Raw genomic sequence first — 1153433 nt, forward strand, 5'->3', positions numbered from 1 at the left:
AAGATTCACGCAATAGGCCTTCCTTCCCTTGGCTGCTGGCACCGGTTGTCCTCCGGCACCCGGGACCCAGGCCTTTGGTCTGGCCGCAGCGGAGAAGCCAAGCCTCTTTAGTCTTCAGTCTGTAGTCTTCAGCCTTCACTCCACGCCTGCGTATGCAAACTAACCGCCATCTTTGTTGGGTTAATTTGCATAGTCGCTCTGATTGGCTGGTGGGTGTAGTAGAGTGACACTAATTTGCATGTTTCTCTTTTATTAGTGTAGATATATATGCATTTGCTTGAATAAACACACATTATCTCTTTTATTTTTATTGATTTTAGAGAGGAAGGGAGAGGGAAGAGAGAGACAGAAACACCAATAATGAGAGAGAATCATCAATTGGCTACCTCCTGCATGTCCCCTACTGGGGATCGAGCCCGCAACCTGGGCATGTGCCTTTGACCAGAATCGAACCCAGAACCCTTCAGTCTGCTGGCTGACGCTCTATCCACTGAGCCAAATCAGCCAAGGCTAAGTTTCTTTTTCTTCAGCCACTTTTGTCTTCTGCAAAAGCAGGTGGAAAAAAGTCCTTCTGCATTCCACATAAGAGAACACAGAGGCCGACAGAGGGAAGTGACTCACCAAGGTTCACGGATGGAGTCAGCAACCAAACAGGGAATGGGGCTCCATTCTCTGACTCCGAAACCACAGCCCTCACCACGGGCAATCACCTCTTCCTCAAGAAGAAGCTCTCAGCTCATGCTCAGAGATATGGCCTTTGTACTTGACAGGTGCCACTGGGATTGGGCATTGGCACTCTCTACCCTCAGTCTTCCTACTTTCATCCATGAGACCATTGGCCTTCAAATATGGGTTTCACTGCACAGTCCTTTAATGGAAACCTTCTAAGGCTCTTCGTAAAAGCAAAACATCACCTTGAGAGTCTGGGAAAGCAAAGACTCCTAAAGAATAGGAACAAAGACAGCTGTAGGAGTACTAATCTCTTCCTTTGCATTGCCACTTCCCCTGTGTCTTCTCATTTCAATTCTTACCCCTACTCATGCACCCCCCAGGGTTTTATCATTTCCCCACCCACTCCAGCCCAAGCCCAAAATATCTTACTCTACTTTACTCACTCTTCTTGTGATGGGGCGATGTGATGGTGTGAAATGATACAAAATCTACATGATGAGATAAAGTAAGGTGAATGACATGGGCATTGTCATGGAAAGTTAGGCTGCTGCTGACTGGACCATAAGGGTTACTTGAACACAAGCACTGTGCTACCTCCACAATCAATCTGATAAGAGGGCTAGTAAGTGACTAATAGATGGGTAGCATACACAGCCTGGGGACTCTAGACAAAGGATGATTCCCAACCCAGGGGGGATGAAATGGGACTGCCTGAGATTTCATCATGCTACTCAGAATGGCACATAATTTAAACCTCATGAATTGTGTGTGTTTTTTTCAGGATTTTCCATTTAATGTTTTTGGACCATGGTTGACAGCAGGTAACTGAAACTGCACAAAGGGAAACTGTGGATAAGAGGGGGACTACTGTACTTTGGGTACCTCTGTACCTAAAGCCGCATGTGGCCTCATACACTGTTGGTCTTTTTGTGACTGGCTTGTTTCACTGAGCGTAATGTCCTCCGGATTCACCTACGTTGTAATATGTGACAAGCTTTCCTTCCTTTTTGGACGGAATAATATTCCACTGTATGTACAGACCACATTTCACTGAGCCATTTATCTGTCAATGGATACGTGGGTTGCTTCCAGCATTTGGCTATTGTGAATAGTGCTGCTATGACACGAGTGTGCAAATATCTCTTTGACTCTCTTTCAGTTCTTCTGGATATACACTCCGAAGTGGGATTGCTGGGTCATTTGCAAGTCCTACGTTTATTTATTTATTTGTGTATTTTTAGGAACTGCCATCCTGTTTTCCATATTGGTTTGCATCATTTTACATTCCCACCAACAGTACACAAGGGTTCCAACTTATCTTCTGTTGTTTCTTTCCCCCTAACGTAGCCATCTTGCTTAATGGCTTTTTAAAAAATTATTTTTAATTATTTTCTTTTTTATTGAACTTACTGTGGTGACATTGGTTAATAAAATTATATAGGTTTCAGACATAAAATTCGATAATATGTCATTGTATTGTGTGTTCATCACCCCAAGTCAAATCTCCTTCCATCACCATAGCTTAATGGCTTTTTAATTGTTTTATGTATAGTCCTTTTGTCTGCTTTATCAGATTTTAAACTTTTTCAGGGCAGGGATCTCAGGACCTAGCACAGGGCTAGGCATGCCTTAGGTCTTTGAAAGTAATTTTTAGTTGATTGAATAAAATTAACTGTTTGAACTGAGCTCAATCCTTTTACTTTTAGAACTTGGGATAGAATTTTCTTTACGAATAGAAGAGGCTGACTGCTGTGAGGCAGACTGAATACATCTTCGGACACATTGCATGAGGAGAACGTTACTGTTGCTTTCTTCTTGACTAAAAATGTTCATTGTGGTCATCCCAGGAGCAGCTTGATCCACTGTTGTTGGAGGTCAGTCCCACCCTCCTTGCAAAGGGATGATGCTCTGGAACTCCAGTTCTACTCAGATGGAAACAGAAGAAACTAGGGAACAAATAAGAAGCTTGAGAAGACTTTCTTGAAGCTTGGGAAGGGGCCAGCACAGGAACTGTGAGGCGATATCACAGATGGAAGGGTACTAGCAAGTTCGGGTATCCTCAGTTCTGCTTTGTTCTCACCTCTCCTCAGTTTCTCCCAATTTTCCTGAGGTTTTAGGAAGCCAAGTTCTCGTTCACTGCCATGACTTTGAGCGTTATCTGCTTCTCCAAACCCAGTCTCCCTATGGAAAAGTCCCTCGCTTAGCTATCCATTTGGCATTTTAAAAATGAAACTATCGCTAGGATCTAACAAAAGAACAAGTGTAAAGGTGCTGAAGCAATTAACTTTTTGGAGATGAGATGCTTTAGAAAAGCCGCCCCAGGGCGGCTGGGTTGGCACAAGGTTCTCGGGTGTACATCCCCGACTTGATTCATTCCTGTCTGGGAAACTCTGCCTAAAAGTTGGTCTTCCAGCTCTGGGCCTTTTCCACCTCTATGTTCACCTCGGGGAGTCATGAGGCTCCTACAGGGTGGAGTAGACACCCCAATAGAGACAAAGTTCCTAATGGCATTGGCCATTCCCAGGTGAAAAAATCAACCAACAGTCCTTACATATGCATTGGCTGTAATTTCCCTCACACTTATTTAGTGGTAAGCATCCTGGACCTAATGAACCAGAATTTCTGAGGAAGTAACCTGAAACACTGTGTTTTTTAAACCTTCAAACCAGGTGATTCTTATCATCAGCTAAGGCTGAAAAAAATACCATTAGTGAATGTTTCTTATTACAGAATCTGACACCTACTCGACAGGGTACTCTTTTTCCCTCAGGAAGGGGTAAAGCGATAACACTGTCATAGTGATTATCAATCAACACAGCGCGTGGAGTCAGAAACCTGGGTTTGACCATAATCTCTTAGAAACTTGGCTTCCTTACCATAAAGTGGGAAATGACATTGCATCTCTCTCAATGAGGATTAAATGAGAAAATGCATCCTGTTACCCAATGCCTGCCCAATAAAATGCATGTTCAATAAGTAGGTGTTGCCCAACCTGGTTTGGCTCAGTGGATGGAGTGTCAGCCTGCAGACTGAAGGGTCCCAGGTTCAATTCTGGCCAAGGGCACATGCCTGGGTTTCGGGCTCGATCCCCACTAGGGGGTGTGCAGGAGGCAGCCAATCAATGATTCTCTCTCATCATTGATGTTCCTATCTCTCTCTCCCTCTCCCTTCCTCTCTGAAATCAATAAAGATAAATTTAAAAAAATAACTAGGTGCTATTTTTATTTCTCCACAGAAGAACCCTAGGGCATCCCCATCATATAAACAAGAACGAATAATGGTTGTGAGAAAGGAAGACTAGACATTGATGGTTCCACACAGACATATAAGCATAACCAGAAAACCCACTGATCACTTCTCTGTCTAGACCCAGCAGTCACAACTGTGGCTGGCTATATTAAGCAAAAGGAAGAACATTTTTCTCAAAGTCTGACTTGAACTGGGTACGCTTTAAAAAAAAAAAAAATATATATATATATATATATATATATATATATATATATTTTATTAATTTCAGAGATGAAGGAAGAGGAAGAGAGAGAGAGAGAAACATCAATGATGAGAGGGAATCATTGATTGGCTGCCTCCTGCACGCCCCACACTCAACCACTGATCCATGTCGGCCGGGCTGGGTACGCTTCTTGAAATTCACTCTATGTATGCACTTGTGAATGTCGGTAGTGTATTCTCTGGTCACTACCTTGCTGATGGCAGAACAGTCCTTCTTTTTCTTGCCACTATTCTTTGCAGGGCCCAAGTTGGAAAGCAAGCTAGTTATTCTCTTTTTTAGTCCCCGTCACACTTCCCAACAGGAGCCTCCTGGTTAGATTACTTACATCCTATTCCTTCCACTCCCTCTGCATACACACCTATCACAGGGCTCCCTGCTGTGTCCTTGCTCCTTGTATCCACAGACGTCCATCTATTTGGTCCTACGGTACCTTCCATAACTCCTTGAAGGAAAAAAGCACTTTCTGCAGGTGGGTAGGAAGTAGGAAGAGACTGGGGGTGGGGATTGAGAGTGACCAGGAAGGGAGGAGTGAGGATTCAGAATAGGAGGAGAGAGGGTGGAAATGTGTCATGAGGTTCTTCAAAACTGGTGAATTCTGATTCTCATCATTTTCAGTGAATGAACTCAGATGATTCACTTCCCTTTATTAGCCCTCTGTTTTCCGCTCAGTGTAATGGAAAGGGAAGTGCTTGCACTTGCTTATTTTATTTTATTTTATTTTATTTTTAATTTTTATTGATTTCAGAGAGGAAGGGAGAGGGAGAGATAGAAACATCAATGATGAAAGAGAATCATTGATTGGCTGCCTCCTGCACACCCCCTACTGGGGATCGGAGCCTGCAACCGGGGCATGTGCCCTTGAGGAGAATCGAACCTGGGACCCTTCAGTCCACAGGCTGACGCTCTATCCACTGAGCCAAACAGGCTAGGGCTGCACTTGCTTTAAAGACAGAGTAGCATATAGAATCCAACTTCGGAGAGCCACGAGCACATGAAATTACACATCATATGGGCTATGAATGTTATGTTGGTTTTCTTATGAACAAGTTTTTTAGAATACAAGCTCCTGGCCGAACATATTTCCTTAAACGTCCTTGACTTCTTGGCACTTTTTGGAAACCCACCAGTTTCTGGTTTCCCATCCTAGCCCTTGGTTCTTGGGTACCCCCTCTAGCTTCCAGCTCAGCAGCCATTGCCATCCAACATGGTAGCCTGGGCTCCGAGCAAAAGTTCCAGGGCCTGGGCCTAGCTTTGGTTCCTGGTGGGGACTCAGAATTCACAAAGTCTGGAAACCCATGACCAACACTCCTTTAAGGTAACACGTTCCTCACTTAGGAAGTAACTGGGTTTAGGTTAGGGACCAAAAAAAAAAATTTGACCAAATCTCCAAATATTCGTGCAGAGATCTGGCTAGGAATTGGGTGAGAGATGGTGAGGAAGAGAAGGATTGGGAGCATAGGCTGAAGCTGGAGGGCTGAGACAGAGCATAACCTCAGGGAGCAGCCCCTGGGGCTCGTTGCTGTCCATGAGTAAGGAGGCAAGTATGTGGCTTCCCCGCCCCACTCTTTCCACAGGCCACTGGGGGCCTAGCAGCTTCCCTATCATGTTACATGCCCAGACCTGGCTTTTAGCGCTGCTGCCAGTGAGAACAGCATCTTCCTCTCAGAACCAAATAGGCAGGGAAAAGGTGTCCTCAGACCCCAGGAAGCTGGGTGACCAGCATTCGGTGCCTTCTTCCTAACCCCAGAGGAGTCTGTCTGCCCCAGGTGTAGGGAGGAGAGAAAAGAGCTTCTGGCCAGTGAGAAGGGAGAGGAGAGGCAGGGACTAGGAGTCGGGGCTGCGGGGGCGAGCAGCACATGCAGCTGGCCAGTTGCTGGGAACTGTTTGCTAAGGACACAGCATCCCCACTTCATCGGAATCCTGAGATGGACTCCAGAGAATGCCCTGGGTCTTCTGGGTCAGTATTGCCATAGTCAGAAAGGTGAGGCAGCAGGCACTCGGGGTAGGAATTACAGTTTATAAAGCCCATCCTTCTATCTCTAGCATCTGGAACTATGCCTGGCACACAGTAGGTCCGTGATAAACATTGAATGAATGAATGAATAAAGGAATGTTTTCATCACAAAAGCATGATCTCATTTAATCTGCAAAGTAAGGCACAGGCAAGGCAGGCATTGCCCTGTTTTGTGAATGGGGAGCTGAGATCAAGAGCCTAAGGTCATTCATTCTCTCTGTAGTACCACACGGAACATTCTTGGTATAGCATCCTGTGACTCCATATGAACTTCCTTTTGGGTCATGCTGGTCAGAAAATAGCCCTTCAGCGGAGGAAGTGGAGGGTATGGGCGGGGAGTGAAAAAAAGAAAAGAAAGACAATAGCCCTTCAGGGAAGGAAGTGGAGGGTATGGGCGGGGAGTGGGGAAAAAGAAAAGAAAAGAAAAAAAATAAATAACCCCTCAGGGACCCAGTTTCCTGGACACAGCCTCAGGACTAATTTCCGACATCCTCGTCCTCCTTGGACACCTGGCATCTGCCTGTTCTTTTATGAGCAGCTCCGGGAAAGGGGCCCCTCCATTAGTCTCTGTTGCCACATCTGACTTAGAAGGTCTGGACCTCTGAGAGCCAGGGGACTAGTGGCTTTCCTCTGGGAGCCAGGAACAGAATGAAGTCACACACATTCAGTTGCTTATTCTCTCACTCTTGACAGAAGCGTCAGATAGCCTAGATCACCACGTTAGTTCCTGGATCTCAGGCAAGCAACTAACTCGCATTGCACACCGCAAGGGCTTTCCCGGAGTCAGAGCCCAGCGTCCCAGGAGTGTTTCTGGAAAGAGCTCTCCAAGGCCAGCAGGAGGGCTCCCCTGAGCTGCAACATCTTTCATCACCTGGCCCTCTCCTGGCGGCATTCTGTCTTATACCCCTCTCTTCTGGAGGAAGTGAGGTAGAGAGCCCAGGAACAAGGATCAAGTTCTAATGATCCTTGCTGGCTTTGCCACTCATCAACTATATATCTCCTCTCCACCTCATTTTTCTCATCTGCAAAATGGAAATGTTTCCTAATACATCATAAGGCAATTGTGAGTTTAAAGAGGATTTGTTGCAAAGTGCTTTTTAGCACAGGACAGAAACAATGCCATTATTATTATTTTTTTATGGCAAAAAGAAGAGAGAGAGAGAGGCAGAAAACTTCCAAAGTGTCCCAGAGCTCTCTGTTTCTACTTGTTCACCGATTCATTCCTAAGAAAGCACCTATGTGAACAAGGGATGCACAAATGCCAAGGGAGAGACAAAGATAGTTAAGATGTAGTTTCTGTCCTTAAAGAATTGAAAGACTAGCACAGACTGTGCACCAAAAGACGGACACAGGGATTTCAGAGAGCTCAAAGGTCACAGAGCGGAGGGGAAGTTTTGTGGAGAGCTGGAGGCCCCAGGATTGTCCAGCCAGGTGAGGAGGCCGCAGAGGGAAGGAAGGGGTAGAGGGGTGTCATGCTGGCTGCATAACGGTCTCCAAGCCTCTTTGTTGGGGAGGAAATGAAGTCATCCTACTCTCAAAAATCAGCATGACAGCCTCCAGCCAAGTAATCTGGAGTCATGAAAGCTGCCGGGGAGCTCTGTGAATCATGGCAGTCTGCTGGGAATTTCCTGATCACTAACCTGAGTTTCGGGGTAAGTCCTAGGGCTGCAATATCCCTGTTTACATTTGATCACGTTTATTTACAATTAATGGACTCTAAATCCAAACAAAACATGTCACCGTCTTCTGGAGGAAGTAGTGAGGCCGCTCTGAGACTATTAGCATCTCTGACTCAGTCCATCTTCCCGGAGGCTGGCAGCTTAGCCCGGTTAGCCGGGCGTGTGCAGAAGAACTCTCTCTGGAGGACAGTGGGTCACCTGCCTCCCTGTAGCTCAGTGGTTCTCAACCTTCTGGCCCTTTCAATACAGTTCCTCATGTTGTGACCCAACCATAAAATTATTTTCGTTGCTACTTCATAACTGTAATGTTGCTTCTGTTATGAATCGTAATGTAAATATCTGATATGCAGGATGGTCTTAGGCGACCCCTGTGAAAGGGTCGTTCTACCGCCAAAGGGGTCGCGGCCCACAGGTTGAGAACCGCTGCTATAGCTGGATGGTTAACTTACACTTTCCGCAGGCAGAGGCTGGCACCCTGAGACCTTTGGCTGGAACAGAGCAGAGAGGTCTGGCACTGTCCCTGCCCTCCTCCACCTGTCCCTGCTCTCCTCCACCTGTCCCTGCCCTCCTCCACCTGTCCCTGCTCTCCTCCACCTGTCCCTGCTCTCCTCCACCTGTCCCTGCCCTCCTCCACCTGTCCCTGCCCTCCCTCCTCCACCTGTCCCTCTCAAGTGGACCCAGACTCAAGGTCCAGGTTTGCCAGGCAGCAAAATGCTGCAGGTGTAGCAGGGAGAGAGACCAAGTCTTGGGTGTGGTCTTGGGCCTCTAGTGAGTTACAGGGACTCAGACCTCTCCTCTCCCATCAGGGGGGACAGTCTCGGTGGGTAGGATCCAAATGACCCCCAAGCCCAGGTTGGGGGTGTGTGTTGTCGGGGGGCGGGGGGTGAATGAACCCCAGAGTCGCCACTGTGCTCCTTCAACTATGCCAGAGGGATATGATATGTACGTGTGCATGTGTCTGTGTACAAAACTCTTTGCCTTGTACAAGAAGAGCAGGCTGAGTCCTTTATACCTGGTCAGTCCTACTGGAGGTCAGTCTTACCTGACAAGCGATTACTTTATCTTATTAGAAACAATGCCCTGTGATGAAGTAGAACACTAAACAAACATGCATTTGAAAGTCTGTCTTTTTGGGGAACGGATGATACAAAGATGTGTTTTCAAAACCTTACACAGTGTTAAATAAATCTTTTCTTTCTTGCCCTCCAGTTCCCCAATTCCTCTCCTTACAGGTGAAAACGGAACGTCCTACCCCTCTGCAGCTCACTGTCTACATCAATAAGACTTTACTATTCCATCGTCTGTGTTAGCTAACTGTACGCTGGCCCAGGCATATAAATGGCTTGCTCGGTCCCACCGGTGTGGCTCAGTGGTTGAGCTTCCACCAATGAACCTGGAGCTCAGGATTTGATTCCCCATCAGGGCACATGCCTGGGTTGCGGGCTCCATCCCCTGGAGGGGGTGTGCAGGAGGCAGTGGATCAATGCTTTTCTCAACATTGATGTTTCTATCTCTCTCTCCTTTCCTCTTTGAAATCAATCAAAATCTATTTAAAACAAAAAAAAAATCAATAAATGGATTGTTCATTATAGGAACTTCCTGAAAGACCTTCAACAGAAAGAAAGCATCACCAGTTTGTGCCCAAAGACTTTGTTTTCACACTCCTACAATCTTGTGTCATGACCCTAATCTAATCCTTATCAAGCCCTCGCTTTCTTTTTTGCTCGATCCCCCGCCAAACAAGCCCTCACTTCCAAAGAACGCCCTTTGACCAAACTGCAAATCCTCAATAAAACCCGACCTCGCCTTCCCCCTCCCCCATGCACTACCAGACTCGCTCCCCGCGGTCTCAGCTTGGTCTTATCCACTGGGTGTGCTGATAATTTTGGGGAGAGCCGGCATTCGACATAAGCAGCCTCTGTTACCAGTGTTTCCTCTGTTTTCAGCGAGGACGTGACATATGCATTTGCACATTGAGAAAAAGACTCCACAGCCCTGAGACCTGCGGACCGTGCCCGGTACCCGGGGTCCTCACGCACCCTCCCGGGCAGGTGGAGGCCCAGGCGGGAAGGCTGGAGAGGAGCTGACCTCGGGGCCTGGGGGGAGGCATCATCGCTCCCCGGCGCCCCTCCTCTCCGCAATTGGGTGTGTGGGTGGGGGGTGGGCTGCCCTGGGCGGGGCCCAGGCCTGGGATGTAGGTGCCTCTCTATCAATCAGCTCAGGCCCGGTGCGTCCCCACCGCCCCGACGCGCTGCTGCTCACGCTCCGTCACCGTCGAGGAAACGCGCAGGGTCCGGGCGGCGGGCTCCCGGGAAGGGGAGGGGAGGGGAGGGGAGGGGAAGGGAGTGGACGGGACGATCCGGGCCGGGGCGGGGCCAGCGCCTGGGCGGGTCTTAATATACAGCCCGCGCCTCACAGCGGGGAGACCGGAGCCCAGAACCCGGCGAGTAGCACCGCGTCCACCTGTCCGCACCGCCCGACCCGCGCCGTTGCCGGTGAGTGCAGCCGCCCCCGCGGCGGCCGGAGGATGCGCGCCCCGCTCCCGCGGCGTCCCTTCCCCCCGCCCGCTGCCCGGCCGCGTGCCCACGCGTCCCCTGCGGGTGCCGGTCCCGGCGGTGCCGAGCCCCTGAATCCCAGGGATGGGAGACCACCGCGGGCTCGCCTCGCAGGTGACCCAGGGGCACCACCCTGCGCTGCCGCGACCCGCCCGGCGCGCTTCTCGCTCCTCGGCTCCTCCCTGACTTCTCCTTCCCGCGCAGGCCGCTGCCTGGAGCCCCAGCCTCGCCACCATGAGAATCCCGCGGGCGTGCCTGCTGCTCTGCGCTCTGGTCGTGAGCAACTGCGAAGTAAGCGGCGTCCCTGCTTTGACTCGTGGCGGTGGGAGGGGGCTTGCACGACCCTCCAGAACAGCGCCAGGGGAAGGAAGGGGCTGATAGGGAGCTGGTGCGCCCCCCCCCCCCGCCCCCCGATTCCATCCAATGCAGAGCCAGACCCTCCGGGGAAAGGGGACAGGTGTGGCCGAGGGGGCCTGGAGAACCAAGGGAGTTGCAGGCTGGAGAGGAAGAAGCCTTTGCAACGGCCCCAGCCTGCTGTCACCTGATCTGTGAAGCTTGCTTGAGTCAAGCCACTTCTCTTCTCTGGAAACCCATGATCCACCTTCCATCTGAGGGCTAGTTAGATAGGACCGGGGTGATGAGAGAGGGGGCTGTAGGGAAGGATGAGTTTTGGGACTGGGGCCAGTTTGTCCTCACCCTGAGGTCCCAGGGGTGTGGGGCCTTTGGTGACCTTTTCCCCTCTCCCTATCTTTTCCAGGACAGCCATGATCGTCATGCAGAATCTGGTGCATGTGAGTACCCATCCCTTGCACAATATCTGGCTGCACAAACATCTTGGAGAAGCCTTGGGAGACGGCCCTTCCCTGTCCCTGATGCAGGGCTGGCTCCCCCGCTTACCTCCTCCCGTGCTCCTTGCTTACTCACCCCCGCCTTTGTGATTTTCAGCAAGCTGTGGCTGTCTGAATGGAGGTACATGTGTGTCCTACAAGTACTTCTCCAACATTCATCGATGCAACTGCCCAAAGAAATTCCAGGGGGAACACTGTGAGATAGGTATGGAGATCCTACTCTATCTGGAAGGAGGAGGGGGCACAAGAGGTTTGGGGGCAGGGAGAGATGAGTTGGATGCAAGAGCAGGCAGGGGGTAGGAGGTGGAGGTGGAGTGGGGGGGGGCATCACACCTACCAGCACACCTCCCAGGATGACCTCTGACCCTAACTGACCTAGTGATAGACGGCTGCTCCCTCAGCACTGGGAGGGCAGAGTCAAACACGTAAACACACATTGTCTTGTAAGCTGTGGCTGCACTCATGTGAAGTGGGAGGAAAGGAGACTTTTTCTAGTGTCTTCCACCAGGCCTGAAGTCACTGAGGCCTGGCAGGATCTCTGAAATGCCTGCCTGAACCTCCTCCTCTTTCTGATATTCTCTCATCCTCAAATCCTTCCATAGATACGTCGGCCACTTGCTACGAGGGAAATGGTCATTCTTACCGAGGGACGGCCAACACCGGCTCCATGGGCCAGCCTTGCCTGCCCTGGAACTCTGCCAATGTCATTCTGAAAACCTACCATGCCCGCAGACCTGATGCTCTCCAGCTGGGCCTGGGGAAACACAATTACTGCAGGTGAGGTGGGGGCAGCAAGCACCTTCCCCATGGCCTCACAGAGCCCTTCTGAACACGCCCTTGTGCTTCCAGAGTGCTGGCCATAACATGAGAATAGCCAGGCCTCTGGTTGAGTCTTTCTTGGAGGGGAGGATGCAGGAAAGACATTCTGTTTGGAAATGACACCCCTCTCCCGTCTGTGTTGCCAGGAACCCAGACAACCAGAGAAAGCCCTGGTGCTATGTGAAGGTTGGCCGAAATCAGCATGTCCAAGAGTGCATGGTGAACGACTGCTCTGCAGGTGAGTGCCACCAACCTGTTTAGGATAGTGGGTGAAAGGGGACACATTCATATATGCCCTTATTCCATCACAGGAGGGATGAGGAGGGAGGCTTGCCTGGCCCCCCAAAACTGGGAGGTCAGAGGATGAGGAGAGGGACACTTTCTCCTACCTGTCTTCCCAAGACACCCCTCTCTTTCTCCTCCAGGAAGAAATCCTCCTGCAAACGCAGGGTTCCAGTGTGGTCAGAAGGCTCTGAGGCCCCGCTTTAAGATTGTCGGGGGAAAATTCACCAACACTGAGGACCAGCCTTGGTTTGCAGCCATCTACAGGAAGCACCGTGGAGGTTCTGTCACCTACGTATGTGGTGGCAGCCTCATCAGTCCTTGCTGGGTGGTCAGCGCCACACACTGCTTCATGTACGTCCCTCTGTCTCTTCTCCCCGGCCCTCCTGCCCTACCCCAGACACATCCCTTTTCCCTTCCCGGCAAAGGATTTCACGTCAATTCTACCCTCTCAAGCCCTTTCATATGGCCCATAGCCTTGGGGACAAGTCATGCTCCAAGGTCACTGTGGTGGGAGGGCTCAGAAGTGACAGGACCTCCTTTCCCACAGTAATAACCCAAAGAAGCAGGACTACATTGTCTACCTGGGTCGGTCAAAGCTTAACTCCAACACACGGGGCGAGATGAAGTTCGAGGTAGAAAAGCTCATCTTGCATGAGGACTACAGCGCTGACACGCTTGCTCACCACAATGATATAGGTGAGTGGAAACCCTCATCTGCCATCATGATGATGACCCAGAGAGGGGGGGTTCAAAAAGAGACTCAGGTGGGAGGTTGAGGTTGCGGGGGAACTTGAAGACCCTACTCAACACAACAAAGGGAGCAGTGGGCAAGGGTTAGGGTGCTCCCCGGTAGAGTCCCTGAATTTCCAAACAGGTAGCCCTCCCTGGGTGGCAGTGGCCCTGTGGGCAGTGGCTTAGACTGGGATGCCCCTTTCTTTGTTGGAGGCAGAATCTGTCCCAGGATAGAGAACTTTGACGGAACATTGGGCTGAATTTCAGCCCATCTACCTCAGTCAGGGCTTTTCGTAGGAAAAAAAACACAGCACCCTCGTACAGCTGTATGCAGTAGCCCTGGCTGCCCACGCCTTTGTCCGTGGCTGGAACAAAGCCTATGAGGCGTGGGACAAGGGAAACTTGTTTCATCCTACCAGCACACCTCCCGGGATGACCTCTGACCCTAACTGACCGAGGGATTTGGAGGGCAGAGACGGTGACCGCCTGACCAGGTGGTGATCTTTCCCCTCTGACCTCTTCCCCCTCCCCCAGCCTTGCTGAAGATCATTTCCATCTCGGGCGAGTGCGCACAGCCATCCCGGTCCATACAGACTGTCTGCCTGCCCCCCGTGGGTGGGGATGCTCGTTTCGGCACAAGCTGTGAGGTCACCGGCTTCGGAAAAGAGAATACCTGTAAGTGACCTTTGGGGCTGGCTCAGGGGTCCTGGGGGAGCGGTGTCAGCTGGAAGGGAGCTCAGCTTGATTAAGGGAGGACTGTGGAGATAGAGAAGGAGGTAGCAGATGGGTCCAGAGATGGAGTGGGGATCACTGTTTAGGGAATGATGAACCGTAAAGGTAAATAAGTGGAGGGTGAGGGGCTATAACTGGGCTAAAAACTCAGATTTGGGTGGAAAAAGAATAGGGGCTTTCCCTGGTAGGAATACTTTTTGGTCCCCTCCCTGGCAGAGGTTCCCATTAGAAGGGCTGGGCAGACACATCTTAACATAAAAGTCTCCGTGTTTCTTCCATCTAGCCGACTATCTCTATCCAGATCAGCTGAAAATGACTGTGGTGAAACTGGTTTCCCACCGGGAGTGTCAGCAGCCCCACTACTATGGCTCTGAAGTCACCACCAAAATGCTGTGTGCTGCTGACCCAGCGTGGACAACAGATTCTTGCCAGGTGAGAGTTCTAAGCATCTCTCTCCATTATCCCCACCTCTCTCCAGCACTCCTGAGCCTCTGCAGCCAAAGCCACAGGAAGCCAGAATCAGGAGCTCAAGTTTTAGGTTTAAACCAATTCTTATGTTTTTACCAAACACTTGTCAGCCTGTCTCTGTGCTAGGCACTTCAGGTGGGGGGAGAGAGGAGGACTAAGAAGAAACAGTAGAAAATAATATAGCTCAGTGTTCAGAGTGTGGTGTTAATGATAAATGATCAGATGTTTAGGAGACGGAGCTGAGTGCCAACTAGATGGTCACGGAGGGGAGGCTGTAAAGAGAATGTGGCTCAGTAGGGATTTGAGGAGGCAGAGGGAAGACTGGAGAGCATTTCAGTTGCAAGATACAAAAATGAGAGTGAGCACAGCATATTCCAGGATGGGAGAGAGATAGGGTCTGGGAATATCGGTGGAATAGTGGCAGATAGTAGGGCTTTGAAAGCCAACCAGAGGATTTTAAACTTGATGTGGTAGGAAATGGGGAGTCACTAAGGACTTTGACTTTGGAAAACTCTCCCTTCTCTCTTGGGTATGATTGGGTCGTAGGATCTGATGGCCCCCTTCCTAACTTCTTCCAGGGCTCACTTTTTGTGTTTTTGGCTTGACAGGGAGACTCAGGGGGCCCCCTGGTCTGCCCCATTCAAGACCGCCTGACTCTGACTGGGATTGTGAGCTGGGGCCGCGAATGTGCCATGAAGTACAAGCCAGGTGTCTACACGAGGGTCTCGCACTTCCTGTCCTGGATCCGCGCTAACACCGGGGAAGAGAATGGCCTAACCCTCTGAATGGCCTAGCCCTCTGGGGGCCCCCAGGGAGCCAAGGGAGGAGAGGAGCATCACCCACTCCCACGCTGACCGTCATTTTTGCAGTAGCTCCATCTGCACCAGCCACATATAAGGAAGAGACTGAGGAAGATAGGCTCTGCGGAGATGGTTTTGCTTGTGCTGCCCACCAGGGTGAGCAACAATGGCTTTATCCGCAGATTCAGGACTGGGTGCTGGATGCCCAGATCCCCTCTGGCCAGGATGGAGGGGTGGTCCTGGTCCAGGATGGTACTGACCAGTAGTTTGTCTTTTTCTGGATTAAAGCCTTCTGGAGATAAACATGACATCTTCTATGCATGGGAAGGAGAGGTAGCTCCCCCAACAGAGGGCATTCATGAGGCCTATTATTGGGAAATGAATCATTTCCCAATTAGGAAGTGTAACAGAACTGAGGTCTCTTGAGGGAGCTTGGCCAATGTGGGAACAGTGGTTTGGGGAGCAGGGACATTAATAACTTGAGGGTAGGGCTCTGACATTCCATGAATGTATCAGGAAACATTATCTATGCATGTGTATATATGCACACTTATGCTCAGGCTGTGAGGAGTCAGAATGAGTAAGAGCTGGTGTTCCTGTGTCTAATTGTAAGTCTAGATATTTCCCTAAACTGTATGGACTGTGATGCCACATAGAATGACCAGTCAGGAGAGGTCATGGGTCACTCCTGGGGCCTCTTGGGTCTCCCATGATGCCTAGGAATGTATCCTTCTGGGCATGCCTCGTGACCAGCATTACAATTTCAGTTTCACTCTCACATAAATGTCCCTTTCTTGGACAGCTATCCCTTCTGACTTTCCAGCCAAATGCCTCCAATCCTCACTGAGTGGGGTGAGGACCACTCCTGTACACTGAATATTTAATAATTATATTCTGCTATTTTTATTTATATCTATTTTTATAATTTTGAATAAAGATGATTAATAAAATGGGATTTTTCTAAAGACTTTCGTTCTCCCCCGGTGTTGGTATGGGAGGGAGTTGGGGAGCAGAAAATGACCATGGTGGCAGGTACCGCAGAGTTTCTTTGGGGGCTGCATCTCTGGAGTTAATGAGGCTTTGGGAAGTAGCTAGGAGAGTTCTAGGTCAGGCCCTCCACGGCACATAGGTACAAAAGGAGTTGTAAGCCAGGGACCCGCAGTTCGGTCAATGGTGGCAGGCTGGGTATCAACCCCCGTTGCCCCCCTTGGCCTGATGCTTTTGCGCAGTGCACATCTTATACATCTGCACGGTGATCCTCTTTAGTATTCGTCTCACCATATTCTCTGCACTCTGCCCCCAACAACCCCAGGGCTGACCTCAAACAAGCAGAACACCTGTATGAGTGAAAATTATTGATCCAAAACCCAGCTCAGCTCGAGTCTGTTGGCATTCAGGGAACAGAAAACATAACTGCCCACTAACTGTGTGGGGCTAGTGCTGAGCTTTCTCGATCTGTTCATGGAGCTCATGACCTGCCATCGCGATTCCTACGATCAGGTGGCTCAGAGTCTGACGCTGGTTGGTGTCCTAATGGAGGTGAGCATATATTTTGAACCAAACATCAGCTTCTAAAGAACTAGAGTATAGAAGGCAGGCTGGGAGATAGGGTTGGATGCCCAAGTACTGGAGTTTCCAAGCGGTGTTAATGGGTTTGGCAGTGTTTCTTACCCGAGTCACCTGAGAGCCTTTTAAAAAAAATATACGTGCCTATATTCCACCCACAGAGATTGTGATGCAGGTCAGGGCTGGTGCCAGGCTTTGTGGGTTTGAAAAGCTCAGGTGTTTCCGATAAGCACCTAAGTGAATATCTTTTGGGGGCAATTGGCCAGATTACATGAAGTGCCCAGTAAATTCAAGATGTGGCCAGCGTGTGTTCTCTGCATAAACAGTTTTCTGCGTGGGGTTTGGGGGTGCCAGGTCTCCTGGGCTCCCTAGGGCCCCGGGAGGGCAAGGACCCAGAGTATCAGCTTTTTGTTTTTGTTTTTGGAAAGTTGGCTGATACCTTTATTGCTTTGGGGGTGGAGGGTGCTCAGGAGCTCTTGGTGGGGCGGCGCTTCCTCCTCACCTTCACGGGCTTCTGGCTGCACAGGGTGCAGCTGGCCCTGTGCATGGCGGCCATGGGCCGATCCGGGCGGTAATTGTTCCTGTGGATCATGTGCCGGGCCCTGCGTTCTTGTCAATGGTGGTCCGCATGTAGGAGGTGGCCAGTTTTCACTACCCGATTCTCCACTTCATGACGACCACACCTTTGCCGTGGGCCGCAGGCTCCACGCCCACTGTCTTGTGGTGAATCACCCTGTTGTAGCGAAAGGAGTTGCGGGCTTTCAGGTTATTGGGTTCACATCTGCTTGTTCCTCTTGATCAGAAGCTGATGGACCATCCACTGCAGGTGGAAGGAAAGCGCCCAAATATTCAGTCTTTAATCCCCATAATCTAGCACGTTGTCCTATTCAGTAAGATGTAGTGGTTTCAGAGCATGGATTTTGGAGTCAGGTGGCCAGGACTGGAATCCTGGCTCTAACACTAGCTGTGTGATTTAGGAAAGAATCTTAACCTCTCTGTGCCTCTGTTTCCTCATCTGTAAAAGAGGTAATACTATCTCCCTCCTGGGATTATTATAAGGATTCATGAGTTCATACATCTCTCAGCATAATCCTGGCACCTAGTAAAGGCACAAAAATAGTGGCTATTATTGCAAAGCCACTTAAATTCTTGGGGAACTGAATGGACCCCACTCCCCTCTCCCACCCTAGGATTGCGTTGGTGTGTTTTGGGTGAGCTGAAACACACCAATTCAATGTGAGGAGAGAAAAGGCGTGCTATGAAGCTAAGGGGCCCAGCCCAGACTGAGTTGCTGCTCAACCTCTGCATTCCCCCCCAGGGGCCAAGAGGATCCTGTTCCAACACGAGCAGCTCTAGCATCAGGGCTCACAGACACTGAAAACAGGAAGTGTGAGCTCCACTGGTTGGATTGAGCAATGACACTGCTAACTCTCTTCAGACCATTTCCCAGCCACCACCCCGACCCCCAGCCAGCTGCTGCCTCTTCCCTGAATTGTGAACGTCACTCAGGGCTGGCAGACATCAGCGACTCCTCCCACAACCAGTTTCATGGCTCCAGAGACTACCCTGTCCCTCACTGTAGGGACTGCCTCCTTCCAGTGCTCACCATGCCCTGGACACTGTATTAAGTTCTTCACGTATTGTCTGGTTTAATCCTCACAAAGATCATAGAGGGAAGGTGTTATCATTGGCCCCATTTTACAGTAGAGAAAATGGAGGCACAGAGAGGTTGAGTGACTTGCTCCAGGCAATGCAGCTGGCAAGTGGCAGAGCCAGGCAGCTGTCTGCAGAGTGCCCAAGCCAAGCCCTGTGACATCTGACCTGTCAGCAGGGCCCTCCCTCCGAGGTCCCTACTTCAAGGATGTTGGGGGCCCAGGGTAAGTGGATCAGAAGTTCAACCCCCTACCTAGATTATAGTTCTTTCCTCTTAAAGGAGACCACACTGCGCCACCAGTTTCAAAGGAAAACCACCTTCTCGAGCTAACCTCAGCCTTTTTTGTTGAAACCTGATTTCATTGAAGTGGTTTCCGTTTTCACCAGAGCTCCTCCTTCTGAAATATTCTGTAGACCATTCCATTATCAGGACTCAACTTGATTTCCACTTACACTCTGCGTTCCTCGAACCAACCCTCCACAACCACCACATCCCTGCGTGTACCCCTCCGAACTCATCCCCGGTGTGTCCTCCTTCTTCCCTAGCAGAAAACATTTGAGCCTTCCCTTTGAATCAGACACAGTGAGAGATGTTGCTGAGCTGTTTTTTAAAAATAACAGTATTAGGAGACCAAGATGGCGGCGTAGGTAAACACCGGAGACCGCTGTCGCAAACAACCATTTCAAAAATACAACTAAAAGACTGAACGGACATCACCCAGAACCACAGGAAGGCTGGCTGAAGAGAGACTCTACAACTAGAAGGAAAGAGAAGAGCAAATCGAGGCTCAGAGGCGGCGCAGTGTGGAAAATACAAAGGTACCGAGGTGCGCGCGCAAAGCGGGCTGGTGGCTGAGGGCGCGGTTGTCGTTTTCTGTCGGGAGTGAGTCTCAGACTCTGGGCTCCAGATCCGGGCGAGTCTCTAGGGACCCAGACTCAAACGGGAGAAGCGGGATTATCCGGCATCAGTTGGAACCTGAGGGCAGCTTTCTCTCCGAGGTTTGCAGCGGCTGCCGGGGTTCTGAGAAGCAGAGCCTCTGGGAACGGGACTGAGCGTGGCCATAACTGCTCCCTCCGCCCGCCCTGTTGATCCCGCCCCGCCCAAAGCCTGCGCACAGCCATTTGCCGATCGCCTCAGGCAAAGGCTGGATTAGCGCCTCCCCAGAAGGCAGACGTTTTCCATACAGCTGATTCCTATAGCCAGTCGGCCTGGGGGTCAAATCCCTCTAGTGTTAACTACAACAATTAAGGCTTGGCTAGAACAAGACTGCGCACAGAGACCACAAGGGGGTGCACCAAGAAAGCATAAAAGATGCGGAGACAAAAAAACATGACAGAAATGGAGGATATGGAGCTAAGAATCGCAATTTTGAGGGCTTGCCATAAATTTGTGCAGAGCCTCACGAAAACTAATGAGACCCTCGATGCTACGATAAAGAAATTAGAAAGTAAGCATACACGGACTGAAATAAAGAATATTATACCCAATAGCAGACCAGAGGAGCTCAAGAATCAAACCAAAGATTCGACAAAAAACACCCAATTGGAAAAGCAAAATGAAAAAAGAATCCGAAAGTGTGAAGATAGTGTAAGGAGCCTCTGGGACAGCTTTAAGCGGTCTAATATCAGAATTATTGGAGTGCCAGAAGATGAGAGACAGCAAGATATTGAAAACCTATTTCAAGAAATAATGGCAGAAAACTTCCCCCATCTGGAGAAAGAAATGGACTTACAGGTCCAAGAAGCACAGAGAACCCCAAACAAAAGGAATCCAAAGAGGACCACACCAAGACACATCATCATTAAAATGCCAAGAGCAAAAGACAAAGAGAAAATCTTAAAAGCAGCAAGAGAAAGAGGCTCAATTACCTACAAGGGAATACCCATACGACTGTCAGCTGATTTCTCAACAGAAACTTTGCAGGCCAGAAGGGAATGGCAAGAAATATTCAAAGTGCTGAATACCAAGAACCTACAACCAAGATTACTTTATCCAGCAAAGCTATCATTCAGAATTGAAGGTCAGATAAAGAGCTTCACAGATAAGGAAAAGCTAAAGGAGTTCATCACCGCCAAACCAGTATTATATGAAATGCTGAAAGGTATCCTTTAAGAAGAGGAAGAAGAAGAAAAAGGTAAAGATACAAATTATGAACAACAAACATGCATCTATCAACAAATGAATCTAAGAATCAAGTGAATAAATAACCTGATGTACAGAATGAATTGGTGATTATAATAGAATCAGGGACATAGAAAGGGAATAGACTGACTATTCTTGGGGGGAAAAGGGGTGTGGGAGATGCGGGAAGTGACTGGACAAAAATCATGCACCTATGGATGAACACAGTGGGTGGGGAGTGAGGGTGGAGGGTGGGGTGGGAGCTGGAAGGAGGGGAGTTATGGGGGGAAAAAAGAGGAACAAATGTAATAATCTGAACAATAAAGATTTAATTAAAAAAAAATAACAGTATTATTTTTTAAATTTAAAAATAAATAATTTTAAAACCACAAAAAAACAGTATTTGCCCTGGCCGGTGTGGCTCAGTTGGTTGAGCATTGTCCCATGTACCATGGGGCCACTGATTCCATTCCCCGGTTGTGGCCTTGATCCCCAGTAGGAGGCAGCTGATGGATGTTTCTCCCTCTCCTTTCTTCTCTCTCTAAAATCAATACAAACATGTTTCTAGCCGGTTTGGCTCAGTGGGTAGAGTATCAGCCTGCAGACTGAAGGGTTCTGGGTTCGATTCCCGTCAAGGGTTGTGGGGGTCCCCAGTAGGGGGCATGTAGGAGGCAGCTAATGTTTCTATCTCTCTCTCCCTCTCCTTCCTCTCTGAAATCAATAAAAATATATTTAAAATAAATAAAATGGTTATATTATATAAAAAAATAAAAATCAATACAAACCTATTTGGGGGGGGAGAAAGTATGTATAAAGTGCATGGAATGATGATGAGAAAGCAATAATTTTGCCTTGGGAAGTCAAGGAGGATTTTACAGAGGAGGTGATATTTTACCTTGGTCTTCAAAGATTCAAAGAAATTTGCCAAATAAGGAGAAGAAAGGCATTCTAGGCATAGGGCAGATCATGAAGATGTGAAAATGCAAGGAGTTCACAAGAAATGATGAATAAATTGCTGTGGTAGATAAAAGAGTTTGGGGAAATGAGCAGGCAGAGAGTGTGCGTGTGTGTGGGAGGGTGGGGGTGAGGGGGGTAGGGGGTTGCTGGTAAGGATCCTTAGGCAGGGTTTGTATTCAGTAGTAAGCTCCAGTACTACTCAATCATTAAATAGCAGCTGCCCCAAGGTCCCCTCTATGTTGTCCTCTGCCACCCAGCTTCTCTGCACTTCTTTGGGATCCAGCAATCACAGAGTTAGTGCCTGGCAGGGGCCTAGCAGGGGCCTCTGAGACCCCTCTCTCCTCCAGCTGCCATCAAAGTGTTGGTGCTCCGAAGTCCTGCTAGTAAAATATTTAGAATATCACCTCTTGCCCTCAGGTACTATTTCAAAATCTAGAAAGTTAATTAACGTTAGGAATCATAAAAGGGTTTTATTTTTTTCTTTAAAAATTTCCACTCAATTGTAAAAGTAACTATAAATGTACAATGCTTCCACGGCATTCCACAGTCATTGTTAACATTTTTGGCTTCTTGGGTCTCCTTTGCAATCTCAACCTCCTCTACTTGATTCTAAATATTGAGTCCCCAAGGTTTGATCCTACACTTTGAGGAAAGAGTGAAGAACAAAATGGAGTCACTATAGTCAAGCTATTAAATTACTAAAATCAAGTAGGCTGAAGCATGAGGAAATTATTCTACTCTTACTTCAACAAGCCTGGAAACTTAAACTTTTAAACTCTCCAATTATGCCTGGAGATGATCTCTCTCTCTCTCTCTCTCTCTATCTCTAGATAGAGATATCTAGAGATATCTCTATCATCTCTATCTCTATCTCTATCTCTATCTCTATCTCTATCTCTATCTCTATCTCTATCTATCTCTTATCTCTATTTGTCTCTGTTTCTCTATCTGTACCTATATGTACATCTATATCTATCTTCTATAGATAACCCTCTGATTACCTTTTTTTCCCCAACCAAACATCTACACTAATAAAAGAGAAACATGGTAATTAGCATGCGACCGCTACCCTTTTCATTAGCTAATCAGTGAGTATATGCAAATTAACTGTCAGCCAAGATGGCGCCGGCAGCCAGGCAGCTGGAAGCGAACATGAGACATGAGGCTTGCTTGCTGCAGTGACGGAGGACTCCAATGTTCCCCGCCTGCCTTGCCGGCCTCTGAGCCGGCAGTTTGAAACTTTGTAACAAATATAGAAGCTAAACAAACTGCCGGGATCTCAGAGCTGGAGTTATACATTGTTTTGATTATAGAACCCTCAGCAGCGGAAGCCTCAGAGCTAGAGCCAGAGCTAAAGCTGGCCCAGAATAAAATTTAAAAAAGAGAAAAAAAAGGAGCAGTTGGGAGCTTTAGTCAACAACCACCAGCCTGAAAGCAGCCCTCAGCCCCTCACCCAGACTGGCCAGACCCCCAGTGGGGACCCCCACCCTGAAGGGTGTGTGACCAGCTGCAAACAGCCATCATCCCCTCATCCAGGCTGGCCAGGCATCCCAGTGGGGACCCCTACCCTGATCCAGGACACCCTTCAGGGCAAACCAGCCGGCCCCCAGGCCTCTATCCTATATAGTAAAAGGGTAATATGCCTCCCAGCACTGGGATCAGCGGAACCTCGAGGCCTCCTGGCACCGGATCAGCGTGACAGGGGGCAGCGCCCAAACCCCCTGATTGTCCTGCGACTCTGTGTGACAGGGTGCGGTGTCCCAACCCCCTGATCGGCCCTGCTCTGTGACAGAGTGCGGCGCCCCAACCCCCCCCTCACCCCCCCACAGGCCCTGCTCTGTGTGTGACAGGGTAGAGCCATAACCTCCCCATCGGCCCTGCCCTGAGTGTGACAGTGGCGGTGCCCCAACCCCCTGATCGGCCCTGCTCTGTGGGTGATAGAGGGCGGCGCCCCAACCCCCTGATCCACCCTGCTCTGTGTGACAGGGGGTGGTGCCCTAACTCCCTTATCGGCCCTACTCTGTGAGTGACAGGGGGGAGCTCCTCAACCCCCTGATGGGCCCTGCTCTGTGCATGACAGGGGGCAGCGCCCAACCCCCTGATTGGCCCTGCTCTGTGTGTGACAGGGGATGGCGCTGCAACCTCCCCATCAACCCTGCCTTGAGTGTGACAGGGGGCGGTGCCCCAACCCCCCAGTCGGCCCTACCCTGAGCGTGACTGAGGGTGGCATCGCAACCTCCCGATCCACCCTGCTCTGTGCATGACAGGGGGCGGTGCCCCAACTCCCCAATCAGTCCTGCTCTGAGCCTGACCAGGGGCTGCACCTAGGGATTGGGCCTGCCCTCTGCCACCCAGGAGCAGGCCTAAGCCAGCAAGTCGTTATCTCCCGAGGGGTCCCAGACTGCGAGAGGGCACAGGCCGGGCTGAGGGACCCCTCCCTTCCCCCCCCCCCCCCCCCGAGTGCACAAATTTTTGTGCACCGGGCCTCTAGTCATATATAATAAAAGGCTAATATGCAAATTGTCCCTTTGGGAGTTTGACCCACCAGGAGTTCAACCGCTCGCTATGACATATGCTGACCATCAGGGGGCGGAGCAAAATGAAGGAAGGCCCTGGCTGGCAGCCAGAAGGCCCCAATCGGCCCTGATTGCCGGCCAGGCCTACGGACCCTACCCATGCATGAATTTCATGCATCGGGCTTCTAGTATCCTATATAATAAAGAGCTAATATGCTAATTAGACAGAACAGCTGAACGACCTTGCAGATGTCCTTCCAGATGACCTTCCAGATGAAGCTGGGGCTGCAAGGGCTGGCTGAGGCAGCCGGAGCTGTGGCTGCAAGGGTTGGCTGGGGCTGCGAGGGCTGAGCCCCTTGCACGAATTTTGTGCATTGGGCCTCTAGTTTCATATAAAAACCCATTAATATACAAATTGTAATCACCAACAGCATCCACATAGCAGCGAAGGAACAGGGAACATGGCAGAGTATGACAGGGGAAGGAGGTTTTCAGGGTCCCTACTGTTTCCCAAGCCTGCAATCTCTCTATTACCTGTGAGAGCATGAGGTCTTAGCAGAGGGCAGATCAAGGCAGCCAGAGGCAGTGGGGCCCTGATGCCAACACAGACAGAGCACAGTAAGCTGCTCTACATGCCATCTCCCCATAGTGGCAGCCTCCACGGAAATCCAGACCCAGTAAGGAGGTAATAAGAAGGAGCTGGTGACTGAGAGGAGAGTCAACATCACTCCTCAGCATCTTGCTGATCACACGTTTGGAAACAGAGTTTTCCAGGGGCTGCTGGATTGAAAAAACATAAAAACTGTTCTGGGAAAAGGACAGAAATTGTATCCGAGTTTACCTTCTAACCCAGATTCCTTGTGACTCCAGAAAGCTGGGTAGATCTACTTAGATGTTTGGGAAGGGAAAGAAATGACAGAGCCTTTGGCCCAACAGGGCTGGAACCACTGACCAGGAAAGCCTCAAGGCAGGCCAGGGAGGTCTGTGGGAAGAGCTCTGGGTCAATGGTACTTATATGGGAGCCTGGTGACACAATGGCCTATGTGTGGAAGAGAGGAAAGACACAAGTTAGAGAGACTTAAGAACTAAAGTACCTGCTTTTTATACGCCTGGGCAGTAAAGGTGAGATAATCCTTCTGGACTGAGGCTGGGAGAGACCTGAGGCCCGATCTTTCCTCAGGGACAAGTTTGACAGGCCTGTCGACAGCCCAAGTCCTCCAGATGGCCCCACAGGACTCCAGGAGGCCTGACTGCCGCCTCCAGATGTGTCGGGAGACTGGCCATAGTCCTAGCTGGGCTCAGGTAGAGCCTGGAATCCCCCACTTGGACCCCAGTTAGATGCAGCCCATGGAGCTCTCCGGGAGGAGGCCACGGATGCAGCCAGGGAGCCCCAAGCCCTTGACAAGGATACAGTTGATGGGGAGGCTGCTGCTTAGGGTGGGGTCCTGGTTCTCTACGGCCTGTAGCCTGTCTGTGTTGTTGTCCCAGTTGATATGGAAACGGGTCATCCAGGGATTCACGGCCAAGATGTTCCTTTGGAGCTGAGAGAAGTCTGGCTTTCGGGGTGGGTTCTCCCCCAACTCTGGGTCAGAGTACTCGTTGACATAGTAGCCCACACAGGTGAACTCTTGGCCACGGGAGGTGCAGGTGACAAGGACCACAGTCACACCAATGGCGTCAGTCTCAGGGATGAGGGATGTGTTGGGAGCATCGGCCTGGAAGAGGAACGTGTCTCCTGGCTGGGATAGGACAACCAGCATGGAGTCTAGGATTTGATCAAACTCCTCTCAGCTGAGCCAACATAAATGATCTTCCACTCTAGGTCTTGGCCACCGCCTCGCCAGGTCCCGGCTCAGCCGAGGCTGGGGCCAAGCCCACATCTGGGTCCTATGGGTCAGAGGACAGCGTTGCCCACGGAACCTCCTGCCGTCTCTGTTGGAGGACTGAAGTGCCTGATGACCTTTAGAAGGACTTGGGAAACGAGTTCACATGACATTTATTATCTAGGCCTTCCGGACAACCTGCAAGATTTTCATCCTGGACCAATTTAGAAGCTAAGAATGCAGGACTGATTCTTCTCAAGAGCGCACCTTTCACTATAAGAACTCTCAGGTGTCCTCCTTCCTTGGAACACCCTGGGCACTGCCTAGTTGTGTTTTTGGTTTGCAAACACTAAGGCTTTCCAGCAAAAGCCTCCTGACTCTTTTGTGCTCTGTTGACAACCTTCTCCTCTTCTCACCCTCAACTTCTTCCCACAGTCTCATTCACACCCAGGCTTAAATTACCACCAATAAACAAATGCTTATCTCCAGCCAGACTTTTCCTCTAAACTTCAGACTCTTATTTTTCATCGCCTACTTGCCACCCCCTTTCAGCCATCACACATAAGGCACCTCAAACTCAGCCTGCCCCAAACTGGCCCTGTCTCAGGTGCCAACACGATGGACTGCTTTCATCACTCTGTCTCAGCTGTTGACAGCACCTCCATTCACATCCAGAAATCTAGGAGTCATTCTGATGCTTCTCTCCGCTCACCCCCTCATTCCATCCATTACCAAGGCCTGACAACTTGCTGAACATCTCTTGACGTCATCCATTTCTCTCCATTTTCACTACCACCATCAACGTTTGTCTGGACTGCCACAACAGCTTCCCAACTGGCCTCCCCCACTGATTTGATCTCTCCTTCCACCCTTCCCCACAGCACCACCAACCCTTTCTTTTGAAAATGCAAATGTGCGTAATGCCTCCCTGTGCTCCTGGCTGGCTAGCTTGGGCGGGGTCTGGCCCCTACTTCTTCTCTAGCTCCACTGGGCATCAAGCTCAGCTATTCTCTTCCTGGGCAGTCCCCCTCTCACCACAGGGCCCTGGTTCCTGATGTTCCTTCTGTCGGGGACTTTCTTTCTGACGTTCTTTAACGAGTTAAGTTCCTCCTCTTGCTTCAGAAATCATTTCTTCAAGAAAGACTTTCCTAGATTGTCTGTATCTATAGAATCCTGCTACTTGGTCTACAGTCTCATTATAGTATGAGACTATTACCTCTTCGATGCTCTTGTCACGGTTGCAATTTTACCTTTGCTGCATCATTATGTGATTAGTGTATGCTTTCCCTCAGCAAATTGTAACCTCAGTGAGGGAGAGTGTGTTTTTCACCACTGTATCCCAGCTGATGTCTGGGGATGGGGCAGGGGTGAGCAAACTTTTTGACTCCAGGGCCACAATGGGTTCTTAAACTGGACCGGAGGGCCGGAACAAAAGCATGGATGGAGTGTTTGTGTGAACTAATATAAATTCAAAGTAAACATCATTACATAAAAGGGTACGGTCTTTTTTTTTTTTTTAGTTTTATTCATTTCAAACGGGCCGGATCCGGCCAGCGGGCCATAGTTTGCCCATGGCTGGGATGGGGTCTAGAATAAGGCAGCCATCAAGTAAATATTTATTGAATGAATGCATTCTGATGTATTTCTTTCCATTTGTTTCCTCTATCTGCCTATTTTTACATAGCTGTGTTCACACTTTCTACATAGTTTTGTATCCTGTCCTTATCCTTTGACTATTTTGTCACAGGTGTTTTCCTATGGTATTGCAAATATCTCCAAGCCTTAGGTGCACAATGTAGTTAATAATAACACTCATCCAACCTACCTTTCTGAATTGAGGCATCATAGATAAGGTATGCGAACGCTCTTTGTAAACCACATGTACATATGAGACACTATTTGCATTTAAAAGGAAATGTGGGTGAAGTTTGTCCCTGGTGCCCTCTCCCTCCTTGGGCATTTTTTTTCCAGTGCCCTTGTTCTGCTTGGTCACCTAGTTAAGGTCTAAAATAACTCATTAACTTTAATATGCTACCAGTCCGAGGAGGTGTGCATTTTTTTTTTTTTAAAGGCTTCTAAAAGAAGGGCACTCATTCCAAGTTGATGAAGTTTGGGGGCTGGGAAAGCACTCAGGATATTAATTTATCATTGATTCACCCTTCACTCAGCCATGTAACAAACACTCATTGAGAGTTGGTCACGGGCCTGGCACTGTGCTGTGTACTGGGTGTGGAGACAAAAGCCCAAGTCTCAGTGGGCTGAAGGTCAAGTGGGGGAACAGATAGTTAAGTGATTACGGTGAGAACATTGCTATGAGGAAGATGTGCAAGATGGTCACGGAGGGCTAAGAGCACATTCTGCACAGAGGAAACAGCATGTGCAAAGAGGTGATGAGGCTGGTGGGGTTGGTGAGGCTACGACATGAGGGGCTAGAGGACCTGGAGAGCCACACGAAGGACTGTAGACCTTCTTGTGCTGGGGAGTCATTCAAAAGTTTGGGGTGTGTGGCAGCCGTGTGAAAGGTTGGTTAAAGGAAGATTCTCAGGCCTAGATGAGACTGTGGGCAGGGAATACCAGTTCAGAAACTACTACAGTTAGCCAGGAGCTGAAGAGTGTCCGAGCCTGGGCACTGGCAGGGAGGTAGGAGGGGAGGGTACAGATATGGGCAGATTTTATGGAGACAGAATAAACTTGGTGCCAGGCTGAGGGTATAAGGAGAGTATCATTTGGTTTAGCCTCCTGGCTTCAGACAGATATGATACTGCATAAGTTTACAGGAGTTTTCACCATAAGTGATTGTCCTAAAGCCATATCTAGTAGGTAGCTGATGAATCCAGAGTTACTACAGGTGGACTTTTAGGGATCAGTATCTACAGGGCAACCCAGACCTGCTGAGGACCTCAGTGACTCTGTCCACTCAATTGGAGAACTTCCCTGTCACCATAATCACCAAATGACAATGTCATCCAAACCTTCAGGGGTTCATGCTTTTTTTTTTTTTTTTTTTTTTTTTTTAAACACCAGGTCTGTGACAGTGGTTCTGACTCCAGGAATTTCTCCAAAACCTCCTAGTTCTGCTATCTACTGTCAGTAAATTAGTGGATTGGCCTGTGGATGATAAGGGGGAATCAGCAGGCACTAGGTCTGGTTAATTGACTTCTGGCTTCCTAGACCTGAGAAGTGATTCCCGTATGAAAGTGAAGTGGATTTTGTAAGAACTCTGGTATTGGGGTGTCCAGTCCAATCCCTTCAGCCCCCTTTTCTGTGATCTTCAAATTGCCCTTAATTTCTCTTACAAACAAAAACAGTCTCTTTAGCTCTCTCTCCAGAGCATGGGTATAAGCTGGTGTCACTGCCGTTGGTAAGCAGGACACGATAGCTCCAGTTTGGCTTTTTCCATGATTAGCTTGGTGACAAGGGTCAGCTCCAACCTCGGATTTTCTCTTATTCCTCACTACACCTGCACACCCTTTACCACCAGAAGCTGAGAGGCTCAGCCAGGGAAGCTTTAAGCTCTTGAGTGCTGGTGGGTCCTGCTGGGGCTGAATATATGTGACACTAACAGCTATTGATCAGATAACTTGTATTCTCCACTGGAATTCGGCCCCTGTCCCTGGCCTTAGAGGCCTATTAGAATTATGCCAGGATGCCCAGTGGTGAGCTTATCAGAAGTTCTTCTTTGACAGCTCCTTTTTTTTTTTTTAATTGATTGATTTTTAGAGAGAGAGGAAGAGGAAGGGGGGGGGGAGAGATAGAGAGAGAAAGAGAGAGAGAGAATTTGTTGTTCTTGTCACTTATGCACTCATCAGTTGATTCTTGTATGTGCCCTGACTAGGGATCAAACCTGGGCATATTGGGACGATGCTCTAACCAGCTGAACTACCCGGGCCAGGGCTGACAGCCCCCTCCTTGTAGCTCCTTCAAGTCAAGGTTTCCTCAGACACTTACCTCAGCCTTTTCTGCTTGGTTGGACTCCTTCATGGCTAAGAGAATGAGGAAAAAGGATGGAGACACAGGGTGGGATAAACACTTTGTTTAGAACATCAATCAGAAATGGTGATTCTCCAAGTATGTTTCTCCAATCGGCAACTTCAGCATCACCTGGCACTCGTTAGAAGCGCAAATTATCGGGCCCCACGCTAGAATGTTAAACAGAAACTCTAGAGGTGGGGCCCAGCAATCTCTCCAACAAGCCCTCCAGTGATCCTGTTACGTACTCAAGTTCAAGAACCACTGATCTGAGGCTTTGATTCTCAGGCTTCAGTATAATTCTGAACCACCCGGGAAGCGTCATAACCATAAACTGGCTAAACCAAACCGGATTGGTGTCTGGGAAACTGTATTTTTAGCAAGCTCCCTAGGTTGAGAATGATTGATCTAAGGAATTCACCTTATGCCCTAACCGGTTTGGCTCAGTGGATAGAGTGTCGGCCTGCAGACTGAGAGTTCCCAGGTTCGATTCCAGTCAAAGGCATGTACCTTGGTTGTGGGCACATCCCCAGTAGGAGGTGTGCAGGAGGCAGCTGATCGATGTTTCTCTCTCACCGATGTTTCTAACTCTCTATCCCTCTCCCTTCCCCTCTGTAAAAAATCAATAAAAATATATATATATTTTTTTAAAAAGGAATTCACCTTATCACTTACCTGAGTCAAGTGGGGAGGGCTGTGGAGATGTCTCTCCAAGTTCCAAATGCCACCTGTATCTGAACCTCTGGGGAGCTTGTGAGAAAAGCAGCATCTGAGGATCAGATGTATTGAACCCAATTCTCTGGGCCTGAGGCCCTGGCCTCTACAGTCCGAGTTCTCCGGGTGATTCTTACGCGTGTGAAAGTTTGATAACCCGTGAGCAACAGATTGGCAGGTGTTCTTTTTTAAAAATTTTTTAATACATTCATTATTGTGCAGCACCAGTTTTCCACTGATAAAAACAACAAAGACATAATATAAAAACAGGTAAAGAGTCATAGTGAAATAGATTACATTAAAACCAATAAATTTTACCAATGGAAAATACAAATGGGACAAAGGTTTGTAAGGCGTTCATTGCCTAGAAATAGAAGCAATTCAAATATATTAAGAAAAATTAATGCAAATATAGATATGTTATAAGTTGAGTCTACCTGGTGTGCAATTATGCCGTGAGAAGGGGGTCAATTCTCCGAGTCCAGGGGATGCGATGGGAAAAGCACGAGGAAGCCGCAAGTCACAGATGTGTACACTCGAAAAGCTCGTCCAGTCCTACTGGTGCCAGAGCAAGCCGCCAGGAGGAGCGTGGAGGTTGGGCTGGGCCCTTGGGAAAGTTCTGGGCAGCAGCTCTCCAGTGGATCCCACACCAGCAGCAGCTATTGTGCTCCCAGCCCTGAGAACTGGCAGCGAGGTCACATGAGCCCTACTGGGTGCAGCCAGGACCTCAGAGTAGCCTGAGATGACACCCATGCGTGGTGGGCACGAAGGGAGCAGAGCCCAGGCCACCTCCCCAAGGTGGATGCTTAGAGGTGCGCCGACTCTACACAAGAGCAACTGGCGGCCTAGACGCACTGACCAGCGCTTCTCGCACCCACGTGGGCGCACACCTGGGTCCCCTCCGGTCCCCCGGCATCTGCAGGACTTGGTGGGGACAGAATCCCTTAGAGATCCAGTAACTTGTAGAAGTCCTCATCGCTCTCATCCCAAGGCGTGCAGGAGGAAAAGAGGGCCTCGAAAGGGCTTCCGGGTGAACGCAGCTCTGTGTATCCAGGGGTCACAACAGGGTCGGGAAAGAAATTGAAGGTATAGGGGCCCTGAGGCCCAACTGTGTCCTTGGCTGGAGCAGGTGCTGCGAGGACCACGCTTTGGGCACCCTGCTCAGGGTCCCACCAGGCGTGGATGGAGCTGAAGACTCAGGGTTCTGCTGCTGGGAACTCTTGGAAGGGGCTGTCTGGAGAGGGGCTGCAGAAACCTGGGCCAGCGCGGTGCAGGGAAGCGGCGGGGAGCACTGGGCCGGCCAGGAGCACAGAGCGGGCTGGGAGCGCTGGGCCGGCAGGGAGCACAGGATCCTCCTGGGATGCAGGGCCCGCAGGCGCAGGCACAGGCACAGGCTCAGGCGCGGGCGCAGGCTGAGGGGCGCAGACTCCCGGTTCCTGGGGCGTAGCGTGGGCTCCCTGGCCTTGCTGCCCGTGCAGTCGCTCCAGCCTGCGGACTTTGGCCCTGCGGTTCTTGAGCCACACCTGCACTTGGTCCTCCTGCAGGTTCAGCTTGGCTGCCAGGGTCTCGCGTTCCTCATAGGTCCCGTAGGGTTTTCCCTCAAAGAATTCCTCCAGGACCCACAGCTGTTGTGCGCTGAACACCGTGCGCCGCCGCCGCATCTTCTTCCTCCGGGTGCCTGGGGACGGCCGGGAGCCGGTGGGAAACCTGGGTTCTTGCATCCTGGATGCTGCTGGGCCCTCTGTGTTTGAGGCTCGGGCCCCGAGGCCTGTATGTGCCGCCTTAAATTCCTGTTAGTCGATTGGCAGGTGTTCTTAATGATGGATCACCTGAGGAGTTTTAACAATGACCTCATACGTGCTGGGGCCCCGCCTCCAGAGAGTCTGATTTAATTGGTCTGGGCTGGGGCCTCATTATTTTTCACAAATCATCCCCCACCTCCCCTCAAGTGATTTTACTGTGTAGCTAGGGTTAACAGTCATCAGGTAAAAGGATGATGCGGATCTGGGAAGGGTCAGGAAACGGGAAAAATTGAAGGGGTGCCAAGGAAATAATGGGTGGAAGTCTGTGTGGGAGGCTGGTTAGAAATGTCAAGTTGGAAGTCCAGAGGAGATAGGAGGGGCACCAGGTGGGAGAGTAAGTAGGTTAGCTTGAGTGGTGTGGAGCTGGTGTAGGAACAGGGTTAGTGTATCAGTTCCCTACTGCTGCTGTAACAAATTACCACAAACTGAGTGACTTACAATGACACGAATGTATCATTTTACAATCCTGGAAGTCCAAAGTGGATTAGCAGGGCTGTGTGCTTTCTAGAGGCTCTAGGAGAGCCGCTGTTTCATTGCCTCTTCCAGCTTCTAAGCTACCCACATTCTTTTGGCTCATGACCCATATCACTCCAACGTTTGCTTCTATCATTACATCTTCTTCTTCTCTCATTCTCACTCTTCCATTTCCCCCTGATAAGGATCCTCTTCTACATCGTGATTACATTGGCCCCACCCAGATAATCTAGGTTAATTTCCCCATCTCCAGATCCTTAACTTAATCACATCTGCAAAGTCCCTTTTGCAATGTAAGCTTAGCATATTCACAGGTTCCAGGAGTTAGGACGTGGCTATTCTTAGGTGTCATTATTGAGCCTACCACAGCCTGCCCTCTGGCCCCCAAATATTCACATTTATCTCATATGCAAAATACACTCCATTCCAACATCCCTCTGAATCTCAACCTATCAGAGCATCAACTCAAGGACTAAAATTTCACCTAAATCTCATCAGCTCAAAAGCTCCAAATCTCACCATCCAAATAATCTAAAGTATGAGGGAGGCATTGTATGTAATCCATCCTGAGGCCCATTTGAAAAAAAATCCTCAACCGAAGATGTATTTTTTATTGATTCCACTAGTAGAAAGAGAGGAGTGGGGGGAGAGAGAAACATTATTGTGAGAGCATAACATTGATCTGCTGCCTCCTGAATGCACCCTGACCAGGATGGAACCCACAACCTGGATATGTGCCCTGGTTGGGAATAGAACCCGAGACCCTTCGGTGCACAGGGTAATGGTCTAACAGCTGAGGCAGACTGGCCAGCCGGGCCCACTCTCTCTCCATCTGTGAATCTGTGAAACTAAAGAAACAAGTTATCTGCTCCAAGGGATAGACATAGGATAATAGATCTGGACATTCTCATTCAAAAAGGAGAAAATGGGAGGAAAGAAGAAGTCACTGGTCCCTAGAAATTTAAAAACACAGCTGGGAAAACCCCTCCGGTTTCTGAGGCTCTGGGCTTGCCCCCTTTTTCTCAGAATCACTCTTCCTTTTTCTTGAAGGGTAGGTAACTCCTGTTTGCAGTTGAGTAATTTTATCACCCTGCTTCCTGCCTGATAGAATGTTGGGAGTCTGACAGCCTTCTTTCATTTTGCCTTCTCTCTGTCCCTTTCAATCCAAGCTGGCAGTGTTTCTACTGCTATAAAATTTTCAGAACCATGTGGGTCTCTCAGGCATGTCACAGGCATTTACTCCTCCACAGATTTTTCCTGGATGATCCCATCTTTGTTCCTTGGATTCTGCTGAGATGGCTGTAGGGATCCATGAGTCACATGCTTAACCTCTTCTAAGAGCTCTCTGGGTGAATGGATACTCTGCTCTTTTTATCCATACAAGGCATAATCAAAAAGTTGTCCAGCCAGCATGCAGATCCCTCTCCTCTCCCTTCCTTTCTGTGAAATAAATTAAAAAAAACATATTAAAAGAAAAGAGTACCCTTGTGGTTATATTGGGTCCACCTGGATAACCCAGAATAATCTCACCTCAAGATATTTTACTTAATTTCACCTGAAAAATTGCCTTTGCCATGTAAGGCAACATTCATAGATCCCAGGGACTAAGATGTGAACATCTTTGAGAGGCCATTATTCAGCCTACTATGGTTAGCACAGCTTAATAGGAGTGGAAGTGGTTGCTACAAGGACAGTGAAGTCAAACAGAGGTCAAGACCCCCAATCTAGCCCAGCAGGCATGGCTCAGTGGTTGAGCATGGACCTATGAACCAGGAGGTCACGGTTTGATTCCCAGTCAGGGCACATGCCTGGGTTGCAGGCTTGATCCCCAGAGTGGGGCATGCAGGTGACAGCTGATCAATGATTCTCTCTCATTATTGATGCTTCTATCTCTCTCTCCCTCTCCCTTCCACTCTGAAATCAATAAAAAAAAAAAAAAACTTTTTAAAAAGATCCCCAATTTAGAGTCCAGCCTCTCCCAGGGCTGGGTTGGCCACCTCTGGCCAGCTTCGGGAAGCCCTTTGCATGGCTGAGATGTTTGGTCAACTCAGTCCGCCTTGGGATCAGCATGCTTATTGGTGCTCCTCAGGCCTTGCGCTTTCCCCTCAACTCAGAGAGAGGAGATGGGAAGTATATTTGTTGAGAGCCCACCAAGTGCCTGGGAATGTGGGGCCTTTAACCAAGCCCTCTGAGGGGGGCGGGTTGTGGCTTTGCCTACTGAGTTACTGTGAGATTCAGGCCCAGATGGCTGGTTCCTCATGGGTGGAGAAGGATGAGGAGGAGAAAAGAAAAGCTGTTAGACAAGCAAAGGAGCCCTGCACTCTCAGTTCTTTCCCCAAGGCCTTGTTCCAGGACTGGGACTCCCAGGTCCCTCACAGAGCCTGTGCTTCTTAGCACCCAGGGCCAGGGTGGTGGTCCCCGCACCCCAGTGGCTAACTAACCTCCTTTTGTGGCAGGCAGATGTGTCATGTTGGGCAGCACCCCTCACTCCCTGGCACCTACTTGGTGACTCAGACTGGCAGGTAAAGCCCAACCTATGGGAAATGACTAAGCACGCCTTGGGGAGGGAGGAGGAAGCCTGAAGCTGGACCTAACCCCCTCCCCTCCCTTAGATTTCTCAAGGGGCTCTGCAGGTGACAGCGTTCCAGGGGTGTCCCACAGCCTCTGCTTTTGCTGTGTGTGTGTTTGTGTGTGTGTGTGTGTGTGTGTACAGCTTAGGACATTTGGGGATAGTAGGCATGCTGGGATCTACCAGACTTCCCCCTTGTCATCTCTGTTCTCCACCATTTCCTACTTTGCTGCCTTTGAAGAGAGTCGGAAGTTTGTTTCCTGCCTCAATGAGTCCATATTCTTCAGTATGGGAAGTGAACTTGGGACAATGGGGAGCACTCTGCAGACTGCACAGACTGGAAGCCTGATACTAAATTACAAAGGCTCCATTTAAAATTCACAGTTGGTGCCCTGGCCGGCTTGGCTCAGTGGATAGAGCGTCAGCCTATAGACTGACGGGTCCCAGGTTCAATTCTGGTCAAGGGCACATGCCTGGGTTGTGGGCTTGATCCCCAGTAGGGGGCGTGCAGGAGGCAGCCAATCGGTGATTCTTTCTCATCATTGATGTTTCTATCTCTCTCTCCTCCCTTCCTCTCTGAAATCAATAAAGAAATATATTTAATAAAAAAATAAAAAATAAAATTCACAGTTGGTCTATCTTTGGAAGGTTTGATAACTTTAAAAAAACATTTTATTGCTTTTTTATTTTTTATTTTATGAGAGAGAGAGAAACATCAGTTTGTTGTTTCACTTAATTGTGTATTCATTGGTTGATTCTTGTGTGGGCCTTGACAGGGGATCAAACCCAAAACCTTGGTCATTCGGGATACACTCTAACCAACTAACTGAGTAACTTGACCAGAGCCTAGCTTGATAACTTTTAAACTTTGTTCCATTTGCAAGTGCTATGCAAAGTGAAAGAATACATGGCCACCTGGGAAGGAAGAGAAAAAGAATCCTTTTCCATGTTAGCTCTAAAGCAGTTCCTAAAGTTAGCTATTGACTGGACTAACGATGGAGTCCCTATTGGACGTGAGGCACTGTGCTAGGTTCCGGAGACCTGGCTTGGAGCAGCACTGTGTCCTTTTTAAAAAAGCATCGGAATGACATTGGTTAATAAAATTATACAGGTTTACTCAGGGAAGCCTGCCTGGACATGGTGCTATCCACGCTGAGGCGTGAAGGGTAAACTGGGAGCTAGCTGGGGGAGGGGAAGAAAATTCCAGGCACAGGGAACATAACAACATGTGCAATGACCGCAGGGGCCATAAAACACTTGGCTACTTCCCTGGCATTGAAAGCAGGCGCTAGGTTCGGAGTGCTGAGTTTGGTTGGAGTGTTGGAAAAATAAAGTCGGAGAGGTACGGTCGGGTCATTAAGTGTCTTACAAGCAAGTTTAAGGTCAGTTAGTGGTCACTTTGAAAGAAGGTGTAGAGCCCTGGGGGACAGGGGTTAATAATAACGCTCAGGTACTGGAATCGCTCTTTTGTGCCAAGCACTATAATCCTTTTACATGAGTTACCTCACTCAGTCCTCCAACAAGCCTGCGAGAGATTTACTCTCGTTTTCCTCTATTTTGTGAGTGAGGAAACTGAGGCTCAGAGAGCTTAAATTCAGTGGGAAATGCTACAGGGTCACGCAGGAAATAGTACAGATGTCTGGGCACACAGCTAGCCCAGGGCAGAGCAGGTTTGGGAGAAACACCTGCTCTGCCCTCAGGGGAAAACAGGTTGTCATGATTGGGAGGATGTTACTGGCATCTAGTGGGTAAACAACACCCCACAGTGCACAGCAAACAAAGACCTGGTCCCGATGTCAATAGTGCCGTGGTTGAGAAATCCTGAGGTAGAGAACAAGCCGAAGGGGGCAGGCACAGGGAGGTCGCCGGGGCGTGTGCATGAGCGTCTTGGAAGACACGGGGTCAGCTGTAGCCAAGCCTGGGATGGACTCAATACATCTTTTTCCCCGGTTCCTGCCACTCCCAGCCTTTAGAGTTCAGAACAAACAGTTAATGAGTCAGCCCGGAGTTATCTAGAGATAACTCTGAAGAGCTCCCTGTCACTTAACAGGCCCAGGACTGTCACGGGGTACTTGCCAAGACGGTCACCTCCTTACAAGTGTATTCTGACGGGACAGGGCTCCCAGCTCTGGTCCTGCGGACACATGGTATCTGAGCCCGACATTTTTGGTCCATGCATAATGGCAATGAATGAGAACATCCAGCAACCAAGAGCCCAGAGACCAAGAAGTATGTTGGTAACTCTTATTGCCCAAGTCTGCTGTTCTCACAAGTCCCTTGGTATCCCTCTGCCTGGGCCGGGAGAGGACATCTGGAGGGCTAGCTGTCTGCTCACTGGCTGAGCACACCAGCGAGGGGCTCTCGCTTGTCTTTCTACCTGCAATCTCCAGAACGGGCGTAGATCTCTACAGGAAGTACATAAAAGCTCATCGGATGCGGCACAGGCTTGCCTTAATTTCCAGGGTTCGTTGCGTGGAGCACTTGGATTCCTGAGTGCTTTCCGTTCTGCAGACTTCTGGGTTTCTGATCTTTAGCTGAACTTTTAACTCTTTCCCTCCTGGTTCTTGTCTGGCTCTCTGGTTTGACCCTTGACACGTGTGTCTCTCCTAATTGGGTTTTTCAGCACGCCCTGTCCTGGGCCCTCATGAGCCATCAAAGTCTTGCCTTAGTCTTCCCTCTTCTAGCGTTTTGTCTTTCCCACAGTCCAAGGCCTGAGAATAAGGAAAAATTTCCCTAGGGCCTAGGATCTAAGGAAGAGCCAGCTTTTCCTACATCTGTTAGAGTTAAACTCTTTCAACATCCCGCGTTACCCAAAGTGTCCACATGGACGTTTTGTGAGATGTGAATAGCTGTAAACTAGGACAAACGGTTTTGCCGCCAAATACGTTTGGGGAATGCTTTGTGAGGTTAGTTTCTTTCCTATAACAGGACTTTCCAGAGCCCTTGAAGTGCTCTGGACGGGATAACTTTCCCGTGAGGGGGTAAACCGTTGGAGCCAGATGTATTTGGAACTAGTAACTTTTCAGATTTTAATAAGGTAATATGGTGACTATGCTATTTATTCCATAGCATCCCCAGCAGAGTGAGACAGGCCCTGTAATCATACATTTTCTGCAGCAAAACATATGAATATTCACACTAAATAGGTTAAATAAAGAAAATGAACAACTACATATCTATTTAGGTCAGGTTTTGTCCTGCAGTTTATGAAAACAAACAAACAAACAAAAAACACATTGTTTTTAGGACTTTTTAGACTTCAACATTGTGGAGAAAGGATTGTGGACCTGTGTATGATATCCCCCAAATATATTTGACCACAGAATCCCTTTACCAGGGGCGTCCGGCAGGACTAGCATTCTGTAATCTCTTTTTTTTTTTTTTAAATATATTTTATTGACTTTTACAGAGAGGAAGGGAGAGGGATAGAGAGTTAGAAACATCGATGAGAGAGAAACATCGATCAGCTGCCTCCTGCACACCCTCCACTGGGGATGTGCCCGCAACCAAGGTACATGCCCTTGACTGGAATCGAACCTGGGACTCTTCAGTCCGCAGGCTGACGCTCTATCCACTGAGCCAAAGCAGTCAGGGCTATTCTGTAATCTCTTTAGGACACCCTGAGCTAGTAGTCTACAATACAGCCTCCCCAAGAGTTGGAACGCCCTGCAAGTCCTTCCCAGCCACCGAATTAGCCTTATCATCTCCCGTGATGAGCAGATGAGATGGGGATTTTGACAGTTGAACAAAGAGGAAGAGGTTGAGAGCGCTGAGTACTGACCACAAATAGCAGATCTGGTTGGGGAATTACGATGCTACTATCAGGCCTACGTGCAAAAAAGGCCAGAAGGAGAAGAGCACTGTGCTAATGTGGCTTATTGTTTCCTTCTTAGCGTTCCTCACATTTCTCAAGTTTTTTTTTTCCCCTCCTTTATTGTTTTCTACTGGAAGGAGTTGCTGTGGTGAGTGGTGCTGAGGAAGGGAGGCAGGCCCAGGGGTGATGCTCATCCTTTGCAGAGGTCCTCAAACTTTTTAAACAGGGGGCCAGTTCACTGTCCCTCAGACGTTCCACACATGCGCACTGCGGGTCCGGGACGAGTTGGCTGCTAAGCAGGACAGGCAGCAGCAAAAACACCCGGCGGGCCAGATAATTGTTTTCTGCGGGCCGCATGTGGCCCGCGGGTCATAGTTTGAGGACCCCTGCTTGAGGGCAAGAGGGCGAGGCCCTGGGCAGACAGCCTCTGGTCCTGGCCTCGGTGTCCAGCCCAGAGCTGAGGTGGGGTGGGCGGGGTGGGGTGCACGCCCAAGGCCAGTGTCTCCTGGGTAAGGAGGAGAACGTTGAGTTTCTGGAGGACTTCCAGGAGAACTTCCTGCTCTGACAAAAACAACACAAACACAGGAAAACACTCAGGGGCCTACGGGGAGGGAATGATGAACTGAATGTAGACTCTGGGGATGAGGCTTGTGCAGAGAACAGCCAGGGGCTGAGGCGCCTCCCTCCCATCACCCGGCTAGTTCCTCTGGGCAGCGTGGGAGCATTTCTCCACGCGGGGGTGGGGGTGGGGGGGGACAGGTTGGGATCTGGAAGGGAGGAGCAGTAACTTTTGAATCCTCCCTCTTCTTCTCCACTCTGAACTTAGTGTGATATTTCTCGGAGGCCTGGTCCACGGAGGGTAGGGGTTGGCAGTGTGGACTAGGAAGGCCATTTGCCAAAGGCCTCAAATACAGACCTTAATGTTTGGGGTTATGTGTCCATCCCAGAACTCCATAGCCTCACTCACGGGACCAGCAGAAGGTATGCCTCTGCAGCTTGTCCCATTACCAGACCATGCCCACTACAGAATAGAGGGCTATACGTTATTATTTTCATACAGCTTATGAATTATACCATTATGTTGCATGATGTTGCAGTATGTGTGTATGTGTATAGCAGAGGGGTGGTGTTACAAGCTTTAACTTACTAAGTATAGACATTTGAAGTAGACCACAGTTTTAGCAACTTTGTTTTGACGTTAAAAAACACAAACACATCAGGACCCTTAAAAATGGAAGCAGTAACATATTTTTTAAAATAATAAAATGAACGTATTCCTGCCCTATCTGCACCTCTAAGAAGGATAAGGGAGCTCCGAGTAGGAGGCCCAGAGAGCCTGTGTCAGCTGGGTGCTTGGACACAGAGCTTCAAGGACAGGTTATCAGGCCTGCGCTGGGCTCTGTGGAAGCCGGTTAGTGACGCCTAATAACTCTGGTTTCATATGCATCGCTCTAGCGGCCTCTGCTGGGCTGGGGGTGAAAGGCGCTCAAGGATGAAGACCTTGTTGTCAATAGGGACTCCAAGAAGACAAGCTCAAGGTCATCTATGCCATGCTTTGGGCTTAAGAAATTGTTCTGTTAGTGGTGCTGAGGAAGGGAGACAAGTCCAGGTCTGAGGGCAAGATGGCTGAGCCCAGGGAGAAAGATATTCTGCTGTTGTGTGGGGATTAATGACCCAGTTTCTTCTCGTTTGCTTCCTGCCTCCATACAGTGGCCATAAAGGGCTTGGCCTCTCTGAGGCGGGCAGTCACCTTCCTCTGCAGCTGGTTGGGTCACGAACTCTCTGAACCAGAGAGAGGGAACAGGAAGGCGTGCTGGGGCCTCCTGTCCACACTTGAGTTCTCTGATCCAGCTTTTACGAAGGAACCTTGTTCCCGGGGCCTGCGGGAGCCTTACCCAGACGGGTAATAAAAGTGTTTCTTCTTGCCCATGTGGCATTTCATCCCTGTGAGGTAGACGGCAGCATTCAGGCCCCCAAACCCTTCTCTGAACAGATTGGTGACCAAATGGGTCTCAGTGACTATCTGGGATAAAAATAACCCGTGGAAGCCCACAGCCGGTGCAGCTGCCACGGCCAGTGACGGGGGCTGGTGTCAGGTTATTGGGAGAATAGAACTTTTGGGTCTGGCGAAGGCTCACTTCAGGCAGACAGGTCTTAGTTGTCACGAGGAAAGCGGTTTATGCTCCCACGGCTTGCTTTCCCCCTTCACCCTTGCACAGTTAAACTGTAAGACAAGCAGCTTAGTTTCATATAGACTAAGAACACTTGTGTTGTGTTGCCCTGGCCAGAGTTGCTCAGTGGTTAGAGTGCTGGCCTGTGCATCGAAGGGGTGTGGGTTCGATTTCTGGGCAAGGGCACGTACCCGGGTGGAAGGTTCGATCCCAGCCCAGTTGGGGCATGTGCAGGAGGCAACCAATCGATGTGTCTCTCTCACATGGATGTGTTTCTCTCTGTCTCTTTCCCTCCCTTCCACTCTCTCTGAAAAGCAATGGAAAAAATATTCTTGGGTGAGGAGTGACCAAGAAAAAAAAAAGAACATTTCTGGGTGAAGTTTGGGGCCCTTAAGTAGCTAATGGTAGCAGCCTCCCCAAGTTCTGTCCTCTTTCTCTTGTTTTTTATGTTGTCAGGCCTGTGGAGAACTGTGGCAGAGCCAGCCCTTTAGGCCCCTGAGGCAGGTGTAGGAGCTCCTGAAGCAGGTCCTCCTCCCGTCCAGTCCCAGGCCAGCCTGGCTGGGTGATTGGCGGGTCCTGGTCATGGTTGTGGATTTCACAGGACAGACATTATGGCTTCACTACAGGAGGGCGGTTGTGTTTTTTCAGTCGACAGTAAAGAGGAAAAGCAGATTTGTAACCATTGGAAAAGCTCAGTCTGTGTTTAGGAATCAGGCTTGCTCCGACGGAGAGAAACTGGATTTGTTTGAAAAATGAGCTTTGGTCTTGCAGTCAGAAGAGCAGCAGAAAAATAAAAGGGAACTGAGGGGCATACATTTTTATCTATTTATTGTAAAATAAAATGGAAAACCCCATACAAACAAAATATATAGCTGATTGATTATTTTAAGGCAAAACTGCCCAGGTTAAGGCATAAATCTTTGCCAGCCTCCCAGAAGCTTTTCCATGTACCCGTCCCAACCACAACCCCTGCTCTCCTCCCAAGGCAACCTCTAGTCTGAATCAAGATGGATATTTGGGAGGACATGGAGGACAGATAAACCCAACTAACTACTTTTAACAAATAGGCTCACAAATAAGGAGATACTTTATTTTTTAAAAATATATTTTATTGATTTTTTTACAGAGAGGAAGGGAGGGAGATAGAGAGTTAGAAACGTCGATGAGGGAGAAACATCCATCAGCTGCCTCCTGCACACCTCCCTACTGATGATGTGCCCGCAACCAAGGTACATGCCCTTGACCGGGAATCGAACCCGGGACCCTTCAGTCCGCAGGCTGACGCTCTATCCACTGAGCCAAACCGGTCAGGGCTAGGAGATACTTTAATTGTTCTTGGATCAGGGAGGTGACTAAGGCTCAAGAGATTTATCAGAGGATGAGAATCTGGATCTCGGCAAGTGAATTGCTTTTTTTTTTTTTTTTTTGGAGACAGGAAGGGAGAGGGAGAGAGAAGCATCGATGTGAGAGAGAAACATGTGCCCTAACTGCAAACTTAACTGGTAACCTCTTATTGCATGGGACAACGCTCAATCAACTCAGCCACACTGGCCGGGTAAGGCCAGGACTTTTTTTTGTTTTTTTATTTTCTTTCTTAATTGCAGGTGAATTGCTTTGATTCCCTGAGAGTGAGCGCAGGCCCAGAAAGGCAGGCCCTCTCCCGAACAGGCCGGGAGGAGACACGTGCAAGTCTGAAGTTAGCAAACGGTGACTGTCGGGAATGTACAGGAACCTCCTGCCGATCAATAAGAAAAAGACCAGCTATCCAATGGAAAAGTGAACAATGGGGAGATCAGGAAAACAGAAAGGAAATCAGAATGGCTACCCAGTGTGTGAAGAAAAGCCCAACTTTAGAAGTACTCTGAGCAATGCAAATTAATGCACTCTGTTCACAGGCAAAAGTTAGACAAGTCAGATATTACCTACCAGGCCTCTAGTATATGATATATAAGATGTGTGTGTACACACGTGTTTGATTATATATGTGTGAATTTTAAAGTTTAGAAGAATTTATGCCAACATGTTATTATGTGTGATTGGTTCTCTTTCATATATTTTTATTGATTTCAGAGAGGAAGAGAGAGGGAGAGAGAGATAGAAACATCAGTGATGAGAGAATCATTGATCAGCTGCCTCCTGCACACCCCACACTGGGGATCGAGCCCAAAACCCCGGTGTGTGCCCTGACCAGGAATCTAACGTGACCTCCTGGTTCATAGGTGGATGCTCAACCCCTGAGCCACACCGACTGGGCTGGTTCTCTTCTTTATACTTGTTCATTTTGTCTGGATAGTTCACGATAAAAATGTGTGAGTGTTATAATGATGAGAAGACAATTCACGGGGGCTGCCTGAAGGAACAGGTGCCAGGCTCCGAAGACACCTGACGTCTGGCACAGATTCCAGCCCCCTCTGGGTCCTAGGCTCATCCTCTCCCAGGGCCCAGTTCAAACCCACTCCTGGAGATGAGCAACTTGCCTCTCCCTCTGCCGGGTCCACAGTCAACAAGAATGTGTGGGCCTGCAGGTGCTCAGGGGACAGCGTGGTGCTGCTATGAGTGGTCAGAGAGCTCTGGGTGTGTTCGCCTGTCTGCCTGTTACTGTGCAGGTGTGCAACTGCACAGCACGGACTCTCTGTGTCACTGGCAGTGTTTATTTTCCCTTTCCTTTTAACTTTTAGTATTTCTTAATTACAAAGGTTACTAATATACTTATTTGTACTGTAACAAATACAGAAGATATGAATGTACAAACAAAATATAGAAATCTTCCATATATGGCTCAAGGACTTTAAAAAAATAGACTTTTTTTGTAAAGAACAGTTTTAAGTTCACAGACGAATTGAGTGGAAGGTACCGAGATTTCCCATATATTCCCCTCCCCCACTCACTCACCGCCTCCCCCGCTACCAACATCCCACACCAGAGCTGCACATTTGTTACAACTGATGAACTTATACTGACACATCATTATCGCCCAAGTCCTTGGTTTACATTCGGATTCACACTTGGTGTTGTACATTCTATGGGTTTTGAAAAATGTATAACGTGTATCCATCATTTTCTTATCATACAGAGAAGTTTCACTGCCCTAGAAATCCTTCGTGCTCTGCCCATTCATCCCTCCCTTGACATTTTTCACATCAGCACTGTATATATATTTGTCATTCTCTTGAATGGTTACATAGTATTCCACTGAACTATGTATGATAATATGGGCATCTGCTACAACAAATGATGCATCCATGAATGCACTTGAACCTCTATCTTAGTGCAGGTATGCTATTTCTGTAGGGTAGATTCTTTCAGCAGGATGACTTACGTCACACAGATTGCATTTAGCATTTTGATAGAGGTTGCCCTCTAAAAGCATTCATTCATTCAACAAATATTTATTGAATGTTGCCAGACATTTATGAGACCCTGGGAATTCAGCTATGAACAAAACAGACACGGTTCCTAGTGGCGGACATTATCACTAAACAATCACATGAATCAATATATCATTGCAGTTGTGGTGATTTCTCTGAAGGAAAAGAACAGGGTTGTTGGAGAATGTAGACAGAGGGGCCTCATTTACACTGGGTGTTCAGAGGCAGCCTCCAGTAGGCTGGGACTTAACGAATAGGAATAGGCCAGGAAGACTGGGAGTCTGGGGGAGTGCGGGGGAGTGGGGGGGGGGGGGGGCGCATGACTGGGAGAGAAGGAGGCTTTCAGACAAAGAGAAGGTGTGTGTGGAGGCCCTGGCGTAGGCAGTTGCTGAGTTGGAGGAACATGAGGGCCAGTATTGGGGAGAAAATCTGGAAGCGAGGCCCGAGAGGAAGGCTGGGCCCGGCTGCCCTTGGCCCTGTGGGCTGCCTGATTTACAGCCTCCCAGAAGAGCAAGGAGGGCTCTATTTCCTGCGCCTGGGAGACCACCGATACTGAGAGGTGCTTTCCCCCCTCCATTCTGTGACTCTGTGACATCCTTTGATTGTGGTCATCCCTTGATTTTCAATAAAAGTCCCTTTGAGACGTGTGTGGCAGCTCACTTTGAGATGGTCAGGTTCAAAATGCACATTACATTTACTTCACAACATTAACCAAATTCCCCAAATCCCCGTGCATCCCGGCGTTTCTTCTATTTTAGGACTTGAAGAATGAGAGAAATTTCCTGTCTCTGTGAAATCAATTTGTTCGTCTAAAGCAAACGGTGCTTGCTCCATTCAGCTCACATTCCGGAAGCTCCCCCTGGGGGTCCTGGGTCCTGCCTTGTTCGACCCAGTGACATGCAAGGCCTGGGAGGGAGGTAGGGAGGGAGAGTGGGGAAAGCCGGGCTTTCAGATTCACGATTTCCAGTTCCACCCTCCAGGCTGTGGGTGCTGTCACACGGGACCAGCCCTCGGTCTGCCTGTCTCGTTGGGACTCCCACAGTATCTGTGACAAAGCTGTCACCGAGAGCCCCCCACTCTGTTCGATTTTTCCTATTTGTGCTCAATAAATATTTATCAAATAGACAGTGAATGAGTATTAGAAAACATCCAAATTATGGTACATGATTCAATGGAATGCTCTGAAAGTATCAAAAAAGGACGAGGTAGATATATATGTACTGATATAGCAAGATATCCATGAGCTGTTAAGTGCAAAAAGCACGTTACAGAGAACCCATAGTAGGGTCCTCTTTTTCTTTTTGAATATTGTATACACACCTATACACATACATATATGGAAGACAGCTGCCTTTATTTACACGTTTCTGTATGGTCTGAATTTGTTACAGGGCTCAGTGTGTTACTTTTGTAATGACCATGAGTGAAGAGTGAAGGAACAAGGAACTTCTCAGAGTTCTCAGAGGGGAGAATGGAGAAGGAAATTCAGTTCGTAAGTTCCTTCCTCTGACCTATTTCTCAAGTCTGAGACCTGTTCTTTCGACTTATAATCGAACAACAATAATAAAAACATTCCCCCTAAGACAGTGGTTCTCAACCTTCTGGCCCTTTAAATACAGTTCCTCATGTTGTGACCCAACCATAAAATTATTTTCGTAGCTACTTCATAACTGTAATGTTGCTACTGTTATGAATCGTGATGTAAATATCTGATATGCAGGATGGTCTTAGGCGACCCCTGGGAAAGGGTCGTTCGACCCCCAAAGGGGTCGCGACCCACAGGTTGAGAACCGCTGCCCTAAGAGTTCCTGGTATAATAAAGAAAAAACAAGCTCAGAACAGGCTGGTCCCATTTTTTTTCTGGAGGAAAAAGGTCTGAAAGAAAGTGGCTGATGGGCTAACCCTGGGTGTGCGGTGGATTAGGGGGAACCTCTACTTCTGTTGCTTGACTATTTTACAATATGCATATGTTTCTTTTACTGTCAGACAATAATGAAGGCTTAATTTTTTAAAAAATACATTTTATTGATTTTTTATAGAGAGGAAGGGAGAGAGATAGAGAGTTAGAAACATCGATGAGAGAGAAACATCGATCAGCTGCCTCCTGCACGTCTCCTACTGGGGATGTGCCTGCAACCCAGGTACATGCCCTTGACCGGAATCGAACCTGGAACCCTTCAGTCCGCAGGCCGATGCTCTATCCACCAAGCCAAACCGGTTTCGGCTAATTTTATTTTTCCCTATTTCCATATGTCCTTTTAATTTCAGATTTATTCATTCGTTCAACAAATGTTTATTGGGCAACAGCTATCAGCCTGACACGACATAGGAGTTTTCCTTAAGGAACTCACAGCCTGGTGGGAAGACTCACAAGACACAATGTGAAGTGAGAGACCGTATGCCCCAGGGCAGCTCAGGCATGAAGTTATGAGGCATCCCCCTGGCAGGAGAGCTAAGGAACGACCAGGGCAGGCTTCACGGAGGAGATCTTGCTTATACCCTGAGTCTTGAAGAATGAAAGGAGTTTGCCATTTGGAAGAGGTGAGGAAGGGCATTCCGGAGAAAGAGAATACCTCGTATAAAAACACCTTTAATAAAAATATGGAGGAATAAAAGTCAGTGTGGCAGGAGATGGGCTGGAGAAACAGACATCCTAGAACTAGCAAGAAGCCTTTGAAGAGCCTTGTATGAGATATAGGGCAGGCATTGTTGCCCCAGCTAATAGTTGAAGAAACCGAGTCGCAGAAAGGTTAAATGACTTGCCGAAGGCCGCATAGGGGACGAGGCCAAGTTGGAAGATAGTTCTAGGGTGTTTATGCTTCTGGACCAGGCCCCATCCTTAAGAGCCTTCCGATGTGCTGGCTTGAACCCCTCCAAGTTGCTAGCAAAGAACAGGGCCATCCTCACAGTAGGCTCTGACCACACTGGCCACGCTCTTGGCACACCCGCGTACCAAAAACCACAGGAGAGCTTCCTCCAAGAGAGCTTTTCCTAGAAAAGGGGCATGCACACACTCAGTCTTGACGTTGGTGGGCACCCCTCAGAAATGATGGAAGAGGCAGGTTCTTGGCACCCGCCTGTCCTGGGAGCCACTTTCCATTCTTGCTGCCAGCATGTATGTGGTACGTGGGCCACCCAGACAGAGATCCATGGAAGTAGGAGGATCCTACACCCTCCAGAGCTTTATGATGCTGCATAGAGGCTTTGGAATCAGAAAGATGACTCTCAAACTCACTCTAATGGCTAAGACGAAAACACTGACAATTCCATGTGTTGGCGAGGATGTGGAGCAACTAGACTGTTTGGCAGTACTTTATAAAGTTAAACATATTTCTACCTAAGAAGAATGTCCAGGGCAGTATTATTCACAATGGCCTAAAATTGGAAACAACCTAAATATTTATCAACAAGAGAATAAATAAATAAGTTGGGCGGTGCCCTAACTGGTTTGCCTCAGTGGATAGAGCATCGGCCTGTGGACTGAAAGGTCCCAGGTTCGATTCTGGTCAAGGGCATGTGCCTTGGTTGTGGGCACATCCCCACTGAGGGGTGTGCAGGAGGCAGCTGATCTATGTTTCTCTCTCAGCAATGTTTCTAACTCTCTATCCCTCTCCCTCCCTCTCTGTAAACAACCAATAAAAAATATTTTTTAAAAAATAATAAGTTGGGTGGTATCTTCATAAAATGGAATACTATTCTGCAATAGAAAGAAAAAACTGATACAACCATGTGGATAAGTTCTAGATACATTGTATTGAGCAAAAGAAGCCAGAAATAAGAGAATGACTCCATTCATAGGAAGTTTAATAATACGTAAAAAGGATCTATGAGAACAGAAGTCAGAATGTTGGTTACTTTGGGAGTGAAGGGCAGTGAATATTTGCTGGGAAGGGGCATGAGGGAAGTTTTGAGAGTGATGAAAAAGTTATAATCTTGATCTGGGAGGTGGCCATGTGGGTGTATACATATAAAGGGTATATAAGTAATAGCTCAATAAAGATCCCAGTTCTACCATTGTGACACCCCTGGGCAAGTTATTTAACATTCCTGTTCCCCTTGCCTTATCTATAGAACAGAAATAATAGTACCCCTGCCATGGGTGGCTTTTAAAAAATATATATTTTTATTGACTTCAGAGAGGAATAGAAACCTCAATGATGAGAGAAAATCATCGATCGGCTCCTCCTACATGTCTTACACCAGGGCTCGAGCCCACAACCCAGGCACGTGCCCTGACTGGGAATCGAACCGTGACTTTCTGTTCATAGGTTGATGCTCAACCACTGAGCCATGGGTAATGGGTAGTTTTTAAATTAAAATTTTATTTTATTGTGGTAAGAACACTTAACATGACACTATGCCCTTAACAGATTTTAAGTGAACAATACAATATTGCTAACTATAGGCACAAAGCAGATCTCTTGAACTTATTCCTTTTGCCTTATTAAAACTCTAAACCTGTTGATTAGCAACTCCTCATTCCCCCTCCAGCCTGTCCCGGTTCTGCTCTCTGCTTCTAAGAGTTTATTTAGTTTTGTTTTTTGTTAATCCTCACCCAAGGATATTTTTTCCATTGATTTTTAGAGAGTCTATGGAGGGCAGAGACAGAAAGAAACATCGATGTCAGAGAGACACATCGATTGTGCCCCTACTGGGGCCAGGGATCGAGCTTGCAACTGAGGTACATGACCTTGACTGGAATTGAACCCGGGGCCCTTCAGTCCGAGGGCCGACACTCTATCCACTGAGCCAAACTGACGAGGGCTATGAGTTTATTTTAGATACCTCATAAATAGAGTCATATAGGATTTGTCTTTCTGTGATTGGCTTATTTCACTTAGCATAAAGTCCTCAAGGCTCAACTGTGTTGCTGCACATTTTTAGGATTTTCTTCTTTTTAAAGGCTGAATAATATTTCATTGTATGTATATAATACATACTACATACCACATCTTCTTTATCCATTCATCCTTCCATCTACATCTAGGTTGTCTCCACATCTTGACTATTGTGAATAGTGCTGCAATTGAACATAGGAGTGCTAATATCTCTTCGACACCCTGATTTCAATCGCTGGATCGTACGGTAATTCTATGTTCAATTTTTTGAAAAACTGCCACACTGTTTTTGAGAGTGGCTGCACCATTTCGCATTCCTATCAACAGTACGCAAGGGTTCCAGTCTCTTTGGCGTAAGGTGACTTTAAGTGTCAAATGAGAGAGTGCACAAAAACCTTAGTCCAAGAACCTGAAAAATGCTAAGAGTTTAGTAAACGTTATTCTCACTGTGGGCCCCTCACCCACCACCTACTCCAGCAGGAGCTGGCCCCTCCCGCCTGCCTCACCCAGAAGGACCAGCTCCAACTCGGAGGGATGTCAGATCTGCAGGCAGCGCCTCCCGGCCCCGCATCACGAAATGCTGGTCACATTCACAGACTCCGCAAGACTCGAGTGACTAGAAAGGAGTCTCATAGAATTCTGAACAGGAAGCAGCAGTGGCAGCTGATAATCTGTGACCTGAATATAGCCATCCATTATCTCACTGTGGTCTCTTGTTTCCCTGACAGAGGAAACGCCCACGACTTTCTTGAAGTTATTCTAAACACTCGGGTCCTTGTTTAGCTCTGGCAGGATAATGTTACCCCTGGGCACTCCTGTGCTTTGGGCCGTGGCCTCCCTGCCAGTTTGAGGTTCCCAGCTCAGCAGCCAACGTGTGGGGTAAATGTCCCCTCTACTGGGGGTGGCGGGGGGTGGGGGGGGGCGGCGTGCAGTGACAGGAGCTTACCAGGAAAGAGGTCAACAGTATCTAGAGCCATTGGAAGAGAGAAGAAAACAAAGCAAGAAACCTTAATGACAACACCCACTTTTTGTTCCTCTTCAAGAAACCAGCCAGGCAGAACTGACATGCTGGAGACAGTGTGTCACCAGTTTTTTCTCATCATCACTAGTCTCTTTTCCACTCCATCTCCAGTTGCTTCTTTTTTGGTTCTATTCTTATCAGGGAAGCAAATCTGTCCTCCTGATGGATCCACCCTCCAAGCGAGGAGCAGGGTCCTAGGCCCAGGTCTGAGGTTTGAACAGAAACGCCCTTTGACTCCTGGTCTCGTAAAAGTCAGAGTCCAGGAGGTCTCAGCCAAACTGGAAATTTGCATTTGGCGGTTTCTCTCCCTGGCCCCTCTCGGCCCAGCCTGCTCTCTTGTGATACCATATCACTTACCACCGCAGCTGGGGAATCATTCCTTCTGAAAGATTGAGGATCGCATGTGTTAACCTCTCTCGGAATACTTGTATTTTAAAAGAGAATTCTTGAGCTAATAATGCTAAATCGAAGGACTACATCTCTAACTGACATCTGGGGAGCTATGTTTGGCAGGGAGGAGGCCTCCCGGCTCTCTCTGGCCCCCTGGTGGCCATCACTTCCCGGTCAGTTCTGCGGTGGTAGATGACACAGCATGACTAGTATTAAAAGGCTGTGGTTTGTTTGTTTTTTCTGCAGAGGAACAGAAAGGTGGAACTCCTGCAATTTGGTCAGAACAAAATGGGGAAGATGTCAACGCAGGTGGCTGCAAAGCCCAGGAAATGTGTTCAAAACCCGCTCTCACAGGCTCAGAGTTTGTGCTCAGGGTCACCCAGGGGCTCTGAGACTCAGTCAGCACAATACCAGATGTGCAGGGGAGAAACCAGCCTTCTGAGGGCCCATCTCTGCCACCACCTAGTCGAGTCCTGAGCAGTCTTGAACCTCTCCAGGCCTCATTCCGTTCAACTGAACCATTCCAGGCAGGAGGAATGCACTTTGAGATGTTGACAGTGGTCCTCTCTGGGTGTGGATTACAGGTGAATTTGGTTTTCTTCTTAATGCCTGGATCAGTCAGGGTTAATCAGAATTAGTTTTATTCATTTCAAACGGGCCGGATCTGGCCCGAGGGCCGTAGTTTGCCCACGGCTGGCTTAGAGCATCGGGCTGCACAGAAGAGTTGTGCAGAGGGGGTGTGGGAGGCAACTGGGAAGCAGAACTACTAGGAATGACAAAGTGTAAGAGGTTTGTTACAGAGATTTTGTTTTTTGTTAATCCTCACCTGAGGATATTTTTTTCCCATTGCTTTTCAGAGAAAGTGGAAGTGAGGGAAGGAAGGGGAGAGAGAGAGAAACATCGATGTGAGAGAGACACATTGACCAGTTGCCTCCCACACCCCCCCCCCCCCCGACTGGGGGCCAGGATTTAACCCGCACCCCGGGTACATGCCCTCACTGGAATTGAACTCGCAACTCTTCTGTGCAGTCCGATGCTCTAAGCCAGCAGTGGGCAAACTACGGCCCTCGGGCCAGATCCGGCCCGTTTGAAATGAATAAAACTAAAAAAAAAAAAAAAAAAAAAAAAAGACCGTACCCTTTTAAGTAATGATGTTTACTTTGAATTTATATTAGTTCACACAAACCCTCCATCCATGCTTTTGTTCCGGCCCTCGGGTCCAGTTTAAGAACCCATTGTGGCCCTCGAGTCAAAAAGTTTGCCCACCCCTGCTAAGCACTGAGAAAACCAGCCAGGGCTATTACAGGGATTTGACGTCACACAACTGTGGGAGCTGGTTAAATAGCTTGTGTGACTATTGCTTATGCAAGAATGACATGGTGTCCTGGAGGGTGCCCTGGGGCCTCCATCAGTTTCTCACTCTCTCCAAAACCTCCAACTTCAAAGATGTGTGTGACCCACAAAAGGAGCTGGCCTCTTTGTCACGTAGGTAAATACACATTTGGTCCAGGAGTTAAAAGCTGAAGGATGAGACCTGAAGGTGGGAACTGAGGGAACTATGCCCAATTGATGTCTAATGCCAACAACATGGGCCAGCAGATCTGAGACAGTGTGTGTGAGTTGCAACTGTACCTGACTCTGAACTACCTTTCTGAGCATGAACATGACTGTTTTGCTTCTGCCCCCCCAAGTCTTGTGCAAAGTTTCTTGTCGCCAACTCTAACCCAGAACCAGACAAGGAAAGGAATTCTGAAAGGCATAGTTCCAGTTTAGCTAAATTGACATAGTATAAATCTACCATGATTCCTTTCTGTATTTGCCAAACATTTTTCAATTAGCATAAATTATATTAATAACCATGAAAAAAACTTTAAAATGTTCCTAGAAGATCCAAATAGCTAATAAACATATGAAAAGGTACTCAATTCATTAATCATCAGAAAAATGCAAATGAAAAGCACAATAGAACATCCCTACACACCCACCAGAATGACTAAAATGAAAAAGGCAGCCCTAACCGGTTTGGCTCAGTGGATAGAGCGTCAGCCTGCAGACTGAGGGGTCCCGGGTTCGATTCCGGTCAAGGGCATGTACCTTGGTTGTGGGCATATCCCCAGTAAGGGGTGTGCAGGAGGCAGCTGATTGATGTTTCTCTCTCATCAATGTTTCTAACTCTCTATCCCTCTTCTTTCCTTTCTGTAAAAAATCAATAAAATATATTTTTAAAAAATAAAATAAAAATAAAATGAAAAAGGCAGACAACATTAAACGTTGGTGTGGACATGGAGCAACTGGAACTCGCATCTTTGCTAGTGGGAGTGTAAATTGGTACAACCACTTTGGAAAACTGTTTGACAATATCTACCAAGGTTAAACATATGTATACCCTGTGATAAATGATTACATTTCTAGAAAAACATATGTTCACCAAAAGACATTTGCAAGAATGTTCATAGAAACACTATTTGTAATAGCTAAAAACCAGAGACAATTCAAATGTCCACCAACAATAGAATGAACAAATAAATCATGGTGCATTCACACAATGGAGTATTATACAGCAATGGGGTAAATAATCCATAATTATATACAACAATAAGGATGCATATCATCAATAAAATAGCAAATAAAAGGTAGACTCAAAAGAGTACATTCTTATTATTTCATTTATGTCGAGTTCAAAAATAGGAAAAATTATAATCTATGCTTTTAATCCATGAATAGGGATTACCCCTGAGAGATTAGGGGCTGGGAGGAATCAGGGGGCTTTTGGGGTGTTAGTGATGTTCTGCTTTTTCTTTTCAGTGTTGGTTACACGGGGGTGTTTGCCTTTTGAAAATTTGTGGAGCTGTATATTATGACCTGTGCACTTTTCTGTATATGTTATACTTCTACAAAAAGTTAAAAGAAAAAATTAGTAAGCCCTGGTTTAAGGAACTTATAATCACTCATTATATCACAAATTGAGGGGATCAGATGCAATAACGCACATTACAGGGCTTGGAGGAAAAACACACAAGGATTATAGGGTGGGCAGAAGTAGGTTTACAGAGTTTATTCTTATATAATTATTTATTGTATAATTTTCCATACAAACTACTGTAAACCTACTTGGCCCCATCTTGTATATAGACAGGAATATAGAGAGAGAATAGAGGGGGCTGGGTGCAGGGGGTGAGGGTGGAGGGATTGAGCAAAAAAGAAAAAAAAAAAGAAAAAACTCACAGACATGGACAACAGTGTGGTGATTGCGGGGGGGGGTGGGGGGTGGGCGGGGGAAGGGTGGTGGGTGGGAGGAGCAGGGGGTGGGGGGGATGGATAAATGGTGATGGAAGGAGACTTGATGTGGAGTGGTGAACACACAATCCAATGCACAGATGGCGTATAATAGAATTGTACACCTGAAACCTATATAATTTTATTAACCAATGTCTCCCCAATAAATTCAATAAAAAATTTACCACTTATAATATCTTTTTCCCCCCTCTTTTTGTTTTAAGAGAATGCATGTGATTGTGCATATGGCAGGGCAAGCGCTGGTTGGTGGGAGGTGAGAGGAAGGGCAGGTTTCCTGAGTCCCGTTAGCCTCTGCCACGGTCTGTCTGGAGGTGACCAGCTTTGGCTCTGCTGGCGCTGCTTCTCGCATGACCAAGCAGGGAAATGTTACTGTCCCTCGAGTCCGTCCCTTCGTTGGCTGTGGGTGATTCTTCAGCCCCTGACAGTCTGGCTGGGCCAGATAACAGGAGCTCCTCTGAGCTACAGAAATGCCATAGAATCCAGCTCCTGCTCTGCTTCCCTGGCTCCCACAACACAGACATTCAACCTTGCCCGTGACTGTCGCTGTCCCCAAAGCTCTCTCCTCATCAGCAGCCGTGAGAAAGACCAGGATGACAAATTCAGCAAGAGCTTACCTGGCAGGCGCAGGACAGCAGGCGTCGCATTAATGTCGCTCTTCAGAGTGATGACGCGTCTGCATTTCTAGGCTCATCGGGGCAGCTGGTTCTTTTTTTGACTCCAACACCTACACTAGCACTAGCTGCAGAGGGGAGGAACCCACAGCTCCTAAACACCTGCACTGGACAGAGGCCCAGGATCACAGCAGAATCTGACCCCGATGATACCACTGGGGAGAGTTAGTTGAGTGCCTACTGTGTGCTTGGCATGATGCTCCCAGCAAGACACCCGAGCCTCCTGGAAACTCAGACAGGAGCAGAGGGCTCAGGACTCAGCCAAGGGCAGATTCCCCGAGCTAGACCTTTTCAGGGGCAAGAGAAACCTGAGTAAATGATGCTGGATGACTCTTTCTCGCTCTTCCTAGAAGCCCAGCCAACCCCAGATTTTATTCTACTAAAATCATGGTAAACCACGCACAAGTGTGTGAAGAGAAGTCTGGAAGAAAAGCAACAGGGGTCGTCTTGATTGACGTTGGTATTTCTCTCTTTCTTGTGCTGTTTTAAGGCAGCCTATATTATACTTAAACACAGGATCTTTGAGATCAAACACATAGGTTCGAACCTCAGCTTTGCCCCATATGAGCTATGTGAGTTTGGGCAGGTTACTTCATTGGTATGAACTTTAATCTCGGTATCTGTAACTTTAATCTTTATCTGCGATGGAGATAAACCTACTCCATAGGGATATTAGCAAGTTTGAATAAAAGGAGTCACATTAAGTGTTTCAGCACAGTGTCTTATGGGAAGAAAATACTCCATCAATGGGAGCTGTTACTGTTACATTTCTATATTGTTTAATTTTTTCAAAGAACACATATTTTAAATTAAAAAAAAAAAGATTTTTTTAAAAAAAAGAAAAGAAAAAAGAAGGCCAGCCATGAAGGGAAAGAGAGTTTGAAAGAGGACATGAGGAGCGTCAGGGGGATGTGGGCAGGAGGAGGAAGGGGCTCAGCCATGGAGTGGCAGCCGAGAAGTGGACAGCGAGCCTTTTACTTAGGGGTGTGGGGGGCTCTAGCTGAGGAGCCATTTCTTTAGGCCTTGGGATACTGACCCCAGCACCCCCAGCTAGGACACAAGAGCAGTTGTCCCAATTAGCTTTACCCTGGCAACGTCCCTAATTCTCAGGGCATCCATGGGTACACTGGCCGCTGAGGGTTTCACCGTGACCTGGGTCCAGGTGATTGGACCAGCTCAGCACAAGGCTGGAATCCTTTCCTCTCCCGTTCTGACGCTGTGTCTGCGAGCACCACGCGGAGGCCTCAAAAGGGGAGCCCCTTGGTGATGCTTCCCTTTAGTCCCTGGTGCTGGGAATGCCTTTTCCTTTCACTGACATTCACCGCCATGACATCATCGAGGTAACTCCAGAAAAGGGACGCAGTCCTCAGGGTGATGGCCTGCCCCCCACCCCCCCTTTCCGGGGGTTGTTCTTTTTCCTTTAAGAGGATGCTGGCTCGGCTCCCCAAGCCTGGCGCTCAGCACACGCCTTGGGTTTTGCCTTTGGTCACGGTGAGCCTGCCTCCTGCCACCGCGGCCGGGGCACACATTCTCCCATATTTGGGAGTAAGCCGGAGGCTCAGCCGCATGTGGGTTTCTGTTTAAAATTCCAAAGCCAGCAGGGCGTTTATTATCCATTTCCTCAAATCCAGCTTGCTGTAAAGCATGAGTCAGACTCGGATAAGCTCCTTCCCCGGGGAAGCTGTGTCAGTTGGGTAGTGAAAGTAATTAAACAAGGATAATGTTCGCCGGCCTTAGCTTCAGATGAATGCAAAGGGAAACAAAATCTGCATCTTGAGTTTACAACGTTCCTGCCAAGATACAACAACGTCCCCAAGTTTCCCTGCTCAGAGAAAGCACTCCAACATTAATGTCACTCGTGGGGCACAGGGGACCCCTCGATCCACACTCTCCTTCCCCGGGAATGAGTAATGCAGATAGTAGGACTCATGAGGGGAAACGTATGTATAAGGTATTTGTGGGAGAGGGGTTACCTGTTAGCAAATATTAATGAGGGTTATTGTATCTGCTTTGGCCACCATCGCCCAGGCCAGGTGGCTGAGGGGAGAACAGGTAAGATTTGAGAAGCACTGGGGTGGGTGCCTGGTTTATGGTGCTTTCACACCAGCGGGCCCTTTGGGAGGTGGCTCCAGGGAGCCAGGAAGCAACAGGAAGGCCCCAGCTCAGGAAGGGCTGACGGGGTAAAGGTCCCAGCAAGGAAGTTAGGAAATGAGGGGTGAGTAGAGGGGCATGGGAAACCCACAAATTCTATTGCACACTTTAGCCTAGACAAACCCTTTACACAATCATGGAAATCACAAAATAGGAAGTTAATTCTGGAAAGGCCATTCAGTCCATCCTCTCCTTAGAGGCAAGCAAACTGTGGTCCACCCAGGGAGGTTTAGTGAATTGTCCAGTTCACCCAGCAGTTTAATAGCAGAATTGAGACTACCAAGCCTCTGTCCAGGAATGTCCAGGAATGACAGGAGTTAACTCCACTGGCCCTTCCTGCAAACATCTATGCGGCTGTGCCTTTCAAAAAAAAAAAAAAAAAAAAGTGTTGATTGAGTTTAGAGAGAGGAAGGGAATGGGAGAGAGATATAGAAACACCAATGAGAGAGAAGCACCCACCCGCTGCCTCCTGCACGCCCCCTACTGTGGAAGGAGCCCACAAGCCGTGCAAGTGTCCTGACCAGAATCTTGGTTCTTGGGTTGATGCTCAACAACTGAGCCACATCCACTAGGCTCTGCCTTTTCAAATATGACCTCTGCTCAGGGTGGGAGAAGCAACGCTGAACCATACCTGAGAAAGTGTATTCTCCCGTCACTCAGGCCCCTCCCAGCTTCAAAAGCACAGATGATTTCAAAATGTACATTTTCTTAACTCCAGTAAAGAGCGTGCTCAATTTTATATCACTGAGATTCAAAGCTTATTGCTAATTAGCACCGCTTCCGGGTTGAAGGAAAACAGATTTGCAAATGTTCTTTTAACTCTGACGATGAAGAACACCCCATGCCGCCCCCCACCCCTACTTAACCCGACAACCAAGGGGTCCAGGTTACCTGTCACCACTTGAGCCAATTAAGCAGAGACAGGTTAAGTCATACATGAGCGTTTATTCCAGTACTGCCAGCAGCATGAGAGAGCAGCAGGCCATCCACAAAAATCTGCTCTGCCCACCCCCTCCCCATAAGCCAGCTGCTTATATTGGGTAGAAGGGCAAAGCTTACGTGGGAAAGTAGGAATTACAGGAATGGGAAAGTGGGCAGGTAGAATGGTTACAGGTAGTAGGGCTGGGGGTTGCAAAGGGCAGATGACTCTGGGACTAGATCCATTCAGCCAGGAGTTTGTAAATCTTTCCATGACAGGCAGTTCTCGGAAAAGGAGGATGGACTGACTGCATTCCGATGTTAGCTCCCAGGTCCCAGGGCGTACAACTCCCAGGCAGGTGAGAATGTGCTTTCTCCACTCAGAACAGAAGCATCACGGTTAACAGAGCAGGGTTAATATTTCTTATCCTTGTTGCTAGTCCCCAGTGTTCTATTTCTGCCCCTGACTATATCACCTTCCCCTTGAGCAAAGTATTTGAAATATGTTTAATTTGGGGAGGGCATTTCTTTGTGTTTTTGTCAAGTGCTCCTCCTGATGTAGGCCAAAGCATTTTGTTTTTCTTAAATGTGAGATTGTATTCTTTCTGCCCAAATAGGATGGAAAGGACTTTTCCAAATAAGGAAGTTTTGCTGGAGTGTGTGTAGCCCAGGCAGCAGCGTAGCTGGAGTCCTAACTTAGTCAAACACAGTAGCTCTACTAAGCCTGCAAGCATTTACAGACTCATTAGCCCTCTGCACAGCTAAACCACTGGGGGTCAGGGGGTGCTGCCAGCAAGTAGTTGTGGCAACCAGGGACACATAAAAAAATTTGTAGAGAAGGCAAAGTTTGGCTTTGGCACACCTCTCCTCTCCACATTCCCTCCTTCCCAGCCCCCAGGGATCGGCTCTCTCTCCAGAATAGAATGAGGATGCGCTGATTCTTTGGACTCAGAGATTTGAGTTAAAAATCTCAGCTCTCCCCACAAAATCTGTGTGACCTTCATTAAGTTACTTAATGTTTTGAGACTTTTTCTTTTCTTTTCTTTTTTTTTTTTTTTTACAAAAACAGATCCAGAGACAGAGAAGCATCGATCAGACTGTCAAACCTCAGAGGGAAGGTGGGGGGGGGGGGGGGGGGAGAGATCAACCAAAGGACTTGTATGCATGCATATAAGCCTAACCAATGGACACAGACATGGGGGGGGGGGGGTGAGGGCATGAGTGGGGGTTGGGGGTTGGGGGTGTAATGGGGGAGAAAGACACATGTAATACCTTAATCAATAAAAAAAAAGTTAAAACAACCATCACAGTTAACAGAGTGTTTATCTCATGGAATTATTAGGAGTAAATGATCTAATAAATATAACATAGGTAGTATGTTCTAAATTCCCCTTTTTGGGTTTAAAATTGCTCCTTTTCCATCCCTCTTTCATTATCCCCTCCATTATCAGAACAATTTTGTTAGAAACAGCTGTCCTAACCAGGGGTTACGAGGAAAGTGTGATATTAAAGTAATTTGTGCTAAGGTATGAGTGACTACAATAAAAATTTATTAGTTCCTATGAACTTCTTACTTATGTAACCAGGATGTTGTAAGCAGGAAGAAGATTTCCTTGTGATAAAAGGGACATATTTTCTTTTACAATGTCCCTTTATTTATACCACTATGCCTTACTCCACCCATCACCAGAGCCTACTCAGCCTCTTAGGGTGAGAAGAGGCAAGTGTTCCATAAGAGTCTGTAGAATTCTAGAAACTTGATAAATAAGATCATTCCTTTTCTTTCTAGACAGACGAATGCTAATCTAATATTATTTTTTTTAAAAAATCCTCCCTGAGCATATGCTTTTTATTGATTTTAGAGAGAGAGAGGAAGGGAAAAAGAGAGAGAAACATCAATCAATTGCCTCGCATATGCGTCCCCACCAGGAATGGAACCTGAAATCTAGGTATGTGCCCCAATCAGGAATCGAACCTGAAAACTTTTTTTTTTTTTAATATATTTTATTGATTTTTTACAGAGAGGAAGGGAGAGAGATAGAGAGTTAGAAACATTGATGAGAGAGAAACATCGATCAGCTGCCTCCTGCACATCTCCTACTGGGGATGTGCCCGCAACCCAGGTACATGCCCTTGACTGGAATCGAACCTGGGACCTTTCAGTCCGCAGGCCGACGCTCTATCCACTGAGCCAAACCAGTTTCGGCTAACCTGAAAACTTTTGGTGTGTGGGACGATGCTCCAAACCAACTGAGCCACCCGGTCAGGGATAATCATGTTATTTTAAAAACTGTTGAAAACACACACTCTCTTAGATTGCTGAATTCAGATCATAATATAGTGAGAATCTTTGACAGAAGTTTCTTACCTGAACGACCAAGTCCTGTCCTCAAGCCCATACCCAAATAGAACAACACTTAACCCCAGACCAGGAAGATCTTAGGATAACCTTGATGTGAAACGGTGGCATCACTTTAGAAAACAGTCTGGCAATTTCTCAGAAGGTTAAGCATAGGGTTAACATGTAATCCAGTAATTTCACTCCTCGGCAGTACCTAAAAGAAATGAAAACATATGCTCACACAAAAATTTGCACACTAATGTTCATAGCAGCATTATTTGCAATAGCTAAGAAGTAGAAACAAGCCAAATGTCCATCAACTGATGAATGAATAAGCAAATATGGTACAATGGAATTTTATTCAGCCATAAAAGGGAATGAGGTACTGATACATGCTACAACATGGATGAACCTTGAGAACATCATACTACATAAAAGAAGTCTGACACAAAAGGCCATATTGATATGATGCTATTTATATGAAATTTCCAGAATGACGAGTTTATGGGGACAGGAAATAGGACTGAGGAGAAGAGGGGTGCATTGTTAACGAGTATGAGGTTTCTACTTGGGGTGATAAAATGTGCTAACCTTGATTGTGGTGATGGCTGCACAGCTCTAAATATACTGAAAACCATTGAATATACTGAACGCTTTAAATGGGTGAATTGTATAGTGTATCAATAAAGCTGTTACACACACATACATAAAAATAGCCTTGAGTACAGTACTTGTTACCTTGTAGGTACTTACAAGTTGGTTGGTTAAAAGGCTACAGGTCTCCTGAGGTCTGGGCAATGGCTCTGGTATCCCACTTGCAGATCCCAGTGAGGGGCCACTCGTTGAATCCCAATGGGTCAGAGGAGCCAGGGCGAGGACCTCACAAACCCCTCAGTACTCCTGTTCTGACCAGAAACAGGAATAGAGCAGTAGAAAACAGGCCGGAAATGGCTTCTAGAGTACATTTTAACAGTCATTTCTAGCATTGCTGCTGCTTTGTATTAAAAATCTAATTTCTCTGTAAGCCCTATAAATAGAACAAGCCTTCTTGGAGGAATATCATTATTTAAGATTGGAGCCACAGGAGAAACCACTTAATTACTAATTCTACAGGCAATGAATTAAAATGGAATGTTCAAATCAGCTGTAGGGAGATGAAACAGAATCTTTGGCAAGATGCTAGATTATTAAAAAAGTTCTTTTGCACTAAAACAAAAAGCCCTAAGGGTCAAAAATTTTAGCTAGAATTGTTTTGCTTCAAAGATCCCAAATGATCACCCTGACCAGTTTGGCTCAGTGGATAGAGCGTCGGCCTGCAGACTGAAGTGTCCCCGGTTCGATTCCAGTCAAGGGCATGTACCTTGGTTGCGGGCACATCCCCAGTAGGGGGTGTGCAGGAGGCAGCTGATCGATGTTTCTCTCTCATCAATGTTTCTAACTCTCTATCCCTCTCCCATCCTCTCTGTAAAAATCAAGAAAATATATTTTAAAAATAAGATCCAAAATGATCAATGGAATAATAAAGTAACTCTGTGTAGACTAAAGAATCTAATATGGTTAGTATTTGTTTTAGGATCAATTTTTAAAAATTTTGTTCTTGATTTCAGAGAGGAAGGGAGAGGGAGAGAAAAATAGAAACATCAATAATGAGAGAGAATTGAGCCCACAACTCAGGCATGTGCCCTTGACCAGAACTGAACCCGGGACCCTTCAGTCCGCAGGCAGACGCTCTATCCACTGAGCCAAACCAGCTCGGGCAGGATCAATTTTGGTATAAGTGGCACCACAGTTTCACGAATTTTGTTGCCCAGGAAATTTTCTCCTGATTTATAAATTAGAAAAGAATAACTATAGCACAATTGAGACCTAAGTCAGGAGTCTCCATTTCCTCAGTTAACCTAAAACACAGACACCATGGAAGCAGGGTCAAATCTCTATTTTCCGACTCAAAGCATGAATTTATAATGTAAGAATACATTTAAAGTAGTAAACACACAAAATTAAGGTTGACTTCACACATTTTTAATTGTTTTTAAAATTTCAAAAGCAATGTATATTCATGATCCTATATAATAAAAGGCTAATATGCAAATTGACCGAACAGCAGAATGACCACTCTGACACTCACTGACCACCAGGGGCAGGCGCTCAACGCAGGAGCTGCCCCCTGGTGGTCAGTGCGCTCCCACAAGGGGAGCGCCGCTCAGCCAGAAGCCGGGCTCATGGCTGGCGAGCACAGCAGCGGTGGCGGCAGCACTAAGGACTTCTTGGGGGATATCCCCCAAGGGGTCCCAGACTGCAAGAGGGTGCAGGCTGGGCTAAGGGACCCTCCAGTGCACAATGTCGTGCACCGGCCTCTAGTAAAAATATTAAAATGCAGCAGTATATCAATCATTAATAATAATTACTAACAATTAATACATACCTACAATGTGCCCAGCAAGAGGTTTAATCCTCACAACAATCTTATGAGGTAGGTGGAATTATATTTTCCTTCATTTTGCAGATAAGTAAACTGAAGCTCAGAGAGGTCAGATAACTTGCCTGAGGCCACACATCTTTTAAGTGGCATAATCAGGATTTTAGACTATGCAGTTACACTTCAGTGTCAACGCTCTTAAATTCGTTTATACTCTTTCTTGTTGTTGTTGGTCCTTACCCTCACCGAGGACACTTTTTCCATTGATTTTTTTAGAGAAAGTGGAAGGGATGGGGAAAGACAGAAGGAATGAAACACGGATGTGAGAGAGACACATCCATTGGTTGCCTCCCGTACGACCCGGGGAGGTGGGGGTGGGGGGTCGAGCCTGCAACTGAGGTACATGCCCTTGACTGGAATTGAACCTTAGACTCTTCAGTCCACAGGCTGACACTCTATCCACTGAGCCAAACCTGCTAGGGCAAGTTCCTCTGTACTTTGAGTAAATTTCCCATCAACTTCTCTTATCCTCTTCACCCAAATTAACTATTATTTTCTGTTCCATACATATTAGAAAGATGAAATTTAATAACTGGAAAATAACTGTTAGCTTTCTTATTAAAAAATTAATGGATCCAGGTATATCACAGAACAAACAAAATTGATTAAATATATGTCTAATTAATTAATCATATAAATTAAATATATAAAATCAATATATTACAAAATATTCGTGGACTCAGATATCAACCCAAGAAATGAGAACACATGTCCATACAAAAATGTGTTCATAAATATGTATAGCAGCAGTATTTGTAATAATCAAAGATTGGAATAGCCCTAACCGGTTTGGCTCAGTGGATAGAGCATCAGCCTGCGGACTGAAGGGTCCCAGGTTCGATTCTGGTCAAGGGCATGTACCTTGGTTGCAGGCACATCCCCAGTGGGGGGTGTGCAGGAGGCAGCTGATGGATGTTTCTCTCTCATCGATGTTTCTAACTCTCTATCCCTCTCCCTTCCTCTCTGCAAAAAATCAATAAAATATATTTTTTAAAAAAATTGGAATAATTGAAGTGTCCATGAGCCGCTGATTGATATAATTGATGAAAATGTGGTATACTCACGCAATGGAATATTATTCAGCAATAGAAAAGAATGAAGTACTGACACACCATGGATAACCATAAAAACACTCATTGAGAGAAGCCAGTCACAAAGGACCTCGTATTGTTTGATTCCAGTTATATAAGAGCTGTCCAGAATACATAAATCAATAGATTCAGAAGGTGGATTAGGGATGCCTGGGACAGGGGGTGGTGGTGGTAAGAATGGGGAGTGACCGAAAACAGGTAGTAGTTTCTTTTTGGGGTGTTGAAAATATTCTAAAATTGATTGTGGTGATGGTTATACAACTCTGTAAACATATGAATAACCATTGAATTGTATACGTTAGATGTATGAATTTTGTAGTATTTAAATTATAACTCAATAAAGGTGCTGAAACTTCATGAGAGCGGAAGAACATTGTGATAAAAATCCATTTGTTACTTCAACCTAGAGAATTAATAAAAATATAATCAAGAACACCTTCATAAATTAAGATAGGTTGTTTGCTGCTCACATATGACAAGGTTATAATGAGAAGAAACAACCAGCCACAAAGTTACCTGTTGATCAGATAGACGGAAGAAGAGATAAATTATACAAGAATCTATAGCACAGCTTTAATCTATTTTGCTTTGGTTCATATTTGGCTTTTAAAGATAACTTATTTAATATCGTTTTAAAATATAACAAATGTCTGGCAGGGAGGCAGGTAAATGAACATTTCACTCCTTTTTTGTTTTGTTTTGCTTCATTTTAACCAATGGAATACAGTGAAAGTGACATTGGGCAGGTTCTAGATCTAAGCGTTAAGAATACTGTAGTTAAGCTTTTGGGGAGTCAAAGTTATATACAGATTTTTGACTGTGTCGGGGGCTGGCACTCCAAGCCTTGTGTTATTCAAGGGTTAACGGTAATTGACAATTTTTGCTTTTGTGCTTTTTGAGAAGAGTCCTGAGCTGCCATGTAAGAAGTCTGGCTGCCTGCTGGAGAGATCACATGGAGAAACGACAGAGAGGCCATGTAGACTGAATGGAGAAAGGTGCCCTGCCATTCCAGCAGCTCACCGGAGCCCAGCCTTCCAGCCGTCCTCACAAAGGCCCCAGACATGCAAGAGTACCATCTTGGATGTTCCAGCTTCGTGGAGCCCCCAAAGGACTGCAGCCCCATCGGATGTCACATGGTCACATGGAGCAGAACTGCCCAGCAGAGGCCAACCAATGCACAGAATCATGGCAAATACAATGCAGCCACTGAGTGTGGGAGGGGTGTATTATGTAGCCATAAATAACGGAAATGGATATTTTTGTTTTCTCTAAATCTCCTAATCCACAGGGGTTTGTAGGCTTGTCTGTTCTTAGAGCTCTTCAGGGAAGAAACTGCTACATGTTCTGCATTTTAAAACCTTTTATTTGGATGTAATTTTACATTTACAGAAAGAGTGGCAAAATAGTACACAGAGCTCCCGTTTACCTTTCACCTTGATCCTACGTTTACCATTTCTGAATAATTTGAGAATAAATTGTAGACATGATGCCCCATTACCCTTTAATATTTCAGTTAATATTTCTCCAGTGTAAGGATACAGGCCAACAATCAAAATTAGGAAATTAACATTGATCCAATAACATAGCTACTCTACGGTCCCAACTCAAAGCCCACCTGTTGTCTCAGTTATGTTCCTTACAGGTCTGGGAGTCAGTCTAGGATTACGGTGGTGTTTAGTTGTCACTTCTTAGTCTTCTTCAGTCTGGAATAGTTTCTCATGACCTTGATAGTTTTGAAGATCCCAAGCAAATGGCTTTGAGAACTATCCTCAAAAATGGGTTTTTGCCTGATGTTTCTTTAGAATTTATGCATTTTGTCAGGAATATCACAGTAGCCATGCTGTACTAGCCTCTAGGCATCATCTGAGGAGGCACATGATATCAGTTCGATACATGGTGGTAACTTTGATCCCTTGGTTAAGATGGTATTTGCCAGGCTTTCCATTGTAAAGTAATTAATCATTATTTTGTGGCAAGAATATTTGAGATCATGTAAATATCTTGTTTCTCATCAAACTTTCACCAGTTTTAGCTTCCATTAATGATTCTAAGCTGAATAAATTATTACTCTGAGATTACCAAATGGGGTTTTCTAATATGATCATTCCTTGTAGATTTATTGGGTAGGATAAAATTTTTATTTCTCTCTAATTAATTAATTAATATCAATATGGACTTAGGATTTCTCTATTACTTACAGGGTTACAATCTGTTATTAATGTTGTTTATTTTGTTCCAGACTTGGCCAACCCCTTCAAGCTGCTTGCTGTGTCTTGTGGACAAGTCCCCATCAGTCTTTGAAAACTTCTTTACTTTCTCGTGTCATCAAATGTTACAAACTCATCTTGTATTTTCCCTGTTTCCAGTCTGGAGTCAGCCATTTCTTTAAGGAGCCCTGGGTCTTTTTAGCGGAGAATAATATCTAGAAACAAGGATCTAAATCTACTCATTCCTATAGGACTACCATTACTTCTAGACCCTCTCAGTGAACAGAGCTAGAACACACACACACACACACACACACACACACACACACACGTGTGCACAAACTATGTCTGTCTAATCAGACTATGAGAATGATATCTCCAACTCCTGTGCAAGCCCCAGAGTCTAATATAGACTTCCTAGTTTCTATATTTGTAACTCCTTTATCTGACCGTGAGAAATCTGTACTTATTTATTTACTTAACCCCCTGACATGACTACCTCCACCCCTGCCTGTGTACCAGTAGAAAAGCTCGGCCCCAATGAAAAGGAAGAGAAAAGGGTTTTTTGTGTTTGTTTGTTTTTTCAGTGTATCAGAAACGTAAGCAATATATAGCAGACATTTATGTATATTCAACTATTTTGACCAAGCATTTTCTTAAGTAACAAAAAGGACATGCCAGTTTGCTTAAAACTCCATATGTTATCATTGACAAAGATTTTAGCAAACTGGATTTCAGGGGCATTTCTGAAAGCAGTGAAAAGGCTTGAGACAGAACTAGAAAGAGCTGGGTTTAATTTCTGTGTCTAAGACTACGGTAGTGCAGGAACTTTGGGTAAATTTCCTAACTTCTTTGAAATATAGTTTCCTCTTCTGCAAAATGGAGATGAATGAAAGACATTATTGATTTTAGTATCAAGTGAGACAATGTATGTACACTACCATATCAGAGGTAATTATAAGAATCTTTTTTTTTTTTAAATATATTTTATTGATTTTTTACAGAGAGGAAGGGAGAGAGATAGAGAGAGTCAGAAACATCGATGAGAGAGAAACATCGACCAGCCGCCTCCTGCACATCTCCCACTGGGGATGTGCCCACAACCCAGGTACATGCCCCCGACCGGAATCGAACCTGGGACCCCTGAGTCCGCAGGCTGACACTCTATCCACTGAGCCAAACCGGCTTCGGCAATTATAAGAATCTTTAGAAAATGTAGTAAAATAAAAATAAAACCTCTTTTTATAAAGCAAAATGTGTAATGGTCACACAATGAAGAGAAAACAAGAGCTCTCTTGGGAAATATAGTAATGCTAGAGGCCCGGGGCACGAAATTCCTTCATTGGGGGCAGGGGTCCCTCACCCCGGCCTGCACCTTCTCACAACCCGGGGCTGCTGGCTCCTAACCACTTGCCTGCCTGCCTGATCGCCCCTAACCACTCTGCCTGCCTCCCTCATCACCCCTAACCACTCTGCCTGCCTGCCTGATCGCCCCTAACTGCCTCTTCCTTGGCCCCCGCAGCCACGGCTTCATCCAGAAGGATGTCCGGAAGGTCGTTTGGCTGTCCAGTCTAATTAGCATATTATGCTTTTATTATTATAAATAATTATCCATGATACCCCAATACAATACTATGCTGTTCTCAAAATGAGTTTCCAAATAAAAATACTAAATGTGTACCTAATACTGGAGGGTGTGTTTGGGGGTGGTGAAAAAAGAGAAACAACACCCCTCTTCTTTGGGTAATATTTTAAAATATTGATTTCAGAGAGAGGAAGGGAGAGAGATAGAAACATCAATGATGAGAGAATCATCAATTAGCTGCCTCCAGCACATCCTCTTCTGGGAATTGAGCCGAAACCCAGGCATGCAACCTGACTGGGAATCGACCATGACCTCCTGGGTCATAGGTCAACGCTCAACCACACTGGCCAGGCTTCTTTGGGTGATTTTAATGCCTTGATCTTCTTCCTAAGCTGGTGCAAATCAGTTAGTATAGTCTTTCTTCCCTCTTCTCAGATCAGGGATATAGATAAGAGAGGGGAACAGCAATCAGGGCTCTTCTGAGTGCAGATGGATGAATCCTATTTAACTTAACTTATTGGTTTCTATATTTGGATGGTTGAGGCCAAGCTCTGCCTTTAAGCTCAAGTGACTCAGGGGCTCAAACAACAGGCCAAATCTCTCCTGCATTCCCTTGCTTTGGACCTGGCTTCGTTCAGTGGGTTGACCTCATTTTTTTCCTACTCTAGATTGGCCTCTGGGGGAAATGGCTCCAACAACTCCAATTTCACATCTTTCAAGTTTAGTAACTCTAATAGAGAATCTCTCTCTCTCTCTTTCTCTCTCTCTTTCTCTCTCTCTCTCTCTCCATCAATTTCAGGGAAAGATTTTGATTGCCTCTGCTGGGGTTATGTGCCTACTCTTGAATGGTTGACTGTAATTAAAGAGGTGGGATACTACGATTGGTCGATCCTGGGTCATATTCATTCCACTCTGGTAATAGTGAGGGAAATAATTAGAGAAAAGAGGTAACAATAATTAAGAGCCCTACAGGTCATATGAAGTAGGAGAGGAATTCTCTAAAGCAAATGGTGTGTATGTTAACAGAAGAATAGAATAAACACGTTGAGCATTCAATGCGGTAGCTCTCAGAAGGTAAAAGGCAGAGCTCGATATAGATTTTTCTACCTTTGGTCTTTTCTGTGTTTCAATTTCTTGGGCTAATAACTACAACTTGCTTAAGCTGATGATATTATTTTTCTTTAACCCCAAACGACATGATAACATCCTTATTATATTTTTCTTACAGTATTTGAAGTTACTGCTCTCTTTCCAGACCCCTTTGGGTTAATTTTAAAGCCCTAATCAAGTTTCTTTAACTTTTCTAAGTAGCAGATGGCTTTAACCAAAGTCTATATAGAAAAGAAATAAGAACAAAGGCAATGATTTAGGCTTCTCTTATTGATTTATTCTTCTTGACCTGGAGAACAGAAAAGAGATAGAAAGGAAGGGCGAAAAAGACAACGCATTTGCTCTCTCTTCTTTGGCTCGCTTAGTATTGATGAAGAAGAGGAGTGCTCCTTGGGTGGTCCCAGAGCTCTAAACATCTTTTGGCCCAAGGGCAGATAATGATAATACTCAGGTAGAGTATTATTGTTATTTTCTTTACTTTTTAATAATAGCCATGCTAACAGATGTGAAGTCGTATCTCTATTTTGAGGTGCCTTGTTTGGATCTGTTTTGCAGTCAACAAAGAATAGCCACAAAGAACAGAATCTTGGGCTACTACAGGTCTCAGATTCGCCCAGGGTTGCAGGGGCAGAGGACCTACCCCTCCAATCTATCTGTGCGATCCTGTCTTTGTGCTTTGGGCCCCTGCCTTAATGAACGATTGGACCTTACATAATATGACAGATAATTGCTCTCTGGGTTTCATCTCAATTCCCTATGGCAACACTATTAGTGGCTTAATTCAACCACCACTCCTAACTAACCCTTTCTCCTTCCTCCTTCCATTTCAGAGGTTGTAAAAGCAAGCCACTCACTTTATAGCCTCCCGACTCAGCTAAAAGACTTAAGTAGAAGTCTCCTGAGGAGCTTCTAGGCAAGTTTCCCCCTCACTGATAGATGAATAGAAACACTTTAAGAAGAAGTCTCCTTGAGGCAATAAACATTAGGATGAAAAGTCCAACTACCAAGTACAGTAGATTGAAGATTGAAAAGAGCTGGAATCCTTGAAGACCAATCAGCTGAATGAAAGTCACCCACTGTCGATCTCCAGCCTTCATGTGAGCACAGTAAACGCCTATTTGTGTATTCTTCCCTACATATTTACTATTTATCATTTCTCGGTTTCTGTGAAGGATTGGTTCCAGGACCCCCATGGTTACCTAAATCCTCAAATGTTCAAGTTCTTATTTAAAATGATGTCGTATTTGCATATAAGCTACATAATCCTCCAGTATACTTTAAATAACCTCTAGATCACTTATAATGCCTAATATAATGTAAATGTTACTTATAACACCTAATACAATATAAATGGTTGTTCTACTGTATTGTTTAGAGAATAATGACAAGAAAACAAAATCTGCCCATGTTTAGTACAGACACAACCATTGTAGGCCTGACTACATAGTACATAGCACACATCAGCAACAATGTAACATTCCCCCCCAAATATTTTTAATCCGTGATTGGTTGAATTGGCAGAACTCAGGAATATGGAGGCCAACTGTACTCTTTATTCCTTTGTATAGATATAATTTTCATTTTGTCTGAATGACTTCCTTTAACATTCCTTGTATGCACATCTACTAGTGAAAACTTTTTCAGCTTTCTATATCTGAAAAATTTGCTTTCATTTTTGAAAGATGTTTTCATTAGGCATAGAATTTGAAGTTGACAGTTTTTCTTTCTTTCAGTATTTTAAAGAGCTCACTCTATTAATTTCTGACTTTCATTGTTTATAATGAGAAGTCTGATGTTATTCTTATTTTTGTTGCTCTCTATATAAAGTTTTGTTTTTCTCTGGCTGCTTTTTTATTTTTCATCATTTTTAAATAATAATTCTTTATTGTTGAAAGTATTACATATGCCCTCCTTTTCCCCCCATTAACCCCTTCTAGCCCTCCCCACCCTACCCTGTCCCCAGGCCCTTACCACCCCATTTTCTGTGGTCATAGGCCTTGCATATATGCATACAAGGTTCTTGGTTGATTACTTCCCACCCACCCTCCCCCGCCTTCCCTCCATGCTTCTGTTCCATGCTTCCATGTTTTCTCTCTCTCTGTGTGTGTGTGTGTGTGTGTGTGTGTTTTAAGAAAAAATGTTTTTATTGATTTCAGGGAAAGGAAAGGAGAAGGGGAGAGAGATAGAAACAGCAATGATGAGAATCATCCATTGGCTGCCTCCTGCAGGCCCCCTACTGGGGACCGAGCCCAAAACCTGAATATGTATCCTGACTGGGAATCAAACTAGGGACCTCCTGGTTCACGGGTTGATGCTCACCACTGAGCCACACTGGCCAGGCATTTTTTTAAACTTTGTAATAATAGCCATCCTAACAGATGTGAAGTGGTATCTCAATGTGGTTTTGACTTGCATTTTCCTGAAGATTAGTGATATTGAACATCTTTTTATGTACCTGTTGACCATTTGGATTTTTTCTTTAGAAAATGCAATCCCACTTCTGGTTATATATCCAAAGGAAATGAAATCTAGATCTAGAAGGGCTATCTAAACTCGCATGTTCATTGAAGCATTATTCACAATAGCCAAGACATGGAAACAACCTAAGTGTCCGTTGAAGGATAAAGAAAATATGTATATGTATATAGTGGCATATTATTCAGCCTTTTTTTAAAAAAGAAAATTCTGCCATTTGTGACAACATGGATGAACTGGAGGACCTTATGCTAAGTGAAATAAGCCAGACACATGAAGATAAATACTTCATGATCTCTCTTATATGTGGAATCTAAAATAGTCAAACTCATAGAAATAGACTAGAAGGGTGGTTACCAATGGATGGGATGGAGGAGTGATGGGAGAAAGGGGGCATACAGGTCAATCAGGTACAAATAATTATGACATGAATAATCTGGAGACCTAATGGTACAGCATGGTGATTATAGTTAACTAGAGGCCCAGTGCACAAAATTTGTGAACTGGGGGTGGAGGGGAGGTGGGTCCCTCAGCCCAGCCTGCACCCTCTCACAGTCCGGGACTCCTCAGGGGATGTCTGCCTGCTGGCTTAGGCCCAATCCCCCCAAGGGGTCCCGGCAGGCGGACATCCCTCTTGCAGTCCGGGACCCCTCGCTCCTTACCACCTGCCTGCTTGATGCTCTTTACCGCTAGGCTTGCTGCATCTCCCCGTGGTGGGGAGGGACTGTGGGAAGACTCCAGAGGCATGTCCAGCCTGTCTCGCTCAGGCCCGATCAGCCAAGCTAACCTACTGATCAGAGCATCTGCCCCCTGGTGGTCAGTGCACATCATAGTGAGTGGTTGAGTGGCCTTAACATATCATTAGCATATTATGCTTTAATTGGTTGAATGGCCGACTGGACAACCGGACACTTAGCATATTAGGCTTTTATTATATAGGATAATAATGTATTGTATACTTGAAATTTTCTAAGAGTAGATTTTAAGTATTCTCACCACACACCCACAAAAAAATGGTAACTATATGAGGTGATGGGTATATTAATTAGTTTGACTGTGGTAATCATTTCACAACATATATGTTTATAAAAACATCATGTTGTAGCCTGGCTGGTGTGGCTCAGTGGTTGAGCATCAACCTATGAAATCAGGAGGTCAGGGTTCAATTCCTGGTCAGGGCATATGCCTGGGTTGTGGGCTCGATCCCCAGTAGGGGGCATGCAGGAGGCAGCCGATCAGTGATTCTCTCAACATTGATGTTTCTGTCTCTCTCTCCCTCTCCCTTCCTCTCTGAAATCAATAAAAATATATTAAAAATAAATAAATAAATAAATAAATAAATATTTTAAAAAATCATGTTGTAGCCCTAGCTGTTTTGGCTCAGTGGTTGACCATCAGCCTAAGGCAGTGATGGCGAACCTTTTGAGCTCAGCGTGTCAGCATTTTGAAAAACCCTAACTTAACTCTGGTGCCGTGTCACATATAGAAATTTTTTGATATTTGCAACCATAGTAAAACAAAGACTTATATTTTTGATATTTATTTTATATGTTTAAATGCCATTTAACAAAGAAAAATCAACCAAAAAAATGAGTTCGCGTGTCACCTCTGACATGCGTGTCATAGGTTCGCCATCACTGGCCTGAGGACTGAAGGGTCCCAGGTTCAATTCCAGTTAAGGTCACATACCTAGGTTGCAGGCTTGATCCCCAGCCCCAGTAGGGGTGCATGTGGGAGGCAACTAATCAATGACTAATCTGTCAGTCTCTCCCCCTCCCTTCCACTCTGTCTAAAAAATCAATGGGAAAACTATCCTTGGGTGAGGATTTAAAAAAACCCACAGAAAACCCCCCACCACATCATGTTGTGCACCACACACACACACACACAAGTTTTATTTGTTAATTATACCTCAATAAAGCTGGGGGGGGGGAAGAAAAGAGAAGAATCACTTTGTTTTCAAAGAGGCGGAGGAAGTGGTTTTGGCTTTGGGTGTGGGTGAAAGGTGGGGTGTTGTACATGCAGCATTCGGCGAAGGGAAGGAAGAAATGATTGAGCCACTGTGAGGTTTCGATGTGGGGACAGTGTGGGGAAGGGGCTGGTCAGGGGGCCTACACAGAGAGGAGGCACCTTTGTGGCGAGCTGGGGGAATACAGCCTACCAGCTGTAAGTTCACTGGGCTTCAGGCGCACTGGAGTGTCCTGAGCAGGTGGAAGTAAATCCTTAGACACACAACCAGTATAGAGCAGCGCAAGAAGTAATCGGGACGAGGGCACAGAAATACGGCGAGAAACAGCCTCCCACCTAAATACAGAAGACAGGTCTTATATCCAGCTCTGCCCTGGACTACCACGTCCTCAAACTGTACTCACACTGACAGTTGCTACTATGTCTCAATTTCCCCATCTGTGCAATAAAAGAGGTTTGTACTTCTCCTTTCCTACCTACCTCAGAGAATTACTGTGGACTTAAAAGGTTCTAACGTTTCCCATGCCAGGCGGCATTGTGGCCATTACCAAAAACCCTTCCCCAGTTATTTCTGACTGAGAAATGCTAACGTTTTGCATATCTTACAACATTCCCTCTTATTTGTGTGTCCTTTAAACTAATCGCTTGACAAAGAGAAGTGCTGAGCTAGCCACACCACGAGCGAAAGTCCCACAGTCTTCACCCTCTGCAGGTTATCATCTGTGGCAGTTTCCCTTCTCGCCCTTGTCTTCGAGTCGCATGAATATTTATTTGTGTCTGACTAATTTAATCGCTGTCCCGGAACACGCTCCCACCTCCAGGCCTTACTCATTCTGGAATGTCTGCTGTCTTGCCTGCCTAACCAAATATTATTCTTCCTTCGAGGCCAGACGTAGCTCCGCTGTCCCATAAGCCCCTTCTTACCCTCAAGCCCAGGGAACTTGACCGCTTGGGCTCGAACACGGCATTGTGACTTAGTTCCATGATGGTTCTTAGTTTACTGCAGGCTGTGAAGTGTCCTTTCTCTCTCTGGCAACATTCACTGGATGCTTATGATGGACTAAGTGCTTTGTATTCAATGAGATTAAAAAAAACACCATTATTGTCCTCCTTTTGGAGGTGAGAAAACCCAAGCTTTGTAACCTGTCAAGTGACAAACTGACACCGTGTGGCTAAGTGCCCGGCTCTACCTCTGAGGTTCCCATTCTGTGGAGAAAGCGCTGCCCAGATACTGAGGAACATCCAGCCATCTCTGTAAGAGGCAGGAGAGACATGCAAAATGGTCACATAATAGAAGGACAATTGTGGTAAGTGTGATGAAGGAGAAAGAATTTGTACAAACAGCTCCAGCCTGGGACTTGTGGTGAGAAGACATAAATGACTAGGCCAGTGATGGCGAACCTATGACATGCGAACTCATTTTTTTTTGGTTGATTTTTCTTTGTTAAATGGCATTTAAACATATAAAATAAATATCAAAAATATAAGTCTTTGTTTTGCTATGGTTGCAAATATCAAAAAAATTTCTATATGTGACACGCACCAGAGTTAAGTTAGGGTTTTTCAAAATGCTGACACGCCGAGCTCAAAAGGTTCGCCATCACTGGACTAGAAGAAGTGGGTCTAGAAGGTAGATGTCTCAGCTTTCTATTGTTTTGCTTCTGCTGCTTAAATGACCTCTCCCTACCCACTTATTATTTTACAATTGTACAGGTCAGAAGTTCTGCAAGGTGTGGCCGGGTTCTCTGCTTAGCATCACAAGGCTGAAATCAAGGTGTCGAATGGATGAGTTCTGGGGGAAACCTGTTTCCGAGATCATTCTTCTTGTTGGCAGAAGTCAGTTCCTTGCTGCTATGGGAACGAGGTCCATTTTCCTGCTGTCCGCCACCAAGGGGCCGCTCTCGGCTCCTAGAGGTGCCTGCATTCCTTGACGGGCGGCCTCCTGCATCTTCACTCCTGCAACAGCTTGTCAAACCCTCCCTGTGCTTCTAATTTGTAACTTCCTCTTCTGTGACCAGCTGGAGAAAACTCTCTGCTTTAAACGGGCTAATGCGGTTAGGTCAGGCCTGACTGGATACTCTTCCCATCTTAAATTCAATAATGTCATCTAATTACAGAAGCAAAATCCGTTACATTCACACTCCAGGGGCTTATACCAGGGGTGAGAAATCTAGAGGGATGTCTCAGGCTGTCACCTACCACAAGCAGAGAGAGCTCTCCAGTGAGAAAGAGTGTCGGCAAAGCTCCAAAGTGGAAGTCCAACAGGGATTACAGGAGATTGTAAGCACGTCCGTCGGTGACTGCTCCGATGATAATAATAATAATAGCTCCCTTTACACAGATCCTATGAGGGTCATATGTCACTTTTACAAGAAAGGAGTTCAGGCAGAGAGAAGGCAGCCACTTGCCAGAGGCCCAGCCCAATCAAGTTGTAAAGTTGGGATTTTGGCTTGAGCTCTGGATGACTCTAGCTTGTCTCCTCTGCACGGTTTGACCCACCTGCCTGTGGGTCTGGGTGGGAAGCAGAAGGTAAGGTTGGTCAGAGGTCAGACTGTGACGGGTATTGATGTTCCATGTGTAACGGGTGCCACAGAAGATTTCAGACGGTGCATATCGGGGGGGCGGGCGGGGAAAAGAAGTGGATATGGATATGGATGGAGGGGACACATGGTCTGGGTGGGCAATGGTGTAGAGTAGGTCCTCACTTAACATCATTGATAGGTTCTTGGTGATTCTGACTTTATGCAAAAGGACCTATAATGAAACCAATTGCACCGTAGGCTACTTGATATAAAGTAGAGTTTCCATGGCATATTTCTGGCCACAAAAATGTTTCCAAATTTCTAAATAGAGACCCAAACACCTCTAATATTAAACATTGAAATAAATGTGAGTTCTGCATACATTTAAGAAAGATTAATAAAAGCAAGTAAGATAATGATTTTCCCACCCATTCATTCCAGTTTAGGTTGCAGGGGGCCGGAACCTATTCCGGCAGCTCAGGTGCAAAGCAGGTACCCACCCTGGACAGGACAAGATCCCACTGCAGGGCGCACTCGCACATACAGCATGCTCACTCAGACCGGGACAACTTAGACCCGCAAGTCACCTCACTTGCACATTTTTGGGATGTGGGAGGACAGTGGAGTACCTGGAAAACCCACACAGACTCAGGGAGAACGTGCCAACTCCACACAGACAGAGGCCCTAACTGGAAATCGCCCCCTCCTCCCCCCCATCAATGTTGTAACAGAACAACATTAAATGAAATGATGTCATTCGAGGAGGTTAATAAGGCCAGCCAGGAGGAGCCTGGATTAGAAGACTGGATATGTTGCAGTTAAAAAGACTATTGCATGATCAGTTCTCTGACTCTTACTGCCAATTTGTAGGAAATACATGGGACACAAGAACATGTTAAACTGCACATAAGTATATGATCAGCAAAGTGGAGGCAGAGTGAGGATTACAGGGAAATAAAATCACATATAGTTCCATCATTCAAGTGTTAAATGTGTTCTAAGATTGCCAGTGGATGCCTGAAACCATGAATAGTACCGAATCCTCTACTATGTTTTTCTTATACATACCAATAATAAAGCTTAATTTATAAATTACACAAGATGTTAACACTAAGTAATAATAAAATAGAGCAATTATAACAATATGCAGGGTGGGGCAAAAGTAGTTTTACAGTTGTTCGTATGAAAAATAATACAATTCTTGTAAGGATCCAAGAATAAACTCTGTATTTCACATATAACTGTAGAGCTACTTTTGCCCCATCCTGTACTGTAATAAAATTATGTGGCCTTTCTCTCTTTCACACACACACACACACACACACACACACACACAATATCTTACTGTATTGTACTCACCCTTCTTCTTCTTCTTCTTCTTCTTCTTCTTCTCCTTCTTTTTATTGTTTAAGTATTGCATCTCACCCTTCTTCTTGTGATGATGTGAAATAATGAAATGTACACTCGATGAGATGAAGTGAGGGGAATGAGAGGTTATTAAGTAAAATAAGGATTAGTTGGCCGAAACCGGTTTGGCTCAGTGGATAGAGCATCGGCCTGCGGACTGAAAGGTCCCGGGTTCGATTCTGGTCAAGGGCATGTACCTGGGTTTCGGGCACATCCCCAGTGGGAGATGTGCAGGAGGCAGCTGATCGATGTTTCTCTCTCATCGATGTTTCTAACTCTCTATCTCTCTCCCTTCCTCTCTGTAAAAAATCAATAAAATATATTAAAAAAAAAAAAAGGATTAGTTGAACTCAAGCACTGTGATACTGTGACAATCCATCTGACAACCTCCACAGCTACTAAGTGACAAAGGAGTTGGTAAGGATGACTCACATCTGGGTGGGACAGAGTGAAACACTGAAAGAATTTTTCACACTGTTCAGAATGACACACAATTTAAAACTTATAAATTGTTTATTTTTGGAATTTTTAAAAAAATATTTTGGACCTGCAGTTGACCTTGGGTAACTGAAACTGCGGAGAGCAAAAACGGTGGAGACGTGGGTGAGACTGTTTATCTCCATGTGAAATAATGAGCAGAGAAGACAAGCGTGGGAGCCGTGTGAGGACGAGGCAAAATTTTTATTAGTTTTGATGAGGGTCTCCAAAAGGAATGGAAGTTCCTAGGTAGCTGCTTAGTAATTAAAAGTCAGTCCTGGTCAGAACTGGGTTACCAGCTATGTCACTTAGGGCCGAGTCATGGGTGTGCAATCAGTGTAGTTACGTGGGACCTAGAGCTACACATTGGGGTCTAAGGCTCTGCAGTCACTGTTTTGATTCTTTATAATTTTATCTCTGAGTATTTTAGAAGTCCAGTGGGATAATGGAACATGCACTTGGAGCCTCATCTTTTGCTTAGTCCTGTCTCCAATCATCTCCCTTGGATGGGTTTTCATCTGCTTGCTTGACCCCATCCCTGTCCAGTGACCACTGCTGTCCTCTGTTCTGTCTTGGGGCAGGGCTCCATGTGTGCTACCCATGATGTCTAGGCGTGAGGCAAGAAGGTGGCCATTCTCAACCCAAGCTTTCAATGCCCCAGGATGAGTCTCTTGCCCTCCCTCCAGTGTGGAGGTTGCAATACCTTTGGAAGTCACCTATTTGCTGTGGGTTGGGGAGGCAGGCCTGTAAGGAGGGGAGATGTCTGGCTTAGCCTCTTTGTCCCTAGCAGGGAATCTCATGTCAGGCCAGCAGCTGGCAGGATGGGTCTTCAGGCAACCAGGCATGGGCCACCGAGTTCCTGTGGGGGAGTCTGTATTTACCACAAAGGTATTCCCCTGCCCAGGAAGTGCCACATTAAATAGCAAATAAAAAAATACCATAAAAGCCCTGGTCGGTTTGGCTCAGTGGATGGAGCGTCAGCCTGCAGCCTGAACGGTCCTGGGTGCGATTCCGGCCAGGGGCACATGCCCAGGTTGCGGGCTCGATCCCCAGTGGGGAGCGTGTGGGAGGCAGCCAATCAATGATTCTCTCTCATCATTGATGTTTCTCTCTCTCTCTTTCTCCCTCTCCCTTCCTCTCTGAAATCAATAAAATAAATATATTTAAAAAAATACCATGACAGGTTGAGAGAGATAATACCAAAGAAAGGAACAAGGTTTATACTGTAGTATCTTTAACAGCACCGTTTCCCTGCTTTTTGAACAAGCAATCCACATTTTCATTTTGTATTGGGCCCCACAAATTGAGTAGTTGGTAATCTTTCTTGTTTGTTTGTTTTGCTAATCCTCACCCAAGGATATTTTCCATTGATTTTCAGAGGCAGAGGAAGGGAGAGGGAGAGATAGAGAGAAACACCAATGTGAGAGAGACACATCGATTGGTTGCCTCCTGCATGCACCCTGACCAGGGCCTGGGAACCTGCAACCAAGACACGTGCCCTTGACTGGAACCAAACTGGGGATCTTTCAGTCCGAGGGCCACCACTCTAACCACTGAGCAACTGGCTAGGGCCAGTAGTTGGTAATCTTAAACAAAGGGTTTATACAGTGCCTAGAATTTAGAAAGTACCAAATAAATGTTATTTTAAAATAGAGTTATAGAAATACATTGCCTACAAGGATATGAAAGCTGTAACAAAAGAGTGAAAATAAAGGAAAGGAGGCTTGGGTTTGGGTGAAAAAGGTAAAGCGATTAAGCAGTACAAATTGATAGTTATAGAATAGCCACAGAGATGTGGGTTATAGCATAGGGAATATAGTCAATAACACCCTATGAATATGTGTGGGGCGAGGTGGGCACTTGGGGCAGTGCTGGGGGGGGGGGAGTGCGGGGGGGGGAGGGGGGCCCACTCTGTAGGATATGTGATTTTCTGGCTGCTTTACTCTACATCTGAAACTGATACAGAGTGATGCTGAATGTGAATTGTAATTGAAAAATTAAAAAATGAATACAAAGTGAAGGTATTATGAAAAGGAAAAGTACAGGATTTGGCAAATGCACAGCAGAAAAGGGATATATATTACCCGGTAAAAATAACTTCAGAAAATACACAGAACAGCTCACACATAGTTTAGCCTTTTGTGAAATGTGGGCCCTTGAGAAATATTTTCATTTGAACTGAGCATCTTCTGCTTGGAGGTATTGGTGAAAGTGTTTCATTTTGGAATGAGGAAGCAAGGGCGGAAGAGAATTTGAGGTGAGGAAGACATTTACAAGATGTCTTAAACACTGTGTGCTGTGAGAGCAACCTGTAATTTGATTTTATCTATCAAAATGTAAAATGAACACACTTTAGCATTTTCACTTCCCTTCTAGGTATCTGTCCTAGATCAATACGACATGTGTACAACACAGAGGCAAGTTCAATGATGGCCATGCAGAATTGTTTTTTAATATTGAAAAGCAGAATCCAACCTAAATGCCCACCACTGGGAAATTGTTTGATTTCATGCAATGAAATACCATGCAGCCCTTAAAAAAAGAAGGAGGTAGAAAGATAACCAGGGGATTTTTAATTAAGAGGAAAAAAGATCGAGTTCCAGGAAAACGTTTAATCCCATTTATTTTGAAAATATGTATGTACAAAAACACACACACATACAGATAGACAAAGGTCTACAAAGCGACACACCAAACTGTTAATAGTATCCTTGAGGAGGAGAGTGGGTGGAGTGTCTGTGAATGAATGGGACGCTCATGTTCCAGTCTGTGCACTTCTGTTGTTTGCATGTTTTTCTAAAAATGTTTCCACGTCCTGCTAAGAGGGAGCGGAGTGAGTATTTTGAGGGCCTCTTGTTGGGAAGGGGACGAGCAGACAGACCGGTGGCTCCCGGGTCTCAGCCCGCTGCAGCCAGCGGGAGGTGAGGCCCCGCCCCCTGAGGTGACTCCGCAGAGGGGCGGAGTTCCGCGGAACCCGGCCGGAGGCGGCCCGGGGGCGGGGCCACCGATCCCGCCGCACGCCCGCTCCCACCATGCCCTTATAAGGCGCGCCCGGCGTTAGGGTTTGGGAATCCGGTCGCCATCCCCGCGGCGCAGCCCAATCCCAGGCCCCTCCCTTGGGAATGGGGGCGGGGCTGGGCGGGATCTCGTTGGCGCGGGGCCGGGGGCGGAGCATCTCCAAGTCGGACCAATAGGAGTGGCAGCCCGGGTCTGAGCGGCGCTGCCATTGGGAGCGGCGACGCGAGGGGGGCGGGGCGCCCGTGAGGCTGGTAACGCCGAGGGAAGCCCGGACTCTAGTCGCGGCTCAGAGTCTGTCTGTCCGCGGGTTCCCGGCCCCGCTGTTCCCAGTTAGTTCTCTGTAGCCCGCGGTTCGCCGCCCCGCTCACCGCCGCGATGCCGGTGTTTCACACGCGCACGATTGAGAGCATCCTGGAGCCAGTGGCGCAGCAGATCTCGCACCTGGTGATCATGCACGAGGAAGGCGAGGTGGACGGCAAAGCCATCCCTGACCTCACCGCGCCCGTGGCCGCCGTGCAGGCGGCCGTCAGCAACCTCGTCCGGGTGAGCGCGCTGGGCCTGGGGTGGGGAGCGGAACCGGGCGGGAGGCGTTCCCGGTCCGCCTGGAGGCTCCCCTTTGCCCACTCGCAGCCTGTGGCTTTGCACCTGGGCTCTGGAGCCGGACGGCCACGGGTTCGAACCCAGACTCCCTCGCGCTGTGACCTTGAGCATGCCTCTGAGCCTCTTTGGGCCTCAGTTTCCCCATCTGTAAAATGGGGTCAGTCATGATAATGCCTGCCTTGGGGGTTCGTTGTGAAGATTCAGCGAGGCGGTATTATAAAGTGCTCAGCACAGCGTAGGAGCCATACTAAGTGCTTAATAAATGGAAGTTATTTGGCTGAGGGATGGCCCCTTTCACGCTGAAGCAGGCTGTCGCCCCTCACGCTGACAGCCGTCCTCTCGGCTCCGTTTTAGGCCTCCCCTGTCTGGCCTATGGGCTGAGGGGCTCCCCTAACTAATTCCTTCCCTTTCCTTCCTGGGATTCCAGCGCCACGCCGTTCTCCTTTTTAATGCGTCTGCCCCTGACCCTGAGACCTGCCTCACCCACCACCCTTCCTTCCCCAGTGCTCCCTGCCGCCGGCCCTTTTGTCCACTTGTCTTCCTGGCTGCTCATCCGTCTGTCTCCTCCTCCCTTCCCGGGCATTCTCCTTCTGCTCACACCCCTGGCACTCTCAGACCCCGTGTAATTTCTTTACGTAGTAATTCATGGCCACGAACTAATCCCTTTCGCCGAACCTTGCTGCTGCCTTTCATTTCGTACCCTCCCCTGGCGATTTCCACGTAGCTTTACCTGCTGTCAAACGGCTTCCTCCCATTGGGGCCTCTCCCGACTCCGGGCCCTCCTCTCGGCCCCTCCCCCTGGCGGGAAGCAAGATGGAGCTGCTGGGAGAGGCCTGTGGAGTCTGGGACCCGCGGGGCCCCTGCCAGAGAGCAGGACCGGGGTCCCCCTCCTCCCCAGTCCAGGCTCTCCCGGGTGGCTGCGTGGCGCTGCAGGGTCTGTAGAGCACAGCTGTGATTCACCGCAGGTGATTCCTGCAGAGGCAGGGCCACCTCTGAAGCAGGAAAAGCGGTGCTGAGACCAGTCCCCTCCTCACACTCCTTGGGCCCATCACCCTTTTCCTTCCCTCCCTGGCTGGTGAGTCAGCCTGCTGCTGCCTGTGAGCGACGACTGGACAGGCTTTGGGAAAAGTTCAGTCTAGGGGTTGAGCTCTGTAAATAGTGTGTCAGCGTGGCTGGGAGGCAACTGCGGGCCTGGGTGGGGCTTGGTTACTTATCTGATTAGAGCACTTGACTGCACTAGAGGCACTTTAGCAGCTGAAAGTCTTCACCAGTTTTCAGGGGCCCCTCATCTGTCCACGGCAGTTGAGGACACTGGGAAGCAGGAAGACCTGGAGGAGACACTGTTGACCAACTTTCTGATCTGCCTTCTGTAGAGATGTAGCAAGATTCTATGCAGTAAGCATGTGTTCATTCAGAAGGTCTAGTTCTACATTGTTCTTTTTTTTTATTTTTTATATAGAACCAATTTTAATCTTAAGACTCCAGAGTACATTCCTACGTGGTGTTGTCTAACATGGCTACATTCCAGGCCTCCATTTTTCAACAAATAGGAGACAATGTAAAGAGACAAGGTAATAGTGTCCCTCCAAGGAGTACTTCAGGAAATGAAAGCTTAAAACCATATGTTGCAGTTGGAACAGAGCTATTGTAGTCTAGGGGTTGATATCTGGTTAGGCTATTTAGAGAAAAGTTATTTATGAGGTTCAGGGCATGAATTAATAAGAATTGAGTGTCTGCTGTATAGGGAGCATTGTAATAAGTCAGTGGTTCTCAGGTTGGGCTGTGCATCAGAATCCCCTGTGGGGCTTTTTAGAAATAAAGATGTCTGTCCATCTTCCACCCATTCTTACTGAGGAGCTTTCCCAGGAGGTTGGGTAAAGACCTTTGTATTTTAAACAAGTTCCATAGGTGGGTTGAGATTCACTTTTAGTTAGGAAACACTGTAATAAATACCGTGAGACAAATATGAAGGAATAAGACCCACCAGTTATAAGCTGAACAAAAAATTACATGTATGTAGTTACATACTTCCGAATACATACAAAATAAAGGACCTGACATTGGTGGTAGATATGAATTAGAAAGTGGGGAGAATTGTGGTGACAAATAGTCAATCATGAACAAAAGATACTTGTGAGTAAGTCACTTCCAGGTTACCCCAAGTAGATTGTCTGGATTAGCTTCGGAGGCAAGTTGGAGAGAAATTGGAGAGGGTCAGTGCATGACATACGGGCAGTGTAACAGAAGACCTTATCCAGTAAGATGAACAAAGAGTGGGCGAGAGGATGAGAATAGAGTGAAGGAGATACAGATTGTGTTCTGGAGAGGCCAGAGGACCTACCCGTTGCTTGTTGTTACCAGTGTCACCTGTGGCCCTTAAGTCTGTGCTGCTGCGTATTGCGATGAGTCGTGTTCATGTGTCAGCGTCCCAACTTGATTGTTTCTGGAGAACAGGCCTCGTTTGATATTTCTTTATGTGCTCCTCAGTTCTTCCCCACACACAATGGCTTCATAAATATTGTTGAAGGAAAGAAGGAACTATGGGGAAGGGAGATAAATTAGGGGATTTTAAAAATTGGTTGATCATGAAGAAAATGAGGGCCTGGATTTTTTACTATGGTGGGGAAAATGGAGAAGGAATTAGAAGTGATATATATTAGAAACATAAAATAAGAGGAATTAATAGAGCTTGATAATAGGACTCAGGAAAAAATGTGGTATCACTATAAAATAATGAAACAGACTTTTAAATAAATATTCTGGAATTTATATCATTCAGGTTTCTTTCAGTTACCTTGGGAGGTTATGTCCTTATTTCACTGCTTCTGTTTGGGAATTCCTTACGGATTATATACATAAATATGTCAAATCAGTCTTGTTTTATTTTGGTCATGAAAGTTTTTCCCAAAGTGGGCATTCCTTAGCCCTGCTACTTCATGGACCATTCTTGAGTCTAAATGACTTTTGGATATTTCAAAAATTAATATTTATCAGGTGAAAATGAAATTCTCAATTGTTAAGCAGTCATCATCCACTTATTAAATAGGTTATTTATTGAGACCCTTTTTAATGTCAAAGTGATAAGTTGATACTGGGCAGAATAAGTATAATACTGGACTGGAAGTCCAAGGTGGCCCTCCGGAAGTGAAGGACGATAGAAGTTCCAAGAAATGTGACATTACTTTTCAGGAGAGCATGCGGAAGGCTTCATGGAAGATGTAACATTTAAACTGGTCTTAAAGTTAGGTGGGATTTGAACATTTAAAGATGTGATAGCAAAGGTGTTGCAAGTAGAAAGAACTACCCAAATTGAGACTCTGAGGACCACATTTTGACTTAGGGCATCATTAAGGTAACTCTTTCTTTGGGGTAGACTCATTTGGATTTGTAATTTCATGTATATTTGTTAAACAAAAGTAGTCTGGTCACTTTACTAGTAAATACATATCTATCGCAGCTGAGTCATTACTTTTACTCCATTCTTAGGGAGGGAATATTTATTTACATGTTCCTTTTTCAACTCAGGATCTTGAACAAGATCGTTGTTTAAAGACAATTATATGTAATTCACGTAACATATAATTTGCCCATTTAAAATGTACAATCAGTACAATCTAATCTTAGGACAGTTTTGTCCTCTCAAAAAGAAACCTCATACGCATTAGCAGCCACCCCCACCCCCACCTCTGGACAGCCACCAGTCTACTTTCTGTCTCTCCACAGAGTGTGCCTATTCTGGCCATTTCATATCAATAGAATCATAAAATGTATGTCCTTTGGTTTCTCACTTATTTCTCTTAACACATTTTCAAGGTTTATCCATGGTGTAGTATGTATCAAAACTTCATTCCTCTTTGTTGCTGAGTAATATTCCATTGTATGGAATAAGGCCATTCTAAACACTTGAGAGTGATTCTAATGTACTAATAAAACAATTTTTTTCTTAATACTTTCCTGTCCTAATTTTACAGATGCTGTAGGTCAGAGAAATTAAGTAACCTGCCCATAGTGACACAGCTAGTTAGTGATGAAGTTTAGGCTCAAGAAGAGAAACTCTGTTTCTCTTACTGTGGACCCTGTGCCTCGTTCACTCTACCATTCTACATCCACTTAGAAAAAAGTTGTGAACTATTAGTGGCATTTTTCTACCTAGAATCAGAAGCAAGAGGAATGCTGTTGGTGATAGAGTTTCCATTTGTCTTAGCCCTGGCAAAAGTGTCTGTTTAAAGCCTGGTTTTGGCCTGGCCTGTGTGAAGGGCCTATATGAAAGGAATGATGTGAAGGTAGGGTTCTGTTTCAGCGACATTCAATTTCATAGCATTTCTTTCTTTTTAATTAAGAAATAAGAGTAGGTACAGGTCAGCACAAAAGTATTTATGCCTGCAAAACAGATAAAGGCTTTTTATAGTGCATATTGCTGCTTCGCTTGAAGCCTACTAGAACTAAATAGCATTTAAAGAAGGTTTGTGGAGCCTTTGGGAAGTCATGAAGTTTCATTTGAAAAACTTTGTCTCAAGATCAAAAGAGATATAAGAATGGGACAGATGTGAACTTTGTTTCAATAATACTTAATATTTATTCATGTGATTGATAGAACAGAAGAGCTTTAGAGATTTTATGTTTCTATAACTATGTTTATAATTTAATGGAGCCCTGATTTAAATATTTAATATATTACACAGTAGAAAGTTGGGCTTTTCTAAAGCTGTTTTATTTTATTTTAAGTATGTTTTTATTGATTTCTTAGAGAGGAAGGAGAGGAATAGGAAGATGAAAATATTGATGAGAGAGAAACATTGATCGACTGCCTCCTGCACACCCACTACAGGGGATCGAGCCTGCAACCCAGGCATCGAATAATCGGTGACCTTGGTTCCTGGGTCCATGTTCAACCACTGAGCCACACTGGCCGGACCTAAAGCTATTTTATAAGTAGTACTGGTGTAACACTAAGAGGACAAAATAAAAGAGCAAAAGTCCTAAGTATCAACCATAATAAATTGGTTTCTTCTGTTACAGTCCAGGAGTAGGGGGAACATGAATGTAAATACTTTCAGGGGTTGGGACTTATTTGGATTTTAATATTTCTTGTATATTTGTTTAAAAAGTAGTCATTTTATATGCTTTTAAAATTACTGGTCATTTATATTTGTATAAGATGCTTATGTTTCATATGTATCACAATTGAGAGGGTCATTATTTTAAAAGACTTCTGACAACTTTCTGGTCTTTTATTGCACGTTTAAGAAGCGGGTAGGGTGGGAATATCCTCATCCACAGTCTACAGGCCAGCATACTCTCTTGTGACATTCATCAAACCTGGTCAGCGTTTGTCTTCTCCACTAGACGGTAGGTTCCTCCGTGTCAGGGACCATATCTGTTGTATTCATCCCTCTATTTCCAGTGTCAGGCTGGTCATACGTGTGCAATATAACTTTTTTTTTTCTTTTTTTACTAAATGAACATATAGTATTTATTTTTTAGGTACAAAATGTTGTAATAGGAATTTTTGTGCAACAAATATTTCCTGTCCCCAGCTTTCAAACATCTGGTATAGCTGAATTTGAGCAATCTCATCAAATTTATAATGGGCTTTGTCTGAAACAAGTAGAATATATACTAAGAGGGAGGAATGAATGGCCGACTGCCCATTGTTTGAGATAACAGAAGTGTCCATGCTATTCTGGGTTGTGGTTCTCTGTTTCAGAGTCATTTCAGCTATGCAGGCCACTTACTAAATTCATAACATGAAAATATGTTCTTCCTGTCTGAAAGTGTCATTAGGATTTTGTCTTTTTAAATTGGGAGTCTCTTTTTACAGTTTAACCATAAGACCAGGCATTGATATAGTTAGTTGAACCCCTGCTGGTTACAGTGTGGTATCATACTATGAGCCATGAATTCCCCATTAAAAGACCTTTATGTACTTGAACCCCATGGCAGGAAACAAAGATATCATGAAGTTGATCTGCTGCTTTTTTGCTTTCTGGCTGATCTGGGCCCAGCCTTTCCTTTGAACCTTATGTCATGGACATGACAGTGGGGTATATTTTTACATTGTAAGCCAGCATTAGATCTGTATCGAAAGAAGGAGTAGTTCTTAATGAGCAAATGTCAGAGATTAGCAAGGTTTCTCTCTAAAACAATGGAAGGACTTGCTGAGGAAGGACTTGTTCTATCAGTTCATGTTGCTTTCAGGAAGGTCTGCCCTTAAATCGTCCCTATATATAGACAAAACTAGAAGAAAACATAAATGTAAGGTTTTTTAAAGCCGTCAGTGCTATGTAGCATAAATACTTCAGAGTGAGCTTTAAGGAGTAAAGTTCAAATCTGTAATAAGACTCTGAAACACCCAGAGAAGAATTTGATATATTGGTGAAAGGACCTCCTATTGGAGGCTTTAATTTTCCTTGTACTCTAAACCTTCTAGAATTCTTGCAATATTTTCAGGGTGTCCTGAAAAATGTTTACACATTTTAACAGCTAATAACTCGCCTAATTTTCACTCCTTTTCAGGCTTAACTGATTTGAAATAATGGATGAAGCCAGAGTAAGCTTTGAACAAAGAAAATTTATTCTAAAGTGCCATCAGATGTTTAAAATATTTTTTTATGGGGAGACATAAAAGATAAAGTTTACGGCACACAACTGGTAACAGTCAATGAATCGAGGGCGCACAAACACCGAATGAAATGATTATTGGTGTTTGTGATTCCATTGCTTCGAGTTATCAGCAGTGCCTAGACCAGAATGGTCATCAATTTGAAAACAGGAATTGACAAAAAAATTATTTATTTCTGTAGATTCTTTTAAATTTTGAAAACGAACTGTATGTTAATAAACACTGACTTTACAATCCTTCAAAGTGTGTATACATTTTTTTTGGGACACCCTGTATGTGCTTGGGTATATTGGGCCACATAGAAATGATAATATAAGTTTGAATTTAGGTGGCTGCTTCTCTGTTTTATCAGTCATTTTAGTACTTGTTCAGTTTCATTAGGGATGGTTTTGGAGAGTGAGGCTGTCTTACCTGTTTCTTCTTAACAATTTACCAAAAGGTTTATTAGGGAAGGAAGTTGAGATTAATATGGAAGTAGAGAATTTTTGTTCATTTATATTTTTATCATTATAGTGTTTTATCTTTCATGTAATACTATAATGATACTAAAAATAACATAGTATTTTATTTTTGACTATTATAAAAGTTTACTTAACAAAAAGCTCCCTATGAAAATGTATCTGACCTGATTTTTATATTTTAGTAAAACAGGTGATGTGGAGAGGGGACATGTGGAAGCTGTTGGCTTTTCTGGTGAACACAGCCATTCTTCATAACTCTTTCCAAAGCTTCTAACATGATGATACTGTTTTCTCATATTACCACCCTTCCAATATTGTTCTGTTGGCCACTAGATATGATTCATTAAGGGATCATATCTCTGCAATATTTCTTGGGCATGTCTGCCACCATTTAATTTCAATGATAACTTCTTGACCAAAAATATTTTTAACTTGAGAGAGTGAGCTTTGCTTATGGTGTCTATTTAGCAAGCTCAAAGATTCCTCTAAACGTACAGTATTTTATTGACTAGTGTATTGTTAGTAATCACTTTTTGTCATGCTAAGCCTTCATATTGTCCTCCAAAAAGAATAATATTTGTTACTAAATTATTACATTTACATTGTTGAAATTAGAGAATCTATTTTTAGTCACAGTCTCAGTGTTTCTCAGTATTTTTCAGTGTGTTTGAACTTGATTTGTCTTTTACTCTCTTTGTCTTTTCTCTCCAAACCAATCTATGTTTCCTTGGATATAAATCCAAGCTTAACTATATACAGATGCACTAGCTTTTATTCTTGTTCACCATTAAATCCCTCCCGGCCCTTCCAAAATGGTGGTGAAGTAATGGTGACACTCTCCCAGGACCAAACTGGAAATACAACTAAAATACAGAAAAGCCACTGTGAAAAATCAGTTGAAGAATACCTGGAGAGAACCCTGATAACCAAGAATGGACAGTGGAGACGCATAGAGACTGGTGGGAAGTGGGGAGATGCAAAAGGGGTGGCTGGGCTCAGACAGCAGCTGAAAGTCCAGAGGGATATCTCAGCTGTGGGGGGTTCCCAAGTGAGAACTCTGGGGTCTAAATCTCAAGCGGGGCTCCCCAGCCCAGAGCACCAGAACTGAGAAAGGTGCCCTCATAACATCTGGCTGTGAAAAGCATCAGGGTTGCTATCTGCCAGTGAGAGACGGCTGGACATATAGGAACCCTATTAAAGGGCCAATGCACAAAAGTTTGTGTGCAGCCACTTACCTTGGGCTCTGGCAGAGGGAAGGCAGAGTGAACTGGAGCTGTGTGAGGAGAGTCCCAGGTTGGGGGCTCTGTGGTAGGAGCTCAAAGGACAGTCACCCCAGTTTCCTGTGCTGAGTCATTCCCTCATGTTGTGGAGGACATCTTTCTCCTATGGACCTTTGCTATCCAGGCGGTTTTGGCCTGGGGGAAAGGCAGTTGCTACACCCTGTTGGAAGACCTCTTGCCTCACTCTGTAGTCAATAGCCTGAGGCTACCCAACCAGCATGGCTCAATGGTTGAGCATCGACCTATGAACCAGGAGGTCAGGGTTCAATTCCCAGTCAGGGCACATGCCCAGGTTGCAGGCTTGATCCCCAGTATGGTGTGTGCAGGAGGCAGCTGATCAGTGATTCTCTCTCATCATTGATGTTTCTATCTCTCTCTCCCTCTCCCTTCTTCTCTGAAATCAGTAAAAAAAAATTTTAAAAAAGAGAAAGAATAGCCTGAGGCCAATAAAGGCTGATAACTATCAGACTGCAGAGAGAGGGTCTCTGGAGGCTTTGAGTCTTTGCCTGACCTAATCCCGGGCCCAGGGCTAGGAAAAGACAACCCTGGCCCACATCTTATACTTTCCAAAGGCATCCAGTCCCAGGAGAGGGAACCACAAGCTGTGGATTGCTGATAGCCCCAAATAGGGTACACAGGGCCAGGCAGAAACAGCATCTGATTGTCCTGCAGCAGCTTTACCATGTTAATAGCCTGTCCTGGCTCAGGCTTCAGACTTTGCTAAAATCTCTCAAACAAGCAGCAGCTGACATCAGTAGCCCAAACTATCAATAAAAGGCCCCAAAATTTATAGCACTACAGGCCTACCTCAAAAACAAGGAAAGAAAAAGAAAAATAAGAAAAATCAACAATAAACTATTTAACCCTACAACTTAAAGAACTAGAAAGAGAACAAGAAAAGCCCAGAGTAAGTAGAAGGAAGGAACTAAAGATTAGAGCATAAATAAATGACATAGAGACTAAAAAAACCCCAACAAAAACAAAATATCAATGAAACCAATAGCTGGTTCTTTGAAATGATAAACAAGATTGATGAACCATTAGCCAGACTCATCAAGAAACAAAAAGGGAGGACCCAAATAAAATTAAATCAGAAACGAAAGTGGAGAAGTAACAACTGATACCACAGACATTCAAGGGCTTGTAAGAAAATACTATGAATATATGCCAACAATGTGGATGAAATGAACTAACTCCTAGAAAAATACAGTTCTCCCAAAACTGAATCAGGAAGAAACAGAAAGCCTGAGTAGGCCAATAAAAACTGATGCAATAGAAGCAGTAATCAAAAAACTCCCAGCAAACAAAAGCCCTGGTCTGGATAACTTCACAGGGGAGTTTTACCAAACATTCAAAGAAGAACTAACACCTGTCCTCCTCAAACTATTCCAAAAAAATCCAAGAGGAACACTTCTAAGCTCTTTTTATGTGGCCAGCATTATCCTGATTTCAAAACCAGATAAAGACACTACAGTGCAAGAGAATTACAGGCCAATATCCCTGATGAACATAGATGCTAAAATCCTCAACAAAATATTAGCAAGTCAGATCCAGTAATATATTAAAAAGATCATACACCATGACCAAGTGGGATTTATTCCAGGGATGCAACATTGTTACAATATTCTTAAATCAATAAATGTGATACACCACATAAAGAAATTGAAAGACAGAAACTACATGATCATATCAATAGGTGCAGAAAAAACATTCGACAAAATCCAACACTCATTTTAAAAAAAATATATTGATTTCAGAGCAGAAGAAAGAGGGAGAGAGAGATAGAAACATCAATGATGAGAGAGAATCATTAATTGGCTGCCTCCTGCACACCCCAGACTGGGGATCGAGCCAGCAACCCCAGAATGTGCCCTTAACCGGGATCGAACCTGGGACCCTTTAGTCCGCAGTCCGACGCTCTATCCACTGAGCCAAACCAGCTAGGGCCCAACACTCATTTTTTATAAAAACTCTCAGCAAAGTGGGAATAGAGGGATCATACTTCAACATGATAAAGGCCATATATGACAAACCTACAATGAACATCATACTCAATGGGCAAACACTAAAACCATTTCCCCTAATAATAGGAGCAAGACAGGGATGTCTGCTTTCACCACTCTGGAAATACAATTAATACAGGGGACAGGAAAACCACTTGAAAATCAACTGAAGACTACCTGGAGAGAATCAGATAACCAAGAACAGAAACTGGAGACTGCATAGAGTCTGGTAGGAAGTGTGGAGATGCAAAAGAGGTGGCTGAGCTCACACAGACAGCAGCTGAAGGTCCAGAGTACTAGAAGTCCTAGCCACAGCGATCAGACAAGAAGAAGAAATAAAAGGCATCCAAATTGGAAAGGAGGAAGTAAAACTCTCATTATTCACAGATGACATGATACTGTATATAGAAAACCCTAAAGACTCCACCAAAAAACCACCTGATTTAATAAATGAATTTGGCAATGTAGCAGAATACAAAATTAACACCCAGAAATCGATGGCATTTTTATATACCAAAAATGACTTCTCAGAACAAGAAACTAAACAAACAATCCCATTTACTATTGCAATAAAAAATTAAGATAATTAGGAATAAACTTAACCAAGGAGATAAAAGACTTATACTTGGAAAACTACTGGACGTTGAAAAAAGAGATAGAGGAAGATATAAACAAGTAGAAGAATATACCGTGTTCATGGATTGGTAGAATTAACAGTATGTCCATACTACCCAAAGCAATTTACAGATTCAATGCAATCCCTATTAAAATACCAATAGCATATTTCATATACCTAGAAAAAATACTTCAAAAATTTATATGGAACCTAAAAGACCATGAATAGCTGCAGCAGTCTTGAGAAAGAAGAGCAAAGTTGGAGGGATCATATTACCAAATATACTACAAAGCCACTGTAATCAGAACAGCCTGGTACTGGCACAAGAATATAGATAAATGGAACAGAACAGAGACCCCAGAAATTGACCCAAACTGTAACGCTCAACTGATATTTGACAAAGGAGGCAAGAACATACAACGGAGTCAAGACAGTCTCTTCAATAAATGGTGTTGGGAAAATTGGACAGATACATGCAAAAAAATGAAACTAGACCACCAACTTATATCACATATAAGCATAAACTCAAAATGGATAAAAGACTTAACTGTAAGTGGTGAAACCATAAAAATCGTAGAAGAAACCATAGCAGCAAAATCTCAGACATCTTTCTTAGCAATATGTTAGGGATACATCTGCTAAGGCAAAGGAAACTAAGGGGAAAATAAACAAATGGGATTACATTAAACTAAAAAGCTTCTGCACAGCAAAATAAACCATCAACAAAACAAAAAGGGAGCCTACTGTATGGGAGAACATATTTGGCAATGATACATTTGATAAAGGTTTAATATCCAAAATATATAAGAAACTCATACAACTTAACAAAAGGAAGACAAACAATTCAATTAAAAAAATGGGCAAAGGACCTAAATAGACAATTCTCCAAAGCAGGCATACAGATGGCCAAGAGACATATGAAGTAATGCTCAAAGTCACTGATCATCAGAGAGATCTAAATTAAAAGGACAATGAGGTATCACCTCACACCTGTCAGAATGGCTACCATCAACAAATCAACAAATGACAAGTGCTGACGAGGATGTGGAGAAAAGGGAATTCTAATACACTGCTGGTGGGAATGCAGACTGGTGCAGCCACTGTGGAAAACAGTATGGAATTTCCTCAAAAAATTAAAAATGGAACTGCCATTTGACCCAGTGATCCCACTTCTAGGAATATATCCTAAGAAAACTGAAACACCAACCAGAAAAAAATGTATGCACCCCTATGTTCATAGCAGCACAATTTACAATAGCTAAGATCTGAAAACAGCCCAAGTGCCCATCTGTAGGTGAGTGGATAAAAAAGCGGTGGTACATTTACACATGGAATACTATGCAGCAGTAAAAAAGAAGGGTCTCTTACCCTTTGACACAGCATGGAGGGACCTGGAGAGCATTATACTATGTTAAGTAAGCCAGTCAGAGAAAGACAAGTATCACATGATCTCACTCAGATGTGGAATCTAATGAACAAAATAAACTGATGAACAAAATAGATTCAGAGACATAGAAGCATAGAACAGACTGTGGAATCTCAGAGGGAAGGTAGGGGAGGGTGGGGGAGTGGGAAGAGATCAACCAAAGAACTTGTATGCATATATGCATAGCCCATGGACACAGATATTAGGGTGGTGAAGGCCTGGGGCAGAGGTTGGGGCCGGGCAGGAAAGGGTCAATGGGGGGAAGAAAGGGGACATATGTAATACTTTCAACAATAAAGATTGAATAAAAAAAACAACAACCCCAAACTTCCAAACTCTTTAATTCATGTTCCTGCTCAAGAATTGCAAAGAAGCCCTAGCCAGTTTGGCTCAGTGGATAAAGTGTCTGCCTGAGGAACGAAGAGTCCTGGGTTCAATTCTGGTCAAGGGCACATGCCCAGGTTGCAGGCTCGATCCCCAGTAGGGGGTGTGCAGGAGGCAGCCAATCAATGATTCTCGCTCATCATTGATGTTTCTATCTTTCTTCCCTTCCTCTCTGAAATAAAAAGATATATGTATTTAAAAAAAAAGAATTGCAAAGAAAAGTGAGAAAACTCAATCTGTTACAATACCCCAAGACTTTCTCTGTCATGTGCTGTTTAGGGAGCCATGGTCTACTTAGCTAATTGCTGTTTTAGTAAGTGTGGAATAACACAAGCTCAAAATGGGTTAGGTCCTGAAAGAACTTCTAATCTCAACATACTTATTAAAGATATTGGTTCTTTAAGTTGATTAAATCTATTTAACAATGTGCATTATGTGCAGACAAAGGAATAGAGTATGATAAAGTAATAGATAAAAGAAACTCGTATAATTACACATAGGAGTTGGGCATTAATTGCCTTCTTTCCAATTCCTTAGTAAGAGCTTTATAGATTCTGTGTTTTTGTATGCTGGATCAACAGTTTGGGAATGATTGACTTGATTGTGGTTTTTCTTTCCCCTCACTCCCTACTCCCCTATGGTGTCTCCCTAAGACTTGGTTTCTGGAAGGCAAGGACTGGGTTATATTCTTGATGTTTCTGGTACTGTGCTCATGGAATTCCTTCCACAGGTGTGTTGTGTTTTGCTACTTACCTAACCAGCTAGTCATTGTAGGCCAGTGGTCCTCAACCTTGGCTGCACATTAGAATCACCTGGGAATCTTTTTAAAATTCTGATTTCTGGGCCTCATCCTCCGGAAATTCTGTTTCTTTATTATGGGGTGGGGCCACAACATTAGTAACAAAGAAACAGAATTTCCGGAGGATGAGGCCCAGAAATCAGGATTTTGTAAAGATTCCCAGGTGATTCTAATGTGCAACCAAGGTTGAGAACCACTGTTCTAGGCTATTTCATGACAATGAGGCCAGCTCACTAATCTTGCCTCCATTGGAAAGTATGGTGATCATTTTTTTCTGCCCTCAATGTTACTATATACAAATGTCTAAGTAATCACAAAGAGAAACAAAGATTCGTAAATATGTTGGTTACATACTTGAACTTTTAGATTTCAAAAAATTCTTTGCTACTTCTGTCAGAAGTCAGTTTATTGGATAGATATGACTGTGGGAAATGTGTGTGTGTGTGTGTGTGTGTGTGTGTGTGTGTGTGTAGAGGAAGACGGGCGGTGAATCTTAGAACTAAAAATGTTTTACAGATATTGTAAGATGCAGAAAATAGAGTCTTTGACCCTTAGAGAATTTCCCACTGATAAGATTTCCAGTTGAATTAGTTTTAAGGGAAAAGTGGCTGAATTTCATTGCAACTGGCCACAATCCAAGTCAAAGTCATTCCTTCTCTAGAAATAAGCTTAACTTATTCCCACAGTAAGCTTTCTGTGAAGAAAGAGCAATGGCACATTTGTCCTTAGAGTTGAGGAGTGAGGGACCTCTATTTAGCTTGCCTATATTTCCAACCTTCTCTCTGTCCTCATCCCTGCAGAATTGGCTCATCTTTTATTTGTAAAGTGGATAACATGTTTTTATTCATACCATTGAAGTAGATAAGGATATATGAGTGGGTTAATAAATCTTAAATAGAAAAATATCTGGGCAAGTCGCATGTAAATTCTCACCCTACATCTTTTCTCCTCAAATAGTAACATTAGATATTAAACTCTAGCTATGCACATATCTAGGTTGATAGTAAGGTATATAAAATATTGTCTCTGGCCTCAATTGTTAAAATACAGATGAAATTTATAATCTTACAATGATTTATGTTATTGATATCCTCTCCACCAATGAAATTATTGCAGAATTTAAATTATTCATTTTATTTTCTTTTTAAAGATTTTGTATTGATTTTTTTGTTTTTTGAGAGAGAGGAAAGGAGAAGGGAGAAAGAGAGAGAAATGTGTGCGAGAGCAAAACCTTGATCGGCTGCTTTCTGCATGACCCCTACTGGGGATTGAGCCCAAAATCTGGGCATGTGCCCTGATCAGGCAGGAATCAAACCAGCAACCTTTTGGTGCATGGGATGACACCCAGCCCTCTGAGCCACACTAGCTAGGGCTAAATTATTCGTTTTATTTTATTTTATTTACTTGTTTATTTTAACTTTTTTAAAAAAATTGATTTCAGAGAGGAGGGAAGAGAAAAAGAGAGATGGAGACATCAATGATGAGAGAGAATCATTGATCTGCTGTCTCCTGCATGCCCCCTTACTGGGGAGTAAGCCTGCAACCCAGGCATGTACCCTGACCAGGAATTGAACTCTGACCTCCTGGTTCATAGGTCGATGCTCAACCACTAAGCCACACCAGTTGGGCTAAATTATTCATTTTAAAGGGTTGTGTACGAGTACTGTAAATACAGTTTTTATTCCTTGGAGCCATGGAGAAAACGTGAGTGGGTCAGCAGCAGAATGAGCAGGTGGTGGGCCCCATAGTTAGGAAAAGACCTCTGAGGGTTGGCCTCAGCTGCCCTCTTCTTGTGGTACTCCAGGCACACGGAGGGGCGGGGGTGACGGTAGGGGGAGAGGGGAGGGCGTTTCATTTCTTCCAAAGCACAGAGCTTCTTGTGGGTCTTCACATATGCTATTCCCTCTGCATGAACTACTCTTCTGTACTTATTTACTTGGATAATTTCTACTAACACTCTACTTCCATATTAAATGTCAATTTTCTAGGGACACCTCCCTGACTCTACCTCCAAAACTAAGAGAGGTCGCTCTAGCATGTGTTTTCTATAAATGCTTTAATTGTGCCTATCACAGTTGTTAGTAATTACTTGCATGATTGTTACTTGACATCTTTCTTCCCACCAGAGCCCCAGGGACATATATTGGCTCTGCTGTGTTTGCCCCTGAATTTTAAGCACCCATCAAATGCTTGGCACATAGCAGAGTCTTGAGGAATATTTGTTGAATGAACAAATGGGAAGACCATTTGCTGCTTATTTTGTGCTTATTTGGAAAATATCTATCATGCTGTGGATGAATTTTGATGAAATCTAATTGCCCATTAAGAAAGTAGCTATAAATCGCCAAAACCGGTTTGGCTCAGTGGATGGAGCGTCAGCCTGCGGACTGAAGGGTCGCAGGTTCGATTCCGGTCAAGGGCATGTACCTTGGTTGCGGGCACATCCCCAGTGGGAGATGTGCAGGAGGCAGCTGATCGATGTTTCTTGCTCATCGATGTTTCTAACTCTCTATCTCTCTCTCTTCCTCTCTGTAAAAAATCAATAAAATATATTAAAAAAAAAAAAGAAAGAAAGTAGCTATAAATCATTGCTTACCACAGGGCGTTGCCCATTAGGAAAGTAGCTATAAATCATTGCTTACCACAGGGCGTTGCCTGCAGTAGGACTATTCAATTCATGTTTGCTGAATGAATAAATTCTAGGTAGAGTCCTAAGGTACAGATTGGAATAATCCTCCTCAACACAGGATTATGCATAGTATGTAAGTATAAATAAAAATAGAATGTGGATTTGGAATTCTCTATTTTGATCCTTTGCAAATAAATGGAATAGTCAATTTTGGCAATATGCATCTAGTGTGAGTTATCAAATAACAAAGTCTGACTTTAGATATAGATATAAGGTAGATTAGCCTACAAACATGACAAGAGTTTTGGGAAGCAGTAGAATGTAATGGTAAAGAATAAAGACTGTAGAGCTAAACTCCTTGGGTTCAAATCCCACCGTTGATCGACATCTGCAAGTTATGTAACATTGAAGAAATCATTCAATCTCTATTTCTCACGGTCCTCCTCTGTAACACAAAGTGAGTCATAGTACCTGACTCATAGTTTATTATTGTGAGGATTAATGAGTTCATGAAAATGTTTAGAACTATGCCTGACACGTAGTTAAGAGCTCAATCAGTGTTAGACATAATAATATATTTTCCCATGATTTAAAGCCATATTTTAAATGTTAGTCTAATGAAAAGGCAGTGTTGATTTTTAAAAAATGTCTAAGCATAACTTCTAACTTTTATTCAACAAGGCAAAGTGCCAGTGAAAGCTTTCAGTAGGATTCCATATGTTGTGGAATATACAGTTTTACCAACTGCAGGGAAAATATCACTCACAGTTTGGGTGCCTGAGCCTTTGATTGCCAGTTTCCCATGATCAAAATAAGACATTTAATTCTTTATTGGTAACTCCTTTGTTTGGCGTAAAATTGTATCTCCCCCCCCCCCCCCAATTTAAAAGTAAGAATTGGGGACTTAGGATTTGAGATTTTACCCTAAGCATTCATTGTTCTATTTTCTAAAAATGAAAAAACATCCACAAACAAACAAAACAATAACAAAAAACGGAAGGGGTAGTCACACCACTCACCAATAATAAGAAGATGAAGTCAGCCTTTCAGATAGAGTTGAGAAGTATGATGCATTTGTGAAATAAAACTCATCTTATTCTGGAACAGCCAAATTAATTGAACACATATTTAATGACTACATACTATGCCAGATCCTGGATGAGCTTGGTATCTCTTGCCTGAAGGAGAGCTAGAATCCCTTTCATGTGTGCTATTGACATAGGAGTAATAGAGTTGAACATGATGGTCAGGTGACTGTACCTACTAGTTTGGAAGGTATATCTATTATTGCTAGCCTTTTAGTGGTTTTCTGGAAATTTTTAACATACATATTGATCTTCAAAGTCTTCAATAAATTAGCATCTTTATTGTCTTCCCCGTAATACAAAGATTATAAAATATTTCTAATTCATTGTCCCATTATATATGTTTGTTTAAGATTTCACTTTTGTCTTGATTCTTTCTTCTTTGAAATGTAAGAGAAATGACCTTCCTTCTTGGTACATTTCCTTTCTTCCTGGAGTCCATTTTTCACTAGTGTCTTTAGTGGGTCTTTGAGGGGTACCCACTAAGTTTTATTTGTCTAAAAATATCTTCATTTTCCCCCTTTTTTGGTAATTTCATTGGATATATAAATATAGGTTGATGGTAATTATTTTTCCAGCACTTTGAAGATATTGTTTCAGTATTTCTGTATTTAAATCAGCCATCAGTCATATTGTTGTTTTCCTGTAGATTATGATTTTTCTCCCTGGGGTTTTTAAAGACGTTATTTATCTATCTTGGGATTTTTTTGGGCTCCCTGATTTTGAGAGTTGACTTTTTTTTTTCAATCCTAGAAAATTCTTAGCCATTATCTCTTTGAATTTTTGACTCATCCCTCATTTTTTTCACTCCCTTTGGAACTCTACTTAGAAAAATCTTGGACTTTCTCATTCTCTCTCTCATGTCTCTTAACAATTTATATTTTCCATTTGGTAATTTCTTCAGCTCTTCCAGTTTGCTTAAGTATTTTAATTATGCAAACAAACTCACTTTGACATGCAGGGCAGAAGACCTAGAATCCTTATCAAATCTAAAAGATGTCAGCAATGCTGCTCTTGAAGTTGTATGTTAAACAAGTCATACCCATACCTTTTTGACTTCATGTGGAAAGAAAGAAAAATTGAATGCAGTGGCTAGTAGTATGGATCTTCCGATAGAGATCTTGGAAGAAAACAGAAAAAAAATAGCAAGTTGAAGCAGGAGTTCGAAGGAAGGTCAATAAGGAAGGGCTATACTTGTCCTTGAACTCAGGTATGTCAGTGTTTTTTAATCATTCCAATATGTATTCCAAGCTGGAATGAACAAATATCTGTGCTGTTAAGATGTTATGCAAAAACAGTAGGGGGCTGTGTTTAGAATGATCCCATTTTATGTAGTCCTATATGTGAAAGAGCATAAACTAAAATGTGGTGGGATTTCATGTTAAGTTTTTTTTTTTTTTCTTGCCACAATTCACTTTTCCTCCCTGCCAATAAACATGTACTACTTTTTAATTTTTTTTTAATATAATCTTATTGATTTAAGAGAGGAAGGGAGAGGCATAGAGAGAGAGAGAGAGAGAGACAGAAACATCAATGATGAGAGTGGCTTGCTGCATCCCCCTTCTGGGGATTGAGCCTGTAACCCCCGCATGTGCCCTTACTGGGAATCCAACTGTGACCTCCTGGTTCATAGGTAAATGCTCATCCACTGAGCCACATCAGCCGGCCAACATGTACTACTTGTGAAGTAGAAAAGATAAGTCCGGTATTTCTCCACATCCCTTTGTTGATACTATTTGCACTATTCTCATAGCCTGGAATTACCCGTCCTCTCTTGTTAAAATGGGCCCAGTGTTTATGTCATCTTCTCAATGAAGTGCTTTCCAGGCTGCTCAGGTGCAATTCATCTTTCCCTGTGCTGCGTTTCCATGAGGCTTGACTGTATTTCTTATGAGATATTATCATGACTTAGAGCTACCTGTGTTCATGTCTCTTTGTACCCCTCCTCCTCTGACTCCAGCCAGCTTCCAAATTTGAGTTCTGGAAGGCATGCTGTGCTCCCATAGAGTAGGGTTTCTTGCATTTGATAGAGACAGCAATGTTGAACTGCAGCACTGCAGTTTTTCTCTTTGTTAGAGTAAGAAAAGATAGATATAAATTCTGAGTCACAGTCAGCAGAGTTATTTTAAAATTCTGAGGGCAATGATATATCTATATATACCAATGAATACTCTTTCATAATTTGAAAAGGCTGCTGAAAATTCTCTGGGGTAAAAGGAGCCATAAATAAGTAAACATCATTTCTAAAACTGCCCTTTCTATTGCATTTCTAAAACCAAAACAATGAATGCTACATATACCAGAAAACTCTTCTTTTTGAACTGGAAGCTCCAATCTGGGCTGTTTGTTCTAAAGTTTCCATAAAAAGGCAAATTCCTCAATTAGTCTACTGCAGTCATGTACTGTACTGATGGCACTGAGAAATGGGGATGTAAAATCACCTGTCCCCCCTTCTTGTCTGGAAATAGACTTTTTAAAAATTATGTTTGCCAGATAAATAAACCTTTTGTCTTTTGTAAGTAGTGTTCTATTGATCTTTCCTTCCATGTATTCTTTCTTCTCCTTCCTTAAAGCTACTAGATTAGATTAGGCTTTAATATTATCCCTCATTGGTAGTTAACTACTAATCTCTCACTCCCATTCATTGCTGCCAAGTAAAATCTTCTAAGTACAGCTCTGATCTCAACACTTTCTTGCTCAGAAACCTGTACCGTCTCCCATTGTCTTCTGAATTAATCTAAATTCCATATATTGAATATATTTTACATGTAATATTGTGTAAATTTAAGGTATGTTACTTTGATACATTTACGTGTTGTAATATGATTGCCATTGTCGTGATACTTATCATACATAATTATAGTATGATATTGTTGTCTATCTTTTTTTTTTAATATATTTCTTTATTGATTCAGAGGAAGGGGGAAGGAGAGAGAGATAGAAACATCAACGATGAGAGAGAATCATTGATCGGCTGCCTCCTGCACACCCCCTACTGGGGATGGAGCCTGCAACCCAGGCATATGCCCTTGGCCAGAATCGAACCTGGGACCCCTCAGTCCACAGGCTGACGCTCTATCCACTTAGCCAAGCTAGCTAGGGCTATTGTTGTCTATCTTATTCTAGCTCTTGAGGGCTATCAAATTCTATCCTCTTTCTGTTCTTATTTCTCCATGGAGTGGAGACATCAGCAGACTATACCTTATAAGTTAAATTTTGTACTGCCTAGGAGCTAAGAATAGTGTTTCCATTTTTAAATGTTTGGAAAAAATCAAAGGAATAATATTTTGTGACACATGAAATGATATAAAATTAAAGTTTCAATATGCATAAATAAAGCTTTATTGGTACACAGCCATGCCCTTTCATTTACATATTTTCTATGACTGCTTTTGCACTACAATGGGTTGAAAAGTTGTGACAGCTCATATGGACCACAAAGCCTAAAATATCTACTGTTTTCCCCTATCAGTTAATCTCTCTGTGCCACTGTTCTTCATCTGTAAAATGAGATAGTAATGGTACTTACCTCCTAGGATTGTTACAAGGATTTGTCCCTGACTTATAGCATGTGCTCAAAACAAACAAATGAACAAACAAACAAACAGAAGACCAAACCACATTTCTTAAAGGAGGAAGTGGAGGTCACAAATCACTCAATGCACTGCAATGCAGAGGGAAAGAAAAAGGAACTGTTACTTAGCAATCTTCCTGGCTTAGTTTTAGGTGATTTATATATGTATTACATCCTTTAGTTCTGGGAGAGATTTTACTTTTCCCATTTTACTGATAAGGAAGCTGAGACTCAAAGAGATTAAGTTATTTGCCCAAGGACACAGAGTTTGTAATAGCAGAGCAAGGTGAGATACATTTCAGAGCCCCACATCTTGTCCCAATACTCCATGTTACCTTCCAGAACAGGATTCAGGTCCCAGTTATCCTAAGATAAAAATGGGTTGCTTTTTAAAATTCATTTACAAATTGGTTTAGAATTATTTTTTCTATAGGGACAATGTTACAAATGGTGGTTACACATGCAGGCAAAGCTACATTGTAATTGAAATTCAGCGCATTTGTGAATTAAGACTGTTAAGAGAAAGTGTGTTTGCAATTCTAGCTATTAAAGCAGAGAAACAGGAACAAAAAGAGTACATTTTAAATTCTGTGGCATGATAATGCTTTGAGAAAAGCAGACTTGGTTAGAGGACAGTGAGGAAGAAGATGGAGACTGTTTTGATGCTGGTGGAGCCTTTGGGATACTTTGAGGGACTAAACATTTAAGGTACTTGATAACACTTTGATGGTGTGTCAAGCACATTCACATGCATTATTTCTTTATATCATGTATGAGATAGATAGGGCAGGTGGTAAAGTTGACCTAATTTTCCTTTGCAATATTTAGCTCCTTTCCCCCCCCCCCCCCCATGTTTTTATTTATGACTAGAGGCCCGGTGCACAAAAATTTGTGCACTCGGGGGGTCCCTCAGCCCAGCCGGTGCCCTCTCGCAGCTTGGGACCCCTTGGGGGATGTCCACCTGCTGGCTTAGGCCCACTCCCCAGAGGGATCGGGACTAAGCTGGCAGTCAGACATCCCTCTGGCAGCCCAGAAGCCCTCAGAGGATGTCCACAGCCAGCGGGTACCAGGCCTAAGCTGCAGTCAGACATCCTTAGCGCTGCTGAGGAGGCGGGAGAGGCTCCCGCCATCACTGCTGTGCTGGCAGCTGTCTGCCTGGCCCTGTGGGAGCGCACTGACCACCAAGGGGCAGCTCCTGCATTGAGCGTCTGCCCCCTGGTGGTCAGTGTGTGCCATAGTGACCAGTCATTCCTAGTCGTTCTGCTGTTAGGGTCAATTTGCATATTACCCTTTTATTATATGCCTGGTGCATGGGTGGGGGTTGGCTGGTTTGCCCTGAAGAGTGTCCCAGATCAGGTTGGGGATCCCACTGGGGTGCCTGGCCAGCCTGGGTGAAGGGCTGAGGGTCGTTTTCAGGTTTGCCACACCCCCTTCAGGGAGGAGGGTCCTGCTGGGGTGCCTGGTCAGCCTGAGTGAGTGGCTGATGGCTGTTTGCAGGCTGGCACAACCCCTTCAGGGTGGGGGTCCCTGCTGGGGTGTCTGGACAGCCTGGGTGAGGGACTGAGGGCTGTTTGCAGGCTGGCCACACCCCCTTCAGGGTGGGGGTCCTGCTGGGGTGCCTGGCCAATATGGGTAAGGGGCTGATGGCTGTTTGCAGGCTGCCAAGCCCCCCAGCGGGGACCCTCACCCCATGAGGGTGTGGCCAGCCTGGGTGAGGGGCTGATGGCTGTTTGCAGGCTGACCACAGCCCCTTCAGGGTGGGGGTCCCCACTAGGGTGCCTGGCCAGCCTGGGTGAGGGGCTTATGGCTGTTTGCAGGCTGGCCATGGCCCCCAGCCACCCAAGCTCCCAGTGGAGGCTGGCTGGAAGCAGCTATCTGGGATTTATTTATCTCCTATAATTGAAACTTTATTGCTTTTAGCGGAGGCCACAGCTGGCCAGGGCAGGCGGATAGCTTGGCTTCCTCCATCGCCGGGGCAACCAAGCCTCCTGCTTGCTCCAGCTCTGTGGCTGCCGGCTGCCATCTTGGTTGGGTTAATTTGTATATAGTTGCTCTGTTTGGCTGGTGGGCGTGGCTTGGGCATAACAAAAGTACGGTCAATTTGCATGTTTCTCTTTTATTAGATTAGATTTTTTTCAAAAGCCTGTGGAAGCCCAGCTATTCACCTTAATAGAGTTACAAAGGATTCGTGCATAGCTGTACAAAGAAAGAATGACAATGAAAGAATGAAGGTCTTTCTGAGTTAATTGTGTAAGAATAGAAAGAATAAGAATGGTCTGGCTGGCGTGGCTCAGTGGTTGAGTGTCGACCTATGAACCAGGAGGTCATGGTTTGATTCCTGGTCAGGGCACATGCCTGGGTTGCAGGCTTGATCCTCAGCTGGGGGCATGCAGGAGGCAGCCAATCAATGATTCTCTCTCTCCCTCTCCCTTCCTCTCTGAAATCAATAAAAATATACTAAAAGTAAAAAAAGAAAGAATAAGAATGGAGTATTTAAAGAGTATATATGGGCAGGTATGAAAATGGTAGAATTAAATGTTAATTTATTTTATTATCTGTATCATTTTACTTATTTCAGTTGGCACTTATTTTCTGAGCATTTCTTATGCGCTAGTCACTGTGTGTCCTGGTTGTGAGGGAAAAAAATAGTTCAGACCCTACACCTAAGGAATTTATTCTCTACCTGAAGCATCTACTAAAGATTACATTCAGGCCGCTCTCTCTGGAGCACGCCCATGCCGTTCTTCCTCTTTTCTTGGGTGTGAACTTTCTTTTTCCTAAACTCTAAGGGTCCCCACAAGACTTGCAATCAGGGAAGCAGCAGGCAGTGGCAGCTCGTCCTGTGCTAACCCCCTGGACCTGTCTCCAAGGCCCCCTATTCTTTGACTTTTCAGTGAGCCCACAGCAGCCCCACCTTGGCTCACTTCCGTCACTGTGACTTCTCAGTGAGTCAACACAGCCCCATGTGGCTCACCTCTTTCCTATAAAGTTTCTAGAGAGCCAAACAGAGCACTGCCTAGGCTCTCCCCTGTTGCTTCTTCTATCCTAAGCCCTTCCTTTGTCTCACTGTCCCCAGTTTTAATAAACATACTCTCAAAAAAGAAAAAAAAGAGACTATATTCTGATCATGCAATAATCTTTTCATCTCCACCAGTATTTATGATTATGCAATAGTTATTTAATTATGAAACTAGTGGAAGTAATACTGAGTTCCCTTTTAAGTAATCTTTTAATAACTAAAAAAGTTTTAAAAAGTAAAGGAGATTGAGTGAAAAACTGTTCCTTTATTTTCCCATAATTATTGCTTGAGTTCCTGTCACTGAAGCAGAACTCAAGTATGAAAATTGGGGGACCTCTATGTTCTTTTATGCAGCATTTTCTTATGTATGTTTGAAACCAAAATGGAAATCACTTTAGGGTTTGATATACTGTATACAAATGTAGGACTGTTTGTCATTTAACAATGTATCGCTTGCAAGTTAGGAAGTGTACCTGAAAACACAGGAGGGAGAGTCAAGAGGCCTGGATTAACATGCAAGTTCTGCAACTTTCTTAGAACAATAACCTCTCTGAGCCTCATTTCGAAAGTGAAGAATTGGGATTCAATTGCCAAATTCTTTTTCACTCTGAAATTCCCCGTGAAATGGAAGGAGCCATCCCTTGTGCTCCACTGGGGAGAACTGGGGAGAAAGTGGGTGGTGGAGATCAGTTTCCTGTGTTGATGACCTGCTTTGTTGTTAAATTGGTGGCCACTCATAGCACAAGTGTAGGTGGCTGTGGAGTCTACAGAAGAATCCCGAGTTGAGGGAGAGAATGAATATTTGCAAGTTGGAGGCCTGCCCAACTATCTTCATAAACAGGGATCTGGTGAGCAAGGCTGTTCTGCTAACATTTATCTAGCCTTAATTGATACACTCCGTCCCATGTTGAGTTAGGATGAACAGCTGCTGCCCAGGCAGTTTAACACTAGTTCTAAGGAAAGTATGTTGCATCAAATGAGCTTACTTGACATTAAAATTTGTCACCGACATGGTTCGTCTGCTGTTCAACCCATTTGATTGTGTTCACATTGTTGTACATTTCAGTTAAGTTTTAGCAGTTGGTCAAAATTTGAGCATTTTAGGCACTGGTGGTGATTATTACTTTATGGATTATTTACCAAGCATATTGTTGATACATTTTATATATTTTATCTATATTTTCCTGATTATGAAGGCAATGTGTACTTATTTCTTTTAAGAATCTGGAAAGTACAGAAAAAGATTAAGAAGAGAATGAAAACTCATCTGAAATTCTATTTTCCATGTTGTATTTCCTTCTAGTTATTTTTTCAATCTGTTTAGGGGAGAGTGGGATGTGAAATTATTTTTTATTAGTGAAATAGCTGAGATATAAGTAAAATTTCACATGACACTCAAGATATTGGGGACCTTGCCTAATGTACTGTGCTAATTAAGACCGAATCCTTTTGTTAAATTACGTGGCACAAACTCAGATACCTGCAGGGCCAAATAGATAATAAATGATTCAGGCCCATTGTAGGACATTGGGGAGTGGTAGAGACTGTGGAAAATGGAAAAATGCAGGCCCTGATTGAAGAAAAATGCTACTATCTCCAGCTTATTGTTGTCATGTGGAAACAAGGCCTAATGTTATTAGATCATCCTGATTTTCATTAAAATCTGGAAATTTTTATTTCTTTTTAATGTGAAATTTCCCATTAAAAAAAAAATACTGTGCAACCCTGGCCAGTAGGGGGTGGCACTCAGTTTGTTGAGTGTCATTCCATGTGCTGAGAGGTCACTGGTTCGATTCCTGGTCAGGGCACATGCCGGGGTTGCGGGCTCAGTCCCCACTGGGGGAGTGCAGGAGGTAGCCAATTGATGTTTCTCTCTCATTGATGTTTCTATATCTCTCCCTCTCCCCTCCTCTCTCTAAAATCAATAAAAACATTAAAAAATTAAAGAAAAAATACTGTACAGGTCAAACAAAATAGATGTGGGCACTTGTTCAATGCACTGCCATTTTGTCATTCCTGACATAAATACTTCTAAATCTTTCTCATAGTTCTCACAAGAAGAGCACTTTTATAAGAGAAAACATTTAGAGAGGAGTTGGATAAGGGCTTTTTAAGAGAGGCTTCAGGAACTTTTCATTCTGTATAAACGCCGAGAGGGTGGCCTAGTGTAGGAATGATACCCAGACACCCACAGGAACTGGCAGCGACACGAATGAGTGACAAGATCGGGATGTGAAGGTTGTAGGGAGTGATGCAGAGAGTATGCAGGGTGGGGCAAAAGTACATGCACAGTTGTGAGGACTCGCGACAGCGTTTATTTCTGTATTATTATTTATTGTATTTTTCTCCACAGGAACAACCATACACCTATCTTTGCCCCACCCTATGTGCCCCCTATGGGATATTTGGGTTCCAGCCAATTGTTTCCTTGTTGGAATGCAGATCTAGTGTGGCCCAGTCTTTTGCTATTTCAAGATATGTCAGGAATTTGGATCTCTGTGAAATTTTTTTATTAAAAAAAAATAAAAAGGGACGGAGACCAAACAAAAACCACCCTTGGCCCAAATTCTGCACAAAAGCCAAGTTTCCAGTCCCTGGCCTAGATCACTGCCTCCCTACGTATGTTGTACAAATTTCATCATAGGTTAATAGTTGTTAAGAAATTAAGAATTCTGGGTCAAATGTATTTAGAAAATGGTGGATTAAACAAAATGAAATAGATTTCCTGACTGCAGGTTATCTTAGATCCTTAAAAGTACTAACATGCCTTGTAAATTCCTACGAGAGAGACATAGTTTATAGGCTCTGCAGTTACAGAAGCGTCCCTGTCTCCACTCATTTTCCTCGCTGCCCCTCTTGTCTCTGAGAAGAGGTGGCCTTTCTCCTGGTTAAGGTTAGTCTCTCTACCTGCTCTCCAGATTCTGTCCCTGCCTTTTCAGGAACCTGGCTTCACAATTAGTGTCTAATTTCCTACCTTCTGCCCTTCAGCCTGTCAACATGCTTGGTTTTCTTCTGTTTAAACAAAATAACCCTTTTCTTATGCCATATGCAAAAATGAACTCCAGATAGATCATGGACCTAAATGTAAGAGTCAAAATGATTAAATTCTTAGAATAAAACACAGATAAATCTTCATGATGTTGGGTAGGCAAAGCCTTCTTAGATATTGAGTCCTGTGCCCCATAATGATGTTTTTTTTGTCAATGATGGACCCATAAGGTTAAATTTAATGGTGGTTCCATAAGACTGTAATGGAGCTGAATTGCCTGTAAGAAATGGAAGGATATGTGGTTCAGGAGGAATTTTCTTTTCTGTGGGGCTTGGCAATAGATTGATTCCCTCTCACTCAGCACCTCAATTTTGCATGCACAGATGGTAGCCCGTCAGCCAGCCACTGGCCTGTTTCAGACAGAGGAGCCTGTCCCCCCGTGCTACGTATTTAGAGGGCGCTACAGCCTCCCAGATCAGCGTGAGGGGCTTCAGAATATAATGCTGTAAATTCTTGGTTGAGGATCTCAGAAGCTATACAAGGACGCAGGTCCACAGGAGCTGCCTTAGCGAGCATTAAGTGCCACTTTAGTGAAAGCTTTCTGTGGTGGTGGAGCTCGTTTGTCCCTGTACTTTGTGGAAGTCTTTGATGTAAAGCACAGATAAGCTTTATTTCTTCCATCAAGTCAATGCCAGACAGGGTCAATGGAACCAAAAATACGTTTCCCAAGTCAAAATATTGAGTTCTCAGTCCCACGCCCTTGCCATGTTAAACGCTCTTTTGATTTTTTATAAATACCATGAAGTTCCTCAACCTAACCATGGCTCCCACATGCAACAGCCAAAACCACACCGCCATGACACACACCTGTGTTCCTTATCTCTCCATCTAAGTGTCTTATTCCTACTGATCCTCAGGCCACCTTTCACTGCCTCCTGACACTCACCACTAAGGTGATCTACGCCTTACCCAGTCAGTTTCTCCCCGAGATTTCAGCCCACATCCCTGTTCATGGGGCAGCATTGCCAGCTTTGATGTTCCATTCTGACCCTGTCGGGAGGAGGCAGGGGGAAGTCCACAGTCATGCACAGTAATGCCCTACCATATGGCCTGGGTGTCTGCATACGATGGAATCGCCTATGACACATTTCTCGGAAGTATCCCCATTGCTAAGGGATGCATTAATATAGACCAAAAATTGATAAATTGGACTTCATTAAAATGAGAAACTCCATCAAAGTGAAAAGACAGCTCACAGACTAGGAGAAAGTATTTGCAAAAGACAGATAACCTAACTAAACTATGGTTTAAGGATCTGAACAGACATTTCTCCGAAAAAGATATACAAATGGTCAATAAGCACATGAAAAGATGCTCAACATTAGCCCTCAGAGATGTGCAAATCAAAATCACAGTGAGACACCACTGCACGGGAATGGCTATAATGAAAAAAACAACAACAAAAACCATAAGAAAGAACAAGTGTTGAGGATGTGGAGAAATTGGAAACCTCCTGCATTGCTGGTGGAAATGTTAAATGGTTACAGCCTCTATGGAAAACAGTCTGGCAGTTCCTCAAGCTGTTAAACAGATTTACCATATGATCCAGTACTTGTACCCCTAGATATAAGCCCGAGAGAAATGAAAACATATATCCACACAAAACCATGTACGGTAATGTTCATAGCAGCAATATTCATAAAAGCCAAACAGTGGAAACAATCCAAATATCCATCAACTGATGAATGATGAAGAAAATGTGGTATAACCATACAATGCAATATTATTGACAATAAAAACCACTGATGTACTGATGCGTGCTTCAACATGAAGAAGCCAATCACTAAAGATCACATATTGTATGATTATATTTATATCAAATCTATAGAGATATAAAGTAGTTTAGTGGTTTCCTGGGGCTGGATAGGGATGGGGAGAGGTTGGGAATAAATGCGGGGGGTGGGGAGGACTGCTAATGGGATTCTTTTTAGGGTGGTGAAAATGTTCAAAAATTATGATGGTTGCACAGTGCTGTGAATATACTAGAAATAATTAACCTCTCTGGCCTTTGACATTGGCTATTCTTTCACTTTCTTGAAACTCTCTATTCCTTTGGCTTTCACAACAGAGTTCTACCATTGCTCCTGCCCCTCTCTCAGACATTTCCTTCTCAGCTCTTCTCACCAGCTTGTTCTTCCACCAGCTGCTTATCCATTCGTGTTGTTTGGTTTCCATTTCATTCACTGTCCAAGGCTTCTGGAACTACCTGACTGCTTGTTACTTTTCAATCTATTTCTTTAGTCCAGGCAAGTAAACTGAGGAACATTTACTTATCTCCATCTAAATAGCCCATGGGTCTTAAGTAGTTTACCTCTGAGATCTGGCTTTCTTTTAAAATTTTTTTATTGATTTTAGAGAGAGAGGAATGGAGAGGGAGGGAGGGAGGGAGGGAGGGAGAGAGCGAGAGCGAGCAAGAGAGAAACATTGATGTGAGAAACATCAGTTGCCTCTAGTACACACCCTTATTGGGACTGAACCTGCAACCTGGGCGTGTGCGCTGACTGGGAATGGAACCAGTGATCTTTCAGTGCACAGGAGGATGCTCAGATCTGGCTTTCTTATATTACCTCTACTACCAAGTCATTTGAGTCAGAAGCCTGGGAGTCATCTTGATTTCTCCCTCATCCTCCATATGGAGTGAATGTCATGTAGATGCATCTCTTACATTTGCCCTCATATCCATGCATACTGCTACTTTAGTTCATCTTTAGTTTATCTTTCACTGCCTCTAAGCTCCTTGAAATGAGGGCCCACGTGTGTTTTCTTCATCACTGCCTGTAATACCTGGCACGGTATGTTATATAGATGTCAAATAAAGTTTGGTGCATGGGACTACATCCAAGTTGTAAGTACGCAAAACACGGAGTTTATTCCTATATTATTATTTATTAATTATTGTATTATTTTCTGTATGAACACTTATAAACCTACTTTGCCCCACCCTATATTTGTTGATTGAATAAATGAACTAACAAGTAAACTTGTCTTCCTAGTTATCTTCCCTCTGGTCTGTTCTTGCTGTATATTTCTTATTGAAATGCAAACCTAATAATACCTTTTGCTTAGAACAATTAAATGATTTCCCACTCCTCTGAGAATAACACTTAAGCCCCTGGCATACAAAGCCCTCCTTGATGTGGCCCCTTACTGCTTCTCCAATTTTCTCTCCTTTCCTCGCCTCCTCTTCAACCTATACCCAGTGTTCCAGCTACATGATCTGTCTTCCCTGAACTGGCCATGCTTTCACATATGCTGCCTTACTCCTGGAAAGCTCTCCGTTCTTTCATGAATCCCATTACTCCTGGAGAGCTCTTTTTTAAAAGTATATATTTTATTGATTTCAGATAGGAAGGGAGAAGGAGAGAGATAGATAGAAACATCAATGGTGAGAGAGAATCATTGATCGGCTGTCTCCTGCACGCCCCCATTGGGGATCGAGCTGCAACCCAGGCATGTTCCCTGACTGGGAATTGAACTGTGAACTCCTGGTTGAGGCTCAATCACTGAGTCATGCCAGCTGGATGTGGAGAGCTCTTATTACCCTTCCTAGAGTATCTTCTGTGAAACTCCTCCTACTTCACTGATGCAGAGCTGAATCTTGCATGTCACTCTCTTAAGCATGTGTTACATGTCGTGTAACATGATTTGTTTAAGCACTTTCTTGTCTATGAAGGGCAAGGACTGAGTCTCACTTATTTCTGTATCCCCAGTCGTACACAGTGTTGCTCAGAGTGCCTACCGCATAGAAAGTACTCAATGGTGTTTATTAAGTGAATGAGTTGGAAATCAGAATACGTTAAGAGTCCTAGTTTTTCTGGATATGTGGCATTTTAAACACCTGACTTTGATGTACCATCTGTGAACTATACATGAAAGGTACCAGTGAGGGAGTGGATGGATCACGAATCCATCATCACTACAGGGCAACAATCAAAAGTGTTGCTGATGGTGGGTCATATACATTATTCTTGTATGTCCCAGGCATGCTACTGGACACAGCTGCAGATCAGAATGGCTGTTTAGTATAATGGATTGATCAGCCTAATACTTAATGCCATAAGAAACATTGATTTGAGCCAAACTGAATACAGGCAGATGGATGACATTCCTTTATCTGGTCACAATCAATTGGCCTGTAGCTTTAACTGTAAGTTAGTCTTATGTTTTCATTATTTGTATCTTCTTGTCCATTAAGAACTTCTGTTGATTACCATCTCCCTGCCACCTATTTAATATAACGCTCTATGGTTACCACTTATATGTACAAATTGGTAACACAAGTCCTCCCTGCTGTGTCTTGTCTTCCTGTTTTCTTACACTTAGTCTAGCTAAGGGAGTCATCTATATTAACCTAAATTTTAGTCTGGATTGTGACTTGAACCAGCCAAGCTTTTTTTTTTTTTGCTGGAAAGAAACCAGATCTCTCTACATGACTGAATCAAATCTAGTAGACTGTGATGAAAGGAGTAACAACAACATCAGAAGACAAGAGGCCTCTCACATAGAATTTTGAACTAAAGTCACATATGGAACAAAAGATATTTAAATTAACTACTGAACAAAGTAAGAGCTCTTCAAAGGAAACAGGGCTTTCTGCCAAGCCCCTAAAAATGCCCCAGGCCTGTTATTCATTCACACCATTATTTCAGTTTAATGTCTAAGGATGCTTTATTTCTTATCTCATTCTCTTCCCACCACCTACTGGACACATAGTTGGCACTTGTCCCTTTATTGAATTGAATGGGATTGGGCGTCATGAGTTAGAGGCAATTCTTTGAAGAAGAAAATAAAAGAAATAATTTTAGCAGTGACTAGAACCAAGAAATTTGAGTTTCAGCAATGGAATAAAGATTGGAAAAAATAAAATGTATCTACTATAAAGTCAGATTATTTTGCAAGGGTTATTTTTAAATGCTGACCTGGAAAACTTGCGCAGAACTTAGACTATAATTAAGACCTGTATGTCATTCTTTTTTCTGTATGTGTGTTTTTTTTCCCCCAAAAATATTTTTATTGATTTTTAGAGAGAGAGAGGAAAGGAGAGGGAGGGAGGGAGGGAAGGAGGGAGGGGAAGAGAGAGAGAGAGAGAGAGAGAGAGAGAGAGAGAGAGAGAGAGAGACATAGCTAGGTGAAAGTGAATCATCAATCAGCTGCCTCCTGCACACACCCTACCAGGGATCGAGCCGGCATCCTGGGGATGTACCCTAATGGGGAATCGAGTCAGCGACCTTTTGGTGCATGGGACTACATCCAATCAACTGAGCCACACTGGCCAGGGCTGCTGTTTTTTGTTTGTTTGTTTGTTTGTTTGTTTTTAATCCTTTAACATATAGGCCCTTTTTTCCCCCCCAGAGAGAATCAGATTTATTTTAAGGTTAAAAAAATCGGGCACCTACTTCAGTTTAATTTCACATTCATAAAACATATAGATAGAATATATAGGAAGGGAGATCTTTTAAAATTTGTATTTATTAATCATTTTATATCTGCCTTGTTCCCCAAAAGAATTTGAGGTAGTAAATGAGGACTTAAGGTAGAAAAGATAAATTTATTTATTTAATCCTCAGACCAGGATATGTTGAGAGAGAGAGAGATGAGAGAGAAATATTGGTTGTTTGCCTCCCATACGTGCCCTCATCAGGGATTAAACCTGAAACCTATGCATGTGCCCTGACCAGGGATTGAGCCCCTGTTTAGGACTACACTCAAACCAACTGAGCCACACCGGCCAGCGTGAAAAGATAAATTTAAAGGTGAATTTCCTTTATCAGAGAGCTAAATGAAACTTGGCCCACTCACAGTAGATAAGTGAGGCAACACCTAAAGAGATCACATAGTGTAGAAGAAATATTTGAGTAATTACATGGTTTATTTACAGTCCCATTGCCATTTAGTAGCTTGGCCAGGACTAGAAATCAAGTCACCAAATTCCCATGCATGTGCTCTTAACATGTATGTAGCAAAAACATTTGGCTTAACCAGCCAAGTGTTTTACTTACCTGGTGCTCAATAGGTTTAAGAAGCATTTGTCAAGATTATATTGACCTGCGCGTTTGCAGAGTTGTAGCCTATTGTAGGGATCATATCTTCCCCACACTGAGGCTGACCCCCAGGAATAAAGTCCTTCCACGAGCCATGAAGATTCCTGCTCTCTAACAAACAGCATTTTGTGAGTTAATCCCTTTTTAAAATTGTTCTTTTCCTCTTATTTGGAAGAGATGGGTGCTGTGGGGAGAGCGGAGGACAGTGCATTTGCTGTGATCTGGCTGGTGGCTGAGAGGCGTGAAGCTTTGTCTCTGGCTCTCCTAGACAGGCTTGCCATCGTTCACAAAAAGGAGAAGCTTTTCTGGTCCTGCGTATTTTTAGAAACCCGGCTTATTTGGAAGTTCTTGACTTGATACTTCAGTGCGTGAACACTGATTTGGAAAGAACTAGGACAGAGGATGATAAACTTTTGAATAAATGGGCAGGTTAAGTTATATAATTGTCTCTGCCTTGACTTGGCATTCAGCCTCTCATAGGCTGACTCAGGGTGTCCTTCCCAGCCCTGCCCTCTGCGGAAGCCACACCCGCCTGTCTTTCTTGTCAAGTCCATCACATGCTTAAACCACCGGAGCCTTTGCCTCTGTTCCTCTTTCTGCTTGGGCTGTCTGATCTCTCTTCTCTACCTGGCAACTTTTACCTGTCCAGACCCAGCTCCCCCTCCTCTCCCCTCCCCCCTTTTTTGTGTGTGAAGATACCACATAGCAAAGGCAAAAGAGAAGGATAATCTAGCAGCTGTGTGAAGAGTACATTAGAAGGAGGAGGGGTCTGGAGGCAGGAAGATCAGTTTTAGGAGACAAAGTCCCATAGACCTGAGCTGTACAGTACGGTAGCCTCCAGCCACAAATGGCAATTTCAATTAAAATTAATTGAAAAAAGCCAGTCTGAAAAGGCTACATACCGTGTGATCAATTGTATGACATTCTGGAGAAGGCAAAACGATGGAGACAGTAAAAATATCATTGGTTGCCAGGGGCTTGGGGGCAGGGAGGGGTGAATAGGCAGAGCACAGGATTCTTAGGGCAATTCTCCGTATGAGACCATAACGATGGATACATGTCATTATATGTTTGTCAAACACTAGAATATACCATACCGACAGTGAACCATAATGTTAACTATGAACTTTGCTGATTATGTTGTGTCGATGATCGGTTTACCAATTGTAACAAATACCACTCTGGTGGGGGATGTTAATGTGGGAGGCTTTTGATGTCTGGGGGCAGAAAGTATAAGGAAATCTCTGTATCTTCCCTTCAATTTTGCTGTGAACTTAAAACTGCATAAAAGAATGAAGTTTAATTTAAAAAAATTAAAATTAACTAAAATTAAATCAGTCCCACTGGCCACATTTCAAGTGTTCAATAGCTACGCGTGGCTAATGGCTACTGTATTGGGTAGCACAGTGTAAGTAGAACATTTCCATCACAACAGAAAGTTCTGTTGGATAGCATTGCCAAAAATTAACTCCCCAAGTGAAATTGGCAGTCATTCTACATAGTCATGTTTTATGTGTTGTGCCTTGAAACCTGGACCAGTCATTGTACCTGACCTATTCTAGACTGAGTATATTGAAGATGAGAGTGTTTGTGGATACTCTCACTGTAAGTATGAATGCAACTTAGAATAGTAAATCAGATTTAGTGCCCATCACTTGAGTATCTATTATCTATTTCTCTTTCCCACTTACCATCACTCTTATAAGAGAGACATAAAGTAATTAAATAAATCCAAAGAACTTATATGCATAACTCATGGACACAGACAATAGTGTGGTGAAGACCTGGGGAGTGGGGTGCGGGATGGAGGGGGTCAACGGGGGAGAAAAGGGGACATCTGTAATACTTTCAACAATAAAGATAATTTTTAAAAAATTAAATAAAATTCATTCCTTAGTAATTCCCTCAACTGGGGTCAGAATATTTGTTTTTACAGTTCTGCCTGGTATATGATTGTTTTATCGAGAGCTTTTTATTTCTTTCCCTCAGTCTGCTCCCCAACCCTTACCCCAGTCTGTCCAAGAACAAGTCCTATTAATTCTGTCTGCTTCCCAAAGAAGTAATTCTCCATTTTCACTTTCAAGTCTTGTTTTAAGTCACTATCATCTCTCTCCTGGGTGATTGCAATAGCCTCCTAACTGGTCACCCTGCTTCCCTGTGCCTGCTAAGATCACTTGTCCATACAACAAGGAAAATGACCGTTTGAAAAGAAAAATCAGATCATGCCAACCTCTCCTTTAGCACCCCTCTTCCTATTGTGCTTAGAAAAGATTCCCAACACCTGAACCTGGCCTAAAAGTCTCTTTGTGCTTTGTGATCTAGCCTTGCCTTCTTACCCAACCTCGTCACCACACCTTCCTCCTCACTGGCCTCCTGTGGTTCCTTGAATATACCCAAACTTTCCTTCCATAGGGCTTTTTTTTTTTTGCCTCTGATTGTTCTTTTCAACCTCTACATGTGTGGTTCCTTCCCAGCTTCAAAGTCTCAACTCCAATGTTACTTCCTCAGAGAAGCCTTCTTTGTCTATTCTTTCTAAGGTAGGTTCCCTCTACTCCATTCTATCGCATCATCCTTATCATTATCTGGAATGATCTTGTTTATTTATTTATTTACTTTTGTACTTGCTGTCTACTCCTACTAGAATATTGCTTTTATGAAGGCAGGAAACTTATTTTTATTTCCTATTCTATCCCAGTACCCAGTGTATGTTTAATAAAACTGAATAACTGAGTACTTTCTAAAGAAGACATAAGAAGGCTCTGGTTTGGCTCCGTGGATAGAGCATCAGCCTGCAGACTGAAGGGTCTCAGGTTCAATTCTGGTCAAGGGCACATGCCCGGATCTCGGGCTCTATTCCCAGAAGGGGCATGCAGGAGGCAGCCAATCAATGATTCTCTCTCATCACTGATGTTTCTATCTCTCCCTCTCTGAAATCAAAAAAATATATTAATAAAAAAAGAAGACATAAGAAAACTTCATTCTCTCTCTCTTTCTCCCTCCCCCCTCTCCCTCCCCCTTCCTCCATCTCATCCTCTCTCAGTGTATGTGTGTGTCTAAAATAAAAGGACTTTCCGTGTATCTAAATGTGAATCTCCTAGGCCCTTTATACTTAGTATGAGTTAGTGATTATTTCTGAACATCATCTTTTACTTCATGAAATCATGGCTCACAGCTTTTTACTATACTTGATCTTAGCCAAAAGGCAGAGAAGCGATGGTTCACAGCTTTTTGAATGGTTGATTTTAGTTGGGGAATCTAGTGAACAATTCATCTGGAAATATTCTGTCATGTTTTGATCTGAAAAACTCTACCGAACCAGCTGCTGATTTAAAAGGCTTTTATTTGTATACAGATAGTCTATTGTCTACAAAGCACTGGCTCTTACACAGTGTAATGTGTGTTGCTCTTTCTGAGCTATTAACTTGAGAGGAAAAACTTGTATTTATTAACTTATGCATGACTTGTACTCTCTGAGAATAGTTTATTGTATTATTGCCTTTAGCTGCTTTACTGTGCATTTAGGGATTTTTCTTTTCATTTTCATCTTTAAACTCAATCAAAAAGTTAAATGGTTAAATAGTAGAATTGAGATACTTTCCATTCTGAGTTTAGAAAATTTTACAGATTTCTGCATTAAAGTGGGGTTTATATTTATGATTTAACACTCTTAGATAGCTTTATATTGATAGGGTTGGTGAATTTCACCATTCACTATATTGAACTTTACTTCGATAATACTTAACAGTATATGTGATATAGTAAAAGGAAAATTGACATTTAAGCCTTGCATAGGGATAATTTTGAAGATGGTAAGTATGTGTATCATTTTTGGTATAATAAATACATGTGCACAGACACACAACCTGGTTAGTGTGACTTTTAATATTTCGATGTTTTTAAATTTTTTGGCCATTATCACTTAGAAGATTTAAATAAAATGACAGATAAATTCTAAAATCATTAGGTAGAAAATATTTGTATCTAAGAAACCAAGAATAACATTTTAATATTAGTTTACATTTTTATATGTTTTTTAAAAAATTGATTTGAAAGAGAGAGGGAGAGGAAGAGAAACATTGATGAGAAAGAAACATTGATCAACTGCCTTCTACACTCTCCCCACTGGGGATTGAGCCCAACCCCAGGCATGTGCCCTGGGAATTGAACTGTCAACATCTCCGTGCATGGAATGATACTCAAGCAACTAAGCCACACCAGTCAGTGCTTGGTATTAGTTTTTAAACTAAAAAAAGTCTATATTCACATTCCAGAAAATTAGAAAACAGGAAATATAGATACAAATTCACTCAAAAAATTCACAGGAATTAATAAAACCACTGGTAACATATTATTTTATACTCTTTCATATGGATTTTTTGTTTCGTTTTGTTCATAGTGTATTATTTTTTATTCTTCCTTATAAATGAAATATAATGTCAAATTTTCCCATAGTGCTTAGTCTTTATAACCATTGTTTTAATAACCCCACAGTACTCAATCTAAAGATATATCTTAATTTACTTAAGTATTCCTTGTTGGATATGTTATTTTAAAAACATTTTGGCTTTCATAACTAACATGATAATGAATACTTTGTGAATATTGTTATTACCATATTTGATATTATTGCTAATAAGGTATATTCTCATAAGTGGAACTCCCAGATATGACATTTTTTATGTTCCTTAACACACACTAACAAATGATTGTCTAAAGAGAATATACCAATTTATATTTCCACCAGTAGGGTGTAAAACTATTCCTTGCAGCATTTAGCATTATATATTTTTTCTTTTTAAGTTGATCTTTAAAAAGAATTAGGGGAAAATATGCTGATTACTAGTGAAGTTGTGTATTAGTATTTTCATATGTTTGATTTCTAATTTCAGAGTCATAGTTCCATCACATATTTTTCTCAATCCAATAACATTTTTCCCCCTCTATAAACACGTTAGCCTACGCACCTTGATTCAGGTACTTTGTGTGCTTTTTTAGAGACAAAGCAGTTTGTCAGTTAAACATGCACACATCACCCTATATATTTCAATGAATTTTTTTTCTCTGTGCTCAATGATGCCTTCCAGGTAATTACTCTAGAGAAGGGTTAATACATTATGTTTGTACTTCAGATTGTTATCTAAGTGTGTTGTGGAAGCATATATGGGAGAAATCTTGATAATTGTAAAATATTCCAAAATTTTCTTTGAATTTAATTACTATAAAGTATATAAATATAGTATAAAGTATACTATAAAGTTTTAAATATGGTTTACTAAAAGTTTTTAAAGTCTGAGAATTCATTTTTAAATTGTGACTCTCTTTCCTCTCTAGGTTGGGAAAGAGACTGTTCAAACCACTGAGGATCAGATTTTGAAGAGAGATATGCCACCAGCATTTATTAAGTGAGTAATTAAAATATTCTTTTGTTGCTAAGAAGAATAATCCTCTTCTTAAGAAATAAAAGTAACTATTCCAGTTATATTTTAAAATATAATACTGTGTTTAAAATTGAAATTTCAATTTTTCATCTTTTAACACTTAGGTTTCCTACTGCTGATTTTATTCATTTGTGTTAGGCATTTTAAATATTATTATTATTTTTCAAGACCACTGTATTTGATGTTTATTTTTGATTATTTTTATTTGAGAGATAGATATTTGTTGTTCCACTCATTTATGCTCATTTATGTATTCATTGGTTGATTGTTGTATGTGCCCTGATTGGAGATTGAACCACAACCTTGGCATATCAGGATGATGCTCTAATCAACTGAGCTACCTGGCCAGGGCAACATAGTTATTTAATAAAATCATGGCTTCTGAGTGTTGTTTTCCAGAATGAAAAGGATTCAGAAACATTCTGATCTTAGCATGCATAATAAGCCTGAATTATATACTGAACACCTTTGCTTGGAGATAAGGGAATAAACTTAAAAACCATTATTATATTTCAATAGCATTTTAAATTTGTTATATTTACATATCACCTAATTCTCTTACAAATAATTTTCAGACATTCTGGCCTATCCTGCATAAAAGCCGAGATACTAACTTTTGATTAGTTAAAACTTCCCAGGTTCTTGCTTATATTGGCTTTGATTAATGGCTTTGTTCTAAATGGCAGTCAAGTCCTAAGTAAAAGTAAAGGTTGATGCATAACAGTTTTTATTATTTTATTTCTTTTAAAAAAGACTTAAAATGGATTTTTAGAGAAAGGGGAAGGGTGAGGGAGAGAGAGAGAAACATTGATGTGAGAGATTGATTGGGTGCCTCCTGCATGCCCCCTACCAGGGATCGAGCCCCACAACCTAGGCATATACCCTGACTGGGAATTGAACCAGCAACCTTCTGATATACAGGACAATGCCCAACCAACTGAGCTACACTGGCCAGGGCCCATAACAATTTTTAAAAAAAGTGGAGCCTCTGCAAGTCAATAAGAATGAGATAAGTATTCAGTTACAAAAAAGGAAGTCAGATAATATCAGTTGTTGATGAGGATGTGGAGCAATTGGAACTCCTGTATACTGCTCTTGGGAATGTAAATTGGTACAGACACTTTGAGAAAGAAGTTTGGTATTAACAAAGTAGAAGATAGGAAATTCCACTCTCAGGTATGTTCCCTAGAGAAACCCATGCACATTAGGATCCATATACAAAAATATTGATATTGACAATGTTCATGATGACCCTTTTGGTCTATCTACAGTTGAATGGATAAAAACAATCATGGTGTAGTCACAAATTGGAATATTAATCAGTAATAAAGGAATGGGAATTTTTTCCTTTAAAGTGATTGATTTTATGTTAAATTAATTTCACCTCAATTAGAATAAAAGAGTAAATGAATCTCAAAAACAATTGAGAGATATGAATGAATTATTGATAGCTATATAGATAGTTAGGTTTCATTTATTTAAAGTTCAGAAACATTGTAGAAATAAACTGGCATGTTTATTTGTTAGCGGTGTCTGTTTATTTGGTAAAATGATAAAGATGAGTAAGGAAAAATGATCATAAAAGTCAGAGTAGTGGTACCTCTGGGAAGAAGAAAGAGGGATATACACAGGGAGAAGCACATAGGGGCTTCTAAAATGGTAATAATGTTCTATTTCTTGACTTACAGTGTTGAGTTGTTTTGACTTATAGTGTTGAGTTGTTTTGACTTATAGTGTTGAATTGTTTTGATTTGTAGTGTTGACTTACAGTGTTGGGTGGTTGTTGTTTTTTAATAATTATTATATTATACATATGTTTTGGGCATTTTTTACTGTATGTATGTTATACATCACAGTTTTAAAGTGAGATGTGTTTATTTTTATCCTCCTTATGTTCTATTATTTTAATTGAACAGATGCAAATTTTCACCCTTATGGATGTCTTCATATTTCTAACTTACTTAAGTGGGTGTTTCTACAGAACTATGTTTCTGTTAATTCTGCAAAATGTTCAGGTGTCAAAGGTACCGGAAGCATCTGTGTTTTGTAGAACCTGTTTTGTGTGAGTATCTTTTTTTGGGGGAAGGGGAGTATCTTTTTTTACTTGCTTGTATTGACCTTGGTGACCTCCAAAGTTTCTTCTAGCTCTAACCAATGTGAGCGTACATTGGTTATGTGCCATTGCATCAGCATAGTAATATTAAGAGGAATCCTATGCTGTCAGTGAACATATTATAATTAAACTTACATTTACCTTACCTTAAAAACACAGCCCCAGCTTGTACCCATTTGCCTATCACTCTCTGAAAGGTATAGAGCATGGTGAGAGTGTACAGGGGATTTTAATGTCAGATGGGTGGTTGGACTAGATGATCCCACAGAAAGTTCTTTCAACCTTGATATTCAAGTCTGAAAATCATTTGATTAGTAAATGAATTTCTTTAGTAAACTCATTATTGCTTACTCCCAGAAACATACCTGTGAATTATGTAATTTGCTCTCATAGGCTTCTTTGGGAACTTAGAAAAATTAAGGAGTGTGTCCTAATTGTGATAACATCTTTTAAAAACTAGGTAATTTTAAAACAAAACAAATTAATCACCCTTGATGGTAACTAGGACACCAACCCCTTACACTGGTAATTGGTAATTTATTTTTTTATTTTCTTCTTTATTTTTAAAAAATCTTTATTATTGAGGGTATTATAGATATCCCACTTTTTTCCCTCATTGCCCCTCTCCATCCAGTTCCCACCCAGACCCAGAACTTTGCTACCCTATTGTCTGTGTCCATAGATAATGCATATATGCACGTAAGATCTTTGGCTAATCTTTTCCTGTCCCACTCCTCCCTTCCTTCTGAGATTTGCCAGTCTGTTCCATATTTCCATGCCTCTGATTCTATTCACCAGTTTATTTTGGTCGTTAGATTTCTTATTCATTTATTTTATTTTTTGTTTATTTTGATTTATAGATTCAATTGTTGATAGATATGTATTTATTGCTTTTTTAATGTTCATATGTTTTTTCTTTTTTCTTTTTCTTCTTCTTCCTCTTCTTAAAAGAATACCCTTCAACATTTCATGTAATACTTGGTTTGGTGGTGATGAATTCCTTTAGCTTTTTATTGTCTGTGAAGCTCTTTATCTGACCTTCAATTCTAAATGATAGCTTTGCTGGGTAGAGTAATTTTGGTTGTAATAGGTCCTTGCTATTCATGACTTTGAATATTTCTTTTTTTTTTTTACTTTGAGTATTTCTTGCCACTCCCTGCTGGCCTGCAACGTTTCTGTTGAGAAATCAGCTGACAGTTATATAGGTTCTCCCTTTTAGGTAACTAACTGCTTTTCTCTTGCTGCTTTTAAGAGTCTCTCTTTGTCTTTAACCCTTGGCATTTTAATTATGATGTATCTTGGTGTGGACCTCTTTGGGTTCCTCTTGTTTGGGACTCCCTGTGCTTCATGGATTTGTAAGTATATTTCTTTCAGCAGGTAGGGGAAGTTTTCTGTCATTATTTCTTCAAAAAGTTCTTTGATATCTTGCTCTCTCTCTTCTCCTTCTGGTACCCCCATAATGTGAATGTTGGTACGCTTAAAATTGTCCCAGAGGTTCCTTATACTATCTTCATATTTTTGGATTCTTTTTTCTTTTTGCTCTTCTAATTGGGTGTTTTTTGCTTCTTCATATTCCAAATTGTTTATTTGATTTTCGGAATCCTCTACTCTACTATTGAATCCTTGTAAATTATTTTTAATTTTAGTTAGTGTATACTTAATTTCTGACTGATCCTTTTTCATGTCTTTGACATTCTCAGTAACATCCTTAAAAGTCTCACTAAGTCCCTTGAAGCTCTCATTGAGATTCTTGAGTAATCTTACAATTATTGTTTTGAATTTTGTATCCAGTAGTTTGTTTGCTTCCATTTCTTTCATTTCTGACATGTTTCTTTGTCTCTGCATTTTGGTTGTTTCCCTGTTTGTTTCTACATTAGGTGGAGCTGCTATGGCTCCTGGAATTGGTAGAGTGGCCCTGTGTAGTAGGTGTCCTGCAAGGCCCAATGGCTCAGTCTCCCCAGTCACCTGAGCAGGGCACTCTAGGTGCGCTCTTGTGTGGGCTGTGTGCACAGTCTTGAAGTTGAACCTTGGTTGCTGTTGGTGTCACTGGAAGGAATTGATCTCCTGGCCAATTGGCTGTGAGGAGCAGCTGTGACTATAGTGGAAGAGCAGCTATGCAGGAGTCACTCCTATGGAGCAGGACTTGCTTCAGTGGGGTTTTGGTGCTCACTGAGTCTGCCCCTTGAGTGTGTCGCTTGTGGATGTATAGAGTTGTAATCTGGTATGGTCTGAAGCTGTCCACTGGCTCTGGGGCCTCCTGGGAGGTGCAAAGTCAGCCACTGCCTGGGTCCACTTGGCAGGAGCTACAGAGAGGTTTGCAGAGCTGCTACTTGTATTGGGCTTGTGAAGTGCCCAGATGAGGCCCAGTTGAGAAGCAAGGCAAGCTGGTGTTAGTGCCGGGTCTTGGGCCTTTTATTGATAATTTGGGTACCCTGATGCCAGTTGCTGCTTGCTTGAGAGATTTTAGCAAAGTTTGAAGCCTGAACCAGGATACGTCATTCATATGGAAAAGCTGTTGCAAACAGCTTGGGTGGCGCTGCAAACAGCTTGGTTGGGGTGGGGTCTCAGGGAATCATCAGAGCAGAGCGAACAGTGTGAGCCAGGCTGATGGAAACTCAGATATGGCTGCCAGTCAGCTCTGCAATGGGGGAGGTCCTAGCACCTGAACATTAACCTCTGTAAGGACCCCCACTGGAAAAAGCCACCCCCAAATTCCTGCTGGGATGCCAATCTAGTAGTTCCTCCCTATATGTCCCTGGGTCCCCCAAAGCCTCCCGGTGCTGGAGCTCAGAGTGATTGAGTCCGAGTAAGTTTGTGCACAGGCCTTTTAAGAGGAACACCTCGTTTCCAGCAGCCTCTGCATCACTCTGCCACAATCCCCGCTGGTTTTTACAGTCCAAAGTTATGGGTACTTCTCTTTCCAGCTCTGGGAGCCTGGCTGGGGGTCTGGTGTGGGGTTAGGACTCCTTGCTCCTCACGGGGCAGATGAGATGGCCCTCCCAATTAAAAAAATGGCACATGTGGATGTTGGACTAGCCCAGCCGTGGGCAAACTACGGCCCGCGGGCTGGATCCGGCCCATTTGAAATGAATAAAACTAAAAAAAAAAAAAAAGACCGTACCCTTTTATGTAATGATGTTTACTTTGAATTTATATTAGTTCACACAAACACTCCATTCATGCTTTTGTTCCGGCCCTCCGGTCCAGTTTAAGAACCCATTGTGGCCCTCGAGTCAAAAAGTTTGCCCACCCCTGGACTAGCCTGTTCCGTGCCTCCTCTCCTACAACCAGTTTCAGTGTGCTTTCTTTACTTCTCTAGTTGTAGGACTTCCAGTTAGCCAGCTTTCAGTAGTTCTGAATGATGGTTGTTCTGTATTTTAGTTATAATTTTGATGTGGTTGTGGGAGGCGGTGAGTACCGGTGTTTATTTATGCTGCCTTCTTGGTTCGCTGTAATTGATAATTTAAAGAAAATAATTAAACATTTATCCTGCTTTTCCAAAGGTTCCTCAAAAAATTAAAAATAAAACTACCATATAATCCAGCAATTCCACTTTTGGATATTTATCCAAAGGAAATGAAATCACTGTCTCAAAAAGATATCTGCACCTCCATGTTCATTGCAGCATTATTTACAGTAGCCAAAACATGGACACAACCTAACTGTGCATCAATGAATGAATGGATAAAAATTTTATATATGTGTAACATATACACTTATATATTATTTGTATATATGTGTCATATTCAACCATATTATTCAACCATAAAAATGAAGGAAACCCTGCTGTTTGCAACTACATAGGCAGACCTTGAGGGCATTATCTTAAGTGAAATCAGAGAGACACATACTGTATGATCTCATTCATTGTGGAATCTTCAAAAAACCAAAAAAACTGAAACTCATAGATACAGAAAATAGATTGGTAGATGCCAGAGGCCCAGGGTTGGGAGTGGATAAAAGGGTAAAGGTGATCAGAAGGTACAGACATCTAGTTATAAGAGAGATGAGTCTTGGGGGTGTAATGTAATGTGTAATATGTGATGTGACTGTAGTTAACAGTACCGTATTTTAGTTTTGAAAGTTGCTAAAGGATCTTAAAAGTTCTCATCACAAGAAAAAAATTTGTGACTACCCTGCCTTTTCTATACAGACTTTATGTCACTATAGCCTAGTAGCTCTAATTGATGGAGGGGAATTCTAACCAACAGGTGTGGAAAAAATGACAGAAAGTCATCATTGTACAACTTCTAAGGAGACTATTGGTTTTGGTAAAGATCATTAATGGATGAAACCATTTAGATCAGTGGTTCTCAACCTTGGCTGCACATTACAATTGCCTGGGAATCTTTTTAAAATCCTGATTTCTGGGCCCCATCCTCCGGAAATTCTGTTTCTTTGTTATGGGGTGGGGCCACAACATTAGTAACAAAGAAACAGAATTTCTGGAGGATAAGGCCCAGAAATCAGGATTTTAAAAGATTCCCAGGTAATTCTAATGTGCAGCCAAGGTTGAGAACCACTGATTTAGATGCTTTAACCTTTATCATTCCATGGGGAAAACCCTGGTCTCCTTGGGAAAACATTGGAAGGGAAAATTGCGTTATGATAACTGAAAAATTTAAAAATACATAACTTAGTATGCTATACTCTCCAGACTACAAAAACGATATGACTGGTTGTTAAACAAAGTTTGGGGCATATAAATATTCTGCAATTTAAAACATGATCATTGTTAATGCTATTCTTGTTTTTTTTTAGAATGCAAAATAAAGCAGAAAATAACTTCAGTAGATGCCGTGACTGGGAGGGGGAGGGGACAGAGAGGGGAAAACAGATGGAAACAATTAATGACATCCTTGGAATTGTTGAGTAGGACATTCTTTTGGGCTGTTTGGTTGATGTTTGGAAGTTTCCAGGGCATGACTGACTGAAGCTTCCTCTGTCATCCAGTTTCACAAGGATTTCTAAGTATATGCTTTGGCAACACTATAGAATAAAATAAGCCCTGGCCGGTTTGGCTCAGTGCATAGAGCGCCGGCCTGCAAACTGAAGGGCCCCGGGTTCGATTCTGGTCAAGGGCACATGCCCAGGTTTCGGGCTTGATCCCCAGTAGGGGGCATACAGGAGGCAGCCGATCAGTGATTCTCTCTCATCATTGATGTTTCTATCTCTCCCTCTCCCTTCCTCTCTGAAATCTATAAAAAATATTAAACAATTAAATAAAATAAGTTTTAAACATTTATTCTTAGATCAGTCTCTACTCCTAGAATGTTAGGATGTTAGGGCTGGTGAAATCAGAAGACTTGTGCTCTATCGATAAATTTATACCTAAGCAATCTTATATATATTTAGATAGTTTTTAGGGAAGGATATGACATTTTCAGAATTTTTGACATTTTCAGGATTTGGGGGTCCCAAAATCAAATCATGGTCTATTTGTGTGGCTAGCAATTAAGGGAATGTTTGAATGTTGGAGAATGGTTTAGTATCAGTGCAAGATTATATAGCTGAGTTGTAACCGTTGACGAGGGACTTCCAGTGCTTGAACAATTCCTTATTGTAAAAGTGAGAGCCATTTTAATATAGAGCAAGATTTCCATTGTCACAGGAAGGTTTCTTGGGGAGGCAAAAGTTGTCTGATCCCTGACTCCACTGGCAGATAGAGTTTACAATTTACTAATTTTACCCAAGATTGCATTAATAGCCATACTGTTGCTCAAAAGGTGTAGGGTTGCATGGCAATTGCCATAGAAGTTGCCTCAATCTCCAGACTCTAGGAATACTATACTATTAAAATATTGGCTAAACTTGCCCTATAAGAAGTGGTTTATTTCTTTAGAGACTGTCGGCAGGAGATTTAGCTACTGTACTCCTATTTGCCTTTTGCTCCATTGTCGTCTATCCTCATCATCAGACAACAGCAGTAATATGTCTGTGCAATTGATTGATTAATGGGCTGGACGCACTAACTGTTTAATTAAGTATTTATTGATTAATTTCTGTGTGTTTAGCATGCTAAGTGCTACATATAATAGCAATTCTTATCCGTGTATTATGAAAGATCACTGGTAAGACATATTACAAGTTATTTATTAATAGTAATAAAGGGCCAAAGCTTGTGAATACTTTACTTTTCTGAAAAGTAAATTGAGCATATTCAAAGTCACTTGTATAATAATATCCCTCTCATTTTTTATCTCGAGGATTTTTCTTTTTTCTTTTAACCTTTCCTGAAGTAAAATATATCCACTGGCTTTTATTATGCTTTCTTTAGTGGGAGAGAAATTAGTGGAATTACAGTTACTGTGGTTGGAAATTGTGCATAATCCCAGGTACATTCATGGGGGTATGTCTCATATGTGAGTTTTATTCTTCTATGTATCATAGAGGAACAAAGGTGGAAAACTGCTGCTGTAGAGAGATTACTAAAAAGTGCTTTAAGAATGTCAAACGAAAGAGCTGCAATCTAGACTAACTTTAGAAAGAGTGCTATCATTGTAGGGAGGAACAGTAGAAAGGGGCTTCATGTAGGAAGTGGGACTTGGGACAATAGGTGTAGGGAAAAGGAAAATGCTTTGTGTGGGACAGTTGTGGGAGAGAGGAAAACACTCCTAGTGGCATGAGCCAGTCATGGGGGCAAGTGAGGGGAGGAACAGCCATGTTGGGAGCATAGGAACTAAGCTTAAATCGGTAGGTAGGTTGGGCCAAGTGATGAAGGCTCTTGGAAGCCAGGCAGAGGATTTTGGAATTGGGCAGCAGAAAAGCTTTGCAGTTTTGTTGTTGTTGTTAATTCTCACCTGAGGATATTTTTCCATTGTTTTGTTTGTTTTTGTTTTTGTTGTGTTTTTTTTTTCTTAGAGAGTGGAAGTGAAAGGAGGGAGAGAGAGAAAAAAAAACATAGATGTGAGACAGACACATTGGTTGCCTCTCACACATGCCTTGACCAGGGAGCCTGCAACCCAGGTAGGTGCTCTTAACCAGTTCTGGAACCCAAGACGCTTCTATAGGGTGTCCCAAAATTCACGCAAGAAGTAATTTTGATAGAAAACACAGGTTTATAATTAAAAATTGTAAATTTTTTATTGATTCATAAAGTATACAGTATAGGGTTATGTATGGAATAGCACATCGGGTAAATGGCCTCCTCGGCTTTGCTGGCACATACGCAAAGCCGTGGTCTTCATTGGTCTTCATTGTCCCTGCTCCTGGGCCATAATTGGTACTTGGTAATGCTTATCAAATTGAAGGGATTGAAATCAAAGGGCAACAGATACTAGAATCTGATTCAATAAACCAAGTAAAATTAGGCTTTTATTTTTTGTTGTTGTTGATGCTCACGCAAAATTCAAATCTTGCGTGAACTTTGGAACACCCTATATGTGCAGGCCGACACTCTGACCACTGAGCAACTCCAGCCAAGGGCGCTTTGCAGTTATTGAGCATTAGAATGACAAGGTGAAAAGGGTTTTTCAGGAAGATCCATGGCCAAATACAGGATGAAATAGGTGCTGGTGAAGGAGAGGAGGCCGTATATCAAAACAACCAGATTCATTTTCTGTCGGTGTGGATTTGTGTCAAATTGATTCCTTACAGATAAAAAATGTTTATGGCAGACTATTTGCCTTGGAAAAATTGCTGTTGCAGTATACAGTGGAATTTTGTTATTTCTGCAGAAATGGATAAGGAAGGCAGTTCTTGGATCTCATCCAAGGGTGTTCAGTATCTGAACATATGAAAAGGCGTCACTTGTGAGGTAGTTTTGTGGTATGAACTTTTCAAAAAGGGCATAATGCTCTTTGTATGTTGGCAGGCAAATGACAGTTTCGTTTAGAACTGTGCCTCAGTGCTGCTCTGAACAGTCTGCTTGAAACCATCAGAACTTTGATTCGCCACTTGGACTATTTTTGAAAAATATTGTAATGTCTAGGCCTATTGAATAAAAGAATGTTCTTAAAATACTCCGTGAAAAGGAGTATGTACTATTGGCAAACTACATGATTCTCATTAATCATATTTTCTAGGAAATTACCTTGTTTTAACCGTTAAAACTTTCTTAGTGAAGCACAGTTACAGCATATATTTGTATGAATTTACCTTGACTGATATTCATGTACGAAAAAGAAATTTGAAAAAGATTAAAACATGTTTATATTTTATTTGGATCTCTTTTGACTTAAACTAGTAGAGCATTTTTAGAGCACCAGTCTTTACATTTAGCTTTTTCTTTGCTTATGATCATTAACGCTCAAAATAATTTGTGATGAAATTTGTATTTTTAGACACTCTTCTCTGTGAAAGTGCCCAGAATGTCTTTTTTTAGAATTCATTCTTAGATCATACCCCTCAGTGCACTTTGCTTGTCTGGGCCTAATGGGTGATTCTAATGTTTTTGTTTTTTCAACATGAGTTTTTTGGTATGTGGTCCTTTTCATTGGCTATCTTAAGAGAACTTTGTCTCTTAATGTAGATAAATAAGTTTCTGTGAGACAGTCATTCAGATCTGCCAGCTGACTTGATGCATTTGTGACCTAGAGGAAGCACTCAAAACTTCAGTTAACCTTGAACTTGCCACATTAAACATACTTGGGTACTACTGTTTTTCACAGACTTTCTCAAACAAAAATGATTTGTTAAGTTTGAGTCTTCTGTATAATGAGCTCTGCGTCATTTTATTAACCTGCAGAACAGGTTGGCAGAAATTTAATCCTTAGTTTACTTTGTATACCCTTCATGATTAAGAAATAAACGGATACAATTTTAAATATGTAATACTTTAGTTTCCATTGTATCTACAGAGTAATCAAAATCACATGATTAAAAGGACCTTAGGGGAGGGGGCAAAGAGGAGGGAGTGGGGGAACATCTGTAATACTGTCAACAACAAAATAGAAAGGAACTCAAGGGTCAAGGGAACTCACATTTATTGAGTAAATATCAGTGGGCCAGGTATTTATATATTTTCATTTTTGCATGCTATTCTGAAAACACCAACTTAAAGGTATTAATATGTTACATTTTACAGATAAGAAAACTGAGATTTGACAAACTTTAACTCACCCAGAGTCGCTCAGCTTGTAAGTGGCAGGACATGTTTCTTATTGGTGGTCTCCAGGCTTCCAAGTCCATGTTCCTTCCACAGGCTGACCTTTCAAGAAGTCATGTAGTCCACCCCTCTCTCTGCAGGCAGTACTAACTTTATACCTAGAGGTTAACCGTTTATACTTTCCCTAAGTATTTCCAAAGAAGGAATATTACAGATATACTTAGTGATGTACTGCAGTGTCTTGCAACTCTTAAACTGTAAAGAAGTTAAAATCATAACATTAAAAATTTTTTTAAAAAATTATTGATTTGAGAGAGAGAGAGAGAGAGAGAGAGACATTGATTTGTTGTTCCACTCATTTATGCATTCATTGGTTGCTTGTATGTGCCCTGACTGGGGATTGAACCCACAACCTTGGTGTATTAGGACGATGCTGTAACCAACTAAGCTACCCAGCCGGGGTCCAAAGTCATAACATTTTATTTTATTTTTTTAAATGATGGGGTTTTTCTTCTTTTTTTTTTTATTTTTTAAAAAAGTATTTTTTAAATCAATTTCAGAGAGGAAGGGAGAAGGAGAGAGAGATAGTAACATCAGTGATAAGAGAGAATCTCCTGCATGACCCTACTGGGGATTGAGCCCACAACCCAGGCATGTGCCCTGACTAGGAATCGAACTGTGACCTCCTGGTTCATAGGTCGATGCTCAACTGCTGAGCCACACCATCCAGGCCAAAGTCATAACATTTTAAAGTGAAAAGGGATTATAGATATTATTTAATCCAACTGTTTTATTTTATAGATGAACTAGGGTCCCAGTGCACGAATTTGTGCACCTTGAAAGGAACTGTGGGCCGTGAGGTTGCGGTAGGCACAGGGACGCGTCTCGGCCCATCCTCCGCGCACCAACCTGGTCCCCTGTCTGCTGGCAGCCCCGCTCCTTCCACCACCGCTCCCATGTGCTGGTGCTGACAGTGCAGGCCCCACTTGCACATGCTGACGGCGCAGAGCGATTGAGGTCGGCACCATCAGCGGGTGTGAGCGATGGCTGCTTCCCTGATTGCCTCTCAGGAGCAGTGGGAGGTGGAAAAGTCCTCAGGGGTGATTGGGACTGGCTCTGGGCGCTGGCAGCAGGTGTGAGCAGGGCTGTCGGATGCGAGAGGCTGCTGCCAGCCCCGATCACCCCTCAGGAACAGGGGCGGTGGAGAAGCCCTGAGGGGCAATTGGGGCCCGCAGCCACCACTTGCATCTACTGAAGGTGCTAAGTGATTGGGGCTGGCAGCGGGTGCGAGTGCTGGGCGGGACTGCGGTGCACAGGAGCAAAGAATTTTCAGTAACCACCAGAGGCTTGCCCCAATGACAGTGACCAGCTCACCTGCTACACCATCCTGCTACGGCCGACGTCCGCCATGTTCTGCACTCGTCTCCTGGTGGTCAGCACACGTCATAGCGACTGGTTGTTTGGTTGTTCTGCTGTTTGGTCTATTTGCATATTAGGGTTTTATATATCTAAGATTGAGGTAATTGCTGCCCCAGCCTTACCCTGCAAAAATGAAGAGACACTTAAATTAAACCACAAGTATTTCTTTAATTATTACCTTGACATAGGTCCAGTCCCAAATTAAGAAGTTTTCAAGATTTAAATTTTTTTCACATCTATTGAAAATATTTATTGTTCTTTCCTTTTTAGAAGCAACAAACAAACAAACAAAACCAAAAACTTGTAAAATTAGCTCCATTTCTTGAATACTTTTTATGAGCTGGGTATTTTGCATTGTGTTATTTTATCTACTTTATCTTGGAGATGAGGAAGCTAAGACTCAGAGAAGCTCAGTAACTTGTTAAAAGTTACACAGTACATAAATGGCAGATGTAGGATTCAAACCCTGAGCTATCTGACTCCCAGGTTGGTGCTCATTCCAGTTGCTAAGACTCTTTTCCACCCTTCATTATAAGAATCTCTTCTTATAACATAACTAGAGGCCCAGGGCATGAAATTCGTGCACTCATGAGGTGGGGGGGTGGGGGTGGCCTCAGCCCGGCCTGCACCCTCTCGCAGTTTGGGAGTCCTTAGTGCTGCCACAGAGGAGGGAGAGGCTCCTGCCACAGCCGCTGTGCTTGCCAGCCATGAGCCCAGCTTCTGGCTGAGCAGCGCTCCCCCTGTGGGAGTGCACTGACCACCAGAGATAGTTCCTGCATTGAGTTTCTGCCCCCTGGTGGTCAGTACGAGTCATAGTGACTGGTCGTTCCGCTGTTCCATCAATTTGCATATTGGTCTTTTATTATATAGGACTAGAGGCCCGGTGCACAAAAATTTGTGCACTCGGGGGGGGGGGGGGGGAAGAGGGGGTCCCTCAGCCTGGCCTGTGCCCTCTCGCAGTCTGGGACCCCTCGGGAGATAACGACCTGCTGGCTTAGGCCTGCTCCTGAGTGGCAGAGGGCAAGCCCAATCCCTAGGTGCAGCCCCTGGTCGGGCTCAGAGCAGGGCTGATTGGGGAGTTGGGGTGCCGCCCCCTGTCATGCACAGAGCAGGGCGGATTGGGAGGTTGCGATGCCACCCTCAGTCACGCTCAGGGTAGGGCTGATTGGGGGGTTGGGGCACCGCCCCCTGTCACACTCAAGGCAGGTTCAATGGGGAGGTTGCGGCGCCACCCCCTGTGATGTACAGAGCAGGGCCAATCAGGGGGTTGGGGCGCTGCCCCCTGTCACTCACAGAGCAGGGCCCATCAGGGGGTTGGGGAGCTCCCCCCTGTCACGCACAGAGCAGGGCCCATCAGGGGGTTGGGGAGCTCCCCCCTGTCACGCACAGAGCAGGGCCCATCAGGGGGTTGGGGAGCTCCCCCCTGTCACGCACAGAGTAGGGCCGATAGGGGAGTTAGGGCACCGCCCCCTGTCACCCACAGAGCAGGGCCAATCAGGGGGTTGGGGCGCCACCACTGTCACACTCAGGGCAGGGCCGATGGGGAGGTTATGGCTCTACCCAGTCACACACAGAGCAGGGCCCGTGGGGGGGGGGGGGGGTTGGGGCACCACCCCCTGTCACACACAGAGCAGGGCCTGGGGGGAGGGGGGGATTGGGGCGCTGCACCCTGTCACAGAGCAGGGCCGATCAGGGGGTTGGGACGCCGCACCCTGTCATACACAGAGTCGCAGGGCGATCAGGGGGTTTGGGTGCTGCCCCCTGTCATGCTGATCTGGTGCCAGGAGGCCTCGTGGCTCCGCTGATCCCTGTGCTGGGAGGCATATTACCCTTTTACTATATAGGATAGAGGCCTGGGGGCTGGCTGGTTTGCCCTGAAGGGTGTCCTGGATCAGGGTGGGGGTCCCCACTGGGGTGCCTGGCCAGTCTGGGTGAGGGGCTGAGGGCTGATTGACTGAAGCTCCCAACCGCTCCTTTTTTTTTTTTTTTTTTTCTTCTGGGCCAGCTTTAGCTCTGGCTCTAGCTCTGAGGCTTCCGCTGCTGGTTTGTTTGCCGTTCTATAATCGAAACAATGTATAACTTTAGCTCTGAGATCCCAGCCGGCTATATTTGTTAGAATGTTTCAAACTGCCAGCTCAGAGTCTGGCAAGTCAGGCGGGGAAGTTGGAGTCTGCAGTCACTGGAGCAAGCAAGCCTCACGTTCGCTTCCAGCTGCCTGGCTGCCGGCCGCCATCTTGGCTGACAGTTAATTTGCATAAGGATACGCTGATTAGCCAATCGGAAGGGTAGCGGTCGTACGCCAATTACCATCTTTCTCTTTTATTAGTGTAGATATTTCAATATTTCAAGCTTTATGTTCAGTCTTTCTTGTTTTTAAAAAAATATACTTTAGTCCTAGCTGGTTTGGCTCAGTGTATAGAGCATTGGCCTATGGATTGAAGGGTCCCAGGTTTGATTCCGGTCAAGGGCACATGCCCAAGTTTCGGGCTTAGTCCCCAGTAGGGGGCATGCAGGAGGCAGCTGATCAATGATTCTCTCTCATCATTGATGTTTCTATCTCTCTCTCTGAAATCAATAAAAATATACTTTTAAAAAACATATACTTTAGGTTCTTAATTTTGCTCTGAATCCTACATGTTTGGAAACAGCTATAAGTAATTTAATAGTTGTTCAGCCCTAAATATTTTTTAATTTTGATTGCAAATTCCTCTTTAACCATATGCATTATTTAGGACTATGTTATAAATATTTCAAAATTATTTTTACTATCTTTTTATTGTTATACTTCTAATTTAATTGCAGTGTGCTCAAAAAGCAATAGTTGGTATAAGAGCAACTCTTGGAAATTATTTTGCAACATAATAAGTGGTCCATTATGATGTGTTCGATATGTGCTTGAAAAGAAAGTGAAATCTTTTTTGCTTTTGGGTATAGGTTTCTTTTAATATCAGTTAGGTCAACATATAAATATTACTTATCAAGCTTTCATAGACTTACCATTTTGTCTGTTTGAACTCTCAGTTTATGATTGACATATATTGAAATCTATAATAATTGTAGATTTGTTAGTTTTTCATGTAATTTTCAGTTTTAAACATGTTTCAAAGCAATATTATTAAGTGGTTATAAGTTTGTCATTTTCCTGGATCCTAAATTGTGTTAATTTTTTGTTGTTTATTATTCTTTTTTTTAGAATGACTGACTGTTGATTGATGTTACCTTACTTGTATCTCCAGTTTTGTTTTTTTTTTAATCCACATCCTAGTTTTTGGATGTGGTTTTTCCTTATAAGCAAAATATCTTTTATAAGCAAAAATATTCTCTCATTCCACTTCATTTTGTGTTTAGGTATTTATACCTCTAACTCATTCATTACATTCTGTTGTAGAACAGTGATTGTCAATTTTTTTCAGCATAAAGACCTTCAAATAATAATAGTGAATTTTTAAATTATTAGTTGATTAAGAATGTTTAAGAACAAAAGATACAACGAATTTGTAATGTTTTAAAATAAATTTTTATTTTTATTAAGCACAAGAGCATCAATATACATTTGAAAAGTACTGGCTTGCTTATATGCTCCTCTGCTTTTGCTATAATAATCCTAGCATGAGGTGGAGGGAAGACCATAGTTGCCAATGGACATGTAGGTAGCAGAGTTCTTGCTTGAACCTTCTTCCTTCACAGATGCCGGATTTGAACAAGAGGTGAAGGAAGTAGGAACAAAGACTAGGACTAGTCATTAAGGATTTGAAGGATTCAAAGGTAGTGACTCATACTCTACCTTTCAAATAAGCTGCCTACTAAGACTTGAGGAGCATATGGCTTTGGGCAGCAGTGACACTTTAAACTCTCTCCTTCCCAGCATGCTATTTACCTTTAGGTATCTTGGCTCAGGCAGAATCTTGTTTTGTTTCACTGGCTGCATAATCTTCTAATGCCATCTGAAATAAAGAATGTAGTGAGCCTGTATTGTTTGTGTTTGCTTTAGGTTTGTGATCTCAAATGGGCATGTCCTAGCATTGCCCTTAAAGGCTTTGACTGTTTTCAGTATGAGTCATTGTGGTTTTTAATTTTGGTTTTGGGTTTGAAAAAGCAGAGTCCTATAGTATCACCGAGTTAGGACAGGGTAAGAAATTATTTGTGGATGAGGCCTGTAGGATCTTAAATCCAGGAACATGGAGTTGGAGCAGCACGTTTTGGTGTTATCACAGTGTGCACATGGAGTTGGTGCTTTGCACTTGCTGCTTGGCACTAGATTAAAGTGGGTCATGGTACTCTGTGTTCCTGACTCCCTCCTAAACACTGTAACTGCTTGTGGCCTTCACTCAGGTTTCTAGATGACCCATGGCTGAGGATCCTTGACCTTTTTCAAAGTGGCAACACCAGGAGCAAAGCACATTGACCAGTACTGGGATTCCACACAGTGAATTTACTTTAGCTATTTTAAAGTAAAATTTGTGCCAAAAGGCAAGTATATTAAAAAACAACACTTTATTTTTACATATCTCTCTAGTCTTTTGACATCTTCACATATATTGTTTTTATTGTTTTTGAATCCCATGTATAAACACTATAAGGTCTGAGGATAGAATGAATGGATTGCACTCTGGGTTCCGGTACTCCTCATAGAGGCAGGACTTCCTGTTAGAGGGAAACTGGAAAGCAGTTGCTGATGCTAGAAATTTCACTAAAGCTCATTCCTCAGGTTAACAATTTAAATACTTAAATACTTAGTGAAGGGAGAATTTTTGAGGCTTCAGGAGTCATTTTCACTTATCAGACCTTTGGCTGATGGTAGATTCTAAGTAAAGGGCAGGTTTGAAGGCCTGCCCTTCCCCTCATCCCCTGGCCTCTCTCAGGCATAATATTTAAGTAGGGCCTGGACTTTAATAAAGTCATAGAGAAAAAGTGTCTTGAAAGAAGATGTTTATTATGCAATTAAAATGATTAAATGTAAACACTTATACACACCATCATATTTGCAGTGGTTCTGAACCTTGGCTGCACATTAGAATCACCTGGGAATCTTTTTAAAATCCTGACTTCTGGGCCTCATCCTCTGGAAATTCTGTTTCTTTGTTATGGGGTGAGACCACAACATTAGTAACAAAGAAACAGAATTTCCGGAGGATGAGGCCCAGAAATCAGGATTTTAAAAAGATTCCCAGGTGATTCTAATGTGCAGCCAAGGTTCAGAACCACTGATATTTGTGACCTGTTTTGGCACTTCATTTTTTAATTTTTTTATTTATTTTTATTTTTATTTTTTTAAATTAAATCTTTATTGTTCAGATTACATTTGTTCCTCTTTTTTTTCCCCCCCATAACTCCCCTCCTCCCAGTTCCCGCCCCAACCTCCGCCCTCACTCCCCACCCACTGTCCTCATCCATAGGTGCACGATTTTTGTCCAGTCTCTTCCCGAATCTTCCATTCCCCTTTCCCCTGCAAGAATAGTGTGTCCATTCCCTTTCTATGTCCCTGATTCATTATAATCACCAGTTCATTCATATCAGATTATTTATTCACTTGATTCTTAGATTCACTTGTTGATAGATGCATGTTTGTTGTTCACAATTTGTATCTTTACCTTTTTCTTCTTCCTCTTCTTAAAGGATACCTTTCAGCATTTCATATAATACTGGTTTGGTGGTGATGAACTCCTTTAGCTTTTCCTTATCTGTGAAGCTCTTTATCTGACCTTCAATTCTGAATGATAGCTTTGCTGGATAAAGTACTCTTGGTTGTAGGTTCTCGGTATTCAGCACTTTGAATATTTCTTGCCATTCCCTTCTGGCCTTCAAAGTTTCTGTTGAGAAATCAGCTGACAGTCGTATGGGTATTCCCTTGTAGGTAATTGAGTCTCTTTCTCTTGCTGCTTTTAAGATTCTCTCTTTGTCTTTTGCTCTTGGCATTTTAATTAATGATGTGTCTTGGTGTGGTCCTCTTTGGATTCCTTTTGTTTGGGGTTCTCTGTGCTTCTTGGACCTGTAAGTCCATTTCTTTCACCAGGTGGGGGAAGTTTTCTGCCATTATTTCTTCAAATAGGTTTTCAATATCTTGCTGTCTCTCATCTTCTGGCACCCCTATTATTCTGATATTAGTGCGCTTGAAGGTGTCCCAGAGGCTCCTTACACTATCTTCGTATTTTCGGATTCTTTTTTCATTTTGCTTTTCCGGTTGGGTGTTTTTTGCTTCTTCAAATTTCAAATCTTTGGCTTGATTCTTGCGCTCCTCTGGTTTGCTATTGGGTATAATATTCTTTATTTCAGTCCGTGTATGCTTAATTTCTAGTTTCTTTATCGTAGCATTGAGGGTCTCATTAGTTTTTGTGAGGCTCTCCTCAAGTTTCTTGCAAGCCCTCAAAATTGCGTTTTTTAGCTCTATATCCTCCATTTCTGTCATGTTTTTTTGTCTCCGCATCTTTTATGCTCTCTTGGTGCACCCCCTTGTGGTCTTTGTGCGCAGTCTTGTTGTAGTTAAGCCTTGATTGTTGTAGTTAATACTAGAGGGATTTGACCACCAGGCTGACTGGCTGTGAGAATCAGCTGTGTCCATTTTTTTAAAGATATGTTTTTATTGATTTCAGAGAGATGAAGGGAAAGGAAAAAGAGATAGAAACATCAATGATGAGGGAGAATCATTGATCGGCTGCCTTCTGCACTCCCCCTACTGGGGATTGAGTCCACAATCTGGGCATGTGCCCTGACTGGTAATCAAACCGTGACCTCCTGGTTCATGGGTTGATGCTTAACCATTGAGCAACACCAGCTGGGCTTGGCACTTCATTTTTAAATATGATGGGCTTTGCAAACATGTAAGTGGTCTGGGCTTCTCTTGATCTCTGAGAGACCCTGCCCAGATGGGAAGGGAAGTCTCAACAAGGTTATGGAGAGAGCAGGAATAGACCTTACAGTCAATTTTGCCTGCCAAATAATTATGCCAGGGTCAGCCTGGTGAGAAATGCAGGTGCTGCCCTTGCCTGGTAGCTCAGTTGATTAGAGCATCGTCCTAATAGGCCAACATTACTGTTTGGGTCCCCAGTCAGGGCACATACAAGAATCAACCAATGAATGCATAAATGGGTGGAATAGAAAATTGATGTACCCCCCCCCCCCACCCCCACCCCTATCCCCCGCCTTCCTCCCTCTCTCTCTTTAAAAACAATAAAAAAAAAAAGAGGTAATGGTGCTGGGTTCAGTGGCTACAGTGGGGGAAGCCTCACCTTCCAGCCAATTGTGTTCTCTTTCTTCTTCTGCCTGTTTACTTCCAGTCTCCCAGGTGTTGTCTGTGCCTTGTGTGTAGGATATGCTTGTGGCCTGACCATCTCTCTTGAAATGACAGGTCCCAAGATGTAAACACCTGCTGCTTTGGGTATGCTCCAGGGAACCTGATGTCCATGAAATCAGATTTTCAGGTGTCTATTCCATAGTACACCAGTCTTTCACTAACAGAATTTCTTTGTGTGTGTGTGTGTGTGTGTGTGATAGTATTTATAACCCAAATATCTATACTGTCTAAGGTTAGGTTTTATTAATACAGGGAATTTGATATAGGATAGTTACTCCCACCCCCAACATGTTTTGGGGGGTGGGGTGAAAGTATTAACTTGTTGACTGTTTCAGAAAGCTTTTCAGATTTATTTATTGATTGATTAATTTATTGATTAATCCTCATCTGAGGATATTTTTCCATTGATTTTTAGGGAGAGTGGAAAAGAGAGAGAAAGACAGAGAGAAACATTGATGTGAGAGAAATACATTGATTGGTTGCCTCCTGCATGCGCCTCGATCAGGGGCCGGGGTTGGGAGGAGCCTGCAACCCAGGTACATGCTCTTGACTGGAATCGAACCTGGGACCCTTTGGTCCACAGGCTGATGCTCTATCCACTGAGCCAAACCAGCCAGGGCAGCTTTTCAGATTTAAATTATGGAGCAGTATATATCTAAATAGGTCCATGAGACTGTCTCCTTTATATTATCTTGTCCAAAGCTCCCTCCTTTCTTTGACTAAATCAGTGAACTGGGATATGTTGATTGATATTTACAGAAGCAGACTGAGATAATTTGGCTTCAAGGTGAGTTACCTTTATATTGAGATAGTAGACTGTCCTCCTTTGTTAAGCCAGGACCATTACTAATGCATGTGTTACTTTTTTATAGAAAGGACTCTTGTGTTGGGGGCGAAGGTGGGACGGAGGGAGGGACAGGGGGGGGAGGAGGTGGGAGGGGAGAGAAAGAGAGAGAGAGAGAAAGAATATTATTCCATTGGAAAAATAACTCGAAGAGATGCTGTGAAGAGAATCATGTTTATAAGTAGGTCTGAGCTTCTGAGGGCAGGGGCAGTGCTGTCTTCACCTTCTCCATCACAGCTTTCCTAATCATTCAGGTAAAAATGACTACTCCCACTTTTATGTTCCTTCAACACATGCTGAATATACTTCTAAATACTAATTTGTATTTGTTTACATGTATGTCTCTGCCTAAGGTGGTAACCCCTTAAAAAAATTTATTTCCAGGACTCATAACATGTAGTATGTGCTCAATATGTTAGATGAACAAATATATGAAAGGATTAAATTAAATGAATTTAAAATTAGTAACTTATTTCTGGATGCAGTCTAGAAGAATGTTTAAGAATGACTTGTGGTGGCCTGGCCGGCATGGCTCAGTGGTTGAGCGTCGACCTACAAACCAGGAGGTCACAGTTGGATTCCCTGTCAGGCCATATGCCCAGGTTGTGGGCTCGATCCCGTGTGGGGCATGCAGGAGGTGGCCAATCAATGATTCTCTCTCATCATTGATGTCTCTCTCTCTCTCTCCCTCTCCCTTACTCTCTGAAATCAGTACAAATATATTTTTAAAAAAGACCTGGCTACTTCTTCTGACCTCCTTTTAGAATAAAATGACTTGTGGCAATCAATCTTTATCATCTGTGGATTTGTTTTTCCCCTTATTTTTCTTAAATAAAAAATTCAGCATAAGGTTGTTTTTTGATTGGTGATCATTGAAGTCACATGGAACTGCATTTGGAACCTTTACATCTCTTAAATTGTATCAAGTTATATCATGTGGTAATTCTTGGAAGAATGGATTAGTGGATTATGAGTGAACATATTTCGGGTCCCATGAGGCTGTCTTTGGTCCATTGATCTAAACCATAAGAATTTTCCATTAATTTTGGTTGAAGATTCAAAGGCAGAGGGAAGCCTTAACCTGTTAGTTGATTGATTTAAAATATCACTATTATTAATATATAGTCAAGATATATAATTATTTAGGAAACAGATCTTAGCCCTGCTGTCAGTCTCTAAAATGATTTTTAAAAATTCAGATTTGTGTTAAAAAGTAGAATATCACTCTAAGAAGTGAGGCAGCTTTAGTGTTTATATAAAATCTCATTTTCCACAGACAACACAGACTCGTTCCTGTTTCTGACTACTGGTTAGTCATGGTGGGATTTGTTTGGCTTTTATGAATGCCATTAGATTTTAATGTACAGATCAGATGTCTTATTATAGGAAAAAAATGGTGCAGTGTCTATTTTGGCCCTATCATTTCACCACACAAGGGAACCATTAGAGGAGAATCAAATTGATTCCTGCAAAGCTTTCCTCTTTCTTTGTTGTTTCCTTTCTCTATGATGACTACTTATTTTTTGTTTTCCCCCAAATTTGAAACACTTATGCAGTAACTGGATCCTTACAAATAGGTGTAGTGCAACAGTTGCATTCTATGATGCTTATGTTTGCTATCATTTCATCAAGATTCCTGTTACCTGGAAATAAAATCAAGTTTGTTACTTTTTAAAGTTAATTTCCATGGGCCAGGTGATTTCATGGTTGCCTGTAACTATTGAAAATTCACTCTTTCATTTAAGTATTTATTGAGCATTTATTATGTGTCAGGCATTGTAGTCTATGAACACATTAAGGAACAAGATAGACAAGGTCCTTGCCCTGCTGAACTTATAGTCTTGTGGGAGATAGTGAAAATTAAACTGAGGCTATGATACATCTGGTGAGAGCACATACGAGAGGTACTCATAGATTTAGGATAGTTTCCTCAAGTATGAGGCCTTTAAAAGTGGAGTCTAAAAGAACAAGTCGGGGTTAGTCAAGTACAAGAGGGGAGAGAGAGGTGTTTCAGTTGGAATGGCTATAAAAAACCCCGAAGCAACAGATAAGTGCTCTCCAGCTAGTGGTCTTTAATGAGTGGTTGGCTATTCTTAAAGGACTTTTGAAATGCTTCTCTGGAATATTTTGAAGTTTTCATTTAAACATTTTTAAATCATAACTTTAGTTATAAAACATATATTTTCTGCCATATTGTATACTATATACATGTGTTAAAAATGTTTTCATGTAAATTTCGCTCATTAATTTATGGAAAACATCTGCTATAATCATTATCGAAGCCAGTCCTCGAATGCCAAACCAAATTTACTTTTTTTTAAGAAGAATTTTTATTTATTTATTTTTAAAATATATTTTATTGATTTTTTACAGAGAGGAAGGGAGAGGGATAGAGAGTTGGAAACATCGATGAGAGAGAAACATCGATCAGCTGCCTCCTGCACATCCTCTACTGGGGATGTGCCCGCAACCAAGGTACATGCCCTTGACCGGAATCGAACCTGGGACTTTTCAGTCCACAGGCCAACGCTCTATACACTAAGCCAAACCGGTTAGGGCTAAATTTACTTTTTTAAACTTTATTTTATTTAAAGTTCTTGCTTCAGTCAGTTATCTCTTAAAGATATTTAAAGAGTAAGGGAAAAAAGGTATTTTTCTATTTACCCACATAGTTACCACTTTGTGCTCTTTTTTTTTTTTTCCCTGTAAATCCAAATTTCCATCTGGCATACTTTTTCTTCTTTCTGAAGGACTGAAGGACTTCCTTTAACATTTCTTATAGTTCAAGTCTGCTAGTGATGAATTCTTCCAGCTTTTGTATATCTGAAAAAGTTTTTATTTCACATTAAATTTTGAAATATATTTTCTTTGGGTATAGATTTTGACAGATTTCCTTTTTCTTTGAATACTTTGCTCCACTGTCTTCTGGCTTGCATTATTTTCAAAGAAAAGTTTGTTGTTATTCTTATCTTCATTACTTAATGCATCAATTTTCAACCTTTTTTTTTTGATCTCTTGGCACACATAAAGTAATTACTAAAATTCTGTGGCACACCAAAAAAGGTATATTTTATTTTTGCTGATCTGACAAAAAATTAGGTATAATTTTGATTCATTCACACCAGATGGCAGTTGTGTTGGCTGTTTTGTTTTTTTGTTTTTGTTTTTTTTTAATTTGACAATCCAAGGGAAAAGAGGTCAGTGCCCCTGACTAAATAGTCAGGTATTGCATGTTTTAAAATTCTGGTAGCACACCAGTGTGCTGCAGCATATTGGTTTAAAATCTCTGACTTAATGGTTACAGACTGTTTTTCTTTTTTCTTTTTTTTTGAAATATATTTTATTGATTTTTTTACAGAGAGGAAGGGAGAGGGACAGAGAGTTAGAAAAATCGATGAGAGAGAAACATCAATCAGCTGCCTCCCGCACACTCCCCACTGGGGATGTGCCCGCAACCAAGGCACATGCCCTTGACCAGAATCGAACCTGGGACCCTTGAGTCCGCAGGCCGACACTCCATCCACTGAGCCAAACCGGTCAGGGCAACACAGAGTGTTTTTCTGAGGTGATGAAAAAGTTTTGACACAAGAGAGAGGTGGTGGTTATTCAACATTGTGAATACACTCAATGCCACTGAATTGTACCCTTTAAAACGACAAATTATGTGTTATGTGAATTTCACCTCAAATTAAAAAAACTATATTGAGATTCTATTTTGGTCTTGCATATTGATGAGTATACATTGTTTTTATTACACACTACGTGATTGAGACTGTGAGGAAACAGGCACTCTAATCCACTGTGCTAGGAATGTAAATTAATAACTTCTGTGGATGGCAATATGGCATTTGTCAAAACTAAAAGTCTATACTTTTGACTTAGTGATTCTATTTCTAGACTGTCTACTACAGGTCTATATATTTAAAAATGATATGTATTCAAGGTGATTCATTGCAGTAGGCTAATAAATTATGGGCTAGTTATATAGCTGTATAAAAGAATGAGGAGGCTTTTTATGTATTTTTATAAGAACATGTCCACTGCAGAGAGTTTGTGTAGTATAATATTGTTTGTGTAAAAAAGGTGGGTGCCTATATTTTTGTTTCTGTATGCATAAAGTATCTTTTTTTGGGAGAATACAGAGAAAACTCTTAATATTGGTTGCAAGTAGATGGAATTAGAATGCCTAGGAGATTAGCTAGTGGAGGGAAGATTTTTCACTATATGCCCTTTTATTTTCATATATGTGTTTGTGTTATGTATGTGAACATACATATTAGGTAATTTAAAATTACTAAACATTTTAATTTAAAAATGAAAGAGGAACAGTAAACAACCAGTTCTTTCTAAGAGTGATTTAAAAGCCACCTCAATTCACTGATCTTTATTACATACTGCCTCATGGCTCTAATGTTTGTGACTTAGCTTAGTAAAGTATGCATTTTGAGAGTCAGAATAGTGTTTTTTTATATCTTTAATATGCATACCTATAAAGTCCATAGCTCAATGCTTTTTATGTAGTTGACATTCATGTGTTGGTTTAATTTTTTTAAAAATATCTTTTATTGATTTTTCACAGAGAGGAAGGGAGAGAGATAGAGAGTCAGAAACATCAATGAGAGAGAAACATCGATCAGCTGCCTCCCGCACACCTCCCATTGGGGATGTGCCCACAGCCAAGGTACATGCCTTTGACTGGAATCGAACCCGGGACCTTTCAGTCCGCAGGCCGACGCTCTATCCACTGAGCCAAACCAGTCAGGGCTGTGTTGGTTTAATTTATTATTTTTATACTTGTGGAATTTCATTGATTTCATTTGATCCTCAAGACAACCATGTGAGTGGGCTTTTATTTGCATGTCACATTTTCTATGTTTTCAAATAAGAATGTATAATTTTGACTAAATATTTTAACTTTAAGAGACTTGTTCCATATCTTTTTAAGTTGTAAAATGATAACATAATGGGTTTATTGGATATGAGATTAGAAGAGATGATCTATCAGATCCTTTTCAACTCTGAATGGATGGGTGAATGAATGAATACATTTTAGTAGTACATGAGGGTCAAGGAAAATACTTGGTTTATGTACTTTGGGTTCTTCTTTTAATTGAACCCCTTCTCCTCCCCCCCAAAAAACACCCTATGTTTGCCTGATCAGATCATCTATATTATTAAGCTATAGTAATATTAAGCTATTAAAAACTGGTTCAGTTATTAATGTCAATGACATTTTATTTTATGTTTTAAATATATTTTTATTGATTTCAGAGAGGACGGGAGAGGGAGAGAGAGAGAGAAACATCAATAATGAGAGAGAATCATTGATTGGCTGTCTCCTGCATGTCCTCTACTGGGGATCGAGTCTGCAACCCTGCATGTGTTCTTAACCGGAATCGAACCTGGGACCCTTCAGTCCACAGGCTGACGCTCTATCCACTGAGCCAAACCAGCTAGGGCAATGACATTTTAATTAACAACATAGTTTTTTAGAACTGTTTTCAAACAGCCCAGTGTATTTGTCAAACAAATCCATATAGCTAGATGAATGAGAAATTTATGCATCACCTCATAATTTTTCTTTGTGTTTTCTCCTATTCCTTTGCTTTTCTGATTATTAAATTTCACTTAATACAGTGCTTTGAAAAATTTTTTTAAGATGCTAAATCTGAAACTGTTGTCAACGATTTCAGCTCTTGGTGTAGTGTCTTTTAATGGCAGTGTGTATAGGTGAGGAATAAGGAAACAAAGGAGATACAGAGATATAGCAACCTGAAGTAAAAGGTCTGAAACATTTTCTCATCATTTTTGTTGCCAGGAAATATCAAAGAACAAGGCTTAATTAGTATAGTGAATAATGAATGAATGATTGTGCTGCACTTAATGTATATGTAAGCTAAAAACTTCTATTATAAAATAGTCTTGGCCATTTTCCAGGTGGAAAAAAATGTGAATTTATATCCGTTTACATTCTTTGTATTTACATGTGATATTCTTCTGCTTCATTTTGCCAGTGATATTCTTTCTATTTGCATATGATATTCTTCTGCTTCATTCTGACTCCCTATTCCTTCCCACAGGGTTGAAAATGCTTGCACCAAGCTTGTCCAGGCATCCCAGATGCTTCAGTCAGACCCTTACTCAGTGCCTGCTCGCGATTATTTAATTGATGGGTCGAGGGGCATCCTCTCCGGCACATCGGACCTGCTCCTCACCTTCGATGAGGCTGAGGTAGGCAATCTTAGGCCCATGCAGATTTCTTTCAGACAGAAGCCTTGCCTCAAAGATAATAATGGAGGATTGATGCTTGTTTAGAATGAGAAAATGTTGAATGGCTACACATCTGAATGACTATTGTTTTCTACTTGATTGTTCACTCAGTTGACTACTCTGAAATATATTTCCAGGTTCGTAAAATTATTAGAGTTTGCAAAGGAATTTTGGAATATCTTACAGTGGCAGAGGTGGTAGAAACTATGGAAGATTTGGTCACTTACACAAAGAACCTTGGACCAGGTTAGTCATATCCAACTTTCATATTAACATTTTTACGGATTGTCCATGTTCGATCAAGAGGAAAAGGCACTCCACCCTATTTTTTGCAAAAGATAGGTAATGATGCATTAGGCTTTTAGGTGTCTGTACTTTGTTGTTGGAGCTAATGCTGTGCTTCTATTGAGTAGATATCATTGTCTCTGAAAGCTGAATCTGCTTTCTACAAATCCTGGCCATGTCTGATGAATTAAACTAGATATTGCAGATGTTGCTGGAGAATGTAGGAAATACTTTTCTACGGCTGTAATGCTTAAGGCCACCCTGAACCCTGACCTCTCAATTCCACACTACACAGCATTCCTTCACTGTCTGCCAGCTGGCCTGAAGCTCTTTATGACCTCTTTGCTTGCTAATTAGCCCGCCTACTATTATGAATTCATGCCCTAGCCCAAGGCTGCATAATGTAATCAGACCTAAAAGGAGAGAAGAGCTACTGTGGCTAAATCTCATTTTGAAATGACTGTTTAGTCATCTGAGAATTGAATATTCAAAATACATGAACAGATACCAGCTTTTGATGGTTTAGACATATAACATGAACTTGAAGGTTCTTGGAATGTGAATGAGACCAATGACAAGACACATCTGATGTTTAACTTGTAAAATTCTTGCATCTTCTGTAAAATGATTTTTAAATTTGATTTTAGAGAGAAGAGGAAGAGAGAGGGAGAGGGAGAGAGAAAGGGAGAGGGAGAGAGAGAAACATTGATGTGAGAGAAACACATCGATGGGCTGCCTCCTGCACGCCCCCTACCTGGGATTGAGCCCACAACCTGGGCATGTGCCCTGACTGGGAATCAAACTGGCAACCTACTTTAGGTGTATAAGATGATGCCCAACTAACTGAGCCACACTGGCCAGGGCTGTTAAATGATTTTTAACTAGCAGTATTTTCATGAGGTTCTGGTGCAGTCATTCTGAGAGCTTATGGCAGTTAAAAATTTCTCTGAGCCATCATTGAAAAGATCACCAGGAGATGGTTTTAGAGCAGTCCTCTTTTAACTTTCTCATAGCACCGGAAAAAGGTTTCATTCCTTCAAATGAAATCTTCTGCAGAATCCCAACATATAAAAGACAAAAATGGAGCTATCCTGGATGAAGAAGGGGCTACCCCATCTTTTCCACCCCACCGTTCCCACCTTCCTTTGGTACCCCTTAAAAAGCTGTGAAACTATTTAAGAAATCTTGAGAACAGCTTGAAAAATCAAAGCTTAGAGTCACATCACCTTCGAATAATACCTGAAGTCAACAGAAAGTGCTAGCAGGCTGATTCCAAAACACCAGATGCTTCCAAATGCTGTCATCATTAATATTATTTTTATAATATTTGTATTTCTAGTTGTAAAAGTACTACATTCTTATTTGGACAAATTGGAAAGTACAGAAAAACATAAAGATGAAAACAAAACACATTATTGTAATTCTTAAGATTTTTTTTAGTCACTAGATTCTTAGTACCAGGCTCACATGAGATTCTTACCTACATGGACACACTGGGCAGATACATGGTGTGAAACCTGCATACATGGTAGCCAGGCAAACTGATGACTCTATTTTTTACAAATATATATTTATTCACTTGAATACCTTTTTATATTTGTGAATGTACTTTTGCCAAACGTGAAAATTATGTCACATTTAGTTTTACATTTAATGAACTACTTTTAATGAAAAAAATAAAGTTGCATTAAGTTAGAAGTGTCTTAAAAAATTCTCTACCATAAACACTAGAGTTCAGCGGTAGTGTCTGTTGTTTAAATAAGTGAGCTTGCCGAACCGGTTTGGCTCAGTGGATAGAGCGTCAGCCTGTGGACTCAAGGGTCCCAGGTTCGATTCCGGTCAAGGGCATGTACCTGGGTTGCGGGCACATCCCTACTGGGGGCTGTGCAGGAGGCAGCTGATCGATCTCTCTCATCGATGTTTCTAACTCTCTATCCCTCTCCCTTCTTCTCTGTAAAAATTCAATAAAATATATTATAAAAAAATAAATAAATAAAATAAATAAGTGAGCTTTCATAGTAATTCGTAGTGGATTTAGGCTCAGAAAGTCAGACTCTGGGTTGTTTCACTGCTCACCCTGCTTATTCCTTATGCCCCAGGAATGACTAAAATGGCCAAGATGATTGATGAGAGGCAGCAGGAACTGACTCACCAGGAGCACCGAGTGATGCTGGTGAACTCAATGAACACCGTGAAAGAGTTGCTGCCAGTTCTCATTTCAGGTATTTTCTGCCTATACTTTATCTTATGGGGAAAACATTTTAACATATTCTAGACTCTGATGTTTGTTTTCTTTTGCTGCTTATTTGCATGTCCTTCTGCTTGGGGAAGCATGAGACCCGATGGATTGGGTATTACTGGAAGGCTGCAGCTGGTTATTCCTCTTCTCCAATGCTCTTCTTTTCTTCCTTTGTTTGAAACTGCCCTTTCTGTTGCCTAGTTCTGTTCTCCTGAAGCTCCTTTTCTGGGAGGTGGAATCTCCTCTAGAAACTCTAGTCTTGGATGTTTGGATTTTGACATCTTTATTTGTATTACAATAAAGCGGTTAGGAGATGGATTGGATATTATAGAGTACTATACGATAAGGAAGTAAACCCAGAGCCTTTTCATTGTTGGTTAACACAGGTTTTTTTTTGTGTTTGTTTTTAATGGAAAGTATTTAACTTTTCTTTACGTTATAGAGCTGGTAGTCTGTGCCACCTGGGGCCACCTTCCCATTGGGCAGAGTCCAGAAATGCAACATGGCGACTGTTCTCTAAACTAGCAACAGAGAGCTGTACTTGTCAAGCAGCTAGTACGTAGCAGGTTATGTAAGTTATCTTAGTCAAGTTGTGGGTTAGTTAGTTTAACTCTCAGAGGGCAGCTTTATTTAACATTTTTTATGAGGTGTGCCACTGTGACCCCGGGCTACTGCCTTCCTGCTTTGGCATTTCAAGTAGAAGCTAAAAGGGAGATGCGAGTGTAAGAGTTCAGAAAGCCCTTACATTAACTAGAAAACAAACCTTTGTAATTAGAGTCTTATAATCTCCATGGAAATATGTTTTTGAGGCCAATAACTGTTTGATGTAGCAGAAAGGCTGTTTGGGAAGAGGATTTCTAAGCTGGGTAACTCAATAAAGTGTTGATTAGTCTTTGTTTTTACAATTTTAATTATTTTATAGGAGAAAATTCTTTTCCTCCATTGCTTCCTATTATTATTATTTCTTCTTCACTGTTGGGGGTTAGAAAGTCTCTGCTACATGTTGAGAGAAATCCTGGGAGATAAACAACACTTTGGGAACTCCTGTTAGTATTGGGGGCAGCAGCATTCTCTGGTTACAGTTTTAAGTCTGTTTTCATCTTGTCCCATTAGGTTTGTGTTAGCTGGGGACCGTGCTAGGGCTGGGATGCCAGCTGATTTAGAAGGATATTGGGTATTTTGTGATTATAGGTCATCAGTATGTGCATGTTAAATTAGTTCCCTGATCAAGTTGTGGTGATGTTTTGTACCTTCAGTTTTCATTACAGTAAAGGTTGTGATATTGGAACTTTATTGGCAGATTTGCAGTGTTTTCTTTCTTTCTTTTTATTGTAAGATCTTAGAAGCCCAAAACATGTGTTCAAGGGGTGGAACATTTTGTGTGAATATTGTTGTACAGCAAAATTCAATTCCAACCTCAGTTTCTGATCTTTCGTTTATTTTTTACAGCTATGAAGATTTTTGTAACAACTAAAAACTCCAAAAGCCAAGGAATAGAAGAAGCTTTGAAAAATCGCAACTACACTGTAGAAAAGATGAGTGCTGAAATTAATGAGATCATTCGTGTATTACAACTCACTTCTTGGGATGAAGATGCCTGGGCCAGCAAGGTAAGTTTTATTGGAGGAGAAATGAGCAAAAGCCCAAATTCTCCCCTCCTTGGGCGTCTGTCTCACATTTTATCTTGTAACTATGTGTAACATAGGACTACTCAGATATTATGAAAGTAATTTCTTCTTCCCTTTTGTTTCATGGGTTACTTGCTGCTTTTGTAAATTCCCTTTGTTCCTAGGGAGAACAATAAATAGGTATGTGGGGTGAAAGCTGGTTGAAGGCTGAAATGGGTCGCTTTTCCCTCAGGCTTGAGTCCCAGTGATTGGGTTTGCGGAGGAATTCTGGTGTGGTGTGTGCTCCCTGGGGTGGGAGCCCTGCCTTTTATGTGGGCGGTTGTTGCTAGGTAACTAAGAGACGTAATATATCTATGACTGGTTTTTATGGAAAACTTTTCCTAAACCAACCTTTGACCCAGAGAAAACTTGGCATTTCTAGGTGTGTGCCTTCATCATTCCATTTTTCCTCAGGAAAGCTTAATTAAAATATTAGTTTTCACATTTGTCAGTTAGTGTGAGGGGTCCCTTCACTCTTTGGAATTTAGTCTAGAATTTCTTCTTGGACTCCAAAAGGGTTGGTGGGTTCCCTCCAGAGCCGAGCAGCAGTAGTTTTGTGCGGCTGCTGCTCTGGTCTGCCTCTCCCTATCCAGTGACTATTTTGAGGGAACAGAGATACTTGGGTTTACATTTTCCGTGTAGGAACCCAAGAAACACACTGTCTCCAGCACCCAGCTTGCCCACGTGTGACCCAGAGGTGGTCTCCAGGGCCACCGAGCGGGCTGGTAGCCGACTAAGAGGGGATTTTGTAGTATGGCTTCCATTCGGTGCCCAGGGCGGCTCTTTGTCCTCCAGGTCACCTATGAGGTAAGGTCAAAACTGGGGCCTCCCTGGTGTGGTAGGGACAACCCCGGTCAGGTTGAAACAGCCCCGGTGTGGTAGGGACGACCCCGGTGAGGTTGAAACGGCCCCCGTGAGGTAGGGACGGCCCCGGTGAGGTTGAAACGGCCCTGGTGAGGCTCAGACGGCCCTGGTGAGGTTGAGACTACTCCAGTGAGGTTGGGACAAATAAAGGGGACCAGTATGGACTGATGAACAGGGGTAGATACAGAAGCAGAGCAACATTGAACAGAATGTTAAACTACAGTGGGAAGCCTGGGGAGGGTTGGGGGGGGGATTAAGAGACCAACTGAAGGACTTATATGCATGCATATAAGATTAACCAATGGACACAAGACACGGGGCGGGGGGGGCGGGGGGTAGGGGTCGGGGGAATGTCAAGGGGGGGGGGAAAGGAGACATATGTAATACTCTTTGTAATACTTTAAGAAATAAAAATTATTAAAATAATAAAAAAAAAATTTAGATTTCAAAAAAAAAAACAAAACAAAAAAACAAAAACTGGGGCCTCAAACTAGAAAGTGAATCTAAATATGCAGAAGAAACTAGTCAGCTTATCCAAGTTATGGATTTGTTAATAGAGGCACGAAGTTCTTGAACAAGTTCTAAGACTGTATTTTAAATCTGTATGGTAAAATCATTTTAATTTTGCTTAATTTTGCATATTTGACAGCTTTCACTTCCCTGTTATGACATCTTTATGCATCTTTTTTTTGTTTTCTTGTTTGTTTTATTCTTTTTTCTCACATTTAGAAGGTAAGCTTTTTGTTGCCCTCTAGTTCTTCTTCTTTCTTTTTTTCACTTAAAAGAGAAAAAGCATGTGTGAGGTTGTTTGTGCTTGTGCCATGCCTTATTCTGTGTGCCGGTGTGTAACACTGTGCTCGAATATGCATCAGATTGTGATTTAATATGGGACTCAAGGCTGTGCTGGGCAGACTGTTTGACTCGAGCTCATCTTGAGCGATGTCTTTGGGGAAAGCAAAAGAAAAGGCACTCCTTTGGGAGTCAGGCTTTCTGTGTTTCAGTGAGTGCTTTCATTCTGTGAGCAGGCTTCTGAGAACTGTCCTGGCTTAGTCATTCCCACTGACTTCATTTGAGGGCAGGTTTCCCCATGTAGCGGGGTGACCCCTACGTTACCTGTGGACCCTGATCTTCAGAAACTTCCAGCTGGTGGCATCTCTATCATCAGTCTCCTTTGCAGGCTCTGGCGTTTTGCTTTTGGAGATGTGCCATTATGGTGCTAAGCCATAATGAAAATGGGTAGGCTAGAGAGTTTAGATGGGGCATCTGTCCCTCACAATAATCCTTGTCTTCAAAATCAAAAGGAGAAAAGGAAGGTGTATCTAAAGTTCTTCCTGACTTCAGTCCATGGCTCACTGCATGTTCTGCTGTCTGATCTTTGAGTCAGCCATCATTCTCCATGACCTCGTGGTCCCATAACCTAATCTCTTTCCTTATTCTCTCCGCTTTGCTTCCAGCAGATGAGAAATAGTAAAAAGGAGGAGCAGGAATTGCAGGCTTAATGCTTATCTGTTTTCAGAGGGGAAGAGCCAGCCATCATTTAGTAAATAAGTGGTACTGAGCTTTTTTGTGTGTGTGAATGTTGAGACCTACTTCTTTAAAAAAAAAAAAAGTGGTCAGTTGATTGTTTCAGGATGAGGATGAGACACTTAGGGGGATGGGATATACAAGGGCAATGGACCTGGGGTCCACCGTGTAGTCTTGTCGTTGCCTCAGTTTTATGCTGCTCTGGAAGGAACCAGGCTGTTAGGATGCAAAACCAGCAGAGTGAAAGAAAATAAATAAAATTAGTTCAGCCAAAAGAAGCCCGAGTACATAATGACATCAGAACAAGCAATAAATGTTTATTTGTAATTTCATTTTGTCTTTGTTATACATTTACCTGGTTCAGAAAGCAAAATGCTATAAAATGTTATATATGACAGATCTCACTCATAACCCCATTCCCATCCACTCTACCTCCTCTTTCCCCCTAAGAGTAATCATTTTTATTAGTTACAAGAGTACTTAGGAAAAAGAGATTTTACCTTGAAAATGGAAGTTGGTAACTTGGGTTTTGGGTATGTTTCCGTGTTAGCAGCATTATGCATCTTACATTGCTCTGCTGTAGGCAGTGGATTAATCAGACCTATTGTCTGTCTGCGACCCCTGGCTTCCTATTCTGTTTAATACACTCGGTATCTTTTACCTCCTCTTGCCCCTACCAATAAAGAATTAACTTTGTCTTACCGTACTTGTTTCATGCTTCCCTATTGGTGCAGCTTTCTCCTGGAAAGTGATGATTCCTCTAGAAAGGTGGGGGAAGAAAGTAAGTGGAAAAAGTTCTTGGTAAAAGTACATCTTGCTAAATAAGTTAAGATTTTAAAGAGGCAATAGCTGATCATTTTACCTCCATACCTACTTTCAAAATGCATACTTACAAACTTAAAAACACCTCGACTTTAAATACTTAATTTTTAAAAAATATATATTTTATTGATTTTTTTTACAGAGAGGAAGGGAGAGGGATAGAGAGTTAGAAACATCGATGAGAGAGAAACATTGATCAGCTGCCTCCTGCACACCCCCTACTGGGGATGTGCCCGCAACCAAGGTACATGCCCTTGACCGGAATCAAACCTGGGAACCCTCAGTCCAAAGGCCGACGCTCTATCCACCGAGCCAAACCGGCCAGGGCTAAATACTTAATTTTATTGTTGTTTTTATTTTTTAAAATTATGTTTTTATTGACTTTAGAGAGAGAGAAAGGGAGAGGGAGAGAGAGAGAAACATCAATGAGATATATTGATTAGCTGCCTCCTACATGTTCCCCATTGGGGATCAATCCTGCAACCTGGGCATGTGCTCTGACTGGGAATTGAACTGGAGACCTCTTGGTGCCTGGGACAATGCTCAACCAACTGAGCCACATCGGCAAGGGCAAAATACTTCATTTTATTTTGAGAGTAAAAATTTCCCCCTGTTTAAATCAACAATTATCTGATAAGTGATCATTAAAAATTAGTTTAGCATTTTTCCAGGGAATACATTATGAAACACAAGAATTTGTGAGTTCAACAATTCTAATTCAACCCCTTTAGCAATCTATATATACATTTTTGTATTTTTATTATTTGTATCTTGATGCATGCTGAGAATCAAGAGGAAGTGAGAAAAAATTTTAAAACCTTTTTATTGCTAAGAATTTTTGAGCCCACATAGGTGCTCCTGCAACTGTGCCTTGGGTCATTAGATGCTGTTACTCAGAATTAGTTCCTGTGGTGAGTCCCCTCCCACTGAGGGCCTAGGCTGGTGGTGCTTGAATGACTCAGATGTCTTGCACAGATTACTGTGTTCTTCCAAAGAAGGAAACTTGGTTAGAACATGCAATCCTCTAATACTTGCCCTTACTGCAGACCTTTGGGATTTAAGGGTTGATTTTTATTTCATTTTTGAAAAAATAAGGCTGCATGTGAGCTTTTTATAAGGCTTCTAGTGTTTTATTTTAGGAGCTAATACAACAAAAGATTTATCTCTTGGAGTTGGAGATCAGTAATTCATTCAGGCATTTATGATATTTTGTCCCCTCTCTGTGAACAGGAGAAAAGACCAAAATGTTAAAGGAATTGAAGTTTCCCTTCTGATCCAGGTGATCTCTAGTTGGTATTCTGATTGTGTGCTCATAGATGGCAAAGAGTTTTAGAGCTGGGGAGGTACCAGTAGTCTTAGAGATGGGGAGCTCAAACCTGTGAGGGTAACTTGCTTGAAGTCTCAGGGCTGGACAGCCTTCTGCCGTTGCTTAATGCAGTTTGTAAGATTTTATTCTACTGCCCAGTCTCTTCTTTCCAGAAACATCTTTGAGTAGGAAGAGTAGGATGGGGAGGTGTTCATGGAAAAAACGGAGAGTAGCTTGGGCAGTGAAAGAGAGGGGATCCTTAGTCCCATATTTACAGTTTTCAAGAGCCTGTGATTGCCGGACCTTACTTTCCTACCACAGTTCCTCTTGATTGTCTGTAAAAGGAACTCAGTGGTTCTTAGTACTATTCTGTGTTACTTAGTTCTAACTTGAAATTAAATTTCAGGACTGTTTCAGTTCCTGGGAATGTATGTAAGAAGGAGTTCTTTTAGGTTGTTCTTCCACCTCTTGGTATGTGGGAGGAGCGCCAAGGCACTGTGGTTTTTCGTTTAAAACATGAACTCATAAGAGTTTTACAGTAAAAGGGACCGTGGTGGGAGGGGACCAGCTGTTGCTGAAGCTGCGTGACTAGATCTGGCTGTTTTTACACCCACTCTTTAAAAAAAGAACCAAAGAACTCAGAGAAGAGATCATTGGAGACTTCTCTCTTTCCCAAATTTGAGATTTTACAGAGACGATATTCAAATGAAGATGCCGTTTTTTCTCTTCTGTGTCATACCCAGATTGTATCCTGGATACTTAGATTTACATGACAAGGTAAATCTGACTGAAGGCCTTGGGTACACAGTATGGTTGACCACAAGGGTTATGATTATTTCCATCCTTTATAAGTATATCTTTTTAAAAATATATTTTTATTGATTTCAGAGAGGAAGGGAGAAGGAGAGATAGAAACATCAGTGATGAGAGAGAATCATTGATTGGCTGCCTCCGTCATGCCCCCCATTGGGGACTGAGCCCATAACCCTTCAGTCTACAGGCTGACGCTCTATCCACTGAGCCAAACCAGCTAGGGTTATAAATATATCTTAACAGTGACTTACAGTCCCAATTGTTCAGTGAATTTGCTTTTATCACATACAGTGTTAACATACTTATGTTGCTTATGACAGAATTCTGTTGATCCCACAATAAACACTGCCCTTCAAAAGAAATATGTATGAGATTCTGGGAGATTTGAATATTTGTTCCCATAGACATTTTTGTTTTTAATAGCTATGGCATTAAAATGTATTGTGTTTAAAATGATGATTTAACATTTGCCCTATCCTAGAAAGAATTTAAGGTAGTCCTTTTAGTGACTTTTAAATCTCTAAAATTATCTAAAATTCACGCTACTAAAAACTTTGGTGACTAATTGAAATCCCCACTTTAAAAATGCAGCTTCATTCTAAATTTGCCATTGATTCTTTCTAGGGGGAAATGAGCATCTCTTAATTTTAATTAAACAATTTTTTTTTTATTGATTTCAGGGAGGAAGGGAGAGGGAGAGAGATAGAAACATCAGTGATGAGAGAGAATTATTGATCGGCTGCCTCCTGCACGCCTTCTACTGGGGATCAAGCCCTAAACTCGGGCATGTGCCCTGACTGAAAATGGAACTGTGACCTCCTGGTTCATAGGTTGATGCCCAACCACTGAGCCACACCTGCCAGGCTTAACTTTAACTTCTTGATGTCATATCTCCCACTGAGGAGAAAATTACTCACTTCCTGAGAATTAGAGTCTTTGCTTGAAGTGTGGTAGCCATTCACACTTTATTGGGGAGGGGGAAAAAGCAATGATATTTTAGGATAGTAGAGCAAGTCCAATTTTTTCCATTGTGTTTGAAATCATTTTTGGGCAATGGAGAATAAAAGCAGTCATCCAGGTTAGTGCGAGTTATTAATTTGATTCTAGAGCTTATTTCCTGGGCAGTACTAACCAAAGTCAAAATCGACACGGCAGAGATTGCTGAGTATTATAGGAGGTTAGTAGACTCTTTGGCAACTCTCTTTGTTAAAAGAAAAAAAGCCTTGAGCTTCATGTAATAGAAAATAATGACATTTGATGTTGATGAACCTGAGATCAAATTGGCTTTCTAGGACAGAAGAGCCCCTGTTTCCCAATTTGTAAAATTAAATTACATTTAAATTTGAGGTTCTGTGAAGTAATGAGGGAAAAATGCCTCCAACAACCTGGCATGCAGGAAGTGCTCAGTTAAAGTATTTCCTAAGTAGTAGCCCTTAAATGCTAGGATAGACACTAAAAAGTTTTCTGAACATTGTTTTCTCTTGAATTTAGATTTTTGAAATGTAATCAATATTATTCTCACCGAAAATAGGTGGAGAAATGGTTATTAATAGACTTTAAATTAATTATTTTTACATGGATGCAATATCTCTTCTTCAGGGAGTGCACATACTTTCTAGGTGAGAGCTTGTGAATTTTTAAAAAAAATCTGTCTCTAGACAAAGTCCTATAACTTGTGTTAGACACGGAAGGCTATCTAACTCTAAGGTTAGGAGATGCCTGAAATACTCTTTGAAAAGATATTGATTTGGGCCACACTAATTTGGAATTAAGCTAACGTGACCTTTGTCTTACTCTTGAAGGCAGGTTTGCTGCACAGGTGAAAGTAGAACGAGATAGAGGAGAAGCAGGCATTGAAACCATTTGAGAAGCAAAGCACTTTAAAAATGCCGCCTGTCTACGTGCATTAATCACAAATGGATATTTTGAAACAGATATTTTGAAACAGATCCACTCTGCCTCTTATTGGTAGATAGCTACCATAATTCCATATAACTTGATAATAAAACAAATTTATTTTCATTTTTTTCAGTAATTTAGTTCACTGCTCTGTAGTTATGGCTGAGAATTTGTTCTTAGAGCCAATGTTGCATCAGGAGAACAATCTGTATCTGTTTCGATGGGGGAAGGGGGTAATCCAAAGCTGAGAGCCCTATAATTTGAATGGGCATTTAGGAAAAGCTGAGATCAGGCTCCTGACCCTTTAAGCCAGTGGTTCTCAACCTTGGCTGCACATTAGAATCACCTGGGAATCTTTTTAAAATCCTGATTTCTAGGCCTCATCCTCCGGAAATTCTGTTTCTTTGTTATGGGGTGGGACCACAACATTAGTAACAAAGAAACAGAAGTTCCGGAGGATGAGGCCCAGAAGTCAGGATTTTAAAAAGATTCCCAGGTGATTCTAACATGCAGCCAAGGTTGAGAACCACTGCTGTAAGCCTTTGAGTGCGCCCAGCTCTTATTTGTGCTAGTGCCTGGTCTTGTTTGAATTGGAAGTGGGGGTGGGGAGATGCTCCTGGTGCCCCCGTGTGGAAAACAGGTGGTACAACACCTTTAAGAACCCAAGTTTTGCAGGACTGAAAATTGAAGTTAGGGATATGGGGTATTGCCTAGAATTTCAGAGGTTAACTCTGTGGTTTGGTGAATGAACGAAAGGGAGATAGGCTGTCTTTTAAAGTGTAAGAGACTTGAGAGATGGTTAGTCTGTCAATTGTGAGGATGGATACATGGGTATTGGTTATATTGTTCTGTGCATTTTTCTATATTTTAAAAACGTTATTAAAATATATGTGTATTTTTAAGTGACTAGTCTGTTGTTTCACCTTCTCATGCTATGTCCTGGGAGATCTTATGCTAATTTTGTTAGTCATTGTGAATCATGTTGTAAATATCCGTTGAGACCCACTTATTTCATCCTGCCTTTCTTCCAGGTCAGGGATGTAAGGGAGCTAAGGATGAGGAGTGGCAGGGAAGGCCGGAAAAATGCTTCTCTCTTGCATTACATTTAGTGGTTTATTTGTGGAATTAAAACTAAATTGCTTGATTAACAATTTTCATTTATTTTCCAACCAGTACTTCCAATTATTTTAGATTAATTTAATATAGTAAAACATTATCCAGTATGTGTGTATTTCAAAACAAGATGTAAAAGGACTGTGATTTGTGGCACCACATGCTAATGAAGCTTCCCCTGAGCTGAGTGGGAGGGCCTGGCAGAGCTGCAGTAGGTGAATGTTGACTAGTGGAAAGGCTGATACCGAGGCATGTGACAACAGGGCTTTTCCTGCTGCAGACATTAAGCATTTTTTGGCTTGAGCTGTCTTACCAGTTTTCACAGTTTAGCACTAGGGAGGTCAGCAAACAGTAGAATTAACGGAAGAGTTGCATGCAAGATGCTGCATTTTGGCAGAAATAAGCGTTATGGTGTGATGAGAATATTTTTAAGGCTTTGTAGGATTACCTTACCTCTAGTGTCTGTTAATGCTGTCACTTCTCTGTCTTACCTTGTGCCATGGTATCTCAATTTTTGCAAATGAAATAATTGTGGTATTTCTCTTCGAAAGGACACTGAAGCCATGAAGAGAGCATTGGCCTCCATAGATTCCAAACTGAACCAGGCCAAAGGTTGGCTCCGCGATCCCAGTGCCTCCGCAGGTAACCCCTCTGGTTGTACTTTTCAAGTAGATACAAGAAAAAGCTAAAAACCAAGCAGACAAAAGACAGTAATCTTCGAGGTTCTCATAATCCTGAGATAACTACTGCAACATTTTAGGGGCATATACCATTCAATTAGTTTTGACTAATTGAAGCGTTACTAGGTCTTAGAAGGATGGAGGACATAAACTAATCAACTCTTATCATGGGGAATAAACTGAGCCGAACTGGGCATTCTTCACAAAATTCTTGATTCACCACTTCCCTGAATCAGAAAGGTAATTATTTTGAATACAAGCTCTTCTCTTCTTATTCCCTTTGGGCATATTTCCGTTTATGTCAACAAAGTACTTAATTAAGCAGATGAAATAATGATGCCAATAAGAATTGGAAACCAAAGTTAGCTTATATAAAGATAAGCCCCAAATAGTTTATTGAGCTAGGCTTTATGGATTTTCTCATCTAATATTTATTCAGTTTTAGATAAACATTTGAATGAATGTGAAAAGCCTAATGGAGGTTGGAGGTGCTGAGTACAGTTAAATGGTTAGAGACTGTTTTCATCATCCATATTCTTACCACAAGCTGCTTTTTACCTCCAGATGGCGATGGTTCCAAGGATCTTTTTTAGCAGGATCTGTGGTTGTAGGGCACTGCTTGGCTATTAGCTATCAGATGTATTGTCTTCTGTTCATCTAGTCGTTTGAAAGCATCTGTTCTTTCATGAATGAAATGACTTGTAAAGCATCCTCTCTAAATAATTAATGTGTTAACAATGTAGATATTGAATCTCTCTTTATTTTAGGGGATGCTGGTGAGCAGGCCATCAGGCAGATCTTAGATGAAGCTGGAAAAGTTGGTGAACTCTGTGCAGGCAAAGAACGTAGAGAGATCCTGGGAACCTGCAAGATGCTAGGGCAGATGACTGACCAAGTGGCTGACCTCCGGGCCAGGTACAGTTCCTCCGCCCTTCCCAGAGCAGTAGTCGGTCATAGATAGTATCTCACTCCTGACGGATGATTCAGAAGCAAGTCTATTAATTTTACTGTGTTGTCTTTGGCTAACAAACAAAATGGTCATCATACTCTATTAATTCTTTGGAGAGTGACGTGAACTTTTCCTTCTTTAGCTTGGTCATTTCTAGGCTCTTTTAAGTTTCTGTTTCATCATTATTCATTTGGTTTCTTAATTCTTTCACCCAGCTCAAGTCTTGGCTTTTAGAACTTTTTCTCCTATAAATTAAATATATATACTTTGCTATTAAGAAAACTCAGTATAATATGTATGGTTTTTTGGGGGGGAACTCATACATAGAGTTAATGAAGTTCTAAAGGATCCTAATTGTTATGGAATTTTATAGTATGGACATTGGGAAAAAATTAAGTAACATGAGAAACTAGTATAGATGAAGTTTAATTTTGCTTCAAGAATGTCATGAAATACCTTTTTAAAAATATCTGTTAATGATTTCAGAGAGGAAGAGAGAGGGAGAGAGAGAGAGAAGCATGCATGTCCCTCACTGGAGATTGAGCCCCAAACCCAGGCATATGCCCTGACCGGGAATCAAACCGTGACCTCCTGGTTCATAGGTCAGGTTGTCATGAAATATCTTGAGATAATTGGAATGTGCAGGATTGCCATACAAACAGGCCTCAGAAACACTCTTTGACATATTGCACATCATTACACCCGGTCTCAAATATATTAACATAATAGACTTAAGAATACAGTTCTTTTTTTTTTTTTTAAATATATTTTTATTGATTTTTTTTTTACAGAGAGGAAGGGAGAGAGATAGAGAGTTAGAAACATCGATGAGAGAGAAACATCGATCAGCTGCCTCCTGCACACCTCCTACTGGGGATGTGCCCGCAACCAAGGTACATGCCCTTGACCGGAATCGAACCCGGGACCCTTCAGTCCGCAGGCCGACGCTCTATCCACTGAGCCAAACCAGTTAGGGCAAGGATACAGTTCTTAAAGGAGTAGTTCTTAACCTTTTTATGGACCAACATAATTTTTATAGTCCAATGAAAGCCATTAATCTCTACCTAAAAAGTGCATGTAAACAATATTACATATACTTTCCAGAGGTTCACTGATCCAGTGTGGCCTGGAAGCTCCAGGGGCTTCAGGTTAAGAGCCTCTACCTTGAAGGGGGTGGGGGAAGAAACAGCATGAATAAATGGTATCATTGAACTCAGTGAGCCTTTTTCTCTTGCTGCGAAGCAGTCTCCCCTGTCATGAGCATGACAAGAACTTCACAAAAAGGACAAAAAGAAGTTCTGTCCCCATTCGGAGAAATGCCAGAGCTTTTGATGAGATTCTGGCTCTTCTGATTTCTCACTGTTGGCTCTTTTGTCTGCAGCCTTTCACAGTGTGGTAGACAGTTTTCACTTGGAATTCTCAAGTACACAGTCGTATGTGCTCAGAGAAAGATGAATTTGAGCAAGAGAATGAGATAGTTGCTCCATGGGATCAACCATTAATCTGTTATGGGCCCAATTCACAGTGGAGCCTACAATATCCTTTCATGATGAAAGACTAGAAAGCTATCTCCCTATCATTCTTTCTTAAATATGCCTCACTGTTTAACATTTTAATGGCTGAAGCTCAGTAAGTTTCCTCATTGATATTCTCTGATTCTGTCACCTAGGGCTTCTAGTTGGTAAGTATATATTTTCCCCCCATGGGGACTCAATAAACTTTTATTTATTTATTTTTGTTAATCCTCACCCGAGCATATTTTTCCATTGATTTTTAAAGAGAGTGGAAGGGAGGGGAAGAGACAGAGAGAGAGAGAGAAACACCGATCTGAAAGAGACACATCATTTGGTTGCCTCCCACAGGAGCCCCGACCAGGGCCGGGGATCAAGCCTGCAACCGATGTACATGTCCTTGACATCGAACCCGCCCTTCAGTCTGTGGGCCGACGCTCTATCCACTGAGCCAAACCGGCTAGGCTAACCTTTACATTTTTAATGAAAAAAACGATATAACCCATAAGTATTTTTACTTTTTCAAAGTTGGACTCATACCAAAAAGGTTCCTCATCGTAAATTACTGGATTTAAAGAAAAAAAGCAGCCGAAACCGGTTTGGCTCAGTGGATAGAGTGTCAGCCTGCGGACTGAAAGGTCCCGGGTTCGATTCCGGTCAGGGGCATGTATCTGGGTTGCGGGCACATCCCCAGTGGGAGGTGTGCAGGAGGCAGCTGATCGATGTTTCTCTCTCATCGATGTTTCTGGCTCTCTATCTCTCTCCCTTCCTCTCTGTAAAAAATCAATAAAGTATATTTAAAAAAAAAGAAAGAAAAAAAGCAAATTAAATCATGACCAGTATATTCCTAAAAGTCTTGCACTCCTCTGCCATGTAAAGGGAAGCATCACTTATAAATACAAGTAAAAGGTATAAATACCTTTTATATACCTTGCAATAAATACTGAGTTTATACTTAAAGTATAGGTATACATGGAAATAAGATAAATTTATAAAGTGGGTAGAAAAATGAGTGGTGGATTCATACTATTATTAAAGGAAGCAAATATGTTTTGGATTTTATCCTAAAATCAGAAACTCAGGTTAGGACAACAAATCATCCCATTCTATCAAATGACAAATTTGTGACACTAACACTGAGCTTACCAGTCTGGGTAGATTGCAAAATCTGAGCTGGTAAAAAGAGGGAAAGTTTTACTGTGTTATGAGTTGGAAAGTGTCTACCAAGGGAAAAGAAGTTTCTACCAACTCAAATAATTTTTTTTTGGTAGTAGTACCATATCACTTCTTAGGAAAATAGCAAAATTAGTTCTTTAGAAATTTGATGGAAACAGTGGTTTCTCATCACTATGTGCTTTTTTCCCTCAGTACTATTTTTGATATTTATATATTGCATAGGAGTGGAAGGCAGATATTCAAGATTATCATTAGGTTCATTATAATAATAACTAGTGGCCTGGTGCATGAAATTCGTGCAGGGGGGGGGGGGGGGCGGGTGGTGTCCCTCAGCCCGGCCTGCACCCTCTCCAATCTGGGACCACTCGGGGGGATGTCCGACTGCTGGTTTAGGACATCCCTCTCTCAATCCAGGACCTCTGGCTCCTAACCGCTCACCTGCCTGCCTGCCTGCCTGATTGCCCCTAACCACACTGCCTGCCGGCCTGCTCGCCCCCAGCTGCCCCACCCCCCGCCGGCCTGCTCGCCCCCAACTACCACCCCCGCCGGCCTGCTCGCCCCCAACTACCACCCCCGCCAGCCTGATCACCCCCAACTGCCCTCTCCTTCTGGCCTGATCTCTCCTAACCACCTCTGCCTCGGCCCCACCACCATGGCTTTGTCTGGAAGGACGTCCAGAAGGTCTCCTGGTCTAATTAGCATATTACCCTTTTATTAGTATAGATAGAGGCCTGGTGCACTGGTGGGGGCCAGCTGGTTTACCCCGAAGGGGGTCCTGGATCAGGGTGGGAGTCCCCTTGGGGGGCGGGGCAGGCCTGGGCGAGGGGCCTGGAGCTGTTTGCAGGCCGGCCATGCCCCCATTGGAGTGGGGGTCCCCCCTGGGGGGCGTGGCCAGCCTGGGTGAGGGGCTGAGGGCCGTTTTCAGGCTGGCCACACACCCTTCAGGGTGGGGGTCCCCACTAGGGGGCATGGCCGGGCTGGGCAAGGGGCTGAGGGCCGTTTGGGGGTGGTTTGCAGGCCGGCCAAGCCCCCGGCTTTGTCTGGAAGGACGACCGGAAGGTCTTCAGAAGGTCTCCTGGTCTAATTAGCATATTACTCTTTTATTAGTATAGATGACAATTCAATAATATTAATAGTTATATATGTGTATTGCTCTATTACCAGAATGTTTTCAAATATTTTTTTGCTTGAAGCTACTTTGTTTGATAAGCAGGGCACCCCTCATTTTATAAGTTAGAAAACTAAAGCCCTAGAAGGTTACACATCACAAACACGGTTCCACAGGTACCAGGAGGCAGAATGTGAACACAGTTCTGTTTGGCCCCAGGGATGGTGTGCTCTCAGTAACACTACGCATGCTGCCTCCGGAAACAGTTTCACTGTGTGCTTGCCCATAAATAAGACAATCTAATGCGCTGTTTATTTCTAAAGCACACATTACTATGGTAACAAAACCCTCCATAGCAATAAGATCGCAGGCACATTTTCCCCCTGAAGTTTAGAGTTGATTATGTAATCCCCACCAAGAGGAGAATCATTACTATCAAAATTCTCAGGCCTGGTCTTTAAAATGGTTATGCAGCTCCACAAAGCTAATGTGTATTTTTAAAAACAAAGGAGAAAGTAGATGGTTTGGGTGTTTTGTTTATCTCTGTATTTTCTTGGGCTGTCTCAGACTTACTGAAGAAAAGGAAAAAGACAAGTGTGTTAGCAGAAATGACATGTCCTGTGTTTTTACTGACATTTTGCTGTTAAGTGTCTGAGAGGGTGCAATGACAGCATCTGTCTGTTTTGAGTAGAGGACAAGGAGCCTCGCCCGTGGCCATGCAGAAAGCCCAGCAGGTGTCTCAGGGTTTGGACGTGCTCACAGCCAAAGTGGAGAATGCCGCCCGCAAACTGGAGGCCATGACAAACTCAAAGCAGAGCATTGCGAAGAAGATCGATGCTGCTCAGGTAGTAGTGACGATTTTTAAGAGGGGTGGGAGATAAAAGAGAAAGAAATGTACCGTAAATATCCTCTATCTACCGCTCCCTTCTCCCCTCCCTCCCTCTCTTTCAGTTACTGTGGGTGGATAATGGATGTTTGTAAGTGATGATTAATTTCCAGCAGTTACCAATGATAACACCTCTCCTACTAACACAGGCTTAGACTAATATTTATGTATATTTTGATAAACATCTTAATTTTGAATACTTCAATTAGTTAATAGTAAGCACTCTGAATACCAAGAGAATCCCAGTTCCTGGTATAGATGACAGTGTATTAAAACTGTTCCTCTCAGAATCCACAGCTGTATTTGGTCACAGCAATGTTAAGGGTTAAGGTTTTCTGATACTAGTGTACTGTAAAAAGTTTGCATTTCATAGAGAAACACAAATGTTTGAGAAACCGAAGAATTAATAAGGTGTGACTAATTCAAAGATGAGATAAAGCTTGTAAGGATATTTTATTCTAATGACAAAGGGAAAAATTATTTTTTAAAAGATGAGGATGATTTGATTTTAACTGAGCGAGGAGTGTGTGTAAAACAATTATGATCAGCATTTCAAAAACCATTCCTGGTTGCCTTGTGATTGCTTGTGAAATGTTTCTGACAGCCTTGCTCAGGGTGCTGTGATGTGGCTTTTGGGTGGGTCACAGTGTGATGGGTCACAGTGTGCTGCTTTTCCACGTCTGTGTGTGTAGAACTGGCTGGCAGATCCAAACGGTGGACCAGAAGGAGAAGAACAGATTCGAGGGGCTTTGGCTGAAGCTCGAAAAATAGCAGACTTATGTGATGATCCTAAAGAGAGAGATGACATTCTACGTTCTCTTGGAGAAATCGCTGCTCTGACTTCTAAATTAGCAGACTTACGGAGACAGTATGTATTTAGTTGTTTAAGTTGCCCCTTTATCTCTCTCCTTTCCCCCTAAGCACATACACGATGCTCTTCACTGTGCTCTCATTGATTCTGTGTTATGTGACTAAGTTAGATATTACTCTGTTTTTGCATGGACACTATTGAAGTTTAATGACTTATTGCTGATCACATAGTTTTAAATTAATTAATGATGGTAAGAACTCCTTTTTTGAGATCTATATTTTCCATTTTTAAGGTAGGACTTTTTCTGCTAGGTAGTGTTTGTGACATATCTGTTTCCTGGGTATATTAATTATTGTATGTAGCTATGGAAATTAATTTTTGTATGTAGCTATGAAAAGTTTCCTGGGGTTAGAGGTGAATGGGGGGAGGAGTATGAAGATTTTTTCTTCCTTCCTGAGAAATGTTATTTCTTAAGTAGCAGTTACAAGAGATCCTTAAATACAGCTTCTCTTAAAGGCTTTCATGGCATCTACTATTTTTTTAAAAAGTTAGTTTAAAAATATATATTTTTTATTGATTTTATAGAGAGAGGAAGGGAGAGGGAATGGGAGAAACATTGATGTGACAGAAATATTGATCAGCTGCCTCCTGCATGCCCCCTCCTGGGGATAGGTCTGAAACCCAGGCATGTGCCCTGACTGGGGATCGAACCAGTTACCTTTTGGTGCCTGGGACTATGCCCAAGCAACTGAGGCACCTAGCCAGGGCAATGGCACCTACTTTAATTATATAAGAAGAAGTGTTGCTTTTTTCCTTTTAATAGATGTTTTACTCTCTTAAAGATAAAATTTGTAGCACATGCTAAAAGAACAGATTCAGCGTCAAAAGTATAAGTTGTTTCTTTCCTATGTCAGCCCTCCAGCTACTTCCCTAGGGATAACCATAGTCAAGTATCTTGTGAGATTCTGTTTTTCATGTTGCATTTCCTGCTCTTCCCTGGGAGCTTGCCTAACCCTTTTCCATTGAGAGATGCTTTAGCATTCTCTCAAGTCTCACACTAACTAAGGGGGCACTGTTGGCTGAGAAAGCAGACTCTTGCCTAGGATCATGAGGTAGGAAGTGGGTGGGAGCAGGGTAGACATACTTTAGGCAGGAGGTTGTGATAGAGATCAATTGAGGTAACAGCTGAAATTTTATTGTAAATCAAGCCCAGTCATTTGAGGATCTCTTCGTTAGGCCCAAGTTTTGAATTATTTAGGTTAGGAAAATGCATAATTTGACATTTGTAAAATATAATGTCTATATAGTTAGGTCAATGATCATTAAAATTAGCCCATTGTTATAGTCTGTTTACATTCATTAGATTTTAAAATATTCAAAATTGGAGACTCTATTCTTAGCACCCTAACACAAGTCCATATATATAACAGGCACTCATTAGTGTTTCTTAATAATAAGGAAAGAATTAACGGTAATGGTGATACAACAGATCTATTACTATATCATACATATCATACATATATATGTACATATATATATACATATACATACACATACATCAACGTGCCTTTATAGGTAATTCGGTATAGCCTATTGCTCCTAGGCTACAAGAGTGTACAGCATATTACTATACAAAACAACATGAGATTAAATTAAGCACAAGAGTAAATGATACGATCAAGAGATGCAGTAAATATGATATGTATGAGGCTGCTGCCAGCGAAACAAGGCATACTGTTTTATAGCAAACTTTTTTTAATGCTTTTTTTTTTTTTTTAAAACTACTACTAGTTCTATAACTACTTCAACTACTACTACACAACAAGTATGGATACTTGGGCCCACCTAGTTCCTCAGGGAACTAGTATTTTCAGAGATGACAGGCTGAAGGGATAGCTTACGCAGTGATGCAGTGACGACTGATTGAGCTCAGCTTACCAATGGGTGTTCTTCATTGAGCTAAACTGATCCAAACTTATATTTATTATCTTAACTGGGACAAAACTATCTGAATTTAGGTGATTAATTTCTTATTTAAGGGCCAAATAGATAAACTACTCTTCTTTCAAACCAAGTTCATAATTATTAGCAATTTGACATCTCATTAGCATTTGTATCAGCAATTACATCATCGCAATGTAAATAGTGTCTGTGTGGGACAGAAAGGCTGTTTTTTCTCTGCAGGGGGAAAGGAGATTCCCCAGAGGCCCGAGCATTGGCCAAGCAGGTGGCCACTGCCCTACAGAACTTGCAGTCCAAAACCAATAGGACTGTGGCCAATAGCAGACCCGCCAAAGCAGCGGTCCACCTTGAGGGCAAGATTGAGCAAGCACAGCGGTGGATTGATAATCCCACAGTGGACGACCGAGGAGTCGGTAAGGCCATCAGTGCACTTAACCATGTTCAGACTGGGCTCAGTGAAAATAGGCGAGTTGTTGATAGAGATCCTGTATCATCTGTAATTAAGTGCAGAAGGGCTTCTTAGCCACTGGTGAGTGAGTCATTCTACAGTAACTCCATTTCCAATGTAGCTGATAAGATGTCTGTGATTTAATCAAGAAGCATTAGTGAATAAGTAATTTTGCTATGGGCAAATAGAAAGGTCCTCAGATTGGGAGTGCAGTTTTGAACTAATTATTTTCAGTCTATGTATACTTCCATTTTACCGTGTTTCTGTTACAAGAGTCCTTAGAAAGTACACAGTTAAATATAATTTTTGAAAATAGTAATAGACACTTAACTACCAAGGTTATTTTCAGTTAGGAGGGCTTCTTTATCATATAGTCACTAGTGGAATTAATAACCTGAAATTTTCACTTCTGGGAGATTTTAGGAATGGATTTATAAGAATTTAGGTCATATTATGACAACAAGCGCCGCTGAAGCTGAAAGAGCTGTTTACTTCATTTGCTGTATTCATTGGATAAAAAGATAAATTTTTAAATTGGCGATTCCCAGTGTTGGGGAATCAGGCAGATATATAATTTATTGGTGAAAGAATAAATTGGTTAATAGCAAACTTTCTGAATGACAATCTGGTATTATGTGTTAAGAGCTTCAAAAAAGTTCATACCCATTGACTCAACAATCAGACTTCTAGGAATTTACTCTAATTAGAGGTGTTTCTAAGGAGTTACATACAAGAATGTATATAAACAGAGTAAATGTTAAATAATAAGTAAATGGCCAACTAATTATGGTTAGTATTATAAAATATTACATAGATTTTAGATCATGATTTTTGAAGAATATTTAATGATGTGGACAATGCTCATCTATATATATAAAAGCCTAAGTGACTGTTAACGACCAAATGACTGGAACGACCAGAATGACCAGATGACTGGCCAGTAGCTTTAACGTGCACTGACCCAGACCTTGCTTCTGGGGCCCTGACAGCCCCGAATCTGGTCCACCCACACCCTAGACCCAGACAGGAGGAAAGTGGGAGGAGGGAGCCCGATTCCTCGCGGAATCGGCCGTTGGTTAGCTTGCTGCTGAGGCCAACCTCTCATGGTCCCTCCCCCTGGCAGGCCAGCCCTCCTGATCAGCCCCAATCACCAGCCAGGTGGAGGGACCCACCTGTGCACAAATTCGTGCACTGAGCCTCTAGTGCTAAATAAAAAGAAGCAGCGAATAAAAGTTAATGTATAGTATGACTTCTGTTTTGTAAAGGAGAAATGTATGTGAAATGTGTATGTGCAGAGGAACATGCAATGCATTAAAAACACCAGATGGATATGTTCAAATATCTCAATCTGTGAGTGATGGATTATGAGTGGTTTAACTATTAGTTATACTTTTCTGTACTTCCCCAATTTTTTCTATTTTTTAGAGGGGAAAACTCAATAAATATTATTATTAAAAAATAAACAACTTACCAGATGGCACTGCAGTTGCCCTCTCAGTCTTTGTGAGTTTCATTGTTTTCCTCTCGGTCCAGGTCAGGCTGCCATCCGAGGGCTCGTGGCCGAAGGGCATCGTCTGGCTAATGTCATGATGGGGCCATATCGCCAAGATCTTCTTGCAAAGTGTGACAGAGTGGACCAGCTGACCGCCCAGCTGGCTGACCTGGCTGCCAGAGGGGAAGGGGAAAGTCCCCAGGCGAGAGCGCTGGCATCTCAGCTCCAGGACTCCTTAAAGGTAGAACTCAGGAACACAAAGCATTTCCTTTCTTATGCTTACTTACTGAAAAACGAGGGAAGGAGAATTTTTAAAAATATATAATTCTTTAGTCTAGGGAAAATGAAAAGAGTGTGACCAAGGAAGTAAGGAAATTCAGAGCTTATTAGGAAATAGCTCACCAGTTGCTTTGCGCAGTGGCAGTATCGTAGCTAATGAGGTATATCTGAGGCGCCATTATTGCTCATTAAAAAGCTCTCCAGTGGGTGACAGCAACTAAAGTTGTGTTTACCGTTTTACTCAGTCGAGAGCTATTTTGTGATATTTGCTTTATCCATGTGACACTTGTACTTTTCAGTCAATATTTATCTTCAAAGGGACTCCTTTTTTAAACAAGTAAGTTTATTTAAAAGAAAACTTTCTAATAATCTTGAAATTGTGAGCTTGATGAGCTACTTATATTTTCTCTAATATTCTTTTTTAAAAATATGTTTTTATTGATTTTAGAGAGAGTAAAAGGAAGAGGGAAAGAAAGAGAGAGAGAAACATCGATGAAAGAGAAACATCTCTTGGCTGCCTCCTGCACACCCCCTACTGGGGATCCAGCCCACAACCTGGGCATGTGCCCTGAGAGGGAATTGAACCAGCGACCCCTTGGTGCATGAAACAACACTCAATCCACTAAGCCACACTGGCCAGGCTTCTCTAATATTCTTTAAAAGAAACACATAATTATTAAAATAAAAATATTATTTTATATAACATTTAAAATTATCTCAGGTATCACCAGCCAGTACATGCCACCCACCTTGAGAAACTGGGGTGATTGAGACTCTTTGGGTAAATATAGAAAACTTAGATTGGACTGAGTGTGATAACTGTGTGAAAAGAGCATTTGATGACTTCTGAGAATTCTGTTCTTTAGAAATGGATACATGCATTGGTTATCAATTATTTCTAGAAACTCAATTGAAAAAAAAAAGTATAAAAATATTCCCATTCTCGATTTCTTTCCTCTTAATGTAAGAAAATGCTTAGAAATTTGACACTGCCTCCACAAATCACTCTTTATAGTTACTGCAGTCCTTATCAGGCCCCTGCAGCATTGGGAATGGTGAGGAATTCTCTCTCTCCCAGGCCGCCTTTGGGCTCAACCCCATCATTCTCAGTACCATTTCTTAGAGGCCACCAAGAAAGGAAGTAAGATTTCTTGATTGGGTAGAACAGTCTCTAGGGAACTGTGGGCCAAGTTTTACCTCTTCTACTACACACTAATTGTCTAGAAGGCAGGATTCATATCTTATACCTGTTTCATGCTAGCTCAGTATAGTTGATACTCAACAGCTGTTTATTGAATAAAAGACTAAATGAATAAATGAATGAATGTGTCAGTGAAGTGAAGACATTGGCAGATGTGCTTTTTAGATATTTTTGGAAATTTTAATTTGTAAATAATGTTTTTAAGGATCTGAAAGCCCAGATGCAGGAGGCCATGACTCAGGAGGTGTCAGATGTTTTCAGCGATACCACAACTCCCATCAAGCTGTTGGCTGTGGCGGCCACTGCACCTCCTGATGCACCCAATAGGGAAGAGGTGAGTATCTAAAGTCTTCCATTTCTTCTGTTGCTCAACCACACACACACACACACACACACACACACACACATTTATTTATTAATGATTTGTTTGTAAAGGTAAAATGTGTTTATATTGTACATCAGGTTGGGATACTGTGGGTGAAGGGTGGAAGGATAGAAGAGGGAAGGTCCTGCCACCTCTTCTTTCAGTCACCAAGTGTATCAGTTAAGAATGTCTTTAGGACATGTCTTTAGTTGTAAGTAGTAGGAAACCTGACCATCAGAGATGCAAACAAATGGGTTTTTATTTTCATCACATAAAAAGAGGCGTGGAGGTAGGTAGCATTGGTATTGATTGAGCAGCTTGACACCATGAAAGCTGGTATCTCTGTGATTTTCTTGGGTCTTTTCTTCATGGTGTGAGATTGCTGTTGCAACCCTAGTCATCATGTTCAAGGCAAGTAAGAAATGAGGGATGGGAGTACTCCTGTCGCAACCACCCCTCTCTTAAGGTGCTCTGTTCTCAACACAGAAATCAGGGTGACCTTTTAAATCATTTGATGTCATTCTTCTACTCAAATCCTTCTGATGACTTCTCCCTGACCCAGAATGAGGCCAAAGTCCTTAGAACAGTAAAGTCGGTGATGTGCTGGTAGACTAGTTCTGCAGGAAAAATCCCCCAAAACAAAAAGCTCTGATTTGTAATGTTTGTTGTTTCCATGATGTAAATACTCCTATCCTGGCTGTTGCAATGTGAAGTCACGGAAGGCACAGTTGGGAAGAGATGGGCACATGGTTCTGGTGAGCTGGCGTGAGCCTCAGCACACCACTGCATCTAGTCCCCCTTCTACTCTGACCTTAGGTGGTACCACTCTTCTGCCTCATGCTCTTCTGTCGACATTGAGCTCCTTGCATTGTATTCCAGTATTCCTTGTTTATGTTTACATGTTCTAGCTTTGGGGCCTTTGTATTTGTTCTCTCATCTTCCTACATAGATCACTATCTGATACACGTATTATTCATTCATGATTTTCAGCTTTCCTCTGGGTCATCACCTACAATGGCAATCCCACGTCCACTCCTGGGGATTTCCTAATCTTCATATCCCACTTTTCCCCTTAGTGTTTATCAGCATTTGACATATTTACCTTATTTTTTTGTGTGTCTATCTCCCTCACATTAGCATGAAATTCCATCTGGGCAGGGAATGTGTTTTGTTATTACTTTATTCCCAGTCTTAGAACAATGCATGGCACAGAGTTGGGAACGAATGACTGACTTATTGACTGACTGAATGAATGAAGTAAAGGCTGTCCTAGGGATCTTCCAGGAGACTTTGCTTATGTCTCATTGGCTAGAACTCTGTCACATGGCTACCCCAGATGCAAAGGAATCTAGGAAAGCAAGTATTTGGTTCTAGCATCTAGTATTAGCAGCAAAGGAAAAGGGGTTAGGTCAGGCACCCAAGACAATGCAGAACTGGTGGGTGAAGGTTTGTGTTACTATTTGTTAAAGACCCCCATTTTTTTCTCCAGGCTAGGTTACTGGACGTTTATAAAGCTCATGGTCCCCTCAGGCTGGGATGATTTATTATCATTTTTATTTCAGACATCTCTGGGTTTTATGCTAGTAGATCTAACTACTGTGCCTGCTGGTCCTCTCCACCTAGATGTTTCATAGATACCTTAGCATGTTATCCTTCTGTTCTCTCTCTCTCGGAAATTTGCGAGTCACCATTGACTGTTTCCTCCCCATCATCTTCCCACATCAGTAAATTAAGACAAGCTATTTTGATTTCACAATTATTTCTTGAATCCTTTCCATTTTCCACTCATGTTGCCACAGCTCTAGTTCTGAACCTTGTCCCCTGCTGCTGTATGGCTGGCTGCTCAGCTCTGGTTGGTCTTCCTTGAATCAGTCACTAGGCCACCAATAAAATAAAAATACATATCTGACCCTAATATTTTCCTGCTTAAACTCTCAGTGGACCTTCCCTTTCACAGAGGAGAAAGCCAGACCACTATAATCTATATACCGATTTTCTACCAACCCCTCCCTGCCTCACAGACCATGCCCCAGCAATGCCTGATTGCTTATAATTTCCTGAATACTCTGTCCTTTCTTCCTTCCATGTCTTTGTTCTTTCTATCTCTCTGCCTAATTATCTTCTTTCTTAGTGTTTTTCAGTTAATTCCTATTTATCTTTGACCCCATTATCCTTTACTTCATGGATAGATTAAATGCCTTTCCTTTTACTTCCATGATATCAGTGCTTAACTTTATTATTACTGCACATGGCACACTCTATTATGAATATCTACTTATGGGCCTTTTTTACCCCACTGGAATGTGAGGTACTTGAGATGCAGAAATTTTGTTTTATTCGTCTTTGTATCTTCAGCACCTACTCCAGTGTCTGGCACATAGTATGTGCTGGGTAAATTTTGATTGAGTGACAAGAACAGCAAGTGAAGCAGTCAGTTTAATCAGAGGGAGCAGCAGACATGGGCTGGGGTCGAGATGATCAACCAACGTTGGCAGAAGCCCTGTAGATCTAGGGTGTGGGAGACCAGCCAAGGAAAGAAACAAGGACTGAGGCCAGGTGAAGGAGACTCGGAGATCAGAGATTTAGGTAGAGATTTTGAGCATTAAAAGGCAAGAACCCAGGTAGCTGAGTCCATACAAGAGGCCAGATTGGGGAAGAGACTTGATTGGGTAAACCCAGAATGCTGGCAATGAGATGGGAGCCTGCGAGTGAACCTGGAGACCTGTAGATTGCCTGCCAGAACCAGAGCTGCTCTCCAAGTGTGGGCAGGTAGACCCCAGGGAAGGCAAAGAAGAGGACGATTCTGCTGGGCAATTTCTGACATGCTCTGTGCAGTGTAAACCTGACCAATGACAGAAGATCCTTTGTCACTTTATCTAAGTTAAATCATCCCCTTCATAGTATGCAACCTTGCATAATATCTGTGTCAAAAGAGAAGTTGACTTTTTTTAAAATGTGAGAGCTGAAAGAACAATTCGGTAGATTGTTTTGCACTTGGGATAATAAAAGTCAGCGTCCTTACCCCTGGGTCAGGCCTGATTGTGAGCCAGCTATCATTTCTCCTGTGGAGGTCAGGGCAGAGTTTTTACAACATTAATGGTAACTGATCTAGGAGGGATGCTGGCCTCAGGCGCTGGAGCTCGGTTTAAGACTCTGTGGATCTTCTTGCCTTTTAATATACCCAGCAACCTGCACTGGAGCCTGGAGTGGGTTTGTCTGTCTTCTTCAAACTAGGATAAGCCTTTTGAGAACGGGGATTATTTAAATCTTTACATTCTGTGAACCCCTCATTACAGACGACACAGAGCCGAATGTTCTGTTTGTCCTTGGTAAGCACTGATTGAACGGGAATTCATGGGCGTGTGATGTAGCAAGGCCAGGACTTGGCGTTGACTACCGTGTTGCTCACTAGGGTGTGATGTCATCTCTGAAGTCTTTGCTCGAGTAGTTGCTGCCTCTACTTAAAGAGAGACTCTTTCTTAGGCTGCCAGACCCATTTTATTTAAGTAAATTTTCTTAACGCCTTTGTTCATTCTTCAAGGTGTTTGACGAGAGGGCAGCGAACTTTGAGAACCATTCAGGAAGGCTTGGTGCCACGGCCGAGAAGGCAGCTGCTGTTGGAACTGCTAATAAGTCAGCGGTGGAAGGCATTCAGGCTTCAGTGAAGACAGCCCGGGAACTCACGCCCCAGGTTGACTTTTGCTCACTTTTCATCATTTCAGCCTCACCTTACAGTACTCAGTAATGAAGGTTAATTACAGGACAGTCTCCATACATTTTGAGCATTTACTGTAAAATGTTATGAAGAAAACACATACCCACCATATCAAAATTGTTTTTGTATTGCTTGAATTTTTTACAATGATAATAGATTAGTTTTGAAAGTAGAAAAAATTATAAAGTCCCCCCCCCCCCCCCCTTTCCCTACACACACTCATTCTCACTTAGAGAAATATTCGGATAATCTTGGGAGCTTACTTTGTTTTGATTTTAGAGCTTATGCCTTTTCCCATATCCCTTGGAGGGATTAAAGAAAAAGTCATTTGTATCCATAACTTGTTTTCTTTTTTCTAATTAATCATATAACCAAAATATAGCTAGTATGCTGTAAGCAGTATACTGGAAGAGTGGGAACAAAAGAAAACAAATTGGACCCAAATTAAAGTTCTAACAGGTAATAGGTGTTCTTAAAAATATCAATTCAGCATCATTTAGTGTGATGTTTGTGTGTTTTTCCTTCTAAGCAAATTATAGAAAACTCATTACTAGTTTTTCATTCGTTTACTCAGCAGATATTTGCTGAGTGCCTCTGATGCATTAGGAGCTGGGCTGGGCTTTGGTGCGAACTTACAGGGAGAGACGGGGAAATAAGCATGTCTTTTAATTGTTCAACTTTTGCCCAAATGGCATGTTAACAAGTTTCATTCTCTTGAAAAGTCACACTTCTCCAACTTTTAAAAAACATCCATAAAATATGAACGTCTAATTTTCTTTAAAAACTTCCATGAGATATGGAATATAAAGCATAATAGGTTTTCTGTATAAAAATAAGATTTCTAAAAAAGAGAAACAGAAAACTAGACTTCAGACACCATCTTTGGAGCAAGGACTTTGGAGACAGATCTGGACAGGGAATCTTCTGTGCCCTTGAGTTTCATCATCTGTAAAATGGAGATAATTCTGTCCTAATGGATTGTCCGGGGGGTGGGGGGTTGGGGGGAAGGGGGTGGTAAGAGGATGAGTGTGCAGCCTGTAACTTACAACTTACCGCATGCTCAATAGACGTTAGTCCCTTCCCCCAGTGCCATCGGTGACTGCGTGGGAGCTCTCGAGCCAGTCACTTAAGTTTTCTGAGTCTTGGCTTTTGCAACTATAAAATGAGAAAGTACCTGTCCTGTCTCTGGCACAAGGTTGTGAGGGTTTAGTAAGATAATAGTTCTGAAAGCACTTTGTTAACTGTAGACAGTTTTTGTGAATATTCATCAATGAGTTTTGAGTAGTGTTTAGTATCTTTTTCTTTCTTTTTTAAAAAAATGCTTTTATTTATTTATTTAAAATGTTTTGTTTGTTTTTTTAATGGATTTTTAGAGAGGAAGGGAGAGGGAGATAGAAATATCAATGAAAGAGAAACATCAACATCAACTGGCTGCCTCCTGCATGCCCTCTGTTGGGGATTGAGCATGAAACCCAGGCATGTGCCCTGCCCGGGAATTGAACCAATGACCTCTGGGTGCACGGGTCAACACTCACCGACTGAGCCACGGTGGCTGGGCAGTATCTTTTTCAGTGGTGCTTTTGAAGATGAAGGGCTTAATAGCCCTTTTGTGTATATTTTGAGGTATCAACTGAACACCCATTTACTTTGTCACTTTTTAAATTTCTTAAAATCAGGCTGTGAGAGGAAAACCTTTTGCCTGGGGAGCTATTTATGAGACCAAACCTAATGTGTTCAGGCTGAGAGACCTCCTGATTTTTGGCTTTATACTGCCACCTGCAGGGAGAGAGGAGAAGGCTTCACTGAGGGCTCGTATTGGAGTGGAAGGGTGCTCTGATGTTTAAAGGTGGTTTTGTCATTGCCAGGTCGTCTCCGCTGCTCGCATCCTGCTCAGGAATCCTGGAAACCAAGCTGCTTACGAACATTTTGAGACTATGAAGAACCAGTGGATCGATAATGTTGAAAAAATGACAGGTAGAGTTGTGTGCAGAGTCCTTGTCTAATCCATGGAGTGAGTCCTGAGAAACCTGAGCGGGACCGGTTGTGTTTCTCAGCTGTAATTGGATAAAGGGACGGTCATGTGCTCGACAGTGTACTTGGCCCTGATTAAGGCTGAGCAGCGGCGGCTTCTCATTCAAGCCTTGCAACTTTGTCTGAAGAGAGACTCTTTGAGTCCCTTTTATTTTAATGCCGCCCTCCCGGTGTGATGTTCATTGTTGCAGCTCCTATCTTCTCTTTGAATAGTGTCTTTGCTCGGTCTGAGCCAGAGTTCGGTTTCAGAGGCCGGGAGGCGGTGTTTGTGGATACAGTAAGTGTCCCTGTCATTTTCAGTGGGTTCACATTTCAAGGAACCACAATAGCTACCATTTAATACAACTTGTCTCAGAGTTTCCTCCAACTTATCAACTACGTCGTTTTTGAAAAAAAGGAGACAGCAACACCTCCAGACCTGTGCCTGCGCAGTGGAAGTGGCACCTCGGAGTCTTCTTCACTCAGTGGAGGGAGGGATAGGCGAGGAGGGAAGAGACGGATGTAGGCTCCCTGCCGCCCTGCAGAGCCTGCTGTGACGGGGTGCGGGGTCCGTAGCAGCCAGAGATGAAAGTGGAGCTGCTGAGGTGCCTGAAGAGAGGTAACAGACACGAGAAGCAGGCTGTGAGGGTTATTGGAGTCCTCCTGTGGCTCAGCTGGGCCACTACACGCTGCCAACAAGCAACAGATGGCTGGGGAGTAAGATGGGAGGGAGAAAACGTTAGTAACAGATAATGTGGCGAAGGTTTCCGACGCAATCCTTGTTTCCTCCCGAAGCCGTCGCAGTTCTGCTCGTCTGTGGTAGACAGGAGGCGGCCAGTGACCACTGTTGTGTGAATGCCGTGAGTCTAGGTGGCCTCCTGGGCCACATCTCTGTGTTTCCTACTGTGGTATTCACCTGGAAGCTTTGGATTGTGTAAGGAGGACTTTGAGCTGAAGGAGAGGATTCTGGGTATTGTGCTTTCACATAAGAAACTTGGACAACAGGGTTTTGGAGTCTCAGTTCTTCAAAATAGAAACTAAATTGCATTTCTGTTCTCCCGACAGGGCTGGTGGACGAAGCCATCGATACCAAATCTCTGTTGGATGCTTCCGAAGAAGCCATTAAAAAAGACCTGGACAAGTGCAAAGTGGCCATGGCCAACATTCAGCCTCAGATGCTGGTCGCTGGGGCAACCAGCATTGCTCGCCGGGCCAACCGGATCCTGCTGGTGGCAAAGAGGGAGGTGGAGAACTCTGAGGATCCCAAGTTCCGGGAGGCTGTGAAGGCCGCCTCCGACGAACTGAGCAAAACCATCTCCCCAATGGTGATGGATGCCAAGGCCGTGGCTGGGAACATTTCTGACCCCGGTAAGCAGGGTGCGGTGCGGGTCACTCAGCTGAGAGGTTAGTCGGGAAGCTGACAGGTGGTGAGAGGATGGGGACCTCCCTGCCATCACATACAAAGTCTGGGAGCAACACCTCCCGATTCTTAGTGTGAGAATGCTGGGTTAATCCTTTCCTATCTACAATAGTACTGGACAGGATACTTTCTGCAATACTGGTAGTTTTTTTGTAAGCTAGTTTCTCTGCACTTGATAATGTTGCCTGACTAACATAGTGCCTGGCCCTGTTTAGTCATGATTTTGGAAATTTCCCAAAAGATACTTGATCACCAATCTACCAACTGTTTAGCTTATGTAACTGGCATCATTTCTCTTCTGCTTTTCTTAAAATGCTTTTTCTCTGTAAAACGTTCTCTATTTCTGTCAAATCTGGAGGGCTTACTTTGACCTTTGGTTCTCCTGGTTCTACACCAAAAAAATCAGGGTTTTCTTTCATTGAATTACATCATATTTTCATCACTCCTATGAAAGGTGTTACCACTCCTTTGCTTGGAAACATCTGAATTCCTTTCTGTTCCGAGCATCCAATGTTTCCAGCCTTGTCTGAGTAGAATGTAGTCATCCCTAGCCCAGGCCGAGTCCTGCTAGTACCCTCAACCCAACATCACTACAGACATGCTCGGTTTCCTAAGGGAGTTTCTAATAGTTTGAGTAGATTCCTGAATTCCAGGTAACCGGACACAGTTAGTAGTAGCAACTCAACATAGGGGTTAATCGGCTGAGTGCCAAGTGCAGCAAAGGAGCAGGGAGAAAGGTGAGAAGTGCTGCTGGGAATGTGTGCTCAGTGGACACTGTTATCTCCCCTCGTCTGCGTGGAGCAGACTTATCTCAGAAGAGAGGTGACGAACACCAGCTGAGCCCAGTGTTCACGCCCAGGAATGTCCTGAGTGCTTGTTAGCTGTACAGGCAAGAAGGCGTCCTGAGCTCTACAGGGAACAGCTATTCATTGTGACCCTCTGACTGGGAGACCCAGGTCGTCCGCCTTGCCTCACCTCCCTTCCCCTCAGTCACTGCCTGCAGGGCTTACTGGCAGCTTGACATCCAGCTTTTGTTCATGGAAACCAGTTCTGCTGCTGGACAGACAGTGCTCCCGGGCGCTGACCTGCCCAGCTGAGAGTGAGGGCGTCTTGTGTTTAGGCCTGCAAAAGAGCTTCCTGGACTCGGGATATCGGATCCTGGGAGCTGTGGCCAAGGTCAGAGAAGCCTTCCAACCCCAGGAGCCTGACTTCCCACCTCCTCCGCCAGACCTTGAGCAGCTCCGCGTAAGTTACCCCAGAGATGGAGGGTTGAGCAGCAGGGTGTGGGGCTGCAGCAAGAGAAAGGCAGATTGTGTTCTGGAGCCTCAGTCACCAGGGGCCTTTGTTTAGCCTTTGCTTGAATCTTAAAGGCACCACTTGGTTTTCACTCCTAAATCTAGCGGAGTCCTAACCCAGTGCTCCTGTATGGTGTGCGTGGGTGGGCGGGACTCTGGGCGTTGGCCTGCTGCGATGGGGCGTGGCGGGGAGTCACTCGGTAAGTGTGGATGTGTTGAGTGAGGAGTTAGTGGGGCAGGTTAGCGGGTGGGGAAATAGTCTGCACCCTCGTGGTGAGGTTTCAGGTGTTCCCAGTTGATAATGGCAAAACTGAGGCGGTTACAATCTTATGTAGGTTCTTCTCCCAGCGGTTCTCAACCTGTGGGTCGCGACCCCTGAAAATACATCCTGCATATCAGATATTTACATTACAGTTCATAACAGTAGCAAAATTACAGTTATGAAGTAGCAACGAAAATAATTTTATGGTTGGGGGTCACCACAACATGAGGAACTGTATTAAAGGGTCGCGGCATCAGGAAGGTTGAGAATCACTGTTACTTGACATTTTTAGTAACAAAAGCGATACAATCCTTTTATTATTAAAAAGGTTTTACCCTCCCCCCCAACTATAATTTAAAATCTTTTGATGTCTCCCTAAGTACAATGAATTTATTCCTCTACAGGTAAATGGTTTAGGAGGAGGTTGGCTGGGCATTATCTTGCAGATGCAAATTCTAAAATCAGAAATAGTGACTATATTAGACATTTACTCTGATAGTATTGAAAATAGCTTGACTTTGGGAATAGCTTTTCAAGGCATTAATTTGATTTACTGTCCCATAGTTAATGTCAGTAAAAGATATAATTTTCTGAGTTGGTTGAGGACAAAATTGGGTCACTGGGCCCATAGGTAAGGAATAGTGCTTCCCTGACCTTCAGTGCTTCATTTATTCCTTCCAGCTGGCTGTTGGTGGGTGGTTAGGGCCAGGGATGGCTATTCTGGGGTGGCTTTTTTAATTTTTATTTTTTATTAGTTTCAGAGAGAAAGGGAAAGGGAGAGAGATAGAAACATCAATGATGAGAGAGAATCATTGATCGGCTGCCTCCTGCACGCCCCCTACTGGGGATCAAGCCCATAACCTGGGCATGTGCCCTGACTGGGAATCAAACTGTGACCTCCTGGTTCCTAGATCGATGCTCAACCACTGAACCACACTGGCCAGGCTGGGATGGCTTCTTATGTGATCAATAGAGTCATGACATTTAGAATCAAGAGGTCATTTGGTCTAGCTGCTCCTCATTATCCAAGGAGAAGTTACTTGCCTATGCAGCTTCCCCTCAACAGAGTCAGGGCCAGCTCTTAGATCTTCCTTGAGAATCCTTAGTCTGATAGTGTTGTGCACACCTCCCTGGGATATGTCTAAAACAGTAGCTGCTAGCTTTTTGTGGAGGAAAAAGAAAGAAAATGTGCTTCTGTTGTGATGGAAGCAGGTGGTTGCTGTGCTCAATGTGGGTGGTCTTACGTGGAATGCATGTGGGTGGCTTTTCTGGGGATGCTCTTTAGAGGAAAGGAAAGAATTCTAGGGGGGAGTCTTTCCTGGGGCTTTACTTACAGCCTGGCAATTCTTTCTTAGCTGACAGATGAGTTTGCTCCTCCCAAACCACCCCTGCCTGAGGGGGAGGTCCCTCCGCCCAGGCCCCCACCACCAGAGGAGAAGGATGAAGAGTTCCCCGAGCAGAAAGCCGGGGAGGTGATTAACCAGCCAATGATGATGGCTGCCAGGCAGCTCCACGATGAAGCTCGCAAATGGTCCAGCAAGGTAAGTAATGAGGCTTTTCTTGTGGAGAAAGGATGAGGAACTGCGCACAACACCCAGAAGAAGAGTCTGTTTGGAGAGTCACCCCCTCTCTGTGTTGGTTCCTGTTGTTGGCCATAGTGTGAGCCTCCTCTTCACTGTGGCTTAGTGAGATGCTCCTGGTGCCTGACGGTTTCTCCTTCTAGCAGCGCAAGGGAGGGCGGGGATGCCTGTGGCGGAGAAGACAGTTCTGTGCAGTAGGGTGTCAGGGGCCTCACCCTGGGTATATGGCGTCTTTTAAAAATTGCTTTTCTATCCTGGGATGGCTGAATGTTTTAGGTGCTCTTGCTAATGATCATCTCTCCAAACATGAAACTGTCTCCTGTGGGCTCTGCTACAGCTGGATGCAATGTTGACATTTTCCCTGTTTTTTCATAGAAGCAAGTAGATTGTGTCTTAGGAGCCATGTCTCTTTCTCAGAATCCTCTCACCCCTCAACTCAAGACAGTTCCGGGCTAATTCCAGCTCAACCAACAGGAAAGTGCACATATTAATGTGGTTGGTAGAAATGTGGTCGTTACAGCAGTCATGCCCCGTGAATAACTTTGGCCTCTTTCCCCCTAAGTGAGTGGTAGCTTTTCTAGATAAGAGCTAAACGTTGTTCTAACCTTGCAGTGACACGTAGTCCTAACTCAGTTCTTAACTCTCCCTAATATGACCCTCGATCTTTATTCCAGCATCCATTTGCCTTCTTCTTTTCACACCCTCAGCCGGCTCAAGTTCTCGTACTGACTGTTGTTCCCCAGGGTCAACATGCAGCTGATCTTGTTTTTTTCAGGCTGTTATTTAACTCTATGTTTCTCTGAACTGTTAGCTCTGAGCCCAGGTTCTAAGAAGGAACGACCTTGCTGGTGTTGGACCTGCCTGTGGCATTATTTGTAATTGTATCTCTGCATCTGGGGCATGCACTCCCCTGGGACCACTCACGGGATGTCAGTGCACATGGGAGGGGGGGTGGAGGGACAATGAAGGTTGGTTTTACTCGAAGATTTTAAAGCGAATTTAAATTACATTGCATTAAACCCAGATACATTGTGCAACAGAACACAAAGTATGCATGGACTGTAGAGATAAAGATAAAACTTGGGGGCAAACAGCATTGGCTGTCACATGTACTGCGCTTTGCCATTTTGGCCAGAAGTCCTTAGGTCTGGCTGTCTCCGGTTTGGAGCATCAGGAGATCGCTGGCTTTGAGCTATGTGAAGTCAGGAGCTGCTTGAACCATGTGTGTTTGGGGTGGTGGTATGTGTTTGTGTGTCTGTTTATCTGTCTTTGTTCACGTTGGGACTCTAAGCCCCAGAGCAGTGACTGGCCTGTCCTCTAAGGCCTGGGGATGGATGCTGGTGGAGACTGAGTTTAGGTGACAGGATTTAGATGGTACCTGAGTCCACGTTTGCCCCGAATCCTCCAACTTTGTCATCACCTATGAGACAGGTTTCCTGTGCAGGATAAGACCTTAGGAGTGATAGCAACCTCAAATAAAACTCCACACAGACTCCTTCTTCCTTTTGTGAGAGATGTTTGATGCAATGAATCTGTGCTCACTGTTTTTCATATAAGTGGTTCTGCTTGGTTGAGGCAATTCCTTTTCTTCCCCCCAGCCTACTGTCAGCATCGGATCTTTCGGACTCCTCCCCTGGCCCTTCAGAATCCCTGTCCCTGGTAGTACATTCATCCTCTCCCCCTCCTGGCTTCTGTTCTCTCATGGGCACCAATGTGAGCTCCTCTGAGCTCAGCCTGGCTCAGTGGCCAAGTCCATGTATTGTCTTATCTATGAAATATGTAAATTGAGTGTGGAGTGAGTGAGAAGCCTATTTAGCAACAGGAGAGATATAGGCTGTACCCACAGACCAGCTCTCTGAGTCAGTGCCAGCAATGGACGCATGTGAGATTGCAAGAGCATTGCCTCTGAAGGCCTCGAGGAGATAGAGAGCTGGTCTGAAGGCCGGGCTTTCCCTGTGATGGAAGGCTGGACCAGGTGTCTCTGGACAGTAGGGAACTTGATGTGTCCTTTTCACTGACCACTGTGTTTGTTTCCTTGCCTCTTTCCTGGCTTGCTGTCCATAAAAATCAATTAAAAAATATGTTTTTATTGACTTTTAGAGAGGAAGGGAGAGGGATAGAAAGATAGAAAAATCGATGAGATAGAAACATCACTGATTGGCTGCCTCCTGCACGCCCCCTACTGGGGATGGTGCCCACAACCCAGGCATGTGCCCTGACTGGGAATCAACCAGCAACTTCTTGGTTCATGGGTCAATGCTCAACCACTGAGCCACACAGGCCGGGCTGATGTATCACTTTTAATTCTGGGACTTTTACCTCCTGAAGGAAATATTAATCCGCATCCAGCAGCTGCAGAACTGATCCCAGTCACTTCCTGTGTCCAGGAAGATGTACAACATCACCCATATGGGCCAGCAGGGTGTTCACTTCACTCTGCTCCAAGCCACTTGTGTGACTGAATTTACTTTTTCTCTCTGGATTCCTTTTGAAAGCAATGAGCTATTGTTTAATTGTTTGGTTCCTGGAAAATATTCTGACTTGAGAATTATTCTTGGCAAGTTTAATTTCAGTAGTAAGTGTATAAAAAAGGATGCTACTTGCTTTCGTAGTATAACTGTTTCTCTGGAAACCCTTTGCCACTGGTGTGAGTCTCCTTCCTTCACTCATGTGAACAGGGGGCTTGGGCTGAGGCTGGAGGCAGGGATTCCCCTTCCGCGGAGCGTGGTCCACCTGGCTCCTGGAGAACATGCCGTTTCCTCTCCCGTCCCAGGCAAGCTTTGGTTACTAAACCAGCTGCAGCCAGTTCCCCAAGTCCTGCTGCTCTTACTAACACTGTCCCTGTTTCTCATCCTTCCTGCCATCGACAAAGCCGGGTCCCCCAGCCGCTAAGGTAGGTATAGGTGTTGTAGCTGAGGCAGACGCGGCTGATGCTGTTGGGTTCCCTGTCCCCCCTGACACGGAAGACGATTATGAACCTGAGCTGCTGTTAATGCCATCCAATCAGCCGGTCAACCAGCCCATTCTGGCCGCGGCTCAGTCATTGCATCGGGAAGCTACCAAGTGGTCTAGTAAGGTACTGGTTAGCACCCCCAGTTGGGGCTGCTCCCTATGCATCCGGCCATGTGCAGCCTTGACACATTGCATCACTCGTGATCTTCGCGGTCCTGTGAGTCTGGGCAGGGCCAGCATCTGTCTGTCTGCACCTTGTTGGGACTGGCTTCACAAGTTTGATAGATCTGCTAATGCCAGGTTAAGGGGCTTGCATTTATGTCTGAGGGCTAGAGAGAGCTGGGGCACTTTTTGAAAAGATTCTTTTTTTTACAAACCTCCTGGCCACTATGGGAAGATTATAGCCCTTGGGCAGCCATGGATGCGCTTCTCAATGATTTGCAGGTCAGGAACCTTGTAGACCATTAAGAGGTCACCGTGCTTGTCTCCCCCTCCCGCCACTGGCCTCTCACTGATGCACTGGTGGCTCGGCAGAGGTGGTCACGGTGAGAAGCAGCTTCATTATGGCAGCTCTCTGGGAGGGCTGCTTGCTGCCCTGCACTTGGCTGAGGGGCCGCTCTGGCCTTAATGGGAACCCACAGGGAAAGGGGCTTTGTTGAGTGCTTGGCCAGGTTTCAGTGGGAGGGGCCAGAGAGCGCTCAAGGCTGCAGGACAGGCAGCAACAGAGCTTTGGCCTTAGAGACTGAACCAAAGCTAGTGGGGGTGTGCGGGTGGGAGTGATCACTTTTTTTCTCCTTGAAGGTCGCATGTTGCAAGAAAGGGTTTGAAGAATGATGGGTAATAACTAACCTGGCACTGCACTGTCTTCTAACAAGGTCATGAAGTCTTAGAATGACCCCAGGTCTGCCCTGGAAGAGGTGGGCCCAGGCGGCCTTGTCTAACACCCTGTTCTCAACTTCATATACCTGCGTTCTCCGGCCTCAAGTCCTGCCTGAGATGTCACACACCTTCTGGCATAAGTGCTCCGCCGCGTCATGGTGCCTGTGAGGTCCGGCACGAGCACTGCCGTGGCCTGGTTTGTGTATGCCTCACTGCATCGTATAGCGACGAAAAAGCATGAGGGGAAAAATGAGTACGGCCTGACCTTTTGGGTAGTTTGAACAGTGCAGTTGTTATTTTTGGTTGTTATTAGCCAAAAGAGAGCCTTTTGAGGACACATAAAATAAATTGGTTACACAATTCTTTATTGACCCATAAGGGTTTTAATGAACCAAAATGCCAAATCTGAGATAAACTGCTGTTAGTTGGAGTGAGGGTTCCATTTACAGCTCAACTCATGATTTTATTTTCCTGATGCCTCCTATGGCATCTTCTTTGCTGAAATTTTCTTTAGTTGCAGCCACCTACCTGAGGAGATGGAAGAATTGATTATTGGCCTTTCTTAATGTGAAAAATTAAAATAATATGTTCCCTTAGGCCCGTGGTCGGCAAACTGTGGCTCGCGAGCCTCATGCGGCTCTTTGGCCCCTTGAGTGTGGCTCTTCCACAAAATACCACAAAATGCCACGTGCGGGCGTGCATGTACAGTGTGATTGAAACTTCATGGCCCATGCGCAGAAGTTGTTATTTTGTGGAAGAGCCATACTCAAGGGGCCAAAGAGCCGCATGTGGCTTGCGAGCCGCAGTTTGCCGACCACTGCCTTAGGCTAACAGGGCAAACAAGAGGCAGTGGAGGGAGGGTAGGAATAGTCTAGGTCACAAAATACATCTTTTTTCATCGTGGCCGATCATGGTTACTGGGTTTTAAATTCTGGTTTGGCAGAGACAGCCCTTGACTGCTCTTTGTAACAAGGGCGAGGATGAAGAGGATGAGTTCAGCATCTGTGATGGCTCCTCTGTATTTTTCCCCTCAGGCCAGTTCTACTGCTTCTCTCCATGGAAAGGGAATGCCTGTTTAACCAGCCTCGTGTTCCCATCCCCGTTTCATTGACATGATTAACCTGGAGATGCTGAAGTGCTTGTCTAGTGCTATGCCTGGGGTGCACACGGGGCCCTTTCAGACTAATTCCCAGTTCTTCCCTTTTCAGCCAGGTGGTTTCTCTCCCACTCTCTCTCAAGAGTGCTAGGGTGAGTGCCCTGTCTCGCTCTCTCTGTCTCTCCTGTGCTATCCATGCCCCTCGAGCACAGTCTCTCTATCTTCTTCTCACCTTCCAGAGGACTGCTGGAGCAGCAGGCTCCCTTCTCTTCTCTCTGTGCTCCTACTTCCTTTGCTCACGTGGCCAGAGTGTGGGCTGAGCTCACCCTGTGTATTTGCCTCTCTCTAGGGCAATGACATCATTGCAGCAGCCAAGCGCATGGCTCTGCTGATGGCTGAGATGTCTCGGCTGGTAAGAGGGGGCAGTGGTACCAAGCGGGCATTGATCCAATGTGCCAAGGACATCGCCAAGGCCTCAGATGAGGTGACTCGGTTGGCCAAGGAGGTTGCCAAGCAGTGCACAGATAAGCGGATTAGAACCAACCTCTTACAGGTACTCAGGAGTGTGTGTGTGCATGTGTGCGTGTGTGCGTGTGTGCGTGTGTGTGTGTGTGTGTGTGTTGGTGTTGGGGTGGTGGGACGTGGGAGGGAGAAAAGCAGGAAAGAGAAGTGGGCGAAGAAGGAGGAGGAGGCACGTCAGAGTAGAAAGATGCAGCAGAAAGGGGAAATACACATGTGTGTTTGGGAAAGACAGATTCAGGGAAGTTTATTTCCTAATCAAATGAAAGAATCTCAATGCTTCCATTTCTGGACAAAGGGACTATACTGATCCTTAGAAGGAAGCAGGTGGAATCCTGCTGCTAATTTATTGAGTGCCTTCTGCACGCCAGCCACTGGGAATACAGAGGTGGACAAGTTTTGTCCTCAAGGAACTTGCAGGCAAGAAAAACACTAACGAAACATTTGTTTTCAGGTGTGTGAGCGAATCCCAACCATAAGCACCCAGCTCAAAATCCTGTCCACAGTGAAGGCCACCATGCTGGGCCGGACCAACATCAGTGATGAGGAGTCTGAGCAGGTACGTGCCTGCTGCTTCTGGCTTCTGGCCAGCAGTGCCTGTGCCACTTCTTAGCAATTTAATTCTGCTTTGGGAAGATTTTACCTGTGAATTGAGTATTCAGTATGTGGGGTGGAGTCTTCACTTCTCTCTGAAGAGCATCTGTGTTGGAGACGCAGCAGAAATTTGGAAAGTAAAGTGAAACTCTTGTGCGGCTTTGGTCATTTTACAGGTGGGAGATGGAGGCCTAGGAGGTTTCAGTGTCTCAATCCGTTGCAGTGAGGACTGGACTCATTCTTTTCCTCCCTGGCTCTCCTGAGCCTCCAGTGCCTGTCCACTCTGGTCCCACGGTAACCTTCCGGCTGGAGAGGACGTCTGCTCCTGGCTTCCTGGGGATAAGCACCTCAGGGAGGACGCCTAGTGTAGGCTTGTCAGGATCCCGTGCTGACCCTGGGATGACAACTCAGAGGAGGTGCTTTTCTTTGACAGATTGAAATAAGGATGGCGGGCGGGTTCCCTGCAGCCATGCTTCTTGTTTGTATCCTGGCAACCACTTCTTGGAGTTGTCCTCCTTCCCTGCCCCCTGGAAATGTGGCCCAGGTCTTTCAGAAAGCCCCCAGTTGAACACCTTTTCTTTCCTGTATCTCCTCTCTAGTAGGCTCTGTTGTGAGCCAGATCCCCAGCTTCTTATGGTAGGTAGCACGTATTTTGTTGAACTGCTCAGGCAAGCTCATCATACACTGGTTGTGTAGGTGGGACTGAATTAGGCACTGTATAGGGTAGTTTCAAAAACAGACACAAGCCCTCCCCTTGGGGAACTCACAGACAGCTTGGGAGACTGCCTCTGACCTCTAGGCCAGGAGCCGAGGCGAGGGAGATGTTAGATGAGACAGTGCCAGGATTCTGCCTTCACTTCCATGCCTTAATCCCAGCTCTCCCCTATCTCTCTCTTCTCCCAACCATGGAACCAGATCTTCACCCCTCGCTTCCATGTACTCTAGGCAGGTGTGGGCACTGGGCTGTTTCCTCTCATGTGGTCTCTTCTGCCCCAAGAAAAGGAAGGTGAAAAACCAGGGAAGGATAAGGCTCAGAGTTTCAGACTTATTTAAATAACCAACAAAAATATATCTTGGGAATATCTACTGTGTTCTATTAAGTAGTCCAATAAAGAAAGATAGAAACTGAACGAGGTAGAAAAACACGACTGCAAGCTTATCCTGTTGTGTGAGATTGGTTGGCAAGTCTCCGACCGCTCTAGGCCTTAGCCTCTTTGTTGACCAAGTGAAAAGATCAACTTTCAAGAATTGTAGCCTATTTTAGTTATGCCTCTCAGAGCCCACAAACTCTCTGATTGCATGCACAAATTTTGCAGATGTGAGCATTTTTCATAAAATTGCAGGTTCTGTGGCTCAAAAACAGTTAAGAATTAAAAAAAAAAAAAAGAATTAAGGGCTAATGGATTGGTAAGTTCTCTGACTTGCTATGGTAGAGCGTCAGTGTGATTGATCCCAGTCCTGTAAGTTTGTGTATGTAGAAGATGTACTTAACTAGATTTTCATGGATTTGTAAGGTGGTTGGTTTGTTCATTTAATTATTGTTTTTCATTCATTAATTAAATATTTATGAAATACCTCTATGTGACAGGCACTCTCCTAACACAGAGGTACAAGCGTGAACAAAACTGACACAAATTTCTGTCCTGATGGAACCTAATTTTTAGATAAAACAGATAAAACAACCTAGGTAAAACGTGTAGTACAGCAGTTAGTGGTAATGGGTTCCATGGAGAAAAATGAAGAAAGAATTGGAGGATGAGGACTGTTGGGAGTTGGGAAGGTGATTTAAAATAAGGTGAGCAGGGAAAGCCGCACTAGGGTGACAATCGAGTGGCGTCTAAAGGAGCTAAAGGTGAGCCACGGGAGACCTGGAAGAGCATTTCAGTGGAGGGCACAGCGGCAGCTGGAGGCAAGAGCTTGTTGGAAGATCAGGAAGGTATACACTAGAGGCCTTTGGAGGGTATAGTGCACAGTGAGGGGCCAGTTTTGGAGTCTTTTTGGTGATTCGGCTACACCAACAGTGACGTGACAAGTACGGGGCCTGCCAGGAGCAGGTCATGGAAACGGCAGTCCACTCCTGGCTTACACTGGTCCTGGAGGCAGGGCGGCTGCGTCCGGCACTGAGTGATGGAGGTCCTCTTCCCCTGCAGGCGACGGAGATGCTGGTTCACAACGCCCAGAACCTCATGCAGTCTGTGAAGGAGACTGTTCGAGAGGCAGAAGCAGCTTCCATCAAAATTCGAACTGATGCTGGATTTACACTGCGCTGGGTTAGAAAGACTCCCTGGTACCAGTAGGCACCCGATTGAACCTGGTGGGCACAGAAACCCCTACTAAACAGTATGAAAATGATCTGAGCTCCAGGAGCCACCCAGAATTGCTGGGGGGCTGAAAGCCACATCCTGGCCTGATATAACAGAAAGGAATGGGGCCTCTTCACATTAGAAAGCATTTATTCTCTTGTCATGGACACTCTGAAATGTGTCTGCATCCTCAAACAGTTATACTCCTGCACATGCTCCCAATAGGCAGACTGGGTTCTAGCCCATGGACTTCACATAAGCTCAGAATCCAAGTGTGAACACTAGCCAGACACCCTGCTCTGTCCTTGTTCCCAGGGTACAATACCCTGTCTGCTTCCTTTCCCTGCTCCCTATTCCCCCGCCAGGCTCCCGAGACCCAGGGACCCGGCAAGTCAGTTAAGAAGGAATCACTATGCCTTCAAAATTTGTTTTGGGCTTTCCATGTTGCTGCTGACCTGCTGGTGCTCCCTGGCTGTGCTACCTGGACCCTTCAGAAGTGAGCCTCACTGCTGTAGGGGAAGCTGGCCTCTGGGGGAGCCTCAGTATATGGGTCCTGGATTCACTTCCTACCCCTCCACAATTTACTCCTTCTAGTTTCCCACAGGATAAAATCAAATCTCAGTCTGTCAGGAGGAAATCACAGAATCACGATTGTCTTCTCCGTGCTCCTGAGCAGTGTCTGTGCCAGGGAAACCCCTCGTCCCTGTCCCCCTGCTGTGGCCACCCAAGGTAGCCACCCCATGAACACACTGTGTCCTGGTGCTCTCTGCCGCTGGAGGGGCAGAGGTGCTGGGAGTCGCTCTGCCCAGCGTCCCAGCAGGGCCACTCCCAGGCGCTTCATGCTTTGTCACTGCCGGCAGAGGTCTGTGCTGAGGCCTTATCATTCATTCTTAACTCGTATTGTTCTGAGCTGAAATGCTGCATTTAATTTTTAACCAAATCATGTCTCCTATCCTTGCTTTTATATTCTTGCCCCACACCCTGCCTAAACAAGATTTTTAAAGATACATGTTTGTTTTTCTGTAATTTCGAAAAGATCCTTTTTATCCTTTTGAAATTCAGTCCTAAGAATTGGTGCTTGCCCCCCAGGAATGTTTAATGGACAGGCAGTCCTGTCTGAAGGACACTTCTTACCCAAGGGAGAGTGAGTGGTACTTGCAGACTGGAATTCTGGCGCTGTTGGGGATGAATCAATGGGAAATAATCCTCAGTAATTTCTATCTCCCTCAACCAACTACAGCCAAGCCCCTTGCATCCTCTGCCCCTCCCAAGTCCTATTGTTCAAGAGAGTAATGGGTAAAATATTAAATCATCACCGTAAGTTTCCTATTAGCAAATGAGAGAGAAGAGCTTTTCCTCTTTTGCTTTTATCACTGCGGTCTAAGCATCCCCAGCACACGAAAGCGTATTTCTCCCCAAAGCCAGAACTGGGTGAGTAGAGGAGGAAGAACCCTTGCCTGAATCCACCGTGATAGATCCCAACGTGGAATGCGTAAGACCTGGTACTGTACACTCAGGCTTCCTCTATTTCCTATTAACTGATGAAGATTATTTTCAAGGCCCTCAGCATATTTGGATAGTTGCTTACCTGATATAAATGCAATATTAATGCCTTTAAAGTATGAATCTATGCCAAAGATCACCTTTTGTTTTACTAAAGATTACTAGAGGAAATAAAACACTTCCAGTTCTTCCAGTGTTTTGAGACACTGGTTTACCCTTTATGCCGATGTGCTTTTCTCTAATATCAGTGCTCAAGACACAGTGAAGCAAATTAAAAAAACACACACGAAACAACAACAAAAAAAACCCCCGAATGATTAGACATCACCACTAAAACTACATTTATAAGCTAGGATTTGTTATATGCAAATATTTTCTGCCTTTTCTTTTGTTCTGTTTAAAACAATAAAGTGCATTTGTATAAATAATGCTTTAAATGATATTTTAGCAAGAATTTTTAGGTCAGGTTTCTCATTAGTTTTGAAAAACAACCAGTGGAACTAATCCTCAAGCCTAATGTTGTGCTGTAAGTAGTAGAAACCAGCAGTATGTTTACTTAACAAAGATCTGTGCAATGATGGACACCTTTGGGGATTATATACTAGGAGCAAAAGTGACAGAGGTTAACAAAAGGAGGAAAGCAGCAGGTGATGCGACCGTCCTCTGGTTGAAGTCGTCTGCCTCATTTTAGACGATTCTATCCATCCCTGGAGGCTATCACCATCCCCCAAGGAGCTGAAGGTGTTACATGTGCAGGCCTGTTTGTCATACTCCTCCTGCTGGAAGCACTGACCAAGAGTAGGAGCAGGTTCCTGGAGGAGAGCTGGGCCATCACTGATTTTGCCTGATTTGCTAGGTCTGAAAGGGGTAAATATCATTAAAAGGCTATAGTTAGTGTTGCTTCAGCTTAGAAAAGTTACTGAGTAGGGAGGCAGAGTCTAGCCTGCTTGAGTCCACAGGAAATGTCCAAAGCTACTGAATCAGCTCAGCAACAGTATTCATGGTCTCATTTTTGCAGTTCACCCTGTGTTCATTGGTGCTGCCTTCCTGCTGTATTATAGGTTAGTCACTTTCTCAAATCAGAATACCCTGAGGGCAGTGAGACAAATGTCTTCCAAAGGCTCTTCTCTAGTACCACTTAAGGAACAAACCCATCTTTGAGTAAAAGGATGGTGACTCCCTTACACAGAAAACAAGCATCTACTTCATTTGCTCTTAAGATACACTCCTTTAACAATTTAGAAAGCAGAGCCATTCTGGGATTAGCTAGAATTCTGAGCTTGAAAAATAGTCCAATACTACTAAGTATTACTGCATCTCTGTTATTAGTACATGGTGGTAGGGAGAAGCAGCTTTGATCAATCTGTGGCCAAAAGGGTGATGGGTGATGTGTAGAGAGCGTATGCATCACGGTTAACACACCGAGGCTGAGAGAGGAGCACTGGAAGTGCTTTGTAGTCGCCTTCACACCAGGTACGACAGAACAGTCTCATCAGGCTGTGCTTGCTCTGACACTGCGACCCGCCCCTTTGAGAATGCTCAATCAACAGTCAAGCTAAAAAGTCAATTTGTTGCTTTCATCTTTTTATTGACAGTATAGCCAGAGCTGGAGGAAGGATTTACTGGGTTCCATCAAATCAATAAATACAATAATTTAATTGTAAAAGGAAATAGTCTATTTGGAAGTTTTATCAGGAATTGCTAGAGGCAAGGGACTCTTGGCATACAATCTGCTTGTATATAAGAGGAGACAGCACAGAAAGAAAATGGGACACCGGGTACAGATGGCTGATTAGGGATTCAGCAGAAAGAAAGCAAATGAACTGATTGTTCTTTTGAGGTATGAACTTTGTAAAACACTAAAAATAAAAAGTAGTTGAACTGGGTAGCCAACATTAAGCAAAGGGAATCAATATTTTCAACATCTTGATTTTAGCTGCCTAGCTGATGATGCTACCCGGGAAATTTTGTTGTTGTTAATCCTCACCTGAGGATATTTTTTCCATTGATTATTAGAGTAAAAGGGAGGGAGAGAGGTGAAGAGAGAGGGAGGGAGGGAGGGAGGGAGAAAGGCGGGGGGAGAAAGGAGTGGGGGAGAGAAACACTGATTGGTTGCCTCCTGCACGTGCCCTGGTCGGGCAGGGGATTGAACCTGCAACCCTCTGATGCTTGGGCTCACGCTCTAACCAACTGAGTAACACCGGCCTGGGCTCTAGAAATTTCAAAGTTGCAAAAAGTGACTTTTCCTGCTAGATGAAAGGTGGGCTGGGTGCCCTAGGCAGGCAAAGGTAAGAATGTTGCTGTATATTGGCCTCCCTGCACCAGCACCAAACACTAGTCCTTGACAGAATGGGATGAGTGTCAGGGCTACCTTTAACATAAAGGAAAGGGAGGTATAAGCTGAGAAGAATGGAGTCATAAAAAGAAATCTAATAGCATAGGTAAGGACAAGGAGGAAAATATGAAGAACAAGCACTTATATCTTAACTTTTAGCCTTTCTCCATTCTTCATGTCTAATGAGGCAAAATAACTGGGCAAGGACTACTAAGCCAGTGAAGTTGAGTGGAATACAACTGTAGACTGGCAGCCGACCACGATGACCAAACGGTTTAAATGTTACTGAGGATTTTATTTCTGCCTCACGATGTTCTTCTATATGATTTGTCAGTACAGCAGAGACATGTAAGTACTCCAGTGACAATTTCAACAACAGTTTCAGGACAGAAGCTATTGACTATAGCTTTGAGAAACACACAATATGAAAAGGGAGTTCCCCTTGAAGACAAGGGACACAGGCAAATTCAACCCCTTAAGAACAACAACACATACACACAGACAACAGTATGGTTATTTCCCAAGGGAAAGGGGGGTGGGGGAAGGAAGAAGAAGGTTTAGAGGGAATAAATGGTGATGGAAGGAGATGTGACTTGGGGTGATGAACACACAATACAATATACAATATACAGATGATGTAATTATAGAATTATACACCTGAAACCTATATAAATTTATTAGCCAATGTCACTTCAATAAATTCAATAAAAAAGTAAAAATAACAAAAAAGATGAAAGACCATAGTGAGGCAGGCATATTTTCCTCCTTTTGCTGATCTACAGCATGAGGCCTTTAGGCTAACTATAGTTTAATTGGTGTTGGATAAGCTTTATAAAACATGAAGATGGCAAAGGTTCACTTACATTCTTATTTTACTACTTTAATTTATTTAAAATCTCAAACACTTGTGCTTGCAATAACTTCCTAAAAGCAGTAGTGTTCCCTTATATTACCTTAATAAAGCATTTGCCCCTTTCATACAAATGATTTTTACTGTGCTAACAGCTGAACCAATGGTGCAAAACTGAGATGGTACTTACTGCAGCAAGGTCTCTGTAAATTAAAATCTGCGCTTTACATAGAAATCTTATTTATAAAAAAGACAATACCAAGTACAGTGAGAATGGAGCGTGGAGGAGCAGTGCTCCTTGCCAGGGCATGTGGAGGTGGCTTCTGCTACAGTGCTTGCTTAATGGCACAAGTGAAAAGCTGAATAAGGCAAACACTTGAAGAGGCAGTTTTTTTGTAAACTTCTTGGGGTGGAGGGAATTTCCTCTTGGAACAGATGCTGATTTGGGATGGCTAAGATCAGGTGTGATATTTGGCTGCACTTGACACTTCACATTACAGATGAATACAGCTGCTGGCTGAGATCAGTTCACTTGTTTTAGGAGAGAGGTTATCACTGTAGCCTTCTGCCTTTACTGTTACAATGTGCAACCTCCAGCTGGTGCCCCCTATGGAGAAAATCACCCCCAAAATCTTCCTAAGTAAAAGATACAAAACAAGCTAGGTTATTAAAAAATTACCTTAGCTTAAAGCTCCTTAAGAACCCTACATGGAGCACTAAGCAACTCTGTTAGCAGCGTGTAGCTCACACAAATGCTTTAACTAGACTAAGTATTCCCACCCACTTGGTACCTCATAGTAACAAACTATAATGACACTGAGAAAACAAACAGATCTCGAAGGATTTTGGCCTCTTCTCATGTCCTCACTTGGAACTTTCCAGCTTTTGTGACATATTTGACTCCTTTAAATGGCTTATACTTCTCCCCATACATGTCCAAGCGGTTTACTTTTAAGCCTGTGTCAAAAAGAATAGGTAGGGAAAAGAATACATTATTATCCTGGTCACATCAACCAATACAGTATTTGTTTAACAGTGAGCACTACACAGTAAATCTGACATTAACCAGGGTCCCTTATACCACTGGGAACCAATATCCCTTCTACCATATACAAATTACCGCATTGTGGGGATATTATTCAGTTCAGATTCCCTTGTGGGCAAGGAATGTCTTAAGGTTAAGTCTACTTTCTGAATGCAGAACTCCTTTGGTGCTTGAATCAGGGTTGGGGTAAAGGAAAACTGTGTGAAACAGGTGCTCTCTAAAATCACTGTCCCTGAGAGGCTGGCCCCATAGCAATGTGAAAGGCAAACTGGAGCTATTGCTCTTTCTAGAGAGGGAGTGTTACCCTTCTAAGCTCCTAGTAGTTGACCTCAGCAGAACTCAGTTGCCCTTAAACACAAATCAAATTTATCCTTACCTGAAATAGCAAGCTGCTGGATCTTGAACTGTATGTTGAGGCTTGGATTTTCTTCTGGCTTGGGTGCTCCAGACTGTAAATTTACCAGCCCTTTAAGACTTGGGAGCTTTTGTGGAGTAATTTTCCCCACATCCCATGTTAGTACCTTAAAAAGACATGAAAAACAAACAATCTGAACCATTTAATAAAGATAAATGTTCAAAGACACCATAAACTTTTGTACAAAATGAAGCACAGTGTCTTGGAAACAAGAGACCTGGGACCTTCACTGAGTTCACCACTAATTGGTTCTGTGAGTCTAAATGGAGAGTCAATAGAGAACCAACATTAGTTGAACACTGACTTTTGGATATAGCACTGTGCTTAGCACTACCTTTATGTTATCTTATAGAAGCCTGTGATGTAGATTTTGTCTTTTTACAAATGAGGAAATTAAGGCTCAGAGGTAAAATGATTGCTCAAGGTCACACAGCTAGATAGGGACAAGGCTGGGATTTGAACCTAAGGCTATCTGATTTCAAATGCTCTTTCTACTATGTCACATTCACTGTTTCTGTCTGAGCCTCAAGTTTATTTTTGTGTAAAATGAGAAGACTGACCTAAACTGGTATTTTAAACGTTCAGCTGTGGAAGCCTTTGTTCAAATGAAATCTATAGCGTGGAAGCTCAGTAATAGATGAAAAAGAGAAGCTGGTTTGTGAAGGGCCAGGCATCTGAAGCCCCTCTTCACTTCTCAGGCCTGTGTGGTTCTTCAAATCCTTAGGACTGCATTAGATGATCTTTAATATTCTATGATTTTATTTAAAAATATGCCTTTTTGCCTGGCTGGTGTGGCTCAGTTGGTTGAATGTTGCCCCATGCACCAGGTCACCAGTTCAATTCCTGGTCAGGGAACATGCCCAGGTTGTGGGCTTGATCTCGAGTAGAGGGTGTACAGGAGGCAGCCGGTTGATGTTTGTTTCTCTCTCATTGATGTTTCTCTCTCTCTCTCTGTGAAATCAATAAAAACATATTTTAAAAAAATATGCCTTTCATTTACCAGGCAGTCCAATGACTCTGCTGTTGAAAATAATATTTTTTACCCAACCAGGAAGCTGAGAGAAAAATCATCTTTTGCAGTTTCTCTGAAGACCCTCTGCTAGAGGCACATTTATGTAGGGTGAGGACGCTGTTTTCCTAGCCAACACCTCCTGTGGAAAAGTATAAAACAATGCTCTTAAATTAAAAAAAAAAAAAAAAAAAAAAAAAAAGAAGAGAAAGATCTAAATGATCAATTTCTACAGTAAATGTAACAATAGCCTATATGTCTTCTTATAGCCACACAATGTTTTTCTCTTTTTAAAAAGCTTTTATATCTTCTTCCTCATTAGAGAATGAGTGCCTGGATTATCAATGGATGAGCAAAGGTGTGCACACTGAGGGGGGACAGAATGAGTCTGTTCTGTCCTGAGCGTCAGATGCAGTATTTCCTTCATAGCCACTGGCAAAAGCACAGCACAGTATGCTCTCTCTGTTTTGTTAGGAACTTTAGTTTTAACCAAGACTCTAAAACCTTACCTCTAGCCCCTGCCCCAAATCACAAAATAAAGATTGCAGAAACACGCTCACTCTTGATTTGAGGTGGTTATACCTTGGTAACTGGATCAAATGTATAGCTGCCTTGTGTTGGTGTCAGGTTCATATTCAGCACAACTTTTGGCATGTGAACTGTCACTGTGATTCCTTCAATAGTTTTTCCCATATTCTGCTTTGGTCCAATTGTAATATCAAATCTGCCACAAGAACTGTTCTCCTTAAAGCTGATGCTATGTTTCACATACACTGGTATTGCCACTAGACTAAAAAGATAAAGACACAAAAGTACAGACACACATAATTAATGGTATGAGACAGCTCAGGAAGTGACCTTAAAACCTCAGTCCAGGGTATCTACCCTGCCTCTAAGTTCACTATAAGACCTTATACCCCTAGAAGTGCAGATTCTGCATCTGCACTGGGGGTGGGGGTGCAGTGAGTACAGCACATTGTTCTGGTACCACTACACTAGGAATTATACAATTTCTGAGGAGGAAGTATACAAATCAAGATAGAAATCTGAAGCTTAATTATAGTATAAACAATTGGGGCAAATAGCCCTAGTTTAAAGAAATGAATTAAGATCTATAGAAAGATAATTTACCATTATGCAAACTAATTAAGCAGTTTGTATGTGGTAAGAGCCAAGAAACAATTCAAATCTCTGCTTTTGAGTCCTGTCCTGATGCCAGCTAAATAACTTCTGATATTTTCTAGGGACAAACTAGCTACAACCCACAACACTAAATCATTCATTTAAACCCCAGTGCAAAATAATTAATTAATTAATTAAAGAAAACAAACCCCAGTGCATAGAAGAGTGACTTGGAGCCAGTTAGTTGGGGAATGTCCTGGGCACTATAGGTAGGTCTGTCCCCTTCTGTCAGCCATGAAGTGTATAGACCATAGTAAAATTATGGCATGGGTTCATGGTTTTGCTCAAGTTATACAGCTCCAAATGCTTGCTCTCAGGTACATACTTTACTAAGGTCTCATTTACTACTAGTCTACTCTTAGATTCAAGGTACACTGATTATTTTAGAAACATATTTTCACCAGTTCTTGGTTCTCCTGGTGAACCATGGCTAAAGGCAGCAACGATGAACTCAAGAATCCAACTATCAAAATGAAAAGTCAATTCTATTCAGCATATTGATATATGATGGCGGTATCTGGTTGATCAACATACTTTTGTGAGCTGACCCGATATGATATGAGTCGGAAATTTCCATCTGGAGGAATAAATGACAAAACTCTTTCAGATTCCCAACGTTTGAACCGGATGCAGGGGTGGAAGCTGACATCATCTAGTAGCCTGGGGTTCTGCCAGGAAAACAGAACACAACCACCATATTCAGAGGATAAGGAACATGGCAACTCTATTCAGATATGAGAAATTAATATTCTCCCTAAAGATAAAGCAGTCATGTAAGAGTCTGTTATTACGACCACATCATAAGCATAGTTTTACAATGCTCTAAAGTTTGCAAATATTTTATATTATTATTTTACTTGAATCTTAACTATGAAGTAGAAAATCCAAGAGTTTCATTTCCATTTTATAGATGAAAAAACTGAGGTTCAAAGAACTCAAGGTCAAGACAAGTTAGTGGCAGAGACTGAACTGGAACTCAGTTTTCTTGATTGTTCTTAGTGGTGTGTCATGCCGAGTCTAAAATGATGCAAAAGATTAATGCCCTTTCATACCAGCAAAACAAATAATAATCCAATGAAATCAATGCTGCAGAATTGCAGAAGCCAGCTAGCCATTTAAGCTACTTCTAGCACACCTGGGCAAAGACCTCTCCTCCGCCTTCCATACAGGCCATGCTCATCACGTAAGCGAGTGTCCTGGTAAGTTGTGCTAGGATAACTTCTGAGATAATCTTTTACAATCTAAGATACAAGACTGTCTCAGTGTTTATCATTTCATTTAGTGCTGCATATGTATTAGGCATGCAAGGAGCTATAGGACAGGCAAACAAAACCTACCATGAAAAAAAGCCCTCCAAAACAAACAAAAAAACCTACCATGAAAGAAAGGGAAAGGTCAGGCATTCCGGATAACTTAATGCAAGCATCAATGACCCCCTGAATTTCTGCAAAGACTGTAGATCCTAAAGAAAGAAAAAAAAGGTGATAACATCATCGGATCTGCGTTTTTATGAGTTACCACTGTGTTGAAGTAATGGAGATACCTCCTGGATGTCAGATATACTGAACCTTTGCCATCTATTATCAGATCAGTGGACAGAGATCCATTATATTCAGCTTCTTCACAGAGTGCCATGGCCCATACCTAACACAGGTTGGAATATGATAATTCTAAGGAAAATCAAACCTGTCTATATCTCTATAGAGTCAAGCTTGTAAAACTGCTGGATATGAAGTTAAAATATTTTTCACAGAATTTTAAAATGAGGCAAGTTTCTCATGAAATGGACTAAGCTACCTGTTAACTTTTAAGAAATAGGAGCCATTATTCTGCAACAGTACAGCTATTTTCTGTATGATGGAATTTTATAATGAAAAGGGTACTCACTAAAGAAAAGCTATTGGTTATAGTTCACAATAACTCAGTTTCACACCAACTAGCTGTGCTACCGTGAGCAGCTTACTTAACCCTTCTGAACTTCAGTTTCCTTACGTATAAAATGTGAGGGTTGGAGATGTTTAAAATGTTTGTGATCTAATACAGCACTGTTGTTTTGTCTGGGATCTTTACTAGAAATACTGCACAAAAAATAGTAGCAAAAGTATGGTGTATGGTAGAAGTACAATAAACGTTAGAATGAATAAATGGCAAGAGGAGAGGTGTACAGGGTAATAATCAGATTAATGTAAGACAACAAAAGATCTGATTTACAAAGATTGGCCGATCTCAACTAGTGGTTATGAAAATTATATGTAATCTCTGAGCAAAATAAATTTAAACATTAGTCTTTCCACTGAAACTACACTGCCAAGGAATTTCAATTTTCTCTTCAGCTTATGTCAGCTGAACTGTTTTTTCCCCAAATAAGACCACATGCACACAATTACCTGATTTATCTATAATTGCATCTATTTCTTCAACGACATCAAAATAGGCTTCATTATTTGTGTACTTTACTCCTGCACGGCGCCATGGGATGTTGGACAGCTGCCCAGTGGGGAGTGTGTCCCCAACATTACTACTGCCTAGAAACCAGAAAAGAGAAAGCAAAACTAATGCATAAAATGGTCAACAGAAAAGCTATTAACAGGGGGAAAAAAAAAAGAATATTTTAGCTGCTTCTTTATTGTTTGGGTTTTTCTTCATTGAAGTTGTGGATGGTTTCTAGAATTGTTGGAGACATATTCATACTAACATGATCAAATTTCTAGAAGACAGAAATAGGCCATGTGGTCCTCTATCTGCCAAACCAGGTTAAATTCATTTACTTATCTTTTGCTTCCTGTGTGTTAACAGTAACCTAACCTAATTCCAGTGGCTCAACAACAGACTCTCATCCTGCTGCCACTGATAAAAAAAGAGGATGGTTGTTTCAAAACCTTCTGTCGATAAAATGTCTCCACTGAGAATACAGGGTGATAACTAGGTCCTTTGGTATTCAGCTTGGATTCTACATGAGATGCTGCCAAGCAGGCCTCAGTGGAGTAACTGCAATGAAGAACATACTCTGGCCTTTTTCCATTTTAAGGTCAGCACACCCTTCTGGCTACAATATGGCTAATGTTCAATATCTGGCTAATTTCCTGGTAAACTGACATAGGTTTGAAAATAAATCTGGTTGTCCTAAACATATATCCTTGCACTTCTAAATAGTTACCAATATGGTTAATTTACATTTCCAATTCAAATGTAGTACATGCTTAACAATAACGACAACTTTCATTATGACTACATCACCTACAAAGTATGAAACTGCTTTTAAAAATCTTACTGTTATTTGCGTATTTCAATTTTAATTTTTTTTTTCCAGTTCCCTCCCATCCAGAGTATAAGTTTTAGGAAGGAGCACAGACACGCCATCTTATCTTTCCTTGAATTTCTCCTGACATTCAGCCTTGTACAGAGGATGAATAGGAGCTATGGAATGAACGGTTTCTTACAGGCCTCTCTCACCCACTTTAGATTAGTGCCCTTGGAGAGGCATTTACAATGGTGGACAGTAGAGTTGGAATGGCACATAACATTTCATAGAAATCTTTCTCTAGAAGACTTTAATTTTTTTCAAAAGAATATTGTCATCTGAATGTACCTAATTTCTAGCCCTACTGAAGAATTAAATCAAAATTGGAAATTTATAACACAAGTACAAGGTCCACAATGCATGAGATATCACAAATAGACTTAATTTCTTGTCTTTCTGTCTTAGCACATCTTTTTCATGTATAAATGAGCTGCCAAAGGGAGCACTTGCATGTATAAAACAAAGACCTGGAGGAGAAGTATATACTCTGTGGTAGCAAGTCTCACATTTTCTATACTTTATTAATTGTAGGGTAGCAGCATATGCCAGTTTTTTAATACTATTTTTATTTTTTTTCTGGTTTTATTGAGTTATAATTGACATATAACATTATGTTAAGTTTAAGGTATACGATAGAGTGATTTATATGTATACATTGCAAAATAATTCTCATAGTAAGTTTCAGTAACATCCATCATGACATTTGCTTCTTTAGGATTAACTGTGATCATTTATTTAGTCTTATTATTTAGTATTAAATAATAGTAATATTATTATGGTTTTGTAGAAAAACCTATAATAAAAAGTAATAACCAAGAAGTTCTTTAGCATTTAAGACCCAGCAAAATAGATTTTTAAACATGAAAGGAAATATACATCCATTTAAAATTCAACACTAACTTTAATTCCGGCCAAACTGGACTATCTTAAGGATCTGCCAGATCATAAGAAATGGTGTTGAGTTGTTTATAAGGTTTTAGTTGCTCAATTCCTAATAAAGTGTATTTTCGCCTCACCTGTAATAGAGTTGACGACAGAACGGAGAATTGTTGGTGGTTTAATCAGTTCTTTCAAAATGTTAGATTCAGTAGCCAGTGGAAATCCATTGTCTAACATTTCTTCCAAGAGCTCATACACTATGACCACATTATCCTTAATTGCAGCCTCTGAACATTCACCAAAGTAGTCCTGATAAAATACCACGGAAGGAATGAAGAAAGGCTTGCTAAATACTTTTTGTTCTGAAGGGTAAACTTACAGTTGCATAATTCAATGAATGTAAAACAAAGGGAAAAAAAACACCTTTGAAAGTTCTATATAATATTTTCTTAAATTTCTGGATTGATTTGAATTTCTATTACATATTATGCCAGAAAGTACAGTGAAGCATTAAACCAGAATGTGAACTATAAACTCCCCTTGTCCTGATTAGGTACCCCAAAACACACAGATTAAAGTATTTGGCATATTCAGTAAAACGAAAAAAATAAAATGTGAACATCAGATTTCATGACCAATAAAAATCTTGGGACCACTCAGAGAACTGTGTGTGGAAAGCACTATTGTTTCCTGATGACATAATTTATAATACATGTAAAAAATAAGGCTTCCATGCCAATGAGAGTTTTCTGTTCTCCTAAAACAGTGAATGGAGCAGCCATGTGTGCTACTGTAGGCCCTACATAAAAGGGTTTATGCATAGTTGAAGACAGAGAGAGAGGGACAGTAGGACAGACAGCACAACAAAAGCTGGATAGTTAAAAAATATAATAATGTGTCCCCCCCAACTATCTTGGGTAATTTAAGTTCAAAGATCTAATGAATAACCAACCTGAAAAGTGTCAGCAACTCGATGTAGGAATTCAATTACAAAGAGAGGTGGCACTTCAGTCTGTATGACAGACACAAAGAAGAGCTTATCCCTATAGATACTGATGAGGTAGTGGTGAGGTGTTGAAATGACAGGTGGTACATTTTCAACATCAGCAGCTTTCTCTTGAGCTTCAAAGAAATAATCACAGACAGATTGGCTCACAACACTCTTCCAGTGCTTCTCTAGAAATATGTCACCGGAACAGTTTATGAGAAATAGACTGTGGATCATTTTCTGGGGGAAAAAAGTTTAAATTTAGTATACATCAAAGGTATCTTTATATTATCCTGACACCAAACCCAGAAAAGGCAATACAAGAAACTATAGACCATTTTCATTTAAAAACATGGAAGCAAAACTTCTAAACAAAATACCAGCAACTGAATCCAACATCATAAAAAAATATTATACTGATGTACCTTGACCAAGTGCGATTTGTTCCAAGAATGCACAGATGGTTTCAACATATGAAAATCAATTAACACAATACACAGTATCTACACTAATAAAAGGGTAATATGCTATTTAGACCGGATGTCTTTCGGACGTCCTTCTTGACAAAGCCACGGTGGCAGAGACAGAGGCAGAGACGGTTAGGGGTGATCAGGCTGGCAGGGGAGAGCAGTTAGGGGCGATCAGGCAGGCAGGCAGAGTTGGTTAGGGGCGATCAGGTAAGCAGGGGAGCAGTTGGGGCGATCAGGCAGACAGGGAGGGAGGTGAGTGGTTAGGAGCCAGCGGTCCCAGATTGCAAGAGGGATGTCTGACTGCCGGTTTAGGAAGCAAAACTCCTAAACAAAATACCAGTGGGATTAGGCCTAAATTGGCAGTCAGACATCCCTGAGGGGTTCTGGATTGGAGAGGGTGCAGGCTGGGCTGAAGATCCCCCCCCAACCCCCCATGCACGAATTTTGTGCACCGGGCCTCTAGTTAGAAACATAAAATACCACCCAATAGGATTTCCTGCAATGATGTATATGTCCTGTATCTGTGCTGTCCAATACAGTACCACTAATCACATATGACTAATGAACACCTGAAATTTGGCTAATGCAACCGATGTACTAAAGTTTTAATTTTAATTAATTTTAATTATATGTAGTTAGTGGTTACCATATTGGACTGGGCAGCAAATGTGCTGTTTGAACTTATATTAAGAGAAATAGTTGAAGGGTATGCTTCTTGTATAGTTAGAAGCCAAAGTGTGTTCTAATAATTTAGAGCAGAAATTATATTTAAAGGAGCTGATATATGTTCTCTTCTTCAACCATTTATCTTATAGAAAGAATAGTTCACATGTATCTGTGGTACTCTATTGCTCCAATACACCCTAAAAGACTGCTGTTCTTAAAACAAGCGACTTTGAAGTTTTCTTTATTTTTAGAGGCCAGATTCCTACTCATCGTTTTAAGCTGGTGAAAAATTCTTTCCAGGAAAAGTTTCCACCAAAGCTGCTTTCATTGGCAGTAGTTCAGATCTCAGAAGAATACAGCACGTTAAACTGGCCATCTGGATTTATTGTTATCCTTAGTGCTGAGATGAAAGCATAACACTTCGTAGCTTTCATTAGTGCTTAGCTTAAAAAACCCATCTTAACCTTCTACTATACGAAAAGAGCTGATTTCCTGTATCCATATTATGACCAAGGGCCTAATGCATATCACAATTAAATAAATATCACTTGCAGCCTGTTTCTTCTGCTACTTACTCTTTTAGTAGCTGCACTTACTTCTTTTATTATTTTTAAAAACCTCCTGGGAAAAGCTACACACACACCACCACCACAACTATCTTTTTGTTCTTAGTGACTTTGAGCCAGAAAACAGAATTCTCCCAGTTATTTTAAAGCCACTTGAGAAACTGTCTTCAGAGGCAGTCCCATCAGAGCTTTGCCTACAGCTTAAATACTTCATAAATCCCCTTTACCAAATGTTGGACATACTCATCCTGATGATGCATAAGCAGTGCAATTACAATAGTCAAAATATCCTTGGAAGAGAAAAAAGAAAATGTATTCCCTCTATATAGAACAGAATAAAGGCATGGAAGGCAAGAGAGGCATATCCAAGGTGAGAGAATGAGACCAGAAAAGAATCTGGCTCACCTGATTCTCAGCCAATATGTTGACCATTTGTACACTCAACAAGTAGTTTTGAATGTTTTCTATATTAAATAATGGGGAGACAGGGGTGAACAAAATACAGGCCCTGAACGTAAGAGTTTAGAGTTCAACAAAGAAGGCAAAAAACTCAATACAGTAAGATGTAAATCCTATTATGACGGGGAAATGCAGTGTACTATAGAAATTTGCAAGGCTTTATGATGAGAGAGAACACAAGATAAAGAAATCCAGTAAAATTTAGCAACTTTAGAAGGTGAGGGGAATGGTGAGATGAAATACGCAGAGATGGGTTCACTTTGTTCTCAGGGCAATGTAAAATCATTTTTACAGTTTTAGGCAGGGGATCCATACAATCCCATTTACAGTTTTAGGAAGATTGCACTGTGGCAAATGCATAAAAGGGAAACTGGCTATTGTGAGACCAGTTGAGAGATGCGTTATGGCTGTGGCCTGAACTAGAATGTTGACAGTAGGGATGGAGTAAAATAAAAAGATAAGAGAAACATTTTGGTTTGAGCAAAGAGTGGGGAGGGAGAAGAGGGGGGTATGGAGGGAAAATGAGGCATTGAACCCTAGTTCTGTAAGATCAGACCCAATTCTGGTTATATTTGAATCAAACGGACATATGCAAAAGATATATGGGTCTGGTGCTCCCAAGAGAAGCCGAGTTGGAAATAGATTTGTATAATAATCATTATTTTTGTTAATGGGAATTGTAATTCTAAGGCGAATAAAACTACAAAGAAAGAGTGTGAATTGAAGAGAGTCTGTGAAAGGAACTCCAACGTTTGAGTAGCAGCTGGGTCAAGGAAATGTGCCTAAAAAAAGAATATTTGGATGCACTCTCCCTCCTGGGAGTCAGCCGGCCCTTTTTCCTTCCCCTTCTTCTTCCCCCCACAGGCATTCATCTCCTAAATGCTAAGGGTCCCCATGAGACTTGCAACCAGGAGCGCAATGGCCAGTGGCACCTCATCCCAGGCTAACCCCCTAAACTGTCTCCAAGGCCCCCTTCTCTCTGACTTTCCTGTGAGTTGGTATTAGTCCCACCTGGGCTCACCTCCTTCCCATCTGTTCTAGAGCCAAAGCAGCCCGCCTAGCCTCTCTTGTTGCCTCTTCTATCCTAAGACCCTCCTTGCTTCACTGTCCCATTTTAATAAACATACTCTAAAAAAAAAAAAGATCTGGCTGAAAAAGGATAAGAAAAAAGCAGAGAAGGTAATGGTTTTTTAGTAACTATAGTGTGTTAGTGTGCTTCCAGAAGAATGGAGTTTTAAACATCGTAAATGGCACAAACAGTTCAAGCTACAAGAACTGAAAGTGTTGATTTAAGTTTCTCAACTTTCTTTTCATTATTACCTGCTAAAGGAGCCTTTTCAGACTCCCCTTCTATCATACCCCTCCCCTAGAGAGTTTCAAACCACAAGTATATACTGTATATTTCTTTATGTACTTTTGAGATATTTGTGCTTTATAAAAAGAATATGATTTTTTCTTGTCCCTACTGAGAATATATAATTTAACACAGAGAGGATGTTGATGATCTTATTAAAAGCAGTTTCAGTGAGAGTTTAATGGAAAACTGGAAACCAGGTAATACTGTAAAGGGCTGAGAAATGAGAAATAAGTAGCAAGAAGTGGGAAAAACAGAGATAAGGAGAGCAGATGATACATTCAAGGACTCTAGTTGTGAAGGAAATGAAAAGACAGGCAAATAAATGGGTGTAGTTCATAAAGTTAAGGAAGAATATTTTTAAATTGGAAAGAAAAGGTGTGAGCAGAGCGGGGAAGGCAGATGATGTAGGGGAGAGAATAACTAAAAAAAGAAAGAAAACCCTGTAAAGGTAGGAGAGGATGGCATTGGTCAACTAGGTGAAAGGATTTGTTTTCCATAAGGAGAAGGGACATTTTTTCCTCTTTAAACAAATGGGAAGAAGGTTTACATATTTGGTTGCAGGAAGATGATGGCTTTTATTTTCTCTGTGTAACAGGAAGGAAGGTAATTTGCAGATGGAGAGAGAATTCCTCTTCTTTACAAATACCATTTCCTACCCACGAATTGAGATACTACTGAGCACCTTACAAGTATCTTACTCTGCAGGGAACTCCAATAGTTGAATGCTTCTTAGAAACACTGTAAAAATACCAAGATTCAATATGAAAAGCTAATCTGATTGCAAAGAGAGCTTTCCTACTAAAGACACGTTAAGTTTTGGACAATTCTTCATTCACCTCATTTCTCCACTTTTCCTATGGTTTCAATGGAAAGTGTCCTCCTCCCTTCTTTCCAGAACGAACCCTTCCATTTGTCATTTTGAATCTTTAATGTTATACATTGGTTAACTGGTTTTCTGCACCGAAGATAATGGTGCAGCCGGGTCAAGGAAATGGTGCCTAAAAAAAAGAATATTTGGGCCCTAACCGGTTTGGCTCAGTGGATAGAGCGTCAGCCTGCGGACTGAAGGGTCCCAGGTTCGATTCCGGCCAAGGGCATGTACCTTGGTTGTGGGCACATCCCCAGTAGGAGGTGTGCAGGAGGCAGCTGATCGATGTTTCTAACTCTCTATCCCTCTCCCTTCCTCTCTGTAAAACAAAAAAAAAAAAATCAATAAAATATATTCTTTAAAAAAGAATATTTGGACGCATTCCTAAAAACAAACAAACCAAGCTTTTCAGGAACCTTGCCCACCTCAATAAGCGTCTGCTCCGTGCTCCAAGGGAAGAAGGATCACGTCCGCACCGGCAGTCTCTCCATTCAGTAGCCGACTCTCTAACTTCCTAATCCTCACATCCCGCCACCCGGTCTCAGACTCCCACGGGCTCCTTGAACCCTGGCAGCATCTCCTGTCACTGATAACATTCCCCCAGACAAAACCAATACTTCTTACCCTATTACTATAGGAAACTCCACCTGCTTTGTTCTCACCTTGGACGTCTCCTTCCGGCTCACTCCCCGTGCTTTCTTCCTGTTATCCTTCTACCATCCCTGCCTAAACCACCGTCGCAAACCCGATACATCCCAAGTTCCACAAAATTCCTCCTCCTCGCGCGAGGGCTCCCGATTTTATCGAGGCACCACCTTTTTAACCACGTACGCTATCAGCTTCGGCTCCAGATCCAAGCCCCATCTACCAAGTGCGAGCAGCCAAACTGGCCATCGCTCTCCCGTACTCCTCGCCACCTCCTGCTTAGGTTCCCACCACCTGCCAGTCTTCGGAGCGGCAGCACCCTCCTCACTGTATTCCCCGCACCTGGCTCCTCCAGGCGCCACCCTCTATCCTAACAGGATGTGCGCTCAGGTCCGTCCCGGGTTTGGTTCTCCTAAGCAGAAGCCTGGGGCTGAGGTCCGAGTCGTCGGCACTCCAGCTCACGGTGGGTGACAATACCTTCTTCACGCGCCGGAGGACGGAGAGGGACCCCAATGAGCCTGAACCGCTCGGGCCTGGAGCCTGCGAACACAGTGCTGTAGGGGCACCGTCCCTTCCGGCCCGGCTGGCAAGAAAGTCCGGAAGGCCAGGAGGGAGATCGCGGCCCCGGCCCGCAGCGCGGGAGACGCGCCCGCAGCCCCGGATAGTCAGATTACGCCCCCGTTTTCCAGCCGTCCCCAGAACGCAGACTCTCCGCCCCTCACACTCACCCCAACACCTGGGCCTGTCAGTGATTCGGCGCCGGGTCCTCTCCGCACCGGGACTGAGGCAGCGCAGTAGGCCGTGAGGACCCCGCCGTTGGAGTGCCCAGTAGATTGCCTGACTGACAACTTCAAGGAGACCAACCAGGTCTACAGATTTGGAAAGGTTAAGTAAGCGGGAAGGTGTTGAATGAGAAGAAATACATCTCTTGAGTTTTAGGGTTCAAATATTTTAGATTCCCGAGAATTCAGAAGAATGAGGGGGTTTCGCGTTCCTGGACTCAGGCGCTCATCCGCAACCTAACACAATTTGCGGGGGGGGGCGGGTTGGCCCCCTACGAGGAGGGGCGGGGCCGGGAAGGGGCGGTACTAGCCGATGGGTGGAGCTGAGGGGTCGAGCCAATGATTGCGGGCGGGAGAGGCGTGAACTGGGAGGAGCCGAGAGGGAGGGGTTTGTAAAAAACGGAGGCGGTGTTACGAGGCGGGGGCGGCACTGCAGCGCCGAAGGGGTGGGGCGCACGCTGGATCCTAAGTGGAGTGGGAGTGCGAAGATGGCCACGGCAGAGGAGGAGCCGAAGCCCAAAAAGCTGAAGGTGGAGGCGCCGCGAGCGCTGAGGTGAGCGCTACCTGCGTGGGGTGGAGGGTGGCGGCGCCGGCCTCTAACCCGGGCCTACGTGTGGGTTGCACTGGGTGGTGGCCTGGCTGCCGGCGTGGGGCCAACACGTGGATGCCGCTCTTCGGGGTGCAGCCCGCATGGCCGCGACCTCTCTCCGGGTGCCCGCCCCGTTTGGCGGAGTCGCCTCCAGTCTGGGAGCGGCTCCAGCCGCCCTTGGCCAATCAGAGCGCCGGCAGCGGGGGCCGAGCCGGCTGTGGGCAGGCTGCGGCCGCCACGTGGGAGTCCTCCCGCCTGGGCTGCTGCGAGTCCGGAGGACCGAACCGGACCAGAGCAAAGTCACATGCCGCCGCCTCCTCTTTGCCGGGGTGTGACGTGGAAGAGGCCCAGCGAGTGCTCTGCCCTGGGGCAAAGACAGACTTGTTGGGTGTTTTTCGTAAAAGGGAGACTTGGCTTTCCTTTTCTTAACACACTCTGGATGCTGGCGCTTTTGCAGACAGTCTGCCAGCGACCCAGACCCAGCCCCCGAGGCTTGGCTGCGGGGTGAGGGTTGGGGGTGGGAGCGGCATTTAGCTGAACGGATAGGAAAGGCTGCTTTTTCTTCTTTTTTTTTCCCTCTGCATTTTTTGGCTTCAGTTGAGGGCAGTACTGGGCCTAACACCTGCTTCACGTGTGATTGATGTTGCAACTTTTACTTACAAAAAATTGTTCAATATTCCTACGTATAAAGTGCAGCGTGCACAGCCCTTGGTGATTTTGAAATGTTCATTGGAAGGCAGTGGTTTTTCTAATTAAAAACAAACATATCAAATTGATTTAAAACTATTGGGACACGCCTCATTATACAAGAGGAATCTCATTTCTTCCAACATCATTTACTTCTAAAAGAATGGATCATTCGTAATTGAAAAAAGAGCACGTACTGGCCCAAATCGTCGCCAGTGCCTTGTGGAGGAAAGGGACCACATGCTGACCCGACAAGCTCAGGGGAGGCCTGCATGGCAGTTTTGCAACTCAGACTTAAAGTAACCACAAAGGATGGTCTGAAATGAAACTTAAACCAAAAGCAATTATGGTGGGCAGTCATGTCATAGGCCGGTATCTTCACTGACAAGGTCAACCTTTATCGGTCTTTTTGCATCGACTAGTATAATAACATACCTTTGAAATGTCTGGGTAACTTGTAACTTCCCTTTTTCTGGACCCCTTGGGGTACAACCTAATGTGCTGGGCGCCAGGACAGATACCACAAATTCCTTCATTGTTATCATGTTAATTGTTCCTGCACCCATCTAAGCATGTGTCTATCATTTTACTTTTTATCCAATCCCAGGGGTTTCCCTGCTCTGCTTTCTCCCCCCTCTCTAGTCTATCACCAATGGATTTCACGTAACCCACCTACGTCCCTTTCCTTTGATTGCAATGTATAAATACAGATGTAACCAGCCCATTCTTCGGAGCATTATATCAATTCATTGAGGTTCTGCTTCCTGGATCAAATAAACTCACAAAAATTCTTTACAGGTTTCAATGTTTGTGTTTTTACGTTAACAGCCTTTAATGTATTTCTACTACCTTCAAAGGGTTAGTGTCCTTACCTTGTATGAAGAAAATAAACCTTTAAAAAATCAGGACATTCTTTTTTAAGCTTTCAGACCATAGTGTAAAGCAGCGATTTTCAACTGGTGTGCTGCAAGAATTTTAAAACATGCAAAGCTGACTATTTAGTCAGAGGCTCTGATCTCTTTTCCCTTTCATTGTCAAATTAAAAAATGACAACAGCCAACACAATAGCCATCTGGGTGTAAATGAATCAAATGTGTACCTTTTTTTTTTTTTTTGGTGTGCTGCAGAATTTTAGTAATTAGCTTATGTATGCCATGAGATGAAAAAGGATTGAAAATCTCTGGAGTAAAGAAAGCAAGGGCTTTTGAATCAGACCTACCTTGGTTCAAGGCATGTGCTTCCCTATGTGGTCCATTAATAGAGGACTTATTGTTTTAAAAGGCACCTCCTCCACAAAGTTTCCTTTTTCCAAAGTGGAAGTCAGATGCAACTTTTCTCTACTATCCTACTAAACATACTGCTTTTAGGTTTTCCCTTACGTGCATCATTTTCAAAGTGCTTTCCTATTTTACAGATGAGGAAATTGATGCCAAATGAAATAGTTAAGGAACTGAAATATGAACCCAGAGCATGTGGGTGCAAGTTTATTGTTGTTTGACTCTACTGTACCTACTTTTATGAGCCACCCAAGGTGCTTATACATCATTAAAACTAATGATAAACAATGTTTAATACTTAAGTATGTTTGTGCTAGGCACTGTTTAAGCATTTTACCTATTTTTACTCATTCAATCCGCAAGAACACTACAAGGTAGATACTGTAATTACCCCCATTTTACCGAGCAAGCATAAAGTTAAGTAATTTATCAAGTCACCTATCTAATAAGTGATGGGGTTGGGATTTTAATCCAGGTAGTCTCATTCCAAGTCTGTACTCTCAGTTACCATGCTATACTTACTAACTTCAAGCAATTTATGCAAAAACCCTAAATTGTTAACTCAGTTTTTCTATTATTTTTGCTCCTTTTTTTTTTTGTTAGCATACATAACTTTTTATGTTGTTGAAATAGGTGGGCATATGATACAAAATAATTCTTAAATATATATATATATTTTATGTCATTAATGTCTACTTCAAATTTGTAAAAAGTCTTTAGGCAGCTGAAGCTCATTTTATACATTATGTACTTGGTGCCACCTTAGAATTGAAGTTAAAATATTAGACACTTGAGTATTGGGACAAATCTCTTAAATTTTGTGTGAAGACCTTTTGGGATCGCCTGCTTCTACTTTTTTTGTTTTTTAAATATATTTTATTGATTTTAGTGAGGAAGAGAGAGAGAGATGGAGACATCAATGATGAGAGAGAATCATTGATTGGCTGCCTCCTGCATGCCCCCTCCTGGGGATCAAGCCTGCAACCCAGGCATGTGCCCTTGGCCGGAATTGAACCTGGGATCCTTCAGTCTGCAGGCCGATGCTCTATCCATTGAGCCAAGCCAGCTAGGGCTGCTCTTACTCTTATTATATTAGTTTGTTTTTAAGTGTCACAGTGTGATAAAGCACTGAGTGATTGGCTGCATGCATTATCTATGATGACTTGTTTGACAGTTCAGGGGCTAGCTACCACTTTCGGTGGACTTTTAAGGAGAATGATTTATAAAGTTTAAGCATAGTTTAATGTGTAGATCAGTCATTGGGGAACAAATAAATTTATGAGATATATTTGTAGAGATCAGGGAAAAAGGATTTAGGCCTTTGTGAAAATTTCAGTTAGCTCTGGAATAGGGATTTTCAACCAGAGGACATTTGACATTGTATGGAGTCATTTTTGATGGGAGGTGCTACTGGCACATAGTGGGTGGAATTCCAGGATGCTGTTAAACATCCTATAGTGCACAGAAAGCTCCCTATAACAAAGAATTATCCAGCCTAAATTGACAATAGTGTTGAAATAGAAAAAACTTTGCCCTAGGGAGAACAATCTGACAAGTGTAGCCTTTTCTAAGTTGGGTTGCTTTTCAGGTTGTAGCAGCTACTGAAGTTGCAAAGAAATAAACATTCTAGCCCTAACTGGTTTGGCTCAGTGGATAGAGCATCATCCTGCAGACTCAAAGGTCCCAGGTTCAATTCCAGTCAAGGGCGTGTACCTGGGTTGCGGGCACATCCCCAGTGGGGAGTGTGCAGGAGGCAGCTGATCGATGTTTCTCTCTCATTGATGTTTCTAACTCTCTATCCCTCTCCCTTCCTCTCTGTAAAAAATCAATAAAATGTATTTTAAAAAAAGAAAAGAAACACTCACATTGGGTTTGGGGAACAAAAGGGAACATTAATTGAATGCCAGACAGTATGTGAGGGACTTTATGTATACTATCTTATTTAATTTTTCCAGCAACCTGTGAGGTAGGAGTAATGATCCCCATATTACAGGTGAGGTATTTAGGGCTGAAAGAAGTTGAGAAGCATCTTTGGGAACTGCTCTTTAGATGAAGATGTCCCACCAGTATTACCTATATTTAGGTCCTCTTAGTTTTCTTTTCTCTACTTTGGAAATCTCATCCAAGTTCACTTCTTTAGCGGTCACCTCTAAGAGGATACGGTTTCTTCCAAGGCTTGTTCAGCACATGCCAAGTCTGTTCTTTGAATCAGTATTTCAAGTGACTGCTATTTTTATCATGGCACTAAACATTAGGGACCTATATATAGAGAGGTGAGACCCAGGTTTCATCCTCCTGGTAGAAGTGAGTGGGGTTTGGGAAAATAGTACCTGAGGATAGTGAAGGATGACAAAGAGTTAACCAGGTGTGAAGTAGGGTACCTGGCTTTGTAGGAAAGTTTGTTTGGAGGTAGAAATGGGAGATAGCTGCTCCTGGGGGAGCTACAGATGATTTGGTCTGACTTGTAGCAGAAGGTGTATGGAGTCCCGACATTGTACTGGATGCTTTCACATGTGTGAATATCCTTTAGCTCTCAGACCAGTTTTACTATTTGCTGAATATCTCCTTCTGAGTGTCTTGCTGCCACTTCAAAATCATATATGTCAAACTAAATTAATCTGTTGTCTTACATCTGCACCTTCATCCATGGTTCCTGCATCTGTTAATGGCACCACTAACTTGTCTTTCTCCAAAGTTTGGAACCTAGATACTTGATTCATTTTCTAGTCGCAGAATTTTCTAAGTTAGTCTTCTTCAATAATGTCTCATAAATGCCTTTCCTTTTCAATTTCTGCTGCCACAACGAGTTTAGACTTCATCTTGCTTGGACTTTGTATTGGCTTCCTAACTAGTCTCTCTACTTCCAGTCTCAAGTTCTGCCTAATCTTTTTCAGGCATAACTTTACTTACTCATCATCCTATATAATAAAACCCTAATATGCAAATTGACCGAACAGTGGAACGAACTGATCGCTATGATGTGCACGGAAGTGCTTGGAGCCCAAGGAAAATGGGAAGACCTCTAGGAAAAAGAGACATTGGAAACTGTGTTTTTGCCCTGGCTGGTTTGGCTCCGTTGATAGAGTGTTGGCCTGCAGACTGAAGGAACCTGGGTTCGATTCCAGTTAAGGGCACATGCCCCAGTTGCAGGCTCGATCCCCAGTAGGGGTCATGCAGGAGACAGCCAATCAGTGATTCTCTCTCATCATAGATGTTTCTGTCTCTCCCACTCCCTTTCTGAAATCAATAAAAAAAATTTTTTTTTTTAAAGAAAAAGAAAATAAAAAAGAAAACTTTGTGATTTTAGGTCTAGGCCTAGGCTAAATAAAACATGAGTCTGATATGTTCCTTTTTACCTGGAAGATGACTTTACTTCCCTTTTCATCAATTAAAATCCTGTGTGCAAAATGTTCACAGTTAAGTAGGAAAAAAAAAGAATCAAAATAATAAAGAGCATTCTGGTCAGGATGGAAACCAGCAGAGCAGTGATTTAGAGCATGTCTTTGGAATCTGACATCTGGTTTGACTCTTGGTTTTTATTAACTGGTAATTCTAGGAAGCTTGCTTACTGACCCCATGCCTCTGTTTTCTCACCGATGAAAGGAATATAATAATAGTACCTACCTCAAAAGATTGTTGAGAGGATTTCATGAGGAAATGATTATAAAATTGGCACATAGTAAGTCTTCATACAAAATACCTCAGGAGACTTTTTCCACTTTCCTGTTAGCTGTTATTATGGAGTACTGTTTATTCTGCTTTTGGCTCCCCACTCTGCTCTAAATGCAGCAGTTACAAACTCAAAAGGAAAATGAAAAGATGTAGATATTCTCAAGAACAGGTAAATATCTTCAGGGACTGAAATGGAAAGGAAATTTACAGTTAGACTTTGGGTTCAGAGGCTGGTAGAAATAACTGTGCAGGGGAACTGGAGTTAGATATTCTGGATGAAACTGGGAGCTGGGCTGGGTCTGAATGAAAAAAAGCTGAACTCTTCCGCTTCCAGCTGTTGCTTTAAAAAGCTGTGGACCTGAGATGGTGACACAGTGGCTGAACTGCCAGATGGCTCGGAGTTGGGAACTGTGATATCTCCACTGTCACCCAGTACAACAGCACCGAGCTTGGAGATAGCGGGCTCTGGAAGAGGGAGGGGTAGCTTACTTCAGGAAAAAGGAAGGGAAAGTTTGAGCATGCAAACATATGAGAAAGACCATTACTTAGACAGTAAACACAAACACCAGAAGATAAATTCACTCAGAACCTAACCGAATTACTAGAGCAATTTCAAAATGACTTCAAGTATTTTAAATATCTTTAAAAAGATAAAAGAAGTAATAGCCATTAAGAAACAACATGTTATAAATAAAAAATAGGTAGATATGAAGTAAATGGTGATGTAAAAGAAAAAAAAAAGTTACTGAAAATAAAAAAAAGTAAGGTGGTTAAACTTGAGACCAAATATATTTGAAGGGAAAGTTAGCAAATTGAAAGATAGTACTGAATAATTCACCCAGATGTAGCACAAAGGAATAAAGAGAAATTAAGAGATGTTAATGTAAATTGAGAGGCTCCAACTTAATTTAACTGTGGGTTCCAAAAAGAGGAAATAGTGTAAATGGTGGAGAGTTCATATCAGAAGACATGATGACAGAATTTTTCAAAAATTATGAAAGAACAAATCCCTCATGTTGAAAGCTTATTTTAGGTATATAGGAAGACAAAAACAAAAAATCCACACTAAAACTATAGGGATTTCAATCATAATTATATTAACTAGAGGCCCGGTGCACAGAATTTGTGCAGGGGGGGGGGGGTCCCTCAGCCCAGCCTGCACCCTCTCCAATCTGGGACCCCTCGGGGGATGTCCAACTGCCTGTGAGATCAGGCCTAAACCGGCAGTCAGATATCCCTCTCACAATCCGGGACAGCTGGCTCCCAACCGCTCGCCTGCCTGCCTGCCTGATTGTCCCTAACTGCTTCTGCCTGCCAGCCTGAGCACCCCCTAACCACTCCCCTGCCAGCCTGATCGATGCATAACTGCTCCCCTGCTGGCCTGGTTGCCCCCAACTGCCCTCCCCTGCCAGCCCAGTCGCCCCCAACTGCCCTCCCCTGCAGGCCTGATCGCCCACAACTGCTCTCCCCTGCAGGCCAACTTGTGGCTGTGGGCACTGCCATCTTTGAGGGTGTGACAATGAGCATATTCCTTCCTTATTGGCTGTGGGCGCCACCATATTTGAGGGTGTGACGGTCAGTTAGCATATTCCCTCTTTATTGGCTGTGGGTGCCACCATCTTTGAGGGCGGGGCAGTAATTAGCATATTCCCTCCTTATTGGCTGTGGGTACTGCCGTCTTTGTGACGGTGTGAGCATCAATTAGCATATTCCCTCTTTATTAGATAGGCTGTGTATAAAAAGTCTGAAAATTTAGACACCAAAAATTTAATAGTTGCTCTAGATGGAAGGATTGAGGTTATTTTTGTTTTCTTTATTCTTTTTTTTTTGTGTGTGTTATCCAGTTTTTCTACACTGAATATATAGATTAGGGCTCTTGATTTTAAGCTGGAGAAACTTGATATGCACTGAATACATAATTTGGCTGAGTATGAGTGGCTAAATATCACAGTTAAAGAATGTACCTCTGAGATACTAAGTAAATCTGGAACTTCGTAAAATAAGTATTATGATTTTGTTATAGGTTGTAATCTTTTCATTTATATGTCTGAAATTCCAAAAGCTCTGTAAACTGGAAGTTTTTTAAAAAGTGTGAGGTGAATTAATTTGATAGCAAAACTTGAACTGATACAAGGCTCTTTGTAGTATTTGTCTGACACAAATGTATATGTTTTGCTGTAGAAATATTAATCTGTTAATGGTATGCAGCATGAAACCCACCTAGGAAGTTTGTAAAATATACAGTATGTGTAGTGTATTACCTTCTTAAAATCAGTAAATTTCTGAAACCCATAAGATTCTAGCCCCCAAACACATCTTGCCCCAGTAATTCAACAAAAGGATTGTGGACCTTTATTAAAAATTTAAATAGTCAGCTTTTTAAAGTTTGCTGTTATGCAGGAACAATAATTTTTCATCAGAGTCAGTTGCTAGTATTTTCCTACAGTTCCCATTATACACTTCTGTGATACTAAATAGATGCTTATTTCAAAGAGCTCTTTTGGCTAGCTCTATCATAGTACCTGTACTGGTTATGTCATTGAATTATTGGTTATCTTCCTCTATAATAGTAACTGACTAAGGCAAAAAGTTCTCTTTAACTCTTGGATTTGAAGATTTGGAAGGCTTATTTCACTGAAGTGGCCTCATAAACTGAAGTTTCACATAGTGTTTGAGATACATTTTAAATATTTTCCAGGGCAGATTCAAAGTTGTTGCCCACAGATGTTTTATTTCTGATGTGTTTGTTTGTACCTTTTTGTACTTGTAGCTTCACACAATTGCTTTAAAAAATGTGTTGATCTAGAAAGCAGTGTAATTACTAGTAGCTTTCAACATAAGAACATCTGAGTTTTTACTTACATTTTTGTTTTCATTGATTGCCTGCATTATAATTTCAGCATATTTTCTAGAATAGAATAAGAAAATATATGTACAGCAATTATCATGTAAGAAATTCTTACCTTCTCAAGGTACATCAGCAAGCCACACTTAGGTTCTGGTAAGCCCTGTTATTTTGCAATGTTATTTGAACATATAGGATAATAGATATGAAGGTAGTCCCTGTGATTATTGATCACTTATAAAATTAGGGATTATCAGAAATGATACTGAAGTGGTTGTTTGCTATTTGCATTTTAGAGGCGGAGGTGGTGCATCACTAGTAGAAGCATTTCTAAGTCTCTAAGAGTCTCAATTACCAGGATAACTGGGAAGTCCAGCCATATATGACTCATTCTAGAAGTACATATATTGCCTCTATTGCCCTCTGGCATTGGATTTATTTCTCACACAGGCCATCCCAAAGTAACAAGGAAGATGGCATTTCTCAACCCCAGGCCAAAACTCTCATGAGCACAATAGAAGAGACTTTCTACGTCCAGATATCAGTTTTGAGAATACTCTGGTCCCACATACCCGCCATTGAACCAATTACTGTGTCAGGGGTGGGGATTTTGGTCAGACTTAGATATATTGTCATTGCTCATCCCATGTGTGTGTGCATGGCCATGGTGTGGGTGTTGGTGTATGTGTGAGCCAGTGGATATTATGTATGTGGGGGAGTGGATAGATGTTGAGGGGGGTACTCTAATCACCAACTCCACTGACACCAGGACCTTACAGGGTAAGGGAGGTGGTGTCATTCCCTCAGCAAGAGAAAAGTCCATTATAGTATGTATAGGAAATGTTTATGAAAACAGTGTTCCCACTCAAACCCTCATTCCTCAAGGTCCAGCCTAAGTCTATCTTTCCTTATCACTTAGTCTGTAAATGGCTTCTTCTCTGACTGTTTGTACTTTATACTTTGCATTATTGCTACATACAGTATTTGCATGTTGTATCTCAATTGCTGCTGCTTAAAGCCAAGAAACCAGTTGAATAACTCTTAGCGGCTCAAGTAATAATTACTTTATTGCAACATAACAGGCTCTGAATTTTTGTTACAAGAATGAATTCTTAACTCTTTAAAGATGTTTTAAAGGGAAAAAAAAGATGTTTTAAGGTTGTTTGTAGTACTCCTTGGTTCAAAAAGATTTCATTTATTAGCTGTAAATTTAAGTTTTTATTGATTGATTTTAGAGAGAGTAAGGGAGAAACATCAATTTGTTATTCCATTATTTTATGCATTCATTGGTTGATTCTTGTAGGTGCCCTGACTGGGTATAAAACCTGCAACTTTAGTGTATCTGGATGCTGCTCTAACCAACTGAACCACCCAGCCAGGGCCTAGCTGTAAATTCTTATCAATTCATAAGAGTTGATAGAATCTTATCTGAAAATACTTCATGGTTCTTGGACCTTCATTTTTCTTGTTATGTGGAATGAGTGTGTGTGCAAAATAAATCCAGTACTGGAAGACGGGAATGGCAAAAGATACACTTCTAGATTGCATTTCTGTTCTTGTGAAATAGCTTCTTCTCTGTACTTTATACTATAGTGAGCATTGCCTATAATAATCATTTCTTGCATTTGTGTTCTCCAACAGCAAGAGTTCAACCACCTGCCACCAGCAAGTCAAACACTAAACATCAAGAATTGCAATGGAGAAATATTGGCTATTTTATTATGAACTAGAGGCCCGGTGCACGAATTTGTGCATGGGTGGGGTCCCTTGGCCTGGCTGGCCATCGGGGCTGATCGGAGCCATCTCGCCTAGTCCTGATGGGGGCCGTCAGGGCCAGTTGGCCGGGAGGAGGGACTGCAGGAGGTTGGCTGACCAGTGGGAGGGACCGCGGGAGGTTGGCTGGCCATGGAAGGTTGGCTGTGGGAACACACTGACCACCAGGGGGCAGCTCCTGCGTTGAGTGTCTGCCGCTGGTGGTCAGTGCACGTCATAGCTACTGGCCGGTCGTCCAGTCGTTATGGTCGCTTAGGCTTTTATATATAGAGGATGGTGCTACACAGGAGAAGGGAGTTTAATGCTGAAAAGCCCAAATTCCCCTGTGTAGGTTACAGGCTATATAGGGCAAATCACAAGACACTGTAGATTAAGAGTGTCAGGGTCATACTGGGAGCTAATTGGTCAGTGGTAAGGTATCCTTCAGGTCTTGACAGTTTTGAGGTCTGCTCCAGTGTCCTTCTGACTGGTTTCATGGGAAAGTAGCCAGGGGTTCATTCCACGTTAAGGCTCTGGAGGTGAAACAACTTAGGTCAATATGTTATCTTTAGCCTTCCAGAGAAGTCCAGACTTTGTGACCCTTGGTCTGGTCCAGGGTACTGTTTGCTGCTGCCTTGGGGGTTGCTGATTATCCAGGGGAAAGGCTAGATCTTGGAGGGGTATATGCAGAGAGATGATTTCTATAGCTAGGCTTTAAAGCTAAATTTAATCAGAGTTAATAGGATCCTTGGTTTGATTTGACCATGGGAAAATTCCCTCAGGATAAATATACATGAGCAGTAATATTTTATTAAGGCCCCATGGTCAGTATTTTTCCTTTTTTATAAAACTAATAGTAGAATTGCTTATTTGGTGGGGGAATTTTCTTAAAGGGTGAGTTTACAAAGATCTTAGTGACATATCAGAATAATGAATCTTTTTCCTCTGAGTTAGCAAGTTCTTTTTTTTTTTTTTTTTTAAATATATTTTATTGATTCTTTACAGAGAGGAAGGGAGAGAGATAGAGAGTTAGAAACATCGATGGGAGAGAAACATCGACCAGCCGCCTCCTGCACATCTCCCACAGGGGATGTGCCCGCAACCCAGGTACATGCCCTTGACCGGAATCGAACCCGGGACCTTTCAGTCTGCAGGCCAACGCTCTATCCACTGAGCCAAACCGGTCCTGGCAGCAAGTTCTTAATTAGTGAGGCTATTTGATATGTAATTACAACTCCAAAAGCATTGAAAGTTAGTATTACTGGTCTTAATTTTGTAGTATATTGTGTAACACAGTGTACTATGTAACCGATGGGTAATACTACAAAATGGTCTTTATTTTTTTTTTATTTTTATTTTTTAAATATACTCCATTGATTTTTTACAGAGAGGAAGGGAGAGGAATAGAGAGTTAGAAACATCGATGAGAGAGAAACATCGATCAGCTGCCTCCTGCACACCTCCCACTGGGGATGTGCCCGAAACCAAGGCACATGCCCTTGACCGGAATCGAACCCGGGACCTTTCAGTCCGCAGGCCGACGCTCTATCCACTGAGCCAAACCGGTTAGGGCTACAAAATTGTCTTTAAAGAAATTTGTTTCTATTGACTCATCCAAGAGAGGTCACTTGAAAACAAAATATAGCAAAAGAATCAAATTCAGATGGGTTAGGTTTTCTTGAATTCCTTTAAGTTTGATATAGCAAAATAAACTGTGTTTTTTTTTCTCTGAGCCATAGAGCTGAACTTTGAAAAACCATGTAATTTTTGACTCAACAAATTGAAATACAAGAAAATTATCTCCTTTAAAAATAAACAGTTCAAATGTTTTATCTTTGAAGTTAACCACATTAGAGATTTGAACATTTTCTTGTTTTATAGCTATGACTGAGAAAGTCTTAGATTCCTCCTAAAATAGAGTTTTTCAGAAATTGTTTTTCCTGGACAGAGCTGAGATTTAGTTATCGTTTTGAGTTCTTAGTTTTGTTGAGGATTACAGCTGTTAAGCTGTGGAAGTGATGCAGATTTACACCCTTGGTCTGTCTCTGTTCTCACACACTCAGTATGAACTGATTATATTACATTTTAGCATGTGATAGTATGGTGATACACATTAAAGTATGCTGACAAAATTCTACTTTGTCTTGTTTGTTTTACTTAGCGCTTGCTTATCCAGATGTATCGAACTGGATTGTTTAGTTTTGAAATATTACAATAAAACATAGTTACATTATGAAATTCAGTAAGTAGTACTAAATTATCGTATTAAAACTAGTATTTTAGAAAAAACAATTTGTCTTTTTTTGTTGGGGTGGATAGGTTCTTCTCTGCATGGTAGGTTTGACTTCTTTGGGTGTATTCATTTGAATATCATAAGGATGCTCTGTAGAGAAATATATAAATTTCTAGACTTACACTCACAGGTCTTAGAATTGGGAGGGATCTTAAGTTACCTTTGCCTAGCCTCCTACATTAGACAGGGATCCCTTTAGTACTCTCCCCTGATTTGTGTAGCATTTCTCCTCTAGAATCAGCACAAATAAGGGAGGAGGAGTACATTTTTCCATTAATGGAAAAAAACCCCACATACCCCACACACATATCTAAGACCTTTGATCTCATTTCTATGTGAAGCTTAAATAAACTACATTCCTGAGAGAATTGTTGGTATCCTACTAACATGTTAGACTTGTTAGTCACATTCAGAGCTTTTAAAATGATTTCTTGTTGGCCAAGATGTTGCTTCTTTATACTCACAAAACAGGTTAAAGTATTCTCTCCTAGCCTTTGAGAAGCTATTTTGGTATTTCCAATGACAGTGAATGCTGGTGGGAGTTGGGGTAGGAGCAGAGATGGGAGGAGATGGCTAAGAGTGTAAAATCACAGGTAGGGTGGGACCTCCCAGCCCTGAGGTTTCCTGCAAATCATAGAGTTAGGGGTGTGAAAACAACAGCAAATTTCAGTTATCAGCCAGATGGGGCTTTCAAATGGTAGTTCATAATTTTACAATTTCATGTGATTTTTGAAAACTCTTTGAACATGTTTTAGATTCTTTAGATTGGATTAATGCTTGATTGGATACTAAAAACCAGAATCTAATATTTACATTGTACAACTGAGAGGAGTGAAGGCCAGTGAAGTGAAGTGATATCAGTCAGATAACACAGTTACTTAAAGCTATTAGATATCTGAGGTGAGATTTGATCCCAATTGTATAACTTCCCATTATACTATGCTCTGGAATGAGAAATGAAGTATCAGTTTTATTTTTTTATTAAAGACTAGAGGCCCAGTGCACGGATTCGTGCAATGGTGGGGTCCCTTGGCCTGGCCTGTGGGGATCAGTGGTACCGCTGCTACTCTGCTGCGGTCTGCGTGCGCCCATCCTAGGGTGATACCGGCGTGCCCATGATTGCGCAGCTGCCACTCGTCATCACAGCCTCGTTCCTCTCCTCCTGTGGCTCTGGAGAAGCAGTCGAGGGCTTGCGCCCAGTCAGTACCCATGCTGGTCCCAATCCAGGTCCTGGTCCAGATGGGGGAGAGGTGTGCAGGGGGAGTGTCAGTGGGAGAGGCTCACACCACCGCAGCTGCGCTCGCCAACCGTGAGCCCAGTGTCTGGCGCCCATTGGTCAACTGAGCAGTGCTCCTGCTGTGGGAGTGCACTGACCACCAGAGGGCACCTTCTGTGTTGAGAGTCTACCCCAGGGGTGGGCAAACTTTTTGACTCGAGGGCCACAATGGGTTCTTAAACTGGACCAGAGGGCCGGAACAAAAGCATGGATGGAGTGTTTGTGTGAACTAATATAAATTCAAAGTAAACAACATTACATAAAAGGGTACGGTCTTTTTTTTTTTTAGTTTCATTCATTTCAAACGGGCTGGATCTGGCCCGCGGGCTGTAGTTTGCCCATGGCTGGTCTACCCTCTGGTGGTCAGTGCATGTCATAGCTACCGTCTGGTCATCCAGTCGCTTAGGCTTTTATATATATAGATAAGAATAACATATTTAACGAATATGTCAAGCACTTTAATTACTTTTTCTTATTGATCCTCACAGGCTAGCTTTACCAAAAGAAATAAACCCAGGGAGGTTGCGTCCCTAAGTAGTGAGCTCCCATTTCACACTCTGGACCTCTGACTCACATTTCTTGATGTTTATATTACACTATGAAGATACAAATGGATTACTTGTCAAAGTGAATTTTGTTCATGTTAAATAAGCACACTATTTAAAGAAAATCTGTGGGAATGTGTTTTTAGTCATGTTTAGAGTTTTGTCTTTCATATTCTTTATTTATTTATTTATTTATTTATTTATTTATTTATTATTTTTTTTTATTGCTTAAAGCATTACAAAGGGTATTACATATGTGTCCTTTTTTCCCCCCCACCCTTGACAAGCCCCTGCCCTCCCTTACCCCCCAGTGTCTTATGTCCATTAGTTATGGTTATATGGATGCATACAAGTCCTTCGGTTGATCTCTTACTCCCCTCCCTCCTGTCCCCCAACCCTCCCTGGCCTTACCACTGAAGTCCGACATTCGGTTTGAGGCAGCTCTGCCACTGTATCTATTATTGTTCAAAAGTTTGTAATGGTCTTAATTATACATGAGAGAATGAGATCATGTGGTATTTTTCCTTCATTGACTGGCTTGTTTCACTTAGCATAATGCTCTCCAGTTCCATCCATGCTGTTGCAAATGGTAAGAGTTCCTTCTTTTTAACAGCAGCATAGTATTCCATCGTGTAGATGTACCACAGCTTTCTAATCCATTCATCTACTGATGGGCACTTAGGCTGTTTCCAGATCTTAGCTATGGTGAATTGTGCTGCTATGAACATCTGGGTGCATATATCCTTTCTGATTGGTGTTTCTGGTTTCTTGGGATATATTCCTAGAAGTGGGATCACAGGGTCAAATGGGAGTTCCATTTCCAATTTTTTGAGGAACCTCCATACTGCCTTCCATAGTGGCTGCACCAGTCTGCATTCCCACCAGCAGTGCACAAGTGTTCCTTTTTCTCCACATCCTCTCCAGCACTTGTCGTTTGTTGATTTGTTGATGATGGCCATTCTGACAGGTGTGAGATGGTACCTCATTGTTGTTTTGATTTGCATCTCTCGGATGATTAGTGACTTTGAGCATGTTTTCATATGTCTCTTGGCTTTCTGAATGTCCTCTTTTGAAAGGTGTCTATTTAGATCCTTTGCCCATTTTTTGATTGGATTGTTTATCTTCTTTTTGTTAAGTTGTATGAGTTCCCTATAAATTTTGGAGATTAAGCCCTTATCAGATATGATGTTGGCAAATATGTTTTCCCACGAGGTGGGTTTTCTTGTTGTTTTGTTGATGGTTTCTTTTGCTGTGCAGAAGCTTTTTATTTTGATGTAGTCCCATTTGTTCATTTTCTCTTTAGTTTCAACTGCCCTAGGAGCTGTATCAGTGAAGAAATTGTTTTGGCATATGTCTGAGATTTTGTTGCCTTTGTATTATTCTAGAATTTTTATGGTTTCCTGTCGTACATTTAAGTCCTTTATCCATTTTGAGTTTATTCTTGTGTATGGTGTAAGTTGGTGCTCTAGTTTCATTTTCTTGCATATGTCTGTCCAATTTTCCCAACACCATTTATTGAAGAGACTATCTTGGCTCCATTGTATGTTCATGCCTCCTTTGTCAAAAATTAATTGAGCATATTGGTTCGGGCTAATTTCTGGACTCTCTATTCTATTCCACTGATCTATATGTCTGTTCTTGTGCCAGTACCAGGCAGTTTTGAGAACAGTGGCTTTGTAATACAGCTTGATATCTGGCATTGAGATCCCACCTACTTTGTTCTTTCTCAGGATCGTTGCAGCTATTCTGGGTCTTTTTTTATTCCAGATGAATTTTTGGAGAGTTCGTTCTAGATCTTTGAAGAAGGCCATTGGTATTTTAATGGGAAGTGCGTTGAATGTATAGATTGCTTTGGGTAGTATGGACATTTTAATGATGTTGATTCTACCAATCCAAGAACATGGTATGTTCTTCCATCTGTTTATGTCTTCCTCTATCTCTTTTTTCAACGTCCTGTAGTTTTCTGACTTTCATATTCTTTTATTCACACACATGTAGTTTTCTCTCCCAAGAATAAATATTTCCTTGTGGAATATATTTAACTAGAGGCCCGGTACACAAAAATTTGTGCACTGGCGGGAGGGTGGGGGTGAGGGGGGGTGTCCCTCAGCCCCACTTGTGCCCTCTCACAGTCTGGGACCCCTCGGGAGATAACCACCTGTTGGCTTAGGCCTGCTCCCCGGGTGGCAGATGGCAGGCCCGATCCCTAGGTGCCTGCCCCGCCTCCCCGGGTTGTGCACAGGGCAGGGCCGATCAGGGGGTTGGGGCGCCACCCCCCGGTCCCGCACTGGGCAGGGCCGATCGGGGGGTTGGGGCTCCGCCCCGGTCATGCACAGGGCAGGGCGGATCCGGGGGTTGGGGCCCCGCCCCGGGTCACACACGGGACACGTGGGTGGGCTGGCAGATCGCTGCTGTCCTGCTCAGCCGCCCCAGGTCCAATCGCACATGGGATCCCCCCGCCCAGGATCGCAGATAGCAGGCCCGGATGGCGGCAGGGCAGGCGGGATGGCTCTCCCGCCCTGCCTGCGGTATGCAAATGAGCCGCCATCTTTGTTGGTGGTTAATTTGCATATCACGCTGATTAGCCAATGGGAGGCATAGCGAAGGTATGGTCAATTACCATGTTTGTCTGTTATTAGATAGGATGGTATGTTTGGCAAATGGGTTAATTCATTGAACTTGAACTTTGAGCAGATTGTGTTTTCTAATTACTTAAACTTTGAGCAGATTGTGTTTTCTAATTAAAAGCCTTGGGCAACCAACCTAGCTGTTTTGGCTCAGTGGATAGAGTGTCGGCCTGCAGACAGAAGGGTCCTGGGTTTGATTCCAGTCAAGGGTAGTACCTCGGTTGCAGGCTCCTTAGGGTGCATGCAGGAGGCAATTAATCGATGTGTTTTTCTCACATTGATATTTCTCTCTGTCTTTTCCCTCTTTTATGCTCTCTGAAAATCAAAGGAAAAATATCCTCAGGTGAGGATTAAAATAAAAGAAAGCCTTAGGCAACCAATTTTGCTTATATTTAAGAGTTAAAATGTTCCAGTTAAGAGGATAATTTCTAATAAGCTTTAATTTACTTTGGAGATTTTTTACTTTTCCCTGATATTAATATCTTGAACCTTATTACTTTAGCATTATAATAATTATATGAGATAACCATTACTGTTCAGGGAGTTTAATGTGCCCAAGATTACACAGTTAAGTGACAGAGGTAGGAGTCAAACCTGAATCTGTCTTATTTTAAGGTTTTTAATAATTAGCTGCAATGCTCAGGTATTGTATAAAAACAACAGCAACAGGAATCAACAGTGATTTGTATGATTAAAAAAATTTAAGTAGGCCCTTTATTTCAAAAAACATTCCTATGTTATACATGAAACAATTACTAATGATCTTCTATACTATTTGTAATTGAAAAATCCTACAAAAATGTTCTGCCAGATCTGAGATGGCAGAAATGAGAATTTTTTTTTTAATTAAAAATGACCTACAGTCACAATTAACCTTGGACCTTATACAAAAATTTTTAAGAAGTAACCTTTTTTTAAAGAAATGATGAAATATTCAGTTAGCCTACTCTTAAGAATAGAACTACAACATTTTATTAAATTCAACTGATATAGGTATTCCCTGCTTTCAAAAGTTTACTTTATACCACTTTGCTTTTATGAAAGATCACATTAGTGTCTGATTTTTGCTAACTGAAAGAAAGCCAAGAGGATTTTTACTTTTACAAAAAAAGGTGAAAAGCAAAATTAGCATTCAGGGTTTGTTTTGCAGTGAGCTCTTATAGAGGCAGCATACGCTCTGAGCAGTGAGAGTGGCCCTATCAGTGCCCTTCCCAGAAACTATACTTAGCATCTCAGCATCAAGCCACCACAGCTTTGAATCCTGTCTGGAGCCTCTGTGCTTTCTCTTGATTTATTTTGTACATCCTTTAGCAAGATGTGTCCTAAAATAATTGCTTCTTCTTTTTAGTCTGTTTCAGCTTATGAAAGATTTCATAGAAACACTCTACTTTTTGGATAGCAGGGAAACCTGTATTTAAAAACCTTACTTTTATAAAGCTTGGTAACCACAGGAAAAAGGAAGTAGGGGGAGGGAATTATAGATTTGTGAACAGAAAGGAGGAGGTAAAAGGAGGTAGTAAAAAGGAAAAGACTCAATTCCTCTTAGCTATTTCTGATTTCTATATAAATTTCAATTTCAGGACATCTCCGCTTTTCAGCTTTTTACTCAGCTCTGAGGTGTGTATGTGAATTTGTTGGAAACTTGTTAATATGAGCTGTAATACCTATGGACTGTTAGCATGGTGCAAGAGAAGAGGTTTAGGTTAGGAATCAGGCCACTTGTGTCCTTTTTAAATTTTCTGTATAGATATGTGTATGCACTTGTGATCAGCATGGACTAAAATGCTTTCCAAACTATATCATGAATCAATTTTGGGTGTGGCACAACTGGTATTTTCTAAAAAGAAAATAGAATAGGAAACATCAGTGCATTACATATGGTGAGGGCAAGAATTGCTTTGTGAAACATTGTTTCAGATATGTAATGATAGAATATTGGATTATAATGAAAAGGTATTTTTCACAGTAATTTTGGTTTTCTATCCAAAAATTTAGTGGCTTCAAATAACCATTTTATTAGAGTTCATAATTTGTGGATCAGGAATTCAGACATGGCTTGACCGGTTTATTCTTCTGCTCCATGTGATGTTGACTAGGATCACTTGGAGGTATTTAGCTGACAACAGGTTTAGCCTGGAGGGGTCAAGTTGTCTTTACTCACTTGCCTGGTGCTTTGGGGAAGATGGCTGAAAAGCTTGGCTCAACTCACTATGTAGTTTGAGGGCCTTTCCACGTGGTTGCTGTAGTTGGACTTCTTATATGGCAGCCCAAGGCTCCAAGAGCCCAAAACATGAATTGGCCGAACTGTTAAATGCTAGCCTGCAATCTGGCACAGCATCACTTCCAATATACCTTATTGGTTAAAGGAGTGATACGCTAGCCTAGATTCAAAGGGAGGGGACATGGACTCTTGTCTCTAAGAAATTGTGACCATTTTTAAATTCCACAATTATGGCAAAATAATTTTGAAAGAGATGACTGAATTATATATCAAACATTTAATTCTTCAATTAGTCTTTGAAAGATTACTTTTTTGAAAATCCTCACTCAAGGATATGCTTTACTAACTCTAGAGAGAGGGGAAGGAAGGGAAGGGAGAGAGAGAGAGAGAGAAGGAAACATAGATACTGGAGAGAAAAATCTATTAGTTGCCTCCCTTATGTGCCTGCACCCCTAGTGGGGGGATCAAACCCACAATCTAGGTATGTGCCCTGACTGGTAATCGAACCTGCAACCTTTTGGTGCATGGGCCTGAGTCACACTAGCCAGGGAGAAAGATGATTACTTTTAATAATTCCTCTCTCGTTGGAAAAGTGTCTTTTTTTAAAATTGCATTTATTGGAGATACTGGTTAACAAAATTATACCGGTTTCATTGAGGTGCACAATTCTATAACACATCATCTGTAAAATGTCTATTTCTGGTTTCAAAGTTCAGAGTTTAATTTAAATATGCATATTTTCCATGAAATACTGAGAGTTTTAGGTTTTTAATGAAAATAATTTAAGGTTTAAAAATTTCTATGGAATGTTCTGTGGAGTGTTAAGTTTACTACCTAATGCTACCTAGAAAGTTTATGTGGCATACAAAAGGAACTACCTTCTTACATGTCTGAAGATTACATTTGGGTGTAGTTGCTCTTTTCACATACAAGCAAGCTGAGACTGTTATGTTTATGTTGAAATCTGAAGGAGTAAGAAATCTGCTCCCACCTCCCATCCTGCTCTTCAGTAAAGAAAACAAAAACATTATAAGTTTTTGTTTAAAGTTCTCATCACAAGAAAACCAATTTTGTAACTATGTATAGTGACAGATGTTAACTAGACTTATTGTGGTGATTATTTTGCAAAGTGTGCAAATATTGAATCATTACATTGTACATCTGAAAATACATAATGTGCTATATTAATTTACCTCAGTTGAAGAAAAAGAATTCATCCACTCTTACAAAATGTATTCCCTGTGATAGAACCACAAGGATTAAAAAAACAATGCCGATTTCTGAATATCTGCCCATATTTGGAATATTAACAGCAATCTCTTAAGATACAAGCAAAAAGATGTATCTTGTCATACACTGTGGCTATTGAGAATCTCAAAACTTAAAGCAGTATCTCAGTTTAACCTCTGGCTTTCGTTGGGCTGTTTGTTTGACCAGCTGTGCTGCTGAGTAATTCTCCTTTGCCTGTGTTTGCGGCAAATGTTCTGTTTGTTAGATAAACCACATTCATCTTAAATGTTTCTCTATCCCAAGGTGTTTTTCCCCTCCTTGCCAAGGAAGACATGAGATAGTCAAGATTTCTTTCAAAATATTTTAGGAATGTGAACAAATGATAAAAACTTAGAACGAGATCCCTTAGGTTTAAATGCTAGCATTTTAAAATAAATATTAAAACTTACCCAAAGTAAAATGGGAATGGGAGAACGTAAGTATATTTTAAATTTATAAATAGGCATTGTGAAGGTAAATATCCCAACTCCTAGCAAAATGATGTTAAGTTATAGATGCTTAGTTATACCAAAATAACAATTTTTGGAGTAATATTATATAGGGACATACATACATGCATACATACAGTGTGTATGCAGTATGAATATATACCAAAACCCTGATATTGATGGTCCCATCACATTGCACTTTTCAATGATTACCTTTTATACCATTGAAGTAATAAAAAATTTTGTCTTTAATGTCTTCATGCCTAATTCTCTCACATATGTAATGACTCATTAGGAAATCTGCATTTCAACCCACTCCAAAGCTAATAATCCTTCTGTTTTCACTAAATACTACATGATCCCATCAAGTAACCACAGGGTAAAGTAATCTCCACTGACAGTACTCCATAATCTTAATTCTACTTGATTTGGAATGTCTGTTGTGCTATCTAAGGAAAAATACTTCAAAGACACATTATCTCAAATACCACAGTTTTGGTAGGCTCTTTGCACTTCTTTCCCTCCCATCTTTCCCAGTAAAACAGAGACTACTATCACTACCAGCTCCACTACCATCACCACCACATAAATATCCTAGTCTTTCAATTTTAAATATCTACTCATTGCAGAAAAACAGTCTACCCTATTTCCATAGGGCGGGGCTTTGCTCTATATATGTCACTCTAATTCTTCCTGCATCCAATTTAAGGTCTCTTTAGGCAGATTAGTGAATGCCAATCTTGGTCCTGTCCCACAGATTTTGAGAGAAGATGGGCCTCAACCAATGTAGTAGAGTGAAGATGAGACCTTCAAATCTAGGTTGATCCTCATAAGTGCTGACTATGGGATTGATTGTTGGTTCCTGTTATTACAGTCTTAGAGTAAAAACAAAAATAAAAACATTGAATAAAAAAACGTTTTTAGACTTAAATCTCATCGTTTATAAAACAACCCAGTAGGAATAAATATTTCTTAGGACATTTCTCAGATAAAACTATATTCAATTTGAGAGCATATTTATTTTTACTTCTGTTTAGAAAATGATATGTACTAGGAGTTAGAAAAAGAATATACCCGAACACTATATAAGTAATTTGTTATTTACCTATATATATATTTTTTACAGTGGAATCTTTTGTGAATATCTGTGGTTTCAACTTCTGAGTCTTGATAAATAGTTTGTAATTTCACTGAAGCCTAAATTTGATTCACACAACTTGAATGGCTGGGGTGTGGGGGGAAATCTACTTAGCGTGATAGTACATTTAGCCACTTGGTACTTACTCTGTGCTCCTATCTTGCACAGTAGTAAGAAAGATGTGTTTTATTTTCTAAAGCAATAACTTTTTTGATTTTTGACAGAAATGAAATGGTTGAAATTTAAAAAAATAAAGGGGTCCAAGAAGTGGTTCTAGGTCATAGGAATCTTAGCTAAATTAAAGGCAAAAATGGCAGATTCATTGGCTGATCAGATTTAATCTGTGAATGAGCATATCCTATCTTTTTTTTTTTTTTTATTATTTTAATAATTTTTATTTCTTAAAGTATTACAAAGAGTATTACATATGTCTCCTTTTTCCCCCCCCTTGACATTCCCCCGGCCCCTACCCCCTGCCCCCCCCCGCCCCGTGTCTTGTGTCCATTGGTTAATCTTATATGCATGCATATAAGTCCTTCAGTTGGTCTCTTAATCCCCCCTCCCAACCCTCCCCAGGCTTCCCACTGTAGTTTAACATTCTGTTCAATGTTGCTCTGCTTCTGTATCTACCCCTGTTCATCAGTCCATACTGGTCCCCTTTATTTGTCCCAACCTCACTGGAGTAGTCTCAACCTCACCAGGGCCGAGGGCCGTTTCAACCTCACCGGGGTCGTCCCTACCTCACGGGGGTCGTTTCAACCTCACCGGGGTCGTCCCTACCACACCGGGGCCGTTTCAACCTGACCGGGGTTGTCCCTACCACACCGGGGCCGTTTCGACCTGACCAGGGTCGTCCCTACCTCACGGGGGCTGTTTCAACCTCACTGGGGTCGTCCCTACCACACCGGGGCCGTTTCAACCTGACCGGGGTTGTCCCTACCACACCGGGGCCGTTTCGACCTGACCGGGGTTGTCCCTACCTCACGGGGGCCGTTTCAACCTCACCGGGGTCGTCCCTACCACACCGGGGCCGTTTCGACCTGACCAGGGTCGTTCCTACCTCACGGGGGCCGTTTCAACCTCACCGGGGTCGTCCCTACCTCACGGGGGCCATTTCAACCTGACCGGGGTTGTCCCTACCACACTGGGGCCGTTTCGACCTGACTGGGGTCGTCCCTACCTCACGGGGGCTGTTTCAACCTCACCGGGGTCGTCCCTACCACACCGGGGCCGTTTCGACCTGACCGGGGTCATCCCTACCTCACGGGGGCCCTTTCAACCTCACCGGGGTCGTCCCTACCACACCGGGGCCGTTTCGACCTGACTGGGGTCGTCCCTACCTCACGGGGGCCGTTTCAACCTCACCGGGGTCGTCCCTACCTCACGGGGGCCGTTTCAACCTCACCGGGGTCGTCCCTACCACACCGGGGCCGTTTTGACCTGACCGGGGTTGTCCCTACCACACCAGGGCCGTTTCGACCTGACTGGGGTTGTCCCTACCTCACGGGGGCTGTTTCAACCTCACCGGGGTCGTCCCTACCACACCGGGGCTGTTTAGACCTGACTGGGGTCGTCCCTACCTCACGGGGGCCGTTTCAACCTCACCGGGGTCGTCCCTACCTCACGGGGGCCGTTTCAACCTCACCGGGGTCGTCCCTACCACACCGGGGGCCGTTTCAACCTCACCGGGGTCGTCCCTACCACACCGGGGCCGTTTCGACCTGACTGGGGTCGTCCCTACCTCACGGGGGCTGTTTCAACCTCACCGGGGTCGTCCCTACCTCACGGGGGCCGTTTCAACCTGACCGGGTTTGTCCCTACCACACCGGGGCCGTTTCGACCTGACCAGGGTCGTCCCTACCTCACGGGGGCCGTTTCAACCTCACCGGGGTCGTCCCTACCTCACGGGGGCCGTTTCAACCTGACCGGGGTTGTCCCTACCACACTGGGGCCGTTTCGACCTGACTGGGGTCGTCTCTACCTCACGGGGGCCGTTTCAACCTCACCAGGGTCGTCCCTACCTCACGGGGGCCGTTTCAACCTCACCGGGGTCGTCCCTACCACACCGGGGCCGTTTCGACCTGACCGGGGTCGTCCCTACCTCACGGGGGCCGTTTCAACCTCACCGGGGTCGTCCCTACCACACCGGGGGCCGTTTCAACCTCACCGGGGTCGTCCCTACCACACCGGGGCCGTTTCGACCTGACTGGGGTCGTCCCTACCTCACGGGGGCTGTTTCAACCTCACCGGGGTCGTCCCTACCTCACGGGGGCCGTTTCAACCTGACCGGGTTTGTCCCTACCACACCGGGGCCGTTTCGACCTGACCAGGGTCGTCCCTACCTCACGGGGGCCGTTTCAACCTCACCGGGGTCGTCCCTACCTCACGGGGGCCGTTTCAACCTGACCGGGGTTGTCCCTACCACACTGGGGCCGTTTCGACCTGACTGGGGTCGTCTCTACCTCACGGGGGCCGTTTCAACCTCACCGGGGTCGTCCCTACCTCACGGGGGCCGTTTCGACCTGACTGGGGTCGTCCCTACCTCACGGGGGCCGTTTCAACCTCACCGGGGTCGTCCCTACCACACCGGGGCCGTTTCGACCTGACCGGGGTCGTCCCTACCACACCGGGACCGTTTCAACCTCACCGGGGCCATCCCGACCTCACCGGGGCCATCCCAGCCTTACCGGGGAAACAGGAAGTTTGGCCCTCTGTCCCCTGCCGGCGGCTCCCCACTAGACAAAATCTCCAGGCGTTCCTGGTGGTTGAACATCCAGCACTCCTGCCCTCCACCAAGTGCACAGACTGCCTGTCTGCTGTCCCCCAGCGCCCCACAAGAGACTGGGACCAGTTAGCATGTTTGTGCGCTTGCTGGTACAGCAGTTCCACAGTGCCGGCCGAGTCAGGCCCAGCCCTGGCCGGCCCCGGACCCGACTCTGCCCCCCGATTGCGTCCCTCCCAGATGCAAGGAGCTGAAATCTGCAGCCTGCTGGGATGGGCTCTGTACTTGGTGCCTCTGCACATCCTACTCAGTCTCAATGCGCTTCTTTCTATGCGAGGAGTTGAAATCTGCAGTTTGTTGGGTTGGGCTCTGTACTTGGTGTCACATCCTACTCAGTCTCAATGTTCTTTCTCTCCTTCCAGTTGTAGAGCTTCCACTGGGCCAACTTTCCCATGGTTCTGTATGATAGGTGTTTGTCTGATATTTGGTAGTTTCGATGTTGTTGTGTGAGGTAGCACGCACAGGTCTCTTCCTTATGCCGCCATCCTGGTTCTCCTGGGTCTGCTTCTTGAGTGTGTCTCTCATGGCTGCGAGCAGTTGAAGTCTGCAATTTGTTGGGATAGGCTCTGGTTTTGGTGCCTCCGTAGCTCCCACTCAGTCTCACTGCGCTTCTTTCTTTTCCTCCAGTTGTAGATCTCCCACTGGGCCAACTTCCCCATGGTTCTGAGTGGCGGTTGTTTACTTCATAGTTGATAGTTTCAGTGATGCTGTGAGAGAGCAACACACACAGGTCCGCTCCCTACGCCGCCATCTTGGTTCCTCAGCATATCCTATCTTATATAATAAAAGGCTAATATGCAAATAGGCCGAATGGCGGAACGACTGGTCACTGTGACGCACACTGACCACCAGGGGGCAGACGCTCAATGCTGGAACTGCCCCTTGATGGTCAGTGTGCTCCCACAGGGGGAGCCCCGCTCAGCCAGAAGCTTTGAGCTGGGCCCAGTGGTGGTGGTGGGAGCCTCTCCCACCTCTGCAGCAGCGCTAAGGATGACCTAAGCCAGCAATCGGACATCCCCCAAGGCTCCCGGACTGTGAGAAGGCTCAGGCTGGGCTGAGGGACCCCCACCCCCTTCCGACAGCACGAATTTTGTGCACCGGCCCTCTAGTATGGAAATAAAAGAGACAATTTCTGAAAGTATTTCATATGGTGCTCCCGCTAATCAGAAAGCTGTCACTAAATCATTACATCTTGGTGGAAGCATAGTGTGGTGTTCTGGAATTTGGATATTTATAAAAGTCTCCGACTTACATCAGTCTATCTTGGACTTACTCTAGTGACACTGTGTATAATGGTAATTAGCCCCAGTTCTGGAGTCAGACTACCAGACTTTAGATTTCTCTTCTGTTATGTATGGCTTTGTAAGTTATTTAACCTCTCTGAGCTTCAATTTTTTCATCTATAAGATGGTGATAATAAAATATCTCCTCATAGGGTTGTTGTAAATTCAAGTGGGGTAGTACTAGAAAGATATATAGCATGCTGTCTGGCACATATTAGGCACTCAGTAAGTTTTACTTATTTATTCTACTTATATTTGTACCTGCTAGCATCTGACAGCTGAGATAGAATAGTTTGCTTATTAGGGTGTTGTTCAAATGAAACTGCATATACTGCATTCTGGACACTCATTTTTAATATTTCAGAAAACAGCAGGTATGCCCTAGCCAGGTAACTCAGTTGGTTAGAGGGTCATCCCGATAAACTAAGATTGCAGGTTCAATCCCCGGTCAGAGCACATACAAGAATAAACTAATGAGTGCATAAATAAATGGAACAACAAATCAGTGTTTCTCTCTCTCCCTTCCTCTCTAAAATCAATAAATAAAATTAAAAAAAAATTAAAAGGAAAACAGTAGGCACTAAAAAGTAAAAAAAAACTAGAAAGAAAAACCTGTTTCACAGTGTCTACCTCCATCCCTGACTTCTCTCAGAACTCCAGTCTTCTGAGCCTCTCTGTTGCCTTCTCCATTTATTGCAGTAAATAGCAGCACCATTTACCCAATTTAGTCCAAAATCTAGGAGTTAACTCTTGATTCCTTTCCTTCCTTAGTCCCCCATTTCTATTTCATCAGCAGATCCTGTCATTCTACCTCCAAATGTCCATCTGTTTCTCTCTATGTCCATCACTATCTTCATGATTCAAACAGGAGTGTTTTTCATCTGTATTACTACAACAGGCTTCTAATTTAGTCTTTCTGCTTTCATGCTCCTGTATTCCATTCTTCATACTATAACCAGGGTGATCTTTTAAAACAAAATTAAATCATGTCATTCCTTTGAGTAAAACTTAATTATAGTGGATTCTTGTCATGGTTATAATAAAATCAAAATTTCTTAGGCTTATAAAAGCTAAGATGATCTGCTTCTTGCTCTGACCACAAACCTTTCTTCTCTCCCTCGCCTTTTTTCACACTGGCCTTCCACTTACCATTTTAGTGCTGTCTTTTAGGAATGCCCTTCTCCTACCTCGCTCTTGTCATTTAGTTCTCTCTTGCTGGAGGCCTTCCCTGACTACCCAATCTGAAGGAGAATTTCTCTACTTTGGTCTGGTGGTTTTTATTCTCTGCATAGCACTAATGATCATTTGATGTTCTTATTTGTTTGATTATTCATTTATATCCCTTCACTAGAATGTAAGTTCTATAAGGGCAGTATATTTTTTAAAAAAAATATTTTTATTGATTTCAGAAAGGAAGAGAGAGGGAGAAAGAGATAGAAACATCAACGATGAAAGAGTTATTGATCGGCTGCCTCCTGCAACTTGGGCATGTGCCCTGAAGGGGAAATTGAACTGAGACCTCCTGGTTCATAGGTTGACACTCAACCACTAAGCCACATCAGCTGGGCTGTTTTTTAATTTTTTAAATCCTCACCTGAGGTTGTGTTTTTATTGATTTTTAGAGAGAGAGGAAGGGAGAGAGAGAAAGAGAGAGAGAGAGAGAAAGAAGGAGAGAAAGAAACATTGATGTGAGAGAGAAACATCAATTGTTTGCCTCCTGTATGCACCCCTACCAGGGGGATCCATCCTGAAACCTTTTGGTACAAAGGAGACACTCCAACCAACTGAGCCACCCAGCCAGGCAGTACACGTTCTTGATTGTTGTTGAATATCTATCTAGTGTCTTGAGTAGTAGGGTAGATGCTCATTAAATATTTGTTGAGATAATGAGTGAATGATTCTTAAAAGCTTGTTTGTGAAGTACCATAGATCAGCCCTATGGTGAAGTAAAAAGAAGAAAATCTTTTGTATAGAAAACATACTTCATAAGATTACCAACAATATTTTGGGAAGGGAGAGGGAAAAGGAAGGAGAGAGGGAGGGAGGGAGGGAGGGAGGGAGAGAGAGAGAGAGAGAGAAAGAGAGAGAGAGAAAGAGGAGAGAAACATTGATGTGAGAACAAAACATCTATTGCTTACCTCACACACTACCTACCTGGGATGGAACCAGCAACCTTTCTATTCCATATGACAATACCCAACCAACTGAACCACACTGGCCAGGGCTCTTCATACATTTTTTTTATTAAAAAATATATTTTATTGATTTTAGAGAGGAAGGGAGAGGGAGAGAGAGAGAAACATCAATGATGAGAGAGAATCATTGATTGGCTGCCTCCTGCATGCCCCCTACTGGGGATCGAGCCTGCAACCCAGGCATGTGCCCTTGGCTGGAATCGAACCTGGGGCCCTTCAGTCCACAGGCTGACGCCCTATCCATTGAGCCAAACCAGCTAGGGCCCCTTCATACATTTTTTATGTTAAAACTAGCAGCCCGGTGCATGAAATTCGTGCACATTAAAAGGGAATTAGAGGAAATATTTTAATATTGCTATTTGCCCTTTCTCTATAATAGAAATGTGAGAGATGAAAGGAAATTAATAAAATGTATATGAAAAAACTATATAAATTTATTAATAAATAAACAGTAACAAAAGGATATAACCACAGAGACATGATATAAAAACGACAAAAACATGATATAAAAACAAAAACATGATATAAAAACAACAAAAACATGATATAAAAACAACAGTGATGCAAACAATGACTGATAAAGTGATTAAACTTATTCTAATATCTCCCTGTACACCACATTAAGAGTGAAAACACTTTCAGAGTGCTTGACTAATTTTCCTTGTGCTGAAGTATTTAGAACTTTAACTTTAACGTCACATGCTCTTCGAACTCGAGAAAAAGCAATATATAACTGACCATGTGCGAAATCGGGTTCAGGTAGGAATATGCCTACTCTGTCTAGTGTTTGTCCTTGTGATTTATTAATAGTCATCACAAATACTGGCATCACGGGAAACTGTCATTTAATCAATTTAAATGGGAGGCCAGTGTCAAATGGGGACAAATAAATTCTTGGAATCAGAACAACCTCTCCCTCTGCGGATCCTGTTAATACTTCAGCTTCGATAATGTTAGGTCATAATCTTTTGATAATAAATCTGGTACCATTACAAAGACCCCATTTACTATTAAGATTTCTCAATAGCATGATTATTGCACCCACTTTCAATTTTAATTTATGACACGGCATTCCCAAAGGAGTAATACTATTAAGAAATTCGATGGGAAAATTTTCCTTTTCAGAATCATCTGTGGAATCAATGGAATCATCACTCAAATATGTGTGAAAATCTCCATTGAGTATATCCAAAATTTCTTCATTTAATTTTTGAACGTGCTTATTTTTTTGGACAAAGAATTGCACGTTTAGATATATTTTCAATATTATCTATAGATAATATTCCAAAGGAAGCTTCAATAATAGATCCATTACAAATTATTTCACAGGGGATTTCAATAATATCCATTCCTAAATGAAAACTGCTATCAAGTTTGCCATCTCCAAGTTTTACTATTCACTATACGCAGAATCCTCTGGTCTCATATTTGTTGTAAGAGACAACTTCCTGAAACATCCCCAAACATTGCAGTACTTTACACTCGTTTGTACTGTGGCCGATCGCATAGCATGCGGTACAATACTGAGACATTGTCAAAAATCTCCAAGAAGGAGAACTTTCCCACCAAATACAACATTCAAATTCATAATTTCTCTTAGTAATCTGTCTATGGCGTTTATAGCATGACTGGATGCCATGATGCATTCATCAATAATGAGAAGTTGGGCCTTTTTAATAGTTTTAGCAACTTCACTGTTTATATCTAGTCTAGAAATTGAAGTTTCATTTAATGGAATTGGTCATTGACACTGGGAATGAAAGGTTCTTCCACCGAGAAGTAAATTTGCAGCAATTCCTGTAGACGCTGTGGGTACAACAGTACCACAACAACCTCTAATATAATGTATTAAAACTTTATTGTGGGGAGCCGCTGCAGTGTTTTGAACAGGTTCAAGCCTTGGACTGATGAGAGGGCACAGTCCTCTCATTGCCACGTGCAAGTCCCAGCTTGGAGGGCAGGGCCCTCCCAGCACAATTATAGCCAACAGCTATAGTTGTAAGCTTGAACCTATGGTCCAAACACATGGCCCCACGTGCCTGAGTGATGTAGGCTTGATAGAGTTCAGGTGCATGTAGTTGAGTAGGATTGAAACCCAGGAGAGTGTTGTAAACATCTTGGTGACGCCCTTACTTTGCCTCGTGGCATCTGCTGTAAAATAAAGACAGGGCAGTGGGCGTGGTCACTGTCTCTCAGAGAAGCAGCGTCCCACTGAGACCTGGCTTTCATTCTCTTGTCTGTCTTTTCTAAGCCTTTCAGCCACCCCCACTCAGGTTCACCCTTGGCCATGCTGGCGGGGCACACTTTATAAAGATATGCCTCCACACTCCGAGGGTGGGTTCCTGCCTCAAACCTCGCCCTTACCGGAAACAGCTCTGGGAAATAGCTCGGGGGAGGGTGCAGCCATTTCCAAGACAACCCCTGCAGGACTAACTTTCTTCCAGTTGGTCGTGCCTCGGGTTGTGATGTTACACTTAGGGTTTTTATATAAGAAGATGTCCTTTTGTAAAATAATAGTGATATTCAGTTGTATAATTTAAAAATATGTTCGTGGCAGCATGAATAATTGGGAAGCACTGTTATCCTGTACTTTTAGATGGAGGTCTTTGAGTTTCAGAGATTTGTAGTTCACTGCAAATAAAGAAGTACTGTGTAGGTGTTCCTGGGAGGGAGTTTTGCTAAGAATTCTTACTAAATAAAGTTCAGTCAATCAAGTTCAATTCTTCAAATTCTCCTGGTAAATAAATTGTCAGGTTCTATTTAAAGATTATATTCTGTTAAAGTGAAATGTGACATAAGTATCCACAGACACTAATTAAAGCAAGTAAAAATAGTAGACCTCTAATAATGTCTTTTGGGGAAAATAGTTAATACATTGAGCAATGTTTCTGTGAATAACCTTATCCATAATGAAAGCTAACTAAAATTGCATATATTTTATTACCTTAGAACTGATCAACTTTAAAAAGAACCCAATTTGTATTAAGATATAAGTGAATGTTGTTTTTTTTTTCTTTCATTATCCAGTAAAACTGAAAGAGACCTGAGATGCTACCTTTACAAACTTCCTGTGTTTCAGATAAGGACACCGGTGGTCAAAGGGCATAATGTTTTTGGTAGTCTCAGGATTATAATTTCTATCTCCTTATTCCCAGGCTCCTGAAATTCACACTGTAACATACTACTTATTTTAGGGAGATAAGTCTTAAGAAATTTCTCTTTTTGGAGTATGATTTAAATTGTTTTAAAATATTATTTCGATCAGTATTTTAATTCACATGAAATGAGATATATTTTTAAATACCCATGCAGGGAAGAAATTCCACATTCAGTGTTGTGACAGCAAGCCTCTGAAAGGCTGTGTGAAGCTCTAAAAGTGGTATTTATGCTTTTAACTTTTGTCAAGTTAAGATTTAAAATTAACCAAGAAAATAATAGATATTTTATTTTTGTTATTCCTGTCTTAAAGTATCTTTAAACATGAAAAGACGAGATATTTATAAAGTAAGTCTAATTCCTCTAAAGATGATAGTTTTGAAGGTTTTGATTTAAAAAAAAGTGTTTTAATAAAGAGTAGGAATAATTTTTGTAGTTTTAAATCATTTCCTAAAGATAATTAAAGTTTAATAGTAATTACAAAAATTTGTGCTAATAAAACCAATATATAGTGGAAAATTTATAAGCTAGATCAATTTAAATAAGGTAAAAATTAGACATAATTTCAGTTTCTGGAGAAACCAATAGTAACATTTTGGTGTGTTTCTTACCAATCTTTTTTGTGTGCAATTATAGTTTGTATTTTTTTTTTTTTAACAAAGTCAAGATCATTCTCTATATTCCTTTTGTTTGTTTTGCTTTTTTCATTTCATTGTTTTTTTTCATTATATCATGAGCATTTTTGTACATTCTTAAAAAGTTTATGGAAAGATTTTATAATAGCTTCATAACATGCTTATGTAATTTATTTAACCGTTGTTCTGTTTTTGGTTACTTACGTAATAAATTTTTTACTATTAATGCTGAAATGATTAACTGGTTTTACATATCTTTGTTCACATTGTTCTATTTTACTTATGATAGTAGCCTAAAATGGAATTGGTGACATATTGCTGAGAAGCTTTTTAGAAATGTACTAATTTAAACTCCCACTAATCTTCTACACTAATAAAAGAGAAAAATGGTAATTAGCGTACGACCGCTACCCTTCCCATTGGCTGATCAGCATATCCTTATGCAAATCAACTGCCAACTAAGATGGCAGTTAACCGCCAACAAAGATGGCGGCTAATTTGCATACGTCCAATGATGGGAGGCGAAAGGGAAAGGACTGAAGAATGGTGATCCACAACCCAGGCGGCAGGCAAGAGCTAGGGGGTGGGCAAAGGCCGCCTTTCCCCACCCCCCAGCCGGTGATCGCCATTGAAAGCCGGGCAGCAAACCCGACCCCAGGGTTTGGGGTTGCCGGCTGGCCTGTGCCGAGCGATGGTGGCGATAGGGCGGGAGGGCCCGGGCGCAGGCCAGCCGGCAACCCCAGACCCCCCAGGGCTGGGGTGTCGGCTGGCCTGCGCCCAGTATCACCATGGCGATTGGAGGGTAGAGCTGGGGCGCAGGCCCGGCGGCAACCCAGGACACCCCAGAAGCCACCTGCCCGCTGCCCGTGACCCTATCAGGTCCGGGCCACAGGCTGGCGTCCGTGTACAGCCACAGAAGCCAGCTGCCCGCCATCCGTGACCCGACCCGTCCGGGGTTTCAGGCCCGGCCCGTGTGTAGCTGCAGAAGCCGCCTGCCCACAGTGTGTGCAGCCACAGAAACCTCCGGCCGGCGCCCGTGTGCAGTCTGCAGTCGCAGAAGCCGCCTGCCTGCCGCATCCCACTATGATCCACTGAGTTATGAGGCCAGAGAGCAAGGAGAACTTCCGCCCCTGAGTCAAAGTAGGGAGCGGAGGACACGGCCTCCCCTCCTAAAGTTGCCAAAGGACAGGACCTAACCTAAGCCACATCCTTTGAGACAGCCAGGCAGGCACCACTGACCCTCTCTGCAGGCCCCCCCCCGCCACTTCCCCTGTCCGTGCACAGCTCCCATAGCTCCCCACTGGCTGAGTCAGGCACAACAGGTTTGCAGCCACGGGGGATTTAGCAGCTAATGAAAAATTCGAGCACGAACAAATGAAGCAGCTACTGCAGTGGGGAAAAGACATTCATCAAATTCGTTGTCTCTGAGAAACTGAGGCAGCCAGCACAGGCCCCTGCACAGGATGAGGCTTCTGCTTCTAAAGAAATGTCCTGGGGTTAGAGGTGAGGGGGTGCTGCCCTTCCACTCTCTGAGCTCTGGGAGGAGTCTGTGCTCCCCCTCCTGGTATTCTTAACACCCAGAGACCCCTCCCCAATCCAGGGCAGGAATGTTCCACGCTGACCGCCTCCAGAAAGCAGAGAACAAAGAGGCACTTCTTGACTTCAAGCCTCTAAACCAGTGGTTTTCAACCTTGGCTGCACATTAGAATCACCTGGGAATCTTTTTAAAATCCTGATTTCTGGGCCTCATCCTCTGGAAATTGTTTCTTTGTTATGGGGTAGAGCCACAACATTAGTAACAAAGGATGAGGCGCAGAAATCAGGATTTTAAAAAGATTCCCAGGTGATTCTAATGTGTAGCCAAGGTTGAGAACCACTGCTCTAAACAGACTTGACCACTATGGGCAAAGACCTGCAGCTGAGAGGGGACAGGTTCTGGGTGTCGAGGTCCAGAGCATGGAAGGCCTGGGGGAGCAGTGGATCTGGAAGCCTGTGTGCTGGGTCAGAGACACCCCTGCCTTCCGCCCTCCCCTGCCCTGCACATAGACGTGCCTGGACTGGGGTGAGGAGGAGAAGGAGAACTAGAGGGAAGGAACACTGAGTGTTTGTTGGCGGCCATGTAAAAAAGACTGTGACCCTCCCCTCCCACTGAGTCACTCCCTAAGGCAGCAGGAGACGGAGGGTCTGAGAGCAGCCACACAGCTTTGTGGCCGTGACCAAGGCACCAAGATGATGTCCATGCAACGGGGCTGAGGAGGTGTCAGAGGACCTCACCCCAGAAAGCCCAATAGCTCTTTGTGTGAGAGAGAGAAGGTGGCAGGGAGGGATGAAGAGAGCGAATTAGACTCCAAGAGGCCTCAAGGCCCAGATGAGGAGAATATACCAGGGGTCGGCATGGACTTGAGCTCTGAGGTGAGGGTCAGGTGAGGGTCAAGGGCACTGGGTGGGGGCCAGTCCAGACAGAAGACTGAGGTCCACATGTTCTTGACCCTGCTCGGTTCTTTGGCACCTCTGCCTAAGATATAAACTGTCTGACATGGAAGTACAACTCCAGAGAAGGGGGTGGGGAACCTAAGTTAAATAATATTTTGTTTTTGTTTTTTCACTTGGCAGAATGGGGGCTGAAGTTGAAGTTAGGTTTGGTTACTAAACAATAAAGAAAGCAACATTTCTTGCACACCCGACTGTGTGGTCTGAGTTTGCTGCTGCCTATAAACCGAGAAAAAGTTGTAAAATGAAGTACTAATCTCTAGGGTTTAGGTCAGACCAAGGAGTAGTGCCACTCAGCCAGAAGCTGGCTCATGGCTGGCCAGTGCGGAGGTGGTGGCAGGAGCCTCTCCCACCTCCATGGCAGCACTAAGAATGTCTAACTAACAGTTTAGGCCCGATCCCTTGGGGGCCTAAGCCTTTAGTCGGACATCCCCCGAGGGCTCCCTGGCTACCAGAAGGATGTCTGACTGCAAGCTTAAGCCTGATCCCCCGGGGAGTGGGCCTAAGTCAACAGGTGGACTCCCCCAAGGGGTCCTGGACTGCAAATGGGTGAAGGCCGGGCTGAGGGACGCACACCCCCCCCCCCACCAAGTGCACAAATTTTGTGCACTGGGCCTCTAGTAATATATGAAAATGCTATTTTATTGCACCCTTAACAACAAATTGGCTGTGTTTGAACAGGACTTTATTATTATTTGGGGGCTTGAAGCATTTGTTGAAAAGATTAGTATGGTGGGTCCACATATTTGTTATGCTATCCAGAGGCACTTAACTTTTTTTTAAAAGTATTTTTTAATTGATTTCAGAGAGGAAGGGAGAGAGGGAGGAAGGGAGAGAGAGAGAGAGGGAGGGAGGGAGGGAGGGAGGGAGGGAAAGAGAGAGAGAGAAAGAAACATATATCAATGATGAAAGAAAATCATTGATCGGCTGCTGAGAGAGAGAGAGAGAGAGAGAGAGAGAGAAACATATATCAATGATGAAAGAAAATCATTGATCGGCTGCCTCCTGCACGCTCCACACTTGGGATGGAGCTGCAACCCAGGCAGGTGCCTTGACTGGGAATTGAACCATTCATTGGTTCTCAACCTTCCTAATGCCGCGACCCTTTAATACAGTTCCTCATGTTGTGGTGACCCCCAACCATAAAATTATTTTCGTTGCTACTTCATAACTGTAATTTTGCTACTGTTATGAATCGTAATGTAAATATCTGATATGCAGGATGTATTTTCATTGTTCGCAACCTACAAGTTGAGAACTGCATTGGTCGATGCTCAGTCCTGAGCCACACTGGCTGGGCTAGAGGCACTTAACTGTTGAAATTAGCAATCTATTTGTTTTTATAGCAGCAGACTAACCACACAATTAGATAAAGTAGATAGAATATTTACTTATCTTCCCAAGAGCAAACTATTCTCTTTGGGTCACACTTATCCTGGTTCAACTATTTAAATTGTAAAAAAGTTAATGATGGATAAAAATTTCAATTGACTGCTTTTCCCTAAAGTATAGAGAATAGGGTTGAAGTAAATTGCTTAAAAAATTGATCAAAAGAGTTTAAATAGTAGTTGCTCAGTGGCTGTGTGTGTGTGTGTGTGTGTGTGTGTGTGTTTGTGTGTTTGTTTTGGGAAAGACTGGTTGGTAGAGAGGATAGGGAAAGATTAGAAAAAGAACATGACTGAGGAAACAAAGTTGCTGTGAATAAAAAGAACTTCTGCCTTTACCTGGAAAAAAATGTCTTTACTTTTGTCTATATGTGATTGACTCTGAAAGAACAATTAATTACACATGAGCCTGTTTCCTGAAATAACATTCTTATGCCTGTACCTATCAAAATGAACTGGTACCGAAATACATTTTAAATAAACATTTTGCAAGTTGTGTTGATTATGTAAAAAATCACTTATAGTTTTAAGTTAAATGTAAAGTGACCCTTAACAAAAATAAGTTGTTTTTTTTTTTACCACCCAGAGTGGCTCAGTTGGTTGTGCATCATGCTATGCACTGAAAGATTGCCGATTCTATTCTGGGTCAGGGCACAACCAGGGTTCGATCCCTGGTTGGGGCATATGCAGAAGGCAACAGATGGATGATTCTCATATTTCTCTCTCTCTCTCTCTCTCTCTCTCTCTCTCTCTCTCTGTCTCTCTCTCATCTCTTCCTCTCTTTAAGCATTTCCTTGGGTGAGGATTAAAAAAAAAACTTGTTTTTTAAAACTTTGAATGTGATATGGCTTTCATTTGATTAAATATTTGAATATTGCAGGTCCTTGTCTTCTCTTAATGACATAGAATTTAGTATGTTTGTTAAAAAATAAAGTTTTAAGTCTAGCTGTTTTGGAACAAAAAAATTTTATTGTTAAAAATCAAAGTGGGAGTTACAAAGTATGTTAGACATGAGCAAAATGCATTTTATTTTTCTCAGGGCCAAGTTCGTGTTAGCTTTCATGTCATGCTTCCCAGAGATGTAATTTTAACTAGTGTGATAATAAGAAAATAATCACGCCATGTGCCAAGAACTTTATTAGAATTAAGTTTTAATCTTCGCAATGCCCTGAAAAGCATGGGTAAACTGAGGACAAAGTTCCAAAACCAGTCTAAGATCATACAGCTAGTAGGAAGTCAAGCAGGGGTTAAAAAACCACATGTCTTGCTACCTTTACAACCTTGCTACTTAGCAGGATCCACAGAAAAGCAAATGATGCGATCTGGGTACATAAAGAATTGCAAAATCTTGGGTACATAAAGAATTGCAAAATCTTGGCCACAGAGATCTGCTGCGTCAAACCCTTATTTTAACAAGATCCCGCATGTGATGTGTATGCATGTTAAAGTTTGAGAAGCACCATACTATATCCCCTATTAAAAGTAATGTTGAAGTTTTGAAATCTTTTCTAAGGATTATTCTTGGTTTTACTTTTAGTTCCATGGGTTATCAACATTTTCCACAATAGGGAGAGGGAAACTGTTGAATTAGTCAGTGTCTCCACCACTACAAATTGCTATCCTTTTTTTTTTTTTTTTTTTTAATTTGATTCAGATCCTGTGGAAATCCAGAGGAACAATTGACTAATTCTGTTTGTGGACAGTTGGTCAAAGTCTCATCAGCCAAATATAGCTCTGTTTTTAACAGCCATTCCTCATGGGCCCAACGTGGCAGATTTAGAGTCCATGGCTTCATTCTGGGTAGGCATTTCCCAAATTAAAGAGAGAAATGCTTAAAAGAAAGCATTTTTGACAGAAACTTAAATCTTTTAGAATGTTTCATATTTTAGATGATTAGCAGACCATCTATAAACTGGTATCTCTATTAATTTCATTTTATGAACATAATTATTTGGTCACGGGCAATGATAGGTAAAAAAAGCAGGGCTAATTTAGACAGTAGAACAGCACTTTACAGTAGAAACAATGCAAGATGCATATAATTTTACATTGTCTAGTAGCTACATTAAAAAAGTAAAAAGAAACAGTTTAATCTTAGTAATATATTTTATTTAACCCAACATAGCAAAATATTACATCAACATGTAATCAATATAAAAAGTAAGATATTTTACATATGTTTTGTACTGTAGTGAAAAAATATGGTATGTCTTTTACATTTATATTGTCTCAATTTGAGAAATTTTCAAGTTAAAAAGTGAAATGTAGTCCAGTGAAAACCAAATTGTGTTTAATGGGAAAATATTTTACATTGCTTTGGTTTTAAAATGTAAACTAATTAAAATTAAATAGAATTAAAAATTCAGTTCTTCTGGTTACACACAAGGCACATTTCACTATCACATGTTGAGTTGTGGTTCTGATGTAACTAATTTCAGACCTATGGAATTGATCACCATCCTAATGGTCAGTGAATGAATGCCATTGGGGGTTGGAGTCTGTTAATATAAATATTATTAGAGAATAAAGAGGGAATCAAGTAAAGCTATTTAGGTCAGAAAGCGTTTACTGAGACCACCTGCCCCCTTCCCGCAGTTGGAATTAATTTAACCTGCCTTTTATTGGTGGTTCAGGATCAGTTTCTGAACCCTTTATCCCCATTAATTTGTAAGGTTAGGGCCAGTAGTGAGGGTCTTTCAACTTTTCCTATGGCATCAGAGGGCTGCACACTGTTCAGAAAAGTGAGGTGATCTGACAGCTAAATGTGGCCAGCAGGATGGTCTGAGTAAGGTGATTTGGTGAAGAGGTTTTAAACTTTATGTGTGTACCTGGATCACCAGGGGACGTTTGCTAAAAATACCAGTGTCCGGGCCTCACCCTCCTCGATTCTAATCACACAGTAGGGTCCCGGGCACTTACACGCCCATTACAAAAGCAGCTCTAATTGTTTAAGCCCAAGAACGCCTGGGGACCATCGCGCTCCGCACTTGGCTCCAAAGGCTGCGAGTTCGAGTTTAACCTACGGCGCGCCGCCTGGTCTTCGATTCCCCGCTGAGCTGTCCGGGCGGCTGCCGCGCTTCCCCTGCCGACGGGCTCTGCGGGCAGGTGACCCACCGCCGAGCACTGCCCCGCGGCGCCCCGTCTCAGGTCCGCTAGAGCGACCTGCGCCCGCCTAGGAGACCGCGGCCGTGACTGATACACCGGTGGCCTTTCGGGCAGCCATTTTTGAGGCGCGCACCCGACCTCACGTCCCGTTAGCTGGGAGTGGGGGGAACGCTGTTCCCGGGGCTCAAGATGGCCACGGCGCCCGCGTGCCAACCGAGCGCGGGCGGGCGGCCCCGGGCGGTCCGGGCGTCTGGCCCCTCTGCGGCCGCTGGCCTGGGGCGGGGCGGCCCCAGCGGGCGCGGCCAATCAGCGCGAGGGCCCGGCGGGCGGGGGCGGCGCCGGGGTGTGTGAGGACGCGCCGCGGTCGCTGAGTGCCGGAGCAGGAGCAGTTGCTGTGGTACCTGCTGCTGCTGCTGCTGCCGCCGCCGGCGCGGACGCGGAGCATCGGACGCGGGCGCTGCGCGTGGGGCTGGGAGGTGAAGCCATGACGTCCGTCAGGTACGGAGAGGGCGCCGCCCGAGCCGCTCGCCTGCGGGGTGGTGGGACCCCGACTGCCGCCCCTTCGCCCGGGTGGTCCGCCTCGGGTGGGAGGTCCTCTGCACTTTTCATTCGAGCATTTCTGCTTTCCTCAGAAGTTTTGGGGGTCGGTGGCACTTGGCGGGGTCTGTCAGCAGCCGCCCCCTGGCGTGACCCCCGCCCAGATCCCAAGGTTGGAGGCTTGCCTGTGTGTGTAGTCACTTTTCCATGAAAAACGTGGCTCCCTCCCCCACCCCCGGGGAAGCGTGGCGTGCTCCCGTCTGTCCCTGCCTGCAGGTCACGCCTGTGACAGAACTTCATCGCGGCCTTGGGCGGACCTGCAAAGTTGGCCCTTCTCCGGGGCAGGTAGATTGCCCCAGTGATGAAACCGCGCGTCCCTTATGTGTTTGCTTCTGACGGGAACGAGTGCGCGGAGGCGCCATCTGTTTACCTGCTGGTGGGAGCCGCAGGTGAAACGCGTGTGATCAGATAGTAGGTCTGCAGTGAAAGGTAAACACATCCCCCAGCGGCTCCCCCGGAGCTCTGAGGCTCTTGTTAATGGCGATGGGGTATCGCCCTGCGGTATCTTTGACTGAATGTTTAACTTATGCTAATGCAACTATTTCTAAAAGGAGGTAAGTTACGTTATTTACTCAGTGTTCTGACCTCCCTGTTTTAAAGTAGACCCTGGCCTTCACTATCCCAGAGAAAGGGAGGCCCCAGCACAAAAGTGAAGAGAATAAGTTTTTTGTTTTTGTTCTTTTCACTTAGGCGCCAGCGCCTAAGTCCTGGCGATTTAACAGTTTCTCTTTGCTTATTGTGACTACACAAATTTAAGAGATGGCTCGAGAACCTAACCCTCAGGTAAGATAAGGTAGCATTCAACGGTGCTGAACTCGGATGCAGTTTCTCTTTCTTAAATTGCATAATTCGGAACTAACACAGGCAGAGTACTTCATTATGCAGGAGAAATTCAGGTGCTGAAAGGTTTTACAGTACATATAAGCCCAGGTTATAATGCTCATAGCATTTTAGGATGGATAAAGGAAGTGCTGTCGAAGCAGATTAATTTCCCCTTTCCACTGCCACGCCCAGTATGGGAAGCTGCTCTTCATTAGGTTGTGGATCAGTGACTGTCTATATTAAGAATCTTTTCTTATGTGGACTCAATTGACCATTGTCTTCCTGGCCACTCTTAATTGGAAAATCTCCCAAATATAAAGCCTCCGCTGCGTGGCAAGAGGCAACAGGCTGCACCTTTTAATGAAGGGTTTAATGGTGGTTGTGTTCAAAAGACTGATCTAAAGGTTGATGCCAGCCTTATTTGACTTGTGAAAGGATAGGCAACTGCTAATAACGTTATATTTATGCTGTTTCTTCAGCTGTTTGCCTGCATTTTACATAGTGTTGATCTATAGTGACGACTTAAAGATTTTTTTTTAATATATTTTATTGATTTTTTACAGAGAGGAAGGTGAGAGATAGAGAGTTAGAAACATTGATGAGAGAGAAACATCAATCAGCTGCCTCCTGCACATCTCCTACTGGGGATGTGCCTGCAACCCAGGTACATGCCCTTGACTGGAATCGAACCTGGGACCTTTCAGTCCCCAGGCCGACGCTCTATCCACTGAGCCAAACGGGTTTCAGCAATTTAAAGATTTTTAAATGTTATCCAAACCACATTTTACAACTGAGGAAACAGACCAAGAATAGTTGAGTGCCGTGTGCAAAATCAGTTAGTGGCAGAGTTAGGAATTGAATCCAAATATCCATGATCTAGTGCTCCTCATGATGCCTTTATAGAAACAATATATTATTTAAATTTTCTGAAAAAGCTGCTTCGATGGACAAAAATTATAAAGTATTGTGAGAGACAACTGTAGTATCTCTTTTCTTTCCTCTTGTCTTCTAAGGAGCTTGATGATTTAAGTTCAGGCGTAGGCAGGGAGATTACTGAAGTTGAAGCCACTATGTATGTGGTGACAGTTTTGAATGAGTTGATAATCCCTGCCAGTTCCCAGTGAGAACTGCGTTTAATGCAGTTATGTCATACCTTAGTTCTCACACCATGTTAGGCATGTTCCCATTTTATGTCCAGTCTAATAGCCCAACAGATACATGTTATCGACCTGCTTTTACTGGTAAGGAGAGTGAACTAGGTCACAAGTTATCAAAATTTAACTTCATGTTCAGTGTTCTTTTTTATATCACACTTAAAAATAATTGTTGCTAACTATGTGACAGACTATAGAATTGGAAACCATTGAGGACCAGTGCTCAACACACCTGGGTTCTGGTTGAGAGCCTTTTCTTGAATTACTGTTTTTTCTCTTTTTTCCTTTTTCTCTGGACATTTGTTTAATGATATACTCAGTGATGCCGACATTAATATGTATCCCACAGTGTTCTTGAGTAGGTATGCAAGTGCTTTTAAATTTTAAGGCATTTTACAAATGCCTCCTTGTTAAAAGCAATTTGAGCTCTTAGAAATGGTGTCATCTGAAAATAAATGCTGAAATCTTAAGTTTTTAAACATGAAGGACACTTACCTAATTCCCTGACTTTATAGTTGGAAAAACTGAAGCCAAAATTTGTTTGCGTTTATACAGAATAATTGCATATATCTAACTAGAACCTAGATCTCTAGACACCTGGTTCAGTGTCTTTTCCAGGGTAGCATTCAACTATTAGGAATTCCTAAATAATGATTTAAAGCAAAAGAGTTGTGTTTTGTTTTTTTTTTAACTTAAGATCTTTGAATGAATTTGGCTGGAGATACAGTCTCTTTGAGCTTTTATTTGTATTCTACTTCATCATTACTGATGAAGAGTCCAATTATCATTGAATAACAGCTGTTATACTTTGTTATCAGACTCCAACTGGTCTTAAATTGGGAAATGATAGGACATATTTGTAAATTGATGCTTTTGTCATTTTTAATTGGCCCAGTAAGAAAACTTGATACTTGAGTTAAATTCAGGAGACAGGAACATGTAGAATTAGAGGATAGAAGAGAATTTCCTAGTTAGGCAATGGTAGAGCTTAAGATAGAATTTAGGCCATTTAGAATTGAAGGTCAGATAAAGAGCTTCCCAGACAAGGAAAAGCTAAAGGAGTTCACCACCACCAAACCAGTATTACATGAAATGTTGAAGAGGAAATAAAAGGTAAAAAATATGAAAATAAAATGGCAATCAGTGCATATCTAGCAACAATTGAATTTAAAAATCAAAATAAATGAACAAGGAATCTAATAAAATAAACTGATGAATAAAATAGAACCAGAGGCACAGAAACATGGAACATGGAATCTCAGAGAGAAGGGAGAGGGGAACCAGGAAGAGATTAACCAAAGACTTTACATGTATTACCAATGGACACAGACAATAGGGTGGCGAAGGCCTGGGGTGGGGTGGGAACTAGGTGGAGGGAGGCAATGGGGAAAATAGGAGGAACATCTGTAATATTCTCAACAATAAAGGTTTTAAAAAAAAGATCTTAGCTCAGCTCTTCTGACTCCTACTTTATGCACTTTTCACTGAGCAACACTATTTCAAAAACACCCCTATGAATATTGCCCCCCCCCCCCCCCCCCCCCCCCCCAGTGTCTAGACTGGTTTTGGGCATTGCTTACAGCTTGAGTTTGTACCAGGCAAGACTGGGAAAATGAGGTAGGGAGACAGGGAGAGTGTTTGCTCTAGAGCTGAGGAGCCTTATTCTTTGGCCTGCCCAGACAGGTCAGATATTTGGTCAAAGACTATTCTGGGACTCGACATTACTGTGTCCTACACGATGATTCTGGAACCACTTCTGTGAGTTGGCCTACATTGGAAAATTTATGTGGGATGTGGGTGGGGTCCTGGGGTATTTTTCTCCTAACACTCAAGACTTTGAGGTGCATCCAACAAGATCTGCCAACCCACTGAGATGGAGAACATTCATATGAAGACTAAAATTTGGCTAAGATTGAAACGGCCTTTATTGAGCTGTTTCTTTAGCGCCTTTAAAACAGAATTTTCAAGCTCATTTCAGGACTTGTGTCTTTTATAAGAAATGAAAATTTCAATTACTGCACAAACTTTTATGTATAGGACTTCTTAGTGAGGCAAATGAACTTTTAAAATAAAATGAAATTGTTTTATTTATGAAATACTGTATTTTGAAGAACTAAAACAGGAATCCTTTTACAGAACTGTGCAATGTTGTCAGCTGTTAATGCTCATATTTATAAATAGGTCATCTTTGTTTGAAACGCATACAAGGTTTTCTAACTCCAAATCTTCCCAGCCACAGTATTGCTACATTAAGCAGAACTGTCAAAGATAAAACAGAATCAAAATGATTGTCTAGACTGAATGTTAACCCTTTCCTGTAACATTGGTTAATAATATCTCTTTACCTCTTCTTTTTTTTTTTTTTTTTATATTTTTATTGATTTTTTACAGAGAGGAAGGGAGAGAGATAGAGAGTTAGAAACATCGATGAGAGAGAAACATCGATCAGCTGCCTCCTGCACACCTCCTACTGGGGATGTGCCCGCAACCCAGGTACATGCCCTTGACCAGAATCGAACCTGGGACCTTTCAGTCCTCAGGCCAACGCTCTATCCACTGAGCCAAACTGGTTCCGGCTTTACCTCTTCTTACTTACTTGTTTTAAATTGTTATTAAAAAACTATTATAATACCCTCCTAGGTAGTGAAGAGTTTAAACCATTGATGTTACTTTCTAAATACCCCATTAGGCCTATAACTATATACCTGGTTACCTCATGGAAAATTATTTCTGTGTCCGTGAATGGCAGACTCAGTGAACAGACTGTGTTTGGGTTGGGGGTGGCATGCATTAGAAATATTTATCTAAAGTAATTGATTATTATAATTGACTGTTAGGTAACTTTTATTTATCTGAAATACTGAACAAAAAATATTCCCTTTTGAATTTTTAATTTTTTACTAACAATATTATGTTTATCACTTTATTTTTCTCCTCTTGAATTTTAACATTATTTTTATGGCCATATTCATTTAGATATTTTTCTAGTATGAGTTATATTAACTGCGCAATATCTGATCTTTATTCTGTGGAATGACTTTTCTTTCCTCTGGTCAATTCCTATAAGTTATAACATTACTTAGTTAATGAAACACTCTTTTGGTTTCAGACATTTAGCTTATCAGTCCAGTGATCAGTTTCTAATATTCTAACCATCAATTCTAATATTCTAATATTCTAACCACACTAGATACAACCAGCATGGAACCGCAGGCTGTGCTGGAAACTTCGTTATATTTTTACTTCTGTTTTATTTTTAAAGAGTATTTGTATTTGATAACCTTCAGCCTTTAATCTCTTCCCCAAATGTGAAGACTGGCATGTTCCTTGGAATCAGAGTGTTCACTAAAAAAATACAAAAAAAAAAAAAAATACTGTAATAAACCATAAGCATGGATTCTTATTTTCAAATAGCAAAGCGAGCTTATAAGTCGGATGACCACATGTCCCAGTTTACCCAGAACAATCCTGGATCATACCTGTTACTCTAGCATAATTATAAATAGCTCTTCCTTTACTCTCAAAAGTGTCCTGTTTGGATAATAAATCATCTAGTCACATACTTATATACTGTAATCATTTTGTTATAGTAGATTTGGGTTGTTGAAATGTTATTTGAAATAGGACCATAAGACAAATATATATATATATACATATATATATATATATACACACACACACACACACACACGTATTTATATATAATATACATATACATACATATAATTGTATATCATTGTATATCATTGGTCATTTTATTGTATTAAGATAGTTCTGAGTGTCTAAATGTAGTATATTGAATAAGAAAGCACGTGCTTTGAAGTTAGGAATCATTTATTTGTCTTCTGACCTCTGGCAGGTTATAAAACTTTTCTGAACTTTTTATTTCTGTTAAATGGAGATAATAGCAATACCTAACCAATAGAATTATTGTAAAGATTTAAAGGTGATGACACATAAAAATGTTTTATAACTTCAAATTCCTATGTAATTGTGAGTCTTTTTTATGCCACACATGTGCTCCTGAAAATTGGATTTAAAATGAATAATTTTTTCTAATTTAGAGGAACTTGCTATTTAATAGAGAATAGACAGTCTTTTAGAAGTGTTTTACTGTAATGGGGAGCAGGGATAAGAGTAGCTGGAGATATATCTGGAGTTAAGAGGGGCTGAATTTCAACATATTTGTAACCTGAAAAGAGTGATCCAATAGAAAAGAAAAAAATAGATGATGCTGGACAGAGGGACAAGATCATTTCCTTGAATATGCAAGAAGGCATATGATCTAGAATACAAATGGAAAGATTGGCCTTATATAATCTAAGGAGCACAAATATGTCCCTAGTCTTTTCACTTAAATTATACTGTTGGCTCTTTTTTTTTTTAATGTGTAGTAGTGAAATCACGGATCCCAAGTTCACTGAATTTTGAAAAAAATTTTTTTGTAGATACCACCTAGGTTAGCATACAAAACATGTTCATCTCCCCAGAAAATTCTCTCCTGCCTCTTTTTAATCCATCCTACTCCCTGTCCCACCAGGCAACCATTTTCTTTTTTAAAAAAATCTTTATTGTTGAAACTATTATATATGTCCCCCTTATAGCCCGCCCCCCCATTTTCTCCCCCTACCCCAGGCCTTCACCATCCTATTGTCTTGTCACATGTCTTCATTTCTCCTGGATATATGCTTAGGGCTGGAATTGCTGGGTCAAATGGTAATATTATGCTTCCTTTTTTGAGGAACTGACAAATTTTTTTCCAAGTCAGCTGCAGCATTTTACGTTTCCAATAGCAGTGTGTGAAGAATACATTTTTGCCTATACTTGTTATTGTCTGCCATTCTTTGCTGAGAGACTCTGTGCTTGTTGAGGCATATCTTCAACACTCATTCTGCTTACAACTCTGCCTTAGCCTGCATTTCCTGCTTGTGCAGGGCCTCATGCTCAGAAGGTATTGATTAGGGCTTTTTCTGGGCACATGTACATGGCATTCTAGATAATCAGGAATATGCAGAACTTTTCAAAACCTTTTATGGCAATCTCATGTTCCCACCAAGAAGATGGAGTTATTAGCAAGATGGTTGTTGATGAGAGAGAAGAATCACACATGAAGCTTAGGTTTCTGGATTTAAAAAGAGAATGATTAGTATAAGAGTTAAGGACACTCGTTATGGTATTTATTCTAGCACCGTAAGTATAACTAAACATTTCTACTGTTCAGAGGGCCAATCAATATTAATATATCAATAGATAAGCAATTTCTTTCTCCAGGTCTTTTACTCTAATATTTATGTCAGTGCGCAAAATTTGTTAAGTGTCCAAAAAAGTAATACAATATAGGTTTATGTTGGCTGGAGCCCTGAATTATGAGACTTTAAAAAATTACACCTCCTCTCCACACACAAAAAAAGTCATTGAGAATCTTTTATGCTAGCATATATTCCAGGAAAAAGGCACTGCTAAGATTTGCAACAAATATAGTAATTCCAGTATGGATCAGTCATAGTTTTTGGCCATAGTAGACCCCATGTTGTTCACATCTAGTAAAGCAAGAAAAAAAAAAAATAAATGCTTACTTATATAGTGCCTTCATCATTTAAGAAGGGTAATACATATTATTTACTGGCCTGGACTCTAGTTTATATGTGCTTGCTTTAAGAAACTAGCCATTTTAAAGAATTAGTGTTTTTAATAGAGTTCATTTGTCATATTACAGTGAAGTCATATAGTAGTTTGTCAATTATGTACAGTGATGGAGAGGAAAACATTACATGAGTAGTTTAAATGCATTTGCTTTTATAAATTATTGAGTGGTTTTTACTTAACTGACTGTATGAAGACACCTCTTATGTGCTACTTTAAGTTTAGACCTTCTTAGACAGCCACTGCTTCTGCAATAGTTTCTACAGAGGCTTCGAACCATTGCAGCTTGACAGCATCTCTCTTGCAGTGCAGGACAGCTGTTAATGTATACATTCTTCTTCTTTTGTCCTTTAGACAAGAAGCTCTGAATCACATTTCATACGGTTTGCTGAAAAGATTGAGCAATAATCACCTAGCAATATATGTTTCTTATTGTAAATTATAATACCACAGCAAGGTAGGGGTTACATGGGGACATGAACTTCCATGTCCTTGATTGTTCCAGGACTTGCTCCATGCTCTTTAATAACTTTCAGTAGTTGCGTGTCTTACTAGTTAGAGAGAGTTAATTATTAGGTCTATTGAGTATTAAACTTTGTTGTAAGAGATCTTTAAAAAATCATTAAAATTAATTAGATTGAATCATTGACTGTTGAGTATTAGGGAAAAAAATCACAGGATCTGGTTTCTTGTTATATTTTATTTCATCTAATTTAAAAGTCATCATGCTTTCTAAATGACTTTGTGCTACCTCTAAGTTGTTGTCCTGCATGTAATAGGAAAATAAAAGGTTTAATAAACTAGTATGTTAGGTTTATTTTCCATGATGAGGTAAAGATATTTTTATTTGTGTGCATTTTACACATCACCTTACTTTCAGAATTATTTCTAACTTGTGCTTGTATTTTGTTTTTTTAGTGAAAATATTCTCTTTGGAATGGGAAACCCTCTTCTTGACATCACTGCTGTAGTGGATAAGGATTTCCTTGATAAGTAAGTATTAAACTTTTCACATGTACTATGTGAAACATATCTAAAGAGAAACCGATGAAAACTCTAGAATTGAATTTACTCTGTAACACCTTTAATTGGAGAGAAACTCAGGTAATTTAAATCTGTTTATTGCAGTTGTACTATCATTATTTATTGAGTGTTTGACCACAATTTTCCCTGGGAAAACTTGGTACATTTGTTCATCCCTATTGCTATTTTCATTTAAACTTTATTTTTTTATTCTTTGCGAGGAAGAAGTATATATGATTTATCTAATGATTTAATTTCCAATATTCAAAATGTAAAAAATTCCCAACATTTAAAAAATTAATGTTAGTGGAGCATTTCACCCCAAAATAGCAGAATATACATTCTTTTCAAGTGCACATTGAACATTTTCTAGGATAGATACATGTTAGGTTACAAAACAAGTCTTAATAAATTTAAGAAGATTGAAATCATCAAGCATCTTCTCTGACCAAAAGGGTATGAAATTAGAAATCAATCACAAGGAAAAAACTGAAAAACACGAAGACATGGAGACTAAATAACATGTTACTAAACAATGAATGGGATAACAATGAGATCAAGGAAGAAATCAAAAGCTACCTTGAAACATGAAAATGAGAACACAACAACCCCAAACCTCTGGGACATAGGGATAGCAGTTTTAATAGTAAAATTCATAGCATTACAGGCTTACCTCAAGGATCAAGAAAAATCTCAAACAATCTAACTTTACACTTAAAGAAACTAGAAAAAGAACAACAAATTCCAAAGTGAGTAGAAAGAAGGAAATAATAAAGAATAGAGTAGAAATAAATGAAATAGAGTCCAAAGAAACAATTCAAAACATCAATGAAACTAAGAGCTGGTTCTTTGAAAAGATAAACAAAATTGGCAAACCTTTAACCAGAGTCATTAAGAAAAATTGAGTGAGGACCCAAATAAATAAAATCAGAAATGAAAGAGGAGTAGTAAAAACTAACACCACAGAAATACAAAGGATTGTAAGAAAATAACTACAAACATCTATATGCCAACAAATTGGACAATCTGAATAAAAAGGAAAAATTCCTAGAAACAAACGATCTTCCAAAACCGAATTAGGAAGAATAAAAGAATCTGAATAGACAGATTACAACTAGTGAAATTGAAGCGGTAATAAAAAAACTCCCAACAAATGAAAAGTCTTGGACTGGATGGCTTCACAGGCAAATTTTACCAAACATTCAAAGAACTAACTCCTCCCCTTCTCAAACTATTCCAGAAAATTCAAAAGGAGGGAAGACTCCTAAGCTCATTTTACAAGGCCAGCATTATCTTAATTCCAAAACCAGAAAAAGATACAACAAAGAAAAAAATTATAGGCCAATATCCCTGATGAACACAAATTCTAAAATCCTAAACAAAATGCTAACAAACCAGATACAGCAATACATTAAAAAGATCATACACCATGATCAAGTGTGATTTATTCTGGGGGTGCAAGGTTGTCACAATATCTGTAAATCAGTAAACGTGATACATCACATAAACAAAATAGAGGATAAAATCACATGATCATATCAATAGATGTAGAAAAAGTATTTGACAAAATCCAGCACCCATTTTTGATAAAAACCCTTGGCATAGTGGAAATAGAAGGAACATACAACATTCTCAATTGGCAAAAGCCAAAAGCATTTCCTTTAAGATGAGGAACAAGACAAGGATGTCCACTCTTATTCAACTGATAAATGAACTCAGTAAAGTAACAGGATACAAAATAAATATCCAGAAATTGGTTGCACTTTTATATACCAGTAATGAACTTATCAGAAAGGGAAACTAAGAATTCTGTCACACTTGTATAATAAAAACCTAGCAATAAATTTAACCAAGGATATGAAAGACCCATATTCAGAAACTTATAAGACACTGAAGAAAGAAATTGAAAAAGATACAAATAAGTGGAAGCATATACCGTGTTCACGGATAGAAAGAATTAACATCATTAAAATGTTCATACTTTCTAAAGCAATCTATAGATTCAATGCAATTCCTCTTAAAGTGCCAATGGCGTATTTTACAGAATTAGAACAAGTATTCCAAAATTTTATGTGGAACCACAAAAGACCTCAAATAACCACAGCAATCCTGAGAAAGAACAAAGCTGGAGGAATCACACTACCTGAAATCCAACTATACTACATGGCCATAGGAATCAAAATAGCACGGTACTTGCATAAAACAGACATATCTATAGATATAAAAGGCTGAGATGGGCCGGTAGGTATGACACACACTGACCACCAGGGAGCAGATGGTCATTGCAGGAGCTGCCGAGCGACAGCAACTTTGCACAGTGCCCTCTTGCACTCCGGGACCCCTCTGGGGATGTCGGACTGCTGGTTTTGGCCTGATACCCGCAGGCCAGGCTGAAGGACTCCACCTGCCGGGGAACCCCGCTCACTCCGCAGATGCCCTTTGAGCCTCGGTGCTGCCCCAGGTGTGGCCGGCCTTGGAGGTACCGCAGGAGGTTGGCTGCAGGGTGTGTTTGGCCCATCTCGCTCAGTCCTGCCCCACCGGCCACCTTGTAATTAATTTACTTTGAATGTGCACGAATCCACGCACTGGGCTGCTAGTAGATTAACACATTGTATGCGGGAAACGTATTTATACGTTTTATAAATACGTTTCCCGCATACAATGTGTTGATAAAACAGAATAGAGAATCCATAAATAAGCCTTATGGTCAATTAACATTTGACAAAGGCGTCAAGAACATAAAATGGGGTAAACATGGTCTATTCAATAAATGATGTTGGGCCCTGACCAGTTTGGCTCAGTGGATAGAGCGTAGGCCTGTGGACTCAAGGGTTCCGGGTTCGATTCCGGTCAAGGGCATGTACCTTGGCTGTGGGCACATCCCCAGTGGGGGGTGTGCAAGAGGCAGCTGATTGATGTTTCTCATCGATATTTCTAACTCTCTATCCCTCTCCCTTCCTCTCTGTAAAAATCAATAAAAATATATTTTAAAAAAATGATGTTGGAAAAATTGGACAGGTACATATAAGAAAATGAAATTAGACCATCTTTTTACACCATGCACAAGAATAAACTCAATAAACTGGATTAAAGAATTAAATGTAAGACTCAAAACCATAAAAATCCTAGAAGAAAACATAGGCAGTAAAATCTTGGATATTTTTCCTAGCAATATTTTTTCTGATACACCTCCTCAGGCAAGGGAAAAGAAATAAAAAATGGGACTATATCAGAATAAAAAGTTTTTGCACAGCAAAGAAAACTATCAACTAAAAGAACACACTGAATAGAAGAACATCTTCACCAATGATATATATGATGGGTTCATATCTAAAAATTATAAAGAACTTATAAAACTCAACACCAAAAACCCCCAAACAATCCAATTAAGAAATGGGTAAAGGACCTGAATAGACACTTCTCCAAAGAGGACATAGAGGTGGCCAATAGACATATGAGAAGATACTCAACATCAGTGATCATCAGAGAAATACAAATTAAAACCACAGTGAGATATTACCTTGCACTTGTCAGGATGGCTATTAGCAATAATTCAACAAACAAGTGTTGGGGATAACATGGTGAAAAGGAAACCTCCATGCACTGTTGGTGGGAATGTAGATTGGTGCAAACACTATAGAAAACAGTAGGAAGGTTCCCATGACATGTACCTTGGAACTGCCTTATGACAGAGCAATTCAACTTATGGGTATATATCTGAAGAAATCCAAAACACTAATTCGAAAGACTATATGCACCCCTATGTTCATTGTAGCATTATTTACATTAGCTAAGGTATGGAAGTAACCCAAGCGCCCATCAATAGATGAGTGAATAAAAAAACTGTGCTACATATATACAATGGAATATTACTTGGCCATAAAAAAGAAGGAAATACCATTTATGACAGCATGGATGGACTTGGAGAGCATTATACTATGTGAAATAAGTCAGAGAAAAACAAGTGCCTTATGATTTCACTTATATGTGGACTGTAAAGAACAAAATAAATGAACAAAACAGAAACTGACTCAGATGCTTAGAACAGATGGATGGTTATCAGCGTGGATGGGATTTGGGGGCCTGGACGAAAAGGTGAAGGGATAAAGAAGTACAAATTGGTAGTTACCGAATAGTCATGGAGATATAAAGTATAGCACAGGAAATATAGTTAATATTGCAATAACTATGTATGGTGTCAGGTGGGTACTTAAAATATCAGGGCATCACTCTGTAAAGAATATGATTGTCTAACCATCATTCTGTACACCTGAAACTAAAACAAAATAATATTGAATGTAAACTGTAATTGAAAAATAAAATAAAAAAAGAATGAAGCCAGACAAAAAGAATACATAGGGTATGAATCTATTTATGAGAATATATGAAATTCATTTTAATCTATACAGTAATAAAACAGGTAATTGGTTTCACATGCATTGACCAGGATGTGGTGGAGGGTGGGAAGGAGAGATTGCAAAGGGACAGTTGAGAGCTCTTAGGAGTGTGTTTCTTATCTTGATTTTGTGATGATTTCATGCGTATATACATGTATTAAAACTTTAAATATATACAGTATATTGTATGTCAGTTTTAACTCAAAGCTTTATAAATAAAAAAAAAACAATTGAACTTGAGTTCATGGATTTGAAGTTTGCGTAGTGTGAGATATTTTTTCCAGGAAGTCAACTAATTAATAGTCACTATTTTATTTTATTAAAATTACTAGAGGCCCGGTGCATGAATTCATGCACTAGTGGGGTCTCTCGATCTGGCCTGTGGGATAGGGCTGAAACCAGGTCTCTGACATCCCCCGAGGGGTCTAGGATTGCAAGAGGGCGCAGGTCAGGCTGAGGGACCCCACTGGTGCACAATCGGGGCCGGGGAGGAACTCGGGAGGTTGGCCAGCCAGGGAGGGACAGTGGGAGGGCTCCAGGGTGTGTCCGGCCAGTCTCGCTCAGTCCTGATCAGCCAGACCCCAGCAGCAAGCTAACCTACCGGTCGGAGCATCTGCCCCCTGGTTGTCAGTGCACGTCATAGCGACTGGTCAACTGTCTGCGCCCTGGTGGTCAGTGCATGTCATAGTGAGCGGTTGAGTGGCCTTAGCATATCATTAGCATATTACGCTTTGATTGGTTGAATGGACGACCAGACGATCGGACACTTAGCATTTTAGGCTTTTATTGTATAGGATTTATTAAATTTATTTAAGTGACCTTGTTTAATAGGATCATATAAGTTTCAAGTGTACATTTCTATGATTCAAGATCTGTATATTGCATTATGTGTCCACCACCCAAAGTCAAACCATCTTTTATCACCATATATTAGGCCCTTTCCACCTCTCACCTCCCCAGCTCCCACCTCCCCAGCCCTCTGGTAACCACCACACTGCTGTCTGTGTCCAGAGTTTCAGTTTTATATCCCACATATGAGTGAAATCATATGGTTCATAGTTTTTCTGACTGATTTCACTTAGCATAATATTCTCAAGGTCCATCCATGTTGTTGCAAGTGGCAGTATTTCGTCTTTTCTTATGGCCGAGTAATAATCCATTATCACATTTTTTGTTGTTGGTGTTAATCCTCACCCGAGAATATTTTCCCATTGATTTTAGAGAATGTAAGGGAGGGGAGAGACACAGAGAGAGAAACATCGATGTGAGAAAGACACATCCATTGGTTGCCTCCCACATGAGCAGGGCTGGGGATCAAGCCTGCAACTGAGGCACGTGCCCTTTTGACCAGAATCGAACTCAGGACCCTTCAGTTTTCGGGCCGTCGCTCTATTTACTGAGCAGAACCGGCTGACGCTATGCCACATTTTCTTTATCCAACCCTCTATTGAAGGATACTTTGGTTATCTCCATGTCTTGGCCTCCATGAGTAATGCTGCAACTAACTTAGGGGTGCATATATCTGTGTGAATACGTGTTTTTGAGTTTTTGGTTGTTTTTTTTTTTTTTTAAACTTCACCTGAGGGATATGTTTTTATTGATTTTTAGAGAGAGAGGAAGGAAGAGAGAAAAAACACTGATTGGTTGCCTCCCATACGCACCCCGACGGGGGATTAAACCCGCAATCTTTTGGTGACCAGAACGACACTCCAACCAACTGAGCCACCTGGCCAGGGCCGTGTTTTTGTGTTTTTCAGGTAGATATTCAGAAGAGGGATTGCTGGGTCATAAGGTAACTCTATTAATTTTTTGAGGAACCACCAGACTGTTTCCCATAGTGACTGCACCAGTTTACATTCCCACCAGCAGTGAATGAGGGTTCCCTTTTCTCCATAACCTTTGCAATACTTGTTATTACTTGCCTGCTTGATAATAGCTATTCTAACCGGTGTGAATTGGTATCTCATTGTAGTTTTGATTTGCATTTCCCTAATAGCTAATGTAGTTGACCCTCACCCGAGAATATTTTCCCATTGATTTTAGAGAATGTAAGGGAGGGGAGAGACACAGAGAAACATCGATGTGAGAAATATATCTGTTGGCCATTTGTATGTCTTCTTGGGAGACATGTCTGTTCAGGTCCTCTGTCCATTTTAATTGGGTTGTTTGGTGTTGACTTTTATGAGTTCCTTATATATTTTGAATATTAAACCTTAAAAATCAAGTACTGTATAAAAATACAAAGAGAAAGTACAGAATTTGAAATATGATGTGTAACTAGTGTTACTATTTTGATAAGATATGCCTCTAGGCATATCTTAGCTTATGTAACCTATTAATATATGTTTGTGTTTATGGGCTAATACTATGTTTAGTCTTAGGTAATTTATTTTCACTCTACACTATGGTTTTGGATGTTTGTTTTTAAAAGTTCATGCAAATGTGATCAGAATGATTATGATCTGGCAGCTGTGGGCTAACACTACTGGGCACTTAAATAGTTTCTTTGTTTTATTAGCTGCTGATCCTGAAATGGCCAACTGAAGTTCTATTTTTGTGGGGGGAGGGGAGATTTTTAACTTTTAACAATGATTTTTACATTTATTACTTGGAGTTTAAAAAGCAAGCTTTTGTATCCTGTTCATAAAAGGTAAATGCTTTCCTTAAATTTCTTCCAAAATATGCTTGAAAATATTTCCTATTATTTCAATAAACCATGTTTAGCTTACATTCCAGACCATGTTTAGATAACTGTTTTGCATTTGAAGTCTGTGAATTATCCAGGAATGGTTGCTAGGTACTATAAAAAGTGAATTAAATATATGCTTATTAATATCTTACACTATGAGAATGAGTTAACTATCGAATTTCTTCTGATAAAATATTTATTATTTTGATTCTGTTTTTTTTAATGTATTTGGCATTTCCAGTAGAAACTGATTAATATAACACTAGTACTAGTTAGAAAGTAAACTAATACTAAAGGTTTTTGAAGGAAAAATGTTGGTCCTTTGCTGCATCTTCTACCTCTGCTCTTGCATTTACCCCATTCCCCATAAGTGCTGTTTTTCCAGAAGAAACCATTTTAAATTTCTATTATCTATTTTTTCCTGGTATCCATCTGTTTCTAAGTAATATACTTAGACATATTGCTATGGTGTGATTTTCATAAAGGTGATTGATTGGAGAGGCAAAGGATAGAGTTCCTTTAGTGTAAGGAAAGGATACAATAACATGATTCCATTAAGATGACTTCCAGATGAGAGGACACAATAGCACTTCGTTTGGAAGGACACACTTGGTCTTCAAGTCCCTATGGGATGAGATCACCTAAATTGGGTAATGGTAGAGATAATTCCCCCTGACCTTCTGAGAACTTTGCTTTTGTCATTCTTACAGGGATTTTTATATTCTCTTGATGGTTTTTGTGTTTCCGATTACTTACCTTATTACTGACCAGGTTCTAGTAACTGGTAAAAACCCCTGATCATTCCTGAATGTTTGCTGTGAGATTAGGTGAATTGAAGGTTAATTTTCCATGTCTGCCATCTACCTCACATTCTTAAATGTAGGGGCAGTCTGAGTACTCTATGTAGCTTTTTCTTGGCTTCTCAGTTTTAGATCTTACATATTGACTGCCTATTTTGATATCTAAAGATTTAGCTCTTTCACCTACCACCACTTCTTCATCTTCCCCTTCTTCATTTTTCCTATCTATATTTCTAAAAGTCTAATATGCTAAGTGTCCAGCCATCCGACCAGTTGCTATGACGCACACTGACCACTAGGGAGCAGACGCTCAACACAGGACCTGCTGAGCTGCAGTGACTTGGCAGCGGTGGCCCTCAGGTGACACACCCCGAAACCAGAGAGGAGGGAGCCTGATTCCTCGCAAGGCTGCATGATTCCACCTTTGTGGGTTATGTTGTTGCTGGGGCACTGTTGGCCCCGAATCTGGTTTACTGCACACTTGCATTTGCGTTCCACACCCTGTATGACAGCAACTTTGCAGAGTGCCCTCTCACACTTTGGGACTCCTCGGGGGATGTTGGAGAGCCAGTTTTGGCCCGATCCCTGCAGGCCAGGCTGAGGGACCCCACTCACTACACAGATGCTGGGGAGGGGCCATGGGAGGTTGGCTCCGGGATGTGTCCTGCTCATCTCGCCCAATTCTGTCCCGCCGGACAACTTCTAAATAATTTTCTTTCATTGTGCACGAATCCATGCACTGGTTCACTAGTATTATTTATTACATTAAAATAAGTCATTAATCACTGTGAACGAAATTGTGGACTGTGATTACATATATAAATATATATATATATATTTGTGTGTGTATATATATATATATATATATATATATATTTTCCTTATAGTTACTTGCATCCTCTGTTCATTTGCACCATTTTCTATATGGGTTCATATTTTCAAGCCACTCTTTAAATCTATCACCTGCCTTTCTTCTTCATCCCCTTTCTCTGTTCCTTGAAATCAGCAAGTCTATCATTCTCTTTTCCTCAGGTGACCTCCCTTCCAGGGTTCTCTGTCATTGTGCTCTAAACTGAACTGTTTGTGCTGTTAGACCAGTGATGGCGAACCTTTTGAGCTCGGCGTGTCAGCATTTTGAAAAACCCTAACTTAACTCTGGTGCCGTGTCACATATAGACATTTTTTTATCTTTGCAACCATAGTAAAACAAAGACTTATATTTTTGATATTTATTTTATATATTTAAATGCCATTTAACAAAGAAAAATCAACCAAAAAATGAGTTCGCGTGTCACCTCTGACAAGCGTGTCCTAGGTTCGCCATCACTGGCTTAGGCCCACTAAGCCATCAGTCAGACATCCCCCCAGGGCTACCGGACTGCGAGAGGGTGCAGGCCAGGCTGAGGGACCCCTCGCCAAGTGCATGAATTTTGTGCACCGGGCCTCTAGTTTTGTAATATTTAAGATTTTTATAACAATCCTGAATTGCTTTTATAAATTTTAAAAATGCCTTAATAAAGTTATCATTTTCGTGTAATAATAATTATCTATTGCTGAGTAACACATTACCCCAAAACTTGGCTGCTGAAAACAACAAACATTTAGTATCTCGTACAGTTCCTGATGATCAGAAAGTTGAGTGTGGCATAGCTGAGTGGTTCTGCTTTAGGGTCCCTAATTAAGTTGCAGCAGTCTGTTGGCCAGGGTGGCGATCATTTCAAAGCTCAACTATGGTTGATAGATTTGATTCCCAGCTCACTCATATTGTTTGTTGGCTGGCCTCAGTTTCTCAAGAATTCTTGGACTGAGGTCCTCAGTTTTTTACCTTGTGGCTCCTCTGTGTCCTAAAACCATGACAGCTATTTGCTGCATTGCCAGTCACTTGAGAGAGTGAAAGAGTAATTTTTCCTAGATGGAAGCTGCAGTCATTTTTATAACCAAATCTTGGAGGTGACATGCCATTATTTTTGCCATAGGCTTGCTACTGTTCATACCTTGTATGATGAGGGTGGGCAGTACACATGGATGTGAAATGGAGGCAGGGGTCTTTGGGGGCCAGAGGACAGACTGTGATAGCCAACCTTCAAGATAGCTCCCAATGACCCCCTCCTGGTGTTCTCTGAGTAGTCCCCACCCACATTACACCAAGGCTGATCTACTAGTATATAACCAGTGACAAATGGCAGAAGTGATGGTATGCTGCTTTAGAGGTTAGGTTGTAAAAGACTGTCTTCCATTGTGGGTGCTCTTTCACTTGTTCATATACTCGTTCCCTCTTTCTCTGTCTCTTTATCGCCTTCTTTTGGGTCACTGGTTCTGGGAGAAGCTAACTGCCACGTCTTGAGGACATTCAGGCTCCCTGTAGAGAGGCCTGAGGCTGGAGATATCAGGCCTCTGGCCTGCAGCCAGTGAGGAACCAAGACTTGCCAATAACCATGAAAGTGAACTTAGAAGTGCATTCTCAATCCTCTGTTGAGCCCTAAAATGATTGCAGCAACCTCATGAGAGACTGTGAGCCAGAAAACTCAGTTAAGGCACTCCTGAATTCTTGACCATCAGATACTGTGTGTTAATGACTATTTGTTAACCTCCTAAGATATGGATGAATTTGTTACAGTGTCAAGGAACATTCATGCATTAATTAAAAGTGGTTTGTTTTTTTCAAACACACATTCACCCATCCCATACCTCTCAATATCTCATTGGAAGGTTGATGTGAATGGGTTGGGCTTGTTTACTAATAGGAATTGATTGTGACTTGGTTACACTAAAAGCCCATATTGTGTGTGTGTGTGTGTGTATGTGTGTGTGTGTTGACCCCTGATATTAGTGTCTGAAAGTTTATTCCCTAAGTCTTTAATTTCTTTATAGAAAAGTCTTCCAGTTTTCTTTCTGAAGGTATTCTGAAGAATAAAGCCTGGCTGTTTTAGCATTAGAGCTGGCCAGGAAAAGGGGGCTACAGGTACCATAATTAAATTGGCAGTTTCATCTGTCCCTCCCTACTTCTACTGTTTTGCCTGTTGTTCCTTAGTTCAGAGATCCTTTTGTTTGGTTTCTCAAGAGAATAACCCTCTAATTTATTTTAGGAATTGTAAGTTGTGATGGTGAGATGGTATGCAGTTCCCTCACTTTTAGCTCCATGTCTTATCTGTTATTTTATAACTAAAGCTTCACAATAATTCTTAAAGTTTGATAGGGCAAGTTCTTACACTTTCAATAGTTTTCTTAGTTATTTTTCATTTTTTTGTACATAAATTTTAGAATGAGCTTGTCAAATTCTACAAAAATTCTTTCTATAATTTTGTTTAGAATTGTACTGCATTTGTAGATTAATTTAGAAAAGTGGAGATTTTTATCATGAGTTTTTAAAATGTGTATATATATATATTTCTCCATTATTTTAGGTATTCTTTTATATATTTCACTAGTGGCCCAGCGCATGAAATCGCGTGCAGTAGGCTGCCCGTCACTTCCGCGGGAGCCGGGGAAAGCCACTGCATGCCCGCGGGGGCGGCGGGAGCCGTGCCACTTCTGCAGGAGAGAGCCGGAAGGGAGCCGCTCCATGCCCTTAGGAGGCGGGAGCGAGGTGCCGCTACCTGCGGGTGCTGGGAGGGAGCTGCTGCTGCCGCCCATGGGAACTGGGGAGGGGGTCGGGACTGAGAGGTACTTCATGCATCTCCTGGTGACCGGTCATGCATGCAGCCCCGTCTACCTGCGCATGCTTGCTGCGCACGCACCCTCCTGCTGATCGGTTCTTATGCGTGAGGGTGTGATGACCATTTGCATATTAGCCTTTTATTATGTAGGATTAACACATAGGTGCTAAGTACATTAAACAAAATGGTTAGGTTTTTAAATATTTATATATCTTCTTTAGTGATTATTGCTAAATTTGTTAGCTTAAAAATTATAAAAACAAATACTTATTTGAGAAAAATTCAAACCACATAGAAGTGATTAAAGTAAAAACAAAATTTGAGGTTAGTTACTCTATCATCTCTTGTTTTGTACACTAGAACTTTCTGTGATGATAGAAATGTTGTGTATCGTACTGTCCAGTATGGTAACCTAACCAGCAGTCACATTTAGCTTTGAACATTTGAAGTGTGGTTGTGCAAGTGATCAATTTAAATTTTTTAAAAAATTTTAATTAATTTAAACTTAAATAGTCATATGAGATTAGTGGTTACAATATTAAACAGGGTAGCTTAGGTCTTATTGTATAATTTTATCGTTTTCATAGATGTACATTTTTGATTGGTTTATTCTAGGTATTATACTATAAAAATAAAATTGTTGCTATAGTGAGTACAATATTTGTTAATAACATTTTCCAGATTATTGCTGGTATTTGGAAATAATACAGAATTTTGAATATTTGCTTTAACTTACCTTGTGACCTGCATTAAAGGAAAGATGGTTGTGGGCTATTATGATTCTCTCTTTTAGAATACTAGTGTCTTACAGTTTGAAATAAACTGATATTTGATTTTGAATCTTTACATTATTTCACATATTAAATGATTAGTCTTGAGTTACTCTGAGGCTTCCTCCAATAAGACCTAAATTATGGATACTAAATGATCATAGAGTCATTTATGAAGTCTTTGCTTTGCCCTAGATATAATTAGATGGTGGTCATTAGAGATTCTTTGTTATTCAGACCTGACTTTGAATATTAATAAAAATGGTATTCATAAGGTTTACCTAAACATGGATTCTTTTTTTTTGTTCCTGATTTTAGAGAGGGAGGAAGGTATGGAGGGAGGAGAGACGTAGGGAGAGAGAGAAATGCATTAATCGGTTGCCTCCTCCTATATGCAACCTGACCGGGCACGAACCTGCAACCTAGGTATGTGCTCTGACCAGGAATCAAACCTGTGACCTTCTGGTGCAACAGACAACGCTCCAGCCAACTGAGCCACACCACCTAGGGCAACATGGATTCATTTTTAACAGTTCATTTCAGCTTAATACAGATTTTTTTGGAGCACCTGCTTTGTGATAAGCATGTTCCCAAATACTGGAAATACAATGTTGAGTAAATTTCTTGCCTTTAGCATCTAGTAATCTAATTGAGGAGACAGAAGTAGAAAGAAGTCACTTCATTACTGTGGCATTATAGAATAGAGGTTAATGATGAGTGTTCTCTGGAGCCACTTACAGTTGTGTGACCTTGGCTGTGTTTCTTAATCTATGGAAGCTCAATTTCCTTTTGAATAAATTAGGAATATTATAAGGATATTAGAATATGAATATTATAATATGAGGAATGAATGAGATAATTTATGGATTTGCCATATGTTAGCTAATATTATTTGGCTACTAAGGAATTAGAATGTTTCTCATGTCCTTGTTACAGGCAGTAGGTTAAAGTAGGGGGATGATATGGTTGGATTCACATTTAGAATTATATAAATCACTGTGTCTACAATAGGTCAATGGATTTGAGGAGATAGATTACAGGAAGCTGTAGTGGTAGACCTGTTGAGAGATTTTAGGTAGGGTAGAAGGGTTGGGAGAAAGTTCAGTAATATTTTAGTGTTATAAAGATAAGACTTAATGATTGATTTTATCATCAGAGCAAAGGACTAGGGATGATATTCCAACCTTGGGTTTTAGTGACTGAGTAGATGGTGATACTTACAAATGAGGGATTATGGGTGGAGGACATGTTAAAGGAGATAGAGAAGTTGAGGTCAATTTTGTTCATGTATGAGATGAATATGTGATATGTAGGTGGGCATATTTAGATTTTTGATTTATGTTTTAGGTAGATAGAGAATTTGTGGCTGGAGAGATAGACAATACACAATGCCATTCAGTAATGTTAGCTATTATTCCCATCAGCATCAGCATCATTATATAGTTGGTATTTAAAGCAACCAACAAGAGCCTTTCTAAAGAAAGTATATAAAGTAAAAGGAGAAGTGGACTGGAAGATAGAACATTCAGTAGATGGATAGATGAAGAAGAACTATGGGAGGAATTGGAGGAGAAATAGTGAGCTATTAGCAGAAGAACTAAGACAGGGTCTCACGAAGTATAGTGAATATGACAAGAGTACTTAATAGTATCAGATGTAATATGATTAATAACTTAAGGACTATAATAGTCCAGTAGAAATAAATCAACAAACAAGTGTTGGTGAGGAAATGGAGAAAAGAGAACCCTTGTGCATTGTTGGTGGAATAGCAAATTGGTGCAGACATTATGGAAAACAGTATAGGAAGTTCCTCAAAAAAAAAAAAAATAGAATTATTCACTTCTGGGTATATATCCAAGGACATCCGAAACAATATTTTGAAAAGGTAAATGCATCCCTCTGTGCATTGCAGCATTATTTACAATAGCAAAGACATGGAAGCAGTCAAAGTGCCCATCAATAGATGAGTCGGTAAAGATGTGGTACATACATACAATGGAATATTACTCGGCCACAAAAAGGAATGAAATCTTATCATTTGTGATAGCATGGATGGACCTGGAGAGCATTTTGCTAAGTGAAATAAATCAGAGAAAAACAAATGCCATATGATTTCACTTATATGTGAACTGGAAAGAACAAAATAAATGAACAAAACATAAATAAACTCATAGGTACAGAGAACAAACTGAGGGTTGCCAGATGGGAGATGTATTGGGGGGAGGGGGGTCTGGGTAAAGAAGGTGAAGGGATAAAGATGTACAACTTGGCACTTACAAAATAGTCACAGGGATGTAAAGTACAGCATATGGAATACAATCAGTAATATAACAACTATGTATGGTTCCAGGTGTTTACTAGAATTATCAGGGGAATTACTGATTAATTAAATTATACAGTTATCTAACCACTATGTTGTACATCTGAAACTAATATAAAATGACATTGAATGTCAACTGTAATTAAAAATCAAATAAACTAAGTTAAAAATAGAACAAAACCAACAGTCCAGTGGATTTGACAATAGGATGTCAATATTGACCTCAGCTACGTAAATCTCAGTGAAATGATAGGGACAGAAGCCAGATTAAACTGTATTTAGATTTGCATTTCCCTAATTGCTAGTGAGGTTGAACATCTTTTCATATATCTATTGGCTGTTCTCATGTCTTCTTGGGAGAGGTGTCTGTATAGGTCCTCTGCCCATTTTTTTGATTTGGTTGTTTTTTTGGTATTGAGTTTTATGTGTTCTTGATATATTTCAGATATTAAACCTTTGTTAGAGCTACTGTTTGCAAATATCATCTCCTGTTCGGTTGGCTGCCTTTGTTTTGTTGTCAGTTTCTTTCACTGTGCAGAAGCTTTTTAGTTTGATATAGTCCCATTCATTTATTTTTGCCTTTACTTCCCTTGCCTTTGGGGTCAAGCTCATAAAATGTTCTCTACGACCAAGATCCATAAGTTTGGTACCTATGTCTTCTCCTATGTGACTTTTTGTTTCGGGTTTTATACTTAGGTCTTTGATCCATTTTGAATTAATTTTTGTATCTGGGGACAAACTGTAATCAAGTTTCATTCTTTTGCATGTGGCTTTCCAGTTTTTCCAGCCCCATTTATTGAAGAGACTATCTTTACTTCATTGTGTGTTTCTGGATCCTTTGTCGAAAATTATCTGCCCATATACATGTGGTTTTATATCTGCACTCTCTATTCTAAACCGTGTGTCTGTTTCTTTGCCAATACCATGCTGTTTGATTATTGTAGCTCTGTAGTATAATTTGAAGTCAGGTAGCATGATACCTCCAGTTTCATTCTTTTTTCTCAGGATTGCTTTGGCTGTTTGGGGTCTTTCGTGGTTCCATACAAATCTGATAATTTCTAATTCTATTTCTTTTAAAAAAAATCGCATTGAGATTTTGATGGGGATTGCATTAAACCTGCATATTGCTTTGGGTAACATGGCCATTTTAATTATGTTGATTCTTACAATCCACAAATACGGGATATTTTTCCATTTTGTTGTCTTTTTCAATCTCTTTTAATAATACTTTGTTATTTTTTATATATAGGTTCTTTCACATTCTTTGTTAAATTTATTCTTTTGGTTGCAATTGCAAAAGGAAACTACAAGATACCACCCCACACCTGTTAGAGTGGCTTTTAACAACAAGACAAGTAACATCAAGTGTTGGAGAGGTTATGCAGAAAAGGGAACCCTCATTCACTGCTGGTGGGAATGTAGACAGGTACAACCACTATGGAAAACAGTTTGGCAATTCCTGAAAAAATTAAGAATAGAGCTACCATATGACCTAGCAATCCCTCTCGTGGGTTTATACCCTAAAAACCCAAAAACATGTAATTGCAGATATATGCACCCTGTGTTCATTGCAGCATTATTCATGGTAGCCAACCATGAATACAACCCAAGTGTCCTGCGATAGAGCACTGGGTAAAGAAGATGTACATATGCACAATAGAATAATACTCAGCCATAAGAAAGGATGAAATACTGCCATTGGCAACAACATGGATGGACCTTGAGAATATTATGCTAAATGAAATAAGTCAGTCAGAAAAAGCTAAGAACCATATGATGTCACTCATATGAGGGATATAAAATGGAAACTCGTGAACACAAACAACAGTGTGGTTGCCAGAGGAAAGGGGTTGGGGGAAAAGTAGGTTCTAATATATGGTGACAAGAAAAGATTTGACTTTGGGTGGTGGGCACATGGTGCAGTATACAGATTTTGTAACATAGAAACCCACACCTAAAACCTCTGTGATCATGTTAACAATGTCACTCCAATAAATTCAATTAAAATGTATTTAGAAATAAATGGGAAGTGTCATATAAACTGTACTAATTCTCTTGATGTGGTCCAAGAGCCAAGCAGTGACATCTCACACCTACCAAGTTTTAAAAAATTTCTTTAAAGAAAATATGTGGCTAGTCATTTGGAGTAATTATCAACTTTTAAAAAATAAAAGCATAGGGAAAGAAGAATTTAAGAATACAAGGAGTATAATTCTATTTGTTTAGGTTTAAATCTAGTTTAATTCTTTTTATTCCCAGCTTTCTCTAATTTCGTTTTAATCCTCATCTAGTTTACTAATGAGAATTTAAGATATTATTTTCATAATCCTTGCTATTATTTTCATTTTAACCCTGAGGTTTACTCTTAATCTGTTTCTTTATAAACCTCTTAAATTTTAGCTTTTGTTTGAAACATTGTTGTGGTGATTAACACTTTGGACTCCCTTTTCTTCCTCTTTGGTATGTTTTAATCAACCTTTATTTTTTAATTACAAAAGCCAATTAAGCAAGTTTAAAATTTTACTATATATATGCTGTCTACCTAATTGATTCTGCCAATTCTGTACAATTTTGCAGAACACTATTAGGATTCTTGGGACTACGTGTTAATGTTTGAAGATTTCTAGGATTTTTGTTTAATTCTCTGAAGGCAATCTTAATTGCAGGTATTTATGGAATAATTTTTTTTACCCAATTGTATAGCAAGTTCTAGCTTTGCATTAACTACCTGTGTGACATTGGGTAGGGCATTTCAATTATGACTGGGCTGTTTCTGGACTTTATAATCTCATAAGGACCTCCAGCCTGAAATTCTGTTACATTAATCTCCAGGAAAAAACCACGTTTCAATAACTAGTGTTTGTTTCAGTTTCTTATAAAAGGCCCAAACTTTATTTTATTGTACTACTAATGTTCTAGCATATCATAATAGTTATTTATAATGTATTAATACATTTTATATTTGTTTTCTAATATTAAATTGCAAACCTAAATGACAGTAGCATTTTCCCATTGCCTGTGGTGGGAATGCCATTACTGGATTTTATTCTTTTTTGCTTTAAGCATGTCTTCTCTAAACAGCCCAGGCAGGGTTAAGGAAAGTACTCCTTTTTGTCCTCTCCTCTCTTCTCCTCTCTCTTCCCCTGCTTCCTTCTCTCTCCTCTTCTTCCTACATAACTTGTCACCTGTTGCTGTCAATATTTATTCAATAACGTATTTAAATTAAATTTATTTTAAGTTTTTATATAAGAAAAGTTTTGAACTACTCTCTGTTGAAGGCTTACATGTTCATTGATAAATGTAAGTGAAAATTATATCCAGATGAGCTGATGGGAGTGTATGTGTTTTCCTTCTGGTAAATTCAGACAGAAAAAAGTTTAAGAACTACCACTATCCCTTTTTGCTGTCTCTGGTTTTTTTTTTTTTAGGGACTATGCTCATGTTTGAATCAAAGAAATGGATATAAAAGCAGAACATCTATCTAATCATGTATTTAGGAAACAAAGCCCAGCTTAAAAATAGGGTGTGCTCTGTATCATTCTGGGAAAGAAATGATAGAGAATTGAGGCATACCTTTCTACTTTCTACTAAGTTTAATTTTCTCTTTGAAGTTTATGAATATAAAACATCGAATGATCAGAAAGTTAAAGTGATAAAGGGGTTCAAAAGGATCTATATATTCTGTTCTGCCAACCAGCAGTAAGGTTGGTATAATAGGACATACTAAATGAAAATGAAAACTATGTATAATTATAAACCCACATTTAAACATTTAACTGTATGTTTCAATGAAAACAGCTCCATTTCATTAGTAAGGATTATGGTCCTGATGGTATATTTACCTTTACATTTGTAGTTATAATTTATAGTCTACCTACTTTCAAAATGAACTTTAAGCAGTTGTTTTAGTTTATAGCATAACTTTACAGTTGTAAGTGTGAACTATTTCTGGTGTACATTTTTAAAGGTGTTTGATCAAGTTTTTATTCCCTTACAAATAACCATCTGTAAATATGGAGTTTATTTGTATGAGCTTTGGAAAGGTATTTAAATTGCCTGGAAGAATAAATCACCTCTCTCCAATAGTGCCTTTTTTCTGATTTTCAAACTAAATCAATATTCCATTTTAAAAATTAGAATATTATTCTTTAAGGCAGCAATATAGAACAAACAGACATACACATAGGCATGTGTAAAGAATTTGGCCTTGCCCAAAGAAAGATCTTGCCTTTGCTTTGGGCTTCTGGGAGGTATCTATATCGTCCATGTAGAAGCATCTTTTTGTTTAGGATAGGGGTTGGCCACATCCAGTAGAGTGACCAGTTACGTGAATTGGGGTGAGGCTTTGGGTGATATGGTATGAATCCACCTGGCGACCTAGTTAAACCACTTGGGCAATCAGTTGATTAACCATGCTTAGGTAATGAAGCTCCAATAAAAACTCTGGACACTGACTGAAGTGCAGTGAGCTTCCCTGGTTGGCAGTGCCATATTATCACATATCGACAGTATGCCATGTTGATGCCAAGAGTCATGCATCCTGGAAGTTTTGTATTTGGAACCGTCCCACACACGGCCCTCCCTGTATGAGTCTCTTCCCTTGGCTGATTTTGATTTGTATCCTTTCCTTGTAACCTGTAACCATGAGTCTAATAGCTTTCAGTGAGTTCTGTGAGCCCTTCCAGTGATTTATTGAACCCGAGGGTGGTTTTGGGAACCACCTGAACTTGCAGCTGATGTTAGAAGTGAGAACAGTCTTGAGTACTGTGTCCTCAAACCTTGCCATTTTATATACAAGCTAGATTTCTATGTGGGCAAGAGTCAAGGTAGAGATAAGGAAAATAAAATTGAGAAAAACCTAGCAAAGATGAAGAAGAATAAAGGTAATTGAGATCTGATGGAAGGTTACCTGGTTTGGGGTAGGGGGAAATCAGATCAGAGAAAGAAATACTATAGGAAGAGTGACTGCTTGTTTGAGGTTAGAGAGCTAATTTGCCTAGAGAATAGTTCAAAATGTATCTTGGAAATTCACTGTTGAGGACTTGGAGGTGTACTGTGTGAATTAGGAGAATAAAATCTTCCTTTTGGTAATTTGATCAAAATCAGGCTATCCTTGCCTGCTTCTTCCCTCTGTGGACCCTTTGTTCAGCCTCCTTCACTATTCCCTTCAACTTCTTATCCTGAAACTTTAAATTGGAAGGCTGTTTATGGGGAAGGAGCAACAAAGGGAGATATTATGGGGGAAGGGAAAGTTGGGGAACAGATAAAAGATATCCTTTTCTTGACTGACTTATTACTTCCTCTTTTGTATGAACAATATATACTTCAGTTTTTTTGGAAAATTTAACCACACTGCGAACAGTTATTTTGTTTTGATTTGCTTACTGAATTGTGAGGTCTTTAAGCCAGACATGTTTGCTATTTCTCACTAGCCAGCTAAAGAAAGAAAGAAATATTGATCGAATTCCTGTTGTATTATGTAAAAATATTTTGATAAAGAAGTACTTTCTCACTCGTTAAGTTAATAATTATGACTTTTTATTGTAATGTTAAATAAAACTGACAAATTGCTCTTTTAGTGGACTCTAAATAACCTAGTGGTGTGATATCTATCATCATCCATTTCCAAAAATACATGAATAAGCTTTCTTTTTTTTTTAAAGTTTAACAAAACCTTGCTTAAATTATTGGGGTGACATTGGTTAATAGGATCATATAGGTTTCAAGTGTAGATTTCTATGATATAATATCTGTATATTGCACTGTGTTAAATAAAACTCTTCTTTAACATTTAAAATTTTATATTTTTTCTGTTTAACTTTGTATTTATGTTATGCTTTTCCTCACCAGATTTTATCCTTATGTAATGTATTTTTATGTAGGAATTATATTTTGCATGTAATGTATTATGAAAGTAATATATTTTATGAATTAAAGCCTTTATGCATATTGATCACCCTGCCATGGCTCTTCACTAAAAATAGGTATGTAGATTGAATTTAAAAAATATCTCCTAGTCATTCAATTATAATTAGCATGTAGTTAGTAAAACAACATAAATGTATTAAAATGTTGTTAAGTAATTATGAAACAGAAGAAAATGAAGTTATTGGAAATGCGTCTTTTGATGACATGGGTGAAGCTAATCTTTAATTATTTTTAGTTAACCTTTTGTGGATAAATAGCACACATTACTGCAATAAGACAATGTTCAGCATCATTTTATTTCCCTTTTTCCATTTAGAGGTATAAGTGCTGAGAAAAAAGTTGACATAATTAATTGGAGGGTAATAGACAGATTTTTGTTTCAGCTTTATCACTCAATTATTTGAACTATCATAAAAATTATTTTTATTTGTCAGCTGGTAATTTGATTAGGTTCATCTTCAATTTTATTGGAAGCAAAGTAGGCCCTCCCTCCCCCAGCTGCCGGAACCAGCTCCCCTCTGGCACCCTGGACCCTGGCTCCCCTCCAACCGTCGGCAGGCACCTGGGACCCGGGCTTCCCTCACAGCCCCGGCTTCATCAGGAAGGTCGTCTGGAAGGACGTCCAGTCTAATTAGAATATTATGCTTTTATTATTATAGATTAGAGGTTGGAAGCAAAGAATTAGAAACCACCTGACTTGGTCATTTATTAGAGTCATTAGAGACATGCAGTTCTGGGAAGTGTACCAAAATTGGCTTTATTAAGGCTTTTTAAATAACTAGTAATTATGTCTATTGGTTTTTTCTTATAGTTGTATGCTGACCTTAACATTTCAGGAGGTGATGGTAAAAGTTAAATATTGTTCATTTCAATATGCCTTTGACAAAAGGATTCTTTTTTGGATAAAATGTTTTTATCAAGTACCTTAAATTTGTTTTAATTAAAGCTATTCATTCAGTTTAAGGCCTTGGAACCTTTTTGGCAAAATTGTTCTTCATTGTCAAACCAATCAGATTTATTTTCATGATAGAAAAGGTCTGGCCTCATTTTTCATTTCAGTTCAAATTAATGGCTTGATTCTGTTTCTGTGACAACTATCTTTGATATTTAATCCTCGATAGATAAATGGAAGAGCAAGGAGCCTTTTTTTTTTTTTTTTAAAGTTTGTTTCCTAGAAGAAATAAGGTGACACTTGTCTTTCCTGTTTCTTATTGGAAACTGTCTTACAGTTGTTTAACAGGACTCTTTCTGAAAAGTAATGAATATGGAATGAAAGAGAGAAACTGTTTAAATAAAATTGCAACCAACTTCTGCCCCATTCCATTATGTGTCTGCAAATAGAACACACTATCACAGTTCCCCATTTATAATTTCTGGCTTCATTTTTTATAGAAATAATGTATAAAACAGGAACTTTGTAGTCAGTTTGTGGTATTAAAGAAGGCTTTGTGGACAAAGTATGAATCATTCCTAGTTTAGTACTTCAGAGATTTTTACATGCTATGCAGTGCAATATAGATCTATTCAGGGTGGGTGATATGATATTCTTTTTATTTAGTTGGTAAAAGCACTTGTGAAAGGGGAGGCAAGAAAGGAGAGTCTACATGGTCACTCCACTTGGACCTCTGATCCATTGTCAGGTAGATTAGTTTTAGGAAAGGATGGAATACAAGTGGAAATTCAGAACCTGGGAATTGCTGTCCATTGTTTTTGAACCTATTTCAGTAGGGTACTTCTTAGAAATTCTGTTACCTTCAGCAGTACTTTGCAAGATTCCTGTTCTAATATTTATAGCAACTTCTAATCTATAATAATAAAAGCATAATATTCTAATTAGACTGGACGTCCTTCCGGACGACCTTCCTGATGAAGCTGGGGCTGTGAGGGAAGCCCGGGTCTCGGGTGCCTGCCAGCGGCCGGAGGGGAGCCCAGTTCTGGGTGCCTGCCAACAGTTGGAGGGGAGCCGGTGCCATCAGCTGGGGTAGGGAGGGCCTACTCTTGCACGAATTTTGTGCATTGGGCCTCTAGTTTATAGATAAGGAATTTGAGACGTAAAGGGGCGAAATAATTGCTTATAGTCATTAAGGCAGTAAATGGTTCAATCAGAAACTTCAAAACTTACTTTTTCTCCTGTGTCACACTATCTAGTACATAGTCTGGCATACAGTAGATGTTACTATGTGTTTAATGAATGAATAACGGCATATTTAAAAATATGTTTTACTGAATTTTTAAAGAGAGAGGAAAGAAGAGAGAGAGAGAGAGAGAGAGAGAGAGAGAGAAACATTGATAGCTGCCTCCTGCACACCCCCTACAGGGGATTGAGCTCACACGCTGGGCATGTGCCCTGACAAGGAATTGAACCAGCAGCCTCCTGGTGCATGAGACGATGTTCAACCAACAGAGCCACACTAGCCAGGGCGAGTAACTGCATATTTTCAATGAACTCTTAAATACTTACCATTGTAGTGGCTTCTTGAATTTGACCTGCTAGATCAGTAACATTATAGATGATTCACTACAGAAGAATATTGAAGATATCTTATGTTGTCAAAGCATGGTCAAGTTGATCTCTTCAATTCTTGTGGTATGTGTGGACGTGACTAATTGAACAGCAAAGAACTTGGGCATTTTTTATGTTTTACAGATTAAGACAGAGATCTATAACAGTGTGATAGTACTTTTTTGATAGGTGTCAACTATTGGTACTATAATTAGATGTCTATTAGTCAAACGTCTTGAATGATTATATGACCACTATATTTTTGTTCTGTGTTACAGGTATTCTCTTAAAGCAAATGACCAAATCTTGGCTGAAGACAAGCACAAGGAACTGTAAGTGCATTAAACTCGAGATTGTACATAGTTGACCCTGTCAATGGAGTAGATGTATATAAATAATCTGATCTTTAAAATTATATGAACTAGAAAGAAATAATTAACACCATGATTTTAATCCTCATAGGATTAGGATATTTATACTACATAAGATTAACAGGAAATAATTGTTCCTGTATGTACATTAAAATATGTAGTATTGTATCCCATAATTGGGGAATATGTCATTTCATTTTCTTTCTCTAGATAAAATATTAAATTGTCACTGTTAATTTTTGGCTCTTACTTAATTGACTTTCCCTCCTCATGCTTATGATAGAGAAATATATATTTTTTTCTTTTGTCGCCTTATGAAAAAATGCCTAGTCCTTATTTAGCATAGGTAAAGCTTCTTAAAAGCTTTTAAAATGTGAATAATATTTTCTTTTTAAAGATTTAATGTTCTTAGGGTTCTGTCTTTCAGATAAAAACAACTTTATATGTGATTCTGGGATTTTCCATCCCTATTTTGCTGTCCTACAGTGGTATTTTAAAAATTACTATCTCACAGGAACTGTGAAGTTTTTAATTAAGAATTACTAATTTGGGAGTTCTTTAAATTCATCTTACCTTAACCTTTTTAGTATCATTAGACTGTCTGAGAGGGAAACTAAAAATATTTTGTATGTTTCGATTTTCTAGCAGTGCTGTAAGAAAATTTTGATAATCATGTTATGCAGTTACCTCCTGTCAAATAATACTATAGAATTAAGAATTTGAGGAATTAGAGGCTAACTCCAGATTGAACCACACTTGATAATACTGTAATCCTACCTTTTCCATGGGGGATACATTACTAGACCTGCAGTGGATGCCTGAAATCACAGATAGTACCAAATGCTATACATATTATGTTTTTTTTCATACACACACACACACACACACACGGTGAAGTTTAATTTATAAATTATACACAATAGGTTAAAAATAAAAACTAACAAAATAGAATAATTATGACAACATACTATAATAAAAGTTATGTGAATGTGGTCTCTTTCTTTCTATCTCATTGTACTATACTCACCCTTCTAATGATGATGATGTGAGATAATTACAATGCTTACATGATGACAGGATGTGAGGTGAATGATGTAGGCATTGTGACATAACAGTGGGCTACTATAAGGTTTACTTGAACACAAGCATTGTGATACCGTGACAGTGGGTCTGGTAACCCAGAGAGCTACTAAGTGACTAACGGGTGTGTAGATCTACAGCTTGGGTACATTGGGCCAAGGGATGATTCACGTCCTGGGTGGGACGGGGCTGGACAGCATGAGATTTTGTCATATAACTCAGAATGGCATGACATATAAAACTTATGAATTGTTTATCTGGAATTTCTATTTCTATGACTGGAAAAAATAACAATGAAATAAATTCTAAATTCACTAAATTTAAAGTGTTAATTTAATATACTTATCTATTACAAGATGAACTTTTTCAGCTTTATAGTCATAATGGTGAACTAAGTAAGCAAATATAATGTATATCTAAAGGTTGAAAGAGCACAGTTTTATTTATTATTTTTTTAATCCTTACCCAAGGATATATGGTTTTTAAAAAATTGATTTTATAATAAGAGGGAGAGAGAGAGAGAGAAACATGGCTCACTTGCCTCCCATAAGTGCCCTGACCAGGGATTGAACCTGCAACTGTTTGGTGTATGGCTGATACTCCAATCAACTGAGCCACCTGGCCAGGGCCACAATTTTTTTTATTTTTATATATATATATATATATATATATATATATATATATATATATATATATAAAATTATTTATTTATTTATATTTATATATATTATAAGAGAGAGAGAGAAACATCATGAGAGAGAAACATCGATTGGCTGCCTCTTGCACTCCCTCTACTGGGGATGGAGCCAAAACCCAGGCATGTACCCTGACCAGGAATCAAACTGGTGACTTATTGGTGCCTGGGCTGATGCTTAACCATTGAGCCACACTGGCCGGGTGAAGTCTTCCTTCTTAATAACTAGTAATTACATAGCAAGGTTCTTATACTTGTTAGTATTGTGACTTAATTGATTTGGCATTAGTTGATTATCTTTGTTCTTGTGGCTGCTGGCTCTCTGCCTTGTAATTTTTGATCTATACACTAAAGAAAACTCTCAGTTGAATATGCCTGCCACTGAAACACTAGCCCTTCATAAGAGCTACTTATAAATAATCTCATTGTGTCCTTACAATTAAAATAGCCAAGATCTCTCTGTGCTCAAGACTAAGCTGTTTAAAATATCATAAGATGTCCATATAAATAAAATTTAGTTCTCCAGTTACTAATTCCATGCTTTATTTTCATAAAACATTATTGCTTCTAAATGTTAATCTGTTCAAGACAGTCTTGATTCATCATGATATTGCAAAAAATGCAGTGACACCATCACATTAGCTGCCTTTTGAAAATGTACCTTAATTCTATGTGTATCAACAAGACTACAGTAACTCTGATTGTCTTGATAATACTTAATATATTAAATACTAACTGTGTTTTTATTTAAAATATTCTTAGCTTCTGAAACGTGGTGATTCAGATTCCACATACCCTTAGTCACCCTTGCTTTACAAATATACTTGTTATTTGTCTGGGGCAGACGGATGGCATTGTGACATAACAGTAGGCTACTATAAGGTTTACTTGAACACAAGCATTGTGTTACCGTGACAGTGGATCTGGTAACCCGGAGAGCTACTAACTGACTAACGGGTGGGTAGATCTGCAGTTTGTATACATTGGCCCAAGGGATGATTCACGTCCTGGGTGGGACGGGGCTGGACAGTAATGACAGTGTCAGTTGTCTCTGTAAGCAGGAAGGTTTTTCTCAGGTTCTTGTTTTCTAATCTACATACTGATGATTCCGGGGTGATTTTAAGTATGGAAAGGTAAACAATTAAATTTGTGGTGGGATTAATATGAAACTATGTAATTTATACTTTGCTCTATATGTGGTCCAGTAATCAACTAATTTCATTAGTCTTCTATAGATTTTCTTAGTCTATTAGAGTTTTAGTTTTTGAATGGAGTAATTTAAAATAAATGAGTAAAACATCACTTTTCATTCAATAAATATTTTCTACCCAGTTACCAGTCAGTGTGCTAGGCGCTATTTAAAGAAAAGATACTGACTTCATTTATAAATGGAGACTAACTCTCCAATTTAATATTGCTTCACATTTAAAAATTTTCATAATTGAAGATTTTGTAATTGTGGGGTCTTCCTATTGGACAAAATGGTTATGGAACCATTTTGTTTCCATAAATTTCTGTTTGTTTTATGAATAGCTAAATTGTATATTACCTTGAATGAAGATTAAGATAAGGAAAGTTAAAAGTTGGCTGGAGTTAGGGACAAATACCAAAGGTAATATAAATAAATTCAGAAGTATCCCTGCCACTTAACACAGGCTGAGTAACTTGATAGCTGAGGATTTTTTTTTTTTTGGTTTGCTGTACTATATAAGGCATGGGGAAGGCCTCTTTAAAAAAGATTCATGTTTATTTACCTGACTTTTTAAGATAGCTGCCAAGATAAAGAATGAATTTTTATAAGCAGTGTACGCTATTGTAGATATGAGGTATATTTTCTCTTCAGATCTTGAATGAATTCTCTTTAAAAAAAAAATATATATATATATATATATTTATTGATTTTAGAGTGGAAGGGAGAAGGAGAGAGATAGAAACATCAATATAAGAGAGAACCATTGATTGGCTGCCTCCCACACATCCCACACTGGGGATTGAGCCCACAACCTGGGCATGTCCCCCGACTGGGACTCAAACCATGACCTGGTTCATAGGTCGATGCTCAACTGCTGAGCCACGCTGGCCAGGTGAATAAATTAGCTTTTTTTTTTTTTATGTCAAAAAGTAATTATTTTTTTCAGAATTACCCTTTTAAGGTTTAAAATTTTGTCTTGTCGTAATGATATTACATTTCAAAATTTTGGGGTCAATTTATGATTATTACAAAATGGGAGAAAATAAATGAGTTATGCCAGGGGAATGAATCCTGAGTATTAGAAAGGACACTGTTAGACCTTAATCTTTGGTTCAGTGTAAAAGAATTATAATTTTTTTAGGGAACAGTGCCCAATTTTTAAACTAGCAGGGGAGATTTACAAGTATTTAAGTGACGTGTTTGAGAATATGTTAAGAGCAGTTTGGTTTGAGATAATCAGTAACATCTGATATGCTCTATATCCATTATTATTAATTTTGTTACTTAGCAGTTCTTTGAAAACCTCAAGATTGTTTTATAAGAATAATATAAGGACTGATTGCTTGTAAAGCGAATAGATTTTGTTGATGGTAAAATGTATTTGCTTAATCAAAAAAGGGGAAAACAATCTGGCAAGCAGAAAGTCAGAATTGAAATAAAGAACACCTAGTACCAGCAAGGTTAAATGGTTATTATTTTTCAGCTAGAGGTCCAGTGCACGGGTTCATGCACTGGTGGGGGCATGTCCAGTGGGGATCGGCCTGCTGTGGGAGTGCCGCTCATCCCAGTCAGGTGAGCGGTGCTCCGACTGTGGGAGTGCACTGACCACCAGGGGACAGCTCCGTGTTGAGTGTCTGACCAGTGCGTGTCATAGTGACTGGTCGACCAGTCATTCTGGTCATTCTGCCGTTCGGTCACTGGAGATATATATATCTCCAGCGACCGAATGGCAGAATATATATATATATATATATATATACACACACATATACACACACACACACACATATATATATATTACTAAATAAGATACAGTATTCTAAATATCATAACCATTTTTTTTTAAAATATATTTTTATTGATTTTTTACAGAGAGAAAGGGAGAGAGATAGATAGTTAGAAACATCGATGGGAGAGAAACATCGATCAGCTGCCTCCTGCACATCTCCCACTGGGGATGTGCCCACAACCCAGGTACATGCCCTTGACCGGAATCGAACCCGGGACCCCTCAGTCCGCAGGCCGACGCTCTATCCACTGAGCCAAACCGGTTTTGGCCATAACCATTTTTTATGGTCTCTTTATTAAAGGCCACTTTTTTCATATTTTTTAAATTACAGAACTTTGAATCTAGAAATGAACTTTAGAACTAATATCTGTAATTTATAATGAAATTGAGTGAAATTCACAGTAATAAAGTGACTTGTATAGGTTGCACTTTAATGACAAGTGCTGGACCAGAACTCAAGTTTCCTGATTGCCATTTTAGTGCTTTTACTGTTATACTAGCCATTCCCTAAATATGCAGTGATTTTTTTAAAATACTTTTTTCTTTTTTACTCTCATTTTCTTGAGCATTCAGCCTCTTTATCGACATCTTTGACCATTAGAACCCTTTTTTCTAGAACACAACAGTTTTTTTTAATCTAAGTTGTTTGACTACATGTATGATGTTTTCTTTGGAAATTTAATCCTAAGCTACAAATGCCTTTTATATGAGAAACTTTTTTAAATTGATTTTTATATATAGTCTGATCTTACTCTGATCTTTGTAAGGTAGCCTTTATATTGCTTTTAAAATTAATCTTTATAAAGCTTTGTATAATAATAATTACCATTTTTGCTAGTGAGACTGTGCCTCCAGGAATAAGAACTAAATTTCTGTTTGATTTCTTTGCTTCTTTTTTACTAATACCATTATGTGAGTACTGTGAGAATTCCAAACTAGCATTGATTGAATTCATTTCAGGCTTTTATACATATTCCATAAATGGTTCTCAAGTAACCAGAATTCATCCTTTTTGTTGAACTTTTGACTGTCCTCTCACTTGAAAATTCTAGGATTTCATAGTATTTTTTAATTTGTTATACCTGGATGATAAATCTTCTGAAAGGTTTGCTTCAATATTTTATTGTTTAAAATAAAAATATTAACCCTGTCATAAAGGACAAGAACTCATTACAAGAGATAATTTTAGGATTCATCTAGGTCTTATATTCATGTATACATGATAGGTGAATGAAAAATATTTGTCATTAGTGGTGAATCTTAAAACCCTTTGAAGAAATTTGTGGTGCCTTGTCTTAACATTAGAAAAAACTTAGTTTATGTATGAGTTTTGCCACGGACTATAACCTTGATGTATCTGTTAGGATTCAATTCTGCTATGAGTATTAAGAAATAAGGAATTTGACTATAGCCAGCCGGCCTGAGGGTCAAATCCCCCTAGTGTTAACTACAACAATTAAGGCTTGGCTAGAACAAGACTGCGCACAGAGACCACAAGGGGGTGCACCAAGAAAGCATAAAAGATGCGGAGACAAAAAAACATGACAGAAATGGAGGATATGGAGCTAAGAATCGCAATTTTGAGGGCTTGCCATAAATTTGTGCAGAACCTCACGAAAACTAATGAGACCCTCGATGCTACGATAAAGAAATTAGAAAGTAAGCATACACGGACTGAAATAAAGAATATTATACCCAATAGCAGACCAGAGGAGTACAATAATCAAACCAAAGATTCGACAAAAAACACCCAATTGGAAAAGCAAAATGAAAAAAGAATCCGAAAGTGTGAAGATAGTGTAAGGAGCCTCTGGGACAGCTTTAAGCGGTCTAATATCAGAGTCGATGAGAGACAGCAAGATATTGAAAACCTATTTCAAGAAATAATGGCAGAAAACTTCCCCCACCTGGTGAAAGAAATGGACTTACAGGTCCAAGAAGCGCAGAGAACCCCAAACAAAAGGAATCCAAAGAGGACCACACCAAGACACATCATCATTAAAATGCCAAGAGCAAAAGACAAAGAGAAAATCTTAAAAGCAGCAAGAGAAAGAGGCTCAATTACCTACAAGGGAATACCCATACGACTGTCAGCTGATTTCTCAACAGAAACTTTGCAGGCCAGAAGGGAATGGCAAGAAATTTTCAAAGTGCTGAATACCAAGAACCTACAACCAAGATTACTTTATCCAGCAAAGCTATCATTCAGAATTGAAGGTCAGATAAAGACCTTCACAGATAAGGAAAAGCTAAAGGAGTTCATCACCGCCAAACCAGTATTATATGAAATGCTGAAAGGTATCCTTTAAGAAGAGGAAGAAGAAGAAAAAGGTAAAGATACAAATTATGAACAACAAACATGCATCTATCAACAAATGAATCTAAGAATCAAGTGAATAAATAACCTGATGTAAAAAAAAAAAAAAAAAAAAAAAAAAAAAAAAAAAAAAAAAAAAAAAAAAAAAAAAAAAAAAGAAATAAGGAATTTACTATAGGAATTAAACCTTTTTCAATTGTGGGAAAAACTAGAGAAGTAAAGGCCCAAAAAGGGTCAGAGAAAACTCACTAACCACTTCTGGTGTAGGTGAATGAATTGGAGCTTTTAAGAAGCAGCTATGCATGTCTGCAGGAACTGTGAAGTGGGTGGGTGGGTTGTTGGCTCTTTGCAGTTACCACCTGTATTGGGTTTTCATTGACAATCTGGTGATAGGCCTGGGCCTGATTGGAAAGGTGAGCTGGAGGTAGAGTGGGATAAGTAGGACAAACTGCCCATCCCTTTTTGTCTGTCTTTTACTACCTTTGACAGTTAACTACCTTTGTAGTGAAATGGCAGCTGCTTTACTTGCAACTCCCAAATTGTATACAACTTTCTCCTGTGGCTAATCCTAACCTGAAACCATATAGGGAAGGAAATTCTGGGAAATGTAACACAGTATCAAACCATATGGTTTAGTTTAATCACTTAATCTGAATTTAATATCCTTATTTGTAAAATGGTGATACTTCTATTTTATTTCATTAGGGAAAGATTAGATGAAATTATATATATGAAAAAGTTTTGAACTATAAAGAATCATCATGCAAAGATTTGTTGTGATACAGGTGTGAGTACGATGATGTTTATAAAAACCTCTTGAACTGGCTTCTGCTCTTGGAGAAGTTGTCTTTCAAATATCATTGTGAGATTACATTAGTGCTTTGCTATTTTATTATCCATTTAGCAAATGATTTATTTAATTAGCTGTTTTTCTTTTAGTTAACTCACTAATCCATGTGGGTATAGTTTGAGTTGCTAGCATAAAATTCTTTAGAAACAAAAAAGGATATTGGTCTTATTTGCTCTCTCCCTCTTTGATTTTGTCGGGGAGTGGGAAGGGTAAGGTGTTACCTGGAACTTTATTCAGAGCTTTGGAGTCCATGTGTAGTTCATTGATTTTTTTGCAGTGAACAATTTACTTGACAGTATTTCACTATGTGATATCTATGGGCTGAATACTCAGTGGGATCAGTATGGAATGGAGAGAACTGAAACTGCTGGTATGTTGACCTATTTTTCTCCTGGTTCTAAAACAAACAGGAATATTTGGAGACTGAAACTATGACAGATATCTAACTGAAAAATAAAGTAAGGGTATGCTAACACTGTTCATATCCCCTTAAAGATTGAATTAGACTTTTGGAGGATTATCTGGATTTGGGAGTTTGGGGAAAATTTTAGTATCTATTAGCAACTAATTTAATCCTTGAAAATACTTTCTCTACTGAATATAATTATTGATTTCTTTTTGGAAAGTATTGAGCAATTAAATAACACTTATGTATTAAAGAACAAGAGAAGAGAACATTATTTTAATTACTTTCATGCTCTAATTTAATTTTCACAGCAACCTTTTGAGGTACATATATACTCCCATTTTATAGAAAAATTGAGGGTTGGAAAGGGCTCTAACTTGTTGTATAGTAGAAAAGGATAGACTGTGATTTGATTTTAGATCTTTTTTGTTGCTTTTTACTTAGACTAAGTTCAGTGACTTTGGAAAGAATATTTTTTACATTTTTGGAGGAATGATATTATTTAAAACAAATATACCTACCTCACAAGTGTTTGAAGGTATTTATGATGGATATGACATTTTATAAGCTTTAATATGGTTTACTAGAACTGTGCCCTAGTTTGTAGGTAATACTGTGTTTTTGATGGCTAAGGTAAAATCTTAGAGGATACTCTGAGCTCACGTTGATGAATACAGTATTTCCAACAGGCTAGGTCTTTTCTTGAAGTTCTGTGTTAAAAATTTATTCTTTATGGTGCTAGCTCCCTCTGTAGAACTTCATTAAGATTGCAACCTGACTTTTTCAGTTTTTTAGCAAAGTGATTGAAACATTATCTAGAATAGATTTTAAAATTTTCTTTTAAATTTTACTTTTATGTCTTAATCACTTCCTAGTGTTTTTCTTGTGAAAATATTATCTCTATAAAAGTGTTTCACTTTGTATATACTAAATTTTAATAGCATATATGAAGTTAGACTACTTTCTTCAAACATTCCTACTACTTTAATGCTTTATTTGGGAATATCAGAGAGACTTGTGATTTCTAGGTCTGTAAGTCTGTGTTGGGTAAGACCACAGGAAGTGGAAAAAAGCCTGATGGAAAATTTCGGGGAAAAATATCCTTTTGCAGGAGTGTGGATGATTACTTCTTTTACCATTACTTTATCTCTGTTCTTTCTCAAACTATTTTATATTTAAACTAGAGACCCGGTGCACAAAAATTTGTGCACTCGGGGGGCGGGGGGAGGGGGGTCCCCCAGCCTGGCCTGTGCCCTCTCGCAGTCTGGGACCCCTCGGGAGATAACGACTTGCTGGCTTAGGCCTGCTCCCGGGTGGCAGAGGGCAGGCCCAATCCCTAAGTGCAGCCCCTGGTCAGGCTCAGAGCAGGGCCGATTGGGGAGTTGGGGCGCCGCCCCGTCATGCACAGAGCAGGGCAGATCGGGAGGTTGCGATGCTACCCTCAGTCACGCTCAGGGTAGGGCCGATTGGGGGGTTGAGGCACTGCCCCCTGTCACACTCAAGGCAGGGTCGATGGGGAGGTTGCAGTGCCACCCCCTGTCACGCACAGAGCAGGGCCCATCAGGGGTTTGGGACGCTGCCCCCTGTCACTCACAGAGCAGGGCCCATCAGGGGGGTTGGGGCTCTGTACCCTGTCACACACAGAGCAGGGTCAATCAGGGGGTTGGGGAGCTCCCTCCTGTCATGCACACAGCAGGGCCGATCAGGGGGTTGAGGAGCTCCCCCCTGTCACTCACAGAGTAGGGCCGATAGGGGAGTTGGGGCACTGCCCCCTGTCACACACAGAGCAGGGCGGATCAGGGGGTTGGGGCGCTGCGCCCTGTCACACTCAGGGCAGGGCCAATGGGGAGGTTATGGCTCTACCCTGTCACACACAGAGCAAGGCCCGTGGAGGGGGGTTGGGGCGCTGCCCTCTATCACCCACAGAGCAGGGCCGATCAGGGGTTTGGTGTGCTCCTCCCGTCAAACACAGAGCCGCAGGGCAGTCAGGGGATTGGGGAGCTCCCCGCTATCAGGCACAGAGCAGGGCTGATCAGGGGGTTTGGGAGCTGCCCCCTGTCACGCTGATCCCGGTGCCGGGAGGCATATTACCCTTTTACTATATAGGATAGAGGCCTGGTGCATGGGTGGGAGCTGGCTGGTTTGCCCTGAAGGGTGTCCTGGATCAGGATGTGGGTCCCCACTGGGATGCCTGGCCAGTCTGGGTGAGGGGCTGAGGGCTGTTTTCCAGCTGGAGAGTGACTAAAGCTTCCAACTGCTCCTTGTTTTCTTTCTTTTTTTTTTTTTTATTCTGGGCCAGCTTTAGTGCTGAGGCCTCGCTGCTGAAAACATGGATACAATGTTTTGGTCCGGCTGGGTTTCAGTCCGGCTGGTTTCTGGTGTTTTGTTTAGCTTCTTATTTGCAACATAGTACATAGTTTCTTAGAGTTGCAGCTTAGAGGCCGGCAAGTGAGGCAGGGAACGTTGGAGTCCGCAGCAAGCAAGCCTCATGCTCGCTTCGGTGCCTGGCTGCCGGCTGCCATCTTGGCTGACAGTTAATTTGCATATACTCACTGATTAGCCAATGAAAAGGGTAGCGGTCGTACGCTAATTACCATGTTTCTCTTTTATTAGTGTAGATATTAAATTTGTATAATTAGCTCTTCAAAGATGTTTTCCCTACTAGAATGAAGGCAGAGAAAATGTGATAAGGCTTCTTAGGTGGAATTTAGAAACATGGGCAAGCTCATGTCAACCATAAAACTAGGGACCATGTACATAACATAATAATGAGGATAGGCAAGAACTAGGATCATGCATGAATAAGCTTTTAAACAATTTTGTAGGATAATTATCTTTAAATCCTTTGTTAATACTAAACATCTATTATTCTGTTAAAGTATGATATAGTTTACATAAGCACTGGCATGCATTATGGTGACACGAAGAATAAGGATGGTTCTTAGTCTTTTTATATTTAACTTTGATACATGAGAATTATTTGAAAGAATGTGATTGAAACAGTTTTATTAATATAACAAATCCATCCTTTGTTATTTTTAAAACCAATATTATCCTCTTGAAATAGTAATATTGTTTTCCTGTATCAGTAAAATGTTTGTATCAATGCATAAGTATTTTGTTGGGAGTTTTTATAGTTTTTATCTTTTAATCAGTTATGTTTTCACAATCTTTAAGGATAACTAGCTCATCTTCCATTAGTCACGGAAGAAATCTGGAGTGGACTTCCTTTACATTGTTATTGGCTACTTAATTCCATGTCATTTTGAATTTGGTTTAACCTATGTGTCATATGGATAGTAGTACTTTCCAGTGTTAATACTTTCTTTGTTATTTAAAGTTTTCTTTATGTAAACTTAAAAATTAGCCTCATCTTATTAATAATGAATTTTAAACATTTACTTAATTATAAAAGTATAAAAATAAAAACATGTTTGCCACTTAAAATTTCTCAAATACAAATTGACATCATGTGCTTTCTGATAAAGGACAGACTATCATGTGTGGTATTCCTACAAAAAAAAAAAAAAATGGGTCTGATTGTTAGGGAAAATCAGAAAATCCCAAATTCAATGAAACAGCTGGCCTGTACTCTTTAAAAGAGTCACTGCTGTGAAATATAAAGACAGAATTTTTTCCAGGTTAAGAGAAATCAAGGAAAATAATAGGTAAATGTAATCCTGAGGGGAGGGGTGTATTATGAAGGATGTTGCTGGCAAAATTGAATATGGACTATAATTAGGTAATAGTAATGTTGCAATGTTAAATATCCTAAATTGATAAATGTACTGTGGTCATGAAGTGGTCTTATTTTTAGGAAATAACACTCAGGTATTTGGGGGTAAGTGGTGCTAATGTTTGCAACATACTCAAATGGTTCAGCAATAACTAAGTGTAATAATAAATAGTATCCTATATAATAAAAAGCTAATATGCAAATTGACCGAACAGTAGAACAACTGGTCGCTATGATGCACATTGATCACCAGGGGGCAGATGCTCAGCGCAGGAGCTGCCCCCTGATGGTCAGTGTGCTCCCACAAGGGGAGCGCTGCTCACGGCTGGCGAGCACAGTGGTGTTGGCGGGAGCCTCCCCTGCCTCCGTGGCAGCGCTAAGAATGGCTGACTGATGGCTCCTGGACTACGAGAGTGCGCAAGCCGGGCTGAGGGATCCCCCGAGTGCACGAATTTTGTGCACCAGGCCTCTAGTATATGTATAATGAGAGAGATAAGTCAACTTGTGTTATAATGCTAACTATTAAGTAAATTTAGTTGAAGAGTATATAGGGATTATTTGTACAATTCTTACAATATCTTTGTAAATTTTAAATAATTTCAAAATAAGTTAACCATGAGTCTGTTAAGTTTGTTCATTTACATTGTTATTTAGATTTTACATATGGTGAAAACATATGGTCAGTTTTATTTTTTTATCTAAGTTATCTCTTCATAAATATAATAAAATTTCACAGCAGATTCCTTTAAGAAAATCAGCTAGACTCCTAAGTTATAATTCATTGCCTCTTTCATTATTCCTTAAATATTACCAACTTAAGTTTTTTGTGTTTTTTTTTTTTTTTTTTTTTTTTTAGCAGAGAACAAAAGGCATTGTTTTTCTCCAACATTTGGGTGGATTGTTTATAAGTGCCTCTAATTCTAGCAGCCTTCTAGTGTTGGTGATAAATTTGGAATAATGTCTATGACTGCCCTCTTATAGGGGTCTGGATCTGGGAGAAATTTTGGGTTAATTAGAATTTTTTTTTAACATTAAATTTTTTAAAAAAATTCTCACCTGAGGATATTTTTCTATTGATTTTTAGAGAAAGTGGAAGAGAGAGGGAAATATGGAGAGCAATATCAATGTGAAAGAAACACATCGATTGGTTGCCTCCTGCATATGCCCCAACCAGGGCCCAGCCAGGGAGGAGCCTGCAACTAAAGTGTGTGCCCCCCCTTTTTAAAATACATACATACATGTATATCCACCTATCCTATATAATAAAGGAGAAACATGTAGTGATCATCCCTTCACTATGCTCACCAGCCAATCAGGAGTGAAAATGCAAATTAACCCGACAAAGATGGCAGGTTAATTTGCATACACAGGTGCCAGGCAGAGAGCAGAAGCGGGAGAGCCGGCAGCTTGGGGGGATGTCGCTCCCTCGGTTGCTCCCTCAGTTGCTCCCTTAGGGGATGTGGCTCCCTCGGTTGCCGGGCGGAGAACTCAGCAGGAGAGCCGGAGGCTTGGGGGGCCATGGATCCCTTGGTCGCTCCCAGCACGGGGAGCACCAGGAATTCTGGGAATAGTAGTTCTGATGGCAGCCCCAGGACTGGAAGTGGAAGCCCAGAGCATGGGGAGCACCAGGAATGCTGGGAATTGTAGTTCTGGTGGCAGACGGGTCTCCTAGACACTAGAGCAAAGTGAGCCTGCAGCAAGTTACTGTTGCGGTGGCGGATGGAGGGAAAGCAAAGGTGAGAGACATAAGTAAAATCAGAGTGTCTAGGAAAAATTAAAGGGAAGATATTCTAAAACTTCAGGAAATCTCCGTCAATGAAGCAAAGAAAAAAAAAATGCCCCTATTATTCTGTGAGCAACAAACCAAACTGGGTTGGGGGTCTCAGACAATTTGCTCATATGATTTCAAAGACAGACAGAAACTCCCAGATTGGAGAGGGTGCAGGTTGGGCTGAGGGACCCCCTCCCCCCGCATGAATCTTCGTGCACCAGGCCCCTATAAAAGGCTAATATGCTAAGTGTCCTTCCCTCCATCCAGGTAATGATGTCACATAGGAACACCTGGCTTCCTCTCTCTAGCAACAACTAGCCTCAGGTGGAAACACTTTACACTGTAACCAAATGTCTGTGAAGCGTTTTCCTGTGCCTCATCTCATTTGATCCTCTCAGAGGTCCTGGAGTAGCTAGATAAGAGACTTGTGGCTGAGCAGAGCTCCCCCCTGTGGGAGCACACTGACCACCAGGGGGCAGGTCCTGCATTGAGCGTCTGCCCCCTGGTGGTCAGGATGTGCCATAGTGACCAGTCATTTCCAGTTGTTATGCTGTTAGGGTCAGTTTGCATATTACCCTTTTATTATATAGGATAGAGGTCTGGTGCACAGGTGGGGGCCGGCTGGTTTGCCCTGAAGGGTGTCCCGGATCAGGGTGGGGGTCCCACTGGGGTGCCTGGCCATCCTGGATGACGGGCTGATGGGTGTTTGCAGGCTGATCACACCCCCTTCAGGGTGGGGGTCCCCACTGGGGTGCCTGGCCAGCCTGGGTGAGGGGCTGATGGCTGTTTGCAGGCTGGTCAAGCCCCTTCCAGTGGAGACCCTCAACCCATGGAGGTTTGGCCAGCCTGGGTGAGGAGCTGATGGCTGTTTTCCAGGCTGGCCACACCCTCTTTAGGGTGGGGGGTCCCCACTGGGGTGCCTGGCCAGTCTGGGAGAGGGGCTGAGGGTCATTTTCAGGCTGGCCAAGCCGCCCCCCCTCCGGGCGACAGAAGCTCCCAGCCTCTCCTTTTTTTCTTTTTTATTCTGAGATTTATTTACCTTCTATAATTGAAACTTTGTAGCCTTGAGAGGAGCTCAGAGCCGGCCAGGGTGGGTGGGAGGAAAAGCCTCCTGCTCGCTCCAGTTCCATGTCCATGGCTGGCTGAAAGCAGGTAACTGGGGTTTATTTATCTTCTATAATTGAAACTTTGTTGCCTCCAGTGGAGCTCAGACCCGGCCGAGGCAGGCGGGAAGCTTGGCTTCCTCCATCACTGGAGCAACCAAGCCTCCTGCTCCCTCCAGCTCCGTGGCTGCCGGCCGCCATCTTGGTTGGGTTAATTTGCATATAGTCACTCTGATTGGTTGGTGGGTGTGGCTTAAGGCATAGCAAAGGTATGGTCAGTTTGCATGTTTGTCTTTTATTAGATTATATATATATAGAGATTTTTTTTTTTTTTTTACAGAGAGGAGGGGAGAGGAATAGAGAGTTAGAAACATCGATGAGAGAGAGAAACACCAATCAGCTGCTTCCTGCACACCCCCTAATGGGATCAAGCCCACATCCAAGGTACATGCCCTTGACCACAGTCAACCTGGGACCCTTCAGTCCATGGGCTGACGCTCTATCCACTGAGCCAAACCGGTCAGGGCTTAAGTACGTGTCCTTGATCAGAATCGAACCTGGGACCCTATGGTTTGCATTCCGATGCACTATCCACGGAACCAAACTGGCTAGAGCAGAACTTTTTTATTTTTAAAAAATATGTAGTAGATGAGGGCATAAACTTTCAGAACTAGTCAGGAGATTTATATACTACTCGTATTATGATGCCTTTGTAAGTTATAGACACCCAAAACAAAATGACAGTCTATAAATGGAAACTTTTATTTAGCATAATAAATATGGAGGTGAGGGCTGGTTAATTGGTTGGTTAATTCAGTGCTTCAGGAACATCATCAGGGAACCCTGGGTCTTTATGTTTTTCTGCTTCCCATTCCCATTGTCTTTTAGGCTGAAACTTTTCATGGTTACAAATGGCTGTTGCTGTTCTTAGAGCTCTGATATAGTTGAGAATATCTAGAGACTCGCAGAAAAATCTTGTGGTCTTTTTTAAGAGCAAGAAGAGCTTCCTCAGAATTACCTCAGCAGATATTTCCTTAATTTATCATTGGCTTCCATTGCATCATATTCCCATTCCTAAACCAGGGACTGGCAAAGAAAATAGAATTATCATGATTTCTAATCAGGCACCATTCCATAGGCTAAAGCACAAAGCCTTCTATTCTAATAACTGAAGAAAATTTGGAGTTCCTTTGGAAAAGGGAAATGGCTGTTGGTTTGGGAACCAACAGTGTAATACAGTGTTTAAAATAAAGCATTTTATTTTATTTTCAACATTGTAAGTTCTGTCAGATTTCCCTGGAAATAAAGCCATCAGGGCCATATCTACAAACTGCTTGAGTGAGAGACTTCCTAAAACTATCTTCTGGTGTAATCTGTATTTCTTATTACTGTGCACATTGGAGAAAATTAAAAAATTTTAAATTAAAAAATTTAAAGTTTAAAGTCCTTCACTGACAGTAACCAAGATATAAAAATCTGTGAAATTTAGTGAATATTTTTTAAAGCATGGAAGATTTTTGTTATCTTCAGATTTGAAAGGGGATATACATACTTAGGTAGCCCCATGGAAAATATTACTTTCTTTTGTCTTGACATAATTTTCAGCTCCTCTTTGATTTTATCCTTAGCAACACAGCAGGGCACTTTTTAAAATAGAATTTTTTACTGTCTCTAAATCAAGGAAGGTAGAAAAATACATTCCGGAAAATTGTATGCAGTATAAACAGCTGCTTTGGTTAATGCTTTGGTATTTAAGAGGAGATGCTGCATATTTTTAGGGGATCACAATGAGGAAGCTGGTTACATTTCTACTGCCTCCTGAAAACATTATGATACAGTCGTGCTCAGCATAACGATAACGAAGTTTCCATCGATGATGGACTGCATGCACGATGATGGTCATATATATAAAGACTAATATGCTAAGTGTCCCTCCCACCGTCTGACTGCTCGCTATGACGTGCACTGACCACCAGGGTGCAGATGCTCAACACAGGAGCTGCTGAGCTACAGTGATTTGGCAGAGGCAGTCCTCTGGTGACTCACCCTGAAACCAGAGAGGAGGGAGCCCAATTCCTCGTGGGGCTGCGCGATTCTACCTTTGGCCATGGGTTATGTTGTTGCTGGGGCACTGTTGGCTCAGAATCTGGTTTACTGCACACTTGCGTTTGCATTCACACCCTGTACGACAGCAACTTTGCAGAATGCCCTCTCGCAGGCCAGGCCGAGAGACCCCACCTGCTGGAGGGATCCCACTCACTCTGCCTTGGTGCCGCCCCAGGTGTGGTTGGCTGGGGAGGGACCGAGGGAGTTGGCTCCAGAGCAGTCCCACCCCGCTGGCCACCTTCTAATTAATTTCCTTTCAATGTGCATGAATCCATGCACTGAGTCACTAGTAACATTATAATGGAGCTGAAAATTTCTATCACCTGGTAACATTGCAGTCATTTTAACATTGTATACAACACATTATTCATGTGTTTGTGGTGATGCTGGTGCTAAAAAAACCCACTGTGCTGCCATTCTTATAAAGGTATAACACACATTGCCCTAGTTGGGTTGGCTCAATGCATAGAGCGTTGGCCTGAGGAGTGAAGGGTCCTGGGTTTGATTCTAGTCAAGGGCACATGCCCCAGTTGCAGGCTCGATCTCCAGTGGGGGGGCATGCACGAGGCAGCTGATCAATGATTCTCTCTCATCATTGATGTTTCTATCTCTCTCCCTCTCCTTCTCTGAAATCAATAAAAATATATTTAAAAAAAGGTATAGCACATAAAATTATGCACGGTACATAATACTTGATAAGATAGTAAACAACTATGTTACTGGCTTATAGTATAGTATTTACTAGACTATACTTCTTTCATTATTTTATAGTATATTCTTTTTACTTATAAAAAAGTCTTATAAAACAGTATTTTGTGTTACACATATTGTGTTTACTGCATCTCTTGATTATATTGTTTTTATAGTATGTGAAGGTGAGTGGTGTGTCTGTGAGTGCTGATGTACAGGCAGCTGAAGAATTTTTGGAAATTGTAGGTAAGCATATCAGTAAGCACACACTGCCAGTGTACTACAGAGCAATAAGAAGTTAGGGATGACCCAGTTTCTCTTTCAAAATGTCCTCTTGAGTTGCTAGGTCGGTGAAATGGAGAAGTACTGTTGTTAGGTTAATAAGATGCCTTTCAAGATTTTGCTTATTGTTGATAATGCTCCCAGACATCCTCCTTTCCATGGTTATCTTCATCCCAATATCAGAGTGGTGTTTCTGCCTCCAAACACCACCTCTTTGATCCAACCAATGGATCAGGAGTTAGAGCAGCTTTTAAGCCCTATTATCTGAGGGGGACCTTTGCCCAGGCTATTGCTGCAATTGAGGAAGAAACTGAATACAATTCTTGAATGATTACAACATCTATGACTGTATACAGACAGAACCTTGCTTGGACTTGGGATGATGTCACCAAGCAGTGTATGAATGGCATCTGGAAGAAGACACTCAAGAGGTTTGTCCCTGACTTCAGGTGATTTGCCAAGGACAAGTGGTTGCAGAAATCAACGAGGCTTTGGTTGAGATGGCAAACAACTTTAGCCTGGGTGTGGGTGAGGATGACATAGAGGACCTCCTAGAGGTGGCCCCTGAGGAACTAGATAATGAGTTGTTGGAACAGGAGTGATAGCTGAAGAAGAGGCAAGAGGAAAGGAAACAGGAGAAGAAAAAGAAGAATAACCTTAAAAAAATTAACAGTGAAGTGTTTAGTAGAAGTTCTTACAGATTTCAAGAAGCTGCTTAAAAAGTTTGAAGTATGGATCCCAACACTGAAAGGTTTTCATTAGTAGAGAAATGCTCACGGTGCATTATCTGCTTAAAAACAAATCTATGATGAAAAAAAGAAACAAGACACAGTTAATAGTGTGGTAGAAGGCCTGGGATGGGGTAGGAACTGGGTAGAGGGGGGAAAATGGGAGGTCTCTGTAATACCTTCAACAATAAAAATAAATTAACACCCCACCCAAAAGAAACAAATGAAGCAAACCGCATGGACATATTTCTGAAAAGAGTGACACCTCTTCAAGAAGAGCCTGGCTGGTCCTTCAGGAGGTGTTCCAGGAGAAGGCAGGCGTTGTTATCAGAGGAGAGCACCATGCTTGTTATTGCCCCTGAAGACCTTCCAGTGGGACGAGATGTGGGTGGGGGTGGGGTGTGGGGTGGGGAAGACAGTGATAGCGATGATCTGTGTAGGCCTAGGCTTATGTGTGTGTGTTAGTTTTTATATATTTTCTATATATTTTTATTGATTTGACTTCCTCGTTCATAGGTTGGTGCTCAACCACTGAGCCACAACCAGCTGGGCTGTGTCTTATTTTTTATTTTTATAAAATATAGTTTTATTGATTTTAGAGAGGAAGGGAGAGGGAGAGAGAGATAGAAACATCAATGATGAGAGAGAATCATTGATGGGCTTCTTCTGCATGCCCCCTACTGGGGATCGAGCCTGCAAAGCGGGCATGTGCTCTTGACTGGAATCAAACCTGGGACTGAGCTTAAAAAGTAAAATATAAATAATTATACAATCAATTATAATTAATATAATTATTAATGATAATTAATGTAAACAATCATAATGACTATGCAATTAATTATATAATTAAAGTAACTATAATTATAAAAATAGAAAAGATGTTATAGAATAAGGAAACAAAGATAATATTTTTGTATAGCTCTATAATGTATTTGTGTTTTAATCTAAGTGTTTTACAAAATAGTTGAAACATTTAACAAATTTTAAAGTTTATAAAGTAAAAAAGTTATAGCAACTTAAGGTTAACTTATTGAAGAAAGAAGAATATTTTTTTATAAATTTAGTGTAGCCTAAGTGTATCTGTTTATAAAGTCTGTGGTGGTGTATGGTATATTCACTCACCACTCACCCACTGATTCATCCAGAAGAACTTCCATTCCTGCAAGCTCCATTCATGGTAAGTGCCCCATATAGGCATACCATTCGTTATCTTTTATAACACATTTTTACTGTACTTTTTTATGTTTAGATATGCTTAGATATACTTACCGCTGTTATAACTGCCTACAGCATTCAGTATACTGGTAGTAACATGCTGTACAGGTTTGTAGCCTAGGAGCAATAGGCTGTACCATATAGCCTGGGTATGTAGTGGCTATACCATCTAGGTTTGGGAATATACACTCTGTGATCTTTGCACAGTGATGAAATTGCTCAATGACATGTTTCTCAGAACGTATCTCCATTGTAAACAGTGCATGGCTGTATTGTTGTGTTTTGTTTTAAAGTCTTTAATAGTTGGGGGAATTTTATTCCAGACTGTTATAAATTATTACTCAGTTACTTGTTTGGAATTATTTTAGTCACTCAATAACGGTAGCATTAGCTCTTCATAAAATGAAAATATTATCTCCTATCCTAAAAGGTATAGATTAGCAATGGATGAAAGAGATGATTATGGGTCCAATTCACCTTGAAGAAAGAATAAAAGTAGAATTGAGTAATCTCTGGAAAAAGTAAGATTATAGTAGTGTCTAATTTAAAACGTTGCTGGAAAATAGGTAATTTTTAGCCTCTCTTCAGTACTTTCATATTGTTTTTAACTGTTATTGTCTTTTGCATCTTTTTTATTTGTTTTCCTTGTTCATTGTAATTATGCTCTCAGGCATTAGCATAGTCTAAATTTATTGTTTTTCCTATAGGAAATTCATCAGATATTTAAAAATGACTAAACATTATTTAGGGATAGAAACTGTCATTTGTATTCCTAGTACTTAGTAGGCCTTTATATTTGTTGATCAACTTGAGAACTTAATTTTACTGTCTTCCATTATAAATGAGGGGACTTGTGTTGTTCTATCTGAAATTGGTGAGCTATAAAAAGTATGTTCTAAAATTACATATATATTTTCATAATTGTTTTAACTGGGAAGTATACCTACATTGTAAGCTACAGAGAAAATGGGTTTATATCTTTGTATGTTTGTGCTTGCTTTCCATTGTATACATAGCGTAACATAGTATGTTCTTAACCAGTAGTTATTGGAAAAATATAATTTTAATTATAATTTTAGATAAAAGGGCATAAAAATATACTTTTTGTTGGCTTCAGTATTTTGATCCTGCTCTTCTTCTTCATTTCACCTTTAAGAGTCTGTTATAAAATTTACCAAAATAAATAACCTGACCTTATTTCTAATTTTGTCTTCAGCTTATGTTCCTTTTCATTTGTTACATGTTTACTTAGCTTATAAAACTATGACCTAAATTATGTTTTTATCATTATCAAACACACTATTAGGATTCAGAAAGCTTTTATTGTTAATAAACCTTGGGATCAGTCTTGCTAACCATGGTTGATGATTTAGACACACCTATTGAAAGCAAAATCAGCCCTAATACAAACATGAATAACAGATACTATCTTTTGTGAAGATTGTGTTCACATCTCATCCTCTTCATTGAACAGTATTTATAGATGTAGTATATAAAAAATGTTATTTCTGTATTAAAAATTCACACTTTTTTAAAGCTAAGACCACAAGGTTAAAGTACTGAGGAGATTTTATCCTTAATGGCATTACAAAAATGGTTAACATCACTGTAATAAAAAAACAAAACAACGCCTGCAACTTTGGTTCAGTTTTCAAGTATATACTTGGTTGCTAATCAAGATAGTTTTCATTATTCATTCATTCTACTTTATAATAATTCCCTATTATGCAGTTTTTCATAGATGTACGAGTAGGGTAAATGTAGAATATTTTACAACTAAGGTGATACCCACCAGATGGTGCTATTTCACCTGTTTTGTCTGAAAATAAGGAGGATAAATGAATATAGAATTTTTAAAAAGCGTATGGAAGATCTCCTTATATTTTGGGGGCATAATATTTAGGGGGTGGAGGAGCTCAGTAGAAAGAAATATTCAAATGTAAACTTATATTCAGTACTGTATGTTTATCTTAATAAAGATATTTACCTAAAAGGAATATTGCTAGAGTTAACATGGCAGAAAACCTTCTATTTAGTTTACAAATATTAAACAGATATCGTTTTTCAGGTTGACATAATACAAAGCCTATTAACTATCTTAGCTTTATATGCATGAAAAATGTAATTATTCATAAAAGGAGATGTGTATTACCAAAATTTATATTTCCGTTTTCTTTAGATTTTTAAATAAACAATGCTAACATTATTCTCAGAGTTAGTGTTATTTACAAATTAAAGGGAAACAGTTTGATTGTTTTATGTGTTCTTGAATATTTCCCAAATAAAGGAGAAAAAATTAGGCCTGAGTTCATTATTTACACAGGAAAAAGATGATTCTTCTAAATGAATTTGTATATTAAAGAGAAAGCAACTATATGATACACTATTCATTTAGATACTGCAGTTGAATGGCCATCCATTATATAAAATGTCTAGCTAGTGAAATATACTTTTTCAGCGAAGTGTGAAAGGTTCAGTCAGAGTTTCTAAGATTTTAATGTACTTACTTTTCTGATCTTATCACTCTGTTTGTCAGTTGTGTCTGAGTATGAAATTGAAAAATAAAGGTGTTTAGGTACTGTTAAAATTATTTGCCAGAGTCACTGTTGATTCTGCCAACAATGATATTATTGCTATGTGCAAAGTCAGAGGTTAAACTTGCTTTTATTTCTTACATTTGAATTTTTCCTCTGGAAACGTACATGTATTACTTTGAATTCAGTTAATGAAACATATCTTTATAGACAAATATATAGAGAATAGATTTTCTTGTGTTCCTAGACTTTATAAATGAATATTTTAATCATAAACATATTAACATTATCCTCATGATACCCTTAAGATTATGAATGACCATATTGCTTTTTTCTAATTTATTTCATGGTATTTGTCTTTTTTTAAAAAACTTTGTATCATAGTTTTAGAGTATATATCAGGTCTCTTCTGCAAGAGTATAAAGTTCTTCCCGCTTTGCACTTAGCATAGTACTTTACATTTAGTAGATGATCTGTATGTGTTATATAAAAGAGTCATTTTTGTCATGCAAAGTGTTGTTACTAGTGTTATGATATAAAGGAAATTATTTAGATAGCCTTTTCTCCTGTAGGAATTTTCATAGTAACAAAGAGTATTCTACATTGTTTTTATCTTACGCTTCTTTCTGAAATGGCTTTTTATAGTTGGTTTAAAAAAGACCATCTCACTGAAATCTCTTAGAATCATAATAGTGGAGCATTCTTCCTGGTGAAGATAAGTATATTTTCAGTTTTTTTAACTTTAAAAATATCTTGTTATCTGTGTGGTTTCATGTGGATGTTGAGAATTAGAGATGGTCTAGTCCAGCAGTGCTCAAAGTGTAGGTCAGGACCTCTTTGGTGGAGGACTGAGGGGGTGGTTTGTGACTTTTTCAGCGGGTCTGAGTGGGCAGAGCTATTTCAAATTGATACTTAGACATTGTTCACCCTTCTCTTCATTCTCTCCCGAATGTACGTGGTTTCCAGAGGTTATATGACGTGATAGTTTGACTACCTAAGCATATGATAATCTAGCTGTCTTCTATTAAGCTAGACATTAAAGAGATTTGCAAAAATTATAAAACAGTGTGACTCTTATCACTAATTATTTTTTAGTTTGGAAATACAGTTATTTTTCTAAAATGTTATTTATGTTGACATTTAATGGTTCCATTATTTAAAAATAATACACATTTAAAATATTATGCTTTAATTTCTAATATGGCAACCAGGGATAGATATAAAAGCTCTTTGAAGTACTCAGTACTTTTTTAAGTGTAAAGAGGTCCTGAGATCAAAGCATTTGAGAACTTCTGATCCTAATTTTTTATCTTCATTTAACGGATAAGGGTATTCTGAGGTGGTTTAGTCAAGTACATTCAGCCAGTTTTTGGTTTAGCTGGTACTTGTAGCACTGACTTCTGACTGCTTTGATTTATTTTACTAGTGTTACACTTTTTAGATATTCTCTACCCTAATACCAACTCCGAGCTCCTTAAACTTTTAGTTTCATATTTTAGCTATATGAAGTATATGAGTACATTGAGAATATTGACCTGATTTTTCAGCTACAAAAAAATGGTGTTTTTCTTTTTAAAAAACACAAACATAAAATGTCTAGTATAACCTTGCTATAAAGTATGCACTTTCTAGCAGGAAAAGAGAATTGATACATGAATAGTGTAGTCTGAGGGCCTCTTATATTTTAGAGACTTATTTTACTGTCTTCTCTACTTTTTTTTTCTCCCTCATCAACAATAAAACATTGGTTACAAGCTTCCCTGGACAATTATGGCCGTCTACTCATAGAAGAAAAGGGTATTCTATTCTTAGGTTTCAAAAATTAAGAGGATAACAGTTCCATATTACTCTTTTGGTCGATATGCATTCTCATGTTGAAACTCATGGTTGGTAGGGTGGATGCTAAAACATTCCCTCCTTTTTTATAATTATTGAAGGAATTTAAAACCATGCCATGGAGAGGCATTGAAAACCTGGATAGTTTTAACTTGAACAAAGAGAATCAGGAGATATATATATATATGATAGCTTTCTTCACTTGAAGGGCTTCCTTCATATGGGAATGAAATTAGATTTATTGATTGATTTGTGAACCGTCAAGGATAGAAGACAAGTAGGTGGATGACAAAGACTAAATAATTTTAGCTCAATAAAGGAAAACTTTCTAGTAGTAAAGAAATAAAAAAATAGAATCAGCTTGTTTTGGAGGTATGAGTTCCCTTTCTCAAGAAGTGTTAAAGTGTATATCAGATTACTTGGTAGGAATGTTAGGAAATGAATCAATGAGATATGGTTAATTAGGCTAGATCAGCGGTTGTCAACCTGTGGGTCGTGACCCCTTTGGCGGTCGAACGACCCTTTCACAGGGGTCACCTAAGACCATCCTGCATATCAGAGATTTACATTACGATTCATAACAGTAACAAAATTACAGTTATGAAGTAGCAACGAAAATAATTTTATAGTTGGGGGTCACAACATGAGGAACTGTTTTAAAGGGCCAGAAGGTTGAGAACCACTGGGCTAGATGACCTTTAAGATTCTTTCTATTATTATATATCTGGGTATACTTACTGAAAATAACTTGTTTTACTGATAAGAGTTTATTTTTAAAGGGCAGTGGTTTAGCAGAGATATTTCATTTTTATATCAACTAGTCAATAAACCTGAAGACTTTATGGATCTGTGGATTTGCCATGAGTAGTATAATCGATTCTCCTAGAAGGGGTGTGTGTTTTGTTTGTTCCTTTTCCTGCAAGCCATTTGAAGTGATGATAGATTGGTAGTAGGACTTTGAAGAAAAGGGGATGAAAGTATATTTTGAAGTTGTACATTGAATAGATGATATTTTTAACAGAATATTTGCAGAGAAGAGGAGGGGAGGATCTAGTCTAATATTTTAAACTTTTGTTTCTTGGCATATGAGAGGGAAATACATGTTCTTATTGTTATTACAAGTAAATGGCTTGTAGCAAAATACTGGGATTTATTTTCATTTGCTAGTGGGTATTTTTTCTGTGTCTATGCATGTATCTATATATCACTTATATTCTTACTACTTTCAAAAGAATTGGAGCTCTTATAATGTCTTATTGTGTATACACACACACACACACACACACACACACACACACAGTTTTTTTTGTTCATCAGATGTTTATTGAAGGCCTGGCATAGGAGTTAAGTTAAATTACTACAGAGTTTAGGTAGGAAATGGATGAGTGAAATGAGCCAAGTTGAAGCAATAGATATGATTAATACATAGATCATACTTCTTTTCAAAATAAGATTCCTGGCACTATAGACTCTTGCCATCAGATACACAATGTAAATAAGGTTGCTGTATGTAGTAATTGAACCAGAGAACTGAATGAAAGGGCTTCCTGGTTAACCAGTTATTAAACAAAATTAACTGATTGCCCCATTCTTCAGGTATGCTGATGTTTTAGTTAGAAATTAATTTAGGTATTTATTCATTTAACTAGAATATTTATTGATATTCTACTCTGTAAGGCCCTACTATAGGCATTGGGCTCAGAGTGGCAGACAGTAATTTCCTTTCACTCATAGAGTTTACGGTCTAATGGCGAAGACAGATTTGAGGATTAAGTTTCTTATTCAATACGTATTTCTAGTAAAATGTAAAAAAGCTTAGAACTTGGAGTCTAATAACTTGAGTTCTGATTTTGTCACTATTCATCCAGTTAATGCTTAATATTAAATGTTTATTGTATATACTATATCAGAAATAGATTTTTTTTTGAAAGTGGACTTCCTTTTCTTTGTTTTATTTGTTTTTATTACTTTTTTGTTAATCCTCACCTGAGGATATTTTTCTATTGATTTTTTTTTTTTTTTAGATTGGAAGGGAGTGGGAGAGACAGAGAGAAACATTGATGTGAGAGGCACACATTGATTGGTTGCCTCCACACACTCCTACAAGGGCTGGGGAACCTGCAACCGAGGTATATGCCCTTGACTGGAATCGAACCCGGGACCCTTCAGTCCGTGGGCTGATGCTCTATCTACTGAGCCAGTCTGCCTAGGGCAGAAATGTAGAGATTTGTAAGACATAACCCTGCCCTGAAAAAATTCAGTCTCTCCAGGGTTACAGGCAGGCAATAATAGCTAACTGTCGTACAGTATGATAACTGCTATGATAGAATTACCTATAAAATCCTACAAGAGCAGTAAATTCCTCTAGCTGTGAGGGATGTAAGAAACCATCTCAAAGAGCTGATTTTAAGCTAGTCCTTGAAGGATGTGAAAAATTAGTTGGGAACAGAGTAATGAACTTGAACAAAGGAGGAGTTACTTCTCTGCCCCCAAAAGAGAGATCTTCATGGACACAGAGAAGCATGAATGGATAAGGTGTATTTGGAGAATGATGAGGTATTATGAATATATGATTTGGTTAAAACACTACATATGTCATAGCAGGAGAGGTAAGAGAAGAAGCTACATGTATAGGTTGGAGCCAAATTGTCAGAGGTCTTATATACTAGGCTGAAGTTGTTGGGTTTTAATGTAAGAGGCCCTTGGAACCTGTGGAACATTTTTAAGCAGGCAAACAGTCTCCATTTTACAAAGGTATTTGATAGAATACAGGATTAAGTGGAGAGAAGTTGAGGTTGGAGGTGGGTATTTTAGTTTGAAAACCTTCATAAAAGATATCAATAAATTAATGAGGATCTCTTATAATAATAAAGTAGTAGTGACTATAGAATACAAGGGATTCAAAATATAATTCAGAGGATTTTAAAAATTCTCACCAGAGGATATGTTTATTGATTTGAGAGAGAGATGTGAGAGAAATATCGATCGGTTGCCTCTTGTGAGCGCCCTGACTGGGATTGAACCTACAACCTGGCCAGGGCAAATTGACAGGATTTAGTGACTATTCAGTAATGAGAGAGTACATCCAAAATCCAGAAAGATTTTGAAGTTTTTTCTTTGGAATCTTTATATATAAATGGTGATGCTATTGACTTTGAAAGGAAAAGCAATATTATTGGGGGAAGTCATGAATTTGGTTTTGTGATGTTGAGTTTGAAGGAGTAAATCTAAAGGAATGTTGGAGATATTTATGTTGTAAGTGAAGGAAAGAAGAATTAGGACAGATAGCTGTTAGATATGTTATTAAATCTCTTTAATTCTCAGCTCATTATTTATAAAATATGGGAAGTGGAATCAATTTTTCTGATTTTGAAATGTTTTAGTTATCACAAATTCTAAATTAGTGGTGCAAAAACCATAATAATTATGGCTATTATAGAATAATATTAAGATTTATTGAGTGAGTTAAATTTTATGTAGTACTTCTTATGAAGCATTTTGTGTCATCCTATTTAATTCTCATAACAGCATGATTTAAATATTATTACTATCCAGATTTTAAGAAGAGAGAGTATCTTATCCAAGATTTTACAGCAAATAAGTGGCAGGATGCAAATTCAAATCCAGGTCAGCCTGACTTTAAAACCCAGGCTCTTAACCACTATGCTGTATGCCTGTCTTATAGAACATGAGAGCTGTAATGGCTCTAAAGACATCATTTGCAGTGTCTTATAATCACATGTATGTTGTAGCTGAGTTAATTAATGTCAAGATTAACTGTCCATTTTACTTAGTAAAAAGCTTACACTCCCTCCCACAAAAGCTTACTCCTCCAGCAGCTTATTCATTACTGCTATTATCCTTGTTGCAGATCGTGTGTGTGTGTGTGTGTGTGTGTGTGTGATTACCCCTCTACCATGTGGTTTGAGTAAAATCCTGTGTGTGTGTGAGAGAGAGAGATTACCCCTCTACCATGTTGAGTAATCCTGATCCCAGTGGTCGGCAAACCGCAGCTCGGCAAACTGCGGCTCGTGAGCCACATGTGGCTCTTTGGCCCATTGAGTGTGGCTCTTCCACAAAATACTGACTTCTGCACATGGGCCACGAAGTTTCAATCGCACTGTACGTGTGTGCCCGCACGTGGTATTTTGTGGAAGAGCCACACTCAAGGGGCCAAAGAGCCCCATGTGGCTCCCGAGCTGCAGTTTGCCGACCACGGGCTCTAGGCCAATCATGGTTCAATTTTTTGTACTAGTAATTAGTTACAAACATGGGCATATGGCTTGTATCTGGCCAATGAGACATGTAGGGAGATTTAATGAGGGACTTCTAGGAAAGGGCTGGTTTTTATTTTTCCATTTCTGGATGTTATCTGTTTTAATGGGTGATATTTTGTAGTCATATATGGGCTAGCAGAGTATAAAATAAAATACTGTATGGCAGAGTAAGAAGATGGCAAGAATGCATCTAATTATCATGTTGAGCTGCCAAATTATCCAATCCTAAATTACTCAGTTCTAGTGTCAGTGTACCTATGTAATTGGGGTAGTAGCTAGAGATGATCATGTTCTAGAAAACAGATGCTATATTTTAAACTAGCAAAGTGTCATTGTTAACCCTTTGCACTCCAAACCATTCTGGACATTGGCTACCAGCTACTCGACGCTACTTTGCGGCGGAAACGTGCATTTACAGACCCTCGTATTATTTAGTATAATTTTGGAACCAAGTAACGTATTATAATGATATTGGACTTATATGAATTGGGTGACATCGAGGATTGTATATTTGCAAAAAAAACACAATATTTTATTGTTTATAATTTTGTACAGTATGATAAGTTTTGTAACACTCCCCAATATGCATTGCAGGCTGATTAGTGCATGTTTGACAGTAATAAGTGGTTTGACGCCTGCCACCAGGTGTTTTCCTGTTAGAACACACAATGCAGTCCCGTCTTCTTTGTCCCACATCGGGAATATGTAGTTTATTGTTTAATCCAACACAAAACCCGCTGACATTTCTTGTATATATCTCAGTAATTTTACGATATTTTGATTTAATTTCTTGTGCCATTTCAAGATAAAACTTCAGGGAAACATGCATGTCTCAAAAAGTTGCGTTGAAATAACTCAATTCCCCGTAATCACTAATAAACTGCAATGTCCCCTGAGAGGGGACATCCGAGTGATATGCTAGAATTCCGATGTCCCCTGAGAGGGGACAGCGGAGTGCAAAGGGTTAAGTTAGGGTAGGAAATAGAGATTGCTTACTTTGTAGTCAGTTAACTTAAGTTTCAGGGATCCTCACTTACAAAGACTCTTCCAGGACCCTGGGAGGATCTCAAGCAATGTGTTTACACAGTTATAGTTGTGTTTTTTTTGTTTTTGTTTTGTAAAATTTGCAAAAGTTAGCTATTTTAACCAATTAAAACTGTTGTTCCTTTTCACTTTTACTTTCTATCAAACCCTCATGTTGGGTGACATTAGAGTGACTGGAGGCATTTTGGGATCTAGTTTAGGGCAAGTTTAGTAAGGGATACATTTAGATGGAATATGTGGCTTGTAGTTGTTTCTATGTGTAGTTATCATTTGTGGCGGAAATGGCACCAGGTGTTAGACCTGTGGAGTCAGACCTGACCTTGGTTCAGCAACCTTAATACTTAGTACTTGAGTTCTGGCTAAGAAAGAATTCAGAGGTAAGTCTCAAACTAAAAAGAAAGTTTATTTAGAAAGTCACAGAGGTAGAAGAAGTGAGCTGTAGAAGGAATCGGCTTAGGAAACAAGTTACAGAGGCCAAAGATGCCCTTGGAGCTTAGGAGAAAGAGAAAAGGAAAACATGCGGGGGGGGGGGGGGTAGGGGGGTGGGCAACAGGGTGGGGAAAGTTGCAGGTGTGCTCCAAGGAAGAGTTGAGCTGGATCCTCTGCCCTAAGGGCTTTTAAGTGTTGGGATTTTAGAGCAAGTCCTAGGAGCGGATATCAATAGAATATTCATCAGCTTTTCAGGTGTGTCTTTTCAGGGTAATGGTCTCCATTGATTGGTCAGCATCAGAGCAGGTGGTCATTAGTCAATGCAACTGGTTCTGATGTCAGCTGTGGTTTCACTTGTCTGATTTTGCTGCTTTTTCTGGGCCTGGAGCTGAAATATGACTGAAGCCTAGATGTATTTGATGTGGGTCAGAACATTATTGTCTTGGGGACTTAATGCTTAAGGGCTGTCCTCTGCCCTCCTTATTTGTTCCCTATTTAAGGGGACCCCCACCCTGAAAGGGGTGTGACCAGCTGCAAACAGTCATCAGCCCCTCACCCAGGCTGGCCAGGCACCCCAGAGGACCCCCACCCTGTATAAGTACCGCGCGCTAACCGATTGCACCACTGGAGCTCCTAGGACCCCCACCCTGAAGGGGCTGTGGCCAGCCTGCAAATAGCCATCAGCCCCTCACCCAGGCTTCCCTGGCACCCCAGGGGACCCCCACCCTGAAGGGGCTGTGGCCGGCCTGCAAAGAGTCATCAGCCTCTCACCCAGGCTGGCCACACCCTCATAGAGTGAGGGTCCCCGCTGGGGGGCTTGGCAGCCTGCAAACAGCCATCAGCCCCTCACCCAGACTAGCCAGGCACTCTAGCAGGACCCCCCTACCCGGAAGAGGGTGTGGCCAGCCTGCAAACGGCCCTCAGCCCCTCACCCAGGCTGGCCAGGCACCCTAAGGGGGACCCCCACCCTGAAGGGGCTGTGGCCAGCCTGCAAACAGCCATCAGCCACTCACTCAGGTTGGCCAGGCACCCCAGCAGGACCCGCCTCCCTGAAGGGGGTGTGGCCAACCTGAAAACGGCCCTCAGCCCCTCACCCAGGCTGGCCAGGCACTCCAGCGGGACTTCCACTCTGATCCGGGACACCCTTCAGGGCAAACCAGCCAGCCCCCACCCATGCACCAGGCATATAATAAAAGGGTAATATGCAAATTGACCCTAACAGCAGAATGACTGGGAATGACTGGTCACTATGACACACACTGAACACCAGGGGGCAGATGCTCAATGCAGGAGCTGCCCCCTGGTGGTCAGTGCGCTCCCACAGGGGGAGTTCTGCTCAGCCACAAGCCTGGCTGATGGCTGCCAGCATAGCAGTGATGGCGGGAGCCTCTCCCGCCTCCTTAGCAGTGCTAAGGATGTCCGACTGCAGCTTAGGCCTGCTCCCCGCTGGCAAGTGGACATCCCCCGAGGGCTTCCGGGCTGCCAGAGGGATGTCTGACTGCCAGCTTAGGCCCAATACCCCCGGGGAGCAGGCCTAAGCCAGCAGGTGGTCATCCCCTGAGGGGTCCCAGACTGTGAGAGGGCACAGGCCAGGCTGAGGGACTCCCCTCAAGTGCACAAATTTTTGTGCACTGGGTCTCTAGTTAATAATAAAAATTGATCACATTAGCAGAACCACTGAATTATTTTTATATTTTCTTAATATTACAAAACTGTTATATAAAGAGGCTATGAAAAGTATGCAGCCAGAAATAGAGCATTATTGAGATTGGTCAAGCAGTTGATAAAGCTTGTAATTATTATTTATTTTCACATTCTAAATAAATATTTGCTTCATACCTAATTTTGTTATTCTATTCCTGAAGGAGAGTTCCCTAAATTGTAAAAGATTCTGGCCCACAAAACCTAGTTCAATTCCTCATAGGGACAAACGCTATGATTTTTTTTTTTTGTATAAGTATTGAAATAGGTAAGTCAAATGACAGTGAAGCATGTACCATGTTTCATATTATGGTAGAAGAAGATAGAAATAAAAAGTTTGAAATGAACAGGAGGAATTGGAGGGTTTTAGTAGCTATAGAGCAGGGGTCCTCAAACTTTTTAAACAGGGGCCAGTTCACTGTCCCTCAGACCGTTGGAGGTCTGGACTATAGTTTAAAAAAAACTATGAACAAATTCCTTTGCACACTGCACATATCTTATTTTGAAGTAAAAAAACAAAATGGGAACAAATACAATATTTGTATTTGCATGTGGCCTGCGGGCCGTAGTTTGAGGACCTCTGCGTATAGAGGGTTTGAGTGATAGTAATCTTCCATTAATACTTTTATCAGATTATTTGTTACATGGCTGTAGTAGTCTTGACTCTGTTAATGATAAGTTTCTTCATTAATGTTCTTTAGAAATTTGAATTGTAAAGATTTGATAAGGGGGAAGAAGTGTCAGCCAATGAAAAACAGACAGAATCACCCCCTGTTGTATAATAAGGCAGTTAGACTGGTTTCTGTCCTGGGTTCCTTATACAGAGTTTCACAAGTGATGAAAGTATCTTTGTTATTCATGAGCTGTTGGGATCACAGGTACCATGAGTATCATGCTAAAGAGGTAACTGTTGGTGGACCCTTGAAAGCTTCAGGAGGGGCTGGTCACCCAAGAAGATGAAATTATGTGATTAGAGGGTTGCATTTTGGAGCCAGCTCAACTTCTGGGAAGTAGGCTTGGAGATTTGAGTTCTGTCCATCATTGTAATGAAACCCCAATCAAAACTCTGGACACTGAAGCTCAGCAGGAATGTGTCTTGCTCTGACTCCAGGAGCAGAGAGCATGGAAGCTCTGTGTGCAGATTTCACCTTATTTGTCTCTTCATTTGGCTGTTCTTGAGTTGTATACTTTATAATAAATCCACAAGAATAGCATTTTCCCGAGTTATGTTAGACATTGTAGTGAATTATTGAACCTGAGACGGGTAATGGAAACTCCCATATTTGTAGGCAGTCAGTCAGAGTGTGGGTGGTGTCTGATGTGATAGAGTCATTCTTGTGGGTCTGTGCTAACTCCTGGTTATTAGAGCCAGAATTGAATAGTAGTACACTAGTTGGGTTTCGAAGGGAATACCCCCAGAAAGACAGGTTTTAAAATTAAGTGCTGAATTATTGAACACAATTTAGGACATGGTAGTTTGCAGTGCTAAAACCAAAACCAAAAACATTAACAGACAACTCATATTTGAGACAATAGATGTTCAGCTTCATTCATAAGAGATGGATCATTTAATTTTTTGGCCTTCTATGTGTTGCAGTGTTTCATTATCAGGAAATGTTAGTCACCCATTTACATGTTGTAATTAAATTTGCATACACTAGAAAGTCCAAAATCACAGTGACATAAACAAGATAGAACTTTATTTTTTAAATTTTATATATATTTTTTTTATTGAAGGGAAAAGAGAGAGAGAGAGAAACATCAATGATGAGAGAGAATCATTGATTGGCTGCCTCCTGCACTCCCCCCACTGGGGATCGAGCTCGCAACCCGGGCATGTGCCCTTGACCAGAATCGAACCCGGGATCCTTCAGTCCGCAGGCCAACACTCTATCCACTGAGCCAAACCAGCAAGGGCAAAACTTTATTTTCTTTTCATGTAGAAGTTTGGAAGTAGATAGTCCAGGTTGTGTAACAGCTTTACAGGCATTAGGAATCCAAGCTGTATTTTCTCTATGCTGGCTTCCATTTTCAGGGTCATTTATAGTGACTGTTACTTCAGGACATGTTAGGTCTTGCACTAGGTGCTGTCCTTAGAGCAGTCTATAAAACAGACCCAGTCCCTGACCTTACAGAGTTTATAGTGAGTGAAGAAGCAGCTTGTAAAACTGAAGGTTTGGTAGGCATCAAATACTGGCTTCTCTTAGGGAAGGGTGGAGGCAGCTGAGGAAAAGGATCCTGTCTGAATAGACTAGGAGCAAAGTAATGATAATTATGATGAATATAACAGAGAATTGTGAGTGAATTTAAACAAACAGCAGTAAGATAATCATACAGTATGCTAAAGGAAATAAAGGACTCTACCTAAGATACAGAGCTTTCCGATTCCCCGTGTGCTCCTTCTGGATCTCATCCTCCCAAATCCCCTTCAGAGGTAACCGTTCTCCTGAATATAGAGCCCTCCCCCCCAAATATTAAAACTTTTTTATCTGTATAGTTTTACCATAAATGTGTTATTTACTTTTGCTTGTTTTTAACCTGTATAAAGTTTTGTATATTTTCTATGACTTATGCTTCTTGGTATGTGTAATTGTCGTTAATTGATTTTCATTGTTGAGTAACCTGCATTCCATTGCATGAGTATACATCACTGTATTTTTCTGCTCGGTTGTTGGACATTTATGCCATTTCCAGGTGTTTTGTGATTATGAACATTCTTATATGTGCCTCCTGTTGTACATATGCAAATGCTTACTTAGGGTATTACTTATACATTTTACATTGCTGTGCGCTCCACGTGCACACATACATACACACACACACACACACACACACACAAAACACATATACAAACACATCCACCTCTACAACTGAAACTAACATTTTATGGAATAGTGCTGAGTCTTACATAGTCTTAATAAAATAAATATATAACAAAGTTAATGACAAGTAAGATTTAAAAGATTCCAAAATGAAAATAAAAATGAATATTTTGTTTTGGAAAGACATACAATATTAGACATTTTTATGATGGATATTCTTACTATTCATAAATTAAAATCACTGCATACAGGAAGAATGCAACATAAATATTTGATACACTGTTGGCCTATTGTTTTCCTATGTTTTTAAGTAAATCAAGGTTGAAATCCTTGTTCATACTAGTATGTTGTTGTCAGTGGTAATATGTCCTTTCAGCTTAGCAATAGAAATTTCTTTGTGGTCCTAATCTAAAAAAATTTTAATCTGTTTGGCCATCAATTTTACTGTAATCATGGTTTCATGGTTAAAAAATGGACCTTCTAACAATGTTTTTCATTAATATTTCAGATTTCAGAAATTAATCATGAAATATTTTATACAGAGAAATAAGATTTACAACCTATCTCATTTAGTTCAAAACTGTTTTCATTAATAATGTTCTCTTCAGTAAGCTTGGGAACATATAGTAACTAGGGTGTTTACTTCTAAGTTTTATTTACTATAACATTAATATCTTTTGGCATCATTGGGTATGTCTGACGCATTAAATATACCATTATTTGTTCTCTATAGTTTCACATTTATTTCTTTAAAAGTATTGAAATAATCAATTAAATATGCCTATTGTGTTCCCCAGTTTCAACAGTATTTGCCAGGTGAGATTTTGATTCACTTGAATAAAAAAGGATATCTTGCCAGGCAGGGTGGCTCAGTTGGTTGGAGCCTTGTCTCATATACCAAAAGGGGTTTGGGTTTGATCCCTGGTCAGGGTGTGTATAAGAGGCAACTGATTGATGTTTCTCTCTGTCTCCCCCTTCCTCTCTCTCTCTCTCAAATCAATAAAAACATATCCCCGGGTGAGGATTTTTAAAAAAGAATATCTTATTCCCACGTTTCATACTATCCTGTCTAGTGTTTTCTTAACAAACAGTAAATGCACTTTAATATTGTATTTTTTTGTGGGTAGTGTTAGCTCCAATCTCTGAACAAAATATTTTAGAAAGTCAGCTGTTCACTGAGTGTTCTTTCATTACATCAGCAGCTTTTATTACATTTTACCCCTGGGAGTTGGTGGAATTTCTGTGCTAAAGCTTTATTATATGAAAAAGTGATTCTAACCAACTCTTTGTTTTAGTAGTCTTCTGATTTTTCAGAATAATTCTGCTCTTTTCCAGTCATATTTGCTGCTCCATCATTTATAATACCTGTAAAATTTTTAGTTTAATTATTGCTTAGAAATGTACTTTATAATTATATAACCATATTTAAACCAGTTATATGAGAGGTTAAAGTTTCTAAAATACAAGAATCTTAAGTTGGTCTTCCCACATGTATTTGACATAAATGGAAATAATTTCTATCAAGTTGGGTCATGAAATTTATGCCAGACTAAAACTGAGAAATACTTTCTTGCTCTTCTGCAAGAGTATAGATTTTACATAATAGTATATCATCACTGGAAGATACAGCTTTTAATTTATTAGTGCTTTTATTTAAAAAAAATGCTCTCAGGAAAATACATTTTCTGTCTCCACAATGCTCAAAGAAAATGTTCAGTGGCTATGTGAGTCATTTTCATTTGCCACAAGTAAGGCAACTAAATGATAACAAGGACTTAAGCAAAGAAAAAAACACACCAAACAAACCACCACTCATAAATCACAGGCAACAGTGTGGTGATTGCCAGAGAGGCAGGGGGAGGTAGAAACGGGTAAGAAGGACGAATGATAATGGAAGGAAACTTGACTTGGGGTGGTGAACACACAATACAGTGTACAGATGATGTATTATAGAATTGTACACCTGAACACTATATAAATTAACCAATGTCAACCCAATAAATTCAATAAAAATTAAAAAAAAGAATGACTAAGAATTAAGCTAACTGTATTTTTTCTTGCTCTGAAAATATTTTTAGGAATGGAGAGCATGGTGTTTCCCCAAATCTTTTTACTTTTGAAGGTTTTAATATTTCATTTTCAAAATACCACTACACTGTTGGTGGGAATGCAGATTGGTGCAGCCACTGTGGAAAGCAGTATGGAGTTACCTCAAAAAATTTTAAATGGAACTGCCTTATGATCCAACAATTCCACTTTTAGGAATATCTAAAGAAACTCAAAACACTATTTTGAAAGAATATATGCATCCCTGTGTTCATTGCAGAGTTATTTACAGTAGCCAAATTTTGGAAGCAGCCCAAGTGCCCATTGATAGATGAGTGGGTAAAAAAGCTGTGGTACATTTATACAATGAAATACTACTCAGCCATAAAAGAGAAGGAAAGCTTACCTTTTGCAACAGCATGGATAAACATGGAGAGAATTATGCTAAGTGAAATAAGCCAGTTAGAGAAAGTCAAGTACGATATGATTTCCAACATATGTGGAATCTAATGAACAAAATAAACTAACAAAGTGGAGACAGACTCATGGATACAGAGAACAGACTGACAGCTGTCAGAAGAGTGGGGGTTAGAGGCTGGATGAGATTGGTGAACAAATAAAGCAAAGGAAAAAAAAGGACTCATGGACAGAGACAGTTTAGTGAGTGGCAGAGGGAAAGGAGAATGGGGGAGGTAAAAGAGGGTAAAGGAGAGATAAATGGTGATGGCAGGAGACTTGACTTAGGGTGGTAAACACACAATACAATATGCAGATAATGTGTTATAGAATTGTACACCTGAAACCTGTGTAATTTTATTAACCAATGTCACCCCAATAAATTAAAAACACACACAAAAACAGAATACCACTACAAATACTTGGGGTTTATAATTTTTATTAAATTTTTGGATAGTATTTTCAATATTTACCCTTACAGATTCAGCAACTGAATTTGAATATGCCTCTTTATTTTTTACTTTCCCATTTAAAATAGATGAATTTATTTAATGTCAATTTGCTTTTCTGTAATGTTAAATTGTGAACTTGAAAAATGTTATTCTACAATGTACTTCAGAAGAATATTTTTTTAAAGGCAAAACAGTTGACACTTTTAGGCCCGATGGATAATAGTTGTTTCAAACATTTTGTAACTACAGTGAATTATGCTAATATAAAATTACAATGTATAGTATTAACCCTTCTATTATAGTGATGATAAAAGTTGTAGGACTTTCTTTTAGCTAGATTTCAGGTGATTCTGAAATATGGTTGTTTTATATTTTAGTTGTAACTTTGATATGGTTGTGGGAGGCGGCAAGTGCTGCATTTACCCATGGTGCCATCTTGACTGGTATTCCAAACTTTTTTAAAAAAATATTTTTATTGATTTCAGAGAGGAAGGGAGAGGGATAGAGATAGAAATACCAATGAAGAGAGAGAATTATTGATCGGCTGCCTCCTGCACACCCCACTCTGGAGATCGAGCCCACAACCCAGGCATGTGCCCTGACCAGGAATCGAACCGTGACCTCATGATTCATAGGCAGACGCTCAACCACTGGGCAACACTGGCCGGGCATACTTCTTCATTTTAACACCCTTAATTTGGTACTTTATTTTTCTAGACATTTGTTTATTTGTCACTGAATGTCTGGTGCTAGGATTTCAGAGGTTAGTAAGACAGCTTATGCTTTTGAGAACTCATAATCTAGTGGGCAGCTAATGAACAGTCACAGTGGAGATGTGGAAGCAGTTTTGAGGGAGTAAAAAATTCTTTGGGTCAGGAAAAGCTTCACAGTGGAGATGGACTTAAGCTGATGATGAAAGAAGAGTAAGATCTCATCAAGTGGAAGTGGCAGAAAAAACATTCTGACATGGACACGAAAAAGGCACGGAAGCCTGAGTGCAGCTTATTTATTAGTTTTGTCTCCCTGGAGCATTTTGTAAGTTGTGTTGAGTATTCTGAAATGACAGAAAAGCAGGCAAGGGATCACTTCATGTAGGATGATACTAAGGAGATTAGAGGATTTTAAGCATGATGCATTCAAGTTTGCAGTTTTGATATTATCCTAGCTGTACTTTTGGCAGATTTGGCATGAGCTGATTATTTTGATATAATAGCGAATTAATAGGAAAATTAATTTGGAATGTTATTTGTCTTCAAAGAACTTCATGAATATTATCTAACCTTTCTTTATAACCTACTTAGTGAAGAAGTCAAAGTTTTGGAGAAAAAATAGTTTGTGAAATTATTTTCATTTTCAATTATAGTTTACTGTCAATATTATTTTGTATTGATTTCACAAGTACAGCTTAGTGTGTTTTTGAAAATTTTAAAGACTTAAACTTTTTCAAGGTTTAATTTTCTCAGATAATTGGGCAGAAATGAGATCTGGTTTCCTGGGCCGGAGCGTTTTATTTCCAGTGCAGAGACTGTCCAGGGCTGTCTTTCCACCTGCCATGATGACTGGCAGAAGTTGAGATGATGATTGCTGCATGATTTTTGGGTATTGAAATGAACAGATATGGAGAAGAGCCTTTGGAGACCCATGAACATCTAGCATAAGCTAGAAAAGATCTTATTGTTTTAAGCCACTGAGATTTTGCAGTGTTAATGGGACTTTACCTGACCTGCATTCATTGATGCAATCAGCATATCAAAACAGTTTTAGCTTAGAAATAAAATGATTTCAGAAGGAATTGTTGTATAAGTGTAAAAATTTATAGAAAAACATTACCTAATTTAGAGATACTGAAACCACAATAGTTCATGTACATAGTGATGTAAAGTTTTCATACCATATATACATATGAAATGAGTTATTGCAAGTATCTATAAGAAAGTCATTTTGAAAGAGATTAAAATTACCCTTTCTTTAATTTGTTAACATAAATACAGCTAGTGTGACATTAATCCATTACAAAACTGGGTAAAAATTGAAGACAATTCAATTTCTTTCTCTTTTTTTTTTAAAATATATTTTATTGATTTTTTACAGAGAGGAAGGGAGAGAGATAGAGAGTTAGAAACATCGATGAGAGAGAAACATGGATCAGCTGCCTCCTGCACATCTCCCACTGGGGATGTGCCCGCAACCCAGGTACATGCCCTTGACCGGAATCGAACCCGGGACCCTTGAGTCCGCAGGCCGACGCTCTATCCACTGAGCCAAACCGGTTTTGGCAAAGACAATTCAATTTCATAGGTCACTGAATTTAATCTTACATTTGACATTATTTTATTTAAGTATTTACATAATATGGAACCTAAGTGGCTCATTTGTATTTTGATAGTCCAAGTTCCAAAGTAACTTTATGTACATTTTAAAATAAGTAGTGCGGTGACATTAATACTTACCTGAAAATATGAGTTACTGTAGCAATTCATAACTTATTGATATCAATAGCCAATATCATTATCCAATATCATTAGAATAATTATCCTATATAATAAAGAGGTAATATGCAAATTGACCATCACTCCAACACATAAGATAGCCACCCCCATGTGGTCAAAGATGGCCACCCCATGTGGACACAAGATGGCCAGCAGGAAAGGGCAGTTGTGGGCAATCAGGCTGGCAGGGGAGGGAGTTAGGAGTGACCAGGTTGGCAGGGGAGGGCAGTTAGGGTCAGTCCGGCTGGCAAGGGAACAGTTAGGTGTCAATCAGGCTGGCAGGGGAGTGGTTAGGGGGTGATCAGGCTGGCAGGCACAAGTGGTTAGGGGCAATCAGGCAGGGAGGCAGGCGAGTGGTTGGGAGCCAGCAGTCCTGGATTGTGAGAGGGATGTCCGACTGCTCGTTTAGGCCCGATCCCGGTCCTAAATGGTGCAGGCTGGGCTGAGGGACCCTCCTCCCCCCGTGCACCAATTTCATGCACCAGGCCTCTAGTATCAATATAAGTAATTTAATTTTATGACAAGACATTCTCATGGTGTTTTATAATCATAGTTAATTATGGATGAATAAAAATCATACTACAAATATACAAACCAATATATGCTTAAGATTATTATCGTTTACTTATAGTGAATTAGATTTCCACACTAAGTAATCCCTATTTATTTAGGTAATAAATTTAAACTATATAAAAAATGCAGTGTAACTTGTACTGTAAGTAAACTATTAGCAATGAGTTTCACAGTGAGAGCTGGTAGTATATGAATTATTCACTGCAAACTTATTTTCTATGTATCATTAGCATGTAAGATAATGAACCTAATTACCATGGCTTTAAACTCGGGGGGAGTTAGCAATTTATGTGTAGAACATTCCAGGCTGTAGTTACCACCCACAAGGGTATTGAGAGAACTAAAGACATTACTTCTTTACTCAGCTTTGTTACTGCGATATTCTTTCTCCTTACTTGCTTCTTCGTTGGTCAGTTTGTTTTTTTGTTTTTAGTGTAAGACTTAATGGGATTTTCTTTCCCTTGAATACCTTTTAAAGGAGTTATGAGATATATTTAGTATTTTAATGAGTTATTTTTAGTGTAACTTAGTGTTGTAGTAGACAAAATATTATTGGGAAGCATTTTTTCATTTACTCTCATGAGCTAGCATCAACTATTATAGTAGATTACCATAAATAGTCTAATTACTTGAAAAATCTTGGTTAAAAGGTTAATAATCAATTTTCTCCTTTTAACAGATCTAGACTAAAATGATTTACTTTCAAAGTACTTGGTATTAGCATATGGCCCTTTCTAATTCATAATACTGCATCTCTGTTCTTATTATAAGGTTTTGATTAACTTCTTGATTCTGTAGTGTAAAATATCTGTAATAAGCTATTCTAATTAAAGTTGGTAAATCTACAACTGCTTCAATTATGCACTAATCAATTATGCACTAATTTAATTCCACTTAAGCAAGGTATAGTACATCATTAATGGGTTTCAGACTTAATACAACAGATTTAGCAATAATCAAAATTTGAAGCATTTTATTTAGCTGGGGAAAAGATAAGGATCATAATGTCAAGTAATTCATATATCAACTCTGATAAACTAAGAGTTTCATCTCTTTAAAAATGAAGGGATACATCTGCCATTTATGTTCATTGTTGAGTGCCGTAGGCTGAGATGGTAATTTTAATAATATCTTTAATGTATTAGTATCATAGTCTACATTTCTCTTAAATATTTACCTTTTTTAATGTTAAAAACAAAATTTTTGTAGCATGGCTGTTTAACATATATCATAAGGACATACCTAAATTCATTGTTTTTCAACCTTTTCCTTGTCATGGCCACACAGAATATTTAGTAGTAGTTTGTTTTGAACATGTAAGTACATGCTCAAGTGCATTTCCCCAGAATTATGTTAAAGAAATAGATTATTACATATAATTACATTGAAAATTTTTAGTAAAGTGATCTTTTGTTATGATTTTATTCTTGTCGATGTGGTGATTTAAGTGTTCCTCAAAATTAAGAATTTGAATTATGAACTCAATGTTACAGTTTTTCCCAACTAACTTTGAATTAAATGATTTCAGATTAAATTTCATTACTCTCTTTTAATCTATATGCTTATATTATTGGGAATACTGCCCAGCTTTCTTCTGAATAATTTAGTATTTTTTGTATTTCTTTATAATAATGTTCTAGATGGGGTTTTTCTAGGTTGTGAAGACTGTTAAATGCATTTAAACCTTTTGAGAAAGTTATTTTTGGTAACAAGTTTCAGGGTACCCCATGGACCTGTGATCCATTATATTTCAGGGACCCTTTTTAAAAACTCAAAGGTAATGTATGCACATGGTTAGAAATCAAATAGAACAGATGGTCTTATAATGAAAAGCAAGAGAAATCCTGCCCCACATTTATTTCCTTTTGCCACTCCCCTAAAGGTGCTCACTTTAAAAAAATATATATATATTTTTATTGATTTCAGAGAGGAAGGGAGAGGGAAAGAGAGATAGATACACCAACAATGAGATAGAACCATCGATCGGCTGCCTCCTGCACTGGATATCGAGCCCACAACCTGGGCATGTGCTCCTAGTGGAATTGAACCTGGGACCCTTCATTCGATAGGCCGACATTCCATCCACTGAGCCAAACCAGCCAGGGCAGGTGCTCATTTTTAACTAATTCTGATTTGAAAGCTTACTGTGGTTATTTCTAGTAACATAGGATTGTTATTTTTTGATATTTCTGCTTTTCTGTCTATAATATAAGCGTAATATGCTAATTAGATTGGGTGTCCTTCCGGACGACCTTCTGGATGAAGCAGTGGCTGCGAGGGAAGCCTGGGTTCCGAGTGCCTGCTGGTGGCCAGAGGGAAGCCCCGGACCTGGTGCCAGATGGAAGCTGGTGCTGGCAGTTGGGGGGAAGGAAGGCCTACTCTTGCACGAATTTCGTGCATCAGGCCTCTAGTGTTCTATAATTAGATGAATCTTCATTTCACAAAATCTTTACCTTTTCTTCTCCCTTCCTAGTTTTGATTACTGTTTCAGTTCCAAATTGGTTATTTTGTTTTTCCAAATAATAAAGGGAAACATATATTTCATGTTTTATTACCTGTGTTCCCTGCCCTCTCCTCAGTTCTCTAGAAGCAATTACTTTCAACACTATTAGCTTCTTCCTTCTGATACTACCTTATTTATAAATAATATGCTTATTCAGTTTTTCTTGATTAAACAACTTTAGATGTTATCTATTGACCTTTTTATGGCAATTTGGGGTTCATATTATATATGTAACTGTTGAGTTTTGAAAAGTTATATAATAATTTTGGTTAAATCTATAAACAATCTATACTCAATATTTACATTATAATGACCATGAAAGTATTGAATAACAATGTATTATATTACATTCATTTATTTAAATTTTGTGCCCTCCCTCCCATATTATTAAATGTCTTGCTTATTCATTTGCTTACTTTCTTATGTGCTAAATTGCTAATTTCCCCTTCTGTTTGAACGGATCTCTCAGGTACTGTTCATTAATGTTTTTCAAGTCCTTAAATATAGGTCCAAAAGCTTAATTAATATATTTTTCTTGGAAACTTCTCTCCCTCAGCCTTCTACTCTGTCTCAGAGTTTTTTGTTTGTTTTTAACTCTCCATAGCTCTGATCCTGTGATTTCTCTTTGTTTTTCTTTTGTTGGGTAATTTGCCTTTTTTGTTTGTTTTCCTTCTTAGTTTATTCCCTCGTTTTCCTGAAGCATATCCTCCAGAGATTCCTTAGTATCAAAGTTTATTTCTGGAAAATAAACTTTCAATACCTAAAATGTCTTTATTCTACCTACACATTAGATTGATATTTTAACTAGGTGTGGAACTGTAAGTTGAAAATACTTTTTCCTCAAAAGTTTGAAGTGTTTGCTTCATTAGTAGCCAGTGCTGCCCATGAGAAGACTGATGTGCTGATTTTGAACTTTTTTATGTGACCTATTTTTTTTTTCTTTGAAAACTCTTAGAAAGGATCTTCTCTTTACTCCTGGTATTCTGAATTATCTTTATGTGATTTTTCTTGGCTCTTATTTTCATTGTGCTGAGCACATTATTGGCACTTATAATCTGGAGTGTACATTTTTGTTATACAGTATTGGTAATCTTCTCTCTACAACTTTCTCTGTCTCTCTAAAACTGGGAATTATTTTTATTAACCAATTTCATATTAATGAACACTTTGAATTTTGCTTGTTTTTCACTACCAAAACTATTCACTTTTACCATCTTTTTACATATACTTTTATAAAATTATGCCAGAACGGAAAGGAATACACATTTTAATTTTTGAGAGATGCCAACTTTACTTTCATAAAAGTTGTATTAGTTACTTATGATAGGGTATATAATAGTGTTTATTTACATAAGTTACCAATGTGATACGTGGAAATGTGACATTTAGCAGTTCTAATATACTTTCTTTCCCCTGATTATTGCTGAGGTTGAGAACATTTGATTGCACTTCAATCTCATTTGATTGCACTTCACTTTGTTGCGTTTCACAGATACTGCATTTTTTTTTTTTTTAACAAAGTGAAGGTTTGTGACAACCCTGTGTTGAGCAAGTCTATTGGCACCATTTTTCCAATAGAATTTTCTCACTTTGTCTCTGTGTTACATTTGGTAATTCTTGCAATATTTCAGACTTTTCCATTATTATTGCATTTGTTATTGTAATCTGCCATTAGATCTTTCATATAACTGTTGTAATTGTTTTAGAGTATTACAAACTACACCCATATATGACAGAAAAAAATCAATAAATGTTGCATGTATTCTGACTGCTCCACCAACCAGCCATTTGTTCTGCTTCTTTTTATTTTTCTTTTAAATATATTTTATTGATTTTTCACAGAGAGGAAGGGAGAGGGATAGAGAGTTAGAAACATCGATGAGATGAGAGAGAAACACCAATCAGCTGCCTCCTGCACACTTCCCACTGGGGATGTGCCTGCAACCAAGGTACATGCCCTTACCAGAATCGAACCTGGGACCCTTGAGTCTGCAGGCCGATGCTCTATCCACTGAGCCAAACCGGTTAGGGCTTCTTTTTTTAAAAAATTAAATATTTATTGTTCAGATTATTACAGTTGTCCCGCTTTTTCCCCCCCATAGCTCCCCTCCACCCAGTTCCCACCCCACCCTCTGCCCTTACCACCCCCCTGCCCACCGTCCTCATCCATAGGTGTATGATTTTTGTCCAGTCTCTTCCCACACCCCCCACACCCCTTTCCCCCCCGAGATTAGTCAGTCCTCTCCCTTTATATGCCCCTGATTCTGTTATATTCACCAGTTTATTCTGTTCATCAGATTATTTATTCACTTGATTTTTAGATTCACTTGTTGATAGATGTGTATTTGTTGTTCATAATTTGTATCTTTACCTTTTTCTTCTTCTTCCTCTTCTTAAAGGATATCTTTCAGCATTTCACATAATACTGGTTTGGTGGTGATGAACCCCTTTAGCTTTTTCTTATCTGTGAAGCTCTTTATCTGACCTTCAATTCTGAATGATAGCTTTGCTGGGTAAAGTAATCTTGGTTGTAGGTTCTTGCTATTCATCACTTTGAATATTTCTTGCCACTTCCTTCTGGCCTGCATAGTTTCTGTTGAGAAATCAGCTGACAGTCATATGGGTACTCCCTTGTAGGTAACTGACTTTTTTTCTCTTGCTGCTTTTAAGATTCTCTGTTTGTCTTTTGCTCTTGGCATTTTAATTATGATGTGTCTTGGTGTGGTCCTCTTTGGATTCCTTTTGTTTGAGGTTCTATGCGCTTCCTGGACTAGTAAGTCTATTTCTTTCACTAGGTAGGGGAAGTTTTCTGTCATTATTTCTTCAAATAGGTTTTCAATATCTTGCTCCCTCTCTTCTTCTGGCACCCCCATAATTCAAATGTTGGTTCGCTTGAAGTTGTCCCAGAGGCTCCTTACACTATCTTCATATTGTTGGATTCTTTTTTCTTTTTGTTTTTCCGGTTGGGTGTTTTTTGTTTCTTCATATTTCAAATCTTTGACTTGATTCTTGCGATCCTCTAGTCTGCTGTTGGAACTCTGTATAATATTCTTTATGTCAGTCAGTGTATGCTTAATTTCTAGTTGGTCCTTTTTCATATCCTCAAGGGTCTCACTAGATTTCATGAGGGTCTCATTAAATTTATCGGCGGTTTCTAGAAAATTCTTGAAAAACCTTATAAGTGTGGTTTTGAACTCGATATCCAGTAGTTTGCTTTCCTCCATTTCTGTCATTTGTGACCTGTTTCTTTGTCTCCTCATTTTTTATGCTTCCCTGTGTTGATAGAGTGGCTTTCTGTGCTAGGTGTCCTATACGGCCCAGTTGGTCAGCCTCCCCAATTACCTGAAGTGGACACTCTTGGTGCACCCCTTTGTGGGCTTTGTGCGCAGCTTGATTGTTGTAGGTATCACTGGGTGGAATTGACCTCCAGGCCAATTGGCTGTGAGAATCAGCTGTGTCTACGGTGGGAAAACTTCTGTGCAGGAGACACCCTTCTGGGGCAAGACTTGCTTCAGTGGGGCTTTGGCGCTCACTGAGTCTGCCCCCTGAGTGTGTCCTTTATGGATCTGAGGAGTTGTTATCTGGATGGTCCCACTCTGACCACTGGGTACACTGGCTCTTGGATCTCTAAGGAGGTGCTAATTTAGCTTCTGCCTGAGGCTATCCAGCAGGAGCTATGGATAGATCTGCAGATTCCTCTTCTTTGTTTGGGATTTGGAGGTGCCCAGAGAGGCCCAGCTGTGAAGCAGTGCAAGCTGCTGTGGGGCCTTGGGCCTTCTTTTGGAAGTTCTGAGTCTCTGACCCAGCTGCAGTTTGTTAGGTAATTTTCAGATTGCAAAGGGCCAGGCCTTTCATATGCAAAAGCCTCTGGGCACAGCTTGGGTGGGGTGGGGGTCTCAGGGAATCAACAGGGCGGGGCAAACAGCTATGGCTGATCCTCAGTCCTACCCTAAGAGACCCCGTGCCTCAGTGTCCCAGTAATCACTGCAAGCTCCTCTGAGAGAAAGCCGCCCTCGAGTTCCTACCAATGCCAGACAGTCCAGTTTCTCCCCGTATGAGTCTGGGTCCCCAGAGACTCACCCAGAACTGGAGTTCAGAGCAGTCGGGAGCTTGAGACTCCCTCCCGATTGAAAAAGACAACCTTCTCCTCAGTTGCCAGCCCTTTCCACGTGCGCCTCCGTACCTCTGCACTTTACTTCCGCACCTCCTCTGAGTCTCAGTGTGCTTTTCTCTTTCCTTCTAGTTGTAGAATTCCCACTCAGCCAGCCTTCCTGTGGTTCTGGATGATGTCCGTTTTGTCTTTTAGTTGTATTTTTGAAGTGGTTGTGCGAGGCAGCAATTTCCGGTGTTTACCTATGCCGCCATCTTGGTTTCTCTCCATTTGCTCTGCTTCTACCCCTCTCCTCTGACCTCCCTCTCTGAGATACAACAGTAAAAATTAGGCTAGTTAAAAATGGCATATAAGTGTTAAAGGAAAAGTCACATATCTCTCACTTTAAATAAAAAACTAGAAGTGGTTATGCTTATTGAAGAAGGCATGTCGAAAGCTGAGATAGGCCAAAAGCTAGGCTTGAACCATATAGTCAAGTTGTGAATACAAAGTAAAAATTCCTGAAGGAAATTAAAAATGCTGCTCCAGTGAACACATGAAAGATATGAAAGTGAAACAGCCTTATTGCTGATATGGACCAAGTTTCAGTGGTCTGGATAGAAGATCAAACCATCCCCATTTTCTTAAGCCATAGCCTAATCCAGAGCAAGGCCTTTTTAACTTTCTTCAGTTCTTTGAAAGCTGAGAGAGGTGTGGAAGCTGCCATAGAAAAGTTTGAAGCTCGCACAATTTGGTTTGTGAGGTTTAAGGAAAGAAGCCATCCCTGTAACAAAAAAGTGCCAAGATGAAGCAGCAAGTGCTGATATAGAAGCTGCAGCAAGTTATCTAGATCTAGTAAAGATAATTAATGCAGGTAACTGCACTGAACAACAGATTTTCAATGTAGATGAACAGCCTCATATTGGAAAAAGATGCCATCTAGAGCTTTTCATAGTTTGAGAGAAGTCAAGGCCTGGCTTCAAAGGACAGGCTGACTCTCTTGTTAGGAGCTAATGAAGCTGGTGATTTTAAGTTGAAGCCAGTGCTCATTTACCATTCTGGAAATCCTAGGGTCTTTCAGAATTATGCTAAATCTACTCTGCCTGGGTTCTAAAAATGGAACAATAAAGCTTGGGATGATAGCACAACTGTTTACAACACAGTTTACTGAATATTATAAGCCCATTGTTGAGACCTACTACTCAGAAAACCCCCCCAAAACATTCCTTTCTAAATATGACTGCTTATAAACAATGCACCTTGTCACTCAAGAGTTCTGATGGATATGTAAAACAAGATAATGTTATTTTCTTTCTTAAAAAAATATTTTCATTTTACAGTGAGAGGAAGGGAGAGGGATAGAGATAGAAACATCAATGAGAGGGGAACTGATCAACTGACTCCCACACAGTCTCACACCCTCCTCCTTCTCCCCTCCCCTACCCCCTCCCCGGGATTGAGCCTACAACCCAGGCATGTGCCCTGACCAGGAATCAGCTGGTGACCTCTTGGTGCATGGGTCGATGCTCAACCACTGAGCCACACAGGCTTGGGGGTTAACGTTATTTTCATGCTGCAAATGCAGTGTCCATTCTGAAGCCCATGGATTAAGGAGTAAATTTGATTTTCAAGCCTTATTGCTTAAGAAATACATTTTGTAAGGATGTAACTGCCATAGATAGTGATTTCTCTGATGGATCTAGGCCAGGGGTGGGCAAACTTTTTGACTCGAGGGCCACGATGGGTTCTTAAACTGGACCGGAGGGCCGGACAAAAGCATGGATGGAGTGTTTGTGTGAACTAATATAAATTCAAAGTAAACATCATTACATAAAAGGGTACGGTCTTTTTTTTTTTTTTAGTTTTATTCATTTCAAACGGGCCGGATTCGGCCCGCGGGCCGTAGTTTGCCCACGGCTGATCTAGGCTGTTGCAGAAATTACCAGGTGACTGGAAAACACACAATCAGTATTCAGGAAAAACTCTTTATTTGCAGATGCACTAGTGTGTTGACTCATGGGAGTCATTCTCCAGAGCCTGAGTGATGAATATGGAGGAAGCTTTCCCTCGGTTTCTTTGTCTCCCCAAATATGGACCAAGCCTCCAGTCTTTTTGCTGGCTTTGCAGTCCCCCATGGGTGGGGTTACTCCCAAAGGCCTGGCCTGGCTGGCACCAGGGCTACCAACCCCTCCAGAGGTTGTGTATGGTTCGTGGTTTATGGCCTCTGTAAAATGGGAGTATTCGGGGAAACAGGTTCTGCAAGGCTGGACCAGCTTTACAGATAAGAATGGAGCTTATTTATACTAGCAAGAATGTGCGTCAGAATACTGGTTATTGGCACAGATTCAGATTGCTAGCCCCACCTCCCCCAATTGTCTTATATTCCCCCTCTGGCAAAGTAAGTTGAAAACTTCTGGAAAGGATTTACCATTCTAGATGCCATTATGGACATTTGTGATTCACAGGGAAAGGTCAAAATATCAACATTAATTGGAGTTTGGAAGAATTTGATTCTAAACCTCATGGATGACTTTGAGTGGTTCCAGATATCAGTGCTGGAAGTAATTGCAGATGTGGTGAAAATAGCAAGAGAACTAGAATTAGGAGTGAATCTTAAAGATGTTACTGAATTGCTGCAATCTCTTGATAAAATTTTAATGGATGAGGAGTTGCTTTTTATGAATTAGCAAAGCAAGTGGTGTCTGGATATGGAATCTGCTTCTAGTGACAATGCTGTACAGATTGTTGAAATGACAACAAAGGATTTAGGTTATTATATAAATGTAGTTGATAAAGCAGCAGGCGGGTTTGAGGGGAATGACTCCGATTTTGAAAGAAATTCTGTGGGTAAATACTATCAAAACAGCAACTCATGAAATCATTCATGAAAGGAATTATTTGATGCAGCAAACTTCATTGTTGTCTTATTTTAAGACAACCTTCAGCAACCACTACCCTGATCAGTTAGCAGACATCAACAGTGAGGTGAGACCCTCCACCAGCAAAAAGATTATGACTTGCTGGCTCAGATGATGGTTAACATTTACCAGAAAGTATATTTTTTAGATACAATGCTATTGCATACTTAATAGACTACAGTATAGTATAAACATAACTTTTACATGCAGTGGGAAACCAAAAAAATTGTGTGACTCCTTTACTGCAGTGGTCTCAAACTGAACCATTACATCTCCAAGGTATGCTTGTATAGGCCATTTGTATTCATATATTTTGAAAGGGCTCCTTTTGTACTCATTGTACAGACAGAACTTTTTGGCCATTTTCTCCTACATTCTTACTCTGATATTGGTCTTTACAATTAGCGTTCTAATGGGGAGAGGCAGCATGAGAATCAGTACAAGGGTCAAGGAAATGATCTCTGTTCCTTTCGGCTGAGAATGTCTGGCCTGAACCATTCACTTCAAGCTTTTCTCCTGGCTTTGTCATTTTCAGACAGAAGGATTGTTCTCATGCATAAGTGCACCAACCAAATGGAACACTGAGAGAAAACCTTGCCATAGACATGAGATTTTAACCTCAAAATCAGGTTTTGACTTTTCACCTTATTGTTTTCTCAGAGAGATAGAGGGTTGGGTGCATAAGGCAGAGGGAGGGAGAAGCTTTGAGATTCTACTACTTGAACTTCAAATTCTGGTATGACACTCCAATATCGAATTAGATTTACTTTTTTGAGAAAGTTTATTTCCAGTTTTTATATTATTTTCTCTTACCAAGACATGAAGGATTAGAAACCAACATGGTATGCATTTAATACTGATGATAAATAGGTAGTTTCATTCATTGATTATTCATGTATTTATTCATATTGTGTTAGTCTTCGTGGATACAGTAGTGACACTATACTTGCTCTCATGGAACTTACAGTCCCACAGATTGGTAGGAGTCTAGTTGATAAACCATGTATTTTGTGCTTCTCAACAATAGAAGGATTGACTGATTCAGAAAAACTTTTGAATCAGAGACAGGCTTTTAAAAAAATGGAATGTGATATTTGCTTGTTTCTATTTTTATAAACACATTTATTAGCTTTTGATTTTTAAAAGTAGGAGAGAGCAGAATGTCTTGGCAGAAAGACCTAATACGCCATTCTTATGAGTTCTTCAACTGTTGCAAAACATAAACATTTAATAAGGGGTTTAGCAAAGAAGATTAAATGTTATTTAAAACATATGTTATAATTGACCTCATGGCTAAATGGCCTGGTTCAGGAATCCATGAATTATTCCAAGGGAAATTCTTATATAGCATAAAGTTTTTTGTTTTGCTTTTTCTTCATGCTGAAATACTTGATTTCCACAAATACTTCACAGGGGAATTGAATAAGAAGTCAAAAAGTCATAAGAAAAAGAGAAACTTTTCCTTTTTACTGCTTTCACTAGGAATTAGAATACATTTTTAGTGACTGGCTATGCTTTATCATGGAAATACAGTTGGGTAATTTAGGCCTTCACAAATTTGATTTCATTCTGTTTAGTGATGGATATTAGTAAACTGAATGAGATGGGGGGAAATTAAATAATAAAAGGAACTTTCAAACTTTCAAGTAGTTGTGTTCTACAGTTTGTAGCAAGGATTTTCTTGTTTTTATATTTTCCTTATGAGATATTTACACATACATATATGTACACATATAAATATCCATAATCAATATGAAGGATTGATTTGTAGGTTCTGAAACATTATGTAAATGCTGTTTTACTGTGTCTCTTCTTCATGTTGCTTTTTTTTTTGGTGCAGTGTTAAATTTTTTGAGATTTATGTGTGCTAACTTATTTTTTTATGTATGTACATAAATTTATTTTCTATTGAATAGCACTGTATGAATATGTCACAATTTATTCTGATAAGTTTTTCATTATTAGAAACACTACTACAATTAAAGTTCTTGTAGTCATCTGTTTATGCCTATATGAAAGATACTCTAGGGCTGTTCTGTTCAATACACTAACTACTAGCCACATGTGGGTATTTAAATTTAAATTAATTAAAAATAATGAAATTCAGTTCCATGCTTGCACTAACCACATGTAACTAGTGGCTAACGTATTGGGTATTGTAGATACAGAATCCTTTTATTATTCTAGAAAGCTTTTTAGAACAATGCTGCCTGGGATTTGTTCCTGTGTGTGGAATTTTTGGTCATGCACATACACTTATTGTTGAATTGTTTTTGCCAGCGGTATCTGAGCGTTCGCTTTCTCAATTGTCTTGCTAAGAATTGGTATCAATAGAAATTTTAAGTTATTTCTGTTTTAATAGGTGTGAAACATATCATTGTTGTTTTAACTTGCACTTTAAAAATGTCTGAAGTTTAGCATATTCTTTTATATGTTTACTAGAGGCCTAATGCATGAAATTCGTGCAAGAGTAGGCTTTCCTTTTCCTGGCTGCCGCACCGGCTTCTCTCTGGCAACCGGGACCCGGGCTTCCCTCCGGCTGCTGGCAGGCACCCAGGACCTGGGCTTCCCTTGCAGCCTTGGCTTCGTCTGGAAGGTTGTCCGGAAGGACGTCTGGTCTAATTAGCATATTATGCTTTTATTATAGATTTGCTTAAAAGCTCCTCTTTTATGATTGTGTCTTAGTATTCTTGCTCATTTTTTTCTATTGAAATAGTTAAAATTACTAATTTATAGAAGTTATTTATATTTTATGGATACTAATTCTTTTACTGTATTTGTTGCATATATCTGTGTCCTCTGTGTGATTTTATATTTAATTTGTGGTGTCTTTTGTTTCATACACATTTTTAAAAATTTGTAGGAATCCAGTTTATAAATCTTTCTGTTTATGCTTTATGGTCTTAATGCATTGTTTAAGAAATTCCTTCCTACCCCAGAGTCAAAGAGTTTCCTATATGTGCTCTATAGAGTTCTTTCACTCAATTGAATATAACATTTGTGTATGCTGTGAGGTAGAATTTGAGATTTAATTTCTTTCCATACAGATAGCCTGCAATGTTTTGAACAGTTCACTGTTGTATATTGAGTTTTCTGTATATGTGTGGGTCTATTTCTGGGCTCTAATGGTTCCATTGGTCTGTTCAGCCCTATACCAATGTTTCATCATATACCAGTTTCCTTAAAATAAAAGAAAGCAATGGTAGTTAGGTCTAAGTCCTCCCCCCAAATTAACTTAATTGATGATAAGCTAGAGGAATGTAATTCATAATGAAAAATACTAGAGAATGATATTAGTACAACAAGCAGAAGTGAACAAGAGCATTTTTTTTTGTGTGATGTTATTTGAGGATATCTTGGCTTAATTTTTGAAGAGTGGAAAAAAAAGGATGATAACTTGAAAGTCAGATACTTTCAAGAGGTGGATTGAAACTAAAACTTTTATTTTTTTAATATTTTAAAATATATTTTATTGATTTTTTACAGAGAGGAAGGGAGAGGGATAGAGAGTTAGAAACATCGATGAGAGAGAAACATCGATCAGCTGTCTCCTGCACATCCCTTACTGGGGATGTGCTGGTAACCAAGGTACATGCCCTTGACTGGAATCGAACCTGGGACCCTTCAGTCTGCAGGCTGACACTCTATCCTCTGAACCAAACCGGTTAGGGCGGGGCTAAAACTTTTAAATCTAATGTTCACTTTAATGGCTTTTGTTTTCTTCTGAGATACAGCTGAATCACTACCAATTTTGTAAACTGGTTTTGTGGTTTGGCCATTGTATGAAAATAATTATTAGTAGTCATTCTTGTATGAGTAGTAATTAAGCAAGTGGATGTTGGAATTGCACTGCCTGCCCAATGATCTGTGATTTGGGGCTTGTGAATAGGATACCCATAGTACCCATCCATAGTAGTAACTTTACAAAGTGCTTGCTACATAAAGCACTAGGTGTCTGGCAAAAATCAAGAGCATAGTGTTCCTAAAGTAACTGGACGGTTGTTGAGAGAGGGATGAGAGGAGGTGTAGACAATATCTATGTACATATGAATAATAAGGAAATGGATTTTGGAAGAATTATTAAAGACAGAACAATGGAAAACTAGCTTGTGTTCATACAGCAGCACAAGGAAATGGAAAACAGTGTGTCAGATAGTTACCAGTTTAGAACACTAGGTGGTGCCATTAGCCTAGACTGCTTATTTGATATCTGTAGGCTGAGTAGCCTCAGGGTAGAAAGATAGAAAGGCAAGCGTAAATTAAAAGATTGGTTAGGAATTGCTTGTGTATTAAAGTAAGAAAGGGTTGGGTTATTTTATTGAGTATATTTCAAAATATTATAGTTCTTGATATTTTCTCTTCGTCAATTTTTTAAAAATTTCCTGTTTTAAAGCAGTTTATCAACAAAAATGTTTTAAAACTAACTGTATTTCTGATTTAAAATGAAAAAATATATAAAAATGTATTTAGAACCCTGAAGATAACTGAAGTTTTCATGTTAAATGATGCAGTCAGAAGGAACACATTTTAATAAGCTATAGTGGCCTTACCCCAGATCAGTGAATAACTCCATTAAACTTTCTGAAATACTGAAAATAGTACCTTGATTCCTGTTAATATTTTATTTTTAGATTTCAGATTGAGAATAATTAAGTACATGATTTGATTTTTGGAGATGATTCATGCCGTTGAAATTTTACTGATGGGTACATTGAATAAGTGACAAATCCCCAACTCAAACTAAGTTAAGCAGAATGGATATTATTGGGTCATATAATTAAAAAGATCATGGTGTGGCCCTGGCCTTTGTTGTTTAATGGTTTGAGCATCGGCCGCGGACCGGAGGGTTGTGAGTTTGATTCCCAGCCAAGGGCATGTACCTCAGTTGCAGGTTCATCTCTGGTCCCTATTGGGGCATGTGAGGGAGGCAACCAATGGATGTGTCTCTCTCATGTTGATGTTTTTCACTCTCTCTCCCCCTCCTCCTCCTCCTCTCCCTCCCTTTGTCTCTCTCTAAAAAATTAATGGAAAAAATATCCTTAGGTGAGGATTTAAAAAAAGAAAAAAAAAAAAAAAGAAAGAAAGGTCATGGTATGGCTGATTTCAGGTGAAGCTTGATCCAGTGGCTCAAATGTTATTTGGACCCCTTTCAAGTCTTAACCCAGTTTCTCTTAGTATTGGCTCCTTTTGCAAATAGGTTCTCCTCTCCTGGAGGTAGGGTAGCTGTCAGCAGCTATAGGCTTATATCCTTCTCACTTTTTTGCATCTGTTCTAGTGGCTCAAAGAAAAGTTGTGATATTAGATCATATATTAGGTCTGTTTGGCTTGGCTTGGGCTATATACCCTACCCCTGTAATTGGAGATAGAGTTAGCACTGCTGGAAATTTATGGATTAAGAGTTTTGGAACGATGGTTCCCCAAAAGCAAATTCATTATGGAAATAAAGAATGGTTGTAAAATGACAGTTGTTTCTTTAAGAAAGTTGTCTTAACACTGTTTAGATTTCTTTGATTTTATTTCACTAAAATTTGTTTTTACTTTAATCTCATCTCTGCTGGTTATTGGTTGTGTGGCTTCTCAGAATTCATTTTCTCATTGGCAAAAGTGGGGACATGACACCTATTGATATAGTATTATGATAATGAAATAAGATAATATATGTCAAATAGTTAGTATAGTGCCTGACATACTATATTAGATATTCTAGAAATGTTAGCTTGCCTCTAAGCATGGGTATTAGCAAGGCACTTTTGAATTTTATCAAACTTGCTGCATGTCCTATTAGTCTATAATCTCTGAATAAGACAAATGTAGTAGCTTTATAATGATAAATTTTTAAATTATTAATTTAATTTATTGATTACCACTTTAATTGCTTAAAATGACAGTTGATAAATACTGTCCTATTCATGACTTACTGGATTTTTATACTTGCACTGAATGTGCGGGTTTAGCTCATGCAAAGTTTTTGTAATTTTTTTTTTTTTTTTTTTTTTTTTTTTTTTTTTTTAAAGCCTCTTTGCGTGCTTGAGATGCAAGGAGAGCATTCTGGTTTGGTTTTTTTTTTTTAAATATTTTATTGATTTTTTTACAGAGAGGAAGGGAGAGAGATAGAGAGCTAGAAACATCGATGAGAGAGAAACATCGATCAGCTGCCTCCTGCACACTCCCCACTGGAGATGTGCCCGCAACCCAGGTACATGCCCTTGACCGGAATCGAACCCGGGACCCCTCGGTCCCCAGGCCGACGCTCTATCCACTGAGCCAAACCGGTTTCGGCAAAGTTTTTGTAATTAATCTGTGCTGGGAATTATAAATTATATTTAAAGACAGAAATAAATATAGTGAAATTATGATAAATGGTTTTATTGTTTAAGGAAATAATAAAAACTGCTTCATATGTTTGAAGAATAGAAAGAAGTTGACAGCAAGAAAGAAAGATGAATGATTAAATGTAGTTTAAACTTGTTTTTTAATTAAAGTGCTTCATTGCTATGTACAATATTCAGAAATGTATTTTAAATGTAACATTAATTTTCCAATTACCATTCATCTTTATTAGAAAATACTGCTTATATTTATCATATTTTTTCACCAACTATAAGGTTTTTAAATCCATTTAGTTGTGTGTAATCTCTAGAAGAGAACCTCCATAATGATTTTTATTTTTTATTTTTTTAAAACATATTTTATTGATTTTTTACAGAGAAGAAGGGAGAGGGAATAGAGAGTTAGAAACATCGATGAGAGAGAAACATCGATCAGCTGCTTCCTGCACACCCCCTACTGGGGATGTGCCCGCAACCAAGGTACATGCCCTTGACTGGAATCGAATCTGGGGCCCTTCAGTCCGCAGGCTGATGCTCTATCCACTGAGCCAAACCGCTTAGGGCACCATAATGATTTTTAAACTGAACATTAGATAGTTGGTAACCCACATTTCCAATAACTAGCAAATCACATGAAACTCTTGATAGTGATGGAATTATTTTCCTTATAATATAGCATAGTGGTTTAGTAAATCATTATTTGATTAAGGCATGCTTAGATATGGCTTGCTACAAGCTATGATATATTGGTATCTTTTATTCAAAATTGATAAATATAAATGTAAAAATAATAAGTATTTTTGTTTTTAAATCATTTTTCACTCTATAAAATTTTGTAAGCAAAAATAAATCTACATTGTGCCAAAGGATGTTTTAAACTGATTTGGCCCATCATTTTATTGTTGGTTATTGTATTCATTATTCTGTACTATGTTTGTGTTTTAATTGCAGTCTATTTATTTATTGCAATTTATTTTTAAGAATATTGTATTATGTAGATGTAAAAGCATTAAGAATATGAAATGATGATAAGGAGAAAGGTATTAATCTGATGGTGATTAAAAGTAGAGCAATTTTTTTAAAAATTCAAAATGGTGAAAAATTGATATGCAGCAACAGGAATTATTTTGAAGACAAAACCAGTGATTGAACATATGTGCCTCTGCCTGAAAGAGCCATTGCTAGTGGATTACACCTATGCATATTTATCATATAAAAAATTAAAGTGGAGGCATTTGAAAATATTTATTAACACATTTAAAGATAATTGCAATAAATATATGCTGGCATAAGTAATATATTTTTGTGAAAAATAGCTATATTTACCAAACCAAAAAATATAGTAAAAAGAGTGGTATTGTTTTACCTTTTTGCAAATCTCTTTAATAGCTGACTTGATAGAAGGCAGTTGGAGTCTCATCTGCTTCTGCATTCAACCTGTTGCAATATATTGTTCTGATTAAACTATACAAATGCAGAATGGCCTCACTCATATGCGTAGCGTATAGCATGTATAGCTAGTAAAGCACAGTAGAAGTACTAAGGACAAATTTAGTTGATCACTGAAAACACGTATGTTAATATCCTAGATCTAGTACCTTAAAAAATGCTCAAAACAGAAATATACAGGCATCTATTCCATTAGTCACCAGAGTGATGTCATTACATGTTATATAACCTCTGGAAAACTTTGCTGTACAGTTATGCAAGAATAACATTGTAAAAGGCACATAGTTTTAACCTGTGGATTCCCTGAAAGAATTTTAAGGACCCTTGTGATCTATAGACCACGCTTTGAGGACTGTTAGTCTACACAATTGAAAGTAATCATTAAGAGACATTGGTAGAAAGCCTTTTGAATTTATAGCAGAATCTGAGCATCAATATCAGATGTCTGTTCACCTTATGTTAAAAAGACCAAGAGTTAGAGATTTTGAAGTCTAAATCAATGTGTAGGCACTGTTGATCAAACTTTTCACAGTCCAGAGATAGTTCTGCAGGGTAAGGTCCTTTAAATCCACATAATTCCCAAGTAAGTGGCAGGATGGATAACGTAGCTGCTAAAAAGTTTCTTATGACTTGTGCAGAGATCATCAAGAAGAGAAAATGATCTCTCATGACTCATTTTTAATGTAGAAAAAATGAAAACATCTTAGAGAAAGAATACGGATGGAGTACATGTACCAGCAATTTAGAAATAGAGAATAGCAATGTAAACTTCTATTCGATATGACTATGTATATAGGGACTAGTCACATTAGATTAAGGAACAAATGGGACATTACCAACTTATGAATAGTGGCTTTTGTACTGATAATTTTTCTTAGTATAACATATATTTATCCCACTATCAAGTTGTAGAGGTTTTTGATACCTTCATATTAGCAGTTCAGGTGAGGCATGGAGATAGGACAGACCTTGATTAATAACTTGCAGTAATTTTCATTTTGAATGTTGGAAATTTTAGCTCTAACATTACGGATAAAGCACTTTAGCCATTTATGTTTTCATGCTTAGATATTAAAACAATTACTGGTTTTTTATTTTGATTTAGGTATATTTTAAGGCGATTTTTTGTTTTATAATCTTTTTATTAAATATAGCATATAGGAATTTTTTCTTTCGAATGAATATTAATCTTCAGGATTATTTACTAGAGGCTCAATGCACGAAATTTGTGCAAGGAGTTTGGCCCTTGCAGCCATGGCAGCTTGCTTCGGCCCTCACAGCCCTGGCTTTGTCCGGAAGGATGTCTGGAAGGTCGTTCAGCTGTCTGGTCTAATTAGCATATTACGCTTTTATTATTATAGATTTTATTTCACATTTTTAAGTACATACAGTTTAGTTTCAGGTGTACAGCATAGTGGTTGTACAATCACTTTACAAAGTGTTCCCCCTGATATTTCCAGTACCCACCTGGCACTATACATAGTTCTTACAGTACTAGTATTATTGACTATATTTCCTCTACTGTACTTTATATCCCCATGACTATTCTGTAACTACCAATCTGTACTTCTCAATCCCTTTACCTTTCTTTCCTAGTCCCCCAACCCCCTTCCCCTCTGGCAACCATTAGTCTGTTCTCTGTATCTAAGTCTGTCTCTGTTTTGTTAATTTTTTTTTAGATTAACATATATGTGAAATCATATGATATTCGTCTTTCTCTGACTGACTTATTTTACTTAGCACAATACCCTCTAGGTCCATCCATGCTGTTGCGAATGGTACGGCTTCATTCTTCTTTTTTTTTTTTTTTAGGGCTAAGCAATATTTCATTGTATATATGTACCACAGCTTTTTTATTCACTTGTCTATTGATGGGCACCTTGGTTGTTTCCATATCTTGGCTATTATAAATTATGCTGCAATAAACTTAGGGGTCCATATATCCTCTTGAATTAGTGTTTTGGGTTTCTTCAGATAAATTCTCAGAAGTAGAATTCTGGGTCATAAAGCAGTTCCATAGTGGCTGCACCAATCTATTTACATTCCCACCAGCAGTGCATGAGGGTTCCCTTTTTTCCACATCCTTGCCAATACCTGTTTGTTGATTTATTGATGGAAGCAAATCTGACAGGTCTGAGGTGATATCCCATTGTGGTTTTAATTTGCATTTCTCTGATGACTAGTGATGTTGAGCATCTTTTTAAGTCTCTTGGCCATCTGTATGTCCTGTTTGGAGAAGTGTCAATTGATGTCCTTGCCCATTTTTTAATTGGATTGTGAGTTTTTTGGATGTTGAGTTATATGAGTTCTTTAAAAATTAAGGATATTAACCCCTCATTGGATGTATCATTGGCGAATATCTTCTCCCATTCAGTGAGCTGTCTTTTCATTTTGTTAATGCGCAAAAATATTTTAGTTTGATGTAGTCCCATGTATTCATTTTTTGTTTCCCTAAGGCAATTTTGTTTTAAATATATCATTTGTTTTTCTTTCTAATAGTGTTTATCAGAATTATAATTATTTGGTATGACTAAGACAGTTGGTATTGTCATATTAGCTTAAAGGTCTCTTTATAAGTCCAGCAAAAAAATACTTGTTTTTTTTTTTTTGTCTTTTTTTTTAGTAGAAACCAACTACACTGCAAATCCATTGATGTTAAATTATTTGCTGAAATTTAACATACACGGAAGCCTTAATTATTCAGAATATACTTATGCTATGATGTGTAGATGATTTGTTTACTGTCTTTAATGTGACTCAGTCAAAATATGTATAGATATTTGTTTAACTGGAAAGTATTGCTAATATCTTTTGCATTTCTGGATGTTACATATAAAATAATTTTCCTTGGATGTGAAAAAGTTTTCCATTTCTCTTTTCTATTTCTTCAATTTCTATGAAAAATGCAGATATAATCTTTTTATGACATAAGGGGAGTTGAACAAATGTTAGGAAGCAGCATTAGTTACTGGCAAAGTGTTTGCTTATCAGCATTTACATAATTTTCCAACAGTAAAGAACAGATTAAATAGGAGGAAAGATGATTGATTCTGACATTGACACTTTAATTCTTACCTCATGTAAGAGCCTTCTTGCGCACAATGCTTCCATGACACTGTTCTGCTCATTCCTACCTTGGGACCTTTGCATATGTTGTTTCCTCTTTCTGGAATGTTCTTTCTTATAGTTCTTTTGGACTTCTTTCCATTCTCAGTTCAAATGACACTTCTCAGAGCACTTACTGATCCATATCTGCAGTGACTCTATGTCCTTGTTTATTATCTGCCTACTCTAACTGGACTGATAGCTCCTTGAAGGCCGGAGCTTTTTCCTTTGACTTCTGTATCCAGCTCCTAGGAAGTGGTTGGCACACAGTAGGACTTTAAATATTGTTGTATGAAGGAAGGTTATATTTAAACGAGAGGCTTGTTGCACAAAAAGATTCGTGCAATAAGCCTTCCCTTCCCCTGGCTGCCGGCACCGGTTTTCCTCTGGCACCCGGGACCCAGGCCTTTGCTCCAGCTGGAGCCGTCTTCAGTCTTCCCTCCACCGCTTTGCGCCTATGTATGCAAATTAACCGCCTTCTTTGTTGGCGGTTAATTTCATATCTCGCTGATTAGCCAATGGGAGGTGTAGCGAAGGTACGGTCAATTACCATGTTTGTCTATTATTAGATAGGATAGTGTATGATGAAAACACAAAAAATATGCTGCATTTTATAATCCTGATTATAATTAAAAAGATAGTATTATAAATGCTTAATGTTATAGCCCTCAAATAGTGATATTTTACTGCTCCTTGTTGTGTTTAATTCCAATCGACTTTGGTAGAAAAGTCTACTACTTACAGAGATTTGCAGTTAGATCATTTTGTTAATTATTCCTATGTAATTACTTATTTTATACAGCTTTAGCCAGCAGTTTACAAATAAACTGAGTTCAGTAGGGCTTCCTGTTGCTCTGAGTGGGACTTCTTCCACCCATGTCCAACTTTAGTCTGCCCACAGTCTGGAGTATACCTCTTGTGAGGTCTTCATAGTGTAGATCCTCTCTGCTACAAATTATTGGGCTTTTGCCTTAAGCAAGCACAGTGGTATAATTAGAAGAAGTAGATAGTACAAGAGAGGAGAGGATTTTAGAATGGATGAAACAGGCCTGTAAGTGAAAGCGTGATAATTATGAAGTTATGCAGCCCAGATCCTCCTTCAAGGAAGAATTACAGCCCAGCTGTGGGGAGGAAGGTCATCAGGAAGCTTTCAGCTTTCAGCACCTTCAAGGTTGGCCTCTGCTGCGTAGAGTCTCCTTCCCTAAGGTCCCAACCTTGCCAGGGCAGCTCTCATCTTGCAGTTGATCAAGCTGGAGGTATAATGGCCCAGCCATTTTGTTCATACCTGAGACAGACTCAGACAAGTAGTGTACCTCCAGCGATCCCTTCCAGGTTGCCTGAGGCTTTGTGAGGCCTGTATCAGAATTTGCCTTCCTGCTTTGCAATCCTGCTTTTCCCCCTTTCTTCCATAGAGGCTGATCTCTAATAAGCATCTTGTGCCCAAACTGTTTCAGTGACAGTGATTTCAATGATTTTGATCAACATTCAAGTCAAAGCTCTATTGATTTGGAAGCATTCTCTCTCCAGTGACACAGCAGTTAACGCCGTGGCAAAGGCCCCCGGAGCTGGTACTACTTTGCTGCTGCAATAGCTCTTGCTTGGAAACTTCCAAAAAGTGATGGCTCATATTAAATGAGTAGAGATGATAAGACCTGTATGGCAGATAGTGGAGCAAGGGATCAAACGCTGAGAGAGGTGAGCATGTTAGAATGGATCTACTGTATAAGACACTGTTTATCAATAATGCGATGAGGAAATGCGATAGCACCAGCATCATAGAGAAGTCTCAATAGTGACTGCTTACTGTAGATAGGGGCTGATGGTTGAAGATACTTTTATAAAACTGGACTCTATGGTAGCAAAGTGGCTAATAGGACTGTGGAATAGTAAAGACTCAGGAACAGCATTTATCTGTCAAGCAAGGAGGGTGTATCATATTAGTTTTCTGTTGCTGCTGAACAAATTTGGCAGCTTAAAACAACAATTTATTATCTCATAGTTCTGCAGGTCAGAAGTTGGTACAGTGTGTCTCACTCAGCTGGTTCTCTGCTTCAGGATTCACGAAACTAAAATCAAAACATTGGTAGGACTGCATTCCTGCGGGGGCCGGGGGGAGGGGGGGGCGGAGCGTGTCCTAAGGATGAATGCTCCTACTCTCATTCAAGTTGTTGGCTGAATTCAGTTGGAGTTGTTGGGCTGTGTTCCCTGTTTGCTTGCTTTTGGTTACATGAGTGTGTTTTAAACAGATCTCTGTTGTACCTTTGCTTTCTATTTTATAGTTTTGCTCTTATTTCCTTCCTTTTACTTCTTTGGGTTTCTCTATTGTTCCTTTTCTGATATCTTAATATGAACACTTAGCTCACTCATCTATAGCTTTTTTTTCTTTTCTAATATTTGCAATTAAAGACTATACATTTTTCTCAAAACACCTTTTGTGTTCTACCATCAAGAGTTTGAGAGATAGTGTTTTAATTATCATTCATTTCTAAGTATTTAAAGTTTTACTTTGGATTTCTTTTTGACCCATTAATTATTTGGAAATTGTTTTAAAATTTGAAATACGGGGTTTTAAAGAGTTATGTTTATTTTGTAAATGTAATTGCACAATGTAGCTAGAGAACAAGTTCCAGGCAATATCTGCACTTAGAAAAATTTGAAATTATGTACCAGTATATAGCTATTTTTGTAACATTTTTATATGTACTTAATAAGAACATACATTCTCTAATTTTTGGATGAAGAAGTCCATATTTTCCATATGTCATAATGAAGCATGGTGGCAATCATGCTTGGTGGGAATTGCTGTCTAATATTTTAACCCTGCTGACTTGGCTTCTGTCATTATTTTCTTGCTAAAATAATAGAAAAGTTATTTTGATTTTCTGAATTATATAAATCATCCCATTCGATTGAATATCCTATTGATTGTAATTTGAATACCCCATTGGTTGTGGTCATACTGGTTTTAGAAAACACATTCCTCTGTACCTGGAGGCCAGGACTGCACAATTACTCTAAATTGCCTCAGTGGCTCCAGATAATGTGTTTCCGTTGACTCAGTGGTCCCAAGACCCGAGGGCTCCAGATAATGTGTTTCTGTCAACTCAGTGGTCCCAAGACCCAAAACTATAATAGATAACTAATCAGCTCAATCTAGCTTCAGTAACAAATTGCTTTTTGGCAAACCAGGTTCCTCATTCTAAACCCTGAAATGTAATCAATACCTTTGTGATTTTTGCCTATATATATATCTGGTGTTGGAGCTATTTAAGTATCACGAGATTTGGAGAGCGAATTGCCTCCTCGTAGTCCCGGCTTCGAAATAAAGGTGACTCCTTCATTCGACTTCTTGAGGCGTCCTTGTGTGATTTGTGGGGTACATTACAGCAATATGATTCACACGAGATTTGGCTTGTTAATTACTTTGTGAGTATACTTTTTCTTTACTTGTATGCTAGTTGTGATGCTAGATTTGTCAGTTGCTCTTTCAGATTTATTTATTTTTGCTTAAAATTTTTGAGATTATTTTATCAGGTGCATATATTTTTTAAATTACTATGTATACTGACATATCCTTATATAGTGACCTTTTCTATCTTATTTAATATCTTTTTATTTTAAAATAGATTTTTATTGAGTTCAGAGAGGAAGGGAGAGGGGGAGAGAGATAGAAACATCAATGAGAGAGAATCATTGATCGACTTCCCCCACTAGGGATTGAGCCAGCAACCCAGGCATGTGCCCTTGACTGGAATTGAACCTGGGTCCCTTCAGTCTATAGGCCAACGCTTTATCCACTGAGCCAAACCAACTAGGGCTTATTTGATATCTTATTTTAAAGTTTATCTGATAATAATTACAGTTAAACTTCTTTCTTTTCATTAACATATGACCAGTATACCCTTTTCCTCCTTTCACTTTAGAACATTAGATGTATTTATGCTTTTGATATATCTTTTATAATAACCATTAGTGGGATTTTTAATCTAACCTTAAAATCTTTCTTTTAGAATGATTGTGATTTAAATAATTTGTTCTACTTTTTTCTTTTGTTCTCCTTTCTTGCTTAAAAAAAAAAAAGTGTCTTTTACCCACAGCCTCATCAACAGAGTTGTTAAACTTGTGTGTGTGTTGCCAGTTTGGTCACTAAATAATAATGTTTCAGCCTACCTCTAATTTGTATATATATTGTTTTTTTAATAAGTGAAGTTGAGGTTCTCTTAAAAACATTTGCTTGCCCGGCCAGCATTGCTCAGTGGTTGAGCGTCGACCTATGAACAAGGAGGTCATGGTTCGATTCCCTGTCAGGGCACATGCCTGGGTTGTGGGCTTGATCCCCAGTGTAGGGCATGCAGGAAGCAGCCCGATCAATGATTCTCTCTCATCATTGATGTTTCTCTCTCTCTCTCTCCCTTCCTCTCTGAAATAAATAAAAAATATTAAGAAAAACCCCCAAAACATTTGCTTTTTTAAAACAGTACAAATCGTTTGAAAAAAGAAAACAAAAAAAAAATTGCCTTTTCTCTTTCTATGAAATGTCTGTTCGTATCTTAGTCTTCTGTACCATACTTCCTTTTCTGGGCAGAATGATGTTTTTAGTGATTTTGGGGGAGCGTTTTGTACATTAGGAACATATGCCCTTTGATATATGAGTTGTAAACATTTTTACAAGAGTATAATTTTGATTTTTTTGTAATTTCTTTTTTTATTATCATATAATAGAATTATTTCTTTAAAGACTTTAAAATTCAGCTTTTTACTGTTAAACATTTGATCCATTTATAATTTATTCTCATACACAGTATGGGATGTAGATCCCACAGTATTTTTTTTATAACTGGTTATTCATTTATTCCTCTCACCTTCAAAAATATGTTTTTATAGGTTCTTTTTAATGAATTTCCACCACTGTGTCCTCTTGCCAAATTTTTTACTTGCTCTTCCTACTGCATGGCAACTACTCTTGACAGAGCTTACAATCTACATTTATAGTTGTTCCATACCATCGTTGATTACTACATCTTTTCCTTATTAATTTGCAATGTCTGCTGAGTATATTTGTCTTCGAATTTTACTGAAAGTTAAATGCTATTTTCATTTCCCTTAATTTTTGCATGGTTTCCAATAGGAGGAAGAAAGTATTTCATGAACATTAGAAGTTATAGTCACAAGTTTCAAACTGAGAGTTGGGAGCATTTTGAATTAAACCATGCCTTCATTTTCCTTTTTCTCTGTATAGAATTGAAATATTTACAGTTGCTCAGATTTGAGTGATCTTATTCCTCTCGGGGTACTGGCTATCGTAAAACCAGCCTACTTAAAGCAGGCATTTTGGGTGCAGAGCTATTCTAAGTCTCAGTAGTGTGTTTCATTTTTGTTTTTTGTCAAAATTGCCTTTGTATTTTCAAGGCAATGTTCCATTGTCTTCTAGCTTTCAATGTTGCTATGGTGAAATCTGGTGCCATTTTGATTCTTGATCTTTTGTTTTAAACATTTGTTTTTTTCTACAAAAACTTTTAGTCTCTTCATCCTGGTAATGTTTTTGCATGAGTCTATTCTGATCCATTTTGCTGTACTCATTGGTGGGGAATTCTTTTGATATGGATCATGTCCTTCAGTTCTGAGAACTTTCCTTAAATCGTCTATTTGATTTTTTCTTATTTTCTTTTCTCTCTTTTTTTGTGGGGAACTCCAATTATTTAGATATTGGACATCTTAGATTGGTCCATCTAAGATTTTTTTTTCTCTTCTACTTTTATACTCTTGAAAAAATTTTATTTCTACTATCATATTTGTAATTTTAAAGGGTTCTTTTTTTATTCTGATACTCTTTTTAGTAGCATTCTTTCTTGTTTCATGGATATAGTATCTTCTCTCATCTTCTCTCTTATTCTGAGGATAAAAATAATAAGGTATTTTTTTTCTCAAGCTGTTTTCCTGATGCGTGTCTTACTTTCCTTCAAGTTGTCATTTTAAATTTTGGGGGTTTTTGGTTTCTTTCATAGTAGAGATTTTCTTTAAATGTCTGGCAGTATTTGCCTCTGCTTAATTTTGAGAATGGGAAATTGAAAAACAATAATTGCCTGGGTAGGAGTTGTCAGCTGTTTGTGTCACTATTAAATGATCTTACTGGGCTTTTTGTAGCAGTATTCCATGTTGATATCATTACATTGTTTCTTAGACTAGATCAATTATATAGTTAGGTTTCTTTTCCAGCTTTCTGGATTTTGGAGCCAAGAAGGAGAAGAATATTGGAGGTCTCAAAGTTTAATGTGTCAACTTTCAGTTAACCTTATGTTTTCAAAATATTTTTGCAACCCTCTTTTTATTTTCTCTAGAAAATGGACCTTTGGTCTTCTGCCTGGATGAGAATGTGCAGACTACAGGGCAGGATCTGGAAGTCTAGCTGCTTCTTTTTAAAAAATATACATATTTTTATTGTAGACAGTATTATAGATGTTCCCCATTTCTAACTGCTGCTTAAATAAACTTTTATGCCCTACTTTTACTCTCAGTCCTAGAGATTCCTAATACCAATCAGTATGGTGTCTTTGGGAATATAATTAGTTGCTTCCCAACTTTCTTCTACCTTTCTCCACTGCTGTTTAGGATTTAACTTTCTTGAGTCTGTTGAGTTAATCATTACTCCTCACTCTGTTTTCCAGTATCCAAATTTTTGTCACTCTTGTTTTTTTGTGTGTTTTTTTTTTTCCTGTCATTTTTGTCTTTGATAGTAGTTTTAGTGGGGTATAGGAGGAATCAGAAGTTCATGCATGTATTCAATCCTTTGGGTTTTACTGAAAGTCTGAGACATAGTTTGAATTCTTGCTTTTATATTATTTGTGTATCTTTATTTAGATGGTAAGTTATTGCATTCTATAATTATATTTTCTAGTGAGATATTCAGTTGATCAGAATTGAGATGTTAAGGGTTACAAGAAGAGTTTGCTGCCTAACTGGTTTGGCTCAGTGGATAGAGCAATGGCCTACAGACTGAAAGGCCCCAGGTTTGATTCTGGTTAAGGGCATGTACCTTGGTTGCGGGCACATCCCCAGTAGGGAGTGTGCAGGAGGCAGCTGATCGATGTTTCTAACTCTCTATCCTTCTCCCTTCCTCTCTGTAAAAAATCAATAAAATATATTTAAAAAAAAAGAGTTTGCCACATTGGTACATATAATGTTCATTTGAAGCATGTAAAGAAATTTATGACTTGTGTATTTTTGTATGCAGTGCATGAAAATTGTGTTGATTTGATGCTTCACTTTTGATACAGTTGATTTTATACTTTATTTTTTTAATTTTATTTTTTTATTGTCTAAAGTTTTACATATGTCTCCTTTTTCCCCAATTGAACCCCCCTACCACGAACCCTCAAATCATTCGCACCCTGGGCAAGCCCCCACCGCCCCAGTGTCTTGTGTCCATTGGTTATGCTAATTTTATACTTTATTTTTTTAATCACCCATGTGCTTTATGAGAAGCTGGATTCTTCTGCACCTTCATAGGCTGAATCTAAGCCAATCATGGATATTTAATTCCCTGTGCCAGTGATTGATTTAGTAATATGTGTTCAATAACACTGAGAAGTTTGGCAATCTGTCTTCTAATCTTTGGACATTAGATAAAGTGAAACTTTATTGCAGGTATTTTAAACTGTTAAGGAACAAAAGTCATCACAATAAGGATGGCACAGGGAAAACCTGGAAAGAAGTCAGGCCCCTGGTGATGTTGAGTCATAAATTAGCTAATCCTTAAGCTGCTGTAGCTCTGAATGTTTTGTGACATGACATCATAACTCCTTTGTCATAGAAAACCAATCAACTTAACCATTACTTGCAGCTAGTTAAAAAAAAATCCTAAGTAAATAAATATCCCAAGGCTCAAATTTCATAAATATTAAAGCTCAAAACTGCAGGTTTTTGAGAAGTGATTCTTGTTTCTCACTAAAATCAGCTGAATTGGAAATTTATATCATTTTTTTTTTATTCTTGTTGTCTTTGACCATGACTTGTGTGGATCTGACATTTTAGTTGTTTAGATAAACTGGTCATTTCAATTTTTTGTTTTGGTATGATTCAGGTTGAACTGACATTTTAACAAATCTGGCTCCTAGGACTGATTAAAGAAACAGCTTATTTCTTGAAATCTGTACATTTTCTTCATGAAATAGATTTTTTTTTTTTAAATCTGTGGCTTGTCTTGCCAAAGCTTTTAAAGCATATGTTTTTGATATGGTGTTACATTTTTAATTAATATTTTCGATGCAAAGGTGACAGTTTAAAAGGTTGTTTTGTTAGTGGTTTATCCTTAAAAGCAAAGGGCATTTGGTTTTATTTTACAATAGAATTTAATCTTACATGTTTTTTGTTAAAGTAATGTTAACCAAAAAATCTCTTACTGAACTATTTGTGGTGAGCTTTTTAAGGATGTTTAAGATTTCACATGCAGTTTAACTGATCACAGATGAAGTTGTAAATTAATACCTCATGAGCGTATTTGACTGCAGGGCATTGTTTGTGAATCAAAACTGCTTTGTTCTGTAAACTGTGAAAGAGGTTTAAGCATATGGATTAAAATTGCATGGTGATACCAATGTACTTATGAAAAGACACTGTAGTTGGATCATTTAAAATGTACTAAAATATTATGAATAGCCATCAACTGTAATAATTCCATTAAGTTTTTAAAGGTTGTAAGATTTATTTTTATTCCTTTGTTGGATTTAATCACCTTAATAAGAAACTGTTTTGTTATTTTTAAAGCTTTATTTAGTAATAAGAACAATCATTGACACAGTGTGGTTATAAGAACAGCTAAAGTTTCCCAGAAAACATGTATTTTTACAGAAGTGTTCACAGTTGTGTCAAATATATACATAAGCTTTTTTCTTGTTTTATTTGTCACTCTCTTACTAGAACCTGAAGAATGAATAATTGCTCATTGGTATCTTCTAGTATATGATTATATAAAATTTACGTTGTTTAGTGTAAAATCAGGTTATTTTGCTGTTATTTTTGTTTTACAATATATGAAAGTCACCTGGTGTAGAATGTACTCTTCCAGCCATTATATGTGAGAATTATCTATTGAAACAAAATACCAGATAATAGCTAAGTAAGTCTTGTTCTGGAAGACAGTAAATTAGAGGAAGCAAAAGCAAGCTTGAATTACCTTACTCCATAAGGTGAATACTAGATCATGCTGAAGGAAAGGTTGTTGGGAAGCTTTTGGAATGTCACCCTTTTAAACCTCTTCACATACTTTGAAAACTTTGGTACCTGTTTTACAAATATTCTATTTTCTATCTTCTTAGTTCTCATGCAGAAGACATTTCCAGCACCAGTTTTCACACTTCCTTAAACTCCTCTATTTAACTACCTTTTTCTCCATTCCACTTGAGCAACCCTCTTCTCATATTCTGAACCTAGTTCCTGCCCAGAACTACTTTAAAGAAAAAGTCTGTATCAGCTTCCTGTTTAGCTCCTTCCCATCATCCTATTTTCACAGTACTGTCTTTATCCGGCCTGAGTGGCATGGTCAGTTATTTCAACTACATTTTACCATTACCTTCAATTCTCTCTTCTTTTTGACCCTGCCAATTTTCTAAATCTGGGTCAGTTTAATTGTGTGCCTTGCTTCATGACTTTTTATCACAGTTAACTTTGTCATACTAGACATTTTCAGCCATCTTTGATCCTGCTCCTTAAACCTTCATAAACCTTCTCCAGCTCTTATTACCATTTGAAATGGCTCTCCAATCTCATCCCTCTTTGCTTTCATGTTTGTTGCCTGAATCATCATCTTTTGCATTAAGTACTACAGCCCTTTCTTAATGTGGCTCCATTTCTCCAGTGGTTCGCTCCACCTTTTTCTATCCCAACCACACTAGAGGGATTGGATCTCATCTAACCATCCCCCCTTTATTTAAGAGCAGTTCCCTTCAGTAGTATTTCTCAATCGATGTGCCAAATCTTCAGGGTCTGTGTGTAGCATGTATTTGGTTTTGAAAACACCCCAAATGATTCTTTTCCTTCTTTCTAAAGTCCTAAAGGGCCTATTGCAGCAATTCCTCAGTTCCATCCTCTATAGTGCTATAGGAGTCATTTTTCTGAAGTGTGCATTCATTCACTTGACAGATGTATAGTCACTTATTTTTTGCCATGGAGTAAGGAAGATGAGTGCTAAGGTATTTGCCTTTGAGAAAAATATTAATGACACAGTACATCTGTCACTTACTGGAACTTTTATTAAGTGCTAAGTACTTCCTGTAATTTTCTTTATAGTAGTTCTGTTAGTCCCTGTACAGATGAGTAAAGTGAGTCCCAGAGAATTCTGAGTAGTCACACAGCTAGTAATTTAATGTGATGTGTTATGAAAAATACTTGAAAAGGCACCTCTGAGAGGTTAGATGAGAGATATCTTAGTTTGAGATTAAAAGATTGACAGTTAAGATAGGCTTCACAGAAGATGATGCCTTAAACCGAATATTTAAAGACAAACTATGAAGTTAGTTAAACAAAGAAAGTGCTACACATGTAAGAAGCTTGTTTGCAGCATGGTTATACTTGTGGACAGACTTTGCAAAAGATGTGCAGAGATGTGAGAAATAATTTTATAAGAACTCCAAAATATTACTGAAGTGCATAGTGTGCGAGTTGGGGCATTGAGAGTTATTTTAGTAGATATAAAGGCATTAAACCAGGTTGTATTACATATATGTATATCCTGTTAAGAAGTTTAGATTTTTTTTTAGTAGGTGATGGAAATGATTTTAAATAGGAGAGCTAATTGATTAGATGGTGTAGATGATGGAATAGAGCCATTTTGCAAATGACCTGTTAGCCCAAGTAAGAAATGAGGCCCTGAAATGTGGCAATGAAATTGAAGGGGAAAGAGGTGGAACTCAAGGCTATTGGGATGTGGAATCAACTAGACTTAGTGGTGTAAAAAGTGAATGAGAGAAATGATTTTTCAGGTTACTCAGCTGGAAAGAGTGATGTATCAATCTGAGATAAAATATTTTAATAATGATATAGTACATAATGTAGGACATCCTTAAGGCCTTAATAGGCTCTGAATAAATCTACATAAGCTACTTCTTAAATTGTCTCCTAGATTTTTATCGAAATGTGTTGTTTAAACATCTTGACCAACTGTTGGCATTGAGACTTTCATTTATCAGGCTTTAATTGAATGGCCAAGGGCCCACTTACATTCTGGGTCCTGAGAGGAGGTACAGTAGAAGTTCTAGAACTTACCCATCTAGGTGAACCTTTTAGTTTAAACAGCTTCTGAACTTCCAGTTTTCATATTTTCCAGCACTGAAAACAAACTTTTACTAGAGATTCTGCAAATCTGTATTGTGGCTTAAAAAAAAAAAGTGACCATGATATATAGAAGTGAACTTTTAAAACTTTACTATAGATTTATTCACCTGAAAGTTGCATGTTTTAAAATTTTGCCTAAATTTATAAACTATTAAAATAGTATAGTGAAGTTGAGCTGTACTAGAGGTAAGTAAAGGTATCTTTACATGCCTTTGTAGTGAAACCTTGATAACTAGAAGTTCCCCTAAAAATGTATGCACACTTTAACAGCTGATAACTCACTTAATTTTCACTCCTCTTCAGGTTTAACAGATTTGAAATAATGGGTGAAGCCAGACTAAGCTTTGAACAAAGAAAATTTATCCTAAAGTGCCACTAGACTTTCTCTTGACCAACTTTTATGTATGGAAATACATAAAAGATAAAGTTTATGGTACAAAACCGGCAACAGTGGGTGAATTGAGGGTCCACAAATACTGAACGAAATTATTCTTGAAGTTTGTGATTCTATTGCTTCACTTTATCTGCAGTGCTGCACCAAAACAGTCATCAGTTTGAAAACCGGCATTGACAAAAAAAATTATTCATTTCTGTAAGTTCTTTTAATTTTTAAAAATGAACTGTGTGTTAATAAGCACTGATTTTATATTTTATAATCATTCAAAGTGAGTATACATTTTTGGGGGATACCCTGTATTAATATATTAGTAAATAGGATCTAAAATGGGTAACATTTCTTTTTTTAAATCCATGGAAGTTATTTTGCCTTAAATTATTGAATAGGTTATTTATATGAAAAGTAAGTTATGTTTTATAAGCCTGTATTGCAACTGATTAGGGGAGGGTGGATGCTTTGGAAATTGTCAGTAGGTTGGAAATGAAAATATCAGAGTGAAGCAACACACACTTGATTGTTGAATTGAACCATAATAATGTTGTAGCATAAAGCCTGGATTAAGCCAATTTATTGCAATTCAAACACCACACACACACACACACACACACACACACGCACACACGCACACACGCGCGCACCCCTATGTAAACAAACATACATTCACTGAAGTCTTTCTTATGGATGCTTCCATAAACTGCGTATCATTTTTCTTATGATTCTTGCTTTACATATTGCAGATATTTGTTGAATTGAACTAAATAAACATTGCACCTCTGAAAAGTATATGAAGATTAAGCCTAAGTAAACATGTCTTTTGAACCATGATGGTTGAAATTACTTAAAATGTACACTTATTTAAAAAGTAGCATTATTCTTATTGATTGATGAGACAATACATTAAAATAAAATGAAAAAATACAAAGATCATCCAGTAATTCTATCATGCATAGAATACTCCTGTTATCATTTCTTATTCACTTCCAACTAATTTTTCTGTTAAAAATGGCCCTACAGCCTGGCCGGTGTGGCTCAGTGGCACATGCCCAGGTTGCAGGCTCGATTCCCAGTAAAGGGTGTGTAAGAGGCAGCCAATGGATGATTCTCTCTCTCATCATTGATGTTTCTATCTCTATCTCCTTCTCCCTTCCTCTCTCTGAAATTAAAAATATTTTTAAAAAGGTACTACATTTTTTTTTAAAGACATGAGTACTTCAGGAAAGTTGCTATCAGTTTACTTAAATTGGTACCTTTCAAAAAAGTTGGCTCTGAAGTGGTCTCCTATAGTGGATCATATTTTGATGACTTTAAAAAGCCTCCTCTCTGCTGAAAATAAAGGAAAGAATATTCTCCTTTGTGGAAAAAGGAGAGAAGTAGAATATATTATGTCATAGTACACCTGAAAATTGATGCATTTCTGTAGATAGATGCACAATTGGTAGTATACACTTTTTAAAAATATTTTTACACTCAGGATTCTTGGTTACATGTGACAGGAAACCTAAATATCACTGCTCAGACTAAAAAAGGAATTTAGTAACTCAAGTCACTAAACTGTACTAGTACACACATACAAGTATGGGTACAGTTGGGCCTTAGGGAATACTAAATCAGAAGACTCAAAAGCTGTCAGGTTTTCTTTCTTCAGTTCTTTCCTTTGTCTGTCTCGGAGAGTTATCTTCAGTTCGTCAAACTGCATTTTTATACTTCTTCCTTGTTTTACTTTGACTTACTGTGCCTGTGATGGTCTTGTGCTAGCTTTTCTTCTTGCTCATCTGCAGAACTATTAGTACTGTTGATTAACTAGTAATTTTAGATGTTTTTACTTTATTTATATGCAAAATAAATATCCAGAAAAAGATAGTTTGGTTTAATATTTTTATAAAATTTACTATGTATTTCACTGTTTTTCCTCATAAGAATAATCTCAAGTGAAACAACCGTGACTTGATTCTCATTTGTTTAATGGGTGAGAACAACTTTTCATTTTACACAAAGGACCTATAGATAAATTTTAATATTTGTGACCAGTATTTGTATCCTACGGTATTAAAATGCATATATGAAAGAGATTAGTGTTTTACCTAGAGAATGAGAAAAAAGTACTTTTATGTGATTTACTAAGTTTACCTCATTTTTGCTGAACGCTTTAAAAAAACACTTTACATTGTTCCAGGTTTTTTTGTTGTTGTTGCTGATCACTGAATGTGCTAAATGTGTTTTGTTAAGGTGACCCTTTAAGATTGTTCTTATAGACTAAGAGAGGCACTGAATTTTCTAATATTGTAGAAGAGGTTATATTTAGCTGTTGGTATTTCAAGTTAGAACACTTCATTCTACTGTGCCTTTAGTTAATGAGTCATCTGGAGAAAATGGGCTGCCTCTCGCTTTTAGGAAGAGTGTAGCAAATAATAAGTTAAACGCTGTGGGAGATTTTCTGCCAAATAAACTTAAAATGGAAAATGTTTTGTAGTATATTTTATTGCCCATATGTAAAATATATGCTAGAGGATATAGAAGCATTGTGCTTATTATTATCTTCAGCTGATAAAAACAGAGAAATAATAATACTGATGTCAGATGTAACAAAAAGAAAGCATTTTCTGTTAAAGCATTCTGTAGATTTTTATGAGTTATAGACAAGTGGGAAGCCAGGGTAAGCTCTATGAAATTCTTTTATATACAGTTACAGAAGAGTGGTCAAGTCTTAATGATAATTGTCAGTAACTGGGATAAATATTGTGAGTATTAAAGTATTGATTTTTTTAAAAATCAATATTACATCTGCTTAATTTTTTCTCTAATATTTGTGGTAAAATACACATAAAATTTCCCATCTTGACCATTTAAAAAAAAATTTGGCCCACTTGTGTGGCTCAGTGGTTGAACGTTGACCTTTGAACCAGGAGGTCCTGGTTCAATTCCCGGTCTGGCACATGACCAGGTTGCGAGCTTGATCCCCATTGTGCGTGGTGCAGGAGGCAGCCGATCAATGATTCTCTCTGGTCATTGATGTTTCTATCTCTCTCCCTCTCCCTTCCTCTCTGAAATCAATAATAAAAACATTTAAAAAATTTGAAGACCTAATTGGCTTTATTTCATGAATTGAGCAGAATCCCCTCTAGGAACTAGAAGTGCACTCCCCCATCTTAACCATTTTTAAGTGTATAGTTCAGTGGTATTAAATACATACATACTAGTAGTGCTGTGCAACCATCACTGTAATCCATCTCATAACTCTTTTCATCTTGTAAAACTGAATCTCTATACCCATTACACAGTAGCTCCTCTTCCCCCCTTTTCTTCAGCCCATGGAACCACCACACTACTTTTTTTTATCTACGATTTTGACTACTCTACATATCTCATGGAAGTAGAATTATACAGTATTTGTTTTATTTTTGTGATTGGCTTATTACATTAGCATAATATCCTCGAGGTTCATCCATGTTATAACATATTTCAGAATTACCTTTCTTTTTAAAGCTAAATAATATCCCATTGTATGTATATACCACATTTTGCATATGCATTCAACCATCTATGAACACTTGAGTTGCTTCCACATTTTAGCAATTGTCAATAATGCTGCTGTGAACATGGATGTACAAATATCTCTTTGAGACCCTGATTTCAATTCTTTTTTTTTTTTTTAAATATATTTTATTGATTTTTTACAGAGAGGAAGGGAGAGAGATAGAGAGCCAGAAACATCGATGAGAGAGAAACATCGATCAGCTGCCTCCTGCACATCTCCCACTGGGGATGTGCCCGCAACCCAGAAACATGCCCTTGACCGGAATCGAACCCGGGACCCTTCAGTCCGCAGGCCGACGCTCTATCCACTGAGCCAAACCGGTTTCGGCTGATTTCAATTCTTTAGAGTATATACCACAAAATAAAATTGCTATATCATATGGTAATTCTATTTTTTTTTTTTGAGGAACCACTATACTGTTTTCACAGTGGCTATACCATTTTACATTCCAATCAACCATACACAAAAGTCCCAATTTTTCCATAGCTTTGCCATCACTTGTTATTTATTTATTTTTTTATTGTGTTATTTCCTCTGCCAGGTAAGTATTTCCTGTTTTTTTTTGGTTGGTGTGTGTGTGTTTTATAGTAGCCATCCTAATGCTGTGGGTGTGAGGTAGTATGTCATAATTTTCATTTACATTTTCCTAATGATTAGTGATGTTGAACATTTTTACTTGCGCTTATTGGCCATTTGTATATGTGCTTTGGAGAACTGTATATTCAAGTCCTTTGCCCATTTTTGAATCAGGCTGTTTGGTTTTTTTGTTATTGTTGTGTTTTAACAGTTCTCTCTATGTATTAATTAATGCCTTATGGGGCATATGATTGAAGTCCAGTTTATCTATTTTGTTGTTGTTGTCTGTGCTCTTGGTGTCATATCCAAGAAATCATTGCCAAGTCCAATGTGCTGAATCTTTTTTTGGCTTATGGTTTCTTCGAAGAGTTTTATAATTTTAGCTCTTAAATTTAGGTCTTTGTCCATTTTGAATTAATTTTTGTATATGGTGTTAGGTTCTAACTTCATGATTTTGTATGTAGATAATCCATTTTCTTCAGCACCATATGTTGAAAAGACTGTCCTTTCCCTATTGGATGGTGTTAGCACTGTTGTCAAAAATCTTTTGAGTATCCATGTGAGGATTCATTTCTGGCTTCTTCCTATAAGTCTGTCTTTATGCCAATGCATACTGTTTTGACTATCGTAGCTTTGTAGTAAATTTTGAAATCAGGAAGTATAAGTCCTCAGCTTTGTTCATTTTTTTTTTAAGTTTGTTTTGGCTACTTGGGGTCCCTTGAAATTCCATATGAATTTTAAGACAGGTTTTTCTATTTCTGCAAAAAAAAAAAGTCATTGGGATTTTGATAATGTGCTAAATTTTATGATTTTCTTTGTTACTGAGTATATAATTTAGTATGAAAGCTTTACAATATTAGAAATATTTTGATCCATAGTGAAGGATCTGTTGACCTCAAATGGGAACTGTGAGAAGCTACACAACAGAAACAACTCTCTTCCATTCCTCTCAGATCTAACACAAGCTCTTGGGTTAACCTATATGATTTAGAAGGGAGAAAATCTATACCTACTGCTTAATTTGTACTGAGCTTGAACATCATTCACATGCTATATGATGTCATCATTACTATTGTAAATAATAATATTTACTGACCTGCTGCTGATAACTCTTGCTTTTAACTTCTAAGAACTTGCACAGTGTCATATCCTCACCAATGAAATTGAGACCCATGTATTATTTTCTTCTATTTCTACTTGTACTCCTGACCAGTAAGGCATGAAAATAGCAGTGGGAATTATTTGTATTAGGAAAAATGAATTCTGACTTGTGTAGCATCTTCCTTTATTACCCTGAAAACCTTGCCTTTCTAACTTGGACTGACCAAAGTTAGAAAGGATCCAATGCTTATGGAAGGGTGTGGGGAAACGAGTTGGCCACTGTATAGTAGGGAGTGTGGATGGAGAAGAGGGTGGGAAGGGGAGGAGAAAGAGCATAGAGGATACATTGGGATGGTCTGTGTTTCACACATCCTGCAGTAAATTTCCCAGGGAATGACTGCATGTTCATTAAAGAAGGCAGGGTTTGCATTAGGGTGAAGAGACCTATATATCGGGTCCAGCAACATCCTGCCCTTCCACCAATGGATAAGGACAGGAAGGCAGAATGACCTGATATCAGTCTAAGAGGAAAGGCTGCAGTCCAAGAAACCTAATATCTTTATTTCTCAGTCAATTTTTTGTTATCTTTGTCCTCATTTCAAAAAAACCCAAACAAACGTAGAAATTATTTGAGAGTTGGCTAAGGATGTGGGAGATACCAATTCTGATTTTGGCTATTTTTTTTATATATGCCACAGTGATTGCAAACTTTAATTTTCTCATCTACACAATATTTTGTTCCTCCTTACTTGCAGAAATGAGATGCACTAACATGAAATAAAGTAAATCATACTGAAAAAAAATGGGAAATTTTGAAGTCTTAGAGTTCAAATTTTTGATGCAAGATGTCTATTTGAAGTAAACTTGTCAGGTCTTCCTTGGGCTCAGGAGACTATATCGCTAGCACCATGAACTGTGGAATTTTTTCCTTTTTCTCAAATTTATTTATTACCTATCTATCTATCATCTACCTACCTATTGACCTACCTATCTAGAACTATTGTGAGCTTAGTGTTACCTGCTATTCCAAGATACCAGCCCTTTCCTTGTTTTATTCATTTACAAAGATCATATGGAATACTAGAGGTACAGTGCACAAATTCGTGCATAGGTGGGGTCCCTCGGGGTGGCCTGTGGAGATCAGGCCCGAGCTCTCACCTCCAGCCTTGCAGCCCCAGCTCACACCCCCAGCCTTGAACCCCGCTTTGGTCTGGTACCGCCCCCCTCACCTGCTCTGCTCCACCATCCCACCTGCGGGGCGATTGATCAGGGCCAGGCCCCCCAACCCAGTTCTGTCAGTGCCTGAGAGCTGAGTGGCGGCCCCACCCCCCGCCAATTGGTGGGGCAATTGGGCTCCTGCTCGCACTGGCCTTGACCTGGCACCGCCTGCTCAACCGCTCCACTATCCCGCTGTGGTCCAGCTCTCATCGGGGCCCATCCGGGCCGGCAGCACCTCCACTGCCACCTGTTGCCAGCGCCACGTCGCTGAAGCCTGCTGTGTTCTGCGCTGCCCCCTGGTGGTCAGTGCTCGTCATAGCGAGCGGTTGAACTCCCATTCAAACTCCTGGTCAAATGACTGCCCGAGGGGACAATTTGCATATTAGGCTTTTATTATATAGGATACGGGGAGGGGAATTTGAGCTTTTTGGTTTTGCCTTAGTAAAGCCTGTATTTTGGTTCTCCCTGCACACGGCAGTGAGGATATAGGCCAGTTTCTGCCATGGGAAGATGGCACCTGATGTGAAGTCTCTATCTTTTCTGCAAGTCTCAGAGAATCATTTCTTTGCAGTGAAGTGTGTCCTGTGGCATAACTCTGTGTCCTTAATCATAGAAATTTTGGAATATTGGAGAATCAGTCATGTTTGAGAGATTGATTAATTGATCTCTTCATTCAGCATTCATTTAATGAATGTGCTTATATTTTTGATATCTTAAACCCAAAATTTCCAAAACTAAACTCTTAATCTATCCCCCAAAACTTGCTCCATCTGCAGCCTACTCTGTTTCACTTGACAGCAACTTTACCCTTCTGGGTTGTTTAGGCTAAAAAACCTTAGAGTTATTTTTGATTCTTTTCCTTTTGTCATAGCACATGTTCAATTTTTCAGACATCTTACTGAGCCACCTTTGAAACATATCCTGAACCCAATAACTTCTTATCTATACTGCTACACTTCTCTGCTCCCCGCTTTGTGCCTTTGCCTGCATTATTACAAAAGCCTTTTAACTAGTTTCTCTCTTTCCACCTATTATATTCTTTTTAAAACCATCATCCGAGGATATGGTTTTATTGATTTGAGGGAGGGAGGGGGAGATAGAGGCTGGGAGATGAGAGAGAGAGAGAGAGAGAGAGAGAGAGAGAGAGAAGAGGAGGGGAGGGGAGGGGAGGGGAGGGGAGGGGAGGGGAGGGGAGGGGAGGGGAGGAGAGGAGAGGAGAGGAGAGGAAAGAGGAGGGGAGGGGAGGGGAGAGAGAGGAGAGAGGAGAGAGATATGAGTTGCCTTCCATATGCGCCCCAACTGGGATTGGAACCTGCAGCCCTGGTATGTGCTCTGACCAGGAATTGAACCCGAGACCTTCTGTGTATGGGACATCACTTCAACTAACTGAGCCACACCAGCCAGGGTCCTATGTTATATTCTTAGCACAGCAGGCAGGTTGACTTTTTAAAAACAAGTTGATTATGACTGGTAAAAATAAGTAAGGTAGAGATATGGTAAAGAAAGGAAATATTTGCAGTTGGAATGATTGTATTATTGTAAATCTCAAAAAGTATCAAGGGAAAATAATTAGAAACAAGAACATTTTACTTGGTGGGAAGTTATAGATGATAGAGCCAATGTATTTTTTATACTTTTCTTTGTACAAAGAGTCGCAAGTGATAAATCAACAGCAGTATAAACAGAATACAACCATATATCAAGAGACTAGTACAAGTGGGGCTTATTCCAAAATGAAAGTATAGTTTAGAATTAGGGAGTCTATTAATATGATTTAGCATGCTCCCCTCAACTGCTTCCCAGAGGGTTTCTGTAGTTTGCTTAGCAACTCCAGACCAGCTAAACTAATGAACTCTCCTATCTGGAGGCTGAACCACACCTTCTCAAATGAGGTCTGATCTTTTATAAGTTTTTCCTTCCTGGGGTTCTCTTTAGTCAGCCCTAGAAAACCATATAGAGCTTTCTTATATCTTACAGATATTCTTGTCACAGTTAAAAAATTCTTATATGTTAAATTTCTCCTGTTTAACTTGCTGTGTGGTTTTAATTTTCTGTTTGGACCCAGACTAATATACCATATTAATAGATTTTTTGATAAATTTTAAATGATTATTTTCATAGATACTAAAAATGCATTTACAAAATTCTACATTCATTCTTCTTTTATTAACTTTTTATGAATTGAAGTATAACCATAGAAAAGTATGCAAATCATAAGCGTACAGCTGAAAGAATTACCTCAAAGTAAACATACTTGTTTAACCACCATCTAGTTCTAGAAATAGAACTTGGCCAACAGCCCAGAAGTACCCTTGGGCCCCCTTCCCAAAAGGTATCCACTATCTTGACTTTTACAACACCAGTGATTAGCTTTGCAGTTTTTGAACTTCAAATAAACGAAATCATAAGTGTATATTTTTTGTCTCTGGCTTCTCTGGCTCATCTTTGTTTGTGTTACTTATCCACATTATTGCATATAGTAGTAGTGCTTTGTTCCCTTTTTCTGTGTCCTATTCCATGGTATAGATCTATCACAATTCACTTTTATATTCTACTGTTGATGGATATTTGGGTTGTTTCTAGTTTGGCTTTATTACAAATAATCATAGTAATGAACATTCTTGCATGCATTTTTTGGTGATCATGTGCACACAGTTCTGTTGGAGTTATAGGTAGGAATGGAAATACTGGGTTATTGGGTATGCGTGTCTTAAACTTTACTAGATACTGTCAAAAAAATTTCCAAAGTTTTGTATTCCTATCAACAGGGCTGAGAATTTCAGTTCCACTGGTTGTATTCAATTCCATTGATTTTTTTTTTTTTTTTAGGAAGGGAGGGAGGGAGGGAGGGAGAGAGGGAGGGAGAGAGAGAGAGAGAGAGAAAGAGAGAGGAAAGAAAGAAAGAAAGAAAGAAAGAAGAGAGAGAGAGAGAGAGAGAGAGAGAGAGAGAGAGAGAGAGAGAGAGAAAAGAAAAGAAAAGAAAAGAAAAAAGAAAAGAAAAGAAAAGAAAAGAAAGAAAAAGAAAGAAAGAAAGAAAGGAGGGACAGAGGGAGGGAGGGAGGGAGGGAGGGAGGGAGGGAAACATTAATGTGAGAGAGACCCAGGCTGGGGATTGAGCCTGCAACTGAGGTACATGTGCTTGAACAGGAATTGAACCCATGATCCTTTGGTCCCCAGGCCGATGTTCTAACCACTGAACAACCAGCTAGAGCTGAATATACTTTTTTTAAATTGCATGTTTAAATTCTCTTTTTCCATTTTTCAATTGGGTACTTAATTTTTTTTATCAATTTATAAGAATTCTGTATATATTCAGGCTGTGATCCATTTTGATTGGTAAATGCCTTCTCTGACACAGAATTCCTTTTTCACTCCCTTAATGGTATATTTTCATGAGTAGATGTTCATTTTAATGTGGATACTCTTTTTGCTGCCCCTATCTGTTTTTACTCTTTGGATAATTTTGTCTATGGTTGGTTTTTATTTCCTTCTTAAATGTTTGGTAGAATTCACTAATAATGCTATCTAGACCTGGAGGTTTCTTTGTGAAAATATTTCATTAAAAATAGTTAAAAGGCCCGGCCAGAGTGGACCAGTTGGTTTAGTGTCCTGTGCACCCAAAGGTTGTTGGTTCTATTCTGGTCAGGGCCCATACCTGGGTTGTGGGTTTGATTCCCGGTCAGGAAGAATAGGGAAAGCAACCAATCAATGTTTCTCTCTTCCTCTCCCTCTCCCTTTTTCTCTCCTTCTCTCCCTCCTCCTCTCTTCTCTCTCACCCTCTTTCCCTCTTCTTCTTTCTCCCTCCCTCCCTCTAAACATATCCTCAGGTGAGGATTACAAATAAAAAGGATGTTTTAGTTTTCCACTTATTCCTTTATCGGCTTTGGTAAGATTTGTCTTTATAAGTATGGGTACATTTTGTTTAAATGTTAAAATATATGGGCATACCCTGGTTTATAATATTTTTTGTTATCTTTTAAGATGTATGGATCTATGGAGATGCACCCTTGCATTTCTGCTAATGGTTATTTGTTCCTTTTTTTGGTAAGGGTTCATCAGTTTTATAGTCTTTTCAAAGAACCAAGTTTGGCTTTGTTGTTCTACTGTAGAACATGCTTATTTTCTGTTTCTACGTATTCATCTCTTCTCTTTGTTATTTTCTTCTTTCTATTTTATTTTGGTTTATTTTACAGGTTTTTTTGTTTGTTTTTTTACATTCTTGCAATGGATGCTAGACCATATAAAAATAAATTTTTGATACATGGCAAGAAAGTTTGCATAAAGTCAGAATCCAATTTACAGATTGATAACAATAATTGCCAGTTACATTAGAGTCCAAGTCCTCCTTTCTTATATGTATACAGCTTCTAGAAATCAGGAAGAGCAATGATTACATATTCATAATGAGTAATGTCTGTGAACCGATGATGGATAGAAAAGTTAATAGTAATGGCACTTAAACATATGAAAGGATGTTTATTCTCTCTCATAAGAGGAATTCAAAATAAACATATTATGATAATTTCTATATATTATATTGAAGAGGTTATAGAGAATAGGTACTTTCATAATATGGGGAGGTAAAAATTGCCACAGTCTCTTTTAAGGAACAGTTTGTATGTTATTTAAATCAAAATCGTAAATGCCTTTGATTTATGAATTATATGTATGGGTAAGGATGTCTGTTTTCATATTACCTGTAAAGACAAAACAAAAAAATAGGCAAAACCTAAATGTTTATTCTAGAGATTAGGTTGTAGCTATACAATGAAAACAATGAAGCCACTAAAAAGAGGTAGGCTATAGGTGTTGGTTGTTATGGAATAAGCTTTGAAAAGGATTGTTTGCTGAAACATATATTTTATTAAAATAGTTTTTGGGTAAAATGTTTGTGTTTTGTATATGCACAGTGAATTTCTGAAGTGCCTAACTGTATAATGTTTATGGAACTGTGTTTCATCATGTTTATGGGATTGTATTGACTTCTGGTGTTTAACATAGGCTATTCAGCATTTCTTTTGTATTTTCTCACTTATATTGCAAACTCAGAAAATAGAAGATATGGACCATGCTATATGCATATTATGTGCTCTATACTGCCTGGCATAGTACACACTGAATGTTGTACAATAAATATTTTATGAATGCAAAATAGAATTAGTTCACATGCATTTGTTTTACTGTTTCAAAATCTGTTGACACATTACCTTTGATAATCTTTTTCATAGTCCCCTGTGATAGATAGGTACAATCATTATTTTATTTACATGTTTCAGAAGAGTGAAGTGAGCTCACATGAATAGGTAACTTCTTTTAAGCAGAGGTTGACAAACTATAGTCTGTGGGTCAAATCTTCCCCATCACTTGTTTTTGTATAGTCTATAAGCTAGAATGGTTTTTATATTTTTTAATGATTGGTTAAAAAAATAATTTATTCCATGACATGTAGGTTATACTAAATTTTAATTTCATTGTTTGTAATTAAAGTTTGTTAGAAGACACTCGTGCCTGTTAATGGTGTATTATCTATGGCTGCTTTCCCCCTGTGGCAATGTTGAGTAGTTGCTTCATTCACACTGTCGCTTGGCACACTACACATCTCAGTGATGCAGTTGTAATTCAATGTTTCAAGTGTTGTATGTATTGCTGTGTCATGACACTTTAGATGTTATTACTAATCTATACCTATTATGTCAAAACAGAAAAGGGGACTTTGAATCTCATAGTGTTAAGGGAGAGTGGACCGTAGGTTATTTTATTACGTTCGATGGTAAAACATTTGGCTTATTATGCTCTATTAAAAGAATACAATAATTGCCATTACCAAGCTAAGCACTTGTAGTATTCCAAATTCACAAACAGCAACTCTCACAAAAATTAGAGAATTTAAAATATACTATCTCATCACAACAGAATTTTTTTTCACAAACACAAAAAAAGTGAAAATGAGGCTGCACCCAAAGTGAGGTTTGGGGTGGCCCATTGGTTAGCCCAAAGATAGCCTTTTACCAGTGGTGAGTTAATTATACTGTACTAGAGCCCTAGTGCACAAGATTCGTGCCCTCAGGGGGTCCCTCAGCCTGGCCTGCACCCTCTCGCAGTCTGGGAGCCCTCGGAGGGCGCTTCCCGTGGGGAGAGGGCCTGCCGTCAGTCGGACATCCTTAGCGCTGCCACGGAGGCAGGAGAGGCTCCCTCCACCACCGCTGAGCTCTCCAGCCATGAGCCTGGTTCAGGGCTTCTGGCTGAGTGGCGCTCCCACTGTGGGAGTGCACTGACCACCAGGGGGCAGCTCCTGCGTTGAGCGTCTGCCCCTTGGTGGTCACTGCGCGTCGTAGTGACCTGTTGTTCCGCTGTTTGGTCGATTTGCATATTAGCCTTTTATATAGGATTATATTGTAGTAACTGAAGAAATGTGTTCAGACAATAAATTTGTTTAAGACTATTAGCTTTTAAGAATTGAGAACATTGCTAGCAACAGCAGTAATCAATTAAAGAAGATAATGACTTTGAGTTATTTTCCTTGGCTCTTGATGAGTTCACAGATGTTTACTGATGCTGTTCAGTTTTCATTTATTCAAAGAGGTAATGCCAAGTTTCTAGTAACTGAAAAATTAGTCTCCATGAAAAACTGCAGGCAATATTATTTTCAAAGAAGTTTAGATAACACTATTTTAACATATGTAGTCTGCAGTTAAGATGTAGTTAAGATGTGTTATAACTGATGGTGGTAAAAATATGTGTGGAACAAAAAGTTAATTAGACACATTTACTAAGTTTGTGAAAATGTACATTTTAAGCCTATGATTATTGTATTATTACAATTAAAAATTATAGGAAATATTTGTATCTGTTACTTGTTATTCAACTGGTAATATAAACTGTGAGCTTCACTTGATCTCATGAAGAGATAGTTCCATATGTTTTTATCAGAAATTTGAGCTATTTGGCTTGCTCTTAATCACTTATCAGTTTGATTGTTACAATTTTTTTGAGCTCATAGTTAAGGTTCAAATTTTTCTAGACAAAAAAAAAAAAGCTCCAATAACTTTTTTTGAACATTGAATGACTTTGAAAATTACCTTTTGTTCCTGTCTTTATATTGTTTCTTAATGATATAATTAATAGTGTTTCCTAATTGGGAGGAAAAACAGCAGTTATATGTGAAACTTACACTATGCTAGTCATTTGACAGCAACTAAATGTAGTTTGAATTACAAGTAATATCAAACTACTTTATATATGTCTCATTCGGTCAGAAGTTAAAACAAGAAGTGATCTCTCCATTCCCACATACATTTGTAACAGATATATATTCCAGGCTGAAACTACAGTTCCAGCAGTATTTTTCAGACCCTCATGGAAGTGCAAAGGAAACTTAATTTCAAAATCCTCTAACCAGTGCAGTTGAGGAGCCTCCACCTAACCTGTAATTTACAATGTAGTGACATATTAGAAGGCAAATATCAAGAGACTACTATTGTAGAATTCTATAAATGTCTTCTAAGTGATGAATATGCTCAATTAAAATCATATGCATGTGGATTGATATCAGTATTTGGCAGTCCCTATCTGTGTGAAAAGACATTTTCAGAGTTGAAACATATAAAATCTTATTACAGATCAATGTTAACAGGTGAACATTTGTAATAATTTTTGATGATAGGGAACAGTAACTTTGAACACCAGTTAAATGAAATGTTATTAACCCCCAAAGAATTACCCTCTTATCAACAGACCTGAATTACAAAAAAAATCTCAAAATTATTCAATTATATTTTAATTTCATCAGCAGTTTTTTTGAAATTTGTTTTCTCTCTTCTTTTATAACTACCTAATATTAACTGCAAAAGATACATTTTCAGTTTAAAAAAATATAAATTAAGCGATTTATTCCTTACAATAGCTTTCTGAGAGTTTATTATTATCTCTGGAGAATTTAAAGCTGGGGAAACATCTTTCATAAAAGTATATTTGTAATCTGAAGCCATCACCCAATATTCTTCAGTTAAGCAATACAAAGGATATTGACAGTTGTTATCTGGTTGCTAATATCTCTAAAACCATTGTAGTCTCATTATTTTAGAATTAAGTTCTATGTTTTTATAATTGAGCCCTAGTGTTTATTTTTATTTATTTTTTATTCCCTTTATTTTGCTGACTTGGGGCTGCTTTTGTGCTTTGTCTAGTTCTTTACAATGCAATGTTAGGTATTTACTTGAGATTTCTCTTGTTTCTTGAGATAGGTCTGTAATGATATAAACTTCCCTCTTATTACTACTTTTATTGCAGAGTTTTTTTGTTTTGTTTGTTTTTGTTAATCCTCATCCGAGCATATTTTTTTCCCATTGATTTTTAGAAAGAGTGGGAGGGAGGAGGAGAGACAGAGAGAGAAAAATGTCGATGTAAGCCAGAGACATCGATTAGTTGCCTCCTGGACCTGTCCCTACCAGGGTTGGGGATCAAGCATGCAACTGAGGTACATGCCCTTGACCATAATTGAACCTGGGACCCATACAGGCCTTGGATGACGCTCTAACCACTAGGCAAACCGGCTATGGCCCTAGTGTTTATTTTTGAAGTTTCCTTTTATAGAGCATTTTTGTCTCTTGGCACTTTTGTCCTGAATTATAGTTTCTTTTTTCTTTCTTTTTTAAAAAAAGTCTGTTTATATTCAATGGGATTAAAAACACACCTACTTTTAGAGCAGATTTATCATCTACCCTTCAGGCTGTTCTTTAACATGGAGCTCTTAAAAATGAATATCTTAAGATATTTCCCAGATGTTTTAAACTTCAGCACACTTGTGGTTTTCTTTAGTGTAATCTCTGTTGGTATATTCAGAAGATGAAAGAAAACATCTCTGCAGTATCTAAACACTTTTCACATCGATTTCAATGTCTTCTGCTGCAAAGACATACATAAGATAAAACTTTTATACTGATGAATTTTCAAAATCCTTGCCTTTAAAAGATGTTTTTATAGCTGTAACATTTGATTAGTTGCTTAATGGGTTATGCAGTAGATTTTATTCATAACTTTAATTAAAGTAGAGATTGAGTGTTTTGCACCAGGTATTTTCCTAAATGTTGGGAAGTTTGAACATAAAGTTTTAAAGATGTCAACCATGTAGTTTTATATAAGAGGATAGCTGAATCGAATATTCTCTGCAAAATCTGCAACTAAGTTATTCCTCTACAATTATAAAAATAGTTGGTAACATTTGAGTGCTTATTGTCTTCAAAGCACTGGCATAATCCTCACAACAGAGTGGTATTTTCTTGTATTAAGTGAAAGATCAGGAGTTATTAAATGAAAGAGTGAAATAGTAGTCCACTACACACACACACACACACACACACACACGCGCACACACACACACCACACCCTTTTTCCTTATCTTGAGCCTATTGTAGGGGAAGCATTTAGGAGCACCTCATCTGATCTCATTTGTTTAGAAACAATTTGATTTTGTTTTTTTACCATGTAGCATCATATCTAAGTGTTAACCTAAAATTTGTATCTTATAGCTAAGTTTCTAATAACTATATTCTATGTTCTTATTATTTTTTAGTTCTTTTGCCTTCGTTTTTTACCTAGTGTTCAGTAGGTATCTGGGACATAGGCAAAATTCCAATCAATGTCAAATTCTTTTTAAAGATATTTGAGGAAAACTAAGGATACCTTAGGAAATAAAAACTCAGAAAACCTAATCTCAAATAATTTAAATTACTTGTCCCATGTCAGACCAAACAATTTGGTGAACATGAAATTAGTCAGGTCTGTCTTGACACCATTAACAAATGCTTTCTACTCTGATGGATTATAATATGAAATCATATTTTGATCATATTAATATCAAATTTGTCTTATATGTCCTTAGTAAGGAATTTGGCAATGCTGGATATTCCTTCCTTTCTTCCTGAAGTCTCATTTTCTCCTGGTTCTCCTTTTTTTGGAGGTGGGTGTTTGTTTTCCTTTCTTTCTGCTAGAACCTTTTCCTCTTACATGTTGATATTCCACCCACTTCCACTCTTTGGGTTCTTCTCCTGGGTCTGGGCATGGATTTCTTTGGGCTTATTTTACTTGGGGTTTCTGATCTTCTTAAGCCGGTAGAAGTGTGCTTAATCAAATTTGGGAGGTATGAAGACATAATTTCTTCAAACAAATATTTTGCACTTTTTTTTCCTGTCTTCTTCTGGTGCTATGATGTCATAAATGTTAGATCGTCTAGAGTTATTCCATAGATGTCTAAGTCTTTGGTTCATTTTTTGAAAATCAGTTTTGCCTGTGATGTTCAGACTAAAACTTTTTTATTGATCCGTCTTCAGGTATAGAGTCTTAATTCTGTCTTCTCCATTTTCCTACTGAGCCTATCTAGTGAGTTTTAAAATTTCATTCATTCTATTTTTATTTGGTCTTCTCTGTATCTTCTATTTCTTTGCTGATTCTTTCATTATTTTTTTTCAGATATTTCAAGAGTCCCAGTACTTTGTGATTCCCAGAGTTCTCCTTTTTGGTCCTCTAGTCAGAGAAATGGCACTTTATTTTCCCAGTTCTGCCAAAATTTCCATGACTGAGCCGATGTCTGGCTAAGTAGTGGGAGATACAGAGAGAATAGTCTAAATTTAAACTTATCCAGTGAATTCTTAAACTCATATAAAGTTATTCAGTTCCAGATGTTTATTTTATTCTTCTTATTATAATTTCAACTCTGTTGAAATTCTTCATTCTTTTATCTAGTTGATGCATCCTTTCCTTTGTTTCCTTAAAAATATTAATTATGATTATTTTGAGATCCCTTTATTTCCAATGTCTGAATCATTTCTGAAACTATTTCTTTTGTTTCCCCCCTTTTTTGTCTAATTATTTTGCCTCTTTGTATAACTATCAGTTGTTTTGCTTGCCAGACACTGTTTATTTAAGAACTGTAGATCCTTCAGATTTTATTTTCTATTAGAGTGTTCACTCTTTTCTTTATGAGGCAAGTAATCAAGGATTAAGGTAGGTGAAATTTGATTTTCAGTTTTGATAGACTCCTACTCTTTGTTTCTAGAACTTGACCCTCTAGGACTTTTAATTGAGATCACCAGGTCTTGGTCTCATCAGCTCTGAAACAGTCCACCAGAACAAGGGCACCAGTACTGCTCCAAGAATTTACAGCTTAGTTCTTTATCCTCCTGCCCTGTCCACCTTCAAAATTTGGCAAACATCTCAAGTGGGAAACTGACCTTTTGTCAGCATAGGCCCTCAGTTTCCGATTTTATCACTTTAGTACTTTGTAATGACTGAAATCCCTACTTTTTTTTTTTTTAACCTTGATCTCCACCCCCATTCTAGTATTCTGCTTATACCAAAATCTGAATTTTCAGCTTCTAGATGTAATCAGTATAGATACATGTCCTCTCTCAGTGCTTAAGGGTAAAGTGTCCATGTATCTCCACTTCTGCTAGGACTTTCATTGCTTGCCCATTATGTTTTTAGTTCCTTTTCTCCTGGTTTTTGTTTTATAATAAGCACTGCCTGACTGGGAGAACTTTCTGCTTTTCAGGTGATTTTGGTTAACCTTCTTAGCTTTCCATCCACTTTCAGAATTGAGCAAATGTGTTATTGGGCAAACCATGTGTCAAATGTTTGCAATCCCCGATATGTCAAATTTTGTCTCTCTAACCCCATGTTACTGACTATAAATTTGGACAGGTCAAACAAACAGTTGCCCGTTCTGGCCTTCCCTCTAAACAGTTCTCACCTCCCTGGGAATGTATTCATTTGGTCCTTGTTGCTTCCACAGCTCTTTTGTACCTTTAATGATTGTAATTAATATGACTTTTCTAGTTCTTGCAAGCAGGAATTTTGGCTGTTGTCCCTCTATATGCTACTCAAAGTCAAAAATTCCATATGTTATGTTTTGAGAAGATATTTAAAAGTTTTACTGCCTCTGATAGTGATTTTTTTTAAGTTTGGTAGAGGAAAAATAATTGTTGTTGAAATACATTTTCTGCATATCAGTTAGCATATGTTTCTAGAATTTTTCTGTGATCAGAGAAACTAAGGCCCCATTACAAACCATGGATTCTGTGATAGAAATAACAGCTGAAATCAAACCAATAATGAAGGAAGGAGGTATAACTTAGGTTTTAGAACTGACTGTGGACATACAGATGGCATGTTAGATTTACCAGAAGACTACATAGCTCATTTTGAAAACTCCTGTCCTGCAATATTTCTCTTCTCCTTATATATGGGTTTTTCCTTTATGTTTAAATATAAATGTCAAACAATTTTATTATTTAATGAAAATTGTAAGTTGGTTTAATAAAATTTTGTTGTATGTTTTTACAATGGGTAGAAACCTAATGCACATATCATGCATCTGAGTTTAGGTATAATTCATTTCATTTTAATAATCTAGAGGCCCAGTGCACAAATTTGTGCACGAGTGGGGTTCCTCAGCCTGGCTGGCGATCAAGGCCTATTGGGGTGGGTGGCTGCGGGAAGTTGGCTGGCCATGGGAGGTTGGCTGTGGGCGCGCACTGACCACCAGGGGGCAGCTCCTGCGTTGAGCATCTGTCCCCTGGTGGTGAGTGCGCATCATAGTGACGGTTGACCAGTCATTCTGGTTGTTCCGACATAAGGGTCGCTTAGGCTTTATATATATACTTATATACAAAGTGCTTGTCAACAGTATTTTTTATTGTCTCGTGCAAAAACTTCATTCATTTTTAGTGTTATAAATGGGAACACTTAAACCTTTGAGTCATTTTAGAATTGAATAAGGAGTTATCTAAGTAACACATGCTTAAAACTGCTTTCTTATCAAAGAAAATGAAGTTAGAGGTCGGAGCAATACCTTTAAATTACAACCCTTATGAACTAATAGCTTAACCTCAGTTTTGAATGACTGTTACTTTTTCCATCTTTTAAAAATATGCTTAAATGTAAACACATGTGGGAAATGTTCTTTTGGCTTTTATCAAACTGACATTTAAGTGAATTTTTTTTTTTACTTCACTAAACATTTGTGGTAAAAGATTTCAAAGCTTTGAATCTTACAATTTGCCTATGGATCCCCCCCCCCCCCCCCCCCCCCGTGTTATTATATTAGCATTTGGTCTTAATAAGTATAACCTGTTTAGAATTAACTGGTGTTTTTTTCATTTATTATTTGTTTAGATAAGTTCAGGAAAGAACTTCATCAAAAACACGACTTGGCAGTTATGAATGCGTTCTTCAGGGAGTTAATTTTTTTTTTTAAGTTTTACTCTAAAATTTTTATTTATGTCTTATCCCTCATATATCTTCCTTTATGAAATGTTCAGAATTGTTGATGTTTGTTTCTGTGCTGTGGTGATGTTAGCGCAATGTGAGATATTCTCTATCTACTGATATATGCTGAACTCTAATTTTCTCCCCAAGACTGGAATAGGAAAGGTTTTTAGTTACTGTGAAAGTGGGAAGCAATTGCCCTAAAAATAAACTAGAAATTGTAGAGGGTGGTTTTGCGTACATTTTCCTGTTCATAATTTTTCTTACTTCTTATTTACAAGGACTTTTTGATTTAAGAATTATTGGTGCTTAGTTATAGAGTATAATAATAAAATCTTTCTCATTTCAACTAGTATTTACATAATATCAGATAACGAGAAAAATTACCATTATACTTTAAAAAGCTATTTCTGTTCTTTAATTTCTCTCTCTTTTCCTTTTTTTTTTATTATCCTTTTCTTTTTGCTTTTTAGAATGCATCTTCTGAATGCATTAACTTAAAAATGATTAGTCAACAACTCTCTTTTATTAAAAAGTAATTTGTTTAGTTTCAGGCCATAAGGTTTTTATTCTGAATGTTCTTATATTTGTTGTATATGTTTTTAACATTTTCTTAATAATTGGCTGGATCTTTTTTAATATGTCCCAAGTCTGCCACTTGCAAAAGGGAAACTCATCAAAAGTCACTTCAACTGGGCTTGGAGAATAACAAATACGAATTTTCTCAACATTCTTGAAACAAGGGACATAAATATAATCACATATAACCTGTACCATTAAAATTGCTAGGAGACAGAATATACTAAGAATTCAAATTTCTTATAAGTAGAGGAAGAAATATCATTCCAATAGAACTCTTACTGCTTCTGTATATCTGTACCTTAGGAGAGTAGAGGTGAATGGGAGGCTTAAGAGACTGTGAAAAAGAAGGGAGATATGGAGAGTGTAGTTCAAGATCAGACACAATCACTCCTGAAAAGAAAAAGTCTAACACACAGGTCTCAGACTTGTGTTTTGGACATAGAGCAGGATTAGGCAAGCCCTCTTTTCAGTATATTGTCCCCAATGTACTAGTATTCTAGTTAGCCCTGTTTTTTGTCCTGTAAGGAGCTTGTCCAGTAGGAGCCCTGAGCTTTGTCCTGTACAGAGCAAGGGATCTCGCTAGAAGAGAGATACATAATGGAAAAGGAGGTGACAAGAAATGAGGTAAGACAATAGGTTTGGATTGTGTTGGATTAATTGAACATATCAATAGTAACCCCCAAATCAAATGATTTCAGAGACATAAACCTTATCTTCTGAGAATATTTTCACGGAAGTATTACAAATAAAAGTGTGTTATATATGCAACCTATTCCAAAATGATTTGGAATAACTGAATATTTATGTATCTATAGAAAAATGAAAAACCTGCAAAAATTGGTGATCTTGGCAAAAAGTGTACAGGTGTTCTCTTATTCTTGCAGCCTTTTCATACTTTGAAACTGATTTCAAAATCCAAAGTTTAAAAATGAGTCACTAAAATTCAAAATTTGTGTCTTTACTTAGAAAATTGGGATAATTGTTTTGATCTTTAGGATTATTTTGAGTTTCAAATGTGGTTTATGTATGTCTCTGTGTGTCCATGTTTATGTCTTTCTGTGTAGGTAGAGATGTACATATGTATATACATAAATGCAGAGAGGGACAGATTGTTCTTTGGAATTTCCTTAATTGGTTACCTAGATGTGTGTGTGTGTGTGTGTGTGTGTGTATTTAAAAAATAAGATATATTGAGGTATAATCTATATGGAGTGAAATTTATTTTTTTATGTGTACAATTTATGAGTTTGGACAAGTGTATACACTTTGTGTAACCATCACCAAAATAGAATATTTCCATTGCCCCTCAAATTCACATTTCTTTATAGTCAGTTTCTTCTCTCCCCTAAGCTGCTGGCAATCACTACTCTGATTTCTATTCCTATAGCTTTACCTTACCCAGAATGTCAAATGAATGGGATCATATTTTATGTAGCCTTTTTATGTCTGGCTTTCTTTAACATAACCTAATATATTTTTTTTTAAATATATTTTATTGATTTTTTACAGAGAGGAAGGGAGAGAGATAGAGAGTTAGAAACATCGATGAGAGAGAAACATCGATCAGCTGCCTCCTGCACACTCCCTACTGGGGATGTGCCTGCAACCAAGGTACATGCCCTTGACCGGAATCGAACCTGGGACCCTTGAGTCCGCAGGCCGACGCTCTATCCACTGAGCCAAACCGGTTCGGCAACATAACCTAATATTTCTGAGATTCAGTCATGTTCTTGAATGTATTCGTTGTTTCTTTTCATTGCTTAATAGTATTTCTTGTATGAATGTACTATAATTTGTTTATCCATTCACTAATTGAGGGATATGTGGGTTGTTTGAAGTGTTTGGTGATTATAAATAAGGCTTTTATAACCCGTCATGTGTCTGAGTTGTCTGGTAACTACATGTTTAATTTTTAAAGAGATTGCCAAATTATTTTCTAAAGAGGCTGTACCATTTTTCATTTTTATTTTATGAGTATTACAATTGCTTTACATCCTTTTCAGCACTTAATATTGTCATTTTTTTAAGTCATTCTAATAGATATATCTCCATATGGTTTTAATTTGGATTTCCCTAATGAGTAATGATATTAAAAATTTGTGCTTATTTGCCATCTGTATCTTTTCTTTGTTACTATTAATATTTTGCCCAATTTTTTATTTTGAGAGTTCTTGATAATATTCTGGATAGTATAACCTTCTCAAAGTTAATTGTAGTAAAAAGTATTTCTATAACAATAAGTCTGTTTTAAAAATAGTTGATCAATTATGTTTAAGTCAGAAATTATGAACTGTGCTTTTGTATCCTTAATCACTAGAATCACTGTGACATATTCAGACTCTATATCATAGGATGTCAGACTTGTCAGGGATTAATTTTATGTAAAATGAAAAATATCATTGCTGCTAAGTATGTGTTTTTTAGGAATGTCAGAAAATAAGTTAGTATTTCTAAAATTTTATATTCAATTTCTCACATTTATATAACTTTGCCATTTGTCTTGCTGATTTATGGGTAATTCATTCATGTAAGGTTTAAAAAGGTATTTTGGAAGAAATTATTTAACCAAAAACCAAATGAAGATAGTTATTCAAAATGCTCTAGATTGTAAAACCTTTAAATCTTACAAATTGAACTAAACCATACTTGGTTCTCAGATTATGGGAGGAAGACTTACTTTTCATTCAGATCCTTATGTGTGGATCTCAGTCAGTGGAATTAAGAGTCCTGTGATTATTTTTCTAAGGTATGGTAACTATACATGGTTACATTAGCATCTTCCAACAAATATTGTTTTTTTTTCTTTTTATTGAATTTATTGGGTGACACTGGTTAACAAAATTATACAGGTTCCAGGTGCATAATTCCATAACACAACATCTGTACACTGTATTGTGTTCACCACAAGTCAAGTCTCCTTCCATCACCATTTATCTCCCCTATTCCTTCTTCTACCTCTCCCCATGTCCCTCCCCCAGGCAATTACCACACTTGGCTGTGTCCATGAGTTTTTTCTTTCATTATTAAATTTTTTTTTGCTCAACCCTTCTACCTCTGCACTGAATTCCCCCCACCCCCAACCGTGGACATCTGTCAGCCTGCTTGCTATCTATAAGTCTGTCTCTATTTTGCTTGTTAGTTCATTTTGTTCTTTCGATTCCACATATGAGTGAAATCATATGGTACTTGTCTTTCTCTGACTGGCTTATTTCACTTAGCATAATGCTCTCCAGATCCATCCATGCAGTTGCAAAGGGTAAGATTTCCTTCTTTTTTTACCGATTAGTAGTATCCCATTATGCAAATGTACCACAGCTTTTTTATCCACTTATCTACTGATGGACACTTGGGCTGCTTCCAAATCATGGCTAATGTAAATAATGCGGCAATGAGCATAGGGGCACATACATTCTTTCAAGTTATTATTTCTTTCTTTTTTTTTCTTTTTTTAAATTAAATCTTTATTGTTCAGTTTGTTACATTTGTTCCTCTTTTTTTCCCCCATAACTCCGCTCCTCTCAGTTCCCGCCCCACCCTCTGCCCTCACTCCCCACCCACTGTCCTCATCCATAGGTGCACGATTTTTGTCCAGTCTCTTCCCGCATCTCCCACTCTCTCCCCCCCCCTCCCCCCCGCAAGAATAGTCAGTCCATTCCCTTTCTATGTCCCTGATTCATTATAATCACCAGTTCATTCTGTACATCAGATTATTTATTCACTTGATTCTTAGATTCACTTGTTGATAGATGCATGTTTGTTGTTCATAATTTGTATCTTTACCTTTTTCTTCTTCTTCCTCTTCTTAAAGGATACCTTTCAGCATTTCGTATAATACTGGTTTGGTGGTGATGAACTCCTTTAGCTTTTCCTTATCTGTGAAGCTCTTTATCTGACCTTCAATTCTGAATGATAGCTTTGCTGGATAAAGTAATCTTGGTTGTAGGTTCTTGGTATTCATCACTTTGAATATTTCTTGCCATTCCCTTCTGGCCTGCCAAGTTTCTGTTGAGAAATCAGCTGACAGTTGTATGGGTACTCCCTTGTAGGTAACTGACTTTTTTTCTCTTGCTGCTTTTAAGATTCTCTCTTTGTCTTTTGCTCTTGGCATTTTAATGATGATGTGTCTTGGTGTGGTCCTCTTTGGATTCCTTTTGTTTGGGGTTCTCTGTGCTTCCTGGACTTGTAAGTCTATTTCTTTCACCAGGTGGGGGAAGTTTTCTGTCATTATTTCTTCAAATAGGTTTTCAATATCTTGCTGTCTCTCATCTTCTGGCACCCCTATAATTCTGATATTGGTGCGCTTGAAGCTGTCCCAGAGGCTCCTTACACTATCTTCGTATTTTCGGATTCTTTTTTTATTTTGCTTTTCCGGTTGGGTGTTTTTTGCTTCTTCGTATTTCAAATCTTTGACTTGATTTTTGCGCTCCTCTGGTCTGCTGTTGGGTGTCTGTATAATATTCTTTATTTCAGTCAGTGTATGCTTAATTTCTAGTTGGTTCTTTATCACAACATTGAGGGTCTCATTAGTTTTCTTGAGGCTCTCATCAAGTTTTATCGGCAGTTTCTAGCAAATTATTGAAAGCCCTTAAAAGTGCATTTTTTAGCTCAATATCCTCCATTTCTGTCATGTTTTTTTGTCTCCGAATTTTTTATGCTTTCTTGGTGCACCCCCTTGTGGTCTTTGTGCGCAGTCTTGTTGTAGTTAAGCCTTGATTGTTTTCGGCAATACGGGGGTGAATTGACCTCCAGGCTAACTGGTTATGAGAGTCAGCTGTGTCTGCAGTGAGAGCGCTACTGTGCTGAATCTCTAGGGCGGTGCTAATCTAGCCTTTGCCTGAGGCTATCCGGCAAATGCCTCTGTGCAGGGCTTGGGCAGGGCGGGTCCCCAGGGGATCTACAGGGTGGGGGGAGGGAGCAGTTATGGTTGCTCTCAGTTCCGTCTCCAGCAGCTCTGCAACCGCTGCAGACCTCGGAAGAAAGCTGCCTTCCCGCTTCTCCTGTTTGAGTCTGGGTCCCTAGAGACTCGCCCGGATCTGGAGCTCAGAGTCTGAAACTTCCTCCCAATTGAAGACAACAACCGTGCCCTCCGCCGCTGACCCACTCCACATGCACTCCGAACCTTAGTATTTCACTTCAGCACTGCGCCTCCTCTGAGTCTCGTATGGTTTCCTCTTTCCTCCTAGTTGTAGAACTTCCACTCAGCCAGCCTTCCTGTGGTTCTGGATGATGTCCGTTCGTCTTTTAGTTGTATTTTTGAAGTGGTTGTTCCAGGCAGCAAGCTCTGGCATTAACCTATGCCGCCATCTTGGTTTCTCCTCAAGTTAGTATTTCTTTGGGTAAACTCTCAGAAGGAGAATCACTGGGGTCATAAGACAGTTCTATTTTTAATTTCTTGAGGTAAACTCTATACTGCTTTCCACAGTGGCTGCATCAATCTGCATTCCCACCAACAGTGCACAAGAGTTCCCTTTTCTCCCCGTCCTTGTCAATACTTGTTGTTTGTTGATTTAATGATGATAACTATTCTGATAGATGTGAGGTGATATCTCATTGTGGTTTTAATTTGAATATCTCTGATCATTAGTGACACTGAGCATTTTTTTTTCATATGTCTATTGGCCATCTGTATGTCCTCTTTGGAGAAGTGTCTATCCATTGCATACTTTTGATTGGATTAGTTGTTTTTTGTTTAGTTTTATTTTTGGTGTTGAGTTATATAACTTCTTTATAAATTCTGGATATTAAGCCCTTATCAGACATATCGGTGAATTTATTCTCCCATTCAGTGGGCTCCCATTCAGTGGGTTGTCTTTTGATTTTGTTTATGGTTTCCTTTCCTGTGCAAAAGTTTTTAGTTTAATGTAGTCCATTTGTTTATTTTTATTTATTTTATTTTTTAATTTTGCCTGAAACTATATAACAGAAAAAATAACCCTGGTCAGGTAGCTCAGTTGGATAGAGTATTGTTCTGATATGCCAAGGTTGTGGGTTTGATCTCCAATCAGGGCACATACAAGAAGCAACCAATGAATGCATAAATAAGTGGCACAACAAATCCATGTCTGTCTGTCTCTCTCTCTCTCTCTTTCTCTCTCTCTCTCTCTCTCTCTCTCTCTCATCAACCAGTAAAACTTTTGCTATGTGAAATGTCTGAGATTTTACTGCCTGTGTTCTCTTTAGGGTTTTTATGGATTCGAGTCTAACATTTAAGTCTTTAATCTATTTTGAGTTTTTGTGTAGTAAGAAGGTGGTCTAGTTTCATTTTTTTGCATGTTATCTGTCCAATTTTCCCAGTACCATTTATTGAATAGACCGTCTTTACCCCCTTGTGTGTTTTTGCCTCCGTTGTCAAATATTGACATAAAGGCATGAGTTTATTTCTGGGTTCTCTATTCTGTTCCATTGATCTATATATATATATTTAAATTTATTCTATTTCTTGGGGTGACTGGTTAATAAAATTATCATCTGTATATTGTATTGTGTGTTTAACACCTCCAGTAAAGTCTCCTTTCACCACTATTTATTCCCTCTTCTATGTCTGTTTTTATGCCCGTACCATGCTGTTTTGATTACTATGGTCTTGTATAGTTTAATATCAGGTAGCATAATTTCTCCAACTTTGTTCTTATTTCTCAAGATTGCTGTTGCTATTCGTGATCTTTTGTGGTTCCATATAAGTTTTTAAAATATTTACTCTAAATAATTCTGTGAAATATGCCATTGGTATCTTGATAGAGATTGCATTGAATTTATAGGTTATTTTGGATAGCATGAACATTTTAATGATTTCAATTTTTCTATCCATGAACTTGGCATATGCTTCTACTTTATTGTGTCTTCTTCGATATTTTCTTCAGTGTCTTATAATTTTTTGAGTGCAGGTCTTTTACGTCCTTGGTTAAATGTATAATTAGGCATTTTATTCCTTTTTGAAGCAATTCAAGGAAATTGAAGAGCAAGAAATTCTGAATTAAACTCCAGCGACACTTATTTTTATTTAAAAGTTATCCTTAATAAAAATGGTTTCATTTTCAAGAGGGGATAAATGGTGATGGAGGGAGACTTGATTTGGGGTTGTAAACACAATACAGTGTACAGATTATGTATTGTAGAATTGTATACCTGAAACCTGTATAATTTTATTAACCAATGTCACTCCAATAAATTCAATTAAAAATTTCTATATTTGATCATTTGATCTGATACCTTTTCTTGTGCACAGTACCACTCTGAGGAGGTTACTGTGTCTCCAGAAATTTAATATTAAACTAGGATTAAAGACTAGTATTTAGTCACAATTTTGCCTACCACATTAGTGTTTGAAACCTTCTCCACTTCCCTGTATTTTACTTTTCTTATCAAAAGCAAAGCATAAATATAGATACAGATAGATAGATAGCCATCATATTAATTGTCAGGAATTCTAAATTGTTTATTAGGTATTTAGTAATATGTGATATGAGAGTGGAAAGCATTACTTAGAATTTAAATTCCCCTATACACTATCAGAATAAATACTAAAACTTCTTTAGAAATATACAGTATATTGTTTTTTGCTTTTTTCCATAATATTAGTCCGCAAGAAATTCTGAATTAAAGCCCAGTGATACTCATTTTTATTTAAAAGTTACCCTTAATAAAAATGCTCTCACTATAAATTGAAATAAGCACATGATCAAATTGTAGAAGATTAAAGGGAACAAATCTTGCCTCATTGCAAAAAATTCCCTAAGTGGAAATATTTTTTGCGTGTGTTTTTTTAAAATAATTTTTTTAATTTTTGAGAGGAAGGAAGAGTGAGCGATAGAAACATCAATGATGACAGAGAATCATGGATTGGCTGCTTCCTGCATAGGGATGGAGCCTGCAATCCGGGCATGTGTCTTTGACTGGAATTGAACCCAGGACCCTTTAGTCCGCAGGCCAATGCTCTATCCACTGAGCCAAGCCAGCTAGGGCCGAAAATGTTTTTGGTTTGTCAGTCAACCATTTAAGATTTTTCTTTGCTGCATATGATTTTTCTTCTTTCCTGTATCTCCTTTTCAAATACCATCCAACTAGTTATCCAAAGTACAAATCTCAGAATTGTCATTCCTCTGCCATATCTTCCATTTGCAGTTATTTATCACATGCTATGTCTTCAACATCAGAAATGATTCCTTAGCTTGATCACTTTTCTCCAGCTGTTAGCTCAGTATCTTACCTTTGGTATGAACTATTCTAGTCAGGTGATCTACCTCTTTTTTATTATTATTTTTAATTTTTTATATAAGTATAGTAGGTATACAATCTTATATTTGTTATATTAATTTCAGGTTTACAATAGTGAATTGACATACTTCCTTTCTTTATTCCATCCTGTCCTCCAAACAGTGCTATCATCATTTAAAAACAAACAAACCAGCTGCCTTTCACACTAGTAGTAAACTGATTTTAATAATTCCTAGTTGTCTACTGAATAATGTCTAAATTTATTAGCCTGGCAGAGAGAACAATCTACCTTTTCTTTGTCAGTTTTTACTACTTTTATTTTGACCTACATTTTAGTCTGTGTTTAACCTGTTTCTCTGAATATGTCATGTCTTTTTTATTTACTCTCCTGAATAATTTTTCTTCCTTATCTGTCAAATTCCAGTTCCAGATGTTAAACTTTCCTTGCCTGTTTCATTCAGAATCACTTACTTTTCTGCTTTATGCTTTTTGTTTGACTTTGTTCTATATATATAGTTCTTTTTAAATAATTGTATGGAAAGTTGCTATGTTCTTCCATTATAAAATGAAGTATACTTAAAAATGTTTTTATTACAAAATAGTTTATGTGCTTATTACACATTCAATAAGTTTATATAAGATTCATAATTGCTTCTAATTTGGAGCTAACCACTGTTAACACCTTGGTTGTAATCTTCCTGGTTCTTTTTAGTACACGTGTATACTGGGTAATTTTGTTTGCAATATACATATGTATATTGTAATTTTGTTGCATTGTATTGTGCAAATATTTTCTCTATGCAATTAAGATTGCAGGTCCTCATCTCTGCACTAAGGCAATTGATCACTCTCTGTTTACTTTGTCCATTCTCCCCCTTTCTCCTCCAATCTCTAATGTTACTCTTAGCTGTTACCTAGTTAATAAAGTAATTAGAGAACTTCCTGTGATTACCCAAACCATCCACTTACTAGTATATGTATCTGTGTCCTATGTACTTTGCTTTTCTACTGTCATTACATTAGTAGTATTAGTGGTAGGTAAATATTGCTGTCAAAGTTCTGAGCAGGTTTGCTAATTGTGTTCATTGGCATCTCAAGTTTTACAGATGGAATCCCAAGCCAATTTGAATATGCGACTGGCTATAACTCCCTTTTCTCTATCTCAAATCTAGCCATCTTTGAATTTATCTTTTTTTATATACATATATTTTAAAGTTCTGTAAAATGTTTCACTTGAATAGCAGGATCTACTACAAGTTTTGAAAATATTTTCAAGTCTGAAATCTTCCTTGAATATTCTACTCAGATCCTCGAGACATGTAGTCGGGAATACTGACTTGTGATCCACATTAGTAAATGCCATCTAATGTGACCCTTATTCCAATCAGTGTCCAAAGTCCCCTGGCTGAGGGTGTGTAATAGGAGGGGTGTACATGAAAAGTTACATGTATATTAACTATGTATATATTTTCCTGAAGAGAAGTTAGCTTTTATCAGATTCCAAAATAATGAGGTATCAAAGCTTAAATCATCTCTCTCGGTGCCTTTATTTGTCAGATACAGAAATTGTCACCAAGCAACTTGCCTATAATCATACAACCCAGTGTGGTTTCCTGATTCTTTAAATTATAAACCGTTAGTCCTCATAATATGTAAAACTTTTAAAACTTATAAGAATATACATTTATAAAAATTTTAGAGAGCAACAATGTAGGAAAATATGCATTGCTTATTATGAATTTTTATTTCTAACTTTAATGATTAATAATGGAAAGCCTTTATATTTTAAATTCTTATAGTTGTACATTTGTATAATAAATTTCTTAAGTATGGGTAGTAGCAAAGTTTTTTATACAATATTTTAATTCATTTATGCATAATTATATAATTAAAAATTCCACTAATTGCAATTTAATGCGCTTCTAACCAGAAATTTGCATTGTGACAACTGACATATGCTAACTTACTTTTTCTGCTGTGGTTTCCTTACAGGTTTAATGAACTTGTAAAAAAATTCAAAGTCGAATATCATGCTGGTGGTTCTACCCAGAATTCAATGAAAGTGGCCCAGGTTGGTTAATTCTTTTTTAAAAAAGTTATAAAGAAATAGATTCAAACTGATTCTAGACTTTTGGTCATTGCATAATTGTTCCAATCTATATTTTGTTGCTATTGAATAGTTTTGTTAGTTCTGAATTAGGATTTTAGAAGTCATTTTCCATCTAATCAACAAAAATTATTTTAATTGATATTTTTTTGGTTATTGGTAAGTTTGCACATCTTTAATGTGTTTATTGTTTATTTACATTTTTTCTTTCTTAATTGTCAAATTCTTTATTATTTTTTAAATGTTCATGTACTGGTTTGTAGAAATTCCTCATTTGATAACTTTTTATCCTGTAAATTGAAAGTATTATTTGTACTTTAACTCTTCTAGTGGCTTTTACTGTGCTGAAGTGTTTAGTTTTTTTAATATAATTAAGCTTTATGGCTTTTGCATTTCATATAGTGCTTAGAAAGGACGCTTCTAACAGAAAAGGGATAATATATTAGTTCACTCAGGCTGCCATAATAAAATACCATGGACTGGATGGCATAAAGGAGAAATTTATATTCTTATAGTTCTAGAGGTTTAAGTCCAAGATCAAAGTTCCATCAGGGTTAGTTTTTTGAGAGGTCTCCTTCCTGCCTTGTAGATGGCTGCCTTCTTACTGTGTTTTTACATGACCTTTCCTCTGTGCCCACATGGAGACAGACATCTCTTGTGTTTCTTCCTCTAATGTAGACACCAGTCCTATTGGATAAGGGCCCTACCCCTGAGACCTCATTTAACTTAATTATTTCCTGAAAGGCCCTATCTCCAAAGAAGTCACTGGTTTGGGGCTTCAACATATGAATATCAGGGTGGGGACTCAATTCTGTCCATAACTGATACCTTTTTTAAAGCCTTAGTCTATCAAAAACACATTCTAATACCTCTTCAGTTGTTTCTCTTTCTAGATCTGGGAGACTATTAGCTGTCCACTAATAAATTCTCTCCTTTCTTGAGCATTTTCATCAATCTCTACCTTTCCAAAGTTTATTGCTTACATAATTAATATCATGACCTTGTTGGATTTCTGGCTGATATTGTTCTCATTAATAAAATAATCATTGTCCAACAGTTATTATTTTACAATTTTTATAATACTCCATGTGCATTGTAACAATGTACTCTAGTAATGCTTTATTTATTCCTATCTTTAGCAAGGAAATATATGGAATTCAAAGTTTTGAGTGGCTCGTCCAGTATTTTTATCTTATTAGTGATATTTTTGTAGTTGACCTAATTGCCAGACTAGCAGTCTTTCTTTGATATCATAAGGAGAGCAATTCAGTTCGGATCAGCTCAGCCAATATGTACAAGAAATGTTCTTTTTTGTTTTTCCTTTTTCTCCCTTTATTTCTTGTCATTTATTAAATTTCTACTGTGTTCCAGGTAGTCTGTTAGATGTTGGTGATACAAAAGCTAATAACCTACTTGGCCCACACCGTTGAAGCGTTTATTGTAGTGAAAATGTATCTGGCGATGGGGGCGTAGGGATGGGAAGAGAGAATTATAAACTATTAAGTATAATATAATGTTGTAGGAGCAACCTTCTCTATCCCTAGAATACAAACAAATTTATAAGAACCAGAATAAAAATACATCTGTACTCACATGATATATATATGATTTCTTCAGTTTCTGGAATCTTGAAGGCAAAACTGTGTATCTTCCTAAGTACACCTCCAGTGTGATGTTCTATTCCTAGTTGACTCACAATAATTCCCATTTTCTCAGTAGGATTTTTATCTCATGTCCTAGATTTTAGGAAGTTTTACATTTGAACTAGGAAAACAAAGATACCCTGAATAGCAATGTTTCTCTACCCAACTTGAACCCCACTCCCCACTATAAGACTGGCTTATTAGTCTATTTCCTAAGATTTTTTTTTCAAACTTTTTGTGAAACCTTTCAGAGACTGTCATAAGGAGGCGAGGGCAATGTTAGATTTGTTCTAGATTTTTTTGCTTTAAAGGCAAGCAGTTCTCTTTTTTTTCCTGTTTTGTGTATTAGCTTTTAAAAGTTTTACTGCCCACCACATATCCATTAGGATGGTTTCTATCACATAAACATAAAATACCAAGTGTTGGCAAGGATGTAGAGAAATTGGGAACCTTTATACTGTTTGTGGGAATGTAAAATTGTGTAGCCACTATGGAAACAATGTGGCTATTTCTCAGACAATTACAAACAGAATTACTATCTGATCCAGCGATTTCGCTTCTGAGTATGTTATGGACTGAATGTTTGTGTCCACATATTGAAGCCCTAACACCCAATATGATCGTATTTGGAGATGAGGCCTTTGAGAGGTTATTATGGCTAAATGAGATCATGAGGGATCCCCTTATAAGAAGAGACACCACAAAGCTTGCTCTCTCTTTGTGTCTCTCCCTCTCCCCCTTTTCCTCCCTTCCTCTCTACCACATGAGGATAGAGTGTTCTCACTAGGGTCTGAACCAACTACACCTTGATCTTGGATTTCTCAACCTCCAGAACTGTTAGAAATAAATTTTCTATTGCTTTAAGTGATCCAGTTTATGATATTTTGTATGGCAGCCTAAGCAGACTAAGACAGGTTACATACTCAAAAGAATTAAAAGCAGCATTATTCACAATAGCCCAAAGTGTTCTTCAGTGGATGAATGAATAAACAAAATATGTGTGTGTGTGTGTGTGTGTGTGTGTGTGTGTGTGTGTGTACATATACCCATATATGTATGTATAAAGTATATAGACACAATGGAATATTATTCAGCCTTAGAAAGGAAAAAAATTCTGACATACTACAGACCTGTAAGAATCTTGAAGGCATTAATGCTAAGTGAAATAAGCTAGTCATGAAGTACTTAGAGTAGTCAAATTCATAGAGCTGGAAAGTAGAAGGGTGGTTGCCAGGGGGTGGCAGGAAGGGGAAATGCAGAATTACTGCCTAATGGGTAGAGTTTTAGTTTTACAAGATGAAAAGAGTTCTAGAAATGGATAGTAGTGATGGTTGTAAACGATGTGATTGTGCTTAATGCTATTGTACTCATATAATTAAAAATGATTAAAAAGGTAAATTTTGTGTTATGTCTGTTTTAGCACAATTAAAAATAAAAAATAGATTCTAGAAATGCTTCAGCAGGGAATGATATCAACCTGATGCATTTATAGATTTCATTTGCTTATTCAGCAATCAGAGAGGCAACAGAATGAGAGTATAGGCTTGATCTTAGGATCATATAGTCCATTAGAACTGGGTTTAAGTTCAATCTTTGTCACTTTACTGGCTGATCAATTTAGTCAACTTTTTGGGGCCTTTCATATTTAAATGTGGGGTTAAAAGCTTACCTCAGATGGAAGTTGTAAGGATTAATGAGATAATGAATGTTAAAAAAATTATAGTACTTTCAAAGGAAAGTTTGGAAACCACTAAGGTTGAAGGTCATCCCCCCTCTTCCCCATTTTTTCTGAGTTTTCTTTATTTTAACAAAACTACATTTACCCATTCATGGACAGTACAACCAGGTTTGTGGCTCTCATCCACTTAAAAATATTTACTAGTATTTCAATCTAGCCCTCAATTGAACATCTTGTTTAGCTTTTCAGTTCTTCTAATATTTTGAGAGTACTTTTCCTTTCCATCTGATTGATGAGCCAACTACATAACTGCCAAATTGTAATTTATGACTAGGATAACCACACAGTTTGAAAAATATTCTTTTAGAAGAAGAATTTCTCAGATTTTTCATTGGCAGTCATTAACAGAAAGAACTGATTCCATTGTACGTAAAGCAGATTGTGCATTGTACATTGAGCATCTGCTATGTTTTAGTCATTGTGTTAGGTAATAACTGGTAACCTAAGCTGTCCTGTCTAAATTTTGAGTAAAATCTAAAAAAAGTATTTAGAGCCTTAGAGGCAACAATCCTAAAATAGCCTTGGTTGTATCTAATGTGGTGAATGAATGAGGACATTGAAATTGGCTTAAAGCTGTCCAAAAAGTCTAGGCAAATACAATAGAAAGGAGTTGACAGGGACAGCCCATCAGGGATGGTGCTGGGTTTTGTTAATGTTAGTGTGTTTGATTGGATGTTGTGGGGTCATTGTCTTCTTTTCTTATTCATTTGAATTATCCTTCACCCCAGAAAACAACTGGATTACAGCTTTCCTCTATTACTCTAGATTATTGAAAATTTTCCAAATATTGGACAAAAATATTAGTGCAATAGAAGTATACTAGTTGAGTGTCTGTGAACTGTATATCTAAAATAGAATAAGATGCATAATAAGAATTCAGTCATCATTCAAGTATTCATATATCATTTAATTCTATAAGTTTTGTTGCTATATACCATGTGTAATATGTGTTTTCTGTAATATGTATTTAAAAAATATTAAATTCTTATAGAAAGATAAGAAAAACAGGATGGATGAAATTCATAGATAGTAAATGCGTAGCTTATAAGAATTAGGCAAAACTCACAGGATATTATAAGTATAATAAATAAGCAACTAGTTTGGGAAATAGGCAAACTTGACATGTGTTAAATATTAACAGCAAGTAAGTGTGTAACCTTTAAGACTGCTAAAGATAGCATAAAGAAAAACTGTTGTAACAAACAGGATTATTACTCATAGAACAGAATGGAAAGATCATATCATGATCATGTACCACTGGGCTGACAGTTAGTTATATCACCTTCAAATAGATCACTCATTAGTGACAGTATGTTCAAATTCTGGCCCCACATGCACTGTACCCAGGAGAGGAAATTAAAACCATGACTATTCAGCAAGCTATTTCCCAAGCTTTAACATCCTTGCTTTTGAATCTCTCCCAGAAAGCAAGTGAGTACACTTCTTTGTTCCTAAGCACTAGTTATGTGCCCCCTTTCTCATATTGTGACCCTATTTTCATAACCACACCGTCATTATCAGGAAAAGTTGATGAGGTGGAGAAGAGGCAGGACATTTGAACATTCAAGTAGCATGGTCCTTATAGTACTTGATTGCACCCTAAAGTATTAACTTACCCAGCTCTTTCCTTTGCTTCTTGCTGTGTCTTAAATGGATAAATCTGTGATTTCATATCTTAATTTGGTTGGTAGGCCCTTTCTGTTCTGTGACCTCTACGATAGCTTGCTTGCTTATGTACATGGAGGCTAACAGTGCTTCAAGGTAATTCCCCCATATCACACCAGGATTAGATAGGTTTCTCCTTGTTCAGTAATTTAACAATAACTTACATGGTAGCTATGGAAAAATATGCAGAGACATTGAAAGGGAACATTATTTGAAAAAGTCATCATCTTTATGAAATATGAACTGAAAGTAATATGGAAAGTAAAGGTCAACACTTTACAATGTAAAGCTAATTCTATCAGATCTTACCAACAATCATACTTTGATATATTAAGTGATGTGGCAAATTATGTCAGCAAGAAATTGTTCCCATTAGCTCGTAAATATTTTTGTTTTCAGGCAACATAAAATGTTGTGGATATCACATCCAAATACAATTCTAAACTTTTTTTCATCTGCATATTTGACAGAGTACAAATTTAAATTTTGGCAAATTCCATTCAGTGTAAACTTCTTAATGAAATAGAAGACTATTATCTGCTAAATATCCTGCACACCTTGTATACCATAGTGCGGAAAGGAGGTGTGATCTGCTTACCTGTGATATTGATGCTTTCCTAGTGAACGTTTTGGTCACTTTTCGATTTTATCAAAATGTATAGATGTACTTAATGTGATTTTTTACTTTAAAGATATGGAGGGAGATAGCCTTCTTGGGCATGTGCCTAAGCAATGGCTATAGTTGTTGCTGGACTTAGCTAAGATGTCGGCAGTAAAATATTTTTTAAACGTGAGACAAGAAGAATGTCTTTGTCTCATTTGGTAATACATAAAAGATGAAAATGGAGAAAAAAATTACAGTAAAACAAATTTATATGCCATTTCTTCTAAAGTGTTGATGACATACATACAACAAACAAATGACTCATTTTTTGTGTAATATGATTGCTTTATAACTTAAGTGGGGGAAAAGGTCATCACAAAAGGGCAGGCAAGTTAAATAAAACTTTCTCAATTTCTTTACTAGAATTGTAACTTATTTGGAATCCAATTTTGACAGCACAAGTTGAAATTACTAAGGTGCTTCGGAGTGTTTTGAAATGATATTTATTTTAGAGATGGATAGCATATATAATGAATCTATAAACAGAATCTATAAACATGATTGATAAAAAATTGGATACCAAAACAAGCATTTAGATTCAAGTTAGATGGTTATTTTGTAGAGCTAGAAACTAATTCTTATATATCTAAATACCAGCTGTTGCTAATAAGTAAAATCTTAAGTATTCCGTGCGTAAATGCTTTGGTTGGAACAAGACTTAGCTTGATGTCATCACATTTGGAGTAAAAGCAAGAATGTAGACTTGATAAGAGCAGAGCTGTAAGTAAAAGTGAAATGTACATTTAACTGTATTATTTTACCACACATAAAAGAAGGATGTCCTAATGGGTCTAGTCCTAATGGTAATAGTTCAGAGAAATAGTATTGGAAAAGAATCACAAAGAGTAAAAATATTATATTATTATATTATTTCAAGGGACAAAATGAAAAATGTTATTTTTTACTAACCATTGGTAATATCTGTTTAATCCAATTGTACTTACTCTTCTTTTCAAAAATCTTACATTTATATATCTTAAGAATGCACATATGGCCTATAAAATGTAAATATCTAGTAAAGAGTTAAGTAAAGTTCAAATAAGTTGCTGTATGCTGTATGTATTGTAACAAAAGAAACATTAATAACAATTGTTATATTTTCTCATACTTATTTAATTAGTCCTACTTTTCATTATTAATAATTATCACTATTAACAGTTTCTATTGTTTTGTTCAAATAATAGCATTTATGTAACAGAAAAATAAATAATACAAAATCTCTCTATATAAAAGTCTAAGTGATAGTTATGACCAGTTGACCGGTTGCTATGACAACACACTGACCACCAGGGGCAGATGCTCAACACAGGAGCTGCTCCCTGGTGGTCAGTGTGCTCCCACAGCCAACCTCCCGCATCCCTCCCCCTGGCTGGCCCCTATAGGCCCTAATCGGGATTGGGTGAGACAGCCCCGATGATCCCCAATTGCCAGCCAGGCCGAGGGATCCCACCCGTGCATGAATTCGGTGTTGAGCCCAGCTGGCGTGCTTAGTGGTTGAGCATCGACTTACGAACCAGGAGGTGACAGTTCAATTCCCAGTCAGGCCACATGCCCAGGTTGTGGGCTGGATCCCAGTAGGGAGCATGCAGGAGGCAGATGATCAATGATTTTCTCTTCTTATCATTGATGTTTCTATCTCTCTTCCTCTCAGAAATCAATAAAAATACATTAAAAAAAAAAAAAGAATCGGTGTTGAGGTGTTAAGTGTATAAAGATGGCATACCATTGCTGTAAATATGAACATTTACAATAATATATTTCCTTAAATAAATCAGATTGCTTTCCAGTTCTGTAACAATAGTATTTATTCATATTTATTGACAACTAGGGGTTTAAGTTTTATGTAACATTTGTCAAATTAAAAATTCTCTCAAATCAAATGAAGTGTTCATCAGATAGATTTTACAGTGGCTTGTGGCCCTTTAAATACAGTTCCTCATGTTGTGGTGACTCCCAACCATAAAATTATTTTCGTTGCTACTTCATAACTGTAATGTTGCTACTGTTATGAATTGTAATGTACATTTCTGATATCCAGGATGATCTTAGGCGACCCCTGTGAAAGGGTCGTTCGACCCCCAAAGGGGTCGAGACCCACAGGTTGAGAACTGCTGGATTAACATAATTAGTATAGGAAACTAATATTTGAGAAATTCCAGATATTTAAATATATTGGGTAACCATAAAGTAATATCTTTGTGAAGCATTTATATAAATGTGTCATGTGCCTAAAATAATGAAAATTTTTAAAACTTTAAGTATATAGACTAGTACTTATTTAAATTATTTTAAATGGGTCATTTTCCCTTCTCAAAACTTACAGATGCAATCCTACCCTGAGGAAAATTTTACTAAATGTGAAAGATAATAGTCACTAATAATATAGCCAGTGCTGCATTTTTTAAAAAGCAGTTACTATCAATTCTTAACCATTTCCTTTATGCCCCTAAGGGATGAATCTTAATTTTATAGCAGCACTGGCTACAAGTAATGTACAGGATTTGGGACAATGTACAAAGCTTCTGATTTGACAGAGCTTATACTTTTGGAGAGACTGAGTAGCAGGTAGAGAAGCAAACTTTGCTCTTGGACTCTGACACTTAATTAAACCTGACATCTAAGAAGCAGTGGCAGATTTACACTTTACCATCATATTGGAATCAGTAGGACTCCATAAATTTTTTAATCATTTTAATTGTTAAACAAAACACATTAGAAAATTGAAAAATAAAGGGGAAAATGACAATGTCATTTTTGTTTTCTTCCAGTAGTATTTGAGTAAATGTGCATATTTACATAGTTCTAGAATTTTATTTTTATTTATTTAAATTTATTGGGGTGACATTGATTAATAAGATTACATAGGTTTCAAGTGTACATTTTTAAATACATATTCTGTATATTGCATTGTGTGCTCACTACCCAAAGTCAAATCATCTTCCATCACCATATACTTGGCCCCTTTTACTACCCCTCACATTCTTCTCTCTGGTAACTACCACGCTGTTGTCTGTGTCTATGAGTTTCAGTTTTATATCCTACATAGGAATGAAATCTTATGGTTCTTAGCTTTTTCTGACTGACTTATTTTGCTTAGCACAATTTTCTCAAGGTCCATCCATGGCTCAAATGGTATTATTTCATCTTTTCTTATAGCTGAGTAGTATTCCATTGTATTTATGTACCACATCTTCTTTAATCATTTATCAAAGGACACTTTGGTAGTTTCCATGTTTTGGTCACTGTGAATAATGCTGCAATGTACATGGAGTGGAGGTGCATATATCTTCACAAATAAATGTTTTGAAATTTTTCGGGTAAATACCTAGAAGAGGGATTCCTGGGTCATATGGTAACTCTATTCTTAATTTTTTGAGGAACCTCCATACTGTTTTCCATGGTGGCTATACCAGTTTACATTCCCACCAGCAGTGAATGAGGTTTCCTTTTTTCTACCACCTCTCCAACACTGGTTATTATTTGTCTTGTTGATAATAGCCATTCTACCAGGTGTGAGGTGATATCTCCTTATAGCTGTGATTTGCATTTCCCTAATTGCTAGTGAAGTTGAGCGTCTTTTCATATATCTGTTGGCCTTCTCGGGAGAAGTGTTTGTTCAGGTTGTCTGTCCATTATTTTACTGGATTTTTTTGTTTGTTTGTTGTTGAGTTGTAAGAGTTCTTTATATAATTTGGATATTAACCCCTTGTTGGAGCTGTTGTTTACAAAATAACTTTTCCCATTCAGTTGGTTGCATTTTTATTTTGTTGGTGAACTTTCTTGCTGTGCAGAAGCTTTTTAGTTTGATATAGCCCCATTCATTTATTTTTGCCCTTACTTCCTGGAACTGCCTTTGGGGTCAAATTGATAAAATCTTCTCTAAGTCCAAGATCCATAAATTTAGTACCTATATTTTTTATATGCAATTTATTGTTTCAGATCTTATATTTAGGTCTTTCATTCATTTTGAATTAATTTTTGTACATGGGGACAAACTAGTTTCATTCTTTTGCATGTGGCTTTCCAATTTTCACAGTGCCATTAATTTATTTTAAATATGTTTTTATTTATTTTAATATATTTTTATTGATTTCAGAGAGGAAGAGAGAGAAATATCAACGATGAGAGACAGTCATTGGTCAGCTGCCTCCTGTATGCCCCCCACTAGAGATTAGGCCCACAACCTAGACATGTGCCCTGACTGGGAATGGAACCCTAACCTTCAGGTTCATAGGTTGATACTCAACCACTGAACCACACCAGCCAGGGTGTGTGGTTTTTATTGATTTTAAAGAGAGATGGAGAAACAGAAACATTAATGTGAAAGGGAAACATTGATTGGTTGCCTTCCATTATACATATCCACCAGGATCAAACTTGCAACCTGATTATGTGCTCTGACTGGAAATCAAAACTGTGACCCCTTGTTGCATGGGATGATGCTCAGCTGAGTCACACACCATCCAGGGCCCCTGCACCATTTACTGAAGAGGCTTTCTTTTCTCCATTGTAAGTTTTTGGCTCCTTTGTAAAAAATTATTTGCCCAAACACATGTGGTTTTATTTCTGGGCTCTCAGTTTTGTTCCATTGGTATGTGTGTCTGTGTTTCATACCGTGCTGTTTTGATTATCATTGCTCAGTCATGTAGTTTGAAGTCAGGTAGTGTGATAGATCCAGTTTTTTTTGTTTTTTCTTGAGTATTGCTTTCACTATTTGGGGTCTTTTGTGGTTTCATACAAATGTGATAAGTTTTTGTTCTAGTTCTTTAAAAAATGTCATTGGGATCTTGACGGGGATTGCATTAAATCTCTAAATATGGGTAATATGGACATTTTTGCTGTGTTGATTCTTCCATGAACACGAAATATCTTTCTATTTTATTGTGTCTTTCTCAGTCACTTTTAATAATGCTTTAAAATTTTTACTATATGGGTCCTTCACATCCTTTATTAAGTTTATTCCTAGATATTTTATTCTTTTTGTTCCAGTTGTAAAAGGAATTTTTTCATTTCTTTTTCTGAAATTTCGTTGTGAGTATATAGGAATGCAGTGGTTTTTTCTTTGTTGATTTTGTATCCTGCAACTTTATTTCTTTATTGTTTCTAATAGCTTTTCTACATAAAAAATTCTGTCATCTGCAAAAAGTGACAATTTTACTTCATTCCCAATTTGGATGCCTTTTATTTCTTTCTCTTGCCTGATTGCTCTGGCTAGGGCTCCTAGTACTATGTTGAGTAAGAGTGGTGAGAATGGACATCCTTGTCTTGTTCCTGATTTTAGAAGAAAAGCTTTCAGTTTTTCATCATTGAGTATGATATTAGTTGAGGGTTTGTCACATATGGCCTTTATTATGTTGAGGTACTTTCATTCTATACCTATTTTATTGAGTGTTTTAATCATAAATGGATGTTTTAAGTTCTTATCAACATAGAACTTAACATTTTGCTGCTTTTTTTTTTTTAAAGTAAATTCAATTTGCATCATGTAGTTTTAACAGATACACCAAAACACAGTCTTAGGGAAAATAATGTAAAAATAGTATTCCAAATAAAGGAAAATGGACTAAGGATAGTATATTTCTTGAGCACTTGGGTCTGGTGCTCAGTTCTGGGAACCATATATTTTAGAATATATGACTTTGGGCAACTTTGTTTAGTCTTCCTGTGCATCAGTTTGCTCATTTGTACACTTGTGGGAGTGTGAGGGTAAAGTGTAAAATAAAGATATGAATAGTATGCACTAGTAGGTAAAGTGCTGGCACATAAAAGTGTCATGACAATATTTCAGTGTGATAATTAGCATCATTAAAATTGTGATTTAATTTCTTAGTATTTTAATGAAATTTTTATATGAAGTAGGTGACGTGCATTGATAAATTGCACTGGCCAATTCCAGTTTCAAAATAGTCCTGTATTTGGATTTCCAAATACTTCTAAAGTTATTTTTAGTTGTATATTTATGAAATTGCTGCTCTGCCTACTGTGACTTCTCAGAAGCACAGTATTATGGTTGGATTTTAGATATCACCATATGTTCACCTTGTATTGTCATTTCATACAACTTAAATCTCCCAGTACTCTTCATCATCCTTTTGATTAAAGATGAAAGGATGTCTACCACAGAATTGAGTGAATCTTTTGAGTTAATATTATAAAAATATTTTTATTTTTCAAAATGTAACACACACATTTTGGTTAAAGTATGCCCACAAGTTCTTGGACATTTCTTCATTTAAAAGGTGGAGTCTAATTTCCCTGCTCTTGAAAATGGGTCAAACTTAGTGACTTGCTTCTAACAAATAGAATGTGTGGCAATGATGGTGTGCTGTTTCTGAGGCTAGATCATAAAAGGCATTGTTGCTTCCACACAGTTGTCTTTTGGAACACCCGTAATGGGAACATCTACTGCTGTGTCATAAGGACAGTCAGCCTAGGGAGAGTCCACATGTGGAAGAACTAAAGCTTCCCCCCATCCCAGCTACAACAATGCTAGCCATGTGAAGGAGCCAGCTTAAATCAAATCTTCAGATGATTGGAGCCCTGGCCAACTTACTCACTGCAACCTAACCTGGCTCATAAAATCTGCCAGATTATGTTTCTTGTTTTAAGCCACTATGTTTGGCAGCAACAGATAATTAATATGCACTAAGTCCAGAATTTTCAATGTACCAGAGAGTATATAGTGAAAAGTCTGGATTTTTTCCTGTGCCTATATTCCACTTGCCCAGTTAATTTTTTTAATTTAAATTTTTTTATTGTTGACACTGTTGCAGATGTCCCTCATTTTTTCCCCTTTGCCCACCTCCACCCACCCCACTTCCCACCATCCTTACCCCTGGCCCTCACCACACTGTTGTCTGTGTCCATGCGCCATGCATGTATATTCTTTAGCCCATCCCTTCACCTTCCTTTATCTAGTTCCTCTTACCCCCCCTTCCCTCTGACATTTGTCAGTCTCTTCCATGTATCCATGCCTCTGATACTATTTTGTTCATCAGTTTATTTTGTTCATTAGATTCCTCATATTAGTGAAATCATATGGTATTTGTCTTTCTCTGGCTTATTTTGCTTAGTACAGTGGGGCCTTGACTTACGAGTTTAATTCGTTCTGTGACGGAGCTCGTAACTCAAATTACTCGTATGTCAAATCATAAAGTGAACGAGTGAGACACGTGATGCTGGGCTGATGTTGTGGCAATCACTGTGACGTTCGCTGCGCCAACTAGCAGTGGGGTATCTGAAGCTGGCTCATACCCCAAATTTTAGCTCGCAACTCAAAGCAAAAAATCGGCCGAGAGACAGCTCGTATCTTGAAAAACTCATTAGTCAGGACACTCGTAAGTAAAGGCCCCACTGTATAATAATCTCCATGTTCATCCATAGAGCTCTTTTTTACAGTGCATATGGTATAAATGTACCACAGTTTTTTTATCCACTCATCTACTGATGGGCACTTGCGCTGTTTCTAGATCTTGGCTATTATAAATAATTTGGCTGTGAACATAGTTTTTTCTGATTTGCCAGGTTCATTTTATTAGATGTGATTCCTGTAATGAGTTTCTTGTGCATGCTTTCAGAAATACTCTATCCGTTTACAACTATGTGCATATATATGTGCATATCCTATCTAATAATAGACAAACATGGTAAGTGACCATACCTTCACTATGCCTCCCTTTGGCTAATCAGCGAGATATGCAAATTAACGCAACCAAGATGGCGGCCGGCAGCCATGCAGCTGAAGCGAGCAGGAGGCTTGCTTGCTCCAGTGATGGAGGAAGCCAAGGTTACCCACCTGCCGCAGCCTGGCTCTGAGCTCCGAAAGCAACAAAGTTTCCATTATAGAAGCTAAACAAACCCCAGATACCTGCTTTCAGCAGGCCTTGGCCTCAGAGCTGGAGCAAGCAGGAGCCCAGCTCTCAGCTCCACTGACGGCAACAAAGTTTCAATTATAGAAGGTAAATAAATCCAAGAATAAAAAAAAAAAGAAAAGAAAAAAAGGAGAGGCTGGGAGCTTCAGTCACCAGCCAGCCTGAAAATGGCCCTCAGTCCCTCACCCAGACTGGCCAGGCACCCCAGTGGGGACCCCCACCCTAAAGGGGGTGTGGCCAGCCTGAAAACAGCCATCAGCCCCTCATCCAGGCTGGCCAGGCACCCCAGTGGGACCCCCACCCTGATCCGGGACACCCTTCAGGGCAAACCAGCCAGCCACCACCCGTGCACCAGGCCTCTATCCTATATAGTAAAAGGGTAATATGCAAACTGACCCTAACAGCAGAAAGACTGGGAATGACTGGTCACTATGACACACACTGACCACCAGGGGGCAGACGCTCAATGCAGGAGCTGCCCTCTGGTGGTCAGGGAGCTCTCACATGGGAGGAGCTCTGCTCAGCCACAAGCCAGGCTGATGGCCACCAGTACAGCGGTGGTGGTGGGAGCCTCTCCTGCCTCCTCAGCAGCACTAAGGATGTCCGACTGCAGCTTAGGTCTGCTCCCCGCTGGCAAGTGGACATCCCCCGAGGGCTGCTGGGCTGCCAGAGGGATGTCTGATTGCCATCTTAGGCCCAATCCCCTGGGGAGCAGGCCTAAGCCAGCAGGTGGTCGTCCCCCGAGGGGGTCCCAGACTGTGAGAGGGCACAGGCCGGCCTGAGGGACCCCACCCCCCCGAGTGCACAAATTTTTGTGCACCGGGCTTCTAGTATATATATGTGTATTAATATATATTTTGTGTATACATATGTTATACTAATATGTACAGTTTTATATCTTGTGTTTATTATATCGTGGAGATTGTTCCATATTAATACAAAATTGATCTGGCTAATTCTTTTTCATGGTTATAATAGTCCATTCTATGACAATATTATTTGTTTAATGAGTCCCCTAGTTTTGGACATTTAGATGGCTTACAAAGTTGTTTCAGTGATTATTTTAATATACATGTTATTTTCTGTCTGTGTAAACATATCTTTATAATTTATTACTAGAAATAGAATTGCTGGCTCAAGGAGCACAGGCATGGCAAATTTTTATAGAAGTTTCCAAATTTGTTCACATAAACATTTTACCAATTTTTATTTCCACAAGAACTAATGAATGCAGTTGCTTTAATATATTCTCACTAATTTCGATATCCACTGTCCTTTACCAATATGACATGTAAGAAATAATATCTCATTTAAAGTTTACATTTACATTTCTCTGGACGCAATAGAATTACTGGGATTAAGTGAACTATTTTCCAATAGAAATAAATTGCCAAATTAGCTAAAAAGAGATAGAAGATCTGAATGGGATAATGCTCATACAAGAAATAGAGCATCTTATCAAATGGCTTCCTCTCCTCAAGAATAATAGTCCTAGATGACTGCACTAGGAAAATACTCCAAACCTATGAAGAGCAGCTAATTCTAAGATAATTCTAATCATTCAGCAGCATAGAAGAATAAAAGCTTCTTCTTTTTTTTTCCAAAGTGGTCTCACATTGATACCATAACCGAAGGGTAGCAGAAAGAAAAATATATAAGGAAGCATAAAACAAAAAGGAAAAGTATAGAGTAATACTATTCAGGACTATTGTAAAAATCCCAGATAAAATATTTGGAAATAGAATCTAGTACCACTTTAATAATAATTAGTGACAGAGTTGGGAAGTATGGTTAATTCTGAGAATGCAAGGATAGTTCAGTATTATAAAATCTGTTATTTTGGTCACCTACCAATAAAACAAGAGAGAAATAGGATCTTCACTGGAGATGCCAAAAAACCATCCATTCATGATAATATAGATATATGCTTCCTTCAACATGATAGAACCTATTTCTCCAATGCCAGCATCATATTTTATTGATAAAATATGGAAATAAAATAACACTATCTTTGTTGGTTCTGTTGTGGAAAATCTCAATATCATGAAGTGAAAACTGTTATAAACAAAGAAACTATAAATTAGCTGGATTTTAAATTAAAATATTGAGGCACTTAACTTAATAGACTAACTATAAACCTCATTTACATTAAAAAAACCAAAAGATAAAATACCCTTTGGACAGATAATTGTTTTTATTCCTGTTTTCTGTAATCTCTGCCCTCTACCCACATTTATATTTTCTGTTTCTATTTAAACTTTCTTTATCTTCCTCTTGTTTTTATTTTTCTGTTGTCTTTCTTTATTCTCCCATTGCCATGTAATTTAATATATTCATTGTTTTGAGGTATCATCATCATCATCATCATCATCATAATAATATCAGAAACATTATAGATCACAACATTACAATGAATACAGAAAATACAGCTTATTTTACATATTAATATTGTAGCTTAAATTGAAAAGTACAAAAATAAGCTACTTTTTGGCTTACTTGGGCTTTATATAGATGCAGGAAAATGCTTAAAATTTAATTTTATATACCACAATGTGTTTTAAACAATATAAGAATCATGCTTCTAGATTTAAAAACCACTCTTGATTTTTTTTCACAATAGGATACTCTTAACAGGGTTCTTCTTTGTTGTTTTTTTTAAAATATATTTTATTGATTTTTTACAGAGAGGAGGGGAGAGGGATAGAGAGTTAGAAACATCGATGAGAGAGAAACATCCATCAGCTGCCTCTTGCACGCCCCCTACTGGGGATGTGCCCGCAACCAAGGTACATGCCCTTGACCAGAATCGAACCTGGGACCCTTGAGTCCGCCAGCCGACTCTATCCGCTGAGCCAAACCAGTTAGGGCCAATATGATACTCTTAAATAAATAGAGTGATAAATGATTATACAAGTCATTTTACTTCAATTGAAATAGCAAGGCCAGCATAATTTGTTTCCCAGAAGAATAACAAAATAAAAATCTTGGCAATTCTGTGTAACGTTGACTTATATTTTGATCTCTTTAACTTCAAAACATTTGTTGCCATTAGCTGGGTCATATTTTTTGTTTTGCTTTGATAGTAATTTTGCTAATGTAAAAACCCCTGTACAATGTGATTAGTAATGCTATAGTCCATCAACCTGATACTGTCTTAAAAATTATTGATAACAATATAAGATGAGGGGTGTGCGTAGTTATGAAAGGCCCTCCTAACGTTATATATCTTTTTATTTAAGTACAGTGTATACTCATGTTGCTTCTATCACCAATTTTTTTTTAATGGCATAGCACAAAGAACTGTATTATGATGGTGAGACTATGAAAAGGTAAATTTATGGTTAGTTTCCAGATCTGTTTTAGAGTTTATTGCCATCTGGTCTCTTTGGAGACTATTATAATTATCCATGGGAATGTTTTCAGCACACACAAAAAAGCATGGTTTGTGTATTGGCAGAAAGTAAAAAATACCAGTGGTTTAAACCATATGTAGTTTTCTTAGAGTTAGGCAAGGGAAATGAACTGAAGAACTAATTGAGAATCAACAGTAGTGATGTGGTTTTTCTCAATTTTGTCAGAATCTGTTCATAATGAACAAAATATTGCACAACAAGAAAAACTGAGGGTAATAGAAATCCCTCCATTTGGCATATTTTATTTTCATTTTAATCAGATAGGTCTTGGTGTGAATCTTAGAAACAGAATGAGGACTATATATGTCAAGTTTGAGGACTTTTAGAAACAAAAATATATTCTTATTAAAATCAATCTAGAGTTGGACATTGGAAGAATACAAACATTATTTTAAATAATTTTATGTGTGTCACGGACTTATTTATATCGCCCTTAAGAAGTAGAAGCAGTTCACAATGTTTCTTAAGCTTAAGTTTATTTAATAGTAAAAGGATATAGACAAATATCTTTTCACTTTCCATCCTAAGAATTGGGGAGAGGTCTATAAAAAATGAGATGATACATAAAAAATTGAAATCACCTATTTTTATTCAGCTGTTTTAAAAGCACAATGCCTGGAAGGCTGGGAGTATACAGGAAATTTAAATTTGTGATTGAGAATAAGAAATGCATTTGTGGTTTAAAAAGAAATACCAGCATGTCACATTAAAGTTACGGTATATACAGTATTGTAAAGTTAGCAGGAAAATGTATTACATCAGGGGATATGTTGCACTTTAGAGAGCTAGTGTGGGGATGGGAATGAAGGATAACCCCATGGAAGGCATGAGCATTAATAATCCAGTCAGAAAGGAAGAATTTTGCTGTCTCCCATGTAACATAAAACAGATGTTACATTCTATTAAAAACCTTCTTAACTAAAATGAATGTTTACATCACTGGTCAATGGGAGAAACATGAACAATGGCAATTTAATGATTTTGAAAATTTATTCTGCTTGTCAGTTAATGCTGGTAGTAGGGAGGGCGAAGGGAAGCTTGCCAATTTTTATTATATTTTTTTGATATCTTAATTTAGAAAGCTGAAAGGCAACAGTAAACTATATTAAGTTGTATTTATTATGTTTTACAAATTTAATGTTTTCTTTCTCAAAAGTTGTAAAAAGAAAAACCTCACAAACAAAATGATATTTAGAAACTGTGAATCCTGGTTTAAGTATATCTTAAAGTATAATTACTTTAACTTTAACTTTAACTTTAACTTTAAATGAATGCTAGAAACATTGTTAAGTGATTGGCAACTGAAAGTAAACATGTAGAAAGGGCCACTGGGGTTGTTAACACAAGGTCCTAAGTATCTTTTCTTTTTCTTTCTTTTTTTTTTTTTTACATATTTTTATTGATTTCAGAGAGGAAGGGAGAGAGGAAGAGAGAGAAACATCAATATTGAGAGAAATCCATTGATCGGCTGCCTCCTGCACGCCCCCCACCGGGGATTGAGCTCCCAATCCAGGCATGTGCCCAGACTAGGGATCTCCTTGTTCAAAGGTCAATGTTCAATCACTGAGCCAAACTGGCTAGGCTCTTTTTCTTTGAAGATTTACTTTTTTCAGTATTTTTTCCATTAAGAGATTTAAGTATAATTTACATACAGTTAAATTGACCCTTTGAATGTATACTTCTGTAAGATAGGACATGCACACAGTCATTTAACCAATAGTAGAAACAAGCTAGAATAGTTCCATAATCCCAAAACTTCCCCACGCCCCTTTGGCATTAGCCTTTCCCCCACCTTAGCTCCTAGCCATCACTGCTGTGTTTTTGTTGGCAGAGACAGTCCTCCTTGCTTGATGTGCCAAGACTGTAAGGCTTCTGACTGTTCTTTTTCCTGGGACATTTCCGCGTGTTATTTATATAGCTTAAGATATGAGGTAACTGCCTCTACCAAGATAAAAAGCACACTTTGTTACTGTTTGCTATAAAATTTGTGGATTCCCTAAGTTTGATGTTCCTCACCTGCCAATATAAACCCAGTGCATACATAGCATCTAAGTGAACCGTATCATCTCACCTCCATAGGACATGGGGCAAAGGGAACTGGTACAAATACGCTTATGTTCTTGTGCCTTGCCATGAGTAATAAACTCTTTGACCCAGGAGTCTCGTGTCTTCTGTCCTCATCCATGAATTAGTAACAGACTTTTGTTATTAGTTTTTAAACAGAGTAATATCAAATCCCACATGTTCTAGTTTTCTGTCTATTATTTTGTCTTTCCTTGTGGTTCACATTGAGGAATCTAGCACCTGGCCAAAAATCTATGTGTGATTTTTTTTTTTGTCCAAAGGTTTACTGGGTGGTCTTTATGTGGGAAAGGTGTCTTCCCTACACCAGGCTTGGTGCAAAGCCAAGGCATTTCAGTCTCTGAAAGGAGTTGCAGTCAAGCACTCAGCCCCCCTGGCCAGCCATGCTTTTACTAAACACATGTATATTCCTAGCCTAAGCATCTTCATAGCTCTGTCCCTTCTACCTTCCTCTGGATCCGGGGTCAAAAAACTGCAAAATTTTTTTTTGTTGGGGGCTTCCTTGGTGGTGAAATATCCCCTACATCTGTGCTGATCCGCCTGATCTTTGAATATTTATTGTGAGGGACCTTGTGGGAAAATGGAACTGTGGGGAACTGTCACTTTTTCTAGTTTAGCCTCTTTCTTATACTGCCACATTTAAGTGTTGACTGTTACTTTCATTTTGGCTTGTGTTTTTTAAAAAATTGATTTGAGAGGGAGGGAGGGAAGGGGGAAGAAAAAGAGAGAGAGAAAGAGAGAGAGAGAGAGAGAGAATGTGCCCAACTGAGATTGAACCTGCAACCTTTTTGGTGTACGGATGATGCTACAACCAACTGAGCGACCTGGTCAGAGCCAGTGTATAGCTCTTTAATCTAGCTTTTTTTAGTTGCCATAAATGCATATGAGATTCATCCATTTTGTTGTGTATCATTCAGTAGTTCATTCATTTCATGGCTGAGTAGTACTTCATCATATTGATGTAATGCTGCTGTGTATATCCATCAACAGTAGAGGAATATTTGGGATATCCAGTCTGGGCTATTATGAATAAAGCTGCTATAAATGTTTGTGTGTAAGTTTTTGTATTAAAATACATTTTTATTTCACTAGGATAGGAATTGATGGGTCATATGGTCAGTGTGTGTTAACTTCTCAAGAAACTGCCCAGCTGTTGGCCAAAGTGGCCGTGCCATTTTACACTCCCACCAGCAGGTAGCGAGAGTTTTAGTAGCTCTGCATTCTTGTTAGCACTTGGTGTTATCAGATTGTGTTATTTGTCCATTACAATAGGGGTAGAGTTGTATCTCATTATTTTAATTTACACTTTTCTAATGATGATGAATGTGGGGTGATTTGGGGTTGTTTGTTTTGCTATTTGTAGAGCTTCTTTGGAGAAGTTTGTTCAGATATTTGCTTCTTTGAAAAAATTGAGTTGTTAATTTTCATATTATTGAGTTTTGAGAATTCTTTATATATTCTGGATACAAGTCTTTCATCAGACCTGTGATTTGTAAATATTTTCTCCTAGTCTATTCTTTTCTTATCTTTTCATTTTCTTAACAGTATCTTTCAATGAGCAGAAGTTCTTAAAAATTTATGTTTGTTTTTATTGGTTATGCTTTTAGGTGATACCCCAAAACTCTTTGCCTAATCTAGGGTCAGAAAGATTTTATACTGTATTTTTCCTAGAAATTTCTGTTTTACTTTTTATATTTTGAGTTAATTTTTGTATATGTAGGGTGAGGTATGGAATAAGGTCTCGCATCCCACTTTGTCTTTGCATATCCAATTATTCCAGCTAGCTCTTTTTCCTGAAGTCTTAAATTGCTTTAATTGCCTTTGTACTTTTTTCAAAAATCAATTATATGGCTGTATTTCTGTACTGTGTATTCTGTTCCATTGATTTGTATGTTTGTTGTTTCTCCAATATCATGCTGTCCTGATTAGTGCAGCTGTATAGTAACCCTTGATGTGTTTTTTTCTGGGTGTGTTTTTTTTTTTTTTTTTGTGGTCTTTATAATCATGTTAAATTGAATCTGGAAATGAAATTATTACATTTCACAGGTTGAAAAATGTTTACATTTATAATCATAGACATCTATATATTTTCACAATTGAATTTTGATGTAATGTACATGTTAGAAATTATGTATCAATATGGAGGAAAGTGTTGTTAATTTACAGTTGAGTTTTGAAATAGTAACTAATATGTAGAAAGCTTATACATCTCATTGTCACTACATTTTTCTTTTAAATATTTTTATTTTAATGAGACTTACCCTGTTGTGGTAGGTGGTTTAAATTAAATAGGTCTTCACAGGAGAACCTAGGACAAGGATTTTAGAACAAAAGCCTATTTAGGAGATGTAGGTAACACGGGCAAGGGTGGCAGGGGGTGATTTAGTGAAGACAGTGTAGCTAATAAAAGTTAAGTCACTACCATGATAAGTTACTGGAGCCTAATTAATCTTTTGGGAAAATTTTGAGAAGAATCAGTATCAAATTAGTTTTAGGATTAACTCAGCATAAGTGTGAATTTATTTCCTGTTATTGGTTGTGGATTGCAGTTCAGCACTCAGGTTGACATAGCAGGTTTCAGCAGTTCAGAGGAAAAGCCCCCAGGCTTAGAGAGGAAGATACTAGCTGTTGGTCTAGAGACATACAAACATTGAACCAGACTGTCAAACCTCAGAGGGAAGGCAGGGGGGAAGAGATCACCCAGTGAACTCATATGTGTATATGCATAACCCATAGACACAGACACTAGGGTGGTAAAGACAGGGGAGAGGGGGTGGGAGAGGGCAATGGGGAAAAAAAAGGGACATATGTAATACTTTCAACAATAAAGATTTATTTTTTAAAAAGATACTAGCTGATGGAAGTAATCTGGAGCAAGGGGAGAAATGATTAGGCCCACAGGATATGGGAGGGGCACTGACAACATCTGATGCTCTATGACTTTTAAGTGCCTTTCTTGGATTATCCTAAGTAACTTTAATCAAATGTACACTTGAAACTTACATAATCTTAACCGATAAATTTAATAAAAAATTATTCCAGCTATATTTTTTAAATAAATCAGATATTTTCTATACTTATGCTTATCTCTACGTTTTATTCATAAAGCTTTATTAACTTTTTGTATATTTACCCCTGTTGTCATGCTATCTAATTACCTAGATGAGCTTACTAACTGCACGCTTGGAAATATTATAGGATATTCCTTCTTTAGATAATATGTTTTAAAATGTTAAATGATAAAAGAGGATATATAAGATGGCATATAAGTCTATAAGCCATTTTCAGTATCTTTAGCCATAAGAGAGATGCAAATTAAAATCACAGGAAAAGACTGCACATATATTTGAACAGCTAAAATTTGAAAATGCTGACAATAGCAAGTGCTGGTGAGAATGTGGTGTGACTGGATCTCGCATACATTGCTGGTGGGAATGTAAAATGACACAGCCACTCTGAAAAATTGTTTGGCTTTTCTCATAACATACATTTTTATATGACTCAGCAATCATTTCTGAATGTTTGTTACAGAGAAATTAATACTTAAGTTCCTGCAAAAACCTGCTACACAAATATTTACAGCAGCTTTATGATTGCCCTAAATGGGTCGACGCTCTAACCACTGAGAAACACCAGCCAGGCCATGATTTTTTTTTTTTTAAATAACAAACAAGGACTTAAAAACTAATTTCTTAGCAATTTCCCCTCTTCATAGAATTCCAGGATTACAAATATAAATAAAATAACTTTATTTTTAAAATGATCCACTTTTAGACTGAATTAGAGGACGCTCCTGATTTCTTCAGAATTCTGTTCTATAAATTGATATTTTTGGTAGTCATCCATTTCATTGGCGTAAACAATCTCTTCTGCCTATAATGTCCTTTTCCTTCATTTGACCAATTTGTACTCATTTTGTATGTCTCAGCTGAAAAGTCACTTTCTTAGGGCGGCCTTACCTCTGACACTCTTCTTTTCCCCAAATCTGGGTTTTGGTGCAACTCTGATCTGCTACTATAGAGGGTTGGATTCAGTTTATAGATGTACAAAGTGACTAAATAATGGGCAAGTTAAAAACACAACTGACGCAGTGTCATTTGGTATATAAAACTTCAAAATACATCCTAGATCTTAAATGTACAATAAATTATTCAAAACATGAGACCACCCAACCTATTCTAGTGATATTTAACAGTGATATATTTGTAACTGGTAGAAGAATCACTCCCTAGATACAAGATCAATTGCTGTTCATTTTATTCACCTGAAGATAAATCACTTTCACAGATTTTGCAGACTTCTCCTTTTCCTGAAAAAATGATTTATTAAAGTGGAGTTTTCTTTACTATATCAATGCTGGCCTACTCCTTTCATTTATAATGTATCTTCTATATTGAAGGAAGCCAGAGGGCAAGAGTAGTTTTGTCTCTTCTGCTTTTTATTTCATTGTTATTTTTAAATCAGTTGATGAAATTTCTGTTCATTTTGAAGGGCCGTTTTTCCCTTACATACGAGGGAATTTAAACTATTTGAGCTGGTATTAGTGTATTCTATTATTATAAATTGTCTTTAGTTTGATTTAAAAATACATATTGATTTATATGCATTTTGTAGAATTTTAGGATTCCATTCAGGATTCAACTCAGAAAAGTAGTGTTTTTGGTGGGTGTGAGGAGAAGGAAGGTACAGAATACTGGCTAAACATCTAAGAAAATGTTTTCAATGTTTAATCATTTATCTGCATTTTGTATAATTTATATACTGTGAGAAAATCTCCATTGTTCCCTATATTTCCATATCCTTTCCTACAGTTTGAGTAGTGTGACAGTTTTCATTTTTGTACCTAGAGACTTTTCATTTTAAAAATATTTTCTAACCCAGGTTTCAAATGATGTATTTTGGGAAATCTGAATGATACTATTCAAAACTATAAACAAATAGATCTTTTATGAAAATGAAGGCATATATACCATTTGCTCTGATAAAATGAATAGAATTCTGGACTGTTCTGGAAAATCTAGGATATATAGTTTCAGCATATACATATAGTATTTGGATACACAGATAGATCAGAGGATCAGAGTAGTCAAGAAATAGAAAATCAGTAAGAATATATATAAAATTGGGTGAAAACTGAGGAATAGTTGCTATTTGTGGGAGAATAGTTTTCCAAACCATGCACTTTCTTTTGTTTTAATCATATGTATAACTTGCTGTGTAGTACCCATTTTAAATAAGTAATTTTGAAAAAGTAAAATGGCTGGCAAGTTTATACAGGAGCAATTTATTTAATGAATATTTAATTATTGTCCAATTACAAAATATAATTATACCAGGAATAGTATGACATATAGAACATTGAACCTTGCCTTTCAAATATTTTGTAAAAGAAACTTCCACAAATTACTTCCCTAAGAAATACTTCTTAATGATTGTTAAGACTAATTCTGTTCACTAGACATATACCCTCTAACCCAGTGATGGCGAACCTTTTGAGCTCGGCGTGTCAGCATTGAAAAACCCTAACTTAACTCTGGTGCCATGTCACATATAGAAATTTTTTGATATTTGCAGCCATACTAAAACAAAGACTTATATTTTTGATATTTATTTTATATATTTAAATGCCATTTAACAAAGAAAAAATCAACCAAAAAAATGAGTTCGCGTGTCACCTCTGACACGCGTGTCATAGGTTCGCCATCACTGCTCTAACCCATGCCCATTCTGGATCTCTTGCAGTTTCTTCTGAGTTTTAGAATCAGCTTGTTAATTTCTACAAAGAGCCAGAACCGGTTTGGCTCAGTGGATAGAGCGTCGGCCTGCGGACTGAAAGGTCCCAGGTTCGATTCCGGTCAAGGGCATGTACCTGGGTTGCGGGCACATCCCCAGTGGGAGGTGTGCAGGAGGCAGCTGATCGATGTTTCTCTCTCATCGATGTTTCTAACTCTCTATCTCTCTCCCTTCCTCTCTGTAAAAAATCAATAAAATATATTTAAAAAAAAAATTTCTACAAAGAATACAACTTGGATTCTGATGGAGATTAATATGGGTAGCATTGGCCATGTTAACAGTGTTAGGTTTAATGATCTATAAACATGGAATATATTTTTCATTTATTTAGATCTTTAAATTTTTCAACAGTGATTTGTAGTTTCAGAATATATGTCTTTCCATGTTAAAAATGTATTCCCAATTATTTTTTCTTTTTGTGGTTATTGTAAATTAAATTGTTTTTTTAATTTTACTTTTGGATTGTTCATAGTACGTGTATAGAGAGATACAGTTGATTTTTAAAATATTGATCTATGCTGTAGCCTCTCTGAACTCATTTAGATGTAATGTTTTTCAGTGGATTCTTTAGGATTTTCTAAATATAAAACAGGTCATCTTCAAATGAGGTGGTTTTATTTCTTTTTCCCCCAATTTGAAAGATTTTTATTTATTTATTTTTTCTTGCTTAATTGCCTTAACTAACATTTCTAGTATAATGTTAAAGAGAAGTGATAAGAGAAGACATCTTTGTCTTGTTTTTCATCTGAGGGCGAAAGCATCCAGTTATTCACCATCATGTTTACTGTGGGTTTTTCTTAGATGTCTTTTATCAGATTGAGGAAGTTCCCTTCTGTTCCTAGTTTGTTGACTGTTTTAATTTGAAACTATGTTTTTGCCATATGCTTTTTCTGCATCTGTTGTGATTTTTTTCTATTCAATTGATATAATATATTACATTTATTGATTATGAAATTTAAACCAACCTTGCATTACTGGGATAAATCTCACAAGTCATGGTACTTAATCTTTTTATATGTTGCTAGATTAGTTTTTGTTAGTATTTTATTGAGGATTTTCACATCATATTCGTAAGAGATATTGGTCTAGAGTTGTCTTGTGATTTCTGTGTCTGGTTTTGATATGGTAATACTGGCCTCATTAAGTGGTTTGGAATGTTTTTTTTTTCTACTTTTGGGAAGAGTTTGTATTAATTTTTCTTTAAGTGTTTGTTAGAATTCAGTGGTGAAACCACCTGGGTCTGGGCTTTTCTTAATGGGTAGGTTTTTGAGTACTAATCCAATCTCTTCACTTGTCCAACAGGTCTATTCAGATTACCTATTTATTCTTGTGTCAGTTTCAGTAGTTTGTGTCATTCTAGGAATTTTTTTTTCCATTTAATCTAACTTACCTAATTTGTTTTCTGTGTCTGTTTAGTTTAATATTAATATAGCTTCTTCAGCTCACTTGTGGTTATTTGCATGATATATCTTTTCCACTCTTACTTTCAATCTATTTGTAACTTTTAATCTAAAATGTGTCTCCTCAAGACAAACATAAATGTCTTCTATGTATAATTAGAATTTTTCATGTAAAAATGTGAAATTTGTCCTATTATCCTATTTGCATGGGATCAATGTATTATTCCATAAAACGTCATTTACTCATTATGTAAAATCCAGCTTGTGTTTAGTAAGGTCTTTGAGAAAATCAGTTGAATACGCTTAAGTTTTATTGCATTCAAAAATTTGTTATCTAATGAGTCAAAAGTTCATGTTTACTTCCCTTATTTTTCTGCCATGGCACATATTACGAAAACAAGTAAAAATAGTGATTTCTAGGTCTATGACTACTTGATTTTAATTGAATAATGGATGTAGTAGTTACGTTTTATAAGGTTATTTTCTGGCATGGGGAAATAAGTATTAAATTTAAACAACTTTTAAATTAAGCTTATATACCACTTAGGTTTTTCTCTGAGATTAAAATGTTATATTGTTTATTGCCATATAGAATTGCATGCCATTAATGATATTGATAAGTGTTTTACAATTGTAAAACAGTGTAATTATAATATGGGTGGGCCTCATCCAATGTAATTGATTAATTAGCTTGTAATTAATACAAGTTAGTCTAAATTTTCACTAATTTCCAGTTTCTAATCAGTCTGACTTGAGTTGTTTCTTATATATTTTTTCTAATAAAACCTCTTAAAAGTGGGAAGGAAGTACTAAAATAAATGTAAAGTTAAAGTGTTTCATAATGTAAAAAAGAGAAATTTTGGTTTTGAAATGTTCACTTTATTTGATTGTGTGCATAGAGTTCTATGGGGACTTAAAAAAATGTTTTTCTGAATTACAAAGGGGAAAAAAGCCATAGAACAAAAATACAGTTTTAAAAATGCTTTAAGCCCCAGCCAGTGGTTAGAGTTTTGGCTCGTGCCCCATAAGGTCCTGGGTTCCATTCCTGGTCAAGGGCATATACCTAGGTTGCAGGTTTGATCCCACCCTGTCAGGCAGGTGCTGGAGGCAACCAATTGATGTCTCTTTCACATTTCTCTCCCTCCCTCCCTCTTATCCTCCTCCCTCCTTCCCTCCTCCCTCTTTCCCTCCTCCCTCCTTCCCTCCCCCCTCCTTCCCTCCCCCCTCCTTCCCTCCCTCCCTTTATTTAATTGATTAAAAAATATATATCCTCAGGTGAGGATTGACAACAAAACATGCTTTCAATCCTTCTGCAAGGAAGATTTCTTTTTTAAAGAAATCAATCTTTTAAAATATATATTGTACAAATTGGGGTATAAATTGTAATAAAAGCATCTAAACCTTTGTCTTTGGTTAGCGTCTCTACTGAATACTAGTATCCACCAGAAGTTTCATACAGGAATAGGAAAAAGTTAACTCATCATTCTCTTGAGCATCTGGAATAAGTTCCAGCCAGAGGCAAGATAGTAATTTTTACCTCCTTATTACTAGCACAAATCCTATGCTGCCCTGAATGGAATCACATGCATAGCCTCATTAACTCTCATAGAAATATTCCAGTATCTGTGTGAATTTTTTTTTTCTGGAAAAATTGCATCATTATGATGCCTCTACACAATTCCTTTATAAATGGTAAAAAACTGTTTCTGTCTTTAGAATGCCTGTTTTTTATTTGTTTCCATATATACCTGGGAGTTTAATTGCTGGGTCATTGGTAAATCTACATTTAACTTTACAAGGAACCCCAAACTGGTTTCCACAGTGACTACACTCATTTACGTTTTACCCAGCAACGTAGGAGGGTTAAAATTTTTGCTCATCCTTCCCAACTCTTTCCTTCCTTCCTTCCTTCCTTCCTTCCTTCCTTCCTTCCTTCCTTCCTTCCTTCCTTCCTTCCTTCCTTCCTTCCTTCCTTCCTTCCTTTATGAATATGGCCTACTTGCTAGGTATGAAGCAGTATTTCATGTACTTTTGATTTGTATTTTCCTACTGAATAATGATATTGAACATCTTTTTAAACGCTTGGTCATGTGTGTATTTTCTTTAATTGAAATGTCATTTCAACTTATTTAACCATTTTTTATTTGGTTATTAGTCTTTCTGTTTTTAACCCAAAAATATCTTTTAAATGATCAGATCCAGGATTTTGCTTGATTTAATGGTTAATGAAGCAGAGCCACATTTTGACCTTTGAAGTTCTCTATTATTAGTCTCCTTTCTTAAAATTACATGAATATTATCAGCAACTCTGGACTCTCTATAGTTAAAAAGCAGTGTCCCTTTTTAAATCTTTATACTAAACTATACAGTATTTTATGAAGTATTTAATTTAGAACATTTCCACTTAGTTCTTCATATTCCAATATACAATTGCAAAAAAAAAATAATAGAAATTTTCTTAATTGATTAACTAGCTTCATTGGTTAATGCTGAAGTAATTGCTGGTATTTGTTTTCTCTGTTCTTTACTTTTTTCTCTCCTTAAAAAATATTGCTTGCTAGAATTTCACAAACATTTACCGGGTTAATGTGTCAGTTGTAAATTAGATACAAAAGTGTTTCTGACAGTCAAACTTTTTCTTTGAGACTAAAGGGATACCAGATTGCAGTCAACATTTTTAGATATTTCAAATGTAGAGAACCAAACAAAACTTAAGGTCGATATAAATCAATGTGCTAGAGGCCCGGTGCATGAAATTCATGCACTTGGGGGGGGGGGGGCCAGCCTGGCCTGTGCCCTCTCACAGTGTGGGAGCCCTGCAATCGATCGCCCCAAAGAGGTAGGCCCCTCCCACCCATCAAGGGCTCCTCGATGGATTGCCCCAAAGATGTAGGCTGGAGCCGGGGGTCCCGCCTCCATGCCTTGCAGAGCCGCGGGACCCCCAGGACTTGCCATGTGGAGGTGCCGGGCTCCACCTCCTCCATGCCGCAAGGAGACACGGACCTCCAGGCCTTGCCACGTGAAGCAACCAGGACCCCCAGGCCTCGCCGCACAGAGCCACCAGGACCCGCCTCCATGCTGTGCACGCAGCGTCAAGTCCCCGCCCACCCATGCGTGCCTCGCCGCTCACGCAGCCTCCTGGTGATGGATTGTGACAGCGTGATGGCATGAGGGCGTGATGACCATTTGCATATTAGCTCTTTGTTATATACAGGATATTGTTTTTCTGCTTAGGTTTTGTAGATTTTTAAAAAATAGTAATTCTGCAAGAAAGGCAAGAAAAATTTACTCTGGAAAATTTGAAACTGCATATGCATTTTACCCTCTATTACATTGTATATTCTATAAATTCTAATTGGTAAACCCCAATTATTGTTGTACTAGGCTATGCATTCAGAAAATGTACGAAGCTGATGATAGGCACAGCAATTACTATCTGTAAATATGAAGAGTTAAGCAGCAGTTGAAATCTAAAATGGTTATCAAAGAATGCTTTAAAAAGTCTTTGCCTGGGAACTCTAAAGCTGGCATTTTTAAACTGTGGTTCATGAATTATCAGTTGGAATGGAGGGAGGATACATTATCTCAAAAGAATTCAAAACTTAAAAAATAATAAAGAACCATTGATTTAAAATGTTGATAAAGGCCTCAGGGAATCCCACTACATATACAATTGATCCTCATTATTTGTAGATTCTGTATTTGCAAGTTCACCTACCCTGTAAAAATTTATTTGTAAATCCCAAATCAGTACTCAGAGCATTTTTGCAATTATTCACAGACATACGTAGAGCAGCAAAAAAGTTTGAGTTGCCTGATGTGCAGATTACCATCTGAGGTCAAACAAGGCAACACTCTGCCTTTTTGTTTCAGCTCTCATACCATAAATAAGTGTCCTTTTGGTGGTGTATTTAGTACCATGTCTTTCTGTATTTTGTGCCTTTTGTGGCCCTCAAGCATAGTGTTGAAATGCTGTCTAGTGCTCCTATAAGGAGCAACACACATAAAACAAAGTTATAAATTGATATTGATTGGTTGACAAAAATCTAACCAAAGGATTACAGGAACTTAATCCTGTATTTTTCTTAGGAGCAGTGGTTCAGTGTTCACAAATTCAATGTTCATGGCAACTTTGTACAACACAAATACCATGATAATGAGAATCAGCTGTAATTGGTGAGAGCCAGAGAAACCAATTCAGTTGACCTTTTGAAGTCTTTTCTATTTAAACGTAATATTTCTTAATTTATATTTTTGTAAACATATACTGACATTAAAATAGGTTATGCATCTTTTATGTCTTAATATCACACCAGATGCTTCTTACATAACCACGATAGATTCTATTGATTTAAGTGTTATTCATATTTACACTTTCTAGCTCTGCCAGAATTCACTGGTCTACTTCACAGTTCTGTCTGAAATGTTGTTACTGTTCATCATACAGTATATTAGAATTTAACATCTATGGCAGTGGTTCTAAACCTTGGCTGCACATTAGAATCACCTGGGAGTCTTTTTAAAATCCTGATTTCTGGGCCTCATCCTCTGGAAATTCTGTTTCTTTGTTATGGGGTGGGGCCACAACATTAGTAACGAAGAAACAGAATTTCTGGAGGACGAGGCCCAGAAATCAGGATTTTAAAAAGATTCCCAGGTGATTCTAATGTGCAGCCAAGTTGAGAACCACTGATCTATGAGATATTGATACCATTTAGACTGAGGTTAGCCATTTTATCTAAGGGCATACTAATTCATAATAGATGAAAAGTTGGAAGCAGGTCTTTTTCTTATAAATATGAGCTGTATATTTGCATACTTGACTGTATTCATTGAATCAAATTGTATTTTTTATTATTCAAAACTAAAGGAATTTGAGGTTCCCTCTTTCTAACAAGATGGAGTAACAATACTGGATTTACTCTCTGATCTCAAAAACCACATGATCATTTCTATAGATACAGAAAAGGCATTTGACAAAATCCAACATCCACTTCTTTTTTTAAATTATTCTTTATTGATTAAGGTATTACATATGTGTCCTTATCCCCCCATTCCCCCACCACCCCTCAGTTTATACCCTCACCCGCCCCCTTGTGTCTGTGTCCATTGGTTATGCTTATATGCATGCATATAAGTTCTTGGGTTGATCTCACCCCTTCCCCCCACCTTCCCCTGCCTTCCCTCTGAGGTTTGATGGTCTGATGGATGCTTCTCTATCTCTGGATCTGTTTTTGTTCATCAGTTTATGTTGTTCATTATATTCCACATGAGTGAGATCATGTAGAATTTATCTTTCTCCGACTGACTTATTTCGCTTAGCATAATGCTCTCCAGGTCCATCCATGCTGTTGTGAATGGTAGGAGTTCCTTCCTTTTTACTGCAGCGTAGTATTCCATTGTATAGTTTTTTAATCCACTTATCTGCTGATGGGCACTTAGGCTATTTCCAAATCTTAGCTATGGTAAATTGTGCTGCTATGAACATAGGTGTGCATATGTCCTTTCTGATTGGTGTTTCTAGTTTCTTGGGATATATTCCTAGAAGTGGGATCACTGGGTCAAATGGCAGTTCCATTTTTAGTTTTTTGAGGAAACTCCATACTGTCCTCCACAGTAGCTGCACCAGTTTGCATTCCCACCAGCAGTGCACGGGGGTTCCTTTTTCTCAGCATCCTCGCCAGCCTTTGTCATTTGTTGATTTGCTGATGATAGCCATTCTGACAGGTGTGAGATGGTACCTCATTGTCGTTTTGATTTGCATCTCTCAGATAATTAGTGACTTTGAGCACAACATCCACTTCTTATAAATTGCTCTATAACCTAGCAACAGAGGGGAACCTCCTCAATCTGATAAATAACATTTATGAAGAACAAATAGTAACATTATACTTATTGTTGAAATATTGAAAATGGATAAAATTAAAGTACAATATAATATACCTCTTCAACTTTGTTATAATTTTTAAAATATTTTTATAGTCTAAAGATGTTAAAGTAACTTTTATTGTGGTGTGTATAGGTATCTAGCAAGTATTCCCCAACTGGAAAGTAAGGAATAATTTAAATAGTAGTGGTCTATCATTGTCGTAACTTGGCCATCATCCTAGCTTCGGTTTGTTGAACTTCCTTTTCAACCATACTCTGTGATGTGTACATGCTGTACATAATCATACCTTATAGGTCTAGAAATGAAATCTAGAAACCTAATATTCTACTCTTATCCTTTGTAATCTTTCCCTGACTTTTCTCATATTATTTCAGTTCCTGTATTTCATAAAATTCTCTTAGTCCTTGTACCTCCAAGCTTTACTACTGCTAGATTTACCATTTCTCTGTACTTATTGAATTTAACTGCACTTAAAATTTTCTCTCAATTTTGTGTCCTTTCATTTCACAATGCCACCAATTCTAGATCAGTCTAACTATCCATACACCACTCTTATACCTTGGATATGGAGACTGTTAGATGGAAATCATAATATTATATGGATGCATCCTGTTACAAATTTCTGGTCTTCAAGCCCTCATTTAGTTCTTCCTGTAATATTTTTAGAAGTGGTAGGTTTTCTTTCTAGAAATTCTTTAGAGGATTGATGTAAATCTTTACAATTTTTTAAAATAATAATTTGTTATCCATCTGCTTAGAGGTTACCCATTTACAAAATAGAAATACATTCTAGAAAGTTGAAGAATATAATTGACTAGAGGCCCGGTGCACAAAAATTTGTGCACTCAGGGGGGGAAAGGGGGTTCCTCAGCCCATCCTTTGCCCTCTCCCAGTCTGGGACCCCTCGGGAGATAATGACCTGCTGGCTTAGGCCTGCTCCTGGGTGGCAGAGGGCAGGCCCAATCCCTGGATGCAGCCCCTGGTCGGGCTCAGAGCAGGGCCGATTGGGGAGTTGGGGCGGCGCCCCCTGACACGCACAGAACAGGGCCCATCAGGGGGGTTGGGGCTCCATATCCTGTCACACACAGAGCAGGGCCCAACAGGGGGTTGAGGAGCTCCCCCCTCTCACTCACAGAGTAGGGCCAATAGGGGAGTTGGGGCACCGCCACCTGTCACACACAGAGCAGGGCGGATCAGAGGGTTGGGGCGCTGCCCCCTGCCATGCACAGAGCAGGGCCCATCAGGGGGGTTGGGGCTCCGTACCCTATCACCCACAGAGCAGGGCCAATCAGGGGGTTGGGGAGCTCCCCCCTGTCACACACAGAGCAGGGACCATCAGGGGGTTGAGGAGCTCCCCTCTGTCACTCACAGAGTAGGGCCGATAGGGGAGTTGGGGCACCGCCCCCTGTCACACACAGAGCAGGGCGGATCAGGGGGTTCGGACGCCGCCCTCTATCACCCACAGAGCAGGGCCGATCAGGGGGTTGGGGCACCGCCACTGTCACACTCAGGGCAGGGCCGATGGGGAGGTTATGGTTCTACCCTGTCACACACAGAGCAGGCCGATCAGGGGGTTTGGGCGCTGCCCCGTCACGCTGATCCGGTGCCAGGAGGCCTCGCGGCTCCGCTGATCCCGGTGCTGGGAGGCATATTACCCTTTTACTATATAGGGTAGAGGCCTGGGGGCTGGCTGGTTTGCCCTGAAGGGTGTCCTGGATCAGGGTGGGGGTCCCCACTGGGGTGCCTGGCCAGTCTGGGTGAGGGGCTGAGGGCTGTTTTCAGGCTGGCAGTTGTTGATTGAAGCTCCCAACGGCTCCTTTTTTTTTTATTTTATTCTGGGCCAGCTTTAGCTCTGGCTCTAGCTCTGAGAGCAGGTATCTGGTTTGTTTCGGTTCTATAATCGAAACAATGTATAACTTCAGCTCTGAGATCCTGGCCTATATTTGTTAGAATGTTTCAAACTGCCAGCTCAGAGTCCGGCAAGTGAGGTGGGGAACGTTGGAGTCTGCAGTCCCTGGAGCAAGCAAGCCTCATGTTCGCTTCCAGCTGCCTGGCTGCCGGCCGCCATCTTGGCTGACAGTTAATTTGCATAAGGATATGCTGATTAGCCAATGGGAAGGGTAGCGGTCGTACGCCAATTACCATGTTTCTCTTTTATTAGTGTAGATAGGTGAAAACACTATATTTTACACTGCTTGCTTATGGAAATGTGTCCTTTTATTTGTCACCTGAGATGAATAGCAATAAACGATGTCAAAGAAATTTTGCAGTAAAAATACTACCTTATGAAACAGAAGACTTTTCTGATATGGGAGACAAAACTTCAAAATATAAAAGCAATTTCATGATTCTGATAATTATATTATTGTTATATAACATATTAACATTAGGGGAAGCTGTTTGAAAGATATATGGGGATTTTCTGTAGTATTTCTTTAACTTTTGTATAAGTATAAACTTATTTCAAAATAAAAATTTAAAAACATAAAACAACTAGCTCATTGTTAGTTTTTAAAAATAAACTTTTTATTTGGGATAGCCAAAGACAGACACAGTGTGGTGATGGCCAGAGAGATGTGGCTTGGAGGAGGTAGGCTGGGTGGAGGTGGGCAAAGGGGCGATTGGAACATCTTTAATAGTGTCAACCATAAAAATAAAGTTAAAAAATAACTATTTATTTGGAATAATTTAGATTTATAGAAAAATTTCAAAGATAGTACAGAATTCCCATATAATATTCATCCAATTTCCCCCAAGTGTTAGTTTATTAATTAAAAAATCATTTTCAGAGTGCATTTAGAAGCATTGAGTATAGTCTTCATGCTAACTCTATTTAAACACAAGTTTTACCATTTAACAATTTTGGTACTTCTTACTTTTGCTTTTATTTTGGAAATTATTTGACTATAGAAATTGAATAAATGGAATTATATATTCCTTTTGGGAAATCATGTCACAAAATATCTTATTAGTATACTGTTTTACATAAAACATACTTAAAGCTTATATAAAAACTAATTTTTTTCTAGCATTTATATTTTTTATTATCAGAAATTTATTAGATTTTATACATATTTATTGAGTTCGTCTATATGCAGGACATATTTTCTAGGCATTATAAGGGACTCATCATGTCTGCATCTACATTACTTTCAGTTTCTATTCCAATTCTCATTTTCCTTTGTGTTCAGATTTTTCACAATCTCTTATCCTACTTTAATCTTAGCAAGTGACCTCATATTCTTCTCTGTAAATATAAAGGAAATTATTGGATATCAAGTACTTAACTTCTCTCCCCATTGTCTTGAAACATGTTTGCGTAATTTTGCCCTTTTAACTCCATTCCATTGTTTCTTTTCTCTAGAACTTCAAATTTGTTATCCTTCCCCACCTTCCCTTCACTGTCAGATGTCTACTGTAGACAGAGTAGAATATATTCATTATTACCAGTGCTGTACCTCCAACTTATTCTTTATTCACTAACTGCCATGTGGAACCTCATCCTTATTTCTCTTTGAAAACATTTTTTTTTTTTTGCAAAAGACATTAATAAAATAATTGCCAAATCCAATGGCCATTTAAAAATCTGGGTCCTGCCCTAGCTGGTTTGGCTCAATGGATAGAGCGTCAGCCTGTGGACTGAAGGGTCCCAGGTTCGATTCCGGCCAAGGGCAATTGCCTAGGTTGCGGGCTCGATCCCCAATAGGGGGTGTGCAGGAGGCAGCCAATCAATGATTCTCTCTCATCATTGATGTTTCTATCTCTCTCTCCCTCTCCCTTCCTCTTTAAAAATCAATAAAATGTATATATATAAAAACAAACAAACAAAAAACTGGGTCCGACTTGATCCAATTAAGGTTGTTTCATCTGTCTATTACTCCCTCAATTTTGAAACTTTCTTCATTAGCTTTCAAGACAGATAGCACTTTTTCTTTGTTCTTTTTTTGTTTGTTAACTCTTTGAGTCATCCTTTCTCTGTACCCTTCACTCGCTTATCTTTCACTGTCAATTTCTCATTGTTGTTTTTAATCTCATAAGCTTTAAAGATTGAATCAAATAAAATGCAAAAAAAGTGGGTGAAAGACATCATAAACAAAAGGTGAAATGGAAGAAAATATGTGCAAGATATATCAAAGAGTTAATCTCTCTGATATATAAACAGACTTGACATCATTAAGAAGAAAATGAAAACCCAACTGAAAAAGTAGACAAAGGATATGATGAGTAATGATTTACCATATGACCCAGCAATTCTAGGCATATAGCCGAAGACAAATGAAAACATATGTTTACGTAAAAAACTTGCACATGAATGTTCATAGCAGTATTGTTCATAATAGCAGAAAAGTGGAAACAACCCAAATGCCTATCAACTGTTGAATGGATAAACAAATGTGGAGTATTTATATGATAGAATATTGGCAATAAAAAGAGATGAAGTACTGATTCATGCCACAATATAGATGAACCTTGAAAACATTATGCAAAGGGAAAGAAACCTCTCACAAAAGTCCACATATTTTATGATTCCATCTCTGTGAAATGTCCTGAATATGCATATTTATAGCTGCAGAAAATACATTAGTGGTGCTTGTGGCAATAGGGGTTTTGGGGTATGATGGCTAAGCGATGAGGGGTTCTTTTTGTAGTGTTGAAAATGTTCTAAAATTGATGTGGTGATGCTTGAACACTCTGAGAATATATTAAATGCCATTGAATTTTAGACTTTAAATGTGAAATGTATGGTATGTGATTTGTATCTCAACAAAATTATTATGTTATAAAATATATATGCACTGATTTGTTTAATTCTTTGAGTGGACCTTTAACCCATATGTGAATTTTACTATAATACGTTGGTCATTTTGCAAACTTTTTGTTAATTAAATTATGCAGATTTTTCAGATGTAAAATTTTATATCACTACTAATCTCAAGAAAATAATCTTTTATGTATTGGGGATCTCATCATGGTGGATAAGAGTTTTACCCAATTATAATTTTCATTTGAAAGCTCAAATTTTATTATTAGCAACAAATCCTTACAGTTATTTTTGTAAGTGACAGGCTTACTTTTTCATTTTCAATAAAGTGTCTGCCAAATACCCAAGTCTGAATAATTGTCATTTGTCTGTCAGTCATTTTTTAAAAAATAAAAATAGTTTTTCATTATAAAAAAGCAGTTCATATAAAAACTCAAATGCACAAGTACTTTTCCTCAGGAAACCATTGTATTTCATTCATGCTTCCCATTTCCCTACACAGGGTATTTAAAAGATGTGTATTTAAGTGTTAATATTATGATTTTTGCTGCTTAAAAAATTCTTAAATTGGTATCTTTTTAATTTGAAAGCAAATGTCAACGTAGTGAAAATGCTAATGACATCTTAATATTATTGTGAAAATTAACTTGACTTTGTGGATCCTCTGAGAAGTTCTCAGGACCTTCCAGGGTCTGCAGACCTTTCTGTAAGGTCAATGCTTTTTCTCTATTCATGACCTCTTTCTGGAACTACAGACTTGTATTTCCAGTGTTTCAGTAGATATCTCTAAAGATTTATCCGCAAAATTCCATATGTTCAAACTCAACTCACTGTTCTCTGGCTTTTTACATTGCACTTGCTCCTATGTTCTTAAATTATCTTTCTCTCTTAATGACATAACTACCCATTAGTCATCCAGTTACATCATAGTCAGACTAACCTACACTCTCCCTCACCTAGTTAGTCCCAACTCTTGTCCTTTTTGCCTCAAAAATTTTTTTCTTGCATATTTCCTCCTTTCTGCAAAATTCTTAAGGTTGAGATCCTTTTCTCTTTTTCTGTAATACCACATGGCCTTGTTCTGTCCTGGTCCTCTTCTTTTTTAAGAAGTATTTTTCAATAACTATGAAGTGTCTTGGATTTCACCCCACTTGCAAACTAACCAACTAGTCTGCCAGTTTTATAGGTGTTGATAGAAGACTAGAACCTACTGTGTAAGAGACAAAGGAATTTTTTTACTCAAGCACAACAGGCAGCATGAGTTTCACATTCCCAATGGCTCTGCTGGCATCACCATCACTTAGGAGCAACATGGAGGTTGATGCAGGTGGAAGCTGTGCTCACAGAGTTTGCATCATAATTGATGAATCCTGAATCTAGAAAACCTCAGTCTTTAAAGGTGGTTTCTTGGAAACCTGCCTAACCTTTACAATGAGATTAAAGCCAGTGTTTTTAACTAAGGATGTTTGATATATAAATATCCTTAAAAAGAGAAAACAAAATCTGATAAAGATTCAGAGACATCTTAGAAATACGGCAATTTTCTCTCATCAGTTTGTTTGTTTTCTGAACATTTGTGCCAAAATTATCTTTGTAAAATACATTTTGTCATGTAACTCTCTGATCCCAGCCTGATTTTCAGTATTATGGATTACTTCTCCTTCATAAAATATGCTATTATGGGCTGCATGTTTTACTGATTCCCTGAGTAAGCCAGGGACCCAGTATCCCTCCGTTTTTGCACTGCGTATTTATCTGTGTATAATTTGCTTTTATTTTTCTTGTTCTCAGCCTGGTAAAATATTTAACCTTCAAGAACTGGCCTATTTGTCATTTTCTCTTTGACTTTTTCATAACTCCCCAAACTTCCTGATGCTCTCAGAATATTTTGTATATATCTCTATTGTAACACTCATTGAACCTGAATTGGTTCTATGCTGCCTCCTGCATGACATTGCGAACTCCTCAAGGTCTTATTCAAGATTGTATCCCTCATAGAGTACTTTAGATGTTAAGAACTTAATAGAAGTGTGTTGGATTAGCAAGTGTATAATTTTATGGTGGGTGCCCAGTAACATTTTATTTTGATGACATTGTAACTGAGCTACTGATAAAATTATCCTTGAACTCTCTGAATGTAAATCTTTTTTCCTAAAATAATTCTATACATTTTAGAATTATTGGTCATTTTGCAAACTTTTTGTTCTGATGTTACTGTGTAATTACTTTATGTTACTGTGCAAAAAATAGATGTTTATTGTCCATTGCTGTTATTTCATTGTGAGAATAGATACAGGTGGGCTAAGTATGGGCCCATCAGATAAATGTTTGACTAGGAAATTGTCCTTTGAGCCACCTGGCCTCACAAACCAGCACTCAGGACTATGATACAGTTGTGACCAGTTATTTACACTTTGTGGATAGGCAAGCTCAAAGCTTAAATAAAGTCTCTTACTAGAGTCAATTAGGAGGGGCTATAATGGCATGAGCATCTCAGCAGTATGAAGAGAATGACAGAGGGGGCTTTTTGAAAGACCTTATGCCATCCTTACTGTGAACAGTAAATAGCATCAACAATAGCTTCCTTAATGCAGATTTGAAAGCCATGAAAGATTGCTCTTGTATTAGCAAAGTGCTGCTGATTTTCTTTAATAGGTACAGCCCTCTCGGTATTTTAAATTCTTATATTCTTTACTCACATTAAAGGAGTATATGTATGATTGCCTATATCTGTGGACATCACACTATGAAGCATCAGCATCATTATGACAACCTTGCCCATCTTTTTCTTCAGATTTTTGAGAGTGCTTCATCCATTAAGGATACTGACTTCCCCCAACCCCCTGCTACATGCTCAACTTCTTTTTCCTGTATAGTGAGTGATCTTAAGTTTATATCTAGTTACAACTATCAGTACTTCCTTTATATTATTTGGCATTCATGTCATGGTTAGGAAATCTGTTTTAAAGTTATTAAAATAAGAAGCTGAATTTTCTACCTTTCTGAGTGGTTTATTTTTACCTTTTTGGTTAAAATATGAGGGGAAAGAATACTCCCCTCAATGGCTATATACTTATCCCAGTGCACTCTATTCAATAATTCCCTCTTTTGTCATCTCAATGAAGTGTCATCTGTATTCTATACTCTTTTGTCATTGATACTTGGGTCTGTATTTAAACTTTATTTTTTTCTGTTGATTTCATAATACCTGGTAGTAAATCCTTCTTTCTCTCCCCATCATTCTTATTCACCTTTTTCAGGATGTATTTTCCTATTATCCTCTCAGGTTTAAGGATAATATTGATGTTTTCAAAATATCACATTGGAATTTATAGGTTCATTGAGGAGAAATAATATTTTCATAATAATTTTTTAGGATAAATGTCTTCTTTTTGTCTTACATCAAGATTTTAATTCTCCATTTTGTTTATGTGTGTGTATTTAAATTTTTATTGTAGAAAATTTCAAATCTACATAGAAGTAGAAAGAATAGTATAATGAACCCATGTACTAATGATCTAGCTTAAATAATTATCTATTTTGCCAAACTTGTTTTATTGCTTTCTCTTATGAGGCAAATCCCAGATATCTTGTCATTTCATCTATAAATCCTTTGAATTAACTCTTCAGGAATGACACTTTAAAAAAAATCCCACTGCCATACTATTACCTTAATATATTAATTTCTTAATGTTATTTAATATTCAATTCATATTTAAATTTTTATAATTTTTTCAAAAATATCCATTTGTGATAGGTTTATTTGAATCAAGATCTAAGCAAGAATTCAAACTTTGCATTTATGCCTTATATTTTTTACTTAGTAATGATCTTGCTTCCCCCTTTTTAAAGTGTCATTGACTATTTCTAAAAAGAGAAACTCGGTTATTTGTACTATAGACTACCTTATTGTCTGGATTTGGTCATTTGCTTCATATTTAATACTAGAGGCCTGGTGCACAAAATTTGTGCATTCAGGGGCGGGGGTCCCTCAGCCTGGATTGCAAGAGGGCGCAGGCCAGGCCAAGGGACCCCACTGGTGCACGATTGGGGCTGTCTTGCCCAGTCCTGATTGGCCGGACTCTAGCAGCAAGCTAACCTACCGGTCAGAGCGTCTGTCCCCTGGTGGTCAGTGCACATCATAGCAACTGGTTGCCCGGTCGACTGTCTGCCCCTTGGTGGCCAGTGCATGTCATAGTGAGCAGTTGAGCGACCTTAGCATATCATTAGCATATTACGCTTTGATTGGTTGAATGGCCGACCAGATGACAGGATACTTAGCATATTAGGCTTTTATTATATAGGATTTGCTTATAGAGCTAGAGGTTTGGTTAGATGAAGCTTTTGTTTCTTTAGGCAAGAAGCACATCTGATTGTTACACTTTTAGCAATTCTAAGATTGATCATTGGCTTCAAATGTGGTTTCTTCTTGCTGCCATTATAAATAGACTTTCTCCTTAAATTATTTTTTCAGTTTTATCTACACTAATAAAAGAGAAACATGGTAATTAGCGTATGACCGCTACCCTTTTCATTGGCTAATCAGTGAGTATATGCAAATTAACTGTCAGCCAAGATGGCGGCCGGCAGCCAGGCAGCTAGAAGCGAGCATGAGGCTTGCTTGCTGCGGACTCCAACGTTCCCCGCCTCACTTGCCGGCCTCTCAACTGCAACTCTAAGCAACTATGTACTATGTTGCAAATAAGAAGATAAACAAAACACCAGAAACCAGCCGGACTGAAAGACAGCCGGACCGAAACTTTGTATCGATGTTTTCAGCAGCGAGGCCTCAGAGCTAAAGCTGACCCAGAATAAAAAAAGAAAAAAAGAAAAGAAAACAAGGAGCGGTTGGAAGCTTTAGTCACTCGCCAGCCAGAAAACAGCCCTCAGCCCCTCACCCAGACTGGCCAGGCACCCCAGTGGGGACCCCACCCTGATCCAGGACACCCTTCAGGGCAAACCAGCCAGCCCCCACCCGTGCACCAGGCCTCTATCCTATATAGTAAAAGGGTAATATGCCTCCCAGCACCGGGATCAGCGTGACAGGGGGCAGTGCCCAAACCCCCTGATTGCCCTGCGGCTCTGTGTGTGACAGGGGGCGGGGCCACAACCTCCCTATCTGCCCTGCTCTGTTCATGACAGGGGAAGGCGCCCCAACCCCCTGATCAGCCCTGCTCTGTGCCTGATAGGGGGGAGCTCCCCAATCCCCTGATTGCCCTGCGGCTCTGTGTTTGACAGGGTGCAGCACCCCAACCCCCTGATCGGCCCTGCTCTGTGTGTGACAGGGTGCGGCGCCCCCACCCCCCCACCCCCCATGGGCCCTGCTCTGTGTGGGACAGGGTAGAGCCATAACCTCTCCATTGGCCCTGCCCCGAGTGTGACAGTGGTGGCGCCCCAACCCCCTGATCGGCCCTGCTCTGTGGGTGATAGAGGGTGGGGCCCCAACCCCCCTCCACGGGCCTTGCTCTGTGTGTGACAGGGTAGAGCCATAACCTCCCCATTGGCCCTGCCCTGAGTGTGACAGGGTGCAGCGCCCTAACCCCCTGATCTGCCCTGCTCTGTGTGTGACAGGGGGCGGTGCCCCAGCTCCCCTATCGGCCCTACTCTGTGAGTGACAGGAGGGAGCTCCCCAAACCCCTGATTGACCCTGCTCTGTGTGTAACGGGGTACGGAGCCCCAACCCCCCTGATGGGCCCTGCTCTGTGAGTGACAGGGCGCAGCGCCCCAACCCCCTGATTGGCCCTGCTCTGTGAGTGACAGGGGGCAGCGCCCCAACTCCCCAATCGGCCCTGCTCTGAGCCTGACCAGGGGCTGCACTTAGGGATTGGGAGTGCCCTCTGTCACCCAGGAGCAGGCCTAAGCCAGCAGGTCGTTATCTCCCGAGGGGTCCCAGACTGTGAGAGGGCACAGGCCGGGCTGGGGGACCCCCCCTTCCCCTGCCCCCCGAGGGCACAAATTTTTGTGCATCGGGCCTCTAGTTGTGATATAATTGACATATATCACTATATGAGTTTCAGGTATACATAGTAAGGCTTTTATATATATATACCAATTGGTATATACCAATTGGTATATATATATATATATAAATATATAAATGAGGCCCGCTGCACGAAGTGATTTGTGCAGTAGGCCTTCCTTCCCCTGGCTGCCTGCATCGGTTTTCCTCTGGCACCCGGGACCCAGGCCTTCGCTCCAGCTGCAGTGGAGAAGCAAAGCCTCTTCAGTCTTCAGTTGTCTTCAGTCTTCAGTCTTTGCTCCATACCTGCATATGCAAATTAACTGCCATCTTTGTTGGGTTAATTTGCATACTCATCCTGATTGGCTGGTGGGTGTAGTGGAGTGACACCAATTTGCATCTTTCTCTTTTATTAGTGTGTGTGTGTGTGTGTGTGTGTGTGTGTATATATATATATACACACACACACACACACACACACAGTCAGGTGTAATGCAGTGTATATATGGTTACCACAATAAGTTTAGTTAACATCTGTCATCTCATATACATACAATAAATGAAATAGGAAAAGAAGTTTTTCCTTGTGCTCTAGCCAGTTTGGTTCACTGGTTGGAATGTTGGTTGACCTGAGAACTGAAAAGTCACAGGTTCGATTCTGTTCAAGGGCACACATGGACCTTGGTTGCAGGCTCAATCCTAGGCCCTGGTTGGGGCACGAGAAGGAGGCAACTAATCTATGTGTCTCTCTCACATCAATGTTTCTCTGTCTCTCTCCCTCCCTTCCTCTCTCTCTGAAAATCAATGGAAAAAAATATCCTCACCTGAGGATTAACAAAGAAAAAACAGTTTTTCGTTATAATGAAAACTCTTAGCATTCATTCTCAGCAACTTTCATGTATATAATCATCATGTTGTATATTACATCTCCGTATTTTTTGTCTAATAAGTTATTATTGGTATATGAGAATGTTCATTTTAGTAACTGAACATCTTACCTAACAATTATTTCTAGTAATTTTTTACTGTATTCCCTCCATTGACTATTCCAGAAGAGTGGTTCAGCCTTGGGCTTTTTTTGTAGAATGTCTAGATTTTAAGTCCTGGGTCCTCATTTACCCTTTCTTTGCATCACTTTCTTCATCTGTGAAAGGGAGAGTAAATGAGTTATTTCCCATAATATGCAGAAATTAAGTATGGTTTTTTTTTAAATTCCCATTTCATTTGTAGACTGTGACATTATGTTTTCGCCTTTTTAATATTTTTAGTGCTTTATATAATTGTATAATATAATTGTACTGGTCATGCACTGTTTAATAATCGCAGCGATAACATGAATCCTTCAATATTATTAGTAGCTAATATTTATTGAAGTATTATTTTATTCTTGTGTTATTCTGATTTTATTCTCGTTTTACAACAATTAAGTATGTTTTAGGAATATGGTGAATAATCACCAAAATAAATTTTTGGTATCTGTTGGTCTCACTTATGAGGTCTATGGGATGTATTGATATGTTAATAAGATGCAATTTATTAAATACATACTGTTATCTACTATAGGAGGTCAAGTGCTGGGGATGCATTGATGAGTAAAACATGAAAATCCCTGCTTTCATGGAGCTCATATTTTAGTGGGAGGGAGAAATATAATGAATGTGGTATGTAAACAAATTAGAAGGTGTTAAAGAAAGGGAGTAAAAAGTAGAAGTTTTGTTGTGGTATTGGCAATGTTGGAACAAAAGGAGCATTTTATTTACAGTATTACATAGGGTGTGTGCAACAGTTTTGTTGAGAAAATAAGATTTAAGTAAAGGCTTTCAAGATGAAGGAAGAGTCATAGGGTTTAAGGGGAAGTCTAGTATAGTAGAGATGTCAGCATTTCCTAATAGAGCACAGACTTGGCATGTTTCAAAATTTTGCAAGGAGTTAAGTCTGCTTGGAGCAGAATACGAAGAACAACAGGAAATGAGGTGAGAGAGGCAATAGGAGGTAAAGAAGAGTGGCTTGTTTTTGTAGGGCTTCATAGACCTCATAAGGATTTTTGCTTTTTACTGAGTGATGTGGAGAGCATTGAGGGTTTTGAGTAAGGGGATGATAAGCTCACTGACTTGCATTTTAAAGGAAAATGCCAAGGATGGAAGTAAGGAGATTAGGAAATGATTGCAACAGTCCAGGCAAGAAGTCTTGATAAGTTGAATGGGTGATTGTAGTGGAATTACTGAAAAGTGGATGCAAAAAAGGTTAAAATCTGGAAATAACCAGTCTGAGCTACTGGACAAGAAATTTTTTTTCTTCTACCCTTCTAGGTTCTTTGGCTGGTCTAATAATTAAATGGTCAAAAAAATAAAAATAACAAGCTAGATTAACAGAAGAAAAACAAATTTTTAATTCCACATGTATAGGAGCCCTATAAAAATATTAGACCCAAAGGCAAATCAGGCAGTTGAGGCTTTTGTGCCATCCTGAGCTAAGGAATGGGATAGGGGTCTGATAGGGGTTTGGGGACTTAAAGAGGAGGCCGGTAATTCACAAGACAAGAAGTACAGATGTTTGGTAATTAGATACTTGCCCAGCCATGTAGATAGGTCATTCAGATAACAGCTATCTCTGATAATAGTTCCCTTCCTGAGTCAGGCCCCCTATCTGAATTCTTCTAGGTGGTAGGGAGACGTAAAAGTTTTTCTTGATTTGCCTGAGTCTTGATTGCCTTCCACTTAAACTAATCCACATGCCAAAGGGGCACGTTTGGGGTGGTACATTTTGTTACCCTTCAGAGCTAATAGCTTTTTCAAAGGACTGGATGTGTGTGGGGTGAATAATATTTTCCCAACGTATCTCCTTATTGCTTCTTCTTTATTATACAGGATAAACATACCTTTATGTATAGTAACAAAAGTGATCCTTATTTAAATTCAGTAATTTCACTTTCTTGTTTAAAACTCTGCAGTGGCATCCTGTTGCACCTTGAGTAAAAGTTACTCTTTTTACCATACCCAACAAGGTATGCATGATCTGGGACCAGCATATTTTTACTTACTTAGCTACTCTCCATCTTCCTCATCATGCCGTAGCCACACTGATTTTCACATCTTTTAAATATGCCAACCCTCTTAGAATCTTTGCACTTGGCTCTTCTTTCTTTTTTTCTCCAACCCCAAGCTCGTTCTTTGTGTGATTAGCTCATTTGAATATTTTTGTTTGTTAAATATCCTTAGGCCTATTCAAAGTAGACTCTGTCCTTTCACCTCTTCACTCCCCATTGTCCTCAGCCATTTGTTTTTTTTCTTCATAGTGCTGCTTACAATTATTTTATTTCTCTGTTTCATGTTTCTGTTTTGTTTGCTTTATATTTTGTTTTGTGTGGAATCTCCATTAGATAGACACCATGTGTGACTTGTTCAAGACTGTGTTTCAGTGCTGGCATGATTTCTGGTCCATAGAACTATTCATTAAATACATTTAGATTGGATTGACTGACTAAATTAATAAACAAAATATTTACGTTATATGCTACAGTAGCAGAGCTGGACATTACATCTTACTTAGATTTCAGTTAAATCTAATTATTCTTATATTCTCCTTCCTTAATCAGTCATTGCATATTGCTTATTGTAAGATGGCCGTAAGTGATTCTTTATCACCAGAAGAATATTTCCTCATTGAAATCCATTCAGCTATTAACATCTAGGTAAATTCTTATTTTTAGCAGATAACCTATAGTCATATAGTTATGCTACCTGTCATGGAAATGTATCAAAGAAATGTGAAACAGTAGCTTTAAAGATGTCCTCTATCCACACTCTGTTTTTCTCTTAAAGCTATTACCCTAAAGTAAGAAAGGGGGAAAAAAGAGAAATCTATGTTGTGAGTTCAGGTTTACCACAGTAAGTGTTTAAGAAAGGGTCCTGTTACCATGAGAACTGATGCATGGATTTTAAGTGGAAATTTTTCATCAGATGATAATATTTTGTAGCATTCCTATTTTCTTAGTATAAAATTGTTCTTTGTCAAATTAAAAGAATTCTGAAAACCCCTGTTAAAATTAATTTTTAAATGTTTTTATTATAAATTTTTCAAGTCACGTATTATAACTACAATTATACCAAAAGAATATACTTTCATAGATCTGTCATATAAAAAGTTAAGTGTTTGATTTGATAATAAACATTAGTTTTCTAATCTGTACTAGATCTTTGCTTAAATGGTAAATAAAATGGTAAATAGTTTAATATATTGGGAGTTTTGGGCAAGAGAAAACGACCTGCCATTTTATAGATTCCTTTGCCCTACTAGTAAATGCTTTCTAACTCCAGTGGAGGAAGGCTGTTAAGCTTTAAGTGCTCTGTCATATTTGCAGGCTTTTATAGTAGAAAAGAACAGCAGTGAGCAATGATGATGGAAAATGATGGCAGGTAGACTTAAAACATCATAAAGCACAGACGATTGTATGTAATGCCTTGAATTGAATCCTTTTTTCAATGAAATGATGAGCCATATGTGCCACCCTTATGGACCCTGTAAGAAGAGGAGAAGAAATGTGCCCTAATGCTAACTGTGCATGAAATTGCAGTGTTAGGAGATATTGACCAGATGTTTCAATCTCAACAAATAGCTTGTTATGTGACTGAGTGAAAATATCTTTGCTGCTTTGATCACATACACCTTGAAGGAAGGGCTAATTTAATAGACGCTGTCATAGTTTATCATTGTCAATAAGCTTTGACTTGACCTTTGCCTTATATTTTTGATGTTGCTTCTAATATGTGTCTATGGGCAGATGTTTACTGCCTTTAAGGGATTTTGCTTTTTATAACACATATGCTAAAAACAGTAAAGGAGAAGGATTTTTTTCCCTCAATTTTCTCTTGTTCTTTTGTATTTAATAAGCATGCTTCTTTGTAGATTTTGTAGAATTTCTGGGCGAATGCAGCTGAGTGACATCCTTACTTCTGAACCACTTTCTTACTATCTTCACCTCTATGTCCCAGTTTTATTTGGCCACAATAACTTATATGATGATTTTTTTTTCTTATTTTATATTCTGTTTTTTTTTTTATAGCTTGAACTGATGGATCTCTTACAAAATCATCATAATTTCTTGACTTTTACAATTAAGGACAATGGTAGTTAGAGAAACGAAGTTACTTATACATGACCACACAGTCATATTTGATGATACTCCTTCCAATATGGTCTTCTTTATTTCCCTTTCTTTCCTCCTATCTGGAGTAGTGATTGAGATTTTACTTTATAAAACCATACAGAGTTGAGCTCTGCCACTGACTTACTTTCCTTACCTGTGAAATTGGAGTAGTGAGTATTTATCTCATGTTTGGTAGTTCAGATTAACTGGGATAACATAGTAAGTAAAGGACTAGCATAATGCCCAAATTATAGTAAGTACTTGCTAATTTAGCTCCTAATTATATTGTTGTTTCTAACTCATCTTCAGCTAATTATAGTGTTAACTTCGCTGAACCTTTTTTTATATTTAGTTTTAGCACAATTTTTTTCTCAAGTTGTCAGGGGGAAATGTCTGGAGTATAATGGAAAAATGATAAAATAATTTTAGAAGTGATTTTGAAATTGTGATAAATATGTGGATTAATCATATGTCCTCTAAACAAGGGTAGCCATTGCTACCAGTAAGTTGAAGTTGCTTGAGGGTATAGGAAAGGAAAGTTTTCCTCGACCCTCTTAGTATCTCTGAAAATTAAACTGACAAAGCATACACATTTGTTTAATGTAAGTTTTATGCAACACAGGAGCCTTCATAAAGAAATGAAGACACAGAGAAACAATTTGACTTGAGTATTTTTATGCTAGGTTTGATGAAGAGTGGGAAGTCTTATAGAAACATGATAGGTCAGCGAATGAGGCACATAGAATAAAACTGGGTGAACTCATGTCCCTTTGTCTGTGGGATGAAGATATTCTCTTACTCCAGGTATGGGGGTGCGGGGGGAGTACTTCCCACACGAGGATTTTTATGAGCTGCTTCAATGGAGAAGTAAAGGGGCGGTCAGAGTACCTTCCTGCTTCTGCATTTCCTCAGTTATTTTTTTAGCCATTGTGCTATAATTTGGAATAGTGTGTCCTGATGCCCATTAGTATATTCCTTTATATATTATAGCATTTCACTCTGTAAGGCAATTTAACTGTTTCAAATAATGTGAAAATGGTATCTATTGAACTCTATTTCTAAAAACATTTTCTAGAAGGTTGTTTTCTTTTAAAAATAAGATCAGATTTCTCCTTAAGAAAACTCTGTATTCCAGCCTAAAAGAAAGACTTTTTTTGTGCATAGCAAGAAACTAAAAGTTAAAGTAGGCGTGGTTTCTTTAAATCTTGGGAGAACATAGAAGAAGAAATAGAAGAAGAATGTATACTATCCATTTTTGATAGAAATCATGTTGCTTAAAGGCTTCTGGTGAAAGTCGGATTGGATAAAAACCTAAAGCATATTTGGGTGCTATGCTAATTTTTATCATCTAGTTTTGGAGACCTTTGGAAATATATCTAGGCTACTTATTGTAGATAGCTAAGAAACCAATTGCGTAACAATTTCAGATAATATAAGTTGTTGCATTTTAAAAACATAACTTACACAGCATTTTTAAATTTGGATAAATACCTTTAGTTTAAATGGTTTTATTGGTTCATTCGGTGCAATCCTATATAACCTGTTAATCTTCTGCTTAAAAGGAAAAAGGCTTCCTCCCTGGCTATATTCGTGTTCTCCCTGTATATGCCTTTTCACCTTTGGTGTGGGTGCCTTAGTCCCTTTTAGGAATCTGGTGAAATCTATTGAATCCTCTTCTCAGAAAAGTACATCAGAGTTTCCTTATAATTCCAGGGAATTCATGGATTCCCCCCGTTCTGCCCACACATGCCTTGACCTGATATCGGCCCATGGGTCTCATGCAGACTACAAATCTTCTTAGAAGATAAAATTCAAACTCCTTAGTATTCTAAATATTTAACAGTTTGCCTTAGAAATAACAATAAAATAGTGTTTTTGGTACCCACATAATAATTGCATTAGTGGTAATTATAACAATAGTTAAAATATATTCTGTGCCAACTTTATGCCAGGTTCTATACTAAAACTTTAACCTGGGTCATTGGTTATATTATTAATATCTCCAAGTGACATATATTCAGTAAGCATTTATTGTGTGTTTTAGAAAATACTCTATCTTTAGAATACAGATTTAAGGAAGAGATTATAGCATTTTGACACTTTTCTTATTCATCTTCATTCATTGCATTTGTAAGGTACCAAAATCCTGTGTGGAATACTGAATTTACTTTCAGTTCTCTAATTCCAATAGCCTCATTTTTTGCTTCTGAGCCTCTTTGTCATCCTTCTTCCTCTGAAAATTAACTATCTCACACAAGATCTACCAGGTCCCTTAGTTTCTACAAGTTTCAGCATGGCCACAGTTTCACATATATTCCTTAGGAAATTTCTTTGGCCACTCCCCAAAGTCTAACATATGTGCTACTCTCATGTGCTGATGTATATATTACACGCCCTGGGAATAGATTAGATCAGATCCAGAAAAATTGTGTAGGATGAGAAGAGCAGGTAATCCTTGGATCCAGGCCTATAGAACATTAAGGGATCAGGAGAAGAAAAGAAGCCTACAAAAGAGATAGAGAAATGCTGCTCTGTCTATTTTTTAAAATTTAATGTTTTTAATATATTTCATTGATTTTTTACAGAGAGGAAGGGAGAGGGATAGAGAGTTAGAAACATCGATGAGAGAGAAACATCGATCAGCTGCCTCCTGCACACCTCCTACTGGGGATGTGCCCGCAACCCAGGTACATGCCCTTGACCGGAATCGAACCGGGGACCTTTCAGTCCGCAGCTATCTATTTTACTACAATAATGTTCAACAAATGGTAGATGATCAGAAAATATTTATGCAATGAGTTTAATGAGATTAGACTAAAACGTACTTTATATTTTAGTGCCCTGATATTATCATCATCATCAGTACTCTTTAACAGACACTTTGCATACATTATCTTACTCAATTCTTACAATAATTCTACAAGAAATATAATCTCTAATAGACTATGTAATTTACTATCACAGGACAAGATGAACTATCTGTGTCCTAGTCTAAAGTTTATCTTTCTTTCCCCCCTACTAGACCAAAATTCCCAAAATCTTTTCTGAAAACTAAATGTGAACAGGTATTTAACAATAAAAATAAAAAAAGAACCATTGTTGGTATAATAGTAGGAATCTTGGGAACCAGTTTTTATTAATAGTATGTTTGCCAACAGGGGAAATGGAGCAGTTTTGGCAGGAAAGGAGCATAGCATACTAGTTATTGAGGGAGAATGGATTCTTAATAATATTTATAAAAATCTTTGTGTTTCACCGTCTCACTTGGGAGCACAGCAATCCTCTGAAAGAACCAATCCTTTAAGCTATGTGATAGATGCTATTTTCCTAACCAACTACTTCACTTACGATTTCCTCACCACCCTTTGCAATCTGTTTGTTGCTGTTATTACCCAGTTTTGACATTTAATCTCTTTCAGTTGTGCTCCAGTTTTTCTGAAACGCCTCATTGGATTTCTGATATAAAATTTCTTACGTTTGGCTTATCTTGCTATTATTTTAGTATCTAGGTACCATTCTTCAGCATTCTATTATGAATTGAATTAAAGTATATACCATTGCTTTAGAAGTGACTGTCGCTTGAGCATCATTGTCAATTATATTGTTCTAAATATTCCATTTAGGTGACAAAGAGGAAATTCATCTGGCAGATGAAGTTAATATTAATAGAAATCTTTCCATATGTGGTTAAAGACTCTTAATGTGAAGCTTAATATGATATTTATTTAGCTCCATTTAATATCAATTATAAATTTTCTTCCTGCCTGCCTGCCTTCCTTCCTTTCTTTCTAATATATTCTTATTGATTTCAGAGAGGGAGAGGGAGAGATAGAAACAATGATGAGAGAGAATCATTGATTGGCTGCCTCCTGCATGCCCCCTACTGGGAAACGAGCCTGCACCTCAGGCATGTTCCCGTGACCAGAATCGAACCCTGGACCCTTTAGTCTGCAGGCCAACGTTCTATCCACTGAACAAACCAGCCAGGCCTCTTCCTGCTTTCTTAATGAGGCCTCATCTCTCATCATCTGACCCTTTACTCAAAATCCTCATTTGTGCCCTTCTACATACAGAATGCTCCCTAATTTCTTAAAGTGTCATTTAGTGATCTGGCCTAGATCTACTTTTCACATTAGTCTGTTCCCTCCCACATTGTGCTCTGTCATTATACTCCTAATAGTCCTTTATGTCTCTTTTCATTGTTTTTTTTGTTAACATTATACTCTTTTACTAGTATTCCTCAACTGTGTGCTAAGACCCCTTGGGTGCTTTAGCAAATCCACATTGAGCCTGCAGGTCATTTCAAAATTTCTAGGAAAACATGTGACATCTATTAGGTTAAACATTTGAACCACTAACTGCAGATATTTCTGTTTTAACATTGCATTGCTACTTTCCTCTTGGTGGTATCAGATACTTTGGAAAACTGGGGTTTGGGTAGCTTCTGTGATTAAAAATACAACAAAACAAGTACTACACAAAAATCATTGTGACACAGCAAATGAGAGTGGTGCTGACCAGTCTGATTCCAAGTTTTGAGAATTTTACAGTGCGCAATAGGCTCTCAATTATTAGGAAATAAATACTAGATTGTTTGGAACTAGCTACTTACTAAACAGAATTTATTTTACCTTAAGAACACCATGATAAAATTCCCAACAGGAGAGGAGGCATGTGCTCTGTGCTGTGCCTCTACTTCCAGTTCACAGCCATTTTTGAAAGTTACACCCATCTTTCAGAGACTATCACCCATCTCTGGATGCCTTTTCTGACCTCCCTTCGCTTATATTTAATTGCCCTCCTTAGTGTTTCCTGGTGGTATTCTGCCTTTACTATTGCTTTTAAAATTGAATTCAACTAATTTCATGTATTTATTTAAAGTAATCAATTATGGCTGTAGTTTTCTTATTCATTAAGTTAGGTGTAGTTACTTACAGTGTAGTGAGAACCCTTTCATTCTCTGTATGAAAGAGACCCAATTATAATAATAGGTATCATTTACTGATCTAAAGTACATTTCTTGTTAGTCTATTTCTAAGTCTTAAAACATGCTCCCAAGATCATAGGTTGTATTATCAACATTATATTTGAAGAAATTGGGATTTATCACTGTTGGTTTCCAGAACACTGACACACCCCCTAACCTTTAGATATTCTAGCTCCTTTTTCTTTTACTGTTGAGTATAGAATCAGCTTTTTGGTATCTTCAGAAATCCTGTTGAGATTTTGATTAGTGTTGCAGTGAATCTATGAATAAATTTGGGGAGAATTGCTATCTTAAGACTATTGAGTTTTCTAATTCACACACATAGTATCTCTTTATATAGTTGGTGGTGGGTTTGTTTTTTTTTTAGTTTTTTTAGTTGTTTTTTTTTTGTTTGTTTGTTTTTTTTGTAGTGTTCTGTGTATAGGTCTTATACATGTTTTCTTAAATTGGTCCCTTTATGTTTCAATTTTTGATGCTATTGTAAATGACATTGTTTTCCTAATTTTAATTTTCAACTATTCCTTGATAGTATATAGAATTACATTAAAGTTGTGTACAGTGATCTTGAATACTGAGACTTTGATAAAGTCACTTTTTAATCCTAGAAAATTTATGTAGATTCTTATCATTTCCTTAAACACGCACAGATTGGTGTCCTGCCAAAGCCTCAAGAGCTACTTTATATGGATTTCAGCTCATTTCTCTCTGAGACTCTTTTTCACTTTATCTCTGGTCCCTCATTTCAGTGAGAATGCCAGGCTCCGTTTGGTTTCCTCCTCCTGGCACTGTAGTCTGGAAATTGCCTCCTGGCAGATGGCCTGCATGATGTCAGGGCTCACCTTGTTTTCTGTCAGAATCATAGTCCTGCCCTGTCCAGTGTCTGAAAATTCTATAGTTGTTTCCTTTTAGTTTTGTTGTTTAAGTATACACAACACAGGAGTAATTCTGGACCTTCTTACTCCCTCAGGGCTAGGGTAGAAGTTAAAGATGGGTATTTAAAGATGTACTATATGTACCTAAACAAAGAGAGGTTGGGCAATTTATTTTGGCTAAAAGAAGGAACATAACAAGAAGCTTTGAACAAGATTGCATCTCTTTCCTGGAGAATTTGAAAATGTGGCTGTGTCTTTGTATTGTGGTCACTGTCATTTTCCTCTAGTAGGCATGCATTAAGTGTTTATTGATTGGATGTCAGAATGGTCAAAAACAGATTGCTTAGGTGTTGGTAACATATTGTGTTGGAGGTAATTTTAGACATGTACTAAAATTTTAACAGAACTATTAGCAGATTAATTTATAAACTTTCAAAAAAGATTTTTTAATCTTTCAACTTTCTTGAAAACATCCTTACTTTCTCAGCTAGGTTATTAAGTGCTTTGAAGCCATGAGCATGGCTTCTACTTCTGTTATGTGTCTGCTTTGGTGTACTAAACTCTTATTTTAAATTGACTAACTTTTGAGTAGAAATCACTGATCAAGAGTAAAAGTCTCACATTTTGTCAGTGTCCTAGATATCAAAAATAGCCAGAGTATTTAGACTTTCTACATGAACAAAAGTAACGTGTAGAACAAGACATACTCTTGGCTGTTATGTCTGTACTTTTCGTGTGTCTGGTTTAAAGTATTTAATTTAATTATCAACAACTTTATGAGGTGTATTTATATATATTTTTAAATTTACAGATGAGGAAAATGAGGCATAGAAATGCCTAAGTGACATTCTTACTCGTACAGCTAGTAAGTGGCAGAGGCAAGATTTGAATCCAGACTGTCTCAATATACTAGGTGTACCGGTTAATAATGCGGATTTTGTAATCAAAGAAAACATTTCAAGAGAAACATCAAAAGTGCTTTATTCAAAGTAATGTCCATCGCTAGCTACACATTTCCCCCATCTTTCAGGTAATTTGTGGATACCGTCCCAATAGAACTTTTCTTGTTTTGGGGCACACCATTCAGAGACCCAATTTTCCACGTCTTCGTACATTTTGAAATGCTGCCTCAGAAAGTGCATGTGCCATCGATCAGAACAAGTGATAATCTGAAGGAGCAAGGTCTGGTGAATATAGTGGGTGGTTAATACTTCCCAGGCAAGATCTTTTAACGTGTCTTTAACTGGTTTTGAAGTGATGGTGTGTCATCATGAAGCAAAATTACTTTGCGTGTCTTCTGGCACATTCTGGTCGGTTCAGGATCGAAGCGTGGTTCAAATTGATTATTTGTTGTCGGTAGCGATCAGTTTTAACGGTTTCACCTGGTTTTAGAAGCTCATAATACACCACACCTTCCTGATCCCACCAAACGCAGAGCAGTGTCTTCTTTCTGAAGTGATTTGGCCTTGCAAAGATGTTGGTGGTTGACCTGGATCAACCCATGATTTTGTGCATTTGGGATTCTCAAAATAAATCCACTTTTCATCACCAGTCACAATTCGATGCAAAAAAGACTTTCTTTCATGCCATTGAAGCAACATTTTACTGATGACTTTTCGGTTTTTCATTTGTCTTCCGTTCATTTGATGTGGCACCCATTTTCCTTCCTTTAAAATATTTTCCATTGCTTTTAAATGATCGGAAATGGTTTGCTGAACAACGTTTAATCTTTCTGCACATTGTTTTTGAGTTTGATAGGCATCTTCATCCAATAATGCTTGTAATTGTTGGTCTTCAAACTTTTTCGGTTGACCTGGACGTTCTTTGTCTTTCACATCGAAATCATCACTTTTAAAGCGTTTAAACCAGCGTTCACAAGTATCTTGAGATGGAGCATGTTTACCATAAACTTCCAGAAGTATACGATAACTTTTTCTTTAAAATAAAGCAATGAATTAAAACTTCCCGCAAATGCTCTTTTTTTTGGTATGAAATTCGACATTTTTAAGCGTAAAAATATCTATGATGTTAACACCTTCAGCAAATTTGACATATGAAGTTTTGAAGCTTGCTGTCAATATAACAAAATAGCATACATATCAAATCTCTTATATATCAACATATGTGTAACTCCATCTATTAAAAAAATCCGCATTATGAACTGGTACACCTAGTAGATGCTGGGCTTTTAATGATATTGCTATACTACTTCTATTGGGAATTGCTATTATTTTTCTGTATCAAGCCAGCATTGCCCTAGGTCTATTTGACTTTAGATTCTGAGTTTTTAACCACTGTGCTCTATTTCTCTCCCCAAAAGTAGTATAATAAGATTTTATGTGATTGTTATATCAAATTTGTTATCATAAACGGTAGTACAGGATTGGAATTCCATTCATAACAGCCACAGTTTCTAATAAGGTATCTCTTTTATGCCACTATCTACAACAGAATACTGAACTATGGTGTACCATTTTCTGACACATTAAAATTATTTATGTTCCTGTTTTTCAGTGGATGATTCAGAAGCCACACAAAGCAGCAACATTTTTTGGTTGCATTGGGACAGATAAATTTGGGGAGATCCTGAAGAGAAAAACTGCCGAAGCGCATGTGGATGCTCATTACTATGAGCAGAATGAGCAGCCAACAGGAACTTGTGCTGCATGCATCACTGGTGGCAACAGGTCAGTGTAATTCCCAGGGAAGCTTATACTAACTGGCTATTTCAATACTGGTAAAATCTGAATTCCAATCTAATTTCGGAATTTAGATCTCTCGTTTATAATTGCTTTTAATGTTTAATAAATTCTTCCTTATATCATTTTTTCTTTTTTTAAAAATTGCCCTTGTTGAACCTGCTGTTGTCTTCATGTGGTATAGTGGAATGAAATTTTTGAGATTATCTAATCTAGCATCTACTCCTTATAATTAGGATCAGAGAAGGAAAACATTTTATTCAATGTCTTATAGCAAGCATTTTGCTAAACTGGGATTAGAAAGAAATGTTCTTTTCACCATATCCTGAGTTTGGATACATGTACATATTCATATGTATTTTTAACATATACAATACTATGTTATATCCAGTCTCATATGAATTAGGTCATCTAAAGCATTTCTGGCAAATAGTCATTCATCCATATTAAACAACTTTAGTCATGGGTAATGTACCACTCGAGAAACAACCCATTGCATTTCTATACAATTTTACTTATTAAAAATTCTTCTGTAAGTGACCTTTGAATATATCCTTCAGGGCCTCCCATGCATTGGTTGTATTTGTGCCTTTTGCAACTACATGGGGGTTTTCTTTCAGTACATTCATACATCGCTGACAATATTGTTACCATATTACTCACCAGCAAGGGAGAAATAAAATCACTTTTCTAACTGTTATATTCTTAGAATCACCAAAGCTGACCTTTTTTAAATAGTGATTCATTGGATATTTTATGTTCCTTATAGCTAGAAGTATTTAGTCTGTTCTCTTCCATTTCTTGTCTCCCTTCCTCTCCCACCCTTTTTATTTGCCTCTTTTTCTTCCTTTATTTCTTCCTTTCTCTCTCTTCCCCTTGTTCATGTCCCCTTTTTTAGTTAATTTTATTTTTGCTCACTCTTTGACCTCCAGAAAATGTATGTTAAGAATCTGACACTATTATGGCAGTAATCATTAAATAAATAAAATATAACTTTCAAAAATAGAGTGCCAGAATCTTCCAAACCTTTCTTATAACTATATTTTTTATGTGTAAAATAGTTATGATTTTGCCCTGACCGGTTTGGCTCAGTGGATAGAGCATCGGCCTGCGGACTGAAGGGTCCCAGGTTCGATTCCAGTCAAGGGCATGTACCTTGGTTGCGGGCTCATCCCCAGTGGGGAGTGTGCAGGAGGCAGCTTATCGATGTTTCTCTCTCATCAATATTTCTAGCTCTCTGTCCCTCTCCCTTCCTCTCTGTAAAAAATCAATAAAATATATTTTTTAAAAAGTTATGATTTTAAGGTTTCAATGAGTAAACCACTATTGTTCAAACATATTTGAAATATACTTATTTAAACCTTTTCGTTTTTTAGTTTTTCTAAAACCAACATTAATATGCAGGTGCAAAGACAGAAATGGGTCAAGTTTTGCCTCTGTTACCACTCAAGCTAGAGAAAAATTGAGAAATTATTTTTGTATACTAAAGAGCAGTATGATAATATTAGGCTTCCCAGATGTTAACAGCTTGATTTATATACTAATATTATGGTTATTGTGCTTAGTATTGTGCAGATAATTTTGGAAATTTGAAACTGAGGGAAACCCTCCCTATCTAATTCATTATCCAAATTGTGGAACCTAACATATTTGGATAAATTGTTTTAGATGGGGGTGATAACTCTCAGTACCACTATCCAAAACACAGGAATCAAAATGTTTAGATAATGCAATAATTTTCTTAATCCAAGTTCTCATTCTCCAAACTCTGAACCAAACACATTTGGATAGTAAGAATACTTGTATTTTTCTTTGGGAGAAACTGAGTAGTTTCCTATCAAAGAGTAGTTTTATTATCAAAATAGAGTTTAGTAATTGATACCACAAGTGTTTGCTTTTATTTAGTAACCATTTTTGTCAAAATTTTGCTAAAGTCATGATTACTTAAATATTCTGTATAAATCAGGACTAATTATTCTGATTTTGTAATATAGTTATTTGCATATAAATATATTGATGCATATTACTCTTATTTTCATTCATCTAATTGAACATAAACAAATATTCTCAATAGTCAATTGGCATATGAACAGAAATATGTTTTGGAAGAGAATTGATTTACTTTTTTCTTAACAAGAGGAACCAATCATATTACCACAATCTTAAGTAATGAGATGATATTTTATTTGTGAGGATTTTTGTACCGTAACTACTATTGATTACAAAAGTGGAAAAATGCCAGGCTGGTGTGGCTCATTGGTTGAGCATCAGCCTATGAACCAGGAGGTCACAGTTTGATTCCCTGTCAGGGCACATGCCTGGGTTTTGGGTTCTATCCCCAGTAGGGACTTGCAGGAAGCAGCTGATGTTTCTGTCTCTCTCATCCTCACCCTTCCTTTCTGAAGTCAATTATATATATATATATATATATATATATATATATATATATATATATTTAAAAATTAACAAATAAAAAAGTGAAAAACTGTCAAGTTATTTTCTAAATTCTGAGGAGGAAAAATATTTTTATTAATTTCATATGTAATGTAAATAATTATTAAGTTTAATTGTTCAGCAATAATAAAAAGCTCTATGAGGCACTTGTAGCAAGATTTTAAATGTAGTATCCTGCTTAGATTTTTCTACTGCAAAACTGGACCAGGGCAGGGAGGTTTCAAATGTAGAAACTAAATTTATTCCAGTCGTTAACATTTAATGCTTGGCAAATTAATTTCACATAGTAAATATAGTCTTTATATGTATTTTGTAAAATTAATCCCATACTTGGCTTTTAAAGCATTAGGTTAAAGAAGAAATGTATAGTGTATTGATACTTAAAAACTGAAGTTTTTATTTGAATATTTTTTATGCATAATGGCATTATAGCTTTATTTCGTAACTGCATTTTGAACTATTAAAATGTAGACAGTAGATAATCTTAGCATTTAAATATTAAAAAGAAACTTAAATGCCAGTTTCTCAAAATACCAGGTGGTATTTAGAACAAGGATTAATATCTCTGTTTATCTCACAGGCAACATAGAAGTCTCAGGAGTTCTCAAAAGAAAATTCATTTTATTTACATTTCTTAAAATCAATATACAACAGTTTTGAAGAAAAAAAATATAAAACATAAGTTGCAAAAAATATTGTTAATAGACTGTATAGAAGTATATGACAAGTTTGCAATAAAAGGAATAAGTTGTATATCTGGGGCAAAAAAACTTACTTTGCTTTTTGTTGTTTTAGGTCCCTTGTAGCTAATCTTGCTGCTGCCAATTGTTATAAAAAAGAAAAACATCTTGATATGGAGAAAAATTGGATGTTAGTAGAAAAGGCAAGAGTTTATTACATAGCAGTAAGTATTTACCTAATTCAAATTTCCGGTACATGTTTACACTATAAATTATAGTTGTTAGCTGATGTTAATTTTTAAATAATTGTCTTTTACTTATCCTGCAAATTACCCCTCTCAAAGCATATGTTCACTATTTAACATGCAGAATAGTAATATGATCATTCTATGGTAACATAATTTGTATTATTTACCTTCAAGTCTACCTCTTTTGGGATACATTATACATAGATATTTCTTAACCAAGTATCAAATTCCTGTAAAATCTGTTTCTGAAGGTCTTTTGAAGTAATTCTGTGAATTTACATTTTATATTTTTAGGCTACTTCTGAATAATGCATGCATTATATGGAGAAATATTAGTATTCTAAATATTCACTGCAAACAGTTTGAGCTTATTTACCTAAAAAATCCTAATTGCTATTTATTCCATAGTAATTACCATGATACCTTTTAATTTAATATTTCAGAAATATTGATTGTGACAAATCTCTTAAATCTGGGAATAAGGGCAGCATGTAATTAGAATTATTAAGTCTTCTGACATGAAAGTAATTGGTTAAGAATTTATTTCTAAGATAAGACTGATATAAAAATCCTCCTGAATAAATCACCCCACGAATATTTTGTTTTTATGTAATCTGAGTTAAATGTGGCTGACCAAAAATAAGTAGATACCTTTGAAAAATTAAAATTACCTCATAAGCATATAATATATGATTTTGATATAACAGCCTCTGCCACTCACTACCTCATCTGTGAAACTGCTGGTAACACGTGTAAAAAATTGATTAATAGGAACGTGCTTATTGAAAATATAATTATTTCTTTCAGTCTAGTGTTAATGTCTCCTACAGCATGTTTATGTGCACTGCTGTAGGCTTTACAAGGTTGTTATTGATTCCAGTGTATAGCAAACCCTACCCCTTGATAAATGTCAAATAAATGCTTACATTGAGAAGATTATTTAGAGGAAAGACATTTTACCTCTTCTGCCAGTATATGAGAAAAACATTTCAAAACTAAAAAATTTTCTCTGTTAATCATCTTCTGTTTAATTTTATTTTGCAAAATGTTCTCTTTTTTTTGTTAATGTCTTGGTAGCATATTTTTGTAGTGAAGGTTTTTAGGGAGATTTATTAAGTATTTCAAACCACCTTACATTTGAAAGTCTGATTTTCAAAGAGTACCTGATTTAAATTGTGACATTAATTATGTTATATTATTTATATTGACTATGATATATAACAATATATTATGATGGAAAAGTATTTTAACTGACAGTTACAATTGTCTCTATTTAAATGTATAGTAATTGGACCTCAGATCATGAACTCACTTGGAAACAACTCATGTTTTAACAGAAATGCACATGTAAGCCATATTGCCAAGTTTGAGTGAATGGGGAATTTTTATAGCAGCATGGACCTAACTTGCAAACAACTCATAGTTTCAGCAGTTATGTACTACTATAATGCATCTAGCTAACTTAGGGTGAATGAAATTTTTGTAAGAGTATTAACTGTTTATACAAGTGCTATTTTGTATACAGTATGGAGTCATTAGTTTTGGACAAGTTAATAAAGAAAATAGAATTATTCTTGAAACATGTGTAGTGTATTAGCCAGAAACAAATATCAGAATGGATTCTGGTTGATATCTCTGATGATAGCTGTTAGCCTTTAGCTTCTATTTCAACAATTTCATAAAAAGAATGCTCTTTTACATTGCCAGGTAAATGTATAAATTTCTCAGAGTTTGGCTATTTTAAAATACTTCTGAAAATAGTAAACATTTATTAGATACCTGGGATGCTGTCACTGTTGGTGGACGTTCAACAAATATTTATTTTGCTAACAACTAAGAGCATAATTTTTATTTATTAAAATCTGTGAAATATCTTCTGAAATGTAATATTATTTTCATGTAGACATTCTGCAGTTCTTTTAAATCTTTAATTCCCGTTGAGCACAGAGCATCCAGTTTAGTCTTTTCTTAGCCTATTTTCAAAACAAAATTTTAGATTGAGTAGGTGTAGCTGTACTTAATCAAATAGATGGACTCCTTCCTACTTTTAAGTTCCATAGAATCAGCAGTCTTCTCACATCATCATTTTAAACTCCTGAGGTTTTTACAAGTTAAATTTCTGGGAGCCCTTTAATTACAAAAAGTTCTTGATCTAAGGAAACAACTCACTATGTCCATTCAACAAGTTTCCAAAATTAAAACATCTGTCTGCATTATATAAAACTAGAGGCCTGGTGCACAGAATTCGTGCACTCGTGCAAGTAGATACTTTTCATATCACACTATTTAGACAAATCTTTTTTCCAATATTTATTGGAGCCAATAAGAGCACATGCATTTTACCTCGGGTGTCCCTCAGCCAGGCCTGAGCCCTCTTGCAGTCTGAGACCCTCAGGGGATGTCCGCCTGCCATCAGTCAGACATCCCTCTTGCAATCTGGGACTCTTGCAGTACAGGACCCCTCACTCCTTACCGCCCACCTGCAGTGGAGGCGAGAGAGGCTCCTGCCACTGCAGCTGAGCTCGCCAGCCGTGAAGCTCGGCTTCTGGCTGAGCAGCGCTCCCCTTGTGGGAGCACCTGACCACCAGGGAGCAGCTCCTACATAGCAGCCGGTTGTTCTGCCGTTGGGTCGATTTGCATGTTAGGGTTTTATTATATAGGATAAACCAGATCTACATATTCAACAATTCTTCTTCTTCCCACTATTCCAAAAATTAGTAGTGAGCATTAAGATAATTCAAAACCTTAATCATTTTCTTTGTCACATGATGTAGTGAAGCTAAAATGCAGAGTTCACATCAAAACTTGCCTGATTTTAAAAAAAAGCAAATGGAATGTGCTCCATTCAACATTCTTTTTTGGTTTAAAATAAAGTGTTGGCATTTTTTTTTTTTTTTTTTACCTTTATAACAAGTACACTATTTATGGCATGTAAACTCAGTTTTTTTCATGTTTAAACCAAATTCCTTGTTAGTTGGTGATTAAGGATTACTAGTTATGTGATAGCTAATTACATTTTTTAAAATATAAATCTCAAGATTCTCTTCATCTGAGCAGCAGATTGGTATAATATATATATATATATATATATAATCTTCTCTTCCAGGAAATATTTCTTATAATAGCCCCCTAAGACTATGATATTTAGGAAAGTTTTATGAACAAGATAGGAAATTAGAGACATTAATTTTTCTAAACTTTGTATTTTCTTGTTAAGGCAATATTTATGTGCTATGAAAAATAAGAAAATTAGCTCTGGTTGGTGTGGCTAATTAGTTGTGCATTGAAAGGTTGCTGGTTTGATTCTCAGTCAGGGCATGTGATTTTCAATCCCTGGTAGGGGGTGTGCAGGAGGTAGCTGATTAATGTTTCATTCTCACCTCGATGTTTCATGTTTCTCTCTCTCCCTTCCCTCTCCCTTCCTCTCTTTCTAAAAAACAATAAAAATCTTAGACAAACAAACAAACATATGAAAATTAGCACTGTGTTTCAGCCTCCTCTTGATTTGGAGTAGTTATAATTTTATTTTTGCATTTTCAGTTTTTAAACACTTGCATTCTGTTCTATAACCATAATTCTTACAGCCTCAATTCTACATTTAAATGAGTTAAATGCTTTCCAACTAATTACCCCCATTTCTTTATTGTTTATTTTTATTACCCTCAATTAGCTGCATTTTATCATCATTTTTCCCCAAGGAAGGACTCAGAGCTCCTGTGTTCCTGAGTTTTTATTTACTTTTTGTTGCTTTTATATAGGAACTAGTGTCCTGGTACATGGATTCATGCACATTGAAAGGAAGAAATATTAGAAGAAATATTTTAATATCGCTATTTGCCCTTTCTCTATAATAGAAATGTCAACCAAATTCACAATCGACAATGACAGATTGAAACACACATGTGCAATTGGCACCAGCTAGAGCTTTATATGTATCGTGCATGTGCGAGTCAACTTAGCCTTTTATATCTATAGAATAAATTTGCTTAATTAAACCTGCTTTCTTTTTCCTAAACTTTTTCCAACCCAGTGAAGCACCCCAACTTCTCTTTCAGGTAATTGTCCACATCACAGAAGTAAATATCCACACGAATCAGATTATTATTGTAGATCATGTAGGGAGAACAAAGGGTAAAATATTTAACTGTAGCAGTGTTTGACTATATTCTGCACATGAAAAAACCTGAAGTCATTTTCAAGTTCCACCATTTCTTACTTCTTTTCAGTTGGGTCAAGTTTCTAAGTGTTCTAAATCTCTGTTTTCTGTCTAATGAAAAGAAAATAGGATTCCACCAAGTCTCCTATCTACCTCCTCCAGGACTTCTGTGAGGATCAAATGAGATGAGGCACAGGAAAACGTTTCACAGACATTTGGTTAAAATGTAAAATGTTTCCACCTGGCTATAAAGCAAGTCAGGTTCCTGGGCTGAAGAAACTACAAGGAGGCTAGTCATGGGTAGGGAGAGGAAGCCAGGAGTTGCTATGTGACATCATTACCCGGCACCCACAGCCACCGTTTATGGGCTGATCTAGCTCTGGGCCGTATTTTATGCCATGGGGTCTTGGCAGCATTGGCTGCGATTTGGTGGGGTGTGGCTCTGGGCTGGTGGTGGGGCCTGTGTCCCACTTGGGAGAAGCCGAGTGTTGGTTTGTTGGCGCCAGATCCGTAGTGATGTTTATTTTTAAATGGCCAGTGCGTGTCATGGCAGCTCCTGCATTGAGCGTCTGCCCCCTGGTGGTCAGTGTGCGTCATAGCTACCGGTCGGACAGATGGACACTTAGCCGTTTATATATATAGATGACATGTTTGGTGTAATATTTTGTGAAACAAAATACTCTGTAGACATTGCTTTATTGTCTTCTAGCATGTTTTATGGGAAATCTAAGTCCAGGTTGATTTTTTTTTTTCTTTATTAATCCTCTTTTCTGCTTATTTTGGATTTCCTTTGCTCCTCTTTTAATCTTCTTCTTCCTTTGTCTCCCCCACCCCCTGCTATGTGAATTTTATTGAAAAAGGTAAGGTCTCCTTTTTTACCACTGAGTAGTTTTCCTTTTGTAAATGTACCACAGCTTTTTTATCCACTCATCTACTGATGGGCACTTGGGCTGTTTCTAAATCGTGGCTATTGTAAATAATTGCAATGAACATAGGGGCGCATATATTCTTTCAAATTAGTGTTTTAGGTTTCTTTGGATATATTTCAAGAAGTGGAATTGCTAGGTAATAAAGCACTTCCATGTTTAATTTTTGAGGTAACTCCATACTGCTTCCCACAGTGGCTATACCAATATGCATTCCCAAAAAGAGTGCATGAGTATTCCCTTTTCTCAACACCTTTGCCAACACTTGCTGTTTGTTGATTTATTAATGACAGTCATTCTGACATCCCAACTTAAAGGTTGACATTGTAACATTGTACAAAATAATAAGATCCAACAATATGTTGCCTATGAGACATGCACACAAATAAACACAAATAAGTTATGGTAAAATAAATACATACATGTTAAAAATAAATACATGTTAAAATAAAAATATTAGTAGGTTTTAAGTAAAAGGGTGGAAAAAGATATAGCATAATATCAATAGTAGAATTTTGCATATAAATCTATGCATTATTTCTAATAATTCTTTTTTTATGAGAAAAAGTTTCCTTACAAGTTCCAACTACACTGTAAAGCACAAATTAGCTTGCAAGTTTAGGCTTATTATAGGGAGAATTTTAAACATTGGAGATTAATCAGATATTTAAGAAATAGGTTTAACAAAAGCTTTCAGTACCTTTTGACTTATTTTACATAAACTAAGTCAGCTGCATTTGTGTCCTTTCTTATTCATTGAAAAATTAATTACTGCACACCTGAAACCCTTATAATTTTATTAACCAATGTCACCCCAGTAAATTCAATAAAAAGGTAAAAGAAAATGAAATTCCTTGATTTGAGACTTTTCATTTTTACTGTAGACTTCTAGTGCTACATAGATTTTTCTCTAAGCATTGATTTGGCTTCCTCCCACAAATTTTGACATTTCATTTTCATTCAGCTTGTAATACTTTCTACTTCCTCTTTGCTTTCTTCTTTGAAGTGTGTTGTTTATTTTCTAAACATGGAGAACTTCCTCCTATACATTATAAATTTGTATATTCCTTTCACAGTTCTATCAGACTTTTCTTCTTGTGTTTTGAAACTCTGTTAAGTGCATAAAAGTGTAGGATTGATTATTTGGCCCATTACCATTTATTTATTCCTGGTAATAGATTTTGTCCCAAAATGTACTCTGTGTGAAACACTGGTATTAATATAGCCAGTCCAGCTTTCTTTTGACTATAAATGAAAGAATAGTGAATTATAGTTTGTCAATAATTATCTGAGAATATGGGACTTGGAGTTTGAATTTTCTTTTGGTACCTATGCTTGCTTCCTTCTTTCTATGATTTTTTTTTTTCATGGTTTATTATAGATCTTCTTTTTCTCTGTCTGTAGTTATGTTGTAACTCCATCTTGGTTTTATCTCTCCTCAGCCTAGAATATTACCATTTTGGGGAATATAGTTTTTGTGAGGGTATGGTTTTCAAGTGTTACTAATGTTTCCTCTGGGATCAAGAAAGGTATGATTACAGGCAGGTGCAGGAATTATAATTTGGAGAAGTATAAAACTTTAGAGGAAAGGAATAGAATTCATACTTGGAAAAAAAGGAGTATTTGTTTATAAAAGACTAGTAGTAATAAGTAATAATTTTTGGGTTCTCTATCTCTTTGCTCTGGTTGGGTTTTCTACTAAAATTCTTATTGACACCATGAATAATAATTTTTATTAGAACTGTTACTTAGACTCAGTTTCAGTATCTTTATCAGTAATCCGAAAGTAATAACTAAAGTACTTAAATGAAGTGACATAATAAACTGTAAGAAATCTAATCTAAAAAATCATATATTTGAAATTTTACATGTTAAAAAGGTAAAATGTTGAATAACAAATTGTATCATGAAATATACAATTGCTATATTTCTGGATTTGTTTACCATTTCACAATATTTACAAAAAGATATGCTTACAACCCAGCTGGGTTGCTTACTTTTTTTGGAGCATCATCCTGTACATCAAGAAGGTTGCGAGTTAGATTCCTGGTCAGGGCACATACCTAGGTTGTGGGTTCAATCCCAGTCAGGGTGGGTATGGGAAGCAACTGATGGATCTCTCTCTCTCTCTCTCTTCCCCTCCCTCCTTCCCTCTCCCCCTTCCACCTTCTCTCTCTTAAATCAATAAACATATCCTAGGGTGAGGATTAAGATATGCGCCTGGCTGGTGTGACTCAGTTGTTATGCATTTACCTATGAACCAGGAAGTCACAGTTTGATTCCCGGTCAGGGCACATGCCTGCGTTGCAGGCTCAACCCCCAGTAGAGGGCATACAGGAGGCAGCCAATCAATGATTCTCTCTCATCATTGATGTTTCTATCTCTCTCCCTCTCCCTTCCTCTCTGAAATTACTAAAAATATATCTAAAAAGGAAAAAAATATATGCTTACATAAAACTTTATTAGAAATTATGAAAGATTCTTTTGATTTTGCTAAAATGTGTCATCTGGCATTTTTACCTTTGTCATGAAAAGATTTTAAAGGCTTATAGTGAAAGTGAATTAATTTGTCTTAGAATGTTAACCTATTAGAAATTTGGAATACTATAAAAGGAAATGAAAGATAGCAATGACTATATATATTTGAGATTTACTATCCTCCCTCCCAAATTTTTTTTCAGTTGAAGGAATCTTATTAACATATAGACAATTATATAACCTTATTGCCTTAAACCTTATTAGACCATAGAAAAAGCCCTTGTTATGTCATCCTTTAAAATTGTGCTATTATAATGAATACTAGTGGCCGGGTGCACGGATTCCTGTACATTCAAAGGAAATTAATTAGAAGGTGGCCAGCAGGGCAGAACTGGGTGAGATGGGCTGGACACACCCTGGAGCCAACCTCCTGCAGTCCCCCCCCAGCCGGCCACACCTGGAGCTCACCGTGGCTTACAGGGCATCTGCGGAGTGAGCAGGGTCCCTCCAGCAGGTAGGGTCCCTCAGCCTGGCCACCAGGGATCGGGCTGAAACTGGCTCTGCAACATCTCCTGAGGGGTCCCAGAGTGGGAGAGGGCACTCTGCAAAATTGCTATTGCTCAGCAGCTCCTGCATTGAATGTCTGCCCCCTGGTGGTCAATGCGCATTATACCTACCAGCTGGTCGGCCAGTTGCTTAGCCTTTTATATATATATATACTAGAGGCCCGGTGCACAGAATTCGTGCACTGGGGATGGGTGGGCGGTCCCTTAGCCCAGCATGTGCCCTCTTGCAGTCCGGGACCCCTCCCTTGTTACTGCCCACCTGCTTGCTGCTTCCTACCGCTTGGCTTGCTGCTCCTTAGTGCTGCCACGAAGGCCTTGGGCCTGCGGGTTTTTGTCTCTGATACCCCCAGCAGCCCCAGCACCAAGGTGGTGGGCCTTGGGGCTGCTGGGTACAGGCCCCCCGTTGCGTGTTTGTGTCTTCTATCAGGCCCCCAGCAGCCCCAGCAGCCCCAGCACCACCTAAATAACTTAAGGGAAATTTTATTTAGTCTTCTTTTAAAAGCAATCTAGTTTAAAAATGAGTTGCAGTTAAGACACAACAAAGAACATGGTACCTAAGAGTGAGATAGACTGACAGAGGAGAGGCTGGGCACTGTCAGGGGCTTACATGCCAACTGTTCTCCACCTGGGAAATGATGTAAAATCGGTTTCTTTAGTTTTCTGCTTAATGGTCTTCTCCAGCACTGAGGTCAGAGGAGCCTCCTTCCAGCCCATAGGCTGCTTCTCATGGTCGAAAATTTCGCCATAGGCCTCTGCCTAGGACAGGACCTCTGCACCCCCAGGGTGCATAAACACACAGGGCTTCCATCAAGCTCCACTGATCCCAGGCCGGGAGGCCTCTCTGCTCCGCTGATCCCAGGGCCTGGAGGCCTCTCGGCTCCGCTGATCCAGGCGCTCTCGGCTCCGCTGATCCCGGGGCTGGGAGGCCTCCTGGCTCTGCTGATCCCCGGGCAGTGAGGCCTCTCTGCTCTGCGGCTTCAGGGCTGTTTGGCTTCGCTCTACCGCTTGGAGCCTGAGTATGCAGATTAACCGCCATCTTCTAGCTTCTATAATTGAAACATTGTATCTTTTGGAGCTGTTACTTCAGGAGCTCAGAGCCCCGCAGCTGCAGGCAGGAACCTTGGTTTCCTCTATCGCTGGGGCAACCAAGCATCCTGTTCTCAGCTGCTTGGCTGCCTGCCGCCATCTTGGCTGACAGTTAATTTGCATATACTCACTGATTAGCCAATGAAAAGGGTAGCGGTCGTACGCCAATTACCATGTTTCTCTTTTATTAGTGTAGACTAGAGGCCCGGTGCACAAAAATTTGTGCACTCGGAGGGAAGAGGGGGGTCCCTCAGCCCGGCCTGTGCCCTCTCGCAGTCTGGGACCCCTCAGAGGATGACCACCTGCTGGCTTAGGCCCGCTCCCCGGGGGATTGGGCCTAAGATGGCAATCAAACATCTCTCTGGCAGCCCGGCAGCCCTCAGAGGATGTCCACTTGCCAGCAGGGAGCAGGCCTAAACTGCAGTCGGACATCCTTAGCGCTGCTAAGGAGGCAGGAGAGGCTCCCACCACCACTGCTGTACTGGCAGCCATCAGCCTGGCTTATGGCTGAGCAGAGCTCCTCCCATGTGAGAGCGCCCTGACCACCAGGGGGCAGCTCCTGCATTGAGCGTCTGCCCCCTGGTGGTCAGTGTGTGTCATAGTGACCTGTCATTCCCAATCATTCTGCTGTTAGGGTCAGTTTGTATATTACCCTTTTACTATATAGGATAGAGGCCTGGTGCACGCGTGGTGGCAGGCTCGTTTGCCCTGAAGGGTGATCCGGATCAGGGTGGGGGTCCTGCTTGGGTGCCTGGCCAGCCTGGATGACGGGCTGATGGCTTTTTGCAGCTGGCCACACCCCCTTCAGGGTGGGGGTCCCCACTGGGGTGCCTGGCCAGTCTGGGTGAGGGGCTGAGGACCGTTTTCAGGCTGGCGGGTGACTGAAGCTCCCAGCCTCTTTTTTTTTTTTTTTCTTTTTTTTTTTTTTCTGTGATTTATTTACCTTCTATAGCTGTCACTGGAGCTGAGAGCTGGCTCGGGCTCTGAGGCTGCGGCTGGCTGAAAACAGGTATCTGAGTTTGTTTAGCTTCTATAATTGAAACTCTGTTACCATCACTGGCGCTCTAAGCTCTGAGCCCGCTACTGGCTGAAAGCAGGTATCTGGAGTTTGTTTAGCTTCTATAATTGCAACATTGTTGCATCCGGAGCTCAGAGCTGGGCTGAGGCAGGCGGGGAACCTTGGCTTCCTCCATCACTGGAGCAAGCAAGCCTCCTGCTCGCTTCAGCTGCTTGGCTGCCGGCCGACATCTTGGTTGGCAGTTAATTTGCATATCCTGCTGATTAGCCAATGGGAAGGGTAGCGAAGTTACGGTTAATTACCATGTTTCTCTATTATTAGATAGGATATACTAGAGGCCCGGTGCACAAAATTTGTGCACTGGGGTGGGGGGGTGTCCCTCAGGCCAGCCTGCACCCTCTCCAATCTGGGACCCCTCGGGGGATGTCCGACTGCCAGTTTAGGCCCTATCCCTGTGGAATTGGGCCTAAACCATCAGTCAGACAATCCGGGGCACCTGGCTCCCAACTGCTCTACTGCCTGCCTGCCTGATTGCCCCTAACCACTTCTGCCTGCCAGCCTGATCACCCCCTAACTGCTGCCCTGCCAGCCTGATTGACACCTAACTGCTCCCCTGCTGGCCCAATTGCCCCCAACTGCCCTCCCCTGCAGGCCTGGTTCCCCCCAGCTGCTCTCCCCTGCAGGCCTGGTTGCTCCCAACTGCCCTCCCCTGCATGCCTGGTTCCCCTCAGCTGCCCTCCCTTGCAGGCCTGGTCACCCCCTAACTGCTCTCCGCTGCTGGCCTGGTCCCCCCACTAACTGCTCTCCACTGCTGGCCTAGTCCCCCCCCAACTGCCCTCCCCTGCAGGCCTGGCCGCCCCCAACTGCCCTCCCTCCCCTGCAGGCCTGGTCACCCACAACTGCCCTCCCTTGCTGGCCATCTTGTGGTGGCCATCTTGTGCAAGGGTGTGATGGTCAATTTGCATATTCCCTCTTTATTAGACAGGATATATACTTTGTCAGAGTATGGAAACTGATGGATTTTTAACCCTTTGTGGTCCAATTTTATTTTTGGAATTCAAACAGTCTGGTCCAAATTAATTGACGGGATGGAATGTTGAAGTTATCTGTCTCACTAGACCTCAGCTTGACATTGGACCTGCTCCTAGCGCCTGGTCTGTCGAGTCAGCCTCCACGTTGGACCAAATAGGGTTAAAATATGAGCTATTTTATGAATGATGATTTAAGATGTTACAGTTCTTTATAAAACATTTAGATAGAATTCAAAGCAATTTTTGGAATTTCTTAATCTTTATAATATTCTGAGATTATTACATAAGGAGGAGGTAGGATGGTTGAACTTCTTCTGACTTTCCATTTTATCCCTGTTCTAAATTCAATTTTTGAACTCTTGTGTATTGGAATTCCCATTATGTTGGTCAAATCATTGATCACCATTTGACTTTTTCCTGGTATTTTTTGCTCAAGTTTTTGATCATCCTGTTCTGATCTGCTTCAATTAAGGATTACCTGTGAATTGGTAATCCTTCATATGAAAAAGTCCTTGCAAGTGACCTTAACTATTACATTTATAAATTCAAAAAATAAAATGAGAAGAAATATATGATTTTTTTCTATATATCTGGAGAATTTCATGTTTGTGTATAATTCCTGACACTTCCTGTACACAAGTCTTGATCATGCATGAGTTTAGAATTTTGTGTGCCAATTTGACACCCCTTTAAGTAAAGCCCAAAACTATGTGATAAAGACATCTTTCTTTAACTCGGATATAATGTAGAGAGATATAAGAAAAAGACTGTTAATTATGTTTCTTCTTAAATATTAGCATTAGAGTTCAATTTTTAACTCTAAAAAATTATCTGTATGTTATTAATGTTCAGTTAGTTACACAAATGAGTATTGTTCTTACTTCTTCCTTTACAGTGACAATCTTTGTTGCTAGAAATTTCTTTAAATGATAGTGTGATTATAGAAATTCTATTTGATTTCATTTCCAATTTGCCTAGAATTGTTTGTTTTTTTTCCCCCTTGCAGGTAAAGTCTAACAGTATCATTTTTTAGTGATACTAATACGCTGTGATTTTTATAGATAAATACTTTATTCAAGTTGAGCAATTTATTCCTATATTTCTGTAATTTTTCTTAAGTCTTATTTTTGGCAGCTATCTAAAGTAAAGCTCTCTACTAAAACGGGAGAAATATATGGAATATTAAAGTAAGGTTATTTTTAGTTAAGCAGCATAATCTTTTTACTTACTCAGTAGGAGTAAGATAGCATTGGTTAAAGAAGCTTTGAGCTTTAAAGATAAAGATTGGAAGTTTTTGTGTTTTAGACTTGTGGCATTATAATGAAGCCTTGGAATTTTATGTGAAGTTGGAAACCACGCTATGTGCTAATTGCCTTAGAATTTTAAGAAAATAAACATATGTATAGCACTTAGTTGTTAAGACAGTAGGCCCTTATACAGAGCCCAAAATGAATTAACAAACCATCTACTGAAATGTTTCCACTTCATTTACGTTATTTATATATTTCAGACCATACAGCAGTTGCTTGGGAAAATGAACTGTTTACTAAATCTCTTTAATAAACATGATTAAGAGAGGGATAATTTATAAATATTTTGACGGCAATATACATTTTTACATTCTAGTTGTCATATCTTTGAAATTGTATATAAACTGGACATAAACATTCTAGTATCTGCAGAAGTGTATCTATTTTCCATCATTTTACTGTACACATTATAGAATCTCTACAGTTTATAGTGGTTTAACCCATATGTTCTGTTGTCCCTATCCTAAATAGAATTGGATTTAATCTTTTTATAACAGCTTATTGTGATGTCTATTTACCATGAAGTTCACGTGTTTAAAATGTACAATTTAGTGTTTCTCACATGTTTTCTCTGTATCCCTTTAAAATAGCTTCTTGCAGCTATAGGGAACCTTTTAAACTTCTAGAACATATATTATTGTTTTCACTGACATTGTCCTAATATAATTAGGAACATTAGTAAATTCTAAATAGTTGAAGACACTCTGAAAGATAGATTGCTGCTTTTACAAATTACATTCTTCTTCTATACATATTCCTGGCACAAGTTTTTCTTTAATTGTGAGAACGCTTGAATACTTTTCTGTATAACTCCCATCTTCCCTTATAATACCCTCACCCAAACATCTACTTTTTGCCCAACCTTCCAACCCTGTTAAACTCTGCTGTTCTGACTAGTCATTTTGTGTATTTTCCTAACTATTCCTTTCTTTTTTCATTTTATAAAGAATTTACAATTACTGTGCATTATTATATTACTGTTATAGGAAGTCCCGATCAAATAAAATATAAAATTTAGAATTACCCACCAAAATTTTTAATTTGTTTTTTTCCCCAGAAAGATACACATGTAATAAAGTAAAAGAACACCGTATTCCCTTATTCATCCCTCAAAAATAATTATTTTTATACATATGTAGCTCCTTGTAAGGTTAACATTTATTTGGCAGCTATAATGGAATAAATTGAATTTAAAATATTACTTTACTTGCAAGTGTCAACTAGCATTTCTCAGGTATATTGATGTGCTTAGTGTAATGGTTTCTTTATCTTTTCTGAGTTTTATACCCTCCTCATCCCCAAATTTATTTACTAATAAAATTTTCCCAAGTTCATATATTTCAAAAAGCTTTTTGCTTATTCATGGAGTCCAGGTCAAGAACCTCAGTCATATAGTCCTGACTGGTTTGGGTCAGTCGGTAGAGCGTCGGCCTGCGAACTGAAGGGTCCCAGGTTCGATTCCAGTCAAGGGCATGTACCTTGGTTGCAGGCACATCCCCAGTAGGGGGTGTGCAGGAGGCAGCTGATCGATGTTTCTCTCTCATCGATGTTTCTAACTCTCTATCCCTCTCCCTTCCGCTCTGTAAAATATCAATAAAATATATGTTTTTTTTAAATCAACAAACTCCTGAAGTTAAAAAAAAAAAAAAGAACCTCTGTCATATAGTAAATAGCGAATTAAACAGATGTATAATTCTAGTTATAGTTCCATATTAGAAATTGTGGAATTTTTGAAAATCCGTGCTGGATTTTTAAAACTCTTATGATTGTGAATGTACACTTGCTTTCTTATATCAACCAAGAATTGGTTTTTGTAAAAATGTATTAAAGTGAGGAATCAAACTCAATGGTGAAATGATGTGGTTTAGTGCCAACAGTAAGCAGAATTCTATAAAAATGATCTGAATATCTTTAATTCATCTGATTTCTTCTAAAAATATCTGTATATTTTAACTACTTGAACGTAACCAATGATCTTTTAATGCTTAGTGCTCCTTTATAAATATCTCCTAATGTCATTTTTATTTCATTTCGTCAAGGTGGTCATTGTGATGTGTTCAGGTAGACTGTAGCATTTTCACTTCCTAAGATGAGCTGAACTGGGGCTATACTTTGTGGGAAGTTTTTTATACAATATGTAGGCATTAGTAAGAATTGGCATGTCCATTGATGTATTAATTTCACAGATGCTTCCATAATACTCAGTGTACTCTTGGGTATATTAAATTATCATATCCTGACAGCAATCCTGAAACATGCCAGTCTTAAAAAGCCATATTTCTGAGAACTAAAGCAAGGTATCAATGAACCGTATCTGACATGCCATGTTAATTTCCATAACTATCATTACTGGGAATGGTAGTATTTCTAAGGCATGGAGAATCTTGATAAATGTACCAAGTAAAAAGTGGCAAAATATCTACTTTATCACTAAGTTTCCAATTATGAAATCTGATTTTTTTCAATCTCAATTGAATCATTTTAGAAATAATGATAAGTACCTTTCCCCCCATTATGGATTATAAAATAGTTATTTAAACGTACAGTATATCACAACACAGTATTTTGAATTCTGTTTTCCTCATGTCTAGTGTTCGTGTTGTGAATGAAAACTTCATTCTGCCATCTCATAGAATGTTTACATATGCACATGTTTTTTGCCTTAAGTAGAAAAGAAACAGCTGACAGATACATGGGTTAATTTGCTTTTTAAAATTGCAGCTAAATGTTCTGTGATTCTTTGTGTGTTTGGGGCTATTTTGTAGAGAATGTATTTGTCAAGCAACATTTGAAGGACATTGGCCTTTTGTACCCTTTCCTAAATAAACTTAAACAGAAACCTGTCAACTCAAGAATAAAATATTTCTATGTAAATTCTCACCTGCAAATTATTGATAATGGAAGGAGCACCTTTTTAATCCTTATGTCCTCTTTCCCCTCAACACAGCTTTTAGATTGTAGATAAACTTCCCAGCTCAGTAATTAACTGAGCTCAGTCATTGCACCCCATATCATGTGATTTTTTTTTTCTTCAGTGGAATACATTATTAGAGCACTTACACAGCCAGTCTAGCTGCAGCAGCCCAGGCGGCAACAGCAGTGCCATTTTTCACAAAGAAAATGTTGAACAGGAGCCAAATGTTTGGTGGCAGTCTGTTGCTAGGAAATCAAGGTCCTGAGGCGATTAATGACAAAGCAAGCAATAACAAGAAGGCAGAATTACAGATTTAAAAGAGAAAAAAGTGGTTGGTGTTATAATTACCCAAAGAAATCCGCACTCATTAAATTGGCTGTTTTTATGATTGACTTTAATTGGAGGTTAGCTCAGATATTTAGCTCCTTTCCCACCCCTTTAAACACACACAGGCACATAATCTGTAGAACTGCAGACTTGTTTTTCTAAGCATTGAGAGGAGCTTGCCCTGTAATTTGATCCCCACTGACAGATGCATTTTCTATGCTGCCATTTTGAATTAACCTATTGTAGAACAATTTTCTTCAGTCCTGTTGAATAAAACATCCAGTCTGATTACCTCAATGGATTTGAGAGTAAAAGAATGTACTTCTTTTTGAAGTAGATTGTTTGCATGGACTCTACTGATTTTGAACTCTGCCAATAAGCACAATCATTTGTAATAAATTTTCAAAGAAATTTGTGGGGAGAAGGTAATTAGAGTCACCCTTTTATAGTTTAATATTTGAGCACCTGCATCAAAACAGTATTATTCTTATAAGACAGTGTTATTTTTTCTAATAAGATGTCCATATGCATTAAAAAAAATTTTCTGAATCTTCATTTAGGCTTGGTATTTTTAAAAATCGAATCTTATCATCAGGTGCTTTAAAGTGACCATTCTTCCTCCCACCTACAGTATTTCCATTACAGGACTCAATGTGACTCAGAGCACCCTATTGTAAAAACATTTTGAATATATAAAATATTTAACTAAAATTATTTTAAAATTTGCCTGTTTAATCAATCTTTGATGTGATTTTCAAGAAAAATAGTATTTTATTTGACTTTTCTAGAGTTTGATAAAGCATATTAACCAAAAAATCATTGATTAAGCTTTCCTGTACAATACCTGAGGGAGCATCACAGTTTATTTACCCTTTCAGAAGACTTAAGAATAAAGTTACATAATGCATTGCTCTCCAGATTTCTAATCAAACCTCAGAACAAAAGAGCTAAGCACATTCTATCTGACAATACGCACACACTGCTAATCAGATGCCAATGCCAAGCTGTCTGCTTTGTTAAATACTTAGCTTCCTAGAGGCAGGAAGACAGCTGCTATAAGTATGATGAAATTTGGTAGTTCAATTTATTTTTACTACCCTTGGGCTACAAAGATACTGTTAATTTAGACCACCCCAATTGGTACACTTTAGGGAGTTTTTAAAAGAGTTTGTAATTAAAATGATAAAACATCATTATTACATTGAAGACCTTCTGTAAGTTTTACATTTGGCAGATACCTACTGAGATAACCCCAGCATGTAATTTACAATGATGTAATGGTTATAATTGCATTTTAGACAAAAAAGAGCAACTATCGGAGACAAGTGCTTCTTTTAGAAGAGTTTTGAGATCTGCTTCTATTTCATTTAAATCTACTTCTATCCCAGAATTGCCTACCTATAATTGACTGTAGCAGCCATAAACATTAAGATACTATCCTAGTGGTTTTAAAAATGTTATCAATGCAGACACTACCACCAGGGGGAGAAAGCTAAACTAAAAGTCTTTAACTGCTGGTAATCCTTCCACCAAGTCATTGTGCTGCTTAGACCTAGATAGTTAACCGCTTTCCCAGATGACACTGCCTTTGGGGACATGATTCTCAAATTGTATGTGAAATCTCTACAGACTTAACACACTATTTAAATGTAAATAAAATGAAAACTTCCAAGCCTTCTGTTCTGTTGTTTTTAAAGAGAGAGTGCAAATAAGCAACCTGAAGTATTTTATTCTTCTCTTATCTGTCAATCAATTTGAGGAGCTATCCTTCTGAAATTAAATGGTTTAGATCTAGGATACTGGCCAGCTATATAGCTTCGCTATTAATCACATAGTTGATATAGCATGTGTAAAGATAGTTTTGTAGTTTATTGTCACAACAATGTAGTTTCTGTTTTTTAATATTTCTTTAGTAAACCGTTAAAAATTCAATCTAAACATTTGTGTGAGCAAAGCTTGCAGGTTCCTTCCTTGGAGAATATTTTTAAATGCTAAAAATAGGTGCTTTCAGAGAGGGGTGTTACAAGACAAACAAGAGGGGGGTGGTGGCTAGAATAAACCCTGTCCTAGCCGGTTTGACTCAGTGGGTAGAATGTCAGCCTGAGGACAGAAGGGTCCCGGGTTCGATTCTGGTCAAGGGCACATACTTTGGTTGCAGGCTCAATCCCCAGCCCTGGTCAGGACATGTGTGGGAGGCAACCAATTGACGTGTTTCTCTCACATCAATGTTTCTCTCTCTCACTCTCCCTTCCACTCACTCTAAAAAAAAAAAAAAAAAAGGAAAAATATAAAATATATCCTATGGTAGGCACTGGATTACAGTTGGAGATAATAGTATAAACTGATGTTTAGTTTAATATGTATAAATGGGTAGATGCAGAAATAATTACAGATATATCCGTATACATGTATAAGTATCCATACATCTATTTTCTGTCTTTGTCCACTGAGAAGGCTTAGATCTGGATTTGTAAATACTATTCTCCTGTAAAAAGATCCAGGGATCCTTGGAGAAATGTCTGATTCTATGGCTGGGGCAAGAAAAATACAACATGAGCATGGACTATCTTGTGTTCTTTACCCAACCCATAGACTCAGTCTAATTATAAGGAAAACATCAGACAAATCCAAACTAATGGACATTCCACAACATACCTAACAAGTATTCCTCAGAACTGTGCCGAGGTCAAGAACAGCAAGGAAAGACTAAGAACTGGTCGCTGACAGGAAGAGACTAGGAAGACATGGCAACTAAATGCAAAGTGGTTTCCTGGGTTGGATCCAGAACAAAAAAGGACATTGGTATAAAAATAGGTGAAATCTGAATTACGTCTGGACTTCAGTGAACAGTAATGCACCAAGTTTGCTTTCTTAGCTTGGACATATGTACCATGCTAACATAAAATGTTAAAATTAGGGTAAACTGGGGAGGGGTATATGGAAACTCTCATAATTATGTTTGGAGTTTTTTTCTGTACTTCCAGAAGGATTCCCAAATAATAACTTTATTTAAAAATAAAATACCTGTGTACCTGTCACCCATATTAGAAACAGAACATTAGCAGTGTCTTTGAATGTCTGTGTGCCCCTGTGATTCCATGTCTCTCTCTACCCAAAGGCAACCATTTACGTTAATTTTGCAGTTCACATTTTGATGTCTGTTGTTCTTGCTAGCTCTTACTCCAGCTGCCTTATTTTTGTGTGTGTGTGAGCTCATTTTCATTATTTCTTGTAATTTCTGAGGCTAAGACGAAGATGGATTTCCAAAGAAAAGATTTCCATTTGAATCTGCCTAAAGCCTGGGGATACAGTCAACCTAGGAACACAGTGAAGTAAATTTTAGACTTAAAGTTTTGTGACCTGCATAGGTAGCATGAGTTCCAGGTCCATAAACTTTCATGAGGATGGGCTTGTAGTTAAATTTTCAGGGAAGATATTTTTATTTCCACCCAGCATCAAGTTTGAAACTGACAAATTTTCTTGCTGATTCTTTCTCCAGCATAATTCTATTCCACTCTTACCCTAAGTATGCAGTTCTTCAGAATCGCAGTTTTATGTGGATTTCTCTAATTAGACTCCCTATCTTCAGTATACCCAAGGTTTCTCTCAACCTTGGGCTCAGTGATGTGCTGTTAAATACTTTAAAATATTGACTCTTGAGAGCAGAAAAAAAAAATGTCCCAATTTGTAATATTTTCCAATTTCATATTATGGCTGATTTCAGGCTACCAACATGAAGTCACTGAATGTGAATTTGGGAAAAGATGTGTATAGTTGCAGATCAGCTCTAGCAAACCACTGCCTGCTCGGTACATGGCTGTGAAAACTGAGGCTAAGTTATAGGGTTGGTATCTCCCCTGGAAGACACGCGAGTGTATGCCTACCTCCCCGTATTTCCATTTTTACCATGTTTTAACCATTGAGTATTGTGTCAACCCAATAGATTTCAAAACAAAAAAAAAGACTAGACTATTTTGTTTTATTTTAACTCATCATTTGTCGTTTTCAGCAGAAGGACAGTATCATGGTGTCTAAGTCAGTTTCACTGCCGGAAATAGAATCCCTCCTTATGGTTTACAAATACACATAATTTGTTTTTATTTTAAACATAATACATGATTACATTAAACTTGAGAAATATAAAGAGGTACAGAGAAGAATATTAAAATCCTCATTTTGTGCATATGTGCATCTCTTCGAGTTTTCATGTAATTTGTATCATACTCTATCTTACTATTTCATAATACAATTTTTGTTTCTTAATATTTAATGTTTACTTAAGTAATTAAATATCCCCCACACTACCCCCACCTAAATATACATGAGAGTAAAGGTAAAAATCTGCACAGATCGGAGTTATAGTTTATCCAGGAATCCAGTTCTTATGGCATATAAAAATAATTTTGCTAATATTTTTTATTGCAGCATTATTAATAATTGTAAAGTATTAGAAATTATATAAATTAGGAGTTTTGTTGAATAAACATCTGGAGTGATTTCTAGGAGAAAATGTATAAAAAAAGAAAGCACAAAAGAGCATATATAATGCTACCTTTTATGTAATTAAAAGGGAAAAGAACACATATGCAGGAAGGATAAAGTAGAAAACAAATCAGTAATCTACACAGGTTAGAAAAGAATGTGGGATGGATGAGATACGAAAGGGCATGACACTTCTTGGAATATATTTTTTGGGATACCATTTTTGAATTTTGATAGCATGTTAATATCCCGCTTATTCAAAAGGTTAAGTAAAAACAGTACCAGTACGGTAGGGGACTTAAAACTATAAGCAGCCCTAACCGGTTTGGCTCAGTGGATGGAGAGTCGGCCTGCAGACTGAAGGGTCTGGGGTTCGATTCCAGTCAAGGGCATGTACCTTGGTTGTGGGCACATCCCCAGTGGGGGGTGTACAGGAGGCAGCTGACAGATGTTTCTCTCTCATTGATGTTTCTGACTCTCTGTCTCTCTCCCTTCCTCTATGTAAAAAATTAATATAATATATTTTTAAAAAACTATAAATAGACTGAAACAAATGAACTTTATTGTCAAAAGTGAAAAACTACAACTATGCTGAAAATAAAAAAGAAGTGGAGGAAAAAAGGAAGACTAATCCAAGTAATTTATGGACACACTATTGGACTGTCCTGTTTGGGGCAGAGTAGGAGAGGAAGAAAGTGTCACAAACAAATCCTGAAGTCTTTTAGTTGGTTTATTTATTTTAGTGGAATGGGAAAACTAATTCTGAAACTATATTGAGCAAATGACTAGTTGGTTGATATTGATAGGAACCTGTGTTCTCACTGTGGAAAAAAGGATATATAAATATAGAATGGGAGAAGACAGGAAAAAACACTGTGGGGATGGATTGGGTTAGACACAGTGGTTCTCAACCTGTGGGTCGCGACCCCTTTGGTGGTCGAACGACCCTTTCACAGGGGTCGCCTAAGACCATCCTGCATATCAGATATTTACATTACAATTCATAACAGTAGCAAAATTACAGTTACGAAGTAGCAACGAAAATAATTTTATGGTTGGGGGTCACAACATGAACTGTTTTAAAGGGCCAGAGGTTGAGAACCACTGGTTAGAGGTATCTGTGTAAATGTATATGTTTATGTGTATCAGTTTATGTGTGTGTGTGTATATGTGAATATTAATGTGTATATATATATATATATATATATATATATATATATATATATATCCTAGCTCTATTGCCAAATGAGCAAAGAAGCAGTCATTCAAATAGTAATGACACAGCTAGTACCATTTACCACTCTGTTAGTTTACCAGGGGTGCCATGACAAATTACCATAAACTTAAAATAAATTCCAGCATAGTTCAGGAGTCCAGAAGTTAAAATGAAGGTGTTGGCAAGGTTGGTTAATTCTTGGAGGGGCAGAGGGAGAATCTGCTCCATGCCTCTCTCCTAACTTGTGTTGCCTGTAATCCTTTGTCTTTCTTGGCTATGGCAATATAACTCTTATATCTGCTTCCATTTTCATATGCCATTCTCCCTGTGTGTCTGAGCCCAAATTTCTTCTTATAAGACCACCAATAATTGGATTAGGGCCCACCCTAATCCAGTGTGACCTCATCTTGAATACATCTGCAAAAACCTCGCTTCCAAATAAGCCTACATTCACGGATACCAGGGTGTAAGCCTTAAACATACCTTTTTGATTAACAGAATTCAACCTACAACACCCAGTCAAAGGAACCAAGATTCCTCATTGAAATGGCTGGCTCTGGGTGTAGGGCCAAGTACATACAAGATGGACATCTTGTAATGTTGCAGATGAAGTACTCAAAACAATAATGGGTGGTTTATCATAACTATATGGGAGCTCACTGGAGGGGTTTCCCACTAGCCAAATCTGGAACAATTTGAGCTTTGAAATAATTAAATACAACACTGAATTATAGACCATTAGGGAAAAAAGAACTTTATGAGACTATACCAATAATAGATGCGAGGGAGAGATAAGAGAAGGTATCTGGCTTACAGTAGAATGCCAAAGGTTGATTGGCAAATGTGGAAGTTGTGCTGGAGTTGGAAAATAAATAAAAACAAAGAAAAACATTATTTTGCAGCTACCAGGGTAAAGATTAGGTCTGGCCAAAATTATCAGTGGATACATCTAAGAAGACACATTGATGAGGAACGGGATATTTGCATAGTCTCCCCATAGAACGTTAATCAGTTGTAGAGAAACAGCAGTAATGCAGTGGAGAAGTCAGACAACACCTGACCTGGTGATCAAAATTCTCATCATTAATGAAGGTCGGGGCAATTTGTGCTTCCTGGCGAGGTTTCTGAGACGGACACAGCACTACCTATGAAGAATTCTGGCTCAGAATGTATAATTTCAATCTAATCACAGGGAAATAGTAGAAAAATACACACATACATAGAGCAAGACAGTACTAGCAAACACAAATAATAAAGCACATGAGATGAAAACATTAACAGGAAAATCTGTGTAAAGGATGTCTATATATGGGTGTTACCTGTACTATTTTTATTTTGGGGGCTTTTCGTACATTTGAAATTATTTCTTACTAAAAATTTACATAAATTGTCCTTTAGTTGTAAAGGAAAAAATGGGTAGAAAAAATCTTAAAGTGGACTCGGTCTAAGTGACTGTAATTTAAAATATTTAATTAGGAAAACGATTTTATATTCATTGTGAAATGTCTTATTACGTTGCCTTTATGCTCCTTACAGCATTAAATTATCTTACTTAGAGTCACCTTGAGATATAACACAAAATTGCAATTTAATATGTAGTTTACACATTATATATAGTTAATATACATTATAAATAGTTATTATAGGTAACAGTTCCATGTAGTTTTTAAATGTATAGTTAATATATAGTTATAATTTGCAACAACAGATCTTAATTCAGTTAATTCTAAACAATTTTTTATATGCATGTAAAAGAATTATTTGAAGATACCTGCAAAATCTTTACACAAGTCACATTATTACTACAATTCATATGTGTAGTAGAAGTAGGGAAGGAGAGAATAAAAATATATCCATCAGCTTTTCTGATCACTTTGAATGCAATATTAATGGTTTTTAAGCCAAAAAAGGTTTCATTAGACGGGAAGAAAAAGGAGGATAAGGAGAACTCACTAATACAGAGAACAATTTTTGTGGCCAACCATAATCAATGATACAAAAAGAAAGTTTGACTAGTGGTGTTCTCAAACTTGGAGATTTATAAGAGTGACTTTATTAATACACTAAAAGCAAATACTTCTTTTAGGGGCATTCATTTGTTCAACAAATATTAAGAGCTTATCATGTGCCAAATACTGTTTTAGGCACTCAGTATATAGCTGTGAATAAGGGTCATCCTATATAATAAAAGGGTAATATGCAAATCGACTGAATGGCGGAAACACTGGCCGCTATGATGTGCACTGACCACCAGAGGGCAGACACTCAATTCAGGAACTGCCCCCTGGTGGTCAGTGCACTCCCATAGGGGGAGCGCCGCTCAGCCACAAGCCAGGCTAATGGCTGGCAAGCACAGCAGCCCGCCTCCGTGGCAGCGCTAAGGATGTCCAACTGATGGCTTAGGCCTATGGTCAGCAAACAGCAGCTCGTGAGCCACATGCGGCTCTTTGGCCCCTTGAGTGTGGCTCTTCCACAAAATACCACGTGCGGGCGCACACGTACAGTGCGATTGAAACTTCGTGGCCCATGCGCAGAAGTCGGTATTTTGTAGAAGAGCCACACTCAAGGGGCCAAAGAGCTGCATGTGGCTTGTGAGCCGCAGTTTGCTGACCACTGGCTTAGGCCATCAGTCGGACATCCCCCAAGGGCTCCCGGACAGTGAAAGGGCACAGGGTGGGCTGAGGGACCTCCTCCTCCAGGGCACGAATGTCATGCGCCAGGCCTCTAGTATGTCATAATAGACAGTATAATAGACAATATTCTCTGAGGAATTATTACTAATAATAACACGTATCACTCTGTACCACACACCATTCTAAAGTTTTTATATATGTTAATTAATTTCCTCAAATAATCTTATGAGCATGGGTCCTATTATTACCTCCATTTCATAGATGAAGAAACAGAGCCACAGAGATGTTCATTCAAGTCTCACAATTAATAAGTGGCCAGTCCAGGATTTGAAACCATCAGGTTGGCTCCTGTGTCCAAGCCTTTTTTTTTAAATGTAATTAAAATTCAGTTTGAGACAATTGAAGATCACATGCAGTTGTAAGAAATAATACAGAGCAATCCCATATACCATTTATGTAGTTTCCTCCAAAGGTAACCTCTTACAAAACCATAGTACAATATCACCACCATTATACTGGCATTAATGTAATCCAGATACCAAACATATCTATCACAAGAATCCCTCATATTCTTAGTTCAGGAACTATAACAATACCCTAGACTGGGTGGCTTAAACAGTAGAAATCCATTTCTCATTCTGGAGGCAGCTCAGGATGACAGCATGCTTGAGTTCTGATGAGTATCCTCTTCCTGGCGTGCAGGTGGCCACTTTCTGGCTGTCATATTACACTGTGGAGAGAAAGAATCATCTCTCTTGTATTTTCATGTAAGGGCACTAAGCCCCTTCATGAGGGCTCCACCTTCATGACCTAATTAACTTCAAAGCCCCCCACCCCCAATAACATCACATTGGGGATTTAGGGCTTCAACCAATGGGTTTGGGTGGGAGACACACAAACATTCAGCCCATAGCACCCTTTATAGCCACATCAGTTCCTTTCTGCCCAGTGTTCCTGCTTCATCCTTGGTAACCACTAATATGTCCTTCATTTATGTACTTTTGTCATTTCAAGAATGTTGTATATATATAATCATACACTGTTGTCATCTTTTGAGACTGGCTGTTTTCACTCAGCATAATCCTCTGGAGAGTCATCCAGATTGGTGCATGTATCAATAGTCCATTACTTTTTATTGATAAATGGTATTCCATGGTGTGCTTGTGCCACAATTTGTTTAATTATTCACTTGTCAAAGTACATGTATGTTGTTTTTTAGTTTGAGGCTACAAATAAGTTGCTATGAACATTTATTTATTTGTTTTCATTTTTTCTGAGCTGCTTCTAAGCTTTACCCATCCCATGCTACCATCTCTCAATAAATAGAATCGACAATGACTTTCTGGTAAGGTGACATTGAGAAGAGGCGTGAAAGAGCTAAGGGGAAAAGCCATGTAGCTATTTAGGGAAGGCACATTTCAAGCGGAGGGACCAAGTGTGGTGGCCTTGCGGTGGGAATATGCCTGGAGTATTTGTGACACAGCAAAGAGAACAGGAGTTGAGCTCTGAAAGGAAGCTGTGAGTCTGATCTATAAGACATGTAGGTTTAATTTTTTTTCCCCAAAGTGAGATAGACATTGAAGAGTTTGGGTAAAAGAGCGGCATATTTTGCATTCATTATATTTTAAAATCATTGTAGCTGCTGTATTGAACATAGATAGTTTTGAGCAAGGGAGAACAGGTAGGCGGCTTGTTACAATAGTCTGTACAATGCATGATGTTGCTCACACTAGTGGTGGAGGTATAAGAATGGGTCAGATTCTGGATATGTTTTGAAGTAAGTTTGTCACAAAAGTTTCAGTTGGATTGATTATTGGATATGAAAGGAGAGGAGGCAAGGACAATTCAATTGACCAAGTTAGAAAGATATATAAAAACCAGTGAGTCACCTTATTCACTTATAGTAGGAAATGTCGTTATCATGTAAACCCAGATGTTTGTATCTGCTTAGTCTGCACATGCTCTGTGTATAAACAAATCTGTATTAGAAGCTTAACTAGTTTTTCTGTGGTGACATGGAGTCAAAATAATGACACTTGAATAAATTTGTTTTTAATATATTTGTTTTCACTTTTGAATATGATAAATTTATCTTATCAATAGGGACTTGAAAAATTAAAGTCCATTGACCAAAGGCTTCCTGAGCTCTTCTTTAATAGGGAGCATTAACATTTGCCTTTGTCCCTCTTTCATAACCAATCAGAACTAACACCACTCCTAACTTCAACATACTCTTTCTCTAGATTTGTTAATATAGTCAAACAGATCACATTGCATATCTTATCTTGCTTTGTTGTTTCATGGTTGACTAAAAGGCAGTATTAATAGTCCTTATGTCCATGTTATACTGGGATGTATTGTATCCTTGTACTGGCAACAGTGATAAATACTGTAGACAATATTCACTTGGATAAATTTAGCACTGCTATTAGTATTATTGAAACTTTTTTTAGTGATATATCACTTATCCACTAAATTGTCGAGGACAGCAGTGAATCTTAAAATATTAAGTGGAAAACTCTTTAAATTTTATTTTTTCAGATATATATGTAGCTATATAGAAATTTTTCAAATTCATAGTCTTCTTCATCGATTCTATGAATATAATTCAGTTTTTCTTAATGCCTCAAGATCGATCATCACCTACAATATCTATTATTTTGGGGCTGTTACATGTGTCTAGTCCAATGGTCGGCAAACCGCTCGTGAGCCACATGCGGCTCTTTGGCCCCTTGAGTGTGGCTCTTCCACAAAATACCACATGTGGGCGTGCACATACAGTGCGATTGAAACTTCGTGGCCCATGCGCAGAAGTTGGTTTTCGGCCTGGGCAAGTTTATTTTGAAGAAGTGGTTTGGAAGTGGGGGGTGTCGGTCGGGGCGAAGGGAGACTCGGAGCAGGCGGGCCGCGGGATACGCAGCGCAGGGGAGGCGTGCTCGATTCATGCACGAGTTGAGTGAGCCAGTCAGTCTCAGTGTGCAGTGGTTAGTGCTAGTCGCCTCTGCAAATCGCGCGTGGGTGACAAAAGTACCTACTCGAAGTATAAAGTTACCTGTATTTTTCCAACCAGCTGCAAATCCTACAGGTATTTTTGTCATCATTTTAAGAATTGTAATTATTTTGTGTTGGTGGCTTTATTATTATAAAATGAAACTTATCTGCTTAGAGGGGTTTAAATGCCTAACCTTGCTAAATAACTTCTCTCGCTTACTGTTTATTTCCTTCCTTAGCACTCATGACAACTGCAATTATTTGATGTGACTATTTATTTATTTAAAGTTGATCTTCCTCACTAGAATGTAAGTTCCAGAAGGATGTCATGTTTATCTCCAGCCTTAGACACATAATAGGCATTCCATAAATATATTAGTGTATTGAACTCATGTTGTTAATACTAATTACTCAATCCAAAATTATTAATTAAGTTAATAACAATGTACCTACTATATAGTTTAAGTTTAAAAAATTTGGCTCTCAAAAGAAATTTCAATCATTGTACTGTTGATATTTGGCTCTCTTGACTAATGAGTTTACTGACCACTGGTCTAGTCTATGGTACATTTATTTGCTTTTATTTTAAGTGGCTTGAAACTGCTGTGTATTTTTGAGTGCATATAGATAGTTTGTAATAATTTTATCACTTCTGGATATGTAAATGTATCATTTTTAAACTCCTTGTTTTCTTATTATTTCTAATATTTTTAGGGTGTGAAAATCTAATTAGGTAGCATTTTTAGAAGAAAAGAGTAAATAAATTGAGTTCTAAATATTTAGACATTTGACTACTCTGGGACTTTTTCAGCTGGTTGTCTCTCTTTTTAAATTGATTTTTTTAACGAGGCGGAGGGGGGGGGGCGGAGAGAGAAAGAGGGAAGGGAAAAGAGAGAGAGAGAGATATCAATTTGTTGTCCCACTTGTTTATGCATTCATTGGTTGTTCCTTGTATGTCCCCTGTCCGGGCATTAAACCTGCAACCCTGACATAGTGGGACGATGCTCTAACTGGGCCAGGGCCCTGTTTCTCTTTTATACTCTGCATTCCTGACATTTTTTTCTATAAGGTGACTCAGCAATAGCTCCATGTATCTTTCAGTTGGAACTCCTTTGGTTCAATGCAAGCACACTCTGCCCATTAATTAGCAGCCTGACATAGATTAATTCTGCTGATGAGAAAATTAGCAAAATGGATCATTTGTAAGAGTTTATTACTGCAAACAGTGCATCAGAAATGTCATAATCTCATTTCATTAAGAAATTTACATACACATCAGATTTAAAGTGCTCATTCATGATGAAAGTCTATTTCCACACTGTTTGTGTTTGAAAACATTCAATAGCCAGTCTTGAATTAAAAAATTTAATTAAATGCTTAAAGAATTACAAGTGTTCCTTTCCTTAGCTCTAATGCTAACCAGAGTGCTTTTCTAAACTGCTGAGAATGGACTGAAAAATTCTGCTGAGGGCTGTAGATACTTATCTGCCTAATTGAGCCATCATTTGTTGACATGAGAAAAACCACGTGACCTGCTTTAATGCATTTCTCAGTAACAGCAGGAGGTTAGAATGTAGTTCATCCAAGAGTAAAACCGGCAGCAATATTATTAGACATGTGAAAATAGCATTGGTTATGGAATGGTTTTTAGTAAAAGAAAAATAGTAATATAAAAGCATAATCATATAAACAGTATAGGAAGTGACTATTTTTAAAATTATTTTGAATCAAAATATCTTTATCATTTAAGTTAGTCATTCAATAACTTTATTGATGTTTACAGTTGCTAGGCATGTTTAGGTAACTGTTGACTTGTCAAAATTGATTAGTATAGTATAAGTTAGCGGTAAAATTTGAAATGGATACTATGTCATGGAGTGCTAAAGCAATGAAGTATTACTGACAGTTTTTGAGTAGATAGAAAAGTAATATGATCAAAACTGTGCTGGCCTAGGGTGAGAGAGATTAGTTACAGGGACATTAATTAGGAAAGTGTTAATTTAGTCTAGGTCAAGGTAAGAGAACCTTAACCAAGAAACCAGTAAGAAATCGGGAGAGGAATATATGAGTCTTCGGAAAGGAACGTGTGTGGCAGAGTAAAACAAGTTAGAGGTTACCATCTTGGATGACTTGAGAAAATCAAGGCTCCATTTCCAGAAGAAGAAATAATTGTCTAGGTACACAATGAGTTTGATTTAGGACATGTTGAAATAGAAATGCAACTGAGATACCCACAGGTGATCTAAAATGCAATTAGAGTTCTTGGGAAGTGAGTCAGAGCTAAAGGTACAGATTTGGAAGTCAGCATATGATGGGTTTGGTAAAGCTTCTTGAGCATTGAGATTACCAAGGAGAAAGAACATACAAAGAATTCCAAAAGCAGCATTTGGGGGAATGCTTCCTAAATGGTGGAGGAAGAAATTAAAATCAAGAGAGGAGATAGAGGATGGTTCTGAAAGGTAAGAGTGCATCACTGAGTGAACCAGCTAATAGACTTGGATATATCACCTGTGACAGTTAAAACAACAAAACACTACAGCAAAATGTGGTCTGGGAAACATTTGATCCCAGTCTTCAATGACTTAAATACTGAAATCTAGAGTAAATATTTAGAAACTATTTATCAAGTTGACATTGCTTCCTCTTTGAACAGGGAATAGACAATTTCAAATGTTGGGAAATATCTGTGGTGAATTTCTTGTGGTACAATTTGTAAACAAGTCTTGGAAAAATAGTACTGTATATGGGTCCATGTTGAACTGAGTTAAAAAAACCAACTTGTCCTTCATGACAGAGAATTTAAGAAGATCTATACCAAAGAGATGGTGATAGTAGGCAGATTACATAGAAGTTAAAGAGTGTTGGGCCTGGCTGGCATGGCTCAGTGCTTGAGTGTCAGCCTATGAACCAGGAGGTCATGGTTCAATTCCTGTTTCTATCTCTCTCTGTCCCTCTCCCTTCCTCTCTGAAATCAGTAATAATAAGAGGGTTGGGTGAGAGAAAAGGTTTGTTTAAAGACATAAGAAATTTGAGTTTATATATTGGCTGAAGAGTATATGATAGAACAGAAGACTCTGATGATGCAGTATGAAAAATGATAACTAATGGAAGGAATGAGATCAAAGGCATATAGATAAAGGCTTTATCCTTGGGGGGAAAGTTTTGCTTAATATTTTGTGTGTCGTTTTTACTAGATAGCGTGTAATTTGGTCCTCACAGGAATCCAGTGAGCTAGGTGAAGTATAATTAATCCATGTAAGAGAATGAGACAAAAAGAGTGAAGCATCTTATTCCTAATCACATAGTTAAGAAAATTGAAATATTTTGATGCCTTGTTCTGCACTATAATTATCATGTCTGAAAATAAAGACAGAAAAGATATTCAAAGAAATAATGGTTGAAAACTTCCCAAAGTAATGAAAAACATTAATGTACACATCTCATAATCTCACAGAATGCTAACTGGGATAAATGCAAAAACATATAAAATCAAAATGTAGAAAGACATCGTGAAAGCAGCAAGGAAAAAAAAAGTCATTACGTAATAGGGAGCAACAATAAGATTTTTTGCTGATTTCTCATCAGAATCAATGGAGATCAGAAGGCAGTGGGATGACACATTTAAAGTGCTGAAAGAAAAAAAAATTAACAAATAATCTTCTGTCCAACAGAAATATCTCAAAATTGAAGGTGAAATACTTTCCTAGACAAACAAATCCAAGATAATTTGTTGCTAACAGATCTGCCTTACAAGAAGTACATCCCCGGACTGTGAGAGGGCACAGGCCAGGTTGAGGGACATTCCCCGTCCCCCACCCTAACCCCCAGTGCACAAATTCCATGCACCGGGCTTCTAGTGTTAAATAATAAGGTTAATATAACAAATTCTATAAATATATATTTCCTCTCTATTCTCTAAAAGACATAAAATTAGTTAACATAGTCCATATAAAAATGTATTGCTGGGTTTGTAACATACATATAGACCCGATATGTATAATAATAGAACAAGAGGGAGGAGGCACAAGAGCTGTATAGGAATAACATTTACATATTTTACTGGAATTAAGTTTATGTGAATCTGAAGTAGATTGTTATAGATTAGATGTATATTGTACACCTTAGGACAACCAATGAGAAATTAACTAAATGTTATAGTTTACTGACTTTTGCAAATAGGTTCAACTGATTTGTGCAAGAGGTACAAAACATTTCAGTGGAGGAAGGATATCATTTTCAAAATGTTGCTTCAGGAATTGGGCATCCATGAGTCAAAAAATGAACTCTGACTTAAATCCCATACCTCATACAAAAATCAAATCAAAAGGGATCACAGAATTAAATGTAAAATAAAGTGCACACTAGAAATTTTTAGGGAAAAAAACATGGAAGATATATTTTGGATGTAGAGCTAAGAAATTTCTATTCTACATTGTACTAGAGGTTCTAACCATAGAAATTAACCAAGAAAAATAAAAGGCATCTAGATTAAAAAGGAAGACGTAAAACTGATAAGAAAAAGTCTATTTGCTGTAGACTGTGTCCCTAATTTGTTGAATTAGAATTCAACAAATTCATATGTTGAATTCTAATCCTTAATGTTTTGGTATTTGGAGTAAGACCTTTGGTAGGTGATTAGGTCTTGAGAGTAGAACTCTCACAAGTGGGATTTGTGCTCCTAAAAAAGAGTCTCCAGAGAGATTACTTGCCCCTTCTACAACATAAGGACACAGGGAAAGATGGGCATCTCTGAAACCGGAAGTAGGCCCTCACCAAACACTTGATCTTGGTCTTCCCAGACTCCAGAACTGTGAGAAACGAATTCCTGTTGTTTACAAATCACCCAGTCTATGGTATTTTTGTTATAGCAGCCTAACTGGACCAAAACAGTATATTTGCAGTTAAAATTTTTAATATAGAAAATCTTAAAGCATCCATTAAGAATCAAATGAAAGAAGAGAAATGATAAAGATAAGTACAGAAACTAATGAAATAGAAAATGAGAGATTGAAATATAAAACTTTGCTTTTTAAAAAGATTAAGGAAATAAACAAAGTGCTTGTAAGATTCATCAAGTAAAAAAAGAAAAGACATACTAGCATTATTAGAAATGAAAAAAATGTTTACTCAGTAAATAATTCTAGGAAGAAATATGGACCAATAAATTTAAAAGTTTGATACATTCTGAATTTTCTCATTTATTCATTCATTATTGTCATAGTTGATCTTAGCCGTAATCGTGGCTATAGAAATTATTCATATGGTGATGATTTCCAAATGTACTTTTATAGTACACATCTTTTCTGAACTTCAAATGTAATGTTCAACTGGTTACTTGATTATATGCACACAGATGTCTTGATGTACATTGTCGACCCTATTTCTCCCTCATGTCTAACACATCTGTGTATATGGCATCGCTGTAGGGTTTGGCTCAGGAATCTCTGGCCAAATTCTAGGAGTCATCCTTGATTATTCCTTTTCCTTCAGGAAGTCTCTAGCTTTATAGTATATCTGGAATCCATTTATTCTTAATTTATAAGCAATTAAAATTCTACTTGAAACTATTATTATTGTTATTATTATTATTATTATTATTATTAGAAGGCCCAGTGTACGGATTTGTGCACCAATGGGGTCAATCAGCTGGCCTGCGCCCTCTAGCAATCTGGGACCCCTCAGATCGGCCGAAACCAGCAGTCCGACATCCCCTGAGGGATATAGTAGTGTGCGAAGTGGCAGGCAGCCAGGGGGAGCCTGTGCTCACGCCACTTCCACTCATCCTGGCCCACTGTGCCTGCCTCCACTGCTTAGTGCTGCCGAGGAGGTGGGAGAGGCTCACGCTACCGCAGCTGCGCTTGCCAGCTGTGAGCTCAGCGTCTGCCACCCGTTGGTCAGCTGAGCGGTGCTCCCGCTGTGGGAGCGCACTGACCACTAGGGGGCAGCTCCTGCGTTGAGTGCCTGCCCCCTGGTGGTCAGTGCGTGTCATCATGATCGGTCATTTGGTCACTTAGGCTTTTATATAGATAGATTATTATTTTAATCCTCACCGAGGCTATGTTTGCATATATTTTAGAGGAAGAGAGAGAAATATTGATGTGAGAGAGAAACATTGATCTGTTCCCTCCTGCATGCACCCAGACCAGGAATCAAACCCGCAAACTGTTGACTAGGAATCAAACCCACGACCCTTTGGTGCACAGGACAATGCTCCAACCAACTAAGTCATACTGGCAAGGGCTTATCTTAAGACATTATTTACTTACTCCTGGCCTACTGCAATAACTTGTCTCCTTACTTTTTAACTCTTCCCAAGCCATTCTCACCAGAATAATCAGAGTGACCTTTTTTTTTTTCTTTAATTCTCACCTGAGGAGTGAGGATATTTTTTTCATTTGAGAGAGAGTGGAAGGGTGAGGGGAGGAGGAGAGAGACAGAGGAGAGAGAAAGATTGAGAGAGAAACATCAATGTGACAGAGACACATTGATTAGTTGCCTCCCACACATGCCCCAACTGGGGGCAAGGATTAGACCTGCAACCCAGATATGTGCCCTTGACTGGGAATTGAACACATGAACCTACACATGAACCTCCAGTGTGCAGGCTGACACACTAAGCATTGAGACACACCAGCTAGGGCAGGGGTGACCTTTTTATTTTCTTTTTAAAAAATATTTATTGTTGAGCATATTACACTGGTGTCCACCTTTAGCCTCCTTCAACCCAGATCCCGCCCCATCCCTGGCCTTCACCACCCTATTGTCTGTGTCCATGGGTATATATAGATGCATATAAGTTCTTTGATTAATCTCTTAGGGTTCCCCCCTTCCCAGTTCCCTGTGAAATTCATCAGCCTGTTCCATGTTTCCATGCCTCTGGTTCTGTTTCATTCATCAGTTCATTTTGTTCATTAGATTCCTTGTTTATTTTTATTTTTAGATTCAATTGTTGATAGATAGTATTTATTGTCAATATTTTTATCTTTTTTCTTCTTCTTAAAGAAGGCCCTTTAATATTTCATGTAATACTGGTTTGGTAGTGTTCAACTCCTTTAGCTTTTTCTTCTCTGGAAAGCTCTTCATCTGACCTTCAATTGTAAATGATAGTTTTGCTGGGTAGAGTAATCTTAGTTGTAGGTCCCTGCTGTTGTCACTTTGAATATTTCTTGCCACTTCCTTCTGGCCTGCAAAGTTTCTATTGAGAAATCAGCTGACAGTGGTATGGGCACTCCCTTGTAGGTAACTAATTGCTTTTCTCTTGCTGCTTTTATTATTCTCTCTGTCTTTAACATTTGGCATTTTAATTATGAGATGTCTTGGTGTGGTCCTCTTTGAGTTTATTTTGTTTGGGATTCTCTGTACTTCCTGAACTTGTATGTCTATTTCTTTCACCAAGTATGGGAAGCTTTCTATCATTTTTTTCAAATAGGTTTTCAATTTCTTGCTCCCTCTTCTTCTGGCACCATCATGATGTGAATGTTGGTACTCTTGAAGTTGTCCCAGAGGCTCCTTTCACTGTCTTCATATTTTTTTTGTCTTATTTTTCTTTTTGCTGTTCTGATTGGGTGTTTTTTGCTTGCTCATATTACAAATTGCTAATTTGATTCTCAGTATTGTGTACTGTTGATTCTCTGTAAGTTCTTCATTTCAGTTAATGTATCCTTCATTCCTGACTGGTCCTTTTTTATGTTGGTGTTCTCACTAAGTTCCTTGAAGTTCTCAATATGTTCCTTGAAGTTTTCACTAACTTTCTGGAAGTTCTCATTAAGTTTCTTGAGCATCTTTATAACCATTGTTTTGAGCTCTGTATTTGGTAGTTTGCTTGCTTCCATTTCATTTTATTATTTTTCTGGAGATTTCTTCTTTTCTTTCATTTGAGACCTGTTTCTTTATCTCTGCAATTTGGCTGCTTCCCTGTGTTTATTTCTCTGTATTAGGTAGAGCTGCTGTGTCTCCTGGAATTGGTAGAATGGCCTTGTGTAGTAGGTCTTTCTGTAGGGTCCAGTGGCTCAGCCTCCCCAGTCACCTAAACTGGGCACTCTAGGTGTGCCCCCTGTGTGGGCTGTGTTTATTGCCCTATTGTTAGTTGAGCCTTGATTGCTCTTGCCATCACTGGGAGAGATTGATTCTCCCAGGCCAGTGGTCGGCAAACTCATTAGTCAACAGAGCCAAATATCAACAGTACAACGATTGAAATTTCTTTTGAGAGCCAAATTTTTTAAACTTAAACTATATAGGTAGGTACATTGTTATTAACTTAATTAGGGTACTCCTAAGGCTTAGGAAGAGCCACACTCAAGGGGCCAAAGAGCCGCATGTGGCTCATGAGCAGCAGTTTGCCGACCACGGTCTCAGGCCAATCAACTGTGAAGACCAGACTACAGTGGAAGAGATGCTGTGCAGGAGATGTCCCTATAGAGCAGGACTTGCTTCAGTGGGCCTTTGGTGCTCACCAAGTACTCCCCTTGAGTGTGGCAGTGGTCAGGTTGTAAACTGGCGTGGTCTGAAGCTGACTGCCAGGTGCACTAACTCTGTGGCTTCCCAGGAGGTGCAAAGTCAGCTACTGCCTGTGCCCTGCCTGGCTACAGAGCAATTTATAGATGGCGGCTATTTGTATTGTGTTTAGAGGTGCCCAGGAGAGGCCCAGCTGTTAACCAAGGTAGGCTGCTGCTGCTACCATACCTGGAGCCATTTATCAAGTGGTATGGGGCATGCTGAGGCTAGTTATTGCTTGTTTGAGAGATTTTAGGAAAGTCTGGAGCCAGAGCCAGGACAGGCCATTCATATGGAAAAACAACTGGAAACAGCTTGGGTGGGGCTGCAAATCAGGTGGGGTGGGGTCTCAGGGAATCACCAGGGCAGGATGAACTGTGTGGACCAGGTTGATTGAGACTCAGATATGGTGCCTACCTGTGGGCTTTTAGGGGAGGTCTCAGTAAAGGAACAGTGATCTCGGCCAGGGCTTCTGCCTGCAAGACAGCTTCCCCTCAGTTCTTGCTCTGATGCCAGATAATTCAGTTCCTCCCTGTGTGTCCCTGGATCCTTTCAAGCTGCTGCCCCAGTGCTACAGCTCAGAGGGAATGCGTCTGTGTAAGTCTATGCATTGGCCCTATAAAAGGAACTGCCTGGGATTCCAAAAGCCTCCTTGTCACTCAGCCACTATCCCCACTGGTTTTTACAGCCCGAAGTTATGGGGACTTCTCTTGCTGGCACTGGAACCCTGGGCTGAGGGGTCTGGTGTGGGGCTGCGACCCCTTCTCATGGGGGACCTCTGCAGCCAAGATATCCCTCCCGGTTACAACCGAGTCTTCACCCCTCCTACCAGTTTCAGTGTGCTTTCTTCTTTAATTCTCTAGGACCGTGGTCGGCAAACTGAGGCTCTCGAGCCACATGTGGCTCTTTGGCCCCTTGAGTGTGGCTCTTCCACAAAATACCCACGTGCGGGCGTGCACGTACAGTGCGATTGAAACTTCGTGGCCCATGCGCAGAAGTCGGTATTTTGTGGAAGAGCCAGTATTTTGTGGAAAAGCCACAATCAAGGGGCCAAAGAGCCACATGTGGCTCGTGAGCTGCGGTTTGCCAACCACTGCTCTAGTAGGATTTCCATTCAGCCAGATTACAGGTGGTTCTGAATGCTGGTTATTCTGAATGTAGTTTAGTTATAATTTTGAGGTGGTTGTGGGAGGAGGTGAGTGTGGCATTTACATACGCTGCCATCTTGACCCTCCTCTCAGGAGTGACCTTTTTAAAATGCAAGTCGGCATACAGTACTTTGGTGTTTAAATTCCTTGCAAAACTGCCAGTTGCTCCTAGAATAAAGTCCAGACTTCAAGTAAGACTTTCTGGTCACCTATCTAAAATAGCTTCTCTTGCTTTTCCGTGAGCTAGTCTCGTTGTATACCTTTAGCCCACTCCCAAGCTGTCATATAATCATGCTTGTTGCCTTAATTATCTCTTCTAATTCCTCCTAGAATGCTAGCTAGATGAGAAAGTCCTTGCCTGTCTTAAAACCATATTATCTCTATCAATTAGCATAGTGCCTAGTATTTAATGAATGCTCAGTTATGCATCTGTAGAATCTACTTCTTTTTTGTATCCTCCACAGTGCTGGTCACGTTGTAAATAGCCAGGTATATATAAATTGATAGATGTTGTATTTCCCTTGATTTTCTTTGTTGTGTTCTTAGTGGGCCTATTTCCTCATTTCCCCTTTCTCTTTTAGATCATATAATGATTATATTTTATTGGCTTTATCTTCAATTTCATGTGAACATGTTCAAATGCAAATCTATAGCCAGTGTGCTTTCTTTTGCCCCTCATTATGTGTCTCCTTATAAAAATTGTCATCTTCATATCATGATCACCTTTTGAAAAACTTTTATATATTCCAAATATTGCCTCATTTAAAAAAAACTTGGGCGGGGGGGATGTTATGTCTGACTACCCAATTGGATGTAAACTGGATTTGCTGCCTTGGTACACATTCTGAACCAAAATTTAATTCTAGACCTTGGGGTCAGCATTTTTCCAAATGTGTTAAACTGTAATCCTTTATAAAATGTTATATGTAAAATAATGAGCAATTTGTATGTACTAAAAGCTGAGAAAGTTATTACTTTAGCTTTCACCAAAATGACTTAAAGTGTATCAAAAGGATTATAGAAAGAACAGATTTATAGTAACTGTCTGATATATGAACAAAATCCCCATGTTCAACTAAAACAGACTTGCCGTAGGCTTTCTAGAGCATAATGCCCTTACCAAGTAGCTTTCAACAGCTTTTTCAGGAAGCAATATTTTCCTTCAGTAAAGGGGTCACTGTACTGTTTTTCCTTTTTACTTCTCCTGTCTTATCTTTTGAGTTCAGGAAGTACTTTAAATTTACAGGCAGCTTTGAAGGCATGAAGCAAGTTCAGCCCCAGAAGTATTTCCTGTTATGGCATTAATCTAATTCCATGAAAGTAGAGCTGATTTTTCATCTGTAAAGTAGATAAAATGCCTAGAGCAGCCGACCATTATTCTGGGTTATCATGATAAAGAGGCTTAGTTTTGACACGAAAGAGTTTATCAGCCTAACCAATGGAAGATTTCATTCTTTTTGTTGAAAGATATATTAATGGATTATAATCTATCTTGGCTTCCAAAAGAAAGTTCACCTTAATATTGAAAATGTTTACTTAAGTCAGCAAATAACGGTTTCATATTTATAAAATGTGTGATAGACACTGAGTCAAATAAACATAATAGGGACATCACATAAAATTAAATCACTAATGTTAAACCATTTTATGTTTAATTTCCAATTAATGTCCGAAGTTGAAATAACACATTTGCTTTCATGTAAGCATATATATTTGGTATTAATACTTTTATGTTATTAGGTCATATTAACTCTTCTGTCCACTTGTAATATAAAAATAATTTTATCATAACATATATTTCTTTTAATAGTCAAATATCAAAGTTATTTGGGCTTTTTTGTAGACTTATTTTGAATATAATAATATGTACAAACTAGGGGCCCAGTGCATGAATTCGTGCACCTTGAAAATAACTGTGGGCCACGAGGCTGCAGTTGGCACAGGGCTGGGTCTCGGCCTATCCTCCGTGCCCCCACCTGGCCCCTTCCACCGCAGCCCCCGGTCCCGTTTTTGCTGGCAGCATCGCTCCTGCCACTACTGCTCCCACGTGCTGACAGCGCGGAGCGATTGGGGCCGGCACCAGCAGCAGGTGCGAGTGGTGGCTGCTGCCCCGATTGCCCCTCAGGAGCACGGTGAGGTGGAGAAGCCCTCAGGGGCGACCAGGGCCAGCAGCCGCCTCTCGCACCCACAGGACCGAGCGATTGGGGCCAGTACCAGGTGCTGGCAGTGGGTGTGAGCAGCAGCTCCGGCACTGGCAGCGGGTGCAAGCGGTGGCTCCAGCACTGGCAGCGGGTGCGAGTAGGGCTGGCACTGGCAGCAGGTGCGAGCATCAGGTGGGACCGTGGCATGTGGGAGCAAAGAATTTTCAGTAACCACCAGAGGCTCGCCCCAATGACAGCTTCTGGCGCCTCCACTCACCTGCTCCACCATCCCACCGCTGCCTAGCCTGCCATGTTCCACGCTCTGCCGCCTGCTGCTGATGCCTGCCATGTTCCGCGCACGCCCCCTGGTGGTCAGCGCACATCGTAGTGACCGGTTGTTCGGTTGTTCCGCCGTTCAGTCTATTTGCATATATATAGTTTATATATATAGATAATATGTAATTCAAAAGATACACATCATCTTTTTCCCATCTCTGTCACCTAGTTCCCCACCAAGCTAAGACATTGAGATTAATCCTAGTAGCTTGGTATAGGTTAAAGAATTTTTTTATTTGAAAATTGATGCACATTGGACATACATTGTGGGCGGATCACGAGAATTCTCGTGTTTTCTGTTCTAAGGCTTGTGGCCGGTCACTTATCTGGCCACTGGGTAAAGCTAGCAATAAAACTACTGGTCTGCAATGTGTTAACAATGTTTCCTTGAGTAATAAAATTTTAATGCATGCGAATACATTGCATATTTAGTCCCATCAATATGCCTTTGAGTTAAATTTTGTTATCCAATCATGTTGAAAAATGCGGAAACTGCCCTAGCCGGTTTGTCTTTCTGGATAGAGCGTCGGCCTGGGGACTGAAGGGTCCCAGGTTCGATTCTGGTCAGGGGCATGTACCTTGGTTGCGGGCACATCCCCAGTGGGGGGTGTGCAGGAGGCAGCTGATCGATCCTTCTCTCTCATCGATGTTTCTAACTCTCTATCCCTCTCCCTTCCTCTCTTTAAAAAAGCAATAAAATATATTTTTTTTTAAAGAAAAATGTGAAAACTAAAGCTCAAAGAGGTTAAATAATTTGCTAAATGTCACCTAACTCAAGTGATAGATTTGGGACCGGAACTCAGGCCCTTATTATGGGTTCATCCAGTAAACATTCATTCTCCAGTTTGTCTCTTATATTTAAGAGAAATAAAAACTTCATTAACCACATACTTCACAATTAATGAGAAAATTAATTAAGCTTTACCATATCCTAATGATAGGATATCTAGTTTCATGTTCACTTTGTTTAACATAATTGAACTACCCATTCATGTTCATATACCAAAGCAAAGACATTGCATTATAGATAGGAATATTTTAAAACATAGATCATCCGAACTTTAAAAATATCTGGCCTAAGCAAAGGCATACTGATTACTAAATTTAGAATTAAGGAAACCTGGAGTTTTGTAATGGTTTTACTAATTCAAAGCATAGTTGTATATGATCATCATTTTTCAAAAGAAGGTTGAATACAATCTGTCCAATCTATCTGAGAGAGAGATGTATGAAGGTAATATGATATCAGATGTTAAATTTATTAATTTAACTATCATTCATTTAGCGTGTCTAATGTGTGTAGCCTATTAATTAATGTGACAGGTACAAATCTAAAGAAAACATGGGTGCTGTCTTTATTGAAATGCCAATCTTCTAGGAAGAATAAGATCTATTCCAATATAAATTAGAGTGATAAGTGCTTAGCATTGTGAGGTTTTCCTCAGCTAAGATGTCAAAGTTAACAAGTTAACAGTAATTTCATCACAGTTAATCTTATAGCTTTAAAACTCATGACCTTATATCCACTTTCTGAAAATGCTTACATACACATACACAAAACAGAGGTGTTAATAAGCACTTGAAAAAATGCTCAACATCATTAGCCATCAGAGAAATGCAAATCAAAACCACAATGAAATTCAACTTCACACTCACTAGGATGGCTATAATCAAAAGAGAGATAACAAGTATTGACAAGGATGTGGATAAAGTAAAACCCGCATGCATGCTGATGGGAATGTTAGCAGCTACTCAAAAGGCTGAGCACAATTACCGTATGACCCAGCAGTTTCACTCCTGGGTATGTGTGTGTGTGTGTGTGTGTGTGTATGTGTGTGTATATATATATATATATATATATATATATATATATATATATATATATAATGAAAGCCTGTGTCTATACAAAAATTTGTATATGAATGTTAACAGCATTATTTATAGTAGCGAAAATGTAGAAACAACTAAAATGTTTATCAACTGATAAATGGATAAATAAAGCTTATTATATCAAAACAATGAGTGTTATTCAGCAATAAAGAGGATGGAGTACTGACACATGTTACAAATGGATAAACCTCGAAAACATTATGATAAACAAATGAAGCCATTTACAAAGGGTGACATATTGTCTAATACCATTTATGTGAAAAGTCCAGAATAATTAATACACAGAGACAGAAGTTACAGTGGTAGTTGACTAAGGCTGAAATGTTTCTCTTTTTTTTTTTTGCGAGGGGGGTGGGAATACTGATGGGTACAAGGTTTCTTTGGGGGGTTAGGAAAGTATTATGATATTGATGATGGTGATGATTGCACATCTTTGAATATATGGTACTAAAAACCACTGACATGTGCACTTTAAATGTGTGCACTGTATGGTGTGTGAATTCAATCTCAATAAAGCTGTTATTTAAAAAATCAGATGGTGTTATAGAACTTTTAGACTTTATAGACCACTTTGCACACCTAAGAACAAAGTATCCAAGAAATTGATATATTTATTTGTAGTATTAACGGCAGATTTATAGAGGGACACCTTGAAGAAATGTATATAATGTGAAAGTATTATTATTGCTGTTTTACTTATTATTTTCATCAAACACTGGTTTTGTTAGTTTATTCATTCCACTGTAGTCCCTATTGGTTAAATACATTACAGTATTTAGGATGAAACTGAAACGGCAATCCAATGAGGAAGAATCTATATCAGAATGTTATAGATCACCTATCACTTGCCTCTCCATTTCAGGCATATACAACTTAATACCTATTAATATGATCATCTTTTTGGCGCTTCATCAGTCCTTTGCCAGTCCATCCAGTGTGAACAAAATGAGCAATATGCCCAAAGTTTATTTTTAATTTAATTATTTAGAGCTTAAGACATATTTACCCACAGAAATTAGCCCTTTGTACAAATGCTGTTTAATTTCCTACAATATTCCATACACTTCATGTAGCCAAGTTGAAGCATTAATTAGTTAGAAAGTGGTGGACCTTTAATGAAAGAGGAGGAAGAAAGGTCTCTTTCCTGAGGATAAATCCTGGCCTGAGGTTTTACACTTTTAATGGGCATATTTGTCTGTTTTGTGATAATGGCATACTTGGGAGTTAGTAGACTTGTTCATTTTCTGTTTGATCCCGATCATACAGCTGATATGAACCTTTATAGAGTAAAATCTTTAAGTTATTCTCTAGCCTTCCCTGTTAAAAAAGAAATGGTTCTCACTTTCTGGAGTATTTTGAAGTATTTATTAAAACAAGTAGCAAGGGATGGAGGAAATATACTCTAAGCAGCTTCTCCATCTGACAACAGCTCTCCTATGGCTGTATTATAAACATATGATTTATAATATAAAAAAAGGAGGTTTGGTCTCTAAAAGAAGCCATTCCATTTAAATAGAGAATTAAGGGTTTAGATCCTTTTTCTTCAGCATCCAGCAGTGAGTTCAGGGGTGATGGTCATTAATATCTAGATCCATCACTTTTCATAAAAAATATGATTTTTTTTCTTGTAATGGTTCATTTGTCTGACTGGTTTATTTCCCACCAGAAATCACGAAATCCATTTCTTGTGACAGTATAATAGTTTTCACAACATCTGATTATAGTGGCACATAAAGAAGATTAAAGATACAGGTTAGAAAAGAAGTATAAGAAGACATTGAGAATAAACATCCTAGTAGAATTTATTTTTTAAATCTTATAATCACAAATTTAGAAAAATAAATGCAAACAATGGGTTGTAAATAGTTTGTTCAATATTCTCCTAAAGAATTAATTCATTAGATGAACATTTAGTTTTTACACACTTACTCATAAATTTTTCCAAAAAATGTTTTCTCCCTATTCTGACATGAAACTTAAGGATGTTGTGCACAACCTCTGTTGAAAGACCTTTTGTTAAAATCAGATGCCCTTAGCTTGCCACCCCTTAAGTAATTAGTGATTAACAAGTTAATCACAGGTGTGAATATCATTAATGTATCTATAATTAATTTCTCTATTAACACCGTACATTTTATTATTCATTCCTCAAATTAAGAGTTTTCCAAATGACAACTAAATGGCAATTATATAATTTTTACTTAATAAAGTAAAAAATAAAGTGCTGCTGATAGTATTAATAATTCTTATATTTACTTATAACATCTTTTCATACCATTCTTTTATACATTTATTTATGATTATACTATACTTTTTAGATGCCTTTGTGTAAAAGAAAGTGGTTGAAATGTAAAAGAAGCTACTTGGAATGTCTATAATATCATGTGTCTTCGTATGTTTACACCTGCTTGAAGGAAAGAGTAAATCATTTCCTGAGAACCCCACAGTTGTATAGCTAGTTCCACCTCTGATCTGCTCTGAAGCATTTAACCTCTCTTAACCTTGGTTTCCTTATTTAGAGGAAGTGGCTGTTGAGCCTTACCTAAATCATAAAGTGAGTGCAAGTAATTGTTTACTGCGAATTCTAAGAAAGGGTAATGGAAAATGTCAAGTATAAATGAAAGAGTTATAACTGCTCGGCTCTCTAAGGAATTGCAATTCACTCATTGAACTTCTATCATTTTTAAAACTTCTACCTTTTTTTAAAAAGGGGTGATTTAAATATAAATACATAAATGAATATATATAGTGTTTTGATTTGTTACTTTGATAGCAATTTTGAATTAATTGAAGCATACAGCTTAAACATATTTTTTATTACATTTAAATAGTAGGTTAGCCAAAATCCAGTAAATTTGGGAGTAGATTCTGTCAGGTGAATGCTAAAATGGATGTTATGTACTTTAAAGGGCTTAAACTTTTTCTTATATATTGATTCAAGACTGATAATCTCCTTATTCATTCTAACCACTTGAACTTGGCAGGGTTTGTGTGTGGTGGATAGAAGAGACAATTGTAAAATTGTTTCATTAACTACATTTGCTCTAATTTATATATTGATTTTGTAAGCCAAAGTATATATGAAAGCATCCCATTTCCTCACTTACTGATTTTCATTGAGGAAGCTTTTGGTTTTTGTTTTCTAATGCTTTTCTGAAATCAGATCTTCTATCCTTCCAGTAATAATTTCTATCAAACATTCTTTATTATGTTCATGCTGACTATTAAATTAGCATCTATTCTATTTGTATATTTACTTAAACATCCCTTCAGAAGAGGGTAGATTGTCTACAAACTACTCCAGATAGCAGGGTGCTGAATTCAGATGATTCTTAAGCTTTGACTAATACCCTATTACTGTATCAATTTCCTGCCTCAGTTCCCTCATCTATGAAATGGGAATTAATGATAGTACTTACCTTGAAGGGCTGTAAAAAGTCAGTGAAAAAAATTAAATAGCCCTGGCCAGATGGCTCAGTTGGTTGTGGGTTTGATTATCAGTCAGGCACATGCCTAGGTTGTGGGTTTGATCCCCAGTCAGGGTGCATACAGGAGACAATGAATCAATGTTTCTCTCTCACATTGATGTTTCTCTTTCTCCCTCTTTCCTTCCCCCTCTCTCTGGAATTAGTGAACATGAACTCCAGTGAGGATTGAAGAATGAATGAAGGAATGAATGTGCTTAATTTAGTGGTCTAACACATAGCAAATGTAAAAATATAATGGTCTAACATAGACCTTAATATAATTTTCTAATACATGGTAAGTGTTCAGTACATGATTCACTGTACTTTTAAGGAATCATTTTCTTCTATAAATCTATAGTGCAGAAGAAAAAGTTGGGGGCTTTACAGTTAGATAAGCTTGTGTTCAAATTCTGATTCTGTCACCTATTAGCTATGTGATCTTGGACAACTCTATGTCTCATTTTTCCTATCTGGAAATAGAAATAATAATGTTTACTTCATCGTATTAGGAGGCTAAATGAGCAGCATATATGTAATGTCTGGCATATGATAAATATGACATGTCACCACCTCCTCTATATACTTTCTCAGCCCTTTGCCTTGCCTCAGGACAGTAAGCAACTTTTGCATAAAACCATGTCCTCTTTTTCCTTGTGATACGCCCCAATGCCTAGTGAGTGCTCTGTTCACAAAGAAAACAAAGTATATGTTGACAGACTGTTTAGAACTCCTCTTCAGTTTTTTTCTAGAACTAGGCCAGTTTAATTGAAAGCTGAAGTTTAAGCCAAGAGTTGTTAAAATCCCTACTCAGGTGTATACCTGATATCACATTCACCCCAATTCAAACTTGTGTATATACTTTACTTTATATACTCACATACAATAATATATACTAACTTCTATAATTGATAAAATTTCCATTTGTCTAATTATAAAGCAGAGGCACACATTCTTTGAAAATGTATTGGTATAATAATTATATAATTAAAATAATGAGATTGTGTTGGTCTAGGTTCAACCAATAAGTGAGATAGATAGAGACAGAGACAGAGAGATATTAAGAAAGAGTTTAAGAGAGAGATTGAGATTTCAAGGAATTGGCCTACATCATTGTGGAAAAAGGCTAAGCAGTCCAAAAACCAGAGGGCATGAAACCAGAAAGGGAAGCTCACCAGCAGGCTGTAACTCCACAGGCATGGGCCAAAGCTATCTCCCACAGATAGAATTTATTCAGTCAGGGAACCCTTGGCTATGGTTTTAAGGCCTTCCAGCTGATTCAGTGTGGCCCTCCCCAATTATCCTATACTAGAGGCCCAGTGCATGAATTTGTGCACTATGGGGTCCCTCGGCCTGGCTGGCGATTAGGGCCTATTGGGGCCGCAGGAGGTTGGCTGGGGGGAGGGGCCGAGAGAGCACACTGACCACCAGGGGGCAGCTCCTGCACTCAGCGTCTCCCCCCTGGTGGTCAGTGTGCATCATAGCGATCGGTCGACCAGTCTTTTGGTCACTTAGGCTTTTATATATATAGATAATAAAACCCTAATATGCAAATCGAACGGTGGAACGATCGGTCGCTATGATGTGCACTGACCACCAGGGGGCAGATTCTCAACACAGAAGCTGCCCCCTGGTGGTCAGTGCGCTCCCACAGGGGGAGGGCCACTCAGCCAGAAGCCGGGCTCATGGCTGGCAAGCGCAGCGGCAGTGGCAGGAGCCTCTCCCACCTCTGCTGCCGGCGGGTGGTGAGGAGCAAGAGCCCTGGACTGCGAGAGGGATGTCTGACTGCTGACTTAGGCCTGATCCCCAGGGGGAGCGGGCCTAAGCCAGCAGGTGGACATCCCCCAAGGGGTTTCAGACTGCGTGAGGGTGCAGGCCGTGCTGAGAGGCCCCCCCCCCCCCCCGCCCCCCAGTGCATGAATTTCATGCACCGGGCGTCTAGTCCAGAATACTTCTTTACTGGATGTCAACTGATTGGGACCTTTACCTACATCTTGAAAATATCTTCACAGCAGCGTCTAAATTAGTGCTTGATCAAGTAACTGGAGCCTGTTAGCCTAGTCAAGTTGTCATGTCAAAACATTATCACAGAGGATAAATTTTTGTGAAAGAAACAAATAGCAACTTTTAAGTATTTGGTCTTTATTTTACATGTATTGAAATTTTTAACTTTTAATTTTTTAAGAATCTGTTATGTGCCTAGTATCCTGCTGAGAGTTTAAAGGAAATAGAGGTTTGTCAAGTTTTTTCAAATCTTAATATCTTAGGGTTCAAACACTGCCTGAAATTATTATAAGTATTGATAGAAGATGTAGAACTTGAATTATAAATGTGATTTAGATTGACAGAAATGGAGTGATCTGTTCCAGTGTATGATTAAGCATAGATTGAGGCATGGATATGTATGGTGACTAAGAGGATAAAAAAATAATAATACGAAGAGTACTAGACTATGAGCTTTCTAAAAGTTGTTATTGTATTATTTATCCTTGCATCCCGTGATCTGGCCCAGTACTTGGGGGGAAAAAAGTGTTTAACAACCACTTGTTGTTTAAGTGGTTAAGTAATGAACAAAAACAAAATTTAAAATCTATCTGTGTTATAGTGTGATCCATCATATGCATCCAAATCCGATCGTATTTGGAGTTTTGTAGTGCATCTCTTTTGAGACTAAGAGAAACCAAAATATTTGAACTATATCATGTAATTGAACAAGGAATAGTAAATGATTTTTTTTTCAGTGTTCTTGTTTTTTATGTATTTAAAATTTATGTTTAGTTATTTTGTGTTAAAGAATTATAAATTCTTTCTGGTTTGGTACCTTTTTTTCTTTCCCTCCCTTTTTTAAAATCCTCACCCCAGAATATATTTTTTCATTAATTTTTTTAGAGAGAGTGGAAGGGAGAGAGGTAGGGGGAGGTAGAGAAAGAGAAACATCAATGTGAAAGAGACACATGGATTGGTTGCCTCTGAACATACCCATCTGGGTCTGGGGATCAAACCTGCAGCCCTTGACCTGGAATCAAATCCTCGACCCTTCTTTGGTGCACAGGCCAGCACTCTAATCACTTAGTAACACTGGCCAGGGCTGGTTTGGTGTCTTCAGTGAACAAGACATCTTTACAGTTTTTCTGTAGAACAAGGCAAAGCAACTGAATATAAAAGAAAATTGCTGCCATTTTATCCTACAGAGTACAAATATTTGTTTGGGGGATTAAAGTTTATTAGATAAAGGGTGTAAAGATTAATTAACTGTGTTATTTTTTATCTTCCTATCTCATTTGTAGGCTAGTGGTCTATTAATACATAGAAATTGCTTTATTTCCCACTGTTTCCACTTCTAAGTATTAGAAGAATGTCAATGGAACAATTAGACGTCCTTTCTGTTTTATGAGCTTTCCAAAATTTGTAAGAATTTTGGCTCTACTGCTTTTTCTTTTAGTAAAATTAATTTTTCCTGGGATTTTGTGAAAAAAAGTAAAATAATAGTTCTAGTTTATGATTTTCTTTTTAATTTGTCCTGATTTTTTAAATATCTAGTCAATTGATGACATGCAGAGATTTCCTTGTGGGGGGTAGAAGGAAGCAAAGAATATCTTACTCTGATGGCTTTTAGTGATTTTATTACTAGAAAAATAAACATTGCTTTATTGTTTATTTTAGTCAGTAAAGTTGTCTGCAAACTAGGTAACAGAATGCAAAGTAGTGTATTTACTTTTCTACTTTTTCCCAAAGAGACAATAAAAGCAGTGTTCCAGTGGAACATTTTTCTGAGTGTTTTTCTTGGGGAGTACTGGTAACTTTTATCACATGACTAGAGCCCGGTGCACACAACATTCGTACACTGGGGGCGGGGAGGGGCCCCTCTCGCAGTCCAGGAACCCTCAGCGGACATCCCCCGAGGGCGTCCTTACCACCGCCACTGTGCTTGCCAGTTGTGAGCCTGGCTTCTGGCTGAGCGGTGCTCCCCCTGGTGGTCAGTGTGCATCATAGCGACCAGTCATTCCACCATTTGGTTGATTTGCATATTAGAGTTTTATTATATAGAGTTATAGATATAGTGAAAAATGTTAAGCTGAAATATGAGTAAAATTGTTGTTCCTTGAAATGTGACTAAAAATTTCAAAATTAAACCTATTTTTCTGAGGTGACATCAGATTTTCAGTTCATTTTCATTGAGTGGGATCCACTTTTTCCAGCAATTAAGCGAAAAGGGTATGTGGGGGTGGAAGAGCTAATATAATAGCAAAGCTAGTACATTGACTGTTTGAGTATTTTATTCCATCTGTCAAAGCTTATCTGGGATTAAGAATTTGGCACAAATAGATGTAGTTCTTTTTTTGTTTTCTTTACAAAGAAGTAAATTATAGAACAGAACTGTCCTAAAATAAAGGAGTAAAATGTCAGAAAGATGGAAAGGGGAAAAAAACCACATTATTTTTAAAAGAATAGTAATTTAACTCAATGTGAAAATAATGATTATATTAATGACTATTCACTTACTTTTTCCTGTCTTCGGTACTTTCTGAAAAGGAGCTTGTAAGAACTTGATCAGAACCAATATACTGATTAAACATTTTAATGCCTGTTTTGTTTGTTCATGGTAAGCCAGTTATAACTAATTGCTCAGTGTAGATGTGATGTGTTACACAAAAATTAAGCAACATATAATCATGCATGATTAAAAGAAGGATATACCTTACCTTGAACAAATAATCATTATTTTAGTAAATTTCAACTAATAGACTTGTTGACAAGAAAACATGAAAGATATTTTAGACAAATAAATTTTAAAATTTCAAATTAACCTACAATTATCTGCATTTGGAACATGTCATTAGCTAGAATGTGAAAATAGGCAGTCATTCTACTTATCAACAGCTTCTAAAGTACTGAATTTATGATATAAAAGCTTTGTGGTGCTGCCTTCTTCAGAATTGTTAATGATTTGCTGTTTCTTACAGAATTTTTTAAGTCAGTTCATAATTGATCAACACATAAATGTGGGAAGAAATGAGGTTAGGCACACAAACTTTATTTTTATTTCAACATTATAAAACCATGAATTTATAAATAGATATGAAAACACACTCCTTTGGATATATATCAGGAAATTTATATATGAGAGCTTAATGTTTTTCCAGAATAGTAATAATAATTCTATTCAGGTGTTTTCTAGAACAGTCTCTTGTGGCAAGTTGATTCTGAGAGGACATTTTTATGTTAATTCTAGTTTATGTTATGACTGGCCACAGTTTTAATATGTACATTTGATTTTAACTGCCATATACTATACCTTTAGTGGTTATAATTGAATAGCTCTTAAATAAAAATTTCATTTTGAACAAGTAATAGACAAATTTCTGGTTTGCTTCTTGCCATAGACTATTAAGAACTTTATCCAATTTTTAAGGTTACTATAACTTCTAAAGTTTTCAAAAATGATAGTGGTAATGTCCTCATAAAAAAGGAAGTGTCTAGCCCAGCCGACATGGCTCAATAGTTGAGTGTTGACCTATGAATCAGAAGGTCGCACGGTTCAGTACCTGGTCAGGGCACATGACCTGGTTGTGGGCTGGAACCTCAGGGCATGCAGGAGGCAGCCGATCAATGATTCTCTCTCATCATTGATGTTTCTTTCTTTCCCTCTCCCTTTCTCTCTGAAATCAAGAAAAATATATTTTTTTTAAAAGGAAGTGTCTAGGTTTTATGATAAATAAAAATTAGAACACTTATAAGCCTTGAATTTTAGAGATGTGTATAAATAGATACTTAATAAGATGTACTAATTTTCAAATTGTCCTCATTTTGCAATTATTTTACTTTGATTAATTGCACTACCATATGGACAGGTGATTGGTCTCATGGTAATTGAGATATGTTTAACTAAAATTCAAGCATTCTTATAAATCTTTCTAAAAATCACACAAATTAGATGATTTCTTAAAGGGTAAAAAAGTTATTACATTTTAAAAGTATAAACGCATGGTAAGATTCAGATATTTCATTGAATTTTTTTAAACAAAAAAAGTCTAACAAATAGCTAATTTGATCAGCATTTAAGATGCAATTCTATAGGACTAAGAACATACATCCCATCTCTTTGACTGTGGCTCTAATTACCTCAGTTTGGACTGATCAATATTTGATCTTTTTCCTACTGTGCAAACATGTTACTTTGACTCTGTCTCTTTCTCTTCCTTTTGGATAATTTACAGCCATGTTGGAATGGTTCATTTTGTTTGTTCTCTCTGGCTACAGGCCAGGGGTCTCTTATTAGTATAATGCAGTTCATTGATGTGAATTTGTTGATCTCCTGGGTAGTTTTTCACAAATTTAAGGCAATTAAAAGCTTTTATATGGCATTTCACTTGAAGTTATTAGTGGTCTTTCAGTGATTTTCTTTTGAAAATTACTTCATCATTTTATGGTTATTTCCTTTCCTTCTCATTTCTCTCCTGTCCCCAACCTATAAAATCCTAGAAAAAAGGATTGAAACAACCATTTCATTGATTAATTTCATAAAAAATAACAACTTATAAACTTGTAATTTAATAACTTAATAATATTTTAATTAACACAATTTTTATAGGACTAATGGAATTTTGGGGTTTGTTTTTATAATACCTGTTTGTTTTAAGCTTATGGATATTCATAATAGAAGCCATAATGAATTTAGAGAACAAGGACAAGAATTGAATCTAAAAATTAGTAATTGCTATAAAACTTAACATACACACATATATTAGACTTTTGGTTTTTAATGAGGCAGAACTCTTTCTAAATTGGAGCTTTATTAATATCTTAAAATTATCTCATACCTAGCATATGTCCATATTTTTTTTTTTTTTTTAGCTTTTCCAGTGAATGAATCTTTCTTTAGCACATCAGAAATACGAATGTTAAATAAAGACCTTCTAAGTCTTAGAAATGCTATAGCATTGATTAAATAAAAAAAACCTTTTGGCTTCATTTATATATATTGGAAATCATTGGTACCATTTCTCTATTCCCATTTTAAAATTGTGTATTGGAGTTGTTTTCCTGGTGTTTGTCAATGGCATAGTTTCTATTACAGTACTTGATTCAACTTGTTTCATTAGTGTACTTAATTATTGTGAAGAAAAACCATCAGTAGAGTACATTTGTGGTAACTTGGAAACAATTTAAAGCATTGGCAATAAGTTTATGAAATGTCATTCATTTATAGAAAGTCTTAATGTTTTATACTTTTTATTTTTAAATATTTGTGAAAATAATAAGTGTTTATTATGAACTTAACTTCATGCGATGTAAAGGCAAGAATATATCATATTGGTTAAGAGGAAATGTCTTGGAATTGAACTATCAGGATATAAATCCAAGTTTTACTACCAACTAGCTGTGTGATCTTGAGCAAGTTAAATTCTAACTTCACTTTCTTCATTGGCAAAATGGGGATGACAATACCTATCTTGTAAGAATAAAACGAGATAATATATGTAAGTTGCTAGCAAAGTCTGTAGCCCACAAGAAACATTCATCAAATGTTTGCTAAGGAGATATTTTTATTATTTGACAGACTCTATGTTAAATTTTATATATGTTTATTCCAAAATTAAGTCAAAGAAATGTCAAAGAGAGAAGCTGAATCCCAATAAAAAATATACATAAAAGAAATAACACATTTAACAAGTTGTTTATTTGGTTCTTTATAGAGACAGTTCTTTATAGTTCTTTGGACTTAGAACTATGTACAATGCAACCTCAGAATTTTGAAAAGGTAGTTAACTCTTGCATTTATGATTGAGTTATATTGAGTAAATAGCACCTGCCTGTTGCTTGGCTGTTCAGGAACACCTTGGGGCAGCGATTTTCAACTGGTGTGCCACAAGAATTTTTAAAACATGCAGTACCTGACTATTTAGTCAGGGGCACTGACCTTTTTTCCCTTGGATTGTCAAGTTAAAAAATGACAACAGCCAATACAACAATAGCCATCCAGTGTGAATAAATTAAAATTACACCTATATTTTTGTCATATTGGCAAAAAATATATATTTTGGTGTATCACAGAATTTTAGTAATTACTTTGTGTGCCATGAGATAAAAAAGGTAGAAAATCGCTGCCTTAGAAAGCTGACTCATCATTATTTATACAAGAAGTAAAATGATTTGATTCAAATGATATGATCAGAAGCTCCAGGTTTGATTTTTGTGACTCATAAGTGACTTTTATTCATGTAGTATAGGAAATATTTAACTTTCTTTTTGAAAAATATTGCTTCATCTAAATTAAATGAATATTTCTGAGTGATTTTTATTATTGTGCATTGCAATGACCTGGCTCTGAAATGCACAAAACTATTCTCTGCCTCTTCCTCTAAGCAAATCTTTAAGGGAGAATTTAATTTAAAAATCTTTTTTAAGTCCAAAAAAGGCCTTTTCTTATCTAGTTTCTACTTACCTCTCTTACCTGTCTTTATATGGTGTTCTTTGTGTTCCAAACACACGGGACTTTCAGGTTTTATTCTCTGCTAGATCAACGCTTCACATTTCTACCTTCCTTTAGCTAGTTATCTCTACTGTTCCACCAGATTTCGTCTGTCATCACTTCCTAACTTGGTCAGTTCCATTTAAAATATTCTCTATCCTAAATCCATGTGGCATTTACAGTTTCAACAACAAATATTAAGTGAGTCCATACTATATGCTAGATGCCAGATATACCACAGGATCAGAAAACCTTGTTTCCAGGAAACTGTCATCCTAGAGAGTCAGGGGAATGGGGAGAGCATAATAAACAACCCTGTCCTATATAATCCTATATAATAAAAGCATAATACACAAATCGACCAAGCAGCCAAACAGTGGAACGACCCTCCGGGACCATGCTATAACACCCACTGGCGCCAGGCCAGCCAAGGCGGGTATGATGCAATTGGTTGGGGGCCCGGGCATTGCCCCACAGAGGGAGGCCCAGGCCACCAACTGACAGGATGCAGCAGGTGGGCGGGGCCTCCCTCTGCAAGGGAAGCCCGGGTCCCGGGTGCCAGCAGCCAGGGGAAGGAATGTCTACTCTTGCATGAATTTCATGCATCAGGCCTCTAGTTATATATACACTGAGTGGCCAGATTATTATGACCACTTGACGTTTGTAAGCAAATTAGCTATAATTTCCCTCTCAAGTTTCTAAAGGGCCAGATCATTATAAACGTCTGAATAGCACAACATACCTAAGTATCGTTGCTGATCAAGTTCATCCTATCATGTTGATGGCATATCCCAATGGAGATGGCTTCTTCCAACAAGACAATGCGCCATGCCACGGTGCTCGTATTGTGCAGGAGTGGTTTCAAGAACATGAGGGAGACTTTACCTTGCTTAGGTGGCCCCCACAGTCACCAGATCTCAATCCAATTGAGCATTTGTGGGATGAAGTTAAAAGAGCCATCAGGCAGCTGGTCCCATAACCGTCAAATCTCACAGATCTGGGCAGTGCTATTCATCAGGCATGGTGTCAGATTCCTCGCATCACCTTTCCACATCTCGTGAAGTCAGTAACAAGAATTGCCGCAGTATTGAAGGCAAAAGGTGGCCCAACGAAGTACTGATGGGGAGGTCATAATAATCTGGCCGGTCATCATAATCTGGCCACTGAGTGTATAGTTCATATATTCAGATGGCAGTAAGCACTTTATAGAATAAACCAGGGACATCGATAAGAGCTTGACTGGCAGGGATTGGGGGTACTCTCTTTTAAACAGGGTACTCTTGGAAGGTCTGTGTATTGAAAGTACTTTTGAGAGACAGAAATTATTTCAGGGGTATATCATGTATATATCTGAAATAGCACTGTTCTAGGCAGATGAAACAGAGAATACTGCATGCTTAATGTTTAGAGGGGAGGGAATGTTTTGTGGCCCTAAAAACAGTGGTTAGCATATAATGTGTGGTCAGTAATTATTCGTTGAATGACAGACTGATATTTGAAACATCGGCCTAGAGCATTGTTTTCTTTAAAACAAACTATTTATTGCTATTCTTTTGATTGTCTTAAGCCTCTGCCTTTCAAACTAGCTTTAAAAATATCAGGGATATGTCACACCTTGGACGTAAAATTGTGCAAAGTAATTATTAGAGTTTTATCTGAAAACAGTTTAATTCAGAAGTCCCGTGGTTTTTTAAAATGGATGACCAATAAATTTTAACTTGATTTATCCTCAGACCCCTTGTATTCCCACCACCACCACATCCCAGTTTTGAAGTGACTGCTCTTTTCTGTTATTCAGGAATGGATACTCTGAGACCTGTTCCAAAGAAAAGTTGTATGTTATCACTCAGTTAGGCTTTGGACATTTTATTATTGTCTTATACTCCTACTACGGTGAAACAGATCCAATTTGGTGTATATACCTGTCCTACCAGCCCCCATTTGTCTCAACCCCCCCCCCCCAAACAAACAAAAGTAAATAGCTTTCTTTTCCATACTGCTTTCAGAAATACTCATCTACCTTACCTTTATGTGCAGCCCACAGACCACCTAGTGGTTCTTCCCTAACTGCAAAGTTCTTTTGATCAGTTAAGACTTAATGTGGGAATTAAAAGAGTTTTTTTCCTCTTTAAACATACACATATATAGTCTACCTTAACATATTTTATAAAGCAATTTTTCCCAAATTATGTTCCACGGGAAAAGAGTTTCATATCCAAATTGTCTGGAAAATGTAAGGATAGGTAATAACTGAACAGATTTTTTTGCTGTGGGACAAAACTTCTTTTTCACAGGAATTCTTTTTATATCGGAAAGAACAGAACACAGTTTGGAAAACACTAGTACAAAAAGATCAGCTCTTTGCAGTCAAAAGTCAAACATTTTCACTACTACAATAAGGCACACATGAAGTCTGCAAGGTTTTTTGTTTGTGCCTTTTCCTCTGTGCAGTTGTCCCTTCAGGGTGACATGATGTGATGTGGTTGTTCTTTTAATTCTTTTATTCTAAGAATTACGAACAGCTTTAAAAAAAATACTTAAAATAAAACTGTAGTGATTATTCCTGGTCGTTTCCATTTTACTGAGAATGCCTTTGTCAGAAATTATGTCATCACAATGGACTGTTAGCCAGGAAGTTCTGTCTAGCAGATGAATGAATTAGGAGTAGTGAGTTTCTAATAAAAGACACTATTGTAATATTGAAATACTACTGATGGGGCTGCCAATTTTCTGTCTTTAAATTTATAGAGCATGTTCTGTGATTAAAGTAAGGAATACTTAGAGTAAGTCCTTAGAGTAAACCAACTATAAACTTGAGAAACCAGAAATAGAAAATGATATTTCCTTTTAACAATGCCATTTAACTTCCCAATTTCTCTCGGTTCAGCTGCCAGACACTTGTTCCTTTGTCTCAAAAACTGTTAGCAAAAAAAACAAACAATAAATATACTTTACTCAGCTAACATCTGATTTTATCTGCACATTGATTTCATTTTAAAATTTTTCTCACTGTCTTAGTCTGAATGGTTTATGTAGCCCTCTATTATTGTCAGAACAGAGACTTTGACTTTTTATTTTGGGAAGGAAAGAAGTCCTGACAGCACTTCATTTAATAGTTTCTTTCCTATTTAAAATGAGGAATATTTCATATACATTTCAGAGTCCTCCCTATTTCAATACTTTTTTTCTTCTTTTGTAATTCCCATTGCAGTAGCATAATGCCTTGCAAACATGTATTCCCTTTATGGCTGGTGTAGAGCTTTACAGATCCACTATAATGAATGATGATTTGGGACTCATACATTGTCTAAGTTAAATATAACTCTCCTGCTGTTTCATCTACTTTCTTAGCTATTTGAAGTTACTAATCTTCATTACTCTTTATAATTAATAGTAACTTCAGTATGCATTATCTTCTGTAGTAAACATAGAAATGTTTCTGTAATATTTCTCCCCAAGTCTTAGCTTCCTCACTAATAATAAAAAATGTTATCTGTACTAGGGTTTTATTGTACAATAATTACAGCATTTTCTTATGCTATGTCATAGCCTGTTAAGTAAAAATAAATGGGTACTTAGAATGGAAAATGAAATTATCCTGTTGCTTGAAATAGCTTAACTCAGGCTTTATTACAGGTTGCATATGGTATCTGTTAGAACTTTAAACCTATCTTGGTTGTTGAATTATTGTGTGGATTAACTGTTGCATTTGAAAGTTCTTGACTTTAAAAGGATATGTCTGTTTTAAATCTTATACAAATACATTACAGGTTTTGCGAACAGACTAATCTCTCTGTAGTGTGTCTTTTTTATTTGTTGATCGTATTTTTATACCAAAACTCCAAGTCCTAAGCATCAACAAATTTAAAACATTTCTTAGGATTATATTATGATATCATTAATATATTTCTTAAATTAGATAAAGTCTATCTAAATTTTCTTTTAATCCTCACCCAAGGATATGTTTTTTAAATTGATTTTTAAAAACAGAGGAAGGCCTTTGTACTTGAAACTATACTGTACCTGAACTCTAATTGAAAAATTTAAAAAAATATTATTAAAGCAAAGAGAGAGAGAGACGCGGGGGGGCGGGGGGAGGGAGGAGAAGAAGAGAGAGAGAGAAACATTGACATGAGAGAGAAACATCCATCGGCTGCCTCCTGTATGTGCCCTGACTAGGAATGGGACCCAAACCCTAGGTATGTGCCTGACGGGGAATTGAACCCATAACCTTTGTTGCACAGGATGACATCCAACCAGCTGTGCCACCCAGGCAAAGGAAAGTCTGTCTAAATTATTAACCTCTTGTTGGAAACATGAAAAAATGTTTTTGACAATTTGGAAAATTTAGAAGTTATACAGCATATTAAGAAAAATCTCTTTTATTATGGGACTCGCAGGAAAAATAAAACTTTTTTAATAGTACATATGAAGAGCTTTTCTAAAATTCTATAGATAAGTCTATAGAGTTTAGGAAAATAAAGTTTTGGAAAAGTGTAGAGAGAACACATTTTCTCTTAACACTACCAAATTTTCTGAAAGTAAATTCAGTAAGTGACGTATGTTTCATATCTAAGTTCAAAAATCCAAATCCTTTTGTATTTTGGTCACCAAGTAGTGTATTATAGTTAAGTCATACTTGAGTCATCCACTTCAGAATGAATGAACAAGATAGTTTCTTGCTATTCATAAATGTAACTTTCATAGTATGATTCAAATTTGCTAACATCTTAGGTAGTGAATGTGTCTAATCAACCATCTAGCATTCAATGTGAAATATTTAGTGGGTTTTTACAGCTTATGAAATAGTAGTTGCCCTTCTGAAATGATAAGAATTATTCTTTTTGGAAAATTATTTTTAAGCCCTGACTGGTGTGACTAAGTGCTTAGAGCATCGGCCCATGCACCAAAGGGTGGTAGATTCCATTCCTGGTTAAGGGAACATACCTAGGTTGAAGGTTTGATTCCTGGCCCCGGGTAGGTTGGAGCAAGTGTGAGAGACAACCAATCGATGTGTCTCTCTCACATTGATGTTTCTCCCTATCTCTATCTCCCCGCCCCCTCTCTCCCTTTCTCCCTTCCACTCTCTCTAAAATAAAAATCAATGGAAAAGAATTCCTAAGGAGAGGATTACCAAAAAAAAATTTTTTTTAATTGCCTTTAAATGAGAACAGGAGACTAAAACTGATTAACTTTAAGCTTAGAGATAGACATAAAAGAAAGATGATTCCCACATAAAATTTAGGATAAAAACAAGTTTTTATTAGCATATGCATATTTTATGGATTTAAGGATTTGTGATAGTCTCAAAGCTGTCTTTTTTAATTCTAATACAGTGATGACTCAAAATTCATCAAATAAACATGAAAAATTTGAATAAAAAGTCTTCAGAAATTTCTATCTAATGTGATTATTTTATCTTTGTTTATTTTTAATCAAAGAATCTCTATCTACTGTTTACCCATATTTGCCAGTCTTTTGTAGGTTTTCAGTTGTATCAGTATATTTTTCCTCCCCTCCCCCCATGGTTATTAGAAGCCTAAAAGCAAATCTCTTTGTGCAGTTTATAGCATACATTTAAGGTTTACTCTGTTTTCTTCTTTACCACTAACTTTCAATCCTGGAATAGTCCTTTTTACATCCTTCTAAAACACTTTAATCCTTAAGGAATTAAGCAAAGTATAAATAAAATACTAATAAAACTCAATGAAATGTTCTTGGAAAGAAATTACATTGTTATTTGAGAACATATAGATCCTAAATGTATTTTAAGAGAAAAATCATAAGCAAAACTTCCTAAAAGGATGTTTGCTGAACTTAAAAGGACTATTGCTTTTATGATTAATCTGAATTGGAGTATTCGTGTAGACACCCAAAGATTCTTGTACACATGTGTTACTTGGATGCTTCCAAAATTATATATCTAAAGTATTTTTACTAATGAACAGTGACTTAAGAAAAATTTCAGGAATATACATAAACTATATTTTATACATGACACTCATCCTGTATCCTTCGTGTTGTAGTTTTGGGAAATTTTCATCTTTGAAAGAACAGTATGTGAATGTGCATCTGTAAAATTATAATCTACAAACAGTTTAGGGATTATTATTAAAAGAGTTTTACTGTATATTCCTACCCATCATACATTGAAAGACTATTTCATGAACTTTTAATCATTTTTATGAAGAGATATAGAAGAAGTTCAAAAAATAACTTACCTTTAAATAAGTACTTATATTTAAATGTCTTGTATGCTTAATTCATTCCTATTAAAGGTTTAATGTGTGCCTGGTACATTTCTAGGCACTGAAAATACAGCGGTGACCAACAAAATTAAAAAATTGTTGTCTCCAAGGAGTTTACATTTTAGTGGGTAAAGACTTTAAACAAAAGATACAGTATACTAGATAATAAGTGTGGAGAAAAATAAAACAGAAAAGGAGATAAGGAAAGCTGGGGCCTGAAAAAGAGGGGTTACACTTTCAAATAGGATCATTAGGTAACATTTTAAGTAAAATTTGAAAAAGTTAAAGGAGCCAGAGATTAAGGAGTAAAACAATCTAAACACATGGAATAGATAGTAAGTATAAAGGCTATGCTGGCAGCATAGCATGTTTAAGAAACACGGAAGCTGATAGGGCCGGAATGGAGTGAACAATGGGAAAAGTAGGAGATATAGCTAATGAGAAAGAGCTAAGGGGCATATTACATAAGACTTTACAGGTCATTGTGAATACTATTTTTGCTTTTTAATCATTCTTTTAATTTTCAATTACAGTTGACATATATTATTATATTAGTTTCAGGTGTACACCCCAGTGGTTAGACATTACATAATTTACTAAATGATCATCTGGATGTATCTCACGCCCGAATGACACCATGCATAGTTTTTAAAATATTATTACTATACTAGAGGCCCAGTGCACGAAATTCATGCACAGGCAGGGTCCCTAAGCCTGGCCAGCAATCAGGGCCGATCAGGGCCTTCTGACTGCCAGCTGGGGCCTCCCTTCCCTGGCTGCCGGCTGGGCCTTTCTTTGTTCCACACTGTCCCCTGGTGGTCAGCACACGTCATAGCAAGCGATCAGTCTCCCGGTTGAACTCCTTTAGGGACAATTTGCATATTAGTCACATATATATTCATATTCCCAATGCTGTGCTTTACATACCCATGACTATTCTGGAACAACCAATTTGTACTTCTTAATCGCTTCACCTTTTTATACTCATTTCACCAAACTTCCTCCCATCTGGCAACCATCAAAATGTTCTCTGTATCTATGACTGTTTCTGTTCTGCTTATTCATTTATCTTGTTTTTTAGATTCAATTGTTGATAAGTATATATTTATTGCCATTTTATTGTTCATATTTTTTGTCTTTTTTTATTCTTCTTAAAGAAGACCTTTTAACATTTCATAAAATTCTGATTTAGTGATTATGAACTCCTTTAGCTTTTTCTTACCTGGGAAACTCTTTACCTATCCTTTGATTCTAAATGCTAGCTTTGCTGGGTAGAGTAATCTTGGTTGTAGGTCCTTGCTTTTTCATCACTTTGAATATTTCTTACCAATCCTTTCTGCCTGCCAAGTTTCTGTTGAGAAGTCAGCTGACAGTTTTATGGGAACTTCTTTGTAGGTAAATTTTTCTCTTGCTGCTTTTAAGTTTCTATCTTTGTCTTTAACCTGTTGTATTTTAATGATGCTGTGTCTTGGTGTGGGCCTCTTTGAGTTCTCTTTTTTGGAACTATTTTTTTACCCTGAATGAAAAAAAAGCCTTGTGTAGAGGGGAAATGCAACATAACATTGTAGTAGGGTTATTCTGGCTGCTATTTGAACAAGGAACTTAATGGCTCAAAGATAGAAGTAGGGAGATCAAGTTGGAGACCACTGCAATTATTCAGGTGAGAGGTATGGTGGCTTGGACTGGGTTATTGGCAGTGTAAGCGGTGTAAAGCAATCAGGTTCTGAACATAGTTTGCAGATAGATATAATAGAATTAGCTGTTGTATTGGAAGTAAGGTATGAGAGAAAGAAATGAGTCAAGGATGGAACTTCCACTAACTGAGATGGGGAAAATGGGGAGAATCTGGTCTAGTTTTATATAAATTATGGAAAGTATCCTATGGCTAATATAGTCTTTTGTCCATAGTGAGTGAGTGGTAGGTATGATTGACTTAATTTAATATTTCTCTTTGTCTCAGCTTGATTTAGATTTAGATTTTAATAAACTTCTATGTTTATAATGAGTGGATTTCTTTTTAAGTTCACTGATTTCATTATTTATGTTTTAAAATGGATTACAAAGCACATTAATGGAAACACAACTTGAAGTTCTTACTAGCATTACAAAAAATAAGCATATATAATGTTTTTTGTCTCACTAACATATTTGTGCACCCTCCCCCTACTTGGCAAACTTGTTTGAAAGTATAGTGTTACACGTTATGTCATGGGTGTACCGGAGCACATGTGTTCAATACAGTTCATAAATGGAAGCAGCTGGTTTCCTGTGCCTTTATGAGATGGTAAGAACACAGTTGAGATCTTCAAACTTCAGAATTCACTGGATTCCGTTTCTATCTTGTTTAATCATGCTGTGATTTCAATTAGTACAAATGTGTAACAAGCTACCTTAGTGGCTTAAAATTTTATTTTGTTTTAACAGTTGAAATGCTAAACCTGGTTAATGTTCTTTCCTCCTGCCCTGTCCCAACTCACCCATCCTACCTCTTAAAAAAGAACATTGCACCTTTGGTCTCAGTTTTATACTTGATTCTGAAAAGGCCTTGGCAAGGGGAAAAAAGTTATCATCTCAAAGGGAAAAGCTGAATTCATACACAGGAACTGCAGGATTACTTTGGCGTTTTACTAGTCCCCTGTAACACTCGCAAGTCCCATAAATACCTAATGGAAAAACAGCAGAAAATGAGATCTGCAGCAGCCTTTTGAGATCGAATTTATGTTGCTGAACAGTTTTTTGAGGCTCAGTGTAAAGGTCAAAAGAAAGTGGATAGATTAAAGTTGCTGATTTTTGCAAACGTAAGGCCACATTTAAAGGTTTCTCTTTCTATAGCAAGAAAATTTCAAGATAAATGCCTTTGCTTCGTTAGCTGAAATGTCATGTCTTTATTTTATATCTGTTACATGAGGCATTTAGTGATTTAGTAGTATTTACATGCACTAAGTAAAATCCTCAGTCCAATTTAATAATTCCAGATAAAGAAACTAATTTATGAATTTAAGATCTTCCCAAAAACCACAAGTGTTAACATGAAGTTATGGATTATTTAGATCTTCAGGAATTCCCTTGTATCTATGATTTTACAGTCCAGATTGCTTGTCATTTATACTTAGAATCATGATGTTACTTAGAATCCAAAAGAATAAAATTCACTTATTATATTTGATGCTGCATTGTAATAAAAAATTTTCATGGAAATTACCCAGATAATTTTATGTTAGAGTAATAATATATTAAATCAATTTTTATGGTAGTGGAGAATTAGTAATAAAACTTAATTTTTATCTCTAGGAAGTGGGATTATGGGCAACATTTCACTTTCTATTTTATGTTTTTCTCTATTTGAATTATTCATGACAAATATTTATTTCATAAGGACAATATTAATTTTCATTATACATTTTTTTAAAAACTATATGTTAAACATTAACTGATCTTGTATTGCCCCAGGTTCACAATTTATATGAAGTTATTGAGTTTGCAATCTCAATTCATTTCCATTTAATATAACATCTTTATGGAACTAGATATAGGTCACATATCGCAGTCACTGACAGCCAGTTCTCAAACCCAGGTACCCCATCTTTTATACCACATTTTCTCATTATTTCTTACTACACTGTATAGGCAATTTCCTCCTCTTAAATTTTTGTATTTTATTACACTGTTAAAGTACAACTATACCTCTCTTCTCGACTGCCCTTTTCCATTCAGTACAGTTTCTACTCAAGGTTCCCAAGTGGTCAATGATTCTGATGGGGGAGAGGGAGAAGGTGGTGGTGTAGCTAGTGGTATTAAAAGGCCCTTAGGAAAGTAGTTAGAGGTACAGTGATGACTCTTACAAAGAGCCTTCTCTCACCTTCGCCTCAAGACAAAGGCTGTGCCTTAACTGACTTATTGCCATTTGTATATTTGAGGCCACCCTTTAGGGACATCTTTAGACTATTTTTGATGTTGAGGTGAAGAATGCAAATAAAATAAACTTTTTAGTTGAAAGTAAATGCTGTTATCTTCAATTACATTTTAAACAATTTTTCTATTCTATTTTATAACTCTAACTTAAGAGCATCATGATGTTACTTTGATTTACATTTTTTAAAAAAATTTTGTCAATTCTGGACTTACTGGAATTTGAAAGATTTTGTGGGTTTTTTTGTGGTTTTTTTTTTTTTGGAGTTAAGACATTCACTTTATTTTTTGTTTGCTTTTTGTTTTTAATCTTTTTTTTTTAATTAAATCTTTATTGTTCAGATTATTACAGTTGTTCCTCTTTTTTCCCCCCATAGCTCCCCTCCACCCAGTTCCCACCCCACCCTCTGCCCTTACCCCCCACTCCCCTCTTCCCCCCACCCCCCGAGAATAGTCAATCCATTCCCTTTCTATGCCACTGATTCTATTATATTCACCAGTTTATTCTGTTCATCAGATTATTTACTCACTTGATTTTTATTTATTTTTTTAAAATATATTTTATTGATTTTTTTACAGAGAGGAAGGGAGAGAGATAGAGAGTCAGAAACATCGATGAGAGAGAAACATCGATCAGCTGCCTCCTGCACATCTCCTACTGGGGATGTGCCCGCAACCCAGGTACATGTCCTTGACCGGAATCGAACCTGGGACCTTTCAGTCCGCAGGCCGATGCTCTATCCACTGAGCCAAACCGGTTTCGGCTATTCACTTGATTTTTAGATTTACTTGTTGATAGATGTGTATTTGTTGTTCATAATTTGTATCTTTACCTTTTTCTTCTTCTTCCTCTTCTTAAAGGATACCTTTCAGCATTTCATATAATACTGGTTTGGTGGTGATGAACTCCTTTAGCTTTTTCTTATCTGTGAAGCTCTTTATCTGACCTTCAATTCTGAATGATAGCTTTGCTGGGTAAAGTAATCTTGGTTGTAGGTTCTTGCTACTCATCACTTTGAATATTTCTTGCCACTCCCTTCTGGCCTACATAGTTTCTGTTGAGAAATCAGCTGACAGTCGTATGGGTACTCCCTTGTAGGTAACTGACTGTTTTTCTCTTGCTGCTTTTAAGATTCTCTCTTTGTCTTTTGCTCTTGGCATTTTAATTATGATGTGTCTTGGTATGGTCCTCTTTGGATTCCTTTTGTTTGGGGTTTTCTGCACTTCCTGGACTTGTAAGTCTATTTCTTTCACCAGGTAGGGGAAGTTTTCTGTCATTTCTTCAAATAGGTTTTCAATATCTTGTTCTCTCTCTTCTTCTGGCACCCCCATAACTCGGATGTTGGTACGTTTGAAGTTGTCCCAGAGGCTCCTTACACTATCTTCATATTTTTGGATTCTTTTTTCTTTTTGTTTTTCCGGTTGGGTGTTTTTTGCTTCTTCGTATTTCAAATCTTTGACTTGATTCTTGGGATCCTCTAGTCTTCTGTTGGAACTCTGTATAATATTCTTTATTTCAGTCAGTGTATGTTTAATTTCTAGTTGGTCCTTTTTCATATCCTCGAGGGTCTCACTAGATTTCTTGAGGGTCTCACTAAATTTATCAACGGTTTCTAGAGAATTCTTGAAAAACCTTAGAAGTGTGGTTTTGAACACTATATCCAGTAGTTTGCTTTCCTCCATTTCTGTCATTTGTGACCTGTTTCTTTGTCTCCTCATTTTTTATGCTTCCCTGTGTTGATAGAGTGGCTTTCTGTGCTAGGTGTCCTATAGGGCCCAGTGGCTCAGCCTCCCCAGTTACCTGAGGTGGACACTCTTGGTGCACCCCTTTGTGGGCTTTGTGCACAGCTTGATTGTTGTAGGTATCACTGGGAGGAATTGATCTCCAGGCCAATTGGCTGTGAGAATCAGCTGTGTCTGCAGTGGGAGAACTGTGCTGGAGACACCCTTCTGGAGCAAGACTTGCTTCAGTGGGGCTTTGGTGCTCACTGAGTCTGCCCCCTGAGTGTGTCCCTTATGGATCTGAGGAGTTGTAATCTGGATGGTCCCACTCTGACCATTGGGTACACTGGCTCTTGGATCTCTAAGGAGGTGCTAATTTAGCCTCTGCCTGAGGCTACCCAGCAGGAGCTACGGAGAGTTCTTCAGATTCCTCTTCTTTGTTTGGGATTTGGAGGTGCCCAGATGAGGCCCAGCTGTGAAGCACTGCAAGCTGCTGTGAGGCCTTGGGCCTTCTTTTGGAAGTTCTGGGTCTCTCTTACCCAGTTGCAGTTTGTTAGGTAATTTTCAGATTGCAAAGGGCCAGGCCTTTCATATGCAAAAGCCTCTGCACACAGCTTGGGTGGGGCTGGGTCTCAGGGAATCAACAGGGCAGAGCAAGCAGCTATGGCTGCTCCTCAGTCCTACCCTAAGCGGTCCCGTGTCTCAGTGTCCCAGTAATTGCTGCAAGCACCTCTGAGAGAAAGCCGCCCTCGAGTTCCGATCAAAGCCCGACAGTCCAGTTTCTCCCCGTATGAGTCTGGGTCCCCAGAGACTCGCCCGGAATTGGAGTTCAGAGCAGTCGGGAGCTTGAGACTCCCTCCCGATTGAAAAAGACAACCTCGTCCTCAGTTGCCAGCCCTTTCCACGTGCGCCTTCGTACCTCTGCACTTTACTTCCGCACCTCCTCTGAGTCTCAGTGTGCTTTTCTCTTTCCTTCTAGTTGTAGAATTTCCACTCAGCCAGCCTTCCTGTGGTTCTGGATGATGTCCGTTTTGTCTTTTAGTTGTATTTTTGAAGTGGTTGTGTGAGGCAGCAATTTCCGGTGTTTACCTATGCCGCCATCTTGGTTTCTCTCAGATTTTGTGTTTTTAAAGAAGTTTGAGGTTCACAACAAAATTGAGAGGAAGCTACATGCATAGGTTTCCCCATTATGAAAATCCCCCACCAGAGTGGTTCATTGGTTACAATTGATGAACCTACATTGACAAGTCATAATCACCTAAAGTTAATAGTTTTTATTAGAATTCACTCTTGGTGTTACATTCTATGGGTTTGGTCAAATATGTAACATTATAGTATCATACAGAGTATTTTCACTGCCCCCAAAACCCTGTGTTTATCATTAGTCTACTAATTTATTTTGTTGCTTTCATTATTTCCTCAATTATTTTGCTTACTTTACCCAATCCTGACCTCTACGATGGCTTTGTTTTTAGTTTACATTTCTCCTTTGAACCCAGCTAGTTTATATTTCATCTTCTGTTAATACCTTTATCTTGATTATCTTGGCGTTTTACTCTTCCATGGAAACATGGCAAACTTTGCCAAAATCTGATTTGCATTTTAATTGGTCTGTAGATTCAGTGTAATTCTAGTAAAAATCCCCTAACAAGGGGTGTGTGTATGTGGTTAGATTGATAAACTGATCCTTAAATGTTTTTGGTAATTCAAGGGATAGATAGTACCCAAGACCCTCTTAAAGACAAACAAGATGGAAGAAGTTAATTGCTTGTATATAAAGTTATAGTAATAAAGATATGGTATTGGTGTAATAAAGATATGATAAGTATGAAAGAAAATAGAGAATCCAAAAACACCAACAGATGATTCCATTTTGACTAGTGTTTTAAATTAATGATAAAGATTTTAAACATGTGCTGTTTTCAATAAATGTTTAAAGCTTTATCATACATATATGTATATTCTTTAATCAGAGACAGAGTGATGTGGATTTTTGCTTTGAGGTCAGATCTGAATTTAGGTCCCAGGTCAGTTGTGTACTTACTAGCTATTTGTCTGAAGGCCTGAAGGCAGTTATTTAATCAATCCAGTTCTTAATTTCTTTATCTGTTACATGAAATAATTTTGATGACAAGTAGAAATACAAATTTAATCTGCTAGCACATGCTATGCCCTTGTTATTATGAGTCACAGGAACAATAAATATTCTTTATTCTTGATTAGAATTCATGTTTCACAGATCTGGATATACTAATATTTATATTTAAACCTATGAAATTGCATCTTTTGCCATGGTTGCCATTGGATCTTTTTTACTTATGTGGAATTCCTATTTCAGAATGGCTTCCTAACCATGACAGTTTTTGTGGGTTTCTATGAGCCCTTGTGTCTTGTTTTCGGAAAGTGGTTTTGTAAACATTGATTATCATAGCATTATGAAAAATTAAAAGCCCTCAAAATCATTAATATTCTTTAAAATAATATAGTTAAGTATATAAAAGGGTTAGCTATAAATATTTTCTAGCAAGTCCTTTTATAGTAATTAAACTAAGTGATTAGAACCTAATTATTGTGCATGCTAAAGATAATATTTGCTGTTAAGAATTTTGCTCTTATGTAGATTGGTGCTTCAATTTAGGCTGGAATGTTAGCTAGAAAAATAGCAAAAATATAGTAGCACTTACTAGATTTTTTTAATATGAAAAACTTTTACATAATTAAAATTATTTTAGCCCTAAAATCTGTAGCATTCATTTTATTTATTTTTAAATCATTTTTTTATTTTTCAATTACAGTTGGCATACAATATTTTATTAGTTTCAGGTGTATACCCCTGTGATTAGACATTATGTAACTTACTAAATGATCATCCCAATAAATCTCTCACCCATCTGACACCACACATTGTTATTAGAATATTATTGACTATGTTCCCTATGCTGTACTTTATGTCCCCATGACTTATCTATAACTACCAATTTGTACTTCTTAATCCCTTCACCTTTTTTACCCATCCAGTCCCAACCCAGCTCACATCTGGCAATCATCAAAATGTTCTCTGGCCCTGGCCAAGTGGCTCCATTGGTTGGATTGTCATCCGATACACTAAAGGGTTGCAGGTTCAATTCCAAGTCAGGGCACATACCTAGGTTGGGAGTTCAATCCCCAGTCAGGATGTGTTTGGGAAGCAACCAATCTCTCTCACATTGATGTTTCTCTTTCTCTCCCTCTCTGTCTTTCCCTTCTTCTCTCTCTAAAAAAGGAAGAAAAAAAATGTTCTCTGTATCTAGTAGTTTCTTTTTGTTCTTGTTTGTTGTGTTTTTAGATTCAATTGTTGATTGATATGTACTTATTACCATTTTTATTGTTCATATTTTTTATCTTTTTTCTTCTTTTTTCCCCCAAATATATATTTTTTTTTTCAGAGAGGAAGGGAAAGGGAGAGAGAAATAGAAACATAAATGATGAGAAAGAATCATTGATCAGCTATCTCCCACATGCCCCCTACTGGGGATTGAGCCTGCAACCCAAGCATGTACCCTTGACCTGAATCAAACCCAGGACCCTTCAGTCCCCAGTCCAACGCTCTATCCACTGAACCAAACCAACTAGGGCTCTTTTTCTTCTCAAAGGAGACCCTTTAACATCTTTATATATAAACACCTAAGCAACCGTGACCGGTAGCTATGATGCGCAATGACCACCAGGGAGCAGATCCTCAACGCAGGAGCTGCTGAGTTGCGGTGACTTGGCAGCTGTGGTTCTCGGGTGACACACCCAGAACCAGAGAGGAGGGAGCCCGATTCCGGGGTGTATCACCGAGAACCATCCTCTCACAATCCGGGACTCCTCGGGGCATGTCGGAGAGCCAGTTTAGGCCCGATCCCCGCAGGCCAGGCTGAGGAACCCGGGCTGGCTTCCCTCTGGCCCCGGCTTCCTCGGGAAGGATGTCCAGAAGACATCCAGTCTAATTAGCATATTACCCTTTTATTATTATAGATGGGTGGCATGAGATTATGGAACATGTACCAAGTGAAAAGACTCTTGTAGAAAGTACAACCTCAAATTGTCTCCTATTCAACTTTTCTCACCCTACTTTAGAGAATTTATATTGATAGAGGATCATTTGAGGAACATACAGTCTATCATTTTCTCTAACTCTTTACATTTTAGGCTTGGCCATCAGAAAGCTACTTAGTTTGCCTTTATCCCATCTGCATTACTTTTACTGGGTTGGTTTGATATCAATGTATTAGTTTTTCATTGAAGAATGCTACAATCTATAAACAGTAAATACACTGAACTTGCTATTGAGAAGTTGTTGAGGACAGCATAGTCTGTATTAATCAGTGTTCAACATTTTAAGCACCATATGAGAAGTAAATTTTAGAACCAAATATTTCTCATATGAAAGTGGTATTTTTCATCTCTTCAAGAATGAAAACCAGGTAACTGGATGTCTTACTTTTTGCTTTGGCTGTCAAAAAAGTTAGAACAAATTTAGAGCTAATTCAAGACCCCTTTGCTATGTTTCTTTGTTCTCAAAATTTAACTGATTCTGTTATATTCTTCCTGATCTTTTCTTTTCTTTTTTTTGTTATCTCATTAATTGCAGGGTGTGTATAAACAAATAAGCAGACATACAAGTCAGTGAGCTGGAATTCTAGTGCCTCCTCAAAGCATTAGTTGTATGACCTTCGGCAAGTAGAGCAGTGATGGTGAACCTTTGACACGCGTGTCAGAGGTGACACGTGAACTCATTTTTTTGGTTGATTTTTCTTTGTTAAATGGCATTTAAATATATAAAATAAATATCAAAAATATAAGTCTTTGTTTTACATGGTTGCAAATATCAAAAATTTTTATATGTGACACGGCACCAGAGTTAAGTTAGGGTTTTTCAAAATGCTGACATGCTGAGCTCAAAAGGTTCGCCATCATTGAAGTAGAGCAACCTCTCTGGGCTTTAATTTCTTCATCTGCAAAATGTGCTAATAGATGTGCAGTACCCTGTTAACACGGGAAATAACTTGGAAACCCAATGTAGAAACCAATAATAGCAGAATGGATGTGTTCATGCCAATGCCATAGTTGCAGGGAAACTAATTCTACTCAAGCATGTCAAACTCGGCTGTGAGTTTGACATGCGTAATCTAGATAGTATTAGAACTAATCTTTTTTTTCCTCTACTACAGCAAGGTTTTATGTTTTGTAGTGCCCCCCCTTCGCCATCTTCATAAAGATTTTGAATTTCCTTATGTTGAATAAAAGCCGTAAGGATAATGAATGGATATTTCATTATTCTAGATCAGTGGTTTTCATATTTTAACATGCATCACAATCACCTGGAAGGGTTGTGAAAACACAGATTGCTGTGTCCCACCCACAGTGTCTGATTCCGTAGTTCTGGTATGGGACCAAAAATTTTTATTTTTAGCAAGTTCCCAGGGACATTGTAGGTGCTGATTCAGGAATTACACTTTCTGAACTATAGCCCGATACAGTGTTAACAATGCAGTTTAGTCAGTTTTCTTTAAAATTATATAAGTTGTAACTTCATATTCAAAAGACAATTAATGTCTGAGTTATATATGATATCTGAAAAATGTAATTAACATACAAAGCTTCCAATGTTGTGAAGGTTTCATATCTATTGTCAAGGGGTATCTGTATCTTTTTGACTCCTTATGCTACTGTTGTGAGCAGATAGATGCTAATCCAGCAACAATCAGGGTTGGCTTCAGCAATAAAGAAATTAGTCAAGTGTACAAGCAGTCCTTTCCTTTTTATGTGCTGGCAGCACTAAGAAGAAAATGTCAAGGTCAATACAAGTGCTTTTACTGACAGTTTAGCTCTTTTCTGTGACACAGAAAATGGTTTGAAATTTGGATTTTTATCAAAATACGAAACATTGACCTCCTAGAATGTTAAAGCAAAAGCTTTCAGTTTAGTCATTTTCCATTTATAAAGTGACTAGAGGCCTACTGCATGAAATTCGTGCAAGAGTAGGCCTTCCTGCCCTGACCTGTTTGCCTCGGTGGATAGAGCGTCGGCCTGCGGACTGAAGGGTCCCAGGTTCGATTCCGGTCAAGGGCATGTTCCTTGGTTGCGGGCACATACCCAGTGGGGAGTGTGCAGGAGACAACTGATCGATGTTTCTCTCTCATCAATGTTTCTAACTCTCTATCCCTCCCCCTTCCTCTCTAAAAAAGAGTAGGCCTTCCTTCCCCAGTAGCCAGCACTGGCTTCCCTCCAGCACCCAGGACCCAGGCTTCCCTCCGGCTGCCAGCAGGCACCTAGGACCCGGGCTTCCCTTGCAGCCCCGGCTTCGTCTGGAAGGTCATCCGGAAGGACATCTAGTCTAATTAGCATATTATGCTTTTATTATTATAGATACTTTCATTAAAATAAACAATGCAAACTTCAGGAAGCCAGAACAATTACTCAGAAAAATAGTTGCATATTTGTCATTCTTGAACTCGGATTTAAAACAACTGTGTCCACCAGTAGACGGAAGAAGTCACTTTTTTGCATTCCATTAGTTAACTACTTAAAATCACTTCAAGATAAATATGGCAGACAAGAACAACCATCTCCGCCCTGGCCGGTTTGGCTCAGTGGATAGAGCATTGGCCTGCGGACTCAAGGGTCCCAGGTTCGATTCCAGTCAAGGGCATGTACCTTGGTTGCGGGCACATACTCAGTAGGGAGTGTGCAGGCAGCAGCTGATCGCGATGTTTCTCTCTCATCGATGTTTCTAACTCTCTATCCCTCTCCATTCCTCTCTGTGAAAAATCAATAAAATATATTTAAAAAAAATAAAAGAACAACCATCTCCGTGTAGGTTCTTAAAGAGCACTTGTGTTCCCTATTACTTTGTTTCAGAGCCTGACCCATGTATTTTATAAACTTTATTATGTTAGACTAGAGGCCCAGTGCACAGATTCATGCACCATTTGGGTCCCTCAGCCTGGCCTGCACCCTCTCGCAATCCAGGACCCCTTGGGGGATGTCGGACTGCCAGTTTCGAAAGATGTAGTAGTGCGTGAAGCTGCAGGTGGCTGGGGAGGAGCCCAAACATGGCAGGGCGACGCGCCACTCCTGCTCATCCCAGCCCCACTGCACCTGCTGCCGCTGAGCCCTGCGTCTGGCACCCATTGGTCAGCTGAGATGCGCTCCCGCTGTGGGAGCACACTGACCACCAGGGGGCAGCTCCTGCATTGAGCATCTGCCCCCTGGTTGTCAGTGCGCATCATAGCAGCCAGTCAAAGGGTCGACTGTGCTTAGGGTTTTATATATATAGATAGAATTTTGTATTTTTAAAGTTTTTATTAAAACCTCATTGAGTTATATGTATCAGAAGGTGTAGTTAGTTGCATTTCTGGCTCACTAAGATTTATCAATTTATTGATGAAAGGGATTCCCTCCTCAGAATATGCCTTCAAATCTATTTTAAAGTAAACTTTTGATATGTACATGTTTATGTTATTTATTGTTTTTATAAATATTACGCAAAAAAGTCAAGTTTGGAAAGTAAGCCAGATGCCCATAACCAGATAGATGGATAAATACATTATGATATATCCATGCAATGGGATATTATTTGATCATAAAAAAGGATATACCACATATTACAATGTGAATGAACTTCAAAATTTTATGCTAAGTAAAAGAAGCCACACATAAAAGATCACATAATGTATCCTTTCAATTATGTGAAATATCCAAAATAGGTAAATCTATAGAAACAGAAAAGAGATTGGTAGTCGCCTGGGGCTAGGAGTAATGTGGAGTAACTTCTTAATGGGTAAGAAGTTACTTTTTGGGGTGGTGAAAATATTTTGAAACAAGATAGAAGTAATGGTTGCACAATATATGAATGTATTAAATGACATTTTTTCATTTTAAAATGGTCAATTCTATATTATAGGAATTTAACCTCAATTTTAAAAAATCAGTTAATTTAAAACCTAACTGGATTCTAGAATTTTTTAGATGAAAGTGCCTCTCAAGATCATCCACCCAATCTCCTATCTATTTTTCTTTTAGAGAGAGGGAGGGGAGAGGGATAGAGATAGAAACATCAATTGGTTGCTGCCTGCATGTCCCCTACTGGGGATCAAGCCAGCAATCCGGGCATGTGCCCTAACTGGGAATCGAACCGGTGACCTCTTGGTTCATGGATGGATGCTCAGCCACTGAGCCACAGCAGCTGGGCTCCTGTCTGTTTTTCATAAATGAAGAAACTGAAGCTCATCAAGATTAAATATATCATTCACGTTTCAAAGTAGTTGTCTAAAATCTAGATCAGAATATGAATATCTGAATTTCTTATCCAGTCATTTTTTAAACTATCATATGCTATTTTTAAATTTTAGGGAGACATGCTACTCCAATTAAAATTATCTTCAAGAAAATTGCTTTGCACATTTGACCACTTGACAATTTTTTGTTTCTTCCAACAGATAAGAACACTCAGGGTATAAAAGTTAAATAAATGATCCTGTCCTGCTCAGGGAAGCTAGACGATCTGTTTCAACAGTTGTCTTCAGAGGCATCTAGGAAGAAGTATTGAGTGGGATTGAGGGGTGGAGATAGAGAGCAGCAACAATTAAAACAAGAAAATATAGTGCCCTCTGGAAATAGGTTGTTATACTAAATGTAAGGGACTTGTGTTGATTTAGTGCTAGTCGCAGAAAATAGTCAGATGTTGTCATTTCAAGAGAAGATACTAGGAAAGTAATTACATAGTTTCCTTCTCTCTAAACCCACATTAACTTTCCATTTCTCCATGCTCTTTGTTATTAAGAGGAAGCTAACTTTCCGTACCATCTTACATTGGATTTTCTGTTAATATCCTCTCCAACATTCTTTTTGTCTGAGTGGTTGTTTTCATTTCCACTAAGTAGTGTGTGCCTTCTTCTGTACCTTTAATTCAGAGCTCAGAAAAATATGTCCAGTGGCCAGATTTGGCTCACTGCCTTTTCTTGCGAATAAAGCTTTAATGGGATACAACCAAGCTAATTCTATAGCTGCTTCAAGTGCTATAACAGCAGAGTTGAGTAGTTGCAATAGAGATCATATGGCCCACAAACCTAAAATATTTGCTTCCAGGCCTTTAACAGAAAACATTTGCCAACCCTTGCTCTTGTTGACTAAGTAGAAGGTGAAGAACAGATTCTAAAGGAGTAAATATCACCAGCAAAGGAAAGGATATAGGCAGATAGAAGATATATATGTACAAGTAGACTAGCTAGAAGCCCTGTGTAGTTAGAGTAAGTTTCATGAAGGTCACGACTCATCAAAGAAAATATAGGAAAGATCAATTACCGTCAGATTTAGAGGATTTTTAGTGCCATGTCAGGATCTTTAGATGGATTGTTTAGGAAACGAGACATTTAATGTTTTTGAGCAGAGGAGCTTTGCCGAAACAGGAAACCGTTGCAATAGTGTTTACAAAGTAATGAGGCTTGTGTTGATGGGAAATTAATACTAATGACGTATTAATAGGGAAGATGGCAGAGTTGCAAGTTACTATAGAGTTAAAATTGATAGGACATTAAACATTGGATTTGGAGATAAAGATAATAGTTCTTAGATTCAAACTTCATTGAGCAGAAAAATTAAAATTACTTAAATATATTTGGGAGGTAAATTACTTAAACATAAGAGCTTGTTTTTATGGAAAGTTTAAGTTACTAGAGAGGGATTATAATACTACATAGGATCGGAAACAAATGAAAATTGATTGCTAGGTATTAGCATTAGGAAAGTTGTTAGGGCATGCCGCTGCCATCATCTGGTCAGGGCCCATCTCTTTATGAAATCCTCTCCCCTCTGCTCTCCAGGTTGCCACTCTCATACTCAGGTTTACTTCTGCTTTCTCATGCAGAGTAAATTACCTCTATTTTTTAAATAAAAGAAGCCAAGAAGGGCTTTAGCTTTATCAAATAAAAATGCTTATCAAGGTATTTTCTTCAACTAGATCCACAGTTCCCAACCTGTGTCCTAAGCCACCCAGGGTACCATTCCAAACTCAGAAGAGTGCTGTAGAATACTTTATCTCAGAGTAATGCGCCATTTCAGCATTAAATTGCAATACATTCCTTTGGGATGATGTCCTATCTTTGGGAATGGTTGCTGTGATTTAAAAAAAAGAAGAAGAAGAATGAGGAGGAGGAGGAGGAGGAGGAAAGAAAAAAGAAAAAGAGAAGGGAAGGAATGGGAAGGGAGGAGAGAGAAGGAGAGGGGAGGGGAGGGATTGAAGGTAGGAAGGGAAGAGAGGGAGGGAAGAAAGAAAAGAAAGATAAGGCCCTAGTTGGGCAGCTTAGTTAGAGCATCGTCCCTATATGCCAAGGTTGTGGGTTTGATCCACTGTCAGGGCACATACAATAATCAATCAATATGAAGATTTAAAAAAAAAAAAAAAAGAACCAATAAATGCATAAAGTGGAACAACAAACCGATGTCCCTCTCCCTGTCTAAAAATTTAATCAATTGGTAAAAACAAAACAAAACAAAAAAACACAAGGCTCCTGTAAAGCAGGTTGGAACAGGAAACAGGGCTGCACTATTTAATTCAAATCCAAAGCTTGAAGGGTTGTGCCATGCCTGTTAGCACATCCCATTATTAAATATTGTGGTTATTTTTTTAATGAAATAAATTTTTTTTAATTTATGTGTATTATTTTTTAAAAATGTATTAAATTGTTAAGGTTATAGTACTTACTAAGTTGCTTGGACCTGACAAAAAACAGAACTTTTCGGTATTTCTTAGAGCACTATAATAAATTACTTGTACACTAAGTGTGCTATGAACTGAGAAAGTTTCAGATCCTATGCACTAGAGAGTTGACCAACTCCAGCATGAATATACTCTTCCTTTAGCATATGAAAATGCAGCAGTCCTATTGTTTTCATAGCATTTTAGTTATGCTATGAAATATATCTAGAGCAGTGATTCCCAAAGTGGGCGCTACTGCCCCCTGGTAGGCGCTGCAGCGATCCAGGGGGGCGGTGATGGCCACAGGTGCATTTGGGGGCGATGAGTAACTGCTATTAAAATTTAAAAAAAATTAATTTCCAGGGGCTGAGTAATATTTTTTCTGGAAAGGGGGCGGTAGGCCAAATAAGTTTGGGAACCACTGATCTAGAGTCTGAATACAAATTTAATTTGATTTTTAAAAATTATCGGTACACTGTAGACTGTGCTTTGCGCTATAGCAAAAATAAAAATAAGGAGTCTTGTCCTGAAGGTTATAGTCAGGTTAGGGACTTAAGACAAATGCAAGTTGCTTATATTATTAAATAAAATGAAATAAATACTTGTGATTATTCATGGCATAATATACATGCTATGTAGTTTCAAAGAGGAATGAGCACATCTGTTGGTGGGAATGCAATAAATCTTTGTGGGATGGAAGTTAGACTTTAAATGGGCCTTGATGGAGGTAAAATTCCAACAAGTAAAAGTAGTGGATATTTCAGATATATAGAACAACATAAAGACTCAGAAGATTTATGTTGGGAGAAGCAAATCATTCTATATGATTGAAGCAAGGACATATGCTGTGGAGTAATAGAGGTTACAGCTGGTTTGCTATGTAAGTTGGAATATTGTGGAGAGCTTTGAATGCTAGGGTGTGAGGCATTTGGATTTAATTTACTAGGAAAAGAAGAGTGATTAGGGTGATTAATCTGTCAGCAGGATATAGGATGATTAAATCAAGGAGAGAAAGAGGAGGCAGGGAGAGCTTTTGTAAAGGGAATGATGAATTTTGTTTTATGTATTTGTATTTCAAAGGAAATACCAAACTGTATATTGAAGTTAAAGAACATACTTCAGTTCAGCATTGTAACTAACAGCTGTAACATAAAACTCACCATTCATGAAAAAAAAATAAAACTTTATAGTGCTCTTGATATTATTACAGAAAGAAATATTAATAAAATTTTAATATGTATGGAGTTTATATAATATGCCAGGCATTGCATTAAGCACTCATTTATTTCTTATAATTACCTTGAATAGGTATTATTGTTCCCATTTTTCGGATGAGAACAATGAGGCCTAGAGAAGTTAAGTAGCCCAAATTCACATAATTAATAAGGACAAGTTTGCCAGCCTGACTTTTACAACCATTAAGATAAATGTATAAGTCATTTACAATTACAATGTTATATGATATGTACTACTTCATATTAATGACAGCAATCGAATCACAAGGAAAAAATCAGAACAAATATACTAGTGAATGCTGTAACGCTTAAGTAGCATGGCAAACTTTTAAAAATAAGTGTACTTGTTTGTTTAAACTCTCTGGTGCTGAGAATTAAGTGAATCCTCAAATCTTTTCATATTATTATAATTTGTCTGAGACATGGCTCCTCTTTTGTTGTTTTTCATATCATTATTTTTTTTCTTTTTTCTTTTTTTTCAGAGAGGAAAGGAGAGGGAGAGAGATAGAAGCATCTATGATGAGAGAGACTCACTGATCAGCTGCCTCCCACATGCCCTACCACTAGGGATCGAGCCTGCAACCTGGGCGTGTGCCCTGTACCAGAATCAAACCCGGGACCCTTCAGTCCACAGGCCGACGCTCTATCCACTAAGCCAAACCAGCCAGGGCTTCATACCATTCTTGATCTCTGATACCATTTCTCTCTCACCATGTGTATGCTCCTGAGTTTGATATGAGTCCTATTTCCTTGAAAAATGTATCTTGTTAAGAATATGCACTATGTAGGTTGTCCAATCTAATGTATATATTTCTAATTTATTGCTTTTAAATCTCTAGAATAATGCACATTCACATTTTCCTTATCTTTTCCCCTAGAAATGGACTTCAAGGATACCTCACACTCCCTTTCACTTTCAGCAAAGCTCTGATAAATATGCTCTTATGTGTCCCACCTTCTTTCCACTTTGTCTTGCTGCTTCTTACTACATGCTTTAAGGGGGTTATTTCAGATGGGAGAAAAGCTGACTTCTACATTCATGGTATAGTTAAGATTGCAAGTATTTCAGTCCTTAAAAAGATGAAAATATATGTGAAATCAGTAATTTCATTGATGCTTCCAAAAGCAGCCACATAGGCAGGACGATCTAAGTGAATTATTCTATTCCATTGATGCATTACATTCCATCAGTGGTGACACAAGCGTTACAGCATTCACTGGTATATTTGTCCTGATTTTCTTCTTGTGATTCTATTGCTGTCATTGATATGAAGTAGTACATATCATATAACATTGTAATTGTAAATGACTTATACATTATCTTAATGGTTGACAAAGTCAGTATTTTCCTTACAAGCAAATAGAAACTATGTTTTGTCATAATTCGTATTTTATTCCCACTCCTGCAAAAAAATACATTTTACATTCTCTGGGAGATTTACAAAACATGTAGACCCATTAAGAGGAAGAATCACATGCTATGTGGTGGTGTATTTGTTATTTTTGACTTCTAATTTATTCATTCTCTCAACCTCATTCTCTGAGTGGTGTTACTATAGCACCTTTGTTATGGCATGGAAAACAGACTAATTATGTTCTTCAGAACAGACAACAGTGGTACGTCTCGAGGCACGCCATCTGGTACTTTCAGCACTCCCTCATCAGTGCTAGCCTAGGTGTGGTGGGGCTCTCTGGTTGTCCAAATATTTTTTGTTATCACGCATTCTTCTTTATTTTCACTTTTGCTTCTATGAATAGTAATTTATATTTACCAAAGTCAGTAATCTCATATTTAGTTTGTTCCTTTTTCAGCCATCCATCTACTTGAAGAATGTAGACTTACTCTCATTAGTTTATCTGCTCTTCTTCTCACTGTTTATGCATATCTCTTATTTGTGTAGAGATTTCTTTAAGTGAACAAAATAGTTTTACCTTTAAGCAATTTTTATCAGAAGAATAATCGAACCACGTTACTAAAATTTGAAAAATAAAAAATATTTAAATTATCCATAATTTTTAAACTCAAATTTAACCTTTTTTACTTTTGGTGCATTCTCTTCTAATTTTTTTTCTATTGATTTGATGTAGTTTATAACCATATGTTGTACATACTATTTATATATCTTAGGTTTCATTTAACATTGTGTAGCATAAATATTTTCTAGTCTGCTACTTAGTTTTCATAATCAACACTTTTAATATCTTCAAAATATTCTCTTGAGCAGCCAATGGAAATATAATAGAAGCCATGTATACAATTACAAATTTGCTAGTAGCCTAAAAAAAAGTAAAGAGAAACTGGTAAAATTAATGTTAATAATATATTTTATTTATCTTACCATATCTGAAATATTTCTTATTTCAACAAGTATGATTTTTAACATTTTTTAAATTATACTAAGTCTTTGAAATTGTGTCTATCTTACATTTATAACACAGTTCAATCACTAAATTGACAATGATCAAAAAATAAAATGTAGTCCTACCAAAAAAATAAAATTATGTTTAACAAGAAAAATATTTTGCATTGCTTCCATTTTTAAATTTAAATAAATTAAATTCTTTTTCACGATCATACTAGCCACATTGTATGTGCTTCATTAGCTACATGTGGTTCCTTATATTTAAAGTAGAGTTAAATAAAATTTGAAGTTCAGGTCTTTAACACTAGCCACATTTTAAATGATCAGTAGTTATAGATTTAGAGTAGGTTTTTATGCCAATCCTTACTTGACTATTTATTCTTCTATCATTGAATATTTATATTGTTCCCAGATTTTCAGTGAAAAAAATAGTATGTTGATACATTCATGAATGTATGTTTTCCCATATTTTGGATTATTTCCTTAAGGTAGACAGATTCTCAGAATTTGTTTATGGTTTCTCATGTGTATTTTCAAATTATTTTCTGAAAAAGCAGTGTCAGTTGCACTCCCACCAATAGTATTAAGTTATTAAGTTCATGAACCTTTGTTCACCATTGAGTACTACAATGTTGTTTCTCAAAATGCTAGAGAGGAATATTTGTCTATATATTTATTTGTGTATTTCCCTTTCTCTTTTAATGAAATACTTTTTCATGTTTTTGGCTTATCTATTGGTGTCCTAATATTTGTTTAATTTTTAATCTATTTTTAAAGTTCTTTATAGGCTAAAGATCTTAACCCTTTGTTATATTTACTATAGTCATTTTTCCTGTTTTTTTTGTTGTTGTTGTTGCTCCCCCCACTCCCACTTGGGACTGGAAGACAACCCACTAAAGGTTTTAATTTTTGTATAGTAAATCTTGAGATAATCATCCCTCCCTAGGCTTGAAAGTCATTCCCACTCCAGAAGTTTGATATTTACTTCTGTGTTATTACAGATTGTCTGTGTTTTTAAAAAAGGAAACTCTTTAATCAAACTGAATTTATGTGGTTCTGTATTCTCAAGGAAAGAAACCAAATTACAAGTTCTTAACCTTCAGTCAAATCCAATGCTTACCCATTATTTATAGATGAGCCTTAAGGGATTACTGACCCACTCCTACTGCCACTGCATGTAAAATTTTATGCATATGGGTGTCTAAATAGACCCAAATAGGTTAAAATCCACTGGTCTGAATGTTTCAAAATAATTATCTATTTCTGTCCTATTTTATTCTGATTAGAGTATTTTTCTAAACAAAAGACTTTTTTCCCCTATATCACTGTGTATTCACAATTGATCATTTTCAGGCATGGTTACTCTACTAGCTTTATTTGTTTTTAAATTTATATTCTTATACTTCCAAGCTGATATCTAAAATTTATGTAGGTGTTTATGTACACACACATACACTTCTATTTTTCAGATAATTGTTAATGGAAATAGTAAAAAAGAGTTTGTGCTCTTAAGTAAGGACAACTAAAATGAACCCTAAATGATCACACAGAATTAAGGTAAACACTGGTGAAGAGCACAATAATCATCTCCCTCCTATTCTTTTAGTATATTAAACAGCTTAATTTCTTCCATCCCCCCTGATAAATCCTTAGAGTGGTTGAATAACAAATCTATGTATTTGAGATTTCTAAGCATTAGTCTAGCTCTGCTAAAATGGTTCTTTGGCTCTGCCTTAGTCTTTCTCCATCCCTCCTACTCTTGCCTTTTGTTTTGTTTTGTTTTCTATTTCAATGGGTAAAATTGTCTCGCTTCATTCTCAATTTTGATTAACATTATTCAACCTCTAAGTGCTAGAATTCACTTTGCTCATAGGAACAAAGAGTAGCAAGGTTAACTTGTAGACTGAAATCCCTAACTTTAAAAATCACAATATTTTCTTGATTATATAGAGTATTTTTCTAAACTATAACCATATAAACTATTGACCTATTTTTATTGCAAATCTGACACTTGGGGGAAAATTTTATAATGGTGCTGTTTTTATTTTCGGCAGTACTATAGTTTGGAACATGTGGCCTAGCAAAGGATATAAATCTGGGAAGAAAAATTATGGTTGGCATCAATTTTAAGTCTTTGCACTCTAACAGAGCACAAATCCGAAATTGTTTAAATACTAAATATTTACTTAAAGAAAAACAAGAGACCATTCAAAATGGAATTAATTTAAATTGTGATTTTGCCTCATTTAAAATCTTATAGTTTTTGTATATTCTTTATAAAATTTACAAAATGGAAGTTATACTATCCACATCACAATAATCTTGTGTTGCATTTTAAAGTAAAACACACATACAACATGCACACATTTGGAATGAGGCCAAATTTAGACTCCAGGGGCATACTGTTCTGTACCGTAAATTACAATCAGATGTATTTTAGCACAGATCAAATTTTCAGTCTGAAGTTGGTGAGAAGCCTAATTATTTGACCAGGTTACTATTTATGTAGACCATTCTATGGCTGTCTGTGGTTAATCCACAGCTGGCAGAGAGCTAGCTCTGGGAGGTTTTTATTTCATGCTGGAACAGTTTGGGGAGAGATGTGGGGGAGGGAGACTTTAAACTTTCCTCATTAAATGAACGACTAAAAAGCAAGTACATACATATTACTATGGAGACAAGATGCTATATAAACTGTTCCTTTTAATTCTCCAAGTGACAGAAATAGCAAAGGAAACAGTTTGGGTGCTCATAGTTTGCAAATGACATGGTAGTTGGTTTAAAAAGTAAGAGGAAAACACTTAAAACATAATGTTACCTAAGACAAAGACTTGTTATCTTTTAGAACAATTGGATATTGGTAAGAATTAATGGATTGGTATTTTTTTAATGATAATAAAATGTTATGTTATTGTGATAGGAAAATATTTTATTAGAATTTTATTAGCAGTACTCTAAAATAATAAAAGACCATTATAGTAATATCTCAGCATTTATAAGGGCAATACACCCTTCATTGATTCCTGTCACAAAATTAATTTTTAGTATTCATTTAATATTCAATTTTAAAAAATGGAAGTAATAGAAAAACATATTTTTAGGAATATATCCATATTCCTAGAAAAATACAACCTTCCAAAAGCTCAGTCAGGAAGAATCAGAAAACCTGAATAGGCCAATAACTACTGATGAAATTGAAGCAGGAATAAAAAAAATAAAAATTAAAAAAAAAAAAAACTTCCAGCAAACAAAAGCCCTGGTTCAGACGGATTCACAGGGGAGTTTTACCAAATATTCAAAGAAGAACTAATACCTAGTCTCCTCAAACTATTCCAAAAAATTTAAAAGGAAGGAACACTTTCAAACTCTTTCTATGAGGCCAGCATTACCCTTATTCCAAAACCGGACAAAGACATGACAAAGAAGGAGAAGAACAGGTAAATATCCCCGATGAACATAGATGCTAAATTCCTCAACAAAATTGTTGCAAATTAGATCCAGCAATACATTAAAAAGATCATACATTATGATCAAGTGGGATTTATTTCAGGGATGCAGTATTTGCAAATCAATAAATGTGATACAGCACATAAACATATTGCAAGACAAAATCATATGATCATATCAATCAATGCAGAAAAAAGCATTTGACAAAATCCATCACTCTTTTTTGATAAAAATTCTCAGCAAAGTGATAATAGAGGGATCAAACCTCAACATAATAAAGGCCATATATGACAAATCTATAGCCAACACCACACTCAATGGACAAAAACTAAAATCATTTCCACTAAGAACAGGAACAAGTCAGAGATGCCCTCTTTCACCATTCTTGTTCAACATAGTTCTAGAAGTCCTGGCCATAGCGATCGGACAAGAAAAAATAGAAGGCATCCAAATTGGGAAGGAAGAAGTAAACTCATTATTCACAGATGACATAGAAAACCCTAAAGATTCTATCAAAAAACTAATAGTCTTAATAAATGATTTTAGAAATGTAGCAGGATACAAAATTAACACCCAAAAATCCATAGCCTTTTTATACACCAATGGTGCACTCTCAGAAAGAGAAACTTAAAAAAAATTCCATTTACCAATGCAACAAAAAAAATTAAGTTACCTAGGAATAAACTTAACCAAGGAGGTAAAAGACCTGTTCTCTGAAAACTACATGATGTTGAAAAAAGAGATAGAGAAAGATATAAACAAGTGGAAGAATGTGCCATGTTCACGCATTGGTAGAATCAACATCATTAAAATGTTCATATTCACAAAGCAATCTACAGATTCAGTGCAATTGCTATTAAAATACCCATGGCATATTTCACAGACCTAGAACAAAAACTCCAAAAATGTTTATGGAATCAAAGAAGACTCCCAATAGCTGCAGCAATCTTGAAAAAAAAAAAAACAAAGTTGGAGGAATCACAATACCAGATACCAAGTTATACTAAAAAGCCACTGTGCTCAAAACAACCCAGTACTGGTTCAAGAACAGGCATATAGGTCAATGGAACAGAACAGAGAACCCCGAAATCAACCAAAGCCACTATGCTCAATTAATATTTGACAAAGGAGACAAGAGCATAAAATGGAGCAGAGACAATCTCTTCAATAAATGGTGTTGGGAAAATTGGACAGGTACATGCAAAAAAAACCCACCAACTTACACCATTCATAAAAATACAGTCAAAATGGGTAAAAGACTTAACATAAGATGTGAAACCATAAAAGTCCTAGAAGAAAAATCTCAGACATGTCTCATATTAACATGTTTGCTGATACTTCTCCTAGGGCAGTGGTTGGCAAACCGCGGCTCATGAGCCACATGCGGCTCTTGGCCCCTTGAGTGTGGCTCTTCCACAAAATACCATGTGTGGGTGCGAACGTACAGTGCAATTGAAACTTCGTGGCCCATGCACAGAAGTCGGTTTTCGGCCTGAACAAGTCTATTTTGAAGAAGTGGCATTAGAAGAAGTGGGAGGTGTTGGTCGGTCGGGCCATGGGAGATGCGGCTCAGGCAGGCCACGGGATACGCAGCGTGGGGAGATGCGTGTGATTCATGCACGAGTTGAGTGAGCCAGTCATTCAGCAGTCTCATTGTGCAGTGGTTAGTGCTAGTCGCGTCAGCAAGTCACGCACGGGTAACAAAAGTACCTACTCAAAATATAAAGTTACCTGTATTTTTCCAACCAGCTGCAAATCCTACAGGTATTTTTGTCGTCAATTTAAGAATTGTAATTCTTTTGTGTTGGTGGCTTTATTATTATAAAATGAAACATTTTTTTAGGTGCCCTGTTTGACATGGCTACAAAGAAGAAGCAAAGAAAAACGAAAGATGAAAACCGTGAATTTAAAGTTGACTTTAAAGTTGAATGTACCTACCTATATAGTTTAAGTTTAAAAAATTTGGCTCTCAAAAGAAATTTCAATCGTTGTACTGTTGATATTTGGTGCTGTTGACTAATGAGTTTGCCGACCACTGTCCTAGGGCAATGGAAACTAAGGCGAATATAAACAAATGAAACTGCATTAAAATAAAAAGCCTCTGCACTGCCAAAAACCAAACCAAACCAAAAAAAAAGCACATCAACAAAATGACAAGAGAGCCCACTACGTGGGAGAACATATTTGCCAATGATTGATCCAATAAGGGGTTAATCTCCAAAAAATATAGGGAACTCATGCAACTTAGCAAAAGGAAGACAAACAATCCAATTTAAAAAATGGGCAAAGGACCTAAATTGATACTTCTCCAAAGTGAACATATAGAAAGCCAAGAGACATATGAAAAAACTAGTGGCCCAGTGCACGAAATTCATGCACGAATCACTCATTGGCAAATATGTTCTCCCATGTAGTGGGCTTTTTATCCACTCATCTGCTGTTTTCCACACTGGATGCATCAACAAATCAACAGACTGTTGAACCTCAGAGGGAAGGCAGGGGAGGGTGGGTGGGAAGAGATCAACCAATGAACTTGTATGCATATATGCATAACCTGTGGACACAGAATGAGGTGGTGAGGGCCTGGGAGGAGGGGGATGGGAGCGGACTGGAAGAGGTTAATGGGGGCAAAAGGAGGACTTACGTAATACTTTCAACAATAAAGATTTAAAAAATAAATACAAAAAAGAAAAACATCTTTTTTTTCTTTTTAAACTTTCTAAAGTTGGCATGATAGAAGTGCTTAGTCCCTTAGTTGTAAATGAATATTTCAATAGCTTTGTTGGTAACTTTTAAAATAAGTTTCCTTCACATTTTCTAGGTTACTCTTCAATTTATAAGCTGCTCTTCTCCCCTTCTGGTTCCCTCACTTCCTCTGGTTTCGTGCTCTAATTATTCTCCCTCTCTTGCTTCTTCATTCTTTTTCTCCACTAGTTCCTTTTCATTGAAGAGCAAAAATGCTCAAACTTTATTTTGTTTATTTTATTAAAACAACTCTCCCACCCCTTATCCCCACTAAAAATATCTTCCTGCTCTTTTCTTCTCTATTGTCTGTTCAAACTAGGAGCATTATCTTCGCAGTCATTTCAATCCAACCAAGCTCCATCACATATAAACTATGACCTAAGGGACATTTCTTAACTTTCCTATCTTGCCATCTTTATTCATAAAATGAGAATAGTAATAGTATCCACCTCGTGGGTTTGATGTAAGGAAAAAATGGTAATAACTGAGTTAATAAACATAAAGCTTTTAGTATAGTATTTGGAACACAATAATTCAGCAAATTTCAGGTGATTTTATATTATTCACCAATAAATCTCCCAAAATAATTTATAATCCTTACTCTTTACTTTCTCATTCCTTCTTTAACAAGTATCTCTTTGTACCTTCGTAACATAAGTACATTCTCCTGTGGCTTTTACATCAAATCCTGTGGCTTTTGCTCAGTCCTTTCTCTACCCATTAATTGCATTGCGTATCTTTAACTCTCTTCTAGAGGTTTCCCTTGTTCGATTTTTCTTTCATCACTTTTACTGTCCTCATTTGTCTCCTTTCCCCCCTTTATTGTCCTCTTGTTCTCTCCTTTACTTTTTTCTTCTATCCCCTAATTTTTGTTCTTCTCCATTCTGTGGTTTGTCCTCTTCTTTTTCTCCATTCTCTTCCTTGGTAATTACAACCCTCTTTACTATCACCGTCCAGAGCCTTTCTCCTGAGTCCAACTTTCTCATATATATTAGGGGGGTCCCTTAACACCACAAAGAGAGTATAAACACAACTAAACACTCTTTATCTCCATCTAAACCAGGTCTTATTCTGGACGTTTTTGTTTCTATTAATGGTAGAACCGTATTCAAAATCTCAGTCATCTTCTGACTTTTCCTTTGTCCCTTACATCTTAAACAATTGGAAGTGCAGAATGTTCCCAGGATGATTACCTTTTGCAGAACTAAATGTAGCTTTGATTGACTGTTGCTAAATTTTTGCTGTCCACATTAACATTTCTTTAAATTTTCTTACAAGTTTGTTATTCCATTCTTTCAAGGGAAACTTTATTATCCATGATCCTTTCCCATCCCACCTAACAGACTCCTAATCTGCCCCTCCAGGCCCTTTGTGTTGTTCACCTGGCTGGCCTATCCAGCTTTATCATCTATTGCCCGTTATTTATTCCTCCACACACTTGTTCCCCATTCAAACCAATTTCCTATATAAGCATCCACATCTTTGCTTATGCTTTCTTCATCTAAAATGCATAGATATATTTTAAAGACTTTTACTAATTTGTCAGACATCGATATATAGCATTTTAAAATATAGCTTTCCTGACATGAAATTTTAATTAAAATATTTTTAATTCAGATCTTCCTTTAAAAAATCAGTTTAGATATTAATAAGGTAACAAACTATGATCTTAATAAACTAATTTAATCTTTAAATAAATATCATGTTACATTTACAAGAATATGAAGTGTCTCTAAGAAGCTTGAGGGATCCAATCTGCCTTCATTACTATTTCTCTGATTTAAATGTAATTATTGTCTTGAATGAGACCTTTCAAATATTTTTTCTTATGTAGATATCCAGAAATTCTTTAGTGTTGAGTATACAAATCTAATATGAAATAAGTAATGTTATACTCTGACGTAATGGCATATATCAAACATACAGTACTCATATACTAAACTTTTCTCCTGATCAAATGCTGCTGTTTTCTGCCTTGCATTTTTTACTGTATTTTAAAGTGTGTATTATATGGGCTTTTTGTATTTTATATAGGTTTCTTTTATTCTCACTGAGAGTGACTGGGGAGATTGCATTTCTAATTTTTCCTTCTTTTTTTTCTTTACCCAGGGCTTTTTTCTTACCGTTTCACCAGAGTCGGTGTTAAAAGTGGCTCAGCATGCTTCTGCGAACAACAGAATTTTCACTTTGAACCTGTCTGCACCATTTATTAGTCAGTTCTACAAGGAACCATTGATGAAAATTATGCCTTATGTTGACATACTTTTTGGAAATGAGACAGTGAGTTACTCTTTTTCCTTTTTTTAAGTGCCTGTGCTTTTTGGTTTCTGGTTTGTGTATAAGTTTAGAAATTATATAAATAAAAACCAAAACATTTACATACATATATTTGAGAATTATACAATAGAACTGCCTAAGTTTGGAACATTAATTCGGTATTTCCAGTATTTCCTTCAGTATATGTTAATTTCTTACATAGTAAAAAAACCTGTTTTTAAAGGGGTAGGTTATTGAAGTTTATAATTTACATATAGTAAAATTCACTCTTTTTACCATACATTTCTATGAGCTTTTGCAAATGCAATAAACCTGACGTATAACCATGACCACAGTCAAGATAAAAACCACTTTCATCACTACCCTTTTAGTCAACCCTTCTCCCCATCCTGAGCCCTTGACATAAACTAATTTGTTTTCTGACCAGTAAAATAATGTTTTCCTCTGAAATTTTCATGGATTAAGGTAAGAGACATCTAGTTTAAAATAAAGGTTTTATGAAGTTAAGTAGCTCTTCAAAGTGTGACTCTATCTAATTTAATAAATTATGAGTAAATGTTTATATGTTATAATTTGTATTAAATCTCTTTATTAATAGTATCATTTTTGCTAATATTTATATGTTATATTTGATGGTGATGAATGGAGTTGTATTTGAACTTTTGCAGCCTTTTCTTTTTATCAAGAATATACTTTAATTCTAAATTAGTGGAAAATAATTTTTTTCTCATTTAGATTTAGAGCTTTTGTCTAACCTGTATACTTTAATAATCCAGGAAATAGGGAAGAAAGAGAACTTTAGTGTATCTTCATTTGACCTGGGCAGTATTACTTAAATTTCATGAATCTTGGGGTCTTTATATGTAAAGTAAACATGTTCTTAATTATACCAGAAGTCTATTCTAATTCTAATTCCATGGTTCTAACATTATTTGGTTGTGTTCACTGATTTTGTATCTAAATGAGATCACTGTGTTGTCTTCCTAGAATAACATCAAATTTAACCTGGAAATAATTAATGAAATCAACCTGGATGATTTCTAGTAAGAATATGGTATGAATATCTTTAAAAGCACTAACAAGTCAAAGGAAGTGCTACATTCTTGATGATTTACAAACTAACTTAATGGCAAGAAGTAATGGTAAAAGAAGACAAACTTGTAAAAGCCTTTTTTTTATTTTTTTTTAATATATTTTATTGATTTTTTACAGAGAGGAAGGGAGAGAGATAGTCAGAAACATCGATGGGAGAGAAACATCGATCAGCTGCCTCCTGCACACCTCCCACTGGGGATGTGCCCGCAACCCAGGTACATGCCCTTGACTGGAATCGAACCTGGGACCTTTCAGTCCGTAGGCCGACGCTCTATCCACTGAGCCAAACCGGTTTCGGCGTAAAAATCTTTTAAAAAGATAAATATGATTCCAAAGAATCAGACTTCAGATGTAAAGACAACTTGAGAGGTTTGAAAACAATCAAAAATTCAACTCTGACTTTATAATCTCAACTGACCTTAATTAGGAAGAAAATGGGAGGAATCTTAAGAAAACATTACAGAGCACACAGAAAACTTTAGTAAGAGCTTCCATTTATTAAACACAGGTAAAAAAAAAAAAAAGAAAGGAAGGAAGAAAAAAAAAGATAGAAAGCATTTCTAAAACCAGGAAACAGTGCTAAAAGTTTGACAGAGATATACGAAAATAGAAAAGAATAGAAGCCCCAAAATGATTAGGTTTGCAGAAAATGCTGATGATATAAAAATGGTCTTTACTTAAAAAAAAAAAAATGACTCCAAATGCACAGACAACAACAGAAAAAGTAATTGGACTTCATCAAAATTAAAATGTTTGTGCATCAGAGGACACTTCCTTTTTATGTCTATATATTTTTATTTATTTCAGAAGGGAAGGGAGAGAGAGAGAAAAAGAGAAAAACATCAATGGTGAGAGAAAATCATTCATCGGCTGCCTCCTGCACGCACCCGACTGGGGATTGAGCGCACAACCCAGGCATTTGTCCTGACCGTGACCTCCTAGTTCATAGGTGATAATGCTGCACCACTGAGCCACACCAGCTGGGCAAAGGACACTTCTAAGAAAGTGAAAAAGACAATCCATGGAATGGAAGGAAAGATTTATAAATAATACATCTGATAAGGAATTAATATCTAGAACATATGTCTTAACAACAAGAAAATAATCAACCCAATTCCAAAATGATCAAAGAACTTAGTAAACATTTCTCCAAAGAAGATGTCTAGCAAGCACATAAAAGATGCTCACCATCACTAATCATTAGAGATATGTATATGAAAGCCAAAATAAGATACCACTTGGCACCCAGGAGGATGACTAGTACCAAAAATATGGAAAAATAAATGTTAACAGGATATGTAGAAATTAGAACCCTTGTGCATTGATGGTGGGAATTGAAAGGCTGCAGGAAAACAATTTAGTGGTTCCTCAAAAAGTTAAACATAGATTTATTCCATTTGATCCAGACAGTCCATTTCTACTTTATACCCCAAATACCTGAAAACAGGGGTTCAAATACTAATGTTTATGGCAGCATTATTCACAATAATCAAAAGTTAGAAACAATCCAAATGTTGTTCCTCATTAGATGAATAAACAAAATTTGGTATATACAGTTGATTCTTGAGCAACATGGGTTTGAACTGTGCAGGTCCACTTATATACAGGGTTTTTTTTCAATAAATATGAACAGTGCTGCAAATGTATTTTGTCTTATGATTTTCTTAATAGCATTTTCTTTTCTCTAGCTTCATTTATTGTAAGAATGCAGTATATAAAACATATACAAAATATGTGTTAATCAACTGTTAATGTTATCAGTAAAGCTTCTGGTCAACAATAGGCTATTAGTAATTTAGTTAAGTTTTGGGGAAGTCAAAAGTTATACAAAGATTTTCAACTGCATGGGGGTCTGGTGCCCCTAACTCCCATGTTATTCAAGAGTCACTGTACATACAATGGAATATATTATCTAAACTTAAAAAGGAATGTAGTTGTAATACATGTTGCAGCATGAACAAACCTTGAAAACATTAAGTGAAATAAGCCATAAACAAATAAACAACTATTGGATTTTCCTATGACGATTCCACTTACAAGTGGTACCTAGAATAGTCAAATTCATACAGACAAACAGTACAATAATATTTTTAGGAACTGGGGTAAAGAGGACAACAAAAGTTCTGGAAATAGTAGTGATGGTTGCACAACACTGTAAATGTACTTTATGTACTGAATTTAATACTTAAAATGGTAAAATTATATATATTACCACATAAAAAAAAATGATTGATTCTACAAACCAGAAAAGTTAAAGTTTGACTGGAACTTAGTATAGATTATATTAGAACTCATTTTTCCCTACCCAGAAGAGAAAGTGGTAAAATTATAAGCTGCTACATGGCTACAAGTCATGTATGTTTAATTTTTTGGTGCGATTAGTATTCATATGAATTCATTTCAGCAGATACATAGTGCTTATTTTGGCAGACCAATAAACAGTGGGTGTATAATATATTTGAGACAATCTGTCATAATATGGGTTATAGAATAATAAATATTGGATATAGGGCAATTAGATATATTTGGTGTTTTGTTGAACTAATTTCAGAAAGCCTGCTGATAAATAGATTTTTAGTAATATGCCTCAAGGTTTACTCGGAGCTTTCATTCGGATAAAGCTGTATTTACAGATAGTGCAGATTCAGAGAATGCAGATAATGCACCACTTTAACAAATATCAGGTAGGTTCAATGTCAAAATGAGACTTAAAAATTTTAATAGACTGGAAATATCTGTAGAGTGATGAAATTTAATAAGGATAAATAAAAATGTTACTATATTTTATTATAAAAAGCAAGTATAGTATTGTGAGCTTTATCCCTTTAACCTCATCTCTAATCATTCTTCTCCTTGAATACTCTAGTAATAAGGAACTATCCTCAGTTCTCCTGGAAAGAAAAGAACATTTTATTTCTAAAATGCAATGAAGTGTAAAATGTATTTATTAGGGATTACATATAGGATTGTTTAGTCTTTCTCCCCTCTCCCCATCCACCCCCCACCCCAAAAAAAATCAAATCCATGTGCTTCATATAAATTTTCAAAATGTCAATATTTAGCTAAAACCAAATATATTGGCTCTTATTTTCTCTCTTTTTTTAATCCTCACCCGAGGATATTTTTCCATTGATTTCTTTTTTAGAGAGAGTGGAAGTGAGGGGGCTGGGGGGAGAGAGAAACATCTATGTGAAAGAGACATCATTTGGTTGCCTCCCACATGCACCCCAACCAGGGCCAAGGATCAAACCTGCAACCCATTTATGTGCCCTTGATGGGAATCAAACCTGCAACCCTTTGGTGCATGGGCTGATGCTCTGTCCACTGAGCCACACTGGCCAGGGTGGGTTATTTTCTACCTGTTGCCACCTTCTTTTTTTTTTAGAGGGTCATAAACTAGTAATGATGCTTTAAAACTCTTATGATAACCTTTATATTTTTAAAAATGCCTTGTCCACCAAGGCTGTCTCTCTACAGGTAATGAAGGACAGGTAGTGTGAGACAAGAAATAAATGAGGTGAGCACTATGATTACCCTGTCTTCCTGCTTAGAGCTAATTTCCAGGCCATACCACATAGAGGGGAACCTTCTTGGGTATCTCTTTGGAATTGAGGACATAAGCTGGCAGTTTAAGAAATCTTAACAGCTAAACAGCCAGAGTTTGCAAGTTAGAGTACCAGATAGGAAACAGCTGCATAGAGAGAGAGAGAGCACAGACTTCCAGAGTCCCACCCAAATCTTCAGCTGATTACTTATCAGCATGTATTTGAGAGGAAACTGATGAAGATTGGGAAAAGAACCACCTGAAAATATTAGAGGGAATAATCCTCAGAGTACACATAGGGCCTGTAACCATTCTTGTTTCACTAGCCAGAGTGGAAAACCTCAAAATTCATGGGGCCTCAGACAAAGTACTTAGAAACTTACAGAGGCAAAATTAGTCTAGAGTAGAAGCTACGTAGTCCTGCCTAACAATATTATCTATATTATATTTTATATAAAGCCTAAGCGACCAGACGACCGGGCTGGTAGCTATGACACGCACCGACCACCAGGGGGCAGATGCTCAACACAGGCACTGCCCCCTGGTGGTCAGTGTGCTCCCACAGCTAACCACCCGTGGCCAGCCAACCTCCCGTGGTCCCATCCCATGGCCAGCTGGGTGGTCAGTGTGCTTCCACAGCCAACCTCCCGTGGTCGGCCAACCTCCCACAGTACCTCCCACTGGCCAGCCGGCCCCTATTGGCCCCAATTGGGACTGGGCGAGATGGCCCCAATCAGCCCAATCGCCGACCAGGCCGAGGGACCCCACCAGTGCACAAATTCGTGCACCAGGCCTCTAGTTCAAATATAATTGACAGCCCTATGTAATGGACAAATTCCTTGAAAGACATAAAGTACCAAAGCACACTCACATAGAAATAGGGCTATTTGGATTATGTATCAAAGAAATTGAATTTTTAGTTAAAACCATTCCCACAAAGAAAACTCAAGGGCCAGATTACTTCAATGTTGAATTCTACCACTTATTTAAGGAAGAAATAATACCAGTTCTATATGAGTTATCCCACAAAGTTGAAGAGGAAAAAACACTGCCCAAAACAAAGAATTAAAAGAGAACTGCCTTAGCAGGTGTTTATCAGTGGTTAGAGCATCAGCCCATGGTTCCCAGGGTCAAGGGCACATACCTGTGTTGCAGGTTTAATTCTCAGCCCCAGTAGGGACTGTGCAGGAGTCAACTAATCAATATGTCTCTCTCACATAGATTCTTTCTTTCTCTCCCTCTCTTCCTCTCCCTCGCTCTCTTCCCCCTTCCTTCCACTCTGTAAAAATCAATGGAAAAAATATCCTTGGGTGAGGATTAACAAACACACACACAAAAAAAACTACTGACCCATATCCCTCATAAATATAGATGCAAAAATTCTTAAGATAGTTTTAGCAAATCGAACCCAACAATATATAAAAAGAATAATGCAGGGTTGGTTAAACATTTAAAAACCAATTATTATAATTCTCCTTAGTAAAACTAAAAAAGAAAAAATATGCTCAGCTTAATAGACACAGAGAAAACATCTAACAAAATCCAATATCTATTTTCAGGGTGATAAAACCCTCAGAATACTAGGAATAGAAGAGAACTGGTTTAACCCTATAAAAAACATCCACAAAAATTGTATAGCTAACATTTTACTGAATGATGAATGACTGAATAGTTTCCTCTAAGATCAGGAACAAAGCAAGGATGTTCACTTTCTTTACTTTTCTTCAGCATTGTACAGTGCTAATAAGGTATGAAAACATCCAGTTCAAGAAAGAAGTAAAAATTTATCAAACACCATGATAGTCTGTAAAAAATCCTATGGAATCTACAAAAAGCTATTAGAACTAGAAGTGAGTTTAGCAAGGTTGTGGGATACAAGAAAAATATACAAAACCAATTATTTTTCTATATATTAGCAACAAACACTCAGAAATTGAAATTTAAAAATACTATTTTTGATACCATCATAATAAATGACATACTTTGGAAGTAATGGATGCTTTCCTTATCTTGATTGTGGTATGGTTTCAGGACTTTATACATGTGTCATAACTTAATGTAATTAGCCTGGCCGGCATGGCTCAGTGGTTGAAAGTTGAGGTCACAGTTAGATTCCGTGTCAGGGCACATGCCCGGGTTGCAAGCTCCATCCCCAGTAGGGGGCATGCAGGAGGCAGCCAATCGATGATTCTCATCATTGATGTTTCTCTCTCTCTCTCCCCCTCTCCCTTCTCTGAAATCAATAAAAATATATATTTTTAAAAGCTTATCTAATTATATATTTGTAATTTGGGCAGATTATTATATGTCAATTACATCACATAAACTATTTTTAAAGTATATGTACTGTGTGATTACATTTATATAGGTTTAAAAATAGGAAAAATTAATCTAGAGTAGTTCTAATAAAAACTTTCAAAGAACCAATGTTAGAATGAAGAAATACCAACTTCCTAAAGTCATAAAGGGTGTCCACAAAAACTGTTATGTAATCTGCACAGCAATTCTGTGGCTGGTTTTCTAAGGCATTTGTAAAGGTTCAGCTTCACTCATAGAAAGTACTCAGTTTTTGTTAGGTGGTGTTGGTAGTGCTATAGGAGTGTTGAGTCCTCTCTTAATTAAGTTCCACTTAACTAACTTGCTTAAATAACATGCAGTCCCCATTTGCTTGATAAATATAACAAGTGGGGCCAAGTGAGTGAAGGAAAACTCGTTGCTATTAGGTTATTCTCTGGTATACCACCTGACTTCCTACAAAATTGTTTATCAAGAGTCAATTTATTTGTTCCTAAGCCTTTTTATGCAATCTGTCTTCCTTATGTAATTATTTAATTATTATGTAATCTGATAAAATGTGAGTGCAAATAGAATGAAAATTAGTTTAGAGAATTAAGTTTGGGAACAAAACTCAATAAATTCATAGCTTTTTTTTAAGTTGCTCTTGAATTAGATGTGGGCATGAAAAGTATAAAAGATTAAAGGAAGAAAAAAAACTATAACTGTCTCCACTCATGGAGGGCTTCATGTCTTTAAGTTTTTATTCTTCTGAAACTGGAATTCATAAACTATGAATTATGGATTTAGTTCTGCAAGAAAGACACAAACTAAAAGTCTTGAACTTGCTTTAAATATTAGCAAATGATATATCTATATATTAATAAATGTTTAGATGTTTTCCCTTAATTTAATCAGTTTGCTGGTTTATTAGCCTATACTGTTCCTTCAGTTTCCTCATATGTAAAGTGTGGGATTTGTGTAAAAATACCAGATGATCTTTCAAATTTTTTCTTATAGTTTAAAAATGATTAAAAACAAAAATTCATTTCCTCACATATTCCATTATTCAGTAACACTAACCAATTTTATTATAAATTAACAAAGTCCTTGTTCTGAAGTCTAAAATAATGTATGGCCTAACATATTAATTTTAGATATTTTTTTCATTGTTAGTGTTAGAGACTCAACTGTAGTGCCTTTCAAGCTAGATTTTTCCCATCTCTCACTCCCACTATTTCTTTTCTCTGATTTGCCCAGGGTAAAGGATATTCTTCTCTAAAGAATATTGGAAAATATTTGGTGGGGCACATCCTAAGACAAAATAGAATATCACTCCACAGGAATATCATTCTTGCATTAATGTAATAAAAACAAATTATTAAATTACGTGATTTACGTTTTTCTTTTTTTTCAATTCTGGTAAAAAAAAAAAATACATGACATAAAATTTACCACTCTTAAGTGTACAGTTCAGTGGCATTAACTATACTTACAATGTTTTACAACCATCACCATTATCCATTTCCAGAATCTTTTCATCATCCCAAACAGAAGCTCTGTATACATCTACACTAATAAAAGAGAAACATGGTAATTGGCGTACGACCGCTACCCTTCCCATTGGCTAATCAGCGTATCCTTATGCAAATTAACTGTCAGCCAAGATGGCGGCCGGCAGCCAGGCAGCTGGAAGCGAACATGAGGCTTGCTTCCTCCAGGGACTGCAGACTGCAATGTTCCCCGCCTCACTTTCCAGCCTCTCAACTGCAACTCTAAGCAACTATTACTATGTTGCAAATAAGAAGCTAAACAAAAGCGGCTTTCAGTCAGCCCCGGACCGCAACATTGTATCCATGTTTTCAGCAGCGAGGCCTCAGAGCTAAAGCTGGCCCAGAATAAAAAAAAAAAAGAAAACAAGGAGCGGTTGGGAGCTTTTAGTCAACTGCCAGTGGGAAAACAGCCCTCATCCCCTCACCCAGACTGGCCAGGCACCCCAGTGGGGATCCCCACCCTGATTCAGGACACCCTTCAGGGCAAACCAGCCGGCTCCCACCCGTGCACCAGGCCTCTATCCTATATAGTAAAAGGGTAATATGCCTCCCGGCACTGGGATCAGCGGAGCAGCAAGGCTCCCGGCACCGGGATCAGCATGACAGGGGCAGCGCCCAAACCCCCTGATCGCCCTGCGGCTCTGTGTGTGACAGGGGGTGGGGCCACAACCTCCTTATCTGCCCTGCTCTGTTCGTGACAGGGTGTAGCGCACCAACCCCCTGATCGGCCCTGCCCCGAGTGTGACAGTGGCGGTGCCCCAACCCCGATCGGCCCTGCTCTGTGGGTAATAGAAGGTGGCGCCCCAACCCTCCTCCACGGGCCTTGCTCTGTGTGTGACAGGGTAGAGCCATAACCTCCCCATTGGCTCTACCCTGAGTGTGACAGGGTGCAGCGCCCCAACCCCTGATCCACCCTGCTCTGTGTGTGACAGGGGGCAGTGCCCCAGCTCCCCTATCGGCCCTACTCTGTGAGTGACGGGGGCAGCGCCCCAACCCCCCTGATCGGCCCTGCTCTGTGAGTGACAGGGAGCAGCGCCCCAACCCCCTGATCGGCCCTGCTCTGTGCATGACAGGGTGGCGCTGCAACCTCCCCATTGACCCTGCCTTGAGTATAACAGGGGGCGGTGCCCCAACCCCCCAATCAGTCTACCCTGAGCGTGACTGAGGGTGGCATTGCAACCTCTCGATCCGCCCTGCTCTGTGCATGATGGGGCAGTGCCCCAACTCCCCAATCGGCCCTGCTCTGAGCCTGACCAGGGACTGCACTTAGGGATTGGGCGTGCCCTCTGCCACCCAGGAGCAGGCCTAAGCCAGCAGGTCATTATCTCCCGAGGGGTCCCAGATTGTGAGAGGGCACAGGCCGGGCTGGGGACCCCCCTCCCCCAGTGCACAAATTTTTGTGCACCAGGCCTCTAGTCTATAATAATAAAAGTGTAATATGCTAATTAGACCCGACGTCCTTATGAAGGAGCTGCGAGGGCTGAGGCAGCCGCCATGGCTGTGAGGGCCGAGCCCCATGCACAAATTTTATGCATTGGGCCACTACTCCTATATAATAAAAGGCTAATATGCAAATTGTCCCCTTGGGAGTTCGACCACTCTCTGACGTGCGCTGACGGCCAGGGGACAGTGTGGGACGAAGGAAGGCTCCAATCAGCCCTGATCACTGGCCAGGCCTAGGGACCCTACCCATGCACAAATTTCATGCGCCAGGCCTCTAGTTCAACAATAATTTCCCATTCCCCACCCTCACAGTGTCCCTGATTACCACTATTTTATTGTCTGTCTCTATAAATTTGCCTCTTGTGGGTACCTCATATAAGTAGTATCATACAATAGTTGTCTGTGTCTGGCTTATTTCACTTAACATAATGTTTTCAAGGCTCATCCATATTATAGCATATATCAGAATTTCACTGTTTATCCATTCATCTGTTGATAGATATTCAGTTTGTTTCCACCTTTTGGCTTTTGTGAATAATACTGCTATGAACACTGATGTGCAAGTATTTGAGTCCCTGCCTTCAGGACTTTAGGGCATATATTTACAAGTGGAATTGTTACCGGCATTGGAGTTCTTGGGTTCCCCAAGATAGAAATCAACAAGTTTTGAGACAGATTTTATTAAACTTATGCTGGAGTACAAGGGAGACAGCACAGAGGAGAGGAAGATCCTCTGATCTGGCTTCAGGGCTGGCTCTGCCTGGCTGCTTTTATATGCTGGGGACAAAGCGAGCTTGCATGAAAAGGTGGGCTTGTGCAGAAAGGAAGGCTTGCGCAAAAAAAGTGAGCCTGTGAAGGTTTCAGGGAGTGGAATTTTCCATGTCGGGGTAGGGTTACTTCCTCCTTCTGTCCAGTTGCTTGGCAAATATTTTGCCTAAGCTATGAGGGCAAAATGTTGGTGTTGCTTATTACCGCCACTCCAGTAAGGTCGTATTGTGGCCAAACCTTGATCATCTCTGTGCATGTGGAACAGTGGTTTTGACATCTTCTGGCCACCTGGTCTTAACTTGGCTTCCTGGCCACCTAGTATTTTTCCATTCTCAGGTTAAAGTTCCTGTACTATCTCAGAATCACAGGAACATCCTATCTAATAAAGAGGGAATATGCTAATTGACCATCATGCCCTCGCAAGATGGCAGCGCCCACAGCCACAAGATGGCAGCACCCAATCCCCTCAGCCCCGCCTCATCCAGCCTCAGTCCCCCAGTCTCCTCAGCCCCACCTCATCCAGCCTCAGTCCTTCAGTCCCCTCAGCCCTGCCTCACCCAATCCCCGCAGCATCCAACTTCATCTAGCCTCAGTCCCCCAGTCCCTTCAGCCCTACCTCATCCAGCCAGAGTCCCCCAGTCCCCTCAGCCCTGCAGGGGAAGGCAGTGGGGGGGCGATTGGGCCAGCAGGGGAGGGCATTTGGGGATGATCATGCAGGTAGGGGAGCAGTTAGGCGTCAATCAGGCTGGCAGTGGAGCGGTTAGTGGGTTATCAGGCTGGCAGGCAGAGTGGTTAGGGGCAATCAGGCAGGCAGGCGAGTGGTTAGGAGCCAGCAGTCCCGGTTGTCTGACTGCCAGTTTAGGCCCGATCCCCTGAGGGGTCCCAGATTGGAGAGGGTGCAGGCTGGACTGAGGGACACCCTCCCACCTGCAGCAGCACTAAGGAACTCCTCGGGGGATGTCTGATTGCTGGCTTAGGCCCGCTCCCCAGAGGCCGAGCTGAGGGGACTCCCCCCTCAGTATGATAATAATTCTATGATTAACTTTTTGAACAACCACCAAATTGTTTTCCACAGCAGCTTCACCATTTTACATTTCTACTGGCAATGAAGGAGAGTTCCAATTTCTCTACATCCTTGCTAACACTTGTTATTTTCCTTTTCCTTATAATTGCTATCCTAATGGGAGTGACATAGCATCTCATTGTGATTTTGATTTGTGTGGTTTACTTTTTGTTGTTGTTGTTGCTAAGCCTCACTCGAGGATATATTTTCCATTGATTTTTAGAGAGAGTGAAAGGGAAGGAGGGGGAGTGAGAGAGAGAGAAACATTGATGTGAGAGAGACACATAGGTTGTTGCCTCATTCATGTGCCCCACTGGGGCAAGGGATGGAACCTGCAACCCAGGTACATAACCTTGACCAGCAATTAAACTTGCAACCCTTTGGTGCACTGGCCAACGCTCTACCCCTAAGCCACACTGGCCAGGGTTTACTTTTAACTGAAATGTACAAATGCATAGAAGCATACTTATATGTTGACCCAATTAAAAATTCTTGGTAACCTGTTACATTGCATTTTGTACTTTTAAACTGCACATCTGAATTTATTGCTTGGCTTGTTAAGGTTATTTTGAAACTACTTTAGTATATAAATTATTTAGATGTTACATTTTATTTTTAATTTGTTTCTGACATCTTCATTTAAAACATTTCATTTTAGCCACAACCATTTGTTAGCTAGACTCACATGTAATCAGCTTAATAAAGGACATTATAGCCCTAACCAGTTTGGCTCAGTGGATAGAGTGTCGGCCTGCGGACTCAAGGGTCCCAGGTTCGATTCCAGTCAAGGGCATGTACCTTAGTTGCGGGCACATCCCCAGTAGGGAATGTGCAGGAGGCAGCTGATCGATGTTTCTCTCTCATCGATGTTTCTAACTCTCTATCTATCCCTCTCCCTTCCTCTCTGTAAAAAATCAATAAAGTATATTTTTTTAAAAATGAAGGACATTATACATGCAGGTAATTATTTCCATTGATGCCTGCTAATGCAAGCTGCTTTGTAGTCATTACCTGGTAATACATGACTAAAGAACTTGGTTATTCTTCTTGTTTTTCATTTTTATTAAATTAAGTTTTTTGAATAGCATCATCTTGCAAATAGGTTCTTACAAATGGCTCTTAAGAGTAATACCTTTCAAGGTTCCATAATCGCTAGATAATTAACCTGCCAGGATTAAGCACACTCAACTTTGCCTCAGGATGCTTAGCTCTCAAATAAGGTCAATTATCTCATGATAATAACTGCTTTGTCTAGAGTTACCACTTAATTGCACAGTGAAACGTCACATCACCAGTACAATGCACTTTAAGATAATTTAAATAGTAGAATACCGCTTGAAAATTAGGTAGAAGAATTCAGTTTAATTATTTCATACAGATTAAGAATGATACATTTTAGATAAAACTCCCCCTCATGGACCTAGTATTTTGAATCTCATAGATGATTTCTATTTATAAAGATTATATGTTGCTCTGCTTCACTGGTCATTTTGCTGGCAATATTCCCACATTGTACATCTTGCAGGGAAATCAGTTTTAAACCTATTGACCCTACAGATGATTCAGTATGTTAAAAATCTCTACTACATTCCAGGAAAATTGAAATTCCTGGTTCCTTCTTGAGTTGTTTTAACTGTTTGAAAAATATTTATTTTATCAATGAATGAATTACAAAACAATGAACAAATTCTGCAGTTTGTTGTTGTGGTCATTTTTGCTGTTGTTGAGGACAGTGATGTATAGTCAAAAACAGGAATGCTACGTGAAATAGGACATTTTGAAAGAAACATAAAATTGACTTTAGGTATTTGAATCCATGTTTTCTAAACCTGAATAATGGCTCTATCTCCTTATATGTAAACCCTAATCATCTTTTTTTTTTTAAATATATTTTTATTAATTTCAGAGAGGAAGAGAGAGGGAGAGAGAGATAGAAACATCAATGATGAGAGAGAATCATTGGCTGCCTCCTGCACGCCCCCTACTGGGGATGGAGCCCACAACCTGGGCATGTGCCCTGACTAGGAATCGAACCGTGACCTCCTGGTCCGCACTCAACCACTGAGCCACACTAGCCAGGACCTAATCATCTTTTTACAAAACCAGATGGAATAGATTAGCTTTTTCTTCTTTTACATGCTTTTCTGGAAGGGGAGAGACTTAATTGACATTTGTTGTTTATACTATTAAATCTTTCTAATAGCCATTGATTATATTTTAAAAGACAGTATAAAAATTAATAATTTGAAAATAGCAACAATGCTTCTAATTATAAACAATCATTGATAAACTTTTATCTGAAGTAGTTTGTCAGTTTCTGTACGTCTGTTTAATGGAAGTCATTTGCTATTTCAGTATGAAAATCTGTGTAAATCTTTAAAATATATGTGCCCAATATGGATAAGTGCTGTACATGTATATATCTTCAATTCAGATATTCTCTCTTTAGTTAGGAGAGTTTCTGTTCTTTATAAGTTATTATATTTAATTTTTAGAAATACTTTTTTCTCAAGTCTATGCACATTTTATCCTCAGAGAAATTTTTTGAATTTTTACATCTTTTTTTCAAATCTAATTCCTTAAGATACATGATTTACAAACATTTTCAGCGAGCTAGGATCTGTCACTAGATCCATATTCTGACAGAAGAGATGGTTCTTCTTTTCAATGTATTGATACTATTGTAATTAGCTAATTCTAATATATAAAAACCCTGTGGCTGTCAGGACCGGAAGCTCAACTAACCGGAAGTCAGTCCTGTAGTCAGCGCTGGGTTGCCGTGGCGACCCAGCACTGACTGTTGCGGCTGCAGGCATGGTGACCCAGCACTGACTGCTGAGGGGGCTGCAAATCAGGCCCAGAGAGAGGCCTGAAGAGAGAAGCAGAGTCTGATCCCTAGCCTCTGTGGCAGCTGTTGATCAGCACTTGCCTCTCTCTTTCTCTCTAGCAGCCGCACCTCCATTTCTCTCCAGGCCTCCACCGGGGCTGCTGATCAGCCCTGCCTTTCTGATCAGGCCCCGTTGATAGACCCAGAGATGCTGACTGGCAGAGAAACCAACCAATCAGAACCTAATCTGGGTGAAGTGTGAGGAGCCAATGGCTGCCTAGGAGGCAGAGCTTTTGACACTGACTGTCATAGAAACTGACCAGTCAGAACCAAATCTGGGTCAACTGTGAGGAGCCAATGGCTGCCTAGGAGGTGGAGCTTTTGATTTTGACTGGCATAGGAACCGACCAGTCAGAACCAAATTGGCCAGCGGGGAGGGCAGTTGGGGGTGAGATCAGGCTAGCAGGGGAGGTCAGTTAGGGGTGATCAGGCAGGCAGAGGCAGTTAGGGGCTATCAGGCCAGCAGGGGAGGGCAGTTAGGGGCGATCAGGCCAGCAGGGCAGCGGTTAGGGGGTGATCAGGCTGGCATGCAGAAGCGGTTAGGGACAACAGGCTGGCAGGCAGTAGAGAGGTTAGGAGCCCGCAGTCCCAGATTGTGAGAGGGATGTCCAACTGCCGGTTTAGGCCCAATCAGACATTGACTGAGGGGTCCCAGATTGGAGAGGGTGCAGGCTGGGTGAGGGACCCCCCCGCCCCAGTGCACAATTTTCGTGCACCGGGCCTCTAGTCCTATATAATAAAAGAGAAACATGCAAATACCATCCCTCCACTATACTCAAGCCATGCCCACCAGTCACGCCCACCAGCCAATGAGGAGTGAGTATGCAAATTAACCCAACAAAGATGGCGGGTAATTTGCATACACAAAGCCGAGTGGGAGAGCTGGCAGCTTGGGGGGATGTGGCTCCCTCAGTCGGGGAAAACCCAGAGCGTGGGGAGCACCAGGAATTAGTAGTTTTGGTGGGAGCCCCAGGACCAGAAGCAGAAGCCCAGAGTGCAGGGAGCACCAGGAATGCTGGGAATCGTAGTTCTGGTGGCGGACAGATATCCTAGACACAAGTGAGCCTGGAGCAAGTTACTGTTGCAGTTGGGGATGGAGGGAATGCAAAGGTGAGAGACATAAGTAAAATCAGAGTGTCTAGAAAAAATTAAAGGGAAGATATCCTAAAACTTCCAGGAAATCTCTACCAATGGAGCAAAGAAAAAAAAAGCCTCTATTTTTCTGTGAGCAACAAACCAAACTGGATTGGGGGTCTCAGACAATTCGCTCATATGATTGCAAAGACAGACAGAAACTCCCGTATTGGAGAGGGCTCCCGGATTGGAGAGGGTGCAAGTCAGGCTGAGGGTCTCCCCTCCCCCCCCCCCCCCCCCAGTGCATGATTTTCATGCACTGGGCCTCTAGTCTATATAATAAAAGTCTAAGCGACCATTGAGGCGGAACAACCAGAACTACCGGTCGCTATGATGTGCACTAACCACCAGGGGGCAGATGCTCAACGCAGGAGCTGCCCCCTGGTGGTCAGTGTGCTCCCTCAGGAGCGCTGCTCAACCAGAAGCCAGGCTCACGGCTGGCGAGCCCAGTGGCAGTGGCGAAAGCTTCTCCCGTCTCCCCGGCAGCACTAAGGAGCAGCAAGCCGAGCGGTAAGGAGCAGCGAGCAGGCAGACAGTACAGAGCGAGGGGTCCTGGACTGCGAGAAGGTACAGGCTGGGCTGAGGGACTGCCCCTACCCCCAACCCCCTGGTGCACAACTTTTATGCACGGGGCCTCTAGTTATTAATAGGAAAGGGGCAAAAGAGAAGGCCAGACATAATAAGCGTGGTCATTTGGGCAGCTTCAACAGGAAGCTGCAATTCCATACTTCCCAGCTCCATTCCCTGCAGATTACTAGGGGAAGGGACTAAACAAAGGGGAGATGGGCGCTTGGGCAGTGAAGTTGGGGTAAAGGAAGTTGCCTGTCAGTCAAACCTTGGGACAGAGATCATTGTTCAGAGGGGGTGGGCAATGCAAGCTGCCTCATGGACCCCACCCACAATGGACTGATGGACTAAGACTGGGAACACAAACTAAACTAGCCTGATACTGGGTTGGACTGTCCCCAACATGGAGCAAAAACTCTGGGCAATAACTTTAATTCTAGTCCTGTTGAAATCACAGCTATACTTCTTCCATGGTGGACAGAGGGAAATGGGACCTTGGGAACTCGGATTTAATTCCATAGAAATAAAGCTGTCTACAATATCTCTCCTCCCGTGCAAGTGTCAAAATTCTTTTTCTCAGGACATCGCAAGAAGCCCACTCCCACCAGCAACCTATGGTGGCGAGGAGAGTTCCCTACCGATAACAGTATCAAGATATTCCCAGCGTGAATGTGGGGGATAGGGCTCTCTCTAAAATGGTAATTCCTCTTTTTTAAGAAGTGCCTTGTTTCTTTCATTGAAAAATGGACATCACCTTCCTGATACTGTTCATATAGTCCTTTCCATTTTCTTTCTTTGTTATAAGCAGTAAGAGAAGTGTTTAATATAGACAGATCTGTTTTCAGAGATGATACATAACCCCACCAAAGAAATAAAAATAAAAACTATGGCACTCATAAAATTCTGGCATATTTGTATTATCTGCTGAGGATAACGAGATTTCACGTAAGACAGGTCAATGGCATCATCGGATTGCTGCTTACCTCCTGGATTCAACTTTCTTCTTAGGATCTTTCTGATATACTTTACTTATTGAGAGAGAGATGAGAAAGAGAGAGAGAGAGAGAGAGAGAGAGAGAGAGAGAGAGAGAGAGAGAGAGAAAGAGAGAGAGATTGATTGATTCACTGTAGCACTAGGGAAGCTTGTAAAGTCAGTGCAATATTGTAAAGATGTGCTGCGGGAAGGATTTTGAGCCAAAGGCTCTTTAACTATGTGCTTTGCATCTCCCTACTTTCTACTTAACTCTCTCTCTTTCCCTCTTTTTCTCTTCTGATCCTCACCAACATACCCTTTCTCTCTTACTCCCTTCATGCCCCCCTCCCTTACCAACTACATTGCCTCTCTAAAGATGAAAGGTTTTTAAATCATCCCCAAATTACCAACCATGATTGCTAAAAAGCCCTGTAATTTGAAATGGTTTAAAATGCTAGGGAGATAATCCTGTGTTATGCAATAATGCCTTTTCACATTATTCAGTATTTCAATTAATCTTTTTATTTATTTGATTGTTTCAGTTACTGTGCTACAAATTTGTGACTATTTTAGTATAATTTGTCTAGTCTGACATGATATAAAAGTAATGAGTTAATATTTGAAGTTCTTTAATGCACTTAAAAATGTTCTTAATATTGAAATTATTTTATGAATTCGACTAAAACCTGTACATTTACATGATCCTGGAAGGAGCTTCGGTCTATATTTAGAAAATCTGTTTTTTGACTCAGCTCAATTTTTTTCTGTGTTTTTCATCTTTGACATTAGGAGGAAAATTGGCGAAATTTATGTAGGTTCTGTAGATTAGTTAATAGTATTTATCAATAAGTAATTTCTTAGCTTTGTTGGTTCTACAATAGTTATATAAAATGTCCACATTTGGAAAACTCCTAATGTTCTTTTTCTGATCCAGATCCAATGCAGTTATCCTTCTGCCTTAGTTTCTTTAATCAGGAACAATTCCTCAGTTTTTCTGTGTCTTTTATGATTAGACACTTTTGAAGAGTACTGGTCAGTTATTTTGTAGAATGTCCTTCAATGTAGAATTGACTGATATTTCCTCATAATTAATCTTGTGTTGGCAGAAATATTTATAAAAGCTGTTTTGTCTTCATATATTAAGATTTCAATTTACTGGTGATATTATTAACTTTGATCACTGGGTTGAGATGTTGGCCCAGTTCATGCACTTTAAAGGTACTATCTTTTCCTTTGTAATTTAATTATTAAGTATCCTGTGGGGAAATACAAGGGAATGTAATAATTTTGTTCTTTCATTATATTTTTACCCATACTTTTAGCATCTATTGATGATTCTTGCCTCCAATAATTAATGTGGTATTTGCCAAATGGTGATTTTTCTGTTTCCATCATTTCTGCTGTATTTATTAACTGGAATTCTCTTCGAGGAAGAGCTGGCTCTGGCTCACATTCCTTTATTTTCGTTAGCACAAATTAGCAGCAAGCTGTATATCTTATATCCCCTTCTTTGTAACATGAACTGTGGCACTATAGGTTCTCTTTGCACCTTAGGTTTTTTTTCTTCTTAAGTATATCTTGCAAATCATTCCACAAAAGCTCATAGAAATCTTCCTTGTTTTTCTATATCTGCATTGTACCCCATTGTGTGAATGTAATATAGTCTATTCAGTCACTCTCTTGCATGTGGACATTTAAGTTGTTTCCCGTTATCACCTTTCCTGAGTTTGGAGAATATCATGAAGCATGGCATCTGGGGCTTATTCGTCTACATTGGTCCTGGTTTCAACTATGGACAATAGGTTTCCAAATTCTTATCATTTCCACTCAGCCTCTTAAGAGTTAATAGTATAGAAGAATATTAATGCTTTGTCTGTATGTTAGACGTAGTACTCTTTAGTATGATATGGTTATTAAAGTCATGGGACCTCTGATCTGTTAGCCAATTAAGCTGTGTGGCAATGACAAGTCCATTTAACTTGTCTAGCCCTAAATTTTCTCATCTGAAAAGTGGTAATAGACATACTCTGGTTTGTCAGTATTAAGTAAAATATGTGAATATGATTTCAGAAACACAGAGGCTATATAAAAACAAGGCAGTGATATGATTACTCCAATTTTTATTTACTTTTCTCTGTTATAATGCAAAGCAAGTAAAATAGAATCTATATGATCTTGAGCACAGACATAAATATAAAAGAATAAATGTTCTTCACAATTTTCATAATACCCAAATTGTGTGCTTTGGTAAACTAGTCAATATAAAAACAAAATTATTGGGTGATAGATTTTTTAAAAGAATATAACTGAAATTTTATTTTAGCTTTTTCCTTTTAGTTTAAGGTACAGTCTTAGAGATTTAATGTCCTTTAATTTGACAATTTATTTATAGCACATATATGTTGTCAGGCACGGTGCTCTGCACTAGGTATTCTAAAGTTGCTGAGAATGTTAACTTTGCTTTTATATAGTCAGTTACTTATCACAGTCTCTTTCCTCTCAATTTTTTCCAGAATAGGAATCTCTAATGTGTTTTCACATATGGAGTTCAGATCCAGACTAGGTATCCCAGCTAATGTGAATAATTTTAGGGGCCTCGATTTTGTGATAACTTTGTGCTAATTTAATAAACCCAAGGACTTTGGTTTCTACCAAAAGCATTTTCTCAGCCCTCTTCCTCTCTGGCTTCAACACATAGTGTAGAGAAGGAAGACTAAGGGACTTGAGCTCCCTATTATCAAGTTTTGCTACCTAAGAAACAAAAGACTTAAATCTATCTCCTTTTTCCGTATTCAAGAGCTGATCAAAATTTATTTTTAATCCCTTATTCTTGCAACGGTATTCTAATGTTCATTTAGCAATATGACTGCTCATAGGATTTGCGTTATTTTCAAGGCCAAATATATATGGTGTTCCCATTCTAGTTTTATTGCTAAAGTACTATTCCTTTTGAGCTATAATGAATAATTAATATTGAAGCAATGTATGATTTCAGTAATTGACCTGAACAAAATTATTAAACATAGAGACATTGGTTAATAGAGTGGATAATAATCATAGTTATTTATTCAAATTAAGATATAATTTTTAATTTGATAATTAGAATTATTTTATTATAGCACCAAGCCAACTTGGATTGATAGTTTTTAGAAAATTAATTCCTTACAACATGAGGAAATTTACATTCTCTTTCTCTCAGCATAGTATTAATTCAGAAATGACCTCTTCAGTTCCTACCTCTTCTAGGAGGGATATTCTGAATTCAGAACTCCATTTACTTCATAAATAAACTTCACATTTTTTATGCTGAAGTCAGTGTTTATATTTCTTACATGAAACCCAGAAAAGTACCACAAGGAATACCACAAAATTAACAAAACTTTTTCTTATTGTTGGGGACATTTAGACAGCTACAAAATGGGTAAAAAAGATGGAAACCTAAGCAATGTTATCAAAACTAAATGGTACTTGGTGCTATTTTTTAAATAACAAATGGAAGTGGAAGAATTATGAGACTGGGTTGTGTTTAAAAATGTGATTTTAATGTGTTAATTTACTGTGCAGCAAGTGCATGGGAAGGCCTTTTCTAGAAATATTCTCACCTCTGTTTCTTTAGGTACTCTCACTTAGATATATATGAGCTAAGCTCAGGATTTTCATTTATTTTCCTTTTAACAATCAGGTAAATACCCCTAAGTTGTCACTGATTTCATTATCAAATTCCCTATAACTCTCTGTGTAGTAGGTAATGTGAGAAAGGTTGCTCAGAACTAGATCAATTTCAAGTTAAAGCCTTTAAAAATTACCTATATTATAAGATAATAGAATGTCTTCAATAAAAAGGTAGAAAAGTAGAAGGGTAGATGGACAAACTGATTTGATTACTTACCTATGGTACCTCTAAATCTTAGGAAAGTAACTAAAAATGTACTTAGTCTTTAATTCAGTGGTTTTTAACCGTTTTTTTTTATCTCATGGCACATATAAACTAATTACTAAAATCCTGTGGCACACCAAAAAATATATTTTTGTCAGTCTGACAAAAAAAAAAATAGGTATGGTTTTGATTGATTAAAAAAAAAAAAAAAAAACAGGAATAAAACAACATAATAGTAATTATCTATTCCTTCTTGTTCCAAAGTGACTTTTTAAAAAATCAGGAGCCTATTCTTGTATATAAATATTTCTGTAACCAATCAGAGACAACCTTATTATGTGATGTGACCAGTAAGGTGCAACTTTTTTTTATATAATCTATATATTTATGGTTCAAAACAGGGCATTCACACTAGACAGCTATATGTTGTTTGTTGTCATTTTTTTATTTGGCAATCTAGGGAGAAAGAAGTCAGTGCCCCTGACTAAATAGTTATTGCATGTTTTAAAAGTTCTTGAGGCACACCAGTTGAAAATCACTGTTCTAATTTATTTTATAATGATCATTTAATAAAATGTTAAAAATAATTTATCTTGGAGGTTTATAAGATCTCTATAAATATGGGACATCAAAATATATAATTTGACAGATTAATGAGTTGTTGATTATGTACTTCAAAGTACCTTTAAGTGATTTAAAAATTTTGTGCAGCTATAATAATAATGCATGCTCATTGTAGAAAATGAAAAATAAACATCAAAGAAAACATTAAAATCAACATTTGTTATATCATCCAACATTAACTCAAAACAAAAAAAATATTTTGTTTTCTTGCAATTTTTTTTCTGTACAGTTTTAACTCTTTGTTTTGAAATGATTTCCAACTTAGAGAAAAGTCATAAGAACAGTACAATTAAATTTCTTCCCTATGCTTTGAACTAGCTCTCTCTCTCTTTCTTTCTCTCCTCCCCCTTCCTTCTTCCCTTCCTCCCTCCCTCCCACATATATACCTAACCATAGTACCTATTCAAATTTTTCTAGTTCTCTCAAGAATGTCCTTTCTAGCCCAGGACAGTGTGGCTTAGTTGGTTGAGCATCGTCCCATCCACTGAGAGTTCACCGACCGGTTCAATTCCTGATCTGGGCACATACATGCCTGGGTTGCACCTGGGTTGTGAGCTCGATTCCCAGTGGGAGGCATGCAGAAGGCAGCCAATCAATGTTTCTCTCTCTCTAAAAAATCATTAAAAAACAACTTTTAAAAAGAAAAAAAAAAAAGAATGTCCTTCCTAACTATTTTGTTTTCCTACTCCAAGGTCCAATCCAGGATCATACATTGTCTTTTCTTGTCATAGCTCTGATTTCCTTTCATCTGCAACAGTTCCTTGGTCTTTCTCTTTCATGACAATGGCATTTTTAAAGAACATAGCTAACTGTTCTATATATGTAAAGTTTTAATTAATTAAAATTATTTCTATTATTATAATTTTATATCCTTTTTCCCCACTCACTATTATATTTTTAGCATTTTCTAGTGTCATTAATTGGTCTTCCAATTATCATTTTGAGTGGCTATATAACATCATTCATTTTCATTATTCTTCTATTGTTTACCCTTTCTAATTTTTCCAGTATTACAATTGCAGTTGGGCAAAACATCTTTGTAAATAAATCTTCATTTTAATTTTAATTTCTGAATCCATATATCAAGTATTTGCTAAGTGCTTACAACATGGAGCAACAAAAATCCTGCTGAAGACAGCCTTGGCCGGGTAGCTCAATGGTTAGAGCTTCATCCCCATATGCCAAGGTTGTGGATTCAGTCCCCGGTCAAGGCACATACAAGAATCAACCAATGAATGCATAAGTAAGTAGAAAACAAATCAATGTTTCTTTCTCTCTCTCTCTCTTTCTCCCTCCCTCTCTCTCTCTACCTTTCTCTCTCTCTAAAAAAAAATCAATAAATAAAAAATATTTAAATTCTACTGAAGACAATAATTAAGTGTTGATCTCTAATTCTGAATATAATTTAGAATGGAAATTTGGAAAATGGAAAATACCAGATAATGAGATTGACAATTTTAACAAATAGAAATACAGGATTTCCATTTAAATTTGAATATCAGATGGGACATGTAGTATTCATATTCTAAAAATTATTCATTGCATATCTGAAATTCAAGTTTAACTGGGCATCTTATCTTGTATTTTATCTGGCAATCCTACCAGATTGAGTGTTCAGGATAACATGGGAAAGGTGATGGAAAGGAGTAAAAAAGTCTTACACAGAAGGAATGGCTTCATTATGCCATTGAAGCAAGAATGAGTCTAGTTTGTGTGAGTATGCTCCATAAGGATAAAGACTTTGTTGCTTATTTGCTGTTATGTCCCCAACCCCTTAAACATTGCCTATTACTACATATGTAGACACTCAGTAATTATATTCTAAATGAATTTGCACTATGAATAAAACCAGGCCTTTTGGAATAAATGTTACCTGTTATAACTAAGTAGATAAATATCAAATTTCCGTGAGCCCGGAAAACTTGGCAGAAGATTTGGACTTTCTGCCTTCCTTTATTCATTTATTTCATAATAATTCATTGTGTCTACTATGTGTCAGATGTTGAGGATACTTTAGTGAAAAAGAGCAGACATGGCCCCTACCCTCATGAATTTTAGTGTCTAGTGACAGACATTATTTAATTAAGACAGTCATTAATTTATCATAACAAACAGGTGAGTATTACTATAAAGGGAAAGTACTTTGTCCTGAAATCATATAAAATCTATAATAATAAAAGTGTAATATGCTAATTAGACTGGACAGCCACATGACCTTCCGGATTTCCTTCCGGACAAAGCCGCTGCGGCGGGGGCCAAGGCAGAGGCGGTTAGGGGCGATCAGGCAGACAGGTGAGCAGTTGGGGCCGATCAGACAGGCAGGCAGGCAGAGGTGGTTAGGGGCGATCAGGCAAGCAGGCGAGTGGTTAGGGGCAATCAGGCAAGCAGGCGAGTGGTTAGGGGCAATCAGGCAGGCAGGCAGAGTGGTTAGGGGCGATCAGGCAAGCAGGCGAGTGGTTAGGGGCAATCAGGCAAGCAGGCGAGTGGTTAGGGGCAATCAGGCAAGCAGGCGAGTGGTTAGGGGCAATCAGGCAGGCAGGCAGAGGTGGTTAGGGGCGATCAGGCAAGCAGGCGAGTGGTTAGGGGCAATCAGGCAAGCAGGCGAGTGGTTAGGGGCAATCAGGCAGGCAGGCAGAGTGGTTAGGGGCAATCAGGCAGGCAGGCAGAGGTGGTTAGGGGCGATCAGGCAAGCAGGCGAGTGGTTAGAGGCAATCAGGCAAGCAGGCGAGTGGTTAGGGGCAATCAGGCAGGCAGGCAGAGTGGTTAGGGGCAATCAGGTAGGCAGACAGGTGAGTACTTAGGAACCAGCGGTCCTGGATTGTGAAAGGGATGTCCGACTGCCAGTTTAGGCCCGATCCCTGCAGACAACCTCCAAGGGGTTCTGGATTGTGAGGGGGTGCAGGCTGGGCTGAGGGACCCCCCCATATAGTGAGAGTATAATCTTCATACCAGACTATATGAGGATGGGGTTATGTTGTGTCTTGAGGGATAGATCCAGTTTCCTCTATGAAGTCTTCATTCATTCACCAATTTTCCTCTGTGTTTATAGAACACTTGTTTCTTATACGGCATTGGTTTTTTATTTTTTACTAGTGGCCTGGTGCACGAATTTGTGCATGGGTGGGGTCCAGCCGGCCCGCCACGATCGGGCCGGGCCAGCCAAGTGGAGGGGATATGGGCGGTTCCTGGCCAGCCCCGCCCCCAATCGGGGGGGGGCGGGCATTCATGGTCAGGGCTGGTCCGGGAGCAGGGCCGCAGGCAGTTGGTAGACCAGCCCCACCCCTGTTCCGGATGTGGGGGCCAAACAAGGGTGGGGCCAGCCAGGATTAGGGGCCTTGGGTGGGGCCAGAGGGGCGGAGGGGTTGCGGGTGGTTGGCCAGCCAGCCCTGCCCCCTGGTCGAACTCCTGGTCAAGGGGACAATTTGCATATTAGCCTTTTATTATATAGGATGTGGGTGATTTTGTTTATGTAATAGATTATATATTGTTTGAGAAAGGAGAGATTAGGCTAGGGTGTTTAGATTTACTTTTCTCCCCTGTAGTTTCATGGATATAATAGGTATAAATAATTTATATGTTGACTCATTGAGATTATAATGGAGCTTTTGATAGCTGTAAAAATTCCATGTACATTTAAGAGACTGTTTCTGGATTCTTTGAGCATCTTGAAGAAGTTTATGATGTGTAGTTGTCATTCTTAGTTTATAGACCTTGAGTGGCTATTTTAGGTCAAGGATAAATGTCCAGTGATTTGCAGTCAGCGAGCTTTGATAACCATTGTCACACATTAACTTCAGTCAGGAGTGGCTTTGGAATCTGCCCTCAATTATTGAAAATCTGACTACTACTTAACACCTCACTGCCTTCCTTCTAGTTCATGATGCTGTTGCCACTTGCCTGGTTTATTGCAATAGCTTCATAATTGCTCTTCCCCCTGGCGTTGCCCCCTTGCAGCAACAAGATATTGGAGATACTAGAGGTAACATTACTAGATCTGTGGTAACATTACTAGATCCGTGCTTTGGTAGCTACCTTGTGTGTATTAGATTTGAATAGGGGCATAGTAAATGTGGGTTGACTTGTTGTAATAGCTAGTAGAGAATCAGGATAGTCCAGCAATCAGTTCTTAAAGACTCTAACCACCCTTCCCTGAAGGCCTGATGACCCCTAACTGCCTCTGCCTGCCTGATCACCCCTAACTGCCCTCCCCTGCCTGCCTGAACTCACTCCCAACTGCTCTCCTCTGCCGGCCAATTTGGTTCTGATTGGTCAGTTTCTATGCCAGTCAGCCTATCAATGGGGCCTGATCAGAAAGGCGGGGCTGATCAGCAGCCCTGGTGGAGGCCTAGTGAGAAACGGAGTCGCAGCTGTTGGCCAGGCCGGGAAAGAAAGAGAGACAAGTTCTGATCAATGGCTGCCACAGAAGCTACGGATCAGACCCTGCCTCTCTCTCTGCAGGCCTCTCTCCGGGCCTGATCCGCAGCCCCCTAGGCAGTCAGTGGTGGGTCGGGGTGCCCACAGCGGACCCAGTCAGTGCTGGGCCCCCACGGCAACCCAGCACTGACTTCCAGTTCGGTTGAGCCTGGTCGTAATGGTCGTTACAACCCTGGCTCTTTATTATATAGATATAGATTATTGTTATTTTCTATGAAAGTTATTTTCAATCTTTTTTTATCTCATGGCACACACAAACTAGTTGCTAATATTCTGCGACACACCAGAACATGTATTTTTTTGCCAATCTGACAAAAAGTAGGTACAATTTTTATTTATTCACACTGGACAGCAGTTGTTGTGTTGACTGTTGTCATTTTTTTTTTTTATTTGACAACCTAAGGGAAAAGAGGTCAGTGCCCCTGATTAAATAGTCAGGTATTGCATGTTTTAAAAATTCTTGCGGCACACAGATTGAAAATCGCTGCTCTATGAAGTAACTGAGACCCTGGGATGAAAGACACTATTCATTTGTTGTCTTGAATGGAGGAGGCATTATGCGGAGTGAAGATTTATTAACCTCATTTTAAAAAAATAGAAGGCATAGAATTTTATTCTACTAAGTCCAGGCAACAAGGAAATTTAAGTTTCTGCAGCTCCAGGACAGCAATTACTTACATATTGACAACTATACGTGTTTTACATGCCCGTTTGCTCTCCTGTTCACTACTGAAATGTAGTTACCATAGCAATGAACACATCACATGGTTCCTGTGCTAGTTCTAAAATAGAGAACAGCAATATGCCATATGAGCTGTGCTTATTTTTTACATAAGGACTGCATATACATCTTGAGGCTATTCCATACCCTTCTCAGTGCAGATAGCTAACCATTGATTTAGAAAATCTTCAAAGTAAAAAGCAATTGGCAGGAGTATATTTCAAGTCCTGAGCCTCTCATGTACTATATTGTGTGCATTCTTTGCCACTGAGCTAAAAGAACAGATTCACTAGCTTTGACCAGCAGGGACTCTGCTATTGTATATTTAACCAGATATCTTCTATTGGAAAATCAGTACCACTCAGGAGATTTGGCAAGAGGGCATATATAGCATTCATTAAAACATTTTCTCAGTCTTATCGACTGATTCTTAAACAATCTTAGTTTTTCTCCTACTGTCTTCTACGTGTCAACTTAAACATATATAGTAGTCTGCTTTCGAATTTGAGTAGAGAGGATGCCAGGCACAGCTGGAGGGATGCTATTAGTTCCTTTTAGAACCATTATTGCTCTGTAAGATTTAAGTGTAGGTTACACAGCAGTGTATCTATAGAAAAGGACTTCAAATTTCTGTGACTGGTGCTGCCAGGTCCCTACTTCTGCTTCATCTTGCATTCTTTAGAGTATGTCGTAGACTGTGAGACCACAAGAAATAAAATAGGAGCTCAGTCAGTCCAAGTGCTATGACATATTAGAGAATGGTGCTACTCTATAACTACTAACATGTATAAAATAAGAAAAATAAGCTTCAGTTTGAGCTGCCAGCTACACTACACCTATTGTCACTGGAGCAACAGATTAAAATATCTAAGTATTAACTATAGCATAGAAATAGCTATGCTATAGAACAGGGGTGGGGAACCTTTTTTTGCCAAGTGCCATTTAGATATTTATACCAACATTTGCTTAACATAATTCACTTAATATAAATTTATGTTGCTATGAAAAAAACTCCTGGATTTATTGAGTTTCGAGTCCTGCCTGCGGTTGCCTTGGCTGGCAGGGTCAGCCCAAATGATTTCCCACCCCTGCTATAGATAGTGGAGGGACCCTGTGCTTCATTTTCCTAATTACCTTCTGTTCTTAATTCAAGTTTGTAAGAGGTGAAGCATAAGTCTTCTAATACAGATTAGTAAATTTAAGACACTAAATAAGTATAGATAGATAGATAGATAGGTATTTGACTGGCTACTACTCATGGGCTTACATGTTGACTTACAATATTTGTGTTTGCCTTTTCATGCCCTTTATAATTTGAAAATCATGTACTATAGTATTACAAAGTAGAACAAATGACTAGAGATGCTATTGCTATCTTGTACTTAAACCTAATTTCTTCTTTCTTGGTCATTGCTTAAAAACTGGACATTACAAAAATAGATAATGCAGGAAAAATCCTATATAATAAAAGCGTAATATGCAAATCGACCAAACGGCAAAATGACCGGTCGCTATGACATGCACTGACCACCAGGGGGCAGACACTCAACGCAGGAACTGCCCCCTGATGGTCAGTATGATCCCATGAGGGGAGCTCCGCTCGGCCAGAAACCCTGAGCCAGGCTCACGGCTGGCGAGCATAGTGGCGGTGGCAGGAGCCTCTCCCGCCTCTGTGGCAGCGCTAAGGATGTCAGACTGCCAGTTTAGGCCCGCTCCCAGCTCGGGGAGCGGGTCTAAGCTGTCAGTCTGACATCCCCGAGGGCTCCTGGACTACAAGAGGGCACAGGCTGGGCTGAGGGACCCTCCCCCCAAATCCAAAGTGCACAATTTTCGTGTACTGGGCCTCTAGTTCTTCCATAATCCCACCATATCTCAGAGTGAGATTACCACTATTATTAGTTTTGGGTATGTCCTTCTAGATTATTTTTTATTGTAAGAAGTATTTTAAATATAAATGTTAATAAGGTCATATTGTAATTCTATTTTGCAGCTTTTTACCTAACAAAATACCTAGATCACTTTTCCTGTTAGTACAGATTCGTTTTCCTTTTGTTTTATAATAGTTGTGTTATTGTATATTTACACCATAGTTCATTCTCCTACTGAGGGCTATTGTGTTTTCTTCTTTTGTTCTTGTTGTAATAAAATAGTGCTACAGTCAATATATGTCTGTGTACTTCTGTGCACATTTTCTATAAACTCAATCTCTAGAAGTAGAGCTGCTGATTCTTAGGAAATGAATATTTTAAGTTTTGATAAATTTTGCCAGTTGTTCTCCCAGGCATTTCTATCAAGTCTTATTCCCAATGTAAATGTTTTTATTCTTTGCCAAAATGATACATTTTAAATATCTCATTGTTTTAATTTGCATTTCTAGATTTATTGTGAAAGTTCACATGTTTACAAACCATTTGTATTTTTATTTTCTGGTTTTTTTTCCTTAATTTTTTGTCCATTTTTTCTTGGGGGGGAGCTGAGGGGGTGGTTCTGGTTTTTTTCTACTATGTCTTAAGGGGTTTTTTATTTGTTTGTTTGTTTGTTTGTTTGTTTATAGGGAAATAAATCCTTTTTGGGTGTCCCCAAAAAGTGTATACATACACTTTGAATAATTATAAAGGCAGTGTTTATTAAAATACATTTCATTTTCAAAATTGAGCTATCAGCTGTTAAAGTGTGTATACACTTGGAGGATCACCCTGTATATACTATTCTACAAATTATCAAATCAACAACTACTCACTGGTCGCTTGTTTTATTGCTAAGCTCTTACAAGAAAAAGAGCGAGTGCTAGAATGGTGTGTGTTTTTTTAAGGTACAAATTACTAGTATATCTTCAAAGAGCTTGAGATCTAGCTTGGCATGCATGGCATGAGTACATAAACAATTGAAAAATAAAATTAATGATAGTTACCTAATGATGTATAAAGACTCCCTCCCAAAACCAAAACAAAACAGAACAAAAAAGTGTCAGTCGCTTCTGTAGCGGTATCATCTGCTAAGGAAATGTTACTGGTAGGGAAGCTTTGGCTGTGATCATTTCTAGAGTGTTAAATGAAGAAATAATTTATAAAAAAAACTGAATGTGGCCAGTTTACAAGAAGGCAGAATAACTGGTCACCTGAGAGTTTGTGAATTTGTCTGCCGGAATATACTTATTTTCTTATTTATTTATTCCACTATTTTTGCTAGTTATTTCTTTTTGTTGAAGCTTATTAAAGTAGAATCACCTTCTGGAAATTTCAGCATACTAAGTGTTGCCAAATATTAATACGCGGTGTGAATAAGCTCCAGACCCTTTCCTCAGCTCAGTTTTGGATGGGGAAGGAAAGAGAATTCGAGGACATGGAGTCCGAGGTCAAGGGAGAAGGTGAACAGTATGAATGTGGGGATAGGGCATCAAAGGTAACCTCTGTACACCGCAAGGTTTCATCTGAATATAGACTTTATCTGCCTAATACACATGTGCCTACTCCTCACACCCACTCATTTCATTGAAATTGATGGAAACAGTTAACATAGTTTAAGATGTTCACTGTTTATAACTTATATAACATCATATAAAGTTAAACAGAGAAGCAAAACCAAGGAATTGGCTTATATGGTTCAGTCAGGAGGAGATGATCATGAGCAGGCCAAATTCTAGAGGTATAAGCTGTAGAGTCTCTCAGCTCAGAGAAAGCCTAAGCTGTCTTTTCGAGGGCTCACCTAATTAAATCAGGCCCACCCTGGATAATATCCCTTTCGATTACTTTAGAGTCAACTGGTCAGGGACTCTAATTACATCTGCAAATTTCCATCGCTGCAGCAACTAGGTTAGTACATGATTGAATAACTGGGGAAAAGAGTTCATCCACACAATCACTAGGGTAAACAACCAATAGTCCACAGCGTAGGCATCCTGTTAGATGATTTCCCCAGCTGTAGGCTACTGTAAGTGTTCTGAACATGTTTAAGGTAGGCTAAGCTGTGATGTCATGTATATTTTACTTACAATATTTTCAATTTACATTGGGTTTATCTGGACAAGGTTTATCTAACAAATTTTTCTGGATAACTAGCCAAGTTGACATTAAATAAATAAATAAAAGCCATCACGGAGGATTGGGGGGCTGGGTGAAAAAGGCGAAGGGATTAAGAAGTACAAATTGGTAGTTACAGAATAGTCACAGAGATACAAATTACAGCATATGGAATAGACTCAGTAATATCATAATGTATGGGGTAAGGTGGGTACTTGAAATATTGGGGGACCACTCTATAAAGTATATGGTTATCTAAGCACTATGCTGTACATCTGAAACTGATACAGAATAATATTGAATGTAAATTGAAAAACTAAAAAAAAAAAAATCACAGCCATTTAGAAATAATTTAAAGTTATTCTTTTCTTAACTCTAATTCACAAAAAAATACTTTCCCCTACAAGTGGTAACCCCACAAATCATTTTCAGTTAATAGAATCATATTCCAGTAACCTAGTCACACTCAGAAAATAAGGTTTGTCACTGGTCATAAAATAGGGTTTAGAACTAGAAGGGTCTCCTTAAGAGGCCATCTGAATCTGTCCCTTCATTTTATAGGTCCAAAATCTGAAGCCCAGAAGGTTGTGAAGTTTATTTTTGTTTGTTTTTTATATAGTAAAAGGAAAGCTCTCAATTAGGAATGCATTTTTATTGACTTAGTCTTTCACCTGAGGCCCTATAAGTTTTATCTAAGAAAGTAGGAAGAAAGCTAAAAGTACTCCATTTTTAGTTCAATTAAACTAGTTGCCACTTTATACTGCTATTATATATGAGAGATCCAGCTATGTAGAAATGTTTCTATATCCAAAAAATACTTAAGATATAAAACTAAAAATCTGGATATTTAATGAACTTTGAAGAGCTGGCTTTATGAGAATGAATTTTGTCCTCCTTGGGGGGTTCAAAACATGTTCTAAGAGGTCTCATAAGGATTAGTGACACGGTTTTACTATTTCTCCATGGCCTTGCCTCCCAACTTCACCTTGTAATTTTTTCATAATGGATCCCGAGAGTTCACCCTCTGGCATGGGGTAGGGTTAGATTTAAGTGAAATTTGGTTGTGAGGTTTTTGTGCTTAATTATTTATACTTGGTGCTTGTGAGAATTTGCACAACCTTCTCTCCAGTAAAGGTCCCTAAAAACTGTTTATTATTTAAATGCCAAGCACTTCTCTTGATACAATGGTGAGCAAAATTGTCTAGTAGGAAAGTGAGAGAGGGAAACACTATCCTTAATTGTGGGAAGTGTAAGGATATTATTCATATTTTTTTTCTTTATGGCCCCTTGCCTGGCACATAGTAGATGCTAATAAGTGCTTTTTGAATAAAGAAGGCAGATCTGTTACTTTTAAAGAAATGTGGGCTTTTAAAAATATACGTCAGTAGGACACTTGGTACAGAACTAGGTTAACTGGGACATGCAGAAAAGGTTCTGATTTGGGGATGTATTCGGGGACTTGAGTATATTAGAATGGGTGTAAATACACTTTCACTGATTAGCGTTTGTTTTTTGTTGTTTTTTTGTTGTTTATAGATAACCTCATTTTCCTTGTTCCTCACCTTTAACCTCTGTTTGAAATTAGTGCATCAGTTTGGAATTGCCAGTGACTTAGTGAATATGGCAGATCTATAAAAGAATAGAGAAAATGAGGTCCTTATTACGTTGTTGCATCACTAATTTGAACTTTCAGCTACATGCCAGAATATAAATTAGACCCCTTATCAAATGTGGCACATAAAGTTTTAGGATCCTTTTTAGTATAGTGCATGTGTTTTCAATAAATGCCTGCTTTGGCAAGAAATTAAGTCAGAGTTCTTTGTGTCAAGTACACTTGCATTATATTTTATGCTTTCTAACTTTAAAACTGTCTTTGTGAACCAGGTCAAGGGAAAATTAAATTTGGTTTCTGGGTATGGTTTTACATTTAAGAAATATCTTTTTTTGTTGTTGCTGTTATGTTGTAGGTATTTGTTTTATTTTGTTTTTTCCCTAACACAATTCAGAATCCATACTGTCCTATTTTCTGTCTTTAAAACCATTGAACTCTTTTTCCTACCCACTTAGGCTCTTTGCACATGGTCTTTCTTCTGCCTTGACCTATATTTACCCTATTATTTATATTGTTCACTCAGCTAACTCTTAATCATTAAGTCTCAACTTAATATCATTGTCTCGGAGGTTCCTTCTTTATCCACATCACGAAATTTCAGTAAGATCCTTCTTAGTCTTTTCTGTATTACCAATATCTAACATAGTCCCTGGAACATAGTAGGTGCTTGGTAAGAGAAAGGATAGTTTAATATATTGAGCACTTAGTATGTTCTAGTCACTATAAAATGCCCTCAGAGAACTTTTTTAAGTCTAATTTTCAAATGGCCATGTTATTTTGTAAATGGTTTCATAGTTTCACTTTAAGGGAGAAATTAGCAATTTTGAATTAAATAAGCATGAAAGATATAAGAATATACATTTATTTATATAAATGTATGTATACATATATCTGTGTGTGGCAAGTTGCAAAGTGAAGTGAATATTTTACTGTGGTTGCTTTCAAGAAATCTTGAAAGCCACTATAACAGCATAATAATTTCCTAACAAGTATGTCTAGAAAACAACCTGTTTCACTTATTGACTTCTCCCAGCATCTCTCTGCTGTCTACATCTTTGACTTTTAACAGTTCTTTGCTTAGAATCAAAAGCCAGAATCTCAGAAATCTCCCAGAAAGACCATTTAAATTTAATGAGCCCATCAAGATTCAGAGGAAAGCCACTTGAAAAAAGAAAACATTGTACAGATGGTCCCCGACTTATGGTGATTTGACTTATGATTTTTTGACTTTATGATGGTACAAAAGCAGTATGCATTCAGTAGGAACCATACTTTGAATTTTGATTTTTTTTTTCTGGGTTAGTGATATGCTGTGCGATATATTCTCTTGGGGTGTTGGGCAGCAGCAGCAAGTCACAGCTCACAGGCAGCCATGCGATTACAAGGCCAAACAACCAATACTCTACAGCAAGCATGTCAAACTCAAAGGCTAACATGGGCCAAATAAACAAGGTTTAAGTTTATGTGGGCCGCAAAAAAACACAAGCTTCAATTTTCACAGAAACGTAGGTTTATTTCGAAAAGTATAATATAAAATAGAACAAGGGCAATGATAAAATTAATGTTTTCTTACATATTGTTATATTGGCTAGGCCGCAAAAATATTCGTTGTGGGCCACATGCGGCCCATGGGCCGTGAGTTTGACATGCTTGCTCTACAGTGTAGTTATTGTGTTAGATGATTTTGCCCAACTGTAGGCTAATGTAAGTATTCTGAGCATGTTTAAGGTAGGCTAGGCTAAGCTATGATGTTCGGTAGTATAGGTTGATTAAATTTACTTTCTTTAAAAAAAATGTCTCCATGGGTGACATTTGGGTAATAAATTTATATAGGTTTCAAGTGTACAATTCCATAATACATCATTCGTATACCACATTGTGTGCCCACCGCCCAGAGTCTCACATCTCTCTCTCTGTCACCATGTATTTAACACCCTTTACCCTTTGCTACCTTCTCTACCCCCCTTTCTCTCTGGTAATACCCATACTGCTCTCTGTGTCTATGAGTGTTTGTTTGTTTGTCTTGTTTGTTCACTGGTTCCTTTCAGTTTTATATCCCGCATATGAATGAAATCATATAGTTCTTGACTTTTTACATCTGACTTATTTCACTTCGCATGATATTCTCAAGAGCCATCCATGTTGTCACAAATGGCAGTATTTCATCTTTTCTTATAGCTACGGTAAGTACTATTCTATTACATATATGTATATCACATTTTCTTATCCAATCATCTACCAAAGACATTTCAGTTGTTTCCTTGTCTTGGCCACTGTGAATAACGCTGCAATTAACATAGAGATACAAATATCTTTACAAATAAACGTTTTCAGTTTTGGGGGGTAGATACCCAGAAGTAAAAGTCCAGGACCAGATGGCTTCACTAGTGAATTCTATCAAACATTCAAAGAAGATTTAATGCCTTTCCTTCTCAAACTCTTCCAGTAAATTGAAGAAGAAGCAATACTTTTAACATTTTATGAGATCACATTACCCTAATACCAAAACCTGATAAGGATAGCACAAAAAAAGAAAACTCTGATGAATACAAATGCAAAAATCCTAAACAAAATGCATTTTCAACACTTAAATATCTTCAACTAATGATGGCTTTATCTGGATGTTACCCCATCATAAGTTGAGGAGCATCTGTATTATATCCTACCCTTAATTTTCAAAACCTGAAAACCTTCTCAAACCCAGGAAAACTAGTGGTATTTCATCTATTCTCTTTGATAGCCCTGGTGCCCCAGTCCTGTGATTTTCTTTGCACCCTGTACTACAGTTTGCTTTTATGCTTTCACTCTGTTTTTCTTCCTAGGATGCTCTTTCAAGGTCCAACATACAAATCCTTTTTCTCTAACAAACTTCTCCTGACTGACCTAATCACATTTTTTAAAACTCTAAATTTTCTCACCATTTTGGAATGTATTTCTCAACTTTTATATACTGTCTCATGTACTTGGTCATATGTACAAGTATTGGAAGTAGGCTTTTGTGTGTGTTTGTTATGTTCTTATTCCTTAATTTCATATGTGCCCCACCCATAAAAATCACTTTACTCTTATTTTCCTTAAATTAGATGAAATACACTTTTAAACCTCTTTCCTCCAAAATTAAATATGTCATTATTAGGGTACTTTTCTTTACCTCACCAGGGTTCTTATGCAAAGTAATACGTTCAGGGAATTTCTTCTTCCCAAGACTTTATGTCCACAGTGGCTCTGCTGCTTCCTGTGGCATGAGAATCTTGGCCAAGGCTGATAGCTTCCATCTAACTTCCTGTGTCGGATATTTTTCTGTTATCGCTTCAAGATTGACTTTTTACTCTTTTCCTTCTCTATTCTGTGCCCAAGTATCCTAAGAAAATTGCTAAGTATTAGTAGCATGGAGAGAAAAAGTATATAGACCTTGGGAGGCCCCATATTATTTTTAAAATCCGGTTTTAAAGCCCTGGGAGCCAGAAGGTTGGGTGAAAGTTAGAATGGGAGAGTTAGAGCCTAGAAAGTCAAATCACAGGTCTTAGAATTCAGCCTAGCGACAGTGCTCCAGAGATATTACTGTGTCCTTAACATGTGCTTGTTGAGTTGATAAAACAATGTTGGCATAACTATTACCTAACAACTAAATGAAAAATTATAACAATTCAATATTTCTGCCTACAATACTGGCAATTTTTAAACAAGTGTATTATCAAGAAAAAGCATAAACCTTGATTTAGCAAGAATGTAATTAGACCCTACTTACAATTCCGTTTTTCAGATTAATGAATATGATTAAAATTAAGATGGAATAAAAATTTTAGAAGACAGTTAAGTAAAATCCAAGTTGGATGTGGAATAAAGGCCAATTTGTTATTTTAAGTCATGTGGTGCATATTTCCATATGTTCTAAAAATCCTTAAGAACTTGGCACAAAGTTCTGCTGAAATAATTTCTGCCTTTTAAATGATAGGTGCCTTATCTCTTATTGTACTATTCGGAATCCATCGAGTAAGAAAATGCATTATATAAAAGATAAATTCATAAGCATTTGTCTCCTAGCTTTAGCCATAGAATCATTACTGCAGTACCTTCACTTTCAGCCTAGTTCTATATCCTTCCTCTCTTTCACCTTCTGGCCTCCTTCTGTCTTTATTTTCTCCTTTTCATTTTAACCACAATCACTTCTCTATCAGATGGTTCTTGTTTCTACTTCTGAATACATTTAAATGCCATTTATAAAATCATAAATTCTTATTGAATTTATGTTTAAGCCTAATGGGATTCAGCAGTAGTTTGAAACTGCAACATATTTATTAAAAGTGGGTTTTAATACCAGTGATGATTCACATTTTCCAACCTCCATATTTTATAATTTGTTTTTCTTGGCAAAGGTTTGTTTTAAGTATCCATGAATAAGGCAAAAGGTTTCTTGAATTTTGGCTTCTAGAAAGAAGGAATGAATCTTTTCCTGTCTCTAAAAAGTTACTTTACCTTTTACAGAAAGATATAGCAGTAGAAAATAATATACTTAAATCTACTCACTGATTTTAGGCCAGTCATTTTTTTATAAAATCTTTGCATTTTTTTTCTTAAGGGGCCCTCCCTAATAAATAGGCTGTCTGCGGTTGTTAAGGACCTTCTAAAAAATCTTTTTTATGGTCACTGAATTTTAGAGTAGAAAGACTTATGAAAGTGAAATAAGCCTCTCATTTTCGAGTTTAGGAATCTGAGAGAGTTTGTGTCTTGCCCAAAATCACACTAAAACTGAAATCTGAGTTTCTTGATTCAAAGTCCAGGACTCCATCTTTTTATTTTATTATTTTATGGAACATGGAAAGCAAGCTGATTGTTTGCCTAAAGTTTATTATATTTTGTTTCTATCTTAGGACTTATCATTTGTATAGTACTTTGTTCTTTGAATGAAAATATTTTGTGTTTATCACCTTTTTCTGATCTGCTATCTAAGAATCTTCACCTGTCTTCCTTTTTAAATCCAGTCTGCATACTACTGCTAGATAAATTAATATTTCTCAAGTGTATCCTGATTATGATGCTTCCTTGCTCAAAAAACCTTAATATCTTTAAGGTTTAGTCAAATGAGTTAAAATCAGTCTCCTAACTCATTGCAGACTAAATCTACCTTTCAAATCTTAGTGATTTTCACTCCTCTGCATAAGATATAAACCTTATGATCCAGCCAAATTGGACCAATTGTTCTCAGGACACACTTCCCATTTTCCATATCTCTGTGTCCTTCTTTATGTACACCTTCACCTAAAATTTTACCTATCTTTTTCGATGTATGACAGATTCCACTTCCACCATAAAATATTTTTTGTTGTTGTTTTCTTTTACTTTCAATTGCAACATCCTATACCCTGACTTTAATTTTGTTTTCATTTAATTCTTTTCTTATTTTTTGATTAATCAGATGAGTCTAGCAGAGTGCCATATAACTGTGGAAATAGATGGTATCTAATATGTTCATTGGTTGTTAAAATTCTTGAAGAAGATAGAAGGCAACTATTGGTACTTCCTTTAATCGATTTTTAAGAATCTGCCCAGATCATCACAACCAAGAGAAATCCTGCAACTATCATGCCTGTCCAGCACTCAATAGTATCTGACTAATATTATCACAGTGGTTACACAATTTAGGCAGTCCCTATAGAGTAATATATATATATATATATATATATATATATATATATATATATATATATATATATATATATATATTGCTTTGGGGATACTAATAAGAGTGCATATTTTGCCCTGACCGGTTTGGCTCAGTGGATAGAGCATCGGCCTGTGGACTGAAAGGTCACAGGTTCAATTCCAGTCAAGGGCATGTACCTTGGTTGCGGGCACATCCCCAGTGGGGGGTGTGCAGGAGGCACCTGACCGATGTTTCTCTTTCATTGATGTTTCTAGCTCTCTATCCTTCTCCCTTCCTCTCTGTAAAAATCAATAAAATATTTTTTTAAAGTGCATATTTTTCTTACACAATTACACAGAAAATTATGCCATTTTCTATGGCAGTTGTGTTTTCAGATGTTGTGCCTGATAACACTCTCAGTAGTTTAGGGTACACCTGAAAAACTTTAGATAGACTTGAGACAATTGGCATTGTCTTATATATGTATTCTATATCATTTTCTTCTCCAGGATATACCATTGCTTTCTTGAGACTCTTGACTTTCTTTGCCATCCTTTCAAAATAAAAGTAGATTACCATCACCTATTGATTAGCTGGGGATAATGTGAAGGTAGCAGAGCAAAGAGAAGTTACTCATAACTGAAAAATCTCTATAACAACAAAACCACTATGAAGTGTTTGTTGTCCAGATGAAGGTTGTTGATCATGGTAATGTTATAGGGAGTTATTTTGTTTAGAAGTAGATGGGAAGCATAGTACACTCCCCTACAGCAACCCACTCCTGTATCCAGGCTCCTCGCTTCTGCCCTACTACCGGGTTTTACTGGGTTGGTGAACGCATCTCATGCCCCCATTGTGTCTAAACCATCTCTACTCTGACTAATCAAGTGGCTTTTCTTGTTTGTGAGGTGCAGTGCATGTTAATTAGAGATGTAACTCATTCCTTTTACAACAGGTTCTCAGAAGTGTTACCACTGCTCCTGACTTCTGTTTCCATGGGGTTCCCTAGGTAACTCAGGTGGTGTCCTGGTTACACTTAACACATGAGATTAACCTATTGTATATAATCTCTCTCTCTCTCTCTCTCTCTCTCTCTCTCTCTCTCTCTCTCTCTCTCTTGTAATAAGAAAATTTAGTAGTGGGTCTTGAGTTACCCATGTGATGGTGTCTACAGTGTTGTGTACTGCCAGTGAAAAAATGCACATGGAGTACATTGGATATATATTAGCATTTATTTGCTAGAGGCAAAAAAGAAGTTGTCATTTTAAAGTTGTGAAAGGACTATACTGGTTATTGCTGGTTATAAGCTCATTTAGACTTATGTTTCTATCCCACATTCAGTAAATTTTCTACTTATCTTGCATGTTAGCAAAGTAAAATAGTAGTACTGGTATGTCATAAAATTGCTCTTCGTTGATAACTTACCAAATCCTCAGAGTCAGGATTTCCTGTTTACCCTGTTATTTCATTAATGTGTAGGGTGTTGTTTTATGGTATTTGCTTAGTTATTTTTTGTTTGTTTTTGCTATTCTTGCTACTTCTATTGAAAATCTTTTGGCACTTACCCTTGTTATTGTGCTATATTCTATTGTTTGGTATCCAGTTTTGCCAGTCATGTCTGGACTGTATGTATCTTTGAAAATATAATTTAAAAATTTGGAGTAAAATTCTTCCAGGAAAATGATTTCCATGATTATTTGTGTGATACTTGGAAATGAAACAAATGCCAAAATTCTTTATGGTAACTTCCCAAAGCATAAATATTCTCACAGAATACATCAGGCCAGCAGCTTACTAAGTTTTTATCCAAATGTTAGATCTCATTCTTGAAAAATCTCAATACATATAGGTATAAAGATCTTTTACCTTTTTAAATAAAATTCTTTTCAATCAATTATTTTAACGAAGTCATAAGAACGTTTATTTAATTCATACTATTGTGAGACACAGTTCTAGATATGATAGAAAACTTAGTTTTCAAGAAGCTCAGAATCTTGGGGAGAAAGTAAACCAGGCAAATAAATTATAATGCATTGTAAGAAATAGCATAGTAGAGCACTAAGTTAGTTGACGCTAATCCCAAAATTAAAGTATGAACCACAAGAAATCAAGTCATTGTTAATCTAATGCAGCGGTATTTTTTCTTTGCTTAATGAGAGTGTTTTGTCCTTATCATTTGGTAGATCAGCCAGGATTTATCATCTTCTGTGCAGAAAATATGTTGGATGCTTTGAGGATACAATGTGAAAAATGTGTTTCTGCACTAAGAATTTATCATCTATTAGTAGTAGTAGGGATAAGCTGTCTATACAAGTAACTATATGTTCATAATTGTGATAAGAGAAACCTTTACAAATTGAGCAAAACTCTTCTGTAATGCAGAAAGCCACTTCTGGAGGTAGGGAAAGGAGAGATCATGAACAATTCAAGAAGGCTTTCATTAAGCAGAAGATGGCTGAACAAACCCTGGAGGGATTAGTAGGATTTTGATAAGGGTAGTTGAAGGATATTGTAATTCACTTAGTGCCTACCATGTGCAAGGCAGCAGGAAGGCAAAAAGCCTGGGGCATGTTTAGAGAATAGTAAATATTCTAGCTTGAGTGGTATCTCATACACATATGTATAAATATAAAAGCCTAGCCCGGCCAGCATGGTTCAGTGGTTGAGCATCAACCTATGAACCAGGAGGTCACGGGTTCAATTCCCAGTCAGGCTCCCCTCCCCGGGTTGCAGGCTCGATCCCCAGTGTGCGGTGTGCAAGGGACAGCTGATCAATGATTCTCTCTCATCATTGATGTTTCCATCTCTCTCTCCCTCTCCCTTCCTCTCTGAAATCAATAAAAACATATTAAAAAAAAAAAAAGCCTAAGCGACCATTCGACCATCTGACCAGTAGCTATGATGCGCAATGACCACCAGGGGGCAGATGCTTCGACCGGTAGCTATGACACACATTGACCAGCAGGGGGCAAACGCTCAACGCAGGAGCTACCAAGCTGCAGCGACTTGGCAGCTGCGGTTCTTGTGTGACACACCCAGAACTAGAGAGGAGGGAGCCTGATTCCAGGGTGCATCACCTGAGAACCACCCTCTCGCAATCTGGGACCCCTCGGGGGATGTCGGAGAGCCAGTTTTGGTCTGATCCCTGCAGGCCAGCCCAAGGCACCCCACCGGGCACGAATCTGTGCACCGGGCCTCTAGTAAGGAAATAATAAAAGATCAGCCTACAAAGGAAAAGTAGGGGTACATTATGGTGGACCTTTGAAAGTCAGGCTATGGAACTGGAACTTTTATCAAGAAGCAGTAGGTAGCTTTTTGAGCAGAGGCTAATCAGAGTTGATATTTAGGAAGATGAATCTAATGGTCATATACAAGGCTGCGTTCAAACTGAGTGTGACTGGTATCAGAGACTGGTTAAGAGACTAGAGCAGTAATGGAGGCAACAAGTAGTACAGGACTGACTTAGGTTTGTGTTGGTAAGAATGGAAATAGGCTATCAATGTTATAGGCCTTCTGCTTATAAAATGTCCTTGGCAAAACTTGTAAGCTGTCTAATGCATTAAAAAAAAAAAAAAAAAAGAAAGTGTCAAGGTGACTCTGGAAGTGAGGCCAAATATCTGATGAGGACATCAAATGAAAGGAGTAAAGGAAATTATCCCAAAAAATGTAAAGGGAAAAGATTGGAAAGTTGATAGCTGAATTTCTAGGGAAACACTGTTTAGGGAACTTAACAAACGAGAAGATAAACAACTGGGAGGTGAAAGAGAAAGGGAAAGAAGATATGCAATTAAAAAGTAGGGAGGCAAGTTTCAAAGAGAGTGGAAAAAATTTGAACTCTGGAACATCAATGAAGTCTAATTTCCAAACGAGCAAGCTTGCTGTACAGGAGTTAGTAAAATTGACCAAAGAACTGAAGGAGGAAAAATATTTACAATGGAGAATGATTGGCAATGCAAAGAAATTGGGAGAGGGATTGAAATTGAACCTCTGAAAGAATAGAAGGAAATGAAAACTCATTTTTATATTTTAAAATAATTATTTTTAAATTTAACACTATGCAGAAATCCTTCTCTCCAAAAAGAGATCAAGTCCTATTTAAAAAGGTCAAGAAGAAAGGCTGAGATTGGTAACCAATGAAATAACAATTTCTGATTTGGATTTAAGTATAAGCTAACTTATGATGCTATGTATACAGTAAGTCAGAATTGTTAACAAAATCCCATTTGTTAGCCCAATCACTTTATAATGTTCAGTACAATAAAAATACCAGTATTGATCACTCCTTCTGTGCTTCATTACCTTCAGTTCCCAAAATGTTGATAACCAAACTTATCTTTTATCATGGAGACTATAAAACACCTATGGGCAAGCACTAGGACTGACTGGATCATGTGTTATCTTAGATTCTTACAAGAGGTTTAAGAGATAGAAAGACATTTCTTGGTTTTAGCTTATAGACTAAGATGATTGGCTCCATTATCAAATGCAGTATGAGCTTTTCAGAAGTATTCAGTATCTTTTCAAATTTATCTCTCTTTCATGCAGCAAGGGGAGGTGAATGATGCTTTCAATTTAACATTTATTGAGTACCTACCTGTTGGGTGTTTTCTGTCATTCTCTATGATTATTTTTTTAATAGTCTGACTTGTACATTTGGCTGATTTCTTTTTCATGGTCATTAGGTTGTTTTTTGTTTGTTTTTTACTTCTTTGTAGTTTCATTGTTTTTGTTTGTTTCTTAAGAAACCTGTGTTGATTGTGACTTCCATAGTTGTTCTTGCCACTTCCTTTCCTCTGGATATTGTGAAATTTTAAGTTTGTCTGTATTGGACTTGTTTCTAAATCAGCAGCATTACAACACTGTTCATAATTATTGTGAGTCAACTGACAAGAAGGAAGAAAATAATACTGGTTACTGGTGATGTTTGGGTGAGACGTGTTATATACATATCCACAGGCTAAAATTCTGACCTGGGAGAAAGTACCCTTTTTTTTCCACTAGAGGTAGGAGACTAGATGCTTCTGTTTTTACTATATTTTGTTATATTAATAAATCACAATATAGACCTGTAAGTTCCTTTTCTAATTTTATTCAGTAACTACTGGCCCAGTGCACAAAATTTGTGCACTCGGGGGCGTCCCTCAGCCCAGCCTGCACCCTCTCACAGTCCAGGAGCCCTTAGGGGATGTCTGACTGACAGCTTAGGCCACGTCAGTCGGACATCCTTAGCACTGCTGCAGAGACGGGAGAGGCTCCTGCCATCGCTGCTGTGCTCACCAGCCATGAGCCCGGCTCAGGGCTTCTGGCTAAGCGGCACTCCCCCTGTGGGAGCACACTGACCACCAGGGGGCAACTCCTGTGTTAAGCATCTGCCCCCTGGTGGTCAGTGTGTGTCATAGTGACCGGTCATTCTGCCATTCGATTGATTTGCATATTTGCCTTTTATTATATAGGATATTTTGGACTATAAATGGTACTGGGATTTCCAATTATATTTCCTGTTGTACCTCAAAAGAAGCAGAGACTCAAGAAATAGGGGAGCTTTTGTGATAGGTTCTGAAGTTAGAGTCAAAACAGCTAGAAACTAGTGCTTTCTTTTTAGCATCTGTATTACTCTGCCATATTTCACACCTTATTACCCGTGCCACTTTGCTCACAGCAAAGTTTTTTTTTAAAGCAACAACTGTACCGTTTGTTTGACCATTTCTGTATTTTACATATTGTCTTCATTTTGTTTTCACATTTTTTTTAAGAGTTAATTTTGCAAAACTTCCAGAACTAGAATAAGTTAGGGCCATGAGAGTGGCCCTGGAAAATAGGATTTATAGTGTTAGTGATTAGCACACCCTAATAAATTGGGAAGCACTACACATGAAATATCGATAATATAAAGGATATTGCTGCACATTTGAACTGAGAAAGGAATTATTAAAAAGGCACTTAACAAGAATGCTGATCTCTCTTGCCTACCTGAAGTCTTCTCTTCCTCTTTTTGTCATGTTTGGCACTGATCAGTAATGCTGTTCTCATTGTCCCACATAAACATCTACCTAAACTAATATGAATTAGTTCTTTATCTTGTCTTTTATTGTCTTTTATTAATATAAATGATTTGGGTGGGGTTTTTTTTGTCGTGGGGTTGTTGTTTTTTTGCCAGTGAATGAAGGAAGTATGACCCATCAAATGATACACATTTTACTTACCTTAAGACTAGCAGGTTGGAAGGAGCCTGCTCTCCATAGCACCTTTAGTTCTTCATTGGTAACTCCATACAAAAGGGAAAAAGTTTGTTTTGAAACTTATGAACATCCTACTAATACATAACACAGAAGTTGACATCCTTCCATTAGTTTTAAACTTCCTCTATAAAAGTCCAGTAGTATGATCTCTGTTGAACTATTCAGCTCAAAATAGACAACATATAAATGAATGAGCCTTGCTATGTCCCAGTAGAATTTTATTTATAAAACCAGGCAGTGAGCTGAATTTGTCCTGCAGGCTGCTGACCCTAGGCATAATGTATTGATCATATTGTAGTAGAGCTTTCTGTTGGTGAAAGTAAGGACAAAAAAAAAAAAAGGTAAGATTTTATTAGATATCTGGAGCTTTCTAGTTGGTAAGACAAAAGACAAGAAAATGTCAATAATATAGGATATGTAGAGTAAAAGAGGGTTTAGAACTGAGCAGAGTTATTCTTCAGAGGGTTTCAAATATAGATTCCTGGTAAAGTAGAATGTTTATGATTTAGTGCAGCAGCTATGAATAAAGGAACTATATCCTTTATACAATAAGAAATAAAAAGCAGTGTATAGGATGCTTAAGATAAATTGTCAATATTTCTTATTTTTGGCCTGCTGCTAAGCTTTTTTAAGCTTTAGAGATTGGTTAAATGTGCCAGGATACTTTTGGATCTCTACTTTCAGACAGACTCACACTGAACTTCTGCTAGAAGTAATGTAAGACGGGCCAGATTTATTCTACTTCCTTAAAGAGTGTAAACCAAGACAAAATATATAAAATAGAAGTTTTCTGACATTAGACAACGGGTAGCACAGGACAGTGATCCCTGAGTTTAGGGAATCCCTACAATTTTCATAGTATTCTGTTTAAACAGGGTTTCCAGTCTGCAGTGCAGGAAGGGGGATCCTAAACTCAGTGGTCCAACTGAATTGAAACAAAGTTAAAAAATGAAGGGGGCCCAATAAAGAATTACTTTTTTGTTTTTAATGAAGAATGCCAAGATGGCTATAATTTGCAAGAGAGAGTACCAGAGAAGAGACAGCACACACACTAGATAATCTGCAGAGGATTCCCTAGCCTCTTCAGCTGAATACTGATCAGCACATGTATGTGAGGAAACTATTGATGGCCAAGGTTAAAACCACAGGAAAAAGCAGGTAGAACACCCCCCAAACTCACACAAGGCTGATAATAGTTTGTATCCCCAACAACTAGAGTGGAGAAACCGCTAATAAATGGGACATTTTATTTAGTACTCAAAAGATATTGTATCAGGAGGAGCACCAGAATAGCGCTCTCATCTCACCCAACAAAGCTTAAAAATAGCCTGGAAAGGATCAAACTTTCAGGTAAACTAACTGAATTTCAGAATAAACCTCAAAAATATAAGAAATACAAAAAGGAAATTTAAAAAATCTAGTACCCCAAAACATAAGATTTATAAAGCATCCAGTCAAAAGTTATCAGGCATGCAAGGAATCAGAAAATTCAACCCATATGAGAAAAAAAACCAATCAATAGAAATATATTTTAAAATGACACAGGTGTTAGAATTATTTGACAAGGATTAGCATTTCTAAACATATTTTGTGTTTCAAGAAAGTAAAAGAATGCATAAGCTGGTTAAGGAGAGATATGAAAAATACCAAAAAAAAAAATCCTTCAACTTCTAGAGATCAAAAATGTGCTGGATGCGATTAGACACTGAAGAAGAAAAAATAGTAATAAGTGATCTTGACAACATAGCAGTAAAAGCGATTCAAAAAGCATTGAGGGGGGAAACCAGCAAACAATAGGACAGCTTCAAGTGACCTAATATACATATTTGGAGTTTAGGGAAGGGGAAGGGAGAACAGAAAAATATTTAAAGTTGATACCGGCTGCAACTGTTCCAAATTTGATAAAATCTATAAACCCACAAATTCAGATGCTCAATGAACACAAGCAGAAGAAACAAGGAAAAAACTATATCAAGAAACATCATCAAATCGCATGAAATCAGTGATAAAGAAAAAAGTCTTTAAAGCAGCCAGTTTTTTAAAGACACATTATATATAGGGAAACAAAGAATAGAATGACAGCAGTTTTCTCATCTAAAACAATGCAAGGTAGAGCACTGAAAGAAAAAAAACTGTCAACCTATGATGCTATATCCACACAAAAATACCTTTCAAAGCTGAAAATGATATGAAGACTTTTTTAGACATATAAAAGCTGAAAGAGTTCATCAGTAGCTGACCAGCATAGACCATTCAAAAACACCTCTGTTCCAAATACTAGCTATAATAATTACCTGCTCTGTGGTCTTGGACATACTTTAATTTCTCTGAACCTTTAGATTTTCATCTGTGAAATTAGAAAAGTACCTATTTTATGGGATTTTTATGATCAATAAAATCAAATGAGTTAAAGAAAATAATTGACATTTGTTGAGTGCCTCATGTGTGCCAAGCACATTATTTCATTATAAATTGAAATAAAATACCTAACAAGAGCCCTGCTACCCTGAGAATGTTCTTATGCTGTCATCTCTCTTTTCATTCTTCAATAACTGAAAAACTTGGGTTGTTCTAGAAGTAGCCCAAATAGCTAATCAATCAAATTTTGATAGAACACTTTTCCTAACTTTGTTTTTCTTCCGTAACCACCATTAAATATGGTTAAAGGTGGGAATGAACAACTCTTCTTGTGAGGATAGACACATCAGCTAATAAATCACTTTATGAAAGGGTTAAGTATATTCTAAACTAAACCAATTTTTTTGGCTTGTGTTTTGGCTGCTAATGTTTTTTTCCAGTCACGTTTATTGAGGTGTAATTTATATACTGTCTATCTTATTGTTATAGTAAACCCATTGGATACGGTCCATGAGTGTCTTTATAGCTTATACATTGCTCCACAGATTTTTTTGGCACTCAATAAATGCTAAATAATATTTCTATTCAGCATTCTGCAGACGGGAAGCATATGGTAATAAATGTCACAGCCCAGGTTGAAAATCTCCAAAAACTTATGTTATATTCCTTGGAAAAGCCAGTATAGATATTTTTGTGAGTGAAATTTATTTTTAAAAGTAGTCTTCATTTACTTTATTTACAAGTTAAAACTTTTCTCATCAAAATAGTACAATATTAAAAATAGTATAATACTAATACAGTCTCCTGAGAAAGTATATAAATAATTTTGTAGATAGCATAAAGAAAAGGTAATTCGTAGTCTGAAGGACAGCATGAGGACATATTTAGAGGTTTAAGCAACATGTCTTCTATGATATATTGTATGAAAAGAAATAAACAGCAGGTAGTTCTTTATGATTAAATATCAGCATGACTTAGAGGTATATCACAGCTACAGCTGTTGCAGACCTTATAATGGTATTAGATTTTGACTCAATAATATATTTCTCACCCAGGGATTCTAGCACTACTCAAATATCTTATTCTAATCTCAGTAAGGTAACCATTGCTTTGGCATAACGAAACACATTGTAAATTGAAACTAAACTTGATGCCAACAAAGGAATTTCATGCAAAAGATAACATATCCAAGTTTATTTGTGTTGATGAAATGGTTATCCAAAACCATTTTTCCAAAACCCTTTAGATAATATATATCTAAATAATTTTTTCATATTTTGCTCACCCTATGATTGATCTACTAACCATGCTTGCTTTGATTTGATTTTTATTAAGTGTTGTTGTTTTTAAGAATTAACATCTGGATGAGAAAATATCTGAATTTGGCCATGTTACTTAGGCTCCTCGTATATAAAATGTGGATAGCAAATCCAGGCACAGCTTAGTTTGGTGCCTCTGACTCGGAGTCTCTCATAACCAGAGGTCAGCCAGGTCTGTAGTAGTATTATTGCCGGGAGATGATTCACTTCCAAACCCACTCACAAAGCTATATCTTCAGTGTTGTTAGCCATGGGCCTCTCCAGAGGGGTACTCACAGCATGGCAGCTTATTTCCCTTAGAGTGAGCTGAGAGAGTGCGGAAGCAAGAGGATAGTTGAACAAAACATTCCGTCACTTTTGCCATATATTTGTTAGAAGCAAGTTACTAGGTCCAGTCTACACTCAAGGCGCAGGAATTGTACAAGGATCTGAATACAGTAGTCAGGGGCCATTGGGAGCTGATTTGGAGGCTGCCTACTATACCTATGATCTACAGATAGGACAAATTAGTGAATGTACTCTGGATGCTCTGGAACTCATTTGTTTAAACTACCCAGAGATCTTACCAAGAACTTGAATTCAGTAGGCAAAATGATTTTACAGTTTCACATTAAATATTTTAATTATTCCTAGCAACAATCCACTGAAATAGGTGTTGTTGGCCTTGATTTCATTGATATCCTGAGTGATTTGCTCAAGATTACTTAACAGATGAACTGTAAAATTCATTGTAGTCTTTATTGTAGGTCTTCTGATTCTAAACCATTCTGTACCCTTTCCATCTGCCTGTAACTACCTCCTGACCAGTACTATCTGGTACTTAAAGCCATTCAAAAAGAGCATTACACATCTCAATGTGTACACAAACATATAAATTTTATATTACAGAGACATTTTTATACATAGATTTATATGGAGAGAGACAGATAACATTCTTTCTTAAACTCTCACATACATCACGCCATTTAGGATTTACAGTGTTGCTTCAAATTTGAAATTATTCAGTCAAAGTTTAATACCATTATAAGGTCTGCAGTTGTAGCAGAGGTATAACTCTAAGATAATAGTAACTGTTGGACAAAACTATATTTAGTGGGTTAAAAACTTCTTAGGAGGAGAGATGAACAAAGTAAAACAGCAGAACTGTTTTGGTGGCTCCATTATCCATTGGGTTTTCCCAAAGCTCTGGACTTGTACGACTTGAGTGAGGACCATGGGGACTCCCAGTGAATTTTCTGTTCTTCTTGTGTTGGAGAAAAAGTAGTTTATTTTGGATGAATATGTTGCTTTCTGCAGATAGAAGTTACCTTTCTTTGGTCCTGAGTGAGACCCTTTTCCCTTTTTATTTCAGTCCATGAAGTTTTAGCCTACTCTCAAGACTCCTGATGTCTAAGATTAAAAAGTAGAGTGGTACCCTGGCCAGTGTGGCTCAATTGGTTGAGCATCATCCCATGCACCAGGAGGTCGCCAGTTCAATTCCTGGTCAGAGCACAAACCTGAGTTAGGGCCTCAATCCCCAGTAGGGGGCATGCAGGAGGCAGCCAATCTATGTTTCTCCCTCATCAATCTTTCTATCTCTCCCTCTCCCTTCCTCTCTCTGAAATCAATAAAAACATATTTTTAAAAAATAACTAGTAACCAATAATTGGAATTGAAATAAGAATATGGATATTATAGTTATAGTTTAATATTAATTACAAATAATTCTACTTTATATATTATAACTGGGATATAATCGGACAAAATGCAGAGAAAATAGTTTTCAATCAAATGCAGTAGCTCCCGAAGAAGCAGAATCAGGTTCGGAGGAAGCCAGAACCGGAACCAGCTGGGCTGGCAACATGGAACTGCTGTACCAGCAAACGCACAAACAGGTCCCCCAGATCCAGTCTTACATGGGACGCCGGGAGACGGCAGACAAGCAGTCTGTGCACTTAGTAGAAAACGAAATCCAAGCAAGCATACCAGATATTCAGCCAGCAAGAACGCCTGGAGATTTTGTCCAGCAAGGAGCAGCCCAACAAAAGACAGAATACCAAACTTTGTGTTGACCAGTTAAAGTATAATGTCCAGCACCTGCAGACTGCTCTCAGAAACTTCCAACATCGGCGATACGCAAGGGAGCAGCAGGAGAGACAGCGAGAGGAGCTTCTATCTCGCACCTTCACCCCCAACGTGGGATGGGGTGCCCCCTGTGATTGCGACGGCCCCTGTGTGGCCAAACACCAGGGACACATCGCGGAAGGAAATAGCTACATTTTCTATGTGTATAACCTGGCAACAAAAAGCGTACACCTATGGATGAGGACAGTGGTGGGGTAAGGGCAGAGGGTGGGTGGGAACTGGGTGGAGGGGAGCTATGGGGGGAACAACTGTAATAATCTGAACAATAAAGATTTATTTAAAAAAAAAACACAAATGCAATAGCTCCCTCTTATCGGAGGGGAATATGTTCCAAGACCCCCAGTTGATGCCTGAAACCATGGATAGTACCAAACATGCTTTTCTCTCTCTCTCTCTCTCTCCCTCTCCCTCTCTCTCCATATATATATAACGTACAAATGTACTATGTACATATTTTATGTACATATATACTGTTTATGTACTTATATACTATGTACATATATTATATATATATATATATATATATATATACACACACACACACACACACACACTGTTTTTCCCTATACATACATACTGTGATTAATTTATAAACTAGTCACAGTAAGATATTAACAAGAACTGATAATAAAATAGAACTGTTATAATAATATTACTATAATGAAAGTTATATGAATGTAGCATTATTACATAAAATAAGGGTAACTTGAATATAAGTACCATGATAATGAGGCAGTCGATCTGATAACCAAGAAGGCTGTCAAGCCCCAGCCGGGTGGCTCAGTTGGTTGGAGTGTCATCCCGTACACCAAAAAAAAAGGTTGCAGGTTCACTTCCCCGTCAGAGCACATACCTAGGTTGGGGATTCAATCCTGGCAGGGGTGAATACAGGAAGCAGCTGATTGGTGTTTCTCTCCCAAAAAAAAAAAATCAATAAACATATCCTTGGGTGAGGATTGAAACAAAAAGAAGGCTACCAAGTAACTAATGGTCAGATAGGGTGTACACTGTGATAAGCTGGGCAAAGAGATGATTCGAGTCTGGGCGAGATGGAGCAGGACAGTGCAAGATAGCGTCATGCTACTCAGAACATCACTCAGTTTAAAATGAATGCATTGTTTAGTTCTGGAATTTTCCATTTAATATTTTCAGACCATATGTAACTGAAACTGCAAAAAGCTACATCATGGATAAGGAGGAACTACTATTAAGGAGATAGTTGTCTTTCATACATACACACAAATAAGCACTTGAGTTTCTCCTTTCTTTCCTGCATAATCTGAGGATTATGCTATTTAATAGTGGCTTGCTAATCCCTTTAAATAGCTCTTAACATAAGTATTCCATAGTTTTCATTAACCATGAATTTTAGGGTTTTTTTAAACCTCCATTCAAAAACTGTATTTGGTTGTTGTTTCACTGGAACCCTTTTAGCCTGGTCAGTGAAGCAGCAAGCCTACTGCAAATCCTAAATAGCATGGTGTAGATGAGCGTCTAAGACTTTAATTATATGTCATTTTATTCACAACACTCAATTCCAGGAAGGAAAAAATGACTTTGTTGTTGTAAAAGACATATGATGTGAGTATCATTCATTGTAAACCAAAAATGATACTGTATTATAGCATAGACAACAATGGGAACTGATTCTGAAAATGTAACCTGTCTGAGAAGCTGAATAATAGTGAAAGTTATCAAAATGGAAAGAAGTGTTAATGTGAAATGCAGCCTTCTCAGAAATACTCTTTCCTGGCCTGTTTGATTTTGCTTTTGTTGCTTGTCATGCATGAATGAAAGTGCTACACTCTCAGGGGAGCAGGAAAGCCTCTGTGTCGGTTGTTTATTTCCTTAATCCCTCCTCCTCTGTGATTTCTGATGTCAGATCTAAAATGGAAAGCCTGTAAATATAATGATTATCACATGGATAATCACCTGCATTAGGAACCGCCCTGCTTCTCTATTCTAACCTTCCCTGTTCTCCACATGACACATCCACTCTGCGGTTGGATTTTAACCTGACTGCTTCATTAGGTTTGTGAAACTCAGTACGTGGCGCCCTGGGGCAGCACAGATGGGGACTTGCTTGTTTTCTTTTCTCACTCTTACTGCAAAGGCACACTACAAAGTCCTTTTCAATTTAGTGTGATCAGTTCACTTGGAATTACTTTTGATATTTGGAATGGGCCTTACTCTTTGCCCACTTCTCCCTCTTCTGACCACTTACTCTTCCATGTCCCCTTTTCTTCCCTCCTTTCTGACCTAATGCCTTTTCTTTCTGTCCCTCCATGCAGTGAATCTGAACACTAAAATTCTGCTTAAAATTGTTACTGGGTCAGACTGTTCCCTATGTTGTTTTATTTGTTTTGCTGAGAGGAAAATAATAAATGTTGTTCCATCAATGTATCTGCAGACACCTTTAGATCAGAGGTTAGCTGTGGTGGGAAAGTCGGGGGTGAGGTGAGCCATCTGCTTTCTCTAATGGAGTGACTGGGGCACCCGTCCAAGATCAAAGGAAGGTGAGAGGAAGTCAGGAGATAAGATCTTTTTAAGTCATAGAACAAGTGCCTTAGCTTTTCAGTGATAGGGCACAGTTCTGCAAATCCGTGTGAGGGGGACGTTAAGATAGAAAACTGAGTTGACTTTTCTTCAGCATGTTCTTCCTCAGTCAGAAATATGTTAGCACTTGCAATAGTTTACAGATGGACAAGTGTCCTAGTGCCTGGCTCCCTTAAAGAATGATGATCTGACATTTATATGTGTGTCTTGCAATTAGTCAGTTCTATACCATAACAGGTCACAGTTAATTACTTCTTAGGTTTGTATGAGTAAATTTGGACATTAAAAGAGCAATTTAACTACCATATGTGAACTTTGAGTTTTTGTGTCTTAGTGCGATTTTACTCATACAGATTCTTCATATTTGTCTTATAGGTCTTTGGGGTTCTTTCATGCCTCTGAAAGTTGCATATAAATAAGTATTTCTAACAGAGCTTTTCGGATATCTTTTTCTAAATTTTTTTGTTTATTGAATTTAGAGAGAGAGATGTCTATTTGTTGTTCCACTTACCATGAATTCATTGGTTGCTTTTAGTATGTGCCCTGACTGGAGATGGAGGGGTAGAACCTACAACAAGGGCATATTGGGATGACACTCTAACCAACTGAGCTACCCAGCTAGGGCTCAGTTATCGTTTTCATATAAGAATTAGCTTGGTGCTCTGGCTGGTGTGGCTCAATGCTTAGAGTGTCAGCCTGCTCACTGAATGGTCACGGGTTTGATTCCCAGTGAGGGCATGTACCTGGGTTGCGGTTCGCTCGCCACCCCCAGTTGGGACACGTGCGGAAGGAAACTAGTTGATATGTCTCTCTCACATTTGATGTTTCCCTCCCTCCCTCCTTACCTCCCTCCCTCTCTCTGTGAAAAGCAATGGAGAAAGTATCCTCAGATGAGGATTAAAAAAAAAAAAAAGAATTAGCTTGGTTAATTCTTGGATTGGACAACTTGGAAAAATACTACATTGATATCTTTTGAACTTTATCCTTTTCCTTGATATATAGGTCAGCAAATATTATTGACTATGTTGTCTACAAAATTCTATTGTATCATCTACATTACTGAGGCTAAGTCGATCACCCTATGCTTCTCTAGTGAACAGCCTGAGGAGTTATACTTTCAGCTTATCACTTCCTATCAACTTCGGTGTTCAGCTGTAATCGTCCATTTCAAACTTTTTAAACCCTCAAAATGGTTCTTTAAATTTATATTTTATTAGTATATGGGACCATCCGTGCATACATACTTTTTCCCCAGTGTTTTCCTTAACATGTAGATAGGACCCAAATCTGTGCTGGAGACATTGGCTGTACTTTCTGCCTTACATGGTTTGGTGCAGCGTTGTTTCAGTTGAGTTGGATCTGCTCACTACTTGGACTCAAATCCCATCCTTCTATTAATATCTCTTGGCAGAGATAATTTTGGAGGAATGTAAGTTAAGATGTAGAGGCTCTTGACAGTTGTCTGCAGTTTTTTTCATTTTCAAGAGGGAAGTAGAGTTGAAAAGTGATATTGCCTCCATTTTCTGTACTAGTCCTAACATTAAAATACATGCACAAAGCAGAGTAGAGAAAGGGAGAGGATTTGGTTGCATAGAAGTGTTTTTGTCATTTGATACCCTGTTGCAACAGCATTATGGTGTATAATAATTGTTCATCAGATTGTACCCTAAAGATGTTTAATTCTAGAAAAACATTGCGTATTTTAATTACATATTTTTAATGTTCAACTTTTGTTACCCTGTCATCTTACATCAAAGTAAAATAGGGATTTATTTGGACTGTTTCCTTTAATTTTCAAACAGTCAAAAAAGTAGAAATACTTAATACATCTAGATATAATTAATATGTTGCCATTTTGCTTCACTCTAATTTTTTTAAGAATTCTAAAGTAAATTATAAGTATCATGCCATTTCATCCCTAAATACTTCAGGACTAACTGCTAAAAATTAAGGATATTTTTCTTATCAATTTGATAATTCTTAATATTTTCTAATTCTTAAAATATTTAAATTTCTTCAGTTGTCCCCAAAATGTCTTTTATACCTGGTTTATTCAAAACAGAATCCAGTTAAGGTCTGTATAGTATTCTTGGTCATTTTCCCCCTCCCACTTTATCATGAAATTGACTTATTGAAGAGACCAAGCTACTTATCCTGTAAAATGTCCCATCTATGGATTTGTCTGTTTGCTTTCTCAGTATATCATTGAACTTGTTCTCCTATTCTCTGCATTTCCTATAGACAGCAAGTTATATAATTAAAGTTTTGATTAATTCATTAAAAAAATTTCCATCAGAAAACTGTATAGGTGATGCTGGATACTTCATACTGTCTCATAATAGAATATTAATGATAAGTGATATGATCAATCACTGGGTTAAGGTTATGACAGCTCGTTCCTTCCATTATAAATTTATAGTTTGCTCCCCGTGATCAACACATAATCTGTGACATTTTAATTCCATGATATACCCAGTTCCCCATCATCCTTTCACCTAATGAATTTAGCATCCATTGATGATCCTTGCCTGAATAAATTTCATTAGAGATTGCAAAATGGTGATTTCTCTTAATCAATACATTTACTAGCAGACATTCTTCTACAGAAGAGCTTTCTGAAAGATACTGTTTTAATTAAAAACATAAGCACCAAGCGTGTTCCATAGGTTTCAAATAATTGTCTTTCTTTGTTGGGGTCAAAACACCTGAACTCACTGTGACAGCTACAGTAAAAACATTCACTACATCTTCTTTATTCCAACTTGTGAAGTATGTTGACATAATGTTGCCCTTTTTTTTTTATGCCAAGGGAAAAAGAAATCTTTTTTGGTGTAAGAATAAAAATTGAACTATGTGCGTATATTGAGATAATTGTGTAAAAAGAAGACTGTGAATGAGTTTCAAAATGGATTATTTCTTCATTACCTCGCACTTTATAATTAACTGTTCTTTTTTTTTATTTCAGGAAGCTGCCACTTTTGCTAGAGAGCAAGGCTTTGAGGTGAGTTAACCCACAATTGCACACTAAACAGATCCTAAAGGTTTTTTCTAGCTGATAATGAAGTTCTTTTGGACAGTGATTGATGTGCTATTATACTCTCAGAGCCTCTCAGCAGTTGCCATGGAAACTTGGCAGTCGTCATGGTTTCTTTGTTCTGCCAGCACAGTGTTATGACGCACTCTGCTAGGTCTGCACCCAACATCGCCTACAGATGTTATTTATTGAATTTTGAAAAGCCTCTTGGGAAGCCAAGAGGTTGGGCACGGTTTCAAGCTGCCTCTGCAGATATGGGGCCTGTCAGTTTGTTCAGTTAAAAAGCTACCTCATTAGCTGCATTACATTTCATAAGGATTCACTGCTAAAGTAGTGGTGGAGCAAGACTAAATAGTGAAATGTAATGTCGTTTAAATAATTTCAGCCCTACCCTATGTAGATGATCATTATACAAATTAATTTCCAAAAGATTGTACTTAACAGTTGTTAAGAACTGATTAAGTCCTGCTCATATAAACTTCCTCTTTAAATCTTTTTTCTCCTTCTATCTTTTTTGGGGGGGAAGGCGGGGGGGGGGGGGGCACTGGGGATAGCTTTAAAACACATACATTTTTTTGAAACTAAGTATTGATAATTGTCTTTAATTTTCAAGTCCCGACTCTGTTATCTTGACATAAGTATTATTCTGTCAAGGTTCAAAATTCTATGTGTTTTTTGTTGGCGAAATTAAGATAACAAACAAGACCATGTTTTTATCTATAGATTATCCATTTTCCAATCGATGGCTAGAAAAAAACTGAACCCAGGTTAATTAACAGAATTTACTGAGTTTATGAGTTTTATGGTTATCATATTTATTGAGCCAGAACTATGTAGAATGCTGTGTTCTGTACCACAGCTTGGAATGTTGCACAGTAGTGTAATTTTCAAAAATCTAATCTGACTAGAGCTGGAATATAGAAACTCTTTATTTACATACTCAGTGTTGATTGCTATATTAGTAAGTTCACTTTGAACTCTTTAGAGAAAAGTGTGTGAATTTATGAAGAGACTATTATTTAAATGTACTAAAGGCAGATTCATTACTGAGCAACAAAGTAATACATGAGCATGTTATCTATATCATAGGACTTGGCAACCATCCTGCTTTCTCTTCTTGGAGGAAGACAGTGAGCATGTGGTATCAGTAGTCTATTCTCAAGATTCTGTGAAAAAACTACATCAGAGTAGGAAACTTCACCTTATGATACCTGATTGTTGGGAACTCCGATAGTTTATTGCGAATTTGCTTTTTTTGTTTTACTATATGTATTCTTGTGAATATAGGGGTTGAATCACATGTAGAAGAAAGAATAACGATTTCCAAGTATTTATTTATCTCATTTAAGTTTCGCTTTGTAATTTTCCAAACTGCAATTTATATAAAATACTAAATGTAATCAGGAATATTCAATTTAAAAGTCAAATGTTTTAATCATGAGAATATAAGTCAGTGTTTTCAGTCATGTTTTAAAGTTTCACTGATGTTAAATTTTAATAGTAATTAATATTAATTCTCTGTTGTTACATCAAAATTCTCCACTAATGAAAACTTGTGGAACATAAATTTATATCTTACTTTCTGTACTAACATAAAAAAAATGTATTTTGATTCTAGAAAATAAACAATTTTGTAGTTGCTTACAAAGATAACATGTTACATAAGAAATGATCGTGATTCTTTAGTGCCTAGATAATAATTTTTTAAAATAGGTTACTAAGGCTAACTAATTCATACTTTTATTGCCCCCTTGAACTATATGCTTTGAATATGCCTGGTTTAAATTCAATCCTAACAACAAACTATTTTTTCTATTTTCTACTAACCAGCACCATATTAACCTTTCCATTAGTTTTTACTTTGATTCTATAATTTTCTTTACCATAAATGTGCCATAATTGATTACAACAAATAAACCAAGTGATGATGGTTATAATAATATACCTTATTACATCTTGACATAGTAAAACCGCTCTGTTGTTGATGCTGACAGTGACATGTTAGATAAAGCACACAGTCTTGATGTGTCCCTTCATGGGTTCTCTAAACTATTATAAGCTTTGCAGAATATAGTAGAGCCATGAGTAGAAAAACCTCAAGTAAGTATTATCAATAAAATATAACCCAAGTACTGGATGCTATCTAGAGAAATTCAATTATTTTTAAATGCCATTATTTTTTTTATTTTTTTAGTTCATTACAGAGTAATATGAAAACATGGGTTAAAACTTGGTATTTTTAGAGTCAAAAATAAATCACTTTATCTTAGTAGTTTAATGTCTATGGGAGTATGTCAGTGCTCTCAGAAGTCGTGTGACACTAGACAAAGTCTGTATTTTATCACTCCCAGCTTAAATTTTACCTCTAAATTTGGGGCATGAATGAGATGAGAGAACTGAAAAGATTAAAAAGAAAGGAAAGGTGACCATTTTTTTCTTCCCACCAGCTCTGCTGCCTACCCTCATTTTCTATTATAAATCCTAATCAGTTCCCAATGCCATTGAGTATTGCCACTGTGATCTGTCTGCCAACTGACCAATCCAGATGCCTCTAAAAAAAACCAGTGTTTATTCCTAAGGAAGTATCCTTGGCGGCATTGTTTATGGTATTCTGGTTAGCTTCTCTACAAATTTTAGATAATCTTTCTTTAAAAAAAAATCTTTAATCTTTAAAATGAGTTAGGCATTTTTCAGTAAGAAGAGCCAGCTTAGGAGGGCACTGGAGAATGAGATAAAAAACTGAAGCTGGGCAGAGCACAAAGCAGAAGAGAGCAGAATGAATATATATATATATATATATATAATAGAAAAATTGCACAGTGCCTGATTTAAATGACAGACCTGCTAAGAATTTAAAATGACAATTCTTAAGGTAAAAAGTTTCATGAGGCTTTTATTACTCTGAAAAATCAGTTCAGACTGCAGTGTGTTTTTAAATCTACCTTATCTTGAGCTAAACTGATTAAAGGTTTGTATTTTTAGAACCTATATAAAAATAAGGTACTTAAAAGCACGTTTTATTATGAAGCCTTTTAAAAGCTGTATTGAAAATTGGGATTTAAATTAAATAAAGTGGAAAAAACAACTCCAAAACCTAAATACAAATATTTTTTGTATTTTCATTCTCTGTACAACAGAGTATGTGCCAAATGATAAACAGAATTCATACCTTCTTTACTGGATCACTCATTTATTTTTACTCTAGGCAACAAATTTTAATTTCCTTGTTTTACATTTCTAAGATATAATACTTCTGATTGTTGAGGAAACAAAGCAATTATTTTCCCTTTTCCAACTTTCCCCACAGCCCCTGACTCTACCTGGAGGTCCCAGCCAGACTTGCAGGCTTTCTCTGACCAGTAGTGACTGTCGTCTTATACCACTGGGAGAGAAAAGTATTGAACTGTGCTGCTATCCAATACAGCATCTGCTAGCCACATGTGGCTATTTAAATTAAAATTAAGTAAAATTTAAAATTCAGTTCCTTAGTCTCACTGCACACATTTTGAGTGAGACTTCCGTATTGGACAGTGTAGATATAAACCATATATATCATCACAGAGAGTTCCATTGATCAGCGCTGGATAGATTAAGTCCACACAGAGAATTCAGGAGACCTTGATTCCCAAATAATTCTTCAAGATTTTTCTCAGGTTTATGTGTTTCTCACAAATATGAAGAACACAGTGAATATTACCCAGAGTTTCTGGAAATAAGACTCTAAGTCAAGCGCTGCTGAATAAAGAGTATAGTGCTTCTTTCCTAGGTAACTGAATCCTGTAAGAGGACAGTTTGAAAACAGATTAAGGGAAAGAGATAAGATGATCTTCTAATTCTCTTTAGTTAATCATTTACTCATTCATCGAATATTTACTGAGCACTAGATACAAGCCTAACACTTCGATAAACCCTGAAGGACAAGATAGAAATGACCAGAGAGAGTATTGTGAAGGAGAATGTGGGAGGGGTTTCTATTTTGCATGAGATGGTCATAGAAAGTAAAACTTGAAAAATACAATTATCTAGCCATGACATAAAAAAGCAAAACAAACAGGGAAACAAATTTCAGACAGAGGGAAGAAGAGTACAAAAATTCTCAAACAAGAAAGAGCAGAATGTACTACGTATTGCATTCCAAGAACTGACAGAAGGTCAGTGTCACTGAACAGAGTGAGTGAGAAGGAAGAGAGTCTGAGATAGACTGGAGAGTGGCAATCATGTGAACACCGTAGTTATTATAGGAGTTTCTCTTTGGGAAACAAAACAGAATATGACATGGTTAAGTGAGGCAATCTGAGGGGTTACCACAATTGGTATTCTGTAGGAATAGGTAGATTGTGATAGTATTGTTTAATGTTTGCATTACCAGCTTGTTAAAAATAGAATGAAGATAGTATATTCTTTCACTTGAAAGACAATGCTAAATTTTTTAAATATATTTTTATTGATTTCAGAGAGGAAAGGAGAGGGACATAAAGATAGAAACATTAATGATAAGAATCATTGTTCGGCTGCCTCCTGCACGTACCACACTGGGGATGGAGTTCGCAACCTGGACATGTGCCCTGACCAGGAATTGAACCGTGATCTTCTGGTTCATAGGTCGATGCTCAACCACTGAGCCATACCAGCTGGGCAATGCTAAATTTAAACTGTTAACATAATCACTAGTGAAAATAGAAGCATAATTTAATCAGTTAACTGCCACGCGACCAAAACGGAAACCATTTCCACACGCCATGATATTTTGAAATAATTTAAAAAATCATTTTGCAATGAATATTATAAAAATAAATATATTACTCACAATTCGGGTATTCTTGAATATTTTCAGCTGAAAATTCTCACGAAAAATTATTTTAAAGTTGGTCAGGGCTGCCACTTAGGGAAAACATATTTTTTTTATATAGACATGCATGGCGTGTGGGGAAAGTCCGCAGCTTGCATATACGAATGCTTATGGCGTACAATGGATTAATATTTATAAAATGCTTCAGCCCTAGCTGGTTTGGCTCAGAGAATAGAGCATCGGCCTGCAGACTGAAGGGTTCCGGGTTCGATTCCGGTCAAGGGCACATACCTGGGTTGTGGGCTCAATCCTAGTAGGGAGCATGTAGGAGTCAGCCGATCAATGATTCCCTCTCATCATTGATGTTTCTCTCTCTCCCTCTCTGAAATCAATAAAAAAAAATATTTTTAAAAAATGCTTCATAGTTTATAAAACCTTTTCCAACATTTCATTAATACATTTAACATTCACACACACCTTTGAAAGTAGGTAGGGCATGTATTGCCATATCAATTTAACAGATAAAAAATAGGCTACATGAATTATATAAGGTGACATAGCTAATACATAATGGGGCCGGAACCAGAGCTCAGCTCTCCAAGTTACGTACTCTTTACCATATAAACTATACATCTTTCTCACATTCTAATGATTTGGAAGAGGACATTAGATTTCCAAATGACCTTGGAAAATAAGAAATATATTGAAATTCAAAAGGGAGGGTAGTAGAGGGAACTGGATGAAAGAAGGTGAAGAGATTAGCCAAAGAACATATATGCATAACCCATAGACACAGACAACAGTGTGGTGATGGCCAGAGGGAAGTGGAGATGGAGGCTGGGTGGAAGTAGACAAAAGGAGGGTAGGAATAGGTATGTCTGTTTCAACAATAAAAAAATAAAAGAAAAGGAAAAGTTATTTGCAAACCAATAAAAAAGGAAATTTGCTAGGGTAAAATACAAGCGAGAATAACTAAGAAAAAAATACCAAACTTAAATACAAGATCAGTGATAATTTGTGAATGTGGCAGAAAAATGATTTAGGATGAACCTGCTATATAGTTTTGTGATAACAGAAAGCACATTGCTTAAATTCATAGAAGTAGTATAATCTGTGGATAGCTTGGAGTGGTCATTAGGACTGTAATCCCTGGAGTCTCACTTTGTAAATGCTCAACCTAGCTTCACCACTTAGTATCATCATGACCTTAGGAAATTACTTAACCTCTCTGTGACTCAGTTTCTTTATCTGTAGTAATAGCATCTACTGCTCAAAGTAGTTGAGATTTAATGAGTACTTTAGAGCTATATACATGGCTCTTGGTTTCAGCATCTGTAAAATGAGGACACAGTAATACCACTGCCTAGAGAAGTTAAGATTTAATAAGCTCTTTTGGAACTATAAACATGGCTCATAGTTAAATTGTCTGAGCTTTCTTCTACCTCTCGTCCCCCCTTTCCTTTTTCTCCTTCCTTATTAGAGAACATAATTGAATTCTCACTATTCAAATCTTGAGGCCCTTTTTGGAGATTTGGAGGGCAACCTCAGGATGTGACAGTTTGGGAGAGTATTAAAATGATTGTTATTAGAAGAAATTAATATTTATTAAGTACTTAGCATGTGCTAAATGTTGCATTAACCTCTTTCACCTTATCCTCTTTCATCCTCACAATAGTTATTTTTAACTTTTTATTTTGAAATAATTTTAGGCTTAGAAAAATTACAAAAATAGTAGTTCCCAGATACCTTTTATTCAGCTTCCCCTAATCTTAATATCTTACATAAGCAAGGCATAATGATCAAATCCAGAAAATTAACATTGATATAATACCAATAACCGAATTTCAGTCTTTATTCTGATTTCACCAATTTCCTCTAATTTCCTTTTTCTGTTCCAGAATCTAATCCAGGATTGCACAATGCTTTTATTGTCATGTCTCCTTAGTCTCTTTTTTTCTGTGACAATTTCTAAGTCTTTCCTTGTTCATGATTTTGATACTTGTGAAGAGTACTTGTCACTCATTTTGTAGAATGTCCCCCAATTTGGGTTGTCTGACATTTTTACATAATTAAGTAGATGTTATGAATGTTTTCCAGAAATATCACAGAAGTGATGGGACCTTCTCAGTGCAAAGTATCAGGGACGTACATGATGTCCCGATGTCTTATTGTTGGTGATGTTCACCTTGATCACTGTGTTAAGGCGGTATTTGCAGTGTATCCTCTGTAAAGTTACTATTATCCCATTGTAGTTCATAAATATCTTGAGGGCAATATTTTGGGACTATGCAAATATCCTATTTTGCCCCCTAACTTTAGCATTGCTAAATTTGATCACCAGGGTAAACTTATGTCTGTCAGTTTCTTTCACTATAACATAACTATTTTTCCTTTTGTAATGAATAAATATCTTAAGGGGAGAAATTATGAGAATATGCAAATATCCTGATTGTCTCCAAATTTTTACCAACCAATTATAGCATACTTCTCTCCCAACATCTCCTACCATAAATATTTTCTTAGTATCTACATGAGGAAATGGAGCGTCAGAGGGGTTTATTTACCTGCTCAAGATGCACAAGTCCAGGTGTGTCATACTCTAAATCCCTTGTAATTTCATCATTCTGTTAAGATATGTTAGCCCACATATAAGGGAAAATAATCTTCTGGCTGTGACAGCAAAATTAGAAATATGTAGCTTTGGAAAGACAAAATTAAGGTTTTAGAAAAGTTTTTATACTAGATGGGGAGCAACTCCTGAGGGCAAAGCAGTGGCTCCTCAAGGCCTAGAGAGAAGTTCAGTTTTGGTGCTCACTGCCAGTTATCCCAGAGCGACAAAGGAGTTTTGTATGAACTGTGGATGTGGATAGAAATAAAGTGTAACCATCTGTAAAGATTTATGTTCTTTATTTGGAAAGTTTACTTCAATCTCGAATTGCCAGTTTTATAGGATTTAATTTGAGACATAAGAAAGGCTTCTTTAAAACTCATGGACACAAACAACAGTATGGGGAGTGCCAGAGGGAAGGGGGGAGGAGGTGGGGGAGGGTAAAGGGGGATAGATGATGATGGAAGGAGACTCGACTTGGGGTGGTAAGCGCACCATACAGTACACAGATGATGAATTGTAGAAGTATATATCTGAACCCTATGTAATTTTATTAACCAATAAATTCAATTTTAAAAATAATAAATAAAAGGTTTCTTTAAGTTAACAAAGCTCCATAAAAAATTTTTTTTTCCCACATAGCTGGGTAGAAGACAATCGTAGAATATCATTCTTTTTTTTTTTTTTTTTTTTTTTTTTTTTTTTTTTTTTTTAATATATTTTTATTGATTTCAGAGAGGAGGGGAGAGGGAGAGAGAGATGGAAACATCAATGATGAGAGAGAATCACTGATTGGCCGCCTCCTACACGCCCCACACAAAGGATCAAGCCTGCAACCCAGGCATGCGCCCTGACAGGGAATCGAACCATGACCTCCTGCTTCATAGGTCGATGCTCAACCATTGAGCCACGCCGGCCAGGCTACAGCAATTGTTGTAACAAGAAACTTTACAATTTGGTCTTTGAGTCACAGAATATTCAAGTGGGATTATGACTTATTTAGAGGAGAAACTAACCTCCTTAATACTGTGGCTGTCATTTGGAGATTACAAAGGCTGTTGGGACTTTGTGTCTCTCCCCTTTGGGGAGAAGGTGGGAGCATATTTTTCTGAAGGATGCTGGCATTTTGTCAGGCAGAAACATCAAGGTGTCAGTATTGCTGATGGAAGTTCAAATACATGTAGAAGGGTTTGTATTGATGCTGCAAAGCCAAAGCGATGTTGGCGGGGGGGACTGTGCCACATCTGGCTTTATGATACTGGCACGTGGGGACTCCACAGCCACATTTCTTCTTTGTCTTCTGGCTCTCTGTTAGGTTCCCCCAGGAGCGACGCTGGAGAAAGTCTGCAAGGCTGGAGAAGGGAACAAGGGTCTTGCTCCTTGCTGTTTGCTTTCTGTTCCTATTGCTGTCACCCAGCCTTGGCCCTCAGCCTGCCAATGTCAATCAATTGATTTCCATCTCCAGCTCAGAACCAGTCAGGGAACACCCCCTTCAGAAGACGGAGTCCGGATCTATGTGGCTCCCCTCCTAAGCCTTAGTACTTTTGGCCACAGCCTTTTAGCACCCTCTCCTCAGAGTCTGATTTCCAGCTCTGCAGGGCCCCTCCTCTGAGCTTAGAAATTCATGCCCTGGCCTCTGTGGCTCAGTTGGGTGGATGTCCTCCAGTGCCTGGGTTCTGGGCTTGATCCCTGGTTGGGGGTGTGCAGGAGGCAGTCAGTCAATGTTTCGCTCTCCCATTGATGTTTCTCTCTCTCCCCTTCCTCTCTCTCTAAAAATCAATTAAAAAATATTTTTATTATTATTATTGTTGTTGTTAATCCTCACCTGAGGATATTTTTCCATTGATTTTTAGAGAGAGTGGAATGGAGGGGGAGAGAAAGAGAGAAACATTGATGTGAGAGAGACACATCAATTGGTTGCCTCCTGCATATCCCAGACCAGGGCCAGGGATCAAGCCTGCAACCAAGGTATGTGCCCTTGACCGGAAGTGAACCGGGGACCCTTTAGTCCATGGGCCGACTCTATCCACTGAGCCAAACTGGCTAGGGCAATAAAAATATTTTGTAAAAGCCGAACCGGTTTGGCTCAGTGGATAGAGCGTCAGCCTGCGGACTCAAAGGTCCCAGGTTCGATTCCGGTCAAGGGCATGTACCTTGGTTGTGGGCACATCCCCAGTGGGGGGCGTGCCGGAGGCAGCTGATCGATCTCTCTCATCGATGTTTCTAACTCTCTATCCCTCTCCCTTCTTCTCTGTAAAAAATCAATAAAATATATTTTAAAAAAATATTTTGTAAAAAATAAATTCATTAGCCCTGGCCGGTTTCGCTCAGTGGATAGAGCATCAGCCTGTGGACTGAAAGGTCCCAGGTTCAATTCCTGTCAAGGGCACATGCCCGGGTTGTGAGCTCAATCCCCAGTGTAGGGCATGCAGGAGGCAGTCAATCAATGATTCTCTCTCATCACTGATGTTTCTTTCTCTCTCCCTCTCCTTTCCTCCCTGAAATCAACAACTAGAATATCATTCTTAATTTATTCCTTATACCACCTTGAAGAAAAACCTCTATATAAAAAAACATCCAGAACATGCATAAGATGCTGCTCCCAAGATGATAAAGTGAATCTATTCCTGGAGTTTGCCTCTTATCTTTATTAAATATGAACTGTATTCAATCATAAGCAAAAAACCCTATAGTAGTAAAATATATGTGTGGCAAGACAATTGGGAGAATATATGTGAGTCATTTTAATTAAATGTATACATTTATTTGAGAGAGTGAAGACATTGTTATATGGCATTTTTGGTCCTTTCAGCTGTTACTAGTCATTTATAATAGTCTTTTTATAATAGACTTTCCCCAAAACTGAGGGAATTTCTTTTCTCATCTTATCTGAGTTCAAGCTTAGTTCTGTTCTAAAATAAGCAACCAGAAGTGAAATAGTCAGCATGTTTGAAAGGTCAGCAGCATTGTTATACCTCAAGTGGCTCTTCTTTTCAGAAACAGCCGTCCTCTGGTATTATCATGTTAGGTATAGTAGAAGCCTAACTTCATGTATCATCTGGAATTTCTTAAGTACTTAGTGAACAAACAGCATACAGCTATTTTACTAAAGACTGTCATACCTTTAAAAATTCTATGGTTTCTAATGTTGTTTGTAACTATTATGACTTGTCTGCCTTGCTTACCTAAATGTTTCCATCCTGTATATCCTAATTAACTTCCTTTATGCCAAGCAAATATCTTTTCCCTCTGGTTGTGTTTCTCTCTCCATACTGTTTGAAATTTTGCACAGTGATGGAGTATAAACCAACAAATGCAAACCATGGGCTGTTTTAGAGGCTCACTGAATTCAGACATGGATTTTGAAATTATCTGAAATTGTTGAAAGCATGATTCTAAAAATTCTACCTATAGCTTAAGAGTTAGATTTCAGATCAAGAACATTTAAGTTATAAAACTTCCCCTGGCCAGTGTGGCTCAGTGGTAGAGCGTCAGCCTACCAAGGCTCATGGGTTTGATTCCCAGTCAAGAACACATACCTGGGTTGCAGGTTTAATCCCACCCCAGTCACAGTGTGTGCAGGAAGCAACATATCTCTCTCTCTCTCTGCCTTCCGCCCCAATCCCTCCCTTCCACTCCATCTAAAAAAATCAATTGGAAAAATATCCTCAGGTGAAGGTTAACACACACACACACACACAAAGGTAAAAATGTTATGCATGGCTTGTGTGATACGAAAAATAGCATCAGGGTTTCTAGAATTAATTTGTAATTTTTTTAACTTTATCTTTTAAAAAAAATTTAAGTCTGTAGGAAACGGTTAGCACCTCTCATTTTAATTCTTTGAAAAATTTGGAATTATAGTAACTGTATCATTTCCATAGTCAGCATAATCATGCTCTGTACACCCCTAAAATAGTTTAATATTCTCTCTACAAATTTTTATTAGAAATTTGAAAATTGACTGGATATTTGCTGATACTAAGGGATTGGTGTTTATTTTTTAAATATGATAATAGTTATGTGGTTATGGTTAAGTTGTTATCTTTCAGAGATACATACTAAAACAGTTACAGATGACATTATATAGTCTCTGGAATTTGCTTCAGAATAATATGAAAAGCAGGTAGATGAAAGTATAAATGAATAAATTTTAAATGTTTACAATTTGATGGTGGGCTCCTTGGAGGTTATTATACTATTACTAGAGGCCTGGTGCACGAAAATCACGCACGGGGTGGTGTCCCTCAGCCTGACCTGCACCCTCTCCAACCTGGGAGCTCTCAGGGAATGTCCTACTGATGGTTTAGGCCTGCTCCCCGTGGTTCTCTGCTCTCTGCAGGGCCTGCCTGCTCCACACCTCAGCGATTGCCAAGCAGGCCATGCTGGGTGCTGCCTGTGGGCCATACTTGCCTGCTCCCGGGTCGCTGCAGCAACGGCCAAGCAGGCCATGCTGGGAGCTGCCTCCTACCTGCTGTCAGTCTCCAGGGAGGTGTTGAGGTTAATTTGCATACTCATTCCTGATTGGCTGGTGAGCATAGTAGAGGGATGGTCAATTTACATGTTTCTCTTTTATTATATAGGAGGATGTTTACTTTTGTATGTGGTTAAAATTTTTAAATGATAACTCATAATAGATGTTTAAGTATCTCATTTTTTAAACTTGAGAGTCTAAATCCTTAATCTTCTAAGAAAGCTTTGTCTGATTATACTGGTTATGAGAAATTTTCCCTCTTCCTTTCAATTAACAGACTGAAGACATTAAAGAGATAGCCAAAAAGACCCAAGCTCTGCCAAAGGTGAACTCGAAGAGGCAGCGAGTCGTGATTTTCACCCAAGGGAGTGATGACACTATAATGGCTACAGGTACATGTGCAAACTGTGTGAGAAAACCATTATTATGGAGGGTAATCATTTATAACAAAAGTCTATATCCTTTCTAACATATTTAATTCAAAACATGCAAACTGTGAGAAAACCAGTATTATGGAGCTTAATCATGTATAACAAAATTTACATTCTTCCTATTATATTTAATTTAAAACACCATACTTTTTTTTTACCACCTTAACTCATTTTGCTTACACACACACACACTTCTGGCAATCATCAATATGTTCTCTGTATCTATGAGTTCGGTTGTTTTTAGGTTCCACATGCAAGTGAGATCATACCTTATTTGTCTTTCTCTGTCTGACTGATTTCACTTAGCATATAATGCCTTCAAGGTTCATCCATATTGTTGCAAATGGAAGGATTTCCTTCTCTTTTATGGCTGAATGTAATTTTAATGTATAAATGTATAAAGAAAATGTAGAAGTCTATATACATTTTCTTTATCCCTACATCCATCAAACGGACCACTTAGGTTGTTTCCATGTCTTGGCTATTGTAAAAAATGCTGCAATGAACACGAGGGTACAGATATCATTCCAAATTAGTGTTTTCATTTTCTTCAAATAAATGCCCAGAAGTGTAATTGCTGGATCATATGGTAGTTCTATTTTTAATTTTTTGAGGAAACTCCACACTGTTTTTCATAGTTGCTACACCAATTTATATTTCCAGCAACAGTGCACAAAGGTTCCTTTTTCTCCATTTCCATCCTTGCCAACACGTATTTCTTGTCTTTTTGATAACAGCCACTCTAGCAGGTGTGAGGTGATCTCATTTTGGTTTTGATTTAAATTTCCCTGATGATTAATGATGTTGATCACCTTTCCATGTACCTGTTGGCCATGTGTATGAATGTCTTTTATGGGAAAATATTCAGCTCTTTCAGATTGTGTTTGTTTGATTTTTTTTTGTTTGGTTTTGTGTTTGTTTTTTGTTGAGTTGTATAAGGTATATATATTGGATATTAGCTTCTTACCAGATAAGTGATTTGCAAATATTTTCTCCCATTTCATAGGTTGCCTTTTCATTTTGTTCATGGTTTCTTTTGTTGTGTAGAAGTGTTCTTTGTTTGCTTGTTTGCTTGATTGTGATTTTAGTTTGATGTAGTCCCACTTGCTTATTTTGCTTTTGTGGCCTTTGCTTTTGGTGTCAAATCCAAAAAAATTGTTACCAAACCGGTGTCAAGGAACTTATCCCCTTTTCTTCTAAGAGTTTTAAGGTTTCAGGTCTTACTTTTAAGTCTTTAATCTTTTGAGGTGATTTTTGTGTAAGTTGTAAGGGAATGCTGCATTTTCATTCTTTTGCATGTGGCTGTCCAATTTTTCAAACACCATTTATTGAAGAGACTATTGTCTCCCCGTTGTATGTTCATGGTTCCTTTGTCATAAATTAATTGACCACATATATCCGGGTTTATTTCTGGGCTTTCTATTCTGTTCCATTGACCTATGTGTCTCTGTTTTTATACTAGTATCATACTGTTTTGATTACTGTATCTTTGTAATATAGTTTGAAATCAAGAAATGTGATGCCTCCAGCCTTGTTCTTCTTTCTCAAGGTTGCTTTGGCTGTTCTTGGTCTTTTGTGGTTCCATATGAAATTTAGGATTTTTTGTTCTATTTCTGTGAAAATGTACCTTGTATAGTTTTTTTTATAATTTTAATAAATATATATGTAACTTCTATCGCATTAGAAAATAGTTTCAAGAAGATAATTTAAGACAAATCAGTTGAGTAAATCTACCTTGATTTTTTTACTGTGATATTTTGGAGATATTGTCAATCTAGAAATGTCTTTCCTGAAAAACATACATTTTAATTACCAAATACCTGCGCTACAATAACATAAATGTATCCAACTATGAACAAATATAACCCAAATATAAGTTACTTCATCAGCTTTAAACGTAAAGAAGGAAACTTCACTTCTGTTTTTACACAGCCATCTATTTTCATAGAAATAAAATAGGAATTTTATCTAGTTACCACATTTTATCAAATAAAATGATTAATATTGCCCTGGCTGGTATGGATCAGTGGGTAGAGCATCAGCCTGTGGACTGAAGGGTCCCGGGTTCGATTCTGGTTAAGGTCACATGCCCGGGTTGTGGGCTTGATCCCCAGTAGGGAACGTGCAGAAGGCAGCCAGTCAGTGGTTCTATCTCATCATTGATGTTTCTATCTCTCTCTCCCTCTCTCTTCCTCTCTGAAATCAATAAAAATATTTTTTTTTAAAAAAAAGAGTTGTGGTAGCTTAAACAATTAAAAAAAATGATCAATATTGTCAATAAGATACTACCTACTACTGAAGCCAAAATACAGACCTTTTCCATTTTGTCTGAACCATTAAGATTAAAATAAATCAGTTAATTAATACTTATAAACAGAAGCAATTTTTTTTTTTTTTAAATATATTTTATTGATTTTTTACAGAGAGGAAGGGAGAGGGATAGAGAGTTAGAAACATCGATCAGCTGCCTCCTGCACACTCCCCACTGGGGATGTGCCTGCAACCAAGGTACATGCCCTTGACCGGAATCGAACCCGGGACCCTTGAGTCCGCAGGCCGACGCTCTATCCACTGAGCCAAACCAGACAGGGCAAGAAGCAATTTTTACCTTAGTGTTTATTCAGTACTCTGCTGAACACTAAAACTTAAGATATGAGATCTAACTCAGAAATAAAATTAATATACATTGATATATGAATACAAGAAACTGTAATTACACTTGTTAATTATTGGTAAAAATTATATGGGCTTTTATTGACTCAGAGAAGGAAATCAATAAAGCCTCAATAAAGATTTTATAGTGGCTATGAAGTAAACTTTTGTTGAACTAAATAAATATGCCTGAAAAGGTAAAAGAATAAATTATTGTCAAATTTTGGGGACTAGAGACCCCAGAATTAATTCATTTCAACTTTCTTATTTTAGAATTGTCAAAAGCAAGATTCAGATATTTATTTCAAAATAATGCAATACATAGTAAATAATGAAATGGAGTTATAGATGAAGTGAGATTCGCCATGAGTCAATAATTGTAATATATGGGGATGGTCATTGTGCAATTACATCCACTTGTATATACACTTAAAATTTTTCATAATTAAAAGTATAAAAAACAGAAGGACAGAAAATTTTTCAAACAAAATTCAGATATATAGTATTAAGTGATTTATTTTTCCCAGATACATTGATATCCTTGCTAAGCCTTGAATTTTAGGAAATATTTAAGAAAGGAGGGCAATATAGTCAAAGAGGATCATGTGAGCAAAGACACCACGTACTGTATAATCTTTTATTGTTGTGACAGGAAAAGCCATGTTGTTAATTTGTACAAGAAAGAAAATAAATAAGTCATGAAAAGATACCCCTGCATTAATAACTGAATTGCTGTCTTTTTATAGTAGTGGCCTATTCCTGTCTTAGCAGTGAACACCGTTTGGAAAAGTGAAAAGCATACCGACTTTCTTACCTCATAAGAATTGTCATACTGCCTTCAGATTCATAAAATGCTATTTGGTTGCTCTTTATAGAGACATTTATTTTAAGGCTTTATTCCAGAGATACATATTGTACAAGTGTCTTGTGAATTAGCACAAATTTCCAAAAATTGAAACCTTTAAAATTAGCATCCTCTTCCTGTGACTGAATTTGTCAAGTCAATTTGGTCTTATTAAATATATTAAACCCTCTTAGGAATGCTTACCAGCAGGAATTTATTTGAGGACAGACACTGGTAATCTTTGCTGCTTCTACTATATGAAAATGAACTTAAATTAGAGGGTGTACTATATCTGCAATGCATGATAAATACAAGATGGATAGAGAATCTGTTCAGTGGTGTCAGCTACAAAAGCAAACATGATAAATGTTAATGCAGTTTTGAGCCCTGGGATAAGCTATTCAGTGCACAAGCATAGCTGAATCTCTTTGCTATGTTGTTATTCATGGCAGCCAAATAAATGTCAATAATAAAAGAGAATTAAAGATTTTCATTTCCCAGAGGCAATCCTCTAATACGGCTTGATCTTTCATTTCATTTGTAATTCGTTCTCATGTCAGGATGCAATCATTCGCCAGGCTCTGGGTGTCATGTTAAGTCATTTAATAATGATTAAGAACATAAAAATGCTTGGCCTGTGGGGCAATCTACAGAAGAGATGCCAATTTGTTATTGTTTTTCTTCCTTTCCTCTTGAATATGGATCAGCTTTTCCCACCTCCTAGCATTAAAATACTAATGGTAGATGGGGAGGGACAGTAGTTCCTTAATTTACCATAAATGACATTCCAGAATGGTGAACACACTTATTATAACACTAATTAGGAGTCATTGTTCCTTAAACCTCACACTGTAGACTATTTTTAAATGATCACTGCTAAGTTTGTGGCATCTAGCAATAATATAACAAAATTAGGTTCCTTAGTATTTAATTCCAGAGACCTTTCTCCTTTTGCGACATGGTGGCTATAAACCACTTTCTATTATTTTATAAAGGTAATTCTCTGAATTCCTCTACTCTAAGTTGCCTGTGAATGTAGTATTTTTTTGGCCACCTCTATTACAGTTGGGTATCCATCCTCTATATCCATCCAGCCCAGTGGTTTTGTCACATAGCAGTCATTGTTTCATTGCTCGCAGGCTAATTGAGTTCCAAGTTTTGGAAAAGGGGGTAGGGGGAGGGCGAGGTGAAGGGGACACTGAAAAGTAATAAGAGTAAGAAGTTGGGGATGAAAAACAGGAAAAAAAAGATGATTCTGTTCATTTTTATCCTTTAATAAATGTTGAATGAACTTGTTAGGTATGGTGGAAGTCAGGTCAAGGAAATCATTTCTGTATCTATAAAACTTTAGAAAAATTAAAACTACAGATTTTCATTGCCTACTGAACAGCAGATACTAATAAGGTCTTTGTATATTAACATCTTACTATAGTAAGGATTGTACTGAAAAAAATGAATATATATATATATGTGTGTGTGTGTGTGTGTATATATATATATATATATACACACACACACACACACACACACACACATACATATGTGTATATAGAAAGTATAGATTTCTTCAAGTTCATGTACCGTACTAAATATATCACTAAAAATTGGGAAAAACAGTAAGACTTTTATTCTAAATTGAAAATAATGCATTTTATACATTGGCCTTTATGCAGCCATGAAATGGGTCCACTGAAGAATAAATTGTAGGTTTTTCTAAATACTTTCAGAATTCTTTCTATGTTGTTTGAGTTGTAATATTGCTCAAAGGGAGAAAATAGATTAGGTCAGAGGTTTTCAACTGGAAGACTTGGTGCTACCATATCAGAATCACAGAGTGGGCTTTTGGTAAATACAGTCCTGCCTTCTTAAAAACACCTTCCCCTCAACCTGATAAGTCCCTGTGAGGAGTATTTGAATACACATCCTCATTGCCCTAACCGGTTTGGCTCAGTGAGTGGATAGAGCGTCAGCCTGCGGACTGAAGGGTCCCAGGTTCGATTCCGGTCAAGGGCATGTACCTTGGTTGTGGGCACATCCCCAGTAGGGGGTGTGCAGGAGGCAGCTGATCGATGTTTCTCTCTCATCGATGTTTCTAACTCTCTATCTCTCTCCCTTCCTCTCGGTAAAAAATCAGTAAAATATATTTTTTTTAAAAATACACATCCTCAAGAAAGAGGTATGAGAAAGGGGGTGGGGAGTGATGGAGTCTAGGGGAAGGGGAGTGGAGTGTAGGGTTGTTTATTTGTTGAGAAAACTCACTTATGTGATGTAGCAATGCTGCCTATCCTTCATCTCTCACTTTGAAAAACAATTGTATTAGGTGATCTGATAATGTTGACTCAAGTTCTGTGATCCTGTGGTATGATGGAAACAGAACATTTTAGCAGCTAAGCATCTATTACTTCAATAAGTCAGTCTTTGCTGGAGGGTGTTAATGCGGGGGGAAAGGAGGACATATATAATATTTTCAACAATAAAGACTTATTTTAAAAAAAAAAAGTCAGGCCTTGGTGAATGCTTCTCTTTCTGGATCAGTCACAAAGTACCAAGGACCCATTCCCCAAAGACAAGTAATCTACGTATTACTTTACATAGTCTCCTGCCCTTGAGGAGCTTATAATGTAAGATAATCACCTCATCGTGCCCTTAGTGATTTCATTATAAGTAAGTGGGATTTTGGAAGTTACTTGTCTTCATGTTATTACATCCTTAAAGAAACTTGTCATCCCATTTGCTAGTTAAGTTTTCATGTTCTTTGAAAACACTCAGTTCTCTGTAAGGTAAGGTCAATTGTGATTTGCAGTTCTGGTAGCACAGAAAGTGGAATAGGAAAATGCCAGCTCTATAGGAAAACAACCTCAGCAGCTGGAAGAATAATGTCAGCACATCATCACAATTCCTACTGCTACAAACATTATTATAAATCATTTTGAAAATGTTTTCTCTACTATAGCCAAAGCAGCTTTAAATGATGATCTTGTTGGCATAGGCTGGTGATGGTGTGGATAGAACACATTAAGTAGCAATCTTTCAGAATGCCCATGTATGGCATTCATAGAAAAGAGTTCTTACCAGCTGAGATTTTAAAGAATATAGATTTCTTAACTATGAATATAAACAGCTAAGTTATTAACTCCTATTCCCTTTTTAGATTGTTATAACTGCAAAAGATAAAGTTCTTTCATTAGCCAAGAGGTCGAAAATAATTTAGAACAACATACACAGGACTGTCACATTCCTATCAAAATATTTGTGGGCCATGATTTGTATGGTTTAGTAATCTCAGGCCTGTCAAGAAATGAGACTTCTTTCAACTCCCACCTTTCATGTTGCTAGAAAGCAAAATGGAAGACAGCCTACACTAGGCAAATGTTAGCTCTATCATAGCATTTATTTCTGAAAGGACATTTAATTCAGATATTAATTATAGATTACATATAGTAAAATTCACATATATTTTACTAAATAACAATGAACAACCACCATAATCAAAATGTAGAACATTTTGTATAATATGTCTTTTGGATTTTCTATGTATATAATAATATCTGTGAACAATAGCGGTTTCGTTGCTTCTTTCCCAATCCTTTACTTTTTTTGCTTTTTTTTTACTGCTCTTAAGTAGCACAATAAGGCTCACTGAATACGAGCACAGTTGAAATGGCTATAGTTTCTAATTTTTTTTCTGCCTAATAACTTCCTTTAGTATTACATGTAGTGTGGGAATTCTCTTGGTTTTTATTTGTTTAAAAAATGTCTTTATTTTGCCTTTCAGTGAGTATAGAACTCTACATTGAGAGCTATATTCTTAAAGATGATCTTTCATTATGTTTTGGATTCTCTTATTTTTAGTAAGAAGTCCACTGTTAGTCTTATTTTTGCCCTTTTGAATATATTATTTTCATTTTCTCTGGCTGGTTTTGAGAATTTTTCTTTGACTTTCACCTTGTACTTGGTTCTTGTTTTTCTTGTGTTTATCCTGCTAGGGTTAATTTTAATGCTTCTCAAGTTTGTGGTTGATGCTCTTATCAGTTTTAGAAAACGTCTCAGCTGTTAATCTCTTTAGAATTGCTCTCTTTCCAATTGAGGTACCAATTACATAGGTTTTATGCCTTTTGTGTGTGTGTGTCCCAAATATCTTTTATACTCTTTCTTGTTCTTTTCATCCTCTCAAACTTCAGCTTGTATATTTTGCACTCACCTACCAGTTAGTTGACTACTTCTTTCTACTTTGTCCAATCTGCATTTCAACACATCTATGAGTTGTTGTTTTTTTCAGTAATCAAGTTTTTTATTTTCTAAATTATTTGATTCTTTTTTATTGATCCCAGTTCTGTAGTATAATTCTCTACCTTGTCATTTATTTTCTTTAAACACAGTGATAATAAATTGCATATCCAAAAATTAAAAGCTTCAGTCATCTGTGGGTCCGTTTCTTTCTTTCTTTTTTTTTTTAATATGGGTCCATTTCTTTTGTCTTTTCTTTTGGGTTTATTTCTAGGTCTGCCTGATAATTTTCATTAAATGCTAAACATTGTTCATAATAAATTACAGTGTTTCTGCTGGTGATATTGTCTTCCTGTAGAAGGCAGCTATTGTGGCCAGTGTAGCTTAGTTGATTGAGCATCATTGCATGTACCAGAAAGTCTCCAGTTTGATTTCTAGTCAGGGCACATGCCCAAGTTCAGATTTAATCCCCACTGTGGGGGGTGGGGGATAGGGTAGTGTAGGAGGCAGCCAATCGATGTTTCTCTCTCACATTGATGTTTCTCTATCTCTCCCTCTTCCTTCCCCCTCTCTAAAATCAATAAAAACATTTTCACTAAAAAGAAGGCAGCTAGTATAAAGACAGATCAAGGACTGGGCCAACTCAAGTTTGGACTGCATTTTTGAAAGGCTCAATCTACTTCTAATTTATCCCCACTCCTATGCTCTAGCTCTCCTGAAATCTCACCTGAAATCGTAGTGTATGGTTTAGCATCCCTACTCTTTGGTGGGTTCTGTTTGGTACCATCGAACTGCCAAAAATACTACTCTGCCTATTAGAGGTCTTCTGTTTTATGTCTTGTCCTCTTATCCTGCTACTTTACAAATCTGGCAAATAGCTCAAAAGAGATAATCGCTGAGTGTCAGGTTTATTCTAGTGTGTTAAGAGAACTTCAGGATCATGACATCTCAATTCTGACTGCCTTGGCTGCTCCAAATTCCAATTTTTGTCTCTGGAAATTGCCAAAAGTTCTGATGGCTTCTCTGTGTCTTAGTAAGTGCCCATTGGCTATTCTAAATCCTCAACCTTTCACCCAGCACCAAGAATTTACAAATGCCCTGAGGGAATAACTTTTACAATGTCAGCCTAACTCTAAGATTTTCTTTCCTCTCAGGGATCTTGTCCCATCAAGTCTTAGCTACCTTGACAGCTCTCTCATACCTTCAATTAATTTTTAAAATATTTTTTATTTTGCATATTTTCTAGTTTATGGTGTAGGAGTTGGTTTGTTATAAGCTATGGCATTATTACCTAAATTAAAATTGTTATTTATTATAAAATAAAAAATATGTGGCCCAAGAAAGTTAAGTGGGCTCATCTCTTCATTATATTATATATAGCTGATTTAGCAATACTACCCTCTACCTAATTTGATAACTGCTGGGTTAGATATTTTCTCCAGTAACCCAAAGTTAAAGACAAAACAGCTGGGTTAGAACCCAACTTCTTGAATCCCAGTTTAATTTGTTCTATAACATGCTGCCTTATTTACTTACAACAGTGGTTCTCAATGTCGGAAGGAGCAATTTTCCCCCTCACTTTTAGTTGTCACATTGGGTAGAGGTGGGGGAATTCCACTGGCTTCTAGTGGACAGAAGCCAGTGATGCCAGTACACATCCGATAATGCACGAGACAGCCACCCACAATGAAGAATTTTATGATTCAAACTAGAGGCCTGGTGCACAAATTCATACACAGGTGGGGTCCCTCACCCTGGCTGGCAATCGGGGTCATCGGGGCTGTCTCGCCTAGTCCGGGGGGGAGGGACTGCGGGAGGTTGGCTGTGGGAGTGCACTGACCACCAGGGGACAGCTCCTGCATTGAGCATCTGCCCCCTGGTGGTCAGTGTGCATCATAGTGACGGTCAACTAGTCATTTGGTCAACCAGTTATAACGGTTGCTTAGGCTTTTATATATATAGACTAGAGGCCCAGTGCATAAAAATTTGTGCACTGGGGGGGGGGGGTCCCTCAGCCCAGCCTGTGCCCTCTCACAGTCTGGGACCCCTCAGGGGATGACCACCCGCTGGCTTAGGCCCGCTCCCTGGAGGATTGGGCCTAAGATGGCAATCAGACATCCCTCTGGCAGCCCTGCAGCCCTCAGGGGATGTCCACTTGCCAGCGGGGAGCAGGCCTAAACTGCAGTCGGACATCCTTAGCGCTGCTGAGGAGGCAGGAGAGGCTCCCACCACCACTGCTGTACTGGCAGCCATCAGCCTGGCTTGTGGCTGAGCAGAGCTCCTCCCATGTGAGAGCGCCCTGACCACCAGGGGGCAGCTCCTGCATTGAGCGTCTGCCCCCTGGTGGTCAGTGTGTGTCATAGTGACCAGTCATTCCCAGTCCTTCTGCTGTTAGAGTCAGTTTGCATATTACCCTTTTATTATATAGGATAGAGGCCTGGTGCACGGGTGGTGGCCGGCTGGTTTGCCCTGAAGGGTGTCCCGGGTCAGGGTGGGGGTCCCGCTTGGGTACCTGGCCAGCCTGGATGAGGGGATGATGGCTGTTTGCAGCTGGTCACACCCCCTTCAGGGTGGGGGTCCCCACTGGGGTGCCTGGCCAGTCTGGGTGAGGGGCTGAGGGCTGTTTTCAGGCTGGCGGGTGACTGAAGCTCCCAACCTCTCCTTTTTTTCTTTTTTATTCTGGGATTTATTTACCTTCTACAGCTGTCACTGGAACTGAGAGCCGGCTTTAGCTCTGAGGCTCGGCTCCAGCTCTGAGACCTCGGCTGCTGAAAGCAGGTATCTGGGTTTGTTTGGCTTCTATAATTGAAACACTGTTGCAGCTCCAGCTCTGAGGCCCAGCTAGCTGAAAGCAGGTTTCTGGGGTTTGTTTAGCTTCTATAATTGCAACATTGTTTCTTAGAGTGCAGCTCAGAGGCCGGCAGCGGCAGGCGGGGAACCTTGGCTTCCTCCATCACTGGAGCAAGCAAGCCTCCTGTTCACTTCAGCTGCCTGGCTGCCGGCTGCCATCTTGGTTGGCAGTTAATTTGCATATCGCCCGGATTAGCCAATGAGAAGCATGTCAGAGGTACGGTTAATTACCATGTTTGTCTATTATTATATAGGATATCAGTCGTGCCAATATTGGAAAAACCAGTGTACCTCAGAATGTATATATTTTTTAAATGTTTTTATTGATTTTAAAGAAAGAAGAAGGAAAAGAGAAGGAGAGAGAGAGAGAAACATTGATCGGCTGCCTCCCGCACACACCATGACTAGGGATCAAATCCAAAAACTGGGCACGTGCCCTGATCGAGGATTGCAAGGGCAACCTTTTGGTGCGTGGGTTGACACTTAACCAACTGAACCACACCAGCTAGGGCTCAGAATGTATATTTAAAAGATCACTATCTGCTTTCTCATTACACTTAACCATAAAATCAATACCAGTAGACTTTAGTAGGATAAATCTTGTAGGACTACAACCAGAGGCTACATGACCCAGAGAATGTACATATATGAGCTAGGCCATACTTATTTAACTTTCTCAGAGCTTCTGCCAGATAATCTCCAATTCTAACACTTCTCTTTTGTTAGAATTTGTTCAAGTTGGAAAACATTCTGATGTGGAGGTGTATATACATACCTTATAAATGCATTTGTATATGTGCTTGGATATTTAGATGATAGTTACATTTACCCATACATTTATATACGTACACTAGAGGCCCAATGCATGAAATTCGTGCAAGGGACTCAGCCCTCGCAGCCCCAACCTCTTCTGGAAGGACATTTGGAAGGTCATTCGGCTGTTTGGTCTAATTAGCATATTACTCTTATTATTATAGATAACTCACACACATTTTCTTAAGTGGTTCTTAGAGAATGTATTCATCTTTTAAAACTCTAATTAATCTCTGTAATTAAAAACTCTTGAAAATATAAGGGGGTATCCAAAATAGTGAATGGGGTAGGAGAAGTTACAGTCACTTCCTCCCAGGATCAAATCAGAATTACAGCTAAATTATAGAATAATCAACCTGAATAACCAACATAAGACTAGCTGAATAGAAGTCTTATAACACAGATATACAGAAGAAACTACACCAAGACTGGTAGGAAGGGCAAAGACATGAAAAGAGCTGACCCTACACACACATGTGGTGGCTGAGAATCTGGAGGAATAGCTCAGCTGCAAAGGTGCCCCCTGACGAGCAAGGAGTCTCAGCGACACACTGGGTCTCCTAGCCCAAAGCAAGGGCTAGGAGAGGGGCCCATATAACAAGAAGAGGGGCCCATATAACATATGCCTGTGAAAATCAGTGGGGATTCTATCTGCCAGGGTGAAACCATAGATTGTTAGAAACCCAGGTGCCCTCTTAAAGGGCAAACACATAAAACCTCATTTGTGGGCACTCACTCTTGGGCTCTGGCAGAGGGATTGCACCCCAGAGTGGACTGGAGTCATACAGGATGAGATTGGATTGTGTGGCTTCTGCAAGAGTGCTGAAGGGGCAGCCACCAATGACCCTGTGCTGCCTGCCTCTCCCACGCTGCCTCCAGACACCATCTTTCCTGCATCAATCACTCCACTCCATACAACATCAGCCTGGGGTAATGTACTAGCACCACCCTGAGAAGCGCCCACCATATGGAGGAGTCAGCTATCTGCAATCAGCCTGGGCCCACATTGCAGAGTTCTTGGAAGTCTCTTGAGGAATTCAAGGCAGATTCAGGGAGTGTCAAACAAGAGAGAATGACTAGAGTGGCTTTAGGGCAAGAACCATTTTTCCTGAGCACCTGACCAGTGCAGTTCCCTCATAGCATTGCCTGAGGAGATGCACTAGTCCCACACTCCCAACTCACTATGATAAGGGGAGTCTTCTGGCTGTAGCCACCCTGGGCCTGTATTGTGGTCTTTCTCAGAAAGCTCTCAAGGAGGTCCAGACAGATAAGGTGATGTCAGAGATACACATGAGAGACTCAGTGGTGTGTCTTTGGGGCAAAGGCCATTTTCCCCATGTGCCCTAACTGATGCCACTGTTTGTGTGCAGAGCCCTCCTTCCACAAGGCCAAATCTTAATCTGTTTTAGACTGATGAACTCTACTTCCCCCATTCTGAGGACTCCCTGAGACCCTGGCCTTGGTATAACCTGAGACTTTTGCTGAATGGCCTCAAACCCAGGACTGGTGCCAAGTTTGAATCTGTATCAACCTGGTGAACACCAATCCCACCTACTAGGTGACTCAGAATCTGCCTCACATAACTTGTATTTCACCAGAGCTCTTTAAGTGGCTGAGCTTAACAGGCAACCAGCAGATCTCATGTTGTCTTGGGCCTTTTGTTGACCTGCCCCAGGCCCATCAGGTACTGGTGGAAGACAGCTTCAGTAAGCATCTTGGCCCTTCCCACATGCACCAAGGTCCAGCAGAGGCAGCCACCTACCATGGATCATTTTGTAGCTTCTAACTAGTAGCCCAGGGCCAGTCACAGGGAGCATCTGACATTGACCTGCATCAGAGTCTCTCCCAAGAAGCCCAGAACCAACACCTCTAGTAGTTGGCTTCAGACCTCATCAGAGCATACCCAAAGTAAGATCGCTTCAGGGAACAGTTTTCTGCTGAGTTGAATTTCACATTGTGGGGTCAGCCCTCATTCAACAGTTCATGCACTATGGTCAAGGTCAGTCTTCACAAACAGCCTGAGGACCAACCCCAGCCCTGGACAAACCAACAGCAATCAAGACTAAACTATAACAAAAGGGCTCACATAACTATGCACACAAGGGACATTCCTGGAGCACCTAGTTCAAGTGATCAAGGAGACTGCACCACTAATCCCACAGGACACCTACAAGGTAAGGTCACACTATGAATACTCAGAAACATAGCAGATCTACCTAAAACATAGAAATAAATACAGAGAGGCAGCCAAAATGGGGAGACAAAGAAACATTGTCCAAATGAAAGAACAGGAGGAATCCCCAGAAAAAAGAACTAAATGAAATGGAGTCAAGGAAACCACCAGATACATAGTTCAAAATAATGGTTATAAGAGTGCCCAAGAAACTTAGGAGATAGTAAACATTAAAAAAGGACATAGAAACAATAAAAAAGCCAGTTGAAAATGAAGAATATAATATCTGAAATGAAGAATGCACTAGAAGAAATCAATAGCAGATTAGATGAAGCAGAGGATCAAATCAGTGATTTGGAAGTCAAGGAAGCAGAAAACACCCAGTCAGAGCAGCAAAAAGAAAAAACAATTTTTTTAAAAATGACGATAGTTTCTGGGACAATATCAAATATAACAACATTCACATCAGAGGGATATGAGGAGAAGAGAGAGCAAGGGATTGATAAACTATTTGAAAAAATAATGACTGAAAACTTTCCTAACTTGTTGAAGAAAAGAGGTACACAAGTTCAGGAAGTACTGACAGTCCCAAACAAGAGGAACCCAAAAAGGCCCACACCAAAACACATCATAATTAAAATGGCAAAGGTTGAAGACAAAGAGAGAATCTTCAAAGCAGCAAGAAAAAGGCAGATAGTTACCTACAAAGGAACTCCCATAAGACTGTCAGCTGAATTCTGTTTTCTCAACAGAAACATTTCAGGCCAAAAGGATTGGCACAAAATAATCAAAGTGATGAAAAGAAAGGACCTACACACAAGATAACTTTACCCAGCAAAGGTATCATGTGGAATCAAATGAAAGATAAAAGAGTATCCCAGACAAGAAAAGAAAAGGGTTCATCACCACCAAACCAGTATTACAAGACATTTAAAGGAATTTCTTAAAAAGAAGAAAAAAGAGGGAAATTCATGGCAATACAGGCCTACTTCAAGAAACAAGAAAAATCTCAAATAAATGTTCTCACCTTACATCTATAGGAACTAGGAAAATAAAAGCATACAAAGCACAAGTGAGTAGGAGGAAGGAACTAATAAAGATTAGAGAGAAAATTAAAAAAATAGAATTAAAAAAATATAAAAGATCAATAAAATCAAAAGCTGGTTTTTGAAACAGTAAAGATGATTGTTAAAGCATTACCACACTCATCAAAAAAAAGGGGGGGGCCCAGATAAATAAAATCAGAAATTAAGGGGGAGAAATAACAACTGACACCACAGAAATACAAAGGATTATAAGAAAATATTACAAATAAGTTTTGCAAGCAATTTGGACAATCTTGAAGAAATGGAAAAATTCCTAGAAACACAATCTTCCAAGACTGCATCAAGAAGATCCAGGACCCTGTGATCCCACTTCTAGGAATATATCCCAAGAAACCAGAAACACCAATCAGAAAGGATATATGCACCCAGATGTTCATAGCAGCACAATTCACCATAGCTAAGATCTGGAAACAGCCTAAGTGCCCATCAGTAGATGAATGGATTAGAAAACTGTGGTACATCTACACGATGGAATACTATGCTGCTGTTAAAAAGAAGGAACTCCTACCATTTGCAACATCATGGATGGAACTGGAGAGCATTATGCTAAGTGAAACAAGCCAGTCAATGAAGGAAAAATACCACATGATCTCACTCATTCATGGATAATAAAGACCATTACAAACTTTTGAACAATAATAGATACAGAGGCAGAGCTGCCTCAAACTGATTGTCAAACTGCAGTGGGAAGGCCAGAGAGAGTTGGGGGGCAGGAGGGAGGGGAGTAAGAGATCAACCGAAGGACTTGTATGCATGCATATAAGCATAACTAATGGACATAAGACACTGGGGGGTAAGGGAGGGTAGGGGTTTGTCAAGGGCGGGGGGGAAAAAGGACACTTATGTAATACCCTTTGTAATACTTTAAGCGAAAAAAAAAATAAAAAATAAAAAAAAAATAAATAAATAAATAAAAAGAAGATACAGGAAATCTGGACAGATTTTAACCAACGAAATTGAAGCAGTAATCAAAAAGCTCCCAACAAACAAAAGTCCTGGACCACATGGCTGCATGGGTGAATTTTACCAAACATTCAAAGAAGAACTAACACCTATCCTTCTCATACTATTCCAGAAATTTCAAGAAGAGGGAAGACTCTGAAGTTCATTTCACGAGGCCAACATTATCCTAATTCCAAAACCAGATAAAGACACTACAGAAAGTCCAGCCCTGTGACTCAGTGGTTGAGCATCAACCAGGAAACCAAGAGATCACGGTTTGATTCCTTTCAGGGCACATGCCCAGGTTGCAGGCTTGGTCCCCAGTAGGGGGCATGCAAGAGACAGCCAATCAATGATGTTTCTCTCTCATCACTTTTTGTCTCTCTATTCCTCTCCCTCTTGCTCTGAAAATCAATTAAAAATAAAAGACACTACAGAGAAAGAAAATTATAGGCCAATATCCCAGATGAACACAGATATTAAAATCCTCAACAAAATATTAGCAAACCAGATCCAGCAATACATTACAGAGATCATACACCATGATCAAGTTGGATTTATTCTGGGGATGAAAGATTGGTGCAATATCTGCAGGTCAGTTAACGTGATATACCACATAAAATGAAAAATGAAAATCATATAATCATATCAATAGATGCAGAAAAAGCGTATGACAAAATCCAGCACCATTTATGATTTTTAAAAAGAACTCTCTCAGCAAAGTGGGAATAGAGGAACATACTGTAACATAAGGGCCACATATGACAAACCCACAGCTAACATCATACTCAACAGGGAAAACCTAAAATCATTTCCCTTAAGATCAGAATTAAGGGATGTCCACTTTCACCACTCTTATTCAACATAGTTTCTGAGTATTCGTAGTTTGACCTTACCTTGTAGGTGTCCTGTGGGATTAGTGGTACAGTCTCCTTGATCACCTGAACTAGGTGCTCCAGGAACGTCCCTTGTGTGCATAGTTATGTGAGCCCTTTTGTTATGGTTGGTCCTCAGGCTGTTTGACTGTGAAGATTGACCTTGACCATAGTGCATGAGCTGTTGAATGAGGGCTGACCCCACAATGTGAAATTCAACTCAGCAGAAAACTGTTCCCTGCAGCGATCTTACTTTGGGTATGCTCTGATGAGGTCTGAAGCCAACTACTAGAGGTGTTGGTTCTGGGCTTCTTGGGAGGGACTCTTGTGCAGGTCAATATAAATGGATATTTATCTAAGTGATATATTACCAAATGTTTGTCAGAATAATTACTGTTTGTATATAGTGAGTATTTCTTCTGAAATTTAATCAGGACTCCAAAATTTTCTTTTCAGAGCATTACAACTTGGTGGCAACGTTTTATTTTGGCTGAAATACTGCATGCAATTTTTCAGCTCGGATAAAATGTTTGCAAGTGTAGCAAAAAAGTCTGGTTCAGATCATTGAACAGCAAAAATTTTCTTGGTTAAAAGGAATAAAGGATTGCACTTTCGAATATTAAAATCTATACTTAAATGAGGACATATCTGCTTTGCCTTATTCCTTTTAAGCCTTAGACAAGATGGTTTATCCTAATTAAACTTTTTTAAAAGCTCACAGCATTTTTGATTCATTGATTTTTAAATTAGTCCAATAGAAGCCAGCATTCCTGAGGATTCCCCCAACCCACCCCTTTGTTTAATCTTGGCCCATAAACTTTATCTAGCTTTTCTCAGCTTCTATTAACCTATTTTAATATGTTTAGAACTTTTCTGGTTTAATAATGTTGCCCTTTGCCATCTAGTTATCTATTTGTCTATATAATTTTTTCCTTTACTCATAATTACTTCATTTAGTTCTAGAACTCTACCTCCTCCCCATCTATAACAAAAGACAAATTTTTTAAAAATGTTTTGTGAATAGAATTCAAAAAATACAATAATTAGGCTGTTGAGCTGTCTGGTACTTGTGAGGAAGGAAGCAATTTTTTGTTATTAGAATGATCATAAAAGTTTTTATCAAAATCCAAATACTTTTGAGAGTGAAAGGGGTGCCATTAATTACACTAGACTCTCCTGGGCAAACCGATCTAATATGGTCATGCTAATCATTAAACATATTTAAACAAGCATATTTGGTAAAATGCATTCTTGCATTGGTTGAGGTTTTGGACTATGTTATTTCTAATATTTCTTCCATCTCAAGGAATCTTGATCACTTTCTAGGAATATGCCAGGTAATATTGAAGTTGCAGAAATCTAAGAATCTCTACTCTCAAGTAGGACAAGTTGGAGAGCAAGACACTGATAAATAAAACAGTCAGTTAACAGTACAAATGAATTCAAAACAGTATGGTTTTATTGAGTGCCATGTGTCAGGAATTGTGGTTATACAGAGAAATAAGACAAAAACTCCTTTTCTTGAAATGTAGGAGAGATATAATCCACTAATACAATATGAGAGGTGGTATACAACTTTTATGAACTAATTATTATAGGAGAACAGAGGGAACAAGAAGTTGGGGAAAGTTTCACAGGGAAGTGATGTTTGAACTAGGCTTTGAAGAATACTACAATTTTGGCAAGTTAAGATTACAAAGGAATGTAAGTTAATGGAATAAGATCAAAAGGTAAAGAGGCCTTAAACAGTATGATCTATCACAGAGAATGTCAAATATCAGGAGAGAAGTGTGGGTAGGCATGAAATAGTAAGTTGTGATAGCCTGTGCTGGGCAGTATATGATTAAGTGCTTAAAGTACCATAAAGAGAAAGGAGAGAACATTGGGGCTGCAAAACATTTTGTGGTCAGTTTATCATAATGCCATAAAAGAAAGGAACTACACCTCTGTTTATATATAAAGCTTCATTTCAGAGGAGTCAACAAATACTAAAGATGGAGATCTTTTTTTAAATTAAAGACCAAAGAATTAAAGCTGCAATAACCCCTCCAAAAAATATTAGCAATGAACAATCCCATGGCATTAGAGTGAAACAAATTTGATAAGGTTAGAAAAAATTATAGACAAAAAGCTATATATAAAATGTGGTAAAGAACTAGAGAAAATTAAGATTGACTTGGTTTAAAGATGATAAGTACTAATGCAAAAGGTTAATGAATTCAGCCATGGAGAAAGTTTGTACTAAAGTGTTTTCTAAAAGAATTGCTGCTGGACTGGCTCTAAGTAAGCCTTTCTTCCCTGCGTCCCCACCCCCTTAAATTTAGGGAAAAGATTAGTAACCTATTAACAAAATTTGCAGTTAAGCCCTAACGGGTTTGGCTCAGTGGATAGAGCGTCAGCCTTCGGACTCAAGGGTCCCAGGTTCGATTCCGGTCAAGGGCACATACCCAGTGGGGAGTGTGCAGGAGGTAGCTGATCGATGTTTCTAACTCTCCTTTCCCTCTCCCTTCTTCTCTGTAAAAAATCAATAAAATATATTTTTTTAAAAATTTGCAGTTAATACTAAATTAAGAAATACTATAGTTTAATAAAATTATAGAAATTCTGGAAGTTTACTGGGTAATACTGGAAGTTAGAAATGGAAGTTTAAAATAGTGTTAAAATAATCTATATTCATCCCATTTTTAAATCCACATAGAAGTAGCAAATAACATTAGAGAAATGTCTCCATTTCCAGAAGTTATTCTTGGTTTAGGGTTTAAGAGCAGAATGGTAGAGTAACCTAAAATTTAGAGCAATAGGAATGTCTTCACTAAAGAGTCTACATTTATATTATCTATAATGTGATTAAATTCTGAGTTTCAAAGTGGATTTTTTGTGAAAAAATTCACATAAATCATTATTATTGAATTTTTTATAGAATACTGTTCCTTCTGAGACACATTTTACTAAAGGAACTATTTGTAAATGATCTTATTCCCTGTAGATATTTAAATAATATCTAGGTCTTAAAGAAGTATGGATGAGGAGCAATGGGTCTAGTTTCCTGGAATGATTATTTGGATTCCTAGCAAGGTTTATATTTCTGTCTCTGCTGGTTAATATGACTATGCCCATGAGTCCTAAAAAGTAAACGATAGCCTTGACTTTCTGAGTCTTGCAGTAGAACTTACCATTTTATTTCTACTATAAATTAGAGATTTTAGCATGATTACTAGGAAAGATTAACAGTGCTATTTGTTATGATCAAATTAAATAGTAGTTTTGCAATCAGCTATTCTGGGATCTGTTAAAACATTTAGACCTTAAGCCTTCAGAGTAAATCCATATAGATTTAAGTTTTTTAGAGCCTTGGCTCTAGCTACTTTGAGAGTAACTACAAAGAATAGTCAAAAAAGTCGCCGAAACCGGTTTGGCTCAGTGGATAGAGCGTCGGCCTGCGGACTGAAGGGTCCCGGGTTCGGTTCCGGTCAGGGGCATGTGCCTGGGTTGCGGGCACATCCCCAGTGGGGGGTGTGCAGGAGGCAGCTGATCGGTGTTTCTCTCTCATCGATGTTTCTGGCTCTCTGTCTCTCTCCCTTCCTCTCTGTGAGAAATCAATAAAATATGTTTAAAAAAAAAAAAAAAAAGCTTTCTTTGAAATGCCCTCAGGTTTATCAATTTCTATCTTTATGTTACATTATAAAAGATATCTATGCATATTTCTTTTATTGGGTGTTTTCCAAAGACCAGTTTGGAAAAAGAGTGAGAAATTCATATATATATATATGATAAAACCTTACTGAACATTTGGCTGCCGTAAGCTTTTAGAAACCTACTTGTTGGTATGTCAGCATAAACAGTAGATCATAATGAGGGTTGTTAGGTTTCTTTGACACGTGATAGGAAGAACCCAACCCAGCATGCTACTTGTAAGCTTATCTACAAAGCATAGAGGTATTTGTCACCATTGACAGTATTGACATTTAATCTGGGATCTGTTTGTAACTCAGCTTTCCATGTGTGTGTTAGTATGTGTTTGGTGTTCTTAATTCAGCTCCAAAGCATAGCTAGTTTTTTCCTTCATATTATTCTGAATTTTACCTAACAGCAAATAGAAATATTAAATAGGTACTTTTGGGATGATAATTTCTCTCCAGCTGAGTTATGCCAACCAAAAGGTTTCTGGGTATTGACCTCTTATGCTGTTTCTATAGTTCACAAGCCAAAGCTGTGATAAATTAGATTATAGTAAATTAGATTAATGGTCTAGGACAGTGGTTGGCAAACTGCGGCTCGCAAGCCACATGCGGCTCTTTAACCACTTGAGTGTGGCTCTTCCACAAAATACCGACTTCTGCGCATGGGCCACGAAGTTTCAATCGCACTGTACATGCGCGCCCACACATGTACATGGGACACAGGCAAAGTCTCTTCAAATTCAAGAAGATAGAAATCGTATCAAGTACCTTCTCAGATCACAATGGCCTAAAATTAGAAATCAACTACAATAAAAACAATGAAAAAAAAATCAAACACTTGGAGGCTAAATAGCATGCTATTAAATAATGACTGGGTTACCAGAGAGATCAAAGAAGAAAAAAAAGCATCCTGGCAACAAACGACAATGAAAACACAACAATCCAAAATCTATGGGACACAGTGAAAGCAGTCTTGAGAGGGAAGTTCATAGCTCTACAGGCCTACCTCAAAAAACAAGGAAAAATGGTAATAAATTAGCTAACCCTACAACTTAAAGAATTAGAAAGAGAGCAACAAGAAAAACCCACAGTAAGCAGAAGGAAGGAAATAATAAAGACCAGGAAAGAAATAAATGACATAGAGACCAAAAAAAAAAATACAAAAGATCAATAGAATCAAAAAACCTGAATAGGCTGGTAACTACCAATGAAATTGAAGCAATCATCCAAAATCTTCCAGCAAACAATAGCCCTGGTCTGGATGGTTTTACAGGGCAGTTCTACCAAACATTCAAAGAAGAACTAAAACCTGTCTTATTCAGACTACTCCAAAAAATTCAAGAGGAAGGCACACTTCCCAGCTCTTTCTGGCATTACCCTAATTCCAAAGCCAGATAAAGATACCACAAAGAAAGAGAACTACAGCCCAATATCCCTCCCTGATGAACATAGATGCTAAAATCTTCAACAAAATTCTAGCAAATCGGATCCAGCATTACATTAGAAAGATCATACACCATGACCAAGTGGGATTTATTCCGGGGATGCAAGGATGGTACCATATCTGCAAATCAATAAACGAGATACATCACATAAACAAATTGAGAGACAAAAATCACATATCATATCAATTGATGCAGAAAAAACATTTACAAAATCCAACACCCTTTCCTAATTAAAACTCTCAGCAAAGTGGGAATAGAGGGATCATACCTCAACATAACAAAAACTAAAACCATTTCCCCTAAGAACAGGAACAAGACAGGGATGCCCACTGTCACCACTCCTGTTTGACATAGTACTGGAAGTGCTAGCCATAGCGATCAGACAAGAAGAAGAAATAAAAGGCATCCAAATTGGGAAGGAAAAAGTAAACTCATTATTCACAGATGACATAGAAAACCCTAAAGATTCTATCAAAAAACTACTAAATTTATAATAGCTAAGATTTGGAAATAGCCTAAGTACCTATCTGCAGATGAATGGTTTAAAAAACTGTGGTACATCTACACAATGGAATACTATGCTGCTATAAAAAAGAAGGAACTTTTACCATTTGTAACAGCATGGATGGACCTGGAGAGCATTATGCTAAGCAAAATAAGCCAGTCGGAGAAAGATAAATATCACATGATATCACTCATATGTGGGATATAATGAACAACATAAACTGATGAAGAAAAATAGATCCAGAGACTAAGAAACACCCGTCAGACCACCCAACCTCAGAGAGAAGGCAGGGGTGGGGAGGGGTGTTAGAGATCAACCAAAAGACTTGTATGCCTGCATATTAGCATAACCAATGTACACGGACATTGGGGTGGTAGGGGCTTGTCCTGGGAGGTGTGAATGGGAGTGGGAGGGGGTGGGGGGGGGAGGTGTAAATGGGGGTGGGAGGGGGTGAATCAGGGAAAAAGGAGACATATGTGATACAATAAATAATAATAACAAAATAAAATAAAAAGAAAGTTTAATAGGATTTAGTGATTATTAAGGAGACAAATATGACCCTAAGATTTTGAATTTAAGTGACCAGAATAATACAAAGAAATGGAAACTCAGTGTTAAGAATTATATATCAACTATAATTGAAAAATAAAAATTATTATAAAAAAAGAATTATATACTCTATAAATATGTTTCATCTGAGTGCATATGAAATACCTAGGAGGTCTTTTTGTGTATTTGTGAAGAATAGCATTAAATGTGTTTCATTGAAATTCTAAATGTCAAATGTTTATTATAGGCTCTTAAAGCCAGCCAGCAACTTAAAATGGCCATTGACAGTTTTTTCAAAATTGCAAACTGTAAAAGAAAAAAATATCACCTGAATGAATTTTTTTCTTAACGCAAAAGAAAAAAAAATCTTTAGATACATACAGTGGGGCCTTGACTTATGAGTTTAATTCGTTCTGTGACAGAGCTCATAACTCAAATTACTCGTATGTCAAATCAAAAGTGAACGAGTGAGACACGTGATGCTAGGCTGATGTTGTGGCGTTCACTGTGACGTTCGCTGCGCCAACTAGTGGTGGGGTATCTGAAGCTGGCTCGTAACCCGAATTTTAGCTCGCAACTCAAAGCAAAAAATCGGCCGAGAGACGGCTCGTATCTCGAAAAACTCGTTAGTCGGGACACTCGTAAGTCAAGGCCCCACTGTATAAGATAACTGAAGAAGAATCAGAATTGCTATGAATGTTCCAAATATTTGGTTCTAAATAACCAAATTAATTCCTCTTTTATTTGTTTTAAAATACTGTTGTTTCAAGAACTACCAATTATCAGCTAATGCTGGAAGTCTGTAATTATGTGTTAATATATGACAAGGCTAGCAATCTCCACAGAAGAATGGCATGTAGCAAAATGCTTGAAGCTACTGTTGGTCCAATGCATCTAGCTCAGAAATGTTCCTAGAAACTAACCTTCTGTTTTTCAAATTACATATCCATTTATGGAGACAAAGCCCACTGAGTATAGGCAGTGTTACCTGAATCATTATAGAGTAATTGGTTAGAATTCCAAGTCAAACTTTGATACTGTGGGTGCAGATGAGCGGTTGCCTGGGCACTGGGAGGCAAGAAAAGGTGGGAGTTTATGAAGAAGCACAGGAAATATTTAGAAGTGGTGGATATCTTCATTATCTTTATTGTGGTAATAGCTTCATGGGTGTATAAACATTCAAACTTATCAAATTGTACACTTGAAATACATGCAGGTGATTGTGTGCCAATCATGCCTCAATAGAGCTAGCAATAAAATAAATGAATTTAATCTTAGAATGGTCAGATATGATATCTTGAGTCCTGCACTATTACCCATATTAAAGAGTTAGCCATTTAAAAATGAATATACAACAACTTGAAGTAATCTAGGCTACCTGAGCTATGATGAATTGAGTGTAGTGTTTTTAAACTATAGTCTTAAAGTAATACACTTTATTAAGATACAGATTTGTGTATGTGTGCTTGTGATTCTGGGTGATTATTTTTCTTGAGAGTTGATATCTATGGACTGGACATTAAACTGGTTTTAAGCAGCTTTTAGAATATCAATACCACATTAGTTTGAACATTTTTTCCTTGTGAGAGTTGCAGAAAGATCAATGTCTCGACTCCCAGGTCATAATAAATGCTTTTAATAAAATTATTTTAACCTTTGTACACTTTTGCTTTTATTAATGAACTTTTCTTTTAAAATCAGACTATTAATGGCTTTCTGACAGTGTCGTCTTGCCTCTGGTTGAGACCGTGTGAACTCTAATTATTAAAGAGTAATTCTATAGGTAGAACCTAGAAAGATTAGAAGACATCAGAACTTTTATTTAAAAATTCATATTGGGATATGTGATATAGGAGAATCTTTTTTAAAAATTGCTATTTGATGCTTGGGTGTGGTCAGTCAGATGCCCTTATGGTATTGTTAGAGTATAAATAGGTGATGGTCTTTATACCCTTTTATATACTAACTTAGGCCCGATGCACAAAATTCATGCAAGGGGCTCAGCCCTCGCAGCCATGGTTTCGTACAGAAGGTTGTCTGGAAGGATGTCCAGAAGGTTGTTCGGCTGTCTGGTCTAATTAGCATATTATGCTTTTATTATAGATTTCTCTTCATGGAATTTAATCTAAATAATCAAAATATGGGAGCAACTACATTTGAAGATACTCATGTCATATTTGTGTGTAAAATTTAAAGCAACCATAATATAATGAGTAAAGTATGTTACTTATCATTACAAATAATGCAGCAGTTTGAGACTGTATTTATGTATTATGTTAGATGAAAAATAAACCAACATAATGAGTTTATTCATTTTGTGAAACTTCAATACTTAAAATTTGAAAATGTTTCTATAAGTATTAAAAATCAGAATATAAAGATGCCTATCATTACAATCAAAATAGCAAGAGTGAGTTAGGGGATAAAATGATAAATACTATGTTTTCCATATCTTACTTTCATATTTTAATTATCAATTTTAAAATAACATACTCCTTTTAATTAAGGGTACAAATTTAGCTGCCCTAAAGTAGCATAGACTACTAGTGGCTGCAGCTCTGGGGTTTCATTAGTACAGTGATGACTTAATTAACAAATCCTCTAAACAAAACCACTTTCCCTAAGACTGGCTTGGTGCAGCAAGCGTGAGGGAAGGATCAGTTTTCTCTGAGCTAGATTGGTGGCAGCAAGGACTAATGAGGCAGGGCCTTGAAAGTGGCTCTCTCTCAGATCTAACTCCTCAGGGGTTGGCTAGAGCTGATGCTGAGGGCACTGCTGCACTCCTGGGACCTCCACAGCCTGGTTACCCAGGTGTTGAAAAAGCAATTTCTGTGCCAAGACCATATGTGGCTTTTAAGAGACTCAGCAGGACTCTTGCTTTAGGCAGAGCATTCCTAGTGTGGAATGAGCAGCTAGAAAATAGCAGAGGGAATCCCATGTGCTAGGAAGCTTCCACTTGTCTTCTGTGTGCTCAGTTTACTGCTTTTTCCGTTCTCTGGGCTTCATTTTATTCAACTGTAAAATGAAAGGACTGACTAGAAAATCTCTAATGTACCTTTCAGTTCTAATGGACTATATGTCCGGATCAAGAGTCAGCAGACTTTCAGTAAATGGCCAAACAGTAAATGGTTTCAGCTTTGCAAGACGTGCATTTCAGTCGTAACTGCTCAACTCTGCCTCTGTAGTGTGAAAGCATCCATATGTAACAATATGGAAATAAATGGGCATGGCTGTGTTCCAATAAAACTTTATTTACAAAAATAGGCAGCCACCTAGATTTGGCCCACAGACCATAGTTGGACAAACCCTGGTCTAGATATTAATGTAGTGCAAATATCAAAGAATTCTTTGGGGGATAGGATATAAACCTTATTTAAAAGGGATCATTCTCTTAGACTTTTTTTTTAAAGATTAGTCAAATATAAAATTACTAGAGGCCTGATGCATGATATTTGTGCAAGGGGCTTGGCTCTCACAGCCCCTCACAGCCCCTCACAGCCTCAGCCAGCCCTCGCAGCCCAGGCTTTGTCATTCTGCTGTTCATCTAATTAGCATATTAGCTCTTTATTATATGACATTTTAATGTCAGGGTTTATACCCAGCCACCATACCATTGTAGTAAATTCTCTGCAATAGACAAACCCTTTGCCTTTCAATTAAGAAGGAAAATGGTGTCTACAACACTTGTGACTTTTATGTCTTCAAAACTGAACCTAGTAAGAGTGAAGGTCGGTGGCTTGTTAATTTGTTCCTGATAAAATAGGCTAAATCATGCCATTTATGGTAGTGTGTAGGTGTGTGTGTGTGTGTGTGTGTGTGTGTGTGTGTGTGTGTGTGTTTTCTCCAAAACGGGTTAACTACCATGCTAGGCAGGCTTCAGATTTCCATCTGTCTTGGGTTGGGCTTGTATCTTGGTCGTAAGTTACCAGGATTCTAATGTGGAAATCAGTCTGGCTTCATTTTGGAGACCCTTGTTAGTTCTCCCATGTCAGGTCTCAGCTGGTCTACTTTGTCTAGTGCGTTCATTCATTCATTCATTTTCTCTTTTGCTCAAGCCCTCCACCACCCCCCTACCAGAGCTGTCTGCCTGCTCTCTAGGAGTCTGTCTCTATTTTGCTTGTTAGTTCAGTTTGTTTGTCTAATGCATTTATATCAGACTTTACTTTTGTTTGCCATAACAACAAAGCAATCATAGATTGAGATAATTAATTTGGGCCTATTATTGCATAAAGGGATCAACACAGTGGCACTTTATCTACCTGAAAAGGTCTAAAATATTCTTGTTGGCCAGCTTACTTTCATCTAAGCACTTTTGGTGTCTTTATTTTCTAAGCTGCAGAGCATTAACTCTTTATTGGCTTATACCAGGGGTGGGCAAACTTTTTGACTCGAGGGCCACAATGGGTTCTTAAACTGGACCGGAGGGCCGGAACAAAAGCATGGATGGAGTGTTTGTGTGAACTAATATAAATTCAAAGTAAACATCATTACATAAAAGGGTACGGTCTTTTTTTTTTTAGTTTTATTTGCCCACAGCTGGCTTATACCATTAAACACATCTGTGAGCATAGCAGAACTGACATATTTTTGCACATACAGCTTGTCCACCTTATTCATGTCAACCATCCCAGCACGGTGACAGCTACGGGGCCCTTTAATGCAGCAATTTTCAAACTGTGGACCCATTGGAGGTCTCCAAGACTTTCAAGGTGTCTCTTCTGTGAAGTCAAAACTATTTCACAATAACACTAAGACATTATTTGCCCTTTAGATTCTATATTTCAGGAGAGTTTCCAGAGACTTTATAATGTGTGATATAGCAACAGATTGAATACTGAAGCAATTATGATACTCAGGCTGTCTTTTTAAACCAGACATTAAAGAGATCACTAAAAATGTAAATGCCACTCTTCACTAATATTTTTGTTTAGAATATATCATTATTTTTATAAAATGTGTTAAAATGTAATGGATTTATTAATAAATATTTTTAAGTTCTCTTTTAATTTCTAGTAAAGTAAATATTGGTAAATATAAGTCACATAAACAAAAGCTATTTGGGATCCTCACTTTTAAGAGTATTATAGGGGTCCAACACGCTTGAGAATCCATACTCTAATGTAATATCCTTAGTTGCAATGCTGTGATCACATGATTATAGCATCCTCAACGTATTCCCATATATAAAATATCCATTGAAATTCTTCCACTCAGATATAACAAATGTTAACAATTTAGTGATTGTCTTCCAGACATCATTCTACTGAATGCTTGCTTGCATGCATACATTACATTATTTTATATATGTGGGATCTTACTATACTTTCCCAAACTTTTTCTCATGAGACACTTCAGTTTAACTTTTCTCCCTGTTAACTCTTAATTCTAATAAAACCCTAAGGATAGGGATCATTTTATCTCAGTCCCAACTCAATTCAATAATCCTTTCTAAAACATTCACTACAAGCTGATCTATTCATTTCAGTTTTATTAACCCTAAATTGTTAGAAAGTTTTTCCTTCGGTTGAACAGAAATTTTTCCTTCTTGTAACTTCTGTCCATTGGTCCTCATCCCACTTTAGGAATGATGTAGAATACATCTTCCCATCTTTACTGTGCTTCATTGTGGATATTTTCTTCTGATCTATCTTCCAGTTCACTAAACTGTCTATGTTTTTGTTAAACTTATACATTGAATTCTTTTTAATTTCCACTTAAACCTATTGAGCTCTTAATTCCATTTTCTATAGTTTTCAGTTCTCTACTGTAATTCTCAGTTTTATTTTTAACTCTTGATCAGTAAACATACTTATTTCAGTTTCTGTTTGATAAGTTCAATATCTGGAACCACTTTGGGCTACTTTCTGTTGTATAATTTCTGCTGGTTTTAATTTCTTGCTTGCCTCCTTATGTTACTTTTTTTTATTGTGAGCATACATTGTATTTGTAAAATTCCTTCTAAAAATAACTTGTAGCTTAGGATGAATCGTGTTTGCTTTGGGAGGCACAGGAATACTGCCAGACTAGTCATCTTGATCTGAGTTTAGGAATTCAGATGATTGGAAGCTAAGTGAAAGTCCGTTGCCTAGGCATATATATAGATGTCCTGTTCACCCTTAAGTCTCGGTGCAGCTTTTGGTTCCCAGCCTAAGATGAGGAGGTTTTACCAGGGCCGTCTGTCTTGACAGGCTCTAGGTTCCCACTGTTGTCCTCCCGGCAGCATCAAACACCAGGCTCACCCCTCTGGTTTTCATCATCTGTTATATCCTATACTGGTAATTCTTTAATCTTTTGTTAGGCCTCGAATGCCTCAAGCACATTTTTTAAAGCTACATTTTGTCCAGATGTTCTGATTGGTCTTAATGAGACAGTTGGTCTAAATTACCTACTCTGCCATTATCAAAAGCCCCTAGAACCTACTTAAAACTCATATTAATATTTCTCTGTCCTTCTAGCTTGCTTAGAAAGCTGTTAAGGAACAGGGATAATCATGACCAGGGCATCCTCATCGGCACATTTTATCATGTATACCACATTTATCCAGAGGCTCTTTAAGGGCACTTCTTGAATGTTTAATCTAGTATTATATTTTGGTTCAGACAAATTGAAGGCATTTTCAAATTTAAATAAGCAGTTATTCTCATAATTTTGAATTCTGTTAGGATTAAAAATCATAGTGGTGCCCTTTTTATATTCATTGACCAGGTAAGGCTAAACCTAACAAATAATCCTCAAAATCTTAATGATTTTCTTTTCTTTTTTTTAAATATTTTTATATTTTTATTGATTTCAGAGAGGAGGAAAGAGGGAGAGAGAGAGAGAAAGATCCATGATGAGAGAGAATCATGGATTGGGTGCCTCCTGCAAGTTCCCCACTGGGGATCGAGCCCACAACCCGGGCATGTGCCCTTGACTGGAATCGAACCTGGAACCTTTCGGTTCACAGGCCGACGCTCTATCCACTGAGTCAAACCTGCCAGGGCTTAATGGTTTTCAATAATAAATATTTATTCTTCACTTACAGGCCTGTTCTTCACTGTGTTCACTGAGGCACTACTCCATGTTTTCTTCATTGTAGGACCAACACTGAAGGCAGCCCCAATCAGGAGCATGCTCATTGTATTAGAGGGGAAAGACAAGATGAAAGAACTACATAGTTGCTCTTACAGCTGTTGCATCACTTCCTGTGTCATTTCCTTAGCTGAAGTCAAGTCACATGGCCAAGCCTGATATTAATCAGATAGGGAGTACAGTCCTTATTAACAGGTTATAGTTTTCCCACAGGGATGAGCCCAGTAATGAGGGACAGTGAATACAGTGTACGAGGGGCTCTATTTTCCTTAAGTTTATTATTCTGTAATCTTCTTGAAATAAAACTAATGCTCAGAATGAAAGGTCTCATTGTAATTTAAGATTTAAACCAACTAAAAACAAAAAATCAGGACAAACTTTGTTTAAACCTGAATCAAGCTTAGGAATAGGGTTTGTTTCAAAAGGCTCTTGTTGCCCTTCTTTAAAGCATTAATTCTGTGAATGTGCAGTTTCTTTCATCTGTTCTTTTTTTAAATTCCTTTATCCCATCTCTTATCCAGCCAGTCATATGGGAATTTGTTCTTTGGGGAGTTAAATCTTTAATATTGACCCTTAGGTATTACAGGGCAGCCCAATTGTGTTTCCTGTTTTATATTACACCTCCATTAGCATTTCTAGGATTTTTACATGTGGTTTTTTTTAACTTTCAGTTACATTCTTCCCATTTATTTGCAGTTCTTCTCCTCCTAATTTTTTAATTGTCCACTCACTAAAGATACATTTGTGATATCTTATCCTTTCATTCATTACATGCCCATAAATCCTATACTCAGACCTAGCCAGCGTGGCTCAGTGGTTGAGCATGGACCTATGAACCAGGAGGTCACAGTTCAATTCCCTGTCAGGGCATATGCCCAGGTTGCTTCTCCATCCCCTGTGTGGGGCGTGCAGGAAGCAGCTGATTGATGATTCTCTTTCATCGTTGATGTTTCTATCTCTCTCTCTTTCTCCCTTCCTCTCTGAAATCAATGAAAATATTTTTTAAAACAACAATAATTTTTTTAAATCTCTAAATTCAAAGATTCTTAGTTCTCCCTTATAGGTATGGTGTTTTTCTCCTATTACTGTTTAAAATGTTTATGGAATGAACTGGGATTTTCTTCAGTGTTTGAGGTTCTCTAGTGTGTTGTTTTATTTTCATACATCAGAGCTATTCCTACTATTCTTGTATAGGGTCTCTTATATGATAATTTTTCTCATGAGTAATGTATAATATTGAGCAATATTGAAGACTATTATTTCTAAATCTAAAGTATAATATTTTACAATAATGAGATGGAAATAAAGGTTTTCTAAAGGGAGAAAGGTGTTTCTCCAAATATAATTCCTGTGTTAAAAAAGCTCCAAGTGCCACCGTTTTGTGACCCCAAGAATGATGTCTGCTTTCTTTGTACTAAATTTAATAGTAATTGATCCTAGAGAGGATCACAGAATTCCCTATTGTTAGCTTTAGAAATGCATTGACGAATATCATGTTTGTTGGGACAAAAGCTTCAATAAGTGATGCCCCCACCTGAGTGTTTAATTTCAAAATATTGTTTGTCTAATACACTGTTGTAGGCACAACCGAACAAGAACTTTTGGAAGCAGTTGGCCATCCAATAATGGCAAATTTCAAAGCTATGGAAATTGTGCCAGTTCAGCCCAGCTCTTTTCCCTATTATCATATCAATTGAGTCAGTTCATAGTAGACAAAGCAAGGTTATGGGAACCACCTAGAGCATCATGCACCATTTAACATCAATGCAGCATACAGGAACATCTGCAACTTCAGTCTTATTTACAGAGGATAGAATGGAAGGCAGTAAACAGCTTTCTTCATCATTTAATTGCAAAATAGTATTTCCTAATGTTTGCATTGTTTATCAACAGGAACTTCATCAATAACTGTATAATTATGGTTGCCCTCGTGCATCGTGTCATTTATTACAGAGGTCTGAATTTAATCTGAATTTGAACACACGATGCAAAACTAATCATATTAAGTCCCCTGAAATGTAAGTTGCATAATTCAGATATTTCGTGTAGTAGGAGAGTGGCAGTTTATGATTCCTCAGTCACTGGGGATTAAGATAACAGGGAAAAGACTGAAAGGCAGTGAAAAATGAGAGGAAGCCACTAGTTAGAGTCAAACATAGACTCATTGAACATGAGAGTCAGTTATGTTCTTTAAAATCAATCATGAGTAATTACTTGTTTGCTTTAGGCCAAAATTGGGCTAAATTAAAACAGGATTACTATGCTGAGATCTTCCCCCTCAGTCTCTATATTTAAAGGGAGAAAATGGCAGAAAACTATAAGTATAGTGGGGTGGGGGGGAGCTATGGTGGCCAAAGTTAGAAATTCCAAATGCAGAGGAGAAGCTTGACAGGCCTGCTCAGCTGTTACCTCTGTTGCTTTTGAAGTCTAATAGCGCTAGTGCTCCCAGCCACGTTAGCATTTACAGTACACAGCCAAGCTCGTCCTCCGGGCTCTGTGGCAGCAGAGAGTTTGTTTTGGCACACAGTGAAAAATATCCAAGAAAAATGAAGGGAAATAACATAAGCTCAGTAAGAGATAGAGGTGTGGTCAGTGGGAATTGCTTCACAATAGAGCAGGAAAAAGAAAATGTGAAAAATGATGGATGCATTTAAAGACAGTAGGAACCGGGCTGATCTGAAAAGTTCTTCTCTTTTAAACATGAAAATTATATATTGTGACTGAAATCCATTTTATATTTAAGGAAAATGTAAGGCCTATTCATGAAATTGCATTTGAAATATTTTTATTGGTGGTTAAGATTCCTCCCCCCCCCCTCCCACCCCCAACCAAAAATTAAAGGCACTAAATTGAACTGGGCTGTTTCTTCCCAGTTGATCAACACAGTCATTTCCTTTAAAAAAACAAAAAACAAAAAAAATTCTAGAGTTAGAATATTTTTTCCCATGATTACTCTGTATTTATGCTTTTTTCTTTTTGGCCAGTTCTTTTTCTTTTTTTAATTTAAATTCTTTATTGTTCAAAGTATTACATATGTCTCTCTTTCTCCCCATTGACCTCTCCCGGCCATTCCCCCGCCCCTGTATTTATGCTTTTAATAATTCTCCATAGATTTTCTAGCAGCAAATTTTCTTACCTTCTCAGATTTTTTTTTATTTTTTTATTTTATTGTTTAAAGTATTACAAATAGTAGTACATATGTCTCCTTTTTTCCCCATTGACTGACCTCCCCCCTGCCTCCCCTACCCCCCGGCACATGCCCTCACCTCCCCACCCCCAACCAATGTTTTGTGTCCATTGGTTAGGCTTATATGCATGCATACAAGTCCTTCGGTTGACCTCTTACTCCCCCGCCCCAACTCTCCCCTGCCTTCCCGCTGTAGTTTGACAGTCTGTTCGATGCTTCTTTGCCTCTGTGTCTATTTTTGTTCATCAGTTTATAATGTTCTTTATATTCCGCAAATGAGTGAGATCATGTGGTATTTATCTTTCTTTTTTTAAAAAAATAAATCTTTATTGTTCAGATTATTACAGTTGTTCCTCTTCCCCACCCCACCATAGCTCCCCTCCACCCAGTTCCCACCCCACCCTCTGCCCCCACACCCCCACTGTCCTCACGCATAGTTATACCATCCTTGTCCAGTCTCCTCCCACACCCCCACACCCCTTCCCCGCCCCCCCCCAGAACTGTCAGTCCACTCCCTTTCTATGCCCCTGATTCCACTACATTCACCAGATTACTCTGTTCACCAGATTCTTTATTCACTTGATTTTTAGATTCACTTGTTGATAGATATGTATTTGTTGTTCATAATTTTTATCTTTACCTTTTTCTTCTTCCTCTTCTTAAAGGATACCTTTCAGCATTTCATATAATACTAGTTTGGTGGTGATGAACTCCTTTAGCTTTTTCTTATCTGTGAAGCTCTTTATCTGACCTTCAATTCTGAATGATAGCTTTGCTGGATAAAGTAATCTTGGTTGTAGGTTCTTGCTACTCATCATTTTGAATATTTCTTGCCACTCCCTTCTGGCCTGCATAGTTTCTGTTGAGAAATCAGCTGACAATCGTATGGGTACTCCCTTGTAGGTAACTAACTGTTTTTCTCTTGCTGCTTTTAAGATTTTCTCTTTGTCTTTTGCCCTTGGCATTTTAATTATGATGTGTCTTGGTGTGGTCCTCTTTGGATTCCTTTTGTTTGGGGTTCTCTGTGCTTCTTGGACTTGTAAGTCTATTTCTTTCACCAGGTAGGGGAAGTTTTCTGTCATTATTTCTTCAAATAGGTTTTCAATATCTTGTTCTCTCTCTTCTTCTGGCACCCCTATAATTCGGATGTTGGTACGCTTGAAGTTGTCCCAGAGGCTCCTTACACTATCTTCATATTTTTGGATTCTTTTTTTTTTTTTTTTTTTTTGCTTTTCCGGTTGGGTGTTTTTTACTTCTTCGTATTTCAAATTTTTGACTTGATTCTTGGGATCCTCTTGTCTGCTGTTGGATCTCTGTATATTATTTTTTATTTCAGTCAGTGTATGCTTAATTTATAGTTGGTCCTTTTTCATATCCTTGAGAGCCTCACTAAATTTATCGGCGGTTTCTAGAAAATTCTTGAAAAACCTTAAAAGTGTGGTTTTGAACTCTATATCCAGTAGTTTGCTTTCCTCCATTTCTGTCATTTGTGATCTATTTCTTTGTCTCTGCATTTTTTATGCTTCCCTGTGTTGATAGAGTGGTTTTCTGTGCTAGGTGTCCTATAGGGCCCAGTGGTTCAGCCTCCCCAATTACCTGGGGTGGACACTCTTGGTGCACCCCTTTGTGGGCTGTGTGCACAATCTTGTTGTAGTTAAGCCTTGATTGTTGTAGGTATCACTGGGAGGAATTGACCTCCAGGCCAATTGGCTGTGAGAACCAGCTGTGTCTATAGTGGGAGAACTTCTGTGCTGAAGAAACCCTTATGGGGCAAGACTTGCTTCAGTGGGGCTTTGGTGCTCACTGAGTCTGCCCCCTGAGTGTGTGTCCCTTATGGATCTGAGGAGTTGTAATCTGGATGGTCCCAATCTGACCACTGGGTACACAGGCTCTTGGATCTCTAAGGAGGTGCTAATTTAGCCTCTGCCTGAGGCTACCCAGCAGGAGCTATGGAGAGATCTGCAGATTCCTCTTCCTTGTGTGGGTTTTGGAGGTGCCCAGATGAGGCCCAGCTGTGAAGCAATGCAAGCTGCTGTGGGGCCTTGGGCCTTCTTTTGGATGTTCTGGGTCTTTCTGACCCAGCTGCAGTTTGTTAAGTAATTTTAGATCTCAAAGGGCCAGGGCATTCATATGCAAAAGCCTCTGCACACAGTTTGGGTGGGGCGGGGTCTCAGGAAATCAACATGGCGGAGAAAACAGCTATGGCTGATCCTCAGTCCTGCCCTAAGAGGCCCCAGGTCTCAGTGTCCCAAGGTAATCTCTGCAAGCACCTCTGAGAGAAAGCCGCCCTCGAGTTCCGCCCGCTGCCAGACAGTCCAGTTTCTCCCCATATGAGTCTGGGTCCCCAGAGACTCACCAGGAACTGGAGTCAGGGCTGTCGGGAGCTTGTGCCTCTGTTGCCAGCCTCTTTCCATGCGCGCTCGAGCCTCCGTACCTCTGCACTTTACTTCCGCACCTCCTCTGAGTCTCAGTGTGCTTTTCTCTTTCCTTCTAGTTGTAGAATTTCCATTCGGCCAGCCTTCCTGTGGTTCTGGATGATGTCTGTTTTGTCTTTTAGCTGTATTTTTGAAGTGGTTGTGCGAGGCAGCAATTTCAGGTGTTTACCTATGCCACCATCTTGGTTTCTCCTTGGTATTTATCTTTCACTGACTGGCTTATTTCGCTTAGCATAATGCTCTTCAGTTCCATCCATGCTGTTGCAAATGGTAATAATTCCTTCTTTTTTACAGCAGCATAGTATTCCATTGTGTAGATGTACCACAGTTTTTTAATCCACTCATCTGCTGATGGGCATTTAGGCTGTTTCCAAATCTTAGCTATGGTAAATTGTGCTGCTATGAACATAGGGGTGCATATATCCTTTCTGATTGGTGTTTCTGCTTTCTTGGGATATATTCCTAGAAATGGTATTACTGGGTCAAATGGCAGTTCCATTTTTAACACTTGGATTGCGGGAAACGAGTTAAGTCGGCTCGCGTGAATTGCGCGTACTCCGCGGGAGCCGTCTTAACTCCGTTCATATAGATTTGCGGTGGAGTGCGGGAAACGTGTAAACTCGGGCCGATTGTAACTGCGTATTACCAAATATTTGTTTGTTTGCCGTTCACAAAGATACCTACCTGTGTATGCGAACCGCCATCTTATATTTTGGCGGGAAATTCACCCGACACCGTAGTGTTAAATTTTTTAGGAAATGCCATACTGTTTTCCACAGTGGCTGCACCAGTCTGCATTCCCACCAGCAGTAAAGGAGGGTTCCTTTTTCTCTGCATCCTCTCCAGCACTTGTCATTTGTTGTTGATAGCCATTCTGACAGGTGTGAGATGGTACCCCATTGTTGTTTTGATTTGCATCGCTCAGATGATTAGTGACTTTGAGCATGTTTTCATATGTCTCTTGGCTTTCTGTATGTCCTCTTTCGAAAAGTGTCTATTTAGGTGCATTTTTTTTATTGGATTGTTTATCTTCCTTTTGTCAGATTTTTAAAATATAAGGAAGGGGGAAAAAAGCTGCTGTAGTTAACTATCCACATAATAGAGGAAGATAGAGAGTTTTTGCTCCCTTTTTAGTGATTCTTGGGTCTAATGAACATAGCAGAAAGTTTCTTAACATGCTAGTTAACCTATCATTTCCTCTATCTGAGGGATGCTAAGAATTGGTTTGTTAGAGGTAATAGTTTGACCTGTAAATTATTCATTATGCTAAAGACTTTTTTTAAGAAGTAATTATAGCCTCTACTTAAAACTTGAAAAATTCTTAGCTCTGTGCAGAATGAGATATAAGCATATATATGCCTCTCACCTGAATCTCAGAGCACATTTTTCTAGGGTAGGGCTTTGCAATAAATGGGCAATACCAATTCTGATACTTGTACACCTTTCCGTTAAAGAATTTATTTGCAAACATTATTCAGGAACCTTTTCTAGGAACTATTTATCAAAACTGCTCTGATAATAACTTTGTCCTAATGAGTCTCGGTCTCTGTTTAGGGAGTAATCGATAAACTACAAATTAATGTTCCATAATTCACATTACAATGCACATGTAATTATTTTGAGATGAGGCAAACCTTATGCATTTAATTTACAGCTGTAATTAAGTAAACTCATTTGATGCTAATTAGGTGAGCCTTAAAGGATCATAGGTTTGTGTATTTAATTATTAAAGTACAATCAACAACCAATTTCTTAAAACTTTCCTGTTTTGAGTTCAACACTGGTCTGTGGCCACACTATAATTTTTTCTTCTTACATCTTCAATAAATTAAAATGCATTGTGAACTGTGGAGAATCTACTTCATGCGTTAGCCTTTTTTGGTAATTATAATTCTCCAGCTGAAAAGAAAAATGGGCCTAGGAATACAGAAGTTCTATATCTGACAAACTGTCCATCAGAAAGGGAGAAACTAAGACATTTCTGGCTAAACAAAGGCTAAAGGAATTCATTGCAAGTAGATGGACCTGCCCTCCGAGAAATGCTCAAGGGAATTCAGGCTGAAATGAAAGGACATTAGACAGTAACTCAGAACCATTTGAAGAAATAAAGAACTTCAGTAAAGGTAACTACATAGGTAAATATAATAGGCAGCATTAATGTATTTTTTGTTTGTAACTCCTCTTTTTGTCATACATGATTTAAAAGACAAATACATTAGAGAATAATTATAAGTATATGTTTAATGGGCACACATGTATTAAAATGTAATTTGTAACAACAACATAAGAGAGAAGGAGCTGTGGGAGCAGAGATTTTGAATTCTATTAAGCTAAGTTGGTATCAATTCAAACTAGATTTTTATATACTTAGAATGTTAATTGTAATCCTCAGGGTAACCACTAAGAAAATATCTAAGGAATACAGAACTTCTATTTTGTTAAAATAGCATGTAAAAAATAGTTTACCAGAAAATATACTTGATTGCTAGGAGTCTTTTAAATTCTACTGACAGTCAGTCACTAAGTATTTATTAAGTACCTAATATAATGGGCTTTCTGCTAGATTTCAATAATTATCCCCATCTCTTCCCACTAACTGTGTAATTGTATAATCAAGAAAATAAGAGTTGCGGGGGGGGAAAAAAGGACACTTATGTAATACCCTTTGTAATACTTTTAGCGAAAAATAAAAATTAAAAAAAGAAAGAAAATAAGAGTTATCTGATATCTAGTCCAAGACTTCCTAGCCTTGGAATATGCTAGATAAAATGTTCACATTTTCATATTTCCCAGCCACATAATGCTCTAAAGAAAGTCAAAGTTTGTGCTCATCACCTTCCCTGAAAGTGTGAAAGATGTTTCTGTCTCCAGGCCTTTATAACCAAGACACCTGATGTAAGGATTAGAAGGCACCTATGTGGTCCAGTATATGCTCTCTTCACCCTCCAAGTATTTAGGGTATTGCTATCAATGTGAAAAAATGTGAACCTTACCCTCAGGTGCTCAAAATATAGGCTTTAGGAATTAGCTAACCAGATTATGGGTTGTTTTTTTTCCTCTTTGCTTATCAGCAGCCACTATGGTAAAATAAAAAGTAATTGCTAATACTTATATATTATAGCTCACATAGAACATTTAGTTATATTATCTGAAATGAAATTTTTAAAATAGATTTTAATGGGGGTATTAGCACAGTTTGTCAGTACATTAAAAATAGAGACTTTTCTTCTTCTTTTTCATTACTTTGTGTTTTCAAAGAATTAACTAGCTCAGCACAAATTTCTTCTGTCCAGATGTAGCCATTGTCAAAACTTCACATACCTTACAATTAATGACACCAGCCTTGCTGCACTGACTTCAGTGGCCTGATCAGTTTGTATATTGCCTCTGGGTCATCTGAGGCAGTATACATGGTATTGTGGTCTATGAATAGGCCAAGTCTAGTAGGTGCCATTTACATAGACTTGAATGTATACTCTAAAGCTATACAATGTGATGTTGTTCCTAAATTGAATTATCTCCCATCTTCTGGTCTCATAAACAAAGATACAGATTCTTGTATTGTTTGGTGGAAGAACTATTATTAGTTCAACATAACTGGCAAAGTGTTAAGACTTGACCCCTAATGAGCTATTCTTTCTGAGGGTGGGAATTGGTTGGGGGTTTGAGAATTATTTAAAATGCTACTTTGGGGAGGGAAATGGAAGCACCACTTAGGAATCATTACTCGGACCAATTCTAAGAGGAATCACCAGTAATTGGCACAATATTGGATGACAAAGATGACCTGCTCTGGGACAAGTCTTTATCATTTCTTTATAATAGTGTGCCATTCTTCTTAATCTCTGGATAGGCATGAGTATGATCTTTAAATTATTCCTGCAACTTTGTAAAAACTTGATGCTGCAACTTCTATTCATAAAGAATGAGGAGGAGGAATATACCCAAGCTTTAAAAGCAATGCCAAATATTGTACGTGAGTTTTTTTAAGCAGGTAATTAACCATACATTTACACATTTTCATCTACTTTTAAGTGCAAAGAGATTAGCAAACAACTAAAGAAAAGTGTTCTGTTCAAATGGATAAAATGGTTACTCACTGGATTTTATCACTCTATTCCAAGTAGTCAAGTGATCTGTGAATCCAAGTCAGTTTCTTGGATGATAATTAGTACTCACAACTTTTATCTGTGTTTGTCAGGGCACCTATTGAAATTAACTCTATACTTTGGGAAAATTTAATTTTATTGTACAGTATAGAATGCTTAAAAAATCTTTTTCCTTCAGTATAAAACTTTGACATTACCTTGAGGCATTATCATCCCTCCAAACCACTAAACATCAGTGATATTTCAGCAGTGCTTTCTTGCTCTAAAAGTTTTTTCTAATCTGTAAAGAGAAAAAAGGAGACATTGATCCCCCTGATAGTTAATACAACTTTTCCTTTGTAAGCTTCGTAAATGTTTGCCACTGCCACCATCAACAATTCAAACAGAAATCTTACTGAAAGTCTACAGTTAGATGTAGTGGTGGCAATAGTTTCTTCTTTAATAACAAAAGCATCTTTGTATATCTATTATGAAAATCTTTACTGCTATACTCAAAAGGAAATACATGATTTTAAGAAGGGGTACACTTAGAATACCAATAATGTCTAGTATCCTACTGCTGCAGTGATTAGGACTAAACCATAAAAATGTCAAGAAACCTGTTGATCTTTGGTCTCCGTTTTTTCTATAATCATGATGCATTATCTAATAAATGCCTCTTTCTGTTCTTCTAGTCCTAAGAGCCCCTAGTCTCTTTATAAGGAAGGATCACACACCTATAAATATTAGTTGGACTTAAATATAGTGTCTTCATGAGATGAACCCACCTTTGTCACTAGACCCATTTGATTGCCTTGGTTTGGTCCAGTCCGAGTGTTTACTCAAAGTCCCCATATCAGAAAACAGGATCTGAACCTAGGTTCATTGAGTCATAAAAGTGTCTTCATTTCTGAATGATAGAAAGCAACTTGCTTGAAGGCAACAATCAAATCATATTTTCATTATTTCTACAGGATGTCTTCAGTAGAGTTAGATCTGGAAAGGTTTTTTTAGGGTAATTTGTGCAAGATTGAATTTATTCACTGGTGAAACGGCACACCACCCTCTGATTTTCAAGCAGGTGTATGATTTCCTTTCACACAAGCATTTATAAACTAGATTTAATCCTAATAACTCTAAAAAGCTAGATGAAAGACGGTGGATGAATTAACCAAAAAACGTATATACATAATACAGAGACAGAGACAACAGAGTGGTGATAGCCAGAGGGAAAGGGGTTTCGGGGGATAAGGTGGAGGGGAGGAGTGGGGATAGAAAGAGACTTTGCTTAGGGCAATGGGCGCATGGTACAGTGTGCAGATGAGGTTTTATTGAGTTGTACATTTGAAATCTGTATGGTTTTGCAAACCAATGTAACCCCAATAAAAAGTTTTTTTTAAAAAGTGGGATTATTGACAATTAGAATCTTTAGTTTACTTGGTTTACTAAACTAACCTAGAGAAGTATATTACAGTTATACAACAGTTATTCAAGATTATTTTGAAAATATATAGTGAGTTATACTCTGCTAGATGAAACAGAGACCAGTCTTAAGGAATTTAAAATCCAATAGGAATATTCAGTAATAATAAATGTTTATTGAGCACCTACTATGTAGTAGGTACAGAGCTAAGAGATGGGAATAAAATTAAGTCATGATTCCTACCCACAAGGAGTTTGTTGTTTAGTAGAGAAAATCCTTGCACATAAATAATTATAAGTATGATAAGTATTTTCTTAGAGGTGTGTGAAGGTTATAAATGATGGCACAGAAGAGGAACTAATCAGTTATGCTTCTAACAGAACCCTGAGAGGTCAGGAACTACATCCAAGAAGACAAGACTTACCTGGGACTTGGTAACTTAATAGTGAAAAACAATCTGAGCAGTAAACTTGGTACGTACACAGGCATAAAAAACCTTGAAAAATTATTAGTATGACAAGAGAACAGTTACAGGTCAGGAAATGGCAAAAGTTGAGGTTTGAACAGCAGGCTGGATTCATGCCCTGGAGTTAAAACTTCAATAGAGAACCATCCAAGGATTTTAACAGAATAACATAATTAGATTTGTATTCATGAAAATCACTCTATTCATTCAATAAATATTTACTGAGCACCTATAAAGAGCCAAGCATTTTGTCCGGGTGGTAGAGATCATCAGACAAATTGCCTTTCCCATAGCCCCTTACCTAAGTAGCCATGTTTTGTGCCATGAGCCCTAGCTCTTTTCCTTGCATAACCAATTGGATCAAAGATAGGAACTCAACAGGGTTAGATAGTCCATGGATGGCCAGTGACCTATGAGCTAAGCCAGCAGAGGAAACCAGTTTTTATAGATATGAGAATGGAGCAAATGCATAGAAAGAAACAGAGAACAGGTTGAAATGAACTGCTTTGTATAAGATTAAAGTGATATGCTTCATTTAGTGAACCTATTAAAGATATCAGGTGCCTCTTAAAGAATAAATATATACCGCCGAAACCGGTTTGGCTCAGTGGATAGAGCGTCGGCCTGCGGACTGAAGGGTCCCAGGTTCGATTCCGGTCAAGGGCATGTACCTGGGTTGCGGGCACATCCCCAGTAGGAGATGTGCAGGAGGCAGCTGATCGATGTTTCTCTCTCATCGATGTTTCTAACTCTCTATCTCTCTCCCTTCCTCTCTGTAAAAAATCAATAAAATATATTTAAAAAAAAAAAAAAAAAAAAAGAATAAATATATACCAAACAAAGGGGAAATAAGGTTTTAGAGCAGTAATGACATCTATCATTGTTTTCTTGGTCACTTTTCTATGAAAAATATTTCCATATTCAAAACAAACACTCATTTATTCTCTTACCTGTGTACATTCAACACTGAAGACTTTAACTGGCATTTACTTGAAACATTTGTGGAAAATTAGAAGAAAACATGAACAAACTAAAAGACATTATTGCAAATGAGAATAGTGCTCAAGGTCAAAACCATGCCTTCAGAAGCAGCAGTTTTAAGTGAGACATGAATTCCTGTTCCCAAAAGTTTCATTTTAAGGTTAATAATACTCATGTGCATGTATTCATTAAATGCTTACTCTGTGCCAATTTTGCTCTAAGTGCTTTAAGTGCATTAACTGATTTAATGCTCACAAAAAACCCTGTGAGATAATTACTATTATTGTCCCTTTTTTACACATAAGAAAATTAAGGCACAGGAGGTTTAACTTGGTTACGAGCAAGTAAATGGAAATTGACTAGTAATTGGAACTATGAACCGAAGCAGTCTGGTCCATATTCTTAACGACAATGTTATACTGCCTCTGCTCTCTGTGGGGCATTTATCTACTCAATTTAGTCAAATTTAGTTATCAGTACAGGGCTTGGGAGGGGAATTTAAATGTCAGTTAACTGCTGTATTCTGCTTAATCAAAATCTGTTTTTTTCATGATCACCTTTTTTCAGAAAAACAGTCACTGGAAATTCCAACATTGCTGGGATGGCCACTTTGGAATCACATTTTACTTCTTTTCTCATTCTTTTTGTTCCAAAGTCCTACTTTGCCACGGGACTCTGGGCAGTTGACAGCCTCTGTGAGCTTTGATGTCTCCATTCATAAAATCAGGTCAATAATACCTAATTCATGGGATTGCAGTGAGAATGCATGAGATGAAGTATATAAAACACTTGGTGCAGTACCTGGGTGCACAGTAAGCATTTGAATTTTACTCAAAAATTATAGTTGCATCCCATTGCCTGCCATAGCAAATCCAAACTTTTGTCTGGCTTTCAACGTCTCCCTAGAGATGGTTGGACCCAACACAAATTGTGTTATTTCTTGCCTTACCTGAAATAATAAACTTTCCTCTTTTTCCATGCCTCCTGGGATATACATCCCTTTCTTTTCCTAGCCTCTTCACTAGCCACAGCTTCAATACCTGGCTTAAGTTCAGTTTTCTCCATGAAACCATTTTCAGTTAATTAAATTCACATTGTTCTTTTCCTTCTTTGAACTTCTGCTGCAACTATAAGGAGTATTACTTTGTATGATACTTCACACATTCTTTCACACATGCTAGATTTCTCTTTCTAGCTAGATTCTAAGTTCATTGAGAAGAAGGATCATGTCTTCATATTTCTCCTGTATATTCCCTAAAGGATCTAACAGACTATAAAGAGCTCATGGCGATTATTCAATGATATTATTATCATTGCCTGATTGAAGAAAATAAGCTCTTAAAAACACCTTATAAATTTTATAGGGCTTTATGTTTGACAGAGTGCTTTCATAACGTTGTTAATACTTAATCCAAATAAAAGTCACAGAAAATAGCTAAAGCAAGTGTAATGCTCATTTTCTAAATAGTAAACCTGAGTTTAAGTTAAGAGTGTGACTTACAGCCAAAACCGGTTTGGCTCAGTGGATAGAGCATCGGCCTGCGGACTGAAAGGTCCCAGGTTCGATTCCGGTCAAGGGCATGTACCTGGGTTGCGGGCACATCCCCAGTGGGAGATGTGCAGGAGGCAGCTGATCGATGTCTCTCTCCCATCGATGTTTCTAACTATCTATCTCTCTTCCTTCCTCTCTGTAAAAAATCAATAAAATATTAAAAAAAAAAAAAAAGAGTGTGACTTACAGAAGGTCTCCTGGTAATTAGCATCATTCACTGCACTCGCCATCACCATTCAGTCCATTTTCTTTTCTTTTTTTTATTTCTTAAAGTATTACAAAGAGTATTACACATGTCTCCTTTTTTCTCCCCCTTCACATTCCCCCGGCTTCCCCCACCCCCCAGTGTCTTGTGTCCATTAGTTATTCTCATATGCATGCATACAAGTCTTTCGGTTGATCTCCTACTTCCCCCAACCCTCCCCAGGGTTCCCACTGTAGTTTGACATTCTGCTCAATGCTGTTCTGCCTCTGTATCCATTTTTGTTCATTAGTCTATAATGTTTCTTATTATCCATAAATGAGTGAGTTCATGTGGTATTTTTCTCAGCTTCCCAGGGGCCGTCTCAGTCTCACAGGGGCCGTCCCCGCCTCACAGGGGCCGTCCCAGCCTCACGGGGGCCGTTTCAGCCTCACAGGGGCTGCCTCAACCTCACCGGGGCCGTTTCAGCCCAGTCCATTTTCTATAAGACTTCCAGAATAAGCTTTTAAAATTAAAGATGGGATCATATCACTCCCTGGTTAAAACCTTCCAATGGTACCCTGGCTGGTATGGCTCAGTGGGTAGAGCTGCAGACTGAACGGTCCAGGTTTGATTCCCCGTCAAGGGCACATGCCCAGGTTGTGGGCTCAATCCCCAGTAGGGGGCGTGCAGGAGGCAGCCGACCAATGATTCTATCTCTCTCTCCCTCTCTGTTGCTCTCTGAAATCAATAAAAAATATATTTAAAAACAAATAAACAAAAAAACCTTCTAATGGTTTCACATTTTACTTGGAATGAAATTCTATCAAAACCCACCTCCCCGTCCTTCACCCCCTCCTCAACCACACACATACACAGTTGATCTCCTCACATTCACTCTAGACCTTCTTAACCTTAAGCAGGCTAAGCACCCCAAGCTTGTTGCTACCCCAGGGCCTCTGCACTTGATACTCTAGCCCTGGGTCCTCACACAGCTGTCCTTGCTATGGAAGTCTCAGTTCAAACATCACCTCCTCAGTGAGGAAGTAACACCCGTCTAAATTGTTAACTCTTTTCCTCTGTCATACTTCACTATCTCATCCTGTTTCATTTTCATTGTGGCATTTGTTATTATCTCAAATTATCTTGTTCAGCTTTTTGTTACTTGTACATTGTCTTTCCTCACTAGAATGTAGGTCCCATGAGAACAGGGTGTTTTTTTTTTTTGTCCTATTCATATCTGTATTTCAAGTCTCCAATAGAGTGCTTGACACATGATAAGCTCTTAAGTATTTGTTAAATAAGTCGCTGAGCCAAAAGCAGACTAAAATCATGAGTCTTTTGAGTCCTAATCCAGTATACTTGCCACCGTTCCATTTATCCTGCCTTTCATGAAAGCACTTATGCCTTTGGAACTACAATACAATAAGAACTGATGTTCAGAATAATGACATTAACTGTGCTGTAGGATTCTCTATTATCAAAGAAAAATTTCATTCCATTCAATAAACTAAACTAATTAAAGCAGGGATGTCATGGTATATGATTATATTAATACATTTACAAAGATTTCCAACTAAAAAGACTTTCTGCTATTTCTTTAGTTAACCAAAAAATTAAATTAACCCAGAGCTCTTCATTCCCAACAGTCCTTGTTAATTAGGATTGTTCTATAAATCTCTATTATTAGCAGATTTGTTATTTGTTTAACTCCCCTGTTTATTAGGCCAGTCTGAGCAGGGTGTCTTTGCTCACATCCTGGTATGTGTATCCTAGTGAAAACCAAAGCATTTCCTGGATTCTCATTTTTCCCGTCTTCTTTGACACTGGCATATTTCATGCTATTTGTATAACAACTTCGTTTCCTTGTGTCAGTTCCCTATATAAAGAAGGAATTATATTATTGACTTGGCTATTAAGTAAAATAATTAAATTTAGGATCTATTTAAAATAAAAGCATTAGTACTTTGCAACATTGTTTGTGATAACAGAAGATTGAAAACAACCTAAACGGCCATCAGTAAAGGAACGCTTAAATACAATGAACTATTTACTGGAATGCAGCAATAAAAAATGAGGGCATTCTCTGTTTACCAACATAGATCTCCAAATGATAAAACATGGTCCAATACAACCTGCATATTATGATACTTTTTTTTTTTTAAGTAGAACAATAAGAATGTTTTGCTTGTATATGCATAGAGAAATCCTGAAAGGAGATACAGGAAAGCAATAACAGTGATAACCTAATTGGAAAGTAGTAGGACTAGAAACTGGGTGAGCCAAAACCGGTTTGGCTCAGTGGATAGAGCATCGGCCTGCGGACTGAAAGGTCCCAGGTTCGATTCCGGTCAAGGGCATGTACCTGGGTTGCGGGCACATCCCCAATGGGAGATGTGCAGGAGGCAGCTGGTCGATGTTTCTTTCTCATCGATGTTTCTAACTCTCTCTCTCTCTCTCTCTCTCTCTCTCTCTCTCTTCCTCTCTGTAAAAAATCAATAAAATATATTTTAAAAAAAAAAGAAAAAGAAAAAAAAAGAAACTGGGTGAATGGGAGACAAGAGCTGAGAAGGAGTTTTTTATAGCATACCTTTTTATATATTTACTAGAAGCCCGGTGCACGAATTTGTGCATGGGTGCGGTCCCTCCACCTGGCCGGCAATTGGGGCCAATCGGGGCAGTGGGAGGTTGACTGGCTGGAGGGAGGGGCCGCAGGAGGTTGGCTGTGGGAGCGCACTGACCGCCAGAGGGCAGCTCTCGAATTGAGCATCTGCCTCCTGGTGGTCAGTGCACGTCATAGTGACTGGTTGTTCGGTCGTTCAGTCACTTAGGCTTTTATAAATACAGATATTTTTTAACTACATGTATACATTCTATATTTACAAGGTTAAATTAAAAATAAATTAGCACAACTAAAAATAATATTTGATTCTAGACTGTACCCTGTACAGGTTAAAAAAAATCTGTATATATAAAAGCCTAAGCAACCGTTCAATCGTAGCTATGACGTGCACTGACCACCAGGGGGCAGACGTTCAATGCAGGAGCTGCCAAACTGCGGTGACTTGGCAGCTGCAGTTCTCAGGTGACACATCCTGGAACCAGAGAGGTGGGAGCCCAATTCTGGGTGCATCACCGAGAACCGCCCTCTCGCAATCCGGGACCCCTCAGAGAAAATCGGAGAGCCGGTTTCGGCCCAATCCCCACAGGTCAGGCCGAGGGACCCCACCGGTGCACAAATCTGTGTACCGGGCCTCTATCTACACTAATAAAAGAGAAACATGGTAATTATCGTATGACCACTACTCTTCCCATTGGCTAATCAGCATATCCTTATGCAAATTAACTGTCAACCAAGATGGCGGCTGGCAGCCATGCACTGAAGCGAACAGGGAGGCTTGCTTGCTCCAGTGACTGCTGACTCCAACGTTCCCTGCCTGATTTGCCGGCCTCTCAGCGGCAACTCTAAGCACCTATGTTGCAAATATAGAAGCTAAACAAAACCCCAGAAACCAGCTTTCAGTCAGCCGGCCTTCAGCCAGACTGACCGCAACATTGTATCAAATACAGAAGGTAAAGGCCAGAAACCTGGTTTCAGCAGCGAGGCCTCAAAGCTAAAGCTGGCCCAGAATAGAAAAAAAGAAAAAAGAAAAAAAGGAGCAGTTGGGAGCTTCAGTCACCTGCCAGCCTGAAAACGGCCCTCAGCCCCTCACCCAGACTGGCCAGGCACCCCAGTGGGGACCCCCACCCTGATCCAGGACACCCTTCAGGGCAAACCAGCCGGCCCCCACCCATGCACCAGGCCTCTATTCTATATAGTAAAAGGGTAATATGCCTCCCGACACCAGGATCAGCGGAGCAGCGAGGCTCCTGGCACCGAGATCAGCGTGACATGGGGCAGTGTCCAAACCCCCTGATCACCCTGCGGCTCTGTGTGTGACAGGGGGCGGGGCCACAACCTCCCTATCTGCCCTGCTCTATTCGTGACAGGGAAGGCGCCCCAACCCCCTGATCAGCCCTGCTCTGTGCCTGATAGGGGAGAGCTCCCCAGTCCCCTGATCGCCCTGCGGCTGTGTGTGTGACAGGGGGGAGTTTCTCAACCTCCTGATCACCCTGCAGCTCTGTGTGTGACAGAGGGCGGGGCCACAACCTCCCTATCTGCCCTGCTCTGTTCGTGACAGGGGAAGGCGCCCCAACCCCCTGATCAGCCCTGCTCTGTGCCTGATAGGGGGGAGCTCCCCAATCCCCTGATCGCCCTGCAGCTCTGTGTTTGACAAGGTGTGGTGCACCAATTCCCTGCTGGGCCCTACTCTGTGTGTGACAGGGGACGGTGCCCCAACTCCCCTATCAGCCCTACTCTGTGAGTGAGAGGGGGGAGCTCCTCAACCCCCTGATCGGCCCTGCTCTGTGCATGACAGGGGGAGCTCCCCAACCCCCGATCGACTCTGCTCTGTGTGTGACAGGGTACGGAGCCCCAACCCCCCTGATGGGCCCTGCTCTGTGAGTGACAGGGGGCAGCGCCCCAACCTCCCGATCTGCCCTGCTCTGTGCATGACAGGGGGCGGCGCCCCAACTCCCCAATTGGCCTTGCTCTGAGCCCGACCAGGGGTTGCACCTAGGGATTGGGCCTGCCCTCTGCCACCAGGGAGCAGGCCTAAGCCAACAGGTCGTTATCTCCCGAGGGGTCCCAGACTGCGAGAGGGCACAGGCCGGGCTGGGGGACCCCCTCTCCCCCCCGAGTGCACAAATTTTTGTGCACTGGGCCTCTAGTTTTTTATATAAAAGACAATTAACAAAATTGGAATATGGAGTATAGATTAGATACAATAATAATAGTTAAGTTTCTGCCAAAACCGGTTTGGCTCAGTGGATAGAGCGTCAGCCTGCGGACTGAAAGGTCCCGGGTTCGATTCCGGTCAAGGGCATGTACCTGGGTTGCGGGCACATCCCCCGTGGGAGATGTGCAGGAGGCGGCTGGTCGATGTTTCTCTCCCATCGATGTTTCTAACTATCTATCTCTCTCCCTTCCTCTCTGTAAAAAATCAATAAAAATATATTAAAAAAAAAAAAAAAAAAAATAATAGTTAAGTTTTAGCCAAAACCGGTTTGGCTCAGTGGATAGAGCGTCGGCCTGCGGACTGAAAGGTCCCAGGTTCGATTCCGGTCAAGGGCATGTACCTGGGTTGCGGGCACATCCCCAGTGGGAGATGTGCAGGAGGCAGCTGGTCGATGTTTCTCTCTCATCGATGTTTCTAACTCTCTGTCCCTCTCCCTTCTTCTCTGTAAAAAATCAATAAAATATATTTTTAAAAAAATAGTTAAGTTTTTTAATTTATCAACTATATTATGGTTATCTAAAAGAATATCCTTGTTCTTAGGAAATACACACTGAATTATTAAGGAATCAAATGTATAATATATTCAGCTTATACTCAAGTGGCTTGAAAGAATAAATAATAATATATACATAAATATGGGAGGAACGATAAAAAAAATGTGGGGAATTGCTAAAAACTGGTAAATTTAGATAAACATTATGGAGTAGTTCAATGGATTATTTTTCTCCACACTTTTCTGATAGTTTATAATGATCTCCAAATAAAAAGATGATAGAAAAAAAGCAAACAAAAACATTAGTATTCTGGAAATTGCCTCAGTATAAGGAATGGCCAAGGTGCAGGAGCCTCTTTAAAGAATCTTAAGAGTTCTGGTTTTTACCCGGTCATGGTTTTCACGTTCTGGTGGAATTTTTGCCATAATTTTTCTGTCTTTTCCATGCCTTGCGGCAGTGGCAGAGGTGGTGACTGCAGTCTACCTTAAGGTTAAAAACACCTGCCTACCAGCCTCTCATCCTGCTATGTATCCTCTTCAATTATATCTTCCCTACAATTTAGAGGTGACATCAACAAAACAGTAACAAGTAATTAACAATTAATTTCCTAAGGATATTAATTATCTTGAGGTTGTGTGTCCACAGTACTAAAATATATAGTTAATTTAGGAGGGATAAGGCTACAGAAACATTCAATCTATCTCTTTGGCACTGAGCGACTGAATTTTTTATTTTATTTTTATTTCGATACTAGGGGCCTGGTGCACAAATTCATGCACGGGAGGGGGGTCCCTCTGCCCGACCTGTACCCTCTCCAATCTGGGAGCCCTCAGGGGATGTCCTACTGACGGCTTAGGCCTGCTCCCCGTGGTTCTCTGCTCTCGGCGGACCTGCCTGCTTGACGCCATCGCAGGCCCTGGTGTCTGCTCTCTGTGGGACCCTGCTTGCCCTTTGCCGCCGGGGCAAGGGGCAAGCAGGGCCCTGGTGTCTGCTCTCTGTGGGGGCCTGCAGGGGACTGCTTTCCCCTTGCTGCCATGCCAGTGGCAAGCAGTGACCTGCTATCTGCTCGCTCGCTGTGGGGGATGTTCCCACCCCGCCCCCGGCCGCTTGCATGTGCACCAGCTCAGAGCACCTGGGTCCTGGGGATGTTCCTGCCCTGCCCCCGGCCACTCGGCGCCTGCGAGCGTAGGCCCGGAGTGGCTGGGGGTGTTCCAGGACCCCGGCTGCTCCGGGCCTACATGCAGGCCTACAGGCTCAGAGCAGCCTGGGTCCCGAGGACACCCATCCCCAGGACCCAGGCTGCTTGGCACCAGCATGTGCGCAAGTGGCTGCCCCGCCCCTGGCCACTCAGCGCCTGCGTATGCAAATTAACCGGTCATCTTTGTTGGGTTAATTTGCATACTCACTCCTGATTGGCTGGTGGACATCACAGAGGGACAGTCAGTTTGCATCTTTCTCTTTTATTAGTGTAGATCAGTGATGGCGAACCTTTTGAGCTCGGCGTGTCAGCATTTTGAAAAACCCTAACTTAACTCTGGTGCCATGTCACACACAGAAATTTTTTGATATTTATTTTATATATTTAAATGCCATTTAACAAAGAAAAATCAACCAAAAAAATGAGTTCACGTGTCACCTCTGACACGCGTGTCATAGGTTCGCCATCACTGGTGTAGATTGTCATTTGTATGAACTAACCATCTCTACTATAATGGGCACAGCATTACAGATGTGTGAGGAGTTTGGTTCTAGCCAGTCTGGCCTCTTAAGTCATTAGAAGTGGAGTTTATGTCATAGTCAAGTGAAAAGTAAATTATTTGTTTGTATAAACTGTCTGGAAAATATTTGAATTTTACTATTTTGTATTTTAAATAAGCTAAATATCATTCAAACCCTGAGGGTCTTATCTTATAAATGACATCAAACAAATCTGAATTGTTAGTGTTTGTTTCCTGTCTGATTGGGGTAGCTCATGATTCATCATGCCCAAACCTTTTTCTTCTCACTTTACAAAAAAGTTTGGTTAGAATTGAGAAACAATGGCTCTGACTTACCTTAATCTCTTAAGTAGAAGTACTTCATCAAAACTGTCATTTTTCTATAATTAGGACAAAAAGATAATTTTACTACTTGATCCCACAGCTATTTCAGGCCCATTTACTAGTAATACCTAAGAAGCTAAGTCCTAATGAGAGACCTGGGCCTCATTGACTGACTAATGCCCATTCCTATTAGTGTGTCTTAACATTTAGTGAGGTACTTCATATGCTTATATAGTAAACTAGAGGCTCAGTGCACAAAAATTTGTGCACTCGAGGGGGGGTTTAAGGGGGTCCCCCAGCCCGGCCTGTGCCCTCTCGCAGTCTGGGACCCCTCGGGAGATAACAACCTGCTGGCTTAGGCCTGCTCCCGGGTGGCAGAGGGCACACCCAATCCCTAGGTGCAGCCCCTGGTCAGGCTCAGAGCAGGGCCGATTGGGGAGTTGGGGCACCGCCCCCTGTCATGCACAGAGCAGGGCGGATCAGGGGGTTGAGGAGCTCCCCCCTGTCATGCACAGAGCAGGGCCGATCAGGGGGTTGAGGAGCTCCCCCCTGTCATGCACAGAGTAGAGCCGATAGGGGAGTTGGGGCACCGCCCCCTGTCACACACACAGCAGGGCGGATCAGGGGGTTGGGGCGCTGCACCCTGTCACACTCAGGGCAGGTTCGATGGAGAGGTTATGGCTCTACCCTGTCACACACAGAGCAGGGCCCGTGGGGGGGGGGGGGGGGTTGGGGCGCCGCACCCTGTCACACACAGAGCAGGGCTGATCAGGGGGTTGGGGCACCGCACCCTGTTACACACAGAGCCGCAGGGCGATCAGGGGATTGGGGAGCTCCCCCCTATCAGGCACAGAGCAGGGCTGATCAGGGGGTTGGGGTGCCTTCCCCTGTGACGAACAGAGCAGGGCGGATAGGTAGGTTGTGGCCCCGCCCCCTGTCACACACAGAGCCGCAGGGCGATCGGGGGGTTTGGGCGCTGCCCCCTGTCACGCTGATCCCGGTGCCAGGAGGCATATTACCCTTTTACTATATAGAATAGAGGCCTGGTGCATGGGTGGGGGCCGGCTGGTTTGCCCTGAAGGGTGTCCTGGATCAGGGTGGGGGTCCCCACTGGGGTGCCTGGCCAGTCTGGCTAAGGGGCTGAGGGCTGTTTTCAGGCTGGTGGGTGACTAAAGCTCCCAACTGCTCCTTTTTTTCTTTTTTCTTTTTTTCTATTCTGGGCCAGCTTTAGCTCTGAGGCCTCACTGCTGAAAGCAGGTTTCTGGCCTTTACCTTCTGTATTTGATACAATGTTGCGGTCCGGCTGGCTGAAGGCCGGCTGACTGAAAGCTGGTTTCTGGGGTTTGTTTAGCTTCTATATTTGCAACATAGTTGCTTAGAGTTGCAGCTGAGAGGCCGGCAAGTGAGGCGGGGAATGTTGGAGTCCGCCGTCACTGGAACAAGCAAGCCTCCCTGTTCGCTTCATTGCATGCCTGCCGGCCGCCATCTTGGCTGACAGTTAATTTGCATAAGGATATGCTGATTAGCCAATGGGAAGGGTAGCGGTCGTACGCTAATTACCATGTTTCTCTTTTATTAGTGTAGATTGTCTAGAAGGCTATGGAATAGGTCATGCTCATGAATACTATTTGGTTAATTGTGTGAGGTTCTTTTTTGATAGCCCTGTAAACCCACTCACCACATTTCAAAAAAATAAGAATGTACCCAAAATATAATTGAACTTAAATATTATTGAACATTTGCCTAGCTGGCATGGCTCAGTGGTTGAGTATCAACCTATGAACCAGAAGGTCACGATGCGATTTGCAGTCGGGGCACATGCCCACTTTGTGGGCTCACTCCCCAGTCGTGGGGCGTGTGGGCAGCAACTAATCCATGATTCTCTCTCATCATTGATATTTCCATCTCTTTTTCCCTCTCCCTCCCTCTCTGAAATCAATAGAAATATATTTTTAAAGTATATTATTGAACATTATTTAATCCTTTTTTTAATTATTTAGAACACATTTTAGGATCTTGCAAATGTTCATGGTCATTATTTTGAAAGGAGTTCTCATAATATCACTCTCCAGATACAGAATAATAGAGAGTGGACTGTGTCTATACTGATTTAGGACATCTCTTACATTCTTGATATTCTTATATTAGCTTGTATTAATAAAGGAAGAAAATAATTCTACCTTACGTTTCAGGAAATTGAACTTCATATGATCCGTGAAAATAAAGCATCTCAAGGTTCTTCACATACATCCAGGAAAACCCGAGTAGTAACACTGCACTCAGAACTTTCAGTGGTTTAGACCAAGAAGTCATGATTCTAAGAACAAAGTTCAAAATAATCTCTTTTGGGAATTAGGTTCTATTCAGAAGTAAGGATTTATCCAACCAAAAAGCAATAACTTTTTCAAACAAAAACTCGAGGAGTTATGTCTAATTGTGGCTTACTTACCACTTATATATAATTATTTTCAAATCTGTAATCCAGTAATTAATTCTTATATTACCTAAAATGTTTTATAGACATGTTATATTATTATGTAATGTAACCCTATTATAAATGGCAATGGTGTTATTAACTTAGCTCGTTTTACTTATTTAGTGCTTGTTTGTTCTTAGTTTATAGTTGTTAATTCCCTTTATAGTATGACTTGTACTTGGAAGTAATAAAACTAGATTTCTTTATAAATATTTATGGTACAGACCTTTTCCTAAATCAGACTTAGACCTTTCCTAATTATTTCAATAAAGTCTGCTTACATCTTTTTTTCCCTGTGTAACAGTATGTCCTGCATGCTCCCTAGAATTTTAATCCTAGGTAACTATGCCTTAACTTCCAATTAATCAAAATCTTGTTAACTGCCATGTAGGTTCTGGTGTTACAGCGTGTGGAAAGTTAGTTATTCAGAGTTTAAGTAGATGCTTCTGGTATGGAGTCTTCTTAGCACCTACAGCCATGTGGTCAAAAGGGACCACTAAGTGAATGAGCCCTTCTTGACTATCAGTCTTTCCAAGAGGATCTTTTTTTGCATTTTCAAATCTATGTTTATCTATTATTGAAAGTATTTATTAGCTGCAGGTACCAGAAGGCAGACAGAACATGGTGTTTGTTTGTTTGTTTGTTTGTTTGTTTGTGATTTTAAGTTCTTTACTAAGACCTTAAGGTTCTCAAGATCTCCTTTTCCCTTCTCTCTTGATCTTAGGTGAGACTGAAGTTTACAAGTCTTTGACCACATTGTCCCCATAGGGATGCAAATTTGTGATTTCAGAAGACCCAGCCCCCAATAAAGAGCACTCTACAATCTCTTGCAGATGTCCTCTGGGCCAGATTTCATCACAAATAACTTCATTCCATTGTCATGTGCCAAGTTTAAAGTACTGTATTAGGTTACACTTTAGTCAAATCAACCAAGCCCTGGTCCAGACTGCTGTGAGACAAGAGCCCATTGTGTCTGGTGGCTCAGTTGGTTGGGTCATTGTCCTATACACCAAAAAGGTTGCGGGTTCTATTTTGGTCAGGGTATAAACCCATTGGTGCAGGTTTGATCCCCAGTCAGGGCACATACAGGAGGTAACCGATTGATATTTCTCTCATCTCAATGTTTCTCTTTCCCTCTCTCTCTAAAACCGATAAACATATCCTTGGGTGAGGATTAAAAAAAGAGAGAGGGAACCCATTGAGTTGTTCTGCCCATACATTCAGTGACAGCTTTCCCTTTTACTAGTTGACATATAGTTTAAAGGAAATAGTGACTCCGTACTAAAGCATAACCAGGTTAGGTTATTGTAATAAGCCAAAAAAAAAAAATCAGTAACCCTTGACCTTGGCATGAAGTATTATAATAGAATAATAGTTGCATTTTTATTGTGCAGTTGTGATTTTCTGTAAAGAAACACCCAAGAGGAGTCATTATTTCTACTTTTAAAATTTATAGCCCTTTACTGTATCCAGGATTTCACTTCCCAGAATGCAGTCAAGCTTGAAGCTTTATTAGAGATCCATGATCCAGTCCTTATAAACACTTCCTTTAGCTTATCGTTTCTGTTCAAGAATTTGCACTGTCCATAAAGGTACTGTTTCCACATACAGTCGTTCCCCCAAAAATGAACCACCTAGGTATAACTCTGAACAAAAATCCATCTGTATGCTAAAAATTACCCAAAAAGCCCTGCTTACAGATGCCTTTGCACCTTGGTTCCTGAGTGCTCACATACAGCCTGGAGCTCATGTCTCTTTGAAAGATGAATGATGAAGGAGCTTCAGCTCTAATGGGTGAGTTTGTATATTGAGTATTACAAAGAGAAGTCAGTCTGCCTTTCTCTGGCTCTAATTGCAGAAAGTGAAGTCACCGCTTTTGCTGTCTTGGATCAGGACCAGCAAGAAATTATTGATACCAATGGAGCCGGAGATGCATTTGTTGGAGGTACCGACTCATTTATTTTATACTTATAAGTTAAACATTTCCTTAACCCTTGTCTCTACCAGATAGCCAAGATTTATGAATTTAATAGCTTTTAATTTCTTCTTTTAAATAATTAACTCCTAATGTTCTTTCCATATGCTACTATCACTGTAAGTATTAAGAAGGTATTTTACTACAGGGAAAATATGTATTTTTGACTTAAATATAATTTACTATTGTGCTATCCCCTAGTCATTTTCACAAGATTAATTGTGTCTGTCAGAATATTGCACAAACAAGCTGCATCAAGTACAGTGTGTAGTGTATTCATAGCCCTTTGGGCTTAAATGTTAACACATTGTTGTTCTTTAAGACAAATTGTGATAAATATTAAACAGTATGCTGCTAATAGCTAAGGATTATATTATTTGGTTAATATGTGTTTCTAACACAATAGTTGGATGTTTATCTTATTAGGAAGAGTTAAATTTTTGTCTGGTTCAGGCTTAGCAAGAACTGGGACCATTTATAAAGACCATATTATTTTTGAAATGAGTACTCAAAAACAAGATCAAGATAATTAGGAGATTCTTGGCTTCATTACTTAGATTGATCTAAAATCTGGTTCAAAGGTTCTTTTGATACATCTAAACTCCTTCTAGTTAAGTGTAGATAAGCTAGGTTATGGTGTGTGTAAAGCTGTAGATTTTAGAATGATAACCCACAAGAGTACCTCCTGATCTGTTTACTTCTCATACCATCAAGCATGACAAGGAAAAAAAAGGCAAATGGAGCTGACCATTGTCCTTCTTCTCTTGGAAAATAATTTGAATCATGGTAAACATTTAAGATTGTGTGGTGGTTTTAACTCAGTATCGTTCAAAATACATATATATGTATGTTTGTATGTATTTTAATGGTCTTTTGTAGCACCATAAATATTTCATATTTTCTTCTTTGAAGCTATTCATGCTTAGTCTTAAATGAGCAGTTAACCATTAGACTGGTAGCATGCCTCATGCTCTTTTCTTTGCTCTGAAAGGCTTCATCATTGATTAGAGTATTTTGCAGCTATTTTTTTCTATTCCATACTGCTTCAGAGCTGTAACTCCATGCAGGCTAAAAATATCTCATCCAGAATTGGGCCAACTTCTGTAACACATTAAGGAAACACTATTGATTTCCTGGTTAGAAATTGCTTAAAACAGGAATCTTAGTACAGAAACTTTTAAACTTGTCTCCATGTAGCCTTTTTAAGTAAAATATTTAAAACTTTAAGTGTTCTCTATTTTTATATTTCGGAGGGCAAATGATGGTAACCTAATGTGGCTCTGGGCTATCTGGCTCTGCAACACCAGATTCCCTTCCAGACCCCTGGTTACCTGTAGGGAAGAACAGAGACTTTTTGAGGGAGAGAGAAATCATTCTTAGGATACTGATGCAGAACAGCTCGCTCCCCATTTGTATTGTGCTTAAGGTGATGCATGGACTGCCTCAGCAAAGCACTTGGGTTCTTTGTTAAGGATTTTCAGCCTCTTTTTTTATCTTATTCTACTTGCCTAGCTTCATTTTATATTTACTGTCAGGGTACAGTGAGGTAAATAAAGAGGAAAGAGTGCAGAACTTTTTGTAAAGGACCACATAGTGAAAATTTTAGGCTTTGCAAGCCATATACAGGCTGCAATGCATAGTTTTCTTGTTCTGTTTGCTTGATTGCTTATTTTCTGTTTTTTTTTTTATTTTTACACTAAAATGTAAAAACCTTCCTTAGCTGTACAAAAACGGGCCACAGGCTGGATTTGGCTTTCAGTCTGTAGTTTGCTAACCCCTCTTAAAGACATGACAGCTTCCTCACTCTATTCACTTTCATCATACCCTGGATCCAAACACTGCATTTTACTACACATTGCTGGAGTCAGTACAGACAAAGAAGAAGGCAGGCTGGTACTACTGCTGGTACCTCAATTAGGGAGCCATTTTTTCTCCCTTTAACTCTACTCTGATCAGTTCCCATGATAATGAGATCTTGAAAGACTGAGTCATGCAATGAGATGAATATGCTGTCATTTGGCAATGGAATACTTATGTCAACATGTTCAGCACATTCTATGTAAGTCAAGCTGTATAGTAATAGCAACAGATAAATGTATATAGCATCTATGAGCCAAATTCATACCTTAAGCACTTTACATATATTAACTCATGTAATGTTCATAAAAGCTCCTGGCAGTTCATTTTATTGATGAGAAAACTGAGACATATAGGGGTTAGGTAACTTGCCTAAAGTCTCATAGCTAGAAAGTAGCAGAATCAGGATTCACACCAGGCATTCTAGCCCCAGAGGCAGTGCTCTTACTCACTGCACTGTACTTCTCTGAACTTTTAGGGACATCTCATTAGGATAGAGAACCACAGACCAGCCCTACTAACAAAAGCTGGTTTTGCCAGAGAGAAACTTCCTCTCATCTGAATAGATGACTTTATTTATTGAACAGGAGCTTTTGTTATCTGATGGGATTCTCAGGACAGTAGGGTAAGATTGTTGCAAAAAAGAGAGGAGAAAGGGTAGGGAATCGAAGAACTGTAGTCCCTGGTGAGTTTGAACCAGGAGCTTTTCCTAAGCAATAGAATTGATTGCACAACAGAGATCCAGAAAGCCAGATCATAAACTTGCTTGGTCAGCATACAAGAAGTTATATGAATCATCTGTTTAGTAGCACCAGGCCAATGCATCCATCTTACAATAAAGGAGGTATTGTTAGTTTAAAATACAGAAAAATCCATTGGCTAAAAACCCCTACTCCCATCTCTACACCAAGGAACTCCTTTCTGCTAGGATTTGAAATAATCCAGCCATGGGAGCAAACTCCTCTACCTTGCAAATGAATGGAGCGGCAATGACAAGTTTTACATTTACTGTGTGGTTCCTTTTTCTTTGTTTTCTTGCCTGATTATTAATATACTAGAAGCCCAGTGCATGAAATTCATGCGCAGGTAGGGTCCCTAGGCCTGGCCAGAGATCAGGGCCGATCAGATTCCCTGCCTCCTCCTTCCCTCGCTCCCTCAGCGCCCCGCCGCCACTGGTTGCCCGCCATGTTCCGTGCCGCCCCCTGGTGGTCAGCGCACATCATAGCAAGCGATCAAACTCCTGGTCTCCTGGTCGAACTCCTGAGGGGACACATTGCATATTAGCCTTTTATATATATAGATCTCCTTTCTGAGTGACACATTCTATCTTTAGATAGTTAATATATGCTCCTATTTCAATTTTTGCTGGCTTAAAAGCGTTTCTGTCTTTTGTGACTTTGTATAACAATATATCATTCTCAAATTTAACTTCTTGGATAAAGCATCCCCTCACCTACCTTGTCCTAATTACATATCTCAGTACCAGAGTACCATGTGTTCCTATTAGCCACATAAAATATATATGGCTACATCATAGGTTTTCATGTATAATTTAAAAATGAATACCCCAAATGTATATAAGTTGAATTCATAGTTCCATCTCAAGGGTTTAGTGACAGTGACAAATCCTTCAGCCTCTACAAGCACACCTCCTTGTTCTATCTATTTGGGGTTCTTAAGCACTTTGTCACATTTGCCCTTTATTTGTCACTAGCCAGCTCTCATGGAACTACCCTTTTCACATTCTCCCTCAAAAGCCCAAGTGCTACCATTGTACCCTTGGAAATGGAGACAATTCTATAATCTCTAAGTACGATTTCCTAATTTCCCAGGTCAGGAGGACATTTCTTCCCGTTGTCCTGTTGCGCTTAGTCACAGCAGGTCTGCCCTTTCATTTGGAACCCTCTTTGTCACTGCCATAGTAACAAATGGAAACATTGAGAACATTTTGTGACAGGCACTGTCATTGTTCCTGATGAAATCTCTTCCCCTGTGTCTTCCCAGTAAGTGAAACTGAGGGAAAAAATCATAACAAGTACATGAAAGGAGACCTAACAATATGTTTCCAGTAGGCTGTCAATATGAACTTATGTTAATCTAATGATTTAGTCGAATATTTTATGGCAGTTGTAAAAATACGGTCTAGACCTACAAATTATCTTTAGACTAAAAATGAGTATGCCTTTGCCAGGCACATAGATATAACTCTCAGAAAAATGACTAGAGACCTTACCTAAGGACCAACATTCTTAGAATTAAAAAAGCTTCATTAGCCCTGCTAGTGTTGCTCAGTGGTTGAGCATCAGCCTATGAACCAGGAGGTCACGGTTCGATTCCCGGTCAGGGCACATGGCCAGATTACAGGCTCGATCCCCAGTAAGGGGCATGCAGGAGGTAGCTGATCAATGATTCTCTCTCATCATTGATGTTTCTATCTCTCTCTCCTCTCCCTTCCTCTCTGAAATCAATAGAAATATGTGGGGTTTTTTTAAAGCTTCATTAAATGTGGTTAAGAGCCCTACATAGCTTAGAACAGTTTAGTATTTTGAAGGATGGTAAGGTAACTGTGCTGCCTCTAATACTTTTTATTTTTAAATTTCTCATAACTTTAGCAGAGAAAGTATATTACCCTAAAGATATTACCTACAATATGCATATGACTCTTAAAGCCACTTAGCAATCACAATGTAAGTAATTATGCTATTTCCCATCTAATAAAAGGGAGCACTAATTTCACTTTCTAATTAATGTTCAGAAAAGAATTTTGGTTAAAAAAGATTTAAGTTTCCAGAACAGGGATGCTATTTCCTTTCCATGTAGCACCTGCCTATACTTCTGGCAGCCATTGAGATTCTTTAAATTATCTTCATATTTCCTATTCTCACTTTGTTTGTTCCCAAACACTTTTAGCTTACTTTCCCATTCTTCGTAATTGCTGCTTCATTGCGCTATGCAAAGAAGTGATGCAGAATTCTTATGATTTATTTTTCTGCACCACCTTCTTCCTTTGCTGTTAGACTCAGAAGAGTAGAAAATTAAATATATCATTTCTCACACTTCTTTGCTTAAAAAACCAAAACCTTGATATGGCCCACTGTATGTAGAGAACTTACTTGCTGATAACTGAGGTTAGATCTGCACACTCCTACCCCACCCAGAGCCACAATAACCTTTCATCTTTTAACTCTAGTAGGACATTCTTGGTGTTTTATTTCTTAAGCAGCACTTTTCCTTAAAACCATCAAATGAAGTATAGAATTGAATTGGTCATTAGGAATATGAAATTTACCACAGACAGTAGCTCAAGTTCATGCAGGGGGAAAGGGAATAGGGGCTCACACCTTGCACAGTCACAGGACACTTTATGATAGGCTACTCTAGTGTTACACACTCAGAGATATAGATAAGCTTACGTAGGAGGAGAAGCACATTTCAAGAACCCTGCCTAAGAGTACTTAAGCCCATATTAGTTAAAAGAGGCACAGTTGATTCCCAAGCCATGACAGAAAAGAGAAATAACATTGATTCACCTGGAATACAGGATGATTTTAGGGTGAAGTCTAAATGTTCTCTCAGAGATCTAGTACCCTGGGTGGCCTCCATCTAGATGCAGTTATAAACAGGTAATGGAATCCAAAGGACTTTATCTTCTGGAGATTTGGATAAGACAGAGACACTAGGTTATCAAACCCCCAAGCTCAAATATGAACCTTATGTTCCTATATTTGAATATAATTTTGAAAGTTTATTCTAAGAAAACAGTGTTGATATTTATAAAATTTTATTTATTTGCAGAGGGCCAGAGGAAATGTCATAAGCAAAATTTCTGAAGTTAACTTTCTTAGACATGACAAAATATGTGTGCATCAGTTTTCTGGCCTAGAATATTTGTAAGTCAAATGGAACTAATTATAATCCAATAGTGATCCCAGTTGCTATTATATGGATTGAGTCAGTTTTACCTACCATATCTGTCTGATTCATACAACATGTATCAATTAGCTTTTGCTGCATATCAGCACCCCAAAAACTTAATCTAAAACAACTGTTTATTTAGCTTCACAAATCTGGGATTGGCATCTGGGCCTAGGCTCAGCTGGACAGTTCCTCTGGTCTCAGAGGTTTGAAGATCAAGTAATTTGCCCAAGGTCACAGTGAAAGCCAGGATTCAAACTCAAAGTTTGACCCAAGAGTTCTTACCCCTAATCATTTTGTTACTGCATTCCATTAGTATATTGAAATAGCCAAAGTGGTTTTTTAAACACTAGTGTGTAGACTGGTACCAATCTCTGACCTAACAAATTTAATCAATCATTAATAGCGAAATGAAAATAGGTAGCAATATAGTAAGTTTTCATAAAGCTAAATGTATTCAAGTTTAATTTCGTCTAAGTGATGTTTAAATTTGTTATAGTAGTCCTAACCGGTTTGGCTCAGTGGATAGAGCGTCGGCCTGTGGACTGAAAGGTCCCAGGTTCGATTCCGGTCAAGGGCATGTACCTTGGTTGCAGGAGGCAGCTGATCGATGTTTCTCTCTCATCAATGTTTCTAACTATCCCAGTCCCTTCCTCTCTGTGAATAATCAATAAAATATATTTTAAAAATAAATAAATAAATACTTGTTATAGTATATCTTTATTGGCTTTGTAATTCATGTAATCAAAAAATAAAATCACATGTTGGTAATGCTGATGCATAGCCTTGCCAACCTTGGGACCTAGCAGAGTCTTAGCCATGATAAGTAGTCATTAGAAACAATTTTCAAAACTACATAAAAATTTGTATGAGATGTAACTTCTGATGTTGTAAGGCTGCTTGCTATCAACAGAGGTCTAAATAAAACAAATGAAAATTAGTAACACGATTACTAAATTCATACCTATTTTCACTTCAGATATATGAATTCCCAAATATGGGGCGTAAACACAGGCTCTTAATTTATTTTGCCTTTAATTATCCAGCTATCATTGACATTTTATAGAGTTAAGATGTGTATATTTTATTTCCAGCCCATGAAATAGATGACAAATTAAAATCAGTTTCTGTCATCAAATGCTCTTAAAATTTTAGAACCACCCTGCTGTCAGGAGTTGTCAGTTGATAAAATACAGGCTTTTGAATTGAGGTAAATATTAACAAAATTTGTTATCTTGCTAATGAATTAAGACATAAGTAAGCTCACATAAATAAGCTTACTATCATCTCCTTTATCCAGCAGCTAAGACTTTGTATCGATGGGTCTTTAACATATTGCTTAAAATGTCAGTGCCGAAAGTGAGTATTTTTAAAGATCATATTTTCAGTTTTTCACGTTTTCAAACTGTTTTCAGTTATGAAACTGTGTTCAAATGAGGTCTTATCTGAATCAGCATGAAATGAGATTAAACAAATCCCCATATGGCTGTATCCACATTTTATTTGATGGCTCATGAAGCGACTCCTGGGATGGGTTAATGTTAGGCATGAAACCACGCTCTGTTAAAAAGCCCCATTTGATAGATGAGGAAAGCGAGGCCCAAAGAATGAGAGCCAATGGCAAATACTCCATAGGAAAAGCCAGATCTCCCGGCTCATTAATTCATGAGCCAGTAATTACACATGTTCATAACCCAAATGAAGGTTGTCAGTTAAGCAGTCTTTTATATAGGCCTCTTGGAATTATATAAGTCAAGAGTCAATATCCCAAATGGATAGAAGCCTTTGATGTAGTTTTTCTTGACATGTGGGTATCCAAGATGTTTTGCTTTAACAATAAACAGAAGCATATGCTAAAATTTTATTTTGGGAACCACATCAAGAGATCACACATTAGGTTTAAAATCAGAATGCTAACCTGATCTTGTACATTTTTGTTCCACGAGGAGGAATGATCTTTACAGCAGTATTTTGGAAGGAGTTGGGCTGGAAGGAAACCTTATCTCTATGAGTAAAACCGTGCTTATGGATACTCTGCAAGAGCTTCTTTCCTGAATTAGGGGCATTTAAAAGATTCTTTGATTTTTTTTTTTAATTCACAGGTTTCCATTTTCAACCCCAGAAAGAGGAAATAAGTTATCCTCATAGTTATCGCACTGAGCACCTACCTACACTCGTACATTACACCTTGTGGCTCAGTCGCTCACTTTGTGTGGGAGGTGTGTTGGGCTGAGCTGTTATTGCAGAGGAACCTTTGCTCTGAATTGACTTCCTGTCCATGTCAGTCACTGCACCATCTGACACCACTTAGGCTTTGGTTTTCATTATGCAAATGCCTGCTAGGTCAGACCTTACCCTGGCAGGCACAGTAGCTTTTTAAGTTATCTCAGAATTTAATGTTTGTTGATTTCCTTTTTCCAGAAAAATCTGTGTTGTTTAACATATGGGTCATGAGTTGTTACTTGAAATTCATGACTTGTTGGTAGTCAATATGAAACAAAACAAAACAAAGTTTTACTAACTAGACTACATAGGATGTGAAAAACAAGTTTACATCTGAGAACTTTTCAGCAGGGGGAGTGGGGGGAGACCATTACTTTGTCACATCTGGGTAGTCTAAGCTAGCCAAATTGAAGTGGGAATTTCCTGCCAGATGTTAGTTCTTTGAGCAACCTGTGAACATCTAAAAGAGGGTATATGAGTTCTTATTTGGTAGAGCTATAGACACCATGGAGGTTTGCTCCTAATAGGTAGCAGGTATTTTTATGTACTACCACTAGTCAGGAGGTTGTGCAGCCTGTCCGAAGCTAACAGTTTGCCCTTGTAAAATGCTTCAGTATGGAAGGCGAATTTGGAAGATACAACATCAGGTCTCACAGCTATTATAGCAAGAGTGAACACTGCATTGAAATGACCTCCCACTGCAGATGACAAAATGTTTTGTTTCATTAATAAAAGCAGGTAAGATTGAACCACCACAAACATTCCAGATAATTTGAATAGGTCATTTTATAAAGTCAGTGAAGACCAACATAAGCCTCTAAATATGAAGGAAAATAATCTGAAATGGCAGGAAACATAGCAAGTATGTACACCAGCTTCCTGTTCCAGATGCACATGGGAATTAGGAAGCAAAAATTTCACTCAGAAGAATTGTGCACAAAAAGTAGAAATGCTTTATCCAGTGAAACAAGAAACATTTTTAAGAGGAAAAAAGACTTTGCACATGATCTCACTGTTTTTGTCATCCTCTGTAAGGGAAAATATTGACATTTACCAGACTGTTTGCTCCAGCTTTCTGATCTCCTGCCGTTTATTTTTATAACAACCTTATCGATGGGCCTCTTACCCAGCTCTCTAGGTTTAACTGAGTTGAGTCGATTTGTTACCACAGCTTCAAGTAGCTGTTACAGAACAAGCAAGACATCCTAATAAAGCTGTAAACGTGTTTACTCAAACAGAGTATTGATTTTACTTGGAGAGGGAGAAGCCGGTGGTTAGCAGTGTCAGGGTGGATGAATTTCGCTGCAGTTTTTCACTGTCATCTGTCATGGTTGTGAAACACTAAGTAAAGCCATCAGGGATAATTAGAAGCACCAGAAATTTAGCCCCTAAAATCAGTTAACCACTTGGGAGTTTTGTAGCTTAATTAGCTTTTATTAAAAATTTCCTCTAGTTATAATAGTCAAGCACTTTTAATGGTGCTTTCAGGTAGAGCAAGATTTCAAGGTTGTGACTTGTTAAGTTTATGAATTTATGGGTAAAGGCTTTTCAGACTCTCACTCAGTAATTAGGCCAACACTAAAACACCAGGTAAAGAGATGATGATCTTGTACTCGTACCAGCAGCAGTACATGCTTTTTCTGAAAAATCAATTTCAGGGAAGTAGTAAAGCAATTATAAAATATTTAAAACACGTCTTTGTAGAAAAAAAATCTGGTAAACATCTTTTTTCTTTTTTAATTCTCACCTGAAGATGTGCTTTTATAAATTTTGAAAGAGAGAGAGAAACATCGATGTGAGAGGGAAACATCAATCAGTTGCCTCCAAAACATGCCCCAGTGGGGAATCGAACCCACAACAGCTAGGTATGTGCTCTGACCAGAATCTAACCCAAAACCTTTTGGTGTATCGGATGACACTCTAATCAGCTGAGCCACCCAGCCAGGGCTGGTTAGCATCTTTATTAAACTTAAATATTTTTGTAACACAACATGATCCAAACACATAAAAGTGTCACTGCCACCCTTGTTTTTAAATACCTTCCTTCATTAAAGAAGAATCTAAAATACTCTATCCTGCTATAAATTAGTCATCATAGTAAAGATAAAAGTGAATGCACAGCTGTGCAAAAGATAAGGGTTCGGACAAGGTGAGTTGCTCACCTTCTATAGAAACTGACTTCGCTAATGACCTTGACGAAAGGTATTCAAATAAACACTATCTGCCCTCTTGCAATGGCTAGAAAAACGTCACATTTGAAAATAAAGTCACTCACCCATGATGATGAACGCAAAACTGAAAATTTATTAAAAATAAGTTTGATCATTATATTTAAATTAGTCTTCTCATATCTTCTCAAAGTTAAGTGAAACCTAGGACTAAAATCAAGAATATAACCTTGTAAACAATATTTATTCAGTGCCTTACAGTAGACTTCTTTTGCCTTCTTGCACTACTGCCCCAGCCCCTGCCTTAATGACTAATAAAAATAACGATATCTGAGGGATGACCAGTTCTACAGCCTATGAGTAACAGACTCTGTTAAAAAGGACAGTGAAAGATATTGGAGGGTTTTCTTTGCCTTTCAAATGTCATATAAGCCAAGCAAGTTGTAAAATTTTGTTATGTAAGAGGGAACCACCAGAGCTTTTTCTTTTAATTTTTCAGCAAGTAAAGGAGGAAACTGTTTTTTTTCACAGTATTTGGATCTTTATTCTATATTAAAATATTCAAAGACAGTCAGAGGTAAAAGAAAGGATATGGATGTATTATTATAATACTAGAGGCCCAGTGCACGAATTTATGCAGGGGTGGGGTCCCTTGGCCTGGCCTGTGCCCTCTCGAAATCCAGGACCCCTCAGAGGATGTCAGAGAGCCAGTTTTGGCCCGATCCCCGTAGGCCCGGCCGAGGCACCCACTGGTGCATGAATCCCTGCACTGGGCCCCTAGTATGCATATAAGATCTTTGGTTAATCTCTTCCCACCCTCCCCCCTTCCCTCTGAGATTCATCAGTCTGTGCCATGTTCCCATGCCTCTACATTGAGCATCTGCCCCCTGGTGGTCAATGCACGTCATAGCTACCGGTTGAATGGTCGCTTATGCTTTTATATATATAGACATCATACTATTTTTATATGCACATTTCAATATCCCCCACAATACAATCATTTATTTTGTTCTCTTCAATTTTCTTAAGAATGACAAATATGTGAAGGAGCTGTTGGCATGGAAGGCAGTGTAAGATATAGTAGGGCAGTGATGCTTTGGCTTTAAGAGACTTTTCATCTGACTCCTTTGGTCAAAAGGAACAGAAACCCATTTCATCTAGCTTATAAGGATTTTTTGTTTTTAAGGAAGCACAAAGCATTAAGGGAGACAGTGGGTCAAAAGTCATGGTACTATCATTAACTAGTTGTGGGACTATGGACCATTAACATCTCTAAGCCTCAGTTTCCTCACCTATAAAAATGAGGATGCCTAGCCTGTGTGGTTCTGGTTGATCATCAACCCATGAACCAGAAAGTCACAACTCGATTCCCAGTCAGGGCACATGCCCACGTTGTGGACTCGATCCCCAGTAGGGGGCATGCAGGAGGCAGCCAATCAATGATTCTCTCTCATCATTGATGTTTCTATCCCTCTGTCTCTCTCTCCTCTCTCTGAAATCAATAAAAACATTTATTTAAGTAAAAATGAGGGTAATGAGTACCTACCTCATTTGGGTTATTATGCAAGTTAAATGAAATAATGTTTCATAGTAAGGATTCATTATTATAAAAGAAATCTCAAACAACAGCCAACTAAACAAGTTTTCACTGAGAGTGGAGACATATGGTAATTCTAGATTGGAATCAGTTCTAGAGACCCCAACAGCAGACATTCATGCATTTTCATTCCAGTACTTACACATTAATGTTACTCAGCTGCATTGCATGTCTGCTTCTTCCTACTTCACAATCAGTTTCCTGGTCTTTGCTTTCCATTCTGGCTCCTGAAAGAGAATACTAGGCTAGCTTAATTATTAAGTAGGATCCTGGAAGAACTTTAAGTTGTTTGCTCTTGGGTCAGATGCCTTCCCTTTGGTCCAATTAGTAATAAAGGTTGATTTATAGGACAAAACACATCTACTGACTCCTCAGCAATACTGGAGGTGAAGTAATTATTTTTCAAAAGAGTAATTGATGGCTGGGCTCTACAAACATGTATGTTTTCATGCCATGTCTACGCCCTTTTTAAATGTTCCCTGCAGCATGACACAATACACAGAACATCAAACACCCTAAATCTCAAGCTAGAAACCTAGGAGTCATTCTTGATGGCTTCCTTTTCCTCTGTTCAGTCTTCAGTGAGTTCTTTTGATTCCATTTTAAGGTCTAATTCATCTACTTTCTTGCCAGGACTTTAGCTCAGGCCTGTTTTCTACTTACTGCAATAGCTTCCTAGCTGATCTCCATACTTTACTTTCTCTTGAATTATTTCAACCATCCCCCCCCCCCCCCCCAGCTTACAACTTTCAGTGGCTTATAGTTGTACTTAGACTAAAAATCTAAGCTCCTATTGTGGCCTAAGAGGATCTATATGGCCTTCTATCCTTACAAGTGCATTTCATGCCACTCTACCTTTGCTTGGGTCCTCTGGCTATACTGATCTTCTTTCAGGCCTTAGATACTTTTACACACAGAGTTCCCTTTGCCTAGAATGTTCTCCATCTACTCTTTACATGGCTATCTCTTTCTCTAGCCTCAACTTAAAAGTCACCTCTTCTCTAATCATCCTAAATAACATGGATCCTTTCTTTTTTTTTTTTAATTAAATCTTTATTGTTCAGATTACATTTGTTCCTCTTTTTTTCCCCCCATAACTCCCTTCCTCCCAGTTCCCACCCCACCCTCCACCCTCACTCCCCACCCACTGTCCTCATCCATTGGTGCACGATTTTTGTCCAGTCTCTTCCCGCATCTCCCACTCCCCTTTCCCCCCCAAGAATAGTCAGTCCATTCCCTTTCTATGTCCCTGATTCTATTATAATCACCAGTTCATTCTGTACATCACGTTATTTATTCACTTGATTCTTAGATTCACTTGTTGATAGATGCATGTTTGTTGTTCATAATTTGTATCTTTACCTTTTTCTTCTTCTTCCTCTTCTTAAAGGGTACCTTTCAGCATTTCGTCTAATACTGGTTTGGTGGTGATGAACTCCTTTAGCTTTTCCTTATCTGTGAAGCTCTTTATCTGACCTTCAATTCTGAATGATAGCTTTGCTGGATAAAGTAATCTTGGTTGTAGGTTCTTGGTATTCATCACTTTGAATATTTCTTGCCATTCCCTTCTGGCCTGCAAAGTTTCTGTTGAGAAATCAGCTGACAGTCGTATGGGTATTCCCTTGTAAGTAATTGAGTCTCTTTCTCTTGCTGCTTTTAAGATTCTCTCTTTGTCTTTTGCTCTTGGCATTTTAATTATGATGTGTCTTGGTGTGGTCCTCTTTGGATTCCTTTTGTTTGGGGTTCTCTGCACTTCTTGGACCTGTAAGTCCATTTCTTTCACCAGGTGGGAGAAGTTTTCTGTCATTATTTCTTCAAATAGGTTTTCAATATCTTGCTGTCTCTCATCTTCTGGTACCCCTATAATTCTGATGTTGGTGCGTTTGAAACTGTCCCAGAGGCTCCTTACACTATCTTCGTATTTTCGGATTCTTTTTTCATTTTGCTTTTCCAGTTGGGTGTTTTTTGCTTCTTCGCATTTCAAATCTTTGACTTGATTCTTGCGCTCTTCTGTTCTGCTATTGGGTATCTGTATAATATTCTTTATTTCAGTCAGTGTATGCTTAATTTCTAGTTGGTTCTTTATCACAACATCAAGGGTCTCATTAGATTTCGTGAGGCTCTCATCAAGTTTATTGGCAGCTTCTAGCACATTATTGAAAGCCCTCAAAAGTGCGTTTTTTAGCTCTATATCCTCCATTTCTGTCATGTTTTTTTGTCTCCGCATTTTTTATGCTTTCTTGGTGCACCCCCTTGTGGTCTTTGTGTGCAGTCTTGTTGTAGTTAAGCCTTGATTGTTGTAGTTAATACTAGAGGGATTTGACCACCAGGCCGACTGGCTGTGAGAATCAGCTGTATCTGCAGTGGGAAAACTTCTGTCCTCTGGAGAGGTGCTAATCTAGCCTTTGCCTGAGGCTATCCGGCAAATGGCTCTGCACAGGGCTTGGGCGGGGCAGGTTGCACGGGATCAACAGGGCGGGCAGAGGGACCGGTTATGGCTGCTCTCAGTCCCGTTCCCAGAGGCTCTGCTTCTCAGAACCCCAGCAACCGCTGCAAACCTCGGAGAGAAAGCTGCCCTCACGTTCCAACTGATGCCAGACAATCCCGCTTCTCCCGTTTGAGTCTGAGTCCCTAGAGACTCGCCCGGATCTGGAGCTCAGAGTCTGAGACTCCCTCCTGATTGAAAACAACAACCTCGCCCTCAGCCATCAGCCGGCTCCACACGCACCTCCGCACCTTTGTATTTTCCACACTGCGCCTCCTCTGAGCCTCGGTATGCTGTTCTCTTTCCTTCTAGTTGAAGAATCTCTCCTCAGCCAGCCTTCCTGTGGTTCTGGGTGATGTCCGTTCCGTCTTTTAGTTGTATTTTTTAAGTGGTTGTCTGCGGCAGCAATCTCCGGTGTTTACCTGTGCCGCCATCTTGGTTTCTCCGCTGGCTGTTTTATTATCATTATTTTTTAATCCTGAGGATATGATTTTTTTAAAATGTATTTTATTGATTTTAGAGAGGAAGGGAGAGAGAGATAGAAACATGAACGATGAGAGAGAATCATTGATTGGCTCAACATGGATCCTTTCACTAATATTCTCTACTGCTACATATAGTCTTTTTCCTTAATAGAACTTAATACTCTCTGGAATTATCTTACTTATTATTTTAATTACTAACTTATTATGTGTTTTTATCTCCCTAATTAAAATATAAGCTTCAAGAGAGTAGTATGTGTCTTAATCACTAGTGTATCCCCAGAACCCAACATGGTGCCTGGCATAGAGTTGCTACTGAGTAAATGTCAGTCATATGGGTGAATAAATAAATCACATTACCAGCTGCAAATAAATTTTCCCCCTACCATTAAATAAAAACCATTCTAGTCAGTATATCTAAGAAAGTGGTTTTTGAAGGATTTTATCAAAAAGAATGAAGTGAGTAAGGAAATTGCAGGGTAGGCCATACTTTAGTATCAAGTCATTTGATTTAAAATTAATCCATGCTAGCATGTACATGTGACTAATCCAGTGACAGAGAAACAACTGATCACAGCTACCTTTTTCTTACTGTTACTTAAAATAGAGATAAATATGGGGAGAACATCTTAGGAAAGGAGGTAGCATCTAATATCCATTGTCCTAAGTACCTGTAGTAAAAATTGAAAACTAATTCTCAGTATCATAATACTGAACATCAGTTTCTACTGTAATAAACAGTGGCAAACAGGTCAGAGGCTCCAATCAATATTTCACAGAATATATTGGTTATCCTGTGGATCTCTAAATTTAGTTTGCTAAGAGTAATTTATCAGATCTAGAGGTCAAAGTAGTAATTATAAAGATGACTGGAACATAGTGAGAACTACAACAGCATGAAAACGAACCAGTCAGAAATGAAGAATACCCTATCTGATATCAAAAATACACTGGAAGGAATAAAAAGTAGGTTGGATGAAGCAGAAGATCAAGCCAGCAATTTGGAAGACAGGTAGGAAAAACACCCAATCAGAGAAGCAAAAAGAGAAAAGAATTTAAAAGAATGAGGAGCCTGGCAGGTGTGGCTCAGTTGGTTGAGCATCATCCCATGCAACACGAGGTCCCGGTTCGATTTGCAGTCAGGGCACATGCCCGAGTTACAGGTAGGAGGTTTGCAGGAGACAGCAATCAGTGTTTCTCTCTCATAGATGTTTCTATCTCTCCTTCTCCCTTCTTCTCTCTCTAAAATCAATAAAAACATTTTTTTAAAAATGTGGATTGTGAAAGGGAACTTTGGGACAACATGAAGCATAACAATATCCATATCATAGGGATACAAGAAGGAGAAGAGAGAGAGCCAGGGATTAAGAACCTATTTGAAGAAATAATGACCAAAAACTTTCCTAACCCAGTGAAGGAAACATACATATAAGTCCAGGAGGTGCAGAGAGTTCCAAACAAGAGGAACCCAAAGAGACCTACACCAAGACACATCATAATTAAAATGGCAAAAATTAAAGACAGAGACTCTTAAAAGCAGCCAGAGAAAAGCAGTAAGTTACCTACAAATGAGCTCTCATAAAACTGTCAGCAGATTTCTCTACAGAAACATTTCAGGCCAGAAGGAATTGGCATGAAATATGCAAAGTGATGAAAAGCAAGGACCTACAACCAAGACTACTTTACCCAGCAAGGCTATCATATAAAATTGAGGGAGAAATAAAGAGCTTTGCAGACAAGAAAAAGCTAAAAGAGTTTGTTACCACCAAACCAGTATTATAAGAAATTTTAAAGGGCCTGATTTAAGAAGTAAAAGGAGAAAAACAGGAATATAGTTAAAAGAACAAAATGGCAATTAATATGTGCTTATCAATAATCACTTTAAATGTAAATGGCTTAAATGCTCCAATCAAAAGACATAAGGTAGCTGAATGGTTAAGAAAGCAAGACCCATGGCTGGCATGGCTCAGTGGTTGAGTGTCGACCTGTGAACCAGGAGGGCACAGTTAGATGCCCCAGATGTGGGCTTGATCCCTGGTGTGGGGCGTGCAGGAGGCAGGTGGTCAATGATTTTTCTCTCATCATTGATGTTTCTATCTCTCTCTCCCTTTCCCTTCCTCTCTGAAATCAATAAAAATATATTTTTTAAAAATCAAGATCCATATTTATATGCTGTCTACGAGAAACCCATATCAGAACGAAAGATACACAGAAACTAAAAGTGATGGGATAGAAAAAGATATTTCATGCAAATAGAAATGAAAGAAGAGCTGTGGTAGCAATACTTATATTTGACAAAATATACTTTAAAACCAAGGCTATAGTACAAGACAAAGAAGGATACTGCATAATGATAAAGGGATTGATCCAACAAGAGGACATAACCCTGTAAACATTTATGCACCCAACATAGGAGCACCTAAATATGTAAAGCAAATCTTGATGGACATAAAGGGACAGATTGACAGTAATACGTCATAGTAGGGGGTTTTAACACCCATTGACATTAATGGATAGATCTTCCAGACAAAACCAACAAGGGAACGGTGGCCTTAAGTGATACACTCAATCAGATGGATTTAATATTTTCAGAGCATTTCACCCCAAAGCAGCAGAATATATATTCTTTTCAAGTGCACATGAACATTTTATAGAATAGACCACATGTTCATATATAAAACATGTCTCAATAAATTTAAGAAGATTGAAATCATACAAGCATCTTCTGTGACCATATGGGTATAAACTGGAAATCAATCACAAGATAAAAACTACAAAACACCCAAAGACATGGATGCTAAATAACATGTTACTAAACAATGAATGGGTTGACAATGAGATCAAGGAAGAAATCAAAAGATACCTTGAAACAAATAAAAATGAAAACACAACAACCCAAAAATCTGTGGGACACACCGCAAGAAGTCCTAAGAGGGAAATTCATAGCATTACCGACCTACCTTAAGAAACAACAAAAATCACAAATAAACAATCTAACTTTACACTTAAAGGAACTGGTAAAAGAACAATAGACAAAGCCCAAAGTGAGCAGAAGTAAGGAAATAATGAAGATCAGAGCAGAAATAAATTAAATGGAGTCTAAAGAAAACAATACAGAAGATCAATGAAACCAAGAACTGGTTCTTTGAAAACATAAATAAGACTGACAAACCATACTCATCAAGAAAAAAGAGAGAAGACCCAAATACTAGTAAATAAAATCAGAAATGAAAGAGGAGAAGTAACAATTGACACCAAAGCAATACAAAGGATTGCAATAAAATATTGCACCATACATAAGAATAAGTTCAAAATGGATTAAAGACTTAAATGTTAGACTCAAAACCATAAAAATCCTAGAAGAAAACATAGGCAGTGAAATCTGAGACATTTCTCATAGCAATATTTATTCCTGATATAGTGCCTCAGACAGGGGAAACAAACAAACAAAATAAACAAATGGGATTATATAAAACTAAAAATTTTTTGCACAACAAAGAAACAATCAATAAAAGACAACACAATGAATGGGGGAACATATTCACTAATACATCTGATAAGGCTTACTATCCAAAATTTATAAGGAGCTTATAAAACTCAACATACACACAAATAATCCAATTAAGAAATGGGCAAAGGACCTGAACACCTGTATAGACACTTTCCAAAGGGGACCTACACATGACCAATAGACATGAAATGATGCTCAACGTCACTAATCATCAGAGAAATGCAAATTAAAACCACAATGAGAGATCACCTCACACCTGTCAGAATGGCTATAATCAATAATTCAACAAACAACAAGTGCTGGCAAGGATGAGGAGAAAAAGGAACCCTTGGGCACTGTTGGTGGGAATGCAGATTGGTACAGCCACTGTGGAAAGCATTATGGAATTACTTCAAAAAATTAAAAATGGAACTTTCTAATGACCTAGCAATTCTACTTCTGGGAATATTTCCAAAGAAACCCAGAACACTAATTTGAAAGAATATATGCACCCCTGTGTTCATTGCAGCATTATTTACAATAGCCAGGATTTGGAAGGAGCTCAAGTGCCTATCGGTAGAAGAGTGGATAAAAACGCTATGGTACATTTACACAATGGACTACTACTCAGCTGTAAAAAAGAATAAGGAAATCTTACTCTTTGCGATAGCATAGATGTACCTGGACAGTATTATGCTAAGTGAAATAAGCCAGTCAGAGAAAGACAAGTACATATGTTTTCACTTACCTGTAGATCTAATGAGCAAAATAAACTATCAAACAAAGTGGAAACAGACTCATGGATACAGAGAACATACTGACAACTGTCAGAAGGGAGGGGATTGGGGGCTGGGTGAGAAGGGTGAAAGGATTAAGCAAAGAAAAAACAATGATGAGGGGGGAGGAAGAAGAAGGGAAAGGAGGGATAAATGAAGGAAGACCTGACTTTGAATAGTAAACACACAATACAATATACAGATGATGTAGAATTGTATACCTAAAACCTGTATAAATTTTAAGTAATGTCACCTCAATAAATTCAATTAAAAAATAATGATAAATTTGACTGGCCATAATGCCCCGTGGAAAATCCAGTGCATCAAACAACAGCACCTTTGTCCTGTCCTATCTAGAATTTTACTGCTATTCCTCCACTGGCAGGTGGAGTGGGGTAAAAAGTAGCTCCTCCACAGAGAAGCAATTAGAATCTCGGTGAAGAGCACTTGGTGTGTACCGAGCCTGGGACATACTCTGTTTCATTTCTCACATAGTCTCCTAAGCTTTAAGCCACAGAATTGCTCTTAAGTTTGTGTGTGTGTGTATTTTAAATATATTTTATTGATTTTTTACAGAGAGGAAGGGAGAGGGATAGAGAGTTTGAAACATCAATCAGCTGCCTCCTGCACACCCCCCACTGGAGATGTGCCCGCAACCAAGGTACATGCCCTTGACCGGAATCAAACCTGGGACCTTTCAGTCCGCAGGCCGATGCTCTATCCACTGAGCCAAACCGGTTAGGGCAGAATTGCTCTTAAGTTTTTAACTTTGATCAGCACGCATGTCAAATCACTAAGTCTGCTTATTCTCTTTGCTAAACTTATTACCCGTCACCTACAACATTGTTTTTCAAACTTGAGAATGCATCAGAATCACCTGAGGGCTTGTCAAAAGACACGTTGGTAGGCCCTGTCCTCAAAGCTCCTGGTTTGTTAGGCCTGAGTTGAGCTTAGGAGATGCAACAGCAAGTTGCTGGTTCAGGGACCACACTTTGAGAAACACTCCTAGAACATTGTCGTCGACTCTTCTTTGATCTCTGCCAAGTCTTTCCTAGTAAGTTCATGCTGCACACTTCTGCCAGGACTGTTTTTAAAGTATTGATGTAACTTTCTCTTCTAAAACTGTAAAATCCTCAAGGTCAAACACTATCTTTTATCTATCTTTGAATCCTTTGATATCTATAGCGCAGCACCTAGTGATGGTAGGCATTCAATAACTGTTGGTTGATTGAATAAATTAAAGTACTTAGCATTCTAGGTTTTTAGTTTTTTTTTCATTTGCTACTTATAATAAAAGTCAAGTATAGGAGTAGTAGTGGCATGAGTCTAGTAAATTTAGGATTCAGATTAGTCAAATTTTTAATTTATATCTTATTTTCTTACCTAAAGTAGCTGCAGCTAATAAAAAAAATGCAGCTTTTAAGTTGACTGTTTCATGTGCCATGTGGCAGCATGTACCTGGTAACAATTGGTATAAAACATATATATAGCAGGCCAGTCTTAGAGAGCACATAAATCATTACTGATGTGTAGATATCTAAGGAAGATGGGAAAATGAACAAAGAACTGAAAAATCAAATTGACCCACAAATTACTGAAAGCAAATTTATTAGAGGGAGCAGGACAGCAGGAATATCTAATTCAGCACTGTTAGTTGCTGCAAAATATTATATCCGGCTTGCTTTAATTACATGGCAATGCCTCTGAGAACAAAGGTAATTACGTGATAACTTATGTTACTACTCACACATTATCTCTTAATAACTATGTAATTAACTTGTCACCACTGTAACAGTGTATAGTTTGATATTACTCAAGTATAAAGAACATTGATAACTTAAATGAATGATCTGGGGCGAGGCAAGGAATAGAGACAGTAGGGAAATCATAGTATTACAGCAATCAGGAATGCCAATGATTCATTAGATCATGGACCCACTCTGCTAGGATCTGAGCCAAAGCCATGGAGAATACCAACAGAGTCTGAGATGAATCATGTAGCTCTCTGAAGACAACCAACATACAATAAATAACTTTACCAAGCAGTGGAATAGATAAGTGACTTGGGGACATGATGCTTTTTTTTTTTAAATCCACACCCAAGTATATGTTTTTATTAATTTTAGAGAGAGGAAGGGAGGAGAGAGAAACATCGATTCTAGAGAGAAACACTGATCAATTGCCCCCTGCCCCAACCGGGGATCAAACCCACTACTGGGTATGTACCATGACTGGGGATCGAACCTTTGACCCTTTGCTGCCTGGGACAATACTCCAACCAACTGAGCCAGACTAGCCAGGGCAATGCATACATATACTTTTAAGCAGTTCATTTTGTTTGGGGAGTTTTCCTTTAAGTAAATATTAAGAATTATTTTAAAAATGGAAAAACTATTCTTTAGTCCATATCATTTTACCAATATCTTGAGTCTGTATGTGTGGCCTATGTGGTGAGTAGCTGCAGCACCAGGAACTCTCATTCATTGCTGGTGGGAATGCAAAATGGTCCAGCTACTTTGGAAAACAGTTTGGCAGTTTCTTAGAAAACACTCTTACCCAGATGAGTTGCAAACTTATGTCCACATAAAAACCTTCATACAATGTGTATAGCAGCTTTTCATAATTGACAAAATTTGACCAAGATGTCTTTCAATAGGTGACTGATTGAACAAACTGGTACATCTATGCAGTGAAATATTATTCAGCCATAAAAAGAAATGAGCTATCAAGCCCTGAATAGACACAGTGGAGCCCAGCTGATGTGGCTCAGTGGTTGAGCATCAACCTATGAACAGGAGGTCACGGTTTGATTCCCAGTCAGAGTACATGCCTGGGTTTTGGGCTTGATCCCCAGTAGGGGGCCTGCAGGAGACAGACAATCAATGATTCTCTCTCATCATTGATGTTTCTATTTCTCTCTCCTTCTCCCTTCCTCTCTGAATTCAATAAAAATATATTTTTAAAAAGACACAATGGAAATGTACACACATAGTGCTGTATGAAAGAAACCAATCTGAAAAGGCTACACACTATATTATTCCAACCATCAGTGGTTGTCAAAGGCTCAGGGTAGGAGGTAGGGAGGGATGAATAGGTGGAGTATAAGGAATTTTTAGGGGAGGGAAACTATTCTGTATGATATTGTAATAGTAGATAACAAATAATTATAATTTTCATATCCTATATAATGAACAACACAAAGAGTGAACCCTGATGTAAACAGTGGACTTCAGTTGTTAACAATGAATCAATATTAGCTTATCAATTGTAACAAATGTGCCATAATAATGCAAGATGTTAATGATAGGGGAAACGGTGATGGGGAGGATGAGAGACTATAAGGGAACTCTGTACTTCCTGTTCAATTTTTCTGTAAGCCCAAAACTGCTCCAAAAAAGTCTATTAATTTTAAAAAAGCCAAAGTAGAAAAACCTTTTTCTACCAATTTCTTCAGTTTGTGTTGGAGCCCTATATTTCCCAGCTTTGTCATTATAGGTACTATGGCTTAGACCTGTGTCCTATGTTTTTACCAAAAAGTTTGTTTCATTGATATCACATAATAGACACTCCTTTTTGCTTAATTCTGTCAGGAAATCTCCCAGCGATCTCTGCTAGGAAAGCATTGGTCTTTGAGTTTCCATTCCACAGATGCAGATGATTTATCTGGCATATAGCTTCTATAGATGAAGCCTTCACTTGGGGAAGACTGTGCTAACGCTCCCCCAGAAACTCTCTCATATGATGCTTCTAATATTGCCTATGTTTCCCTAAGCCTAAGAGTAGAAAAAGTAGTGGAGATCTTTATGACCTTGAGGAATCGTTTAGAAGACTGACAAGTATCAGTGTATTTACACTGATATTTATACTGATTTTACTTGGTGGAAGGCTCTGTTCCCAAGTGGTTACAATTATTAATGAACTCTAAAGGCATGAGTGGGAAACTATTGGAACAAAACATCGCTTAGCTGAAATTTTTGAATGAGTTATTCTTAACCATTTTTCTGAACAGTTAAATGTCCCCACAGTATTCCTTAAAATAATGTTTATTGGCTTTTTCATTATTAAAGTAAAGTGCTTGCTGCCACTCGGCTGCTTTGGGCCACAGCAGGCCTCCTGCTCCCCAAGCCCCAGCACCCTGGGTGCCCATCTGCCCCCGGTGGGCAGCCCTGGGCGTAGGTGCAGGAGACAGGTGTGAGCACCAAGACGGAACACAAGCAGCCTTCAGGTCTGTTACTGGGACTAATATCCCAGGGGCAGACGTAGAAATAAAACGTGAAGAGGTAAAAAAAAAAAAAAAAGTGCTTATTGTAGAATATTTAGGAGAAAAGAAAACCAAACAAAATAAAAATCATCTCTGAAATCTGGAAATAATAAGATTGTTTTTTTTAGATACACACAAAATTTTCATTTTTTTACTATTTTGAATAATGTTTCTAAAATGTATTGCATGGACCTGACCAAAGACTAGAAGTGGAAGGAAACACATGCAGGAATTTACTAAAGTCAGGACTTGAAATCTTGGATACAGGAGCACACTGTTCTATCTGTGCAGCTCTTCTATACATGTAAAATTATTTCAAAATAAAATATTGTAACACAATAGGAACAGGATGGATTAATTAGATATGGCAGTGGAACAAAAATACAACTATATAAGGAAAATGAAGGTTGATCACTACTAATCATGATACTCAAATTCTAGATAAAGAGTTAAATGACCATAAATAAACTAAAAGAAAATATAGGCTAATACTTATCTCATGGTACTAAAGACCTTTCTCAGCCTAAATTCAATGGAAATTTATTTTTAAAAAGAGAAATATATCACCCATCAACCTATGAACCAAGGAGGTCATCGTTCGATTCCCAGTCAGGGTATATGCTTTGGTTGCGGGCTCCATCCCCAGTGGGGGGCATATAGTAGGCAGCCGTTCAATGATTCTCTCTTATTGCCGTTTCTATATCTCACCCCCTCCCCTTTCTCTCTGCAATCAATAAAAATATCTTTAAAAATAAATAAAAGGCAAATGACATAGTAAGGGAAAATATTTGCAACAGATATATTCTTTATTTCCTTCTAAAAGTCTTACAGTTTTCCCACTCATCGTTCCTTGATACATCTGAAATTTTATTTTTAATATGAAATGAGGTAATTTTATTTTTTTTAAGTCAAAACTAGTTGCCTAAACACGATTTTCTAGTAAACCTCCCTTTCCCTGTGGATTTACAATGCTAACTCAGTTGTAGCTCAGTTTTCCACATTTTTATAGGTATGTTTTGGGACTATCTTTTTTTCTTTCTTTTAAGTCTATATCTATTTATCTACATGCCAATACTGTACTGTGTTGTTTTATGATGTGTTGGATCTGGTAAGGCAAGTCTTTCCTATCTTGTTTTTCTTGAGTTGGAGTGTTTGACTATTCTTGATCCTTTGCTTTTTTATACAGATTTTAGAATCAACTTGTCAAGTTCCCCAAAACCTTATTGAGATTTTGATTGAATTTCATTAATGAATCTTTGTATCCAAGAACCTGGTATATCTCTCTATTTCTTTAGGTCCTTTAGATAGTCTTTCAATAAGGTTTTACAATCCTCTTCATCAAAGACTGTCATCCTGAGTTGCTTTTGTATCTTTTTTCAAAATACTTTCATTTTAATGTTGCTGTTATACACATGTGTACTAGTATATTAAAAATATGTGAAGCCCTAATCAGTTTGGCTCAGTGGATAGAGCATCGGCCTGTGGACTGAAGGGTCCCAGGTTCGATTCTGGTCAAGGGCATGTACCTTGGTTGAAGGCACATCCCCAGAAGCGGGTGTGCAGAAGGCAGCTGATCGATGTTTCAAACTCTCTATCCCTCTCCCTTCCTCTCTGTAAAAAATCAATAAAATATATAAAAATATATGTAAATAAGTTTGTATATTTCTCTTATATCTTTCCAAACTCTCCAATAATGCAATCCATGCAAAGAATCTATGCATAGTCCAACAATGAATAGATTCATTGGAGTTTTCTATATACAATCCTCTTAACTAAAAATAATGACAAGTTTTCTTCTTCCTTTATACTTCCAAAAATTTTTTTATTTTAGTCTAGTCTCACTGCTCTTGTTAGGATCCCATGCTATATTAAATATCATTGATTATTCTCTTTAATAGACTGCGTGTGTTTTATTTACTTCTTAATTCTACTGGTTTTAACACTTCTGATACAGATGGTAGGTATTTCTTTTGCAATCAGAAAAAAATTTCCCCTTACTTTCTTAAACATAAACTAAATAGGCTCTTAGTGAAGGCCCGGGAGGTCATCGTAGGTGTAATGTGCATGACCATGAAAGCTGCCATTGCTTCAGGTCTCGTATGTGACATATTGCTCTATTTCACAGTGTTACTTTCCTCTGACCTTTAAATTACACACTTAAAATCCATTTTACAACACATATACATGTGTACAGATTGCCAGGTAAACAAAGTGCTATACTACAAAATGTATAATGACTAAGATTTAGCATAAAATGAGACTTTAAAAGCAAATATATGTATATATGCTTTAAAATGTTTGACTCCACATATATATTGTGGTGTGCTGTATATTAAAGTTCTTTGGAGACTATGTAAGAAATAAAGACTTAGTCACTGGTGTATACTTATGGCAGGAGCATTGGGAAGACAATTTGAGAATAGCAAGATGCTAACACTTGTAAAAAATAAATCATTAAAACTTCATTCTTCCCAGTTCATAAGTCAGTGTGGCACAGTTTTCTTATTTGATGACAACCAGAAAAGCTGTCATCCTTTTGCTGTGAATGTTAAATGAACATAATGGAGCCTAAAAGTTTTCAGCCACCATGAAAACTTTCCATTCAGTAACTGTATATGGAAAAGGAAAAATTGTCCTACAGATTTGTTCATTTCCTTCTAAAGTATCCCTAGCTCTTAAGTGTCTCCATTAAGGTTTCCATACCTGACAATATTTCTCAGTTCTCTGTAAATAACACCAAGAAAATTCTACACATTATATTTCTTCCACTGTACTCTATGGAATGAGCAACTTAAGTTAGAAAATCCCGTTGCCTTTGCCCACTCTAAGCATTCCACCTCTGTGTGGTTTGTGGGAACTACTTTAGCACCTCCTCCTCCGCCTCTCTGCAGTTTAAATATGTTTCAGGCCTCATCTCCAACACTGGATTTAGTTATGCTAAAATCAGTCACTCTCTTTAACATCAGTAAAAGAAAAACCAAATGAACTTAACAGAAGATAATAAGCTGTACCAATTGTTAATGGACAGAGGTTTATTCTAAGAATTCTGGACCTGTCATTATTCCAAGACTCAGAGTCAGCCAAATTTAGTGCCAGGGAGAAGACTTCATCCATCTGTGCCTCATCAGCTAGAGACCTAAGGCCCTTGACATGGTCTTAGGGTGGGAAAAGCCTGAGAGGCCCTATGATAAGCCTTTCTATAAAAGAATCGGAGAGAAGTTAGAGGTCACAGAGAGAAGGAACCTAAGTAGAAAGGCATGCCCAGCCAGCGTGACTCAGTGGTTGAGCATCGACCTATGAACCAGAAGGTCACAGTTCAATTCCCAGTCAGGGCATATGCCTGGGTTGCAGGTTTGATCCCCAGTGTGGGGCGTGTAGGAGGCAGCCAGTCAATGATTCTCTCTCATCATTGATGTTTCTCTCTCACTCTCCCTCCCTTCCTCTCTGAAATCAATAAAAATATTCTGTTTTGAAAGGCAACAACTGCCTCAACATGTGAGTTCTTGATTTGGAAACCTGTGTTGATGTTTCTTGTTCTCCCATGTTATGCTTCCTATTCCTGTTCTCTTGGCTGTGTTGAAAGGCATCTATGCAGAGCTTTACCTTTCATTTTCAAGATAATGGCACCAGCAAAAAAGACTCCTAAGAATTGTTTTCATATTGAGCATATATGCCAAGTCAGTTATTTAAGATTTTGCTTCTTGAATTCTTGGTTGGCCCAAAATCTTTTAAAAAATATGTCTGCAAGCCACCTTTATTTCCTGTGGTGTTTTCCAGCCATACTTTTTATAATTCACCACAGTGAATGAAAGAAGTATGAATAAGCACTTTGTTTACTTGCTGGTATATATAAATTTATATATATTAACATATTGTCGGTATTTTTTTTTTTACCTAAAAAAATACTTTTTTGGAATAATATCCCCAAAATGCAAAGAACTTTTAAAAATGGGTAGTAGACCAAAAATCCTATTTAAAAAATAAGTAGAAGAACAAACAATTCACAGAAAGAGATTGGTTCTTTAAACATAAAAATATGTTCAGCCCTAGCTGGTTTGGCTCAGTGGAGAGACCACTTGCGTATGGACCAAAGCGTCCTGGGTTCAATTCTGGTCTAGGGCACATGCCTGGTTCCAGGCTCGATCCCAAGTAGGGGGCGTGCAGGAGGCAGCCTATCAAAGATTCCCTCTCATCATTGATGTTTCTATCTCTCCCTTTCCCTGCCTCTCTGAAATCAATAAAAATATATTTTAAAAAAACAACCTTCTTCCCTTTTAAATAAATAAATAATATGTTCAGCCTCACTCATAATAAGAGAAATACGAATTAAAATTACACTGAAGTATCATTTCTAACCCATCAGGTCGACAAAAATTCACATGCTTGCCAGCACACTTTGCTGGTGTGGTTATAGGGAAGCAAACACGCCTAAACGTTACTGGTGGGAATACAAAATGGTGTGACGCCTATGAAACGGAATTTGGCAATATCTAACAGAACTACTTATGTATTCAACCTTCAACCCAGAAATTCTTAGAAGAAATGTGCCCCAAAGATTTATACCCAGCAACACAAAAATACATAGGCAAAAGGTTATTCATTGCAGCATTATTTGAAATTGCAAAGCATTGGAAAGTATATGAATATCCACACATAGGAGATGGGTGAGTAAACTGGTGTGTCCATACAATCAGGTACCATGTGGCTGTCAAAAAGAAGGGAGGAGATCTCTGTGATTGATACACAGTGATTCCCAGGAGATATTTTTTAAATATATTTTTATTGATTTCAGAGAGAGAAACATCAATGATGAGAGAGAATCACTGATAGGTTGTCTCCTGCACGCCCCCTACTGGGGATCCAGCCTGCAACCCAGGCGTGTGCCCTGACCAGGAACTGAACCATGACCCACTGGTTCAGAGTTCAACACTCAACCACTGAGCCACACCTTCCAGGCTCCAGGAGATATTTTTAAGGGAAAAAAGCAAAGTGCAAAAATTATATATACAGTGCTACCTCCTTCTATGTAAAGAAAGAAGAGGAAATAAGAACATGCACATATATTTGCTTACCTTTATGAAAAGAAACAGGAAAACAAACCAGAAAATAGTGCAATTGGGGCGTGAGGGCATAGGGTAAACGGAAGTAACATTTCTCTGAATATATTGTTGTAGAGATTTACTTTTGGAAACATGTTAATATTCTACATACTTTTTTAAAAATTAACAAGGATAGAAGGGGGAGTACTTAAACTGGAAGTAAACCAAAACCCAACATTTTTTCAACCTTAAGTAAAATGAGCCACCCCAACGTGGGGTGGAAAAGAGAATTAATCTAAGTAACATTCTAAAGACACTGGTTGAGTACATAGGAAACGGCAAACCCAATCAACTCTTTTTAGTAGATTTTGTTTTTTTAGAATTAGGGTAAAGCAATTTTGAAGCAGTTTTAGGTGTGTTAAAACTGAGCACATAAGTAAATGTGTTGACTTGTTGGAGCTAAAATTCTCACTGTAGAAGAAATATAATAATGACGATGGAATGGGGGAAGGTAAGAAAGGATCCTGTGGGAATGGATTGGAATAGGAAGTACTAGTGTCAACTAACTTTCTAAAATAGGTCTGTGTATACACATATGTACCCTCTAATGTATATAAGGGAGTATGTGTATCTGTGAGTGTGTGTCCGTGTATACGTCCAGCTCTATTTGCTGACAGGGTCCAGAAACAAAGCATGCACCTACCACCACCATCTTGGTCTCTAATACCATTCTACCCTAATAGGAACCAAGTATTTTTGGAGAAAATGACTGATTCCAGGGTTGGGGTAGAGTGCATATGCGATGAGCCTGGAACATTGTGCCAGAAAGTACGTGTTCAAAGATAGTGTGAAGGCATGTCCAAGGACACCAGAGCCAGCATGAGGTTGAGAAAGGTTTTGCTCCCGCCAGCAAAAACTGGGACATTTTGAGCACGAAATTAATTAGAGACTGTAATGAATTATGCACCATTGATGAAGAAAGAATCCATGCCTCCTTCCTGATCATAAATAGATTAACACTAATCAATGTGAGTGGGGTAAGCTCTTGCACATAGGAGGTAGCCAAGAGCTGGCTGGTAAATGTGAAAGGAGTGCTGGAGTTGGAAAGTCACTGCAGTCTGGGCACTAAATCTGGGATAGAGTGGGGGCTTTTGATGAAGAACAGAATATTTGCATAGTCTCAAAGTATCTATCAACAGACTGCTTGTTACATGAAAGGGAAAAATAACTATAGAATGGAGATAAGACAACTCCATCATCAAGTGATCAAAATTAACATCACCAGTGAACAGCAGCTGGACACAACGTGCCTCTAAATATGATGTCCTCAAAAGGACACACATAATTTTTCCAGTTTCAGAATCTGTTCCTTCTTATTGATGATGGAATGCATAATCTAGAGGAAAATTGAATTTAATCAAGAGGAAATATCTGACAAACCCAAAATGAGAATCACTCTATTAAATAGGAGTAGGAGATGACTGTATTCTTCAAAAATGTCCCTGTCAGAAAGTCAAAGACTGAGGAAATGTTCAAGATTAAAGAAGACTAAAAATATGATAAATCCTAGACTAGATTCTATCCTGGAAGGAAAAGTGCTCTAAAGGACCTGACTGGTCATTTGCAATATGGACAGTAGATGAGATAACGGTACAGATGTTTTACATAAATGGATGACTGGTTATGTAAAAGAGTAACCTTCCTCTCAGGAAAGACACACTGACGTATTTAAAGGTAAAGAGACATGATAAATGCAACCTGCTCTCAATAGTTAAGGGGAAAATATGTAGAAAGAGAATATATGTGCACAAAAGGAGTAATATGTTAATAATAAGAACATCTGGATAAAAGATATATGGGTGCTTTTTGTATTTTTTTATTCTTGCAACTTTTTTCTGAATTTGAAATATTTCCAAATAAAGTGTTTTTAACACTTTAGACCAGCTAAAAACAAAAAATGTAAACTTAAAAAATTATGTTGGAAAACATTATGCTAAATGAAATACTAGTAAGCCAGACACAAAAGGACAAGTATGGTATGGTCCTACTCATATGCAGTCCCTGGAATAGACAAACTCATAGAGCTAGAAAGTGGAAGAGTAGTTACCAGAGGGCAGAGGAGAGGGGGATGGAGAGTTATTGTTTAGTGACTATAGCATTTCTGTTGGAGTGAAGAAAAGTTCTGGAAATGGATAGAGGTCATAGTTACACAACACTGCATGGTATGACTTGTACACTTTAAATGGTAGTTTTTAGGTTATTTATATATTACACAATAAAAACTATCTTGGGGTGTTTATTCATATTATAAAAGGTTCTCTATGAGTCTTTATACGCTCCCGATGCTTAAACCATTTCACACAGCTCTTGGATTCACATCAGCGACAGGTCCACTTATAATTGATTATATAACATCTGTAGTTCATCTCAGTTGGTTTTTGAAAATAGGTTATTGAAAAACTGATACTCAGTTGGGACAAAGGTCTTAGCTTTTCTCTGCATCCAGGTTTCCACTTGTCAAAGCAAATGCCTCTGCAGAGTCCTCCACGTCAGTCCTCGCTAGCTGCCCTCTTAGCAAGAGGATGCTGGTGCTTAATGCTTCACAAAAATATTTCAACAACATGAGCTTCTCTCTTTCTCACAAGGATTATACCAGGAGGAATGAGGAAAACAGATGTTGCTCATAAGGCTCCTAATAGACGTGTTTCCATTGTAAGCTGATCTGACTCTGAATTTGGCATCTGCTCCATTCGCTGTGGTGGGCTGAGCGTTTAGCCTCACAGTTTGGCTGAAAGTGAATAGTGACCTTTGACTGTTACCTGAAAACTCAATGATAAAATGCTCTCACTAAACCTCTCGAGAGGGTGACTTCACATTCTAAGCACATGTCTTCAAAACACATCACTCCATTTACTAAGTTAATTTTATCCTTTGGTTGGGAATACTTACTTATTTTATCTGATACAGAGCATTCCCCAAATCTAACGGGAGAAGCCTGTGTGGTCAGAATGGCAGAGGAGAAAGGACATAAATCTCATATAAGGCTCTCTACAGGTCACTGTACCACAGCTTCTCAATTAACCTTCATCCGCCCCCACGCCCCAGACTGCCGGGGCCTAGGTGGGAATCCTGGAAGTCTGGCTAGGAACAGTTTCTCATTACCGTCTGTTCTTCTGAGGATTTGAGTACCACTGCAGCAGCTCAGGTTTCCCCTAGAGGGGAAGGAGCCCCAGGCCCCACCTAATACGATGTAGCTTATTTGTAACTACAACACTCACTTTGTTTTATAGTTTTATGGCAGTATAATTGACATACAGAAAACTACACATATCTAATGTGTACAATTTTACAAATGTTGACATATGTGTACTCCTGTGAACCCATCACTACGGACACAGCCATTCCTAGTATATCCACCCTCTTTTGTAACCCTGCCCTCCTGTCTGTCCCTTCTTATTCCCATTTGGATTGTTTCCAGTTTGGGGCTATTACAAATAAAGCTGTAGCATTTATTTACAGTTATGTGTGTGGATATATGCTTTCATTTACCTTGGGTTAAATACCCAGTAATAGAATAACTGGGTCATATGATAGATGTATGTTTAACTTTTTAAGACACTGACAAATGGTTTTCCCAAGTATCTTACCATTTTATATTCCAATAATCAGTATGTTAGTGTTCCTGTTGACCCACACCCCTTGTCAACACTTGGAATGGTCAGTCTTTTTTCATTTTAGCCATTCTAGTGGGTGGGCAGTGGTATCTAATTATGGTTTTAATTTGCAGTTTTCTAATCACTATGATGTCAAACATCTTTTCATGGGCTTATTTGGCATCTTTTTATCTTCTTTAGTTTATTCAATACTTTTGCCCATTTTTTGTTGGGTTGTTTCTTGTTTTATTTTTTATTAATTTTTATAGGATGAAGAGAGAGAGAGAAAAACATCAATTTTTTGTTTCACTTATTTATACATTTATATGTGCCCTGACCGGGGATCAAACCCATAACCTGGGCATATCAGGACACTAACCAGCTGAGCTACCCTGCCAAGACTGTTGGTTGTTTCTTGTTATTGATGTATAAAAATGTTTAATTTGGCAAAGTCTAGATTATATTTTCTTTTATAAAAGATTGTACTTTTTATGTCTTACTTGACACATTTCATACCGCATAGAAATCTCTAAGACATACGCCAGGGACCGCACGTTTTTGGGCAAACTGCATGTTATTTAAATCATCATAACTACAGATCATAATGCACTTTAGGTGTTGTTTTTCAATAATTATAACATTTTTATTTACAAAAACAATTAAACAATTAAAGTTCCTAGTACTTTTTTAACGTATGGTACTGCGTAAAACATTTTCTAAAAGCGCCAGGAACTTGAAGACGAAGACTATTCGAATGACCAAAATACAATGTAACTGCAATGCTTTATGGGTTCGTGCAATTATATAGTTTTTCATAGATTGACCTGCACGGTTTCCACCAATGAGATCGCTTCATTCGATGTGGACAAGACAGTGTGTTGACATCTAAGGTCCTTAACAGATGGCGCGCGAAACACGAGAAAGCTCGTGAGCGGTCCTTAACAGATGGCGTGCGAAACACGGGAAAGCTCGTGAGCGGTACGAAAGGTGTTAAGAGATCTTTGGCAAATTCAAAAGCACTAAAATGTTTTTCCAATTTTTTTTCTGAGTTTTATAGTTTTAGTTCTTATATTTAGATCTGTAATCCATTTCAAATTAATTTTGTAGATGATGTGAGGTAAGGGTTGAAGTTTTTGTTTGCTTTACATATGGCTGATCTAAGACCATTTGTTTAAAACACTGTCCTTTCTCCATTGAATTGCTTTGATATCTTTGTCAAAAATCAATTGACCATATAGAATAGATTTATATCTGGACTCTTTGTTCAGTTTCACTAATCTGTTTATCTAGCTTTGTGCCAGTACCATAGCATCTCCATTATTTTAGTTCTATAAGTTTTTTAATCAAGTAGTCTTCTTTTTCAAATTTGTATTTTGACTAATCTAAGTCCTTTGCATTTCCACATAAATTTTAGAATCAACTTATCCGTTTCTGTAAGAAAATCCTGCTGGAATTTTTATTGGCATTTTGAATCAATAGAAAAATTTCTGCTTAGCTGATAACAATATTGAGTCCTCTGATCTATGAGCACTCTGTATCTCTTTAATTATTTAGATTTCTTTTATTTCGGCATATTTTGTCATTTGCAGTGTGCAAGTCTTACACCACTTTTGTTAGATTTATCCCTAGATTTTTTACACATTTGATGGTATGGTAAATAATATTTTAATATCATTTTCTAATTGTTCGTTGCTAGTATATACAATTGCTTGTATATTCACACATTACTAGTATGGAAATTCAGTTGGTTTTTATATAATGATCTTGTATCCTGCAACTTAACCAAACTCACTTATTAATTCTAATAACTTTTTTCTAGAACTTTTTTCTTGTAAGATTTTCTACATAGGATTTTTCCAATTTTTAAATTAAATTTATTGAGGTGACATTGGTCAACATGAACATATAGACTTCAGGTGTGGGTTTCTATGTTATAAGATCTGTATATTGCACCATGTGCCAACCACCCAAAGTCAAATCTCCAGTCACCATATACTAGTACCCCCCTTTCACCCCTCCCCCTTCACTCTGGCAACCACCACACTGCTGTTTGTGTTCACAAGTTTCAGTTTTATATCCCACATAAGAGTGAAATCATACGGTTCTTCGCTTTTTCTGACTTATTTCACTTAGCATAATGTTCTCAAGGCCCATCCATGTTGTTGTAAATGGCACTATTTCATCCTTTCTTATGGCTAAGTAGCATTCCATTGTGTATAGGTACCACATCTTCTTGATCCTTCAATCTTAACATTATTGATATTATAGGATATTTAGCAGCATCCCTGGACTCTAAATGCCAGAAGCACCCCCACCCTAGTTATAATAAACAAAATTGTCTCCAAACATTGCCCCATGTCCCCTGGGGGGCAAAATTGCCTACTATTGAGAACCATAGACACAGACAATCTTGCCATCTGCATGTAAAGACAGTCTTACTTCTTTTTCAGTCTTGATGCCTTTTATGTATTTCTTTTGTTTGCCTGTTGCACTGGCTGTGGAGTCTCAAGAACAGTGTTTAAGAGCAAACATCCTTGCCTTGTTCTTTAGCCTAAGGGGAAAGCATTGAGTCATCAACTTTAAGAATAATATTAACTGGAAGTTTTTCATAAGGTCCTTTATCAGGTTGAGGAAATTTCCTTCTATTCCTGGTTTGCTGAAAGTTTTTATTAGCAGTGGATGTTGAATTTTGTCAAATGCTTTTTCTGCATCACTAAGATGATCTTATGGCTTTCGTAGTTAATATGGTAAATTATATTAATTTTTTTAACATTAAACAAACTTGCATTCTTAGGATAAACTCCTCCTGATCATAATTTATTATCTTTTTAAATATACTGTTGGGTTGGATTTGCTAACATTTTCTTCAGAATATTTGCATCATTTCTGAATATGTTATCAGAATAATTCTGGCTTATGGAATGAATTGGAAATATTCCTTTTCCGTTTTCTAACGTATTTGTATAGCATTGATATTTTTTTTTTTCCTTAAATATTTGTGACACAATTTGGACCTGGAATTTTCTTTATGGGAAACTTCTTAACTACAAAATTAATATATTTTCCTTATTATCCTTTTAGGTATAGATTCTATAGTGATATCACTATTCCCAGTATTGGTGGTTTATGTCTTGCCTCTTTTTTTCCTGACCAGTCTGCCTAGATATTTAATTACGTCCCATTTGGACTCCCACTTCCATCTTCTCACTTCAGTGAGACTGTTGAGCGCTGCCTGGTGGTTCTCCTTGTGTCGTGGCCTGGTACCCCCAGGCATGAGCTGGAGCTTTCCTTGTTGTACGGCTTTCCTTGTATGTCCTTTCGTGGATCATTTGTGGCTGATGTGCAATATTTGAAAAACTTTTTTTCATGTATATTGTCTTTATCTTAATTTTTCTGGAGAAAGGTAAATCTGGTTCCTTTCATTTCATTTGGGTCAGAAGCAGAAGTCCTCAAAACTGTTTTCTACTCTATTCTATTTATTTTGTTATCAGCTGATCCATGGTACTTAACTATAGAAATGATCTTGCTCTTACTTTGGGGATGAAAGGGAGATGTAGGGTCCTTCCTAACTTTTCAACTCTCAAACTTGTACTTAGAGAGACATCCAGATGGTGGGATTTTGTCCAAAACAATGTGCTAGGAATAAAAGCACAGAGGAAATCCAGAGAGGCAGGGAGGAGGACAAATAACTAATAACGCCTCAGCTATAAAGACCCAAGAAAATATTATTTGGCCAGTATTTCTTACTCACAGTCACCTCAAAGCTAAAGGAAAGAGTGATCGTTTAGGCTTAGAAAGTTAGTTGCCATGTCCCACCTCAAGCTCTTTAAAAGAAATATCAGGGGCAGCTCATGATGCTTGGGGGAAGACCTCCCCACCAGGCTGAAGAAGGGTGTAGGTGTCTAGACTGTTTTCTGGTCTGACCCAGTGACATTTCCGATGCCGTTGCCTGGTACTCACGGTCTTCCCCTTTGTCTGTGTTTCAGGTTTCCTGTCTCAACTGGTGTATGACAAGCCGCTGACTGAGTGCATCCGTGCTGGCCACTATGCAGCAAGCGTCATAATTAGGCGGACTGGCTGCACCTTTCCCGAGAAGCCCGACTTCCACTGAGGAGGCGCAGGAAACCCAGGCCCAGGGGGCACAGACACTGCCCGACTGCTTCCTGAGAATCCCCAGCGTAACACAGAAAATGATCTGCCACCTTTTCCTACATAATAATGGTCAATCTTAACTTAGAATGTGTAGTAATGCTCAGTAGAATCTTTATTCTCTCAACAAACTCAAAAATGATTGTTTATTTCCATAGTGTGATAGTGCCACTTAAATGTCAATTAAACAGGAATATAACATTTCAATAGAAATTTTTATTTCATTTTCAATTACTTTGTAAATTCATGTGTATTTAGCAAATTGATCAGGTTTTTTTACATTTCTGCTTTGAATGCAGGTGCAATTTAATATAATAGATATTTTTAAAGGAATTAACCTAACACATCAATCTTTAGCTTTTTATACAAGTATATTTAATTTAGGGATGTATGTGTGTGTGTGTATGTGTGTGTGTGTACACACATTCATACATATATGTACCACATATACACACAATAAATAGCCAAATAAGGTACAGAAATATTTACCTTGCCAAGTTATGCCAAATCATCTCTTCACTGTATAATCAAATATATCATAAACTTTGGATAATTAAATAACTTGCCAAATTATAAATTATATTATAATATTCAAATCATAATCTTATATTTACTTATGGTACTCTGTAATTTGATACAAATAAAAGCTTGTGATATGGGAATTTTTTCTGTCTTTGCTCTGTCAGTGCTCAACAAACTGAGAAAGAAAAATCATTATTTAATATTGATCCCTGAAATGATATCGAATTTGTTACTGGAGATAGAAGAACAATATATAACACATTGAAAAATAATAATATTGGAGACCAAAACATCACTGTTTTAAGGAAGATGAAATGGTACAATAGAACCTCAGGAGTCAGACTTACCTTCCCATGATCTTGGGAAAATTACTCAGCCTCTTTGAGCTTCAATTTCTTTTCTGTAAAATGGGATAATAGCACCAATGTACAAGGTTATTGAGGTGATTTGAGAGAGAAAACAAAGTATAAAATGCTTGGTGCAATGCCTAATAAGTGCTTAATTACTATTTTTATAATGATTATTGTTATTGAAGAAAAAAGGATAATATTTATAAAACTGAATTAAATCATAGAAAAAGGTTCAAGTTTTTGTTTTATGTTTAGGTAAACTTTAAGGTCTCCAATGCCTGCTTGTCCTTTTGGAGTATTATTGAGATAATTAATGTACCAGAGAATCTTCCATTTTAAAGGATACAAATCAGTGGTTTTAGTATATTCACAAAATTGTGCAGCCATCACTGTATCTAAACCAGGCACATTTTCATCACCCCAAGAAAGAAACCCTGTACATCCCAATCCACCCCATTCTCATCCCCTGGCAACTACTAGTCTATCATCTGCCTGTGTAGATTTGCCTGTTTTGGACATTCATAAAAAGGGAGTCATATAATGCGTGTTCTTTTGTGTCTGGCTTCTTTCACTTAGCATGTTTTTAAAGTTTATCCATTTTGTAGCCATGTATCAGTACTTCATTTCATTTTTTTTTTTTTTTTTTTTTTTGCCAAATAATATTCCATTGTGTGGATATACACTTTGTTTATTCATTCATCAGTTGGTGGAAATTTGGGTTAACACTTTTTGCCTATTATGAATACTACTGCTATGAACATTCAAGGACAAATTTTTTTCAATTTTGGGGGGTATATACCTAAGAATAGAGTTGCTGGGTCACATGATAACCTTATGTTTAAATTTTTGAGAAACTGCCAAACTTTTTTCCGTTCTCACCAGCAAGGTTGGAGGGTTCCAGTTTCTTTCTGTCTTTGCCAGTCTTGATATTATCTGTTTGATTATACCATCTTAGTGAGTGTGAAGTGATATCTCGTTGTGGTTTTGATTTGCATTTCCCTAATGACTAATGACATAGAGCATCTTTTCATGTGCTTTTTGGCCACTTATATTTTCCTTTGGAGAAATGTCTATTCAGATCCCTTGCCCATTTTTTAATTGTGTGATTTGTCCTTTTATTATTGAGGAAAACCCTTTACATATTGTAGATATGTCTTTTACTAGATATACTAGAGGCCCTGTGCACGAAATTTGTGCAAGAGTAGGCCTTTACAGACCCGGCTGCCTCAGCCCTTGCAGCCCCGGCTTCATCTGGAAGGACATCAGGACAGTCCTTCTGCTGTTCAGCCATTCAGTCGATTTACATATTACGCTTTTATTATTACAGATAATTTACAAATATTTGCTTCCATTCTGTGGGTTGTGTTTTTACTCTCTTGATAGTATCCTTTGAAGCACAAATGTTTTGATTTGTTTGAAGTTCAGTTTATCTATTTTTTTGTCAACTGGGCTTATGGTTTCATATCTAAGAAATCATTGCCTTATCCAAGGTCACAGAGAAAACAACCTATGTTGTCTTCTAAGAGTTTTTGCTCTTATGGTACATTTAAGTCTTCAGTGCATTTTTAGTTCACTTTGTATGTGTGTAAACTAAGTATCTTGCATAGGAATGTTCAGTTGTCCCTGCACTCTATTGTAAAGATTATTTCCTCCACTATTGAAATGTCTTGGCACCATTGTCAAAAATGAATTCACCATAATGTAAGGTTTTGCTTCTGGAATCTTGGTTCTATTCCACTGGTCTACATGTCTCCTGTAGGCCAGTCCAGGCCATCCTGATTACTGTAGCTTTGACCAGTGTTGAAATCAGGAAGTGTGAGTCCTCCAACTTTGTCTCATGAAAAAATTAGTTCAAGCCTTAGCTGGTCTGGCTCAGTGGATAGAGTGTTGGCCTGGGGACCACAGGGTCCAGGTTTGATTCCCATCAAGGGCATGTCCCTCGATTGCAGGCTCCTTCACCCTGGTCCGGGCTCGGGCAGGAGGCAACCAATCAATGTGTTTCTCTCACATTGATATTTCTCTGTCTTTTTCTCTAAAAATCAATGGAAAAATACCCTCAGGTGAGGATTAAAAAAAAAAATTAGTTCAAGTGGTAGGGTATCTTTATCATATTAAACTACTACAGAATGTATTTCTCTTAGATAACTAGGACGGACACTGATAAACCTTTTCCTAGTTGTTTTTTCTTTTTTTTAAGAGAAAATATCTTACCCCAAGACTATTGATCAAGTACACTCACCAACTAGGCTTTTCAAATAGTCACTATTTTTAGAAGTCCAAACAACCTTGGCTAGAAGCTATTATTCTTACCCAATTTGGGGGAGCAAGCATTGTAATTTTTCACTCTTTCAAACCAGAGGTGCATAATATAAAGATTGTTTTTGGACATACACAAGCCTGCAAGAGAGGCATGTGTTTGGCTGATAGTCTAAAAATACTGCCGGTGTTGAAATAAAAATATGCTCATTTAATAATATTTCCACTGGATAAAATAGGTTTAAAATGTTAACATCTTTTATGGTTCAGTAGTAGTTCTGTGTTCAAGGTCTTGGCTTTGTGTCCTCCTGGACAAGCTCCTGAACTGCTCTGAGTCTTGGTTTTCTCAACTGGAAAACATATCCAACCCCAGTGATATATGAGGGAATGTGAAGAGAATGTATGAATAAAAACAGTTTATATGAATAGTAAAATAAATTTAAATATGAAGTAGTTTGATGTTTTACGAAGGCACCAAAGCAATCTAATAAGAGGAAGTCTTTTCAATAGACAATGCTATATAACAACTTGATATCTCTACGGGGGGTGGGTATGGGGGACAAATTAGACATGGGTCTGGTCATAACATAAAAGCTAAACTATTATGCTTCTAGAACAAAGCATAGGAGAATATATTCACAGCTTGGGGGTAGGCAAAAGTTTCTTAGAGACGAATTTGATACACTAACCATAAAAGAAAAAATATTGATGAATTGAACTCCAAAAAAACAAGCTGCAGTCCAGGAAAACATACTCACAACACGTATCTGATAAAGAGCTAACATCCAGAACGTACAGCAAATCCTCTGTTGTTGATAGCTTCCTGAAAACGGCTATGCTAACCAATTTTGCCATGGGTTAACTGATGGACAGACGTGTACCTTAGGAACTTAACCTTACTTAAATCAGTCAGTCTATGGTAAAACTGTTAGTGTGGCAGTTTCCAAGAACCTATCAACAACGTTAAGTGAGAACTTAACTGTATTAAAAACTCTTACAACTCAATAATGAAAAGACAAACAGATAACCTTACAAAGGAAAATACATGAATGGCCAATAAGCACGTGATAAAGTATTCAGCATCATCAGTCACAGGGAAACGGGATATTACTGCACTAGAATGACTAAGAGAAGTGACAACACCAAATGTTGGAGAGGATGTGAAGCAACGTTGCTAGTGGAAGTGTAAGATGGAACGAGCTTTGGAAGAAGGCCTGGAAGTTTCTTATAAAATTAAGCCCATCTATTCTTTGATCCAGCCATTCCACTCCTGCTATTAACCCGAAAGAAATGAAAGCACATGCCCACTGAAAGACTTGCATTAGACTATTTAGAGCAGGGCTCTTCATTGTTGCCCAAAACTGGGAACAGTGCAGCTAACAGTAGGAATAGAGATTAAAACTGTGGTGCAATCAATGGAATAATACTCAGCAAAAGAAATTACCGGTGAAATGATCTCAAAAACATTTTACTGGGTGAAAGAAGCCAGATATGAAAAAGTATTCATCCCTCACTTGATAACTCTCAAATCTGTTTCTGACCCTAATTCCCTCCTGAGATTTAGGCTTGAAACTCACCAGTCAGCCCCTGGGGATATCCCACAGGCCCACTGATTGTCACAAGATTCCATATATATGAAGTTCTAGAACAAGCAAAACCAACCTATAGTGAAAAAAATCAGAACAAGGGTTGACTTTGTGGGAGAGGGGAGAAGTGAAAACTGACTGGAAGGGAAATGGGACTTGGAGTTGATGGTGATGTTCCAGCCACAATAGGGCTTACACAGATGTATGAATTTGTCAAAACTCGGGGAATATTTTACTCAAGTTGCGTCATTTTTTTAATCTGACGCAAACATAATTGAATTCTAAGCAAATAATTGAATTCTAGTTAATGATATGCACACTGGTAAAGTGTATTTATGTCTTAAACTTACAGTAAAGGGCATCAAAAAATGAATGGAATGATGAGATAAAGAGCAAAATGTTAATTGTAGAAAGGTAGTCAATAGATGGATGTTTGCTACATATTTTTCAACATTTCTGTCTGGTTGAAGTTTTCCCAATGTTGGAAAAATATGAAGTACTTAATTAGAAAAACCTATTAAACTTGACTGATAGCATCTCACGAAGAAAATAAAACAGTAGATAACAAAACCATATGTATTATTTACTTCAACATGTAACTTTGTTCGTGAGTTCCAACACAAAACTAGCCAGCCTTGTGCTGCTGCAGGGTCTCTTGGGGCCACCACATCTCCAGGCTCCTGTCTGAGCATGGGACACCTTCTCCTCAGCCCTAATCTACCTGGCAGTTGGAACATTCGTGAACCACCCCTGCAAACACCAACCAGACATCTCCCAATCCAGACCCTGAACTCACTGACCACAGGAAAACTTTGATTGTCAAATCCAATAACTGGTTTTCAGTCGTTATCCAACCTCACCTTTTCTCAGCATCTGACTTACAGGAAGGACCACACTCTCTGGAAACTTCTCATTCCCTTGACTCTGACACTTCTCCTCATCCTCTTGCCACCTTTGCAGCCTCTTTGGTTTAGGACACTTCCTCTGTCCTCCTTCGTTGACACTCTACACCCACAAGCCTTTTCTCTCCATATGCTCCTCCGAGGTGGCCGAGTTGACTTCCACGAATTCATCCCTCACTTGATAACTCTCAAATCTGTTTCTGACCCTAATTCCCTCCGGAGATTTAGGCTTGAAACTCACCAGTCAGCCCCTGGGGATATCCCACAGGCCCACTGATTGTCAAAACAGAACTCGCCTTCTCCTGAACACCCAGGTCCAGTAAGTTCCTCGTTTTTCTATCTCCATTAATAGAAATAATTCTTTCTGACTTTATCCCTTTCTCACTGACACAGCTAATTCATCACCACGTTCTCTCAGTTCTCTCTTAAATCTCTCCTGCCTCTTCATCCCCTCAGGTATCATTTAGACCTTCATCACGTATAATTTCCCCAACTCTGGCTCTTCTCCTTCATTAGGCACTCCCCCTCAGCATGGGATGCCTTGCTAAAGTAGAAACACAATCAGTTCCCTGGTCTTTCAATTCCTCAACATTCCACTCCCAAACAGCCTTCCTACTGCCATGCTCCTTATAACCCTACACTCTGGCCCAAACAAACCTAGAGAACTTTTCCTTCTACAACTACTCATATTTAAAGATTCAGTTCAAAGTCAAGCCCTTTAAAAAGTTTTCTCTAAACTTCCCAGGAAGTTAGTTGCTGCTCCATCCTTTTCTCTCTCAAAATACATTGCACATTTCCTCGTTGTAATTTATACAATCAGAATGTATCACATAATTGTTTATTGGGTATATGCTTTCTCTTAGGAGATACTGAATGAATGTTGGCTCAATGAAGTCCTTTCACACTCCTCCAGTTCTCTGCAGTGAGTCAGACTTAGGAAGGGCAGTGACCAAGGATCTTAGCTGCCACAACAGCTATAATTGCTCATATTGTCTGAACTCTTCCTTCTCCATTCTTGGAAGTCAGTCCCCTAAGTGGGCAAGAGAAAAGGGTACCCAGATTGCCACAGCTGGGCCCCTTGCCTTCACCATCTCTAATCATATAATCTACTTGCAAATAAATGAAATGTGATCATGTGGTATGGTGTAAGCTTTTATCCTTTGTGACCTTGATCCTTTTTCAACTCAGAAAAAGCTATAGTGTACGGGACCTGGAATTTGAAGATTGAGTTTTTAATCACTGAACTAACCCTCTCAAGAGGGAAAATGACTCCATCACTCTGAGCTTCAGTTCCTCCTCTTTAACATGACTTGGGCCTGGCCTGCGTGGCTAGTTGTTGAGTGAACACCTATGAACCAGGAGGTCACAGTTATTCAATTACCAGTCAGGGCTCATGCCAGGGTTGTGTGCTTGATCCCCAGTGGGGAGCGTACAGGAAGCAGCCAATCAATGATTCTCATCATTGAAGTTTCTGTCTCTCCCTCTCCCTCTCTGAAATCAGTAAAAAAAAAAAAAAGTTAAAAAAAATGACTTGGCATGCCCTGGCCAGTGTTGCTAGGTGGTTAGAGAATCATCCTGGACACCAAAGAGTCAGGGGTTTGCTTGCCGGTCAAGGGTGCGTACCCGGGTTGCATAATCCATTCCCTACCCTGGTCTGTCTGTCTGTCTGTCTGTCTCTCTCCCCGCCTCGCCCTCGCCCTCTCCCTCTTTGCCTTCTTCCCTTCTATTCTCTCTCTTAAAAATTAATGGAATAAATATCCTTGGGTGAGGAACTATAATAATAAAAGCATAATATGCTAATTAGACCGGACAGCCTAACAACCTTCCGGATGACCTTCCGGACAAAGCCGGGGCTGCGAGGGCCGAGCCCCTTGCACGAATGTCGTGCATCGGGCCCCTGGTTAATAAATAAATAAAGACTTGGAATGAGACCTTTGTAAAGACCTAGCACAGTGGCCCTGGCCGGGTAGCTCAGCTGGTTAGAGCAGCATCCCGAAAGACCAAGGTTGTAGGTTCCATCTCCAGCCAGGGCACATACAAAAATCAAGCAATGAATACATAAATAAGTGGAATAACAAAATTGATGTTTCTCTCTCCCCCTTTCCTCTCTCTCTAAAATCAATAATTTTTTTAAAAGACCTAGAACAATGTGTAAATATGCATCAGTCATTCATTTACTCAACAAATATTCACTGACTGCTTATAAGTGCCAAGTAATGTGCTACATAAAGGTGCATAGCTCACTAAAAATGTGAGTTTGCTTTCTTGCAAGTGTGCTTTGGACTTTGTAATGTTTTTAGTGTTATACATAGGGCTGTTTCCCTCCCCCCTTCCCCCCCCCCCCATCCGTTCTCCCTGAGCCAACATAATTTTTCTCTGAGTTTCTGCTGTAAGGACTGCTAAGTAGCATGTAGTGATGGTTAACAGCCTGGTTTTAAAGCCAGACTTTCAAGGTTTAAGTCCTGGCTATGCAACTTTTTAGCTGTGAAACATTGGGTCAGTTGCTTAACTTCTGGATACTTTGTTTTCTGCATTTTTAAAACACAAGAATACCTGCCCCATTAGTTTGTTGTAAAGAATAAAAATGCTAATACATGTAAATCTTAAAATGTTGCCTGGCATTAAGTAAGGTGCTTGAGAAGTGGTGGTTATTATTTGATACCTACAGTTAGCTCACAGACTACTTAACCTTGCCATGAAAATCAATTCTAGCCCAAGTACAAGAAAGCCATTAGATTAGAGACTTTGTTTCTCATTTATATTCATTTAAATAACTGCTTGGATTTTTTTTTTTTTGAGAGAGAGAGAGACCTGCACTTTCCAATATGGTAGCTACAACCCCCTGTGGCTACTGAGCACTTGAAATGTGGCTAATTGGAAGAGGAGTATTGTGCGTATAAAGTAAACCAGCTTTTAAAGACTTACAGGAAAGACATTAGTGAAAATTACAAAGTAAGGAACACCAAAGTGTGCCCCGCTAAAAAAGCAACTGAAAACTGGCAAAATCTGTTAGAACCAACTTTTTCAGAATTCTTGTCAGTAATCAAAAGCTTAAAGCAACTTGGGAAGCATTTTTTTTTTAAGAGAAACAGCTGCATCTTGATGAGATTAGTGAACTTTGTGACACTTTAACTTACCCTAATGCCATCCCCACACTCCAAGGAATGCAAGCAACAAAAAAGCATGGCCCAACCTGGAGGAAAAAAGAGCAACAATTAGAAAACTGTCCATGAGGAAGCCCAGGCATTGGACTTACTAAACAAAGACTATAAATCAACCATTTTAAGTATGTTCAACAGCTAATTGAAAACATGTCTAAAGAACTAAGGGACTCTAGAAAAATAAAAAAGAGAATGAACTCATGGGCATGTACAACAGTGTGGTGATTGCTGGAGTGGGGGGCCAGGAGGTGGAGGAGGATATGGGGGAATAAATGGTGATGAATAGAGACTTGACTTGGCATGCTGAACACACTATACAGTGTGCAGATGATGTGTTGTAGAATCGTGCACCTGAAACCTATATAATTTTGTTAACCAGTGTCACCCCAATAAATTCAATTTTTAAAAAAGAACTAAGGGAAAGCATTTTGTCTCACCAAATGGAGGATATCAATAAGAAAAAATATTTTTTAAAAAACAGATACACTGGAATTGAAAATTATATTAACTCAAATGAAAATACTCACTAGAGGGGATCAGCAGCAGATTTGAACCAGCAGAAGAAAGAATATGAGACCATGAAATAGATCAATAGAGATTATCTAATCTGAGGAACAGGGAAAATAAGAATGAAGACAAATGAACAGAGCCTAAGAGAGCTATGAGATACCATCAAGCATACCAATATACACATAAGAGAAATTCCAGAGGGAGAGAAGAGAGAGACAGAAGCAGAACTATTATGTAAATAAATAATTGCTGAGAATGGCCCAAGTTTGATGACAAATATTAAACTACACATCCAATAAGATCAACAAACCCCAAGTAGGATAATCTCAAAGAGATTCAGATTGAAACACATTAAACCAAACTGTCAAAAAGCAAAGAATCTGAAAGCAGCAAGAGAGAAGCAACTCATAACCTACAAGGACTCCTCAATGAGATTACCAGCCCATTTCTGGTCAACAGAAAACAAGCCATGGGCTGGGAGAAAATATTTGCAAAAAATACATCTGATAAAATATTGTTATCAAAAATATACACAGAAATCTCAAAACTTGAAAATAAGAAATCAATTTGATTTTTTAAAATGGGCCAAAGACCTGAACAGACACTTCACCAAAGAAGCTATACAATTGAAAAAAAATAATTGTATGCTCAATGTTATATGTCATTAGAGAATTTCAAATTAAAACAATAACTTCACACCTGTTACAATGGCCAAAATTTAGAACATAAAATGCTGGGGAGGATGTGGAGCAACAGGAACTCTTATTGCTGATGGGAATGCAAATTGGTACAGCCACCCACTTTGGAAGACAGTTTGGCAGTTTCTCAGAAGAATAAACATACTCTTACCATATGATCCAACAATCACACTCCTTTTATTTACACAAAGGTGTTGAAAACTTATATCCATACAGACAGATGTTTATAGCAGCTTTATTCATAATTGCCAAAACTTGAAAATGACCAAGATGTCCTTCATAGGTAAATGGATAAATAAACTGTGGCCCATCCAGATAACGGAATATTATTCAGTGCTAAAAAGAAACGTGCTATCAAGCCATGAAACGACATGAAGGAACCTTAAATGCATATTACTTAGTGAAAGAAATCAATCTGAAAAGGTTGTATACCGTATGATTCTAAATATATAACATTCTGGAAAAGGAAAAACTATGGAGACAGTAAAGAGTTCAGTGGTTGCCACAGACCTATATGGCTTCACTCATGAGTCCTATCAACCTTTAAAGAAGTATAGTATATAAGTGCTCCATTTCAAAGACAGAGTGGCCCGGGCCAGTGTTGCTAAGTGGTTAGAGCATCAGCTTGTACACCAGAGGTTCGCAGGTTTGATTCCTGGTCAGGGGCACGTATCTGGGTTGCAGGTTCAATCCCCAGTCCCAGTCAGGGTGCATGCAGGAGGCAACCAATTGATGTGTCTCACTTACATTGATGTTTCTCTCTCTCCCTCTCTCCCTTCCTCCCTCCCTTTCACTCTGTCTAAAAAACAAATCAATGGAAAAAAATATCCTCAGGTGAGGATTAACAACAAGGACAGAAAAGACATAGGGTGGCTGAACGGATTTAAAAAACAAGCCTACATGAGACTCACTTCAGGTCAAAAGACACACACAGATGGAAAGTAAGTGGATGGATGGGAAAAGATATTCCATGAAAATTGAAGTGAAAAGAAAAAGCTGGGATAACAATACTTATAACAAGAGACAAAGAAAGACCCAGCAATTCCACTTCTGGATGCTTACCTGGAGGAAACAAAACACTAAATCAAAGAGCTATGTACCTCTATGTTCATTGCAGCATTACTTACAATAGCCATGATATGGAAGCAACCTAGTGTCCATTGATAGATAAATGGATAAAGAAGTGGTACAGGTGCAGCCACTATGGAAAACAGTATGGAGTTTCCTCAAAAAACTAAAAATGGGACTCCCATTTGACCCTGTGATCCCACTTTCTTGGGAATATATCCCAAGAAACCAGAAACACCAATCAGAAAGGATATGTGCACCCGTATGTTCATAGCAGCACAGTTCACCATAGCTAAGATCTGGAAACAGCCTAAGTGCCCATCAGTAGATGAATGGATTAGAAAACTGTGGTACATCTACACGATGGAATACTATGCTGCTGTAAAAAAGAAGGAACTCTTACCATTTGCAACGGCATGGATGGAACTGGAGAGCATTATGCTAAGTGAAATAAGCCAGTCAATGAAGGAAAAATACCACATGATCTCACTCATTCATGGTTAATAAAGACCATTATAAACTTTTGAACAATAATAGATACAGAGGCAGAGCTGCCTCAAACTGATTGTCAAACTGCAGCGGGAAGGCCGGGGAGGGTTGGGGGGGCGGGAGGGAGGGGGGTAAGAGATCAACCGAAGGACTTGTATGCATGCATATAAGCATAACCAATGGACATAAGACACTGGGGGGTAGAGGGGGCCAGGGGATTGTCAAGGGCGGGGAAGAAAAAAAAGGACACATATGTAATACCCTTTGTAATACTTTAAGCAATAAAAAAATAAATAAAAGAATATATGCAAAAAAAAAGAAGTGGTACACACACACACACAATGGAATATTAGTCATGAAAAAAATGAAAGCTTGCCATTTGCGACAACATGGATAAACCTAGAGGGTATTATTATGCTAAGTGAAATAAGTCCATAAAAGACAAATACTATATTATTTCACTTATATGTGGAATCTATAAAACTAAACATATGAACAAACAAAACAAGACAAACAGAGTCATAGATATAGAAAACCAATTGAAGTGTCCAGAGGGTTGGGCAGTAGGAAGATGGCCAAAAAGATGAAGGGGATTAAGAGATACAAACTTATCAGTAAGTAATGGGAAGGTAAAGTACAGCACAGGGAACACAGTCCCTGTCATCGCAGTAACTCTGTGGTGACAGATGGTGACTTCTCGTGGTGGTCACTTTGTAAGGTCTATAAATGTCCAGTCTATGTTGTACTCCTGAAACTACTATAATATTGTATGTCAACTATACTTTAATTGAAAAGAGCTTTACATTCCAGAATGGGGAAATAGTATAGTAAATAAATCAGAAACATAGGCAGTTATTATCATTAGCAAGTATTATGTACTGTACATAACTGTATGTGCTGTACTTTTATACGAGTGGCAGTGCCGTAGGTTCGTTTACTAGGTGTACCAGTTAATAATGCGGATTTTTTTTCAGTAGATGGAGTTACACATATGTTGATATATAAGCAATTTGATATGTATGCTATTTTGTTGTATTGACAGCAAGCTTCAAAACTTCATATGTCAAAATTGCTGAAGGTGTTAACATCATAGATATTTTTACACTTAAAAATGTAGAATTTTATGCCAAAAAAAAGAGCATTTGCGGGAAGCTATAATTCATTATTTTATTTCGGAGAAAAGTGCTGCTGAATCATACTGCATCTCAAGATACTTGTAAACGCTGGTTTAAACGCTTTAAAAGTGATGATTTTGCTCAGTGGATAGAGCATCGGCCTGCGGCCTGAAGGGTCCCGGGTTCGATTCCAGTCAAGGGCATGTACCTTGGTTGCCGGCACATCCCCAGTAGGGGGTGTGCAGAGGCAGCTGATCGATGTTTCTAACTCTCTATCCCTCTCCCTTCTTCTCTGTAAAAAATCAATAAAATATATATTTTTTTAAAAAGTGTTGATTTCGATGTGAAAGACAAAGAATGTCCAGGTCAACGAAAAAAGTTTGAAGACCAACAATTGCAAGCATTATTGGATGAAGATGCGTGTCAAACTCAAAAACAACTTGTAGAAGGATTAAATGTTGCTCAGCAAACAATTTCTAATCGTTTACAAGCAATGGGAAAGATTTTAAAGGAAGGAAAATGGGTGCCACATCAACCGAATGAAAGACAAATGGAAAATCGAAAAGTCATCAGTAAAATGTTGCTTCAACGGCATGAAAAAAAGTCTTTTTTGCATCAAATTGTGACTGGCGATGAAAACTGGATTCATTTTGAGAATCCCAAATGCACAAAATCATGGGTTGATCCAGGTCAACCATCAACATCAGCTAAAAGGCCAAATTGCTTTGGAAAGAAGACAATGCTCTGCGTTTGGTGGGATCAGGAAGGTGTGGTGTATTATGAGCTTCTAAAACCAGGTGAAACCGTTAATACTGACTGCTACTGACAACAAATAATCAATTTGAACCACGCTTTGATTGTGAACCGACCAGAATGTTCCAGAAGACACGGCAAAGTAATTTTGCTTCATGGTGATGTACCATCGCACACTTCAAAACCAGTTACAGACACGTTAAAAGATCTTGCCTGGGAAGTATTAACCCACCTACTGTATTCACCAGACCTTGCTCCTTCAGATGACCACTTGTTCTGATCGATGGCACACCCATTTTCTGAGCAGCACTTCAAAACATACGAAGAAGTGAAAAATTAAGTCTCTGAATGGTTTGCCTCAAAACAAGAAAAGTTCTATTGGGACGGTATCCACAAATTACCTGAAAGATGGGGAAATGTGTAGCTAGCGATGGACATTACTTTGAATAAAGCACTTGTGATGTTTCTCTTGAAATTATTGTGTTTTGATTACAAAATCTGCATTAACCAGTACACCTGGTACACCAGCATCACCACAAACAGGTGAGGAACACATTGTGTGATGACATTAGGAGGGCTATGACATCACCTGGCGATAGGGCTTTTCCAGTTTCATTAAAATATTATGGGACCACCATCCTAGATGTGTTCTGTTGTTGACCAAAATGTCATTATGTGGTACATGACTGTAAGTGACTTTAACAAGGTTGAAGGATACAAGATCAACATACAAAAAATAATTGTATTTCTATATCCTAACAGTAAAAATTAGAAAATGCCATTTGTTAAAGCATTAAAATATCAAATACTTAGGGATAAAATGTGACAAAAAAAATATGTGAAAGTCCTTTACACTGGAAACTAGAAAACACTGCTGAAAGAAATTTTAGAAGTTGTAAATAAATAAATAGCTACACCTTCTTCGTGGGTCAGAAGACAACAGTGTTAAGATATACATTGTCCCCAAACGGGTCTATAGATGCATGCGATCCCAATGAAAGCACCAGTGGTGAATACTGACGAGCTGATTCTAAAGCCCATATGGAAGGTTTACATTACCTGATTCAAGACACACTATAAAGCCACAGTAATTAAAACAATGTGGCATTGACATACAGATAGATAAGCGGAACAGACTAGCATGTCCAGAAATAGACCCATATATATTTAGACAAGTGATTCTTTTTTTAAAAAAATCTTAATTGTTGAAAATATCACATATGCCCCCCTCCCCCCCATTGACCTCTTCCAGCCCGCCCCGACCTCAGGCCTTCACCACCCTATGTCTGTGCCCATGGGTTATGCATATAAGCTCTTTGGCTGATTTCTTGCCACCCACCCACGGTCTGCTCCATGCTTCTGTCTCTGGATCTATTTTTGTTCATCAGTTTATTTTGTTCCTTAGATTCGACAATAGTAAGATCATGTGATACTTATTTCGCTTAGCATAATGGCCTCCAGGTTGTTGCAAATGGTAAGAGTTCTTTCTTTTTTATAGCTGTGTAGTACTGCATGGTGTAAATCTACCACAGCTTTTTTTCCCACTCATCTGCTGATGGGCACTTGGGCTGTTTCCAGGTCTTAGCCATTGTAAATTGTGCTGCTATGAACATAGGGGTGCATGTATCCTTTCTGACTGGTGTTTCTGATTTCTTAGGATATACCAATATTCCTAGAAGTGGGACCACTGGGTCAAATGGAAGTTCCATTCTTAATTTTTTTAGGAAACCCCATACTGTTTTCCATAGTGGCTACACCAGCCTGCATTCCCACCAGCAGTGTCGTATGGTTCACTTTACTCCACAGATAAGCGATTCTTTAACAGCTTTGTAAAATTTAATTTACAAACCATACAATTCACGTACTTAAAATGTACAATTCAGAATTGGAAGATGGTGGCATAGGTAAACGCCTGTACTCGCCACCTCCCGCAACCATCAAAATTACAACTAAAATACAGAACAGCCATCACCCAGGGTCACCGGGAAGCGGACTGAATGGAAGTCCGACAACTAGAGAAGGAAAAAGAAAGCACACTGAGCCTGGCGTGCCACAGCCGAGGGTGAACCAGGCTGGGCCGGCACCCACGTGCGGCTTTTTTAATTGGAAGGGAGATCGTCTCTGCGAGGCCTCCCAGGAGAGCGAGGGGTCCCAGCCCCGCACCAGCCCCCAGCCAGGCTCCCAGAGCTGGGAAGAGAAGTCCCCGTGACTTCGGGCTGTAAAAACCAGTGGGGATCGGGACTGCGTGACAAGGAGGCTGCTGGAATCCCAGGTGTTCCTCTTAAAGGCTCGCGCACAAACTTACAAGATCCTCTCGTCTCGAGTTCCAGCGCTGGGGGACCCACACACATATGGGGAGGAACTGGACTGTCTGGCATCAGGGCAGGAACTTGCGGTAGCTTTCTCCCAGATGGGGGTGCTCGCAAGGGTCATTGTTTCTTTTTTTTTTTTTATTTTTTTTTATTTTTTTTATTTTAATAATTTTTATTTCTTAAAGTATTATAAAGAGTATTACATATGTCTCCTTTTTCCCCCCCATGATATTCCCCCGGCCCCTACCCCCCGCCCCCCCCGCCCCGTGTCTTGTGTCCATTGGTTAATCTTATATGCATGCATATAAGTCCTTCAGTTGGTCTCTTAATCCCCCCCCCCCAACCCTCCCCAGGCTCCCCATTGTAGTTTAACATTCTGTTCAATGTTGCTCTGCTTCTGTATCTACACCTGTTCATCAGTCCATACTGGTCCCCTTTATTTGTCCCAACCTCACTGGAGTAGTCTCAACCTCACCAGGGCCGTTTCAACCTCACCGGGGTCGTCCCTACCTCACGGGGGCCGTTTCAACCTGACCGGGGTTGTCCCTACCACGCCGGGGCCGTTTCAACCTGACCGGGGTTGTCCCTACCACGCCGGGGCCGTTTCGACCTGACTGGGGTCGTCCCTACCTCACGGGGGCCGTTTCAACCTCACCGGGGTTGTCCCTACCACACCGGGGCTGTTTCAACCTGACCGGGGTTGTCCCTACCACACCGGGGCTGTTTCAACCTGACCGGGGTTGTCCCTACCACACCGGGGCCGTTTCGACCTGACTGGGGTCGTCCCTACCTCACGGGGGCCGTTTCAACCTGACCGGGGTTGTCCCTACCACGCCGGGGCCGTTTCGACCTGACTGGGGTCGTCCCTACCTCACGGGGGCTGTTTCAACCTCACCGGGGTCGTCCCTACCTCACGGGGGCCGTTTCAACCTGACCGGGGTTGTCCCTACCACGCCGGGGCCGTTTCGACCTGACTGGGGTCGTCCCTACCTCACGGGGGCCGTTTCAACCTGACCGGGGTTGTCCCTACCACGCCGGGGCCGTTTCGACCTGACTGGGGTCGTCCCTACCTCACGGGGGCTGTTTCAACCTCACCGGGGTCGTCCCTACCTCACGGGGGCCGTTTCAACCTCACCGGGGTCGTCCCTACCTCACGGGGGCCGTTTCAACCTGACCGGGGTTGTCCCTACCACGCCGGGGCCGTTTCGACCTGACTGGGGTCGTCCCTACCTCACGGGGGCTGTTTCAACCTCACTGGGGTCGTCCCTACCACACCGGGGCCGTTTCGACCTGACTGGGGTCGTCCCTACCTCACGGGGGCTGTTTCAACCTCACCGGGGTCGTCCCTACCACACCGGGGCCGTTTCGACCTGACTGGGGTCGTCCCTACCTCACGGGGGCCGCCCCAACCTCACCGGGGTTGTCCCTACCACACCGGGGCCGTTTCAACCTGACCGGGGTTGTCCCTACCACGCCGGGGCCGTTTCGACCTGACTGGGGTCGTCCCTACCTCACGGGGGCTGTTTCAACCTCACCGGGGTCGTCCCTACCTCACGGGGGCCGTTTCAACCTGACCGGGGTTGTCCCTACCACGCCGGGGCCGTTTCGACCTGACTGGGGTCGTCCCTACCTCACGGGGGCCGTTTCAACCTGACCGGGGTTGTCCCTACCACGCCGGGGCCGTTTCGACCTGACTGGGGTCGTCCCTACCTCACGGGGGCTGTTTCAACCTCACTGGGGTCGTCCCTACCACACCGGGGCCGTTTCGACCTGACTGGGGTCGTCCCTACCTCACGGGGGCTGTTTCAACCTCACCGGGGTCGTCCCTACCACACCGGGGCCGTTTCGACCTGACTGGGGTCGTCCCTACCTCACGGGGGCCGCCCCAACCTCAGCGGGGTTGTCCCTACCACACCGGGGCCGTTTCAACCTGACCGGGGTTGTCCCTATCACGCCGGGGCCGTTTCGACCTGACTGGGGTCGTCCCTACCTCACGGGGGCTGTTTCAACCTCACCGGGGTCGTCCCTACCTCACGGGGGCCGTTTCAACCTGACCGGGGTTGTCCCTACCACGCCGGGGCTGTTTCAACCTCACCGGGGTCGTCCCTACCACACCGGGGCCGTTTCGACCTGACTGGGGTCGTCCCTACCTCACGGGGGCCGTTTCAACCTGACCGGGGTTGTCCCTACCACGCCGGGGCCGTTTCGACCTGACTGGGGTCGTCCCTACCTCACGGGGGCTGTTTCGACCTCACCGGGGTCGTCCCTACCACACCGGGGCCGTTTCGACCTGACTGGGGTCGTCCCTACCTCACGGGGGCTGTTTCAACCTCACCGGGGTCGTCCCTACCACACCGGGGCCGTTTCGACCTGACTGGGGTCGTCCCTACCTCACGGGGGCTGTTTCAACCTCACCGGGGTCGTCCCTACCTCACGGGGGCCGTTTCAACCTGACCGGGGTTGTCCCTACCACGCCGGGGCCGTTTCGACCTGACTGGGGTCGTCCCTACCTCACGGGGGCCGTTTCAACCTCACCGGGGTTGTCCCTACCACACCGGGGCCGTTTCAACCTGACCGGGGTTGTCCCTACCACACCGGGGCCGTTTCAACCTGACCGGGGTTGTCCCTACCACGCCGGGGCCGTTTCGACCTGACTGGGGTCATCCCTACCTCACGGGGGCTGTTTCAACCTCACCGGGGTCATCCCTACCTCACGGGGGCCGTTTCAACCTGACCGGGGTTGTCCCTACCACGCCGGGGCCGTTTCGACCTGACTGGGGTCGTCCCTACCTCACGGGGGCTGTTTCAACCTCACCGGGGTCGTCCCTACCTCACGGGGGCCGTTTCAACCTGACCGGGGTTGTCCCTACCACACCGGGGCTGTTTCAACCTGACCGGGGTTGTCCCTACCACACCGGGGCCGTTTCAACCTGACCGGGGTTGTCCCTACCACGCCGGGGCCGTTTCGACCTGACTGGGGTCGTCCCTACCTCACGGGGGCTGTTTCAACCTCACCGGGGTCGTCCCTACCTCACGGGGGCCGTTTCAACCTGACCGGGGTTGTCCCTACCACGCCGGGGCCGTTTCGACCTGACTGGGGTCGTCCCTACCTCACGGGGGCTGTTTCAACCTCACCGGGGTCGTCCCTACCTCACGGGGGCCGTTTCAACCTGACCGGGGTTGTCCCTACCACACCGGGGCTGTTTCAACCTGATCGGGGTTGTCCCTACCACACCGGGGCCGTTTCAACCTGACCGGGGTTGTCCCTACCACGCCGGGGCCGTTTCGACCTGACTGGGGTCGTCCCTACCTCACGGGGGCTGTTTCAACCTCACCGGGGTCGTCCCTACCTCACGGGGGCCGTTTCAACCTGACTGGGGTTGTCCCTACCACGCCGGGGCCGTTTCGACCTGACTGGGGTCGTCCCTACCTCATGGGGGCTGTTTCAACCTCACCGGGGTCGTCCCTACCACACCGGGGCCGTTTCGACCTGACTGGGGTCGTCCCTACCTCACGGGGGCTGTTTCAACCTCACCGGGGTCGTCCCTACCACACTGGGGCCGTTTCGACCTGACTGGGGTCGTCCCTACCTCACGGGGGCCGTTTCAACCTCACCGGGGTTGTCCCTACCACACCGGGGCTGTTTCGACCTGACTGGGGTCGTCCCTACCTCACGGGGGCTGTTTCAACCTCACCGGGGCCATCCCAGCCTTACCGGGGAAACAGGAAGTTTGGCCCTCTGTCCCCTGCCGGCGGCTCCCCACTAGACAAAATCTCCAGGCATTCCTGGTGGTTGCACATCCAGCGCTCCTGCCCTCCACCAAGTGCACAGACTGCCTGTCTGCTGTCCCGCAGCGCCCCACCAGAGACTGGGACCAGTGGGCATGTTTGTGCGCTTGCTGGTACAGCAGTTCCGCAGTGCCGGCCGAGTCAGGCCCAGCCCTGGCCGGCCCCGGACCCGACTCTGCCCCCCGATTGCGTCCCTCCCAGGTGCAAGGAGCTGAAATCTGCAGCCTGCTGGGATGGGCTCTGTACTTGGTGCTTCAGCACATCCTACTCAGTCTCTATGCGCTTCTTTCTATGCGAGGAGTTGAAATCTGCAGTTTGTTGGGTTGGGCTCTGTACTTGGTGTCACATCCTACTCAGTCTCAATGTTCTTTCTCTCCTTCCAGTTGTAGAGCTTCCACTGGGCCAAGTTTCCCATGGTTCTGTATGATAGGTGTTTGTCTGATATTTGGTAGTTTCGATGTTGTTGTGCGAGGTAGCACGCACAGGTCTCTTCCTTATGCCGCCATCCTGGTTCTCCTGGGTCTGCTTCTTGAGTGTGTCTCTCATGGCTGCGAGCAGTTGAAGTCTGCAATTTGTTGGGATAGGCTGCAAAAGCGCAGGTGGGTCTTTTTGTGCACCTGGCACAGCTTGGATGGGGATGTAAATTGATTAAGGCTGAGACTCAGGGAGTTGCCATGGCGGAGCAAATAGCACTGGCTGAGTCTCCGCGGCCCCTTGACTCTCTGCCAGGGCTTTGTGTCTCCCAGTGCCGGCGAGCAGCTGTGCAACAGAGTCTCCCTCGCTTTCTGATGGCTGCAAGGCTGTGCTGCCTCTCCCCGTAGGGTCTGGTGCTTCATGATCCCGCCTGAACCAGCTCAGTGGATTTGAAAGTTTGCAGAAGAAAAGGCGCTTCTACTTGTGGGTCTGGCACAGCCCAGATGGGAATGTAAATTGCGTAGGGCGGGATCACAGGGAGTCGCCGGGGCGGAGACTCAGCGGCCCCTTGCCTATCCAGGACTCCAGGACTTTGCGTCCCCCAGTGCCGGCGAGCAGCCGAGCGCCAGAGCCTCCCTCGCTTTCTGACCGCTGGAAGGCCATGCCGTCTCTCGCCTTGGGGCCTGGGGCCTCAGAGACCCGCCCGAACCAGCTCAGTGGATTTGAGAGTTTGTAAAAGCACAGTCATTCCCTCTTGTGCCTCTGGCACAGCCCTGAGGGTAGGGCGGGGTCACAGGGAGTCACCAGCGTGGATGAAATAGCGATGGCGGCGTCTCCGCGCCCCTCGCCTCCCCGGGACACCAGGATTTCTTGTCCCTCGGTGCCGGCGAGCAGCCGCGTATCAGAGCTTCCCTCACTCTCCGACCACTGCAAGGCCGTGGCCGCCTCTCCCTGTGGGATCTGGGGCCTCAGAGACCCGCCCCGGGCAAGCCCAGAGGATTCGAGGGTTCGTAAAAAACCGAGAATCCATTTGCAGCCCGCGTGGCGTGTGACTGCGTACCTCTGGTTTTGGTGCCTCCGTAGCTCCCATTCAGTCTCACTGCGCTTCTTTCTTTTCCTCCAGTTGTAGATCTCCCACTGGGCCAACTTCCCCATGGTTCTGAGTGGCGGTTGTTTACTTCATAGTTGATAGTTTCAATGATGCTGTGAGAGAGCAGCACACACAGGTCCGCTCCCTACGCCGCCATCTTGGTTCCCAAGGGTCATTGTTTCTGTGCTGGGACCTCCCCTGTCACAGGACTGACTGGCAGCCTGATCTGAGACTCAGTCTGGAGCACGCGAGGCTTCCCTGAGACCCCGCCCCATTCAATCTGCAGCTCCACCCAACCTGTTTGCAGCAGCTTTCCCATATTAATGGCCTGCCCTGGCTTCAGGCTTCGCTGAAATCTCTCAAAAAGCTGCAGATGGTGACGGCGTGTCCCAAACCTGTCAATAAAAGGCCCAAGACCCAGCACTAGCACCAGCCTGCCTTGCTTCACACCTGGGCCTCGCCTCCTGCACAGCAGCTCTCCCACTTTAGCCACAGCTGGTCCTCACAGCCAATTGGCCTGGAGGTCAACTCCTCCCAGAGACGTCAACAGCAATCAAGGCTCAACTACCTACAAGACTGTGCACACAGCCCACACAAGGGCACACCTAGAGTGCCCAACTCAGGTGACTGGAGAGGCTGGGCCACTGGGCCCTACAGGACACCTGTGACACAAGGCCACTCCACCAATTCCAGGAGACACAGCAGCTCTACCTAATACATAGAAACAAACACAGGGAAGCAGCCAAAAAATGGCGACAAAGAAACACATCACAAATGAAAGAAATGGAAACACAGAAACTACTGGATATAGTGTTCAAAACTGTGCTTGTAAGGTTACTCAAGGATCTTCATAAAACTTTCAAGGATCTTAGTGAGAATGTCAAAGACATGAAAAAGGACCAGTCAGATATTAAGTATACACTAACTGAAATAAAGAATAATTTACAGGGATTCAATAGTAGAGTAGAGGATTCTGAGAATCAAATCGACGATTTGGAATATGAGGAAGCACAAAACAGCCAACCAGAAGAGCAAAAAGAAAAAAGAATCCAAAAATATGAAGATAATGTAAGGAGCCTCTGGGACAACTTCAAATGTTCCAACATTCCCATTTTGGGAGTGCCAGAAGTAGATGAGAGGGAGTAAGATATTGAAAACCTATCTGAAGAAATAATGACAGAAAACTTCCCCTACCTGGTGAAAGAAATACATTTACAAGTCCAGGAAGCACAGAGTCCCAAACAAGAGGAACCCAAAGAGGCCCACGCCAAGACACATCATAATTAAAATGCCAAGGAGAAGAAGAAGGAGAAGAAAAAGAGGAGGAAGAGGAAGAGGAGGAGGAGGAGGAGGAGAAGGAGGAATAAAAAATATAAACAATAAAATGGGAACAAATACATATCTATCAATGATTGAATCTAAAAATCAAAACAAACAAGAAATCTAATGAACAAAATAAACTGATGAATAAAATAGAATCAGAGGCATGGAAGCATGGAACAGATGAATGAATCTCAGAGGGAAGGGGGGAGAGAGGGTGGGAATAGATTAACCACAGATCTTATCTATGGACACAGACAATAGGGTGGTGAAGGCCAGGGGTGGGGTGGGAACCAGGTGGAGGAGGCCAATGGGGGGTGGGGGGTGGGGAGGAGAGATCTATGATACCTCTCAACAATAAAGATTTTTTAAAAATATTTTTAAGAGAAAAAAATGAAAATTAATACAAAGGCTATTAGAAAGACTTTTAAGAGCCCTTTGTGCTTGAAAGGTTTTTAGTCAGGAAAGATCAGGGGAAGGATGCTTAAATTTAAAAATTGGGCCTAGCCAGGTGTGGCTCAGTGGTTGAGTGTCAACTCAGGAACCAAGAGGTCACCTGTTCAATTCCTGATCAGGGCACATGCCTGGGTTGCAGGCTTGATCCCTAGTAGGGGGTGTGCAGGAGGCAGCCCATTGATGATTCGCTCTCATCATTGATGTTTCTACCTCTCCCTCTTCCTTCCTCTCTGAAATCAATAAAAATATATGTTTTTTAGAAAAATTGGAAGACACATTAAGGAATATAAACAAAAACATTATGAGGAGGATTATATCACAGAACCAGGGCTTTGGACTCACAGGTCAGCCCTGACATTGGACTGTGCAGGAGGCAGGGAACTGGCCCTGGTAGATTTAGCTTCCATTGTACAAATTCAGAAAGAAGCAGAGGAAGAAGACAAGAAGTGGGAGACACTGACTCTTATTTGTGTCGGATGTCGGCAGGTCCTATGGGAAAGGAACAGCAATGGTGCTGCTGTTTGCGCAGCTTAATGTCACCTCATCCAAAGCCACTCAGGCACCCCTGCCTCAAAGCATTCGTCCCGTCTTACACTGGCCAAGAGCACAGAACAGGTCTAGGGTGAGGGTGTGCTCCCTAGAAAAAGAACCAGGCCTTTCAAAGTGAACATATAAGGCTGCTATTTCCCCTGAGAGGGAATAGGACCAAAAAAAGAAATACATTCCTTGTCATGTGGCTTATTGTTGTATAAATCTCCATTCTGTTCCATTTCCATAAATTCTTTCAAAGGTCTGAGATCCAGGAAACCTGGGGCCTTTTCTCAGTTCTAGTTTGAACTTATGATTTAATGTGATTGTCAAGGAATAAGAATGAAACACTTAATTCCAATGCTATACAAACTATAGAAAAATGGCAAGGTTTCCAATTTATTTTACAAAGCTAACACAAACACACATGTGCACCCGTGCCAGGCCAAACTAGTCTCGCTCAAGCTATTTGTATGCAGTTTGTAAACAGACATGGCAAATAGAATAGAACCAAAGCTAACCTATCCGAACAATATATTAAAATAATAATATTCCATTACCAAACAGGGCTTGGGCCAGAAATGCAAGAATGTCCAATGTTTTAGAATTTATTAATACTCTATACAGACTGTGCCTGTTTGGTACACTAACACAGTCCTGATCCTCACACACAGTAAATAAGTACGTGCTGGATGACTAAATGAATATTCACTGTCAATATTCCATTTGAAAATAAAATGAGGAGGAAAAGATCCCATTCAAGTGGCAATTATAGCAATTTTATTTAAGTATATAAAAATGTGAGTGTGTGTGTGTGTGTGTACAAGTATATATATGCCCCAGGAATAAATCTTTACAAATGTATGAAGATCCACATGAAGGAAAGAGCAAAATTTTACCAAGGTACATAAAAAGTAAAAATACATGTACAGCAATGTAACTACTGGTAACAGTACTATTTCATATACTTAAAATTTACTAAGAAAGTAAATCATACATGTTTTCACCACACAAAAAAGAAAAAAATAAATATGTGAAGTGATGGGCATGTTAATTACCTTGATTGTGGTGATTATTTCACAATGTATATGTATAGCAAGTCATCAGGGTGTACACCTTAAATATATGCAATTTTAATTGTCAATTCTATTTCAGTAAGGCTGGGAAAATAAAAGAACGTATTTCTAAAATGTTCCTGAAAACAAAAAGTAAAATACATTGTGGTTTTTTGTTTTTTAAGGTAAACATCCCTGCACTAACAACAAACAAAACATGAAGGTCCAGACGGCACGTAGGTAACAGCAGTGCTCACCTCCCCCCACAACCACATCAAAATTACAACTAAACAGCAGGACAACCCCCACTGAGAACCGCCTGAAGTCTAGCCGAACAGAAGTCCTATAGCCTAGGGTAGAATGAAGCAGCCACGTGGAGACTGGCAGGAGGGGCAGAGATGCTGAACAGGCTGGTCCCACACCCTTGGGTGGAGGTTAAAAATGGGAAGGATGTAAGTGCCCATCAGTAGATGAATGGATTAGAAAACTGTGGTACATCTACACGATGGAATACTATGCTGCTGTAAAAAAGAAGGAATTCTTACCATTTGCAACAGCATGGATGGAACTGGAGAGCATTATGCTAAGTGAAATAAGCCAGTCAATGAAGGAAAAATACCACATGATCTCACTCATTTATGAACAATAGAGACCATTATAAACTTATGAACAAAAATAGATACAGAGGCAGAGCAGCCTCAAACAGACTGCCAAACTACAGCGGGAAGGCCAGGGAGGGTTGCGGGGCGGGAGGGGAGGGTAAGAGATCAACCGAAGGACTTGTATGCATGCATATAAGCATAACCAATGGACATAAGACACTGGGGGGTAAGGGAGGCCGGGGGATTGTCAAGAGCGGGGGAAAAAAGGAGACATATGTAATACTCTTTGTAATACTTTAAGCAATAAAACAATAAAAAAATAAAAATAAAAAGGGGGGCAGATGGAGAAAAAAGGAAAAAAAATAAAGAAAATTTAAAAATTGGAAAAAAAATGGGAAGGATGCCTCCGCTGCGGAGGTGCCCCTTGAAGATCCAGGGTTCCCAGCCCCACACCAGGCTCCCCAGCCCAGGGCTCCAGTGCTGGGAAGTGAAGTCCCCAGCACTCCTGGCTGTGAAACCAGTGGGGACTGTGGCTGAGTGAGACGGACGGCTGCTGGAGTCCCGGGCATTCCTCTTCAAGGGTCCCACATGTACTTACTTGGACTCGCTCCTCAGAGCTCCAGCCAGAGCTCCAGGGCTGGGGCAGCAGCCAGAAAGGCACCAGGGACACACAGGAAGGCGCTGAATTGTCTGGCTTCAGGGTGAGGGCTAGAGGGGCAGCTTTCTATCAGACAGAAGAGCTGGCAGAGGCCATTGTTTCCTGTTGAGTCTGTCCCCCACCCAGCACAGGCAAGCGCCATATCTGAGTCTCCATCAACCTGGTTAGCACTGTTCACCCCACCCCAGGGGTTCCTGAGACTCCATCCCAACCAAGCCATTTCCAGTGGCTTTTCCATACAAATGGCGCAAGTGGCAACCATCTATGGATCACTCTGTAGTTCATACCAAGTGGCTGACCTTGGCCTGCACCAGAGCTCCTCCCAAGAGGCACCAGAACCAACATATGCAGTAGCCAGCTTCTGACCACACCAGGGCATCCCCCAACCACTCCCACAAACAGCACACCCAGCGGGTGGACTCGGAGGCACCAGAGTCCCACTAAAGCAAATCCTGCTCTGTGGGGTCAACCCGGGCACAACAGCTCCTCCACTGCAGTCGCAGCCAGTCCTCTCAACCAATCAGCCCGAGTGTCAGTCCCTCCCAGTGATGTGCCAACAGCAGTCAAGGCTCAACTACAACAGGAGGGCACACAACCTACACAAGGGACACACCTGGAGCCCCTGGCTCAGGTGACCAGGAGACTGTGCCACTGGGTCCCACAGGACACCTACTACACAAGGCCACTCTAACAAGACCGGGAGCTGTAGCAGCTCTACCTAATTAATGCATAGAAACAAACACAGGGAAGCAGCCAAAATGAGAAGACAAAGAAATACATCCCAAATGAAAAAAAGAAAAGAAAAAGAACAAAACTCCAGAAAAAGAACTAAACAAAATGGAGACAAGCAATCTACCAGATGCAGAGTTCAAAACACTGGTATAAGGATGCTCAATAACCCATCTCTTCCCAGATTTATGTCATAGGACAACCTCTTTAACCTCTCTGTACCTCAGTTCCCACACCTGCCATGTAAAGTTGCTGTGGGGATTAATCAATCAAATCATTTTATATGAAGTGCTTATAAATAGTGTCTGGCATTCAATGAACATTCACTACTCTTTTTTGTAGTATGATTGCATTCTAAATCTTAAAGTCAGTGATGCTGGCATACAAAAGACATGTAATAAGCATCTTTAAATAAAGAAAATATGATGAATATGATGAGGAATTTAACTGAGAGGTTTAGGTAAAAAAGATGTGACTATAAAGTAATGAAACCTTGGGTTTTTATGACTTAATTGAAGAACTCGGGAGGAAATGCCAAAAGAGAGTTTTTAAAAGTATCTTGAACAAAGCAGAACACTGAAATAAATGCATCTAGCCTCAAAAGGTGAATTATTTGAAAGATAAGACTCATTTAGATGTAAATATTCTGTTAAAGTGTATGTTGTTCTTTATGCTATAATTTTTTTAAATTATCTTTATTGTTGAAAGATTACAGATGTCCCCTTTTATCCCCACAATGACCCCCTCCATCCTGCTCCCACCTCCACCCAGGCCTTCTCCACGCTATTTTCTGTCCATGGGCTATGCATATATGCATATAAGTTCTTTGATTAATCTCTTCCTGCTTCCCTTTTCCCTCTGAAATACATCAGTCTGTTGCATGCTTCAATGTCTCTAGATCTATTTTGTTCATCAGCCACTATCTACATGGTCCACCTTAAAGCACCCTCCTACTCCAGTCACTCAACGAATACTTTCTGAGCACCTAGTATGGGCTAAGACTGCACAGGCTCAAGGTCTTTGCCCTCGGCGAGTGTTTTATTGTGGTCGGATGGTGTAGCCATACCTTCCCCAGGGCACTGCGGAAGGTTCCCAGTGCTCTAGGGGCCTGGGGCTCAGTGCCCCTGGAACACCCCAGGCTTAGGTCCTAGGGAATGGGGCTCTGCCTGCCGCACACCCAGCTGTGTGACCCTGGGCAACTACGAGGTGACCGTGGACCTCAACCCCTTCACCCATAAGATGAGTGTTAGAGAAATGTCTTCCATACTTTTTAAAATAAATACAGTACTACAAGCAGAAACACACACACACACACACACACACACGCAAATGCCAAGGCCATGTCCGACTCTGAAACTTCTGTTTTCCTAGGGCAGTGATGGCGAACCTTTTGAGCTCGGCGTGTCAGCATTTTGAAAAACCCTAACTTAACTCTGGTATCGTGTCACATATAGAAATTTTTTGATATTTGCAACCATAGTAAAACAAAGATGTATATTTTTGATATTTATTTTATATATTTAAATGCCATTTAACAAAGAAAAATCAACCAAAAAAATGAGTTCACGTGTCACCTCTGACACACGTGTCATAGGTTCGCCATCACTGACCTAGTGGGAGAAAGCTCTGGCAAGGAAGCCAAAGCCCGGGTTGCTGGTGGCTGCCAACCTTTTGGGATCTTAGGCAAATTCCTTGACCTCTTCAGGCCCTTCTTTATGAGATCCGTTTCTTGGCCTAGCTGGTCTTTGAAGTCCCTCCATTTCTAAAGTCCAGTTTTGTAACCATTTCATTTTATGCAACAGTCATCACTGAGCATCCCGTGCCAGGCACCTGCTAGGCCCAGGACGACTCGTAGACACCCCCATTGGGGGACCCACTGTGTGCTGAGTGGGACAGGCTCTGCAGCACAGAGACGGACATGGGGTGCATGCTGGCCCAGAGGTCATTGATAACGTGCTCGCGGGTCCTTAATAAAGGCCACGACCTCTGCCCGTCTCTCACCTGGGCCTCAGCTAGTTCTGTAGTCCAGCAAACGGGCAATGACTACGCAAGGAGTCACCGAACACACACTTGCACATTTCGACCCCTTGAGGGAAAGGGTTTCCCAGGGGAGAGCCTCAGTCTGCTCTCTGAGGCCAGAGGCAGCTGTGGCAGCTCTGGTGACAAGGACAAACGCTGCATGTGCCACATGTTATGAAAGACAAGTGCAGAGCAGCATGTAGCTAATTGCTGAGCTACCTTACTGGAGTCTAAATGTTCTATTTCCCCCTCCATCCCCCCGCCCTGTGAGCTGTTTGCTTTTATCGGTTGGAGTTTTTAAATCAATGTCACGCAAAGCATAATTGTATTCATGGCAATCCAGAAACGTTCTCTCCTTGAAGACCCACAGCCATATCCCTCTGACCACTCTCCATCAGAAGATACTGTGAACTGTCAGCTCAAAAGCTCCCCCTGCCCAACGAGGCCAAATGCCAACACAAAAGCCCTCCAAGGCAGCCGAGTTTCTTTCCAATGCCAAGCGCCGCTTTGAAAGACAGGTTTCGACAGCACGTGAACCGCTGGTGACTAATTGCTTCAACAGGATCAGCCCTTTAAGGGCCAAAGGAGCAAACATGATCTTCCACGAGAATAAAGGGCCATGGCTGAGCGTAGAGGAGACATGGCACAGGCTTCCCTCCAGCTGCGCAGGCAGAAGGAGCCGCTGTCCTTGCCTGAGTGTGAAAGCCCATCTGTAAACAGCCTTAACAGCTCTGCGGGGCCAGACAATTGGGCCATTGAAACGGGACAGGTAAGTGCTCCCCATTTCCAGGGATTATTCTGCGCGGGCAGGAGAAGTGGGCGCTTTGTCCCGCTTCCCTTTTCTGTGAGTAAATGTCTTGTTCCTCTGGAGGCCCGGCTCCTGTTCCCAGCCTCTTGCTGTTATTGTTTAACCTTAGCAGCAGGAGAAGGCAAAAGGCTGAGGAGCCCAACACAAAACCGCCATCCCAAGGCCAGGAGGGCAGCGTTCTCTCTCAAGCAACAGCCATTTGGCTGAACCCCATGACTCCGAGTGAACTCGGGATGGTCTGGGACGCCGTTTTCCTGGGAAGCCAGAAAGCCATTGGGACTCAGAGTATCCATGGTGACTTACCTTCGCCCGCCGATCCCAGGCCCGGGGAAGAGGCCGGCTTCCACCACCACGTGCCTGCTCCCAGTGAGGCAGGAGTGTGGTAATTACATGGCGTGTCAGGTGGTGCTCAGCAAGGAGATCACGCAGGACCCGGGGGAAGAGGCGGTCTTGGTGGGGCTGCTCGGGAAGCTTCCTCTGAGAAGGCTGAATGAGGCACATCTGAGGCAAGAGAGCTTCAGGCGGAAGAAACCAGCCAAAAGACCCGGGTGAGGGCTGCTTGGCATATGTGAGGACCCACAGGGGGCTTCTGAGGAGCCTCTGACAGGAGAGAGTGGGTTCAGAGGTGAATAAGGGGCTTCCTCCTAAAATTGCTGCTGGTTTCTCCATGTGAATGGAGCAGAGCCTGCCCAAATGGGAATGCACATCTTCCAATCTCTCCATCCAGTCTCCACAACATGTGTTTTTTTAAAGGGTCAAAGGGCTGAAATCCAAGCAGTTTCACAGGCAAAAGCCACAGCAGGATAAAAAATAATTGTCTGGCCCTAGCTGGTTGGGCTCAGTGGATAGAGCATCGGCCTGCAGACTGAAGGGTCCTGAGTTCAATACCAGTCAAGGGCACATGCCCAGGTTGTGGGCTCCATCCCCAGCAGGGGGTGGGCAGGAAGCAGCCTATCAATGATTCTCTCTCATCATTGATGTTTCTGTCTCCTCTTCCTCTCCCTCTCTCTTCCTCTCTGAATTTAATAAAAATATATTTTAAAAATAATAATTGTCTGGTCTTAAAAATAATTGTAAAAAACGAAGTCTTGGGTTCTTTTCTGTTGATCATTTATTAAGTTATAAATACATTGCATATTGTCTTGTATGTTGGTGTGATTATCCTCAGTCTACACATTAGTAGCCTGGATCAGCATTTGAACGCAGGCTGGCTGACTCAGAGCCCATATTCTTTCCCCCCACAGAACATGTCTCTCTCTCTCTCTCTCTCTCTCTCTCACACACACACACACACACACACACACAGAGTGTGCTGGGATCATGTGCACCGGATACTCCTGACCCACTGCTCACCCAGCAGTTACTCAGTGTGGCCAAGGAGCAGGCCTCAAGATTTGGCTTGAGACCTCACAGAGACCCCAGTAATGCAAGCTGTTTGTATACACTGGCTGTCACGCAATTCCTCAAAGCCCGTGCTTCTCCTGAATGACTGCCATGTCTCCACTGAAAAGTTGGCAACGCCACAAGCCTAGGAGGTGGAGCAAAACGCCATCTTCAGCCCAACCCCCGTCTGGAGCACCATGGGGGGCCCTCAGAGGGTGAGACTAGGACAGAGTTCCCAGCTTTCAGAGCTAGTGTCACCAGAGGCTTTCATGGTTAACCAGTGCTTGCTCTCAAACTAGGGCCGTATGTGTAGCTCTCACACAGGAAACACACAGAGGCTAATACTCATTTCCCTCTCTCCAAAGAGATTTCAGTGCATGGAATCCTGGAATGGGCGGGGGGGGAGCGGGGGTGCAACATGGACCTAAGGTTCTTTAAGACCAATCACCCTCTGATCATTCCCGTCTACCCCTCCACCTTTTCTGCCAAGGGGTCATCCTGCTTCCAGGGAACACATACCTCCTGTCCCCGGGCAGCTCTGGGCAACTTCCTTACCCTGTGCCAATGTCTGTCCTCCCTCAGACTCTACCCTGGAAATTAATCCCTACTTTTCCTGGAGGTAATGCAGTATACCTCTAATCCAGGGGTGGGGAATGTCTGGCCAGCAGGCCGTAGAAGGCCCACGAAATCATCTGGTCTGGCCCTGCCAAGCATTAAGGGTGAGTTCATTAAATGTCTGGTCAAATATAACAGGCTAATTTTTAAGTTGATAATTTTGTATGGCCTGCAAATGATGTTATAAATATCTAAATGGCCCCCACCCCTGCCAAGGAAGCAAAATGCTTACAATTTACTTGTGTTAATATAGCCTAAAGTCACATCATACTGTTGATTTATATTGAGGTTTTCATCAAATAAAACTTGTGTGGGAGGGTGTTTATTACTTTTAAGCCATATCTCTGTATCCTCAATTGATTTAATGAACAATTACAAGACTTTACATTTATCTCTATTAAACTTTTACTAATTGCATATCTGTTGACTAGATCTTTCTGGATCTTGATGTTATCCATTTTCTTGCTATTCCTCTCACTTTCACTTCACCCGTGATTGTTAGGGGAAGCATCTGTCAACAGAGTCTCAGAATCAAATACCTCTAGAGACCAATAGGTAACAGGACGGATCAATGGGGCTGGATGTAAGTGCACACTTTGAGTGAGTGATGAGGGTCTGTGAACAGGGGAGCAAAAGCCCTTTGGCTTGGGGGCAGCTGCCGCTTACTCCAGCTGCCTGTTGCTCGGAAGGAATGCAAACGCGTTATTGACAGGTATCGAGCTTCTGAAAGGGTCTGGAATTCTGGGTTTTTAAAAAATCACCTGCTTTTAAACACTGACTTTATGTTTTCTTTAGTAGCATGCGGGACAAAAATATGGGACAAAAATGTCAGAGCCCGAGACTTACACTAGACACCTGGAAACCGCTCCATGAGGCTTTCTGAGTTCATTCCCCAGCGCCCTCTGGATGTGGCCCTCCAACCGCCTACCAGTGCCGTCCAGCCTCCCTGGGAGCTGCTCCACAGAGGAAGCGCCCGGTCTCAGAAGGGGGGATATACAGTGAAAAAGGGCAAAGCTCTGGAGTCCCCGTGCTGGGCTCTCATCTTCCCCCTGCTACTTCCTGGTTGTGTGACCTCCATTCTCCGTGCTTTCGTTTTCTCATCCATAAAATGGGGATAATCACAGTATCTATTTCATAGAATTGATGTAAGTATTTTACAAAATCATACATGTAGAGTGCTTAGCTCCGGGTCTAGCACATACTCAGTAAATGTTACCTATACTTGATACTTTTGTGATTGTTATGATTACTAGAGGCCCAAAGCATGAAATCCATGCAAGGGGCTCGGCCCTCGCAGCCCCTCATAGCCTCTCACAGCCTTGGCCAGTCCTTGCAGCCCCCGCAGTGCAGGCTTTGTCTGGAAGGTCGTCTGGACGGTTGTTCTGCTGTTCGGTCTACTTAGCATATTAGCTCTTTATTATATAGGTTTATGAATCACATCATTATCTCTGACATCTACTGCAGATGGTAACTGTTTCCAGAACAGCCCAGTGAGCACCCAGCAAGCACAGAAGAGATGATCTTGGGAACACACCCAACCTTCTTTCTTCACTCATGACCTCTCAGCCTGGCAACGTAGGCACCTTGATAAAACTCTTAGAGAAAACACCTCCTACGGTGAGAAGGGAAAGCCCAATGTTGCCTTCAGTGATACGAACCAGATCACACCACTCCTCTCCTTTAAAACTTTGCACGAGATTCCTGTTTCTTACAGATGGATTTCAGATTCCCTTGCCCGTCATTCAAGGTCCTCTCCTATGAGGCCTCTGCCTACACCTTCAGCTCTTCTCTCAGAAGAACCTCCCCAACAGCCTGCATTTGAGGAACTCCATACCTACGACTTCCCTGGATCTGTCCTAGGCCCTCTTGTATCCATCCTGTGAGCTCTCATCCTGTGAGCTCTCATCCCAGGTGAGGTGCCCTCATCTTGCTTTTCACCGACTAAGTCCCATTCATCCTTCAAACTCTTATGAAATTCAAGGCCACTATGAGAAGTTCTTCCTTTGAAATTCTTTAGCATTTTCTCTTTCTACTTATTTAGCAGGTTCTGCTTTCTATTGTTGCTTGACTGGTAAGCTACGGAATAGGGCCTGGGTCTTGTTTTTTTGTGACTCTCCCCTCAACACATCTACACACACACCACACACACACACACACACACACACACACACACCACACATACACACACACACACACGCCACACACACACACACACACACACACACACACACACACCACATAGCACAGGGCTGAGAACACTGAGAATGCTCAATAAAGAAACATTTTTGGCCTGACTGAATGGCCTGGAGGACTGTTCCTTTCAACAATTATGGCCCAATAAATTATACCGGCATTGCCTCCTGGAGGGAAAGGCCATACCACGGCTCCCACAGATGGGGAAACTTCTCTGTCTGCCAAAACCCAGATGCAGGGCAGCCTTGGCCCTCTTGACTATCTACCTGAATCTGGGTTTAACAACTTGGCCTGCAGTTTTACAGCCTGAGTCACCAGGATCAGCACAACAGCATGAGTTCTTTGTCCACATGCTGGTGCCAGGTGTGAAGGGAACTGGCTATGATGGCTCACCAGCCTAGAGACCTGCAGGTAGGGGGGAGGGATGCCTGTGCCCCAAGCTGTGAGGCCAGAGGACTTGTCTGCAAAAGGAGCCTTCATCTGGACCCTAAACAAGGAAAAAGAAATGAGCAAAGTTTACAGCATGAGGATTCTGGGCTGGATGCTGCAGGGGGATGTGCAGTGGGTTGGAGGTTGAGGGGGAAGGAGGGCAAGACATAGAACAACCTTGAAGGTCATGACCGAACTGGACCACGCTGAGAAAGAGGGCCTGCACTCAGATTTTATTTCCATGGTTATAAGAGATGCATGGTCCTAAGAAGGCGAAAGAACACAGAAATCCATCAAAGTTAAGTCTTTAGTGTTGCAGTTATATATCTTAAGAGCCAAAGAAATACAGAATCCAAACAAGTGATATAAGGATTGAATACTTCTGTGAGTAGAGGTTAGAAGGGTCTCTGGCTATGTAAACATTCCCTTTTGGGTGATGAAGTCACTGGTATAGCAATTATAAATAGGGGTCATGGCGGTGGTGTGCTGGTTAAGGTCAAAAAGCCCTGACTTGTAGCATTTGCAGATTTCCTTGGTGTAAATACACCCACCAAGCCAATTTCAAATTACTACTCTGAGGCCCAGAATGTTGGATTGGGAAGAGATTGCACAGCCGGCTCTTGTGAGCCTGTGTGAATGGATCTGGTCCTGAATCCTGGCAAGGTCACCACCAAGAATCCTAGGCAGCCCACTCCTCTGGTAGACTTGCAACCTTGAATAAGTCAATGAGGCAACTTTAAAAATTATATGAGAAGATAACTCCAAAAATTATGTGAGATAATCTAATAATTCATTAATGGTTAGGTATCTTTCTAACGTGGTATGCTTTAGAATTTAACATTGTGACTTCAATTTTTTAAAATTAAATGTATTGGGGTAACGTTGGTTAATAACTTTATATAAGTTTCAGGTGTGCAATTCTATAATACATCATCTGCATATTGCACTGTGTCTCACCACCCAAAGTCTCGTCTGCTTCTGTCACCATATATTTGACCCCCTTCTCTCTTTTCATCCTCCCTCTACCCTCTTCCCTTCTGGTAACCACCACACTGTTGTCTGTGTCTATGAGTTTGTTTGTTTTGTCAGTTCATTTGTTGTTTTCTGTTTTATACCCTACATATGAGTGACATCATGGGGTTCTTGTCTTTTCATGTCTGATTTATTTCACTTAGCGTGATACTCTCCAGATCCATCCACTGTGACCTCAGTTTCGAATGTGCAGTCAAGCACCTCCTCTCTCTTCCCTTCCCTTCCCTTTCCATCCCGGTCCATTCAAAAGCCAGAGGCAGAGCAGAGTAGATTCAGTCCTTATCATTTGTGGATTCCACATTTACAAATCCTCCTACTAACTAAAATTTGTTAGGAAATCCAAAATCAATACCCATGACACCTTGCAGTCATCCACGGACATGCACCGAGCAGCAAAAAAATCTGAGTCCCCCAAGTGCCCCTTCCTGCTGAGGCTGCACAAGGTGATGCTCTGCCCTCTTGTTGCAGCTCTCATACTGTAAACAGGTGTCCCGTTCTTGGTCTATTTAGTGCCATTTTCACCTTTTTGTTTATGATTTTGCCACTGAAATGGCTCCAAGTGTAGTCCTGAAGTGCTGCCTGCTGTTCTAAGTGGAACAAGGCTGCGACGTGCCTTATGGAGAAAACGTGTGTATAAGATGAGCTTCACCGAGGCATGGGCTGTGGTGCTGCTGGCTGTGAGGTCAGTGTTAGTGAATCAACAGTACCTGTTCAATAAGGTGCTTTGGACAGAAATGCACATAAAGCCAGGTATGTGCTGGGGTGATTGCTTGACAAAAATGTTGTGAGCAGAGGCTCCGAGGAAACCAGGTGGACCGTCTAGCAGGAGCAGAGGACAGACGACTCAGTGTTAACTTCCTGGCCTAAGTGGCTGTGTTGTGGTTATATAGGAGAAATTAGTTTCACCACATCTATATGTTTAATTTATTAGATTTATAAAAATTATTTGAGTACTTGGAAGGGTTTGCCAGACAATTGAAGTACTTCGAAAAGGAAATAGCATATATTACATTTCAAATGGTTGAGGGTATTTAACTGAATCTGTAAATGGGACCAGATTGTTATTCAAAAAGTCCTTTAAAATAATTGCTAAAGTTTTCTAGACTTAGAATAGAGCCTTCAACTGAACCAGCGTAAATGCAAACAGTTTTTTCTGAGTAATATAGACTCAACAATTAACTAGCATTGCTTCAGTACTAGTTCTGTGCCTAGAGCGGCTAGGATAAAGAAGAAATGGAAAACAACCTCTTACCTGCTAAGGAGATCACTGCTAATCAATGATGTGAGATCAACAAAAGAAGACGATAATGTCTAAAACAACATGGCCGGCCTGGCTGGCGTGGCTCAGTGGTTGAGCGTGGACCCATGAACCAGGAGGATATGGTTCACCTGGGTTGCGGGCTCTATCCCCAGTGTGGAGTGTGCAGGAGGCAGCCAATCAATGATTCTCTGTCATCATTGGTGTTTCTATCTCTCTCTCCCTCTCCTTTCCTCTCTGAAATCAATACAAATATATATTTAAAAAAAAAAAACGCACAACATGGCAAGTGTTGGAAACTGAGATTATGTGGCATATCCTTGTGTATAACCCTAGAAGGCAGAACTCCAATCACGAGGAAAATAAATGAAGGCAATTATAATATTCAGCTTTAATACTCAGGGTGTGATAGTCTACACTAAGAGAACAAACAAACCTTGAACTCTCAGAGGCTTAACACATAAAAGTGTGTACCTTGCTCATGCAAAGTTAAATGTGGACCGGGGCAGTTATACGCCATGCTGTGACTTAGGGATCCAGGCACCTTTCATCTTGTAGCTCACCATCTCCAACCATTACTTCCAGGGTTGCTGCAACAGGGGAAAAGGAGAATGGGGAACTCACATTTGCTCTTAAATGTCTCAGCCTGAAAGTTCCACTCAGACAACTGGCTGGAAATCGTAATGTAATCTCATGTAATCACAAAGGTGCTGGAAACCTGGTCCTCCTGTGTGTCCAGAGAGGAGAAGGGAACCAAATCTGTTTCTCTATCAAAAGAGCATATTTGGAAAGGGTGTGGTAATTAGAAACACGGGCTTTGGAGTCCAATGGACCTGGTTTAAACCTAGATCCACACAGTTAAATTAACAGTATGTGACTGAACAAATAACTTTCTCTGTGCATCTCTTAAGTAGATGAATGATAACTATCTCAGATGTTGCTGTAAGAATTCAAAGGAGATGATATCTCTAACCACAATATAAGGGCTCAAAAAAAAGTGGTAAAAATGGTTGTGGTTGTTGTTGTTCTCATTATTATTACCAAACCATCTACTAATTGATCTTACTATTTAGAAAGTAGTTAGTTTCTCTTACTCAGAGGTATCTAAAGAGAGAGAGGGCAGCAATTTATCCAGGATCCTGTGGGAAAGATTCAAGCTTCGGAAAGTGGGTCAGCTCTTGCCTTCTGAGCTACTCTGGTCATGTGGCCCCAAAGGAAAACAGAGCCAGAGCCTTAACTGAAGAAGCTCTCTTCTGCCTCTTTCAATGTTACATTAGCTCCTTCATTAAGAGTCTGTGTGTGGCCCAGTCAGCATGGCTCAGTGGTTGAGCATCGACCTATGAACCAAGAGGTCATGGTTTGATTCCTGGTCAGGACACATGCCTGGGTTGTGGACTTGATCCCCAGTGTGGGGCGGGCAAGAGGCAGCTGATCAAATGACTCTCTCTCATTGATGTTTCTATCTCTCTCTCCCTATCCCTTCCTGTCTGAAATCAGTAAAAAATATATATGTATTTTAAAAGTTAAACATAGTTACCATATATGACCCTACAATTACACTCTTAGGTATATAACCAAGAGAAATAAAATAAATCACATGTCCACACAAAAACGTGTACACAAATGTCCACAGCCACATTGTTCAAAACAGCCAAAAAGTGGAAACAACCCCAATGGTCACCAACTGGTGAATGAATAAAAAAAATATAGTTCACCCCTACAAAGGGATATTATTTGGCCATTAAAGAAATAAAGTATTGGAGAAACCAAGATGGTGGCATAGGTAAACACCAGAAATTGCTACCTCACACAACCACTTCAAAAATACAACTAAAAGACAAAACAGACATCATCCAGAACCACAGGAAGGCTGACTGAGTGGAAATTCTACAACTAGAAGGAAAGAGAAAAGCACACTGAGACTCAGAGGAGGTGCCGAAGTAAACTGCAGAGGTACAGAGGCACATGAGGAAAGGGCTGGCAACTGAAGACACGGTTGTTTTTTTCAATCGGGAAAAAACTCCAGTTCCAGGCGCGTCTCTGGGGACCCAGACTCATACGGGGAGAAAATGGACTGTCTGGCATCGGTCAGAACTCGAGGGCGGCTTTCTCTCAGAGGTGCTTGCAGCGATTACCAGGACACTGAGATGCGAGGCCTCTTAGGGTAGGACTGAGGAGCAGCCATAGCTGCTTGCTTCGCCCTGTTGATCCCCTGAGACCCCACCCCACCCAAGCTGTGCCCAGAGGCTCTTGTATATGAAAGGCCTGGCCCTTTGCAATCCGAAAATTACCTAACAAACTGCAGCTGGGTCAGAAAGACCCAGAACTTCCAAAAGAAGGCCCAAGGCCCCACAGCAGCTTGCATTGCTTCACAGCTGGGCCTCATCTGGGCACCTCCAAACCCCAAACAAAGAAGAGGAATCTGCAGATCTCTCCATAGCTCCTGCTGGGTAGCTTCAGGCAGAGGCTAAATTAGCACCTCCTTAGAGATCCAAGAGCCAGTGTACCCAGTGGTCAGAGTGGGACCATCCAGATTACAATTCCTCAATTCCATAATGGACACACTCAGGGGGCAGAGTCAGTGAGCACCAAAGCCCCACTGAAGCAAGTCTTGCCCCAGAAGGGTGTCTCCAGCACAGAAGTTTTCCCACTGCAGACACAGCTGATTCTCACAGCCAATTGGCCTGGAGGTCAATTCCTCCCAGTGATAACTACAACAATCAAGGCTTAACTACAACAAGACTGTGCACACAGCCCACAAAGGGGTGCACCAAGAGTGTTTACCTCAGGTAATTGCGGAGGCTGAGCCACTGGGCCCTATAGGACACCTAGCACAGAAAGCCACTCTATCAACACAGGGAAGCATAAAAAATGCAGAGACAAAGAAACAGGTTACAAATGACAGAAATGGAGGAAAGCAAACTACTGGATATAGAGTTCAAAACCACACTTTTAAGGTTTTTCAAGAATTTTCTAGAAACCACCGATAAATTTAGTAAGACCCTCAAAAAGACTGGTGAGACCCTTGAGGTTATGAAAAAGGACCAAATATAAATTAAGCATACACTGTTAATATTAAAATAAACAATATTATACAGAGATCCAACAGCAGACTAGAGGGTCGCAACGATCAAGTCAAAGATTTAAAATACAAAGAAGCAAAAAACACCCAACCGGAAAAACAAAAAGAAAAAAGAATCCAAAAATATGAAGATAGTGTAAGGAGCCTCTGGGACAACTTCAAACGTACCAACATCCGAATTATGGGGGTGCTAGAAGAGAGAGAGCAAGATATTGAAAACCTATTTGAAGAAATAATGACAGAATACTTCCCCTACCTGGTGAAAGAAATAGACTTACAAGTCCAGGAAGCGCAGAGAACCCCAAACAAAAGGAATCCAAAGAGGACCACACCAAGACATAACATAATTAAAATGCCAAGAGCAAAAGACAAAGAGAGAATCTTAAAAGCAGCAAGAGAAAAACAGTCAGTTACCTACAAGGAAGTACCCATACGACTGTCAGCTGATTTCTCAACAGAAACTATGCAGGCCAGAAGGGAGTGGCAAGAAATATTCAAAGTGATGAATAGCAAGAACCTACAACCAAGATTACTTTACCCAGCAAAGCTATCATTCAGAATTGAAGGTCAGATAAAGAGCTTCACTGATAAGAAAAAGCTAAAGGAGTTCATCACCATCAAACCAGTATTATATGAAATGCCGAAAGGTATCCTTTAAGAAGAGGAAGAAGAAGAAAAAGGTAAAGATACAAATTATGAACAACAAATACACATCTATCAACAAGTGAATCTAAAAATCAAGTCAATAAATAATCTGATGAACAGAATAAACTGGTGAATATAATGGAATCAGGGGCATAGAAAGGGAGAGGACTGACTATTCTCAGTAGGGAAAAGGGTGTGCGGGGGGGGCGGGAAGAGACTGGACAAAAACTGTACACCTATGGATGAGGACAGTGGGGTGGGGGGGGGGGGTAAGGGCAGAGGGTGGGGTGGGAACCGGGTAGAGGGGAGCAATGGGGGGAAAAAAGAGGAACAACTGTAATAATCTGAACAATAAAGATTTAATTTCAAAAAAAAATAAAGTATTGATAAAAGCTACAACATGGATGAACCTTAAAAATTTATGCTAAATGAAAGAAGCCAGTCACAAAAGATCATGTATTATATGACTCCACTTACATGCACTGTCCAGAATAGACACATATATAGAAACAGAAAGTGAATTAGTTGTTGCTAGAGCTGAAGTGTTGGAGGAAATGGGGAGTGACTGCTAATAGCCATGGGTTTCTTTTCGAGGTGATGAAAATGTTCTCAAATTGATTGTGGTTACATCTGCACAATTCTAAATATACTAAACATCATTGATTTATACACTTTAAAAGGGTGAATTGGCCTGGGCACATGGCTCTGTGGTTGAGTGTCGACCTATGAACCAGGTGGTCATGGTTCTATTTCAGTCAGGGCATATGTCCAAGTTGTGGGCTCAATTCCCAGTGTGGGGCATGTGGGAGGCAGATGATCAATGATTCTCTCTCATCATTGATGTTTCTCTCTCTCCCTCTCCCTTCCTCTCTGAAATCACTAAAAAAAATATATATTAAAAATAAATAAATAAAATTAAAGGGTGAATTACATAGTGTGTGAATTACATCTCAATAAAGCTGTTATATTTAAAAACATTGCAAAACACATACCTGATAAAGGAATTATATCCAGAATATACAAAGAGCTCTTAAAACTCAACAATAAGAAAACAAAAACCAAGTTTAAAAATGGGCAAAAGATCTGAACAGACCTTCACCAAAGAGCTTATGCAGATGACAAGTAAGCATATTAAAAGATGCCCTACATTACATATTTGGGAATCGCAAATGAAACAACTACACACCTATTAGAATGACTCAAATCCAAAAAATGAAAAATACCAAATGCTAGCAAGGATGTGGAGCAACAAGAACTCTGATCATTGCTGGTGGGAATGCAAATGGCACAGCCACTTTGGAATACAATTTGTCAGTTTCTTAACAAAGCTGAACATAGTCTAACCATCCAATGCACATGGGGCTCCAAGGTATCTACCCAATTTATGTCCACACAGAAACCTGCATATGAATATTTATAACACCTTTATTCACAATTGCTATAAACTAGAAGTCACCAAGATGTCCTTCAAAAGATGAATGGGTAAACAAATTGTCATAACCCATACAATGGAATTTTATCCAAAGATAAAAAGAAATGATCTATCAAGCCACGAAAATACATAAAGAAACCTTAAACGCATAGTGCTTAGTAAAAGAAGTCAGTTGGAGAAGGCTATCTATATATATAAAAGCCTAAAACAGTAGGTCATTGGATTACATCGGAGATCTGTTCCTACAGCATGACATAACATGATTTTTGCCATAAGTCAGGAACCCACTTACATAAGCACCTACGTCACTCACATGGAGCACATACACAGCAGTAATAAAGTGCAACAGTAAAAAAAAAATGTAAAAGAAAGATAACATTTCCTGACCTTTACTTGTGGTAAATAAATAATAAAAAAACATAAAGAACTTATGTACATACATCGACATGACAGAACTTTTTTTTAATAAATAAATGGGAGATGGCAACATAACCACAAAACGACGTACGTCAAGTCTGACATAACCCCAGGACTGTCTGTATGCAAATAGACCGAACGGCAGAACAACTGAACAACCAGTCACTATGATGTGCACTGACCACCAAGGGGTGCGCGCGGAACATGGTGGGCGTCGGCAACAGGCAGCAGAGCGTGGAACATGGCGGGCATCGGCTGCGGCAGGATGGTGGACCAGGTGAGCAGGGACGCCAGACCAAGGTGGGGTTCTGGTTGCTGTCCTCGGGGCAAGCCTCTGGTGGTTACTGAAAATTATTTGCTCCTGTGCGCCGCAGTCCTGCCTGGTGCTCGCACCTGCTGCCGGCACCCCACTTGCACCCGCTGCTGGCACCAAAGCCACCGCTCGCACCCGCTGCTGGCACCCAGCACTGGCCGTGATCACTCAGTGCCTGCAGCGGGTGTGAGCAGCAGTTGCCGGCCCTGATCACCCCTGAGGGCTTCTCCACCTCCTCCTGCTCTTGAGGGACGATCGGGGCAGCAGCCACAGCTTGCACCTGCTGACAGCGCCAGCCCCACTCGCATCTGCTACTGGTGCCAGCCCCAATCGCTCCACACTGTCAGCAGGTGTGAGTGGCGGCTGTGGGAGCGGGGCTGCCAGCAGACAGGGGACCGGGGGCTGCGGTGATAGGGGCTGGACTGGGGTGTAGAGGATGTGCCAAGACCCGACCCTGTGCCCACCACAGCCTCACGGTGCACAGTTCCTTTTAAGGTGCACGAATTCGTGCACTGGGCCCCTAGTATACTATATGATTCCAACTATGAGACATTCTGATAGAAGCAAAACTATAGAGTAAAAAGATCAGTGGTTGCCACAAGTTTGAGAGGAGGAGAGAGAGATGAATAGGGGGAGTATGACAGATTTTTAGAGCAGTGAAACTATACTGTAAAATACTGTACTGGTAGATACATGACATTATGCATTTTTCAAAACTCATAGAAATTATACAACACAAAGAGTGAACCCTAATGTAAATTATGGACTTTAGTTAATAATAACATATCAATATTGGTTTATCAGTTTTAACAAATGTGCCACAATGATGCAAGCTGTTAATAACAGGGGAAATTGTGTTTTGGGCAGACATTTATGGGAACTCTCCCTACTCTCTGCTCAATTTAGTGTAAACCAAAAATTGCTCTAAAAATAATCTACTGATTAAAAAAATTTGAAGGAAAAGAATATAGCAAACAAAAGGCTGATAAAAAATGTACAAGACTGTAACACAAATTGGGAAAAAAATTATGAACAAATGGTTCTCTTTATTATTTTTTAATTGACTTTAGAGAGAGAGAGAAACAATGATGTGAGAGAGAAGCATTCATCAGCAGCCTCCTGCATGCCCCCTACTAGGGATCAAGCCCACAACCTTAGCATGTATCCCGACCAGGAATCAAACTGGCGACCTCTTGGTGCATGGGACAATGCTCAGCCAACCGAGCCACACCAGCCAGGACAACAAATGATACTCTTTAAATAAAAATAATGTTTTAAAACATTTACGAGTAGGTGTGCTCACCAACTATGATGTGTCCTCTCTTACAAAGAACAAATGAAGCCATGTCACTGAGTCTGCCTGTGGCCACTCCAGTGGTCAGAACAAGACCGCAGGCATCCAGATGCTCTCCTGGCGGCCACAGAGAGCCAGGGAGACCTCTACTCCAAAGATGTAATTTGAGAGAGAAAAAAAAGTGTCCTCCACTCCTATCCCAAATTTAATAGACCCTAAAAATTATTCTGTATCACCATGATTGGTTTTTCAGCATGTGTCCACTTAGAATATGAGCACTTAGAGAAACAGCCGCCATGGGCTCACACAGGAACCAACCCCACTTCCTTGCTCTGTCACGGCTGAGGGGATGCTGCGCCTACAGGAGTAAAGCAGAACTCACTGGGTCACGGCGTAGGTCCACGCAGAGAGAAAGATCTACACACCCCACCAGTGACCCCGGACTCTGGGGCAGTGGCTCTCCACCAGGCTCTGCTTGGAATCACTTGGGAGCCTGTCAAACCACAGAAGCCGGGCCGCACCCTATTCATTCATTCAATAAATATTTGTTAAGTCTCTTTTCGTGCCAGGCACTGTTTATGTGGGACACAAGACTGACACAAAAAGGGACAAAATTCCCTGTTTTTGTGGAGCTCGAGTTCTAGTGGAAAGAAAATCAATAATCACAATAACTGAGTAAAGGAAACGGATGTTACAAGGAGTGAAGTGCTATGGAGGCAATACATGCAGCAAGGGAGACAGAGTGTTAAGGAGCTTGTTGCAATTTTAAATGTAAAGGGCACGGCAGACCTTAGAATAGAGACCTGATGGTGGGGAGTTAGCCACCCACCTCCTGACAGAGGGAGCAGCGTTTGAGGCTGAGGGAGTGAGGCCTGGTCTATTGTAGGGTCTGTAAGGACTGGCATTGGCTGGAAGCCAGGTGTCTGTCCTCTGCACTTCTAGTTGTTCCCACCTGGCTTCCTTTCTCTAACCTGGGGTTTCAGAGGTGTGTGTGCATGACATCTGGGGGCTCTTCTAACCTGAAACTCTGGTGGCAGGTTGAAACAGGGATGAGAATGATCAGAGGGTTGGACACCAGTAGAAACACCATTCTAGACTTTTCAAAGAGAGTGCCAGTGGAATCAAAGGGGCTCCAGACAGCCATGTGCCGGGTCCTGCGGACACAGAGTCAGAACTGAGTGGGTGGATGGAGTGTGTGGTGACAACAGAAGCAGCTGTGGTGTGAGGTGAACTCAAGGGTAAGTGTGGTCCCTGCCTAACTCATTAAGCTGGAGCCTGTTCTGACTTCACAAAAGTTAGGTTTGTGTAAAATAATGCAATATCAACGTGTATACATTTTCAAGCAATGTTTAAAGAGAAACCTATTGTTTTGGTGAATTTTATCTACAAAGTTCATGGAAATAGATATGTCAGCTATTTACTTCTAAGGATCCAATGCAGGTTTGAAATATGAAAGGAGCTAAATATGACTTCATTTCACACTAGTGGGGTGCTAGTCAGGATAAGATACAGTGCAAAGAACCCAAACCTTAATGGTTTATAACTGTTAACAAAAGCTTATTTCTCACTCCAGCTCTGTGTCTGTCCAGAGCGCCTGTGGCCACCGCTCCACGCCTCCTCATTCTGGGACCCAGGTTGAGGAAACAGCTGTCATCTCAAACATTGCCAGACACCATGACAAAGGGAAAGAGCTCCCCGAAAAGCCTTGCACTCGCAATTAAATGCTGCAGCCCAAGCATAGTACTTCCACTCAGGACTCAAGAGCTAGAACGAGTTATATGGCCTCACCCAACCACAAGAGGGCAAGAAATGCAAGTCTGCCATGTCCTGGCAACGCAGAGAGCTGGAAGTATTTGGTGAATAGTAGGGATGACCACCCTAAATTATCAGGGTTGACTACTATTCAGACAACTGACCACAAACAAACCCAGCCAATCAGAGCTCAACCACAGCACCCCCTTGTGGTTGATGTGAGAAGTAAGCCAGGGCTACTTCTTGAGGTAGCATGATAGAAACAATTACCTGTGAATAGAGGAAAATAATAAAATAATGTGGTTCTGCTTGTCACAAAAGAACATCTCTAGACAGGCGAGAACAGGACCAGAATAAACTTTGTCTCATGTGATTGAAAAAGACAAAAGCAAGTGACAGCCAAGCTCCTATGGGCGCTGAGGGTGGCCATGACCACCTCAATGTCTCAGGAGGGGAACTCAGAAGAAAAAAACCTGTTCTGTTTTGCATGTGACAAATTTTGAGGAAACAGTGGAATGTCTATAGAAGGCTGGATCCAGTAGGCAGGTAGCAATGTACCTCAGGTGAAAAGATGAGGCTTAGAGACACACTGAATAGTCATTGGCATCAAGGTGAGAGCCAAACCAGGAAGGACAAGGAAAAGGTCAAGGACAAAACTTTGCCAATGCGGCTGCATGCTGGGAAATGTGAGGGCCAGGAGGGTGGGCCATCTTGAGAGCTAAGAGAGAAGACCACCTCCAAGGGAAAGGCTTGGAGAGGAGGGGAGCCACGTGGAGTTGGTCCCAAAGGTTGAAGGGGGCACATCCAGGCAGAGGGAATATATATGAACAAACGCCAGGGGTCTCAATTGGACATCGCAGCCCTGGAAAGCCTCTGACTTCCCTAAAGCCCATCCACAGCGCGCCTGGCGGCCTGTCCTTCCCTCTTCCCTGTCCTCCCCTTGGACCACGGGCTTCTGGGCACCTGGGACAGTGTTTTATTGACTGTGACCTCCCAGTCCAGTGCCTGGCGCTTGGAAGGCACACCCTGAATGTTTGTTCAACAAATGAAGCGTTGAATGATTAGAAAGAGATGGTAGATCCAGAAACGAGTGAAGGATGAAGCTAAGGGTTCAAATGGGAGGAAATATAGACAATAAGGCAGCAAAGGTAGATTCCGTTTGCTTTCATTCAATAAGTAATGTGCTCAACCCTGCTGGTGGGGGAGGGGGAAATACAGATGGTCAAATGTCAAAGGTCCTGTTTTCAAGATGCACCAGACCACAGGCCACACCTACCTCTCACATCACAGAGCGAGGGAAGGTTCTAGAAGAAATGCACGAGTGCTGTGGGAGTCTGAAGCAGGGAGAAATGGACCAGCCACCTGGGCGAGATGACATTGTGAGACGGGCTTTCCAGGTAGCAGGTGAAACAGAATGACAAAAGCAGGCTCTCCAGCCCAGCATGAGTTGAGAGAAGCGGACTCACTGGGGTGTTAGCAAGCGGAGAGCGACTTCTTCGTGGGAATCATTGTGTGTGAACTCGGACATGAGAGCACAGGGGGATGACTCAGACCGAAAGCAGAGTCTCTGTGTCCTTTGTGTGGTCGCTGAGCTGTTGTCACCGAGGAACAGAAATACTTAAAAGGACAAATCGAAACAGAAGGTGTCAAGAGGCACCTTCCCCTCCACACCCACTCGAGGGGACCTACCCAGGGAGGCAAAAACCACCTCCTCCTTGACTGCACGGCTCTTCTGGCTACTCTTCTTTCAGAGTCTGGATGGGACTTGTAGACTTTGTATTTCAAAATGTGTGACTCTGACTTATTTGCCACAGTCACTGGTCAGTTTAGGACAATGGCAACATAACCAGCCACACAGATGAGCCAGAGGACTGTCCCTCTCACAAGCACCTTGACAGTCCTTCTAACCAAAGTCTGCAGGAGGCGAGGACCAGGGATGCTGACACTCCTGGTTAGTTCATGCCAGAGCTGAGCTTCGTGCCCACAGCCAGGGAGCAGGGCCAAGCCGGGCGGGAGCTCGGGGGCCTTACGCGCCGCACAGGGCACAGGATACTGGGCGCCCAGGTCTCTGTCACCTGCGGCTCTCAGCATCCCAGGAGAGGGGCTTCCAGCTTCAGTCATACTTCCCTCCCCATGTGAACGAAGGCAAACTCTCCAGTTTCTTCTTGTAAAACAGCTTTCTATAGCTGTGCGAAGTGGCAGGACCCAAAAGTGTCTGTACCCTCTCCAAAAACAGACCGAAATCCCTCCTCGATCTAAATAAAGTGCTTTAACAAGTTTTCACTTAATTTAGAGAGCGGATTTGCATCCAATTCAACAATCTACCTGCCAAAAAGGCGCTTTATGGAACTAAAGCAGAGTTATGAAACCTCTCAGCAAACTTGTTTATAATGGAGATCACAAATCAGCAGCTAGGATACAATTATGAAGGATATTTTATAAGAAAGAAAATTCTCCTAGCATGTTTAGAGGCACTTTCCGTTCCATCACATAAAATACGAATCCTGGCCTCATTGAAAACAGCAGCGTGGTATGTGATAATGAATGACACATTTCTTTTTCCTGGTGGGTCTCAGTATCCTCCTGGACCCTTCTCCCGATCTTCCTGGATAATCAGATTAACAAATCATAAAACTCTAATGCCTGTGCTCAGAGGCAGGTCCTGCCGGCCTCCCCCAAGGTGGGCATGGAAGGAATGCAATAAAACAAGAACAATCAAGGACCAAGCCCTCGGGCAGCAGAGGGCACACTTGGCATCAAAGCCTGATGGGCCCTGCTGGACCATCCTGAGTTGATCCCAAGTAAATTCAAAGTAAGTGAAAGCAAAGAAATCACTGCTTTCTCAATTGCCTTCCAGAGCACCTCAGCTCTGTCCTCTGGAAGGGAAGGGACAGGGGAAAATTAGAAATTCCCACATGACAAGTAAATGACCAGGGTATTATGTGGGGAAAGTGCTGAATGAAAAGTCGTTTCCTGCCCTGGCTGGTGGCTCAGTGGTAGAGTATCAGCCTGAGCACCAAAGGGTTGTGGGTTTGATTCCTGGTCAGGGCATGTACCTGGATTGCAGGTTTGATCCGCAGTACCGGTCGAGGTGTGTGCAGGAAGAAACCAATCAGTGTGCCTCTCTCACATAGATGTTTCTCTCTCTCTCTCTCTCTCCCTCCCTCCCTCCCTCCCTTCCACTCTCTCTAAAAATCAATAGCCTCAGATAGGATTAACAAAACAAAATAGTAGTTTCCCAAAGTATGGTACCCAAGATCACTTTAGGGCAGTGGTTCTCAACCTGTGGGTCGCGACCCCTTTGGGGATCCAACGACCCTTTCACAGGGGTCGCCTAAGACCATCGGGAAACACATATATAATTGCATATTGTTTTTGTGATTAATCACTATGCTTTATTATGTTTAATTTGTAACAATGAAAATACATCCTGCATATCAGATATTTACATTATGATTCATAACAGTAGCAAAATTACAGTTATGAAGTAGCAACGAAAATAATTTTATGGTTGGGGGTCACCACAACATGAGGAACTGTATTAAAGGGTCGTGGCATTAGGAAGGTTGAGAACCACTGCTTTAGGGGATATGCAAAGGAATCTTTTTTAAATTTGGAACATTAATATGTATATGTTAATGGATAAAAGACAAGTGATACTGGTTTTCCTACTTATGATATTGATATAAAATTGCCCTTTTTGCCCTGACCGGTTTGGCTCAGTGTATAGAGCGTCGGCCTGAGGACTGAAAGGTCCCAGGTTCAATTCCGGTCAAGGGCATGTACCTTGGTTGCGGGCACATCCCCAGTGGGGGGTGTGCAGGAGGCAGCTGATGGATGTTTCTCTCTCACCGATGTTTCTAGCTCTCTATCCCTCTCCCTTCCTCTCTGTAAAAAAATCAATAAAATATATTTTTTAAAAATAAATAAAATTGCCCTTTTGACCATGTTTCAGTAAAACAGCAAGTTCATGTAAATAAAGCTTTTCCTAAATAATAGCACAGTCTGCCCTCAGGTAATGGTAAAACAATGATCCTGATACCTCACTGTGTGGTTAGGGACACACTGAGCAGAGAAGGTGTCCCTGGCCTGCTGGGCACTTCTTTCTGTCCCAGAGTGGGACCTTCCTTCAAGCCTTCCTTCCTTCCTTTGACTTCCAGTGAATGTCCAAGGCCCTGGTATCTGACGGTGAACGAGACATGGCCTTGCCCTTGAGGAGCTACACATTAGCAGGAGAAACAGACCACTAAAGAGACAGGGACTGTATGCCACAGTAATTAAATCTTAAAAGTTATCTTCACAAGAAAAAGAATTCTGTATCTATGGATGGTAACGTATGTTAACTAGACTTACTGTGGGGGTCATTTTGTTACTAATAGAAACATCATATCAGGTTGTACACCTGAAACTAATATGCCTCAATTTAAAAAAATTTCATCTTGAAAAAAAAGAAATGAGAAAAAGAGCAAACTAAACCATAAGCAAGGAGAAGAAAATAAAAATTAGAGCAGAAATAAATAAAATAAAGAATAGAAAAATAATAGAGAAAATGAACAACCCAATAGTTGGTTTTTTAAAAATAAATCAACAAAGTTGACAAACATTTAGCTAGACCAACCTAGAAAAAAAAAAAAAAGAAATGTTACTCAAATTGTTAAAATCAGGAATGGAAGATAAGATATCATTATTAATTGTATAAAAAAGAGTGTTCTGTGAACAGCTGCATATCAACAAATCAGGAACCTACATGAAATCAACACATTGCTAGAAAAAATAAATCATTGAATCTGATTCAAGAAGAAATAGAAAATCTGAATAGACATAACAAATACCGTAAAGAGATGTAATCAGTCATCAAAAACCTCCTAACAAGGAAAAGCCCAAGACCAGATGGTTTCACTGGTGAATTCTCCCAATCCTTCCCAAGCTCTTCCAAAAAACGGAAGAGGAGGGATTACTTCCCAACTCATTCTATGAGATGTACCCTCTACCAAAACCAGACATAAAGGTAACTACAGACCAAAATGTCCCTTAAAAACAAATGCAAAAATCCTCCACAAAATACCAGGAAATAAAATGAAATTTAGTGACATATCCGAAGGATTATACTCCACAACTAAGTAGTGTTTTACTAGGAATCTAATGTTGGTTTTACAACATATTTATAGCCTAAAGGACAAAAAACAAATGATGATCTCATAGATGCAGAAAAAGCATGTGACAATATCTGCCATCCTTTCATGATACAAATACTCACCAAACTAGAACTTCCTCAACCTGACAAAGGGCACCTATGAGGATCTCAGAGCTAACATCATGCTTGGTAGTAAAAGACTGAAAGCTTTCCCTCTTGCATCAGGAATAAGACAAAGATGTATGTTCTGGCCACTTGTATGCAACACTGTATTGGAGGTTTTAGACAGGACAATTAAGCAATAAAAGAAATAGGAGGCATCCAGATTTGGAAAGGAAGAAGTAAAACTAGATTTTCACAGATGACATGATCTTGTATATTGAAAATCCCATAGAATTCCTCAAAACACAATTAGAACTAATAAACAAGTTCAGCAAAGTTTCAGAATACAAGATCAAGATACTAAAATCAGTTGTATTTCTATACACTGGCATTGACCGATCCAAAAATGAACTTCAGAAAACAATTAAATTTACAACTTACAATTTTATTCAAAAAGAATAAAATACTTAAGAATTAAAAACTACCAAATACTGTTGACTTAGTGAAAATATAAATAACCTAATTAAAAATGAGCAAAGTAGCCCTGGCCAGTTTGGCTCAGTGGGTAGAGCATCGGCCTGCGACTAAAGGGTCCTGGGTTCGATTCCAGTCAAGGGCACATGCCCAGGTTGCAGGCTCGATCCCCAGTAGGGGGCATGAAGGAGGCAGCCAATCAATGATTCTCTCTCATCATTGATGTTTCTATCTCTCTCCATCTCCCTTCCTCTCTGAAATCAATAAAAAAATGTATTTTTTAAAAAGTTTAAAAAAATGAGCAAAGTATCTAAATAGACATTTCTCCAAAGAAGATATACAAATGGCAAGTAAACACATGACATTAGCCATCAGGGAAATGTGAATCAAAACCACAGTGAGATACCACTTTATACTTACTAGGATGGCTCTAATAAAAAAGGCAGACAATAACAAATGTTAATAACAAATGTTGGCAAGAATGTGGAGCCGGCCAGGCAGCTCAGTTGGTTGAGTGTCGTCCTGTACTCCAAAAAGGCTTCGGATTCAATCCCTGGTCAGGGAGCATACAGGAAGCAACCAATCAATGTTTCTCTCTCACATCGATGTTTCTTTTTTCTCTCTCTCCCTTCTTCTCTCTCTCAAATCAATAAACATATCCCCAGGTGAAGATTTTTTTAAAAAAGGAAAAGAATGTGGAGATATTGGAACTTTTGTACATTGTTGATGGGAATGTAAATGACACAGACACTTTAGAAAACGGTTACCATATAACACAGCCACTCCTAGGCAGATATCAAGAGAAATGAGAACATACATTCACGTAAAAAACTTGCATATGAACTTATAACAGCATTCTTCATTATAGCCTAAAGCCAGTTAATGTATTTAGTGAACAAAACAGTGTCCTTTAGGTGAGTGTTTCATTAGCACTGCCTATAGAATAAGTCTGTAAGCCCATAAATGCGGTACCATGTCTGATTTTGCTCATTATTTTATGTCCTGCACGAAGCAGAGGGCTCAACATAGGAGAGACAGTCGATGAGTAGTTGTTGAATTAATGAATGAATGATATGCAAAGAAAAGAACTCCCAAATAATATGGCTAGCACTTTCTCTCCCTTAAGAAACTTAATCCTGCCCTCGCTGGTTTGGCTCAGGGCATAGAGCGTCAGCCTGCGGGCTGAAAGGTCCCAGGTTCGATTCCGGTCAAGGGCATGTACCTTGGTTTCGGGCACATCCCCAGTAGGGGGTGTGCAGGAGGCAGCTGATCGATGTTTCTCTCTATCCCTCTCCCTTCCTCTCTGTAAAAAAATCAATAAAATATATATATTTTTAAAAATCAGATATTCTATTGAAAAATTTTAAAGTGACATATGACATATATACAGGATTCTCCTTGACAGAGTGTAAACTAAAGTTGGAACAAGATAGAGATTAGCATCATCCCTGTTAAACTCAAGGAACATACATACCAGCGTCCCAGTACATATAAATGTGAAATGTATCTCAATGCATTGTCACAAAGCGAGCATAACCTTGGGAATCCATGACCCCTCCCAATGACTACCTTCTCCCTCCACCCCAACCAAACACTTTCATGGTTTCGAACACAGATTTATTTTGCTGGGTTTAAATGTATTTAAATGAAATCATGCAGTAATTTTTTTTAGTGTCTGGCTTTTTTGGTTCAGCATTTATCTGTGATTCAAGTGGAGCTGTAGTTCATTTATTTCATTGCCATATAGTACTCCAACATGAATACACTACAGTGTATGTATCTTTTCTTCTCTTGATGGGCATTTGGCTCATGTCCAGTTTGGAGCTATTATGAATAATGCTGCTATAAATATTCCTGTACATGGCTTCTGAGGTCTTTCATATGCATTTCTGTTAGCTCTGTCCCTGAGCGTGGAACTGCAGCATTTCAGGACACACTCTGTTCAAGTTGAATAATACTGACAGACAGTTTTCAGCCTGTATGAGAATGCCAATCACTCCACATCCTCCCCAGCACTCAGTGGCCTTTAGTGGCTCCATATTTAGTAGCTGATGTCTCCCTTTCAGATAGGAGGGTCTTAGCTACAGGAATGGCAATGGTTTCCTGCTTGGACAGCTCCTCTCCAGCATTCGTCTGTGTATAGCTCAGCCTAGCCAACCTAACTTTTTTGGGTTCATTTCTTTCTTCTGATGTTACGAAATATTACAAGGCTACACAAAGAACAGAAAATAATAGAATTGATGCCATATCTCACCTCTTACATTTGCCAAGTCTCAAGATTTTGTCATTTGTTTCAGATCATTTTTTAAAAACCAAACATTACAAAACAATTGCAATCATCCCTTCACCCCCAAACCAGATGTAATTACTGCCCTAAATTTATCTCTTTTAGTTGTTATAATTTTACTATATATGTATGTATATATAAACAATATATAGTATTGTTTTACATGTCTTAAAACTTTATAGGTGCCCTGGCCAGTGTGTTCAGTGGTTAGAGCATCAGACCATGCACCAAAATGTCATAGTTTAATTCCTGGTCAAAGGCACATACCTGGGTTGTGGGTTCGCTCCCTGCCCCCCGTCAGGGCGCATGTGGGAGGCAACCAGTCCATGTGTCTTTCTCACATCAATGTTTCTCTCTCTCTCTTCCCCTCCCACTCTCCTTTCTACTCTCTCTGAAAAGCAATGGAAAAATATCCTCAGATGATGATTAAGAAAAAAACTTTATAGATGATTATCATCCCATAAGTGTCCTTCTGCATCATGATGTTATTGGTTAATGTGATTTTGAGATTTGGCCATGTTTACTCATTCTAGGTGTTTGGGATATACTAGTAAACAAAGCTCACAAAATCTCTGCCCTCGTGAGACTTATATTCTAGCAGGGAAAGACAGTAAACATTAAATATATGTAAATTATACCGTATGTTTGAAGGGAGATCATGCTAGAGAGAAAAGCAGAGCAGGGCAGCTGGGCTCAGGAGCATCAAGGGGAGAGGCACTTATGATTGTAATTTGTAAACTGAGTGGTTGAGGAGGGCCTCATATTGAAGGTGATACCTGAGCCTAGACTTTTATTATTATTACTAGGGGCCCAGTGCAGGAATTCGTGCACCTTGAAAGGAACTGTGTGCCACGAGGCTGCAGTGGGTACAGGGGTGAGTCTCAGCCCATCCTCTGCCCCCCCACTGACCCCTCCTGCTGCGGCCCCTCAGTCCCCTCTCTGCCAGCAGCCCCGTTCCTGCTGCCACTGCTCTCATGCGCTGAAGGGGCCGGCCCTGCTCACACCCACTGACAACATGGAACAATTGGGGCTGGTGCCAGCAGCAGGTACAATAGGGGCTGGCTCCATCAGTGGGTGTGAGCGGCGGCTGCTGCCCTGATTGCCCCTCAGGAGCAGGGGGAGGTGGAGAAGCCCTCAGGGGAGATCGGGGCCAGCAGCCGCCGCTCACACCCGCTGACAGCACCGAGCAATTGGGACTGCTGCCGGGCGCCTGCAGCAGGTTCAAGCAGTGGCTCCAGCACTGGCTGCGGGTGCAAGTGGGGCCCGCACTGGCAGTGGGTGCGAGCGGGGCTGGGGCTGGCACCGGCAGCAGGTGTAAGCACCGGGCAGGACTGTGGCATGTGGGAGCAAAAATTTTCAGTAACCACCAGAGGCTCACCCTGATGGCAGTGACCGGTGCTCTGCCTTGGCCTGGTGCCCCTGCTCACCTCCTCCACCATCCCGCCATGGCCAACGCCCGCCATGTTCTGTGCATTCCCCCTGGTGGTCAGCACACGTCATAGCAACCAGTTGTTCAGTTGTTCGGTTCTTCCAGTTGTTCCGCTGTTCAGTCTATTTGCATATTAGCCTTTTATTATGTAGGGTTATTTTTAATGCTCACCTGAGGATATTTTTTCCATTGATTTCTAGAGAGATTGGAAGGGAAGGAGGACGTGAGGAGGATGTGGAGGGGGAGAAGGAGGAGGAGGAGGAGGAGGAGGAAAAGGAGAGAGAAAGAGAAACATCAATTGGTTCCCTCCTGCACATGCCCCAAAAAGAGCTGGGGAACCTGCAACTGAATTACATGCCCTTGATAGGGATTTGAACCCTTGACCATTTGGTCCACAGGCCAATGCTCTAATCACTGAGAAAAAGTGGCCAGGGCTGAGCCTCGACTTAATGAAGGCAAAGGAGAGAGCCAGAGAGAGCACTCCAGGTAATGCCAGAAAAATAACAGGTGGGACGGAGGGTGACAATAAAGGAGGAACTTATAGTCCATTGTAAGGACTTTGTCTTCATTGGAATGAAATGGGGAGCAATTGAAAACTTACTTAATTTTTAAATGTTGATACATGTAACTCTGCTTCATTTTTTAAACCTTGGCATAGTGTTCTATTGTATGATCACACATTTATTTATTTATTCTCCTACTAGTGGACATTTAAGTTGTCTTCATTTTTATTATACACAATGCTGCAGTGGACATTCTTGTATTTGTCCCTTGGAGCACATGTGAGAGAATTTTTCTAGGAGGGGAATTACTGGGTTGTGAGGTATTTTCCTCCTAAATGTTATTAGCTATGGCCAAATTACTCTGCAAAGAGTATGTTCCATTTATACTGAGAAGTTTCATTTGCTGCACAGCCTCACCAGCCCTTGAAATGTCTCTTTGTGGTTTTAAATTTTTAAATTAATTTTAGAGAGAGAGAGGAGGGGAGGGGAGAGAGAGATAAAACATCCACTTTTGTTGTTCCACCTATTCATGCATTCATTGGTTGATTCTTGTATGTGCCCTGACAAGGGATGGAATCAACTAAGCTACCTGGCCAGGGCTCTCTTTGTGGTTTTAATTTGCATTTCCCCATTCCTGGTAAGGTTGAACACCTTTTCATATGTTTATTTGTGGTTTGGGCTTTTCTTCTGATTGCTTATTCATGTCCTTTGATCATTATCCAATGGAGATAGTTCTTATTTTAAGTTAATTTTTAGGAGTTCTTTATACTTTATTCTAGATACTGATCTGTTATTGATTATATATAATGCAAATATCTTCTCCCCTTCTGTGGCTTGTCTTCACTTTTTAAAAGGGCATCTTTATTGTACAGAAGTTTTAAATTTTTATATAGTTGAATATTGGAATCCTTTTAAGGCTTGTGCTTTTTGCATCTTATTTTAAAAACGAGAGGCCTGGTGCACGAAAATTCATGCACCTGAGGGGAGATCCCTCAGCCCTGCCTGCCACCTCTCACAGTCTGGGAGCCCTAAGGGGTGGGAGGTAACCCGGCGATCAGGGGAAGGCGATGCCCCATCACACCTCTGCTGCTGCCACTGCCAGCAGCGCAAGCCTTGGCCGAACTTAGTTACCTGTGCATAGGGCGGCCCTGGACAGCTGGGCAGCCGCCATCGGAGGCTTGCCTGTACCTCGGGCCAGCCCTGGGCGGCTGTGGGGCTGAGGGGACTGGGGGACTCCAGAGGCAGGGCTGAGGGGACTGGGTGCCACCAACTTGTGGCTGTGGGCGCTGCCATCTTTGAGGGCGGGACAGTCAATTAGCATATTCTCTCCTTATCGGCTGTGAGCGCTACCATCTTTGAGTGCAGGGCAGTCAATTAGCATATTCCCTCCTTATTGGCTGTGGGCGCCGCCATCTTTGCGACGGTGTGAGGGTCAATTAGCACATTCCCTCTTTATTAGAATTAGATAGAATGCTCGTCCATGCCAAGGTCATAACATTTTCTTCTATTCATTCTTCTTTTATATTTGCTAATACCATCAGTTTGGTTAGTGTTAAGAGGAAAGGGGAAGACTGATCTGTCCCTTTAATGGTTGCATATCTTGCCTGTATTCTTTAATATTTTTAAATTCTTTAATGCTGATTTCATGATTTAACTCTCTATAGGCACATGTATTTTCCTTATTTCCAGGTTCCAGAGAAAACTTTACTAAAACTTCCAAATCCTAAGCAGATATTCATTTAATGGGACTAATGGGACTGGGGTGGAGCCAGGAATCTGCATTTTGATACAAAACTCAGGTGATTTTGATGCAAGAGGTCGCCTTTTAAACTACTAGGTAGTGTTTAACCACCCTCCCAGGTGCTTGCCCTCTTGCGAGTAAACCCACGTTTGCTAGGTGATGATTTAGTTGCAGTCTGCCTCTGGTTCCTCTTTGATGAAAGTCCCTCCCTGGAAGAGTCCGTCGTCCACCCCCCCTCCCCCCCCCAAGTAGTGGTGAAGTCCATGGTGAGTCCCAGGTATAAAAGCTTTGCTCAGGCCTGGCATGTGGTAGGACTCTAAATGGAGGATGTTCATTAACCCTGAAGGTCTCAGCTCTGGGATGACCCCTGCCTCCCTCCTGGACTCATTTCCTGCCATGCTCCCCTTCTGGGGCAAGTCATTAATTCCTCAGCGCCTCAATTTATCCTCTGTAAACTGGTGTTAATAATCTCTGCTTTACAAGGTTGTTGTAAGGATTAGAAATGGCGTATAGAACGCCCAGGACAGTGCCGGCATGTGGTGCTGTGACAGGGTCTGTGCGAGCTGAGCAGCTATGTTTTTAATTCTGGGGAGCTGAAACTTGAACTTCAGAAGCGGTTCTCACGGGGAGCTATGGCCTCAGGCTAGTCTCCTTGTTCTCTCTCAGTGCATAGGACAACCATGGACCAACAGGCTTTCAGTGAAGGTTTGATAAATTAATGTTTCTTTCAGTGTAATACACAATTCTTATATTTCATTATCACCTCCAATGAAGCCACAAAACTGGAAAACATTTTTTATTATTTCACTTAACAGGTTCTTATACAGAGCTTACAATATGTCAGGCCCTGTTCTAAGTGCTTCATCGTAATTAACTCATTTAATCTTCTAACGATCCTATGAGGTAGATACTATTATTAGTCTCATTTTATAGATGGGGAAACTGATCTAAGGAGCAGCCCTATACAGAGTGAGCTGAGCCCTCCGAGTGTGCTGCATTCAGCATCCTGGGACTCTATACATGGAAAAAAGTAATTCAACTGCTGGTCTTTCCCGAAGCTTCTGCCTCTGATTGCAGTGGTTTAGTATGGGGCGAAGAGCCCTTTAAATGGAAAATCATATATCCTTGAGCAATATTAATTGTATATAAATTTTATATTTTAAAACCCATCCTACCACTTCACACCCATTAAGATGATTACTATAAAAACAAAACAACAAACAACATACGTGTTGTCAAGGATGTGGAGAAATTGGAACCATTGTGGTACGCTGTTGGTGAAAGTAAAATAGTGCAGTCAGTATGAAAAACAGTATGGCAGTTCCTCAAAATATTAAAAATAGAATTACCTTATGATCCAGCAACCCCACTTCTGAGTATGTACCCAAAGACTTGAAAGCAGGGATTCAAAGAATATTTGTACACCCATGTTCACAGCAGCATTACTACAAGAGCCAAGAGGTGGAAGCAACCCAAGAAAATATGGTACATATAGTTGACCCTTGAACTACACTGACCTCCCCCGCCCACATGCACAGTTGAAAATCTGCATATAACTTTTAATCCCCCCAAAACTTTACTAATAGCCTACTGTTGACTGGAAGCCTTATTGATAACATAAATGATTTTATGTTATGTGCAATATGTACTATATACTTACAATAAAGTAAGCTAGAAAAAAGAAAATGTTATTAGGAAAATCATGCCCTGGCCGGTGTGGCTCAGTTGGTTGGGCATGCACCAAAAGGTTGCTGGTTCCATTCCCGGTCAGGACACATGCCTGAGTTGTGGGCTCAATCCCCTGTAGGGGCGTGCAGAAGGCAGCCAATCCATGTTTCGCTACCACATCCATGTTTCTCTCCCTCTCCCTTCCTCTCTCTCTCTCAAAATCAATTTTAAAAATCTTTGAAAAGAAAATCATAAGGAAGAGAAAATACATCTAGAGTATTGTATGTATTTATTGAAAAAAATCCACATATAAGTGGACTTGTTCAGTTCAAACCTGTGTTGCTCAAAGGTCAACTATACATACAATGGAATATTAACTCTGCCTTAAAAAGGAAGGAAATTCTGACACATGTTACAACATGGATGAACCTTGAGGACAATATGCTAAGTGAAATAAGCCAGGCACAAAAAGACACATACTGTATGATTCCACTTATATTAGATACCTAGGGTAATCAATTTAGAGACAGGATGAATAGTGGTTGCCAGGGGCTGGGAAAGGGGTAGAACAGGAAGTTATTATTTCATAGGTACAGTTTTAGTCTCACAAGATACAAATGTAATTATTTCTACAAAACTGTACACTTAAAAATGGTTAGGAGGATAAATTTTGTTATATGCATTCTTCCACAATGAAAAAATATTTTAAAGGAGAAAACAAAAAAACATAGCTATTTATACGATGGTGGAAGAATGAACTATATATAGGCTTTAGGAAACCAGTCATCTGTCTATTCTATTCATTATTGTGTGTACTCAAACAATGTGTGGGCTTGTTGTAGGTACTTGAAGATATTGGATGAATAAGTGAACATACTGGTAAATTAAAAATCCTCCTGCTAACTCCTATGGCCAAATAGAGAATCCTACAAGAAATGGAAAATGGTGTTGGGAGAAACAGAGGAAAAAGAGGTAGAAGTCACTGTCCAAGCCTAGTTGATTAGGCACAAGCCAGCGAAAAGGCAACCACAGAAATCTGAGGTGGAAACCATTGGAATGTGGCGCCGCTCAGGAATCTTGATCTGTCTGGGGCTGAGAGTGGCTACACCAGCCTTCCAGGTCCTCTGAAGAAGGACGAGATGTTATCTGGGACTCCTCTCTCACCTCCCCACTACCCAGCAGTTGCCACGACTTTTGCATGAGACCTCCATCCCACCTCTAACTGACCCCTGCTCTCTACCTAACTGCTATTGACCTTAGGAGGAGGATTTCCAGTTGGTCTCACCCCTGTTAACAAATCCAAAAGGCACTGGAGCAAGGAACAGTTTGCAAACCAAGCAGACATAAGCTTGGACAGAAGCCGAAAGTGTGTTTGGCCAAGACAAAGACAAGGTCACCTTTTAGAGTTCCCATTTTGGCTGGTTTCATATGAATGAGGTTTCCAAATTGGTCTAAATCGTGCAGTTCTGATTGGTCAGTATAGATGCAAACAAGGATATAATTTGCATAGTTCTGACTGGACAGTGCATGTCTCAGTCCATTAGTCAAAAGACAAAACCAGCACTTCCCTACAGTGGTTGACTCAGACAGCACAAACCTGCAGGACACAGTGCAGGAAGCAGAGTTCAGTCTGAGGTTCTTCCTGGTATACAGAGTACGGGAGGGGCCCCTGCCAGCAAATGGCCACGTGGCTCTTATGTATAAAATTTGAAGAGTCCATCGAAGCAGATAAATTCCTGCTCGAGGTTCATATCAAATGAATGTTCTTGGGATCCACATTCTACTTCTTCTCTCTTCCAACCCAAGTTATACAAAGTAATCTTTCTAAAAATCAGTTTTCATACTTGTAAGAAGTCCATAATGAGCCTCATTCTCTACCTACTACAATCTATACTTAGATGTTTAAAGAATCCAAAGTATTCTGTCCTCTCACAACTGACATACAGACTGTGCTTACTCTTCCCCTACATGTCCTAGGTTTTATTATACTTTGTTTTTTTGGTTTTGTTTTTAAATGTTATTATGAAATAATATATACAAAAATAGAGAATACAAGGGACCCCTATGTACTCCTTCCATAGCTGAGAGAGAGAGAAACATCAATGTCAGAGAGAGACACATTGATTGGTTGCCTCCTGGCACGCGCCCTGACCAGAGTCAGGCATAAACCTGCAACCCAGGTACGTGCCCTTGACTGGGAATCGAACCCATGACCCTTTGGTGCACATGCTTATGCTGTAACCACTTAGAAGCACTGGCCAGGGGAACATATGGTTGATCTTTTTAAAAAAATAAAATAAAAATTTTTGCCTGGGCTGGTGTGGGCAAAAATATATTTTTTTAAATTGATTTCAGAGAGGAAGGGAGAGGGAGAGAGAGATAGAAACATCCATGATGAGAGAGAATCATTGATCGGCTGCCTCCTGCACACCCTCTATTGGGGATGGAGCCTGCAATCCAGGTACGTGCCCTTGACCTGAATCAAACCTGAGACCCTTCAGTCCGCAGTCCGACGCTTTATCCACTGAGCCAAACCAGCTAGGGCTCATATGGTCTATCTTGCTGCATCGGGACACCCACCAACTCCCTGACCCCACACATACTATTTTTTAAATTATGTTAGCCACTAAATCCACTCATTGAGTCAACCACTGTTTCCTGAAGGTTTCCTGAGGATTACCAGGTAGTGTTGCTAGAAACAGATACAGAGGTGAACAAGAGAGACTTGGTCCAGAGAAAAATACATTTTTATTTCAAAATAAACTGTTAATATCCAAATATTATAAACAGAATCAAAAGAACAGACCTGGACTAGCAACAGAGACTCCCTGATTTGTGTTCAAAAGAATAAACACTAAATGCAAAAAATTATTTTACCATGTTTACAGATGACCAAAGGAGATAGCATTAGAAAGTAGCTGCAAAAGAATGTGAACTAAAGAAAAAAATCTGTTTCAAAATATGACTCATTTGATCATTTAGTTATAATATACAAGAATCCTTGCCGAAACCAGTTTGGCTCAGTGGATAGAGCGTCGGCCTGCGGACTGAAAGGTCCTGGGTTCGATTCCTGTCAAGGGCATGTACCTTGGTTGTGGGCACATCCCCAGTGGGAGATGTGCAGGAGGCGGCTGGTCGATGTTTCTCCCTCATCGATATTTCTAGTTCTCTATCCCTCTCCCTTCCTCTCTGTAAAAAAATCAATAAAATATATTTAAAAAAAAAAAAGAATCCTGAGCTATTGAAAGTACTTTTACCAAAAATGCATAATCTGAATCTAATCATGAGGAAACATCAGACAAACCCAAACTAAAGAAGTTCTACAAAACAACTGGCTTGTAATCTTTAAAAACATCAAGTCATAAAGGCCAGAATGAGGGAGGGCCCAGAGCACTATCCCTCTGCCTCCACCTTTCCCTTCCTTTCCTTTCTCCTCCCCCACCCTCTCCCCTCAGGCTTCCTCATTCTCAAGCTCCAAGGGCCTTCCTTTACCTCTATAGTATGTTTCCTAAGCCCATTTCTTCTATGAATTACAGTTTGGGTCTTGGCTCTGAATTCTTTCCTAGCCAGAACTCTAGTACCAAAGTTGCTGAATCCAGGTCCAGACTGACCCCCCAGGTCTAACACCCATTGCAGTGCCTCGACCCAGATTGTTCTTCCTGTGACTCAGATTGTTTCATCACTGGCTACAAGCCCTACTCGCACTCACCCATACCATCTCTAGACACCATCGCCACTTCCTTCTGTGCCCAGGCCTCATCATCCCTCGGACAGAGAGCAAGGATCTCTTGGCTCTGAAGAAAAACATCACCCCTCTTTAGCAGGAAACAGCTACAGAAGAGACCTGTACTCCTTTCCTCTGCAAGAATTCAGAGCCACGATCCTTGAGGGGGGATGTGGTAGGCAGTTAGACAGACATGAGCAGAGCAAAGATGATGGGCCAGGTACAGAAGGTCACCAGGGTGGAAAGCCCCAGGTGCCTACCTACCAACGGACAACTATAGGATGGAACCTCGCCTCCAGGATGACCTTTTATCCCCTAGCAACATCGCTGGTGATGCAGTTTGGACCTCCTGACCTTTCCTACCTAGAGATAACATCTAGGCCTCGGATGTATTTCAGCTCCAGGCCCAGAAAAGCAACAAAACCAGACCAGTGAGGCCATGGCTGCCCTCTGGACCAGCTGCATTGAGTAATGGTCCTCTGCCCTGGCACTGACCAATCAATCAGTGGAGACCAAGACCCTCAAAGGACACACCTAGAAAACTGCTGAATATTCTATTGAGATCTTCCCCTGGGACCTCCCCTAAAATCCACCCTCAAAACCCTTAGGACGGAGGACCCAGAGCGCTCTATCTCCCAGAAGCACCCCAGCCTTTCTCTTTCCCTCCCCCACCCCCTGCCCCCAGGAGGATTACCATTAGCTTCTTCACTCCCAAGCTCCAAGGGCCCTTCCTTTACCATGTTTCCTATAACTTGTTTCCTAAGCCCACTTCTTCTAGGAATTGTTTATTCTATCCCTGTGATTTACCAAATCTTACAAAAAAAAAATAGATTGAGGAAGTCTTTCAGATGAAAGGAAATTAAAAAGACAAAACAACTTAATGGTTAGATCCTAGTCTGGGAAAGAAAGCTTATAAAGGGATTTATTGAGGTAATTAGTGAGATTTGAATATGAACTACAAATTAGATAACAATAATTTAATAATATTACACTTTCTGAATTTGATCATATTTTATAACTTTTAAAGAGGATTCTTTAATGTTAGCAGCAAAAATGGAAATATTTGGGGGTAAAAGTCTACAATTTGCTCTCAAATAGTTCATTAAAAAGGTAATAGGCGAGCATACAATGGAGTCAAGACAGTCTCTTCAATAAATGGTGTTGGGAAAATTGGACAGATATATGCAAAAAAATTAAACTAGACCACCATCTTACACCATACAAAAAAATAAACTCAAAATGGATAAAAGACTTAAACATAAGATGGGAAACCATAAAAATCTTAGAAGAATCCATAGGTAGCAAAATATCAGACACATGTCGTAGCAATATCTTTACCGATACAGCTCCTAAGGCAATGAAAACTAAGGAGATGAACAAATGGGACTACATCAAAATAAAAAACTTCTGCACAGCAAAAGAAACCATCAACAAAACAACAAGAGAGCCTACTGCATGGGAGAACATATTTGCCAATGTTACATCAAATAAGGGTTTAATCTCCAAAACTTATAGGGAACTCATACAAAAGGAAGATGAACAATCCAATCAAAAAATGGGCAAAAGACCTTAAATAGACACTTTTCGAAAGCCAATATACAGAAAGCCAAGAGACATATGAAAAAATGCTCAAAGTCACTAACCATCAGAGAGATGCAAATCAAAACGACAATGAGGTACCATCTCACACCTGTCAGAATGGCTATCATCAACAAATCAACAAACGACAAGTGCTGGCGAGGATGTGGAGAAAAAGGAACTCTCGTATACTGCTGGTGGGAATGCAGACTGGTGCGCCACTGTGAAAGACAGTATGGAGTTCCCTTAAAAAATTAAAAATGGACCCTAGCCGGTTTGGCTCACTGGATAGAGCGTCGGGCTGGGGACTGAAGGGTTCCAGGTTTGATTCCAGTCAAGGGCATGTACCTTGGTTGCAGGCACATTCCCAGTAGGGGGTGTGCAGAAGGCAGCTGATCGATGCTTCTCTCTCATCGATGTTTCTAACTCTCTATCCCTCTCCCTTCCTCTCTGTAAAAAATCAATAAAATATATTTTAAAAAAATTAAAAATGGAACTCCTATTTGACCCAGTAATCCCACTTCTAAGAATATATCCCCAAAAATCAGAAACATCAATCAGAAAGAATATATGCACCCCTATGTTCATAGCAGCATAATTTACAATATGATAGAAACCGCCTAAGTGTCCATCCGCAGATGAGTGGATTAAAAAAACTGTGGTACATCTACACAATGGAATACTACACTAGTGTAAAAAAGAAGAACGCTTACCATTTGTAACAGAAGTGAAATAAGCTAGTCAGAGACTGTCATACCTTAGAGGGAAGGCAGGGAAGGGGGGGTGGGGGGATTTAAAAGATCAACCAAAGGACTTGTATCCATGCATATGAGCATGACCAATGGACACAGACAGTAGCAGGGTGAGGGAATGTGTTGGGGGGCGGGGCCAGGTGGGGAGAGGTCAATGAGGGGAAAAGGAGACTTATGTAATACTTTCAACAATAAAGAATTTTTTAAAAAAAGGTAATAGGCCTGGCCAGTGTAGCTTAGTTGGTTGGAGTGTCATACAGTAAACCAAAGGTCGTTATCGCTGGCCCCAGGACAGGTCATCAGATATGGCCTGGGGACCCCCAACAACTGGGGGCCTTCCTGTAAGCCCACAAAAGGGGGCAGAACCATATCTGCAAGACAAAGACCCCAGAAGGTTATAAAAAGGGGAGCCCTCTGCGTGTTACTCGCTCTGATTTGGAAATTATTCCCGGAGTCCACTAGTGTTAATAAACGGGGTCCCTCCCTTTCTTTAGGAAGCATGCTTGGTATTTCTTTGGTCTTCTGTAACACCACAAGCAAATTGTTTTTGCCACTTTTCGGTAAATTTGATGTTTTTCAACATAAAAAGTTGAAAATAAAAAAAGCCTTGAAGATACATAGACTGTCGACGAAAGAACATCCAGCCTAGAAAAAGGCCTTATGAGTTTATTTGAACCAAACTGACAATTGTGGGAAGCAAAATCTCAACAGATTGAGAAGATGCTCTGGAGAATGGCAGTTTTGCAATTTATCTTATACATTATAATCAAAGGAGGAAAAGTAAGAGTGGGGGGTGGGTGCTACATGAAATTCACTGACAGTAAACTAGGAAGGTGGGAGAAAGCAAAGTGGGGGGAATCTCTGAGATTGGGTAAAAATTAAAACCGAGAGACACATACTTCCTTTACATAGGTAGCTAAAGATAGTTAACATTTACAGTACATAGAGATTATATGTGGGCAACAAGATACCAATACAGTCTCCTGTTCTGATGATGATGGTTGTGCCTTCAAGGGGTCTGGAGAAGAAAGTTACTCTGATTTCAAAGGTATGTTATCGTATATTCATAAAGACAACAGACAATTTCAAAGGTAAAGGTTTACCTTTGTCACGGAAGGCGCAGGTCAAGGGTGTGACTACTCACCATGACCCGCTTTTAGTTAGGAATTTTTACTTTCAGACCACCCTGTGTGGTTACTTTGATTTGTATGGCCCACTGAGCTTGTCAGGGTTAATATGTGGCCCCTTTTTCTTTCTTTTTAAAAAAATATATATTTTATTGATTTTTTTACAGAGAAGAAGGGAGAGGGATAGAGAGTTAGAAACATTGATGAGAAACATTGATCAGCTGCCTCCTGCACACCCCCTACTGCGGATGTGCCCGAAACCAAGGTACATGCCCTTGACTGGAATCGAACCTGGGACCTTTCAGTCCGCAGGCCGACGCTCTATCCACTGAGCCAAACCGGTTAAGGCTGTGGCCCCTTTTTCATCCACAATATCTCTGATGTCTGGTGTGGTTGGAGTCATTGTCCAGAGTGGCTACATCATGCTTTCTGGGAAGAGTAGAGCAGTACTGGATGCTGAACACAGCCCCCCTACTGTCATATCGACTTCCCTTGCTCATGGAATGTGGCTCTTAGGAAAGATTTACCAATGACTTGTTGTAATGTACCCCGCGAATCACAGAAGGACGCCTCAAGAAGTCGAATTAAAGAGTCATATTTATTGCAATCCGGGACTATGAGGGGACATTCCCAAATCTCATAGTAATAAGATGGTGGCAAAACCAGACTTATATAGGCAAAAATCACAAAGGTATTGATTACATCCCAGGGTTTGGAATGAGGACCCTGGTTTGCACAAAGCAGTTACAGAAGTGAGATTGAGCTGATTAGTTATCTACAAAGATTATTTATAGTTTTGGGTCTTTGGACCTCTGAGTTGACAGAAACATTATTTAGAGCCCTCGGGTCTTGGGACCACTGAGTTGACAGGGAAACATTATCTGGAACTCTCAGGTCTTGGGACCACTGAGTTGACAGGGAACGCATCATCTGTGGCCACTAAAACAATTTAGGGTAATTGTGCTGTCCTGTTTCCCAGGTACAGAAGAATGTGCTTCGATAACCAGTAAGATCACAATCAATGGGATAGTCATTCAACCAATAAGGCATTCAATGAATGGGATGATTTATACAATTCAGAAAATCAAAATAACCTGTCCATTGTTAAACAAAGCAAATAGGTACCATACTTCAGACTAAGCTCCAAAATGAAATCAGCTTTGGGGACAAGGTTTAACTTTGTATTACTGCCCAATTTTGCCCCTGAACAGCAAGCAATATATGAGATCCTGATAACAATAGCTATACTGGCCCATCTCGCTAAAGGCTGGAAGTTGTTCTGTACTCTCTTCTTTTTCCTTTTTTTAAATTTGAATTTTCTTGCCTCTTCCTGGTGAGGCCAGGAATGCTCTGAAGTTCCCATCCATTAGAGTTAGTCATTTGCATGACATAATCTGGGCCATTCTATACCTCGAGGTTAGAAAGGAACTTTTCATTTCCTTTTAGGCCCCTGAGAAGACAAGTTGTGGATCTTCTGAAGCTGCCCTCACCCTGTGGATGGGAGTTTGCCCATTGGCCTGCTGAATGGGGAGCCAGAGCACAGTGAGTCTATGAGGGGCCGAGAGGGTGTATCAGACGTGGAGCTGGAGGGGGACTTGGCAGGTGGGAGGTCGGATGAAGGTGGTTTTCTTGACCCTCACATGCCCTTGAATGTTGAGACTGCTGACTTCTGAGGCTGGGATAATACCTTGAAATCCACTACATTTTTGTCACAGTTGAACATGACTGTTTTGTGGCAGAAGTTGATAGAACTTGAAAATGTTTTTTCCTTGTTTACTATGCACATTTACCTACGAGGCCACAGGTTTGTGGCATTCACTCGCAGAGTGGAACTAGTCACTGAACTATTGGGTGCTTCCTGGGGGTTCAAGTAGTGAACTAGATAGTCAAAGTCCCTGCCCTCAAGGATCTCAGAGAGCAATATAACTAGTGTGTCACAACACAGGAAGAGCAGTTGCCTAGAACCTAGATAATATGTTTGTTTTTGTTTTTTAAGTTGAATGGCAACACCACCAAAAAAGTTAGAAGATGAGTGGTAAACTGGAGGGGGGAAATTTGCATGTGTATCAACTGAAAGGCTAAATCAATGCAAAAAAACCAAACTAAAACAAAACAAAAAAACACTACCACACAATAGAAATGGAGGCCAGAGGAACTTGAGCAGATAATTCAGTGAAAAGGAAACACAAATGGCTCTTAAACATATGAAAAGGTGCTCACCCTCCCTCACAATAAGAGAAATGCAAAATGAAATTTCAATGGGATACCGCTTCAACTTGGCCAAGAACAAAAGGTTGATAGCACTGTTACGGAGAGCTGGGGAAACAGACTCTCCAGAGGTATCTCTTAGGAGGAGTGTGCATTGGAATAATGACCCTGTGGGACAAGTTGGCCTGAGCTGTAGATATTTAAAATGCATATCCTGTGACCCAACAATCCTAATGCTGGGCACTAATCCTGCAGACACACTTAAAACTTGCAAAATGGCATACTGTTAAGTGAAAAGAGCAAGGTACAGAGCAGTGCATACTGTATGCTATCAATTGAGTTTAAATATAAAACATGTGGCAGTACGATAATTTCCTTACCTTTCCCGCTGATGCTGGCTTTGTTGTTTCCCTGTTTTACGATTAGAAGTAATGCTAGATAGACATCTTTTGTGCATGACTCTTTGTCCATATCTCAGGTGATTTCCCTGTGACAGTCCAGATTACTAGGTCAAGAGACTATGGTAACAATCACTGCAGCGACTCTCACCATTTGTTCAGCAGACTATTTTTTCTCTTCACCCTCACAACAGCTCTGTGAGGTGGGAGAAAGACCCCCATTCTCCTCGTACTTGGAGAAAGGGGCTTAAAGGAGGCTAAGTGACTTGTTCTGGGGCACACAGCTGGGATGGTGGGGGTCAGAACTCACATCTACTTGGCTCCCGAGCCTCTGCTTTAGAGCCCACTCATCTGCATGGGGCATTTTTAAGGCTCTTGTCAAATTACTTTTGTGGGAGAAAAAAAGGGGGCATATGGAGAGTAACCTCACAGGGTGATCTGATCATAAATTCCTAACTGGGCAGGTCATGGTGGGCAGTCATGCCCAAGCATATACCTTTTTTTTTTTTTTTTTTTTTTTAATGGAGAGAGAGCAAGGGAGGGAGAGAGCTGAGAGAGACAGAGACTTCTCTGCAGGCACCCTGAGCAGGGATTGAACCTGCAACCCCAGTATGTGCCCTGAACAGGAACCAAACCCCTCACCTCTAGGTGCACAGGACGACGCTCCAATCAACTGAGCCACAGGAGCCAGGGCAAGCACATAACTTTTTAGTAAAAGGTTTATCTTTGCTCTAAGCAAGTCCTGTACGTTGTTTCTATACATGTAAATTAACACACCTTTGAAATGTCCCCTTTCCGACACCTCCTTTATTACCTGATCATCCTTTCAGCCTTCTCCTTCTAAAGCTTGAATCCACTGTCCTGTGATCCAATCCCTGCCTTGCTTTCCCCACTTTCATGTAATCTTCCTCATAGTCCCTCTTCAATCTCAAATGCAAGGAAAGAAACTGCAAAACTGTTTTTTTGCTGGAGCATTTAAGATCTTGCTCCCCAAAATATGTCATCAGTTTGGCTCAAATAAACTTATAAAAATTCTTTACAGATTTAGACGTTTCTTACATCGATACTTTCCAGAAACCTCATCAGTTTACACTCCTCTCCCCCACAAAAGTGCCAAACTTGACCACTCTGGGGGAATTCCATATTTTCATCTTCCTTATTTGGAAGGGAAAAAAAATAGTAACTTACTACCTGCCCATAACTAGTGAATCTGAACATTTTTCATATATTTAGCTGTTTGTACTTTTCTTCTTTTGGGCTGTATATATTTTTAAATATATAAAACTTTCTTTTCAAGAAAACAAACAAATATACAAATTAAAAAACTTTCTTAAAAATGTAACATGTCGCCCTGGCTGGTGTGGCTCAGCTGGTTGAAGTGTGGACCCATACACCGAAAGGTTGCGGTTTCGATTCCTTGTCAGGGCACATGGTTCCAGTTTGGGGCACGTATGAGAAGCAACCAATTGATATATGTCTCTCACATCGATGTCTCTCTCTCTCCCTTACTCCCTCTCTGGGATCAATTAAAATTTTTTTTTATTTTAATGTCAATTCTTATCTAGTCTCAGTAAAGCCACTGGCTCCTGTGGACAAAAGCAGCAGCCCAGGAAACCAGATGGGTTGTTCTGGCTGGTGTGTCCTTGGCTGGGACTGCCAGGGAGAAATCAGGGTCATTTAGACTGAGAAAAAGTGGCAGCAAGGGGTTGGGTGTGATGCCTAAACAAAACCAACAGGAAGGTGTATTGCTCTGTGCTAGAGCAACAGATGTCTGGGCCCTCCTCATTGGAGTGGCCCTTTCCTTCTGCTGGTTGGTGACATCAGGCTGCTGGCTGGGGCAGCTAGAGACAGGCGCATTTCCAGTGCCCCGCAGAGCTCCTGGGAGCGAGCCTGTCTTTTCCAGGTTCTTCTGCCTGCTTCTGGCTTCCTTCCTCTCAGGCCGCGGGTGTCAAGCCCGGACAAGAGGAGCCAAGGGAGCAGGCTCCCGACTCCAGAGTGCCGCCGAGGCTACCCGGGCCCACTGGTTGGCAGTGAGCCAGAGCCGCCCGAGGCCAGGGTTTCGGGAGGCAGGCCCGGTAGAACCTGTCGGGGGAGGGTGAGCAGGAGGCCGCTGTCAGAGGCTGCTGCTCACTGCCAGTTCTGTGCACCGGCAGCGGCCCTTCAGCAAGGTGAATGGTTTCAGAAAGGGTCTCATTCACACACTGCCAAGATGTCCACGACCTATTCTTGAATTCACAGAAATTAAAAGCAGAACAACAGCCCGGCTAATTTAGCTGCTTGCAAGATGCAGCTGGTGCTCTTTTGCGCGCAGAACCCGCCGGGCCTTCCGCCCCCGCCCGGCCTGCGGAGGTCTCCTCGGAGTTATTTTGTACCCTGCAGCTCCAGGCCTGAGTGTGACAGCTGAGTGACTTAGCTGGCACCGTGGGATGCGGAATGACAAAGGCGCAGAGCATAGCCGGGTGGCAGGGGCTGGGGAGGGCTGGCGGGGGAGGACGCTGGGGTGCCAGGTTTGCCCTGCTCCACAGCTGCCTGGGGGAGCGATCGTGTTCTCCTTCCATCCCTCTCTCTATAAAATATTCTTGTAGCAATTAAGTGAGAGGTTTAGCAAGCCAAAAAGTGCTTATTCCCGTGTCCTCGCAGCCTGGAAGTGGTGGGGCCTCAGTCGTCCCCAAATCTGTCACTGCCTCGGAGGTCGCTTCGCCCTCCCTGGGCTGCCTTCCTGCTTTCCGGTCCTGGCTGGCGGCACCTCCTCTGGGATCAGGGAGCCAGGGTGAGGTCCTGGGCGCTGTGGGGTTGCTTCTGGCCCACAGACACCATCTGGGCAAGGGTGAGGATGGCAGGATTGGACTCCTGAACAGCCCCAGGAGCCACCGTCAAGAAGCAGTGGCTTTAGGCCTGGGCTTGAGTTCAGATCTCATTGAGGGGCAGGTAAAGGGTAACGATGAAGTTGGGTGGAAATTCTGACCTGTGGCCAACGGCCCAACACCTCAGGGCCCCAGTTTTCTTGTCGGAAAAATGGGGGATAAGAACAGTCTTTACTAGTAGAAGGATTTTTGTAAGAATCAAATGAGCCAATTAAGGGAAATCACTTGGCATTGTAAGTACTACATAAGTGGAAGCTATTATTAATAATGCTGCTACACCAGCACTCCAAAGCCATGTTCAGCAAACATGCTCCCTCAGTCCACTTCAGCATCCTGACTTCCCACACTATTTATTCTTAGAGGTTTTGAGTGGAGCTACAGAATTACACAACACGCACAACATGAGTCCCCTAGTCTTTTAATTGACAAGAATAAAACACTTCTCCTAGCCACCTTGCAGATCAGCGCCTAGGTCATTTGTCATTTCTTAGCGCTCCGTGATGAGGCTGAGGAGCTGCAAAGGACACTGAATGGACTGGGGCAGAATCAATCTTTCTTTCTTTCTTTCTTTCTTTCTTTCTTTCTTTCTTTCTTTCTTTCTTCCTTCCTTCCTTCCTTCCTTCCTTCCTTCCTTCCTCCCTCCCTCCCTCCCTCCCTCCCTCCCTCCTTCCTTCTTTTTTTAAACATATATTTATTGATTTTAGCGAGGAAGGAGAGAGAGATAGAAACACCAATGATGAGAGAGAATCATTGATCAGCTGCCTCCTGCACATTCCACACTGGGATTGAGCCCCAAACCCAGGCATGTACCTTGACCAGAATCGAACCGTGACCTCCTGGTTCATAGGTCAATGCTCAACCACTGAGCCACACCGGCTGGGCCAGAATTGCTTTCTTTTAAGAAGCAGCCATATTTCCAAGAAACATCCATTAATTCCAAAATATAATATTCTTGTAGCAATTAAATAAGAGGTGAGAAAGTTAATTATTTGGAAGCCAACAAAGTCATGATGAAGTACTAAGGTGATTCTGACTTGCTTTTCTCCCCTTTCAGGGCAAAGGACAGTAGATTCTAGCCTGAGAATGACACTGTTGCCCCAGGCTTTCACAACTTTTATTCACATGGAGAAACTGATTCACTTTTTAATTCTCTCCATCCCATCAACAGTTTTACTAAGGTACTCTAGGGAAAGTTCCAACATAACATGCTATCTATACTAATAAAAGAGTAATATGCTAATTAGACCAGGAGACCTTCTGGAGACCTTCCAGACGTCCTTCCGGACAAAGCCGGGGGCTTGGCCGGCCTGCAAACCACCCCCAAACGGCCCTCTGCCCCTCGCCCAGGCCAGCCACGCCCCCCAGCGGGGACCCTCATCCCGATGGGGGTGTGGCCAGCCTGCAAACGGCCATCAGCCCCTCGCCCAGGCCGGCCCTGCCCCCCAAGGGGACCTCCTTCGGGGCAGACCAGCTGGCCCCCACCCATGCACCAGGCCTCTATCTTCTATACTAATAAAAGTGTAATATGCTAATTAGACCAGGAGACCTTCCAGACGTCCTTCCAGACGTCCTTCCAGACAAAGCCATGGTGGCGGGGCCGAGGCAGAGGCAGTTAGGGGCGATCAGGCCAGGAGAGGAGGGCAGTTGGGGGCAAGCAGGCTGGCAGGGGGGCCAGTTGGGGGCAAGCAAGCTGGCGGGGGGGGGGCAATTGGGGGTGAGCAGGCCGGTAGCGGGGGCAGTTGGGGGTAAGCAGGCCGGTAGGTAGAGTGGTTAGGGGCGATCAGGCTGGCAGACAGGTGAGTGATTAGGAGCCAGCGGTTCTGGATTGTGAGAGGGATCGGGCCTAAACTGGCATTGGGACATCCCCCAAGGGGTCCTAGATTGGAGAGGGTGCAGGCCAGGCTGAGGGACACCCCCCCCCGCAACCATGCATGAATTTCGTGCACTGGGCCACTAGTATCTGATAGACCTATGGCAGCATTGGTCAATGGGTGGTCAGCTAGGAAGCATGGAGAAAAGGGTTAATGGGGAGGGAAGTGCTTTTACCTCATGATACAGTCACTGAGATTTTAAAAAGTATTTAGGAAATATATTAATTTAGGTTATGCAACACTACTATCTACTGTAGTAGACAAATTTCAACATCTCTTTGGCTTAACACAACAGAAGTTATTTCTCCTGTTATATGTCAAAGCGAGTGGCAGGTGGGAGGAGTCTGCTCCATTCAGTCACTCAGGGGTCCAGTCTAATAGCGGCTCTGCCAACTGCAGTTCCTCATCTGGAACACATGGCTTCTGAGATGCTTTGGAAAAGAAAGGAATGGAGAATAACCACCCTGTTTCTTTACTTCCTTAAATTAGAAGTAATACATACTATTTCTGATCATTGTCTGTTGGCTGAAACTAGCCACTTGGTTCTATTGAAAGGAAGGCTATGAAATGTAGGGGAGGTGAACACTAATCTTCCTGCCACAGACTGAGATACTACAATAAACTGAACTTGGAGCTGTTATTTTAGGTTATCAATTATGTAGGAAACAAAGTCTAGGAGCCATTATAGACTTTTAAAAAATTATTGATTCATTGATTGATTTGAGACAGAGAAAGAGAAACATCAATTTGTTGTTCCATTTATTTATGCATTCATTGGTTGATTCTTGTATGTGCCCTGACTGGGGATTGAACCGTAACCTTGGTGTATGGGACAATGCTCTAACCAATTGAGCTACCCAGCCAGGGCTATAGACTATTTACTAAAGTTTATCACTTGATGTGTAGCATTGCAATCAAAAGAAAACAGCCCTGGTTGGGGTGGCTCAGTTGGTTGGAGCATTGTCCCGTGCACTGAAAGTCACAGGTTCGATTCCTGGTCAGGGCACATGCCTAGGTTGTGGGTTTGATTCTTGGTAGAGGTAAGGGCTTGAGGCAGTGAATCGATGTTTCTCTCTCACATTGGTGTTTCTCTCCCTCTCTCCCTCTCTTTCTAAAATCAATAAAAACATATATAATAAATGATATAAAAAAAGAAAGAAAACAGAACACCTCGGTACCAGCTAATATATATGCCAAGTCACATCAGCCACTGAAGTGAGACACATGGAGCAAATTAATAGGCCACAAACTCCAAAGGGGCAGCTGAAACAGTTGTGGGAAGACAGAGGAGCTCCTAAAAAAGTATCGTATTCTTGATCTTACATAGAAAAACAGATGGGAGTGGTTCCAAGTGTATGTATGTACATATATACACAGTAGGAAAGAAATAACAAATGTATAAATAAATAAAAGACACCCATTGGTCAAATGCTAAAATGTTAAATGTTTTAAAGACACTCCCCAACAAGCATACATAGTTTAGAAAAGTGGTTTTAGAATGGATAACAGGAAGTACTATGTTACAGTGGTTAGGAAATGTATTTATCATGCCTTCATCATATTTTATGAATGCCTATAATGTATAAGACACTATATAAGAAATCTTTAAGCTATGAGGTTTACAGTCTAATTTATGAATTTTAAAAGATAGGCATTATATAAGTAGATAGTTAACCTTTTATTTTACTCAGCATCATTTACTGCTACCATGTTCAAGGCAATTTGCAGCATATAAAAAATGAACCAAACCTAATTCCAACCCTAAGGAGTTTTTGGACAATGTTGTTATGATCAAGCTCAACCATGTTCTCCCACCAGCCATCTTTACTTACTAATACCAGGAAAGATATCAAGCTGGTAAAATGGCTCACCAGGCTGGTCTGTTGGCCTTCTTTGGGTTGTTTTAGACTTGCTAATTTGAATGATGGATGTTGATGTCATTGAGCATCTTATAGCTGGAAAGGTTAATTGAGGCCCTCTTTCTGCGATTCTGTTGAAAAATTGAAAAATTTTCAGAAATGGAATAATTATGATACATGCAAATCTTCTAAGTTCTAGTGTTATTTTTTTTAATATTCTAGCTTCCTTAGCTGAAAGTTTTATCTCAACCTTCAGTCATAATAGAAATATTGACTGAGATTAAAAAACAAAGTTGATGAAGATTAAAAAAAAAACAAAACAAAAAATTGACTGAAAAATACAGTATGTGCCAAAATATTACCTTTTAGTGTCAGGACCTACAGCTAATATTTCTCCTTTCCCCCTTTTTCTTTATTATCCACACTTCCTATGACAAATATAATTAAAGAATGCATTAGGGAAAAATAAGTTCATTCAGAAGTTCCTCTCTTTCATCAATTCTTTATTATTTATATACAAGAATGATGATTATTTGGGAACCACAGAGAGATTTGTAGTTTACTATTTAAATAAACTGTAGGATTTGAAGCTTGGCTAAGACTTTATTGATGATGTAAAACAACTCCCTGGATTTAATCTATTCATTGATTTAACAAATGTTTACTGAGCATCTACTCTGTACCAGGCTCTGTGTTAGGCTCTGAGGACCTAGGTGCCCATGTGGGCTTACTGTCTCATAGAAAAATCCAAGTTTTGAGACAATGCCACTCTGTGACTTGCCCAAGGATACACATTAGTTGGCAGCAGATATGTATGAAAATCTGGTGTCCTACTTTTTCTTTTTTAAGGCATTCCCATATTAGAGGTTTTTGTTTTGTTTATGAGTGTTTTCTTTTAATATGTTTTTATTGATTTCAGAGAGAGAGGGAGAGAGGGAGAGAGAGAGAGAGGGATGGAAACATCAATGATGAGAGAGACTCATTGATCAGCTGCCTCCTGCATACCCCCTACTGGGGATCGAGCCTCCAACCTGGGCATGTGCCCTGACCCGGAATCAAACCACTTAGCCACACAGGCCAGGCTGGTGTCCTACTTTTAATTTGGGCTCTCTTCAATATGTATTTGCCACTGACCTTCTTAGCTATATATTATCTTTCTGTAGTGAAGATAGAATAAGAGAAAGCCATCTTTGATTAGTTGAGCACCTGAGGGAATATTGGAGAAAGTTTTAGTGGTTAGATGGAACATAATCTACACTTCCTTAATCCTGGAAAAGTATAAAATAGTCCAGTGGTTCCTAAATGTACTCTGATCAGGTAGCCAAACTTAAAGTTTCACTGTCTGCATCAAAATAAAATAAAAAAGAGGGAGAAAGATAATGTACATGTTGATGTAAAGTCTCCCACTTTCCTTTTGTGGGAGGGGCTATACTTTATGCAGAGAGTATCTTCTTACTATTTTGGGAGTTAAAATGTCCTTTCTTCTTGAAATAATTCAGATAGTGGGTGGCAGTTAGTTCTTTTTAAAAATGTCCTTATCATCAAAATTTGAAGTTGACATCTCTGTCAGTTTCTCCCAAATTTAAAAATCCAAATGACTGAATCACTAAATTAAATATGGGGGTAGTTCAAATTTTCTTTGGGATAGCCTGGTGCTAGAAACTGATTCTTAATACTCTCTTATGACAATTAGTGAAAGGCCACCACACCTTTGAGTCTCAAAACAAAAACAAAAAGATCTCTAAGTACTCTGATCTCTCAGCAACATTTTTGCTAGTTTTATGATCTTTTACTACCTTCCTCTGTTCAGAATTTTTCTCTTGATGCTGAGGCATCCTCTTGATTTATATAAATCAATGGCTTCTCTATTTTGCACAGGGTACTTTAAAAAATACTGATGAATGGGCTCTGCTCCCAGATATTCTTATTTAAGTGGCTTCAGGTGGGAATTAAGTGCTAGGCTGGTTCAAAAGTGCCTTTGGTGATTTTAATGTGTGGCCTGGTAGGGATGGTGTTCCTTTATTAAACAGCTTCTATGTGTCAGGCACTAGGACAGTTACACAGATGAACAAGCTGGTCTATGCAGTAGACAAGCTAATTAGGAAAACAGACAGGCAAAATGTGACAACACAGTGTGGTAAGTGCTTTTATTTATTCTGTAATTCAACCACTATTAACACGTGCCATGGTGGAGTAAAGGTATGCCCAAATCCTGTGGGCTCCCTGCAAAGACCCGGGGAACTTCACAGAGAAGGCAGCAGCCAGGCAAGGATTTGGAGGAATCCTTCTTCCAAGTCTTCATCAGATAAGGTAAAAAGGGCAGGCAGCGCTGCTGTGGGAACAGTGTGTGCCCGGCATGGAGGAGGTGCTGGGCTGGCAGAAGCTAGAGATGAGATACTCGTTGGGTACAGATGTGCACAACCTTATAGGTAGACTGAGGAGTTTGCATTTAAAAGACATTAAAGGTTTTTCTGCAGGAAAGCACAAGTCGGGTGTAGGTGCAGAATACCTGCACTTAAGATAATACTGGCTGTTCATACACAAAGCTATCGCTTGGATTTGCTACCCTGTTTAAAATGAATGGTTTGGCCCTGGCCGGTTTGGCTCAGTGGATAGAGAGCCTGCAGACTGAAGGTTCTGGGTTCAATTCCGCTCAAGGGCATATGCCCGGGTTTCGGGCTTGGTCCCCAGTAGGGGGCATGCAGGAGGCAGCTGATCAGTGATTTTCTCTCATCATTGATGTTTCTATCTCTCTCTCTCCCTCTTCCTCTCTGAAATTAATAAAAATACATTTAAAAAAATAAGACAAATAGTTTGGCTGATAATCTCCACCTCCTCTGCCATTGACTGATGCAACCAAACTGTAACCTTGTGAGGATAATTTCCATCAATGAAGAGAGAGAATTCCATGTGGCAGTTGGAAAGGGGACGGGAGGGTGGGGTGGAGGGGGAGGTGTAGACTGATGTTTCTGAAGTGACTCATTGTACATAACATAACTTACCATGGACTGAGGCCTGAACAAATCACTCAGGGTCCCTATCTGCTGCTTCCCTACTGAAATTATTCTTCAGAAGGACTTGTTAGCACATCTGTGGACATGATACCCCTTATCAGGCTGTTCTTGACTTGCTTCAGAGCAAATGAAAAAACCCAAAAGATCAAACCCTCCAGGTTCCTTCAGCTCCTAAAGCTACTCTGGTTCACAGGTCAGCACTCAACCACAGAGCCACGCCTGTCAGGCTGCATTTTTTTTATCCGTACTCAGGACTAAGGACAAATAGGTCAGACCATAGCGTCATCCCAGTGCCAGGGACTAAAACCTTCTGGCTAAAACACTCACAGAAGAAACATTCCTTTCCAGTTGTGGAAGAAGAGGATTCAGCCAAGCCCAGTGCTTCTCAAATTCAGTGACAATAAGTTTCAAGTAAAATCATGGACTGAGAAATGTAGATTTGGGAGCCCCACTCCAGACCTACTGAATCAGAATCTCTGGGGTGAGGCCAAAGAAACTGTTTTAAGCACTCATTCCCAGATCATTCTGATGCCAGAGATCTGTGAACCACACCAAGCAGTGTAACTGTAGTTGTCAGTAGTTCTGGCCAGTGGTGGACATTGGCAGATGTTTTGGGGGAGGGAGCAGGACTGGTCAGATGAGTCCCTGAATTCATAATCCTTCAGCACAGACAGCTTGCAAATTATGCATGATGCTTGGTTTTCAATTCAAGTTATTTCTAGGTTAACTTCTTAATTGAGCTGTTTGGCTCAGCAGAGGACTTGCGATACCACAGATAAGAGAGAGGTTTAGGAGTAAGCATTAAGTATCTCTGGCTGTGTCTCTGTTATCTTTTCCAGTCCCACTTATCTGAAGAGCCAGGATTTCTCAAAGGACAAGTAACCTTAGAGGGGAGTATCAATGGGAAAGCAACACACTCCCTTTCCTTGCCATGCCCGTTAGAGAACTTTATTTATTAAGGAAAGAATGTCAGAAAACACATCCAGATATTAGATAAAGAGATCTCTGTCTTCTGTGTTGGCTAGGTTCCGAGGTTACAGGAGCACAAGTTCAGGCAAACGAGTCCCATTTCTCTCCAAGGTGTCTGTCTCTTCTTCATGCACTGGAAATCCATGTGGCTAACTCATTAGTGATAACGAGTATTAGATGCTCATAAATCTCCCACAATTCATTGGCTGAAGACATCTTAAATGTGGACTTTTTCCTTTTTATTGTCTTTGGTTGCTTCTTTAGCATGCTTTAATTTGAGTGTACAGATTTGGGGTTTTGAAACTTGTTTTTAATTAAGGCATGGCTTATTTTCATTGCTTGAGATAAAATGCAGTCTGGGGGACTCAAACCTAAGTTACAGAATAAAGTGCATCTGGGCAGACCATGGGAGTGGGGGAGGGAAGAACATAAAGGCTAAAGTGTCTGCCAGGATTCTTAAGTTTACTTAGTAACTTCTTGGAAAATAAAAATTCCAGCACCTGCATTATAAAAAAAGCACACCTTATAAATGTCCATCTCTTTGAAATATCTAAATGAACTAGAATGAATTATGAACTAATGGCTTGTAAAAATTCACCTTGAGCCAGCTACTGAAGATACTAAATAAAAGAGGTAGAGAGAGACTCTGAGGAAACCCAACCTGCTGTTTGTTTGTTTTATCAGTAATGTAACTCAAAAGTAGCCAAGCCCATGGCGGGAGGGGGATCTTTCCCTGTGTTTTGTTTCCCTGAACTGAGCCTGTGAATGCCAAGATTTAATCTAAAGAGGTTTGTGTTTTAAAAACTAACAACCAAGTAATAAAACACCTATAAAGGGGGTTTATAATGGACCCGGTGACAGTTTTCAGTGTACTATTACCACTCTATCCTTTCATCCAACTCTGTGCCCTTTGTCTCATCTCCTTTCTCACCTTGCTGCCAAGAAGCAAAGAAGTGGGGGCCGCTCACACCCCGAAGGAGCAGCCCATCTTCAGCAAGTGACGTGTGCCTTGTGCTCTGCATCTGAGGGCCGGCCGTGCTGCTTGCTTTGTCTGTCTGAGATCATTGGCCCTAACCGAGTGCCTACCTAGTTGGTACAGTGGCTCCTAATGGGGAGTGGAAGGTGCTAGGGCTGCAGGGGCAATGGCATCAGGATTCTCAGATGTCAACCAGGGCAGGAAGCCGGGGGCCGCTCTCCCTGGCACCTGGCATCACCCCGCCAAGGCTCAAGCTGTCCTTGACTCCGGGGACGGACTTGGGTCAACAGGTGGTTTCCTACCCAGGCCACCGTGCCTGAGACCTGGTCCTGTCACAAAGCCATCGTTCTCCTCCTCCTCCTCCTCTCAAAGAAATGGCGCCTGGGAAGGGAAACTTCGTACTCCAAACTCTAAGAGCCATTGCTTGAGTCCACTTTTCCTATTTTCTTAAGTCTCCCCTGCCAGCATCCCACCCATCTCCGGGTGAGAAGTCTTCGGAGTCTGGAGGGCGCTGGGAGGCATGTGGGCAGCGTCAGAGGGGCCCTGCCTGGGCGGCCAGAGGATCCCCCTGCCCCCCTCCTGTGGGCCTCAGGAACTCGGGGGGCCCAGGGGAAGTCTGGAAAACCGAACTTCGCCATCAGCTCTCCTCCGAGCGCCGGCTACAGGAGCGGGGGGGAAGGGCCCCCCGCGGTCTCTTCCCCCCCCTGCCCCAGCAACCCTGCCATCCGGCCACACCGCCCTAGAAAGCGCTCGGACCGCAGCTCAGCCCCCTGCGCCCCGCAGGCCGGGAGGGCATCTAGGGGGGCAGTTCCCCTCGCCAGCCCGCCTCTGACATCCCCACTCCCCCCAAGGATGCCGCGGCCGTGCCCTGTCCGCAGTCGCTGAATGTCACTGCTCCCTCTTCCTCCCGATCAGGGTAGACACCGCTCCCGAGGCATCCCCCACCCCAAAACTGTCGCGACCGCCTGAGGGGGCCAGGCCCAGGCGGAGGACGAAGTTTGGGGCCCACGGCAGCGGGAGGGGGGCGGCTTGGCGAGGACCGCACCTCTCAGTCCCCGTCCGGCCGTGCACACTCCCCGCCCCAAACGGCCCAGGCGTCCCCATCCTCCCGCGGACACCGGCATCCCTGCCCTCCCCCGAGGGCGGCGAGCGGAGCCCCCCAGGGCGGAGGCAGGTACCCCCGGGGCGGGGACTGGGGCGGGCGGGGTCCCGGCTGCGCCCCCGGCCGGGCCGGGCGGGCTAGCTGGCGGCGCGGGGGGAGCGGGGCTGGGCGGCGCTGCCTCGGGCTCTGTGCGCTGCAGCCCGGAGCCGAGGAGGAGGAGGCGGAGGAGGAGAAGGAGGCGGCGGCGGTGGGTCCCGGGCGGGGGGAGCGCGGCGCTGCGGACCCGGGCGGCTGGCAAAGGACGAGGCGGAGGCTGAGGAAGGCAGCGGGGAGACCCAGGCTGCAGCAACAAAGAGCAGCCAACGATTGGCCGGGCTGCAGGCGAGGTTAGTCGGGGACCCGGGTGGCTGGAGGCAGCGGCGAACGGTACACGTGCTTGCAGACACGGGCGAGTGTGGAGCCGGGGGGTGCACGCCCGGCGGGGTAGGTGCTTGCTCCCCCTCGGCATGGGATGGGAAGGAGGCTGCAGTGACATCGTCCTGCCTGCGCTCGGCCTGGGACTTGCAGGTTAGGGGGTGTGTGGGGGGGAAGGATGCGAGCCAAGGGGCGGGCGAGTAGTCGCCCGGGACGGGACGGGGTAGGGTGGAGGAGGGGGCGGGATGGAACGCTCCGGGCGGCGCGCCCGTCCGCGCGCTCCACCGCGGGAGTTGACGATGGAGAACCTCGAATTTTAACTTCGCGTGCCCGCCCGCGCGCGCCCGCCCGCGCCCACCCCTAAATCCTGCGGCCGCCGCCAGCGATCAGCTCTCACACAAACTTTAGCTGCGGGGCTAGGGGGTTTGGGGTTGAGTGGGGGAGGGGAGAGGGAAAAGGGCCCTCTGATTGGCGTTGCTTGCAGCCAATGAGGCCAAGCGCCTTTCCTGCTAGTAGACCCAATCCATTTCTAGAGGTAGAGGGGGCGGGGAGGTGGAAGTAGAGGTGGCGCGGCGTCTGGGAGAGAGAAAAGGGCTGGACCAATAGGTGCTCAGAAGAGGCGGGCCCAGAGGTCTGTCGATTGGTACTGGCAGTGAACCCTCCCCCGGGGTGGTGCCGGAGGGGGGATGCTGGGTCGAGGGGTGTGTTTATGCGGAGCCAAGATGACCGGCAGGAACCTGCCCCAATGGGCTGCAGCGTGGTTAGTGTGTGGGTGACGGACAGATGTGTAGGCCAACGAGTGGCCCTAAGTGTCTGCGGTCTTGCCCAATGGAGCAGCGCTGGGGCGGGGCCGCGGCTCGGGTTTAATGAGACTCCATTGGGCTGTAATCAGTGTCATGTCGGATTCATGTCAACGACAACAACAGGGGGACACAAAATGGCGGCGGCTTAGCTCCTACCCCTGGCGGCGGCGGCAACGGTGGCGGCGGCGACGGCACCTCCTCCAGGCGGCAGCCGCGGCTTCTTTCTCAGGCAGCGCCAGCGCCCAAGGCAGGCGCGGTGGCGGTGGCGCGCGGCCAGGTCTGTCACCCACTCCGCGCGTTCCCAGGGGGTGGAGACTGAGCGGGAGGGGGGCGGAAGGGGGACAGGGGGCTTGTTAGGCCCCTCCCACAGGCCTCTGCGCGAGGGTCACCGCGGGGCCGCTTGGGGTCGGGCTGCCCCTGAGCGTGACGGTAGGGGGCGGGGAAACGGGAGGAAGGACAGTCCCCGCCCCTCAGCGGGGCCTCCAGGGCAAGGGGCGGGACTAGGAGTGCAGGGGGCGGGGCGACCTAGGAGTGGGTGGGGCTCGGGTGGTCGGGAGGCGGGGGCTTGGAGTGGTTTTCAGAGTGGGAGGGACTTGGCGGGACAGGAGTGGTGGGGGGGCGCTGGTGTCTGTGGAGGACTGGTGAGGACTGGTGAGGGCGTGGATGGGAGGGGGAATGAGGTGTGCAAACTGGTGCAGAAGGGAGAGTAGGAAGAGATGCAATATTGGAGATGTGGAGGGGGACCGAGGGGTATGTGAGGGCAGGTGAAAGGCTGCAGATAGGTGAACTGCTGCAGGAGGGTGAGATTGCAGTGATCTGGGGCCAGAGTGGGGTTGGGTATGGTGGATGTGGAGTAGAGTCGAGAAAGCGGTGCAGAGTAGATGTTGGATTGGGGCAAGTATTGGGGGAATGTGAAGAGCAGGTGCAGTTGTGGGAAGGAGGTATGGGGATGAATCGGCACGTTGGAATAGGAAGGTTTGCTAGTTTAGGGGTCTATGAAGCATTAAACATGGAAGGATGGCATGGATATGCTTGGGAGAGTCTCAGAAAGATGGTAAGATGGCAGAGCTGACATAAATGTAAAGGGAGGCTACTTAGAAGTTGTAAAATATACCTATGGCAGAAAATCTCATGGGGATAGAGGGTTCAGGAGGGTGGAAAGAGGCAGGTGTGAAGAAAGATGGGTGGGGCTGGGCACTGATCTGGGGGAATGTGATTTGGTGGACTGCCTAAGGAGTTAGGTTGGGGCAAAGAAAGGTGTTGGCTTGGGAGGCAGGGTTGTTTGATAGGCTGGATTTCTTGGGTGAAATGTGAGCTGGAGTCTTCAATGTGGGGCAGGAGAAGGGGAACAAGGTGTCTGTCTCAGGAAGACTGCTGTGGGCAGAGTGCAAGGAGTTGTGGGAGCCTAGGGGCAAGGCAGAAGAGGGGCTACAAATCCCCCATGAAAGAGTTTAAACCCTGCAGTTGGGAGAGGGTGCTGGGATATGCTAAAGAAACCAGTGAACCAAGAATGTTTGGGGTGGAGGTACCAGAAAATTCAAGGTAAAGAGTATATGAACACTCTTTCATATGGACAGGAGATGGGAGTATAGCATATGGGAATTAGTTATGGGGGGATAGAGTTCTGTGGTTCTCAAAAAAAAAAAAAAGTGGTGTGTGTGTGTGGTTTGTTTGTTTTTGATGTGACTATGAGTAAAGTACATTCTACCGGCTTTACTTGTGTACCCTAGATTTTCTGGGATAGCCCTGAAATAAAACACCCTATTATTTTGCTAATCATAAATTCTTCACACACGTATCAAAATGGATTGGGACAATCCTTTTATGTTTTTGAGAAGGAAAGATTGCATGTTTCAGTAAAGGATAAGATTCTTACCTGAGATCTACTTAGGGTTGAAAGTTGGAGAGGCAAAGTGATGGTTAAAAAAAAAAAGAAAAAAACAGAAGCAGAGGGAGGTTTTAACATTAAAAGAGGAACTTAGGGGAATGACCGGCTGGTGGTAATGACAAATTTTGCCTACTAGCCATACCCAGGCCTCCGAGTAGCATGGATGTTGTGTCATTGCCGTTATACCAAATGTTTCTGTCATGCGCTACTTGTGAAGATAAGGTGGAAACTGTCAGATGTAATGCATAACATGAAGGAAAGCAAAATAGGGTGAGTATTGGAAGGTAGTTGAGGAAGTTTGATAATTTTAATGTACTTAAGGAACTTTCATGTACCGGTTAGAAGATTTAATTTAACTAACTGATCTGGTTTTCTTAAATGCCAGGATTCCTAACAGGAGACTTTTTAGTCTCTTAGTTCCCGTCAAAATACCTTCAGTTTTTCTGGATATAGATGCCTGTATTTGTACAAGGTGAGAGAAAAGGAAATTGTTTTATGAAAGTAGGGATGTGTGAGCTGTAGTGATCATTTCTTTGCTTGCAGAATAGGAAATGATACATGGATGGGAGAAGTGTGATGAAGGGCTATTTCTTCCCTATAATGCTTTTTAAAAAAAATTTTATTTTATTTTTTAATCCTCACCTGAGGATATTTTTCCATTGATTTTTTAGAGAGAGTGGAAGAGAGAGGGAAAGACAGAGAAATATCGATGTGAGAGATACACATCGCTTGATTGCCTCCTGCACAAACCCTGACCAGGGCCCAGGCTGAGAAGGAGGTACGTGCCTTTGACTGGAATCGAACCTGGGATCCTTTGGTCCCCAGGCTGACACTCTATCCACTGAGCCAAACTGCCTAGAGCTCTTTCCTATAATGTTTTAATTCGAATTTCCAAAGCACCTTTAAGCACCTTTATATATAGGACTCCCACAATCCTCCATAACTTTTGTGTTATCCGTTCCACCTTGCGAGATGTTTAAGTTGTTTCTGGTCTGGGGAAATTGTGAACAAAGCTGCTATGAGTGTTCTACCCATCATCTGGTGCACATGTGTACATGTTTCTCTAAGGTGTACACCTAGGAATGAAATTGCTTGTTCATAGGTGACCATTTATCATGCCTTATGCCTGTTGTCCCACTGTAATCAGTATAACACCCTTATTTCTCAAAAATATCTGGATTTGGATGATGAGTTGTACAGTCTTCCTAGTCATGGGGTTATGCTTGTCTTCAACTTGACTAGGTGCCAGTCAAACTGTTTTCCAAAGTGTTATATCAGGTTACACTCCTTCCACAGATATAAGAAAGTTCCCATTGCCTCTCCAGCTCTGTCTTGTTAGCTTTTCAAATTAGCCAATCTGGTAAACTTTGCATTTGTCTGATATTAATCAGGTTGAACAGCTTTTTGTTGGCTGTTTGGATTTCTTCATTTATAAGGTTCCTGTTCAAGTCTGTTCCCTATTTTTTTTTTAAATTCTTTATTTACTCTGGAATCAAAGCCTTTTCGTGTGTATGTTGCAAAATGCTTTCTTCCATTCTGTGGTTTGCCTTTTCACTCTCTTTATGGTGTCTTTAAATGAACCAAAGTTCTTAATTTTAATGGAGTCAAATTTATTGGTCTTTTCTTTATGATTAGTGCTTTTTTGTGTCATGTTTTAAGACTCTTTTCCTACCCTTAGGTCAAGTAGATATTCCATATAGTATTATCTTCTAACAGCTTTATCGACCTTAAAAGATGTGTGATTATGAGTAAAATACAGTCTTCTTGATCCCATCCTCACCTTTATAAATCTGTTTTTATTTTTCCTCTCTTTCTTCTGTTTTCTGGTTTGACTTTTTACTTCTCTGCAACTATAACTAAGAACCAGGTGCTGACTTCTCCTGTCTCTTAGGAGAAAGTGGTCATATAGACAAGTTCAGCCAGATTAGATTTTACAGGTCTCCAGCTGACTGTATTGCCCTTTTTCCTTTTATGAGCTAGCCTTTTATTGTGTTCCTGCTATGTGTCTGTCACTATCCTTGGTTCTTTCATATTTGTTATCTCAAGTATTCCTCTTTACAGTTCTACAAAAAAGAGATGAGAAAACTTGAGACTTAGACTGATTAAGTAACATGTCCAGTATCCCCCAGCTTGGGTAGCTGGCAAAGTGAGGACTTGATTCCTGAACTCTCTAGATACATCCTATCATAGCACACCTTATTGAATAAGATTTCAGAAGCCTATTTGATAATATCTCAAAATGATGAGAATAACATTACTTTTAACATCATCCTAACTAAAGCAGATAGAGACAATTATTGTGAAACTAGATAAAATTATTGACTTCTGTGTATAAAAAATAAAATTTAGAATAGGTAAAGTTAGAGCAGACAGTGGACCTTAAGGGGTCCTTGGATGGGCAATAGAGGTTTCTCTGAAAGCCCTTGAATTTGTATGCAAATGTCTGTATGTACAAGTACTCATTTAAAAAAATAGTTCTTTAATTTTCTTGAGATTCTCAGAGGGGAACCCTACTTTGTTTCCAGGCTATCCTGGATATCCTGTTTGAAGACATAAAGTGATAAAGTTAAGTGGTCTGTGTTTTCAGGATAATCTTTTACAAATTTAGATGTCAGATTTTTTTCTTGTCATTAAAATACACTGAAGCTAATTTGTAATCAGGAAGAAATCTAGGATTGAATAGAAAATTTTTAAAGGCCAAGGAAAAGACACTCTAAATTCACTTGATTATTTCTAAGTGAAAGTGCTTGGTTATATACATCATTACTAATCAGTGTATCCTGGCTCCAAAGGCCCGACGACTTCAAGTGACTTTGCATCTTGTCTCCAAAATCCTGTTTTACAAGGGATCAGATTTCCTACGAGGTTCTTTGCAGTGTGATTAAAGTTTAGAGACTGAAACTATTGAGCACTTAAGTGCAGGGGTGACTATGCAAACCTAATTCATGGGCTTGACCAGGAGATTTGGGACATGTCTCTACTAATTGATGATGATGATGTTGAAACTAATCTTTGTGAGGGATTATGGAAGCCATAATAATTTATTGATGGTTCAGTTATTGTTTGTTGAAGCAGATTTACACAATTATAGTTTAATGACATAACAAGAATATTGTCAACTAGGAGAGCATGACATGAAAAATTAAACTTCTAATTAATATAATATTAGTTGAAAAGATAATTTTCATGGTGATTTAGCCTCTTAGAAATCCTTGGAAAACATTATGAGCTTAAGAATTAAAATCTCTCTATGTTAATGAGTAGTGAGAAAGAATTAAGTAGTAGTATTCTAAAAAGATGGGGAATTAAATATTCAATTAAACTAACATGTATCGAGTACTTACTCGGGGCTTGCTGCTTAGTTAGATATATAAATATAAGTTGAACCAGATTGATGTTTGGAGAAATGAAATACAACATTGCTTTTGTTTATCTCTTCAGTCATCCTTCCCTTCAACCTGTACTGGATGGATACTGTTCCCAGAGTGATTCAAACATTTTAACAACGTGTGCGTGCATGAGTTTGAGTGATCTTTTAGAGCAGTGGTTCTCAACCTGTGGGTTGCGACCCCTTTGGCGGTCAAACGACCCTTTCACAGGGGTTGCCTAAGACCATCCTGCATATCAGATACTTACATTACGATTCATAACAGTAGCAACACTACAGTTATGAAGTAGCAACGAAAATAATTTTATGATTGGGTCACAACATGAGGAACTGTATTTAAAGGGCCAGAAGGTTGAGAACCACTGTTTTAGAGAGAGTGGAAAAGAGAGGGAAAGACAGAGAGAAATATCAGTGTGAGAGAAACACATCAATTAGTTGCCTTCTGAACGAACCCCAACCAGGGCCCAGAATGGGGAGGAGCCTGCAACCAAGGTATGTGCCCTTGACCTGAATCGAACTTGGGATCCTTCGGTCTGCAGGCCGATGCTCTATCCACTGAGCCAAACCAGCTAGGGGTCCACTATGTCTTATAGGGTCACTATTCCTGCAGTGGCTTCACATTACTTCATCTGTCATGTTCACATGTCTCAGCCTTGCTTTTGTCACAGCCAACTTTATTTCTAAAATATACATATATTTTATTGATTTTTTTACAGAGAGGAAGGGAGAGGGATAGAGAGTTAGAAACATCAATGAGAGAGAAACATTGATCAGCTGCCTCCTGCACACCCCCTCCTGGGGATGTGCCCGCAACCAAGGTACATGCCCTTGACCGGAATCGAACCGGGGACCCTTCAGTCCGCAGGCTGACGCTCTATCCACTGAGCCAAACCGGTCAGGGCCCAACTTTATTTCTTATTCCTCTTTAACACACACTCTCTAGCCATGCACATGGACTCGGTGTCACTTTGTCTGACAGCTCATTCTCAGCTTCTGTGCTTTCTAGATTACCTTCATTCATTCACTGATGCATTCATTTAACAAATAGAAATTGAACCCCTCTTATGTTCAAGTTGTGGTTTGGGAAATCCATGAATCTTGTTATTGTTTTGTTAATCCTCACCAGAGGATATTTTTTCCATTGATTTTTAGAGTGAGTGGAAGGGAGGAAAAGGTGGAAGAAAGAGAAACATCAATGTCAGAAAGACACATTGATTGGTTGCCTCCTGCATGTGCCCCTGTCAGGGCTGGGAAGAACCTGCAATCCAGATATGTATGTACCTTTGATAGTTTCGAACCTGAGACCCGGTGGTGTTGCAGACCAACGCTTTAACCATTGAGCACATCAGCCAGGTTGAATCCTGTTTTTATTTTATTTTTTTAATGTTTTTTTATTGATTTTAGAGGAAGGGCTAGAAAAATCAATGATAAGAGAGAGAATCATTAATCAGCTGCCTCCTGCATGCCCCCTACTGGGGATTGAGCCTATAACTCAGGCATGGGCTCTGACAGGGAATTGAACCTTGGGCTTGGTTCATGGGTTGAAGCTCAACCACTGAGCCACTCCGGCCCAACTGAATCCTGTTCTTAAGAATGTTATAATCGAGTAAGGGAGAAGAGGTCAGTACACAAATAAGCATAATGCAAAATAGAAAATGAATGCCAAAATAGTAAGAAAGCAAAAAGCTTCCTGTTAGACAAAGAACAGTATGGCTTCTAAGGATTTGAATTTGGGTGAAGAGACCAGGCAATAATGGTCCAAGTTCTTCAAGGTCCAGTTAAGGCCCATCCATCCAAGGGTTGTTCTACCTGTCCACATTGCGCAAGGTATAGTCACAGTTTTTTCCAGACTTCTTTTTTTCTGTAATCAGGGGAAACCTTTCTTTTAAGTGAATCTTATATATGGAGCAGTTAAGGTGGAGGTGCTTTTTTTTGGTGCAAGGGGGTGGTGGCCCTAGTGTTTAACCCACAAGGGGCAGGTGATATTCAAGGCACTTTTTCACAAGAGATCCAGGGAGCCCAGGTTGAAAACCAGTGGAGGGAGGGGAAACGTTTGGTTTTAGCATCCGAATTAAAATCCTTCTTGATTTAGTGGTCTGAGGTCTTGACCAGATTAGGTCTCAGCTTTTCTTTTGCTGCCCTACAGGGTTGTTTTAAGGTTTATAGATAATCTGTGTAAAGTGCCTGGCCCATAGTACTTGTCAAAAAATGGTTGGTATTATTATAGTTTAGTGCTTTGTTTCTTTCAGAAAACATAATTTATTGAGGCAAAATTCATATAACATAAAACTAATCAGTTTAAAGTGAACAATTCAGTGACATTTAGTATATTCACAGTGTTATGTGGCCACCACCTCTACCTAGTTCTAAAACATTTTCATCAATCCAAAATACCCTGCCCTTCCACAGGCCCCACCAGTCCATGTTCCGTCTATGGATTTATCTATTCTGAATGTGTGATGTAAATAGAATATGATATGATATGTAACCTTTTGTGTCTGGCTTCTTTCACAACATGTTTTTAATTTTTTAAAAAATATGCATTTATTTTAGAGAGAGAGGAAGCAGGGGGGCGGACATCAGGGTGACTGAGAAACATCAACTGGTTGCCTCCTGCACCTGCCCCAACCAGGATCGAACCCACAGCCTGGGTATGTGTCCTGACCAGGAATGGAACTGGCAACCTTTTGATGCATGGGACAGCACTTAACCAAACAAGTTATACTGACCAGGGCCACAAGATGTTTTTGAGGTTCATCCACATTGTACATTGTAGCATGCATTAGTACAGTGATGGCGAACTATGACACGCGTGTCAGAGGTGACACACGAACTCATTTTTTTGGTTGATTTTTCTTTGTTAAATGGCATTTAAAGATATAAAATAAATATCAAAAATATAAGTCTTTGTTTTACTATGGTTGCAAATATCAAAAAATTTCTATATGTGACACGGCACCATCGTTAAGTTAGGGTTTTTCAAAATGCTGACACACCGAGCTCAAAAGGTTCGCCATCACTGCCTTAGTACCTCGTTTTTTTTTTAAATTGACCACAGAGAGAAGGGAGGGGAGGGAGGCGGGAAGAGAGAGAAAGAGAAACATGGATTGGTTGCTTCCTCCATGCATTCATTCCTTTTTATGACTGAGTAATCGTCTAGTGTAAGGATAGATACATTTTGTTGATCCATTCTTTGGTTGGTAAATATTAAGCTGTTTTGGATTTTTGGCTATTGTGACTAGTGCTGTCAGGAATTTGTAGATGTTTTCTATTTGAGTACCTACTTTAATTTCTTTGGGTTATATACCTAGAAGTGTAATGGTGGGGCCATATGGTAATTTCATGTTTAACTTTTTGAGGCACCACCAAAGAGTGCTTAATTGCTTCTTACCCCATAGCACCTACCATAGAAGAACACCACCTCCATTAACCCCTCGAGAGCTGGGGAGCGCGATCGTGCTCCTCCTGTCTTTTGCCAAAAGTGCAGGGAGCGCTATCAAAGCTTCGAAATGGCGTCCAGTTCTAAGTCTGTTTTTATTAGTGATGATGATATTGCTAAATATGTCAGTGTAGTAAAGGTTTCCTTAAGTTTTTGAATATGTAACTTCATTTACTTGTGATTCATAATTTTTTCCCTAAACTGCTGTAAAATCAGCAAAAATGCCTTGGCAATTTTAGCATAGTTCCTAGGATATTGGTTGGCACTCAAAGGGTTAAGTATTTGTTGGTTGTTCTTTGATTAGTATTTTTTTTATTTTTTATTGATTACGTTATTACATGTGTCCTTATCCCCACGTTACCCCCTTCCCCCCCACTCATGCCCTCACCCCCCTGTTGTCCATGTCCATTGGTTAGGCCTACATGCTTGCATATAAGTCCTTTGGTTGATCTCTCTTTGATTAATATTTATAATCTTACCTCCCAATTCCCATGTTTTGGGCCTCAAGCAGTAATTTTAGGGAACATAGTTGCATCTAGGACTTGAAAGTTAACAAATATCACCATATGGATGATGTTGGATGTTGTCAGACAGCAGATATTTGTTAACCGAGGACACTATTTTGAGCAGCTCTGCCAAAAGTCTGTTCTGGACGGTTATAGAAGAAAAGAAGTTCATGTCCCTTCCCTTAAGCAGTGTTATGTTCCGTTTCAGAAGATACTGTTAAGATTTGTGGATCCTTGTTCAGTTACATAATAGGCCATGAAAAATTCCAGGAGCATATAAAAGTGAGAGCTAAAAATAACTTAGCAAGTAAAACTCTAGATGACAAAAGAGTAAACTCTATTATTAATCTTTATTTTTTTCTACCACTGTTTTTGGCTCATCTATAATCTCATGACTCCAGTGTTATGACATTGATTTCTGAAACAACACACAGCTTTAGTAAAAGCTTGGAGAAAGCTTCACATAATACTTATGATCCAGGGTATTTTGACTCCTCTTATGCTGACATGAATATTTCTGAACAGTGCTGATACTTATATAATACTAATGAAGCCAAACACTCAGTATTGAACTAAGCATTTCTCTAGATCTGTTTAGAATAGTTTGTAATGAGTGATGCAAAGTGTTTTATTATGATTGTATGATACAACCATATAATTTACTGATATTATTTTGTAGTTAAAAATAAAGAGATTCAAAACCTCAGAAAGTAGAATAATTTAATTTGATGTAGCAGGAGTCTCTAAAATTAATTTGAAATGATTCAGTCCTTTTTTGATAGCCTTTTAGTCCAACTTTCAAGTTTTTATAGAAAAAAATGAAAAGAGAATAATGATTTTTAGGGTTGCACTGATAGTGCATATAAAACAAATCCAAGTGCTCTGAAAAAGAGAAGTGGTATGGGTAATTCCAGATCAGGAGGGGAAAAAAAGCATTTCTATTTGGCTTTTGAATGAATTATGCATTTTCTTTGCTATGGATTTGTCTTTCTAGTTAGATACTGCTTAGACTTAAATTGATTTTCAATCTATTCTCTTAGGGTATACCAATTTACAGTGGGGCCAGTGGAATCAAACAAACCAGCCTAAAATTAAAAAATTTCCAGTGGATAATATACAAAGTGGATAATATACATGTGTTTAGTCAAGAATTGGCTACAGATAAGAGACTTCTGATGTTGGTCCTCTCCTAGCTATGTGTGTGTTAAAAAAAACACCGATTCTGCTTGTAGCGAAGAGCTGCTGAGTTACATCTGCTTCTGCCTAATTAACTCTGTTGGTTGGTGTCAGATGAGAGCTAATTTTGAGATTAAATTGAGGAGCCGGGTGTGTATCTGTGGCTGGGGGAGGGGTAAGGGGGACCTAAGGTTGCTTGGTTGTTTGTATAAGATGCAGTTATTCACAGTGTTGTTTTAAATTTATTTTTTGCCTTTGAAGTAAAAATGATCAATACTGTCCTAAAATATGACCTGTGTAAACACATCCTTACTATCGTGGAAACTTGTACATCCCTCTTAGGTGCAGTTAATAGGCCTGATCTTGATACCAATCAGTGCCAAGATGCCAGGTGACCTTTGGGACAAATAGTGAAAATTGCCTGGGAAAGTTAATACTGACTTTTAAACAATGTTTGATTCTTTTATATTTTTTTTCCCAGAGGAAAAAAATGTTATACCTGCCTGGCTGTTAGAGTAATAGAATTTTTTTCCCTTCCTTGATGAGATTATTCCCTATCACATACCTGATTTTTAACATTTGGAGAACAGGTGTGACTTTAAAGAAGAGCAAAATTTACCTTTTTAGTCACTTGCTTTAGGACTTCTTTCCTGTCCCGAATCCTCTGTTCTTAAATACTCGTTAGTGATGTGAAAGAGTGAATGCATCACCAAAGGTAGTGTACCAATTACTTAAAACTCACTGCAGCTGTGTGTATTGACTAGTGCGGAGTCTTAGCTGTTGCTGAATTTAAGGGCTGTCCTTGTGCCCAAATTAACATTTACTTTTTTTCTTTTGGCAGATTTGCCTGAAGATCTGGACAATCTTCTTTTTTTGTCATGGACTATTAAAACATTTGGAGTCCCAATTCTGGTATTTTCCCTTTTTATATTTTTAAGATATAAAAAGTCAGTCTTAGTGAAATGTGTTGGTAATAGATATGAATGATTCTTTTGATTGTGGGTAAGGACTGTGGTAACAGCTTGTCATGAAGGTATATTTAGGGCATTTATTAGTTATGAAATACGTTTTGTTTTAAAAATGTATGCTCATCTGCTTGTGTAATCAAGATGCCTGAAAGCAACTTTGCAGTATTGGATACTTTTCTGTGGTCTCTTTTCCTGCTTTCTGCATTTGTATTTTGTGGAATCAAATTAAATTAGTTGATTCATCTTGAATAAATGATGAAAGATGAAATAATTACTTGGACACAGTAAAATGTCTTCTAATGAAATTTTGCCCCAAACCATTTTACTTTGGAAGGGTCAGCTTCCTGTTCTAAACTTCCTAACACAGAATGCTTCTTGTGTTCTATCGTGAAAATGGTTGCACTATGATTGCATTCTTAAATACACTATGTTACAAGTCTTAACATTTTTGTCAATGATTTATATAATGACACAGAGGGACATGCTTATTAGATTTGCAGATGACAGATGACAGAATCAAGCAAAGCAGTCTTTAATAGGTTGGAAGATAACCTCAAACCAATAAGATTAACTTGAACTGTAGTGAAATTTAAATCTCAGCATTTAATTTTGCACAAAAAAAGGGCATGGAGATTCAGCTTGAGAGCATTTTTGAAAGAAGATTTGAGATTTTTAGTTTAGCATAGCCAGTGTGTGGCACGGCTGCTATGAAAATTCATGTAACCTTGGATTGCATTTATAATTGGATAATGCCCAGACTGCCAGAGAGCAGTAAAGAAGGAGGTGCTTGGAAACCATGTGATAGGTGGAGGTGTTCAGGCACTGGGATATGAGTGGTCTAAAGGGGCTGGAGGTAGAATGGGGTTTGATTGTAGTGGTTTTCAATGTTCAAATATTGGAAATCCTGTCTTATTAAAAAATTAATAAGAATTTCTTGAGATTGTTCCAGGGACAGTAGGACTAGTATGGTAGAAATTATGGTGAGGCAGATTTTGGCCCCTTTGAGTAAGAAATATGTTACAGATCTGTTCAGTGGCGTGAGCTGCCTCAAAAAGTGACAGATTCTCGGCCTAAATGGTTTGGCTCAGTGGATAGAGTGTCCACCTGCGACTGAAGGGTCCCAGGTTTCATTCCAGCCAAGGGCACATGCCCCGGTTGCAGGCTTGATCCCCAGTAGGGGGCGTGCAGGAAGCAGCTGATTAATGATTCTCTCACATCATTGATGTTTCTATCTCTCCCTTCCTCTCTGAAATCAATAAAAATATATTTTTTGAAAAAAGTGACAAATTTCAATTACTGGAAATATTTTGAGACTTATGTCCCCTGTGTTAAGATATTAAACAAGGGACCTTTTACTGGATAACTAGAAGAAGTTGGACTTGGATGACCTCTAAGGTTCCTTCAGCTACAAGTTTCTGAATCTGAGGGGGGAAATGGAGTGAACAGTTCTTTTTTTTTTTAACTCCTCACCTGAGGATATTTTTTTCCTACTGATTTGTAGAGAAAGTGGAAGGGAGGGAGGAAGGGGAGGAGAGAGAAACATTGATGTGAGAGAGACACATTCATTGATTGCCTCGCATGTGGCCCGACTGGGCAGGAGATTGAACCTGCATCTTAGAATACGTGCCCTTGACCAGGAATCGAACCCGCAACCCTTAGGTTCTTGGACCAATGCTCTAACCACTTAGCAAAACTGGCCAGGGTGAGGACAATCCTTTTTCAAGTGTCTCTTTCAAGCTGACTAAATAAGTATAGGTCACTGGCCCAACTGTTTTCAGCAACAGAATCTTTGAGAGCAAATGTTATGTTTTCCAGGATATCTGGATAAAGTTTTGAGGAAAACATTAATTTCCTTTTTTTAGGTACACTAAATCTTTTTTAGGTACATTAAAACTTTAATTTTTATTTTATGAGACATTTTTCAGTGTGTAGACATCACATTTGGTGGAATGATGACTTTATATTGAATCTTAAGTAATGTGTTCACTTAGTTCTCTCAATAATTCTGTGAGGGATATATTATTAGTGCCCTAAAAATAAAGTGACTGCAACTGAAGTCACTTTCCCAGGGTTTCTCTGCTAGACATTAGTGTAGCTGGCACTCATACCATTGGCCTGATTGCAGAGGCAGAACTAGCTGGAGCAGGCAGTTATGGCTCAGGTGAAGGTAGTGCTGGACTTAGATGTTAGAATGTGGCATTTGAGCCTTACGTCTACTATTGACTATTACCTTGAGTGAGCCCCATCTTCCCCTGAACCTCAGCTCCATCTTTCCCTGAACCCAGAGTTATCCTAGAGATTAAATGACAAGTTATATGTGAGCACAGTCTTAAACTTAAAACTATAAAAAGAGTTAAGATGTGGATATTATCAATGCAGAAGTAAGATAGAGCCCAGATTTGACCCAACTCCTAGGCCAGGAGATCCTTGCAGTTGTACTTAATATCAGATTAGAGGTCCAGGATGATTTTTGTACACCAGGAGGATCTCAGAGAGCAATACATACCACTGTCTCCCTGCAGTCAGATTTGTATGATCCTTCCTTTTATTGAACAGTTTCATGAGTTAACTGGGTAGTAAGATACTTAGAATGCTACATTATTTAAAAGATAAAGGGTTATGCTACTGTATTATTATTATTTTTATTGACTTTAGAGAGAGGAAGGGAGGGAGATAGAGAGCTAGAAACATCAATGATGAGAGAGAATCATTGATTGGCTGCCTCCTGCACATCCCCTACTGGGGACCGAACCTGCAACCCAGGCATATGCCCTGTCCAGGAATCGAACTGTGACCTCCTGGTTTATGGGCTGACATTCCACTACTGAGCCACACCAGCTGGGCGAAATTTTCTTATGTGTGAGGCTTGAGAAATATAATATCTAGCTGAAATAGAAGAATCAGGATTATTGCTTTTTTTTAAGTTTAAGATTTCTTAAAGTAAGTTTAATGTACTTCCATCAGATTTTTTGTACATAGACTTACTCTTTGATGTTGATTTTATGATTATGATAGACATATATCTTGAACCACTTTCATGTATTTTTATTACTTTCAATAAGGGTTACCCGTTAAATATATAACTTAGATGCGATCTCTTAAATGCCCCATAAGTGACCTCATTAAATAATAAGTGAAAAATTCTAAAAAAAAATTATTTCTCAAACTGAGACCCAATTTCTGGTTGGAAAATATAGTCACTGAGACTTTGTTAGATAATACTTTCCTGTTATTACTGTTGGGATCATTTTGCATTGGAAAAAGTAATACTAAAGAGTCTTTTAATTTATTTTTAGAAGTTCTTTATTAAGAGCCTTCCCCCCTTTTTATCCTTCAAGGTCTTGACTTCCTACATAAAGATGTTCTTCGCCCGAATGCAGTCTTTCCTGTTGGTTAAATAAGACATCTATCAACATTGCCTGTTGGTCCTCTTTTTAATCAATTAAGGATGGATGTTTGTAAGATGTTGCTTAATATGTTTTGGAGTACTCTGCCCGTTTGTTGAATTGTAAATGACTTTTAAATGTGCAAGTTCTGTTAAATACAAGGAGAACCTCTATGGGTAACTCTTGTATTGAAGAAGTCATTTGTCAACCATGGTAAAACTTGCAAACCCACTTTATACAGAGTGGATTCTTGAAGCTATACAGAAAATAAAAAAGCAAAAGCAAAGGCCCTCTGAAGAGAGAATCTGTCATGCAGTCAGTACTTCCCATGGGCTGGATAAGAAGACAGTCTCTGAACAGCTGGAGCTCAGTGTTCAGGATGGCTCCGTTCTCAAAGTCACCAACAAAGGCCTTGCCTCCTATAAGGACCCAGACAACCCTGGGCGCTTCTCAGCAGTTAAACCAGGCACTTTTCCTAAGTCAACCAAGGGGTCTAGAGGAACATGTAATGATCTTCGCAATGTGGATTGGAACAAACTTTTAAGGAGAGCAATTGAAGGACTTGAGGAGCCAAATGGCTCCTCCCTGAAGAACATAGAGAAGTATCTCAGAAATCAAAGTGATCTCACAAGCACCACCAATAACCCAGCCTTTCAGCAGCGGCTGCGGCTGGGGGCCAAACGCGCAGTGAACAATGGGAGGTTACTGAAAGATGGACCGCAGTACAGGGTCAATTATGGAAGCTCAGATGGCAAAGGGGCTCCCAAATACCCCAGTGCTTTCCCATCCTCGCTTCCACCTGTCAGCCTTCTACCCCATGAGAAAGACCAGGTAAGTGAAGAGAGAATGTTAATGCATTCTACTTATTGCCCGTTCAACTTGTATAGTTTCAGTTAAATTTTTTAAGGACAAAAGTTCTGAGTCAAGTTTGAATGTTTTGCCTTATAAGAGCAGGTTTTTATATTTTAAAATGTATATACTGTCTTATAATATAAAGTTCTGTATTGTTTTACAATGTATTGAGGGCTTCCTTGTTGGTTGATTAAGAATTTAATGTGGTGATTTTGTGATTTGTGGTTTTTTTAAAATATGTTTTTATTTATTTCAGAGAGGAAGGGAGAGGGAGAGAGATATAGAAACATGAATGATGAGAGAGATTCATTGATTTGCTGCCTCCTGCACGTCAAGCCCGCAACCCGGGCATGTGCCCTGCTGGGAGTCAAACCTGGGACCTCTTGGTCCATGGGACGACGCTCAATCCACTGAGCCACCACAGCCGGGCTGTGATTTGTTTTTTAAACGCTAATTGTTAACCTGCTAACTGGTGAGCTCTTGAAGGGACCAGGATAGATAACTTTAATCCTCCTTCTTCAAGGCAGGATCATACATATTTTTAAAAAACCTAAGAAAGGCCACTGCATATTTTTCTCTTTTTATTATTATTTGTCTTTAGTTTTGGCTTTAACTAAAAATTGAGGCATAATTGACATTTTCCTCTTATTATTTTCAGAGAAGAAGAATTTATAGACCAATTATTTTAATACTGATAGTCTATGCATTCCTAGAATTGTTTTAATATGTGACCTAAGTCCTGCCTATTTCAATTTGAAGTCATTTATTATTGCCTACTTCTTAGAGATTGAAAGTGAAAATTTTGTCTCATAACGTTTCTTATACTCTTTGGTTTCTCTGGGCCTTATGTTATTTCTGAGTATTTATACAGATATGGCAGATTTCTTCTTAGTTACTGCTATACTCCTGCTCTTTGATTGAGTGGGATTTTTCTTTGTTTTGTTTCAAAGCTACTGAAATTACTCCCCAAAATAAACCAAAATAGAGCAATAGCAAAATTGTCTATAATAATCCAGGTCCTCCAGTTTTCAGGCTTGTTGTCTGCCCTTTGGGCGAGTGGATGCATTTGTATCAGTTAACTTTACATCTTGTAAAACTTTAACCATTGGATAGCAAGGGTGGCTGTAAATGTTAACGACATTTTTAGAAGTGATGGAAATAGAACTGTTAGGAAACATTGTGCTCCTGGTGGGTATTTTTTCTCTTTGGACTGCCAACCTTTATGATTGACCTTGCTCCTCTCAGTGCTTTAAGCTGATAGGGACCCAGCTCTAGAAACTGGGCAGGGCCAGGTGGTTTGCCTTTCCATGGACCAATATGAACCCTAGAGTTTATATCTTAACTATATTTTTATTTTATTAGTTTTCCTCAACATTTATTTTACACTTTGCTGGTATTTGTGTTTGTGTAACCAACTCTCAGTTCTTTGTGAGAGAATGTGGACATAAAGAAAGAAGTAAACCTAGGGAATTTTCTTTTAAATAACACTTGTTTAAAAAATTACAGCAAGTGACTCAAATCCTAATTCCTGTGTCTGACACAGCCACACTAAGCACTTCTGTTTCTCATTAAATATTTTTATAAAAGCTTATCCCTTGAGGAGATTCCTCAAGGGAATATAGAGCCATTTCTTGATGGATTTGAATATCTTTGGTTTTAAAATATATACATCACCCTAAGGTATATTAAGGTTTTATAATGATCAGGTATGTGGACTAATTCAGGCAGCTTTAGGCAATTTAATATGTTTCAATAATTTTGTGATCCAGGGGATATTTTTACTTGTGATAGAGGAATGACTTCAAATTTTCCACAGTCCCTTTCCTTCTCTTTCACCTTGCCCACCATTTCTTGCTAACCTTATCGTATTTTTTTTTTTTTACAGCATCTGTACTGAAGTATTTTTAGTCTAAAGGAAAATTCATGTCTGAAAGTGTCTAGGATTGAGAGCAATTTATTGCTTAGCATGCAATTGTTACGGCTTTTTTTGTGATGCTGATCTTTAAATTGTCCAGTTGGCACCATCATATAATAAGGAAAGCTGAGAAAATGTGTCCTAGAATTTTTGCTTGATGAGATTTGGAGATCAGTTGTATTCAGTAATTATAATCTAGTTCTTAAAAAACACACACAAATAAGTGAAAATCAGGTCAAGTCATTTTGGCCACAATGTATTATATTGTTTGTGTTGTATATTACAATAGCATAATAAAAACTGCATCACAATTGCCCCTTGAGATTGCTAGTGGTAAATAGTTTAAAACCATGTAAACTTGCTAAGTAAGTGTAATAGAAATTCTTAACCTGGGTCCATGAATGAGTATGGGGAAGGTATACCACTAATCCCCTGAAATAGAACAGTTATGTGTATCCACATGTTTTTCTAGGGTCAGGGTCTAGAGTTGTTGTTTTTTGTGTATTTTTAAAATATATTTTTATTTATTATGTATTATTTTTTAAAATATTTTTCTTATTGATTACAGAGAGGAAGGGAGAGGGAGAGAGAGAGAGATAGAAACATCAGTGATGAGAATCATCGATCGGCTGCCTCCTGCAAGCCCCCCACTGGGGATGGAGCCCACAACCCGGGCATGTGCCCTTGACCAGAATTGAACCTGGGACCCTTCAGTTTGCAGGCCGATGCTCTATCCACTGAGCCAAACCGGCCAGGGCAGGGGTCTATAGTTGTTATCAGATTCTCAGAGGGATCCAAAATATCAAATAGCCAATGTGAACAGTTTTTGTACTGTAGAAAATATGTTGAGTTTCTTACCTAAAAGAAACTAATGCTAATGTTTTTCTTGCTTCAGCTGCTGAACTTGGATCTGTATTAGTTGTACTGTAGTTTCTTGTATATGGGGCTTTTAAAAATATATTTGAAAGACAGATTATCACTGTTCTTGTGCTAGAAGTCTGTAGAGTGCATTGTGGGAGGACATTTCTGATATAAATAGCAACTGTTTGTACAGAGAGAAAGTAATCTCAATTACAGTTTAGTCAACTGATGTCTTTGAAACAAGCTGTTATTCTAGTTACTTTTGCTGAGCAGTTTCATTTAACTGTAAAAAATAAAATTAAAAAATAGTAAAAATGGTAACTAAAAATTCTTAAGGGTTAAATGCTGATACTATTCCAGGTGCTGTGCATTTGTTATCTCCTATCACAATAACTGTGAGGGCTATAGGTTTTTATCCTTACTGGACAGATGAAAAACTGAGGCTCAAAGCCTACGTAATTTGTCCAAGGTCTCTCATAGATCGGATGAGAGGTGAAGCCAAGATTCTAACAGCCAGTCTGACTCCAGACCTCTTTACTGCTGGGCTGTCTGTTGGTCCACAGTAGTGACCTTTCATTAACAGTAAAAGTATCTCTGCCAAGTTCTGCAGCTACTTAGAAGCCATTTTCCCCCAACAAATAGATTTCTGGCATTTTAAATTTGGTAGTTGCAATGAACCTATTACAGTTTTTAAAGCACGTACTATTTATAATATTAGCAATATGGGAAAGCAGTAGGGAAAACAGTAAATCTGTGTCTAATTAGATTTAACATCATCATTCCTATGCATGTCTGCTAGGAAGAGTACAATGCAAGTTAAAATAGAAGGGCTCCTTTCCTTTCTGAAATGTAATTGCACATCTTCTGATAGTCTAGAATTCAAATTGGATATTACCTCACTGGCTTCTTAGCATGACTTCTTTGTATTTATTTAAGAAAGCTCTCTTTGGTGAGGTGGTATGGAAATGAATTAAACCACTGAAGATAACGCTTTATCTTTGACTTGGTGAGGGGACTCCTAAAGTATAGTATTAGTGTTTCTCATTAAAAGTGGTAAAGCTCAATTAGGTCAGATTATGAGGACTTTGGAAAGTCAAATATTCTCAGAGAGACTTCGGTTATCACCACAGACTTTGTAGCATTAAGATTCCTTTTAACATTTGGGCTTTAGCATTTTTATAAAATCAGCTTAGTTCACTTTTAAGCAGAGTCCTTGGTATTTCACTTTATTGGGAATAACTTCCTAAACTTATTAAGGACCAAACCTTGGTATGTTTCTAGTATAGTATGTAATATCTGGGGCCCCTCATTCTGGGCTACATGGTTGAAAAGGGAGCTCTTCTAATATCAGGTAGGGCTTTGATTTTTTTTTTTTTTTTTAAGCAATGAAATGACTATTAGAATCTTACAAAAATAGTCAAATATAATTACAAAACAATAATGATGTCAATGAGAAAATGAGTTTTAAAAGGAGCACACATGATCAGAAGTATGGTCTTGGCTTGTTCAGTTTATTCTAGTTGTTCCCCCCCCACCCCCACCCCTTTTAGGGAGAGATTTTGTTAGGGGTTTTTGGCAGTGATACTAGTATGAAATATTTACATAAATAGGAGATTAGTGTACATCATACATCAGTTTCTTGTGTTGTATAAATGTCATAAGTTAAAGAACTTTATTTTTAGATCTTCTTTTCTTCACTTTTCTCCATTCTGTCCTCTAATCTCCCGGCCCATTATCTTTGCCTAGAGGACCCTCCTCATCTCTCTGGGACTTTTCCAATCGCCTGTCCTTTGTGAAGCAACATTCACTTGTCCACATTGTTCTAGATGGGGCAGGCTTCCAGAAGTCTCTCAGCCCTAGGGGAATCGTTCATAGTCTCAGACAAGTCTGCCTCTTTTTTGGCAGAAGTATGTGTATTTTTTATCTGCTAATTATGTAGAGTCCAAATGTCCTCCTCTCTGTTGTCCTTCCTAGTTTTCCTTTGAATTTGTCTCCTTTGTATTGCAGATGTCACATTTCTCAAAAAATGCTTAGCTAAGTGTATTCAACTGAAAGTTGGATAAAGCTCTAAATATTGCAAAATATGCTCTTCCATATAACCTGAATTTTGGAATTGGTATAGATGAAAGTCAGCTATAGAATGAGTAAAGTCAGACAGAAACCTTTTATAATGGGAAAGAATAGATGAATCAAAACTTGCTGTTCCAGGGTCAGGGCAGGAAAAAGACTGTAGTTCATATTGTTAATTAATCTTCTGAAGTTCTTCAAAATTAGAGATCTGAGGACAACTTTTGTGAGCAGTTAGTACTAGTTGTTGAGGTATTGTTGAGAGAGCACTTGGATTGTCTCAAACTAGTTAGTTGGGATAAGTGAAAGATAAAATGAAGAGTGAATGGGTCTTTCTATTGCACTCCGGGGCATGACAGCTTGTTCCACTTTAGAGCTTTTATCAAGATGGGACTTGTCTAGAGTTCTAATGAAATAGGCTTCAGGTTAAGGGGGAAACAATATCAGAGAATTTTTTACTCTTAAAATGAGTGTTAAATATTCTTTTTTATTCTTTAGATCTTAGCTGTATTTGATACTTACAGCTGCCTTTTCTACAGCATGTGAGCCTGACATGAATGACATGGATCAGTATTTTCTGATTTCCTAATGGTATTTTCTTCCAAGCATTAAGGATGTGAAGGATATGGTTTCCTGACTCATTTTGGATATTTTCAGGAATTTACTCTTGTATTCTGTATGCCTGATTACTGCAGCTGTATTTGTTATACTTTCAGTGCTGAGAACATCTCTACTATATAGCTTTGACGTTATGTAACAGTTAAGTGCTATTTGCTAGTTTATTCTGATTGGATTTTGGGTGGCAAAGATGTTTATTCTTTAAAAATTTATTTCATAAATAGTACATTTAATGTTTCTTAGAATGAAAGTGTGTTCTTTTTATGTATTTTAACTTTGCACGTAATAATGTACGAGGGATACATGAGAAAATGTGATTGTTTTATCATTGCAATAGCAGACTTAAGTTGTAACATTTATGACTTTTTGTTTTGTTTATAAACTTAATTTTCTTGGCCTGTACATTAGACTACAGTAGATTTGATGGAAACTGTTCTTCTCTCGTTACACCAGTATTTAAAATGTGAATCTGCATCTTCTCAGGTACTTTGATCTCTGCAATCTATTAATGTTTCTACGTACGTAAACATCAATTAGCTCACTAAATTAAAGTTAGCAAATGAGTCAGCTATGTAATTTGTGACATTTTGAGTTAGAAGGGCCATGAGGAATATGTTTTTATTTGTATGTGGGTGCTCTTATCTCATTGTCTTCACGTGATGGGGACTTTATACATTAAGACAAGGAGGTATGGCAGTGCACATTGTGAAATGCTAATCACTGTTATTATGCTGCTGCTTGGGACTGGACTACTTTCCCAAAGAAGTCTCCAGGAGTTGCAAAATGTATACTGTTGTTTTCCTTTTAAGTGAACCTTTTAATTAGCAGGATGTTAATGTCGACTATAACTTTTTGGATTTGTTTTATGAAAGGTAATATTTTGAAAAATCTGCAAAATGAACTATATAGACAAAGTTCTGGAGTGAGTGAAATTAGATTTAAACTGTGAGGCTGGGCTCTACAAAGCTATAAAATAAATACTAATCAATGGTCTAAGTAAAATCCAGGAAGGATTTGTGTTAATTTGACAAATGGGTTTAGAATTCTTTAGCCATTATTTTTTAGAAACCAGCTTTGTTCATACATCCTTTCTCTAATTTGCTTCACTTTTGATCTTTGATAAAACCAGCTGCAATTTTGTTTCATTAACAAACTTAACTGGTTAACAGATGTTTGTTTTGGCTTGATTGTGTCCTTTCTATTAGAAACAGCATAAGCATACATAGAAACCATGCTGGGCCTTTTCCTGTCTGCAGTTACACTGGTGTTTCAGAAGAGCAACTTAATTTTATTTACAGGTTCAATTTTTGTTCCTCTGTACTATTATTGTAGGTATATTGTCGGTATATATATATACAAACATTTTAGCTCTTTCCCCTGTCAGGGAGGTCTTTTGTTCTTAATCCTCCATCTGTTAGTTTAGTATACCCCTCCCCCTCTTTTTCTAGCATTGCAGAATCTTAGCATGCAGGGAAAAGGTATTGCAGAAGAGGTAATTGAGATATCAATGACTCTTCCACAGTTCTATGGGACCAGCCTGGTGAATTTAGATAATTTCTTCCATCTTCTTTGATGTCGGTACACTACCATATGGAAAGCAGTGAGGCCTACAGGAAGAAGGTGAGCCTTGGTCTGGGCTGCCTGTGATACTCAGAGTGATGTGGGCTGGGAGCCAGAGGCAGCACTTGAATGTTTCTGTAATAGTTTCTGATGCGGCTGGTCCTGTTTTTCGTCCACGGTTTACTGCCATGCTTTGTGACCCTCTCAGATCATGAATGGGAATGATGAAGTTCAAAAAACAGAGGAAACATTATATGGGGTAAGAGAAAAACAATAGTAAGAGAAGCAAAGAATGCCCAAGTTAAAATTCAGTATTAAGGACATCAAATGATGATTCCTGTTTGATATTTGATCCACTTGTTCCCCAAATCGGTATTTTAATACCATGGAGGAGCTTCTACCTTATATCAAAACCCAACCCTAACTCTTGAGCTTTGAGATGTGAGTAAAGCAGCCCAAAACAGTATCTGCTAGTAGAAGAGTGTGGGCCATTTGAGGAACATAAGCTATTTCATCTAATTAGGCTGCTGGCAGGATGTGAGGAGACTGGGAAAGGGAGGCGATGGAAGGAGCCAGGAAGATATTCCCCCCCTAACTTTGTAATTTAAAAGATTATAATATGTCCAAAAGTTGAAAGGGTAATACAATTAGTGCTGTATTTCTTTCTCCTAGATTTATCAATTGTTAACATTTTGCCACATTTCTTCTCTCCCCTGGATATATGTGTATATGTTTTTATATGTGTATATATTTACACACATGCGTGCACATACTCAATTTGTGGCTGAACTATTTGAAAATATATAGCAAACATAGATATTAAGATATAATAATATTAAGTTATAATAATTATATATCAAGGATTATTCTCCTATATAACCACAATACTATTATCTCATGTAAGAAATTCAACAGTGAAACTAGAAAGTTAACTAATAGTCCATATTTTTCCAAAAGGCCCCAAAATGTCACTAAACTTTTGTTTGATCTAGTATCCAGTTAAGGGTCACACATTGCATTTGGTTGTCTCTTGCATTTGGTTGTCTATCTCCTTAATACAAAACAGTTTCCTTCTTTATTTTGCTTTTCTCATCAGTCATATTTTTGAAGCATTTAGGCCAATTGTTCTGTAGGATGTTCTACAATTAGTGTTTGTCTGGTTGTGTCCTCATGATTGGGTTCAGGGTAAACATTTTGGCAAGAATACTGCACGGATGATGTCGTCGTATAGGATACATCTTTTCAGGTTATCTTGTTATTGGTGGTGCTTTTTCATCAGTTGGATAAGGTGGTGCTTTTTCATCAGATCTCTTACTAAAGGCACCTTTTTCCCTTTTGTAGTTAATAAGTAATCTATACAGAAGGCATGTCAAACTCACGGCCCACAACAAATATTTTTGCGGCCCAGCCAATATACCAGTGTGAGCAGTTAGTTACAATTATGAAAGAAAATAAGTCTCCTGTCAGATCCAGAATTACTGACATTCACCTTGGGTCAGTTTTGAAAGTAATCACTGCGAACAAGATGTCCCCCAAAGTAGGAAAGATAGTAGCAGAGAAGAGATGCCAAGTGTCAGGAAGAAACCATTAATTTTATCATTGCTCTTGTTCTTTTTTTTTTTAATACTGTACTTTTCTAAATAAACCTACGTTTCTATGAAAATTGAAGCTTTTGTTATTTTTTGCGGCCCACATAAACGTAAACCTTGTTAATTTGGCCCGTGTTAGCCTTTGAGTTTGACATGCTTGCTCTACAGTGATACTTTGAGGTATGTATGTTTCCTATTACTGCTGTAACAGATTGCCATAAACAAGTGGCTAAAACAATGCAAATTTATTGTCTTATAGTTCTGTGGTCTGAAGTCCAACATGGGGCTCATTGGGTTTAAATCTAGGAGAGAATCTGTTTCCTCACCTTTTCCAGCTTCTACAGGCTGCCTGCATTCTTTGGTTCATGGCCCCTTTCCTCCATCTTCAAAGACAGCAACATTGCATCTGTCTAGTTTTTCATAGTCACATTTTTCTCTGACCATGGCCTGGACAGCTTTTAAATGATTCATGTGATTAGATGGGGCCTACTTACATCATCCAGGATAATCCCCCATCTCAAAGTTCTTAACTTAATCACAGCTGTAAGGTGACAGAGTCACAGGTTCTTGACATTTGTATGTGTGTGGGGGGAAGGGGAGTGATATTTTGCCTGCCACACAATGGTTTCAGTATCCTCACCTAAATCATTTTTTTTTTTTTTTTTTTGCATTGGAGGTTGCAAATCTTTGAAGCTTTGGTGTACACTAAGTCTGCTTAGAAAGGAATGAATCACAGTTTATGGGAGTTATGCTAATTGAAGGCTGGGAGTCAAGAGAACTGAGTTCTAGCTCTGATGGTGCATCCTGGATCATTTCCATAGGGGCAGAAGCAGGACTGCCTTCTGCTTCCATTTCGTGTTTATTTACTCACCAGTCGAATAACTGAAAAATGGATTTGGCAGTAATTGCTTGAGAGTTTTTAACAATTGGAGATTGGATATCCAAAATGTTTTCTGAGGAGTGCACTTAAAGAGTAGAGGAGGGTCTTTCATTTAAAATGCCCATAGATGCATGAAAAGATATAAGTCAAATTATATATATACTAGAGGCCCGGTGCACAAAAATTTGTGCACTGGGGGTGGGGGGGTCCCCCAGCCCGGCCTGTGCCCTCTCACAGTCTGGGACCCCTCGGGAGATAATGACTTGCTGGCTTAGGCCTGCTCCCGGGTGGCAGAGGGCAGGCCCAATCCCTAGGTGCAGCCCCTGGTCAGGCTCAGAGCAGGGCCGATTGGGGAGTTGGGGCGCCGCCCCATCATGCACAGAGCAGGGCGGATTGGGAGGTTGCAATGCCACCCTCAGTCACGCTCAGGGTAGACTGATTGGGGGGTTGGGGCACCGCCCCCTGTTACACTCAAGGCAGGGTCGATGGGGAGGTTGCAGTGCCACCCCCTGTCACTCACAGAGGAGGGTCCATCAGGGGGGTTGGGGCACTGCCCCCTGTCACTCACAGAGCAGGGCCCATCAGGGGGTTGGGGCGCTGCCCCCTGTCACTCACAGAGCAGGGCCCATCAGGGGGTTGGGGCACTGCCCCCTGTCACTCACAGAGCAGGGCCGATCAGGGGGTTGGGGCGCTGCCCCCTGTCACTAACAGAGCAGGGTCCATCAGGGGGGTTGGGGCGCTGCCCCCTGTCACTCACAGAGCAGGGCCGATCAGGGGGTTAAGGAGCTCCCCCCTGTCACGCACAGAGCAGGGCCGATCAGGGGGTTGGGGCACTGCCCCCTGTCACTCACAGAGCAGGGCCCATCAGGGGGTTGGGGCGCTGCTCCCTGTCACTCACAGAGCAGGACCGATCAGGGGGTTGGGGCGCTGCCCCCTGTCACTAACAGAGCAGGGTCCATCAGGGCGGTTGGGGCGCTGCCCCCTGTCACTCACAGAGCAGGGCCGATCAGGGGGTTGAGGAGCTCCCCCCTGTCACTCACAGAGTAGGGCCGATAGGGGAGTTGGGGCACTGCCCCCTGTCACACACAGAGCAGGGCGGATCAGGGGGTTGGGGCGCTGCACCCTGTCACACTCAGGGCAGGGCCAATGGGGAAATTATGGCTCTACCCTGTCACACACAGAGCAGGGCCCATGGGGGGGGGGGAGTTGGGGCGCCGCACCCTGTCACACACAGAGCAGGGCCGATTAGGGGGTTGGTGCGCTGCACCCTGTCACACACAGAGCCGCAGGGCAATCGGGGGATTGGGGAGCTCCCCCCTATCAGGCACAGAGCAGGGCTGATCAGGGGGTTTGGGCACTGCCCCCTGTCACGCTGATCCCAGTGCCGGGAGCCTCACTGCTCCGCTGATCCCGGTGCCGGGAGCCTCGCTGCTCCGCTGATCCCAGTGCCGGGAGCCTCGCTGCTCCGCTGATCCCGGTGCTGGGAGGCATATTACCCTTTTACTATATAGAATAGAGGCCTGGTGCACGGGTGGGGGCCGGCTGGTTTGCCCTGAAGGGTGTCCTGGATCAGGGTGGGGGTCCCCACTGGGGTACCTGGCCAGGCTGGCTGAGGGGCTAAGGGCTGTTTTCCCGCTGGCAGTTGACTAAAAGCTCCCAACAGCTCCTTGTTTTCTTTTTCTTTTTTTTATTCTGGGCCAGCTTTAGCTCTGAGGCCTCGCTGCTGAAAACATGGATACAATGTTGCGTTCCGGGGCTGACTGAAAGCCGGTTTTGTTTAGCTTCTTATTTGCAACATAGTAATAGTTGCTTAGAGTTGCAGTTGAGAGGCCGGCAAGTGAGGCGGGGAACCTTGGAGTCTGCAGTCCCTGGAGGAAGCAAGCCTCCCTGCTCGCTTCAGTGCATGGCTGCCGGCCGCCATCTTGGCTGACAGTTAATTTGCATAAGGATACGCTGATTAGCCAATGGGAAGGGTAGCGGTCGTACGCCAATTACCATGTTTCTCTTTTATTAGTGTAGATATATATATCTATCTATATATATATATATATATAGATATATATATATATATAGTCACCAAGATAGGTTCTTTGGTGACATTTTAAAGATTAAGGAACATTTGGAGAATTTTGTTTTGTTTTGTTAACCTCACCTGAGGATTTTTCCATTAATTTTTTTAGAGAAGAGTTAGAGAGCCACATCAATTGGTTGCCTCCCTCATGTGCCCTGTCTAGTGGCAGGGATCGAGCCTGCAATTGAGGTACATGCCCTTGATTGGAATCACACTTATGAGAAGTGCCTTTAGTCCGAGGGCTGATACTCTATCCACTGAGCAAAACTGGCTAGGGCAACATTTAGAGAATTTTATGTCTATTATTTAAATGTGAATCTTCATTAGAGAACTCTAGATAGGCTGAAAAGAAAAAACTTACTTAAAAAAGAACAATATCATGCTTACAATGTCATATGTCAATTATCCTATATAATAAAAGCTTAATATGCTAAGTGTCTGACTGTTAGATCAACTGTTCGACCAGTCACTATGACACGCACTGACCACCCAGGGGCAGACACTCTGACTGGTAGGTTAGCTTGCTGCTGGGGTCCAGCCGATCAGGACTGGGCGAGACGGCCGAACACGCCCTAGAGCCCTCCTGCAGTCCCTCCCTGGCTGACCCACCTCCCACTGTCCCTCCCCGGCTTCTAAAATATTTCTTCTAATTAATTTCCTTTCAAAATGCACGAATCTGTGCACCAGGCCTCTAGTATCTTAATAAAGTTGGGCAAAAACATGCAGGTGGATGTATATTCTTTCAGGTCTTAGTAAACACTCAGAAAATAGTAATCAAGATTCACAAAGGCAGTTAACCTTAGGAATCCTCCATTTCCTTTCATTTTACAGTATTTTAGTAGAATCTTTTGCAGTAGCTGCAGTTAGTTGGAATGCTTTGGAAATACTGACTGTTGCAATTGTTAAAGAATAACTGTTTAGTTATCAGCCTATAAATGTACTTTCTAGAGCTGATAAAAAAGATGATCTTCTCATCTGATGAGCTCTGACCCTCTGTAAACCTTCCACCTTATCTCATTTTCCACCAGCTACTGAAATATAACAAGATGCCAACAATTACATCCTCACAAAGCATTTATACCAACTTATAAAATCACCTCTTTATTGGAAAATTGTGTAACATCTTGATTTCAATTTAACGTGACATGTTGGTTAGCAATAAATCTTGTTTGGGTATGAACACAAGCCTGCAGGCAATTTGCAGAACATTGATCAGGTGCAAATTGTATGTATTTTTCTAGCTTCTAAAGATTTCAGAGCAAAATGCAATAAATTGTTATCATTGAGACCATTACTTTTTAGGTCGTTTTAAAATCTGACATCATAGAATATCACCATGTATCTTATGAGAAGTGCTTTGACTCTCCTGAAATCCATGATTTGTGTTTTGACCATTTAAGCGCCTCATTTCCTCTTTTGTCATATCAGGTGATATGATATACAACAACAGCAAAAGAACATGGTTAAAATATGTACTTGTGCCTTGTAAATATGCATAATAAACAGCTCTACATAAAACATGCAAGAGAGATTAGTATCCTCTTAACTTAGTGCTTCCTATATACCAGGTAATGTTCTAAGTATTTAATATGTACTAAATACTGTTCCATGAACCCTGAAGGATAGTACTGTTGTCAGTGGGATTTTACAGGTGGAGAGACAGGCCAGGTAAGGTACCTGGGCCAGGAGTACACAGCCCAGGAGCTGTGTTTCACTCCTGGCACACGGGTTGGAGTTCAGCCACTTCACCCCCACCTCGGTGTCTCATTTACTTGGATGAAACCAGCACGTATCTATTGAGTTCTTGTAACATATAAAGCACTGTACTGAGCACTCTAGAAGTTACAGAATATAAACCATATTCAAGTGGTAATTAAAATTACCAGCTGAAAAATGCCAAGACACATGGCTATGTGATTCCTCCTCCAGTGAGCAGTGATCTTTTTCAGAGTGATTGCAATGTTCTTTTCTTTAGCAATGAATAAGAACAGCCAGCATTTACATATTGCTTACAGTCAGGCACTACTTAAAGTGCTCTGAATATGATAAGGTGCCTGTGAGGAAGTACTTCTTTTCACTGTTAGTTTGCAAAGGAGGGATCTGAGGCACATGAGGTAAAAGGACTTGTCCAAAGTGACATAGTTATTGTGTGGGAGAGCCAGAATTCAAACCTAGGCATCTTGGTTCCATAGTCTGTACACTTAACCATTATATTATGCGGCCTCTTACTTTCCACATGAAGAAAAACTTTTGTTACACACAGGTTCTTATAAACCCGGACCTCTAAGTGACTAAAAAGTGTTTATAATAGGAGGCACTGAAAAAACTTGTTAAAATTCATTTCAGGTGGCTTTTCCTAACCTATGTTCTGAGGTAGAAGGAAGTACAGTATTCTTTAAGATGTTAATGGTGCTGATAATGTTCTGAGATTTAAAGTCCCTGAAAAGTTCTGAAATTTATTGCTTAACCCTCAAGTTTCTCAAGATGATTTGATGATGGGCCTTCCTCTCCTCTCCCTTTCTCACAACAGCCATTCACTTGTCTGGAAATTTTTGCATTTGGTAACATAGTTTGAATAGTGCTGATGTAAGGTTATATACTGCTAATCCCTTTCCTCCACATACACATCCCGAAGAAAACCAGTGAAGAACTGAACTTGGAGTTTGTGTTTCAGAATAGAAAACCAAAAGTCAATCAAATTCATTCCTTGTCTCTAATGAATTCATTTATTTTATTTTTTAAAAGTATATTTTTATTGATTTCAGAGAGGAAGGGAGAGGGAGAGAGAGATAGAAACGTCAATGATGAGAGTATCATTGTTCGGCTGCCTCCTGCACGCCCCTCACTGGGGATTGAGCCTGCAACCCCGGCATATGCCTTGACCAGGAATCGAACGGTGATCTCCTGGTTCATAGGTTGATGCTCAGCCACTGAGCCATGCTGGCCAGTCATGAATTAATTTAGTAAAACTGTTGTGTAATAATTTTTTAATTGTTGAATAACATTTTAGAGTTGCAGGCAATTGTTGAGATCACTACATTCAGGGATTTTTAATTGAGGTCCAAGGACTCCTTTCAGGGGTTTGTGAACCCCTTAAATTGTATGCAAAATTCTGGGCTCATATATGAGTATTTTTCTGGAGCCTCTCGCCTCTCCCCTCCTTCAACAGGTCATTTGACTACTCAGGCCAGTGGTTCCCAGACTTTGCTGCACATTTGAATCACCTGAAGAGCTTTTGAAAGTTCCGATTCCCAGATCACCCCTCACACCTATTAAATCAGAATGTTGGGGATGGGAGCCAAGTATTAGAAGTTTTTGAAGATCTCTGGTAATGCCACTGTGCAGCAAAAGTTTGGGAATCACTGCCTGGGGCTAACTTTCTTCTTTTATAGCTGAGCAAACAGGGTCTGCTTATGTGGTCCAGGAAACAGTCTAGATGTGTTAATTGGGCAGGGCCTAATTCTTACTAAAAGAGATCTTAGAGGTCATTGTGAAGGAGTCTTATGAGGAAATAGGTCTGGAGCCAGAATTCTTAGGTTGAAATCCTGACTTTTCCACTGGGCAAGTATAGTCTATGCCTCGGTTTGCTCAGCTGACAGACACATGGAGATAACAATAGCACAGACCACATAGTGATGGTTTGCTACAACCACATGGCCCTGGGATAGAGGGTAGTGAGCTTTTCCTGGGCCCTGATAGGAAGGGCAGCTGAGCAGAGTCCAGGGTGCTGGGAGGGGCAGTAGCCCCTGGCACCCCTCCTTGGCCACCCTGCTCTTGAGGGAAAAGTGTCAATTGATGTCCTTATCACCTTCTAATGAAGACCTCTCCAATTGGAGACTTGCTCTAGTCAGAGTCCATGAATGGCTAAAATCTACATTTCTGTGCTTTTTTCCTCCTCCATTATTTAAATGGTCAGTAAAAGAATCTGTTTTCAGAGTAACACATGCTCATTGTACAGACTTTCACAAATATAGAAAGGTTCAGGAATGACACACTATGACTGCAAATTTCACTCTAAAGATAAATACTGTTAGAAGTTTGTATTTTCTCCTAGGCTTTCCCCCTACATGTATATACCTGTATTAGTTATATTTAAATAAGAGGAATATCTTAGCTATATAATTTTGCTTTCTACATTTGTATTTTGCTTTCTACATTTAAAATCTGTTGTAAGCCTTTTTCCATATTCTTGATTATTCTTTGAAGTGTGACATTAACTGGCTGGTAGTTATTTCTCATGTTTTTGTTTAACATTTAGGATATTTCTACTTTTTTTATTAAGCTATTACAAATAATACTGCTACTAAAAATTTGTGTATGCATGGGTAATTATTTCTTCTAGAGTAGATTATTAGAGGAGTTATACTGGGGCATAAATATGAGTTCTTTTTCTAGGAACATATTGTCAAAAAGTGGTCCAAAAGGAAGTACCAATTTATACTCTTGGGCAGAGTATGAGAGCCTTGGTCATCTACTTGCTTCCTAGCCCTTTTTTTTTTACATTAAAAATCATTCAGCTTTATTAATAAAAATAAAGTTCACACATAGACTAAAGAAAGCATTGAAAACTAACTGTATGGTTCATGGACAAAATACAGATTATAAGCAGGTAAGAAGCATTCTGATTCTTTTGAGATAATGATCTTAGAGCTCTGTTTTATGGGATTTAAGACGGAGGCTAATGTAGAGCTTTATTTATTTATTTATTTATTTATTTATTTATTGTTAAGCCTCACCTGAGGATATTTTTTCCATTGATTTTTAGAGAGAGCAGAAGGGAGGAAGGCAAGAGGCAAGTGACCTAAATGGTACAGCATTCCTATTCCCAAGGATTTATGGAATGCCTAGATCACTTGAAATCATTTGCCCCTAAATTCTGTGGGTCTCTAGACAGTCTTACCCAGCTCTATAGGTCAGCCTGTGTTTCACTAAGTTCTTATCATTTTGTGAACCTGAGGGTTCAGAAAAGGGTTTATTTGAGCTGATTAGCTATTGCTTTAATGACATAAAAGTGCATTTGTGAGTGAGCCTTGCTGTATTAAATCTGACACAGTTGGAAGAGAGTGGGTTACCTTTTGGGCATGCCTTAAGCTGCTGCCCATCAGACTTTGGCTCCTACTCTGTTATCTGACCTCTCCAGCCACCTCGCTGTCATCAGTATTGCCCAAAGATTTACACTGGGCTATGAATGTCCTAAATTTACTTCTGTTACTGATTTCTAATTTCCCTCCATTGTGGTCTGAGAACAAAGTTTGTATGATTTCATTCTTTTTACATTTATTGAGGCTTGCTTTATGGCCTAACATATGGTCTATCCTGAAAAGTGTTTCATGTTTATTCTGTTGTTGGGTGGAGATATCTATAGATGTTTGTTAGGTCAGTTGGTTTATAATGCCATTCAAAATTTCTATTTTCTTTCTTTTTTTTAAAAAAAATATTTTTTTATTGATTTCAGAGAGGAAGGGAGAAGGAGAGAGAGAATCATTGAGAAACATCAATGATGAGAATCATTGATCGGCTGCCTCCTGCACGCCCCACACTGGGGATTGAGCCCGCAACCCAGGCATATGCCCTGATTGGGAATCTACCATGACCTCCTCGTTCATAGGTCGACACTCAACCACTGAGTCATGGCTGGGCTATGAAACTCCCTAACTGCTTTCAACGGTGGCTGAACCATTTATATTCCTATCAGCAATGTACTAGGGTTCTAACTTCTCCATGTTCCTTTGTTTCCTTCCCCTCCCTTTTTTAAGTAGACTAATGCTCCCTTGTTTTCTTTTTCAGAATCTTTTTGGCTAATTGTGCTTGCTTGTTTTTCCAGATAGATGTTAGAGTCAGATGATTAGTAATCAAATGATCTTATGATTTGATTGGAGTTTTCAGTGTATAGAATGGTATTCTTAAAATAGTGAGTCATATATTGGAGAACAGGTATATCTTTCCACTTTTTAATCTATTCTTTTACTTACATTTCTTTATTGTGGAACATTTTAAACATATGTAAAAATCAAGAGCAATGCTCACCTTTACCAGCTATGGCAATAATTACCTTGTGACCAGTCAGTCTCCTTTCAGTTATATCCCTACCCACTCCCCCAGCCCTTGCCACTACTGAATTATTTTGAAGCAAATCCCAGACATTATCTCATTTTATCTATAAATATTTCTGTAATATAACTATTATCATCCATTAAAGTCTTTTGTATGTGAGTACAGGTGTGTATAGAGTGTGGGTAATGTGTACTGAAGGATTTTAACTCGCTGTTAAGTTAATTCCTAGGTATGTTTTTTTTGGATTGCTCTTGTAAATGGAATCTTCCATTACACTTTTAATTGGCTCTTTTTTTAATACAGGAAAGTTACTGATTTTTATATATTAATTTTGTACCTAGCCACCTTAATGAATTCTCTTTTTTTAAATATAATACATTTTAGTTTATTATCTTGGGTTTTCCAGGTATATAATGCTGTGATCTGCAAATAATGATCACTTAAATTTTACTTTTTCCTTCCTTATTTATATACCTTAAATCTTTCTCTTGTCTGAGTTTTATCAGTTCTAATACCTCCTTAATGATGTTAAAGAATACTGGTGGTAGTGGATATATTTTGGGGGAGTTCCGTAATATCTCCCCATTAAACATGATGCTGGCTTGTGTATTTATCATATAAAGAAGTTTCATCAGGTTTGGAATTTTAATTTTATCAAATGTCTTTTCATCATTTATGGAAGTATTATTTTTCTCCTTTGCCCTTTAATATGATTGATTATAGTAACTGATTTCTTAATATTTAACCATATTTACTTTCTGAATTTGAATCCCACATGTTCATGGTGTATTATTTATTTAATGAATGACATTCCTTTGAATAACAAATTTCCCTAGCATATTTAAAAACTTTAGTCTTAATAAATTCACCTACAACATTTTAGAAGCATGTCTATTCAGTAAAGAAGTATTCTTATTAGTAAGTAATAAGAATTAGAAATAAGCTTATTTCTTGTTGCCCATCTTTTTGTTATGCTCATCACATTGGGAATCAGTGTGTGTGTGTGTGTGTGTGTGTGAGAGAGAGAGAGAGAGAGAAAGAGAGAGAGAGAAAGAGAAAGAGAGAGAAGGGAAAAGAGAAAGGAGAGAGGGGAAGGAGGGAAATAGAATACAACTTTGTGCAAACAAGGTAAGACACATTATTGGGTTTTAGGAGCATGATGTAGTACATTATAGTGCATAGTATACCCAAATTTTTATTGTGACAAATTATAATAAAATGAATTTTTATTAAAACAATTTAAATTAAATATTTTTTACCATTAAATTAAAACAAAATATGTTGAATGAATGATAGTACCTGAAATATACTGGTAGCAGCATAGAACGATTGAAAGAATATGGGCATTTAAAATTTTAAATTTGCATTTTTTGATTTTTTTAAGAAGTTATGTCATACATACCTAATGTCAAAAATTTAAACATATAAAGTGAAAAGCATAAGTTGTTCCTCAATAGCTCTGCATGTTCGTCCCCTAAAACAGCTTTCCAAAGACAGTTACATTAGAGATTTGTATGTATTCTCCCAAGCCCCTTTAAAGCAATCCTATATAATATAATAAAATAATAAAAGGCTAATATGCAAATAGACCGAACGCGGAATGACCCGTTGCTATGACATGCACTGACAACCAGGGGGCAGACGCTCAATGCAGGAGCTGCCCCCTGGTGGTCAGTGTGCTCCCGCAGGGGAGTGCCGCTCAGCCAGAAGCCCTGAGTTGGGCTCACGGCTGGCGATTGCAGCGGTGGTGGTGGGAGCCTCTCTCGCCTCCGTGGCAGTCAGACTTTCCCCAAGGGCTCCCAAACTGCGATAGAGCACAGTACAGGCTGAGGGAATTTCGTGCACCGGGCCTCTAGTTGTAAATAAATATCATACAGATATTTGTAAACTTTTTTAAAAAACATTTAATCACCTTTATTTATTTGTTTTTGTTAATCCTCACCCAAGGATATTTTCCCATTGATTTTTAGAGAGAATGGAAGAGAGAGGGAAAGACAGAAACATCAATGTGAGAGAAACACATCGATTGGTTGCCTCCTGCAGGAGCCCTGACCAGGGCCCGGGCTGGAGAGGAGCCTGCAACCAAGGTACATGCCCTTTACCGGAATTGAATCCAGGACCCTTTGGCCCGCAGGCTGATGCTCTGTCCACTGAGCCAAACCGGCCAGGGCTGAACATATTTTAACAAAGAACAGATTTATACTTTTGGTACTTTTTGTTCTTTTGAAATTAATTTTTTTAGACATAAAAGAAATGTATGAGTACATTCTTGAAAAAGTTCTAATGGAAAGAAAACAAAGGCTCATTTAAAATACTTGAGCCTCAATCATCTCATCTGTAAAATAGGAATAATAAAATATTCTTCATGGGGCTATTAATTAGGATTTAATGAGAAAATGCATTTAAGCACTTTAACACAAAGAGATGGGCTAGTTATTTTAAACAGTGATGCATGCTTTGGCATGTATCTATATGGCCTGACAGTGATCTTTGACTTACTCCATCCTCTTTCAAGGCACTATGAAAAAATAGGTCTTAAATGTTTTCCTTCATACTTTGTGTGCTATAAATATGAGTTTAATAGCAGACACTTTTTTTCTTTTCTTTGTTAATTATTTAGATTATTTCCCCTTACTTCCTTCAAACCTTTGGTTAGTTTGGTGTTTTTCAAACAAAAGTGTGCCTCCCTCACTAGTTTTGTCAGTTTCATATAATCTCTGTATTATTTTCTTTCAGAATATTCGACTAAAGAGGCATAACAACCAAATGTCATGCATGAACCTTGGTTGGATTCTGTACCAGAAATTGGGGGATAATTAGGTACATTTGAATTTGGACCAGATCTTAGGGGAAATTAAAGAATTAATGTTAATGTTTTTCATATGATGATGGCATTTTGGTTACCTATGAGTATGTCCTTGTGAGTTAGGAAATGCCTTTGGAAGTATTGAATGGTGAAGTGTCATGCTGCTGCAGCTTGCTTTCCAATGGTTCAACGACAAGCATGACCAAAGTGTGTGTATGAATAGATAGATTGATACAGGTGTAAAGATAGGAGGCAGAAGTGTGAACAATTGGTAAAGCTAGGTGAAGAGTTTATATGCATTCATTGTACTACTTCAGCTTTTCTGTAGGCTTGAAATTTTTTCAAAATGTAAATTAATTAGACGACTGTACATTTTGTAAATGTAATTAGACAACTCATTAAAAATTAAATTGCCTCACTTTCTTTAATAGATCTACCGAAAGGAAACTATATCAGTGCCATAAGTGGGAAACAAGTATTCCTTGTCATAAATAGAAGGTATCTGTAAAGGTTATTTTTAAAAAGCTGTATTAAAATGTGGCTGGACACTGTTATCTGCCAAGTTTTGAGCCCGAGGCCTGCTCTCTCAAAGGAAGATTAACAAACATTAGAGGGGTGTTAAGGACATGTCAGTTCCAACTGAGACTCTCTCCTTGACTTAATGGGAGGGTCTGAGAGGAAATTGAAAAGAGAACAGCTTTCTTACTCTCTTATTCTGATCACCTCAAATATCTCACGTCTCACATCAGAGCTTCTTGAATCCCACACTTTGGGAAATAGCTGCATCTGTTGATTTAAGTGTAATGTGTTAGAAAGAAAATAAAATTCTATAGTGCATTTTTTAATAGTGCCCATTATGTTTTTTTTTTAACCTTCTTTGTTGAATTATCATGATCTTCATTATTATTATTTGGTAGTTTGATCAGTGCAGATGCATGTTTAGCGGAATGATATCCTGGCCTAAGGCAGATGCCAGATTTTGCGGTTTAAGTTGTTACTCCTTTCTTGCTCTGAAGTAGCTCTTATAGTTGGGTTTTTGCTGTTGTTTTTTCCCCCCTTTCTCTTTTCTTTTCTGCTACATTGTTCCTGCTGTTATTTGGAAGCCACTAGGTCACTTTGCCTCTTGAACAATGAAAGGATCCAGATCATGTCTGTCTCACGTTTTGTTATCCCAGAACAAGACTCAATTGAATAAATCATATAACCCATCTGGCCTGGAAATCTCAGTGGCACTAAAAATAACCTACTAACAAGTTGTTGGATCAGGATACCTTGAAATTTTTTGAAAGTTCAGCTTCTTTTTAGCTGTTGCTAAGAGAGAAATTTCATTGACATGAGGGACATTTCATTGACATGAGGGACACGAGGACATGTCTGTATGCTGCCAGTTTTATAGGCATTTGGCTCTGCCGCCTTGCAGATGGTTAGACTCTGGGTGGTGGGTAAATGTGTGCTGATTATCTTATTGAATTAAGGTAACCTTTTGTCGTTTGGTGAATTCTGCAGACCAGTTGGTCAGTGAGCAGCTGCTCCAAGTGGCTTGGTTTGGGTTTTGAAGTACACAAAGACTGTCTTAAGGGGTGGTCAGTCTAATCCAGGTATTCAACAAAGCAGTAGTGACAGCCTCCTTCCTCTTTTGATACTGTTTTCTGTTCTGATGGAACTGAGTTAACAAAAACGTTTTTACTTTTTGCTCACTCAACTAAATGATTTAAAGGAGTGCTTTATTGAGTATAGACGAATGCTTGAAAAATTTTTTTTTACCTAATGTTTTAAGTTGAAGAAAATATCCTATCATAATATTGGATGTTAGACGCATTCACATTTTAAAGCAGAGTCTGTGTTTGAAGCTGTAAGATAGACTAATGAAGTTGTTTTCTTAGTTTATTTTTTTATAAATACTCTGGAAACTAAAAGCATGCCTTAGTGATGTGACCTCTTTGCAAATTTCAGCTGTATAATTTTTGTTTGTAGGGCTATTTTGTTTTGGATCTGTCATATTTTTATATGGATTTTATCTTAATTTCTGGAAACTGTTTCAGGAGGCTTTATTTTTAATAAAGGGATTCTTAATTCTTTTCAATAAATTGCCAAAATTGCGTGGCTCACTCCTCCTTTAGCAGAATTGTTCTTGGACTGATTTTTTTGGTTTTACTCTTGGTACAGTGTAGGTGGCCTCAGAGAAAATGACTGTGGCCACCAGTTGATTTGCTTATTGTGAAGAAATCATTTAACAGTGATTGATGAGGAGCCATCTGATTTCTCTAGTTTGGTCATCTGTTTGTCTCAGGAGACTTTTGAGTCAAAGCCCATTTTTTCATCCGGATTTATATGCTGGCAATGATCAAATGTTTACTTAAAGTTATTAAGCACATATTCTGTGCTGGCAACTGGATTTGGCCCTTCACATATGTTCTTTCATTTTATCCTCACAACAACTTTATGAGGCAAGTCTTATTAGCTGCGTCTCAGAGATGATAAAACAGCCTCCCAAGTTGGGTAAGTAACTTGTCCAATATCACACAGCTAATTAGTGCCTGGGCTGTATTGGAGCCCAGGGCTCTCAGTCTCTAAAGCTCATGCTCCTTTTGCCGTGCTGTTATTTTAATGAAGATCAGCCTTATTACTAAGCCACAGTTCTTTAGTCAAGCTTACGAGTAAACTGAAAGTTAAGGGGTTCAGATTCTATGTCTGTGTTTGTCTTAATTGGAGTAAAAATAACATAACAGGCAGTTGGCTTCCTTGTACACCTGATTTACTTTAGATCTTCCTGATAATCAATATACATCTCACGGAGTTATGTATGATACACACTCTCTTAATCAAACTTTAGCCCAAGACATCAGATTCTATGTCTATGCTTATCTTAATTATGATAAAAAATACTATAACAATGTTAAAGAAAAAATTTGAAGTGTGACCAACACTGTTCATAATTTTACCACCTTAACAACTGTTTTGTTTTTATTTTTCTCTTCCAGATCTGTCTATGTGCATGTCCTTTATATTAACTATAGTCTATAAAGCATACAGATTAAAGCATAAAATATATAACTGAAAGCATATCTGTAGCTATACATTCTGCTTTTTAAAAAGCACACTATTTCCTTTTTTAAGAAAATATATTTTTATTGATTTCAGAGAAGAAGGGAGAAGGAGGAAGAGAGAGAGATAGAAACATCAATGATGAGAATCATTGATCAGCTGCCTCCTGCATGACTCAGGGGGCTCGAGCCCACAACCCAGGCATGTGCCCCACTGGGAATCCAACCATGACTTCCTGGTTCATAGGCCCATGCTTAACCACTGAATCACACCTGCTGGGCAAAAGCACACTATCCTCCTACATAATAAAAGTGTAGTATACAAATTGTCCCCTCGACCGGAGTTGTCCGGGAGTTCGACCAGGGGGCAGGGCCAGCTGGGAAGAGAGGGAGGCCCTGGCAGGCAGCCGGCAGCCGCTAGGGACTCTACCAGTGCATGAATTTCGTGCACTGGGCCTCTAGTTATTTCATAAATATTTTCCATTTTAAATGTGATTCTTCAAAAAGGCTTTTCCTACTCTCCTTGAACCTTCCAATCTAAATGATGCCCCTTTAGTAATTCCACAAAATACCCTATACTTTTTCTTATTAGCACTTATTATAGCCTATAACTATATATTTATTATCTGGTTATCTTTTAACTTTCTTTGTCCCTTCTAGCTGGAAATCCCCCACAAAGACAGAGAGATCTTATCTCTTTGCTCACATCTGTTGAATTAGTGCAAGTAGTTATGTTATTTATTAGCTAAAATTAAGTTTTCATTTGTTACTCCATTGCAGAAACACACACTCTGTCCAGAAACCACTGGACAGATTTTCACCAAACTTGGAGAATTTGTGGATGATCATATGTTTTCTGATCCTGTGTCAGAGGTAATGTACAGAGATTTTAAGCATGAGGCTGAAGTTGAATGTCCTAAGGACAGGTTCTTGAAATTCAGACCTTGGTTTGCATTTTGGAGTTGTGTAAGCTTGGGCTACCCCATATCTAGATCTAGGATGAGTGGCAGCAGGATCTGCTTAATGATGACTGGTAAATCTCCCACTAGTTATCAGCTAACTGCAAATAGATCAGTGGTTCTCAACCTTCTGGCCCTTTAAATACAGTTCCTCATGTTGTGACCCAACCATAAAATTATTTTCGTTGCTACTTCATAACTGTAGTGTTGCTACTGTTATGAATCGAAATGTAAATATCTGATATGCAGGATGGTGTTAGGCGACCCCTGTGAAAGGGTCGTTCAATCCCCAAAGGGGTCGCGACCCACAGGTTGAGAACTTCTGAAATAGATCCACTTGATCTTCTCATTTTGCTTGTTTAAACATAAATTATCTATTGAAACATCGTTTTGATTGCTCTTTCTCTTCTGTGAAACACTTTTGTGAGCTAATTAAACAAATTAAACAATGCAAATGTTTGTAGTATAAGAGACATGATATATCGATGTCTTAGGCTAGAATTTGGTTAAAGGGAGAGACAGTGTGTTATATATAACCCTGTGATATATATAGTGATTATTAGGATTATATATTATTATTATACAAATCAGATACTTTAGGTGTATAAGAAAGCAATGGAAAAAGGTAAAAAGAGTCAAATAAAAGCCCACTTTGTTTTTAATCTATGACATTTTAAAAACTAATTTTGCACTTAGGGTTAGGTGATTTGCCTTTGAGTCCTTGGAGAGCAAATGGAAACTGGATTTAATCCCCAGTCATTCCCCTTATTAATTCTGCAGCCTTTGGTCTGCGTGCACTCTGCTCCTGGAGCCTGCTTGCTTCTCCTGTAGGCTCACCTCTCTCCTCCAGCTCTCATAAGGGTTTCTTCCACAGTCCTTCTTGGTATCTTCGCGCTGCCCCATGTTATCTTGCTCTGTGTAGCAAAATTTTGCCAGTAGCCACATGCTTTTGGAGCCTGTGGTGGATGTTGAAGCAGTAATTAGATGGGCCTCCTGTCCTGGAGATGTCAGTTCATGGCTGTGTGTGTCAAGTCGAGGCCAGAACCAGCAGCATAAGAAAAGTACCACAACGTTAATTAGCAGAGGATACTCTCTTCAAGTAGCCATGTTATATGGCCTTCAGATCCTAGCGCAGTGGTTGGCAAACTGCGGCTCGGCAAACCGCGGCTCGCGAGCCACATGCGGCTCTTTGGCCCCTTGAGTGTGGCTCTTCCACAAAATACCGACTCTTCCGCAAAATACCGACTTCTGTGCATGGGCCACGAAGTTTCAATCGCACTGTACGTGTGCGCCCACACGTGATATTTTGTGGAAGAGCCACACTCAAGGGGCCAAAGAGCCGCATGTGGCTCGTGAGCCGCGGTTTGCTGACCACGGTCCTAGCGGACTTTTCACCTCTTTGACGGTCTCTTGGCCTCTAGCAATTGCTCCTCCTCTGAACCGCTACAGCATTATGATCCTTATTTGGTGCCATCTGCAATTCTTCAGTTCTGTGGGTCTTGACATTCCAGGCTGCTTTTAAGTTTCTATGTCGTAAACTTATTTATATCATCTACACTGCCCGCTACATACCTAATTCAGTTAAAAAAATTATAGAATCTCAGAGTTGAAAGAGACCTTATGGGTCTCGAAGCCGAGCCCGTGCTTGAATCGCTTCTGTGGGACCCTCCCGGTGGTTGTGCAGCCTCTCCCTCAGGTGCCGCACGGTGGGAGCCTGTGTGCCCAGAAGCAGCTGTGTCTTTGGGTTCTGGTAGCAATTACTTGCATAGTTTGAGCTGCTCTCTGCTCTGGGTCCAGATAGGGCTGACCAGGAGTGAGAAGGGAACTGTAGAGTACCTGGTCTGTGCCGGACATGATGCCTGGCATTTTGCTTAGGTTACGGTTAACAAAGAATGATGGGCTGTTGCTCAGTTGGACGCCATCATTTATCTCCTCCTCACTTCTATTAGGATCCTGTGTTTCTTTCTGTTCCAAAGGGCCTGTCACCACTCTCTTTCTTACAGCAGTCTCCCCTCTTAGATGGGTTAAGGAGTAGGCATTGTCCTTACAAAACAGATGAGGAAATTGAGGCCCAGGAGAGTTAGGGGCATACAGGTGGGAGTCAGTTCTTTATTATACTGTGGACCTCCCCATTTGAGCTGAGGTGCGTGTCTTTTAGGCACTCTAACCCACCTTGCTTGGCATGCTAACCATCTTGTTCTTACTTGTTTGCTGTAGCCTTCACAGTGCTTCCTTCAGGGTGAGTGTTAATGTTGAATGCCCGGGTTGTGACTGTCCTGTGGCGGCGACGGGTCTTACTGACTTGTACCTGTCACTCCTCGGCCTTATACAGTGATGTCATTGACATGGCCACTTTTTGTCTTTACCAGTTTATTTATTTACAAATTCTTTCATTTATTCATTCATAAACATTTATTGAGTGCCTGCTCTGAGCCAAGCACTGTTCTAAGAGATACCCCTGCTTTCATGGAATTTATATTCCACTGGGAGAGGTAATGATAAATGAATAAACCAACAAGGTAATCACAGACTGTGTTAAGTGACATGAAGGAAATCAGGAGTAAAGTAAGAGAGAGAAAACCAAGGAGTGGACCATATACACTGTGCTCTGGAAAATTCCTGAGGAGAGATAAAAGGAGAAGGGGTCAGCTGTGGGAAGAGCTGAAGGACGCAGGGAGGAAGGGCTATAGCAGAGAGAGCCAGGGAAGAGCAGCAGAAAGCTTAAAGCTGGGTAACAGCACAGTCTGATTTGTGTTTTTTATTTTTATTTTTGTTATTTATTTATTTATTTATTTTTAAACTTACAAGTGGTGTATTGCCCTGTGATTAACCTTTATTTAATTGGTCCTAATTTACTTTTCTCTCTCCCTCTTTTTTTTTTTTTTTTTTTTTAATCCTCACCCGAGGATATTTTCCTTTTGACTTCAGAGAGAGTGGAAGAGAGAGGGAAAGACTGAGAGAAACACATCAATTGGTTGCCTCCTGCAGGAACCTTGACCAGGGCCCCAGGCCGGGGAGGAGCCTGCAACCCAATGAAGTACGTGCCCTTGACCGGAATCAAACCTGGGACCCTTTGGTCTGCAGGCTGATGCTCTATCCACTGAGCCAAACCTGCTAGGATGATTTGTGCTTTTAAAATCACAGACATGACAGTTAAAGAAATGTCTGATCCTGTATTGGGAAAACAAAAAAGTTGCTACAAAGAACAGTATTAGGATAGATGGCAGAATTTGAATACGGACCGAGTATTACATAATCGTATTGTATCAGTGTTACATTCCTGAATTGATAACCCCTTGTGGTTATGAAAAGATTGCCCTTTTTCTTAAGAGGAGTGAAGGGTCAGGGTTTTTGCAGCTTCTCAAATGGTGCAGAAAAAAGAGAGAATAGAAGTTGGCAAATTGTTGAGGGCATATGGATGTTAATTGTAAAATTCTTGCAACTTTTCTGTAGGTTTGAAATTTTTTCAGAATAAAACTTTCAAGGTCACTGAGGCTGCTGTGGGTGGGTGGCGGCGGGGGGGGGGGGGGGGGCGGGGGGGGGGCTGGAGGGGCCTTTGGGAGGAGGCTTTTGTCCCCGCTGTTGCTTCTGCTTGGGACACTCTTCCCTGAAGCAGAGCTGCATCTTCCGTTTCACTCAAGTCTGAACTCTAACGTCACTGTTTCAGAGAGACCTTCCCAGCCCAGCCCTACAAATTCTTTAGAGCACCTCTCACTTAATGAACTGAAGGAATCCTGTGGTTTCACTTGGTAACATGTTTAAATGTAAGCTGTTTGAGGGTCATGTCTGTTCTACTCGCTGCTGTTGCCTCAAACAATGCCTGGCACGTAGGAGGCATTCAGTATCTTGTCGACTGAAGTCAACTAAGAAAACCTTGACTTATAGCCCATCAATCATTAAAGAAATAAAGAACACAGGACAGCCCACAGTAGCCACCCAAGTGAGTTTATCTTTCGCTTTCTTATTCCCATGGGGACTGCAAGACCTCTGTTTATAATAATCCTGTGCACACATGTTTTTCCAACTTTTGATGGTAATTCAAAATAAATAATACATTTTATTTTATTATTGTTATTATTTTTAATCCTCACCCGAGGATATTTTTCCATTGAATTTTAGAGTAGAAGAGACAAGGAAAGACAGAGAGAAATATTGATGTGAAAGAAACACATCGATTGGTTGCCTCCTGCACGAGCCCTGACCAGGGCCAGGGCCAGGGCCAGGGCAGAGCCTGCAACCGAGGTATATGCCCTTGACTGGAATCAAACCTGGGACCCTTTGGTCTGCAGGCTGACACTCTATCCACTGAGCCAAACCAGCTAGGGCTAAATAATACATTTTACATCACGACCTAGAATATACATATGTACATATTTAACTAAAACAGAAGTTTCATGTAGAGTTGACTCTCTACTTTTGAGTCCTGAACCTACCAGTAGTAAGTGAAGTTACTTATCTTGAGAAGTTACTTCTCTCTGTGAGATATATGTGCTTTAATTTTTCTATTTGATAAATTGGGAATATTAGTACTCATTTCACAGAGCTGTTTGATACATTAAATTAGTCAATACACATAGAGTGTTTTGAACAGTCTCTGGCACATAAGAACTCAATATGTTTGTGGTAGTGGTAGTTATTATAAGAAATCAATTCAGGCTTAGGGTATAGATTCCAGATTAGTATAGAAGTAAACAGTAGCAGTGGCTGTTCCTCTGTATGTGCTATGTGAAGATCAGTTTTAACTAGTTGTCTGAACAGTATATTAAAACAATGAGGGGAACTTGTTACTAGCTTGCCATTATGGTGATATCAAGTGACCCTAAAATCAAAGTAATGAGAAATTGCCTTCCTTTTTCTCAAACAATGAATTTGCTGTTTCTTCATCATATATCATCCTTCCTTTCACAGTCAGGGGGTGGTATTAACTTTTACTATAGTGCTACATCTTCGCACAAATTACCATCTGAAGGAGCTTCTTAAATTGGATAAGTGAAATCTCTTTTCCTTCCCAGTAGGAACTTGTTAAACCAATAAATTCAAAATTCTAATTCCCATTCTTTTCTGGAATGCACCATTTTATTAATCTTGAATGAACATACAACCTCAAGCATCCTACAAGGCAAATAGACTCATTTTTAATCAGTGGCTCTATATACAGAATTTTATCATCATGAAACTTATAAACCAAGGAGGGAACAAATATTTGCACTTGCAACTTCATGTCAACATTGCCCACTATTTGAAGAGCTCTGTAAATGTATATCACATTTTTTTATGATGGCAGTAGAAAAATAGTCTTCAACTTCTTAGGATCACATCTGCTCTGTTATGTATGGAATGTGGAAGATAAGTGTTCTTTCTTTGTGACATGACTTTTTTTCATGAAAAGACTTGTTTTTGAAAAGCTAGCCTTCATTTTTTTGTGTGTGCTTTTTGTGGTACCATTTCTAAGGCATCTCCAAGTTCTAAGGCAAAGTTTTATTTTGAGGAGTTACTGCTTTGGTAGTTATCATACAGAATTATTTCTCAATTTATGTAGACCTTTTATTCCAAGGCAAAATCTAGCCAACCACAAGGGTGTCTGGGAGCAGAATAATGTAGAGTTAAAGTTTTGTGTGTCCATGTGGGCAATCTATAATGCTTTACAAAAGAAATTTTTTTTTCAAAAGAAGATTTTTAATGATGCTTAAATATGTGATGCTTTAAAGATCCCAATTGAAATAAAAAGCTCATTAAACTCCATTGAAATAATTTAGAAAAGGAGGAGGATTTGGCCATGAGTGGGAGATACATACATGTTTTCAAGGCTTTACTGCTGTTTTGGTGCTGCCAAAAGTGGCTCTCTCTAATTTCAGCAACCAGAAATGGTTATACTGTGTCTGCATCAAAAATGCTTTCAGGCTACTTAGGTTATTAGAATATACTTAATATAATACTCGTTTTTTCCAAAGCAACAATAATAATTAAGATGAAAGCACACATCAACTCTATGTCTGGAATGAATAATTTAGTTCTAAACATCATAAAAGCCAAGGAGAAAAGAGTAAGTTTGGTTTATAAGATTCTCATTGTTAGACATAGAAACATAGATGTTTCAGGAGAGAGGATTTTTTTTTTTAAAGAGAAAGCATTTATTGATTCAAAACGGAGTATCTCCAAGAAAGCTACATGAGATTTTAAGAGGCCATTTTAATGTTGTAGACTTGACAGTCGCAGCTATTCCCCATTTTGGAAAACAAACTATTAACCTTTCAGCTATTAAAAGATAACCTACTTGTATATCCAGCAACACCCATTCCATATCTGCCCCAAGCTTTACTCCATCCTTGAGCTTTTATTTTATTTTTTTGTAAAATACATATACCTGCTATAAAAAAGTACTTTAAAAAATGAGAACAATTTACCCTCTTTAAGTTGTTTCCCATGACTAGCTTTAAGCCTGGAGTGGCCTGCTGGCCCTTTCTTAAGATGTTTCACAGATAATATGAGGGCTACGTTCAGATAATAGAGCGCTTCAGTGGCGATGGAACATAGGGGTTCCTTGTCTCTGGCAGCAGTCTGGGGTAGGCTCTCCAGCTGCCCATGGTGCCACAGTGCCATCAGGACTCAGCGTCTCTGCATCTTTTTGCTTCACCATCCTTAGCACAGAAGCCTTCATCATGCCCTTCTCATTCTCACAAAATCGCTTCTTCATGTCTAGGCATCATGTCTTTTTTCCAGCAGGGAAAAGAGGGAAACCTGCTGTGGGTGGGCAAAAGCCTTCTGGTAAAGCCCTTTCTTTGCTTTTTTTTCATCTTAAAATGTGTTTTTTGTTGTTGATAGTATTACAGATATCTCTTCCCTCCCTCCCCCTCCTCTCAGCCCCTACCCAGCCCCCAGGTCTTCGGTACCCTATTGCCTGTGCCCATGGGCTGTGCATATAAGTATGTAAGTTCTTTGGTTTATCTTTTTTTCAGGAAATGAGGCAGCTCCATTCTCCCAGGGGCTTCTGCTTATGTTTCATTGCCTTGAGCTGGGTCACATGGCCTCACTGGCTGCCAGTAATCTGAGAGGCCAAGAATTTAGTTTTGCAGTCTCTTTGGTTAGGAGGCAAAGGAGAATGTGGTGGGGATGGGATCAGTCAGTGTCTACGCTTGTTAAGGCACCATCTTGGTGTAGTTACCAACTTCGTGGTCTGATCTCGGATGACCAATTGTCTCAGTTTGTTTGCAATTGTGAGCCTTCCCGGATGCAGGGCTTTCGTGATCTAACCTGGACAGTTTTCTCTCCTTCCAAAACAAAAATCTGGTGCCATTCACCGCTTCTTTTGATTGAGTGATTATACTAAAAACAATTGTATGTTATCTCTGAATTTACATGTTGAACCCTATGTTGCTAGCATGACGAGTGGCACACAGGCGGGGGTGGAGTTTTAGAGTCCCTCCTGTCACAGCAGGCTTCCTGCTGAGGAAGCAGTCTTGACCTTGAAAGCAGTCTGGATGCAGACCCGTGACATGGGATGGCATGGGATGGGAGAGCAGGGTCAGAAAGAACCTTCTCTCTCCTCCCCGCTCCTTTGCCTGAAGCTGAGACCTGAGCTGGATGCATCTGTGAGGACTGTGGGAATCAGGATCCTCCTCTGCACTTCACTTAGAGCCGGGAGCCCTGTGCCTTCTTCCAGATTGCCTCTTCTGACCCCACTTCCCTTTTTGAACAGAGATTCCTCTTAGTTCTCTTCTTTCTGTTAAATTAACCTGGCTCACTGCATCTTTTCCTTAACCTCGTCCTAAAGCTGTCTGATGCATATTTTATATTTTCTTGCATGTTTGACTTGCAGTTAATATTTAACAGTAATTGCATTCTGCAGCTATCCTCTTATCTGATACCCTGAAACTCATCCCTCTGCCTCTCAATTCTAGTCTCTGATAATTAAGTTTTGTAATAAAAAAAAAAAAGAAGAAGAAGAAGTGTGATATTTGGACATATTCTCTTATTAGTAAAGGTATTTCTGAATATGAAACTAAAGCTGTGCATCTATAACAAGTTGTTCCACTTTGTGAATACTAATGTAATTTAGAAAGAAACCTTTCTTTGTTAAAGATTTTTTTTCCTACCTGGGCCACATGTTTCCAGACCTATTTCATAGTGATTTGTGGGTTTTTAGGTATGTCAATAGAGATGCTGTAGCCAGTATGCCTGGATTCTGTTAGATAAACATTTTGTAAGATTGCTTACTTTAAAAAATTATCTTTGTTTAAAAAGTTTTTCTTTTTAATGTCCTGGTAAAGAATTTTTTAGTAAAACCAATAAATTCTAGTTAAAACATTTTGTTTTTAATGTTTTAAATCTTTTAACCTCTTTTCTGAGGATTGATATATTAATGCTTTTTTGGTTCGCATACTTTCTTCTGAATTTTAAGAAATCTGTACCAGAATCTATAACATGCTTATAGTACTTTTTGATGATCATATGGGTTTTCTTTATTGCAAACAGCTAAATGAAAATTTCAATGAATTATAGTGTGCATATGGAAATGCATTCCTCATCATTTAAATGCTATTGAGAATTGACTCAGGCACTGTTTTCTTTTGAGTTCCCGAGAGTTTATTAAAAAACACAACAACAAACAATTGGCAATGGAATTGAAATAATGAATGTGTAAAATGGGAGGGAACAGTTGTCTTATTTGTTCTTCTTATCTTGATGAAAGTTTTACCACTTAACGTTTTCTAGTAAAATCAAAGTCAGTATGTGAGCCCATATGATTCTGTCTACTATGCTCTAAGGGTTTCCTGTCTTATCACAAAACATGTGTGTTCCAGAAGGAGAAAATACAATTTGGTTTCATAATGATAAATAGCTCTTCAAGGACACTGGAGTCAGGTATAAAGAGATGTTCATTGTTTTAGGACTATGAGATAGTGTGGAGGGGAAAAGGATGACATCACCGAGCTCCCAATTGTTGGCCGCTCCAAATATTCCAGCGCCCTCCTGGCGGTTTGTAGGGATGTATTTTCTTTGACCTTTTCATTAGCGGGAAGTCTTAGGCTTTTGGATTCAGCAGAAAACAGCCTAAACAAAATAGAGTTGTGTGTGACCCACTTGAATGTCTGCCTGAATAGGTACAGCACATCTCAGTAAGAACTGGTGAATGACTGCAGGTAATTAAAGCTCAACTTTTTAGAAGTGTGGCGGATAGCCCAATTAGAAAAAACATCACAGATACCAAAAATGTGTAAAATTCAGATCTTAATGCACTATTTTATACCTTGACACTCCTGGATAAGTTATCTTTATCTTTTACCTCCAGGCTTCTCCTCTGTTCATCATCTACCTGGGTTATTTATTTATTTTTTATTCTGTACTTATTGTCCCTCTCATTGCCTCACTGTTGGGGAGGAAAACTTTTCTATTGCAGTGCTGGAATTTTGCTATGTGGTACTTTCTTGTTTAAAACATATTTTTATTGATTTTAAAGAGAGAGGAAGGGAGAGGAAGAGAGAAACATTGATGTGAGAGAAAAACATCGGTTGACTGCCTTCTACACACACGCCTACTGGGTGTCAAACCCAAAACTTGGGCATCTGCCCTGACTGGCAAATTGAACCGGCAACTTTTTGATGCATGGGATCATGTTCCAAATAACTGAGCCACACCAGCCAAGGCCTGCCTGGGACTTATACCTTGAAGTCTCACTGTTCCTAGAAGTCTATAATAGAATAGAAAAATCCCTTTTCTTTAACTCTTATGTGTGTGTTTTATCTGTTAAGGAATGTTGGCATTTATTGAGGAGGAAGGGGATGTCCCACATAGAGGTTTCCTTGTTCTCATTTACATACTTAATATATTCATTGCAACCCTTCTCCTAGCTTCAAATTCTGAACTCTTAGAAGACTTAGTTAGATGTTTTGGTTTTGTGTGCATACATTTTGAAATCCCTGGGTTGAAAAGTTTCTAGATGTTTACACATGCAATTTAAGGGTTGTATAACAATTAGTTCCCTGAATGACAGTTAACCAGAAATTTTATTTGTCCAGAAAGAGGATCCATGCAGCTACAAGTATGCATTGCCTTCTGCAAAGCATATTGATTTTAATGACCAGCGATAGACCAGAGAATTATGCTGCGTTTAAATTTTTCATTGTGGTGAGACAAATCTATAAAAGCTCTACTCATCTGTGAGAGTGTTTCCTTTGTTGTTTTAAGTAAAGGAGTAGTGCATTTTTAAATTTAATTATGGCACTTGGATGATCTGATATTTACTGGCTGCAAGGTAAGAATTTTGGGGGTTTTGAAGATTTATAATGCACCTCAAGCACTGCTGACCAAAAGAATGATGGAAATGTTCCATATCTATACTGCCCAATATGGCAGCCACATGTGGCTGTTGAGTACTTACATGTGGCTAGTCGGGGAATTAAATTTTAGATTTTCTTTAAAATAAACATTTAAATAGTTACATGTGGTTAATGGTTACTATATTGGATAGCACAGATCTAGAGCATGTAAAAAATCTCCACATACTGTGATGGCATCCTGGGCTCTCAAGGTTTCTTGTTTTGGGCTGGGAAGTTGAGGCTGGTTAAATTTGAAGTAGATAGCAGACAGTATTGCTGTTAGCCATAGGGAGAAACTTCTTAAACAGAGATGTAAGTTTATCAGACTGAAACATATTAGAAATGAACTTCTTTGAGAAGGCAAGTATTCATTCCAAAAATAATTCCAGTATAATTTGTTGAACAAATATTTAGAAAACGTTTCCTATGTGTAAAGAACTGTACTAAATGTGGAGGCCAGAGGTGAATGGAGCTTAGGTTGTCCCTCAAGGAACTTTCTATTTGCTTCTTCCTTGGGGTGCTTTGAGAGACCATGGGGCGAGCTCTGTCCCAGGGGGTACCTTCTAGAACACAGAATGCTGAGTGGGGAATTATCATCAGGCTGTTTTAGGGTTTTATTTTGGGGGGGATATGGGGGTCCCTCAGCCCAGCCTGCGCCCTTTTGCAGTTCCGGAGCACTGGGGGGATATCCACCTGCCGGCTTAGGCCCGCTCCCACAGGGGATCGGGCCATCCCTAAGCTGGCAGTCAGACATCCCACTGGCAGCCCGGGAGCCCTTGGGGGATGTCCACCTGCCGGCTTAGGCCCGCTTAAGCAGTCAGTCAGCTTAAGCCATCAGTCGGACATCCTTAGCACTGCTGTGGAGGCAGGAGATGCTTCCTCCACCGCCACTTGTGCTTGCAGCTGTCAGCCCAGCTTGTGGCTGAGCGGAGCTCCCCCACTGTGGGGGCACACTGACCACCAGGGGGCAGCTCCTGCGTTATACTGGTGGTCAGTGCATGTCATAGTGACCGGTCATTCCAGGTCGTTCTGTTGTTATGGTCAGTTTGTATATTACCCTTTTATTATGTAGGATGTTTTTATTGATTTTAGAGAGAGGGCAAGGGAGAGGGCTAGAAACAGCATTGTGGGATTAAGCCCACAACCCGGGCATGTACCCTGTCCAGGAATTGAACTGGTGACCTCTTGGTTCATGGGTTGACACTCAACCACTCATCCACACCCGGCCAGGCCTGGGGTTTGGTTTCGCCAGGTTGGAGATGCAGTTCCAAAAGCAGTGTGTTGCATCCAAAACTGAGGAAGGAAGGGGGACACTTATGACTCAGGATCTCAGCCAAGGGTGGTGGCATGCTTGCCTCTCAGTGTGCCTGGTCCTCAGTCTCTGGTCTTGGGCCACGATGTCATGCTGACCGGGTTGGTTGTTATACCTATCTTGGAATGGATTAGGTTTCTGCCCAAGACAATAAGGAGGGAACTGGCTAGTCCTTTTTTAACCACAAATGTGAATTTTTTTGAATTTCTTTTTTTCCCATCAAAAAGGTATCTGAGGCCCTAGCTGGTTTGGCTCAGTGGATAGAGCATCAGCCTGCAGACTGAAGGGTCCTAGGTTCGGTTCTGGTCAAGGGCACGTGCCCAGGTTGTGGGCTTGATCTTCAGTTGGGGATGTGCAGGAGGCAGCCTATCAATGATTCCCTCTCATCATTGATGTTTCTATCTCTCTCCCTCTTCCTTCCTCTCTGAAATCAATAAAATATATATATATATTTAAAAAAAAAAAGGTATCCGAGGGGGGAAAAGGTATCCAGGAAAGTTTCCCATATCAGTTGCATATAGATCTACCACTCTTTTTAGGTACTGCACGATATTCCATATGCTGACTGTACCACTGTGCATTTAGTTATCCCAATTTACCATTACTACCAATGTTGGAATAAGTGTTAGTAATTATATTCACTTGTTGTGTAATGAAAATTTATCTATCTGTCTGTCTGTTTGTCTATCTATCTATCTATCTATCTACCTCTGAGGAGAGGTTGCCCTGACATCTGTGTCATCTGAACCATTTCTCTCCCTTTGCTATTATACTTGACTAGAGGTCCGGTGCATGGATTTGTGCACATTGAAAGGAAATTAATTAGAAGAAATATTTTAATATTGCTATTTGCCCTTTATCTATAATAGAAGTGTCAACCAAATTCATGATTGACAATGAAAGATCGAAACATACGCATGCGATTGGTGCCAGCGAGAGCTTTATATGTATCACGCATGTGCGAGTTAACTTAGCCTTTTATATATATATATATATATATATATATATATATATATATATATATATATACTAGTAGCCTGGTGCACGAAATTCGTGCACATTAAAAGGGAATTAATTGCCCTAACCGGTTTGGCTCAGTGGATAGAGCATCGGCATGGGGACTCAAGGGTCTCAGGTTCGATTCCGGTCAAGGGCATGTACCTTGGTTTCGGGCACATCCCCAGTGGGGAGTGTGCAGGAGGCAGCTGATCGATGTTTCTCTCTCATAGATGTTTCTAACTATCCCTCTCCCTCCCTCTCTGTAAAAATCAAGAAAATATATATTTTTTAAAAAGGGAATTAATTAGCAGAGATATTTTAATATTGCTATTTGCCCTTTCTCTATAATAGAAGTGTGAGAGATGAAAGGAAATTAGTAAAATGTATATCAAAATAATATATAAATTTATTAATAAATAAACAGTAACAAAAGGATATAACAACAACAGAGGCACGATATAAAAATGACAAAAACATGATATGAAAACAACGAAAACATGATATAAAAACAAGTGATGCAAACAATGACTGATAAAGTGATTAAACTTATTCTAATATCTCCCTGAGTACCACAGTAAGAGTGAAAACACTTTCCGAGTGCTTGACTAATTTCCCTTGTGATGAAGTATTTAGAACTTTAACTGTAACATCACATGCTCTTCAAACTCTAGAGAAAGCAACATATAACTGACCATGTGCAAAAATGGGTTCAGGTAAGAATATGCCTACTTTGTCTAGAGTTTGTCCTTGTGATTTATTAACAGTCATCACAAATGCTGGCATCACGGGAAACCGTCGTTGAATCAATTTAAATGGGAGGCCAGTGTCAGATGGGGACAAATTAATTCTTGGAATCAGAACAGCCTCTCCCTCTGCAGATCCTGTTAATACTTCAGCTTTGATAATGTTAGGGCGTAATCTTTTGATAATAAATCTGGTACCATTACAAAGACCCCATTTACTATTGAGATTTCTCAATAGCATGATGATTGCACCCACTTTCAATTTTAATTTATGACACGGCATTCCTGAAGGAGTAATACTATTAAGAAATTCTATGGGAAAATTTTCCTTTTCAGCATCATCTGTGGAATCAATGGAATCATCACTCAAATATGTGTGAAAATCTCCATCAAGTATATCCAAATTTTCTTCATTTAATTTTTGAACATGCTCATTTTTTGGACAAAGAATTGCATGTTTAGATATATTTTTAATATTATCTATAGCAGTGGTTCTCAAATTTGGCTGCACATTAGAATCACCTGGGAATCTTTTGAAAATCCTGGTTCCTGGGTCTCATCCTCCGGAAATTGTTTCTTTGTTATGGGGTGGGGCCACAACATTAGTAACAAAGAAACAGAATTTCTAGAGGATGAAGCCCAGAAATCAGGATTTTATAAAGATTCCCAGGTGATTCTAATGTGCAGCCAAGGTTGAGAACCACTGATCTATAGATATAGTATTTCCAAAGTTAGCTTCAATAATAGATCTATTACAAATCATTTCACTTCCATGCTCCGTTCCGAGGGCGAGTTCCTGCCTGAACCTCGCCCTCCAGGAAACAGCTGGGGGAGGGCGCAGCCGTTTCCAAGACAACCCCTGCAGGACTGACTTCCTTCCACTTGTTCGCCAGACCGATCCTGATGTTACACCACCCAGGGTTTTTATATAAGTAGACTAGAAGCCCAGTGCCCGAAATTGCGTGGCCCCGCCCACCCACGTGCGCCCCGCCCACCCGCCCACTGAGCTCGCAGCCCCGCCCACCTGTGCTAGTCTTTGGTTGTTACGGCGTTAGGGCCACAGGCTTTCTATATATATAGATAGAATAAACTTGCTTAATTGTATGTGCTTTCTGATGTAGCTAAACTTTTTCCAGCCCAGTGAAGCACCCTGACTTCTCTTTCAGGTAATTGTCAGCAACACGGTCGTAAATATCAACATGGAGCAGATTATTATTGTAGATCACGCAGGGAGAACAAAGGGTAAAATATTTAACTACAGCAGTGTTTGACTATATTCTGCACAGTGAGAAAACCTGAAGTCATTTTTAAGTCTACCATTTCTTATTTCTTTTCAGTCAGGTCAAGTTTCTAAACTTTCTAAATCTCTGTTTTATGGCTAATGAAAAGTAAATAGGATTCCATTAAGACTCCTATCTACCTACTCCAGAACTTCTGTGAGGATCAAATGAGATGAGGCATGGGAAAATGCTTCACAGACATTTGGTTAAAGTGTAAAATGTTTGCACTTGGCTATAAAGCAAGTCATGTTCCTGGGCTGAAGAAACTCCAAGGAGGCTAGTTGCTAGGGCGAGGAAGCCAGGAGTTGCTACGTGACGTCATTACCCAGTGCCCACAGTGACCATTTCTGGGCTGGGCTGGGCTGTGGGCTGCATTTTGTGCCATGGGGTCTCAGCAGCGATTTGGTGGGATGTTGCTCCAGGGTGGTGGTGGGACCTGTGTCCCACTTGGGGGAAGTCAAGTGTTGCTTTGTTGGCGCCAGGTCTGCGGTGCCGTTTCTTTGTAGCGACCCGTCAGATGGTTGGAAGGACACTTAGTGTATTAGCCTTTTATATATATATACTAGAGGCCCAGTGCACAAAAATTTGTGCACTCGGGGGGGGGGACAGGGGGGTCCCCCAGCCCGGCCTGTGCCCTCTCGAAGTCTGGGACCCCTTGGGAGATAACGACCTGCTGGCTTAGGCCTGCTCCCGGGTGGCAGAGGGCACACCCAATCCCTAGGTGCAGCCCCTGGTCAGGCTCAGAGCAGGGCCGATTGGGGAGTTGGGGTGCCGCCCCCTGTCATGCACAGAGCAGGGCGGATCGGGAGGTTGCGATGCCACCCTCAGTCACGCTCAGGGTAGGGCCAATTGGGGGGTTGGGGCACCGCCCCCTGTCACACTCAAGGCAGGGTTGATGGGGAGGTTTCGGTGCCACCCCCTGTCACGCACAGAGCAGGGCTGATCAGGGGATTGGGGCGCTGCCCCCTGTCACTCACAGAGCAGGGCCCGTCAGGGGGGTTGGGGCTCCGTACCTTGTCACACACAGAGCAGGGTCAATCAGGGGATTGGGGAGCTCCCCCCTATCAGGCACAGAGCAGGGCTGATCAGGGGGTTGGGGCGCCTTCCCCTGTCACGAACAGAGCAGGGCAGATAGGGAGGTTGTGGCCCCGCCCCCTGTCACACACAGAGCCGCAGGGTGATCAGGGGGTTTGGGCACTGCCCCCTGTCACACTGATCCCGGTGCCGGGAGGCCTCGTGGCTCCGCTGATCCCGGTGCCGGGAGGCATATTACCCTTTTATTATATAGGATAGAGGCCTGGTGCACGGGTGGGGGCTGGCTGGTTTGCCCTGAAGGGTGTCCTGGATCAGGGTGGGGGTCCCCACTGGGGTGCCTGGCCAGTCTGGCTGAGGGGCTGAGGGCCGTTTTCACGTTGGCGGGTGACTGTAGCTCCCAACTGTTCCTTTTTTTCTTTTTTTTTTTTTTTATTCTGGGCCAGCTTTACCTCTGAGGCCTCGGCTGCTGAAAGCTGGTTTCTGGCCTTTGTTTTTCCTTCTGTATTTGATACAATGTTGTGGTCCGGCTGGCTGAAGCCTGGCTGACTAATGCAGGTTTCTGGGGTTTTGTTTAGCTTCTATATTTGCAACATAGTTGCTTAGAGTTGCAGCTGAGAGGCCGGCAAGTCAGGCAGGGAACGTTGGAGTTCGCCAGTCACTGGAGCAAGCAAGCCTCCCTGTTCGCTTCAGTGCATGGCTGCCGGCCGCCATCTTGGCTGACAGTTAATTTGCATAAGGATATGCTCATTAGCCAATGGGAAGGGTAGCGGTCGTACGCTAATTACCATGTTTCTCTTTTATTAGTGTAGACTAGAGACCTGGTGCATGAAATTCATGCACAGGTAGGGTCCCTAAACCTGGCCAGTGATCAGGGCTGACCTGTGGGGTGACCGGTGAGGCAATCAGGGGGCCCCTGCTGCACCCACCTTGGTGGGCCTGGCACCACCCACTTGCCGGTCCCTTCCCCCAATTTCCCCGCCACCAGTTGCCTCCTGCCCAGTGGTGCCACCTGCTTGCTGACCAGCCCCGCCCCCAACTGCTGCTGCTGGTAACCACCCTCTTCAGGACGACTGGTAGGGCGATTGGGGGCTCCAGCTGGCACCCGCCTTGGCTGGCCTGGGGCCTGAGGGTTGGAGGCAGCTCCTGCGTTAAGCGTCTGCCCCCTGGTGATCAGTGCACATCATAGCAACTGGTTGTTCCACCGTTCGGTCGATTTACATATTAGGCTTTTATTATATAGGATAGATGCTCAGCTTTGTCTGAGAATTTCAGGGCCTGGATGACTGAGAGATTGTTTAGCTCCATGAAGAAGTTAAGTAGCTGTGAAGATTCAGTGGGAGAGAATTAATTGCTTAGGCCCAGGAAAAGGGGGAGTGGGATTCTAGAGCCCAGGGCCAGTTGCTCCATCATTCACTGTCTGTGTGAAGGGCTCAGTCAACAAGGGGGCACCAGGTCAGCCAGGGGTAATTACTGCAGGTTTACCGATGCACCAACTTGGTGGTGTCCCTTCAACTATTGGGATAAGGGAATTATATGGTGAGGCAGAAGATAGATCCAATCAAGTAGCATTACCCAATGCCATTAAGAGTAAAGTGCATCATTGTCTGGGTAGAGAACTAAGTCCAAAGGAATAGATGAGCTTTTAAATCTGAAGGCTTTACCAAGGCAGGTAGGAGATGACCTGCCTTAGGTTGGAGACTGAGTCTGCTCTGCTGTGAGGCTTGACCAGGAGATTCCTGTATGTAAACAGGGCCCAGTGTGTGTGTGTCTCCATAAGTAAGAGTGCACTGTGAAGATAAACATGGAGCATTTACTAGTGATGCTATAAACAAGGATAACTATTAAAAAGGTACAGGGTTTAGCTTATTATAAGAGGGCTGCCAGGTCTGTGGGAGGCAGAGGAAGGAGAGAGCACTTCTTGGGAAACCCAGGAAGAGTTCTTGACTAATGTCATTAGGAGAATAGAATTTGGACCTGTAATTTTTAAGGAGGGACATGGAAAGAAAGGAAGGCAAATTCACCTGTGAACAAAGGCACAAAGGGACTGTATGAGGAACTGTGAGCAATACAGGCATATAAGCAGGTTTCTAGAACAGATGTAGAAAAGAGAAATATGATTTAAAGAGGTGGCCCTAACCGGTTTGGCTCAGTGGATAGAGCATCGGCCTGTGGACTGAAGGGTCCCAGGTTCGATTCCGGTCAAGGGCATGTACCTGGGTTGCGGGCACATCCCTCGCAGGGAGTGTGCAGGAGGCAGCTGATTGATGTTTCTAACTCTCTATCCCTCTCCCTTCCTCTCTGTAAAAAATCAATAAAATGTATTAAAAAAAGAAAAATAAAGAGGTGGGTTATGGTCAGACCACGAAGAGCTGAGAATATCAGGTTTAGGATTTGACTTTGATTCAGTAGACTCATGTTTTGTGTTTAATCATTTGGTCACCAAGTATTTTTGTGCCATCATTAGTTTGATTTATTTTCAATTTGTCACTTCAAGTTTATTTTCTATGATATATTAGTTTTTATGTTATACTAGTGGCCCAGTGCACGGATTCGTGCACATTGAAAGGGAATCTGGTGTGGGTGAACCAGATTTGGGGCTGACAGGGCCCCAGCAGCAACCTAACCTACTGGTCAGAGCGTCTACTCCCTGTTGGTCATTGCATGTCATAGCTACCGTTCGAACTGTCACTCAGGCTTTTATATATATAGGTAGATATTCAAATCTTTTGTTAAGTATATAAAGCACAAGGTTGTTGTTGTGTGTGTGTGTGTTTTTTTTGGCATATAAATGTTTGAATTTCAAAATTACATTTGTGCTACAAACTTTGTTTTTACTATTTGCCTGCCAGCATTTGCAAATAACTACTTCTCTTTCAGAGGAGATCAGTAGGAGGTCCTAGTACTTATCCCCATTCAATGAATGTAAAGAACAGAGCCTGGTATGAAGAGGTGTAATTGAACATGAAAGATTTACTGAGTAAGATTAGTGGGAGGTGAAATGGGTGAATTGTTTAGGGAAAGCTGTGATCCTTTTACATTTTACAGTAGACTTGGAACAGCTTTTCTTGCCTGGCCATTCCTCACAGCCTTGCTTTTAAACCGGGCCACCTTTCATTGCCAGCTCAACCTCAGTGTGAGCTGGGGCCTGAGTGCTGCCTTTGGCTGGGAGCCTCCAGTCAGCTTCTAAATTCTGGTTTGGCTCCCCAGGTGCCTTGCTGAGCTGAGCTGACCTTAGGACTCTAAAATGTGGAGGGTCGGTTTGGGATAGAGAAATGTGGCAATTCCTGCCTTTTCTGTCATGATGTAACTTTGCAAATCCTCTTGTTTTTCCCAAAATGGTACGAGGGATTCCACTGAAATGGTTATGCAACTGTGTCTTCTGATGCTTTAAGATATAATAACTTCACTAATATGTCACAACAAGTATTATTTATTTTTTAGTATTTTTAAACAAGTAACTTACAGATTTAAACATGACAATTAACATGATTTGACATAAAGAAATTAAATAATCTCCTGGCGTCTTTGTCATCAGCATTGCATTAATGATTTTAGCTCTTCTGGGAGCTTTCATTTTCTTTTGTTGATTCTGACTGATGATGGCAGATTATGGTAGTGATATGCCTTTATAAATTATTTTTTAGTTGACATGTAATGTGGACTGGCAGAAATAACATTGTTTATCATTGTCAGTATTGTTTTGGCCTATATTCTGAGTTCTTTATGGGAGATGATAGAGAATGTCTACAAATGGACATTTGCTGTTCACTGTGGGTTGTCCACTGGTGGGCTGTGGTGGAGTCTGCCTTCTTGTTGGAAGTTGGTATAGGTCAAGTGGGCATTTCTTGCTCTTGCCTCCTAGGCTTGGGCTCTCCTTAGCTCAGCTTGCTGACTGCTTTCACTCTGGAATTTGAATATGGAGAGGATTTTAAATGCAGGAACTGTTAGTAGTGGCAGTAGGGTTACTAAAATTACCAAGATTTCTTTCTTGGGTAGCCCTCGTTACACACACCAATATTAATACAGCTGGGCTTAGCCTTTACTTTTGTGCATTTTAATTTTACACTTACACCCCTAAGCACCTTTTGTGCACATCAGAACTTTAAGCATTGAGTGACAGAAACTTCAAGCTATTACATGGTGATGCTGCCTGCCAACCAACAGTTTGGGTTCAGCAGTGTTGACGCTTTTTCTGTCAGGGCATATTTGTGCAGTTATTTAAATACCAGAGGCCCAATGTACGAAATTCGCGCAAGAGTAGGCCCTCCTTCCCCCAGCTGCTGGCACCGGCTTCCCTCTGGCACCCGGAACCTGGGCTTCCCTTGCAGTCCCGGCTTGGTCCTTCTGGTCTAATTAGCATATTACACTTTTATTATTATAGATTAAATGGAATTGAATTTCAAATGAGCCTCTGAGGAATTTTAGACGTTGTGGAGGTAGCTTGGGCACCTGATAACAGTTTGATATAGTCCTCATTATTTTTCTGGGAGTTTTCTTGTTGTCTGAAAGTTTGACCATGTCCCAAAGCTCAGGACAATAGGTGGTAAGTACCCACCCAGTCTGAAGAGAGGTTCTAGAAGCATCTATTGCAGGGCTTGTCAAGAGGTAGCCACATGGGGAGTCTAACAACTATTACACCTTCCACCCTATAATCAGTCTGTATCAGGAGAACTAGAAATGGATTCCATGCAAGGAATTCCTAGCAGTAGAGCGTGCTCTTCCCTTAGGGAAGTGAGAGTGCCCTCCCTCCCCTCCCCCTAATCCTTTGAGAAAGGCTTCAAGAGAATGACACATAGATTGGGATTGATCACAAGAGAGGAGAACGACATCTTTTTGAACCGCAGTCACCAGCCAGGTGCTACTATGGTGGGATTAGAATGGAATCCTGAGAACGAGTTCTCGAGCGTGTAGTGTGTCACTTCTGGAGTCTGGCGATGTCTGTGCACACAGAGACTGGTGTCTCTCTCTCACCTAAAAGCAGCTGTGTGGCGAGAGCTGAGGCGGGGGCATTGTGTGGAGAGGGGGCAGCAAATGTTTGACATTTCCTGCCGGCCAGCAGGTCTGCCTGGAGGGCAGCAGCTGTGGATCATCTTGACTTTCCCTGCCTCTGGGGACTGGCAGCCAGGTGTAGGACTCCAGCAAAAAGAGGCTGTGGGTGAGGCAGGAGCTGAGAGGAGGCTGTGAGACCAGCCTGAGGGCCCGCAGCAGGCAGAGTGGAGGTCCCAGTGAAGGGGACTCACCAGAGAGAGCCAGCTATTGGACACCTGTAATTGGCAGATGTTTTATAGGCCAGAGGACCAGACAAGTGGATAGTCTTTTCTGTTTCCTTTGCCTCACATCTGCCTCTTTTTATACTCGGGCCACTCACCCTGTCTTCATTTTTGGTCTCATGGGGGAAGTTTCACATTGGATGAAATTAGTTTTGATATGGGCTTAACAAAATTTTATTTTATTTTATTGAGAGGGAGGAAAAGAAGGAGGGGAGGAGGGAGAGGGAGAGAGTGGGAAAGAGGGGGAGGGAGGGGAGAAAGAAAGAAACATTGATTGGTTGCCTCCTGCACACACCCTGAACAGAGATTGACCCCACAACTTCGGTATGTGCCCTGACTGGGTATTGAACCCACCACCTTTTGGTGTATGGGACAAGTTCCAACTAACTGAGCCACACTGGCCAGAGCATTGATATAGATATCTTTAATACCTGAAAGTTTGGCTTTATTTATTTAAGATATTTTTTTAAAAAACCTCTAGCTACTTATGAGTAGTTCCAAGTTACTGAACCCTGAAAAATCCATGATCAGCGATCTCAGCACCAGTAGGTTAGAGCTGTTTTTTTTGTTTGTTTTAAAAAAATATATTTTTTATTGATTTTTTACAGAGAGGAAGGGAGAGGGATAGAGAATTAGAAACATCGGTGAGAGAGAAACATCGATCAGCTGCCTCCTGCACATCCCACACTGGGGATGTGCCCACAACCAAGGTGCATGCCCTTGACTGGAATTGAACCTGGGACCCTTCAGTCCGCAGGCCGACACTCTATCCACTGAGCCAACCAGTTAGGGCTAAAGCTGGTTTTTATAATTAAGTGCAGTTTCACTTATTTTGTATCCTGCAGATTTCAAGTATACAACTTGCCGGCAATTACTGTTCACAGAAAACGGAAATTTCACTATAAACTGAACACTGTAAATTTGCTAACTCAGTATACAGCTAATACAGGTCATGTATCCATATTGGCATTAGGGGCCTCTTATGAATTAGCCTGAAACTTGGCAACTTTTAATTGTAATTTTTTGGTTTTGTTGTTAGTGGTTTATTTATTTTGAGAACAGAATTTACTATCTTAACCTTTGTTAAAGTGTGAAGTACATGGCGCAGTACATGTTAAAGTGTATAGTACAGTCGTGTTAACTGCACATCGTTGTTTCTCCATTTCCTCTTCCCATCCCCCAAACTCCTAGCAACCACCATTCTACTCTCTTTTTCTAAGAGTTTGATTACTTCAGATACCTCAAATTAAGTGGAATCATGCAATATTTGTTTTTTGTGTGTGATTGGTATATTTCAGTTAGCATAATATCCTCAAGGTTTATCCATATGGTAGCACAGGACATGATTCCTTCTTTGTTTAAGGCTGACTAACATTTCATGTATGTATATATAACATTTTCTTTACTCATTTTTATCTATTAATGAACATTTGGGTTGCTTCTACCTCTTGTAAATAATGCTGCAGTGAAGCGTGCAAATATCTGTTTGAGATTCTGCTTTTAGTTCTTTTAGATGTATTCCCAGAAGTGAAATTGCTGGATCATGTGATAATTCTATTTTTAATTTTTTGAGGCCCCCACAGTGTTTTCCATAGTGGCTGTACCATTTTTCATTCCCACTAACAATGTACAAGGATTCTAATTTCTCCACATCCTCACCAACACTGACTAGTTTCTGTTCTTTTTGATAGTGGTCATCCTGATGGGTGATTTTTCATTGTAGTTTTGATTTGCATTCCTCTTAGGATTAGTGATGTTGACCTTATTTTCACATGCTTGTTCACCATTTGTATATCCTCTTTGAAAAAATATCTATTAAAGTCCTTTGCTCATTTTTCAATCGGATTTTTTGTTGTTTAGTTGTAGCAGTTCTTTAAATATTCTGGTTAACCCCTTATCAAATACATGGTTTGAAAATATTTTCTCTCATTTGTAGGTTGTTGCCTTTTCACTCTGTCTTTTAATGTATTTTTTTATGTTAAAACATGAATTATAATTATCAAATACTTTAAAATACTGAAAAGTCTAGGAAATAATATGACAAATTTTGATCAGGTTTACAATAGCTTCCCAGTAGGCTCTGTTGTATAAGGCATAAAGCTGAAATTCCATAGTGTGACTGAAATGTTATTCCACAATCTTATTCCCATAAACCTTTCTAGCTTTATGTACCCCATCATCATTCTTCCTTGTGCTCCCCCAACCCCTCTTCTGCATAAAGACTCCCTGTTTTGTTTCATCCCCTTGTACTCTTTCACACACTGTTGGTGTCTTTATTTATATATTTGTTTGCTTGTTGATCCTTACCGAAGGATATTTTTTCCATTTATTTATTTATTTATTTTGAGAGAGTGGAAGGAAGGAGGAGGGAGGGAGGGAAGGAGAGAAACATCAATGTGAGAGAGACACATCAATTGGTTGCCTCCTGAATTCACCCCAACTGGGGCCAGGGATTGAAGAACCTGCAACCCAGGTATGTGTCCTTGACTGGGAACTGAACCCTCGACCCTTCTGTGGCAGTGGTTCTCAACCTTCTGGCCCTTTAAATACAGTTCCTCATGTTGTGACCCAACCATAAAATTATTTTCGTTGCTACTTCATAACTGTAATGTTGCTACTGTTATGAATCGTAATGTAAATATCTGATATGCAGATGGTCTTAGGTGACCCCTGTGAAAGGGTCGTTCGACCGCCAAAGGGGTCGCGACCCACAGGTTGAGAACCGCTGTAATCTGTGTGATATGGAATGCCTTATTTCCCCTCTTGCTTTACCTTGTTTTTCAGCTTCACTCTCCTTCTTTAAAAGACTCAGTTCAGGTGTGAACATTTTCTAGTCAGCCAGCAGCTTCTTTCTCCCATAGCTTCTCACTGCCAGCCAGGTTAGACCTCATGTCTGGAGGTATTGTGAGGATTTTTATAACCCTCTTCTCCTCCACCCCAGTACTGTAAGCTTCTGGTGCACCCAGCTTGGTCTTCTCTTTTTATTCCTTCATTTCTGTGGACCTACCACAATATCTGGCCCATAGTGTTTGTCTACTTTAAATAATTATGGCTAGAAAGGAAGAGCAAGTGCCTTTTTAGAATAACAGAACTTTTTTCTCTTTTTTTTCCAGTTGTGCTCCTAAATATCCTTTCTCTTCTAATTTTATCGGCTGAGATTTTGGCAGCTAATTGTAGATTTTATGAACTTACATTGGGTTGCATTTGTCTTCTGTTATAAAAGCAATAATTAGAGGAAATGATCCTTTTGAGAGGTTGCTTAGTGAATTCTGCTCCTTTTAAATGTGCCGCTTTAAATCTTATTTCAAGTAAACTGTACTAATGCCCAAATAATTTCATGGTGGATCAGTATTGAACCAAAGTATTATGATGATTAATTTTCTTCTATTAAATTCCTTATAGTCTTTTCTTTGGTTGTGGTGGTGGGGCGGGGGGCTCAACAATCAAAAAAGAATTTATTGACTTTACATTTAGTATGATCTACTCTACTTAATTATATTGTTCAAACGTGAATTTGTATGTAGTATAAGATTGTGCGGTATTGGCATTCTATTTTCTGTTAAACAAATTGCTTTGGGTTTTATTAACTACTGGTGTTTAAATTTAATGGTTTAGGATTTCAAAAGCCTTTTTTCGTAAGTATTGAAATGCTTTTATTATAATCCTGCAGCCTAACCTTCTGGTTTTACTGCATCTTTCTCCACCCTTGAAACAAGCCCAGGCACAGACATACGCTCTGGCACGCACCTCAGTGAGCCTTTCCTTCCTCCCCCCTACTCCTCACCCAACATGACATGAAATTTCTGTCCCAGAAATAATCTCCTCACCCAACATGACATGAAATATCTGTCCCAGAAATAATCTGATGTGTACCTGGTGTATTGCACCCACAGTGGTGGCCCAAGTCTATTAGCCGTTGTGTTCAGCTGCCCTCCACACTGTGGTGGCCCACAGGCTTACCTTTATCCCTTAGTCCCACTAGGTTGACTAGTTACTTTTACTTACATTAATCCTTGTGGGCAGGGGAAGTCCAGTAAGACATGACTCGCTAGAGCAGTGGTTCTCAACTTTCCTAATGCCGCGACCCTTTAATACAGTTCCTCATGTTGTGGTGACCCCCAATTTCATTGTTACAAATTGAACATAATTAAAGTATAGTGATTAATCACAAAAACAATATGTAATTATATATGTGTTTTCCGATGGTCTTAGGCGACCCCTGTGAAAGGGTCGTTCGACCCCCAAAGGGGTCGCGACCCACAGGTTGAGAACCCCTGCCCTAGAGCCTTTTTTTGTTTCGTTGACAACTAAATAAGGCATATGCTTGCCTCCTACAGAATATAAAAGATGGGGCTGCCTGGTCAGTGTGGCTCAGGGGTTGAGTGTTGACTTATGAACCAGGAGGTCACAGTTCAATTCCTGATCAGGGCACATGCCTGGGTTGCAGGCTCAATCCCCAGTGGGGGGTGTGCAGGAGACAGCCAATCAATGATTCTCTCTCATCATTGGTGTTTCTATCTCTCTCTCCCTCTCTTTTTCCCCCTGAAATCAATAAAAAAAAAAATTGAAAAAAGATGGAGCTAGCATCTATTTTGTGTCTAGTAATCTTCATCCAAGATGGAATTGATTTTTAAGTGATTTCAGCTTGCATCATGATCTAAATCACAAGTCAGGAAGTTTTAGCTTTTCTATTAAAAAAACACAACTTATTTAAAATTTAAATGTGCCCTGGCCAGTGTGGCTCAGTTGGTTGGGTGTCACCCTGTCCACCAAAAGGTTGCTGGTTCGATTCCCGGTCAGGGCACATGCCCAGGTTTTGGGCTCAAATCCTGGTTGGGGTGCGTGCAGGAGGCAGCTGATCAATGTTCTGTTCTCACATTGACATTTCTCTTTCTCCCTCTTCCCTTCTTCTCTTTCTAAAAATCAATAAAATATTTTTTAAAAATTTTAATGTAATTATCACAGTTTACATTCAGTAAATGAACACTATAAATCTATAAGCAGGGATCTATGTTGCTATTTTGATACTAAATATTGAAAATTTGGGGGCTATTTTGTTTCTTAGAACTTGAAAACTCCATAGGAAGTGCACTATAATTCAATTGCAGATATTTTTTGCCACGTTAAATTAGGATTTTAACTGTACCAAGCATAGCAGACAGACACTTTAAAATTATTTTGCTCAACAAAAACAATAACCCCTTATGTATATTTGCTGGACTTTTTCTTTATCAATAATAAATCTGTATGTTTAGTCAAAAAGAACAACAATATAAAGTGCTTTATAATAGAACTTTTATCTTTTTAACAAATGTAAAATGCATTTGTAAAAAAGGCAAAGTCACTTAGAGTTTGTATCCTCATGAGTCAGTGTGTAGCTCCTTGTCCTTCAGTCACTGGAGTCAAGGTTGTGATGGGAAGATGGGTGTGGACTGACCTGCTTCTTGTGCCTGCTCTGTGACTTTGTGTGTTAGGTTTGACCCATTTGAGCTTTGTTTTCTCATTTATAAAACTGGAAGATTAAAGAACATGCTTGTACACAGTGCCTGATATTGACTAATTTATTTTCTCTAGACAGCAACTTGTGTATTGCTTTTAAATGATGCAATTTTTTAAAAACTCATCTCATTGGGTCTTTACTACCCACTTATATGGTGGGTAAGGCAGGCATTGCTCTAGTTGTGCAGCTAAGAAACAGGTTCAAGCCCTAAGCCGGTTTGGCTCAATGGATAAAGCGTTGGCCTGACCACCAAAGGGTCCTTGGTTTCATTCTGGTCAGGTGCACGTACCTTGGTTGCAGGCTTCTCCCCGGCCCAGGCCCTGGTTAGGGCTCGTGCAGGAGGCAACCAAACCATGTGTTTCTCTCACATCGATGTTTCTCTCTGTCTTTTCCTCTCTCTCCCACTCGGGTGAGGATTAACAACAACAACAAAAGAAAACAGGTTCAAGAGAAGTTTTCTGCCTTGTCTGTTTTATCTTCACATGGCCAGTCACTGACAGAGCAAGGTCTCCAGCTTGAGTTTCCCGGCCCTGTGTCCCAGGGCTTTCTCACCGAAATGCTATTTAATCCTGCACTGTGGCAAGAAAGAAACACAAAACAGTTTTCCTGCTTATAATCACCTTCATTTTCCAATGTAATTGTATCTTTGGGGGAAAAATGAGCCTTTGATTTTTCACCTCTGAAATTATTCCTTTATTTATAGTCAATTAATCCAAAGAAAATGTTTTAATATATTCATGGAAGCAACTGCTATTTCTATGAAAAGTTAGATAATATATTGCCATTCTAAGTGGATTTTAATAACTCCATAATCCAACAAATGGTTCTTGAGTAATTTTTCCTCAGTCTGAAGTATATAAGTTTGATCATGAAGGTTTTATCGCTTGGGTCTGTGCACTGTAATCACACTTCTTTGGGTGTGAAATTGACCTCTACTCCTGAGTGAGTGATCATTTCTTTTCTAGAACATAAACCTGATTATATGAGTTATGGCAGTATTGCAATGAAACAGACTCCACAAGTAACACATCCATACCAGCAGTGATATTTGTGGTCAAATACTGCATAGCTAGAATTTATCATCCTTATTCTGGTTACATTGAACTAATTAAAAATATCTTAGATTTAAGCTGCCTTTATATTATTTTTAGTATATAGCAACATGAGATTTAAATCTTTAACTCAGTTATACATATGAAATAGTAGAAGCCTATGGAAGATAAAAATCTCTGAGTAATGTAGAAGTTGAAGTTCTGTAGAACTTCAGAAACTAGACATCAGTTGGATCCTTAGAGGAAATAGGAGTTTAGTTGCACCTCCTATTGTCTTATTGCTAATATCTAACCACAGATAAGTCTGACATTAACTAATGTTAATATTATCTAGAGATACATAATGCTCACAACCGAAAGTAGAGGTAGATTAGGCTCAATTGGCTCCACTTGCTCAGAGGCTGTGGTCAGGGCCGTTTTTCTGCACCTTGAGCCCTGCTCCTCCTCTGTATATGAGGTTGGTTGAGATATTGGCTTGTCGCTTGAGAATGGGAAATCAGCTGCCCATACAGCCTGCTAGGTGAGCAATGCCAGCCCCAAAGAATTTTTTTCTTCCTACCAGCATATAGAAACAGCCTGCTGGAGGCGTGTGCCCACCCTCTAGACCAGCCACTGTCACCAGAGGCCTGGGGACTGTGGTTTGGAGGATGTGCCCATCCGTCTGGCTAGGGAACAGGGCACTGTTATTGACATTTCTCCAGGACCAGAAGAAAGGGGGTGATGTACCAAAGGAAGAGTTGAAATGTGTTCAACGGCCTCCAAAAATAGCTATCACAGCCTGTAACACAGATAGTATCGCCAGAACAGTTTTTAAATTGTTCACTGGGTTCAGGTATGGGGGCGTTAAACACAGAGCAATGCTCTTAAGTAATTCTAGATTGCTTGTCCAGGTATCATTCCCTGTTATAGGAATTTTTAAAGTACCAAATTTTTAACTACTCTTTTACCTAATATACCATGAAAGTATATATTCTGAGTATCCCAAGTGTTGGGGCTTTGAAAGACTTACATGTAACTTTTATATTTGTGCTTTTGTAAGTAAAAAGAAAATGCAATCACCTTGGCCATCTATTTGAATGTGACAACCCTCCATTTTATAAAGTAATTACTGTTGAATCAAAATTTTTGCTCAACGTGTGATATCAAGTTACCTATCAAAGCCAGCTGAATGAATGATTAAAAGGTTCAGATCAAAAGCAACTGGCTCAACTTCATGAAGGTTTTCATCCTTTAATTTAAAACGTGTCTGTGTCTAACTGATTATCTCTCACATCTTATAAAGAAATATTGACATCCTGTAAAGTGTGCAGTGACCTCACTTCTGGCTGTGTGGGCAGGCTTCACTGCAGGCCTCTGAAGCATTGATATTCTTGTAACCTTTGAGGCAAGATGTGTGTACAGTGTATTAATGAGCTGGTTGGAGTGATGTACAGTAATTTCATCCTTGGGTAAAAACAGATGTGAAAGATTCTGTTTTAATATTTAATCAGCCTCCAAGCCTCTGTTGGCTTGTTTAAGTTGACCTGACAGCATTATACCTGGAAACACTTTGAATTAAACCCTTAAGTGCTTGACCTTGTTCAAACAGTTGTAATTTAATAAGGCTGCTGTCTTGGTGGAGATAGCGTGGCTAATAGGCAAATCCTTCTCTGCCTAGGATTGTTCTGTTTGTGAATGCTAGAGGTGGGAAGATTTCCAGATTCCCACCAGCTTTGGGGAGGAACTAGATCTGAGGAAGTAAAACGAAAAATCTAAATTAAGAAATCACCTTTTAGAAGAAGACCTTTGAAAACCTGTCTTTTGTTTTAATTTTTAGCCTTATGAAAGTAATGTTTTTAATGTCATTTTAGTTGGGCCCATTTTGATCAAAAGGAATGAAAAATTATTTATTAAAAATGGGGGCTGGAAAATTGTCAGAAATCAGAGGAGCCCTAGGAGATGCTAGCTCTGGCTCTTTGTCCATTTATTCCTCCATTCACTCTTCTGCCTGCTAACCAACCAGCCCACCCACCCATCTACTCATCCACTCCTCCCTTAGCCCTTCTGGACTCTCTGTCATTGCTTCCTCAGCTCTCTGTGCTCATTTGTGGCTTCCTCACTCTCCATGTCTTCTCTTCTCCCGCATTGCTGCTGTAAACTAATAAATTCTGTTCTCATTAGTTTCATCTTTCTTGTTTCTGCTGTTAACAATTTGTTTCCTTGTTCAGATTCCAGATAGCAGGGTCTTTACGAATCATTTTTTGTGCCATGTCTACATTGCCTGTGTTTTCTTCAGCAAGGGGCTGTTTGTGCACAGAACAGGTTTTGGTTTGAAGGAGAGGTTAGTTGGCCCCGTACCATGACTTGCCTAGTAGAAATGCATATACATCTATATAATTATTTTTCTGGTTATAAAAGTACTACATGTTTATTGGAAAATTTGAGAAATTTTTAGAGTTAACAAGAATGCAATTAAAGTCTCCTGTAATTCCACTAGTCAAATAGCTAACCGCTTGGGTATATTTTATCTTATATTTTTTCTTATTTACACATAAAAATATATATGCATTAAACACCTCCAAAATTTAAAATCATATTGGTAATATTTTCATGTCTACTTTGGCTTTGAGACTTGAATTAAAAGCTGTGCCGTTTGGTGTGAATATTTTATTAATTCTTGGCCTTCTGACTAATATTAAGTATGGTATCATTACTCATTTTATATTATCTTCTCTTTGACTTGCATTATTTATCAATCCTTTTGAGAGTTGACTTGTATATATTTCCATTTTTCACAGTGCTTACTTAACACAGTGCCTCACACTAAGTAGATGTCCAGTAAATATTTGATCTTTGCTTTTTTAAAACAATTAAATCTTTAATGAAAGTATTACATATGTCCCCATTTTCCACTATTAAGCCCTTCTAGCCCGCCCCCAGGCCTTCACCACCCTATTGTCTGTCTCTTTGTGGTCTATGCTTGTTGCTTAATTTTTATGAAACCTAATTTTTATGCACTCAGAATACATTGATAAGGTTCCAGCTTAGGAGAAATAAAAAGTAACAATATGTAGCTTAAGGATATGGAAAGAAATAGGGACATATCCTAATTGCTTTAAAACTAATGTGAATTTTGACAGGCTATGTGGTATATGAGTGTCTCCTGTAGGAAGCTGGCTGGTTCTTCTCTTTCAGGAGCCCTTCTGGGGTAGCACTCATTATCTTTTTGTGTATGTCATGTCCGTGCGGTAGGCAGAATTCTGAGAATGACCTCCGGTGGATCCTTGTGCCTTGTACCAGTATATAACCTCCCTCCCCTTTGAGTATGTGTGGAGCCTGCGAATATGTTGAGACAGTACTCATTCCCATGATGATATTACCTTGTATGGCTAAAGGGGGTGTCCAGATGGGCTAATCTAACCATACAAGCCCATTAAAAACAGATTTTTTTGCTGCCTAGTGGCAAGAGAGATTCAAAGTATGGGTCAGATTTGACTCAATGTATTATTGCTGGCTTTGAAGATGGAGGAGGGACCATGTGCCAAGGAATGTGGACAGTTTCTAGAACTGAGTGTGGCCCCAGCTGACCACCATCAAAGAAATGGGGACCTCAGTTCTACAACCACTAGGTACTGAATTCTGCCAACAACCTAAATGAGCTTGGGAGTAGATTCTTCCCAAGAACCTCCCTATAAGAGCCCTGCCTGGCCAACACTTTCATTTTGGCTCTTCAAGACTTTAAACAGAGGATGCAGTCAAGCCTGCTTGGACTGCTGACCTGCAGAACTGTGAACTAATAAATGGGTGTTTTTTTTAGCCACTGTGTGTGGCAACAGAAAACTGATATAGTCCAGCGTTGGGCTGATTCTTAGCTTGATCAAATTTTATCCTGGTTTTCTCTGGATTTCAAGGGCAGAGCTCCCTCAAATGGACAGTGTCACATTAGCTTAGCTAAAGAAACTTGATATATGAAGTCAGGGGACCAGTATATTTATTTGTTTATTTGCCTGAGAAGTAATTATCCCAGGGACTGAGATAATCAGTTTGAATGGTCAGTGTAACGTCTCCCTGAAGGCAGACCAAGGTAGAAAGCCAAGTTTATATTAGTGAGCCCGGCATCTTAACAAAGAAAGTTAGGTGGTAACAGTTTTTCTGTCTCTGAACAGGAATGGCCTTCCCTATGTCCTGTACAGTGTTTAGACTCAGTTTCCAGATATACTGTATTAGTTTTCAATTGTGGTGTTAACAAATTACCATAATTTAACAGCTTAAAACAACACATGTCGCAGTTAACGGTGGGTCAGCAGCTTAGTCTGAGACCGCTGGGTTAGTTGAGTCCCCTCCTCATGACCTCACCAGGCTGAAATCACGATGTCGGCTGGGGCTGTGCTCTCATCTGAGGGTTGGGGTCCTCTTCCAAGCTCTCTGGCTGTGGACAGAGTTCAGATCCTTGTGGTTGGAGGACTGAGGCCTTCTGACCTTAGAGGTAGACCTGCCACTTGGCCCTCTGCACAACATAGCTTTTTGCTTCTTGAGAATCTCATACATTTTCCATCTTTCCAATCTCTGATCCTTTTAAAAGCCTCCATCTGATTAAGTCAGGTCCACCCTGGATGACCTCCCGTTTGATGGGTTCAAAATCAATGGATTTGGGAACATTTACATCAGTAAAATCTTAACTTTGCCAGATAACCTAATCATGGGAGTAAAGCCCCATATTCTAGGTCCTGCCACATTCTAGGGGAGAGAATTATATACTAGCAGTCATCTTAGAATTCTGCCTACTGTGCTCACCTTAGTCCCTGCAGCCATTACTGACCTTGCTCTCTGAAACCCTTCGTTAGCTGTGTTAATACATCCAGCATTTGGAAGTCCAGGCTTGGAAGCTGTTTTGCATCTCTGTAGTGACTATAGTTCTACCCACGTTTTAAGTATGTGTTGATTTTAAAGTTTCAGTTTTGAAGGCAATTTTATTTTTCCCATCTTTCCCCCTTTAGTAGTTGGGGGATGGGAATGTCTTCACAGTGGTTTGCAAGGTCCTGACAGCAGTCGCCTCTGTTTATAGTTTTATGGTCTAAAGATTTTAGATTATGAGAGAAATTCTACCCTCACCGAACTTTTGAAGATTGTAACAACATTCTACTTAATAGATGGAGAAAGTGAGCAGAGGAAATGAGTTGTTTGCACAGTTGAATTATTAACCATGGAAGAAATGCACTTGTTTCTTACTTATTTATATCCCGCATTCTCTCAGTATGACTTTCAGTAAAAAGCATAGCCTAAAATTAAAGCAATTAAGAACAAATCTTCTATTATGGGGATTTTGACAGTACATAAACATATATGTCCTTGCTCATTAAATTGAATGCTAAGGAGTCCAGACTGTTTTCATAAGGTAGATTTTACCTTTGCCCATCTCTTGTGAGAGATTGTTGCCTCAGGCCACAGTGGCCAAGGATGTGGCAGAGTTAACCTGCCCCGCTCTCTAGGGAAACTGTCAGGAAGGAGGCAATGAATTAATAAGTAAAAAGTGTTCTCTGAGCTATAGGCAGTCAGTTGTTGATTGACTGATGGAAGAGGTAGGAGGTAGGCTAATGGAGGATGACATTCAAACTCAGCTGTTGACTCTCTCAGTTGAGCTGAACTGGGGCTTTCTGCTGCCTTTTGCTCATTTTCCTTGAGTGGTAGTAGCTTGTAGATTAAACATGCACACCTGGGAGTCAGGCTGCCTGGGGTAAATCCTCATTCTCCCATTTACCTTAGTCTCCCGAGCCTCTCTTTTCCTGTCTGTAAAAGGAGGGTTAAAGGGAGGAGAGTCTCTGTAAAACACTTAATATAGTGCTGGGCGCTAGTACCAGTGGTGGACCAAGGAGAGGTGGCTGTGATGGGAGCCATCAGCCTCAGCAGGGAGGAGTTGGAATTGTTTAGAATTGCCAGTGCAAAGGGATAATAAAAAGCAGACTGACTTTTAGTCGGTTTATTACTGTTTTTAAATTCTCTGCAAACAAGGTACCCCCTTATTGCCTGCACCCTGGGTGGACCACTCCTTCTATCACGTGAAATGCCACTGCCTTGCATGGAAGTGCTCAAAAACGTATGCTGTTATTGCTCACATTTGAGCTGAGGTGTATGTTTTCATTGGAGAGGAAATACTAGGTGAACTTGGTCTAATAACATTTGTGATAAAGTGTGTAGAAAAATTGGTATAATAAAAATAACAAGACATTTTTAGCATGGTTTGTAAAATGTAGCAAAATCTGACCTGAAAAATAGAAAAATGAAGCAACACTGATGAAATTAAAAATGTTTTTTGCTTTTTTCTTTGTCTGGATCCTAAACATTGTGATATTTCAAACACGTACATGAATACTTCACTTACTTCAGTCTTCTATTTTGTCTATAACTACTCTTGAAAGACCATAGTGAACAAACTTACAGTGTAAACCTGAGCTGGGTAATCAAGATGATTCCCAGCCTTGGCCTCAGCCCACTTTCCCTGACTCATCACCCAGAACCCTCTGTTCCAGCTAAATTGATTGTCTCCAGCTCCTGCTGGGCTTCATCCCTGGAGTGCTCTCCACTCTGCCTGTTCCAGACTGCCCACCCAAACCTACCTGGTCGAAGTTCTGCAATTTAAGTCCCTCTAGCTCAGTGAAGCCTTTCGTTCTGGACCCCTTGAGTGCATTTGAGTGGTGCTAAATCCTTCCTTTAAATGTACAGCACTTACATGTAGGGCCCATACTGCCTCCTGTCTGCAGATGTTGGTTGAGATTTCACTGTGATCAAGGCAGGGTGATCTCTAGATTCTGCAGAGAGAGGGTGGACTGAAAGTGGCGGAAATGGCCTTTTTTTTTTTTTGGCCTTCCTGACTTTCTCTTGTCCCATTCTCTTTTCAAAATACATTTCTTTCATATCTACTTGTCTTATTTACAGACAGACTCAAACCCACTAGAATCTGCTTAGGCTAAGTGGTCAAGAACTTTAAGAATATTTTAGAAGGGAATCTTAGAGACCACTCACTGCAGAAATCTTTTGAGAGGGGTTACCCTGTTTGATTTGCACGCCCCCAGTTCCCATTTTGGCTGCCCTGTTTTTCAGAGATGCATCCTTTGTATTGAGCCTAAAACTTCTCTTCCTTCTGGTGTTCTCAGTTCAGTAACACTGAGTAAGTCAGTCTTTTCCAGTGCAAAACACTAATAGTTACTCATTTGAACCTTATAAAATTGCTACATTCGATGGTTTTTGACCTACAAAAATGGCAGGTTTACGTGGGTCAACCTAATATATTCCTCTTGATTTTTCTCTGCTAGTTTACATATTCTTTTAGTTTCAGTAACCTTATTACATCAATCATTAATAAAAGTTGTTAGTTCCTTTTATATATATATATATATATATATTTTTTTTTTTTTAATTATTATTATATGTTTATCTTTACCCTGGTAGGCCCAAGGGACTTGGCCCTCTGCAGCTCAAACTCTGCTGTGCCTCCGTTTCCCCAAATCATCTGTGAATTCTTCCCCAACTTCTCTCCTGTTTGGACTCTGATCCATGGTTTCTTAATCACCGTATAGACAAGTATATGCAAATGAGGTTGTGTGTTTGGAGTGGGGGGGAGTGGGGGAGCAAATGATGGAGATGTGAGAAATCTGAAAAGTAGCAGAAGATGGTCATCTTGGTCTTTTTAATGTAAATGTTCTCTAAAATCAGTTTTAGAGTTTATCCTCTTGATTGTGCAGAAGAATTGTTCCCTGCCCATCTGTTTATTGGCTGGGCACCTGGCTGAAGTACTCAGATTTGAGTTAGCCTCACACCAGAACTGCATTCCCATGTCTCTCCAGGACAATCCTGTCTCACCTCCTCTCATGTGCGATTGTGTGCTTCTTCTTTTTCTTGAAACATCAATGATGAGAGAGAATTATTGATTGGCTGCCTCCTGCACACCCCACACTGGGGATGGAGCCTACAACCCGGGCATGTGCCCTGACCGGGAATCAAACCGTGACCTCCTGGTTCTTAGGTTGACGCTGAACTACTGAGCCACGCCATCTGGGTGATTGTGTGCTCCTTTAGCTGTCTTGGTTTCTGTGTCGATACTGGCTTCTGGGTGAGAATGGGGTCCTATGGCCAGGGGTGCTTTTTGACTTGAGTTTAAACCAGCTTGGGTCTGCAGCAGACCCCAAGTTCTTTGCATATTTCATGGAGTGCTCCATGCTCTTTACCTGTTCTTTGTTTTATAGGAAATTTTGTGTAGTATTTTTAGGATGAGCAGAATGCCCAGTTTTTAAGCCTCACCCCAAACCACTTATATCCCAAACTACTTTAAAGGAGGAGGTTATTATTCTTTTCTTTCCTAATGTTCTCAGTATTTTACTCTCCTGCTTTATTGAGGTCATGTATCTGTTGGTTAGAGTGGGACAGAAGAAAGACATTCCATTATTATTGCTCTATTAATTCCTCTACTCTGGTTATACTGTAGTTTTTAGTCAATTAGTGAATTCACCTGTCTTTAAACTAATTTTTCTCTCTTCTCCATAATTATAGTATGAGAAGAATTTGTTACCTTCCTTTTTTTGTCTATGGCATTTTCTGTGACTAAGTGTCCAACAACCTTATCAAGAAGAGAATAAGCGTAGTTTTTGAGGTTTAGTGCTTGGTGAATCCATCTTGGCCTCTAAAAATAATTCACTTGTGGGTACTCAGAAATAATCTTTAATTTTTTTTTCTAAAGTTTTGGTGGAGGGTAAGTGCAGTATTGTCTATTATTTTCTGAATTTTCTTTCTTTACTTTTTTGTGTGTGTGGCATTCAGACTTCTCAGCCACTCTTCCTGACTTTTCAGACTTAATGGTCTGTAGATCTGCAACCTCCCTGGAAAGTCCTATTGGGTTTAAGTGGAAGTTTGTGTAGGCCTGGAAACTTGAACTTGTATAAGACAGATATCACCACTTATCTTTTATGGACAAAGGCAGGGAGTAAATACATTTAAGTAGACGCAGAAGCGATGTCCTCTCTTACCATTTCTCCTTGATCTTGGGCTTGAGTTGTTTATATTGTCTAGCCTACCCTTTGCCATTTCCAGGATCCTTTTTTCTTTGACTCTTGTTGGAGGATCTTGTGTATTTTCCTTCATTCTTGAAATATATTTTTTAAATAGATTTTGAGATTGGGTACTTTATTTATCTTTCCTCTAAAATCTTTAAAGTGACTTTATTTTCCTTTGCTTTTTGTGGGTAGTCTAGCAGAGTATGGTATATATAGGATATTTGATAAACACTGCATTCTTCTGGGATTCTCTTGTAGTGAGAGTATATATGTGTATGTGACTGTGTAGTCATGTGAACATTTTTTAAAATTTATTGAACATAATTTTTAACTGTTTTCACTTATTTAGACTCTATTCCACCTGCTGTTCCATGCCTTTTTTATAGAACCATATCATTGGTTTCTCTTGATACCATTCCTGTCTTCTCATTATGATTTTTATTATTTTGTAATATTTGAGATTCTTACACTCACTTCAAATTAGCTTCCCTGTAAAGATATTGTGATACATTTTCTAGAATGACTGTGTATTATGTCCATAATCTGGGGAAAAACACATTAAGTGTTTTAAAAGCAGATTCTGTTTTCCAAAATTATATTTCCTTTTATATTACAAAGTGTTTCTAGACTGGTTTCGTTCTAAGCATATGTTTAGTAGCTATTGAGTTCGGCCTACAAATATCCTAATTTCTAGGCTGTTTGGGTGTGTTACTCAACTATATTGCATACATGTGTGATAGTTAAAGGTTGAAGGGGTTAGGGTTGGAGGAAGAGTTCCAACTTCTAGTAGACTTTCTATTAAGTAGTCATACAGATATAAAACTCCTATATTGTGAATCTATTTATGCAAAAAGTTCAGTCATGTGTCTTGTATTTAGCTCTCTGTCGGTATTGAAAGGTTATTTTTTTATGTGAGCATTTTGCTTTCTCCTATTTCTCTTGAACAGCAGTTATAATAGCTGTGAATGCAGTTTATGATATGGCCAGCCATATCCAATTGTTAGGCTTTCAAAATTCCAAGTACAAAGGAAGCTATGATATATTGTTCTGTATTTATACACACATCGGGACACTGTCCTTCATTTCTTATTCTGTGGTAGTGGCTAATTACAGTCAAGTTCATTAATGACCCATGTAATTTAGTGTTTTACCTGATATCTGTCTCTGTGATGGAGCAGAGTGATCTTGTCACATTGGGCCAGCCTGGCAGAGCTCTACCATGGTTCCCCAACATCAGCCCCAGGGGAGCCAGCAGCTGGGGCAGCTGTCTGCTTATGACAGCAGAGTGTCCTTGTTGCTATTGATTGGGTTGTTCAGTCAAGTGGGAAAATATGGGTCTAACCATAAATGGTAGTTATATGATAATCCTGGAGATAAATAAGTGTCATGTGAAGTATTACTTGAGTTTGGGGTGAAGAGAGGGAAAGAGATAGGCAAGTAGTTGGAGGGACAGGTTTGGTGTAATAAGCTGTTCAGTGTAGTTAGTTTGTATGTTAGGGAACTCTGCAGATATTTTTGTTAGGGAAATCTGAAGTTAAGCATCTCCCTGGTAAACTTTGAAATAGGCTTTTAAATATTCTCATAAATGTTAATTGCTTCTAGAATTCACAAGGATTGAATTACACTGGGATCTTGCTAAAGAAGCACATTACCTGACATTAGTCAAGCAACAGCTTGTATTTTAGAAATTAGCCCTTTGGAGAGAGAGTGCATAAAGCTGAAAGAAAACGTGTACGCCCAAGGCCCACTAATAGATCTGTTTCCTCAGACATGAAGCAGCCTGACCTGCAGGAATCACTCAGGGCTTCCCCAGCAGGGAGCTGCACCCAGTGCCTGCACGTCCTGCTCATCCAGGTCTCTTGGCGGAGCGAGTGCAGTCAGCCGGTCCTCAAGCCAAGCAAGAACTTTAAGTGTTATTTACTTAGCAAGTCTGTAGCATTTTATTCACATAGTGGATATCACTGTGCTTCCTCAAAGTATGATTAGTTAATCCAGAAATTAGGTCTTGTGACAGAAAACAGATGCTGTTCTCAACAACAAAAATGAGAAATAAAATTCAATCAGATTTATTATTTGAATGAATTATTTTTTAAATTGAAGAATTGTTATGTGGGTAGCTTTCAACATAATTTTCTCAGTATTTGATGCTTAGAACTAATTTGAGTTTAGTTAATTTCACATTTATGATGTTTAATTCTTGTTTACTGCAAAGGTTAAAGTAATTTATTTCTTCTGGAAATTTTTAGGATCTTCTGAGTAAGGGACTTAAGCCAGCTGCTTGAAAAAGTTGCCAATTTTGGCTAAAGAAATTAGAATTTTTTAAATAAGGAACCGTCTTTTTAAATTCAACACTTTAAAAGGCCTGCATAGCTAGTTAGGTTATGATTCCAGTGTACACACAGTGCAAATTGATTTTTTTTTCCTGTTGACACATTCTATTTTGTTTTCATAGTCTAGTTTATACCGTTTCCTTAAAAGTAAGAAAAACGGCCTTTAATAATACAGTTTTGCATTAAAATAGTAGTAGTCACAATGGTAAACTATTGTTATGTGTGATCTAAGGGAATAATTGTTTAAAGCATCCATGTAAGTCTATATGTTTTAAGGATCGTGCTACAGGCTGATAAATGCATGCTCTACCCATCCCACTGTAGTCTAGCATTTGGAATTTTCCTCACTTCCTTGAATATGCCATGCTCCATGTACTTTCAGATCTTCCATCACATATGGTATATCACTGCCTAGGGTCCAACTTTACACCTCCACTCCCATTTTCTAGCTCACTGTCTCCCTCATCCTTTAGATGTCAGTGAATGGGAGGAGAATCTGGGAGGCCTTCCCCAACTCAGCTCTGCGCTTGCAGTGCCTCCTGTTTTCACTCACATAACATCATCACATTTATTGGTATTGTCTCAATGTAAAAGCCCAGTAAGGTGTCCTTCTGTGGGCATGACCATAGTGCCTGACAGACATATTAAGTTGCAGTGAGTATCTGTAGAATAAGTGTTTTCTCATAGTCTTTCAGATAAAGAATTATCTAGTTATCTTTATCTTAAATTGAAACAATTCACTGTGCTGATGGATCAATTCAAATCCACCCCTCCAGTATGGCTGTGTGTTGTCACTATTATCGATGTTCCAAAGATGATTTAAAATTCACTAATGTTGCTTATAATGGTGGTATTTAAAATCTATAATTTTTTATACAGGTATTGCCATTGTAGTGACTCTGCGAGACTTCATAATGGCCAATGGTAACTTTTGTTTTGTAGATCACTTTTACACTTTTCACTTACATCTATAATTCTGAATTTTTTATTTGATTATATTTTTACATGATTTTATTGATTTCAGAGAGAGGAAGGGAGAGGGAAAGATAGAAACATCAATGATGAGACAGAGTCATTGATCAGCTGCCTCCTGCACGCCCCCTACTGGGGGTTGAGTCTGAAACCCTGGCATGTGCCCTGACTGGGAATCAAACTGAGACCTCCTGGTTCATGGGTTGGCATTCAGCCTCTGAGCCATACTGGCTGAGCTGTGTTCTAAATGCTTTATTGAATGGTGCTTTCTTTAAAAATTCATATTTTTTTTTCTAAGTTAAACTGACCTCTCACATTTGTATTTTTATAATCTCAACAGTTCTATCAGGGACATATTTTTCTATTCTATTCTGTAACATGTCATAGTGCTTTATATAGAGCTTGATTTCATGTGCAGTGATGTGTCAGAATGAAATACCTGCCCAATAGCATATTGGATTTCATGTATTATGATTTACACATTCTTGTGTGTATCACCAAATTTCATATTATCAAGAGAACACTTATAGTGGTGGCTCAGAGCCATGTGTCTTTATTGACTACTTTGGCCATAGGTGCATTTGCAGGTATATTAAATTTGCTTTGTACTCTTCACATAATTTATTTTCTTGGCTTTGTTTTTTCATTATACTTGATACATGTGTACATGAATTCATTCTTGGTAAAATTCAGATTCCTTTGTCTCATTATTTATTTCATTGTGTATCTGAGCACTTTATATAACACTGAACATTTCTTTGTGATGTTTCTACAATTTGATAAAATAATTCAATCTAAGCACGTTTTAAAAAATTGTTTTGAAAATAGTAACATTACGTACTTTTTACTCAGCTTCTCCTAACATTATCCACTTAGATAACCATAGTACAGTAGTTAGAAACCAGAAATTCATTGGTACAATTATTTATTAAACTATAGTCCTTACTTGAATTTTACCAGTTTTTCACCCACTGTATTTTTTTCTTTCCCAGGATATAATCCACGGTCCCACATTGCCTTTAGTTGTTTCTTTTCTATTTCCTACAGTCTGTTATACTTCCTCATTCTTTCTTTGTCTTTCATCATTTTAGCCAACAGGTTTGGATATTTACTATGTTCCAAACATCACTAAGATTGGTGCTTGAGGGTAGGGAGATAAAAGAATGGAAGACATGGCCCTTAACTTCTAGCTCTAATGAGGTAGACAACATATATATATAAAGACTGTTAACACAATGGTGATACATTCTGTAAAAGTCCTTTTAATATCTGAGTAGAGAGGAGAGTGTTACTAACTCACTGGGTGACAGTGTTGAGGCAGCCTGTACAGAAGAAATGACATTTTATCTGGCTCTTAAAGAATGAGAGATTTAGTTTTTTGAGAACTGGGGTGGAAGAGCAGGACACTCAACAGAGATACCGGTATTTGGCATGAAAGCATGAAAAACTGGTGACATTATAGAGTGGCCAATCGCTTAATAGGAATGGAGAGCATAGTGAGAGATGAAACTAGAAATGTAGTTAGAAATCATATTCACTCATTGCTTTTTATAAATATATCCTCATATTTATGAGTTATGTTTGTTTAGTTTCAAGTTAACCATACTTGTGAGCATTTAATTTGTATCGTTTCTAATTTTAGAATGTACAACATTAAGATTTTATTGTCTTTTTGAAGAAACAAAGGGAATAATTATGTTCAACTGTTATAGTAGCATCTAATGGCTTTTTAAAATTCTGTTGATAATAATGGGAATATGAATTTATTTTATAATATCTATTGAGTACTTGTTATATGACAGACACTGTTTTGTTGAGGTACAAAGCAGCAAAGAAAACAGAAAAATTCCTGCTCTTATTCTAATACATTCTAGTAATTCTAGTTGTAAATATATAGAGTATCCCCCCCCCCAAAAAAAGTATACCCACACTTTGAATAATTATAAAGGCAGTGTTTATTAAAATATATTCAGAGGGAAGGGAAGGGTAGGTGGGTGGGAAGGGGTCAACCGAAGAACTTGTATGCATATATCATAACCCATGGACACAGACAGTAGTGTGGTGAAGCTGGAGCTGGGGCAGGAGCGGGCTAGAGGGGTCAATGGGGGGAAAAAGGGACCTATGTAATACTTTCAACAATACAGATTTAAAAAAAATAAAGACATTTTATTTTCAAAGTTGAGTTATCAGCTTATTGTAGAAAACCGAAGAAACCCAACCAGCGCTTAGAGAAATGAAGTCACACAGCTTTATTACGCCAGTGGTCTCAGAGGAGTTGCCTCCAGAGTCTGAGCAAACCAATGTGGTGGAAGCCCTCCCTTTATACCCCTTTGGTTTCTTTGCCCCCCAAATGTGGGATGGGACTTCGGAGCTTTCGTGGGCTTTGCAAAAAGCCCTGTCGGTTGGGATGGGGGTCTTGAGATCATATCTAAGGGCCTGGCCTGGCGCCAGCCTTGATAACCCTTATCTGGGAGTTCATGGTTTATGGCCTCTGTAAATGTGAGCATTTAGGTAACAGGTCTTGCAAGACCAGATTGTGGAGGAAAGGGGCAGTGACTTAATTATAGGTTATCAAGAATGTACATTAGGTTACCGGCACAGATTCAGATCGCTAGCCCCCCAAACATCAGGGTTACATTGGAATTAGCCTTTTAGCCTTCTCAAGCTGTTAAAGTGTGTCTACGTTTTTGGGAAGACACCCTGTATTTGTGCTAATATGGCAATTCAGTAAGCATTGTATCTAGGTGCTCAGAGGATAAAAAAAATGAATAAATATATGACTGGGTCTTGAAGGAGGAAAAGAATTTCATTGAGTACAAGTTTGCTTGCAAAAATTTATCTTTATTTCATATTCATGTTTGAGGATTATTTTTGCTAGATATTGAATTCTGGCTGGTTATTTTCTCTGAACACATTGAAGATATTTCATTGTCTTCTGATTTCATTTATCAGTCTAAGGCAACTGCCTCCGGCTGCTTTTTAAATTATTTTCTTTGGTTTTTATTTTTGAAGTTTGCTATGTTATATTTAAATATGGATTATCTTTTTATTTATTCTGTGAGGGAACTGAGAATTGGTATCTTTCATTAGTTCAGGAAAATCCTGAGCCCTTATTTCTTCACCTATTGTTTCTGCTTTATCCTCTCCTCTCGTTTTGGGTTCCCACCTAAACATATGTTATAATTTCTCACTGTTTGCCCTATGCCTCTTACCCTCTCTTCTGTATTTTTTATCTCTCTCTCTCTCTGAGCTATACTCAGAATAATTTCTTCTCAGTTGTAGTTTACTAATTTTCTCTTCAACTATATCTAATCTGCCATTAAATTCATTCATTGAATTTCTAATTTCAGTTATTGAATTTTTATTTAGGTACTTTTCAAATTTGTCACATTTTAGTTGACAGTGTCTTGCCATATCTGTAAGCTTTTTTTTTTAAAAAAAATCTCTGAATATGGTAAACATAATTTTTAAAAAATCTGTGCCTATATCTTCCTTTTGTTGTTGTTTATTTGTTTGTTTGTTTGTTAATCCTCGCCCAAGGATATTTTTCCACTCATTTTTAGAGAGAGTGGAAAGGAGGGGGAGAGATAGAGAGAGAGAGACATTGATGTGAGAGAGACCATCAATTGTTGCCTCCTGCACACACCCTGACCAGGGCCAGGGAGCCAGCCTGCAACAGAGGTAGATGCCCTTGACCGGAATTGAACCCGACATTCTTCAGTCCACAGGCCGACACTCTATTCCCTGAGCCAAACCGGCTAGGTCAGTTTTGCCTATATTTTCAATATCTGAAATTTCTGTTGGTTTGATTCTGTTGCTTATTGTTTCTGCAACTTTTGACTCAATGTCTTTTCATGCGACTATATGTTGGATATTGTTTTTTTAAAAAAATATTTATAGAAATAGTTTAAGGTCTAGAATTTTCATGTGCTTCTTTCTGTCTTCTGCTTAGTTGAGTAGCATAAAGCCTCTCCAAGCTGGTTCATAATCCAGGTGTTGTGAGTTAGGCTGCAAGTCCATGTTACTTCCTACTTTATGTGAGGGCCATGTTATAGTAGGCATTGGCTTACTAGAGGGCCCAGTTTATTAGGTCCCAGAGGCCACCAAAATTTCAGCTCATCTTCTCTTCCTGGGCTATTAAATAACCTCAGGACAGATGTGGCTCTGAGTGTTAGACTTACCTCTTGGGCCTCTGTCTTCACTAGTCTACAACAGATGATTGAACCCTCTCTCATTAGCTCTTTGGTGCTTGTGTGGAGATAGGCTCAGTGGTCAACAACCGTTGGTCCTCGGGCCGCTGGTGGTCCATGAGTTCGAAAGGTTGGCGACCGCTGGTTTATATTGTCAGCCTTTTACCATGTTCCACCCCAAGGTGTGAGAACCCCATTCAAACTATCCACTAAAACCCTGGCATAAAGTGGTACCCAGGGAACTTTCCTTAATATTAATGTGTGCATATTCTAAAAGGAAAGATTATTTGGATGTTTTAGAAATCCAAAATTTTGGTAATGAAAATATTTATATGATTTATTTTGAGCTTGATTTGCTGTGTATTTATTTTTGTTCTTTTTATTATGCCTTAAGATTAAATGGCTTTCTAACGTAAATGGATTGTTAGCTAAGTATTTTTATAGTGTAATTTCCTAAAGCTTTTAAAAAGCAGTTTTTAAAAGGGATTCCCAAGCACAAACTGCCACTTGCTCTTTCTGTGCATCTATCAAGAATGTTCTCATCACTGAATATGAAAGGTATCACCTAGGAAGTTGTAAATGTGCTTTTCTTCTTTTATCTTTTGTTAATGCACTGACTGCCGGATATATTAAAAATGGACTTTCTTATTATGTTCTTGCTTTGCAGGGCGTGGGGGTAGGGGTCCTCCAAAGGACCGCAGGACCCTTATAATCCTCCTCACTATTGGTTCTTCTGTATTTTTGGCAATTCTCTAGTGGCTGCTTGAACTACTAGTTGTCAGACAGACCTGATTTGTTTCACTCGTAAACAAAATGGCCTAAGCCACTGTTGATTTTTGTGGCGGCTCAGTTGCTTGGAGCAAGGTGCTAATGAGACACGGGTCAGAGGTCCAGGCTCTGAGTGGGTTGGTAAGCTTTGCTCTGGCCCATGGCCACAGACCCTGACTCCCCCTTGCCAGCTGTCATGCACATTTATGCCATGGCTCATTGTGGGGACAGAGCAGGGGGTGTAGATAAGACACGGCAAATCTATCATCTCTGCCAGAGAAGACAATTCCTACTGATAGGTCAGTAACCTTTGCGTTGGAAGAACAGCACATTAGTATTAGCTTGTGTAGATGTGTCCATCTGAGTCCTTAAAAACAACAAACCAACAGCCTCCTACAGTTAGTTTAGAATACTGCTCACATTTTAAAACATGTTTGAATATACGGATGGCCTTTTAGTTTGTAAAAGATCATTATTCTTAGAGAGTCTTAAATCATTCTCTAAAATAGAAAAGTAAGCTTTAGAGGTCAGATTTGATAAATAGAAATAAACTGCAAAATTGCTATTATGAAGAAAGCTATCATGTTTAGGAAATGTTTCCCAGGCCCCTTCACCCCAGCCAACCCTCTCTTAAAAGAAAGGAAAGAATTAAAGGGAGGGAAGGTGGAAAGAATATAGATAGATATAGATATAGATATAGATATAGATATAGATATAGATATAGATATAGATATAGATAGATAGACACAGATGGAATGGTGCTCAAAAAAAGAACTTTTCTAGAGCACACAAGTTTGCTTTTTACCGTAGCATTTTAGCTGATAATATCTTGCAAAAGAACCCAAAGAGAATTGAACAGATTTTTTCCTTTAAGAGCTTAGTTTTGGTGGTCTAATGGGAGATATCTGTAATACTATCAACAATAAAAAATATACTTAAAAAATTAATCTGACCAAGAATTTAGAAATTTCTTATCAAACATTTTGAGTTCATAGGGGATCTGATTCAATTGTGACTTGAATTCCTAACTTACATGGTGTGAAGCAAAGTGTGTGTGTGTGTGTGTGTGTGTGTGTGTGTGTGTTACTTTGCAGGCCCCATGGTAAACTTTTTGGCTTATATCAATCAGTAAATCCTTGGGGAGGGTATTATACCACTGGTGGATTCTGCGAAAACATTTCATTTCTATAGTCATGCTTGTATTTTAATACTTATTAGGGGGAAATGACCGCTTCTAACCTTTCATTTCATGGCTATTAATGCATAAGCTGAATTTTTTAAAAGAACAAATGTGAGCCAAAAAATTACTTAAAAAATAATAGCACAGATTAAGCAAAATTGCTGAGGATGGTCTGGGAATGATTGAGGATTGGGAAACACTGTCTTAATTGTACACTGTGGCCAGAGAAACTACAGGCCTTCGCAGGCAGGCAGAGATTATTGGAAAGATTTAGCTAGAAGTTAAGCTGACTTTGTAAGTTCCTGTTTATTTATGGGTGCGGGCTCAGGTAGGATAATAAGAGTTATGTTTAAAACAGATATTTGAAATATAAACTCAATACAATTTTACTGATGGGTCATGGGCAAATAATTCTATTGTTAGCAATAGTATGGAGAAAGAGAGGAAGATGTGGAAAGGAGAAGTGTGGTATTCATTCATTTATTTATTCATTCATTCAATCAATATTTCCTGAGCCCTTGCTGTATGTCAGGCACTGTTGTAGGCATGGGAGATATAGCAGGGAACAAAACAGACAAGTCTCTGCTCTTATGAAATTAATTTACATTTTATTGGGAGGAGACAGATAATAAACAAGTGAATATATAGCATGTCTGCTGGTGATAAATGCTGGAAGGTAAAGCAGAGTCAGGGAGTGACAGGGTGGGGGAAGCAAGGTTGCTATTTTAAATAGCTGGATTAGGAAAGGCCTCCTTGAGAAAGTGACATTTGATCCTGAAGGAAGTGAGGAAGCATGCCATGCGTGGGGAAGGAGTGTCATTATGTGAGGACAAAGACCTGATGGATGAGAGTGTGCTCTGGCATGGTTGAGAAGCAGGAGGCCAGTGTGGATGAAGTGCAGTGAGAGGGGAGAGTGTAAGAGGCGAGGGCAGGGATGGGAAGGAAGGCCCCAACGCCTGCAGGGCCTCAGGAGCTAGTGTAAGGTCTCTGGCTTTGCTGGGAATAAGATGAGAAGTCTTAGGGAAGGTTTTGAGCAGATGAGGGACATGAGCTGACTGACTTAAGTTTCAACAAGATGTCCTGGCTGCCCTGTTGAAAATAAACTGTAGGGCGGCACCAAGGAAGCCAACAAGGAGGGTGTTGCTATAAATGAAGCAAGAGATGTGATGACTTAGTGCGACAAGTGGACAGATTCTGGATATATTTTGAGGTAGAACCAGCAGAACTTAGAGATATACTTTGATGTACAGTGTTAGAAAAAAAATACTTCCAAGGTTATTGGCCTGAGTAACTGGAAGGATGAAATTATTCTTTACTCAGATGAACAGAGAGAGTAATAGGAGAGTAAGGGGAGAGATGGCTTGGTAGGAGGGGAACTGTAGCTTATATTTCAAATAGCCCAGTCCCCTGCTCCAGTGCACACGAAGGAGCTGTACTTGCTTTTTTTCTGAATTTGTTACTGTCGATTTCCTGGAATACTTTTTTAAAAACTATAAATAAAGTAGTCATAATATAGCCCATTTTGCTCAGGTTTTTCTTTTCTAAACTTCCTTTATAAGCGTGGCTTCCAAATAGCAGTGTATTCTGCCAGTTTGGTGACTAATTGGGTTATAGGTTAATAATAAGACATTCTTATAAATATCAATAGGAGTGGTGAAAGCTTGTATTAGGCAAAGAGTCAAAGAATGAGAATGACTAAAAAACTTATTCTAAGCCAAGGGAATATTAAGAGTTTTAATTTTGAAAGGAAGGGAGGGACATTACCCTTGGAAATAACTTTCTTAATTGGATATTTCCTACTTAAGTCTCATGATTGGTTTTTAAAAATGAAAAGGTATCATTACCATCAAAACATTACTTCTTAACCATGAAATTGACATTTAAAAACTAGAAATTCTATGACTTGCTTCCTACTGTGTTGATTTATTCCTCCTTTTGCCAAAGAAATAGAAAGTTGGATTTTGTGCCTTCCAGCCTAGGGAACCCTCTTGTATTTCTTCATCAGCCGATTAAGTGCTTCCTACTGCTCTGTGATGAAATCAGATGATGGAGTCTGCCAGTTTACTATATTGAATTATTATTTTTCAACTTGTTTTAATTGAGCCTTTGGGGCATCAACTATTTCTAAACTTCTGAAAGTTAAAGGTCTAATGTTGGAATTTGTGGGATGCTAGAGGAGATCTTGTAGCCTCTGTATTCCAATCAAAATCTAAAATTTCTTTGTTATTGTAGGAGAATCATCCCACACTTACTCTCTCCCTTAGCACCCCCTCTCTCCCCATCCATGAAACTTTCAATGAAGAGGATTTCCTAAGAAGGTCTAGGATTAGTCTTATCCTAGTCTTCCTTTATAATAACACTAGAGGCCTGGTGCACGAATTTGTGCACTGGTGGGATCCCTCGGCCTGGCCTGTGGGGATCAGGCCAAAACTGGCTCTCCGACATTTCCTGAGGGGTCCCAGATTGTGAGGGCGCAGGCTAGGCAGAGGGACCCCACCGGTGCAGGATCGGGGCTAGGGAGGGACCGTGAGAAGGCTCCAGGGCGTGTCTGGCCCATTTTTCCCAGTCCCGATCGGCCGGACCCCAGCAGCAAGCTAACCTACCGGTTGGAGCATCTGTGGTCAGTGCACATCATAGCAACTGGACGAATGGTTGAACGAACAGTCGGACATTTAGCATATTAGGATTTTATTATATAGGATGTCTTTTTTTGGTAATCCTTACAAAGTCACTAGTAATCACAGTGATTGGCAAAGAATAAAGTATTTTGTGAAATCTTATTTTGAAATTGAGTCAATTTTATTGCTTAAATTTCCTTCGCAGAATAACATAGGTTCTGTTGGATGAGTATTTTTATAAAAACAATTAGTAAAGGGTAGAAACTGTCTATATAACAAGATGTGTAAGAATATATCTGAACTGGATTATTTGCTCCTTTGTACTTTCATAGCTCTTTAACAGTAACTCTTACAACACTCATTATGTGGTATTATTATTATTAATTTTTAGGTGTCATTTTATTCTGTAGAGTGGGAATTTTTTTGTAACACAGTGCCTGATATAGTACATTCATGTAGTCATTGAAAGAATGTTTTGAGTGTTCATCACGTGCTGGGCACAGACATGGTGTATGCGCAGGAGATAGAACGGTAAGCAGAACAGATGCAGCTCTTACCACATGGACCTTATAGCTCAAGGCAGGGTGGAGGGCAGGGGAGCCAAAAAACAATAATCACACAGATAACCATGCAATTACAGTGGCCATGGGTGCAGGGCACAGTGAGTAACTGGGTATCTAATATGCATATTAATATGTATTTTGTGAACACTCAATCAATAATTATTAAATTTGATTTTGAAATTGGATAGGCATGTGATGTTTTAGACTAGTCAAACATGAAATGTGTTGTTTTTTTAAATTATTGTATCAATATTGCCTATAGAGATCATGTTGACTACTTGTTTTATTTATATATTTTTAATAACCTGGTCCAGGTCCTTTCCTGGGTCCATGTCTCCATACATGTTGCACTTTTTCTAGTTCTCCACCTAGCAACACCCACTCACTCTTCAAGACCCAGCTTAAATGCCACCTTGTTCCTTCCATGACATCTCACAGAGCTTGATCCACCACTTCGCACGGAGGCATCAGGCAGAAGTTTAGTGAACGAATGAATGTATCTGTTTGCGACCTTCCTCAGTACACACTGGAGAGACCTCTGGCGTGGCTTTCCTAGGAAGGAGTGACCTCGTCAAGTCAGTCCTGTGTCCCATTCCTTCATTTTGGGGTATTTATTCTTCCTCTTCTCATATAGGATTGTAAGGAACAGATGTTAAACTGAAGTAAGAGTTAAGCATATTCAATAAATGTAAGGCAGTGGAATCACCATAATCATTACGACACTACTATTGTTCCTGAGAATACACAGTCCAGAAGTACAATCACAAAATCTGACTGGAGGATGCTACTGTTCCTAGGTTTGACCTAGATGTTGATGTAATGAGCAATTCCCTACCAATTAGTGTGATGGCCCAGTATAGGTGCTTGACAAGGCCCCTTTCAGGCTTCTGTATATCGCTTCCCCCACACACTCCACAAGTATAGACTGCTAATGGTTAATAGTCACATCTGTCTACAGCAAGGGACTGCCTGGAGCAGGTCCCTGGAAGCGAGACCTCACTGTTCCTGGGGGTCTAAAGAAAACCTCTCAGGAGAGCCTGAATGATTGAGGCAATCTAACTGGGGAGCCAGGGGCTCAGCACGGGGCACCTCTCCTTGGCCGACTGCAGCCTGCTGTAGTAAAAACTGTTTGGGGGGTCTGTGATGGACTTGTTGGGGAAATGGAAAATCTCCTTTGTATGAAGCAGATCATTTAAAATTCTGATTCAGAATCTCTGGTGGGACTGGGGAAGGGGGAAGTCTCAGGGAGCGCTGGATTCATTCAGTAGCCCATCTCCCTCGCCTCAAATCTCTCACCCTTCCTCGGGTGTCTTTCTCATGACTTGGAGTGGGTGCTGCTTCTCCTACCCACTTGCCTTTGTTGATGTCCTTTGCCGTTTACAAGCATCCAGCACTACTGCAGTGCTGTCAGACAACTGTCGACTTCCACAGTGATCTTTGCCCTTGGATGCTATGCTATCCAGCCTAGGAAGTGTGCAGACCATGCACTGCTTTCCATGCTGGTAGCTAGAGGAGACCCTCTTAGCTGTCCTACACTTGGGAGGATGCCACAGGCTTATGCAGGCTAACTCAGGTCATGAGTCAGACACCTGAACGTATCAACAAAGAGTGCTCTAGGAAAAAGGAATGGTCTACCTGGCATCTTATTTGGAAATTTCTCTTCATTGGCAGTTCTCTTTTTCATCAAGTGTAAGGATGTACAGTGCAAAATTCAAGGAAAAGCAAATTGTTTTTTGTGTAGCTGTAGTATCAGATTTTTTACTCTGCTCACAATTTGTGAAATTGTTAATCCTGTTCTATGAACAAGGATATTTGAATAAAGCAAGTATTGGTTTCTGTGCCAGATGAGAGGGTTTACTTTCTTTCTCTGGTTAAATGATCACTTTACTTGATAAATAAGTAATTTTTTGAAGGTCTGTCATTGGTACATTACACCCTAAAGAGGGTGTAAAAAAGTGTAAGAACTTCTCTCAAGAAACTAGTGGTGTGATTGAATGGTTAAGACTTATGCATGTGAAACAGAGAATGCTAGATATTTTGAGTAGTAAACAAGTATAATAATAAGATTTCAGTTTCAAGTGCTATGCATGTAGGGAGGTAGATAGATGAAAATAAATATTACTTAGTAAAATCCACTATTACAGAAGAAATATGTTTGCAATATTTTCTATTCTGTCAAGAGGAAAAACTTGAATCACTGATTTAATCGCTGGAGGAGAGCCTGTATTTATTTTATATTTTAAAATTCTTAGTTCATTTATGTCACCTTTTTGGAGAAAGAAAACATAGTTGTTAAATTTTTAAAGGTTTCATAGCTCTTTTCTTGAAAAATTAAGACATCAAGTCAACAAGTATTTATTGAGCACACTGACCTGGGGCCAGTGCATGCACATTTTTTCGTTTTTAGACAACAGTAAAGTAACCCTGGAATAATGCCTCTTAAGATGACTTTGATAAGTACAAGATGGTGAGCTGAGCTTTTAGCCAAAAACCTTTTTCCCCCCTTGCTGAATATTTTTCTCCTTTGTTGTGCAGTTTAGAGTTAGAAATATTCAGACGGTCTAAGCTGCATTTTCATCACTGTCAGGATTTGTTTAGTAATTTATAATTAATTGCATAAAAATTTGCAAAGCTTTTGGGGCTCTATAATGGGTAATGCTACATAGTATGAGGTAGTGGTTGTTTGGGCCTCATCTCTTATATCTGATTTGTCTTTCACGATTTTATTCCTGTATCTCTATCACGCAGATTCTTTCCTCTTAATGGAATTTGAAAGTAATCATTTATCTTGAATGAAATTGGTTTCTTCTACCTATTGCTGGGGAATTTAGTTTTCTAACCAGAATGTCTGATCTATTTTATGTGCCTGCCAAAAAAATCCCCAAATGCTGGCCGCCTGAGTTCTGGCTAATGTTTCCAGGCGCTCTGTTTTGAAAACATTCCGTTTCTACCCTGTGTTACAGATGCTCTTGCATACAATGAAATCCTGTGATAAATATTTTTCAGTGAACATAAAGTATGTGAAAAATAAACGAATGGCAGTGTTATCATTAGTCATACATTGACTGAGCGCCACCAGTGTATTCATCATGTACGGGACATAGTCCAACACACAGTCCCTATTTAGTGGTTTTATAGCCTAATTATTTGTGAAATGGTCATGTCAGAAAAACCAAGGAGACATCAGTTGGGCAAATTGTTTGCAATTATGATTAATAACCTGCTCTGGGTAATTAATGGGAAGATACAGGTGGCTTCTACTGGACTGCTAGTTTCAGATATTTAAACAGTAAGTGTGTATTCAAAATAATTCACAGTAAATAAAGTAAGTCTTATTAATACACCCTAGGTTCAGTTCTTACCTATGTTTTAACCCAGTTGAGAAAAAAATGAGCATAAATAAGTTTTATTTACCATTTTTTATACTATTATTTAGGTCTTAAAATTGGTCAGTAATGACTTATTTAGAAAATGATTGAAGTTTTGTGGGCAAAGTAACAAATTTTACATTTACATTTACCTTTTATTTTGACTCATAGACTTAGCTAAAATGAAACATAGTAAATATAGATATTAAAATTTATGTATTTGAACATGTATTTTCCACCTGTATGCAGGTGTAGTTTTTAGTCCTTTTGTTCAAGAATGATTAAGTCCACATGATTTTATTATAGTAGAAGCTTTTTTATTTTACGTGATAAGAATTGATTAATTTTTTAAGAATTGATTAATTTTTAAAAGTAGCTTAAAAGTAAGGAATAAAAATGACATAAATTTTTTTAATATTTTGACTTATAAGATATATAACATGCATATACATGCCAGTTGTTTGTTGGAAGCTCTATGAATTTTTTTTTTTAGCATGGATTGGAGTTTCTCATCATTTTTCTTAACAATTTTCAGTCTCAGTTTCTTAAAGGTACTTGTGAAACATTTGGAATGCAGAATTTTTCTAGGTTGTAATTTCTCCAAATCTTGTATAGTTGTTGTTGTTTTTTTTACTATTAGTCAAGTCTGTCTACTAGTAAAAGCATCCGACTAACTGTCCATAGAGACTACAACTCTTTTTGTACACATTTTATTGGATGTTGGATAACAGTACAGTATTTAATTAAGGTACTTAATTATAATAACAGGCATAACTGACATAAACAGTTTAGAAAACAAACACAATTAAGCACAGAACTCAACAGGTGGAAGCAGAAGTTCCCTGGGCGTCCTAGGCAGTAGCTTATTAGCTACTAGTGGTGAGCATTTTGTAGGGGAATAAAGAGCTCTGGACTAGTGAGGGTGTTTGTTACATGCTGGTCAGCTAGGAGAGCCTTGTTCTTTTTTTTAATTTGAGGCTCTTGCCAAGTTGGCTCTCCATCTAAAGGACCTTGGTTCTTTTCCTGTTCCTGCAGGAATCCTTGCTCGAGTCCATATATTTTAATGGTCCATAGTCACCACCCCTCCCCTTTCCCCTCATGCCTATTGCCCTTAACCTCTGTTGTTTGTTTCTAATTGAAATTGCACTCATCTTTCATTTTGAAATTTGCATCAAAATTTACTTTCTTATGGCAGCCATATGGATTGACTATCCAACTTTTATTGGTCTGTTCATACTTTATGTTCTAATTATACAGCTTTAAGGAAATAAAACTTCAAAAAACCCAAATTTTAGTATCTAATATAGCATCCCTGTATATAAGTGCTCATATTTTTTAGCCATATGAAATCATAAAAGAAAATAAGACAATTCTTTTTTTCCCATTTTGAAATATAATTGACATTTGACAATTCTTGAGACATTTAATTTTCAGAACTGTTCACCATATCCTTCTTTTAAAAGGAGTAGAGGAACTGGTATTTTAGAATGTGAGTTGCCAACTTTTCACAGAATATGCTGTTGAAGAAAGCAAGTAACACAAGTGCTTATGGGATGCATTATGTTGTCTGAAAATATATTCTTGAATTGTATGTGTATACTCTCTCCTCATGTAATTTGTAAACTCTTCAAGGCATGGGACATATGATCTCATTCTTTGAATCTTCCATGGCGTAGTGGATAGTGAGTCTGTGAAATAAGTAGTAGGTGCTCAAAGAAATTGATTGGCCAAAATATCTACATCAAATACAACAATAACTCAGAGCTGCTAACCTGTTTGTTTTTTTAAAGAAAATATTTTATTGATTTCAGAGAGGAAGGGAGATGGGGAGAGAGAGATAGAAACATCAATGATGAGAGAGAATCATTGATCAGCTGCCTCCTGCACGCCCTACACTGGGGATGAGCCTGCAACCCGGGCATGTGCCCTGACCTGGAATCAAACCGTGATCTCCTAGTTCATGGGTCATCGCTCAACCACTGAGCCATGCCAGCCGGGCTGCTAACCTCTTTTAGCTGTTACTACATGTTATATATATATATATTGTCTCAAGTGCTTTAGGTATGTGATCTCATGTAATTTGCACAACTATTATTATTCCCATTTTACAGATATAGAAACTAAACGAGGAGTCAAAGCGTGACTAAGGCTACACAACTAGAAAATGGTAAAGCTAGGAACCAGACCCAGGAAGTCAGATTCCAGATTCTGCCCCTTAATTTCTTTATTGCTGCAGTTGAGTCAACAACCTTTTGGCAACTTTCTGTAACAAGTTCTGGAAACTTAGATGAAATATGAATTTTCTCTTCATCAAACTAAAAGGAAAACTAAAAAATAATCCTTAGGCTAAGTAGATGTATGCTAACTAGGAAGCCTTAGGAAGGCCTCATTAGAAAATGAGAGAGAGAGATCAGGAGACCAGCAGACCAGCAGACCAGCATGGTATTGTCTGCTACTCGATGAGAAGAATACCTACTTATGCTGTGAACCCTGCATTTTATGCAGGTAACACCTGAATGCGAATGGTACATTTATCAGGCTCTCACATCGCATTGCTGGGCGACATCAGGGAGCTCTTTTTTTCCGGATGGCTGTCCATCTGTTCTCCTCCAGGAACTCCTGGATCTGTGCCACTGCCACTTGGCTGCTGGCTTCGAGAGAGCCCAAATCATGAGCTGCTCACACCAGGGAGAACAAACAGGCTCTTCTCCTTAAAGTGTCTGTAATTATATGACCATAATTAGAAATAAAACCTTCTTTATATAACTTGCCGCTCACGAGGAAAGACTTTCTGCTTACACACCATTTTCCCCACTATTGTTTCACATGTTGATCGGAAACCACTTACTTGGAGTAACAATGGACCATTGAATCCAGTGGAGAGATCCAGAGTCCCACACCCCCTAGTTTTGCTTTTGGGCCTTGGACTTAACCCCTGTCCTTTCTCTGCTTTTGGGTCGTGTATGATATGGCTAAAACAACAATACAGGAAGTGTATGTGACAACCTTAATTCCTGCTATTAGTGCCTTGGAAAAAAGATAACCTAGAAATAAATAACTTGTGAATAGAGACACTGGTTTTGGTGCTTGTGGTTAGGGTTTGAGTTTGTCGTCCTCGTGAATGATAACATTGTTTGGGTGGTTCTACAATGTCCAAAGAGATGTAGGTCACTGTTGATTTTTGCCTGATGGTTTGAGATTGAGTAGATGTTGATTAATTCATGAGCCCCAACTGCAAGGTAGATGTTCATTATTGACTAGACACATCCCCCTGATTGTACACTATTTAAAAGGATTCAGTTGTGAAATGCTCCTAAAGCTAAATCAATAAAGAAGCTACTAAAGTTGTTTTTCCCCCATAAATGTTTGTATTTTATCCCTTTAACTAAATGAGAAGGACTGTTAATAATTTCTGTGATCTGAATTGTTAAGAAAACTAGCTGTATCTTTGGACAGTATGCTCATATGTTAACCATTCCAGGTGAGTATAAATTATTCATTGTACCCTTTAGCTGATTCATATGTACATCTTGGCTTAATGAAGGAGAGTAAGTTTTCTTTCGAAAAGTATCATCTTTATTTTGGTGATATAGGTAGAGAACTATGCTTAGAACATGCCCAAATACTGATAAAAATTGCACGGGTTTTGAGATATAGTTCCTTACAATATAAGAGTTTTTAAAATGGCTACAATTTCTGTTATGATCTTGGCCAGTAATTGCTAAGCAATTAGCTGTACTGGCAGAGTCACTAGGAAGTTTTCTGCCTTGGCAATTTTTTCTGAAGACTTTATTGAATTTAGGGCAATTTCTGGCTTTCCCCCTTTAACATACAGACTTGCCCAGAATAACATTAGCCTTTATGAAATCCACTAAACTCAGTAGCTTCTGGGCCTGTTATTTTCCTCTCCTTGTATTCTCTTCCAAGGTCCGAATGGGCTGTTGCCTCCTGCTGTGTGGACTTCCTGACCATGCCACCCCCTTCCGTAAATCTTTACAGTGCTTTCTCATTTCCTTTTGCATCTACTCTAGCTGTTCACCCCATACATCAAAGCCAGTCACCAGCAGGCTCTGGATTATCTCATTTCCCTCATCTGCTGCTTAGATCCCCTGCTAGCATTTCTCTCTCTCTCTCTCTCTCTCTCTCTCTCTCTCTCTCTGTATGTCTCTGTCTCTCTCTCCAGTCGTTTTAAGTTCCTCTAAGTAGCACCTTCCTTTTGAGCCATCTCCCAAGCACTATCAATTTTCTTAGGCTCTCTTCTCAACAAACTGTCCTTTTTTCTTCTGCTCCAAATCCCTTCTGAAATCCCATCTTCTGTGAAAGTCATTTTGAATTAATTATTAAGCAGAGACTTGCTGATGGTCTTCTCTTCATGTACTCTGACATAATAGACCTCCCATCGCTTCTTCCTCTCATATCCTCCCCTGTTATAAACTCACCACTTCCCACTTCCAAAATGACCCTTGCCCTCGACTTATGTGTAATAAGAGTATACCCCATTCTTGTTCTGGTTACTGTCCCTAATTTAGAGACCCACACGGGGGTAAAGAAAGCAGGTTCTGAGGTCAGTCTTTCAACTTGGAATCTGAGTTCTGCCACTTGCAGCTACGCTCCTTTGGGCCCATTATGTAACCTGTGTCACAGTTTCCTCCCTCATGAGACTCGGACAATAATAACACCTACCTGAGATTGTCAAAATAATTCAAGCACTTCATACAGTACCTGGCACATAGTAAGCATGCAGTAAATATTAGCTGTTATTATGGGGGGAGAGAATGAAATTCAAACTCATTTTATATATATACACACACGCATACATATAGATATATACACACATGAGCACTCACATCTGTATACACATAGTTTGGAAAAACATTCATAATTGTGATGTAATTTCTTTTTTAGAAAATGAAAAAAATGTATATTATTAAATGCAAAACAGTAAAGTTGAACAAAATCCTGGCTATTGAAGCAAGGGTTTAAACAAAGCTGGGAAGTAATGAACCAGTTGTTTCTACATACTTACTAAAGATCTGGCACTAGTGGCTTGGTCTTTGTTTAAAAGCACCAAAGCCCCATATGTAGGTACAGGTACTAGCATGCTTTGGGATGATAGTGATTAGGGCAACCAATTTTTCTTAGGAAAGTTTCAAAAACAAGCAGTAATCCACCCAATTTAAGTAATTGAAAGAGAAATTTTTTCAAAAGGGTAGTGTGAAGAATGACTGTAGAAGGGAGACTACCCAGATAAATCTGTCGTGAGTGTCTACGTACCCCCTTTAAAGTCTGATCTATCTTCAGTACAGCATGAGGATAATTAATTGCTTTTGTTTTTCTAGTTTGTTTATTTTTTTTTTTTGCTTGCAAATATTTTGCTTGTTAAGGAATTTTATAAACATGTTGAAGGTAATCCTGGGCTGATGAGTTTGTTTTATAAATAGAATACTTACCAGGTTTATGTTGATTATTTATATTTAAAAATGTTGACTATAGATATTGGTGGATTCTTTCAAATTAGTCATTTATTCCTGATTTCCCAGGGATGTGTCAGAGTAACATTTATTTAGAAAATAGAAAAAATTTTAGGCAGGAAATGAAATCATTTAAAAATAATAAGTGACTTAATATACCAATGGTTTTTTTTTTTGTTTGTTTGTTTGTTTTTATACCAATGGTTTTTGTGTGTGTGATATTGGAGGACCCAGAAGTATGCAGTGTGCGTGTGACTTTATTTGTTACTAGAGGCCTGGTGCACAAAATTCATGCACTCGAGGTGGGGCAGGGGGTCCCCTCCGCCCAGCCTGTGCCCTCTCAGTCCAGGAGCCCTTGGGGGATGTTTGACTGACGGCTTAGGCCCGCTACCCGGAGTGGGGAGCAGGCCTAAGCCACCAGTCAGACATCCTTAGCACTGCCACAGAGGTGGGAGAGGCTCCCGCCACCGCCGCTGAGCTCGCCAGCTGTGAGCCCGGCTTCTGGCTGAATGGCGCTCCCCCTGTGGGAGTGTACTGACCACCAGAGGGCAGCTCCTCCGTTGAGCATCTGCCCCCTGGTGGTCAGTGTGCATCATAGCAACCAGTCATTCCGCTGTTCAGTCAATTTGCATATTAGCCTTTTATTATATAGGATATTTTTAGTGCCATTAGTCATATCTTAGAGGTTGCTACTCTGGTAAATGTGAAAAGTACTTGGGTTTTTCCTTTTTTTCATTTATTTATGTAATTTAACAGCTTATATCATTTTAGGTTGTTTTACTGATGCCAGTTTTGTAAAATAAAATTATTAGAAATTATAAGGGAGGGTGGCATGAAATAGGTGACTAGCGTTGTACTGTTTTATGTTTGTAACTTTCATTTCTTTTCGAGTGTAGATTTATTCCTAGTGATATAAATTGCTGTTTTCTTTGGCAGGCATTAGAAGCAAGTCTATGTGAAATTATGTAATGTCTGAAAAGTTATATTCATGATTAATTGGCCTATCCTAGAATGGTATTTGTATGTGTGGAATAAGGCGATCATGCTTTTTATTTGGCAGTGAGTTGAAGTGCCCCTGCTCGGATCAGGTTACTCTACAGGGCTTTTTGACTGAGAACTGTGTATTTAGCTTGATCTCTAAAAAGCATAAAATGTAGCCTCGAAGCCAAATACATTGGAATTAATATTGTAACCAAGCTTAGTCTTCAGATAACTTCAAAAGCAGGCTATTCTACTCTAACACACCTTAGTTAATAAATAAAGCCAAGAGATTTATAACAACAACTTTTCTGTGGCCTCTGAACACACACAGGTCCTGATTAGCTAAGGATAGATTGTTTGTAGTGTCAAATTATATTAAATTCTGCCTGACCTTGACCCAGACTGATCAGTTACAGTGGTCTGTCTATTTATCTAAGCGGGACTTTACAGGAGCTAGAAAATAAGGCTTCTAAACAATTACCCCTCCTATGTGTCATTGGAAAATGATGACATCAATTAGTACAAACACTACAGTGACAGTGAACTTGATAAGCAGAGAAAGAAAGGGTGCAGCAGTGGTCCTGGAGCCTAATGTTTTCGGAAAGTTAACCTCAGTTTTCTCATCTGTAATGTGAAGATAATAGTAACTACCTTCTGGCATTTTAATGGTTAATTAAGTTCTTACTTGAATATCATAATAAGTGCTCTTCAAATGTTTGCTGTTACTACAACTACTAACTATTAGAACTGTTACCATACTACTCTTAATCTGGTAACAGCTCTTCCTGCAGGGCATTGATTCCAGGGTTTTGCTCTTTGGTAAATCATCATATTAAAATTGTAAAGCATATCCCAAAGTTGAATATGGGTAATTTGGGGATTACTTTTTTTTTTTTAAGAGAATACAGTTTTGTTTTGTTTTTTAAAATATGTTTTTACTAATTTCAGAGAGAGGCAGGGAGAGGGAGAGAAATAGAAACATCAGTGATGAGAGAGAATCATTGATCAGCTGCCTCCTGCATGCGCGCGCCCCCCCCCCCCCCCCCCCCCCGGGATCATGCCCCCAACCTGGGCATGTGCCCTGACCAGGAATTTGACTGGTGACCTTTTTGTGCATGAGATGACACTCAACCTACTGAGCACACCAGCGAGGGCCATCTGTACATTTTTGTAGAAGCAAAAGCGTGGCGATAACCTCAGTATCTATTAGAATGAAAGTGGTTTAGTGCACCCGAATTTGTTTTTTTTAAAAGGTGGTGTATGTTTATATGTGCCAGGTCTATCAATGAAAATTTCTCAACGAACCTTTGGGAAGGGGATTTGAGTGTCCAGGAATTATACATAGAAGGGAGACTTATTTTCCATTTGGTATATCTTTGTACTATTAGATTTAAAAAAAAAAACATGTATGTATTATTACTTTAAAATCAACAAAATAGCCCTTGCATTGAAGAGATTTAAGCTATGTCTTTTACACTCATGTTGTTTTTTTCTTCTTCTCACTTTTAAAGTATATTTATGCATGGGGTATCTCAAAAAAATGTATACACATACCTGAAATAATTATAAAGTCAGTGTTTATCAAAATACATTTCAATTTCAAAATTGAGCTATCAGCTGTTTAAAGTGTGGATACATTTTTGGGGGCTACTCTGTATATAAACTCACTTGTGTCTCTGGAACCCTCAGACCCATGGTTACTAAGAGTAAGCAACAAGTTCTTTAAAATGCTCACTGCTCTGTATTTACTCTCCTTCTCAGACTCTCCTAAGCATAAACTGCCTGATGTCCCAATTACTCACAGCTGTGATTCTCAACTTGGGGTACCACCAGAATGTCCTTGAGGCGTTAGAAACATTAAGGTGCCTAAGCCAATTCCAGATCTATTGAATCAAAATCTGTGGGTGTGACTTAGGCATGTGCATTTAAAAATAGGTGATTCTGATGTTTATACCTGATTAAGAACCACTGTGTAGAGAGCAGTCCTTGGTAGGCGTCTTCTACTAAAATATCAGCCATTACTCCCGACCTGCCCCCAGGCCCCAGGAGTGATATAGATATGGCACCAGAGTAGATTTTGGACCTATAGTCCACATCAAAGGAATGGTGTCACTCTGAATAGCCACATTGGCTGTTGTATTAGAAAAATAATAATGATAGTGATGATGCTAACAAATCATGTTTCTGCATCAGAATGAACATTTTCTGTAAATGAAGAACGTTGGAAGTAAATAGGGGAGATCAAGAGCCAGTTCTTTGAAAACTTCAGTACAATTCAGAAATCATCAGCTAGACTGATTTAAAAAGGGGAAAACCAAAATTACTAATACTAGGAATTGGAGAAGAAGTAGCATTGAACACATAAAAAGAATAATAAGGAAATATTATGGCAATTTTATGCCAATAAGGTGGGTAATTAAGATGAAATGGAAAAATTCCTTGAATGCCCAAATTATCACAACTGACACACACAAGATAATCTGAATAGCTCTATATCTTCTAAAGAAACTGAATTCATAATTTAAAATTGTGCTACAAAGAAAACTCCAGGCTCAGGTAGCAGACAACTTTAATGATGAAATCTATCAAAAACTTTCTAATACAAATGTTAGATAAATTGAGAAAGAGGAGGAAACACATCCCGATTCCAAAATTAACCAAAGATATTGTAAAAAAGGGAAACTATGGAGCAATATTTCTCCTGAATATAAGCATAAAAATCTTTTAAAATATTATCAAATCCAGAAACAGTATAAAAAGAATCATATATTGCAAGTTTATCCAGAGAGGGGTTTATCTAGAAATGCGAGCAAGATTGCTTTAATTGTTTTGTTGTTGTTAATCCTCACCCGAGGATATTTTTCCATTGATTTTTTGAGAATGGAATGGAGGAGGAGAGACACAGAGAGAGAGAGACACCAATGTGAGAGACACATCGATTGGTTGCCTCCTGTACTTCCCCCCACCAGGGCCAGGGATGCTAGGGATCGAGCCTGCAACCTATACACTCCCTTGATCGGATCGAACCCGGGACCCTTCAGTCCACAGTCCGACGCTCTATCCATTGAGCTAAACTGAGTAGAACTAATTTTTTTTAATTGATTTTTTTAGAGAGAGACATCAATTTATTGTTCCACTTATTTATGCATTCATTGCTTACATCTTGTATCTGCCTAGGGATCAAACCTGCAACCTTAGCATAGTGGGACAATGCTCTAACCAACTGATGATATACCCAGCCAGGGCAGCATTTTAATAACTTTTTTATTTTATATTTATCTAGCTAGAGGTTTCTAATAAAGTTACACCTCTATTTATCTTATGACCCAGCAGTTCCACTCCCAGGTAATTTACTCAAAAGAGATGTGGAAACACATATCCAAAAAAAAAACTTCTACAAGAATGTTTAAAACAGTTTTAATTTTAGCCCTAAACTGAAAACAGCTTAAATGCTGATCAACTATAGAGGGAATAAATAAACATTTGCATATTTTACAACCAAATACTGCTCTAATCAAAAGAAATGAATTATTGATATACGTGACAATATGAATGACTATGACAACATGACGAGTGAAAGAAGCCCTACACAAAAGAAATCAGTGTCTGGTTCCATTGATGAAATTTTAGAACAACAAACCCAAGTACTAGTATGGTGGCAGAAATGAGAGTGGTTACGTGGGAAGAGAGTGAGCTCTCTTGACTGGGAAGGGGCAGGAGAGAACTTTCTGGTTATGGAATGTTCTTGGTAGAGATGTGGGTTATGTGAGTATATGCATTTATTCAAAACTCTTTAAAATATGCTTTAACTTAGTGTATAACAGTGTGAATGTATTTAGTGCCGCTGAACTTTACACTTCAAAAATGGTTAAAATGCTGGTACAGTTTATGTTTATATATATTTTATAATTTAAGAAATGTAAGTAGGATCTAAATGGGCAAACATTTTAAGTGTTTATTTCCCCCTTAACCATATGGTGTTCTATTATTATCTTTTTATTTACCATTTATATACTTAGAATGTAATTTAAAAAATGATGAGAGAGTACCAAGCATGAGAAATAATATTACACTTATATATTCAACAAATATTTATCAAACATTTAAGGTCTGTGCAGTTCTTTATTATGTGTGGTAAAGATAAACCAAACAAGTGTCTCCTTCAAAGAGCTCACAGTATACTAAGCTTTGATTTAAAATATGCCCCCCAAAATTGATTTCACGAAAATAAAGAGCTTTCTTTCACCTTCTGTATACGAGTTAGTAGGCTTCTGTAGACTCTTAAAGCTCTGGGAAATTGAGCTTAAAAACCCTTGCCGTGGGGGGAAAGCATATCACATCTGGTGTTTCTCTCCCTGGCCCTGCTGTAGCTGGCATTGCACTGGTCGGGGAGGGGCTGGTGTCTGTGCAGTCCCCGCGCTGCCTGCAGTGATGCTGGAGCACCCGAGAGCAGTGTCACCAGTGAGGTTCATTTCAGTGCTGGGCGGGTGCCTGGCCTGAGGCATTCATGGATCTAGAATTGCCACCACAAAGAGGTTTAGGGCAGAGTCCAAACAACAAGGTCAGAGCTCTTGACATTCTGGTGGTACTTATCCAAGCAATCCTCTTTTCCTAATGCTTATGACTATTTTAATTGAAAGGGTCAAAGGTACTCTGAAAGGGAGGAAAACAAAAGCAGACATATCAAGGGCATGGAGATTCTGTACATAATTGCCCACAGGGCAATTGCGAATTGGGAGTGGTAATGGAATTATACTACTTTTGTTGGTTCTGGGAGGACAAGCACCTGGAGTACCAATTATATTCTACTTGGCATCCTTGGGTGCCAAGTAAATATTAGTGACTTATCTAATAGTGCAGAGCATTTCAGCTGCCATGTAGATCTCGGTGAATGCTGTCAGGGGTGGTGGTGGTGATATTACTGAGAAAGTGACTAATACATGACTTTTCTAACTTGTTAATATCCACCTACCTATGTCTCAACGCTTTATATTCTACTTCTATGTTTGGATCTAATTGCAATCAATTCAGTTACCTGTGTCTTCTCTGAACAGTTAATGCAGGTTTCTCTTGGTGGAGTTGGTAATGAGAATGTCTAGGTGGGGTTGTAGGCACCACATTTAGATCAAACAAATGCCTCAGGGCAACCAGGGAAGACAGCTGTCTGATTACAAGTATATGACTTTCTGGAAAAGGCAAAACCCATGGATACGGTGTAAAAAGGCCAGTGGTAACCAGGGGCTCGAAGGGGAGGGAGAGATGAATGGTGGAGCACTGGGATTTTTGTAGGGTAGTGAAAAATGTGTCCATCATCAATTTGTCCAAACCCATAGACTGTACAATGCCAAGAGAGAACCCTAATGTAAACTGTGGACTTTGGGTGTCAGTGTAGGTTCATCATTTCTAACACATGTACCACTGGTGAGAGATGTTTGACAGTGGAGGAGGTTCTGCATGTGTTGGGGAAGGGGGTCGTATATGGGACATTTCTGTACCTTTCTCTCAATTTTGCTGTGAACCTAAAACTACTCTAAAAATAGAAGAAAGGAAAAAACAAACTATTACAGATTTGTGACACTTGAATATGAATTGTTTTACAATTTTTATTTTTCAAAATCTAGAGTAAGGTTTATATTATTTGCTAATATTGTGACATGCTTGCCAAAGAGAATAGTTGGTAAATCCTAAACAGACTTACTGTAACCATGTGTTCAATTTCCAGCTGTGTTGAATCAGACTTTGATCCCTCTTAAGAAGATAAATGCAGTATCTGCAATTTCAAATAGTAGGGGTGGAGGAGAGATTTTCAAATGAAATCTTAAAAAGCCACGTCCCTGTCCAGATAAGAAATTAAAGACCCTGGGAAGGTAGTTTTGTTTCATTATCTCTTCTCCCCCTCCCCCTCACCAAAAAGACAAATGAGACGCTATTGTTAAATGCAGCGAACAGGCTTAGATGTGTTTCCTTCCAAAAGCAGAAGTGCTTTCCTTAATCGGCACTCGTAAATGGCACACCTGCCTAATGAGAACAAGTTCTAGACCACAAGACACAATCTGAGCATTTCAATTAGCTCCACACAATTGATATCTGTGTGGCTGATGTTCTCGGAAAGTCTTCCTCCTCTTCTTACTCCTTTGTGGCTAAGCTTTTATTACTTGGTACCTCTGAACCAGCCTTTGATTGTGGGAATTTCCCAGTAGGTGGTCATTGATACTGGTTTTGCTTCCAAGTTATTTTTTAAATGAAAAAAAGATTATGGAGATGGATAGGGATGCTTTTAAATATTTTTATTTTATTATATTTAATTTACTTGTTGTCACTCTTAAAATACAGAGAACTCTCTTCACTGTGACAGGTGGTAAAATACAGCGGTCACACTCAAGATCTCCATACATCAGCAACAGTAAATCCTTTTGCCCAGAGTAATACAGAAACTCAGTCCCGAGCCAGTGGGAATGATGTAGTGCTCGCTCCCTCACAGAACCAATTACCCACAGAGAAGTATAATGAGCAGCGGAGGTGATACAATAAAAATCTATATGGCGAGAATAAAATTAGTGTAAAATTGTTGCTTGTGAAAAGCCTTATAATAAGTATACATCTCCAGTTATCTTCCGGGAAAAATTATTTTGGCATCTATGTAGGTCAAAATTCATGACAGGATTGTAAGACTAGCCTTAGAATAAAATGAAAGGGTACGTGAGTGTCGAGAAAATGGCGATGGGCATGTAGTGAACAGTCTGCTGAGCCCTGAAGGGCCTGCAGGAGCCCTGGTGCTGCTGCGAGGGCACCAGACCTTCCTGGGAGGGGTGACTGCACTGACCACAGTCACAGCTCACACCGATGGGAGCAAGATAACGCTTTTAAAAAACAAGACCACTTAGATCATCATAGGAAGTCTCTGCTTTTAAAGTTAGTGTATTTCCAAAGACCACATCTGAGCAGATTGCTATAAAGGAAAACCTGAGTGTGATCTGTGTCCTCATTAGGAGCCTGCTTGATCTGTTCAGACTGACAGCAGTTGAATAAGTGAGTTAAGTGGCAAGAAATGAAGTCTGGTTCTTTATTAGATAAGTGTCAAGTAGAGTGCTGAAGTGGCAAAAAACACACACAAAGTATGTTACCCTAAAACAACACGAACAGTTTTCAACCTCTGTTGTCCCACTGGTGTCAGTTGTGCAGTTTGTGGAAAATATTCATTGCTAATAAAGCACCGAAGTTCATAAGATATTAAAAAAAATGGATTTAGCCCTAACTGGTTTGGCTCAGTGGATAGAGCATCGGCCTGCGGACTGAAAGGTTCCAGGTTCGATTCCATGTACCTTGGGCATGTACCTGGGTTGCGGGCACATCCCCAGTGGGAGATGTGCAGGAGGCAGCTGACCGGTGTTTCTCTCTCATCGATGTTTCTAACTCTCTATCCCTCTCCCTTCCTCTCTGTAAAAAATGAATAAAATATTTTTAAAAAATAGATTTAACAGATTCACGCTCTTGTTATCATTTTGCTACTCTCACTGCAGTGTATATATCTTCCTTGACTTCTTTTATTTTTTATTTTTTTACTTGTAGAATTCTTTCTTGAGAGGGAAAGAAGGGGGTCACAATTAGGTACTGGCAACTGGGCGTGGCCCCAAATCTGCCTTCCCTGCAGCCTACAGTGACTATTACTGACTGAGCCTTAATAGTTCGTACTTAATAGGTCAGATAATTTTCCTCCCAGCTGATTTAAAGTTTTTCATTCTGTTTTGTCAGATTATACCCAGGGAAGGACAATTATTTCCAGTGTCAATCATTATAAATAGCCAGAATAGAACAAAGGCCTTCAGATTAGACAGTGATGGAACCCACCGTGCCATCAATGGTTGCTTCGCATGTTATCGTGTAGTCATCGAGGATATATATTAAAGTAAAGAAAGTAGTCACTATTTTGGGACCTGTTGAACCAGAGGAACCAGTTGCTAACCTGAAAACAGTCAGTTTGTTCATTTGTTCATTCATTTATTCAATGTGTACTTTGAGGCTGCAGCTACAGCAATGATCAAAGTCTATGCCCTCCTAATGGAGCTTTTATAGTTTAATTAAGTGAAATAAAATAAGACAAATAAATGACACATAATATGTTAGATAGTGATGATTGTTGTGCAGAAAAATAAAGCAAGGCCCGGAGGATCCAGAGGGGCCCTGGTGGAATGCAATTTCAGAGAGAGTAGTCTGGGATAGCCTCTCTGATAATGTGATATCTGAATCAAGCTGCAAACAACATGAGGGACCAACCAGAGGCAGGGAGTGAAAGAGCAAAGGGCTAGGAGTCAGCAGGCTTAATAGCCCTGTGACCCTTTGGAGGCATTTCACTTACCTGTAAAACGGAGACAGAGCCACCAACCCTGGCTCACAGGGTTTGTGTTCAGCACAAGTGAGACACTTGAGAAAAGCATTTCAGTAAATGGCAAAGCATTACTTAAACTTTAGATTTAAGTACAGAATGACAAAGGGGTGCAAATTAAAGAGAGACATAAAGAAGAGTCTTAAAACAGCCCTTTCTTATAACTCGTTTGGAGTCATTGAATGAGTTGTCTGAGCTCAAGTGTAGGGCACACTCTCCAAAGATGAACTGTCTGATACTCAGATTTATAAATCCTTTGTTCGTTTTGTGGTATTGTTCATTTACGATTTTATATTTGTTTGTGCTTTTCTTCCTTTGACACCTTTTTCTTTCCTTTTACATTGAGCTTTCCTTTTATTAAATCAGTTACAGGCCTCTTGGTTCTCATGGAGGCACTTTATACCCTGCTCCTGTACTGCCTGATTAATTCATTAAAAAGAAAAAGCCCTCTAAGATTAATATTTATCATAGGAGCTCACAGAATCAAAGTCTTTTATGGGGTAATTCTAAACTCCAGAACAATTCATTTGTGCTGATCTTTATTTGTTATGGACTTGAAGTTGTTTGCGCTTTTTGTTTTTATAGCTAAAGTGAATTTTGCAATAATCATAACAATATTTGAATAGAATTTTATAGTTTACACAGCACTTCACACACACTCACCTTTGAACTTCAGCAGCCCTGGAGCTAAATAACATGGACACTAACTATTGTGACCTTTTACAAATGAGGAGACCTGAGGCTAGGAGTACAGAACTTAAATCTAGGTCTTTCCATGATACAAGAATGAATAGATGAATGAAAAAATGCTGAATTATTTCTAACACTTGCAAAGACTAAAATGGTATGTTTTATGAGTAGATTCAAGAAAGCTGTAGATGACTTGAGGAGATAAATCAGTAGGGAGGACTATGGAAAGAAGGGGCGATATCCCTGATCATTGTAAATAGAGACCAAACCCCTGTTTTGTGTGTTTGTTAGAAAGAGAATGTGAGCCTGGATACCCTGGCTCTGATTGAGTGCAGGAGCTTTCATTTATTTTTGTCCAATTACTTAGATTAACAAGACTAACAAACATGTTTCCTTCATGGCAGAAACAAAAGTAACCATAAGCAAATATAAAACTTCTTAAAAATGCCTTGTCTTGAAAGGCTATTTAATTTTGTGGTCAAGGGTCCTGAAGACTCTTAAAATGTCTTTTAACTATAATAGAATCAATAAAAAATTACAGCTGAGCTAGGAAAGGCCTTAGAGATTATCCAGCCATGAAACCATTAAAATGTTTAATCTGGAAAGGACCTTTGAAGGGTCCAGATCCCCAGTTTGTGTGAGGCTCCTTGGCTGTGCCATCCTCACCGTCCTGCAGGAGCCATTCAGCCTCTTCTTGGTCTTCTGATCACTGGGGCCTCCAGCTGCCTCAAGATAATCCATTCCACAAAGACGGTATGATTTCACTTAAAGGAGATACCTAAAGGAATCAAACTTAGAGACCGGAAATAGAAGGGTGGTTGCCTGGGACTTGAGGGGAGGGGGGATGGGGAGTTAGTGTTTAATGGGGATAAGGTGACAGTTTGAGAAGATGAAAAAGTACTGGAGATCGGTGGTGATGATAGTTGTACAATAAGGCAAATGTGCGTAATGCCACTGAACTGTGTACTTAACAGTGGTTAAGGGGGTAACTTTTATGTTATCTATATTTTGGCTGCAATTTAAAAAATGAAATAAAAAATACATTAATAAAGGCAACAGAAAAAGATCTACACAATCTTTTCTATTGCTGGCCAGCTCTTGAAAATTTAACTCTCTGCAATCACCCCTGTTGGTCCAAATTTTGTGCTCATAGAAAACAAATCTGAGCCTCTCCCCTGCATGGAGACACCCAGCTGCCCCTCCCAACAGGTTCTTCCAGGCTAACTAGCCCCAGGTCCCCCAGCAGGTGATGCAATTTTGTTTAGTTTTACAATTTACTTTGTAAAAACTCATGATCAAGATAAGGAACATACATTGTGATTGGCTCAAAAGCCTTGCTTACTCACTGTCTCCCTTTTAATTTCTTTGTTGATGAAACTGAGTCATTTGTCCTGGAGAGTATGGGTACTTGCATCCCTCTGCTATGTACTAGATCGACACCTTCCTCTGTCCTCTGTATTTTCTGTGACTAGTTATTAGATTGATAGGTTTTATTTTATAAATGCATGTAGTTCAACTGTATAATAACTTATTCTAGATCTTTTTTTGAGAATGGAGGGGGTATTCTTTCCCCTTCAACTTTTTGTTTGGAAAATTGCAAGCATGCAGAAAAATGGAAAGAATGCTATAATGAAGACACCCAGTACCCTTTATAGAGTCACCAACTGTTGACGTTGTGCCATGCTTGCTTTCTCTCTCCCTCTCTGCATGCACGCGCGCGCGCGCACACACACACACACACACACACACACAAATAGGCTTTCCCCTGCGTGATTTGAACTGAAATTGTAAACATTATGGCACTTTAAAGTATTTTAGCACACAACTCCTTTAAGAATGCTATAGGATGCTCTCCTATATTATCACAATTCTGTTGACTCAATATTGTTATATCTAGCTTATATATTGTTTACTATTTAGTGCATATTTCCATAATTATCTAAATTATGTCCATTATAACTGTGAGTATTTTTAAAATTCAGAATCCAAGCAAGGATCATGAATTGTATTTGGTTTTCTTGCCACTTTAGTTGCCTGCATTGGTTCTGCCCTTTTTTGGGTCTTATATGACATTGACATTTTTTGAAAAGTCCTGGCCAGTTGCTTTATAGAATGTCCCTAAGTTTGGAATTGCCTGATTGTTTCCTTATGATTAGATTCAGGGCAAATGTTTCCAGGGAGAAGACTGCATAGGCAGTACTGTATCCTTCAGCGTGGTGCTCGGAGGCACGTGGTGTCTGTTTGTCCCATATTGGTGATGGGTTCAGTCACTGGGTTAAGGCAATGTCTGTCAGATCTCTCCATTGTAAAGGTATCTTTCTCCATTGTAATTAATAATATATTGCATGTTAATGGTTGCTTTTTAAATCGTTTCAAACACCCCCCCCCCCCCCCCCACCTCCCATGGTCGGCAAACTGCTGCTCATGAGCCACATGCGGCTCTTTGGCCCCTTGAGTGTGGCTCTTCCTAAGCCTTAGGAGTACCCTAATTAAGTTAATAACAGTGTACCTACCTATATAGTTTAAGTTTAAAAAATTTGGCTCTCAAAAGAAATTGCAATCGTTGTACTGTTGATATTTGGCTCTGTTGACTAATGAGTTTGCCGACCACTACCCTATGCCACTGGTAATGGAAGAAATTAAAAGGAAAAGGTTATGAGCATATTTATAAAGAGTTATTGTCACTGATGGAAAGATAATATCTGTTTTCCTGAGAGGAGAAAAGGGGGAGTGGAGTGATGGGTAGTACAGGTGAGGAATGGCTTTGAGAGAAGATAGGCTTGTGTTTAAATCCCAGCTCCACAGTTGAACCTGTGCAACTTTAGAAAAGTTACCTAACTTCTCAGATCCTCAATTTCCTGCCTAAAATGAGTGTGCAATAATATACATTCATGGCAGGGTTGTTAAGATGATTAAATGAGATAGCGTGTGAGTAGCCTCTACCCTCGCCGCTTCCCCATGGCCATTACATGAGAGATACAGAGGACGTGCTTCCTAAGCAGTCTGCAGAGTTTAAGCCTTCTCATGGGTGTTAATTCTCGAGTTCAGCTTGAACTATTCAGGCATGTTGATAAGAAAATGTGATCAACAGGTTAGGCAACATTGTGACATTTCAAAGAAAGGAATTAAGAATTGGGAGATAATTTTCAGGCTTCTTAAATATGATTTGTCTGCAGTGGACTCGCATAGAATTGAGTTGCCTTGTATTCAGACCTCTTTCTGATTGCAGTTCATTTTAATCTATTACCAGGGATTATTTTTGAAACAGTTTATATGTAGTCTGATTGAGAATAGTGAATCATAATAATTCTGTGACCCATTTACATGCATTACTGTAAAAGTTTCATTTCATACAAGTGACAATTTTTTAAAGTTAATTAGACTTGGCTATACTGAGGTTAGCAAAAAGTGCTTTGAATTATCAATAATTCAGCAGGGCAGACATTTCTGTATAATGCAGTGGTTTTATAGAGTATTGTGAGATAGTTATCCCTAAAATAAATGGCGGTGAGCATTCATCAGCATGGTGGGTTCGCTTGAATGTAGCGTGAAGTGATAGCATCTATGCTTTCTATTATTGGGCAGAGTGTGGGACATCAGTCTTTCTGGCCATGAACTACTAGCAACCTTTGTCCTTTGTGTTACCTTTAGTTAAAAACGAAAAATGAGCATGAATGCTGGCTGATGGCCATGTCTTTCTTGCAGCTAAAAATTCATCTGGGAAAGAAAAATGGGATGGCAGGTTTGGATTTGTTTCATTGCATGAATGATATGTGACATTTTGTAAATTATTTATCACTGCAAGGATGGCAGCAATGGCTTGAGCATTGTTATATCAAATGAAAGCAGGAATCCCATTAGTACAAGGACTGGGTTTTAGCTAGAATCTATCAGGGGAATGTTGTCATTTTAAAACCAGATTGTTCTTTTAATTGCTATTTAAAGGAACAAAAGTGTTCCCAAGGTACTGCAGTTGAGCAGTTGCAAGTAATAACTATGGATCCATAATTATGCAGTGCTGATTATCTGGCCTTTAAAAATGTGTGGCTGGAGTCAGTGACCAATTTATTGTAGCTTGTCTTTTTTTCTTTTTCTAATACAAACTGTTTTATACTCTTTTTTAACTAGGGCCTCAAAAACACATTTGCATAGCTACCTGAGAAAGTAAAGCCTGTGCTTATTAAAAGAACACATTAAACTGAAAATAAGGGCAAAATGATGAACACTGATATTGTAAGATACAATTAACAGTCATATTCAACAATTTTGTAGATGCTTGGTTATAAGATGGATTCTGGTTTTTGAAGACATGTTGTCACAGTGAACCAGGACATTTGTTGGAATCATTGTTAGCATTTGAAATATTTTCTTTGAGATGAGCGTTGTGGTTTTTTTTTTTTTGTCAAAGTAGTCTATGTTTCTTTCATTTATTCAGTTAGCGAATATTTTTTGAGTGTCTACTGTGCATCAGGCAATGTATTAAGGCATTTGGGATAGAGTAACTGAACAAATGATGTTTATTCTATGCTGATATATATTTAGAAAGAGCTAGCAAAATCTTGTTTTAAATTTACATTAAAAATTTTGTGATTATACTAAGTTTTCTTGCCTTGAATCTTTGATTCAAGAGATTTAAATATAAATACATTATAGTTGCATTCAGATGGCTGGCACACATGTGTGAAGGCTTGGAATATGCTAAAAAAATTTTAGTTTTCATACAGTTTTGGTTGTTCAAAATAAATGTGACCAGATCTGTAGGCACAGTCAACTATTCATATGGATGGGAATAATAGCATTGCTGGTAGTCATAAATAACAATGGAGACACAAAATGTATGCAGATTTATACATTGTTCAAAGCATTTTCCTTAGTGAGAGTTAAAGGGTGCTAGGGGGTTAGACAAATGTTTTGTTATTTCTTATATTAAAGTGGGAATGTCATAGACTGAGAGTTTATTTCCTTTATGTGGCATTATGTGGTTTACTTTTTAAAAATTGATTGAGTTTAGGGGAAGAGAGAGAGAGAGGAGAGAGAGAGAGAGAGAGAGAGAATAACAGTAACTTGCACTAAAACATTTGATAAAGTTCAGCTAAATAGTCAGACCTAAGTACATGATATTTGTAATCTCGAATACTGAGTACATAGATGAATCAACTTATTATAGGCATGTAGGTTATGGGAACCATACAAGATTTCAAATGAATCCTCAATGTTCATTAATGGAAAGTTATATGGCATACTAGAGGTCCGGTGCACGAATTCGTGCATGGGTAGGGTCCCTTGTGGGGAGGGACCACAGGAGGTTGGCTGGCCCCGGGAGGTTGGCTGTGGGAATGCACTGACTACCAGGGGGAGCTCCTACATTGAGTGTCTTCCCCCTGGTGGTCAGTGCATGTCATAGCGACCGGTTGTTTGGTTGTAACCGTCACTCAGGCTTTTATAAATATAGATAATTTCATTGGTTTAATAAAAATTATTTCTAAATCTTATGTATTACACTTAAAAACATTCAGGCAATAAATTCTTTAGTATCAGATAATTTTAAAGATTTATTTTATTAGCAGAAAATGCTGATTTGGACACCTTATTGAGCAGTTTTTCTTTGTTAAAGAAATATGTAAGCAGCCTTTGACTTTAATGTGTTATTCTTAATTTTTAAATGGAAGACTAACAATATTTTTTCATTTTAATTGTTATAGCCCCGTGCTGATCCCATTCCAATATGTAGCTTCTGTTTGGGGACTAAAGAATCAAATCGTGAAAAGAAACCAGAAGAACTCCTTTCTTGTGCAGATTGTGGCAGTAGTGGTAAGTTGGTGTTTTTTTGTATATGTATAATGACTCCCCACTATAGCTACATACTATTTATCTCTTTCAAACTGTATTTATTTCTTAAAATAATATTTTTTTTATTTATTCCAGAGAGGGAGGGAGAGGTAGAGAGAGATAGAAACGTCAGTGATGAGAGAGAATCTTTGATCAGTTGCCTCCTACATGCCCCCTACTGGGGATCGAGCCCCGCAACCCGGGCATGTGCCCTGACCTGGAATTGAACCGTGAACTCCTGGTTCATAGGTTGCTGCTCAGTCACTGAGCCACACCGACCAGGCAAAACTGTATTTGTTATTTAAAGCAATTATTTGGTAATAGCATACATTTAAAAATTTTATGAGTAATTACAGGTAAAGGGGAGAAAAGTGTGAATATATTAGCATTGACATAAAGTTATATATATTTATATAATTTACCTAGTATATTAATATTTATAATTAAGCTTTGAATTCACACTAGCATTGGTAATTCAGTGTAAAGTATTCTACTTTGCAGGCAGATTCAATGAGGAGAATTTTAAGTTTTCAAGCTGGATACAAATAGAAGCAAGTGTTTTCTATAACCTGAAGTCTCAATTAAGAGATATTTGAGTTAGGATATCTAGTATTTCAGTTCATGACACCTACTGGTGAAATATAGTATTACATCACAGCTCTGTGTGACTGAAAGGGACAGTATTCTGGAAATTGCAATGATAGAATCAAGAAATCAGGCATGAAAGAAATTAAAATTGCCTAGAATTAGGTAGGAAAAGAATGGTCTTTATAGAAGATGATGTTGAAATCAAGGAATGCTGGGTAGGGACATGGATCTCTGGCAAATTGCAGGACCCCCATCTGTTTTCAAGATAACTGTCACTTCTGCCTTTTTCTCAACATTTGAAGATCACATCTCTAGTTTCATAATAAAAACTAAAAGTCAAATTGCTTACATTAAAATAATTTGTCTTGCATTAAAAGCCAGTCTTCCTTCTTCAGCAGGTGACGGTTGAATAACTGAGATATGTATATGCTTATATGTTATGTATTCACATATACTCATACTTAAACACATGTACATACATATCAGTAGGTTGAGTGGCATTTATTAGATTTTGAAAATTAATCCTTGCATTAATCTTTTAAATTTTCTTCCAGCTTACTGAAACTCCCCCCCCCCCAAAGTGTTATTTTAAAATTCATAACCAACTACTATTTCTGTAGTTATAGTTATCTTTAAAAACAACAAACACCTGCCAAACACCATAGCATGTTTTCTTTTAGGAAGTCAGTGTCATGTGGTGGTTAAGAGCAAACTGGAGAGCCAGCAATAGCCTAGCTCCTCTTCTTTGAGGTAATTCCTCAACCATTCTGAGCCTCAGCGTCCGCATTAGAAAGTCGGGTAATATTAGCACCTACCTCTTGGGTTTTGTGGGAATTAAAGGAAAGGATACAAGTAAACAGCCTAGCAGAGGGCCTACGACGACTCTGGTAAGTGAGCTATAAATGCCTGCCATTGTTATAATTGGGCATATTTGATATTGTTGTCCTTAATTGCTGCAAGTAATCTAAAATCTCATCACCGCTTTTGGCAGCTGCTTGATGCTTGGATGGAGGAAGTGTTTCACACCAAGGCATGGCAGTGCTGTGCAGTGACGCTTCTTCCCCTTATGAAGGTTGAACTTGATGGGCTCGATGTGATCCAGCAGCTTCAGGACCTCACTAGGAGGGAGAGCCTTGGAAATAAGACATTTCAAACTCTGCTTGAGAAATGCTTTCTGACAGTCTTTTTGATGGGCTCTACAGGTTCATTAAATCCTTTTACTGCCCATGGTATCATGGATAGTGACAAAGGGCAGGGAAACATTATCTGTATGTTCAGTTTAATAAATTTCAACCCTACAACCTCTCTGTTTTAGCCTGGTGAGGTAGTGCCTCACTCATCAGTTCAGACTCTAGTTATCTTTTGGGTTTCGCATGAGGCTCATTCTGAATGAATTATTCTTTTGTTTCACTGCCTGATCAATTCAGTGGTGTTCACTTGTCTAGGGTCTACCCTTTGTGGTTTTTAAGGTGGTACTTTAACAGTACCCTTCACTATTTTATTTCATGAGTATGTATTTGTCTGGGCGTCTAGACAGGTTAAAGACGCACTTAAGTATGGGAAGAAAAGTTCCCTTCATATATTTCCTTACCCCTGGTGATACACTTACTTGAGTTGATAAGGAATTCGAGATCATTATCTTCTAGATCATAACTTCAAGGCCTCCTTCACAGGGTATAAAGGTGTAATTCTAAACAGGCAGATCTTAGATTTTCTGATGTAATCAATCTCCCTTCGTGTTTCCCAGATTGAAGACCTGCCAAAGGAGAGTTTTGATCTCCTTTATACTTTGAGGTCACTGAAATTTTTTTCCTCCAAAGCTTCTTACTTTTCCAGGGTGTGTGGGTATAGTGTTGTTTTCTTTTTTCAAAAATACTCTCTTGTTTTCTCTTTTAACACACGGAGAAGAATGAATTGAGGATACTGTCTAGAAGGCTTATATAGCTAGAGTCATTTTGTGCACCAGTCTTTCCCCCTCCCTTCAGGTAGACAGAGCCAGAGGCTTTGGAGTGGAGGTATGGGTCATGGCAGAAATTCAAGCCCTGGGGTCATCATGTTCCTTTGTTTAGGACAGAGGATGGCTCAGAGTGCTTCTCTGGACTCTGCAATGGGATCCGGCTCTACTGTTGAGGTTCACTTAATCTTCCCTTGAGTATTGTGCCAGTCTGGAGACAGCTATGTTGGTCAAAAGAACCATTGTTCCTAATTCGGGGAGGTGCATTGTAGGCATTTACTTCAGCTGGTAGATCAGATGAGTGGACTTTGTTATTTTCTAGTCTTCAAATAGAAGGCTCAAAATAAAATATGGCTCTTCTTAGAGAGTTTGGGAGGACGGGATCTTGTAGTTATAATGCCCTGTTGGGACCCCTTGATTATTATAGGGGGAAAAAGAATAAAGCCAGCTGATATGGCTCAACAGTGCCCTATGATAATGGCGCGAGCCCCTCTACCACAGTCCAGTTTTTTGAGTGGGAATTACAGATTGGTGGTACCCCTCGTTGGTCTCATGGAAATGGCCACTGTTTCACACTCAGTTGAGTCCATTGGTTCTAGGATTGAATTGAGACCATTTGTAGTGTTCAAAGGAATCACTAATGTAAGATGTTTATATGAAAAAAATACCCATAGCAGTATAAAACCAGGAAAAGGAAATGTAGATGGCAGCCCATATGGAGGATCGTTCTGAAATGTGTTTCCCACATGTGCCTGTTGGTTTTTAGCTGCCTCTATCTGAAGTACCATTTGTATGATGTCACATTTAAACTCTGCTTAGATTTCATAGACATGAGTAATAAATGTTTCCTTCTGCTTACATCATCAAGACAATTAGAAATTTTTCTCTATTTAATATGACGCAATATCACAAATGGCCAGTATTTTCTTTAACTATGTTTCTTTCTGCTTAAAGTTCTTTTGAAAAAATGATTCGGGTTTGCAGGTGGTAAAAATGTGAGGTGGCCAGCCAGCGTAGCTCAGTGGTTAAGCGTCAACCTATGAACCAGGAGGTCATGGTTTGATTCCCAGTCAGGCCATATGCCTGGGTTGCGGGCTCGATCCCCAGTTTGTAGTGTGCAGGAGGCAGCCAATCAATGATTCTCTCTCATCATTGAAGTTTCTATTTCTCTCTCTCCCTCTCCCTTCCTCTCTGAAATCAATAAGAATACTAACACAAACAAACAAACAAAAAAAGACATGAGGTGACATATATAGTGCAAGGAGCCCCAGATGTGGTCTTCCAGTTCTCTTCTGCTCACCAGCTGTGCAACTGCAGTTTTCCATATCTGTAAAATGCAGAAGGGGACATCTGTACCCTATATCCATAGGGCTGTTGTGAGGATTTAGTGAGAGAATGATACGAAAATTATCAGTGACTATAAAACATTCCACAAATGTGAAGGATCATTGTAACCACTGATAGGAATGTGGGAATCATCAGATAGTCTTCATGTCTAGGAAATGTTGGGACTAGAAAGTGATTTTACTTGACTTTCATGGATCAGCCTACTTTGAAATTAACACTGTTATATTCTCTTTGCCTCATTAAGACCAAATTATCTTTAATTAGCTTCACATAAGTATTAGATATTATACCAAATGAAATTTTGTGTCTGCTGCTCAGATTGCTGGGTGGTTAAATCTTACTTACAGATGAGTTGTGTGCATGTGTGTTTTCAAATTAGCAAATCTAAGATAAGTGTACAGTTCAAAATTACAGCATCATTCTAAGTGGAAGCTCATTGAAACTAGACACAGAGAAAGGCTGCTGTGACGTAGCTGGGAGAGTAAGAAAATCACCTTTGTACAGTAAGGGGGTCGAATATCAGCCCCCCTCTCAGGAGACCTGAAATCCCTCCTGGGTTTGTTGCCTCCATGTAGTGAAAATCTGAAGGTCACTTTTCAGTCTTTGTCAAAATCTAACGGACATCTTTCAGTCCACACCGAATACTCCTCTCAGCCTTGTTCGACCTGTTGAGAGCCTTTTTCCTTGAAGTGTTTTCTTTCTTTGGCTTCTGTGATATCATATTCTCTGTATTCTCTCCCTGCCACTTCCTTTCACGTCTTTTGTCAGCTCCTTGGCCTCTCTCCATCCTCTAAGTGTTTCTCCAGACTTCTGACTTTGGCCCTGTGTTTTTCCCTTTGCTTCATAGTGTCTCCTCAGCTCCAGACCCTTACATATAAATGCTTCCAGAACCTCTCCATTTGGAGGCCCCACAGGCTTCTCAAAGTTCATGTCCAAAACAGCTTATCAGCCTTGCCCTGCTCCCTCCACCCAAAAACAACACGCATAACAATAACAACAGAAATAACAAACACGCCACATCTTGATATGCCTACCATTTTAGCCAATGGTGTACCTCTGGCTGGCTACTCCTTCAGTTCCACAGCCTGAATTTGGAGTCATGCTGTTCTCTCACACCAACAAATCCAAAATTCTATTGATTCTGTGTCTTAATATATATCCTACATCCTCAATATGTCCACACACCCACCAAACCAACTCAAATCTGCTATTATAATAATTACATCTAATCTGGACCTACTTTCCCCTCCTTCATTTTTTATTTTTATTTTTTTTATTTATTTATTTTTTTACTTTATTTTTTTAATTTTTTTAAATCTTTATTGTTCAGATTACATTTGTTCCTCTTTTTTTCCCCCCCATAACTCCCCTCCTCCCAGTTCCCGCCCCACCCTCCGCCCTCACTCCCCACCCACTGCCCTCATCCATAGGTGCACGATTTTTGTCCAGTCTCTTCCCGAATCTCCCATTCCCCTTCCCCCCCCCCCCCCCAGGAATAGTCAGTCCATTCCCTTTCTATGTCCCTGATTCATTATAATCACCAGTTCATTCTGTACATCAGATTATTTATTCACTTGATTCTTAGATTCACTTGTTGATAGATGCATGTTTGTTGTTCACAATTTGTATCTTTACCTTTTTCTTCTTCCTCTTCTTAAAGGATACCTTTCAGCATTTCGTATAATACTGGTTTAGTGGTGATGAACTCCTTTAGCTTTTCCTTGTCTGTGAAGCTCTTTATCTGACCTTCAATTCTGAATGATAGCTTTGCTGGATAAAGTAGTCTTGGTTGTAGGTTCTTGGTATTCAGCACTTTGAATATTTCTTGCCATTCCCCTTTGGCCTGCAAAGTTTCTGTTGAGAAATCAGCTGACAGTCGTATGGGTATTCCCTTGTAGGTAATTGAGTCTCTTTCTCTTGCTGCTTTTAAGATTCTCTCTTTGTCTTTTGCTCTTGGCATTTTAATGATGATGTGTCTTGGTGTGGTCCTCTTTGGATTCCTTTTGTTTGGGGTTCTCTGTGCTTCTTGGACCTATAAGTCCATTTCTTTCACCAGGTGGGGGAAGTTCTCTGCCATTATTTCTTCAAATAGGTTTTCAATATCTTGCTGTCTCTCATCTTCTGGCACTCCTATTATTCTGATGTTGGTACGCTTGTAGCTGTCCCAGAGGCTCCTTACACTATCTTCACACTTTCGGATTCTTTTTTCATTTTGCTTTTCCAGTTGGGTGTTTTTTGCTTTCAAATCTTTGGTTTGATTCTTGTGCTCCTCTGGTCTGCTATTGGGTATAATATTCTTTATTTCAGTCCGTGTATGCTTACTTTCTAATTTCTTTATCGTAGCATCGAGGGTTTCATTAGTTTTTGTGAGGCTCTGCTCAAGTTTATAGCAAGCCCTCAAAATTGCGATTCTTAGCTCCATATCCTCCATTTCTGTCATGTTTTTTTGTCTCCGCATCTTTTATGCTTTCTTGGTGCACCCCCTTGTGGTCTTTGTGCACAGTCTTGTTCTAGCCAAGCCTTAATTGTTGTAGTTAACACGAGAGGGATTTGACCACCAGGCCGACTGGCTGTAGGAATCAGCTGTGTGAAAAACTTCAGTCCTCTGGGGAGGCGCTAGTCCAGCCTTTGCCTGAGGCCATCGGCAAATTGCTCTGCGCAGGGTTTGGGCGGGGCGGGCTCAACAGGGCGGGGGGAGGGAGCAGCTATGGCCGCTCTCAGTCCTGTCCCCGCAACCGCTGCAAACCTCGGAGGGACCGTAGCCAGACAGTCCCGCCTCTCCCGTTTGAGTCAGGGTCCCTAGAGACTCGCCCGGATCTGTAGCCCAGAGTCTGAGACTCACTCCTGATTGAAAACGACAACCGCGCCCTCAGCCACCAGCCCGCTTTGCTCGCGCACCGCCGCACCACCGTACCTTTAAATTTTCCACACTGCGCCTCCTCTAAGCCTTGTAATGCTGTTGTTTTTCCTTCTAGTTGAAGAGTCTCTCCTCAGCCAGCCTTCCTGTGGTTCTGGGTGATGTCCGTTCCGTCTTTTAGTTGTATTTTTGAAGTGGTTGTTCGAGGCAGCAAACTCCGGTGTTTACCTATGCCGCCATCTTGGTTTCTCTCCCCTCCTTCATTTTTTATACTGCCGTCTAAGTTACTTTTTAAAATTGTAAATCTAATCACAGAATTTTTCAGTGACTACCAATGATCAGTAGGAAAAAAACCCAAAATTTTAAAAATAGCCCAAAAATCTCTCCTGGATTGGGCTCTTAACTGTATTCTACATCACCATCACTTTCATGTTATGTGCACAAAACACCTCCTTCCTCCCCTTGAATGTATCATGTTCTCCTGTCCCTCTGCACATGCTAGCTTCTCCCATCCTGCCCCTCCTATGGTCCCATCTAATCTCACTCATCCTTTGGGTCTCTTCCTTAGGAAGGCCTTTGTCTAACCCGTGCTAGATTCTTTCATGTCCCTGAGCCACCCCATTGTCATGTGTTACCCTAATTCTTGTTTAATGCTTGTCTATCTTTCCTGCTAAACTATATGATCTGAAATGTCTGTCCTTTTCCTCACTATCTCAAATCGACAGGTGGTTGGTCAGAGAGCCAGTCCAAGGGACCCAGTGTCTGAGTTTATATTAGTTTTCTATTTTCTGCTATCCCAAATTCCCACAGGATTGTTGATAGGATTCAGTTCCTTGTGTTTGTAGGACTGAGATCCTCCCTACCCCCCACCCCCCTTTTTTTTTTTTGCTGGCTGTCAGGTAAATGGCATTCCCTGCTTCTAAAGGCCACCTATATTTCTTGTCTTGTGCCTCCACCCTCCTTCCATCTTCAAAGCTGTCAAAGTTTGGTGGAGTCCTTCTCCCACTTTGAACCTTTCCTCCTCTTCCTTTCATCTCATTTTATTAACCCAGCTGGAAGAGATCCTCTGCTTTTAAGTACTCATGATTAGATTTCACCTTCCCAGATAATCCAGGATAATCTCCCTATCTCAAGTCCTGGACCCTTAGTCTCATGTGCCGAGTCCCTTTTGCCATGCCAGGCCCTTTGTTCACAAGTTACAGGGATTATGGTATAGACATCATTGGAGGCCATTATTCTACTACAGAGCCCAGTTTTTCTGCCACAGTACTTCCTCCAAAAATCATTTCTACTGGTTTGTGGTCTCTTTGGTACTTATTCCTTTGGTTTTGCTAGATAAAACTATTACAAGCTACTAGTGCTTAATATGTGTTTGTAATAAGAATGTTGAGTGAATGAATGTATATTATGATCTCAAACCTGATAAATTATAAACCACAGAAGCAAACCAAATTCCAGAAAGACAAACCACCATGAATTGTGTCAGCAGAGAGAGCCTGAATTTTAGAGGAAATTGTTGAGAGGAATGGCTATATGGGAGGTAGAGAATTATATTGCTGTCTTTTATCTAATTACTATAGATTGTATATTAGTATATCAGGACTCAATTACAGTCTTTTGTGTTATTTTAAAGTTGGCCATGAGAAAATAAAGTGGAAATCTTTCTTTGTCCCTCAGCATTCTTTTCCAGAATCATAGAAATTTAGAGCCAGCAGGGATCTAGGGCCAATTCTCTTGAGCTAAATAAAAGTTTGATTGCTGCCTAAGGGAAAGATAGGCTGAAGATTTTAGAATTTGAGTAGCTTAAATGGTAGTAATTGAGAAATATTGCTTAAAGTGAGTGAAAGTAATAATAGGGAGAATATTCTGTACTCTTGATTGAAAGTAGCTGAAATCCATTCATTTTCAAAATATATAATTTTATTAAATTATTAAAAAGTATTTTTCATAGGATATTTGTGAGAATAGTAAGCTATAAAATGATGTGAATTACCTTAGTTGCTGAATATTAAGCTACAAAGAACAAAAGCGGATTTTAATGTAGAAAAAAATTTTGTGTATGAAATTGAGGTCATATGTGCTAGTGATGTATGACTTACAGGAAGTAATAAAAAGGGGGGGGAAGAGAAGTAAATGGTATACTTTTAAACTGATGGGACCCATTTTAAGGGTGGAATTTAAATTGCTGTTCTTTAAAACTTGAGTTTTTACCCCCACTATATAAGGTGGGGGGAGGGGGGAACCTTGATCAAAGTAGACCTCTTCCCTCCCCCTTCAGAGTATACTTCTTAAAGTCGAAGAGCAAGCTGTCTTTGTTTGCTGTTGCTGCAGAAAGTGGTGATTGATACCATTTTTATATATTTAAACTTTCCCCCCACGTTTATTTGAATGAGAGAAGCCCTTGTAAAAGAATGGTGTCAGAGGTTAAATGCATCTGCCCGGGTGTCTCTCCTGCCTGAGGTCATTCTCCTATGACAACATTTTATTTGCTCAACATCTTAAATACAGATGTTTAGATTTTTTTTTTTTTAAGCTCAGGAATAGTGTGCTTTTATTAACAGTATTGATGATTGATTTTGAATGTTTTTACTTCAAAAAGCCAAATCTCCTGGTGGGTGGAATTTTATGAAGCACCTGTTAAGCTTTAGGGAGGAGGACCTTTTTGGCAGCGACCCAAAATACATATTTAAACAATGAGCCTGCCAAAGTCAGGAAATTATAAAACAGTTTTGAAATTGCAGAATCTGCTTCTTCTTCTTTTTTTTATTTTTTATTACCCTTCAGGTTTCTCTTGCAGCTTGGTTATAAGTTCTTTCACATGGGATTTACTAATGTTCTTACTATTTTAAGACCAGATTTAGAAAAATAAAATCAAGCTTGGAGATCTCAGGTTTATATGAATAAAGACCATCAGATTTTAAACTGAATTGCCTTCTCCAGAATATGGGCTCCCACTCCCCAAACCTTGTGGTGGAATCTATTATTGATTGTTGAGCGCAGCCGGGCTGGCCCTTGGGGTCTCAAGTTTTCCTCTGTGAAGTGAGAGCTGCTAGGTAAAAAGTGTGCCCAAAAGAGTGTGGAAAAGCTGAACACGCACGAAAATGGGGAGACCTGTTGAGGGTATGCTTCTTGGTGAATTACATTTGACCTTGATCTTTCAACATTCTAACTCTCAAATTTACTATTTCTGTTCCTACTTCTAGAATTTAAATTCAGAGACTCGGTGTCAAGATGGCCACAGTTATCTTTTTTGTATATTCCAGCAATGGGATATTCTTTGTAAACTACTGGATTTTGGGGGCGGGGGGGGGGGGGGCAAGAAGGAGGCATTTGTAGTTGTATTATGTTAAGCAGCCCCAGTTTTTTAGTTAGCTAACTATTGCTTTATGTTTTATGATTTCATTACACACATAGAGTAGGAATTGTGTGAACTTTGGCACTGCCGTCACGGTTTGGCAAACCAGAAAACATTGGGCTTATGATGGTTTACGATGATGGTGAAGGCAGGAGGTTTACCAGAAGGCACAGGAATAATCTAAGTATCTATCATCTTCAAGTTCTTCAAGACTTATGATTAGAATTGGTATAAAATTAACCAATTTCTCTTAGGGAAAACATTTGTACAGTCACTCTGTTACATACAGGGGTAAAAGGCAGAAAAACAAAGTATAATTTGGATTCTTTGATATTTTTGTATTTTCAAGTTCTTAAGGATTTTTGGTTGGCATTATCACTATATTAAGTATTAGGGAATGGGAGTTTAAAAACATCTAAGGCACCATTCCCATAAAACAATTTACTTTTTATTCTTATAGGACACCCATCCTGTTTGAAATTTTGTCCTGAACTAACAACAAATGTAAAGGCCTTAAGGTGGCAGTGCATCGAATGCAAGACGTGCAGTGCGTGTAGAATCCAAGGCAAAAATGCAGTAAGTACTGCTCTCTATGCTCCATCTCCAGGAAAAGTGTTAGTTTCCCGTGTCTAGGTTCTTATTTCCTGTAGACTGTTGCTATATTCCTTTAAATAACAGATGTCAGGTTTCAGCATTGATCATGGAGCTCCTTTATTATATTTTCTTACTGTTAATTGGATAACATACGAATTTGTGGCCTTTTACAGTTGTTTTCAGTCTCAATTAGTCTCTAATATGTTGCATTACAGGATAATATGCTTTTTTGTGACTCCTGTGATAGAGGATTCCATATGGAGTGCTGTGACCCCCCACTTTCCAGAATGCCAAAAGGTGAATTTTTAAACCATATTTAAGATGTGTTTTATTACATGCTCATTAGCCTTGTCCTGCTGTCTGACAGCTCAGAGGTTTACAGGTTCCTTAAGCATTTTTTCATCCCCCATCTTCCAGTACTTATGGGTTTGGCACAGACTATGACCAGAGGAATGTAACAGATTAGTTTGAGGGTAATGTATATAATAAAGACTCTAATTCAGATATAGGGATAAAAAGACTTCCTCTCCTGAAACTATTTCTTTACTAGAATAAGTTTAGATTAGATAGGTCAAAAGTTTCAAACCACTCTCCCTATTATTCAGTACTATGTTCAGAGGCAAGAAATTACCTATTTTTGAGATGATGGTGATAATGATGACTCAAAGATCCTGCAACAGGAGCCATCACCATTTTCTTGGCCATTAGTTGATATTTTGAACAGGAGCATCTGAACTTTTATATGGTTATATCCTTATGGGGTAAGGTTTTCCTTCTCTATTTATTGTATAAGTAAAGCCTAGCTCAGTATCCTTTTTCTCATTTTATATGTTAAACATTAAAATAACTTTGCCTTCTTATTACAAAATTTGTACATTTTCATTGTGAAAGATTTAGAAAACACAGGTTGATAAAAAGAAAAATCAATTAGAAATTCCTTCTTGCCCCACATACCGTTTTAAAAAGAAATGGAACATTCTATATATGATTTGTAACTTTATGTTTTTTCCCACCTTAACAATAGATCCTAACATTTCCACATCATTAAATGTTCTCCTAACATAGTTTTTAACAAGTGTGTAGAACTCCATAATATGTAGGGCAGAGACTACAGACCTGGTGATTGTGGGCCACAGATATGCTTTGTTGGCGATATATAAATACGTATAAATATTTACAACTTCTCGAAATGCATTACAGAAGAGCTGCTACAATATTTTTAAAATTTTTAATTTGAGTTCTTTAGGTAGAGTATGCATGCTCCAATTTACCCCAGTCTCACTATTCCCTGTTGTGTTACATTCCAGCTTGCTTCAGTCACATGTATTATACCTGGGTGGTTCCTGAACATATTTGATTTTGCAACCCCTTGTATAAAAAAACCCATAACTTATTTAACCAGTCCCCTATGGTGGACATTACAAATGTTTCCAATTTTTTCCATCCACAATTATTGCCTTAAGATAAATTCCTAGGGGAGGAATTGCTGGATCAAAGGCTGTGTACATGAAAGGTTGTATCGGTTTTCAGACCAACCACCTATGTATGAGAATACCTGCTTCCCTGTATTATGACCGGCACTCACCATTACTTTATTACATTGAATCTAAGGCACACTTTTTAAAAAACCAAACATTTTAACATCTTTGAAATCAGATGCATCTTTTAGTCAGCAGTGTATTATATTCAATGAAATACAGTGTCCTTATTTTAAATTTTTACCGATTTGATAAAAGAAAAAAGATGTCTGATAATTATTTTCTTTAAGTAGTGAGATCGGACATTTTTTGTGTGTTTGATTATTGGCTGTTTGTATATAATCTTTGTAAAGTGCCTGTTTTATCCATTAATCAGTTTTCTATTGGGATTTTCACCTTTTTTTCTGATTTGCAGAAGCTCATATTTTTATGCAGTTAAATCCATGAGTCTTTTATGGCTTCAGTCTTAAATGTCAGTAATGCTTAGATTATACAAATATCCATGGATTTTTCCTGGTACTTGTAATATTTTATTTTGTCATATTATAATATTTACCTACCTAGAATTTATTTTGTAAAGGATAGGGTTTCCTACCAGTTAGATAGCTGTTTGTTCCATTACCACATATTGAGTCATTTTATCTGATAATTCGCCACTGATTTGAAATAAAACGTGTTTGATATGCTAAACTTTTCTCTAGCTTTCAGTATTCTGGCTTTTCAGTTCTTATCCTTGACCTAGTTCCTTATATCAGGTGTATAGTTTTAATAATTGTAGCTCCATAGTACTTAAACATTTTAAGTTTTAATTTAAAAATTATATTTTGTACTGATAGTTTTTTTAGTGTGGAAAATTTCCAGAAAGATGATAAAATAAATATTTTTGTCCAGATGTTCCAAAAACTGATTGACTTGAAAATATCTTCCTCAAATCAAAAGACATATAGTATCTGACAGGCTCAGGTTGTCCTGTGTGTGTATGTGGAGGAGGGAGGCATGGTGACATGTCGGGAAAGCCTTATGGAAAGGCTCTGAGACAGGGGCTGCCCTCTGCTCTCACCACCTTGACGAGGAAATTGACCTTTAACAATGGCTTCCTGAAGAGACTGACAGAAGGGAATGAGCCACCTTTCGGAGTCACGTTCTGCATGCAGGCAGCCTTACAGCTACAGTTTATATTTAATGTCTCTCCTAAAATGAAACATTAAAATATTTTTCTCATATATGTATTAATTCAGGGATGTGGATTTGCCAAGTCTGCAGACCAAAGAAAAAGGGAAGAAAACTACTTCATGAGAAAGCTGCACAAATAAAACGTCGATATGCAAAACCCATTGGACGACCGAAAAATAAATTAAAGCAACGATTGTTGTAGGTTGAGATCTTATCAAAAAGAAATCTTTTATGTTGTGCTTTAAAATATAGGTGATTATAACCCCCTTAGGTCCCATTAACTTTTTTACCATCATTTTTGCAAACTCAAGGGATGAGGTATATTTCTCCTTTTATATAAGCTGTGGAAGTTTTTTGAAAATAACATTTTTAATTACAGTTGGCATTTTGGGGTCTTCTGTTGGCAGGATCTGTGATGCTAAGTGACATTTTTCAAGCAGCAGGATGGAAGCAGAATGTCAGCACAGGAAACAGTCCTTCGGCCTACTTTGTTAGTAGCTGAGCATTAGAAGACCTTAATTATACAGTAGTTATGTGGGAATTTTAAAACGAGAGGGATTTGTCTCTAGTGAATCTATTTTGTCACTTCAGATAACATTTTAGAAAAATACTTATTTTTTCTGGTGCTAATTTAGTATTGTAACTTTTCAAGATCCCTTTAATGAAATATGACCATTTGAGAAACCTGCAAATGGCTGTCCTCATGTTTGCCTCCAAAGAGTTAGACAGGACTATTTGGTATGTGCATATGTGGGCAGACCTATAGTACATACAGAATAACAATTCGCTGTGGCCTCCAGCTCTACTATGAGAAACCCATTTCTACTACCTTTGCCATATGGTTGCATTAAAGCCCAGTAGAACATTTGCAGGAATTACTTGGAAAGTAGAGAAAAGATAAGAAGTGGAATGCATGTAGTTTGTAAAACCTGTATGGAGTAGGGATTTGACTCTGAGTATTAAGTAAGGTTTTTAGAAATGAAATCAGCAGACTTGCATATCTGAAGCAGTTCTATTAATAAGCCCATTGTCTAGTTCCTGAAATGGTCACTGTGATGTAAAAATGAATAAGTGCTCTCTACACACACCCTGAACAAACACCAAGTATCTGACTTGCTTACTCTTTCTGCCTAATTTTATCAGAAGCAATTCACTATATTACCTGCTTTCAGAAAAAGTGTCCTTCTGCACCTGTATCCATCTCTCAGAGGAGAAATAGAAAATGTCTGATCTTTTCTAGAGTTTTCTGTGACTCTTTATGAAAACCCTTTAACTGGTAGACATTTTTAAATGGAATTTTTGTTAATTTCTGGAGGCAAACAAAAAATAAAAATAAAATCTTTCATATTAGCATCAGTCAAGTAGAAATTATGTTTTTGCATTCATCCTGTGTAAGCATTGTTCTTGAAATGGGACTGTATCCTCAGGGCCCAATTAAAAAAACCAAATTAGGATATAAACTTTCTAAACAAAGGACGCAGCTGAAAATTGCATCTGGCACCAATCCTAACTTTTTGTTTGTCCAAAATTGTCCTTTGAGCTTAGGAATTTTTAAGACAGTCTAGGGAGTTTTCCTTTGTACATGCTTTATAAGCATATTATCCTTTCTGGGCAATCGATTCCAGATACAGTCCAAATGCGCGTGCTAATGCGAAGCATTGAGCCTGGATGAGTTGTTTATTGGTAGCCCTCACCGTGACACTAGAGATCTCCAGCGTTAACCTGATTTGGCTGAATAGGTGGCGCCAGGCACAAGCTGGGGTGGGTGAGCCGCCCTTGATGAGCTTGTAGCTGCCCCCGTTGGTCTGCACCAGCTCCCCTTCTGCTGACTGCTGAAATTGTTCATCATGTCTTTATGTACAAAATGACCCCCCAAATGTGGTCTTCTACTTGTGATTACTTAAAATATTTTTGTAATTCTATATCATACCATTTTCAGGCTTCCATTTCTTCATTATTATCCTTCAGCTAAATTGATAATTTTTAAAGTGCATTCTTGGGCCCCAGCGCAGCCATAATTCACATGCAAATGTTTCCATTGTATGAAATTCTGCTGCAAAATGGGTAGCTTTCCAAGCCCTAACCTGAGGTGAAGGCAGACAGCTGCCCTTCCTGTGCGCAGCTGTGTTAATGGAGTGACCTCCAGTCTCTGTTGACCACACAGCTGTATAGGCGAAACCACCAAATGAACCGCAATAGCAGTCAGAACCCGTGTACAGAGATTCTGACGCCAAGTGTCTGATAACGACCATGGTAAATGTGCTGCTGCTTCACCAGACTTTCCATGTCATGTCTGACCTGCTGTAGCTTTTCTTTAATCATTCCTTCGGTTTTTTGCTATTGTTGTCATTTTTTCAGCAATATTTTATGCTGTAATTAATTGTCTCCTTTACTTAGAGAGTATTATTGGTTATCTTGTCATCCTAAGCATAAACTGCTGAGAGGAAAAGGGTATCTTTTAGTATTTTCTTTAAAAACAAACAAGAAAACCCACACATAAAAACCTACTAATTTATAGACATAACCCAAATTCTATTTATATAAATTTTCCATTTGAGTTAAAATTGCTTCTAACTAGAAATTAGATAAGTTTACTCTTTTGCTTCTAGATAATATGACTTATTTCCTTTAATATTTTAGAAAAGACATATCAGGAAATCATAATTACTTGGTGACAACACAAGGGTAACATTTTAATTTAATTATAATGAAAGCATTGGGTTTTCTCAGTCTCTTCAAAAATTTTCCTTCTTATATTGATTGCCCTTGGGTGCACATGGATTCTTCCAGCACCTGTTGGATGGGCCCTGGGAGAATCGTGACACACAGGTGTAGTTGCTGCTAACTTTCAACAGAGAGACCTCTAGGTGGAGGCACACACAGAAAAACAGTCCTTAGGGTTGCAATTCAGCTTCTGAAGTTTAAGCACATTGAATGCAACTGGTTGCTATAAATTTGTTTTAGATACCTTTATAATTCTATTATTAAATGCTGATACTATTCTCTAAATTTTTGCCTAGGTCTGTAACCAGTGATGAAGGATCCATGAATGCATTCACAGGAAGGGGGTCACCTGGTAGGGGTCAAAAGACTAAAGTCTGTACCACACCTTCATCTGGTCATGCTGCATCTGGGAAGGACTCAAGCAGCAGATTGGCTGTTACAGACCCCACTCGGCCTGGTGCCACCACCAAAATCACCACCACCTCCACCTACATTTCTGCCTCTACACTTAAAGTTAACAAGAAAACCAAAGGGCTCATTGATGGCCTTACTAAGTTTTTTACACCATCACCTGATGGTCGCAGATCACGAGGTGAAATAATAGACTTTTCAAAGCACTATCGTCCAAGGAAAAAGGTCTCTCAGAAACAGTCATGCACTTCTCATGTGTTGGCTACAGGTACCACACAAAAGCTAAAACCTCCACCTTCTTCACTTCCACCCCGAGCCCCCATCTCTGGTCAGAGCCCCAGTTCACAAAAGTCCAGCACGTCCACTTCTTCTACCTCTCCCCAGAGCTCCTCCAGCCAGTCCAGTGTGCCCTCCCTGAGCAGTCTCACTAGTAACAGCCAGCTGAAGGCACTCTTTGATGGACTCTCTCATATCTATACCACTCAGGGACAGTCTCGAAAGAAGGGACACCCAAGTTATGCACCACCCCAGCGTATGCGTCGTAAAACTGAATTCTCTTCCACAGCAAAGTCTAAAGCCCATTTCTTTGGAAAAAGAGATATTAGAAGTAGGTTTATGGCTCACTCCTCCTCCTCTAGCTGGGGGATGGCTAGAGGACGTATTTTTAAAGCAATTGCTCACTTCAAGCGAACAACTTTCCTTAAAAAGCACAGGATGCTAGGCAGATTAAAATATAAAGTGACCCCTCAGATGGGGACCCCCTCACCAGGGAAGGGGAGCTTGACAGACGGAAGGATTAAACCTGATCAGGATGATGGTAAGCAAAAGGTCAAAGCTCCAACCAAACCTGCGTCCCGTCCCTTTCTCCCCAACCCCCCAAAAATCAATCAGTCAACTCCTATTTGTCACATAGGTCTTAGCTATTTCTCTTGTTCTCACTTCACTTTCATACAGAAACAGTGAAACTTCGACCTTTTTCTAATGCTGACTAAACTTCCAAAATGTTGTTTTTCCAACTAATACTCTCCCACCTTTTATTATTTATTTCCATTCGTAGTGACACTAGGACCCCCCCAGATGCCTTCATAGCGTTGCTTATGGCTTTGTAGTCCCGCATGAGTAGCCACTGTCACGCTTCTGCCATGTCCTTTCCCGTGGGGCCTCGTCAGCCACAGTGCTGTTTGGTCGCACGCTGTCAGCGCCTCCAACGGGGTTTTCAGCTCCCCACTCCCCTCTGCTTCATTGCTTTCTCATGACCAAGTTCATCCTGCTTCCTTCTCAACAAACTGATCTGTGGTTCTGTGAGGTGTGCTTTTGGGTGTGAGTGTGTCTGTGTGTGTATTCACCTTAGGGAGAAAACTGATTTCAGAATTTCATTTAACAAATTGGCCCGTTACATGTGCTACCCTTTATAAAACAAAAACAAAAAAATGTGTCATTTGGACATAGTGGTAGATTTTACTATCTCAAAAGTGGTAATGGGAATTCTATAACTAGACTTCTAATCTTGGTTGAAAAATCTAATTTTGTTTTGTGTTGCTCTTACTTTCCCTCATTTATGTACTGAAGCTATAAGAAGATGACAGTGTTTATTCAAATAAAAATTGGGGTACAGCAGGGAAAGGGTACTGCTGGATCTTTGAGCAGTGCTTAGCTGTAAAAGTTTATAAAGCTTTACAGAAAATCCCGATTTGCCCACTATGCTAATTTGGTACCGTTTTGGTAATATACGGTGGTCACTAGTGATTCAAGTCAGTGAAGACACTTTCTGCTGGTTTTAAATGACAGATACTGAAATCAAAATAAGCATCAAACAAGAAAGTACAGATATAAATGTGATTGGGAGCAAAGATACTGTCACCGAAGAGGACTTGGATGTGTTTAAGCAGGCCCAGGAACTCTCATGGGAGGTAAGGCCCCGCTACCATTATTACAAGGGTAACATGTGACTTCTTAAGTTATGATTATTATGAAATGACTGCTTTGATTTTATAGAAACTCCCCCTCAAAATCCTCTGTGGTTCTTTAACTATGACCAGATTATTTTTGTTGCCTATCCATTCAAAGGCAATGACGTTGTAGAGGTATCTCCACTCTTAAAAGTTGGCGATGCTCAGCTGGTCTCACAAAATAGACCAGAGTAGCAGTGGTTGAGTCCGATTTTGAAAAACACCTAGTTGTAAAGGAATAGAATTCTAATTTTTTTTTCTTCTCAAATATAGAAGATAGCAATTTTAAATCATTAACAAAAAGGAAGAACGTTGCGTTTAAGTTTACCAATGCTGCTGCCAACACAGATGGCCAGCCATATGAAAAATGTCTCACAACCTTAACTCTTTGGCATTGATAAAGGCAATATTATGTTGTATGATCAGTTATAGTCCCTTTTCTTTTTATTGTCCAGGAATTTTTTTATATTATTCCACTTAAAATGTTAACTCTACTTAGCTTATTGTCACCAAAACATCGAAAGGTAACGCTATTGGACTTCTCAAAGACAAATTTATTATGGATTGTGACTTTTTTATGTCAGTAGACCACATTCAGTTGGCACAACACTCACGGAGAAGCTCCCTACCCCAGCTCACTTCCTTTTTGAGGGGGAGGAGGCTATCTATAGGCTCTTAAACTTTATTTTCAGTAGCAGTCACTTGGGCTAAATACTTTGATGGTTTCTACTTTAGGGGCTATTGGATATTACTTCCATTTGTCATTCTGCCCCAGCAGTATGCTTTGTGTTGTTTTTCCTTTGGCTAAGATAAATGTCAAAATTTCCCCCAATCTTTGAAATTTGAAGTCCTTAAATATTATAATTTCCTTAGCCTATTTCTGGCATTCATAGATACACAGGATGAAAGCAGGCATTGTCTGAAAGATACTGATAAGTCTAAAGCCCTTTCTTTCCAACATGCTAACACTGGCTTTTTCTTTCAAGAACATTTCTTGTCTGTGTCAGGCACCGTGGTAGACGCTGAGAATGCCACAGTGAATCAGGCATACAATGTTCTTTACCTTGTGTATCCTACTGCACAGGAGTAAGGGGAGTAGGAGGAGACTTCACAATTGATTATTTAATTATAATTGAGATAAATGTTACTTTATGGAAGAAAGGGGACTGAAAGAGTCTGTATAATAGCCTCATCATCTTTTAATTTCTTCAGTTTAAATACATTGCAACAGATCATTGAATTCAGTTCAATAGACATTTGTATTTACATCATGCTCATCCTATCTTGGTGATACTGTTTTTTAGAGTATTAGTTTGTTTATATATAAACCTTATACAAAGTTGATTATTATTTCAAGGCCTATACTGTTTTTTCAACAACATGAAAATTCACAATTAAGATTAGGGTTCTGGTTTGATAGGTTTTCATATCCACCAGTGAAAGAACCAAGATGTAAGTGAAGAAATCCCTTTCTAATACTTATGTTTTATTTCTTTTTTTTCTCTCTGACAGAAAATAGAGTGTGAGAGTGGAGTGGAAGACTGTGGCCGGTACCCTTCTGTAATAGAATTTGGGAAATATGAAATCCAAACCTGGTACTCCTCACCTTACCCACAGGAATATGCAAGGTAATGAAATAAGCCTGCAGGTATATAACTTTAATGTCATATATGTGAGGAAGGAAAAATCTTGATTCTAAAGCAGGAATATATTATTTTCAGGACATAAATTTTGATGGTAGATTTTAAGTGCTTCCAAAACTATTACTTTTGCTGGTATCTTTTTATAGTACTTAATGTCCTATTTAAGCTCCTAACGCTCCTTAGTTACACAGGCATCATAAATTTTGCCTTTTAGCTTCTAGATCATGCTTTTTCTCTTTGGTTAATTGGGTAAATGTTATTTGTATATGAAACCAACTCAGGAAAAAAATAGCCATTATAAAGTATTTGGTAGTTTCTTCTACGTTGCCTTTTTCCTAGTTAGTTTAGGAAACTAATTCGTTAGTCTCGTCTCTGATTGCTAGCATTTTATTTTCAAGTTTTTTACTGAAATGTAGCAAAAGAAGGAAAAATGGGGGAATGTAGGTCAGAGAGGGTATAGCCTTAAAGACCTTTCCCCAAATATTTACCTTAAAGCCATCTGTGACTAACTTGTTAACACTTGGGTTGCGGGAAACGAGTTAAGTCGGCTCGCGTGAATTGCGCGTACTCCGCGAGAGCCGTCTTAAACTCGGTTCATATAGATTTGCGGTGGAGTGCGGGAAACGTGTAAACTCGGGCCGATTGTAACTGCGTATTACCAAATATTTCATTTCAATCGAACCCATACTTCAAAAGATATAGGCATTTTAACGCGCCATCTTATATTTTGGCGGGAAATTCACCCGCAACCCAAGGCGAAGAGAAAATAATAGTACTAGAGGTTTCATTTGTCTTGAACTAAGATTAACTGAGATTGTCTTGAACTAATATATTTTAAAACGGGTACCTTGTGGGCAGATATCTTCCTTCAGGTACCTCAGGGTATGCTTTATTAGTATCTTCTCAACTTTTTTAGCCTGCAAAGTGTCTAATTAATCACACACTTGCTTTTTGTCTACAATAAACATTGTCCTTTTCTCTACCATGTGAGTGTCTGGCCAGTCATCTAACTTTAGAGGATGGGGAGAGTTCTAGAAGTTCAGTAGCAAACTGTCGGGAGTCTTGGTTTCTCTTCCCAGGTTATATCACTTGGCTCTGTGTTCTTAAACAACTTTTTAAAAACACCAATGAGCTTTAATTTGTATGGGTAATCACAAGTCATGTGTTCGGAGAGCTTTGAATAAAACTTGCATATCAGTTCAAGATTTGAAATTACTATTATCTGAGTCTGTACCTAACTCTCCTCAAAATATTTCTCCCCTTTTTTTTTATTTTTAATGAATGAATGAAGTTGTTTTTTTGTGGGGTTTTATTATTATTATTATTATTGATTTCAGGGAGGAAGGGAGAGAGAGACAGAAACATCAATGACGAGAGAGAATAATTGACTAGCTGCCTCCTGCATGCCCCCGACCGGGGATCGAGCCCACAACCTGGGCATGTGCCCCGAACTGTGACCTCTTGGTTCTTAGGTTGACGCTCAACCACTGAGCCTCGCTGGCTGGGCAATTTATTTTTTATTGTTGACAGTATTACAGATGTCCCCCACTGCCCCCCTTTGCCCCTTCCACCCAGCCCTCCCCCACCCTAACCTCCCCAATTCTTATACCCCAAAGACCTTGAAAGTGCTTGTGAACATTTGTTACGTAAATGCTAGCAAGGCCCATTTAAGTGTGACAGGGTACAATAAAATAAGGTGGAGGAAAAGTCAGCAGGGAAGAGAAAACTGTTTGTCTAGTGTTACTCAAAAGAGTCAGTGGAATTGGTAGAAACAAACCAGATCTTTTGACTTTCTTACACTTAGCGCTTTAGACCATATGTAACTATGATAGTAACTTTAAAGTCATCTCACCCCTAACTACAAGAGGAAACAATTATATTCTAGGGCTCTTCAGCCTTATAATGTAAGGTTTGTCAGTTCTCTTTACTACTGGCTTGGTTTTTTGCTTTTTTTTGAAACTACTTTTTTGAAATGCAACAACCTTGATATGATTTAGAGATCATTGAACAATATTTATTATTTCCCCCTAAACAGTATAATCAATCTGAAAGATTCTTTGATTTTAAAATTTTAACAGGTTACCAAAGCTTTACCTGTGTGAATTCTGTCTTAAATATATGAAAAGTAAAAACATTTTGTTGAGACACTCAAAGAAATGTGGATGGTTTCATCCTCCAGCAAATGAAATTTACCGAAGGAAAGACCTTTCAGTATTTGAGGTAAGCATGTGTACATAAAAAACTCAGCTTTTGAAACTTAGCATTTTCAGTTGTTGACTATGTATTGAATTGTTTGTAGACGGTGTAAAGTCTACTCAATTTTGTCATTGAAATTCAGACTGCTCTTTAAAATATCTCCATGTTTTGGAATGTTTATCTAACCATATTAAGTAACCATTTAGATTGATAATGAATTCCTACTTCATCATATTAACTTTTTTTCTTGCCCCAAGTCCCTGTCTGCACCAGATATGTTCACCAGTGAATTTATGATCTCCTCAGCTCTTTGTAAATTCTCCTTTCTTTGGCAGCAGAAATGAGCTTTGTTCAGCAGCTCCAGCCAATGTCTGGCAGGTGCTCACTCTTCCAGGGAATTGAGCAGCTGTACATATCTCCTCAATACACAACCACCTGTGTTTCCATCCATTTCTTGGCAGAGTTGATAATCCTTTTGGTGAGCCCCCAGCAGATGTTGGGACTCCCCCCCATCTGGGAGGATGACCACCCCTGGAGAACTCTGCAATTCACAGGAACCCCTTGTGGCTCTGTCTGTCATTGTGGGTTCTTGAAGATATTTTGTGTTTTCAGAATTGATTTAGTAGCAAAAGGTCTTTGCCTCTATATCATTTCATTGTTTATTCATGTTCTACTGTCAGTTTCAAGGATCCAGCTTAGCTGAGGCAGCTGTACCTTGAGGAAACCATGCTTTTTTTTCATGTTGTTGCCTTTTCACAGGGTTTCTTTCTGTCCTTTATTCTCCCTGTTCCAGTTGAGCACTTCGATTGCCCTGCATTATTTTCTTCTCTGTTACCCATCTTGGTTCATTATTTTTCGGTCCTGGGTACTCAGTAGATGTGATATTTTCTCTCTGAAATACAGTTTTACTTTGGATTCTTTTTTCTGAATTGTTCAGACTGGAATGTATTGTTCTGCCCCACATTTCTCTTTAGCTCTGGTCTATAATGTCTTGCATTGTATTTGACACAGGGAAGGTCATACATAGGTTTCTGGCATGGGCTAGTCTTCCCTTCTCAGACTAGCGGGGCCCACTACTTTTTCCCAAGGCTGAGCAGAGAACACCGGTAACTCCAGCTGTGTCTTAGAAATTTTTAAAGCCCCTCTGCCTGGGTATATCAGGCTCTTTTGGCAAGCTTGACGGAAGAAGGGTCGTGTTGCTGAGAAGACTGGATGTTAGTTCTTACTAAGGGTAGGCACAGGGTTTCTCTACCTGGGCACTATTCACATTTCAAGCTGGATATTCTTTGTTGCAAGAGGCTGTCCTGTGCATTGTAGGATGTTTAGCAGCATCCCTGGCCTCTACCAACTAAATAATACCACCATCCCTCCTGTTCTAACAACCAAAAATGTCTGCAGGTATAGCCCATGTCCTCTGGGGGCAAAATCACACCCAGAGGGAAAGCTGAATGCAAGTTCTTGTCCTTCCTGCTGTTAGTCTTGGGATGCGACCCAGCCAGCCCCTGCCAGATTGAGACAGCAAAGCTGTCCTCACTTGAGGCTTAACTAATGTCACAAGTTCAACTTTCCTTTTGGCTCCTTCCTTGGTGCCTTGTTCCTTTCTTTTAACTAAAATAAAGTGAAATCACTGTCTCACTGTTTCCAGAAGGGCAGAACACATTGTTGGCTTTTAAGTAATTGTTAAATAAATCAGCATGAATCCGCCTGTGGGGCTGAAGCTTTCGTAAATCCAGGGGCTTCCTTAAGGATAAGAGAGTCAGTGTTTCCAGTTGCTAGGCTGGTAAGAGTGGTCTGCTGTTTCAGGGCAGATGCTTTGGGACTGCACAGAGGTGAGAGAGGGAAAGTCAGAAGCAGATTTGTAAAGTTTGTTCATAAAAATAATTGAAAAAATTGGATTGAATAAGGACCAAGGTCCCTATTCTAGAATCTAAGTTAATACTTAGAGTATAGCATGTTGGAAATTTCTCTGAGCAGTTTCCTCAGTATCTTGAAAATAAGTAAAGAATAATCACAGATTACTACTTTCCTGTCTTCTCTATCACTCTTGAGAGCATGCCACATCAGACCTTTCACATCTGGTAAGATTTGGCTTTGGCATTGTCATCTCTGTTTTTCTGGTTCACAGATACACCTTTGTCTGTCCTTTTTGTAATGTACTACCATTTCCAACAGGACTACATTTCCAAATACATAAAAACTTACTTTAATTAAAGAGAGAATTGTAGCCTCTGTACCCGTTGCCCATATTTGATTATGTTGCTATGTGTGGGACCTAGGTTTCATCCAAGGGAAATAGTTATATGAAGTCTAAAAATAATTTGTGCAATATGAGAACCTGTATGGTCCACAGGAGACTCAAGAACAGTGAAGTTCATTGTTAAAGAGCTCTGGTTAGCAAATATCCATTTCCCCTAAGAGAAGTGCTGGGGAAATTTTTCTTGAATCTGCTGTGATTTCTGTTTTCAACAAGTAACTACATTTGATCAAAGAAATTGGCATCTGTGCTTAGCCTCCTGTCTATAGCCATCAGTATCACAGCTTGATTCTTTTATTTTGAAGGGAAATAGACTGTAATCATTGTACTTATTGTAGGTTGAAATTCATCTCACTTTCTCTGTAAGTATTCCCAACATAGAAATTTTATCTTTTCCAATTATACTTAAAATGATGCTTGGGATAAAACCAAAATGGAAGCCTCTTTTGCTAATCCTCACTTCTGAAGAATCAGAGTAATACAGTTCATTTATTTTATTTTTATGTGAAGCCCTTTTGTAAACAACATAAAGTTTAACTTACTTGAACAGTATTTTGATCTGTTTACATTTCTTTAGTTCAGGTTTACATGCTTCAAACAGAGAGGACATGCCTGATCATTTTTTACTCGTAATAAAATGCAAATAAAAATTACTCCTTTGTTAGTGGTTTGGACTTTCTTCGGGTAGCTTGAAGAGAAATTTAAGCTATCTTATACCATAATTTAAGAGAAAAGGTGGAATTCTGATTTGCCAAGTGACACTTATATTCTGTTTAACTTTATACTTGTTTAATGGAGTGTTTTAATCTCTCAATTTGGGATTTGGAAATAAAACTGTGTACTTTCCAAACACCATATAAAAGAAACAATTTTATATTGAGTGGTATTTTTATGATAAATAATGTTGTCTGTTTCTCTTTGCTAGGTTGATGGGAATATGAGCAAAATTTATTGCCAAAACCTTTGCTTGTTAGCCAAGCTCTTCCTGGACCACAAAACGTTGTATTATGATGTCGAGCCATTCCTTTTTTATGTCCTTACAAAAAATGATGAAAAGGGCTGTCATCTGGTTGGATACTTCTCTAAGGTAAAAACAAGAGCCAGTATGACCTTCATTTTCTTTTTCAGAATGTTTTTGGTAGAGCCCAGTTCTTTGAACAGGGCTTTTTTATCACTGTAATTTGAATAAGTGACACATGTTTCTGAAAAGCTCAGGTTCTTGTTCATAGCTCATTTAAAAAAACAACAAAAACAATCAACATCATGCCTAGGACGTGTGTAAAGGACCTCAGCCCTGCTTGCTGTCCTGATTATCAGCATCCACGTAACATCATAATTGCAGCCACAGACCACCTCACATCTTTAATTTTCTGAATGTTACGCTTATTTTCTTTTTCCCTCTAAGTGGTGTCAACATGAAGATTTCAGTGTAATTAATGTAGCATTTAAGAGATAATTCTCATCTCTTTTCATTGCATTCCGTCTGTGGTTATCAGTATCTCTGTGAATGGGACCATTGGCATTTGGATAGTCACGCTGATGCAATGACTGGTGGCACTCTTTCATCTCTTGTTCTCTGTACTATTGTTTTAAGATCTAAAACAGTGTCGCCTTTAAAAGGCCCGAGTATCTCCAGTTGTTAACATAGGGAAGCCTTGCTCTATTGAGTGGATGTCATTTGTCTTTTTCACTCATTCAGAATGGTTTTCTCACATTCCTCTTCCCAAAGACTTCTGAGAAACAACTCATATACAATAAAGGAAAACTGAATTTGGAGATATTTACCAGGCACTGACCTGAACTATTCTTAGGCACCTCTGAAATAGTTTAATGTGCCAGGATGGTGATATGAGACTTCCAGGCAGAAGGTATAAATGATCAAGACCCTGTGTTGTTTTTTTTCTTTATGATATATTTTTTCATATTAGGTGATAAGTGAATTTTAATGACTCTGCTCTTATATAAGTGGAATGCTTTATAGAAATGTTATTTTCATGGAAGATCAAAAGATAGAATATATATAAAGGTCCTTTACAAACTGTAGATTTTCTAAATTTAAGAATCAGTATAAAGACTATAAACAAAAATGCTAGTAAATGACAGCACTCATGGGAAACTGCCTTGATGTCTTCATCCACATATTTGGTAAAGCTCTAAAATGAAAAAGAAGGAAGTTCATTTGTGCATTACAGATTCAAAAGATGACAGAATCAACACAGAACTTTAAATAGGAAATCTATTTATATAATTTCTAAAACATCCTATCTTTTCTATAGGTAAGTAAAGATCTTTTTCTCTGAAAAGTTAAAAAGAATAGTGGTGATGATTGTCCTTCCTATAGAACAGCGGTTCTCAACCTGTGAGGTGCAACCCCTTTGGGGGTCCAACGACCCTTTCACAGGGGTCACCTAAGACCATCGGAAAACACATATATAATTACATATTGTTTTTGTGATTAATCACTATGCTTTAATTATGTTCCATCTGTAACAATGAAAATACATCCTGCGTACCAGATATTTACATTATGATTCATAACAGTAGCAAAATTACAGTTATGAAGTAGCAACGAAAATAATTTTATGGTTGGGGGTCACCACAACATGAGGAACTGTATTAAAGGGTCGAGGCATTAGGAAGGTTGAGAACCACTGCTATAGAACATGGTGTTCTTTCAGTATATCTGTTTAAACGTAGATGCTTAATGTTGCCTGTTGCCCCTGTCCTGCCTTGTCACGGACTGGCCTCTGGATCTACGGTTGGTGGTGACTCTTATTGTTTTGAGTCTCTGCCTCTTCCTCCAGGGCCCTACGTTTTACTCAAAACAAACTAAACTTTTCGCATTTTGTCACAGTTTCTGTTATAGTATAGCAGCAACTACTGTCATTTCTTATCATCTTCGGAATACTGGTATTTCCGGCAGTGTAGTGAAACAAAAATTCATCTAACAATAACCATGTCGCCCGGCCAGTGTGGCTCAATGGTTGAGCATTGACCCATGTACCAGGAGGTCACGGTTGGATTCCCGGTCAGGGCTTGATCCCCAGTAGGGGGCATACAGGAGGCAGCCGATCAATGATTCTCTCTCATCATTGATGTTCCCCCCCCCCACCCCCCCCCCACCCCCCGCCTCTCTGAACCTTAAAAGACTAGCTACAAATCAAACCATATTCTAATAAGTCAACTGGAATGTGAAGGACTATGGCCCTTTGGAGTTATACTTAAACCAAATTCCAGAGGTTATAGCCACAGAATGGCCAAGATGACCTAGAGAAGTTCAGGTAAATTATTACATGCATGTGACTATCCAAGCACCTAACAGATGGCTCTAAACAGGAGAGAACAGAGGTGCAGTTATTTTATCTAAAGATTAGGATTTAGATGTACTAACATGTATTGGGGTGTGGGGATTATTCTTGAGTTGGACTTCAAGAAGTCTGCTAGGAATAGGAAGGAATCCAGTATAAAGAGAAGAATGACATCAAGGGTAAATTCTTTTAATCCAGTGTACATCTCTTTTTAGATAGAATGACCCATTTGTCTAACTTTGCAAAATAGACTAATTATTTGAATCTTTGCCATTGATGTTCACATTCAGAGATGGACAATTCTGCTTCTTAGGAAAACTGACACATATTATTTCTTCCTCCTCCTTTCTTAGACTCCACAGATAGCTACAAACGTGCAAAAGTTGGAAGCACATCTTTTTCACAAAGAAAACTTTAATTCTGCCCTGTAGGGGTTTTTCCACAACCATTTCCTGTGATCTTTCAAACAGGTTCATTAAAGATCTGGGTGTTCTGAAGCAATTCTTTGATGTGGTTAGTACCATTTGTGGTCAGTCTAATTTGTGGCTTATATTTGGCCAGAGCATTCACAACCTCAAAAGCCTTTTCCAGATCTTCTCTGTGTAGGTCGTGGCGGCTTCGGTGTACTCTGCGTAAAACACCGCCGCGCTGAGGCCACATCCCGTGAAAACTGCAAAGCCTTCCTTAGCTATAAACATACTCTTCCCAATCTTGCTCTCGGGTTCAGGCCTTTGGTGATATTTTGACCTCATTTTGATGGGAGGCTTTGGGGTTTCTTAGTGCTGCTATCGCTTTTGTTTTATATTTCTGGTTTGAAATGCAGATTAATTCTTTCTCTAACTTCTTTGACTTTTTATTCAAAGGAGAAATGTATTTGTGCAAACCTACCCACACACATACTATTTCAGTTTCACTGGGGCATTTGCTCAAAGGCATGAGACGTATTGCTGTTGCGGAGCTGTTCATTAGTTAGCAAGCTGGCTGGCTCAGTCCTGGCTGACCGCGCCGGCTGACTCTGGATTCCCCCCCATCTTCCAAGTTGTTTTGAGCAAGGAAAGCATTTCTCCCATACTGTCTGTGTCGTTTCATTTGGCTCATATTTCCTTGGATTCTTTATTCACATTTTATGGTGCTGGCTTCCAAGAATAAAGACATGATTGAGAAACACACCTGGAGTTGACGGTTTGTCGTTAGCTGATGGTTTGGTTGAGTAACAGTAGGATTATTCTGCTTGATCCTCACCTAACACTTTGGCTCACCTTCGTGGACTTTTACAAGGCCGGTGGCAGGTGCAGGGAATGGCCCACTTCAGCAGAGTCTGACATACTCGCTCTGTTCCTCCCTCCCTCCCGCAGGAGAAGCTTTGCCAGCAGAAGTATAATGTCTCCTGCATAATGATCATGCCCCAGCACCAGAGGCAAGGATTTGGACGGTTTCTCATCGATTTCAGTAAGTGAAGTGCTTTCTTTACTTTCATGACCCAGCGAGCTGATAGCTGTTAAAGGAAGAGTAACATAAAACTTTGTTTAACCTTCGTTGTTTTTATCAATAGGTAATGGGTTTTCTATTTATATTTACATAGGTTAGAAAAATCTTCCTCAAGTGAAAAATTTACTGCTGCTCACTTATTGTACTCCAGGAAATTGAGACTAGATCTCTCAGCAGTGCCGCCCGCTCACAAAGCCATTACCCCGAATGAACCGGCAGAATTGCATTCCATTCCATGGTGTTCATGCTCATTAGCACCAAAAGAGGCAATTATTTGTGATTAAAGCTGAAGAAAGTGTTATTTAAAAGGATATTCAGCTTTCTAAAATTTGGCCTATAATCTTGTACAGTACAGAGCAGGGAGGGATATTTCTCTTTAGAAAAACAATTCTTTAGGTAGTCTGTTCTTTGAGCCTGCCTAGTAGAAATAAGGATCTTGTTTTGTTCACTTCTCTTTTCTGTTAGGGAAATTATTACAGTGTTTGTATCTAGAAGTTGCCCAAGAAATATTTTTTATACACATTCATATCTTTTGAGTCCCCTCAATTAAAACTGCAAAAATATATAAAATTGTACACAGGATGATGTAAGAAAAATGTAGTGTTTTTCTCTTTTATATTATGTTGCTTGTGTAAATGTGGTGATAAGGCTATACACTTGGTGAATTGATTCAAAATATCCAGATAACACAAAGGCCAGGGATGCCGTGATAAAGTTATTTCTGACAGTGTAAAAATCGGTCATGGGAACTGTGTGCTGCTTCTTTACCAGATTGCAGTTTGTCTGATTTTGAACTGAAAGAAGAAAATTTCAGGAAATTGTATAATCTTCATAAAGTACATCAAATGCAAAAACCACAGTGTAAAATAAATGTGCTCAAGAAAAATTAGGGAGAGAGATAGGTTGAATATATATCTACATTATTATATATTGATGCCCTATCCGGTTTGGCTCAGTGGATAGAGCATCGCCCTGCGGACTCAAGGGTCCCGGGTTCGATTCCGGTCAAGGGCATCTACCTTGGTTGCGGGCACATCCCCAGTGGGGAGTGTGCAGGAGGCAGCTGATCGATGTTTCTCTCTCATCGATGTTTCTAACTCTCTATCTCTCTCCCTTCCTCTCTGTAAAAAAATCAATAAAATATATTCTTAAAAAAATAGATATTGAAATATTAAAGTTTGGGTGTAAAATAATGGTAGAGCAGTTTTGAACTGATTGTGTGATGTATTGACATTGAAGGATATTTTTTGAAGTATTCTTTATTGATTATCTTTTTATTTTGGGGTAACATTTCTGGTTATTTATTCATTACCCTCGTCTTATCTGTTCTTTCCTGATCTAGTCTTCCCAGGAGTTCACATGTTCATTTCACAGAGTCCTAGCTGTAAGTAAGTAGTTCAGAGAGTAAATCCAATGGTCTTGTTCTGGAGTTTTGTGGCCAGCATTCATAAGTTGTTCATAAATATTAGAATTTCTGGTATGCGTAGCAGCCATTCAAGACAAACTGTTGATAGTCTGCGTGCCTAGCGAATAAGGCAACTCCTTAGTTCAGTGTTCAAGGTCTTCCGGCATCTAGTTGCAGCCGGTGGCTTTTCGTCTGCTCCCTGGCTCCTCGAGTGTTCTCAGACTCCCCTTCTTCGTCTCTGCAGTCCCTTCCCTGGAATGAGCGCGGCCACCCTGAGAGCCTCTTCCTGGCTCCTGGCTATAGTGTGGCCCTCAGACGCAGCCCACCCTTTTGTCCTGACTGTGGATGGGTTATCCTTCCAGTTTTCTGTGAACTCCTTGAATACCTTCTTCTTTGTCTCCAGTAGGACAGTGTACACAATCATCTGCATTAGTTTTTGGATGCTTGTTGATTTGAATTAGATCTCAAAGTGATAGAGTCACTACCCACAATAATTTTCTACCTAAAATTGAAAAGGGACTGGGACTTACCAGGTAAACATGCACGTCTCCAGATACAGAAGCATCTTATTTATACAACATGGTCTGCTGTTGAGGCCTTCTACATAAGGAAACAACCCAGGAAAAAAGATCTGTCAACTACTAGATCTCTACATCAGCCATTTTTGTGAAAACTCTATTAGAGCTTACCCTGTATTTTTAAATGTGAACTGTGAAACACAATAGAACCTTCCTGAGTGGCTCAGGGCCAGCATGATGAATGCCATCCGTTAGGGCGTGTCCAAGCAGTGCAGTGCTGAGGGTCTAATTTTAGATTTTCTCTTTTCTATGCCGTTGGCATTGCCCCTATGCTGGAGTGGATTAAGGAGTGTGGTGAATGATTTGAATAACGTTGAGAGGGGATTGGTGTTATTCCTTCAGAGAAGAGGAGATCAGGGGAAGAATTTTATAACATTCAAAGAAAATTGGAAGTAGTGTAAAGCCAATAGAAATCTAATTTAAAACAAAACAAAATGCCTTGCCTACTAAGGTTTTAAAGAAGATAAAGTAGGCTGCTGAAAAAATGGATAGCATCGCGCGCTTTGGAGTTTCTTAAAATAATAGTAGATAAATATCTTCCTGGAACAATTTAGATTCAGTCTTTTGCAGAAGAAGGAGTTAAATCCCATGACCTCCCATAATCCTTGTCAGCCTCATAATTCGGAAATCAGGGCAAAACAGATTAACCGGGATTACGGGTTTTCTAAAATCTGCTGTTAAGGGACCTTTTAATGGTTATATTTATTTTATTTCTACTTTGTACATAAGCCTGAGGGTCTGTGATCAGGGGATGTGTTTTCAGTAATTCAATAAAAGTTGTAAGGCAGGAAAAATCTTATTTTGTCTATAACAGCTGCTAGTTCAGGAAGCTGAACTTGCCCACTTGCACACTGGCTCATAGGCATCGGTGAAATACACTGTGTGTCCATAAAGAGCTGTGAATCCGTGGCTTTGAACACTTCTCCAGGCCAGTCAAAGAGGTGGAATGGTTATCTGCCAGTCCAAATGCTGCCCTTGGGATAAGTTGTCTCTCTCTTCCTAAGACAGCTTGTCCGGGATTTGTAGAGTTTGGCCAGAGTGACTAGAGGACACCAACTCCCAGCCTGCTCAAACCACCTCATGGGTTTTGTGACCCTTTGTCCAAAACTTAAGTGGGTTGAGGAAGGTGTGACTGTCATGGGTCAAAGCTGATATCACATCTCTTTCTCCTGGATCCATAGAGTCCCTCTTTCTCAGTCAGAAATTTTTGAGGTTCTCCCATATCTGTTTTCACACGCACGCACAAGCCATGCATGTACACATACGTATACCCTACTTTCCATCCTCGGCAGAGAAGACTCCTTCCCATGAAACCTGTGGTCCCTGCTTCGAAGCCTCCCAAAGCAAGTAGCTGTCCTACTGCTGGGCTGGGCTGCCAGCGTGCTCCCTGCTGAGCTGCCCAGCAATGCCCTCTCCAGCTCACTAATTTTCCTTTTAATTTTGAAATAATTTAATACAGACAAAAGTTACAAAAACAGTACCAAGAATTCCCAAATACTTTCCATCCAGATTTCTCAGATGTTACCATTTTATCATATCTGCTTTCTGCTTTATTATTCTCAACCTCCCTCCCTCTCATTCCCCATCTCCTACATCATTTAAAACACACACACACACACACACACACATTCTTTATCTGAATCATTTGAGAGTAATCAGCAGACCTGTTGCACCTTTAGGCCTAAATGTTTTTATAAAAACAGAGATGATGCTGTCATGCAAAACCACAAATTATCAAAATCAAGACATTAATGTTGACTCAGCACTATTATCTAATCTTCTTCAAATTTCAAATTGGCCAGTTTTCATGAATGCCCTTTCAAGGAAAGAAAACGTTTCTGCATCTAGGCACATGTTGAATTTCATTATCAATTGTTAAATCCCTTGAGTACTCTGGAATAGCAAGTCAGTCATTTTGGGGCGGATTTTGTGGTAGTGGGTTGTTGTTTTTTTACCTTGACATTGTTACCTTGACTTATTTTCTACAATGTCCCTCAGTTTGGTCGTCTGATAGTTCCATGATTAGAGTCAAACTACACATTTTTGGGCAGGAATGCCACAAAAGTGATGCTGTGTCCTCAGTGTGTCTTAGCGAGATCACATAATTTATCTGTCCCATTACTGCCTTAAACTGGTGCCTGCTAGGGCCCCTCATTATAAAATAACCCTTTTCTCTTTGTAATCAGTAGATGGCTGGTAAGAAGACACGTTGGAATTTACTATGATAGTTTCCAAATGGTGACTCTCAAATTCCACTGTTTCTTCTGCTTACTAGTTGACATTTACTTCAAGGAAGAGCTTTCTTCATTAATTTTTTAATTCAATAACTACTTTACCTAATCATTTATTTATATAATTATAGACCCATGGATTTTTTACTTTATTCTATGGTTTATAACTTGTTGCTGCCATTATTTATTTTGATATTCAAATTGTTGCAGATTTATTCAGTAGGAACTGCTTTGAGCTGCCTCCTGTGTCCTCTGACCTTTGGGTACTTCCTCACTTTGCAGTGCAGCATGATGTTCCGGATCATCTTGTTCTATTCCTGACCAAGCCGTGGAATCACCTATTTTTCCTAAAGGCCTTGGTTTTTTGGAAAACAACATAGAAACCAAGATCTGTGCATGTAGATGTGCTTATTGCTATTGCCATGTCACTATGTATAGGCCTTCTTAGGGGATACAAGTAGGAAATTGTGTGTGTGTGTGTGTATGTGTGTGTGTGTGTATACACACGTGTGTGCTTACACATCTACATATGCACACAAACACATACTCACACCTATCATAAGTTAATACTGTAATGCTGTATTCCAGACTAACGCCTCCACAAAGTTTTATTCTATCCTCCCCTGTTCCCATATTTGTAACTCTGATAGTGAGAAACCCAGCTTCCATTATCCACAGTCTATTTACATGCATGCTCAACCCTAAAATACAACATTAAGTCGTTCCAGAATTGGTAACTTATACCGCTGCGAAAAACAAACCTCCTAACTAACTACTGGTCAGCATTTCTATCCAGATGGTCTCCGACATAGTGATGGTTCAACTTACGATTTTTTGACTTGACGGTAGCGGGAAAGCAGTCTGCATTCAGTAGAAAGCATACTTTGAATTTAGATCTTTTCCAGGGCCAGCAATATGCTTGCTGAATGATACTCATGATGCTGGAAAGCAGCAGCGAGCTGCAGCTCCCAGTCACCCACACAGTCAGAAGGGCATGCAGTCGATATTCCACAGTGAGTGGGTTGTCAGCATCTTTTTTTGGATATTATGTTCTGAGCACATGTAAGATAGGGCTAAGCTGTGATGTTCGGCAGGTTAGGTATATTAAATGCACTTTCAATTTATGATATTTTTAATTTACGATGGATTTATTGGGACGTAGCCCCATTGTAAATGCAGGAGCATCTGTAAGTTCTTTTTTACTTTACCCTGTTTGTATTTAGTCAAAATAACTGTGTTCAAATGTTACTTGGAGTAGTGCTTTTTATTTTTAATATAACCACTTTTCAGTGTGGTTAGTATTCATTTGAAATACAGTTAGGCTTATTTGTTTCTGTTTGTTGTCCATTTTAGTTTTTTCTCTATCCTTGTTGCTTTTTTTAGAGTATAACACATTAACATGATTTTCCAAAGTTACAACTATATTGGAGACTATACTTAGAGAAGTGTCATCCCCTCCTCCATTTCCCCCACCCAGGGCCGTTCCCTACTCCTTCGTGCAGGTTGCCAGTCTGGTTGCGTCTGTGTGTAGATGTGCATTTTCTAAATTCTCTTTCTGTCCTGCACAAAAGGGTAGCATGCTGTAGATAGTGTTTTACATTTTGCTTTTTTCCACTTAACAATATATCCTGGAAATCACTCCATAGTACTTTACAGAGGTCTTCTTTTCTTCTACAGCTGCATAATACTCCATTGTGTGATGCTCATATTTATTCACTTACTCTCCCAACTATAGGCATGTGGTTTGTTTCCAATATTTCACACTTTTAGAAGTGCTGTAGTGAGTAGTCTTGGGCATATGTTGACTGATATATACTTAGGGAGCAGTTACAGTCTGCTTGGCTGGGCAGTGGGTGAGCAGATAATGAATTGTTTTTTACCAAAGCCTGCAAAGCCAGAAATCTGCCCGAAGAGGAGGGTGCAAAACCCATCCTCCATGGCTGATCCAGGGGACACCCAGGAGAGGCAGCTGATTGAGCAGTAGGCTACAGAACACTGTGCCAGGTCGTGGTGAAAGAGGCTGGCATCATCACTAACTTGAGAGTTTTTGTAGATGCATTTATCCAATTCTAAAGGGGATAATGCAAGAATATGAGAATAGTTACTTCATTCGTTTTTTTTACCTTTTCATCCAACCTTTGTTGATTGGAGCACCCTCATCTACACTCTGCTAAGCACCAGTGACAAAAATGAAGGAGACACAGCTCTTGCTGGGTGGTCAAGTTCACTGGCAAGTCAACACTTGCTGGACAGGATGTTGTACAATATACGGATGGAGTCACAGGAAGGTGAAGCGAAGACATTCCAGGGGGAGGGAACTAGTGTGACCCTGTGAGGAAGAATGTCAGGCACATAGTAGAAAGTTACTGCAAAAGTAACTCCAGGTAATTTAAATGCTTAGATATTAACAAAAAATAAACACATAAGACATTTAAAAAGTAGAAAAGATCTACAATTATGTATCTGATCTTTGGATGGTCAGGAACATCCTAAGCATTCAAAGCAATGAAAGAAATCACAAAAGAATATACAGATGGACTTGACTACATAAAAATGTAAAACTTCTATGTAGTATAAAGTATTAATACGTAAAAGCAAATATGATGGGAAAGATGTTTGCAACACATATGCCAGGCAAAGGTTTGATATCTGCAGTATTTAAACAAATACAAAAGGAAAGATCTGATAGTGTTAAAACAAATGCTAATAGAAAAATGAGTAGAGGGCGTGAACGCAGAGTATGCAGAAAAGAAAATCGTTGATGGCAGCAACATTGCTGGCATTTCCTGCGTGCCTGATATGTGCCAGCCACTTCACTGAGAGTAGTGCTGACTCCCTCCATCCTCCCAGTAGTGGTGGAGAAACTGAGTCACAGTTACCTAAATAACAAGTGGCTTGGCTGCAGCTGAATCCCGAGCACTTGGACTCTTAGCTACAACACTAAAGTCTTTCAACTACAAATGGCTAATTAAAATGTAAAAACATGATTGGTGATTTAAAAATGCAGATTCACATAATTGCAGAATTACAATTTTTTGCCTACCAAATTAGCCTACCAAAGACTTTAAAATTTACCCAGATCTAACCAAGCTGACATAGGTAGGCACTGCTATATTTATACTAGAGAAAGTATAAATTGGTAGAACTTCAACAGTCTGTATCAAAAATGCTTAACACTTATTTTTGAAAAGAATTTATTCTAAGTAAGTCACTTTAATCAGTAATCATACTTAGTATAACACTGTTTTGCATATTTATTTTTTTAAATAGTGGACTTTCCTTCCTTCCCTCCCCCAGTTATAGCAATATAAGCTCATAGTGGAAAGTTAGAGAAGCACAGCTATAATACCAAGAGAAAATGAAATCCCCCAAGTGCTGCCACTCAAGAGTTAATGTTTTGTTCTTCAGTATCATTAGTTACAATTTAAGAAAAAATTGAGACAGCCTCAGTGTTCAAAGGTAAGAGAGAACCACTCCCCTGAGAAAATTATGGTATCTCTATATAATGTAACATTATTAGCCATTAAGAATTATATTCTGAAGGATTTTTAATAAAATAGGAAAGTACTTATGATAAATAAGTGGCCCACAAAATTGTATATATAATATGTCCTCAATTATGTAAAAAGTATATGCAAAGAAAGGAAGGGAATACATTTCCAGATTATCTGTAGAATTAGAATTACAGGCAATTTTTATTTTCTTCTTATTCATACTTTTTGCTGTAACTTGAAAGAAATTGAATTTAAGAAGCAAGAGTCTATGAAGGCCTGGCCCAGGGCGGAGGCGGTAACAATGCATGGAAATAGGAAGGTGTTTCCTGTTGTTCTGCAGCAGGGAGAGCTCTGCCTGGTGCTCAGTGAGCTCTGGTTACAGGAATGAATGAACTGAGCGAGGAAAGGTAGTGAGTGCAGCTTTGGTCACGTTGCCTTCACTGATTTTAGACACCACCATGCAGCTTTTAGTGGAGGTCAGAGCTCAGCCAGGGTCTGAATTGGAGGGAGCTACTGGGAGTCATGGGCATGCAATGGTGGTCGAAACCACAGGTGGATGAGGACAGCCCAGGGATAGTGTAGGGAAACAGTGCTGAGAATGGAGAGCTTGGAATTCCAGTGTTCAGGGGTTTAATAGAGGGTGAGGAAGTCACCAAGGAAATTGGAAAGTCACCAAGGAAGTAGGAAGAGAATCAGGAGAGAACTGTGTTGGGGAAGCAGTTATGTCAGGGAAGCTAAAAGGTCATCATTTCAATAATAGTTACAGTCGTAGCAAACATTTCTACAGCACTTGCTGTGCATCAGCCACTGGTCGCCTGAATTATACACATTAACTCACTTAATTGTCTCAAAGACCTTGGAAGTAGGTTATTGTTAATCATCTGGAGTGGAGGGGCAGAGACATTAAGAGACTTGTCTAAGATTACCCCCCAGCCAGTGTTCAGAGCCTCAGAGAAGAAAGTTAAGATGTGAGCAGTATATTTTGGAGGAACTATGGTTTAAAGAATTGAGTTCAAAAAGCTCCACCAACCAGATATGGTTGTTTTTGTTTTTAAGCTAGAGAAACTGGAACATTGGTGGAAAGAAGAGAGGAAAGTAGTGATGGAGAATGATTAAGGAGAAAACAAAAAGTGATATCCACATGGTATTACAATTTCCGAAAAGGCATTTGATGAAATTCCTCATTCCATCCTAATGTAAAATAATCAAATATACTACCTAGATTTATAAGAATTCGAAATCTTATATTAACTTTTTCTTCTTTCCTCCAGCCTTCGATTAATCTTGGTAGATGACAATAGGTCTAAAAGTCTACAAACTCACAACTCTAGTTTTTTGTGACTAGCATGCAAGCAACAAGCTTACCAATTACATAAAATGTCCAGTTAACTGTACATTCAGGCATTTTAAAAATTAGTGCCTATTTATTTGTAAACAATCATAACATTTTGTAAGCAGCTTCTTAAATTCAGTATTAAAATGTTGTGCAGTGTCTGGGGTTGTCCTTCCTGGAGAGCTACTGGAGGAAGTAGGAGTAATTGCATGAATTAGGCACTCATTTCAGGCATTGCCTTTGTAGACGTTTCCTGTGACCTCATGTTGAGGGGTTTCACCTTGGCTTTCATGAGGTCTGTTACTGCTTGAAACTTGAGTTTGTAATTAGTGTGTGCTGCTAGGTGGGTGCACATGGCCCAATGTTGTGCCTACAAGTTATAAACATGGTCATGTCCTAAGTGTGGTTAGCAGTGTCCTTCCATTTGTTCTCTTTTCTTAAAAATGATTCATGTGCGCACAACTGCATTTAAGAAAAGTAAGATAAACAATAAACTTTTAAAGAAAGATGCTTCTGGGTACAATTTAACATCGTAGTTCCTTTCTCAATGAGAAGTAGTAACTGGTCTAATTTTCGGCACCTTCATTCTTCCCCCCTTCTGGTTCTAATGACTAATTTAATGTCTTCCCCTTAGCCTCTTCATAGCTCTTGGCTGATTTCCTGAGGAAGCACAACTTAGGAAGAGAAAGCATCTTCTCTCTGGTGCCTGTCCCCTTCTTCTCTGCCTTTTTAGGTCCATCAAGCAGAATTAGAAGGAAAGCCTCATATGTCATCTCTGCCTAGAACAGTGGTTCTCAACCTTCTGGCCCTTTAAATACAGTTCCTCATGTTGTGACCCAACCATAAAATTATTTTCGTTGCTACTTCATAACTCTAATGTTGCTACTGTTATGAATCATAATGTAAATATCTGATATGCAGGATGGTCTTAGGCGACCCCTGTGAAAGGGTCGTTCGACCGCCAAAGGGGTTGCGACCCACAGGTTGAGAACCGCCGGCCTAGAAGGATGTGATGTTGAGAGGCTCACTGTGTCCATTCTCTCAGAGCGAAGACTTCTTCCTCCTGTCTTAGATGCTAGGCACTGGTGCCATGATGATATCTACAGAGAGGGGTACACTTCACAGTTGCTCAGGTGGCTAGCTAGCAACTTCCAGTTTTAACAGTCTGCCTTCAATAGACCACTTTAAAAGAGCTTCCACCTACAAACTTTTCAAAACATAATTTAAGTAAAACTTAAGAATACTTATCTGAGCCCTGGCTGGTTTGGCTCAGTGGATAGAGTGTCAGCCTGGGGACCAAAGGATCCCAGGTTCGATTCCAGTCAAGGGCACATGCCCAGGTTGAGGGCTCAGTCCCCAGTAGGGGTCATGCAGGAGGCAGCTGATCAATGTTTCTCCCCCATCATTGATGTTTCTATCTCTCTATCTCTCTCCCTTCCTCTCTGAAATATACACACACACACACACACACACACACACATATATATTAAAGAATACTTATTTGAAAAAAAAATTTTAATAAATACTTGATACTGACTAGCCTGACTGCTATAGAAAGAAGGAGTTTTAATTTAGGGATTGGATTGGTCGGGTCCAGCAAGCCATGTTTTTCTTGTTGGTAAACCAAGGCTACAGGAATCACTAGCTTCTCGCAGAGGGCAAGCTGTTTATAAATAATATCTGGGTAAGCAGATTCTTCCAGGAGCTGGGTCCCAGCCTGACAGGCCCTGGGGAGACACCCCATTTCTCTGGCCAGGGTCTCTGGGCATCTCTGCACTGTTGTGGTTGACTTAGGGCTGCACTTCCAACGGGTGACTCAAGAATGGGTACAGGTTGCCCTAGATTATGCCACCTTCAGCCCCAGGGTGGCCAGAGCTCTGGTGCCTGTTGCCCTGAGCAGCCTCATGCTTTTACCCCAGCAGGGCATGTGAATTCTGCCTGATCCCTGATGGAGAGGATTGAGGATGTTCTCCCGTAGGGCATAAACTCCCTCTTTGGGTGAGCTGCAGGATACACGTTTCCCCCACTTACGAGCCCCATAAGCCAAGCATCACAGGTGGGTTTTGAGGACATGCCACCTATACTCCCATGAGGAGCTAAGCCAATTGAATGAAGCTATACATTTGACGTGAGGTATTTACCTCCTTGTGCAATTTTTATTTAATAGTTTTGTCTTTTTCCAGTGGCACTGATCATAAAAATAATGCTCTGGACTGAGTACATGCTAAGTCATTTAGAAAGTGGCATATGTCCTTTATATATGTATTGTTCCCTGTCCATCTCCATCTCCAAAAAAGAGCTTCCTGGGGTAGAGACTTTATTCTCTGCTTCAGGCTCACTTCCCGGAAAAGTTTGCACTTAATAGGTTCTTATTATTTGTTGAACAAATATTAAATGAATTACCATGGGAAGAGCTTTCTTAGTGTACTCTCTCTTCTCACATGTGCTTCTTAGGAAAAAGAATTTTATTTTCTTAGAATATAATCAGTGAGCTGGGGTTTGCTTCCTTCCAAATGATGCCGGGTGTGCCTGCCTTCTTTAAAGGTCTGGCATTTTTGCTCAAGTGCAGCCTCTGTCCCAGGATCATTTAAGTCGCAATCAGGAGGAAGGTTGTCATTATCCACACACCTCGGGCAGAGAAAGGAGAGCTGTGACAGAATTCACATTTACACACTTGGTTGAAGAGACACTTACTTACCTTTTCCTAGTTTTATCAGACAATTCATTTCCTCATGCATTTATTTGGGAAGGAAAATTCTAGCTTCAGTCTTAAGGAACTGTCAAGGAAGCTGCTCCCTGCATAGCTTTCCCAGCAGCTATTCTCTGGGTGAGCGCAGCCGAGGCAATCATTAAAGAATAATGAGCTCCGCTTTTGAAATGGTGCTGGAGTCCTTCACAGGCTTTTCTGCGCTGGGAGCCCCTCCCCCAGCGCCACCATGACACTTGTTGGAAGATGGACCGGCAGCTGTATCCTCAGACTTTCGCCGGGTATTGGAAGGCATGTTTTGACCTGTGTAATCAAGTGTAATGATGACATATATTTTAATAGAATTCTAGTTTAATATAATAAGGAAACTGGCTATTTTTCCTTATTTTCTCATTATAATATGTTGTACTAAAAGCCTTGTCGTTGCTGTTTTATTACATTGGACTGAAGAACAATATATTTTAATATGATAAAGATAGCATCAGTTTGAAAATTGAGCATTCAGTGATTTATTCGGAGGTTGACTGTTACTGAATGCATTGAAATGAGTTATATGAGGCAGTGCGGCTAACGATTTATTTATGTGTCTTCTTTTTTAACTAAGCTTGTCATACATAAGAGCAAATAATAGCTCTTATAGTATAGTTTGTATTCATCGCTTCAATGAAAACGTAACTCTGAAACGTGCAGTCTGCTGCTACCGCTCTGCCTTGCATAGCTCAGAATTTTTTCACATTTTGGGATGCAAGTGGACTTACCCCCCTACCCACCCCCCTACCACCACCACCACCACCACCACCACACACACACACACACACACACCTTTTGTCTGCTTGGATTTCTAACACTGACCAGAATTTGCAATGAGCCATTTTAAAACCCACTACTGGGCAAATTTCATTCATGCAATTAGTCTGAGAAAACCTAATCTTTAGCATTAAATGGAACCTTAGCAATGCCATCATGAGGGCTAGGTGTTCACTGCTGAACTCCAAGCCCTGATCATGGTGCCAGGCATGTAGTGGGTGTGCCCCAAAAAAGGTTTGGGGAGGGAGTAAATGAGTGCCCAAATCTAGTCCTCTTATTTGTATCACTGACAACACCTACCAGGTTCATCCCAACCAGCTTATGGCAGAATTGGTGCCTGATCCCAGATCTCATCTGTCTTCATTTTTTCACTTATTTATTCCTTTGCCCCTTCCTTTAGTAAACACAGACTGTGCCAGGGTCAGCCTAGGGGACGAGACCATAAGGATACACGGTCCAGTCCTTGCCCACAGGCTAGTGGACAGTCAAACACGGAGGATTCCTCGGTGAGCGGGACACACAGGGCTCTGTCAGTGCAGAGGGAATGCTCCCAACTCTCTCCCCTTTCCCTGGGCAGGAAAGCGTTTTCCCATTATCAAAACAAGATCAAGAAAGGTTTGTTCTGATTGGTGGAATTAGTGCAATACCTAGTTTGGGAACTATTCCCCTTCAACATATTTCCAGCTTATTCTGAAGTAGAATATTCTAAGATAAAAACCTCCTCTCATGGTGGCATTTCTGAACACATAGAATTTCAGCTAGTTGTAAGGTTTTTAAAAAATATTTTGTTTGGGTAAAGCAAAAGATTTTCTTCAGTTTCTTTAGAATTATGTCAGGAATACTAGTTAGGAATCTGACTCTTGCCTTCCCACAGGTTTATGGTTAACATACTTTTACTCTACTATTAGTGCTACATTTTCATGTTTACCAATATAGAAACCTCTGTTTTATAATTATTTATATTGAGTGTTGCTCTGGATTAACATCATATAGGAGCTCCTTTTTCAATAAAATTGTTTTAAATGAATGTTTATAAAGTACTTAAAACAGTTGAGTGGATTAAAGGCAACTCAGTTATGCATGTTACCCATTTGTCCATATTGGAAAAAAATATGCAGTGTGATTATACAGTAGAAAGTATTTTTTGGGGGGGAGATATTAATGGCAGGTCAATTTTTATTGTGTGCTTACTAAGTGCCAAGTACTATTCTAAAGTGATTTATATGTAGTAATTCACTTAACTCTCATAATAAACATCTGAGGCATAGAAACTTGAGACACAAGGAGATTATGCAGTTTGCCTGTCAGAGATTATGCAGTTTGTATCCCAGCAGACCGGGGAATTCAGGTCCCAGGGCTTAACATTTATGGGGACACTTATGTAGGGGGACCTAAGACTGGAACTAGTAAACCAGTTGTAATGCTATTGCAATGTTCAGGCAGGATGTGATGGTGGTCTGAACCGGGCAGGTGTCATAGGGCAGGGAGGCGGGGCAGTGATCACTTCAGTCTGCTCTTAATCAATACGGTAGTCATATACAGTATTGGAAAAAGTGTTGCTGAAATCTTGAGAAAATGTAATACAGGCAGGTCTCACTTTACACAATATATTTGCATATGCCCTTTGAGGGCAGGAATTAAATGATTTAAAATGAAGTAGCGAACTTGTTCAGTAAAAAGGTGCATTTCTTTTCATACTAGGCAGCAAAGAGGCAAAAATGATTAGGGTCTTGTCAAAAGGATTCAGGATTCACTTGAAGAGGCTCCCACTGGACAATAAACATAATAATTAGATAAGAATTACAATTGATTGAAACTCATCAAATGTTTAAACTCACATGTTCATAATGATATTTAAAGACAAATTTATGGGATGATAGGAACCAATTCATTACCCTGAAAACTGGTAAGTGAACCATTTAAGCTGCCTTTCCTGTATGGACTGTACCACTAGGTAATCAAATAATCAGTGAGGGGAGGCTTTTTAAAATAAATGTATTCCAGTTAACAAATGAAATCAAAATGATAGAATTAAAACATCACCATATTGTAATTCTGCCAATGAATTAATGGATCTAGACATTGAGCGTCAATAGTAGCAAACATTGCAAACAGGGGACAGCCCCGAATTGTGTGCTTCCTGGTGAAGGAACATACCACACCTGTAGTCTTGCCAAAGGATCAACCCAAGTCTGGTCAAGCCTCTGGATCCAGCAGCTGTTCTGCAGGAACACAGAGGGAAAGGGAAAAAATTGCACTGCATTGTGAGTATGCAGTCAGCATACTCCAGACTGTGGAAATGCTATATGTCAAATGGCCCTAGTTCAGCAGCAGAGAAATTATAAGGAAAAGAAAGGGATGGAGGGGAACCCATAGATGAAAAGAGATTTAAAAGATATATACTGTAGTGCCTGAAGATATTTTGATTAAAAAAAAGTCAGGAAAGTGGTTACTTATGAAAGAGAAAGGAGGGGTGATTGGGATGGGACAAATGGAAGGTTTTCGGGGTAGGTAGATGGCAAACTTCTATGTCTTGATCATGGGTGGTGATTATAGGATAGTTGCTTTATAATAATTAAGCTATACATATATATGTTTAGTGTAGTTTTCTGCATCTGTGTTTTATTTTTATTGTGTATGGGTTTTTTTTTTTTAACAAAATGGTGGTCACACCCTATGATATCTGACTTAGATTTTTGTAACTCTTAAAACTGGAAAATTTTGACTCATTGGTGGTATTATATTATATTATTAAAATTCATGCACTCAGGGGGTCCCTCAGCCCAGCCTGCACCCTCTCACAGTCCGGGAGCCCTCAGGGGATGTCCTACTGATGGCTTAGGCCTGCTCCCCACAGCTGGCTTAGGCCGGCTCCCCACAGCCTCAGTCTGACCTCCTTCAGTGGAAGGTGACCAGGTGGGTCGATCAGGTGACGGCGCCAACACCCCTCCCCCATTGCCGTCCCCTCCCTCTGCCCACTGGCACATGTTTTGGCTGGCCTGGCACTGCCTGCTCACTGGCCCCGCCCTCCGCCTATTGGTCATTCTGCCGTTCAGTTGATTTGCATATTATGCTTTTATTATATAGGATTATATTATATTATTTAAACAACACAAATTTAGTCTCTTACAGTCTGCACACCAGAATTCTAAAACAGATCAGCAGGGCTGATTCCTTCTGGAGGCTGTAGGGGAGAATCTATTTCCTTGCCTTTTTCAGCTCCTAGAGGCTGCCAGCATTCCTTGGCTCACGGCCCCTTCCTCTATCACTCCATCTTCTTGCTTCTATGGTCACATCACCTACTACTGACTCTGACCCTCCTGTCTCCTCTTGGGAGGACCCTTGTGATTACCTTGGGCCCACCTGGATCTTCCAGGATAACTTCCCCATCACAGAGTCCTTAACCACATTTGCAAAGTCCCATTTCCCATAGAAGGTAAGATATTTGTGGATTCTGGAGATTAGGAGCCGTTCTGTGAAGGCATGCAGGTAAAGAAAGGACTGTATTGTTGTTGCTTAAAATATATTTTATTGATTCAGAGAGGAAAGGAGAGGTGGGGAGAGAGATAGAAACATCAATGATGAGAATCACTGATCGGCTGCCTCCTGCACACCCCCTACTGGGGATCAAGCCCGCAATCCCAGCATGTATCTTGACTGGGAATCAAACCATGATTTCCTGGTTCATGGGTCAGTGCTCAACCACTGAGCCACACAGCCAGCAGGAAAGGACTGTTAATTCTCCCTATACCCTCTCATGGGGATTTTCACCTCCAGGAATGGGGAAAAGTTAGGCAGGGACCTTTTTCATATGCAAAAGATGGCTTTTTCCTCTCCCCTTCCCCCACAATATCTACAGGCTGGCCTTACATCTGGGCCTAGAAGATCCCACCTCAATGACATCAGAACAGGGATGGGAGGGAGAGGAGCTACATATGCCCACTTGGCTGTTGTTGGGGACGAATAGAGCAACCACAGAGGGCTTTGTGATGACCCCAGTTCCACCGAGTGCTTTGGCCTCCACACCCCTCTCAGAGCTCTTTAAAGAGCTCTTGTCTTTGTGATTTACAAACACACCCAAACATCTTCAGACACCTGCTTTAAGATCAAATGTGAGTACATGGATATTTGATATACTGGCACCAACTCCAGGTCAGACTTTGCAGAACCAATTCTATGTGAAGGAAATGTACTGAAACTTATTAGAATCATATCCTTTCAAGTGTTGAGTCTAGTCCATTAGAAAATAGCATTCCTGCAAATTCTGTGTCCACTCCTAAACCTAGAGAAACATAATTGAAAGGTTGTATGTTGACAGAATGGCAATAAATTAGAGGATTCCAACAAGGGTTGTTCATGCAGAATTGAGGTGGACTGAAGAGAAAATACGGAAGAGAGGCCAAAGAGATAAAGAAAAAATGCTGCAATATTGGCACTTTTCTTGTTTGTTTTCCCCTTCCTTCCTTCCTTCCTTCCTTCCTTCCTTCCTTCCTTCCATTCTTCCCTCCTTCCATCCTTCCATCCTTAAAGAGAGAAAGCAAAACTGGCAGATACTGTAAGTGTAGGAAATTGCCCTTCCTTCTTCCTAGAATGGTGAATATTCAGTTCTGATATTTGGAATAGATCATTAGGCACTAAAAACAATGCTTATAGAAAAGATGGTAGAAGCTAGATTTTAAGAAAGGGAAAGAAAAAGTATAGAGTGTCTTGGAATATGCTGAACTGAGATTCTGCTGATTATTTATTGCAAAATAGGCTTCCTTCTGCTTAAGATGATTCTCTGTTCATAGATTAGAAGTCCTATCCTGTGGTTTGCCCAGTGTTGGAGCTTTTCCCCCCGAATTTAAAGAACTTAATGAGATTTTCCCCTACCAAAGCAGAAGATGCATTGGAAGCCTCTGACAGCTCCTACACCCGCAGCTTTTCCGTTGCATCCAGTTAAAAACATGCAGACCCATAATGAATGTTTCTAGAGAGGAAATAAAGTGAATGACGCCTGTGAATTTGTTTTAAATGTTGTTTATTTTACCAAATAATTTAGGTAAATCATTCTTGACAAATAAGAGGACTCATCAGTTTTTGTTAATACTTCGGAGCTTTTCAGAGGATTACTTTGAAATAGCCCCCTGCCAACTTTTCATAAATTAGGCATAACCTTTCTTTGACCTCATCACACATAATTAAATAGCTGTTGAAGGTTTAGGACCAACTAAAAAGCGACTCTGTATCTCGTTCTCCATTCTCTTGCAAAATTATACAGGAAGTTTCTTTTGGTTCTCAAGCAGGGTAATTACAAGAGACAGTTACATAATTTACAGTTTCAATCTGCTCATCCATAATCACACACTTCCACCGAGTGGTATTTGCCCCCATGAGTATCTGCGTTGTACTTTGATTTGTAAATGATGATTACAGTGTGATTGATTGCTTGCATGTAGCATATTGAATTGATTCTTAAAAAATGAACTTTAGCTGTTAACATGTCTATTTGAGTTCCTGTTATTTACGTAGTTTGTGGTTCTTGTGTTTAGCAGTTGCATACTAGTTAACAAATTAAACTCCCAGAGCTTTTTTTCTTATTAAATTTGGAAAATAGAGTGTGTATATATATACATACACACACACACACACACACACACACACACACACACAACCTAACTAGAAAAGTGCCTATAACAGGGTAGGCACTCAACTGTGGAACACATTACTAAACCATTGCAATCCTTTGAAAGTTGAATGCAGATTCTTTGACTAACAGCGACCACACAGTAAGAAGGCTCACAGGGATAATGTTAGTATATGGTGACAAAAGCTGTACTAATATTAATATTAATATATCGTTACTGAAGTCTCAACTCTAAATACTGCCAGTATTAGGGAGCCTGTCTAAACGGTGGACTTCGAGAAAGGTACAGTATCACCTACTAACTGAAAGGGAGGTAATTGATACTTTTAATATTGCTAGTGGTGAACCTTTATGTGATTTTGTTTTCCCAACAGCTAACATCTAACTGTAGCCAATTTGGACCTTAAGATTCCTGCAGGATTCAAGGCTAGGTACTTACACCCCTGTAGCTAGTCACTACATTGAACGGCTCATTTCACCCAGCCTGCACGTGTGCTGCACGTCTGTCAAAGTGGCCTCATCGGCAGCCCTGTGGGGACAGCACCGTTTACTGCCAGAGGGTTTTTGCCTCAAATCCTGCTTGAAAGCTTATGGGAGATAAATAAAAAATAAGTGAAAAGAGAAGTTTTCTATTTCTGCAGATAAGTGGAATAGGACTGCTTGTCTAGATGACCCGAGGACAACTAGAGGTAGTTTCTCTACCTTATACTTTCAACATCAGTTGATCAATCAGATTGGGTGATGGGGATGTTCTTTGATTTTAGAAAGTTATGTCAAACACTGACAAATTTCCTTTTAAATTGTACTTTGAAAACAAAGAAAAATCTTAGATTTCTATTTCTCCCTTTTTCTGTCTTCAGCCTTGCCATGTGAAAGCTCATCACCCAGAATTGGAATTACAGCGTACTTTGTCCTATGTTTGAAAATCATAGCTGGTACACACACACACACGCACACACACGGGATTTGGGAGGGGAGTGGGAGAGTACATGGAAAGGCAAGTTGCTCTTGTAACCGTCTTGTCTTCCAAAGCTCGGTTCTGGGGTCTGAGGCAGTGTCCACGCTGACGGCCACACTCCCGGTCCCGCTCTGCTGGGTGGGGTTAGACCCAATGATGAGGTATTAGAACGAACTGTCTCAGTTGCCCCCACAGAACCTCAGACCTATAAAACTGGGCAAAAGAAACTCTAGTTTTTGCTTTTAGTAGTTCATTTAAGGAGAAGGTTGGTTGTATTGTTTCAGCAATAGGAGAATAGTCTTCCAGGTGAAACATGGTAAGAGCACGCAGCTAATTGCTTGGAGCAGATGCTTTATTTGAAGTGTGTATGTGTTTAATGCAGTGTTTGAACTCATAACTTTTTAATGGTAAATTCTTATTACCAGGATTTTGTAACTGAAATGTGAAGTTTTATCCAGGTTTCAACTTGGGAAAATTAAATTAGTTTCTGAAATAGCGTTTCAGATGGAATCTTCAATATTTATAAGAGAGAGAATAATTGTAAAATGCCACACTACTTCATCTTAAAACATTTTTTGGTAAATTTGTTTTTCCTAAAGCTTTCCAGAATTTGAAAGTGGCTTGAATTGTGGAAAATCAAAAAAGGTAAAAGCAGAGGGCATTATTCTGACATGTTTTTCTAACTTCTGTCACTTCGAAGGCCTTGGGAGTGATATTTTACCACCCATTTCCTAGTTAGGAGCCCCTCTGAGTGAATCAGAGCTTTGCTTAGCTTTGTAATAGTCAGTGGGCTGCATGAAGAATCTTGGTTACTTTGCAAGTATATGTAAGGAACATATTTTTTTTTAAAGTTCTTGCCTTCCCCAAATGATTTTAGTTTGGGGATAAGTGCTATTGACAGAGTATAACATCACTCATTCCACAATCATTTTATCCTTGTCAGAGGTGCTTCATTCTTCTAACAAGAAAATTGAGAGACCAAATCTATTTTATACATGGTCATCTTCCTAGAAAGAAAAATGCTATTCTTCTATTACACCAGACCAGGACTTGGCTGGTGTGGTGACATGCCACACATAAACAAATATTCCTTCATTAAATGTTTAAATAAACCTCTATGATGTCTATTATAGAGCTGTTTTATGAATGACCACCTCCTTCCCAGCCTCAACTCTTTTTTTTTTTTAATTTTTTAAATATATTTTATTGATTTTTTACAGAGAGAAGGGGAGAGGGACAGAGAGCTAGAAACATCGATGAGAGAGAGACATCGATCAGCTGCCTCCTGCACACTCCCCACTGGGTATGTGCCCGAAACCAAGGTACATGCCCTTGGCCGGAATCGAACCTGGGACCCTTGAGTCTGCAGGCCAACGCTCTATCCACTGAGCCAAACCGGTTAGCAGCCTCAACTCTTAGACCTCTCCATTTCCCCCAGGACTCACCTTCTACTTGCATCTCTCATGAGCACCACTGCTACCACCACAGCCCTTTGGGGTGGCAAAAATGGAGAAGTGGGATTGGTGTTGCACCCCCACTTAACATTCTGGCCAAGGTATAGTCGCCAAGACCCTTTGCTTGATATAACCCATAATACATCTGAACCCAAACTGGCCTGAGATAGGCAAGAATTGAGAGTCGGTGGGATACAGACATCCACAGTTTTTAAAGGCCCCTAACTGATTTGAATGTGTAGCCAGGGCTGAGAACCATTGGGCTAGACTAGAGGATAGAAAAACGGAGAAATAAAGAGGCATTCTCATCAGCTAATTATAATTATAAAAATACCATTGATTCATCTTTGGCCTGTGGTGTCTCACAGGGGTCTGTCTCTGGCCCTGGTCACTGCCAGCTCAGGAGGAGATCATATACAGATGTTCACTCTCCTCAACACAAGGTTGCCACCGAGCGGGGAGAGCCCTTTCCTGCCACTTGAGGCGCTATTTGTGAATTCATTTTTATGAGTTCATATGAGCACCTACCTTTTCTCTGGGTGACTAACACACAGCATGACCACCCCCTTCAAGGGAGTCCACACCCATTCACAGAATCATGAATTTATCTGGTAAATGCCGGTGGGGTCTGTAGGCTTGTCAATATAAATATATATCCCACAGCAACAGGGGAGTCCTGCCCCTGCCATTCATCTTGTGGGGAGGTAAAAGAATATCATTCCTCTCCAGAGAGGACTTAGGGGTGGGGGTGAGAGGATGGAGGAGTGGAAATTCAGTAAGAAAGACCAGTGGCCCTGCACATAATTGAGGAAGAGCTCAACACTGGAGCCAGGAGCTCATGGGATCTTTGAGAAGGGAGATCTTGAAAATGAAAAGAGGCTTAGAGAAACAGACGGTATGTGATCCAGGGCAGCCAGCCTTCCTTCCCCAAAGACCACTGTCTCCACTCTCTGGGTTTGACTGGCGCAGGCCTTATACATTTGGGTCCTCTAGAACATTTGGGTCTTTGTTTCATCTGTCCTGGGACTGTCTCTGGTTCTGCTGAAGCCCTCAGGCAGTCATTGTTATTGTGGTTTGACGGGCTTGCTGTTTCCCGAGGACTGTCCTTGAAGTTAAGGACTTAAGGACCAAAGGGAATTTGTGGGGCACAGAACTGTGCTTGCTGGGAACTTTGTCGCCAGTTTGTTGAGCTCATTCCTGAGGCACTATATATGTATAATTTTTTTCTTTAATTAAATTTATACTTGGGTGGTTAGCTGGGGGTTGGGGAATGAAGAGAACTATCTGAGGCAGTGGAGTGAGTGGAGTGGTTTTCAGGTGCCTGAGGCAAAAGTAAGAAAAGCAAGGTAGCTCTTTTCAATCCAACTCTGTAGAGCGTCTGCCTCTTTTCTTCTGTCCAAATTTTATTTCTTTCCCATACATAAAAGATATCTAGTCACCCAAATGATCACCTTGAGATTTCATTATTCAATATGTTGAATAATCATACCTATCTCTTAGGGTTGTTGTACTAAATAAATCAAGACAGAGCTTGAACAATGCTTTGCATATTATAGAAACTTTATACACTTATGCAAAGCACTGATCACGCTCTGTCTTGATTCATTTAATACAACAACCCTAAGAGATAGGTATGATTATTCACATTTTATGGATGAGGGTTCTGAAGCACAGAGAGGTTAAAAAAACTTGCCCAAGCCCTAACCGGTTTGGCTCAGTGGATAGAGCGTCGGCCTACGGACTGAAGGGTCCCAGGTTCAACTCCGGTGAAGGGCATGTACCTTGGTTGCGGGCACATCCCCAGTAGTGGGTGTGCAGGAGGCAGCTGATGGATGTTTCTCTCTCATCGATGTTTCTAACTCTCTATCCCTCTCCCCTCCTCTGTAAAAATCAATAAAATATATATTTTTAAAAAAAAACTTGCCCCAGGTCATACAGATGGCACATGGTGGACCCTGGATTCCATTCCAAGCAGTCCAGCTCTGGAACCCTGCTCTTAACCAACTTATAGAGCCTCTGATCTGCCATACTCTATTCAGTAAATGCCATATTGTTTCATAATACCCATGGCCTTGTTGTCCAACTTTTAAATATCATCCTTATGTTTTATTTAAGGCAGATAATCTTAGAGTATGGTCCAGGGACCCGTGGAGATCCCCAAGGCCCTTTCAGGGAGTCTGCAAAGTCACAACTATTTTCAAAGTAATACTGGGATACTTACTCTTTGTCCCTTTCATTCTCATCCTCTCATGAGTGTGCAATGGAGTTTTCAGGAAATTTCATGACCTGTGATATCACAACAGACTGAGTACCAAAGCAGATGTGAGAATGTAGCTGTTTTCTGTTAAGCCAGATATTAAAGAAATTCCCGGTCAGGGCGCAGGCCTGGGTTGCAGGCCCGATGCCTGGTAGGGGGCGTGCAGGAGGCAGCCCATTGATGTTTTTCTCTCTCCCTCTAAAATCAGTAAAACCTTTTTTTTTTTTTTAAGAAGAAAAACAATGGGAAAGCTAAGGTTCAGCTTCCTTTTTAAACCAATTGCAAAATCACCACAAAACTTCAGCAAGGAGACATAAATCGCTGTGAAGTTCATTTATCACTATTTAAACTGATGACATGCCATTCATCCACTTGGTCACAGAGCCAGATACTAGTAACAGATGAGTACAGACCAGTGAATTTCCATCCCCAATCATGAGATACATGGTTAGAGCTATTGGATTTCCTCTGGTCAAGAGCTGCCATAAATCCCTGGCTTGGTGTCAGTTCCCAGGCTTGCAAATCCACTGCTGTCTACTGATACGAACCTTTCAGCAGGGTTTCCTGAGCTAAACAGGTGTCTGATGAAAGGTGTGTAATCCTTGAAGATTATCTTCCTCCTAAAAGCAGCTAGTTAGCCCAAACACACAATTCAGACAGATGGGAGTTGGGAGTCGCTTGCCAAAGTCTACACTTTAATATTTGAGGAAGTTCATCTGGTTTGGTTCCAGATGGTAGAAGATGAAGGTGTGCAAGGCTGAGGGGGTGGCTGCCTTTGTGGGGGTAAATCCTTATCCATGTCCACACCTTGCCTATGAACATTATTTCACTTCTGGTCCAGTCCACATTTTTGAAATCTTACTAGTTTAAAAGGAAGGAATGTTTCATATTTTAGGAGGGTTAGCCTTGCAGCTAATATGCTGGGAGTTCAATTAATTTGGGAATTTAGATCTGCAAAAAACTGATCTTGACCTTGTCCGGATAGTTCCTTCCTTATCTTAATGGATCTGTCTAAGGGAAGGCAACACTCTGAAGGCAACCACTGTTTTTCTCTCTCTAGGAGGGAGTTAACCATTTCAAACACAAGGGATGGGGCTAGTTAACATGATAATTGATTCTCTTACTACAAGTATGTCAGCCTTAGCAGAGGTGAGGTGAATGTGGGTCCCCTGTGGTAAAGCTGAGAAATGCTTACCTTCTGCAGACATCCCATTGTTCCTACCTATCCTTCATGCAAACACCCTGATAACCTTTTGAATTCAGTGTGTGGTCCATGCACGAAAACTGACCTCACCTTCCACTGGAACAAAAGGGGAAAGCCATCTTTCACTAGTATCCAGATAGCTGCTGGGGGTGAGGCATTTCCAGGCCAGTCGGCTTGCAATTACAAGTCTCCCGATTGCAGAGTAAGTGCTGCTCACCAGCACCTCTGGCTCACAGACAATTTAAAGGGAATAATTTCACCAGCGATTAATTATACTGCAGCTACTGGGGTTTATCCTTCAAACATCATTTTGCTTTCAGTCTGAACAGCCAGGCTCCCCCAGGGGGAGCCCAGGTTTTCGGATTGAACTACCCTGAGTTAAGGAAAGGTGTTAGAGCACCATGGGAATCTATTCACCAGGGTGTATTGTACTTGTTTCAGATGCTTCAGGATAACACACCCGCTTCCAAGATAAGTGCTTTTTATTTCCCTGCATCTTAGACCAATTTTTTGGAATCTTTTTGGTAAGTTAAATTTAAGAGCTGTAACTTAAACCACAGCATCTCTGTAATTCCTTAATAAATAAACATTCTTACCAAAAACTATTCTATCCGTGCGCCAGCTATGTAGTAATTATGATTTGAGAAGCCAAGAAAAGTAGAAGGAAACAAAAGATGGCAAGAAATTCTGTAAAACATTCCATGAAGGTCAAAGTGGTGGAGTGCCACCACCAGCTACAGCTTTTTTAAGGAAAAGTGCCTGTCGTGGGTAAAATTTAAATTACATATTACATCAGCAAGTGCACAGATGGAGTAGACAGGACACAACTTTTTCTTCTCAGCTATGCAGTTCAGTGAATTACAAGTGATTTCACTTACCTCGTCAGAAATGTATCCTTGGTCTTTCTGGTTGTGGAACTCTATTCCGTTTAAACCCAGTCTCTCCTTCAGGAGGAGACTTTGTGGACTTGCAAATGGCTCTTGGTATAAGTTCCTTTCCTTGTTGCAAGCTCCTGGAGAGCTTCGTGAGGTCTGAGAGGAGAAGAAAGGGCTAACTATAGGCCACGCAGTGAGGTCGGTCATGTGGTCCTAACGTTGGTGTCTGTCACCCCTGACAACCTGCTGATGCTTTTGCTGGTGCGGATGGAGGTGTTTGCTCTGAGTGCTGTGCCCTCGGTGGGCTGCTGCCTCCTCGGCCCCCAAGGGCCAGGACTCTGCAGACTGTGTCTAAGGGAGTGTCCCCCAAGACAGCCACGCATGGTGGGAGTAGCGGATGCTGGCAGGTTTATGCTTAAAGGCTCTCCACAGACCCCAAGTAACGCTCGTCAGCCCAGGCCCTGGCACCGTGCATCTGTACTGCTCAGGGTGTGGAAGCATGAACAGCCGTGTGAAATATATTTTGGGGAGGTTTGGGCTGCTTCCTCTTGTCCTAGAGTATAGACTGTGGAAAAAGAAGACAGAACAAAGAGGTTGCTCTTTGTGGGGTAAGGTTGCTCGTGGTGGGGGATATACCACCTTGTGACCATTTGCATTATACAGAAATCTTTCTGCTAGGCTGGGGGATGGGGGTGGGGGGAGGGGGTTCTCTCACCAACTCTGGGGTTCAGCTAAGAATCAGTGAGGGGCTAGGGAATTTGGCAGTCACTGCAGGGGACTTTTAATTGTGGGATCTCATGGACAAAAGGGGGACAGTTCCATATCCATGGCTCTGTGGTTCTCTCCCTCCAGGAGCACAGAGTACCTCCAGCTGACTGAGTAAATTTCCCAGCATGTTCCAAGCACTTAGGAGGCAGGTGACGGATGTGCCAATTATCTGTGTTCTGTGATTCGGGCACCCTTTGTACTCTGGCAACAGAGAGCTTTTCTCCATATTGACAGGGCACGAACGATAGGGGCGGGACGGACGCGGCACAGTGGCCGCACTGTTAGCATTCCTGACACTGCTCCCAAAGCCTGTGCGGAGCCGCAGGACGTGTGATCGGTGGTCTGACTGTGAAACTGTGTGGTGCTTGTTTGCATTCAATCAAATTCTTTGCACTTAAACATGTGTTAAAGAGACAAATAAGTCAAAATACTGGAGCAAAACCTAAAGTTAAATATATGCCTGTTCTTTATAACGGCATTCAGATTAAAACCATCAAAATGCAAAATGCTATATATGTTACACACCTCTAGGCTCGGGTTGGATTTCTTGTTCTGTAATTTCTCAGAGTCAGGAAAATGCATCAGAAGCTGATCTCATTGTAACAAAACAAAACAAAATCCCAAATCGAGAAAATTCTTGAGAATGCAGCCATTTTGGAAATGTAGATAAAGAAGAAAAATGCTGAAGATTTTGGGTGGTTTACAGAGACTAGCATGGTTTTGTAATTGCTGCCACCTACTGTATGTGGTTGATGTTTGTTTAAATGTAGGAAGTTCATGAAGGTGAGGCTGTTGAAACATAATTAGAGCAAGGTAGACACCATTAGTTTTTAGCATTTCTTCTCTCCTCCATAAGTGGCTCTTAATTACCGAGACAGCCACCAGCTTTCATTCATTACCTTCAAGTGGATTTAAAGTTTTTCTCATTTAAAGTTCCTTTGCCAGTGAACCTTCACAGTAATGCTGTGAAATGCACACTCAAAAGCTCACCCTGCTCGGGGATTTTCTGAGTATGCATAAAGCAGTTTGCTTTAAGCGAGTTGTTTTGTTTTAATTCAAAGGAATAACGTTCTGGATTTGGATTATAAATTAATTTGCATGAAAGAGGTGAAATCAGAGCTGGTGAAGCTCATGTGAGTTGTAGCAGTTGACTTAAAAGACATTCTTTCATTAGTCTTAAAACAAAGCTTCAGATCAGCCGGCTAGTTAAATGTAACAAGCAATATAGCATCTGAGTCCACAGAGGCCCTGCTCTTTTATTAAGACCCAGCTGTCAAAGGGTCATTAGGTCCTTCCTGCGGAAAACAACTTCCCATTAATGTTTTGGGGTCGTCCCTCGACGGAATTTCTGAGTAAGTGCCTGACATTTACTTTCTGAAAGAATCTAAAGCTGGTGTGAGACTCGACTGTTGAGACTTCGCAGGAGCAATGACTTCAGCCCTTGGTGTTGTTAAACCTGCCGCAGTGTGTTTGGAACGCTCCCGCTCGCTGTATGAGTTGACATACAGTGCCAGTAGAAAAGATTCAGAAGCATAATTCAGGGAGACCAAACCACTGAAACTTGAGGGAAGAGACTACGTACGTAAAATTCGTGCACTTCTCATGGGTGTTTGTACCTTATTGCTACTTATGTTATTTCAAGTGGCCCCTGTTCCAATGTCTGAAAACACCACCGTGAGGTTGACTTTGCCTTTTCTGCCCCAGGCTATTTGCTTTCTAGAAGAGAAGGCCAAGCAGGGTCTCCTGAAAAGCCGCTCTCTGACCTGGGCCGCCTCTCCTACCTGGCCTATTGGAAGAGCGTCATCTTAGAGTATCTCTTCCACCACCACGAGAGGCACATCAGCATCAAGGCCATCAGCAGAGCTACGGGCATGTGCCCACATGACATCGCCACCACGCTGCAGCACCTCCACATGATTGACAAGAGGGATGGCAGGTGAGTCCTGGTGCCTTGGGCAACCCCAGCTGCCTCTCAAGCATCTTGCACCAGGAAGGACCCCTGGAGTCAGGCAGATTCATTCCAGTTAAAGGTTCCCCCACAGTATCATTAAAACCTTTCTTGTAAAAACAAAACAGGAAATGATACTTTTTTGCTGGTCAAATTTCAATCTACCGTACCTTTGCATTGATGAGCTTTCTGATTTTTCCTCACCCCGGTAATATTAGTGCTAGCATATGTCATTACATGAAGGTGAAATGAAATTTCAGCTTTTGATTGCACTTTGTTCTGCCTCATCACATTACAGATTTGTTATCATTAGAAGGGAAAAGTTAATACTGGGCCACATGGAAAAGCTGAAAACCTGTTCCCGGTCCAATGAACTTGATCCAGAGAGTCTGAGGTGGACCCCAATTTTAATTTCTAATGCCGCAGTTTCTGAAGAAGAGCGGGAAGCTGAAAAAGAGGTAATGATTGGCTTCATCAACCTGAGTTGTGTAATTTCAATCTTGGAGCATTCTTAAACTAAGAAAGTCATTAACATCATTGTCAAAAGCTTGGTTATGTAGAGAGAGCTTGTGAAATGATATGGCACTAATTTATCTAACTGAGGTTGCATGGTAAGACATGATAATTTTATTGAATTGAGTATGAAAAATGAAACATTTATCATTGATCACAAAGCAGCATTTTTCACTACTGACAGCATGTAATCAGATCAAATTTGGTGCTGAGCTCCAAGGCTGCAGTGTCAATCGATTCTTTGTGTTTATGAACTTGCTTAAAGTGCTCCATGCCAGTGAGCATGTAATGTACTGATAAAGGACTCAAATCAATTCGCTGCATCATTAATACTGCTAAATATCCCATGAAACCCAATCTCCTTTGATTTGTTATCCTAACTGATGTCAGAGTCCTGAGATGATGCAGCTGGAATGTTGCTTGGCTGGCTGACTGTCCTGAGCAGAAATGACTTAGCTTCGCCTTTGATCCGAGGAGGCTCTGCCTGCCTAACTGCCCTCTCACCGGCCTGCCATTTCCACCCCCTCTCCCCTCTTAGGCTGAGCGGCTAATGGAACAAGCTACCTGCTGGGAAAAGGAGGAGCAAGAAATCCTGTCGTCTAGAACTAACAGTAGGCAATCACCTGCAAAAGTACAATCGAAAAATAAATATTTGCATTCCCCGGAGAGCCGGCCAGTGGCAGGGGACCGAGGGCAGCTGATGGAGCTGTCCAGAGAGAGCAGTGAAGAAGAGGAGGAAGAAGAGGAGGAGGAGGAAGAGGAGGAAGAAGAGGAAGAGGAGGAGGAGGAAGAAGAAGAAGAAGAGGAAGAAGAAAATATTCAAAACTCTCCTCCAAGATTAACTAAACCACAGTCAGTTGCCATAAAGAGAAAGGTATGTGTCTGTTTAGATTTTCAGTCTGTGAGTCAGCTTCAGTCAAATCCGGGCATTGCAAACATTCTGTTAGTATTTGTTTCATTCTCCATTCTTTAGATGTAGTGTGTTTGTATCCAGTCCCACTGATCATGTATCATCATCATTTATCTTACGGTCATGATTGTGTTTACTTTTTGAGGTTTGTTAGTGCTGTGACAGGAAACCAGGAGCAGCCTGGCTTTCTAGTCTAGTGGTTACTGCCACCTGCTGGTGTGTGGGGCTAGAGTAAGTCAGCCTGAGGGAACAGAAAAGGACCTTCGGCAAATTTTGATAAAAATACCAAGGCTTCAAGAGGCCAGGAGATTTGTCCAAGGTCACACAATTCATCAGAGATGGAGCCAGAACCAGGTGAGTGCTCGACTCCAGCCCAGCGCTCCCGATGCTATTTCTTGTTCTAGTTCTTGGCATAGAATTTTTAGAAGCTATTTTAGGCCGTTCATTTGGATGCTGGTATTTTGCATTTGTGGCCAAGTACACATTACTGAAACTTCTCATATCTTAGTGGCCTGGTGGTTTCTCTGCCTGCACCTGGGCAGAAGGTAAAAAACTGATTTTGTCCTGAGACTCAACCCGGATCTGATATCTTTGTCTTCAATCTTCATCTGTGACATAGAGAGGGGCCGGATAATGTTAGTGTAGCCAAGACCAATAGAGACAACACAGTACAAGTTAAGACACCGCCCCAAGGCCAACCTGTGTGGTGTTTGTCAAAGAACCTGCTGTTCTAACTCCCAGCTCAAACCAGCCATCTTCCCATGGAAAGGCAGCCGTGGGGAGGAGGTGGAGGGAGCACCCCTTAAAGTGGACTTCAGACTTATGAAATGTTTTGGTTTCTTACAAGGAAAATGTTCTCATGTGTTATGTATATAAACAAAATTGTTTTAAAAACTGCAAAAACCAGAATCATCCAGGCACAATATGGACTGCCATTATATAAGTGGACTCAAATGAAGAAAACCAGCTCTTTCTACTAGCTCTCCTCATGATGGGAAAATTCTAGTGGATTAGGGAGGGCTGGCCACTTGGGAAATTAATAACCATAAATGTTAAATTATAGGATATGATTATCAGGCTTATATGTGCATTTTGGTAAACATTCAAAGAGTTAAAAATGTAAGACACAATAATTCTTGGGTACTGGTTACCTAGAGTTCGAATTTTAACCATGCATATTGAACCCTTCTTTGCAATGTATTTTCAATAATTTTTTGGACCCAGTACTGACAGATTTACATTTTAGCAGCCAATCTTTTTGTTATTCCTATTTTTAAATTTTGTATCATTAAATTGTTTTTGCTTGAGAAAATATGTTTTATGATTGCAGTTACAGGGAGTCACTTGTGCCAATCTTTAGTGCAGTTAGAAAAAAAAAGTTTGTATCTTATATAAGTAAGGCAGATCTCATGTCTTTTTTTAGATTTTTCTATATTAAAATATTTTATAAAATTATCAGTTGCTGACATCCCTGCAGCCACCAATAAATGACTCTATTAGCATTTTAATCCTCTCTTTAAGCACCCTCTTCATTGTTCCTGAAGTTATGAAATGGAACAAGGAGGCTAGTCTTGTGCACCATCCTATTTCCTAGGGTGCTTTGAATGTAGTAGGCGCTCCCTGAGCAGTTATCAAGTATTCAGTGAGTGACCCAGTGACTAGTTAATTATTGCAACATTTATAGGAAACTGGTGTCCGCGATGCCCTAAGAGCTATGATGTACAGGATATGTGAAGCCAGCAAGCACCATTGGAAAATATGTGCTAGAAAAACAAACCTTAGCTTTTAAAATCTACAGTTAAGCTTCTAGGATGTTCTCTTCTCAAAGCATCTGCTTGAGTAAACAACTGTTTTATTTGGAAAACACTTGCCTGTGTAGTTGGAGCCCGAGAGGGATGTTAAACATCAAATGGAAGGTTAACTACAAAGGCAGCACAGAAGCCTTTATGTGTGAGAGTCTTAGACTCGCGTGTTTGCTGCATATCGACTCAACCATTTAATTTCTCATGAGCTCTATGTATTCTGTTTGGAATTCATTTCAGAGGCCTTTTGTGCTAAAGAAGAAAAGGGGTCGTAAACGCAGGAGGATCAACAGCAGTGTAACAACTGAGACCATTTCCGAGACGACCGAAGTGCTGAATGAGCCCTTTGACAACTCGGATGAAGAGAGGCCGATGCCGCAGCTGGAGCCTACCTGTGAGGTTGAAGTGGAGGAGGACGGCGGGAGGCCGGTCCCGAGGAAAGCCTTCCAGCATCCGCCCGGGAAGAAGAGACAGACAGAGGAAGGGGGAGGAAGAGACAATCATTGCTTTAAGAGTGCTGACCCTTATAGAAGTAAGTGGAGGGATTATAAAAAGCTTGCCCTTGTGACTGTCTGTCCATTACTGCCAAAAAGCAGGCACCCGGTGTCCTGCCCAAGGGCATCCATGAGGATGTGTGGACCCACGGGAACTAAGTGCCCACCTGTCCTTTCTCACTCATAAAAGGTTCTGGCTCCTCTTCCTGGAATTGGGTTTTATGTTAAACAGCTTCTAAGGCCCAACATTCCTGTAGATGGGTTCATCTTACGTTCCGGAAATTGGCTTATCCCCGAAAACTTTGAAGTATGTCAGTAAGAAACACACTGCATTTCCGGATTCTAATATGTACTTTCCCCACATTTAATATTTCTGAAATCAGGGCATATATTATTGTCAGTGTGAGCACTGAACTCAGTAGCTCTCTTTTTCCCTGGGAAACAAATATTAGTAGATTGATGATGCATCTTATAATCAGTGGAGTCTTATATTATCAAGAATCAGCTAAACTTACACCATCACTGGTAGCTCTGATAACACAGGATAATGTCAAAATCAGGACACTGTCTTTCCTTTTAAATTACTGTTTTACAATTGCTGCTGCCAGGGACACTCCACCAATCCTCTAAAAAAAGCACCCTAAAAATGATGTCCTGTTTAAAAGCAACCATCCCTTGCCTGTGGGTCCCACCAAGTCATGAGGGTCTGTGGAACAGGCTCTCTACTGCTGAAATATTCAAAAACTCACTCCCATCAAGGGAACAGGCCATCTCATGTCCCTGGGCACCACAGGCTGTCACTCTAGCGTTTGAAAAGCCACAATTTTAAGAATATGACCAAGCATCTTCTTGACTTTCTGAATTAACAGGATACAATATTTTGCTGAGAGAATGGCATCATACCCTGGGTCTAGAGAAACCAAGCCTTGTTCTTAAGTTTCTTTAAACAAACAAACATGTAAACAACAGCAGCAGCACGCTGCAGCAAGTGATCATTTTTTGTGTGGAAACTGAGCCTATTGCCAGTTGTCAGCTGTCTTCTCAGGAGCTTGTAAATGAATGGACACTGACTCCATTCTCCACTTGGTGCGATTTGCCTTAGAAATGCTAAGTGGCCTGGTCACACCTGATTCCTTTCAGAATCTTCTTCTTTCTTAAAAAATAATTATGAGGAAACTCATCTTCTGGTTTAGAGAGGTCTTCCTAGAAAAGCCGGTAGGTCCAGGAGCACGTGGAATAAGAATGTAGAAACCAGGTGTCATGGTGCTCACCTGCCCGTGTGAATAGAAATGAAACCATTTGAACATCTTGAGACGTCTGTTAACTAGGTCTTGTACTTTGCGCTTCTGAAGGATCTGTCCACATCGCATATGTGTTCTCTTCAGCTAGCCAATTTGAATGTAGTACTTGCAGGTAAGTTTATGTGTAACTTTTTTATAATATAAATGATCTAAAAGTTCACCCTGCTCTGCACTGATTGGATTAGAAATCACTCCCTTCTGGCAAAAGGGATCTCTGTTCCACGTGGGTTATTAGATCTTATTTTTGGTCCCCAAAATAAGTTCTCCCAAGTTTGTTCTCCTAATGATGCTGTCTCTCTTTGTAAAGGTTTCTTTACATTGACCAGAAGATCAGCATGATCTGTAATTTTCTAAGACTTGGGTGTTTTATATCTATATTTATTCATTTACTATATTTTCTTATTTGCTTATATCTATAAAAATATACTTACATATTTATATTCATGTGCATGCAGGTACAGTAAAAATAAAATCAGCTGAACTAAAATGAACTTAACAATTATGGTTTGTTTTTTATTTACTTTAGTATTCAAACCACACATTTGAGCAGCAGATTGATCCAAAATACAGTCTGGACAGAATTAGCGATAAAAGGAATACCTGTGCTTTAAATGCTCGATAATTTTATGCTAAATACATTATAGTTTATGTCATGCAAAAATGATGATCCTGTAGTAGATTACAGATGTGTTTAGTTATTTATTCATTTGTTTCAGAGGTACACAGTTTATTTTTATGTCAGAGAGAACATTTAAATCAAAGTAAATAATGTCATCTGAGATCATTTAAATTCACTAATTGTCCACAAACCAAAGTTCACTTTCTTAGGACGGATATGTGAAGGAGGCTTCTCTTTCATTTCTTTAGTGCAGTGAGGATGTGGACATGGGCTGGCATTAACCCATTCCCCTGTATTTCCTAGTTTGTAAATGTCCCAGTGAATTTTGTACAATGTGCAATTCCGGGCATCAGAGAATATCTTGTTTGTTAAATCAAATAAGTTTATTATTGTTGCCGTTATCCATGTGCTTCCTATAACAAGCACAGCTTTGTTGAGAGAGAATGCACGTGTCTGTGTATGGCATATATTATTTTCCCAGACCTGGGTGATTTACTCAGTTTATACCACAGTATTATTCTGTATTAGTCTTGATTATGTCTTTACCATTAAGTCTTAAAATGCTAAATTGAAAGCAGTGCTTGCTAATTAATTTAGAGAATGAACTCAAGTTGTTTGTAGTTATACTTTCTAAGACTTTGTTTTTCTTCCTCCCCTTTGTCTCCTCGATAAGACAATATGGATGATGCAAATAACTTGAAAGAAGGCAGTAGAGACAATCCTGAACCTCTAAAGTGCAAACAAGTGTGGCCAAAAGGATCAAAGCGTGGTCTCTCTAAGTGGCGGCCAAGCAAAGAAAGGAAGACGGGATTTAAACTGAACTTGTACACCCCTCCAGAAACACCCATGGAGCCTGATGACCAGGTGACAGTGGAAGAACAGAAGGAGGCGCTGGGAGACAAAGGCAGCCCCAGTCCCACCAGGATTGAGGAGGAAGTCAAGGAAGCTGTGGATCCCCTGCTGCCTCTGGACGAAAACAGAAAGGAGGACACATGTGCACCTGTAAGTCCAACTAAATCACCAGGCGAAACACTGGAAGACGATCCGGTCAAACCTGAGGAGGAAGAGGAGGATGAGGAGGAAGAAGAAGAGGAGGAGGAGGAAGACGAGGAGGAGGAAGAAGAAGAAGGAAATGTAGAAAAAGACCCAAGTGGTACTAAAAGTCAGGAAAAAGAGGAACCAGAAGTCTGCCTGGACAAAGAGGACCCTGAGCGTTTAGATGATCATGAAGAGGAGGAGGAGGAGGAAGAGCCGTCTCACAACGAGGGTCATGATGCTGATGATGAAGACGACAGCCACACGGAGTCAACAGAGGCGGAGAAGGAAGAGCGCCCCAGGGAAGCTTTCAGAGAAGTACTGGAAAACCAGGAGGCTTTTTTAGACCTTAGTGTCCCGCCTAGTCATTCAAACCCAGAGGTCTTAATGGACTGTGGTGTTGACCTTGCAGCTGCTTGTAACAGTGAACCCAAGGAGCTTACTGCGGACACTGAAACTGCGCCTGAGTCTGATGAGGAGCCACCTGACGAACAGGCACAGAAACAGGACCAAACGAACAGCGAAGAAGCAGATTCTGAGTTCAAAGAGGCAAGTACAGCAGCCATGGAAATCGACTCTGAGACCGTCCAGGCCGTGCAGTCTTTGACCCAGGAGAACAGCGAACAGGAGGACACCTTTCAGGACTGTGCCGAGACTCAAGAGGCCTGTAGAAGCCTACAGAACTACACCCATTCAGACCAAAGTCCACAGATTGCTGCCACTCTGGACGATTGCCAACAGTCAGACCACAGTAGTCCAGTTTCATCCGTCCATTCCCACCCTGGCCAGTCCGTGCGTTCAGTCAGCAGTCCAAGCGTCCCTGCCCTGGAGAACAGCTATGCCCAAATCAGCCCAGATCAAAGTGCCATCTCAGTGCCATCTTTGCAGAACATGGAAACCAGTCCAATGATGGATGTCCCGTCGGTTTCAGATCACTCACAACAGGTCGTTGACAGCGGATTTAGTGACCTGGGCAGCATCGAGAGCACAACGGAGAACTACGAAAACCCAAGCAGCTATGATTCCACGATGGGCGGCAGCATTTGTGGCAACGGCTCCTCACAGAACAGCTGCTCCTATAGCAACCTGACCTCGAGCAATCTGACGCAGAGCAGCTGTGCTGTCACCCAGCAGATGTCCAACATCAGCGGGAGCTGCAGCATGCTGCAGCAGACCAGCATCAGTTCCCCCCCCACCTGCAGCGTCAAGTCTCCTCAAGGCTGCGTGGTGGAGCGGCCTCCGAGCGGCAGCCAGCAGCTGGCCCAGTGCAGCATGGCCGCCAACTTCACCCCGCCCATGCAGCTGGCCGAGATCCCCGAGACCGGCAACGCCAACATCGGCCTCTACGAACGAATGGGTCAAAGTGATTTTGGGGCCGGGCACTACCCGCAGCCGTCAGCCACCTTCAGCCTTGCCAAACTACAGCAGTTAACTAATACACTTATTGATCATTCATTGCCTTACAGCCATTCCGCTGCTGTAACTTCCTATGCAAACAGTGCCTCTTTGTCCACACCATTAAGTAACACAGGGCTTGTTCAGCTTTCTCAGTCTCCACACTCCGTCCCTGGGGGACCCCAAGCACAAGCTACCATGACCCCACCCCCCAACCTGACTCCTCCTCCGATGAATCTGCCACCGCCTCTTTTGCAACGGAACATGGCTGCATCGAACATTGGCATCTCCCACAGCCAAAGACTGCAAACCCAGATTGCCAGCAAGGGCCACGTCTCCATGAGAACCAAATCGGCATCTCTGTCACCAGCCGCTGCCACCCACCAGTCGCAGATCTATGGGCGCTCCCAGGCCGTAGCCATGCAGGGCCCTGCACGGACTTTAACCGTGCAGAGAGGCATGGACATGAGTGTGAACCTGATGCCAGCCCCAGCCTACAACGTCAACTCCGTGAACATGAACATGAACACTCTCAGTGCCATGAATGGGTACAGCATGTCCCAGCCGATGATGAACAGCGGCTACCACAGCAATCATGGCTACATGAACCAAACTCCCCAGTACCCGATGCAGATGCAGATGGGCATGATGGGGACCCAGCCATATGCCCAGCAGCCCATGCAGACCCCACCCCATGGTAATATGATGTACACAGCCCCCGGGCACCATGGCTACATGAACACAGGCATGTCCAAACAATCTCTCAATGGGTCCTACATGAGAAGGTAGGCAACACAGGCAGTCACAAACCCCTGGGCGTCACTATCGGATTGATCTGCACAAATACCTTCGAAGAGTACGATTTCAAAACCAGCAAATTGGTGTGAATGCAAAAATATTTGTTGGCACCATTTATTTAAAAAAAAAAAAAAAAAAAAAAAGCTGTACGCAGCAGAAAGCCTTATACAAGTTGTTTTTCTTTTTTTTTCCTTTTTCTTTTTTGGTACCTTTGTTTCTGTTCCTTTTATATGAAGTTCTCTGCAGAGGAAGGCCTCTCTCTGGACTACACTGGAGGCAGCCACTCGTTGTGCCTGCTTCCATTAAACAATGTGGATATCAAGCCCCGCACTCCCGAGTTATCTGTTTTAATACAGAACCTAGAGCTTTTTTTCCTTCCCTGTCCACTCCATGTAAATGCCTTTAGCATTTCAGTTCTTGTATATTTTGTTTAAGGTGACACTTCCGCATGCCGCTAATGTCTTTGTTAGTGACAGTGCATTTTGTAGTACTGTACAAGTGTTGTGCTAACAGTAAGCCATTTCTTAAGTTTTTTGCCTTGATTAGGGTGCCCTAATTTGAGGGTTTTAAAAAAAACTATATTTTTGTTAATTATAAAACTGTAAAGAGCTATAAAAGCTATTACCATTTGGTTAGTCAAAAGGGTTTTATTGCTAAATGTTTGGTGTAAAGTTGAGACCCTTTTCCATTTTGGTGACAGATTTCTTTGGGGGAAAAAGGCAGCTTTCTGTTTTATAAATGCAGACTTCTGTTTATTGAATGAAGCATATCTCAGTGTTTATCTGTCAGGTTTTGAAACATTTCATATATGTCCAAATACTTGGCAGGATTTAAAAAAAATAGTGAATTTGGTGTAAAGTTGCTATTTTATGGAAATGCCTCTAACTTTACATTTTCATTCCATCTGTAGATTTTTCTATCTTTATAAAATATTGGAGTTATTTTTTAAGGAAAAATAGAGAAGTAGCTTGTGAATAGCTCAAACTAAGCTTACAAATCGCATGTAAAAAAGCAAAAAAGTTATTTGTGTCTGTTTATATTGCTTCCTTTTTTGTAGCCTTTGTACCTGTACAGGTGACTGTAAGGGCCAAGCAGGAGAGGCGCAACCCTTGTATAAAATAGCAGCCAGCGACACTCTTGGATTTATCTGTTCTCTTTTTAGTCAGTCACTTCAAAAAAAAACCACAAAAAATAAAAAAAAAGCTGTACATTTTAACATAAAATAAATTATGATGAGCCATTTTTAGCCTCTTGTGTCCTGTCATATTATGATTGATAGAGAATGACCAATGGAACTGTATCATGTGTCACATCTCAGAACACATACACATTTTGGGAAAATAAATTATTTAGTGTACATTGGAGTTAAGAGATTTTCTGATTTGTTTTGACTTTGGGGGAGGGGGTTGCCAATAAATAAGAGTAATATCTAATAAAACCATCACATATACCAAATACCTATTTAATAAGTTAATTTATAATGGATTTTAATGCTTTACATGAAAGTTTATTTTATGCTAGTGCATACCTTCTGTATGCCAATCATTGTCTTTAAAATAAAGTGAATTTGTTTTTTTCTTTTTGACTTTGATCTTCATTTGCAAAGGGATCCTGCACAAATACCAGTTACCTCAGTGGTTCTGTCTGTGTCAACTCCCCTCAGGGGTGCAGTGGTGGCCAACTTCGTTCCTTGAAAGAATAATACAAAAAAAAAAAACCAGTTTGGGAATATATGTTCGAAGAACCATTTTCTTAAAAAAAAAAGGTGTGAAAGTTTTGCTCTGTGGTGAATGAGTGATTGGATGTTTTATTTAATGTCTGAAGTTCAGACAAAAAATGTTTTCAAATATTATTTTATGTAATTCAGAGAAAGTTGTGTCTTTTGAAACAGTATTCAGCTAACAAGCCTAGAAATGTCTACATGGCTTGGCACCCATGTGGAACTGGCCCAGGAGGCTCTCCACGTGTGTAAACGGGTACTCACCACTCCTGTGAGACCAGTCACGTTTAGGCCTCTCGGAGGGAGAACGTTGCTTTTCCACCAGGGGCTCAACCCACACAAGAACCAGGCATTGTGCCCATCAGACACAAACTTTCAAGTCGATGCAGAACAGAACTCTGAAAAGGCCAGATGGCGCACACGCCCTGGGATCACGCCCTCCAGAGGGAGGCTGCCCGCAGGGTTTGTGTACTTTCGCCCGTGGGTTTTCCTCGCTCACAGTTACAGAGCTTCAGGGCTGAGTGTCAGGAGTTTATGTTTTGGCCCCTTCCGTCCACACCTGCACAGTCAGTGGGGGAAAGTCTGTAGTAGCCGAGGGAGGGTTTCCAAAACCACTCTGCAGGGACTGTCATCACAAAGGGAGGAGAGAACCTTCCAGATGCTGTGCTGGTTGGTGGGAAGGACACCGAGTCCACCTGCAAAGTGGCGGGGGGCGGGGGGAGACACGACTGTGCTGCTTGTTTGGCTCAGCTGCTGTGTCATTTCAGGAGCAGCTCAAGGGTCCACCAGAGCCTGCCTAAGCCCAAGAGGTTGGGGGGGTGGGGGGGGTACGGCTGCTAACAACCTGATGGAAGCCACACAGAGCTTCCCACAGGCCTCACCTTGACACCTTCACTCATTTGGTGTCTTTCCTCTTGTGCTAAGATTCTTTGGGGACTGAGATTTGCCCTCTGTGTTCCCTTAGGCAGTGGCTTGTTAATCACACCCTATGGTCTATGGATACCCAGGTTCCATCACATCACCTGCCCCCACTACACACACACACACACAATCACACATCCTGCCTGCCTCACAGTCTGCCAGGGAACTTGTCCACAAGTCCCAGACCTGCCCGACCAGTATCTAAGAACAGGACTGGGACTCTGTGCATCCCAGGCTCCCTAGGACTGCAGCATAGCTAAGTACGGGAGCCCCCTGCTGGCCCAAGGCCCTGGGTTCATCGACAAACAGAGGGGCTCAGCATACGTGAACTGCTGACCCGAGGTGGTCCCAGGACACCCTCACGCTCCTCACTAGCCCGCTCTCACTAGAAAAGTCAACTCGGACCTCAGTGTGACCCCAGGGCGCCTGGAAAACGGGAACTTGGATTTATCAGGACTGAAATGTCACAATCTGGTTGAGATCCGTGAACAGGCCGCGGCTTTTAAACCCAGTAATGTTCTTTCCTTATAAGAGTTTTAACAAGTGGTTGTCAGTTCCCAACCTTTACTTTTTAATGAGTCCAGTGATGCCTGCCCATGTGTGAAGGCTTCGGGCCTCCTTGCCAACAGTCTGTTTCAGAAATAGTGACTCACGATCTTGTTCCAACGCTTTCACCAGTCCTCCGACGTACCCCACACACACCCTGCTCAGGAAACGGGGCCAGCAGAGGGGCTCCTCAATTTACAGCTGAGATTGAGGCTCAACAAACAGTTCTCTCAGAAACTCAGCTTTTCCTACAGTATTTTACTCGGTGAAAAGACCATCACTTGTCTAATAAGCATACGCTTTAAAAACTGTTAAGGGATGTACAAGCACAGTTTACCCTGTTGCAAGCAAGTGTTGGTCTACAGTCGATATGCAGAGTCCAAGTACAGTTACAGTTACAGTTACATTATGAAGCAGTGCCTTCTATTTGTACCCAGGCTTCCAAAATTCCACACTCCAGCTTCCTTCTCCCTTCTTCCTTCTTCCTGTCCCCTTTCCTGGGGTTCCTCTCTCATCTCACTCAGTACGACTTCAAATTCCACCTCTATACAGATAACATCCACAATTTTTTAAAAATATCTTTTTATTGATTTCAGAGAGGGAGAGAGAGAGAGAGAGAGAGAGAGAGAGAGAGAGAGAGAAACATCAATGGTGAGAGAGAATCACTGATTGGCTGCCTCCTGCATGCCCCCTTCTGGGGATTGAGCCAAAAACCCCGGGCATATACCCTGACCGGGAATCACACCGTGACCTCCTGGTTCATAGGTCAACGCTCAACCACTGAGCCACACCGGCTGGTCAACATCCACAATTATATCTCCAGTCAGAGCTCTCTCTATATTCAGGGTCAAAGTACATGGGACACCTTTTGTCTTAACAGATGTAAGGCGATCTTCAGCCCCCTGGCCCCATTTCCACCCTGTCGACCTCATCTCAGTATTAAGGCACTACCATTGCCTTAATACTGAGATGGAATTGATACCTTCCATTTCTCCCTCCCTCAAAGTTCTGTGGTTTCTCCAGGATAATCGTTTCCCGGCACTGCCTCATCCAGATCACCTTCCTCTTTCCTAGCAGCAGTTCCAACAGCCTCCTACCTGGTCTTCTCGCCTGCTTTTTAAACTCCCTACAATCCAATTTCCACACTGCAGCCAGTGGTATTCCCCCAGAGTGAGTTCCTGAGAGCATAGTAAGACCATCCCCTGCTTAAAAACCTTCAATGTTTTCCTTTGCACTTGGAATAAAATCTAGCCTCTCTACCTCTCTCCTGCCACTCCCCACCTCACCCACGGACTCTGGCTTCACTGATGGGCAGTTCCACAAACATGTACCCTGGGGGTGTTTCCTTAAAAACACTTCATTGCCAGCTCAGAGCCTCCGCCTGTGCTGTTCCCTCCTCATTCGGAAGGTGTGCTCCTTCAGGACTCAGCTCACCCGGCCTCCACAGAGAGGCCGTCTTCACCACCCCCGTTTAAAGTGGGTTTCTCCCCAATCCTGTCCCTGGCTGGTCACCTTACTCTTCTTTCTCTCATGGCACCTGATCACAGCATGCAGTTTTGTTTTTACTTGTGGCCTCTGAACCCCACTTTTTGGCAGGTGGTAGGTTCTCAAATACTTGTTGACTGCATGAATATTTTACTTCTGTAGACTTGAAATGCTTCTGCAAAAACTTCTGATCCTCCTTTCTTCTACCTCTAGCTCCCAGGAACCATCTTGACGAGGCCAGACTCCAACTTTAAAGTTCTCTGCTGTCCTCAGCAGGACTCGGCCCCCGAGAGGTGGGGCATGTAGGAAGGTGCAGGGACCCAAGAACACCAGCAGTGAGACTCAGGGGTTCCATACTTTCCGCATATGGACTCATTGAAAAGTATATATTTTATTAAAGTGGAAATGCTGAATTCTCTCTGAATAAGGAATAGACCAGACCAAGGAGGTAAATGAGTTTCCAGGGAATTATGAGGCTCCTGTGATGGAAAAGTCTAGGTAGGGGCCACTATGATCATAGAGTCCTTTTTGGTGTCTCTTTTCCAAGAGCCTGTGTATAGCTCCCCTCACACCCCAATCTGGGTCATTATGAGGACCTGATTCCTCTTAGGCCAGTGGTCGGCAAACTGTGGCTCTTTGGCCCCTTGAGTGTGGCTCTTCCTAAGCCTTAGGAGTATCCTAATTAAGTTAATAACAATGTACCTACCTATATAGTTTAAGTTTAAAAAAATTGGCTCTCAAAAGAAATTTCAATCGTTGTACTGTTGATATTTGGCTCTGTTGACTAGTGAGTTTGCCAACCACTGTCTCAGGCCAGCGTCACACAACCAGAGCAGACCCTGGGCAGTTCCAGGAAGGCTAACCGGCCACCGAGCCCAGGCCACAAGTTCTCCCCCCTGGTACAAAGCAGGGCAGCTCGCCAGAGCTACAGGGTTAACCTTAGGTAGCTTTGCACATTGTCCTTCCTCCATCAAGAACTTCCTCTTTCATTCTGCTGAAAACTACAACCAGATTGGAGAACTGGGCCCCTTTTCACATTTCCCCCACGGCCTTTATCACACTCGTCTCTCTCTAGGCAGCTGGGCTTCCATCAGTATCTCTCTTTGGGTTCTGTCTGGTTTATGGTGCCTGGTTCCAGATGCCATCTCTACCTGCTGGGTGCCTGCTGCTGTTCTCTTCTCCGGAATGAAAATCTGAGAGTGATGGTGACTGGCTTACCCCTCCAGGAAGGGAACTCACCACCTGAACCTGCATGCCTGTGCTCCCATTCCAGAGCAAACACATTTGCAAATACTTCCTGGTGTGACTGAACAAAAATCGAAATGAAAGGGGCTTGCCCTAACTGGTTTGGCTCAGTGGATAGAGCATCGGCCTGCGGACTGAAGGGTCCCAGGTTCGATTCCAGTCAAGGCCATGTACCTTGGTTGCGGGCACATCCCCAGTAGGGAGTGTGCAGGAGGCAGCTGAATCGATGTTTTTCTCTCTCATCGATATTTCTAACTCTCCCTTCCTCTCTGTAAAAAATCAATAAAGTATATTTTTTAAAAAATGAAAGGGGCTTCCTTGAGTTCTTGTTCCCTAAGAGTGTCTCCTCCCTCTTTTCCAAAATTGTAAAGTCAAACTCTTGTGCAAATTTACCACAGTTTATTGAATTTTTCTGGGTAGTGGCAGCTCTGGCTAAACATTTGAAGAGCCCTGGCTCCCTGAGGAAGGTGGGGGAGCCCAAAGCAGGGCCTCTGTACAGGGGCTCAGGATCCCCTCCCCTAAACCCCCACCAAGTGAGCGGCAGCATCTCTAGGGGACCTGAGTCTGTGGATCCCGTGGAGAAGAGGATGCGGGAGGCAGTAAGGACATACAGACACCTCAGAAGAGGACTCACTCCCGGGCACGTTCTGCGGTTAGAAAATATATTTCTTTTTTAAAATTATTTTTTAAGAATGTGACTTTCAGACCAAGCCAAACATTTAATCACAACACAATGCCTACAAATTTTTAAGTCCTTTTCTTCTCCCATCTTACAAAAAATAAATAAAAAATACAGGCGCCTTTATGCAGAACGGTGTGTCCATCTGTAACCAATTCTGCTGGGAGGCCTGTCGGCCCTGTTCCGCTGGGAAGCCAAATACTGGAGTCCGGGAGGCAGCCCTGCATCCTCCCTGTTCATCGCATGCACCGGGAAGGTTCAGATGACTTGGAAGAAGTCAAGCTTCGGTTTCACGGTCCCTTCTCCAGAAAAAACGGAGTCACAGACCAGAGCCCTATCAGCCTTCTCTCTCCCTTCCCAAGGGGGGCCCTACAGCTCCTTCTCACTGGCCTTGTCGCCGTCGTCACTGTGCTGGGCCTGTTGCCTCTGCTGCACCAGCTCCTTGTCCAGTTCCCGGAGCTGCTTCAGAAAGCCCCAGTTGGGGAGGACACAGCGGTTCTTGGCCACTTGTTGAATGGCGTCCACCAGGGTCATGTTCCTGTGGATCATCAGGTAGGCCAGGACCAGGGTCGCCGAGCGGCTGCGGCCCATGACGCAGTGAACCAGGATCTTATCTGAAATGGAGTGGGGACAAGAGGCAGCAAACTAGCTAGTCATCATGGCATTCTTCACCACCATGCACTCACGGCAGCAGGGGGGGGGGGGGGGGGGGGGGGCTAGTTTCACTTAAGAATATCCCTGATGGGCCGTACACATTAATTTATCAAATTTCAGCCCTTGGTTACACTTCTTAATATTCTGTGTGATGAAATGGGAAGCACACATAGAGCACTTGGGCTGCATACCGAAGCGCGATAGTTATCGTGGGAGAAGCACCAGGGAGATCGAGTTGCAAGTTGAATTGGCCACTGTTTCATAAGACGCCCTTTTACTTAAAAGAATGGATGACAGGAAAACCATGGTCATTTAAACTTGGGTATTTGGCAGACTTTGGCTCAAAAGTGAACACAGTCAGTCTGCCACATCACAGAAAGCAACGGATGGTCTTTATTGCCAGTGATAAAATGCAAGCTTTTGAGCAAATATTAAGAGTTTTGGAAAACTTGTATCTATCACTGTGAAGCTGACGGTTTCCCAATACTTTGAAGATTTTTGTTAGGATGAGTGATGAAGTTAACAAATGTGTTTTTGATAACGTCTAGTGGAAAGTGTCAACATTTGGAGGATCTGCATAACTGAGTAAACCAAATGACCAAATACAAGATATTACAGAATCATGCATAGGTAAAACATCCATTCAAAGACAGACCAGTGGATTTTCATGTAACTGAGTATGAAGTTTATTGATACGGCTTCAGATTCCACATCCCAGCTAGCCTTTAAGAAGCTATTATTTGCCCGGTCGGTGTGACTTGGGGATTGAAAGCATTGACCCATGAACCAAGAGGTCACCAATGTAGTTCCTGGTCCAAGCACATGCCTGGGTTGTGGGCTCGATCCCTACTAGGGGATGTGCAGAAGGCAGCCAATTGATGTTTCTCTCTCATTGATGTTTCTATCTCTCTATCCTTCTCCCTCTCTCTCTAAAAAAATAAACAAAATCATATACTTTTTAAAAAAAGAAGCTATCATTTGTCAAGTGTGGGTGTAGTACCGAAGAAGAATACCCACAAGTACCTGAAAAGGCGATTAGAGCATCCCTCCCTTCTCCAGCTACACTGCTGCTGAGTGAGGCTGGATTTTCTTCATCCGAGCCAACCAAAACAATGTACCACAACAGATTGAATGCAGAAGCTAATCAGATTCCAACTGGATTCTAATAAGCCTCGCATTGAAGAGATTTGCAACATTGTAAATTAATACCACTCTTCTCCCTAACTGTATTGGAAAATACAATTTTTCATAAAAATATGTTATTTTAATATCCAATGGTGTGTTTCATCCTTTTAAAATGAGTATTCAACTTTTCAGTCTTTCTTTCTAATAGGGTAAGTGCTGATAGATACAACCTGTGTAAACAAAACTCCCTTTGGCCACTGCCATGGCAGTGTCTGGGCCCCGCTCCCAAGCCTTGATGTGAAGCTGTTGCCTCTAGAGCTCACGTGGTGAGCATCCACCGTGTTATTCCATCCTTAATACAGCCTTCAGGGCATCCTCCCTGCTTTACAGAGAGGGAAACGACTTGTCAGAGGTCACTCAGAAACCTGGTGCCAGCACTAGATAGTTCAAAACAACATGTTATTGAGGCCCTACTGTGTGCTGGACACTGGCCATCATGCTCTTGGGACAGAGAAAATACTGAGATTAGGATCTCTGGCTGTACCCACTACTGCTAGCCAGCAGCCACCCTCCCTGGTTGTGCGATCGCTCTGCTGGCGTCAAGCTGGCTGAGGCAGCTCAAGCTGTGGGACCCCAGTGCTGTCCCTGTTCCTGAGTCTCGGGCCTGAGGCCTGGAAAGATGACCAAGAAGACATTCATGGACATCCCCAGGTCTCTGGAGCATCACCAGGACATGAGAACAGCTTGGAAAGAACACTTCTAAATGGACATGGCTCTCCTGTGTCCCTCCCATCTTCCTCAGGGGACCATGTCCAGGACAGTGGGAATGGCCAGCAGCCATGGCAGCATGAGGACTCCAACAGGGTTGAACCCCAGGCGCCAGGGTCCCCATCCCCCACCCCCACCTGGTCAGAGAGGCCGGCACACCCTGGCTGACAGTAAGGACTCTACTGATGCGCTCTCCGTCAAGGGGGCACGGAGAGGTGATCCATGAAGAGCCATTCGCTTTATCACCGTCCTTTTCCACGGATCCCCACAAGCTAACCCGGCGGCCTCAGGTCCCAGCCTTCATGCTGCTGAGCTACACGAGCCTGGCCTCACCACCCCTGCCTTGTGCACCTTGGCCGGAAAGGAGGGCGAGAAGCAGCGCCACTCCCTTCCTGCAGGCCGGGTTTGGGGAACTGGCCCCGAGGGACAGCTGGAGTGGCATGTCTACCTCTGGCATCCTAATCCCCACACCCTGTTCCAGAGGCTGCTGGCCCCCCGCCAGCCGGCTGATAACTAAAGCGTTTCTTCCTCTCCTGGCAAAAAGGGTAATTCTTTCTGTCATGACTAAATGCTCCAAACAGACGAAAGCTGTAGTTCATTAAGCCTTTTGGGAGCCTGAAGTCTGCTGAGTGGGAGGAGGGGGTGGGAGAGGAAGGAGAGGGGGTTTGGTGGGGGTGCAGCGGGGGGGGGGGGGGGGGGTGCTCAGCCCCAGCAGGGGCTCCTGGAACTAAATTTGTTTTTATGACGGTGGCATTAATGCCACCAGCCATGTGTGCTTGGTAAGTCCCCCTGGGGTCAAGGGCCGCCCCCAGTCCCTCAGGGCCCTGCTCCCTCTTTGCTCTGGGGCTCTGCTAAGCACCACCCGTTGGGGCCCAGCATGGGATGGTGAGAAACTGCTGTTGGGAGGGAGAGAAGGCCAGGAAGGCTGGCCTGTTCCCAGCAGGGCCCTGGCCAGAGAGAGTAGGGGGCTCTCTGGGAGTTAGATACCAGCCGGGGTCAGGCCCTGGGCGGAGGCAGCGTTGTCAGGGTTTGGCACTTTCTGGGTCAGCAGCTTTCAAACCCTTTGGTGTGGCTCCTGGAAACACTATATAAAACTCATCGCTAACACGAACATAGCCTCAGCTCACGCCCCATCTTCCAAGTATGTTGTTAGGTATTTTTACTGTAGCCAATCCTCACAACCTGATGAGGTAGGTGAAAGACCGTCCCCGTTTTTCAGAGGAGGCAGCGAAGTGCAGAGAAGGGACTCCAAGTCTCACAGCTAGGAAGTGGCTGAAGTGTGTGTGGTTCAAACCCAGGCACCTGCCGCCAGGGTTGAAGCTCTTAAACGCTAAGGGGGGGATCGGAATCACAAGTGTGAGTGTCAGACGGAAGTTTCACAAAGTCATACTCACTTTTCCCACGCACAATGCCTGCTGCTATTTTCTATTCTAATCTATTCCATTTTTTAAAAAAGAAATGCTGGTTGTACCCACACTATAGGTCACAATCTTAATGTTTGGAAAAAATGGTGATTTCAATGAAATATCTTAGGCCTTTACCAAAACTTGAATTCCCCAAAGTTGAATCTTATGAAGAAAACCCAAATCCAGAATCTCTGTGGCTTCCCAATTGCATATTCCCCTTCTGACCAGGAGGTAGGCCTCTGTCACTCAAGTCGGACATACAGGCCAAGCCCCCCAACCCCGCAACCCTCACCTGCACCACCCGTACCCCCACCAGGTGTGCACTCCCTGAACACCTCCTGTCTGGGTTTGGGGGATGCCCTTTGCCTGTCTCTCACTCAGAACTTGACTTCTCAGCGGCGTGCAAAGCCAGAGTTCATACTTCTTCCCAAACCGGTCAGGCTCGAAAAAGTCCTCGGAAAAAGGGGGCACGGTGGGTTCTGAGCTGCTGAGGGGCAGGCCCGAGTGTGCTGCTGCAGAGGGACGACTCTCACAGCACCTGAGAGTCAGCTTTGCCTACAGCTCAGAGGCACCAGGGACCCGCCTCCTGCTCAGATGCAGCCTTCCTTTACTGACTCACGCCCACCTTGGCCACAATGGCCTTGAAGGTGGTGTGAGAGCAGGCTGTGGACCGTTGGTTAAAGAAAAAGAAGGAAGGAAAGGAGAGCGGTGATACTAAGACCCGATCGTTAGAGCCTCCTGGTGTCTGCCCTGGGATTTTTCCGACAATTTCCTTAAATTAAAACCACCCCAAGTCGCTCCGAGGAGGCCGCGCCAGGAGCGGTGAAGGCAGCCCAAGTGGGGTCCCCATGGCAGGCTTTTGTCAGGACTTGTTTTTCTGATGAGGAATGACAGGTTCCATGTTTCAGATCCCATCACCCGCTGCCCTGCCTCACGTGCCATAATATTTGGTGACTTGTTACACAGCAAAGTCACCAGATGCTCAAAATAAGGGCGGAGGATTCTCCCCTGAGGCCTGAGTGACAGGCGCTCCCACCCCGGGCCTCCCATGTGCTCCGTGACCCCGGGCTCCTCCCTTGGCTCCTCTGGCCGCTGGGTCCCCAGCTCCTGGGGCGGGACACTGGGCTGGATGATCTCTAAGATTTTTCCAGGGGGACTGTGACTGCCTGCGGGGTTCTCTCAGAAAGAGCAATCAGGGGAGGGGAGGGTGGGAGTGGGCGCCCTGGGCTGACTCCACAGCTCCACCAGCAGTGCTTTTCAAAAAGAGGGAGCGAGATGAGCTGTGGGCAGCAGAGGGAAGCCGTGTGCCCTTGGCAGACACTAGCCAACGAACAAGAGCAAAGATAAGAGGAAAGAGAGACGCCTTGCCTTTTGGCCAGACTGTCCATCAACACCTCTTACATCAAGAGTATAATAAGAAACACACGCGTGGGCCTGGCTCTGACGTGCTGTAGTCGTGTCCCTTGGTTTCCCAAAGCCCGACGAGGCACAGCCGCCCAGAGCACGTGGCCGGCAGGCCGGGCCCAGGCACCGCCACTGCAGGGAGCCCGTGGCAATGCCACTGCCCAGCTGGCCAGCCTTTTATTGTGTTACTGTGACTCCTGGGGGCACAGGTTACCCACGGACAGCCGTTGGGTTTCTCTTGTTTGGGCTTCGCAGCATTTTAAGAAATTTTCAAAGTGTTGCCAACACTTAAAAATCGAGTGATTTTACATTAAATCCCAGATTGGAGACATTTCCTGAAAAGTCGGATCTACCACATTTGCGCTGGTTCTCACAAAACAAACGTTGGCTGGGACTGGGCAGCAGCTGCCCCTTGGGAAGGGGTATGAGCTCTGCACTTAGCCACAAGCACCCCAACCACATCCCACGGCTTACACACAGCCAGCTTCGTTCACTCCTGCACACTGCCTGGTCCTGAGCGGGTAGGACTTCGAGCCTTCAACTCAAGGAAGTCTTTAAATATGTAAGCGCACGGTCTTGGCTGGTGTGCCCAGTGGTTAGAGCATTGGCCTGCACACCAAAGGGTCACAGGTTCAATTACCAGTCAAGGGCACATACCTGGGCTGCAGGTTTGATCCCAGCCCCGGTCCTGGTGCTTGTGGGAGGCAAGCAATTGATGTTTCTCTCTCTCTCTCTCTCTCCCTCCCTCTCTTACACTCTCTCTAAAAAAAAAAAATCAATGGAAAAAATACCCTTGGGTGAGGATTAACAACAACAGCAAAAAATGTAAGCGCACAAGGTACTGAGAAGGGAGCCCAGCCTCCCACCTGGCAATGCGGCCCTGTCCTGGTCCCCATCCCCAGCCAACAGTCTAGTCCCCACCCCTGCATACTCTCTGGCTTTGGTGTATACTTTTCCCTTTTTTTTTTTCTTAAAGAGACTGTTTTTTGTTTTTGTTTTTAATGATGTTTTATTGATTTCAGAAAGGAAGGGAGAGGGAGCGATAGAAACATTAATGATGAGAGAGAATCATCGATCTGTTGCCTCCTGCATGCCCCACACTGAGGATGGAGCCCACAAGCCAGGCATGTGCCCTGACTGGGAATTGAACTGTGGCCTCCTGGTGCATAGGTTGACGCTCAACCACCGAGCCATGCCAGATGGGCATCTACTTTTCCCTCTTGACCCTTTCTTTGCGAGATGCTTTCGACCACCTGGTCTACCAGTCACTATGCACACCAGCCTGACCTCTCCGCATCGAAGCTCTGTGATCTTCCCAGGCCTAAACAGGACTCGAGGGTCCCATTCTCTCCTGACTCCGCAGTGTGGGCAGACTCTTAACTCATGTGCCGGGAACCAAAAACAAGCTGTCGTAGGAGCATATCATACTAGTTCAAAGTTGGAATGTCTTTTTTTCTTTGGGGATTGGAAACTTTATGATGATGATGTGCATGTGCTGGTGTGGCTGTGTGTTTCACGGTGCACGACCTCCCTCTATCAAACACATCTGAGAGCCTGCTGCGCACCAGGTTCTGTGCTAAGCGCTTTGTGTCGGTTACTGCGGAGCCTCATTATAATCTTTCAAGGTAAATATTTTTATCACCAGATGCAGAAACGAAGGCTCAGAGAAATCACATTGTTACTAAGCTGTGAATCTGAACCCAGCCCTGTCTTCTCCAAAGCCTGCCAGCCCCCCTTCCATTAAGGGGAAGGCCAAAGGTAGAGTCATGGCAAGTGAACTGAAGGATTGGGTGGTGGTACTGTAGCTTTTTGTTGTGTGTGTGTGTTTTTTTTCATGTCAAATATGCTTTCAGTTAACTTCAAATATTCCGAGGCGAATTTTACCTCGTGGTGATGAGTCAGAGTCCAGTTGCTTTTTGATCCTCCTTGGAAACCCAGATTGTGCACAACACAAAAGGTGGCCCATAAATAGACTCATAAAAGAGTGACTTTGAAATGAAGCATCCCCGAATACAAGCACTTCCGTTCCATGAGTTTCTTTTTCATCATGACATTGCTGTGAACCAAAATAACGACCAATTGTTGGTGCCTATGGCTGGCTGTGGGGCCAGGTCCACCTTGGGACGGCCGTCAAGGCCTGGACTGCAGCAGGCATGGCCCCGGCCCGGCCACAGGTTGCAAGTTCCTGAAGCAGGCCATTTGGTCAGGCAGCGAGCCTTGTGATCTCAACCTCTTGTGCTAAGAAAGCTTTCAGTACAGTAGTCCCTCCCTTGTCCGTGGAGGATGTGTTCCCAAACCCCCAGTGGATGCCTAAAACCACGGATAGTTACTGAACCTAAGCAACTTCTTCAACTCTGCCGGAAATGTGGCAGCGGCTGTTTTATTGGCAGACGCAGCTTCTCCAGTAATTTTATTATTTTCCAGTCCAACCTATTCCTGAATCTGTGCAGCCATCCCTTACTTGTAGCAAACGGCATGGTGTCACTCATTTCAGGGGATCCCTTGCTGAAATCACTGTATAGGCTCCATGCTTTCTAGTGCAACAGGTTGCATCAATCACAACCCACTTTCTGTTCTGTCTTCCACCTACAAATTTAATGCTTTTTCTATCTTAACTAAGCTTGTCATGCGCTGTGGCCATAATTTTTGCAGTTTAAGGTGAGACAGCAAAACTAGCACAAGTTTCTTTTTCCTTCTTCACAATTTCACGGATAGAAGATTCCTTTACAGTAAGATCTTAGCAACCTCAGCAAACAATTTTTTTCTTTCCTATTAATTCAAGAACTTTCACCTTTTCACTTACAGTTTCTCTTTGGTGTATCTGAATTGCCAGCATCACTACTCTTGCACTTTGGGGCCATTAAGTAACGTAGGGGAACTTGAACTCAAGCACTGCGATACTGAGGCAGTTGATCTGATAACCGAGATGGCTTCTAAGTGAGTAATGGGCAGGAAGCATATACAGCCTGGATATGCTGAACAAAGGGATGATTCCTATCCCTGACGAGATGGATCAAGACACTGCAAGATTTCATTACGCTACGCAGAATGGCGTGCAATTTAAAACTTATGAACTGTTTATTTCTGGAAATTTTCATTTAATATGTTCAGACTGTGGTTGACTGGAGGTAACTGAAACTAGGGAAAGTGAAACTGCAAATGAGGAGGGGCTACTGTCACTGGTGACCCTAAATTATGTGATGGTCCCATAAAGGGTTGTGACACATGCGGCTGAAGTCAGAACACAGATTAGGGCGGTGAAGTCCCTCTGGCCTCTATGGAATGCCACCCTGCAGCCGTAACTGCATATTGTCTTACCTGACGCATTCCTAAAGTGTGCGCTTCTCTCCAAAATAGCCTGGTAGCCTTTCCCTGGATTAGGGCAGCTGAAACTGCAAGGACTAGCACCGTGCTTTCAAATTAACCCCGGGAAACTCGGGCATCACCGGTGCAAAGCTCAGTCTCAAATATAGTTTGCCACTTATGAAGGCTAGGTGGTCACTAGACTGAGTGTTACTGGACTTAGGGAGGGTCGGGTGGATGAGCGGGTAGGGAGGCTGTGGGCTTGGTTGGTTGGCAGGAGAACTTGCCATCTTTCCACAGATTTTCCACTCAAGTCAGCTGCCTGAGGGTTTTCTGGCCTCAAACCTTTGACTATTCGTCGGGTTTGGGCACAGGCACAATTGCATCCCAGCTGTGAGCGTTCCCAGACCCCCCTCCTTTGGAAGGATGGCGGACGTGCCTTAGGGAGGAGAGCTTCAGGCCAAAGGCCTCCCCTCTGAACCCTCCCCATGCCGATGCCATCAAAGCCTGAACTCCACGAGCAGGCTTACAGCCTCCAGGGGCTCAGACCTTTCCAGCTCATCCACATGGAACCCCCTCAGGGTCGGCTTTGAGAGGGGAGCCTACTCCCAGAACATAGAACCCTCTTCCCACGGGGCGGGGGCGGGGGCGGGGGTGGGGCCGTTAGGGGGCGCGGGGCTCTTACTGTGATCAGAGTGGAGCGCACCGTCAATGAAGGCGGCCGCCGAGTAGAAGAAGACGCTGAGGTCGAAGGTGGGCACGTCGTCGGCCTCGACTCCGTGGTACTCAATGTCCATGCCGCGGTAGTAGTCGGGCCCCGTGTCCACGTTCCGGCGGCCGTGGGCAGCGTTCAGCACGTGCGTGAAGCCCGCCTTCTGCAGCCCATAGCGGTCCAGCGCCGTGACCCTGAGCGCACAGGAGAGAGGCCGTGGGCTGTGGGCTCCTTAGCCTGGAACTGGGGCGGGGGGAGCTAGGAGGCAGCCCACTGGTTTCTGCAGGGGATTCTGGCTTCCAAAATGAGGCCTCGTCATTGAAATGAAGGACTTCCTTAGTCCAAAGCCCTGCTCTCAGGGACCCCTTGGGCACCTGTGCCATTTCTCATTTCTGGTTAGGATGCTTCAAGAAGGGAAGGGGTGGGAGGGTGGGGAGGGGGCTATTCATTTGTGCGTTCATTCTTCCATCACTCACCAAATGCAGAAGAGCTTGGTGCGGACAATGGTGGTCCAGGAGTGGACTGTCACCAGCCAGCTCCCTCCCAGGTCCCTGGATAACCCGTTCACCAAGCAGAGCTGTGTGGGGCAGAGGCCACCTGCACGCAGCCTGGGGAGACCCTTTAAAGTGGCCTTTTCTCTGAACCCTCGGCTGCTTATAGGGTTTGGAGGTTGGGGCTCGAAGGAATGGGTTAAGGCGGGTCTTTTAGTGCAGGATCTGATTGGGATGGGGCAAGATTCCTGGTATTGATGCTCACCGGATTGGTGAACACAATGCGAAGCCCTCGATTTGATAAGGAGTCATTGCCTAGTTGGGCAAAGCACTGTTCCAAGGAGAGATACTCGAGCAGTCTGGTGTTTGAATTGATTTGGGGAAGTGCCTGAGGGCCACAGTGAAGTTATTTTCTGGTTTATAGCTTTCTCTTTCTCGGCAAGAAGTTCTAGGACCAGGGTAAAGTCATGGTGAAGTAGGTGGCCTTGGAACATGGGGCAGGGGACACAGGGGTTACTTCTGCTTGCAGTGGTTCTCAACTTTCTGGCCCTTTAAATACAGTTCCTCATGTTGTGACCCAACCATAAAATTATTTTCGTTGCTACTTCAGAACTGTAATGTTGCTACTGTTATGAATCATAATGTAAATATCTGATATGCAGGATGGTCTTAGGCGACCCCTGTGAAAGGGTCGTTCGACCGCCAAAGGGGTCGCAACCCACAGGTTGAGAACCTCTGGCTTAGAGCATTCAGGGGAGACTCTCCGGGAAAGGGCTTTTGAGCCCACCTTACTTCACACGTCGATCGTAGGCCATGGAGGGGATGAGGGAGGCAAGGGCAAGCCAAGCCAAGAAGACAGCACAATATAAGGAATGGAAGCTGGAGATAATGAAGGCCTTTCGGGAAATGTTTCTTATTTCTAGTATTCAATCATTTATCTCCAAATCATGATTTAGATTCTATAATGGCCATGCATTGTCCTGGGTACTGATGCTGCAGCAATGAACAGATTTAAAAAGGTCCCATAGGGAGAACAAATTAACAACAAAGGAATAACCAAGATAATTCCAGATAGCAGTAAGAGCAGCATGAACAACTGTGGTCCTGCTCCGGGTAAGGTGGTCAGGGACGGCCTCTGCAGGGAGGTGGCGTTTCATCGAAGACTGAGGGATGAGAAGCTGGTAGGGGAAGAGCTGGAGGGAAAGTATTCCATCCAGGTAGAGGGAACAGCAAGTGCTAAGAACAGGAGGAAAGCTAGTGTGGCTATGGTAATGAGGGTGCAAGAGGAATTTGGAAATGTAGGCTGGGGCATGGTGGGCCCTGTAGGCCGCAGGAGAAAGAGTTTGGATTTTATTTTAAGTGATAGAATGACACGTGCCACAGAGGATTTTAAGGAAGGGGTGAGCATTGTTTACTTTTTTAAAGATCAGTTTGACTGATGTGCAGAGAAGGATTGGAGAGGGGCAAAAAATTAGAAGCGGGGACCTCTGTTGGAGGCGGTCACAGTTGTACAGCTATGAGAGGACGGTGGCTTAGACTAGGCTGTTGTCACAGGAGACTTGCTGTTGGGTTGGGAATGGGGACAGGGAGGAGGGGACTGGTTTGGCCAGAGCATAGGATGTGAGGGAACTTTTGGAGAGGGAGTGTGGAATTTGATCATGGAGGTGCTTGGCTGCCAGGGTCTCTATATGGGGGTCAGGAAGGGCTTTTGATAGTATTTGAGAAGAGGGGGATCCCATCCAGGCTTTAAGAGGACATCTCTCTCAATAGCACAGAGACCAGTTCCACAGCTCAGGGAAGAGGTGACGAGGGTCTGGAACCATAACAGTAAGAGGCCGAAAGTGGCATTGTGCTCCAGGTGAGGACTCATCTCGAGGCCACTGGTAAAAGGAGGTGGACAGAAATGGCCATAATGGGTGCCAACGTGGATCAACACCCTTGGCCGTGAGGAGCCCCTCAGGAGAAGCACATGCCATGGCCCCTCGCTGCGGCCCCTCATCAATCGCTGGCTTCCGGGAGTTTCTTTGTTTGCCGTGAGAGGAGCTATGGTGGAGTTCAGTGTTTGAGAAAGAGGGAGCTAAACACAGATATTAGCTTTTAGGAACATTTGCCAATAGCCCATTAGAACTGAGGCGTTGGGAGGTGGGGACTGCAAGTAAGCCCCCCCCCCCCCCCCCCCCCGCCCCAGCTGGCCTTTGTGCTGCCATCCTGATTATGGAACACATTCTGCTTTCAATTTTTTCCTTACAAAGGTCTGCTTTTCATTTTTCCTCTTGTCTCAAAGTATGTATACAGCAAACATTATGCTTTTGGGATATAGATCTGCGCTCAATTAAAGGCTCCACTAATGCAGTCCATCTTGCTGAGTAGCAATCAACCTCACTTTGAGGTTGAGCTCAGTGGAAAAATGAAAATTAACTGTCCTTGACAGGAAGTTTCTATCCACGGTAAAGACTGTTCTCTCTGGGTTCAGCAGCTGGGTTTCAATATAATCAAATGGCAGTTTGAATAAATAACTCTTTGCACTTTGCTGCCTTGGGGGTCGAGGATCTGGGTACAGATGCAACAAGACTCACTGCATAACATCTCTACATTCACCCCAAAGAGCTGGCTTTGCCTGGTGTCCAACAGGGAGAAAAGGGTTCGAGGGAGGGTTAGACCTGGTGGGTGTGTGAGGCCCACGGCAGGTTTTCAGGGCTCTGTGGCTACCTGGGCTGGGAAGTGGAGGTGGTGTCCTCACACACCGCTCTGGGGATTTCCCCCTAGCTTGGTGCACTCAGAGTCCAATCAAGGGTTCAGAAGAGTACCAATGGCAGAATGGAGACATACAAATCATCAGAGTGAGTCAGTAGACAGCGGCTATGATGGAGGCAGATCCCCAGTTGGCCGGGATGCCTCGCTCAGCAATTATTGGGAGTGGAGGTAGTGGGTGAGAGAGAGTGCTGTCTGGCATTATATTGTTTTCTGTTTTGTTTTGTTTTGTGTTAAGGCCACCTGCTCAGATATGTGGTGTGGGAAAGAGACTAAGGAATGTGCCTCTGTTGAAGGAGAAAAGCTCAGGAGAAAAACAGACCCAGTCACTTACTTCCAGAATCTAGATGATGCCAGAGCCTTTGTTTCTGGCTGTTTAAGAAAAATCCTAGATGTAAGCAATCTGTTCACTTAAAAAAGAATGTTATCTAATTACAAAAATAATACATGATCAATGCAGAATGTGGAAACATACCCCCTCGTGTGCGCACACACACAAAATCACCTGTGCTTCTAACCCCCAGAGATAAAGATTATTTGCTGTTTGATATACTACCCTCCAGTTGTTTTCCTATGCATAGATTTGTATAGAGATTTGCCTGGGGGTATAACACTATATACAGTTTACCCCCTTTGACATGGTGATATATTGTAAACATTTTGCTAAGTCATCTTATGAGCTTCAATAGCTCTGTGCTGTTCCATTCTATAGGTAAATCTCAATTCTATCTCACCAAGCCCCTATTTTGGACTTTGTCTTCTCTCTTTCTCTCCCTCTCCCTCTCCCTCTCCCCCTTCCTCTCCCCCTGCCTCTCCCTCTCCCTCTCCCTCTCTCTCCCCACCTCCATCTCCATCTCTATCTCTGTCACTATTCTGGAAGGGGTTTGGTGGGTATTATAAGAAACACACTATGAATGAACAACTTTGCTCTATTTCTTTGAGCACATCTCTGATTGTATCCTTAGAAGAGATTTTTTAAAATGGCATTGCTGGGTCAATGGGTATGAGCATTTTTAATACATGTAATACTCACTACTAAATTATCCTCTAGAAAGATTGCTCAAATGATTCCCATTTTTATCTTTTGCTATTTGCTAATTTCAAAAACAAAACACCACTAACAAAATGGTGCCTTGTTTTCATTCATTTATTTTGCACGTGAGGTTGGACATTTTCTCACACGTCGGACTCAGGCAGTGCATTTGTGAAGTTGTTGTCATATCCTGTTTTTGGCCCATGTCTCTAACCTGGCCTACCTCTGGATTCTGATACCAGATTGGCAGGGGCCAAGGAAGTGACTTCCTTCTTACAAAGGCCAATTGCCTCAGTCAGAGATCTTCCCTTCCTCCCTCCTTCCTTAGCCTGGCCCAGCTTCCTTCCAGCTCCTCTGGGGATCCTCTGGGAAGCTTGCTTCAACCCCCCACCCTCTAAGAGCACTTTACGTGGGGCAGTCTCCTTGGGCAGCACCCCCGTCATCCCACCTTTTCAGACCCCTTGGTGCTCTCCGATTCCCAGCCTACGTACCTCAACACCTGCCTGAAAGCCCATTTTCCCCAGGTGTTTGCTCTCGCACAGAAGGGAGGTGGGACATGTGTGTACATAGCTGTACATGCCCTCCACCAGCTTCCTGGCAGGAGAAACTAGCTGGTCCCTTGTTGCCAGGATTCTGCTATGAGCATCAAAGAAAGTCCACTAATAATCGGGTGGTTCTCCCCACCCTCGTGTCTGTGAGGCCCACTGATTTCTTTCTTGTTTCAAAAATATATTTTTATTGATTTCAGAGAGGAAGGGAGAGTGAGAGAGAGATAGAAACATCAATGATGAGAGAGAATCACTGATTTGTGCCTCCTGTGTGCCCTCTACTGGGGATCGAGCCCACAACCCAGGCATGTGCCCTTGACCAGAATCGAACCTGGGACCCTTCAGTCCACAGGCCAATGCTCTATCCACTGAGCCAAACTGGCTAGGGCAGGCCCACTGATTTCTTGCACCTAATTATGGACTCCTGTGTGCTTATGGCCTGTATCCTGCAATCTGATTCCGATGCATGCAACACTGTTGTAGTCTCACATCATTTCATGGATGTGACCTTGTGATGATATTCTCCTTGACCACACCTGTTCCTTGCAGGTGGATTTAATACACCAGGCATATTTCCTGCTTTTTACCTCAGTCGATTCACCTGATGTGAAGTGACAGTCGATGGTTTTCTAGTTCTTGGGTGCTCTTATTATTTGCTGACGATGAAGCTGTTCAGTTTTGAGGCCCCTCAGAGAATACAGGCCTGGCCTGTGTTGTTTATAAGCTTAAACTGCTGCATGAATGGAAACAACCGAAGCTTTGGACCCTCAGTTTTCTCTTTTTGTTAAATAGAATGAATTACACTGGCAGCCCTTTCCTTAAAAGAGTTTTGTCAAGTCTAGTGATGTACTATTCAATATGAAAGGTTAAATGATACATGAAGGGGAATGAGGGGAAAGAGCAATAGGTAATGTATAGCAACACGTGATCCATGGTTGTCTCTGGGTAACAAGATTATGGGTAATGGAAACTTTAATTGCCTTTTTTCTCTCTGTTTTGTAAACTTTCCGTGATGAAGATGTCATATATTCACTTGACAATGTAAATGTTTACCATGATTTTTATTGATGTTATTTCCTTAGTTCTCAGGAGTGACGGGCTCTTGCAAAGACTTCAGGTGGCCTTGGCCTTCTTAACTCTTGTTAGAAATCTCTCCCCACTCACCGTGCCTGAGGCTGGTGCCCAGTCTCACCTAGGTCACTTTCTGCATTTGGAGGTTCCGAGTCCAGGTTTCCTAGTTCTTCCGGGTAACATTCAGGACATAAGGGGTCAGTTGAGGCTATATTTTGGCTGCACCCCATACTAGCCATGGCCCATCCTGGAAGCAAGTCAAACCTCAGCCCTACTTGGTGCCTTGAGGCTAAATTAGTTCCTTTTGTGGGGGGAGAGAGGCTATGGCTGTCCCAGCATCCCAGTAAGAGGCCTTGTTTCAGGCTGAGGACTATCTCAGCTGATGAATTTGCCTTCACTTCACTTCCTGACCTTCTCAGGGACAAACCAGCCCTGGAGATGCCTCTGTTTTTTTGAGGGAGTTGGTCTGGTTGGGAGCAGAAAAGCAAGAAGAGCAAGAGAGACACCTGGGAAGCAAGCTCAGGGTGGTGGGGGCTGGCCACAGGCATGTGAGGGGTCAGGCTTTATGTGGAGGGGCAGCTGTAGATGTTGATAACCCTCAAAGCCAGACCTTGGCAGCAATTGGAGTTTTAAGAAAAACGGGGAGCTGCTTTTGGCCCCCACCGTTCAAGCCGCAGAGCGGCCGAACAGCGCCACGGTGTTGACGAGAGGGAAGAGATTTCTCAATTACGGTGTTTCAGCCGGGCTTTGCTATCAGAGGCTGCCCTGCCTGAGAATTTGCAATCACTTTGACAGTAGCCAGGATATTTTCCCTCCTGCTGACTATGGGGAAAAAAAGAAAAAAGGTTTTGCTAAGCAAATGAAAGATGTCAATGAGATTAAAGTGAGAATATTTAAATTACAGAAATTTAGTGCTTTCAAGCATACTCAAGCACTGCGGAAGCTCCAACGTAGGGACTGCTGATTGATAAGAGGTGATGAATTATTCTTATCTCATCATTGACGCCAGTCCCTGGCTCTCTGGAGGGCAACACTTGGTTAACCTAATTTGAATCTAATTTAAATGGCTTAAAAGTAATACAACATGTATGTGCTTGAATCTAATAAAGCCTAATTTATTTAATAGGACATTTCTTAAAGAATTTTATCTTAGAGCTGGAAGGGGCCTTTGAAATCATCCCTTTATTTTACAAATAAAGAAACTGAGTCCCAGAACAGGAAGATGTTTGAACTCTGGGCCCTGAATCCCGCTTGATGGCTTTTGCTCTCGTCCATGCTGACCTTGCAGCTCTTACTTGTGACAGATTCAGACTCCCATCAAGTTTTGGGAAATGTGTGGGGAGAGGGGAGCTGTGGCTTGACTGAGATAGACTTCTCCACGAGAACATTCAAAAGGTGATTGGTTGGCTTGGACCCATCCCCTCTACTGACCCAGCACCTTGAACTCCAACCACTTCCCCTCCTATCTGTGGCCTCTTCTTACTGGGTTGTGGTGGTGGAGCTGGTGAGCAATGGGGACTTGGAGTCACCAGGCACCCCACTTGCCGAGTCCCCTTGGAATAAGCTGGGATTGAGAAAATGCTTTAGAAATTCTGAAGCTCACAGGCCCAGAGGGCTTTGCTGTGGCCATGCCTCCTTGGGCCATAGGTCGCCTGGGTCCCTGGAAGGCCAGGACAGTGTCTTTGGGGTGAGTGGGTGCATGGGTTGGACAAGGCTCATTAGGAGGGACCTTCCTTCCAGCCTGGCCTCGGATTCATGATAGCATCTAATGGGAAAATTTAACCAGGGGGTTTTCTTAGCACAGAGGGACTCTTAGTGGCAAAGCATAGTAACCGTTTACCTTCCTCTCACACTGTGACTCAAATGACCAGAACTTACCTGATCTATAGCAGTTATTGGGTGTGTCAGGCATGCACTAAATGTCACATGTATGAACTCATGGAATCCACATATTACAGGTGAAGAAATTGAAGCTCAGAAAGCTTGAGTGACTTGCTCAAGGCCATGCGGAAACCAGTATTTGACCCAGATATTGTGGCTCCGGAGCAGATGCTCAGCCATCTGCCTCTCTCCAGAAAGAAGCCCTTGAGGAGAGAGGACGGGGAAAGGGTGGGCTGCTTTGTGGGAGTAAGTCTGGTCCCCAGCGGGTTCCAGGCATCACTAGTCTAGGTTCCAGGAACAGCCGGAGGCTCTGGCTGTCCTGGGATGTCCATCCTCACTCCTGGTCCCGACCACCCTAACTTCCAGGGCTTGGCACTCAGCTTTCAAAAACCTTGGGTGCTTTAGGGAAAGGAAGAACTCAACCTAAAGTGCAAATATCAAATTGAAGCTGAGGCTTTGTGCATGAGGAGCCAGCGCCGAGCTTTCCCCTGGTTCGAGCAACACCTATAAAGAGACCAAGGAGCACAGGCCGCCATGCCTGCCCTCAGCTGGGCTGTAACCTCCGTGTGGTGGCCTTGGCAGTGGAATCAACTGCTCTCTCACTAAGCATCTGGGAGTCCCATTCACCTTGTTAAGTGGGCATCTGGGCGGGGCCCTGGACAGAGATGGACATGACCAGTCGTGCTGACTTTGGCTCCTCCCGACGCTGCGCACGCAGGTCACGCACTGACTGTGGAGCTTGCCCAGCCTGTGCATGCGCGTCTGGGGCTCAGTTAGGCAGAGCTGGATTGAACTAAAGGGCAGTGACATTTTCCTGGTGGAAGGAGGAAGCGTATCTTACTGCATCAAAGCCAACTGTCTGGCACTGTATTGACTAGAACACGTCTGTCCTGCTCAGACACTCAATTTAACTTCCTGCAGAAAGCACCGCGGCTGGCATTCAGCCTGCCACAGGCTGGCCCTGGCCTCTCTCCCCAGGTTTCTTTCTCACTAAGTAACAGTAATAATAATTTTTTCATCTGTCTAGTACTTTATAATTTATAAAATGCTTTCATCGTCCATATTTCTCGGACTCTTCTCAGTAACCATTTAAAAAAAATTTTTTTTAGTCGGCTACCTCCTGCACACCCCCTACTGGGGATCAAGCCTACAAGCCAGGCATGTGCCCTGACCGGGAATTGCACCAGTGACTTTTTGATGCATGGGTGGACACTCAACCACTGAGCCACACCGCCAGGCTCAGTAACCATTTTCAGAGATGAGGACATAGGCCCAGAAAGGTAAAAGGACCTGCCCAAAGCCACCGCCCCTGCAGTAGCCTGTGGCTGTGGTAGATGGTGTGCTGTCCTTTAGAATATTTGCTGCCCCTCCCTAGGGGAAGGTTACACTTTTCTGCCCTGTTGAAGTGAGGCTTTGGCACAGACTTGTTTTGGCCAATGAAATGTGGACATCAGCCTGGGTCCCGAGTCCCGGAGTGAAGTGGACCTACAGCACCGTTAGCACCTGCCCACCGTGGATATGACATGTGAGCAAGACACAAGCCATCATTGTGTGGGCCACTGAGATGTTGGGGTGGCCTGTTATTGCAGCATGGCTGTCTTAGCTGACCACACAGTGGTAGGATTTGGCTTCATCCCAGGTCTTCTGAAAGTGCCCTTTCTACCATATCCATCCCCTGAATAAATTACCTTATTTCTCCTTACCTCTATGTCTCTTCTCATCCTGCCCCATCTGCCTAGAATTCTGTTGAAATACGACCCATCTTCCAGAGCCAAGCCTGGAATTGACCTCTTCTGTGATGCTTACTCAGACCCAGAATGCAGGCACTTAATGAGCATTTACTATGTGCCAGCTACTACTCTAGCACTTCATTTGTTTTCACTCATTTAATCTTCACCCTGTGAAAAATGTTATGGGCTGTGAATTATACCTTAATAAGGCTGTTATTTGAAAAAAGAAAACAGCCTGGCCAGTGTGCTAAGTGGTTAGAGCATTGGCCCATACACTGAAGGGTCATGGGTTTAATTCCCAGTCAAGAGCATGTACTTGGGTTGCGTGTTTGATCTCTGGCCCAGTCGGGGTGTGTGCGGGGGGCTTGCACTCTCTCTTCTAAAAAATCAATGGAAAAAATATCATGTGAAGATTAACAAACTAACAACAAGAAAAGAAAACAGTATAGAGTCCCTATATACCTCTCACTTAGGTTCCCCTAATATTCTGGGAAATGATTGGATAAATTGTGGTACAACTATACTATGGAATATTAAAATGCAGAAGAGTGTATATATATATAATATGATTCTTTTTTTTCCTAAAAAATTGTTGAGAGAAACACAAACCCTTTATATGTGTGTATATGTTTGCTTATGTTTGCAATTGTATACATAAAGTAGTAGACATATGCAAGTAAATGTAATACTGGTTACTCCATGGTAGGATTAAGAGAAACAAAGGGTGATTTTGCAGTTTATTTTTATAACCCTCCATTTAATTTAATTTAGTACAGAAGGGCATGTAATTTTTGTAACTTTTTCAATTTAAAAATATTACGAAAAACCAGACAAGGGATTTTCCCTGACTAGACGGTTATCTCGAAGTTTTAAGCATCATGATGTGTGTGTGTGTGTGTGTGTGTGTGTGTGTGTGTGTGTGTAAATTGCACATGCAGAGGCCCTGCACCATCTGCTCCTTGGAGAGATGGAGCATGGGCCGGAATCCTGGGGGTGGAGGGAGGATTTAAGATGGAAACTTCTGGATTGGGCAAAACTGCATTCGAATTCCAGTTCTCTGTTGCCTACGGGGCTGTGGACCTTGGGAGAGTTAATGAACTGCTCTGACCCTCAGTTTCCTTATCTTTAAAATGGGGTAAGTAGATGACCTCTTTCATTGGGCTTAAGTGAAAATAAAGTGAGATAGTATAGGCAAGATGCTTAGCACAATGCCTGACACAAAGTATTTAGTAAATCATAGGCATTATTATTGTTAATACTAGTGGCCCAGTGCATGGATTCTTGCACATTGAAATTAATTAGAAGGTGGCCAGTGGGGTGGGACCTGGGGCGGCGCCACGGGACGAAGGGCATCTGCGAAGTGAAAGGGGGTCCCTCCAGTAGGCGGGGTCCCTCAGCCTGGCCTGCGGGGATCGGGCTAAAACCGGCTCTTCGACATCCCCCAAGGGGTCCCAGAGTGCGAGAGGGCACTCTGCAAAGTTGCTGTTGTACAGGGTATGGACCACAAACGCAAGTGTGCAGTAAACCAGATTCAGGGATGACAGTGCCCCAGCAACAACATAACCCACGGCTGAAGGTGGAATCGTGCGGCCCCACAAAGAATCGGGCTCCCTCCTCTCTGGTTTCGGGGTGCGTCACCCGAGAACTGCCACTGCCAAGTCACTGCAGCTCAGCAGCTCCTGCATTGAACATCTGCCCCCTGGTGGACAGTGCACATCATACCTACTGGATGGTTGGATGGTCGGTATATATAGCCTTTTATATATATTGATTATATGCAGTGTGAGCTTCCCAATTGTTTAAGGAATGGGGAATGGTGGCTATAAAAATCTAAAGAAGGGGACAGCAACCTGAACTTTGCTAGGCTTACCTTTTTCTTCTCCACACATAGGTTGATGTGCCTCTTGTGGGTGATATACCCAGCTAAAATAAAAGACTACATTTCCCAGCCTACCTTGCAGCTAGGGGCAGGGGAAGTCTTGGGTGGGACATCTGTTTGGAAAGACACCCTTTTGCTTTTACTTTCCCTCTACCTCCCTGCAGTCTGGATCCTACAGATGATGACTGGAGCCCTATCAGCAATCTCAGCCCATGCAGCAACCTTGAAGAAGAAAGCCTTACCCTGAGGATGGTACAGCAGACACACAGGAGCCTGAGTCCCCAGTGACCCTGGAGACCCATGCCAGTCCCAGCTTGCCTTCCTCTGTACATTGTTCATGTGAAAGCAAAATCAACCTCTATCTCACCTGGCCAGCTTGGCTCAGTAGTTGAGCATCAACCTATGAACCAGGAGGTCATGGTTCGATTCCCAGTCAGGGCACATGCCCAGGTGATGGGCTCAATCCCCAGTGTGGGGCGTGCAGGAGGCAGCCGATCAATGATTCTCACTCATCATTGATGTTTCTATCTCTCTATATTCTCCCTTCCTCTCTGAAATCAATAAAAATATATATTTTTAAAAAATCTACTTTAATCTTGCTTATGCCCCTTTTCTGAGTTGTCTGTAATATGAAGAAAAACCCAGCCCTAACTGTTAGAGTCACAGAACAACCAACCTAAAAAGCAAAATGTCATGGCCTGGAGGTGGCAAGAGATGTGACCTGGGGAAGGGCCTGCTACCTTCTCCTGGGCTTGGCCAGGTACTCACTCATCCCCGATGTAGAGCTTGGGCCAGACCTCGTTGACGTGGGTGTACTGGGGGCTGCCCTTCCAGAAGAGGCGCTCCAGCTCGAAGGCTCCGGGGGTGCAGTAGTCCTCGGCCTCCAGCTCCTCCGCCTTAGGCAGCAGACTCTTGGCAGGTGAGTAGGCATTCTTGAGGCTCGTCCTGGGTTCTCGGGATGTCATCTTGGAGCCAATGGATGCTCTCCTTTCTGCAGCTGGTCATGAGAGAAGGTCAGGGCCGGGATTAGCAGGGGACAGAGGTAGGGAATGGGCTTTACGAAAAGAGGTGGGAATAAGCTGATGCCGAGATTTGGCAGGTATTTCCCAGGCCTGCTGTGCTTCTGCTTCCTTTTTCCCAGGCCCCACAGGCAGGCACAGTGGCAACAACACACCCCTCATTCCAGTCTCTCCAGGGCAAGCGTGCTGGGGGCCTCCAGCCCAGGCTGAGGTGGGTGCAGCAGACCCAGGACAGCAATCCCTGCAGGCAGCCAGCCCCTGGTCTCCTTTCCTTTCCGGTGGTTCTCAACTTTCTGGCCCTTTAAATACAGTTCCTCATGTTGTGACCCAACCATAAAATTATTTTCGTTGCTACTTCATAACTGTAATGTTGCTACTGTTATGAATCGTCATGTAAATATCTGATATGCAGGATGGTCTTAGGCGACCCCTGTGAAAGGGTCGTTCGACTGCCAAAGGGGTCGCGACCCACAGGTTGAGAACCACTGCTTTAGACGTGACCCCTTCTTTGGGCCCCCTTTTTCCTTTATCTGCCCGGAATCTGCTGACTTGGGCCATTTTGAACTCAAATAGGAAGGCCCAGCAGGCCCTTGGCATTCCAGGCTGTGGTGCTCGACATCAGCAGGGAGCCGGTGCCCGCGGAAAGGGCACACCTGTCCATCCCGAGCCTGTGTCGTCTGGGCAGCCAAGCACATTCTCGGGGCTTCAGGAGCCTGGGGGTGGAAGGAAACTTGACTGCGTGAGTGTTCATCGACTTGTTAGGACAGTTGAAGTCAATGTTTGCAGCTCGGACGCTAGGACGCTGGCAGGGTGTTAACTGGCCAGGGCGTCAGGAGAGATGTTTCTGGCTGGAGAGCTGGGGGTGCAGGCTGCACCGTGTATTTGGAGAGCTTGTTGGGCTCTGTGAGTGGAATGCTAGAGGCGAGTTCCCGTCCCCAAGGAAAGGCATTCACTGTGGATCCCTGAGCTGAGTAACTGATGCCTCTACACTCAGCCTGGGGAGGGCACCTCGAGCTCTGAGGCTGGAGGGAAGGAGGGAAGGGCGGAGTGGCTGAGAGACGTGGAGGTGTGTGGAGGCGAGGGGATGTTATTTATTAACAAATACGTATCTAGCACTTATTTTCTGTCAGGCACTGTTCCCAGTGCTTTCTGATTATTAAGTCATTTAATCTTAAGTCAATTAACAGCCCTATGAGGTAGGCGCTGTTATTAGCTCCATTTAACAGATGAGAAAAACTAAATTGAGAATGTTCATAACATAGGGTCTTAGTCTTCTGAGAAAAATAATCACAGAATTCAGTGTGAGGAGGGGCAGGCCAGGGGTTTGAAGAATGCAAGAAAGGGTTGGTAGCTTCAAAGACCACCGGCTCTGTCCAAAGGACTCAGCACACCACTGGAAGCAGCTCCTACTTGTCAAAAGTGGGACAATTTGAACATGAAAAAATAACTGCAGTGGATTGAAACATGTCGAACATTCATTTTTTTAAAGTTTATCTTTATTGTTGATAGTATTACAGATGCCCCCTATATCCACCCCCCCCCCCATTGACCCCCTCTATCCAGCATGCTCCCACCCCAGGCCTTCACCACACTATCGTCTGTGTCCACGGGCTAGGCATATATGCATATGAATTCCCTGGTTTAATCTCTCCCCATCACCCATTTACCCACCCTCCCCCGCCTTCCCACTGAGATTTGTCAGTCTGTTCCATACTTCTATGTCTCTGGGTCTATTTTGTTCATCAGCTTATTTTGTTCAATCGATTCCACAAATGAGTGAGGTCATGTGATATTTGTCTTTCTCTGACTGATTTATTTTGCTTAGCATAATGCTCTCCAGGTCCCTCCATGCTGTGTCAAAGGGTAAGAGATCCTTCTTTTTTACTGCTGCATAATATTTCATGGTGTAAATGTGCCACCACTTTTTTATCCATTCATGTACTGATGGGCACTTGGGCTGTTTCCAGATCGTAGCTATTGCAAATTGTGCTGCTATGAACATAGGGGTCCAAATATTCTTTCTGATTGGTGTTTTAGGTTTCATAGGATATATTCCTAGAAGTGGGAACACTGGGTCAAATGGCAGTTCCAATTTTAATTTTTTGAAGAAACTCCATAATGTTTTCCATAATTGCTGCACCAGTCTGCATTCCCATCAGCAGTGTACTAGGGTTCCCTTTTCTCCACATCCTCTCCAGCACTTGTCATTTGTTGATTTGTTGATGATAGCCATTCTGACAGGTGTGAGGTGATACCTCATTGTCATTTTAATTTGCATCTCTCTAATGATTAGTGACTTTGAGCATGTTTTCATATGTCTCTTGGCCATCTGTATATCCACGTTGGAGAAGTGTCTATTTAGGTCCTTTGCCCATTTTTTAAATTGGATTGTCTTTCTTTTGTTAAGTTGTATGAGTTCCTAATTTTTTTTTTAACCCCTTAGCAGATATATCATTGACAAATATGTTCTCCCATACAGTGGGCTCCCTTTTTATTTTGTTGATGGTTTCTTTTGCTGTGCAGAAGCTTTTTATTTTGATGTAGTGCCATTTGTTTATTTTCTCCTTAGTTTCCTTTGCCTTAGGAGATGTATCAGTAAACATATTGCTATGAGAGATGTCTGAGATTTTGCTGCCTATGGTTTCTTCTAAGATCTTTATAGTTTCACAACTTACATTTAAGTCTTTTATCCATTTTGAGTTTATTCTTGTGTAAGTTGGTGATCTAGTCTTTCTTTCTTTCTTTCTTTCTTTCTTTTTTCTTTCTTTCTTTCTTTCTTCCTCTGCATGTACCTGTCCAATTTTCACCATTTATTGAAAAGACTGTCTTTACTCCACTGTATGCTCTTGCCTCCTTTGTCCAATATTAACTGAGCACAATGGCTTGGGTTCGCATCAAACATTTGATACACAAAACAATTCTTCACTGTTGGAAGGTGCTAGGGAACCAGCTCATTATTTTGAAGACAGATGAGTAAAGGGAAAGAATCTAGCATTATTTATTGTACCTTTCTGATATAAACTGTCCTACTGGGCCTCTTTTATAAAATATTCCAGATAATAAAAAAGGAAGGAAGCACCATTTTACAACATCTGATGAGCTAATGGATGTTGGCAGCGACCAGTGACTGCCAGCAACATAAGGAGAGACGATCAGCCATTATGGGCCTTCAGATGGAAGAATATGCCACCACCACGCAAGTCGTCTCGCCAAAGGAAAACCTGAGTCTTTGACCAGAGTCCTCAGAGTCTACATCTAACACGAAATTTGTAGGAGATTCAGAGGACAGTTAAATTACACCACAGGGCTTTGTCTGAGAAGCACAAATGAAATATTCACAGACATAATATAACGTCTGAGATTTACTTCAAAAATAATATAGTTGGAAAAATAGAATCATCTGTTGAGTGTGGGATGGAGGGCGAAGGTGGGGGTATGATGAGGCAGGATTGGCCATGAATGTTGGTGGTTGGGTTGGATCATGGCTGCAAGGTAGTTACTGTTCTTTATGTGTGTTGGAATTTTCCATTTTAAAAAGTTTTAAAAATAAAAGGAAAGTTCTGAAACCACTGCTCTGGGAAATTTGATTCACCCCATTTTATAGCAGATGAATTTAAAGGGTCACGAGCTAGCAGTGTGTGTCTTTGGGGATCATGGGAGGCCAGCATCTGTAACTTTCTCCTGCAAAATCCTGAATTAGGGGATAGGGGCAATGGACAGCAGAGGTGACCCTTCTTTGGAGTCTGTCAAAGTGTGATCTAAAGGCCGTCTCCCTCAGAATCATTTGTCACTTGCTAAAAATATAGATCCCTGGCATGCACCCTGACTAGAGGGAGGGGGCCTAGGAGTCTGTACTTTAACACGCTCCCAAGTGAGTCTGATGCTCAGCGAAGTTTGATAATAATTGCCCAAGAGTGTGGCTCAAGAGTCAAGGAGGTGTTGCATCAAGAGATGCTCAGTACGTTTTCCATCTTCTCATTGAAGAGGAGGGCAGGTCTTAGACCACAGTAAGGGCGCAGGGCTGGGAGGAGAGAGGGGCTGGACCGTACTCTGGGCTCCTGAAGATGGCTCCTTCGTGGTATTTATCTCTGTAGCCTCGGTGTCTGACTTGGAGGAGGTGCTCAGGAAGTATCTGCTGAATGAGGAACTGGCTTAGTGAGTGAATGAACGACTCAGGGGGCGAATTAATAAAGGCCTGTGAGGCCTGTGCTGGGGACTCAGCCAGAGCTGAGGAGGCAGGGCCGAGCCTCTGGGCTCATTTGGAGGAGGAGTGAAGGTGAGCAAAGTGCAGACCACAGGGTGGACAGACCCCGAGTGGCTGGTAGCTCAGGCCTGAACTCCACTGGGGCCGGCCTGCTGGCATTCCCAGTCACCAACGAAGGAGTTGTTCGTGGGATGGCCAGAAACTTCTGTGGCGGAACCAGCAGACACCTCCGTCTCTAAGCGTGGAGTTCTTGCTCTCTTTGCTTCAGGCCCGCAGGCCCCTTACTTTGGAAAAGTCTGTGGCACAGCGCATCCATGGCACCGACTCTTCTTACTTCAAAGTGAATACAAGAAGCCGGGTACCATATACCTCAATTTGGAGGTGCAGGCTGTTTTGAAGCCTGCTTGCCACTCAAGGAGGCTTCAGCAGAGGTGATTTCGGGGAGACGCTGGAGAAAACGGCATTCCGAAATTCCTGCCTGCTCCTTTGATCACTGGGGCTGCCCTCCCCCTGGCGGAGGCCGCTCCTCCAGCCTCCAGCGTCCTGTGGAAGGAGCCATCCCATCCCCATCTCCGCGCTGAAAGCCTCGGCTGGATTTCCAGACAGAAGAGGAAGTGGTGCGGTCTACCCAGAGCAGCTTGGCACGCAGAGGAGCTCTGGGATCTATTATCCTCCCGCGTGCAGATTTGATGGGGGAAGAGAACAAAGCGCAGAGCCAGCCAGAAACCACAGACCTGTAATCTTTCCAAATCCTGAAGGCGGCTTGTGTGCATCCCTCTCTACGTGGCGCCCAAATCTCCGAATCTCAGCGAGGCCGGGGGCGCCTGTTTCCCAGATCACAGCCGGGGTGGAAAGGGAAGACAAATCTGTTCTGTTTGGTTTCCATAGAATCGACCCGGAGATTAACTGCCAAGGTCTCAGTGACACACAATATCAATCACCGGCTAAATGTCATAACGAGAGCTGGGCAGGTTGTCAAGAGAGGCCTCCAGGTTGCTGTTACAGCTTCATATTTAAAGGTTTGGTCCCAGGAAACCAAGCGCCAAGTTGACGGCTACTTGGCCCATGTGCAGCATCAGCCCTTCTCTTCCCTCGGGTACCAAACCCGGCTCCTCCCTGAGGGGCCGGCCAGGTTACAGAGAGGGGGGACATGGGTTGTGTGTTCAAGACACACACACACAAACAAACATCTAACTGTTGACCTCAGGTAAGAGATGACAGGGAGTGGTGGGGACGGTGGCACCCTGGAGAGCGAGTGCCCCCTCTTGCATGCCCATGTGGTTTTCAAATGTAGGGGCTACAGCAGATGCTGTCCTTGCCCTGTCCCAGTCCTCGGCTCAGATCACCGCAATGTAAATGGACAGTGCCCTTCCCTGCTCAGGCCCCTGTATCCTCCTACTTGAGGGTATTTTCTGGCATTTGCACTGGTCAGGCCTAACACAGGGAGAGTTACTCCCAGAAGTCATTGGAATGAGGGGCAGGAGTTGGTGGATAAACACCCCACCTTCTTCCTCCCTGAGAGGGACCATTGTGAAGTCTGTTCTACACCGTCTCCTGGAGGCTCACTGCATGCTCGAGCGCCCCCCCCCACTCCCACCTCACACACCGCTCCCCGCTATCCCACCCCACTGAGAGTGGCAACCTGCTCACTCACACGTCCTTTGCTGGCTCCCTCCCCTCCCAATCTCACTTGTCCATTTGCTACTGTGCTTCTGGAGCACCTCTCAAATAGACCACCTGCACCCAAACCCTGGTCTCAGGGAACCTAAACGAAGATGCTGTTAATTCTAAAACATTTAAAGACACTGTGACAGCAGAGAATGCAGAGGCCCAGTGTATTGGACCACTAAGGCCTGGAGTGCCATTTCCCCTGTGAAACGGTGGCCTTGCCTTCGAGGCGTTATTTCCAGGAATAACACAGGGACCCCTCGTTAATTCTGACCCCCTTTCAGAATTTTCGATGGTACAGCTTGCATTTGGTTAAAGGCTTCCCTTGCCCAATGAGGAAAGGTTTTGATCTGAATTCAAAATGATAATTTCAACACCATGGTAAAAAAACAAAACAAAACAAACAAACAAAACCCAAACACTTTATATAGTTTTAATTTTTTAACTAGGAAAAAAATCCACCCAAATGTCAATACTGTGGGCAAGTGTCAGGACTCAGATTTTTTTTCCTGTTTTCTGTTTTGGGATTTTTAAAATAAATAATTATAATTTATAATGAATAACCGTGTCTTGTTTTTTAACTGTGCTAGCCACACAGAACAGTGTGGGCAGGAAGCTGCTGTGACTTCTGAGGTGAGATTATTCTGTCTTCCTTGCTCCTGGGACCTGGTGCTTTCTTGGGGCTCCTCCCGCTCCGTCCCTCTCTCCCTACACTCATGGTCTCATGGTCCTTCTCTGCTCTCACAGCCCCAGCCATCACTGAGGACTCCCAGGTCTACACGTCTCATCCTCCCCAGCTTCACTTTCCTTTTGATAACATGGAGCTACAAGAGGGAAGCAGGTGCTCTTTCAAACCCAGCCTGAACCGTTTGCTGGGTGGAGAGATGCATCATTCATTTCAGTGGGACAATTAAATCTCTACGTGGACCTGTTGAGCCTGCAGAGACTGGCCAGGTAGTAGCCACCCCCAGAAATGTGAACACAGAACAGGCCTCCTGCTTAGTAAAAAATATCCTTTGAAGATACTTTTGATGAGGAAAAGGTAAGTCCTGAAGCAGGACTCGGAAAAGAGGAGGGAAACGCAGGGAGCTAAGCTTCTGTATAAGAATGCAAGGCCAGTTCTGAGTCTGCTAGGCTCAGGGGTATGAGGGGTCCGGCTGCGGGTGGAGGAGGGAGGCCTTGAGGCCAGAGACAGCCAGGTGAGGAGAGTCCAGGGGACACAGCCACAGACTAGAAGGCACAGGGATTCCCAATACTCAGCTTTGCAGTGCCCCCTAGCTCTGTCAGCGCTCTCTCTGTCACCCTAGTCCTGGGTGAAACTGCTAAACATAACAGATAGCCCTGTTTATGGTGGTTTTGAGAAATCAAAGGGAAAGAAGCTTGTGCCAGTGGAGAGAAGAAGAAACCAGAAATGCATGAAGCAGCGTGTACAGTATGCTTCTGTTCTTATACAAAAATCCATTTCGCCAGAATAGTAACACTGCCTATACACTTATTTCAAGATGATGACATTATATGTGGTTTTTCTTCTTCTTAAGGAACTCTCTTCTAAAATTTCTGTGATGAACAGATATTGAGTAAATGGAGGGGAAAACGAAGCTGCAGAAGTTCTACTTCAGGATTGTTCTGGGCACGGTAGATGCTCACCCTCAACCTGTGGGCTGAGGCACAGGAAGGTGGCCTTCAGGACAAGGCCTGACCGGTGGTCCTTTGGTCTTGAGAGGAACTGAGAACTCTCCCAATGAGTGTGCGTCCTCCTTGAGGTCTCTGATGGCAGCAGCCAGGCCCAGGTCATGTCAGATGGTCCCACTAGTCCCTCAAGACTCCCAGGAAACCAGAGGAATCAGGTTTTGTGGGGCCTGAAGCTTCCACGGTATCTTTAAGAGAAAGAAAACCAAGTAGCCACTTGGACGTGAAAACCCAGAAAGAGGCCAGCACAGGTGCAGGGTCCGGAAGCTTCAGGGTGAATCCATGTCTGAGGGCAACTCTCTTCCCTTTTGTGTCAGAGGAAGAGGGCAGGGCTCCTCCTGTCCCCCGTGATGTCAGAGCCCGTGCCCATGTCCTTGACTTGCCTTAGCCTGGCCTTAGGCTACCTCAGCCAGCATCGGGTGCTGTGGTGGGTCACGAATGGGGATGATGGGCAGTGGCCTCTGTTCCTCTTTGACTTCACTCAGAAGTTAGGTCCACCCCCAAGTTCTGCTCACACATCCCTCCGTTAAGAGCTAGAGATGGGCTAAGCCAGAGATGACTCTGTCTTCCAGAAGTTTTGGGTCTAGTAGAATCATTTATAATCTAATATTTTAAAGCATTCTCCTCTTCCTTGAAGGTATTCTGTATCTGTGCACATGTGTACACTGTATGTTTATGTCCATAGTGCATTGGGATCACGGGGGAACGTCCGTCTGTGTTTAAATGCATGCATATTGCGTTTCTTCCATGACACCACCCCAGGTGGGCTTGCAACATGCCTGGAACGGAGGGGGACTAAGAATGTTATTGTGGTTGGGTCAATTACTCTATTAGGAGAGCAATGCCTACTGCCAGGGTCTGTGAGGGATGGAATTTGGCAGCAGTGTACATACAAAAAAAAAAGACATATTTTTAATTCACTACAAGTCAATGCTTGTCTTTCACATCTTAAATCTATAGAAATGATCCCAACCAGGAAATAAAAGTTGTGGAATTTTTAAAAATTAAAACTTGGACGTGAAAACCCAGGAATTTTTTTGTTGCCTATAATTTAATTCTTAATGTATCAGATATAATCCAAGTTTAACAGATTTTTTTTTTTTTTGGATTCTGGCAAATACGTTAACAGGAGGCAATTATGTGAATTAATATAAACTTCTTTTATTAAAAAAACAAAAGCCCTCATTTAAGGAGGTAATTTAATATTCCTTCTACGATGGTGTTGATGTCATTAACTTGTTTGATTAACTCTTCAAATGGTTTCAAAGTGCTTCAGGGTGGTAATTTATGAAGTCCTAATTGATGTCCCCAATCTTGGTTTGGCAGGGTTGGGCCTCCCGGAAACCGTGAGGAGGTTGGAGGCCCACACTCGGCTTCCTTCGCAGACAAGGCCCCGCGGGCCGGCTGGGATGGGCTGTACCTCTGTGCCGGGCCAGGGGGCGGCGGGGGGGCTCTGGCACAGGAGCTGAGAGGCTATGACGTCGGAGCAGCCCAGTTGTGGTTCCTGCCGCCCGAGCCCCTGAGCCCTGGCTTCCTCTGAAGATGTGTGGGAACGCTGCAGCAGTTTCACAGCGTGTGAACGCAGGGCTAGATGGCCTTGGGTTCAGGTCTCTCAAGAACCATTTCCCGCTGTGCTCTTTTGTGCGGGGGAAGATGGAGGCGGGGAGAGGACGCAGTGCTGCCCTCACCATGGGCCCACCACCTGTCCAGTCCAGGCCACTGTTCCTCACTAGGCCTGCCTCCTGATGCTGCACGGAGGCAGCTCTGGGCCTTGGGCCTTGGGCCTTGGGCCTTGGGAAGGCTGGGGGCCCAGTGCCCACCTCTTAAAGCAGCCACAAAAGTTCACTGCGAAATCCAGGGCCTGGCAGGACTCGGAGAAACGATCATGTGCTTGGTTACTTTTACCTTGTGCCCGGCAATTGTCTACTCTCAAAACCTCTAGACAGGGAACAGCTGCCCCCACTTTACAGCTGAGAAAATGAGGGTCAGGGAGGTTGTTAGTAACACGACACCAGGCTAGAAAGTGGTGAGGCGGGGACTCAACCCCAGCAGCCAAGCATCCTGAGCCATGTCAGTGGATGGGTCCCTCTATTCTTGGTCACAAAGTGGATGCTCCTGAGGGCAGGCCCGGGCCTCTCGGTGTGTGTCCGTCCTGATGTGAAGCACAGAGTGTGCGACATCTTGGAAAGACTCTCACTGCCTCAGGGTCTCATGTACACGCGTTAGCTTCCTCATCCGTTAAGTGCGGATAATGGCCGCCTTTCTGGTGTTGAGTTAAATGAGACGATACAAGTGCTTGGCACATCGACACGGGCTCAGAGAATGCTAGATTCTGAGTCGAGTGGGAAAGAGCGAGAAGAGCAGTTTGACTGGGGCCGAGGGTCTCCGGGGGTAGTTGTGGCAAACGGATGGGCGTGAAGAAGCCTGAACGGTCTCGGGTGATGGGCTCAGTTGTCCTGTATGAGCAGCAAGGCTTTGGGAGGAGGAGAAAGGACTCTCTCCAGGGTGTTAACATCTGCTGGCCGTGCCAGGCTGTAAGACTTGCCCCGTTAGTTACTGTGGAATCGGTGGGCCTGAAACCATCAAGGTCACCAGAGTGAACATTCAATCACCATCTGCTCAGGAGTCGGGCTGCAGAGGGCAAACGGAGCTGTTTCCTGGCCCGGAGCTCACTGACCTCCCCGACTCCTCAGACCCTATCCCCCATCGCACCCCTCATCCCTTTGCCCAAGGCTCTTTCCTTGGACAGGACTTAGCAGCCCTTCAAGTGTTGCTTCTAAATGTCATCTGACGGGACCACAATGATTTTGCCTTGAAGAGAACAAAGACGGGGCCACGAGGGAAAAGTCAGGGCAATAGAAGGGAAAAGTCAGAGCAATAGAAGAAGCTCCCTCGCTGCTGAGGCCTTGAGGGAGGCGCCCCTGTACAGGCTCTCCTCATGCCCTTCCTTCTTCTCCGAGTGTTTCCCTTGGAATGTTTTCCGCTTTCCTGAACAGTAAGAGCCGCCCACTCCCAGCATCTCTTGGGTCCCAGGCCCATGAGGTGCCTCTGGGGCCACAGGACCAGGCACCAGGGTTTAGTGAGTGGGAGACCCCTGGTCTCAGACACAGGATACCTTCCCACCCTCCTACCCACATGTGCGGGTGTCTTGGGCCAGTGGTTCTGTCCTTCCGTGATTCAGTCTCCCCATATTTACCAGGGCGTCATCCCAACCTCATCCCCCTCCCTCCCCACCAGGAATGGGAAAAGCTTGAACAATAGTCCCTCTGTCCAGATGGTGCCAGTGTTATTCCCAGGACACAGGGAGAATTCTCAGCCGTGGGATCTGAGTCCTTCATTGTGATTTGTGTTGCTCTACACATGATGTGGGTCACTCTGGTGTCTCCAGCTACCCCTCCCGCTGAGATTTTTCCCCTCCACTGGCTAAATGGATGAACGCAGACTTGCTGGAATGTGATACAATGCCTCCAGGGCCGCCGGAGGGCCCGCGGAGCTTTAACCCGCCCCATTCTCCTTTAGAAACAGGCATTGAACTGGAAGCACAGATTTGGAGGGAGGGGAGCGGAGAAAATTCCAGGGAGTCTCTAGAGAAAGATGGGTAACAAGAAGCCTTTCACACTAAAAGGATGTCAGCTGTTCAGAAATAGGGTGGAAAGGGGGTTTCTAATCCCTATACCCAGGCCCCCAGAGGACATTTGATGGGACCCAAGAGATGTCAGCCCCACCACCCCAGGGCCTTACCTGTGCGCTGGGGCCTGGCTGGGTCAGGGGGTGCTTGTCCGTGGGGTGTGCGGTGCCACACACCCGGCCACCCAGACTGGCATTTGAGAGCCTATTTTTAGGGTCAGATCTGCTGACGCTGACCTTGTGTGCCACGCAGTCTGAGAAGAAACCCGAGGCGTCTGCTTCGCCAGTGTGACCTGAAACCCCTGACTGTGGGAGTCCTGTACCTGGAGCCCACACGCCTGTCCCTGGCTCCACCACAGAGGCGGGTCACGTGGCTGCGGGGGTGGGGGTAGGGGCACAGGCTGGGGAAGTGCCCAGCTTTGTTTTGTTGGGATGGACAAGGCCAGGTGTCTGCGGAGCCCTGCCTGGCTCTGCCCTGGAACGGGGAGAACAGAGGAGGTTTGCGTGCTGGCCCCAGGCCTGTGGGAGCCTCCAGAAGACCTCTCCATTCCACTCTTTTCTGGGAGTCTGTGGAGCCACCTCTGGGGAGTGGATGCCATGGATGCAATGGATGCTGCATCACGGGAGGCGATCAGTGAATTGCCCCCAAGAAGGACTGTAGGCTTGCTCCGTTTTCAGCGTTGCTTCCTGTGAGACCTCCGGCAAGTGTCCAACCCCTCTGGGCTTCAGTGGGGAAAATAATCATAATGCCATCCTCTGATGTTGTTTTGTTGTGAGGGTTAAATGACATCAAGGAGGAAAAGTACATAGTGCCTGGCACGGGCTGAACATTTTAACATGCTAGATGGTATTAGGATGCCAAAAATATCTCCAATTCAAGTCATTCCCAGGTCTCTCTCTGTTCTTGGCAGCTCCTTCTCTCCATCTCCCGCCTCTTTGGCTCCAGCTTTCTTTCCTCCAGGATTCCCCACCAAGCCCTACTGCTGCGGCCTCCTTGTCAGTGTTGTGTGCTGTAGCCCTTTCCAGGCTTCCTTAATTTTTTAGTAAAATCTTTCCAAGGCTTCCTGCACTTCTTTCTAATGAGCGATGAGGTTTTCGGCCCTTCCCCTCATCCTCATCACCCCCTTTGTGGACTACACTGATGGGTGAAGGATTGGAGGGCGGGGGGATGGAGTCACCAGTCTCCCCTCATTCTTCACTTTACAGGGTCTTCTTGAGTCGGGTCATTATATTGTCCTCTGCAATTTTGTTTTCAAAAAAACCAAAGATCTTCCTCATACTTTGCTTGTTTAGCCTCTGCCCATTTTATTTGGAGTGATTATTTCTACTAGTATTTTTCATTGTGAAACTGCTCAGAGCCTTGGATTTTATTGATTTCTTGGCACAAAGAATATTCACAAGGCAGATTCTCAGGATCTGAGTGAACAAGGAGGTCAAAGTGTCAGGGCCATGTGTCGTGCTGTCCATGCTGGAGTGAGAACAGCAGGTCAAAGGCCCTTCTGCAGTTACCCCGAGAAGTAAAGGAGTCCGAGCTGCTGGAACTGACAAAGCCCGAAGAAAGATTTCCATCGAGGTGGGAACCCAGCCCCATCCCAACTCAAGGGCTAAGGGGGCAAGAGGGGCCTCTGAAGATGTTGGTTCAGCAGGGGGCCAAAATCAAATATATAAAGACATCTGAGATAGGTAGATGATTGACAAGAAAGGGAGATAATCTTTCACCACACTGTCTAGGAGGATATTCAAGTAAAGAAAGCCAGTAAAAGCCTTGGGTGGGTTGCTGGATCATCACTTCTATTAGAGTAGACCTTAAATGTGGTTGACCAGAAGACTGGTGAGCCCCTCTCCACATCCTCTGATCCTTCACACAAGGATGGGGAAGGCTGGAAAACCATATCATTAATTATGAGGAACTGTAGGCAGCCCTGGAAGACTTTATTAGAAAGAGTAGTGGTGGTGACATGAGACTCCTGGTCTGTACTCTAGCAGCTGAAGGGCTGTGGCTAGGTACCCAAGAGCTTCCTTGTGTGACCACAGCAAACGCACCATTGTGCCGGGATGGGGGTGAACCAGGTAACCATAGGCTGTGCTCAGAGTATCTCCAGCTATTTCAGACTCCAAGGATAGCCCACCAGGACTCCGTGCAACAGCAAGCTGCACTAGTGCAGGTAAAGGATGATCTGCAGAAACAGCTGCTGTTTTCATCTTGGCTTGTGTGGAACTTACCTGTAGCAGCATTTCACAGTCTTCTCCCTCCCGCCACCACTTCTCTGACCCATGTTATTTCCATTAGCAAAGTCCTTCCCCCCAGAATCTCCCTCTACTTTTCCCATTTTCAGATACAGGTGGAGATTATGTGGATGCTGAGTCTAGCTGGAGCCCAGGAGAGAGGGTGCCCTCCCAGATGGAACCCAGAGGGCCGAGGCCACATCTCTGATAGATGTGTGTAGTCTTATGGCTGTAAGTCCTCTTCACTCCTAGAGGTCTCTCTTTTCTTTCATATTAAAAAAAAAAAAAAAAAAAAAAAAAAAAACAACAACAACAACAAAGCAAACGGAGGCCCTTGTTCTGCAGGAAGCCCCGAGCCCTCTGACGCATGTCGAAGGACTGATGTGGGAGAGGAGTAGGCAGGGTGCCTCTCATTTCTCCTGAGTCTGTTCTGATATAGTCTTTATGCCTCTTCACCATCGAGGAAACCCTTGGACCTCTCACCGCTCCTGCTTCACCCCAAGCTGGACACGACCCTCTTCTGTTCTTCCTCCAAAGCTCACCCACCTACTGCCACAGCACAGAGCAGGAGACAACTCCAAATCCGATGTCTCACCTCCCTCTTCTTAGAAAATTATTGGGTGGACCTCATGCCTGGGGAATTTCTTCATCCAGAGACGTCTGCCTCTGTACCCACCACATTCACAAAGCTTCTCTCTGTACAATCATCACCGCTTTCCTTTACCTACATCCTTGGCCTCCCACCCTCTCCTCCAGAGCTGAGTCCCTCAAGAGGCTCTGGATTCCTCTTCCCTTCTGATTCTGTGGAGCAAGTCACTCCCTCTTAGTCTCTAACTCCCAAGCAGACTAAAGCTAGGGCCCCCCTTTCTAATCAAAAAAGCCCACCAAGGACTACATCAAACTAATGAGTTTTTGCACAGCAAAGGAAACCATCAACAAAACAAAAGAACATCCTACTGAGTCGGAGAAGATAGTCACCAATGATACATCCCTTAAGGGGTTAATATTCAAAATATATAAGGAATTCATACAATTTAATACCAAACACACACACACACACACACACACACACACACACACTTCAATTAAAAAATGGACAGAGGACCAAAATAGACATTTCTCCAAAGAGAACATACAGATGGCCATTAGGCATATGCAAAGATGCTCAACATTACTAATTATCAGGGAAATCAAGGTAAAAACACAATGAGGTATCACCTTACACCTATCAAAAGGGCTACCATTAATAAATCAACAAACAGCAAGTGTTAGTGAGGATCTGGAGGAAAGGAAACCCTCATGTACTGCTGCTGGGATTGCAAATTGGTGCAGCACCATGGAGAACAGTATGGAGGTTCCTTAAAAAGTTACAAATAGAACTGCCATATGGCCCAGCAATTCCACTTCTGGGTATTTATCCAAAGAAACCCAAAACACTAATTTAAAAAGACATATGCACCCCTATGTTTCTTGCAGCATTATTTACAATAGCCAAGATATGGAAGCAACCTAAGTGTCCAGTGATAGAAAAATGGATAGCCAAACCGGTTTGGCTCAGTGGATAGGGTATCGGCCTGCGGACTCAGGGGTCCCGGGTTCGATTCCGGTCAAGGGCATGTACCCTGGTTGCGGGCACATCCCCAGTGGGGGGTGTGCAGGAGGCAGCTGATCGATCTGATCTCTCTCATCGATGTTTCTAACTCTCTATCCCTCTCCCTTCTTCTCTGTAAAAAATCAATAAAATATATTAAAAAGAAAAAAGAAAAATGGATAAAGGAGATGTGATATATATCTCAGCCAAAACCAAAAAAAGAATAAAATCTTGCCATTAGCAACAACATGAATGGACCTAGAGAATACCATGCTAAGTAAAATAAGTTAGGCAAAGAAAGACAAATACCATATGATTTCACTTACATGTGGAATCTAAAAAACCAAATAAACAAGCAAAACATAAAGAAATTCATGCAGAGAACATTTTAATGGCTGCCAGATGGGAGGGGGAGGGGCGATCGGAGAAGAAGGGAAGGAATTGAGATGTACATATTGCCAGTTATAAAAACAGTCATGGCGATGACTGTACAGCATAGGGAACATAGTCAATAATACTGTAATAACTACGTATCGTGTCAGATGGGTACTAGATTTGTCCAGGTGATCACTTCATAAGGTATATAAATGTCTAATCACTATGTTGTACACCTAAAACTAAAATAATATTGTATATCAAGTGTAATTGAAAAACTAAAACTATTTTTTAAATGCCTTTGAGGACATTTTCTTGGATAAGTCACAAATCCAAGAGGGCAATTTATTGACTCCCCTCCAGTGGTTGGCAAACTCATTAGTCAACAGAGCCAAATATCAACAGTACGACGATTGAAATTTCTTTTGAGAGCCAAATTTTTTAAACTTAAACTATATAGGTAGGTACATTGTTATTAACTTAATTAGGGTACTCCTAAGGCTTAGGAAGAGCCACACTCAAAGGGCCAAAGAGCCACATGTGGCTCACGAGCCGCAGTTTGCCGACCACGGCCCTAGACAATATCACCCATAGGCCCTAGAAACAGGAGCCCCTGCCCTGAGCTTCTTTTGTGGAGGTCACAAACATACACGCAAATCTTGAGAGACTGCTGCACCCCTCTTAGGGTGGCTAAAAACAAACAAAAGCCCAACAATCCCAAACCCTGGTAAGAATTTTGGGAGCTGGTGGAATTGTTCTGAATGTTGGTCATGGTGGTGGTCGCACAGTTACACACATTTGTCAGTAAAACCAAGAGCAGTGAATTTTGCTGTGTGTAAATTTAAAAATTATTATTTTTAAATTAATAGGGATGCCTGGGCGCCTCGTCCCCTCGGGACCTGGCTTTCGGCACAGGCAGAGTGTGACCCATAACTATCGCCCTTGGTGACTAACGCCCTTTAGGCCACAGAGAATGTGTTTCTCCTTGTCTTGTTCTGTGTCCTCAAACAAAAGGTAACGGCGTCTGAATTCGTGAGCGTTGGTGGGCTGTGTTGCTGCTAACCTTGGAGCACAGGGAGGATCTGAACTGTGGAAGTGCTTAGGGGAGAGACAAGACAGCTTATGCAATTGATCCAGCCATCGCTCAGACGGTAGGAAAACCTGGTCTTGCTGAGTGCCCAAGTCAGACAGCTCAGGTCTGGATCCCTGACAATGAGACAAGTCAGTGTGGTGATGGGAATTGGGATGGGGGTTCCATTTGTTCCACTGCCCAGGCCTGACCTCTCTCCTGCCCACTGCATGACCACAAACCTTCTCTCTCCCTCTGTCTTAAATCCTGGGCATGGGTACCCTGGCGGTTTCCGCGGCCCGCCTGGGAGTGTGCTGGCAGCTGGCCAGGCTAGTCTGTGGTGGAGCTGTCACTCTCGAGTGATAGCCCAGCGACTGAGGACATTGTGTTGGAAGAGAAGGCCCGATGGTCGGAGGATGTTTCTCTGAAATCGATACGTCTGTGTATCTCCCTGTCTGTCAAAACACCCGGAATGCCTGCTGCCAGCCTCCTGCTGGCTGCTCAGAGGCCTGCAGGACCCAGGCCTGGGCTGTAGGCAGGGGTCCCCTCCAAATCCCCCTTTCCCAGGAGGCTGAATGCTGTCTGAGCCCCGCTCCAGCCTGTCAGTGATCTCAGCAAGTGGATCAATTGTGTCTCTATTAGCACCTCGGTCTTCCTGCCAGGACTGTTTATTTTACAGATAGATAGCTATTTCCTCTTCACGGCCTCCTAGTGCATCAAAGTGACATTGATGAGGCTTGACAGGGTGATTAGTTGTGTGTGTGGGAGGCAGGAGAGCAGAGGAGTGAAGGGAGGGTGCTTTTGAAATATAAGGACTTGGGTTCAAATCCTGACCCTGCCACCTAGCTCTGAGTTGGTACAGGTCTCTTAACTTCCCTGAGCCTGTCCTCTCCTCTGTGCCTTGGGAGTAAAACCAGCATCTACCTGTAGAGTTTTTGTGAGGAGTAAACGGAACCGTGCATGTATGCTCTGGGGGACTCGCAAAGGAGGCTGTTCTAGTTGTCTAGGCAAGAAATGCTGGTGGCTTGGCTGAGGACGGTGGCAGCAGGTGTGAGAAGTGGGCCAGATTTTGGATATATTTGGATGGTAGGTGATGAATTTGACTTTGAGGGGTTTATACGTTCAGGAATAAATGAAATAACATAAAGTGCTTAACACAGGCCCTAGCAGCTAACTACTAGTATTATTGTTTTAACAAAGGCTTTCTGACCCTGATGACGTAACTTTTCCCCACATGAGATACTGATGGGCTGAGTTAGGAAAGCAACTCACATGTTATTAAGCAACTCACCACTTTGGTGCCTGTGCACATGGCCTCAGACTGTCCATGAGGTTAGTCTCAGGGAGGGGGTAAGGACCCAAAGAGGCCCTTACTGTTGCAGTCGATCTGACTTGGAATGGATGGAAAATTCACTCACGCTGCCCGCCCCTGCGCAGCACCTACTACGTGCTGGGCAGGATTGTGGAAATGGAGGGAAAGTAACAACATTACTATGTCACTGCCCTCTTGTTGCTACAATTCTTGTCACTGGGAGGTACAAAAAAATGTCTTTCTTTTTCTTTAGCTTTTCTAACCTTCCCCACTCTGCTGGGAATTGAGGACACACACATTTGCTGAATAAGAATATCCTAGTCTCTTCCCAGTTAAAAGCTCAAGCTCTCAGAATCCTCTTCTCTTGCCCAAGATGGATTATGATGTACATCAGGGTTTATTGCAAGAGCCAACTTGGGGAGGGGCCTTGACGCTGTGGGGCCCATTAAGTCTGGCTGCTGCTCATGTTGGATAAAATGACCTCCTTCCAGAGCCCAAATGGGTAAAAAGCACCCCCCCACACACACACGCACATACACACGCACACACACATGCACACGCATATGCACACACATGTGTGCACTTTTTGGTTTATCCCACATTATCTTAGAGAACAGAGGTCACCGCCCTAGACCTCATTGCTAGCCGCCACGGCCCCCCTCTATCCGCTCTTCTCCTTCCACCATCCACTTCCTTTTCCTTTGTTACCAGGACGCCCTCTGGGCCTCCTCCTGCTGGATTTGGCCTTCTTTTCCCGTTTCTGTGGCCATGATGGCAGAATGACTTGCAGGTAGGATTGACTGGTTTACACATACATTTTTAGCGTAAGTATGTTCTCTGAAATGTTTGGTACGTATTTATCTACAAAATTATTTGTTTCTTAGCTGAAATTCACTGTCCTATATTTTATCTGGCAGCCCTTCTTCTAAGGAACTTGGTTATGAGGAAAAGGAATGAAAAACACAGCCATTTCGTATTTTCAAAATATTATGCCTCGACAAGGCTCAGCCCCCGCCGGCCCCTTGGCTGGGCAGACCTAGAGGGCCTTCGGGAAGAAGGAGGCTGTCCCCACCACCAGTCCCTCAGAGGAACCCATCACGTGGGTTGTGTCAGGGGCAGGGGTGGTGGTGAAGGAACCCACTTTGGCTCCCTGCCCTTCTTCCCCCAATCACACCAGGCAGGCCTCCTTGGGATGTGGGCCGCCCCATTTGCTGGCAAAGCGATTGCTTACCTAGAACTTTTATGAGGACATTTTTATTGAGCTGTAATTGAAAAGGAAAAAAAAAAAAAACTCCAAGACATTCCAGATTTCTCTCATAAGCCTGCTTCAGGCGTGTGTGTGTGTTGTGTGTGTGTGTGTGTGTGTGTGTTCATAGACTTTGGCCAGACCACACCAGAGTTTTCATTGAAAAAAAATGAAGAGGTTATTGTGTGTGAGAGAGAGACATTTAACTTTTCTCTCTTCGTCCCGAAATTAAGGACCAGAATAAAGATGAGCCGGGAGTCTGGAGAGCTTGTAAAACCTCTTTTCATTAAACAAATATTCCAGTGTGTGTGGAGAGTCCGGGTTTTATGTAAGAGGGCTGCGTTTGTCATTACAGCCTAATATCCTAATGTGAGTTTACAGCCATATTTTAAAAACCTGTAATAGAATGCAGAGCCTCTTATGTATGTAAAACTGCTTGGCAAAAGTTTATAAATCGTACACATCCATTTAAAAAGATGGGAAAGTAGATCCAGATGATGGCCTTTTAGCAACAGGCTGCTTGTGAATGCCCTCTTGTGCCCTGTTGCTGTTCTGAAAAGCTGTAGGAAAAGACCAAGCCTCTCCTGGGGTCTGTGTGGCCAGTCGTTCCACCCCCCCACACCCCCCCCCCCCCGCCCCCTCAGATCTTCCTTCCCAAGCCCCTGGTTGTCTCCGTAGAAAAGAAAAAAAAAAACCCGAGCTTTTGTTGAGCACCTACTATGTGCCAGGCACTAGGCTGTTTCTCTATTTCCATTCCCACAACAGTCACAGGCAATGCTGTGACCCTTCCCATGTTTACACTTGAGAAACGTGAGGGTCAGAGGAGCTGACCATCTGCTCAGGCCCACACAGCTGAAAGGAGGGAGTCCGAATGGAACCCGGAGTCCCTGTGTGTCCAAGGCTCTTGTTCTTCCTGCCTCGCCATGCCCACCCTGGCAGCTCAGCATGGTGGTGGGGACAGTGCGTATGTTATGGTCTCCTCAGCTAGAGCCAGATTGCTACTTCTCGGGAGGGACAGGCTGGACTGAGAGCAAGGCAGGCCAGGCCAGCCCTTCTGTGTGGTGGCCATCCCTGAGGCAGACTGAATCCATGGCCCATTGTCCTGCCAAGGGTCTCATTCTTGTCAGGCGATGCCTGTGGTCTGGTTGAAGTTCATGAAATGAAAAATGAGGGTTTCCAGGTGCCAAAAGATAACTCACAATCAAGTGACCTCAGAGATTCCTTGTAAGAACACACTTGAAAGCAAGGAACCCCCTGGGGGGTGGGACTGTCTCCCAGGATGTACTGTGACGCCAGTGAACAGGCTAAGGTGGGTCTCCCCAGGTGCAGGCTGCTCCTCAGGCCAGGGCTCTGCTCTGCGGGGACTTGGCTCTTCTCTATTCCCGTCCCAGCTCGCTGCCTCCCTGTGCTTCTCCACCGGGAGATTTCTCTGCCTGTAGCTCCTGCTTCCTGCCTTCTCTCTGGGCACCTCCCCATCCATCCTGCTACCTCCAACTCTGTTTCCCGCTCAAACTCTCTAAGGCAGAGAACCTCATTGGGTCCGCAATCTTGTCCAGAAAATAGCACAATGAAGGGCAGCCTTTCACATTGGGACGGCCCACCAGCCTCTGGCCACCTGCGGGGCAGGAAATGTAACAGCTAAGACCACATTTGGCTGCAGGTAACAGATACTTGAAAAATAGTGACTTGAACAAGGAAGACATTTCTTTCTCTCTCATTGTAAAGAAAGTGGAGGCAGAGGCAGTCCCGCCCCCGCAGGGAGCTCAGCCAATGTCATTCACACTCCAGGGCGCACCATGGAGGGGGATCAAAGGACACATCCCTTCCCCTCTAAAAGCCTTATCAGAGGCCCAGCTGATAGACCTATGAACCAGGAGGTCACGGTTCCATTCCCAGTCAGGGCACATACCCAGGTTGTAGGCTCCATTCTCGGTGTGGGGTGTGCAGGAGGCAGCCAATCAATGATTCTCTCTTATCATTGATGCTTCTATCTCTCCTCCCTTCCTCTCTGAAATCAACAAAAATATAGTTAAAAGACTTATCGGAGGTTCCACATAATTGCATCTCATAGAACATAGTCACTTGGCCACATTTCCCTGCAAGGGCGGTTGGGAGAGGTTCTACCTTAGCTAGGGGCATTGCCAAAGGTTCTTTACCAAAGCAACAGGGGAGGATGGATATTGGGAGCGAGTAGAAGTCTACCCAGGTGCCCATCCTGTTGCAACCATCTCTGGGCAGGGCAGCAGAGAATATGGTAGAGAGTGCGTGCCACCAAGAATTCCTAAGAAAGGAGTGCTGGCATGGTGGGGACCTTGCACGGATGCTACAGAGTGAATATCACATGTGTGAGATATGGTCTCAGAGGAACCAGAGGGTCCCCTCACCCCACCCCCAAGTTCCCCCTCAGTAGGCCTTGCCTGTAAGTTCATCACTCAAGTGCAGCAGCGCCTTCCCCAGCGCCCCTTGTAAAGCACACACATAATCCTGGGGAAATGAACTGGTCCTCAGTTTTTGCACTTGCGTGTGTATTTTCTCGTGTCAGTTTAATCAGCAACCCTCCTCCCCTGCCCGCTTCAAAAGTCAGGATGGCCCTGGCGGTCAACAGCACCAAGTGGGAGCCCTGGGAGGCTGGAAAGCTAGTCTGACCGGGTCCCACTTGTCGATGCCAATAGCCCCTTTGTAGGCCCAGAGGTTGCAGGAGGCCAAGCCAGGATGCCTGTACAGGGCTGCAAACAGGGAGGGCGGGCTCAGGTGGGCTGATGGAGTTCTGAAGTAGCAGCTGGGGTGCAGGAATTCTCAGAGGAAGGGAAATTCTAGCAGCTCCCAAGGAGAGAGGACCAGACTGATCAGACATCAAATGGCTCAGGAAGCTTGGATGAAAAGATTAATGCATACATCTGGCGGAATAAACTGGGAAGAGCAAAGAATAATGGTAGCTGGCTCCCCCTGCAGGCAGGGAGGGCAGTGCCTGGGTAGGTAGAGGTGGGTGGGATATTTCCCTTTGAGTTTCCCTCAAACCAGGGTTCCCCAAGACCCCAGTGCCTACAGAGTCCATACTGCAGCTGCTCTCCCCACTCCCGATGTGGGAGGAAGTGGAGGAGGCAGCTGTCAAGACCAGGCTGGGACCTCAAGGCCAGCAGACCTACAGGGGGCTCCTGGTGGCCGGAAGTCCATTGACCTGGAAGGTAGGGGGGCTGCAGCTTGAGACAGAGCTTGGGAGGGAAGTGAGGAGTTGGATGTTCCCTTTCCGGTAGCTTCTCTAACCTGCCCACCTCAAGACCGTTGCCTCCAATATTTCCCTTAGGACCCTAACCATCTTTCGATCACCATACAGGCCATGGCTCCTCTGTCATCTTTATTCCTCTGTAGATGTGGAACCTTGTCGCCATGCATTCAGCCCGGGGTGGAGGGATGCAGCCGCTCTGTTCTTTTCTCGTTCACCCATCCCTCCCACGGCTCACTTATGGTTAAAGCCAGGGCTTTTCATCAGAACTGCTCTGCTGCTGTGCTGGTTACCTATTGATATGTAACAAACCACCCCAGAGTTTAGTGACTTAAAAACAGGAGTGTTTTCTTATATCCCATGACTTTGTGGGGCCTAATGCAGGCAGGCTCCATGGATGGTTCTTCTGTTCCATGCGGCGTTGACGGCGGTCAATCAGCGGGATTCAGCCGGCAGATGTGCTAGTCTGGAGGATCCAAAAAAGGGGTCACTCCAATGTCTGTGCCTTGGCAGGGAGGCTGGAAGGCTGGACTCAGCTGGGACTGCCAGCCAGCTCGCCTCCCCAAGGCCTCGCTAGCATGGCCGCTCGGGGGTAGTCAGACTTCCTGCGTAGTGGCCCGGGGCTCCAGAGAGAGTGTCCCAGGAAACCCAGGCAGAAGCTGCAGGGCATCTTATGACAAAGCTTCAGAAGTTCCTGACTGCCACGTTTGTCCAAAACCTCCTGGTAAGCAAGTCAACAAGGTCAAGCCAGAATGAAGGCTCAGGAAGTGTTTAAGCTCACAGGCTTGCCTGGCCAGTGCTGAGCATCGACCTATGTCACAGTTCAATTCCCGGTCAGGGCCCATACCCGGATTGGGGGCTCGATCCCCAGTGTGGGGGGTGCAGGAGGCAGCTGATCAATGATTCTCTCTCTCTCTCTCCCCCTCTCCCTTCCTCTCTGAAATCAATACAAATATATTAAAAAAATAAACTCTGTGAGCCTTGGTTTTGATTCATATCTGTAGGATGGGGATATTAATAATAGTATGACCTCTTATGGCTTATGAGAATGAAATGATTGTTTATGTCTCATGTCAACACCTGCTGTGGGAAAGCCTGCTTATGCTCACCAATATTTGCAGTTTCCTCTTCTTCCTGGGCACCCTGCTAGGCTACATTTCCCAGCCTCCCCTGTGGCTAGGTGTGACCATGGACTGAGTTTAGGCCATGGAACTGCAAGAGAAGTGATCTATCTGGCCTCTTATATCCCCCCCACATCCCATCAACCTGTGTTGTAAGGGAGAAATAAAGTTTTGTTTATCAGAGCCATTAGCTACCCTGATGTGCACAGGTACATACTAAACTCTCAGTTGAAGTTAGCTGCTATCTGCTCTAACCTCTCTCTGCACCACAGAGCCACACCGGCCAGGCAAGATGTTTCTAATTTTAAAAATTAGTCAATTTGTTTTTATTTTTTAAATTAGAAAATAATTTTTAAAAAGATAAAATGCATATTCCCACACACAAAAAAGATAAACACATATTCCCACAACTCAATGTGATCAAATCTTAACATTTTGCTATATTTGATTTGTGTTTTTTTTCCTAAAGAAATAAAGCATTATGGATGAAACTGAAAAGAAAAGAAAAAAAGGACATGATGCATCTAAAGCACTTAGCATAGTGCCTGGCATATGCAAAGCAGTCAGAAATGGTCAGTAATTCCTTTGAAGTTTTATTTTGAAATATGTTTAGTTACAGAGAGTTTTAAAGTCAGTGGAGACATTTCTTGTATACCCATCACCCAGCTTTCTCTAATGTTAACTTCTTACTTAACCATGGTGTAGTTATCAAAGAAATAAAAATTGGTGTAACGCTATTAGCTAACCACAGATTTATTTCAGATTGCACCAGTTTTTCTACTTATGTCCTTTTTCTGTCCCAGAATCCAAACCAGAATACCATGTTGCATTTAGGTCAGCTAATTTTTTATCATTCATTCATTCAACTACCAACGATTAGTCCAAGACTGGTGTTCTGAGCAGCAGACAATGCCAGGAGGCCCCTGTACTATGTACTATGACAATAATCACAGATCTCATTTTTGAAAGCTTGCCACATGTTGTACAAAGAACTTTCTATCTTCCCCACTTAATTCTTACAACAATCCTATAGGTTGGTTATTACTACTCTCATTTTGCAAATGGGGAAACAGAGGTGTGGAGAGATTAACTGAGGTCACACACCTGGTAGAGGGCAGAGGTTGGATTTGAATCAAGGTAATTTGTCCAAAGTCCTGCTCCTGACAATACCCCATGCCTTTCATGAGGCTGCTCTAGAAAAGAGGGGAAGTCGATGCATCAGCACAGACTTTCTGGGGCAAATGTAGCAGGCAGGTAGGCTTCCTGGTGGAGGGACCCATCAGGAGTTCAACCTCTGTTTCCTGGGATGTTCTGAAAAACGTTTGGCTCTCTCACCACCTGCTCTCTCAGGGCTTCCCTCCTTCTTTCCCCTGGAGCCCTAGACTAAGTCTAACCCTCAGAGCCCCAAGAAGGTGACCTACAGAAACTCAAGCCCCAGGGTGTGGCTCTGCATCAGCCTCTGGGCATCCTACCCCAGCCGGCAGAGGCAGGTGGCTCACACTCAGAGACCCAGATGTTAATTTAGAGCCACTATTTTGGTTCCCGCTGACAGTGCATGAGCAAGAAATAGCAACAAGGGCTGAGGTGTCAGGCACAAGGGGGATCCAAGAGAATTGGGGTGGGCAGATTGGGCTGCCAAGTGGGGACTAGCTTTGTCTGCTCTGGATAATTATGGCCTCAACAACCTGAGGATGAACTGAGAGTTATTTTTAGTCCCTCGGCTGGAGAGGGACTCTGCCTGGTTGGGCACAGCAGCAACAGCCCTTCTGCCATCTTCCAGCTTTGGAAAAGGCCCAGAGAGCACCCAACAGCCAGCTGGGACCAGGGCCAACCAAATGCGGCAGGGAGGAGAGCAGAGGAGCTGACTGGGCAGTACCTGCCCTTTGAGGCCAGAGCCCAGAGAGCCTAGATCCAGGACGCTGTATTTCAGTCCCATTTCATCTTCTCTGAGCCTCCGTTTGTTCATCTGTAAAATGGCGGTATTCATCCTTACATCCCAGATCAGGCAGCCTGTGTTTGTACAGTTTATAAATTGCAGGAGTGAATGGGGGCTGAAACACAGCCTGTGCTCAGGCCCTCAGTTGAGCACCCTGACTTGCAGCTCTGTCTGCTTGGAAGAGAGACCTTTTCCTTGACCAAGCCCAGGAGTGCTTCAGCCTGGTTTGCGCAGAGGGGCCACCTTTTTTGATTTGTACAAAGAAAAAGCACTTGCCTTCTGGAAAGAGACCAGATGGCAGAAAAGGGGGGAAAGCCCCTTAAGCCTCCAGAGAGCCTTGGTGAGGAGGAGGGAGAGGGAATCAGAGGTGGCCCAAGGGGACAAGGTGAACTGGGAAGAGAGTGTCAGGGTAGCCAAATGATGAGATGCAGCAGGTGGAGCTGGGAGGAGAGCAGGTTCCCTCTGGAGGAAGGCCCAGTCCAGAGCAGCTGGGATCCGCTCCTCCTGGTGGCTCTTCAGAGAATGCTGAGTGGCAGTGGCGCCATCCTGTGGCTGCTGGTCCACGGAAACACAGCTGTACCTACGGCAGGGCTATAGCCAGAGAGGGGGAGCCCTGGGGAGGGGCACCCAGCCCAGGGAAAGCCTGGTCAGAGACCGCAGTTGGAAGAGGAGGATAGGGCACAGGCGATTATAATCCAGAGCGACAGGAGATATCAGAGGTGGAAGGACATTGTGGTAGCCCGCGAGCAGCACTTCTCTCAGGGCGGGGGGTCTAGGAGAGCTCCCCAGGAGAGATGTCTAAGCTGAAGCCTCGAGGAGACCGCAGTGGAGCGTGGGGAGAGTGGTGCCTTCAGGGATGCAACTGGGAGCGGGTGCAAGTTAGCAGAGGTCCAAGAGTGTGGTGCATTCTGGGAACTGCAAGTAGGTTTACTGTTTCTTAATTACATGGTATGTATGAGAACAGAATTGAAGGAGATATGGCTGGAGGTCTGAGAACTTCCCAGATAACGAAGCATCTTTATACTTCGTCAAGGTCTTTGTACTTCGGGGGCTGTAAGCAGAGGAGTGATGTGGTCAGATTTTTATGTTGGTCAGATGTTGGCATGCCACATGGAGACTGGGGGGACCAGGCTGGAGGCAGAGGCTGTTGTAAGAATCCAGGTGAGAGGTGAGCTTGGCTTGAACTGGAGTAGCCACAGCAAACATGAAGTGAAGTGAGCAGATCCAAGTTGTAACTGGGAGGAGGAGTCGATAGGCTGATGGATGAGAGGCAGGATTCCAGGTGGCACCCATCACTGACTTGGGTAACAACAGCTGTCAGACCAAGAGGAGAAGTGGTCTGGGTGGAGGGGTGATGGAAAGTTCAGCTGAGTTTGAAGTTCAAGGGCAGTATCCACATGGAGGTGGCCATGGGATACAGAGGCTCTGAGCTCAGAAGAGAGAACTGGACTGGCCACAGGGATCTGGGAGTCATCAGCCCAGAGATGTGAACCGAGGCTGTGGGAGCAAGAGCCCCGCCTCCCCCCCCCCCCAAGGATGGCAAGGACACTGAGGAGGAGATAAGGCAGAGGACAGAACCCTAAGAAACTGTGGCCTTTATGAGTCAGCTGGAGAAGGCAAGGGCTAAGTAGGAGCAACCAGAGAGGGAGAAGGAAACGCAGCCCAATTATAATCCTCATAATACCTTGTACCACCTACAGGTGAGGAAACTGCAGGCTTTAGTATTGTTTTATTAGGGCGCAAGTACAGAGAAACTCAGAGCTAAATGTCTTGCTCCATCATATAACCACCCTTTGCCTAGGATTTCTGGGGTATCTCCTCCTCAACCCCTGTCCTCCTGTTTAGCGCCTCAGTTTTCCAGGTGTTGTGATTTTGAAAGTAGAGTGTAAATGAAAAGATTGACAGGATTCAAGAGCTGCTATTTGCACACAGTGAGTTGTGGAGGGGGTATTTTGTTTGTTTTTATTTTTTATATTTAGAGAGGGAGGAAGACAGAGAGAAACATCAAGCAAGAGAGACACATTGTTCAGCTGCCCCCACCCATGCACCTGACTAGGGATCGAACCCATGACCTTCCAGTGCACAGGACGATGCGCCAACCAACTGAGCCACACTGGCCAGGGCCTCATCGTGAAGACAGTGATGCCTCGAACTTTGGTCTTTACTCAGGCAACCTCGCTCTTGGTGATGTTAGGAGGAGGACAAGATGAAGAAAGGCCAGCTGACTCTCAGCACCTGTGCTCCGCTCCTTCCTCTTGCACCCGAGGTCGGCATCACTAACCGATCCTCACCTGCCCTCCTTCTTCATGAAGCCTTGACAGGGCCTCAGACCCCGTCTCTAGCCTGCCACTGAATCAGAGCCGGCAAGCCTTCTGGAATAGCGTGGCCATCCCTGGAGTGAGCCACCGCCCCACAAACCACCAGAAGGTCTCTTTATTATGATGAACCTTTTATTATAGAGAGAGACTGAACTCTTTTGCATAAAGAATCTCTGGATTGGGTCAGGGAAATCCACCTGCTAAAAGGGCACCAACCAGCTCTCCCTGCCTCTGCCTCCGCTAAGCCCCACTTGCTATGTTCATCTCAAGGTCACTGGAAACAGCAGAGGCTGCTGTCCCCTGGTGGGTGGGGCCACGCTAACCAGAGGGTCAGGGCTCCTGGCTGTCCACCAGGTCAGAGTCGCCCCGTCTCCCGCCCCAGTTGGTTGTCCAGAACCTGGAGCTGCCGGAGGAAGCCCGAGTTGGGGCAGATATCACGGTGGGTCTGCACCGTCTGGATGGCCTGCACCAGTGTCATGTTTTCGTAGATCATGAGGAAGGCCAGGACGACAGTGGCGGAGCGGCTCACCCCCATGGCGCAGTGTACCAGCACGCGGCCTGCAGGGAGACCCAACCCAGTGTCAGTTACCTGCCCTCGTACTACCCACCCATTTGGGATTCAGAAGTCCTTCTGGCCCTCCTTCAGCCCACCTGTCACAGTATCCTAGCGTACTGACACTGTGTCCGGTGTCAGGTGGGGCAAATGAGGCCCAGAGAGGGAAAGGAACCGGCTCAAGGTCACACAGTAAGTTAGCGGAGGAGCTAAGGTTAGCAGCTGGGATTCCCTTCTCCTGGCTCAAGGTGCTTCCTCTGGCCTCCTTGAAACCCTGGGGAGTTGGTGGGGAGTGCGAGAGGAGGGTACTGTGGGAGTCCCCTGGGTTTGTGTCTCTCTTTCCTCCAGTTCTGCCCTCTCCCCGTCCCTGCAGCCCTATGCCAAGGCTTCACTTTAGAAGCGACTGCTCAAGAGCCTTTGCTAGGTCCCGTGCCTGCTAACCCCACCTGCTCTCTCACGGAGGGATATAGTTATACCGATGACCACACCGACCTTAGTTCTGTCTGTGATTGTTGGTGGCCAGGGAGTCTCTGAGGGCACGCTCACTAAATGGTAGTAGCTATTTGCACCATGGGTGGGAGGGTGCTGGAGAGGTTTGGGGCTCAGGACACACTCCCTATCAGTGCCGCTGGGAAATGGACAGCCCCGGCTCTCACCCACCCCACCTCCCCCCACCTCCTCCTTCCCCGGAGCCCACCTTGGGGAACACTGAGGGCGGTTCGGATGTATCGGGCAACAGGCATGAAGTGGACACTGAGGTCAAAGAAGGGGTTGTCATCAGCCTCGATGCCATAGTACTCCAAGGGCATTCCGTGATAGAACTTGGCACCTGTGTCCACTTGAAACTTGCCCGCGGCAACATTCACAACATGGGTGATGCCCAGCTGGGCCAGCTTGCTCTTGTCCCGGGCTGCGTACCTGGAGGGAGGGCACAGGGGAGGCTGGGAATTGGGAGGTGGGGGCAGGTCTCCCTTGGGGGGTCAGTTCTGGCTGGACTGTCCCCTTCCCTCCTCTGCCACTGCCATCAGGGGAAGAGGTGGGAACAGCAAACTGGTCCCGGGTGAAGGGCCTCCTCTAGTTAGAGTTCAAGACTCCCTTCACTCGGACCAACTTTTCTGGAGAGCATTTTGGCCACAGGCATCAAGAGCCTTTGCCCAGCCGATGTGGCTCAGTGGTTGGGCGTTGACCTATGAACCAGAAGGTCACGGTTTGATTCCTGGTCAGGACACGTGTCTGGGTTGTAGGCTCGATCCCCAGTGTGGGGTGTGCACGAGGCAGCCAGGCAATAATTCCCTCTCATCATTGATATTTCTCTCTCTCTCTCTCTCTCTCTCCCTCTCCCTTCTTCTTTGAAATCAATAAAAAATATTTTTTTAAAAAAAATGTTCACATACTTTGTCCAGAAAGTCTCCTTCTAGGAACTTAAGAAAGAATCTGGGGGGAAATCACTAAATATCCTCTAATAGGTGGCTGAGTGTGTAAGGTAAATGACATACTATGCAACCACTGAAATAGAGTAGATACGGGTGAACAGGAAGGGTGTTCATTCACCAACACCACCCCAATAAATGTAATTAAAAAAAGAAAAGTGCTCATGCTATATTGAGAACCTACGGAAAATGCACAATACAAAACAGAACGTTGTTTAAGAAGGTTTTAAAAATATGTAGTACGGTTCCATTAAAAAAGCTTTCAGTATAAAGCAGATTACAAAACAGGATTATAAAGTGATACCATTTGCTGTAGAAATAAAAAAGAAATGTGAAAAAGCATGTATGTGTGTGTGTGTGTGTGTGTGTATATGCAGTTTTTAAAGGTCAACAAGGATTTTACTACTGGTTATCTGTAGGGAGGATAGCATATTTGCCATATTGTTAACAAGAATCCTATTCTCTAAATATTAAGGAAATTTTCTAAAATCCACATATATTGGTCCATATGTTTAAATTTTAAGGAAAAAAATGAGAAACAATGACTGAGTTCTACTCTCCCTATGTACCTTATGTAACTCGTGTGTGTTACCAGGACACATGTACCAGAATGTTTCTAGGATCACTATTCATAGTAGCCAACAAGTGGGAACAACTCAAGTGTTTGTATACAATAAAATGGATAAACTATGTGGTATTTGTACAATCAAATATTTTTACAGCAATGAAAAAATGAACTATACATAATAACATGGGTGAATCTTACAATTTTGCACAAATTGTGTCACGCACAAAACACACACAATATGATTCTATTCATCTAACTTTAAAAGATAGGCTACACTAATTATATAGTTAGGTATATGAACGGTAAAAGTATAAATAAAAGCAAGGAAATAATTATTTCAACACTTAGTGATTGTCCACAGGGAAACAGAAGGGTTCAGAAGGTATTTCTGAGGCACAACTAATGCCTATTTCTTGACCTGGCTGGTGAAACTGTTCATATGCACTCTATGCACTTTTCTTATGAGTGTTCTACTTCCACAATTAAAAAAGTAATTTCTATAAAAGGGAAGAAACATGTGGAAAGAGATGATGGGAGGTCCCTGGAGGGCTCTGGGAGAGGCTCCCCTTCTTCTCCCCACTCTCCCACGTGGGTCGGACTTACGCATCTCCCAGGAAGAGGTTGGGCCAGACCTCGTCGATGTGGCTCAGCATGGTGGCCCGACGGACCCACAGCAAGCGCTGCAGTGAGGACAGCGTGGGCGGCTGGTAGGGCGACACAGAGACTGTCCCGTGGATCTTGGGTCTCCGGAGGTCCTGCTTCTGCAGGGAATCCATCCTGGAACAGGGTGGACACCGCGGTGGCTAGAGGCAAGCTCCCAGAAGGTGGGTCCGGCTGGCCCGGAGGCCCAGGTGGTACTGGGATGGTGCGGGAAGGGCTTCAGCTAGTTCACGTGAGGTTACTAACCAACTCAGCTGGGCTGAGGCCGAGACCATTTCCCCAGGAACGAGGGAATCAAACCTCTTGCTACCCTCTCTCCCACCCTCTCCAGAGGCCCTTGAGGCCAGAAACTTTGGCCAAGGGGTCCTTGGGGCTCCCTGTTTGTGGTGATGAGCCCGTGCAGATCCGACCCCTTAAGTCGCTGGTCACTTGGGACTTTGTAGGGATGGAGGCCTCGGATGGCTGTGGCCCCCTCAGCCTGGGCAGCTCATCTCAGCCCCCTCCTCTGCTACCTCCAGGGCTGATCTCCATGTTCAGGTGCTTGGAGAGCAGAGTTCATCTCTGGAGTGAGGGGCCTGGGCTATGAAGGACATCTGTTGCATTTCCATACGGAATGAGCTAATGCCTCTCAGGGCCCTGGGACCTCACTGGGGTAGGTCCCTATTTTACTTGGGAGAAAGCTGAAGGTCAGAGAGAAAAATTGTAAGTGCCACCCACAGCCATAGGGCTGATGTGTAGCGAGGCTGTGGTTTCAATCCAGTTCTCTGACCCCGCAGTTCAGTCCCCAAGTCTTCCAGTTACTGCCTTTGGGGACTCCAGAGAGTGGTCAACAGCCCATTCAACTCTACAGGGAGCCCGGTGCTGCGGGTACGCCTGTGCCTGTAAGTCCTGGGACTTGCCTCCTTACCCCGATGACTCGGGCCAGCGCTGCGGGTCAGGCCTCACCCAGTTGGGGTGAGTTGTCTCAGGCATCGGCTGGCTGGGGGGGTCCGGGCCCCTGCTGAGCTGAGTGGTCAGTGGCACCAGAACATGGGTCTGGTGTCGTCCTGGGAAGGAGTGCCTCTCTTGGCTAACTGACCCTGGTCCTCTCAACCAGTAACTAGGGAAGGTACAAACTGGAAAAAACATCTTTTCTCTTTGGCAGGCGGTGCTAGGACCAGAGAGAGAAATAGGCACCCAGGAGGCCACTGGCTTGGCCAAGCTCACCCAGCGGGCAGTCGGTGGGCAGGGCGGAAGGGAAGACCCGGCTTTCCCCTTCATCCCCCACTGTGACCTCTCAGGGCAGGCTGAGTGGCCTGCCACCTACCTAGGGCATGGTCTAGGGCCGGGAATGGGGGAGTGAGGGCAAGGACAGAGCTAAGCACATGAGCGGAATGGGGCTGGGGCAGGTTCCGCCCAGAACACAAATGTTGTGAAGCGGCTAGAATTCCAGGCCCTCCTCTTGGAGCCCACGGGGTGGGGGGGGTGGGGGGTAGAGGGGGGGGGTGGGGGGGTCTGAGAGCAGACCTAGGACCCTGTAGCAGGGAGCACAGTCCCTCCAAACCCCAGGCCTTCTCCATGCTGGGCATCTCTTTCAGTCTTGTCCACATTTCTCCTCCCATGTTAAGTAGCCTGGTGTTGCCTGACTGCGGGGTCTGTAGGGGTCTGACCTGAGAATGAGAGGAGTGGCTGGGTGTGCAGCAACCACAGGGTAGAGAGTGGGGTAGTGTGTTAGGATGGGGTAAGCCCCCGGGCTCCAGAATCATCCAAAAGCCACACTGGTCTGGAGCTGCCAGCTGGTGCTTGAGCCCCAGGCAAGGCAGATGGGGCTAGGGGAAGTCAGGCAGGCGCGGGCTCAGGCCTCTGAGCTTGGCGTGGGGTAAGGCTGCCCCCCAGTGGCCAATGTGTGCCTCGCAGCCCAGCTGTGTCTGGGAGTAGGCAGCCAGGCTTCCTTCGGTTGAGAAAGCTGGACCCTGCTTCTCCAGAGGCTCCTGGGCAGAGGAGGAGACAGCAGAGGGAACAAGGATCTTGGGTTCCACAGGCACAGCCCCGCCTCGGCCTCCTAGGGGACCTAGGCCCAGGTCTCGAGAATGGCACCTTTCCCTTGGACTAAGGGGTACTCCTCGTCAGACCCCAGCTAGGGCCTCCCTCCTGATGCTCATGGATGGATCCCCCACCTGTCTACCCATCTCACTTTGCCAGCGGAGGCAGGCCCAGCCCCTGTGGGAACTGCCTCCCATGTGTTAGCTTGCAGCAGCCCCACTGAGGACACTGGCTCAGAGATGTGCACACAGATGCAAGCACCAGGCCTAGGAACACTGCCCACGTCTGCCCTCCTCCAGGCTGGGGACAAACCCACTGGCAGCTCACTGTGGGCAGCCCCTTGCCCAGTGACACATTCTTCACGCTCCAGGCACAACCATGGACAGGGACTTGGTGGCTGCAGCAGCTCCCCCGGTTTCTGCCACCCAAGGACCTGGACTGCCAGGGACCTTGCCTAACACTTCCTCCCAATCTCCTCGGCCACCTGAGGGTGACGCAGAGCCCAGCTCCGTCAGGGACAGGGCCGGCTTGGCTGCTCTCCCCGTGCACTCCAGGCCTCCTTCCTGCATCTCCCCCTAAGCCAACAGATGCCTCTGTTGGCACCAGCTCTGCCTGCTGTTGTGTCACTGTTGATTACAAGTTCACACACTGTTTTCTGCCTTTGCCTCTCTCCTCCTCGCTATGTTGCTTTCCCGTGGCCTCTGTCTCCCACCTTCCCCAAGAGCCTCCCAGCAGCCCTGCCTGCTGGTGGCCTCAGGCCAGGCCCCCCCGCCCCAGCAGCTGTTTGCCACCCACCTCCTCGCACAGCCCCAGGAGCTATCCCCCTGCTCTCCCCTGCTGCTCACTCTCTCTGCCCCTCCTTCCCCCACAGGCAGACCAGGTGAGACTGTGGCCTCAGGACAGGTGGGGGGGGACAGGTGGGGCGGGAGATCTCTGAGGAGGCTGGCGAAGGAAGCCTAAGGCGTTCACGGGCGGTGGGTTTGTCCCCAGCCTGCAGGCCTTGGAGGAAGGCAGACCTGGGCCTGGTGCTGGCATCTGTGTGCAGGCCTCTGAGCCAGTGTCCTCAGTGGGACTGCTGTGAGGACCCCACAGGGTAATAAATGGAAGGCACGTCCCACAGGCTCTGCCTCATGGTAGATGCCCAACAAACGGGACATCTTACTGTTGTTATCACCGCTATTATCACCGTTACCTATTCAAGCCTGAGCCATATCCCGGGCAGAGGGTGACTTTCCCACGGGTCAGTGAGGCGTGGTCTTTATCTCTGTGTTTCCTGATGTCTTTCTCTGTCGCGATGATTACTGTTACATTCACCTCTCACTAAGGATGCACTAGGTACCAGCCAGAGCTAAGTGTTCACATGTTCTCATTGAACCCTCACAGTACCCTAGGAGGCAGGTAATATCACGACCCCCATTTTACAGGGAAGGAAACCGAGACTCGGAGAGATTAAGCGATTTACCCAAGGTCACACAGCCAACAGCATGGGAGCCAGGATTCAAGCGCAGGTCTTTCTGACTCTGCTATGCTTTGTCTGTGCCTTTATGTGACCCGTCCATCCCCCAATCTAACCCAGTCCCCCTCACCCCCGCCACAATACACGCAGGCCCAGGTGCCCCGGCCCTCACTACCCAGCAAGCTCTGTGCACCCCCTGAAGGAGGGGCACTCACCCACCTGCAGGGCGATCTGGCCCGGGCTCTGGTCTTGTCTGACAGGCACGTTGTGCTGCTGACTTCCAGCCGCTTGTCTCTGCGCACTTGCTGCTGTTTCTATTTTTGATTTGAGTTTAATTATAAAGCATGATGTGCTGCTCCCCTCTCCGGCTTCTCCTGCCACTCCCCGCTCCCCCACTGGCCCCACGGCATGGTCAGTGCCACGCCAGCCAGGCAGCTGGCAGGGGGATGCCTGCGGCACGAGTGGATGTGGATGTTGGTTGTGGGCAGGGAGAAGGAAGATCAAATAAGCCATTTTCAAAGCTTCAAGGGGGGTGTGGAACACGGGCAGAAAGTTGAAGCTGGAAGGATTCTCTATGGAGGAGGATGGGGAATAGAGCAGCCACAATCACACACAAACCAGCGGGATCGCCAACATCAGGACCCAGGCCCAGGGCCTTTAGTTGGGGGCTAAGGATTACATTAAGATCTAGAAGACGCGGGCTGAGGGAAGTACGGGAAGACAGACAGACAAAGGGGTCAGCGGGGTTCAGAGCAGGTCTTCTGATGCCCTGGCGGGCTGTCAGAAGCTCTGTCCAGAAGCCCCTCTGCCCTCTGCCAAGTTCCTCCTTCCCCCAGAGGCATTCTGACCCAGGTCCCACTTCCGTGTGGCCAGGGAAATGGTCCTTAAGGCGCCTCCTAAGGGTAACTGTGATCAGCTTGAGACCTTGGATTCGGGCCTATTAAGAACCCCCCCTGCTCTCCAGAGACCCTCCTCATATACCCAAACCTCAGTGCTCTTCCCACTCACTCTCAGGTACCATGCGCACACACCTGTGCACCCCCAGCCACACCTGCAGGGTCTCTGAAGTCTGAGCTCCAGGGAATAAGGCCCAGCCCCTGCTGGGGCTCCCTGAGCCCAGGGAGAGCTGGTGGATCTCCTCAGATCTCCTCCCATCCTTCCCTCACCCCCCAGGGCCCATTCCCACCTGTGGGGGCTGAAGACAGTGGCTGAGAGAAAGTGCAGGCAGCCTGAGGAAGCGGAAGGAGTAGCAGGCTGTAGGCCGGACCCCGCACTGGGCTCTGATCATCTTCCGGGTGTCCACCTGGGCCAGAGCCGCCAGCAGCGCCAGCAGGGCCAGTGCCAGGGTGGCAAAGTGGCAGAGCCCCATGGCAGGGAGCAAGGACCAGCTCTGGGGGAGAATGAGCTCCATGTTACAGGCAGGTAAGCCAAGGCCAGATTGGCTGGGGCCACATCATTGGGTCGGGAGAGGAGCTGCCACCCAAACCTGCTCCTGCTTTGAACCCCCTGGGTAAGGCCAAGAGGGCACCGGTGCTGGAAGAGATGAGGAGGCAGGTTTGGGGCCCAGGGCTCACAGCCCCTCATTTTGCAGCGTGCCCAGCCCCAGGGCTGTGGGGTACGGCTGCACGGGCTGCACACCCACAACACCCGGGGGCTCCAGTTGCACAGACTATTTGGGGGATGCACCCCCAGGAACTGTGCAATGCTGTAGCTCAGGTGACTCCCCCCAAGCCAGCTGCCTGATGGGAAAATGCTGAGGGTTTGGGTCAGGGTATTTGAGAGCCTCAGGCCTAGGAAGTGGGGTGACTGGGCATGATCAGAGACCTGCTGCTCTGCCAGGCTCCTGAAGCCTGTTTAGAGGAAAGAGCAGGGTGGGAGCACGAATCCTGGTCCTCCTCTTGGCTCCCTGTGCCCGCAGAGCTCACCACAACAGCTTCCCACTCAGCTTAGCCCCCAGCGTAGGCCCAACTTCAGCTACAACCCTCATTTCCTCCCAATACACTCACCCCCAAATTCCAAACCTAGCCCTCCGTCCTGCCCTAATCCCCATCCCCAAGATGCTCACCCTCCTGACAGCATGTGTGAAGGGGTCAAATTGCTAATGTGCCACCCTCCCCGCCACTTGGTTGAGCTGGCTATGCATCCAAAGACCAAGACAGCTCTTCTGAGTCGGGGCCGGGGAAGGATTCAGGCCGTGCTCTTGGCAGGAGGAGAAAGCTGTTGCTCTTCCAACTATCAGGAGAGCCTAGGCCAGCCACCCACCCCCACTGGCAGCTCCTGTGAGCCAGTGGGTGGTGCCGCACAGCCAAAGTCAAGGTTGAGGAGAGCTGAGGGAAGGAGCTGGCTAGCAGGAGCTAGAGGCAGGCTCAGGGAGTGGACAGCAGCTCTGGAGGCCTAACCCCCCAGCTGATGGCACTCACGGGAGATGCAATGTGGGGAAGGCGGGCTGCTGGGACCAGCTGGGGACAGACCCAGCCTGGGCCTGGTGGGAGAAGGGCAGTGGGGAAGAGCTGCTTACTCTGCAGCTCCCTCACAATCCTGGTAGCACCCAGGAAGAGACACCCTGGCCTCCTCCCAGTGAGCTGGAGGAAAACCCAGGGCTGATGCCAGAGAAATGGAGGCAGCGTGTTGCTGGGGTAGCCGACTCTGTCCACTAGGCAGCTGGGGACGCGGGCCTCCAGCAGGAGGGGAGGGGCTTGCGGAGGGAGGTGTTAGGGATCTGTTCCCCTTGTGCTATTGCTCCAAATGCGCTGAACACAGAACAGGAGGCAGGTACATGGAAGCAGGAAGGAGTCTGAATAGACTTCAGTAAGACCTTTATGTCCTACAGGAGTCCCAGAACCAGAGAGGAGGGAGGGTAGGGAGAGTCCTTCTATTGATCTGAGATCAGATTGGGTGGGGGTGGGGGGGCAGGTAGGGCGTGGGGTGCTGGGTCGAAGGAGAGGATGGATTGGCATGATGACAGGAGAGCTTCACAGCAGCAGGGCTGTGTGAGATCGTGGCTGGCGGCAGTACCTGTTCTCCTTCCCCACGTTGGGACGGTGAGTCTGGGCTGATATGAGAATTCACTAAATTTAAGCAATAGCTGCAGCCGCACTTTCCCCCAGAGCTGAAGCTGTGGGAAGATTCAGACAGACCATGGTTCTAGGACTGGTGGGGGGCTGGGGGTAAGAGAGCCCCCACAGGCTTTTGGCCAAGGAGGCAAGGCAGGTCAGCATCAAGACCAGGTAGGAAGACCTCACCTCTTCCATTTTAAGGTTTCCAACCCTTTCTTTCCTAGTCTTTCCATCCTCTCTGGGGTCTGAAGAACCTGGGTAGGCTGGGAGAGAGAGGTCCACCCTGGAGGCTTATCTTGGCTGGGCCCTGATAAGGCCTTGGGTTGGTGAGGGGAGCCCAGCAGGTTGGAGAACAGGCCAAGCCCCCTTCCATCCTCAGTTCCAGCCAGTCAGCCCTAACAACTACTCTCACTGTCCCCTCCCATGTCCCCCACCCACCCTCCCCTGACCTTTCACTTCCAGCCCTCATTGGCCTCCCCCTTCCTGTTCCCTGCCCAGCTCTCAATGGGCCTCTCACTTCTAACTGCACCCAGCCTTGCCCCCTTGTTCCCTCCCCCTGCCCAGCCCTCACCTGGCCCCTCAGCTCCGGCCTGCACCCCGCAGCTTCTGGTCCAGCTGGCAGAGCTGGTGGAGGAAGCCTCGGTTCGGGAAGACCCATCGGTGCTGCCTCACGGTGATCACTGCCTGGCGCAGGGACATCTGCTGGCGCAGCATGAGGTAGGCCAGGACCAGAGTGGCGGAGCGGCTCACGCCTACCACGCAGTGCACCAGGACCTTGGCTGAGGGAGACATCCTGGTGAAAGAAGACCCTTTCCCACCAGCAGGCCCACCCAGGGGCTGGGGTGGGGGCCCAAGTTCCTCTCCCCGCCCAGCCTTGGGTGTACTCTGTGACAAGCCCTGGCCAAGTCATTCAACATTTAGGGACCTCAGTGTCTCCATCTGTCAGATGCGTAGACCAGCTCCTACTTAGCCTCATGGAACTTGTCATTACGTTTGGTGGGACGACGGTCAAAGTGGACCCCTTGGGCTGGGGCCCAAAGTCTTATAAGTCACAGCTCATAAGACCCTCCATGAACTGGCCCCAGATGATCCTGCAGCCTCATCTCAGGCTGTCCCACCCCAACCTTCAGCTCTAGCTGTGCCGCGTAACTTCCGGCTCCTCGAAGCTGTCATGGTCTCTGGCCTCCAGCCTTAGCACATGCTTTTCCAACTCCTTGTAACCCTTTCCCCCTGCTCTCGGACTGACTAACATCTACTACTCATCTGTCAGGGTTCAGCTTCTTTGCATAGGCATTCCCGACCACTCATGGGGGCCCCTGAATCATGGAGCAGCTCATCCTTTTTGCACGTGGCCCAGTGACTACTGCTGCAGGGGGGAGTCACCCTGCCTGCTCCTCTGCGCTGAGCACCCCTGCCCTGCGCTCCCTCAGCTCTTCACATTTCCCCACTCCTGTGCGGAGCACTTTACGCTGTGACTGTCTCCCCTCCAAACATAATGACAAGGTCCGCGAGGGCAGGCACCCTGCCTTGTCTAAGCCTGAATTCCCAGCATCTAGCTCAGTGCCTGGCACAGAGAAGACAGTAAGTAGCTGGCAAGTGGATGGATGGAGAACAAATGAATGTCAAAGTGTTCTGAATATTAAGAAGTGCTGTGAGGCATAGTCTTGTCTCTCCCATCTCGCGGTTGAGAAACTGAAGTCCAGAGAGGGATGCTGGCTCGCCCAGGTGCCAGTGGCAAAGGCCAGAGCGCTCACCCAGGACAAACACAGCATAGGGGCCCAGCTTCCCCCGGGGCCCTTGTTGTCCCCTGGGTGCTAGAAGTTTTTTTTTTTTGTTTTTTTTTCCATTTGAAAATACTTTGTGGCATAAACCAGACATCTAGGTACTGAACAGCAATTTCTGAAGGCTGCGTGCTACAGAGAAAGAATTGCTTTTGCTGTTTGGGAGGCCTGGCTTGCAGGGCTGCTGCTAACCATGGCATTCTAGGCCTCAGTTTCTCCATGTGTGAAGCTATGCATAAATCACTGGATAAATCCCTGGAGCACTGAGCAGACATTTTTTTAAAAAAAGCTGATGGCTTTTTAAAAACTAGGGTGGTTGAGGTCCCCCCCTGAGGCCTCCGGCAGGACCCAGTGCGGCTCTCTGTGGCGAGCACAGCGCCTCCTCCTCCCTTTCCTCCGGGTGCCTTTTCCTTACTCCCTCCTTTCCCTGGGCTCCCAGGGCCCTTCTCTGGCCTCTGTGGCTTGTTTCCTGAGCCCATTTCTTCCATGGCTCATTTCTACCTCTGTGACTTTCTAGATAAACCTTCTCTTACAGTTTAGAAAAAAAAAATTGTTTGAAATAAAAATGAGGGATGGGAGGGCACTGATGTTTGAAGGGAAACTGGACATCCCCCCAGGACTGGACAGGACGGATCTGAGATCAGACCCCAAGTCCTACCCCCAGGTGTGCTGAGGCCGCGGTGAATGAAGTCAGCTGCAGAGGAGAAGTAGGCACTGATGTCGAAATCGGGGAGGTCGTGGGCTGGCACCCCCAGATAGCTCACGCTGCTGCCGTAGAAGTCAGGGCCGCCCTGACAGTAGAGGCCTCCATGGGCGGCGTTCAGCACGTGGGTGATGCCCAGCTTCCAGAGCTCGAAGCGGTTATTGGCTGTGGCCCTGGGGAGCGAAGGAAGGGGGCTGGAGGCTGGCTGAGCCATGGGGTCCAGGAGGGAGCCCCCTATGTCAGGCCCTCTACTTCAGAGGGATGGAGCCATTAGGGTCCAAAGGAAGGTGGAAGGAACCCAGCAAGCTAGAGCTGGATCCACAGCTCCCAGGGCCACCCTCAGAGCTTTTGGTGGGAGAGCTGGTGGGATAGGAAGTTATCTGTAGCCCCTCTTTGCTTCCTGAGGCCATGCGCTGGGACAGAAAGGAGAGGATTGCCTCACCCCTGGGACCTAGCTGCCCCGCCCTTCCTTCCTGCCCCATGCCTTCCCACGCGCTTCCTGCCTCTGCTGGCCACTACCTCATACCTGCCTCTACTCTGCAAATGTTTAGAGGTGACAACTTTCCTGATTCACCTTTAGTCAGGCTTCCTCGCCCACTGTGACCCAGGAGAGAGGCTGGGACCAGGAAGGGAAGCTCTCTGTCCAATCCATTTCATACCCCACATCACCATTCCCCAGGCCTCTGCCCCCAAAACTCCCCCATTTTCCTGAATATGTCAGCAGACTCCAGGAATTTCTGGGAGCTCCCCTCTTTCCGGCAGGCAAAGTCCCCACTCCCCCTGGTGGCCGCATCTGATCACTGCACTGTCCCCAGCACACAGGACTTCTGGAGAAAGTGCCCGGGCCTAGAATGCTCAGTGCAGAGCTGTCTCCGTGTTCCCATCCCGCTCCTGTCTCTGGTAAAGAGCCCAGGAACTGTCTGTTCTTGTTCCCACCCCTACAGCCCTTAGACCAGCTACTACTCACGCATCTCCTATGTAAAGGTTGGGCCAAACTTCATCTGCCCGGTTGCAAGAAGAAATTTTCCCCGCCTGCAGGAGCTCTTCCAGTTCCACAACGCTGGGGCTAGGCGTGGCTCCGGTATCTCCCCACAGCTCTGGGAGCGGGGCCTCAGCCATGGGCCAGCCCACCCGCTCCCCTGTCTCTGCAGTCACTCCTCTCTGCCTCTCCAGGGTCATTTCTCCGGCCGGAGATTGGCAGGGACAGGTGGGACAGAAAGAAGTGACTCAGCAAGTCACCGGGGCCTCCAGAGGGAACAGGACATTTCCTTCTCCAAGTCACCCCCGCCAACCCCCAACTCCATTGACCACATGGAATCAGACATACCTCTGCAAACCACTTTATCTCTGCACCTCCGTTTCTTCATCCGCAAAGTAAGGATAATGGCACCTACCTCAAAGAATTGTGAAGATTTGCCTTAGCTGGTTTGGCTCAGAGGATAGAGTGTTGGCCTGTGAACTGAAGGGTCCCAGGTTTGATTCTGGTCAAGGGCACAAGGACATGTACCTTGGTTGCAGGCTCCTCCCCAGACTGGGCCCTGGTCAGGGCTCCTGCAGGAGGCAACCAATCGATCTGTTTCTCTCACATTGATGATTCTCTCTGTCTTTCCTTCTCTCTTCCACTCTCTCTCTAAAGATCAATGAAAAAAATATCCTCGGTAAGAATTTAAAAAAAAAAAAAAAAAGAGCCCTAACTGGTTTGGCTCAGTGGATAGAGCATTGGCCTGCGGACTGAAGGGTCCCAGGTTCGATGCTGGTCAAGGGCATATACCTTGGTTGTGGACACATCCCCAGTAGGAAGTGTGCAGGAGGCAGCTGGATTGATGTTTCTCTCTCATCAAGGTTCTAACTCTCTATCCCTCTCTCTTCCTGTCTGTAAAAAAATCAATAAAATATATTTTTTAAAAAAAGAATTGTGAAGATTTAATGAAACAAAGGATGTTCTGTTTCTAACACATAACATATGCTTAAGAAACATTTTTGGACAGGTTAAGAAGCTCGAAAAGGCTACTCCATTCTGAGGACTGAGTTAAAGTAGAGATCCAGAGTGGAGAGGAGATGGTTGACTCTAAGGATCAACGATAGAAAAAGCTCTGCAGTCTGGGTCAGAACTGTATGGCTGTTGGATGAGTCTCCAGATTCTAGGACTCAGAAGACGTTTCCTGAGTTGCTGAGTCAGAGAACTATGGAGAGTAGGCATGGAAGACCTCATCTGAAGGGTACCCACAGGGTTCACGAGTGAAGGTTTGAACAGTGGTTTTGTCATGCAGATGGCTGATTTATCAAAAGAGAAGGCTGAAACGGGCCATGTATGTCAAAGGGGAAGAAAGAAGGGATGTGAATGTTGCCCTAGAGCCTAAGGGCCTGTCATCAGAAACATCTTTTGAGTTGGGAGGGAGAGTCCTCTAATTATAAGGGCTTTTGTCTCTACCACAGAAACTGAAAAAGATCTGTATCTGTCCTTCTGCCAGAGCTAGTTATTGGCAAAAGAGACGAGATGTCTTGCTGGCTCTCAGATGACTTCATGAAGGTCCTGATGGGGCAGGGGAAGCACCAGCTGCAGTGGGAAGCCTCCCTGCTGTCCTGGCCTTGAGGCCAGCTTGAGGGTAAAGTCCACACCAGGACATCCCACATAAGCATATCCACCCCAGAACCTGTCCCCACCCCCATCAGAGCACTGAAGTCTGTCTTGCACTGGTTGGGAAAGCAAGGCCAGGGAGGGGCTGGAGCCCAGGTCACAGATGGTTTTGGACTTGGTTGATGCCAGTGCTAAGCAGGGCTGAAGCTGGGGGCTGCCGAGGACAGGGATCTGGAGGGGCCCCGGGAGACGGTTGAGGAGCCCAGGGAGTTCCCACAGGGCAGGGTAGTATAGCGGAGAAGAGCATGGGGTCTAAAGTTAGACAGATTTGAATAGGAATACTGGCTTTGGCACATAGTAACTGCAATAATTCAGACAAGTTTCTTGGCCGTGTAGAGTTGGCACAAGGATTAAGTGAGATATTTATATGGCATTTGCCATCCCTGTCAGAGAGTAAAGGGGCAATAAATGGTAACAAGGATCATCATGTGTTGGCTCTTGGAGAGGAGCTGGCTCCCTCTAGAGCAGTGGCTCTCAACCTTCCTAATGCCGCGACCCTTTAATACAGTTCCTCATGTTGTGGTGACCCCCAGCCATAAAATTATTTTTGTTGCTACTTCATAACTGTAATTTTGCTCCTGTTATGAATCGTAATGTAAATGTCTGATATGCAGGATGTATTTTCATTGTTACAAATTGAACAAAATTAAAGCATAGTGATTAATCACAAAAACAATATGTAATTATATATGTGTTTTCCGATGGTCTTAGGCAACCCCTGTGAAAGGGTCGGTCAACCCTCAAAGGGGTCGCGACCCACAGGTTGAGAACCGCTGGTCTAGAGGCATGAGGGTAATTTCCCCTCGTCCTCAAACCCCATTTACCCATCCTCTCGGCCCCTCCCCATCTTCACCGGCCTGATCTTTGGCCTTATCTTCTCGCTTTGGGCCTGACGCATGCGCTCCTGGGTTTTCTTGCGAGGTTCTCTCTTGCATCTTGAGCCCCGCGCCTCTTCCGGTTTTGGCCCCGCCCCCACCTTGGGGCTCCGCCTCCCGTCAGCGGGGCCCCGCCTCCTGAAGCAGTTCCGGTTGGGCTTAAGAGCAGTTGCCCGAGCCGCGGAGACCTGGGCAGGAGCAATGCCTGCGCGCAGCCGTCACCGCTCTCGCCTCCACTCCGGGTCCCCTCCCCGGGCTCCGCCCCCGCCGCTCGGGGCGCTCCACTCCGGCGAGGCTCGGAGGGCCCCGGACTCCGACGGCGGCTCGGACGCCGACTCGGAGGTGGGTCCGGGCAGCCCGACTCGGACCACAGAGGTGAGCGGCGGCTGAGGCTGAAGCGAGGGGAGTTGGGGGGCACCTGCCGCCAGGGGCGATCGGGGTGTCGGGGCTGAAGCCGGGGGGCTGCCGAGGTCAGGGATCCGAGGGGCCCCGGGAGACGGTTGAGGAGCCCGGGGAGTGGCTCTAGAATGGAACCTGAGGGAAATGGAGGTGGTGAGCCGAGGGCCCGAGGGGGATGACGATGGCCGGCGCGGAGGGGCAAGTAGGGGCTGAGGGGCGAGAGGGAGCGGGACGCGGAGGGAGAGGCAGCTTGAGGGGCAAGGGCTCGAGGGTTTGAAGGCGGGCGGTGAGAGGAGATGGCAGGGCCCCGCGGGCTTGGGGACGGAGGAGAGATGCTCTGGGATTTGGCCGCGAGGGCGAGGGATCGGAGGAGCGGGACCTGGGCCGAGGACCGCGTGGCCGGACCGACGGAGCCGGCGGGGACGGCGAGACAGCTGGCCGAAGCGGGGTGCTGGTGATGCGGGGGAGCGCGCGGGTTCGACTGGAAGGGGAGCGGTCTCTGGGTGGGAAGTCCTCTGGCCCAAAGGGCCCGAAAAAGAGCCATGGAGTTAGGAAAGGAAAGGAGCCCCGGGGGTGTGATTGAGGCTTCGGCGTGCTCACGAGTGGCCTCCGCAGCGTCGACGGCGACGAGGGCGGTGGACTTGGCCGCGGGGCTCTGCGGACAGTGGGTCCTTTTGAAACCTGGGGCGGGAGGGGCGGCGTCCAGCACTGATTTGCCGAAAGGACTGGGGGAAACAGCGAAAAGGAAGTGAGGTTGGGAAACTACGAGTGTATAGTGAAAGGAGTGATTCTGAACATAGATACCATTTGGATTTCTTCTAACAGTACGCTTCTTTTTTTTTTTCTTTGTACTTCTTTTTAAAATTTAAGTTTATATTAAATACGAGAGACGTTCGGATCTTAAAAAGACTTAATGCATTGCCTTGAAATTAAAACATTAGACTTGAAACAAAAATTGGGACCCTGAGGTTGCACAGATACTCAGTATGAGCGGGTCGATCCCACTTTGACAGCTGGAGTTGACACATGTATTTGCCACAGGGTAAAAATATGGTCAGTGCAGGTGTGTCTGGGTTAAAAGGGTACATAAAACTATATGTGACATCACTGCAGTCCAGGAGCCCACCGGATCTTCCCCTTACCCATAACTCGAGGATTCGAGTTTTCTTTTGAAAATTGGAGGGGTACGTTTGATTGAGTTGCAGTTCCAATATTAATGCAATTTTGAGATATTGTACGAATAATATTTTTAGTATAGTGATCTAGAAAAATGTTAGAGGATGCTTGAGGTGGCAGTTAACAGAACGGGTATAGGTGGGTACAGATAGGTGTTTTTTATAGAAGAAATGGTACCGAAATCATAATTGTGCCAGAAAAATAATGATCATAATATTTACATTTACTTTAGCATAAATAAGTTAATTTCCTTTTGTAATTATTAAGTTATAAGATGACTTTATGAAATCTTTGACTTTAGCAAAGTCTCACATGTTTTACAACTTCTTATCTGATTATGAGTTTTGCAAAGTTGTTGTCAAAGCAAACTTTTCATCAGGTATTTCTACTCTAAGTGCTTATCAACTGTTTATTCTTCAAATTTATTGGTTGCAACAAGCTTTTAAGTTAGTTTATGTATATATGCCATTTCTTCAAATGTTCAGTGGACTAGTAATTATTTCCTCAAAGGAGAGAGGAATTCTTAGCTTTGCTCTTATTTTTTATCTTTAATATATTTTTATTGATTTCAGAAAGGGAGAGGAAGCGAGAGATGGAAACATCAATGATGAGAGAAAATCATTGATCAGCTGCCTCCGGCACACCCCCTACTGGAGGTCAAGCCAGCAACCCAGACACATGCCCTTGACAGGAATTGAACCCAGGACCCTTTAGTCCACAAGCCAACACTCTCCACTGAGCCAAACCAGTTAGCTTTGCTTTTAGCTGTTGTCAATAGATTAACTCCCTTTTCTTTAACTGGTCTATAGAGTTGAAGGAGTTTACATAGTATTTCTCTTGTTTATATTTCAGCTTGTCCTCACCAGACTGAGGTCCTATAGAGACCTTGACTTCAAACTTAACTCTGAATAGGTCTTAGCATATAAAAATTTAGGTAACATCTATTAAGTACCATCCTAATGTTACCTCAAAATTAAAGAAAGAAATTGGGGAGTTGTACAAATAATATATCAGCATACCTAATAGTTATTTTTGTTTCCCTTTGATAGTTCTCACAATCACTTAGCAGTTTCTCTAAGGCAAGAAAATGTATATTACTCCAGAAGAAGCCATCATGACTGCCATGGCAGAACATGCAGACATATTTAGAAAAATCAGTTTTGATTTCAGTAGCACTCATTCTATTCTGCAAAGATTCTCATTCATGTTGACTTATGCATGGAAAATTCCTGTCTTCATTCTTTATATGGTGGTATATTGTTAGTGAAGGTTGAAATCATATTTTAAATTTAAAACTTCTGTGGCTTTGATTCTTTTTGTCCATCAAACTGACTTATATGAGATATGAATACAAATCTGTATACTGCTAAATTACTGACGAAGCTCTTTTTAAAGATTGTGTTATTAGTGGGAAAATACAATATGATCTGAGTGTAATTCTTTTAATGGATTTAGGTTACAGGGAAGGACTACACTATCCTGCCTAGCTTAAATGTTTTAATTTTTGCAGATTGGGGAAACTTAATTTTTTTTTTTCACTTTTCTCTCATGTGTTTGTATTTGCTTACAAATAAGGTATTCTTACTTATACAATGCTGTATCTTTGTGTTTTTAAAAAATCACATATTGGTGTTTATTCCAATAATGCTGGCAGTATCTTTGTGTTTTTTAGATTTTTGCTTGCATGTGGTTTTGAAAACTTTTGAAATCTAGTTTTGTTTGTTTTTTTCTCTAAAGCTATGATGTAACACATTGAGGGATAATATTTGGGCAAAAACAGAAAGAACCACTTGACTAAAGGTAATCATGACAGTCATTCTTACTTTAGGTCTTGTGGTTCTCTTGGCTTTGAGAAATCAAGAAGTTAATTAAAAGTAGGAGAGCATGGGCCAGGCACACTTAGAGAACAATTCAGTGTTTACATGCTGCCTCTGGTTAATTTGCCATCTAAATATGTGGCTATGGATTTGTGACAAACCTGTGGTGTGAACATTCCTGCACTCCCTCCTTCCCTACACAAGGCACCATCACTGGATCTTAAGCTAAGCCTGGACTTCATGTTTCCATATTGAAATATTGTTACTTCATCACACATTGAGCCCTCCTAGTAATCACTTCAGTACAGAATGTAACATAAAGTGAGTCTATCCTGGCTCTTGCATAGGATGGCAGAAACTAGAAAAACTTGGTTATAATAGCTTTATTACTATACACACACACACACACACACCCCTAAGTGACTGACTGACCGTTTGACCGGTAGCTATGACACCACTGACCACCAGGGGGCAGATGCTCAATGCACAGGCATGGAAACATGGAACAGATTGATGAATCTCAGAGGGAAGAGGGGAGGAGGAAGAAGGGGTGTGGGAAGAGATTAACCAAAGATCTTATATGCATATACTAGAGGCCCGATGCATGGATTCGTGCACCGGTGGGGTCCCTCGGCCTGGCCTGTGGGGATCAGGCCAAAACCGGCAGTCCAACATACACTGAGGGGTCCCAGATTGCGAGAGGACTTAGGCAGGCTGAGGGGCCCCACTGTTGCATGTATCCGTGCACTAGGCCTCTAGTTTAATTACAAAATAGTATTTTATGATACGTATCTCAAAAAGGTGGTGTGGAGTCAGTGACCTATGTTTGCATTTGTCTTAAACTTTTATTGTGGGTTTTTGTTAAGCTTTTGAATTATGGCAAAGGACAAGAGAGGTGGTAATATGTCTATTATCTATTATCTTGACCCTTTTTCTGTTCTCTTAAAATTCTAGGTAGGAAATTCTAGTATGAGGTGAGAACTATGCTAATTTAGGGTCTTCCTATAAGTTAAACTGTATCACAGAGTTATTGGAAATGCCATCTAATTGGTTTTAGTTTGGAAACTTAAAGACTAAATTAAATCGATGTCATTTTTATCAATAAATTGTTGGGATGAAAGTCAAAGGCTGCCAAAACCATACATTAACTTTCGGGTTCAAATCCAATATATTTTCACAATATTGTAATGGAATTTGAAGTCTTGAGCCAGTTTCTCATTTTTCCATTATGTTGATTTGATTTGGGGGTGTAGCATATTTAAAAATAATGATTCTTACCAATCAATATGTCAAACTGTTAGCTTGCCCAAATATTATTTCAGTGATTAGAAGAAGAATTATAATTGACATGTTTGGCTTTTTTACTGGTATGCTCTGGCATGCAGCCTGGTCAAGCTCTTCATCAGATTTACCACTACATTTTGATTGTTGTGTTTGCATAACTGAGGATATAAACTGGACAATGTTGTTTATTAGATTCTTATTCATTGAGTTGAGACAGTTCTAGGCTGGTATAGACTTAAGTGCAACCTGATAGCGGGAGTCTTAAAGACAAATTGGAGCCAGAAAAAGTTTGTGCTCATTGGCATGCAGGATAACTTCTTAAAAAATGTAATATATTGAGTGCATGGTCCTGGCAGCAAAAAATGTCCCAGAACGGAGGTGCGGTATGATGCTATAACTGAGGAGGCTATTTGACTTCTTCAAATGTGCTGTCCCAAATTCTGTTCAGAAGTGGGGCACAACAAACAGAAGAAAAATCACTGCCGGGGTGTCAAAATGGATGGTAGGAATTGGTTCAAAGTCTTAGAAATTGTTTTGTAATTATACAGATTTCATAGGTGTTTTAGAAAAGATGCCCTGTGCTTACTAAGAAAAAGTAAACAGATACATCCTGTGTATTCTAAAAGTTCTCTTGATAAAGATCAAGAGAAAAGAGTAGTTTTTGTTTGCTCACTGAAAATATTTTAATTTAGGATTGAATATTAAAAATGGGATTTAAAAGCTAGATAGACCCAAATACTACAAACGGTAGAGCTAAATGCCCAGAGTAAATCTTATCCTTTTACATTGTAGTTTAGGCTTTTTGCTTTCATAGAAATTACTTTTATGCTCTAGTTTGTGGATCTACAAGTTACAGTCACTTTGTCTCTATTGTATGCATATTAAATTCACTTTTACCTTTATTAGGTAAAAGTGAATTTTAAGCTTATTTTAGAGTGAATGCAACTATAATGTATAATTTCCCTAAGGAGAATATATTGACACTAACTTTGCATAATTATTAATAATCTCTCCTTTACTTGCTTTGGAATATGAATATTATTCTTTAGGTTTCATATGTCACTTAGAAACAAAAACTTAAAATTTTTACTGTATACCAGATCAGTAATAACTTCCAAAAACAGCACATTTTGCATATGTGAATCAAGTTGCATCAGTTCTAAATTCCTTTAGGGGCATTTGAATGCATGGCTTTTAAAGTCAGTATATGGTTTTTAAGTTGTTTCAGACAGCTATACTCTAGAACTTTAGAGTGTTTTGTGTACATACACACACCATCAGGTGAAACTACAAGAAAAACACAGCATATTTAAATCACTACAATCACCATCTAAACATGGACATTGGTTCTGTAAACCTTTACACAGAGAGAGTAAAGGTTTCATTTTGTTGATATATCCTCTGCATTCTAAAGGTTGCCTAATGATAAATTAGAAGCCATTGGTCTCTTGTGTGTTTACATAATCAAGCCCTTAGAATAGTTTGTGTTTTTCCACTTATTGGAGCCTATCACTTTAGGAAATTACCCTAATTTCTTCCAAAATTATTGTGTATGACATACTTTAAAAAAATGCTCCTATTGAAATTCTTTTATTTAGTTATATTTTATATTAAGTCTTTATATGAGAGACTCATGTTCATGTGTAGAATTCTGCATTAGTTAACTGGAATCACTATTGTGTTGCTATTCTGTTTCTCAGTTAATGTTACTTGATTACATTGTTGTTTTGCTGAAAATTGATTCCACCCTAAGCAAAACGTTTATAAGATTTAAAATTTGTTTTCAAATGCTCCTATTTATTAACCAAAAGATTTCCAGAATTAAGAGTGGGTTTGACTATTAGTTGACAGATGACACTCCTAATGATTTAATTTTAGGCTTAGGACAACTATCAGAAAGAGGAGTTCATAATGATGGCAATACTAGTTTACATTTACTGAGCAGTCTATTTACCAAGCATTATTATAAATGCATTGCATGTATTATTATACATAATCTTTACAACAAGCCTGTGGTGTGGGAACTAGTATTCTCCTCACTTTACAGGTGAGAATAATGAGGCCCAATGAGGTTAAGTAACTGCTGCAAGGTCACATAACTGTAACTGGAAAATCCGCAGTTTGAACCTCAGCAGTTTGATTCCAGAGCCAGCACTCATAAGTACTGTGCTTTCTGGATTTTATATCATATTCTGTTGTGGAATAGCTCTCTGGCTATTTAACTAAATTTAAAGTTATTTAACTCTTTAGCCTTAGTTTCTTCAGGTGTAAATTAAGGAATTGTACTAGATCCTTCCACAGTGCTTCCAATTCTAACATTGTCAGAATTCTAACATTGTTCTAAATTACAAAATGAGGTGGTTTAATGTTTCTTATTAGTTTCTGTTTGTCATCTCAAAGTATAAAGGTTAAGTCATTTGCCAAAGTCACACTGTTTATGGGAGAGGGGAGTGGATCTATAATCAGATCTTTTCTTGGATTTATTGGTCTTGTTAGTTGCCTCACTGTTTCTTATCTTTTATTTAGTATGTATACTCATACATAGGTTAATAATTGAATTTAATTGATTTTCTTAATTTTCTATCCATCTCTATTTAAGTGTGATGTGCTTCAAGCAGTGAAAAATATTGTTTTCATTTTCTTAAAAGGGCCATTTCCTTCTGATTATTAAGCATTTTATGCTCATTGTAGAAATATTTAATTTAGAGAATGAAAGAGTCCACCAGAGGAGTAACTGTTAATAGTTTGATTTTTTTTTAATTTAAAAACTAGAGGCTCAATGCACAAAATTCATGCAAGAGTAGGCCTTCCTTCCCCCGGCTGCTGGCACCAGCTTCCCTCTGGCACCCGGGACCCAGGCTTCCCTCACAACCCCGGCTTTGCCCGGAAGGTCATCCGGAAGGACATCTGGTCTAATTAGCATATTATGCTTTTATTATTATAGAGATGTACATATACTATTTTTAGGACATTTTTCTCCTTTAAAAAAAAAACTTAAAACTTTTTATTTTGAAATAATTAGAGGCCCAGCCAGTGTGGCTCAATGGTTCAGTGTCAACCCATGAACTAGGAGGTCATGGTTCAATTTCCTGTCAGGGCACATGCCCGGGTTGGGGGCTCAATCCCCAGTAGGGGGTATGAAGGAGTCAGTCAATCAGTGATTCTCTCTCCCTCTCCCTTCCTCTCTTTGAAATCAATAAAAACATATTTTTAAAAAGGGATAAATGAAATAGATTCACAATTTTGTAGAGTAAAAGTTTTTAATTTTGTTGAAGTCTAATTTATCTTTTTTTGTTTGTTTATTTTGGATTGTGCTTTTGAATATTATGTTTAGGAGCTCTTCACCCTAGCTCCTCAAGATTTTCTTCACAATTATTTTGAAACTAGAAGCCTGGTGCACTAAATTCGTGCATGGGTAGTGTCCCTAGGCCTGGCCAGTGATCAGGGCCAATCAGGGCCTTCCAGCTGCTGGCAGGGGCCTCCCTTCCCTGGCTGCCAGCTGCCAGCCAGGGCCTTTCTTCATTTCATGCCACTCCCTGGTGGTTAGCACACGTCATAGTGAGTGATCAAACTCCTGGTCTCCCGGTTGAACTCCTGAGGGGATAATTTGCATATTAGGCTTTTATATATAGGTAATTATAAATACAAAGATAGAACAGAAAGATCCCATATACCTTTTACCCAGTTTCCCACAATGGTTACATCTTACATAATTATAGTACAGTATCAGGACCAGGAAATTGACATTTGTTTAATGTGTGTCTAGTTGTATGTCCTTTTATCATGAGACGATTTGTGTAACCATTGCCTCAATCAAGATATAGAACTAGTCTATCACTATAAACATCTCCCTTGGTCTCCCCCTTTATTGTGGCCCTCTCACCCCCCAACATATACTACCTCTTACCACAACAACCTCTAACCTGTTTCCATCTATATTATTTGTTATTGTGAGGATGTTATATAAATGGAATCATACTGTATATGACCTTTGAGATTGGCTCTTTTCACTCAGCATGAAAGCCCTTGAGACCAATCTAAGTTATTGTGTGTATCTATAGTTTATTCATTTTTATTGCTGAGTAGTATTCTATGATGTGGATGTACCACAGTTTAACTCTTCAAATATTGTGGGATATTTTGGTTTTTTACACCTTTTCGCTATTACAGTTAATGCTGCTGTGAACATTTGTGTAGAGGTTTTTGTGTGGACATAAATTTTTATTTCTCTGGGATAAAATGCCCAGGAGTACAATTGCTAGGTTGTGTGGTAAGTGCACGTTTCTTTCTTTCTTTTTTTTTTAAAGAAACTGTCAAACTATTTCCAGCATGGCTGTACAATCTTACTTTCCCACCAGAAACATGTGAGAGATCCAGTTTCTCTGCATCCTGGCTGTCATTTAAAATTGTCACAGTTTATTTTAGCTGTTCTAATAGATGAGTAGTGATACTTCAGCATAGTCTTAATTTGCATTTCCCTAGTATGTGGTATTGAAACATTTTTTTCATGTGTATTTTTGCCATTCATATACCTTCTTTGGTGGCATGCCTCTTTATGTCTTTTGCCCATTTTCTTAATTGGATTTTTGGCTTTTCACTGTTGAATTTTGGGAGTTTTTTAAAGTATATTCTAGATATATGTTGTTTCTCAGGTATGTCGTTTGCAAATACTTTCTCCTAGTCTGTAGCTTGTCTTTGCTTTCTCTTCACAGGATCTTCTGTATAGTTAAAGTTTTAATTTTGTTGAAGTCTAATTTATCATTTTTTTGTTTTGTTTTGGATTGTGCTTTTGAGTATCATGTTTAGGAGTTCTTCACCCTAGGTTCTGGAAGATTTTCTTCTATGTTATCGTCTAAAAGTTTTGTGGTTCTACACTTTACCTTACATTTAAATTTATAATACATTTTGAATGAAATTTTACATAAGGTGTGAGATTTGGTGAAGGTTCATTTTTGGCCCATGGATATCCATTTACTCTAGCACTGTTTTTCAACTACCCACCATTGAATTGTTTTTGCAACTTTGTCAAAAATCAGTTGGCCATACTTGTGCAAGGCTATTTCTCGGTAGTCCTTTTTGTTCAGTTAGTCAGTGTGTCTGTTCTTCTACCAGTATCATATAGTCTTGATTGCTTTAGCAACATAATAAGTTTTGAAATTGTGTAGAGTTATTTCCTCCACTATATTCTTGTTCAGAATTGATTTAGCTATTCAAATTTCTTTACCTTTCCACATATATTTTAGGATAATCTTGTCTATATTGCTGGTATTTTCATAGGAATTGTGTTAAATTATATATCAATTTGAGGAGAATTGACATCTTTATTATGTTGAGTCGGTTAACTCACGGATGTGGAATATCTCCATTTATTTAGGACTTCTTTGATTTATTTCATCAGAATGTTCAATATATAGATCCTATACATGTTAGATATAAGTATTTCTCTCTTTTTAGTGATAAGTGGTATTTATTATATTTTAAATGTCTTTCTTCATGTGTTCATTTTTAGTATACAGAAATACAACTGAATTTTGTATGTTGCTCTTGTATCCTACAACCTTACTAATTCACTTATTTGTTCTAGTATGTCTTGGGTTTCCTTTTTGTAGATTCCTTGGATTTTTCTATGTAGACTGTCATGTCACCTGCAAATAGGAATATTTTTATATCTTCATTTCCAATATGTACTTTTTTATTTTCTTCCTTACCTTATTGTACTGGCTAGAACTTGAGTACTATGTTTAATAGCAATATAAAGAGTAGACATCCTTGCCTTTCCTCATCCTTAGGGGAAAGTATTCAGCTTTCACCATTAAATATGATGTTAGCTGTAGGTTTTTATACATGTCCTTTACCAAATTGAGAATTTCCCCTCTATTCCTATTTTTTTCTGAAAGTTTTTTTTAAATCATGAATGAGTGTTCTTGATACATTTTTTGTCAGATGCTTTTCCTGAATGACCTGATATAATCTTGTGGTTTTTATTCTTTATAGCTGGTTAACATGGTGGTTTACATTGTTTGATTTTTGAATATTGAACCAGCCTTGCAACCCTGGAATAAACTCCACTTACTCATGGTGTATATATACATAAATATATATTTATATATTGCTGAATTCTATTTGCTAATATTTTGTTAAGGATTTTTCATCTGTATTCATGAAGGATATTTGTCGCTCATATTGTAGTTTTCTACAGGCGCTACTTCCTTAGTGCCAGGTAAGAGGTTCAGGGTTTCCAGTCTGGTGGCTGAGAGAGGGGGTGGAGGAACCTCATTATTATCCCCTTGATGGGAGGAGTGGGAAGATGGGGGTTTGTGCTTGGCCTCCTAACCCCTGGACACCAGGGGGTAGTGGTGTTAGTTCTGACTCTTTACTCGGCCTTCTCTGATAATCACCTCAGCCTGGTCCTTTGACTGGAGAAAACAGGCTTTTCTTGGGAATCTTTGTCTACGCCCATTGGCATTTCCAGATTTCTGACTTTTCCAGTATCCACTCTGTGATATTTGTGGCAAAATAAACAAACAAAAACACCCAGATAACTCACCATTGTGTTGTGTTTTTTTCCTGTTTCGAAGTGTCTCTCTACACTGCCTTTCTGTCTTCACCTTTCAGTCATCTTATGTTTGCTTTATACATAATGCCCAGGGAGTAACAGGGAAAATAGTTTTACTCCTTTTCCCCACAAGCAGACGTCCACATAATGCTATTTTTTTTTCTATATGTACCTGTCAGAAAGTTTATGAGTGCAAACAGTGGCATCTTTTCATCTGCTGTAGCATTTCCTTCAACCTGTGTCTACTTTTTGGAAGTTGTTTCATTCATTCTGTCAGTCATTACTTTTCATGCTAGCACCAAGCTTCACTACCTGTTTTATACTCTTCTGATAATTATTCTTTTTTGTTTGTTTGTTTGTTTGTTTTTCCAAGCCAAAAGCTGTATCCAGCTTTATTAGAGATACTTTTCATAAACAATCATGGTATTTCAGGCAGGACATGGGCAGATAATTGTCAACAGTATACAACAGCTTTCAAACTCCCTTCTTCAATGAACTACCAAAATCAGAAAGCCACTATGAAACCCAAAGAAATCTTCCTCTGATGCTCTGAACAGGGAAAGTTTAGAGTGAGGATTGACATTTCACATTAAACATGTTGTTTAACAACTTTTCACAAGCCGACCCTGACTTTCAAGAAATGAAATGAAAATGGCAGAGAACATCAATCTGTAGATCTACAATCTACAAAGGAACTGCTGCTCTATTGAAGGATGCCATCTCAGTGGTGACACTGGGAAGTCCAGATTGCCCAACATACTGGAAACCAATTTTGGGGGGTCAGGTATCAATAGGTCTCTGGGCTTAAGAGAGTCAAAGTCTATGCTTAAAGTGGAGAGGGAGGAAAGGACATAAAAACGAATTTTAGTTTTCCCACACAACAAGATGTTTGTGCCAAGGTGGCTAATATGTGTCAACATCAAGAGTTCCCCTCCTTCTAGGAACCAAGAGGAAGTTTCTCAAAACTAGAAGGGAAAGGAATTCCCCCTCCCTCCCTCCCCCCCCCCCCCCATGTCAGTCCAGCTTTGGAGACATTCTATTAGTACTATATGTCCTTCCCAAAAAAAACAATGAAGTGTTCTATATTCTAACAACATAATTTAAAAAAAAATCTGCATATTTATAAAACTTGATAAAAAATAGTATTTCAAACTGTACAGTCTCCAGAAATACACAGCTATCAAAACTTCACTTGGCATCTCCAGCACCTTCAGCTTTCTGTGCCTGTCTGTTTTGGCATCTCCATTTTCTGCAGGGTTATTCCTATCCTTGCCAGCCTCAGCTTTCTCCTTTTTCCCTTTCAGTACCTTCTCTCCCTTCTTTGCCAAGGGCCTTTTTAGGCTTTGGAGGAGCAGGTTTAGCTGGTAACCTGGCAGATCTTCTCTGTGGTTGTCCTTCACCTTGGCTTTATCTCCTTTACCATCCCCTTCAGCCTTTCTCCTGGGCATGATGGTGATGGTGGCGGGACATCAGGGCGGGATGTGGGGATATAGCAGTGCGCAGGCTCAGCTCAGTCCGGGGCTTGTTCTCGCCTCCTCACACTGCTCCTGACAATTATTCTTATATCTCTATCTTTGTCCACAGTTTCACCCCTCCTTTAAGACTTAGCTCAAATGTCATTTCCAAGCACTCTCCTCTAATCTTCCCAACTGTCAGTAACTCTTTTCTCCAACTCCCTTAACTTTCCAGTTTTTTAAACAAGTTACAAAAGCACAAGTTTTATTAGTGTTGTTTTGAGGATTGAGTAAGCTAATGTATATTAAGAACTAGCAGCTATAATTTCTTTTACTTTTTTGGAATCTCTTTAATATCTCTTTCTAGACTGTAAAATCATTATGAGTAGGATGTTTCAGATTCACAAAGTAAATGTCACATTGTCTAGTGCAATATCACTTATATTATGTGCACAATGAATATTTAATGGGTAAATAAATGTAACCTGAGGGCATCTTAAGACTGTCACTGGGGAATGCCTTTAGTGTCTGACATCTGCATATAGCAGACAGTACATGTTTGAGGCTGAACAGTGCAAACCTATGATTCAGAAAACCTTCATTAATAGGCAGCTTCACTGATGTAATCTTTAATATAATTTAAGACTGATGATAAATTCCTTTTCTGATAACTAGAAAATATGTAATATTTGTGAGATTCATCCCCTACAGAAGTACAAGAGTACTTAGCTCATGTGAGGTGATGTGGTGTAGTGAATAAGAACATGGACTTTGAAATGAGATTTCCTGGGTTGAAAACTTATCTGTACTAGTTACTAGGACAGGTTCATCTTGGGCAAGTTACTTAACCCATCTGTTTCAGTTATCTCATCTGTAAAGTGAGGAAGATAATAGTACCTACTTTATATGGTTGTTGTAAGATTATTTGAGCATACAAGTAAAATACATAGAATAGTTCCTGGCACTTAAGTGTTAACTAATCTAATAATTATCTTTTATTATTTCCTGAAAATGCATAGTTCAGAATTTAAGGAGTGTGTGAGTTAGGATATATATTCTTTTAAAGGAACAGCACTCTGCAGACATCAAATATCTTATACCTGCACATCCTGTTCCCTGTATTCCTGCACCAGGAGGTCTTGATTAGATAGCTGATTATCCTTGTCACCTCACTGTGCTTATCATACAAAAGTTAAACAACTTTTCCTGGAATGTTTTAGTTTGGAAAGGATTAACTAGTTCACACCAAGGAAGAGTATATACTCTTGTCTTTTTCCTTTGAAGGATGTGATAGCAAACTTATTAGTACTAGTTGAATATGCTTTCCTATTTAGTGCAGTTAACTCTTCCTACCTGATATTCCCTTTATTTTGTCTTCATGAACAAATTAAAATGACAGTTTAACATTTTTTAAGTCTGTTTTCATTTTTAAAAAATTAGTTGCAAATTTATTCTTGTTTTAATGTTCCTATTTGTCCCTAGCTGGCAATCCTATATCAGTCCTCGAAATAGATTGTTTATGGAACTTTAAAATTTTGTTTTGAGCCCTAACCGGTTTGGCTCAGTGGATAGAGCATCAGCCTGCGGACTCAAGGGTCTCAAGTTCGATTCCGGTCAAGGGCATGTACCTTGGTTGCAGGCACATTCCCAGTAGGGAGTGTGCAGGAGGCAGCTGATCGATGTTTCTCATCAATGTTTCTAACTCTCTATCCCTCTCCCTTCCTCTCTGTAAAAAATCAATAAAATATATTTAAAAAAAATTTTTTTGTTTTGCCGCAGCCAGTGTGGCTCTGTTGGTTGAGTATCATCCCATGCACCAAGAGGTCTATAGTTTGATTCCCAGTGAGGGCATATGCCTGGATTGCAGGCTCACTCAGTCCCCATATTGATGTTTCTCTTATCAATATTTTTTTCTCTCCCTCTCCCTTCCTCTCTCTCTAAAATCAATAAAAATACATTTTAAAAAGTTCCTAAATTTTAGTTACAGTTGATATTCAATATTATAATAAAAATATATTTTTAAAAATTTTAAATATTAGTTACAGTTGATATTCATTATTGTATTAACTTCAGGTGTACAGCATAGTGGTTAGACATTTGTATAACTTAAGAAGTGATCCTTCCCTGGCTGATTTTCCTTAGTGGCTAGCAAGAGCATCAGCCCATGGATCAAAGAGTTGCGGCTTTGGTTCCCGGTCAAGGACACATACCTGGGTTGCAGGTTCGATCCCAGCTCCGATTCGGGCGCATGTGGGAGGCAACCAATCAATGTATCTCTCACACATCTGTGATTCTCTCATTGGAAAAAATATCCTTGTGTGAGGATTAACAAAAAAAGAAGTGATTCCCCCCAATAAGTCTAGTACCTCCAACACCATACATAGTAATTACAATATTATTGAATATATCTCTATGCTATACTTTACATCCTTGTATCTATTTTATAACTGCCAATTTGTACTTCTTAATCCCTTCATCTTTTTCACCCAGTCCCCTAATCCTCATCCTACCTGCCATCAGTTTGTTCTCTATCTATGAGTTTATTTCTGTTTTATTTGTTCATTTATTTTATTTTTTAGATGCTACATATAAGTGAAATCATATGGCAATTTGTCTTACTCTGTCTGACTTTTTTCACTTAGCCTAATACCCTCTAGGTTCATCCATGTTGTCACAAGTGGCAAGGTTTTGCTCTTGTTTTTCTGGCTGAGTAATACTCTATTGTATGTATGTACCACATCTTTATCTGTTCATCTATCAATGGACATGTAGGTTGCTTCCATATCTTGGCTCTCTATAGTAATAAAAGTATAATATGCTAATTAGACCAGACAGCCAAACGACCTTCCAGAAGCCGGTGCTATGAGGGCTGAGGCAAGTTGTCACAGCTGTGAGGGCTAAGCCCCTTGCATGAATTTCGTGCATTGGGCCTCTAATTGTAAATAATGATGCAGTGAATATAAGGATTCACATGTCTTTTCAAATTAGTGTTTTGGGTTTCTTTGAATAAATGCCCAGAAGTGGAATTTCTGGGTCCTTCTTTTTCTCTTGTTAACGTTGTCTTAAAGTCTATTTTGTTTGATAAAAATATTACTACACCAGCTTTTTTTTTTTTTTAATTTCCATTTGTATGAACCATCTTTTCCATCCCTTTACTTTCAGTCTGTGTGTCTTTGAATCTGAAATGGGCCTGTTTTTGTTTGTTTGTTTGTTTTAGTTTATTGTATAAAATATTATATATAGTATTACATATGTCTCCTTTTTCCCCAATGAGCTCCCCCCAGCCACCCTCACCTCCCTAGTGTCTGTGTCCATTGGTTATGCTTATATGCATGCATACAAGTCCTTTGGTTGATATCATACCTCCCCTCCCTTCCCACTGAAGTTTGACAGTTTGTTCGATGCGTCTTTGTCTCTATTTTTGTTCATCAGTTTATAATGTTCATTATATTCCACAAATGAGTGAGATCATATGATGTTTATCTTTCCCTGACTGGCTTATTTCGCTTAGCATAATGCTCTCCAGGTCTATCCATGCTGTTGCGAATGGTAAGAGTTCTAAAATGGGTCTTTTATAGGCAGCATATGTATAGGTCTTGTTTTCTTATCCATTCAGCCACCCTTTGTCTTTTGATTGGAGCATTTAATTCACTTACATCTAAAGTAATGATTGATATGTATGTAGTTATTACCATTTTAATATTTATATTTTTTATCTTTTTTTCCCCTTCTTCTTAAACAAGTTCCTTTAAAATTTCTTGTAATACTGGTTGGGTGGTAATGAACACCTTTAGCTTTTTCTTATCTGGGAAGCTTTTTATCTCTCTTTCGATTCTAAATGATAGCCTTTCTGAGTAGGGTGATTTTGGTTGTAGATCCTTGCTTTTTATCAGTTTGAATATTTTTTGCCCGTCCCTTCTGGCCTGAATGTTTCTGTTGAGAAATCAGCTGACAGTTTGATGGGAGCTCCCTAGTAGGTAACTAACTGTCTTTCTCTTGCTGCATTTAAGATTCTCTCTTTGTCTTTAATCTTTGCCATTTTAATTATGATGTGTCTTGTTATGGGCCTCTTTGGGTTCATCTTATTTGGGATTCTGCACTTTCTGGACTTGTATGTGTATTTCCTTTGCCATGGTAGGAAAATTTTTAGTCATTATTTCTTCAAATAGGTTCTCAATCCCTTCCTCTCTATCTCCTTCTGGTACCCCTATGATATGAATGTTGTTACCTTCGATGTTGTCCCAGAGGTTCCTTAAACTATACTCATTTAAAAAAAAATTTTCCCTTTATTTATTTTTAGAGAGGAAGGAAGAGGGATAGAGAGAGAGAAATATCAATGAGAGAGAAACATCATTGATCGGCCACCTACTGCATGCCCCACACTGAGGATTGAGCCCGCAACCTGGGTATGTGCCCTGACTGGGAATCGAACCAGTGACCTCTTGGTTCATGGGTCGACACTCAACCACTGAACCACACCAGCGGGCTCATTTTTAATTTCTTTTTGCTGTTCCAATTGGGTGTTTTTTGCTACCTTGTCTTCCAAATTGCTGATTTGGTTCTCCACTTCATCTAATCTGCTATTGATTCTTTCTAGGGTATTCTTCATTTCAGATATTGTATTCCTCATTTCTGACTGGTTCTTTTTTATGTTTTTCTATGTCCTTTTTAATGTTTACTGTCTCTTTGTTTACATTTACAAGGGATTCATTTATTCTTCCCCTAACTTCCTTGAACATCCTATCACCATTGTTTTGAATTCTGTATCTGTTACTTTGCTTTTCTCCATTTCATTTAATTCTTTTTCTAGGGATTTTTCCTGTTCTTTCATTTGGGGCATGTTTCTTTGTCTCCCCATTTTGGCTGTCTCTCTGTATTTGTTTCTGTATATTAGGTAGATCTGCTATGACTCCCTGTCTTGATGGGGTGGCCTTATGTAGTAGGTAGCCTGTGGGGCTTAGTGGTGCAGTCTCCCCAATCACCTGAGTTTGGTGTTCCAGGAACGTTCTTTTTGTGGATTATGTGAGACTTCCTATTGTAGTTTAATCTTGATTGTTGTTGGACTGTCCATGGGTGGGATTGACCCTCGGGCTGGTTGACTGTGAGGATTGACCCTGACCAGTGTTCGAGTTGCTGTGGGGAGCTGACCCTAGGAAGTAGAATTCACCCCAGGAGGTTCTTGTGCCTGCCAAGATCTCCCTTGGATGTTCGGCTTGTAGAGTTAATTGGGTCATGCTCTGATGGGATCTGAAGCCAGCCATGGGGTGTATTGGTTCTGGGGCCTCTTGGGAGGGACTGCAGTGCAGATCAATGTCAGATGCTGCCTGTGACTGGCCCTGGGCTATGTGTTAGAATCTACAAAGTGATCCACTATTGGTGGCTGCCTCTGCTGGGTCTAGGTACACATGGGAGGGGCCAAGCTATCTACTGAATTTCAGCTTCCAGTGTACTGAACCTGGGTCAGGACAGCAAAGGGCCCAAAGCTCCCCAAGATCCGCCTCCACCTGCCAGCTTCCTGTTAGGCTCAGCCTCTGAATGAGTCTCTAGTGAATGTGAGATGTATGAGGTGTTCTGAGTGAGTCAGCAGGTAGGGGCGAGTGGTGGTCACCAGATTGATATAGGTTCAAACTCTACATCAGTGCTGAGTTTGAGGCCACTCAGCAAAAGTCTCAGGTTATACTGTGGCCAGCTACCGCCCACCTGGGGCTTATGGACCTTTGGGGTGGGGTGGGGTTCAAGGGAGTTGTCAGGGTAGGGCCAATAGAGTCCATCAGGTTAAAACAGATTAAGATTTGGCCATATGGAAGAAGTGCTCTCCACAGAACCAGTGACAGTGGTTGGAGCATGTGGAGCAAAAATGGCCCTCGCCCAAAAGTCACACAATTTAGTCTCTACCTGTGTGTCTCTAACATCTCCTGGGTCAGCCCAGACCTCCTCAAAAGCCTTCCAAGAAAGACTGCAGCAGGCCAAGATTGGACCCAGCCAGCTTATTTCTCCCTAGGGTGTGAGCTTTGAAAAGTGGGGCCATGGGAGTCTGGAGGATGGGTCTAGTGCAGTGATGGCGAACCTTTTGAGCTTGGCGTGTCAGCATTTTGAAAAACCCTAACTTAACTCTGGTGCCGTGTCACATATAGAAATTTTTTTATATTTGCAACCATAGTAAAACAAAGACTTATATTTTTGATATCTATTTTATATATTTAAATGCCATTTAACAAAGAAAAATCAACCAAAAAAATGAGTTCACGTGTCACCTCTGACACATGTGTCATAGGTTCGCCATCACGGGTCTAGTGTATGCCCATGGAATGATGCCTATTGGAGTGGAGTGCTCGACCCCAGAAAAAGTGGCATCTGGCATTTATGGGCAAGGTGCGAGAGGAGTCAGCACTCAGGGATAATGGCATATGTCCCCCTATACTTCTTCCCAAAGCCACCCTACTCAATTTCTCTCTGTATGACTCCTGTCTGCTCTGAGCCACCTTCCCTCCGCTGGAACCCAGGGTGAGTGTCTGTGAATAAGAGTTTGCACACTGGCTCTTTGAAAGGGTGTCTGGATTTTTAGCAGTCTCCCATCTCACCCTGGCAGATAGTATCCCCCTCTGATTTTCACAACCAGATGTTATATAGGCTCTTCTTTCTGGCACTGGTATTCCAGGCTGGGGCATTCAATGTGGGATTGAGACCCCTTACTTCTCAGGAGGGACCTTTGCAGCTGAGATATCCCTCCCAATACTCAACCACCACACCTGGGTGTAGGATCAGCCCTTTTTGCGTCTCTGCCCTTCCTACCAGTCTCACTATGGCATATATATTTAGTTGTAAGGCTTCTGTTCAGCTATTCTTTAGTTAGTTATTCAGGTTCATTGTTCTATAATTTAGTTATAATTTTAATTTCGTCCTGGGAGGAGGTGAGTGAAACTTTTACCTCTGCTGCCATCTTGTATCTCCTGTTTTGTTTTTTATTTTATCTTATTTTTTAATTAAAGTTTACATTTAATATTATTTTATATTAGTTTCAAGTATAAGCATAGTAGTTAGACATTCATGTGCTTTGCAAAGTGGCTCCATATTTCAAGTACCCACTCTATTCCCTATGCTGTACTTTACATCCCCATGACTATTTGTGACTACTAACTTGTATTTCTTAATCCTTTCACCTTTTTCACCCAGCCTCCTAACTTCTCTCCCCACTTTCTGGCAACCATCAATCTATTCTCTGTATCTATGAGTCTGTTTCTATTTTGTTTGTTCATTTATTTTGTTCTTCAGATTCTACATATAAGTGAAGTTATATGGTATTTGTCTTCCTCTGACTTTTTCACTTAACACATTACCCTCTAGGTCCATTCATGCTGTCACAGATGGTAAGATTCTGTTCTTTTTTTATAGCCTCCTGTTTTGTTTAATGATCCTGTTTGGAAGGAGATTGGGAAACTGAGTTATTAAATTATTTTGGTTGCTACTTCCTTTTTGCACATTCATTTAATAATGCTTATTGAAAACTTATTATGTTCTAATCCTATAGGCCTTAGTGATCTTCTTAGTAATCCCTACTATCTTCTCTAAATATAAAACAAAATAACCTAACAAAACCCACTAAGCTCTCGGGCTCCCTTATGTGCTAGATACATTATTTTTTCTTTTTTAAAATATATTTTTATTGATTTCAGAGAGGAAGGGAGAGGGAGAGAGAGAGATGGAAACATTAGTGATGAGAGAGAATCATTGATCGGCTGCCTCCTGCACGCCCCCTTCTGGGGATTGAGCCTGCAACCTGGGCATGTGCCCCTGACCGGGTATCGAACCTGGGACCCTTCAGTCCACTGAACCATATCAGCTCGGGCAATACTTATCCTTATTTTCCTCTCCCCCTCCTGACCCGCCCCCCCCTGCTTTTTTTCATTTGTAGTATGGTATTTGTCTACTTTCTTAATTCTTGTTACTGTTGAACCTACTTAATAGATGCAATGGCCAGATAATAGCCTTTGTTTTGTTTATATTATTAATGGGACAGTTTACAAAATCTTTTTCCATTGACACAGTGTGCTTGGTTGAGAAAAAATAGTTGTATAACTTATTGAAATAGAACATGTCACTCATTCTAAAGGTAATCCAAGAACATATATATTTAATGAGAACAGTGGATAAAAAACATAGTATGCTTAATTAATTTCCCAGGAAATTCAAGGAAACATCATAAAGTTACTTTGCCTTACTTAGAATGGAACCAGAATGTGGACTTTATGAGAGAGCTTGAAGCCTTTACTTTGGGTACTTCACTGACTTTGAAAGATGGCAACTTGAAGGGCCTATACTGGTATATTCAATCAGGGTTCACTTGCAAGAGACAAGCTACTCTAGACTCTGGGCTGGGCTGCTAGGAGTGACTTATAGAACAAGAACTGGTATATCAGAGGAGTGCTACTTTTCCATAGTCTGCAAAGGTATTAGGGTGTTAGAAGGCCAGCATGAAACTATTAGTCTAAGAACATATCACCTCAACAGCAAAAAATAGCCCAATTAAAAAATGGGCAAAGGATTTAAATAGACATTTCCCTAAAGAAGCTATACAAATGTCCAATAAACACATGAAAAGATGATTAATATCACTATCATTATGGAAATCAAATCAAAACCACAATGAGATACCACTTCACACCAATTACTATTATTAAAGCAAAACAATAGAGAAAAAATAACAAGGCGAGGATGTTGGCAAGGACATAGAAAAATTAGACCACTTTTGCACTGCTGATGGGACTGTAAAATTGTACAGCTGCTTTGAAAAATGGTATAGTGATTCCTGAAAAAATTAAACAGATTTCCTAAATGACCCAGCAATTTCACTTTTGGTAATATATCCAAAAGAAGTGAAAGCAGGATTTGAAGTAACCCAAATGCCCATTGATGCATGAATGGGTAAACAAAATGTGACATATACATAAATGTACTATTATTCAGCCTTAAAAGGGAGGAAATTCTGACACGTGCTACAACATGGATGAACCTTGAAGATATTAAGCTAAGGGAAGTAAGCCAGACACAAAAGGACAATTATTATATGATTCTGGTTATTTGAGGAATCTAGAATAGTCAAATTCATAAAGATAGAGAGTAGAGTAATGGTTGCCAGGGGCTGGAAAGGGGACAATGGGAAGTTATTGTTTAATGAATATAGAATTTCCATTTGAGCTGATGAAAAGTTCCTAGTAATGGATGGTGGGTAGTTATGGTTGCAAACAATGTGAATGTACTTAATGCCACTGAACTGTACACTTAAAAATAGTTAAAATAGTAAGTTTTCTTATATACAGTTTAATACACATACACACAAAGAACATACATAATATAAGGAAGCCAGTACTATTCCACAACTGTAACTGATTCCTGACATTTAAAAAATTAGTGACTTAAAATGGAAAATTACGTGTGTGCGCGCGCGCGCACACACATACACACACACACACACGCACACACACCACTTTCGCATTCTTCCTTGTGGATAACCAAAACTTTTGTAAAATGGCCACAACTTCACTTCTACTTTCCGCATCTCATGTCAGCAAATCTAGCTGGCTGAACCCAATTCACATTTAGAATGCTCCTTGCAAGGGATTCTGGGGAATCATTTTTAGCTTTCAACCTCTGCAGTAGCAGAAAACAACTAGAGAGATAGTGGAAAGAATGCTATGTGCCAATGCATATTTGTCACAGACTCTGAGTCAGTGGTGATTCATAGCAGTCACAGGTAATGCTCCTTAAGCCAAGCTGTCATTTCCAGGAGTGGCCAGACTGTCCTGGCCAGTGCTCAGTCACAGAGGTAGGGTGGAGCAAACAAATAACTTCAAAAGGCAGGGTAAGAACAGGGTTTGTTGATAGTCATTATCTCCTTTTGCAGTTCTGGACTGATTGTGCTTAGTTTATTAAACCTGACATACAGTACTTAATACTTTTAATATTGCAGACCACAATTTGAGTTATTTATATTATTGTGAAGAGATTTGGGTCTCTCTAAAGGGATGCACTAAAGGCTCATTGATTGAAGAGTAGTTAGACCAATGTTAAGGAATACCAGATTTAAAGTTCTTATATTTATGGTAAGCTCTTTTCATTTTGTTAAGTATGGAGATAAGAACATCATAAATATACTGAGTTGTTTTACTCTCAGGCTGCTGAAATCTCTAATTAGTATTAACTAAATTTGGAAAGAAAAGAAATAAATTCATTAGTAAATAAAAGGTTGCTGTGCTAAAAATGCATTTTTTAAATCGTTTTCAAAAATTTCTAACTATGGTTCACTCAAAAGATAAGATATCTTTTGTTCCACTTAGTACAGAACAATCAACTGCTTTTCTTTATCTGTTATCTATGACTTGGAACTAAATTTGATTAATGATTCTGCCTGAGTGCACTTTTCTCTTAGTGCTTTGATAATATAGTACTGACCTTTTATAATTAATTTCTTAATTGCTTATATTTCAGAATAAACTTTAAAAAATTTTATCTCAAATTGAAATGTTTCCTTTATACATACCAATTAACATTTTGGACAAGTACCAAGTTTTGCATGCATTATTTCAAAATGTGGATCAAGTTTTAATGACGTACTTGGGAGTTTAGTTGTCTAAATAACACCTCAGATTCTTTGATACAATTTTCCACTTGCAGAAAGCTAATATAAGGTACTACAGTACTATTTGTAATAGTAATAAAATTGTGAATAATTGCCAACAATGAGAGATAGACAAATTTTATTATTGTGTAGCCATGCAATGGAATGCCCTTTTCAGAGGATAATTTAATACCAGTAGACAGGACTCAGACAGTAATGTTAAGCTAAATGACACAGATTATTTATGGTATGATTTCTAATTCTAGAACATTCTATAAGAATCTAATCTAATAAAAGAGAAACATGGTAATTAGCGTATGACCGCTACCCTTTTCATTGGCTAATCAGGGCGATATGCAAATTAACTGCCAACTAAGATGGCGGTTAACCGCCAACAAAGATGGTGGTTAATTTGCATATGTAGGCACAATGCAGGGAGGCGAAAGGGAAAGCAGGAAGAAGCCTCCTGCCACTGACAGTGATCGGAAACCCAGGGGGGAGCTAAGAGCCGGGGGCCCCCAAGCCATGATCGGAGAATCAGGTGCCTTTGCTGCCCTGGCCAGTGATATCGGGAAGTAGGGGTAGAGCCAGCGATGGGAGCTGGGCACGGGCGAAGCTGGCAGTCCCGGGAGCTAGGGGTCCCTTGCCTGGGCCTAAAGCGGAGCCCGCGATCGCAGGGCCGCTGCCACTGCGGGTCCCCGCTGCCCAGGCTGGCAGACCGGGCTGGCGGGGCTGGTGGGGCGGCTGCGGCGTCTGCCCGCACTCACGCCCCAACCCACTCGCGGGCGGACGCCCACAACCTGCTCTCCGGTCAGCAGACCGGCCTGGCGGGGCGGCTGCCAAGTCCCCCCGCAGTCACGCCCCCAACTGGCCCTCCCGGGGGAGGAGATCCTGGCTGGCTGCAATTCACCACCAGACACGCCCCCAACCGGCCCTCCAGTGTTTGACCCAGGCTTCCGGGCGGGGGGTGGAGCAAGCGATCAGAGGGAGATGGGGGTCCCCTGCCCAGGCACGATTCCTGGGCCAGAGGCATCAGGCCTGGGCCAGGGGCCAATCCTGCGATTGGAGGGTGATGGGGGTCAACGCCTGAGGGCTCCCAGTATGTGAGAGGGGGCAGGCTGGGCTGAGGGATACTCCCCCCGCCCCCCAGTGCACGAATTTCGTGCACCAGGCCCCTAGTGTATATATAACAAATTACAAGCAATAGTTCTCTGGGGGTGATTTAAAAATATTTTAAATGTTCTTCAATGAATATGTATTGCTTCTATGTATTTTTTCCTTTTTATTATGGAGATACATGAAAAGATTTAAACAATGCAGAAATTTGCAGACTAAAACCATAAAAGTCCTTTAGTCCCCTACGCAGACAAATAAAATTCAGTTTATCAGCTTGTTCTTTGATAGATTTTGCTTTTGGTATCATGTAAGAAATCTTTACCTAACCTAAGACCAGAAAGATTTTCTCCTGTTTTCTTCTAGTCTAGAAGCTTTCTATTTTTAGGTTTTACATTAGGTCTGTGATCTATTTTGAGTTAGTTTTTATATGTGGTGAGAGGTATATATTGATGCTTTTAACATATGGATATCCATTTGTTCCAGTACCATTTGATGAAAAGAATGTCCTTTCTCCACTGAATTGCCTTTGCACATTTGTAGAAAATGAGATATCCATGTAGGTCCATTTCTAGATTCTCTATTGTGTTCTATTGATTTGTTCATCTTTATGCCAATACTACTTCTTGATTAGGGTACTGTAGTGTGATAGAATTCTAAAATGCCTCCAATGACCTTTGTATAATGGGAGGAGCCTATAAATGTGATGGGCTGTCACTCCTGTGATTAGATTATGTTATCTACCATAGTTGACTAAGAAAGGGAGGTTGTCCTCACTGGGCCTGACCTAATCAAGCAGCCCTTAGAAAGGACTGGGCTTTTCCTGGAGAAAGAGATTCCAAGCACAAGAGAGATTTAACACTCATGTGTCACAAAATGACAGTTTTGGTCAACAATAGATCGCATATACAACTGTGGTCCTATAGGATTGTAATGGAGCTGAAAAATTCCTATTGCCTAGTGACATTGTAGCTGTCAAAACCCTGTAGCGCAACACATTACTCACATGTTTGTTGTGATGCTGGTATAAGCAAACCCACTTTGCTGCCAGTCATACAAAAGTATAGCACATGCACTCAGGCCAGTTAGCGTGCAGGCCTGTGCACCGAAAGGTTGGGTTCCTTCCAGGTCAAGGGCATGTACCTGGGTTGCAGGTTCGATACCTGGCCCCAGTCAGGAACATGTGGGAGGCAACCAGTTGATGTGTATCTCACACATCGATGTCTCTGTCTCTCTCTCTCTCTCTCTCTCTCTCTCCCTCTCTCTCCCTCTCTCTCTTCTCCCCCCCCCCCCACCTCCCTTCTACCCTCTAGAAAACAATAAATCATAATAATGGAAAAAATATCCTCCAGTGAGGATTAACCAAAAAAAAAAAAAAGTATAACATGATTATGTGCAGTACCTAATACTTGATAATAAACAACTATATTACTGGGTTTATGTACTGACTATGCTTTTAATTGTTATTTTAGAGTATTCTTTATACTTAAAAATAAGTTTGCTGCAAAACAGTATGCCATGCTACACCAGCAGCGGCCTCATATCTCATGTTTACATCTGATTTCATCATTTTCTTTTATGTTTTATTTAATCTTGTTCTTTTGTTTTTAACCTTGCCCAAGGATATGTTTCGAATTGATTTTAGAGAGAGAGAAACATCAGTGTGAAAGAGAAACATTGATCAGTTGCCTCCAGTATGCTCCCCAACCAGGGATTGAACACACAACCTTCTGGTGTATGGGACAATGCTCCAACCAACAGCCACCTGTCCAGGGCTAATCTCATGTTGTTTTATAAATGTAGTGTGGCCTAAGTGTACAGTGTTTATAAAGTCTACAGTATGGTACGGTAATGTCCTAGGCCTTCATATTCACTCGTTCACTGACTCACCCAGAGCAACTTCCAGTCCTTTGGCCTCCATTCATATTAAGTACCCTACACAGATGTCCCATTTTTATCTTTTATACCATATTTTTACTATACCTTTTCTATGTTTATATACACAAACACATACCATTGTATTGCAGTTGCCTAAAGTATTCAGTACGGGATTGTAACCGTGGAGCTGTAGGGTGTACCATATAACATAGATGTGTAGTAGGCTGTACCATCTGGGTTTATGTAAGTGCACTCTGATGTTTACACAATGAAATTGCTTAATGATGTTCAGGATTTATCCCGTCATTAAATGGCACATGGCTATAAATTTATCAATATCTACAAAAAAGCCCTTTGGTATTTTGATTGGATTTGCAGTGAATCTATAGGTCACATTTGGGAAGAATTGACATCTTGACAATATTGAGTCTTCTGACCCACTCATCTATCATTATATAGATCTTTAATTTCTCTTAGCTGTGTTTTATAGTGTTTAGTATACAGGCCTTTCCCATGTTTGGTCAGATTTATCCTTGAATATTTCATATTTTTTATGCTATTATAAGTGGTATTTTATAAATTTCAATTTTTTATGGTCCATTGCTAGTATATAGAAATACAGTTGATTTTTGTCTGTTGATCTTTTTTTTTTTTTATTAAATTTTTATTGTTCAGATTACATTTGTTCCTCTTCCCCCCCCATAACTCCCCTCCTTCCAGTTCCCGCCCCACCCTCCGCCCTCACTCCCCACCCACTGTCCTCATCCATAGGTGCACGATTTTTGTCCAGTCTCTTCCCGAATCTCCCATTCCCCTTACCCCCCCAAGAATAGTCAGTCCATTCCCTTTCTATGTCCCTGATTCATTATAATCACCAGTTCATTCTGTACATCAGATTATTTATTCACTTGATTCTTAGATTCACTTGTTGATAGATGCATGTTTGTTGTTCACAATTTGTATCTTTACCTTTTTCTTCTTCCTCTTCTTAAAGGATACCTTTCAGTATTTCGTATAATACTGGTTTAGTGGTGATGAACTCCTTTAGCTTTTCCTTGTCTGTGAAGCTCTTTATCTGACCTTCAGTTCTGAATGATAGCTTTGCTGGATAAAGTAATCTTGGTTGTAGGTTCTTGGAATTCAGCACTTTGAATATTTCTTGCCATTCCCTTCTGGCCTGCAAAGTTTCTGTTGAGAAATCAGCTGACAGTCGTATGGGTATTCCCTTGTAGGTAATTGAGTCTCTTTCTCTTGCTGCTTTTAAGATTCTCTCTTTGTCTTTTGCTCTTGGCATTTTAATGATGATGTGTCTTGGTGTGGTCCTCTTTGGATTCCTTTTGTTTGGGGTTCTCTGCGCTTCTTGGACCTGTAAGTCCATTTCTCTCACCAGGTGGGGGAAGTTTTCTGCCATTATTTCTTGAAATAGGTTTTCAATATCTTGCTGTCTTTCATCTTCTGGCACCCCTATTATTCTGATGTTGGTACGCTTGAAACTGTCCCAGAGACTCCTTACACTATCTTCACACTTTCGGATTCTTTTTTCATTTTGCTTTTCTGGTTGGGTGTTTTTTGTCAAATCTTTGGTTTGATTCTTGTGCTCCTCTGGTCTGCTATTGGGTATAATATTCTTTATTTCAGTCCGTGTATGCTTACTTTCTAGTTTCTTTGTCGTAGCATGGAGGGTCTCATTAGTTTTCGTGAGGCTCTGCACAAGTTTATAGCAAGCCCTCAAAATTGCGATTCTTAGCTCCATATCCTCCATTTCTGTCATGTTTTTTTGTCTCCGCATCTTTTATGCTTTCTTGGTGCACCCCCTTGTGGTCTTTGTGCGCAGTCTTGTTCTAGCCAAGCCTTAATTGTTGTAGTTAACACTAGAGGGATTTGACCACCAGGCCAACTGGCTGTTGGAATCAGCTGTGTGGAAAACTTCAGTCCTCTGGGGAGGCGCTAGTCCAGCCTTTGCCTGAGGCGATTGGCAAATGGCTCTGTGCAGGGCCTGGGCGGGGCGGGCTCAACAGGGCGGGGGGAGGGAGCAGCTATGGCTGCTCTCAGTCTGTCTCCAGGGGCTCTGCCTCTCTGTCCCCACAACCGCTGCAAACCTCAGAGGGACCGTAGCCAGACAGTCCCGCTTCTCCTGTTTGAGTCTGGGTCCCTAGAGACTCGCCCGGATCTGTAGCCCAGAGTCTGAGACTCACTCCTGATTGAAAACGACAACCGCGCCCTCAGCCACCAGCCCGCTTTGCGCGCGCACCGCCGCACCACCGTACCTTTAAATTTTCCACACTGCGCCTCCTCTGGGCCTCGTAATGCTGTTGTTTTTCCTTCTAGTTGAAGAGTCTCTCCTTAGCCAGCCTTCCTGTGGTTCTGGGTGATGTCCGTTCCGTCTTTTAGTTGTATTTTTAAAGTGGTTGTTCGAGACAGCAAACTCTGGTGTTTACCTATGCTGCCATCTTGGTTTCTGTCTGTTGATCTTATATTGGGCAATCTTACTAAACTAACTTATTACTTCAAGTAGCTTTTTTGTTTAAATTTCATTGAATATTCTACATGAATGATCATTTTTGTCTTTATTCCTATGTACATAATGTGTCTATTTTCTCTTTTTTGCTTTTAAGATTTTCTCATTGTCACTGGTTTGGGGCAATTTGATATGTATTTATGTTTGGAGTTTATTAAACTTTTTGGGTGTATTTATAGTTTTCACGAAATTTGGCAAATGTTTGGCCATTGTTATTTCAAATATTTTTCTGTCCTCTCCTTCTTATCCTTTGGGGACTACAGTTATACCTCTTTAGGCTGTTTGAAGTTGTCCCACCTCTCACTGATGTTCTTTTCATTTTTTTAACCATTAAGTTCAGTGGCATTAAATACATTCACATTGTTGTGCAACTATCACCACCATCCTGTTCTAGAACTTTTTCCTCATCCCAAATGGAAACTCTGTACCCATTAAATAATAATTCCTCATTGTTTCCTATGCCCAGTCCTTGGAAACCACCATTCTACTTCCTGTGTCTATGAATTTGACTACTCTAGGTATCTCATGTAAGTGGAATCATACAATATTTGTCTTTTAGTCTCTGGCTTGTTTAAATTAACACACTGTCTTCAAAGTTCCTTTTAAAGGCAGAATAATATTATCTTCATTTTTCAAAAGTCCTTTTGCACTGGCCGGTGTGGCTCATGTGGTGGGCATCATCCTGTGCCCCCAGAGGTTGCTGGTTCGATTCCCAGTTAAGGGCACATGTCCAGATTTTAGGCTCTTAAAACATCGATGTTTTTCTCTCTCTCTCCCTCTCTAAAAATCAAACTATTTTTTTTTTTAATCTCTTCTTGTGTTTCATTTTGAACTATTTCTATTGTTATGTGTTCAGGTTTATTATTATTTTTTTTAATAATTAAATCTTTATTGTTCAGATTATTACATTTGTTCCTCTTTTTTTCCCCCCATAACTCCCCTCCTCCCAGTTCCCACCCCACCCTCTGCCCTCACTCCCCACCCACTGTCCTCATCCATAGGTGCATGATTTTTTTCCAGTCTCTTCCCGAATCTCCCACACCCCTTTCCCCCCCAAGCATAGTCAGTCCATTCCCTTTCTATGTCCCTGATTCTATTATAATCACCAGTTCATTCTGTTCATCAGATTATTTATTCACTTGATTCTTAGATTCACTTGTTCATAGATGCATGTTTGTTGTTCCTTTTTCTTCTTCTTCCTCTTCTTAAAAAATACCTTTCAGCATTTCATATAATACTGGTTTGGTGGTGATGAACTCCTTTAGCTTTTCCTTATCTGTGAAGCTCTTTATCTGACCTTCAATTCTGAATGATAGCTTTGCTGGATAAAGTAATCTTGGTTGTAGGTTCTTGGTATGCATCACTTTGAATATTTCTTGCCATTCCCTTCTGGCCTGCAAAGTTTCTGTTGAGAAATCAGCTGACAGTCGTATGGGTACTCCCTTGTAGGTAACTGACTGTCTTTCTCTTGCTGCTTTTAAGATTCTCTCTTTGTCTTTTGCTTTTGGCATTTTAATTATGATGTATCTTGGTGTGGTCCTCTTTGGATTCCTTTTGTTTGGGGTTCTCTGCGCTTCCTGGACTTGTAAGTCTATTTCTTTCACCAAGTAGGGGAAGTTTTCTGCCATTATTTCTTCAAATAGGTTTTCAATATCTTGCTCTCTCTCATCTTCTGGCACCCCTATAATTCTGATGTTTGTACGCTTGAAGCTGTCCCAGAGGCTCCTTACACTATCTTCACACTTTCGGATTCTTTTTTCATTTTGCTTTTCCGGTTGGGTGTTTTTTGCTTCCTCACATTTCAAATCTTTGACTTGATTCTTGCGCTCCTCTGGTCTGCTGTTGGGAGTCTGTATAATATTCTTTATTTCAGTCAGTGTATGGTTACTTTCTAGTTGGTCCTTTATCACACCATCGAGGGTCTCATTAGATTTCCTGTACATCTCATCAAGTTTATCGACAGACTCTAGAAGCTTCTTGAGAGACCTCAAAAGTGTGGTTTTGAATTCTATATCCAGTAGCCTGCTTTCCTCCGGTTCTGTACTTTGTGGCCTGTTTCTTTGTCTTGGCATTTTTTTATGCTTCGCTGTGTTGATAGAGTGGCTTTCCGTGTTAAGTGTCCCAATTACCTGAGGTAGATACTCTTGGTGCACCCCCTTGTGGTCTCTGTGAGCAGTCTTGTTGTAGTCAAGCCTTGATTGTTGTAGGTAATTACTACTTGACCTCCAGGCCAACTGGCTGTGAGAATCAGCTGTGTTTGCAGTGGGAGAACTTCTGTCCTCTAGGGAGGTGCTAATCTAGCCTTTGCCTGAGGCTATTTGGCAAATGGCTCTGTGCAGGGCTTGGGCGGGGCGGGTCCCACGGGATCAACAGGGTGGAGGAGGGAGCAGTTATGGCTGCTCTCAGTCCGTCCCCAGGGGCTCTGCCTCTCTGTCCCAGCAACCGCTGCAAACCTCGGAGGGACCAAAGCCAGACAGTCCCGCTTCTCCCGTTTGAGTCTGGGTCCCTAGAGACTCGCCCTGATCTGGAGCTCAGAGTCTGAGGCTCCCTCCGATTGAAACAGACAGCCGTGCCCTCAGCCACCAGCCCACGCTGCGCGCACTCCGCACCTTAGTATTTTACTTCAGCACTGCGCCTCCTCTGATTCTCAGTTCCTCCTAGTTGTAGAACTTCCACTCAGCCAGCCTTCCTGTGGTTCTGGATGATGTCCGTTCCGTCTTTTAGTTGTATTTTTGAAGTGGTTGTTCAAGGCAGCAAACTCCAGTGTTAACCTATGCTGCCATCTTGGTTTCTCCAGGTTTATTATTTTTATCTTTTGCAATGTCTAATCAGGTATTAATCCTATTACATGTGTTTTTCATTACAAATATTGTCATTTAATCTGCAGAATTTTGAGTTGGATCTTTTTATGTGTCCATGTCATTATTTGACCTTTTGAATATATATAATACACTTTTTTATAACAGTTAATTTCCTTGTCTGCTAATTCTGTTATCTGGGTCAATTAATTGATTTTTTATTCATTATAGATAAATTTTTCTACTTTATTACATGCCTGATCATCTTTGATTGGATGCCAGACATTATGAATTTCAGTATACTTTTATTGATTTCAGAGAGGTAGGGAGAGGGATAGAGAGAGATAGAAACATCAATGATGAGAGAGAATCATTGATTGGCTGCCTCCTGCATGCCCCCTACTGGGGATCGAGCCTGCAACCCGGGCATGTGCCCTGACCAGGAATCAAACTGTGACCTCTTGATTCATAGGTCGATGCTCAACCACTGAGCCACATCCGCCGGGCCTGAGTACTTTTCTATTTCTTCTAATATTCCTGAGCTTTGCTGTGGAATGTAGTTTAATTACTTAAAAACAATTTGATCCTTTTGGGTCTTGCTTTTAAGATTTGTTCAACTGGACCAGAGATGTGGCTAGTCCAGGGCATGATTTCTTAATATCAACACTATAACATTTTGGGCCAGATAATTCTTTGTTGTGAAAGGCTGTTCTGTGCTTTGCAGAAGGTTTAATAGCATCCTTAGCCTCTTTAGGTGACCCCTAATTGTGATAACCAGATGTCTCCAGAAATTGCCATTTTTTTACAAATTGCACCCCCCTTCATTGAAAATTACTGCTTTAGGATTAATTTTGCCTCAGTACTCTGACAAGATCTTCCTGTATAATCTACCCAGTGTTCCATGAATCATGAGATGTTGTTTTTCAGTCTGGCTGTTTGTGAAAGGCACTGTTATTGGCCTTGGGTAAGTACTGGGCACTGTTCCCTCTGATCTTTTGGATGGTTGGTTGTTTGTGGGTTTTTTTTCAGTCTTTTTTTCTTTCGTCACATACATTCACTGAGCAGCACTCAGCTTCACATTCAAGGGAGACGCTCTGCAGATCTCTGGAGTCCCATCTTAAATCCGTTTGGGCTGCTATAGCAAAAATACCAGGGATTGCTTAAACAACACACATTTATTTCTCATAGTTCTGGAGGCTGAATCCAAGATCAAAGTGCCAGCAGATTTTTGTCTAGTGAAGTCCCACTTCCTGGCTAATAAATGGTCCTCTTCTAACTGTCTTTACAGGGCAGAAGGATGAGAGAACTCTCTAGGGTGTCTCTTATAAGGTCACTAATTCCATTCATGAGGCTTCTGCCCTCATGACCTAATCACTTCCTAATACCATCCCCCTGGGGGTTATGAATTTTTTTGGGGGGGACACAGACTTATTTAGTCCATAACAAATTCTCCGTGCATCTTTCTGCTCGCCAGTATTCTATCCCATGAACACTAGCCACCTTGATCTCTTCGGACTCTCAGCTCTGTCTCCTCAACTTAGCAAGTCTGCCAGGCCTCATCCAGTTTCTGTCCGGTGCCATTCTGTCTAAAAACACTCAAGGCAGTAAGCTGGGGCAGTAGGGCTCACCTAGTTAGTTCCTGTCTCTTGAGGATCTCTTCTGTTGTCTGATGCCCAGTGTCTTGAAACTGTTCCCCCGCCTCATATATTTTGTCTGCTTTCTGGTTGTTTCAGGTGGGGGGTTAAATCTGGTCCCTCTTAGAAGCAGAAATCCCTTTAACTGATAATTAATTCATATTAATTATTGATTAAAGCCAAAAGTGTTCTTAAACATTTACTAACCTAATTTCTTCATTTTATGGATTTGAATGAAATCTATAGCAGTCATATTCTTCGTTTAAAGCCTCCTATTTCCTGTAGTTCTTATGGCACAACATAAATATTAAATTGGTCCTAAGCCTTCTATCATCTTTTAATATACCTCTTCAATGCAGGTTTTCACAGTGTTAGCTAAATATGGGCCCCTAACTATATGCAGTAGCATACAATTAAAGGACATGCCCCAACCTGATGAAGCACAACAGTGGAATGCGTCATGTTTTTAGGGCTCTGCCACAGCAGGCTCACAGACTTCCAGGAGGCTTCCTTGTATGATAACTCATATTTTCTAGTAGCTAACACACCACCACCATCAAAGCTTGGTCTGTTAGCCTGATTGAGGGTCTAAAGAACTGGTGATATAAGAAAGAAAAAACAATGAAAAAGAAGATCGTTTTGAGCAGATTATGATACAAATCTATACTGAAAAATAATGCTACAAGGATGGGAGTGACTTGGAACCCATTGATGGTAAGCTGTTAGAAAGAGAAGAAAGGTAGCAAAATAGAAATAAAATAACAGAAGTCAAGCCTTGTTTTGTGTGAATGAGCTTCACAAATTTGCTGCGTTGTAACTGCTGCAGAAATTGTAGCATGTGCTTGTTGGATTTTCAAGGATGAAGTAATTTATTCAGAGCGGTTGGGGAAAAGATATGTACATACCTTAGTGGGCAGGATGAAACCATGTGGCTATGTATATAAATAAAACAGTGAAATCATACGTTAATGGAATATTATGTATATTTATGTATTCAGTGATATGCATCAATGTGTATAAATTCCATGTGTTAAAGTGTATAAATCATAATGCTTTGGCCTTTGCGACAGGTGATTATATGCTCTAAATAAGAGTTGAGAAAAGAGTTTTTTGTAGCTCTTCAGTATATAAGAATTAGATAGCCTTTTTAAATGTGCAGATAACTTATGGATGGATATGCTGTTAATTTTCCAAGACTGAAAAGCTATTGTGTATTGATAATATTAAGATCTCTGTTTGGAGACAAAATATGATTTAAGGCTTCCAAAAACTAGGATTGCTTTTTAGTAATTAAGAAATAAATATTTAATGAGAGTATTTCTTGTTTGCTGAATATTTGTGATGGTGTCCATGGTGCTCATGTAGTTAAGTATCTGCCTTTTTCAAGAGTGTGTGTGGGTAGGGAGAGAATTCAGAACAGTAGCAGCTTTTTACTTTCCTCAGCATAAGGCAGCATAGAAGCTGTTTCATAGCCAAAAATGCATGTTCTAAGGGAATGCTAAACACCAAAATCAGGAATTATTTATTACATCGGAGTAGAGGAAGGGGATGCTATCAGGAAAGGACATTTACTTGTATTTATATTTGGTTTTGCTTTTGAAAGCAAACTTTTTAAATAAAATTTAACATGTGGAGAAAAGTGTAGATCGTAAGTACATATAGTTTGATGAATTTTCACAAAGTGAATATATCTGTAAACTAATACTCATATTAAGAAACAGAACATTTGTATTGGATCTGGGTAGTGGCCACATGGATATTTGTTGTATCATTCTTTTTTAAGTAATTTAAAGTTTGCCTAGTATGTTTTATAAATATCATCTCAGAAGGAAATATGGTTTTGAGAGATCTGGAAAATGTCAGAAAACCACAGGCCTTACTAGTTGAGAAATTTTAGGGAAATAGGTTTTTCCCATGTAGGCCTTTGTCTCCCGTGTATCTGATAAAGTTTATAAACCTGATACTGGTCCAAGTTACTGAAAGTTTTAAAATGGAAAAAGAACATAAACAGTGCTGTGTGGGATCAATGTAATAAAAATTATTTGTACTTTTTGGAACAATACATTCTTAGCCATTTATAGTTTGCAATATAAAGTTTGGGTCCTCAAATTTATGGATTTGTTGAAATGACAGTTTTGGTTTTAAATTTTTATCACTAAAATCTCGATAGTTTAAGAAGGAAATTCCTTATTCAGTTCTATAATGGGATACTCAAAGTATAGAAAAACTGAGCTAATAAGATATTTATAAATATTTATATCTAGCTTAAAAGCTATATATCTGTTATAGAAATTGTTATTTGTATAGTACACAGAAATATGCTTGATCTAAGGGGTTTCCTGAAATTAGTTATCTATCTACCATTGTGGTGTGTTTTTTTTTGTTTTATTTTATTTATTTATTTATTTATTTAAATGTTTATTGTTGAGAATATTACAGGTGCCCCTCCTTTTTCCCTCCATTGTTTCCCCTCACCTGGTTCCTGCCCCACTCCTGGCCTTCTTTACCCTATTGTCTGTGTCCATAGGTAATGCATATATATATACATATAAAATCTTTGTTTAATCTCTTCCTGCTCCTCCCCATCCCTCTTCCCTCTGAGAATCGTCAGTCTGTTCCATTTCCATGCCTCTGATTCTATTTTATTCACTAGTTTATTCTGTTCATTAGATTTCTCATTTGTTTATTTTGATTTTTAGATTTAATTGTTGATAGATATGTATTTAGTACATTTTTAATGCTCATATTTTTTATCTTTTTTTCTTCTATTTCTTTCACCAGGTAGGGGAAATTTTCTGTCATTATTTCTTCAAATAGGTTTTCAATATCTTACTCTCTCTCTCTTTTTCTGGCACCCCTATAATGCGAATGTTAGTACACTTGAAGTCCCACAGGCTCCTTATATATCTTCATATTTTTGGATTCTTTTTTCAATTTGCTCTTCTGATTGGGTGTTTTTTGCTTCCTCATATTTCAAATCATTGATTTGATTCTCAGAATCCTCTACTCTACTGTTGAATCCCTGTATGTTATTCTTTATTTCAGTCAGTGTATGCTTAATTTCTGATGGTCCTTTTCCATTTTTTGGCATTCTCACTAAGATCCTGAAAAGTCTCACTAAGTCTTTGAGGTCTCAAGAAGATTTTTGAGTAACATTATAACTGTGGTTTTGAACTCTATATCCAATAATTTTCTTTCTTCTATTTCTTTCATTTGTGACATGTTTCTTTGTCTCTGCATTTTGGCTGCTTCCCTGTGTTTGTTTCTATATATTAGGCAGAGCTGCTATGTCTCCTTAATTTGGTAGAGTGGCCTTGTGTAGTAGGTGTCCTAAAGGGCCCAGTGGCTTAGCCTCCCTCACCTGAGCTGAGCACTCTAGGTGTGCCCTTTTGAGGGCTGTATGCATAATCTTGTTACAGTTGAGACTTTATTGCTGTTGGTGTCACTGGAAGGAATTGACCTCCAGGCCAATTGGCTGTGGGGACCAGCTGCAACTACAATAGGAGAGCTGCTATGCAGGAGACACCCCTATGGAGCAGGACTTGCTTCAGTGGGGCTTTGGTGCTCACTGAATCTGCCCCTTGAGTGTGTCACTTATGGATGTGTAGAGTTGTAATCTGGTATGGTCTAATGCTGACCACTGGGTGCACTGGCTCTTGGGTCTCCAGGAAAGTGCAAAGTCAGCCATTGCCTGGGGCCACCCAGCAGGAACTACAGACAGATCTGCAGATTCCTCCTCTTTGTATCTGGTTTGGAAGTGCCCAGGCGAGGCCCAGCTGTGAAGTAAGGCAGGCTGGTATAGTGCCAGGACTTGGGCCTTTTATTGATAGGTTTGGGGCTCCCTGACCCAGCTGCAGCTTATTTGAGAGTTTTTAGCGAAGTCTGAAGCCTGAGCAAGGACAGGTCATTCATATGCAAAAGTGGCTACACACAGGTTGGGTGGGGGTTGCAAATTGGATGGGGCAGGGTCTCAGGGAATCACTAGGGCAGAGCAAACAGAAGTGGCTGCCAGTCAGCCCTCCTACCGAGGAGGTCCCAGCATAGGAACCATGACCCCTGCCAGCACCTCTGTCTGGGAGAAAGCTATCCTCAAGTTCCTGCCCCAATGCCAGGTAATCTAGTTCCTCCTCATATGCGTCTGTGTCCCCCAGAGCCTTGCCCTGACACTGGAGCGCAGAGGAAGTAAGACTTTGTAAGTTCAGTTTGTGCATCGACCCTTTAAGAGGAACAGCTGGGTCTCCAGCAGCCTCCATGTTACTGGAGCCCCAATCCCTGCTGGTTTTTACAGCCTATAGTTATGGGGACTTATTTTCCCAGCTCTGGGAGCCAGGGCTGAGGGTCTGGTGTGGGGCTGGGCCTCTTGCTCCTCATGGGCCTCCACAGAGATGATCTCCCTCCTGATTAAAAAGTGGCACATGTGAGTGCTCATCCAGCCCCGTCTGCAACTCTGCCCCTCCTACCAGTCTCAATGTGCTTTCTTCTTTACTTCTCTGATTGTAGGACTTCCATTCAGCCAGCTTTCAGGCCGTTCTGGATGATGGTTGTTCTATATTTTAGTTGTAATTTTAATATAGTTGTAGGAGGCAGGAAGTACAGGCATTTACCTACACCGCCATCTTGGTTCTCCTGTGGTGTTCTGTTTTGTTTTGAAATATATTTTTATTGATTTCAGAGGAAGGAAGAGGGAGAGAGTGATAGAAACATCAATGATAAGAGAAAATCATTGATTGGCTGCCTCCTGCATGCCCCCTACTGGGGATTGAGCCTGCAACCTGGGCATGTACCCTGACTGGGAATCAAACCCTTACCTCTTGGTTCATAGGTGATGTTCAACCAGTGAATCACACCAGCCAGGTTTTTTTGTGTTTGTTTTTGTTTTTTAATGTGGTGTTTTTTTTCTTTTTGGAAGAGGGGGCAATACTTATTCCATGAACATGAAGATTTCTGAAATTTACTTTTTACATATAATAAATCTTTACATCTCATTTTATGAAAAGTATTAAAATGGGATTTTCTCCATTGCTTTCAATAGTAGGCTTTATATAATTAAGTTATGGCTGCTATGGTGTGGAAAAGTCATAAAAAATTTTTTTGTAAAAATGTTTGGTCATTAGCTTCCTTTATGTTAATGGGATAATAGGCATAAATTATTAGAATTTTAACCTATTGAAAACCACTCATTATTGAATATTTGTTTCTTTATTCTAGAAGCCAATAGGGCAGTGTAGGTAAATTACCGTTTCTGGTATGTTTATGCGTATTTGGTCTTCAAAGGAGTTGCTAAGACACACTGAAGATTTTGTTTTGTTTTTCTGTTTTCCCTTGACAGACAGTGGAGGAGGAAATGGCTGGTCCTAATCAACTCTGCATTCGCCGCTGGACAACCAAGCATGTGGCTGTTTGGCTGAAGGATGAAGGCTTCTTTGAATATGTGGACATATTATGCAATAAGCACCGACTTGATGGAATCACATTGCTAACATTAACTGAATATGATCTCCGGTCTCCTCCTCTGGAAATCAAAGTCTTAGGGGACATTAAAAGGTTAATGCTTTCCGTCCGGAAATTGCAGAAAATACATATTGATGTTTTAGAAGAGATGGGGTACAACAGTGACAGTCCCATGAGTTCCATGACCCCTTTCATCAGTGCTCTTCAGAGTGCAGAGTGGCTCTGTAATGGGGAGCCTTCACATGACTGTGATGGACCCATCATTGATTTGAATTCTGATCAGTACCAATACATGAATGGTAAAAACAAACATTCTGTTCGAAGATTGGACCCAGAGTACTGGAAGACCATATTGAGTTGTATATATGTTTTTATAGTATTTGGTTTTACGTCTTTCATTATGGTTATAGTCCATGAGCGAGTGCCTGACATGCAGACCTACCCACCGCTCCCAGATATATTCTTAGACAGGTAAGTTTTGTTTCTAGTTGCCAAATTTGTAGAAGATTGCTATAACAGCAATGATAAAAACATATTTATAATAACCGCTATTGTTCTTTTGATTGATATATACTTTTCATTTGCTTTATCTGATAATATAGAACAATATGCTTTGAAATTGCCTCTTTCTCTTAGAGTAAACCAGACCTTAACCCTAGGTGAGTGAGAGAGACCACTATTTAATTTATTTTTCTGTAACTATATTATAGCTCCCTGGGCACTTCAGATTTTAAAGGGGTTTCCCAGAAGTTTGTAATAAATGAAATTTGGTTACTTACTTTTTTTTTAATGATGATCAGGGTTCTGCTTTTCCAAAAATATGGAGAGGTCTCCTATATCACCAAATAAATCGGGATTATCACAAATAGTACATACTGATTCATTGATAGTATTCTGTTGTTTTTATGAAATTCCAAATGAATAAAAGTATTAGTAATATTAGCATATTACTAATAAAGGGTAATATGCTAATTAGACCGGGAGGCCTTCTGGACAAAGCCATGGTGGCGGGGCTGAGGCAGAGGCAGTTAAGGGCAATCAGACCAGGAGGGGAGGGCAGTTGGGGGTGATCAGGCTGGCAGGGGGGCCAGTTGGGGGTGATCAGGCTGGCGGGGGGTGGGGGGCAGAGTGGTTAGGGGCAACCAGGCAGGCAGGCAGGTGAGTGGTTAGGAGCCAGCGGTCCTGGATTGCGAGAGGGGTGTCTGACTGCCGGTTTAGGCCCGATCCCCTAAACCGGCAGTTGGACATCCCCAGATTGGACAGGATGCAGGCTGGGCTGAGGGACAGCTCCCGCCCCCCCCACACCCCTCGTGTATGAATTTTGTGCACCGGGCCACTAGTGTGTGTGTGTGTGTGTGTGTGTGTGTGTGTGAAAAATAAGACTAGAACAAACCTCAAAACTGTTGGTTTTTATATTTGTGATTTTTATTTTTAAACTAAGGGGGTCCACACATCGACATTTTTATTTTTCTTGCTTTTAAAGATTTTTAAATTAATTTTTAGAGAGAGAGGATGGCAGAAGGAGAAAGAGAGAGAGAGAGAGAGAGAGAGAGAGAGAGATATGAGAGCAACACATCGATTGTCTTCCTTTTGCATGCCCCCTGCTGGGGATTGAGCCCACAACCCAGGCATGTGCCCCGATTGGGAATCGAACTGGCAATCTTTTGGTGCACAGGACAATGCCCAACCAAGTCACACCAGCCAGGGCTATATTTGTGATTTTTAAAAAAGTATTTTAAAAGTTTGTAGTGCTTTCTTCTTTATTTTTATAAAATGTTTTACCCTTTTGAAGGTGCCTAATAATTCATGTTTTTTAGTCAAATGGATTAAAATGTCCACTTTGATGGCAGGATGACATATATATCCATATTCAGTCCCCTCTCTAACCCCTACTAAAAGCATAGTATAGAGGTTTTTAATGTTTGTTTGCTTTAAGTTGTACACCATAAGAATGGGTCAGATAAGAGAGAAGAAAACAGCCATACATTTTTGGAAGTTTGAAAGCAGATGAGTGGCAACTAGCAAATCTAAAATAACCTATTCTGAAACAAGTAGTCAAGAAAGCTAAGAACCAACCCAGTCTATGTTTCAGATTTCTCAAAGCTCTGGATATTGGAGGTGAAAGAGTGATAGATACTAAAATAAGAATTAAGTGGAAGCTGTTCAAGAAGCTTGTTAGATCCCTGTATCTCTTTCCCTATTCTATACAGTTTTCCCAGCTGAAAAGGAGGGCCCCCTAAGGAAATAAGGAAGAAAGCATGTGGCTATCTGGGAATGAGTACTCTAAGCAGAGGAAACAGCAACATGCAAAAATCTGAAATTGGTAGTATGCTTTAGCATGTGTAAGTAACAGCAAGTGAGAGATTGGGAGAACAGTTGCAGATGAGGTCTGAGAGGAGACAGGAATCCAGATTTTGTAGGGACCAATTGTAAGAGCTTTAGCTTACATTTTGAGTGAGAGGAAAACTATTGGGAAGTATTTAGAATGAACTAACTTCCATTTTAAAAGGTCCTTCTAGTTGTTGTATTAAGAATAGCCTGGGGGACTGGGAGTAAGACAGCAGGGATTAGGTAAATTACTGAATTCATCTAGGTCAGTGGTTCTCAACCTGTGGGTCGTGACCCCTTTGGCGGTCGAACGACCCTTTCACAGGGGTCACCTAAGACCATCCTGCATATCAGATATTTACATTACGATTCATAACAGTAGCAACATTACAGTTATGAAGTAGCAACGAAAATAATTTTATGGTTGGGTCACAACATGAGGAACTGTATTTAAAGGGCCAGAAGGTTGAGAACCACTGATCTAGGTAAAGATGAGGTGGATTGGATGAGGATAGTTGTGGTAGAGATGGTGTGAAAGAGTCAATCTTGCTCTTTCTCTCTCTCTCTCTCTCTCTATATATATATATATGTATATACTAGTGGCCCAGTGCACAAAATTCATGCAGGGGGGGTGTCCCTCAGCCCAGCCTGCACCCTCTCCAATCTGGGACCCCTCAGGGGATGTCCGACTCCTGTGGGATCAGGCCTAAACCGGCAGTCGGACATCCCTCTCGCAATCTGGGACCGCTGGCTCCTAACCACTCACCTGCCTGCCTGCCTGATCGTCCCTAACCACTCTGCCTGCTAGCCTGCTCGCCCCCAGCTTCCCCCCCACTGGCCTTCTCACCCCCAACTGCCTCCTCTTGCTGGCCTGATTGCCCCCAACTGCCCCCCCCCCCGCCAGCCTGATTACCCCCAACTGCCCCCCCACCAGCCTGATCGGCCCAAACTTCCCACCCTGCCTGCCTGCTCACCGCCTACTGCCAACCCCTGCCGGCCTGCTTGCCCCCTAATGCCCCCCCCCCCTCCCGCCGGCCTGCTTGGCCTCAACTGCCCCCCCTGCTGGCATGCTTGCCCGCTAGGCAGCGGCCACAAAGCCAGCTGGGGTGACCAAGGAAGCCAAGCCTCCACCTCCCACCCTCTTCAGCCGACTCCGTGGCTCCAGCCGGTGCTGCCATCTTTGTCACATCAATTTACATATTCCCTCCTTATTGGCTGTGGGCACCGCCATTTTTATCACAAAGTGATGGTTAATTTGTGTATTACTCTTTTATTAGATAGGATACTAGTATATAGAAAGTATTGCCAACAAGATTTGCTGATGAATTTCATGTAAAGTATGAGTGAAAGAGAGAAGCCCTGGCTGGTTTGGCTCAGTGGATAGAGTATCAGCCTGTGGACTAAAGGGCTCCAGGTTTGATTCCGGTCAAGGACATGTAACTCAGTTGCAGGCTCAATCTCTGGCCCTTGTCGGGGCCTATGTGGGAGGCAACCAATCAATGTGTCTCCCTCTGTCTCCCATCCTCCCTTTCATTCTCTCTAAAAATCAATGGAAAGATATCCTCAGGTGAGGATTAACAAAACAAAAAAAGGATTATCCCAAGATTTTTGACTTGTGCATCTGGAAGGATGGAGTTGCCCTTTACAGAAATGGGAAGACTGTAGGAGCTGACTTGGAGAGAAGATTTAGCGTCTGATTTTAGGCATGTCAAGTTTGAGCTATCTTTTATACCAAATCAAGTAAGAGATGGAAAGATGAGTTAGAATCCAGAGAGATCTAGGCTGACTAGGAGAGTTACCAGCATAGGTAAAGCTATGGTGCTTAAGATCTCCTAGGGAGTGAGAGGGAAAATAAAATTGAAAACTGGGCCAAAGAATATTCTAACATTATAACATTTAAGGTAAGAGAAGTAACTGGCAAAGAAGATTGAGAATGTCAGGGCAGAGAGAGAGAGTTATGTATCCTGGAAGCCAAGTTAAAAAAAAAACACAATTTGAGAAGGCAGGAATGATTAATAATTAGCTATGTTAAGTGCTGCTGGAGGGCCAAGTAAGATGAGGGTAATTGACCATTGGATTTAGCAACATGTTGGTCATCAGTTACCTTGACAAAAGTTAATAAGGGCAAAAGCCTGGTTTTAGTGGAATCAAGAGAGAATGTGAGACTTACTGGAATTTATATAAAAGTATGTCTCTACAAATATGAAACAACATATGCACAAAGTTATTCATTGTGACATTATTTGTCTTAATTACATATCTATTGGAAATAATCTAAATGCTTATCCATGGGACTGAAAGGTCCCAGGTTCGATTCCGGTCAAGGGCATGTACCTGGGTTGCGGGCACATCCCCAGTAGGAGATGTGCAGGAGGCAGCTGGTCGGTGTTTCTCTCTCATCGATGTTTCTAACTCTCTATCTCTCGCCCTTCCTCTCTGTGAAAAAATCAATAAAATATATTTTTTTAAAAAAAATAAATAAATAAATGCTTATCCATGAAAAACTACTTGAATGGTACATCTACACAGTAGAGTACTATTTAATCATAAAAAAGAATGAGGGGCCTGGCCAGTGTGGCTCAGGGTTGAGCATCAACCTAAGAACCAGGTCACAGTTTGATTCCTGGTCAGGGCACATGCCCAGGTTTCAGGTTCAATCCCCAGTGGGGACATGCAGAAGGTAGCTGATCAAGAATTCTCTCTCATCATTGATCTTCCTCTCTCTCTCTCTCTCTCTCTCTCCCCCTTTGTCTCTGAAATCAATAACAATATATTTAAAATACATATGTATATATATTTATAAATTAGTTAACTAATAAAAAATGAGGAAGATTTCTGTGAACTAAAATGAAAGATTTACAGGAAACACTCAGTAGCAGTATTCAGATCATGGTTTCTAACTACCAGTCCCTCCTAAATGGAACCCCAGACCAAGATTCCTTAGAGAAATGGCCGATGTTAAGTCTGGGGCAAGGAAAATGAAAAATAAGCCTCAAGTAGATCTTGTGCCATAAAGCAAGGAACTGTACAAAACCACTGGAAACATGCCAAAAGAACATAAGAGCTGGTGTGAAGGGGCTCCCACTGACCAAATTAGGACAATTGGAACATCAAAAAGAATAGTGATGGTAATGAATTATAGTATCCAGGAGTGTGGAAAAGTAGGCTTACAGTTGTAATACAACAATTAATAAATAATATAAGAATAAACTTTCATGTACTCACAACTGTAAACTTACTTTTGCCAACCCCTATATTGAGTAAGAAAAAGAATCTATGAATCTATAGTGATAAATAAAACAAGCAAAAAATGGTAGGGTGCAAGGGGAAGTTCTTAAAGAATAATACCAGCAAATAAATGTAGATGACCTATTTTGCAACCTCCATTTATTCAGGCAAGTGGATGCTAAAATTAGTGGATGCTAAAATCCATTAAGTAAAATGCCATTGGGGAGCAGGATAGTGACATGATCTGAAAGTATCATCTCACATATTATTTAATTACAATAGTAATAAGATACCTTTACAATGGCAAGATCTTGGCATGTGTCATTTTAAGCAAGTGATCTTCACAATGGAACAAACTGATACTATATGCATTGGATATGATGTTCACAAATCACTTATGTGACAATTTTTCCCAAAAACATGTATCCTAAATCTAATCCTGAGAAAATCATCAGACAAATCCAGAACATGTAACACTCTATAAGACAACTAGTTGACTTAGACTCTCCAAAAATGTCAGTGTTGTGGCAGACTAAAGCCAGGCAGTGGGGATTGTAAGGGAAATTGAAGAGACAAACCAAGAGCAATGCATGAACTTTTAAATTAGATCCTATGTCAAGAAAAAAAAAATACTGCTATAAAGAGCATTTTGGGTTAATTAGGAAAACTTGAATATGAACTTCATATAAAATGATGTAGTATAGCACTAAATCAGTGTTACAGTTTTGTGGGTGTAGTATATTGGGCTATGAAAAGGATATCCTTGTTTTTAGGAGATACATGTTAAAGTATTTAGGAGAGAAGTATCATAATGTCTGCAACTTATTTTGGGGGAGTTCAGTCTCCTCCAAAAGAGTGTATGTGTATAGGTATTTAGAGAAAGAGTGAATAGAGCAAATATGGAAAATGTTAATTATTATAAACAATTGATAGATTTAAGTGAAAATATAAACTATTTTTTCAACTTCTCTTTTGGTCTGATCAGAATTTTTCCAAGTAAAAAACATTGGGGCAAAGAAATGTTAAGAGAGGAAGAGAATGAGAAGAAATTGGAAACAACTGAGTCTTATAAGTTTTCTTTTAAGGATAGCAGAGAAATGAAGCTGTAGTTTGAGGAAAAGAGAAAAAAATATGGAGTCACCAGGGTTTTGTTTTGGATGGACTATATTACAGGAATTACCCAATTTCGGGGTGGGGGGTGATGTTGGAGGAAAGGGAGGGTACGATTTGTGGAGTCATGTCCTTGAAAAGGGATGGGATCCAGTGAATAGGAGAGGCTGGTGGTAGGCACATGGACTGTCCATCCATAATAGAGGGGAATGTAGAAAAGAATGAAACAGGAAGAAGGTTGCTGTTTATTTTCCTTATGTTCCATTATTTGATTGTTTTTGTTTTCTTTGCAAACAGAGAGTTAGGATGGAGAGAAGGTTGATGGTTTGAGGAGAAAGGATGATGTGTAAAATAGTCATCTAGGAGAGTGAATAGATTTGTGTGATCTAATAGCAGCACTAAAGGCCTCTTTCAGTTAGTAGCTGTGTTGGCATTGTGTGTTTTACCACAGATACAGGCATGGAATAGGTGGAATTGGATTTAAGCAGGGTTGAAATTTTGTTAGGCAGTACAATGAAGGAAAAAAAGGCAAGGGAGTGATTATAATGACTGTCCATGGACTCAGGTGGGTAAGGAGGGATGTGAGGATATGAGGTAGATGAAGGACAGTGAAAATGTTATAAGATCAATGGCCTTTAGATCTCAGAGTTATTGAAGTTGTAGTCTGAAGGAATAAGCTGGAAAGATAAGAGGTGTTGGTTAGTATAGGATTCTTGAACTTAAGATTATAAAGAATAATCTTGGTAATAATAAGATCCATGTTATAAGCCTGGGTGTGGGTCTCCAAAGTAGAGTAAAAGACAAGGTCATAAGAGGAGAAGTTAAAAAAGAAGTGAGAAGAACACAAATTATAACAGGTGCAGTTTTGGAGAAAATGACAGTGAAGCAAAAACTACAATCTTCAAGAAATGATATAATGGATGCTGCAGGTGTATAGATGACTATAACAAGGCATACTGGGAGAAAATAGTCTGGAAGAGTAATGAAGACTTTAAAGTGTACAGTTTTTTAAGGTTCATCCACATAATAGTATGTGTCAGTATTTTATTTCTTTTTATTACAGAATAATATAAAATTGTATGGATATACTACAATATGTTTATCCATTCATCAGTTGATGAATGTTTGAGTTATGTATCCAATTTTTGCCTACTATTCATGCTGCTGTAAACAGTAGTGTACAAAGGTTTGTATGAACATATTTTCAAGTCACAATGGGGATTTGAAACCAAATTTTGCCTAACCCTATAGTGTCATCCACTACAAAGCTCCATGCTCTTAAGTATCTAAACTTTATTCATAGGAGAATGGTAGCAGGTGCTGTCAGTGTTCTTCCTATATCCTCAGATCTGGTTTCCATTTTCTTGCTCACTGGTATTCCCAACATCCAGCAAATGTGTCTTTGTTGGAGAGCTGCTCCTCGCCTGCTGGAGCACACTTTGCCTGCTTTCAAAGAGAGCCAGACATGCTTGGAAATGTACATCTCTCCCACAGCAGCCCTTAACCAATGACTGGTGAGGTAGGGTATCAACATTTCATTTGTCTTTGGCCTGATTGGGACAACTTTTAGGTTGGACCTACACCAAATGCCCTACAGGACTGAGCCAAAGTTATGTTTGCCTGAGTTCCACCTGGGATTGTGCTTGATGTCTCATACTCGCCTTGCTTCCTTGCCTTCCTGATCTCATTTCCCCACCCGCTATGGTTTTCCCTTGGGAACACTCCTAATCACTTTCACACAGATCTTTGTTTAAGAATCTGCTTCTGAAGCTTATTTGACACAATTCCAAGAGCTTCAGCACAATGTAAACAAAATTACAAGGAGATAAGGATGCTTCTAGCGGCAGGCCCACTTACAACCAGAGGGGCTAGCTGATAACCATAACAGCAAGGGAGGACACAGAAGCACTATCAAAAGAAAAAGTAAATAATGGAAAAAACACATCAATCTGGGGCTTAACTGCCCTTTATTTCTCAGTAGTCCTTGAAATCATTATTGTGTTCTGTTGTGTTCAAGGTAATAATTAGTGCTCACAGTGATGACTGAATTACCAAAGAAAATTAAATTCTATCCAGGAAAAAGCCATATACATGTGTAATGCATTTTAGAAAGCTTTGTATTATGAGTGTGAGATATTGAGTACATAGTTGACAGTTTTCTCACAACACTCCACTAAAATTACAGTAAAAGGGAAGGAGGTGCCTTTAATCCCATGAAGGCAAAAATAGTGATAATAGTGAAAAATTGGAAAGTGGAAACTTAAGTGCCTGTTGTGAGATTGGGAGTAGGACTAGCAGTGCCCAAAAGGTGAATTTATTTGTACTATAGAGCTCTAGAAAAACTCAAAATAGGAGGCACCAAGCATATCTCAAGACCAGATATCAATAGGAACTAAATATGGGAGATTTCGTTAAAAACCAATTTAAGAATTTTTTAGACCTGCTCTACTCCAATAGAAGACAGGTAGTATATTCTCCAGAGTAGTTGAATGTGAGGGACTCTGGACTTGGAGACACCAGGCCCACACGAGAACAAAGGTGCATGTTTTTCGGTATGTTTTCAAGAGAGTTAACTGTAAATTTACATACTGATCACTGAGACTTCTAACTCCCTTCCCCAAGTAGCCAGACTTATTTCCCATCTCCACTCCCACTGAGTCTCAGTCCTCCAAGCAGGAGAACAGTCCTCTCCTTGGAAAACCTACGCGAGAGAAAACTGTAGAAACGGTGGTAGGAAGATGGCCCTATCTCATTTACCAGACCTCTGCTCAATTACTCTCCAGTGAAATCGACAGCTTGACAAGCTCTGTCCATGCACACAGAGCGTCAGGTTTTTGTTGTTGTTTTTAGTACTTCACTATCAAGTATAAATGGTCAGTCAAGGATCACTAAGTATTTGAGGAAAAGAGACCAATGCAAACAGAAAAAGCAAACTGGGAACACAAATAGGGAAAGAAGAACACTTCAAAACAATACTGTTCTCACAGACAAGAGATGTCGCATTCTATGAGATAATAACAGTAGCCTATAAAAAAAAGGAAAATTCAGATAAAAAGTTTTTGGAAAGCCCTAGCCAGTTTGGCTCAGTGGATAAAGTGTTGGCCTGCGGATTGAAGGGTCCCAGGTTTGATTCCGGTCAAGGGCAGATGCCCGGGTTGTGGGCTCGATCCCCAGTAGGGGGCATGCAGGAGGCAGCTGGTCAACGATTCTTTCTCATCATTGATATTTCTCTCTCTCTCTTCCTCTTTCTTCCTCTCTGGAATTGATAAAAATATATTTAAAAATAAAAGTTTTTAGAAAATAAAAAATGGAAGTCGCCCTAGATGGTTTCACTAAGTGGTTAGAGCATTGGCTCACACACCCAAGAGTCACAAGTTCAATTCTGGTCAAGGGCACATACCTCCATTGCAGGCTCTATCCCTGGCCCCATCAGGGCATGTGCAGGAGGCAACCAATTGATATGTCTCTTACTCATTGATATTTTTCTTTCTCTGTCTCTCCCCCTCCTCCTCCTCTCTTAAAAAAAAAAAAAATCAATGGAAAAAGTATCCTTGGGTGAGGATTAACAAAACAAAACAAAAAAAGAAATTTAAAATCTAGCAAGATAATTGGAACATAGATTTGATGAAATTGCCCAGCATGTAGAACAGAGATGAAAAGTAGCAGAGCCCTGGCTGGTGGTGTTCAGTGGTTAGAGTGTTAGCCCACACACCGAAGGTCTTGGGTTTGATTCCCAAAGAGCACATACCTGTGTTGCAGGTTCAATCCCCAGCTCTGATCAGGGCACATGCAAAAGGCAACCAATCGATGTATCTCTCTCACACTGATGTTTCTCTATCTCTTTCTCTCTTTTCCACTCCCTTCCACTCTCTCTAAAAAAAAATCAATGGGGAAAAAAATGTCCTCAAGTGAGGATTAACAAAAACAAAATTTTTTTAGTAGAGGAAAAAAAGTAAGATCAATCCAGGTGGCCCCACAGTGAACAAGTGGGGTTTCTTATAAAGAATACATAAAGAAAATGAAGGGGAAGATATTGTCTAAGATATAATACAAGGAAATTTCCCAGAGCCAAAGAACATGACTTTCTAGAGTGAAAGGGCCCACTGAGCACCCAATATAAGAAATGAAAAATTTCAAAATACTGAATATAGCAGAAGATCCTAAAAAGCTTCTTAAGCCCTAACTGGTTTGACTCAGTGGATAGAGCGTCGGCCTGCGGACTGAAGGGTCCCAGGTTCGATTCCAGCCAAGGGCATGTACCCTGGTTGCAGGCACATCCCCAGTTGGGGGTGTGCAGGAGGCAGCTGATCGATGCTTCTCTTTCATCAATGTTTCTAACTCTCTATCCCTCTCCCTTCCTCTCTGTGAAAAATCAATAAAATATATTTTTTTTAAAAAGAGAGACAAAATAGGTCACATGCAAAGATTGGAAATCCAAATAGCATCAAACTTCTTAGCAACAGTAGAAACTAGAAGACAATGGAGCAATGCCTTTACCATTCTGAGAGAAAATAATGTCTAACCTAGAATTCTTGGTCCAGGCAAACTACCAATTAGATATAAGTCTAGACCCAAGGATATTTTTAAATTTGCAAGTCTCAATATATTTACTCTCCAACCCCACACCTACTAGAATTGCTAAAATGAAAAAAATTGATAAAAAGGCCTAGTGAGAATTCAAAGCAACTGATACTGTCATACATTGCTGGTGGAAATGCAAAATGATGCAACTGCTTTGAAAACAGTTTGATAGTTTCTTAAGAAGTTAAACATACACTTAACATAGGACTCAACAGTTTCACCCCTAGGTATTTACCCAAGAGAAATGAAAACATGTCCATGCAAATACCTGTATGTGGTCTTTATTCATAATCACCCAAAACTGAAAATAGCCCAAAATATCCATCAACCAGTATAGTGATAAAGGAATTGTAGATAAAGAATGGATAAAGAATTATAAATACAGTAACATGGATGACTCTAAAATGTATTATGCTGAGTGAAAACAGCCAGATATAAAAGCTATCTGGATAAATACTGTGAGTGCATTTATATGCCATTCTGGGAAAAGCAAATCTATAAGGGACAGAAATCAGATCAGTGGTCCAAGGGCTGGAAATGAGTGAGGGGAGTGACTACAAAGGGACACAGGGAACTTTTGGACTGATGAAAATGTTCTATACCTTTATTGTGGTGATGGTTATATGACTGAATGTGTGTCAGAACTCATTGAACTGTAGAGCTGAAAAGGGCAAATTTTTCAGTTTGTAAGTTAAACCTCAAATAAATCTAACACTAAAACAAGTTTGTCCTCTAGCCCCACTTTCTCGGAAAACAGCTGGAGGATACACACCATCAAAACTAAGTGAACTGGGGAGGAACAGGACATGGGATCTACAGAGAATCCATCTTAGGAAAGAGGAATTCCCGAGATGAGGGTTAAGTTTTATTCCAACAAATAGCTATGCAGGAGGACTAGAAAATGGCAACCATTCTAGAATGGAACAAGAAGGAGAAGAGCTCTAGGAGAGATCCCCTGCCCCCTTCCCCCCCGCAAGGAAAAATTAAAATTGATAGAATAGATTGGAGATGAATTCATGATAGGAACACAAGAGAAAAAGAGTCACTAGGCCCTGGCCGGGGAGCTCCGTTGGTTAGAGCATCATCCCAATACACTGAGGTTGTGGGTTCCATCCCCAGTCAGGGCACATACAAGAAGCAACTAATGAATTCATGGATAAGTGGAACAACAAATCTCTCTCTTTTCCTCTCTCTCTCTCTCTCTCTCTCTCTCTCAAATCAATAATTAAAAAAAGAGTTATTAGCTACAGAGTAGTATAAGAAGTTGTACAACCCCTAGTCAGTACAGGGCTCAGTTGGTTGGAGCGTCATCCCATGCACCAAAAAGGTTTCAGGTTCAATTCCTGATCGAGGCACATACCCAAGGTTGTGGTTTAATCCCCAGTCCCAGTGCGTATGGGAGGCAACCAATTGCTGTTTCTCACTCCCTCTCCCTGCCTCTCCCTCTAAAACCAATGAAGAACCATGTCCTTGAGTAAGGATTTAAAAAAAAATTTTTTTTAAAAGCCCAGCTGCTGTGGCTTGGTGGTTGAGCATCGACCTATGAACCAGGAGGTCAGGGTTCAATTCGCAGTCAGGGCACATGCCTGCGTTACAGGCTTGATCCCCAGTGTGGGGGGTGTAGGAGACAGCTGATCGATGATTCTCTCACATCATTGATATTTCTATCTCCCTCTCCCTTCCTCTCCAAAATCAATAAAAATATAGTTTCAAAAAAGGAAATATAAAACAAAGGGGAACAGGGGGATATAAAGGAGTAAAATAAAACAAAAACTCTACTTATTGCCCCAATAATAAACCAAATATAGCAGTCCCCTCTTTTCCAAGGTTTCGCTTTCCACAGTTACCCGTGGTCAACTGTGATCTGAATTTATTAAGTGGGAATTCCAGAAATAATTCATGTGTTTTAAATTGTGCGCCATTCTGAGTAGTGTGATGAAATCTCTCACTCGCCTGCTCCATTCCATCCTGGACATGAATCATCTCTTTGTCCAGTGTATCCACGCTGTACATGCTACCTGCCCATTAGTCATTTAGTAGCCGTCCGGGTTATATGATTGATTGTCATAGTATCACAATGCTTGAGTTCAAGTAACCCTTATTTAATAATGTCTCATTTACCTCACTTCATCATGTAGGCATTTTATCATCTCACATCATCACAAGAAGAAGGAAGAGTACAGTATTATAAGATACTGCATGAGAGAGAGAGAGAGAGAGAGAGAGAGAGAGAGAGAGAGGCGCCACATTCACATAACTGTAATTAGAGTATATTATTATAACTTCTACTTTATTATTAGTTATTGTTGTTAATCTCCTACTGTGTCTAATTTATAAATTAAACTTTATCATACCATATATAGAATTTGGTACTATCCACTGGAAGTCTTAGAATATATACTCCACCAATAAGGGGGACTACTGTATACTAAAAAAGACGAGGAGTCAAAGACAAACCCTGCTTGTCTGGATTCTAAAATGAGACCATCATGCAAAGAGTGAGCCTATATCCCATTGTCTTTTGTGGGCAGCCCTATATCCAGGTCTACGATGCTATAAGGGAGGAAAGATTTGTTGCTGCTTCTTTTTTTAAATCCTCACCTGAGGATATGTTTATTGATTTGAAGAGAGAGGAAAACATCGATGTGAGAGAGAAACATTGATTGGTTATTGCTCATATCCACCCCAACTGGGAACTGAAACTGCAACATAGGGATGTGCCCTGGCCAGGAATTGAACCCATGACCTTTTGGTGTCTGGGACAGTGCTCCAACCAACTGAGCCACACAGGCCAGGGCAAGGGTTGTTAGGGTTGTTACTTCATATCTATATATCTATATTTATATCTATATCTATCTATCTATCCATTCTATATGATAAAGAGCTAATATACTAATTAGGCTGAACAGCAGAACAACCATCCGGGGCTGCAAGGGCTGAGCCCCTTGCACGAATTTCATGCATTGGGCCTCTAGAGTGTGTGTGTGTGTGTGTGTGTGTGTGTGTGTGTATGTATTTCAGAGAGGAAAGGAGAGGGAGAGAGGGATAAAAACATAAATGATGAGATAGAATTGTTGCACTCCCTGCACGCCCCCTACTGGGGATTGAGCCTGTAACCCAGGCATGTGCCCCTGACCAGTAATCGAACCTGGGACCCTCCAGTCCGAAGGCCAGCACTCTATCCACTGAGCCAAACCAGCTAGCGCAGGGTTGTTACTTCTTAACAGAGAAACATGCCTGGAATCACAGACAACAAAGAGGTTCTGGTAAGTGGGGTACTTTATGAAATAGTTTCCCCACCCAGGTTCTCCAAATATCATCTTCTGAAAGAGATAAAAGTTATAGAAAGCAATTTTAAGGTCATTATTAGAACAGTATCATATTGAAAATAGTAGTGTCATTTATGAGCATATACTTAAGCCCAAAATTAATTTTTTCTGTTCTAGCGTTCCTAGAATCCCATGGGCCTTTGCCATGACAGAAGTATGTGGCATGATTCTGTGCTATATTTGGATCCTGGTTCTTCTTCTTCACAAACACAGGTACTTCACTTCATTAAAACACTGAAAGTGTTCTGACTGTCTTGTGTAAAAGTCCTCAAACCAGTTTCTCCCTTTGCAGTTTCCTTATTAATTTCCTTCTGTAGTCATTGTGACATTATAGTTATTGACATAGGAAAATGTTTTGGTTTTGATCAACAAAGGAGTCAGCCAGAGGTAATACCTACATAGTTAGTAATATTCTGAATGTATTTTATAGGGAAAGAACAGAAATAGTGATGTTCAGATATGGGCCAACCATTGACAATCTAGCCATTATCTTTCTTTGGAAACAAATAAAAAATGTCACTTTCTGTAGAAGGATAGAAACTCCTCTAAGGAGTTTGAGTGGAAGAAATGGTTCTCTGTTTGGAGGAGGCCTATGAAAAAAGAGATTATTTTGCACATACTGTGCATGCCTAGTCAGTGCGGTGTACTTTAGATGGTAGAGGAAATTGCTGAATAGGGGAAGTGCTGCTTTGGCACTTTCACCAAGAAACATAAAGCAAAATTTTTTTTCCTCATTAGAAAAAGAAGAGAAGGATAAAGGGAGGCTCCTATCCTACCTTATGAGGGGAAATTACTTGATTTAAGTAAAAAATAAGGCATAGTGAAGAAAAAATTAAAGAACCAGGAAGTTGTGGATATCTTACTCCTTGTCTTTGGACACTGAAGAGGAAGAGCAACACTTTCCTGAATGTTTGCTCGTTTCTTCTCACCGGGGAGTGCTTGTGAGAGCATAGTGTTGGGCATCAGGTCCTAAGCAGCAATTACTAGTGTTTCAGTGCTTTGAAGGTGAAAGACAGGTTGATGATTGCTATTCATGTGACACTTTTAGGCCATATTGCACCTCATTTTCTCCTGTTTTGTAGCAATATTGCTTAAAACCAGAGGTGGTTTAAAAACATGTGTATCCCTGCTGCTCTCTGGTTTAGCTTTGTCTTCTAAGACCCTGTAGATTTTAATTTTATCAACTCTTCAAAACAAGAAAGAGTTTACTTTATAGGAAGCCTTTGTAGATTTAACAAAGCATAGCAGTGGACAGTTAAATGCAAATTTTGATGTTTCATAATCAAAGAAAGTGTTTCTCAAATGTCTTTGTGCCACTTTCACTAGAATCACCTGAGCTCTTGTTAGAATGCAGAATCCTAGGCTCCATCCCAGGTGTACACACTGAAGTTTAAAACATACCTAACCTTATGTTCAGTGTGTGTTTGTTTTTTAGGATGGGAGTAGCATTTTGAAAACATGTACAGCATAGTCCCTGAATTTAAGTATCTTATACTCTGATTTGGTTTTAAGACATTTAAAAACAATAATATAACAGACAAGTGGTGTCACAATGCACTTTAAATTTTTTGTTAGAGATAGACATAATGCAAAACTTAGTATTTAAAAAAAACAGTATTTTTTTTCAAATATACCTTTATTGATTTCAGAGAGGAATGGGAGAGGGAGAGAGAGATAGAAACATCAATGATGAGAGAGAATTATTGATTGGCTGCCTCCTACACACCCCACACAGGGGACCGAACCAGCAACCCAGGCATGTGCCCCAATGGGGAATTGAACCGTGACCTCCTGGTTCATAGGTCAATGCTCAACCACTGAGTCAGCTGATAGCTAAGTTTAAGTTAGGGAAGATAATGTTTAGTAGATAGCTACTATCATTAACAAATTTACAATGCTATTAATGAGCAAAAAAATTCCCTAGAACCACGTATTCAACTTTACCTCTCATTAAGTAAATAATTTATGAGCAATATATGAGTAATAGGACTAACACCAAGCTGAGTCAAGCTAGGTACTAGTCTTCTCTTTTATATAACTCTTTTGCTTTCTCTTAGCCATATTTTCTTATCAATGAAATGATGCTCTTAGGTCTGCACTGTCCAACATGGCAGGTGGTAGCCACGTGTGACCATTTGAATTTAAATCAGTGAAAATGAAATAGAATTAATATTCAGTTCCTCACTTGTACCAATCACATTTCAAATGTTGGACAGTGCAGTTGTAGAACATTTTCATCATTGCAGAAAGTTCTCCTGGACAATGATAGTCTCTAAGATTTCTGTCCTCTTCCAAGAGTCTAGCGGTATTCCTGCTTGCTCTCCCTTTAAAGGAACATTTGAAGTCTGGGTTATTTTGGTTTGTTTTCTTCTGATCTTTCTCCCTTTTTGGTCGCTCTGTCCACAGGTCAATACTTCTGCGAAGGCTCTGTAGTCTGATGGGCACTGTATTCTTGCTTCGCTGCTTTACCATGTTTGTGACCTCCCTCTCCGTGCCAGGACAGCACCTGCAGTGTACTGGAAAGGTAGCCTGCTACCTTCTTTATCATTCTTTCTCCTCTTCTTCTTGGTGGGTTGATGGCACCATTTACACAGTAGGGCTAAGATTTTGCTTTTACTATTAAAATGTGCTTTTTAGTATTTTCAGTATCTGTAATAAACCTCTAGAAATGATTTGGTAAAAATTTTAAGCCAGAATCTGCCTCTCTGTTACTTCTATCCATTGATCTGCTGTAGAGCTATAGAAAGTTTCTTTGGATTAATCATGGTCCCTTCCCCACTATCCTCAGCATCTTTAGTTCTTCATATTACATGACTGGCCTCTTCACTGTCCTCATCTCTCCTTTTTTAAAAGTTGCAGTTTGATTATATTCCATTTAAAATAGTACCCACTGCTATAAACTTTACTCTTTCTGGGATATACTAAATAATGGCTGATTTTTTGTTTTTTATTTTATACTTTGTAGCTTTTTTGGTAAACTGTAGACATCTTTTCTGGTTAAATTGAGAGAGAGCGATTATGCAGCTGGGAACAAAAAAAACCTGAGTAATAAATAACTTTAAAAATAAAAATATCCTGAAAAGCACCTGTACTTTATATATAAAATTGGCTGTTGTAACTCATTAAATTTGGCCAAAAGAATTTATTACCTTAAGCCTTCATGCTTTGGTTGTGTTCCAAAATATTCAAATGAATATATTAACACCTTTGTTATTTTCATGTTTGTAAAGTGTTAAACAGAATTAAATGTCAGTTCTTCTGCTGCAATCTAAATAGCTGAAATGTCAACAAGGGAAGATAAGGCAGCCAAAGGCGATCAAGAGCTAAAAATAAAGCCCTGAGCTGAAGGGTGGCAAACTTTCTCCTGGTATTAGGAGACTGGCCAGTAAGAAAGGAGGAAGGGTTATATGACAATTAGGAGTTAGTGTAAAGGAAATGTTTCATTTTTAAGGTAAAAGCTGTTTTTGTCCCAAAAAAGGGAGAGTAATATTTTCTAATTACAGAGTTACATAAGTTTATTATAAAAATTCAAATTTTAGTCCTTGCCGGGTAGCTCAGTTGGTTAAAGCGTCATCCCAATACACCAAGGTTGCGAGTTCCATCTGCAGTCAGGACATATACAAGAATCAACCAATGAGCCCTAACCGGTTTGGCTCCGTGGATAGAGCGTCGGCCTGCGGACTGAAAGGTCCCAGGTTTGATTCCGGCCAAGGGCATGTACCTTGGTTTCGGGCACATCCCCAGTAGAAGGTGTGCAGGAGGCAGCTGATCGATGTTCCTCTCTCATCGATGTTTCTAACTCTCTATCCCTCTCCCCTCCTCTCTGTGAAAAATCAATAAAATATATATTTTTTAAAAAGAATCGACCAATGAATGCACAAATAAGTGGAACAACAAATCAATATTTCTCTCCTTTCCTCTCTAAAATAAATAACATTTAAAAAATAATAAAATGCTTTATTTTAAAAATTCAAATTTTATAGAAATGTACGAGTTAAAAAGTAAAAGCGGCCCTGACTGGTTTGGCTCAGTGGATAGAGTGTCAGCCTACAGACTGAAGGGTCCCAGGTTCGATTCCAGTCAAGGGCATGTACCTTGGTTGCAGGCACATCCCTAGTGGGGGTGTGCAGGAGGCAGCTGATTGATGTTTCTCTCTCATCGATGTTTCTAACTCTCTATCCCTTTCCCTTCCTCTCTGTAAAAAATCAATAAAATATACTTTTTTAAAAAAGTAAAAGCGCACAATTCTTCTCTTTCACTCTACTCCATAAATAATGCTATTAACTGTCATGTGGGTAGTCACATAGGCTATTTGTAAGCATGCTTATACATTAAATAAGTTAATCTGGATAGATACTTTTTTAAAAACAAAAGATAGGATTATATTACAGGCATAGTTTTTTACCTTATGTTTTATTTAATATTATGTTTACTTTTTTTCTGAAGAAATACAAATAGCCATACTTCATCTTTTCAATAGCTGCAGAGTATTCCATTGCATGATTTACCAGTCTCCCAAGTGGCGCACATTTAGGTTGTTTCCAAATCTATGCTTTATAAACAGTGCTGTGATAAATATCTGTGTACATTTATGCTTTTTCACTATTTAATCATCTCCTTAAGACAAGTTTTTGAAAGTGGAATTATAAAATCAAAGAACACACACATTAAAAATTATGATGTATTGTTCAAATGTCTGCTAGAAAAAACAAGTTTTCATTGTCACCAACAATGTATGCGTGTCAGTTTTACCACCATGTGCCAGCACCATTTGTTGTTCATCTTTTGAGTCACTGCCATTCTGATTAATGAAAGATGTTATCTGAAACTTCTATAGTCTTCTTTTATATTTAAATCTTTAATCTATTGAACTTATTTCTGTACATGATATCAAGTAGTGGTAGAACAGTTTCCTCAAATAGTATGCTATTTGATTAAAAGAGGTTTAAAGAAAACTTATTATACTGAAAAAATAATTTCCTGTAGCCAAAGGATTTAATTATGGGTCAGCCACTAAATATATGTGCATTGGACTGCAACATCCTATATAATAAAAGCATAGTGTGCAAATTGTCCCCTTGACCAGAGTTCTTCCAGGAGTTCCACCGGGGGTGGCTGGGGCAGGTGGTCGGGGAGTACCCGACTGGCAGCTGGCAGCTGCTAGGGACCCTACCAGTGCACAAGTTTTGTGCACTGGACCTCTAGTATGCTATGAAAAGAAATTAAACCCCATTCCTCTATAGTATGGACAGCCCTTTTACCGTCTCTAATTACTGTTTTTCGTGATCAGTTAATTATATATGGAGCTTTCTATTCAAATTGTGCCATAAATGCTGTTAATTGCTTTGAATTATAAGATAACCTACTTATTGACCTATATTATTTGCAACAGTCATTAAAAATAGAAAGTTAAGGTGATATTAACTAGCAATCAAATCCCTTACAGTGAACTCTTTGGGGCATTTTCATTGTAATAAATTAATTGCTTAAACTCTCATTCTCAGAAGTAAGAGGTTTGGGCACAGAACCAAGAACATGCCTATTTTTAAATTAATCAATGGAATTCTTAAAGCAAATTTTTACACCTTGTCTCATCAGATCATTGTACTCATTCTATTGTGTGGTTACAACTTTATTTTTCTGATATTTGAGGTTGGAAAGGATAGGGAGACTTGAGTAATTGAGCAATAACTTCTTTCTTTCCTTTTTTTTTTGGACAGACATTACTTGTTTCCTGTCCATGGCTGAGATTTTTTCCTAGTTCTTCACTGCCTGATTTTTTACTTTCATGAGAGTAACGTCTCTAAACCTATTCTCATTAGAAGTCATGGAAGAACCAAATTGTGTACTTTAGTACCTTCTCTTTTATTTTCTCTATTAATAAATTCTTCCTCTCCTGCCCTCAACTATGGCAGAGAAAGCTAGGTAGTGTATAATCAGCAGATGAGCTTTGTAATGAAATTGTGATTTCTATTGAAGATGTTTTATTACCAAACAAGGGGATCAGACCACTCACTCTGCATGCAGCAAAGCCAAACACTCAACACTAAATTTTGCAGTAGAGAAATTAAAGCCATTTATTGCCATGGTGCCAAGCCAGGAGAATGGGAAGCTATTGCTTTAAGCCCAAACTCCCAATGGCTTTTGAGCAAGGGTTTTTAAAGGCAAAGATTGAGGGTTGGGAGATAGGGTCTGAGGATGAAGTAGATTGGTTAGTTCTTGTGCAAGCTTTTGTGGTTTTCCTTAGTCTGATTAATTCAGTTCCTGACATCTCATTTGGTGTCTTTGTCACTCTGATTGGGTGATCTATCTGGTTAAGGAACCAAGATTCTGCAAAATATCTCATAATTGCATGTCAGTGACATCTTTAAAGCAAAAAGCAGAAACTAAACATCTCATGACCTTTGATATTGTTTAAGCTATCATTGTTTTGTGCTTAACTAGCAATATTTTTCTATTATCTCAAGCAAAGTGTACTTTTAAACTTTTTTTTCCTGGAACTTGCTTTACAGGCAGGCCTTCAGGCCATGACTAAAGTACTTTATAATCTTTGACTATAAGTGATAACATATTTTCTTAATCTTTGACTAAAAGCTACGTGACAACCAGAAGAGGGAATAGCTTTCCTAGAAACCTTTTACACTTTCATAATGTTTTTTTTTACAGAATTTAGTCACATAGCCTCACCTAGCTGCAAGGGAGACTGGAAAATACAATGTTTCTTTTGGTTGAATTCATTGCCACTTCAAATACATTTGAGATTTTGTTAACAGTGAAGAAGGGGAGAATGGATATTGATTGGTAGTCATTGTCTTTGCCACAGCCTATTTCTTATTGGCAAGGAGAGCTGAACAAATACTACTTAATTATTGGATTAGAAACTTAGAAATACTTTTGTATTTTGATCACCTTTTTTCTTACAAAGAAACCCCTAGTAGAGAAGTTTAAATTATATTGATTTTATTTATTTAATTACCGAAATATTTCTGAGTACTGCCAAGCTTGACCACCCAGTCTTGATAACTGGAGTTCATTAGACTGGGAGTCTTCTGGTTGCTTTTGCTTAGATCTTATTTCTAAGTCATTCAGCATTTGAATTTATTTTTTTTAATTTATTGATTTTAGGAAGAGGGAGGGAGAAAGAGAGACATCGATTTATTGTCCACTTATTTAGGCATTCATTGGTTGATTCTTGTATGTGCCCTGACTGGGGATCAAACCTGCAACCTTGGTGTATCAGGACCACGCTCTAACCAACTGAGTTACCTAGCCAGGCAGCATTTGAATTTCAATGGGAATGGATGTTCAGATCTCTTACCTCCTTAAGCATTTAAAGCACTAATTCATAGCTTTCTTTATAGATATATGGCAGTGTGTGGGAGAAACTACGCCGGGCCTTTGCCATTTGGAGTGGCTTTGGTATGACGCTAACAGGTGTTCACACTTGTGGAGATTACATGTTCAGTGGCCACACAGTCGTCCTAACTATGCTGAACTTCTTTGTCACTGAATGTAAGTATCTGGTTATGCATATTAGATGACTAACTGCGGAGGAGGCAGTGGGAAGGGTGCCAAGTTCTATGAAGAATGGGAGACTAACCTAAGAAACATGTCTAAAAAGCATTGGAAGGAATGTGGTTTTAAAATGATCTTTCTGTCCTTTTCCCAGATACACCAAGAAGCTGGAATTTCTTGCACACTTTATCCTGGGTTCTCAACCTCTTTGGAATCTTCTTCATTTTGGCTGCCCATGAACATTATTCCATTGATGTGTTTATTGCCTTTTATATCACAACAAGACTCTTTTTGTACTACCATACTCTAGCTAATACCAGAGCATATCAGCAGAGTAGGAGAGCAAGAATTTGGTTTCCCATGTTTTCTTTTTTTGAATGTAATGTTAATGGTACAGTACCTAATGAATATTGTTGGCCGTTTTCAAAGCCAACAATAATGAAAAGACTAATTGGATGAAGACTATCTTTGTTATAGGTTCGTGATTAAATATACAGTAGTTCTTGAAAGTGAGTAACTTTGCTTTCTCCCCTAGGTTGTACCTGGATGCCTTGCTTTTTGACTTTTATGTTGACAAAGTAAAGTTCCCTGTTCTGAGCAAGGCTGTGATTATAGAAAGCATGAAGAAACATTAAGAGTCTTTCCCTATCTGTTTGAACAGAAAGCTTAAGTAGATGTTTTTTGCCTTTTCTCTTTAGGCAGAAGTAATGTGATTGAAGTCAGGGTGTTACCCTTACCTGTTGAGTATTTGCATTTTGAACTTGCTGGTTGAAAGATTTTTTTTTTTTTTAATTTCAAGTTGGATTCCAGTCAAGAAATAATATTTTTTAAAGTTTCTTATTATTTTCAAAGGAAAATCCCCTACCAAATGAACAATACTTGTTCTTTGAGTTAATCTCTGTGTCTTTTTAAAAATACAACTCTGGAGAGTAATCAGTTTTATTAACATAATTTTGCCTTTAAGAAAAGTATATTGAACATACCAGGATGCCTGAAACAAGAAGAGAAAGGGGCCATACATGTGGTGACAGAGTACAAATATAGTACAGGCATTTTTCACCAAAGATGCAACGAAAGATGCAGTTCCTGTTTTGTTCTGAGGGTTCAGTATGATCATAAACTCATGAGGAAAAATAACTGCATCCATAAAAATAGAATTGACTGAATTTTAGTGATGCAGCTACCTGGAAAAACTTTGTGCTATAGCTGTTAGTAAGATGGCAGTCCAGTTTTATGCTTTTTAATGATGTTATTTAATGAGCAAAACAGTGGGGTGTTTACCAGACATTAGATAAAGTTCTTATGTCCTTGAGTATGGAGATATGCATGCAAAAAATATTTTTTCTCTTTCTGAAAAGAAATTTATAACAGGTTGTGAGCATAGTATAACTTTTTGGGCTTTGAAATGTCTCATTCTTGGCCACAGACATATTTGGATATGAAAGGTTTTATTGTTTTTTTTATATTTTAAATACAATTGTGTACATACATTCTTTCTATTTAGTCTTAATTTGGCAATTAGGAAGAGATATAACTTAGTTGCTATTTACAACACTAGAAATTTAGTACCTTATATAATTTGACCTCAAATAACATCTGTCACTTCACTTTTTTAATGATTTTATAGAGTAGTTATGACAGTAGGATGGTTGTGGGATTGGAATTGATGAGCTTAGCCACTTAGAATATTAATTGTGTAGTTTTCACATTCCATTTGAAAACAAGGAGTTAGAAAAGGTGCTGGCATATTGAGGTCTAAAATTAGGCTACTTAGCAGGAGCCTGGTTCTTACTGGTTGAAATATCTTATTTTTGCACTTTGAGTTATAATCCCACCTTGTATAAGCTACAGAGGATCCCAACTGGATTGGGCAGGAAAGGAATATTATTCGAACAAGTTTTAGTCAGTGCTGCATGATCCCATTTTGAGTATGCTCTGAACATAATTTTTTATTCCCACTTGAGAAACAGCACAAGGCAATTTATTTTATTGTGCTTTTAAATATCATTCAAGACAGTCTTATAATATCTTAAATTGTTGATTCTATTACATGCTAGGGACAAAAATGCCAATATTTCATCTAAGGAAATTGCATAATTATGAAGGTTGAAGGATGTGTCCTTTGCCAGTCAGGGGAATTTGACCCAGTCAAAAGATGTGATGCTGTCATTTTTTCTTTAGCTTTGGAGGGACTGATACGGCTTTTGAAAAAATGTTTGGAAAAAATTTGTGGCAACATTAAGTCAAGAATGTTAAGTAGCTACTTAATGGTAAGTTTCCTACCATCAGTCTTATTTCCTTCATATGGATTCTATTCTAGAACAAAATAGAAAGAATAAATTGCAACTGATTTGCAGAGCTATAGACATTGAGAGTGCCTAACAGCTGATGGCAGTAAGGACTGTAAAATAACTTTAGACCTTGTATTTATCAAATCTGTTTTGAGGAAAAGGTAAGCTAAACTTATAATTTATTTCTATAACTATTACAAGGCAGTGTTTACATAAATCAGTCATCTCCAAACCTCTTTCTCGGAAAACTTTGAGACATAATTCTTTTCCGTGTTTTTTCCTCTTAATATGAAACCTATATTTTTGTCACTTTTTGTTTGTCCAGAAATTTCCAGATTTTTGTCTTTTTTTTTTTCTTGGTAAAATCTAAACTAGTTGAGATGGTATTTACATTTACATGTTAGTTGTGAATGTGGCTAGATAGAGAAGCTACATGCTTTAGATCTACATTTTTTTTTTTTTTGACCCTTACTAGGCTCTTCAGTTTTAGACTAGTGAGAGGCTTACATCATTAAACACTTGAGACCTCAGTGTAGAAGGAACCAAGAAAGTTTTGGTTTGGGGTGCAAACTGGAGGTATATGCAAAGTCTTTGATGCATTTTCTATGTTCCTGGGACAACATGATCTACCTTTCTTTTTTTTAAAGTCTATACTGGGCAGTGTTACTGAAAAGGTAATTGAAGTTCATAGGGAGTAGGATAATTTGAAGAAGGCAAGTTTACTGTTATCACCAAATAATTTGGGAGGAACCTTTGTTGCTATGCTGCAGAACTCTCAATATGCCTATCCTCTCCATAGTTCTCTGTGGCCAGAATGGCTAGGGTAAAAACAACTTTCATATGCTGGGTCGGTTTATTGGTAGTATCCTTTTAAGCCAGAAGGCACTGAGTTTAGCCTTAGAACCAGTCAGCTGATAAGTGTGAACTGTTCACATGAAAGAAGCCATTGACTAAGAGCCCTGTTGGTAGTGTAACCAACACGGCAAGTGGCATTCTTCTCTACCCTGTACCTGCCTGGTTGTTGTTAGAATTCCAAAATCTTGTGATTTGTAAATGGAGAACAGAGGAGCCAAAAGCTTTTATAGCTGCTAGGAAACAGTCTGTTTTAGGAACATCTGTTTGGAAAGTGTTTATGTATTCAGAGTCATATTCATAACACTAACCTGCTTTGACTGGATTCAGCAAAAGGCAATTTCATCATTAGTTGCATAGTAAACTTTATTTTAAGGATTCTAATTCCAACATGCTTGGGAAAATTAGCTATATTCTTGTTTTAAACACTCTGATCTAATAAATTTAATTCTTTGATAGTCTTTTTGTAGACTTAAGTTATCCCTTACCAAAGGTAATTGTAGTGATAGTTCTTTAAGGTATGCAGGCATTTGAGACCTGAAAGCTCTCTTTTAGAATAGTTCAATCGCTTTCTTAAACAGTGTTTGTTTCGTTTAGATAGTTGCAAAGCCAACAAGGCATGCCAGTTTTAATGCCATCTGTACTTGGCAGTTAAGACAGTTTGCAATTGTAAAAAGGTTAGCCCAGATTTCCCGTGTACTTCTATAGAGGAGAATTGTTGGTAACAGCAAAGTCAGGCTGCTACAGGTGACCAATGAAAAAGGAAAGAGGTTAAGATTCCTTTTCCCCCTCTCTGTCTTTGAGTGGCTTTGAATGGCTGACATTACTATGGAAATTGGTTTTGGTCCCCTTCTTGCCTACCCCTCACCCCCAGCAAATGCCACTAATTTCAAGTAGCTAAACCATGGCCGTTACTTTGCATCAAGTTCAATAAAAATATCTGTGAAATTTATAAGCCATAATTCAGCTACCAAAAAAGTTGATTGTTAGAGTATGTTTTACCCTAAATTAACCAAAGGACTTTTTATTCAGTGTACTCCATGTTTAAGCATATGGAGAGAGAAGGAGGACTCTGTTAATTTCATTGTTATTTCAGGTCTGTTTCAATCTGAACTACTGAGTTGTCTGAACATAACCAAGCAATGTTATCAGTAATGTCGTCTTAAAAATGCTTAATTTTAATAATTTTTTATTCAGAGAATCTATGGATTGTTAGGACAATTAAAGTATTTCTAATATGAAAAAAAGGAAGTGGAAACTGGTACATAATGGGGGGCACAAAATTAGCTTGAATTAAAGTGAGCATGTTTTGTTTCAAGAATTCTACCTAAATGTCACCCTATCCACAGAAAAACTAGTATTACTTGAAGATGTGAAAATTCCTGTGGTAGCCATACCTTGAAGCACAGTATTGTATATAAGTAAATATCTTGATTCTAAATTAAATCCAGATTTAACTAATATATATTATTTTATATCTTTGTTCTATTAAAAAGTTTTAAAACACTAAAAATAAAACATTTGAAAGTTGAATTAGTCTCGTCTTTGTCTTTGCATTGTTAATGCAGCTGGCCTATTTTCTTATACAGTGAATTTTTATTTTTGCAAATGATTGGGCCCTGCAACTTTAAATCCTAATGTATCTAGTCCCTGACATTTTCTAATTCTTAGTTGTTCATTAGATAAGCTGTTTTCCCTTTCCCCTTTCTTTTCTGTACACTAAGAAAAAAAAGTGATCATCCTGAGGGTATTAGAAAAATTGTAGATTAAGTTGAGAGGGAGGGAAGGGAAGCAAATATCTACTTATTCCTGGACACATGAAAGTTTTTGTTTTTTATTTGATTTAAATGAGATTATATAGGAGGACACCATCATCCCCTCGGGTCAGCGTTAGAAAGACAAGGGGAAAGTTGTTAGGGATAGCCCTGTAGCCCACAATCATGGAGTGGTTGGAACGCTAAGCATTGTACAGGTGCAGGACCATATGAGCTTAATCCATGATTGAACTTGTCTTCATGATTACTACTAACTGTAGCCTCTCTGGTCTTCTCTCAGGAACTCTAGAAAAGAATAGTCCAGAACAGACCTAGAGGCTGTTTGGTGGAATAAAAAATGCACTGGAGTCTTTTGCTGGTTTGGCTCAGTGGATAGAGCGTCGACTCTCAGACTGAAGGGTCCCGAGTTCGATTCCAGTCAAGGGCACGTGCCTTTGTGGTCAGGATGCATGCAGGAGGCAACCAATCAATGTGTCTCTCTCACATCGATGTTTCTCCCCCTCCCTTCCACACTCTCTCAAAATCAATGGGAAAAATATCCTCGGGTGAGGATTAACAACACAAAATGCACTGGATTTAGACTCTTGAGGACCTGGGTCTGAGTTACATCTCTGCCTCTGAGTAAATTGGGCCATTTCTTCCAGCCCCACTTAACCTTATATGTGAAATGGTGGGGAGTGGGATGCCTACCTCAGAGGTATTAAGGGGAAAATTATAAAAGTACTGTAGCTTTACTGGCCTAGTACCTGGTGCATGTTGCTGAAATCGTAGTTAAATTTAGGTCAATAAAATAGTGCCCCCAGAGAATTAATAATCTAGCCAGGAAGATGACATAAAAAGGTAGCTAACAACATTCATTAATGGAATAGACCAGTAGTTCTTTTGTTTGTTTTTTATTAATTTCAGAGAGGAACGGGAGAGAGAGAGAGAGAGAGAGAGAGAGAGAGAGAGAGAGAGAGAGAGAGATCAATGATGACAAAGAATCATTGATTGGCTACCTCCTGCACGCCCCCTACTGGGGATAGAGCCTGCAGCCCCGGCATGTGCCCTTGACAGGAATCAAATCTGGAACCATTCAGTCCACAGGCTGTCGCTCTATCCACTGAGCCAAACCAGCTAGAGCTAGACCAGTAGTTTTTAAACTCCTTGGTTAAACATCTTTAGGGGTAGGGGAAGGGAGGTGGAGCTTGTACCATTTTCTTCTAGAGTTGGTGTTTTACATATTTGGCTTTCCTAATAGGCTTCCCCTTTGGGGGGGGGGGGGGGCGGGGATTGAGGGTAGGGGAAGGAAATGTTTGGAAACAACTGAGGCAGTAAACAAATTTATTGTCTTCACTGTAGCTGGAGAGATTAAGGGAGGCTCACTGGGAACTGAGGGTCCAGGGAGAATTCACTAAACTCATGAAACTTAAGCTGAGCCCTTCCAGAAGGATAATTCATGAGGACACTGAAAAGCTTAGAGAGCTCTAATTTTCATGCAAAAATTTGGTTTATTTGTATATGTATTAAGGAACTGTTGATGGAGTATGTATTTGATTATATTATAAATGGAAGCATTGGGAATGCCTGTTGCCAGGATCTAAATTATAGAGACAAGTATAAGTAGTTCTATAAAACAGGAATTGGTAACGGGCAGAAGCATAAGTCAGAGAGAGAGAGAAGATGGTGGAAAGTACACAAAAGATCACTGGAGATGAAGGGAAGGCTAGAGACCCCAAGATAGTAGGACAAGGAACCAGGACTAGGAGTAGCTTATAGAGGCCTTTGCCCCCAGTCAAGGAAGATCAAGACAACATAAATGAGCTGCCACCTGCTACTAGGTGGTGTGATATGAATCTAGGACATATAGCATACCTTGTATCCGCCACTGTCTCTGGTTGTGCACCTAGCCCACCTGTTGGAGTGCTGGGCTGCCAGGCATGAAGTAGGCTGGGAGCCGGCCCTGTTGGAGACTTGAGGAGGATGTTGGGGTAATATAATGCCTCAGAGGAGCTCAATTGTATCACCCTCAGCTCTAATTTGGAAGAAGACCAGATGCTAGCTCAAAGGCCTCTGAGCGTGATATTTAAATGCTATGTGCTCTCAGCTCACAGAGCTCCCGTGAGAGCCAGAAATACAAACCACCATGGCCTGTTCATTTTCCAGCCTGAAGAGCCCTGGATCCCACTCTAAGGAGAATACCTGTACCTAATGGCTCTTTGATACAGACTAATCAGCAGCCTTCATCAATAAGACGTCATAGTACATGAAATTTGATTCTATTTTTCCACAAAGACTGATTTTGGAGGCTTAGCTGCAGAGCATTTTGGCAGTGGTGATGCAATTTGATGGACTTCAACACGGTTGAAAATCTCACATGCAGAAATTTGATAAGCCTAAGTGTCCAGGCAGGATTCTGGATTTTCTTCTCTATTGATTCCACAGTGGTGCCTATGATTATTACTCCTTTAAAAAAAATTGTTGCCCTAACTGGTTTGGCTCAGTGGATAGAGCGTCGGCCTGCGGACTCAAGGGTCCCAGGTTCGATTCTGGTCAAGGGCATGTACCTTGGTTGCGGGCACATACCCAGTGGGGGGTGTGCAGGAGGCAGCTGATCGATGTTTCTCTCTCATCGATGTTTCTAACTCTCTATCCCTCTCCCTCTCTGTAAAAAATCAATAAAATATATTTTTTAAAAATTGTTAATTTTTTAAAATATTTTTTTATTGATTTCAGAGAGGAAGAGAGAGATGGAAACATAATGAAGAGAGAGAATCATTCATTGGCTGCCTCCTGTTACTTTGCATGTGTACAAGTTTATCTGCAGAATAAATTGCTAAAGGTGGTTGTGGGTTCGATCCCTGGTCAAGGCACATACAAGAATCAACCAATGAATGCATAAAGGAGTGGGACAACAAATTGATGTTTTTCTCTCTCTCCCTTACCCTCTCTCTCTCAAATCAATAAAATTTAAAATAAAATAAAAATTTTTGTCAGATTGACTTCAATAGAAGTTGTACCAATTTATTTTTCCACTAACAATGTATGAGTTTTCCTGTTAATCCACACCACTGTCAAAATAATGTATTACTGAATTTTCTTATTTTGGCCAATCTTATAGGTTTTAAAATGGTATCTTAATTCCCTTTCTACATAAGTGAGTGGAATATTGACAACTTTATTGGTATACAAATGTTTCAGGAGGTTTAACTGAATAGCGGACTACTAGTATGTCATACATTTTGTTAAAAACACATCTGACTAAGATGTCAAACGGGAAAAGGAAGATAACTTAACAGATCAAGAATGTTTCTCCCATTTTATTTGTGGTATAATCTTTAACTTGGCCATTCCTTGCCATTGGAGAATAGTGGTTTTGGGGTTTTTTCTAATTGTCTTCCCTGGCATTTGAAGGAAGCTAAGTCCTGTCTAGTCTACTAGTAAGGGAGAGTCTGGAGGACTCAGTTGCTCTCCCTGTTTAAAGTTCTATGGAAGGTCTGCCCACCAGCACTCTTGACTCTGCCATCACCTCTGAAACAGTCCAAGGACCTAATTTACCTGTCGCAGATATAGGGCTCCATTGTAGATGTGTAGGACTTGAGGTTGAAAGGTGTTTTGAAAGAAGGTTTGGCAAACATTTGTTAAGCACCTACTATATGCCAGGCCACTATTGGTGCATCACTGGTAAGCAAAACCAAGTCCTTGCCCTGAGAGCTTACTTTCTAGACAATAAATATATGAGAAAGGAAAAGCATTCCTGACAGGCGTTGAGTAGTTGGCCTCATTACAGTGGTGTCCCCTACTGGACATAAACAGTGTTTTAGAATGTCAGCATCAGCTGAAGAAGACTACATGACCTTGAGGGACCAGCTTCATGTGTCATCAGCCTAATCAGATACTGCAACACAAAAATAAGCATACACCCCTCTCTACCAATTAATACGTGGAACTAAGACACTGAATTGCCACAACTTTCTGAAAACACCCAGTCAGAATAGCACCCACTTCTCTGTTTTCTTGAACCCTCTGTAAAAATCACCTAACACAAGCCCAAGACCTGTACAAGCCCATGTTAATACCCTCTTACTGAGATTCCCCCCTCTTCTCCTTGCTGTTTAGTTTTTCTTGCTGCAAAAAAGTTTAACTTAAAAAACTTACTGTGTGCTCCTTTGTGTTTCTTTTTAAAATATTTTTTAAAATTGATTTTTAGAGAAAGGAAGGGAGAGAGAAAGAGAAACATCAATGTGAGAGCAGAACATCCATCTGTTACCTCCTGCACACCCCCTACCAGGGACGGAGCCAACAACCTGGGCATGTGCCCTGACTGGAATAGCACCACAACCCTTTGGTGCACAGGATGATGTCCAACCAACTGAGCCACAGCAACCATGTCTCCTGGTGATCTTTGGCTGGTGGGAATTGACTCTTTAGGTAGCCATAAGTGTTCTCTCTCTCTCTCTCTCTCTCCCTCTCTCTTTCTCTCTCTCTCTCTCACACACACACACACACACACACACACACACAAAAGGATAGAGAGTGACAGAGCACTTGCTACCTGACAGAACTAAAAGGCCTTCTGCAGAAGTGACATTTGCACAGGGGCTGAATGAAATGAGGGAGAAACCATGTGGATATCTAGGGATGGAGGGAATAGCAAGTGCTTGGGCCTTTGGGACCGGTTTGGCAAGTTCCACAGACAAGAAGCCACTTTGGCTTAAGTGAGCAAGGGAAAGTGCGATTGGACAGTGAAAGAGAAGTAGCCACGCCTCCAATCATGCAGGCCTCACAGGTCCTGATAAGGACTAGATTTTTCTTTAATTGTTATAGGAAGCCACTGAGAGATTTTGGTTTTGTGACTCTCCATTGCAGCTAGACTCTAGCTGCACACACGCGCGCGCACACACACACAAACACACACACACACACACACACACACACACTAGCTGCTAGACTAGCGTAACATTATGGTTAGGCTAAGGCGGAGAAGCCTTATCCACTCACTTCTTGTGCGGGGCACCTGGCCTGGCCTTAGAGACTGTTGTCCCTGAACACTTCATCAAGCTCTTCTGGGCTCGTTATTTAGGAGCTTGGAAGAATGATGAACAAGGAACTGACAGCTGCCTCGGAGCCAAAGAGAAAGCACCATGATCTCAGAAATGCTGTGGTGGAGGGAGGCAGCCGTGGATGTAATAGGAAATAGGGTTTTTTTCTCAACTTTAATTCACTTGAATAAGAAATCCACAGGCTGGCAATCCAGAGTTACGAGTTTTTTTGGTTGAAGTTGGCCTTTGTAGATGGGCACCAGCAGAGGGTGCTATAAGCCTCCAGCAGCCTGCAAGCCTTGGTCACTTGGGCATTACACCAGTTGCCCTTTGGAAAAAAGTGTAGTGTGCACATCAGAATCACCTGGCCTGTTCCAGCATAGCTCCAGACCCTACCTCCTGAGTTAGAGTCTGTGGCCAGGAGGAATTTTCATTTATAACAGGTTTCCGGGTGATGCTGATACCCCGTCAGATTCCTTCTCTTTTTTTTTTTTTTTTTTTTTAATTAAATCTTTATTGTTCAGATTATTACATTAGTTACTCTTTTTTCCCACCATAACTCCCCTCCACCCAGTTCCAACCCCACCCTCTGCCCTCACTCCCCACCCACTGTCCTCATCCATAGGTGCACGATTGTTGTCTAATCTCTTCACTCACCCCCACACCCCTTTCTCCCCCCCTCCCAAGAATAGTCAGTCCATTCCCTTTCTATGTCCCTGATTCTATTACAATCACCAGTTCATCAGATTATTTATTCACTTGATTTTTAGATTCACTTGTTGATAGATGTGTATTTGTTGTTCATAATTTGTATCTTTACCTTTTTCTTCTTCTTCCTCTTCTTACAGGATACCTTTCAGCATTTCATATAATACTGGTTTGGTGGTGATGAACTCCTTTAGCTTTTTCTTATCTGTGAAGCTCTTTATCTGGCCTTCACTTCTGAATGATAGCTTTGCTGGATAAAGTAGTCTTGGTTGTAGGTTCTTGGTATTCAGCACTTTGAATATTTCTTGCCATTCCCTTCTGGCCTGCAAAGTTTCTGTTGAGAAATCAGCTGACAGTCGTATGGGTACTCCCTTGTAGGTAACTGATTTTCTTTCTCTTGCTGCTTTTAGGATTCTCTCTTTGTCTTTTGCTCTTGGCATTTTAATTATGATGTGTCTTGGTGTGGTCCTCTTTGGATTCCTTTTGTTTGGGGTTCTCTGCGCTTCCTGGACTTGGAAGTCTATTCCTTTCACCAGGTAGGGGAAGTTTTCTGTCATTATTTCTTCAAATAGGTTTTCAATATCTTGCTCTCTCTCATCTTCTGGCACCCCTATAATTCGGATGTTGGTACGCTTGAAGCTGTCCCAGAGGCTCCTTACACTATCTTCATATTTTCGGATTCTTTTTTCATTTTGCTTTTCCGGTTGGGTGTTTTTTGCTTCTTCGTATTTCAAATCTTTGACTTGATCCTTGTGACCCTCTGGTCTGCTGTTGGGAGTCTGTATAATATTCTTTATTTCAGTCAGTGTATGCTTAATTTCTAGTTGGTCCTTTATCACAACATCGAGGGTCTCATTAGATTTCTTGAGGATCTCACTACATTTATCGGCGGTCTTACCAGTCTTTTCAAGGGCTTCTAAACAGTTCTTTAAAGACCTTAAAAGTGTGGTTTTGAACTCTATATCCAACAGTTTGCTTTCCTCCAATTCTGTCGTTTGTGTCCTGTTTCTTTGTCTCGGCATTTTTTTATGCTTCGCTGTGTCGATAGAGTGCCTTTCTGTGCTAAGTGTCCCAATTACCTAAGGTAGACACTCTTGGTGCACCCCCTTGTGGGCTTTGTGCACAGTCTTGTTGTGGTTAAGCCTTGATTGTTGTAGTTATCACTGTGAGGAATTGACCTCCAGGTCAATTGGCTGTGAGAATCAGCTGTGTCTGCGGTGGGAGAACTTCTGTGCTGGAGACACCCCTCTGGGGCTAGACTTGCTTCGATGGGGCTTTGGTGCTCACTGAGTCTGCCTCCTGAGTGTGTCTTTTATGGTTCCACGGAGCTTAAAGCTGGACGGTCCCACTCTGACCTCTGGGCTTCCTGGCTCCTGGATCTCTAGGGAGGTGCTAATCTAGCCTTTGCCTGAGGCTATCCAGCAAAAGCCTCCCTGCAGGGCTTGGGCGGGGCGGGTCCCACGGGATCAACAGGGCGGGGTTAGCAATTATGGCTGCTCTCAGTCTTGCCCTCAGAGGCTCTGCTTCTCAGTGTCCCAGTAGTCGCTGCAAGCCCCACGGAGAGAAAGCTGCCCTAGGGTTCTGAGCGATGCCAGACAGTCCCGCTTCTCCCGTATGAGTCTGGGTCCTTAGAGACTCGCCCGGAACTGGAGCTCAGAGCCTGAGACTCCCTCCCGATTGAAAACAACCGCGCCCTCAGCCTCCAGCCCGCTCCACATGCACTCCGAACCTTAGTATTTTACTTCAGCACTGCGCCTCCTCTGAGCCTCAGTATGCTTTTCTCTTTCCTCCTAGTTGTAGAACATCCACTCAGCCAGCTTTCCTGTGGTTCTGGATGATGTCCGTTCCGTCTTTTAGTTGTATTTTTGAAGTGGTTCCCTTCTCTATCCGGAAGTGATCAGAACCACCTGAAGAACCTTTCAACGTGTCTGAGGCACCTTCTCTTAAGGGCGTTTCAGAATAGAGTGGAGTGAGAATGCAGGTGTTCGTTCGAAAGCTTCCTGGCTCCCTCCTGGCTTCTGTAGAGGGTTGGGGAAATACTCTGTAAATTAAGCTTTACACAAATAATTACCTAAGTACCCTGCTTAGCTTTTTTATACCCCCCCCCCCCCCATTTCATCTTTTAATTTCGGTTTCCAATTGCACATAACTAGTATACAGAAATACAGTTGGACTCTGAGCTTTTATCCTGTGACATTGCCAAACTCATGTATTAGTTCTAGAAGTTCTTTTGTAGATTCCTTGGGATTTTTTACATAGTTGTAGACAACCCAGGATTTTTTACATTGCTGTAGATAATCTCATCATCTGTGAATAGGGACAGCTTTTCCCTTCCCCCACTCCATCTTGAACTCTTGCTTCTGTGGTGGCCAGAACTAGATCTATCAAGAAATTCAGGAGCAGATAGTGCACCAATTCTCAAAGCAGTTGGCAATATTCTGAATCCTAAGTGACCACTGGCCCTAAGATGAGAGAGACCTAGCTTCCCTGATGAAATAGTTTGTTCTCATCGATCAAGGTATCCCAGCTGAGCCCAGTCCCCAGCTGCCCCACCAACAGATACAGCTGTGTGAACAAGCCCAAGGAAGACCAGGAAAAGAACTGGCCAGTCCATGTGCAGAATCATAGACATAAATTGTTTTCAGCCACTAAGTTTTGGTGTGGTTTGTTAGGTGGCAATAGGTAACTAATATACCTAACATTTTTATTTCTAAAACCGCTTCCCATTTGGTCTATATATCGTGAAAGGCCTGACTCTACTTCTTTAGGAGAGAGTGTGTGGTTTTGTTTTTGGCTAATATCCAGCTCCATACTGTCCTGAGTCTGTTTCCATGAGGCTGGTCTTGGCTCTGAGGTTATTGTATTTTACATGCAGTCTCGCCGGTGAATCACTGGTGCATTCTCACTTGGCTTTGCCTAAAACTAAATGGACCAACACATAGGCTTTCAAAAATGTTCAATTTAGAAATAAATCACCACCTGCCCTGTTTGGCGTGGCTCAGTTGGGTGTCATCCTGTGCACCGAAAGGTTGCAGGTTTGATTCCGGGTAGGGGGCAAGCAGGAGGCAGGCAATTGATGTTTCACTCTCACATTGATGTTTCTCTCCCTCTCCATTCCTCTCTCAAAATCAATTTTAAAAATTTAAAAAAAAAGAAAAATCACAGCCCTGGCCGGGTGACTCAGTTGGTTAGAGCGCTGTCCCAATACAACAAGGCTGTGGGTTCGATCCCTGGTCAGTGAATGCATACATAAGTGGAACAACAAATTGATGTTTCTGTCTCCCTCTCTCTCTAAAATCAGTTTTAAAGAATGAGTAATCTTTATTTTTTTAAAAAAGTGATCATAAAATTAGTCTTGTGCCTGTGGCCAAAATGAAGTAATAGGGACCAGATTTACCTCACTCCCCTCCACTTCATTGATGTCCCCTAGTTTGTCACCATCGTCCTACATATACTCCAATTGTGGGCCCCATACTGAGGACAGGCCGTCCATGGTCCCCTTGACCTGGACTCTATACGTTTATCATTTCATGCTTGTAATTTCAAGAAGGAGGTAGGACCTGAGCAGGTACAGTCTGTGGTAGGTTGTGACCTGGCCTCAGGTGACCTCTGCAGCTGGCCTTGCTAGGTAACCTCTGTCCCTGCTACCTCCTCCCCTAACATCCATCTGTTGTCATTTCCATTCCTGCCATCTTTGCAGTTTGCTCAGCATGCCATGCTGCAGGATGCCTGGCATCTTTCCTATGTGCTGCCCTTGCACTTGCCCTTGCCCTTGCCCTCCTTGTCTGCTGCACAAACACCTCCTCCGTTTTTAAAAATCTGTTGAACTATGAGGCCTTTCTGATGCTCTCAGACTGAACTGACTCCTCGTAACTCCACCGTCCTTTGTTGGTTTAGCAATCCTTGCACCAACAGCACTTTACAAGACCTGTTTGTGTTTGTCTCTCTTCTAGACAGGGAGATTGTTGATATGTAATTAGTCTCCAGGCCAGTGTCTGACACATACTAGTCGCTTAATAAATATTTGTTGAAGAAAGTGAGAGAGGAAGAAACGTGTGTCACAAAATCTGAAAGAATGGGATTGCCCCTGGCGGGGAGAATAGTCCACGCTCCTTCTAGGTGATGAGTTCAGGGACTTGATTTCATGCTAACAGAGCGATTGCAGCGTTCATTGGGACTTCACTCATTTTGAAGGAATGACAAGATGGATAGTTTTTTTTTTAATGCCATTTATAAATACAGGGTTTGTCCAACTAAGATACTGTGATATAAACAAGAGTAAGCATTTCAAGTAACTAAGCATCTGACAAGTAACCCTTCCCATATAACCAATTGATGGGCTGAATTAGAAAATACTCTCATCTGTTCATTAAACAGATTTCCCTTAAGACCTCTGCTGAGGAGCAATTTATTAGTAAGTTCCACTAGATTCCCAAAGGTAATAAAGCTGGATTTCTTTTAATGTGCTTTATGATTTGGTCAAACCAATTCTTGCCAGTTGGATCTAGTTCATCTGCATTACTCTACTTGAAGTCGTCAGCAGTGCAGAGAGCAAACTGATTCATTCAAATGGTGTGTCTTTGTAGCTTGTCTCATAAAACTGCTGGAAACTCAGAGAAAACTGATGCTATTTTGGAGGAGAGGAAGGAGGTATTCCCGATGCAGTTTAGCCTTTAGATTTGAACCTCATCAGCTTAGTAGCTTTCTTTCTACTTGTTGGGGAGCTATAGCAACAGCCCTGATTCTTAACAGGCACCCCTCCCAAACTTGCCCTCAAAAAAAAAAAATAAGCCCACTTCTATGCACGTATCATATCATATCCCATGGAATTTTCCTGTGGTATAAGGGCCTTAAATGAAGGAAAACACAGACTGATCATGGAGGTTCATCCTGGTAGAAAGAAAGAGTGTTACCTGGGGAGGCCACCTTGCTGAACACAAACACACTTGCCTATTGGGTGAGCAAAGAGGTTATCAGTGTGCTGGTCTGTGCCACCAACCAGGGCCCTAGGCATCTGTTTCAGTGATGACTCTTCTACTCTTCGCTAACATTATTGGAGCTGGGGTGTCAAGGAACTAATGAGGCTTTGGGAAGAGCCGAGGTGAGTGTGAAAGTCTGTCCTCCCATCGGAGAGCGGGTCAGGCTCATGGGACAGGTGCCGTCCTTTCCTGAGCCTCCCCACAGGCAGAGCCATGGGCATGTAGGCAGAAGACCTAGGAATTCCTGTAGCTTCCTCCTGCAAAGACCACTGCTGTGCTGCGTTTCTCCCACCAACTCAGACTCCATGGCAAAACCCTAAAACCAAGGTGGCCTGACCCCTGGAACTGAGCTTGGGTCTAGGCTTTCGCTACGAAAATAGCCTTTCCAGGTTGTGTTGACAGGGCACTAGTGCCACCTCTGCAAAGGGCCGGAGGCACCTTTGGGATTCCTGGCCCTCCTCTGGGCAGTTATTTTTGAAATCATGGTTCTTTCATATATTTAAGAACTATGTGTGTATATGTATATGTATATGTATATGTATATGTATATTCATAGATATATACACACACATATATATAACATATTTTATAAACATTTTCTATTTTATACATATATATTTTAAATACTTACATTGCCTGTACCACTGGCTGGCTCTCCTGATTGGCTCTTCTGCCCCTCTTCTCTGAGATGCCCCTTTCCTTCTGCAAATGGCCATTACACTGTCCACCCTCAAGAGTGTATAATGTGATGGGGGGGGGGAGTAGAAAAATACAAATGACTATAAATGTTCATAGTCATTATGTTTATTGAGCAACTATTACATGCTCTGTGCTTTACATGTAATATTTCATTTAATTCTTACAAGCCTTGCAAGATGGTGGCATCATCCCCCATTTTATAGCTTGTTGAGAAACCTCCTTAGGGTTATACAGCTATGACAGAGTTGGGCTTCAAGCCTTGGGATTCTTCCAGAATCCACGAGCCTCCCTACAGTACCAGGAGGCTTCCCAGCGCAGACAAAAAGTCAGACACCATGGAAGTGATGTGAGGCTCCTAGAGGCACTGGATCGGGAAAGGCTTTGGAAACACATCTGAGATAGGTGCACTGGTTTATGTCCTCTGAGCAGTGGCAGCCAAGATGGAATTAAATGTGCAAGAGATGATTAAGGATATGCCTGTGGTGGGCAAAGGAGAAAAGGCAGGAGAAGCTTCATATTTTGATACAGGAAGGAGGCAAGATTGGGCACAAAGAGTCTCAGGTGAGATGCAGGTCTAAGAAAGTGTCGGCCAGGTGGAAGCTACGGTCACCTGTTGAAGGAGTCCCGCATTTTTTAGGGATGGACCTGCAAGAGGACCCCCACCATGCTCAGCATCCGCTGGGAGCAGCCTGTGTGGCTTTCCTGGGTCCAGGGACACAGCCGGAGTGGTGGGTGTGGTGTGCTCCTCACAGCAGCAGGTGTGAACATTGCCTTTTCCTGGCTGCCATAATAGGCTAAGAAGAGCTGGTTAAATTTCAGGGTGGCCATATTGAGAATGACATTTGGGCTAGCACACTTTCTATGGAGCACTAGTCTCAAGATCCATTCTGAAAAAATTGGAGCATATTGCATTCTACTCTCAGAGATTAAGTCTGCACAATAATTCAAAGCTCTGACGCCCTAACCGGTTTGGCTCAATGGATAGAGCATCGGCCTGCAGACTGAAGGGTCCCAGGTTCGATTCCGGTCAAGGGCATGTACCTTGGTTGCGGGCACATACCCAGTAGGCAGTGTGCAGGAGGCAGCTGATCGATGTTTCTCTCTCATCAATGTTTCTAACTCTCTATCCCTCTCCCTTCCTCTCTGTAAAAAATCAATAAAATATATTTTAAAAAAGAAATAAATAAATAAAATAATTCAAAGCTCTGAGAAGTTCCCCTTAAAGCAGTGGTTTTCAACCTTGGCTGCACATTAGAATTGCCTGGGAATCTTTTTAAAATCCTGATTTCTGGGCCTCATCCTCCGGAAATTCTGTTTCTATGTTACTCATGTTGTGGCCCCACCCCATAACAAAGAAACAGAATTTCCGGAGAATGAGGCCCAGAAATCAGGATTTTAAAAAGATTCCCAGATGATTCTAATGTGCAGCCAAGGATGAGAACCACTGCCTTAAAGAAATGGGTTAGCCTTGGTTTCCAGTGGTCGGCAAACTGCAGCTCGAGAGCCACATGTGGCTTTTTGGCCCCTTGAGTGTGGCTCTTCCTAAGCCTTAGGAGTACCCTAATTAAGTTAATAATAATGTACCTACCTATATAGTTTAAGTTTAAAAAATGTGGCTCTCAAAAGAAATTTCAATCGTTGTACTGTGGATATTTGGCTCTGTTGACTAATGAGTTTGCCAACCACTGGAACAGTTCCCAGACCTATTTGATTACAGAGCTACCTCTATACATGTGAATTCTTTTAATGCCCCGTGCAATCAGTATTCAGTAAAACTCTGTGCTTAGAACGATGGGTTTAGCCCTCGGGCCGGATCCGGCCCGTTTGAAATGAATAAAACTAAAAAAAAAAAAAAAAGACCGTACCCTTTTACGTAATGATGTTTACTTTGAATTTATATTAGTTCACACAAACACTCCATCCATGCTTTTGTTCCGGCCCTCCGGTCCAGTTTAAGAACCCATTGTGGCCCTCGAGTCAAAAAGTTTGCCCACCCCTGGTTTAGGCCCTATTGTGGGGGCTTTAACCGGTACTTAACCCGGGGCCTGGGTTGCTTTATGGAGGGTTCTGAAGAGGGGAGCCCTGCGCTCAGAGTTGTGCTCTCTGGCAGTGATGCGTCGTGGAGATTGGAGCAAGAGCGTGTCCCTCAAAGCTAATCACTAATTACTTGCAGCCATAACCAGCCCTAGGATTGCCCCCAAGCTCCAGATATTGCATATGAATCATTTGAAATCCAACTGCTTGACTTCCAACTAAGGTCCAGGAGAATTTAAGTTCCTGGGAGCGACGGTGGGTCACCCCGTATCAAACTGACCAACCTCCTACGGCCAGAAACAATGGCCCGTTGTCCCTCTGGCTTCCTCATCAGCTTCCCTCTGTACTGAGTGTCCAGGTGGCTGCCGGCCAAGCTGCCCTTGTGACTTCCCAGGCCTCAGAACTCTCCCGCTCCCTCCTTCCACCGACTCCCACACCGGCCCAGAGACAGGGGCAGCCGCACAGCAGACGCAGGCAGCCGTGGGATGTGCGTCATGAGACATTCTCAGCTGTGACCCGGTGACGAGTCTGGAGAAGCCAGCTTCCCTCCCCTCATTTACCTGCACTGTGGAGGCTCATGCCCTCACCACAAGCTCACGGGAAAAGTTCTGAAGTTCTCTGCTAATGGGCCATGACAAGAATGGTTCAAAGCAGGAGACTCTGTGAATGGTCCATAAACATGATTAGTCACCCTCAAGGCTCAGACAATGGGGAGGCAATGTGAATGGTGGGAAGAGCTTGTGCCCTAGACTCAGACAAAACTGGGTTTCCATGTTTTCTCGCCACTTAAAGAACTAGCTGTGCATTCCGGGCCAGTCACCTAATCTTCATAGGCTTGAATTTCTTATCCAACAGGTATAACAGGTATCTTTATAATAACCGTTTCATAGGGTTGTTATAAGGATTAAATAAAGCAGATGAAGCGTTTAGAGCAGTGCCTGGTGTGTGTGAGCCAGGATTATTTGTATTGTGTCTGTCATTACTAGTGGCATCATTGTTAGATACTGTGTGGGGAGGCGGATAGGAGTAGAAATGGTTCTCACAATTAAGAATTTGAGCCCTGAATGGTGTAGCTCAGTGGGTTGGGCACCATCCCATGCACTGAGAGGTTGCCAGTTCGATGCCCCGTCAGGGCACATGCCTGGGTTTCAGGTTGGATCCCCGGTGGGGAGCATGCAGTGTTTTGTTTTCATGTGGGTGTTTCTCCCTCTCCCTTCCTCTCTCTCTCTCTCTTTTCTCTCAAAATCAATGAAAAAAAAAATCTTTAAAAAAAAGAAAAAAAGAGAGTTTGATACAGAAGGTAGAAGGCCTTTTTAAAAAAACAAACATGTTTCTCTTTCTCTCTTCCTCTCTCAAATCATTAAGAAACAAAAACATGACATGTATGTACATTTTACTTTAAAAAAACATAAATATTGAACTTTAGTTAATGATAACCATGCTGAAGTATTTAGGGGTGAGGTGTCCTGATATTTGTGACTAGCTTTGAAATGCGTCAAAAAAGTAAGATGGATTGATGAATGGATACATAGATAAATATGGGATAAAGCAAATATAGAAAAATGGTAATTATTGAACCTACTTAGTAGATATATGAGTGTTCATTACACAAGTCTTTCAACTTTTCTGTATATTTGAAAATTGTTGTAATAAAATATTGGGAAAATAGGAAATAAACTCCATAAAGTAACAAATGCCGTAGAAGTTCAGAGGCGGTAGAATGACTGTGTAGCTGGTGAGTCAGAACAAACTGTGGTGGGAGTACATTTCAGATGGGATTTAAAAGGATTCAGAGGACTTAGCTCAAAACAATGGAGTCGGTGGCATTCTAGGTGGGGGGAGTGGCACAGGCAAAGGCAGTGACACCAACTGCCTGGGGGTTGGGACTAGTCTGTGAGTCAACTTAGCACAGGTGGCAAGGGGGAAGCATGGCTGAGATGGCAGGCAGCGTAGGGTCATGGGCCATCTTCCTTTCACCAGGGACCTTGTCCTGTGAGCAACTGGGAGCCACTGAAGTTTCCTGAGCAGGAGCTTCTCTGCATTTTCCCCATCCCTTTGGGCTAAGCTTTCCCATAGAGCAGTGGTTACATTAGAATCACCTGGGAATCTTTTTTTTTTTTTATGGGAATCTTTTTTAAATCCTGATTTCTGGGCTTCATCCTCCGGAAATTGTTTCTTTGTTATGGGGTGGGGCCACAACATCAGTAACAAAGAAACAGAATTTCCAAAGGATGAGGCCCAGAAATCAGGATTTTAAAAAGATTCCCAGGTGATTCTAATGTGCAGCCAAAGTTGAGAAGCACTGCCATAGAGGGAGGTGTGAGCTTCTTCAAGGAACAAAGCCACGTTTCACCAGTGTTGTTACAGGCGACTAGACGATAAATAGCTTTATCTCAGAATCTGCATCAGCCCAGAATCACTCCACTGGATTATCAATTGAAAGGAACTGCATGGCGCTTGCACTTCATTTGTGTCCTGTTAAAGTCTAACTCCACTATAGGCTTTGATCACCACATACAGGTGTCCCCCCAAAATGCATACATGCTTTAACAGCTGACAGCTCCATTGGTGTTTCTTCCTTTTCAGATTTAACCCATTGGAATTAGTAAGTGTTTATACATTTTTGGGGACACCCTGTATTAAATACTAAATCAGAACCGAGTCCACCCGCATGTGATCTGGAGAGCTTTAAATGCTCCTCCTTTTCCCTGGTCAGCGCTGGGGTTTGACAGTCTAGAGCCGTGGTTTTCATGCTTCCTGTTCCGAAGAACGACAGCTCAAAGTTGCACGCACACAGCCAGGCGCACTGTCCTTTATGCCTAATTTCAGGGATTTTTCACTGGTACTGGCTTGACTTTTGAATCCAGTTAATCCTTGGATGCCTCCCACCCCCAGCCATGGGTCCCAACTCCCCCAAATACAGTTTAAGTCCCTGTATTCATCTGTGCTCTTCTTAGCTTTCACCCCAATGCAGTCTGTGCTTCCTTCTCCCTGGGTTGTCCTCCCGCTGCCCTTCCTGCCCCCCGTCCTACGATGCCTCTGGAACCTCGTTCTATTGTGAACAAACTACCCCGCGTTTCACCACTGAAGGCTCTTCCACCATCCTCACCTTCGCAACAACTACCTTCCCCTGTGGATACGGGATCCCAGGGAAGACTGGTCACTCTCCACGGCCTCCCCAACACCAAGGCTGGACCTGGGAATGGGAAGGGTGGCCGCTTTCTTCACTGACTCCACGCTCCTATAAAGTCACTTCCTCTGAGGTTCATGCCATCCGTTCTACCATCCTCTACCTCAGGGGTGGGGAATGTCTGTATAAAGACTGTATAAAGCCCATAAAGTCATTTGGTCTGGGCCTGCCCAGGCACTAGGGGTGAATTTGTTAAATGTTTGACCCCATAAAGCAGGCTAATTTCTAAGTTGATTATTTTGTGTGGCCCCTGAATGAGGTTATAAATATCCAAATGGCCCTCGGCAGGAAAAAGGTCCCCCACTCCTTGTTGTCCTCCTTTATGACTAGCTTCCTGGTCACTCCCCTGTTCCCTGAGGACTTGGGCACCTGACTCACGGTTTTCCTGTCTACCTGTTATCCTAGTGACTGCAGTATCCCTGGAAACAACCAGGGCCTATCCCACCAATGTACGTGCAGGAGGCTGCTGCAGCAGCCTAGCCTCACCTGTCGTCCTTGAGCATTTCAATTCCAGTGAAATTCACTTCACCTCCACCCTTCCATGGTTACTCACCACCCAGAATGCTCCACTGCTGAATCTTACATCCCAGCACATTCTAACCATAACCATGGCTTACAGTCCCCTCGCTCTCATCTCATCTGAATGTTTGTTTCATTTGCATGAAGATTCCCAGGCCCTAGATCCAGTATTGCCCTTAGACCTGGGCAAGAGAATTAGAGGGCCCCACTTTAAGTCTTCTCAGACTTTGCCTATTCCTACAGGGTGAGGAGTCTGCAGGGCCACGGGAACCTACACTCCAAGGCCCATGCCCACCTCTCCATATCTGGGTGTAGAAGATCTGTCTCCCCTTTTGAAGCAGTTCTTTTTTTTTTTTTTTTTTAAATATATTTTATTGATTTTTTTACAGAGAGGAAGGGAGAGGGATAGATAGCCAGAAACATCGATGAGAGAGAAACATCGATCAGCTGCCTCCTGCACATCTCCCACTGGGGATGTGCCCGCAACCCAGGTACATGCCCCTGACCGGAATCGAACCTGGGACCCTTCAGTCCGCAGGCCGACGCTCTATCCACTGAGCCAAACCGGTTTCGGCTTGAAGCAGTTCTTAAACATATATATTTATACTAGAGGCCCAGTGCATGGATTCATGCCCTGGTGGGGTCCCTCGGCCTGGCCTGTGCCATCTCGCAATCCGGGACCCCTTGGGGGATGTCAGAGAGCTGGTTTCGACCTGATCACCGAAGGACAGGCCGAGGGACCCCACCAGTGCATGAATCCGTGCACCAGGCCTCTAGTATGCATATAAGATCTTTGGTTAATCTCTTCCTGTCCTCCCCTCTCTCGCCTCCCCTCTGAGATTCATCAGTCTGTTCCATGTTCCATGCCTGTGCATTGAGCGTCTGCCCCCTGGTGGTCAGTACGCATCATAGCTACTGGTCACATGGTCGCTTAGGCTTTTATATATATGTTGTGCAGGAGGCAGCCAATTGATGATTCTCTCTCCTCATTGATGTTTCTATCTCTCTCTCCCTCTCCCTTCCTCTCTGAGATCAATTTTTTTTTTTTTTTTATTTTTTTAAAAGAAACTACACCTGAGAAGCCTCTTGCTGATGCTATAAAGGCTGGAGGTTTTGGGAGAGAGTTAGTGTATTTTGGGAGAAATGTAAATAATGTGCCTCGAGAGCACCAACTGTGGTGATTTAAAATATATCCACAAATTCCTTGACACTCCTTTCAAAAGGCAGAGCCTAATTCTTCTCCTCTCGAATGTGGGCTGGTTTTAGTAACTCACTTCTTACCTGTAGAATGAGGCAGAAATGCTTTCTGAGGCTGGAACATAGGAGATATTATGGCTTCAGTCTCTCTCCGGGTCACCTGGTCTGGGAGAAGCCAGCTGCCATGTCCTGAGGACCCTCCAGCAGCCCTCTGGGGAGAGCCACGGGGTGAGGAACTGCAGCTCCTTGCCAGGAGCCATGTCGGGGAGCCACCTTGGATGTGGACCCTTTAGCACAGGTGACTGACCCTTCAGAAGACTACAACCTTGGCCAACATCTTGACTGCAGCCTCATGGGAGGCCCTGGGCCAGAAGCACTCAGCTAAGCCACTCCCTAATTTTTGACCCACAGAAACTTTCAGATAATAAAATATTTGTTGTTTTAAGTTATTAACAGTGACTAATACGCTGTCATGACCTCACTTGGCCGCTCCTCAGGATGTGATGCTGTTGACACCCTCCTCCACCCACTGCGCTGCCCCTTTGGCTTCCAGGAAAGCACTTCCTCCTGAGGTTTCTTTCAGCCTGGGACCCGCCCATCAGTTTTCTTCCTTAGCTCCTCTGCTGCTTGCCCCTAAAACACCAAGGCTCCTAAGGCTTCTACTCTTGTTTTCCTACCCATCTCCATCGACTTCAATCAGACCCATTCGTCATAATTAAAACTAAAATTTTTATGTCAGTGTCTCCTACCCAGACCTTTCTCTTAGGCGTTATAACTGCCTATTGGACAACTCCATTTAGATTTGGTCCTGGCTGCTCATACTTACCTGAAATGGAATCATCCTCTTGACCCCACACCTGCTCCTCTTCTGGTGGCCTTTCCCACCGTGAGTGGAACCTTTGTCCTCCACTAGCTCAAGTTAAAAATGTTGCTAAAAAAACAAAAAGTAAAAACAAACAAAAAAAGAAAACCAAATAAGCAAACAAAAACCAAAAGAGAAAATGTTGCTCCCGGCCATCCCAGGCTCCTCCTCACCTGCTATTTTCAGGACCTTCAGCGTTTGACTCCAGTCAACATCTTTAGACTAATCTCTCAACTTTTTCTATAGGTTTTTCCATCTTAATCACTCGTGGTTTCCAAATGATTCTTGCCACTTCAAGCTCTGAACATGCCTTTTTCTAGAATGTTGCCTTTCCATCCTTGACCTATTGCCTTTTTCGTTTTGACAAGTCCTTCTTTCAAACGGTAGTGCAAGTGTCTCCTCATTCTGATTGTGCTTACATTTAGCGTTGTACTGGCAACTCCTGAATTCCCCATCCTTTGCTGTTGGACAATTCTCCATGGTGTTTCTGCAGGTCTTGTGACAGTTTTGATCTCAAACTGTCTTAGGAGCTAGGGGCAGTGTCTCCTCTGGGGCAAAGGGCAGATTTTATTTCCTGACAAATATACGACTGTCTCCCTCTGAGTCACAGGCTGGCCTGCACCCCCCTTGTGGGACACAGAGGACAAGGGGAGCTGCTTTGAACATGAAGCTTATGCTCTCTGCTGTGCCACTGGTAATACAGTCCTTTGTCTCTGACCTTCTAGTCTCATATCTTCTGCCAGAAAATCTATGAGCCTGTGAAACCACAGCAGGCTTCCTTGCGAGCATGCAAGTAGGGTAAAATCTTAGGCCCTTCCAAGTTCTGACAACAGACACAGTTGATGGACTGTGCTTCCCCTGTGGGTGATGCAGATAATGCTGCATTGGTCTAAGGGCTTTGGAGATATTATATATATACGCACACATATATATTCCAACTTTGAAATAAATTGCCATGATTCTTTTCCTGGTTATTAGGAATTATGTAATTATGTACATTCCTTGGGTTTGTAGAGGGTGAAGCCTCAGATCAGTGTTCTGTGGCAAAGTGAACTTCTCTGGGGTTTAAAAATGCTAGACAGCCCAGCCAGCATGGCTCTGGTTGAGCGTCAACCTATGAACCAGAAGGTCATGGTTCGATTCCTGGTCAGGGCACATGCCCAGGTTGCAGGCTCGATCTGTGCAGGAGGCAGGTCAATGAATGATTCTCTCTCATCACTGATGTTTTTTATCTCTCTTTCTCTCCCTTCCTCTCTGAAATGAATAAAAAAATACATATAAAAATGCTACAGATACAGTAGTCTCCTCTGTTGACTAAGAACTTCCAAACTTGTAGTGAATTTTTATGAATTTATTTGAGCAAAAACTGATGACAATGACTAGGAAGCAAGACCTCAAATGCTCTGGAGAATAACAGTTTTGCAGTCTCTTTTAGGTATTTGACGTTAAGGAGAATTTAATAAATTTTTTAATATATATTTTTAGTGATTTCAGAGATGGAAGGGAGAGACAGAACATCAATAATGGAAGAGAATGATTGCTTGGCTGCCTCCTGCACGCCCCCTACTGGGGATCGGGCCCACAATCCAGGCATGTGCCCTTGACTGGAATGGAACCTGGGACCCTTCAGCCTGCAGGGCGACACTCAAGGATAGAGTTTAAGAAAGATGACATGAAGGTGGGAGAAAGTAAGGCGGGGATTGGGTTACGGGCGAGTTAATCTCCTGAAGGCGGCTACTTCTCTTGAGGATTATTACTTCGGACATTGCACAGGTGTGGTAACCTAGATGTGTGAGAACAATGGGCAAGGCTGGAATTTATGATCAGATCACCCTGCGCGGTTACTTTCCAGAGAAGCCCTTTCTCCTCCACACCCCGTACCCACAGGGGATATGTTCCAAGGCCCCCAGTGGGTGCCTGGAGCCACAGGAAGCACTGGGCCCCATAGACATTTTTATCCCATACAGACACCCATTTTACAGCTTCTCTTCGGCATAACCGAGTTGCCAGCATCACTCCTCTTGTGCTTTGGGGTCATTATTAAGTAAAATAAGGGCGACTTGAAAGTACCAGCACTGCTATGCCCTGGCAGTCCATCTGGTAACCAAGGTGCTAAGCATGAACAGGCGGGAACAGCGGGTCCACACCCAGGGTGGGAGTGAGCGAGAAAGGAGCCCGACTTCACCATAGCACTTAGAACAGCACACAGTTTAAAACATGAACTGTTTATTCCCAGGACTTTCCAGTTAGTATTTTCGGACCGCACTGGACCACAGGTAACTGAACCCAGAGAGCGAAGCCGCGGGTAAGGGGGGCACCTGCAGTTCGCAGTGTGAGTCCTCCTGCAGGTGGTGGGGGCGGAGGGGAGGTGGTGCTGATGCTGCGGTTGGGATGGGAGGTTCATCTCTGCTGTTGGCCTCACCGTAGCATCCAGCACAGGCCAGGCCGATTCGGACCAACCTGTCGGAGCCTGCGTGAGAATTAGGGCTTCCGGTGCCTGAACTCTAACCCTTTACCTGGACAATCCCTACCCTGACCGGCCGGACGGCGGGCGGGCTCGCGAGGGCGGGAACCCGCCATGGCCGCTGCCACGGGGTGTGGATTGCGGAACCCCGGCGGCTTTTGAGCAGCGGTGGCTTTCGGGCCGGAGGAAATGGGGGATCTTTCCTGGGCCACGGCTGAATGGCTATAAAAAACCACTGCACCTCGGGGCAAATGGGAGGCATCTGTGATACTGTCAACAATAAATAAAATAAAAACCACTTCACCTCATGTGAAGTTGTCATTGTGTAGATGAGAAAACTGGGGTCCGGAGAGGACGAACTGCCGGGATTGGAGGTGGACTCTGGAGCCTCGCGGACCCCACTTCTCTCTCCTTACGGCTCGGTTGTTCCGGTCCCCCGGCTCCTCTCCCTCCGCACACCGGGCGGCGGAGGCAGCCTTCCCCGGCCCGGGCCGCGGGATCCGTTCTGCAGCCGGCGTGGCTCCCCAAGACCGCTCCGGCCTTGTCCGCGTGCAGAGCAGACCCCCCGCTAAGCCGAGAGCCTCGGCAGAAGAGGAGCCCCGCGGCCGGAGCCAGGAAAGGGGGCGGGGCACCCCGAGACGCGCCCCAGTTTGTTCAGGGAGGGGCAGCCCCGGAGAGCCTCTCCCGCGGAGTCCGGCCGGGCGCCGGCATTGCAGCGCCTGGGGAGGCGGAGAAGGGGATGGCGGGCGCCAGGAGTTGGGACGACGTCCCGGCGCCCACTCGCTTCCCCCGGGGCCTGGAGAGAGGGGCTGTTTCAGAAGCGCACGTCGCCCTCGCTCGCCTCAGGGCCGTGGGGATCACGCTCACTGACCCCCGGCACACGCCCTGCCCGGGGCGGGCTGCAGGGTCTGAGAGCCGCCGCCCGGAAAGGGAGTTGGGGAGCGTACGTGACCCGCAGGGTGTGCAGCCGCGCCCAGTCGTTCCCGCGCGCGCACACGCGCCAGGCGCCCCGCCCCCGTGACGAGCGCGCGCGGGGCCTTCGCCCCTCCCCCCCCCGCGCGGCGCCCGCCGCGTAACACCCGCCGTTCCCCGCCCCCTCGCGTCGGGGGCTGCCCGCGCAGCTGCCTGACCGGAGGGCCCGCGGCGTCTGCCTCTCCGGCCCCCGCCGACGGATCGAGGCGGCCCACCCAGGGGGCGGGGGTGCCGTTGGTGCCCGTGGCCGTTGCGGAGCAGGTTGGAGCGGGTGGCGGGCGGCGCCGTGGGGACAGGCGCGGCAGACAGCCCGGGGCTGGCGGCGGGGGCCTGGAGGGGGAGGACTGGGTTGCGGCGGGCGGAACGGTGTCTCCTTCACTTCGCCCTCCACCGCGGCAGCCGCAGCCCGACGCCGAGGGAGCCAAGCGGCCTCAGCTGCGAGCGGAGTGGCGGGACGGCCCCCCCAGGAGATCACTAGGTACCGCGGCGTCCGCCTCACTCCGACCGGGGGCCTCGGCGGCCAAACGGGAGGCCCGAGCGGGGCTGGGGTCGGCCCGGCTCCCTAAGATGGCCGCGCGGCCCCGCGGCCCCTCTCGGTCTGAGCCCCTCTGGCCCCTCTGCCCCCCTTGTTACTCCCGCTGACTGCACTTCTTGTCCTTCCGCAGACCACCTCTTCCCGCGGCCTCGCCATGGCGACCTACGGACAGAGCTGCGCGCGGCGTACGTAGAGCGGGCTCTCCGCGGGCTGGGGCGGTGGGTTCTGGGAGCCGAAGCCTGCGGGCCAGATAACCGCAACTCCTCCGCGGTCCCCCCGCCCCCGTTTCTCCGGGGCCTTGGGAACTCGCCCTTAGCGGTAGCCACTCCACGGGCCCAGACCCCCGGCTCCGCGGAGGCGGGGCAGGGCTGCTGGGTTTCGGATAAAGGGTCTAGGCCAGGGGAGCCGGTGTGTGGCTCCATTCACCTGCAGTTTTGGGGTGGTGTGCCTTTGACGAACTCAAAGGCAAAAAGTTATTGTGGGATTGGGTTTTGGGGGGGACCGGATCAGTCACTTTTCTAGAGGAAGTAGTAACTCCCTGCGAGAGCACAAGGTCATCACACGTGCTCCTCAGGACGTGGGCGCCCCTTGTAGAATGAATGAGCTGGTGTTCGCTCCCGTTGCCTGCCCTTAAATCGCGTGGCGCTGGCCGAGGAGTATCACATTAATGTGTTTAAAATGCCCTTTAATACTTAGTTGTAGACAGTTTTGACTGGAACATAGCCGGCTGTATTATTTCTAAGTTCAGTTTTTAAATTCCCAAAGTATTATGCACCTTCCTTTCCCCTCTCCAGAATGTTTGGATCTCGGTGAGGATACTGAGGGGCACGTGGAGGAGAGGACCTTGTCTTAGGTTTTTGGTTAAATAAATCAGCCCATTGCAGTGAGTTTTGGAAGATACATCCGTAAGGATAGATGTAGATGTATATGTGTTTGACTGTACTGGTCCTGTCCTAGGAGGGGAGGCTGTAGGCACTGCAAATTTAGGGGTAGGAAGTCTGTTTTTCTTTCGGAAGGAATTTCCCAATTTGTATAGTCACTTACTGTGGTCATCCATTTTAGAAATAAGCCTTTGTTGGAGATTCCTCTTTTATAGAGCTGTAGGGCAGTTTATTGTAACTTCGGGTGGTGTCAAACACACATCAACACTCTCCTGCCACAGGACTCCCGGATGCCCCAGGCCTGAGGCCGGCCGCTAGGATCGAGGGAGTAGGGAGACTTCGCTGTCCTCTTTTTTATTTATCTACTTAATTTATTTTGTCTTCGTTTTAATGTTTTAATAAAGCTGTTGGTCTAACTCAAAAAAACCCCCACATCAACACATTGGACTGCTTCAATTTATTTTCCGTATTTCTTTTTCGGACTGTTTGAATTTAAAGATAGCAGTGGGTCATAATCTAGTTCTTGGACAGAAGTGGAGAACAGAAACATTAACACTAATGTTTTCTTCCACCAGCAATGTGTATTCCTCCATCATATGCTGACCTTGGGAAAGCTGCCAGAGATATTTTCAACAAAGGATTTGGTAAGAACTTAAAATTGTTTTTTAATTGGAGGTGAAAATGTGTTTGGATTTCTTAGTGAAATTATTAATTTCTACAAATTGTAAATACCTTGCTGCATTAATTATTCTCTGGATACATTTTAGATAAAATTTCTGTTAAAATAGTTCTGTAACAGTCCACATCCCTCTCCACCCCAATTTCCACCAATATTTTCAAACTATAGTTCAAGGATTTTACTTTTAAGAAAAAAACAGCTGTGTTTTCATTTCTTTCAGATATAGTTTAAACCTCGGTTGACTAGAATTATTGTTGTTATTATATATTACTGTTTAGGAGTTTTTCAAGAGAATTTGTTAAGTGAATTTGTGTTGTGTGTGTGTGTGTGTGTGTTTTTTTCTCAAAGATTTGGGTCCACAACCCTCCTCCCCCCTTTCTACTTTAGATTATCCCCCCAGTTATTTAGACTATTAGTCCCAAGGGGGAGATAACCCCTTTGCCGTAAAAGTTCTAAATGTTTATTGTAATAAACTATTGGCTATTCTGAGATTTGAATTGATTCTCATTTTAGGTTTTGAAATTGTTTGAAAACTTTTTTTTTTGGTGCCAGATAATACACCAGAACACTAGGCAAAGATGCAGAGATGTTCCGTTCTTTACATGTCCGTTTACATAGAATAATTTAAAATTTTTCCTTAAGTGTTGTGTTTCAACGTATATTTTTATCCCTCCCAATATGTGAATTCTTGATTCCTTTTTTAATGTATAGTCAACTATTGTTATAATTTGCTCTCTACTTTAAGGTTTTGGGTTGGTGAAACTGGACGTGAAAACAAAGTCATGCAGTGGCGTGGTGAGTGTTAGATATCTAAATCTAAGTTCTGATGAGCCTTTATATAATTTTGTACCCATAAAATATTCAAAACAAAAATGTCTACCCATTTTATTGTAAAGGAAAGGCAGAAGTTAATTGTTTTTAAAGGGATTTATTTTGGCTTTGGCCTTTTTTCATGTGGTCTTTTGCGATACTACTTTGTATGCACAAGGAACTCAGTAAATACTGACACTGGCCATGTGGGACTCTATGCAGTAAGATTACAAGCTTGAAGACTGGGAACCTGTTACGCATTTTCATAACCCTTTCTTTCAATACCTATTAAAAGCATTAAGAATTCTGGGCATAAAAGTATTCAGTGACTTAAATTGAGTGTACTAATTCTCTCCTTTGGGGATATTTTCACATGTATTTTATGAATTCAGAGAATCTTGATTTGAATATTTTAAAAATATACATATTTTTATTGATTTCAGAGAGGAAGGGAGAGGGAGAGATAGAAACATCAGTGATGAGAGAGAATCATTGATCGGCTGCCTCCTGCACACCCCCTACCTGGAGATCCAGCCCACAACCCAGGCATGTACCCTGACCGGGAATTTTAACAGTGACCTTGATGTTCACCCACTGAACCACACTGGCTGGCCAGGCTTGATTTGAATATTTTTAAAGAGGTTAATATTTTGGTACTTGATGTCTTGATTCTGCCTAACAAATTCCCTCAAAGGGAGAAAGGTAAAATTTTGTGTAATTTTTTTCTCCCTCTAAAATTTGTTTTGAGATTGTTTGGGGGATGTTGTATAATGTGCATATTGAAATTATTGGTCATTTTGATGAATTCTTGGTGTATGTATAAATTATCTTAGTTCATGTAGCTGGTTTTGAAATTAACTGTGTTATAGTTTCTTAATGCCTAGACTTGAGTTTCTGGAGTTTTATATTTGTCACGTCTGTCTATTGGTTTCTTTGGTTTGAAAGGAAGCCTGAGTATTCAGTGTGGTTCAGTGACTTATTTGTTTAAGATAACCTGTTTCAGAGCAATGACTTAGGGTTTATTTTCTTGTTTTTCCACTCTTAACCTTTTATAAACACTTGCTGCTTATTTGTTAAAACACAAAAGGCCTCCTCAAAAAAAAAAAAAGTAAAGACAGTCTTTGTGTTTAAAAGCCTATTTGCTTTTTAAAGAAACAATAAACTTTAAACTGGGGAACAATTAGAGAAGTATATCTAGTACTAGACTGTTTGATATATGAAACTCTTTGTTGGAAAGGAAGGGCTTACTGTGGACAGGGTTAAGGAAAGTTTTATGAAATTAGGTTTAAGATCATGAATATAAAGGAGCTGGATTATATACAGTATACTGTAGTATGTTTCTGTTTCCATTACTGTATATAATTCAACAAGTATGGTACTGATCCTGTTCTATGTACTTGGCTCCAACCAAGTCCCATTAATGGCTGGTTCTGTTTTCTCACCTGAACTGCAGAAATGTCCAGGCCACCCAGAATGTAGAAGCCTAACTATCTGGTGATGAAGTGAAGGGTCTAAGCTCGCCAGTGGTGTCACATCTGGCCCAGTTTTGGTTCCACAGTGTGCTCTTGGTTTTGTGTCTTGAGCTCTTAATCTATGGATTGATGGATGGTAGTGGGTGGGGCCTCAAGAATCAGTCATTGTCACTCAGGAGTAAAAATAGCTACTCATACACATTCCCCATTTCAGGTACCTGCTAGAAGAACTTGCTCCATATAGTTTTAATAATGCTTTCCTTTTGTGTAGAGCATGTGAAAATGCAAAGTTTTCACAGTATCAGTTCAGTTTAATCCTCCAGAGGATTATATTGTAACTTTTGGCCGATGCACGAAATTCGTGCAAGGGGCTTGGCCCTAGCAGCCCCGTAGGGCCTTGTCATTAGGAAGGTGGTCTAGCTGTTTGGTCTAATTAGCATATTAGCTCTTTAGATAGGACTGAGGAAGCTGAGTCCCAGAAGAGTTAATGTCTTCCTCAGTGTTTCATTTAGTGACAACAAATGCATGTGGGCCTCCTAATTTTATAGCCAGTGTTCTTTGCTAACTTACCAGTGTTTAGTATGGACATTGAGTACCAAGCTTTGACTTGAAATTCCTGTTTATGAAGACATTTAATTTCAGGAGATTGTGTACAAGACCCAAGGCTTTTGAGTCTATTTTACTGCAGAGCAATTTAGGCAAATGTTTCTCCCACTGCACAGATTTTTATGTTTCCTCTGCAGGTATCACAATTTCAGGTTGAACTTCTCTTTTTAGTTCAGATGAGCTGTCTTTTTTAGAAGTGGTTTTCCAGTGGCCAAAGCCATTATTATCAGACAAACTGTGAGTCAGTATCCTCAGAGGGCTTTTTAAAATATTTTATCTTGGAAGATTTCAATTGCCTGCCTACATACTGAGCTCTGAAACATTACTAGATTTCTGGGTTATCTGTGGCAGATTTAAAGTCTCAGATAAGCCTTCCTCCATATTATACCTTCCTTTTTAGTTGGTGTGCAGTTAGGGATTTGCAAGTTATTTACATTTGCTATAAACATAAGATTATATAATGTACTTCAAATTAATTCCTGTATTAAATTTCTTCTGATATCACCTATTGTTCATAATAGAGTTTATATTATGCATGATATAAACCAGTTGTAGAGCAAATCTATAAATCCTTTCCCCTGCTCCCCCCCTCCCCCTTTTTTTTTTGTTAATCCCCCTGAAGATATTTTCTGTTGATTTTTAGAGAGTGGAAAAGAGAGGGAAAGACAGAGAGAAATATCATTGTGAGAGAAACACATCGATTGGTTGCCTCTTGCACGCGCCAGGACCAGGACCAGGGCCTGGGCCGAGGAGGAGCCTGTGACCAAAGTACACGCTTTTGGCCGGAATCGAACCCAGGACCCATCGGTCCACAAGCTGATGATCTATACACTGAGCCAAACCAGCTAGGGCTTTTTGTCGATTTTGTTTTTTGTTTGTTTGTTTTGTTTTTTACTGATTTCAGAGAGGAAGGGAGAGGGAGAGAGATGGAAACATCAATAATGACAGAGAATCATTGATTGGCTGCCTCTTGCACGTCCCGTACTGGGGATCGAGCCCACAACCCAGGCATGTACCCTTGACCGGAATCGAACCCAGGACCCTTTATTCTGCAGGCCGACACTCTCATCAGCTCTATCACTGAGCCAAACCAGCTAAGGCTTTCTATTGACTTTTAGAGAGAGTGGAAGGGATGGGGAGAGACAGAGAAACATCAATGTGAGACTATCAACTGGTTGCTTCCCACACGGGCCCGAGCAGGGCTGGGGATTGAGTCTGCGTCTGAGGTACATGGAATCGAACCTCTGGGACCTTTCAGTCCGTAGGCTGACGCTCTATCCACTGAACTAAACTGGCAAGGGCTCCCTTTTTAATGAGAATGTGAAAGATAGTTGGAAAGGCATGAAACCTGGTGAAGATCCTTTTTATCTCACAGAAACAAAATATTGGGATTACTAATAATTTAGAAAAAAGTCATTTATTCAGTGTGTGAATTCCTACAGTGGGATACTTTCCTTTAAAGGACTTCCAGGAAACAATTTGTAATAAGTACAATATCTGTTGTTATAAATTTTTATTGTAATGATGGGGTCTGTGATCATAGTGGCTTATTTAGTTTTTTTATTCAATATCAAATATACTGGATATAGTGCCAAAACATTCTCTCTCCTCCCCCACATGCCTCCTGCACTGATTTTTGAATCCCAAATAAAATCACCTTAGAAGTTTCCTTGAAAGGTGTACAGTTTGTTCATTTGAGAATTAGATTCAGGTTAACTTATCATTGGTTGGAAATGTCAGCTGTAAGTAAGGTAGCAGTTTTTAATTTACAGGCTAATTTTTCACTCTTGTGTATACTGAGTAGTAGAAGATAGGAATATTTGGCAAGCTAGAAAAAAAGGATTAGTGAAGCTAGTAAGTGTTTCAGTGGTCTCTTTCTGTGTGTGTGTGTGTAAGGTAGTGAGTGGATTCTTAAATGCTTATGAGAAAGTTCATGAAGTTATTTATTGTCTTAATAGGAATTCTCAACATCTGGTTCATCTAATACAGACACTGGTAAAGTTACTGGGACCTTGGAGACCAAATATAAATGGTGTGAGTATGGTCTGACTTTCACAGAGAAATGGAACACTGATAACACTCTGGGAACAGAAATCGCAATTGAAGACCAGGTAACATTTTGAAAATGTGTTTTAATATTAATTATTTTATTTTTGTATTTAAAAAAGGAAATAAAGCTGCAAACATTCTTTTTCTTTCAAAATAGATTTGTCAAGGTTTGAAACTGACATTTGATACCACCTTTTCACCAAACACAGGGTAAGCATGGGCATTTTATCTGCTTTAAATTCAAAAGCATTCCTCTTCTGTATATTTAGGAACGATGCATATTTACTGTTTGATAGCTTACCCAGACCCCTTGTGGCAAATTTCTGCTTCTGCCTTTGGAGCAGGAACACTATGGTTGCCATCATTGGCTTGCCTTCAACTATCTGCCTGTTTTCATTGTGGTAGTAACTTAGGTAATTACCGTGTTTCGAATATACTTTTGTGATGGATTGTCAGTTATGCAATGTAGCCTTCCTGTGGTGGTGGCAGTCTATTATCCCATGTTTGCCTTTATCTTTTAATTCGTGAGCTATATATATTTTTAATTTTTATTTTATTATTTCTTAAAGGCAGAATTTGTTTTTATTAAAAAACGCTCAAGAGACTTTAAAAAGGCCCAAAGATGTCCTGTTTTTTTGTTTGTTTTTCTTGTGTTTTTATTTATTTCAGAGAGGAAGGGAGAGCGTGAGAGAAATATCAATGATGAGAGAGAATCATTGATTGGCTGCCTCCTGCACATCTCCCCCCGTCCCCCCCTTACTGGGAATGGAGTCCGCAACCTAGGCATGTGCCCTGACTAGGAATTGAACCGTGATCTCCAGGTTCATAGGTTGATGCTCAACCACTGAGCCACAGTGGTGGGACTAGATGTTCAGTTTTAATAGAAGATCATACTGAGGTGGTGTCTGTTGGTTTTCCATTACTAAGGCATCGATTTAATCCTTGCTGATGAAACCCTGATAATTCTAGTTGGGTGGTGGTGATTTCCTCTGACTCCTGGCATCTTTCATAAAGTGGCCATCAGCTCACCAATGGTGAAAAATGTAATACCAGAAATAATCACTAAACGCATGGCAGATTCTACTTGAATATCCTTTCTGCATCATTCTTCTAAACCAGTCTAATGATATCAGTTTGAGTATTGGAGATCCTGATGGGTGTCATCTGCAGAGACTGGTATTAAATGCAACTCTTTCAGGACAGAAACCAGCAAACACCCTTCAAGACAACACACACCCACACACACACATATATATTTTGCCTCTTATATGACTATCCTGCTACTTTTTTTATTCCAGTTATACTGCAGTTTACCTAGTCTGTCTTAACCACTCTATGCAGAAGTTATGTAAATCTTTCCTGCTGGCATCTGTTTTAAGTCAGTTTGTTCTTTTTCCAGAAAGAAAAGTGGTAAAATCAAGTCTTCTTACAAGAGGGAATGTATAAACCTTGGATGTGATGTTGACTTTGATTTTGCTGGACCTGCAATCCATGGTTCAGCTGTCTTTGGTTACGAGGGCTGGCTTGCTGGATACCAGATGACCTTTGACAGTGCCAAATCAAAGCTTACAAGGAATAACTTTGCAGTGGGCTATAGAACTGGGGACTTCCAGCTACACACTAATGTGTGAGTATTTTTTGTGTGGGATTTTATGATGTAAGATCTCAGGATGACATTGGTGTCTTCTGTCATTTCTTATTAACCTAGGTCAAACCTAAAAGATTTCTTTTAGCATATAAAGAGCTCATCCTTGGGCATTTCTAGGGTGCCCATCAAAAGTGAATAGTTAAAAATGTTAGAAGAGGCTAAGACATTGCCAGATTCTACTAGTGCATTTATTTGGCTTGTTTGTCCATGATATGTGAGGTGCTGATTTGATAGGATTATCTGAAATGTATGGTGTTTTTACCTAACCCACATTAGATGTATATGTCAAAAGGACTGAAAAATAATTTTCTCCCTTATAACAAAATAATGCATTGGTAAGTAATAATACAAAGAAGAAAACCAAAGTTTCCCATAATCCTATCATGTAGGTATGTAGTCTTTGTTAATTGTTAATGTTTTACCTTTTTATACCAGTATGTGTATACATAAAATACATACTGAAAAGGCTGTTTTATAACCCTTTTTCTTCTTAATACTTAATATATTTTGATCATTTCCCTATAGCATTATGTATTCTACAACATGATTGGTAATTCCACTGGATTTATTTGACCAATCCTTGTTTTTGGACATAGGTTGGGAAAAGACCTTTTAAAAGGAAAATTTTCAGTGGAACACTAGAGACCCATGTGAGCAATGGCTTTTATTTAAATGTAATGCTACTACAATATCAACCTAGTGTCTTAGACATTACATTGTCTGTTCTAGATTTATTAATTTAAAATATCTTATAGCAATGATGGGACAGAATTTGGAGGCTCAATTTATCAGAAAGTATGTGAAGATCTTGACACTTCAGTAAACCTTGCGTGGACTTCCGGTACCAACTGCACTCGCTTTGGTATTGCAGCTAAATATCAGTTGGATCCCACTGCTTCCATTTCTGTAAGTAGTAGTATGGGCTTAGAATATATGGGTTTTTTGATTATGGAAATTAATATTTGGGTCTATTGAATTATATTGAGAATGTGAACAGTATCCCCAGTTTACACACAGATTGGGCTGAGGACTTTGAATACTGCTTTCTATGGAGACTGTTAGAAATTTGATCATCTAGGCCACAGTAATTCTCAAAACCATGTAACTAGTAACCCTGAGCCCCAAGGCTGTCTAAGCCCAGGGAAGCCAGTGTTTTGGGTCCTGGGTAGTTCTCATTCCTGCTGGGGAGTATACACATCAGTTGACACTCCGACTTTATCTTTTTATTCTTTGCAAAATATCTTCAGATTTGATCTCAGTGTTCAGTAGTATATATGCCATTTTGTAGTTGAAGAAACCCATACTTGGAGAAAGGACTTAAACCAGTACTAAGAAAGGATGGAAGGGAGAAGTAGAGCCAGGATAGGACTGCATGCATGTCCTGATTTCCTTCCTGTCTAGGGTGTCCAGCGAGGTCATTCTGCTTTGCCTGTGCCTATCCTAGTTTTATCACTGAAAGTTCTGCATCCCAAGGACTCCCCCCTCATCCCAGTTTAACTGGGTCGGATGGCCACCCTCATACTGTCCTTAGGCTCTTTCTTCCTTCAGTCACAGTGGGTTGGAGTAGGAGGGAGTGCAGCATCTCAGGGCGTAGAGGGGCTGGCTCCAATTTCAGGCAGATCAGCAGCTGCTCCTCTATCAGTTGTTTACAGGTCAAGGACTGCCTGTACCCAATGTCCTGGGAATGAAAGAAAGTTAAACCTTCCATAAGAACTATTTGTTACATAAAGTAATCTTCATTTCTGAAGACAACGTTGTAATAATTTAGGCAGTTAAGTTTTAGCCCCATTCTTGTTTTATTTTAGCACAGTTGAAATCAGAGAATGAGGACCCAGAATGCTTTCCCATTGGCAAGGCAGTGGTTCATTGATTTTCCCTTCTGTTTCTAACTGCACTGTAGCAGGATTCACACAGCACACTACTCTGTGATAGCTCCATTGTTACACTCTTCAGGTATATGCCTATGGCACCACCACAGATTTAATGCCAGCAAAAGATGCAGCTCTCTTATAGTCTGAAATGGGAAGGGAATTGGGGGCCTGTGTGCCATTGAGTGATTCCTGGGGATTATATTTGGAAATGTATCTACCATTTCCCACCTAAGTAGTGCTGCTGTTGCCCCAGTCAGGCATCACCCGAACGAAGTATTGCTTAATGCTGCATCACAGTTTCATGGTTGACTCTAAAGTAGTAGGAACTTGAATCTGATTTCTGAGGCTCTTAAATTTGTTGGGCACAAGATAGTCACTGGTGGCCCATTTCTTTCTGAGACAACTCACATGGTTGTTGGTGGTTCATGAGAACTTGGCTGTTGTGTCAACAGAATATAAGTGCAGTTTATGTGACTGCTGCCTGTATAGTTACATCATTTCTCTCTCTAGATTGGGCTGTGGTTTTTTTTTGGGGGGGGGGGATAATTTTATTGATTTCAGAGAGGAAAGGAGAGGGAGAAAGATAGAAATATCAATGATGAGAGAATAATTATCAGCTGCCTTCTGCATGCCCCCTAACTGGGGATCAAGTCTGTAACCCTGACTTGTGCCCTGACCAGGAATTGAACCGTGACTTCCTGGTTCATAGGTAAACATTCAACCACTGAGCCACACCAGCTGGGCTTGGACTGGGCTAGTTTGATGTTACACTTTGTAAAAGAGTGCAGGCATCAAATCATTTCTAAGTCTGTTTTGAACTCAGAGGCTGTTTGTTACCTTTTACCATAGCGTTCCTAGGCCCTAGAGATGGCTTAATGATATCAGTGGGAGAGGATGCAGCTACTTCTTACTGTGTCTTGTTCTCCAGGGTTCCTTTCAGCCCTTGAAGGTCTGTGACTAAATCCTAAAATAATGAATTGTCCAAGGTGGGCAGGGACCTGGATTGGTAATGATGCTTCATTGGTACGTCTTCTCACACAGTCTAGTTAATCCAAGACTTGAGTGTTAATGAGAATGTGAGGTGTAAAGGATTTAGTCGTATTCTTAGAGGAAGTACTTAGCATTTGGAGATTTTGAACATTGATGGTTTTGATTCTTTAGGACGACTTTTGAAAGTGCCGTGTCAAAGTTATAAATTTAAACTTCACATCCCACACTTTGAGACTGTGTGTCATATAGCTAGTGAGCCCAGTGGACTTCCATTTACTGCATTTTGATGTGGTTTATTTTTGCTAGATTAGACTCAACAAGGATGATTCTTATGAGAATGCTTAGGCTCTTGTGCTATATGGACAATTTGGGGTCTGTAGACACATCCCAGTAGATATGGTGAGTGCTGTGTCCGACTGGCAATTTGACTTTGAGTTTAATGGACAAAAATTAAGTGTTACCTGGTTTTTGTTTGGCTTAATAACTAATTATATTTTATTATGTGAGTAAAAAGGCTGAACACTGTAATTGCTTGATAGGGAAACATGTAGGGGCTTTGTCTCCTCTCAAAAGTTTTTCTTAATAGTGTTTGCATTTTATTTTAGGCAAAAGTCAACAACTCTAGTTTAATTGGAGTGGGCTACACTCAGACTCTGCGGCCTGGTAAGTATTCTTGATAAAGTAGGGTTTTTCTGATAGTGTTATAAAAGTTAGTTTTCATTTCTTATTTTACAAACCTTTCAATCACACAAAATTGACAAACGAGTACAATGAACGCATGTTTACTTTTGGCCAAAGTTTTGTATTTCCTTTTTTTTTGCTGGGCTGTTTGGAAGCTGCAGCTATCATGACGCTTCCCTAAATGCTGCAGCATATCTCCTCAGAGTGAGAACATCCTCCTGTTTGCATAATTCAGTACCGTTTTCAGTGATGCCATATTATTATCCATTCTCTAGTCATTTTCCTCACTTGTACCTGAAATGTCTTACAGTAATTTTTATTTCTTCAATCAAAGTTCACTCATTGCTTTGGTTGTTCGGTCTCTATAATCTAATTTATTTTACATCGTATTTTGAGCCTTGCTGTATTCTCTCAAGCATTACTTCTCAAACTTTAGTGTGTGCATGAATCACCTGGGGGATCTTATTAAAATGCAAATGCTGTTCTTACAGCTCTGAGGAGTTCTGTTTTTCTAATAAGCTTTTAAGTGATGCCAGTGTCCCTGGTTCTTGAACCACCATTTGGGTAGTAAGGTTCTAAGGCACTAGGAGCTTCTGTCTCCTCCAAATAGGGCTTTCCACTCACTATTATTTTTGACAATTTTGAAACCTAAAAGAAAAGAATGGTACCATGAACACCCATATGCCCATATCAACATTCACCACATTTATTTTATCTTTCCATGTCTGTATATATAGTCCTTTTTTTCACATGCCCTTATGAATTATTTAAATGTAGGTTTTATAGCTATGTAGACACGTCAGCCCTGGTGTGCATATCTGTGTAAAACATTTTTCTTTATAACTACAATACCATTCTCACAGCTAAGAAAATTAACAATAATATTTGGTATGTACTGTAGTCTATTCAGATTTCTCCACTTGTTCCCAAAATGTTTATTGTAGTTTTTCCTTTCTAGGATTCAATTAGGATTTTCTTTAGTCTGATAGTATGTTGAACATTATTGCATTTTCTAGAGCACTTTGTACTTTATAATTAACATTTTTATGTTCTGTGACTTGATACCTTACCCAGGGTGGTGCCAACAGAATTCTCTCTGCCAGCTCAGGTATTCACAAGTGCCCTCTGGTGGCTGGCCCTAACAGGTCATCTGACAGGCTGAGGAAAAGTGATAGGCAGGCTATGGCACAGTAAAGAAGACTAGATTCTCATGAGGTGTTTCATGCACGTCTTGGTTGTCTGCTTCTGTTTACAGGTGTGAAGCTTACGCTGTCTGCTCTGGTAGATGGGAAGAGCATTAATGCTGGTGGCCACAAACTGGGGCTTGCCCTGGAGTTGGAGGCTTAATCCAGCTGAAAGCAACCTCTGGGAATGGATATCAGAAGATTTGGCCTTAATATATTTCCAGTGTGACCAGCAGGCTTTTCTCCCTCCAAGAAGGTGATCAAAACAGGATGAGCTAAACAAGAGCTGTGTTTTAAATATGTATGTAGACAGTTACTTGTTAGCTGGTTTCTAGTTGAATTGGTTATCTAGTTACCAATGCGGCAGTCCTGCAGTCACCTATACATTATTTAATGTATTTAACTGTTAAATGCGCTACCCACCAATAATGAAATAGACCTTTATGAAAACTGTACAATTGTGTGCATGTTGTTTTTATGTTCCTTTTAACATTGAATATTGCCATTGAATGAAATGGATCAGCGGATTTAAGATGAGGTTAAATTTTTCTTGTTAAATTCAACTATTAGAGTAACTTTTGGTATCCTAAAATATGACAAATTATGAATAAAATAACTATACGTAATTAATGACTCCACGTATTTGCAGAGTTAAAAATTTGCTAGCTAGGGTTAAATCTCCCTGGTAATCTAGCTAATAATTATTTTTTCCAGTGAGCATTTTGCTCTTTACCAAAACCTGTGCCACAAACTTCTGTGTGTCCCTAGAGTAACTCCTTGAGCTTTTAAGATCACAATAAAGTAAGAGGATACATGCCTTTTACATCTTCAGCTTGTAAGTTTGTGCAGAATTACATTGGATCATTGTTAACCCCAGGAGGTGTTGGAGAGGAGGTGATGAAGAGTAGTGCTAGAAGTTTTATACGCACACCTTACCTCTGTGAGCTAATGCTGTGGATAATGAACCAGGCCCTAGTTAGGTGGGATGAGACTAGGTGTAGGGAAATGAAATAAGGTGTAGATAGTATCCGGATCCAGAGGGACGGTGAGAGGGGTATATAGGCCCAGTGAGAGGTCATTACTCATTTTCCTGACTGGAAAGCTTGGGCCTGAGTTTGGGACCAGAGGCAACATCTTCAGTCTATGTGGCCCATGGCCTTCATCTGGACTTGTGCTGCATAATAGAAATTAATAGGTAATTTTGGTTGGAAAAGTAGGTAAAAAGTTTTTTGAAGGGTGGGTACAAAGGTTAGAGAAGGGGAGATTTGTTCAACAAATTCATTATACAGACCTGAAGTACAGTAAAAGAACAGATAAAATAGAGTGCTTTGAGATTCATTACCCAAAAAGTGATTGTTGCTGAAAATTTCCTGGTTAAGAAGAATGTGATGAGGAATTAGAAGCCTAAGTTAAACCCCCCTCACAGGTGTGCTGGGGCACAAAGACTCCTTCTGGTCTCACTGTTTGTCCTAAGGGACTGACTAGAATGGCCCACATGAATCAGACACACATGACTTAATGGCAGAAAGCTGGAATTTGAGCCAATTTATTTGAGTCAGGACCTATTGCTACGTAAGGAAGAACTGTGAAAGCACCTCTTGTGCTTTTGGGACACATACGTATGAAGCAGCCCGGCTAGCGTGGCTCTGGTTGAGCGTTGACCTATGAACCAAGGAGGTTACAGTTTGATTCCTGGTCAGGGCATATGCCCGGGTTGCAGGCTTGATCCCTAGTAGGGGGGTGTGTAGGAGGCAGCTTATTAACGATTCTCTTTCGTCACTGATGTTTCTCTCCCTCTCCCTTTCTCTCTCAAATCAATAAAAAATAAAGATTTTTTAAAAAGGTATGAAGTGCCCTAACCGGTTTGGCTCAGTGGATAGAGCATAGGCCTGCGGACTGAAAGGTCCTCCCAGGTTCGATTCCGGTCGAGGGCATGTACCTTGGTTACGGGCACATCCCCAGTGGGGGGTGTGCAGGAGGCAGCTGATCGATGTTTCTCTCTCATCGATGTTTCTAACTCTATCCCTCTCCCTTCCTCTCTGTAAAAAATCAATAAAATATATTTTTTTTTAAAAAGGTATGAAGTAGACCAGGAAAGTCTCAAACTGCTGGTGGTGGTCAGGTGGGTGGGGAGAAACCGGGTTACTGGGCCTGGCAACACCTGCAGCCCCTGGATGGCCTGTTGCCCATTAGCTGACAGGTGGCCCTCCCTCATGCTGAGGCTGTTCACCTGGTCCAATACTCTGGACTGGGGTGCAAGCATATGTTGTGAAGTGTGACACAAATGAGTTACCAGTTTGTCAACGGTCTATGTACAGAACATTAGACCTATCCACCTATGTGCACCTATGAGTGGGGGAGAGGATGGGTTTATAGCCAGGGGGCTGAGAGTTGTCTGAAACACAAGGTATGTTACAGGACCTGTAGGATTATGAAAGCTGCCACCTGTGGGCTCCTGTGGCTTCTAGCCTCCTCCAGTGCTCCCACCATCCTGGCCTAACCAGGTTGTAGCAAAACCTAATTGTATTCTAGGCTGAGGCAGTGTTTACGAGTGAAAAGAACACTTACTAGCTGAACGTGCCTTCGTCTGTGGCTTGGACATCCTACAGGATTTGGGAAGGTTTAAACAAGAAAATCACCAGGCTCCCTTGCCACCTCCTGCTCAGAGGTGCTGGTGCTGCAAAGCCTGTCTTCCTCTGGGCACTTGTTAAAAGTTGCCGTACATACAGGCTGGTCTGCTTCACGTCTGGCCAGTGATCCCACCCAGTCCCTAACCCCTAAGTCCTCTTGTCTAAGCCAAATGGCCTGGTTTGCAGAGGTGAGGCCGAGCTGACAAGGCAAAACATGGGCAAGTGGCTGGCTGCACTGGTCTCACCTCCCCTGCAAGGCCCGTTGTCAGATCCCAGATACGTTCCCCACTGGTCCCAGCTGCACTGGGATTGAACTTCAGTCACTATTCTTCCTAGGAAGGTGTCGGGGAGACCAAGGTGGCTGCACCCATCTAGCCCTGAGCCCGGAATAGAGGCGGACCTGAGGAGCGAGGTCCTCTATCTAATGGCATGTGGGCAGGTCAATTAAGACTTGTACCGCCCAGGCTCTAGTCAGCTGGAGGCTCCTGTGCCTGGGCCACAGCCCTGGTCCCTGGGCCGTCAGGGCGCCCGGGAGGTGAACTAACCGGAAGGCTCCCCCGAGCTCAAGAAGCCGGCTGTGCTGGGCCTTCCCTTCCTACCCCACTTCAGTGGAAGCTCAGAAGGTTGTGTCTAGGACCCACTTTATTGACATTAAAAACGGGGTCGATGGCTGGGATTCCCAGGTCCCCTCCATCGAGGCCGTGGCTAGGGGCAGCCTTAGATTTTGAAGGCTAAGGTGAGGCCGTCGCCCAGGGGCAGGAGGCTGATGTGCACCCGGGCGTCGCGCAGGATGCGCTCGTTCAGGTTTCGGACGCACTGCGTTTCCAAGTCTTGCGGTTGGGGTTGCAACACTTGTCCCCGCCACAGGACCTGCGGAGGGGCGGGGCGTCACGGGGCGGGGCCTCCGGGGGAGGGACCCGAGCAGGAGGCGGGGCGCGAGCTGGAGACTCGAGAGCCTGGAAAGGCCTGGGGACTCGGCTTGAATACCTCGAGGGCGGGGCTTACCTGGGCACTGGGCGGGGCTTTGGGGCGGGGCCCAGGGAGGGGCCAGAGGAAAGACTCCCAGCCCGAGTGTCCCCCGAGTCTCATCCTTACACTGACGACAGCGAGGATGCCTCCGGGGCGCAGCAGCTGCAGGCACCGCTCGTAGTAGAGGGTGCAATTCTCCTTGTCGGCGTCCACCACGGCTACGTCGAAGGTGCCAGCTTCGCCCGCGTCCAGGAGCTCATCTTGCGGGGGAGGGGGGAGGGGCAAGGTGGCTGAGTCCGCAGTCCCAGTGGCCGGAGCCCTGCCCGGGCCAGTTCTGCTGCTGTGACCCCTCGGGGACTCCGGCCTCGAGGACGCCAGCATCGCCACCCTGCATGTGGCCGCGTACCGAGGCTGGGCAGCGGGGCTGGCATTGCCCCAGGCCCGTCCGGAGGGCCTGGTCACTAGCTGGCACCCGATGGCCCTATTTGGGAAATGGCGCCAAGGCCCTTTCACACCGGTGCTCACCCAGGGTTTCCAGGGCGGGCTTCAACCGAAGGTCAATCTTGTGTTCCTCTTCAGCCTGCGGATGGAGGGGGGTCAGGGCCAGCCGGTCCTTTCTACCGGTGCTGGGCTCCGGGGACCTGAGAGGGACACTCACCTTCCGCCATAGGGGCCGCCCCAGCTCCGGGGGCCCCGGGTTCACCTCGCAGGTCACCACGCGCCCGGCCGGGGGCAGGGCTAGGGCCAGTGCTAGGGCCGAGTAGCCTGTGAACGTGCCTGGGGACGGGGACATGCATAGGCTCAGGCCACCGTGAGGAGATGGCCGGTGACTTGGACCCCCAGTGGTCGCGGCCGCGCGCCCTACCCAGGTCCAGCGCCTTCTTGGCCTTAATGAGCCGCGCCAGGTTGGCCAGAAGCTGGGCCTGCTCACAGGTCATCATGGACTCTCCCCGCGGCTGCTCCAGCGTCAGCTGTGTGTGTGGTAGGGAGAGGGTCGCACCAGCTCTGCTGTCCCCCCAGGTGGAGGCCCCCCTCCGCCGGGGTGGCTGTCTGTGGGCACCGCCCAGGGTAGCGCCTTCCCAGGGAACGCCCACCGCGCACAGCGCACCGCGCACCGGCCGAGGATCGCGGAAGCGGAGTGGGTCCCCGCCCAGCCCAAGGTCATGCAACCACGTGGGACCCGCGGGGCTGGGTGGGCGCCCCTCCCCGTCCTCGGCCCCGCTGACCAGCCGCAGGCTCCGCAGCGCTGGGTGCTCCCGCAAGGAGCGGCTCAGCAGATACTGCCACAGGGGGCTGTCCTCGGGGGGCAGCAGGCGCTTCTCTCGCCGGGATCGCCGTGAAGAGCACCGTCTCCCTGCCGGGCGGGGTGCTGGGTCAGGGCCTGGGACTCCAGAGCGCCCGGGATGAGCCTTAGCCGCAGCCAGCCCCGGGGACTCCGGCTTTGCTCCCACCCCGCCCTGCCCCGCACGCGGGACCGCTGCAGAGGGAGCCGCTAGCTCGTTCCTACTCACCCAGGAAAAGGCCGGTAGCGAAGGCAGCGCCCAGAGCAGCCGATCCCAGGGCCAGCGCGGCGGGCACAGAGAGCCGAGGCATGGGCTGGATCATGGTGCGGGCAGGGCGCGGGGGTGGCAAAGTCACTCGTGCTCGGGCTGCCAGGGCCGCGCTCAGACCCTCAGGCCTTCCTGTTCTGTCTTGTCCCCCGCACTGCCCGCCGACTGCGGCCTCGATCACCATCTGGCGGCCGCACAGCCTTACTGCAAGCCCTGCCCGAGAGAGCCGGTCGCCATCTGGTGGCTGCGCTCGGAACTTCGCCCGGCGGGGAGCAGGACTGCGTGCAGGGTGTGGGAGCCTGGGTCAGGGAGGAAAATTTGATACGCTTCTGCCTCATCACTACCATTTCTGCTGAGACCCTTGGAGCACATGTGGGAGGGTGAGTGGGCCGTCGGTGTAGCAGGATGGTAAGGAGTAAAAAGTGAGAGAAATTAAAGTTCCTGAGAGAATTAGAGGAGGCCTTTGGGAGAGATGACCAAGGGTATCAGGTTGAAGGAGTGAAGGACCGGGTTTGGGGGTACACAACGAGAGGCCGATTGGAGAGCTCTGGGCCGGTCAGGTTGATGGGGCATTGAGATGTCCTTATTTAGAATCCTGGGTGCCAAGGAGACATGAGTGTGAGATCTTGGGGCCCATCAGTCTAAGTCTCAGTTTCCTTTGTGAAAACGGGGACCACAGTCTTATTGCAAATGGCACCAGATCCCACAGCCTGTCACACAGTAGGTGCTCAATAAATGCCAGCTGCTGTTGCGATTATAGGGTGGAGTGATGACATTTTGGGGAGGAAAGAGGTCGGAGGGCAGGTGAGGCCCCTTGCAGGCTGTTCTGTAGGGACACTGTCTAGTTAGCATTGCTTGAACACCTACTGTGTGCCAAACTCAGAGAGGTGGGAGAAACTGCCTTGGCTTGTATTAGTGAAGTTGGGTTTGGACACTATAGGACACACACTACCTGTGAGCAACCCCAGCTTCACAATTTCCTCTTCTGTGAAATGGGTTATTAATAGTCCCATCTGGTAACTCCACAGGCTGGAGCACTACCAGGGGCTTGCGAGGTGGGGCTCAGGGGCAGCAAGGCCCAGAGGCAGGCTTGTTGGGGGAGAGGGGCAGTTAGTGAGAGAGACTTGGCTGAGGCTGAAGACCAGGCTCAGCTGGAGACAAACTCGGAACACCGGGCTGACCATAGCGGTGGCAACCATGCAGGGGCCCAGTTCTGGGGCGTGGCTCCAATTAGAGGCGGCCAGAGGTGCTGGTGGCCCACGTGGGGCGGTCCAGCTCCTCCCAGTACCCTGTCACCAGTCAAGTGTCCTGCTCAGAGCCGCTTCCCCATCGATCCTCTGCATCCTGCTTGTTCCTCTGACCTGACTACAGGTCTCATTCCCCAGGGTCAGGCCTGAGGCTGCTGGTCCCCTTTCCCGGAGCTGAGCACACAGCAGGTGCTAAATAAGTGCTCTGGATTGTGTGCTGGCGGTGCCTCAGGCTCCTTGCAGTCTGTGCTGCCAGTCTAGACAGTAAGCCTAGAAGCAGTGGGGGCTTTTATTGAGCCCCGGGCGTCCCTGTGAGGCTGTGGCACTACTCCGTTTTCCAGAGGAGAAACCAAAGCTCAGAGGCCACCTCTCCATGCTTGCCCCCCAGGCCCTCTGACCCCACCCAGAGGTGGGGCACGCAGAGGAGCGGCTCTGGCTCAGTGGGCCTCAGCTGGAGCCAGCCTCCCTGGCACCGCGGCCCGCGCCCCTCCCAGGCCAGCCGGCGAGCGGGCACTGGGCTCAGCTGGGGCTGCAGACCCCATTCTCTCCCCTGTCTGGGGTCCAGGTGTGGCAGGTCCCCTTCTCACACCAGAGCCTCCCTCTCTGGCCTGGCTTTCAGTCTGAAGCCTGGGAAGGGGGCGGGGGCGGGGGCACAGGGGCGGGCGGGGAGGGGAGGCCTGTCACCATATATCCCCGTCAGATTAAAAAACTAATTTGAAAAGATTAATGTATTCCATTCTTGTTACGCTGGCTCTGATACCTCTGGGCCCGCGGCCGCGCTGCCTCCTGATTATTGAATTTTTATGGCCTGGTAATTAATTGCAGATTCCCTGTTTTGTTCTATTTCTTTTTCCCTGACATTTTAATTTCAACAAAAAGCAGTGGTCTCCATGCAGGTTCTCTCTGGAGATCCTAATGGTCTATAAAACAGAATGACTTATAGACGTGGCACCCACTTCAGTTGGCGAGCGATTGTTTGAAACCTTGCTGATCATGCAAAATTTAATTTTTCCACCTCCCTCCCCCATTCACTCCTCATTTCTTGTCTCTTCCATTGCAGCGCCAGCAACTCGGCTCACAACGAGGGCAGCACAGTGTCGCCTCCGAATCGGTTCCAGGGCCTTTTCCTAAAGGCCAGGGGCCCGGAGACAAAGTGGGTTTTGATTTTCTACCTGAGAGGTGGCCCCCAGAGGTGGGGGAGCTGGGCCTCCCCACAGGGCCATGTGGACACGGACAGCTGCCCCAGGGAGGAGGGGACCATTTCCACCTTTCTCAGCTGCCCCTTTGCCCAAGTGCAGCTGCTCCATTAGGCATCATGGCGCCCACAGGCTCATGAAGGCAGAGGAAATGGGGTGCTCCCCTTAGGTTCATAGCAGGAAGTCAGGGGTATGATCTGGTCAATTCTTAGCCAAACCAGATCACTGGGAACAGCTGTTCACACAAAGGGGTCTGGAAGAGGCACCTGAATTTCTATCCTAATGCCCCCAACTTTTACTTCTCCCAGCCCTGCTAGCATCACAGAGGGTAGGCCCGCACTCGGAAGGTCCCCCGGGACTGGGAGCGGCAGGGGCAGCAGAGTAAGGTCATAGATCAAGTTGGCCTAAGGGATTGGAGCTCATGTCTTCAGGGATGAGGCAGGTAGGAGCGGGGAGGGCGATAGAGAGCAGTGGGGACTGTGGTGCTCCGGAGCTCATGCCCATCAGAAGGGGCAGCCACTTGACCCCAGCCCATGCCGCCACATGGAAAGATGAGCGCAGGGTGGCCAGAATGTACGATTTCTCAGGGAAGGTTGGAAATCTGGCTTTTAATGAGAAATTTTTAAGAACTGTGTCAGTCGAATTGAATACATCTTTTTTTAAAATATATATATATTTTATTGGTTTTCTACAGAGAGGAAGGGAGAGGGATAGAGAGCCAGAAACATCGATGAGAGAAACATCGATCAGCTGCCTCCTGCACACTCCCCACTGGGGATGTGCCCACAGCCAAGGTACATGCCCTCGACCGGAATCGTACCTGGGACCTTTGAGTCCGCAGGCCGACGCTCTATCCACTGAGCCAAACCGGTTAGGGCATTGAATACATCTTTTTTTAAAAAAATATTTTTTTATTGAAGGGAGAGAGAGAGAGATACATCAATGTTGAGAGAGAATTATTGATTTGCTGCCTCCTGCAGGCCCCCCACTGGGGATCAAGCCCACAACCCGTGCATATGCCCTGGCTGGGAATCAAACCGTGACCTCCTGGTTCATAGGTCGATGCTCAGCCACGCTGGCTGGGCTGAATACATCTTTGGTCTGACTCCTGGAACAACTGTTCCCTCTGATTTAGAGCTTCGATCAGAGAAGTCGGGACATGGAAGTGATGTCCGTTAGGCCAGAAGGGCCTCAGTGGCCAGCCCTGCCCGTCCCTGCCCCAGGAATCCTCTTCCTACCTCTGGGCCCGTCGGTCCCTCCTCACACTCAGTGGGCTCCTCCTCAGCGGCTGAGGTGCCTCTGGGTCTCCCTCCAGCGCTTGCCTTCTTTCAGCCTCTTCCCTCCTCAGGGAAGCTGAGGCCTGGAGTCTGAACACATCTGGGTGAAGTCTGCTGCGTCCTCCCCCCAACCCCCCCGCTGTCCGTCCCCTCACCCCCTCGAGGACGGCATCTCTTTGCCTAAGTCTCCAGGGCTCTAGGGAGCCGTTTGGAGCTGAGCTAATGCAGGAGGACCGCGAGTCAGGGGTTCCTGGGGCTCCTGAGAGGAGTTGGGGCCCACCGCCTGCTCCCCCTCCTGTGTGCTGAGATGCTGCAGAGCTGGCGCAGGCAGTGCCCAGCCTCTACTGCCTCCGTTTCCTCATCTGGACAGGCCAATGGGCAGGGATAGCACGGGCTCAGGGCTCACATGGACTCGGATGCACACATTGGCTCCATCACTCACTCTGTGGCTATGTGAGCTCAGCGCTCCTCAGCTAGAAAACGGGCTGACACTTCTGTGTTAGGGTTCTGTGGCTGGGCAATGAGCTGCCACACACTTGGTGGCTTAACACACCCACTTACTACCTCGTGGTTCTGTGGGTCCCTAGCCTGGCAAGGTGAGGTCTGGCGGGCCGGGCCCTCTTCCACGCTCTCGGCTGTGGCAGATTCATGTCCTCACGGGGCTCTTCCGTGTCCAAGGCCAGCAAAGCACCTGGAACCTTCCTGATGCTTCAGATCACTCTGCCTTCCCCTCTGCTTTTACGAGCTCCTGTGACTGCATTGCCCCCCTCCCCCCACCAGACAGTCCGGGGTCACCTCCCTATTTGCAGACGAGCTAGTTAGTAAGTAACCGTAGTTACACCTGCAAAGTCCGCCTTGGGGGTGACATTGGTGGCGGACATCATGAGACGAGGGCAAAGTTCTGCCTTCACAACCTCCAACCTCTCAGGATGGCCGTATGGATTAAGATACCTCCCCTGGTTCCTGTGCCCCCCGCCCCCAGAACCACGGGGTTAGACATTTAAATACTAGGACTCCCTGCTGTGGCACCACAGGACGGGAGCGGAGAGCCTTCCTCCTGGGACCCCTCTCAGAGCTAGCACTGTCTCCACTGTCCAGATGTTTAAACCAAGGCTCCCAGGTGTCAGGTGATAGGTAGTGGCAGAGCGGGATGTGCACTTGTCTCTGGCTCAGCTTCCATGAAAGCTTGTCATCTCATCCCTGGGCCCCAGCCCAGAGCCCCTGGGTCCTCTGGAAAGGCATTCAGCTCTTTGGGGAGGCACCCGCCATGTGCCAACAACTGACCTGGGAATCAGTTTATCTGGCTCAACCCAGGTGCTTCTGGGAGTCCCCAGTGCATAACGAGGGTGTGTTTTTCATGGTGTCACGTGTTTCTCTCCTTCTTTCTCATCGGGGTGGTTCTGACGGACACCTCGGCCCACCCTCAGAAGCCTTCCAACGGTAGACTTCATGGGCCCTTTGAGGACTGGCTGAGAACGTGTCCCTGCAGCTTCTCTCCTCCCATGGAGACACTGTCCTCACGGTGAGTCCTTCCTTCCCCCAGAGAACAAGCACACGTACTTCCCAGAAGGCCCGGGACCTACGTCCACCCATCAGATGGGGGCACAAGACAACGCAAATGCAGGCCGTGGGTGAGCGCTGTGTGTGGGACGGTGCTCAGCAAGCCAGCATGCGTGACGCGGCCCATTTCTGTGGTGGTTGGCGCAGCCTCTGGCCAGCGGGGGGCTGTGTGGTGGCTGTGTTCTCACCAGAACGGTCCCGGATGTGGATGGTGGGCTTCCAGCTTCGCAGCTCCTGCTGGTGGTGCGCCAGGCCTGATTCTCGGGCCTGGCAGAGTCTGCTGCCTACAACAGAGTGGATCTGTTTTTGCCACAAAGTAAAAGCTGCTGTTTGCAGGGAGCAGCTTCCATGGTTTGCAATGAAGGGCCCTGTCTGGCACTGCTCCCCTCTGGGACCGATGTCCCCTCCTCCAGCCGTCACTGCTGCTGTGTATCCCTGAAGCGTCCCTCCCCTTGCCTTGTCAGTAGGAGCCTGATACTCACTGTTCAGGCAACAGCGTGCCCAGCCCTGGGGGGTGAAGTGTGCTCCCAACCACCCCAGTCCTCTTTGCAAGGGTCTGCTCTCACCCTCTCCTGCAGTTCATTTCTGGCCAGAGATGAAGGGGTGCCTCTCAGGACATTTTCCTCCCTGATAATAAGAAACCCCTGTTCTTGCTTAGCCTCTCTTACCTTGAATGGGGTTATGTAAGATGAAATGGGTGGGACCACAGCAGCCATCTTGTGGCCATGAGGCAACAAGGTTAAGGCTTAAAACACCAGCCCTGGCTGGTGTGGCTCAGCTGGAATGTCATCCCTATACTGACAGGTTGTGGGTTCAATCCCCGGTTGGGGTGTGTACGAAAGACGATCAATCAAAATCGATGTCCTCTCTCACATCGATGTCCTCTCTCTCTCTCTCTCTCTCTCTCTCTCCCCCTTCTCCTCTTTAAAGTCAATAAGCATACCCTCTGGTGAGGATTAAAACAAACACACACAAAAACCCCAAATCATACCCCCCAAAGTGAGGATGGCGAGAGGAAAGGTGGAGTGCTGGTCCTTGAAGACATCACTAGCCATTGAACCACCACCAGCAGCTGTCTACCTCCAGACTACTCATCACAGGAGAAAATGGAGCCTTTGTGTTTAAGCATTTTTTCCATTGATTGTTTTTTTTAGAGAGAGTGGAAGGGAGGGAGGAGGGGGTAGCGAGAGAGAAACATCGATGTGAGAGCGACATCAATCGGTTGCCTCCTGCTCCTGCCCCGACCAGGGCCAGGGATTGAACCTGCAACCAAAGTACGTGGCCTTGACTGGGAATCGAACCTGAGACCCTTTGGTCCTCGAGCCGACACTCTAACCACTGGGCAGCCCGATTAGCTGCACAATGTTTTACTTGACACTCAAAGCGTTCCTGACTGATACAGGCCCCGAGCAGGCCCGGCCGGTGCGGTGGGGAGGCTTAGAGTTGGTACTGAGGTAACCCTGCTTGCTTTTCTTCAGGCACAGGGACCGGTTCCTGCCTGAGCTTGAGATCATGCCCTCAAAGCGAGGCCTCGTTTTCCCTGGGAGCGAGCTTTCTCGCAGGAGATGCCCCGTCCAAAGACTCCGGGCAAGCCAGCCCTCCCCACCGGCGCATCCACATGCCTGCACTGGGCACCCCCTCTGTCCTGCTGGGGCCCCGCGGCTTCTCCTCAAGCCCCATCCCTGGTGAGGAAGGGGCGCGCCCACACTCCACAGGGGGCTCTCAGAGGAAGAGACTCATCCAAGGCACCACAGCAGGACATGGGGGGCGGCTCCATGTCTGTGTGGCCCTCAGCGGGGTTCTCTCCCCTCCGGGGGGCCTGTGTGTGCCTCAGAGCCTGGGGCAGTGGATGGCCAGCTGGGTGGGAGCTCCCGGGCAGCTTGCTGGGGACGGGGCTGGGGAGCCCGTGTCCTCCTGGCATCGTAGTCGGGGCCGTGCTGTGGCCGTGCTGCATACCAGCCCACCTTTGGCTTCTAGAATAAGCACCTCATCTTCTTGCTCGTGGTTCAGAGGTCAGCCGGGGTGCTGCTGCTTCAGGTGGTGGGTTCAGACATTCCAACCCGGGATGCTCTTCCCCAGCGGACAGTGCAGGGGCGAGGGGCCCACCACGCGTGCTTTTAAGGCCTCTGCCTCCGGTCGCCGGGGTGCCAGCGGCCACGGCACCACCAGGGTATGTGCTCTCCCCTCCGAGGGCTGGCCCTGAGAGGGCGCAGGGCAAAGGGTGGGGACGTGGAACCCTGCTGCTGGTGGTGGAGTGCAGTCAGGGGCAGCAGGCCCATCTACACACAGATCCCAAGGGCCCCAGGTGTCCCCAAAGCTCAGTGCAGAGACCCCCCTGGGCACGGCCTCTGCCGGGGCGGGCAGGCCAGGGCGGCTGCCGGATGCAGGAGCTAAGATTTTCCCATCAGTTTAGCCTCAGAGGAAGAACCTGATGCTCGGCAGTGTTGCCTGAGGTTGCTCCCCCGCCTCCACCCACCTCCCTGTCCCCCTGACACCAGGCAGGAGAGGGAGCTGAGGGGTCAGGCTCAGCGTCCCTGGGCCCAGCCCCGAGCACCTGCCTCCTGGCACAGGAGAACCCGCAGCCCTTTCTGTCTCCGCCACCCTCACCTCAGCGAGTGCCCGTGCCCCCAAGTCGCCGGGAAACAGCCCCGGATGACGCAGGTCTGGGGCTCAGGTCTGGGGCTCCGGCTGCGTGCAGGGGTCGCTCAGCGCTTGTTCACATCCGCAGCCCCAGGCTGGCCTGGGGACATAACTTTGTTTTTCTTGATCAGTGTTTGGTTTGTTTGCATGGAGCCAATGCTAAACAGTCGGAAAATTTCACAAAGAATTGAGATTTGATTTCCATTTCCGTTGAAAACGCGGAATATTTGACAAAACTGGACCCATTTTGCTGCATGGCGAGTCTGCCAGGACTGACTGCACGTTCCTGCCCCCATCCCCTCCCCCACACGGGTCCTGGGCTCATGCCACAGTCCCCACCACTCCCTGCTGCCTCCAACAACGATTTCACTCACATTCCTCATCGGTCTTTGGGCTGCTGGCACGGGAGCTGTAACCTCTGATTTAATCCACTCCCAGCGAGGGAGAGGCCCAGCGTGGAGCGATACCAGCCTGGGGTACGCAGTCAGGCGATTTTATTTCCCTTTTCTCTTCCTCAGTCAGAACTTCATCTGGAGCCCAGAGAGCAGTCCTCCTGGCCCCCACCAGGAGCCCAGTCTCTGCCGCCCATTCCCATTGGTTCAGATTGGGGTCCTCTCCCTCGAGGCAAAGCTCTTCACGTCCTGACAAGTTCAGAATTGCCACCCTGAGGGGAAAGTCCAAGTTGAAATGGACGGAAGCTTTGGGAGAGGTGTGGAGACCCAGGTCCTCGAGCGACCAGTACATGGGGACGCCCCCTAAATGTGTGGACATGGGATACTAGCTGCTGCTGCTTACATAACACTTGCTGTGTGCCAGCCGCCTCTTGTAACTTCACAGGAACTCAATTCTCCTATTTATCCCCAGGTTACAGGTGAGGAGTGGAAGCACAGAGAGATTAAGCAACTTGCCTGAAGTTGCACAGTTTATAAAATGGTAGCGTTGGGATTTGAACTCAGATCCTCTGATTTCTGGGCTCACAGTTCTTACCCACTGAAGTACCCTAGAGGAAGTGCCTATTGAGGCGGCTGCTTTTCCTGTAATGTGGCATTTCATTCTCAGACTTGCTCAACCAAGCCGGGTAGGGCTTGGCGGTGACAGAAAACTCCAAAAGACCAGACTTAACCCAGAGAGAAGTTAATTCCTATTTTATGTAGATACAACCTGGAGATGGTAAGGAGGCTCCAGGGCCAACAGGGACTCAGGCTTCTACTCCGTTGTGCTGCCATCCTCGTCATGTGGCTTCTCCTCATGGAGCAAGATGGCTGCTTGAGCTCCAGCCATCACACCTTTACCCCAGTTTTCAGGAAAAAGGAAAAGGGAAGATAGGACTCACCTCCTTCCTTTAAGGACCCGTGTCCTACGTTTCACAGGATACTCTACCCGCATTCTTTTGACTAGCACTGGACCACATGGGCACGCTTCAGGCTAGAGATAGTCTTGATTCCAGAGGATTATGTGCTCAAGGAAAAACCAGTTCTGTCATTAGACTCCAAGGGGAGAATGGATCCGGGGAGGATTTGGCATCATGGCTGCACTTTAGCGATAAGGACACTGAGACTCCGAGAGGTGAATGACCTGCTGGAGGTCACAGTCAGGAGCTGGAGCTGGGCCTCTGTCCCCGGGCTATTTGGAGCAGGTGGGCTCCCAAAACACACTCTACCAATTTCCTGGGGGGCGGGGGACTTAGGGGCTCTGTGCATATGTACACAAGCCTTCCCCGAGGTCCCAGGTCCTGCCAGCTACACCCTCCTGTGCCTCAAGCCCTGGCAGCCTCTCTGGGCCCAGATCCGTCATCCCGGCCCCGGCCCTGCCCGGGGCCTGACTCCATCCATCCCACTAATGCCCGCATCGACTGTGCTCGGGCACATTCCTGAGGCGGCCTCCGAGCGCTGAATAATTCAGGCCTGTGTAATGGGATAATGAATTCACTGACAACCCAGTGTGGTCTCAGGACTTACATTTCAAGAAATACTGACTCCCCGGGCCACTCAGCACGCTGGGAACGCACACAAACCACGAAACTTGCTTCTGCCCACCTGGTGGGGTCCAGGGCTGTTGAGTGGAGATGTGGAGACCCCACTTTGTTCTCCATGGTTCTTTTTCTTTTTTCAAGATTTATTTAAATTGTCAATTCGATTGGGGTGACATTGGTTAAGAACCTTATGTAGGTTTCAGGCGTGCCATTCTGTAAGACTTCACCTGTCGGTGATGTTGTGTGTGCACCGGCCCAAGTCCAGTCTCCTGCTCTCAGTGGGTCAGCTGGCCCCCAGCTGGGACGACTTTCTGATGCAGCTCGCACCCCTTTCCTCTCCTGCACCCTCACCTCCCGCGTCCTCAGAGCCTCCCCAGTCTACCATCTGACTAGGAATCCCCGACACAGGCTTTGCTTCTGGGGAACCCACCCGAGACCTGTATTTCCTGGTCCAAGCCCCCCTTTCTGAGGAGCCCCCCCCCCCCTCCCCAGAGGGGCTCCTCAGCCCCGGCTCTGCTGTGTGGACTGTGAGGCAATCACATCACTTCCCTGGGCCTCCTTTCCCCCACATGCGGTTGGGTTGGGGGAAGGCCCTCAGGTTCCTTCCAGCTGGAAGGCCTGTGATGTGCCTGAGGTACCAGAAAGCCTTCTCCTGCCTATCCAGACCCACACGTGTGTGCGTGTGTGCATGCGTGCGTGTGTGTGTGGATCCTATCAGCGGGGCACCACCTGTTCTGTGGAGGCTTTTTTAAATGTAAAGTCATCTGATAAAGGCATCTGAGGTGGAAATGAGTTTCCTGTTGGGCAGTCATGCCGCAGGGCAGAATCTGCCCAGGTGGGAGCCTTGAATCCCCTATAGTGGGATCCACCACCTGAAGGGGGTTTATTATGAATATATCCCTTCTTTCTTTTGTTGTTGTTAATCCTCACCTGAAGATATTTTTTCCATGAATTTTTTTCCCCATTGATTTTTAGAGAAAGTGGAAGGGAGGGAGGAAAGGGTAGAGAAAGGAAGGAAGGGGAAAGAGAGAGAAACATTGATGTGAGAGAGACATAGATTGGTTGTCTCCCACGTGCACCCAATATGGGCAGGGGAACAAACCTGCAGCCCAGGTAGGTGCCCTTGACTGGGAATCGAACCTGAGACCGTTTGGTGCTGGGACTGATGCTATAACACTGAGCCACACCAACCAGGGCTCCCTTCTTCTTCTTTTGTTAACCCTCAACCGAGCATATTTTTCCATTGGCTTTTAGGGAGAGTGGAAGACAGAGGGAGAGACAGAGAGAAACGTTGATGTGGGAGAAACACATCGATTTTTGCCTCCTGCACACGCCCCGACCAGGGCCTGGCTGGGGAGTAGCTTGCAACTGAGTTACGTGCCCTTGACCAGAATTGAACCTGGAACCCTTTGGTCCGCAGGCCGACGCTGTATTCACTGAGCCAAACCAGCTAGGGCCCGTCTTCTTTTGAACATGGTACATGATATCTGGAGCTGCAACAGCTATCTCTCCACCACGAGGAAACAGCAGGAGATGTAAATAACAAACTAAGAATGGTGAGTACACACATAGAAAGAAACTGGTTTTCAATGGCATTTCTGAATCATTGCATAAAACCTAAAACCTCCTACTCCTACTTAAGTATCTTTATTGCTCAAGCAAGTCTTGGTTGACTTTTCTGTTATTTGCAGCCCAAAAGATAAAGACAACAAAACAAATCAACAGTCTTTATCTAATGGAATCTTTTTTTTCTTTATTGATTAAGGTATTACATATGTGAACTTATCCCTCCTCATTTCTCCCCCCCCCCCCCAATACCCTCACCCCCCTGGTGTCTGTGTCCATTGGTTATGCTTATATGCATGCATACAAGTCCTTTGGTTGATCTCTCCCTCTTACCCCCACCCTCCCCTACCTTCCCTCGGAGGTTTTGACCCAGTGATCCCCCTTCTAGGAATATATCCCAAGAAACTAGAAACACCAATCAGAAAGGATATATGCATCCCTATGTTCACAGCAGCACAATTTACAAAAGCTAAGATTTGGAAACAACCTAAGTGCCCATCAGCAGATGAGTGGATTAAAAAACTGTGGTACATCTACACAATGAAATACTATGCTGCTGTAAAAAAGAAGGAATTCCTACCATTTGCAACAGCATGGATGGACCTGGAGAGCATTATGCTAAGTGAAATAAGCCAGTCAGAGAAAGATAAATATCTGATTGAATCTTAATAGCAATCCTTTAAAGTCGGGATTATTGTTGGCTCAGAGAAGTTAAGTGAACCAGTGTAAGTCACACAGCCGGCAAGTGGCAGCCCCTTTTTGGGCTGGAGCGTTCAGGTTGGGAGGAATTTTGATTATGGATAAGAATTTAAATCCTGTCTCCTCCACTGCATGTGTCCTATTTTATTATTTTATTTTGTATCCTCACCCGAGAATATGTTTATTAACTTTCTTTAGAAAGAGAGGAAGGTAGAGAGAGAGCACCATCAATCGTTGCCTCCCATATACACCCAACTGGGGATCAAACCTGCAACCTAGGTATGTGCCCTGACTGGGAATCGAACCCACAACCTTTTGGCGTACAGGATGAAGTTCCAACTAACTGAGCCACTCGGCCAGGGCTGCATGTGTCCTATTTCAGTCTGACCGCTGGGAATAATCCCCGTCATAGCCATGCTGGTCTTTGGTCACTCTCTTACCCATCCATCCCACCTTAGGTCTCAGCTTAGAGATCTGGGAAAGGTCCCTTGTGGGGTGGGGAGAAGGAGGTGACCGGTAGCTATTGTTCATTCCTTCACGGGATTTTCCTAATGAGTTGGGCCCGATTCTGGTACTGTGGTGGCAATTAGACAGACATGAGCAGAGCAAGGACGATGGGCCAGGTACAGAAGGCCTAGCAATGGACAAAACTGGGAAAATAAGGACTTTTCCCCAGGGTAACCCTTTCCCCACTTAGCATATCGCTGGTCATGATGTTTAGACCCCCTGACCTTTCATATCACTGGTCATGCAGCTAAGGCCCTCCCCTGACCTCTCCTCCCTGGCATGTCACGTGGGAGCCCCCTTAGAGGAGGAACAATGGGCCGAAGAGTGGCCTCATGTGGCTCCCACCTGGGCCCTTGCATGGCCACTCCCTTAAGCATGAGCTCCCAGGATAACATCCAGGCCTCAATTGTGTTTCAGCTCCAAGCCCAGAAAAGCAGCAAAATCAGACAGGCGATGCCATCAGGGCCAGCTGCATTGACTAATGACCCCTGTCCTGGTGCTGACCAATCAGTGGAGACCAGGACCCTGAATGGGCACACCTGGGAAGCTGATGCCTCTTCTATTGAGATCCTCCCCGGGGACCTCCCCTGAAGTCCCCACCCTTACAAGCCCCTCAGATGGAGAGCTGAGCACATCTCCCTCTTGGGAGCAGGCCCCCTGCCTTTCCCATCCCCCTCCACTTCCCCTAAGGGGTGTTACCTTTACCCCTCTGTCTCCTAAGCTCTGGGACCTCTTCTTTTGCCTCTGTGACTTGTTTCCTGAACCCATTTCTTCTATGGCTCACTTTTGCCTCTGTGACTTTCTAAATAAACTTAAAAAAAAGAAAAAGTCCTCACCAGATGACATTTCCATTGATTTGAGAGAGAAAGATAGAGAGAGGGAGAGAGTGAGGCTGTGAGAGAGAAACATCTGTCGGTTGATGCCTCAACCAGGGATTGAACCCACAACCTAACTATGTTCCCTGACTGGGGATCGAACCCGCCACCTTTTGGTGTACAGGACAATGTCCTAACCAACTGAGCCACACTGGCCAGGGCTAAGTAAACGTTTGCTTAAGTTTGAGTCTAGGCTCTGAATTCTTTCCTAGCACAACTGAGGTAGTGAGGTTGCTGACCCCAGGTCCCATCTGAACCCACGGGTCTAACACCTGGCTGTTTTCGCCGCTGCCAGCAGCAGCACTAAAGACCGAGGGGAAGGCCAAGAAGTCTGGCATCTAATCATCCCTAGACCCGTGTGTGTGTGTGTGTGTGTGTGTGTGTGTTACAGTGCAAGCCAGAGAGAGTTTAGAGACAAAAATAGACAGATGGAGGGAAGGAGAGGAATATGAGGCAGATAGAGGCAGAGGAGGGTGAGAGAAAGGGAGAAGAGAAGGATCTCAGGTGTTAGAGAGAAAAGCTGAGACAAACTGACACTGAGTCTCAGCTCAGACACAAGCTAGGCTCCCCCGCCCCCTCCACCCCTCCAGCGTGTGACCTGGCACACTAGAGCGCCGCCTTTGCAAGGACAAGGCCGAAGGCTCCACGCTGAACTGCGACCAACAGACACCCTCGCTGATGGTCTTGGCTGCTGCTCTGAGGGTGGAGGTGGGATGGAGGAAAGGGTGATGTGACCTTGGGTAGTGTGTGTGTGTGTGTGTGTGTGTGTTCCAGTGTCTTGGATTAGATACTTCCAATGATCAGACAACTGGCTATTTCCCTTGACAGAAAATCGGCCTCCACAGACTCAGCATAGCTAGAAATGCACGTCTCCTTATCAACAGGGTGGGGTACAGTGGGGTGTGGGTGAGGAGAAGATTCTGTCTATCTATCTAAATTAATTAAATTTATTGGGGTGACTTTGGTGAATAAATTATATAGGTTTCAGGGTACAGTTCGGTAATACATTATCTGTATGTTGTATCGTGTGTTCACCAAGCCAAGTCTCCTTCCATCATCGTGTATCCCCCTTTTACCCTCTCCTTCCTCCCCACTCCCTTCCCCTCTGTTTCCCATGCTGTTTCTAAAGACTCATGAGAAGGCAGAGAGTTGGTTAGCTGGGGGAGTGACTGCTGCAGACCCTGGGACTGAGCCCCCACCTCAGGAGGGTTATCCTCAATGTGGAACCTTCTCTGAGGGCCTCTTTTTTGCTCAGCTTAGTGGGGAAGGCAGGGTCAGAAGAGGCCTCAGATTAAGGGGGCAAAGACGGGTCTCTGTCAGGAACCTGAGCTTCTCCACCCTTTGGGGGTGATGGGCAGGAGGAGCCCCTGGGGTGACCTTGGGCAGAATCTGGGTCTCCAGGCCTGGCCAGAGTCTCAGCTGAGGGAGTGAGCCCAGGGCCCCAGCAGTCCTGGGGGGTGAGGCCTGAAGCGGGTGTGTTCCAGCCTGGGCTGGGAGGGGCAGGAGGGGAGTGGCTCCGCTCCCTGGCACATGCCCTGTTCACGGGGCTAACTCCTTGTGCGTCGGGGTTCAGACAGGCAGACATGCGGTCCCCAGGGAGCCTCCGCCATCCCCCAGGCCAGGTGTCTCCCCCGACCCAGCAAGTGGGTGGTTTTCGCACATGTCCATGAATTCTTAGGCATTCCTCTCATCAGGAGGTGGAGTCTGTGTCTCCTCACCTTGAACCTGGGTGGGCCTCTGGGAACAGAATGACGTGAAAGGAACAGTCTGTGATTGCTGAGGCTGATTAGAAAAGGCCACGTCGTTCCTCCCAGATTCTCTCTTGGGACCTCGCTCTGGGAGCTGTCAGCCGCCCTGTAGGAAGGCCATCTCCCCTGAGGCCGCCACGTGCAGAGACCACATGGAGCGAGATGCCCGAAGGGCCCACTCCACCAGGTGCATCTGTCTGAGTCTTCCCAGCCCAGATGGCAGGCGTGTGGTGAGGAAGCCTTTGGGATGAGCACAACCCCAGCCACCGAACGCCTGCCATGCACGACCGCCCCAGAGAGAGAACTGCCTGGACTCCTGGCACCCTCTAGACTCAGGAGCAAAAGAAATGGTCATGTGTGAGTTCCTAGGCCTGCCTAGTAACAAATGACCACAAACTGGGCAAAACAACAAACCTATCCTCTCGCGGCTCTGGAGGCTACAGTGTGAAATCAAGGTGTTGGCTTGTTCTGCGGGCTCCGAGGGCCCCGAGAGCATCTGTCCGGTGCCTCTCTCCTCGCTTCCTGTAGCAACGCTTGGTGATCCTTGGCTTGCAGGTGCATCATCCCAATCGCTGACTCCATTTTTGCATTGTGTTCTCCCTGGGTCTCTGTGTTCAAATTTCCTTCTTCTTATAAGGACACCGGTCATGTTTGATTAGGGTCCTACTCCAGTATGACCTCATCTTAACGAATTACATCTGCAATGGCCCTATTTCTCAATAGTACTGAAAGTACTGAGGGTTAGGACTTCAACATCTCATTTGAGGGGACATAACCCTAAAGATATTACCACTTTAGCCACTGTGTTGGAGTGATTTGTTATGCAGCAATAGCTACTCAGAACACTAGAACTAAGGGATGGCTAGGGCAGCAGCTAAGACATGAGTGGAAATGTAAGGAGATAGAAACATTTACCAGAACATCCCTCCAGGAGGCTACTGTATGTGGTTGGAGTAATTGATTTTCTAAGTAGGTTGGGTTTGGGGTGGAGGCTAGGTCCTTCCCTGAAGAGATGTTTGTTGCAATCATAACATGTGCTCAAATAACAGAGAGCTTCCCTAATGCTTCTGATGCAGGAAAAGAGCTTGGGTTTTTGCTTTGTAAGGTGTTTCCCCCCTTAAATAAATGTTGGATATTTACCTAAAGAGAGAATCAACTTAATTATGAGAGTGGTTTTGGTCTCCACATAGCTCAGCATGGGCATGCTGACCAACGCCTGCCCCTTCAGAGCATACTGATTCACTGTGGGGTTCCTGGCTTCTCCAGAGACCACAAGTAACGCCGAGGGCAGGGGCAGGCTCTGTTTTGTTCTCATCCAAGTCCCCAGCACAGTTATTGGCATATGGTAGGTGGTCATAGTTATTTTCTGAAAACATGGACATTGGAAAAGGGATTTGAAATAGATATGACTAAAGGTTTATAAATAAATCAGCTAAAAATCATATAATAATGCTAGAAAAATATTTTTTAAGTTCTCTGCAGTTAATGGAAGAGCCTATGAGAACACAAGTGAATTACAGGAGGCCAGGAACAAATGGGAAAATCTAGTCAAGGGAAGTAAATGATTACTGAAACCACTGCACGTCCTGAGGACCCCCACGTGATTGGGCAGCCTACAGCTCCACAACATGAGCTTCTGTGGCACAAGAAAGAAGCAAGGCATTATAAAAATGACCAGGCAGATTTGAAAAAAGAACCAAACAGAGATTCTAGAAATGTAAATATATCACATATGAAATGAAAAATTCAATGGAACAGTTAAATAGAGTAGACACAGCTGGAGAGGGAATTTGTAAACTGGAAGATAGATTTGAAAGAATTACACAAAATGCAGCACAGAAAGAAAAGTGAAAAATATGAAAAAGAGGTATAGAGAATGGAATGAAAAGGTCTAATATATTTCTAATCAGGTTTTTGGAAAATGATTATGGGAATAATGGGAGAGAGACAATATTCAAAGAGATAAGTAGCTGAGAATGTCCCATGATTATTAAAAAACATGAATCTTCAAATTCGAGAATTCCATCATGGGGATATAAAGTACAGTATAGGAAATATAGTAAATAATACTGTAATAACTATATGGTGCCAGGTGGATACTAGACTTCTGGGGGGGGGGGGGGCTGTCACCTTGTAAGTTATATAAATGTCTAACCACTAACACCTAAAACTAATTTAATAAAATATTGAATGCCAACTGTAATTTAAAAATTTAAAAAAGAATTCCAATGAATCTCAAACAAGATACATAAAAAGAAGTCTATACATAGATTCATTATATTCAAACTGAAGAATACCAAAGACAAGGAGACGATTTAAAAAGTAACAGAAAGAAAAATTACTGTTTTTTGCAACTTCTATAATTATAAGAAATTAGACTAATGACTACAAGAGTAGCAATGAAAAACAGAATAATAATAATTTTAAAGGGATTTTGAAAAGTCACACCAACTAAGGACTATACCCCAGTTCCTAATAAGACTGAAATAATTTCTTAAAAGATAAATATCCATTAACTTATGAATGAATAAAAATGTGGTATATCCATACAATAGAGTATTACTTGCCATAAAAAGGGATAAAATTTTGACATGCGACAACATGGATAAACATTGAAAACATTAGCTAAGCAAAAGAAGCCAGACAAAAGGCCACAAATTATATGATTTCATTTATATGAAACTAGAGGCCCACTGCATGAAATTCTACACTGCAGGGGGCGGGGGGGAGAGTCCCTCAGCCTCTTTGTGCCCTCTCACAGTCTGGGAGCCCTCAGGGGATGTCCATCGATTGGACATCCTTTGGGCTGCTGCATAGGTGGGAGAGGCTCCCGCCACTGCCACTGTGCTTGCCAGCCATAAGCCCGGCTTCTGGCTGAGTGGCACTCCCCCTGTGGGAGCGCACTGACCACAGCGGGCAGCTCATGCATTGAACGGGATTGGGCCGAAACTGACTCTCTGACATCCCTCAAGGGGTCCCGGATTGCGAGAGGGTGCAGGCCAGGCTGAGGGACCCCACCGGTGCACGATTGAGGCTGGGGAGGGATGTGGGAGGTTGGCCAGCCAGGGAGGGACAAGGGAGGGCTCCAGGGTGTGTCTGACCCAGCTCGCTCAGTCCCAATTGGTCGGACCCCAGCAGCAAGCTAACCTACCAGTCACAGTGTCTGCCCCCGGTGGTCAGTGCATGTCATAGTGAGCGGTTGAGCAGCCTTAGCATATATTTAGCATATTATGCTTTAATTGGTTAAAGAACTACTGGATGACCAGACACTTAGCATATTAGGCTTTTATTATATAGGATGTCCAGAATAGGCAAATCCATAGAGACAGAAGGTAGATTCATGGCTGCCAGAGGCTGGGGTGGGGGAGGGGGAATGTGGAGTGACAGCTAATGGGCATGCAGTTTCTTTTTGGGGTGATGAGATGTTCTGGAATTAGATAGCGGTGGTGTTGGTAAAATGTTATGAGTATGCTAAAACCACTGCATTGTACACTTTCAAAGGATGAATTTTATGATATGTGAATTATATTTCAATAAAAATGCAAAAAAAGGAATAAGGGTGAAAATAAAAGATTTTTATTTATGCCAAAATCGAGAGAATTTTATAAACAACTGATCCCTCATTAAAGGAATTTCTGAAGAATGAACTTGTGAAGAAAAATCACCTCAGAAAGAAAGTCTGAGACCCAAGAAGGGTAAATTTATTTATTTATTAACATATATCTTTATTGATTTCAGAGAGGAAGAAGTGCGAGAGATAGAAACATCAATGATGAGAGATAATCATTGATCAGTGTGCAGGTTGTGGCTCAACCACTGAGCCATGCTGGAGAGCATGATGGGTAAATTTAAACAACACACTGTCTAAAACAATGGCTACCCCATGGGGTTAAATAAGAGATGGAGCTAAAAGGCTGGTCCTTAACTAAATGGAATTAAAGCTTTCAAAGTACTTTGCATTGTTCAGGAGAAGGGTAAGATATTGATTAACTTTAGACTATGTTAAGTTAGGTAATCATTTCAAAATGCTGAATCACCAATAAAAGAATAAGAAATAGAATGCCTATCTTCCACACTAATAGATGGAGTAAAAATCTGCAATGAGTAAAACACCTCAATCAATTCAAAACACTGCAACAAAGAGGACAAAAAGAAACCCTTAGGAAGCAGAACAAACTTAAACGCAAAATAAGATCATAGAAATAAAACCAAATATATACTTAAGCTCTATAAATATAAAGAAACTGAACTCTCCAGTTAACAGATTGGATTAAAACAAGAATGGCCAAAT

The 1153433-nt window shown here is 40.9% G+C and overlaps 11 protein-coding genes and 4 pseudogenes across 19 annotated transcripts; 7 read left to right on the forward strand and 8 right to left on the reverse strand.

The window, feature by feature from the left end:
* The first annotated feature begins 10292 nt into the window (after positions 1 to 10292).
* PLAU (plasminogen activator, urokinase) lies at positions 10293 to 16070 on the forward strand. Its single transcript, XM_070433032.1, has 11 exons — positions 10293 to 10371; positions 10636 to 10722; positions 11189 to 11222; positions 11377 to 11484; positions 11882 to 12056; positions 12245 to 12336; positions 12524 to 12734; positions 12931 to 13079; positions 13650 to 13790; positions 14131 to 14279; positions 14924 to 16070. Exons 2-11 carry the CDS (start codon positions 10666 to 10668, stop codon positions 15098 to 15100), a joined length of 1293 nt encoding a protein of 430 aa, XP_070289133.1. The 5' UTR covers positions 10293 to 10371; positions 10636 to 10665; the 3' UTR covers positions 15101 to 16070.
* A 9193-nt stretch (positions 16071 to 25263) lies between these two features.
* LOC139022203 (histone chaperone ASF1B pseudogene) lies at positions 25264 to 77117 on the reverse strand (annotated as a pseudogene).
* A 3734-nt stretch (positions 77118 to 80851) lies between these two features.
* VCL (vinculin) lies at positions 80852 to 191639 on the forward strand. 2 transcript variants are annotated; one of them, XM_070433033.1, is made up of 22 exons: positions 80852 to 81142; positions 119519 to 119589; positions 146419 to 146569; positions 146746 to 146854; positions 148993 to 149115; positions 150582 to 150742; positions 159692 to 159782; positions 160588 to 160735; positions 165256 to 165409; positions 166143 to 166318; positions 168446 to 168636; positions 170205 to 170404; positions 171849 to 171977; positions 175549 to 175698; positions 177588 to 177696; positions 178798 to 179100; positions 180273 to 180397; positions 182065 to 182250; positions 185162 to 185365; positions 187566 to 187769; positions 188190 to 188294; positions 190480 to 191639. In XM_070433033.1, the coding sequence occupies exons 1-22, from the start codon at positions 80975 to 80977 to the stop codon at positions 190624 to 190626; spliced, it is 3405 nt and encodes a 1134-aa protein (XP_070289134.1). In that variant the 5' UTR covers positions 80852 to 80974; the 3' UTR covers positions 190627 to 191639. The 2 variants fall into 2 exon arrangements, with proteins under 2 accessions (XP_070289134.1, XP_070289135.1); XM_070433034.1 differs by lacking the exon at positions 185162 to 185365 and having other exon boundaries at positions 80853 to 81142.
* Positions 88461 to 90246, reverse strand: LOC139022147 (small nuclear ribonucleoprotein G pseudogene; annotated as a pseudogene).
* LOC139022252 (U4 spliceosomal RNA) lies at positions 170570 to 170693 on the forward strand (annotated as a pseudogene).
* Positions 191640 to 193702: 2063 nt separating the features above from the next.
* Positions 193703 to 210152, reverse strand: AP3M1 (adaptor related protein complex 3 subunit mu 1). 2 transcript variants are annotated; one of them, XM_070433035.1, is made up of 9 exons: positions 209899 to 210152; positions 204104 to 204379; positions 203289 to 203460; positions 201359 to 201496; positions 200348 to 200433; positions 199506 to 199639; positions 198372 to 198579; positions 196742 to 196886; positions 193703 to 196277 (listed from the first exon to the last, which is right to left on the reverse strand). In XM_070433035.1, the coding sequence occupies exons 2-9, from the start codon at positions 204374 to 204376 to the stop codon at positions 196177 to 196179; spliced, it is 1257 nt and encodes a 418-aa protein (XP_070289136.1). In that variant the 5' UTR covers positions 204377 to 204379; positions 209899 to 210152; the 3' UTR covers positions 193703 to 196176. The 2 variants fall into 2 exon arrangements, with proteins under 2 accessions (XP_070289136.1, XP_070289137.1); XM_070433036.1 differs by lacking the exon at positions 209899 to 210152 and adding an exon at positions 208951 to 209672.
* A 221-nt stretch (positions 210153 to 210373) lies between these two features.
* ADK (adenosine kinase) lies at positions 210374 to 694134 on the forward strand. Of its 2 annotated transcripts, none has more exons than XM_070433037.1 (11): positions 210374 to 210505; positions 258758 to 258832; positions 282204 to 282257; positions 385515 to 385593; positions 442029 to 442201; positions 445463 to 445571; positions 533176 to 533346; positions 589137 to 589172; positions 601354 to 601468; positions 657261 to 657347; positions 693310 to 694134. In XM_070433037.1, the coding sequence occupies exons 1-11, from the start codon at positions 210441 to 210443 to the stop codon at positions 693432 to 693434; spliced, it is 1089 nt and encodes a 362-aa protein (XP_070289138.1). In that variant the 5' UTR covers positions 210374 to 210440; the 3' UTR covers positions 693435 to 694134. The 2 variants fall into 2 exon arrangements, with proteins under 2 accessions (XP_070289138.1, XP_070289139.1); XM_070433038.1 differs by lacking the exon at positions 210374 to 210505 and adding an exon at positions 249994 to 250121.
* Positions 694135 to 774655: 80521 nt separating this feature from the next.
* Positions 774656 to 956813, forward strand: KAT6B (lysine acetyltransferase 6B). 5 transcript variants are annotated; one of them, XM_070433040.1, is made up of 18 exons: positions 774656 to 774673; positions 786743 to 786813; positions 790208 to 791086; positions 889278 to 889386; positions 899966 to 900081; positions 900315 to 900396; positions 902816 to 902948; positions 905771 to 906702; positions 907674 to 907795; positions 909347 to 909462; positions 911556 to 911697; positions 914853 to 915014; positions 918591 to 918684; positions 946125 to 946356; positions 946667 to 946826; positions 947420 to 947755; positions 949834 to 950125; positions 952681 to 956813. In XM_070433040.1, the coding sequence occupies exons 3-18, from the start codon at positions 790466 to 790468 to the stop codon at positions 955224 to 955226; spliced, it is 6195 nt and encodes a 2064-aa protein (XP_070289141.1). In that variant the 5' UTR covers positions 774656 to 774673; positions 786743 to 786813; positions 790208 to 790465; the 3' UTR covers positions 955227 to 956813. The 5 variants fall into 5 exon arrangements, with proteins under 5 accessions (XP_070289141.1, XP_070289140.1, XP_070289143.1 ...); XM_070433039.1 differs by lacking the exon at positions 774656 to 774673 and adding an exon at positions 775502 to 775781; XM_070433042.1 differs by lacking the exon at positions 774656 to 774673 and adding an exon at positions 775504 to 775781 and having other exon boundaries at positions 905771 to 906153.
* A 5376-nt stretch (positions 956814 to 962189) lies between these two features.
* Positions 962190 to 983581, reverse strand: DUSP29 (dual specificity phosphatase 29). The gene is made up of 3 exons (XM_070431959.1): positions 983356 to 983581; positions 971177 to 971397; positions 962190 to 962445 (listed from the first exon to the last, which is right to left on the reverse strand). The coding sequence occupies exons 1-3, from the start codon at positions 983550 to 983552 to the stop codon at positions 962201 to 962203; spliced, it is 663 nt and encodes a 220-aa protein (XP_070288060.1). The 5' UTR covers positions 983553 to 983581; the 3' UTR covers positions 962190 to 962200.
* A 27064-nt stretch (positions 983582 to 1010645) lies between these two features.
* DUSP13B (dual specificity phosphatase 13B) lies at positions 1010646 to 1019269 on the reverse strand. The gene is made up of 5 exons (XM_070431960.1): positions 1019087 to 1019269; positions 1018120 to 1018214; positions 1014366 to 1014539; positions 1012462 to 1012682; positions 1010646 to 1011769 (listed from the first exon to the last, which is right to left on the reverse strand). The coding sequence occupies exons 1-5, from the start codon at positions 1019267 to 1019269 to the stop codon at positions 1011567 to 1011569; spliced, it is 876 nt and encodes a 291-aa protein (XP_070288061.1). The 3' UTR covers positions 1010646 to 1011566.
* Positions 1019270 to 1020645: 1376 nt separating this feature from the next.
* Positions 1020646 to 1024774, reverse strand: DUSP13A (dual specificity phosphatase 13A). The gene is made up of 4 exons (XM_070431961.1): positions 1024408 to 1024774; positions 1023396 to 1023613; positions 1021528 to 1021735; positions 1020646 to 1021219 (listed from the first exon to the last, which is right to left on the reverse strand). The coding sequence occupies exons 1-3, from the start codon at positions 1024617 to 1024619 to the stop codon at positions 1021536 to 1021538; spliced, it is 630 nt and encodes a 209-aa protein (XP_070288062.1). The 5' UTR covers positions 1024620 to 1024774; the 3' UTR covers positions 1020646 to 1021219; positions 1021528 to 1021535.
* Positions 1024775 to 1027144: 2370 nt separating this feature from the next.
* Positions 1027145 to 1092413, forward strand: SAMD8 (sterile alpha motif domain containing 8). 2 transcript variants are annotated; one of them, XM_070433044.1, is made up of 6 exons: positions 1027145 to 1027328; positions 1065525 to 1066117; positions 1080340 to 1080435; positions 1082629 to 1082746; positions 1087584 to 1087734; positions 1087892 to 1092413. In XM_070433044.1, the coding sequence occupies exons 1-6, from the start codon at positions 1027155 to 1027157 to the stop codon at positions 1088194 to 1088196; spliced, it is 1437 nt and encodes a 478-aa protein (XP_070289145.1). In that variant the 5' UTR covers positions 1027145 to 1027154; the 3' UTR covers positions 1088197 to 1092413. The 2 variants fall into 2 exon arrangements, with proteins under 2 accessions (XP_070289145.1, XP_070289146.1); XM_070433045.1 differs by lacking the exon at positions 1027145 to 1027328 and adding an exon at positions 1060496 to 1060909.
* On the reverse strand, positions 1039374 to 1039633 carry LOC139021582 (non-histone chromosomal protein HMG-17 pseudogene; annotated as a pseudogene).
* Positions 1092414 to 1115651: 23238 nt separating the features above from the next.
* VDAC2 (voltage dependent anion channel 2) lies at positions 1115652 to 1129529 on the forward strand. Its single transcript, XM_070433046.1, has 10 exons — positions 1115652 to 1115778; positions 1115966 to 1116020; positions 1117292 to 1117360; positions 1118141 to 1118190; positions 1122242 to 1122394; positions 1122490 to 1122542; positions 1123732 to 1123959; positions 1124736 to 1124886; positions 1127447 to 1127504; positions 1128778 to 1129529. The coding sequence occupies exons 2-10, from the start codon at positions 1115990 to 1115992 to the stop codon at positions 1128867 to 1128869; spliced, it is 885 nt and encodes a 294-aa protein (XP_070289147.1). The 5' UTR covers positions 1115652 to 1115778; positions 1115966 to 1115989; the 3' UTR covers positions 1128870 to 1129529.
* A 2431-nt stretch (positions 1129530 to 1131960) lies between these two features.
* COMTD1 (catechol-O-methyltransferase domain containing 1) lies at positions 1131961 to 1134010 on the reverse strand. The gene is made up of 7 exons (XM_070433047.1): positions 1133817 to 1134010; positions 1133532 to 1133659; positions 1133171 to 1133276; positions 1132964 to 1133082; positions 1132831 to 1132885; positions 1132432 to 1132565; positions 1131961 to 1132206 (listed from the first exon to the last, which is right to left on the reverse strand). The coding sequence occupies exons 1-7, from the start codon at positions 1133908 to 1133910 to the stop codon at positions 1132054 to 1132056; spliced, it is 789 nt and encodes a 262-aa protein (XP_070289148.1). The 5' UTR covers positions 1133911 to 1134010; the 3' UTR covers positions 1131961 to 1132053.
* Positions 1134011 to 1153433: the final 19423 nt, after the last annotated feature.

This window comes from Myotis yumanensis, unplaced genomic scaffold, assembly GCF_028538775.1.
Source record: "Myotis yumanensis isolate MYYU_CA2020_CCGP unplaced genomic scaffold, mMyoYum1.0.hap1 SCAF_13, whole genome shotgun sequence".
NCBI lineage: Eukaryota > Metazoa > Chordata > Mammalia > Chiroptera > Vespertilionidae > Myotis > Myotis yumanensis.

What these genes read in the sequence shown, in the direction of transcription:
- PLAU (XM_070433032.1), top strand. Translation starts at nt 10,666, where the DNA reads ATGAGAATCCCGCGGGCGTGCCTGCTGCTCTGCGCTCTGGTCGTGAGC. An exon ending in GGGGGAACACTGTGAGATAG is followed by an intron (nt 11,485 to 11,881) that starts GTATGGAGATCC and finishes ATCCTTCCATAG; the next exon opens with ATACGTCGGCCACTTGCTAC. An exon ending in TGCTCACCACAATGATATAG is followed by an intron (nt 13,080 to 13,649) that starts GTGAGTGGAAAC and finishes CCCCTCCCCCAG; the next exon opens with CCTTGCTGAAGATCATTTCC.
- VCL (XM_070433033.1), top strand. Translation starts at nt 80,975, where the DNA reads ATGCCGGTGTTTCACACGCGCACGATTGAGAGCATCCTGGAGCCAGTG. An exon ending in AGTGGACGACCGAGGAGTCG is followed by an intron (nt 168,637 to 170,204) that starts GTAAGGCCATCA and finishes CTCTCGGTCCAG; the next exon opens with GTCAGGCTGCCATCCGAGGG. An exon ending in CTACCAAGTGGTCTAGTAAG is followed by an intron (nt 185,366 to 187,565) that starts GTACTGGTTAGC and finishes GCCTCTCTCTAG; the next exon opens with GGCAATGACATCATTGCAGC.
- AP3M1 (XM_070433035.1), bottom strand. Translation starts at nt 204,376, where the DNA reads ATGATCCACAGTCTATTTCTCATAAACTGTTCCGGTGACATATTTCTA. An exon ending in GAGTTGCTGACACTTTTCAG is followed by an intron (nt 203,461 to 204,103) that starts GTTGGTTATTCA and finishes GTATTTTATCAG; the next exon opens with GACTACTTTGGTGAATGTTC. An exon ending in CATTTGATCCAGTTACCAAG is followed by an intron (nt 196,887 to 198,371) that starts GTATAACCACCT and finishes TGTCTTTTTAAG; the next exon opens with GTACTAACATGGGATGTGGG.
- ADK (XM_070433037.1), top strand. Translation starts at nt 210,441, where the DNA reads ATGGCCACGGCAGAGGAGGAGCCGAAGCCCAAAAAGCTGAAGGTGGAG. An exon ending in ATTCAATGAAAGTGGCCCAG is followed by an intron (nt 385,594 to 442,028) that starts GTTGGTTAATTC and finishes CCTGTTTTTCAG; the next exon opens with TGGATGATTCAGAAGCCACA. An exon ending in CTAGAGAGCAAGGCTTTGAG is followed by an intron (nt 589,173 to 601,353) that starts GTGAGTTAACCC and finishes TTCAATTAACAG; the next exon opens with ACTGAAGACATTAAAGAGAT.
- KAT6B (XM_070433040.1), top strand. Translation starts at nt 790,466, where the DNA reads ATGGTAAAACTTGCAAACCCACTTTATACAGAGTGGATTCTTGAAGCT. An exon ending in TGCAGATTGTGGCAGTAGTG is followed by an intron (nt 889,387 to 899,965) that starts GTAAGTTGGTGT and finishes TTATTCTTATAG; the next exon opens with GACACCCATCCTGTTTGAAA. An exon ending in AAATTAAAGCAACGATTGTT is followed by an intron (nt 902,949 to 905,770) that starts GTAGGTTGAGAT and finishes ATTTTTGCCTAG; the next exon opens with GTCTGTAACCAGTGATGAAG.
- DUSP29 (XM_070431959.1), bottom strand. Translation starts at nt 983,552, where the DNA reads ATGACATCCCGAGAACCCAGGACGAGCCTCAAGAATGCCTACTCACCT. An exon ending in AAGCTCTACATCGGGGATGA is followed by an intron (nt 971,398 to 983,355) that starts GTGAGTACCTGG and finishes CTGTGCGCTCAG; the next exon opens with GGTCACGGCGCTGGACCGCT. An exon ending in TGCGCTCCACTCTGATCACA is followed by an intron (nt 962,446 to 971,176) that starts GTAAGAGCCCCG and finishes ACTCCATTTCAG; the next exon opens with ATAAGATCCTGGTTCACTGC.
- DUSP13B (XM_070431960.1), bottom strand. Translation starts at nt 1,019,269, where the DNA reads ATGGGGCTCTGCCACTTTGCCACCCTGGCACTGGCCCTGCTGGCGCTG. An exon ending in ACTGTCTTCAGCCCCCACAG is followed by an intron (nt 1,018,215 to 1,019,086) that starts GTGGGAATGGGC and finishes AATCAAAAATAG; the next exon opens with AAACAGCAGCAAGTGCGCAG. An exon ending in CGCCCTCAGTGTTCCCCAAG is followed by an intron (nt 1,011,770 to 1,012,461) that starts GTGGGCTCCGGG and finishes GTCTCCCTGCAG; the next exon opens with GCCGCGTGCTGGTACACTGC.
- DUSP13A (XM_070431961.1), bottom strand. Translation starts at nt 1,024,619, where the DNA reads ATGACCCTGGAGAGGCAGAGAGGAGTGACTGCAGAGACAGGGGAGCGG. An exon ending in AACCTTTACATAGGAGATGC is followed by an intron (nt 1,023,614 to 1,024,407) that starts GTGAGTAGTAGC and finishes TTCGCTCCCCAG; the next exon opens with GGCCACAGCCAATAACCGCT. An exon ending in CGGCCTCAGCACACCTGGGG is followed by an intron (nt 1,021,736 to 1,023,395) that starts GTAGGACTTGGG and finishes TGTCTCCCTCAG; the next exon opens with CCAAGGTCCTGGTGCACTGC.
- SAMD8 (XM_070433044.1), top strand. Translation starts at nt 1,027,155, where the DNA reads ATGCCTGCGCGCAGCCGTCACCGCTCTCGCCTCCACTCCGGGTCCCCT. An exon ending in CTTCTTCTTCACAAACACAG is followed by an intron (nt 1,080,436 to 1,082,628) that starts GTACTTCACTTC and finishes CTCTGTCCACAG; the next exon opens with GTCAATACTTCTGCGAAGGC. An exon ending in GAACTTCTTTGTCACTGAAT is followed by an intron (nt 1,087,735 to 1,087,891) that starts GTAAGTATCTGG and finishes TCCTTTTCCCAG; the next exon opens with ATACACCAAGAAGCTGGAAT.
- VDAC2 (XM_070433046.1), top strand. Translation starts at nt 1,115,990, where the DNA reads ATGGCGACCTACGGACAGAGCTGCGCGCGGC. An exon ending in AAATCGCAATTGAAGACCAG is followed by an intron (nt 1,122,395 to 1,122,489) that starts GTAACATTTTGA and finishes CTTTCAAAATAG; the next exon opens with ATTTGTCAAGGTTTGAAACT. An exon ending in TTCCAGCTACACACTAATGT is followed by an intron (nt 1,123,960 to 1,124,735) that starts GTGAGTATTTTT and finishes AATATCTTATAG; the next exon opens with CAATGATGGGACAGAATTTG.
- COMTD1 (XM_070433047.1), bottom strand. Translation starts at nt 1,133,910, where the DNA reads ATGATCCAGCCCATGCCTCGGCTCTCTGTGCCCGCCGCGCTGGCCCTG. An exon ending in CAAGAAGGCGCTGGACCTGG is followed by an intron (nt 1,133,083 to 1,133,170) that starts GTAGGGCGCGCG and finishes CCCCGTCCCCAG; the next exon opens with GCACGTTCACAGGCTACTCG. An exon ending in GCCCGCCCTGGAAACCCTGG is followed by an intron (nt 1,132,566 to 1,132,830) that starts GTGAGCACCGGT and finishes CTCCCCCGCAAG; the next exon opens with ATGAGCTCCTGGACGCGGGC.